At 38.7% G+C, this 1,153,433-nt stretch overlaps 4 protein-coding genes across 4 annotated transcripts; all 4 read right to left on the bottom strand.

Annotated features, from left to right (window-relative positions):
• Positions 1-168,188: 168,188 nt before the first annotated feature.
• Positions 168,189-171,918, bottom strand: LOC145958303 (uncharacterized). The gene has a single exon (XM_083075217.1). The coding sequence runs from the start codon at positions 171,536-171,538 to the stop codon at positions 168,194-168,196; it is 3,345 nt and encodes a 1,114-aa protein (XP_082931343.1). The 5' UTR covers positions 171,539-171,918; the 3' UTR covers positions 168,189-168,193.
• A 356,588-nt stretch (positions 171,919-528,506) lies between these two features.
• On the bottom strand, positions 528,507-532,317 carry LOC145957978 (uncharacterized). The gene is made up of 2 exons (XM_083074422.1): positions 530,209-532,317; positions 528,507-528,682 (listed from the first exon to the last, which is right to left on the bottom strand). The coding sequence occupies exons 1-2, from the start codon at positions 532,315-532,317 to the stop codon at positions 528,650-528,652; spliced, it is 2,142 nt and encodes a 713-aa protein (XP_082930548.1). The 3' UTR covers positions 528,507-528,649.
• A 351,940-nt stretch (positions 532,318-884,257) lies between these two features.
• On the bottom strand, positions 884,258-890,699 carry LOC145957977 (uncharacterized). Its single transcript, XM_083074421.1, has 7 exons — positions 890,594-890,699; positions 887,833-889,292; positions 887,338-887,550; positions 886,352-886,929; positions 885,628-885,739; positions 884,325-884,567; positions 884,258-884,278 (listed from the first exon to the last, which is right to left on the bottom strand). The coding sequence occupies exons 1-7, from the start codon at positions 890,697-890,699 to the stop codon at positions 884,258-884,260; spliced, it is 2,733 nt and encodes a 910-aa protein (XP_082930547.1).
• Positions 890,700-1,099,697: 208,998 nt separating this feature from the next.
• Positions 1,099,698-1,103,838, bottom strand: LOC145957976 (uncharacterized). Its single transcript, XM_083074420.1, has 6 exons — positions 1,102,372-1,103,838; positions 1,101,864-1,102,101; positions 1,101,094-1,101,554; positions 1,100,478-1,100,994; positions 1,100,196-1,100,342; positions 1,099,698-1,099,846 (listed from the first exon to the last, which is right to left on the bottom strand). The coding sequence occupies exons 1-6, from the start codon at positions 1,103,836-1,103,838 to the stop codon at positions 1,099,698-1,099,700; spliced, it is 2,979 nt and encodes a 992-aa protein (XP_082930546.1).
• Between the last annotated feature and the right edge of the window lie 49,595 nt (positions 1,103,839-1,153,433).

Genomic DNA, 1,153,433 nt, shown 5'->3' with positions numbered 1-1,153,433 from the left:
GAACCGATGAACAGTAAACCAATTACATGCTATGTTGTGCATCTGTGTTGGTTATTAAACTCCACAGGTGTAGCAAGTAAGTCAGTTGAAGAATTAGAGAGAATCGATGAACAGTAAACCAATTACATGCTATGTTGTGCATCTGTGTTGGTTATTAGTCTCCCCAGGTGTAGCAAGTAAGTCAGTTGAAGAATTAGAGAGAACCGATGAACAGTAAACCAATTACATGCTATGTTGTGCATCTGTGTTGGTTATTAAACTCCCCAGGGGTAGCAAGTAAGTCAGTTGAAGAATTAGAGAGAACCGATGAACAGTAAACCAATTACATGCTATGTTGTGCATCTGTGTTGGTTATTAAACTCCCCAGGTGTAGCAAGTAAGTCAGTTGAAGAATTTCAGAGAACCGATGAACAGTAAACCAATTACATGCTATGTTGTGCATCTGTGTTGGTTGTTAAACTCCCCAGGTGTAGCAAGTAAGTCAGTTGAAGAATTAGGGAGAACCGATGATCAGTAAACCAATTACATGCTATGTTGTGCATCTGTGTTGGTTATTAAACTCCACAGGTGTAGCAAGTAAGTCAGTTGAAGAATTAGAGAGAATCGATGAACAGTAAACCAATTACATGCTATGTTGTGCATCTATGTTGGTTATTAGTCTCCCCAGGTGTAGCAAGTAAGTCAGTTGAAGAATTAGAGAGAACCGATGAACAGTAAACCAATTACATGCTATGTTGTGCATCTGTGTTGGTTATTAAACTCCCCAGGTGTAGCAAGTAAGTCAGTTGAAGAATTAGAGAGAATCGATGAACAGTAAACCAATTACATGCTATGTTGTGCATCTGTGTTGGTTATTAAACTCCCCAGGTGTAGCAAGTAAGTCAGTTGAAGAATTTGAGAGAACCGATGAACAGTAAACCAATTACATGCTATGTTGTGCATCTGTGTTGGTTGTTAAACTCGCCAGGGGTAGCAAGTAAGTCAGTTGAAGAATTAGAGAGAACCGATGAACAGTAAACCAATTACATGCTATGTTGTGCATCTGTGTTGGTTATTAAACTCCACAGGTGTAGCAAGTAAGTCAGTTGAAGAATTAGAGAGAATCGATGAACAGTAAACCAATTACATGCTATGTTGTGCATCTGTGTTGGTTATTAGTCTCCCCAGGTGTAGCAAGTAAGTCAGTTGAAGAATTAGAGAGAACCGATGAACAGTAAACCAATTACATGCTATGTTGTGCATCTGTGTTGGTTATTAAACTCCCCAGGGGTAGCAAGTAAGTCAGTTGAAGAATTAGAGAGAACCGATGAACAGTAAACCAATTACATGCTATGTTGTGCATCTGTGTTGGTTATTAAACTCGCCAGGTGTAGCAAGTAAGTCAGTTGAAGAATTAGAGAGAACCGCTGAATAGTAAACCAATTACATGTTATGTTGTTAATCTATGTTGGTTATTATTCTCCCCAGGAGTAGCAAGTAAGACAGTTGAAGAATTAGAGAGAACCGATGAACAGTAAACCAATTACATGCTATGTTGTGCATCTGTGTTGGTTATTAGTCTCCCCAGGTGTAGCAAGTAAGTTAGTTGAAGAATTAGAGAGAACCGATGAACAGTAAACCAATTACATGCTATGTTGTGCAGCTGTGTTGGTTATTAGTCTCCCCAGGTGTAGCAAGTAAGTTAGTTGAAGAATTAGAGAGAACCGATGAACAGTAAACCAATTACATGCTTTGTTGTGCGTCTGTGTTGGTTATAAGTCTCCCCAGGTGTAGCAAGTAAGTCAGTTGAAGAATTAGAGAGAACCGATGAACAGTAAACCAGTTACATGCTATGTTGTGCATCTGTGTTGGTTATTAGTCTCCCCAGGTGTAGCAAGTAAGTCAGTTGAAGAATTCGAGAGAACCGATGAACAGTAAACCAATTACATGCTATGTTGTGCATCTGTGTTGGTTATTAAACTCCCCAGGTGTAGCAAGTAAGTCAGTTGAAGAATTAGAGAGAACCGCTGAACAGTAAACTAGTTACATGCTATGTTGTGCATCTGTGTTGGTTATCAAATTCCCCAGGTGTAGCAAGTAAGTCAGTTGAAGAATTAGAGAGAACCGCTGAATAGTAAACCAATTACATGTTATGTTGTGCATCTTTGTTGGTTATTAGTCTCCCCAAGTGTAGCAGGTAAGTCAGTTGAAGAATTAGAGAGAACCGATGAACAGTAAATCAATTACATGCTATGTTGTGCATCTTTGTTGGTTATTAAACCCCCCAGGTGTAGCAAGTAAGTCAGTTGAAGAATTAGAGAGAACCGATGAACAGTAAACCAATTACATGCTATGTTGTTCATCTGTGTTGGTTATTAGTCTCCCCAGGTGTAGCAAGTAAGTCAGTTGAAGAATTAGAGAGAACCGATGAACAGTAAACCAATTACATGCTATGTTGTTCATCTGTGTTGGTTATTAGTCTCCCCAGGTGTAGCAAGTAAGACAGTTGAAGAATTAGAGAGAACCGATGAACAGTAAACCAATTACATGCTATGTTGTGCTTCTGTGTTGGTTATTAGTCTCCCCAGGTGTAGCAAGTAAGTCAATTGAAGAATTAGAGAGAACCGATGAACAGTAAACCAATTACATGCTATGTTGTGCATCTGTGTTGGTTATTAAACTCCACAGGTGTAGCAAGTAAGTCAGTTGAAGAATTAGAGAGAATCGATGAACAGTAAACCAATTACATGCTATGTTGTGCATCTGTGTTGGTTATTAGTCTCCCCAGGTGTAGCAAGTAAGTCAGTTGAAGAATTAGAGAGAACCGATGAACAGTAAACCAATTACATGCTATGTTGTGCGTCTGTGTTGGTTATTAAACTCCCCAGGTGTAGCAAGTAAGTCAGTTGAAGAATTTCAGAGAACCGATGAACAGTAAACCAATTACATGCTATGTTGTGCATCTGTGTTGGTTGTTAAACTCCCCAGGTGTAGCAAGTAAGTCAGTTGAAGAATTAGGGAGAACCGATGAACAGTAAACCAATTACATGCTATGTTGTGCATCTGTGTTGGTTATTAAACTCCACAGGTGTAGCAAGTAAGTCAGTTGAAGAATTAGAGAGAATCGATGAACAGTAAACCAATTACATGCTATGTTGTGCATCTATGTTGGTTATTAGTCTCCCCAGGTGTAGCAAGTAAGTCAGTTGAAGAATTAGAGAGAACCGATGAACAGTAAACCAATTACATGCTATGTTGTGCATCTGTGTTGGTTATTAAACTCCCCAGGTGTAGCAAGTAAGTCAGTTGAAGAATTAGAGAGAATCGATGAACAGTAAACCAATTACATGCTATGTTGTGCATCTGTGTTGGTTATTAAACTCCCCAGGTGTAGCAAGTAAGTCAGTTGAAGAATTTGAGAGAACCGATGAACAGTAAACCAATTACATGCTATGTTGTGCATCTGTGTTGGTTGTTAAACTCGCCAGGGGTAGCAAGTAAGTCAGTTGAAGAATTAGAGAGAACCGATGAACAGTAAACCAATTACATGCTATGTTGTGCATCTGTGTTGGTTATTAAACTCCACAGGTGTAGCAAGTAAGTCAGTTGAAGAATTAGAGAGAATCGATGAACAGTAAACCAATTACATGCTATGTTGTGCATCTGTGTTGGTTATTAGTCTCCCCAGGTGTAGCAAGTAAGTCAGTTGAAGAATTAGAGAGAACCGATGAACAGTAAACCAATTACATGCTATGTTGTGCATCTGTGTTGGTTATTAAACTCCCCAGGGGTAGCAAGTAAGTCAGTTGAAGAATTAGAGAGAACCGATGAACAGTAAACCAATTACATGCTATGTTGTGCATCTGTGTTGGTTATTAAACTCGCCAGGTGTAGCAAGTAAGTCAGTTGAAGAATTAGAGAGAACCGCTGAATAGTAAACCAATTACATGTTATGTTGTTAATCTATGTTGGTTATTATTCTCCCCAGGAGTAGCAAGTAAGACAGTTGAAGAATTAGAGAGAACCGATGAACAGTAAACCAATTACATGCTATGTTGTGCATCTGTGTTGGTTATTAGTCTCCCCAGGTGTAGCAAGTAAGTTAGTTGAAGAATTAGAGAGAACCGATGAACAGTAAACCAATTACATGCTATGTTGTGCATCTGTGTTGGTTATTAAACTCCCCAGGTGTAGCAAGTAAGTCAGTTGAAGAATTAGAGAGAACCGATGAACAGTAAACCAATTACATGCTATGTTGTGCAGCTGTGTTGGTTATTAAACTCCCCAGGTGTAGCAAGTAAGTCAGTTGAAGAATTAGAGAGAACCGATGAACAGTAAACTAATTACATGCTATGTTGTGCATCTTTGTTGGTTATTAGTCTCCCTAGGTGTAGCAAGTAAGTCAGTTGAAGAATTAGAGAGAACCGCTGAATAGTAAACCAATTACATGTTATGTTGTGCATCTTTGTTGGTTATTAGTCTCCCCAGGTGCAGCAGGTAAGTCAGTTGAAGAATTAGAGAGAACCGATGAACAGTAAATCAATTACATGCTATGTTGTGCATCTTTGTTGGTTATTAAACCCCCCAGGTGTAGCAAGTAAGTCAGTTGAAGAATTAGAGAGAACCGATGAACAGTAAACCAATTACATGCTATGTTGTTCATCTGTGTTGGTTATTAGTCTCCCCAGGTGTAGCAAGTAAGTCAGTTGAAGAATTAGAGAGAACCGATGAACAGTAAACCAATTACATGCTTTGTTGTGCGTCTGTGTTGGTTATAAGTCTCCCCAGGTGTAGCAAGTAAGTCAGTTGAAGAATTAGAGAGAACCGATGAACAGTAAACCAGTTACATGCTATGTTGTGCATCTGTGTTGGTTATTAGTCTCCCCAGGTGTAGCAAGTAAGTCAGTTGAAGAATTCGACAGAACCGATGAACAGTAAACCAGTTACATGCTATGTTGGCATTTGTGTTGGTTATTAGTCTCCCTAGGTGTAGCAAGTAAGTCAGTTGAAGAATTAGAGAGAACCGATGAACAGTAAACCAATTACAAGCTATGTTGTGCATCTGTGTTGGTTATTAAACTCCCAAGGTGTAGCAAGTAAGTCAGTTGAAGAATTAGAGAGAACCGATGAACAGTAAACCAATTACATGCTATGTTGTGCATCTGTGTTGGTTATTAAACTCCCCAGGTGTAGCAAGTAAGTCAGTTGAAGAATTAGAGAGAACCGATGAACAGTAAACCAGTTACATGCTATGTTGTGCATCTGTGTTGGTTATTAAACTCCCCAGGTGTAGCAAGTAAGTCAGTTGAAGAATTAGAGAGAACCGATGAACAGTAAACCTATTACATGCTATGTTGTGTATTTGTGTTGGTTATTAAATTCCCCAGGTGTAGCAAGTAAGTCTGTTGAAGAATTAGAGAGAATCGATGAACAGTAAACTAATTACATGCTATGTTGTGCATCTGTGTTGGTTATTAGTCTCCCCAGGTATAGCAAGTAAGTCAGTTGAAGAATTAGAGAGAACCGCTGAATAGTAAACCAATTACATGTTATGTTGTTAATCTGTGTTGGTTATTATTCTCCCCAGGTGTAGCAAGTAAGACAGTTGAAGAATTAGAGAGAACCGATGAACAGTAAACCAATTACATGCTATGTTGTGCATCTGTGTTGGTTATTAGTCTCCCCAGGTGTAGCAAGTAAGTTAGTTGAAGAATTAGAGAGAACCGATGAACAGTAAACCAATTACATGCTATGTTGTGCATCTGTGTTGGTTATTAAACTCCCCAGGTGTAGCAAGTAAGTCAGTTGAAGAATTAGAGAGAACCGATGAACAGTAAACCAATTACATGCAATGTTGTGCAGCTGTGTTGGTTATTAAACTCCCCAGGTGTAGCAAGTAAGTCAGTTGAAGAATTAGAGAGAACCGATGAACAGTAAACTAATTACATGCTATGTTGTGCATCTTTGTTGGTTATTAGTCTCCCCAGGTGTAGCAAGTAAGTCAGTTGAAGAATTAGAGAGAACCGCTGAATTGTAAACCAATTACATGTTATGTTGTGCATCTTTGTTGGTTATTAGTCTCCCCAAGTGTAGCAGGTAAGTCAGTTGAAGAATTAGAGAGAACCGATGAACAGTAAATCAATTACATGCTATGTTGTGCATCTTTGTTGGTTATTAAACCCCCCAGGTGTAGCAAGTAAGTCAGTTGAAGAATTAGAGAGAACCGATGAACAGTAAACCAATTACATGCTATGTTGTTCATCTGTGTTGGTTATTAGTCTCCCCAGGTGTAGCAAGTAAGTCAGTTGAAGAATTAGAGAGAACCGATGAACAGTAAACCAATTACATGCTATGTTGTTCATCTGTGTTGGTTATTAGTCTCCCCAGGTGTAGCAAGTAAGACAGTTGAAGAATTAGAGAGAACCGATGAACAGTAAACCAATTACATGCTATGTTGTGCTTCTGTGTTGGTTATTAGTCTCCCCAGGTGTAGCAAGTAAGTCAATTGAAGAATTAGAGAGAACCGATGAACAGTAAACCAATTACATGCTATGTTGTGCATCTGTGTTGGTTATTAAACTCCACAGGTGTAGCAAGTAAGTCAGTTGAAGAATTAGAGAGAATCGATGAACAGTAAACCAATTACATGCTATGTTGTGCATCTGTGTTGGTTATTAGTCTCCCCAGGTGTAGCAAGTAAGTCAGTTGAAGAATTAGAGAGAACCGATGAACAGTAAACCAATTACATGCTATGTTGTGCGTCTGTGTTGGTTATTAAACTCCCCAGGTGTAGCAAGTAAGTCAGTTGAAGAATTTCAGAGAACCGATGAACAGTAAACCAATTACATGCTATGTTGTGCATCTGTGTTGGTTGTTAAACTCCCCAGGTGTAGCAAGTAAGTCAGTTGAAGAATTAGGGAGAACCGATGAACAGTAAACCAATTACATGCTATGTTGTGCATCTGTGTTGGTTATTAAACTCCACAGGTGTAGCAAGTAAGTCAGTTGAAGAATTAGAGAGAATCGATGAACAGTAAACCAATTACATGCTATGTTGTGCATCTATGTTGGTTATTAGTCTCCCCAGGTGTAGCAAGTAAGTCAGTTGAAGAATTAGAGAGAACCGATGAACAGTAAACCAATTACATGCTATGTTGTGCATCTGTGTTGGTTATTAAACTCCCCAGGTGTAGCAAGTAAGTCAGTTGAAGAATTAGAGAGAATCGATGAACAGTAAACCAATTACATGCTATGTTGTGCATCTGTGTTGGTTATTAAACTCCCCAGGTGTAGCAAGTAAGTCAGTTGAAGAATTTGAGAGAACCGATGAACAGTAAACCAATTACATGCTATGTTGTGCATCTGTGTTGGTTGTTAAACTCGCCAGGGGTAGCAAGTAAGTCAGTTGAAGAATTAGAGAGAACCGATGAACAGTAAACCAATTACATGCTATGTTGTGCATCTGTGTTGGTTATTAAACTCCACAGGTGTAGCAAGTAAGTCAGTTGAAGAATTAGAGAGAATCGATGAACAGTAAACCAATTACATGCTATGTTGTGCATCTGTGTTGGTTATTAGTCTCCCCAGGTGTAGCAAGTAAGTCAGTTGAAGAATTAGAGAGAACCGATGAACAGTAAACCAATTACATGCTATGTTGTGCATCTGTGTTGGTTATTAAACTCCCCAGGGGTAGCAAGCAAGTCAGTTGAAGAATTAGAGAGAACCGATGAACAGTAAACCAATTACATGCTATGTTGTGCATCTGTGTTGGTTATTAAACTCGCCAGGTGTAGCAAGTAAGTCAGTTGAAGAATTAGAGAGAACCGCTGAATAGTAAACCAATTACATGTTATGTTGTTAATCTATGTTGGTTATTATTCTCCCCAGGAGTAGCAAGTAAGACAGTTGAAGAATTAGAGAGAACCGATGAACAGTAAACCAATTACATGCTATGTTGTGCATCTGTGTTGGTTATTAGTCTCCCCAGGTGTAGCAAGTAAGTTAGTTGAAGAATTAGAGAGAACCGATGAACAGTAAACCAATTACATGCTATGTTGTGCATCTGTGTTGGTTATTAAACTCCCCAGGTGTAGCAAGTAAGTCAGTTGAAGAATTAGAGAGAACCGATGAACAGTAAACCAATTACATGCTATGTTGTGCAGCTGTGTTGGTTATTAAACTCCCCAGGTGTAGCAAGTAAGTCAGTTGAAGAATTAGAGAGAACCGATGAACAGTAAACTAATTACATGCTATGTTGTGCATCTTTGTTGGTTATTAGTCTCCCTAGGTGTAGCAAGTAAGTCAGTTGAAGAATTAGAGAGAACCGCTGAATAGTAAACCAATTACATGTTATGTTGTGCATCTTTGTTGGTTATTAGTCTCCCCAGGTGCAGCAGGTAAGTCAGTTGAAGAATTAGAGAGAACCGATGAACAGTAAATCAATTACATGCTATGTTGTGCATCTTTGTTGGTTATTAAACCCCCCAGGTGTAGCAAGTAAGTCAGTTGAAGAATTAGAGAGAACCGATGAACAGTAAACCAATTACATGCTATGTTGTTCATCTGTGTTGGTTATTAGTCTCCCCAGGTGTAGCAAGTAAGTCAGTTGAAGAATTAGAGAGAACCGATGAACAGTAAACCAATTACATGCTTTGTTGTGCGTCTGTGTTGGTTATAAGTCTCCCCAGGTGTAGCAAGTAAGTCAGTTGAAGAATTAGAGAGAACCGATGAACAGTAAACCAGTTACATGCTATGTTGTGCATCTGTGTTGGTTATTAGTCTCCCCAGGTGTAGCAAGTAAGTCAGTTGAAGAATTCGACAGAACCGATGAACAGTAAACCAGTTACATGCTATGTTGTGCATTTGTGTTGGTTATTAGTCTCCCTAGGTGTAGCAAGTAAGTCAGTTGAAGAATTAGAGAGAACCGATGAACAGTAAACCAATTACAAGCTATGTTGTGCATCTGTGTTGGTTATTAAACTCCCAAGGTGTAGCAAGTAAGTCAGTTGAAGAATTAGAGAGAACCGATGAACAGTAAACCAATTACATGCTATGTTGTGCATCTGTGTTGGTTATTAAACTCCCCAGGTGTAGCAAGTAAGTCAGTTGAAGAATTAGAGAGAACCGATGAACAGTAAACCAGTTACATGCTATGTTGTGCATCTGTGTTGGTTATTAAACTCCCCAGGTGTAGCAAGTAAGTCAGTTGAAGAATTAGAGAGAACCGATGAACAGTAAACCTATTACATGCTATGTTGTGTATTTGTGTTGGTTATTAAATTCCCCAGGTGTAGCAAGTAAGTCTGTTGAAGAATTAGAGAGAATCGATGAACAGTAAACTAATTACATGCTATGTTGTGCATCTGTGTTGGTTATTAGTCTCCCCAGGTATAGCAAGTAAGTCAGTTGAAGAATTAGAGAGAACCGCTGAATAGTAAACCAATTACATGTTATGTTGTTAATCTGTGTTGGTTATTATTCTCCCCAGGTGTAGCAAGTAAGACAGTTGAAGAATTAGAGAGAACCGATGAACAGTAAACCAATTACATGCTATGTTGTGCATCTGTGTTGGTTATTAGTCTCCCCAGGTGTAGCAAGTAAGTTAGTTGAAGAATTAGAGAGAACCGATGAACAGTAAACCAATTACATGCTATGTTGTGCATCTGTGTTGGTTATTAAACTCCCCAGGTGTAGCAAGTAAGTCAGTTGAAGAATTAGAGAGAACCGATGAACAGTAAACCAATTACATGCAATGTTGTGCAGCTGTGTTGGTTATTAAACTCCCCAGGTGTAGCAAGTAAGTCAGTTGAAGAATTAGAGAGAACCGATGAACAGTAAACTAATTACATGCTATGTTGTGCATCTTTGTTGGTTATTAGTCTCCCCAGGTGTAGCAAGTAAGTCAGTTGAAGAATTAGAGAGAACCGCTGAATTGTAAACCAATTACATGTTATGTTGTGCATCTTTGTTGGTTATTAGTCTCCCCAAGTGTAGCAGGTAAGTCAGTTGAAGAATTAGAGAGAACCGATGAACAGTAAATCAATTACATGCTATGTTGTGCATCTTTGTTGATTATTAAACCCCCCAGGTGTAGCAAGTAAGTCAGTTGAAGAATTAGAGAGAACCGATGAAGAGTAAACCAATTACATGCTATGTTGTTCATCTGTGTTGGTTATTAGTCTCCCCAGGTGTAGCAAGTAAGTCAGTTGAAGAATTAGAGAGAACCGATGAACAGTAAACCAATTACAAGCTATGTTGTGCATCTGTGTTGGTTATTAAACTCCCCAGGTGTAGCAAGTAAGTCAGTTGAAGAATTAGACAGAACCGATGAACAGTAAACCAATTACATGCTATGTTGTGCATCTGTGTTGGTTATTAAACTCCCCAGGTGTAGCAAGTAAGTCAGTTGAAGAATTAGAGAGAACCGATGAACAGTAAACCAGTTACATGCTATGTTGTGCATTTGTGTTGGTTATTAAACTCCCCAGGTGTAGCAAGTAAGTCAGTTGAAGAATTAGAGAGAACCGATGAACAGTAAACTAATTACATGCTATGTTGTGCATCTGTGTTGGTTATTAGTCTCCCCAGGTGTAGCAAGTAAGTCAGTTGAAGAATTAGAGAGAACCGATGAACAGTAAACCAATTACATGCTATGTTGTGCATCTGTGTTGGTTATTAAACTCCCCAGGTGTAGCAAGTAAGTCAGTTGAAGAATTAGAGAGAACCGATGAACAGTAAACCAATTACATGCTATGTTGTGCATTTGTGTTGGTTATTAAACTCCCCAGGTGTAGCAAGTAAGTCAGTTGAAGAATTAGAGAGAACCGATGAACAGTAAACTAATTACATGCTATGTTGTGCATCTGTGTTGGTTATTAGTCTCCCCAGGTGTAGCAAGTAAGTCAGTTGAAGAATTAGAGAGAACCGATGAACAGTAAACCAATTACATGCTATGTTGTGCATCTGTGTTGGTTATTAAACTCCCCAGGTGTAGCAAGTAAGTCAGTTGAAGAATTAGAGAGAACCGATGAACAGTAAACCAATTACATGCTATGTTGTGCATCTGTGTTGGTTATTAAACTCCCCAGGTGTAGCAAGTAAGTCAGTTGAAGAATTAGAGAGAACCACTGAACAGTAAACCAGTTACATGCTATGTTGTGCATCTGTGTTGGTTATTAAACTCCCCAGGTGTAGCAAGTAAGTCAGTTGAAGAATTAGAGAGAACCACTGAACAGTAAACCAGTTACATGCTATGTTGTGCATCTGTGTTGGTTATCAAATTCCCCAGGTGTAGCAAGTAAGTCTGTTGAAGAATTAGAGAGAATCGATGAACAGTAAACTAATTACATGCTATGTTGTGCATCTGTGTTGGTTATTAGTCTCCCCAGGTATAGCAAGTAAGTCAGTTGAAGAATTAGAGAGAACCGCTGAATAGTAAACCAATTACATGTTATGTTGTTAATCTGTGTTGGTTATTATTCTCCCCAGGTGTAGCAAGTAAGACAGTTGAAGAATTAGAGAGAACCGATGAACAGTAAACCAATTACATGCTATGTTGTGCATCTGTGTTGGTTATTAGTCTCCCCAGGTGTAGCAAGTAAGTTAGTTGAAGAATTAGAGAGAACCGATGAACAGTAAACCAATTACATGCTATGTTGTGCATCTGTGTTGGTTATTAAACTCCCCAGGTGTAGCAAGTAAGTCAGTTGAAGAATTAGAGAGAACCGATGAACAGTAAACCAATTACATGCAATGTTGTGCAGCTGTGTTGGTTATTAAACTCCCCAGGTGTAGCAAGTAAGTCAGTTGAAGAATTAGAGAGAACCGATGAACAGTAAACTAATTACATGCTATGTTGTGCATCTTTGTTGGTTATTAGTCTCCCCAGGTGTAGCAAGTAAGTCAGTTGAAGAATTAGAGAGAACCGCTGAATTGTAAACCAATTACATGTTATGTTGTGCATCTTTGTTGGTTATTAGTCTCCCCAAGTGTAGCAGGTAAGTCAGTTGAAGAATTAGAGAGAACCGATGAACAGTAAATCAATTACATGCTATGTTGTGCATCTTTGTTGATTATTAAACCCCCCAGGTGTAGCAAGTAAGTCAGTTGAAGAATTAGAGAGAACCGATGAAGAGTAAACCAATTACATGCTATGTTGTTCATCTGTGTTGGTTATTAGTCTCCCCAGGCGTAGCAAGTAAGTCAGTTGAAGAATTAGAGAGAACCGATGAACAGTAAACCAATTACCAGCTATGTTGTGCATCTGTGTTGGTTATTAAACTCCCCAGGTGTAGCAAGTAAGTCAGTTGAAGAATTAGACAGAACCGATGAACAGTAAACCAATTACATGCTATGTTGTGCATCTGTGTTGGTTATTAAACTCCCCAGGTGTAGCAAGTAAGTCAGTTGAAGAATTAGAGAGAACCGATGAACAGTAAACCAGTTACATGCTATGTTGTGCATCTGTGTTGGTTATTAAACTCCCCAGGTGTAGCAAGTAAGTCAGTTGAAGAATTAGAGAGAACCGATGAACAGTAAACTAATTACATGCTATGTTGTGCATCTGTGTTGGTTATTAGTCTCCCCAGGTGTAGCAAGTAAGTCAGTTGAAGAATTAGACAGAACCGATGAACAGTAAACCAATTACATGCTATGTTGTGCATCTGTGTTGGTTATTAAACTCCCCAGGTGTAGCAAGTAAGTCAGTTGAAGAATTAGAGAGAACCGATGAACAGTAAACCAGTTACATGCTATGTTGTGCATTTGTGTTGGTTATTAAACTCCCCAGGTGTAGCAAGTAAGTCAGTTGAAGAATTAGAGAGAACCGATGAACAGTAAACTAATTACATGCTATGTTGTGCATCTGTGTTGGTTATTAGTCTCCCCAGGTGTAGCAAGTAAGTCAGTTGAAGAATTAGAGAGAACCGCTGAATAGTAAACCAATTACATGTTATGTTGTTCATCTGTGTTGGTTATTAGTCTCCCCAGGTGTAGCAAGTAAGACAGTTGAAGAATTAGAGAGAACCGATGAACAGTAAACCAATTACATGCTATGTTGTGCATCTGTGTTGGTTATTAGTCTCCCCAGGTGTAGCAAGAAAGTCAGTTGAAGAATTAGAGAGAACCGATGAACAGTAAACCAATTACATGCTATGTTGTGCATCTGTGTTGGTTATTAAATTCCACAGGTGTAGCAAGTAAGTCAGTTGAAGAATTAGAGAGAATCGATGAACAGTAAACCAATTTACATGCTATGTTGTGCATCTGTGTTGGTTATTAGTCTCCCCAGGAGTAGCAAGTAAGTCAGTTGAAGAATTAGAGAGAACCGATGAACAGTAAACCAATTACATTCTATGTTGTGCATCTGTGTTGGTTATTAAACTCCCCAGGAGTAGCAAGTAAGTCAGTTGAAGAATTAGAGAGAACCGATGAACAGTAAACCAATTACATGCTATGTTGTGCATCTGTGTTGGTTGTTAAACTCCCCAGGTGTAGCAAGTAAGTCAGTTGAAGAATTAGAGAGAACCGATGAACAGTAAACTAATTACATGCTATGTTGTGCATCTATGTTGGTTATTAAACTCCCCAGGTGTAGCAAGTAAGTCAGTTGAAGAATTAGAGAGAACCGATGAACAGTAAACCAATTACATGCTATGTTGTGCATCTGTGTTGGTTATTAAACTCCCCAGGTGTAGCAAGTAAGTCAGTTGAAGAATTAGAGAGAACCGCTGAACAGTAAACTAGTTACATGCTATGTTGTGCATCTGTGTTGGTTATCAAATTCCCCAGGTGTAGCAAGTAAGTCAGTTGAAGAATTAGAGAGAACCGCTGAATAGTAAACCAATTACATGTTATGTTGTGCATCTTTGTTGGTTATTAGTCTCCCCAAGTGTAGCAGGTAAGTCAGTTGAAGAATTAGAGAGAACCGATGAACAGTAAATCAATTACATGCTATGTTGTGCATCTTTGTTGGTTATTAAACCCCCCAGGTGTAGCAAGTAAGTCAGTTGAAGAATTAGAGAGAACCGATGAACAGTAAACCAATTACATGCTATGTTGTTCATCTGTGTTGGTTATTAGTCTCCCCAGGTGTAGCAAGTAAGTCAGTTGAAGAATTAGAGAGAACCGATGAACAGTAAACCAATTACAAGCTATGTTGTGCATCTGTGTTGGTTATTAAACTCCCCAGGTGTAGCAAGTAAGTCAGTTGAAGAATTAGAGAGAACCGATGAACAGTAAACCAATTACATGCTATGTTGTGCATCTGTGTTGGTTATTAAACTCCCCAGGTGTAGCAAGTAAGTCAGTTGAAGAATTAGAGAGAACCGATGAACAGTAAACCAGTTACATGCTATGTTGTGCATTTGTGTTGGTTATTAAACTCCCCAGGTGTAGCAAGTAAGTCAGTTGAAGAATTAGAGAGAACCGATGAACAGTAAACTAATTACATGCTATGTTGTGCATCTGTGTTGGTTATTAGTCTCCCCAGGTGTAGCAAGTAAGTCAGTTGAAGAATTAGAGAGAACCGCTGAATAGTAAACCAATTACATGTTATGTTGTTCATCTGTGTTGGTTATTAGTCTCCCCAGGTGTAGCAATTAAGACAGTTGAAGAATTAGATAGAACCGATGAACAGTAAACCAATTACATGCTATGTTGTGCTTCTGTGTTGGTTATTAGTCTCCCCAGGTGTAGCAAGTAAGTCAGTTGAAGAATTAGAGAGAACCGATGAAGAGTAAACCAATTACATGCTATGTTGTGCATCTTTGTTGGTTATTAAACTCCACAGGTGTAGCAAGTAAGTCAGTTGAAGAATTAGAGAGAATCGATGAACAGTAAACCAATTACATGCTATGTTGTGCATCTGTGTTGGTTATTAGTCTCCCCAGGTGTAGCAAGTAAGTTAGTTGAAGAATTAGAGAGAACCGATGAACAGTAAACCAATTACATGCTATGTTGTGCATCTGTGTTGGTTATTAAACTCCCCAGGTGTAGCAAGTAAGTCAGTTGAAGAATTTGAGAGAACCGATGAACAGTAAACCAATTACATGCTATGTTGTGCATCTGTGTTGGTTGTTAAACTCGCCAGGGGTAGCAAGTAAGTCAGTTGAAGAATTAGAGAGAACCGATGAACAGTAAACCAATTACATGCTATGTTGTGCATCTGTGTTGGTTATTAAACTCCACAGGTGTAGCAAGTAAGTCAGTTGAAGAATTAGAGAGAATCGATGAACAGTAAACCAATTACATGCTATGTTGTGCATCTGTGTTGGTTATTAGTCTCCCCAGGTGTAGCAAGTAAGTCAGTTGAAGAATTAGAGAGAACCGATGAACAGTAAACCAATTACATGCTATGTTGTGCATCTGTGTTGGTTATTAAACTCCCCAGGGGTAGCAAGTAAGTCAGTTGAAGAATTAGAGAGAACCGATGAACAGTAAACCAATTACATGCTATGTTGTGCATCTGTGTTGGTTATTAAACTCGCCAGGTGTAGCAAGTAAGTCAGTTGAAGAATTAGAGAGAACCGCTGAATAGTAAACCAATTACATGTTATGTTGTTAATCTGTGTTGGTTATTATTCTCCCCAGGAGTAGCAAGTAAGACAGTTGAAGAATTAGAGAGAACCGATGAACAGTAAACCAATTACATGCTATGTTGTGCATCTGTGTTGGTTATTAGTCTCCCCAGGTGTAGCAAGTAAGTTAGTTGAAGAATTAGAGAGAACCGATGAACAGTAAACCAATTACATGCTATGTTGTGCAGCTGTGTTGGTTATTAGTCTCCCCAGGTGTAGCAAGTAAGTTAGTTGAAGAATTAGAGAGAACCGATGAACAGTAAACCAATTACATGCTATGTTGTGCAGCTGTGTTGGTTATTAAACTCCCCAGGTGTAGCAAGTAAGTCAGTTAAAGAATTAGAGAGAACCGATGAACAGTAAACCAATTACATGCTATGTTGTGCAGCTGTGTTGGTTATTAAACTCCCCAGGTGTAGCAAGTAAGTCAGTTGAAGAATTAGAGAGAACCGATGAACAGTAAACTAATTACATGCTATGTTGTGCATCTTTGTTGGTTATTAGTCTCCCCAGGTGTAGCAAGTAAGTCAGTTGAAGAATTAGAGAGAACCGCTGAATAGTAAACCAATTACATGTTATGTTGTGCATCTTTGTTGGTTATTAGTCTCCCCAGGTGCAGCAGGTAAGTCAGTTGAAGAATTAGAGAGAACCGATGAACAGTAAATCAATTACATGCTATGTTGTGCATCTTTGTTGGTTATTAAACCCCCCAGGTGTAGCAAGTAAGTCAGTTGAAGAATTAGAGAGAACCGATGAACAGTAAACCAATTACATGCTATGTTGTTCATCTGTGTTGGTTATTAGTCTCCCCAGGTGTAGCAAGTAAGTCAGTTGAAGAATTAGAGAGAACCGATGAACAGTAAACCAATTACATGCTTTGTTGTGCGTCTGTGTTGGTTATAAGTCTCCCCAGGTGTAGCAAGTAAGTCAGTTGAAGAATTAGAGAGAACCGATGAACAGTAAACCAGTTACATGCTATGTTGTGCATCTGTGTTGGTTATTAGTCTCCCCAGGTGTAGCAAGTAAGTCAGTTGAAGAATTCGAGAGAACCGATGAACAGTAAACCAGTTACATGCTATGTTGTGCATTTGTGTTGGTTATTAGTCTCCCTGGGTGTAGCAAGTAAGTCAGTTGAAGAATTAGAGAGAACCGATGAACAGTAAACCAATTACAAGCTATGTTGTGCATCTGTGTTGGTTATTAAACTCCCAAGGTGTAGCAAGTAAGTCAGTTGAAGAATTAGAGAGAACCGATGAACAGTAAACCAATTACATGCTATGTTGTGCATCTGTGTTGGTTATTAAACTCCCCAGGTGTAGCAAGTAAGTCAGTTGAAGAATTAGAGAGAACCGATGAACAGTAAACCAGTTACATGCTATGTTGTGCATCTGTGTTGGTTATTAAACTCCCCAGGTGTAGCAAGTAAGTCAGTTGAAGAATTAGAGAGAACCGATGAACAGTAAACTAATTACATGCTATGTTGTGCATCTGTGTTGGTTATTAGTCTCCCCAGGTGTAGCAAGTAAGTCAGTTGAAGAATTAGAGAGAACCGCTGAATAGTAAACCAATTACATGTTATGTTGTTCATCTGTGTTGGTTATTAGTCTCCCCAGGTGTAGCAAGTAAGACAGTTGAAGAATTAGAGAGAACCGATGAACAGTAAACCAATTACATGCTATGTTGTGCTTCTGTGTTGGTTATTAGTCTCCCCAGGTGTAGCAAGTAAGTCAATTGAAGAATTAGAGAGAACCGATGAACAGTAAACCAATTACATGCTATGTTGTGCATCTGTGTTGGTTATTAAACTCCACAGGTGTAGCAAGTAAGTCAGTTGAAGAATTAGAGAGAATCGATGAACAGTAAACCAATTACATGCTATGTTGTGCATCTGTGTTGGTTATTAGTCTCCCCAGGTGTAGCAAGTAAGTCAGTTGAAGAATTAGAGAGAACCGATGAACAGTAAACCAATTACATGCTATGTTGTGCATCTGTGTTGGTTATTAAACTCCCCAGGTGTAGCAAGTAAGTCAGTTGAAGAATTTCAGAGAACCGATGAACAGTAAACCAATTACATGCTATGTTGTGCATCTGTGTTGGTTGTTAAACTCCCCAGGTGTAGCAAGTAAGTCAGTTGAAGAATTAGGGAGAACCGATGATCAGTAAACCAATTACATGCTATGTTGTGCATCTGTGTTGGTTATTAAACTCCACAGGTGTAGCAAGTAAGTCAGTTGAAGAATTAGAGAGAATCGATGAACAGTAAACCAATTACATGCTATGTTGTGCATCTATGTTGGTTATTAGTCTCCCCAGGTGTAGCAAGTAAGTCAGTTGAAGAATTAGAGAGAACCGATGAACAGTAAACCAATTACATGCTATGTTGTGCATCTGTGTTGGTTATTAAACTCCCCAGGTGTAGCAAGTAAGTCAGTTGAAGAATTAGAGAGAATCGATGAACAGTAAACCAATTACATGCTATGTTGTGCATCTGTGTTGGTTATTAAACTCCCCAGGTGTAGCAAGTAAGTCAGTTGAAGAATTTGAGAGAACCGATGAACAGTAAACCAATTACATGCTATGTTGTGCATCTGTGTTGGTTGTTAAACTCGCCAGGGGTAGCAAGTAAGTCAGTTGAAGAATTAGAGAGAACCGATGAACAGTAAACCAATTACATGCTATGTTGTGCATCTGTGTTGGTTATTAAACTCCACAGGTGTAGCAAGTAAGTCAGTTGAAGAATTAGAGAGAATCGATGAACAGTAAACCAATTACATGCTATGTTGTGCATCTGTGTTGGTTATTAGTCTCCCCAGGTGTAGCAAGTAAGTCAGTTGAAGAATTAGAGAGAACCGATGAACAGTAAACCAATTACATGCTATGTTGTGCATCTGTGTTGGTTATTAAACTCCCCAGGGGTAGCAAGTAAGTCAGTTGAAGAATTAGAGAGAACCGATGAACAGTAAACCAATTACATGCTATGTTGTGCATCTGTGTTGGTTATTAAACTCGCCAGGTGTAGCAAGTAAGTCAGTTGAAGAATTAGAGAGAACCGCTGAATAGTAAACCAATTACATGTTATGTTGTTAATCTATGTTGGTTATTATTCTCCCCAGGAGTAGCAAGTAAGACAGTTGAAGAATTAGAGAGAACCGATGAACAGTAAACCAATTACATGCTATGTTGTGCATCTGTGTTGGTTATTAGTCTCCCCAGGTGTAGCAAGTAAGTTAGTTGAAGAATTAGAGAGAACCGATGAACAGTAAACCAATTACATGCTATGTTGTGCATCTGTGTTGGTTATTAAACTCCGCAGGTGTAGCAAGTAAGTCAGTTGAAGAATTAGAGAGAACCGATGAACAGTAAACCAATTACATGCTATGTTGTGCAGCTGTGTTGGTTATTAAACTCCCCAGGTGTAGCAAGTAAGTCAGTTGAAGAATTAGAGAGAACCGATGAACAGTAAACTAATTACATGCTATGTTGTGCATCTTTGTTGGTTATTAGTCTCCCCAGGTGTAGCAAGTAAGTCAGTTGAAGAATTAGAGAGAACCGCTGAATAGTAAACCAATTACATGTTATGTTGTGCATCTTTGTTGGTTATTAGTCTCCCCAGGTGCAGCAGGTAAGTCAGTTGAAGAATTAGAGAGAACCGATGAACAGTAAATCAATTACATGCTATGTTGTGCATCTTTGTTGGTTATTAAACCCCCCAGGTGTAGCAAGTAAGTCAGTTGAAGAATTAGAGAGAACCGATGAACAGTAAACCAATTACATGCTATGTTGTTCATCTGTGTTGGTTATTAGTCTCCCCAGGTGTAGCAAGTAAGTCAGTTGAAGAATTAGAGAGAACCGATGAACAGTAAACCAATTACATGCTTTGTTGTGCGTCTGTGTTGGTTATAAGTCTCCCCAGGTGTAGCAAGTAAGTCAGTTGAAGAATTAGAGAGAACCGATGAACAGTAAACCAGTTACATGCTATGTTGTGCATCTGTGTTGGTTATTAGTCTCCCCAGGTGTAGCAAGTAAGTCAGTTGAAGAATTCGAGAGAACCGATGAACAGTAAACCAGTTACATGCTATGTTGTGCATTTGTGTTGGTTATTAGTCTCCCTAGGTGTAGCAAGTAAGTCAGTTGAAGAATTAGAGAGAACCGATGAACAGTAAACCAATTACAAGCTATGTTGTGCATCTGTGTTGGTTATTAAACTCCCAAGGTGTAGCAAGTAAGTCAGTTGAAGAATTAGAGAGAACCGATGAACAGTAAACCAATTACATGCTATGTTGTGCATCTGTGTTGGTTATTAAACTCCCCAGGTGTAGCAAGTAAGTCAGTTGAAGAATTAGAGAGAACCGATGAACAGTAAACCAGTTACATGCTATGTTGTGCATCTGTGTTGGTTATTAAACTCCCCAGGTGTAGCAAGTAAGTCAGTTGAAGAATTAGAGAGAACCGATGAACAGTAAACTAATTACATGCTATGTTGTGCATCTGTGTTGGTTATTAGTCTCCCCAGGTGTAGCAAGTAAGTCAGTTGAAGAATTAGAGAGAACCGCTGAATAGTAAACCAATTACATGTTATGTTGTTCATCTGTGTTGGTTATTAGTCTCCCCAGGTGTAGCAAGTAAGACAGCTGAAGAATTAGAGAGAACCGATGAACAGTAAACCAATTACATGCTATGTTGTGCATCTGTGTTGGTTATTAGTCTCCCCAGGTGTAGCAAGTAAGTCAGTTGAAGAATTAGAGAGAACCGATGAACAGTAAACCAATTACATGCTATGTTGTGCATCTGTGTTGGTTATTAAACTCCACAGGTGTAGCAAGTAAGTCAGTTGAAGAATTAGAGAGAATCGATGAACAGTAAACCAATTACATGCTATGTTGTGCATCTGTGTTGGTTATTAGTCTCCCCAGGTGTAGCAAGTAAGTCAGTTGAAGAATTTGAGAGAACCGATGAACAGTAAACCAATTACATGCTATGTTGTGCATCTGTGTTGGTTATTAAACTCCCCAGGTGTAGCAAGTAAGTCAGTTGAAGAATTTGAGAGAACCGATGAACAGTAAACCAATTACATGCTATGTTGTGCATCTGTGTTGGTTGTTAAACTCCCCAGGTGTAGCAAGTAAGTCAGTTGAAGAATTAGGGAGAACCGATGAACAGTAAACCAATTACATGCTATGTTGTGCATCTGTGTTGGTTATTAAACTCCACAGGTGTAGCAAGTAAGTCAGTTGAAGAATTAGAGAGAATCGATGAACAGTAAACCAATTACATGCTATGTTGTGCATCTGTGTTGGTTATTAAACTCCCCAGGTGTAGCAAGTAAGTCAGTTGAAGAATTTCAGAGAACCGATGAACAGTAAACCAATTACATGCTATGTTGTGCATCTGTGTTGGTTGTTAAACTCCCCAGGTGTAGCAAGTAAGTCAGTTGAAGAATTAGGGAGAACCGATGAACAGTAAACCAATTACATGCTATGTTGTGCATCTGTGTTGGTTATTAAACTCCACAGGTGTAGCAAGTAAGTCAGTTGAAGAATTAGAGAGAATCGATGAACAGTAAACCAATTACATGCTATGTTGTGCATCTATGTTGGTTATTAGTCTCCCCAGGTGTAGCAAGTAAGTCAGTTGAAGAATTAGAGAGAACCGATGAACAGTAAACCAATTACATGCTATGTTGTGCATCTGTGTTGGTTATTAAACTCCCCAGGTGTAGCAAGTAAGTCAGTTGAAGAATTAGAGAGAATCGATGAACAGTAAACCAATTACATGCTATGTTGTGCATCTGTGTTGGTTATTAAACTCCCCAGGTGTAGCAAGTAAGTCAGTTGAAGAATTAGAGAGAACCGATGAACAGTAAACCAATTACATTCTATGTTGTGCATCTGTGTTGGTTATTAAACTCCCCAGGAGTAGCAAGTAAGTCAGTTGAAGAATTAGAGAGAACCGATGAACAGTAAACCAATTACATGCTATGTTGTGCATCTGTGTTGGTTGTTAAACTCCCCAGGTGTAGCAAGTAAGTCAGTTGAAGAATTAGAGAGAACCGATGAACAGTAAACTAATTACATGCTATGTTGTGCATCTATGTTGGTTATTAAACTCCCCAGGTGTAGCAAGTAAGTCAGTTGAAGAATTAGAGAGAACCGATGAACAGTAAACCAATTACATGCTATGTTGTGCATCTGTGTTGGTTATTAAACTCCCCAGGTGTAGCAAGTAAGTCAGTTGAAGAATTAGAGAGAACCGCTGAACAGTAAACTAGTTACATGCTATGTTGTGCATCTGTGTTGGTTATCAAATTCCCCAGGTGTAGCAAGTAAGTCAGTTGAAGAATTAGAGAGAACCGCTGAATAGTAAACCAATTACATGTTATGTTGTGCATCTTTGTTGGTTATTAGTCTCCCCAAGTGTAGCAGGTAAGTCAGTTGAAGAATTAGAGAGAACCGATGAACAGTAAATCAATTACATGCTATGTTGTGCATCTTTGTTGGTTATTAAACCCCCCAGGTGTAGCAAGTAAGTCAGTTGAAGAATTAGAGAGAACCGATGAACAGTAAACCAATTACATGCTATGTTGTTCATCTGTGTTGGTTATTAGTCTCCCCAGGTGTAGCAAGTAAGTCAGTTGAAGAATTAGAGAGAACCGATGAACAGTAAACCAATTACATGCTATGTTGTTCATCTGTGTTGGTTATTAGTCTCCCCAGGTGTAGCAAGTAAGACAGTTGAAGAATTAGAGAGAACCGATGAACAGTAAACCAATTACATGCTATGTTGTGCTTCTGTGTTGGTTATTAGTCTCCCCAGGTGTAGCAAGTAAGTCAATTGAAGAATTAGAGAGAACCGATGAACAGTAAACCAATTACATGCTATGTTGTGCATCTGTGTTGGTTATTAAACTCCACAGGTGTAGCAAGTAAGTCAGTTGAAGAATTAGAGAGAATCGATGAACAGTAAACCAATTACATGCTATGTTGTGCATCTGTGTTGGTTATTAGTCTCCCCAGGTGTAGCAAGTAAGTCAGTTGAAGAATTAGAGAGAACCGATGAACAGTAAACCAATTACATGCTATGTTGTGCGTCTGTGTTGGTTATTAAACTCCCCAGGTGTAGCAAGTAAGTCAGTTGAAGAATTTCAGAGAACCGATGAACAGTAAACCAATTACATGCTATGTTGTGCATCTGTGTTGGTTGTTAAACTCCCCAGGTGTAGCAAGTAAGTCAGCTGAAGAATTAGGGAGAACCGATGAACAGTAAACCAATTACATGCTATGTTGTGCATCTGTGTTGGTTATTAAACTCCACAGGTGTAGCAAGTAAGTCAGTTGAAGAATTAGAGAGAATCGATGAACAGTAAACCAATTACATGCTATGTTGTGCATCTATGTTGGTTATTAGTCTCCCCAGGTGTAGCAAGTAAGTCAGTTGAAGAATTAGAGAGAACCGATGAACAGTAAACCAATTACATGCTATGTTGTGCATCTGTGTTGGTTATTAAACTCCCCAGGTGTAGCAAGTAAGTCAGTTGAAGAATTAGAGAGAATCGATGAACAGTAAACCAATTACATGCTATGTTGTGCATCTGTGTTGGTTATTAAACTCCCCAGGTGTAGCAAGTAAGTCAGTTGAAGAATTTGAGAGAACCGATGAACAGTAAACCAATTACATGCTATGTTGTGCATCTGTGTTGGTTGTTAAACTCGCCAGGGGTAGCAAGTAAGTCAGTTGAAGAATTAGAGAGAACCGATGAACAGTAAACCAATTACATGCTATGTTGTGCATCTGTGTTGGTTATTAAACTCCACAGGTGTAGCAAGTAAGTCAGTTGAAGAATTAGAGAGAATCGATGAACAGTAAACCAATTACATGCTATGTTGTGCATCTGTGTTGGTTATTAGTCTCCCCAGGTGTAGCAAGTAAGTCAGTTGAAGAATTAGAGAGAACCGATGAACAGTAAACCAATTACATGCTATGTTGTGCATCTGTGTTGGTTATTAAACTCCCCAGGGGTAGCAAGTAAGTCAGTTGAAGAATTAGAGAGAACCGATGAACAGTAAACCAATTACATGCTATGTTGTGCATCTGTGTTGGTTATTAAACTCGCCAGGTGTAGCAAGTAAGTCAGTTGAAGAATTAGAGAGAACCGCTGAATAGTAAACCAATTACATGTTATGTTGTTAATCTATGTTGGTTATTATTCTCCCCAGGAGTAGCAAGTAAGACAGTTGAAGAATTAGAGAGAACCGATGAACAGTAAACCAATTACATGCTATGTTGTGCATCTGTGTTGGTTATTAGTCTCCCCAGGTGTAGCAAGTAAGTTAGTTGAAGAATTAGAGAGAACCGATGAACAGTAAACCAATTACATGCTATGTTGTGCATCTGTGTTGGTTATTAAACTCCCCAGGTGTAGCAAGTAAGTCAGTTGAAGAATTAGAGAGAACCGATGAACAGTAAACCAATTACATGCTATGTTGTGCAGCTGTGTTGGTTATTAAACTCCCCAGGTGTAGCAAGTAAGTCAGTTGAAGAATTAGAGAGAACCGATGAACAGTAAACTAATTACATGCTATGTTGTGCATCTTTGTTGGTTATTAGTCTCCCTAGGTGTAGCAAGTAAGTCAGTTGAAGAATTAGAGAGAACCGCTGAATAGTAAACCAATTACATGTTATGTTGTGCATCTTTGTTGGTTATTAGTCTCCCCAGGTGCAGCAGGTAAGTCAGTTGAAGAATTAGAGAGAACCGATGAACAGTAAATCAATTACATGCTATGTTGTGCATCTTTGTTGGTTATTAAACCCCCCAGGTGTAGCAAGTAAGTCAGTTGAAGAATTAGAGAGAACCGATGAACAGTAAACCAATTACATGCTATGTTGTTCATCTGTGTTGGTTATTAGTCTCCCCAGGTGTAGCAAGTAAGTCAGTTGAAGAATTAGAGAGAACCGATGAACAGTAAACCAATTACATGCTTTGTTGTGCGTCTGTGTTGGTTATAAGTCTCCCCAGGTGTAGCAAGTAAGTCAGTTGAAGAATTAGAGAGAACCGATGAACAGTAAACCAGTTACATGCTATGTTGTGCATCTGTGTTGGTTATTAGTCTCCCCAGGTGTAGCAAGTAAGTCAGTTGAAGAATTCGACAGAACCGATGAACAGTAAACCAGTTACATGCTATGTTGTGCATTTGTGTTGGTTATTAGTCTCCCTAGGTGTAGCAAGTAAGTCAGTTGAAGAATTAGAGAGAACCGATGAACAGTAAACCAATTACAAGCTATGTTGTGCATCTGTGTTGGTTATTAAACTCCCAAGGTGTAGCAAGTAAGTCAGTTGAAGAATTAGAGAGAACTGATGAACAGTAAACCAATTACATGCTATGTTGTGCATCTGTGTTGGTTATTAAACTCCCCAGGTGTAGCAAGTAAGTCAGTTGAAGAATTAGAGAGAACCGATGAACAGTAAACCAGTTACATGCTATGTTGTGCATCTGTGTTGGTTATTAAACTCCCCAGGTGTAGCAAGTAAGTCAGTTGAAGAATTAGAGAGAACCGATGAACAGTAAACTAATTACATGCTATGTTGTGCATCTGTGTTGGTTATTAGTCTCCCCAGGTGTAGCAAGTAAGTCAGTTGAAGAATTAGAGAGAACCGCTGAATAGTAAACCAATTACATGTTATGTTGTTCATCTGTGTTGGTTATTAGTCTCCCCAGGTGTAGCAAGTAAGACAGTTGAAGAATTAGAGAGAACCGATGAACAGTAAACCAATTACATGCTATGTTGTGCTTCTGTGTTGGTTATTAGTCTCCCCAGGTGTAGCAAGTAAGTCAGTTGAAGAATTAGAGAGAACCGATGAACAGTAAACCAATTACATGCTATGTTGTGCATCTGTGTTGGTTATTAAACTCCACAGGTGTAGCAAGTAAGTCAGTTGAAGAATTAGAGAGAATCGATGAACAGTAAACCAATTACATGCTATGTTGTGCATCTGTGTTGGTTATTAGTCTCCCCAGGTGTAGCAAGTAAGTCAGTTGAAGAATTTGAGAGAACCGATGAACAGTAAACCAATTACATGCTATGTTGTGCATCTGTGTTGGTTATTAAACTCCCCAGGTGTAGCAAGTAAGTCAGTTGAAGAATTTGAGAGAACCGATGAACAGTAAACCAATTACATGCTATGTTGTGCATCTGTGTTGGTTGTTAAACTCCCCAGGTGTAGCAAGTAAGTCAGTTGAAGAATTAGGGAGAACCGATGAACAGTAAACCAATTACATGCTATGTTGTGCATCTGTGTTGGTTATTAAACTCCACAGGTGTAGCAAGTAAGTCAGTTGAAGAATTAGAGAGAATCGATGAACAGTAAACCAATTACATGCTATGTTGTGCATCTATGTTGGTTATTAGTCTCCCCAGGTGTAGCAAGTAAGTCAGTTGAAGAATTAGAGAGAACCGATGAACAGTAAACCAATTACATGCTATGTTGTGCATCTGTGTTGGTTATTAAACTCCCCAGGTGTAGCAAGTAAGTCAGTTGAAGAATTAGAGAGAATCGATGAACAGTAAACCAATTACATGCTATGTTGTGCATCTGTGTTGGTTATTAAACTCGCCAGGTGTAGCAAGTAAGTCAGTTGAAGAATTAGAGAGAACCGATGAACAGTAAACCAATTACATGCTATGTTGTGCATCTGTGTTGGTTATTAGCCTCCCTAGGTGTAGCAAGTAACTCAGTTGAAGAATTAGAGAGAACCGCTGAACAGTAAACCAATTACATGCTATGTTGTGCATCTGTGTTGGTTATTAGTCTCCCCAGGTGTCGCAAGTAAGTCAGTTGAAGAATTAGAGAGAACCGATGAACAGTAAACCAATTACATGCTATGTTGTGCATCTGTGTTGGTTATTAAACTCCCCAGGTGTAGCAAGTAAGTCAGTTGAAGAATTAGAGAGAACCGATGAACAGTAAACCAATTACATGCTATGTTGTGCATCTGTGTTGGTTATTAAACTCCCTAGGTGTAGCAAGTAAGTCAGTTGAAGAATTAGAGAGAACCGATGAACAGTAAACCAATTACATGCTATGTTGTGCATCTGTGTTGGTTATTAAACTCCCCAGGTGTAGCAAGTAAGTCAGTTGAAGAATTAGAGAGAACCGATGAACAGTAAACCAGTTACATGCTATGTTGTGCATCTGTGTTGGTTATCAAATTCCCCAGGTGTAGCAAGTAAGTTTGTTGAAGAATTTGAGAGAACCGATGAACAGTAAACCAATTACATGCTATGTTGTGCATCTGTGTTGGTTGTTAAACTCCCCAGGTGTAGCAAGTAAGTCAGTTGAAGAATTAGGGAGAACCGATGAACAGTAAACCAATTACATGCTATGTTGTGCATCTGTGTTGGTTATTAAACTCCACAGGTGTAGCAAGTAAGTCAGTTGAAGAATTAGAGAGAATCGATGAACAGTAAACCAATTACATGCTATGTTGTGCATCTATGTTGGTTATTAGTCTCCCCAGGTGTAGCAAGTAAGTCAGTTGAAGAATTAGAGAGAACCGATGAACAGTAAACCAATTACATGCTATGTTGTGCATCTGTGTTGGTTATTAAACTCCCAGGTGTAGCAAGTAAGTCAGTTGAAGAATTAGAGAGAACCGATGAACAGTAAACCAATTACATGCTATGTTGTGCAGCTGTGTTGGTTATTAAACTCCCCAGGTGTAGCAAGTAAGTCAGTTGAAGAATTAGAGAGAACCGATGAACAGTAAACTAATTACATGCTATGTTGTGCATCTTTGTTGGTTATTAGTCTCCCCAGGTGTAGCAAGTAAGTCAGTTGAAGAATTAGAGAGAACCGCTGAATAGTAAACCAATTACATGTTATGTTGTGCATCTTTGTTGGTTATTAGTCTCCCCAGGTGCAGCAGGTAAGTCAGTTGAAGAATTAGAGAGAACCGATGAACAGTAAATCAATTACATGCTATGTTGTGCATCTTTGTTGGTTATTAAACCCCCCAGGTGTAGCAAGTAAGTCAGTTGAAGAATTAGAGAGAACCGATGAACAGTAAACCAATTACATGCTATGTTGTTCATCTGTGTTGGTTATTAGTCTCCCCAGGTGTAACAAGTAAGTCAGTTGAAGAATTAGAGAGAACCGATGAACAGTAAACCAATTACATGCTTTGTTGTGCGTCTGTGTTGGTTATAAGTCTCCCCAGTTGTAGCAAGTAAGTCAGTTGAAGAATTAGAGAGAACCGATGAACAGTAAACCAGTTACATGCTATGTTGTGCATCTGTGTTGGTTATTAGTCTCCCCAGGTGTAGCAAGTAAGTCAGTTGAAGAATTCGAGAGAACCGATGAACAGTAAACCAGTTACATGCTATGTTGTGCATTTGTGTTGGTTATTAGTCTCCCTAGGTGTAGCAAGTAAGTCAGTTGAAGAATTAGAGAGAACCGATGAACAGTAAACCAATTACAAGCTATGTTGTGCATCTGTGTGGGTTATTAAACTCCCAAGGTGTAGCAAGTAAGTCAGTTGAAGAATTAGAGAGAACCGATGAACAGTAAACCAATTACATGCTATGTTGTGCATCTGTGTTGGTTATTAAACTCCCCAGGTGTAGCAAGTAAGTCAGTTGAAGAATTAGAGAGAACCGATGAACAGTAAACCAGTTACATGCTATGTTGTGCATCTGTGTTGGTTATTAAACTCCCCAGGTGTAGCAAGTAAGTCAGTTGAAGAATTAGAGAGAACCGATGAACAGTAAACTAATTACATGCTATGTTGTGCATCTGTGTTGGTTATTAGTCTCCCCAGGTGTAGCAAGTAAGTCAGTTGAAGAATTAGAGAGAACCGCTGAATAGTAAACCAATTACATGTTATGTTGTTCATCTGTGTTGGTTATTAGTCTCCCCAGGTGTAGCAAGTAAGACAGTTGAAGAATTAGAGAGAACCGATGAACAGTAAACCAATTACATGCTATGTTGTGCTTCTGTGTTGGTTATTAGTCTCCCCAGGTGTAGCAAGTAAGTCAGTTGAAGAATTAGAGAGAACCGATGAACAGTAAACCAATTACATGCTATGTTGTGCATCTGTGTTGGTTATTAAACTCCACAGGTGTAGCAAGTAAGTCAGTTGAAGAATTAGAGAGAATCGATGAACAGTAAACCAATTACATGCTATGTTGTGCATCTGTGTTGGTTATTAGTCTCCCCAGGTGTAGCAAGTAAGTCAGTTGAAGAATTAGAGAGAACCGATGAACAGTAAACCAATTACATGCTATGTTGTGCATCTGTGTTGGTTATTAAACTCCCCAGGTGTAGCAAGTAAGTCAGTTGAAGAATTTGAGAGAACCGATGAACAGTAAACCAATTACATGCTATGTTGTGCATCTGTGTTGGTTGTTAAACTCCCCAGGTGTAGCAAGTAAGTCAGTTGAAGAATTAGGGAGAACCGATGAACAGTAAACCAATTACATGCTATGTTGTGCATCTGTGTTGGTTATTAAACTCCACAGGTGTAGCAAGTAAGTCAGTTGAAGAATTAGAGAGAATCGATGAACAGTAAACCAATTACATGCTATGTTGTGCATCTATGTTGGTTATTAGTCTCCCCAGGTGTAGCAAGTAAGTCAGTTGAAGAATTAGAGAGAACCGATGAACAGTAAACCAATTACATGCTATGTTGTGCATCTGTGTTGGTTATTAAACTCCCCAGGTGTAGCAAGTAAGTCAGTTGAAGAATTAGAGAGAACCGATGAACAGTAAACCAATTACATGCTATGTTGTGCATCTGTGTTGGTTATTAAACTCGCCAGGTGTAGCAAGTAAGTCAGTTGAAGAACTAGAGAGAACCGATGAACAGTAAACCAATTACATGCTATGCTGTGCATCTGTGTTGGTTATTAGCCTCCCTAGGTGTAGCAAGTAACTCAGTTGAAGAATTAGAGAGAACCGCTGAACAGTAAACCAATTACATGCTATGTTGTGCATCTGTGTTGGTTATTAGTCTCCCCAGGTGTCGCAAGTAAGTCAGTTGAAGAATTAGAGAGAACCGATGAACAGTAAACCAATTACATGCTATGTTGTGCATCTGTGTTGGTTATTAAACTCCCCAGGTGTAGCAAGTAAGTCAGTTGAAGAATTAGAGAGAACCGATGAACAGTAAACCAATTACATGCTATGTTGTGCATCTGTGTTGGTTATTAAACTCCCCAGGTGTAGCAAGTAAGTCAGTTGAAGAATTAGAGAGAACCGATGAACAGTAAACCAGTTACATGCTATGTTGTGCATCTGTGTTGGTTATTAAACTCCCCAGGTGTAGCAAGTAAGTCAGTTGAAGAATTAGAGAGAACCGATGAACAGTAAACCAGTTACATGCTATGTTGTGCATCTGTGTTGGTTATCAAATTCCCCAGGTGTAGCAAGTAAGTCTGTTGAAGAATTTGAGAGAACCGATGAACAGTAAACCAATTACATGCTATGTTGTGCATCTGTGTTGGTTGTTAAACTCCCCAGGTGTAGCAAGTAAGTCAGTTGAAGAATTAGGGAGAACCGATGAACAGTAAACCAATTACATGCTATGTTGTGCATCTGTGTTGGTTATTAAACTCCACAGGTGTAGCAAGTAAGTCAGTTGAAGAATTAGAGAGAATCGATGAACAGTAAACCAATTACATGCTATGTTGTGCATCTATGTTGGTTATTAGTCTCCCCAGGTGTAGCAAGTAAGTCAGTTGAAGAATTAGAGAGAACCGATTAACAGTAAACCAATTACATGCTATGTTGTGCATCTGTGATGGTTATTAAACTCCCCAGGTGTAGCAAGTAAGTCAGTTGAAGAATTAGAGAGAACCGATGAACAGTAAACCAATTACATGCTATGTTGTGCAGCTGTGTTGGTTATTAAACTCCCCAGGTGTAGCAAGTAAGTCAGTTGAAGAATTAGAGAGAACCGATGAACAGTAAACTAATTACATGCTATGTTGTGCATCTTTGTTGGTTATTAGTCTCCCCAGGTGTAGCAAGTAAGTCAGTTGAAGAATTAGAGAGAACCGCTGAATAGTAAACCAATTTCATGTTATGTTGTGCATCTTTGTTGGTTATTAGTCTCCCCAGGTGCAGCAGGTAAGTCAGTTGAAGAATTAGAGAGAACCGATGAACAGTAAATCAATTACATGCTATGTTGTGCATCTTTGTTGGTTATTAAACCCCCCAGGTGTAGCAAGTAAGTCAGTTGAAGAATTAGAGAGAACCGATGAACAGTAAACCAATTACATGCTATGTTGTGCATCTGTGTTGGTTATTAAACTCCACAGGTGTAGCAAGTAAGTCAGTTGAAGAATTAGAGAGAATCAATGAACAGTAAACCAATTACATGCTATGTTGTGCATCTGTGTTGGTTATTAAACTCCCCAGATGTAGCAAGTAAGTCAGTTGAAGAATTAGAGAGAACCGATGAATAGTAAACTAGTTACATGCTATGTTGTGCATCTGTGTTGGTTATTAAACTCCCCAGGTGTATCAAGTAAGTCAGTTGAAGAATTAGAGAGAACCGATGAACAGTAAACCAATTACATGCTATGTTGTGCATCTGTGTTGGTTATTAAACTCCCCAGGTGTAGCAAGTAAGTCAGTTGAAGAATTAGAGAGAACCGATGAACAGTAAACCAATTACATGCTATGTTGTGCAGCTGTGTTGGTTATTAAACTCCCCAGGTGTAGCAAGTAAGTCAGTTGAAGAATTAGAGAGAACCGATGAACAGTAAACTAATTACATGCTATGTTGTGCATCTTTGTTGGTTATTAGTCTCCCCAGGTGTAGCAAGTAAGTCAGTTGAAGAATTAGAGAGAACCGCTGAATAGTAAACCAATTACATGTTATGTTGTGCATCTTTGTTGGTTATTAGTCTCCCCAGGTGCAGCAGGTAAGTCAGTTGAAGAATTAGAGAGAACCGATGAACAGTAAATCAATTACATGCTATGTTGTGCATCTTTGTTGGTTATTAAACCCCCCAGGTGTAGCAAGTAAGTCAGTTGAAGAATTAGAGAGAACCGATGAACAGTAAACCAATTACATGCTATGTTGTTCATCTGTGTTGGTTATTAGTCTCCCCAGGTGTAGCAAGTAAGTCAGTTGAAGAATTAGAGAGAACCGATGAATAGTAAACCAATTACATGCTTTGTTGTGCGTCTGTGTTGGTTATAAGTCTCCCCAGGTGTAGCAAGTAAGTCAGTTGAAGAATTAGAGAGAACCGATGAACAGTAAACCAGTTACATGCTATGTTGTGCATCTGTGTTGGTTATTAGTCTCCCCAGGTGTAGCAAGTAAGTCAGTTGAAGAATTCGAGAGAACCGATGAACAGTAAACCAGTTACATGCTATGTTGTGCATTTGTGTTGGTTATTAGTCTCCCTAGGTGTAGCAAGTAAGTCAGTTGAAGAATTAGAGAGAACCGATGAACAGTAAACCAATTACAAGCTATGTTGTGCATCTGTGTTGGTTATTAAACTCCCAAGGTGTAGCAAGTAAGTCAGTTGAAGAATTAGAGAGAACCGATGAACAGTAAACCAATTACATGCTATGTTGTGCATCTGTGTTGGTTATTAAACTCCCCAGGTGTAGCAAGTAAGTCAGTTGAAGAATTAGAGAGAACCGATGAACAGTAAACCAGTTACATGCTATGTTGTGCATCTGTGTTGGTTATTAAACTCCCCAGGTGTAGCAAGTAAGTCAGTTGAAGAATTAGAGAGAACCGATGAACAGTAAACTAATTACATGCTATGTTGTGCATCTGTGTTGGTTATTAGTCTCCCCAGGTGTAGCAAGTAAGTCAGTTGAAGAATTAGAGAGAACCGCTGAATAGTAAACCAATTACATGTTATGTTGTTCATCTGTGTTGGTTATTAGTCTCCCCAGGTGTAGCAAGTAAGACAGTTGAAGAATTAGAGAGAACCGATGAACAGTAAACCAATTACATGCTATGTTGTGCTTCTGTGTTGGTTATTAGTCTCCCCAGGTGTAGCAAGTAAGTCAGTTGAAGAATTAGAGAGAACCGATGAACAGTAAACCAATTACATGCTATGTTGTGCATCTGTGTTGGTTATTAAACTCCACAGGTGTAGCAAGTAAGTCAGTTGAAGAATTAGAGAGAATCGATGAACAGTAAACCAATTACATGCTATGTTGTGCATCTGTGTTGGTTATTAGTCTCCCCAGGTGTAGCAAGTAAGTCAGTTGAAGAATTAGAGAGAACCGAGGAACAGTAAACCAATTACATGCTATGTTGTGCATCTGTGTTGGTTATTAAACTCCCCAGGTGTAGCAAGTAAGTCAGTTGAAGAATTTGAGAGAACCGATGAACAGTAAACCAATTACATGCTATGTTGTGCATCTGTGTTGGTTGTTAAACTCCCCAGGTGTAGCAAGTAAGTCAGTTGAAGAATTAGGGAGAACCGATGAACAGTAAACCAATTACATGCTATGTTGTGCATCTGTGTTGGTTATTAAACTCCACAGGTGTAGCAAGTAAGTCAGTTGAAGAATTAGAGAGAATCGATGAACAGTAAACCAATTACATGCTATGTTGTGCATCTATGTTGGTTATTAGTCTCCCCAGGTGTAGCAAGTAAGTCAGTTGAAGAATTAGAGAGAACCGATGAACAGTAAACCAATTACATGCTATGTTGTGCATCTGTGTTGGTTATTAAACTCCCCAGGTGTAGCAAGTAAGTCAGTTGAAGAATTAGAGAGAACCGATGAACAGTAAACCAGTTACATGCTATGTTGTGCATCTGTGTTGGTTATCAAATTCCCCAGGTGTAGCAAGTAAGTCTGTTGAAGAATTTGAGAGAACCGATGAACAGTAAACCAATTACATGCTATGTTGTGCATCTGTGTTGGTTGTTAAACTCCCCAGGTGTAGCAAGTAAGTCAGTTGAAGAATTAGGGAGAACCGATGAACAGTAAACCAATTACATGCTATGTTGTGCATCTGTGTTGGTTATTAAACTCCACAGGTGTAGCAAGTAAGTCAGTTGAAGAATTAGAGAGAATCGATGAACAGTAAACCAATTACATGCTATGTTGTGCATCTATGTTGGTTATTAGTCTCCCCAGGTGTAGCAAGTAAGTCAGTTGAAGAATTAGAGAGAACCGATGAACAGTAAACCAATTACATGCTATGTTGTGCATCTGTGTTGGTTATTAAACTCCCCAGGTGTAGCAAGTAAGTCAGTTGAAGAATTAGAGAGAACCGATGAACAGTAAACCAATTACATGCTATGTTGTGCAGCTGTGTTGGTTATTAAACTCCCCAGGTGTAGCAAGTAAGTCAGTTGAAGAATTAGAGAGAACCGATGAACAGTAAACTAATTACATGCTATGTTGTGCATCTTTGTTGGTTATTAGTCTCCCCAGGTGTAGCAAGTAAGTCAGTTGAAGAATTAGAGAGAACCGCTGAATAGTAAACCAATTACATGTTATGTTGTGCATCTTTGTTGGTTATTAGTCTCCCCAGGTGCAGCAGGTAAGTCAGTTGAAGAATTAGAGAGAACCGATGAACAGTAAATCAATTACATGCTATGTTGTGCATCTTTGTTGGTTATTAAACCCCCCAGGTGTAGCAAGTAAGTCAGTTGAAGAATTAGAGAGAACCGATGAACAGTAAACCAATTACATGCTATGTTGTTCATCTGTGTTGGTTATTAGTCTCCCCAGGTGTAGCAAGTAAGTCAGTTGAAGAATTAGAGAGAACCGATGAACAGTAAACCAATTACATGCTTTGTTGTGCGTCTGTGTTGGTTATAAGTCTCCCCAGGTGTAGCAAGTAAGTCAGTTGAAGAATTAGAGAGAACCGATGAACAGTAAACCAGTTACATGCTATGTTGTGCATCTGTGTTGGTTATTAGTCTCCCTAGGTGTAGCAAGTAAGTCAGTTGAAGAATTAGAGAGAACCGATGAACAGTAAACCAATTACAAGCTATGTTGTGCATCTGTGTTGGTTATTAAACTCCCAAGGTGTAGCAAGTAAGTCAGTTGAAGAATTAGAGAGAACCGATGAACAGTAAACCAATTACATGCTATGTTGTGCATCTGTGTTGGTTATTAAACTCCCCAGGTGTAGCAAGTAAGTCAGTTGAAGAATTAGAGAGAACCGATGAACAGTAAACCAGTTACATGCTATGTTGTGCATCTGTGTTGGTTATTAAACTCCCCAGGTGTAGCAAGTAAGTCACTTGAAGAATTAGAGAGAACCGATGAACAGTAAACTAATTACATGCTATGTTGTGCATATGTGTTGGTTATTAGTCTCCCCAGGTGTAGCAAGTAAGTCAGTTGAAGAATTAGAGAGAACCGCTGAATAGTAAACCAATTACATGTTATGTTGTTCATCTGTGTTGGTTATTAGTCTCCCAAGGTGTAGCAAGTAAGACAGTTGAAGAATTAGAGAGAACCGATGAACAGTAAACCAATTACATGCTATGTTGTGCTTCTGTGTTGGTTATTAGTCTCCCCAGGTGTAGCAAGTAAGTCAGTTGAAGAATTAGAGAGAACCGATGAACAGTAAACCAATTACATGCTATGTTGTGCATCTGTGTTGGTTATTAAACTCCACAGGTGTAGCAAGTAAGTCAGTTGAAGAATTAGAGAGAATCGATGAACAGTAAACCAATTACATGCTATGTTGTGCATCTGTGTTGGTTATTAGTCTCCCCAGGTGTAGCAAGTAAGTCAGTTGAAGAATTAGAGAGAACCGATGAACAGTAAACCAATTACATGCTATGTCGTGCATCTGTGTTGGTTATTAAACTCCCCAGGTGTAGCAAGTAAGTCAGTTGAAGAATTTGTGAGAACCGATGAACAGTAAACCAATTACATGCTATGTTGTGCATCTGTGTTGGTTGTTAAACTCCCCAGGTGTAGCAAGTAAGTCAGTTGAAGAATTAGGGAGAACCGATGAACAGTAAACCAATTACATGCTATGTTGTGCATCTGTGTTGGTTATTAAACTCCACAGGTGTAGCAAGTAAGTCAGTTGAAGAATTAGAGAGAATCGATGAACAGTAAACCAATTACATGCTATGTTGTGCATCTTTGTTGGTTATTAGTCTCCCCAGGTGTAGCAAGTAAGTCAGTTGAAGAATTAGAGAGAACCGATGAACAGTAAACCAATTACATGCTATGTTGTGCATCTGTGTTGGTTATTAGCCTCCCTAGGTGTGGCAAGTAACTCAGTTGAAGAATTAGAGAGAACCGCTGAACAGTAAACCAATTACATGCTATGTTGTGCATCTGTGTTGGTTATTAGTCTCCCCAGGTGTCGCAAGTAAGTCAGTTGAAGAATTAGAGAGAACCGATGAACAGTAAACCAATTACATGCTATGTTGTGCAGCTGTGTTGGTTATTAAACTCCCCAGGTGTAGCAAGTAAGTCAGTTGAAGAATTAGAGAGAACCGCTGAATAGTAAACTAATTACATGCTATGTTGTGCATCTTTGTTGGTTATTAGTCTCCCCAGGTGTAGCAGGTAAGTCAGTTGAAGAATTAGAGAGAACCGATGAACAGTAAACCAATTACATGCTATGTTGTGCATCTGTGTTGGTTATTAAACTCCACAGGGGTAGCAAGTAAGTCAGTTGAAGAATTAGAGAGAATCGATGAACAGTAAACCAATTACATGCTATGTTGTGCATCTGTGTTGGTTATTAAACTCCCCAGGTGTAGCAAGTAAGTCAGTTGAAGAATTAGAGAGAACCGATGAACAGTAAACCAATTACATGCTATGTTGTGCATCTGTGTTGGTTATTAAACTCGCCAGGTGTAGCAAGTAAGTCAGTTGAAGAATTAGAGAGAACCGATGAACAGTAAACCAATTACATGCTATGTTGTGCATCTGTGTTGGTTATTAGCCTCCCTAGGTGTAGCAAGTAACTCAGTTGAAGAATTAGAGAGAACCGCTGAACAGTAAACCAATTACATGCTATGTTGTGCATCTGTGTTGGTTATTAGTCTCCCCAGGTGTCGCAAGTAAGTCAGTTGAAGAATTAGAGAGAACCGATGAACAGTAAACCAATTACATGCTATGTTGTGCATCTGTGTTGGTTATTAAACTCCCCAGGTGTAGCAAGTAAGTCAGTTGAAGAATTAGAGAGAACCGATGAACAGTAAACCAATTACATGCTATGTTGTGCATCTGTGTTGGTTATTAAACTCCCTAGGTGTAGCAAGTAAGTCAGTTGAAGAATTAGAGAGAACCGATGAACAGTAAACCAATTACATGCTATGTTGTGCATCTGTGTTGGTTATTAAACTCCCCAGGTGTAGCAAGTAAGTCAGTTGAAGAATTAGAGAGAACCGATGAACAGTAAACCAGTTACATGCTATGTTGTGCATCTGTGTTGGTTATCAAATTCCCCAGGTGTAGCAAGTAAGTCTGTTGAAGAATTAGAGAGAACCGATGAACAGTAAACTAATTACATGCTATGTTGTGCATCTGTGTTGGTTATTAGTCTCCCCAGGTATAGCAAGTAAGTCAGTTGAAGAATTAGAGAGAACCGCTGAATAGTAAACCAATTACATGTTATGTTGTTAATCTGTGTTGGTTATTATTCTCCCCAGGTGTAGCAAGTAAGACAGTTGAAGAATTAGAGAGAACCGATGAACAGTAAACCAATTACATGCTATGTTGTGCATCTGTGTTGGTTATTAGTCTCCCCAGGTGTAGCAAGTAAGTTAGTTGAAGAATTAGAGAGAACCGATGAACAGTAAACCAATTACATGCTATGTTGTGCATCTGTGTTGGTTATTAAACTCCCCAGGTGTAGCAAGTAAGTCAGTTGAAGAATTAGAGAGAACCGATGAACAGTAAACCAATTACATGCTATGTTGTGCAGCTGTGTTGGTTATTAAACTCCCCAGGTGTAGCAAGTAAGTCAGTTGAAGAATTAGAGAGAACCGATGAACAGTAAACTAATTACATGCTATGTTGTGCATCTTTGTTGGTTATTAGTCTCCCCAGGTGTAGCAAGTAAGTCAGTTGAAGAATTAGAGAGAACCGCTGAATAGTAAACCAATTACATGTTATGTTGTGCATCTTTGTTGGTTATTAGTCTCCCCAAGTGTAGCAGGTAAGTCAGTTGAAGAATTAGAGAGAACCGATGAACAGTAAATCAATTACATGCTATGTTATGCATCTTTGTTGGTTATTAAACCCCCCAGGTGTAGCAAGTAAGTCAGTTGAAGAATTAGAGAGAACCGATGAACAGTAAACCAATTACATGCTATGTTGTTCATCTGTGTTGGTTATTAGTCTCCCCAGTTGTAGCAAGTAAGTCAGTTGAAGAATTAGAGAGAACCGATGAACAGTAAACCAATTACAAGCTATGTTGTGCATCTGTGTTGGTTATTAAACTCCCCAGGTGTAGCAAGTAAGTCAGTTGAAGAATTAGAGAGAACCGATAAACAGTAAACCAATTACATGCTATGTTGTGCATCTGTGTTGGTTATTAAACTCCCCAGGTGTAGCAAGTAAGTCAGTTGAAGAATTAGAGAGAACCGATGAACAGTAAACCAGTTACATGCTATGTTGTGCATTTGTGTTGGTTATTAAACTCCCCAGGTGTAGCAAGTAAGTCAGTTGAAGAATTAGAGAGAACCGATGAACAGTAAACTAATTACATGCTATGTTGTGCATCTGTGTTGGTTATTAGTCTCCCCAGGTGTAGCAAGTAAGTCAGTTGAAGAATTAGAGAGAACCGCTGAATAGTAAACCAATTACATGTTATGTTGTTCATCTGTGTTGGTTATTAGTCTCCCCAGGTGTAGCAAGTAAGACAGTTGAAGAATTAGAGAGAACCGATGAACAGTAAACCAATTACATGCTATGTTGTGCATCTGTGTTGGTTATTAGTCTCCCCAGGTGTAGCAAGTAAGTCAGTTGAAGAATTAGAGAGAACCGATGAACAGTAAACCAATTACATGCTATGTTGTGCATCTGTGTTGGTTATTAAATTCCACAGGTGTAGCAAGTAAGTCAGTTGAAGAATTAGAGAGAATCGATGAACAGTAAACCAATTTACATGCTATGTTGTGCATCTGTGTTGGTTATTAGTCTCCCCAGGAGTAGCAAGTAAGTCAGTTGAAGAATTAGAGAGAACCGATGAACAGTAAACCAATTACATGCTATGTTGTGCATCTGTGTTGGTTATTAAACTCCCCAGGTGTAGCAAGTAAGTCAGTTGAAGAATTAGAGAGAACCGATGAACAGTAAACCAATTACATGCTATGTTGTGCATCTGTGTTGGTTGTTAAACTCCCCAGGTGTAGCAAGTAAGTCAGTTGAAGAATTAGAGAGAACCGATGAACAGTAAACTAATTACATGCTATGTTGTGCATCTGTGTTGGTTATTAGTCTCCCCAGGTGTCGCAAGTAAGTCAGTTGAAGAATTAGAGAGAACCGATGAACAGTAAACCAATTACATGCTATGTTGTGCATCTTTGTTGGTTATTAGTCTCCCCAGGTGTAGCAAGTAAGTCAGTTGAAGAATTAGAGAGAACCGATGAACAGTAAACCAATTACATGCTATGTTGTGCATCTGTGTTGGTTATTAGCCTCCCTAGGTGTGGCAAGTAACTCAGTTGAAGAATTAGAGAGAACCGCTGAACAGTAAACCAATTACATGCTATGTTGTGCATCTGTGTTGGTTATTAGTCTCCCCAGGTGTCGCAAGTAAGTCAGTTGAAGAATTAGAGAGAACCGATGAACAGTAAACCAATTACATGCTATGTTGTGCAGCTGTGTTGGTTATTAAACTCCCCAGGTGTAGCAAGTAAGTCAGTTGAAGAATTAGAGAGAACCGCTGAATAGTAAACTAATTACATGCTATGTTGTGCATCTTTGTTGGTTATTAGTCTCCCCAGGTGTAGCAGGTAAGTCAGTTGAAGAATTAGAGAGAACCGATGAACAGTAAACCAATTACATGCTATGTTGTGCATCTGTGTTGGTTATTAAACTCCACAGGGGTAGCAAGTAAGTCAGTTGAAGAATTAGAGAGAATCGATGAACAGTAAACCAATTACATGCTATGTTGTGCATCTGTGTTGGTTATTAAACTCCCCAGGTGTAGCAAGTAAGTCAGTTGAAGAATTAGAGAGAACCGCTGAACAGTAAACCAGTTACATGCTATGTTGTGCATCTGTGTTGGTTATCAAATTCCCCAGGTGTAGCAAGTAAGTCAGTTGAAGAATTAGAGAGAATCGATGAACAGTAAACTAATTACATGCTATGTTGTGCATCTGTGTTGGTTATTAGTCTCCCTAGGTATTGCAAGTAAGTCAGTTGAAGAATTAGAGAGAACCGCTGAATAGTAAACCAATTACATGTTATGTTGTTAATCTGTGTTGGTTATTAGTCTCCCCAGGTGTAGCAAGTAAGACAGTTGAAGAATTAGAGAGAACCGATGAACAGTAAACCAATTACATGCTATGTTGTGCATCTGTGTTGGTTATTAGTCTCCCGAGGTGTAGCAAGTAAGACAGTTGAAGAATTAGAGAGAATCGATGAACGGTAAACTAATTACATGCTATGTTGTGCATATGTGTTGGTTATTAGTCTCCCTAGGTGTAGCAAGTAAGTCAGTTGAAGAATTAGAGAGAACCGATGAACAGTAAACCAATTACAAGCTATGTTGTGCATCTGTGTTGGTTATTAAACTCCCCAGGTGTAGCAAGTAAGTCAGTTGAAGAATTAGAGAGAACCGATGAACAGTAAACCAATTACATGCTATGTTGTGCATCTGTGTTGGTTATTAGTCTCCCCAGGTGTAGCAAGTAAGTCAGTTGAAGAATTAGAGAGAACCGATGAACAGTAAACCAATTACATGCTATGTTGTGCATCTGTGTTGGTTATTAAACTCCCCAGGTGTAGCAAGTAAGTCAGTTGAAGAATTAGAGAGAACCGATGAACAGTAAACCAATTACAAGCTATGTTGTGCATCTGTGTTGGTTATTAAACTCCCCAGGTGTAGCAAGTAAGTCAGTTGAAGAATTAGAGAGAACCGATGAACAGTAAACCAATTACATGCTATGTTGTGCATCTGTGTTGGTTATTAAACTCCCCAGGTGTAGCAAGTAAGTCAGTTGAAGAATTAGAGAGAACCGCTGAATAGTAAACTAATTACATGCTATGTTGTGCATCTTTGTTGGTTATTAGTCTCCCCAGGTGTAGCAGGTAAGTCAGTTGAAGAATTAGAGAGAACCGATGAACAGTAAACCAATTACATGCTATGTTGTGCATCTGTGTTGGTTATTAAACTCCACAGGGGTAGCAAGTAAGTCAGTTGAAGAATTAGAGAGAATCGATGAACAGTAAACCAATTACATGCTATGTTGTGCATCTGTGTTGGTTATTAGTCTCCCCAGGTGTAGCAAGTAAGTCAGTTGAAGAATTAGAGAGAACCGATGAACAGTAAACCAATTACATGCTATGTTGTGCATCTGTGTTGGTTATTAAACTCCCCAGGTGTAGCAAGTAAGTCAGTTGAAGAATTAGAGAGAACCGATGAACAGTAAACCAATTACATGCTATGTTGTGCATCTGTGTTGGTTATTAAACTCCCTAGGTGTAGCAAGTAAGTCAGTTGAAGAATTAGAGAGAACCGATGAACAGTAAACTAATTACATGCTATGTTGTGCAGCTGTGTTGGTTATTAGTCTCCCCAGGTGTAGCAAGTAAGTCAGTTGAAGAATTAGAGAGAACCGCTGAATAGTAAACCAATTACATGTTATGTTGTTCATCTGTGTTGGTTATTAGTCTCCCCAGGTGTAGCAAGTAAGACAGTTGAAGAACTAGAGAGAACCGATGAACAGTAAACCAATTACATGCTATGTTGTGCATCTGTGTTGGTTATTAGTCTCTCCAGGTGTAGCAAGTAAGTCAGTTGAAGAATTAGAGAGAACCGATGAACAGTAAACCAGTTTCATGCTATGTTGTGCATCTGTGTTGCTTATTAGTCTCCCTAGGTGTAGCAAGTAAGTCAGTTGAAGAATTAGAGAGAACCGATGAACAGTAAACCAATTACAAGCTATGTTGTGCATCTGTGTTGGTTATTAAACTCCCCAGGTGTAGCAAGTAAGTCAGTTGAAGAATTAGAGAGAACCGATGAACAGTAAACCAATTACATGCTATGTTGTGCATCTGTGTTGGTTATTAAACTCCCCAGGTGTAGCAAGTAAGTCAGTTGAAGAATTACAGAGAACCGATGAACAGTAAACCAATTACATGCTATGTTGTGCATCTGTGTTGGTTATTAGCCTCCCTAGGTGTAGCAAGTAAGTCAGTTGAAGAATTAGAGAGAACCGCTGAACAGTAAACCAATTACATGCTATGTTGTGCATCTGTGTTGGTTATTAGTCTCCCCAGGTGTCGCAAGTAAGTCAGTTGAAGAATTAGAGAGAACCGATGAACAGTAAACCTATTACATGCTATGTTGTGTATTTGTGTTGGTTATTAAACTCTCCAGGTGTAGCAAGTAAGTCAGTTGAAGAATTAGAGAGAACTGATGAACAGTAAACCAATTACATGCTATGTTGTGCATCTGTGTTGGTTATTAAACTCCCTAGGTGTAGCAAGTAAGTCAGTTGAAGAATTAGAGAGAACCGATGAACAGTAAACTAATTACATGCTATGTTGTGCATCTTTGTTGGTTATTAGTCTCCCCAGGTGTAGCAACTAAGTCAGTTGAAGAATTAGAGAGAACCGCTGAATAGTAAACCAATTACATGTTATGTTGTGCATCTTTGTTGGTTATTTGTCTCCCCAGGTGTAGCAGGTAAGTCAGTTGAAGAATTAGAGAGAACCGATGAACAGTAAATCAATTACATGCTATGTTGTGCATCTTTGTTGGTTATTAAACTCTCCAGGTGTAGCAAGTAAGTCAGTTGAAGAATTAGAGAGAACTGATGAACAGTAAACCAATTACATGCTATGTTGTGCATCTGTGTTGGTTATTAAACTCCCCAGGTGTAGCAAGTAAGTCAGTTGAAGAATTAGAGAGAACCGATGAACAGTAAACTAATTACATGCTATGTTGTGCATCTTTGTTGGTTATTAGTCTCCCCAGGTGTAGCAACTAAGTCAGTTGAAGAATTAGAGAGAACCGCTGAATAGTAAACCAATTACATGTTATGTTGTGCATCTTTGTTGGTTATTTGTCTCCCCAGGTGTAGCAGGTAAGTTAGTTGAAGAATTAGAGAGAACCGATGAACAGTAAATCAATTACATGCTATGTTGTGCATCTTTGTTGGTTATTAAACTCCCCAGGTGTAGCAAGTAAGTCAGTTGAAGAATTAGAGAGAACCGATGAACAGTAAACCAATTACATGCTATGTTGTTCATCTGTGTTGGTTATTAGTCTCCCCAGGTGTCGCAAGTAAGTCAGTTGAAGAATTAGAGAGAACCGATGAACAGTAAACCAATTACATGCTATGTTGTGCATCTGTGTTGGTTATTAAACTCCCTAGGTGTAGCAAGTAAGTCAGTTGAAGAATTAGAGAGAACCGATGAACAGTAAACTAATTACATGCTATGTTGTGCATCTGTGTTGGTTATTAGTCTCCCCAGGTGTAGCAAGTAAGTCAGTTGAAGAATTAGAGAGAACCGCTGAATAGTAAACCAATTACATGTTATGTTGTTCATCTGTGTTGGTTATTAGTCTCCCCAGGTGTAGCAAGTAAGACAGTTGAAGAACTAGAGAGAACCGATGAACAGTAAACCAATTACATGCTATGTTGTGCATCTGTGTTGGTTATGAGTCTCTCCAGGTGTAGCAAGTAAGTCAGTTGAAGAATTAGAGAGAACCGATGAACAGTAAACCAGTTTCATGCTATGTTGTGCATCTGTGTTGGTTATTAGTCTCCCTAGGTGTAGCAAGTAAGTCAGTTGAAGAATTAGAGAGAACCGATGAACAGTAAACCAATTACAAGCTATGTTGTGCATCTGTGTTGGTTATTAAACTCCCCAGGTGTAGCAAGTAAGTCAGTTGAAGAATTAGAGAGAACCGATGAACAGTAAACCAATTACATGCTATGTTGTGCATCTGTGTTGGTTATTAGCCTCCCTAGGTGTAGCAAGTAACTCAGTTGAAGAATTAGAGAGAACCGATGAACAGTAAACCAATTACAAGCTATGTTGTGCATCTGTGTTGGTTATTAAACTCCCCAGGTGTAGCAAGTAAGTCAGTTGAAGAATTAGAGAGAACCGATGAACAGTAAACCAATTACATGCTATGTTGTGCATCTGTGTTGGTTATTAGCCTCCCTAGGTGTAGCAAGTAACTCAGTTGAAGAATTAGAGAGAACCGCTGAACAGTAAACCAATTACATGCTATGTTGTGCATCTGTGTTGGTTATTAGTCTCCCCAGGTGTCGCAAGTAAGTCAGTTGAAGAATTAGAGAGAACCGATGAACAGTAAACCAATTACATGCTATGTTGTGCATCTGTGTTGGTTATTAAACTCCCCAGGTGTAGCAAGTAAGTCAGTTGAAGAATTAGAGAGAACCGATGAACAGTAAACCAATTACATGCTATGTTGTGCATCTGTGTTGGTTATTAAACTCCCCAGGTGTAGCAAGTAAGTCAGTTGAAGAATTAGAGAGAACCGATGAACAGTAAACCAGTTACATGCTATGTTGTGCATCTGTGTTGGTTATCAAATTCCCCAGGTGTAGCAAGTAAGTCTGTTGAAGAATTAGAGAGAACCGATGAACAGTAAACTAATTACATGCTATGTTGTGCATCTGTGTTGGTTATTAGTCTCCCCAGGTATAGCAAGTAAGTCAGTTGAAGAATTAGAGAGAACCGCTGAATAGTAAACCAATTACATGTTATGTTGTTAATCTGTGTTGGTTATTATTCTCCCCAGGTGTAGCAAGTAAGACAGTTGAAGAATTAGAGAGAACCGATGAACAGTAAACCAATTACATGCTATGTTGTGCATCTGTGTTGGTTATTAGTCTCCCCAGGTGTAGCAAGTAAGTTAGTTGAAGAATTAGAGAGAACCGATGAACAGTAAACCAATTACATGCTATGTTGTGCATCTGTGTTGGTTATTAAACTCCCCAGGTGTAGCAAGTAAGTCAGTTGAAGAATTAGAGAGAACCGATGAACAGTAAACCAATTACATGCTATGTTGTGCAGCTGTGTTGGTTATTAAACTCCCCAGGTGTAGCAAGTAAGTCAGTTGAAGAATTAGAGAGAACCGATGAACAGTAAACTAATTACATGCTATGTTGTGCATCTTTGTTGGTTATTAGTCTCCCCAGGTGTAGCAAGTAAGTCAGTTGAAGAATTAGAGAGAACCGCTGAATAGTAAACCAATTACATGTTATGTTGTGCATCTTTGTTGGTTATTAGTCTCCCCAAGTGTAGCAGGTAAGTCAGTTGAAGAATTAGAGAGAACCGATGAACAGTAAATCAATTACATGCTATGTTGTGCATCTTTGTTGGTTATTAAACCCCCCAGGTGTAGCAAGTAAGTCAGTTGAAGAATTAGAGAGAACCGATGAACAGTAAACCAATTACATGCTATGTTGTTCATCTGTGTTGGTTATTAGTCTCCCCAGTTGTAGCAAGTAAGTCAGTTGAAGAATTAGAGAGAACCGATGAACAGTAAACCAATTACAAGCTATGTTGTGCATCTGTGTTGGTTATTAAACTCCCCAGGTGTAGCAAGTAAGTCAGTTGAAGAATTAGAGAGAACCGATAAACAGTAAACCAATTACATGCTATGTTGTGCATCTGTGTTGGTTATTAAACTCCCCAGGTGTAGCAAGTAAGTCAGTTGAAGAATTAGAGAGAACCGATGAACAGTAAACCAGTTACATGCTATGTTGTGCATTTGTGTTGGTTATTAAACTCCCCAGGTGTAGCAAGTAAGTCAGTTGAAGAATTAGAGAGAACCGATGAACAGTAAACTAATTACATGCTATGTTGTGCATCTGTGTTGGTTATTAGTCTCCCCAGGTGTAGCAAGTAAGTCAGTTGAAGAATTAGAGAGAACCGCTGAATAGTAAACCAATTACATGTTATGTTGTTCATCTGTGTTGGTTATTAGTCTCCCCAGGTGTAGCAAGTAAGACAGTTGAAGAATTAGAGAGAACCGATGAACAGTAAACCAATTACATGCTATGTTGTGCATCTGTGTTGGTTATTAGTCTCCCCAGGTGTAGCAAGTAAGTCAGTTGAAGAATTAGAGAGAACCGATGAACAGTAAACCAATTACATGCTATGTTGTGCATCTGTGTTGGTTATTAAATTCCACAGGTGTAGCAAGTAAGTCAGTTGAAGAATTAGAGAGAATCGATGAACAGTAAACCAATTTACATGCTATGTTGTGCATCTGTGTTGGTTATTAGTCTCCCCAGGAGTAGCAAGTAAGTCAGTTGAAGAATTAGAGAGAACCGATGAACAGTAAACCAATTACATGCTATGTTGTGCATCTGTGTTGGTTATTAAACTCCCCAGGTGTAGCAAGTAAGTCAGTTGAAGAATTAGAGAGAACCGATGAACAGTAAACCAATTACATGCTATGTTGTGCATCTGTGTTGGTTGTTAAACTCCCCAGGTGTAGCAAGTAAGTCAGTTGAAGAATTAGAGAGAACCGATGAACAGTAAACTAATTACATGCTATGTTGTGCATCTATGTTGGTTATTAAACTCCCCAGGTGTAGCAAGTAAGTCAGTTGAAGAATTAGAGAGAACCGATGAACAGTAAACCAATTACATGCTATGTTGTGCATCTGTGTTGGTTATTAAACTCCCCAGGTGTAGCAAGTAAGTCAGTTGAAGAATTAGAGAGAACCGCTGAACAGTAAACCAGTTACATGCTATGTTGTGCATCTGTGTTGGTTATCAAATTCCCCAGGTGTAGCAAGTAAGTCAGTTGAAGAATTAGAGAGAATCGATGAACAGTAAACTAATTACATGCTATGTTGTGCATCTGTGTTGGTTATTAGTCTCCCTAGGTATTGCAAGTAAGTCAGTTGAAGAATTAGAGAGAACCGCTGAATAGTAAACCAATTACATGTTATGTTGTTAATCTGTGTTGGTTATTAGTCTCCCCAGGTGTAGCAAGTAAGACAGTTGAAGAATTAGAGAGAACCGATGAACAGTAAACCAATTACATGCTATGTTGTGCATCTGTGTTGGTTATTAGTCTCCCGAGGTGTAGCAAGTAAGACAGTTGAAGAATTAGAGAGAATCGATGAACGGTAAACTAATTACATGCTATGTTGTGCATATGTGTTGGTTATTAGTCTCCCTAGGTGTAGCAAGTAAGTCAGTTGAAGAATTAGAGAGAACCGATGAACAGTAAACCAATTACAAGCTATGTTGTGCATCTGTGTTGGTTATTAAACTCCCCAGGTGTAGCAAGTAAGTCAGTTGAAGAATTAGAGAGAACCGATGAACAGTAAACCAATTACAAGCTATGTTGTGCATCTGTGTTGGTTATTAAACTCCCCAGGTGTAGCAAGTAAGTCAGTTGAAGAATTAGAGAGAACCGATGAACAGTAAACCAATTACATGCTATGTTGTGCATCTGTGTTGGTTATTAAACTCCCCAGGTGTAGCAAGTAAGTCAGTTGAAGAATTAGAGAGAACCGCTGAATAGTAAACTAATTACATGCTATGTTGTGCATCTTTGTTGGTTATTAGTCTCCCCAGGTGTAGCAGGTAAGTCAGTTGAAGAATTAGAGAGAACCGATGAACAGTAAACCAATTACATGCTATGTTGTGCATCTGTGTTGGTTATTAAACTCCACAGGGGTAGCAAGTAAGTCAGTTGAAGAATTAGAGAGAATCGATGAACAGTAAACCAATTACATGCTATGTTGTGCATCTGTGTTGGTTATTAGTCTCCCCAGGTGTAGCAAGTAAGTCAGTTGAAGAATTAGAGAGAACCGATGAACAGTAAACTAATTACATGCTATGTTGTGCATCTGTGTTGGTTATTAAACTCCCCAGGTGTAGCAAGTAAGTCAGTTGAAGAATTAGAGAGAACCGATGAACAGTAAACCAATTACATGCTATGTTGTGCATCTGTGTTGGTTATTAAACTCCCTAGGTGTAGCAAGTAAGTCAGTTGAAGAATTAGAGAGAACCGATGAACAGTAAACTAATTACATGCTATGTTGTGCATCTGTGTTGGTTATTAGTCTCCCCAGGTGTAGCAAGTAAGTCAGTTGAAGAATTAGAGAGAACCGCTGAATAGTAAACCAATTACATGTTATGTTGTTCATCTGTGTTGGTTATTAGTCTCCCCAGGTGTAGCAAGTAAGACAGTTGAAGAACTAGAGAGAACCGATGAACAGTAAACCAATTACATGCTATGTTGTGCATCTGTGTTGGTTATTAGTCTCTCCAGGTGTAGCAAGTAAGTCAGTTGAAGAATTAGAGAGAACCGATGAACAGTAAACCAGTTTCATGCTATGTTGTGCATCTGTGTTGCTTATTAGTCTCCCTAGGTGTAGCAAGTAAGTCAGTTGAAGAATTAGAGAGAACCGATGAACAGTAAACCAATTACAAGCTATGTTGTGCATCTGTATTGGTTATTAAACTCCCCAGGTGTAGCAAGTAAGTCAGTTGAAGAATTAGAGAGAACCGATGAACAGTAAACCAATTACATGCTATGTTGTGCATCTGTGTTGGTTATTAAACTCCCCAGGTGTAGCAAGTAAGTCAGTTGAAGAATTACAGAGAACCGATGAACAGTAAACCAATTACATGCTATGTTGTGCATCTGTGTTGGTTATTAGCCTCCCTAGGTGTAGCAAGTAAGTCAGTTGAAGAATTAGAGAGAACCGCTGAACAGTAAACCAATTACATGCTATGTTGTGCATCTGTGTTGGTTATTAGTCTCCCCAGGTGTCGCAAGTAAGTCAGTTGAAGAATTAGAGAGAACCGATGAACAGTAAACCTATTACATGCTATGTTGTGTATTTGTGTTGGTTATTAAACTCTCCAGGTGTAGCAAGTAAGTCAGTTGAAGAATTAGAGAGAACTGATGAACAGTAAACCAATTACATGCTATGTTGTGCATCTGTGTTGGTTATTAAACTCCCCAGGTGTAGCAAGTAAGTCAGTTGAAGAATTAGAGAGAACCGATGAACAGTAAACTAATTACATGCTATGTTGTGCATCTTTGTTGGTTATTAGTCTCCCCAGGTGTAGCAACTAAGTCAGTTGAAGAATTAGAGAGAACCGCTGAATAGTAAACCAATTACATGTTATGTTGTGCATCTTTGTTGGTTATTTGTCTCCCCAGGTGTAGCAGGTAAGTCAGTTGAAGAATTAGAGAGAACCGATGAACAGTAAATCAATTACATGCTATGTTGTGCATCTTTGTTGGTTATTAAACTCTCCGGGTGTAGCAAGTAAGTCAGTTGAAGAATTAGAGAGAACTGATGAACAGTAAACCAATTACATGCTATGTTGTGCATCTGTGTTGGTTATTAAACTCCCCAGGTGTAGCAAGTAAGTCAGTTGAAGAATTAGAGAGAACCGTTGAACAGTAAACTAATTACATGCTATGTTGTGCATCTTTGTTGGTTATTAGTCTCCCCAGGTGTAGCAACTAAGTCAGTTGAAGAATTAGAGAGAACCGCTGAATAGTAAACCAATTACATGTTATGTTGTGCATCTTTGTTGGTTATTTGTCTCCCCAGGTGTAGCAGGTAAGTTAGTTGAAGAATTAGAGAGAACCGATGAACAGTAAATCAATTACATGCTATGTTGTGCATCTTTGTTGGTTATTAAACTCCCCAGGTGTAGCAAGTAAGTCAGTTGAAGAATTAGAGAGAACCGATGAACAGTAAACCAATTACATGCTATGTTGTTCATCTGTGTTGGTTATTAGTCTCCCCAGGTGTCGCAAGTAAGTCAGTTGAAGAATTAGAGAGAACCGATGAACAGTAAACCAATTACATGCTATGTTGTGCATCTGTGTTGGTTATTAAACTCCCTAGGTGTAGCAAGTAAGTCAGTTGAAGAATTAGAGAGAACCGATGAACAGTAAACTAATTACATGCTATGTTGTGCATCTGTGTTGGTTATTAGTCTCCCCAGGTGTAGCAAGTAAGTCAGTTGAAGAATTAGAGAGAACCGCTGAATAGTAAACCAATTACATGTTATGTTGTTCATCTGTGTTGGTTATTAGTCTCCCCAGGTGTAGCAAGTAAGACAGTTGAAGAACTAGAGAGAACCGATGAACAGTAAACCAATTACATGCTATGTTGTGCATCTGTGTTGGTTATTAGTCTCTCCAGGTGTAGCAAGTAAGTCAGTTGAAGAATTAGAGAGAACCGATGAACAGTAAACCAGTTTCATGCTATGTTGTGCATCTGTGTTGCTTATTAGTCTCCCTAGGTGTAGCAAGTAAGTCAGTTGAAGAATTAGAGAGAACCGAGGAACAGTAAACCAATTACATGTTATGTTGTGCATCTGTGTTGGTTATTAAACTCCCCAGGTGTAGCAAGTAAGTCAGTTGAAGAATTAGAGAGAACCGATGAACAGTAAACTAATTACATGCTATGTTGTACATCTTTGTTGGTTATTAGTCTCCCCAGGTGTAGCAACTAAGTCAGTTGAAGAATTATAGAGAACCGATGAACAGTAAACCAATTACATGCTATGTTGTGAATCTGTGTTGGTTATTAAACTCCCCAGGTGTAGCAAGTAAGTCAGTTGAAGAATTAGAGGGAACCGATGAACAGTATACCAATTACATGCTGTGTTGTGCATCTGTGTTGGTTATTAAACTCCCCAGGTGTAGCAAGTAAGTCAGTTGAAGAATTAGAGAGAACCGAGGAACAGTAAACCAGTTACATGCTATGTTGTGCATCTGTGTTGGTTATTAGTCTCCCCAGGTGTAGCAAGTAAGTCAGTTGAAGAATTAGTGAGAACCAATGAACAGTAAACCAATTACATGCTATGTTGTTCATCTGTGTTGGTTATTAGTCTCCCCAGGTGTCGCAAGTAAGTCAGTTGAAGAATTAGAGAGAACCGATGAACAGTAAACCAATTACATGCTATGTTGTGCATCTGTGTTGGTTGTTAAACTCCCTAGGTGTAGCAAGTAAGTCAGTTGAAGAATTAGAGAGAACCGATGAACAGTAAACTAATTACATGCTATGTTGTGCATCTGTGTTAGTTATTAGTCTCCCCAGGTGTAGCAAGTAAGTCAGTTGAAGAATTAGAGAGAACCGCTGAATAGTAAACCAATTACATGTTATGTTGTTCATCTGTGTTGGTTATTAGTCTCCCCAGGTGTAGCAAGTAAGACAGTTGAAGAACTAGAGAGAACCGATGAACAGTAAACCAATTACATGCTATGTTGTGCATCTGTGTTGGTTATTAGTCTCTCCAGGTGTAGCAAGTAAGTCAGTTGAAGAATTAGAGAGAACCGATGAACAGTAAACCAGTTTCATGCTATGTTGTGCATCTGTGTTGGTTATTAGTCTCCCTAGGTGTAGCAAGTAAGTCAGTTGAAGAATTAGAGAGAACCGATGAACAGTAAACCAATTACAAGCTATGTTGTGCATCTGTGTTGGTTATTAAACTCCCCAGGTGTAGCAAGTAAGTCAGTTGAAGAATTAGAGAGAACCGATGAACAGTAAACCAATTACATGCTATGTTGTGCATCTGTGTTGGTTATTAAACTCCCCAGGTGTAGCAAGTAAGTCAGTTGAAGAATTAGAGAGAACCGATGAACAGTAAACCAATTACATGCTATGTTGTGCATCTGTGTTGGTTATTAGCCTCCCTAGGTGTAGCAAGTAAGTCAGTTGAAGAATTAGAGAGAACCGCTGAACAGTAAACCAATTACATGCTATGTTGTGCATCTGTGTTGGTTATTAGTCTCCCCAGGTGTCGCAAGTAAGTCAGTTGAAGAATTAGAGAGAACCGATGAACAGTAAACCAATTACATGCTATGTTGTGCATCTGTGTTGGTTATTAATCTCCCCAGGTGTAGCAAGTAAGTCAGTTGAAGAATTAGAGAGAACCGATGAACAGTAAACTAATTACATGCTATGTTGTGCATCTTTGTTGGTTATTAGTCTCCCCAGGTGTAGCAACTAAGTCAGTTGAAGAATTAGAGAGAACCACTGAATAGTAAACCAATTACATGTTATGTTGTGCATCTTTGTTGGTTATTTGTCTCCCCAGGTGTAGCAGGTAAGTCAGTTGAAGAATTAGAGAGAACCGATGAACAGTAAATCAATTACATGCTATGTTGTGCATCTTTGTTGGTTATTAAACTCCCCAGGTGTAGCAAGTAAGTCAGTTGAAGAATTAGAGAGAACCGATGAACAGTAAACCAATTACATGCTATGTTGTTCATCTGTGTTGGTTATTAGTCTCCCCAGGTGTCGCAAGTAAGTCAGTTGAAGAATTAGAGAGAACCGATGAACAGTAAACCAATTACATGCTTTGTTGTGCATCTGTGTTGGTTATAAGTCTCCCCAGGTGTAGCAAGTAAGTCAGTTGAAGAATTAGAGAGAACCGATGAACAGTAAACCAGTTACATGCTATGTTGTGCATCTGTGTTGGTTATTAGTCTCCCCAGGTGTAGCAAGTAAGTCAGTTGAAGAATTCGAGAGAACCGATGAACAGTAAACCAGTTTCATGCTATGTTGTGCATCTGTGTTGGTTATTAGTCTCCCTAGGTGTAGCAAGTAAGTCAGTTGAAGAATTAGAGAGAACCGATGAACAGTAAATCAATTACAAGCTATGTTGTGCATCTGTGTTGGTTATTAAACTCCCCAGGTGTAGCAAGTAAGTCAGTTGAAGAATTAGAGAGAACCGATGAACAGTAAACCAATTACATGCTATGTTGTACATTTGTGTTGGTTATTAAACTCCCCAGGTGTAGCAAGTAAGTCAGTTGAAGAATTAGAGAGAATCGATGAACAGTAAACCAATTTACATGCTATGTTGTGCATCTGTGTTGGTTATTAGTCTCCCCAGGAGTAGCAAGTAAGTCAGTTGAAGAATTAGAGAGAACCGATGAACAGTAAACCAATTACATGCTATGTTGTGCATCTGTGTTGGTTATTAAACTCCCCAGGTGTAGCAAGTAAGTCAGTTGAAGAATTAGAGAGAACCGATGAATAGTAAACCAATTACATGTTATGTTGTGCATCTTTGTTGGTTATTAGTCTCCCCAAGTGTAGCAGGTAAGTCAGTTGAAGAATTAGAGAGAACCGATGAACAGTAAACCAATTACATGCTATGTTGTGCATCTGTGTTGGTTATTAAACTCCCCAGGTGTAGCAAGTAAGTCAGTTGAAGAATTAGAGAGAACCGATGAACAGTAAACCAGTTACATGGTATGTTGTGCATCTGTGTTGGTTATTAGTCTCCCCAGGTGTAGCAAGTAAGTCAGTTGAAGAATTAGAGAGAACCGATGAACAGTAAACCAATTACATGCTATGTTGTACATTTGTGTTGGTTATTAAACTCCCCAGGTGTAGCAAGTAAGTCAGTTGAAGAATTAGAGAGAACCGATGAACAGTAAACCAATTACATGCTATGTTGTGCATCTGTGTTGGTTATTAGCCTCCCTAGGTGTAGCAAGTAAGTCAGTTGAAGAATTAGAGAGAACCGCTGAACAGTAAACCAATTAGCCTCCCTAGGTGTAGCAAGTAAGTCAGTTGAAGAATTAGAGAGAACCGCTGAACAGTAAACCAATTACATGCTATGTTGTGCATCTGTGTTGGTTATTAAACTCCCCAGGTGTAGCAAGTAAGTCAGTTGAAGAATTAGAGAGAACCGATGAACAGTAAACCAATTACATGCTATGTTGTGCATCTGTGTTGGTTATTAAACTCCCCAGGTGTAGCAAGTAAGTCAGTTGAAGAATTATAGAGAACCGATGAACAGTAAACCAATTACATGCTATGTTGTGAATCTGTGTTGGTTATTAAACTCCCCAGGTGTAGCAAGTAAGTCAGTTGAAGAATTAGAGAGAACCGATGAACAGTAAACCAGTTACATGCTATGTTGTGCATCTGTGTTGGTTATTAAACTCCCCAGGTGTAGCAAGTAAGTCAGTTGAAGAATTAGAGAGAACCGATGAACAGTAAACCAGTTACATGCTATGTTGTGCATCTGTGTTGGTTATTAAACTCCCCAGGTGTAGCAAGTAAGTCAGTTGAAGAATTAGAGAGAACCGATGAACAGTAAACTAATTACATGCTATGTTGTGCATCTGTGTTGGTTATTAGTCTCCCCAGGTGTAGCAAGTAAGTCAGTTGAAGAATTAGAGAAAACCGATGAACAGTAAACGAATTACATGCTATGTTGTGCATCTGTGTTGGTTATTAAACTCCCCAGGTGTAGCAAGTAAGTCAGTTGAAGAATTAGAGAGAACCGATGAACAGTAAACCAATTACATGCTATGTTGTGCATCTGTGTTGGTTATTAAACTCCCCAGGTGTAGCAAGTAAGTCAGTTGAAGAATTAGAGAGAACCGATGAACAGTAAACTAGTTACATGCTATGTTGTGCATCTTTGTTGGTTATTAGTCTCCCCAGGTGTAGCAACTAAGTCAGTTGAAGAATTAGAGAGAACCGCTGAATAGTAAACCAATTACATGTTATGTTGTGCATCTTTGTTGGTTATTAGTCTCCCCAAGTGTAGCAGGTAAGTCAGTTGAAGAATTAGAGAGAACCGATGAACAGTAAATCAATTACATGCTATGTTGTGCATCTTTGTTGGTTATTAAACTCCCCAGGTGTAGCAAGTAAGTCAGTTGAAGAATTAGAGAGAACCGATGAACAGTAAACCAATTAAATGCTATGTTGTTCATCTGTGTTGGTTATTAGTCTCCCCAGGTGTAGCAAGTAAGTCAGTTGAAGAATTAGAGAGAACCGATGAACAGTAAACCAATTACATGCTTTGTTGTGCGTCTGTGATGGTTATAAGTCTCCCCAGGTGTAGCAAGTAAGTCAGTTGAAGAATTAGAGAGAACCGATGAACAGTAAACCAGTTACATGCTATGTTGTGCATCTGTGTTGGTTATTAGTCTCCCTAGGTGTAGCAAGTAAGTCAGTTGAAGAATTAGAGAGAACCGATGAACAGTAAACCAATTACAAGCTATGTTGTGCATCTGTGTTGGTTATTAAACTCCCCAGGTGTAGCAAGTAAGTCAGTTGAAGAATTAGAGAGAACCGATGAACAGTAAACCAATTACATGCTATGTTGTGCATCTGTGTTGGTTATTAAACTCCCCAGGTGTAGCAAGTAAGTCAGTTGAAGAATTAGAGAGAACCGATGAACAGTAAACCAATTACATGCTATGTTGTGCATCTGTGTTGGTTATTAAATTCCCCAGGTGTAGCAAGTAAGTCAGTTGAAGAATTAGAGAGAACCGATGAACAGTAAACTAATAACATGCTATGTTGTGCATCTGTGTTGGTTATTAGTCTCCCTAGGTTTAGCAAGTAAGTCAGTTGAAGAATTAGAGAGAACCGCTGAATAGTAAACCAATTACATGTTATGTTGTTCATCTGTGTTGGTTATTAGTCTCCCCAGGTGTAGCAAGTAAGACAGTTGAAGAATTAGAGAGAACCGATGAACAGTAAACCAATTACATGCTATGTTGTGCATCTGTGTTGGTTATTAGTCTCCCCAGGTGTAGCAAGTAAGTCAGTTGAAGAATTAGAGAGAATCGATGAACAGTAAACCAATTACATGCTATGTTGTGCATCTGTGTTGGTTATTAAACTCCACAGGTGTAGCAAGTAAGTCAGTTGAAGAATTAGAGAGAATCAATGAACAGTAAACCAATTACATGCTATGTTATGCATCTTTGTTGGTTATTATCTCCCCAAGTGTAGCAAGTAAGTCAGTTGAAGAATTAGAGAGAACCGATGAACAGTAAACCTGTTACATGCTATGTTGTGCATCTCTGTTGGTTATTAGTCTCCCCAGGTGTAGCAAATAAGTCAGTTGAAGAATTCGAGAGAACCGATGAACAGTAAACCAGTTACATGCTATGTTGTGCATCTGTGTTGGTTATTAGTCTCCCTAGGTGTAGCAAGTAAGTCAGTTGAAGAATTAGAGAGAATCGATGAACAGTAAACCAATTACATGCTATGTTGTGCATCTGTGTTGGTTATTAGTCTCCCCAGGTGTAGCAAGTATGTTAGTTGAAGAGTTAGAGAGAACCGATGAACAGTAAACCGATTACATGCTATGTTGTGCATCTGTGTTGGTTATTAAACTCCCCAGGTGTAGCAAGTAAGTCAGTTGAAGAATTAGAGAGAACCGATGAACAGTAAACCAGTTACATGCTATGTTGTGCATCTGTGTTGGTTATTAAACTCCCCAGGTGTAGCAAGTAAGTCAGTTGAAGAATTATAGAGAACCGATGAACAGTAAACCAATTACATGCTATGTTGTGAATCTGTGTTGGTTATTAAACTCCCCAGGTGTAGCAAGTAAGTCAGTTGAAGAATTAGTGAGAACCGATGAACAGTAAACGAATTACATGCTATGTTGTGCATCTGTGTTGGTTATTAAACTGCCAGGTGTAGCAAGTAAGTCAGTTTAAGAATTAGATAGAACCGAGGAACAGTAAACCAGTTACATGCTATGTTGTGCATCTGTGTTGGTTATTAGTCTCCCCAGGTGTAGCAAGTAAGTCAGTTGAAGAATTAGAGAGAACCGATGAACAGTAAACGAATTACATGCTATGTTGTGCATCTGTGTTGGTTATTAAACTCCCCAGGTGTAACAAGTAAGTCAGTTGAAGAATTAGAGAGAACCGATGAACAGTAAACGAATTACATGCTATGTTGTGCATCTGTGTTGGTTATTAAATTCCCCAGGTGTAGCAAGTAAGTCAGTTGAAGAATTAGAGAGAACCGATGAACAGTAAACCAATTACATGCTATGTTGTGCATCTGTGTTGGTTATTAAACTCCCCAGGTGTAGCAAGTAAGTCAGTTGAAGAATTAGAGAGAACCGATGAACAGTAAACTAATTACATGCTATGTTGTGCATCTTTGTTGGTTATTAGTCTCCCCAGGTGTAGCAACTAAGTCAGTTGAAGAATTAGAGAGAACCGCTGAATAGTAAACCAATTACATGTTATGTTGTGCATCTTTGTTGGTTATTAGTCTCCCCAAGTGTAGCAGGTAAGTCAGTTGAACAATTAGAGAGAACCGATGAACAGTAAATCAATTACATGCTATGTTGTGCATCTTTGTTGGTTATTAAACTCCCCAGGTGTAGCAAGTAAGTCAGTTGAAGAATTAGAGAGAACCAATGAACAGTAAACCAATTACATGCTATGTTGTTCATCTGTGTTGGTTATTAGTCTCCCCAGGTGTAGCAAGTAAGTCAGTTGAAGAATTAGAGAGAACCGATGAACAGTAAACCAATTACATGCTTTGTTGTGCGTCTGTGTTGGTTATAAGTCTCCCCAGGTGTAGCAAGTAAGTCAGTTGAAGAATTAAAGAGAACCGATGAACAGTAAACCAGTTACATGCTATGTTGTGCATCTGTGTTGGTTATTAGTCTCCCCAGGTGTAGCAAATAAGTCAGTTGAAGAATTCGAGAGAACCGATGAACAGTAAACCAGTTACATGCTATGTTGTGCATCTGTGTTGGTTATTAGTCTCCCTAGGTGTAGCAAGTAAGTCAGTTGAAGAATTAGAGAGAACCGATGAACAGTAAACCAATTACAAGCTATGTTGTGCATCTGTGTTGGTTATTAAACTCCCCAGGTGTAGCAAGTAAGTCAGTTGAAGAATTAGAGAGAACCGATGAACAATAAACCAATTACATGCTATGTTGTGCATCTGTGTTGGTTATTAAACTCCCCAGGTGTAGCAAGTAAGTCAGTTGAAGAATTAGAGAGAACCGATGAACAGTAAACCAGTTACATGCTATGTTGTGCATCTGTGTTGGTTATTAGTCTCCCCAGGTGTAGCAAGTAAGTCAGTTGAAGAATTAGAGAGAACCGATGAACAGTAAACCAATTACATGCTATGTTGTGCGTCTGTGTTGGTTATAAGTCTCCCCAGGTGTAGCAAGTAAGTCAGTTGAAGAATTAGAGAGAACCGATGAACAGTAAACCAGTTACATGCTATGTTGTGCATCTGTGTTGGTTATTAGTCTCCCTAGGTGTAGCAAGTAAGTCAGTTGAAGAATTAGAGAGAACCGATGAACAGTAAACCAATTACAAGCTATGTTGTGCATCTGTGTTGGTTATTAAACTCCCGAGGTGTAGCAAGTAAGTCAGTTGAAGAATTAGAGAGAACCGATGAACAGTAAACCAGTTACATGCTATGTTGTGCATCTGTGTTGGTTATTAAACTCCCCAGGTGTAGCAAGTAAGTCAGTTGAAGAATTAGAGAGAACCGATGAACAGTAAACTAATAACATGCTATGTTGTGCATCTGTGTTGGTTATTAGTCTCCCTTGGTGTAGCAAGTAAGTCAGTTGAAGAATTAGCGAGAACCGCTGAATAGTAAACCAATTACATGTTATGTTGTGCATCTGTGTTGGTTATTAGTCTCCCCAGGTGTAGCAAGTAAGACAGTTGAAGAATTAGAGAGAACCGATGAACAGTAAACCAATTACATGCTATGTTGTGCATCTGTGTTGGTTATTAGTCTCCCCAGGTGTAGCAAGTAAGTCAGTTGAAGAATTAGAGAGAACCGATGAATAGTAAACCAATTACATGCTATGTTGTGCATCTGTGTTGGTTATTAAACTCCACAGGTGTAGCAAGTAAGTCAGTTGAAGAATTAGAGAGAATCGATGAACAGTAAACCAATTACATGCTATGTTGTGCATCTGTGTTGGTTATTAGTCTCCCCAGGTGTAGCAAGTAAGTCAGTTGAAGAATTAGAGAGAACCGATGAACAGTAAACCAATTACATGCTATGTTGTGCATCTGTGTTGGTTATTAAACTCCCCAGGTGTAGCAAGTAAGTCAGTTGAAGAATTAGAGAGAACCGCTGAACAGTAAACCAATTACATGCTATGTTGTGCATCTGTGTTGGTTATTAGTCTCCCCAGGTGTAGCAAGTATGTTAGTTGAAGAGTTAGAGAGAACCGATGAACAGTAAACCGATTACATGCTATGTTGTGCATCTGTGTTGGTTATTAAACTCCCCAGGTGTAGCAAGTAAGTCAGTTGAAGAATTACAGAGAACCGATGAACAGTAAACCAGTTACATGCTATGTTGTGCATCTGTGTTGGTTATTAAACTCCCCAGGTGTAGCAAGTAAGTCAGTTGAAGAATTATAGAGAACCGATGAACAGTAAACCAATTACATGCTATGTTGTGAATCTGTGTTGGTTATTAAACTCCCCAGGTGTAGCAAGTAAGTCAGTTGAAGAATTAGAGAGAACCGATGAACAGTAAACGAATTACATGCTGTGTTGTGCATCTGTGTTGGTTATTAAACTCCCCAGGTGTAGCAAGTAAGTCAGTTGAAGAATTAGAGAGAACCGATGAACAGTAAACCAGTTACATGCTATGTTGTGCATCTGTGTTGGTTATTAAACTCCCCAGGTGTAGCAAGTAAGTCAGTTGAAGAATTAGAGAGAACCGATGAACAGTAAACTAATTACATGCTATGTTGTGCATCTGTGTTGGTTATTAGTCTCCCCAGGTGTAGCAAGTAAGTCAGTTGAAGAATTAGAGAGAACCGATGAACAGTAAACGAATTACATGCTATGTTGTGCATCTGTGTTGGTTATTAAACTCCCCAGGTGTAGCAAGTAAGTCAGTTGAAGAATTAGAGAGAACCGATGAACAGTAAACCAATTACATGCTATGTTGTGCATCTGTGTTGGTTATTAAACTCCCCAGGTGTAGCAAGTAAGTCAGTTGAAGAATTAGAGAGAACCGATGAACAGTAAACCAATTACATGCTATGTTGTGCATCTGTGTTGGTTATTAAACTCCCCAGGTGTAGCAAGTAAGTCAGTTGAAGAATTAGAGAGAACCGATGAACAGTAAACTAATTACATGCTATGTTGTGCATCTTTGTTGGTTATTAGTCTCCCCAGGTGTAGCAACTAAGTCAGTTGAAGAATTAGATAGAACCGCTGAATAGTAAACCAATTACATGTTATGTTGTGCATCTTTGTTGGTTATTAGTCTCCCCAAGTGTAGCAGGTAAGTCAGTTGAAGAATTAGAGAGAACCGATGAACAATAAATCAATTACATGCTATGTTGTGCATCTTTGTTGGTTATTAAACTCCCCAGGTGTAGCAAGTAAGTCAGTTGAAGAATTAGAGAGAACCGATGAACAGTAAACCAATTACATGCTATGTTGTTCATCTGTGTTGGTTATTAGTCTCCCCAGGTGTAGCAAGTAAGTCAGTTGAAGAATTAGAGAGAACCGATGAACAGTAAACCAATTACATGCTTTGTTGTGCGTCTGTGTTGGTTATAAGTCTCCCCAGGTGTAGCAAGTAAGTCAGTTGAAGAATTAGAGAGAACCGATGAACAGTAAACCAGTTACATGCTATGTTGTGCATCTGTGTTGGTTATTAAACTCCCCAGGTGTAGCAAGTAAGTCAGTTGAAGAATTAGAGAGAACCGATGAACAGTAAACCAATTACATGCTATGTTGTGCATCTGTGTTGGTTATTAAACTCCCCAGGTGTAGCAAGTAAGTCAGTTGAAGAATTAGAGAGAACCGATGAACAGTAAACCAATTACATGCTATGTTGTGCATCTGTGTTGGTTATTAAATTCCCCAGGTGTAGCAAGTAAGTCAGTTGAAGAATTAGAGAGAACCGATGAACAGTAAACTAATAACATGCTATGTTGTGCATCTGTGTTGGTTATTAGTCTCCCTAGGTTTAGCAAGTAAGTCAGTTGAAGAATTAGAGAGAACCGCTGAATAGTAAACCAATTACATGTTATGTTGTTCATCTGTGTTGGTTATTAGTCTCCCCAGGTGTAGCAAGTAAGACAGTTGAAGAATTAGAGAGAACCGATGAACAGTAAACCAATTACATGCTATGTTGTGCATCTGTGTTGGTTATTAGTCTCCCCAGGTGTAGCAAGTAAGTCAGTTGAAGAATTAGAGAGAATCGATGAACAGTAAACCAATTACATGCTATGTTGTGCATCTGTGTTGGTTATTAAACTCCACAGGTGTAGCAAGTAAGTCAGTTGAAGAATTAGAGAGAATCAATGAACAGTAAACCAATTACATGCTATGTTATGCATCTTTGTTGGTTATTAGTCTCCCCAAGTGTAGCAAGTAAGTCAGTTGAAGAATTAGAGAGAACCGATGAACAGTAAACCTGTTACATGCTATGTTGTGCATCTCTGTTGGTTATTAGTCTCCCCAGGTGTAGCAAATAAGTCAGTTGAAGAATTCGAGAGAACCGATGAACAGTAAACCAGTTACATGCTATGTTGTGCATCTGTGTTGGTTATTAGTCTCCCTAGGTGTAGCAAGTAAGTCAGTTGAAGAATTAGAGAGAATCGATGAACAGTAAACCAATTACATGCTATGTTGTGCATCTGTGTTGGTTATTAGTCTCCCCAGGTGTAGCAAGTATGTTAGTTGAAGAGTTAGAGAGAACCGATGAACAGTAAACCGATTACATGCTATGTTGTGCATCTGTGTTGGTTATTAAACTCCCCAGGTGTAGCAAGTAAGTCAGTTGAAGAATTAGAGAGAACCGATGAACAGTAAACCAGTTACATGCTATGTTGTGCATCTGTGTTGGTTATTAAACTCCCCAGGTGTAGCAAGTAAGTCAGTTGAAGAATTATAGAGAACCGATGAACAGTAAACCAATTACATGCTATGTTGTGAATCTGTGTTGGTTATTAAACTCCCCAGGTGTAGCAAGTAAGTCAGTTGAAGAATTAGAGAGAACCGATGAACAGTAAACGAATTACATGCTATGTTGTGCATCTGTGTTGGTTATTAAACTGCCAGGTGTAGCAAGTAAGTCAGTTTAAGAATTAGATAGAACCGAGGAACAGTAAACCAGTTACATGCTATGTTGTGCATCTGTGTTGGTTATTAGTCTCCCCAGGTGTAGCAAGTAAGTCAGTTGAAGAATTAGAGAGAACCGATGAACAGTAAACGAATTACATGCTATGTTGTGCATCTGTGTTGGTTATTAAACTCCCCAGGTGTAACAAGTAAGTCAGTTGAAGAATTAGAGAGAACCGATGAACAGTAAACGAATTACATGCTATGTTGTGCATCTGTGTTGGTTATTAAATTCCCCAGGTGTAGCAAGTAAGTCAGTTGAAGAATTAGAGAGAACCGATGAACAGTAAACCAATTACATGCTATGTTGTGCATCTGTGTTGGTTATTAAACTCCCCAGGTGTAGCAAGTAAGTCAGTTGAAGAATTAGAGAGAACCGATGAACAGTAAACTAATTACATGCTATGTTGTGCATCTTTGTTGGTTATTAGTCTCCCCAGGTGTAGCAACTAAGTCAGTTGAAGAATTAGAGAGAACCGCTGAATAGTAAACCAATTACATGTTATGTTGTGCATCTTTGTTGGTTATTAGTCTCCCCAAGTGTAGCAGGTAAGTCAGTTGAACAATTAGAGAGAACCGATGAACAGTAAATCAATTACATGCTATGTTGTGCATCTTTGTTGGTTATTAAACTCCCCAGGTGTAGCAAGTAAGTCAGTTGAAGAATTAGAGAGAACCAATGAACAGTAAACCAATTACATGCTATGTTGTTCATCTGTGTTGGTTATTAGTCTCCCCAGGTGTAGCAAGTAAGTCAGTTGAAGAATTAGAGAGAACCGATGAACAGTAAACCAATTACATGCTTTGTTGTGCGTCTGTGTTGGTTATAAGTCTCCCCAGGTGTAGCAAGTAAGTCAGTTGAAGAATTAAAGAGAACCGATGAACAGTAAACCAGTTACATGCTATGTTGTGCATCTGTGTTGGTTATTAGTCTCCCCAGGTGTAGCAAATAAGTCAGTTGAAGAATTCGAGAGAACCGATGAACAGTAAACCAGTTACATGCTATGTTGTGCATCTGTGTTGGTTATTAGTCTCCCTAGGTGTAGCAAGTAAGTCAGTTGAAGAATTAGAGAGAACCGATGAACAGTAAACCAATTACAAGCTATGTTGTGCATCTGTGTTGGTTATTAAACTCCCCAGGTGTAGCAAGTAAGTCAGTTGAAGAATTAGAGAGAACCGATGAACAATAAACCAATTACATGCTATGTTGTGCATCTGTGTTGGTTATTAAACTCCCCAGGTGTAGCAAGTAAGTCAGTTGAAGAATTAGAGAGAACCGATGAACAGTAAACCAGTTACATGCTATGTTGTGCATCTGTGTTGGTTATTAGTCTCCCCAGGTGTAGCAAGTAAGTCAGTTGAAGAATTAGAGAGAACCGATGAACAGTAAACCAATTACATGCTATGTTGTGCGTCTGTGTTGGTTATAAGTCTCCCCAGGTGTAGCAAGTAAGTCAGTTGAAGAATTAGAGAGAACCGATGAACAGTAAACCAGTTACATGCTATGTTGTGCATCTGTGTTGGTTATTAGTCTCCCTAGGTGTAGCAAGTAAGTCAGTTGAAGAATTAGAGAGAACCGATGAACAGTAAACCAATTACAAGCTATGTTGTGCATCTGTGTTGGTTATTAAACTCCCGAGGTGTAGCAAGTAAGTCAGTTGAAGAATTAGAGAGAACCGATGAACAGTAAACCAGTTACATGCTATGTTGTGCATCTGTGTTGGTTATTAAACTCCCCAGGTGTAGCAAGTAAGTCAGTTGAAGAATTAGAGAGAACCGATGAACAGTAAACTAATAACATGCTATGTTGTGCATCTGTGTTGGTTATTAGTCTCCCTTGGTGTAGCAAGTAAGTCAGTTGAAGAATTAGCGAGAACCGCTGAATAGTAAACCAATTACATGTTATGTTGTTCATCTGTGTTGGTTATTAGTCTCCCCAGGTGTAGCAAGTAAGACAGTTGAAGAATTAGAGAGAACCGATGAACAGTAAACCAATTACATGCTATGTTGTGCATCTGTGTTGGTTATTAGTCTCCCCAGGTGTAGCAAGTAAGTCAGTTGAAGAATTAGAGAGAACCGATGAATAGTAAACCAATTACATGCTATGTTGTGCATCTGTGTTGGTTATTAAACTCCACAGGTGTAGCAAGTAAGTCAGTTGAAGAATTAGAGAGAATCGATGAACAGTAAACCAATTACATGCTATGTTGTGCATCTGTGTTGGTTATTAGTCTCCCCAGGTGTAGCAAGTAAGTCAGTTGAAGAATTAGAGAGAACCGATGAACAGTAAACCAATTACATGCTATGTTGTGCATCTGTGTTGGTTATTAAACTCCCCAGGTGTAGCAAGTAAGTCAGTTGAAGAATTAGAGAGAACCGCTGAACAGTAAACCAATTACATGCTATGTTGTGCATCTGTGTTGGTTATTAGTCTCCCCAGGTGTAGCAAGTATGTTAGTTGAAGAGTTAGAGAGAACCGATGAACAGTAAACCGATTACATGCTATGTTGTGCATCTGTGTTGGTTATTAAACTCCCCAGGTGTAGCAAGTAAGTCAGTTGAAGAATTACAGAGAACCGATGAACAGTAAACCAGTTACATGCTATGTTGTGCATCTGTGTTGGTTATTAAACTCCCCAGGTGTAGCAAGTAAGTCAGTTGAAGAATTATAGAGAACCGATGAACAGTAAACCAATTACATGCTATGTTGTGAATCTGTGTTGGTTATTAAACTCCCCAGGTGTAGCAAGTAAGTCAGTTGAAGAATTAGAGAGAACCGATGAACAGTAAACGAATTACATGCTGTGTTGTGCATCTGTGTTGGTTATTAAACTCCCCAGGTGTAGCAAGTAAGTCAGTTGAAGAATTAGAGAGAACCGATGAACAGTAAACCAGTTACATGCTATGTTGTGCATCTGTGTTGGTTATTAAACTCCCCAGGTGTAGCAAGTAAGTCAGTTGAAGAATTAGAGAGAACCGATGAACAGTAAACTAATTACATGCTATGTTGTGCATCTGTGTTGGTTATTAGTCTCCCCAGGTGTAGCAAGTAAGTCAGTTGAAGAATTAGAGAGAACCGATGAACAGTAAACGAATTACATGCTATGTTGTGCATCTGTGTTGGTTATTAAACTCCCCAGGTGTAGCAAGTAAGTCAGTTGAAGAATTAGAGAGAACCGATGAACAGTAAACCAATTACATGCTATGTTGTGCATCTGTGTTGGTTATTAAACTCCCCAGGTGTAGCAAGTAAGTCAGTTGAAGAATTAGAGAGAACCGATGAACAGTAAACTAATTACATGCTATGTTGTGCATCTTTGTTGGTTATTAGTCTCCCCAGGTGTAGCAACTAAGTCAGTTGAAGAATTAGATAGAACCGCTGAATAGTAAACCAATTACATGTTATGTTGTGCATCTTTGTTGGTTATTAGTCTCCCCAAGTGTAGCAGGTAAGTCAGTTGAAGAATTAGAGAGAACCGATGAACAATAAATCAATTACATGCTATGTTGTGCATCTTTGTTGGTTATTAAACTCCCCAGGTGTAGCAAGTAAGTCAGTTGAAGAATTAGAGAGAACCGATGAACAGTAAACCAATTACATGCTATGTTGTTCATCTGTGTTGGTTATTAGTCTCCCCAGGTGTAGCAAGTAAGTCAGTTGAAGAATTAGAGAGAACCGATGAACAGTAAACCAATTACATGCTTTGTTGTGCGTCTGTGTTGGTTATAAGTCTCCCCAGGTGTAGCAAGTAAGTCAGTTGAAGAATTAGAGAGAACCGATGAACAGTAAACCAGTTACATGCTATGTTGTGCATCTGTGTTGGTTATTAGTCTCCCCAGGTGTAGCAAGTAAGTCAGTTGAAGAATTCGAGAGAACCGATGAACAGTAAACCAGTTACATGCTATGTTGTGCATCTGTGTTGGTTATTAGTCTCCCTCGGTGTAGCAAGTAAGTCAGTTGAAGAATTAGAGAGAACCGATGAACAGTAAACCAATTACAAGCTATGTTGTGCGTCTGTGTTGGTTATTAAACTCCCCAGGTGTAGCAAGTAAGTCAGTTGAAGAATTAGAGAGAACCGATGAACAGTAAACCAATTACATGCTATGTTGTGCATCTGTGTTGGTTATTAAACTCCCCAGGTGTAGCAAGTAAGTCAGTTGAAGAATTAGAGAGAACCGATGAACAGTAAACCAGTTACATGCTATGTTGTGCATCTGTGTTGGTTATTAAACTCCCCAGGTGTAGCAAGTAAGTCAGTTGAAGAATTAGAGAGAACCGATGAACAGTAAACTAATTACATGCTATGTTGTGAATCTTTGTTGGTTATTAGTCTCCCAAGGTGTAGCAACTAAGTCAGTTGAAGAATTAGAGAGAACCGCTGAATAGTAAACCAATTACATGCTATGTTGTGCATCTGTGTTGGTTATTAGTCTCCCTACGTGTAGCAAGTAAGTCAGTTGAAGAATTAGAGAGAACCGCTGAATAGTAAACCAATTACATGTTATGTTGTTCATCTGTGTGGGTTATTAGTCTCCTCAAGTGTAGCAAGTAAGACAGTTGAAGAATTAGAGAGAACCGATGAACAGTAAACCAATTACATGCTATGTTGTGCATCTGTGTTGGTTATTAGTCTCCCCAGGTGTAGCAAGTAAGTCAGTTGAAGAATTAGAGAGAACCGATGAACAGTAAACCAATTACATGCTATGTTGTGCATCTGTGTTGGTTATTAAACTCCACAGGTGTAGCAAGTAAGTCAGTTGAAGAATTAGAGAGAATCGATGAACAGTAAACCAATTACATGCTATGTTGTGCATCTGTGTTGGTTATTAGTCTCCCCAGGTGTAGCAAGTAAGTCAGTTGAAGAATTAGAGAGAACCGATGAACAGTAAACCAATTACATGCTATGTTGTGCATCTGTGTTGGTTATTAAACTCCCCAGGTGTAGCAAGTAAGTCAGTTGAAGAATTAGAGAGAACCGATGAACAGTAAACCAATTACATGCGATGTTGTGCATCTGTGTTGGTTATTAAACTCCCCAGGTGTAGCAAGTAAGTCAGTTGAAGAATTAGAGAGAACCGATGAACAGTAAACTAATTACATGCTATGTTGTGCATCTTTGTTGGTTATTAGTCTCCCCAGGTGTAGCAACTAAGTCAGTTGAAGAATTAGAGAGAACCGCTGAATAGTACACCAATTACATGTTATGTTGTGAATCTTTGTTGGTTATTAGTCTCCCCAGGTGTAGCAAGTAAGTCAGTTGAAGAATTAGAGAGAACCGATGAACAGTAAACCAATTACATGCTATGTTGTGCATCTGTGTTGGTTATTAAACTCCACAGGTGTAGCAAGTAAGTCAGTTGAAGAATTAGAGAGAACCGATGAACAGTAAACCAGTTACATGCTATGTTGTGCATCTGTGTTGGTTATTAAACTCCCCAGGTGTAGCAAGTAAGTCAGTTGAAGAATTAGAGAGAACCGATGAACAGTAAACTAATAACATGCTATGTTGTGCATCTATGGTGGTTATTAGTCTCTCTTGGTGTAGCAAGTAAGTCAGTTGAAGAATTAGCGAGAACCGCTGAATAGTAAACCAATTACATGTTATGTTGTTCATCTGTGTTGGTTATTAGTCTCCCCAGGTGTAGCATGTAAGACAGTTGAAGAATTAGAGAGAACCGATGAACAGTAAACCAGTTACATGGTATGTTGTGCATCTGTGTTGGTTATTAGTCTCCCCAGGTGTAGCAAGTAAGTCAGTTGAAGAATTAGAGAGAATCGATGAACAGTAAACCAATTACATGGTATGTTGTGCATCAGTGTTGGTTATTAGTCTCCCCAGGTGTAGCAAGTAAGTCAGTTGAAGAATTAGAGAGAATCGATGAACAGTAAACCAATTACATGCTATGTTGTGCATCTGTGTTGGTTATTAGTCTCCCCAGGTGTTGCAAGTAAGTCAGTTGAAGAATTAGAGAGAACCGATGAACAGTAAACCAATTACATGCTATGTTGTGCATCTGTGTTGGTTATTAAACTCCCCAGGTGTAGCAAGTAAGTCAGTTGAAGAATTAGAGAGAACCGATGAACAGTAAACCAATTACATGCTATGTTGTGCATCTGTGTTGGTTATTAAACTCCCCAGGTGTAGCAAGTAAGTCAGTTGAAGAATTAGAGAGAACCGCTGAACAGTAAACCAATTACATGCTATGTTGTGCATCTGTGTTGGTTATTAGTCTCCCCAGGTGTAGCAAGTATGTTAGTTGAAGAGTTAGAGAGAACCGATGAACAGTAAACCGATTACATGCTATGTTGTGCATCTGTGTTGGTTATTAAACTCCCCAGGTGTAGCAAGTAAGTCAGTTGAAGAATTACAGAGAACCGATGAACAGTAAACCAGTTACATGCTATGTTGTGCATCTGTGTTGGTTATTAAACTCCCCAGGTGTAGCAAGTAAGTCAGTTGAAGAATTATAGAGAACCGATGAACAGTAAACCAGTTACATGCTATGTTGTGCATCTGTGTTGGTTATTAAACTCCCCAGGTGTAGCAAGTAAGTCAGTTGAAGAATTATAGAGAACCGATGAACAGTAAACCAATTACATGCTATGTTGTGAATCTGTGTTGGTTATTAAACTCCCCAGGTGTAGCAAGTAAGTCAGTTGAAGAATTAGAGAGAACCGATGAACAGTAAACCAATTACATGCTGTGTTGTGCATCTGTGTTGGTTATTAAACTCCCCAGGTGTAGCAAGTAAGTCAGTTGAAGAATTAGAGAGAACCGATGAACAGTAAACCAGTTACATGCTATGTTGTGCATCTGTGTTGGTTATTAAACTCCCCAGGTGTAGCAAGTAAGTCAGTTGAAGAATTAGAGAGAACCGATGAACAGTAAACTAATTACATGCTATGTTGTGCATCTGTGTTGGTTATTAGTCTCCCCAGGTGTAGCAAGTAAGTCAGTTGAAGAATTAGAGAGAACCGATGAACAGTAAACGAATTACATGCTATGTTGTGCATCTGTGTTGGTTATTAAACTCCCCAGGTGTAGCAAGTAAGTCAGTTGAAGAATTACAGAGAACCGATGAACAGTAAACCAGTTACATGCTATGTTGTGCATCTGTGTTGGTTATTAAACTCCCCAGGTGTAGCAAGTAAGTCAGTTGAAGAATTATAGAGAACCGATGAACAGTAAACCAATTACATGCTATGTTGTGAATCTGTGTTGGTTATTAAACTCCCCAGGTGTAGCAAGTTTGTTAGTTGAAGAGTTAGAGAGAACCGATGAACAGTAAACCGATTACATGCTATGTTGTGCATCTGTGTTGGTTATTAAACTCCCCAGGTGTAGCAAGTAAGTCAGTTGAAGAATTACAGAGAACCGATGAACAGTAAACCAGTTACATGCTATGTTGTGCATCTGTGTTGGTTATTAAACTCCCCAGGTGTAGCAAGTAAGTCAGTTGAAGAATTATAGAGAACCGATGAACAGTAAACCAATTACATGCTGTGTTGTGCATCTGTGTTGGTTATTAGTCTCCCCAGGTGTAGCAAGTAAGTCAGTTGAAGAATTATAGAGAACCGATGAACAGTAAACCAATTACATGCTATGTTGTGAATCTGTGTTGGTTATTAAACTCCCCAGGTGTAGCAAGTAAGTCAGTTGAAGAATTAGAGAGAACCGATGAACAGTAAACGAATTACATGCTGTGTTGTGCATCTGTGTTGGTTATTAAACTCCCCAGGTGTAGCAAGTAAGTCAGTTGAAGAATTAGAGAGAACCGATGAACAGTAAACCAGTTACATGCTATGTTGTGCATCTGTGTTGGTTATTAAACTCCCCAGGTGTAGCAAGTAAGTCAGTTGAAGAATTAGAGAGAACCGATGAACAGTAAACTAATTACATGCTATGTTGTGCATCTGTGTTGGTTATTAGTCTCCCCAGGTGTAGCAAGTAAGTCAGTTGAAGAATTAGAGAGAACCGATGAACAGTAAACGAATTACATGCTATGTTGTGCATCTGTGTTGGTTATTAAACTCCCCAGGTGTAGCAAGTAAGTCAGTTGAAGAATTAGAGAGAACCGATGAACAGTAAACCAATTACATGCTATGTTGTGCATCTGTGTTGGTTATTAAACTCCCCAGGTGTAGCAAGTAAGTCAGTTGAAGAATTAGAGAGAACCGATGAACAGTAAACTAATTACATGCTATGTTGTGCATCTTTGTTGGTTATTAGTCTCCCCAGGTGTAGCAACTAAGTCAGTTGAAGAATTAGATAGAACCGCTGAATAGTAAACCAATTACATGTTATGTTGTGCATCTTTGTTGGTTATTAGTCTCCCCAAGTGTAGCAGGTAAGTCAGTTGAAGAATTAGAGAGAACCGATGAACAATAAATCAATTACATGCTATGTTGTGCATCTTTGTTGGTTATTAAACTCCCCAGGTGTAGCAAGTAAGTCAGTTGAAGAATTAGAGAGAACCGATGAACAGTAAACCAATTACATGCTATGTTGTTCATCTGTGTTGGTTATTAGTCTCCCCAGGTGTAGCAAGTAAGTCAGTTGAAGAATTAGAGAGAACCGATGAACAGTAAACCAATTACATGCTTTGTTGTGCGTCTGTGTTGGTTATAAGTCTCCCCAGGTGTAGCAAGTAAGTCAGTTGAAGAATTAGAGAGAACCGATGAACAGTAAACCAGTTACATGCTATGTTGTGCATCTGTGTTGGTTATTAGTCTCCCCAGGTGTAGCAAGTAAGTCAGTTGAAGAATTCGAGAGAACCGATGAACAGTAAACCAGTTACATGCTATGTTGTGCATCTGTGTTGGTTATTAGTCTCCCTCGGTGTAGCAAGTAAGTCAGTTGAAGAATTAGAGAGAACCGATGAACAGTAAACCAATTACAAGCTATGTTGTGCGTCTGTGTTGGTTATTAAACTCCCCAGGTGTAGCAAGTAAGTCAGTTGAAGAATTAGAGAGAACCGATGAACAGTAAACCAATTACATGCTATGTTGTGCATCTGTGTTGGTTATTAAACTCCCCAGGTGTAGCAAGTAAGTCAGTTGAAGAATTAGAGAGAACCGATGAACAGTAAACCAGTTACATGCTATGTTGTGCATCTGTGTTGGTTATTAAACTCCCCAGGTGTAGCAAGTAAGTCAGTTGAAGAATTAGAGAGAACCGATGAACAGTAAACTAATTACATGCTATGTTGTGCATCTTTGTTGGTTATTAGTCTCCCAAGGTGTAGCAACTAAGTCAGTTGAAGAATTAGAGAGAACCGCTGAATAGTAAACCAATTACATGCTATGTTGTGCATCTGTGTTGGTTATTAGTCTCCCTACGTGTAGCAAGTAAGTCAGTTGAAGAATTAGAGAGAACCGCTGAATAGTAAACCAATTACATGTTATGTTGTTCATCTGTGTGGGTTATTAGTCTCCTCAAGTGTAGCAAGTAAGACAGTTGAAGAATTAGAGAGAACCGATGAACAGTAAACCAATTACATGCTATGTTGTGCATCTGTGTTGGTTATTAGTCTCCCCAGGTGTAGCAAGTAAGTCAGTTGAAGAATTAGAGAGAACCGATGAACAGTAAACCAATTACATGCTATGTTGTGCATCTGTGTTGGTTATTAAACTCCACAGGTGTAGCAAGTAAGTCAGTTGAAGAATTAGAGAGAATCGATGAACAGTAAACCAATTACATGCTATGTTGTGCATCTGTGCTGGTTATTAGTCTCCCCAGGTGTAGCAAGTAAGTCAGTTGAAGAATTAGAGAGAACCGATGAACAGTAAACCAATTACATGCTATGTTGTGCATCTGTGTTGGTTATTAAACTCCCCAGGTGTAGCAAGTAAGTCAGTTGAAGAATTAGAGAGAACCGATGAACAGTAAACCAATTACATGCGATGTTGTGCATCTGTGTTGGTTATTAAACTCCCCAGGTGTAGCAAGTAAGTCAGTTGAAGAATTAGAGAGAACCGATGAACAGTAAACTAATTACATGCTATGTTGTGCATCTTTGTTGGTTATTAGTCTCCCCAGGTGTAGCAACTAAGTCAGTTGAAGAATTAGAGAGAACCGCTGAATAGTACACCAATTACATGTTATGTTGTGAATCTTTGTTGGTTATTAGTCTCCCCAGGTGTAGCAAGTAAGTCAGTTGAAGAATTAGAGAGAACCGATGAACAGTAAACCAATTACATGCTATGTTGTGCATCTGTGTTGGTTATTAAACTCCACAGGTGTAGCAAGTAAGTCAGTTGAAGAATTAGAGAGAACCGATGAACAGTAAACCAGTTACATGCTATGTTGTGCATCTGTGTTGGTTATTAAACTCCCCAGGTGTAGCAAGTAAGTCAGTTGAAGAATTAGAGAGAACCGATGAACAGTAAACTAATAACATGCTATGTTGTGCATCTATGGTGGTTATTAGTCTCTCTTGGTGTAGCAAGTAAGTCAGTTGAAGAATTAGCGAGAACCGCTGAATAGTAAACCAATTACATGTTATGTTGTTCATCTGTGTTGGTTATTAGTCTCCCCAGGTGTAGCATGTAAGACAGTTGAAGAATTAGAGAGAACCGATGAACAGTAAACCAGTTACATGGTATGTTGTGCATCTGTGTTGGTTATTAGTCTCCCCAGGTGTAGCAAGTAAGTCAGTTGAAGAATTAGAGAGAATCGATGAACAGTAAACCAATTACATGGTATGTTGTGCATCTGTGTTGGTTATTAGTCTCCCCAGGTGTAGCAAGTAAGTCAGTTGAAGAATTAGAGAGAATCGATGAACAGTAAACCAATTACATGCTATGTTGTGCATCTGTGTTGGTTATTAGTCTCCCCAGGTGTTGCAAGTAAGTCAGTTGAAGAATTAGAGAGAACCGATGAACAGTAAACCAATTACATGCTATGTTGTGCATCTGTGTTGGTTATTAAACTCCCCAGGTGTAGCAAGTAAGTCAGTTGAAGAATTAGAGAGAACCGATGAACAGTAAACCAATTACATGCTATGTTGTGCATCTGTGTTGGTTATTAAACTCCCCAGGTGTAGCAAGTAAGTCAGTTGAAGAATTAGAGAGAACCGCTGAACAGTAAACCAATTACATGCTATGTTGTGCATCTGTGTTGGTTATTAGTCTCCCCAGGTGTAGCAAGTATGTTAGTTGAAGAGTTAGAGAGAACCGATGAACAGTAAACCGATTACATGCTATGTTGTGCATCTGTGTTGGTTATTAAAACTCCCCAGGTGTAGCAAGTAAGTCAGTTGAAGAATTACAGAGAACCGATGAACAGTAAACCAGTTACATGCTAAGTTGTGCATCTGTGTTGGTTATTAAACTCCCCAGGTGTAGCAAGTAAGTCAGTTGAAGAATTATAGAGAACCGATGAACAGTAAACCAGTTACATGCTATGTTGTGCATCTGTGTTGGTTATTAAACTCCCCAGGTGTAGCAAGTAAGTCAGTTGAAGAATTATAGAGAACCGATGAACAGTAAACCAATTACATGCTATGTTGTGAATCTGTGTTGGTTATTAAACTCCCCAGGTGTAGCAAGTAAGTCAGTTGAAGAATTAGAGAGAACCGATGAACAGTAAACCAATTACATGCTGTGTTGTGCATCTGTGTTGGTTATTAAACTCCCCAGGTGTAGCAAGTAAGTCAGTTGAAGAATTAGAGAGAACCGATGAACAGTAAACCAGTTACATGCTATGTTGTGCATCTGTGTTGGTTATTAAACTCCCCAGGTGTAGCAAGTAAGTCAGTTGAAGAATTAGAGAGAACCGATGAACAGTAAACTAATTACATGCTATGTTGTGCATCTGTGTTGGTTATTAGTCTCCCCAGGTGTAGCAAGTAAGTCAGTTGAAGAATTAGAGAGAACCGATGAACAGTAAACGAATTACATGCTATGTTGTGCATCTGTGTTGGTTATTAAACTCCCCAGGTGTAGCAAGTAAGTCAGTTGAAGAATTACAGAGAACCGATGAACAGTAAACCAGTTACATGCTATGTTGTGCATCTGTGTTGGTTATTAAACTCCCCAGGTGTAGCAAGTAAGTCAGTTGAAGAATTATAGAGAACCGATGAACAGTAAACCAATTACATGCTATGTTGTGAATCTGTGTTGGTTATTAAACTCCCCAGGTGTAGCAAGTTTGTTAGTTGAAGAGTTAGAGAGAACCGATGAACAGTAAACCGATTACATGCTATGTTGTGCATCTGTGTTGGTTATTAAACTCCCCAGGTGTAGCAAGTAAGTCAGTTGAAGAATTACAGAGAACCGATGAACAGTAAACCAGTTACATGCTATGTTGTGCATCTGTGTTGGTTATTAAACTCCCCAGGTGTAGCAAGTAAGTCAGTTGAAGAATTATAGAGAACCGATGAACAGTAAACCAATTACATGCTGTGTTGTGCATCTGTGTTGGTTATTAAACTCCCCAGGTGTAGCAAGTAAGTCAGTTGAAGAATTAGAGAGAACCGATGAACAGTAAATGAATTACATGCTATGTTGTGCATCTGTGTTGGTTATTAAACTCCCCAGGTGTAGCAAGTAAGTCAGTTGAAGAATTAGAGAGAACCAATGAACAGTAAACCAATTACATGCTATGTTGTGCATCTGTGTTGGTTATTAAACTCCCCAAGTGTAGCAAGTAAGTCAGTTGAAGAATTAGAGAGAACCGATGAACAGTAAACTAATTACATGCTATGTTGTGCATCTTTGTTGGTTATTAGTCTCCCCAGGTGTAGCAACTAAGTCAGTTGAAGAATTAGAGAGAACCGCTGAATAGTAAACCAATTACATGTTATGTTGTGCATCTTTGTTGGTTATTAGTCTCCCCAAGTGTAGCAGGTAAGTCAGTTGAAGAATTAGAGAGAACCGATGAACAGTAAATCAATTACATGCTATGTTGTGCATCTTTGTTGGTTATTAAACTCCCCAGGTGTAGCAAGTAAGTCAGTTGAAGAATTAGAGAGAACCGATGAACAGTAAACCAATTACATGCTGTGTTGTGCATCTGTGTTGGTTATTAAACTCCCCAGGTGTAGCAAGTAAGTCAGTTGAAGAATTAGAGAGAACCGATGAACAGTAAACCAGTTACATGCTATGTTGTGCATCTGTGTTGGTTATTAAACTCCCCAGGTGTAGCAAGTAAGTCAGTTGAAGAATTAGAGAGAACCGATGAACAGTAAACTAATTACATGCTATGTTGTGCATCTGTGTTGGTTATTAGTCTCCCCAGGTGTAGCAAGTAAGTCAGTTGAAGAATTCGAGAGAACCGATGAACAGTAAACGAATTACATGCTATGTTGTGCATCTGTGTTGGTTATTAAACTCCCCAGGTGTAGCAAGTAAGTCAGTTGAAGAATTAGAGAGAACCGATGAACAGTAAACCAGTTACATGCTATGTTGTGCATCTGTGTTGGTTATTAAACTCCCCAGGTGTAGCAAGTAAGTCAGTTGAAGAATTAGAGAGAACCGATGAACAGTAAACCAATTACATGCTATGTTGTGCATCTGTGTTGGTTATTAAACTCCCCAGGTGTAGCAAGTAAGTCAGTTGAAGAATTAGAGAGAACCGATGAACAGTAAACCAGTTACATGCTATGTTGTGCATCTGTGTTGGTTATTAAACTCCCCAGGTGTAGCAAGTAAGTCAGTTGAAGAATTACAGAGAACCGATGAACAGTAAACTAATTATATGCTATGTTGTGCATATGTGTTGGTTATTAGTCTCCCCAGGTGTAGCAAGTAAGTCAGTTGAAGAATTAGAGAGAACCGATGAACAGTAAACCAATTACATGCTATGTTGTGAATCTGTGTTGGTTATTAAACTCCCCAGGTGTAGCAAGTAAGTCAGTTGAAGAATTAGAGAGAACCGATGAACAGTAAACCAATTACATGCTGTGTTGTGCATCTGTGTTGGTTATTAAACTCCCCAGGTGTAGCAAGTAAGTCAGTTGAAGAATTAGAGAGAACCGATGAACAGTAAACCAATTACATGCTATGTTGTGCATCTGTGTTGGTTATTAAACTCCCCAGGTGTAGCAAGTAAGTCAGTTGAAGAATTAGAGAGAACCGATGAACAGTAAACTAATTACATGCTATGTTGTGCATCTGTGTTGGTTATTAGTCTCCCCAGGTGTAGCAAGTAAGTCAGTTGAAGAATTAGAGAGAACCGATGAACAGTAAACCAGTTACATGGTATGTTGTGCATCTGTGTTGGTTATTAGTCTCCCCAGGTGTAGCAAGTAAGTCAGTTGAAGAATTAGAGAGAATCGATGATCAGTAAACCAATTACATGCTATGTTGTGCATCTGTGTTGGTTATTAGTCTCCCCAGGTGTTGCAAGTAAGTCAGTTGAAGAATTAGAGAGAACCGATGAACAGTAAACCAATTACATGCTATGTTGTGCATCTGTGTTGGTTATTAGTCTCCCCAGGTGTAGCAAGTAAGTCAGTTGAAGAATTAGAGAGAACCGCTGAATAGTAAACCAATTACATGCTATGTTGTGCATCTGTGTTGGTTATTAGTCTCCCCAGGTGTAGCAAGTATGTTAGTTGAAGAGTTAGAGAGAACCGATGAACAGTAAACCGATTACATGCTATGTTGTGCATCTGTGTTGGTTATTAAACTCCCCAGGTGTAGCAAGTAAGTCAGTTGAAGAATTACAGAGAACCGATGAACAGTAAACCAGTTACATGCTATGTTGTGCATCTGTGTTGGTTATTAAACTCCCCAGGTGTAGCAAGTAAGTCAGTTGAAGAATTATAGAGAACCGATGAACAGTAAACCAATTACATGCTGTGTTGTGCATCTGTGTTGGTTATTAAACTCCCCAGGTGTAGCAAGTAAGTCAGTTGAAGAATTAGAGAGAACCGATGAACAGTAAATGAATTACATGCTATGTTGTGCATCTGTGTTGGTTATTAAACTCCCCAGGTGTAGCAAGTAAGTCAGTTGAAGAATTAGAGAGAACCAATGAACAGTAAACCAATTACATGCTATGTTGTGCATCTGTGTTGGTTATTAAACTCCCCAAGTGTAGCAAGTAAGTCAGTTGAAGAATTAGAGAGAACCGATGAACAGTAAACTAATTACATGCTATGTTGTGCATCTTTGTTGGTTATTAGTCTCCCCAGGTGTAGCAACTAAGTCAGTTGAAGAATTAGAGAGAACCGCTGAATAGTAAACCAATTACATGTTATGTTGTGCATCTTTGTTGGTTATTAGTCTCCCCAAGTGTAGCAGGTAAGTCAGTTGAAGAATTAGAGAGAACCGATGAACAGTAAATCAATTACATGCTATGTTGTGCATCTTTGTTGGTTATTAAACTCCCCAGGTGTAGCAAGTAAGTCAGTTGAAGAATTAGAGAGAACCGATGAACAGTAAACCAATTACATGCTGTGTTGTGCATCTGTGTTGGTTATTAAACTCCCCAGGTGTAGCAAGTAAGTCAGTTGAAGAATTAGAGAGAACCGATGAACAGTAAACCAGTTACATGCTATGTTGTGCATCTGTGTTGGTTATTAAACTCCCCAGGTGTAGCAAGTAAGTCAGTTGAAGAATTAGAGAGAACCGATGAACAGTAAACTAATTACATGCTATGTTGTGCATCTGTGTTGGTTATTAGTCTCCCCAGGTGTAGCAAGTAAGTCAGTTGAAGAATTCGAGAGAACCGATGAACAGTAAACGAATTACATGCTATGTTGTGCATCTGTGTTGGTTATTAAACTCCCCAGGTGTAGCAAGTAAGTCAGTTGAAGAATTAGAGAGAACCGATGAACAGTAAACCAGTTACATGCTATGTTGTGCATCTGTGTTGGTTATTAAACTCCCCAGGTGTAGCAAGTAAGTCAGTTGAAGAATTAGAGAGAACCGATGAACAGTAAACCAATTACATGCTATGTTGTGCATCTGTGTTGGTTATTAAACTCCCCAGGTGTAGCAAGTAAGTCAGTTGAAGAATTAGAGAGAACCGATGAACAGTAAACCAGTTACATGCTATGTTGTGCATCTGTGTTGGTTATTAAACTCCCCAGGTGTAGCAAGTAAGTCAGTTGAAGAATTACAGAGAACCGATGAACAGTAAACTAATTATATGCTATGTTGTGCATATGTGTTGGTTATTAGTCTCCCCAGGTGTAGCAAGTAAGTCAGTTGAAGAATTAGAGAGAACCGATGAACAGTAAACCAATTACATGCTATGTTGTGAATCTGTGTTGGTTATTAAACTCCCCAGGTGTAGCAAGTAAGTCAGTTGAAGAATTAGAGAGAACCGATGAACAGTAAACCAATTACATGCTGTGTTGTGCATCTGTGTTGGTTATTAAACTCCCCAGGTGTAGCAAGTAAGTCAGTTGAAGAATTAGAGAGAACCGATGAACAGTAAACCAATTACATGCTATGTTGTGCATCTGTGTTGGTTATTAAACTCCCCAGGTGTAGCAAGTAAGTCAGTTGAAGAATTAGAGAGAACCGATGAACAGTAAACTAATTACATGCTATGTTGTGCATCTGTGTTGGTTATTAGTCTCCCCAGGTGTAGCAAGTAAGTCAGTTGAAGAATTAGAGAGAACCGATGAACAGTAAACCAATTACATGGTATGTTGTGCATCTGTGTTGGTTATTAGTCTCCCCAGGTGTAGCAAGTAAGTCAGTTGAAGAATTAGAGAGAATCGATGATCAGTAAACCAATTACATGCTATGTTGTGCATCTGTGTTGGTTATTAGTCTCCCCAGGTGTTGCAAGTAAGTCAGTTGAAGAATTAGAGAGAACCGATGAACAGTAAACCAATTACATGCTATGTTGTGCATCTGTGTTGGTTATTAGTCTCCCCAGGTGTAGCAAGTAAGTCAGTTGAAGAATTAGAGAGAACCGCTGAATAGTAAACCAATTACATGCTATGTTGTGCATCTGTGTTGGTTATTAGTCTCCCCAGGTGTAGCAAGTATGTTAGTTGAAGAGTTAGAGAGAACCGATGAACAGTAAACCGATTACATGCTATGTTGTGCATCTGTGTTGGTTATTAAACTCCCCAGGTGTAGCAAGTAAGTCAGTTGAAGAATTACAGAGAACCGATGAACAGTAAACCAGTTACATGCTATGTTGTTCATCTGTGTTGGTTATTAAACTCCCCAGGTGTAGCAAGTAAGTCAGTTGAAGAATTAGAGAGAACCGATGAACAGTAAACCAATTACATGCTGTGTTGTGCATCTGTGTTGGTTATTAAACTCCCCAGGTGTAGCAAGTAAGTCAGTTGAAGAATTAGAGAGAACCGATGAACAGTAAACCAATTACATGCTGTGTTATGCATCTGTGTTGGTTATTAAACTCCCCAGGTGTAGCAAGTAAGTCAGTTGAAGAATTAGAGAGAACCGATGAACAGTAAACCAGTTACATGCTATGTTGTTCATCTGTGTTGGTTATTAAACTCCCCAGGTGTAGCAAGTAAGTCAGTTGAAGAATTAGAGAGAACCGATGAACAGTAAACCAATTACATGCTGTGTTGTGCATCTGTGTTGGTTATTAAACTCCCCAGGTGTAGCAAGTAAGTCAGTTGAAGAATTAGAGAGAACCGATGAACAGTAAACCAGTTACATGCTATGTTGTGCATCTGTGTTGGTTATTAAACTCCCCAGGTGTTGCAAGTAAGTCAGTTGAAGAATTAGAGAGAACCGATGAACAGTAAACCAATTACATGCTATGTTGTGCATCTGTGTTGGTTATTAAACTCCCCAGGTGTAGCAAGTAAGTCAGTTGAAGAATTAGAGAGAACCGATGAACAGTAAACCAGTTACATGCTATGTTGTGCATCTGTGTTGGTTATTAAACTCCCCAGGTGTAGCAAGTAAGTCAGTTGAAGAATTAGAGAGAACCGATGAACAGTAAACTAATTACATGCTATGTTGTGCATATGTGTTGGTTATTAGTCTCCCCAGGTGTAGCAAGTAAGTCAGTTGAAGAATTACAGAGAACCGATGAACAGTAAACTAATTACATGCTATGTTGTGCATCTGTGTTGGTTATTAGTCTCCCCAGGTGTAGCAAGTAAGTCAGTTGAAGAATTAGAGAGAATCGATGATCAGTAAACTAATTACATGCTATGTTGTGCATCTGTGTTGGTTATTAGTCTCCCCAGGTGTAGCAAGTAAGTCAGTTGAAGAATTAGAGAGAACCGATGATCAGTAAACCAATTACATGCTATGTTGTGCATCTGTGTTGGTTATTAGTCTCCCCAGGTGTAGCAAGTAAGTCAGTTGAAGAATTAGAGAGAACCGCTGAACAGTAAACCAATTACATGCTATGTTGTGCATCTGTGTTGGTTATAGTCTCCCCAGGTGTAGCAAGTAAGTCAGTTGAAGAATTAGAGAGAACCGCTGAATAGTAAACCAATTACATGCTATGTTGTGCATCTGTGTTGGTTATTAGTCTCCCCAGGTGTAGCAAGTATGTTAGTTGAAGAGTTAGAGAGAACCGATGAACAGTAAACCGATTACATGCTATGTTGTGCATCTGTGTTGGTTATTAAACTCCCCAGGTGTAGCAAGTAAGTCAGTTGAAGAATTACAGAGAACCGATGAACAGTAAACCAGTTACATGCTATGTTGTTCATCTGTGTTGGTTATTAAACTCCCCAGGTGTAGCAAGTAAGTCAGTTGAAGAATTATAGAGAACCGATGAACAGTAAACCAATTACATGCTATGTTGTGAATCTGTGTTGGTTATTAAACTCCCCAGGTGTAGCAAGTAAGTCAGTTGAAGAATTAGAGAGAACCGATGAACAGTAAACTAATTACATGCTATGTTGTGCATATGTGTTGGTTATTAGTCTCCCCAGGTGTAGCAAGTAAGTCAGTTGAAGAATTAGAGAGAACCGATGAACAGTAAACCAATTACATGCTATGTTGTGAATCTGTGTTGGTTATTAAACTCCCCAGGTGTAGCAAGTAAGTCAGTTGAAGAATTAGAGAGAACCGATGAACAGTAAACCAATTACATGCTGTGTTGTGCATCTGTGTTGGTTATTAAACTCCCCAGGTGTAGCAAGTAAGTCAGTTGAAGAATTAGAGAGAACCGATGAACAGTAAACCAATTACATGCTATGTTGTGCATCTGTGTTGGTTATTAAACTCCCCAGGTGTAGCAAGTAAGTCAGTTGAAGAATTAGAGAGAACCGATGAACAGTAAACTAATTACATGCTATGTTGTGCATCTGTGTTGGTTATTAGTCTCCCCAGGTGTAGCAAGTAAGTCAGTTGAAGAATTAGAGAGAACCGATGAACAGTAAACCAATTACATGGTATGTTGTGCATCTGTGTTGGTTATTAGTCTCCCCAGGTGTAGCAAGTAAGTCAGTTGAAGAATTAGAGAGAATCGATGATCAGTAAACCAATTACATGCTATGTTGTGCATCTGTGTTGGTTATTAGTCTCCCCAGGTGTTGCAAGTAAGTCAGTTGAAGAATTAGAGAGAACCGATGAACAGTAAACCAATTACATGCTATGTTGTGCATCTGTGTTGGTTATTAGTCTCCCCAGGTGTAGCAAGTAAGTCAGTTGAAGAATTAGAGAGAACCGCTGAATAGTAAACCAATTACATGCTATGTTGTGCATCTGTGTTGGTTATTAGTCTCCCCAGGTGTAGCAAGTATGTTAGTTGAAGAGTTAGAGAGAACCGATGAACAGTAAACCGATTACATGCTATGTTGTGCATCTGTGTTGGTTATTAAACTCCCCAGGTGTAGCAAGTAAGTCAGTTGAAGAATTACAGAGAACCGATGAACAGTAAACCAGTTACATGCTATGTTGTTCATCTGTGTTGGTTATTAAACTCCCCAGGTGTAGCAAGTAAGTCAGTTGAAGAATTAGAGAGAACCGATGAACAGTAAACCAATTACATGCTGTGTTGTGCATCTGTGTTGGTTATTAAACTCCCCAGGTGTAGCAAGTAAGTCAGTTGAAGAATTAGAGAGAACCGATGAACAGTAAACCAATTACATGCTGTGTTATGCATCTGTGTTGGTTATTAAACTCCCCAGGTGTAGCAAGTAAGTCAGTTGAAGAATTAGAGAGAACCGATGAACAGTAAACCAGTTACATGCTATGTTGTTCATCTGTGTTGGTTATTAAACTCCCCAGGTGTAGCAAGTAAGTCAGTTGAAGAATTAGAGAGAACCGATGAACAGTAAACCAATTACATGCTGTGTTGTGCATCTGTGTTGGTTATTAAACTCCCCAGGTGTAGCAAGTAAGTTAGTTGAAGAATTAGAGAGAACCGATGAACAGTAAACCAGTTACATGCTATGTTGTGCATCTGTGTTGGTTATTAAACTCCCCAGGTGTAGCAAGTAAGTCAGTTGAAGAATTAGAGAGAACCGATGAACAGTAAACTAATTACATGCTGTGTTGTGCATCTGTGTTGGTTATTAAACTCCCCAGGTGTAGCAAGTAAGTCAGTTGAAGAATTAGAGAGAACCGATGAACAGTAAACCAGTTACATGCTATGTTGTGCATCTGTGTTGGTTATTAAACTCCCCAGGTGTAGCAAGTAAGTCAGTTGAAGAATTACAGAGAACCGATGAACAGTAAACTAATTACATGCTATGTTGTGCATATGTGTTGGTTATTAGTCTCCCCAGGTGTAGCAAGTAAGTCAGTTGAAGAATTACAGAGAACCGATGAACAGTAAACTAATTACATGCTATGTTGTGCATCTGTGTTGGTTATTAGTCTCCCCAGGTGTAGCAAGTAAGTCAGTTGAAGAATTAGAGAGAATCGATGATCAGTAAACCAATTACATGCTATGTTGTGCATCTGTGTTGGTTATTAGTCTCCCCAGGTGTTGCAAGTAAGTCAGTTGAAGAATTAGAGAGAACCGATGAACAGTAAACCAATTACATGCTATGTTGTGCATCTGTGTTGGTTATTAGTCTCCCCAGGTGTAGCAAGTAAGTCAGTTGAAGAATTAGAGAGAACCGCTGAATAGTAAACCAATTACATGCTATGTTGTGCATCTGTGTTGGTTATTAGTCTCCCCAGGTGTAGCAAGTATGTTAGTTGAAGAGTTAGAGAGAACCGATGAACAGTAAACCGATTACATGCTATGTTGTGCATCTGTGTTGGTTATTAAACTCCCCAGGTGTAGCAAGTAAGTCAGTTGAAGAATTACAGAGAACCGATGAACAGTAAACCAGTTACATGCTATGTTGTTCATCTGTGTTGGTTATTAAACTCCCCAGGTGTAGCAAGTAAGTCAGTTGAAGAATTATAGAGAACCGATGAACAGTAAACCAATTACATGCTATGTTGTGAATCTGTGTTGGTTATTAAACTCCCCAGGTGTAGCAAGTAAGTCAGTTGAAGAATTAGAGAGAACCGATGAACAGTAAACCAATTACATGCTGTGTTGTGCATCTGTGTTGGTTATTAAACTCCCCAGGTGTAGCAAGTAAGTCAGTTGAAGAATTAGAGAGAACCGATGAACAGTAAACCAATTACATGCTGTGTTGTGCATCTGTGTTGGTTATTAAACTCCCCAGGTGTAGCAAGTAAGTCAGTTGAAGAATTAGAGTGAACCGATGAACAGTAAACCAGTTACATGCTATGTTGTGCATCTGTGTTGGTTATTAAACTCCCCAGGTGTTGCAAGTAAGTCAGTTGAAGAATTAGAGAGAACCGATGAACAGTAAACCAATTACATGCTATGTTGTGCATCTGTGTTGGTTATTAAACTCCCCAGGTGTAGCAAGTAAGTCAGTTGAAGAATTAGAGAGAACCGATGAACAGTAAACCAGTTACATGCTATGTTGTGCATCTGTGTTGGTTATTAAACTCCCCAGGTGTAGCAAGTAAGTCAGTTGAAGAATTACAGAGAACCGATGAACAGTAAACTAATTACATGCTATGTTGTGCATATGTGTTGGTTATTAGTCTCCCCAGGTGTAGCAAGTAAGTCAGTTGAAGAATTAGAGAGAACCGATGAACAGTAAACCAATTACATGCTATGTTGTGAATCTGTGTTGGTTATTAAACTCCCCAGGTGTAGCAAGTAAGTCAGTTGAAGAATTAGAGAGAACCGATGAACAGTAAACCAATTACATGCTGTGTTGTGCATCTGTGTTGGTTATTAAACTCCCCAGGTGTAGCAAGTAAGTCAGTTGAAGAATTAGAGAGAACCGATGAACAGTAAACCAATTACATGCTATGTTGTGCATCTGTGTTGGTTATTAAACTCCCCAGGTGTAGCAAGTAAGTCAGTTGAAGAATTAGAGAGAACCGATGAACAGTAAACTAATTACATGCTATGTTGTGCATCTGTGTTGGTTATTAGTCTCCCCAGGTGTAGCAAGTAAGTCAGTTGAAGAATTAGAGAGAACCGATGAACAGTAAACCAATTACATGGTATGTTGTGCATCTGTGTTGGTTATTAGTCTCCCCAGGTGTAGCAAGTAAGTCAGTTGAAGAATTAGAGAGAATCGATGATCAGTAAACCAATTACATGCTATGTTGTGCATCTGTGTTGGTTATTAGTCTCCCCAGGTGTTGCAAGTAAGTCAGTTGAAGAATTAGAGAGAACCGATGAACAGTAAACCAATTACATGCTATGTTGTGCATCTGTGTTGGTTATTAGTCTCCCCAGGTGTAGCAAGTAAGTCAGTTGAAGAATTAGAGAGAACCGCTGAATAGTAAACCAATTGCATGCTATGTTGTACATCTGTGTTGGTTATTAGTCTCCCCAGGTGTAGCAAGTATGTTAGTTGAAGAGTTAGAGAGAACCGATGAACAGTAAACCGATTACATGCTATGTTGTGCATCTGTGTTGGTTATTAAACTCCCCAGGTGTAGCAAGTAAGTCAGTTGAAGAATTACAGAGAACCGATGAACAGTAAACCAGTTACATGCTATGTTGTTCATCTGTGTTGGTTATTAAACTCCCCAGGTGTAGCAAGTAAGTCAGTTGAAGAATTATAGAGAACCGATGAACAGTAAACCAATTACATGCTATGTTGTGAATCTGTGTTGGTTATTAAACTCCCCAGGTGTAGCAAGTAAGTCAGTTGAAGAATTAGAGAGAACCGATGAACAGTAAACCAATTACATGCTGTGTTGTGCATCTGTGTTGGTTATTAAACTCCCCAGGTGTAGCAAGTAAGTCAGTTGAAGAATTAGAGAGAACCGATGAACAGTAAACTAATTACATGCTATGTTGTGCATCTGTGTTGGTTATTAGTCTCCCTAGGTGTAGCAAGTAAGTCAGTTGAAGAATTAGAGAGAACCGATGAACAATAAACGAATTACATGCTATGTTGTGCATCTGTGTTGGTTATTAAACTCCCCAGGTGTAGCAAGTAAGTCAGTTGAAGAATTACAGAGAACCGATGAACAGTAAACCAGTTACATGCTATGTTGTGCATCTGTGTTGGTTATTAAACTCCCCAGGTGTAGCAAGTAAGTCAGTTGAAGAATTATAGAGAACCGATGAACAGTAAACCAATTACATGCTATGTTGTGAATCTGTGTTGGTTATTAAACTCCCCAGGTGTAGCAAGTTTGTTAGTTGAAGAGTTAGAGAGAACCGATGAACAGTAAACCGATTACATGCTATGTTGTGCATCTGTGTTGGTTATTAAACTCCCCAGGTGTAGCAAGTAAGTCAGTTGAAGAATTACAGAGAACCGATGAACAGTAAACCAGTTACATGCTATGTTGTGCATCTGTGTTGGTTATTAAACTCCCCAGGTGTAGCAAGTAAGTCAGTTGAAGAATTATAGAGAACCGATGAACAGTAAACCAATTACATGCTATGTTGTGAATCTGTGTTGGTTATTAAACTCCCCAGGTGTAGCAAGTAAGTCAGTTGAAGAATTAGAGAGAACCGATGAACAGTAAACCAATTACATGCTGTGTTGTGCATCTGTGTTGGTTATTAAACTCCCCAGGTGTAGCAAGTAAGTCAGTTGAAGAATTAGAGAGGACCGATGAACAGTAAACCAGTTACATGCTATGTTGTGCATCTGTGTTGGTTATTAAACTCCCCAGGTGTAGCAAGTAAGTCAGTTGAAGAATTAGAGAGAACCGATGAACAGTAAACTAATTACATGCTATGTTGTGCATCTGTGTTGGTTATTAGTCTCCCCAGGTGTAGCAAGTAAGTCAGTTGAAGAATTAGAGAGAACCGATTAACAGTAAACGAATTACATGCTATGTTGTGCATCTGTGTTGGTTATTAAACTCCCCAGGTGTAGCAAGTAAGTCAGTTGAAGAATTACAGAGAACCGATGAACAGTAAACCAGTTACATGCTATGTTGTGCATCTGTGTTGGTTATTAGTCTCCCCAGGTGTAGCAAGTAAGTCAGTTGAAGAATTATAGAGAACCGATGAACAGTAAACCAATTACATGCTATGTTGTGCATCTGTGTTGGTTATTAAACTCCCCAGGTGTAGCAAGTTTGTCAGTTGAAGAGTTAGAGAGAACCGATGAACAGTAAACCGATTACATGCTATGTTGTGCATCTGTGTTGGTTATTAAACTCCCCAGGTGTAGCAAGTAAGTCAGTTGAAGAATTACAGAGAACCGATGAACAGTAAACCAGTTACATGCTATGTTGTGCATCTGTGTTGGTTATTAAACTCCCCAGGTGTAGCAAGTTTGTTAGTTGAAGAGTTAGAGAGAACCGATGAACAGTAAACCGATTACATGCTAAGTTGTGCATCTGTGTTGGTTATTAAACTCCCCAGGTGTAGCAAGTAAGTCAGTTGAAGAATTACAGAGAACCGATGAACAGTAAACCAATTACATGCTATGTTGTGAATCTGTGTTGGTTATTAAACTCCCCAGGTGTAGCAAGTTTGTTAGTTGAAGAGTTAGAGAGAACCGATGAACAGTAAACCGATTACATGCTATGTTGTGCATCTGTGTTGGTTATTAAACTCCCCAGGTGTAGCAAGTAAGTCAGTTGAAGAATTACAGAGAACCGATGAACAGTAAACCAGTTACATGCTATGTTGTTCATCTGTGTTGGTTATTAAACTCCCCAGGTGTAGCAAGTAAGTCAGTTGAAGAATTATAGAGAACCGATGAACAGTAAACCAATTACATGCTATGTTGTGAATCTGTGTTGGTTATTAAACTCCCCAGGTGTAGCAAGTAAGTCAGTTGAAGAATTAGAGAGAACCGATGAACAGTAAACTAATTACATGCTGTGTTGTGCATCTGTGTTGGTTATTAAACTCCCCAGGTGTAGCAAGTAAGTCAGTTGAAGAATTAGAGAGAACCGATGAACAGTAAACCAGTTACATGCTATGTTGTGCATCTGTGTTGGTTATTAAACTCCCCAGGTGTAGCAAGTAAGTCAGTTGAAGAATTAGAGAGAACCGATGAACAGTAAACTAATTACATGCTATGTTGTGCATCTGTGTTGGTTATTAGTCTCCCCAGGTGTAGCAAGTAAGTCAGTTGAAGAATTAGAGAGAACCGATGAACAGTAAACGAATTACATGCTATGTTGTGCATCTGTGTTGGTTATTAAACTCCCCAGGTGTAGCAAGTAAGTCAGTTGAAGAATTACAGAGAACCGATGAACAGTAAACCAGTTACATGCTATGTTGTGCATCTGTGTTGGTTATTAAACTCCCCAGGTGTAGCAAGTAAGTCAGTTAAAGAATTATAGAGAACCGATGAACAGTAAACCAATTACATGCTATGTTGTGAATCTGTGTTGGTTATTAAACTCCCCAGGTGTAGCAAGTTTGTTGTTGAAGAGTTAGAGAGAACCGATGAACAGTAAACCGATTACATGCTATGTTGTGCATCTGTGTTGGTTATTAAACTCCCCAGGTGTAGCAAGTAAGTCAGTTGAAGAATTACAGAGAACCGATGAATAGTAAACCAGTTACATGCTATGTTGTGCATCTGTGTTGGTTATTAAACTCCCCAGGTGTAGCAAGTAAGTCAGTTGAAGAATTATAGAGAACCGATGAACAGTAAACCAATTACATGCTATGTTGTGAATCTGTGTTGGTTATTAAACTCCCCAGGTGTAGCAAGTAAGTCAGTTGAAGAATTAGAGAGAACCGATGAACAGTAAACCAGTTACATGCTATGTTGTGCATCTGTGTTGGTTATTAAACTCCCCAGGTGTAGCAAGTAAGTCAGTTGAAGAATTAGAGAGAACCGATGAACAGTAAACTAATTACATGCTATGTTGTGCATCTGTGTTGGTTATTAGTCTCCCCAGGTGTAGCAAGTAAGTCAGTTGAAGAATTAGAGAGAACCGATGAACAGTAAACGAATTACATGCTATGTTGTGCATCTGTGTTGGTTATTAAACTCCCCAGGTGTAGCAAGTAAGTCAGTAGAAGAATTACAGAGAACCGATGAACAGTAAACCAGTTACATGCTATGTTGTGCATCTGTGTTGGTTATTAAACTCCCCAGGTGTAGCAAGTAAGTCAGTTGAAGAATTATAGAGAACCGATGAACAGTAAACCAATTACATGCTATGTTGTGAATCTGTGTTGGTTATTAAACTCCCCAGGTGTAGCAAGTTTGTTAGTTGAAGAGTTAGAGAGAACCGATGAATAGTAAACCGATTACATGCTATGTTCTGCATCTGTGTTGGTTATTAAACTCCCCAGGTGTAGCAAGTAAGTCAGTTGAAGAATTACAGAGAACCGATGAACAGTAAACCAGTTACATGCTATGTTGTGCATCTGTGTTGGTTATTAAACTCCCCAGGTGTAGCAAGTAAGTCAGTTGAAGAATTATAGAGAACCGATGAACAGTAAACCAATTACATGCTATGTTGTGAATCTGTGTTGGTTATTAAACTCCCCAGGTGTAGCAAGTAAGTCAGTTGAAGAATTAGAGAGAACCGATGAACAGTAAACCAATTACATGCTGTGTTGTGCATCTGTGTTGGTTATTAAACTCCCCAGGTGTAGCAAGTAAGTCAGTTGAAGAATTAGAGAGAACCGATGAACAGTAAACCAGTTACATGCTATGTTGTGCATCTGTGTTGGTTATTAAACTCCCCAGGTGTAGCAAGTAAGTCAGTTGAAGAATTAGAGAGAACCGATGAACACTAAACTAATTACATGCTATGTTGTGCATCTGTGTTGGTTATTAGTCTCCCCAGGTGTAGCAAGTAAGTCAGTTGAAGAATTAGAGAGAACCGATGAACAGTAAATGAATTACATGCTATGTTGTGCATCTGTGTTGGTTATTAACCTCCCCAGGTGTAGCAAGTAAGTCAGTTGAAGAATTAGAGAGAACCGATGAACAGTAAACCAGTTACATGCTATGTTGTGCATCTGTGTTGGTTATTAAACTCCCCAGGTGTAGCAAGTAAGTCAGTTGAAGAATTAGAGAGAACCGATGAACACTAAACTAATTACATGCTATGTTGTGCATCTGTGTTGGTTATTAGTCTCCCCAGGTGTAGCAAGTAAGTCAGTTGAAGAATTAGAGAGAACCGATGAACAGTAAATGAATTACATGCTATGTTGTGCATCTGTGTTGGTTATTAAACTCCCCAGGTGTAGCAAGTAAGTCAGTTGAAGAATTAGAGAGAACCAATGAACAGTAAACCAATTACATGCTATGTTGTGCATCTGTGTTGGTTATTAAACTCCCCAGGTGTAGCAAGTAAGTCAGTTGAAGAATTAGAGAGAACCGATGAACAGTAAACTAATTACATGCTATGTTGTGCATCTTTGTTGGTTATTAGTCTCCCCAGGTGTAGCAACTAAGTCAGTTGAAGAATTAGAGAGAACCGCTGAATAGTAAACCAATTACATGGTATGTTGTGCATCTGTGTTGGTTATTAGTCTCCCCAGGTGTAGCAAGTAAGTCAGTTGAAGAATTAGAGAGAATCGATGAACAGTAAACCAATTACATGCTATGTTGTGCATCTGTGTTGGTTATTAGTCTCCCCAGGTGTTGCAAGTAAGTCAGTTGAAGAATTAGAGAGAACCGATGAACAGTAAACCAATTACATGCTATGTTGTGCATCTGTGTTGGTTATTAAACTCCCCAGGTGTAGCAAGTAAGTCAGTTGAAGAATTAGAGAGAACCGCTGAACAGTAAACCAATTACATGCTATGTTGTTCATCTGTGTTGGTTATTAGACTCCCCAGGTGTAGCAAGTAAGTCAGTTGAAGAATTAGAGAGAACCGATGAACAGTAAACCAATTACATGCTTTGTTGTGCGTCTGTGTTGGTTATAAGTCTCCCCAGGTGTAGCAAGTAAGTCAGTTGAAGAATTAGAGAGAACCGATGAACAGTAAACCAGTTACATGCTATGTTGTGCATCTGTGTTGGTTATTAAACTCCCCAGGTGTAGCAAGTAAGTCAGTTGAAGAATTAGAGAGAACCGATGAACAGTAAACTAATTACATGTTATGTTGTGCATCTTTGTTGGTTATTAGTCTCCCCAAGTGTAGCAGGTAAGTCAGTTGAAGAATTAGAGAGAACCGATGAACAGTAAATCAATTACATGCTATGTTGTGCATCTTTGTTGGTTATTAAACTCCCCAGGTGTAGCAAGTAAGTCAGTTGAAGAATTAGAGAGAACCGATGAACAGTAAACCAATTACATGCTATGTTGTTCATCTGTGTTGGTTATTAGACTCCCCAGGTGTAGCAAGTAAGTCAGTTGAAGAATTAGAGAGAACTGATGAACAGTAAACCAATTACATGCTTTGTTGTGCGTCTGTGTTGGTTATAAGTCTCCCCAGGTGTAGCAAGTAAGTCAGTTGAAGAATTAGAGAGAACCGATGAACAGTAAACCAGTTACATGCTATGTTGTGCATCTGTGTTGGTTATTAGTCTCCCCAGGTGTAGCAAGTAAGTCAGTTGAAGAATTCGAGAGAACCGATGAACAGTAAACCAGTTACATGCTATGTTGTGCATCTGTGTTGGTTATTAAACTCCCCAGGTGTAGCAAGTAAGTCAGTTGAAGAATTAGAGAGAACCGATGAACAGTAAACCAATTACATGCTATGTTGTGCATCTGTGTTGGTTATTAAACTCCCCAGGTGTAGCAAGTAAGTCAGTTGAAGAATTAGAGAGAACCGATGAACAGTAAACTAATTACATGCTATGTTGTGCATCTGTGTTGGTTATTAGTCTCCCCAGGTGTAGCAAGTAAGTCAGTTGAAGAATTAGAGAGAACCGATGAACAGTAAATGAATTACATGCTATGTTGTGCATCTGTGTTGGTTATTAAACTCCCCAGGTGTAGCAAGTAAGTCAGTTGAAGAATTAGAGAGAACCAATGAACAGTAAACCAATTACATGCTATGTTGTGCATCTGTGTTGGTTATTAAACTCCCCAGGTGTAGCAAGTAAGTCAGTTGAAGAATTAGAGAGAACCGATGAACAGTAAATTAATTACATGCTATGTTGTGCATCTTTGTTGGTTATTAGTCTCCCCAGGTGTAGCAACTAAGTCAGTTGAAGAATTAGAGAGAACCGCTGAATAGTAAACCAATTACATGTTATGTTGTGCATCTTTGTTGGTTATTAGTCTCCCCAAGTGTAGCAGGTAAGTCAGTTGAAGAATTAGAGAGAACCGATGAACAGTAAATCAATTACATGCTATGTTGTGCATCTTTGTTGGTTATTAAACTCCCCAGGTGTAGCAAGTAAGTCAGTTGAAGAATTAGAGAGAACCGATGAACAGTAAACCAATTACATGCTATGTTGTTCATCTGTGTTGGTTATTAGACTCCCCAGGTGTAGCAAGTAAGTCAGTTGAAGAATTAGAGAGAACTGATGAACAGTAAACCAATTACATGCTTTGTTGTGCGTCTGTGTTGGTTATAAGTCTCCCCAGGTGTAGCAAGTAAGTCAGTTGAAGAATTAGAGAGAACCGATGAACAGTAAACCAGTTACATGCTATGTTGTGCATCTGTGTTGGTTATTAGTCTCCCCAGGTGTAGCAAGTAAGTCAGTTGAAGAATTCGAGAGAACCGATGAACAGTAAACCAGTTACATGCTATGTTGTGCATCTGTGTTGGTTATTAAACTCCCCAGGTGTAGCAAGTAAGTCAGTTGAAGAATTAGAGAGAACCGATGAACAGTAAACCAATTACATGCTATGTTGTGCATCTGTGTTGGTTATTAAACTCCCCAGGTGTAGCAAGTAAGTCAGTTGAAGAATTAGAGAGAACCGATGAACAGTAAACCAGTTACATGCTATGTTGTGCATCTGTGTTGGTTATTAAACTCCCCAGGTGTAGCAAGTAAGTCAGTTGAAGAATTAGAGAGAACCGATGAACAGTAAACTAATTACATGCTATGTTGTGCATCTGTGTTGGTTATTAGTCTCCCTACGTGTAGCAAGTAAGTCAGTTGAAGAATTAGAGAGAACTGCTGAATAGTAAACCAATTACATGTTATGTTGTTCATCTGTGTTGGTTATTAGTCTCCCCAGGTGTAGCAAGTAAGACAGTTGAAGAATTAGAGAGAACCGATGAACAGTAAACCAATTACATGCTATGTTGTGCATCTGTGTTGGTTATTAAACTCCCCAGGTGTAGCAAGTAAGTCAGTTGAAGAATTAGAGAGAACCGATGAACAGTAAACCAATTACATGCTATGTTGTGCATCTGTGTTGGTTATTAAACTCCCCAGGTGTAGCAAGTAAGTCAGTTGAAGAATTAGAGAGAACCGATGAACAGTAAACTAATTACATGCTATGTTGTGCATCTGTGTTGGTTATTAGTCTCCCCAGGTGTAGCAAGTAAGTCAGTTGAAAATTAGAGAGAACCGATGAACAGTAAACCAATTACATGGTATGTTGTGCATCTGTGTTGGTTATTAGTCTCCCCAGGTGTAGCAAGTAAGTCAGTTGAAGAATTAGAGAGAATCGATGAACAGTAAACCAATTACATGCTATGTTGTGCATCTGTGTTGGTTATTAGTCTCCCCAGGTGTTGCAAGTAAGTCAGTTGAAGAATTAGAGAGAACCGATGAACAGTAAACCAATTACATGCTATGTTGTGCATCTGTGTTGGTTATTAAACTCCCCAGGTGTAGCAAGTAAGTCAGTTGAAGAATTAGAGAGAACCGCTGAACAGTAAACCAATTACATGCTATGTTGTGCATCTGTGTTGGTTATTAGTCTCCCCAGGTGTAGCAAGTATGTTAGTTGAAGAGTTAGAGAGAACCGATGAACAGTAAACCGATTACATGCTATGTTGTGCATCTGTGTTGGTTATTAAACTCCCCAGGTGTAGCAAGTAAGTCAGTTGAAGAATTACAGAGAACCGATGAACAGTAAACCAGTTACATGCTATGTTGTGCATCTGTGTTGGTTATTAAACTCCCCAGGTGTAGCAAGTAAGTCAGTTGAAGAATTATAGAGAACCGATGAACAGTAAACCAATTACATGCTATGTTGTGAATCTGTGTTGGTTATTAAACTCCCCAGGTGTAGCAAGTAAGTCAGTTGAAGAATTAGAGAGAACCGATGAACAGTAAACCAATTACATGCTGTGTTGTGCATCTGTGTTGGTTAGTAAACTCCCCAGGTGTAGCAAGTAAGTCAGTTGAAGAATTAGAGAGAACCGATGAACAGTAAACCAGTTACATGCTATGTTGTGCATCTGTGTTGGTTATTAAACTCCCCAGGTGTAGCAAGTAAGTCAGTTGAAGAATTAGAGAGAACCGATGAACAGTAAACTAATTACATGCTATGTTGTGCATCTGTGTTGGTTATTAGTCTCCCCAGGTGTAGCAAGTAAGTCAGTTGAAGAATTAGAGAGAACCGATGAACAGTAAACGAATTACATGCTATGTTGTGCATCTGTGTTGGTTATTAAACTCCCCAGGTGTAGCAAGTAAGTCAGTTGAAGAATTACATAGAACCGATGAACAGTAAACCAGTTACATGCTATGTTGTGCATCTGTGTTGGTTATTAAACTCCCCAGGTGTAGCAAGTAAGTCAGTTGAAGAATTATAGAGAACCGATGAACAGTAAACCAATTACATGCTATGTTGTGAATCTGTGTTGGTTATTAAACTCCCCAGGTGTAGCAAGTTTGTTAGTTGAAGAGTTAGAGAGAACCGATGAACAGTAAACCGATTACATGCTATGTTCTGCATCTGTGTTGGTTATTAAACTCCCCAGGTGTAGCAAGTAAGTCAGTTGAAGAATTACAGAGAACCGATGAACAGTAAACCAGTTACATGCTATGTTGTGCATCTGTGTTGGTTATTAAACTCCCCAGGTGTAGCAAGTAAGTCAGTTGAAGAATTAGAGAGAACCGATGAACAGTAAACTAATTACATGCTGTGTTGTGCATCTGTGTTGGTTATTAAACTCCCCAGGTGTAGCAAGTAAGTCAGTTGAAGAATTAGAGAGAACCGATGAACAGTAAACCAGTTACATGCTATGTTGTGCATCTGTGTTGGTTATTAAACTCCCCAGGTGTAGCAAGTAAGTCAGTTGAAGAATTAGAGAGAACCGATGAACAGTAAACTAATTACATGCTATGTTGTGCATCTGTGTTGGTTATTAGTCTCCCCAGGTGTAGCAAGTAAGTCAGTTGAAGAATTAGAGAGAACCGATGAACAGTAAACGAATTACATGCTATGTTGTGCATCTGTGTTGGTTATTAAACTCCCCAGGTGTAGCAAGTAAGTCGGTTGAAGAATTACAGAGAACCGATGAACAGTAAACCAGTTACATGCTATGTTGTGCATCTGTGTTGGTTATTAAACTCCCCAGGTGTAGCAAGTAAGTCAGTTAAAGAATTATAGAGAACCGATGAACAGTAAACCAATTACATGCTATGTTGTGAATCTGTGTTGGTTATTAAACTCCCCAGGTGTAGCAAGTTTGTTGTTGAAGAGTTAGAGAGAACCGATGAACAGTAAACCGATTACATGCTATGTTGTGCATCTGTGTTGGTTATTAAACTCCCCAGGTGTAGCAAGTAAGTCAGTTGAAGAATTACAGAGAACCGATGAATAGTAAACCAGTTACATGCTATGTTGTGCATCTGTGTTGGTTATTAAACTCCCCAGGTGTAGCAAGTAAGTCAGTTGAAGAATTATAGAGAACCGATGAACAGTAAACCAATTACATGCTATGTTGTGAATCTGTGTTGGTTATTAAACTCCCCAGGTGTAGCAAGTAAGTCAGTTGAAGAATTAGAGAGAACCGATGAACAGTAAACCAGTTACATGCTATGTTGTGCATCTGTGTTGGTTATTAAACTCCCCAGGTGTAGCAAGTAAGTCAGTTGAAGAATTAGAGAGAACCGATGAACAGTAAACTAATTACATGCTATGTTGTGCATCTGTGTTGGTTATTAGTCTCCCCAGGTGTAGCAAGTAAGTCAGTTGAAGAATTAGAGAGAACCGATGAACAGTAAACGAATTACATGCTATGTTGTGCATCTGTGTTGGTTATTAAACTCCCCAGGTGTAGCAAGTAAGTCAGTAGAAGAATTACAGAGAACCGATGAACAGTAAACCAGTTACATGCTATGTTGTGCATCTGTGTTGGTTATTAAACTCCCCAGGTGTAGCAAGTAAGTCAGTTGAAGAATTATAGAGAACCGATGAACAGTAAACCACTTACATGCTATGTTGTGAATCTGTGTTGGTTATTAAACTCCCCAGGTGTAGCAAGTTTGTTAGTTGAAGAGTTAGAGAGAACCGATGAATAGTAAACCGATTACATGCTATGTTCTGCATCTGTGTTGGTTATTAAACTCCCCAGGTGTAGCAAGTAAGTCAGTTGAAGAATTACAGAGAACCGATGAACAGTAAACCAGTTACATGCTATGTTGTGCATCTGTGTTGGTTATTAAACTCCCCAGGTGTAGCAAGTAAGTCAGTTGAAGAATTATAGAGAACCGATGAACAGTAAACCAATTACATGCTATGTTGTGAATCTGTGTTGGTTATTAAACTCCCCAGGTGTAGCAAGTAAGTCAGTTGAAGAATTAGAGAGAACCGATGAACAGTAAACCAATTACATGCTGTGTTGTGCATCTGTGTTGGTTATTAAACTCCCCAGGTGTAGCAAGTAAGTCAGTTGAAGAATTAGAGAGAACCGATGAACAGTAAACCAGTTACATGCTATGTTGTGCATCTGTGTTGGTTATTAAACTCCCCAGGTGTAGCAAGTAAGTCAGTTGAAGAATTAGAGAGAACCGATGAACAGTAAACTAATTACATGCTATGTTGTGCATCTGTGTTGGTTATTAGTCTCCCCAGGTGTAGCAAGTAAGTCAGTTGAAGAATTAGAGAGAACCGATGAACAGTAAATGAATTACATGCTATGTTGTGCATCTGTGTTGGTTATTAAACTCCCCAGGTGTAGCAAGTAAGTCAGTTGAAGAATTAGAGAGAACCAATGAACAGTAAACCAATTACATGCTATGTTGTGCATCTGTGTTGGTTATTAAACTCCCCAGGTGTAGCAAGTAAGTCAGTTGAAGAATTAGAGAGAACCGATGAACAGTAAACTAATTACATGCTATGTTGTGCATCTTTGTTGGTTATTAGTCTCCCCAGGTGTAGCAACTAAGTCAGTTGAAGAATTAGAGAGAACCGCTGAATAGTAAACCAATTACATGGTATGTTGTGCATCTGTGTTGGTTATTAGTCTCCCCAGGTGTAGCAAGTAAGTCAGTTGAAGAATTAGAGAGAATCGATGAACAGTAAACCAATTACATGCTATGTTGTGCATCTGTGTTGGTTATTAGTCTCCCCAGGTGTTGCAAGTAAGTCAGTTGAAGAATTAGAGAGAACCGATGAACAGTAAACCAATTACATGCTATGTTGTGCATCTGTGTTGGTTATTAAACTCCCCAGGTGTAGCAAGTAAGTCAGTTGAAGAATTAGAGAGAACCGCTGAACAGTAAACCAATTACATGCTATGTTGTTCATCTGTGTTGGTTATTAGACTCCCCAGGTGTAGCAAGTAAGTCAGTTGAAGAATTAGAGAGAACCGATGAACAGTAAACCAATTACATGCTTTGTTGTGCGTCTGTGTTGGTTATAAGTCTCCCCAGGTGTAGCAAGTAAGTCAGTTGAAGAATTAGAGAGAACCGATGAACAGTAAACCAGTTACATGCTATGTTGTGCATCTGTGTTGGTTATTAAACTCCCCAGGTGTAGCAAGTAAGTCAGTTGAAGAATTAGAGAGAACCGATGAACAGTAAACTAATTACATGTTATGTTGTGCATCTTTGTTGGTTATTAGTCTCCCCAAGTGTAGCAGGTAAGTCAGTTGAAGAATTAGAGAGAACCGATGAACAGTAAATCAATTACATGCTATGTTGTGCATCTTTGTTGGTTATTAAACTCCCCAGGTGTAGCAAGTAAGTCAGTTGAAGAATTAGAGAGAACCGATGAACAGTAAACCAATTACATGCTATGTTGTTCATCTGTGTTGGTTATTAGACTCCCCAGGTGTAGCAAGTAAGTCAGTTGAAGAATTAGAGAGAACTGATGAACAGTAAACCAATTACATGCTTTGTTGTGCGTCTGTGTTGGTTATAAGTCTCCCCAGGTGTAGCAAGTAAGTCAGTTGAAGAATTAGAGAGAACCGATGAACAGTAAACCAGTTACATGCTATGTTGTGCATCTGTGTTGGTTATTAGTCTCCCCAGGTGTAGCAAGTAAGTCAGTTGAAGAATTCGAGAGAACCGATGAACAGTAAACCAGTTACATGCTATGTTGTGCATCTGTGTTGGTTATTAAACTCCCCAGGTGTAGCAAGTAAGTCAGTTGAAGAATTAGAGAGAACCGATGAACAGTAAACCAATTACATGCTATGTTGTGCATCTGTGTTGGTTATTAAACTCCCCAGGTGTAGCAAGTAAGTCAGTTGAAGAATTAGAGAGAACCGATGAACAGTAAACAAATTACATGCTATGTTGTGCATCTGTGTTGGTTATTAGTCTCCCCAGGTGTAGCAAGTAAGTCAGTTGAAGAATTAGAGAGAACCGATGAACAGTAAATGAATTACATGCTATGTTGTGCATCTGTGTTGGTTATTAAACTCCCCAGGTGTAGCAAGTAAGTCAGTTGAAGAATTAGAGAGAACCAATGAACAGTAAACCAATTACATGCTATGTTGTGCATCTGTGTTGGTTATTAAACTCCCCAGGTGTAGCAAGTAAGTCAGTTGAAGAATTAGAGAGAACCGATGAACAGTAAACTAATTACATGCTATGTTGTGCATCTTTGTTGGTTATTAGTCTCCCCAGGTGTAGCAACTAAGTCAGTTGAAGAATTAGAGAGAACCGCTGAATAGTAAACCAATTACATGTTATGTTGTGCATCTTTGTTGGTTATTAGTCTCCCCAAGTGTAGCAGGTAAGTCAGTTGAAGAATTAGAGAGAACCGATGAACAGTAAATCAATTACATGCTATGTTGTGCATCTTTGTTGGTTATTAAACTCCCCAGGTGTAGCAAGTAAGTCAGTTGAAGAATTAGAGAGAACCGATGAACAGTAAACCAATTACATGCTATGTTGTTCATCTGTGTTGGTTATTAGACTCCCCAGGTGTAGCAAGTAAGTCAGTTGAAGAATTAGAGAGAACTGATGAACAGTAAACCAATTACATGCTTTGTTGTGCGTCTGTGTTGGTTATAAGTCTCCCCAGGTGTAGCAAGTAAGTCAGTTGAAGAATTAGAGAGAACCGATGAACAGTAAACCAGTTACATGCTATGTTGTGCATCTGTGTTGGTTATTAGTCTCCCCAGGTGTAGCAAGTAAGTCAGTTGAAGAATTCGAGAGAACCGATGAACAGTAAACCAGTTACATGCTATGTTGTGCATCTGTGTTGGTTATTAAACTCCCCAGGTGTAGCAAGTAAGTCAGTTGAAGAATTAGAGAGAACCGATGAACAGTAAACCAATTACATGCTATGTTGTGCATCTGTGTTGGTTATTAAACTCCCCAGGTGTAGCAAGTAAGTCAGTTGAAGAATTAGAGAGAACCGATGAACAGTAAACCAGTTACATGCTATGTTGTGCATCTGTGTTGGTTATTAAACTCCCCAGGTGTAGCAAGTAAGTCAGTTGAAGAATTAGAGAGAACCGATGAACAGTAAACTAATTACATGCTATGTTGTGCATCTGTGTTGGTTATTAGTCTCCCTACGTGTAGCAAGTAAGTCAGTTGAAGAATTAGAGAGAACTGCTGAATAGTAAACCAATTACATGTTATGTTGTTCATCTGTGTTGGTTATTAGTCTCCCCAGGTGTAGCAAGTAAGACAGTTGAAGAATTAGAGAGAACCGATGAACAGTAAACCAATTACATGCTATGTTGTGCATCTGTGTTGGTTATTAAACTCCCCAGGTGTAGCAAGTAAGTCAGTTGAAGAATTAGAGAGAACCGATGAACAGTAAACCAATTACATGCTATGTTGTGCATCTGTGTTGGTTATTAAACTCCCCAGGTGTAGCAAGTAAGTCAGTTGAAGAATTAGAGAGAACCGATGAACAGTAAACTAATTACATGCTATGTTGTGCATCTGTGTTGGTTATTAGTCTCCCCAGGTGTAGCAAGTAAGTCAGTTGAAAATTAGAGAGAACCGATGAACAGTAAACCAATTACATGGTATGTTGTGCATCTGTGTTGGTTATTAGTCTCCCCAGGTGTAGCAAGTAAGTCAGTTGAAGAATTAGAGAGAATCGATGAACAGTAAACCAATTACATGCTATGTTGTGCATCTGTGTTGGTTATTAGTCTCCCCAGGTGTTGCAAGTAAGTCAGTTGAAGAATTAGAGAGAACCGATGAACAGTAAACCAATTACATGCTATGTTGTGCATCTGTGTTGGTTATTAAACTCCCCAGGTGTAGCAAGTAAGTCAGTTGAAGAATTAGAGAGAACCGCTGAACAGTAAACCAATTACATGCTATGTTGTGCATCTGTGTTGGTTATTAGTCTCCCCAGGTGTAGCAAGTATGTTAGTTGAAGAGTTAGAGAGAACCGATGAACAGTAAACCGATTACATGCTATGTTGTGCATCTGTGTTGGTTATTAAACTCCCCAGGTGTAGCAAGTAAGTCAGTTGAAGAATTACAGAGAACCGATGAACAGTAAACCAGTTACATGCTATGTTGTGCATCTGTGTTGGTTATTAAACTCCCCAGGTGTAGCAAGTAAGTCAGTTGAAGAATTATAGAGAACCGATGAACAGTAAACCAATTACATGCTATGTTGTGAATCTGTGTTGGTTATTAAACTCCCCAGGTGTAGCAAGTAAGTCAGTTGAAGAATTAGAGAGAACCGATGAACAGTAAACCAATTACATGCTGTGTTGTGCATCTGTGTTGGTTAGTAAACTCCCCAGGTGTAGCAAGTAAGTCAGTTGAAGAATTAGAGAGAACCGATGAACAGTAAACCAGTTACATGCTATGTTGTGCATCTGTGTTGGTTATTAAACTCCCCAGGTGTAGCAAGTAAGTCAGTTGAAGAATTAGAGAGAACCGATGAACAGTAAACTAATTACATGCTATGTTGTGCATCTGTGTTGGTTATTAGTCTCCCCAGGTGTAGCAAGTAAGTCAGTTGAAGAATTAGAGAGAACCGATGAACAGTAAACGAATTACATGCTATGTTGTGCATCTGTGTTGGTTATTAAACTCCCCAGGTGTAGCAAGTAAGTCAGTTGAAGAATTACATAGAACCGATGAACAGTAAACCAGTTACATGCTATGTTGTGCATCTGTGTTGGTTATTAAACTCCCCAGGTGTAGCAAGTAAGTCAGTTGAAGAATTATAGAGAACCGATGAACAGTAAACCAATTACATGCTATGTTGTGAATCTGTGTTGGTTATTAAACTCCCCAGGTGTAGCAAGTTTGTTAGTTGAAGAGTTAGAGAGAACCGATGAACAGTAAACCGATTACATGCTATGTTCTGCATCTGTGTTGGTTATTAAACTCCCCAGGTGTAGCAAGTAAGTCAGTTGAAGAATTACAGAGAACCGATGAACAGTAAACCAGTTACATGCTATGTTGTGCATCTGTGTTGGTTATTAAACTCCCCAGGTGTAGCAAGTAAGTCAGTTGAAGAATTATAGAGAACCGATGAACAGTAAACCAATTACATGCTATGTTGTGAATCTGTGTTGGTTATTAAACTCCCCAGGTGTAGCAAGTAAGTCAGTTGAAGAATTAGAGAGAACCGATGAACAGTAAACCAATTACATGCTGTGTTGTGCATCTGTGTTGGTTATTAAACTCCCCAGGTGTAGCAAGTAAGTCAGTTGAAGAATTAGAGAGAACCGATGAACAGTAAACCAGTTACATGCTATGTTGTGCATCTGTGTTGGTTATTAAACTCCCCAGGTGTTGCAAGTAAGTCAGTTGAAGAATTAGAGAGAACCGATGAACAGTAAACTAATTACATGCTATGTTGTGCATCTGTGTTGGTTATTAGTCTCCCCAGGTGTAGCAAGTAAGTCAGTTGAAGAATTAGAGAGAACCGATGAACAGTAAACGAATTACATGCTATGTTGTGCATCTGTGTTGGTTATTAAACTCCCCAGGTGTAGCAAGTAAGTCAGTTGAAGAATTACATAGAACCGATGAACAGTAAACCAGTTACATGCTATGTTGTGCATCTGTGTTGGTTATTAAACTCCCCAGGTGTAGCAAGTAAGTCAGTTGAAGAATTATAGAGAACCGATGAACAGTAAACCAATTACATGCTATGTTGTGAATCTGTGTTGGTTATTAAACTCCCCAGGTGTAGCAAGTTTGTTAGTTGAAGAGTTAGAGAGAACCGATGAACAGTAAACCGATTACATGCTATGTTCTGCATCTGTGTTGGTTATTAAACTCCCCAGGTGTAGCAAGTAAGTCAGTTGAAGAATTACAGAGAACCGATGAACAGTAAACCAGTTACATGCTATGTTGTGCATCTGTGTTGGTTATTAAACTCCCCAGGTGTAGCAAGTAAGTCAGTTGAAGAATTATAGAGAACCGATGAACAGTAAACCAATTACATGCTATGTTGTGAATCTGTGTTGGTTATTAAACTCCCCAGGTGTAGCAAGTAAGTCAGTTGAAGAATTAGAGAGAACCGATGAACAGTAAACCAATTACATGCTGTGTTGTGCATCTGTGTTGGTTATTAAACTCCCCAGGTGTAGCAAGTAAGTCAGTTGAAGAATTAGAGAGAACCGATGAACAGTAAACCAGTTACATGCTATGTTGTGCATCTGTGTTGGTTATTAAACTCCCCAGGTGTTGCAAGTAAGTCAGTTGAAGAATTAGAGAGAACCGATGAACAGTAAACTAATTACATGCTATGTTGTGCATCTGTGTTGGTTATTAGTCTCCCCAGGTGTAGCAAGTAAGTCAGTTGAAGAATTAGAGAGAACCGATGAACAGTAAACGAATTACATGCTATGTTGTGCATCTGTGTTGGTTATTAAACTCCCCAGGTGTAGCAAGTAAGTCAGTTGAAGAATTAGAGAGAACCGATGAACAGTAAACCAATTACAAGCTATGTTGTGCATCTGTGTTGGTTATTAAACTCCCCAGGTGTAGCAAGTAAGTCAGTTGAAGAATTAGAGAGAACCGATGAACAGTAAACCAATTACATGCTATGTTGTGCATCTGTGTTGGTTATTAAACTCCCCAGGTGTAGCAAGTAAGTCAGTTGAAGAATTAGAGAGAACCGATGAACAGTAAACCAGTTACATGCTATGTTGTGCATCTGTGTTGGTTATTAAACTCCCCAGGTGTAGCAAGTAAGTCAGTTGAAGAATTAGAGAGAACCGATGAACAGTAAACTAATTACATGCTATGTTGTGCATCTGTGTTGGTTATTAGTCTCCCTACGTGTAGCAAGTAAGTCAGTTGAAGAATTAGAGAGAACCGCTGAATAGTAAACCAATTACATGTTATGTTGTTCATCTGTGTTGGTTATTAGTCTCCCCAGGTGTAGCAAGTAAGACAGTTGAAGAATTAGAGAGAACCGATGAACAGTAAACCAATTACATGCTATGTTGTGCATCTGTGTTGGTTATTAAACTCCCTAGGTGTAGCAAGTAAGTCAGTTGAAGAATTAGAGAGAACCGATGAACAGTAAACCAATTACATGCTATGTTGTGCATCTGTGTTGGTTATTAAACTCCCCAGGTGTAGCAAGTAAGTCAGTTGAAGAATTAGAGAGAACCGATGAACAGTAAACTAATTACATGCTATGTTGTGCATCTGTGTTGGTTATTAGTCTCCCCAGGTGTAGCAAGTAAGTCAGTTGAAGAATTCGAGAGAACCGATGAACAGTAAACCAGTTACATGCTATGTTGTGCATCTGTGTTGGTTATTAGTCTCCCTAGGTGTAGCAAGTAAGTCAGTTGAAGAATTAGAGAGAACCGATGAACAGTAAACCAATTACATGCTAAGTTGTTCGTCTGTGTTGGTTATTAGTCTCCCCAGGTGTCGCAAGTAAGTCAGTTGAAGAATTAGAGAGAACCGATGAACAGTAAACCAATTACATGCTTTGTTGTGCATCTGTGTTGGTTATAAGTCTCCCCAGGTGTAGCAAGTAAGTCAGTTGAAGAATTAGAGAGAACCGATGAACAGTAAACCAGTTACATGCTATGTTGTGCATCTGTGTTGGTTATTAGTCTCTCCAGGTGTAGCAAGTAAGTCAGTTGAAGAATTCGAGAGAACCGATGAACAGTAAACCAGTTTCATGCTATGTTGTGCATCTGTGTTGGTTATTAGTCTCCCTAGGTGTAGCAAGTAAGTCAGTTGAAGAATTAGAGAGAACCGATGAACAGTAAACCAATTACAAGCTATGTTGTGCATCTGTGTTGGTTATTAAACTCCCCAGGTGTAGCAAGTAAGTCAGTTGAAGAATTAGAGAGAACCGATGAACAGTAAACCAATTACATGCTATGTTGTGCATCTGTGTTGGTTATTAAACTCCCCAGGTGTAGCAAGTAAGTCAGTTGAAGAATTAGAGAGAACCGATGAACAGTAAACCAATTACATGCTATGTTGTGCATCTGTGTTGGTTATTAGCCTCCCTAGGTGTAGCAAGTAAGTCAGTTGAAGAATTAGAGAGAACCGCTGAACAGTAAACCAATTACATGCTATGTTGTGCATCTGTGTTGGTTATTAGTCTCCCCAGGTGTAGCAAGTATGTTAGTTGAAGAGTTAGAGAGAACCGATGAACAGTAAACCGATTACATGCTATGTTGTGCATCTGTGTTGGTTATTAAACTCCCCAGGTGTAGCAAGTAAGTCAGTTGAAGAATTAGAGAGAACCGATGAACAGTAAAATAATTACATGCTATGTTGTGCATCTGTCTTGGTTATTAAACTCTCCAGGTGTAGCAAGTAAGTCAGTTGAAGAATTAGAGAGAACCGATGAACAGTAAACTAATTACATGCTATGTTGTGCATCTTTGTTGGTTATTAGTCTCCCCAGGTGTAGCAACTAAGTCAGTTGAAGAATTCGAGAGAACCGATGAATAGTAAACCAATTACATGTTATGTTGTGCATCTTTGTTGGTTATTAGTCTCCCCAAGTGTAGCAGGTAAGTCAGTTGAAGAATTAGAGAGAACCGATGAACAGTAAACCAATTACATGCTGTGTTGTGCATCTGTGTTGGTTATTAAACTTCCCAGGTGTAGCAAGTAAGTCAGTTGAAGAATTAAAGAGAACCGATGAACAGTAAACCAGTTACATGCTATGTTGTGCATCTGTGTTGGTTATTAAACTCCCCAGGTGTAGCAAGTAAGTCAGTTGAAGAATTAAAGAGAACCGATGAACAGTAAACCAGTTACATGCTATGTTGTGCATCTGTGTTGGTTATTAAACTCCCCAGGTGTAGCAAGTAAGTCAGTTGAAGAATTAGAGAGATCCGATGAACAGTAAACTAATTACATGCTATGTTGTGCATCTGTGTTGGTTATTAGTCTCCCCAGGTGTAGCAAGTAAGTCAGTTGAAGAATTAGAGAGAACCGATGAACAGTAAACCAATTACATGCTATGTTGTGCATCTGTGTTGGTTATGAAACTCCCCAGGTGTAGCAAGTAAGTCAGTTGAAGAATTAGAGAGAACCGATGAACAGTAAACCAATTACATGCTATGTTGTGCATCTGTGTTGGTTATTAAACTCTCCAGGTGTAGCAAGTAAGTCAGTTGAAGAATTAGAGAGAACCGATGAACAGTAAACTAATTACATGCTATGTTGTGCATCTTTGTTGGTTATTAGTCTCCCCAGGTGTAGCAACTAAGTCAGTTGAAGAATTCGAGAGAACCGATGAATAGTAAACCAATTACATGTTATGTTGTGCATCTTTGTTGGTTATTAGTCTCCCCAAGTGTAGCAGGTAAGTCAGCTGAAGAATTAGAGAGAACCGATGAACAGTAAACCAATTACATGGTATGTTGTGCATCTGTGTTAGTTATTAGTCTCCCTAGGTGTAGCAAGTAAGTCAGTTGAAGAATTAGAGAGAACCGATGAACAGTAAACCAATTACAAGCTATGTTGTGCATCTGTGTTAGTTATTAGTCTCCCTAGGTGTAGCAAGTAAGTCAGTTGAAGAATTAGAGAGAACCGATGAACAGTAAACCACTAACATGCTGTGTTGTGCATCTGTGTTGGTTATTAAACTTCCCAGGTGTAGCAAGTAAGTCAGTTGAAGAATTAAAGAGAACCGATGAACAGTAAACCAGTTACATGCTATGTTGTGCATCTGTGTTGGTTATTAAACTCCCCAGGTGTAGCAAGTAAGTCAGTTGAAGAATTAGAGAGATCCGATGAACAGTAAACTAATTACATGCTATGTTGTGCATCTGTGTTGGTTATTAGTCTCCCCAGGTGTAGCAAGTAAGTCAGTTGAAGAATTAGAGAGAACCGATGAACAGTAAACCAATTACATGCTATGTTGTGCATCTGTGTTTGTTATTAGTCTCCCCAGGTGTAGCAACTAAGTCAGTTGAAGAATTAGAGAGAACCGCTGAATAGTAAACCAATTACATGTTATGTTGTGCATCTTTGTTGGTTATTAGTCTCCCCAGGTGTAGCAGGTAAGTCAGTTGAAGAATTAGAGAGAACCGATGAACAGTAAATCAATTACATGCTATGTTGTGCATCTTTGTTGGTTATTAAACTCCCCAGGTGTAGCAAGTAAGTCAGTTGAAGAATTAGAGAGAACCGATGAACAGTAAACCAATTACATTCTATGTTGTTCATCTGTGTTGGTTATTAGTCTCCCTAGGTGTCGCAAGTAAGTCAGTTGAAGAATTAGAGAGAACCGATGAACAGTAAACCAATTACATGCTTTGTTGTGCATCTGTGTTGGTTATAAGTCTCCCCAGGTGTAGCAAGTAAGTCAGTTGAAGAATTAGAGAGAACCGATGAATAGTAAACTAATTACATGTTATGTTGTGCATCTTTGTTGGTTATTAGTCTCCCCAGGTGTAGCAGGTAAGTCAGTTGAAGAATTAGAGAGAACTGATGAACAGTAAATCAATTACATGCTATGTTGTGCATCTTTGTTGGTTATTAAACTCCCCAGGTGTAGCAAGTAAGTCAGTTGAAGAATTAGAGAGAACCGCTGAATAGTAAACCAATTACATGTTATGTTGTTCATATGTGTTGGTTATTAGTCTCCCCAGGTGTAGCAACTAAGACAGTTGAAGAATTAGAGAGAACCGATGAACAGTAAACCAATTACATGCTATGTTGTGCATCTGTGTTGGTTATTAGTCTCCCCAGGTGTAGCAAGTAAGTCAGTTGAAGAATTAGAGAGAACCGATGAACAGTAAACCAATTACATGCTATGTTGTGCATCTGTGTTGGTTATTAAACTCCACAGGTGTAGCAAGTAAGTCAGTTGAAGAATTAGAGAGAATCAATGAACAGTAAACCAATTACATGTTATGTTGTGCATCTGTGTTGGTTATTAGTCTCCCCAGGTGTAGCAAGTAAGTCAGTTGAAGAATTAGAGAGAACCGATGAACAGTAAACCAATTACATGCTATGTTGTGCATCTGTGTTGGTTATTAAACTCCCCAGGTGTAGCAAGTAAGTCAGTTGAAGAATTAGAGAGAACCGATGAATAGTAAACTAGTTACATGCTATGTTGTGCATCTGTGTTGGTTATTAAACTCCCCAGGTGTAACAAGTAAGTCAGTTGAAGAATTAGAGAGAACCGATGAACAGTAAACCAATTACATGCTATGTTGTGCATCTGTGTTGGTTATTAAACTCCCCAGGTGTAGCAAGTAAGTCAGTTGAAGAATTAGAGAGAACCGATGAACAGTAAACTAGTTACATGCTATGTTGTGCATCTGTGTTGGTTATTAAACTCCCCAGGTGTAGCAAGTAAGTCAGTTGAAGAATTAGAGAGAACCGATGAACAGTAAACCAATTACATGCTATGTTGTGCATCTGTGTTGGTTATTAAACTCCCCAGGTGTAGCAAGTAAGTCAGTTGAAGAATTAGAGAGAACCGATCAACAGTAAACTAATTACATGCTATGTTGTGCATCTTTGTTTGTTATTAGTCTCCCCAGGTGTAGCAACTAAGTCAGTTGAAGAATTAGAGAGAACCGCTGAATAGTAAACCAATTACATGTTATGTTGTGCATCTTTGTTGGTTATTAGTCTCCCCAGGTGTAGCAGGTAAGTCAGTTGAAGAATTAGAGAGAACCGATGAACAGTAAATCAATTACATGCTATGTTGTGCATCTGTGTTGGTTATTAAACTCCCCAGGTGTAGCAAGTAAGTCAGTTGAAGAATTAGAGAGAACCGATGAACAGTAAACCAATTACATGCTATGTTTTGCATCTGTGTTGGTTATTAAACTCCCCAGGTGTAGCAAGTAAGTCAGTTGAAGAATTAGAGAGAACCGATGAACAGTAAACTAGTTACATGCTATGTTGTGCATCTGTGTTGGTTATTAAACTCCCCAGGTGTAGCAACTAAGTCAATTGAAGAATTAGAGAGAACCGATGAACAGTAAACCAATTACATGTTATGTTGTGCATCTGTGTTGGTTATTAAACTCCCCAGGTGTAGCAAGTAAGTCAGTTGAAGAATTAGAGAGAACCGATCAACAGTAAACTAATTACATGCTATGTTGTGCATCTTTGTTTGTTATTAGTCTCCCCAGGTGTAGCAACTAAGTCAGTTGAAGAATTAGAGAGAACCGCTGAATAGTAAACCAATTACATGTTATGTTGTGCATCTTTGTTGGTTATTAGTCTCCCCAGGTGTAGCAGGTAAGTCAGTTGAAGAATTAGAGAGAACCGATGAACAGTAAATCAATTACATGCTATGTTGTGCATCTTTGTTGGTTATTAAACTCCCCAGGTGTAGCAAGTAAGTCAGTTGAAGAATTAGAGAGAACCGATGAACAGTAAACCAATTACATTCTATGTTGTTCATCTGTGTTGGTTATTAGTCTCCCTAGGTGTCGCAAGTAAGTCAGTTGAAGAATTAGAGAGAACCGATGAACAGTAAACCAATTACATGCTTTGTTGTGCATCTGTGTTGGTTATAAGTCTCCCCAGGTGTAGCAAGTAAGTCAGTTGAAGAATTAGAGAGAACCGATGAATAGTAAACTAATTACATGTTATGTTGTGCATCTTTGTTGGTTATTAGTCTCCCCAGGTGTAGCAGGTAAGTCAGTTGAAGAATTAGAGAGAACTGATGAACAGTAAATCAATTACATGCTATGTTGTGCATCTTTGTTGGTTATTAAACTCCCCAGGTGTAGCAAGTAAGTCAGTTGAAGAATTAGAGAGAACCGCTGAATAGTAAACCAATTACATGTTATGTTGTTCATATGTGTTGGTTATTAGTCTCCCCAGGTGTAGCAACTAAGACAGTTGAAGAATTAGAGAGAACCGATGAACAGTAAACCAATTACATGCTATGTTGTGCATCTGTGTTGGTTATTAGTCTCCCCAGGTGTAGCAAGTAAGTCAGTTGAAGAATTAGAGAGAACCGATGAACAGTAAACCAATTACATGCTATGTTGTGCATCTGTGTTGGTTATTAAACTCCACAGGTGTAGCAAGTAAGTCAGTTGAAGAATTAGAGAGAATCGATGAACAGTAAACCAATTACATGCTATGTTGTGCATCTGTGTTGGTTATTAGTCTCCCCAGGTGTAGCAGGTAAGTCAGTTGAAGAATTAGAGAGAACCGATGAATAGTAAATTAATTACATGTTATGTTGTGCATCTTTGTTGGTTATTAGTCTCCCCAGGTGTAGCAGGTAAGTCAGTTGAAGAATTAGAGAGAACCGATGAACAGTAAATCAATTACATGCTATGTTGTGCATCTTTGTTGGTTATTAAACTCCCCAGGTGTAGCAAGTAAGTCAGTTGAAGAATTAGAGAGAACCGCTGAATAGTAAACCAATTACATGTTATGTTGTTCATATGTGTTGGTTATTAGTCTCCCCAGGTGTAGCAACTAAGACAGTTGAAGAATTAGAGAGAACCGATGAACAGTAAACCAATTACATGCTATGTTGTGCATCTGTGTTGGTTATTAGTCTCCCCAGGTGTAGCAAGTAAGTCAGATGAAGAATTAGAGAGAACCGATGAACAGTAAACCAATTACATGCTATGTTGTGCATCTGTGTTGGTTATTAAACTCCACAGGTGTAGCAAGTAAGTCAGTTGAAGAATTAGAGAGAATCGATGAACAGTAAACCAATTACATGCTATGTTGTGCATCTGTGTTGGTTATTAGTCTCCCCTGGTGTAGCAAGTAAGTCAGTTGAAGAATTAGAGAGAACCGATGAACAGTAAACCAATTACATGCTATGTTGTGCATCTGTGTTGGTTATTAAACTCCACAGGTGTAGCAAGTAAGTCAGTTGAAGAATTAGAGAGAATCGATGAACAGTAAACCAATTACATGCTATGTTGTGCATCTGTGTTGGTTATTAGTCTCCCCAGGTGTACCAAGTAAGTCAGTTGAAGAATTAGAGAGAACCGATGAACAGTAAACCAATTACATGCTATGTTGTGCATCTGTGTTGGTTATTAAACTCCCCAGGTGTAGCAAGTAAGTCAGTTGAAGAATTAGAGAGAACCGATGAACTGTAAACTAGTTACATGCTATGTTGTGCATCTGTGTTGGTTATTAAACTCCCCAGGTGTAGCAAGTAAGTCAGTTGAAGAATTAGAGAGAACCGATGAACAGTAAACCAATTACATGCTATGTTTTGCATCTGTGTTGGTTATTGAACTCCCCAGGTGTAGCAAGTAAGTCAGTTGAAGAATTAGAGAGAACCGATGAACAGTAAACTAGTTACATGCTATGTTGTGCATCTGTGTTGGTTATTAGCCTCCCTAGGTGTAGCAAGTAAGTCAGTTGAAGAATTAGAGAGAACCGCTGAACAGTAAACCAATTACATGCTATGTTGTGCATCTGTGTTGGTTATTAAACTCCACAGGTGTAGCAAGTAAGTCAGTTGAAGAATTAGAGAGAATCGATGAACAGTAAACCAATTACATGCTATGTTGTGCATCTGTGTTGGTTATTAGTCTCCCCAGGTGTAGCAAGTAAGTCAGTTGAAGAATTAGAGAGAACCGATGAACAGTAAACCAATTACATGCTATGTTTTGCATCTGTGTTGGTTATTAAACTCCCCAGGTGTAGCAACTAAGACAGTTGAAGAATTAGAGAGAACCGATGAACAGTAAACCAATTACATGCTATGTTGTGCATCTGTGTTGGTTATTAGTCTCCCCAGGTGTAGCAAGTAAGTCAGTTGAAGAATTAGAGAGAACCGATGAACAGTAAACCAATTACATGCTATGTTGTGCATCTGTGTTGGTTATTAAACTCCCCAGGTGTAGCAAGTAAGTCAGTTGAAGAATTAGAGAGAACCGATGAATAGTAAACTAGTTACATGCTATGTTGTGCATCTGTGTTGGTTATTAAACTCCCCAGGTGTAACAAGTAAGTCAGTTGAAGAATTAGAGAGAACCGATGAACAGTAAACCAATTACATGCTATGTTTTGCATCTGTGTTGGTTATTAAACTCCCCATGTGTAGCAAGTAAGTCAGTTGAAGAATTAGAGAGAACCGATGAACAGTAAACTAGTTACATGCTATGTTGTGCATCTGTGTTGGTTATTAAACTCCCCAGGTGTAGCAAGTAAGTCAGTTGAAGAATTAGAGAGAACCGATGAACAGTAAACCAATTACATGCTATGTTGTGCATCTGTGTTGGTTATTAAACTCCCCAGGTGTAGCAAGTAAGTCAGTTGAAGAATTAGAGAGAACCGATGAATAGTAAACTAGTTACATGCTATGTTGTGCATCTGTGTTGGTTATTAAACTCCCCAGGTGTAACAAGTAAGTCAGTTGAAGAATTAGAGAGAACCGAAGAACAGTAAACCAATTACATGCTATGTTTTGCATCTGTGTTGGTTATTAAACTCCCCATGTGTAGCAAGTAAGTCAGTTGAAGAATTAGAGAGAACCGATGAACAGTAAACTAGTTACATGCTATGTTGTGCATCTGTGTTGGTTATTAAACTCCCCAGGTGTAGCAAGTAAGTCAGTTGAAGAATTAGAGAGATCCGATGAACAGTAAACTAATTACATGCTATGTTGTGCATCTGTGTTGGTTATTAGTCTCCCCAGGTGTAGCAAGTAAGTCAGTTGAAGAATTAGAGAGAACCGATGAACAGTAAACCAATTACATGCTATGTTGTGCATCTGTGTTGGTTATGAAACTCCCCAGGTGTAGCAAGTAAGTCAGTTGAAGAATTAGAGAGAACCGATGAACAGTAAACCAATTACATGCTATGTTGTGCATCTGTGTTGGTTATTAAACTCCCCAGGTGTAGCAAGTAAGTCAGTTGAAGAATTAGAGAGAACCGATCAACAGTAAACTAATTACATGCTATGTTGTGCATCTTTGTTTGTTATTAGTCTCCCCAGGTGTAGCAACTAAGTCAGTTGAAGAATTAGAGAGAACCGCTGAATAGTAAACCAATTACATGTTATGTTGTCCATCTTTGTTGGTTATTAGTCTCCCCAGGTGTAGCAGGTAAGTCAGTTGAAGAATTAGAGAGAACCGATGAATAGTAAACTAATTACATGTTATGTTGTGCATCTTTGTTGGTTATTAGTCTCCCCAGGTGTAGCAGGTAAGTCAGTTGAAGAATTAGAGAGAACCGATGAACAGTAAATCAATTACATGCTATGTTGTGCATCTTTGTTGGTTATTAAACTCCCCAGGTGTAGCAAGTAAGTCAGTTGAAGAATTAGAGAGAACCGCTGAATAGTAAACCAATTACATGTTATGTTGTTCATATGTGTTGGTTATTAGTCTCCCCAGGTGTAGCAACTAAGACAGTTGAAGAATTAGAGAGAACCGATGAACAGTAAACCAATTACATGCTATGTTGTGCATCTGTGTTGGTTATTAGTCTCCCCAGGTGTAGCAAGTAAGTCAGATGAAGAATTAGAGAGAACCGATGAACAGTAAACCAATTACATGCTATGTTGTGCATCTGTGTTGGTTATTAAACTCCACAGGTGTAGCAAGTAAGTCAGTTGAAGAATTAGAGAGAATCGATGAACAGTAAACCAATTACATGCTATGTTATGCATCTGTGTTGGTTATTAGTCTCCCCAGGTGTAGCAAGTAAGTCAGTTGAAGAATTAGAGAGAACCGATGAACAGTAAACCAATTACATGCTATGTTGTGCATCTGTGTTGGTTATTAAACTCCACAGGTGTAGCAAGTAAGTCAGTTGAAGAATTAGAGAGAATCGATGAACAGTAAACCAATTACATGCTATGTTGTGCATCTGTGTTGGTTATTAGTCTCCCCAGGTGTACCAAGTAAGTCAGTTGAAGAATTAGAGAGAACCGATGAACAGTAAACCAATTACATGCTATGTTGTGCATCTGTGTTGGTTATTAAACTCCCCAGGTGTAGCAAGTAAGTCAGTTGAAGAATTAGAGAGAACCGATGAACTGTAAACTAGTTACATGCTATGTTGTGCATCTGTGTTGGTTATTAAACTCCCCAGGTGTAGCAAGTAAGTCAGTTGAAGAATTAGAGAGAACCGATGAACAGTAAACCAATTACATGCTATGTTTTGCATCTGTGTTGGTTATTGAACTCCCCAGGTGTAGCAAGTAAGTCAGTTGAAGAATTAGAGAGAACCGATGAACAGTAAACTAGTTACATGCTATGTTGTGCATCTGTGTTGGTTATTAGCCTCCCTAGGTGTAGCAAGTAAGTCAGTTGAAGAATTAGAGAGAACCGCTGAACAGTAAACCAATTACATGCTATGTTGTGCATCTGTGTTGGTTATTAAACTCCACAGGTGTAGCAAGTAAGTCAGTTGAAGAATTAGAGAGAATCGATGAACAGTAAACCAATTACATGCTATGTTGTGCATCTGTGTTGGTTATTAGTCTCCCCAGGTGTAGCAAGTAAGTTAGTTGAAGAATTAGAGAGAACCGATGAACAGTAAACCAATTACATGCTATGTTTTGCATCTGTGTTGGTTATTAAACTCCCCAGGTGTAGCAACTAAGACAGTTGAAGAATTAGAGAGAACCGATGAACAGTAAACCAATTACATGCTATGTTGTGCATCTGTGTTGGTTATTAGTCTCCCCAGGTGTAGCAAGTAAGTCAGTTGAAGAATTAGAGAGAACCGATGAACAGTAAACCAATTACATGCTATGTTGTGCATCTGTGTTGGTTATTAAACTCCACAGGTGTAGCAAGTAAGTCAGTTGAAGAATTAGAGAGAATCGATGAACAGTAAACCAATTACATGCTATGTTGTGCATCTGTGTTGGTTATTAGTCTCCCCAGGTGTAGCAAGTAAGTTAGTTGAAGAATTAGAGAGAACCGATGAACAGTAAACCAATTACATGCTATGTTTTGCATCTGTGTTGGTTATTAAACTCCCCAGGTGTAGCAACTAAGACAGTTGAAGAATTAGAGAGAACCGATGAATAGTAAACTAGTTACATGCTATGTTGTGCATCTGTGTTGGTTATTAAACTCCCCAGGTGTAACAAGTAAGTCAGTTGAAGAATTAGAGAGAACCGATGAACAGTAAACCAATTACATGCTATGTTGTGCATCTGTGTTGGTTATTAAACTTCCCAGGTGTAGCAAGTAAGTCAGTTGAAGAATTAGAGAGAACCGATGAACAGTAAACTAGTTACATGCTATGTTGTGCATCTGTGTTGGTTATTAAACTCCCCAGGTGTAGCAAGTAAGTCAGTTGAAGAATTAGAGAGAACCGATGAACAGTAAACCAATTACATGCTATGTTGTGCATCTGTGTTGGTTATTAAACTCCCCAGGTGTAGCAAGTAAGTCAGTTGAAGAATTAGAGAGAACCGATCAACAGTAAACTAATTACATGCTATGTTGTGCATCTTTGTTTGTTATTAGTCTCCCCAGGTGTAGCAACTAAGTCAGTTGAAGAATTAGAGAGAACCGCTGAATAGTAAACCAATTACATGTTATGTTGTGCATCTTTGTTGGTTATTAGTCTCCCCAGGTGTAGCAGGTAAGTCAGTTGAAGAATTAGAGAGAACCGATGAACAGTAAATCAATTACATGCTATGTTGTGCATCTGTGTTGGTTATTAAACTCCCCAGGTGTAGCAAGTAAGTCAGTTGAAGAATTAGAGAGAACCGATGAACAGTAAACCAATTACATGCTATGTTTTGCATCTGTGTTGGTTATTAAACTCCCCAGGTGTAGCAAGTAAGTCAGTTGAAGAATTAGAGAGATCCGATGAACAGTAAACTAGTTACATGCTATGTTGTGCATCTGTGTTGGTTATTAAACTCCCCAGGTGTAGCAAGTAAGTCAGTTGAAGAATTAGAGAGAACCGATGAACAGTAAACCAATTACATGCTATGTTGTGCATCTGTGTTGGTTATTAAACTCCCCAGGTGTAGCAAGTAAGTCAGTTGAAGAATTAGAGAGAACCGATCAACAGTAAACTAATTACATGCTATGTTGTGCATCTTTGTTTGTTATTAGTCTCCCCAGGTGTAGCAACTAAGTCAGTTGAAGAATTAGAGAGAACCGCTGAATAGTAAACCAATTACATGTTATGTTGTGCATCTTTGTTGGTTATTAGTCTCCCCAGGTGTAGCAGGTAAGTCAGTTGAAGAATTAGAGAGAACCGATGAACAGTAAATCAATTACATGCTATGTTGTGCATCTTTGTTGGTTATTAGACTCCCCAGGTGTAGCAAGTAAGTCAGTTGAAGAATTAGAGAGAACCGATGAACAGTAAACCAATTACATTCTATGTTGTTCATCTGTGTTGGTTATTAGTCTCCCTAGGTGTCGCAAGTAAGTCAGTTGAAGAATTAGAGAGAACCGATGAACAGTAAACCAATTACATGCTTTGTTGTGCATCTGTGTTGGTTATAAGTCTCCCCAGGTGTAGCAAGTAAGTCAGTTGAAGAATTAGAGAGAACCGATGAATAGTAAACTAATTACATGTTATGTTGTGCATCTTTGTTGGTTATTAGTCTCCCCAGGTGTAGCAGGTAAGTCAGTTGAAGAATTAGAGAGAACTGATGAACAGTAAATCAATTACATGCTATGTTGTGCATCTTTGTTGGTTATTAAACTCCCCAGGTGTAGCAAGTAAGTCAGTTGAAGAATTAGAGAGAACCGCTGAATAGTAAACCAATTACATGTTATGTTGTTCATATGTGTTGGTTATTAGTCTCCCCAGGTGTAGCAACTAAGACAGTTGAAGAATTAGAGAGAACCGATGAACAGTAAACCAATTACATGCTATGTTGTGCATCTGTGTTGGTTATTAGTCTCCCCAGGTGTAGCAAGTAAGTCAGTTGAAGAATTAGAGAGAACCGATGAACAGTAAACCAATTACATGCTATGTTGTGCATCTGTGTTGGTTATTAAACTCCACAGGTGTAGCAAGTAAGTCAGTTGAAGAATTAGAGAGAATCAATGAACAGTAAACCAATTACATGCTATGTTGTGCATCTGTGTTGGTTATTAGTCTCCCCAGGTGTAGCAAGTAAGTCAGTTGAAGAATTAGAGAGAACCGATGAACAGTAAACCAATTACATGCTATGTTGTGCATCTGTGTTGGTTATTAAACTCCCCAGGTGTAGCAAGTAAGTCAGTTGAAGAATTAGAGAGAACCGATGAATAGTAAACTAGTTACATGCTATGTTGTGCATCTGTGTTGGTTATTAAACTCCCCAGGTGTAACAAGTAAGTCAGTTGAAGAATTAGAGAGAACCGATGAACAGTAAACCAATTACATGCTATGTTGTGCATCTGTGTTGGTTATTAAACTCCCCAGGTGTAGCAAGTAAGTCAGTTGAAGAATTAGAGAGAACCGATGAACAGTAAACTAGTTACATGCTATGTTGTGCATCTGTGTTGGTTATTAAACTCCCCAGGTGTAGCAAGTAAGTCAGTTGAAGAATTAGAGAGAACCGATGAACAGTAAACCAATTACATGCTATGTTGTGCATCTGTGTTGGTTATTAAACTCCCCAGGTGTAGCAAGTAAGTCAGTTGAAGAATTAGAGAGAACCGATCAACAGTAAACTAATTACATGCTATGTTGTGCATCTTTGTTTGTTATTAGTCTCCCCAGGTGTAGCAACTAAGTCAGTTGAAGAATTAGAGAGAACCGCTGAATAGTAAACCAATTACATGTTATGTTGTGCATCTTTGTTGGTTATTAGTCTCCCCAGGTGTAGCAGGTAAGTCGGTTGAAGAATTAGAGAGAACCGATGAACAGTAAATCAATTACATGCTATGTTGTGCATCTGTGTTGGTTATTAAACTCCCCAGGTGTAGCAAGTAAGTCAGTTGAAGAATTAGAGAGAACCGATGAACAGTAAACCAATTACATGCTATGTTTTGCATCTGTGTTGGTTATTAAACTCCCCAGGTGTAGCAAGTAAGTCAGTTGAAGAATTAGAGAGAACCGATGAACAGTAAACTAGTTACATGCTATGTTGTGCATCTGTGTTGGTTATTAAACTCCCCAGGTGTAGCAAGTAAGTCAATTGAAGAATTAGAGAGAACCGATGAACAGTAAACCAATTACATGCTATGTTGTGCATCTGTGTTGGTTATTAAACTCCCCAGGTGTAGCAAGTAAGTCAGTTGAAGAATTAGAGAGAACCGATCAACAGTAAACTAATTACATGCTATGTTGTGCATCTTTGTTTGTTATTAGTCTCCCCAGGTGTAGCAACTAAGTCAGTTGAAGAATTAGAGAGAACCGCTGAATAGTAAACCAATTACATGTTATGTTGTGCATCTTTGTTGGTTATTAGTCTCCCCAGGTGTAGCAGGTAAGTCAGTTGAAGAATTAGAGAGAACCGATGAACAGTAAATCAATTACATGCTATGTTGTGCATCTTTGTTGGTTATTAAACTCCCCAGGTGTAGCAAGTAAGTCAGTTGAAGAATTAGAGAGAACCGATGAACAGTAAGCCAATTACATTCTATTTTGTTCATCTGTGTTGGTTATTAGTCTCCCTAGGTGTCGCAAGTAAGTCAGTTGAAGAATTAGAGAGAACCGATGAACAGTAAACCAATTACATGCTTTGTTGTGCATCTGTGTTGGTTATAAGTCTCCCCAGGTGTAGCAAGTAAGTCAGTTGAAGAATTAGAGAGAACCGATGAATAGTAAACTAATTACATGTTATGTTGTGCATCTTTGTTGGTTATTAGTCTCCCCAGGTGTAGCAGGTAAGTCAGTTGAAGAATTAGAGAGAACTGATGAACAGTAAATCAATTACATGCTATGTTGTGCATCTTTGTTGGTTATTAAACTCCCCAGGTGTAGCAAGTAAGTCAGTTGAAGAATTAGAGAGAACCGCTGAATAGTAAACCAATTACATGTTATGTTGTTCATATGTGTTGGTTATTAGTCTCCCCAGGTGTAGCAACTAAGACAGTTGAAGAATTAGAGAGAACCGATGAACAGTAAACCAATTACATGCTATGTTGTGCATCTGTGTTGGTTATTAGTCTCCCCAGGTGTAGCAAGTAAGTCAGTTGAAGAATTAGAGAGAACCGATGAACAGTAAACCAATTACATGCTATGTTGTGCATCTGTGTTGGTTATTAAACTCCACAGGTGTAGCAAGTAAGTCAGTTGAAGAATTAGAGAGAATCGATGAACAGTAAACCAATTACATGCTATGTTGTGCATCTGTGTTGGTTATTAGTCTCCCCAGGTGTAGCAGGTAAGTCAGTTGAAGAATTAGAGAGAACCGATGAATAGTAAACTAATTACATGTTATGTTGTGCATCTTTGTTGGTTATTAGTCTCCCCAGGTGTAGCAGGTAAGTCAGTTGAAGAATTAGAGAGAACCGATGAACAGTAAATCAATTACATGCTATGTTGTGCATCTTTGTTGGTTATTAAACTCCCCAGGTGTAGCAAGTAAGTCAGTTGAAGAATTAGAGAGCACCGCTAAATAGTAAACCAATTACATGTTATGTTGTTCATATGTGTTGGTTATTAGTCTCCCCAGGTGTAGCAACTAAGACAGTTGAAGAATTAGAGAGAACCGATGAACAGTAAACCAATTACATGCTATGTTGTGCATCTGTGTTGGTTATTAGTCTCCCCAGGTGTAGCAAGTAAGTCAGATGAAGAATTAGAGAGAACCGATGAACAGTAAACCAATTACATGCTATGTTGTGCATCTGTGTTGGTTATTAAACTCCACAGGTGTAGCAAGTAAGTCAGTTGAAGAATTAGAGAGAATCGATGAACAGTAAACCAATTACATGCTATGTTGTGCATCTGTGTTGGTTATTAGTCTCCCCAGGTGTAGCAAGTAAGTCAGATGAAGAATTAGAGAGAACCGATGAACAGTAAACCAATTACATGCTATGTTGTGCATCTGTGTTGGTTATTAAACTCCACAGGTGTAGCAAGTAAGTCAGTTGAAGAATTAGAGAGAATCGATGAACAGTAAACCAATTACATGCTATGTTATGCATCTGTGTTGGTTATTAGTCTCCCCAGGTGTAGCAAGTAAGTCAGTTGAAGAATTAGAGAGAACCGATGAACAGTAAACCAATTACATGCTATGTTGTGCATCTGTGTTGGTTATTAAACTCCACAGGTGTAGCAAGTAAGTCAGTTGAAGAATTAGAGAGAATCGATGAACAGTAAACCAATTACATGCTATGTTGTGCATCTGTGTTGGTTATTAGTCTCCCCAGGTGTACCAAGTAAGTCAGTTGAAGAATTAGAGAGAACCGATGAACAGTAAACCAATTACATGCTATGTTGTGCATCTGTGTTGGTTATTAAACTCCCCAGGTGTAGCAAGTAAGTCAGTTGAAGAATTAGAGAGAACCGATGAACTGTAAACTAGTTACATGCTATGTTGTGCATCTGTGTTGGTTATTAAACTCCCCAGGTGTAGCAAGTAAGTCAGTTGAAGAATTAGAGAGAACCGATGAACAGTAAACCAATTACATGCTATGTTTTGCATCTGTGTTGGTTATTGAGCTCCCCAGGTGTAGCAAGTAAGTCAGTTGAAGAATTAGAGAGAACCGATGAACAGTAAACTAGTTACATGCTATGTTGTGCATCTGTGTTGGTTATTAGCCTCCCTAGGTGTAGCAAGTAAGTCAGTTGAAGAATTAGAGAGAACCGCTGAACAGTAAACCAATTACATGCTATGTTGTGCATCTGTGTTGGTTATTAAACTCCACAGGTGTAGCAAGTAAGTCAGTTGAAGAATTAGAGAGAATCGATGAACAGTAAACCAATTACATGCTATGTTGTGCATCTGTGTTGGTTATTAGTCTCCCCAGGTGTAGCAAGTAAGTTAGTTGAAGAATTAGAGAGAACCGATGAACAGTAAACCAATTACATGCTATGTTTTGCATCTGTGTTGGTTATTAAACTCCCCAGGTGTAGCAACTAAGACAGTTGAAGAATTAGAGAGAACCGATGAACAGTAAACCAATTACATGCTATGTTGTGCATCTGTGTTGGTTATTAGTCTCCCCAGGTGTAGCAAGTAAGTCAGTTGAAGAATTAGAGAGAACCGATGAACAGTAAACCAATTACATGCTATGTTGTGCATCTGTGTTGGTTATTAAACTCCACAGGTGTAGCAAGTAAGTCAGTTGAAGAATTAGAGAGAATCGATGAACAGTAAACCAATTACATGCTATGTTGTGCATCTGTGTTGGTTATTAGTCTCCCCAGGTGTAGCAAGTAAGTTAGTTGAAGAATTAGAGAGAACCGATGAACAGTAAACCAATTACATGCTATGTTTTGCATCTGTGTTGGTTATTAAACTCCCCAGGTGTAGCAACTAAGACAGTTGAAGAATTAGAGAGAACCGATGAATAGTAAACTAGTTACATGCTATGTTGTGCATCTGTGTTGGTTATTAAACTCCCCAGGTGTAACAAGTAAGTCAGTTGAAGAATTAGAGAGAACCGATGAACAGTAAACCAATTACATGCTATGTTGTGCATCTGTGTTGGTTATTAAACTTCCCAGGTGTAGCAAGTAAGTCAGTTGAAGAATTAGAGAGAACCGATGAACAGTAAACTAGTTACATGCTATGTTGTGCATCTGTGTTGGTTATTAAACTCCCCAGGTGTAGCAAGTAAGTCAGTTGAAGAATTAGAGAGAACCGATGAACAGTAAACCAATTACATGCTATGTTGTGCATCTGTGTTGGTTATTAAACTCCCCAGGTGTAGCAAGTAAGTCAGTTGAAGAATTAGAGAGAACCGATCAACAGTAAACTAATTACATGCTATGTTGTGCATCTTTGTTTGTTATTAGTCTCCCCAGGTGTAGCAACTAAGTCAGTTGAAGAATTAGAGAGAACCGCTGAATAGTAAACCAATTACATGTTATGTTGTGCATCTTTGTTGGTTATTAGTCTCCCCAGGTGTAGCAGGTAAGTCAGTTGAAGAATTAGAGAGAACCGATGAACAGTAAATCAATTACATGCTATGTTGTGCATCTGTGTTGGTTATTAAACTCCCCAGGTGTAGCAAGTAAGTCAGTTGAAGAATTAGAGAGAACCGATGAACAGTAAACCAATTACATGCTATGTTTTGCATCTGTGTTGGTTATTAAACTCCCCAGGTGTAGCAAGTAAGTCAGTTGAAGAATTAGAGAGAACCGATCAACAGTAAACTAATTACATGCTATATTGTGCATCTTTGTTTGTTATTAGTCTCCCCAGGTGTAGCAACTAAGTCAGTTGAAGAATTAGAGAGAACCGCTGAATAGTAAACCAATTACATGTTATGTTGTGCATCTTTGTTGGTTATTAGTCTCCCCAGGTGTAGCAGGTAAGTCAGTTGAAGAATTAGAGAGAACCGATGAACAGTAAATCAATTACATGCTATGTTGTGCATCTTTGTTGGTTATTAAACTCCCCAGGTGTAGCAAGTAAGTCAGTTGAAGAATTAGAGAGAACCGATGAACAGTAAACCAATTACATTCTATGTTGTGCATCTTTGTTGGTTATTAGACTCCCCAGGTGTAGCAAGTAAGTCAGTTGAAGAATTAGAGAGAACCGATGAACAGTAAACCAATTACATGCTATGTTGTGCATCTGTGTTGGTTATTAGTCTCCCCAGGTGTAGCAAGTAAGTCAGTTGAAGAATTAGAGAGAACCGATGAACAGTAAACCAATTACATGCTATGTTGTGCATCTGTGTTGGTTATTAAACTCCCCAGGTGTAGCAAGTAAGTCAGTTGAAGAATTAGAGAGAACCGATCAACAGTAAACTAATTACATGCTATATTGTGCATCTTTGTTTGTTATTAGTCTCCCCAGGTGTAGCAACTAAGTCAGTTGAAGAATTAGAGAGAACCGCTGAATAGTAAACCAATTACATGTTATGTTGTGCATCTTTGTTGGTTATTAGTCTCCCCAGGTGTAGCAGGTAAGTCAGTTGAAGAATTAGAGAGAACCGATGAACAGTAAATCAATTACATGCTATGTTGTGCATCTTTGTTGGTTATTAAACTCCCCAGGTGTAGCAAGTAAGTCAGTTGAAGAATTAGAGAGAACCGATGAACAGTAAACCAATTACATTCTATGTTGTGCATCTTTGTTGGTTATTAGACTCCCCAGGTGTAGCAAGTAAGTCAGTTGAAGAATTAGAGAGAACCGATGAACAGTAAACCAATTACATGCTATGTTGTGCATCTGTGTTGGTTATTAGTCTCCCCAGGTGTAGCAAGTAAGTCAGTTGAAGAATTAGAGAGAACCGATGAACAGTAAACCAATTACATTCTATGTTGTTCATCTGTGTTGGTTATTAGTCTCCCTAGGTGTCGCAAGTAAGTCAGTTGAAGAATTAGAGAGAACCGATGAACAGTAAACCAATTACATGCTTTGTTGTGCATCTGTGTTGGTTATAAGTCTCCCCAGGTGTAGCAAGTAAGTCAGTTGAAGAATTAGAGAGAACCGATGAATAGTAAACTAATTACATGTTATGTTGTGCATCTTTGTTGGTTATTAGTCTCCCCAGGTGTAGCAGGTAAGTCAGTTGAAGAATTAGAGAGAACTGATGAACAGTAAATCAATTACATGCTATGTTGTGCATCTTTGTTGGTTATTAAACTCCCCAGGTGTAGCAAGTAAGTCAGTTGAAGAATTAGAGAGAACCGCTGAATAGTAAACCAATTACATGTTATGTTGTTCATATGTGTTGGTTATTAGTCTCCCCAGGTGTAGCAACTAAGACAGTTGAAGAATTAGAGAGAACCGATGAACAGTAAACCAATTACATGCTATGTTGTGCATCTGTGTTGGTTATTAGTCTCCCCAGGTGTAGCAAGTAAGTCAGTTGAAGAATTAGAGAGAACCGATGAACAGTAAACCAATTACATGCTATGTTGTGCATCTGTGTTGGTTATTAAACTCCACAGGTGTAGCAAGTAAGTCAGTTGAAGAATTAGAGAGAATCGATGAACAGTAAACCAATTACATGCTATGTTGTGCATCTGTGTTGGTTATTAGTCTCCCCAGGTGTAGCAGGTAAGTCAGTTGAAGAATTAGAGAGAACCGATGAATAGTAAACTAATTACATGTTATGTTGTGCATCTTTGTTGGTTATTAGTCTCCCCAGGTGTAGCAGGTAAGTCAGTTGAAGAATTAGAGAGAACCGATGAACAGTAAATCAATTACATGCTATGTTGTGCATCTTTGTTGGTTATTAAACTCCCCAGGTGTAGCAAGTAAGTCAGTTGAAGAATTAGAGAGAACCGCTGAATAGTAAACCAATTACATGTTATGTTGTTCATATGTGTTGGTTATTAGTCTCCCCAGGTGTAGCAACTAAGACAGTTGAAGAATTAGAGAGAACCGATGAACAGTAAACCAATTACATGCTATGTTGTGCATCTGTGTTGGTTATTAGTCTCCCCAGGTGTAGCAAGTAAGTCAGATGAAGAATTAGAGAGAACCGATGAACAGTAAACCAATTACATGCTATGTTGTGCATCTGTGTTGGTTATTAAACTCCACAGGTGTAGCAAGTAAGTCAGTTGAAGAATTAGAGAGAATCGATGAACAGTAAACCAATTACATGCTATGTTGTGCATCTGTGTTGGTTATTAGTCTCCCCAGGTGTAGCAAGTAAGTCAGTTGAAGAATTAGAGAGAACCGATGAACAGTAAACCAATTACATGCTATGTTGTGCATCTGTGTTGGTTATTAAACTCCACAGGTGTAGCAAGTAAGTCAGTTGAAGAATTAGAGAGAATCGATGAACAGTAAACCAATTACATGCTATGTTGTGCATCTGTGTTGGTTATTAGTCTCCCCAGGTGTACCAAGTAAGTCAGTTGAAGAATTAGAGAGAACCGATGAACAGTAAACCAATTACATGCTATGTTGTGCATCTGTGTTGGTTATTAAACTCCCCAGGTGTAGCAAGTAAGTCAGTTGAAGAATTAGAGAGAACCGATGAACTGTAAACTAGTTACATGCTATGTTGTGCATCTGTGTTGGTTATTAAACTCCCCAGGTGTAGCAAGTAAGTCAGTTGAAGAATTAGAGAGAACCGATGAACAGTAAACCAATTACATGCTATGTTTTGCATCTGTGTTGGTTATTGAACTCCCCAGGTGTAGCAAGTAAGTCAGTTGAAGAATTAGAGAGAACCGATGAACAGTAAACTAGTTACATGCTATGTTGTGCATCTGTGTTGGTTATTAGCCTCCCTAGGTGTAGCAAGTAAGTCAGTTGAAGAATTAGAGAGAACCGCTGAACAGTAAACCAATTACATGCTATGTTGTGCATCTGTGTTGGTTATTAAACTCCCCAGGTGTAGCAAGTAAGTCAGTTGAAGAATTAGAGAGAACCGATGAACAGTAAACCAATTACATGCTATGTTTTGCATCTGTGTTGGTTATTAAACTCCCCAGGTGTAGCAAGTAAGTCAGTTGAAGAATTAGAGAGAACCGATGAACAGTAAACTAGTTACATGCTATGTTGTGCATCTGTGTTGGTTATTAAACTCCCCAGGTGTAGCAAGTAAGTCAGTTGAAGAATTAGAGAGAACCGATGAACAGTAAACCAATTACATGCTATGTTGTGCATCTGTGTTGGTTATTAAACTCCCCAGGTGTAGCAAGTAAGTCAGTTGAAGAATTAGAGAGAACCGATCAACAGTAAACTAATTACATGCTATGTTGTGCATCTTTGTTTGTTATTAGTCTCCCCAGGTGTAGCAACTAAGTCAGTTGAAGAATTAGAGAGAACCGCTGAATAGTAAACCAATTACATGTTATGTTGTGCATCTGTGTTGGTTATTAAACTCCCCAGGTGTAGCAAGTAAGTCAGTTGAAGAATTAGAGAGAACCGATGAACAGTAAACCAATTACATGCTATGTTGTGCATCTGTGTTGGTTATTAGTCTCCCCAGGTGTAGCAAGTAAGTCAGTTGAAGAATTAGAGAGAATCGATGAACAGTAAACCAATTACATGCTATGTTGTGCATCTGTGTTGGTTATTAGTCTCCCCAGGTGTAGCAAGTAAGTCAGTTGAAGAATTAGAGAGAACCGATGAACAGTAAACCAATTACATGCTATGTTTTGCATCTGTGTTGGTTATTAAACTCCCCAGGTGTAGCAACTAAGACAGTTGAAGAATTAGAGAGAACCGATGAACAGTAAACCAATTACATGCTATGTTGTGCATCTGTGTTGGTTATTAGTCTCCCCAGGTGTAGCAAGTAAGTCAGTTGAAGAATTAGAGAGAACCGATGAACAGTAAACCAATTACATGCTATGTTGTGCATCTGTGTTGGTTATTAAACTCCACAGGTGTAGCAAGTAAGTCAGTTGAAGAATTAGAGAGAATCAATGAACAGTAAACCAATTACATGCTATGTTGTGCATCTGTGTTGGTTATTAGTCTCCCCAGGTGTAGCAAGTAAGTCAGTTGAAGAATTAGAGAGAACCGATGAACAGTAAACCAATTACATGCTATGTTGTGCATCTGTGTTGGTTATTAAACTCCCCAGGTGTAGCAAGTAAGTCAGTTGAAGAATTAGAGAGAACCGATGAATAGTAAACTAGTTACATGCTATGTTGTGCATCTGTGTTGGTTATTAAACTCCCCAGGTGTAACAAGTAAGTCAGTTGAAGAATTAGAGAGAACCGATGAACAGTAAACCAATTACATGCTATGTTTTGCATCTGTGTTGGTTATTAAACTCCCCATGTGTAGCAAGTAAGTCAGTTGAAGAATTAGAGAGAACCGATGAACAGTAAACCAGTTACATGCTATGTTGTGCATCTGTGTTGGTTATTAAACTCCCCAGGTGTAGCAAGTAAGTCAGTTGAAGAATTAGAGAGAACCGATGAACAGTAAACCAATTACATGCTATGTTGTGCATCTGTGTTGGTTATTAAACTCCCCAGGTGTAGCAAGTAAGTCAGTTGAAGAATTAGAGAGAACCGATCAACAGTAAACTAATTACATGCTATGTTGTGCATCTTTGTTTGTTATTAGTCTCCCCAGGTGTAGCAACTAAGTCAGTTGAAGAATTAGAGAGAACCGCTGAATAGTAAACCAATTACATGTTATGTTGTGCATCTTTGTTGGTTATTAGTCTCCCCAGGTGTAGCAGGTAAGTCAGTTGAAGAATTAGAGAGAACCGATGAATAGTAAACTAATTACATGTTATGTTGTGCATCTTTGTTGGTTATTAGTCTCCCCAGGTGTAGCAGGTAAGTCAGTTGAAGAATTAGAGAGAACCGATGAACAGTAAATCAATTACATGCTATGTTGTGCATCTTTGTTGGTTATTAAACTCCCCAGGTGTAGCAAGTAAGTCAGTTGAAGAATTAGAGAGAACCGCTGAATAGTAAACCAATTACATGTTATGTTGTTCATATGTGTTGGTTATTAGTCTCCCCAGGTGTAGCAACTAAGACAGTTGAAGAATTAGAGAGAACCGATGAACAGTAAACCAATTACATGCTATGTTGTGCATCTGTGTTGGTTATTAGTCTCCCCAGGTGTAGCAAGTAACTCAGATGAAGAATTAGAGAGAACCGATGAACAGTAAACCAATTACATGCTATGTTGTGCATCTGTGTTGGTTATTAAACTCCACAGGTGTAGCAAGTAAGTCAGTTGAAGAATTAGAGAGAATCGATGAACAGTAAACCAATTACATGCTATGTTGTGCATCTGTGTTGGTTATTAGTCTCCCCAGGTGTAGCAAGTAAGTCAGTTGAAGAATTAGAGAGAACCGATGAACAGTAAACCAATTACATGCTATGTTGTGCATCTGTGTTGGTTATTAAACTCCACAGGTGTAGCAAGTAAGTCAGTTGAAGAATTAGAGAGAATCGATGAACAGTAAACCAATTACATGCTATGTTGTGCATCTGTGTTGGTTATTAGTCTCCCCAGGTGTACCAAGTAAGTCAGTTGAAGAATTAGAGAGAACTGATGAACAGTAAACCAATTACATGCTATGTTGTGCATCTGTGTTGGTTATTAAACTCCCCAGGTGTAGCAAGTAAGTCAGTTGAAGAATTAGAGAGAACCGATGAACTGTAAACTAGTTACATGCTATGTTGTGCATCTGTGTTGGTTATTAAACTCCCCAGGTGTAGCAAGTAAGTCAGTTGAAGAATTAGAGAGAACCGATGAACAGTAAACCAATTACATGCTATGTTTTGCATCTGTGTTGGTTATTGAACTCCCCAGGTGTAGCAAGTAAGTCAGTTGAAGAATTAGAGAGAACCGATGAACAGTAAACTAGTTACATGCTATGTTGTGCATCTGTGTTGGTTATTAGCCTCCCTAGGTGTAGCAAGTAAGTCAGTTGAAGAATTAGAGAGAACCGCTGAACAGTAAACCAATTACATGCTATGTTGTGCATCTGTGTTGGTTATTAAACTCCACAGGTGTAGCAAGTAAGTCAGTTGAAGAATTAGAGAGAATCGATGAACAGTAAACCAATTACATGCTATGTTGTGCATCTGTGTTGGTTATTAGTCTCCCCAGGTGTAGCAAGTAAGTTAGTTGAAGAATTAGAGAGAACCGATGAACAGTAAACCAATTACATGCTATGTTTTGCATCTGTGTTGGTTATTAAACTCCCCAGGTGTAGCAACTAAGACAGTTGAAGAATTAGAGAGAACCGATGAACAGTAAACCAATTACATGCTATGTTGTGCATCTGTGTTGGTTATTAGTCTCCCCAGGTGTAGCAAGTAAGTCAGTTGAAGAATTAGAGAGAACCGATGAACAGTAAACCAATTACATGCTATGTTGTGCATCTGTGTTGGTTATTAAACTCCACAGGTGTAGCAAGTAAGTCAGTTGAAGAATTAGAGAGAATCAATGAACAGTAAACCAATTACATGCTATGTTGTGCATCTGTGTTGGTTATTAGTCTCCCCAGGTGTAGGAAGTAAGTCAGTTGAAGAATTAGAGAGAACCGATGAACAGTAAACCAATTACATGCTATGTTGTGCATCTGTGTTGGTTATTAAACTCCCCAGGTGTAGCAAGTAAGTCAGTTGAAGAATTAGAGAGAACCGATGAATAGTAAACTAGTTACATGCTATGTTGTGCATCTGTGTTGGTTATTAAACTCCCCAGGTGTAACAAGTAAGTCAGTTGAAGAATTAGAGAGAACCGATGAACAGTAAACCAATTACATGCTATGTTTTGCATCTGTGTTGGTTATTAAACTCCCCATGTGTAGCAAGTAAGTCAGTTGAAGAATTAGAGAGAACCGATGAACAGTAAACTAGTTACATGCTATGTTGTGCATCTGTGTTGGTTATTAAACTCCCCAGGTGTAGCAAGTAAGTCAGTTGAAGAATTAGAGAGAACCGATGAACAGTAAACCAATTACATGCTATGTTGTGCATCTATGTTGGTTATTAAACTCCCCAGGTGTAGCAAGTAAGTCAGTTGAAGAATTAGAGAGAACCGATCAACAGTAAACTAATTACATGCTATGTTGTGCATCTTTGTTTGTTATTAGTCTCCCCAGGTGTAGCAACTAAGTCAGTTGAAGAATTAGAGAGAACCGCTGAATAGTAAACCAATTACATGTTATGTTGTGCATCTTTGTTGGTTATTAGTCTCCCCAGGTGTAGCAGGTAAGTCAGTTGAAGAATTAGAGAGAACCGATGAACAGTAAATCAATTACATGCTATGTTGTGCATCTGTGTTGGTTATTAAACTCCCCAGGTGTAGCAAGTAAGTCAGTTGAAGAATTAGAGAGAACCGATGAACAGTAAACCAATTACATGCTATGTTTTGCATCTGTGTTGGTTATTAAACTCCCCAGGTGTAGCAAGTAAGTCAGTTGAAGAATTAGAGAGAACCGATGAACAGTAAACTAGTTACATGCTATGTTGTGCATCTGTGTTGGTTATTAAACTCCCCAGGTGTAGCAAGTAAGTCAGTTGAAGAATTAGAGAGAACCGATGAACAGTAAACCAATTACATGCTATGTTGTGCATCTGTGTTGGTTATTAAACTCCCCAGGTGTAGCAAGTAAGTCAGTTGAAGAATTAGAGAGAACCGATCAACAGTAAACTAATTACATGCTATGTTGTGCATCTTTGTTTGTTATTAGTCTCCCCAGGTGTAGCAACTAAGTCAGTTGAAGAATTAGAGAGAACCGCTGAATAGTAAACCAATTACATGTTATGTTGTGCATCTTTGTTGGTTATTAGTCTCCCCAGGTGTAGCAGGTAAGTCAGTTGAAGAATTAGAGAGAACCGATGAACAGTAAATCAATTACATGCTATGTTGTGCATCTTTGTTGGTTATTAAACTCCCCAGGTGTAGCAAGTAAGTCAGTTGAAGAATTAGAGAGAACCGATGAACAGTAAACCAATTACATTCTATGTTGTTCATCTGTGTTGGTTATTAGTCTCCCTAGGTGTCGCAAGTAAGTCAGTTGAAGAATTAGAGAGAACCGATGAACAGTAAACCAATTACATGCTTTGTTGTGCATCTGTGTTGGTTATAAGTCTCCCCAGGTGTAGCAAGTAAGTCAGTTGAAGAATTAGAGAGAACCGATGAATAGTAAACTAATTACATGTTATGTTGTGCATCTTTGTTGGTTAATAGTCTCCCCAGGTGTAGCAGGTAAGTCAGTTGAAGAATTAGAGAGAACTGATGAACAGTAAATCAATTACATGCTATGTTGTGCATCTTTGTTGGTTATTAAACTCCCCAGGTGTAGCAAGTAAGTCAGTTGAAGAATTAGAGAGAACCGCTGAATAGTAAACCAATTACATGTTATGTTGTTCATATGTGTTGGTTATTAGTCTCCCCAGGTGTAGCAACTAAGACAGTTGAAGAATTAGAGAGAACCGATGAACAGTAAACCAATTACATGCTATGTTGTGCATCTGTGTTGGTTATTAGTCTCCCCAGGTGTAGCAAGTAAGTCAGTTGAAGAATTAGAGAGAACCGATGAACAGTAAACCAATTACATGCTATGTTGTGCATCTGTGTTGGTTATTAAACTCCACAGGTGTAGCAAGTAAGTCAGTTGAAGAATTAGAGAGAATCGATGAACAGTAAACCAATTACATGCTATGTTGTGCATCTGTGTTGGTTATTAGTCTCCCCAGGTGTAGCAAGTAAGTCAGTTGAAGAATTAGAGAGAACCGATGAATAGTAAACTAATTACATGTTATGTTGTGCATCTTTGTTGGTTATTAGTCTCCCCAGGTGTAGCAGGTAAGTCAGTTGAAGAATTAGAGAGAACCGATGAACAGTAAATCAATTACATGCTATGTTGTGCATCTTTGTTGGTTATTAAACTCCCCAGGTGTAGCAAGTAAGTCAGTTGAAGAATTAGAGAGAACCGCTGAATAGTAAACCAATTACATGTTATGTTGTTCATATGTGTTGGTTATTAGTCTCCCCAGGTGTAGCAACTAAGACAGTTGAAGAATTAGAGAGAACCGATGAACAGTAAACCAATTACATGCTATGTTGTGCATCTGTGTTGGTTATTAGTCTCCCCAGGTGTAGCAAGTAAGTCAGTTGAAGAATTAGAGAGAACCGATGAACACTAAACCAATTACATGCTATGTTGTGCATCTGTGTTGGTTATTAAACTCCCCAGGTGTAGCAAGTAAGTCAGTTGAAGAATTAGAGAGAACCGATGAATAGTAAACTAGTTACATGCTATGTTGTGCATCTGTGTTGGTTATTAAACTCCCCAGGTGTAACAAGTAAGTCAGTTGAAGAATTAGAGAGAACCGATGAACAGTAAACCAATTACATGCTATGTTTTGCATCTGTGTTGGTTATTAAACTCCCCAGGTGTAGCAAGTAAGTCAGTTGAAGAATTAGAGAGAACCGATGAACAGTAAACTAGTTACATGCTATGTTGTGCATCTGTGTTGGTTATTAAACTCCCCAGGTGTAGCAAGTAAGTCAGTTGAAGAATTAGAGAGAACCGATGAACAGTAAACCAATTACATGCTATGTTGTGCATCTGTGTTGGTTATTAAACTCCCCAGGTGTAGCAAGTAAGTCAGTTGAAGAATTAGAGAGAACCGATCAACAGTAAACTAATTACATGCTATGTTGTGCATCTTTGTTTGTTATTAGTCTCCCCAGGTGTAGCAACTAAGTCAGTTGAAGAATTAGAGAGAACCGCTGAATAGTAAACCAATTACATGTTATGTTGTGCATCTTTGTTGGTTATTAGTCTCCCCAGGTGTAGCAGGTAAGTCAGTTGAAGAATTAGAGAGAACCGATGAACAGTAAATCAATTACATGCTATGTTGTGCATCTTTGTTGGTTATTAAACTCCCCAGGTGTAGCAAGTAAGTCAGTTGAAGAATTAGAGAGAACCGATGAACAGTAAACCAATTACATTCTATGTTGTTCATCTGTGTTGGTTATTAGTCTCCCCAGGTGTCGCAAGTAAGTCAGTTGAAGAATTAGAGAGAACCGATGAACAGTAAACCAATTACATGCTTTGTTGTGCATCTGTGTTGGTTATAAGTCTCCCCAGGTGTAGCAAGTAAGTCAGTTGAAGAATTAGATAGAACCGATGAATAGTAAACTAATTACATGTTATGTTGTGCATCTTTGTTGGTTATTAGTCTCCCCAGGTGTAGCAGGTAAGTCAGTTGAAGAATTAGAGAGAACCGATGAACAGTAAATCAATTACATGCTATGTTGTGCATCTTTGTTGGTTATTAAACTCCCCAGGTGTAGCAAGTAAGTCAGTTGAAGAATTAGAGAGAACCGATGAACAGTAAACCAGTTACATGCTATGTTGTGCATCTGTGTTGGTTATTAGTCTCCCCAGGTGTAGCAAGTAAGTCAGTTGAAGAATTCGAGAGAACCGATGAACAGTAAACCAGTTTCATGCTATGTTGTGCATCTGTGTTGGTTATTAGTCTCCCTAGGTGTAGCAAGTAAGTCAGTTGAAGAATTAGAGAGAACCGATGAACAGTAAACCAATTACAAGCTATGTTGTGCATCTGTGTTGGTTATTAAACTCCCCAGGTGTAGCAAGTAAGTCAGTTGAAGAATTAGAGAGAACCGATGAATAGTAAACCAATTACATGCTATGTTGTGCATCTGTGTTGGTTATTAAACTCCCCAGGTGTAGCAAGTAAGTCAGTTGAAGAATTAGAGAGAACCGATGAACAGTAAACCATTTACATGCTATGTTGTGCATCTGTGTTGGTTATTAAATTCCCCAGGTGTAGCAAGTAAGTCAGTTGAAGAATTAGAGAGAACCGATGAACAGTAAACTAATTACATGCTATGTTGTGCATCTGTGTTGGTTATTAGTCTCCCCAGGTATAGCAAGTAAGTCAGTTGAAGAATTAGAGAGAACCGATGAATAGTAAACCAATTACATGTTATGTTGTTAATCTGTGTTGGTTATTAGTCTCCCCAGGTGTAGCAAGTAAGACAGTTGAAGAATTGGAGAGAACCGATGAACAGTAAACCAATTACATGTTATGTTGTTAATCTGTGTTGGTTATTAGTCTCCCCAGGTGTAGCAAGTAAGACAGTTGAAGAATTAGAGAGAACCGATGAACAGTAAACCAATTACATGCTATGTTGTGCATCTGTGTTGGTTATTAGTCTCCCCAGGTGTAGCAAGTAAGTCAGTTGAAGAATTAGAGAGAACCGATGAACAGTAAACCAATTACATGCTATGTTGTGCATCTGTGTTGGTTATTAGTCTCCCCAGGTATAGCAAGTAAGTCAGTTGAAGAATTAGAGAGAACCGCTGAATAGTAAACCAATTACATGTTATGTTGTTAATCTGTGTTGGTTATTAGTCTCCCCAGGTGTAGCAAGTAAGACAGTTGAAGAATTGGAGAGAACCGATGAACAGTAAACCAATTACATGCTATGTTGTGCATCTGTGTTGGTTATTAGTCTCCCCAGGTGTAGCAAGTAAGTCAGTTGAAGAATTAGAGAGAACCGATGAACAGTAAACCAATTACATGCTATGTTGTGCATCTGTGTTGGTTATAAGTCTCCCCAGGTGTAGCAAGTAAGTCAGTTGAAGAATTAGAGAGAACCGATGAACAGTAAACCAATTACATGCTATGTTGTGCATCTGTGTTGGTTATTAAACTCCCCAGGTGTAGCAAGTAAGTCAGTTGAAGAATTAGAGAGAACCGATGAATAGTAAACTAGTTACATGCTATGTTGTGCATCTGTGTTGGTTATTAAACTCCCCAGGTGTAACAAGTAAGTCAGTTGAAGAATTAGAGAGAACCGATGAACAGTAAACCAATTACATGCTATGTTGTGCATCTGTGTTGGTTATTAAACTCCCCAGGTGTAGCAAGTAAGTCAGTTGAAGAATTAGAGAGAACCGCTGAATAGTAAACCAATTACATGTTATGTTGTGCATCTTTGTTGGTTATTAGTCTCCCCAGGTGTAGCAGGTAAGTCAGTTGAAGAATTAGAGAGAACCGATGAACAGTAAATCAATTACATGCTATGTTGTGCATCTTTGTTGGTTATTAAACTCCCCAAGTGTAGCAAGTAAGTCAGTTGAAGAATTAGAGAGAACCGCTGAATAGTAAACCAATTACATGTTATGTTGTTCATATGTGTTGGTTATTAGTCTCCCCAGGTGTAGCAACTAAGACAGTTGAAGAATTAGAGAGAACCGATGAACAGTAAACCAATTACATGCTATGTTGTGCATCTGTGTTGGTTATTAGTCTCCCCAGGTGTAGCAAGTAAGTCAGTTGAAGAATTAGAGAGAACCGATGAACAGTAAACCAATTACATGCTATGTTGTGCATCTGTGTTGGTTATTAAACTCCACAGGTGTAGCAAGTAAGTCAGTTGAAGAATTAGAGAGAATCGATGAACAGTAAACCAATTACATGCTATGTTGTGCATCTGTGTTGGTTATTAGTCTCCCCAGGTGTAGCAAGTAAGTCAGTTGAAGAATTAGAGAGAACCGATGAACAGTAAACCAATTACATGCTATGTTGTGCATCTGTGTTGGTTATTAAACTCCCCAGGTGTAGCAAGTAAGTCAGTTGAAGAATTAGAGAGAACCGATGAATAGTAAACTAGTTACATGCTATGTTGTGCATCTGTGTTGGTTATTAAACTCCCCAGGTGTAACAAGTAAGTCAGTTGAAGAATTAGAGAGAACCGATGAACAGTAAACCAATTACATGCTATGTTTTGCATCTGTGTTGGTTATTAAACTCCCCAGGTGTAGCAAGTAAGTCAGTTGAAGAATTAGAGAGAACCGATGAACAGTAAACTAGTTACATGCTATGTTGTGCATCTGTGTTGGTTATTAAACTCCCCAGGTGTAGCAAGTAAGTCAGTTGAAGAATTAGAGAGAACCGATGAACAGTAAACCAATTACATGCTATGTTGTGCATCTGTGTTGGTTATTAAACTCCCCAGGTGTAGCAAGTAAGTCAGTTGAAGAATTAGAGAGAACCGATCAACAGTAAACTAATTACATGCTATGTTGTGCATCTTTGTTTGTTATTAGTCTCCCCAGGTGTAGCAACTAAGTCAGTTGAAGAATTAGAGAGAACCGCTGAATAGTAAACCAATTACATGTTATGTTGTGCATCTTTGTTGGTTATTAGTCTCCCCAGGTGTAGCAGGTAAGTCAGTTGAAGAATTAGAGAGAACCGATGAACAGTAAATCAATTACATGCTATGTTGTGCATCTTTGTTGGTTATTAAACTCCCCAGGTGTAGCAAGTAAGTCAGTTGAAGAATTAGAGAGAACCGATGAACAGTAAACCAATTACATTCTATGTTGTTCATCTGTGTTGGTTATTAGTCTCCCCAGGTGTCGCAAGTAAGTCAGTTGAAGAATTAGAGAGAACCGATGAACAGTAAACCAATTACATGCTTTGTTGTGCATCTGTGTTGGTTATAAGTCTCCCCAGGTGTAGCAAGTAAGTCAGTTGAAGAATTAGATAGAACCGATGAATAGTAAACTAATTACATGTTATGTTATGCATCTTTGTTGGTTATTAGTCTCCCCAGGTGTAGCAGGTAAGTCAGTTGAAGAATTAGAGAGAACCGATGAACAGTAAATCAATTACATGCTATGTTGTGCATCTTTGTTGGTTATTAAACTCCCCAGGTGTAGCAAGTAAGTCAGTTGAAGAATTAGAGAGAACCGATGAACAGTAAACCAGTTACATGCTATGTTGTGCATCTGTGTTGGTTATTAGTCTCCCCAGGTGTAGCAAGTAAGTCAGTTGAAGAATTCGAGAGAACCGATGAACAGTAAACCAGTTTCATGCTATGTTGTGCATCTGTGTTGGTTATTAGTCTCCCTAGGTGTAGCAAGTAAGTCAGTTGAAGAATTAGAGAGAACCGATGAACAGTAAACCAATTACAAGCTATGTTGTGCATCTGTGTTGGTTATTAAACTCCCCAGGTGTAGCAAGTAAGTCAGTTGAAGAATTAGAGAGAACCGATGAATAGTAAACCAATTACATGCTATGTTGTGCATCTGTGTTGGTTATTAAACTCCCCAGGTGTAGCAAGTAAGTCAGTTGAAGAATTAGAGAGAACCGATGAACAGTAAACCATTTACATGCTATGTTGTGCATCTGTGTTGGTTATTAAATTCCCCAGGTGTAGCAAGTAAGTCAGTTGAAGAATTAGAGAGAACCGATGAACAGTAAACTAATTACATGCTATGTTGTGCATCTGTGTTGGTTATTAGTCTCCCCAGGTATAGCAAGTAAGTCAGTTGAAGAATTAGAGAGAACCGCTGAATAGTAAACCAATTACATGTTATGATGTTAATCTGTGTTGGATATTAGTCTCCCCAGGTGTAGCAAGTAAGACAGTTGAAGAATTAGAGAGAACCGATGAACAGTAAACCAATTACATGCTATGTTGTGCATCTGTGTTGGTTATTAGTCTCCCCAGGTGTAGCAAGTAAGTCAGTTGAAGAATTAGAGAGAACCGATGAACAGTAAACCAATTACATGCTATGTTGTGCATCTGTGTTGGTTATTAGTCTCCCCAGGTATAGCAAGTAAGTCAGTTGAAGAATTAGAGAGAACCGCTGAATAGTAAACCAATTACATGTTATGTTGTTAATCTGTGTTGGTTATTAGTCTCCCCAGGTGTAGCAAGTAAGACAGTTGAAGAATTGGAGAGAACCGATGAACAGTAAACCAATTACATGCTATGTTGTGCATCTGTGTTGGTTATTAGTCTCCCCAGGTGTAGCAAGTAAGTCAGTTGAAGAATTAGAGAGAACCGATGAACAGTAAACCAATTACATGCTATGTTGTGCATCTGTGTTGGTTATTAAACTCCCCAGGTGTAGCAAGTAAGTCAGTTGAAGAATTAGAGAGAACCGATGAACAGTAAACTAGTTACATGCTATGTTGTGCATCTGTGTTGGTTATTAAACTCCCCAGGTGTAGCAAGTAAGTCAGTTGAAGAATTAGAGAGAACCGATGAACAGTAAATCAATTACATGCTATGTTGTGCATCTTTGTTGGTTATTAAACTCCCCAGGTGTAGCAAGTAAGTCAGTTGAAGAATTAGAGAGAACCGATGAACAGTAAACCAGTTACATGCTATGTTGTGCATCTGTGTTGGTTATTAAACTCCCCAGGTGTAGCAAGTAAGTCAGTTGAAGAATTAGAGAGAACCGCTGAATAGTAAACCAATTACATGTTATGTTGTGCATCTTTGTTGGTTATTAGTCTCCCCAGGTGTAGCAGGTAAGTCAGTTGAAGAATTAGAGAGAACCGATGAACAGTAAATCAATTACATGCTATGTTGTGCATCTTTGTTGGTTATTAAACTCCCCAGGTGTAGCAAGTAAGTCAGTTGAAGAATTAGAGAGAACCGATGAACAGTAAACCAATTACATGCTATGTTGTTCATCTGTGTTGGTTATTAGTCTCCCCAGGTGTCGCAAGTAAGTCAGTTGAAGAATTAGAGAGAACCGATGAACAGTAAACCAATTACATGCTTTGTTGTGCATCTGTGTTGGTTATAAGTCTCCCCAGGTGTAGCAAGTAAGTCAGTTGAAGAATTAGAGAGAACCGCTAAATAGTAAACCAATTACATGTTATGTTGTGCATCTTTGTTGGTTATTAGTCTCCCCAGGTGTAGCAGGTAAGTCAGTTGAAGAATTAGAGAGAACCGATGAACAGTAAATCAATTACATGCTATGTTGTGCATCTTTGTTGGTTATTAAACTCCCCAGGTGTAGCAAGTAAGTCAGTTGAAGAATTAGAGAGAACCGATGAACAGTAAACCAGTTACATGCTATGTTGTGCATCTGTGTTGGTTATTAGTCTCCCCAGGTGTAGCAAGTAAGTCAGTTGAAGAATTCGAGAGAACCGATGAACAGTAAACCAGTTTCATGCTATGTTGTGCATCTGTGTTGGTTATTAGTCTCCCTAGGTGTAGCAAGTAAGTCAGTTGAAGAATTAGAGAGAACCGATGAACAGTAAACCAATTACAAGCTATGTTGTGCATCTGTGTTGGTTATTAAACTCCCCAGGTGTAGCAAGTAAGTCAGTTGAAGAATTAGAGAGAACCGATGAACAGTAAACCAATTACATGCTATGTTGTGCATCTGTGTTGGTTATTAAACTCCCCAGGTGTAGCAAGTAAGTCAGTTGAAGAATTAGAGAGAACCGATGAACAGTAAACCAGTTACATGCTATGTTGTGCATCTGTGTTGGTTATTAAATTCCCCAGGTGTAGCAAGTAAGTCAGTTGAAGAATTAGAGAGAACCGATGAACAGTAAACCAGTTACATGCTATGTTGTGCATCTGTGTTGGTTATTAGTCTCCCCAGGTGTAGCAAGTAAGTCAGTTGAAGAATTAGAGAGAACCGATGAACAGTAAACCAATTACAAGCTATGTTGTGCATCTGTGTTGGTTATTAAACTCCCCAGGTGTAGCAAGTAAGTCAGTTGAAGAATTAGAGAGAACCGATGAACAGTAAACCAATTACATGCTATGTTGTGCATCTGTGTTGGTTATTAAACTCCCCAGGTGTAGCAAGTAAGTCAGTTGAAGAATTAGAGAGAACCGATGAACAGTAAACCAATTACATGCTATGTTGTGCATCTGTGTTGGTTATTAGCCTCCCTAGGTGTAGCAAGCAAGTCAGTTGAAGAATTAGAGAGAACCGCTGAACAGTAAACCAATTACATGCTATGTTGTGCATCTGTGTTGGTTATTAGTCTCCCCAGGTGTAGCAAGTATGTTAGTTGAAGAGTTAGAGAGAACCGATGAACAGTAAACCTATTACATGCTATGTTGTGCATCTGTGTTTGTTATTAAACTCCCCAGGTGTAGCAAGTAAGTCAGTTGAAGAATTAGAGAGAACCGATGAACAGTAAACCAGTTACATGCTATGTTGTGCATCTGTGTTGGTTATTAAACTCCCCAGGTGTAGCAAGTAAGTCAGTTGAAGAATTATAGAGAACCGATGAACAGTAAACCAATTACATGCTATGTTGTGAATCTGTGTTGGTTATTAAACTCCCCAGGTGTAGCAAGTAAGTCAGTTGAAGAATTAGAGAGAACCGATGAACAGTAAACCAATTACATGCTGTGTTGTGCATCTGTGTTGGTTATTAAACTCCCCAGGTGTAGCAAGTAAGTCAGTTGAAGAATTAGAGAGAACCGATGAACAGTAAACCAATTACATGCTATGTTGTGCATCTGTGTTGGTTATTAAACTCCCCAGGTGTAACAAGTAAGTCAGTTGAAGAATTAGAGAGAACCGATGAACAGTAAACCAATTACATGCTATGTTTTGCATCTGTGTTGGTTATTAAACTCCCCAGGTGTAGCAAGTAAGTCAGTTGAAGAATTAGAGAGAACCGATGAACAGTAAACTAGTTACATGCTATGTTGTGCATCTGTGTTGGTTATTAAACTCCCCAGGTGTAGCAAGTAAGTCAGTTGAAGAATTAGAGAGAACCGATGAACAGTAAACCAATTACATGCTATGTTGTGCATCTGTGTTGGTTATTAAACTCCCCAGGTGTAGCAAGTAAGTCAGTTGAAGAATTAGAGAGAACCGATCAACAGTAAACTAATTACATGCTATGTTGTGCATCTTTGTTTGTTATTAGTCTCCCCAGGTGTAGCAACTAAGTCAGTTGAAGAATTAGAGAGAACCGCTGAATAGTAAACCAATTACATGTTATGTTGTGCATCTTTGTTGGTTATTAGTCTCCCCAGGTGTAGCAGGTAAGTCAGTTGAAGAATTAGAGAGAACCGATGAACAGTAAATCAATTACATGCTATGTTGTGCATCTTTGTTGGTTATTAAACTCCCCAGGTGTAGCAAGTAAGTCAGTTGAAGAATTAGAGAGAACCGATGAACAGTAAACCAATTACATTCTATGTTGTTCATCTGTGTTGGTTATTAGTCTCCCCAGGTGTCGCAAGTAAGTCAGTTGAAGAATTAGAGAGAACCGATGAACAGTAAACCAATTACATGCTTTGTTGTGCATCTGTGTTGGTTATAAGTCTCCCCAGGTGTAGCAAGTAAGTCAGTTGAAGAATTAGAGAGAACCGATGAACAGTAAACCAATTACAAGCTATGTTGTGCATCTGTGTTGGTTATTAAACTCCCCAGGTGTAGCAAGTAAGTCAGTTGAAGAATTAGAGAGAACCGATGAATAGTAAACCAATTACATGCTATGTTGTGCATCTGTGTTGGTTATTAAACTCCCCAGGTGTAGCAAGTAAGTCAGTTGAAGAATTAGAGAGAACCGATGAACAGTAAACCATTTACATGCTATGTTGTGCATATGTGTTGGTTATTAAATTCCCCAGGTGTAGCAAGTAAGTCAGTTGAAGAATAAGAGAGAACCGATGAACAGTAAACTAATTACATGCTATGTTGTGCATCTGTGTTGGTTATTAGTCTCCCCAGGTATAGCAAGTAAGTCAGTTGAAGAATTAGAGAGAACCGCTGAATAGTAAACCAATTACATGTTATGTTGTTAATCTGTGTTGGTTATTAGTCTCCCCAGGTGTAGCAAGTAAGGCAGTTGAAGAATTGGAGAGAACCGATGAACAGTAAACCAATTACATGCTATGTTGTGCATCTGTGTTGGTTATTAGTCTCCCCAGGTGTAGCAAGTAAGTCAGTTGAAGATTTAGAGAGAACCGATGAACACTAAACCAATTACATGCTATGTTGTGCATCTGTGTTGGTTATTAAACTCCCCAGGTGTAGCAAGTAAGTCAGTTGAAGAATTAGAGAGAACCGATGAACAGTAAACTAGTTACATGCTATGTTGTGCATCTGTGTTGGTTATTAAACTCCCCAGGTGTAGCAAGTAAGTCAGTTGAAGAATTAGAGAGAACCGATGAACAGTAAATCAATTACATGCTATGTTGTGCATCTTTGTTGGTTATTAAACTCCCCAGGTGTAGCAAGTAAGTCAGTTGAAGAATTAGAGAGAACCGATGAACAGTAAACCAGTTACATGCTATGTTGTGCATCTGTGTTGGTTATTAAACTCCCCAGGTGTAGCAAGTAAGTCAGTTGAAGAATTAGAGAGAACCGCTGAATAGTAAACCAATTACATGTTATGTTGTGCATCTTTGTTGGTTATTAGTCTCCCCAGGTGTAGCAGGTAAGTCAGTTGAAGAATTAGAGAGAACCGATGAACAGTAAATCAATTACATGCTATGTTGTGCATCTTTGTTGGTTATTAAACTCCCCAGGTGTAGCAAGTAAGTCAGTTGAAGAATTAGAGAGAACCGATGAACAGTAAACCAATTACATGCTATGTTGTTCATCTGTGTTGGTTATTAGTCTCCCCAGGTGTCGCAAGTAAGTCAGTTGAAGAATTAGAGAGAACCGATGAACAGTAAACCAATTACATGCTTTGTTGTGCATCTGTGTTGGTTATAAGTCTCCCCAGGTGTAGCAAGTAAGTCAGTTGAAGAATTAGAGAGAACCGCTAAATAGTAAACCAATTACATGTTATGTTGTGCATCTTTGTTGGTTATTAGTCTCCCCAGGTGTAGCAGGTAAGTCAGTTGAAGAATTAGAGAGAACCGATGAACAGTAAATCAATTACATGCTATGTTGTGCATCTTTGTTGGTTATTAAACTCCCCAGGTGTAGCAAGTAAGTCAGTTGAAGAATTAGAGAGAACCGATGAACAGTAAACCAGTTACATGCTATGTTGTGCATCTGTGTTGGTTATTAGTCTCCCCAGGTGTAGCAAGTAAGTCAGTTGAAGAATTCGAGAGAACCGATGAACAGTAAACCAGTTTCATGCTATGTTGTGCATCTGTGTTGGTTATTAGTCTCCCTAGGTGTAGCAAGTAAGTCAGTTGAAGAATTAGAGAGAACCGATGAACAGTAAACCAATTACAAGCTATGTTGTGCATCTGTGTTGGTTATTAAACTCCCCAGGTGTAGCAAGTAAGTCAGTTGAAGAATTAGAGAGAACCGATGAACAGTAAACCAATTACATGCTATGTTGTGCATCTGTGTTGGTTATTAAACTCCCCAGGTGTAGCAAGTAAGTCAGTTGAAGAATTAGAGAGAACCGATGAACAGTAAACCAGTTACATGCTATGTTGTGCATCTGTGTTGGTTATTAAATTCCCCAGGTGTAGCAAGTAAGTCAGTTGAAGAATTAGAGAGAACCGATGAACAGTAAACCAGTTACATGCTATGTTGTGCATCTGTGTTGGTTATTAGTCTCCCCAGGTGTAGCAAGTAAGTCAGTTGAAGAATTAGAGAGAACCGATGAACAGTAAACCAATTACAAGCTATGTTGTGCATCTGTGTTGGTTATTAAACTCCCCAGGTGTAGCAAGTAAGTCAGTTGAAGAATTAGAGAGAACCGATGAACAGTAAACCAATTACATGCTATGTTGTGCATCTGTGTTGGTTATTAAACTCCCCAGGTGTAGCAAGTAAGTCAGTTGAAGAATTAGAGAGAACCGATGAACAGTAAACCAATTACATGCTATGTTGTGCATCTGTGTTGGTTATTAGCCTCCCTAGGTGTAGCAAGCAAGTCAGTTGAAGAATTAGAGAGAACCGCTGAACAGTAAACCAATTACATGCTATGTTGTGCATCTGTGTTGGTTATTAGTCTCCCCAGGTGTAGCAAGTATGTTAGTTGAAGAGTTAGAGAGAACCGATGAACAGTAAACCTATTACATGCTATGTTGTGCATCTGTGTTTGTTATTAAACTCCCCAGGTGTAGCAAGTAAGTCAGTTGAAGAATTAGAGAGAACCGATGAACAGTAAACCAGTTACATGCTATGTTGTGCATCTGTGTTGGTTATTAAACTCCCCAGGTGTAGCAAGTAAGTCAGTTGAAGAATTATAGAGAACCGATGAACAGTAAACCAATTACATGCTATGTTGTGAATCTGTGTTGGTTATTAAACTCCCCAGGTGTAGCAAGTAAGTCAGTTGAAGAATTAGAGAGAACCGATGAACAGTAAACCAATTACATGCTGTGTTGTGCATCTGTGTTGGTTATTAAACTCCCCAGGTGTAGCAAGTAAGTCAGTTGAAGAATTAGAGAGAACCGATGAACAGTAAACCAATTACATGCTATGTTGTGCATCTGTGTTGGTTATTAAACTCCCCAGGTGTAACAAGTAAGTCAGTTGAAGAATTAGAGAGAACCGATGAACAGTAAACCAATTACATGCTATGTTTTGCATCTGTGTTGGTTATTAAACTCCCCAGGTGTAGCAAGTAAGTCAGTTGAAGAATTAGAGAGAACCGATGAACAGTAAACTAGTTACATGCTATGTTGTGCATCTGTGTTGGTTATTAAACTCCCCAGGTGTAGCAAGTAAGTCAGTTGAAGAATTAGAGAGAACCGATGAACAGTAAACCAATTACATGCTATGTTGTGCATCTGTGTTGGTTATTAAACTCCCCAGGTGTAGCAAGTAAGTCAGTTGAAGAATTAGAGAGAACCGATCAACAGTAAACTAATTACATGCTATGTTGTGCATCTTTGTTTGTTATTAGTCTCCCCAGGTGTAGCAACTAAGTCAGTTGAAGAATTAGAGAGAACCGCTGAATAGTAAACCAATTACATGTTATGTTGTGCATCTTTGTTGGTTATTAGTCTCCCCAGGTGTAGCAGGTAAGTCAGTTGAAGAATTAGAGAGAACCGATGAACAGTAAATCAATTACATGCTATGTTGTGCATCTTTGTTGGTTATTAAACTCCCCAGGTGTAGCAAGTAAGTCAGTTGAAGAATTAGAGAGAACCGATGAACAGTAAACCAATTACATTCTATGTTGTTCATCTGTGTTGGTTATTAGTCTCCCCAGGTGTCGCAAGTAAGTCAGTTGAAGAATTAGAGAGAACCGATGAACAGTAAACCAATTACATGCTTTGTTGTGCATCTGTGTTGGTTATAAGTCTCCCCAGGTGTAGCAAGTAAGTCAGTTGAAGAATTAGAGAGAACCGATGAACAGTAAACCAATTACAAGCTATGTTGTGCATCTGTGTTGGTTATTAAACTCCCCAGGTGTAGCAAGTAAGTCAGTTGAAGAATTAGAGAGAACCGATGAATAGTAAACCAATTACATGCTATGTTGTGCATCTGTGTTGGTTATTAAACTCCCCAGGTGTAGCAAGTAAGTCAGTTGAAGAATTAGAGAGAACCGATGAACAGTAAACCATTTACATGCTATGTTGTGCATATGTGTTGGTTATTAAATTCCCCAGGTGTAGCAAGTAAGTCAGTTGAAGAATAAGAGAGAACCGATGAACAGTAAACTAATTACATGCTATGTTGTGCATCTGTGTTGGTTATTAGTCTCCCCAGGTATAGCAAGTAAGTCAGTTGAAGAATTAGAGAGAACCGCTGAATAGTAAACCAATTACATGTTATGTTGTTAATCTGTGTTGGTTATTAGTCTCCCCAGGTGTAGCAAGTAAGGCAGTTGAAGAATTGGAGAGAACCGATGAACAGTAAACCAATTACATGCTATGTTGTGCATCTGTGTTGGTTATTAGTCTCCCCAGGTGTAGCAAGTAAGTCAGTTGAAGATTTAGAGAGAACCGATGAACAGTAAACCAATTACATGCTATGTTGTGCATCTGTGTTGGTTATTAAACTCCCCAGGTGTAGCAAGTAAGTCAGTTGAAGAATTAGAGAGAACCGATGAACAGTAAACTAGTTACATGCTATGTTGTGCATCTGTGTTGGTTATTAAACTCCCCAGGTGTAGCAAGTAAGTCAGTTGAAGAATTAGAGAGAACCGATGAACAGTAAATCAATTACATGCTATGTTGTGCATCTTTGTTGGTTATTAAACTCCCCAGGTGTAGCAAGTAAGTCAGTTGAAGAATTAGAGAGAACCGATGAACAGTAAACCAGTTACATGCTATGTTGTGCATCTGTGTTGGTTATTAAACTCCCCAGGTGTAGCAAGTAAGTCAGTTGAAGAATTAGAGAGAACCGCTGAATAGTAAACCAATTACATGTTATGTTGTGCATCTTTGTTGGTTATTAGTCTCCCCAGGTGTAGCAGGTAAGTCAGTTGAAGAATTAGAGAGAACCGATGAACAGTAAATCAATTACATGCTATGTTGTGCATCTTTGTTGGTTATTAAACTCCCCAGGTGTAGCAAGTAAGTCAGTTGAAGAATTAGAGAGAACCGATGAACAGTAAACCAATTACATGCTATGTTGTTCATCTGTGTTGGTTATTAGTCTCCCCAGGTGTCGCAAGTAAGTCAGTTGAAGAATTAGAGAGAACCGATGAACAGTAAACCAATTACATGCTTTGTTGTGCATCTGTGTTGGTTATAAGTCTCCCCAGGTGTAGCAAGTAAGTCAGTTGAAGAATTAGAGAGAACCGCTAAATAGTAAACCAATTACATGTTATGTTGTGCATCTTTGTTGGTTATTAGTCTCCCCAGGTGTAGCAGGTAAGTCAGTTGAAGAATTAGAGAGAACCGATGAACAGTAAATCAATTACATGCTATGTTGTGCATCTTTGTTGGTTATTAAACTCCCCAGGTGTAGCAAGTAAGTCAGTTGAAGAATTAGAGAGAACCGATGAACAGTAAACCAGTTACATGCTATGTTGTGCATCTGTGTTGGTTATTAGTCTCCCCAGGTGTAGCAAGTAAGTCAGTTGAAGAATTCGAGAGAACCGATGAACAGTAAACCAGTTTCATGCTATGTTGTGCATCTGTGTTGGTTATTAGTCTCCCTAGGTGTAGCAAGTAAGTCAGTTGAAGAATTAGAGAGAACCGATGAACAGTAAACCAATTACAAGCTATGTTGTGCATCTGTGTTGGTTATTAAACTCCCCAGGTGTAGCAAGTAAGTCAGTTGAAGAATTAGAGAGAACCGATGAACAGTAAACCAATTACATGCTATGTTGTGCATCTGTGTTGGTTATTAAACTCCCCAGGTGTAGCAAGTAAGTCAGTTGAAGAATTAGAGAGAACCGATGAACAGTAAACCAGTTACATGCTATGTTGTGCATCTGTGTTGGTTATTAAATTCCCCAGGTGTAGCAAGTAAGTCAGTTGAAGAATTAGAGAGAACCGATGAACAGTAAACCAGTTACATGCTATGTTGTGCATCTGTGTTGGTTATTAGTCTCCCCAGGTGTAGCAAGTAAGTCAGTTGAAGAATTAGAGAGAACCGATGAACAGTAAACCAATTACAAGCTATGTTGTGCATCTGTGTTGGTTATTAAACTCCCCAGGTGTAGCAAGTAAGTCAGTTGAAGAATTAGAGAGAACCGATGAACAGTAAACCAATTACATGCTATGTTGTGCATCTGTGTTGGTTATTAAACTCCCCAGGTGTAGCAAGTAAGTCAGTTGAAGAATTAGAGAGAACCGATGAACAGTAAACCAATTACATGCTATGTTGTGCATCTGTGTTGGTTATTAGCCTCCCTAGGTGTAGCAAGCAAGTCAGTTGAAGAATTAGAGAGAACCGCTGAACAGTAAACCAATTACATGCTATGTTGTGCATCTGTGTTGGTTATTAGTCTCCCCAGGTATAGCAAGTAAGTCAGTTGAAGAATTAGAGAGAACCGCTGAATAGTAAACCAATTACATGTTATGTTGTTAATCTGTGTTGGTTATTAGTCTCCCCAGGTGTAGCAAGTAAGGCAGTTGAAGAATTGGAGAGAACCGATGAACAGTAAACCAATTACATGCTATGTTGTGCATCTGTGTTGGTTATTAGTCTCCCCAGGTGTAGCAAGTAAGTCAGTTGAAGATTTAGAGAGAACCGATGAACAGTAAACCAATTACATGCTATGTTGTGCATCTGTGTTGGTTATTAAACTCCCCAGGTGTAGCAAGTAAGTCAGTTGAAGAATTAGAGAGAACCGATGAACAGTAAACTAGTTACATGCTATGTTGTGCATCTGTGTTGGTTATTAAACTCCCCAGGTGTAGCAAGTAAGTCAGTTGAAGAATTAGAGAGAACCGATGAACAGTAAATCAATTACATGCTATGTTGTGCATCTTTGTTGGTTATTAAACTCCCCAGGTGTAGCAAGTAAGTCAGTTGAAGAATTAGAGAGAACCGATGAACAGTAAACCAGTTACATGCTATGTTGTGCATCTGTGTTGGTTATTAAACTCCCCAGGTGTAGCAAGTAAGTCAGTTGAAGAATTAGAGAGAACCGCTGAATAGTAAACCAATTACATGTTATGTTGTGCATCTTTGTTGGTTATTAGTCTCCCCAGGTGTAGCAGGTAAGTCAGTTGAAGAATTAGAGAGAACCGATGAACAGTAAATCAATTACATGCTATGTTGTGCATCTTTGTTGGTTATTAAACTCCCCAGGTGTAGCAAGTAAGTCAGTTGAAGAATTAGAGAGAACCGATGAACAGTAAACCAATTACATGCTATGTTGTTCATCTGTGTTGGTTATTAGTCTCCCCAGGTGTCGCAAGTAAGTCAGTTGAAGAATTAGAGAGAACCGATGAACAGTAAACCAATTACATGCTTTGTTGTGCATCTGTGTTGGTTATAAGTCTCCCCAGGTGTAGCAAGTAAGTCAGTTGAAGAATTAGAGAGAACCGCTAAATAGTAAACCAATTACATGTTATGTTGTGCATCTTTGTTGGTTATTAGTCTCCCCAGGTGTAGCAGGTAAGTCAGTTGAAGAATTAGAGAGAACCGATGAACAGTAAATCAATTACATGCTATGTTGTGCATCTTTGTTGGTTATTAAACTCCCCAGGTGTAGCAAGTAAGTCAGTTGAAGAATTAGAGAGAACCGATGAACAGTAAACCAGTTACATGCTATGTTGTGCATCTGTGTTGGTTATTAGTCTCCCCAGGTGTAGCAAGTAAGTCAGTTGAAGAATTCGAGAGAACCGATGAACAGTAAACCAGTTTCATGCTATGTTGTGCATCTGTGTTGGTTATTAGTCTCCCTAGGTGTAGCAAGTAAGTCAGTTGAAGAATTAGAGAGAACCGATGAACAGTAAACCAATTACAAGCTATGTTGTGCATCTGTGTTGGTTATTAAACTCCCCAGGTGTAGCAAGTAAGTCAGTTGAAGAATTAGAGAGAACCGATGAACAGTAAACCAATTACATGCTATGTTGTGCATCTGTGTTGGTTATTAAACTCCCCAGGTGTAGCAAGTAAGTCAGTTGAAGAATTAGAGAGAACCGATGAACAGTAAACCAGTTACATGCTATGTTGTGCATCTGTGTTGGTTATTAAATTCCCCAGGTGTAGCAAGTAAGTCAGTTGAAGAATTAGAGAGAACCGATGAACAGTAAACCAGTTACATGCTATGTTGTGCATCTGTGTTGGTTATTAGTCTCCCCAGGTGTAGCAAGTAAGTCAGTTGAAGAATTAGAGAGAACCGATGAACAGTAAACCAATTACAAGCTATGTTGTGCATCTGTGTTGGTTATTAAACTCCCCAGGTGTAGCAAGTAAGTCAGTTGAAGAATTAGAGAGAACCGATGAACAGTAAACCAATTACATGCTATGTTGTGCATCTGTGTTGGTTATTAAACTCCCCAGGTGTAGCAAGTAAGTCAGTTGAAGAATTAGAGAGAACCGATGAACAGTAAACCAATTACATGCTATGTTGTGCATCTGTGTTGGTTATTAGCCTCCCTAGGTGTAGCAAGCAAGTCAGTTGAAGAATTAGAGAGAACCGCTGAACAGTAAACCAATTACATGCTATGTTGTGCATCTGTGTTGGTTATTAGTCTCCCCAGGTGTAGCAAGTATGTTAGTTGAAGAGTTAGAGAGAACCGATGAACAGTAAACCTATTACATGCTATGTTGTGCATCTGTGTTTGTTATTAAACTCCCCAGGTGTAGCAAGTAAGTCAGTTGAAGAATTAGAGAGAACCGATGAACAGTAAACCAGTTACATGCTATGTTGTGCATCTGTGTTGGTTATTAAACTCCCCAGGTGTAGCAAGTAAGTCAGTTGAAGAATTATAGAGAACCGATGAACAGTAAACCAATTACATGCTATGTTGTGAATCTGTGTTGGTTATTAAACTCCCCAGGTGTAGCAAGTAAGTCAGTTGAAGAATTAGAGAGAACCGATGAACAGTAAACCAATTACATGCTGTGTTGTGCATCTGTGTTGGTTATTAAACTCCCCAGGTGTAGCAAGTAAGTCAGTTGAAGAATTAGAGAGAACCGATGAACAGTAAACCAGTTACATGCTATGTTGTGCATCTGTGTTGGTTATTAAACTCCCCAGGTGTAGCAAGTAAGTCAGTTGAAGAATTAGAGAGAACCGATGAACAGTAAACTAATTACATGCTATGTTGTGCATCTGTGTTGGTTATTAGTCTTCCCAGGTGTAGCAAGTAAGTCAGTTGAAGAATTAGAGAGAACCGATGAACAGTAAACCAATTACATGTTATGTTGTGCATCTGTGTTGGTTATTAAACTCCCCAGGTGTAGCAAGTAAGTCAGTTGAAGAATTAGAGAGAACCGATGAACAGTAAACCAATTACATGCTATGTTGTGCATCTGTGTTGGTTATTAAACTCCCCAGGTGTAGCAAGTAAGTCAGTTGAAGAATTAGAGAGAACCGATGAACAGTAAACTAATTACATGCTATGTTGGGCATCTTTGTTGGTTATTAGTCTCCCCAGGTGTAGCAACTAAGTCAGTTGAAGAATTAGAGAGAACCGCTGAATAGTAAACCAACTACATGTTATGTTGTGCATCTTTGTTGGTTATTAGTCTCCCCAAGTGTAGCAGGTAAGTCAGTTGAAGAATTAGAGAGAACCGATGAACAGTAAATCAATTACATGTTATGTTGTGCATCTTTGTTGGTTATTAAACTCCCCAGGTGTAGCAAGTAAGTCAGTTGAAGAATTAGAGAGAACCGATGAATAGTAAACCAATTACATGCTATGTTGTGCATCTGTGTTGGTTATTAAACTCCCCAGGTGTAGCAAGTAAGTCAGTTGAAGAATTAGAGAGAACCGATGAACAGTAAACCATTTACATGCTATGTTGTGCATCTGTGTTGGTTATTAAATTCCCCAGGTGTAGCAAGTAAGTCAGTTGAAGAATTAGAGAGAACCGATGAACAGTAAACTAATTACATGCTATGTTGTGCATCTGTGTTGGTTATTAGTCTCCCCAGGTATAGCAAGTAAGTCAGTTGAAGAATTAGAGAGAACCGCTGAATAGTAAACCAATTACATGTTATGATGTTAATCTGTGTTGGATATTAGTCTCCCCAGGTGTAGCAAGTAAGACAGTTGAAGAATTAGAGAGAACCGATGAACAGTAAACCAATTACATGCTATGTTGTGCATCTGTGTTGGTTATTAGTCTCCCCAGGTGTAGCAAGTAAGTCAGTTGAAGAATTAGAGAGAACCGATGAACAGTAAACCAATTACATGCTATGTTGTGCATCTGTGTTGGTTATTAGTCTCCCCAGGTATAGCAAGTAAGTCAGTTGAAGAATTAGAGAGAACCGCTGCATAGTAAACCAATTACATGTTATGTTGTTAATCTGTGTTGGTTATTAGTCTCCCCAGGTGTAGCAAGTAAGACAGTTGAAGAATTGGAGAGAACCGATGAACAGTAAACCAATTACATGCTATGTTGTGCATCTGTGTGGTTATTAGTCTCCCCAGGTGTAGCAAGTAAGTCAGTTGAAGAATTAGAGAGAACCGATGAACAGTAAACCAATTACATGCTATGTTGTGCATCTGTGTTGGTTATTAAACTCCCCAGGTGTAGCAAGTAAGTCAGTTGAAGAATTAGAGAGAACCGATGTACAGTAAACTAGTTACATGCTATGTTGTGCATCTGTGTTGGTTATTAAACTCCCCAGGTGTAGCAAGTAAGTCAGTTGAAGAATTAGAGAGAACCGATGAACAGTAAATCAATTACATGCTATGTTGTGCATCTTTGTTGGTTATTAAACTCCCCAGGTGTAGCAAGTAAGTCAGTTGAAGAATTAGAGAGAACCGATGAACAGTAAACCAGTTACATGCTATGTTGTGCATCTGTGTTGGTTATTAAACTCCCCAGGTGTAGCAAGTAAGTCAGTTGAAGAATTAGAGAGAACCGCTGAATAGTAAACCAATTACATGTTATGTTGTGCATCTTTGTTGGTTATTAGTCTCCCCAGGTGTAGCAGGTAAGTCAGTTGAAGAATTAGAGAGAACCGACGAACAGTAAATCAATTACATGCTATGTTGTGCATCTTTGTTGGTTATTAAACTCCCCAGGTGTAGCAAGTAAGTCAGTTGAAGAATTAGAGAGAACCGATGAACAGTAAACCAATTACATGCTATGTTGTTCATCTGTGTTGGTTATTAGTCTCCCCAGGTGTCGCAAGTAAGTCAGTTGAAGAATTAGAGAGAACCGATGAACAGTAAACCAATTACATGCTTTGTTGTGCATCTGTGTTGGTTATAAGTCTCCCCAGGTGTAGCAAGTAAGCCAGTTGAAGAATTAGAGAGAACCGCTAAATAGTAAACCAATTACATGTTATGTTGTGCATCTTTGTTGGTTATTAGTCTCCCCAGGTGTAGCAGGTAAGTCAGTTGAAGAATTAGAGAGAACCGATGAACAGTAAATCAATTACATGCTATGTTGTGCATCTTTGTTGGTTATTAAACTCCCCAGGTGTAGCAAGTAAGTCAGTTGAAGAATTAGAGAGAACCGCTGAATAGTAAACCAACTACATGTTATGTTGTGCATCTTTGTTGGTTATTAGTCTCCCCAAGTGTAGCAGGTAAGTCAGTTGAAGAATTAGAGAGAACCGATGAACAGTAAATCAATTACATGTTATGTTGTGCATCTTTGTTGGTTATTAAACTCCCCAGGTGTAGCAAGTAAGTCAGTTGAAGAATTAGAGAGAACCGATGAATAGTAAACCAATTACATGCTATGTTGTGCATCTGTGTTGGTTATTAAACTCCCCAGGTGTAGCAAGTAAGTCAGTTGAAGAATTAGAGAGAACCGATGAACAGTAAACCATTTACATGCTATGTTGTGCATCTGTGTTGGTTATTAAATTCCCCAGGTGTAGCAAGTAAGTCAGTTGAAGAATTAGAGAGAACCGATGAACAGTAAACTAATTACATGCTATGTTGTGCATCTGTGTTGGTTATTAGTCTCCCCAGGTATAGCAAGTAAGTCAGTTGAAGAATTAGAGAGAACCGCTGAATAGTAAACCAGTTACATGTTATGATGTTAATCTGTGTTGGATATTAGTCTCCCCAGGTGTAGCAAGTAAGACAGTTGAAGAATTAGAGAGAACCGATGAACAGTAAACCAATTACATGCTATGTTGTGCATCTGTGTTGGTTATTAGTCTCCCCAGGTGTAGCAAGTAAGTCAGTTGAAGAATTAGAGAGAACCGATGAACAGTAAACCAATTACATGCTATGTTGTGCATCTGTGTTGGTTATTAGTCTCCCCAGGTATAGCAAGTAAGTCAGTTGAAGAATTAGAGAGAACCGATGAACAGTAAACCAATTACATGCTATGTTGTGCATCTGTGTTGGTTATTAGCCTCCCTAGGTGTAGCAAGCAAGTCAGTTGAAGAATTAGAGAGAACCGCTGAACAGTAAACCAATTACATGCTATGTTGTGCATCTGTGTTGGTTATTAGTCTCCCCAGGTGTAGCAAGTATGTTAGTTGAAGAGTTAGAGAGAACCGATGAACAGTAAACCTATTACATGCTATGTTGTGCATCTGTGTTTGTTATTAAACTCCCCAGGTGTAGCAAGTAAGTCAGTTGAAGAATTAGAGAGAACCGATGAACAGTAAACCAGTTACATGCTATGTTGTGCATCTGTGTTGGTTATTAAACTCCCCAGGTGTAGCAAGTAAGTCAGTTGAAGAATTATAGAGAACCGATGAACAGTAAACCAATTACATGCTATGTTGTGAATCTGTGTTGGTTATTAAACTCCCCAGGTGTAGCAAGTAAGTCAGTTGAAGAATTAGAGAGAACCGATGAACAGTAAACCAATTACATGCTGTGTTGTGCATCTGTGTTGGTTATTAAACTCCCCAGGTGTAGCAAGTAAGTCAGTTGAAGAATTAGAGAGAACCGATGAACAGTAAACCAGTTACATGCTATGTTGTGCATCTGTGTTGGTTATTAAACTCCCCAGGTGTAGCAAGTAAGTCAGTTGAAGAATTAGAGAGAACCGATGAACAGTAAACTAATTACATGCTATGTTGTGCATCTGTGTTGGTTATTAGTCTCCCCAGGTGTAGCAAGTAAGTCAGTTGAAGAATTAGAGAGAACCGATGAACAGTAAACCAATTACATGTTATGTTGTGCATCTGTGTTGGTTATTAAACTCCCCAGGTGTAGCAAGTAAGTCAGTTGAAGAATTAGAGAGAACCGATGAACAGTAAACCAATTACATGCTATGTTGTGCATCTGTGTTGGTTATTAAACTCCCCAGGTGTAGCAAGTAAGTCAGTTGAAGAATTAGAGAGAACCGATGAACAGTAAATCAATTACATGCTATGTTGTGCATCTGTGTTGGTTATTAAATTCCCCAGGTGTAGCAAGTAAGTCAGTTGAAGAATTAGAGAGAACCGATGAACAGTAAACTAATTACATGCTATGTTGTGCATCTGTGTTGGTTATTAGTCTCCCCAGGTATAGCAAGTAAGTCAGTTGAAGAATTAGAGAGAACCGCTGAATAGTAAACCAATTACATGTTATGATGTTAATCTGTGTTGGATATTAGTCTCCCCAGGTGTAGCAAGTAAGACAGTTGAAGAATTAGAGAGAACCGATGAACAGTAAACCAATTACATGCTATGTTGTGCATCTGTGTTGGTTATTAGTCTCCCCAGGTGTAGCAAGTAAGTCAGTTGAAGAATTAGAGAGAACCGATGAACAGTAAACCAATTACATGCTATGTTGTGCATCTGTGTTGGTTATTAGTCTCCCCAGGTATAGCAAGTAAGTCAGTTGAAGAATTAGAGAGAACCGCTGCATAGTAAACCAATTACATGTTATGTTGTTAATCTGTGTTGGTTATTAGTCTCCCCAGGTGTAGCAAGTAAGACAGTTGAAGAATTGGAGAGAACCGATGAACAGTAAACCAATTACATGCTATGTTGTGCATCTGTGTGGTTATTAGTCTCCCCAGGTGTAGCAAGTAAGTCAGTTGAAGAATTAGAGAGAACCGATGAACAGTAAACCAATTACATGCTATGTTGTGCATCTTTGTTGGTTATTAGTCTCCCCAAGTGTAGCAGGTAAGTCAGTTGAAGAATTAGAGAGAACCGATGAACAGTAAATCAATTACATGTTATGTTGTGCATCTTTGTTGGTTATTAAACTCCCCAGGTGTAGCAAGTAAGTCAGTTGAAGAATTAGAGAGAACCGATGAATAGTAAACCAATTACATGCTATGTTGTGCATCTGTGTTGGTTATTAAACTCCCCAGGTGTAGCAAGTAAGTCAGTTGAAGAATTAGAGAGAACCGATGAACAGTAAACCATTTACATGCTATGTTGTGCATCTGTGTTGGTTATTAAATTCCCCAGGTGTAGCAAGTAAGTCAGTTGAAGAATTAGAGAGAACCGATGAACAGTAAACTAATTACATGCTATGTTGTGCATCTGTGTTGGTTATTAGTCTCCCCAGGTATAGCAAGTAAGTCAGTTGAAGAATTAGAGAGAACCGCTGAATAGTAAACCAGTTACATGTTATGATGTTAATCTGTGTTGGATATTAGTCTCCCCAGGTGTAGCAAGTAAGACAGTTGAAGAATTAGAGAGAACCGATGAACAGTAAACCAATTACATGCTATGTTGTGCATCTGTGTTGGTTATTAGTCTCCCCAGGTGTAGCAAGTAAGTCAGTTGAAGAATTAGAGAGAACCGATGAACAGTAAACCAATTACATGCTATGTTGTGCATCTGTGTTGGTTATTAGTCTCCCCAGGTATAGCAAGTAAGTCAGTTGAAGAATTAGAGAGAACCGCTGAATAGTAAACCAATTACATTTTATGTTGTTAATCTGTGTTGGTTATTAGTCTCCCCAGGTGTAGCAAGTAAGACAGTTGAAGAATTGGAGAGAACCGATGAACAGTAAACCAATTACATGCTATGTTGTGCATCTGTGTGGTTATTAGTCTCCCCAGGTGTAGCAAGTAAGTCAGTTGAAGAATTAGAGAGAACCGATGAACAGTAAACCAATTACATGCTATGTTGTGCATCTGTGTTGGTTATTAAACTCCCCAGGTGTAGCAAGTAAGTCAGTTGAAGAATTAGAGAGAACCGATGAACAGTAAACTAGTTACATGCTATGTTGTGCATCTGTGTTGGTTATTAAACTCCCCAGGTGTAGCAAGTAAGTCAGTTGAAGAATTAGAGAGAACCGATGAACAGTAAATCAATTACATGCTATGTTGTGCATCTTTGTTGGTTATTAAACTCCCCAGGTGTAGCAAGTAAGTCAGTTGAAGAATTAGAGAGAACCGATGAACAGTAACCAGTTACATGCTATGTTGTGCATCTGTGTTGGTTATTAAACTCCCCAGGTGTAGCAAGTAAGTCAGTTGAAGAATTAGAGAGAACCGCTGAATAGTAAACCAATTACATGTTATGTTGTGCATCTTTGTTGGTTATTAGTCTCCCCAGGTGTAGCAGGTAAGTCAGTTGAAGAATTAGAGAGAACCGACGAACAGTAAATCAATTACATGCTATGTTGTGCATCTTTGTTGGTTATTAAACTCCCCAGGTGTAGCAAGTAAGTCAGTTGAAGAATTAGAGAGAACCGATGAACAGTAAACCAATTACATGCTATGTTGTTCATCTGTGTTGGTTATTAGTCTCCCCAGGTGTCGCAAGTAAGTCAGTTGAAGAATTAGAGAGAACCGATGAACAGTAAACCAATTACATGCTTTGTTGTGCATCTGTGTTGGTTATAAGTCTCCCCAGGTGTAGCAAGTAAGCCAGTTGAAGAATTAGGGAGAACCGCTAAATAGTAAACCAATTACATGTTATGTTGTGCATCTTTGTTGGTTATTAGTCTCCCCAGGTGTAGCAGGTAAGTCAATTGAAGAATTAGAGAGAACCGATGAACAGTAAATCAATTACATGCTATGTTGTGCATCTTTGTTGGTTATTAAACTCCCCAGGTGTAGCAAGTAAGTCAGTTGAAGAATTAGAGAGAACCGATGAACAGTAAACCAGTTACATGCTATGTTGTGCATCTGTGTTGGTTATTAGTCTCCCCAGTTGTAGCAAGTAAGTCAGTTGAAGAATTCGAGAGAACCGATGAACAGTAAACCAGTTTCATGCTATGTTGTGTATCTGTGTTGGTTATTAGTCTCCCTAGGTGTAGCAAGTAAGTCAGTTGAAGAATTAGAGAGAACCGATGAACAGTAAACCAATTACAAGCTATGTTGTGCATCTGTGTTGGTTATTAAACTCCCCAGGTGTAGCAAGTAAGTCAGTTGAAGAATTAGAGAGAACCGATGAACAGTAAACCAATTACATGCTATGTTGTGCATCTGTGTTGGTTATTAAACTCCCCAGGTGTAGCAAGTAAGTCAGTTGAAGAATTAGAGAGAACCGATGAACAGTAAACCAGTTACATGCTATGTTGTGCATCTGTGTTGGTTATTAAATTCCCCAGGTGTAGCAAGTAAGTCAGTTGAAGAATTAGAGAGAACCGATGAACAGTAAACCAGTTACATGCTATGTTGTGCATCTGTGTTGGTTATTAGTCTCCCCAGGTGTAGCAAGTAAGTCAGTTGAAGAATTAGAGAGAACCGATGAACAGTAAACCAATTACAAGCTATGTTGTGCATCTGTGTTGGTTATTAAACTCCCCAGGTGTAGCAAGTAAGTCAGTTGAAGAATTAGAGAGAACCGATGAACAGTAAACCAATTACATGCTATGTTGTGCATCTGTGTTGGTTATTAAACTCCCCAGGTGTAGCAAGTAAGTCAGTTGAAGAATTAGAGAGAACCGATGAACAGTAAACCAATTACATGCTATGTTGTGCATCTGTGTTGGTTATTAGCCTCCCTAGGTGTAGCAAGCAAGTCAGTTGAAGAATTAGAGAGAACCGCTGAACAGTAAACCAATTACATGCTATGTTGTGCATCTGTGTTGGTTATTAGTCTCCCCAGGTGTAGCAAGTATGTTAGTTGAAGAGTTAGAGAGAACCGATGAACAGTAAACCTATTACATGCTATGTTGTGCATCTGTGTTTGTTATTAAACTCCCCAGGTGTAGCAAGTAAGTCAGTTGAAGAATTAGAGAGAACCGATGAACAGTAAACCAGTTACATGCTATGTTGTGCATCTGTGTTGGTTATTAAACTCCCTAGGTGTAGCAAGTAAGTCAGTTGAAGAATTATAGAGAACCGATGAACAGTAAACCAATTACATGCTATGTTGTGAATCTGTGTTGGTTATTAAACTCCCTAGGTGTAGCAAGTAAGTCAGTTGAAGAATTAGAGAGAACCGATGAACAGTAAACCAATTACATGCTGTGTTGTGCATCTGTGTTGGTTATTAAACTCCCCAGGTGTAGCAAGTAAGTCAGTTGAAGAATTAGAGAGAACCGATGAACAGTAAACCAATTACATGCTATGTTGTGCATCTGTGTTGGTTATTAAACTCCCCAGGTGTAGCAAGTAAGTCAGTTGAAGAATTAGAGAGAACCGATGAACAGTAAACCAGTTACATGCTATGTTGTGCATCTGTGTTGGTTATTAAATTCCCCAGGTGTAGCAAGTAAGCCAGTTGAAGAATTAGGGAGAACCGCTAAATAGTAAACCAATTACATGTTATGTTGTGCATCTTTGTTGGTTATTAGTCTCCCCAGGTGTAGCAGGTAAGTCAATTGAAGAATTAGAGAGAACCGATGAACAGTAAATCAATTACATGCTATGTTGTGCATCTTTGTTGGTTATTAAACTCCCCAGGTGTAGCAAGTAAGTCAGTTGAAGAATTAGAGAGAACCGATGAACAGTAAACCAGTTACATGCTATGTTGTGCATCTGTGTTGGTTATTAGTCTCCCCAGTTGTAGCAAGTAAGTCAGTTGAAGAATTCGAGAGAACCGATGAACAGTAAACCAGTTTCATGCTATGTTGTGTATCTGTGTTGGTTATTAGTCTCCCTAGGTGTAGCAAGTAAGTCAGTTGAAGAATTAGAGAGAACCGATGAACAGTAAACCAATTACAAGCTATGTTGTGCATCTGTGTTGGTTATTAAACTCCCCAGGTGTAGCAAGTAAGTCAGTTGAAGAATTAGAGAGAACCGATGAACAGTAAACCAATTACATGCTATGTTGTGCATCTGTGTTGGTTATTAAACTCCCCAGGTGTAGCAAGTAAGTCAGTTGAAGAATTAGAGAGAACCGATGAACAGTAAACCAGTTACATGCTATGTTGTGCATCTGTGTTGGTTATTAAATTCCCCAGGTGTAGCAAGTAAGTCAGTTGAAGAATTAGAGAGAACCGATGAACAGTAAACCAGTTACATGCTATGTTGTGCATCTGTGTTGGTTATTAGTCTCCCCAGGTGTAGCAAGTAAGTCAGTTGAAGAATTAGAGAGAACCGATGAACAGTAAACCAATTACAAGCTATGTTGTGCATCTGTGTTGGTTATTAAACTCCCCAGGTGTAGCAAGTAAGTCAGTTGAAGAATTAGAGAGAACCGATGAACAGTAAACCAATTACATGCTATGTTGTGCATCTGTGTTGGTTATTAAACTCCCCAGGTGTAGCAAGTAAGTCAGTTGAAGAATTAGAGAGAACCGATGAACAGTAAACCAATTACATGCTATGTTGTGCATCTGTGTTGGTTATTAGCCTCCCTAGGTGTAGCAAGCAAGTCAGTTGAAGAATTAGAGAGAACCGCTGAACAGTAAACCAATTACATGCTATGTTGTGCATCTGTGTTGGTTATTAGTCTCCCCAGGTGTAGCAAGTATGTTAGTTGAAGAGTTAGAGAGAACCGATGAACAGTAAACCTATTACATGCTATGTTGTGCATCTGTGTTTGTTATTAAACTCCCCAGGTGTAGCAAGTAAGTCAGTTGAAGAATTAGAGAGAACCGATGAACAGTAAACCAGTTACATGCTATGTTGTGCATCTGTGTTGGTTATTAAACTCCCTAGGTGTAGCAAGTAAGTCAGTTGAAGAATTATAGAGAACCGATGAACAGTAAACCAATTACATGCTATGTTGTGAATCTGTGTTGGTTATTAAACTCCCTAGGTGTAGCAAGTAAGTCAGTTGAAGAATTAGAGAGAACCGATGAACAGTAAACCAATTACATGCTGTGTTGTGCATCTGTGTTGGTTATTAAACTCCCCAGGTGTAGCAAGTAAGTCAGTTGAAGAATTAGAGAGAACCGATGAACAGTAAACTAGTTACATGCTATGTTGTGCATCTGTGTTGGTTATTAAACTCCCCAGGTGTAGCAAGTAAGTCAGTTGAAGAATTAGAGAGAACCGATGAACAGTAAACTAATTACATGCTATGTTGTGCATCTGTGTTGGTTATTAGTCTCCCCAGGTGTAGCAAGTAAGTCAGTTGAAGAATTAGAGAGAACCGATGAACAGTAAACCAATTACATGTTATGTTGTGCATCTGTGTTGGTTATTAAACTCCCCAGGTGTAGCAAGTAAGTCAGTTGAAGAATTAGAGAGAACCGATGAACAGTAAACCATTACATGCTATGTTGTGCATCTGTGTTGGTTATTAAACTCCCCAGGTGTAGCAAGTAAGTCAGTTGAAGAATTAGAGAGAACCGATGAACAGTAAACTAATTACATGCTATGTTGGGCATCTTTGTTGGTTATTAGTCTCCCCAGGTGTAGCAACTAAGTCAGTTGAAGAATTAGAGAGAACCGCTGAATAGTAAACCAATTACATGTTATGTTGTGCATCTTTGTTGGTTATTAGTCTCCCCAAGTGTAGCAGGTAAGTCAGTTGAAGAATTAGAGAGAACCGATGAACAGTAAATCAATTACATGTTATGTTGTGCATCTTTGTTGGTTATTAAACTCCCCAGGTGTAGCAAGTAAGTCAGTTGAAGAATTAGAGAGAACCGATGAACAGTAAACCAATTACATGCTATGTTGTGCATCTGTGTTGGTTATTAAACTCCCCAGGTGTAGCAAGTAAGTCAGTTGAAGAATTAGAGAGAACCGATGAACAGTAAACTAATTACATGCTATGTTGTGCATCTTTGTTGGTTATTAGTCTCCCCAGGTGTAGCAACTAAGTCAGTTGAAGAATTAGAGAGAACCGCTGAATAGTAAACCAATTACATGTTATGTTGTGCATCTTTGTTGGTTATTAGTCTCCCCAGGTGTAGCAGGTAAGTCAGTTGAAGAATTAGAGAGAACCGATGAACAGTAAATCAATTACATGCTATGTTGTGCATCTTTGTTGGTTATTAAACTCCCCAGGTGTAGCAAGTAAGTCAGTTGAAGAATTAGAGAGAACCGATGAACAGTAAACCAGTTACATGCTATGTTGTGCATCTGTGTTGGTTATTAGTCTCCCCAGGTGTAGCAAGTAAGTCAGTTGAAGAATTCGAGAGAACCGATGAACAGTAAACCAGTTTCATGCTATGTTGTGCATCTGTGTTGGTTATTAGTCTCCCTATGATATGATTCCTAATTGCACCAGAGTTGAAAAAGGATCTTTTGAGTTCAAAATCTTAGACTTAATTTCTGGAATGTAGGGAAGGATCTTTTGGGTTAAAATCTTGGACTTAATTTCTGGAATGTGGGTAAGGAAATTAGATGCAAGAAATGGAGGGAAGGAAACGGTAAAGGAATGGAGGAAGAATCACTCTTCCAAGGAAGGCTTCACACAAAGAATTGTGGATGATCCTTTGATATGCCCAAATTCTTGAATCACTCAAGAACAATTGGAGAATCACTCTCAGTTAATAAAACTCAAATTCTGATCTGTGCTTATTCATCCCAATGGGCAGCTTATATAGCTTACAACCAAGACCTTTCACTTACATTAGTGGGCAATTAATGAACTCCATTAGTGGGCAATTAATGAACTCCACTAAGCCTAACAATTATGACCACTAATGCAAAACAAACATATGCTAAATTCGTGCACCCTTTGGTATGCCTCATGGCTGATTCATCCCAAAGGTTTTGGACCTTATTTAACTAAAAACAACTTGCCTAATAACTAGCCCAATAAGTGGTGCAGCCCAAACAAGAGTTGGCAGCCACTTTAACAAGAGTTTTAGGCCTTTATTTACTAATTACAAGTACTAAAAAAAAACACCCACTACGAAAATGGCGTAATTAGGCTTCATAATCCTTGATACAATTCACCATCTTGGCCTTGTCTTCATCATTGGGCATTTCTTCAAGAATAAGGGCCGCAACTTGTTGCAAAGCATCCTTGGCCCTTTTAGTCCTTGCCCTAGTCATTGGTCCTCCAAGTCCTTTGAGTGCTCCTAAATCCTTGCCCACGTCCTCATCATTCCCTCCCTCTTGAGAAGAATTTGTCCTCAAATCAAAGTCTCCATCATCTACATCAAAGAGAGATAAATCAGAAACATTGAAAGTGGAACTAACATTGTACTCACCGGGCAATTCAATCTTGTAAGCATTGTCATTTATTCTTTCTAGTACTTGAAATGGACCATCCCCTCTTGGCAAAAGCTTTGATTTCCTTTGTTCCGGAAATCTTTCCTTCCTCATGTGTACCCAAACCCAATCACCAGGTTGGAACACAACTTTCTTTCGCCCTTTGTTAGCATGTTTCGCGTAGCTCTCATTTTTCTTCTCAATTTGAGCCTTCACACGTTCGTGTAACTTCTTCACATAGTGATGTGGACATAAAAGCCCAAACTCAAGAGGCCCATGACCAGAAGGCCCAAGTCCACGACGAAGAGGACAAAGATCAAGATCCAATTCAAATCTTAAGTGGGCCTATGACTAGAGGGATGCTTAAAAAAAACCCAAGAGGCATTGCAGCACAAAGTGGCCCATTTACTAGAGACCCAACAATCGACTCAACACATGGAGGAGGCTAGACTTATTACATGCATAGCTTGCTTGGGAAGCTAGGAGGCCAACTGGAAGATTTCGTTTTTATTTTATTATTATTATCTTTTTATGTCTTAAGTTTTAAAGTTGTGTTAGTTTTGTTTTGTAAAAGGCAGTATTAAAAATAAAAATAATAAACTACTACATTTCAGGATTTGAACCCAAGACCTTAAGCTTATAATGCCTTCATCAAACCACTTGGGCATATTAGCTTCTGTTGGGATATTAATATTTTAATTTTCTTTATTTACTTCCAAATGAGGCAAACTCAAACAAAAGTTGTATTAAACATTTTGAGAATTGAGAAAAGGACAGATTATTCAGATTACAAATTTTTGTGAGTTTTAGCTCTGCTAGGGTTTTTCCTTGCATCATTTGATCTTATCAAGAATTCTCCAATTCTTGTGGCGATCTTTCTTGGCTTATCAAATAATCATATTTGTGGCGCCTTCCTTATAATCGATTAATTCACATCATTTGGTATTCAGAGCTAGGTTGGGGGTACTGTTCACACAACACCGTCCTGGTACTGTTTATCGGTACTGTTCACACACAGTTCCTGGACTGTTCATCGATACTGTTCACGCGCACTGTTCATCGTCACTGTTCCTGGTACTGTTCATCGATACTATTCACGCGCACTGTTCATCATAACTGTCATGGTACTGTTCATCGATACTATTCACGCGCACTGTTCATCATCACTGTTCACGGTACTGTTCAAATTCCTGTTTTAATTTTTTTTTTTTTCCTTTTTTCATTTCTTCTTGTTATTGTGTATCCACATATTTCTTTAGTGATTCTCTTTCATTTTGGAACATAAATTCTGCCAAAAAAAAAAAAAAAAAAATCTGCAGCAAAAGAAGTTAAAAAATAAAATAAAATATATATATATATATATATATACAAATATATGGCAGTTGTTCTTCCTTAAATTTTGTGCACATTACCTGTTTGATAAAATTCCTAAGTGTCAAGTGTCTTCCTTGTTCGTTGCTACTTGTCCTTTGTGGGTACTACAATTCTATTTTATTCCTTATGATTGCTATCCTTGAAGGTGATTCTTGATTATAGATTATTTGATTCTTGTAAGAACCTTAAGTCAGAGATTGAGTGGAAAAAGGCAAGAGTGAATATTTACACAAAAGCCAAGTTGAGAGTAAACACGAGTGGTACATCTTTGAGTGCAAACACGTGAGAAGAGTGGTAAGGTCCTATTACTTCACATTTTTTTTTTGTTTTCGGTTCTTTTAGTTGAACAATGGCAGGAGCGGGAGGTGGTGGTCCTCATTTAGATGGAGCTCAAAGATTGTTACTTGAAGCTATGACTGCACAAATGCAAAGATTGATGACACAAAATAATCAAGAGCTCTATGAGAGGATTGAAGGAATTGAAAATCAACTAAATCAAGATGATGGAGGTCCTAACCGAAATAGGGGAGGTAGAGGCGGCAATGGAGGTCCTAGACAAAACAGACTTGAAGGAGTGAAGTTGAATGTTCCCCCATTCAAAGGTAGGAGTGATCCAGATGCCTATCTAGAGTGGGAGATGAAGATTGAACATGTGTTTTCATGCAATGACTATACTGAAGCACAAAAGGTCAAGTTGGCTGCAGCTGAATTCTCAGACTATGCCCTCATTTGGTGGAACAAATATCAAAAGGAAATGCAAAGAGATGAGGAACGGGAAATAGATACATGGGCTGAAATGAGGAGAGTCATGAGGAAGAGATACGTGCCAACCAGTTATAGTAGAACTTTGCGTTTAAAACTTCAAAAATTAACTCAAGGTAGCATGACTGTTGAAGAATACTATAAGGAGATGGAGATGGCATTAATGAGAGCCTGCATAGAGGAAGAAAATGAAGCAACAATGGTTCGTTTTCTGAATGGCCTAAACACTGATATTAGGGATGTTGTGGAATTGCAGGAATATGTGGAGATGGAAGATTTGTTGCACAAGGCTGTACAGGTTGAACAACAACTCAAGAGGAAAGGTATAGCAAGGAAGAATTCTTCCAGTTCTTATAATCCAAACTGGAGGGATAGATTTAAGAAGGAAGGAGGAAATTAATCTAGTTCAGCAGTGACTCCTCCACAAGGGAAATCACCAACAAATCCAAATACATCTGTCTTTCCTACTGGAACTAGAAACATCAAATGCTTCAAATGCTTGGGAAGAGGACATATTGCTTCTGAATGCCCAACTAGGAGGATCATGATCATGAAGGAGGATGGGCAAATCACTAGTGAATCTGAACCTGATGAAGAAGAAGTGGAGAAAGAAGAGGAAGCATTGCAGGGTGATATACTAATGGTAAGGAGGTTGTTGGGAAGTCAGATACAACCACTTGAGCAAACCCAAAGAGAAAATATTTTCCACACTAGATGTTCCATCAAAGGTAAATTATGCTCTTTAATAGTTGATGGTGGAAGTTGTACTAATGTGGCTAGTTCCAGATTAGTATCTAAGTTAAATTTGGGAACCAAACCACATCCTAGGCCATACAAACTTCAATGGCTTAGTGAAGATGGAGAGATGAAAGTAACTCAGCAGGTTGAGGTGTGCTTCTCAATTGGAAGGTATAATGATAAGGTGTTGTGTGATGTGGTTCCAATGGAGGCAACTCATCTCCTCCTAGGGAGGCCATGGCAGTATGACACAAAAGCACTACATGATGGATTCACCAACAAAATTTCTTTCATGCACAATGACCAGAAAATTATTCTCAAACCATTATCTCCTAGAGATGTGTGTGAGGATCAAATAAAAATGAGAGAAAAAATAATGCAAAAGAAAAGAGAGAAGAGTGAAACACCTATCAAAAGTAGAAAGAAGAAGAGTGAAACACTTGAGGGAAAGAGTGAAACACTTGAGGGAAAGAGTGAAACACTTGAGAGAAAAATGAGTTGTTTAGCAAAAGAAAGTGAGGTGAAAAAGATGTTTCTTGCTCACAAACCACTTTACTTGATGTACTGCAAAAATAATATTTTTGTTGCTGACAATTCAAATAAAATTGCTATTCCTCCTAGTGTTGAATTTATTTTGCAGGAATATAAAGATGTGTTTCCGAAGGAGTTACCAAAGGGACTACCACCTTTGAGGGGAATTGAACACCATATTGATCTCATTCCAGGAGTGTCATTGCCCAACCGACCAGCATATAGAAGTAATCCCCAAGAGACCAAAGAGATCCAAAGGCAAGTCGAAGAATTGATGAGCAAAGGATGGGTACAAGAAAGCATGAGCCCATGTGCAGTTCCAGTCATTTTAGTCCCTAAGAAGGATGAACATGGAGGATGTGCACTGATTGTAGAGCCATCAACAACATCACAGTTAAGTATAGGCATCCTATTCCTAGGTTAGATGACTTATTGGATGAATTGCATGGTGCCTGTATTTTTTCAAAAATTGACTTGAAAAGTGGGTACCATCAAATTAGGATTAGGGAAGGGGATGAATGGAAAACTGCCTTTAAAACTAAGTATGGTTTGTATGAGTGGCTAGTGATGCCCTTTGGGTTAACTAATGCCCCAAGCACTTTTATGAGATTGATGAACCATGTCTTAAAGGAATTTTTAGGCAAATGTGTTGTGGTATACTTTGATGATATTCTGATATATAGCACTAACTTTGATTTGCATGTTGAACATTTAAGTGCTGTCATGAATGTGCTCAGAAAGGAAAAATTGTTTGCTAATATTGAAAAATGTACCTTTTGCACTGATCATGTTGTGTTTTTGGGATTTGTTGTGAGTTCTAAAGGGGTACAAGTTGATGAGGAAAAGATTAGAGCCATCCAAGAGTGGCCTACCCCTAAGAATGTGAGTGAAGTGAGAAGTTTTCATGGGTTAGCTAGTTTCTATAGGAGGTTTGTTAAGGATTTTAGTACTTTGGCTGCACCTCTTAATGAAATAGTTGAAAAGCATGTTGGGTTAAAATGGGGTGAAAAACAAGAGAAGGCATTTTCTGAACTTAAGCACAAACTAACTAATGCCCCCATTCTTGCATTACCAAATTTTGCAAAATCTTTTGAAATTGAATGTGATGCATCTAATGTGGGTATTGGGGCTGTTTTGATGCAAGAAGGTCATCCAATTGCTTATTTTAGTGAGAAGTTGAATGGGGCTGCCCTAAACTATCTCACTTATGATAAGGAATTGTATGCCTTGGTGAGAGCTTTAAGGACTTGGCAACATTACCTTTTGCCCAAAGAGTTTGTCATCCATAGTGATCATGAGTCCTTAAAGTACTTAAAAGGACAAGGTAAGCTTAATAAGAGGCATGCTAAGTGGGTAGAGTTTCTAGAGCAATTTCCATATGTCATCAAGCATAAAAAGGGAAAAGGGAATGTAGTGGCTGATGCTTTGTCTAGGAGACATAATTTGCTCTCTATGCTTGAAACTAAACTATTTGGTCTTGAATCTTTGAAAGACATGTATATGCATGATGTGGACTTTGCTGAAAATTTTGCTTCATGTGAAAAGTTTTCTGAAAATGGTTACTATAGGCATAATGGGTTCTTGTTTAAAGCAAATAGATTGTGTGTGCCTAAGTGTTCCATTAGAGAGCTACTTGTGAGTGAATCACATGAGGGGGGATTGATGGGTCATTTTGGGGTTCAAAAGACGTTGGAAATTTTGCAAGAACATTTCTATTGGCCCCATATGAAGCATGATGTACATAAATTTTGTGATCATTGTATTGTTTGTAAAAAGGCTAAATCTAAAGTTAAGCCTCATGGATTGTATACCCCTTTGCCTGTTCCTGATTTTCCTTGGATTGATATATCTATGGACTTTGTTTTGGGGTTGCCTAGAACAAAGAATGGAAAAGATTCTATTTTTGTTGTTGTTGACAGGTTTTCAAAAATGGCACATTTTATACCATGTAAAAAGGTTAATGATGCTTGCCATGTAGCTGACTTATTTTTTAGGGAAGTTGTGCGACTCCATGGGCTACCTAGGAGCATTGTAAGTGATAGGGACACCAAGTTCCTAAGTCATTTTTGGAGAACGTTGTGGGGTAAGTTGGGTACTAAATTACTTTTCTCTACTACTTGTCACCCACAAACCGATGGACAAACTGAGGTAGTGAATAGAACTTTAGGCACTTTGCTTAGGACTGTTTTAAAGAAAAATATTAAATTCTTGGAAGAACATTTGCCTCATGTAGAGTTTGCATATAATAGGGCTGTCCATAGCACAACTAAATGTTCACCATTTGAAATTGTGTATGGATTTAATCCTCTAACACCACTTGACTTGTTACCTATGCCTAACATTTCTGAATTTAAGCATAAAGATGCACAGGCTAAGGCTGAATATGTGAAGAAGTTGCATGAGCAAGTGAAAGCTCAAACTGAAAAGAAAATTGAGAGTTATGCCAAACAAGCCAACAAGGGCAGAAAGAAAGTTATTTTTGAACCTGGTGATTGGGTTTGGGTACATATGAGAAAAGAGAGGTTCCCTGAACAAAGGAAGTCCAAACTTCAACCTAGAGGAGATGGGCCTTTCCAAGTCCTAGAAAAGATCAATGATAATGCTTACAAAATTGATCTACCAGGTGAGTATGGTGTAAGTTCTTCTTTTAATGTTGCTGATTTGACTCATTTTGATGCAGGAGATGAATTCATAGCTTTGAGGACAAATGCTGCCCAAGAAGGAGAGAATGATGTGGACATAAAAGCCCAAACTCAAGAGGCCCATGACCAGAAGGCCCAAGTCCACGACGAAGAGGACAAAGATCAAGATCCAATTCAAATCTTAAGTGGGCCTATGACTAGAGGGATGCTTAAAAAAAACCCAAGAGGCATTGCAGCACAAAGTGGCCCATTTACTAGAGACCCAACAATCGACTCAACACATGGAGGAGGCTAGACTTATTACATGCATAGCTTGCTTGGGAAGCTAGGAGGCCAACTGGAAGATTTCGTTTTTATTTTATTATTATTATCTTTTTATGTCTTAAGTTTTAAAGTTGTGTTAGTTTTGTTTTGTAAAAGGCAGTATTAAAAATAAAAATAATAAACTACTACATTTCAGGATTTGAACCCAAGACCTTAAGCTTATAATGCCTTCATCAAACCACTTGGGCATATTAGCTTCTGTTGGGATATTAATATTTTAATTTTCTTTACTTACTTCCAAATGAGGCAAACTCAAACAAAAGTTGTATTAAACATTTTGAGAATTGAGAAAAGGACAGATTATTCAGATTACAAATTTTTGTGAGTTTTAGCTCTGCTAGGGTTTTTCCTTGCATCATTTGATCTTATCAAGAATTCTCCAATTCTTGTGGCGATCTTTCTTGGCTTATCAAATAATCATATTTGTGGCGCCTTCCTTATAATCGATTAATTCACATCACATAGTCCGCTTTGGCCTGCCCTTCTTTATGCTTAAAAACAGAAATGTTAGGCATAGGCAATAAATCAAGAGGAGTCAAAGGGTTAAAACCATACACAACCTCAAAAGGTGAACAATTTGTTGTGCTATGGACAGCCCTATTATATGCAAATTCAACATGAGGCAAACTTGCTTCCCAGGACTTAATATTCTTTTTTAAAACAGTCCTAAGCAAGGTCCCCAAAGTTCTATTGACTACCTCAGTTTGTCCATCGGTTTGTGGGTGACAAGTTGTTGAAAATAATAATTTAGTACCTAACTTGCCCCACAAAGTCCTCCAAAAATGACTAAGGAATTTAGCATCCCTATCACTTACAATACTCCTTGGCACACCATGAAGCCTCACAACTTCTTTGAAAAACAAATCAGCCACATGACACGCATCATCTACCTTTTTGCAAGGTATGAAATGTGCCATTTTTGAAAACCTGTCAACAACCACAAAAATAGAATCTTTGCCATTCTTTGTTCTAGGCAGTCCCAAAACAAAGTCCATAGATATGTCAATCCAAGGATATTCAGGAGTAGGCAAAGGAGTATACAATCCATGTGGCAATGATTTAGATTTAGCCATTTTGCACACAACACAATGTTCACAAAATTTTTGCACATCACGTTTCATATGAGGCCAAAAGAAATGTTCTTATAAAATTTCCAAAGTCTTTTTAATCCCAAAGTGCCCCATCAAACCACCACCATGTGATTCACTAACAAGCAATTCTCTAATGGAACATGTAGGCACACACAATTTGTTTTCTTTAAATAAAAACCCATTGTGCTTAAAATACCCATATTGAGATAGTTTCTCACATGCAGCATATATTTCACCAAAAGTTTCATCAGAAGCATACATTTCTTTCAAAGATTCAAATCCAAGCAATTTAGTTTCAAGAGTGGAAAGCAATATATGTCTCCTTGATAAAGCATCAGCCACAATGTTCCCTTTTCCCCTTTTATGTTTTATGACATAGGGAAATTGTTCCAAAAACTCCACCCACTTGGCATGCCTCTTGTTAAGCTTGCCTTGTCCCTTCAAATACCTTAGGGACTCATGGTCACTATGTATTACAAACTCTTTGGGAAAAAGGTAGTGTTGCCATGTTTTCAAAGCTCTTACCAAGGCATACAATTCCTTATCATAAGTGGAAAAATTAAGGGCAGCTCCACTTAACTTCTCACTAAAATAAGCAATTGGATGGCCTTCTTGTAACAACACAGCCCCAATCCCAACATTGGAAGCATCACATTCAATTTCAAAAGATTTAGCAAAGTTTGGTAAGGCAAGAATGGGAGCATTGGTTAGCCTTTGCTTAAGAGCAACAAAGGCTTCCTCTTGTTTCCCTCCCCACTTAAAAACCACATGTTTCTTTACTACTTCATTAAGAGGTGCTGCCAAGGTGCTAAAGTCCTTAACAAACCTCCTATAAAAACTTGCCAAACCATAGAAACTTCTCACTTCACTCACGGATTTAGGTGTGGGCCATTCTTGGATGGCCTTAACCTTTTCCTCATCTACTTGTACTCCTTTAGAACTTACAACAAAACCAAGGAATACAACATGATCAGTACAAAACACACATTTTTCAAGATTGGCAAACAATTGTTCTTCCTTAAGCACCTTCAAAACAGATTTCAAATGTTCCACATGCAATTCAAGAGAAGTGCTATAGACAAGAATATCATCAAAATATACCACAACAAATTTGCCAATAAATTCCCTCAAAACATGGTTCATCAATCTCATAAAAGTACTTGGTGCATTAGTTAAGCCAAAAGGCATAACCAACCACTCATACAAACCATATTTTGTTTTAAAAGCAGTTTTCCATTCATCACCCTCTCTAATTCTAATTTGATTATATCCACTTTTCAAATCAATTTTAGAGAAAATACTTGCACCATGCAATTCATCAAGCAAATCATCAAGTCTAGGAATTGGGTGCCTATATTTTATGGTGATGTTATTTAGAGCCCTACAATCAGAACACATTCTCCATGTCCCATCTTTTTTAGGGACCAAAATTACCGGAACAGCACAAGGACTCATGCTATCTCTTACCCATCCTTTGGTCATGAGTTCATCCACTTGCTTTTGAATTTCTTGCGTTTCTTGTGGATTGCTCCTATAAGCTGGCCTATTGGGTAAGGAAGCTCCTGGAATGAGATCAATTTGGTGTTCAATTCCCCTCAAAGGTGGTAATCCACTTGGTACACTTGATGGAAAAACGTCATGAAATTCCTGCAAAAGAGATTTAACACTAGAAGGTATTTCCAATTCATCAAAAGTGTTAGTGTTTAAAATCTGATTTTTGCAATACATTAGATAAAGGGGTTGTTTAGCAAGGAACAACCTCTTCACCTCACCCTTTGTTGCCAAAAGACTCTCTTTTCTCTCAAGTGTTTCGCTCCTTTTCTTTCCACTTTTTTTTTTCTCAAGTTTTTGTTCACTCTTTTTCTCAAGATCACTTTCTTTTCTCTCCAAAGAAATCTTTTCTCTCATCCTCATTTGATCCTCACACACCTCTTTAGGACTCAAAGGCTTGAGGACAATCTTTTTATTTTGGTGCACAAAAGAGATCTTATTGGAATAGCCATCATGGACGGCTTTAGTGTCAAATTGCCAAGGCCTTCCCAAAAGTATGTGGCTGGCCTCCATTGGAACTACATCACATAGCACCTTATCTTTGTATTTTCCAATGGAAATATCCACTTCTACTTGCTGCCTCACTTGCACCTCTCCATCCTCACTAAGCCACTGAAGTTTATATGGCCTAGGGTGTGGTTTAGTGTCTAAATTTAGCTTTGACACTAATCTAGCACTAGCCACATTAGCGCAACTCCCTCCATCAATAATCACCATGCAAACCTTTCCATTGATGGAACATCTTGTGTGGAAAATATTCTCCCTTTGGCTTCTTTCTAAAGGACTCATTTGACTACCCATCATTCTCCTAATCATCAATAAATCTCCCTCAAGGGCCTCCTCTTCCTCCTCAATGTCACCTTCTTCTTCCTCACTAACATCAGATTGGCTAGTGTAATCTCCATTCTCCTTGAGAACCATGGTCCTTTTGGTAGGACACTCATAGGCATAATGACCCATGCCTTGACACTTAAAGCATTTTATGTCTTTACTCTTCTTTTGAGGCTGTTCTAAGGACTTAGAGGATGATTTTCCATGAGAAGTAGATGCTAGATTGCTTGGAGTGGCAGCCACCTCCTTCTTATTTTTGTCCTTCCAACTATAGGAATTATAATTAGAAGAACTCTTCTTGGTCACACTTTTTCTTTTGAGTTGTTGTTCCACTTGAATGGATTTGTGCAGCAAGTCTTCTATCTCAACAAATTCCTGCAATTCAACAACATCACGAATATCGTTATTCAAGCCATTAATAAAACGAGCCATGGTTAGTTCTGGATCTTCTTCAATATTGGCTTGCATTATGAGCAAGTCCAATTCCTTGTAATACTCTTCAACTCCTTTGGTGCCTTGTGACAATTTTTGAAGTTTAAATTTCACATCTCTAGCATAGCTAGCCGGCACATAACGTTTCCTCATGAGCCTTTTCATTTCAGCCCATGTTTCCACCAAAGGCTCTTCATTTCTCAACCTTTCTCTTTTCAACTTATTCCACCACACAAGTGCATAGTCCGAGAACTCCGCTGCTGCAAGTTTCACCTTTTGCTCTTCATCATAATTGTTACAAGTGAAAATATGTTCTATTTTGAGTTCCCATTCCACATAGGCTTCCGGATCACTCTTCCCCTTAAATGGAGGAACATTAAGTTTAACACCTTCAATTCTGTTTTGCCTAGGAGCACCACCATTTCTTCCTCTCCTTTCTTCTTCATGATGATCACGATTCTCTAATTGCTCAATTCTTCCATACAACTCTTCATTGTTTTCTCTCAATAATCTTTGCATTTGAGCATTAATAGCGTCGAACAAGAGTCTTTGTGTTCCATCCAAATGATTTCCATCTGCCATACTTCAAAAACAAGAGTAATAACAAACACAAAGAAAATAGGACCTCACCACTCTTCTCACTTGTTTACACTCGTAAAATGAACACTCGTGTATGTCACTCTTAATGGCTTTTTTTTTTTTTATTATTTTTTTTTTTAAAAGCAATTCAAAAAAAGTAGACAACACAAAGAACAAACCACAATTTTTTGTGTTAAAAGCAAGGTTTAGGGTAGGCTTAAAAAGGAATACAAAACAGCCACCAAAAATTCAAAAAAAACAAGGAAATTTAGGAATCAAAAACTGGAATTTAGATAAGTTAGTAACAACCTTCAACCAAACCAAAATATTACCTTAAAGATTGAGTTTCAAGTGTTCTAAACGCATGAACCATTCAGCCACAACTCTTTTTTTTTTTTTTTTTATTATGGACGAATTTTATTTTATTTAATATTTTTTAACACTATTAAGGCCTAATTTTTGCAATGGTTCAGCAAATAAAGAAAGAACACTAAGGTAATATCAATGGTAATGAGAAATAACAAGGAAGGATGTTACCCAAAGAAATTCCAGCAAATGATGTGGATGAACCCAAAAAACCGGAGCTCTTGATACCAAATGATATGATTCCTAATTGCACCAGAGTTGAAAAAGGATCTTTTGAGTTCAAAATCTTAGACTTAATTTCTGGAATGTAGGGAAGGATCTTTTGGGTTAAAATCTTGGACTTAATTTCTGGAATGTTGGTAAGGAAATTAGATGCAAGAAATGGAGGGAAGGAAACGGTAAAGGAATGGAGGAAGAATCACTCTTCCAAGGAAGGCTTCACACAAAGAATTGTGGATGATCCTTTGATATGCCCAAATTCTTGAATCACTCAAGAACAATTGGAGAATCACTCTCAGTTAATAAAACTCAAATTCTGATCTGTGCTTATTCATCCCAATGGGCAGCTTATATAGCTTACAACCAAGACCTTTCACTTACATTAGTGGGCAATTAATGAACTCCATTAGTGGGCAATTAATGAACTCCACTAAGCCTAACAATTATGACCACTAATGCAAAACAAACATATGCTAAATTCGTGCACCCTTTGGTATGCCTCATGGCTGATTCATCCCAAAGGTTTTGGACCTTATTTAACTAAAAACAACTTGCCTAATAACTAGCCCAATAAGTGGTGCAGCCCAAACAAGAGTTGGCAGCCACTTTAACAAGAGTTTTAGGCCTTTATTTACTAATTACAAGTACTAAAAAAAAAACACCCACTACGAAAATGGCGTAATTAGGCTTCATAATCCTTGATACAATTCACCATCTTGGCCTTGTCTTCATCATTGGGCATTTCTTCAAGAATAAGGGCCGCAACTTGTTGCAAAGCATCCTTGGCCCTTTTAGTCCTTGCCCTAGTCATTGGTCCTCCAAGTCCTTTGAGTGCTCCTAAATCCTTGCCCATGTCCTCATCACCCTAGGTGTAGCAAGTAAGTCAGTTGAAGAATTAGAGAGAACCGATGAACAGTAAACCAATTACAAGCTATGTTGTGCATCTGTGTTGGTTATTAAACTCCCCAGGTGTAGCAAGTAAGTCAGTTGAAGAATTAGAGAGAACCGATGAACAGTAAACCAATTACATGCTATGTTGTGCATCTGTGTTGGTTATTAAACTCCCCAGGTGTAGCAAGTAAGTCAGTTGAAGAATTAGAGAGAACCGATGAACAATAAACCAGTTACATGCTATGTTGTGCATCTGTGTTGGTTATTAAATTCCCCAGGTGTAGCAAGTAAGTCAGTTGAAGAATTAGAGAGAACCGATGAACAGTAAACTAATTACATGCTATGTTGTGCATCTGTGTTGGTTATTAGTCTCCCCAGGTATAGCAAGTAAGTCAGTTGAAGAATTAGAGAGAACCGCTGAATAGTAAACCAATTACATGTTATGTTGTTAATCTGTGTTGGTTATTAGTCTCCCCAGGTGTAGCAAGTAAGACAGTTGAAGAATTAGAGAGAACCGATGAACAGTAAACCAATTACATGCTATGTTGTGCATCTGTGTTGGTTATTAGTCTCCCCAGGTGTAGCAAGTAAGTCAGTTGAAGAATTAGAGAGAACCGATGAACAGTAAACCAATTACATGCTATGTTGTGCATCTGTGTTGGTTATTAAACTCCTCAGGTATAGCAAGTAAGTCAGTTGAAGAATTAGAGAGAACCGATGAACAGTAAATCAATTACATGCTATGTTGTGCATCTGTGTTGGTTATTAAACTCTCCAGGTGTAGCAAGTAAGTCAATTGAACAATTAGAGAGAACCGATGAACAGTAAACTAATTACATGCTATGTTGTGCATCTTTGTTGGTTATTAGTCTCCCCAGGTGTAGCAAGTAAGTCAGTTGAAGAATTAGAGAGAACCGCTGAATAGTAAACCAATTACATGTTATGTTGTGCATCTTTGTTGGTTATTAGTCTCCCCAGGTGTAGCAGGTAAGTCAGTTGAAGAATTAGAGAGAATCGATGAACAGTAAATCAATTACATGCTATGTTGTGCATCTTTGTTGGTTATTAAACTCCCGAGGTGTAGCAAGTAAGTCAGTTGAAGAATTAGAGAGAACCGATGAACAGTAAACCAGTTACATGCTATGTTGTGCATCTGTGTTGGTTATTAAACTCCCCAGGTGTAGCAAGTAAGTCAGTTGAAGAATTAGAGAGAACCGATGAACAGTAAACTAATTACATGCTATGTTGTGCATCTTTGTTGGTTATTAGTCTCCCCAGGTGTAGCAACTACGTCAGTTGAAGAATTAGAGAGAACCGCTGAATAGTAAACCAATTACATGTTATGTTGTGCATCTTTGTTGATTATTAGTCTCCCCAAGTGTAGCAGGTAAGTCAGTTGAAGAATTAGAGAGAACCGATGAACAGTAAATCAATTACATGCTATGTTGTGCATCTTTGTTGGTTATTAAACTCCCCAGGTGTAGCAAGTAAGTCAGTTGAAGAATTAGAGAGAACCGATGAACAGTAAACCAATTACATGCTATGTTGTGCATCTGTGTTGGTTATTAAACTCCCCAGGTGTAGCAAGTAAGTCAATTGAAGAATTAGAGGGAACCGATGAACAGTAAACTAATTACATGCTATGTTGTGCATCTTTGTTGGTTATTAGTCTCCCCAGGTGTAGCAACTAAGTCAGTTGAAGAATTAGAGAGAACCGCTGAATAGTAAACCAATTACATGTTATGTTGTGCATCTTTGTTGGTTATTAGTCTCCCCAGGTGTAGCAGGTAAGTCAGTTGAAGAATTAGAGAGAACCGATGAACAGTAAATCAATTACATGCTATGTTGTGCATCTTTGTTGGTTATTAAATTTCCCAGGTGTAGCAAGTAAGTCAGTTGAAGAATTAGAGAGAACTGATGAACAGTAAACTAATTACATGCTATGTTGTGCATCTGTGTTGGTTATTAGTCTCCCCAGGTGTCGCAAGTAAGTCAGTTGAAGAATTAGAGAGAACCGATGAACAGTAAACCAATTACATGCTTTGTTGTGCATCTTTGTTGGTTATTAAACTCCCCAGGTGTAGCAAGTAAGTCAGTTGAAGAATTAGAGAGAACCGATGAACAGTAAACCAATTACATGCTATGTTGTTCATCTGTGTTGGTTATTAGTCTCCCCAGGTGTCGCAAGTAAGTCAGTTGAAGAATTAGAGAGAACCGATGAACAGTAAACCAATTACATGCTTTGTTGTGCATCTGTGTTGGTTATAAGTCTCCCCAGGTGTAGCAAGTAAGTCAGTTGAAGAATTCGAGAGAACCGATGAACAGTAAACCAGTTACATGCTATGTTGTGCATCTGTGTTGGTTATTAGTCTCCCCAGGTGTAGCAAGTAAGTCAGTTGAAGAATTCGAGAGAACCGATGAACAGTAAACCAGTTTCATGCTATGTTGTGCATCTGTGTTGGTTATTAGTCTCCCCAGGTGTAGCAAGTAAGCCAGTTGAAGAATTAGAGAGAACCGATGAACAGTAAACCAATTACATGCTATGTTGTGCATCTGTGTTGGTTATTAAACTCCCCAGGTGTAGCAAGTAAGGCAGTTGAAGAATTAGAGAGAACCGATGAACAGTAAACCAATTACATGCTATGTTGTGCATCTGTGTTGGTTATTAGCCTCCCTAGGTGTAGCAAGTTAGTCAGTTGAAGAATTAGAGAGAACCGCTGAACAGTAAACCAATTACATGCTATGTTGTGCATCTGTGTTGGTTATTAGTCTCCCCAGGTGTAGCAAGTATGTTAGTTGAAGAGTTAGAGAGAACCGATGAACAGTAAACCGATTACATGCTATGTTGTGCATCTGTGTTGGTTATTAAACTCCCCAGGTGTAGCAACTAAGTCAGTTGAAGAATTAGAGAGAACCGATGAACAGTAAACCAGTTACATGCTATGTTGTGCATCTGTGTTGGTTATTAAACTCCCCAGGTGTAGCAAGTAAGTCAGTTGAAGAATTATAGAGAACCGATGAACAGTAAACCAATTACATGCTATGTTGTGAATCTGTGTTGGTTATTAAACTCCTCAGGTGTAGCAAGTAAGTCAGTTGAAGAATTAGAGAGAACCGATGAACAGTAAACCAATTACATGCTGTGTTGTGCATCTGTGTTGGTTATTAAACTCCCCAGGTGTAGCAAGTAAGTCAGTTGAAGAATTAGAGAGAACCGATGAACAGTAAACCAGTTACATGCTATGTTGTGCATCTGTGTTGGTTATTAAACTCCCCAGGTGTAGCAAGTAAGTCAGTTGAAGAATTAGAGAGAACCGATGAACAGTAAACTAATTACATGCTATGTTGTGCATCTGTGTTGGTTATTAGTCTCCCCAGGTGTAGCAAGTAAGTCAGTTGAAGAATTAGAGAGAACCGATGAATAGTAAACCAATTACATGTTATGTTGTGCATCTGTGTTGGTTATTAAACTCCCCAGGTGTAGCAAGTAAGTCAGTTGAAGAATTAGAGAGAACCGATGAACAGTAAACCAATTACATGCTATGTTGTGCATCTGTGTTGGTTATTAAACTCCCCAGGTGTAGCAAGTAAGTCAGTTGAAGAATTAGAGAGAACCGATGAACAGTAAACTAATTACATGCTATGTTGTGCATCTTCGTTGGTTATTAGTCTCCCCAGGTGTAGCAACTAAGTCAGTTGAAGAATTAGAGAGAACCGCTGAATAGTAAACCAATTACATGTTATGTTGTGCATCTTTGTTGGTTATTAGTCTCCCCAAGTGTAGCAGGTAAGTCAGTTGAAGAATTAGAGAGAACCGATGAACAGTAAATCTATTACATGCTATGTTGTGCATCTTCGTTGGTTATTAAACTCCCCAGGTGTAGCAAGTAAGTCAGTTGAAGAATTAGAGAGAACCGATGAACAGTAAACCAATTACATGCTATGGTGTGCATCTGTGTTGGTTATTAAACTCCCCAGGTGTAGCAAGTAAGTCAGTTGAAGAATTAGAGAGAACCGATGAACAGTAAACTAATTACATGCTATGTTGTGCATCTTTGTTGGTTATTAGTCTCCCCAGGTGTAGCAACTAAGTCAGTTGAAGAATTAGAGAGAACCGCTGAATAGTAAACCAATTACATGTTATGTTGTGCATCTTTGTTGGTTATTAGTCTCCCCAGGTGTAGCAGGTAAGTCAGTTGAAGAATTAGAGAGAATCGATGAACAGTAAATCAATTACATGCTATGTTGTGCATCTTTGTTGGTTATTAAACTCCCCAGGTGTAGCAAGTAAGTCAGTTGAAGAATTAGAGAGAACCGATGAACAGTAAACCAGTTACATGCTATGTTGTGCATCTGTGTTGGTTATTAGTCTCCCCAGGTGTAGCAAGTAAGTCAGTTGAAGAATTCGAGAGAACCGATGAACAGTAAACCAGTTTCATGCTATGTTGTGCATCTGTGTTGGTTATTAGTCTCCCTAGATGTAGCAAGTAAGTCAGTTGAAGAATTAGAGAGAACCGATGAACAGTAAACCAATTACAAGCTATGTTGTGCATCTATGTTGGTTATTAAACTCCCCAGGTGTAGCAATTAAGTCAGTTGAAGAATTAGAGAGAACCGATGAACAGTAAACCAATTACATGCTATGTTGTGCATCTGTGTTGGTTATTAAACTCCCCAGGTGTAGCAAGTAAGTCAGTTGAAGAATTAGAGAGAACCGATGAACAGTAAACCAGTTACATGCTATGTTGTGCATCTGTGTTGGTTATTAAATTCCCCAGGTGTAGCAAGTAAGTCAGTTGAAGAATTAGAGAGAACCGATGAACAGTAAACTAATTACATGCTATGTTGTGCATCTGTGTTGGTTATTAGTCTCCCCAGGTATAGCAAGTAAGTCAGTTGAAGAATTAGAGAGAACCGCTGAATAGTAAACCAATTACATGTTATGTTGTTAATCTGTGTTGGTTATTAGTCTCCCCAGGTGTAGCAAGTAAGACAGTTGAAGAATTAGTGAGAACCGATGAACAGTAAACCAATTACATGCTATGTTGTGCATCTGTGTTGGTTATTAGTCTCCCGAGGCTTTAAATGTCTTGGGAGAGGCCATATAGCTTCTCAATGTCCAACTAAAAAGGTCATGTTCTTGATAGGACAAGACATTTATAGTAATATTGATGAATCTAGTTCTACCACTTCAAGTGATAGTGAGAATAGTGAGGAAGATCCTAAAATTGAAAAGTTATATCCTGTTGATGGTGATCTTCTTATGATCAAAAGGCTTCTTGGAAGCCAACCTTATCCCACTTCACTATCTCAAAGAGAGAACATCTTTCATACAAGATGTTTTGTTTTTAAAAGAACTTGTTCTCTCATTGTTGATAGTGGATCATGTTCTAATTGTTGTAGTACAAGGTTGTTTAACAAGTTAGCCCTTACCACCATTCCTCACCCTCACCCTTATAAACTTCATTGGCTCAATGAAGGTGAGGAATTGGAGGTGAATCAACAAGTGAAGGTCAAGTTTTCTATAGGGGATTATAAAGACAAAGTTTTATGTGATGTGATCCCTATGGAAGCTTGTCATATTTTGCTTGGTAGGCCATGGCAATTTGATAAACAAACTATACATGATGGCCTTACTAACAAAATAGCCTTCACTCATAAAAATAAGGAAATTGTTTTTAATCCTTTAACACCACCCCAAGTGTTTGAGGATCAAAAGCAAATGAAAAGAAAAAGAATAAAGAAAGAAAAGAAGGAAAGAGTGTGGAAGAAGGGGATTCCACTAAAACCTTTGTGACCAAGGAGAGTTATTTTATGAATAAACAAGACTTGAAAAGAACTCTCTTTATGAATAAACCTTTGTGACCACTTGATGGATTTCTTCTTCCATGAATGACGTAGGGATTGAAGGGAGAAAGCCTTGGCCCTTGATCTAGGTTCAACAAGGTAGACAAAAGGAAGGTGTATGGTGAAGAAAAGGAAGTTGGTGTGAAAATGATGGTGTTTGGGCGGAAGCACTTAGGGTGGTGGTGTTTGGGTGCTCAAAGTTGGCTCACTCCAAGGTAGGTGGAGGCCACTCTAGGTTTCCTACTCTCCAAGGGTGGAGATAGGAGGGGGATAGCCGAAACTTACCCTAGGGACTAAGGATGAGACGTTGAGGCATAAGAATGCTCACTCAAAATCTATATAATCCAAAATATTTACAAGTGGTGGGGTGTGGGGTATTTATAGGAGGGGAGGCATCTAGGGTTGCATTTGGAGTGTGCATGGCCGAAAATCACAAGGCAAATGCACTCCAAATGAAATGCCAAATGAACCCTAGATGCTACTTGGTGGCCAAGGATGGAATCTAAGGGGTTAGATTGGCTATTTCTAGGTGCATGATAAGTCCATGCAACCTTTGCCCTCCACTTGGACCTAAGCCTTTCTAACACCAAAAATAGGTCCAATGCTCACCAAAAATAGGCGTCACCTCCTAATGTAACACCCTAGCCCAAAATTAAAACCCTACTCATCTAAAGCACCCCATAATACAAGGGTAAAATAGGAAATACAAAGAAAATAAATCCTATGACTAAAACACCCCAAAATACAAGGGTAAAATTGGAATAAAGCAATAAATTCTATACTACTCAAATTGGCCATAGCCATGAACAATGTGATGGGTCTCACATGAAGTGAAGTACCAAGGGTGGTCCTCCATCATATTGATGGATTTCTCCTTCCATGAATGACGTAGGGATTGAAGGGAGAAAGCCTTGGCCCTTGATCTAGGTTCAACAAGGTAGACAAAAGGAAGGTGTATGGTGAAGAAAAGGAAGTTGGCGTGAAAATGACGGTGTTTGGGCGGAAGCACTTAGGGTGGTGGTGTTTGGGTGCTCAAAGTTGGCTCACTCCAAGGTAGGTGGAGGCCACTCTAGGTTTCCTACTCTCCAAGGGTGGAGATAGGAGGGGGATAGCCGAAACTTACCCTAGGGACTAAGGATGAGACGTTGAGGCATAAGAATGCTCACTCAAAATCTATATAATCCAAAGTATTTACAAGTGGTGGGGTGTGGGGTATTTATAGGAGGGGAGGTGATGTGAATCAAGAAGAAGCAATAATGGACTAGGAATTTAAGTAGTTTGGGACTGAATAATTAATAAGTTCATTATCTTATTTTTAATGTAATTTTCGTTTTATTTTATTTTATTAAATAAATATGATAGGTTGCCTTGCCTTTTAGGTTGCTAAGGGGAAATAAATGCTAGTGGGAATTTATTGCTTAGTTAGTGGGCTAGTGAAGAGTCAATATTAAGTGTTAGTGGGAATTTATGTCATCTTGCCCATCTAAGCTTATAAATAGGAACCATTTGTAAAAGTTTGGGGAGAAAATGAATTATTCAGAATTTGGATATTTTTCCAATTGAGAGGATTTTCTCTCTCTAGGTTCTTAGGAACTACTTTTGATTCTTATCCTTGAATTTCCTAATTCAAAGTGGCGAATCTTCCTCAACTTATCAATCTTTAGGGATTGTGGCGTTGTTCTTCCATTTCTTACCTCAATCCATATTTTTTTCTTTTAATTTCTTAATTATGAGCTTTCCAACCTAGATAGATCCGTAAAACGAATCCATCCCTCTGGGTTCATATCATTTGGTATCAGAGCTTCGGCTCTGGGTTTGGAATGGAAATGGAAATTTACTATACAAGATGTTTGGTTGACGACTCTCTATTCTTGGTTGCAGTAGATGAATTTAATTTCAGAAATGTCGTGAGCAGCAGGGCGGTTGAGAAATTATGTCTGCCCACTACAAATGGACAAGCAATGATTAAATTCTCTATTGGAACATATGAAGATGAAGTTCTTTGTGATATTGCCCCCATGGAGACATGCCATATGTTATTAGGGAGGCCATGGTTGTATAATAAAATTATAAATCCTGAACGACCTTCTATTTCTTTTGTGCATGGTGGACGAAGGATTAAGTTGATATGTCTATCATCCGACGATGTACATGAGGATCAACTGAAATTGAAAATAAAGATAGAAAAAGAAAGAGAAGAGAAGAGGAGAGTAGAAGATGAGATACATAGGGAGGAAGATGACAACTCTAACGTTACATTTTCTTCTTTTGATGTGTCAAATTTACAGGAACAAGAGGACAAGTTTTCTTGTTTGAAGAAGCATGTAAACATCATTCCTAATGCACCTTTATACATTCAGTCCACCTTTCAAAATAAAATTCAAGAGACCTTGCACCTGGAAAATGGAGTTGATTTGTTGTTTGAAGTTACTATTTTCCAAAGCTGCCACTTGAATGGGATTCAATTCCTATTCATTGAGTACGTTTGTGGTTATGAGTTTGAAGAGGTTTTATTTGTTTCATTGATGATTAATAACTTACCAACAGGTGAAGCTAGAGATGGATACAAGCGAGATGTCTTCGACCCAGGAGGAAGCATTTACGTTTCGGCAGTAGTTAGTGAATTAAATAAATTAGGAAATAAATAAAGTCTAAAGATTCGGGACGAATCTTCTCAAAGAAGGAGGGTATGATGTGAATCAAGAAGAAGCAATAATGGACTAGGAATTTAAGTAGTTTGGGACTGAATAATTAATAAGTTCATTATCTTATTTTTAATGTAATTTTCGTTTTATTTTATTTTATTAAATAAATATGATAGGTTGCCTTGCCTTTTAGGTTGCTAAGGGGAAATAAATGCTAGTGGGAATTTATTGCTTAGTTAGTGGGCTAGTGAAGAGTCAATATTAAGTGTTAGTGGGAATTTATGTCATCTTGCCCATCTAAGCTTATAAATAGGAACCATTTGTAAAAGTTTGGGGAGAAAATGAATTATTCAGAATTTGGATATTTTTCCAATTGAGAGGATTTTCTCTCTCTAGGTTCTTAGGAACTACTTTTGATTCTTATCCTTGAATTTCCTAATTCAAAGTGGCGAATCTTCCTCAACTTATCAATCTTTAGGGATTGTGGCGTTGTTCTTCCATTTCTTACCTCAATCCATATTTTTTTCTTTTAATTTCTTAATTATGAGCTTTCCAACCTAGATAGATCCGTAAAACGAATCCATCCCTCTGGGTTCATATCAGGAGGCATCTAGGGTTGCATTTGGAGTGTGCATGGCCGAAAATCACAAGGCAAATGCACTCCAAATGAAATGCCAAATGAACCCTAGATGCTACTTGGTGGCCAAGGATGGAATCTAAGGGGTTAGATTGGCTATTTCTAGGTGCATGATAAGTCCATGCAACCTTTGCCCTCCACTTGGGCCTAAGCCTTTCTAACACCAAAAATAGGTCCAATGCTCACCAAAAATAGGCGTCACCTCCTAATGTAACACCCTAGCCCAAAATTAAAACCCTACTCATCTAAAGCACCCCATAATACAAGGGTAAAATAGGAAATACAAAGAAAATAAATCCTATGACTAAAATACCCCAAAATACAAAGGTAAAATTGGAATAAAGCAATAAATTCTATACTACTCAAATTGGCCATAGCCATGAACCATGTGATGGGTCTCACATGAAGTGAAGTACCAAGGGTGGTCCTCCATCATACCCTCCTTCTTGAGAAGGATTTGACCTCAAATCTTTAAGCTCTTCCATTCCATTAATCCTTCAAAAGATGTGAAACCACAATTAGGGAAGTAAAAAAAAATACTAAAACTTTAGCGATGCAATCCTTAAGTACACAATTTGTTGAATGAAAGTGCTAGGGAAAGGAGAGAGCCAAAGAGGCATCACCATTTAAATTATTGGCCCCATGCAATTTCATTCACCAAATCATCTATCTTAGGGATTGGGTGCCTTTTATGCAATGATGGCTTTTAAAAAGGTGCTCATCCTCCATTGCCATCTTTCTTTGGCACCAAAAGAAGGAGGATGGCACAAGGGTTAAGGTTCACTTGAACCTAGCCCTTTTTCTTCAAAGGAAAAATTCTTTTTTTCTTTTCTTTTCTTTTTGTTTTTGTTTTTACTTTTCTCTTCATCATCTTTCTTAGCCTTTAGTTTGAGTTGGTCCTCATTCACTTGAGAGGGTGATAGAGGACACCACACAAACTTCTTACCTAAGTGTTGGAAACTTATTTTATTTGTGAGGCCATCATGGATTATGTGCTTGTCAAATTGCCATGGCCTCCCAAGCAAGACATGACTAACCTCTAATGGCACTATGTCACACAAAACATTTTCTTTATAGTTGCCAATAGAGATTGGTATGCTTGCTTGTTGGTTAACTACAACACCTCTTTCCTCATTGATCCATTGCATTTTGTAAGGTTTAGGATGAGGTTTTGTAGTTAAGGCTAGCTTATCAACCAATCTAATACTACAACAATTAGAAGTAGACCCACTATCGACAATGAGAGAACAAGTACTTTCTAAGACCTTGCATTTTGTTTGAAACAAGTTCTCTCTTTGTGATTGGTCAATTTCACTAGATTGATTGTTAAGGAGCCTTCTAACCAACAATAGGTCTCCTTCACAAGGTAAAATTTCTTCCTCGGAATCTATGGCTTCTTCTTCACTACTAGAGGAAGAAGAAGTAGCTTCATCAAGGCTACTATAGTGGTCTTGGGCTTTTAAAACCATAGTTTTCTTTGTAGGACATTGGGAAGCAATATGTCCTCTTCCAAGACACTTGAAGCACTTGATTTCACTTGACTTAGACTCTTTGGAAGGTGCTTTAAAAGATGATTTTTCTTTTTCTTTTTCTTTTTCTTTTTCTTCTTTGGGATAAGGTAGGGAAGAGTGGCCCTCCTTCTTAAAATTCTTGGAATAAGAGGGAGTGGATTCTTTTCGAAAAGTTTTTCTTGTAAGTTGATGCTCCACTCTTGAACAAAGTTGAACTAGTTCATTTAAATCCCTATAAGGTAAAAGTTCAACTTTGTCTCTTATCTCAAGATTAAGACCACTTTGAAATCTAGAGATTGTGGTCCTCTCTTCCTCCCTAATCCCAGCCCTCATCATGAGCAACTCCATAGATTGCCTATATTCTTCCACACTAGATGACCCTTGTTTCAATCTTTGAAGCTTATCCATAAGCTCTCGGTCATAGTATGGAGGAATATGCCTCCTTCTTAAGGCACTACGGAGCTCATTCCAATATTGAATTGGAGGCTCATGGTTTATTCTCCTTTCTTTTTCTAAGGAGGTCCACCAATACATAGCATGCCCTTGGAAGCTAAGGGTTGCTAAAGAAACCTTCCTATCTTCACTCACTCCATGGCAAGAGAAAAGTTGTTCCACTTTCATTTCCCAATCTAGATAATTTTCAACATTATCTTTGCCATGAAATGGGGGAAGAGTGATGTTAGGTTCCCTATTGGAAGACTCCCTATGTCTATGATGCCTTGGGGGTCTTTGATAGTAATCATCATTGTGATGACTACTATAGAAAGTATCACTTGGAGGTTGGGTATGATGCCCTTCCTCCTCATGAACACTTGAATGCATATGCCCCTTTCCTCTTGAGGGTTGAGGAGAAGTGACTCTTGGTTTTGAACCACTAGCCTCTCCTCCCACAACTAGTCTTTCAAGTAACCTTTTTATTTCTTCATTATTTTTTTCAAACTCTTTTTCTTTTCGCCTTATTTCTTCCTCTCTTTTTATATTGTCCTCTTCTTTTTTTCTTAGGTACTATTTCAATTCCCTAAGTTCATCCCTAACACTAGACCTAGTACTACGAGAATTACGACCATGGACACTAGAATGATCACTCATCTTTGATCAAAAAAAGGTTTTCACAAATTGTTTTCAAAAAGGTTTTGAAAAGGTTTTCACAAAGAGTGAGTGATAAAAGAGTTTTCACAAAAGGTTTTCAAGGTGCAAGATAGGTAGGAAAAAGGCCTAAGTGTACAAAATGAACTTTCAAGGGGAGGTGGACTACAATGAATCACTTAATAACCAAGCCCTATCAAGTAAAAATCACTAAGCCTTTTGCTACTTTTCTCACAAAAACAAGTTGGCACAACAATAAAGTGTGTGTGTGCACGTTACCCCTAATAGGCCAAAAGCAAGCCTTCTAAACGGATTTGGAGACAAAGATAAAAGCCTAAGCAATTATACTACCAAAAACTATAAAACATGCAAAAGGAAAGCACTTAAAACATGTTCTAGTCGAGGTCCTAGGTGAAGGTTTTCAAATCACCTTCAACTACACGAACTAAAACCAAGTTGAAGAGGTTTAGGAATGGCCAAATTACAAACCAAATGAAAGAAACCAAGGCCCAAAACAAAAGAGGCCGAAAGCAAGAAAAATCAAGCAAAAATAAAGAAAAACGAAAATTAGGTCTTCAAACTCCTCCACTTGGGTTCCTTCACAAGAAACAAACGTGTTAGTCCTCTCCAAGTGTTTGATCACTCCTTTTGGTGTGGTGTAAATCCCTCCAAAGGCTAGGCTTGGATTCGGTTCACCCCTCCACTCAAATCCACCAAAGGGTGTGATAGTTGGCTAGAGGAGTTCTTCACCTACAAGTAAAGTGAAACCAACCCAAAGCAAGAGTCCAAAAAGATAAAACTGAAAAGCACAATTAGGAAAGGCTAAAATCAGAGAGAATTTATGGAGACAAAACAAAAGAGGCCAAGAAAGACAAGCAAAAAAAATTAAGACTCAATCAAAGAAAGGAAGCACACAAAGAGTAATCCTAGAAAGGCACTAGAATTAGGTTAGTGTTTAGTCCACTTGATTAAGTCCTTTATATGTTTCGGTCCAGCCAAAATTAAGGTCCCAAAATAAGGTCAAAAAGGTCACAAGTCCAACTCCAAAGCAAAGGTAATGGTCCAAGTCCACAAGTCTAGCAACAAGTCCTTTTTGGTCCAAACTTTTTTTGATACCCTTTTTTTTTTGTTCTATTTTTCACGTCAACTTTTGTTTAATAGTCCTTGGGTCCAATTTTTTTTTTTTTTTTTTCAATGTCTAGTCCAATGTTGCTTAGGTTTTGCACTTGTGGGTGGTAAATTTAGGTCAAATTTTAGAAGAGAAAGAGTAGGACAAGTGGCGTGAATTTAGAGGTCCTTAGGGAATATTTTTGAGTGGAATTGGTTTTGTTCTTTTTAGCACAAGTTGTTATGCACCAAATTTCAGCACACCTCTTAGATTCTTTTAGGGTTTCTTTTGGCATAGAAAGACAACCAAATCAAGTGAGAATGCAAGGGAGAGTGGGCGGTTATGCATGTCAAGGAAATGTTTACACATGGAAATCACAAAATCACTTAGAACATGCTAGGACTAAATAGCATGCATGAATGACTCCTAGATGGTTCATATATGTCACGCCCACTATGTAATGCAAGATGGCATATTTTGTTGATGTGTTTCATGCAAAGTGTTTGGCACATACATGGAATTTATGTGGACAAAATATAGGAAACAAAAGACAAAACTTTAGGTGGATTCAAAAGTAAAAAGTATGTTCATAGCATGTTCATATGAGACTCAAACAAAAAAATTAGAAAAGCAAAGCAATAACCTAATAATGGAAACCTAAAAAAGACAAGGAAGGTTCACAAGGAATGAGAAAATGAACCTAAAACTATTTGGCCACACAAAGAAGAACAAGAAGAAGGAATGACCGAAAGCAAAAAAAAAGACTCAAGGAGACAAGAAAAGACTAGATGTTACCCTTGAAGAACCTTGGCTCTTGATACCACTTGATGGATTTCTCCTTCCATGAATGACGTAGGGATTGAAGGGAGAAAGCCTTGGCCCTTGATCTAGGTTCAACAAGGTAGACAAAAGGAAGGTGTATGGTGAAGAAAAGGAAGTTGGCGTGAAAATGATGGTGTTTGGGCGGAAGCACTTAGGGTGGTGGTGTTTGGGTGCTCAAAGTTGGCTCACTCCAAGGTAGGTGGAGTCCACTCTAGGTTTCCTACTCTCCAAGGGTGGAGATAGGAGGGGGATAGCCGAAACTTACCCTAGGGACTAAGGATGAGACGTTGAGGCATAAGAATGCTCACTCAAAATCTATATAATCCAAAGTATTTACAAGTGGTGGGGTGTGGGGTATTTATAGGAGGGGAGGCATCTAGGGTTGCATTTGGAGTGTGCATGGCCGAAAATCACAAGGCAAATGCACTCCAAATGAAATGCCAAATGAACCCTAGATGCTACTTGGTGGCCAAGGATGGAATCTAAGGGGTTAGATTGGCTATTTCTAGGTGCATGATAAGTCCATGCAACCTTTGCCCTCCACTTGGGCCTAAGCCTTTCTAACACCAAAAATAGGTCCAATGCTCACCAAAAATAGGCGTCACCTCCTAATGTAACACCCTAGCCCAAAATTAAAACCCTACTCATCTAAAGCACCCCATAATACAAGGGTAAAATAGGAAATACAAAGAAAATAAATCCTATGACTAAAATACCCCAAAATACAAGGGTAAAATTGGAATAAAGCAATAAATTCTATACTACTCAAATTGGCCATAGCCATGAACCATGTGATGGGTCTCACATGAAGTGAAGTACCAAGGGTGGTCCTCCATCACTTGAGAGGGTGATAGAGGACACAACACAATCCTTTTACCTAAGTGATGAAAACTTATTTTGTTGGTTAGGCCATCATGAATAGTTTTTTTGTCAAATTGCCAAGGCCTTCCAAGTAAAATATGACTAACATCCAATGGCACTATATCACATAAAACTTCATCTTGGTATTTGCCAATGGAGATAGGTATATTTACTTGTTGATTAACTACAATATCTCCCTCTTCATTGATCCATTGTAATTTGTAAGATTTTGGGTGAGGTATAGTAGTTAAGGCTAGCTTATCCACTAATCTAGTGCTACAACAATTGCAACTAGATCCACTATCCACAATGAGAGAACAAGTGTTTTCTAAAACTTTGCACCTTGTATGAAACAAGTTCTCTCTTTGGGATTGGTCTAGGTTACTAGATTGGTTTCCAAGAAGCCTTCTAACCATTAACAAGTCTCCTTCACAAGGGTAAATTTCTTCCTCGGACTCTAAGTTTTCTTCTTCATCACTTGAAGAAGAAGAAGAAGTTTCATCAAGGCTACTATAGTGGTCTTGGCCCTTTAAAATCATGATTTTCTTTGTTAGGCATTGAGAGGCAATGTGCCCTCGACCAAGGCACTTAAAGCACTTGATGTCACTTGTCTTAGTGTCTTTGGAAGATGTTTTTTGAGAGGTTTCTTTTTCTTTTTCTTTAGGAAAAGGATTGGAAGAGGGGCCCTCCTTCTTAAAACTCTTGGAATAAGATGGAGTGGAGTCTTTTCTAAAAGTTTTTCTTTTAAGTTGGTGCTCCACTCTAGAACAAAGTTGAACAAGCTCATTCAAATCTCTATATGGTAAGAGCTCAACTTTGTCCCTTATTTCAAGGTTAAGACCACTTTGGAATCTTGAGATGGTGGTCCTCTCTTCTTCCCTTATCCCAGCCCTCATCATGAGTAACTCCATAGATTGCCTATATTCTTCCACACTAGATGACCCTTGTTTCAATCTTTGTAGCTTATCCATAAGCTCACGGTCATAGTATGGAGGAATATGCCTCCTTCTCAAGGCACTACGGAGCTCATTCCAATATTGAATTGGAGGCTCATGGTTTATTCTTCTCTCTTTTTCTAAGGAGGTCCACCAATACATGGCATGCCCTTGGAAGCTAAGGGTTGCCAAAGAAACCTTTCTCTCTTCACTCACTCCATGGCAAGAAAATAGTTGTTCTACTTTCATTTCCCAATCCAAATAAGTTTCAACATTGTCTTTGCCATGGAATGGGGGAAGAGGGATGTGGGGTTCCCTATTGGAAGACTCCCTATGTCTATCATGCCTTGGGGGTCTTTGATAGTAACCATCATTGTGATGGCTACTAATGAAGGTATCACTTAGAGGTTGGGTGTGATGCCCTTCCTCCTCATGAACACTTGCATACATATGCCCCTTTCCTCTTGAGGGTTGAGGAGAAGTGACTCTTGGTTTTGAACCACTAGCCTCTCCTACCACAACTAGTCTTTCAAGCAATCTTTTTATTTCTTCATTATTTCTTTCAAACTCTTTTTCTTTTTTTCTTAATTCTTCCTCTCTTTTTATATTTTCCTCTTCTTTTTTTCTTAGGTACTCTTTGAGTTGCCTAAGTTCATCCCTAACACTAGACCTAGTACTACAAGAATTATGACCATGGACACTAGAATGATCACTCATCTTTGATCCAAAAAGGTTTTCACAAAGTTGTTTTCAAAAAGGGTTTGAAATGGTTTTCACAAAGAGTGAGTGATAAAAAGGTTTTCACATAAAGGGTTTTCAAGGTGCAAGATAGGTAGGAAAAGGCCTAAGTGTACAAAGTGAACTTTCAAGGGGAGGTGGACTACAAAGAATCCCTTAATAACCAAGCCCTATCAAGTAAAAATCACTAAGCCTTTTCTACTTTTCTTACAAAACAATTTGGCACAATAATAAAGTGTGTGTGTGCACGTTACCCCTAGTAGGCAAAAGCAAGCCTTCTAAACGGATTTGGAGACAAAGATAAAAGCCTAAGCAATTATACTACCAAAACTATAAAACATGCAAAAGGAAAGCACTTAAAACATATTCTAGTCGAGGTCCTAGGTGAAGGTTTTCAAATCACCTTCAACTACACGAACTAAAACCAAATTGAAGAGGTTTAGGAATGGCCAAATTACAAACCAAAGGAAAGAAACCAAGGCCCAAAAAACACACTAGGCCGAAAGCAAAGAAATCAAGTAAAGCTTACGAAACCTAAAAGTTTAGGTCTTCAAACTCCTCCACTTGGGTTCCTTTACAAAGAACAAACTTGTTAGTCCTCTTGATAGCAAACTTAGGAGAAGTGATGGATGATCTTCTCCACGGATTTGCTTAGGCCGGATCTTCTTCAATGGAGACTTGATTCTTCAACTCAAGAACGCTTGGAAGCTAAGAACTCACGGATGAACTCAACCTAGAACTAGGAGGGAAGCATCCAAGCTCAAGCATCAATGGAGAGCACACTTCAAAGAGGAGGATTCTAAGGTGAAATCCTAAGGTTTTGAAGATGAACTCTAAGGGACTTTTGAGAGAGGAAACTCGGCCAATGGCTCACAAATTTCAATTATGATCAAAAGTGAATACAAAAATGTGAAGGGAGGACTTAAGTATGCACGGAAATGAAGCACATAGGAACCTAAACCAAAGCTACACAAATTGGCGCCTAAAGTTTGAATTCAAATTTGAAATTTGAATTCAAACTTTGGTGCACATGTGTAAGTCCGAAAATTTAGGTACCAAGATGCATTTAGGTGTGATTTGAGAGTCATTTAGGGTTAATTTGAGTGTCACATGTTCAGCCACCAATGGTGCAAAACATGTGACTCAAATGTAACTTAAATGGCTTCCAAATTAAACCTAGTTTAACCTAATTACCATACTTTAGTATTCCTTGTATTTTCCTATTCTAATGACCTAATTACATTGGTCAAACAATTACAATGGAAAGGAAAAATTACAAGAATGAAAATGAGCCCAATATTGGGTACCAAAAGCCCAAAGGCCCATGAAGCCCAAAACTAGGCCTAACAAGCCTAAAACCTAAAATGCTACTCTATGTGGTCCAAAATACAAGACCAAAATATATGATACCTATACTAACATGATGTATACAAAACATATGAAAATAGCTATAACAAAATATGGCCCATAAAAAGTTCAACTTGGGCCTTCCCAGGCCCATCAGGCCCATTGGGCCCTGACTGGCCCAAACCTTCATGTCTAGCCAACTCCTCTTGGCTCCTTCAATATGTCACCTCTTGCCTTCCTAGGCATGATTCCATCATCCCCTCCCTCTTGAAAAAGATTTGTCCTCAAATCACGAGGATGCATGGAATAAGAATCATCACCTACATACACAACAAACCATGTATAAGAGGTGACATGTTTATAATGAGAAAATGGATTATGGATCCTAAGAGGAGTCCTTATATCTAGCCTAAGAAAAAATAAACTATCAAAATTAGACTCCCTAAAAGTAGAAATAGGCTCCTCTCCTAAGCATAACCTAGAAGTAAAACCTAAGAATGTAATAACACTATGACTAAGACAATGAAAAGAATGATTTTTAAACACTACAATATCTTGCCTAAAATACCCTAAATGGTAGCCTAGGCTTTTCCTAAAATATAAAGAAAAGAATACTAGAAAACATCCTAAACAATTTTGAATCATATTGTTTGGTAGATAAAATGTCTTGAAAAATCTTGAAAACTCATATAAACTATTTTTGTCTTGTAGGGAAGGGTGCAAATTAAGTTCAAATAAAGATGAACTTCCCATAAGATCAAAAATAGAATATGAAATATGACAAAATGTATCTATCAAACAATATATTCCAAAATTTGGGTGCTTTATTAGAACAACTATGGTAGAAGGATTCCTAAAGAGAGGAAGGCTATCTTCCTTGGGCACCTCCAAGGAAGTAGCACAAGAAGTGGAACTAAATGTAGTCCACTCCTTCTTCACTACATCTTGAAGTTGAGATTCATTTTTCTTTAGAATGATTTGTTCTTGAATCTCTACTTCATAACTAGTGGTAAGATTAGGGTAAGAGTTAAGGTCTTTATTTATGAAAAGAGTATTTTGTAAATGATTTTTAGTGGTAGAACAACTCTCTTCACTCACAAGTCCTTTAGAGGAGTTATTTTCCTCCTTACTCTTCCCTAAGAGCAATGCCTTTTTTCTTTCTTTTTCTCTTGTTTTTCTCAATTTTTCTTTTGCTAAAAGTTTTTCTCTCTTTTGTTTAATAATGTGAATTTCTTCCTCTAAAATTGCAAGTTGTGCTTTTCTTTCAAGTTTTTCTTTTTCTTTTTTTAAAGCTTCTTGCTTTGTCCAAAGTGTTAGTGATTTAAGCCTTTGAGTAGAATGTGAAAAACCTTTTGGAGAGCTTGAATCACTACCACTTGAGGAATATTTTCTCATGATTAAACAAAATAATTTTTTTTTATATGCTATGCAAAAAGTTATAAAATGTTTTTGGTATTTTCTAGGAATGAAAATAGCACTTCGAAGTCTAAGTGTACAAGTTGCACTATCAAGGGAGGTGAGCTACAAAGAGCCACTTAATAACCAAGCCTTTTCAAGTGGAAATCACTAAACTCCTTTGTGGTACTTCCAATTCCCCAAAACTTTTCACAAAAATTTTGAATGCTTTTTCACAATTTGTTTGTTTTTGAGACTAAACTAAACGTGAGCAAGTAAAACTACACAAGTCTAGTCGTTTTAAGGCAGCAAATAAACCAATTAAAAGACAAAGAACTTAAAGGAAGCAAGATAAGTAACTAGTCGAGTTCCCTAAGTGGAAGCTTGAAACATATGAAATTTCCAAGCCACTTCCACTAGCACTACACGTGAGGATGCTAACAAGGATTTAGATATACCTTACCAGCTTCTTAATACTCCCTCCAAGCTTTACAAATTGATTTTAAAATACAAGAGAGATTGCAAAATTTAAACTAGCCTAGAAAGCAATAAATGGCGGTTTTGGTGACCAATTTAGTGACGGATTGTTGTGCAAATTTTCCAACCCTTAATCAAGTGTTTAATCCGCCACTAATCCTTCAATATGATGCTACTGGACCTGCAAAAGAAACACAACAAAGATGTTAATGGTGGCTGCCTCACAAGGTGAAAGGAATGGTCACTCAAGTGAAGGAAGTTTAGGAGAAGTTTTGGTCACTAAATTAGGTCAAATTTTTAGGTCTTAGTGTCCAAACTTTTCCTACTCTTTGTTGAGCAATGCTTGATCCTTGAGCAAGGATTTGATGCCACTTCCAGCATAGAAAAATTATTGAAAGAAAACTAGACAAGCAATAAAGCACAATTTGGAAAGCTTATACCAAAAGTTAAGAGTAATATGTATATATGACAAGACTCAAAGAGGTTCAACAAGTAAAACTGGAAAATAAGACTCCAAATAAAGCTAGCACTCAGTTAGGAATGTTCCTAGATAGGTACTAGAGTAGATGAACAAAACAACAAAAAAAATTTGAAAGCAATTGGATAAGTATAGCACAAGTAGTAGTCAAAACAATAACAAGGAATCAAGTGATTTTTCACCAATGTACACCTCTCGGCTTTTTCACTTTAAAATGCTTTCTCTAATTTTTTTTTAATTCTTTCTTTTTCTATATTCAAGTTAAGAGTCCAGAGAGTATATTTGCCTTTTGTTTCAAATTTTTCTAAGATTCCAAGCTATAGAAACCGTGACTACAAGTTAGACAAAATTTTTTATAAGATTTTTCAATGGAAATGTGATTTGAAAACTTAAGACACAATGGAAACCTAACTCTAAAGAAACTTACTAGAACTAATAGCAAGTTATGAACACAATAAGGTAAAAGAAAAAGCACATATAGGAGGCAAGAACAATAAGCAAACCGAGAGCAACAAATTGATGAACAAGACACAAAGAAATTTAGGTCAACATGCTATTCAAGGAATTTTAAGACATATAAAGACTACACAAACACACAAGACAAAACATGGATTAAAAACCAAAATCTAAATGCAATGCATGCAGTCCAATCACGGACACATATTAGGAATGGAGAGACTCAAAATTAAAATCAAAAACAAGCACAAGCTAATAGGTCCTAACAAGTTGATTGAAGGAGAAAATCAAAAATCAATCAACCAATGGATCTATGGAACAAAATATGATATAAAGCATATAGATCCGAATAGAAACTCAAAGAAGACAATGAGAACACAATGAACACAAAAACAAACGGACCAAAACTCAAGAACACTTATCTCCTTGAAGACCTTGCTCTTGATACCAAAAATGATAGCAAACTTAGGAGAAGTGATGGATGATCTTCTCCACGGATTTGCTTAGGCCGGATCTTCTTCAATGGAGACTTGATTCTTCAACTCAAGAACGCTTGGAAGCTAAGAACTCACGATGAACTCAACCTAGAACTAGGAGGGAAGCATCCAAGCTCAAGCATCAATGGAGAGCACACTTCAAAGAGGAGGATTCTAAGGTGAAATCCTAAGGTTTTGAAGATGAACTCTAAGGGACTTTTGAGAGAGGAAACTCGGCCAATGGCTCACAAATTTCAATTATGATCAAAAGTGAATACAAAAATGTGAAGGGAGGACTTAAGTATGCACGGAAATGAAGCACATAGGAACCTAAACCAAAGCTACACAAATTGGCGCCTAAAGTTTGAATTCAAATTTGAAATTTGAATTCAAACTTTGGTGCACATGTGTAAGTCCGAAAATTTAGGTACCAAGGTGCATTTAGGTCTGATTTGAGAGTCATTTAGGGTTAATTTGAGTGTCACATGTTCAGCCACCAATGGTGCAAAACATGTGACTCAAATGTAACTTAAATGGCTTCCAAATTAAACCTAGTTTAACCTAATTACCATACTTTAGTATTCCTTGTATTTTCCTATTCTAATGACCTAATTACATTGGTCAAACAATTACAATGGAAAGGAAAAATTACAAGAATGAAAATGAGCCCAATATTGGGTACCAAAAGCCCAAAGGCCCATGAAGCCCAAAACTAGGCCTAACAAGCCTAAAACCTAAAATGCTACTCTATGTGGTCCAAAATACAAGACCAAAATATATGATACCTATACTAACATGATGTATACAAAACATATGAAAATAGCTATAACAAAATATGGCCCATAAAAAGTTCAACTTGGGCCTTCCCAGGCCCATCAGGCCCATTGGGCCCTGACTGGCCCAAACCTTCATGTCTAGCCAACTCCTCTTGGCTCCTTCAATATGTCACCTCTTGCCTTCCTAGGCATGATTCCATCACCTCTCCAAGTGTTTAGACACTGTAGACCCCTAAAATTGTCCGGGTCGGAAATAAAGCTCAAAGACTCTCAAAGACCGAAGGAAAGTCAGCCAGAAGGACTCCTAGAAGACCCTAGGGTGATTCTTTGTAGGTCTAGAGGTCTTAGAGTAGCTTAGAATAAGGGTGTGTGAGGATTGGAGCTCAATACGCCCTCCCAGAGGTTCAGTACGGCCGTATTGAGCTTTTTGAACTACAATACGGCCACACTGAAACCAATACGGCCGTATTAAAGTTTTTGAACTTCAATACGGCCGTATTGAATTCAATACGGCCGTATTGTAGTTCAAAAACTCAATACGGGCCGTATTGACCTCCCAGGCCGTATTGCGCCTCAATCCTATAAATAGGACGTCATTTGCACGTCATTCCACACTTTTTCCACACTTCTGGACCCTCGTGCTGAGTATTCTTGGGTTTTTGAGCTATTCTCTGCCCTAGAAGTCTCTCCGAGAGCCAATCCGACGAAGTTCTTGAGTCATGAGCCATTAGCTTGAGACTCGAACAAGTCGAAGGGAAATCTCTTTGATTTCCATAGTAAAAATTATCTTTAGGGAAAGGAGCGAGCGGACGTGTAGTGGGAAGGAGCGCTAAAAAGCCTCCTAAACTTCGTTTTGAATATATAAAAGCACGCTTCAAAGGTTTATTCCCAAAATCCTTTCTTTTACCGCTTTTTGATTGTTGCATTACACGTTTAAAGCTTTCATCATGTAAATATTTTACTCATAATCGTTTCTAATAAATGGGGGTAATTTAGTAACTTTACGCTATTATTTATGAAATAATCTGTCATAGGGAACCCGAAAGGGGCGTTGTGGGGTGCTAACACCTTCCTCACACGTAACCGACTCCCTTACCCAACTCTGGTTGTAATGGCCGAAGTTGATTTGCGAAAATCAATTGCCTTATATCTTTTTCCAATGTTTTGAGTAAAACATTGGTGGCGACTCCAAGAACCCCTTCTTTTGCGAAAACCACTAATCCATGGAGGGTCCCGCTTGGGATTAACATGGATTGGTGAGAGCCATTTAAACAAAATTGTTAGCTCGATGAGGTCTCAGTTTGAGAATAAGTCGTTCTAACAATCCATCATCTTTCAAAACCTAAAAAGAGTCCAACCATCGTCGCGAATGCCAATGTCCGTTTCGGCGGGTGGCGACAGATGACGACTCCACTGGGGAAGCCTCGAGAGTCAGTCCCATTTAGTGATGGATTATTTCTAAAATGATAGTTCAAAATTACTTCATTACCCCTCGCTTGTATGATAATATATTTTATCTAATTGGCTTTAATAACTGTTGGATGTTTAAATTTCCGCAATCGTTTGAAATATAAACTGCACACGAACCTTTGCACACAACAGTTCCCTCTATACCCGGGGGCATGAGTGGAAAGCCATAGGGAGTGGATGTTAGTACGGCCGGTTGTCGAATGGGTCTATAGGTGCCCGTAGACCGTTGTCTGAAAACATCACTCAAGGTGAAAACCATGAACTCGAGTCCGACAGTGCGTTGGAGCTTTCCATCGACTTACGACGAGAGGAATTGGGTCCCTATAATGGGGGCACCTTGGGGGCCTTGGACCGGTGAGAACGGTTAGAACCTCCTTGAATATGCACTTTTCTGCAGGATACCCCTACCTTGTGATTCGCTCGTGACTGTTCGTGGATGAGTGAATTGTTTGTGTATAGGTCTATGTGATATTGTTTGTGCATTAATAATAAACCTCGTAATAAGGTCTAAGAATAACCCCCATGCATGAAAAATGTCATGACATGAGAGGAAAGACCATGTGTGAAAATATAATAAAAGTGAGGAGCATGTGCATCATTACCAATAAGACATCATGCATCCTCATAACCATTCATTTGAGGCTCACCAATACCCCTTGACATAAGCGAAAGAGACCCATGACTATTGAGATTCTCCGTTGGGGAGAGATCATAAGTCAAGGAGGGTGGTAAACCTCCGTCTTAAAAAGGCAGCGCCTTAAAGATGGAAGGTTATCAAGCTCATGTCAAGAGTGTATTCATTCCATAAATAAACAAATTAGATTAAGCATTCATTTTAGAAAGTGGCTGGTCATCTCTCTGTCCTCACGCGCGCGCAGAAACTCAAGAAAATGGACGCGTTGGAGGAACAAAACAAGAAGCTTACAACCGAGCTCTCACAGCTCAAGGAGCAAATGGCGCAAATGATGGAACTCATGCGTCACCAAAACATACACGGGGCTCAACACAGTGACCATGAGTCCCATCATGAGGAGGAGCATGAGCAAGAACCTCCGCAAGCTGTACTCCCTGGGGCGGGGATTACAATTAGAGAGCCCGAGATTTCAAAGGAACAATTCCACGCTCTCGAGGACCGGTTGAGGGCTATGGAGGGGCATGATTTTGATATCAAAGATGCCTTCGACATGTGCTTAGTGAGGGACATCCAATTCCCTCCCAAATTTAAACTGCCCGATCTCCCAAAGTATGTGGGATCGACTTGCCCCAAAAGTCATCTCACCATGTATTGCCGAAAGATGGCTGCATATGCCACTAATGAAAAGCTCTTAATCCATTGCTTCCAAGAGAGCTTGGCTGACACCGCACTCAACTGGTATATGCAGCTGGATGGGAATCAGGTGCTTACATGGAAGCAGTTGGCCGACGCATTTCTCAAGCGCTACAAGTATAACATCGACCTAACACCCGATAGGTCCGATCTTCAAGCCTTGAGTAAGAAAAGTGATGAATCCTTTAAGGCGTACGCCCAACGATGGAGGGAGTTGGCGGCACAAATAGAGCCCCCGCTGTCGGATAAGGAGACGGTGTCCCTGTTTATAAACTCGTTGACCGGTCCCTATTATGACAAGATGATAGGGAACACGACAACACTCTTCTCGGACATCATCACCATTGGAGAAAGAGTGGAACAAGGGCTGAAAAGTGGGAAGCTAGCTAAGCCTTCCCAATCATTTGAAGCTAAGAAGACCTTTGGGAAGAAGGAGGGAGGAGTCAACGCCATAACTATTTCTTCGTCTTCCTCCGCTTCGAAGTCGGGAAAGTCGCAGTACAACCCTGTGAAGAAGTTTGATAAACTTCCGACCACATATAGCGACCTCCTACTGAAGCTAGTGCAAGCTCATCTTCTAGCTTACATTCCAGCAAGGAAAATTGATCCACCTTACCCCGATTGGTACAATCCGCAAGACAAATGTCTATACCATTCGGGGGCACCGGGGCATTCAACGGAGAATTGTAGAGCTCTCAAATATAAGGTCCAAGACCTTATTGATGCCGGGTGGATCACTTTTGATTCAACAGCGCCCGACGTGAGCAAGAATCCTCTGCCGAAGCAGGAGTAGAGAGAAGAGCAAGCCACAATAGGGCCCCTCCACATTTTTCTTTTTGGGACTCATGATCAGTACCCGAGATCATGAGACCCTTTTCATGTGAATAAGGGTTTTTTGTACAGTTTTTCATACATATCAATAAAGAGGCATTTTTCACACATCATTCTCTCATTTATTCTTTTCTCTCTTTCTCTCATTAACATTAATAATTCTAAACCAAAAACAGAACCAATAAAACAATTATGTCTGTGATTGTTCGCTCCGACCGGGATCCGAAAGTTGAGGATGAATGGGTTGAGTTGGACAGTGATGAGGAGACCATCTCTCCGGATCTGCAAAGACTGCTAGATCAAGAAGCTCGTCTACTCCAACTGTACCAAGAGAAATTGGAGACCGTGAATTTGGGGCAGGGCCAAGAGATAAAAGAGGTCAACATTGGGACCCATATCAGTGATGAAATAAGGGCGCAATTGATCCAATTATTAAGGGAATATAAGGACGTATTTGCATGGTCGTATCATGATATGCCCGGTTTGGACTCTAACATCGTCGAGCACAAGTTACCGTTGAAGGAAGGGTTTCGACCCGTCAAACAAAAGCTCCGACGAATCAAGCCTGAGTGGTCTTTAAAGATCAAGGAGGAGGTAGAAAAGCAATTAGATGCGGGGTTCTTGGTTGTATCTCAGTATCCCGAATGGCTGGCTAACATCGTGCCAGTCATTAAAAAGAATGGAAAGGTTAGAGTTTGTGTTGACTACAGGGATCTGAATCGTGCCAGTCCAAAGGACGATTTTCCCTTACCGCACATCGATACACTAGTGGATCATACAGCCACGAACACACTCTATTCCTTTATGGATGGGTACTCTGGGTACAACCAAATTAAGATGAATGTGGAAGACCGCGAGAAAACTTCCTTCATTACACCCTGGGGTACTTTCTGCTACAGGGTGATGCCTTTTGGACTCAAAAATGCGGGTGCCACCTACCAACGAGCGATGGTGATGTTATTCCACGACATGATCCACAAAGAAATCGAAGTATACGTGGACGACATGATCGCAAAGTCGAAGGACGAAATGGACCATACCCAATATTTGAGAAAATTATTCAGCCGGCTTCGCAAGTATCAGCTTAAGCTAAATCCGGCTAAGTGTACTTTCGGAGTTCGATCGGGTAAGCTTCTCGGGTTCATCGTCAGCAAGAAAGGCATAGAGGTGGACCCCGATAAAGTGAAGGCAATAATGGAAATGCCTCCTCCTAAGACCGAGAAAGAGATAAGAGGATTCCTCGGCAGGGTGAACTATGTCGCAAGGTTCATCGCACAGTTGACTGACACGTGCAAACCAATATTCAGGCTGTTGCGCAAGAATCATTCCGAATTTTGGGATGAGGATTGTCAACAAGCTTTTGATAAGATTAAACAGTGTTTGGCCAATCCACCAGTATTGGTGCCGCCTGTCGAGGGAAGACCATTAATCCTCTACTTAACTGTGCTTGATGAGTCCATGGGAGCTGTGCTAGGACAACAAGATGAAACGGGAAAGAAAGAACGAGCCATCTACTACCTGAGCAAGAAATTTCTCGACTATGAAACCCGCTACACGCCATTAGAAAAGACGTGCTGTGCGTTAGCATGGGCAACACAACGGCTCAGGCAGTATATGATTAGGCATACTACTTGGTTGGTTTCCAAAATGGATCCAATTAAGTACGTGTTCGACAAACCAATAATCACTGGGAAGATTGCCCGATGGCAAGTACAGTTATCAGAATTTGACATCATACATGTCACACAAAAGGCCATCAAGGGTAGTACCCTAGCTGATTACCTAGCACACGGGCCGACCAGCGACTACCAATCCCTTCAGGATAATTTCCCCGATGAGGATATAATGAATCTACAACATGAAGAGCCTAAAGATGATGCGTGGACCATGTATTTTGATGGAGCCTCCAACTTGCTTGGACGAGGGATTGGCACAGTGCTAATCTCTCCACAAGGAAAATACATTCCCATAACGGCAAGACTCAACTTCGATTGTACAAACAACATGGCTGAATACGAGGCTTGTGCGTTGGGAATCCAAGCAGCCATCAACAATGGTATCCTAAAGCTCAAAGTGTTTGGTGAATCGGCCTTAGTCATCCACCAACTACGAGGTGATTGGGAAGTCCGAAATCCTAAACTGATACCATATGTTGAACACATCAAAGATTTGACACATTTCTTCCAAAGTGTCGTCTTTGAATACATTCCAAGGGAGGAGAATCAGTTTGCCGATGCTCTTGCTACGCTCTCGTCGATGTTCGCCTTGGATAGTGAGCATGAAATGCCCATCATCAATATCCGGCGGCACGATAAGCAAGCGTTCTGCCTTCTGATAGATAAAGTTGTCGATGATTGTCCATGGTTCCATGATATCAAGCAATATTTAACAAAAGGGGAATATCCTGATGCGGCCAACGACAATGACAAGAAGCATATCCGAAGAAGGGCCATGGGATTTCTGCTAGTCGGTGAAACCCTCTACAAGAAAAATTATGACTCGGTCTTGTTGAGATGTATAGACCAAGTCGAAGCTCAAAATATGATCAAAGAAGTACATGAGGGGGTTTTCGATACCCATATCCCCGGGCCTGCAATGGCTAAAAAGATCCTCAGGGCGGGATACTATTGGTCGACCATGGAAAAGGATTGTTACCAGTACGTGCGAAAATGCCATAAGTGTCAAGCATACGCCGACAACATTCATGTCCCACCGACTCCACTCAATGTATTGGCTTCACCTTGGCCATTCGCAATGTGGGGCATGGATGTTATTGGACCCATCGAGCCGAAAGCATCCAATGGACATAGATTCATCCTTGTGGCCATTGACTACTTCACCAAATGGGTAGAAGCGGCATCGTATGCTCATGTGACCCGAAAGGTGGTAACATCCTTCATCAAGAAGAACATTATATGCAGATACGGTATTCCCGATAAAATCATCACTGATAATGGATCTAATTTGAATAACAAAATGGTGGAAGAACTGTGCCAAGAATTCAAGATCCAACACCACAATTCTTCCCCATATCGGCCGAAGATGAATGGGGCAGTCGAGGCAGCCAATAAAAACATTAAGAAAATAGTGCAAAAGATGGTTGTCTCATTTAAAGACTGGCATGAGATGTTACCCTTCGCTCTTCATGGTTATAGGACTTCAGTACGCACATCTACAGGAGCTACTCCATTCTCCCTCGTCTATGGGATGGAGGCAGTTCTACCTGTCGAAGTCGAGATACCTTCTCTAAGGGTAATCATGGAAGCAAAACTTTCCGAGGCAGAATGGGTTCAAAGCCGATACGACCAGTTGAATCTTATCGAAGAGAAACGGCTGAACGCCATATGCCATGGTCAAGCCTATCAGAGGAAGATCAAAAAGGCTTTTGACAAGAAAGTCCACCCTCGAGTCTACCATGAGGGAGAGCTGGTAATGAAGAAGTTGCTACCAGCTCAAAAGGACAAAATCGGAAAGTGGGCCCCGAATTACGAAGGACCATACGTGGTGAAGCGAACCTTCTCAGGAGGAGCATTGATCCTCACGGACATGGATGGAGAAGAACTTCGATACCCAGTCAACGCTGACGTGGTAAAGAAGTACTATGCTTGAAGACGTTGCTTGCATAGGCCCGCTAGGATGAAAACCCGAAAAGGGCATCCTAGGCAAAAGTTAGGGCAAAATAAAAAGCCCGTCAGTACAAGGGTACTAGGCAAAACAAAGGCGAATTTATCCCTGCTAGGATACGTCCTAGGCAAAAATTAGGGGCAAAAGAATAAGACACAAAAACAAAGCAAGCAACGATCACTCGAATCGAAAACCGAAAGGCGGTTCAAGTGATTATCTTCTAGAAGCAAGCGTCTTGCAGTATCTACACTCCTGACTCAGGCATCTCACCCGAAGCAATTAGGGGAACGTAAGAGCAACAATTACAGATATAATTGTTAAGCCCAATGTATATAGCCTACCCTGGCCAGCCATTCTTCAGAAATTCCTTTTGTATATCTTCCTGTAAAAAACATTTGTGAATATCAATAAAATATCTATTCATTTCTCTTCTCTTGACCATGTGATTATGCCTCTAAATTGGTGTTTCTTAAAAAATTGTACGAAATTCCTTTAAATAATCGGTCAATAAAGAAAGTTGGAGGGGTTCCTATAAAATCCGTAAATCTCCTACGTAAGAGGCTCACAGAAATCCTCCTTCACATCGATGACAGAAATTCCTCCAAGAAGAGGAGGATAGGGAGAGCCATTCATTTTTCTAAAAACATTAACAAAATAATTAAACTTGCATTTTGTGCATCACACACACATTAGTTGCACATTCAAAGACCTTATCATGAGGCAGTCGCATAAAATAGAAAAAATAGGAAAAATTTCTTGTGTATGACAACAGCCAACAGGAAAAGCCGAAAAATCGACAAAAAAGGCAAAAATTCAGAAAATCCAACAAATCATACAGAATAACTGAGCCTGGAGAGGCTTGCCGAAATAATACTCCCCAGAGACATCTCAGCTTGCACTCTTGGGCCGAATTCCCAGTGAAAGCTATCAGAGCAAGATCAGCAAGATTCCCCAATGGAAGCATGATCATCCAAACAAAGTATCCGAGTCAAAGGACTTAGACTTCCTCAGTGGAAGATGGCTTTCCAACTCAAGCGACGAGTGAAGCTAAGCCTGAAGAGGCTTTCTAAATAATACTCTGGGATACATAAGATCCTCAATCCCCATTCGCCTACTCAGAGGCACTCCTCCAAAAAAGAGAAAATCCAAAAAGATCAATACCCATTCCCTAAGCGGAATTCGGTATTCAACCAAACACCGAACGTCAAGATAATCCGCCTAACAGAAGAGGCTAATCAAGATCATCACAACAAAATCCCCCAGCGGATAACAGCCTACGCAGAGGCAACAAAACCAGAAAATCAAAAGAGTCACCCGAATAAGGATAACCGGGATACTCCACCACCGTCGAAAGGACGTCAGCCAACCATAAGGCACCGCTCACATCAGAAAGAGCATCTTTGTGTCTACATCCCCAAGGAATCAGAATTTCCCCAGTGGGCACCAACTACGCAATGGAAAGTTGGGACACAAGAACCTATGAGTAACTGCACATCCCCTAGACAGATCCCTGCGTTATCCAGCCCTCAGCGGCACCAAAATCAAAAACAACCATCGAAGCAGCATCGTGGACTGTGGAGACAAAATCATCACAAATCCCTGGAGAAGGCAAACTCACGCTACCAAAGTGATCAGAAGCACGGAGGTATGCAACCCTGGGGAGGGCAAACCGCAGACCCTGGAGAGGGCAAACTCAAGCTGCTAAAGTGATCAGAAACACTGAGGTATGCAACGAGCCTGGAGAGGCGACGACTAATACTCAGCTACCCCGTCGTCAGAAACACGGAGGTATGCAGCTGCCGAGGTTGTCAGAAACACCAAGGTATGCACGAGCCTGGAGAGGCGACGACTAATACTCAGCTACCCCGTCGTCAGAAACACGGAGGTATGCAGCTGCCGAGGTTGTCAGAAACACCAAGGTATGCACGAGCCTGGAGAGGCGACGACTAATACTCAGCTACCCCGTCATCAGAAACACAGAGGTATGCAGCTGCCGAGTTGTTAGAAACACCAAGGTATGCACGAGCCTGGAGAGGCGACGACTAATACTCAGCTACCCCGTCGTCAGAAACACGGAGGTATGCAGCTGCCAACATCGTCAGAAACATGGAGGCATGCAGACCCTGGAGAGGGCAAACTCACGCTACCGAGGTTGTCAGAAACATCGAGGTATGCAACGAGCCTGGAGAGGCGACGACTAATACTCAACCTGGAGAGGCTACTCAACAGTTTTCCCACCTGAAGACACTACAAGTCGGAAGGGTGGCCTGTTCCCCGGACAATTGGGTCAACTCCTTTAGTTGTCAACCGGTACACCAAAAAGCCGTTTGACTAAGTAAAGGGAGGGCAGCTGTAGACCCCTAAAATTGTCCGGGTCAGAAATAAAGCTCAAAGACTCTCAAAGACCGAAGGAAAGTCAGCCAGAAGGACTCCTAGAAGACCCTAGGGTGATTCTTTGTAGGTCTAGAGGTCTTAGAGTAGCTTAGAATAAGGGTGTGTGAGGATTGGAGCTCAATACGCCCTCCCAGAGGTTCAGTACGGCCGTATTGAGCTTTTTGAACTACAATACGGCCACACTGAAACCAATACGGCCGTATTGAAGTTTTTGAACTTCAATACAGCCGTATTGAATTCAATACGGCCGTATTGTAGTTCAAAAACTCAATATGGGCCGTATTGACCTCCCAGGCCGTATTGCAAGGTTAAGACCACTTTGGAATCTTGAGATGGTGGTCCTCTCTTCTTCCCTTATCCCAGCCCTCATCATGAGTAACTCCATAGATTGCCTATATTCTTCCACACTAGATGACCCTTGTTTCAATCTTTGTAGCTTATCCATAAGCTCACGGTCATAGTATGGAGGAATATGCCTCCTTCTCAAGGCACTACGGAGCTCATTCCAATATTGAATTGGAGGCTCATGGTTTATTCTTCTCTCTTTTTCTAAGGAGGTCCACCAATACATGGCATGCCCTTGGAAGCTAAGGGTTGCCAAAGAAACCTTTCTCTCTTCACTCACTCCATGGCAAGAAAATAGTTGTTCTACTTTCATTTTCCAATCCAAATAAGTTTCAACATTGTCTTTGCCATGGAATGGGGGAAGAGGGATGTGGGGTTCCCTATTGGAAGACTCCCTATGTCTATGATGCCTTGGGGGTCTTTGATAGTAACCATCATTGTGATGGCTACTAATGAAGGTATCACTTAGAGGTTGGGTGTGATGCCCTTCCTCCTCATGAACACTTGCATACATATGCCCCTTTCCTCTTGAGGGTTGAGGAGAAGTGACTCTTGGTTTTGAACCACTGGCCTCTCCTCCCACAACTAGTCTTTCAAGCAATCTTTTTATTTCTTCATTATTTCTTTCAAACTCTTTTTCTTTTTTTCTTAATTCTTCCTCTCTTTTTATATTTTCCTCTTCTTTTTTTCTTAGGTACTCTTTGAGTTGCCTAAGTTCATCCCTAACACTAGACCTAGTACTACAAGAATTATGACCATGGACACTAGAATGATCACTCATCTTTGATCCAAAAAGGTTTTCACAAAGTTGTTTTCAAAAAGGGTTTGAAATGGTTTTCACAAAGAGTGAGTGATAAAAAGGTTTTCACAAAAAGGGTTTTCAAGGTGCAAGATAGGTAGGAAAAGGCCTAAGTGTACAAAGTGAACTTTCAAGGGGAGGTGGACTACAAAGAATGACTTAATAACCAAGCCCTATCAAGTAAAAATCACTAAGCCTTTTCTACTTTTCTTACAAAACAATTTGGCACAATAATAAAGTGTGTGTGTGCACGTTACCCCTAGTAGGCAAAAGCAAGCCTTCTAAACGGATTTGGAGACAAAGATAAAAGCCTAAGCAATTATACTACCAAAACTATAAAACATGCAAAAGGAAAACACTTAAAACATATTCTAGTCGAGGTCCTAGGTGAAGGTTTTCAAATCACCTTCAACTACACGAACTAAAACCAAATTGAAGAGGTTTAGGAATGGCCAAATTACAAACCAAAGGAAAGAAACCAAGGCCCAAAAAACACACTAGGCCGAAAGCAAAGAAATCAAGTAAAGCTTATGAAACCTAAAAGTTTAGGTCTTCAAACTCCTCCACTTGGGTTCCTTCACAAAGAACAAACTTGTTAGTCCTCTCCAAGTGTTTAGACACTCCTTTTTTTTTGGTGTATCTTCCTCCAAAGGCTAGGTTTGGATTCGATTCACTCCTCCACTCAAATCCACCAAAGGTGTGAAAGTTTGCTAGAGTGGTTCTTCACCTACAAACAAAATGAAACCAACCCAAGAGCAAGAGTCCAAGAAAATAAAACTGAAAAAGCACAATTAGGAAGGCTAAACTCAGAGGGAATTGATGAAGACAAAACAAAAGAGGCCAAAGAAAAGACAAACTAAAATTAAGACTCAATCACAAAAAGGAAGCACACAAAAGAGTAGTCCTAGAAAGGCACTAGAATGGATTAGTGTTTTAGCTCACTTGATTAAGTCTTTTAGAGGATTCGGTCCAGCCAATATTAAGGTCCCAAAATATGGTCAAAATGTCACAAGTCCAACTCCCAAATGCTTAGGTAAAGGGTCCAATTCCACAAGTCTAGCAACAAGTCCTTTTTGGTCCATTTTTTTTTTTATACTTTTTTCTTCTTTTGTTCTATTTTTCACGTCAATTTCTTTTAGGCTCCTTGGGTCCAATTTATTTTCTTTAATGTTCAGCCCATTGTTGCTTAGGTTTTGCACTTGTGGGTGGTGAAAATTAGGTCAAATTTTAGGAGAAGAGATGAAGACAAGTGGCGTGATTTTAGAGGTGTTTAGGGTATCTTTTGAGTGGAAAATGACTTGTACTATCTAGTACAAGTTGTTTGCACAAAATTTTTCAGCACACCTCTTAGATTCTTTTAGGGTTTCTTTAGGCATAGAAAGATGACCAAATCAAGTGAAAATGCAAGGAGAGTGGGCGGTTATGCATGTGCAAGGAAATGTTTACACATGGAAATCAAAAATCACATAGAACATGCTAGGACTAGGTAGCATGCATGAATGACTCCTAAAAAGAAAGCTATATGTCACGCCCACTATGTAATGCAATATGGCATATTTTTTTTTCATGTGTTTCATGCAAAGTGTTTGGCACATACATGGAATTTATGTAGACAAAATATAGGAAACAACAAATGACAAAACTTTAGGTGGATTCAAAAATTAAAAGCATGTTCATAGCATGTTCTTCATGTTCATGTGAGACTCAAGAAAATGAAAAGCATGGCAACACCTAATAATGGAAACCTAAAATGTTCAAGGAAGGTTCACAAGAAGCAAGAATATGAACCCAAACATTCGGTCATACAAAGAAAGCAAAAGAGAGACAAAGACCGAATGGAAAGAAGACAAAGGAGACAAGGAAAAATAACGTTTACCCTTGATGAACCATGGCTCTTGATACCACTTGATGGCTTCCTCCTTCCATGGTTGAAGTAGAGTATGAAAGGGAAGACCTTGCCCTTGATCTAGGCTCACCAAAGGGTAGAGAAAAAGGATGACTTTGATGGGAAAGGAAGATAGGCGTGAGGTATAGATGGTTGGCGGAAGTGTTTAGGGTTAAGGTGTTTGGTGCTCACAAGGTTGGCTCACTCCAAAGGTAAATGGAGGCCACTCTAGGGTTCTCACTCTCCAAGGGTGGAGATAGGAGAAGGTTAGCCAAAGTTAACCTAGTGACTAAGGAGAAGATTTGAGGCACAAAAAGGCTCACTCAAATTCATATATTCCAAAGTATTTACAAGTGGTGGGGTGTTGGGTATTTATAGGAGGGGAGGCATCTAGGGTTGCATTTGGGACATGCATGGCCGAAATTCATAAGGCAAATGCACTCCAAATGACATGCCAAATGAACCCTAGATGCTACTTGGTGACCAAGTTTGGAATCTATGGGTCTAGATTGGCTACATCAAGGTGCATGATATAATCATGCAACCTTTACCCTCCACTTGGGCCTAAGCCTTTCTATCACCAAAAATAGATCCAAAACTCACCAAAAATAGCGTCACCTCCTAATGTGATACCCTAGCCCAAATTAGAAACCTAATCTCCTAAAGCACCCCATAATACAAGGGTAAAATGGGAAATACAAAGAAATAAATCCTATGACTAAAATACCCCAAAATACAAGGCTAAAAATGGAAAATATAATAAATCCTAAATTAATGAGGCTTAGGAGAGCACTAATACTCTATGATCATGAGGAGAGTGTCCCTTGGTGTGTGAACTCCCTCCTCCTCTTCAACTCTCCTAGCCATGGACCTAGTGATGGGGCCCACATGTGTCTTCAAGGATGGTCCTCCATCACTCAGAGTACATATAAAAATCTATATCCTAGAATTCTCTGCCCCGATGTCACAATATCAGAGCATACCCACAATTCAACTGTTGGCATCCTAGATGCCACTCAAAGCCGGATCTTCCTCACCTAAAACATCCACAAATTGTACGGTGAGAAAAGAAAGCATCTATATATATAAAGTACATAAGGAAAACGCAACATATTGTCTCATTATACTTAATAAAATATTCATAAACATTTCAACATGTCATAACTCGATCAATCATACATCATCATGTCATAATTCGCAATCACACCAATCATCAAAAATCTTGCCCTTCACACTATGCCAAGGTCACGTTACCCATTTAACAATCCAAGGTCGTGCTCACCCCTGATATAACACTGTGCCAAGGTCACGTTTCCCCTGTAGCATATCTAGCCCAGGGTCATGCTCACCCCCGATGATGGAGGAAGCCCATGGGCCAAGGGCCCAACTACTAGGGCTATGGCAATGAGGATACATGAGGAGTGGGCCCAAGCCCAAGGAAAGCCCATCTCTTTGTTTAGTTGGGCCTTGACTCAAGCCCAAGTAGATTAGGGTTAGTGTAGGATTGGGCCTTAGTGCCTTGTATTTCTTTTGGGCCTTGTATTCACGGCCATTTAGCTTAGGATTTTCATTTGAAGGTCATTTGAATTTAGGGTTATTTAGGTTGCATGTGTAGTTGCATTAGAATGTAATTAGATTCACATTTGGCATGCATTTCGGCCATGTGTAACACATGCACATGGTGTGATCCGAAATGCAACTCAAATGGAAGTCTAATGACATTGCAAATGCATTGCACATGGGTGATCCAGATTTAGGCTCCAAAATTTGAATTTTGAATTCAAATTTTGGGCGCCTAAGGTTAAGTGAACCCTACCATGGTTTCACTTAACCTTAGGCTAACCCATGGTTACCTTGACCTAGTTTTCCCCTATAAATCCTTATGACCGAGCCTTGTAAGACACTTTGGATTATTGAATGAGTTTTTCTCTCTTAGAATTCTCCTTCTCCGAAGTCACCACTCTCCTAGACTCTACCCTACTTAATAGCTTCTCCTTGTAGAGCTAGGATCTCTTATTCTTCTCTGGACTTGACTATACGCAAGCCTAGGTCACATTGAAGCTTCTTTGGAGTCTTATTCCTTGAAGTTCTTCCAAGGAATCCTAGAAGCTAAGGAAGTGTTCATGAGATTTCCAAGTGGAATCCCATCAAGTGGTATCAAGAGCATTCGGTTCTTCAAGAGATAAGTCATTTTCTTGTCTTTTGAAGTTGTGATCCGTGGTTAATTCTCATCTTGTGTTCATCTTTTTTTTTAGTCTTTGTCACTTAGAGTTTACTATTTCCTAGATCTAATTTTTTGTCTTAAAATTTGATGGATCTAGTATCAATTGCTTGAATGATTCATTTATGCTTTATGACTATATGCTTACATGAATCATGCTCCATTCTCTTTTTCCTATTAGGAAATTTCTGCCTATGATATTTTTGCTTTCTTTGAGTCATAATTGAAATTTTATTCGGTCATTGCATGTTTGAGTCCATTTTTATTTTGAATCTATGTCTAGTAGTCATGTGTAGTTATTTTTGTGTTCATCATTCCTAGCTATGCTTGTTGATCCGTTTTGATTTTCTTTTGAATTGCATCTTAAAAGTATTTTCTGGATTTGGCCGAGATCCATAGCCTTTGGTATATGCTCATAATTTTGTTTTAATTTGAGTTCATAAACTACTACTAGTTCATTAATAGTTTTCTTAGAATTTTAGGTTTCCTATACTTGAAAATGTCTTAAAAAAAACTTTCCCTATCCGTGAGTGTTTGATCTTGTTTGAGTTGTGGTGTGTTGAAATTTATGTTAGAGTCATTTTGAAATTTGAATTTGGAGCCTAAACCGGTGCATGTGCCATTCAAGTTAGCAAGCATCAAAAGCATGTGATATGTTCATTGCATTTTAACCTAATTTGCTTTTCATTTGGCATTTAAAATTTGAATCCGGTTTTGGTGCTTCTCTTAAGTGTGACCGAGACTAGCATGTTACATCTTGTATTGTATCTTGAAAAAGGGAAATCCTAAGATTTTAAAAAAAATATATATATAGAAGAAAGATAAAAAAAAATGCAAGAACAAAGTGATTAAAAAAAAGTGCTAAACCTAATTTTCAAAAAGAAAAAGCCAATTAAGGAGTTTTGGTTACAAGAATTCTTCTCGGATTGATATTGCTTATTTTTACATCATATTTTCAGCTTACGTATCTTGAGTTTTTTAGTTTTGTAAATCAAATTCTAGAACCTTTCTTAGGTCATTTCTTTCTTGTCCTAGCCATCTCTTGTTTTGGTCATCTATATTGTCACTTCTACTCTACTCTTGTCTTCATTACTTCTCAAATTATCTTTGCTGTTCTTTATCCTTGTTTAAACTCAAGTGTGACCTATGTTTGACCTAGCCTATCTCCTAGAAACTAGTTCTACAAGGGTCATCAAAATAAGACTAAGAAAAGGAGGAGGAAAGGACATTGGTGGCTCTCGGATTTGGCTACTCAAAAATATAAACACTAAACACTTGGAGCTGGAAATTTTGGTGGCAACTGGACTTGTCATTCGTGGAGAACCTTGAAGTTTCAAATTGATTTTGTAATTGAATTAAAAAAATAAAAACAGAGTTTAGTGACGGATTTGGAGACCATAATTTTCCTTACTTATTTGAATTTTTTGTTGAAAAAATTTGGTCACTAATCCCTCACTAACTCTTGGTGGCCGTTTTTAATTTCTCTTCAAGCCACTTGTTGTTTTGCTGTTTAACTTTGTAAATACCTTGTAATTGGCCATTTGAAGGAGTGTCTTGGGTGTGTCTTTGGTACACAACCATCTCTCCTTAGGTATTCATTTTCGTTAGTACTTGGTGAGAGTGGTCCTTGATTGATCTTTGGTATCTCTCAAGCTCTCACCCTAGGACACGTTTAGATAGTTTAATTTTTGCTTTAAATACTTGTTTTAATTGCTTTCATTCTTCTAGCCTATCATAGATCACCATTCATCAAAAATAATTTTCATTGAAAAGAATTTGGTAGAGATTAATTACAAAGGGGATTAGTAATTTTTACTTGAAGAGACTTGGTTATTAAGTGGCTCTTAGTAGCTCTCCTCCCTCCAAAGTTCAATTTGTATACTTAGTCCTCTAAGTAATTAGTCTTAACCTTGCATAAAAATTGTTTTTCAAACTTCTTTCATCAAAAGAAACCTTTCTCCTATAATGGAAGAAGTTTCTACTCCTCAAAGTGATAGTAATTCAAGTGATTACAATGACATGTCAAAAGTAACACATGAATTAAGATCACTTAAAATTTGGAAAGAGCAAGAGTCCAAACAAAGACTCAAAGAAAAACTTGAAAGGGAGGCTCAACTTGCTCTTTTAGAGGAGGAGATTCGTTTATTAAAGGAGAAAGAGGAAAAATTACACCACAAGCACCGTAGTAGACATAGCTCCCAAACTCATAGTTCAACCCTAGGAGAGTCAATGCATAATGATAGCCTAGCCTTAGGAGATCATTATCAACAACCTCCTAGAAGAGTTCATAGGACCCCTAAGCCAAGGGAATCTAGGGTAGATCTCCCTTATTTTCATGGCAAAGATGATGTTGAGTGGTACCTTGATTGGAGATGAAGGTTGAACAAATCTTCACTTGCCATGAAGAAAGAAAAGTACCCCTAGCCACTTTGAGCTTCCAAGGTCATGCCATGTATTGGTGGACTTCCCTTGTTAGGGATAGGCGTCTCCATAATGACCCTCCAATTCAATATTGGAATGAGTTAAGGAGTGCCTTGAGGAAGAGGCATATTCCCTCTTATTACACTAGGGAGCTTATCAACAAGCTCCAAAGGCTCCATCAAAAAAACATGACTGTGGAAGAGTATAGACAAACGATGGAGTTATATTTGATGAGGGCTGGTATTAGGGAGAAAGAAAACATTATCATTGCTAGATTTTTGAGTGGTTTAACTTTTGGATAAGAGATAAGGTTGAGCTTCTTCCTTATAGAGATTTAAATGATTTGGTTCAACTTTGTATCAAGGTTGAACAACAAAATTTGAGAAAAGGTTTCAAAACAAGCTCATACTCATATTCTTACTCTAAGGTTGACTACAAGAGGGAGGGCAAGAAAAATGATTTTGAAAAGAAAAATAATTTTCCCTCCAAAAATCTAGACAAGGGTAAAGAAAAAGAAAAAGACAAAAAAAAAACACCTCACACACTAGCACCAAGTCTAGTGATATAAAGTGCTTTATGTGTCTTGGGAGAGGCCACATTGCCTCTCAATGCCCTAACAAGAAGGTGATGATTCTAAGGGGCCAAGACATTTATAGTAGCCAAGATGAAGCTACTACTTCTTCATCTTCAAGTGAGGATGAAGAAGAAGCAAGTGAGGGAGAGTCATGTGAGGTCACTTATCCTTACAATGGGGAACTTCTTATGATGAGAAGGGTCCTCAACAACCAACCTAGTGATACACAATCCCAAAGAGAGAACATCTTTCATACAAGATGTAATATTTCAAACAAGGCCTGTTCTCTCATAGTGGATAATGGATCTTGGTGCAATTGTTGTAGCACTAGGATGGTTGAAAAGTTGGGCTTGACTACCACACCCCATCCCAAACCTTATCAACTTCATTGGCTTAATGATGATGGGGATATGGTGGTCAACCAACAAGTGGAAGTAGAGTTTTCTATTGGGAACTATCAAGATAAAGTTAAATGTGATGTAGTTCCCATGGAAGCTTGTCATATTTTATTGGGTAGGCCATGGAAATTTGACAAACAAACTCATCATGATGGCCTAACCAATAAGATAACTTTCATTCACAAGGGTAAGAAGTTTGTGCTCCATCCTCTATCACCTTCACAAGTGATGGAAGATCAAGTACAAATGAAGACCAAACGTGAGCAAGAGAAAGGAAAACAAAAAAAAATTGAAAAAAAAAACTTCTAAAAATTAGTGAAAAAGAGGATTCTAGAGAGACTAGTGTTCCCTCTCTAGAGATAGTTCAAGAAGAGATTTTTGATTCAAAACCTTTACATAAAACCTCTCTCTTCCTTGAACCATCTTGTCATATCCTCATGTGTAGAGGAACACTCACATGCACTGCCACAAGTTCTTTGGAAACTTCTCTATCTCTTGAGGTGCAAAATATTTTGAAAGAATTTGATGATGTATTCCCTAGTGAAGGCCCAGTGGGACTTCCACCTTTTAGGGGAATAGAGCATCAAATAGATCTTGTGTCTGGGGCTAGTCTTCCAAATAGACCAGCCTATAGGACCAACCCACAAGAGACAAAAGAGATAGAGAAGCAAGTACAAGAGTTGTTGGATAAGGGTTGGATTCAAAAGAGTCTAAGCCCTTGTGTTGTGCCTGTCATGTTGGTGCCAAAAAAAGATGGAAAATGGAGGATGTGTTGTGATTGTAGAGCCATCAACAACATCACCATAAAATATAGGCACCCAATTCCTTGGCTTGATGACATGCTTGATGAATTGCATGGGTCATCCATATTTTCCAAAGTAGATCTTAAGAGTGGATATCACCAAATTAGAATCAAGGAAGGTGATGAGTGGAAAACCGCTTTTAAGACTAAATTTGGACTATATGAATGGTTGGTAATGCCTTTTGGGCTTACTAATGCACTTAGCACATTCATGAGGCTGATGAATCATGCCCTTAGGGATTGCATTGGTAGGTTTCTAGTTGTTTATTTTGATGATATTTTAATATATAGCAAAAGTCTCAGTGATCATGTGGATCACCTAAGACAAGTTTTACTTGTTCTTAGAGACAATCACTTGTTTGCCAATGTAGACAAGTGCACTTTTTGTGTGGATAATGTTATTTTTTAGGGTTTGTGGTAAGTAAAAATGGGGTTCATGTGGACCCCGAGAAAATCAAAGCCATCCAAGAATGGCCTATTCCTACTAATGTTAGTGAAGTTAGGAGCTTCCATGGTTGAGCAAGCTTTTATAGACTTTTTGTTCCTAACTTCTCTACATTACCTTCACCTCTCAATGGGTTGGTGAAGAAGGATGTGGTCTTTGAGTGGCAAGAAAAACATAATTTAGCCTTTCAAGAGCTTAAGCATAAACTCACTCAAGCACCTGTTTTAGCTTTGCCTGATTTTAGCAAAAGTTTTTGAGCTAGAATGTGATGCTTCAGGTCTTGGCATTGGAGCTGTGTTGTTACAAGGTGGCCACCCCATAGCCTATTTCAGTGAAAAACTTCACGGGGCTGCCTTGAACTACCCTACCTATGACAAAGAGTTATATGCTTTAGTTCGTGCCCTTCAAACTTGGGAGCATTATCTTGTGACCAAGGAATTTGTTATCCATAGTGATCATGAATCACTTAAATACTTGAAGGTGTTGAGCTTAGGAGAGCTTGAATCTTAAAGGAGTTTTGATGATCACAACAAGTATACAACAACAACTTGGAGCACAAAAACAAAGTTAAAGAAGAGTCAAGAAAATGCTATGAAATGGAGCTTTGTAATAGAACTTAGGAAATAAATTGTTTTGAATCTGTTTTTATATTTTGTGTGCTTTGTATGCTTTGTGCATAAGAAAATCTATATCTAAACTAAGTAGAGAGTATATGATGATGAATTAAAAAGATTGGAAATTTATTTTGAGGTATAAAATGAAGTTTTAAAAACTAACTCAAAATAATCGATTATCATTAAATATAATCGATTATTCCAGCTAATAGGCTAAGTGGAATGCCTTGCTGTAATAATCGATTATTTGCCAAAATAATCGATTATCCCAGGAACAACTCTCTGGAATAATCGATTATCCAGCTAAATAATCGATTATATTGTTCTTGGTTGATTTCCAGAAAATTTGAAGAACAAAATAATCGATTATTCTTTAAAATAATCGATTATCTGTGTCTGAAACTTTTATAAATAGTTTGAACTTTGAGAAAGTTCAAACAATGAGTTAGAACTGATAATCAATTTGTGAAAAACGTTTTTGTGAGTCTTTGTGACATCTTGGAGAGTTTTCTTTGTGAAATCGAAGAGTGAAAACGTTTGTGAAAAGCTTTGTTAGAAGATCATCATCATCATATTCTTGAAAGGGGAAGATAAAGATTTGTTCAAGAATTCCAGGTGAATTCGTTCCTTTTATTCTTTGTGAATCTTTGTGGAAAATCTTGAGAAGGGTTTCTCAAGTGGTAAGGTTTCTTGTAGTGGGTTCTACAAGGGGTGCTTTCTTGGGGTCAAGAAAGTGGTTATCTTTTAGTATTGAAGTATATGCATGTGTGTGTGCTTGTAAACCTTCTTGCTTAAAGATAGTGAAACAAATCTTAATTAGGTGGTGATTAAGGACTGGATGTAGGTCATAAGTGGAGTGGCTGAACCAGTATAAAAGACTTGTGCAATCTTCTTCTACCTTATCTTTTACTTTGTGTAATTTCTTGGTTAAACTTTAAAGAAAATAAAACTTGATTAACAAGTGTATGTGAATCTTGATGGTTTAAATCTGTAATTGAACATTATTGTTAAACCTCATTATGTTGTAATCAAGTGAGCATATTGCATTCATATTTTCATAACAAGTCTTTAGAAAAGCTTCATTTGGAAATTATGTCATAGAAAAGTTTTAATTGAAATTAAGATCCAAAATACTCTGATAAATTTTAAAGGGTCATTGAATCCAATTCACCCCCCCTCTTGGATTGTGCCATTCTTTTCTAACAATTGGTATCTAGAGCAAGGTTCTTGAGAGTTATTCAAGATTTCAAAAATGGCCAACAACAATTTACCCTATGGTGAGGGTGTGTCTATTGGAAAATTAGGATGAGAATTTTCATTGAAGCTATGGATATTGCTTTATGAGATGCTATAGAAAATGGACCCTATATCCCTATGAAAAAAGATGATGATGGTGAGCTTAAGGAAAAACATTGGAGTGAATGGAGTGATGAGGAAAAGAAAAGAGCCCAACATGATAAGAGAGCCAAAAACATTATAACATCTGCATTGTCTATTGATGAATTTTTTAGAATTTCACAATGCATATCTGCTAAAGAAATGTGGGATACTTTGCAAGTCACTCATGAAGGAACAAGTGATGTAAAAAGATCAAGAAAGCATACTCTCATAAGAGAATATGAGCTGTTTAGAATGCAAAATGGTGAATCTATTTCTGATTTTCAAAAGAGATTTACACACTTGATAAATCACCTTGTTGACCTTGGCAGGAAATTTGAGAAGGAAGAGCTGAATTTAAAAGTGCTGCAATGCTTGGACAGATCATGGCAAGCAAAGGTGACAGCCATTGAAGAATCAAAGGATTTGACCTCCTTGACATTAGCTACTCTCTTTGGGAAGTTGAGGGAGCATGAGCAAAAGCTGCACATATTTGATGAACATGAGCAGCAAGATAAGAAAGGTAAAGGAGTGTCATTGAAAGCTTTGAAATCTGCAAAAGGAAAAGAGGTGAATGAAGAAACAAGCTCCGATGAGTCCGAAACCGAGAACTTCAACTTGCTGGTGAAGAAGTTCAGAAAGTTCATGAGAAGAAAGACAAAACTCCCCCTATAAATTCAATAAAAAGACAAATAAGAAAGAGGAAGCAAGCACATCCTCCTTTAATTGCTTTGAATATGGAAAACCGGGACACATGAAAGCTGAGTGTCCAAATCTCTTGAAGAAGCAACAAGAGGAGAAGAAGTTTAAGAAAAAGGGAAAAGGAAAAAGAGCCTATATTGCTTGGGAAGACAATGACTCAAGCACAACAAGTGAAGAATCTGAAAGTGAGGAGAACAACCTGTGTTTGATGGCTGGAACTGACCATGACACAATTGTAAGTGACTCTGACCTTGAATCCAATCCGGATTATGATCAGCTTCAAGAAGCTTTTATACAAATTCATGAAGAAGCTGTCAAATTAGGTGCCTTAAATTCAAAGTTGAAAAACAAGCTGAAATGGTATGAAAATGCTTTAACTGAAGCTGAACAAGAGCTTGAAGATTTGAAGCATGAGCATGAAAATCTTCAAACTATGTTTAACTTTAGTGAAGCTCACTCCTCAAAAGATGTTTGTGAACATTGCAAAATTTTTGAAAAAGAAAATGCTGATTTAAAATCTACACTTGTAAGGTTCACTAATGGAAATGAAAACTTGAACATTCTTTTGGGAAAACAAAGAAACACTTTTGATAGGAGTGGACTTGGTTTTAACCAAAGTATGAGCATGCCATTTAAGTCAAAGAAAGAAGCTTTTGTGAAAAATCAAAATTTTAGAAAATTCAAAAGTAACTTTTCTAGACAAACAACTTGTTTTTATTACTGTAAAAGAGGCCATACAATTAGGAACTGCTATTCTAGGAAATATGGAGTTCCAAATGGAGAAATGATTTGGGTTGAGAAGAGTCAAAGGCTAAGAACTAACCTACAAGGACCCTCCACATGGGTACCTAAATTTTTCCTCTGAATTTTTGTTGTAGGAATGCTTGAGGGCCAAAAATCTACTTTGGTATCTTGATAGTAGCTGCTCAAGGCATATGACTGGGGATCCTTCAAAATTCACAAATCTGAAATTGAAGAATGAAGGGTATGTTACCTATGGTGACAACAATAAGGGAAAAATTCTTGGCCATGGCAATGTTGGTAATCCCTCCTCTCAAACATTGATTGAAAATGTTTTGCTTGTTGATGGGTTGAAACATAATTTGCTGAGTATTAGTCAATTGAGTGATAAAGGCTTTAAAATTGAATTTGATGATACATGTTGCTTGATATGTGATAAAAAAGAGTAAAGAAATCAGATTCATTGGCAAAAGAATTGACAATATATACATGCTTGACTTAGAACACTCTATAAGAATGTCAAACACTAAGTGTCTAATAACTCAAGAAGAAAACATATGGCTTTGGCATAGGAGAGCTGCACATATTCATATGGACCATTTGAATAAATTGAGTAGGAAAGAATTAGTGGTTGGTCTACCTAAACTCAAGTTTGGAAAGGACAAACTATGTGATGCTTGTCAAAAGGGCAAGCAAGTAAAGGCTAGCTTTAAAAGCAAAAATCAGATTTCCACATCTAGACCTTTGCAATTAATTCACATGGATTTGTTTGGTCCTTCAAGAACCATGAGCTTAGGCGAAAACTACTATGGCTTAGTAATTGTTGATGACTATTCTAGATACACATGGGTTATGTTTCTTGCAAATAAAAATGATGCTTTTAATGCGTTTAGAAAATTTGCCAAACTTGTTCAAAATGAGAAGTGCTCAAACATCACCTCTATAAGAAGTGACCATGGAGGTGAGTTTCAAAACTTGATGTTTCAGAAATTCTGTGAGGAACATGGTATAAACCATAATTTCTCAGCACCTAGGACACCTCAACAAAATGCGGTTGTTGAGAGGAAAAATAGGTCCTTAGAAGAACTTGCTAGAACAATGTTGAATGAAACAAACTTGCCAAAATATTTTTGGGCTGATGCAATTAACACTGCTTGTCATGTGTTAAATAAAGTTCTGATCCGGCCTATATTAAAGAGAACACCCTATGAAATATTTTAGAGTGTTTGGGTGTAAATGCTATGTGCTGAACAATGGGAAAGAGCAACTTGGAAAGTTTGATGCAAAGGCTGATGAAGCAATCTTTCTAGGATACTCTACAAATAGTAAGGCTTATAGAATTTATAATAAGAGAACTCTAGTTGTAGAAGAATCTGTCCATGTGGTATTTGATGAGTCAAATAAGCAACAGTCTAGGCAAACTGAAATTTAAGATTTAAATGAGTTGCTTGATCAATCCCTATTGGAGAATGAACCTAATGAAGTGCCTAAGGAGAGTGAATCACATGAGAAAGCAAAGGAAACATGTGAACAATTGCCTAAGGAATGGAAAACCACTAGAGATTTATCAATAGACAACATAATTGGAAGTATTGGTAAGGGTGTTTCAACTAGAAGTGCTGTTAAAAATATTTGCAACACCATGGCATTTGTGTCACAAGTTGAACCTAAGAACATTGATGAAGCACTTAAAGATGAGCATTGGTTAATGGCCATGCAAGAGGAACTAAATCAGTTTGAAAGAAATGAAATGTGGGGTTGTGGTATCCAAAGGGAGTCTCACTAAGTCTGATAGGCTACTCAGATTCAGACTATGCTGGGTGTAGACTAGATAGGAAGAGCACAAGTGGAACTTGTCACTTGCTAGGTAGTGCACTTGTTTCATGGCATAGCAAAAAGCAAGCTTGTGTTGCTTTAAGTACAGTTGAGGCTGAATATATAGCTGCTGGAAGTTGTTGTGCTCAAATTCTTTGGATGAAACAACAATTAAGAGATTATGGAGTTGAGTTGAACAAAATTCCTTTGAAGTGTGACAATACTAATGCAATAAATTTGACCAAGAATCCAGTGTTGCACTCTAGAACAAAACATATTGAAATAAGACACCACTTTTTGAGAGATCATGTTCAAAGGAATGATTGTGTTGTAGAGTTTGTGGAAATAAGCAAGCAATTAGCTGATATTTTTACAAAACCTCTACCAAGAGAAAGATTCAATCATTTGAGAATTGAATTGGGAATAATCAATGAATCATGTTTGGATTGATTATGCTTTGAGAGTGGAAATTAGAGATGGTTGGAAGAAAGTATCAGTGACAAATAAGACTTGGTAAAATTTGACAAATGTTAAAATTTCTGAGAAGCAAAACTTCTCTGGAATAATCGATTATCTTAAGATATAATCGATTATCTTAAGTAATCCCATGGAAATAATCGATTATCTGGGGTAATAATCGATTATCTGGAACATGAAGAATTCCAAAAGTCTCTGAAATAATCGATTATTTGGGCAATAATTAAGAGTCACTATAATAATCGATTATCTTGGGTAACAATCGATTATCTGGAAGTTGGAATCTGAGAAGTCACTGGAATAATCGATTATTTTGTAAATAATCGATTATCTGGGTTGTGTTAGGAGAAACTACCCTCTGTAATAATCGATTATCCTTAAAATAATCGATTATCCATATCAGATTGCGTTTTTAAGTGTTTTTACTGATGCAAATAATCGATTATTTGCATAAATAATCGATTATCTGGGCGGTGTGTTTAAAATTTCTTGAAACGGTTATCTCCGCACCAACTTTTAAAACCACCCATTACCCTTATACCCAGAATGTATTAGGGCATAAAACACTTCTCTCAACTGATCTTCTCTCATTCTCTCATTTTCTCTCAACCCTCAAAACCCTAACTCTCTCAAATCCTCTCAAATCTCTCAATCTTCTTCATTTTCTTCAAGACCCATCCATGGCATCTTCATCCAAAAGACCAAAGAAGCTTGAAGTGAGGGGGAGCAAGCGTCCTCTTCCCTCTGAGCAGCTGATCACAAAGTGGTTTGCGGATGAGAAAGCTCAAGAATACTATCATTTCTCCAAAGACCCTAAAGCTTGATTGGTTCAAGAACGAAGGTTTTAGTTTTCCAACCCTTCTGGAGTATCAAGGGCGGAAGAAATTCTTGGAGATGGAAGGTCCTTACTATCCTGAGCTGATCAGGCTATTTCTTTGCTTTGCCACGAGCAATGATGGCATCATGCAATCAGTGGTAAAAAGAAAGTTGATTCGGCTGGACGGACCGACATTGGTGGCCGCTGCGGGTCTGAGCGGCACTGGAGCAGAGAAACCCCAACCCTTCAACTTTGGGGATTTTGAAGAGCTGACCACATTCTGGGATTGTCAAAGGAACCCGATGAACACCAATTATGAGAAATTCTTGGCGAGAGGTATGAAAAAGAACTCTCGTTTAATTTCTTTTATTATTGCTTGGATGTTAAAACCCAGGTTACACAATCATGCTCAAATGTCAAGGGATGACATTTTGCTGATGCATGTCATTAAGAAGAAAATTAAGATCGATTGGGTATCAGTTGTGAATGATTGTATATGGAAAGCAAGGAGAAAGGAAGATGGTCTGATTCCATATGCTCTTTTGCTATCTAAAATTTTTGAGAATGTTGGAGTAGATTTGACAGGTGAAAGAAAAATTGTGTTGCATGCTTCGAATAAAATAGAGAAGTCTTCTTTGCATCACATGGGGATGCTCAAGCAAGAAGACAAGTGGCTGTTTAAAGGCGATGTACCCCCTACCCCGGAGCCGGCAACAGATGAAGACGGTGTTCCGTCCCATGATGAGGATCAGCCACCACAGGTGGAAGCTGAGCCTGGAAGGGAGCCTGAACCGGAACTGAAGCTGTTCTCACTGTTTGAGCAAATCATGATCAACAAGATGGATGCAATGATGGAAATGTCAAGAAGACATGAATCCTTGTGTTCTGGTATTCTTGATAGATTTGATGATTTGGATCATGAAGTGAGACTGATCAAGACCCAACTTGGCATTCTGGAGGATGAGGATTGATCCGTGTTCTGTTTCTTTGATTAGTTTTAATTAGGATTTTTAATTCTGTTTTGGAACAATTTAGTTCAATATGGTTATAATAGTATAAGTTTTTGAACAATTTTAATGCTTTGTTGAACAATTTGAATTCTGATGAAGTTTGGATTTTATTTTGCTGATTTGGATGTGATATCATTTTCTGGTTTGCTTGATTGATGCAAAAGTGCTTTGTTTTGTGAGCATGAGTTGCTATTTTGGTTTTGATTGGAATACTTTGTTTTTAATATTGTGAACATGTTTTTCTTGACTTGATTTGGTCTGAAATGTGGCTTAATGGTGCACATATGATTGGTTTGGTTTGCTGAATCAAAGTTTTATTTTGGTTATTGCTGGACATACTCTATACATGGCTTATATTTGAAAAACTTGGCTTACTTTATTTTTGATAATGCCAAAGGGGGAGAAATGGTGTGGTGTGTGTATAGAAATGGTATGGTGTGTGTGTATAGTTGTTGTTTTTGCAGGTATTGCACTTGTGTGTGTGTATTGTGCAGGTTGGAATGAATTGAAGGCACAATAGCATTGGGTTGATACAATATGAATCATGGGTTGTCATCATCAAAAAGGGGGAGATTCTGGAGCTTAGGAGAGCTTGAATCTTAAAGTTGTTTTGATGATCACAACAAGTATACAACAACAACTTGGAGCACAAAAACAAAGTTTAAGAAGAGTCAAGATAATGCTATGAAATGGAGCTATGTAATAGAACTTAGGAAATAAATTGTTTTGAATGTGTTTTTATATTTTGTGTGTTTTGTATGCTTTGTGCATAAGAAAATCTATATCTAAACTAAGTAGAGAGTATATGATGATGAATTAAAAAGATTGGAAACTTATTTTGAGGTATAAAATGAAGTTTTAAAAACTAACTCAAAATAATCGATTATCATTAAATATAATCGATTATTCCAGCTAATAGGCTAAGTGGAATGCCTTGCTGTAATAATGATTATCCCAGGAACAACTCTATGGAATAATCGATTATCCAGCTAAATAATCGATTATATTGTTCTTGATTGATTCCAGAAAATCTGAAGAACAAAATAATCGATTATTCTTTAAAATAATCGATTATCTGTGTCTGAGACTTTTATAAATAGTTTGAACTTTGAGAAACTTCAAACAATGAGTTAGAACTGATAATCAATTTGTGAAAAATGTTTTTGTGAGTCTTTGTGACATCTTGGAGAGTTTTCTTTGTGAAATCGAAGAGTGAAAACGTTTGTGAAAAGCTTTGTTAGAAGATCATCATCATCATATTCTTGAAAGGGGAAGATAAAGATTTGTTCAAGAATTCCAGGTGAATTCGTTCCTTTTATTCTTTGTGAATCTTTGTGGAAAATCTTGAGAAGGGTTTCTCAAGTGGTAAGGTTTCTTGTAGTGGGTTCTACAAGGGGTGCTTTCTTGGGGTCAAGAAAGTGGTTATCTTTTAGTATTGAAGTATATGCATGTGTGTGTGCTTGTAAACCTTCTTGCTTAAAGATAGTGAAACAAATCTTAATCAGGTGGTGATTAAGGACTGGATGTAGGTCACAAATGGAGTGGCTGAACCAGTATAAAAGACTTTTGCAATCTTCTTCTACCTTATCTTTTACATTGTGTAATTTCTTGGTTAAACTTTAAAGAAGATAAAACTTGATTAACAAGTGTATGTGAATCTTGATGGTTTAAATCTGTAATTGAACATTATTGTTGAACCTCATTATGTTGTAATCAAGTGAGCATATTGCATTCATATTTTCATAACATCTTTAGAAGAGCTTCATTTGGAAATTCTGTCATAGAAAAGTTTTAATTGAAATTAAGATCCAAAATTCTCTGATAAATTTTAAAGGGTCATTGAATCCAATTCACCCCCCTCTTGGATTGTGCCATTCTTTTCTAACAGAAGGGTCAACATAAGTTAAATGAGTACCTTGAGCAATTTCCTTATGTCATCAAATACAAAAAGGGCTCTACAAATGTAGTAGCTGATGCTTTGTCAAGAAGACATGTTTTGTTGAACATCCTAGGTTCTCAAATACTAGGGTTTGATGACATCAAGGAATTGTATGAGAAAGACCTAGATTTTGCTAACTTTTATTCTTTATGTATTCAAAAACCTTATCAAGGGTACTATATTTCTGAGGGGTATCTTTTTAAAGAAAATAAACTTTGTGTACCCCAAGGATCTATTAGGAAACTCTTGGTCAAGGAGAGCCATGAGGGTGGGCTCATGGGGCATTTTGGAATTGAGAAAACTCTTTCACTTTTGAGAGAGAAATTCTTTTGGCCTCATATGAAAAGAGATGTCCAAAGGTTTTGTAGTAGTTGCATTGCTTGTTTACAAGCAAAGTCTACCACTAAACCTCATGGATTATACACCCCCTTGCCAATATCCAATTCTCCTTGGGTAGACATTTCCATGGATTTTATCCTTGGTTTGCCTAGAACCCAAAGAGGAAAGGATTCCATCTTTGTGGTTGTGGACCATTTTAGCAAAATGGCACATTTTATTCCATGCCACAAAGTGGATGATGCAAGTAACATTGCTAAATTATTCTTTCAAGAAATTGTGAGACTACATGGGTTACCCAAAACTATAGTCTCCAATAGAGATGTTAAGTTCCTTAGCCATTTTTGGAAAACTCTTTAGGCAAGGCTAGAAACTAAACTTCTATTTTCTACCACATGTCATCCCCAAACTGATGGGCAAACTGAGGTAGTAAATAGGTCTCTAGGGACTATGTTGAGGGCAATCCTCAAAGGCAATAAAAAGTCATGGGATGACTATCTCCCTCATGTGGAGTTTGCCTATAATAGAGTGGTTCACAAAGCCACTAACATGTCTCCTTTTGAGATTGTCTATGGTTTCAATCCTCTTACTCCTTTGGATCTCTTCCCCTTACCAGATGTTGCTTCCTTTATTCATAAAGAAGGCACATCTAGGGCTGAGTTTGTTAAAAAAATTACATGAGAGGGTTAGAGATCATATTCAATCCCAAACTGAAAAATACCAAAAATATAATAATAAAGGTAGAAAGGAAGTTGTCTTCAAGGAATGTGACTGGGTTTGGCTACACCTTAGGAAGGATAGGTTTCCTTCCCAAAGAAAGTCAAAACTTAGTTGATGTGAATCAAGAAGAAGCAATAATGGACTAGGAATTTAAGTAGTTTGGGACTGAATAATTAATAAGTTCATTATCTTATTTTTAATGTAATTTTCGTTTTATTTTATTTTATTAAATAAATATGATAGGTTGCCTTGCCTTTTAGGTTGCTAAGGGGAAATAAATGCTAGTGAGAATTTATTGCTTAGTTAGTGGGCTAGTGAAGAGTCAATATTAAGTGTTAGTGGGAATTTATGTCATCTTGCCCATCTAAGCTTATAAATAGGAACCATTTGTAAAAGTTTGGGGAGAAAATGAATTATTCAGAATTTGGATATTTTTCCAATTGAGAGGATTTTCTCTCTCTAGGTTCTTAGGAACTACTTTTGATTCTTATCCTTGAATTTCCTAATTCAAAGTGGCGAATCTTCCTCAACTTATCAATCTTTAGGGATTGTGGCGTTGTTCTTCCATTTCTTACCTCAATCCATATTTTTTTCTTTTAATTTCTTAATTATGAGCTTTCCAACCTAGATAGATCCGTAAAACGAATCCATCCCTCTGGGTTCATATCATTTGGTATCAGAGCTTCGGCTCTGGGTTTGGAATGGAAATGGAAATTTACTATACAAGATGTTTGGTTGACGACTCTCTATTCTTGGTTGCAGTAGATGAATTTAATTTCAGAAATGTCGTGAGCAGCAGGGCGGTTGAAAAATTATGTCTGCCCACTACAAATGAACAAGCAATGATTAAATTCTCTATTGGAACATATGAAGATGAAGTTCTTTGTGATATTGCCCCCATGGAGACATGCCATATGTTATTAGGGAGGCCATGGTTGTATAATAAAATTATAAATCCTGAACGACCTTCTATTTCTTTTGTGCATGGTGGACGAAGGATTAAGTTGATATGTCTATCATCCGACGATGTACATGAGGATCAACTGAAATTGAAAATAAAGATAGAAAAAGAAAGAGAAGAGAAGAGGAGAGTAGAAGATGAGATACATAGAGAGGAAGATGACAACTCTAACGTTACATTTTCTTCTTTTGATGTGTCAAAATTACAGGAACAAGAGGACAAGTTTTCTTGTTTGAAGAAGCATGTAAACATCATTCCTAATGCACCTTTATACATTCAGTCCACCTTTCAAAATAAAATTCAAGAGACCTTGCACCTGGAAAATGGAGTTGATTTGTTGTTTGAAGTTACTATTTTCCAAAGCTGCCACTTGAATGGGATTCAATTCCTATTCATTGAGTACGTTTGTGGTTATGAGTTTGAAGAGGTTTTATTTGTTTCATTGATGATTAATAACTTACCAACAGGTGAAGCTAGAGATGGATACAAGCGAGATGTCTTCGACCCAGGAGGAAGCATTTACGTTTCGGCAGTAGTTAGTGAATTAAATAAATTAGGAAATAAATAAAGTCTAAAGATTCGGGACGAATCTTCTCAAAGAAGGAGGGTATGATGTGAATCAAGAAGAAGCAATAATGGACTAGGAATTTAAGTAGTTTGGGACTGAATAATTAATAAGTTCATTATCTTATTTTTAATGTAATTTTCGTTTTATTTTATTTTATTAAATAAATATGATAGGTTGCCTTGCCTTTTAGGTTGCTAAGGGGAAATAAATGCTAGTGGGAATTTATTGCTTAGTTAGTGGGCTAGTGAAGAGTCAATATTAAGTGTTAGTGGGAATTTATGTCATCTTGCCCATCTAAGCTTATAAATAGGAACCATTTGTAAAAGTTTGGGGAGAAAATGAATTATTCAGAATTTGGATATTTTTCCAATTGAGAGGATTTTCTCTCTCTAGGTTCTTAGGAACTACTTTTGATTCTTATCCTTGAATTTCCTAATTCAAAGTGGCGAATCTTCCTCAACTTATCAATCTTTAGGGATTGTGGCGTTGTTCTTCCATTTCTTACCTCAATCCATATTTTTTTCTTTTAATTTCTTAATTATGAGCTTTCCAACCTAGATAGATCCGTAAAACGAATCCATCCCTCTGGGTTCATATCATTAGTCCTAGAGGAGACGGACCCTTTCAAATCCTTAGGAAAATAAATAATAATTGTCGCCACCCGCCGAAACGGACATTGGCATTCGCGACGATGGTCGGACTCTTTTTAGTTTTGAAAAATGATGGATTGTTAGAACGACTTATTCTCAAACTGAGACCTCATCGAACTAACAATTTTGTTAAATGATTCTCACCAATCCATGTTAATCCCAAACGGGACACTCCATGGATTAGTGGTTTTCGCAAAAAAAGGGGTTCTTGGAGTCGCCACCAATGTTTTACTCAAAACATTGGAAAAAGACATAAGGCAATTGATTTTCGCAAATCAACTTCGGCCATTACAACCAGAGTTGGGTAAGGGAGTCGATTACGAGTGGGGAAGGTGTTAGCACCCCACAACGCCCCTTTCGGGTTCCCTATGACGGATTATTTTATAAATAATAGCGTAAAATTACTAAACTACCCCTATTTATTGGAACGATTATAAGTAAACTATCTACATGATGAAAGCTTTAAATGTGCAATGCAACAATCAAAAAAAGCGGTAAAAGAAAGGATTTGGAAAGAAACCTTCGAAGCGTGCTTTTATATATTCAAAAAGGAATCTAGGAGGCTTTTTGGTGCTCCTTCCCACTACACGTTCGCTCGCTCCTTTCCCTAAAAATAATGTTTACTATGGAAATCAAAGAGATTTCCCTTCGACTTGTTCGAGTCTCAAGCTAATGGCTCGTGAACTCAAGAACTTAGTCGGATCGGCTCCCGGAGAGATTTCTAGGACAGAGAATAGCTCAAAAACCCAAGAATACTCAGCCAGAGGGTGGAGGAATGCTCCAAAAGTGTGGGGGGACGTGCCAATGACGTCCTATTTATAGGATTGAGGCGCAGTACGGCCTAGGGGGTCAATACGGCCCGTACTGAGTTTTTGAACTACAGTACGGCCGTATTGAATTTGGTACGGCCGTACTGAAGTTCAAAAACTTCAGTACGGCCGTATTGATTTCACTACGGCCGTATTGTAGTTCAAATGGCTCAGTACGGCCGTACTGAACCTCTAGGAGGGTGTATTGAGCTCCAATCCTCGCACACCCTTATTCTAAGCTACTCTAAGACTTCTAGACCTACAAAGAATCATCCTAGGGTCTTCCAGGAGTCCTTCCGGCTGACTTTCCTTCGGTCTTCGAGAGTCTTTGAGTCTTATTTCCGACCCGGACAATTTTAGGGGTCTACAGCTGCCCCCCCTTTACTTAGTCGAACGGCTTTTTTGGTGTACCGGTTGACAAGTAAAGGAGTTGACCCAATTGTCCGGGGAGTAGGCCATCCTTTCGACTTGTAGTGTCTTCAGGTGGGAAAATTGTTGAGTAGCCTCTCCAGGGTGAGTATTAGTCGTCGCCTCTCCAGGCTCGTGCATACCTCGGTGTTTCTGACAACCTCGGTAGCGTGAGTTTGCCCTCTCCAGGGTCTGCATGCCTCCGTGTTTCTGACGACATTGACAGCTGCATACCTCCGTATTTCTGACGACGTCGGTAGCTAAGTATTAGTCGTCGCCTCTCCAGGCTCGTGCATACCTCGGTGTTTCTAATGACCTTGGTAGCCTGAGTTTGCCCTCTCCAGGGTCTGCATGCCTCCGTGTTTCTGACGACGTTGACAGCTGCATACCTCCGTGTTTCTGACGACGTCGGTAGCTGAGTATTAGTCGTCGCCTCTCCAGGCTCGTGCATACCTCGATGTTTCTGACGACCTCGGTAGCGTGAGTTTTCCCTCTCCAGGGTCTGCATGCCTCCGTGTTTCTGACGACGTTGGCAGCGTGAGTTTGCCCTCTCCAGGGATCGTGCATACCTCGGTGTTTCTGACGACCTCGGTAGCGTGAGTTTGCCCTCTCCAGGGTGAGTATTAGTCGTCGCCTCTCCAGGCTCGTGCATACCTCGGTGTTTCTGACGACCTCGGTAGTGTGAGTTTGCCCTCTCCAGGGTCTGCATGCCTCCGTGTTTCTGACGATGTTGGCAGCTGCATACCTCCGTGTTTCTGACGACGTCGGTAGCTGAGTATTAGTCGTCGCCTCTCCAGGCTCGTGCATACCTCGGTGTTTTTGACAACCTCGGTAGCGTGAGTTTGCCCTCTCCAGGGTCTGCATGCCTCCGTGTTTCTGACGACGTTGGCAGCTGCATACCTCCGTGTTTCTGACGACGTCGGTAGCTGAGTATTAGTCGTCGCCTCTCCAGGCTCGTGCATACCTCGGTGTTTCTGACAACCTCGGTAGCGTGAGTTTGCCCTCTCCAGGGTCTGCATGCCTCCGTGTTTCTGACGACGTTGGCAGCTGCATACCTCCGTGTTTCTGACGACGTCGGTAGCTGAGTATTAGTCGTCGCCTCTCCAGGCTCGTGCATACCTCGGTGTTTCTGACGACCTCGGTAGCGTGAGTTTGCCCTCTCCAGGGTCTGCATGCCTCCGTGTTTCTGACGACGTTGGCAGCTGCATACCTCCGTGTTTCTGACGACGTCGGTAGCTGAGTATTAGTCGTCGCCTCTCCAGGCTCGTGCATACCTCGGTGTTTCTGACGACGTTGGCAGCGTGAGTTTGCCCTCTCCAGGGATGCATACCTCCGTGCTTCTAGTCACTTTGGTAGCGTGAGTTTGCCCTCTCCAGGGATTTGTGATGATTTTGTCTCCACAGTCCACGATGCTGCTTCGACGGTTGTTTTTGATTTTGGTGCCGCTGAGAGCTGGATAACGCAGGGATCCGTCTAGGGGATGTGCAGTTACTCATAGGTTCTTGTGTCCCAACTTTCCATTGCGTAGTTGGTGCCCACTGGGGAAATTCTGGTTCCTTGGGGATGCAGACACAAAGATGCTCTTTCTGAGGTGAGCGATGCCTTATGATTGGCTGACGTCCTTTCGACGTTGGTGGAGTATCCCGGTTATCCTTATTCGGGTGACCTTTTTTGATTTTCTGGTTTTGTTGCCTCTGCGTAGGCTGTTATCCGCTGGGGGATTCTGTCGTATTGATCTTGATTGGCCTCTTCTGTTAGGCGGATTATCTTGACGTTCGGTGTTTGGCTGAATACCGAATTCCGCTTGGGGAATGGTTATTGATCTTTTCGGATTTTCTCTTTTTGAAGGAGTGCCTCTGAGTAGGCGAATGGGGATTGAGGATCTTATGTATCCCAGAGTATTATTTAGAAAGCCTCTTCAGGCTTAGCTTCACTCGTCGCTTGAGTTGGAAAGCTATCTTCCACTGAGGAAGTCTAAGTCCTTTGACTTGGATATTTTGTTTGGATGATCATGCTTCCATTGGGGAATCTTACTGATCTTGCTCTGATAGATTTCACTGGGAATTCGGCCCAAGAGTGCAAGCTGAGATGTCTCTGGGGAGTATTATTTCGGCAAGCCTCTACAGGCTCAGTTATTCTGTACGATTGTTGGATTTTCTGAATTTTTGCCTTTTTGTCGATTTTTCGGCTTTTCCTGTTGGCTGCTGTCATACACAAGAAATTTTTCCTATTTTTTCTATTTTATGCGACTGTCTCATGATAAGGTCTTTGAATGTGCAACTAATGTGTGTGTGATGCGCAAAATGCAAGTTTAATCATTTTGTTGATGTTTTTAGAAAAATGAATGGCTCTCCCTATCCTCCTCTTCTTGGAGGAATTTCTGTCGTCGACGTGAGGGGGGATTTCTGTGAGCCTCTTACGCAGGAGATTACGGATTTTATAGGAACCCCTCCAACTTTCTTTATTGACCGATTATTAAAGGAATTTCGTACAATTTTTAAGAAACACCAATTTAGAGGCATAATCACATGGTCAAGAGAAGAGAAATGAATAGATATTTTATTGATATTCACAAATGTTTTTACAGAAAGATATACAAAAGGAATTTCTGAAGAATGGCTGGCCAGGGTAGGCTATATACATTAGGCTTAACAATTATATCTGTAATTGTTGCTCTTACGTTCCCCTAATTGCTTCGGGTGAGATGCCTGAGCCAGGAGTGTAGACACTGCAAGACGCTTGCTTCTAGAAGATGATCACTTGAACTGCCTTTCGGTTTTCGGTTCAAGTGATCGTTGCTTGCTTTGTTTTTGTGTCTTATTCTTTTGCCCCTAATTTTTGCCTAGGACGTATCCTAGCGGGGATAAATTCGCCTTTGTTTTGCCTAGTACCCTTGTACTGGCGGGCTTTTTATTTTGCCCTAACTTTTGCCTAGGACGCCCTTTTCGGGTTTTCATCCTAGCGAGCCTATGCAAGCAACGTCTTCAAGCATAGTACTTCTTTACCACGTCAGCGTTCACTGGGTATCGAAGTTCTTCCCCATCCATGTCCGTGAGGATCAATGCTCCTCCTGAGAAGGCTCGCTTCACCACGTATGGTCCTTCGTAATTCGGGGCCCACTTTCCGATTTTTTCCTTTTGAGCTGGTAGCAACTTCTTCATTACCAGCTCTCCCTCATGGTAGACTCGAGGGTGGACTTTCTTGTCAAAAGCCTTTTTGATCTTCCTCTGATAGGCTTGACCATGGCATATGGCGTTCAGCCGTTTCTCTTCGATAAGATTCAACTGGTCGTATCGGCTTTGAACCCATTCTGCCTCGGAAAGTTTTGCTTCCATGATTACCCTTAGAGAAGGTATCTCGACTTCGACAGGTAGAACTGCCTCCATCCCATAGACGAGGGAGAATGGAGTAGCTCCTGTAGATGTGCGTACTGAAGTCCTATAACCATGAAGAGCGAAGGGTAACATCTCATGCCAGTCTTTAAATGAGACAACCATCTTTTGCACTATTTTCTTAATGTTTTTATTGGCTGCCTCGACTGCCCCATTCATCTTTGGCCGATATGGGGAAGAGTTGTGGTGTTGGATCTTGAATTCTTGGCACAGTTCTTCCACCATTTTGTTATTCAAATTAGATCCATTATCAGTGATGATTTTATCGGGAATACCGTATCTGCATATAATGTTCTTGATGAAGGATGTTACCACCTTTTGGGTCACATGAGCATACGATGCCGCTTCTACCCATTTGGTGAAGTAGTCAATGGCCACAAGGATGAATCTATGTCCATTGGATGCTTTCGGCTCGATGGGTCCAATAACATCCATGCCCCACATTGCGAATGGCCAAGGTGAAGCCAATACATTGAGTGGAGTCGGTGGGACATGAATGTTGTCGGCGTATGCTTGACACTTATGGCATTTTCGCACGTACTGGTAACAATCCCTTTCCATGGTCGACCAATAGTATCCCGCCCTGAGGATCTTTTTAGCCATTGCAGGCCCGGGGATATGGGTACCGAAAACCCCCTCATGTACTTCTTTGATCATATTTTGAGCTTCGACTTGGTCTATACATCTCAACAAGACCGAGTCATAATTTTTCTTGTAGAGGGTTTCACCGACTAGCAGAAATCCCCTGGCCCTTCTTCGGATATGCTTCTTGTCATTATCGTTGGCCGCATCAGGATATTCCTCTTTTGTTAAATATTGCTTGATGTCATGGAACCATGGACGATCATCGACAACTTTATCTATTAGAAGGCAGAACGCTTGCTTATCGTGCCGCCGGATATTGATGATGGGCATTTCATGCTCACTATCCAAGGCGAACATCGACGAGAGCGTAGCAAGAGCATCGGCAAACTGATTCTCCTCCCTTGGAATGTATTCAAAGACGACACTTTGGAAGAAATGTGTCAAATCTTTGATGTGTTCAACATATGGTATCAGTTTAGGATTTCGGACTTCCCAATCACCTCGTAGTTGATAGATGACTAGGGCCGAATCACCAAACACTTTGAGTTTTAGGATACCATGATGGAACTAGATTGAAGATGATTGTTGATCTTCAATAGCTCCATGCTTGGACCGTGATGCTTCTTGAGGTTTACTCCTTAGGAACTCTGAAATCTCCTTTGAAGAAGCTTCAATGGAGTGGAAGACCTTGAAGGAGGTTCGGTTCTCCTTAGCTTGTGGTAGAAGCTTAAGGAACCAAGTTCAAAGTAGAAGAACTTTGAGAGAAAACCTAGAGTGGAAGTTCTCTCGGTTTTGAGACTCTTGAGTGGGAGAGAAAAATCAGAATTCTTATTCTCCAAATGTTCAAAAGTGAGTACAAGTGTAGGAAAATCAAATATATAGGGAATAGTAGCTTGTAGGAGAAGTTATCCCTAACCATGGTTCATTAAGAACCATGGTAGGATTAACTTAAACTCCTACGGTTTAGCTAGCTTCTAGGAGAAGCTAAACCTTGACCATGGTTCTTTTAGGAACCAAGGTAAGGTTAAGCTAACCTTGCTTGAGTTTAGAAGCTTGCAAGACAAGCTTCAAACTCAAGTAAGAATGCTTGAAAAATTCGGCCAAGGAGAAGGAAACAAGCTAGGCGGTCCATGGTTCAAATTGCTCCTTGATTTAATTTGAAATTCTTTGATTTGGTTTAGTTAGGTTCATCATATGATGATGAAACCTAGCTAAATCAAATCTGTGAAAAATTAGGAGCAAAATGAGTCCAATATGTAAAATTTTGCCTAGGCCCAACTCTGGCCCAATTTCTAAGCACACTCCCTAACTTTGCTAAATGTCACCCCCTTTTTCCTACTGAAAAATAAAGAATGAATGTGTCAACTAGGGAGGTTAAATGGAGTTAAACTCTCCAAGTAACCTACCTCAAAATCAATATACAAACACTAGAAAAAGCTAGTAAAGTGCCTCACAAATACAAAGGCAAAAATAACCTATACACAAGACTATGTATAAACTGTACAATATAAACAAGTAGAACTAAGGCCTTCTCTTCATGATAGAGCATTCCAAGTGAAGATTATCTTGGGCCTGACAAGCCCATTAGTCTTCTCTAGATCCAGCTCTTCCTGTATCCTCCTAGCCATAGCTCTGGTCACTGGGCCCTTGGCCCATGGTCTATCATCCCCTCCTTCTTGAGAAGGATTTGTCCTCAAATCTGTAGGTTCATCTTCCTCATCATAGCCTGTAAAGGGAATAAGATCACTCACATTAAAAGTGTTACTCACTCCATAATCACTAGGAAGATCTATCCTATAAGCATTATCATTTATTCTTTGGAGGACTTGGAAGGGACCATCTCCTCTTGGGTTGAGTTTAGACTTTCTTTGAGAAGGAAACCTTTCCTTTCTCAAATGAAGCCAAACCCAATCCCCTTCCTCAAAAATGAGGGTTTTCTTTCCCTTACTTCTATCTAAAGCAGTTCTCTCATTTTGTTGTTGTATTTGAGTTTTAACCTTCTCATGCAATTTCTTAACAAATTCAGCCCTCGATACCCCTTCTTTATGAAAATAATGAGAAGAATCTGGTAGGGGTATTAGGTCTAAAGGAGTAAGAGGGTTAAAACCATATACAACCTCAAAAGGTGAGATTTTGGTAGTCTTATGGACTACCCTGTTATAAGCAAATTCAATGTGGGGCAAGTACTCATCCCAAGACTTATGGTTACCTTTAAGAACTGCCCTTAACATTGTAGATAGGGATCTATTAACTACTTCTGTTTGCCCATCAGTTTGTGGGTGACAAGTAGTAGAGAAAAGTAATTTAGTTCCTAGCCTACTTCAAAGAGTTTTCCAGAAATGGCTAAGGAACTTAGTATCCCTATCTGAAACAATGGTCTTGGGTAGACCATGAAGTCTAACCACTTCCTTGAAGAAGAGTCTTGCTATGTTGCTTGCATCATCTATTTTGTGGCAAGGTATAAAGTGGGCCATTTTACTAAATCTGTCTACTACCACAAAAATAGAATCCATGCCTCTCTGGGTCTTGGGCAAGCCCAAAATAAAATCCATACTGATATCAACCCATGGAGAGTTAGTGATGTGAATTAATCGATTATAAGGAAGGCGCCACAAATATGATTATTTGATAAGCCAAGAAATATCGCCACAAGAATTGGAGAATTCTTGATAAGATCAAATGATGCAAGGAAAAACCCTAGCAGAGCTAAAACTCACAAAAATTTGTAATCTGAATAATCTGTCCTTTTCTCAATTCTCAAAATGTTTAATACAACTTTTGTTTGAGTTTGCCTCATTTGGAAATAAATAAAGAAAATTAAAATATTAATATCCCAACAGAAGCTAATATGCCCAAGTGGTTTGATGAAGGCATTATAAGCTTAAGGTCTTGTGTTCAAATCCTGAAATGTAGTAGTTTATTATTTTTATTTTTAATACTGCCTTTTACAAAACAAAACTAACACAACTTTAAAACTTAAGACATAAAAAGATAATAATAATAAAATAAAAACGAAATCTTCCAGTTGGCCTCCTAGCTTCCCAAGCAAGCTATGCATGTAATAAGTCTAGCCTCCTCCATGTGTTGAGTCGATTGTTGGGTCTCTAGTAAATGGGCCACTTTGTGCTGCAATGCCTCTTGGGTTTTTTTAAGCATCCCTCTAGTCATAGGCCCACTTAAGATTTGAATTGGATCTTGATCTTTGTCCTCTTCGTCGTGGACTTGGGCCTTCTGGTCATGGGCCTCTTGAGTTTGGGCTTTTATGTCCACATCATTCTCTCCTTCTTGGGCAGCATTTGTCCTCAAAGCTATGAATTCATCTCCTGCATCAAAATGAGTCAAATCAGCAACATTAAAAGAAGAACTTACACCATACTCACCTGGTAGATCAATTTTGTAAGCATTATCATTGATCTTTTCTAGGACTTGGAAAGGCCCATCTCCTCTAGGTTGAAGTTTGGACTTCCTTTGTTCAGGGAACCTCTCTTTTCTCATATGTACCCAAACCCAATCACCAGGTTCAAAAATAAATTTCTTTCTGCCCTTGTTGGCTTGTTTGGCATAACTCTCAATTTTCTTTTCAGTTTGAGCTTTCACTTGCTCATGCAACTTCTTCACATATTCAGCCTTAGCCTGTGCATCTTTATGCTTAAATTCAGAAATGTTAGGCATAGGTAACAAGTCAAGTGGTGTTAGAGGATTAAATCCATACACAATTTCAAATGGTGAACATTTAGTTGTGCTATGGACAGCCCTATTATATGCAAACTCTACATGAGGCAAATGTTCTTCCCAAAATTTAATATTTTTCTTTAAAACAGTCCTAAGCAAAGTGCCTAAAGTTCTATTCACTACCTCAGTTTGTCCATCGGTTTGTGGGTGACAAGTAGTAGAGAAAAGTAATTTAGTACCCAACTTACCCCACAACGTTCTCCAAAAATGACTTAGGAACTTGGTGTCCCTATCACTTACAATGCTCCTAGGTAGCCCGTGGAGTCGCACAACTTCCCTAAAAAATAAGTCAGCTACATGGCAAGCATCATTAACCTTTTTACATGGTATAAAATGTGCCATTTTTGAAAACCTGTCAACAACAACAAAAATAGAATCTTTTCCATTCTTTGTTCTAGGCAACCCCAAAACAAAGTCCATAGATATATCAATCCAAGGAAAATCAGGAACAGGCAAAGGGGTATACAATCCATGAGGCTTAACTTTAGATTTAGCCTTTTTACAAACAATACAATGATCACAAAATTTATGTACATCATGCTTCATATGGGGCCAATAGAAATGTTCTTGCAAAATTTTCAACGTCTTTTGAACCCCAAAATGACCCATCAATCCCCCCTCATGTGATTCACTCACAAGTAGCTCTCTAATGGAACACTTAGGCACACACAATCTATTTGCTTTAAACAAGAACCCATTATGCCTATAGTAACCATTTTCAGAAAACTTTTCACATGCAGCAAAATTTTCAGCAAAGTCCACATCATGCATATACATGTCTTTCAAAGATTCAAGACCAAATAGTTTAGTTTCAAGCATAGAGAGCAAATTATGTCTCCTAGACAAAGCATCAGCCACTACATTCCCTTTTCCCTTTTTATGCTTGATGACATATGGAAATTGCTCTAGAAACTCTACCCACTTAGCATGCCTCTTATTAAGCTTACCTTGTCCTTTTAAGTACTTTAAGGACTCATGATCACTATGGATGACAAACTCTTTGGGCAAAAGGTAATGTTGCCAAGTCCTTAAAGCTCTCACCAAGGCATACAATTCCTTATCATAAGTGGGATAGTTTAGGGCAGCCCCATTCAACTTCTCACTAAAATAAGCAATTGGATGACCTTCTTGCATCAAAACAGCCCCAATACCCACATTAGATGCATCACATTCAATTTCAAAAGATTTTGCAAAATTTGGTAATGCAAGAATGGGGGCATTAGTTAGTTTGTGCTTAAGTTCAGAAAATGCCTTCTCTTGTTTTTCACCCCATTTAAACCCAACATGCTTTTTAACTATTTCATTAAGAGGTGCAGCCAAAGTACTAAAATCCTTAACAAACCTCCTATAGAAACTAGCTAACCCATGAAAACTTCTCACTTCACTCACATTCTTAGGGGTAGGCCACTCTTGGATGGCTCTAATCTTTTCCTCATCAACTTGTACCCTTTTAGAACTCACAACAAATCCCAAAAACACAACATGATCAGTGCAAAAGGTACATTTTTCAATATTAGCAAACAATTTTTCCTTTCTGAGCACATTCATGACAGCACTTAAATGTTCAACATGCAAATCAAAGTTAGTGCTATATATCAGAATATCATCAAAGTATACCACAACACATTTGCCTAAAAATTCCTTTAAGACATGGTTCATCAATCTCATAAAAGTGCTTGGGGCATTAGTTAACCCAAAGGGCATCACTAGCCACTCATACAAACCATACTTAGTTTTAAAGGCAGTTTTCCATTCATCCCCTTCCCTAATCCTAATTTGATGGTACCCACTTTTCAAGTCAATTTTTGAAAAAATAAAGGCACCATGCAATTCATCCAATAAGTCATCTAACCTAGGAATAGGATGCCTATACTTAACTGTGATGTTGTTGATGGCTCTACAATCAGTGCACATCCTCCATGTTCCATCCTTCTTAGGGACTAAAATGACTGGAACTGCACATGGGCTCATGCTTTCTTGTACCCATCCTTTGCTCATCAATTCTTCGACTTGCCTTTGGATCTCTTTGGTCTCTTGGGGATTACTTCTATATGCTGGTCGGTTGGGCAATGACACTCCTGGAATGAGATCAATATGGTGTTCAATTCCCCTCAAAGGTGGTAGTCCCTTTGGTAACTCCTTCGGAAACACATCTTTATATTCCTGCAAAATAAATTCAACACTAGGAGGAATAGCAATTTTATTTGAATTGTCAGCAACAAAAATATTATTTTTACAGTACATCAAGTAAAGTGGTTTGTGAGCAAGAAACATCTTTTTCACCTCACTTTCTTTTGCTAAACAACTCATTTTTCTCTCAAGTGTTTCACTCTTTCCCTCAAGTGTTTCACTCTTTCCCTCAAGTGTTTCACTCTTCTTCTTTCTACTTTTGATAGGTGTTTCACTCTTCTTCTTTCTACTTTTGATAGGTGTTTCACTCTTCTCTCTTTTCTCTTGCATTATTTTTTCTCTCATTTTTATTTGATCCTCACACACATCTCTAGGAGATAATGGTTTGAGAATAATTTTCTGGTCATTGTGCATGAAAGAAATTTTGTTGGTGAATCCATCATGTAGTGCTTTTGTGTCATACTGCCATGGCCTCCCTAGGAGGAGATGAGTTGCCTCCATTGGAACCACATCACACAACACCTTATCATTATACCTTCCAATTGAGAAGCACACCTCAACCTGCTGAGTTACTTTCATCTCTCCATCTTCACTAAGCCATTGAAGTTTGTATGGCCTAGGATGTGGTTTGGTTCCCAAATTTAACTTAGATACTAATTTGGTACTAGCCACATTAGTACAACTTCCACCATCAACTATTAAAGAGCATAATTTACCTTTGATGGAACATCTAGTGTGGAAAATATTTTCTCTTTGGGTTTGCTCAAGTGGTTGTATCTGACTTCCCAACAACCTCCTTACCATTAGTATATCACCCTGCAATGCTTCCTCTTCTTTCTCCACTTCTTCTTCATCAGGTTCAGATTCACTAGTGATTTGCCCATCCTCCTTCATGATCATGATCCTCCTAGTTGGGCATTCAGAAGCAATATGTCCTCTTCCCAAGCATTTGAAGCATTTGATGTTTCTAGTTCCAGTAGGAAAGACAGATGTATTTGGATTTGTTGGTGATTTCCCTTGTGGAGGAGTCACTGCTGAACTAGATGAATTTCCTCCTTCCTTCTTAAATCTATCCCTCCAGTTTGGATTATAAGAACTGGAAGAATTCTTCCTTGCTATACCTTTCCTCTTGAGTTGTTGTTCAACCTGTACAGCCTTGTGCAACAAATCTTCCATCTCCACATATTCCTGCAATTCCACAACATCCCTAATATCAGTGTTTAGGCCATTCAGAAAACGAACCATTGTTGCTTCATTTTCTTCCTCTATGCAGGCTCTCATCAATGCCATCTCCATCTCCTTATAGTATTCTTCAACAGTCATGCTACCTTGAGTTAATTTTTGAAGTTTTAAACGCAAAGTTCTACTATAACTGGTTGGCACGTATCTCTTCCTCATGACTCTCCTCATTTCAGCCCATGTATCTATTTCCCGTTCCTCATCTCTTTGCATTTCCTTTTGATATTTGTTCCACCAAATGAGGGCATAGTCTGAGAATTCAGCTGCAGCCAACTTGACCTTTTGTGCTTCAGTATAGTCATTGCATGAAAACACATGTTCAATATTCATCTCCCACTCTAGATAGGCATCTGGATCACTCCTACCTTTGAATGGAGGAACATTCAACTTCACTCCTTCAAGTCTGTTTTGTCTAGGACCTCCATTGCCGCCTCTACCTCCCCTATTTCGGTTAGGACCTCCATCATCTTGATTTAGTTGATTTTCAATTCCTTCAATCCTCTCATAGAGCTCTTGATTATTTTGTGTCATCAATCTTTGCATTTGTGCAGTCATAGCTTCAAGTAACAATCTTTGAGCTCCATCTAAATGAGGACCACCACCTCCCGCTCCTGCCATTGTTCAACTAAAAGAACCGAAAACAAAAAAAAATGTGAAGTAATAGGACCTTACCACTCTTCTCACGTGTTTGCACTCAAAGATGTACCACTCGTGTTTACTCTCAACTTGGCTTTTGTGTAAATATTCACTCTTGCCTTTTTCCACTCAATCTCTAACTTAAGGTTCTTACAAGAATCAAATAATCTATAATCAAGAATCACCTTCAAGGATAGCAATCATAAGGAATAAAATAGAATTGTAGTACCCACAAAGGACAAGTAGCAACGAACAAGGAAGACACTTGACACTTAGGAATTTTATCAAACAGGTAATGTGCACAAAATTTAAGGAAGAACAACTGCCATATATTTGTATATATATATATATATATATATTTTTTTTAACTTCTTTTGCTGCAGATTTTTTTTTTTTTTAAACTTCTTTTGCTGCAGATTTTTTTTTTTTTTTTTTTTTTTTGTTTAGAAAACTTTTTTTTTTTTTGGCAGAATTTATGTTCCAAAATGAAAGAGAATCACTGAAGAAATATGTGGATACACAATAACAAGAAGAAATGAAACAAGGAAAGAAAAAAAATTTAAAACAGGAATTTGAACAGTACCGTGAACAGTGATGATGAACAGTGCATAAAATAAAAACGAAATCTTCCAGTTGGCCTCCTAGCTTCCCAAGCAAGCTATGCATGTAATAAGTCTAGCCTCCTCCATGTGTTGAGTCGATTGTTGGGTCTCTAGTAAATGGGCCACTTTGTGCTGCAATGCCTCTTGGGTTTTTTTAAGCATCCCTCTAGTCATAGGCCCACTTAAGATTTGAATTGGATCTTGATCTTTGTCCTCTTCGTCGTGGACTTGGGCCTTCTGGTCATGGGCCTCTTGAGTTTGGGCTTTTATGTCCACATCAGTTAGCAACAGGTAAGGGTGTATAGATGCCATGAGGCATTACTTTAGACTTTGCTTGTAAACAAGCTATACATCTAGAGCAAAACCTCTCAACATCCCTTCTCATATGGGGCCAAAAGAATTTTTCTTTTAGAAAACTTAGAGTCTTTTCAACTCCAAAGTGCCCCATGAGACCACCCTCATGACTTTCTTGAACAAGGAGTTTTCTTATAGATCCTTGGGGTATACAAATTCTTCCCCTCTTTATATAAGTACCCCTCAGAAATATAGAAACCTCCTTGAGGCTTTGCTAAGCATTGGGTATAATTTTCTTTGAATTCGAGATCATTAGTATACAATTCCTTAATGTGATTAAATCCCAAGATTTGAGATCCAAGGGAGATTAACAAAGTGTGTCTCCTAGAAAGGGCATCAGCCACAACATTATTTTTCCCTTTCTTGTATTTAATCACATATGGAAATTGTTCTAAGAACTCTACTCACTTAGCATGCCTTTTGTTTAGCTTGCCTTGGCCCCTCAAATATTTAAGTGACTCATGGTCACTATGAATGACAAACTCTTTGGGAATAAGGTAATGTTCCCAAGTTTGAAGGGCCCTAACCAAGGCATAGAGCTCTTTGTCATAGGTAGGATAGTTAAGGGAGGCACCTTTGAGTTTTTCACTGAAATATGCAATAGGGTGCCCACCCTGTGACAAAACCGCCCCTATACCAACTCCAGAGGCATCACATTCTAACTCAAAAGTTTTTGAAAAATCAGGTAGAGCTAGAAGTGGTGCATGGGTAAGCTTATGCTTCAAGGTTATGAAGGCATTTTCTTGTTTCTCTCCCCATATAAATTCCACATTCTTCTTGACTAAGTCATTTAATGGGGAGGCTAGTGTGGAGAAATTAGGAACAAACCTCCTATAGAAGCTTGCCAAACCATGGAAGCTCCTAATATCTCCAACACTTTTAGGAGTGGGCCATTCTTGGATGGCCTTGATTTTCTCGGGGTCCACATGAACCCCTTTTTTACTAATTATAAACCCTAGAAAAACTACACTATCTACACAAAAGGTACATTTTTCTAAATTTCCAAAAAGTTGATTTTTCCTAAGAATATCAAAAACTTGCCTTAAGTGTCCTATATGATCACTTAGACTCCTACTGTATATGAGAATATCATCAAAATAAACTACTACAAATCTACCTATACAATCCCTAAGGACATGATTCATGAGACGCATGAATGTACTAGGAGCATTGGTGAGCCCAAAAGGCATCACTAACCACTCATATAATCCAAACTTGGTCTTGAAAGCGGTTTTCCATTCATCTCCTTCTTTGATTCTAATTTGATTGTATCCGCTTTTAAGATCAACTTTAGAAAATATGATGGCTCCATGAAGCTCATCTAACATGTCATCAAGCCTAGGGATGGGGTGTCTATATTTCACAGTGATGTTGTTGATGGCTCTACTATCACAACACATTCTCCACTTGCCATCTTTTTTTGGAACCAACAACACTGGAACAGCACAAGGACTTAAGCTCTTTCGAACCCAGCCCTTCTCCAACAAATCTTGGACCTGAGACTCAATTTCTTTAGTTTCTTGGGGGTTGGTCCTATAGGCAGGCCTATTAGGTAGGCTAGCTCCAGGCACCAAATCAATTTGATGTTCTATTCCTCTAGAAGGAGGAAGGCCCAGTGGACCCTCGGGAGGAAATAAATCATCAAATTCCTTTAAAAGTGTTTTTACCCCCTTAGGTAAAGTCTCATGTCCACTAGATGTGGCAGTGCAAGAAAGAGTTCCTTTACAGAGAAGGAAATAAGAGGGTTGTTGAATCAAGAGGGTTTGTTTGGAAATTTTATTCTCTTGATTAACGACCTCTAGGGAGGGAACTCCTTTCTCCCTAGATTCCTCTTTATCCTTAAGTTTCACAAACTTTTTTTTTTCTCTCTTTTCTTCTTTTTTTTTTAAATCTCTTTTCACTATCTCTTTTGAGTTTCATTTGTGCTTGATCCTCAGCCACCTGTTGAGGAGAAAGAGGATGAAGCACAAACTTTCTTTCCTTATGAGTAAAGGTAATCTCGTTAGTAAGGCCATTGTGCATGGTTTTCTTATCAAATTGCCATGGCCTTCCTAATAAGATGTGACAAGCTTCCATTGGTACTACATCACATAGCACCTCATCTTCATAGTTCCCAATGGAAATTTTGACCTTTACTTGTTGGTCAACTGCTAAATCACCATCCTCATTAATCCAATGGAGTTGATAAGGTTTAGGATGGTAGTAGTTAAACCCAACTTCTCAACCAGCCTAGTGCTACAACAATTGCACCATGAGCCACTATCAACAATGAGAGAACATGCACTGTTTGAAACTTTGCATCTAGTATGAAATATGTTCTCTCTTTGTGATAGAGTATCACTAGGTTGGTTGTTGAGGAGTCTCCTAATCATTAAGAGCTCCCTTTCATAAGGAAAAGTAGACTCTACACCTTTCTCTTGATCACTTGCTTCTTCCTCACTATTACTAGAGGAAGTAGTAACCTCATCTTGGCTACTATAAATGTCATGCCCCCTCATGATCATTACCTTCTTTGTGGGGCATTGGGAGGCAATGTGGCCTCTCCCTAAACATTTAAAGCACTTAATATCACTAGTCCTAGAACTAGTGTGTGTAGTGTCCTTTCCCTTTCCCTTATCTTTTTCTGTGGCTAGATTTTTGGAGGGTTCAAAAGTTTTCTTCTTTTCAAAAGTTTTTCCCTCCTTCTTGGAATCTTTCTTTAGAAATGAAGAGTTGGAGCTATTTTTGTAAGATTTCCTCATTCTTTGTTGTTCTACCCTTACACAAAGTTGGACCAAGTCATTTAGGTCCCTGTAGGGTAGTAGCTCCACTTGGTCTCTTATTTCTAAATTAAGACCACTCAAAAATCTAGCTACAGTAGTAGCTTCCTCTTCCCTAATACAAGCCCTCATCATTAATAGCTCCATTTGTTGCCTGTACTGTTCTACAGACATGTCTCTTTGTTGGAGCCTTTGGAGCTTATTCATAAGCTCCCTCCCATAGTAGGTGGGAATGTGCCTCCTCCTCATTGCACTTTTAAGATCATTCCAATATTGAATTGGAGGATCATTGTGGAGGCGTCTCTCTCTCTCTAGGGTTGTCCACCAATACATGGCATGCCCTTGGAAGCTAAGGGCAGCCAAAGGTACTTTCCTCTCTTCACTTACCCTATGGCAAGCAAAGAGTTGCTCAACCTTCATTTCCCAATCTAAATAAGACTCCACATCATCTTTGCCAAAGAATTGTGGGAGGTCAACCTTGACTTCCCTTGGCCTAGTAGTTCTCCTAGGAGTATGTTGGTAGTGATCCCCTTGATTCATGCTTTCATTAGGGGATGTGTATTGGGAATGTGAGCTCCTACTCTTTTTCTTATGTTTCTTCATATCTTCTTTCAATTTTTCCTCCTCTTGTCTTAAAATTCTCAACTCTTCCTCAAGATAAGCAAGTTGTCCTTCTCTTTCAATTCTTTCCTTCTCTCTTTGAATGGACTCTTGCTTTTTCCATAGTTTAAGTGATTTGAGCTCTTTAGTAATGTAAGAAAGACTTTTTGGAGAGCCATCACTTTCACTATGGGAGGAATCTTGAGACATTTTAATTCAAGAGATATTTTTCACACAAAAATAGTTTTTATGAAAATAAGGTTTTGGAGTGCTTTAGACTTGGCACTTAGAGGTCTAAGAGTACAAATTGAACTTTGGAGGGAGGTGAGCTACTAAAGAGCCACTTAATAACCAAGCCTCTTCAAGTAAAAATCTCTAAACCCCCTTGTACTTTTGTCTTGCACAAAACAATTTTCACAAAGAACTTTTCTAAAGAAAATAACAAGCAAGTGCCTATGTGTACAATTTATAAAATGCTTGAAAACATAAAGAGCATGAAAACATAAATTGCTTGAAAACTTAAATGACTGAAAACATAAATTGCTTAAAACATAAATTGCTTGAAAACTTAAAGACAAGAAAACATAAACTAGACGTTGAAAGCAAGTAAACCTAAGTGAGAGCTTGAAAGGCACCAAAGACCTTCAAGGACCACTCTCACAAGTACTACACGTGGATTACTATAAAAGTTCTTAAGGAGAGATGGAGATACACCAAAGGCACTCCAAGACACTCCTTAATAAAGGCCTTGTACAAAAATTTAGAAAACAAAAATTACAAGGTAAATGAAATTCAAATTTGCTTCAAATGAAATGTAAATTTACACTCCAAATGAAATGTAAATTCACTCTCAAATGAATTTAGTGGCTGCACCTAATTTCAAGGAAAACAAATTAGCCACTAATTTAGAACAAATTTAGAGACGGATTTTGTAATGAAAAACTAGGTTTTAGAAACCAAAATTTCCGTCACTAAATTTAGTTCTAAATTTTCACAAAAATTTTCACAATTGGTTTAGTTTCTTGTTGCTCCAAATCAGCCACCAACTGCAGCCTCACAAGGTGTTTCACTCCTCTCTTTAGAAGCAACTTTGATGTTAGTCACTTCTAGGTGTTTCCAAGAGCCTAGCCACCAAGAGAGAACAAACTCCCTAAGCAACCACCAAAGCCTTCAAGTGGATGTCCTTTGCCTTGGCCTCCTACACCTTTCAAGAAGCACTCAACCACCTTCAAGACTGAATATTAGTGCTAAAACTGAAAATGAACAATTTAGAATGGCTACACCAAGTGGTAGAAGAAAATGAGACAAGACTAGAAAGAGTTCCACAAATTGACAAGCAAAAATTAAGGCAAATTTGGAAGCTAGTACACACAAGAGTAACCTAGGAAAGGCACTAGAATGGATTACAAAATTAAAAGCTAAGATTATGAACAAAAACAAGACACAATATGTGGCTGGACCAACACAAAAATGTCACACAAAATAGATCAAAACCGAGAGCAATATTTTCTCAAATTTTCACTCCTTTGGCTTTTCTTTTGCTATTTTCTTTCTTTTTCTTTTGCAAATTATTTTTCACTTATTTTTTCTTTGTATGTTCAGGAGTTTCAATGCCTTTTAAGCACTTATATGTCTCGGTTTCAATATAGAAAAACTGCAGCAAAATTATGACACAAAACAAGAGGTGTTCACAAGTATGTTTTCACTAGTGCTTCACTATTTTGTAGTATTTTTTTTAGGTCAAATTTTTAAGCACTTTGTTTCTTTGTTTTTCTCAAGCAATTAGGACACTCACACCTCTGTTTTGGTTCTGTTTTAAGGTCCAAAAAATTTCAATAAGTTTCAGCCACAACACAAGATACAAGGAAACCTAATAGGAGAGTGTTTATGAACTTTTCTTGACAAAACTTTTAATATGACATAAAGGAAACCTAACTCTAGGAAATTTGCTAGAACTAATAGCAAATTAGGAACTCAAACATGTAAATCAAAAGCTCATATAGTAAGGTACAGATTTATCAAGAAAATATTCAATAATTTTCGGACACAAAAACACAAAGCAAAAAAATTAGGTCAAACAAGCTAGTCTAGGAATCAATGACATTCAAAGGACTACACATGACTCTAGACAAAACATATGATTCAAAAACAAAATATACACTAAACATTATCAATGTCCAATCACGGACTCATGTTATAGGAATGGAGAAGACTCAAGCAAAAATTAAAAGCACAAGTACATGAACCTAGGCGCACAACACAAATTGATTCAAGAATAAGGAACAAGCAAAACTATGAATCAATTACTTCATATGTGAACTAGGTGAGGAGATTGTTGATGGGCCTCAGAGGTTGCATAGCTTATTCACCTAGATTGGCTATGAGGCAACTTATGAGGACTCAGATTGTTCCTACTAAAGAGGAGCTTGGAGGATTGTGTTTCTCCTTTGATTCCGAGCATCAAAGGGACATGCACGCTGTCGTTAGAGCGTGGGAGAGACCAATCTACGAGGGAGATCGAGAGCTTGGAAAGCCTCGGGTATCCGTCTCCACCGACTACGAGACTTGGAGGAGCGAGAGGGGAGTGCCCCAACCATCCACCTCTTGCGCAACCGCAGTTACGAGGAGGTTGCTGCAAGAACAAGTCGATGCCTTGACCAAGAAGCTGGAAATCATGGGAGCTCAGATGAGAGTTCTTGAGGAGAAAAGCGAAGAATCCAGTTTTGCCATTGACGGTCTACAAAGGCAGTGCAAGAAAAAAGACCATGAGATAGAGCGGCTCAAGGACGAGTGTGCTAACCTTAATGAGAAGGCTATTTGGGCATCCAAAATGCTAAAGGTCGAACCGAGTAGCACAAGTACCTCTGTTCTTTGATGCCACATGAGGCTCGTGTTGAGTTCGAGAAATCATATGGACGAGTCCTCGATTTGATGAAGATATGTGTGGATCCGGCCTTTCTGAGAGCATTGGTTCACTTTTGGAGTCTCGATCTGCATTGCTTCGAGTTCCCCCAGTTTGACTTAGTTCCTACTCTCGAGGAGTACGAGCTCATGCTGCGATGGCCCAAATCAGCAGGAGTCTATGTTTTTCATGGTAATTATGTGGCCGTGGAGAGGGTCGCTACTCAAGTCAAACTACCATCACGATCATCTGCCTTAGTGGGGAACGGCAGTATCAAAGGTTGGAAGCTCGCTATGATTGAGGATCACCTTTCTTCCTTAGCTGGTGAGGGAGATTGGTTAGCTTTCAACAAGACTCTAGCGTTAGCCGTGTTTGGGACAGTCCTATTCCCCTTTCACGCTAACACAGTGGACCATGCCGCTATGGATGCTTTCTTCAGATGGGACGTGCACATGAAGAGTCCCTTGCCTGCCATTCTTGCCGACACCTTGCTTTCTGTCAACATATCTCAGTAGAAGCAAGGGAAGATTATCCGATGCTGCACCTCTTTGTTATATGTGTGGAGCATCACACACTTCTACGCCTCTAGTCACATGGGGACTTTCCCCGATCCGTTGAGGAGCTTTTTGAAGATCCCCGTATGCCGCCGTTATGCTTCCGAATGGAAGGAAGATGATGAGGACATGGGCAAGGATTTAGGAGCACTCAAAGGACTTGGAGGACCAATGACTAGGGCAAGGACTAAAAGGGCCAAGGATGCTTTGCAACAAGTTGCGGCCCTTATTCTTGAAGAAATGCCCAATGATGAAGACAAGGCCAAGATGGTGAATTGTATCAAGGATTATGAAGACTAATTACGCCATTTTCTTAGTGGGTGTTTTTTTTAGTACTTGTAATTAGTAAATAAAGGCCTAAAACTCTTGTTAAAGTGGCTGCCAACTCTTGTTTGGGCTGCACCACTTATTGGGCTAGTTATTAGGCAAGTTGTTTTTAGTTAAATAAGGTCCAAAACCTTTGGGATGAATCAGCCATGAGGCATACCAAAGGGTGCACGAATTTAGCATGTGTTTGTTTTGCATTAGTGGTCATAATTGTTAGGCTTAGTGGAGTTCATTAATTGCCCACTAATGGAGTTCATTAATTGCCCACTAATGTAAGTGAAAGGTCTTGGTTGTAAGCTATATAAGCTGCCCATTGGGATGAATAAGAACAGATCAGAATTTGAGTTTTATTAACTGAGAGTGATTCTCCAATTGTTCTTGAGTGATTCAAGAATTTGGGCATATCAAAGGATCATCCACAATTCTTTGTGTGAAGCCTTCCTTGGAAGAGTGATTCTTCCTCCATTCCTTTACCGTTTCCTTCTCTCCATTTCTTGCATCTAATTTCCTTACCTACATTCCAGAAATTAAGTCCAAGATTTTAACCCAAAAGATCCTTCCCTACATTCCAGAAATTAAGTCTAAGATTTTGAACCCAAAAGATCCTTTTTCAACTCTGGTGCAATTAGGAATCATATCATTTGGTATCAGAGCTCTGGTTTTTTGGGTTCATCCACATCATTTGCTGGAATTTCTTTGGGTAACATCCTTCCTTGTTATTTCTCATTACCATTAATATTACCTTAGTGTTCTTTCTTTATTTGCTGAACCATTGCAAAAATTAGGCCTTAATAGTGTTAAAAAATATTTAAAATAAAATTCGTGCATAATAAAAAAAAAAAAAAAAAAAAAAGAAGAAAGAGTTGTGGCTGAATGGTTCATGCGTTTAGAACACTTGAAACTCAATCTTTAAGGTAATATTTTGGTTTGGTTGAAGGTTGTTACTAACTTATCTAAATTCCAGTTTTTGATTCCTAAATTTCCTTGTTTTTTTTTTGAATTTTTGGTGGCTGTTTTGTATTCCTTTTTAAGCCTACCCTAAACCTTGCTTTTAACACAAAAAAATTGTGGTTTGTTCTTTGTGTTGTCTATTTTTTTTGAATTGCTTTAAAAAAAAATAATAATAAAAAAAAAAAAAGCCATTAAGAGTGACATACACGAGTGTTCATTTTACGAGTGTAAACAAGTGAGAAGAGTGGTGAGGTCCTATTTTCTTTGTGTTTGTTATTACTCTTGTTTTTGAAGTATGGCAGATGGAAATCATTTGGATGGAACACAAAGACTCTTGTTCGACGCTATTAATGCTCAAATGCAAAGATTATTGAGAGAAAACAATGAAGAGTTGTATGGAAGAATGGAGCGATTAGAGAATCGTGATCATCATGAAGAAGAAAGGAGAGGAAGAAATGGTGGTGCTCCTAGGCAAAACAGAATTGAAGGTGTTAAACTTAATGTTCCTCCATTTAAGGGGAAGAGTGATCCGGAAGCCTATGTGGAATGGGAACTCAAAATAGAACATATTTTCACTTGTAACAATTATGATGAAGAACAAAAGGTGAAACTTGCAGCAGCGGAGTTCTCGGACTATGCACTTGTGTGGTGGAATAAGTTGAAAAGAGAAAGGTTGAGAAATGAAGAGCCTTTGGTGGAAACATGGGCTGAAATGAAAAGGCTCATGAGGAAACGTTATGTGCCGGCTAGCTATGCTAGAGATGTGAAATTTAAACTTCAAAAATTGTCACAAGGCACCAAAGGAGTTGAAGAGTATTACAAGGAATTGGACTTGCTCATAATGCAAGCCAATATTGAAGAAGATCCAGAACTAACCATGGCTCGTTTTATTAATGGCTTGAATAACGATATTCGTGATGTTGTTGAATTGCAGGAATTTGTTGAGATAGAAGACTTGCTGCACAAATCCATTCAAGTGGAACAACAACTCAAAAGAAAAAGTGTGACCAAGAAGAGTTCTTCTAATTATAATTCCTATAGTTGGAAGGACAAAAATAAGAAGGAGGTGGCTGCCACTCCAAGCAATCTAGCATCTACTTCTCATGGAAAATCATCCTCTAAGTCCTTAGAACAGCCTCAAAAGAAGAGTAAAGACATAAAATGCTTTAAGTGTCAAGGCATGGGTCATTATGCCTATGAGTGTCCTACCAAAAGGACCATGGTTCTCAAGGAGAATGGAGATTACACTAGCCAATCTGATGTTAGTGAGGAAGAAGAAGGTGACATTGAGGAGGAAGAGGAGGCCCTTGAGGGAGATTTATTGATGATTAGGAGAATGATGGGTAGTCAAATGAGTCCTTTAGAAAGAAGCCAAAGGGAGAATATTTTCCACACAAGATGTTCCATCAATGGAAAGGTTTGCATGGTGATTATTGATGGAGGGAGTTGCGCTAATGTGGCTAGTGCTAGATTAGTGTCAAAGCTAAATTTAGACACTAAACCACATCCTAGGCCATATAAACTTCAGTGGCTTAGTGAGGATGGAGAGGTGCAAGTGAGGCAGCAAGTAGAAGTGGATATTTCCATTGGAAAATACAAAGATAAGGTGCTATGTGATGTAGTTCCAATGGAGGCCAGCCACATACTTTTGGGAAGGCCTTGGCAATTTGACACTAAAGCCGTCCATGATGGCTATTCCAATAAGATCTCTTTTGTGCACCAAAATAAAAAGATTGTCCTCAAGCCTTTGAGTCCTAAAGAGGTGTGTGAGGATCAAATGAGGATGAGAGAAAAGATTTCTTTGGAGAGAAAAGAAAGTGATCTTGAGAAAAAGAGTGAACAAAAACTTGAGAAAAAAAAAAGTGGAAAGAAAAGGAGCGAAACACTTGAGAGAAAAGAGAGTCTTTTGGCAACAAAGGGTGAGGTGAAGAGGTTGTTCCTTGCTAAACAGCCCCTTTATCTAATGTATTGCAAAAATCAGATTTTAAACACTAACACTTTTGATGAATTGGAAATACCTTCTAGTGTTAAATCTCTTTTGCAGGAATTTCATGACGTTTTTCCATCAAGTGTACCAAGTGGATTACCACCTTTGAGGGGAATTGAACACCAAATTGATCTCATTCCAGGAGCTTCCTTACCCAATAGGCCAGCTTATAGGAGCAATCCACAAGAAACGCAAGAAATTCAAAAGCAAGTGGATGAACTCATGACCAAAGGATGGGTAAGAGATAGCATGAGTCCTTGTGCTGTTCCGGTAATTTTGGTCCCTAAAAAAGATGGGACATGGAGAATGTGTTCTGATTGTAGGGCTCTAAATAACATCACCATAAAATATAGGCACCCAATTCCTAGACTTGATGATTTGCTTGATGAATTGCATGGTGCAAGTATTTTCTCTAAAATTGATTTGAAAAGTGGATATAATCAAATTAGAATTAGAGAGGGTGATGAATGGAAAACTGCTTTTAAAACAAAATATGGTTTGTATGAGTGGTTGGTTATGCCTTTTGGCTTAACTAATGCACCAAGTACTTTTATGAGATTGATGAACCGTGTTTTGAGGGAATTTATTGGCAAATTTGTTGTGGTATATTTTGATGATATTCTTGTCTATAGCACTTCTCTTGAATTGCATGTGGAACATTTGAAATCTGTTTTGAAGGTGCTTAAGGAAGAACAATTGTTTGCCAATCTTGAAAAATGTGTGTTTTGTACTGATCATGTTGTATTCCTTGGTTTTGTTGTAAGTTCTAAAGGAGTACAAGTAGATGAGGAAAAGGTTAAGGCCATCCAAGAATGGCCCACACCTAAATCCGTGAGTGAAGTGAGAAGTTTCCATGGTTTGGCAAGTTTTTATAGGAGGTTTGTTAAGGACTTTAGCACCTTGGCAGCACCTCTTAATGAAGTAGTAAAGAAACATGTGGTTTTTAAGTGGGGAGGGAAACAAGAGGAAGCCTTTGTTGCTCTTAAGCAAAGGCTAACCAATGCTCCCATTCTTGCCTTACCAAACTTTGCTAAATCTTTTGAAATTGAATGTGATGCTTCCAATGTTGGGATTGGGGCTGTGTTGTTACAAGAAGGCCATCCAATTGCTTATTTTAGTGAGAAGTTAAGTGGAGCTGCCCTTAATTTTTCCACTTATGATAAGGAATTGTATGCCTTGGTAAGAGCTTTGAAAACATGGCAACACTACCTTTTTCCCAAAGAGTTTGTAATACATAGTGACCATGAGTCCCTAAGGTATTTGAAGGGACAAGGCAAGCTTAACAAGAGGCATGCCAAGTGGGTGGAGTTTTTGGAACAATTTCCCTATGTCATAAAACATAAAAGGGGAAAAGGGAACATTGTGGCTGATGCTTTATCAAGGAGACATATATTGCTTTCCACTCTTGAAACTAAATTGCTTGGATTTGAATCTTTGAAAGAAATGTATGCTTCTGATGAAACTTTTGGTGAAATATATGCTGCATGTGAGAAACTATCTCAATATGGGTATTTTAAGCACAATGGGTTTTTATTTAAAGAAAACAAATTGTGTGTGCCTACATGTTCCATTAGAGAATTGCTTGTTAGTGAATCACATGGTGGTGGTTTGATGGGGCACTTTGGGATTAAAAAGACTTTGGAAATTTTACAAGAACATTTCTTTTGGCCTCATATGAAACGTGATGTGCAAAAATTTTGTGAACATTGTGTTGTGTGCAAAATGGCTAAATCTAAATCATTGCCACATGGATTGTATACTCCTTTGCCTACTCCTGAATATCCTTGGATTGACATATCTATGGACTTTGTTTTGGGACTGCCTAGAACAAAGAATGACAAAGATTCTATTTTTGTGGTTGTTGACAGGTTTTCAAAAATGGCACATTTCATACCTTGCAAAAAGGTAGATGATGCGTGTCATGTGGCTGATTTGTTTTTCAAAGAAGTTGTGAGGCTTCATGGTGTGCCAAGGAGTATTGTAAGTGATAGGGATGCTAAATTCCTTAGTCATTTTTGGAGGACTTTGTGGGGCAAGTTAGGTACTAAATTATTATTTTCAACAACTTGTCACCCACAAACCGATGGACAAACTGAGGTAGTCAATAGAACTTTGGGGACCTTGCTTAGGACTGTTTTAAAAAAGAATATAAGTCCTGGGAAGCAAGTTTGCCTCATGTTGAATTTGCATATAATAGGGCTGTCCATAGCACAACAAATTGTTCACCTTTTGAGGTTGTGTATGGTTTTAACCCTTTGACTCCTCTTGATTTATTGCCTATGCCTAACATTTCTGTTTTTAAGCATAAAGAAGGGCAGGCCAAAGCGGACTATGTGAAGAAGTTACACGAACGTGTGAAGGCTCAAATTGAGAAGAAAAATGAGAGCTACGCGAAACATGCTAACAAAGGGCGAAAGAAAGTTGTGTTCCAACCTGGTGATTGGGTTTGGGTACACATGAGGAAGGAAAGATTTCCGGAACAAAGGAAATCAAAGCTTTTGCCAAGAGGGGATGGTCCATTTCAAGTACTAGAAAGAATAAATGACAATGCTTACAAGATTGAATTGCCCGATGAGTACAATGTTAGTTCCACTTTCAATGTTTCTGATTTATCTCTCTTTGATGTAGATGATGGAGACTTTGATTTGAGGACAAATTCTTCTCAAGAGGGAGGGAATGATGAGGACATGGGCAAGGATTTAGGAGCACTCAAAGGACTTGGAGGACCAATGACTAGGGCAAGGACTAAAAGGGCCAAGGATGCTTTGCAACAAGTTGCAGCCCTTATTCTTGAAGAAATGCCCAATGATGAAGACAAGGCCAAGATGGTGAATTGTATCAAGGATTATGAAGACTAATTACGCCATTTTCTTAGTGGGTGTTTTTTTTAGTACTTGTAATTAGTAAATAAAGGCCTAAAACTCTTGTTAAAGTGGCTGCCAACTCTTGTTTGGGCTGCACCACTTATTGGGCTAGTTATTAGGCAAGTTGTTTTTAGTTAAATAAGGTCCAAAACCTTTGGGATGAATCAGCCATGAGGCATACCAAAGGGTGCACGAATTTAGCATGTGTTTGTTTTGCATTAGTGGTCATAATTGTTAGGCTTAGTGGAGTTCATTAATTGCCCACTAATGGAGTTCATTAATTGCCCACTAATGTAAGTGAAAGGTCTTGGTTGTAAGCTATATAAGCTGCCCATTGGGATGAATAAGAACAGATCAGAATTTGAGTTTTATTAACTGAGAGTGATTCTCCAATTGTTCTTGAGTGATTCAAGAATTTGGGCATATCAAAGGATCATCCACAATTCTTTGTGTGAAGCCTTCCTTGGAAGAGTGATTCTTCCTCCATTCCTTTACCGTTTCCTTCCCTCCATTTCTTGCATCTAATTTCCTTACCTACATTCCAGAAATTAAGTCCAAGATTTTAACCCAAAAGATCCTTCCCTACATTCCAGAAATTAAGTCTAAGATTTTGAACCCAAAAGATCCTTTTTCAACTCTGGTGCAATTAGGAATCATATCAGAAGAGATGGAACAGTGGAGCATCGAGCACTTCACATGGGTTTGTCCTTGGTTCCGTCCGAGCAACGTATTGATGAGATGCGGCAGTTACCCAAGCGTACCTTTGATGGGCCTCAGAGGTTGCATAGCTTATTCACCTAGATTGGCTATGAGACAACTTATGAGGACTCAGATTGTTCCTGCTAAAGAGGAGCTTGGAGGATTGTGTTTCTCCTTTGATTCCGAGCATCAAAGGGACATGCACGCTGTCGTTAGAACATGGGAGAGACCAATCTACGAGGGAGATCGAGAGCTTGGAAAGCCTCGGGTATCCGTCTCCACCGACTACGAGACTTGGAGGAGCGAGAGGGGAGTGCCCCAACCATCCACCACTTGCGCAACCGCAGTCACGAGGAGGTTGCTGCAAGAACAAGTCGATGCCTTGACCAAGAAGCTGGAAATCATGGGAGCTCAGATGAGAGTTCTTGAGGAGAAAAGCGAAGAATCCAGTTTCGCCATTGACGGTCTACAAAGGCAGTGCAAGAAAAAAGACCATGAGATAGAGTGGCTCAAGGACGAATCGAGTAGTCAACTCCGAGATGTCGACGCAAAGATAGCACGCCTTGAAGCCGAGTACGCAAGGCAGGCACAGTTGATCAAGGATATGCAAGATGATCTACTCTTGACTCGATCCGATGCGCAGCAATGGCGGGAAGTTGCTCAACAACAAACCGCAAGCCTTTCCGATTTTCGCAAGAAGGAAAGGGAAGGATTAACACATATGGCTAAGCTCCGAGAGGAGAAGGATCGAGCCGAAGACGAGCTTAATGAGCTGCAAGCCATGATCAACTACCATATTCAAAAGGCGAAGGACGCTCAAAAGATTAGTGATAATATGAGCCAAGCGGTCCATACGCAAGCCGAAGCAATGGCCCGTCATGTAGAGGAAGCCGAAGTTGAATGGAGAAGAAACATGAACCCGCCTGTGGGTTTCTATCGGCTTTTCTCATTTTGTAAAAATTTGCTTCAAAGCATTGTATAATGAGTTGTACACTTTCTTTGATTAATCGAATTTTTGAGATCTATGAAATCTTTCAATTGCCTTTGCATTTCATAGTCATTCATTTGCATACATCTCTCCTAGTAATTCATTAATAACATTAATAAAAAGAAAGGATTAATCGATGCGTATGTTCATAATGGATCGCACGCCGTTTGTTATTAAGTGTAAGCCAACAACCGCGCCAAGCGAACGCACATCAACTCCGTTGTTGGTAATCAAGACGAATAAAGGGGAAGGTCCGACACCGTTGAAGATCACTACTCCAAGACCTTTTCCCTACGAATCGAATAAAGCTGTGCCATGGATATACGACATCCATTCTTTTGCCGACAGCGATATCTCTAACATCGCTGGACTTGGGGGCATGACTAGGAGTGGCAGGATCTACACTCCCGAAGATCTTCATGATAAAGCTCCCAAGAATAAAGGAAAGGAAAAAGAAAAAGAGAAAATCGAGGAAAATAAAGAATCCGAGGAGGAGACTAACGAGCTGTTAAAATATATCCGACAGAGCGAGTACTCCATCGTGGATCAACTTCATAGGACGCCAGCAAAGATTACTCTGTTGTCGTTGATCCTAAGCTCCGAACCGCATCGGCAAGCTCTGTTGAAAGTCTTGAACGAGGCGTACGTGTCGCACACTATCTCCCAAGACAAGTTTGAGGGGATTGTTAGTCACATCACGGCTAATGATCACCTCACTTTCACCGATGAAGAAATCCCCGCTGAGGGACCGAATCACAACAAGCCCTTGCACATCTCTGTAAAGTGCAAGGAATATCACATCGTTAAAGTCTTGGTGGATAATGGATCTTCCTTGAATGTGATGCCAAAAAGAACGTTTGATCAAGTGTGATGTGGACATAAAAGCCCAAACTCAAGAGGCCCATGACCAGAAGGCCCAAGTCCACGACGAAGAGGACAAAGATCAAGATCCAATTCAAATCTTAAGTGGGCATATGACTAGAGGGATGCTTAAAAAACCCAAGAGGCATTGCAGCACAAAGTGGCCCATTTACTAGAGACCCAACAATCGACTCAACACATGGAGGAGGCTAGACTTATTACATGCATAGCTTGCTTGGGAAGCTAGGAGGCCAACTGGAAGATTTCGTTTTTATTTTATTATTATTATCTTTTTATGTCTTAAGTTTTAAAGTTGTGTTAGTTTTGTTTTGTAAAAGGCAGTATTAAAAATAAAAATAATAAACTACTACATTTCAGGATTTGAACCCAAGACCTTAAGCTTATAATGCCTTCATCAAACCACTTGGGCATATTAGCTTCTGTTGGGATATTAATATTTTAATTTTCTTTATTTACTTCCAAATGAGGCAAACTCAAACAAAAGTTGTATTAAACATTTTGAGAATTGAGAAAAGGACAGATTATTCAGATTACAAATTTTTGTGAGTTTTAGCTCTGCTAGGGTTTTTCCTTGCATCATTTGATCTTATCAAGAATTCTCCAATTCTTGTGGCGATCTTTCTTGGCTTATCAAATAATCATATTTGTGGCGCCTTCCTTATAATCGATTAATTCACATCATTTGGTATTCAGAGCTAGGTTGGGGGTACTGTTCACACAACACCGTCCTGGTACTGTTCATCGGTACTGTTCACACACACAGTTCCTGGACTGTTCATCGATACTGTTCACGCGCACTGTTCATCGTCACTGTTCCTGGTACTGTTCATTGATACTATTTCACGCGCACTGTTCATCATCACTGTTCACGGTACTGTTCAAATTCCTGTTTTAAATTTTTTTTTCTTTCCTTGTTTCATTTCTTCTTGTTATTGTGTATCCACATATTTCTTTAGTGATTCTCTTTCATTTTGGAACATAAATTCTGCCAAAAAAAAAAGTTTTCTAAAAAAAAAAAAAAAAAAAAAAAAAAATCTGCAGCAAAAGATGTTTAAAAAAAAAAAAAAATCTGCAGCAAAAGAAGTTAAAATATATATATATATATATATATATACAAATATATGGCAGTTGTTCTTCCTTAAATTTTGTGCACATTACCTGTTTGATAAAATTCCTAAGTGTCAAGTGTCTTCCTTGTTCGTTGCTACTTGTCCTTTGTGGGTACTACAATTCTATTTTATTCCTTATGATTGCTATCCTTGAAGGTGATTCTTGATTATAGATTATTTGATTCTTGTAAGAACCTTAAGTCAGAGATTGAGTGGAAAAAGGCAAGAGTGAATATTTACACAAAAGCCAAGTTGAGAGTAAACACGAGTGGTACATCTTTGAGTGCAAACACGTGAGAAGAGTGAAACACCTATCAAAAGTAGAAAGAAGAAGAGTGAAACACTTGAGGGAAAGAGTGAAACACTTGAGGGAAAGAGTGAAACACTTGAGAGAAAAATGAGTTGTTTAGCAAAAGAAAGTGAGGTGAAAAAGATGTTTCTTGCTCACAAACCACTTTACTTGATGTACTGCAAAAATAATATTTTTGTTGCTGACAATTCAAATAAAATTGCTATTCCTCCTAGTGTTGAATTTATTTTGCAGGAATATAAAGATGTGTTTCCGAAGGAGTTACCAAAGGGACTACCACCTTTGAGGGGAATTGAACACCATATTGATCTCATTCCAGGAGTGTCATTGCCCAACCGACCAACATATAGAAGTAATCCCCAAGAGACCAAAGAGATCCAAAGGCAAGTCGAAGAATTGATGAGCAAAGGATGGGTACAAGAAAGCATGAGCCCATGTGCAGTTCCAGTCATTTTAGTCCGTAAGAAGGATGGAACATGGAGGATGTGCACTGATTGTAGAGCCATCAACAACATCACAGTTAAGTATAGGCATCCTATTCCTAGGTTAGATGACTTATTGGATGAATTGCATGGTGCCTGTATTTTTTCAAAAATTGACTTGAAAAGTGGGTACCATCAAATTAGGATTAGGGAAGGGGATGAATGGAAAACTGCCTTTAAAACTAAGTATGGTTTGTATGAGTGGCTAGTGATGCCCTTTGGGTTAACTAATGCCCCAAGCACTTTTATGAGATTGATGAACCATGTCTTAAAGGAATTTTTAGGCAAATGTGTTGTGGTATACTTTGATGATATTCTGATATATAGCACTAACTTTGATTTGCATGTTGAACATTTAAGTGCTGTCATGAATGTGCTCAGAAAGGAAAAAATTGTTTGCTAATATTGAAAAATGTACCTTTTGCACTGATCATGTTGTGTTTTTGGGATTTGTTGTGAGTTCTAAAGGGGTACAAGTTGATGAGGAAAAGATTAGAGCCATCCAAGAGTGGCCTACCCCTAAGAATGTGAGTGAAGTGAGAAGTTTTCATGGGTTAGCTAGTTTCTATAGGAGGTTTGTTAAGGATTTTAGTACTTTGGCTGCACCTCTTAATGAAATAGTTAAAAAGCATGTTGGGTTTAAATGGGGTGAAAAACAAGAGAAGGCATTTTCTAAACTTAAGCACAAACTAACTAATGCCCCCATTCTTGCATTACCAAATTTTGCAAAATCTTTTGAAATTGAATGTGATGCATCTAATGTGGGTATTGGGGCTGTTTTGATGCAAGAAGGTCATCCAATTGCTTATTTTAGTGAGAAGTTGAATGGGGCTGCCCTAAACTATCCCACTTATGATAAGGAATTGTATGCCTTGGTGAGAGCTTTAAGGACTTGGCAACATTACCTTTTGCCCAAAGAGTTTGTCATCCATAGTGATCATGAGTCCTTAAAGTACTTAAAAGGACAAGGTAAGCTTAATAAGAGACATGCTAAGTGGGTAGAGTTTCTAGAGCAATTTCCATATGTCATCAAGCATAAAAAGGGAAAAGGGAATGTAGTGGCTGATGCTTTGTCTAGGAGACATAATTTGCTCTCTATGCTTGAAACTAAACTATTTGGTCTTGAATCTTTGAAAGACATGTATATGCATGATGTGGACTTTGCTGAAAATTTTGCTGCATGTGAAAAGTTTTCTGAAAATGGTTACTATAGGCATAATGGGTTCTTGTTTAAAGCAAATAGATTGTGTGTGCCTAAGTGTTCCATTAGAGAGCTACTTGTGAGTGAATCACATGAGGGGGGATTGATGGGTCATTTTGGGGTTCAAAAGACGTTGGAAATTTTGCAAGAACATTTCTATTGGCCCCATATGAAGCATGATGTACATAAATTTTGTGATCATTGTATTGTTTGTAAAAAGGCTAAATCTAAAGTTAAGCCTCATGGATTGTATACCCCTTTTCCTGTTCCTGATTTTCCTTGGATTGATATATCTATGGACTTTGTTTTGGGGTTGCCTAGAACAAAGAATGGAAAAGATTCTATTTTTGTTGTTGTTGACAGGTTTTCAAAAATGGCACATTTTATACCATGTAAAAAGGTTAATGATGCTTGCCATGTAGCTGACTTATTTTTTAGGGAAGTTGTGCGACTCCACGGGCTACCTAGGAGCATTGTAAGTGATAGGGACACCAAGTTCCTAAGTCATTTTTGGAGAACGTTGTGGGGTAAGTTGGGTACTAAATTACTTTTCTCTACTACTTGTCACCCACAAACCGATGGACAAACTGAGGTAGTGAATAGAACTTTAGGCACTTTGCTTAGGACTGTTTTAAAGAAAAATATTAAATTTTGGGAAGAACATTTGCCTCATGTAGAGTTTGCATATAATAGGGCTGTCCATAGCACAACTAAATGTTCACCATTTGAAATTGTGTATGGATTTAATCCTCTAACACCACTTGACTTGTTACCTATGCCTAACATTTCTGAATTTAAGCATAAAGATGCACAGGCTAAGGCTGAATATGTGAAGAAGTTGCATGAGCAAGTGAAAGCTCAAACTGAAAAGAAAATTGAGAGTTATGCCAAACAAGCCAACAAGGGCAGAAAGAAAGTTATTTTTGAACCTGGTGATTGGGTTTGGGTACATATGAGAAAAGAGAGGTTCCCTGAACAAAGGAAGTCTAAACTTCAACCTAGAGGAGATGGGCCTTTCCAAGTCCTAGAAAAGATCAATGATAATGCTTACAAAATTGATCTACCAGGTGAGTATGGTGTAAGTTCTTCTTTTAATGTTGCTGATTTGACTCATTTTGATGCAGGAGATGAATTCATAGCTTTGAGGACAAATGCTGCCCAAGAAGGAGAGAATGATGTGGACATAAAAGCCCAAACTCAAGAGGCCCATGACCAGAAGGCCCAAGTCCACGACGAAGAGGACAAAGATCAAGATCCAATTCAAATCTTAAGTGGGCATATGACTAGAGGGATGCTTAAAAAAACCCAAGAGGCATTGCAGCACAAAGTGGCCCATTTACTAGAGACCCAACAATCGACTCAACACATGGAGGAGGCTAGACTTATTACATGCATAGCTTGCTTGGGAAGCTAGGAGGCCAACTGGAAGATTTCGTTTTTATTTTATTATTATTATCTTTTTATGTCTTAAGTTTTAAAGTTGTGTTAGTTTTGTTTTGTAAAAGGCAGTATTAAAAATAAAAATAATAAACTACTACATTTCAGGATTTGAACCCAAGACCTTAAGCTTATAATGCCTTCATCAAACCACTTGGGCATATTAGCTTCTGTTGGGATATTAATATTTTAATTTTCTTTATTTACTTCCAAATGAGGCAAACTCAAACAAAAGTTGTATTAAACATTTTGAGAATTGAGAAAAGGACAGATTATTCAGATTACAAATTTTTGTGAGTTTTAGCTCTGCTAGGGTTTTTCCTTTCATCATTTGATCTTATCAAGAATTCTCCAATTCTTGTGGCGATCTTTCTTGGCTTATCAAATAATCATATTTGTGGCGCCTTCCTTATAATCGATTAATTCACATCAAAGTGGCAATCAAGGGAATCCAAATGCGCCCGAGCAACATGATCGTCCGAGCTTTCGACGGTTCTAAAAGAGAAGTGGTGGGAGAAATCAATCTTCCAATCCAAATTGGACCCACCATCTTTAATGTCGAATTTCAAGTGATGGACATTACTCCCGCGTACAGCTGTCTCCTCGGCCGACCTTGGATTCATGATGCGAAAGCTGTTCCTTCTACGCTCCACCAGAAAGTCAAATTCATAGTGGGTGACAAGCTGGTGACCGTACAAGCCGAAGATGACATACTCATCAGCAAGCCATCTGCCATACCTTACGTGGATGCAACAGAGGAAGCTCTAGAGACCGCCTTCCAAGCATTGGAGATTGCCAATGTCGAAACGTTTCCCCGAGAAATGAAGAAGGTAGCCTACATGCTCACCAAGAACGGATACTTGCCTGGACAAGGACTTGGCAAGGATTCCCAAGGAATTCCCGAGCTACCCATTATTAAGGATAATCCGGGGAAACAAGGGTTAGGATACAACCCTAATAAAGATCAAAGGACGAAGAGGAACCAAGATCCTTCTCGACGTTCTTTAAGCCAGATCTTTAGGAAGGTCGGTTCACAAGCGTCAAGGCCGGTCGTCGTCATCAAGTGCTCTTCTTCTTCCGATAGGGATGTATAGACCTGATGACTGTTAGAGATCACTCCTCGGGGACAGCCCGACCCCCGAGCCTCGATAGGGCACATGTTTCCGCTAGAATTATAATAAAATCGTTCTTTATTAGTTCTTATTGCTTCTTTTCTTGCTTGCAATAAATTTCTAGACCACATTATTTTTAACCCTGTTTGAATAAGCATGAATGAGGTTAAAATCGTCTTAATAACAATAAACCCGCATCATTTTTATGTGGAAGTGTGTGTGACAACTTGGAGCACCTTTCCTTGGCCTCGACAAGTGCCATCATGGATAAAAAAGAAATCCTTTAAGGACAAAATCCTAAAATCAAAAAAAGCTCGGCAGGAAACCCAGAAAGGGGGCTGCGCAAAAATAAGAGCAAAGAACCCGCTAGGAATCCCACGAAAGGGTGACCTAGGCAAAAATTAGGGTTGCAAAAATGAACAAAAACAAAGGTCCGCTGAGACGCCACAAAGGGGTGTTTTAGGCAAAAATAAGGACAATCAAAAAGCAAAAGAAATCCATGATGGTACCATGAGCTGAATTCAAAAAGAAAGGTTCAAGGGAAACTATCTAAGTTGTCGAATCACAACGTCAATAACAAGACTTTCTTAACTTAATAAGTGTTTAATCAAACAAGCCTAAACACATGAGCCTACCTTGGCCAGCCATTCTTACAAAAACCGTTTTCAAAACAATAATAATCCCCTCTAAAACACAAACTTTTAAACAAAAATATCTTTCCTTTCTTTTCTCTTGTCCCAAACGATTTTAGAATAATCTAGTGGAAACATGGAGATATAGTGGTCAATAGGAAGGTTGATACGTCTTCTAAAGGAAGGGAAGGATCACTGGGTTGATGACACCAATCTCGATATAACACGCATCATTCCTCGGTTACAGAAATCGGCAGCGCACAGCCCGTCTAGAGGAATGGCAAAAATCCAAGCAAAGAAACGCATCGGTTAATTCTTTTGAAAAATAAATCAAATAGAATTAGGTGCATCATACCGCATACATGTGCATCATACCGCATACATGCATACAGATGATAGGTGTACTGGAAGATCACTTATTCTCTGTTTATTGAAAAAAAAAAATGAACTTCAGAAAAAAACAATGCGCCCGTACCATGTTCAATACGCCCGTACTAAAATTAGGGTTATGAACAAATTTTCAACTCAATACGGGCGTACTGAAATGAATACGGCCGTATTGGCCATAACGTCCACACCAATACGGGCGTATTGAATTCAATACGGCCCGTATTGGCCCATTCTTTTGTACATCAACAGTAAGATCAGTACGGCCGTACTGAATTCAGTACGGGCCGTACTGACCTAATTTTTTCTATAAATACGTCCCTCCTCCTCTCATTCATCACAACATCTTCATTCCTCTACATACTTTATCTGTTAGTGTGTTTGAGATCCCTCCGATTCCGAAAAAATGGCCGAGTCTTCAAGGAAGAGGTAGAGGGTCCCTGCGCAACTTGAAATGACCGCGCGACACCAAGAGAGGTTGGATTTCCTCGAGTCATTTGTCTTCCAGCCGTCGAGGGTGCTCGACTTCAGCATCCTTCGGGCAATGGAATGGGAAGATGAGGTCAGAGGCTACATCGATGCCATAGGATGGGGGTTCCTCCTTGATCCCCACCCTAAGATCTATCCGACCGCGACAAAGGAATTTCTGGCTACCGTCGGTGTCATAGAGTCGACGAACAGCTACGGCGCAACGGTCTTCTCTGTAGACTTCTGGATGAAGGGAGGATACCGCTCCCTGACACTGGATGAATTCAACGTCCAGGCTGGTTTCTTTCGGCGAGCCGATCAGTTGGAATATCGGGACGCCGTCTGTGAGTGCCCTGATAATCTGACCCCGACCGAGATGTGGAGAGAGGTCACGGGTCAGATGGATTATCACGCTGGAGTAAAGGGTACACGGCTCCCGACTGCGCTCCGGATTTGCCACAAGCTGATCACCGGCTCCATCCACGCCAGACTGAAGAGTCCAGAGTCAGTAACGCGGCAGGATCTGCTAGCTCTTTACTGCATGGCCACCGGGCAGAAGGCCAACCCCAGATTCTTTTTTCTCGAACATATAAAGAATCTGGGGGCAAGAGAGGGCAGCGACGCTCGGTGAGGATACATTTTGGTCTCTACGCTCCTTTCACGACTCGCCGAGACTTGGGGGTGCCCTGATGGCGTAGATGCGGGGGAGTTGGCGCCCAAGCCTATCAATGCTGCCACCCTGCTCAATATGAAGATCATTGCTAAGGCAGGGAGGCAATATGTACGTGCGACCACCCGCGACACCTTCAGTGAGCTTTTCGAGAACATCGAGCTCCCGGGTGAAGGGGACCCGCAGACAGAGGCCGACACCTCGCAGCAAGACAGGGCCTACTTTGATGCTCGTTTCGACGCGTTGCAGCAGAGCATCGACGCCCGATTCGACACTGCGCAGCACAGCATTGACGCCCTGAGACAGGATTTTGACAACCTGTCAGTCTGGCTGCATCGTCGCTTCCCAGACCCTCCATAGGATCCGCCGGTAGAGGAATGAAGACCGGCCATTTGCTGTGTTTTCCTGCTTTTTGTTTATTTTGATTGATCGGGCTGTGCCCCACTCTTTTTATCATCATTGTACAAATTTCATTCCGTTTGATTAATGAAATTTTCCACTTTCGAGTTCAAAGTTCTTTAGCACTTTAATTTCTATACAGAAAAAGCCGAAAAAAGCCGAAATCGACAAAAAAGGCAAAAATTCAGAAAATCCAACAATCGTACAGAATAACTGAGCCTGGAGAGGCTTGCCGAAATAATACTCCCCAGAGACATCTCAGCTTGCACTCTTGGGCCGAATTCCCAGTGAAAGCTATCAGAGCAAGATCAGCAAGATTCCCCAATGGAAGCATGATCATCCAAACAAAATATCCGAGTCAAAGGACTTAGACTTCCTCAGTGGAAGATAGCTTTCCAACTCGAGCTACGAGTGAAGCTAAGCCTGAAGAGGCTTTCTAAATAATACTCTGGGATACATAAGATCCTCAATCCCCATTCGCCTACTCAGAGGCACTCCTTCAAAAAGAGAAAATCCGAAAAGATCAATAACCATTCCCCAAGCGGAATTCGGTATTCAACCAAACACCGAACGTCAAGATAATCCGCCTAAACAGAAGAGGCCAATCAAGATCAATACGACAGAATCCCCCAGCGGATAACAGCCTACGCAGAGGCAACAAAACCAGAAAATCAAAAAAGTCACCCGAATAAGGATAACCGGGATACTCCACCAACGTCGAAATGACGTCAGCCAATCATAAGGCATCGCTCACCTCAGAAAGAGCATCTTTGTGTCTGCATCCCCAAGGAATCAGAATTTCCCCAGTGGGCACCAACTACGCAATGGAAAGTTGGGACACAAGAACCTATGAGTAACTACACATCCCCTAGACGGATCCCTGCGTTATCCAGCCCTCAGCGGCACCAAAATCAACAACAACCGTCGAAGCAGCATCATGGACTGTGGAGACAAAATCATCACAAATCCCTGGAGAGGACAAACTCACGCTACCAAAGTGACCAGAAGCACGGAGGTATGCAACCCTGGGGAGGGCAAACCGCAGACCCTGGAGAGGGCAAACTCAAGCTGCCAAGGTGATCAGAAACACCGAGGTATGCACGAGCCTGGAGAGGCGACGACTAATACTCAGCTACCGACGTCATCAGAAACACGGAGGTATGCAGCTGCCAACTTCGTCAGAAACACGGAGGCATGCAGACCCTGGAGAGGGCAAACTCACGCTACCGAGGTCGTCAGAAACACCGAGGTATGCACGAGCCTGGAGAGGCGACGACTAATACTCAGCTACCGACGTCGTCAGAAACACGGAGGTATGCAGCTGCCAACGTCGTCAGAAACACGAGGGCATGCAGACCCTGGAGAGGGCAAACTCACGCTACCGAGGTCGTCAGAAACACCGAGGTATGCACGAGCCTGGAGAGGCGACGACTAATACTCAGCTACCGACGTCGTCAGAAACACGGAGGTATGCAGCTGCCAACGTCGTCAGAAACACGGAGGCATGCAGACCCTGGAGAGGGCAAACTCACGCTACCGAGGTCGTCAGAAACACCGAGGTATGCACGAGCCTGGAGAGGCGACGACTAATACTCACCCTGGAGAGGGCAAACTCAACCTGGAGAGGCTACTCAACAATTTTCCCACCTGAAGACACTACAAGTCGGAAGGATGGCTTAGTCCCCGGACAATTGGGTCAACTCCTTTACTTGTCAACCGGTACACCAAAAAAGTCGTTCGACTAAGTAAAGGGGGGGCAGCTGTAGACCCCTAAAATTGTCCGGGTCGGAAATAAGACTCAAAGACTCTCGAAGACCGAAGGAAAGTCAGCCGGAAGGACTCCTGGAAGACCCTAGGATGATTCTTTGTAGGTCTAGAAGTCTTAGAGTAGCTTAGAATAAGGGTGTGTGAGGATTGGAGTTCAATACGCCCTCCTAGAGGTTCAGTACGGCCGTACTGAGCCATTTGAACTACAATACGGCCATAATGAAATCAATACGGTCGTACTGAAGTTTTTGAACTTCCGTACGGCCGTACTGTAGTTCAAAAACTCAGTATGGGCCGTATTGACTCCTTAGGCCGTACTGCGCCTCAATCCTATAAATAGGACGTCATTGGCTCGTCCTTCCACACATTTGTAGCATTTCTCCACCCTCTAGCTGAGTATTCTTGGGTTTTTGAGCTATTCTCTGCCCTAGAAATCTCTCCGAGAGCTGATCCGACTAAGTTCTTGAGTTCACGAGCCTTTAGCTTGAGACTCGAACAAGTCGAAGGGAAATCTCTTTGATTTCCATAGTTAATATTTATTTTTAGGAAAAGGAGCGAGCGAACGTGTAGTGGGAAGGAGCGCCAAAAAGCCTCCTAACTCCTTTTTGAATATATAAAAGCCCGCTTCGAAGGTTTCTTTCCAAATCCTTTCTTTTACCGCTTTCATTTATCGCTTTTGATTGTTGCATTGCACGTTTAAAGCTTTCATCATGTAGATAGTTTACTTATAATTGTTCTAATAAATAGGGGTAGTTTAGTAATTTTACGCTATTATTTATGAAATAATCCGTCATAGGGAACCCGAAAGGGGCGTTGTGGGGTGCTAACACCTTCCCCACACGTAATCGACTCCCTTACCCAACTCTGGTTGTAATGGCCAAAGTTGATTTGCGAAAATCAATTGCCTTATGTCTTTTTCCAATGTTTTGAGTAAAACATTGGTGGCGACTCAAGAACCCCTTTTTGCGAAAACCACTAATCCATGGAGGGTCCCGTTTGGGATTAACACGGATTGGTGAGAATCATTTAACAAAATTGTTAGTTCGATGAGGTCTCAGTTTGAGAATAAGTCGTTCTAACAATCCATCATTTTTCAAAACTAAAAAAGAGTCCGACCATCGTCGCGAATGCCAATGTCCGTTTCGGCGGGTGGCGACAAGGATGATGAAGAAGATGAAGTGCTTTCCTCACTTAGGATCTCATTGCCCCTAATGATCATGGTCTTTTTTGTGGGGCATTGGGAAGCTATGTGTCCCCTCCCTAAGCACTTAAAGCACTTAATAGAACTAGTTCTAGGCTCATCGGAAGGTTTTTCTTTTTGTTTTTCTTTTAGTGGCCTTGCTTTTGAATAGGAGGGTTGACCCTCCTTCTTGAAGTCCTTTATAGGGTATGAGGTAGATTCCTTCCTAAGGGTAGGCTTTCTCCTAATTTGTTGTTCTACTCTCACACAAAGTTGAACTAGCTCATTTAGATCTCTATAGGGTAATAGTTCAACTTTATCCCTAATCTCTAGGTTTAGGCCACTTTGAAACCTAGCTATGGTAGTTCTCTCCTCTTCCCTAATTCCAGCCCTTAGCATAAGCAACTCCATTTGTTGCCTATATTCCTCCACACTAAGGTTCCTTTGTTGGAGTCTTTGGAGCTTGTCCATTAACTCCCTCTCAAAATAAGGAGGAATGTGCCTTCTCCTTAAGGCACTCCTAAGTTCATTCCAATATTTTATGGAGGGCTCTCTCATAATTTGTTTTTCTCTCATTAGGGAAGTCCACCAATGCATGGCACTCCCTTGAAAACTAAGGGTGGCCATAGGAACTCTTTTCTCTTCACTCACATTGTGGCAAGTGAAGAGTTGTTCAACCTTCATCTCCCAATCTAAGTAATCATCAACATTGTCTTTTCCATGGAAGGGAGGAAGGTCAAACCTAGGTTTTCTAAGAGTAGTTGTTTCATGCCTAGGCCTATGTTGCCTAGGGGGTCTTTGATAGTAGCCATCATCATGGTGACTACTATAAAACCCTTCACTTGAGGATAAGTGAGTGTGTGAATGGTGACTATTGGACCTAGATGGTTCTTCTTCATGTTTATGTCTATGGGACCTAGAAGGCCCTTCACCATCATGTCTCTTGGGCCTAGAAGGCCCATGACCCTCATTGGCATGGGGTTTGTTAGAATCACCCCCACCACAAGCTTACTCAACAACTCTCTTATTGTCTCATTATTTTTTTCATTTTCTATCTCTTTTTTCCTAATATAATTCCTAAGTTCTCTAAGTTCATCTTTAGTGCTTTTACGACTCCTAGGAGAATGATGACCATGCACACTACTCTCATGAGAATGATCACTCATTTTGCAAGAGAAAGGTTTTCAAAAAATCTTAAGAATTTTGCAAAGTGAGTGATAAAGATTTTCACAAAAGAGTTTCTCTTTTTGGTGTAATACTAAGTACTTGGAGGTCTAAGTATACAAGTTGCACTATCAAGGGAGGTGAGCTACAAAGAGCCACTTAATAACCAAGCCTTTTCAAGTGGAAATTACTAAACCCCCTTATACCTTTCTTACAAAACAAATTTTCACACAAGCAAGCAAAGTAGTTGTGTGTGTGTGCACGAAACCCCTATTAGACAAAGGAAGCCTTCTAAACGAACTTAGAAATTAAAACAAGTAAAAGGAAAGCAAGTAAAGCATATACTAGTCGTAGGGTCCTAATGTGGAATTCCAAGTGGCACTTGAAGCTTTTTGGGACACTTCCACAAGTCTAAACGAAGTATGAAAGCAATAAAGCTAGGCGTGTCCTAATGGAAGCCCAAATGGCACTTAAAGCCTTTGGGGACCCTTCCACATGCACTAACCGAATCTAATAGTCTTTATTTAGAACTATTTAGGAAGTGGTGGAACTTAGACAATGTGATAGGATTCCTAATTTGCACAAGGAATGAAGAAGGATCTTTTGGGTTCAAAAATCTGGAACTTAATTTTCTGGAATGTAGGGAAGGATCTTTTGGGTTAAAAATCTGGAACTTAATTTTCTGGAATGAAAGTAAGAAAATTAGAATGCTAGAAATGAAGGTAAAAGGATACAGTAAAAAAATGAATGAAGGAAGAATCACTCTTCCAAGGAAAAGGCTTCACACAAAGAATTGTGGTTTATCCTTTGATATGCCCAAACTCTTGAATCACTCAAGAACAATTAGAGAATTACTCTCAGTAATTAAAACTCAAATTCTGATCTGATTTTGTTCATCCCCATGGGCAGCTTATATAGCTTACAATCAACAACCTTCACTTACATTAGTGGACAAATAATGGACTCCACTAAGCCTGAATTATGACCACTAATGACAAAATATTATAAAAAAACACTTTAGTGGGCAATTATTGAACTTCCACTAAGCCTAACAATTATGACCACTAAAACATTAAATAAAACACATGCTAAATTCGTGCACCCCTCTGGTATGCCTCATGGCTGACTCATCCCAAAGGTTTTGGGCCTTATTTGATAAAAATAACTTGCTTAAAAAACTAGCCCAATAAGTGGTGCAGCCCAAAAAGAGTTGGCAGCCACTTTAACAAGAGTTTTAGGCCTTTATTTACTAATTACAATTACTAAGAACACCATAGAGTAATTAGGCTTCATAATCCTTGATACAATTCACCATCTTGGCCTTGTTTTCATCTTTAGGCATTTCTTCAAGAATGAGGGCCGTAACTTGTTGCAAAGCATCTTTGGCCTTTTTAGTCCTCGCCCTAGTCATTGGTCCTCCAAGTCCTTTGAGTGCTCCTAAATCCTTGCCCATGTCCTCATCACAATGTCCCAAACAACCACTCCTAAATGTAGGTTTGTATACACAAGTAATTTTAAGCAAAACTAACCCAAAAAGGGTTTAAGAGTTACAAGACAAGGAAACTAAACAAGTCAAATTCTTCTTGAAGAATTTTCCACCAAAGGTAGTGAGGATAGGTCCGGAACAGCCTTGAAGTCAAGATGAATTGCTCTAAGTTGGTCTCCACCAAGTATTCACCAAGTTTTCCAAATCCGTCACTAATGGCTTCAAATCCGTCACTAGTTTGTTTCCAAATCCGTCTCCAATTTGTAACCTAAAAATCAAACAATTCTTGGCTGCAAAAATAACAAACAAATTAGCCTATCCAAAGGTGTTTCACTCAGGTTGGGTGTACCTCAATCTCCTTCAAGTATAGACTCCTTTGAGATTAGCCAATATGTCTCAATTATTCCTTCCTTCCAAGTGTGATGGCTTGAAAAAGGATTATGTCTCACCAAGGCTTAACAACCATACAAGAAAGAGTAGAGGCCAAGGAATGAAAACTGAAAAGCACAATTTAGAAAGGCTACACTCTAATAGGAATTTGATATGACAAAACAAAAGAGAGCCAAGAAGACACAAAGCAAAAATTAAGGCAAATTTTAAAAAGCTAGCACACAAAAGATTATACCTAGGAATGGTACTAGAATGGATTACAAAAACCAAAATAAAATTTGTGCTAATGTTTTGAAGGTTTTGAAGTCTTTTTCCAACCACTGGACAGCAAGCAAACCTCACACAAATTCACACAAAAATTCAAGGCCAAGTGCTACAAAATTTGTTTTGTTTTCACTTTGATTTTTCTAGGTTTTCTCTTTTGTTTTGTTTTCTTTTTCTTTTCTTTTTGTCTCTTTTCTTTATTTCTTTTCTTTCAATACAGAGTGTAAGCACTTCAAACAGAGGCCAAACAATTAATAAAGAGGTTTTCCAAGTGGTGGAGAAAAGAAGAACAAGAAGAGTAGAAGTGTAAGTGTACTAGTAAAAAATTTCAACACAAATTGTTACTAGTTTTAGTACTAGTTTGTTCACTTCTTTTGTACACTTTAATTTTCGTTTTCAATACACTTCTACCTCTGTTTTCTTTTGTCAAAACAAGCACAAGACACACAAGGAATTGCTGGTCACAAATTGCTAAGAAACTATTAGCAAAAGAAGTTCACAAAAATTGACTCTAGAACATGTTAGGTCTAATAACATGCATTGGAATCTTTATGAGCACACTAAGATTTATTTAATGTTCAACCAGCAATTACACAATATAGGAACAGAGATTAACACATTAAGATTCAAAAAGAAAAAGGCACAACAAGGATTTAATGACAAGAAAAACAACTACACATGACTCTAAGACAAAACTAGTGGATTAAGAAATGTAAAAAGCTTGTATTCTTGTTTCTTTTTTAGGAGTTTCTTTTGACCGAATTATTTAGGAGTCCAAAGGAAGATAAAAGCAGTCCTAAAACAATTAAAAAGACATACAAAGAATACCTAAGGCACACACAAGGATTGGTTCACAAGAATTTAGAAGAAGAACCAAAAAAACAAGCAAGACAAAGTGAGTGTGTTCTATAGATTTATGGTTGTGACACAAGAACCACTCAAGGCACACAAACTTAAGACTCAAAAAGGAAATACATGTGAGAACAGATTAGACACAATACAAGATTGATATGAACTGAACAAACAAGACAAAGAAGCATAGGAACGAATTTACCAAGGAGACCTAGCTCTTGATACCAAATGATGGAAAACTTGTTGGAGACCCGGATTGATGTTGAGTTTCCTTCAAGCTCCTCCCTAGATCTTGAACTCCTTGATTCTTCCTATGCTTGGTTAAGGTCTCCTATGGAGGAGGAGGCCTTAAGACCACCACGGTTGGTGGAGAAACACTCCCAAGAGGCGCCACTCCTTGAAGAAGAGATAAGCCCCTTCAATTCTCACCACACTCTTCTATGAAAGGGATAAGAGAATTGGATGCACTCAAAGAGGTTTAGGGACTTTTGGAAGAGAGAAATCTGAACTCTATTCAGAATATACAATCTCAATTACATCAAAAGTGTTTTACAAAGAGGGAAAAACGAAAATATAGGAGTAGGAAGCTTGGAGAGTAAGCTAGTCTTAACCATGGTTCACTAGGAACCATGGTAAGGTCTAGCTAACCACCCATGGTCTAGAGGCTTGGAGTGCAAGCTACTCACTTAGCTTGCTTGGTAAGCAAGCTAAGGAGAAGCTTGTGCTTCAAGCTTCCAAGCTTGAGAAGAACCAAGCAATTTGGCCAAGTGTGAACACAAGTGTGAACACATCTAGGTGGGCGGCCTTTTGGACTTATTTTACTCCAATCACGTTTGAAAATGGTTAATTTGGTTTAGTTAGGTTCATTCAATGTGAATGGAACCTAGCTAAATCAAATCTATGAAAAATTAGGAGTAAAATGAGTCCAATATGTAAATTTTAGCCTAGGACCACCTTTGGCTAAATTGCTAGGAGCACTCTCTAGCTTACTAAGGACACTCTCTATTTTGCTATTGCCACTCCTACTAGAAAACTAAAAAGGAATGTATTTCTAGGTTAGGTTAAATGGAGTCAAAGTGTCCAAGTAACCTACCCTAGAATTCATGTACAAAAGCTACTAGAAAAGAAAACAAAGTGCCTTACAAATACAAAGGCAAAAATGCACCTATACAAGTATCTACTATATACAATGTACAAGAAATCAAACTATACAATGTATTTACAATAGAGACTATGAGACTAACAAGAGGAATCATACTCAATACTCATATTGAGCATAGGTCTAAGAAGCACCTCCTCTCTAGAAGCCTCCTCTAGCCTCCTAACCATGGACCTAGTTAAAGGCCCAATGGTCTTCAAGTGTGAGCATCCTTGGATCACCCTTCACCCTTCTTGGTCTTACCTCTTCCAAAGGGATCCTTGGGGATTAGATTTCCATCAAACATCAAAAACAATTTTCATTGAAAAAGAATTTGGTAGAGATTAACTACAAAGGGGATTAGTAATTTTTACTTGAAGAGGCTTGGTTTTTAAGTGGCTCCTAGTAGCTCACCTCCCTCCAAGGTTCAATTTGTATACATAATCCTCTAAGTACTTAGTCTTAACCTTGCACAAAAACAATTGCTTTTCAAAGTTCATTCATAAAAAATAATCTTTCACCTATAATGGAAGAATTTTCTACTCCTCATAGTGATACTAATTCAAGTGACAACAAAAGTTTTACTAAATTGTCACATGAATTAAGATCACTAAAGATATGGAAAGAGCAAGAATTACAACAAAAACTTGAAAAAGAAGCTCAATTTGCTCTAATGGAGGAGGAAATTCGTTTATTAAAGGAGAAAGATAAAAGGAAACATCATCATGGTCAACATAGTTCCTACGTTCATAGTTCCACACTAGGAGAATCAATGCATGATAGCCTAGCTTTAGGAGATCATTATCAACCACCTCCTAGGAGAATCCATAGGACCTCCAAAACAAGGGAATCTAGGGTAGATCTCCCTTATTTTCATGGAAAAGATGATGTGGAGGGTTACCTAGACTGGGAAATGAAAGTAGAACAAATTTTCACTTGCCACCAAGTGAGTGAAGAAAGAAAAGTTTCTCTGCCACTTTGAGTTTCCAAGGTCATGCCATGTATTGGTGGACCTCTCTTGTGAGAGATAGGCGTCTCCATAATGAACCTCCAATTCAATATTGGAATGAATTAAGGAGTGCCTTGAGGAGGAGACATATAACCTCTTACTACACTAGGGAGCTTATCAACAAGCTCCAAAGACTCCATCAAAAAAATATGACTGTGGAGGAATATAGACAAATGATGGAGTTGTATATCATGAGGGCTGGCATTAGAGAAGAGGAAAATAGTACCATTGCTAGGTTTTTGAGGGGATTATCCTATGAAATAAGAGATAAGGTTGAGCTTCTCCCTTATAGGGATTTGGATGATTTGGTTCAACTTTGCATAAAGGTTGAACAACAAAATTTACGCAAAGGTTTTCAAACAAGCTCATACTCATCTTCTTTTTCTAAGGATAACTACAAGAGGGAGGGTAAGAAAAATAATTTTGAAAAAAAGGCTACTTTTACCTCCAAAAATCTAGACAAAGGTAAAGAAAAAGATAAAAAAATAAACACTTCACACACTAGCACAAAGTCTAGTGACATAAAATGCTTTAAGTGTCTTGGGAGAGGCCACATTGCTTCTCAATGCCCTAACAAAAAAGTGATGATTTTAAGGGGCCAAGACATTTATAGTAGCCATGATGAAGCTACTACTTCTTCATCTTCAAGTGAGGATGAAGAAGAAGCAAGTGAAGAAGAGTCATGTGAGGTTACTTATCCTTATAATGGGGAACTTCTTATGATGAGAAGGGTCCTCAATAACCAACCTAGTGATACACAATCCCAAAGAGAGAACATCTTTCATACAAGATGTAACATTTCAAACAAGGCTTGTTCTCTCATAGTGGATAGTGGATCTTGGTGCAATTGTTGTAGCACTAGGATGGTTGAGAAGTTGGGATTGACTACCACACCCCTCCCAAAACCTTATCAACTTCATTGGCTTAATGATGATGGGGATATGGTGGTCAACCAACAAGTGGAAGTAGAGTTTTCTATAGGGAACTATCAAGATAAAGTTAAATGTGATGTAGTTCCTATGGAGGCTGGTCATATTTTATTGGGTAGGCCATGGCAATTTGATAAACAAACTCATCATGATGGCCTAACTAATAAAATAACTTTCACACATAAGGGTAAAAAGTTTGTGCTTCATCCTTTATCACCTTCACAAGTGATACAAGATCAAGTACAAATGAAGGCCAAACGTGAGCAAGAAAAAGGAAAACAAAAAAAAGTTGAAAAAAAAAACTTCTAAAAATTGATGAAAAAGAGGATTCTAGAGAGATTAATGTTCCCTCTCTAGAGATAGTTCAAGAAGAGAGTTTTCAATCAAAACCTTTACACAAAACTTCTCTCTTTATTGAACCATCTTCTCATATCCTCATGTGTAAAGGAACATTAACTTGCACTGCCACATCTCCTTTGGAAACTTCTCTACCTTTTGAGGTAAAAACTCTTAGAAGAATTTGATGAAATATTCCCTAAGGAAGGCCCAATTGGACTTCCTCCTTTTAGGGGAATAGAGCATCAAATAGATCTTGTGCCTGGGGCTAGTCTTCCAAATAGACCAGCCTATAGGACTAATCCACAAGAAACCAAAGAGATAGAGAAGCAAGTACAAGAGTTGTTGGAGAAGGGTTGGATTCAAAAGAGTCTAAGCCCTTGTGCTGTACCAGTCATCTTGGTGCCAAAAAAAGATGGAAAATGGAGGATGTGTTGTGACTGTAGAGCCATCAACAACATCACCATAAAATATAGGCACCCAATTCCTAGGCTCGATGACATGCTTGATGAATTGCATGGGTCAACCATATTTTCCAAGGTAGATCTTAAGAGTGGATATCACCAAATTAGAATCAAGGAAGGTGATGAATGGAAAACCGCTTCTAAGACTAAGTTTGGACTATATGAATGGTTAGTAATGCCTTTTGGACTTACTAATGCACCTAGCACATTCATGAGGTTAATGAATCATGCCCTTAGGGATTGCATTGGTAGATTTGTAGTAGTCTATTTTGATGATATTTTAATCTATAGCAAAAGTCTAAGTGATCATGTGGATCACCTAAGGCAAGTCTTTCTTGTCCTTAGAGACAATCACTTGTTTGCCAATGTAGACAAGTGCACTTTTTGTGTGGATAATGTCATTTTCTTAGGATTTGTGGTCAGCAAAAATGGGGTTCATGTGGACCCCGAGAAAATCAAAGCCATCCAAGAATGGCCTATTCCTACTAATGTTAGTGAAGTTAGGAGCTTCCATGGTTTGGCAAGCTTTTATAGACATTTTGTTCCTAACTTCTCTACATTAGCTTCACCTCTCAACGAGTTGGTGAAGAAGGATGTGGCTTTTGAATGGAAGGAAAAACATAACTTAGCTTTCCAAGAACTTAAGCTTAAACTTACTCAAGCACCTATTCTAGCTTTACCTGATTTTTCAAAAACTTTTGAGCTAGAATGTGATGCTTCAGGTCTTGGCATAGGGGCTGTATTGTTACAAGGTGGTCACCCCATAGCTTATTTTAGTGAAAAACTTCATGGGGCTGCCTTAAACTACCCCACCTATGACAAGGAGTTATATGCTTTAGTTCGTGCCCTTCAAACTTGGGAATATTATCTTGTAACCAAGGAATTTGTCATACATAGTGATCATGAATCACTTAAATATTTGAAGGGTCAACATAAATTAAATAAGAGGCATGCAAAATGGGTTGAGTATTTAGAACAATTTCCTTATGTCATCAAATATAAAAAAGGCTCTACAAATGTAGTAGCTGATGCTTTGTCTAGAAGACATGTTTTATTGAACACCCTAGGTTCTCAAATACTAGGGTTTGATGACATCAAGGAGTTGTATGAGAAAGACCTTGATTTTGCTAACTTTTATTCTTTATGTATTCAAAAACCTTACCAAGGTTACTATATTTCTGAGGGGTTCCTTTTTAAAGAAAACAAACTTTGTATACCCCAAGGATCTATTAGAAAACTTTTGGTTAGGGAGAGCCATGAGGGTGGGCTCATGGGGCATTTTGGAATTGAGAAGACTCTTTCACTTTTGAGAGAGAAATTCTTTTGGCCTCATATGAAGAGAGATGTCCAACGGTTTTGTAGTAGTTGCATTGCTTGTTTACAAGCAAAGTCTACCACTAAACCTCATGGGCTGTATACCCCCTTGCCTATATCCTCTTCTCCTTGGGTAGATATTTCCATGGATTTTATCCTTGGATTGCCTCGAACCCAAAGAGGAAAGGATTCCATATTTGTGGTAGTGGACCGTTTTAGCAAAATGGCACACTTTATTCCATGCCACAAAGTGGATGATGCAAGTCACATTGCTAAATTATTCTTTCAAGAAATTGTGAGACTACATGGGTTACCTAAGACTATAGTCTCAGATAGAGATGTTAAGTTCCTAAGCCACTTTTGGAATTGGGCAAGGTTAGGAACTAAACTTTTATTTTCTACCACATGTCATCCCCAAACTGATGGGCAAACTGAGGTAGTAAATAGGTCTCTAGGGACTATGTTGAGGGCAATCCTCAAGGGCAATAAAAAGTCATGGGATGACTACCTCCCTCATGTGGAGTTTGCCTATAATAGAGTGGTTCACAAGACCACTAACATGTCTCCTTTTGAGATTGTTTATGGCTTTAATCCTCTTACTCCCTTAGATTTATTACCCCTACCCGATGTTGCTTCCTTTATTCATAAAGAAGGGACATCTAGGGCTGAGTTTGTCAAGAAATTGCATGAGAGGGTTAGAGATCATATTCAATCCCAAACAGAAAAATACCAAAAATACAATAATAAGGGTAGGAAGGAAGATATCTTCAAGGAAGGTGACTGGGTTTGGCTACATCTTCGGAAGGATAGGTTTCCTTCCAAAAGAAAGTCAAAGCTTAATCCTAGAGGAGATGGACCCTTCCAAATCCTTCAGAAAATAAATAACAATGCCTATGTCCTAGATCTCCCTTCTGAGTATGGTGTTAGTTCTAGTTTCAATGTGTCTGATCTCTCTTTGTTTACAGGACTAGCTACCCATGAGGAGGATGCATTGGATTTGAGGACAAATCCTCTTCAAGAGGGAGGGGATGATGGAGGAAGCCCATGGGCTAAGGGCCCAACTACTAGGGCTATGGCAAGGAGGATGCATGAAGAGTGGGCCCAAGCCCATGGAAAGCCCACCACTTTGTTTTGTTGGGCTTTGACTCAAGCCCAAGTAGATTAAGGTTAGTATAGGGTTGGGCCTTGGTGCCTTGTATTTCTTTTGGGCCTTGTATTTTCGGCCATATAGCATAGGAATTTCATTTCATGGTTATTAAGATTTAGGGTTAATTTAGGTCACATGTTCACTTCATTTGAATGTCATTAGTATGACATTTGAGGGTGCATTTCGGCCATGTGCACACATGCACATGGTGTGACCGAAATGCAACTCAAATAGATACTAAATCACATCCAAATGAGTGCACATGGAGGGGGTGGCCGGTTGGCACCAAAATTTGAATTTTAGAATTCAAATTTTGGCTAAAATTCAAATTTTGGCGCCTAGAGTTAAGTTAACCATACCATGGTTTTACTTAACTCTAGGTGAACCCAACTTAAACCCTTAACCTAATTTCTCCTATAAATCTTCCCATGGCCGGATATTGTAGGACTTTGGATCATATATTGATGAGATATTCTTCTTTGAATTTCATCACTTCCGAAGTCACTTTGCATCCTACTCTACCCTCCTTGAGTGCTTCTCCTTGTAGAGTTAGGATCTTGTTCTTCTTTGGAACTTGGCTACACGCTAGCTTAGGTCACCTTGGGCCTTGTGGAGACTCCATTCCTTGAAGCATCTTCCAAGGAACTCCGTGAAGGCTTGAAAAGTTCATGTGCTTCCAAGAGGAATCACATCAAAATGAGCTAGCACATGGGTGATCCGGGTTTTGGCACCAAAATTTGAATTTTGAATTCAAATTTTGGGCGCCTAAGGTTAAGTGAACCTTACCTTGGTTCCACTTAACCTTAGACTAACCCAAGGTCACCTTAACCTAATTTTATCCTATAAATCACTATGGCCGAGACTAATAACCAACAAAAATGCACAACATAACATGTAATTGGTTTACTGTTCATTGGTTCTCTCTAATTCTTCAACTGTCTTACTTGCTACACCTGGGGAGACTAATAACCAACAAAAATGCACAACATAACATGTAATTGGTTTGCTGTTCATTGGTTCTCTCCAATTCTTCAACTGACTTCCTTGCTACACCTGGGGAGACTAATAACCAACACAAATGCACAACATAACATGTAATTGGTTTACTGTTCATTAGTTCTCTCTAATTCTTCAACAGACTTACTTGCTACACCTGGGGAGACTAATAACCAACACAAATGCACAACATAACATGTAATTTGTTTACCGTTCATTGGTTCTCTCTAATTTTTCAACTGACTTACTTGCTACACCTGGGGAGACTAATAACCAACACAAATGCACAACATAACATGTAATTGGTTTACTGTTCATTGGTTCTCCCTAATTCTTCAATTGACTTACTTGCTACACTTGGGGAGACTAATAACCAACACAAATGCACAAAATAACATGTAATTGGATTACTGTTCATTGGTTCTCCCTAATTCTTTAACTGACTTACTTGCTACACCTGGGGAGACTAATAACCAACACAAATGCACAACATAACATGTAATTGGTTTACTCTTCATTGGTTCTCTCTAATTCATCAACTGACTTACTTGCTACACCTGGGTAATCTAATAACCAACACAAATGCACAACATAACATTGGTTCTATCTAATTCTTCAACTGACTTACTTGCTACACCTGGGGAGACTAATAACCAAAACAAATGCTCAACATAACATGTAATTGGTTTACTGTTCATTGGTTCTCTCTATTTCTTCAACTGACTTACTTACTACACCTGGGGAGACGATTAACCAACACAAATGCACAACATAACATGTAATTGGTTTACTGTTCGTTGGTTCTCTCTAATTCTTCAACTGACTTACTTGCTATACCTGGGGAGACTAATAACCAACACAAATGCACAACGTAACATGTAATTGGTTTATTGTTTATTGGCCCTCTCTAATTCTTCAACTGACTTACTTGCTACACCTGGGGAGACTAATAACCAACACAAATGCACAACATAACATGTAATTGGTTTGCTGTTCATTGGTTCTCTCTAATTCTTCAACTGACTTACTTGCTACACACCTGGGTAGACTAATAACCAACACAAATGTGCAACATAACATGTAATTGGTTTTCTGTTCATTGGTTCTCTCTAATTCTTCAACTGACTTACTTGCTACACCTAGGGAGACTAATAACCAACACAAATGCACAAAATAACATGTAATTGGATTACTGTTCATTGGTTCTCGCTAATTCTTTAACTGACTTACTTGCTACACCTGGGGAGACTAATAACCAACACAAATGCACAACATAACATGTAATTGGTTTACTGTTCATTGGTTCTATCTAATTCTTCAACTGACTTACTTGCTACACCTAGGGAGACTAATAACCAACACAAATGCACAACATAACATGTAATTGGTTTGCTGTTCATTGGTTCTCTCCAATTCTTCAACTGACTTCCTTGCTACACCTGGGGAGACTAATAACCAACACAAATGCACAACATAACATGTAATTGGTTTACTGTTCATTGGTTCTCTCTAATTCTTCTACAGACTTACTTGCTACACCTGGGGAGACTAATAACCAACACAAATGCACAACATAACATGTAATTGGTTTACTGTTCATTGGTTCTCTCCAATTTTTCAACTGACTTGCTTGGTACACCTGGGGAGACTAATAACCAACACAAATGCACAACATAACATGTAATTGGTTGACTGTTCATTAGTTCTCTCTAATTCTTCAACTGATTTACTTGCTACACTTGGGGAGACTAATAACCAACACAAATGCACAAAATAACATGTAATTGGGTTACTGTTCATTGGTTCTCCCTAATTCTTTAACTAACTTACTTGCTACACCTGGGGAGACTAATAACCAACACAATTGCACAACATAACATGTAGTTGGCTTACTGTTCATTGGTTCTATCTAATTCTTCAACTGACTTACTTGCAACACCTGCGGAAACTAATAACCAACACAAATGTACAACATAACATGTAATTGGTTTACTGTTCATTGGTTCTCTCTAATTCTTCAACTGACTTACTTGGTACACCTCGGGAGACTAATAACCAACAAAAATGCACAACATAACATGTAATTGGCTTACTGTTCATTGGTTCTCTCTAATTCTTCAACTGACTTACTTGCTACACCTGGGGAGACTAATAACCAACACAAAAGCAAAACATAACATGTAATTGGTTTACTGTTCATTGGTTCTCTCTAATTCTTCAACTTACTTACTTGCTACACCTGGGGAGACTAATAACCAACACAAATGCACAACATAACATGTAATTAGTTTACTGTTCATTGGTTCTCTCTAATTCTTCAACTAACTTACTTGCTACACCTGGCGAGACTAATAACCAACACAAATGCACAACATAACATGTAATTGGTTTACTGTTTATTGGTTCTCTCTAATTCTTCAACTGACTTACTTGCTACACCTGGGGAAACTAAGAACCAACACAAATGCACAGCATAACATTGGTTCTATCTAATTCTTCAACTGACTTACTCGCTACACCTGGACAGACTAATAACCAACACAAATGCACAACATAACATGTAATTTGTTTACCGTTCATTGGTTCTCTCTAATTTTTCAACTGACTAACTTGCTACACCTGGGGAGACTAATAACCAACACAAATGCACAACAAAACATGTAATTGGTTTACTGTTCATTGGTTCTCCCTAATTCTTCAACTGACTTACTTGCTACACTTGGGGAGACTAATAACCAAGACAAATATACAACATAACATGTAATTGGTTTACTGTTCATTGGTTCTCTCTAATTCTTCAACTGACTTACTTGCTACACCTGGGAAAACTAATAACGAACACAAATGCACAACATAACATTGGTTCTATCTAATTCTTCAACTGACTTACTTGCTACACCTGGGGAGACTAATAACCAAAACAAATGCTCAACATAACATGTAATTGGTTTACTGTTCATTGGTACTCTCTAATTCTTCAATTGACTTACTTGCTACACCTGGGGAGACTAATAATGAACACAAATGCACAACATAACATGTAATTTGTTTACCGTTCATTGGTTCTCACTAATTTTTCAACTAACGTACTTGCTACACCTGGGGAGACTAATAACCAACACAAATGCATAACATAACATGTAATTGGTTTACTGTTCATTGGTTCTCTCTAATTCTTCAACTGACTTAATCGCTACACCTTGGAAGACAAAAATCCAACACAAATGCACAACATAACATGTAATTGGTTTACTGTTCATTGGTTCTCTCTAATTCTTCAACTGACTTACTTGCTACACCTGGGGAGACTAATAACCAACAAAAATGCACAACATAACATGTAATTGGTTTACTGTTCATTGGTTCTCTCTAATTCTTCAACTGACTTACTTGATACACCTGGGGAGACTAATAATAGCCAACACAAATGCACAACAGAACATGTACTTGGTTTACTGTTCATTGGTTGTCTCTAATTCTTTAACTGACTTACTTGCAACACCTGGGGAGACTAATAACCAACACAAATGCACAACATAACATGCAATTGGTTTACTGTTCATTCGTTCTCTCTAATTCTTCAACTGATTTACTTGCTACACCTGGGGAGACTAATAACCAACACAAATGCACAACATAACATTGGTTCTATCTAATTCTTCAACTGACTTACTTGCTACACCTGGGGAGACTAATAACCAAAACAAATGCACAACATCACATGTAATTGATTTACCGTTCATTGGTTCTCTCTAATTCTTCAACTGACTTACTTGTTAGACCTGGGGAGACTAATAACCAAAACAAATGCACAACATAACATGCAATTGGTTTACTGTTCATCGGTTCTCTGTAATTCTTCAACTGACTTACTTGCTACACCTGGGGAGACTAATAACCAACACAAATGCACAACATAACATGTAATTGGTTTACTGTTCATAGGTTCTCTCTAATTCTTCAACTGACTTACTTGCTACACCTGGGGAGACTAATAACAAACAAAAATGCACAACATAACATGTAATTGGTTTACTGTTCATTGGTTCTCTCTAATTCTTCAACTGACTTACTTGCTTCACCTAGGGAGACTAATAACCAACAAAAATGCACAACATAACATGTAATTGGTTTACTGTTCATTGGTTCTCTATAATTCTTCAACTAACTTCCTTGCTACACCTGGGGACACTAATAACCAACACAAATGAACAACATAACATGTAATTGGTTTACTGTTCATTGGATCTCTCTAATTCTTCAGCTGACTTACTTGCTACACCTGGGGAGACTAATAACCAACAAAAATGCACAACATAACATGTAATTGGTTTGCTGTTCATTGGTTCTCTCCAATTCTTCAACTGACTTCCTTGCTACACCTGGGGAGACTAATAACCAACACAAATGCACAACATAACATGTAATTGGTTTACTGTTCATTAGTTCTCTCTAATTCTTCAACAGACTTACTTGCTACACCTGGGGAGACTAATAACCAACACAAATGCACAACATAACATGTAATTGGTTTACTGTTCATTGGTTCTCTCTAATTTTTCAACTGACTTACTTGCTACACTTGGGGAGACTAATAACCAACACAAATGCACAACATAACATGTAATTGGTTTACTGTTCATTGGTTCTCCCTAATTCTTCAATTGACTTACTTGCTACACTTGGGGAGACTAATAACCAACACAAATGCACAAAATAACATGTAATTGGATTACTGTTCATTGGTTCTCCCTAATTCTTTAACTGACTTACTTGCTACACCTGGGGAGACTAATAACCAACACAAATGCACAACATAACATGTAATTGGTTTACTCTTCATTGGTTCTCTCTAATTCATCAACTGACATACTTGCTACACCTGGGTAATCTAATAACCAACACAAATGCACAACATAACATTGGTTCTATCTAATTCTTCAACTGACTTACTTGCTACACCTGGGGAGACTAATAACCAAAACAAATGCTCAACATAACATGTAATTGGTTTACTGTTCATTGGTTCTCTCTATTTCTTCAACTGACTTACTTACTACACCTGGGGAGACGATTAACCAACACAAATGCACAACATAACATGTAATTGGTTTACTGTTCGTTGGTTCTCTCTAATTCTTCAACTGACTTACTTGCTATACCTGGGGAGACTAATAACCAACACAAATGCACAACGTAACATGTAATTGGTTTATTGTTTATTGGCCCTCTCTAATTCTTCAACTGACTTACTTGCTACACCTGGGGAGACTAATAACCAACACAAATGCACAACATAACATGTAATTGGTTTGCTGTTCATTGGTTCTCTCTAATTCTTCAACTGACTTACTTGCTACACACCTGGGTAGACTAATAACCAACACAAATGTGCAACATAACATGTAATTGGTTTTCTGTTCATTGGTTCTCTCTAATTCTTCAACTGACTTACTTGCTACACCTAGGGAGACTAATAACCAACACAAATGCACAAAATAACATGTAATTGGATTACTGTTCATTGGTTCTCGCTAATTCTTTAACTGACTTACTTGCTACACCTGGGGAGACTAATAACCAACACAAATGCACAACATAACATGTAATTGGTTTACTGTTCATTGGTTCTATCTAATTCTTCAACTGACTTACTTGCTACACCTAGGGAGACTAATAACCAACACAAATGCACAACATAACATGTAATTGGTTTGCTGTTCATTGGTTCTCTCCAATTCTTCAACTGACTTCCTTGCTACACCTGGGGAGACTAATAACCAACACAAATGCACAACATAACATGTAATTGGTTTACTGTTCATTGGTTCTCTCTAATTCTTCTACAGACTTACTTGCTACACCTGGGGAGACTAATAACCAACACAAATGCACAACATAACATGTAATTGGTTTACTGTTCATTGGTTCTCTCCAATTTTTCAACTGACTTGCTTGGTACACCTGGGGAGACTAATAACCAACACAAATGCACAACATAACATGTAATTGGTTGACTGTTCATTAGTTCTCTCTAATTCTTCAACTGATTTACTTGCTACACTTGGGGAGACTAATAACCAACACAAATGCACAAAATAACATGTAATTGGGTTACTGTTCATTGGTTCTCCCTAATTCTTTAACTAACTTACTTGCTACACCTGGGGAGACTAATAACCAACACAATTGCACAACATAACATGTAGTTGGCTTACTGTTCATTGGTTCTATCTAATTCTTCAACTGACTTACTTGCAACACCTGCGGAAACTAATAACCAACACAAATGTACAACATAACATGTAATTGGTTTACTGTTCATTGGTTCTCTCTAATTCTTCAACTGACTTACTTGGTACACCTCGGGTGACTAATAACCAACAAAAATGCACAACATAACATGTAATTGGCTTACTGTTCATTGGTTCTCTCTAATTCTTCAACTGACTTACTTGCTACACCTGGGGAGACTAATAACCAACACAAAAGCAAAACATAACATGTAATTGGTTTACTGTTCATTGGTTCTCTCTAATTCTTCAACTTACTTACTTGCTACACCTGGGGAGACTAATAACCAACACAAATGCACAACATAACATGTAATTAGTTTATTGTTCATTGGTTCTCTCTAATTCTTCAACTAACTTACTTGCTACACCTGGCGAGACTAATAACCAACACAAATGCACAACATAACATGTAATTGGTTTACTGTTTATTGGTTCTCTCTAATTCTTCAACTGACTTACTTGCTACACCTGGGGAAACTAAGAACCAACACAAATGCACAGCATAACATTGGTTCTATCTAATTCTTCAACTGACTTACTCGCTACACCTGGACAGACTAATAACCAACACAAATGCACAACATAACATGTAATTTGTTTACCGTTCATTGGTTCTCTCTAATTTTTCAACTGACTAACTTGCTACACCTGGGGAGACTAATAACCAACACAAATGCACAACAAAACATGTAATTGGTTTACTGTTCATTGGTTCTCCCTAATTCTTCAACTGACTTACTTGCTACACTTGGGGAGACTAATAACCAAGACAAATATACAACATAACATGTAATTGGTTTACTGTTCATTGGTTCTCTCTAATTCTTCAACTGACTTACTTGCTACACCTGGGAAAACTAATAACCAACACAAATGCACAACATAACATTGGTTCTATCTAATTCTTCAACTGACTTACTTGCTACACCTGGGGAGACTAATAACCAAAACAAATGCTCAACATAACATGTAATTGGTTTACTGTTCATTGGTACTCTCTAATTCTTCAATTGACTTACTTGCTACACCTGGGGAGACTAATAATGAACACAAATGCACAACATAACATGTAATTTGTTTACCGTTCATTGGTTCTCACTAATTTTTCAACTAACGTACTTGCTACACCTGGGGAGACTAATAACCAACACAAATGCATAACATAACATGTAATTGGTTTACTGTTCATTGGTTCTCTCTAATTCTTCAACTGACTTAATCGCTACACCTTGGAAGACAAAAATCCAACACAAATGCACAACATAACATGTAATTGGTTTACTGTTCATTGGTTCTCTCTAATTCTTCAACTGACTTACTTGCTACACCTGGGGAGACTAATAACCAAGAAAAATGCACAACATAACATGTAATTGGTTTACTGTTCATTGGTTCTCTCTAATTCTTCAACTGACTTACTTGATACACCTGGGGAGACTAATAATAGCCAACACAAATGCACAACAGAACATGTACTTGGTTTACTGTTCATTGGTTGTCTCTAATTCTTTAACTGACTTACTTGCAACACCTGGGGAGACTAATAACCAACACAAATGCACAACATAACATGCAATTGGTTTACTGTTCATTCGTTCTCTCTAATTCTTCAACTGATTTACTTGCTACACCTGGGGAGACTAATAACCAACACAAATGCACAACATAACATTGGTTCTATCTAATTCTTCAACTGACTTACTTGCTACACCTGGGGAGACTAATAACCAAAACAAATGCACAACATCACATGTAATTGATTTACCGTTCATTGGTTCTCTCTAATTCTTCAACTGACTTACTTGTTAGACCTGGGGAGACTAATAACCAAAACAAATGCACAACATAACATGCAATTGGTTTACTGTTCATCGGTTCTCTGTAATTCTTCAACTGACTTACTTGCTACACCTGGGGAGACTAATAACCAACACAAATGCACAACATAACATGTAATTGGTTTACTGTTCATAGGTTCTCTCTAATTCTTCAACTGACTTACTTGCTACACCTGGGGAGACTAATAACAAACAAAAATGCACAACATAACATGTAATTGGTTTACTGTTCATTGGTTCTCTCTAATTCTTCAACTGACTTACTTGCTTCACCTAGGGAGACTAATAACCAACAAAAATGCACAACATAACATGTAATTGGTTTACTGTTCATTGGTTCTCTATAATTCTTCAACTAACTTCCTTGCTACACCTGGGAACACTAATAACCAACACAAATGCACAACATAACATGTAATTGGTTTACTGTTCATTGGATCTCTCTAATTCTTCAGCTGACTTACTTGCTACACCTGGGGAGATTAAAAACCAACAAAAACGCACAACATAACATGTAATTGGTTTACTGTTCATTGGTTCTCTCTAATTCTTCAACTGACTTACTTGCTACACCTGGGGAGACTAATAATCAACACAAATGCACAACATAACATGTAATTTGTTTACTGTTCATTGGTTGTCTCTAATTCTTCAACTGACTTACTTGCTACGCCTGGGGAGACTAATGACCAACACAAATGCACAACAAAACATGTAATTTGTTTACTGTTCATTGGTTCTCCATAACTCTTCAACTGACTTACTTGCTACTTTGGGGAGACTAATAACTAACACAAATGAAAAAAGTAACATGTAATTGGTTTACTGTTCATTGGTTCTCCCAAATTCTTTAACTGACTTACTTGCTACACCTGGGGAGACTAATAACCAACACAAATGCACAACATAACATGTAATTGGTTTACTGTTCATTGGTTCTCTCTAATTCTTCAACTGACTTACTTGCTACACCTGGGGAGACTAATAACCAACACAAATGCACAACATAACATGTAATTGGTTTACTGTTCAATGGTTCTCTCTAATTCTTCAATTGACTTACTTGCAACATCTGGGGAGACTAATAATAAGCAACACAAATGCACAACATAACATGTACTTGGTTTACTGTTCATTGGTTGTCTCTAATTCTTTAACTGACTTACTTGCTACACCTGGGGAAACTAATAACCAACACAAATGCACAACATAACATTGGTTCTATCTAATTCTTCAACTGACTTACTTGCTACACATGGGGAGACTAATAACCAAAACAAATGCTCAACATAACATGTAATTGGTTTACTGTTCATTGGTTCTCCCTAATTCTTCAACTGACTTACTTGCTACACCTGGGGAGACTAATAACCAAGACAAATGCACAACATAACATGTAATTGGTTTACTATTCATTGGTTCTCTCTAATTCTTCAACTGACTTACTTGCTACACCCCTGGGTAGACTAATAACAAACACAAATGTGCAACATAACATGTACTTGGTTTACTGTTCATTGGTTGTCTCTAATGCTTTAACTGACTTACTTGCTACACATGGGGAAACTAATAACCAACACAAATGCACAACATAACAATGGTTCTATCTAATTCTTCAACTGACTTACTTGCTACACCTGGGGAGACTAATAACCAAAACAAATGCTCAACATAACATGTAATTGGTTTACTATTCATTGGTTCTCTCTAATTCTTCAATTGACTTACTTGCTACACCTGGGGAGACTACTAACCAACACAAATGCACAACATAACATGTAATTGGTTTACTGTTCATTGGTTCTCCCTAATTCTTCAACTGACTGACTTGCTACACTTGGGGAGACTAATAACGAACACAAATGCACAAAATAACATGTAATTGGTTTACTGTTCATTGGTTCTCCCTAATTCTTCAACTGACTTACTTGCTACACCTGGGGAGACTAATAACCAATACAAATGCACAACATAACATGTAATTGGTTTACTGTTCATTGATTCTCTCTAATTCTTCAACTTGCTTACTTGCTACACCTTGGAAGACAAAAATCCAACACAAATACACAACATAACATGTAATTGGTTTACTGTTCATTGGTTCTCTCTAATTTTTCAACTGACTTACATGCTACACCTGGGGAGACTAATAACCAACACAAATGCACAACATAACATGTAAATGATTTACTGTTCATTAGTTCTCTCTAATTCTTCAACTGACTTACTTGCTACACCTAGGGAGACTAATAACCAACACAAATGCACAACATAACATGTAATTTGTTTACTGTTCATTGGTTCTCTCTAATTCTTCAACTGACTTCCTTGCTACACCTGGGGAGACTAATAACCAACACAAATGCCCAACATAACATGTAATTTGTTTACTGTTCATTGGTTCTCTCTAATTCTTCAACTGACTTCCTTGCTACACCTGGGGAGACTAATAACCAACACAAATGCACAACATAACATGTAATTGGTTTACTGTTCATTGGTTCTCTCTAATTCTTCAACTGACTTACTTGCTACACCTGGGGAGACTAAAATCCAACACAAATGCACAACATAACATGTAATTGGTTTACTGTTCATTGGTTCTCTCTAATTCTTCAACTGACTTACTTGCTACACCTGGGTAGACTAATAACCAACACAAATTCACAACATAACATGTAATTTGTTTACTGTTCATTGGGTCTCTCTAATTCTTCAACTGACTTACTTGCTACACCTGGGGAGACTAATAACCAACAGAAATGCACAACATAACATGTAATTAGTTTACTGTTCATTGGTTCTCTCAAATTCTTCAACTGACTTACTTGCTACACCTGGGGAGACTAATAACCAACACAAATGCACAACATAACATGTAATTTGTTTACTGTTCATTAGTTCTCTCTAATTCTTCAACTGACTTCCTTGCTACACCTGGGGAGACTAATAACCAACACAAATGCACAACATAACATGTAATTGGTTTACTGTTCATTGGTTCTCTCTAATTCTTCAACTGACTTACTTGCTACACCTGGGGAGACTAAAATCCAACACAAATGCACAACATAACATGTAATTGGTTTACTGTTCATTGATTCTCTCTAATTCTTCAACTGACTTACTTGCTACACCTGGGTAGACTAATAACCAACACAAATGCACAACATAACATGTAATTTGTTTACAGTTCATTGGTTCTCTCTAATTCTTCAACTGACTTACTTGCTACACCTGGGGAGACTAATAACCAACACAAATGCACAACATAACATGTAATTGGTTTACTGTTCATTGGTTCTATCTAATTCTTCAACTAACTTACTTGCTACACCTGGGGAGACTAATAACCAAAACAAATGCTCAACATAACATGTAATTGGATTACTGTTCATTGGTTCTCTCTAATTCTTCAATTGACTTACTTGCTACACCTGGGGAGACTAATAACCAACACAAATGAACAACATAACATTTAATTGCTTTACTGTTCATTGGTTTTCTCTAATTCTTCAACTGATTTACTTGCGACACCTGGGGAGACTAATAACCAACACAAATGCACAACATAACATGTAAATGGTTTACTGTTCATTGGTTCTCTCTAATTCTTCAATTGACTTACTTGCTACACCTGGGGAGACTAATAACCAACACAAATGAACAACATAACATTTAATTGCTTTACTGTTCATTGGTTTTCTCTAATTCTTCAACTGATTTACTTGCGACACCTGGGGAGACTAATAACCAACACAAATGCACAACATAACATGTAATTGGTTTACTGTTCATTGGTTCTCTCTAATTCTTCAACTGACTTACTTGCTACACCTGGGGAGACTAATAACCAACACAAATGTACAACATAACATGTAATTGGTTTACTGTTCGTTGGTTCTCTCTAATTCCTCAACTGACTTACTTGCTACACCTGGGGAGACTAATAACCAACACAAATGCACAACATAACATATAGTTGGTTTACTGTTCATTGGTTCTATCTAAATCTTCAAGTAACTTACTTGCTACACCTGGGGAGACTAATAACCAAAACATATGCTCAACATAACATGTAATTGGTTTACTGTTCATTGGTTCTCTCTAATTCTTCAATTGACTTATTTGCTACACCTGGGATGACAAATAACCAACTCAAATGAACAACATAACATTTAATTGCTTTACTGTTCATTGGTTTTCTCTAATTCTTCAACTGATTTACTTGCGACACCTGGGGAGACTAATAACCAACACAAATGCACAACATAACATGTAATTGGTTTACTGTTCATTGGTTCTATCTAATTCTTCAACTAACTTACTTGCTACACCTTGGAAGACAAAAATCCAACACAAATGCACAACATAACATGTAATTGGTTTACTGTTCATTGGTTCTCTCTAATTCTTCAACTGACTTACTTGCTACACCTGGGGAGACTAATAACAAACACAAATGCACAACATAACATGTAATTTGTTTACTGTTCATTGGTTCTCTCTATTTCTTCAACTGACTTCCTTGCTACACCTGGGGAGACTAATAACCAACACAAATGCACAACATAACATGTAATTGGTTTACTGTTCATTGGTTCTCTCTAATTCTTCAGCTGACTTCCTTGCTACACCTGGGGAGACCAAAATCCAACACAAATGCACAACATAACCTGTAATTGGTTTACTGTTCATTGGTTCTCTCTAATTCTTCAACTGACTTACTTGCTACACCTGGGTAGACTAATAACCAACACAAATGCACAACATAACATGTAATTGGTTTACTGTTCATTGGTTCTCTCTAATTCTTCAACTGACTTACTTGCTACACCTGGGGAGACTAATAACCAACACAAATGCACAACATAACATGTAGTTGGTTTACTGTTCATTGGTTCTATCTAATTCTTCAACTAACTTACTTGCTACACCTGGGGAGACTAATAACCAAAACAAATGCTCAACATAACATGTAATTGGTTTACTGTTCATTGGTTCTCTCTAATTCTTCAATTGACTTATTTGCTACACCTGGGATGACAAATAACCAACACAAATGAACAACATAACATTTAATTGCTTTACTGTTCATTGGTTTTCTCTAATTCTTCAACTGATTTACTTGCGACACCTGGGGAGACTAATAACCAACACAAATGCACAACATAACATGTAATTGGTTTACTGTTCATTGGTTCTCTCTAATTCTTCAACTGACTTACTTGGTACACCTGCGGAGACTAATAACCAACACAAATGCACAACATAACATGTAATTGGTTTACTGTTCGTTGGTTCTCTCTAATTCCTCAACTGACTTACTTGCTACACCTGGGGAGACTAATAACCAACACAAATGCACAACAGAACATGTAATTGGTTTACTGTTCATTGGTTCTCTCTAATTCTTCAACTGACTTACTTGCTACACCTGGGGATACTAATAACCAACACAAATGCACAACATACCATGTAATTGGTTTGCTGTTCGTTGGTTCTCTCTAATTCTTCAACTGACTTACTTGCTACACCCCTGGGTAGACTAATAACCAACACAAATGCACAACATAACATGTAATTGGTTTACTGTTCATTGGTTCTCTCTAATTCTTCTACTGACTTACTTGCTACACCTGGGGAGACTAATAACCAACACAAATGCACAACATAACATGTAATTGGCTTACTGTTCATTGGTTCTCTCTAATTCCTCAACTGACTTACTTGCTACACCTGGGGAGACTAATAACCAACACAAATGCACAACATAACATGTAATTGGTTTACTGTTCATTGGTTCTCTCTAATTTTTCAACTGACTTACTTGCTACACTTGGGGAGACTAATAACCAACACAAATGCACAACATAACATGTAATTGGTTTACTGTTCATTGGTTCTCCCTAATTCTTCAATTGACTTACTTGCTACACTTGGGGAGACTAATAACCAACACAAATGCACAAAATAACATGTAATTGGATTACTGTTCATTGGTTCTCCCTAATTCTTTAACTGACTTACTTGCTACACCTGGGGAGACTAATAACCAACACAAATGCACAACATAACATGTAATTGGTTTACTCTTCATTGGTTCTCTCTAATTCATCAACTGACATACTTGCTACACCTGGGTAATCTAATAACCAACACAAATGCACAACATAACATTGGTTCTATCTAATTCTTCAACTGACTTACTTGCTACACCTGGGGAGACTAATAACCAAAACAAATGCTCAACATAACATGTAATTGGTTTACTGTTCATTGGTTCTCTCTATTTCTTCAACTGACTTACTTACTACACCTGGGGAGACGATTAACCAACACAAATGCACAACATAACATGTAATTGGTTTACTGTTCGTTGGTTCTCTCTAATTCTTCAACTGACTTACTTGCTATACCTGGGGAGACTAATAACCAACACAAATGCACAACGTAACATGTAATTGGTTTATTGTTTATTGGCCCTCTCTAATTCTTCAACTGACTTACTTGCTACACCTGGGGAGACTAATAACCAACACAAATGCACAACATAACATGTAATTGGTTTGCTGTTCATTGGTTCTCTCTAATTCTTCAACTGACTTACTTGCTACACACCTGGGTAGACTAATAACCAACACAAATGTGCAACATAACATGTAATTGGTTTTCTGTTCATTGGTTCTCTCTAATTCTTCAACTGACTTACTTGCTACACCTAGGGAGACTAATAACCAACACAAATGCACAAAATAACATGTAATTGGATTACTGTTCATTGGTTCTCGCTAATTCTTTAACTGACTTACTTCCTACACCTGGGGAGACTAATAACCAACACAAATGCACAACATAACATGTAATTGGTTTACTGTTCATTGGTTCTATCTAATTCTTCAACTGACTTACTTGCTACACCTAGGGAGACTAATAACCAACACAAATGCACAACATAACATGTAATTGGTTTGCTGTTCATTGGTTCTCTCCAATTCTTCAACTGACTTCCTTGCTACACCTGGGGAGACTAATAACCAACACAAATGCACAACATAACATGTAATTGGTTTACTGTTCATTGGTTCTCTCTAATTCTTCTACAGACTTACTTGCTACACCTGGGGAGACTAATAACCAACACAAATGCACAACATAACATGTAATTGGTTTACTGTTCATTGGTTCTCTCCAATTTTTCAACTGACTTGCTTGGTACACCTGGGGAGACTAATAACCAACACAAATGCACAACATAACATGTAATTGGTTGACTGTTCATTAGTTCTCTCTAATTCTTCAACTGATTTACTTGCTACACTTGGGGAGACTAATAACCAACACAAATGCACAAAATAACATGTAATTGGGTTACTGTTCATTGGTTCTCCCTAATTCTTTAACTAACTTACTTGCTACACCTGGGGAGACTAATAACCAACACAATTGCACAACATAACATGTAGTTGGCTTACTGTTCATTGGTTCTATCTAATTCTTCAACTGACTTACTTGCAACACCTGCGGAAACTAATAACCAACACAAATGTACAACATAACATGTAATTGGTTTACTGTTCATTGGTTCTCTCTAATTCTTCAACTGACTTACTTGGTACACCTCGGGTGACTAATAACCAACAAAAATGCACAACATAACATGTAATTGGCTTACTGTTCATTGGTTCTCTCTAATTCTTCAACTGACTTACTTGCTACACCTGGGGAGACTAATAACCAACACAAAAGCAAAACATAACATGTAATTGGTTTACTGTTCATTGGTTCTCTCTAATTCTTCAACTTACTTACTTGCTACACCTGGGGAGACTAATAACCAACACAAATGCACAACATAACATGTAATTAGTTTACTGTTCATTGGTTCTCTCTAATTCTTCAACTAACTTACTTGCTACACCTGGCGAGACTAATAACCAACACAAATGCACAACATAACATGTAATTGGTTTACTGTTTATTGGTTCTCTCTAATTCTTCAACTGACTTACTTGCTACACCTGGGGAAACTAAGAACCAACACAAATGCACAGCATAACATTGGTTCTATCTAATACTTCAACTGACTTACTCGCTACACCTGGACAGACTAATAACCAACACAAATGCACAACATAACATGTAATTTGTTTACCGTTCATTGGTTCTCTCTAATTTTTCAACTGACTAACTTGCTACACCTGGGGAGACTAATAACCAACACAAATGCACAACAAAACATGTAATTGGTTTACTGTTCATTGGTTCTCCCTAATTCTTCAACTGACTTACTTGCTACACTTGGGGAGACTAATAACCAAGACAAATATACAACATAACATGTAATTGGTTTACTGTTCATTGGTTCTCTCTAATTCTTCAACTGACTTACTTGCTACACCTGGGAAAACTAATAACCAACACAAATGCACAACATAACATTGGTTCTATCTAATTCTTCAACTGACTTACTTGCTACACCTGGGGAGACTAATAACCAAAACAAATGCTCAACATAACATGTAATTGGTTTACTGTTCATTGGTACTCTCTAATTCTTCAATTGACTTACTTGCTACACCTGGGGAGACTAATAATGAACACAAATGCACAACATAACATGTAATTTGTTTACCGTTCATTGGTTCTCACTAATTTTTCAACTAACGTACTTGCTACACCTGGGGAGACTAATAACCAACACAAATGCATAACATAACATGTAATTGGTTTATTGTTCATTGGTTCTCTCTAATTCTTCAACTGACTTAATCGCTACACCTTGGAAGACAAAAATTCAACACAAATGCACAACATAACATGTAATTGGTTTACTGTTCATTGGTTCTCTCTAATTCTTCAACTGACTTACTTGCTACACCTGGGGAGACTAATAACCAAGAAAAATGCACAACATAACATGTAATTGGTTTACTGTTCATTGGTTCTCTCTAATTCTTCAACTGACTTACTTGATACACCTGGGGAGACTAATAATAGCCAACACAAATGCACAACAGAACATGTACTTGGTTTACTGTTCATTGGTTGTCTCTAATTCTTTAACTGACTTACTTGCAACACCTGGGGAGACTAATAACCAACACAAATGCACAACATAACATGCAATTGGTTTACTGTTCATTCGTTCTCTCTAATTCTTCAACTGATTTACTTGCTACACCTGGGGAGACTAATAACCAACACAAATGCACAACATAACATTGGTTCTATCTAATTCTTCAACTGACTTACTTGCTACACCTGGGGAGACTAATAACCAAAACAAATGCACAACATCACATGTAATTGATTTACCGTTCATTGGTTCTCTCTAATTCTTCAACTGACTTACTTGTTAGACCTGGGGAGACTAATAACCAAAACAAATGCACAACATAACATGCAATTGGTTTACTGTTCATCGGTTCTCTGTAATTCTTCAACTGACTTACTTGCTACACCTGGGGAGACTAATAACCAACACAAATGCACAACATAACATGTAATTGGTTTACTGTTCATAGGTTCTCTCTAATTCTTCAACTGACTTACTTGCTACACCTGGGGAGACTAATAACAAACAAAAATGCACAACATAACATGTAATTGGTTTACTGTTCATTGGTTCTCTCTAATTCTTCAACTGACTTACTTGCTTCACCTAGGGAGACTAATAACCAACAAAAATGCACAACATAACATGTAATTGGTTTACTGTTCATTGGTTCTCTATAATTCTTCAACTAACTTCCTTGCTACACCTGGGAACACTAATAACCAACACAAATGCACAACATAACATGTAATTGGTTTACTGTTCATTGGATCTCTCTAATTCTTCAGCTGACTTACTTGCTACACCTGGGGAGATTAAAAACCAACAAAAACGCACAACATAACATGTAATTGGTTTACTGTTCATTGGTTCTCTCTAATTCTTCAACTGACTTACTTGCTACACCTGGGGAGACTAATAATCAACACAAATGCACAACATAACATGTAATTTGTTTACTGTTCATTGGTTGTCTCTAATTCTTCAACTGACTTACTTGCTACGCCTGGGGAGACTAATGACCAACACAAATGCACAACAAAACATGTAATTTGTTTACTGTTCATTGGTTCTCCATAACTCTTCAACTGACTTACTTGCTACTTTGGGGAGACTAATAACTAACACAAATGAAAAAAGTAACATGTAATTGGTTTACTGTTCATTGGTTCTCCCAAATTCTTTAACTGACTTACTTGCTACACCTGGGGAGACTAATAACCAACACAAATGCACAACATAACATGTAATTGGTTTACTGTTCATTGGTTCTCTCTAATTCTTCAACTGACTTACTTGCTACACCTGGGGAGACTAATAACCAACACAAATGCACAACATAACATGTAATTGGTTTACTGTTCAATGGTTCTCTCTAATTCTTCAATTGACTTACTTGCAACATCTGGGGAGACTAATAATAAGCAACACAAATGCACAACATAACATGTACTTGGTTTACTGTTCATTGGTTGTCTCTAATTCTTTAACTGACTTACTTGCTACACCTGGGGAAACTAATAACCAACACAAATGCACAACATAACATTGGTTCTATCTAATTCTTCAACTGACTTACTTGCTACACATGGGGAGACTAATAACCAAAACAAATGCTCAACATAACATGTAATTGGTTTACTGTTCATTGGTTCTCCCTAATTCTTCAACTGACTTACTTGCTACACCTGGGGAGACTAATAACCAAGACAAATGCACAACATAACATGTAATTGGTTTACTATTCATTGGTTCTCTCTAATTCTTCAACTGACTTACTTGCTACACCCCTGGGTAGACTAATAACAAACACAAATGTGCAACATAACATGTACTTGGTTTACTGTTCATTGGTTGTCTCTAATGCTTTAACTGACTTACTTGCTACACATGGGGAAACTAATAACCAACACAAATGCACAACATAACAATGGTTCTATCTAATTCTTCAACTGACTTACTTGCTACACCTGGGGAGACTAATAACCAAAACAAATGCTCAACATAACATGTAATTGGTTTACTATTCATTGGTTCTCTCTAATTCTTCAATTGACTTACTTGCTACACCTGGGGAGACTACTAACCAACACAAATGCACAACATAACATGTAATTGGTTTACTGTTCATTGGTTCTCCCTAATTCTTCAACTGACTGACTTGCTACACTTGGGGAGACTAATAACGAACACAAATGCACAAAATAACATGTAATTGGTTTACTGTTCATTGGTTCTCCCTAATTCTTCAACTGACTTACTTGCTACACCTGGGGAGACTAATAACCAATACAAATGCACAACATAACATGTAATTGGTTTACTGTTCATTGATTCTCTCTAATTCTTCAACTTGCTTACTTGCTACACCTTGGAAGACAAAAATCCAACACAAATACACAACATAACATGTAATTGGTTTACTGTTCATTGGTTCTCTCTAATTTTTCAACTGACTTACATGCTACACCTGGGGAGACTAATAACCAACACAAATGCACAACATAACATGTAAATGATTTACTGTTCATTAGTTCTCTCTAATTCTTCAACTGACTTACTTGCTACACCTAGGGAGACTAATAACCAACACAAATGCACAACATAACATGTAATTTGTTTACTGTTCATTGGTTCTCTCTAATTCTTCAACTGACTTCCTTGCTACACCTGGGGAGACTAATAACCAACACAAATGCCCAACATAACATGTAATTTGTTTACTGTTCATTGGTTCTCTCTAATTCTTCAACTGACTTCCTTGCTACACCTGGGGAGACTAATAACCAACACAAATGCACAACATAACATGTAATTGGTTTACTGTTCATTGGTTCTCTCTAATTCTTCAACTGACTTACTTGCTACACCTGGGGAGACTAAAATCCAACACAAATGCACAACATAACATGTAATTGGTTTACTGTTCATTGGTTCTCTCTAATTCTTCAACTGACTTACTTGCTACACCTGGGTAGACTAATAACCAACACAAATTCACAACATAACATGTAATTTGTTTACTGTTCATTGGGTCTCTCTAATTCTTCAACTGACTTACTTGCTACACCTGGGGAGACTAATAACCAACACAAATGCACAACATAACATGTAATTAGTTTACTGTTCATTGGTTCTCTCAAATTCTTCAACTGACTTACTTGCTACACCTGGGGAGACTAATAACCAACACAAATGCACAACATAACATGTAATTTGTTTACTGTTCATTGGTTCTCTCTAATTCTTCAACTGACTTCCTTGCTACACCTGGGGAGACTAATAACCAACACAAATGCACAACATAACATGTAATTGGTTTACTGTTCATTGGTTCTCTCTAATTCTTCAACTGACTTACTTGCTACACCTGGGGAGACTAAAATCCAACACAAATGCACAACATAACATGTAATTGGTTTACTGTTCATTGATTCTCTCTAATTCTTCAACTGACTTACTTGCTACACCTGGGTAGACTAATAACCAACACAAATGCACAACATAACATGTAATTTGTTTACAGTTCATTGGTTCTCTCTAATTCTTCAACTGACTTACTTGCTACACCTGGGGAGACTAATAACCAACACAAATGCACAACATAACATGTAATTGGTTTACTGTTCATTGGTTCTATCTAATTCTTCAACTAACTTACTTGCTACACCTGGGGAGACTAATAACCAAAACAAATGCTCAACATAACATGTAATTGGATTACTGTTCATTGGTTCTCTCTAATTCTTCAATTGACTTACTTGCTACACCTGGGGAGACTAATAACCAACACAAATGAACAACATAACATTTAATTGCTTTACTGTTCATTGGTTTTCTCTAATTCTTCAACTGATTTACTTGCGACACCTGGGGAGACTAATAACCAACACAAATGCACAACATAACATGTAAATGGTTTACTGTTCATTGGTTCTCTCTAATTCTTCAACTGACTTACTTGCTACACCTAGGGAGACTAATAACCAACACAAATGCACAACATAACATGTAATTGGTTTACTGTTCATTGGTTCTCTCTAATTCTTCTACTGACTTACTTGCTACACCTGGGGAGACTAACAACCAACACAAATGCACAACATAACATGTAATTGGTTGACTGTTCATTGGTTCTCTCTAATTCTTCAACTGACTTACTTGCTACACCTTGGAAGACAAAAATCCAACACAAATGCACAACATAACATGTAATTGGTTTACTGTTCATTGGTTCTCTCTAATTCTTCAACTGACTTACTTGCTACACCTGGAGAGACTAATAACCAACACAAATGCACAACATAACATGTAATTTGTTTACTGTTCATTGGTTCTCTCTAATTCTTCAACTGACTTCCTTGCTACACCTGGGGAGACTAATAACCAACACAAATGCACAACATAACATGTAATTGGTTTACTGTTCATTGGTTCTCTCTAATTCTTCAACTGACTTACTTGCTACACCTGGGGAGACTAAAATCCAACACAAATGCACAACATAACATGTAATTGGTTTACTGTTCATTGGTTCTCTCTAATTCTTCAACTGACTTACTTGCTACACCTGGTGATGGAGGACCATCTTTGGTACTTCACTTCATGTGAGACCCATCACATGGTTAATGGCTATGGCCAATTTGATTAGTATAGGATTATTTTATTTTCCAATTTTACCCTTGTATTTTGGGGTATTTTAGTCATAGGATTTATTTTCTTTGTATTTCCCATTTTACCCTTGTATTATGGGGTGCTTTAGATGATTAGGGTTTTAATTTTGGGCTAGGGTGTTTTAGTGAGGAGGTGACGCATTTTTGGTGAGTCTTGGACATATTTTTGGTGTTAGAAAGGCTTAGGCCCAAGTGGAGGGCAAAGGTTGCATGGACTTATCATGCACCTAGTTGTAGCCAATCTAACCCCTTAGATTCCATCCTTGGACACCAAGTAGCATCTAGGGTTCATTTGGCATTGCATTTGGAGTGCATTTGCCTTGTGAATTTCGGCCATGCATTGCTCCAAATGCAACCCTAGATGCCTCCCCTCCTATAAATACCCAACACCCCACCACTTGTAAATACTTTGGATTATATAGAATTTGAGTGACCTTTTATGCCTCAATTCCTTATCCTTAGTCCCTAGGGTTACTTCGGCTAGCCTTCCTTCATTCTCCACCCTTGGAGAGTGAAACCTAGAGTGGCCTCCAACTACTTTGGAGTGAGCCAACTTTGAGCTACACCTGGGGAGACTGATAACCAACACAAATGCACAACATAACATGTAGTTGGTTTACTGTTCATTGGTTCTATCTAATTCTTCAACTAACTTACTTGCTACACCTGGGGAGACTAATAACCAAAACAAATGCTCAACATAACATGTAATTGGTTTACTGTTCATTGGTTCTCTCTAATTCTTCAATTGACTTATTTGCTACACCTGGGATGACAAATAACCAACACAAATGAACAACATAACATTTAATTGCTTTACTGTTCATTGGTTCTCTCTAATTCTTCAACTGATTTACTTGCGACACCTGGGGAGACTAATAACCAACACAAATGCACAACATAACATGTAATTGGTTTACTGTTCATTGGTTCTCTCTAATTCTTCAACTAACTTACTTGCTACACCTGGGGAGACTAATAACCAACACAAATGCACAACATAACATGTAATTGGTTTACTGTTCGTTGGTTCTCTCTAATTCCTCAACTGACTTACTTGCTACACCTGGGGAGACTAATAACCAACACAAATGCACAACAGAACATGTAATTGGTTTACTGTTCATTGGTTCTCTCTAATTCTTCAACTGACTTACTTGCTACACCTGGGGATACTAATAACCAACACAAATGCACAACATACCATGTAATTGGTTTGCTGTTCGTTGGTTCTCTCTAATTCTTCAACTGACTTACTTGCTACACCCCTGGGTAGACTAATAACCAACACAAATGCACAACATAACATGTAATTGGTTTACTGTTCATTGGTTCTCTCTAATTCTTCTACTGACTTACTTGCTACACCTGGGGAGACTAATAACCAACACAAATGCACAACATAACATGTAATTGGTTTACTGTTCATTGGTTCTATCTAATTCTTCAACTAACTTACTTGCTACACCTTGGAAGACAAAAATCCAACACAAATGCACAACATAACATGTAATTGGTTTACTGTTCATTGGTTCTCTCTAATTCTTCAACTGACTTACTTGCTACACCTGGGGAGACTAATAACAAACACAAATGCACAACATAACATGTAATTTGTTTACTGTTCATTGGTTCTCTCTATTTCTTCAACTGACTTCCTTGCTACACCTGGGGAGACTAATAACCAACACAAATGCACAACATAACATGTAATTGGTTTACTGTTCATTGGTTCTCTCTAATTCTTCAGCTGACTTCCTTGCTACACCTGGGGAGACTAAAATCCAACACAAATGCACAACATAACATGTAATTGGTTTACTGTTCATTGGTTCTCTCTAATTCTTCAACTGACTTACTTGCTACACCTGGGTAGACTAATAACCAACACAAATGCACAACATAACATGTAATTGGTTTACTGTTCATTGGTTCTCTCTAATTCTTCAACTGACTTACTTGCTACACCTGGGGAGACTAATAACCAACACAAATGCACAACATAACATGTAGTTGGTTTACTGTTCATTGGTTCTATCTAATTCTTCAACTAACTTACTTGCTACACCTGGGGAGACTAATAACCAAAACAAATGCTCAACATAACATGTAATTTGTTTACTGTTCATTGGTTCTCTCTAATTCTTCAATTGACTTATTTGCTACACCTGGGATGACAAATAACCAACACAAATGAACAACATAACATTTAATTGCTTTACTGTTCATTGGTTTTCTCTAATTCTTCAACTGATTTACTTGCGACACCTGGGGAGACTAATAACCAACACAAATGCACAACATAACATGTAATTGGTTTACTGTTCATTGGTTCTCTCTAATTCTTCAACTGACTTACTTGGTACACCTGGGGAGACTAATAACCAACACAAATGCACAACATAACATGTAATTGGTTTACTGTTCGTTGGTTCTCTCTAATTCCTCAACTGACTTACTTGCTACACCTGGGGAGACTAATAACCAACACAAATGCACAACAGAACATGTAATTGGTTTACTGTTCATTGGTTCTCTCTAATTCTTCAACTGACTTACTTGCTACACCTGGGGATACTAATAACCAACACAAATGCACAACATACCATGTAATTGGTTTGCTGTTCGTTGGTTCTCTCTAATTCTTCAACTGACTTACTTGCTACACCCCTGGGTAGACTAATAACCAACACAAATGCACAACATAACATGTAATTGGTTTACTGTTCATTGGTTCTCTCTAATTCTTCTACTGACTTACTTGCTACACCTGGGGAGACTAATAACCAACACAAATGCACAACATAACATGTAATTGGCTTACTGTTCATTGGTTCTCTCTAATTCCTCAACTGACTTACTTGCTACACCTGGGGAGACTAATAACCAACACAAATGCACAACATAACATGTAATTGGTTTACTGTTCATTGGTTCTCACTAATTCTTCAACTGATTTACCTGCTACACCTAGGGAGACTAATAACCAACAAAAATGCACAACATAACATGTAATTGGTTTACTGTTCATTGGTTCTCTCTAATTCTTCTACTGACTTACTTGCTACACCTGGGGAGACTAATAACCAACACAAATGCACAACATATCATGTAATTGGTTTGCTATTCAGCGGTTCTCTCTAATTCTTCAACTAACTTACTTGCTACACCTGGGGAGACTAATAGCCAACACAGATGCACAACATAGCATGTAATTAATTTACTGTTCATCGATTCTCTCTAATTCTTCAACAGACTTACTTGCTACACCTGGGGAGTTTAATAACCAAAACAGATGCACAACATAGCATGTAACTGGTTTACTGTTCATCGGTTCTCTCTAATTCTTCAACTGACTTACTTGCTACACCTGGGGAGACTAATAACCAACACAGATGCACAACATAACATGTAATTGGTTTACTGTTCATTGGTTCTCTCTAATTCTTCAACTGACTTACTTGCTACACCTGGGATGACAAATAACCAACACAAATGAACAACATAACATTTAATTGCTTTACTGTTCATTGGTTTTCTCTAATTCTTCAACTGATTTACTTGCGACACCTGGGGAGACTAATAACCAACACAAATGCACAACATAACATGTAATTGGTTTACTGTTCATTGGTTCTCTCTAATTCTTCAACTGACTTACTTGCTACACCTGGGTAGACTAATAACCAACACAAATGCACAACATAACATGTAATTGGTTTACTGTTCATTGGTTCTCTCTAATTCTTCAACTGACTTACTTGCTACACCTGGGATGACAAATAACCAACACAAATGAACAACATAACATTTAATTGCTTTACTGTTCATTGGTTTTCTCTAATTCTTCAACTGATTTACTTGCGACACCTGGGGAGACTAATAACCAACACAAATGCACAACATAACATGTAATTGGTTTACTGTTCATTGGTTCTCTCTAATTCTTCAACTGACTTACTTGCTACACCTGGGGAGACTAATAACCAACACAGATGCACAACATAGCATGTAATTGGTTTACTGTTCATCGGTTCTCTCTAATTCTTCAACTGTCTTACTTGCTACAGCTGGGGAGACTAATAACCAACACAGATGAACAACATAACATGTAATCGGTTTACTATTCAGCGGTTCTCTCTAATTCTTCAACTGACTTACTTGCTACACCTGGGGAGACTAATAACCAACACAGATGCACAACATAGCATGTAATTAGTTTACTGTTCATCGGTTCTCTCTAGTTCTTCAACTGACTTACTTGCTACACCTGGGGAGTTTAATAACCAACACAGATGCACAACATAGCATGTAACTGGTTTACTGTTCATCGGTTCTCGGTAATTCTTCAACTGACTTACTTGCTACACCTGGGGAGTTTAATAACCAACACAGATGCACAACATAGCATGTAATTGGTTTACTGTTCATTGGTTCTCTCTAATTCTTCAACTGACTTACTTGCTACACCTGGGGAGACTAATAACCAACAGAAATGCACAACATAACATGTAATTGGTTTACTATTCATTGGTTCTCTCTAATTCTTCAACTGACTTACTTGCTACATCTGGGGAGACTAATAACCAACACAAATGCACAACATAACATGTAATTGGTTTACTGTTCATTGGTTCTCTCTAATTCTTCAACTGACTTACTTGCTACACCTGGGGAGACTAATAACCAACACAAATGCACAACATAACATGTAATTGGTTTACTGTTCGTTGGTTCTCTCTAATTCCTCAACTGACTTACTTGCTACACCTGGGGAGACTAATAACCAACACAAATGCACAACAGAACATGTAATTGGTTTACTGTTCATTGGTTCTCTCTAATTCTTCAACTGACTTACTTGCTACACCTGGGGATACTAATAACCAACACAAATGCACAACATACCATGTAATTGGTTTGCTGTTCGTTGGTTCTCTCTAATTCTTCAACTGACTTACTTGCTACACCCCTGGGTAGACTAATAACCAACACAAATGCACAACATAACATGTAATTGGTTTACTGTTCATTGGTTCTCTCTAATTCTTCTACTGACTTACTTGCTACACCTGGGGAGACTAATAACCAACACAAATGCACAACATAACATGTAATTGGCTTACTGTTCATTGGTTCTCTCTAATTCCTCAACTGACTTACTTGCTACACCTGGGGAGACTAATAACCAACACAAATGCACAACATAACATGTAATTGGTTTACTGTTCATTGGTTCTCACTAATTCTTCAACTGACTTACCTGCTACACCTAGGGAGACTAATAACCAACAAAAATACACAACATAACATGTAATTGGTTTACTGTTCATTGGTTCTCTCTAATTCTTCAACTGACTTACTTGCTACACCTGGGGAGACTAATAACCAACACAAATGTACAACATAACATGTAATTGGTTTACTGTTCGTTGGTTCTCTCTAATTCCTCAACTGTCTTACTTGCTACACCTGGGGAGACTAATAACCAACACAAATGCACAACATAACATGTAGTTGGTTTACTGTTCATTGGTTCTATCTAAATCTTCAAGTAACTTACTTGCTACACCTGGGGAGACTAATAACCAAAACATATGCTCAACATAACATGTAATTGGTTTACTGTTCATTGGTTCTCTCTAATTCTTCAATTGACTTATTTGCTACACCTGGGATGACAAATAACCAACACAAATGAACAACATAACATTTAATTGCTTTACTGTTCATTGGTTTTCTCTAATTCTTCAACTGATTTACTTGCGACACCTGGGGAGACTAATAACCAACACAAATGCACAACATAACATGTAATTGGTTTACTGTTCATTGGTTCTATCTAATTCTTCAACTAACTTACTTGCTACACCTTGGAAGACAAAAATCCAACACAAATGCACAACATAACATGTAATTGGTTTACTGTTCATTGGTTCTCTCTAATTCTTCAACTGACTTACTTGCTACACCTGGGGAGACTAATAACAAACACAAATGCACAACATAACATGTAATTTGTTTACTGTTCATTGGTTCTCTCTATTTCTTCAACTGACTTCCTTGCTACACCTGGGGAGACTAATAACCAACACAAATGCACAACATAACATGTAATTGGTTTACTGTTCATTGGTTCTCTCTAATTCTTCAGCTGACTTCCTTGCTACACCTGGGGAGACCAAAATCCAACACAAATGCACAACATAACCTGTAATTGGTTTACTGTTCATTGGTTCTCTCTAATTCTTCAACTGACTTACTTGCTACACCTGGGTAGACTAATAACCAACACAAATGCACAACATAACATGTAATTGGTTTACTGTTCATTGGTTCTCTCTAATTCTTCAACTGACTTACTTGCTACACCTGGGGAGACTAATAACCAACACAAATGCACAACATAACATGTAGTTGGTTTACTGTTCATTGGTTCTATCTAATTCTTCAACTAACTTACTTGCTACACCTGGGGAGACTAATAACCAAAACAAATGCTCAACATAACATGTAATTGGTTTACTGTTCATTGGTTCTCTCTAATTCTTCAATTGACTTATTTGCTACACCTGGGATGACAAATAACCAACACAAATGAACAACATAACATTTAATTGCTTTACTGTTCATTGGTTTTCTCTAATTCTTCAACTGATTTACTTGCGACACCTGGGGAGACTAATAACCAACACAAATGCACAACATAACATGTAATTGGTTTACTGTTCATTGGTTCTCTCTAATTCTTCAACTGACTTACTTGGTACACCTGGGGAGACTAATAACCAACACAAATGCACAACATAACATGTAATTGGTTTACTGTTCGTTGGTTCTCTCTAATTCCTCAACTGACTTACTTGCTACACCTGGGGAGACTAATAACCAACACAAATGCACAACAGAACATGTAATTGGTTTACTGTTCATTGGTTCTCTCTAATTCTTCAACTGACTTACTTGCTACACCTGGGGATACTAATAACCAACACAAATGCACAACATACCATGTAATTGGTTTGCTGTTCGTTGGTTCTCTCTAATTCTTCAACTGACTTACTTGCTACACCCCTGGGTAGACTAATAACCAACACAAATGCACAACATAACATGTAATTGGTTTACTGTTCATTGGTTCTCTCTAATTCTTCTACTGACTTACTTGCTACACCTGGGGAGACTAATAACCAACACAAATGCACAACATAACATGTAATTGGCTTACTGTTCATTGGTTCTCTCTAATTCCTCAACTGACTTACTTGCTACACCTGGGGAGACTAATAACCAACACAAATGCACAACATAACATGTAATTGGTTTACTGTTCATTGGTTCTCACTAATTCTTCAACTGACTTACCTGCTACACGTAGGGAGACTAATAACCAACACAAATGCACAACATAACATGTAATTGGTTTACTGTTCATTGGTTCTCTCTAATTCTTCTACTGACTTACTTGCTACACCTGGGGAGACTAATAACCAACACAAATGCACAACATATCATGTAATTGGTTTGCTATTCAGCGGTTCTCCCTAATTCTTCAACTAACTTACTTGCTACACCTGGGGAGACTAATAGCCAACACAGATGCACAACATAGCATGTAATTAGTTTACTGTTCATCGGTTCTCTCTAATTCTTCAACAGACTTACTTGCTACACCTGGGGAGTTTAATAACCAACACAGATGCACAACATAGCATGTAACTGGTTTACTGTTCATCGGTTCTCTCTAATTCTTCAACTGACTTACTTGCTACACCTGGGGAGACTAATAACCAACACAGATGCACAACATAACATGTAATTGGTTTACTGTTCATTGGTTCTCTCTAATTCTTCAGCTGACTTCCTTGCTACACCTGGGGAGACTAAAATCCAACACAAATGCACAACATAACATGTAATTGGTTTACTGTTCATTGGTTCTCTCTAATTCTTCAACTGACTTACTTGCTACACCTGGGTAGACTAATAACCAACACAAATGCACAACATAACATGTAATTGGTTTACTGTTCATTGGTTCTCTCTAATTCTTCAACTGACTTACTTGCTACACCTGGGATGACAAATAACCAACACAAATGAACAACATAACATTTAATTGCTTTACTGTTCATTGGTTTTCTCTAATTCTTCAACTGATTTACTTGCGACACCTGGGGAGACTAATAACCAACACAAATGCACAACATAAAATGTAATTGGTTTACTGTTCATTGGTTCTCTCTAATTCTTCAACTGACTTACTTGCTACACCTGGGATGACAAATAACCAACACAAATGAACAACATAACATGTAATTGGTTTACTGTTCATCGGTTCTCTCTAATTCTTCAACTGACTTACTTGCTACACCTGGGGAGTTTAATAACCAACACAGATGCACAACATAGCATGTAATTGGTTTACTTTTCATCGGTTCTCTCTAATTCTTCAACTGACTTACTTGCTACACCTGGGGAGTTTAATAACCAACACAGATGCACAACATAGCATGTAATTGGTTTACTGTTCATTGGTTCTCTCTAATTCTTCAACTGACTTACTTGCTACACCTGGGGAGACTAATAACCAACACAAATGCACAACATAACATGTAATTGGTTTACTGTTCATCGGTTCTCTCTAATTCTTCAACTGACTTACTTGCTACACCTGGGGAGTTTAATAACCAACACAGATGCACAACATAGCATGTAATTGGTTTACTTTTCATCGGTTCTCTCTAATTCTTCAACTGACTTACTTGCTACACCTGGGGAGACTAATAACCAACACAGATGCACAACATAGCATGTAATTGGTTTACTGTTCATCGATTCTCTCTAATTCTTCAACAGACTTACTTGCTACACCTGTGGAGTTTAATAACCAACACAGATGCACAACATAGCATGTAATTGGTTTACTGTTCATTGGTTCTCTCTAATTCTTCAACTGACTTACTTGCTACACCTGGGGAGACTAATAACCAACACAGATGCACAACATAGCATGTAATTGGTTTACTGTTCATCGGTTCTCTCTAATTCTTCAACTGTCTTACTTGCTACACCTGGGGAGACTAATAACCAACACAGATGAACAACATAACATGTAATCGGTTTACTATTCAGCGGTTCTCTCTAATTCTTCAACTGACTTACTTGCTACACCTGGGGAGACTAATAACCAACACAGATGCACAACATAGCATGTAATTAGTTTACTGTTCATCGGTTCTCTCTAATTCTTCAACTGACTTACTTGCTACACCTGGGGAGTTTAATAACCAACACAGATGCACAACATAGCATGTAACTGGTTTACTGTTCATCGGTTCTCGGTAATTCTTCAACTGACTTACTTGCTACACCTGGGGAGTTTAATAACCAACACAGATGCACAACATAGCATGTAATTTGTTTACTGTTCATTGGTTCTCTCTAATTCTTCAACTGACTTACTTGCTACACCTGGGGAGACTAATAACCAACACAAATGCACAACATAACATGTAGTTGGTTTACTGTTCATTGGTTCTATCTAATTCTTCAACTAACTTACTTGCTACACCTGGGGAGACTAATAACCAAAACAAATGCTCAACATAACATGTAATTGGTTTACTGTTCATTGGTTTTCTCTAATTCTTCAATTGACTTATTTGCTACACCTGGGATGACAAATAACCAACACAAATGAACAACATAACATTTAATTGCTTTACTGTTCATTGGTTTTCTCTAATTCTTCAACTGATTTACTTGCGACACCTGGGGAGACTAATAACCAACACAAATGCACAACATAACATGTAATTGGTTTACTGTTCATTGGTTCTCTCTAATTCTTCAACTGACTTACTTGCTACACCTGGGGAGACTAATAACCAACACAAATGCACAACGCAACATGTAATTGGTTTACTGTTCGTTGGTTCTCTCTAATTCCTCAACTGACTTACTTGCTACACCTGGGGAGACTAATAACCAACACAAATGCACAACAGAACATGTAATTGGTTTACTGTTCATTGGTTCTCTCTAATTCTTCAACTGACTTACTTGCTACACCTGTGGATACTAATAACCAACACAAATGCACAACATACCATGTAATTGGTTTGCTGTTCGTTGGTTCTCTCTAATTCTTCAACTGACTTACTTGCTACACCCCTGGGTAGACTAATAACCAACACAAATGCACAACATAACATGTAATTGGTTTACTGTTCATTGGTTCTCTCTAATTCTTCTACTGACTTACTTGCTACACTTGGGGAGACTAATAACCAACACAAATGCACAACATAACATGTAATTGGCTTACTGTTCGTTGGTTCTCTTTAATTCTTCAACTGACTTACTTGCTACACCTGGGGAGTTTAATAACCAACACAGATGCACAACATAGCTTGTAATTGGTTTACTGTTCATCGGTTCTCTCTAATTCTTCAACTGACTTACTTGCTACACCTAGGGAGACTTATAACCAACATAGATGCACAACATAGCATGAAACTGGTTTACTGTTCATCGATTCTCTCTAATTCTTCAACAGACTTACTTGCTACACCTGTGGAGTTTAATAACCAACACAGATGCACAACATAGCATGTAATTGGTTTACTGTTCATCGGTTCTCTCTAATTCTTCAACTGACTTACTTGCTACACCTGGGGAGACTAATAACCAACACAGATGCACAACATAGCATGTAATTGGTTTACTGTTCATCGGTTCTCTCTAATTCTTCAACTGTCTTACTTGCTACACCTGGGGAGACTAATAACCAACACAGATGAACAACATAACATGTAATCGGTTTACTATTCAGCGGTTCTCTCTAATTCTTCAACTGACTTACTTGCTACACCTGGGGAGACTAATAACCAACACAGATGCACAACATAGCATGTAATTAGTTTACTGTTCATCGGTTCTCTCTAATTCTTCAACTGACTTACTTGCTACACCTGGGGAGTTTAATAACCAACACAGATGCACAACATAGCATGTAACTGGTTTACTGTTCATCGGTTCTCGGTAATTCTTCAACTGACTTACTTGCTACACCTGGGGAGTTTAATAACCAACACAGATGCACAACATAGCATGTAATTTGTTTACTGTTCATTGGTTCTCTCTAATTCTTCAACTGACTTACTTGCTACACCTGGGGAGACTAATAACCAACACAAATGCGCAACATAACATGTAGTTGGTTTACTGTTCATTGGTTCTATCTAATTCTTCAACTAACTTACTTGCTACACCTGGGGAGACTAATAACCAAAACAAATGCTCAACATAACATGTAATTGGTTTACTGTTCATTGGTTCTCTCTAATTCTTCAATTGACTTATTTGCTACACCTGGGATGACAAATAACCAACACAAATGAACAACATAACATTTAATTGCTTTACTGTTCATTGGTTTTCTCTAATTCTTCAACTGATTTACTTGCGACACCTGGGGAGACTAATAACCAACACAAATGCACAACATAACATGTAATTGGTTTACTGTTCATTGGTTCTCTCTAATTCTTCAACTGACTTACTTGCTACACCTGGGGAGACTAATAACCAACACAAATGCACAACGCAACATGTAATTGGTTTACTGTTCGTTGGTTCTCTCTAATTCCTCAACTGACTTACTTGCTACACCTGGGGAGACTAATAACCAACACAAATGCACAACAGAACATGTAATTGGTTTACTGTTCATTGGTTCTCTCTAATTCTTCAACTGACTTACTTGCTACACCTGTGGATACTAATAACCAACACAAATGCACAACATACCATGTAATTGGTTTGCTGTTCGTTGGTTCTCTCTAATTCTTCAACTGACTTACTTGCTACACCCCTGGGTAGACTAATAACCAACACAAATGCACAACATAACATGTAATTGGTTTACTGTTCATTGGTTCTCTCTAATTCTTCTACTGACTTACTTGCTACACCTGGGGAGACTAATAACCAACACAAATGCACAACATAACATGTAATTGGCTTACTGTTCGTTGGTTCTCTTTAATTCTTCAACTGACTTACTTGCTACACCTGGGGAGTTTAATAACCAACACAGATGCACAACATAGCTTGTAATTGGTTTACTGTTCATCGGTTCTCTCTAATTCTTCAACTGACTTACTTGCTACACCTAGGGAGACTTATAACCAACACAGATGCACAACATAGCATGAAACTGGTTTACTGTTCATCGGTTCTCTCGAATTCTTCAACTGACTTACTTGCTACACTTGGGGAGACTAATAACCAACACAGATGCACAACATAGCATGTAACTGGTTTACTGTTCATCGGTTCTCTCTAATTCTTCAACTGACTTACTTGCTACACCTGGGGAGACTTATAACCAACACAGATGCACACCAAAGCATGTAATTGGTTTACTGTTCATCGGTTCTCTCTAATTCTTCAACTGACTTACTTGCGACACCTGGGGAGATTAATAACCAACACAGATGAACAACATAGCATGTAATTGGTTTACTGTTCATCGGTTCTCTCTAATTCTTCAACTGACTTACTTGCTACACCTGGGGAGTTTAATAACCAACAAAGATGCACAACATAGCATGTAATTGATTTACTGTTCATCGGTTCTCTCTAATTCTTCAACTGACTTACCTGCTACACCTGGGGAGACTAATAACCAACAAAGATGCACAACATAACATGTAATTGGTTTACTATTCAGCGGTTCTCTCTAATTCTTCAACTGACTTAGTTGCTACACCTGGGGTGGGGAGACTAATAACCAACAAAGATGCACAACATAGCATGTAATTAGTTTACTGTTCATCGGTTCTCTCTAATTCTTCAACTGACTTACTTGCTACACCTGGGGAGTTTAATAACCAACACATATGCACAACATAGCATGTAATTGGTTTACTGTTCATCGGTTCTCTCTAATTCTTCAACTGACTTACTTGCTACACCTGGGGAGTTTAATAACCAACACAGATGCACAACATAGCATTTAATTGGTTTGCTTTTCATCGGTTCTCTCTAATTCTTCAACTGACTTACTTGCTACACCTGGGGAGACTAATAACCAACACAGATGCACAACATAGCATGTAATTGGTTTACTGTTCATCGATTCTCTCTAATTCTTCAACAGACTTACTTGCTACACCTGTGGAGTTTAATAACCAACACAGATGCACAACATAGCATGTAATTGGTTTACTGTTCATCGGTTCTCTCTAATTCTTCAACTGACTTACTTGCTACACCTGGGGAGACTAATAACCAACACAGATGCACAACATAACATGTCATTGGTTTACTGTTCATCGGTTCTCTCTAATTCTTCAACTGTCTTACTTGCTACACCTGGGGAGACTAATAACCAACACAGATGAACAACATAACATGTAATCGGTTTACTATTCAGCGGTTCTCTCTAATTCTTCAACTGACTTACTTGCTACACCTGGGGAGACTAATAACCAACACAGATGCACAACATAGCATGTAACTGGTTTACTGTTCATCGGTTCTCGGTAATTCTTCAACTGACTTACTTGTTACACCTGGGGAGTTTAATAACCAACACAGATGCACAACATAGCATGTAATTGGTTTACTGTTCATCGGTTCTCTCTAATTCTTCAACTGACTTACTTGCTACACCTGGGGAGACTAATAACCAACACAAATGCACAACGCAACATGTAATTGGTTTACTGTTCGTTGGTTCTCTCTAATTCCTCAACTGACTTACTTGCTACACCTGGGGAGACTAATAACCAACACAAATGCACAACAGAACATGTAATTGGTTTACTGTTCATTGGTTCTCTCTAATTCTTCAACTGACTTACTTGCTACACCTGTGGATACTAATAACCAACACAAATGCACAACATACCATGTAATTGGTTTGCTGTTCGTTGGTTCTCTCTAATTCTTCAACTGACTTACTTGCTACACCCCTGGGTAGACTAATAACCAACACAAATGCACAACATAACATGTAATTGGTTTACTGTTCATTGGTTCTCTCTAATTCTTCTACTGACTTACTTGCTACACCTGGGGAGACTAATAACCAACACAAATGCACAACATAACATGTAATTGGCTTACTGTTCGTTGGTTCTCTTTAATTCTTCAACTGACTTACTTGCTACACCTGGGGAGTTTAATAACCAACACAGATGCACAACATAGCTTGTAATTGGTTTACTGTTCATCGGTTCTCTCTAATTCTTCAACTGACTTACTTGCTACACCTAGGGAGACTTATAACCAACACAGATGCACAACATAGCATGAAACTGGTTTACTGTTCATCGGTTCTCTCGAATTCTTCAACTGACTTACTTGCTACACTTGGGGAGACTAATAACCAACACAGATGCACAACATAGCATGTAACTGGTTTACTGTTCATCGGTTCTCTCTAATTCTTCAACTGACTTACTTGCTACACCTGGGGAGACTTATAACCAACACAGATGCACACCAAAGCATGTAATTGGTTTACTGTTCATCGGTTCTCTCTAATTCTTCAACTGACTTACTTGCGACACCTGGGGAGATTAATAACCAACACAGATGAACAACATAGCATGTAATTGGTTTACTGTTCATCGGTTCTCTCTAATTCTTCAACTGACTTACTTGCTACACCTGGGGAGTTTAATAACCAACAAAGATGCACAACATAGCATGTAATTGATTTACTGTTCATCGGTTCTCTCTAATTCTTCAACTGACTTACCTGCTACACCTGGGGAGACTAATAACCAACAAAGATGCACAACATAACATGTAATTGGTTTACTATTCAGCGGTTCTCTCTAATTCTTCAACTGACTTAGTTGCTACACCTGGGGAGACTAATAACCAACAAAGATGCACAACATAGCATGTAATTAGTTTACTGTTCATCGGTTCTCTCTAATTCTTCAACTGACTTACTTGCTACACCTGGGGAGTTTAATAACCAACACATATGCACAACATAGCATGTAATTGGTTTACTGTTCATCGGTTCTCTCTAATTCTTCAACTGACTTACTTGCTACACCTGGGGAGTTTAATAACCAACACAGATGCACAACATAGCATGTAATTGGTTTGCTTTTCATCGGTTCTCTCTAATTCTTCAACTGACTTACTTGCTACACCTGGGGAGACTAATAACCAACACAGATGCACAACATAGCATGTAATTGGTTTACTGTTCATCGATTCTCTCTAATTCTTCAACAGACTTACTTGCTACACCTGTGGAGTTTAATAACCAACACAGATGCACAACATAGCATGTAATTGGTTTACTGTTCATCGGTTCTCTCTAATTCTTCAACTGACTTACTTGCTACACCTGGGGAGACTAATAACCAACACAGATGCACAACATAACATGTCATTGGTTTACTGTTCATCGGTTCTCTCTAATTCTTCAACTGTCTTACTTGCTACACCTGGGGAGACTAATAACCAACACAGATGAACAACATAACATGTAATCGGTTTACTATTCAGCGGTTCTCTCTAATTCTTCAACTGACTTACTTGCTACACCTGGGGAGACTAATAACCAACACAGATGCACAACATAGCATGTAACTGGTTTACTGTTCATCGGTTCTCGGTAATTCTTCAACTGACTTACTTGTTACACCTGGGGAGTTTAATAACCAACACAGATGCACAACATAGCATGTAATTGGTTTACTGTTCATTGGTTCTCTCTAATTCTTCAACTGACTTACTTGCTACACCTGGGGAGACTAATAACCAACACAAATGCACAACATAACATGTAGTTGGTTTACTGTTCATTGGTTCTCTCTAATTCCTCAATTGACTTATTTGCTACACCTGGGATGACAAATAACCAACACAAATGAACAACATAACATTTAATTGCTTTACTGTTCATTGGTTTTCTCTAATTCTTCAACTGATTTACTTGCGACACCTGGGGAGACTAATAACCAACACAAATGCACAACATAACATGTAATTGGTTTACTGTTCATTGGTTCTCTCTAATTCTTCAACTGACTTACTTGCTACACCTGGGGAGACTAATAACCAACACAAATGCACAACATAACATGTAATTGGTTTACTGTTCGTTGGTTCTCTCTAATTCCTCAACTGACTTACTTGCTACACCTGGGGAGACTAATAACCAACACAAATGCACAACAGAACATGTAATTGGTTTACTGTTCATTGGTTCTCTCTAATTCTTCAACTGACTTACTTGCTACACCTGGGGATACTAATAACCAACACAAATGCACAACATACCATGTAATTGGTTTGCTGTTTGTTGGTTCTCTCTAATTCTTCAACTGACTTACTTGCTACACCCCTGGGTAGACTAATAACCAACACAAATGCACAACATAACATGTAATTGGTTTACTGTTCATTGGTTCTCTCTAATTCTTCTACTGACTTACTTGCTACACCTGGGGAGACTAATAACCAACACAAATGCACAACATAACATGTAATTGGCTTATTGTTCATTGGTTCTCTCTAATTCCTCAACTGACTTACTTGCTACACCTGGGGAGACTAATAACCAACACAAATGCACAACATAACATGTAATTGGTTTACTGTTCATTGGTTCTCTCTAATTCTTCTACTGACTTACTTGCTACACCTGGGGAGACTAATAACCAACACAAATGCACAACATATCATGTAATTAGTTTGCTATTCAGCGGTTCTCTCTAATTCTTCAACTGACTTACTTGCTACACCTGGGGAGACTAATAGCCAACACAGATGCACAACATAACATGTAATTGGTTTGCTGTTCGTTGGTTCTCTCTAATTCTTCAACTGACTTACTTGCTACACCCCTGGGTAGACTAATAACCAACACAAATGCACAACATAACATGTAATTGGTTTACTGTTCATTGGTTCTCTCAAATTCTTCTACTGACTTACTTGCTACACCTGGGGAGACTAATAACCAACACAAATGCACAACATAACATGTAATTGGCTTATTGTTCATTGGTTCTCTCTAATTCCTCAACTGACTTACTTGCTACACCTGGGGAGACTAATAACCAACACAAATGCACAACATAACATGTAATTGGTTTACTGTTCATTGGTTCTCACTAATTCTTCAACTGACTTACCTGCTACACCTAGGGAGACTAATAACCAACACAAATGCACAACATAACATGTAATTGGTTTACTGTTCATTGGTTCTCTCTAATTCTTCTACTGACTTACTTGCTACACCTGGGGAGACTAATAACCAACACAAATGCACAACATATCATGTAATTGGTTTGCTATTCAGCGGTTCTCTCTAATTCTTCAACTGACTTACTTGCTACACCTGGGGAGACTAATAGCCAACACAGATGCACAACATAACATGTAATTGGTTTACTGTTCATTGGTTCTCTCTAATTCTTCAGCTGACTTCCTTGCTACACCTGGGGAGACTAAAATCCAACACAAATGCACAACATAACATGTAATTGGTTTACTGTTCATTGGTTCTCTCTAATTCTTCAACTGACTTACTTGCTACACCTGGGTAGACTAATAACCAACACAAATGCACAACATAACATGTAATTGGTTTAGTGTTCATTGGTTCTCTCTAATTCTTCAACTGACTTACTTGCTACACCTGGGGAGACTAATAACCAACACAAATGCACAACATAACATGTAGTTGGTTTACTGTTCATTGGTTCTATCTAATTCTTCAACTAACTTACTTGCTACACCTGGGGAGACTAATAACCAAAACAAATGCTCAACATAACATGTAATTGGTTTACTGTTCATTGGTTCTCTCTAATTCTTCAACTGACTTACTTGCTACACCTGGGGAGACTAATAACCAACACAAATGCACAACATAACATGTAGTTGGTTTACTGTTCATTGGTTCTATCTAATTCTTCAACTAACTTACTTGCTACACCTGGGGAGACTAATAACCAAAACAAATGCTCAACATAACATGTAATTGGTTTACTGTTCATTGGTTCTCTCTAATTCTTCAATTGACTTATTTGCTACACCTGGGATGACAAATAACCAACACAAATGAACAACATAACATTTAATTGCTTTACTGTTCATTGGTTTTCTCTAATTCTTCAACTGATTTACTTGCGACACCTGGGGAGACTAATAACCAACACAAATGCACAACATAACATGTAATTGGTTTACTGTTCATTGGTTCTCTCTAATTCTTCAACTGACTTACTTGCTACACCTGGGGAGACTAATAACCAACACAAATGCACAACATAACATGTAATTGGTTTACTGTTCGTTGGTTCTCTCTAATTCCTCAACTGACTTACTTGCTACACCTGGGGAGACTAATAACCAACACAAATGCACAACAGAACATGTAATTGGTTTACTGTTCATTGGTTCTCTCTAATTCTTCAACTGACTTACTTGCTACACCTGGGGATACTAATAACCAACACAAATGCACAACATACCATGTAATTGGTTTGCTGTTCGTTGGTTCTCTCTAATTCTTCAACTGACTTACTTGCTACACCCCTGGGTAGACTAATAACCAACACAAATGCACAACATAACATGTAATTGGTTTACTGTTCATTGGTTCTCTCTAATTCTTCTACTGACTTACTTGCTACACCTGGGGAGACTAATAACCAACACAAATGCACAACATAACATGTAATTGGCTTACTGTTCGTTGGTTCTCTCTAATTCCTCAACTGACTTACTTGCTACACCTGGGGAGACTAATAACCAACACAAATGCACAACATAACATGTAATTGGTTTACTGTTCATCGGTTCTCTCTAATTCTTCAACTGACTTACTTGCTACACTTGGGGATACTAATAACCAACACAAATGCACAACATACCATGTAATTGGTTTGCTGTTCGTTGGTTCTCTCTAATTCTTCAACTGACTTACTTGCTACACCCCTGGGTAGACTAATAACCAACACAAATGCACAACATAACATGTAATTGGTTTACTGTTCATTAGTTCTCTCTAATTCTTCTACTGACTTACTTGCTACACCTGGGGAGACTAATAACCAACACAAATGCACAACATAACATGTAATTGGCTTACTGTTCGTTGGTTCTCTCTAATTCCTCAACTGACTTACTTGCTACACCTGGGGAGACTAATAACCAACACAAATGCACAACATAACATGTAATTGGTTTACTGTTCATTGGTTCTCACTAATTCTTCAACTGACTTACCTGCTACACCTTGGGAGACTAATAACCAACACAAATGCACAACATAACATCTAATTGGTTTACTGTTCATGGGTTCTCTCTAATTCTTCTACTGACTTACTTGCTACACCTGGGGAGACTAATAACCAACACAAATGCACAACATATCATGTAATTGGTTTGCTGTTCGTTGGTTGTTATGTTGTGCATCTGTGTTGGTTATTAGTCTCCCCAGGTCTAGCAAGTAAGTAAGTTGAAGAATTAGAGAGAACCGATGAACAGTAAACCAATTACATGTTCTGTTGTGCATTTGGGTTGGTTATTAGTCTCCCCAGGTGTAGCAAGTAAGTCAGTTGAGGAATTAGAGAGAACCAACGAACAGTAAACCAATTACATGTTATGTTGTGCATTTGTGTTGGTTATTAGTCTCCCCAGGTGTAGCAAGTAAGTCAGTTGAAGAATTAGAGAGAACCAATGAACAGTAAACCAATTACATGTTATGTTGTGCATTTGTGTTGGTTATTAGTCTCCCCAGGTGTAGCAAGTAAGTCAGTTGAAGAATTCGAGAGAACCGATGAACAGTAAACCAGTTTCATGCTATGTTGTGCAGCTGTGTTGGTTATTAGTCTCCCCAGGTGTCGCAAGTAAATCAGTTGAAGAATTAGAGAAAACCAATGAACAGTAAAGCAATTAAATGTTATGTTGTTCATCTGTGTTGGTTATTAAACTCCCCAGGTGTAGCAAGTAAGTCAGTTGAAGAATTAGAGAGAACCGATGAACAGTAAACCAATTACATGTTATGTTGAGCATTTGTTTTGGTTATTAGTCTCCCCAGGTGTAGCAAGTAAGTTAGTTGAAGAATTAGATAGAACCAATGAACAGTAAACCAACTACATGTTATGTTGTGCATTTGTGTTGGTTATTAGTCTCCCCAGGTGTAGCAAGTAAGTCAGTTGAAGAATTAGAGAGAACCAATGAACAGTAAACCAATTACATGTTATGTTGTGCATTTGTGTTGGTTATTAGTCTACCCAGGTGTAGCAAGTAAGTCAATTGAAGAATTAGAGAGAACCAATGAACAGTAAACCAATTACATGTTATGTTGTGCATTTGTGTTGGATTTTAGTCTCCCCAGGTGTAGCAAGGAAGTCAGCTGAAGAATTAGAGAGAACCAATGAACAGTAAACCAATTACATGCTATGTTGTTCATCTGTGTTGGTTATTAGTCTCCCCAGGTGTAGCAAGGAAGTCAGTTGAAGAATTAGAGAGAACCGCTGAATAGCAAACCAATTACATGATATGTTGTGCATTTGTGTTGGTTATTAGTCTCCCCAGGTGTAGCAAGTAAGTCAGTTGAATAATTAGAGAGAACCGATGAACAGTAAACCAGTTACATGCTATGTTGTGCATTTGTGTTGGTTATTAGTCTCCCCAGGTGTAGCAAGTAAGTCAGTTGAAGAATTAGAGAGAACCGATGAACAGTAAACCAATTACATGCTATGTTGTGCATCTGTGTTGGTTATTATACTCCTCAGGTGTAGCAAGTAAGTCAGTTGAAGAATTAGAGAGAACCGATGAACAGTAAACCAATTAAATGCTATGTTGTGCATCTGTGTTGGTTATTAGTCTCCCCAGGTGTAGCAAGTAAGCCAGTTGAGGAATTAAAGAGAACCGCTGAATAGTAAACCAATTACATGCTATGTTGTGCATCTGTGTTGGTTATTAGTCTCCGCAGGTGTAGCAAGTAAGTCAGTTGAAGAATTAGAGAGAACCGATGAACAGTAAACCAATTACATGCTATGTTGTGCATTTGTGTTGGTTATTAGTCTCCCCAGGTGTAGCAAGTAAGTCAGTTGAAGAATTAGAGAGAACCGATGAACAGTAAACCAATTACATGCTATGTTGTGCATCTGTGTTGGTTATTAAACTCCACAGGTGTAGCAAGTAAGTCAGTTGAAGAATTAGAGAGAATCGATGAACAGTAAACCAATTACATGCTATGTTGTGCATCTGTGTTGGTTATTAGTCTCCCCAGGTGTAGCAAGTAAGTCAGTTGAAGAATTAGAGAGAACCGATGAACAGTAAACCAGTTACATGCTATGTTGTGCATCTGTGTTGGTTATTAAACTCCCCAGGTGTAGCAAGTAAGTCTGTTGAACAATTAGAGAGAACCGATGAACAGTAAACTAATTACATGCTATGTTGTGCATCTGTGTTGGCTATTAGTCTCCCCAGGTGTAGCAAGTAAGTCAGTTGAAGAATTAGAGAGAACCGCTGAATAGTAAACCAATTACATGTTATGTTGTGCATCTTTGTTGGTTATTAGTCTCCCCAGGTGTAGCAGGTAAGTCAGTTGAAGAATTAGAGAGAACCGATGAACAGTAAATCAATTACATGCTATGTTGTGCATCTTTGTTGGTTATTAAACTCCCCAGGTGTAGCAAGTAAGTCAGATGAAGAATTAGAGAGAACCGATGAACAGTAAACCAATTACATGCTATGTTGTGCATTTGTGTTGGTTATTAGTCTCCCCAGGTGTAGCAAGTAAGTCAGTTGAAGAATTAGAGAGAACCGATGAACAGTAAACCAATTACATGCTATGTTGTGCATCTGTGTTGGTTATTAAACTCCTCAGGTGTAGCAAGTAAGTAAGTTGAAGAATTAAGTAAGTTGAAGAATTAGAGAGAACCGATGAACAGTAAACCAATTACATACTATGTTGTGCATTTGTGTTGGTTATTAGTCTCCCCAGGTGTAGCAAGTAAATCAGTTGAAGAATTAGAGAGAACCGATGAACAGTAAACCAACTACATGCTATGTTGTGCATCTGTGTTGGTTATTAATCTCCCCAGGTGTAGCAAGTAAATCAGTTGAAGAATTAGAGAGAACCGCTGAACAGTAAACCAATTACATGCTATGTTGTGCATATGTGTTGGTGATTAGTCTCCCTAGGTGTAGCAAGTAAGTCAGTTGAAGAATTAGAGAGAACCGATGAACAGTAAACCAATTACATGCTATGTTGTGCATTTGTGTTGGTTATTAGTCTCCCCAGGTGTAGCAAGTAAGTCAGTTGAAGAATTAGAGAGAACCGATGAACAGTAAACCAATTACATGCTATGTTATGCATCTGTGTTGGTTACTAAACTCCCCAGGTGTAGCAAGTAAGTCAGTTGAAGAATTAGAGAGAACCGATGAACAGTAAACTAGTTACATGCTATGTTGTGCATCTGTGTTGGTTATTAAACTTCCCAGGTGTAGTGATGAGGACATGGGCAAGGATTTAGGAGCACTCAAAGGACTTGGAGGACCAATGACTAGGTCAAGGACTAAAAGGGCCAAGGATGCTTTGCAACAAGTTGCGGCCCTTATTCTTGAAGAAATGCCCAATGATGAAGACAAGGCCAAGATGGTGAATTGTATCAAGGATTATGAAGCCTAATTACGCCATTTTCGTAGTGGGTGTTTTTTTAGTACTTGTAATTAGTAAATAAAGGCCTAAAACTCTTGTTAAAGTGGCTGCCAACTCTTGTTTGGGCTGCACCACTTATTGGGCTAGTTATTAGGCAAGTTGTTTTTAGTTAAATAAGGTCCAAAACCTTTGGGATGAATCAGCCATGAGGCATACCAAAGGGTGCACGAATTTAGCATGTGTTTGTTTTGCATTAGTGGTCATAATTGTTAGGCTTAGTGGAGTTCATTAATTGCCCACTAATGGAGTTCATTAATTGCCCACTAATGTAAGTGAAAGGTCTTGGTTGTAAGCTATATAAGCTGCCCATTGGGATGAATAAGCACAGATCAGAATTTGAGTTTTATTAACTGAGAGTGATTCTCCAATTGTTCTTGAGTGATTCAAGAATTTGGGCATATCAAAGGATCATCCACAATTCTTTGTGTGAAGCCTTCCTTGGAAGAGTGATTCTTCCTCCATTCCTTTACCGTTTCCTTCCCTCCATTTCTTGCATCTAATTTCCTTACCCACATTCCAGAAATTAAGTCCAAGATTTTAACCCAAAAGATCCTTCCCTACATTCCAGAAATTAAGTCTAAGATTTTGAACCCAAAAGATCCTTTTTTCAACTCTGGTGCAATTAGGAATCATATCATGTAGCAAGTATGTCAGTTGAAGAATTAGAGAGAACCGATGAATAGTAAACCAGTTACATGCTATGTTGTGCATCTGTGTTGGTTATTAGTCTCCCCAGGTGTAGCAAGTAAGTCAGTTGAAGAATTAGAGAGAACCGATGAACAGTAAACCAATTACATGCTATGTTGTGCATCTGTGTTGGTTATTAAACTCCCCTGGTGTAGCAAGTAAGTAAGTTGAGGAATTAAAGAGAACCGCTGAACAGTAAACCAATTACATGCTATGTTGTGCATCTGTGTTGGTTATTAGTCTCCCCAGGTGTAGCAAGTAAGTCAATTGAAGAATTAGAGAGAACCGATGAACAGTAAACCAATTACATGCTATATTGTGCATCTGTGTTGGTTATTAAACTCCACAGGTGTAGCAAGTAAGTCAGTTGAAGAATTAGAGAGAATCGATGAACAGTAAACCAATTACATGCTATGTTGTTCATCTGTGTTGGTTATTAGTCTCCCCAGGTGTCGCAAGTAAGTCAGTTGAAGAATTAGAGAGAACCGATGAACAGTAAACCAATTACATGCTTTGTTGTGCATCTGTGTTGGTTATAAGTCTCCCCAGGTGTAGCAAGTAAGTCAGTTGAAGAATTACAGAGAACCGATGAACAGTAAACCAGTTACATGCTATGTTGTGCATCTGTGTTGGTTATTAGTCTCCCCAGGTGTAGCAAGTAACTCAGTTGAAGAATTCGAGAGAACCGATGAATAGTAAACCAGTTTCATGCTATGTTGTGCATCTGTGTTGGTTATTAGTCTCCCTAGGTGTAGCAAGTAAGTCAGTTGAAGAATTAGAGAGAACCGATGAACAGTAAACCAATTACAAGCTATGTTGTGCATCTGTGTTGGTTATTAAACTCCCCAGGTGTAGCAAGTAAGTCAGTTGAAGAATTAGAGAGAACCGATGAACAGTAAACCAATTACATGCTATGTTGTGCATCTGTGTTGGTTATTAAACTCCCCAGGTGTAGCAAGTAAGTCAGTTGAAGAATTACAGAGAACCGATGAACAGTAAACCAGTTACATGCTATGTTGTGCATCTGTGTTGGTTATTAAACTCCCCAGGTGTAGCAAGTAAGTCAGTTGAAGAACTAGAGAGAACCGATGAACAGTAAACTAATTACATGCTATGTTGTGCATCTGTGTTGGTTATTAGTCTCCCCAGGTGTAGCAAGTAAGTCAGTTGAAGAATTAGAGAGAACCGCTGAATAGTAAACCGATTACATGTTATGTTGTTCATCTGTGTTGGTTATTAGTCTCCCCAGGTGTAGCAAGTAAGACAGTTGAAGAATTAGAGAGAACCGATGAACAGTAAACCAATTACATGCTATGTTGTGCATCTGTGTTGGTTATTAGTCTCCCCAGGTGTAGCAAGTAAGTCAGTTGAAGAATTAGAGAGAACCGATGAACAGTAAACCAATTACATGCTATGTTGTGCATCTGTGTTGGTTATTAAACTCCACAGGTGTAGCAAGTAAGTCTGTTGAAGAATTAGAGAGAATCGATGAACAGTAAACCAATTACATGCTATGTTGTGCATCTGTGTTGGTTATTAGTCTCCCCAGGTGTAGCAAGTAAGTCAGTTGAAGAATTAGAGAGAACCGATGAAAAGTAAACCAATTACATGCTATGTTGTGCATCTGTGTTGGTTATTAAACTCCCCAGGTGTAGCAAGTAAGTCAGTTGAAGAATTAGAGAGAACCCATGAACAGTAAACCAATTAGATGTTATGTTGTGCATTTGTGTTGGTTATTAGTCTCCCTAGGTGTAGCAGGTAAGTCAGTTGAAGAATTAGTGAGAACCGATGAACAGTAAACCAATTACATGTTATGTTGTGCATTTGTGTTGGTTATTAGTCTCCCCAGGTGTAGCAAGTAAGTCAGTTGAGGAATTAGAGAGAACCAACGAACAGTAAGCCAATTACATGTTATGTTGTGCATTTGTGTTGGTTATTAGTCTCCCCAGGTGTAGCAAGTAAGTCAGTAGAAGAATTAGAGAGAACCGATGAACAGTAAATCAATTACATGTTATGTTGTGCATTTGTGTTGGTTATTAGTCTACCCAGGGGTGTAGCAAGTAAGTCAGTTGAAGAATTAGAGAGAACCAACGAACAGCAAACCAATTACATGGTATGTTGTGCATTTGTGTTGGTTATTAGTATCCCCAGGTGTAGCAAGTAAGTCAGTTGAAGAATTAGAGAGAACCAATGAACAGTAAACCAATTACATGCTTTGTTGTGCATCTGTGTTGGTTATAAGTCTCCCCAGGTGTAGCAAGTAAGTGAGTTGAAGAATTAGAGAGAACCGATGAACAGTAAACTAGTTACATGCTATGTTGTGCATTTGTGTTGGTTATTAGTCTCCCCAGGTGTAGCAAGTAAGTCAGTTGAAGAATTCGAGAGAACCGATGAACAGTAAACCAGTTTCATGCTATGTTGTGCAGCTGTGTTGGTTATTAGTCTCCCCAGGTGTCGCAAGTAAATCAGTTGAAGAATTAGAGAAAACCAATGAACAGTAAAGCAATTAAATGTTATGTTGTTCATCTGTGTTGGTTATTAAACTCCCCAGGTGTAGCAAGTAAGTCAGTTGAAGAATTAGAGAGAACCGATGAACAGTAAACCAATTACATGTTATGTTGAGCATTTGTTTTGGTTATTAGTCTCCCCAGGTGTAGCAAGTAAGTTAGTTGAAGAATTAGATAGAACCAATGAACAGTAAACCAACTACATGTTATGTTGTGCATTTGTGTTGGTTATTAGTCTCCCCAGGTGTAGCAAGTAAGTCAGTTGAAGAATTAGAGAGAACCAATGAACAGTAAACCAATTACATGTTATGTTGTGCATTTGTGTTGGTTATTAGTCTACCCAGGTGTAGCAAGTAAGTCAATTGAAGAATTAGAGAGAACCAATGAACAGTAAACCAATTACATGTTATGTTGTGCATTTGTGTTGGATTTTAGTCTCCCCAGGTGTAGCAAGGAAGTCAGCTGAAGAATTAGAGAGAACCAATGAACAGTAAACCAATTACATGCTATGTTGTTCATCTGTGTTGGTTATTAGTCTCCCCAGGTGTAGCAAGGAAGTCAGTTGAAGAATTAGAGAGAACCGATGAACAGTAAACCTGTTACATGCTATGTTGTGCATCTGTGTTGGTTATTAAACTCCACAGGTGTAGCAAGTAAGTCTGTTGAAGAATTAGAGAGAATCGATGAACAGTAAACCAATTACATGCTATGTTGTGCATCTGTGTTGGTTATTAGTCTCCCCAGGTGTAGCAAGTAAGTCAGTTGAAGAATTAGAGAGAACCGATGAACAGTAAACCAATTACATGCTATGTTGTGCATCTGTGTTGGTTATTAAACTCCCCTGGTGTAGCAAGTAAGTAAGTTGAGGAATTAAAGAGAACCGCTGAACAGTAAACCAATTACATGCTATGTTGTGCATCTGTGTTGGTTATTAGTCTCCCCAGGTGTAGCAAGTAAGTCAATTGAAGAATTAGAGAGAACCGATGAACAGTAAACCAATTACATGCTATATTGTGCATCTGTGTTGGTTATTAAACTCCACAGGTGTAGCAAGTAAGTCAGTTGAAGAATTAGAGAGAATCGATGAACAGTAAACCAATTACATGCTATGTTGTTCATCTGTGTTGGTTATTAGTCTCCCCAGGTGTCGCAAGTAAGTCAGTTGAAGAATTAGAGAGAACCGATGAACAGTAAATCAATTACATGCTTTGTTGTGCATCTGTGTTGGTTATAAGTCTCCCCAGGTGTAGCAAGTAAGTCAGTTGAAGAATTACAGAGAACCGATGAACAGTAAACCAGTTACATGCTATGTTGTGCATCTGTGTTGGTTATTAGTCTCCCCAGGTGTAGCAAGTAACTCAGTTGAAGAATTCGAGAGAACCGATGAATAGTAAACCAGTTTCATGCTATGTTGTGCATCTGTGTTGGTTATTAGTCTCCCTAGGTGTAGCAAGTAAGTCAGTTGAAGAATTAGAGAGAACCGATGAACAGTAAACCAATTACAAGCTATGTTGTGCATCTGTGTTGGTTATTAAACTCCCCAGGTGTAGCAAGTAAGTCAGTTGAAGAATTAGAGAGAACCGATGAACAGTAAACCAATTACATGCTATGTTGTGCATCTGTGTTGGTTATTAAACTCCCCAGGTGTAGCAAGTAAGTCAGTTGAAGAATTACAGAGAACCGATGAACAGTAAACCAGTTACATGCTATGTTGTGCATCTGTGTTGGTTATTAAACTCCCCAGGTGTAGCAAGTAAGTCAGTTGAAGAACTAGAGAGAACCGATGAACAGTAAACTAATTACATGCTATGTTGTACATCTGTGTTGGTTATTAGTCTCCCCAGGTGTAGCAAGTAAGTCAGTTGAAGAATTAGAGAGAACCGCTGAATAGTAAACCGATTACATGTTATGTTGTTCATCTGTGTTGGTTATTAGTCTCCCCAGGTGTAGCAAGTAAGACAGTTGAAGAATTAGAGAGAACCGATGAACAGTAAACCAATTACATGCTATGTTGTGCATCTGTGTTGGTTATTAGTCTCCCCAGGTGTAGCAAGTAAGTCAGTTGAAGAATTAGAGAGAACCGATGAACAGTAAACCAATTACATGCTATGTTGTGCATCTGTGTTGGTTATTAAACTCCACAGGTGTAGCAAGTAAGTCTGTTGAAGAATTAGAGAGAATCGATGAACAGTAAACCAATTACATGCTATGTTGTGCATCTGTGTTGGTTATTAGTCTCCCCAGGTGTAGCAAGTAAGTCAGTTGAAGAATTAGAGAGAACCGATGAAAAGTAAACCAATTACATGCTATGTTGTGCATCTGTGTTGGTTATTAAACTCCCCAGGTGTAGCAAGTAAGTCAGTTGAAGAATTAGAGAGAACCCATGAACAGTAAACCAATTAGATGTTATGTTGTGCATTTGTGTTGGTTATTAGTCTCCCTAGGTGTAGCAGGTAAGTCAGTTGAAGAATTAGTGAGAACCGATGAACAGTAAACCAATTACATGTTATGTTGTGCATTTGTGTTGGTTATTAGTCTCCCCAGGTGTAGCAAGTAAGTCAGTTGAGGAATTAGAGAGAACCAACGAACAGTAAGCCAATTACATGTTATGTTGTGCATTTGTGTTGGTTATTAGTCTCCCCAGGTGTAGCAAGTAAGTCAGTAGAAGAATTAGAGAGAACCGATGAACAGTAAATCCATTACATGTTATGTTGTGCATTTGTGTTGGTTATTAGTCTACCCAGGGGTGTAGCAAGTAAGTCAGTTGAAGAATTAGAGAGAACCAACGAACAGCAAACCAATTACATGGTATGTTGTGCATTTGTGTTGGTTATTAGTATCCCCAGGTGTAGCAAGTAAGTCAGTTGAAGAATTAGAGAGAACCAATGAACAGTAAACCAATTACATGCTTTGTTGTGCATCTGTGTTGGTTATAAGTCTCCCCAGGTGTAGCAAGTAAGTGAGTTGAAGAATTAGAGAGAACCGATGAACAGTAAACTAGTTACATGCTATGTTGTGCATTTGTGTTGGTTATTAGTCTCCCCAGGTGTAGCAAGTAAGTCAGTTGAAGAATTCGAGAGAACCGATGAACAGTAAACCAGTTTCATGCTATGTTGTGCAGCTGTGTTGGTTATTAGTCTCCCCAGGTGTCGCAAGTAAATCAGTTGAAGAATTAGAGAAAACCAATGAACAGTAAAGCAATTAAATGTTATGTTGTTCATCTTTGTTGGTTATTAAACTCCCCAGGTGTAGCAAGTAAGTCAGTTGAAGAATTAGAGAGAACCGATGAACAGTAAACCAATTACATGTTATGTTGAGCATTTGTTTTGGTTATTAGTCTCCCCAGGTGTAGCAAGTAAGTTAGTTGAAGAATTAGATAGAACCAATGAACAGTAAACCAACTACATGTTATGTTGTGCATTTGTGTTGGTTATTAGTCTCCCCAGGTGTAGCAAGTAAGTCAGTTGAAGAATTAGAGAGAACCAATGAACAGTAAACCAATTACATGTTATGTTGTGCATTTGTGTTGGTTATTAGTCTACCCAGGTGTAGCAAGTAAGTCAGTTGAAGAATTAGAGAGAACCAATGAACAGTAAACCAATTACATGTTATGTTGTGCATTTGTGTTGGATTTTAGTCTCCCCAGGTGTAGCAAGGAAGTCAGCTGAAGAATTAGAGAGAACCAATGAACAGTAAACCAATTACATGCTATGTTGTTCATCTGTGTTGGTTATTAGTCTCCCCAGGTGTAGCAAGGAAGTCAGTTGAAGAATTAGAGAGAACCGATGAACAGTAAACCAGTTACATGCTATGTTGTGCATCTGTGTTGGTTATTAAACTCCCCAGGTGTAGCAAGTAAGTCAGTTGAAGAACTAGAGAGAACCGATGAACAGTAAACTAATTACATGCTATGTTGTGCATCTGTGTTGGTTATTAGTCTCCCCAGGTGTAGCAAGTAAGTCAGTTGAAGAATTAGAGAGAACCGCTGAATAGTAAACCGATTACATGTTATGTTGTTCATCTGTGTTGGTTATTAGTCTCCCCAGGTGTAGCAAGTAAGACAGTTGAAGAATTAGAGAGAACCGATGAACAGTAAACCAATTACATGCTATGTTGTGCATCTGTGTTGGTTATTAGTCTCCCCAGGAGTAGCAAGTAAGTCAGTTGAAGAATTAGAGAGAACCGATGAACAGTAAACCAATTACATGCTATGTTGTGCATCTGTGTTGGTTATTAAACTCCACAGGTGTAGCAAGTAAGTCTGTTGAAGAATTAGAGAGAATCGATGAACAGTAAACCAATTACATGCTATGTTGTGCATCTGTGTTGGTTATTAGTCTCCCCAGGTGTAGCAAGTAAGTCAGTTGAAGAATTAGAGAGAACCGATGAAAAGTAAACCAATTACATGCTATGTTGTGCATCTGTGTTGGTTATTAAACTCCCCAGGTGTAGCAAGTAAGTCAGTTGAAGAATTAGAGAGAACCGATGAACAGTAAACCAATTACATGCTATGTTGTGCATCTGTGTTGGTTATTAAACTCCCCAGGTGTAGCAAGTAAGTCAGTTGAAGAATTAGAGAGAACCGATGAACAGTAAACTAATTACATGCTATGTTGTGCATCTTTGTTGGTTATTAGTCTCCCCAGGTGTAGCAACTAAGTCAGTTGAAGAATTAGAGAGAACCGCTGAATAGTAAACCAATTACATGTTATGTTGTGCATCTTTGTTGGTTATTAGTCTCCCCAGGTGTAGCAGGTAAGTCAGTTGAAGAATTAGAGAGAACCGATGAACAGTAAATCAATTACATGCTATGTTGTGCATCTTTGTTGGTTATTAAACTCCCCAGGTGTAGCAAGTAAGTCAGTTGAAGAATTAGAGAGAACCGATGAACAGTAAACCAATTACATGCTATGTTGTTCATCTGTGTTGGTTATTAGTCTCCCTAGGTGTCGCAAGTAAGTCAGTTGAAGAATTAGAGAGAACCGATGAACAGTAAACCAATTACATGCTTTGTTGTGCATCTGTGTTGGTTATAAGTCTCCCCAGGTGTAGCAAGTAAGTCAGTTGAAGAATTAGAGAGAACCGATGAACAGTAAACCAGTTACATGCTATGTTGTGCATCTGTGTTGGTTATTAGTCTCCCCAGGTGTAGCAAGTAAGTCAGTTGAAGAATTCGAGAGAACCGATAAACAGTAAACCAGTTTCATGTTATGTTGTGCATCTGTGTTGGTTATTGGTCTCCCTAGGTGTAGCAAGTAAGTCAGTTGAATAATTTGAGAGAACCGATGAACAGTAAACCAATTACAAGCTATGTTGTGCATCTGTGTTGGTTATTAAACTCCCTAGGTGTAGCAAGTAAGTCAGTTGAAGAATTAGAGAGAACCGATGAACAGTAAACCAATTACATGCTATGTTGTGCATCTGTGTTGGTTATTAAACTCCCCAGGTGTAGCAAGTAAGTCAGTTGAAGAATTAGAGAGAACCGATGAACAGTAAACCAGTTACATGCTATGTTGTGCATCTGTGTTGGTTATTAAATTCCCCAGGTGTAGCAAGTAAGTCAGTTGAAGAATTAGAGAGAACCGATGAACAGTAAACTAATTACATGCTATGTTGTGCATCTGTGTTGGTTATTAGTCTCCCCAGGTATAGCAAGTAAGTCAGTTGAAGAATTAGAGAGAACCGCTGAATAGTAAACCAATTACATGTTATGTTGTTAATCTGTGTTGGTTATTAGTCTCCCCGGGTGTAGCAAGTAAGACAATTGAAGAATTAGAGAGAACCGATGAACAGTAAACCAATTACATGGTATGTTGTGCATCTGTGTTGGTTATTAGTCTCCCCAGGTGTAGCAAGTAAGTCAGTTGAAGAATTAGAGAGAACCGATGAACAGTAAACCAATTACATGTTTTGTTGTGCATCTGTGTTGGTTATAAGTCTCCCCAGGTGTAGCAAGTAAGTCAGTTGAAGAATTAGAGAGAACCGATGAACAGTAAACCAGTTACATGCTATGTTGTGCATCTTTGTTGGTTATTAAACTCCCCAGGTGTAGCAAGTAAGTCAGTTGAAGAATTAGAGAGAACCGATGAACAGTAAACCAATTACATGCTATGTTGTGCATATGTGTTGGTGATTAGTCTCCCTAGGTGTAGCAAGTAAGTCAGTTGAAGAATTAGAGAGAACCGATGAACAGTAAACCAATTACATGCTATGTTGTGCATTTGTGTTGGTTATTAGTCTCCCCAGGTGTAGCAAGTAAGTCAGTTGAAGAATTAGAGAGAACCGATGAACAGTAAACCAATTACATGCTATGTTATGCATCTGTGTTGGTTACTAAACTCCCCAGGTGTAGCAAGTAAGTCAGTTGAAGAATTAGAGAGAACCGATGAACAGTAAACTAGTTACATGCTATGTTGTGCATCTGTGTTGGTTATTAAACTTCCCAGGTGTAGTGATGAGGACATGGGCAAGGATTTAGGAGCACTCAAAGGACTTGGAGGACCAATGACTAGGTCAAGGACTAAAAGGGCCAAGGATGCTTTGCAACAAGTTGCGGCCCTTATTCTTGAAGAAATGCCCAATGATGAAGACAAGGCCAAGATGGTGAATTGTATCAAGGATTATGAAGCCTAATTACGCCATTTTCGTAGTGGGTGTTTTTTTAGTACTTGTAATTAGTAAATAAAGGCCTAAAACTCTTGTTAAAGTGGCTGCCAACTCTTGTTTGGGCTGCACCACTTATTGGGCTAGTTATTAGGCAAGTTGTTTTTAGTTAAATAAGGTCCAAAACCTTTGGGATGAATTAGCCATGAGGCATACCAAAGGGTGCACGAATTTAGCATGTGTTTGTTTTGCATTAGTGGTCATAATTGTTAGGCTTAGTGGAGTTCATTAATTGCCCACTAATGGAGTTCATTAATTGCCCACTAATGTAAGTGAAAGGTCTTGGTTGTAAGCTATATAAGCTGCCCATTGGGATGAATAAGCACAGATCAGAATTTGAGTTTTATTAACTGAGAGTGATTCTCCAATTGTTCTTGAGTGATTCAAGAATTTGGGCATATCAAAGGATCATCCACAATTCTTTGTGTGAAGCCTTCCTTGGAAGAGTGATTCTTCCTCCATTCCTTTACCGTTTCCTTCCCTCCATTTCTTGCATCTAATTTCCTTACCCACATTCCAGAAATTAAGTCCAAGATTTTAACCCAAAAGATCCTTCCCTACATTCCAGAAATTAAGTCTAAGATTTTGAACCCAAAAGATCCTTTTTTCAACTCTGGTGCAATTAGGAATCATATCATGTAGCAAGTATGTCAGTTGAAGAATTAGAGAGAACCGATGAATAGTAAACCAGTTACATGCTATGTTGTGCATCTGTGTTGGTTATTAGTCTCCCCAGGTGTAGCAAGTAAGTCAGTTGAAGAATTAGAGAGAACCGATGAACAGTAAACCAATTACATGCTATGTTGTGCATCTGTGTTGGTTATTAAACTCCCCTGGTGTAGCAAGTAAGTAAGTTGAGGAATTAAAGAGAACCGCTGAACAGTAAACCAATTACATGCTATGTTGTGCATCTGTGTTGGTTATTAGTCTCCCCAGGTGTAGCAAGTAAGTCAATTGAAGAATTAGAGAGAACCGATGAACAGTAAACCAATTACATGCTATATTGTGCATCTGTGTTGGTTATTAAACTCCACAGGTGTAGCAAGTAAGTCAGTTGAAGAATTAGAGAGAATCGATGAACAGTAAACCAATTACATGCTATGTTGTTCATCTGTGTTGGTTATTAGTCTCCCCAGGTGTCGCAAGTAAGTCAGTTGAAGAATTAGAGAGAACCGATGAACAGTAAACCAATTACATGCTTTGTTGTGCATCTGTGTTGGTTATAAGTCTCCCCAGGTGTAGCAAGTAAGTCAGTTGAAGAATTAGAGAGAACCGATGAACAGTAAACCAGTTACATGCTATGTTGTGCATCTCTGTTGGTTATTAGTCTCCCCAGGTGTAGCAAGTAACTCAGTTGAAGAATTCGAGAGAACCGATGAATAGTAAACCAGTTTCATGCTATGTTGTGCATCTGTGTTGGTTATTAGTCTCCCTAGGTGTAGCAAGTAAGTCAGTTGAAGAATTAGAGAGAACCGATGAACAGTAAACCAATTACAAGCTATGTTGTGCATCTGTGTTGGTTATTAAACTCCCCGGGTGTAGCAAGTAAGTCAGTTGAAGAATTAGAGAGAACCGATGAACAGTAAACCAATTACATGCTATGTTGTGCATCTGTGTTGGTTATTAAACTCCCCAGGTGTAGCAAGTAAGTCAGTTGAAGAATTACAGAGAACCGATGAACAGTAAACCAGTTACATGCTATGTTGTGCATCTGTGTTGGTTATTAAACTCCCCAGGTGTAGCAAGTAAGTCAGTTGAAGAACTAGAGAGAACCGATGAACAGTAAACTAATTACATGCTATGTTGTGCATCTGTGTTGGTTATTAGTCTCCCCAGGTGTAGCAAGTAAGTCAGTTGAAGAATTAGAGAGAACCGCTGAATAGTAAACCGATTACATGTTATGTTGTTCATCTGTGTTGGTTATTAGTCTCCCCAGGTGTAGCAAGTAAGATAGTTGAAGAATTAGAGAGAACCGATGAACAGTAAACCAATTACATGCTATGTTGTGCATCTGTGTTGGTTATTAGTCTCCCCAGGTGTAGCAAGTAAGTCAGTTGAAGAATTAGAGAGAACCGATGAACAGTAAACCAATTACATGCTATGTTGTGCATCTGTGTTGGTTATTAAACTCCACAGGTGTAGCAAGTAAGTCTGTTGAAGAATTAGAGAGAATCGATGAACAGTAAACCAATTACATGCTATGTTGTGCATCTGTGTTGGTTATTAGTCTCCCCAGGTGTAGCAAGTAAGTCAGTTGAAGAATTAGAGAGAACCGATGAAAAGTAAACCAATTACATGCTATGTTGTGCATCTGTGTTGGTTATTAAACTCCCCAGGTGTAGCAAGTAAGTCAGTTGAAGAATTAGAGAGAACCCATGAACAGTAAACCAATTAGATGTTATGTTGTGCATTTGTGTTGGTTATTAGTCTCCCTAGGTGTAGCAGGTAAGTCAGTTGAAGAATTAGTGAGAACCGATGAACAGTAAACCAATTACATGTTATGTTGTGCATTTGTGTTGGTTATTAGTCTCCCCAGGTGTAGCAAGTAAGTCAGTTGAGGAATTAGAGAGAACCAACGAACAGTAAGCCAATTACATGTTATGTTGTGCATTTGTGTTGGTTATTAGTCTCCCCAGGTGTAGCAAGTAAGTCAGTAGAAGAATTAGAGAGAACCGATGAACAGTAAATTAATTACATGTTATGTTGTGCATTTGTGTTGGTTATTAGTCTACCCAGGGGTGTAGCAAGTAAGTCAGTTGAAGAATTAGAGAGAACCAACGAACAGCAAACCAATTACATGGTATGTTGTGCATTTGTGTTGGTTATTAGTATCCCCAGGTGTAGCAAGTAAGTCAGTTGAAGAATTAGAGAGAACCAATGAACAGTAAACCAATTACATGCTTTGTTGTGCATCTGTGTTGGTTATAAGTCTCCCCAGGTGTAGCAAGTAAGTGAGTTGAAGAATTAGAGAGAACCGATGAACAGTAAACTAGTTACATGCTATGTTGTGCATTTGTGTTGGTTATTAGTCTCCCCAGGTGTAGCAAGTAAGTCAGTTGAAGAATTCGAGAGAATCGATGAACAGTAAACCAGTTTCATGCTATGTTGTGCAGCTGTGTTGGTTATTAGTCTCCCCAGGTGTCGCAAGTAAATCAGTTGAAGAATTAGAGAAAACCAATGAACAGTAAAGCAATTAAATGTTATGTTGTTCATCTGTGTTGGTTATTAAACTCCCCAGGTGTAGCAAGTAAGTCAGTTGAAGAATTAGAGAGAACCGATGAACAGTAAACCAATTACATGTTATGTTGAGCATTTGTTTTGGTTATTAGTCTCCCCAGGTGTAGCAAGTAAGTTAGTTGAAGAATTAGATAGAACCAATGAACAGTAAACCAACTACATGTTATGTTGTGCATTTGTGTTGGTTATTAGTCTCCCCAGGTGTATACATGTTATGTTGTGCATTTGTGTTGGTTATTAGTCTACCCAGGTGTAGGAAGTAAGTCAGTTGAAGAATTAGAGAGAACCAATGAACAGTAAACCAATTACATGTTATGTTGTGCATTTGTGTTGGATTTTAGTCTCCCCAGGTGTAGCAAGGAAGTCAGCTGAATAATTAGAGAGAACCAATGAACAGTAAACCAATTACATGCTATGTTGTTCATCTGTGTTGGTTATTAGTCTCCCCAGGTGTAGCAAGGAAGTCAGTTGAAGAATTAGAGAGAACCGATGAACAGTAAACCAGTTACATGCTATGTTGTGCATCTGTGTTGGTTATTAAACTCCCCAGGTGTAGCAAGTAAGTCAGTTGAAGAACTAGAGAGAACCGATGAACAGTAAACTAATTACATGCTATGTTGTGCATCTGTGTTGGTTATTAGTCTCCCCAGGTGTAGCAAGTAAGTCAGTTGAAGAATTAGAGAGAACCGCTGAATAGTAAACCGATTACATGTTATGTTGTTCATCTGTGTTGGTTATTAGTCTCCCCAGGTGTAGCAAGTAAGACAGTTGAAGAATTAGAGAGAACCGATGAACAGTAAACCAATTACATGCTATGTTGTGCATCTGTGTTGGTTATTAGTCTCCCCAGGTGTAGCAAGTAAGTCAGTTGAAGAATTAGAGAGAACCGATGAACAGTAAACTAATTACATGTTATGTTGAGCATTTGTTTTGGTTATTAGTCTCCCCAGGTGTAGCAAGTAAGTCAGTTGAAGAATTAGAGAGAACCGATGAACAGTAAACCAATTACATGCTTTGTTGTGCATCTGTGTTGGTTATAAGTCTCCCCAGGTGTAGCAAGTAAGTCAGTTGAAGAATTAGAGAGAACCGATGAACAGTAAACCAGTTACATGCTATGTTGTGCATCTGTGTTGGTTATTAGTCTCCCCAGGTGTAGCAGGTAAGTCAGTTGAAGAATTCGAGAGAACCGATGAACAGTAAACCAGTTTCATGCTATGTTGTGCATCTGTGTTGGTTATTAGTCTCCCTAGGTGTAGCAAGTAAGTCAGTTGAAGAATTAGAGAGAACCGATGAACAGTAAACCAATTACAAGCTATGTTGTGCATCTGTGTTGGTTATTAAACTCCCCAGGTGTAGCAAGTAAGTCAGTTGAAGAATTAGAGAGAACCGATGAACAGTAAACCAATTACATGCTATGTTGTGCATCTGTGTTGGTTATTAGACTCCCCAGGTGTAGCAAGTAAGTCAGTTGAAGAGTTAGAGAGAACCGATGAACAGTAAACCAGTTACATGCTATGTTGTGCATCTGTGTTGGTTATTAAACTCCCCAGGTGTAGCAAGTAAGTCAGTTGAAGAATTAGAGAGAACCGATGAACAGTAAACTAATTACATGCTATGTTGTGCATCTGTGTTGGTTATTAGTCTCCCTAGGTGTAGCAAGTAAGTCAGTTGAAGAATTAGAGAGAACCGCTGAATAGTAAACCAATTACATGTTATGTTGTTCATCTGTGTTGGTTATTAGTCTCCCCAGGTGTAGCAAGTAAGACAGTTGAAGAATTAGAGAGAACCGATGAACAGTAAACCAATTACATGCTATGTTATGCATCTGTGTTGGTTATTAGTCTCCCCATGTGTAGCAAGTAAGTCAGTTGAAGAATTAGAGAGAACCGATGAACAGTAAACCAATTACATGCTATGTTGTGCATCTGTGTTGGTTATTAAACTCCACAGGTGTAGCAAGTAAGTCAGTTGAAGAATTAGAGAGAATTGATGAACAGTAAACCAATTACATTCTATGTTGTGCATCTGTGTTGGTTATTAGTCTCCCCAGGTGTAGCAAGTAAGTCAGTTGAAGAATTAGAGAGAACCGATGAACAGTAAACCAATTACAAGCTATGTTGTGCATCTGTGTTGGTTATTAAACTCCCCAGGTGTAGCAAGTAAGTCAGTTGAACAATTAGAGAGAACCGATGAACAGTAAACCAATTACATGCTATGTTGTGCATCTGTGTTGGTTATTAAACTCCCCAGGTGTAGCAAGTAAGTCAATTGAAGAATTAGAGAGAACCGATGAACAGTAAACTAATTACATGTTATGTTGAGCATTTGTTTTGGTTATTAGTCTCCCCAGGTGTAGCAAGTAAGTTAGTTGAAGAATTAGATAGAACCAATGAACAGTAAACCAACTACATGTTATGTTGTGCATTTGTGTTGATTATTAGTCTCTCCAGGTGTAGCAAGTAAGTCAGTTGAAGAATTAGAGAGAACCAATGAACAGTAAACCAATTACATGTTATGTTGTGCATTTGTGTTGATTATTAGTCTACCCAGATGTAGCAAGTAAGTCAGTTGAAGAATTAGAGAGAACCAATGAACAGTAAACCAATTACATGTTATGTTGTGCATTTGTGTTGGATTTTAGTCTCCCCAGGTGTAGCAAGGAAGTCAGCTGAAGAATTAGAGAGAACCAATGAACAGTAAACCAATTACATGTTATGTTGTGCATTTGTGTTGGTTATTAGTCTCCCCAGGTGTAGCAAGGAAGTCAGTTGAAGAATTAGAGAGAACCGATGAACAGTAAACCAGTTACATGCTATGTTGTGCATCTGTGTTGGTTATTAAACTCCCCAGGTGTAGCAAGTAAGTCAGTTGAAGAACTAGAGAGAACCGATGAACAGTAAACTAATTACATGCTATGTTGTGCATCTGTGTTGGTTATTAGTCTCCCCAGGTGTAGCAAGTAAGTCAGTTGAAGAATTAGAGAGAACCGCTGAATAGTAAATCGATTACATGTTATGTTGTTCATCTATGTTGGTTATTAGTCTCCCCATGTGTAGCAAGTAAGACAGTTGAAGAATTAGAGAGAACCGATGAACAGTAAACCAATTACATGCTATGTTGTGCATCTGTGTTGGTTATTAGTCTCCCCAGGTGTAGCAAGTAAGTCAGTTGAAGAATTAGAGAGAACCGATGAACAGTAAACCAATTACATGCTATGTTGTGCATCTGTGTTGGTTATTAAACTCCACAGGTGTAGCAAGTAAGTCTGTTGAAGAATTAGAGAGAATCGATGAACAGTAAACCAATTACATGCTATGTTGTGCATCTGTGTTGGTTATTAGTCTCCCCAGGTGTAGCAAGTAAGTCAGTTGAAGAATTAGAGAGAACCGATGAAAAGTAAACCAATTACATGCTATGTTGTGCATCTGTGTTGGTTATTAAACTCCCCAGGTGTAGCAAGTAAGTCAGTTGAAGAATTAGAGAGAACCGATGAACAGTAAACCAATTACATGCTATGTTGTGCATCTGTGTTGGTTATTAAACTCCCCAGGTGTAGCAAGTAAGTCAGTTGAAGAATTAGAGAGAACCGATGAACAGTAAACTAATTACATGCTATGTTGTGCATCTTTGTTGGTTATTAGTCTCCCCAGGTGTAGCAACTAAGTCAGTTGAAGAATTAGAGAGAACCGCTGAATAGTAAACCAATTACATGTTATGTTGTGCATCTTTGTTGGTTATTAGTCTCCCCAGGTGTAGCAGGTAAGTCAGTTGAAGAATTAGAGAGAACCGATGAACAGTAAATCAATTACATGCTATGTTGTGCATCTTTGTTGGTTATTAAACTCCCCAGGTGTAGCAAGTAAGTCAGTTGAAGAATTAAAGAGAACCGATGAACAGTAAACCAATTACATGCTATGTTGTTCATCTGTGTTGGTTATTAGTCTCCCCAGGTGTCGCAAGTAAGTCAGTTGAAGAATTAGAGAGAACCGATGAACAGTAAACCAATTACATGCTTTGTTGTGCATCTGTGTTGGTTATAAGTCTCCCCAGGTGTAGCAAGTAAATCAGTTGAAGAATTAGAGAGAATCGATGAACAGTAAACCAGTTACATGCTATGTTGTGCATCTGTGTTGGTTATTAGTCTCCTCAGGTGTAGCAACACAGTCAGTTGAAGAATTCGAGAGAACCGATGAACAGTAAACCAGTTTCATGCTATGTTGTGCATCTGTGTTGGTTATTAGTCTCCCTAGGTGTAGCAAGTAAGTCAGTTGAAGAATTAGAGAGAACCGATGAACAGTAAACCAATTACAAGCTATGTTGTGCATCTGTGTTGGTTATTAAACTCCCTAGGTGTAGCAAGTAAGTCAGTTGAAGAATTAGAGAGAACCGATGAACAGTAAACCAATTACATGCTATGTTGTGCATCTGTGTTGGTTATTAAACTCCCCAGGTGTAGCAAGTAAGTCAGTTGAAGAATTAGAGAGAACCGATGAACAGTAAACCAGTTACATGCTATGTTGTGCATCTGTGTTGGTTATTAAATTCCCCAGGTGTAGCAAGTAAGTCAGTTGAAGAATTAGAGAGAATCGATGAACAGTAAACTAATTACATGCTATGTTGTGCATCTGTGTTGGTTATTAGTCTCCCCAGGTATAGCAAGTAAGTCAGTTGAAGAATTAGAGAGAACCGCTAAATAGTAAACCAATTACATGTTATGTTATTAATCTGTGTTGGTTATTAGTCTCCCCGGGTGTCGCAAGTAAGACAATTGAAGAATTAGAGAGAACCGATGAACAGTAAACCAATTACATGGTATGTTGTGCATCTGTGTTGGTTATTAGTCTCCCCAGGTGTAGCAAGTAAGTCAGTTGAAGAATTAGAGAGAACCGATGAACAGTAAACCAATTACATGCTTTGTTGTGCATCTGTGTTGGTTATTAGTCTCCTCAGGTGTAGCAAGTAAGTCAGTTGAAGAATTAGAGAGAACCGATGAACAGTAAACCAGTTACATGCTATGTTGTGCATCTGTGTTGGTTATTAGTCTCCCCAGGTGTAGCAAGTAAGTCAGTTGAAGAATTAGAGAGAACCGATGAACAGTAAACCAATTACAAGCTATGTTGTGCATCTGTGTTGGTTATTAAACTCCCTAGGAGTAGCAAGTAAGTCAGTTGAAGAATTAGAGAGAACCGATGAACAGTAAACCAATTACATGCTATGTTGTGCATCTGTGTTGGTTATTAAACTCCCCAGGTGTAGCAAGTAAGTCAGTTGAAGAATTAGAGAGAACCGATGAACAGTAAACCAGTTACATGCTATGTTGTGCATCTGTGTTGGTTATTAAATTCCCCAGGTGTAGCAAGTAAGTCAGTTGAAGAATTAGAGAGAACCGATGAACAGTAAACTAATTACATGCTATGTTGTGCATCTGTGTTGGTTATTAGTCTCCCCAGGTATAGCAAGTAAGTCAGTTGAAGAACTTTGAGAGAACCGCTAAATAGTAAACCAATTACATGTTATGTTATTAATCTGTGTTGGTTATTAGTCTCCCCGGGTGTAGCAAGTAAGACAATTGAAGAATTAGAGAGAACCGATGAACAGTAAACCAATTACATGGTATGTTGTGCATCTGTGTTGGTTATTAGTCTCCCCAGGTGTAGCAAGTAAGTCAGTTGAAGAATTAGAGAGAACCGATGAACAGTAAACCAATTACATGCTTTGTTGTGCATCTGTGTTGGTTATAAGTCTCCCCAGGTGTAGCAAGTAAGTCAGTTGAAGAATTAGAGAGAACCGATGAACAGTAAACCAGTTACATGCTATGTTGTGCATCTTTGTTGGTTATTAAACTCCCCAGGTGTAGCAAGTAAGTCAGTTGAAGAATTAGAGAGAACCGATGAACAGTAAACCAATTACATGCTATGTTGTTCATCTGTGTTGGTTATTAGTCTCCCCAGGTGTCGCAAGTAAGTCAGTTGAAGAATTAGAGAGAACCGATGAACAGTAAACCAATTACATGCTTTGTTGTGCATCTGTGTTGGTTATAAGTCTCCCCAGGTGTAGCAAGTAAGTCAGTTGAAGAATTAGAGAGAACCGATGAACAGTAAACCAGTGACATGCTATGTTGTGCATCTGTGTTGGTTATTAGTCTCCCCAGGTGTAGCAAGTAAGTCAGTTGAAGAATTCGAGAGAACCGATGAACAGTAAACCAGTTTCATGCTATGTTGTGCATCTGTGTTGGTTATTAGTCTCCCTAGGTGTAGCAAGTAAGTCAGTTGAAGAATTAGAGAGAACCGATGAACAGTAAACCAATTACTAGCTATGTTGTGCATCTGTGTTGGTTATTAAACTCCCCAGGTGTAGCAAGTAAGTCAGTTGAAGAATTAGAGAGAACCGATGAACAGTAAACCAATTACATGCTATGTTGTGCATCTGTGTTGGTTATTAAACTCCCCAGGTGTAGCAAGTAAGTCAGTTGAAGAGTTACAGAGAACCGATGAACAGTAAACCAGTTACATGCTATGTTGTGCATCTGTGTTGGTTATTAAACTCCCCAGGTGTAGCAGGTAAGTCAGTTGAAGAATTAGAGAGAACCGATGAACAGTAAACTAATTACATGCTATGTTGTGCATCTGTGTTGGTTATTAGTCTCCCTAGGTGTAGCAAGTAAGTCAGTTGAAGAATTAGAGAGAACCGCTGAATAGTAAACCAATTACATGTTATGTTGTTCATCTGTGTTGGTTATTAGTCTCCCCAGGTGTAGCAAGTAAGACAGTTGAAGAATTAGAGAGAACCGATGAACAGTAAACCAATTACATGCTATGTTGTGCATCTGTGTTGGTTATTAGTCTCCCCAGGTGTAGCAAGTAAGTCAGTTGAAGAATTAGAGAGAACCGATGAACAGTAAACCAATTACATGCTATGTTGTGCATCTGTGTTGGTTATTAAACTCCACAGGTGTAGCAAGTAAGTCAGTTGAAGAATTAGAGAGAATCGATGAACTGTAAACCAATTACATGCTATGTTGTGCATCTGTGTTGGTTATTAGTCTCCCCAGGTGTAGCAAGTAAGTCAGTTGAAGAATTAGAGAGAACCGATGAACAGTAAACCAATTACAAGCTATGTTGTGCATCTGTGTTGGTTATTAAACTCCCCAGGTGTAGCAAGTAAGTCAGTTGAAGAATTAGAGAGAACCGATGAACAGTAAACCAATTACATGCTATGTTGTGCATCTGTGTTGGTTATTAAACTCCACAGGTGTAGCAAGTAAGTCAATTGAAGAATTAGAGAGAACCGATGAACAGTAAACTAATTACATGCTATGTTGTGCATCTTTGTTGGTTATTAGTCTCCCCAGGTGTAGCAACTAAGTCAGTTGAAGAATTAGAGAGAACCGCTGAATAGTAAACCAATTACATGTTATGTTGTGCATCTTTGTTGGTTATTAGTCTCCCCATGTGTAGCAAGTAAGACAGTTGAAGAATTAGAGAGAACCGATGAACAGTAAACCAATTACATGCTATGTTGTGCATCTGTGTTGGTTATTAGTCTCCCTAGGTGTAGCAAGTAAGTCAGTTGAAGAATTAGAGAGAACCGATGAACAGTAAACCAATTACATGCTATGTTGTGCATCTGTGTTGGTTATTAAACTCCACAGGTGTAGCAAGTAAGTCTGTTGAAGAATTAGAGAGAACCGATGAACAGTAAACTAATAACATGCTATGTTGTGCATCTGTGTTGGTTATTAGTCTCCCTTGGTGTAGCAAGTAAGTCAGTTGAAGAATTAGCGAGAACCGCTGAATAGTAAACCAATTACATGTTATGTTGTTCATCTGTGTTGGTTATTAGTCTCCCCAGGTGTAGCAAGTAAGACAGTTGAAGAATTAGAGAGAACCGATGAACAGTAAACCAATTACATGCTATGTTGTGCATCTGTGTTGGTTATTAGTCTCCCCAGGTGTAGCAAGTAAGTCAGTTGAAGAATTAGAGAGAACCGATGAATAGTAAACCAATTACATGCTATGTTGTGCATCTGTGTTGGTTATTAAACTCCACAGGTGTAGCAAGTAAGTCAGTTGAAGAATTAGAGAGAATCGATGAACAGTAAACCAATTACATGCTATGTTGTGCATCTGTGTTGGTTATTAGTCTCCCCAGGTGTAGCAAGTAAGTCAGTTGAAGAATTCGAGAGAACCGATGAACAGTAAACCAGTTTCATGCTATGTTGTGCATCTGTGTTGGTTATTAGTCTCCCTAGGTGTAGCAAGTAAGTCAGTTGAAGAATTAGAGAGAACCGATGAACAGTAAACCAATTACTAGCTATGTTGTGCATCTGTGTTGGTTATTAAACTCCCCAGGTGTAGCAAGTAAGTCAGTTGAAGAATTAGAGAGAACCGATGAACAGTAAACCAATTACATGCTATGTTGTGCATCTGTGTTGGTTATTAGTCTCCCCAGGTGTAGCAAGTAAGTCAGTTGAAGAATTAGAGAGAACCGATGAACAGTAAACTAATTACATGCTATGTTGTGCATCTGTGTTGGTTATTAGTCTCCCCAGGTATAGCAAGTAAGTCAGTTGAAGAACTTTGAGAGAACCGCTAAATAGTAAACCAATTACATGTTATGTTATTAATCTGTGTTGGTTATTAGTCTCCCCGGGTGTAGCAAGTAAGACAATTGAAGAATTAGAGAGAACCGATGAACAGTAAACCAATTACATGGTATGTTGTGCATCTGTGTTGGTTATTAGTCTCCCCAGGTGTAGCAAGTAAGTCAGTTGAAGAATTAGAGAGAACCGATGAACAGTAAACCAATTACATGCTTTGTTGTGCATCTGTGTTGGTTATAAGTCTCCCCAGGTGTAGCAAGTAAGTCAGTTGAAGAATTAGAGAGAACCGATGAACAGTAAACCAGTTACATGCTATGTTGTGCATCTTTGTTGGTTATTAAACTCCCCAGGTGTAGCAAGTAAGTCAGTTGAAGAATTAGAGAGAACCGATGAACAGTAAACCAATTACATGCTATGTTGTTCATCTGTGTTGGTTATTAGTCTCCCCAGGTGTCGCAAGTAAGTCAGTTGAAGAATTAGAGAGAACCGATGAACAGTAAACCAATTACATGCTTTGTTGTGCATCTGTGTTGGTTATAAGTCTCCCCAGGTGTAGCAAGTAAGTCAGTTGAAGAATTAGAGAGAACCGATGAACAGTAAACCAGTTACATGCTATGTTGTGCATCTGTGTTGGTTATTAGTCTCCCCAGGTGTAGCAAGTAAGTCAGTTGAAGAATTCGAGAGAACCGATGAACAGTAAACCAGTTTCATGCTATGTTGTGCATCTGTGTTGGTTATTAGTCTCCCTAGGTGTAGCAAGTAAGTCAGTTGAAGAATTAGAGAGAACCGATGAACAGTAAACCAATTACTAGCTATGTTGTGCATCTGTGTTGGTTATTAAACTCCCCAGGTGTAGCAAGTAAGTCAGTTGAAGAATTAGAGAGAACCGATGAACAGTAAACCAATTACATGCTATGTTGTGCATCTGTGTTGGTTATTAAACTCCCCAGGTGTAGCAAGTAAGTCAGTTGAAGAGTTAGAGAGAACCGATGAACAGTAAACCAGTTACATGCTATGTTGTGCATCTGTGTTGGTTATTAAACTCCCCAGGTGTAGCAGGTAAGTCAGTTGAAGAATTAGAGAGAACCGATGAACAGTAAACTAATTACATGCTATGTTGTGCATCTGTGTTGGTTATTAGTCTCCCTAGGTGTAGCAAGTAAGTCAGTTGAAGAATTAGAGAGAACCGCTGAATAGTAAACCAATTACATGTTATGTTGTTCATCTGTGTTGGTTATTAGTCTCCCCAGGTGTAGCAAGTAAGACAGTTGAAGAATTAGAGAGAACCGATGAACAGTAAACCAATTACATGCTATGTTGTGCATCTGTGTTGGTTATTAGTCTCCCCAGGTGTAGCAAGTAAGTCAGTTGAAGAATTAGAGAGAACCGATGAACAGTAAACCAATTACATGCTATGTTGTGCATCTGTGTTGGTTATTAAACTCCACAGGTGTAGCAAGTAAGTCAGTTGAAGAATTAGAGAGAATCGATGAACTGTAAACCAATTACATGCTATGTTGTGCATCTGTGTTGGTTATTAGTCTCCCCAGGTGTAGCAAGTAAGTCAGTTGAAGAATTAGAGAGAACCGATGAACAGTAAACCAATTACAAGCTATGTTGTGCATCTGTGTTGGTTATTAAACTCCCCAGGTGTAGCAAGTAAGTCAGTTGAAGAATTAGAGAGAACCGATGAACAGTAAACCAATTACATGCTATGTTGTGCATCTGTGTTGGTTATTAAACTCCACAGGTGTAGCAAGTAAGTCAATTGAAGAATTAGAGAGAACCGATGAACAGTAAACTAATTACATGCTATGTTGTGCATCTTTGTTGGTTATTAGTCTCCCCAGGTGTAGCAACTAAGTCAGTTGAAGAATTAGAGAGAACCGCTGAATAGTAAACCAATTACATGTTATGTTGTGCATCTTTGTTGGTTATTAGTCTCCCCATGTGTAGCAAGTAAGACAGTTGAAGAATTAGAGAGAACCGATGAACAGTAAACCAATTACATGCTATGTTGTGCATCTGTGTTGGTTATTAGTCTCCCCAGGTGTAGCAAGTAAGTCAGTTGAAGAATTAGAGAGAACCGATGAACAGTAAACCAATTACATGCTATGTTGTGCATCTGTGTTGGTTATTAAACTCCACAGGTGTAGCAAGTAAGTCTGTTGAAGAATTAGAGAGAACCGATGAACAGTAAACTAATAACATGCTATGTTGTGCATCTGTGTTGGTTATTAGTCTCCCTTGGTGTAGCAAGTAAGTCAGTTGAAGAATTAGCGAGAACCGCTGAATAGTAAACCAATTACATGTTATGTTGTTCATCTGTGTTGGTTATTAGTCTCCCCAGGTGTAGCAAGTAAGACAGTTGAAGAATTAGAGAGAACCGATGAACAGTAAACCAATTACATGCTATGTTGTGCATCTGTGTTGGTTATTAGTCTCCCCAGGTGTAGCAAGTAAGTCAGTTGAAGAATTAGAGAGAACCGATGAATAGTAAACCAATTACATGCTATGTTGTGCATCTGTGTTGGTTATTAAACTCCACAGGTGTAGCAAGTAAGTCAGTTGAAGAATTAGAGAGAATCGATGAACAGTAAACCAATTACATGCTATGTTGTGCATCTGTGTTGGTTATTAGTCTCCCCAGGTGTAGCAAGTAAGTCAGTTGAAGAATTCGAGAGAACCGATGAACAGTAAACCAGTTTCATGCTATGTTGTGCATCTGTGTTGGTTATTAGTCTCCCTAGGTGTAGCAAGTAAGTCAGTTGAAGAATTAGAGAGAACCGATGAACAGTAAACCAATTACTAGCTATGTTGTGCATCTGTGTTGGTTATTAAACTCCCCAGGTGTAGCAAGTAAGTCAGTTGAAGAATTAGAGAGAACCGATGAACAGTAAACCAATTACATGCTATGTTGTGCATCTGTGTTGGTTATTAAACTCCCCAGGTGTAGCAAGTAAGTCAGTTGAAGAGTTAGAGAGAACCGATGAACAGTAAACCAGTTACATGCTATGTTGTGCATCTGTGTTGGTTATTAAACTCCCCAGGTGTAGCAGGTAAGTCAGTTGAAGAATTAGAGAGAACCGATGAACAGTAAACTAATTACATGCTATGTTGTGCATCTGTGTTGGTTATTAGTCTCCCTAGGTGTAGCAAGTAAGTCAGTTGAAGAATTAGAGAGAACCGCTGAATAGTAAACCAATTACATGTTATGTTGTTCATCTGTGTTGGTTATTAGTCTCCCCAGGTGTAGCAAGTAAGACAGTTGAAGAATTAGAGAGAACCGATGAACAGTAAACCAATTACATGCTATGTTGTGCATCTGTGTTGGTTATTAGTCTCCCCAGGTGTAGCAAGTAAGTCAGTTGAAGAATTAGAGAGAACCGATGAACAGTAAACCAATTACATGCTATGTTGTGCATCTGTGTTGGTTATTAAACTCCACAGGTGTAGCAAGTAAGTCAGTTGAAGAATTAGAGAGAATCGATGAACTGTAAACCAATTACATGCTATGTTGTGCATCTGTGTTGGTTATTAGTCTCCCCTGGTGTAGCAAGTAAGTCAGTTGAAGAATTAGAGAGAACCGATGAACAGTAAACCAATTACAAGCTATGTTGTGCATCTGTGTTGGTTATTAAACTCCCCAGGTGTAGCAAGTAAGTCAGTTGAAGAATTAGAGAGAACCGATGAACAGTAAACCAATTACATGCTATGTTGTGCATCTGTGTTGGTTATTAAACTCCACAGGTGTAGCAAGTAAGTCAATTGAAGAATTAGAGAGAACCGATGAACAGTAAACTAATTACATGCTATGTTGTGCATCTTTGTTGGTTATTAGTCTCCCCAGGTGTAGCAACTAAGTCAGTTGAAGAATTAGAGAGAACCGCTGAATAGTAAACCAATTACATGTTATGTTGTGCATCTTTGTTGGTTATTAGTCTCCCCATGTGTAGCAAGTAAGACAGTTGAAGAATTAGAGAGAACCGATGAACAGTAAACCAATTACATGCTATGTTGTGCATCTGTGTTGGTTATTAGTCTCCCCAGGTGTAGCAAGTAAGTCAGTTGAAGAATTAGAGAGAACCGATGAACAGTAAACCAATTACATGCTATGTTGTGCATCTGTGTTGGTTATTAAACTCCACAGGTGTAGCAAGTAAGTCTGTTGAAGAATTAGAGAGAACCGATGAACAGTAAACTAATAACATGCTATGTTGTGCATCTGTGTTGGTTATTAGTCTCCCTTGGTGTAGCAAGTAAGTCAGTTGAAGAATTAGCGAGAACCGCTGAATAGTAAACCAATTACATGTTATGTTGTTCATCTGTGTTGGTTATTAGTCTCCCCAGGTGTAGCAAGTAAGACAGTTGAAGAATTAGAGAGAACCGATGAACAGTAAACCAATTACATGCTATGTTGTGCATCTGTGTTGGTTATTAGTCTCCCCAGGTGTAGCAAGTAAGTCAGTTGAAGAATTAGAGAGAACCGATGAATAGTAAACCAATTACATGCTATGTTGTGCATCTGTGTTGGTTATTAAACTCCACAGGTGTAGCAAGTAAGTCAGTTGAAGAATTAGAGAGAATCGATGAACAGTAAACCAATTACATGCTATGTTGTGCATCTGTGTTGGTTATTAGTCTCCCCAGGTGTAGCAAGTAAGTCAGTTGAAGAATTCGAGAGAACCGATGAACAGTAAACCAGTTACATGCTATGTTGTGCATCTGTGTTGGTTATTAGTCTCCCCAGGTGTAGCAAGTAAGTCAGTTGAAGAATTAGAGAGAACCGATGAACAGTAAACCAATTACATGCTATGTTGTGCATCTGTGTTGGTTATTAAACTCCCCAGGTGTAGCAAGTAAGTCAGTTGAAGAATTAGAGAGAACCGATGAACAGTAAATCAATTACATGCTATGTTGTGCATCTTTGTTGGTTATTAAACTCCCCAGGTGTCGCCACCGGCCCGAAACGGGCTTTCGGCATTCGCGAAGGATGGTTGGACTCTTTTATTGTTTTGAAAAGTATGGATTGCTAGAATGACTTATTCTCAAACTGAGACCTCGTCAAACGAGCAATTTTATTAAAAGGCTCACCAATCCAAGTTAATCCCAAGCGGGACCCTCCATGGATTAGCGGTTTTCATAAAAAGGAAGGGTTCGTGGAGTCGTCACCAATGTTTTACTCAAAACATTGGAAAAAGGGATAAGGCAATTGATTTTATAAATCAACTTCGGCCATTACAACCAGAGTTGGGTAAGAGAGTCGGTTACGCGTGGGGAAGGTGTTAGCACCCCACAGCGCCCCTTTCGGGTTCCCTATGACAGATTATTTCTAAAAATAACAGTGCAAAATTACTAAATTACCCCTATTTATTCTAAGCAATTATAAATTAACTATCTACATGATGACAGTTTAATATGCACACAGAAAGCAGTAAAAGAAGGGATTTTTAGAAAAGAAACCTCTTGAAGCGTGCTTTTTATATATCAAGTAAAACTGGGAAGCTTTTTGGCGTTCCCTCGCTCTACAAGCCCGCTCACTCCTTCCTAAAAATAATTTTTGACTATGGAAATCCGGAGGATTTCCCTTCGACTAAGTTCGAATCTCCAAGCTAAATGCTCGGAATTCCAGAACTTCGTCGGATCGACTCCCAGAGAGATTTCTAGGGCAGAACACTGCTCAAAAACCCCAGAATACTCAAGGAGGGAGTCAAAACTCAGTGGAAAAGTGTCAAATGACGTCAAATTGACGTCATATTTATAGGAATGAGGCGCAGTACGGCCCCTGGGGTCAATACGGGCGTATTGAAGTTTTTGAACTTCAATACGGCCGTATTGAATTCAGTACGGCCGTATTGAAGTTCAAAGACTTCAATACGGGCGTACTGAGTTCGCCGCGGCCGTATTGCAGTTCAAAATACTCAATACGGCCGTAGTGAACCTCTGGGAGGCCGTATTGAGCTTCATTCCTCCCACTTTTCTTATTTTTGCTATCCTAAGACCTCTAGACCTACAGAGAACCCTCCTAGGGCCTTCCAGGAGTCCTTCTGGCTGATCTTCCTTCAGTCTTTGAGAGCCTTCTAGCTTTATTTCCGACCCGGACAATTTTAGGGGTCTACAGCTGCCCCCCCTTTACTTAGTCGGACGACCTTTTGGTGTACCGGCTGACAAGTAAAGGAGTTGACCCAATTGTCCGGGTGATGTGCCGACCTTCTGACTTGTAATGTCTTCCGGTGGAAAATTGTTGAGTAGCCTCTCTAGGTGAGTGCATACCTCGGCGCTTCTGACATCCTCGGTAGCTGAGTTTACCCTCTCCAGGGTCAACTTCACTCGACGCCCGAGCCGGAAGTTGAACACCGACGTGCCTCTGGCGACGCTGGTGATTGAGTACCGTCTCTCCAGACCTAGCCTCACTCGACGCCCGAGCCGGAAGCTAGACACCAATGTGTTAACATCACACTGATGATTAAGTATTGCCTCTCCAGGCCCAACCTCACTCGCCGCCCGAGCCGGAAGTTGGACACCAACGTACCTCTGATGACGCTGATGGTTGAGTACCGTCTCTCCAGACCTAGCCTCACTCGACGCCCGAGCCGGAAGCTAGACACCAGTGTGTTAACATCACCCTGATGATTGAGTACCGCCTCTCCAGGCTCTGCCGCTTAACATTTGGCAGCTGAGTTTGCCCTCTCCAGGGTCTGCGTCTTAACATCGGCAGGTGAGTTTACCCTCTCCAGGGACTGCGTCTTAACATCGGCAGCTGAGTTTGCCCTCTCCAGGGACTGCGTTCGTGTCTTCTGATCACTTCGGCAATGCGAGTTTACCCTCTCCAGGGATTGCGTCCGTGTCTTCTGATCACTTCGGCAATGCGAGTTTACCCTCTCCAGGGATTTGAGATGATTTTTGTCTCCAGAGTCCACTATGTTGCTTCGACAGTTTTTTCTGATTTTGTGCCGCTGAGGGCTGGATAACGCAGGGATCCGTCTAGGGGATGTGCAGTCATTCATAGGTTCCTGTGCCCCAACTTGCATTGCATTGTTGGTACCCATGGGGAATTTCTGAATCCTTGGGGTGTGGACACAGATGCTCTCTCTTTGAGTTGAGCGATGCCTTATGTTTGGCTGACGTCCTTTGACGTTGGTGGAGTATCCCGGTTGTCCTTATTCGGGTGACTCTTTTCAATTTTCTGATTTTGTAGCCTCTGTGTAGGCTGTTATCCACTAGGGAATTCTGTCATTCATTTCTTGACTGGCCTCTTCTGTTAGGCAGATAATCTTGATGTTCGGTGCTTGGCTGGATGCCGCATTCCGCTTGGGGAATATTTATTGAGATTTTTTATTTTTTCTCCTTTTGTAGGGATGCCTCTTGAGTAGGCGATTGGGGATTTGGGGACCTTGTGTATCCCAGAGTATTATTTAGGAAGCCTCTGCAGGCTTAGTCTCACTCAACGCTTGAGTCGGAGAGTTATCTTCCACTGAAGAAGTTTTAAAGTCCTTTGACTTGAATATACTGCTTGGATGATCATACTTCCATTGGAGATTTTGACGATCTTGCTTGATAGCTCTTGCTGGGGATTTTGAATCCAAGAGCATGAGTTGAGGTTCCCTCTGGGGAGTATTATTTCTGCGAGCCTCTCCAGGCTCAATTATTCTTTTTACTGAGGAGTATTGTTTCGGCAAGCCTCTCCAGGCTCAGTTATTCTGTACAAACTGATGAGTATTGTTTCGGCAAGCCTCTCCAGGCTCGGTTATTCTGCGGGAGTATTATTTCGGCAAGCCTCTCCAGGCTCAGTTATTCTGTGCAATCTTTTTGTTGGATTTTCTATATCCTTGCCTTTTTTCATTTTCGGCTTTTTCTGTATTTTGCCTTTTCTTCTGATTTGGCTTTTTCTGTACAGAATTTAAATTGCTAGAGAATTTAAAATCAAACAGTGGAAATTTTCATTAAATAGAAAATAAGTTTGTACGAGAGAAATCAAAAGAAATCAAAAGATGGGACACAGCCCAAACAAACTAAATACATAAAAATTAAAGGAAGCAATCCGGTCTTCACTCATCGGCCGGCGGATCCTGAGGAGGAGTGGGGTAGTGGCTATGGAGCCAGACTGAGAGGTTGTCGAACCCCTGCACCAAGCTGTCTAGTCGAGTATCGGTACTCTGCTGCCATGTACCGACACTATGCTGAAAAGCATCGAATCGCGTGTCGATGCTCTGCTGAAAAGCATCGAATCGCGTGTCAATGCTTTGCTGCAGTGTGTCGAAGCGGGCGTCAAAGTATCCCCTGTCCGACCGTGATGTGCTAGCCTTTGGCTGCGGGGCGTCGCCTCCCTCAAAGTCGAGGTTGTTGAGGAGGTCGTCGAAGGTCTCGAGGCCATCTACTCGCACAAACCCCCCTCCTGGCGATCTAGCAATGATCTTCATGTTAATCAGGGTGGAGGCACCAATCAGCTTCGGCGCCAATGCCCCTGGCTCTGCACCATCGGGACATCCCCATGTCTCCGCCAGCTGTGAGAGGAGTGGGGCAACCAAGATGTACCCCTGTCTGGACTCTCCTCCCTCTCGTACCCCAAGCTTCTTCACGTGCTCGAGGAAGAAATATCCAGGATTGGCCTTCCGGCCGGTGGCCATGCAATATAAGGCCAGCAGATCCGGCCGTGTAATCGACTCCGGACTCTTGGACCTGCCATGAATAGTACTGGTGAGGATCTTGTGACAGATCCTAAGAGCAGTCGGGAGCCGGGAGCCCTTCACCCCTGAATGATAATCCCGTCGGCCAGTGAGCAAACTCCACATCTCAACCGGAGTCCACTGATCAGGCCACTCGCATATGGCATCTCGGAATGCCAGCTGATCAGTGCGGCTGAAAAACCTTGCCTGGACGTTGAACTCGTCCAACGTCAGCGAGCGGTATCCTTCATTCATCCAGAAATCCACCGCGCAAACATCCTCCCCATAGCTGTTAGTCGACTCCGTGACGCCGACTGTAGCCAAGAACTCTTTCGTGGCCGTTAAATATAGCTGGGATGGTGGATTAAGGAGAAATCCCCATCCTATGGCGTCGAAGTAGCTCCTGACATCATTCTCCAAGCCCACTGCTCGGAGAAGCTCAAAGTCGAGCACCCTTGACGGCTCGATGGTGAACGTCGCTATAAGCTGTAGCCGGTCCCGGTGTCGATCTGTCATTACACGTCTGGCCGGGGCTCTCTGCCTTTTGCGAGAAGATTCTGCCATTTCTGATAATCTTTGTAGGAATGCACTCACAAGCAAGGAATGTGGAGAATGAAGAAAGGTATGCAAAATGAGGGAGGGGAGGTCTTATTTATAGGCAAAATTCCGCCAATACGGCCGTATTGGCCTTTCCATTGATGTACAAAGTTTACAATCAATATGGACCGTATTGGATTCAATACGACCGTATTGGGGTTCAGTACGGGCGTACTGGATTTTAATACGCCCGTATTGGAGTTGAAACGTTGTGCTTAACGTTAACTCCAATACGACCGTATTAATACCAATACGGGCGTATTGGATTTTTCTGATTTTTGATTTTTGATTTTTGATTTTTTTTTTTTTTTTTTTTTTTTTTAAATATAAACAGAGAATAAGTGATCTTCTAGTACACCTATCATCTGTATGCATGTATGCAAATGAGATGCACCTAATTCTATTTGATTCAGTTTTTCAAAAGAATTAATCAATGCGTTCTTTGTTTGGATCTTGCCATTCCTCCAGACAGACTGTGCTTTGCCGATTTCTGTAACCGAGGAATGATGCGTATTTGATTTTTGGTGTCATCAACCAAATGATTCTCCCTTCCTTTAGAAGATGTGTCAACCCTCCTATTGACCACTATATCTCCATGTTTCCACTTAGATTTTTCAAAAATCTTTGGGACAAGGGAGAAGAGAAGGAAAGGATATATGTTTTCAAAAGTTTGTGTTTTAGAGGGGATTATTTTATTTTCGAAAAATGGATTTTGAAAGAATGGCTGGCCCATGGTAGGCTCAAGTGTTTAGGTTAGTTTGATTAAACACTTATGAAGTTAAGCACATCTTTGTTATTAATGATTGTGCTTTGACAACTTGGATAGCTTTTCTTGAGCCCCCCTTGTTGAATTCGATTAATGGTACCATCATGGATTTATTATTATTCTTTTTCTTTTTGATGGCCCTTACTTTTGCCTAAAACACCCATTTGTGGTGTCTTAGCGGGCTTTTTCTTTTTGTTTATTATTTTGTAACCCTAATTTTTGCCTAGGTCACCCTTTTGTGGGATTCCTAGCGGGTCTTTTGCTCTTATTTTGCGCAGCCCCCTTTTTGGGTTTCCTGCCGAGTTTTTTTTTATATTTTTTTAGGATTTCTTTTTATCCATGATGACACTTAATGAAGCCAAGAAAAGGTGCTCCAAGTTGTCGTGCACACTTCCACGCAAAATGATGTGGGTTTATTTTTTTAAGACGATTTTAACCTCATTCATGTTTATTCAAACAGGGTTAAATAACGCGGTCTAGAATTTTATTGCAAGCGAGAAAAGAAGCAATAAGAAATAATAATGAATGATTTTATTATAATCATAGTGGAAACATGTGCCCTATCGAGGCTCGGGGGTCGGGCTGTCCCCGAGGAGTGATCTCTAATAGTCATCAGGTTTACACATCCCTATTAGAAAGAAAAGAACACTTGATGACGACAGCTGGCCTTGACGTTTGTGAACCAGCCTTCTTAAAGATCTGGCTTAAAGAACGTCGAGAAGGATCTTGATTCCTCTTCGTCCTTTGATCTTTGCTAGGGTTGTATCCTAACCCTTGTTTCCCCGGATTTTCCTTGATAATAGGTAGCTCCGGGATCCCTTGGGAGTCCTTGCCTAATCCTTGTCCTGGCAAGTATCCGTTCTTTGTGAGCATATGAGCTACCTTCTTCATTTCTCGGGGAAATATCTCAACATTGGCGATTTCCAATGCTTGGAAGGCGGTTTCCAAAGCTTCCTCTGCTGCATCCACATAAGGTATGTTGGATGGCTTACTGATGAGTATGTTATCTTCAGCTTGCACGGTCACCAGTTTGTCACCCACGATGAACTTGACTTTCTGGTGGAGCGTAGAGGGTACAGCTTTCGCATCATGAATCCAAGGTCGGCCGAGGAGACAGCTGTATGCAGGAGTAATGTCCATTATTTGAAATTCGACGTTAAAGATAGTGGGTCCGATTTGGATTGGAAGACTGACTTCTCCCACCACTTCTCTTTTAGAGCCGTCGAAAGCTCGAACGATCATGTTGCTTGGGCGCATTTGGACTCCCTTGATTGCCATCTGATCGAACGTTCTTTTTGGCATCACGTTCAAGGAAGATCCATTATCCACCAAGACCTTCGCGATGTGATACTCCTTGCACTTTACAGAGATGTGCAAGGGCTTGTTATGGTGCGGTCCCTCGGTGGGGATCTCTTCATCTGTGAAGGTGAGGTGATCATTAGCCGTGATGTGACTAACAATCCCCTCAAATTTGTCTTGGGATATGGTGTGTGATACATACGCCCCGTTCAAGACTTTCAACAGAGCTTGCCGATGCGGTTCGGAGCTTAGGATCAACGACAACAAAGTGATCTTCGCTGGTGTCTTGTGAAGTTGATCCACAATGGAGTACTCGCTCTGTCTGATGAATTTTAACAGCTCATCAGTCTCCTCCTCGGATTCTTTTTCCTCGATTTTATCTTTTCCTTTTTCTTTATTCTTGGGAGCTTTATCATGAAGATCTTCGGGAGTGTAGATCCTGCCACTCCTAGTCATGCCCCCAAGTCCAACGATGTTGGAGATATCGCTGTCGGCAGAAGAGTGGATGTCGTATATCCACGGCACAGCCTTATTTGATTCGTAGGGGAAAGGTCTTGGAGCAGTGATCCTTAATGGTGTCGGACCTTCCCCTTTATTCGTCTTGATTACCAACAACGGAGTTGATGTGCGCTCGCTTGGCGCGGTTGTTGGCTTACACTTAATAACAAATGGCGTGCGATCCATCTTGAACATACGCATCGATTAAATCCTTTCTTTTTATTTATGTTTATTAATGAATTACTAGGAGGGATGTATGAAATGCATGACTCCTAGATCCCTCCATGATCTATATGCATGATATGAGATGATGATGTTGAATATGCATGCATTGTGTTTATTGAACTAAGCATTATCATGTTTTCGGGATGTCCCTAAGATGATGCATGATATTGCTTGGTTTTGGGTAAATATCATTTTTCTTTTTTTGGGTATTTTGTTTTTTGTATTTTTTTGGGTGAAAAGGGAAACTACCTATATGAATGCAATGGAGGCAGATGTTAACACCATGTACTAGAAAATCTTTATTTCTATTTATTCTTATTTTTTATTGTAAACAAGAATGTTGTATGTTTAAAAGGTGCAAATATATGCTCATACAATGTCACATAAAAAATGCACACACAATTCACTCATCCACGAACAGTCACGAGCGAATCACGAGGTAGGGGTATCCTGCAGAAATGGTGCATATTCAAGGTGGTTCTAACTGTTCTCACCAGTCCAAGGCCCCCAAGGTGCCCCCATTATAGGGACCCAATTCCTCTCATCGTAGGTCGATGGAAAGCTCCAACGCACCGTCGGACTCAAGTTCATGGTTATCACCTTGAGTGATGTTTTCCGACAACGGTCTACGGGCACCTATAGACCCATTCGACAACCGGCCGTACTAACATCCACTCCCTATGGTTAATCACTCATGCCCCCGGGTATAGAGGGAACTGTTGTGTGCAAAGGTTTGTGTGCAGTTTGTATTTCAAACAATTGCGGAATTTAAACATACAACAATTATTTAAAGCCATATAATAAATCATGTTATCATACAAGCAAGGGGTAACGAAGTAATTTTTAACTATTATTTGTTAAAAACAATCTGTCACTAAATGGGACTGACTCTCGAAGCTTCCCCAGTGGAGTCGCCATCTGTCGCCACCGGCCCGAAACGGGCTTTCGGCATTCGCGAAGGATGGTTGGACTCTTTTATTGTTTTGAAAAGTATGGATTGCTAGAATGACTTATTCTCAAACTGAGACCTCGTCAAACGAGCAATTTTATTAAAAGGCTCACCAATCCATGTTAATCCCAAGCGGGACCCTCCATGGATTAGCGATTTTCATAAAAAGGAAGGGTTCGTGGAGTCGCCACCAATGTTTTACTCAAAACATTGGAAAAAGGGATAAGGCAATTGATTTTATAAATCAACTTCGGCCATTACAACCAGAGTTGGGTAAGGGAGTCGGTTACGCGTGGGGAAGGTGTTAGCACCCCACAGCGCCCCTTTCGGGTTCCCTATGACAGATTATTTCTAAAAATAATAGTGCAAAATTACTAAATTACCCCTATTTATTCTAAGCAATTATAAATTAACTATCTACATGATGACAGTTTAATATGCACACAGAAAGCAGTAAAAGAAGGGATTTTTAGAAAAGAAACCTCTTGAAGCGTGCTTTTTATATATCAAGTAAAACTGGGAAGCTTTTTGGCGTTCCCTCGCTCTACAAGCCCGCTCACTCCTTCCTAAAAATAATTTTTAACTATGGAAATCCGGAGGATTTCCCTTCGACTAAGTTCGAATCTCCAAGCTAAATGCTCGGAATTCCAGAACTTCGTCGGATCGACTCCCAAAGAGATTTCTAGGGCAGAACACTGCTCAAAAACCCCAGAATACTCAAGGAGGGAGTCAAAACTCAGTGGAAAAGTGTCAAATGACGTCAAATTGACGTCATATTTATAGGAATGAGGCGCAGTACGGCCCCTGGGGTCAATACGGGCGTATTGAAGTTTTTGAACTTCAATACGGCCGTATTGAAGTTCAAAGACTTCAATACGGGCGTACTGAGTTCGCCGCGGCCGTATTGCAGTTCAAAATACTCAATACGGCCGTAGTGAACCTCTGGGAGGCCGTATTGAGCTTCATTCCTCCCACTTTTCTTATTTTTGCTATCCTAAGACCTCTAGACCTACAGAGAACCCTCCTAGGGCCTTCCAGGAGTCCTTCTGGCTGATCTTCCTTCAGTCTTTGAGAGCCTTCTAGCTTTATTTCCGACCCGGACAATTTTAGGGGTCTACACCAGGTGTAGCAAGTAAGTCAGTTGAAGAATTAGAGAGAACCGATGAACAGTAAACCAATTACATGCTATGTTGTGCATCTGTGTTGGTTATCAAACTCCCCAGGTGTAGCAAGTAAGTCAGTTGAAGAATTAGAGAGAACCGATGAACAGTCAACTAATTACATGCTATATTGTGCATCTTTGTTGGTTATTAGTCTCCCCAGGTGTAGCAACTAAGTCAGTTGAAGAATTAGAGAGAACCGCTGAATAGTAAACCAATTACATGTTATGTTGTGCATCTTTGTTGGTTATTAGTCTCCCCAGGTGTAGCAGGTAAGTCAGTTGAAGAATTAGAGAGAATCGATGAACAGTAAATCAATTACATGCTATGTTGTGCATCTTTGTTGGTTATTAAACTCCCCAGGTGTAGCAAGTAAGTCAGTTGAAGAATTAGAGAGAACCGATGAACAGTAAACCAGTTACATGCTATGTTGTGCATCTGTGTTGGTTATTAGTCTCCCCAGGTGTAGCAAGTAAGTCAATTGAAGAATTCGAGAGAACCGATGAACAGTAAACCAGTTTCATGCTATGTTGTGCATCTGTGTTGGTTATTAGTCTCCCTAGGTGTAGCAAGTAAGTCAGTTGAAGAATTAGAGAGAACTGATGAACAGTAAACCAATTACAAGCTATGTTGTGCATCTGTGTTGGTTATTAAACTGCCCAGGTGTAGCAAGTAAGTCAGTTGAAGAATTAGAGAGAACCGATGAACAGTAAACCAATTAAATGCTATGTTGTGCATCTGTGTTGGTTATTAAACTCCCCAGGTGTAGCAAGTAAGTCAGTTGAAGAATTAGAGAGAACCGATGAACAGTAAACCAGTTACATGCTATGTTGTGCATCTGTGTTGGTTATCAAATTCCCCAGGTGTAGCAAGTAAGTCAGTTGAAGAATTAGAGAGAACCGATGAACAGTAAATCAATTACATGCTATGTTGTGCATCTTTGTTGGTTATTAAACTCCCCTGGTGTAGCAAGTAAGTCAGTTGAAGAATTAGAGAGAACCGATGAACAGTAAACCAATTACATGCTATGTTGTGCATCTGTGTTGGTTATTAAACTCCCCAGGTGTAGCAAGTAAATCAGTTGAAGAATTAGAGAGAACCGATGAACAGTAAACTAATTACATGCTATGTTGTGCATCTTTGTTGGTTATTAGTCTCCCCAGGTGTAGCAACTAAGTCAGTTGAAGAATTAGAGAGAACCGCTGAATTGTAAACCAATTACATGTTATGTTGTGCATCTTTGTTGGTTATTAGTCTCCCCAGGTGTAGCAGGTAAGTCAGTTGAAGAATTAGAGAGAACCGATGAACAGTAAATCAATTACATGCTATGTTGTGCATCTTTGTTGGTTATTAAACTCCCCAGGTGTAGCAAGTAAGTCAGTTGAAGAATTAGAGAGAACCGATGAACAGTAAACCAGTTACATGCTATGTTGTGCATCTGTGTTGGTTATTAGTCTCCCCAGGTGTAGCAAGTAAGTCAGTTGAAGAATTCGAGAGAACCGATGAACAGTAAACCAGTTTCATGCTATGTTGTGCATCTGTGTTTGTTATTAGTCTCCCTAGGTGTAGCAAGTAAGTCAGTTGAAGAATTAGAGAGAACCGATGAACAGTAAACCAATTACAGGCTATGTTGTGCATCTGTGTTGGTTATTAAACTCCCCAGGTGTAGCAAGTAAGTCAGTTGAAGAATTAGAGAGAACCGATGAACAGTAAACCAATTACATGCTATGTTGTGCATCTGTGTTGGTTATTAAACTCCCCAGGTGTAGCAAGTAAGTCCGTTGAAGAATTAGAGAGAATCGATGAACAGTAAACCAGTTACATGCTATGTTGTGCATCTGTGTTGGTTATCAAATTCCCCAGGTGTAGCAAGTAAGTCAGTTGAAGAATTAGAGAGAACCGATGAACAGTAAACTAATTACATCCTATGTTGTGCATCTATGTTGGTTATTAGTCTCCCTAGGTGTAGCAAGTAAGTCAGTTGAAGAATTAGAGAGAACCGCTGAATAGTAAACCAATTACATGCTATGTTGTGCATCTGTGTTGGTTATCAAACTCCCCAGGTGTAGCAAGTAAGTCAGTTGAAGAATTAGAGAGAACCGATGAACAGTAAACTAATTACATGCTATGTTGTGCATCTTTGTTGGTTATTAGTCTCCCCAGGTGTAGCAACTAAGTCAGTTGAAGAATTAGAGAGAACCGCTGAATAGTAAACCAATTACATGTTATGTTGTGCATCTTTGTTGGTTATTAGTCTCCCCAGGTGTAGCAAGTAAGTCAGTTGAAGAATTAGAGAGAACCGATGAACAGTAAACCAATTAAATGCTATGTTGTGCATCTGTGTTGGTTATTAAACTCCCCAGGTGTAGCAAGTAAGTCAGTTGAAGAATTAGAGAGAACCGATGAACAGTAAACCAATTACATGCTATGTTGTGCATCTGTGTTGGTTATTAAACTCCCCAGGTGTAGCAAGTAAGTCCGTTGAAGAATTAGAGAGAATCGATGAACAGTAAACCAGTTACATGCTATGTTGTGCATCTGTGTTGGTTATCAAATTCCCCAGGTGTAGCAAGTAAGTCAGTTGAAGAATTAGAGAGAACCGATGAACAGTAAACTAATTACATCCTATGTTGTGCATCTATGTTGGTTATTAGTCTCCCTAGGTGTAGCAAGTAAGTCAGTTGAAGAATTAGAGAGAACCGCTGAATAGTAAACCAATTACATGCTATGTTGTGCATCTGTGTTGGTTATCAAACTCCCCAGGTGTAGCAAGTAAGTCAGTTGAAGAATTAGAGAGAACCGATGAACAGTAAACTAATTACATGCTATGTTGTGCATCTTTGTTGGTTATTAGTCTCCCCAGGTGTAGCAACTAAGTCAGTTGAAGAATTAGAGAGAACCGCTGAATAGTAAACCAATTACATGTTATGTTGTGCATCTTTGTTGGTTATTAGTCTCCCCAGGTGTAGCAAGTAAGTCAGTTGAAGAATTAGAGAGAACCGATGAACAGTAAACCAATTAAATGCTATGTTGTGCATCTGTGTTGGTTATTAAACTCCCCAGGTGTAGCAGGTAAGTCAGTTGAAGAATTAGAGAGAACCGATGAACAGTAAATCAATTACATGCTATGTTGTGCATCTTTGTTGGTTATTAAACTCCCCAGGTGTAGCAAGTAAGTCAGTTGAAGAATTAGAGAGAACCGATGAACAGTAAACCAGTTACATGCTATGTTGTGCATCTATGTTGGTTATTAGTCTCCCCAGGTGTAGCAAGTAAGTCAGTTGAAGAATTCGAGAGAACCGATGAACAGTAAACCAGTTTCATGCTATGTTGTGCATCTGTGTTTGTTATTAGTCTCCCTAGGTGTAGCAAGTAAGTCAGTTGAAGAATTAGAGAGAACCGATGAACAGTAAACCAATTACAGGCTATGTTGTGCATCTGTGTTGGTTATTAAACTCCCCAGGTGTAGCAAGTAAGTCAGTTGAAGAATTAGAGAGAACCGATGAACAGTAAACCAATTACATGCTATGTTGTGCATCTGTGTTGGTTATTAAACTCCCCAGGTGTAGCAAGTAAGTCCGTTGAAGAATTAGAGAGAATCGATGAACAGTAAACCAGTTACATGCTATGTTGTGCATCTGTGTTGGTTATCAAATTCCCCAGGTGTAGCAACTAAGTCAGTTGAAGAATTAGAGAGAACCGATGAACAGTAAACTAATTACATCCTATGTTGTGCATCTATGTTGGTTATTAGTCTCCCTAGGTGTAGCAAGTAAGTCAGTTGAAGAATTAGAGAGAACCGCTGAATAGTAAACCAATTACATGCTATGTTGTGCATCTGTGTTGGTTATCAAACTCCCCAGGTGTAGCAAGTAAGTCAGTTGAAGAATTAGAGAGAACCGATGAACAGTAAACTAATTACATGCTATGTTGTGCATCTTTGTTGGTTATTAGTCTCCCCAGGTGTAGCAACTAAGTCAGTTGAAGAATTAGAGAGAACCGCTGAATAGTAAACCAATTACATGTTATGTTGTGCATCTTTGTTGGTTATTAGTCTCCCCAGGTGTAGCAAGTAAGTCAGTTGAAGAATTAGAGAGAACCGATGAACAGTAAACCAATTAAATGCTATGTTGTGCATCTGTGTTGGTTATTAAACTCCCCAGGTGTAGCAAGTAAGTCAGTTGAAGAATTAGAGAGAACCGATGAACAGTAAACCAGTTACATGCTATGTTGTGCATCTGTGTTGGTTATCAAATTCCCCAGGTGTAGCAAGTAAGTCAGTTGAAGAATTAGAGAGAACCGATGAACAGTAAATCAATTACATGCTATGTTGTGCATCTTTGTTGGTTATTAAACTCCCCTGGTGTAGCAAGTAAGTCAGTTGAAGAATTAGAGAGAACCGATGAACAGTAAACCAATTACATGCTATGTTGTGCATCTGTGTTGGTTATTAAACTCCCCAGGTGTAGCAAGTAAATCAGTTGAAGAATTAGAGAGAACCGATGAACAGTAAACTAATTACATGCTATGTTGTGCATCTTTGTTGGTTATTAGTCTCCCCAGGTGTAGCAACTAAGTCAGTTGAAGAATTAGAGAGAACCGCTGAATTGTAAACCAATTACATGTTATGTTGTGCATCTTTGTTGGTTATTAGTCTCCCCAGGTGTAGCAGGTAAGTCAGTTGAAGAATTAGAGAGAACCGATGAACAGTAAATCAATTACATGCTATGTTGTGCATCTTTGTTGGTTATTAAACTCCCCAGGTGTAGCAAGTAAGTCAGTTGAAGAATTAGAGAGAACCGATGAACAGTAAACCAGTTACATGCTATGTTGTGCATCTGTGTTGGTTATTAGTCTCCCCAGGTGTAGCAAGTAAGTCAGTTGAAGAATTCGAGAGAACCGATGAACAGTAAACCAGTTTCATGCTATGTTGTGCATCTGTGTTTGTTATTAGTCTCCCTAGGTGTAGCAAGTAAGTCAGTTGAAGAATTAGAGAGAACCGATGAACAGTAAACCAATTACAGGCTATGTTGTGCATCTGTGTTGGTTATTAAACTCCCCAGGTGTAGCAAGTAAGTCAGTTGAAGAATTAGAGAGAACCGATGAACAGTAAATCAATTACATGCTATGTTGTGCATCTGTGTTGGTTATTAAACTCCCCAGGTGTAGCAAGTAAGTCCGTTGAAGAATTAGAGAGAATCGATGAACAGTAAACCAGTTACATGCTATGTTGTGCATCTGTGTTGGTTATCAAATTCCCCAGGTGTAGCAAGTAAGTCAGTTGAAGAATTAGAGAGAACCGATGAACAGTAAACTAATTACATGCTATGTTGTTCATCTGTGTTGGTTATTAGTCTCCCCAGGTATAGCAAGTAAGTCAGTTGAAGAATTAGAGAGAACCGCTGAATAGTAAACCAATTACATGTTATGTTGTTAATCTGTGTTGGTTATTAGTCTCCCCAGGTGTAGCAAGTAAGATAGTTGAAGAATTAGAGAGAACCGATGAACAGTAAACCAATTACATGCTATGTTGTGCATCTGTGTTGGTGATTAGTCTCCCCAGGTGTAGCAAGTAAGTCAGTTGAAGAATTAGAGAGAACCGATGAACAGTAAACCAATTACATGCTATGTTGTGCATCTGTGTTGGTTATTAAACTCCCCAGGTGTAGCAAGTAAGTCAGTTGAAGAATTAGAGAGAACCGATGAACAGTAAACCAATTACATGCTATGTTGTGCATCTGTGTTGGTTATTAAACTCCCCAGGTGTAGCAAGTAAGTCAGTTGAAGAATTAGACAGAACCGATGAACAGTAAACTAATTACATGCTATGTTGTGCATCTTTGTTGGTTATTAGTCTCCCCAGGTATAGCAAGTAAGTCAGTTGAAGAATTAGAGAGAACCGCTGAATAGTAAACCAATTACATGTTATGTTGTGCATCTTTGTTGGTTATTAGTCTCCCCAGGTGTAGCAGGTAAGTCAGTTGAAGAATTAGAGAGAACCGATGAACAGTAAATCAATTACATGCTATGTTGTGCATCTTTGTTGGTTATTAAACTCCCCAGGTGTAGCAAGTAAGTCAGTTGAAGAATTAGAGAGAACCGATGAACAGTAAACCAATTACATGCTATGTTGTTCATCTGTGTTGGTTATTAGTCTCCCCAGGTGTAGCAAGTAAGTCAGTTGACGAATTAGAGAGAACCGATGAACAGTAAACCAATTACATGCTTTGTTGTGCGTCTGTGTTGGTTATAAGTCTCCCCAGGTGTAGCAAGTAAGTCAGTTGAAGAATTAGAGAGAACCGATGAACAGTAAACCAGTTACATGCTATGTTGTGCATCTGTGTTGGTTATTAGTCTCCCCAGGTGTAGCAAGTAAGTCAGTTGAAGAATTCGAGAGAACCGATGAACAGTAAACCAGTTACATGCTATGTTGTGCATCTGTGTTGGTTATTAAACTCCCCAGGTTTAGCAAGTAAGTCAGTTGAAGAATTAGAGAGAACCGATGAACAGTAAACCAGTTACATGCTATGTTGTGCATCTGTGTTGGTTATTAAACTCCCCAGGTGTAGCAAGTAAGTCAGCTGAAGAATTAGAGAGAACCGATGAACAGTAAACTAATTACATGCTATGTTGTGCATCTGTGTTGGTTATTAGTCTCCCTAGGTGTAGCAAGTAAGTCAGTTGAAGAATTACAGAGAACCGCTGAATAGTAAACCAATTACATGTTATGTTGTTCATCTGTGTTGGTTATTAGTCTCCCCAGGTGTAGCAAGTAAGACAGTTGAAGAATTAGAGAGAACCGATGAACAGTAAACCAATTACATGCTATATTGTGCATCTGTGTTGGTTATTAGTCTCCCCACGTGTAGCCAGTATGTCAGTTGAAGAATTAGAGAGAACCGACGAACAGTAAACCAATTACATGCTATGTTGTGCATCTGTGTTGGTTATTAAACTCCACAGGTGTAGCAAGTAAGTCAGTTGAAGAATTAGAGAGAATCGATGAATAGTAAACCAATTACATGCTATGTTGTGCATCTGTGTTAGTTATTAGTCTCCCCAGGTGTAGCAAGTAAGTCAGTTGAAGAATTAGAGAGAACCGATGAACAGTAAACCAATTACATGCTATGTTGTGCATCTGTGTTGGTTATTAAATTCCTCAGGTGTAGCAAGTAAGTCAGTTGAAGAATTAGAGAGAACCGATGAACAGTAAACCAATTACATGCTATGTTGTGCATCTGTGTTGGTTATTAAACTCCCCAGGTGTAGCAAGTAAGTCAGTTGAAGAATTAGAGAGAACCGATGAACAGTAAACTAATTACATGCTATGTTGTGCATCATTGTTGGTTATTAGTCTCCCCAGGTGTAGCAACTAAGTCAGTTGAAGAATTAGAGAGAACCGCTGAATAGTAAACCAATTACATGTTATGTTGTGCATCTTTGTTGGTTATTAGTCTCCCCAGGTGTAGCAGGTAAGTCAGTTGAAGAATTAGAGAGAACCGATGAACAGTAAATCAATTACATGCTATGTTGTGCATCTTTGTTGGTTATTAAACTCCCCAGGTGTAGCAAGTAAGTCAGTTGAAGAATTAGAGAGAACCGATGAACAGTAAACCAATTACATGCTATGTTGTGCATCTGTGTGGGTTATTAAACTCCCCAGGTGTAGCAAGTAAGTCAGTTGAAGAATTAGAGAGAACCGATGAACAGTAAACTAATTACATCCTATGTTGTGCATCTATGTTGGTTATTAGTCTCCCTAGGTGTAGCAAGTAAGTCAGTTGAAGAATTAGAGAGAACCGCTGAATAGTAAACCAATTACATGCTATGTTGTGCATCTGTGTTGGTTATCAAACTCCCCAGGTGTAGCAAGTAAGTCAGTTGAAGAATTAGAGAGAACCGATGAACAGTAAACTATTTACATGCTATGTTGTGCATCTTTGTTGGTTATTAGTCTCCCCAGGTGTAGCAACTAAGTCAGTTGAAGAATTAGAGAGAACCGCTGAATAGTAAACCAATTACATGTTATGTTGTGCATCTTTGTTGGTTATTAGTCTCCCCAGGTGTAGCAGGTAAGTTAGTTGAAGAATTAGAGAGAACCGATGAACAGTAAATCAATTACATGCTATGTTGTGCATCATTGTTGGTTATTAAACTCCCCAGGTGTAGCAAGTAAGTCAGTTGAAGAATTAGAGAGAACCGATGAACAGTAAACCAGTTACATGCTATGTTGTGCATCTGTGTTGGTTATTAGTCTCCCCAGGTGTAGCAAGTAAGTCAATTGAAGAATTCGAGAGAACCGATGAACAGTAAACCAGTTTCATGCTATGTTGTGCATCTGTGTTGGTTATTAGTCTCCCTAGGTGTAGCAAGTAAGTCAGTTGAAGAATTAGAGAGAACCGATGAACAGTAAACCAATTACAAGCTATGTTGTGCATCTGTGTTGGTTATTAAACTGCCCAGGTGTAGCAAGTAAGTAAGTTGAAGAATTAGAGAGAACCGATGAACAGTAAACCAATTACATGCTATGTTGTGCATCTGTGTTGGTTATTAAACTCCCCAGGTGTAGCAAGTAAGTCAGTTGAAGAATTAGAGAGAACCGATGAACAGTAAACCAGTTACATGCTATGTTGTGCATCTGTGTTGGTTATCAAATTCCCCAGGTGTAGCAAGTAAGTCAGTTGAAGAATTAGAGAGAACCGATGAACAGTAAATCAATTACATGCTATGTTGTGCATCTTTGTTGGTTATTAAACTCCCCTGGTGTAGCAAGTAAGTCAGTTGAAGAATTAGAGAGAACCGATGAACAGTAAACCAATTACATGCTATGTTGTGCATCTGTGTTGGTTATTAAACTCCCCAGGTGTAGCAAGTAAATCAATTGAAGAATTAGAGAGAACCGATGAACAGTAAACTAATTACATGCTATGTTGTGCATCTTTGTTGGTTATTAGTCTCCCCAGGTGTAGCAACTAAGTCAGTTGAAGAATTAGAGAGAACCGCTGAATTGTAAACCAATTACATGTTATGTTGTGCATCTTTGTTTGTTATTAGTCTCCCCAGGTGTAGCAGGTAAGTCAGTTGAAGAATTAGAGAGAACCGATGAACAGTAAACCAATTACATGCTATGTTGTGCATCTGTGTTGGTTATTAAACTCCCCAGGTGTAGCAAGTAAGTCAGTTGAAGAATTAGAGAGAACCGATGAACAGTAAACTAATTACATGCTATGTTGTGCATCTTTGTTGGTTATTAGTCTCCCCAGGTGTAGCAACTAAGTCAGTTGAAGAATTAGAGAGAACCGCTGAATAGTAAACCAATTACATGTTATGTTGTGCATCTTTGTTGGTTATTAGTCTCCCCAGGTGTAGCAGGTAAGTCAGTTGAAGAATTAGAGAGAACCGATGAACAGTAAATCAATTACATGCTATGTTGTGCATCTTTGTTGGTTATTAAACTCCCCAGGTGTAGCAAGTAAGTCAGTTGAAGAATTAGAGAGAACCGATGAACAGTAAACCAATTACATGCTATGTTGTGCATCTGTGTTGGTTATTAAACTCCCCAAGTGTAGCAAGTAAGTCAGTTGAAGAATTAGAGAGAACCGATGAACAGTAAACTAATTACATGCTATGTTGTGCATCATTGTTGGTTATTAGTCTCCCCAGGTGTAGCAACTAAGTCAGTTGAAGAATTAGAGAGAACCGCTGAATAGTAAACCAATTACATGTTATGTTGTGCATCTTTGTTGGTTATTAGTCTCCCCAGGTGTAGCAGGTAAGTCAGTTGAAGAATTAGAGAGAACCGATGAACAGTAAATCAATTACATGCTATGTTGTGCATCTTTGTTGGTTATTAAACTCCCCAGGTGTAGCAAGTAAGTCAGTTGAAGAATTAGAGAGAACCGATGAACAGTAAACCAATTACATGCTATGTTGTGCATCTGTGTTGGTTATTAAACTCCCCAGGTGTAGCAAGTAAGTCAGTTGAAGAATTAGAGAGAACCGATGAACAGTAAACTAATTACATCCTATGTTGTGCATCTATGTTGGTTATTAGTCTCCCTAGGTGTAGCAAGTAAGTCAATTGAAGAATTAGAGAGAACCGCTGAATAGTAAACCAATTACATGCTATGTTGTGCATCTGTGTTGGTTATTAAACTCCCTAGGTGTAGCAAGTAAGTCAGTTGAAGAATTAGAGAGAACCGATGAACAGTAAACTAATTACATGCTATGTTGTGCATCATTGTTGGTTATTAGTCTCCCCAGGTGTAGCAACTAAGTCAGTTGAAGAATTAGAGAGAACCGCTGAATAGTAAACCAATTACATGTTATGTTGTGCATCTTTGTTGGTTATTAGTCTCCCCAGGTGTAGCAGGTAAGTCAGTTGAAGAATTAGAGAGAACCGATGAACAGTAAATCAATTACATGCTATGTTGTGCATCTTTGTTGGTTATTAAACTCCCCAGGTGTAGCAAGTAAGTCAGTTGAAGAATTAGAGAGAACCGATGAACAGTAAACCAATTACATGCTATGTTGTGCATCTGTGTTGGTTATTAAACTCCCCAGGTGTAGCAAGTAAGTCAGTTGAAGAATTAGAGAGAACCGATGAACAGTAAACCAATTACATGCTATGTTGTGCATCTGTGTTGGTTATTAAACTCCCTAGGTGTAGCAAGTAAGTCATGTTGAAGAATTAGAGAGAACCGATGAACAGTAAACCAATTACATGCTATGTTGTGCATCTGTGTTGGTTATTAAATTCCCCAGGTGTAGCAAGTAAGTCAGTTGAAGAATTAGAGAGAACCGATGAACAGTAAACCAATTACATGCTATGTTGTGCATCTGTGTTGGTTATTAAATTCCCCAGGTGTAGCAAGTAAGTCAGTTGAAGAATTAGAGAGAACCGATGAACAGTAAACCAATTACATGCTATGTTGTGCATCTGTGTTGGTTATTAAACTCCCCAGGTGTAGCAAGTAAGTCAGTTGAAGAATTAGAGAGAACCGATGAACAGTAAACTAATTACATGCTATGTTGTGCATCATTGTTGGTTATTAGTCTCCCCAGGTGTAGCAACTAAGTCAGCTGAAGAATTAGAGAGAACCGCTGAATAGTAAACCAATTACATGTTATGTTGTGCATCTTTGTTGGTTATTAGTCTCCCCAGGTGTAGCAGGTAAGTCAGTTGAAGAATTAGAGAGAACCGATGAACAGTAAATCAATTACATGCTATGTTGTGCATCTTTATTGGTTATTAAACTCCCCAGGTGTAGCAAGTAAGTCAGTTGAAGAATTAGAGAGAACCGATGAACAGTAAACCAATTACATGCTATGTTGTGCATCTGTGTTGGTTATTAAACTCCCCAGGTGTAGCAAGTAAGTCAGTTGAAGAATTAGAGAGAACCGATGAACAGTAAACTAATTACATCCTATGTTGTGCATCTATGTTGGTTATTAGTCTCCCTAGGTGTAGCAAGTAAGTCAGTTGAAGAATTAGAGAGAACCGCTGAATAGTAAACCAATTACATGCTATGTTGTGCATCTGTGTTGGTTATCAAACTCCCCAGGTGTAGCAAGTAAGTCAGTTGAAGAATTAGAGAGAACCGATGAACAGTAAACTAATTACATGCTATGTTGTGCATCTTTGTTGGTTATTAGTCTCCCCAGGTGTAACAACTAAGTCAGTTGAAGAATTAGAGAGAACCGCTGAATAGTAAACCAATTACATGTTATGTTGTGCATCTTTGTTGGTTATTAGTCTCCCCAGGTGTAGCAGGTAAGTCAGTTGAAGAATTAGAGAGAATCGATGAACAGTAAATCAATTACATGCTATGTTGTGCATCTGTGTTGGTTATTAAACTCCCCAGGTGTAGCAAGTAAGTCAGTTGAAGAATTAGAGAGAACCGATGAACAGTAAACCAATTACATGCTATGTTGTGCATCTGTGTTGGTTATTAAATTCCCCAGGTGTAGCAAGTAAGTCAGTTGAAGAATTAGAGAGAACCGATGAACAGTAAACCAATTACATGCTATGTTGTGCATCTGTGTTGGTTATTAAACTCCCCAGGTGTAGCAAGTAAGTCAGTTGAAGAATTAGAGAGAACCGATGAACAGTAAACTAATTACATGCTATGTTGTGCATCATTGTTGGTTATTAGTCTCCCCAGGTGTAGCAACTAAGTCAGTTGAAGAATTAGAGAGAACCGCTGAATAGTAAACCAATTACATGTTATGTTGTGCATCTTTGTTGGTTATTAGTCTCCCCAGGTGTAGCAGGTAAGTCAGTTCAAGAATTAGAGAGAACCGATGAACAGTAAATCAATTACAAGCTATGTTGTGCATCTTTGTTGGTTATTAAACTCCCCAGGTGTAGCAAGTAAGTCAGTTGAAGAATTAGAGAGAACCGATGAATAGTAAACCAATTACATGCTATGTTGTGCATCTGTGTTGGTTATTAAACTCCCCAGGTGTAGCAAGTAAGTCAGTTGAAGAATTAGAGAGAACCGATGAATAGTAAACTAATTACATCCTATGTTGTGCATCTATGTTGGTTATTAGTCTCCCTAGGTGTAGCAAGTAAGTCAGTTGAAGAATTAGAGAGAACCGCTGAATAGTAAACCAATTACATGCTATGTTGTGCATCTGTGTTGGTTATCAAACTCCACAGGTGTAGCAACTAAGTCAGTTGAAGAATTCGAGAGAACCGCTGAATAGTAAACCAATTACATGTTATGTTGTGCATCTTTGTTGGTTATTAGTCTCCCCAGGTGTAGCAGGTAAGTCAGTTGAAGAATTAGAGAGAACCGATGAACAGTAAATCAATTACATGCTATGTTGTGCATCTTTGTTGGTTATTAAACTCCCCAGGTGTAGCAAGTAAGTCAGTTGAAGAATTAGAGAGAACCGATGAACAGTAAACCAGTTACATGCTATGTTGTGCATCTGTGTTGATTATTAGTCTCCCTAGGTGTAGCAAGTAAGTCAATTGAAGAATTCGAGAGAACCGATGAACAGTAAACCAGTTTCATGCTATGTTGTGCATCTGTGTTGGTTATTAGTCTCCCTAGGTGTAGCAAGTAAGTCAGTTGAAGAATTAGAGAGAACCGATGAACAGTAAACCAATTACAAGCTATGTTGTGCATCTGTGTTGGTTATTAAACTGCCCAGGTGTAGCAAGTAAGTAAGTTGAAGAATTAGAGAGAACCGATGAACAGTAAACCAATTACATGCTATGTTGTGCATCTGTGTTGGTTATTAAACTCCCCAGGTGTAGCAAGTAAGTCAGTTGAAGAATTAGAGAGAACCGATGAACAGTAAACCAGTTACATGCTATGTTGTGCATCTGTGTTGGTTATCAAATTCCCCAGGTGTAGCAAGTAAGTCAGTTGAAGAATTAGAGAGAACCGATGAACAGTAAATCAATTACATGCTATGTTGTGCATCTTTGTTGGTTATTAAACTCCCCTGGTGTAGCAAGTAAGTCAGTTGAAGAATTAGAGAGAACCGATGAACAGTAAACCAATTACATGCTATGTTGTGCATCTGTGTTGGTTATTAAACTCCCCAGGTGTAGCAAGTAAATCAATTGAAGAATTAGAGAGAACCGATGAACAGTAAACTAATTACATGCTATGTTGTGCATCTTTGTTGGTTATTAGTCTCCCCAGGTGTAGCAACTAAGTCAGTTGAAGAATTAGAGAGAACCGCTGAATTGTAAACCAATTACATGTTATGTTGTGCATCTTTGTTGGTTATTAGTCTCCCCAGGTGTAGCAGGTAAGTCAGTTGAAGAATTAGAGAGAACCGATGAACAGTAAACTAATTACATGCTATGTTGTGCATCTATGTTGGTTATTAGTCTCCCTAGGTGTAGCAAGTAAGTCAGTTGAAGAATTAGAGAGAACCGCTGAATAGTAAACCAATTACATGCTATGTTGTGCATCTGTGTTGGTTATTAAACTCCCCAGGTGTAGCAAGTAAGTCAGTTGAAGAATTAGAGAGAACCGATGAACAGTAAACTAATTACATGCTATGTTGTGCATAATTGTTGGTTATTAGTCTCCCCAGGTGTAGCAACTAAGTCAGTTGAAGAATTAGAGAGAACCGCTGAATAGTAAACCAATTACATGTTATGTTGTGCATCTTTGTTTGTTTTTAGTCTCCCCAGGTGTAGCAGGTAAGTCAGTTGAAGAATTAGAGAGAACCGATGAACAGTAAATCTATTACATGCTATGTTGTGCATCTTTGTTGGTTATTAAACTCCCCAGGTGTAGCAAGTAAGTCAGTTGAAGAATTAGAGAGAACCGATGAACAGTAAACCAATTACATGCTATGTTGTGCATCTGTGTTGGTTATTAAACTCCCCAGGTGTAGCAAGTAAGTCAGTTGAAGAATTAGAGAGAACCGATGAACAGTAAACTAATTACATGCTATGTTGTGCATCTATGTTGGTTATTAGTCTCCCTAGGTGTAGCAAGTAAGTCAGTTGAAGAATTAGAGAGAACCGCTGAATAGTAAACCAATTACATGCTATGTTGTGCATCTGTGTTGGTTATCAAACTCCCCAGGTGTAGCAAGTAAGTCAGTTGAAGAATTAGAGAGAACCGATGAACAGTAAACTAATTACATGCTATGTTGTGCATCTTTGTTGGTTATTAGTCTCCCCAGGTGTAGCAACTAAGTCAGTTGAAGAATTAGAGAGACCCGCTGAATAGTAAACCAATTACATGTTATGTTGTGCATCTTTGTTGGTTATTAGTCTCCCCAGGTGTAGCAGGTAAGTCAGTTGAAGAATTAGAGAGAACCGATGAACAGTAAATCAATTACATGCTATGTTGTGCATCTTTGTTGGTTATTAAACTCCCCAGGTGTAGCAAGTAAGTCAGTTGAAGAATTAGAGAGAACCGATGAACAGTAAACCAGTTACATGCTATGTTGTGCATCTGTGTTGGTTATTAGTCTCGCCAGGTGTAGCAAGTAAGTCAATTGAAGAATTCAAGAGAACCGATGAACAGTAAACCAGTTTCATGCTATGTTGTGGTTCTGTGTTGGTTATTAGTCTCCCTAGGTGTAGCAAGTAAGTCAGTTGAAGAATTAGAGAGAACCGATGAACAGTAAACCTATTACAAGCTATGTTGTGCATCTGTGTTGGTTATTAAACTGCCCAGGTGTAGCAAGTAAGTCAGTTGAAGAATTAGAGAGAACCGATGAACAGTAAACCAATTACATGCTATGTTGTGCATCTGTGTTGGTTATTAAACTCCCCAGGTGTAGCAAGTAAGTCAGTTGAAGAATTAGAGAGAAACGATGAACAGTAAACCAGTTACATGCTATGTTGTGCATCTGTGTTGGTTATCAAATTCCCCAGGTGTAGCAAGTAAGTCAGTTGAAGAATTAGAGAGAACCGATGAACAGTAAATCAATTACATGCTATGTTGTGCATCTTTGTTGGTTATTAAACTCCCCTGGTGTAGCAAGTAAGTCAGTTGAAGAATTAGAGAGAACCGATGAACAGTAAACCAATTACATGCTATGTTGTGCATCTGTGTTGGTTATTAAACTCCACAGGTGTAGCAAGTAAATCAGTTGAAAAATTAGAGAGAACCGATGAACAGTAAACTAATTACATGCTATGTTGTGCATCTTTGTTGGTTATTAGTCTCCCCAGGTGTAGCAACTAAGTCAGTTGAAGAATTAGAGAGAACCGCTGAATTGTAAACCAATTACATGTTATGTTGTGCATCTTTGTTGGTTATTAGTCTCCCCAGGTGTAGCAGGTAAGTCAGTTGAAGAATTAGAGAGAACCGATGAACAGTAAATCAATTACATGCTATGTTGTGCATCTTTGTTGGTTATTAAACTCCCCAGGTGTAGCAAGTAAGTCAGTTGAAGAATTAGAGAGAACCGATGAACAGTAAACCAGTTACATGCTATGTTGTGCATCTGTGTTGGTTATTAGTCTCCCCAGGTGTAGCAAGTAAGTCAGTTGAAGAATTCGAGAGAACCGATGAACAGTAAACCAGTTTCATGCTATGTTGTGCATCTGTGTTGGTTATTAGTCTCCCTAGGTGTAGCAAGTAAGTCAGTTGAAGAATTAGAGAGAACTGATGAACAGTAAACCAATTACAAGCTATGTTGTGCATCTGTGTTGGTTATTAAACTGCCCAGGTTTAGCAAGTAAGTCAGTTGAAGAATTAGAGAGAACCGATGAACAGTAAACCAATTACAGGCTATGTTGTGCATCTGTGTTGGTTATTAAACTCCCCAGGTGTAGCAAGTAAGTCAGTTGAAGAATTAGAGAGAACCGATGAACAGTAAACCAATTACATGCTATGTTGTGCATCTGTGTTGGTTATTAAACTCGCCAGGTGTAGCAAGTAAGTCAGTTGAAGAATTAGAGAGAATCGATGAACAGTAAACCAGTTACATGCTATGTTGTGCATCTGTGTTGGTTATCAAATTCCCCAGGTGTAGCAAGTAAGTCAGTTGAAGAATTAGAGAGAACCGATGAACAGTAAACTAATTACATGCTATGTTGTGCATCATTGTTGGTTATTAGTCTCCCCAGGTGTAGCAACTAAGTCAGTTGAAGAATTAGAGAGAACCGCTGAATAGTAAACCAATTACATGTTATGTTGTGCATCTTTGTTGGTTATTAGTCTCCCCAGGTGTAGCAGGTAAGTCAGTTGAAGAATTAGAGAGAACCGATGAACAGTAAATCAATTACATGCTATGTTGTGCATCTGTGTTGGTTATTAAACTGCCCAGGTGTAGCAAGTAAGTAAGTTGAAGAATTAGAGAGAACCGATGAACAGTAAACCAATTACATGCTATGTTGTGCATCTGTGTTGGTTATTAAACTCCCCAGGTGTAGCAAGTAAGTCAGTTGAAGAATTAGAGAGAACCGATGAACAGTAAACCAGTTACATGCTATGTTGTGCATCTGTGTTGATTATTAGTCTCCCTAGGTGTAGCAAGTAAGTCAATTGAAGAATTCGAGAGAACCGATGAACAGTAAACCAGTTTCATGCTATGTTGTGCATCTGTGTTGGTTATTAGTCTCCCTAGGTGTAGCAAGTAAGTCAGTTGAAGAATTAGAGAGAACCGATGAACAGTAAACCAATTACAAGCTATGTTGTGCATCTGTGTTGGTTATTAAACTGCCCAGGTGTAGCAAGTAAGTAAGTTGAAGAATTAGAGAGAACCGATGAACAGTAAACCAATTACATGCTATGTTGTGCATCTGTGTTGGTTATTAAACTCCCCAGGTGTAGCAAGTAAGTCAGTTGAAGAATTAGAGAGAACCGATGAACAGTAAACCAGTTACATGCTATGTTGTGCATCTGTGTTGGTTATCAAATTCCCCAGGTGTAGCAAGTAAGTCAGTTGAAGAATTAGAGAGAACCGATGAACAGTAAATCAATTACATGCTATGTTGTGCATCTTTGTTGGTTATTAAACTCCCCTGGTGTAGCAAGTAAGTCAGTTGAAGAATTAGAGAGAACCGATGAACAGTAAACCAATTACATGCTATGTTGTGCATCTGTGTTGGTTATTAAACTCCCCAGGTGTAGCAAGTAAATCAATTGAAGAATTAGAGAGAACCGATGAACAGTAAACTAATTACATGCTATGTTGTGCATCTTTGTTGGTTATTAGTCTCCCCAGGTGTAGCAACTAAGTCAGTTGAAGAATTAGAGAGAACCGCTAAATTGTAAACCAATTACATGTTATGTTGTGCATCTTTGTTGGTTATTAGTCTCCCCAGGTGTAGCAGGTAAGTCAGTTGAAGAATTAGAGAGAACCGATGAACAGTAAACTAATTACATGCTATGTTGTGCATCTATGTTGGTTATTAGTCTCCCTAGGTGTAGCAAGTAAGTCAGTTGAAGAATTAGAGAGAACCGCTGAATAGTAAACCAATTACATGCTATGTTGTGCATCTGTGTTGGTTATTAAACTCCCCAGGTGTAGCAAGTAAGTCAGTTGAAGAATTAGAGAGAACCGATGAACAGTAAACTAATTACATGCTATGTTGTGCATCATTGTTGGTTATTAGTCTCCCCAGGTGTAGCAACTAAGTCAGTTGAAGAATTAGAGAGAACCGCTGAATAGTAAACCAATTACATGTTATGTTGTGCATCTTTGTTTGTTTTTAGTCTCCCCAGGTGTAGCAGGTAAGTCAGTTGAAGAATTAGAGAGAACCGATGAACAGTAAATCTATTACATGCTATGTTGTGCATCTTTGTTGGTTATTAAACTCCCCAGGTGTAGCAAGTAAGTCAGTTGAAGAATTAGAGAGAACCGATGAACAGTAAACCAATTACATGCTATGTTGTGCATCTGTGTTGGTTATTAAACTCCCCAGGTGTAGCAAGTAAGTCAGTTGAAGAATTAGAGAGAACCGATGAACAGTAAACTAATTACATGCTATGTTGTGCATCTATGTTGGTTATTAGTCTCCCTAGGTGTAGCAAGTAAGTCAGTTGAAGAATTAGAGAGAACCGCTGAATAGTAAACCAATTACATGCTATGTTGTGCATCTGTGTTGGTTATCAAACTCCCCAGGTGTAGCAAGTAAGTCAGTTGAAGAATTAGAGAGAACCGATGAACAGTAAACTAATTACATGCTATGTTGTGCATCTTTGTTGGTTATTAGTCTCCCCAGGTGTAGCAACTAAGTCAGTTGAAGAATTAGAGAGACCCGCTGAATAGTAAACCAATTACATGTTATGTTGTGCATCTTTGTTGGTTATTAGTCTCCCCAGGTGTAGCAGGTAAGTCAGTTGAAGAATTAGAGAGAACCGATGAACAGTAAATCAATTACATGCTATGTTGTGCATCTTTGTTGGTTATTAAACTCCCCAGGTGTAGCAAGTAAGTCAGTTGAAGAATTAGAGAGAACCGATGAACAGTAAACCAGTTACATGCTATGTTGTGCATCTGTGTTGGTTATTAGTCTCGCCAGGTGTAGCAAGTAAGTCAATTGAAGAATTCAAGAGAACCGATGAACAGTAAACCAGTTTCATGCTATGTTGTGGTTCTGTGTTGGTTATTAGTCTCCCTAGGTGTAGCAAGTAAGTCAGTTGAAGAATTAGAGAGAACCGATGAACAGTAAACCTATTACAAGCTATGTTGTGCATCTGTGTTGGTTATTAAACTGCCCAGGTGTAGCAAGTAAGTCAGTTGAAGAATTAGAGAGAACCGATGAACAGTAAACCAATTACATGCTATGTTGTGCATCTGTGTTGGTTATTAAACTCCCCAGGTGTAGCAAGTAAGTCAGTTGAAGAATTAGAGAGAAACGATGAACAGTAAACCAGTTACATGCTATGTTGTGCATCTGTGTTGGTTATCAAATTCCCCAGGTGTAGCAAGTAAGTCAGTTGAAGAATTAGAGAGAACCGATGAACAGTAAATCAATTACATGCTATGTTGTGCATCTTTGTTGGTTATTAAACTCCCCTGGTGTAGCAAGTAAGTCAGTTGAAGAATTAGAGAGAACCGATGAACTGTAAACCAATTACATGCTATGTTGTGCATCTGTGTTGGTTATTAAACTCCACAGGTGTAGCAAGTAAATCAGTTGAAAAATTAGAGAGAACCGATGAACAGTAAACTAATTACATGCTATGTTGTGCATCTTTGTTGGTTATTAGTCTCCCCAGGTGTAGCAACTAAGTCAGTTGAAGAATTAGAGAGAACCGCTGAATTGTAAACCAATTACATGTTATGTTGTGCATCTTTGTTGGTTATTAGTCTCCCCAGGTGTAGCAGGTAAGTCAGTTGAAGAATTAGAGAGAACCGATGAACAGTAAATCAATTACATGCTATGTTGTGCATCTTTGTTGGTTATTAAACTCCCCAGGTGTAGCAAGTAAGTCAGTTGAAGAATTAGAGAGAACCGATGAACAGTAAACCAGTTACATGCTATGTTGTGCATCTGTGTTGGTTATTAGTCTCCCCAGGTGTAGCAAGTAAGTCAGTTGAAGAATTCGAGAGAACCGATGAACAGTAAACCAGTTTCATGCTATGTTGTGCATCTGTGTTGGTTATTAGTCTCCCTAGGTGTAGCAAGTAAGTCAGTTGAAGAATTAGAGAGAACCGATGAACAGTAAACCAATTACAAGCTATGTTGTGCATCTGTGTCGGTTATTAAACTGCCCAGGTTTAGCAAGTAAGTCAGTTGAAGAATTAGAGAGAACCGATGAACAGTAAACCAATTACAGGCTATGTTGTGCATCTGTGTTGGTTATTAAACTCCCCAGGTGTAGCAAGTAAGTCAGTTGAAAAATTAGAGAGAACCGATGAACAGTAAACCAATTACATGCTATGTTGTGCATCTGTGTTGGTTATTAAACTCGCCAGGTGTAGCAAGTAAGTCAGTTGAAGAATTAGAGAGAATCGATGAACAGTAAACCAGTTACCTGCTATGTTGTGCATCTGTGTTGGTTATCAAATTCCCCAGGTGTAGCAAGTAAGTCAGTTGAAGAATTAGAGAGAACCGATGAACAGTAAACTAATTACATGCTATGTTGTGCATCATTGTTGGTTATTAGTCTCCCCAGGTGTAGCAACTAAGTCAGTTGAAGAATTAGAGAGAACCGCTGAATAGTAAACCAATTACATGTTATGTTGTGCATCTTTGTTGGTTATTAGTCTCCCCAGGTGTAGCAGGTAAGTCAGTTGAAGAATTAGAGAGAACCGATGAACAGTAAATCAATTACATGCTATGTTGTGCATCTTTGTTGGTTATTAAACTCCCCAGGTGTAGCAAGTAAGTCAGTTGAAGAATTAGAGAGAACCGATGAACAGTAAACCAATTACATGCTATGTTGTTCATCTGTGTTGGTTATTAGTCTCCCCAGGTGTAGCAAGTAAGTCAGTTGAAGAATTAGAGAGAACCGATGAACAGTAAACCAATTACATGCTTTGTTGTGCGTCTGTGTTGGTTATTAAACTCCCCAGGTGTAGCAAGTAAGTCAGTTGAAGAATTAGAGAGAACCGATGAACAGTAAACTAATTACATGCTATGTTGTGCATCTGTGTTGGTTATTAGTCTCCCCAGGTGTAGCAAGTAAGTCAGTTGAAGAATTAGAGAGAACCGATGAACAGTAAACCAATTACATGCTATGTTGTGCATCTGTGTTGGTTATTAAACTCCCCAGGTGTAGCAAGTAAGTCAGTTGAAGAATTAGAGAGAACCGATGAACAGTAAACCAATTACATGCTATGTTGTGCATCTGTGTTGGTTATTAAACTCCCCAGGTGTAGCAAGTAAGTCAGTTGAAGAATTAGACAGAACCGATGAACAGTAAACTAATTACATGCTATGTTGTGCATCTTTGTTGGTTATTAGTCTCCCCAGGTGTAGCAAGTAAGTCAGTTGAAGAATTAGAGAGAACCGCTGAATAGTAAACCAATTACATGTTATGTTGTGCATCTTTGTTGGTTATTAGTCTCCCCAGGTGTAGCAGGTAAGTCAGTTGAAGAATTAGAGAGAACCGATGAACAGTAAATCAATTACATGCTATGTTGTGCATCTTTGTTGGTTATTAAACTCCCCAGGTGTAGCAAGTAAGTCAGTTGAAGAATTAGAGAGAACCGATGAACAGTAAACCAATTACATGCTATGTTGTTCATCTGTGTTGGTTATTAGTCTCCCCAGGTGTAGCAAGTAAGTCAGTTGAAGAATTAGAGAGAACCGATGAACAGTAAACCAATTACATGCTTTGTTGTGCGTCTGTGTTGGTTATAAGTCTCCCCAGGTGTAGGAAGTAAGTCAGTTGAAGAATTAGAGAGAACCGATGAACAGTAAACCAGTTACATGCTATGTTGTGCATCTGTGTTGGTTATTAGTCTCCCCAGGTGTAGCAAGTAAGTCAGTTGAAGAATGCGAGAGATCCGATGAACAGTAAACCAGTTACATGCTATGTTGTGCATCTGTGTTGGTTATTAGTCTCCCTAGGTGTAGCAAGTAAGTCAGTTGAAGAATTAGAGAGAACCGCTGAATAGTAAACCAATTACATGCTATGTTGTGCATCTGTGTTGGTTATTAAACTCCCCAGGTGTAGCAAGTAAGTCAGTTGAAGAATTAGAGAGAACCGATGAACAGTAAACTAATTACATGCTATGTTGTGCATCTTTGTTGGTTATTAGTCTCCCCAGGTGTAGCAACTAAGTCAGTTGAAGAATTAGAGAGACCCGCTGAATAGTAAACCAATTACATGTTATGTTGTGCATCTTTGTTGGTTATTAGTCTCCCCAGGTGTAGCAGGTAAGTCAGTTGAAGAATTAGAGAGAACCGATGAACAGTAAATCAATTACATGCTATGTTGTGCATCTTTGTTGGTTATTAAACTCCCCAGGTGTAGCAAGTAAGTCAGTTGAAGAATTAGAGAGAACCGATGAACAGTAAACCAGTTACATGCTATGTTGTGCATCTGTGTTGGTTATTAGTCTCGCCAGGTGTAGCAAGTAAGTCAATTGAAGAATTCAAGAGAACCGATGAACAGTAAACCAGTTTCATGCTATGTTGTGGTTCTGTGTTGGTTATTAGTCTCCCTAGGTGTAGCAAGTAAGTCAGTTGAAGAATTAGAGAGAACCGATGAACAGTAAACCTATTACAAGCTATGTTGTGCATCTGTGTTGGTTATTAAACTGCCCAGGTGTAGCAAGTAAGTCAGTTGAAGAATTAGAGAGAACCGATGAACAGTAAACCAATTACATGCTATGTTGTGCATCTGTGTTGGTTATTAAACTCCCCAGGTGTAGCAAGTAAGTCAGTTGAAGAATTAGAGAGAAACGATGAACAGTAAACCAGTTACATGCTATGTTGTGCATCTGTGTTGGTTATTAAACTTCCCAGGTGTAGCAAGTAAGTCAGTTGAAGAATTAGAGAGAATCGATGAACAGTAAACCAGTTACATGCTATGTTGTGCATCTGTGTTGGTTATCAAATTCCCCAGGTGTAGCAAGTAAGTCAGTTGAAGAATTAGAGAGAAACGATGAACAGTAAACCAGTTACATGCTATGTTGTGCATCTGTGTTGGTTATCAAATTCCCCAGGTGTAGCAAGTAAGTCAGTTGAAGAATTAGAGAGAACCGATGAACAGTAAATCAATTACATGCTATGTTGTGCATCTTTGTTGGTTATTAAACTCCCCTGGTGTAGCAAGTAAGTCAGTTGAAGAATTAGAGAGAACCGATGAACAGTAAACCAATTACATGCTATGTTGTGCATCTGTGTTGGTTATTAAACTCCACAGGTGTAGCAAGTAAATCAGTTGAAAAATTAGAGAGAACCGATGAACAGTAAACTAATTACATGCTATGTTGTGCATCTTTGTTGGTTATTAGTCTCCCCAGGTGTAGCAACTAAGTCAGTTGAAGAATTAGAGAGAACCGCTGAATTGTAAACCAATTACATGTTATGTTGTGCATCTTTGTTGGTTATTAGTCTCCCCAGGTGTAGCAGGTAAGTCAGTTGAAGAATTAGAGAGAACCGATGAACAGTAAATCAATTACATGCTATGTTGTGCATCTTTGTTGGTTATTAAACTCCCCAGGTGTAGCAAGTAAGTCAGTTGAAGAATTAGAGAGAACCGATGAACAGTAAACCAGTTACATGCTATGTTGTGCATCTGTGTTGGTTATTAGTCTCCCCAGGTGTAGCAAGTAAGTCAGTTGAAGAATTCGAGAGAACCGATGAACAGTAAACCAGTTTCATGCTATGTTGTGCATCTGTGTTGGTTATTAGTCTCCCTAGGTGTAGCAAGTAAGTCAGTTGAAGAATTAGAGAGAACCGATGAACAGTAAACCAATTACAAGCTATGTTGTGCATCTGTGTCGGTTATTAAACTGCCCAGGTTTAGCAAGTAAGTCAGTTGAAGAATTAGAGAGAACCGATGAACAGTAAACCAATTACAGGCTATGTTGTGCATCTGTGTTGGTTATTAAACTCCCCAGGTGTAGCAAGTAAGTCAGTTGAAAAATTAGAGAGAACCGATGAACAATAAACCAATTACATGCTATGTTGTGCATCTGTGTTGGTTATTAAACTCGCCAGGTGTAGCAAGTAAGTCAGTTGAAGAATTAGAGAGAATCGATGAACAGTAAACCAGTTACATGCTATGTTGTGCATCTGTGTTGGTTATCAAATTCCCCAGGTGTAGCAAGTAAGTCAGTTGAAGAATTAGAGAGAACCGATGAACAGTAAACTAATTACATGCTATGTTGTGCATCATTGTTGGTTATTAGTCTCCCCAGGTGTAGCAACTAAGTCAGTTGAAGAATTAGAGAGAACCGCTGAATAGTAAACCAATTACATGTTATGTTGTGCATCTTTGTTGGTTATTAGTCTCCCCAGGTGTAGCAGGTAAGTCAGTTGAAGAATTAGAGAGAACCGATGAACAGTAAATCAATTACATGCTATGTTGTGCATCTTTGTTGGTTATTAAACTCCCCAGGTGTAGCAAGTAAGTCAGTTGAAGAATTAGAGAGAACCGATGAACAGTAAACCAATTACATGCTATGTTGTTCATCTGTGTTGGTTATTAGTCTCCCCAGGTGTAGCAAGTAAGTCAGTTGAAGAATTAGAGAGAACCGATGAACAGTAAACCAATTACATGCTTTGTTGTGCGTCTGTGTTGGTTATTAAACTCCCCAGGTGTAGCAAGTAAGTCAGTTGAAGAATTAGAGAGAACCGATGAACAGTAAACTAATTACATGCTATGTTGTGCATCTGTGTTGGTTATTAGTCTCCCCAGGTGTAGCAAGTAAGTCAGTTGAAGAATTAGAGAGAACCGATGAACAGTAAACCAATTACATGCTATGTTGTGCATCTGTGTTGGTTATTAAACTCCCCAGGTGTAGCAAGTAAGTCAGTTGAAGAATTAGAGAGAACCGATGAACAGTAAACCAATTACATGCTATGTTGTGCATCTGTGTTGGTTATTAAACTCCCCAGGTGTAGCAAGTAAGTCAGTTGAAGAATTAGACAGAACCGATGAACAGTAAACTAATTACATGCTATGTTGTGCATCTTTGTTGGTTATTAGTCTCCCCAGGTGTAGCAAGTAAGTCAGTTGAAGAATTAGAGAGAACCGCTGAATAGTAAACCAATTACATGTTATGTTGTGCATCTTTGTTGGTTATTAGTCTCCCCAGGTGTAGCAGGTAAGTCAGTTGAAGAATTAGAGAGAACCGATGAACAGTAAATCAATTACATGCTATGTTGTGCATCTTTGTTGGTTATTAAACTCCCCAGGTGTAGCAAGTAAGTCAGTTGAAGAATTAGAGAGAACCGATGAACAGTAAACCAATTACATGCTATGTTGTTCATCTGTGTTGGTTATTAGTCTCCCCAGGTGTAGCAAGTAAGTCAGTTGAAGAATTAGAGAGAACCGATGAACAGTAAACCAATTACATGCTTTGTTGTGCGTCTGTGTTGGTTATAAGTCTCCCCAGGTGTAGGAAGTAAGTCAGTTGAAGAATTAGAGAGAACCGATGAACAGTAAACCAGTTACATGCTATGTTGTGCATCTGTGTTGGTTATTAGTCTCCCCAGGTGTAGCAAGTAAGTCAGTTGAAGAATGCGAGAGATCCGATGAACAGTAAACCAATTACATGCTATGTTGTGCATCTGTGTTGGTTATTAGTCTCCCTAGGTGTAGCAAGTAAGTCAGTTGAAGAATTAGGAGAACCGATGAACAGTAAACCAATTACAAGCTATGTTGTGCATCTGTGTTGGTTATTAAACTCCCCAGGTGTAGCAAGTAAGTCAGTTGAAGAATTAGAGAGAACCGATGAACAGTAAACCAATTACATGCTATGTTGTGCATCTGTGTTGGTTATTAAACTCCCCAGGTGTAGCAAGTAAGTCAGTTGAAGAATTAGAGAGAACCGATGAACAGTAAACTAATTACATGCTATGTTGTGCATCTGTGTTGGTTATTAGTCTCCCTAGGTGTAGCAAGTAAGTCAGTTGAAGAATTAGCGAGAACCGCTGAATAGTAAACCAATTACATGTTATGTTGTTCATCTGTGTTGGTAATTAGTCTCCCCAGGTGTAGCAAGTAAGACAGTTGAAGAATTGGAGAGAACCGATGAACAGTAAACCAATTACATGCTATGTTGTGCATCTGTGTTGGTTATTAGTCTCCCCAGGTGTAGCCAGTAAGTCAGTTGAAGAATTAGAGAGAACCGATGAACAGTAAACCAATTACATGCTATGTTGTGCATCTGTGTTGGTTATTAAACTCCCCAGGTGTAGCAAGTAAGTCAGTTGAAGAATTAGAGAGAACCGATGAACAGTAAACCAATTACATGCTATGTTGTGCATCTGTGTTGGTTATCAAATTCCCCAGGTGTAGCAAGTAAGTCAGTTGAAGAATTAGAGAGAACCGATGAACAGTAAATCAATTACATGCTATGTTGTGCATCTTTGTTGGTTAATAAACTCCCCTGGTGTAGCAAGTAAGTCAGTTGAAGAATTAGAGAGAACCGATGAACAGTAAACCAATTACATGCTATGTTGTGCATCTGTGTTGGTTATTAAACTCCCCAGGTGTAGCAAGTAAATCAATTGAAGAATTAGAGAGAACCGATGAACAGTAAACTAATTACATGCTATGTTGTGCATCTTTGTTGGTTATTAGTCTCCCTAGGTGTAGCAACTAAGTCAGTTGAAGAATTAGAGAGAACCGCTGAATTGTAAACCAATTACATGTTATGTTGTGCATCTTTGTTGGTTATTAGTCTCCCCAGGTGTAGCAGGTAAGTCAGTTGAAGAATTAGAGAGAACCGATGAACAGTAAATCAATTACATGCTATGTTGTGCATCTTTGTTGGTTATTAAACTCCCCAGGTGTAGCAAGTAAGTCAGTTGAAGAATTAGAGAGAACCGATGAACAGTAAACCAATTACATGCTATGTTGTGCATCTGTGTTGGTTATTAAACTCCCCAGGTGTAGCAAGTAAGTCAGTTGAAGAATTAGAGAGAACCGATGAACAGTAAACCTGTTACATGCTATGTTGAGCATCTGTGTTGGTTATTAGTCTCCCTAGGTGTAGCAAGTAAGTCAGTTGAAGAATTAGAGAGAACCGCTGAATAGTAAACCAATTACATGCTATGTTGTGCATCTGTGTTGGTTATTAAACTCCCCAGGTGTAGCAAGTAAGTCAGTTGAAGAATTAGAGAGAACCGATGAACAGTAAACTAATTACATGCTATGTTGTGCATCTTTGTTGGTTATTAGTCTCCCCAGGTGTAGCAACTAAGTCAGTTGAAGAATTAGAGAGACCCGCTGAATAGTAAACCAATTACATGTTATGTTGTGCATCTTTGTTGGTTATTAGTCTCCCCAGGTGTAGCAGGTAAGTCAGTTGAAGAATTAGAGAGAACCGATGAACAGTAAATCAATTACATGCTATGTTGTGCATCTTTGTTGGTTATTAAACTCCCCAGGTGTAGCAAGTAAGTCAGTTGAAGAATTAGAGAGAACCGATGAACAGTAAACCAGTTACATGCTATGTTGTGCATCTGTGTTGGTTATTAGTCTCGCCAGGTGTAGCAAGTAAGTCAATTGAAGAATTCAAGAGAACCGATGAACAGTAAACCTGTTTCATGCTATGTTGTGGTTCTGTGTTGGTTATTAGTCTCCCTAGGTGTAGCAAGTAAGTCAGTTGAAGAATTAGAGAGAACCGATGAACAGTAAACCTATTACAAGCTATGTTGTGCATCTGTGTTGGTTATTAAACTGCCCAGGTGTAGCAAGTAAGTCAGTTGAAGAATTAGAGAGAACCGATGAACAGTAAACCAATTACATGCTATGTTGTGCATCTGTGTTGGTTATTAAACTCCCCAGGTGTAGCAAGTAAGTCAGTTGAAGAATTAGAGAGAAACGATGAACAGTAAACCAGTTACATGCTATGTTGTGCATCTGTGTTGGTTATTAAACTTCCCAGGTGTAGCAAGTAAGTCAGTTGAAGAATTAGAGAGAATCGATGAACAGTAAACCAGTTACATGCTATGTTGTGCATCTGTGTTGGTTATCAAATTCCCCAGGTGTAGCAAGTAAGTCAGTTGAAGAATTAGAGAGAAACGATGAACAGTAAACCAGTTACATGCTATGTTGTGCATCTGTGTTGGTTATCAAATTCCCCAGGTGTAGCAAGTAAGTCAGTTGAAGAATTAGAGAGAACCGATGAACAGTAAATCAATTACATGCTATGTTGTGCATCTTTGTTGGTTATTAAACTCCCCTGGTGTAGCAAGTAAGTCAGTTGAAGAATTAGAGAGAACCGATGAACAGTAAACCAATTACATGCTATGTTGTGCATCTGTGTTGGTTATTAAACTCCACAGGTGTAGCAAGTAAATCAGTTGAAAAATTAGAGAGAACCGATGAACAGTAAACTAATTACATGCTATGTTGTGCATCTGTGTTGGTTATTAGTCTCCCCAGGTGTAGCAAGTAAGTCAGTTGAAGAATTCGAGAGAACCGATGAACAGTAAACCAGTTTCATGCTATGTTGTGCATCTGTGTTGGTTATTAGTCTCCCTAGGTGTAGCAAGTAAGTCAGTTGAAGAATTAGAGAGAACCGATGAACAGTAAACCAATTACAAGCTATGTTGTGCATCTGTGTCGGTTATTAAACTGCCCAGGTTTAGCAAGTAAGTCAGTTGAAGAATTAGAGAGAACCGATGAACAGTAAACCAATTACAGGCTATGTTGTGCATCTGTGTTGGTTATTAAACTCCCCAGGTGTAGCAAGTAAGTCAGTTGAAAAATTAGAGAGAACCGATGAACAATAAACCAATTACATGCTATGTTGTGCATCTGTGTTGGTTATTAAACTCGCCAGGTGTAGCAAGTAAGTCAGTTGAAGAATTAGAGAGAATCGATGAACAGTAAACCAGTTACATGCTATGTTGTGCATCTGTGTTGGTTATCAAATTCCCCAGGTGTAGCAAGTAAGTCAGTTGAAGAATTAGAGAGAACCGATGAACAGTAAACTAATTACATGCTATGTTGTGCATCATTGTTGGTTATTAGTCTCCCCAGGTGTAGCAACTAAGTCAGTTGAAGAATTAGAGAGAACCGCTGAATAGTAAACCAATTACATGTTATGTTGTGCATCTTTGTTGGTTATTAGTCTCCCCAGGTGTAGCAGGTAAGTCAGTTGAAGAATTAGAGAGAACCGATGAACAGTAAATCAATTACATGCTATGTTGTGCATCTTTGTTGGTTATTAAACTCCCCAGGTGTAGCAAGTAAGTCAGTTGAAGAATTAGAGAGAACCGATGAACAGTAAACCAATTACATGCTATGTTGTTCATCTGTGTTGGTTATTAGTCTCCCCAGGTGTAGCAAGTAAGTCAGTTGAAGAATTAGAGAGAACCGATGAACAGTAAACCAATTACATGCTTTGTTGTGCGTCTGTGTTGGTTATTAAACTCCCCAGGTGTAGCAAGTAAGTCAGTTGAAGAATTAGAGAGAACCGATGAACAGTAAACTAATTACATGCTATGTTGTGCATCTGTGTTGGTTATTAGTCTCCCCAGGTGTAGCAAGTAAGTCAGTTGAAGAATTAGAGAGAACCGATGAACAGTAAACCAATTACATGCTATGTTGTGCATCTGTGTTGGTTATTAAACTCCCCAGGTGTAGCAAGTAAGTCAGTTGAAGAATTAGAGAGAACCGATGAACAGTAAACCAATTACATGCTATGTTGTGCATCTGTGTTGGTTATTAAACTCCCCAGGTGTAGCAAGTAAGTCAGTTGAAGAATTAGACAGAACCGATGAACAGTAAACTAATTACATGCTATGTTGTGCATCTTTGTTGGTTATTAGTCTCCCCAGGTGTAGCAAGTAAGTCAGTTGAAGAATTAGAGAGAACCGCTGAATAGTAAACCAATTACATGTTATGTTGTGCATCTTTGTTGGTTATTAGTCTCCCCAGGTGTAGCAGGTAAGTCAGTTGAAGAATTAGAGAGAACCGATGAACAGTAAATCAATTACATGCTATGTTGTGCATCTTTGTTGGTTATTAAACTCCCCAGGTGTAGCAAGTAAGTCAGTTGAAGAATTAGAGAGAACCGATGAACAGTAAACCAATTACATGCTATGTTGTTCATCTGTGTTGGTTATTAGTCTCCCCAGGTGTAGCAAGTAAGTCAGTTGAAGAATTAGAGAGAACCGATGAACAGTAAACCAATTACATGCTTTGTTGTGCGTCTGTGTTGGTTATAAGTCTCCCCAGGTGTAGGAAGTAAGTCAGTTGAAGAATTAGAGAGAACCGATGAACAGTAAACCAGTTACATGCTATGTTGTGCATCTGTGTTGGTTATTAGTCTCCCCAGGTGTAGCAAGTAAGTCAGTTGAAGAATGCGAGAGATCCGATGAACAGTAAACCAATTACATGCTATGTTGTGCATCTGTGTTGGTTATTAGTCTCCCTAGGTGTAGCAAGTAAGTCAGTTGAAGAATTAGGAGAACCGATGAACAGTAAACCAATTACAAGCTATGTTGTGCATCTGTGTTGGTTATTAAACTCCCCAGGTGTAGCAAGTAAGTCAGTTGAAGAATTAGAGAGAACCGATGAACAGTAAACCAATTACATGCTATGTTGTGCATCTGTGTTGGTTATTAAACTCCCCAGGTGTAGCAAGTAAGTCAGTTGAAGAATTAGAGAGAACCGATGAACAGTAAACTAATTACATGCTATGTTGTGCATCTGTGTTGGTTATTAGTCTCCCTAGGTGTAGCAAGTAAGTCAGTTGAAGAATTAGCGAGAACCGCTGAATAGTAAACCAATTACATGTTATGTTGTTCATCTGTGTTGGTAATTAGTCTCCCCAGGTGTAGCAAGTAAGACAGTTGAAGAATTGGAGAGAACCGATGAACAGTAAACCAATTACATGCTATGTTGTGCATCTGTGTTGGTTATTAGTCTCCCCAGGTGTAGCCAGTAAGTCAGTTGAAGAATTAGAGAGAACCGATGAACAGTAAACCAATTACATGCTATGTTGTGCATCTGTGTTGGTTATTAAACTCCCCAGGTGTAGCAAGTAAGTCAGTTGAAGAATTAGAGAGAACCGATGAACAGTAAACCAATTACATGCTATGTTGTGCATCTGTGTTGGTTATCAAATTCCCCAGGTGTAGCAAGTAAGTCAGTTGAAGAATTAGAGAGAACCGATGAACAGTAAATCAATTACATGCTATGTTGTGCATCTTTGTTGGTTAATAAACTCCCCTGGTGTAGCAAGTAAGTCAGTTGAAGAATTAGAGAGAACCGATGAACAGTAAACCAATTACATGCTATGTTGTGCATCTGTGTTGGTTATTAAACTCCCCAGGTGTAGCAAGTAAATCAATTGAAGAATTAGAGAGAACCGATGAACAGTAAACTAATTACATGCTATGTTGTGCATCTTTGTTGGTTATTAGTCTCCCTAGGTGTAGCAACTAAGTCAGTTGAAGAATTAGAGAGAACCGCTGAATTGTAAACCAATTACATGTTATGTTGTGCATCTTTGTTGGTTATTAGTCTCCCCAGGTGTAGCAGGTAAGTCAGTTGAAGAATTAGAGAGAACCGATGAACAGTAAATCAATTACATGCTATGTTGTGCATCTTTGTTGGTTATTAAACTCCCCAGGTGTAGCAAGTAAGTCAGTTGAAGAATTAGAGAGAACCGATGAACAGTAAACCAATTACATGCTATGTTGTGCATCTGTGTTGGTTATTAAACTCCCCAGGTGTAGCAAGTAAGTCAGTTGAAGAATTAGAGAGAACCGATGAACAGTAAACCTGTTACATGCTATGTTGAGCATCTGTGTTGGTTATTAGTCTCCCTAGGTGTAGCAAGTAAGTCAGTTGAAGAATTAGAGAGAACCGCTGAATAGTAAACCAATTACATGCTATGTTGTGCATCTGTGTTGGTTATTAAACTCCCCAGGTGTAGCAAGTAAGTCAGTTGAAGAATTAGAGAGAACCGATGAACAGTAAACTAATTACATGCTATGTTGTGCATCTTTGTTGGTTATTAGTCTCCCCAGGTGTAGCAACTAAGTCAGTTGAAGAATTAGAGAGACCCGCTGAATAGTAAACCAATTACATGTTATGTTGTGCATCTTTGTTGGTTATTAGTCTCCCCAGGTGTAGCAGGTAAGTCAGTTGAAGAATTAGAGAGAACCGATGAACAGTAAATCAATTACATGCTATGTTGTGCATCTTTGTTGGTTATTAAACTCCCCAGGTGTAGCAAGTAAGTCAGTTGAAGAATTAGAGAGAACCGATGAACAGTAAACCAGTTACATGCTATGTTGTGCATCTGTGTTGGTTATTAGTCTCGCCAGGTGTAGCAAGTAAGTCAATTGAAGAATTCAAGAGAACCGATGAACAGTAAACCTGTTTCATGCTATGTTGTGGTTCTGTGTTGGTTATTAGTCTCCCTAGGTGTAGCAAGTAAGTCAGTTGAAGAATTAGAGAGAACCGATGAACAGTAAACCTATTACAAGCTATGTTGTGCATCTGTGTTGGTTATTAAACTGCCCAGGTGTAGCAAGTAAGTCAGTTGAAGAATTAGAGAGAACCGATGAACAGTAAACCAATTACATGCTATGTTGTGCATCTGTGTTGGTTATTAAACTCCCCAGGTGTAGCAAGTAAGTCAGTTGAAGAATTAGAGAGAAACGATGAACAGTAAACCAGTTACATGCTATGTTGTGCATCTGTGTTGGTTATTAAACTTCCCAGGTGTAGCAAGTAAGTCAGTTGAAGAATTAGAGAGAATCGATGAACAGTAAACCAGTTACATGCTATGTTGTGCATCTGTGTTGGTTATCAAATTCCCCAGGTGTAGCAAGTAAGTCAGTTGAAGAATTAGAGAGAAACGATGAACAGTAAACCAGTTACATGCTATGTTGTGCATCTGTGTTGGTTATCAAATTCCCCAGGTGTAGCAAGTAAGTCAGTTGAAGAATTAGAGAGAACCGATGAACAGTAAATCAATTACATGCTATGTTGTGCATCTTTGTTGGTTATTAAACTCCCCTGGTGTAGCAAGTAAGTCAGTTGAAGAATTAGAGAGAACCGATGAACAGTAAACCAATTACATGCTATGTTGTGCATCTGTGTTGGTTATTAAACTCCACAGGTGTAGCAAGTAAATCAGTTGAAAAATTAGAGAGAACCGATGAACAGTAAACTAATTACATGCTATGTTGTGCATCTTTGTTGGTTATTAGTCTCCCCAGGTGTAGCAACTAAGTCAGTTGAAGAATTAGAGAGAACCGCTGAATTGTAAACCAATTACATGTTATGTTGTGCATCTTTGTTGGTTATTAGTCTCCCCAGGTGTAGCAGGTAAGTCAGTTGAAGAATTAGAGAGAACCGATGAACAGTAAATCAATTACATGCTATGTTGTGCATCTTTGTTGGTTATTAAACTCCCCAGGTGTAGCAAGTAAGTCAGTTGAAGAATTAGAGAGAACCGATGAACAGTAAACCAGTTACATGCTATGTTGTGCATCTGTGTTGGTTATTAGTCTCCCCAGGTGTAGCAAGTAAGTCAGTTGAAGAATTCGAGAGAACCGATGAACAGTAAACCAGTTTCATGCTATGTTGTGCATCTGTGTTGGTTATTAGTCTCCCTAGGTGTAGCAAGTAAGTCAGTTGAAGAATTAGAGAGAACCGATGAACAGTAAACCAATTACAAGCTATGTTGTGCATCTGTGTCGGTTATTAAACTGCCCAGGTTTAGCAAGTAAGTCAGTTGAAGAATTAGAGAGAACCGATGAACAGTAAACCAATTACAGGCTATGTTGTGCATCTGTGTTGGTTATTAAACTCCCCAGGTGTAGCAAGTAAGTCAGTTGAAAAATTAGAGAGAACCGATGAACAATAAACCAATTACATGCTATGTTGTGCATCTGTGTTGGTTATTAAACTCGCCAGGTGTAGCAAGTAAGTCAGTTGAAGAATTAGAGAGAATCGATGAACAGTAAACCAGTTACATGCTATGTTGTGCATCTGTGTTGGTTATCAAATTCCCCAGGTGTAGCAAGTAAGTCAGTTGAAGAATTAGAGAGAACCGATGAACAGTAAACTAATTACATGCTATGTTGTGCATCATTGTTGGTTATTAGTCTCCCCAGGTGTAGCAACTAAGTCAGTTGAAGAATTAGAGAGAACCGCTGAATAGTAAACCAATTACATGTTATGTTGTGCATCTTTGTTGGTTATTAGTCTCCCCAGGTGTAGCAGGTAAGTCAGTTGAAGAATTAGAGAGAACCGATGAACAGTAAATCAATTACATGCTATGTTGTGCATCTTTGTTGGTTATTAAACTCCCCAGGTGTAGCAAGTAAGTCAGTTGAAGAATTAGAGAGAACCGATGAACAGTAAACCAATTACATGCTATGTTGTTCATCTGTGTTGGTTATTAGTCTCCCCAGGTGTAGCAAGTAAGTCAGTTGAAGAATTAGAGAGAACCGATGAACAGTAAACCAATTACATGCTTTGTTGTGCGTCTGTGTTGGTTATTAAACTCCCCAGGTGTAGCAAGTAAGTCAGTTGAAGAATTAGAGAGAACCGATGAACAGTAAACTAATTACATGCTATGTTGTGCATCTGTGTTGGTTATTAGTCTCCCCAGGTGTAGCAAGTAAGTCAGTTGAAGAATTAGAGAGAACCGATGAACAGTAAACCAATTACATGCTATGTTGTGCATCTGTGTTGGTTATTAAACTCCCCAGGTGTAGCAAGTAAGTCAGTTGAAGAATTAGAGAGAACCGATGAACAGTAAACCAATTACATGCTATGTTGTGCATCTGTGTTGGTTATTAAACTCCCCAGGTGTAGCAAGTAAGTCAGTTGAAGAATTAGACAGAACCGATGAACAGTAAACTAATTACATGCTATGTTGTGCATCTTTGTTGGTTATTAGTCTCCCCAGGTGTAGCAAGTAAGTCAGTTGAAGAATTAGAGAGAACCGCTGAATAGTAAACCAATTACATGTTATGTTGTGCATCTTTGTTGGTTATTAGTCTCCCCAGGTGTAGCAGGTAAGTCAGTTGAAGAATTAGAGAGAACCGATGAACAGTAAATCAATTACATGCTATGTTGTGCATCTTTGTTGGTTATTAAACTCCCCAGGTGTAGCAAGTAAGTCAGTTGAAGAATTAGAGAGAACCGATGAACAGTAAACCAATTACATGCTATGTTGTTCATCTGTGTTGGTTATTAGTCTCCCCAGGTGTAGCAAGTAAGTCAGTTGAAGAATTAGAGAGAACCGATGAACAGTAAACCAATTACATGCTTTGTTGTGCGTCTGTGTTGGTTATAAGTCTCCCCAGGTGTAGGAAGTAAGTCAGTTGAAGAATTAGAGAGAACCGATGAACAGTAAACCAGTTACATGCTATGTTGTGCATCTGTGTTGGTTATTAGTCTCCCCAGGTGTAGCAAGTAAGTCAGTTGAAGAATGCGAGAGATCCGATGAACAGTAAACCAATTACATGCTATGTTGTGCATCTGTGTTGGTTATTAGTCTCCCTAGGTGTAGCAAGTAAGTCAGTTGAAGAATTAGGAGAACCGATGAACAGTAAACCAATTACAAGCTATGTTGTGCATCTGTGTTGGTTATTAAACTCCCCAGGTGTAGCAAGTAAGTCAGTTGAAGAATTAGAGAGAACCGATGAACAGTAAACCAATTACATGCTATGTTGTGCATCTGTGTTGGTTATTAAACTCCCCAGGTGTAGCAAGTAAGTCAGTTGAAGAATTAGAGAGAACCGATGAACAGTAAACTAATTACATGCTATGTTGTGCATCTGTGTTGGTTATTAGTCTCCCTAGGTGTAGCAAGTAAGTCAGTTGAAGAATTAGCGAGAACCGCTGAATAGTAAACCAATTACATGTTATGTTGTTCATCTGTGTTGGTAATTAGTCTCCCCAGGTGTAGCAAGTAAGACAGTTGAAGAATTGGAGAGAACCGATGAACAGTAAACCAATTACATGCTATGTTGTGCATCTGTGTTGGTTATTAGTCTCCCCAGGTGTAGCCAGTAAGTCAGTTGAAGAATTAGAGAGAACCGATGAACAGTAAACCAATTACATGCTATGTTGTGCATCTGTGTTGGTTATTAAACTCCCCAGGTGTAGCAAGTAAGTCAGTTGAAGAATTAGAGAGAACCGATGAACAGTAAACCAGTTACATGCTATGTTGTGCATCTGTGTTGGTTATCAAATTCCCCAGGTGTAGCAAGTAAGTCAGTTGAAGAATTAGAGAGAACCGATGAACAGTAAATCAATTACATGCTATGTTGTGCATCTTTGTTGGTTAATAAACTCCCCTGGTGTAGCAAGTAAGTCAGTTGAAGAATTAGAGAGAACCGATGAACAGTAAACCAATTACATGCTATGTTGTGCATCTGTGTTGGTTATTAAACTCCCCAGGTGTAGCAAGTAAATCAATTGAAGAATTAGAGAGAACCGATGAACAGTAAACTAATTACATGCTATGTTGTGCATCTTTGTTGGTTATTAGTCTCCCTAGGTGTAGCAACTAAGTCAGTTGAAGAATTAGAGAGAACCGCTGAATTGTAAACCAATTACATGTTATGTTGTGCATCTTTGTTGGTTATTAGTCTCCCCAGGTGTAGCAGGTAAGTCAGTTGAAGAATTAGAGAGAACCGATGAACAGTAAATCAATTACATGCTATGTTGTGCATCTTTGTTGGTTATTAAACTCCCCAGGTGTAGCAAGTAAGTCAGTTGAAGAATTAGAGAGAACCGATGAACAGTAAACCAATTACATGCTATGTTGTGCATCTGTGTTGGTTATTAAACTCCCCAGGTGTAGCAAGTAAGTCAGTTGAAGAATTAGAGAGAACCGATGAACAGTAAACCTGTTACATGCTATGTTGAGCATCTGTGTTGGTTATTAGTCTCCCTAGGTGTAGCAAGTAAGTCAGTTGAAGAATTAGAGAGAACCGCTGAATAGTAAACCAATTACATGCTATGTTGTGCATCTGTGTTGGTTATTAAACTCCCCAGGTGTAGCAAGTAAGTCAGTTGAAGAATTAGAGAGAACCGATGAACAGTAAACCAATTACAAGCTATGTTGTGCATCTGTGTTGGTTATTAAACTCCCCAGGTGTAGCAAGTAAGTCAGTTGAAGAATTAGAGAGAACCGATGAACAGTAAACCAATTACATGCTATGTTGTGCATCTGTGTTGGTTATTAAACTCCCCAGGTGTAGCAAGTAAGTCAGTTGAAGAATTAGAGAGAACCGATGAACAGTAAACTAATTACATGCTATGTTGTGCATCTGTGTTGGTTATTAGTCTCCCTAGGTGTAGCAAGTAAGTCAGTTGAAGAATTAGAGAGAACCGCTGAATAGTAAACCAATTACATGTTATGTTGTTCATCTGTGTTGGTTATTAGTCTCCCCAGGTGTAGCAAGTAAGACAGTTGAAGAATTAGAGAGAACCGATGAACAGTAAACCAATTACATGCTATGTTGTGCATCTGTGTTGGTTATTAGTCTCCCCAGGTGTAGCCAGTAAGTCAGTTGAAGAATTAGAGAGAACCGATGAACAGTAAACCAATTACATGCTATGTTGTGCATCTGTGTTGGTTATTAAACTCCCCAGGTGTAGCAAGTAAGTCAGTTGAAGAATTAGAGAGAACCGATGAACAGTAAACCAGTTACATGCTATGTTGTGCATCTGTGTTGGTTATCAAATTCCCCAGGTGTAGCAAGTAAGTCAGTTGAAGAATTAGAGAGAACCGATGAACAGTAAATCAATTACATGCTATGTTGTGCATCTTTGTTGGTTATTAAACTCCCCTGGTGTAGCAAGTAAGTCAGTTGAAGAATTAGAGAGAACCGATGAACAGTAAACCAATTACATGCTATGTTGTGCATCTGTGTTGGTTATTAAACTCCCCAGGTGTAGCAAGTAAATCAATTGAAGAATTAGAGAGAACCGATGAACAGTAAACTAATTACATGCTATGTTGTGCATCTTTGTTGGTTATTAGTCTCCCTAGGTGTAGCAACTAAGTCAGTTGAAGAATTAGAGAGAACCGCTGAATTGTAAACCAATTACATGTTATGTTGTGCATCTTTGTTGGTTATTAGTCTCCCCAGGTGTAGCAGGTAAGTCAGTTGAAGAATTAGAGAGAACCGATGAACAGTAAATCAATTACATGCTATGTTGTGCATCTTTGTTGGTTATTAAACTCCCCAGGTGTAGCAAGTAAGTCAGTTGAAGAATTAGAGAGAACCGATGAACAGTAAACCAATTACATGCTATGTTGTGCATCTGTGTTGGTTATTAAACTCCCCAGGTGTAGCAAGTAAGTCAGTTGAAGAATTAGAGAGAACCGATGAACAGTAAACCAGTTACATGCTATGTTGTGCATCTGTGTTGGTTATCAAATTCCCCAGGTGTAGCAAGTAAGTCAGTTGAAGAATTAGAGAGAACCGATGAACAGTAAATCAATTACATGCTATGTTGTGCATCTTTGTTGGTTATTAAACTCCCCTGGTGTAGCAAGTAAGTCAGTTGAAGAATTAGAGAGAACCGATGAACAGTAAACCAATTACATGCTATGTTGTTCATCTGTGTTGGTTATTAGTCTCCCCAGGTGTAGCAAGTAAGTCAGTTGAAGAATTAGAGAGAACCGATGAACAGTAAACCAATTACATGCTATGTTGTGCATCTGTGTTGGTTATTAAACTCCCCAGGTGTAGCAAGTAAGTCAGTTGAAGAATTAGACAGAACCGATGAACAGTAAACTAATTACATGCTATGTTGTGCATCTTTGTTGGTTATTAGTCTCCCCAGGTGTAGCAAGTAAGTCAGTTGAAGAATTAGAGAGAACCGCTGAATAGTAAACCAATTACATGTTATGTTGTGCATCTTTGTTGGTTATTAGTCTCCCCAGGTGTAGCAGGTAAGTCAGTTGAAGAATTAGAGAGAACCGATGAACAGTAAATCAATTACATGCTATGTTGTGCATCTTTGTTGGTTATTAAACTCCCCAGGTGTAGCAAGTAAGTCAGTTGAAGAATTAGAGAGAACCGATGAACAGTAAACCAATTACATGCTATGTTGTTCATCTGTGTTGGTTATTAGTCTCCCCAGGTGTAGCAAGTAAGTCAGTTGAAGAATTAGGGAGAACCGATGAACAGTAAACTAATTACATGCTATGTTGTGCATCTGTGTTGGTTATTAGTCTCCCTAGGTGTAGCAAGTAAGTCAGTTGAAGAATTAGCGAGAACCGCTGAACAGTAAACCAGTTACATGCTATGTTGTGCATCTGTGTTGGTTATTAGTCTCCCCAGGTGTAGCAAGTAAGTCAGTTGAAGAATGCGAGAGATCCGATGAACAGTAAACCAGTTACATGCTATGTTGTGCATCTGTGTTGGTTATTAGTCTCCCTAGGTGTAGCAAGTAAGTCAGTTGAAGAATTAGGAGAACCGATGAACAGTAAACCAATTACAAGCTATGTTGTGCATCTGTGTTGGTTATTAAACTCCCCAGGTGTAGCAAGTAAGTCAGTTGAAGAATTAGAGAGAACCGATGAACAGTAAACCAATTACATGCTATGTTGTGCATCTGTGTTGGTTATTAAACTCCCCAGGTGTAGCAAGTAAGTCAGTTGAAGAATTAGAGAGAACCGATGAACAGTAAACTAATTACATGCTATGTTGTGCATCTGTGTTGGTTATTAGTCTCCCTAGGTGTAGCAAGTAAGTCAGTTGAAGAATTAGCGAGAACCGCTGAATAGTAAACCAATTACATGTTATGTTGTTCATCTGTGTTGGTAATTAGTCTCCCCAGGTGTAGCAAGTAAGACAGTTGAAGAATTGGAGAGAACCGATGAACAGTAAACCAATTACATGCTATGTTGTGCATCTGTGTTGGTTATTAGTCTCCCCAGGTGTAGCCAGTAAGTCAGTTGAAGAATTAGAGAGAACCGATGAACAGTAAACCAATTACATGCTATGTTGTGCATCTGTGTTGGTTATTAAACTCCCCAGGTGTAGCAAGTAAGTCAGTTGAAGAATTAGAGAGAACCGATGAACAGTAAACCAGTTACATGCTATGTTGTGCATCTGTGTTGGTTATCAAATTCCCCAGGTGTAGCAAGTAAGTCAGTTGAAGAATTAGAGAGAACCGATGAACAGTAAATCAATTACATGCTATGTTGTGCATCTTTGTTGGTTAATAAACTCCCCTGGTGTAGCAAGTAAGTCAGTTGAAGAATTAGAGAGAACCGATGAACAGTAAACCAATTACATGCTATGTTGTGCATCTGTGTTGGTTATTAAACTCCCCAGGTGTAGCAAGTAAATCAATTGAAGAATTAGAGAGAACCGATGAACAGTAAACTAATTACATGCTATGTTGTGCATCTTTGTTGGTTATTAGTCTCCCTAGGTGTAGCAACTAAGTCAGTTGAAGAATTAGAGAGAACCGCTGAATTGTAAACCAATTACATGTTATGTTGTGCATCTTTGTTGGTTATTAGTCTCCCCAGGTGTAGCAGGTAAGTCAGTTGAAGAATTAGAGAGAACCGATGAACAGTAAATCAATTACATGCTATGTTGTGCATCTTTGTTGGTTATTAAACTCCCCAGGTGTAGCAAGTAAGTCAGTTGAAGAATTAGAGAGAACCGATGAACAGTAAACCAATTACATGCTATGTTGTGCATCTGTGTTGGTTATTAAACTCCCCAGGTGTAGCAAGTAAGTCAGTTGAAGAATTAGAGAGAACCGATGAACAGTAAACCTGTTACATGCTATGTTGAGCATCTGTGTTGGTTATTAGTCTCCCTAGGTGTAGCAAGTAAGTCAGTTGAAGAATTAGAGAGAACCGCTGAATAGTAAACCAATTACATGCTATGTTGTGCATCTGTGTTGGTTATTAAACTCCCCAGGTGTAGCAAGTAAGTCAGTTGAAGAATTAGAGAGAACCGATGAACAGTAAACCAATTACAAGCTATGTTGTGCATCTGTGTTGGTTATTAAACTCCCCAGGTGTAGCAAGTAAGTCAGTTGAAGAATTAGAGAGAACCGATGAACAGTAAACCAATTACATGCTATGTTGTGCATCTGTGTTGGTTATTAAACTCCCCAGGTGTAGCAAGTAAGTCAGTTGAAGAATTAGAGAGAACCGATGAACAGTAAACTAATTACATGCTATGTTGTGCATCTGTGTTGGTTATTAGTCTCCCTAGGTGTAGCAAGTAAGTCAGTTGAAGAATTAGAGAGAACCGCTGAATAGTAAACCAATTACATGTTATGTTGTTCATCTGTGTTGGTTATTAGTCTCCCCAGGTGTAGCAAGTAAGACAATTGAAGAATTAGAGAGAACCGATGAACAGTAAACCAATTACATGCTATGTTGTGCATCTGTGTTGGTTATTAGTCTCCCCAGGTGTAGCCAGTAAGTCAGTTGAAGAATTAGAGAGAACCGATGAACAGTAAACCAATTACATGCTATGTTGTGCATCTGTGTTGGTTATTAAACTCCCCAGGTGTAGCAACTAAGTCAGTTGAAGAATTAGAGAGAACCGCTGAATTGTAAACCAATTACATGTTATGTTGTGCATCTTTGTTGGTTATTAGTCTCCCCAGGTGTAGCAGGTAAGTCAGTTGAAGAATTAGAGAGAACCGATGAACAGTAAATCAATTACATGCTATGTTGTGCATCTTTGTTGGTTATTAAACTCCCCAGGTGTAGCAAGTAAGTCAGTTGAAGAATTAGAGAGAACCGATGAACAGTAAACCAATTACATGCTATGTTGTGCATCTGTGTTGGTTATTAAACTCCCCAGGTGTAGCAAGTAAGTCAGTTGAAGAATTAGAGAGAACCGATGAACAGTAAACCAGTTACATGCTATGTTGTGCATCTGTGTTGGTTATCAAATTCCCCAGGTGTAGCAAGTAAGTCAGTTGAAGAATTAGAGAGAACCGATGAACAGTAAATCAATTACATGCTATGTTGTGCATCTTTGTTGGTTATTAAACTCCCCTGGTGTAGCAAGTAAGTCAGTTGAAGAATTAGAGAGAACCGATGAACAGTAAACCAATTACATGCTATGTTGTGCATCTGTGTTGGTTATTAAACTCCCCAGGTGTAGCAAGTAAATCAATTGAAGAATTAGAGAGAACCGATGAACAGTAAACTAATTACATGCTATGTTGTGCATCTTTGTTGGTTATTAGTCTCCCCAGGTGTAGCAACTAAGTCAGTTGAAGAATTAGAGAGAACCGCTGAATTGTAAACCAATTACATGTTATGTTGTGCATCTTTGTTGGTTATTAGTCTCCCCAGGTGTAGCAGGTAAGTCAGTTGAAGAATTAGAGAGAACCGATGAACAGTAAATCAATTACATGCTATGTTGTGCATCTTTGTTGGTTATTAAACTCCCCAGGTGTAGCAAGTAAGTCAGTTGAAGAATTAGAGAGAACCGATGAACAGTAAACCAATTACATGCTATGTTGTGCATCTGTGTTGGTTATTAAACTCCCCAGGTGTAGCAAGTAAGTCAGTTGAAGAATTAGAGAGAACCGATGAACAGTAAACCAATTACATGCTATGTTGTGCATCTGTGTTGGTTATTAAATTCCCCAGGTGTAGCAAGTAAGTCAGTTGAAGAATTAGAGAGAACCGATGAACAGTAAACCAATTACATGCTATGTTGTGCATCTTTGTTGGTTATTAAACTCCCCTGGTGTAGCAAGTAAGTCAGTTGAAGAATTAGAGAGAACCGATGAACAGTAAACCAATTACATGCTATGTTGTGCATCTGTGTTGGTTATTAAACTCCCCAGGTGTAGCAAGTAAATCAATTGAAGAATTAGAGAGAACCGATGAACAGTAAACTAATTACATGCTATGTTGTGCATCTTTGTTGGTTATTAGTCTCCCCAGGTGTAGCAACTAAGTCAGTTGAATAATTAGAGAGAACCGCTGAATTGTAAACCAATTACATGTTATGTTGTGCATCTTTGTTGGTTATTAGTCTCCCCAGGTGTAGCAGGTAAGTCAGTTGAAGAATTAGAGAGAACCGATGAACAGTAAATCAATTACATGCTATGTTGTGCATCTTTGTTGGTTATTAAACTCCCCAGGTGTAGCAAGTAAGTCAGTTGAAGAATTAGAGAGAACCGATGAACAGTAAACCAATTACATGCTATGTTGTGCATCTGTGTTGGTTATTAAACTCCCCAGGTGTAGCAACTAAGTCAGTTGAAGAATTAGAGAGAACCGATGAACAGTAAACCAATTACATGCTATGTTGTGCATCTGTGTTGGTTATTAAATTCCCCAGGTGTAGCAAGTAAGTCAGTTGAAGAATTAGAGAGAACCGATGAACAGTAAACCAATTACATGCTATGTTGTGCATCTGTGTTGGTTATTAAACTCCCCAGGTGTAGCAAGTAAGTCAGTTGAAGAATTAGAGAGAACCGATGAACAGTAAACTAATTACATGCTATGTTGTGCATCATTGTTGGTTATTAGTCTCCCCAGGTGTAGCAACTAAGTCAGTTGAAGAATTAGAGAGAACCGCTGAATAGTAAACCAATTACATGTTATGTTGTGCATCTTTGTTGGTTATTAGTCTCCCCAGGTGTAGCAGGTAAGTCAGTTGAAGAATTAGAGAGAACCGATGAACAGTAAATCAATTACATGCTATGTTGTGCATCTTTGTTGGTTATTAAACTCCCCAGGTGTAGCAAGTAAGTCAGTTGAAGAATTAGAGAGAACCGATGAACAGTAAACCAATTACATGCTATGTTGTGCATCTGTGTTGGTTATTAAACTCCCCAGGTGTAGCAAGTAAGTCAGTTGAAGAATTAGAGAGAACCGATGAATAGTAAACTAATTACATCCTATGTTGTGCATCTATGTTGGTTATTAGTCTCCCTAGGTGTAGCAAGTAAGTCAGTTGAAGAATTAGAGAGAACCGCTGAATAGTAAACCAATTACATGCTATGTTGTGCATCTGTGTTGGTTATCAAACTCCACAGGTGTAGCAACTAAGTCAGTTGAAGAATTAGAGAGAACCGCTGAATAGTAAACCAATTACATGTTATGTTGTGCATCTTTGTTGGTTATTAGTCTCCCCAGGTGTAGCAGGTAAGTCAGTTGAAGAATTAGAGAGAACCGATGAACAGTAAATCAATTACATGCTATGCTGTGCATCTTTGTTGGTTATTAAACTCCCCAGGTGTAGCAAGTAAGTCAGTTGAAGAATTAGAGAGAACCGATGAACAGTAAACCAGTTACATGCTATGTTGTGCATCTGTGTTGATTATTAGTCTCCCCAGGTGTAGCAAGTAAGTCAATTGAAGAATTCGAGAGAACCGATGAACAGTAAACCAGTTTCATGCTATGTTGTGCATCTGTGTTGGTTATTAGTCTCCCTAGGTGTAGCAAGTAAGTCAGTTGAAGAATTAGAGAGAACCGATGAACAGTAAACCAATTAGAAGCTATGTTGTGCATCTGTGTTGGTTATTAAACTGCCCAGGTGTAGCAAGTAAGTAAGTTGAAGAATTAGAGAGAACCGATGAACAGTAAACCAATTACATGCTATGTTGTGCATCTGTGTTGGTTATTAAACTCCCCAGGTGTAGCAAGTAAGTCAGTTGAAGAATTAGAGAGAACCGATGAACAGTAAACCAGTTACATGCTATGTTGTGCATCTGTGTTGGTTATCAAATTCCCCAGGTGTAGCAAGTAAGTCAGTTGAAGAATTAGAGAGAACCGATGAACAGTAAATCAATTACATGCTATGTTGTGCATCTTTGTTGGTTATTAAACTCCCCTGGTGTAGCAAGTAAGTCAGTTGAAGAATTAGAGAGAACCGATGAACAGTAAACCAATTACATGCTATGTTGTGCATCTGTGTTGGTTATTAAACTCCCCAGGTGTAGCAAGTAAATCAATTGAAGAATTAGAGAGAACCGATGAACAGTAAACTAATTACATGCTATGTTGTGCATCTTTGTTGGTTATTAGTCTCCCCAGGTGTAGCAACTAAGTCAGTTGAAGAATTAGAGAGAACCGCTGAATTGTAAACCAATTACATGTTATGTTGTGCATCTTTGTTGGTTATTAGTCTCCCCAGGTGTAGCAGGTAAGTCAGTTGAAGAATTAGAGAGAACCGATGAACAGTAAACCAATTACATGCTATGTTGTGCATCTGTGTTGGTTATTAAACTCCCCAGGTGTAGCAAGTAAGTCAGTTGAAGAATTAGAGAGAACCGATGAACAGTAAACTAATTACATGCTATGTTGTGCATCTTTGTGGTTATTAGTCTCCCCAGGTGTAGCAACTAAGTCAGTTGAAGAATTAGAGAGAACCGCTGAAGAGTAAATCAATTACATGCTATGTTGTGCATCTTTGTTGGTTATTAGTCTCCCCAGGTGTAGCAGGTAAGTCAGTTGAAGAATTAGAGAGAACCGATGAACAGTAAACCAATTACATGCTATGTTGTGCATCTGTGTTGGTTATTAAACTCCCCAGGTGTAGCAAGTAAGTCAGTTGAAGAATTAGAGAGAACCGATGAACAGTAAACTAATTACATGCTATGTTGTGCATCATTGTTGGTTATTAGTCTCCCCAGGTGTAGCAACTAAGTCAGTTGAAGAATTAGAGAGAACCGCTGAATAGTAAACCAATTACATGTTATGTTGTGCATCTTTGTTGGTTTTTAGTCTCCCCAGGTGTAGCAGGTAAGTCAGTTGAAGAATTAGAGAGAACCGATGAACAGTAAATCTATTACATGCTATGTTGTGCATCTTTGTTGGTTATTAAACTCCCCAGGTGTAGCAAGTAAGTCAGTTGAAGAATTAGAGAGAACCGATGAACAGTAAACCAATTACATGCTATGTTGTGCATCTGTGTTGGTTATTAAACTCCCCAGGTGTAGCAAGTAAGTCAGTTGAAGAATTAGAGAGAACCGATGAACAGTAAACTAATTACATGCTATGTTGTGCATCTATGTTGGTTATTAGTCTCCCTAGGTGTAGCAAGTAAGTCAGTTGAAGAATTAGAGAGAACCGCTGAATAGTAAACCAATTACATGCTATGTTGTGCATCTGTGTTGGTTATCAAACTCCCCAGGTGTAGCAAGTAAGTCAGTTGAAGAATTAGAGAGAACCGATGAACAGTAAACTAATTACATGCTATGTTGTGCATCTTTGTTGGTTATTAGTCTCCCCAGGTGTAGCAACTAAGTCAGTTGAAGAATTAGAGAGACCCGCTGAATAGTAAACCAATTACATGTTATGTTGTGCATCTTTGTTGGTTATTAGTCTCCCCAGGAGTAGCAGGTAAGTCAGTTGAAGAATTAGAGAGAACCGATGAACAGTAAATCAATTACATGCTATGTTGTGCATCTTTGTTGGTTATTAAACTCCCCAGGTGTAGCAAGTAAGTCAGTTGAAGAATTAGAGAGAACCGATGAACAGTAAACCAGTTACATGCTATGTTGTGCATCTGTGTTGGTTATTAGTCTCGCCAGGTGTAGCAAGTAAGTCAATTGAAGAATTCAAGAGAACCGATGAACAGTAAACCAGTTTCATGCTATGTTGTGCTTCTGTGTTGGTTATTAGTCTCCCTAGGTGTAGCAAGTAAGTCAGTTGAAGAATTAGAGATAACCGATGAACAGTAAACCTATTACAAGCTATGTTGTGCATCTGTGTTTATTATTAAACTGCCCAGGTGTAGCAAGTAAGTCAGTTGAAGAATTAGAGAGAACCGATGAACAGTAAACCAATTACATGCTATGTTGTGCATCTGTGTTAGTTATTAAACTCCCCAGGTGTAGCAAGTAAGTCAGTTGAAGAATTAGAGAGAAACGATGAACAGTAAACCAGTTACATGCTATGTTGTGCATCTGTGTTGGTTATCAAATTCCCCAGGTGTAGCAAGTAAGTCAGTTGAAGAATTAGAGAGAACCGATGAACAGTAAATCAATTACATGCTATGTTGTGCATCTTTGTTGGTTATTAAACTCCCCTGGTGTAGCAAGTAAGTCAGTTGAAGAATTAGAGAGAACCGATGAACAGTAAACCAATTACATGCTATGTTGTGCATCTGTGTTGGTTATTAAACTCCCCAGGTGTAGCAAGTAAATCAGTTGAAAAATTAGAGAGAACCGATGAACAGTAAACTAATTACATGCTATGTTGTGCATCTTTGTTGGTTATTAGTCTCCCCAGGTGTTGCAACTAAGTCAGTTGAAGAATTAGAGAGAACCGCTGAATTGTAAACCAATTACATGTTATGTTGTGCATCTTTGTTGGTTATTAGTCTCCCCAGGTGTAGCAGGTAAGTCAGTTGAAGAATTAGAGAGAACCGATGAACAGTAAATCAATTACATGCTATGTTGTGCATCTATGTTGGTTATTAGTCTCCCTAGGTGTAGCAAGTAAGTCAGTTGAAGAATTAGAGAGAACCGCTGAATAGTAAACCAATTACATGCTATGTTGTGCATCTGTGTTGGTTATCAAACTCCCCAGGTGTAGCAAGTAAGTCAGTTGAAGAATTAGAGAGAACCGATGAACAGTAAACTAATTACATGCTATGTTGTGCATCTTTGTTGGTTATTAGTCTCCCCAGGTGTAGCAACTAAGTCAGTTGAAGAATTAGAGAGACCCGCTGAATAGTAAACCAATTACATGTTATGTTGTGCATCTTTGTTGGTTATTAGTCTCCCCAGGTGTAGCAGGTAAGTCAGTTGAAGAATTAGAGAGAACCGATGAACAGTAAATCAATTACATGCTATGTTGTGCATCTTTGTTGGTTATTAAACTCCCCAGGTGTAGCAAGTAAGTCAGTTGAAGAATTAGAGAGAACCGATGAACAGTAAACCAGTTACATGCTATGTTGTGCATCTGTGTTGGTTATTAGTCTCGCCAGGTGTAGCAAGTAAGTCAATTGAAGAATTCAAGAGAACCGATGAACAGTAAACCAGTTTCATGCTATGTTGTGGTTCTGTGTTGGTTATTAGTCTCCCTAGGTGTAGCAAGTAAGTCAGTTGAAGAATTAGAGAGAACCGATGAACAGTAAACCTATTACAAGCTATGTTGTGCATCTGTGTTGGTTATTAAACTGCCCAGGTGTAGCAAGTAAGTCAGTTGAAGAATTAGAGAGAACCGATGAACAGTAAACCAATTACATGCTATGTTGTGCATCTGTGTTGGTTATTAAACTCCCCAGGTGTAGCAAGTAAGTCAGTTGAAGAATTAGAGAGAAACGATGAACAGTAAACCAGTTACATGCTATGTTGTGCATCTGTGTTGGTTATCAAATTCCCCAGGTGTAGCAAGTAAGTCAGTTGAAGAATTAGAGAGAACCGATGAACAGTAAATCAATTACATGCTATGTTGTGCATCTTTGTTGGTTATTAAACTCCCCTGGTGTAGCAAGTAAGTCAGTTGAAGAATTAGAGAGAACCGATGAACAGTAAACCAATTACATGCTATGTTGTGCATCTGTGTTGGTTATTAAACTCCACAGGTGTAGCAAGTAAATCAGTTGAAAAATTAGAGAGAACCGATGAACAGTAAACTAATTACATGCTATGTTGTGCATCTTTGTTGGTTATTAGTCTCCCCAGGTGTAGCAACTAAGTCAGTTGAAGAATTAGAGAGAACCGCTGAATTGTAAACCAATTACATGTTATGTTGTGCATCTTTGTTGGTTATAGTCTCCCCAGGTGTAGCAGGTAAGTCAGTTGAAGAATTAGAGAGAACCGATGAACAGTAAATCAATTACATGCTATGTTGTGCATCTTTGTTGGTTATTAAACTCCCCAGGTGTAGCAAGTAAGTCAGTTGAAGAATTAGAGAGAACCGATGAACAGTAAACCAGTTACATGCTATGTTGTGCATCTGTGTTGGTTATTAGTCTCCCCAGGTGTAGCAAGTAAGTCAGTTGAAGAATTCGAGAGAACCGATGAACAGTAAACCAGTTTCATGCTATGTTGTGCATCTGTGTTGGTTATTAGTCTCCCTAGGTGTAGCAAGTAAGTCAGTTGAAGAATTAGAGAGAACGGATGAACAGTAAACCAATTACAAGCTATGTTGTGCATCTGTGTCGGTTATTAAACTGCCCAGGTTTAGCAAGTAAGTCAGTTGAAGAATTACAGAGAACCGATGAACAGTAAACCAATTACAGGCTATGTTGTGCATCTGTGTTGGTTATTAAACTCCCCAGGTGTAGCAAGTAAGTCAGTTGAAGAATTAGAGAGAACCGATGAACAGTAAACCAATTACATGCTATGTTGTGCATCTGTGTTGGTTATTAAACTCGCCAGGTGTAGCAAGTAAGTCAGTTGAAGAATTAGAGAGAATCGATGAACAGTAAACCAGTTACATGCTATGTTGTGCATCTGTGTTGGTTATCAAATTCCCCAGGTGTAGCAAGTAAGTCAGTTGAAGAATTAGAGAGAACCGATGAACAGTAAACTAATTACATGCTATGTTGTGCATCATTGTTGGTTATTAGTCTCCCCAGGTGTAGCAACTAAGTCAGTTGAAGAATTAGAGAGAACCGCTGAATAGTAAACCAATTACATGTTATGTTGTGCATCTTTGTTGGTTATTAGTCTCCCCAGGTGTAGCAGGTAAGTCAGTTGAAGAATTAGAGAGAACCGATGAACAGTAAATCAATTACATGCTATGTTGTGCATCTGTGTTGGTTATTAAACTCCCCAGGTGTAGCAAGTAAGTCAGTTGAAGAATTAGACAGAACCGATGAACAGTAAACTAATTACATGCTATGTTGTGCATCTTTGATGGTTATTAGTCTCCCCAGGTGTAGCAAGTAAGTCAGTTGAAGAATTAGAGAGAACCGCTGAATAGTAAACCAATTACATGTTATGTTGTGCATCTTTGTTGGTTATTAGTCTCCCCAGGTGTAGCAGGTAAGTCAGTTGAAGAATTAGAGAGAACCGATGAACAGTAAATCAATTACATGCTATGTTGTGCATCTTTGTTGGTTATTAAACTCCCCAGGTGTAGCAAGTAAGTCAGTTGAAGAATTAGAGAGAACCGATGAACAGTAAACCAATTACATGCTATGTTGTTCATCTGTGTTGGTTATTAGTCTCCCCAGGTGTAGCAAGTAAGTCAGTTGAAGAATTAGAGAGAACCGATGAACAGTAAACCAATTACATGCTTTGTTGTGCGTCTGTGTTGGTTATTAAACTCCCCAGGTGTAGCAAGTAAGTCAGTTGAAGAATTAGAGAGAACCGATGAACAGTAAACTAATTACATGCTATGTTGTGCATCTGTGTTGGTTATTAGTCTCCCCAGGTGTAGCAAGTAAGTCAGTTAAAGAATTAGAGAGAACCGATGAACAGTAAACCAATTACATGCTATGTTGTGCATCTGTGTTGGTTATTAAACTCCCCAGGTGTAGCAAGTAAGTCAGTTGAAGAATTAGAGAGAACCGATGAACAGTAAACCAATTACATGCTATGTTGTGCATCTGTGTTGGTTATTAAACTCCCCAGGTGTAGCAAGTAAGTCAGTTGAAGAATTAGACAGAACCGATGAACAGTAAACTAATTACATGCTATGTTGTGCATCTTTGTTGGTTATTAGTCTCCCCAGGTGTAGCAAGTAAGTCAGTTGAAGAATTAGAGAGAACCGCTGAATAGTAAACCAATTACATGTTATGTTGTGCATCTTTGTTGGTTATTAGTCTCCCCAGGTGTAGCAGGTAAGTCAGTTGAAGAATTAGAGAGAACCGATGAACAGTAAATCAATTACATGCTATGTTGTGCATCTTTGTTGGTTATTAAATTCCCCAGGTGTAGCAAGTAAGTCAGTTGAAGAATTAGAGAGAACCGATGAACAGTAAACCAGTTACATGCTATGTTGTGCATCTGTGTTGGTTATTAGTCTCCCCAGGTGTAGCAAGTAAGTCAGTTGAAGAATTCGAGAGAACCGATAAACAGTAAACCAGTTTCATGCTATGTTGTGCATCTGTGTTGGTTATTAGTCTCCCTAGGTGTAGCAAGTAAGTCAGTTGAAGAATTAGAGAGAACCGATGAACAGTAAACCAATTACAAGCTATGTTGTGCATCTGTGTCGGTTATTAAACTGCCCAGGTTTAGCAAGTAAGTCAGTTGAAGAATTAGAGAGAACCGATGAACAGTAAACCAATTACAGGCTATGTTGTGCATCTGTGTTGGTTATTAAACTCCCCAGGTGTAGCAAGTAAGTCAGTTGAAGAATTAGAGAGAACCGATGAACAGTAAACCAATTACATGCTATGTTGTGCATCTGTGTTGGTTATTAAACTCGCCAGGTGTAGCAAGTAAGTCAGTTGAAGAATTAGAGAGAATCGATGAACAGTAAACCAGTTACATGCTATGTTGTGCATCTGTGTTGGTTATCAAATTCCCCAGGTGTAGCAAGTAAGTCAGTTGAAGAATTAGAGAGAACCGATGAACAGTAAACTAATTACATGCTATGTTGTGCATCATTGTTGGTTATTAGTCTCCCCAGGTGTAGCAACTAAGTCAGTTGAAGAATTAGAGAGAACCGCTGAATAGTAAACCAATTACATGTTATGTTGTGCATCTTTGTTGGTTATTAGTCTCCCCAGGTGTAGCAGGTAAGTCAGTTGAAGAATTAGAGAGAACCGATGAACAGTAAATCAATTACATGCTATGTTGTGCATCTGTGTTGGTTATTAAACTCCCCAGGTGTAGCAAGTAAGTCAGTTGAAGAATTAGACAGAACCGATGAACAGTAAACTAATTACATGCTATGTTGTGCATCTTTGATGGTTATTAGTCTCCCCAGGTGTAGCAAGTAAGTCAGTTGAAGAATTAGAGAGAACCGCTGAATAGTAAACCAATTACATGTTATGTTGTGCATCTTTGTTGGTTATTAGTCTCCCCAGGTGTAGCAGGTAAGTCAGTTGAAGAATTAGAGAGAACCGATGAACAGTAAATCAATTACATGCTATGTTGTGCATCTTTGTTGGTTATTAAACTCCCCAGGTGTAGCAAGTAAGTCAGTTGAAGAATTAGAGAGAACCGATGAACAGTAAACCAATTACATGCTATGTTGTTCATCTGTGTTGGTTATTAGTCTCCCCAGGTGTAGCAAGTAAGTCAGTTGAAGAATTAGAGAGAACCGATGAACAGTAAACCAATTACATGCTTTGTTGTGCGTCTGTGTTGGTTATTAAACTCCCCAGGTGTAGCAAGTAAGTCAGTTGAAGAATTAGAGAGAACCGATGAACAGTAAACTAATTACATGCTATGTTGTGCATCTGTGTTGGTTATTAGTCTCCCCAGGTGTAGCAAGTAAGTCAGTTGAAGAATTAGAGAGAACCGATGAACAGTAAACCAATTACATGCTATGTTGTGCATCTGTGTTGGTTATTAAACTCCCCAGGTGTAGCAAGTAAGTCAGTTGAAGAATTAGAGAGAACCGATGAACAGTAAACCAATTACATGCTATGTTGTGCATCTGTGTTGGTTATTAAACTCCCCAGGTATAGCAAGTAAGTCAGTTGAAGAATTAGACAGAACCGATGAACAGTAAACTAATTACATGCTATGTTGTGCATCTTTGTTGGTTATTAGTCTCCCCAGGTGTAGCAAGTAAGTCAGTTGAAGAATTAGAGAGAACCGCTGAATAGTAAACCAATTACATGTTATGTTGTGCATCTTTGTTGGTTATTAGTCTCCCCAGGTGTAGCAGGTAAGTCAGTTGAAGAATTAGAGAGAACCGATGAACAGTAAATCAATTACATGCTATGTTGTGCATCTTTGTTGGTTATTAAACTCCCCAGGTGTAGCAAGTAAGTCAGTTGAAGAATTAGAGAGAACCGATGAACAGTAAACCAATTACATGCTATGTTGTTCATCTGTGTTGGTTATTAGTCTCCCCAGGTGTAGCAAGTAAGTCAGTTGAAGAATTAGAGAGAACCGATGAACAGTAAACCAATTACATGCTTTGTTGTGCGTCTGTGTTGGTTATTAAACTCCCCAGGTGTAGCAAGTAAGTCAGTTGAAGAATTAGAGAGAACCGATGAACAGTAAACTAATTACATGCTATGTTGTGCATCTGTGTTGGTTATTAGTCTCCCCAGGTGTAGCAAGTAAGTCAGTTGAAGAATTAGAGAGAACCGATGAACAGTAAACCAATTACATGCTATGTTGTGCATCTGTGTTGGTTATTAAACTCCCCAGGTGTAGCAAGTAAGTCAGTTGAAGAATTAGAGAGAACCGATGAACAGTAAACCAATTACATGCTATGTTGTGCATCTGTGTTGGTTATTAAACTCCCCAGGTGTAGCAAGTAAGTCAGTTGAAGAATTAGACAGAACCGATGAACAGTAAACTAATTACATGCTATGTTGTGCATCTTTGTTGGTTATTAGTCTCCCCAGGTGTAGCAAGTAAGTCAGTTGAAGAATTAGAGAGAACCGCTGAATAGTAAACCAATTACATGTTATGTTGTGCATCTTTGTTGGTTATTAGTCTCCCCAGGTGTAGCAGGTAAGTCAGTTGAAGAATTAGAGAGAACCGATGAACAGTAAATCAATTACATGCTATGTTGTGCATCTTTGTTGGTTATTAAACTCCCCAGGTGTAGCAAGTAAGTCAGTTGAAGAATTAGAGAGAACCGATGAACAGTAAACCAATTACATGCTATGTTGTTCATCTGTGTTGGTTATTAGTCTCCCCAGGTGTAGCAAGTAAGTCAGTTGAAGAATTAGAGAGAACCGATGAACAGTAAACCAATTACATGCTTTGTTGTGCGTCTGTGTTGGTTATAAGTCTCCCCAGGTGTAGGAAGTAAGTCAGTTGAAGAATTAGAGAGAACCGATGAACAGTAAACCAGTTACATGCTATGTTGTGCATCTGTGTTGGTTATTAGTCTCCCCAGGTGTAGCAAGTAAGTCAGTTGAAGAATGCGAGAGATCCGATGAACAGTAAACCAATTACATGCTATGTTGTGCATCTGTGTTGGTTATTAGTCTCCCTAGGTGTAGCAAGTAAGTCAGTTGAAGAATTAGGAGAACCGATGAACAGTAAACCAATTACAAGCTATGTTGTGCATCTGTGTTGGTTATTAAACTCCCCAGGTGTAGCAAGTAAGTCAGTTGAAGAATTAGAGAGAACCGATGAACAGTAAACCAATTACATGCTATGTTTTGCATCTGTGTTGGTTATTAAACTCCCCAGGTGTAGCAAGTAAGTCAGTTGAAGAATTAGAGAGATCCGATGAACAGTAAACTAGTTACATGCTATGTTGTGCATCTGTGTTGGTTATTAAACTCCCCAGGTGTAGCAAGTAAGTCAGTTGAAGAATTAGAGAGAACCGATGAACAGTAAACCAATTACATGCTATGTTGTGCATCTGTGTTGGTTATTAAACTCCCCAGGTGTAGCAAGTAAGTCAGTTGAAGAATTAGAGAGAACCGATCAACAGTAAACTAATTACATGCTATATTGTGCATCTTTGTTTGTTATTAGTCTCCCCAGGTGTAGCAACTAAGTCAGTTGAAGAATTAGAGAGAACCGCTGAATAGTAAACCAATTACATGTTATGTTGTGCATCTTTGTTGGTTATTAGTCTCCCCAGGTGTAGCAGGTAAGTCAGTTGAAGAATTAGAGAGAACCGATGAACAGTAAATCAATTACATGCTATGTTGTGCATCTTTGTTGGTTATTAAACTCCCCAGGTGTAGCAAGTAAGTCAGTTGAAGAATTAGAGAGAACCGATGAACAGTAAACCAATTACATTCTATGTTGTTCATCTGTGTTGGTTATTAGTCTCCCTAGGTGTCGCAAGTAAGTCAGTTGAAGAATTAGAGAGAACCGATGAACAGTAAACCAATTACATGCTTTGTTGTGCATCTGTGTTGGTTATAAGTCTCCCCAGGTGTAGCAAGTAAGTCAGTTGAAGAATTAGAGAGAACCGATGAATAGTAAACTAATTACATGTTATGTTGTGCATCTTTGTTGGTTATTAGTCTCCCCAGGTGTAGCAGGTAAGTCAGTTGAAGAATTAGAGAGAACTGATGAACAGTAAATCAATTACATGCTATGTTGTGCATCTTTGTTGGTTATTAAACTCCCCAGGTGTAGCAAGTAAGTCAGTTGAAGAATTAGAGAGAACCGCTGAATAGTAAACCAATTACATGTTATGTTGTTCATATGTGTTGGTTATTAGTCTCCCCAGGTGTAGCAACTAAGACAGTTGAAGAATTAGAGAGAACCGATGAACAGTAAACCAATTACATGCTATGTTGTGCATCTGTGTTGGTTATTAGTCTCCCCAGGTGTAGCAAGTAAGTCAGTTGAAGAATTAGAGAGAACCGATGAACAGTAAACCAATTACATGCTATGTTGTGCATCTGTGTTGGTTATTAAACTCCACAGGTGTAGCAAGTAAGTCAGTTGAAGAATTAGAGAGAATCAATGAACAGTAAACCAATTACATGCTATGTTGTGCATCTGTGTTGGTTATTAGTCTCCCCAGGTGTAGCAAGTAAGTCAGTTGAAGAATTAGAGAGAACCGATGAACAGTAAACCAATTACATGCTATGTTGTGCATCTGTGTTGGTTATTAAACTCCCCAGGTGTAGCAAGTAAGTCAGTTGAAGAATTAGAGAGAACCGATGAATAGTAAACTAGTTACATGCTATGTTGTGCATCTGTGTTGGTTATTAAACTCCCCAGGTGTAACAAGTAAGTCAGTTGAAGAATTAGAGAGAACCGATGAACAGTAAACCAATTACATGCTATGTTGTGCATCTGTGTTGGTTATTAAACTCCCCAGGTGTAGCAAGTAAGTCAGTTGAAGAATTAGAGAGAACCGATGAACAGTAAACTAGTTACATGCTATGTTGTGCATCTGTGTTGGTTATTAAACTCCCCAGGTGTAGCAAGTAAGTCAGTTGAAGAATTAGAGAGAACCGATGAACAGTAAACCAATTACATGCTATGTTGTGCATCTGTGTTGGTTATTAAACTCCCCAGGTGTAGCAAGTAAGTCAGTTGAAGAATTAGAGAGAACCGATCAACAGTAAACTAATTACATGCTATGTTGTGCATCTTTGTTTGTTATTAGTCTCCCCAGGTGTAGCAACTAAGTCAGTTGAAGAATTAGAGAGAACCGCTGAATAGTAAACCAATTACATGTTATGTTGTGCATCTTTGTTGGTTATTAGTCTCCCCAGGTGTAGCAGGTAAGTCAGTTGAAGAATTAGAGAGAACCGATGAACAGTAAATCAATTACATGCTATGTTGTGCATCTGTGTTGGTTATTAAACTCCCCAGGTGTAGCAAGTAAGTCAGTTGAAGAATTAGAGAGAACCGATGAACAGTAAACCAATTACATGCTATGTTTTGCATCTGTGTTGGTTATTAAACTCCCCAGGTGTAGCAAGTAAGTCAGTTGAAGAATTAGAGAGAACCGATGAACAGTAAACTAGTTACATGCTATGTTGTGCATCTGTGTTGGTTATTAAACTCCCCAGGTGTAGCAAGTAAGTCAATTGAAGAATTAGAGAGAACCGATGAACAGTAAACCAATTACATGCTATGTTGTGCATCTGTGTTGGTTATTAAACTCCCCAGGTGTAGCAAGTAAGTCAGTTGAAGAATTAGAGAGAACCGATCAACAGTAAACTAATTACATGCTATGTTGTGCATCTTTGTTTGTTATTAGTCTCCCCAGGTGTAGCAACTAAGTCAGTTGAAGAATTAGAGAGAACCGCTGAATAGTAAACCAATTACATGTTATGTTGTGCATCTTTGTTGGTTATTAGTCTCCCCAGGTGTAGCAGGTAAGTCAGTTGAAGAATTAGAGAGAACCGATGAACAGTAAATCAATTACATGCTATGTTGTGCATCTTTGTTGGTTATTAAACTCCCCAGGTGTAGCAAGTAAGTCAGTTGAAGAATTAGAGAGAACCGATGAACAGTAAACCAATTACATTCTATGTTGTTCATCTGTGTTGGTTATTAGTCTCCCTAGGTGTCGCAAGTAAGTCAGTTGAAGAATTAGAGAGAACCGATGAACAGTAAACCAATTACATGCTTTGTTGTGCATCTGTGTTGGTTATAAGTCTCCCCAGGTGTAGCAAGTAAGTCAGTTGAAGAATTAGAGAGAACCGATGAATAGTAAACTAATTACATGTTATGTTGTGCATCTTTGTTGGTTATTAGTCTCCCCAGGTGTAGCAGGTAAGTCAGTTGAAGAATTAGAGAGAACTGATGAACAGTAAATCAATTACATGCTATGTTGTGCATCTTTGTTGGTTATTAAACTCCCCAGGTGTAGCAAGTAAGTCAGTTGAAGAATTAGAGAGAACCGCTGAATAGTAAACCAATTACATGTTATGTTGTTCATATGTGTTGGTTATTAGTCTCCCCAGGTGTAGCAACTAAGACAGTTGAAGAATTAGAGAGAACCGATGAACAGTAAACCAATTACATGCTATGTTGTGCATCTGTGTTGGTTATTAGTCTCCCCAGGTGTAGCAAGTAAGTCAGTTGAAGAATTAGAGAGAACCGATGAACAGTAAACCAATTACATGCTATGTTGTGCATCTGTGTTGGTTATTAAACTCCACAGGTGTAGCAAGTAAGTCAGTTGAAGAATTAGAGAGAATCGATGAACAGTAAACCAATTACATGCTATGTTGTGCATCTGTGTTGGTTATTAGTCTCCCCAGGTGTAGCAGGTAAGTCAGTTGAAGAATTAGAGAGAACCGATGAATAGTAAACTAATTACATGTTATGTTGTGCATCTTTGTTGGTTATTAGTCTCCCCAGGTGTAGCAGGTAAGTCAGTTGAAGAATTAGAGAGAACCGATGAACAGTAAATCAATTACATGCTATGTTGTGCATCTTTGTTGGTTATTAAACTCCCCAGGTGTAGCAAGTAAGTCAGTTGAAGAATTAAAGAGAACCGCTGAATAGTAAACCAATTACATGTTATGTTGTTCATATGTGTTGGTTATTAGTCTCCCCAGGTGTAGCAACTAAGACAGTTGAAGAATTAGAGAGAACCGATGAACAGTAAACCAATTACATGCTATGTTGTGCATCTGTGTTGGTTATTAGTCTCCCCAGGTGTAGCAAGTAAGTCAGATGAAGAATTAGAGAGAACCGATGAACAGTAAACCAATTACATGCTATGTTGTGCATCTGTGTTGGTTATTAAACTCCACAGGTGTAGCAAGTAAGTCAGTTGAAGAATTAGAGAGAACCGCTGAATAGTAAACCAATTACATGTTATGTTGTGCATCTTTGTTGGTTATTAGTCTCCCCAGGTGTAGCAGGTAAGTCAGTTGAAGAATTAGAGAGAACCGATGAACAGTAAATCAATTACATGCTATGTTGTGCATCTTTGTTGGTTATTAAACTCCCCAGGTGTAGCAAGTAAGTCAGTTGAAGAATTAGAGAGAACCGATGAACAGTAAACCAATTACATTCTATGTTGTTCATCTGTGTTGGTTATTAGTCTCCCTAGGTGTCGCAAGTAAGTCAGTTGAAGAATTAGAGAGAACCGATGAACAGTAAACCAATTACATGCTTTGTTGTGCATCTGTGTTGGTTATAAGTCTCCCCAGGTGTAGCAAGTAAGTCAGTTGAAGAATTAGAGAGAACCGATGAATAGTAAACTAATTACATGTTATGTTGTGCATCTTTGTTGGTTATTAGTCTCCCCAGGTGTAGCAGGTAAGTCAGTTGAAGAATTAGAGAGAACTGATGAACAGTAAATCAATTACATGCTATGTTGTGCATCTTTGTTGGTTATTAAACTCCCCAGGTGTAGCAAGTAAGTCAGTTGAAGAATTAGAGAGAACCGCTGAATAGTAAACCAATTACATGTTATGTTGTTCATATGTGTTGGTTATTAGTCTCCCCAGGTGTAGCAACTAAGACAGTTGAAGAATTAGAGAGAACCGATGAACAGTAAACCAATTACATGCTATGTTGTGCATCTGTGTTGGTTATTAGTCTCCCCAGGTGTAGCAAGTAAGTCAGTTGAAGAATTAGAGAGAACCGATGAACAGTAAACCAATTACATGCTATGTTGTGCATCTGTGTTGGTTATTAAACTCCACAGGTGTAGCAAGTAAGTCAGTTGAAGAATTAGAGAGAATCAATGAACAGTAAACCAATTACATGCTATGTTGTGCATCTGTGTTGGTTATTAGTCTCCCCAGGTGTAGCAAGTAAGTCAGTTGAAGAATTAGAGAGAACCGATGAACAGTAAACCAATTACATGCTATGTTGTGCATCTGTGTTGGTTATTAAACTCCCCAGGTGTAGCAAGTAAGTCAGTTGAAGAATTAGAGAGAACCGATGAATAGTAAACTAGTTACATGCTATGTTGTGCATCTGTGTTGGTTATTAAACTCCCCAGGTGTAACAAGTAAGTCAGTTGAAGAATTAGAGAGAACCGATGAACAGTAAACCAATTACATGCTATGTTGTGCATCTGTGTTGGTTATTAAACTCCCCAGGTGTAGCAAGTAAGTCAGTTGAAGAATTAGAGAGAACCGATGAACAGTAAACTAGTTACATGCTATGTTGTGCATCTGTGTTGGTTATTAAACTCCCCAGGTGTAGCAAGTAAGTCAGTTGAAGAATTAGAGAGAACCGATGAACAGTAAACCAATTACATGCTATGTTGTGCATCTGTGTTGGTTATTAAACTCCCCAGGTGTAGCAAGTAAGTCAGTTGAAGAATTAGAGAGAACCGATCAACAGTAAACTAATTACATGCTATGTTGTGCATCTTTGTTTGTTATTAGTCTCCCCAGGTGTAGCAACTAAGTCAGTTGAAGAATTAGAGAGAACCGCTGAATAGTAAACCAATTACATGTTATGTTGTGCATCTTTGTTGGTTATTAGTCTCCCCAGGTGTAGCAGGTAAGTCAGTTGAAGAATTAGAGAGAACCGATGAACAGTAAATCAATTACATGCTATGTTGTGCATCTGTGTTGGTTATTAAACTCCCCAGGTGTAGCAAGTAAGTCAGTTGAAGAATTAGAGAGAACCGATGAACAGTAAACCAATTACATGCTATGTTTTGCATCTGTGTTGGTTATTAAACTCCCCAGGTGTAGCAAGTAAGTCAGTTGAAGAATTAGAGAGAACCGATGAACAGTAAACTAGTTACATGCTATGTTGTGCATCTGTGTTGGTTATTAAACTCCCCAGGTGTAGCAAGTAAGTCAATTGAAGAATTAGAGAGAACCGATGAACAGTAAACCAATTACATGCTATGTTGTGCAACTGTGTTGGTTATTAAACTCCCCAGGTGTAGCAAGTAAGTCAGTTGAAGAATTAGAGAGAACCGATCAACAGTAAACTAATTACATGCTATGTTGTGCATCTTTGTTTGTTATTAGTCTCCCCAGGTGTAGCAACTAAGTCAGTTGAAGAATTAGAGAGAACCGCTGAATAGTAAACCAATTACATGTTATGTTGTGCATCTTTGTTGGTTATTAGTCTCCCCAGGTGTAGCAGGTAAGTCAGTTGAAGAATTAGAGAGAACTGATGAACAGTAAATCAATTACATGCTATGTTGTGCATCTTTGTTGGTTATTAAACTCCCCAGGTGTAGCAAGTAAGTCAGTTGAAGAATTAGAGAGAACCGCTGAATAGTAAACCAATTACATGTTATGTTGTTCATATGTGTTGGTTATTAGTCTCCCCAGGTGTAGCAACTAAGACAGTTGAAGAATTAGAGAGAACCGATGAACAGTAAACCAATTACATGCTATGTTGTGCATCTGTGTTGGTTATTAGTCTCCCCAGGTGTAGCAAGTAAGTCAGTTGAAGAATTAGAGAGAACCGATGAACAGTAAACCAATTACATGCTATGTTGTGCATCTGTGTTGGTTATTAAACTCCACAGGTGTAGCAAGTAAGTCAGTTGAAGAATTAGAGAGAATCGATGAACAGTAAACCAATTACATGCTATGTTGTGCATCTGTGTTGGTTATTAGTCTCCCCAGGTGTAGCAGGTAAGTCAGTTGAAGAATTAGAGAGAACCGATGAATAGTAAACTAATTACATGTTATGTTGTGCATCTTTGTTGGTTATTAGTCTCCCCAGGTGTAGCAGGTAAGTCAGTTGAAGAATTAGAGAGAACCGATGAACAGTAAATCAATTACATGCTATGTTGTGCATCTTTGTTGGTTATTAAACTCCCCAGGTGTAGCAAGTAAGTCAGTTGAAGAATTAGAGAGAACCGCTGAATAGTAAACCAATTACATGTTATGTTGTTCATATGTGTTGGTTATTAGTCTCCCCAGGTGTAGCAACTAAGACAGTTGAAGAATTAGAGAGAACCGATGAACAGTAAACCAATTACATGCTATGTTGTGCATCTGTGTTGGTTATTAGTCTCCCCAGGTGTAGCAAGTAAGTCAGATGAAGAATTAGAGAGAACCGATGAACAGTAAACCAATTACATGCTATGTTGTGCATCTGTGTTGGTTATTAAACTCCACAGGTGTAGCAAGTAAGTCAGTTGAAGAATTAGAGAGAATCGATGAACAGTAAACCAATTACATGCTATGTTGTGCATCTGTGTTGGTTATTAGTCTCCCCAGGTGTAGCAAGTAAGTCAGTTGAAGAATTAGAGAGAACCGATGAACAGTAAACCAATTACATGCTATGTTGTGCATCTGTGTTGGTTATTAAACTCCACAGGTGTAGCAAGTAAGTCAGTTGAAGAATTAGAGAGAATCGATGAACAGTAAACCAATTACATGCTATGTTGTGCATCTGTGTTGGTTATTAGTCTCCCCAGGTGTACCAAGTAAGTCAGTTGAAGAATTAGAGAGAACCGATGAACAGTAAACCAATTACATGCTATGTTGTGCATCTGTGTTGGTTATTAAACTCCCCAGGTGTAGCAAGTAAGTCAGTTGAAGAATTAGAGAGAACCGATGAACTGTAAACTAGTTACATGCTATGTTGTGCATCTGTGTTGGTTATTAAACTCCCCAGGTGTAGCAAGTAAGTCAGTTGAAGAATTAGAGAGAACCGATGAACAGTAAACCAATTACATGCTATGTTTTGCATCTGTGTTGGTTATTGAACTCCCCAGGTGTAGCAAGTAAGTCAGTTGAAGAATTAGAGAGAACCGATGAACAGTAAACTAGTTACATGCTATGTTGTGCATCTGTGTTGGTTATTAGCCTCCCTAGGTGTAGCAAGTAAGTCAGTTGAAGAATTAGAGAGAACCGCTGAACAGTAAACCAATTACATGCTATGTTGTGCATCTGTGTTGGTTATTAAACTCCACAGGTGTAGCAAGTAAGTCAGTTGAAGAATTAGAGAGAATCGATGAACAGTAAACCAATTACATGCTATGTTGTGCATCTGTGTTGGTTATTAGTCTCCCCAGGTGTAGCAAGTAAGTCAGTTGAAGAATTAGAGAGAACCGATGAACAGTAAACCAATTACATGCTATGTTTTGCATCTGTGTTGGTTATTAAACTCCCCAGGTGTAGCAACTAACACAGTTGAAGAATTAGAGAGAACCGATGAACAGTAAACCAATTACATGCTATGTTGTGCATCTGTGTTGGTTATTAGTCTCCCCAGGTGTAGCAAGTAAGTCAGTTGAAGAATTAGAGAGAACCGATGAACAGTAAACCAATTACATGCTATGTTGTGCATCTGTGTTGGTTATTAAACTCCACAGGTGTAGCAAGTAAGTCAGTTGAAGAATTAGAGAGAATCAATGAACAGTAAACCAATTACATGCTATGTTGTGCATCTGTGTTGGTTATTAGTCTCCCCAGGTGTAGCAAGTAAGTCAGTTGAAGAATTAGAGAGAACCGATGAACAGTAAACCAATTACATGCTATGTTGTGCATCTGTGTTGGTTATTAAACTCCCCAGGTGTAGCAAGTAAGTCAGTTGAAGAATTAGAGAGAACCGATGAATAGTAAACTAGTTACATGCTATGTTGTGCATCTGTGTTGGTTATTAAACTCCCCAGGTGTAACAAGTAAGTCAGTTGAAGAATTAGAGAGAACCGATGAACAGTAAACCAATTACATGCTATGTTTTGCATCTGTGTTGGTTATTAAACTCCCCATGTGTAGCAAGTAAGTCAGTTGAAGAATTAGAGAGAACCGATGAACAGTAAACCAGTTACATGCTATGTTGTGCATCTGTGTTGGTTATTAAACTCCCCAGGTGTAGCAAGTAAGTCAGTTGAAGAATTAGAGAGAACCGATGAACAGTAAACCAATTACATGCTATGTTGTGCATCTGTGTTGGTTATTAAACTCCCCAGGTGTAGCAAGTAAGTCAGTTGAAGAATTAGAGAGAACCGATCAACAGTAAACTAATTACATGCTATGTTGTGCATCTTTGTTTGTTATTAGTCTCCCCAGGTGTAGCAACTAAGTCAGTTGAAGAATTAGAGAGAACCGCTGAATAGTAAACCAATTACATGTTATGTTGTGCATCTTTGTTGGTTATTAGTCTCCCCAGGTGTAGCAGGTAAGTCAGTTGAAGAATTAGAGAGAACCGATGAATAGTAAACTAATTACATGTTATGTTGTGCATCTTTGTTGGTTATTAGTCTCCCCAGGTGTAGCAGGTAAGTCAGTTGAAGAATTAGAGAGAACCGATGAACAGTAAATCAATTACATGCTATGTTGTGCATCTTTGTTGGTTATTAAACTCCCCAGGTGTAGCAAGTAAGTCAGTTGAAGAATTAGAGAGAACCGCTGAATAGTAAACCAATTACATGTTATGTTGTTCATATGTGTTGGTTATTAGTCTCCCCAGGTGTAGCAACTAAGACAGTTGAAGAATTAGAGAGAACCGATGAACAGTAAACCAATTACATGCTATGTTGTGCATCTGTGTTGGTTATTAGTCTCCCCAGGTGTAGCAAGTAAGTCAGATGAAGAATTAGAGAGAACCGATGAACAGTAAACCAATTACATGCTATGTTGTGCATCTGTGTTGGTTATTAAACTCCACAGGTGTAGCAAGTAAGTCAGTTGAAGAATTAGAGAGAATCGATGAACAGTAAACCAATTACATGCTATGTTGTGCATCTGTGTTGGTTATTAGTCTCCCCAGGTGTAGCAAGTAAGTCAGTTGAAGAATTAGAGAGAACCGATGAACAGTAAACCAATTACATGCTATGTTGTGCATCTGTGTTGGTTATTAAACTCCACAGGTGTAGCAAGTAAGTCAGTTGAAGAATTAGAGAGAATCGATGAACAGTAAACCAATTACATGCTATGTTGTGCATCTGTGTTGGTTATTAGTCTCCCCAGGTGTACCAAGTAAGTCAGTTGAAGAATTAGAGAGAACCGATGAACAGTAAACCAATTACATGCTATGTTGTGCATCTGTGTTGGTTATTAAACTCCCCAGGTGTAGCAAGTAAGTCAGTTGAAGAATTAGAGAGAACCGATGAACTGTAAACTAGTTACATGCTATGTTGTGCATCTGTGTTGGTTATTAAACTCCCCAGGTGTAGCAAGTAAGTCAGTTGAAGAATTAGAGAGAACCGATGAACAGTAAACCAATTACATGCTATGTTTTGCATCTGTGTTGGTTATTGAACTCCCCAGGTGTAGCAAGTAAGTCAGTTGAAGAATTAGAGAGAACCGATGAACAGTAAACTAGTTACATGCTATGTTGTGCATCTGTGTTGGTTATTAGCCTCCCTAGGTGTAGCAAGTAAGTCAGTTGAAGAATTAGAGAGAACCGCTGAACAGTAAACCAATTACATGCTATGTTGTGCATCTGTGTTGGTTATTAAACTCCACAGGTGTAGCAAGTAAGTCAGTTGAAGAATTAGAGAGAATCGATGAACAGTAAACCAATTACATGCTATGTTGTGCATCTGTGTTGGTTATTAGTCTCCCCAGGTGTAGCAAGTAAGTTAGTTGAAGAATTAGAGAGAACCGATGAACAGTAAACCAATTACATGCTATGTTTTGCATCTGTGTTGGTTATTAAACTCCCCAGGTGTAGCAACTAAGACAGTTGAAGAATTAGAGAGAACCGATGAACAGTAAACCAATTACATGCTATGTTGTGCATCTGTGTTGGTTATTAGTCTCCCCAGGTGTAGCAAGTAAGTCAGTTGAAGAATTAGAGAGAACCGATGAACAGTAAACCAATTACATGCTATGTTGTGCATCTGTGTTGGTTATTAAACTCCACAGGTGTAGCAAGTAAGTCAGTTGAAGAATTAGAGAGAATCAATGAACAGTAAACCAATTACATGCTATGTTGTGCATCTGTGTTGGTTATTAGTCTCCCCAGGTGTAGGAAGTAAGTCAGTTGAAGAATTAGAGAGAACCGATGAACAGTAAACCAATTACATGCTATGTTGTGCATCTGTGTTGGTTATTAAACTCCCCAGGTGTAGCAAGTAAGTCAGTTGAAGAATTAGAGAGAACCGATGAATAGTAAACTAGTTACATGCTATGTTGTGCATCTGTGTTGGTTATTAAACTCCCCAGGTGTAACAAGTAAGTCAGTTGAAGAATTAGAGAGAACCGATGAACAGTAAACCAATTACATGCTATGTTTTGCATCTGTGTTGGTTATTAAACTCCCCATGTGTAGCAAGTAAGTCAGTTGAAGAATTAGAGAGAACCGATGAACAGTAAACTAGTTACATGCTATGTTGTGCATCTGTGTTGGTTATTAAACTCCCCAGGTGTAGCAAGTAAGTCAGTTGAAGAATTAGAGAGAACCGATGAACAGTAAACCAATTACATGCTATGTTGTGCATCTATGTTGGTTATTAAACTCCCCAGGTGTAGCAAGTAAGTCAGTTGAAGAATTAGAGAGAACCGATCAACAGTAAACTAATTACATGCTATGTTGTGCATCTTTGTTTGTTATTAGTCTCCCCAGGTGTAGCAACTAAGTCAGTTGAAGAATTAGAGAGAACCGCTGAATAGTAAACCAATTACATGTTATGTTGTGCATCTTTGTTGGTTATTAGTCTCCCCAGGTGTAGCAGGTAAGTCAGTTGAAGAATTAGAGAGAACCGATGAACAGTAAATCAATTACATGCTATGTTGTGCATCTGTGTTGGTTATTAAACTCCCCAGGTGTAGCAAGTAAGTCAGTTGAAGAATTAGAGAGAACCGATGAACAGTAAACCAATTACATGCTATGTTTTGCATCTGTGTTGGTTATTAAACTCCCCAGGTGTAGCAAGTAAGTCAGTTGAAGAATTAGAGAGAACCGATGAACAGTAAACTAGTTACATGCTATGTTGTGCATCTGTGTTGGTTATTAAACTCCCCAGGTGTAGCAAGTAAGTCAGTTGAAGAATTAGAGAGAACCGATGAACAGTAAACCAATTACATGCTATGTTGTGCATCTGTGTTGGTTATTAAACTCCCCAGGTGTAGCAAGTAAGTCAGTTGAAGAATTAGAGAGAACCGATCAACAGTAAACTAATTACATGCTATGTTGTGCATCTTTGTTTGTTATTAGTCTCCCCAGGTGTAGCAACTAAGTCAGTTGAAGAATTAGAGAGAACCGCTGAATAGTAAACCAATTACATGTTATGTTGTGCATCTTTGTTGGTTATTAGTCTCCCCAGGTGTAGCAGGTAAGTCAGTTGAAGAATTAGAGAGAACCGATGAACAGTAAATCAATTACATGCTATGTTGTGCATCTTTGTTGGTTATTAAACTCCCCAGGTGTAGCAAGTAAGTCAGTTGAAGAATTAGAGAGAACCGATGAACAGTAAACCAATTACATTCTATGTTGTTCATCTGTGTTGGTTATTAGTCTCCCTAGGTGTCGCAAGTAAGTCAGTTGAAGAATTAGAGAGAACCGATGAACAGTAAACCAATTACATGCTTTGTTGTGCATCTGTGTTGGTTATAAGTCTCCCCAGGTGTAGCAAGTAAGTCAGTTGAAGAATTAGAGAGAACCGATGAATAGTAAACTAATTACATGTTATGTTGTGCATCTTTGTTGGTTAATAGTCTCCCCAGGTGTAGCAGGTAAGTCAGTTGAAGAATTAGAGAGAACTGATGAACAGTAAATCAATTACATGCTATGTTGTGCATCTTTGTTGGTTATTAAACTCCCCAGGTGTAGCAAGTAAGTCAGTTGAAGAATTAGAGAGAACCGCTGAATAGTAAACCAATTACATGTTATGTTGTTCATATGTGTTGGTTATTAGTCTCCCCAGGTGTAGCAACTAAGACAGTTGAAGAATTAGAGAGAACCGATGAACAGTAAACCAATTACATGCTATGTTGTGCATCTGTGTTGGTTATTAGTCTCCCCAGGTGTAGCAAGTAAGTCAGTTGAAGAATTAGAGAGAACCGATGAACAGTAAACCAATTACATGCTATGTTGTGCATCTGTGTTGGTTATTAAACTCCACAGGTGTAGCAAGTAAGTCAGTTGAAGAATTAGAGAGAATCGATGAACAGTAAACCAATTACATGCTATGTTGTGCATCTGTGTTGGTTATTAGTCTCCCCAGGTGTAGCAAGTAAGTCAGTTGAAGAATTAGAGAGAACCGATGAATAGTAAACTAATTACATGTTATGTTGTGCATCTTTGTTGGTTATTAGTCTCCCCAGGTGTAGCAGGTAAGTCAGTTGAAGAATTAGAGAGAACCGATGAACAGTAAATCAATTACATGCTATGTTGTGCATCTTTGTTGGTTATTAAACTCCCCAGGTGTAGCAAGTAAGTCAGTTGAAGAATTAGAGAGAACCGCTGAATAGTAAACCAATTACATGTTATGTTGTTCATATGTGTTGGTTATTAGTCTCCCCAGGTGTAGCAACTAAGACAGTTGAAGAATTAGAGAGAACCGATGAACAGTAAACCAATTACATGCTATGTTGTGCATCTGTGTTGGTTATTAGTCTCCCCAGGTGTAGCAAGTAAGTCAGTTGAAGAATTAGAGAGAACCGATGAACACTAAACCAATTACATGCTATGTTGTGCATCTGTGTTGGTTATTAAACTCCACAGATGTAGCAAGTAAGTCAGTTGAAGAATTAGAGAGAATCGATGAACAGTAAACCAATTACATGCTATGTTGTGCATCTGTGTTGGTTATTAGTCTCCCCAGGTGTAGCAAGTAAGTCAGTTGAAGAATTAGAGAGAACCGATGAACAGTAAACCAATTACATGCTATGTTGTGCATCTGTGTTGGTTATTAAACTCCCCAGGTGTAGCAAGTAAGTCAGTTGAAGAATTAGAGAGAACCGATGAATAGTAAACTAGTTACATGCTATGTTGTGCATCTGTGTTGGTTATTAAACTCCCCAGGTGTAACAAGTAAGTCAGTTGAAGAATTAGAGAGAAGCGATGAACAGTAAACCAATTACATGCTATGTTTTGCATCTGTGTTGGTTATTAAACTCCCCAGGTGTAGCAAGTAAGTCAGTTGAAGAATTAGAGAGAACCGATGAACAGTAAACTAGTTACATGCTATGTTGTGCATCTGTGTTGGTTATTAAACTCCCCAGGTGTAGCAAGTAAGTCAGTTGAAGAATTAGAGAGAACCGATGAACAGTAAACCAATTACATGCTATGTTGTGCATCTGTGTTGGTTATTAAACTCCCCAGGTGTAGCAAGTAAGTCAGTTGAAGAATTAGAGAGAACCGATCAACAGTAAACTAATTACATGCTATGTTGTGCATCTTTGTTTGTTATTAGTCTCCCCAGGTGTAGCAACTAAGTCAGTTGAAGAATTAGAGAGAACCGCTGAATAGTAAACCAATTACATGTTATGTTGTGCATCTTTGTTGGTTATTAGTCTCCCCAGGTGTAGCAGGTAAGTCAGTTGAAGAATTAGAGAGAACCGATGAACAGTAAATCAATTACATGCTATGTTGTGCATCTTTGTTGGTTATTAAACTCCCCAGGTGTAGCAAGTAAGTCAGTTGAAGAATTAGAGAGAACCGATGAACAGTAAACCAATTACATTCTATGTTGTTCATCTGTGTTGGTTATTAGTCTCCCCAGGTGTCGCAAGTAAGTCAGTTGAAGAATTAGAGAGAACCGATGAACAGTAAACCAATTACATGCTTTGTTGTGCATCTGTGTTGGTTATAAGTCTCCCCAGGTGTAGCAAGTAAGTCAGTTGAAGAATTAGATAGAACCGATGAATAGTAAACTAATTACATGTTATGTTGTGCATCTTTGTTGGTTATTAGTCTCCCCAGGTGTAGCAAGTAAGTCAGTTGAAGAATTAGAGAGAACCGATGAACAGTAAATCAATTACATGCTATGTTGTGCATCTTTGTTGGTTATTAAACTCCCCAGGTGTAGCAAGTAAGTCAGTTGAAGAATTAGAGAGAACCGATGAACAGTAAACCAGTTACATGCTATGTTGTGCATCTGTGTTGGTTATTAGTCTCCCCAGGTGTAGCAAGTAAGTCAGTTGAAGAATTCGAGAGAACCGATGAACAGTAAACCAGTTTCATGCTATGTTGTGCATCTGTGTTGGTTATTAGTCTCCCTAGGTGTAGCAAGTAAGTCAGTTGAAGAATTAGAGAGAACCGATGAACAGTAAACCAATTACAAGCTATGTTGTGCATCTGTGTTGGTTATTAAACTCCCCAGGTGTAGCAAGTAAGTCAGTTGAAGAATTAGAGAGAACCGATGAATAGTAAACCAATTACATGCTATGTTGTGCATCTGTGTTGGTTATTAAACTCCCCAGATGTAGCAAGTAAGTCAGTTGAAGAATTAGAGAGAACCGATGAACAGTAAACCATTTACATGCTATGTTGTGCATCTGTGTTGGTTATTAAATTCCCCAGGTGTAGCAAGTAAGTCAGTTGAAGAATTAGAGAGAACCGATGAACAGTAAACTAATTACATGCTATGTTGTGCATCTGTGTTGGTTATTAGTCTCCCCAGGTATAGCAAGTAAGTCAGTTGAAGAATTAGAGAGAACCGATGAATAGTAAACCAATTACATGTTATGTTGTTAATCTGTGTTGGTTATTAGTCTCCCCAGGTGTAGCAAGTAAGACAGTTGAAGAATTGGAGAGAACCGATGAACAGTAAACCAATTACATGTTATGTTGTTAATCTGTGTTGGTTATTAGTCTCCCCAGGTGTAGCAAGTAAGACAGTTGAAGAATTAGAGAGAACCGATGAACAGTAAACCAATTACATGCTATGTTGTGCATCTGTGTTGGTTATTAGTCTCCCCAGGTGTAGCAAGTAAGTCAGTTGAAGAATTAGAGAGAACCGATGAACAGTAAACCAATTACATGCTATGTTGTGCATCTGTGTTGGTTATTAGTCTCCCCAGGTATAGCAAGTAAGTCAGTTGAAGAATTAGAGAGAACCGCTGAATAGTAAACCAATTACATGTTATGTTGTTAATCTGTGTTGGTTATTAGTCTCCCCAGGTGTAGCAAGTAAGACAGTTGAAGAATTGGAGAGAACCGATGAACAGTAAACCAATTACATGCTATGTTGTGCATCTGTGTTGGTTATTAGTCTCCCCAGGTGTAGCAAGTAAGTCAGTTGAAGAATTAGAGAGAACCGATGAACAGTAAACCAATTACATGCTATGTTGTGCATCTGTGTTGGTTATAAGTCTCCCCAGGTGTAGCAAGTAAGTCAGTTGAAGAATTAGAGAGAACCGATGAACAGTAAACCAATTACATGCTATGTTGTGCATCTGTGTTGGTTATTAAACTCCCCAGGTGTAGCAAGTAAGTCAGTTGAAGAATTAGAGAGAACCGATGAATAGTAAACTAGTTACATGCTATGTTGTGCATCTGTGTTGGTTATTAAACTCCCCAGGTGTAACAAGTAAGTCAGTTGAAGAATTAGAGAGAACCGATGAACAGTAAACCAATTACATGCTATGTTGTGCATCTGTGTTGGTTATTAAACTCCCCAGGTGTAGCAAGTAAGTCAGTTGAAGAATTAGAGAGAACCGCTGAATAGTAAACCAATTACATGTTATGTTGTGCATCTTTGTTGGTTATTAGTCTCCCCAGGTGTAGCAGGTAAGTCAGTTGAAGAATTAGAGAGAACCGATGAACAGTAAATCAATTACATGCTATGTTGTGCATCTTTGTTGGTTATTAAACTCCCCAGGTGTAGCAAGTAAGTCAGTTGAAGAATTAGAGAGAACCGCTGAATAGTAAACCAATTACATGTTATGTTGTTCATATGTGTTGGTTATTAGTCTCCCCAGGTGTAGCAACTAAGACAGTTGAAGAATTAGAGAGAACCGATGAACAGTAAACCAATTACATGCTATGTTGTGCATCTGTGTTGGTTATTAGTCTCCCCAGGTGTAGCAAGTAAGTCAGTTGAAGAATTAGAGAGAACCGATGAACAGTAAACCAATTACATGCTATGTTGTGCATCTGTGTTGGTTATTAAACTCCACAGGTGTAGCAAGTAAGTCAGTTGAAGAATTAGAGAGAATCGATGAACAGTAAACCAAATACATGCTATGTTGTGCATCTGTGTTGGTTATTAGTCTCCCCAGGTGTAGCAAGTAAGTCAGTTGAAGAATTAGAGAGAACCGATGAACAGTAAACCAATTACATGCTATGTTGTGCATCTGTGTTGGTTATTAAACTCCCCAGGTGTAGCAAGTAAGTCAGTTGAAGAATTAGAGAGAACCGATGAATAGTAAACTAGTTACATGCTATGTTGTGCATCTGTGTTGGTTATTAAACTCCCCAGGTGTAACAAGTAAGTCAGTTGAAGAATTAGAGAGAACCGATGAACAGTAAACCAATTACATGCTATGTTTTGCATCTGTGTTGGTTATTAAACTCCCCAGGTGTAGCAAGTAAGTCAGTTGAAGAATTAGAGAGAACCGATGAACAGTAAACTAGTTACATGCTATGTTGTGCATCTGTGTTGGTTATTAAACTCCCCAGGTGTAGCAAGTAAGTCAGTTGAAGAATTAGAGAGAACCGATGAACAGTAAACCAATTACATGCTATGTTGTGCATCTGTGTTGGTTATTAAACTCCCCAGGTGTAGCAAGTAAGTCAGTTGAAGAATTAGAGAGAACCGATCAACAGTAAACTAATTACATGCTATGTTGTGCATCTTTGTTTGTTATTAGTCTCCCCAGGTGTAGCAACTAAGTCAGTTGAAGAATTAGAGAGAACCGCTGAATAGTAAACCAATTACATGTTATGTTGTGCATCTTTGTTGGTTATTAGTCTCCCCAGGTGTAGCAGGTAAGTCAGTTGAAGAATTAGAGAGAACCGATGAACAGTAAATCAATTACATGCTATGTTGTGCATCTTTGTTGGTTATTAAACTCCCCAGGTGTAGCAAGTAAGTCAGTTGAAGAATTAGAGAGAACCGATGAACAGTAAACCAATTACATTCTATGTTGTTCATCTGTGTTGGTTATTAGTCTCCCCAGGTGTCGCAAGTAAGTCAGTTGAAGAATTAGAGAGAACCGATGAACAGTAAACCAATTACATGCTTTGTTGTGCATCTGTGTTGGTTATAAGTCTCCCCAGGTGTAGCAAGTAAGTCAGTTGAAGAATTAGATAGAACCGATGAATAGTAAACTAATTACATGTTATGTTATGCATCTTTGTTGGTTATTAGTCTCCCCAGGTGTAGCAGGTAAGTCAGTTGAAGAATTAGAGAGAACCGATGAACAGTAAATCAATTACATGCTATGTTGTGCATCTTTGTTGGTTATTAAACTCCCCAGGTGTAGCAAGTAAGTCAGTTGAAGAATTAGAGAGAACCGATGAACAGTAAACCAGTTACATGCTATGTTGTGCATCTGTGTTGGTTATTAGTCTCCCCAGGTGTAGCAAGTAAGTCAGTTGAAGAATTCGAGAGAACCGATGAACAGTAAACCAGTTTCATGCTATGTTGTGCATCTGTGTTGGTTATTAGTCTCCCTAGGTGTAGCAAGTAAGTCAGTTGAAGAATTAGAGAGAACCGATGAACAGTAAACCAATTACAAGCTATGTTGTGCATCTGTGTTGGTTATTAAACTCCCCAGGTGTAGCAAGTAAGTCAGTTGAAGAATTAGAGAGAACCGATGAATAGTAAACCAATTACATGCTATGTTGTGCATCTGTGTTGGTTATTAAACTCCCCAGGTGTAGCAAGTAAGTCAGTTGAAGAATTAGAGAGAACCGATGAACAGTAAACCATTTACATGCTATGTTGTGCATCTGTGTTGGTTATTAAATTCCCCAGGTGTAGCAAGTAAGTCAGTTGAAGAATTAGAGAGAACCGATGAACAGTAAACTAATTACATGCTATGTTGTGCATCTGTGTTGGTTATTAGTCTCCCCAGGTATAGCAAGTAAGTCAGTTGAAGAATTAGAGAGAACCGCTGAATAGTAAACCAATTACATGTTATGATGTTAATCTGTGTTGGATATTAGTCTCCCCAGGTGTAGCAAGTAAGACAGTTGAAGAATTAGAGAGAACCGATGAACAGTAAACCAATTACATGCTATGTTGTGCATCTGTGTTGGTTATTAGTCTCCCCAGGTGTAGCAAGTAAGTCAGTTGAAGAATTAGAGAGAACCGATGAACAGTAAACCAATTACATGCTATGTTGTGCATCTGTGTTGGTTATTAGTCTCCCCAGGTATAGCAAGTAAGTCAGTTGAAGAATTAGAGAGAACCGCTGAATAGTAAACCAATTACATGTTATGTTGTTAATCTGTGTTGGTTATTAGTCTCCCCAGGTGTAGCAAGTAAGACAGTTGAAGAATTGGAGAGAACCGATGAACAGTAAACCAATTACATGCTATGTTGTGCATCTGTGTTGGTTATTAGTCTCCCTAGGTGTAGCAAGTAAGTCAGTTGAAGAATTAGAGAGAACCGATGAACAGTAAACCAATTACATGCTATGTTGTGCATCTGTGTTGGTTATTAAACTCCCCAGGTGTAGCAAGTAAGTCAGTTGAAGAATTAGAGAGAACCGATGAACAGTAAACTAGTTACATGCTATGTTGTGCATCTGTGTTGGTTATTAAACTCCCCAGGTGTAGCAAGTAAGTCAGTTGAAGAATTAGAGAGAACCGATGAACAGTAAATCAATTACATGCTATGTTGTGCATCTTTGTTGGTTATTAAACTCCCCAGGTGTAGCAAGTAAGTCAGTTGAAGAATTAGAGAGAACCGATGAACAGTAAACCAGTTACATGCTATGTTGTGCATCTGTGTTGGTTATTAAACTCCCCAGGTGTAGCAAGTAAGTCAGTTGAAGAATTAGAGAGAACCGCTGAATAGTAAACCAATTACATGTTATGTTGTGCATCTTTGTTGGTTATTAGTCTCCCCAGGTGTAGCAGGTAAGTCAGTTGAAGAATTAGAGAGAACCGATGAACAGTAAATCAATTACATGCTATGTTGTGCATCTTTGTTGGTTATTAAACTCCCCAGGTGTAGCAAGTAAGTCAGTTGAAGAATTAGAGAGAACCGATGAACAGTAAACCAATTACATGCTATGTTGTTCATCTGTGTTGGTTATTAGTCTCCCCAGGTGTCGCAAGTAAGTCAGTTGAAGAATTAGAGAGAACCGATGAACAGTAAACCAATTACATGCTTTGTTGTGCATCTGTGTTGGTTATAAGTCTCCCCAGGTGTAGCAAGTAAGTCAGTTGAAGAATTAGAGAGAACCGCTAAATAGTAAACCAATTACATGTTATGTTGTGCATCTTTGTTGGTTATTAGTCTCCCCAGGTGTAGCAGGTAAGTCAGTTGAAGAATTAGAGAGAACCGATGAACAGTAAATCAATTACATGCTATGTTGTGCATCTTTGTTGGTTATTAAACTCCCCAGGTGTAGCAAGTAAGTCAGTTGAAGAATTAGAGAGAACCGATGAACAGTAAACCAGTTACATGCTATGTTGTGCATCTGTGTTGGTTATTAGTCTCCCCAGGTGTAGCAAGTAAGTCAGTTGAAGAATTCGAGAGAACCGATGAACAGTAAACCAGTTTCATGCTATGTTGTGCATCTGTGTTGGTTATTAGTCTCCCTAGGTGTAGCAAGTAAGTCAGTTGAAGAATTAGAGAGAACCGATGAACAGTAAACCAATTACAAGCTATGTTGTGCATCTGTGTTGGTTATTAAACTCCCCAGGTGTAGCAAGTAAGTCAGTTGAAGAATTAGAGAGAACCGATGAACAGTAAACCAATTACATGCTATGTTGTGCATCTGTGTTGGTTATTAAACTCCCCAGGTGTAGCAAGTAAGTCAGTTGAAGAATTAGAGAGAACCGATGAACAGTAAACCAGTTACATGCTATGTTGTGCATCTGTGTTGGTTATTAAATTCCCCAGGTGTAGCAAGTAAGTCAGTTGAAGAATTAGAGAGAACCGATGAACAGTAAACCAGTTACATGCTATGTTGTGCATCTGTGTTGGTTATTAGTCTCCCCAGGTGTAGCAAGTAAGTCAGTTGAAGAATTAGAGAGAACCGATGAACAGTAAACCAATTACAAGCTATGTTGTGCATCTGTGTTGGTTATTAAACTCCCCAGGTGTAGCAAGTAAGTCAGTTGAAGAATTAGAGAGAACCGATGAACAGTAAACCAATTACATGCTATGTTGTGCATCTGTGTTGGTTATTAAACTCCCCAGGTGTAGCAAGTAAGTCAGTTGAAGAATTAGAGAGAACCGATGAACAGTAAACCAATTACATGCTATGTTGTGCATCTGTGTTGGTTATTAGCCTCCCTAGGTGTAGCAAGCAAGTCAGTTGAAGAATTAGAGAGAACCGCTGAACAGTAAACCAATTACATGCTATGTTGTGCATCTGTGTTGGTTATTAGTCTCCCCAGGTGTAGCAAGTATGTTAGTTGAAGAGTTAGAGAGAACCGATGAACAGTAAACCTATTACATGCTATGTTGTGAATCTGTGTTGGTTATTAAACTCCCCAGGTGTAGCAAGTAAGTCAGTTGAAGAATTAGAGAGAACCGATGAACAGTAAACCAATTACATGCTGTGTTGTGCATCTGTGTTGGTTATTAAACTCCCCAGGTGTAGCAAGTAAGTCAGTTGAAGAATTAGAGAGAACCGATGAACAGTAAACCAATTACATGCTATGTTGTGCATCTGTGTTGGTTATTAAACTCCCCAGGTGTAACAAGTAAGTCAGTTGAAGAATTAGAGAGAACCGATGAACAGTAAACCAATTACATGCTATGTTTTGCATCTGTGTTGGTTATTAAACTCCCCAGGTGTAGCAAGTAAGTCAGTTGAAGAATTAGAGAGAACCGATGAACAGTAAACTAGTTACATGCTATGTTGTGCATCTGTGTTGGTTATTAAACTCCCCAGGTGTAGCAAGTAAGTCAGTTGAAGAATTAGAGAGAACCGATGAACAGTAAACCAATTACATGCTATGTTGTGCATCTGTGTTGGTTATTAAACTCCCCAGGTGTAGCAAGTAAGTCAGTTGAAGAATTAGAGAGAACCGATCAACAGTAAACTAATTACATGCTATGTTGTGCATCTTTGTTTGTTATTAGTCTCCCCAGGTGTAGCAACTAAGTCAGTTGAAGAATTAGAGAGAACCGCTGAATAGTAAACCAATTACATGTTATGTTGTGCATCTTTGTTGGTTATTAGTCTCCCCAGGTGTAGCAGGTAAGTCAGTTGAAGAATTAGAGAGAACCGATGAACAGTAAATCAATTACATGCTATGTTGTGCATCTTTGTTGGTTATTAAACTCCCCAGGTGTAGCAAGTAAGTCAGTTGAAGAATTAGAGAGAACCGATGAACAGTAAACCAATTACATTCTATGTTGTTCATCTGTGTTGGTTATTAGTCTCCCCAGGTGTCGCAAGTAAGTCAGTTGAAGAATTAGAGAGAACCGATGAACAGTAAACCAATTACATGCTTTGTTGTGCATCTGTGTTGGTTATAAGTCTCCCCAGGTGTAGCAAGTAAGTCAGTTGAAGAATTAGAGAGAACCGATGAACAGTAAACCAATTACAAGCTATGTTGTGCATCTGTGTTGGTTATTAAACTCCCCAGGTGTAGCAAGTAAGTCAGTTGAAGAATTAGAGAGAACCGATGAATAGTAAACCAATTACATGCTATGTTGTGCATCTGTGTTGGTTATTAAACTCCCCAGGTGTAGCAAGTAAGTCAGTTGAAGAATTAGAGAGAACCGATGAACAGTAAACCATTTACATGCTATGTTGTGCATCTGTGTTGGTTATTAAATTCCCCAGGTGTAGCAAGTAAGTCAGTTGAAGAATAAGAGAGAACCGATGAACAGTAAACTAATTACATGCTATGTTGTGCATCTGTGTTGGTTATTAGTCTCCCCAGGTATAGCAAGTAAGTCAGTTGAAGAATTAGAGAGAACCGCTGAATAGTAAACCAATTACATGTTATGTTGTTAATCTGTGTTGGTTATTAGTCTCCCCAGGTGTAGCAAGTAAGGCAGTTGAAGAATTGGAGAGAACCGATGAACAGTAAACCAATTACATGCTATGTTGTGCATCTGTGTTGGTTATTAGTCTCCCCAGGTGTAGCAAGTAAGTCAGTTGAAGATTTAGAGAGAACCGATGAACAGTAAACCAATTACATGCTATGTTGTGCATCTGTGTTGGTTATTAAACTCCCCAGGTGTAGCAAGTAAGTCAGTTGAAGAATTAGAGAGAACCGATGAACAGTAAACTAGTTACATGCTATGTTGTGCATCTGTGTTGGTTATTAAACTCCCCAGGTGTAGCAAGTAAGTCAGTTGAAGAATTAGAGAGAACCGATGAACAGTAAATCAATTACATGCTATGTTGTGCATCTTTGTTGGTTATTAAACTCCCCAGGTGTAGCAAGTAAGTCAGTTGAAGAATTAGAGAGAACCGATGAACAGTAAACCAGTTACATGCTATGTTGTGCATCTGTGTTGGTTATTAAACTCCCCAGGTGTAGCAAGTAAGTCAGTTGAAGAATTAGAGAGAACCGCTGAATAGTAAACCAATTACATGTTATGTTGTGCATCTTTGTTGGTTATTAGTCTCCCCAGGTGTAGCAGGTAAGTCAGTTGAAGAATTAGAGAGAACCGATGAACAGTAAATCAATTACATGCTATGTTGTGCATCTTTGTTGGTTATTAAACTCCCCAGGTGTAGCAAGTAAGTCAGTTGAAGAATTAGAGAGAACCGATGAACAGTAAACCAATTACATGCTATGTTGTTCATCTGTGTTGGTTATTAGTCTCCCCAGGTGTCGCAAGTAAGTCAGTTGAAGAATTAGAGAGAACCGATGAACAGTAAACCAATTACATGCTTTGTTGTGCATCTGTGTTGGTTATAAGTCTCCCCAGGTGTAGCAAGTAAGTCAGTTGAAGAATTAGAGAGAACCGCTAAATAGTAAACCAATTACATGTTATGTTGTGCATCTTTGTTGGTTATTAGTCTCCCCAGGTGTAGCAGGTAAGTCAGTTGAAGAATTAGAGAGAACCGATGAACAGTAAATCAATTACATGCTATGTTGTGCATCTTTGTTGGTTATTAAACTCCCCAGGTGTAGCAAGTAAGTCAGTTGAAGAATTAGAGAGAACCGATGAACAGTAAACCAGTTACATGCTATGTTGTGCATCTGTGTTGGTTATTAGTCTCCCCAGGTGTAGCAAGTAAGTCAGTTGAAGAATTCGAGAGAACCGATGAACAGTAAACCAGTTTCATGCTATGTTGTGCATCTGTGTTGGTTATTAGTCTCCCTAGGTGTAGCAAGTAAGTCAGTTGAAGAATTAGAGAGAACCGATGAACAGTAAACCAATTACAAGCTATGTTGTGCATCTGTGTTGGTTATTAAACTCCCCAGGTGTAGCAAGTAAGTCAGTTGAAGAATTAGAGAGAACCGATGAACAGTAAACCAATTACATGCTATGTTGTGCATCTGTGTTGGTTATTAAACTCCCTAGGTGTAGCAAGTAAGTCAGTTGAAGAATTAGAGAGAACCGATGAACAGTAAACCAGTTACATGCTATGTTGTGCATCTGTGTTGGTTATTAAATTCCCCAGGTGTAGCAAGTAAGTCAGTTGAAGAATTAGAGAGAACCGATGAACAGTAAACCAGTTACATGCTATGTTGTGCATCTGTGTTGGTTATTAGTCTCCCCAGGTGTAGCAAGTAAGTCAGTTGAAGAATTAGAGAGAACCGATGAACAGTAAACCAATTACAAGCTATGTTGTGCATCTGTGTTGGTTATTAAACTCCCCAGGTGTAGCAAGTAAGTCAGTTGAAGAATTAGAGAGAACCGATGAACTGTAAACCAATTACATGCTATGTTGTGCATCTGTGTTGGTTATTAAACTCCCCAGGTGTAGCAAGTAAGTCAGTTGAAGAATTAGAGAGAACCGATGAACAGTAAACCAATTACATGCTATGTTGTGCATCTGTGTTGGTTATTAGCCTCCCTAGGTGTAGCAAGCAAGTCAGTTGAAGAATTAGAGACAACCGCTGAACAGTAAACCAATTACATGCTATGTTGTGCATCTGTGTTGGTTATTAGTCTCCCCAGGTGTAGCAAGTATGTTAGTTGAAGAGTTAGAGAGAACCGATGAACAGTAAACCTATTACATGCTATGTTGTGCATCTGTGTTTGTTATTAAACTCCCCAGGTGTAGCAAGTAAGTCAGTTGAAGAATTAGAGAGAACCGATGAACAGTAAACCAGTTACATGCTATGTTGTGCATCTGTGTTGGTTATTAAACTCCCCAGGTGTAGCAAGTAAGTCAGTTGAAGAATTATAGAGAACCGATGAACAGTAAACCAATTACATGCTATGTTGTGAATCTGTGTTGGTTATTAAACTCCCCAGGTGTAGCAAGTAAGTCAGTTGAAGAATTAGAGAGAACCGATGAACAGTAAACCAATTACATGCTGTGTTGTGCATCTGTGTTGGTTATTAAACTCCCCAGGTGTAGCAAGTAAGTCAGTTGAAGAATTAGAGAGAACCGATGAACAGTAAACCAGTTACATGCTATGTTGTGCATCTGTGTTGGTTATTAAACTCCCCAGGTGTAGCAAGTAAGTCAGTTGAAGAATTAGAGAGAACCGATGAACAGTAAACTAATTACATGCTATGTTGTGCATCTGTGTTGGTTATTAGTCTTCCCAGGTGTAGCAAGTAAGTCAGTTGAAGAATTAGAGAGAACCGATGAACAGTAAACCAATTACATGTTATGTTGTGCATCTGTGTTGGTTATTAAACTCCCCAGGTGTAGCAAGTAAGTCAGTTGAAGAATTAGAGAGAACCGATGAACAGTAAACCAATTACATGCTATGTTGTGCATCTGTGTTGGTTATTAAACTCCCCAGGTGTAGCAAGTAAGTCAGTTGAAGAATTAGAGAGAACCGATGAACAGTAAACTAATTACATGCTATGTTGGGCATCTTTGTTGGTTATTAGTCTCCCCAGGTGTAGCAACTAAGTCAGTTGAAGAATTAGAGAGAACCGATGAACAGTAAACCAATTACATGCTATGTTGTGAATCTGTGTTGGTTATTAAACTCCCTAGGTGTAGCAAGTAAGTCAGTTGAAGAATTAGAGAGAACCGATGAACAGTAAACCAATTACATGCTGTGTTGTGCATCTGTGTTGGTTATTAAACTCCCCAGGTGTAGCAAGTAAGTCAGTTGAAGAATTAGAGAGAACCGATGAACAGTAAACCAATTACATGCTATGTTGTGCATCTGTGTTGGTTATTAAACTCCCCAGGTGTAGCAAGTAAGTCAGTTGAAGAATTAGAGAGAACCGATGAACAGTAAACCATTTACATGCTATGTTGTGCATCTGTGTTGGTTATTAAATTCCCCAGGTGTAGCAAGTAAGTCAGTTGAAGAATTAGAGAGAACCGATGAACAGTAAACCAATTACATGCTGTGTTGTGCATCTGTGTTGGTTATTAAACTCCCCAGGTGTAGCAAGTAAGTCAGTTGAAGAATTAGAGAGAACCGATGAACAGTAAACCAGTTACATGCTATGTTGTGCATCTGTGTTGGTTATTAAACTCCCCAGGTGTAGCAAGTAAGTCAGTTGAAGAATTAGAGAGAACCGATGAACTGTAAACCAATTACATGCTATGTTGTGCATCTGTGTTGGTTATTAAACTCCCCAGGTGTAGCAAGTAAGTCAGTTGAAGAATTAGAGAGAACCGATGAACAGTAAACCAATTACATGCTATGTTGTGCATCTGTGTTGGTTATTAGCCTCCCTAGGTGTAGCAAGCAAGTCAGTTGAAGAATTAGAGAGAACCGCTGAACAGTAAACCAATTACATGCTATGTTGTGCATCTGTGTTGGTTATTAGTCTCCCCAGGTGTAGCAAGTATGTTAGTTGAAGAGTTAGAGAGAACCGATGAACAGTAAACCTATTACATGCTATGTTGTGCATCTGTGTTTGTTATTAAACTCCCCAGGTGTAGCAAGTAAGTCAGTTGAAGAATTAGAGAGAACCGATGAACAGTAAACCAGTTACATGCTATGTTGTGCATCTGTGTTGGTTATTAAACTCCCCAGGTGTAGCAAGTAAGTCAGTTGAAGAATTATAGAGAACCGATGAACAGTAAACCAATTACATGCTATGTTGTGAATCTGTGTTGGTTATTAAACTCCCCAGGTGTAGCAAGTAAGTCAGTTGAAGAATTAGAGAGAACCGATGAACAGTAAACCAATTACATGCTGTGTTGTGCATCTGTGTTGGTTATTAAACTCCCCAGGTGTAGCAAGTAAGTCAGTTGAAGAATTAGAGAGAACCGATGAACAGTAAACCAGTTACATGCTATGTTGTGCATCTGTGTTGGTTATTAAACTCCCCAGGTGTAGCAAGTAAGTCAGTTGAAGAATTAGAGAGAACCGATGAACAGTAAACTAATTACATGCTATGTTGTGCATCTGTGTTGGTTATTAGTCTTCCCAGGTGTAGCAAGTAAGTCAGTTGAAGAATTAGAGAGAACCGATGAACAGTAAACCAATTACATGTTATGTTGTGCATCTGTGTTGGTTATTAAACTCCCCAGGTGTAGCAAGTAAGTCAGTTGAAGAATTAGAGAGAACCGATGAACAGTAAACCAATTACATGCTATGTTGTGCATCTGTGTTGGTTATTAAACTCCCCAGGTGTAGCAAGTAAGTCAGTTGAAGAATTAGAGAGAACCGATGAACAGTAAACTAATTACATGCTATGTTGGGCATCTTTGTTGGTTATTAGTCTCCCCAGGTGTAGCAACTAAGTCAGTTGAAGAATTAGAGAGAACCGCTGAATAGTAAACCAACTACATGTTATGTTGTGCATCTTTGTTGGTTATTAGTCTCCCCAAGTGTAGCAGGTAAGTCAGTTGAAGAATTAGAGAGAACCGATGAACAGTAAATCAATTACATGTTATGTTGTGCATCTTTGTTGGTTATTAAACTCCCCAGGTGTAGCAAGTAAGTCAGTTGAAGAATTAGAGAGAACCGATGAATAGTAAACCAATTACATGCTATGTTGTGCATCTGTGTTGGTTATTAAACTCCCCAGGTGTAGCAAGTAAGTCAGTTGAAGAATTAGAGAGAACCGATGAACAGTAAACCATTTACATGCTATGTTGTGCATCTGTGTTGGTTATTAAATTCCCCAGGTGTAGCAAGTAAGTCAGTTGAAGAATTAGAGAGAACCGATGAACAGTAAACTAATTACATGCTATGTTGTGCATCTGTGTTGGTTATTAGTCTCCCCAGGTATAGCAAGTAAGTCAGTTGAAGAATTAGAGAGAACCGCTGAATAGTAAACCAATTACATGTTATGATGTTAATCTGTGTTGGATATTAGTCTCCCCAGGTGTAGCAAGTAAGACAGTTGAAGAATTAGAGAGAACCGATGAACAGTAAACCAATTACATGCTATGTTGTGCATCTGTGTTGGTTATTAGTCTCCCCAGGTGTAGCAAGTAAGTCAGTTGAAGAATTAGAGAGAACCGATGAACAGTAAACCAATTACATGCTATGTTGTGCATCTGTGTTGGTTATTAGTCTCCCCAGGTATAGCAAGTAAGTCAGTTGAAGAATTAGAGAGAACCGCTGCATAGTAAACCAATTACATGTTATGTTGTTAATCTGTGTTGGTTATTAGTCTCCCCAGGTGTAGCAAGTAAGACAGTTGAAGAATTGGAGAGAACCGATGAACAGTAAACCAATTACATGCTATGTTGTGCATCTGTGTGGTTATTAGTCTCCCCAGGTGTAGCAAGTAAGTCAGTTGAAGAATTAGAGAGAACCGATGAACAGTAAACCAATTACATGCTATGTTGTGCATCTGTGTTGGTTATTAAACTCCCCAGGTGTAGCAAGTAAGTCAGTTGAAGAATTAGAGAGAACCGATGTACAGTAAACTAGTTACATGCTATGTTGTGCATCTGTGTTGGTTATTAAACTCCCCAGGTGTAGCAAGTAAGTCAGTTGAAGAATTAGAGAGAACCGATGAACAGTAAATCAATTACATGCTATGTTGTGCATCTTTGTTGGTTATTAAACTCCCCAGGTGTAGCAAGTAAGTCAGTTGAAGAATTAGAGAGAACCGATGAACAGTAAACCAGTTACATGCTATGTTGTGCATCTGTGTTGGTTATTAAACTCCCCAGGTGTAGCAAGTAAGTCAGTTGAAGAATTAGAGAGAACCGCTGAATAGTAAACCAATTACATGTTATGTTGTGCATCTTTGTTGGTTATTAGTCTCCCCAGGTGTAGCAGGTAAGTCAGTTGAAGAATTAGAGAGAACCGACGAACAGTAAATCAATTACATGCTATGTTGTGCATCTTTGTTGGTTATTAAACTCCCCAGGTGTAGCAAGTAAGTCAGTTGAAGAATTAGAGAGAACCGATGAACAGTAAACCAATTACATGCTATGTTGTTCATCTGTGTTGGTTATTAGTCTCCCCAGGTGTCGCAAGTAAGTCAGTTGAAGAATTAGAGAGAACCGATGAACAGTAAACCAATTACATGCTTTGTTGTGCATCTGTGTTGGTTATAAGTCTCCCCAGGTGTAGCAAGTAAGCCAGTTGAAGAATTAGAGAGAACCGCTAAATAGTAAACCAATTACATGTTATGTTGTGCATCTTTGTTGGTTATTAGTCTCCCCAGGTGTAGCAGGTAAGTCAGTTGAAGAATTAGAGAGAACCGATGAACAGTAAATCAATTACATGCTATGTTGTGCATCTTTGTTGGTTATTAAACTCCCCAGGTGTAGCAAGTAAGTCAGTTGAAGAATTAGAGAGAACCGCTGAATAGTAAACCAACTACATGTTATGTTGTGCATCTTTGTTGGTTATTAGTCTCCCCAAGTGTAGCAGGTAAGTCAGTTGAAGAATTAGAGAGAACCGATGAACAGTAAATCAATTACATGTTATGTTGTGCATCTTTGTTGGTTATTAAACTCCCCAGGTGTAGCAAGTAAGTCAGTTGAAGAATTAGAGAGAACCGATGAATAGTAAACCAATTACATGCTATGTTGTGCATCTGTGTTGGTTATTAAACTCCCCAGGTGTAGCAAGTAAGTCAGTTGAAGAATTAGAGAGAACCGATGAACAGTAAACCATTTACATGCTATGTTGTGCATCTGTGTTGGTTATTAAATTCCCCAGGTGTAGCAAGTAAGTCAGTTGAAGAATTAGAGAGAACCGATGAACAGTAAACTAATTACATGCTATGTTGTGCATCTGTGTTGGTTATTAGTCTCCCCAGGTATAGCAAGTAAGTCAGTTGAAGAATTAGAGAGAACCGCTGAATAGTAAACCAGTTACATGTTATGATGTTAATCTGTGTTGGATATTAGTCTCCCCAGGTGTAGCAAGTAAGACAGTTGAAGAATTAGAGAGAACCGATGAACAGTAAACCAATTACATGCTATGTTGTGCATCTGTGTTGGTTATTAGTCTCCCCAGGTGTAGCAAGTAAGTCAGTTGAAGAATTAGAGAGAACCGATGAACAGTAAACCAATTACATGCTATGTTGTGCATCTGTGTTGGTTATTAGTCTCCCCAGGTATAGCAAGTAAGTCAGTTGAAGAATTAGAGAGAACCGCTGAATAGTAAACCAATTACATGTTATGTTGTTAATCTGTGTTGGTTATTAGTCTCCCCAGGTGTAGCAAGTAAGACAGTTGAAGAATTGGAGAGAACCGATGAACAGTAAACCAATTACATGCTATGTTGTGCATCTGTGTGGTTATTAGTCTCCCCAGGTGTAGCAAGTAAGTCAGTTGAAGAATTAGAGAGAACCGATGAACAGTAAACCAATTACATGCTATGTTGTGCATCTGTGTTGGTTATTAAACTCCCCAGGTGTAGCAAGTAAGTCAGTTGAAGAATTAGAGAGAACCGATGAACAGTAAACCATTTACATGCTATGTTGTGCATCTGTGTTGGTTATTAAATTCCCCAGGTGTAGCAAGTAAGTCAGTTGAAGAATTAGAGAGAACCGATGAACAGTAAACTAATTACATGCTATGTTGTGCATCTGTGTTGGTTATTAAACTCCCCAGGTGTAGCAAGTAAGTCAGTTGAAGAATTAGAGAGAACCGATGAACAGTAAACTAGTTACATGCTATGTTGTGCATCTGTGTTGGTTATTAAACTCCCCAGGTGTAGCAAGTAAGTCAGTTGAAGAATTAGAGAGAACCGATGAACAGTAAATCAATTACATGCTATGTTGTGCATCTTTATTGGTTATTAAACTCCCCAGGTGTAGCAAGTAAGTCAGTTGAAGAATTAGAGAGAACCGATGAACAGTAACCAGTTACATGCTATGTTGTGCATCTGTGTTGGTTATTAAACTCCCCAGGTGTAGCAAGTAAGTCAGTTGAAGAATTAGAGAGAACCGCTGAATAGTAAACCAATTACATGTTATGTTGTGCATCTTTGTTGGTTATTAGTCTCCCCAGGTGTAGCAGGTAAGTCAGTTGAAGAATTAGAGAGAACCGACGAACAGTAAATCAATTACATGCTATGTTGTGCATCTTTGTTGGTTATTAAACTCCCCAGGTGTAGCAAGTAAGTCAGTTGAAGAATTAGAGAGAACCGATGAACAGTAAACCAATTACATGCTATGTTGTTCATCTGTGTTGGTTATTAGTCTCCCCAGGTGTCGCAAGTAAGTCAGTTGAAGAATTAGAGAGAACCGATGAACAGTAAACCAATTACATGCTTTGTTGTGCATCTGTGTTGGTTATAAGTCTCCCCAGGTGTAGCAAGTAAGTCAGTTGAAGAATTAGAGAGAACCGCTAAATAGTAAACCAATTACATGTTATGTTGTGCATCTTTGTTGGTTATTAGTCTCCCCAGGTGTAGCAGGTAAGTCAGTTGAAGAATTAGAGAGAACCGATGAACAGTAAATCAATTACATGCTATGTTGTGCATCTTTGTTGGTTATTAAACTCCCCAGGTGTAGCAAGTAAGTCAGTTGAAGAATTAGAGAGAACCGATGAACAGTAAACCAGTTACATGCTATGTTGTGCATCTGTGTTGGTTATTAGTCTCCCCAGGTGTAGCAAGTAAGTCAGTTGAAGAATTCGAGAGAACCGATGAACAGTAAACCAGTTTCATGCTATGTTGTGCATCTGTGTTGGTTATTAGTCTCCCTAGGTGTAGCAAGTAAGTCAGTTGAAGAATTAGAGAGAACCGATGAACAGTAAACCAATTACAAGCTATGTTGTGCATCTGTGTTGGTTATTAAACTCCCCAGGTGTAGCAAGTAAGTCAGTTGAAGAATTAGAGAGAACCGATGAACAGTAAACCAATTACATGCTATGTTGTGCATCTGTGTTGGTTATTAAACTCCCCAGGTGTAGCAAGTAAGTCAGTTGAAGAATTAGAGAGAACCGATGAACAGTAAACCAGTTACATGCTATGTTGTGCATCTGTGTTGGTTATTAAATTCCCCAGGTGTAGCAAGTAAGTCAGTTGAAGAATTAGAGAGAACCGATGAACAGTAAACCAGTTACATGCTATGTTGTGCATCTGTGTTGGTTATTAGTCTCCCCAGGTGTAGCAAGTAAGTCAGTTGAAGAATTAGAGAGAACCGATGAACAGTAAACCAATTACAAGCTATGTTGTGCATCTGTGTTGGTTATTAAACTCCCCAGGTGTAGCAAGTAAGTCAGTTGAAGAATTAGAGAGAACCGATGAACAGTAAACCAATTACATGCTATGTTGTGCATCTGTGTTGGTTATTAAACTCCCCAGGTGTAGCAAGTAAGTCAGTTGAAGAATTAGAGAGAACCGATGAACAGTAAACCAATTACATGCTATGTTGTGCATCTGTGTTGGTTATTAGCCTCCCTAGGTGTAGCAAGCAAGTCAGTTGAAGAATTAGAGAGAACCGCTGAACAGTAAACCAATTACATGCTATGTTGTGCATCTGTGTTGGTTATTAGTCTCCCCAGGTGTAGCAAGTATGTTAGTTGAAGAGTTAGAGAGAACCGATGAACAGTAAACCTATTACATGCTATGTTGTGCATCTGTGTTTGTTATTAAACTCCCCAGGTGTAGCAAGTAAGTCAGTTGAAGAATTAGAGAGAACCGATGAACAGTAAACCAGTTACATGCTATGTTGTGCATCTGTGTTGGTTATTAAACTCCCCAGGTGTAGCAAGTAAGTCAGTTGAAGAATTATAGAGAACCGATGAACAGTAAACCAATTACATGCTATGTTGTGAATCTGTGTTGGTTATTAAACTCCCCAGGTGTAGCAAGTAAGTCAGTTGAAGAATTAGAGAGAACCGATGAACAGTAAACCAATTACATGCTGTGTTGTGCATCTGTGTTGGTTATTAAACTCCCCAGGTGTAGCAAGTAAGTCAGTTGAAGAATTAGAGAGAACCGATGAACAGTAAACCAGTTACATGCTATGTTGTGCATCTGTGTTGGTTATTAAACTCCCCAGGTGTAGCAAGTAAGTCAGTTGAAGAATTAGAGAGAACCGATGAACAGTAAACTAATTACATGCTATGTTGTGCATCTGTGTTGGTTATTAGTCTCCCCAGGTGTAGCAAGTAAGTCAGTTGAAGAATTAGAGAGAACCGATGAACAGTAAACCAATTACATGTTATGTTGTGCATCTGTGTTGGTTATTAAACTCCCCAGGTGTAGCAAGTAAGTCAGTTGAAGAATTAGAGAGAACCGATGAACAGTAAACCAATTACATGCTATGTTGTGCATCTGTGTTGGTTATTAAACTCCCCAGGTGTAGCAAGTAAGTCAGTTGAAGAATTAGAGAGAACCGATGAACAGTAAACTAATTACATGCTATGTTGGGCATCTTTGTTGGTTATTAGTCTCCCCAGGTGTAGCAACTAAGTCAGTTGAAGAATTAGAGAGAACCGCTGAATAGTAAACCAACTACATGTTATGTTGTGCATCTTTGTTGGTTATTAGTCTCCCCAAGTGTAGCAGGTAAGTCAGTTGAAGAATTAGAGAGAACCGATGAACAGTAAATCAATTACATGTTATGTTGTGCATCTTTGTTGGTTATTAAACTCCCCAGGTGTAGCAAGTAAGTCAGTTGAAGAATTAGAGAGAACCGATGAATAGTAAACCAATTACATGCTATGTTGTGCATCTGTGTTGGTTATTAAACTCCCCAGGTGTAGCAAGTAAGTCAGTTGAAGAATTAGAGAGAACCGATGAACAGTAAACCATTTACATGCTATGTTGTGCATCTGTGTTGGTTATTAAATTCCCCAGGTGTAGCAAGTAAGTCAGTTGAAGAATTAGAGAGAACCGATGAACAGTAAACTAATTACATGCTATGTTGTGCATCTGTGTTGGTTATTAGTCTCCCCAGGTATAGCAAGTAAGTCAGTTGAAGAATTAGAGAGAACCGCTGAATAGTAAACCAATTACATGTTATGATGTTAATCTGTGTTGGATATTAGTCTCCCCAGGTGTAGCAAGTAAGACAGTTGAAGAATTAGAGAGAACCGATGAACAGTAAACCAATTACATGCTATGTTGTGCATCTGTGTTGGTTATTAGTCTCCCCAGGTGTAGCAAGTAAGTCAGTTGAAGAATTAGAGAGAACCGATGAACAGTAAACCAATTACATGCTATGTTGTGCATCTGTGTTGGTTATTAGTCTCCCCAGGTATAGCAAGTAAGTCAGTTGAAGAATTAGAGAGAACCGCTGCATAGTAAACCAATTACATGTTATGTTGTTAATCTGTGTTGGTTATTAGTCTCCCCAGGTGTAGCAAGTAAGACAGTTGAAGAATTGGAGAGAACCGATGAACAGTAAACCAATTACATGCTATGTTGTGCATCTGTGTGGTTATTAGTCTCCCCAGGTGTAGCAAGTAAGTCAGTTGAAGAATTAGAGAGAACCGATGAACAGTAAACCAATTACATGCTATGTTGTGCATCTGTGTTGGTTATTAAACTCCCCAGGTGTAGCAAGTAAGTCAGTTGAAGAATTAGAGAGAACCGATGTACAGTAAACTAGTTACATGCTATGTTGTGCATCTGTGTTGGTTATTAAACTCCCCAGGTGTAGCAAGTAAGTCAGTTGAAGAATTAGAGAGAACCGATGAACAGTAAATCAATTACATGCTATGTTGTGCATCTTTGTTGGTTATTAAACTCCCCAGGTGTAGCAAGTAAGTCAGTTGAAGAATTAGAGAGAACCGATGAACAGTAAACCAGTTACATGCTATGTTGTGCATCTGTGTTGGTTATTAAACTCCCCAGGTGTAGCAAGTAAGTCAGTTGAAGAATTAGAGAGAACCGCTGAATAGTAAACCAATTACATGTTATGTTGTGCATCTTTGTTGGTTATTAGTCTCCCCAGGTGTAGCAGGTAGGTCAGTTGAAGAATTAGAGAGAACCGACGAACAGTAAATCAATTACATGCTATGTTATGCATCTTTGTTGGTTATTAAACTCCCCAGGTGTAGCAAGTAAGTCAGTTGAAGAATTAGAGAGAACCGATGAACAGTAAACCAATTACATGCTATGTTGTTCATCTGTGTTGGTTATTAGTCTCCCCAGGTGTCGCAAGTAAGTCAGTTGAAGAATTAGAGAGAACCGATGAACAGTAAACCAATTACATGCTTTGTTGTGCATCTGTGTTGGTTATAAGTCTCCCCAGGTGTAGCAAGTAAGCCAGTTGAAGAATTAGAGAGAACCGCTAAATAGTAAACCAATTACATGTTATGTTGTGCATCTTTGTTGGTTATTAGTCTCCCCAGGTGTAGCAGGTAAGTCAGTTGAAGAATTAGAGAGAACCGATGAACAGTAAATCAATTACATGCTATGTTGTGCATCTTTGTTGGTTATTAAACTCCCCAGGTGTAGCAAGTAAGTCAGTTGAAGAATTAGAGAGAACCGCTGAATAGTAAACCAACTACATGTTATGTTGTGCATCTTTGTTGGTTATTAGTCTCCCCAAGTGTAGCAGGTAAGTCAGTTGAAGAATTAGAGAGAACCGATGAACAGTAAATCAATTACATGTTATGTTGTGCATCTTTGTTGGTTATTAAACTCCCCAGGTGTAGCAAGTAAGTCAGTTGAAGAATTAGAGAGAACCGATGAATAGTAAACCAATTACATGCTATGTTGTGCATCTGTGTTGGTTATTAAACTCCCCAGGTGTAGCAAGTAAGTCAGTTGAAGAATTAGAGAGAACCGATGAACAGTAAACCATTTACATGCTATGTTGTGCATCTGTGTTGGTTATTAAATTCCCCAGGTGTAGCAAGTAAGTCAGTTGAAGAATTAGAGAGAACCGATGAACAGTAAACTAATTACATGCTATGTTGTGCATCTGTGTTGGTTATTAGTCTCCCCAGGTATAGCAAGTAAGTCAGTTGAAGAATTAGAGAGAACCGCTGAATAGTAAACCAGTTACATGTTATGATGTTAATCTGTGTTGGATATTAGTCTCCCCAGGTGTAGCAAGTAAGACAGTTGAAGAATTAGAGAGAACCGATGAACAGTAAACCAATTACATGCTATGTTGTGCATCTGTGTTGGTTATTAGTCTCCCCAGGTGTAGCAAGTAAGTCAGTTGAAGAATTAGAGAGAACCGATGAACAGTAAACCAATTACATGCTATGTTGTGCATCTGTGTTGGTTATTAGTCTCCCCAGGTATAGCAAGTAAGTCAGTTGAAGAATTAGAGAGAACCGCTGAATAGTAAACCAATTACATGTTATGTTGTTAATCTGTGTTGGTTATTAGTCTCCCCAGGTGTAGCAAGTAAGACAGTTGAAGAATTGGAGAGAACCGATGAACAGTAAACCAATTACATGCTATGTTGTGCATCTGTGTGGTTATTAGTCTCCCCAGGTGTAGCAAGTAAGTCAGTTGAAGAATTAGAGAGAACCGATGAACAGTAAACCAATTACATGCTATGTTGTGCATCTGTGTTGGTTATTAAACTCCCCAGGTGTAGCAAGTAAGTCAGTTGAAGAATTAGAGAGAACCGATGAACAGTAAACTAGTTACATGCTATGTTGTGCATCTGTGTTGGTTATTAAACTCCCCAGGTGTAGCAAGTAAGTCAGTTGAAGAATTAGAGAGAACCGATGAACAGTAAATCAATTACATGCTATGTTGTGCATCTTTGTTGGTTATTAAACTCCCCAGGTGTAGCAAGTAAGTCAGTTGAAGAATTAGAGAGAACCGATGAACAGTAACCAGTTACATGCTATGTTGTGCATCTGTGTTGGTTATTAAACTCCCCAGGTGTAGCAAGTAAGTCAGTTGAAGAATTAGAGAGAACCGCTGAATAGTAAACCAATTACATGTTATGTTGTGCATCTTTGTTGGTTATTAGTCTCCCCAGGTGTAGCAGGTAAGTCAGTTGAAGAATTAGAGAGAACCGACGAACAGTAAATCAATTACATGCTATGTTGTGCATCTTTGTTGGTTATTAAACTCCCCAGGTGTAGCAAGTAAGTCAGTTGAAGAATTAGAGAGAACCGATGAACAGTAAACCAATTACATGCTATGTTGTTCATCTGTGTTGGTTATTAGTCTCCCCAGGTGTCGCAAGTAAGTCAGTTGAAGAATTAGAGAGAACCGATGAACAGTAAACCAATTACATGCTTTGTTGTGCATCTGTGTTGGTTATAAGTCTCCCCAGGTGTAGCAAGTAAGCCAGTTGAAGAATTAGGGAGAACCGCTAAATAGTAAACCAATTACATGTTATGTTGTGCATCTTTGTTGGTTATTAGTCTCCCCAGGTGTAGCAGGTAAGTCAATTGAAGAATTAGAGAGAACCGATGAACAGTAAATCAATTACATGCTATGTTGTGCATCTTTGTTGGTTATTAAACTCCCCAGGTGTAGCAAGTAAGTCAGTTGAAGAATTAGAGAGAACCGATGAACAGTAAACCAGTTACATGCTATGTTGTGCATCTGTGTTGGTTATTAGTCTCCCCAGTTGTAGCAAGTAAGTCAGTTGAAGAATTCGAGAGAACCGATGAACAGTAAACCAGTTTCATGCTATGTTGTGTATCTGTGTTGGTTATTAGTCTCCCTAGGTGTAGCAAGTAAGTCAGTTGAAGAATTAGAGAGAACCGATGAACAGTAAACCAATTACAAGCTATGTTGTGCATCTGTGTTGGTTATTAAACTCCCCAGGTGTAGCAAGTAAGTCAGTTGAAGAATTAGAGAGAACCGATGAACAGTAAACCAATTACATGCTATGTTGTGCATCTGTGTTGGTTATTAAACTCCCCAGGTGTAGCAAGTAAGTCAGTTGAAGAATTAGAGAGAACCGATGAACAGTAAACCAGTTACATGCTATGTTGTGCATCTGTGTTGGTTATTAAATTCCCCAGGTGTAGCAAGTAAGTCAGTTGAAGAATTAGAGAGAACCGATGAACAGTAAACCAGTTACATGCTATGTTGTGCATCTGTGTTGGTTATTAGTCTCCCCAGGTGTAGCAAGTAAGTCAGTTGAAGAATTAGAGAGAACCGATGAACAGTAAACCAATTACAAGCTATGTTGTGCATCTGTGTTGGTTATTAAACTCCCCAGGTGTAGCAAGTAAGTCAGTTGAAGAATTAGAGAGAACCGATGAACAGTAAACCAATTACATGCTATGTTGTGCATCTGTGTTGGTTATTAAACTCCCCAGGTGTAGCAAGTAAGTCAGTTGAAGAATTAGAGAGAACCGATGAACAGTAAACCAATTACATGCTATGTTGTGCATCTGTGTTGGTTATTAGCCTCCCTAGGTGTAGCAAGCAAGTCAGTTGAAGAATTAGAGAGAACCGCTGAACAGTAAACCAATTACATGCTATGTTGTGCATCTGTGTTGGTTATTAGTCTCCCCAGGTGTAGCAAGTATGTTAGTTGAAGAGTTAGAGAGAACCGATGAACAGTAAACCTATTACATGCTATGTTGTGCATCTGTGTTTGTTATTAAACTCCCCAGGTGTAGCAAGTAAGTCAGTTGAAGAATTAGAGAGAACCGATGAACAGTAAACCAGTTACATGCTATGTTGTGCATCTGTGTTGGTTATTAAACTCCCTAGGTGTAGCAAGTAAGTCAGTTGAAGAATTATAGAGAACCGATGAACAGTAAACCAATTACATGCTATGTTGTGAATCTGTGTTGGTTATTAAACTCCCTAGGTGTAGCAAGTAAGTCAGTTGAAGAATTAGAGAGAACCGATGAACAGTAAACCAATTACATGCTGTGTTGTGCATCTGTGTTGGTTATTAAACTCCCCAGGTGTAGCAAGTAAGTCAGTTGAAGAATTAGAGAGAACCGATGAACAGTAAACTAGTTACATGCTATGTTGTGCATCTGTGTTGGTTATTAAACTCCCCAGGTGTAGCAAGTAAGTCAGTTGAAGAATTAGAGAGAACCGATGAACAGTAAACTAATTACATGCTATGTTGTGCATCTTTGTTGGTTATTAGTCTCCCCAGGTGTAGCAACTAAGTCAGTTGAAGAATTAGAGAGAACCGCTGAATAGTAAACCAATTACATGTTATGTTGTGCATCTTTGTTGGTTATTAGTCTCCCCAGGTGTAGCAGGTAAGTCAGTTGAAGAATTAGAGAGAACCGATGAACAGTAAATCAATTACATGCTATGTTGTGCATCTTTGTTGGTTATTAAACTCCCCAGGTGTAGCAAGTAAGTCAGTTGAAGAATTAGAGAGAACCGATGAACAGTAAACCAGTTACATGCTATGTTGTGCATCTGTGTTGGTTATTAGTCTCCCCAGGTGTAGCAAGTAAGTCAGTTGAAGAATTCGAGAGAACCGATGAACAGTAAACCAGTTTCATGCTATGTTGTGCATCTGTGTTGGTTATTAGTCTCCCTATGATATGATTCCTAATTGCACCAGAGTTGAAAAAGGATCTTTTGAGTTCAAAATCTTAGACTTAATTTCTGGAATGTAGGGAAGGATCTTTTGGGTTAAAATCTTGGACTTAATTTCTGGAATGTGGGTAAGGAAATTAGATGCAAGAAATGGAGGGAAGGAAACGGTAAAGGAATGGAGGAAGAATCACTCTTCCAAGGAAGGCTTCACACAAAGAATTGTGGATGATCCTTTGATATGCCCAAATTCTTGAATCACTCAAGAACAATTGGAGAATCACTCTCAGTTAATAAAACTCAAATTCTGATCTGTGCTTATTCATCCCAATGGGCAGCTTATATAGCTTACAACCAAGACCTTTCACTTACATTAGTGGGCAATTAATGAACTCCATTAGTGGGCAATTAATGAACTCCACTAAGCCTAACAATTATGACCACTAATGCAAAACAAACATATGCTAAATTCGTGCACCCTTTGGTATGCCTCATGGCTGATTCATCCCAAAGGTTTTGGACCTTATTTAACTAAAAACAACTTGCCTAATAACTAGCCCAATAAGTGGTGCAGCCCAAACAAGAGTTGGCAGCCACTTTAACAAGAGTTTTAGGCCTTTATTTACTAATTACAAGTACTAAAAAAAAACACCCACTACGAAAATGGCGTAATTAGGCTTCATAATCCTTGATACAATTCACCATCTTGGCCTTGTCTTCATCATTGGGCATTTCTTCAAGAATAAGGGCCGCAACTTGTTGCAAAGCATCCTTGGCCCTTTTAGTCCTTGCCCTAGTCATTGGTCCTCCAAGTCCTTTGAGTGCTCCTAAATCCTTGCCCACGTCCTCATCATTCCCTCCCTCTTGAGAAGAATTTGTCCTCAAATCAAAGTCTCCATCATCTACATCAAAGAGAGATAAATCAGAAACATTGAAAGTGGAACTAACATTGTACTCACCGGGCAATTCAATCTTGTAAGCATTGTCATTTATTCTTTCTAGTACTTGAAATGGACCATCCCCTCTTGGCAAAAGCTTTGATTTCCTTTGTTCCGGAAATCTTTCCTTCCTCATGTGTACCCAAACCCAATCACCAGGTTGGAACACAACTTTCTTTCGCCCTTTGTTAGCATGTTTCGCGTAGCTCTCATTTTTCTTCTCAATTTGAGCCTTCACACGTTCGTGTAACTTCTTCACATAGTGATGTGGACATAAAAGCCCAAACTCAAGAGGCCCATGACCAGAAGGCCCAAGTCCACGACGAAGAGGACAAAGATCAAGATCCAATTCAAATCTTAAGTGGGCCTATGACTAGAGGGATGCTTAAAAAAAACCCAAGAGGCATTGCAGCACAAAGTGGCCCATTTACTAGAGACCCAACAATCGACTCAACACATGGAGGAAGCTAGACTTATTACATGCATAGCTTGCTTGGGAAGCTAGGAGGCCAACTGGAAGATTTCGTTTTTATTTTATTATTATTATCTTTTTATGTCTTAAGTTTTAAAGTTGTGTTAGTTTTGTTTTGTAAAAGGCAGTATTAAAAATAAAAATAATAAACTACTACATTTCAGGATTTGAACCCAAGACCTTAAGCTTATAATGCCTTCATCAAACCACTTGGGCATATTAGCTTCTGTTGGGATATTAATATTTTAATTTTCTTTATTTACTTCCAAATGAGGCAAACTCAAACAAAAGTTGTATTAAACATTTTGAGAATTGAGAAAAGGACAGATTATTCAGATTACAAATTTTTGTGAGTTTTAGCTCTGCTAGGGTTTTTCCTTGCATCATTTGATCTTATCAAGAATTCTCCAATTCTTGTGGCGATCTTTCTTGGCTTATCAAATAATCATATTTGTGGCGCCTTCCTTATAATCGATTAATTCACATCATTTGGTATTCAGAGCTAGGTTGGGGGTACTGTTCACACAACACCGTCCTGGTACTGTTTATCGGTACTGTTCACACACAGTTCCTGGACTGTTCATCGATACTGTTCACGCGCACTGTTCATCGTCACTGTTCCTGGTACTGTTCATCGATACTATTCACGCGCACTGTTCATCATAACTGTCATGGTACTGTTCATCGATACTATTCACGCGCACTGTTCATCATCACTGTTCACGGTACTGTTCAAATTCCTGTTTTAATTTTTTTTTTTTTCCTTTTTTCATTTCTTCTTGTTATTGTGTATCCACATATTTCTTTAGTGATTCTCTTTCATTTTGGAACATAAATTCTGCCAAAAAAAAAAAAAAAAAATCTGCAGCAAAAGAAGTTAAAAAATAAAATAAAATATATATATATATATATATATATACAAATATATGGCAGTTGTTCTTCCTTAAATTTTGTGCACATTACCTGTTTGATAAAATTCCTAAGTGTCAAGTGTCTTCCTTGTTCGTTGCTACTTGTCCTTTGTGGGTACTACAATTCTATTTTATTCCTTATGATTGCTATCCTTGAAGGTGATTCTTGATTATAGATTATTTGATTCTTGTAAGAACCTTAAGTCAGAGATTGAGTGGAAAAAGGCAAGAGTGAATATTTACACAAAAGCCAAGTTGAGAGTAAACACGAGTGGTACATCTTTGAGTGCAAACACGTGAGAAGAGTGGTAAGGTCCTATTACTTCACATTTTTTTTTTGTTTTCGGTTCTTTTAGTTGAACAATGGCAGGAGCGGGAGGTGGTGGTCCTCATTTAGATGGAGCTCAAAGATTGTTACTTGAAGCTATGACTGCACAAATGCAAAGATTGATGACACAAAATAATCAAGAGCTCTATGAGAGGATTGAAGGAATTGAAAATCAACTAAATCAAGATGATGGAGGTCCTAACCGAAATAGGGGAGGTAGAGGCGGCAATGGAGGTCCTAGACAAAACAGACTTGAAGGAGTGAAGTTGAATGTTCCCCCATTCAAAGGTAGGAGTGATCCAGATGCCTATCTAGAGTGGGAGATGAAGATTGAACATGTGTTTTCATGCAATGACTATACTGAAGCACAAAAGGTCAAGTTGGCTGCAGCTGAATTCTCAGACTATGCCCTCATTTGGTGGAACAAATATCAAAAGGAAATGCAAAGAGATGAGGAACGGGAAATAGATACATGGGCTGAAATGAGGAGAGTCATGAGGAAGAGATACGTGCCAACCAGTTATAGTAGAACTTTGCGTTTAAAACTTCAAAAATTAACTCAAGGTAGCATGACTGTTGAAGAATACTATAAGGAGATGGAGATGGCATTGATGAGAGCCTGCATAGAGGAAGAAAATGAAGCAACAATGGTTCGTTTTCTGAATGGCCTAAACACTGATATTAGGGATGTTGTGGAATTGCAGGAATATGTGGAGATGGAAGATTTGTTGCACAAGGCTGTACAGGTTGAACAACAACTCAAGAGGAAAGGTATAGCAAGGAAGAATTCTTCCAGTTCTTATAATCCAAACTGGAGGGATAGATTTAAGAAGGAAGGAGGAAATTAATCTAGTTCAGCAGTGACTCCTCCACAAGGGAAATCACCAACAAATCCAAATACATCTGTCTTTCCTACTGGAACTAGAAACATCAAATGCTTCAAATGCTTGGGAAGAGGACATATTGCTTCTGAATGCCCAACTAGGAGGATCATGATCATGAAGGAGGATGGGCAAATCACTAGTGAATCTGAACCTGATGAAGAAGAAGTGGAGAAAGAAGAGGAAGCATTGCAGGGTGATATACTAATGGTAAGGAGGTTGTTGGGAAGTCAGATACAACCACTTGAGCAAACCCAAAGAGAAAATATTTTCCACACTAGATGTTCCATCAAAGGTAAATTATGCTCTTTAATAGTTGATGGTGGAAGTTGTACTAATGTGGCTAGTTCCAGATTAGTATCTAAGTTAAATTTGGGAACCAAACCACATCCTAGGCCATACAAACTTCAATGGCTTAGTGAAGATGGAGAGATGAAAGTAACTCAGCAGGTTGAGGTGTGCTTCTCAATTGGAAGGTATAATGATAAGGTGTTGTGTGATGTGGTTCCAATGGAGGCAACTCATCTCCTCCTAGGGAGGCCATGGCAGTATGACACAAAAGCACTACATGATGGATTCACCAACAAAATTTCTTTCATGCACAATGACCAGAAAATTATTCTCAAACCATTATCTCCTAGAGATGTGTGTGAGGATCAAATAAAAATGAGAGAAAAAATAATGCAAAAGAAAAGAGAGAAGAGTGAAACACCTATCAAAAGTAGAAAGAAGAAGAGTGAAACACTTGAGGGAAAGAGTGAAACACTTGAGGGAAAGAGTGAAACACTTGAGAGAAAAATGAGTTGTTTAGCAAAAGAAAGTGAGGTGAAAAAGATGTTTCTTGCTCACAAACCACTTTACTTGATGTACTGCAAAAATAATATTTTTGTTGCTGACAATTCAAATAAAATTGCTATTCCTCCTAGTGTTGAATTTATTTTGCAGGAATATAAAGATGTGTTTCCGAAGGAGTTACCAAAGGGACTACCACCTTTGAGGGGAATTGAACACCATATTGATCTCATTCCAGGAGTGTCATTGCCCAACCGACCAGCATATAGAAGTAATCCCCAAGAGACCAAAGAGATCCAAAGGCAAGTCGAAGAATTGATGAGCAAAGGATGGGTACAAGAAAGCATGAGCCCATGTGCAGTTCCAGTCATTTTAGTCCCTAAGAAGGATGAACATGGAGGATGTGCACTGATTGTAGAGCCATCAACAACATCACAGTTAAGTATAGGCATCCTATTCCTAGGTTAGATGACTTATTGGATGAATTGCATGGTGCCTGTATTTTTTCAAAAATTGACTTGAAAAGTGGGTACCATCAAATTAGGATTAGGGAAGGGGATGAATGGAAAACTGCCTTTAAAACTAAGTATGGTTTGTATGAGTGGCTAGTGATGCCCTTTGGGTTAACTAATGCCCCAAGCACTTTTATGAGATTGATGAACCATGTCTTAAAGGAATTTTTAGGCAAATGTGTTGTGGTATACTTTGATGATATTCTGATATATAGCACTAACTTTGATTTGCATGTTGAACATTTAAGTGCTGTCATGAATGTGCTCAGAAAGGAAAAATTGTTTGCTAATATTGAAAAATGTACCTTTTGCACTGATCATGTTGTGTTTTTGGGATTTGTTGTGAGTTCTAAAGGGGTACAAGTTGATGAGGAAAAGATTAGAGCCATCCAAGAGTGGCCTACCCCTAAGAATGTGAGTGAAGTGAGAAGTTTTCATGGGTTAGCTAGTTTCTATAGGAGGTTTGTTAAGGATTTTAGTACTTTGGCTGCACCTCTTAATGAAATAGTTGAAAAGCATGTTGGGTTAAAATGGGGTGAAAAACAAGAGAAGGCATTTTCTGAACTTAAGCACAAACTAACTAATGCCCCCATTCTTGCATTACCAAATTTTGCAAAATCTTTTGAAATTGAATGTGATGCATCTAATGTGGGTATTGGGGCTGTTTTGATGCAAGAAGGTCATCCAATTGCTTATTTTAGTGAGAAGTTGAATGGGGCTGCCCTAAACTATCTCACTTATGATAAGGAATTGTATGCCTTGGTGAGAGCTTTAAGGACTTGGCAACATTACCTTTTGCCCAAAGAGTTTGTCATCCATAGTGATCATGAGTCCTTAAAGTACTTAAAAGGACAAGGTAAGCTTAATAAGAGGCATGCTAAGTGGGTAGAGTTTCTAGAGCAATTTCCATATGTCATCAAGCATAAAAAGGGAAAAGGGAATGTAGTGGCTGATGCTTTGTCTAGGAGACATAATTTGCTCTCTATGCTTGAAACTAAACTATTTGGTCTTGAATCTTTGAAAGACATGTATATGCATGATGTGGACTTTGCTGAAAATTTTGCTTCATGTGAAAAGTTTTCTGAAAATGGTTACTATAGGCATAATGGGTTCTTATTTAAAGCAAATAGATTGTGTGTGCCTAAGTGTTCCATTAGAGAGCTACTTGTGAGTGAATCACATGAGGGGGGATTGATGGGTCATTTTGGGGTTCAAAAGACGTTGGAAATTTTGCAAGAACATTTCTATTGGCCCCATATGAAGCATGATGTACATAAATTTTGTGATCATTGTATTGTTTGTAAAAAGGCTAAATCTAAAGTTAAGCCTCATGGATTGTATACCCCTTTGCCTGTTCCTGATTTTCCTTGGATTGATATATCTATGGACTTTGTTTTGGGGTTGCCTAGAACAAAGAATGGAAAAGATTCTATTTTTGTTGTTGTTGACAGGTTTTCAAAAATGGCACATTTTATACCATGTAAAAAGGTTAATGATGCTTGCCATGTAGCTGACTTATTTTTTAGGGAAGTTGTGCGACTCCATGGGCTACCTAGGAGCATTGTAAGTGATAGGGACACCAAGTTCCTAAGTCATTTTTGGAGAACGTTGTGGGGTAAGTTGGGTACTAAATTACTTTTCTCTACTACTTGTCACCCACAAACCGATGGACAAACTGAGGTAGTGAATAGAACTTTAGGCACTTTGCTTAGGACTGTTTTAAAGAAAAATATTAAATTCTTGGAAGAACATTTGCCTCATGTAGAGTTTGCATATAATAGGGCTGTCCATAGCACAACTAAATGTTCACCATTTGAAATTGTGTATGGATTTAATCCTCTAACACCACTTGACTTGTTACCTATGCCTAACATTTCTGAATTTAAGCATAAAGATGCACAGGCTAAGGCTGAATATGTGAAGAAGTTGCATGAGCAAGTGAAAGCTCAAACTGAAAAGAAAATTGAGAGTTATGCCAAACAAGCCAACAAGGGCAGAAAGAAAGTTATTTTTGAACCTGGTGATTGGGTTTGGGTACATATGAGAAAAGAGAGGTTCCCTGAACAAAGGAAGTCCAAACTTCAACCTAGAGGAGATGGGCCTTTCCAAGTCCTAGAAAAGATCAATGATAATGCTTACAAAATTGATCTACCAGGTGAGTATGGTGTAAGTTCTTCTTTTAATGTTGCTGATTTGACTCATTTTGATGCAGGAGATGAATTCATAGCTTTGAGGACAAATGCTGCCCAAGAAGGAGAGAATGATGTGGACATAAAAGCCCAAACTCAAGAGGCCCATGACCAGAAGGCCCAAGTCCACGACGAAGAGGACAAAGATCAAGATCCAATTCAAATCTTAAGTGGGCCTATGACTAGAGGGATGCTTAAAAAAAACCCAAGAGGCATTGCAGCACAAAGTGGCCCATTTACTAGAGACCCAACAATCGACTCAACACATGGAGGAGGCTAGACTTATTACATGCATAGCTTGCTTGGGAAGCTAGGAGGCCAACTGGAAGATTTCGTTTTTATTTTATTATTATTATCTTTTTATGTCTTAAGTTTTAAAGTTGTGTTAGTTTTGTTTTGTAAAAGGCAGTATTAAAAATAAAAATAATAAACTACTACATTTCAGGATTTGAACCCAAGACCTTAAGCTTATAATGCCTTCATCAAACCACTTGGGCATATTAGCTTCTGTTGGGATATTAATATTTTAATTTTCTTTACTTACTTCCAAATGAGGCAAACTCAAACAAAAGTTGTATTAAACATTTTGAGAATTGAGAAAAGGACAGATTATTCAGATTACAAATTTTTGTGAGTTTTAGCTCTGCTAGGGTTTTTCCTTGCATCATTTGATCTTATCAAGAATTCTCCAATTCTTGTGGCGATCTTTCTTGGCTTATCAAATAATCATATTTGTGGCGCCTTCCTTATAATCGATTAATTCACATCACATAGTCCGCTTTGGCCTGCCCTTCTTTATGCTTAAAAACAGAAATGTTAGGCATAGGCAATAAATCAAGAGGAGTCAAAGGGTTAAAACCATACACAACCTCAAAAGGTGAACAATTTGTTGTGCTATGGACAGCCCTATTATATGCAAATTCAACATGAGGCAAACTTGCTTCCCAGGACTTAATATTCTTTTTTAAAACAGTCCTAAGCAAGGTCCCCAAAGTTCTATTGACTACCTCAGTTTGTCCATCGGTTTGTGGGTGACAAGTTGTTGAAAATAATAATTTAGTACCTAACTTGCCCCACAAAGTCCTCCAAAAATGACTAAGGAATTTAGCATCCCTATCACTTACAATACTCCTTGGCACACCATGAAGCCTCACAACTTCTTTGAAAAACAAATCAGCCACATGACACGCATCATCTACCTTTTTGCAAGGTATGAAATGTGCCATTTTTGAAAACCTGTCAACAACCACAAAAATAGAATCTTTGCCATTCTTTGTTCTAGGCAGTCCCAAAACAAAGTCCATAGATATGTCAATCCAAGGATATTCAGGAGTAGGCAAAGGAGTATACAATCCATGTGGCAATGATTTAGATTTAGCCATTTTGCACACAACACAATGTTCACAAAATTTTTGCACATCACGTTTCATATGAGGCCAAAAGAAATGTTCTTATAAAATTTCCAAAGTCTTTTTAATCCCAAAGTGCCCCATCAAACCACCACCATGTGATTCACTAACAAGCAATTCTCTAATGGAACATGTAGGCACACACAATTTGTTTTCTTTAAATAAAAACCCATTGTGCTTAAAATACCCATATTGAGATAGTTTCTCACATGCAGCATATATTTCACCAAAAGTTTCATCAGAAGCATACATTTCTTTCAAAGATTCAAATCCAAGCAATTTAGTTTCAAGAGTGGAAAGCAATATATGTCTCCTTGATAAAGCATCAGCCACAATGTTCCCTTTTCCCCTTTTATGTTTTATGACATAGGGAAATTGTTCCAAAAACTCCACCCACTTGGCATGCCTCTTGTTAAGCTTGCCTTGTCCCTTCAAATACCTTAGGGACTCATGGTCACTATGTATTACAAACTCTTTGGGAAAAAGGTAGTGTTGCCATGTTTTCAAAGCTCTTACCAAGGCATACAATTCCTTATCATAAGTGGAAAAATTAAGGGCAGCTCCACTTAACTTCTCACTAAAATAAGCAATTGGATGGCCTTCTTGTAACAACACAGCCCCAATCCCAACATTGGAAGCATCACATTCAATTTCAAAAGATTTAGCAAAGTTTGGTAAGGCAAGAATGGGAGCATTGGTTAGCCTTTGCTTAAGAGCAACAAAGGCTTCCTCTTGTTTCCCTCCCCACTTAAAAACCACATGTTTCTTTACTACTTCATTAAGAGGTGCTGCCAAGGTGCTAAAGTCCTTAACAAACCTCCTATAAAAACTTGCCAAACCATAGAAACTTCTCACTTCACTCACGGATTTAGGTGTGGGCCATTCTTGGATGGCCTTAACCTTTTCCTCATCTACTTGTACTCCTTTAGAACTTACAACAAAACCAAGGAATACAACATGATCAGTACAAAACACACATTTTTCAAGATTGGCAAACAATTGTTCTTCCTTAAGCACCTTCAAAACAGATTTCAAATGTTCCACATGCAATTCAAGAGAAGTGCTATAGACAAGAATATCATCAAAATATACCACAACAAATTTGCCAATAAATTCCCTCAAAACATGGTTCATCAATCTCATAAAAGTACTTGGTGCATTAGTTAAGCCAAAAGGCATAACCAACCACTCATACAAACCATATTTTGTTTTAAAAGCAGTTTTCCATTCATCACCCTCTCTAATTCTAATTTGATTATATCCACTTTTCAAATCAATTTTAGAGAAAATACTTGCACCATGCAATTCATCAAGCAAATCATCAAGTCTAGGAATTGAGTGCCTATATTTTATGGTGATGTTATTTAGAGCCCTACAATCAGAACACATTCTCCATGTCCCATCTTTTTTAGGGACCAAAATTACCGGAACAGCACAAGGACTCATGCTATCTCTTACCCATCCTTTGGTCATGAGTTCATCCACTTGCTTTTGAATTTCTTGCGTTTCTTGTGGATTGCTCCTATAAGCTGGCCTATTGGGTAAGGAAGCTCCTGGAATGAGATCAATTTGGTGTTCAATTCCCCTCAAAGGTGGTAATCCACTTGGTACACTTGATGGAAAAACGTCATGAAATTCCTGCAAAAGAGATTTAACACTAGAAGGTATTTCCAATTCATCAAAAGTGTTAGTGTTTAAAATCTGATTTTTGCAATACATTAGATAAAGGGGTTGTTTAGCAAGGAACAACCTCTTCACCTCACCCTTTGTTGCCAAAAGACTCTCTTTTCTCTCAAGTGTTTCGCTCCTTTTCTTTCCACTTTTTTTTTTCTCAAGTTTTTGTTCACTCTTTTTCTCAAGATCACTTTCTTTTCTCTCCAAAGAAATCTTTTCTCTCATCCTCATTTGATCCTCACACACCTCTTTAGGACTCAAAGGCTTGAGGACAATCTTTTTATTTTGGTGCACAAAAGAGATCTTATTGGAATAGCCATCATGGACGGCTTTAGTGTCAAATTGCCAAGGCCTTCCCAAAAGTATGTGGCTGGCCTCCATTGGAACTACATCACATAGCACCTTATCTTTGTATTTTCCAATGGAAATATCCACTTCTACTTGCTGCCTCACTTGCACCTCTCCATCCTCACTAAGCCACTGAAGTTTATATGGCCTAGGGTGTGGTTTAGTGTCTAAATTTAGCTTTGACACTAATCTAGCACTAGCCACATTAGCGCAACTCCCTCCATCAATAATCACCATGCAAACCTTTCCATTGATGGAACATCTTGTGTGGAAAATATTCTCCCTTTGGCTTCTTTCTAAAGGACTCATTTGACTACCCATCATTCTCCTAATCATCAATAAATCTCCCTCAAGGGCCTCCTCTTCCTCCTCAATGTCACCTTCTTCTTCCTCACTAACATCAGATTGGCTAGTGTAATCTCCATTCTCCTTGAGAACCATGGTCCTTTTGGTAGGACACTCATAGGCATAATGACCCATGCCTTGACACTTAAAGCATTTTATGTCTTTACTCTTCTTTTGAGGCTGTTCTAAGGACTTAGAGGATGATTTTCCATGAGAAGTAGATGCTAGATTGCTTGGAGTGGCAGCCACCTCCTTCTTATTTTTGTCCTTCCAACTATAGGAATTATAATTAGAAGAACTCTTCTTGGTCACACTTTTTCTTTTGAGTTGTTGTTCCACTTGAATGGATTTGTGCAGCAAGTCTTCTATCTCAACAAATTCCTGCAATTCAACAACATCACGAATATCGTTATTCAAGCCATTAATAAAACGAGCCATGGTTAGTTCTGGATCTTCTTCAATATTGGCTTGCATTATGAGCAAGTCCAATTCCTTGTAATACTCTTCAACTCCTTTGGTGCCTTGTGACAATTTTTGAAGTTTAAATTTCACATCTCTAGCATAGCTAGCCGGCACATAACGTTTCCTCATGAGCCTTTTCATTTCAGCCCATGTTTCCACCAAAGGCTCTTCATTTCTCAACCTTTCTCTTTTCAACTTATTCCACCACACAAGTGCATAGTCCGAGAACTCCGCTGCTGCAAGTTTCACCTTTTGCTCTTCATCATAATTGTTACAAGTGAAAATATGTTCTATTTTGAGTTCCCATTCCACATAGGCTTCCGGATCACTCTTCCCCTTAAATGGAGGAACATTAAGTTTAACACCTTCAATTCTGTTTTGCCTAGGAGCACCACCATTTCTTCCTCTCCTTTCTTCTTCATGATGATCACGATTCTCTAATTGCTCAATTCTTCCATACAACTCTTCATTGTTTTCTCTCAATAATCTTTGCATTTGAGCATTAATAGCGTCGAACAAGAGTCTTTGTGTTCCATCCAAATGATTTCCATCTGCCATACTTCAAAAACAAGAGTAATAACAAACACAAAGAAAATAGGACCTCACCACTCTTCTCACTTGTTTACACTCGTAAAATGAACACTCGTGTATGTCACTCTTAATGGCTTTTTTTTTTTTTATTATTTTTTTTTTAAAAGCAATTCAAAAAAAGTAGACAACACAAAGAACAAACCACAATTTTTTGTGTTAAAAGCAAGGTTTAGGGTAGGCTTAAAAAGGAATACAAAACAGCCACCAAAAATTCAAAAAAAACAAGGAAATTTAGGAATCAAAAACTGGAATTTAGATAAGTTAGTAACAACCTTCAACCAAACCAAAATATTACCTTAAAGATTGAGTTTCAAGTGTTCTAAACGCATGAACCATTCAGCCACAACTCTTTTTTTTTTTTTTTTTTTATTATGGACGAATTTTATTTTATTTAATATTTTTTAACACTATTAAGGCCTAATTTTTGCAATGGTTCAGCAAATAAAGAAAGAACACTAAGGTAATATCAATGGTAATGAGAAATAACAAGGAAGGATGTTACCCAAAGAAATTCCAGCAAATGATGTGGATGAACCCAAAAAACCGGAGCTCTTGATACCAAATGATATGATTCCTAATTGCACCAGAGTTGAAAAAGGATCTTTTGAGTTCAAAATCTTAGACTTAATTTCTGGAATGTAGGGAAGGATCTTTTGGGTTAAAATCTTGGACTTAATTTCTGGAATGTTGGTAAGGAAATTAGATGCAAGAAATGGAGGGAAGGAAACGGTAAAGGAATGGAGGAAGAATCACTCTTCCAAGGAAGGCTTCACACAAAGAATTGTGGATGATCCTTTGATATGCCCAAATTCTTGAATCACTCAAGAACAATTGGAGAATCACTCTCAGTTAATAAAACTCAAATTCTGATCTGTGCTTATTCATCCCAATGGGCAGCTTATATAGCTTACAACCAAGACCTTTCACTTACATTAGTGGGCAATTAATGAACTCCATTAGTGGGCAATTAATGAACTCCACTAAGCCTAACAATTATGACCACTAATGCAAAACAAACATATGCTAAATTCGTGCACCCTTTGGTATGCCTCATGGCTGATTCATCCCAAAGGTTTTGGACCTTATTTAACTAAAAACAACTTGCCTAATAACTAGCCCAATAAGTGGTGCAGCCCAAACAAGAGTTGGCAGCCACTTTAACAAGAGTTTTAGGCCTTTATTTACTAATTACAAGTACTAAAAAAAAAACACCCACTACGAAAATGGCGTAATTAGGCTTCATAATCCTTGATACAATTCACCATCTTGGCCTTGTCTTCATCATTGGGCATTTCTTCAAGAATAAGGGCCGCAACTTGTTGCAAAGCATCCTTGGCCCTTTTAGTCCTTGCCCTAGTCATTGGTCCTCCAAGTCCTTTGAGTGCTCCTAAATCCTTGCCCATGTCCTCATCACCCTAGGTGTAGCAAGTAAGTCAGTTGAAGAATTAGAGAGAACCGATGAACAGTAAACCAATTACAAGCTATGTTGTGCATCTGTGTTGGTTATTAAACTCCCCAGGTGTAGCAAGTAAGTCAGTTGAAGAATTAGAGAGAACCGATGAACAGTAAACCAATTACATGCTATGTTGTGCATCTGTGTTGGTTATTAAACTCCCCAGGTGTAGCAAGTAAGTCAGTTGAAGAATTAGAGAGAACCGATGAACAATAAACCAGTTACATGCTATGTTGTGCATCTGTGTTGGTTATTAAATTCCCCAGGTGTAGCAAGTAAGTCAGTTGAAGAATTAGAGAGAACCGATGAACAGTAAACTAATTACATGCTATGTTGTGCATCTGTGTTGGTTATTAGTCTCCCCAGGTATAGCAAGTAAGTCAGTTGAAGAATTAGAGAGAACCGCTGAATAGTAAACCAATTACATGTTATGTTGTTAATCTGTGTTGGTTATTAGTCTCCCCAGGTGTAGCAAGGAAGACAGTTGAAGAATTAGAGAGAACCGATGAACAGTAAACCAATTACATGCTATGTTGTGCATCTGTGTTGGTTATTAGTCTCCCCAGGTGTAGCAAGTAAGTCAGTTGAAGAATTAGAGAGAACCGATGAACAGTAAACCAATTACATGCTATGTTGTGCATCTGTGTTGGTTATTAAACTCCTCAGGTATAGCAAGTAAGTCAGTTGAAGAATTAGAGAGAACCGATGAACAGTAAATCAATTACATGCTATGTTGTGCATCTGTGTTGGTTATTAAACTCTCCAGGTGTAGCAAGTAAGTCAATTGAACAATTAGAGAGAACCGATGAACAGTAAACTAATTACATGCTATGTTGTGCATCTTTGTTGGTTATTAGTCTCCCCAGGTGTAGCAAGTAAGTCAGTTGAAGAATTAGAGAGAACCGCTGAATAGTAAACCAATTACATGTTATGTTGTGCATCTTTGTTGGTTATTAGTCTCCCCAGGTGTAGCAGGTAAGTCAGTTGAAGAATTAGAGAGAATCGATGAACAGTAAATCAATTACATGCTATGTTGTGCATCTTTGTTGGTTATTAAACTCCCGAGGTGTAGCAAGTAAGTCAGTTGAAGAATTAGAGAGAACCGATGAACAGTAAACCAGTTACATGCTATGTTGTGCATCTGTGTTGGTTATTAAACTCCCCAGGTGTAGCAAGTAAGTCAGTTGAAGAATTAGAGAGAACCGATGAACAGTAAACTAATTACATGCTATGTTGTGCATCTTTGTTGGTTATTAGTCTCCCCAGGTGTAGCAACTACGTCAGTTGAAGAATTAGAGAGAACCGCTGAATAGTAAACCAATTACATGTTATGTTGTGCATCTTTGTTGATTATTAGTCTCCCCAAGTGTAGCAGGTAAGTCAGTTGAAGAATTAGAGAGAACCGATGAACAGTAAATCAATTACATGCTATGTTGTGCATCTTTGTTGGTTATTAAACTCCCCAGGTGTAGCAAGTAAGTCAGTTGAAGAATTAGAGAGAACCGATGAACAGTAAACCAATTACATGCTATGTTGTGCATCTGTGTTGGTTATTAAACTCCCCAGGTGTAGCAAGTAAGTCAATTGAAGAATTAGAGGGAACCGATGAACAGTAAACTAATTACATGCTATGTTGTGCATCTTTGTTGGTTATTAGTCTCCCCAGGTGTAGCAACTAAGTCAGTTGAAGAATTAGAGAGAACCGCTGAATAGTAAACCAATTACATGTTATGTTGTGCATCTTTGTTGGTTATTAGTCTCCCCAGGTGTAGCAGGTAAGTCAGTTGAAGAATTAGAGAGAACCGATGAACAGTAAATCAATTACATGCTATGTTGTGCATCTTTGTTGGTTATTAAATTTCCCAGGTGTAGCAAGTAAGTCAGTTGAAGAATTAGAGAGAACTGATGAACAGTAAACTAATTACATGCTATGTTGTGCATCTGTGTTGGTTATTAGTCTCCCCAGGTGTCGCAAGTAAGTCAGTTGAAGAATTAGAGAGAACCGATGAACAGTAAACCAATTACATGCTTTGTTGTGCATCTTTGTTGGTTATTAAACTCCCCAGGTGTAGCAAGTAAGTCAGTTGAAGAATTAGAGAGAACCGATGAACAGTAAACCAATTACATGCTATGTTGTTCATCTGTGTTGGTTATTAGTCTCCCCAGGTGTCGCAAGTAAGTCAGTTGAAGAATTAGAGAGAACCGATGAACAGTAAACCAATTACATGCTTTGTTGTGCATCTGTGTTGGTTATAAGTCTCCCCAGGTGTAGCAAGTAAGTCAGTTGAAGAATTCGAGAGAACCGATGAACAGTAAACCAGTTACATGCTATGTTGTGCATCTGTGTTGGTTATTAGTCTCCCCAGGTGTAGCAAGTAAGTCAGTTGAAGAATTCGAGAGAACCGATGAACAGTAAACCAGTTTCATGCTATGTTGTGCATCTGTGTTGGTTATTAGTCTCCCCAGGTGTAGCAAGTAAGCCAGTTGAAGAATTAGAGAGAACCGATGAACAGTAAACCAATTACATGCTATGTTGTGCATCTGTGTTGGTTATTAAACTCCCCAGGTGTAGCAAGTAAGGCAGTTGAAGAATTAGAGAGAACCGATGAACAGTAAACCAATTACATGCTATGTTGTGCATCTGTGTTGGTTATTAGCCTCCCTAGGTGTAGCAAGTTAGTCAGTTGAAGAATTAGAGAGAACCGCTGAACAGTAAACCAATTACATGCTATGTTGTGCATCTGTGTTGGTTATTAGTCTCCCCAGGTGTAGCAAGTATGTTAGTTGAAGAGTTAGAGAGAACCGATGAACAGTAAACCGATTACATGCTATGTTGTGCATCTGTGTTGGTTATTAAACTCCCCAGGTGTAGCAACTAAGTCAGTTGAAGAATTAGAGAGAACCGATGAACAGTAAACCAGTTACATGCTATGTTGTGCATCTGTGTTGGTTATTAAACTCCCCAGGTGTAGCAAGTAAGTCAGTTGAAGAATTATAGAGAACCGATGAACAGTAAACCAATTACATGCTATGTTGTGAATCTGTGTTGGTTATTAAACTCCTCAGGTGTAGCAAGTAAGTCAGTTGAAGAATTAGAGAGAACCGATGAACAGTAAACCAATTACATGCTGTGTTGTGCATCTGTGTTGGTTATTAAACTCCCCAGGTGTAGCAAGTAAGTCAGTTGAAGAATTAGAGAGAACCGATGAACAGTAAACCAGTTACATGCTATGTTGTGCATCTGTGTTGGTTATTAAACTCCCCAGGTGTAGCAAGTAAGTCAGTTGAAGAATTAGAGAGAACCGATGAACAGTAAACTAATTACATGCTATGTTGTGCATCTGTGTTGGTTATTAGTCTCCCCAGGTGTAGCAAGTAAGTCAGTTGAAGAATTAGAGAGAACCGATGAATAGTAAACCAATTACATGTTATGTTGTGCATCTGTGTTGGTTATTAAACTCCCCAGGTGTAGCAAGTAAGTCAGTTGAAGAATTAGAGAGAACCGATGAACAGTAAACCAATTACATGCTATGTTGTGCATCTGTGTTGGTTATTAAACTCCCCAGGTGTAGCAAGTAAGTCAGTTGAAGAATTAGAGAGAACCGATGAACAGTAAACTAATTACATGCTATGTTGTGCATCTTCGTTGGTTATTAGTCTCCCCAGGTGTAGCAACTAAGTCAGTTGAAGAATTAGAGAGAACCGCTGAATAGTAAACCAATTACATGTTATGTTGTGCATCTTTGTTGGTTATTAGTCTCCCCAAGTGTAGCAGGTAAGTCAGTTGAAGAATTAGAGAGAACCGATGAACAGTAAATCTATTACATGCTATGTTGTGCATCTTCGTTGGTTATTAAACTCCCCAGGTGTAGCAAGTAAGTCAGTTGAAGAATTAGAGAGAACCGATGAACAGTAAACCAATTACATGCTATGGTGTGCATCTGTGTTGGTTATTAAACTCCCCAGGTGTAGCAAGTAAGTCAGTTGAAGAATTAGAGAGAACCGATGAACAGTAAACTAATTACATGCTATGTTGTGCATCTTTGTTGGTTATTAGTCTCCCCAGGTGTAGCAACTAAGTCAGTTGAAGAATTAGAGAGAACCGCTGAATAGTAAACCAATTACATGTTATGTTGTGCATCTTTGTTGGTTATTAGTCTCCCCAGGTGTAGCAGGTAAGTCAGTTGAAGAATTAGAGAGAATCGATGAACAGTAAATCAATTACATGCTATGTTGTGCATCTTTGTTGGTTATTAAACTCCCCAGGTGTAGCAAGTAAGTCAGTTGAAGAATTAGAGAGAACCGATGAACAGTAAACCAGTTACATGCTATGTTGTGCATCTGTGTTGGTTATTAGTCTCCCCAGGTGTAGCAAGTAAGTCAGTTGAAGAATTCGAGAGAACCGATGAACAGTAAACCAGTTTCATGCTATGTTGTGCATCTGTGTTGGTTATTAGTCTCCCTAGATGTAGCAAGTAAGTCAGTTGAAGAATTAGAGAGAACCGATGAACAGTAAACCAATTACAAGCTATGTTGTGCATCTATGTTGGTTATTAAACTCCCCAGGTGTAGCAATTAAGTCAGTTGAAGAATTAGAGAGAACCGATGAACAGTAAACCAATTACATGCTATGTTGTGCATCTGTGTTGGTTATTAAACTCCCCAGGTGTAGCAAGTAAGTCAGTTGAAGAATTAGAGAGAACCGATGAACAGTAAACCAGTTACATGCTATGTTGTGCATCTGTGTTGGTTATTAAATTCCCCAGGTGTAGCAAGTAAGTCAGTTGAAGAATTAGAGAGAACCGATGAACAGTAAACTAATTACATGCTATGTTGTGCATCTGTGTTGGTTATTAGTCTCCCCAGGTATAGCAAGTAAGTCAGTTGAAGAATTAGAGAGAACCGCTGAATAGTAAACCAATTACATGTTATGTTGTTAATCTGTGTTGGTTATTAGTCTCCCCAGGTGTAGCAAGTAAGACAGTTGAAGAATTAGTGAGAACCGATGAACAGTAAACCAATTACATGCTATGTTGTGCATCTGTGTTGGTTATTAGTCTCCCGAGGCTTTAAATGTCTTGGGAGAGGCCATATAGCTTCTCAATGTCCAACTAAAAAGGTCATGTTCTTGATAGGACAAGACATTTATAGTAATATTGATGAATCTAGTTCTACCACTTCAAGTGATAGTGAGAATAGTGAGGAAGATCCTAAAATTGAAAAGTTATATCCTGTTGATGGTGATCTTCTTATGATCAAAAGGCTTCTTGGAAGCCAACCTTATCCCACTTCACTATCTCAAAGAGAGAACATCTTTCATACAAGATGTTTTGTTTTTAAAAGAACTTGTTCTCTCATTGTTGATAGTGGATCATGTTCTAATTGTTGTAGTACAAGGTTGTTTAACAAGTTAGCCCTTACCACCATTCCTCACCCTCACCCTTATAAACTTCATTGGCTCAATGAAGGTGAGGAATTGGAGGTGAATCAACAAGTGAAGGTCAAGTTTTCTATAGGGGATTATAAAGACAAAGTTTTATGTGATGTGATCCCTATGGAAGCTTGTCATATTTTGCTTGGTAGGCCATGGCAATTTGATAAACAAACTATACATGATGGCCTTACTAACAAAATAGCCTTCACTCATAAAAATAAGGAAATTGTTTTTAATCCTTTAACACCACCCCAAGTGTTTGAGGATCAAAAGCAAATGAAAAGAAAAAGAATAAAGAAAGAAAAGAAGGAAAGAGTGTGGAAGAAGGGGATTCCACTAAAACCTTTGTGACCAAGGAGAGTTATTTTATGAATAAACAAGACTTGAAAAGAACTCTCTTTATGAATAAACCTTTGTGACCACTTGATGGATTTCTTCTTCCATGAATGACGTAGGGATTGAAGGGAGAAAGCCTTGGCCCTTGATCTAGGTTCAACAAGGTAGACAAAAGGAAGGTGTATGGTGAAGAAAAGGAAGTTGGTGTGAAAATGATGGTGTTTGGGCGGAAGCACTTAGGGTGGTGGTGTTTGGGTGCTCAAAGTTGGCTCACTCCAAGGTAGGTGGAGGCCACTCTAGGTTTCCTACTCTCCAAGGGTGGAGATAGGAGGGGGATAGCCGAAACTTACCCTAGGGACTAAGGATGAGACGTTGAGGCATAAGAATGCTCACTCAAAATCTATATAATCCAAAATATTTACAAGTGGTGGGGTGTGGGGTATTTATAGGAGGGGAGGCATCTAGGGTTGCATTTGGAGTGTGCATGGCCGAAAATCACAAGGCAAATGCACTCCAAATGAAATGCCAAATGAACCCTAGATGCTACTTGGTGGCCAAGGATGGAATCTAAGGGGTTAGATTGGCTATTTCTAGGTGCATGATAAGTCCATGCAACCTTTGCCCTCCACTTGGACCTAAGCCTTTCTAACACCAAAAATAGGTCCAATGCTCACCAAAAATAGGCGTCACCTCCTAATGTAACACCCTAGCCCAAAATTAAAACCCTACTCATCTAAAGCACCCCATAATACAAGGGTAAAATAGGAAATACAAAGAAAATAAATCCTATGACTAAAACACCCCAAAATACAAGGGTAAAATTGGAATAAAGCAATAAATTCTATACTACTCAAATTGGCCATAGCCATGAACAATGTGATGGGTCTCACATGAAGTGAAGTACCAAGGGTGGTCCTCCATCATATTGATGGATTTCTCCTTCCATGAATGACGTAGGGATTGAAGGGAGAAAGCCTTGGCCCTTGATCTAGGTTCAACAAGGTAGACAAAAGGAAGGTGTATGGTGAAGAAAAGGAAGTTGGCATGAAAATGACGGTGTTTGGGCGGAAGCACTTAGGGTGGTGGTGTTTGGGTGCTCAAAGTTGGCTCACTCCAAGGTAGGTGGAGGCCACTCTAGGTTTCCTACTCTCCAAGGGTGGAGATAGGAGGGGGATAGCCGAAACTTACCCTAGGGACTAAGGATGAGACGTTGAGGCATAAGAATGCTCACTCAAAATCTATATAATCCAAAGTATTTACAAGTGGTGGGGTGTGGGGTATTTATAGGAGGGGAGGTGATGTGAATCAAGAAGAAGCAATAATGGACTAGGAATTTAAGTAGTTTGGGACTGAATAATTAATAAGTTCATTATCTTATTTTTAATGTAATTTTCGTTTTATTTTATTTTATTAAATAAATATGATAGGTTGCCTTGCCTTTTAGGTTGCTAAGGGGAAATAAATGCTAGTGGGAATTTATTGCTTAGTTAGTGGGCTAGTGAAGAGTCAATATTAAGTGTTAGTGGGAATTTATGTCATCTTGCCCATCTAAGCTTATAAATAGGAACCATTTGTAAAAGTTTGGGGAGAAAATGAATTATTCAGAATTTGGATATTTTTCCAATTGAGAGGATTTTCTCTCTCTAGGTTCTTAGGAACTACTTTTGATTCTTATCCTTGAATTTCCTAATTCAAAGTGGCGAATCTTCCTCAACTTATCAATCTTTAGGGATTGTGGCGTTGTTCTTCCATTTCTTACCTCAATCCATATTTTTTTCTTTTAATTTCTTAATTATGAGCTTTCCAACCTAGATAGATCCGTAAAACGAATCCATCCCTCTGGGTTCATATCATTTGGTATCAGAGCTTCGGCTCTGGGTTTGGAATGGAAATGGAAATTTACTATACAAGATGTTTGGTTGACGACTCTCTATTCTTGGTTGCAGTAGATGAATTTAATTTCAGAAATGTCGTGAGCAGCAGGGCGGTTGAGAAATTATGTCTGCCCACTACAAATGGACAAGCAATGATTAAATTCTCTATTGGAACATATGAAGATGAAGTTCTTTGTGATATTGCCCCCATGGAGACATGCCATATGTTATTAGGGAGGCCATGGTTGTATAATAAAATTATAAATCCTGAACGACCTTCTATTTCTTTTGTGCATGGTGGACGAAGGATTAAGTTGATATGTCTATCATCCGACGATGTACATGAGGATCAACTGAAATTGAAAATAAAGATAGAAAAAGAAAGAGAAGAGAAGAGGAGAGTAGAAGATGAGATACATAGAGAGGAAGATGACAACTCTAACGTTACATTTTCTTCTTTTGATGTGTCAAATTTACAGGAACAAGAGGACAAGTTTTCTTGTTTGAAGAAGCATGTAAACATCATTCCTAATGCACCTTTATACATTCAGTCCACCTTTCAAAATAAAATTCAAGAGACCTTGCACCTGGAAAATGGAGTTGATTTGTTGTTTGAAGTTACTATTTTCCAAAGCTGCCACTTGAATGGGATTCAATTCCTATTCATTGAGTACGTTTGTGGTTATGAGTTTGAAGAGGTTTTATTTGTTTCATTGATGATTAATAACTTACCAACAGGTGAAGCTAGAGATGGATACAAGCGAGATGTCTTCGACCCAGGAGGAAGCATTTACGTTTCGGCAGTAGTTAGTGAATTAAATAAATTAGGAAATAAATAAAGTCTAAAGATTCGGGACGAATCTTCTCAAAGAAGGAGGGTATGATGTGAATCAAGAAGAAGCAATAATGGACTAGGAATTTAAGTAGTTTGGGACTGAATAATTAATAAGTTCATTATCTTATTTTTAATGTAATTTTCGTTTTATTTTATTTTATTAAATAAATATGATAGGTTGCCTTGCCTTTTAGGTTGCTAAGGGGAAATAAATGCTAGTGGGAATTTATTGCTTAGTTAGTGGGCTAGTGAAGAGTCAATATTAAGTGTTAGTGGGAATTTATGTCATCTTGCCCATCTAAGCTTATAAATAGGAACCATTTGTAAAAGTTTGGGGAGAAAATGAATTATTCAGAATTTGGATATTTTTCCAATTGAGAGGATTTTCTCTCTCTAGGTTCTTAGGAACTACTTTTGATTCTTATCCTTGAATTTCCTAATTCAAAGTGGCGAATCTTCCTCAACTTATCAATCTTTAGGGATTGTGGCGTTGTTCTTCCATTTCTTACCTCAATCCATATTTTTTTCTTTTAATTTCTTAATTATGAGCTTTCCAACCTAGATAGATCCGTAAAACGAATCCATCCCTCTGGGTTCATATCAGGAGGCATCTAGGGTTGCATTTGGAGTGTGCATGGCCGAAAATCACAAGGCAAATGCACTCCAAATGAAATGCCAAATGAACCCTAGATGCTACTTGGTGGCCAAGGATGGAATCTAAGGGGTTAGATTGGCTATTTCTAGGTGCATGATAAGTCCATGCAACCTTTGCCCTCCACTTGGGCCTAAGCCTTTCTAACACCAAAAATAGGTCCAATGCTCACCAAAAATAGGCGTCACCTCCTAATGTAACACCCTAGCCCAAAATTAAAACCCTACTCATCTAAAGCACCCCATAATACAAGGGTAAAATAGGAAATACAAAGAAAATAAATCCTATGACTAAAATACCCCAAAATACAAAGGTAAAATTGGAATAAAGCAATAAATTCTATACTACTCAAATTGGCCATAGCCATGAACCATGTGATGGGTCTCACATGAAGTGAAGTACCAAGGGTGGTCCTCCATCATACCCTCCTTCTTGAGAAGGATTTGACCTCAAATCTTTAAGCTCTTCCATTCCATTAATCCTTCAAAAGATGTGAAACCACAATTAGGGAAGTAAAAAAAAATACTAAAACTTTAGCGATGCAATCCTTAAGTACACAATTTGTTGAATGAAAGTGCTAGGGAAAGGAGAGAGCCAAAGAGGCATCACCATTTAAATTATTGGCCCCATGCAATTTCATTCACCAAATCATCTATCTTAGGGATTGGGTGCCTTTTATGCAATGATGGCTTTTAAAAAGGTGCTCATCCTCCATTGCCATCTTTCTTTGGCACCAAAAGAAGGAGGATGGCACAAGGGTTAAGGTTCACTTGAACCTAGCCCTTTTTCTTCAAAGGAAAAATTCTTTTTTTCTTTTCTTTTCTTTTTGTTTTTGTTTTTACTTTTCTCTTCATCATCTTTCTTAGCCTTTAGTTTGAGTTGGTCCTCATTCACTTGAGAGGGTGATAGAGGACACCACACAAACTTCTTACCTAAGTGTTGGAAACTTATTTTATTTGTGAGGCCATCATGGATTATGTGCTTGTCAAATTGCCATGGCCTCCCAAGCAAGACATGACTAACCTCTAATGGCACTATGTCACACAAAACATTTTCTTTATAGTTGCCAATAGAGATTGGTATGCTTGCTTGTTGGTTAACTACAACACCTCTTTCCTCATTGATCCATTGCATTTTGTAAGGTTTAGGATGAGGTTTTGTAGTTAAGGCTAGCTTATCAACCAATCTAATACTACAACAATTAGAAGTAGACCCACTATCGACAATGAGAGAACAAGTACTTTCTAAGACCTTGCATTTTGTTTGAAACAAGTTCTCTCTTTGTGATTGGTCAATTTCACTAGATTGATTGTTAAGGAGCCTTCTAACCAACAATAGGTCTCCTTCACAAGGTAAAATTTCTTCCTCGGAATCTATGGCTTCTTCTTCACTACTAGAGGAAGAAGAAGTAGCTTCATCAAGGCTACTATAGTGGTCTTGGGCTTTTAAAACCATAGTTTTCTTTGTAGGACATTGGGAAGCAATATGTCCTCTTCCAAGACACTTGAAGCACTTGATTTCACTTGACTTAGACTCTTTGGAAGGTGCTTTAAAAGATGATTTTTCTTTTTCTTTTTCTTTTTCTTTTTCTTCTTTGGGATAAGGTAGGGAAGAGTGGCCCTCCTTCTTAAAATTCTTGGAATAAGAGGGAGTGGATTCTTTTCGAAAAGTTTTTCTTGTAAGTTGATGCTCCACTCTTGAACAAAGTTGAACTAGTTCATTTAAATCCCTATAAGGTAAAAGTTCAACTTTGTCTCTTATCTCAAGATTAAGACCACTTTGAAATCTAGAGATTGTGGTCCTCTCTTCCTCCCTAATCCCAGCCCTCATCATGAGCAACTCCATAGATTGCCTATATTCTTCCACACTAGATGACCCTTGTTTCAATCTTTGAAGCTTATCCATAAGCTCTCGGTCATAGTATGGAGGAATATGCCTCCTTCTTAAGGCACTACGGAGCTCATTCCAATATTGAATTGGAGGCTCATGGTTTATTCTCCTTTCTTTTTCTAAGGAGGTCCACCAATACATAGCATGCCCTTGGAAGCTAAGGGTTGCTAAAGAAACCTTCCTATCTTCACTCACTCCATGGCAAGAGAAAAGTTGTTCCACTTTCATTTCCCAATCTAGATAATTTTCAACATTATCTTTGCCATGAAATGGGGGAAGAGTGATGTTAGGTTCCCTATTGGAAGACTCCCTATGTCTATGATGCCTTGGGGGTCTTTGATAGTAATCATCATTGTGATGACTACTATAGAAAGTATCACTTGGAGGTTGGGTATGATGCCCTTCCTCCTCATGAACACTTGAATGCATATGCCCCTTTCCTCTTGAGGGTTGAGGAGAAGTGACTCTTGGTTTTGAACCACTAGCCTCTCCTCCCACAACTAGTCTTTCAAGTAACCTTTTTATTTCTTCATTATTTTTTTCAAACTCTTTTTCTTTTCGCCTTATTTCTTCCTCTCTTTTTATATTGTCCTCTTCTTTTTTTCTTAGGTACTATTTCAATTCCCTAAGTTCATCCCTAACACTAGACCTAGTACTACGAGAATTACGACCATGGACACTAGAATGATCACTCATCTTTGATCAAAAAAAGGTTTTCACAAATTGTTTTCAAAAAGGTTTTGAAAAGGTTTTCACAAAGAGTGAGTGATAAAAGAGTTTTCACAAAAGGTTTTCAAGGTGCAAGATAGGTAGGAAAAAGGCCTAAGTGTACAAAATGAGCTTTCAAGGGGAGGTGGACTACAATGAATCACTTAATAACCAAGCCCTATCAAGTAAAAATCACTAAGCCTTTTGCTACTTTTCTCACAAAAACAAGTTGGCACAACAATAAAGTGTGTGTGTGCACGTTACCCCTAATAGGCCAAAAGCAAGCCTTCTAAACGGATTTGGAGACAAAGATAAAAGCCTAAGCAATTATACTACCAAAAACTATAAAACATGCAAAAGGAAAGCACTTAAAACATGTTCTAGTCGAGGTCCTAGGTGAAGGTTTTCAAATCACCTTCAACTACACGAACTAAAACCAAGTTGAAGAGGTTTAGGAATGGCCAAATTACAAACCAAATGAAAGAAACCAAGGCCCAAAACAAAAGAGGCCGAAAGCAAGAAAAATCAAGCAAAAATAAAGAAAAACGAAAATTAGGTCTTCAAACTCCTCCACTTGGGTTCCTTCACAAGAAACAAACGTGTTAGTCCTCTCCAAGTGTTTGATCACTCCTTTTGGTGTGGTGTAAATCCCTCCAAAGGCTAGGCTTGGATTCGGTTCACCCCTCCACTCAAATCCACCAAAGGGTGTGATAGTTGGCTAGAGGAGTTCTTCACCTACAAGTAAAGTGAAACCAACCCAAAGCAAGAGTCCAAAAAGATAAAACTGAAAAGCACAATTAGGAAAGGCTAAAATCAGAGAGAATTTATGGAGACAAAACAAAAGAGGCCAAGAAAGACAAGCAAAAAAAATTAAGACTCAATCAAAGAAAGGAAGCACACAAAGAGTAATCCTAGAAAGGCACTAGAATTAGGTTAGTGTTTAGTCCACTTGATTAAGTCCTTTATATGTTTCGGTCCAGCCAAAATTAAGGTCCCAAAATAAGGTCAAAAAGGTCACAAGTCCAACTCCAAAGCAAAGGTAATGGTCCAAGTCCACAAGTCTAGCAACAAGTCCTTTTTGGTCCAAACTTTTTTTGATACCCTTTTTTTTTTGTTCTATTTTTCACGTCAACTTTTGTTTAATAGTCCTTGGGTCCAATTTTTTTTTTTTTTTTTTTCAATGTCTAGTCCAATGTTGCTTAGGTTTTGCACTTGTGGGTGGTAAATTTAGGTCAAATTTTAGAAGAGAAAGAGTAGGACAAGTGGCGTGAATTTAGAGGTCCTTAGGGAATATTTTTGAGTGGAATTGGTTTTGTTCTTTTTAGCACAAGTTGTTATGCACCAAATTTCAGCACACCTCTTAGATTCTTTTAGGGTTTCTTTTGGCATAGAAAGACAACCAAATCAAGTGAGAATGCAAGGGAGAGTGGGCGGTTATGCATGTCAAGGAAATGTTTACACATGGAAATCACAAAATCACTTAGAACATGCTAGGACTAAATAGCATGCATGAATGACTCCTAGATGGTTCATATATGTCACGCCCACTATGTAATGCAAGATGGCATATTTTGTTGATGTGTTTCATGCAAAGTGTTTGGCACATACATGGAATTTATGTGGACAAAATATAGGAAACAAAAGACAAAACTTTAGGTGGATTCAAAAGTAAAAAGTATGTTCATAGCATGTTCATATGAGACTCAAACAAAAAAATTAGAAAAGCAAAGCAATAACCTAATAATGGAAACCTAAAAAAGACAAGGAAGGTTCACAAGGAATGAGAAAATGAACCTAAAACTATTTGGCCACACAAAGAAGAACAAGAAGAAGGAATGACCGAAAGCAAAAAAAAAGACTCAAGGAGACAAGAAAAGACTAGATGTTACCCTTGAAGAACCTTGGCTCTTGATACCACTTGATGGATTTCTCCTTCCATGAATGACGTAGGGATTGAAGGGAGAAAGCCTTGGCCCTTGATCTAGGTTCAACAAGGTAGACAAAAGGAAGGTGTATGGTGAAGAAAAGGAAGTTGGCGTGAAAATGATGGTGTTTGGGCGGAAGCACTTAGGGTGGTGGTGTTTGGGTGCTCAAAGTTGGCTCACTCCAAGGTAGGTGGAGTCCACTCTAGGTTTCCTACTCTCCAAGGGTGGAGATAGGAGGGGGATAGCCGAAACTTACCCTAGGGACTAAGGATGAGACGTTGAGGCATAAGAATGCTCACTCAAAATCTATATAATCCAAAGTATTTACAAGTGGTGGGGTGTGGGGTATTTATAGGAGGGGAGGCATCTAGGGTTGCATTTGGAGTGTGCATGGCCGAAAATCACAAGGCAAATGCACTCCAAATGAAATGCCAAATGAACCCTAGATGCTACTTGGTGGCCAAGGATGGAATCTAAGGGGTTAGATTGGCTATTTCTAGGTGCATGATAAGTCCATGCAACCTTTGCCCTCCACTTGGGCCTAAGCCTTTCTAACACCAAAAATAGGTCCAATGCTCACCAAAAATAGGCGTCACCTCCTAATGTAACACCCTAGCCCAAAATTAAAACCCTACTCATCTAAAGCACCCCATAATACAAGGGTAAAATAGGAAATACAAAGAAAATAAATCCTATGACTAAAATACCCCAAAATACAAGGGTAAAATTGGAATAAAGCAATAAATTCTATACTACTCAAATTGGCCATAGCCATGAACCATGTGATGGGTCTCACATGAAGTGAAGTACCAAGGGTGGTCCTCCATCACTTGAGAGGGTGATAGAGGACACAACACAATCCTTTTACCTAAGTGATGAAAACTTATTTTGTTGGTTAGGCCATCATGAATAGTTTTTTTGTCAAATTGCCAAGGCCTTCCAAGTAAAATATGACTAACATCCAATGGCACTATATCACATAAAACTTCATCTTGGTATTTGCCAATGGAGATAGGTATATTTACTTGTTGATTAACTACAATATCTCCCTCTTCATTGATCCATTGTAATTTGTAAGATTTTGGGTGAGGTATAGTAGTTAAGGCTAGCTTATCCACTAATCTAGTGCTACAACAATTGCAACTAGATCCACTATCCACAATGAGAGAACAAGTGTTTTCTAAAACTTTGCACCTTGTATGAAACAAGTTCTCTCTTTGGGATTGGTCTAGGTTACTAGATTGGTTTCCAAGAAGCCTTCTAACCATTAACAAGTCTCCTTCACAAGGGTAAATTTCTTCCTCGGACTCTAAGTTTTCTTCTTCATCACTTGAAGAAGAAGAAGAAGTTTCATCAAGGCTACTATAGTGGTCTTGGCCCTTTAAAATCATGATTTTCTTTGTTGGGCATTGAGAGGCAATGTGCCCTCGACCAAGGCACTTAAAGCACTTGATGTCACTTGTCTTAGTGTCTTTGGAAGATGTTTTTTGAGAGGTTTCTTTTTCTTTTTCTTTAGGAAAAGGATTGGAAGAGGGGCCCTCCTTCTTAAAACTCTTGGAATAAGATGGAGTGGAGTCTTTTCTAAAAGTTTTTCTTTTAAGTTGGTGCTCCACTCTAGAACAAAGTTGAACAAGCTCATTCAAATCTCTATATGGTAAGAGCTCAACTTTGTCCCTTATTTCAAGGTTAAGACCACTTTGGAATCTTGAGATGGTGGTCCTCTCTTCTTCCCTTATCCCAGCCCTCATCATGAGTAACTCCATAGATTGCCTATATTCTTCCACACTAGATGACCCTTGTTTCAATCTTTGTAGCTTATCCATAAGCTCACGGTCATAGTATGGAGGAATATGCCTCCTTCTCAAGGCACTACGGAGCTCATTCCAATATTGAATTGGAGGCTCATGGTTTATTCTTCTCTCTTTTTCTAAGGAGGTCCACCAATACATGGCATGCCCTTGGAAGCTAAGGGTTGCCAAAGAAACCTTTCTCTCTTCACTCACTCCATGGCAAGAAAATAGTTGTTCTACTTTCATTTCCCAATCCAAATAAGTTTCAACATTGTCTTTGCCATGGAATGGGGGAAGAGGGATGTGGGGTTCCCTATTGGAAGACTCCCTATGTCTATCATGCCTTGGGGGTCTTTGATAGTAACCATCATTGTGATGGCTACTAATGAAGGTATCACTTAGAGGTTGGGTGTGATGCCCTTCCTCCTCATGAACACTTGCATACATATGCCCCTTTCCTCTTGAGGGTTGAGGAGAAGTGACTCTTGGTTTTGAACCACTAGCCTCTCCTACCACAACTAGTCTTTCAAGCAATCTTTTTATTTCTTCATTATTTCTTTCAAACTCTTTTTCTTTTTTTCTTAATTCTTCCTCTCTTTTTATATTTTCCTCTTCTTTTTTTCTTAGGTACTCTTTGAGTTGCCTAAGTTCATCCCTAACACTAGACCTAGTACTACAAGAATTATGACCATGGACACTAGAATGATCACTCATCTTTGATCCAAAAAGGTTTTCACAAAGTTGTTTTCAAAAAGGGTTTGAAATGGTTTTCACAAAGAGTGAGTGATAAAAAGGTTTTCACATAAAGGGTTTTCAAGGTGCAAGATAGGTAGGAAAAGGCCTAAGTGTACAAAGTGAACTTTCAAGGGGAGGTGGACTACAAAGAATCCCTTAATAACCAAGCCCTATCAAGTAAAAATCACTAAGCCTTTTCTACTTTTCTTACAAAACAATTTGGCACAATAATAAAGTGTGTGTGTGCACGTTACCCCTAGTAGGCAAAAGCAAGCCTTCTAAACGGATTTGGAGACAAAGATAAAAGCCTAAGCAATTATACTACCAAAACTATAAAACATGCAAAAGGAAAGCACTTAAAACATATTCTAGTCGAGGTCCTAGGTGAAGGTTTTCAAATCACCTTCAACTACACGAACTAAAACCAAATTGAAGAGGTTTAGGAATGGCCAAATTACAAACCAAAGGAAAGAAACCAAGGCCCAAAAAACACACTAGGCCGAAAGCAAAGAAATCAAGTAAAGCTTATGAAACCTAAAAGTTTAGGTCTTCAAACTCCTCCACTTGGGTTCCTTTACAAAGAACAAACTTGTTAGTCCTCTTGATAGCAAACTTAGGAGAAGTGATGGATGATCTTCTCCACGGATTTGCTTAGGCCGGATCTTCTTCAATGGAGACTTGATTCTTCAACTCAAGAACGCTTGGAAGCTAAGAACTCACGGATGAACTCAACCTAGAACTAGGAGGGAAGCATCCAAGCTCAAGCATCAATGGAGAGCACACTTCAAAGAGGAGGATTCTAAGGTGAAATCCTAAGGTTTTGAAGATGAACTCTAAGGGACTTTTGAGAGAGGAAACTCGGCCAATGGCTCACAAATTTCAATTATGATCAAAAGTGAATACAAAAATGTGAAGGGAGGACTTAAGTATGCACGGAAATGAAGCACATAGGAACCTAAACCAAAGCTACACAATTGGCGCCTAAAGTTTGAATTCAAATTTGAAATTTGAATTCAAACTTTGGTGCACATGTGTAAGTCCGAAAATTTAGGTACCAAGATGCATTTAGGTGTGATTTGAGAGTCATTTAGGGTTAATTTGAGTGTCACATGTTCAGCCACCAATGGTGCAAAACATGTGACTCAAATGTAACTTAAATGGCTTCCAAATTAAACCTAGTTTAACCTAATTACCATACTTTAGTATTCCTTGTATTTTCCTATTCTAATGACCTAATTACATTGGTCAAACAATTACAATGGAAAGGAAAAATTACAAGAATGAAAATGAGCCCAATATTGGGTACCAAAAGCCCAAAGGCCCATGAAGCCCAAAACTAGGCCTAACAAGCCTAAAACCTAAAATGCTACTCTATGTGGTCCAAAATACAAGACCAAAATATATGATACCTATACTAACATGATGTATACAAAACATATGAAAATAGCTATAACAAAATATGGCCCATAAAAAGTTCAACTTGGGCCTTCCCAGGCCCATCAGGCCCATTGGGCCCTGACTGGCCCAAACCTTCATGTCTAGCCAACTCCTCTTGGCTCCTTCAATATGTCACCTCTTGCCTTCCTAGGCATGATTCCATCATCCCCTCCCTCTTGAAAAAGATTTGTCCTCAAATCACGAGGATGCATGGAATAAGAATCATCACCTACATACACAACAAACCATGTATAAGAGGTGACATGTTTATAATGAGAAAATGGATTATGGATCCTAAGAGGAGTCCTTATATCTAGCCTAAGAAAAAATAAACTATCAAAATTAGACTCCCTAAAAGTAGAAATAGGCTCCTCTCCTAAGCATAACCTAGAAGTAAAACCTAAGAATGTAATAACACTATGACTAAGACAATGAAAAGAATGATTTTTAAACACTACAATATCTTGCCTAAAATACCCTAAATGGTAGCCTAGGCTTTTCCTAAAATATAAAGAAAAGAATACTAGAAAACGTCCTAAACAATTTTGAATCATATTGTTTGGTAGATAAAATGTCTTGAAAAATCTTGAAAACTCATATAAACTATTTTTGTCTTGTAGGGAAGGGTGCAAATTAAGTTCAAATAAAGATGAACTTCCCATAAGATCAAAAATAGAATATGAAATATGACAAAATGTATCTATCAAACAATATATTCCAAAATTTGGGTGCTTTATTAGAACAACTATGGTAGAAGGATTCCTAAAGAGAGGAAGGCTATCTTCCTTGGGCACCTCCAAGGAAGTAGCACAAGAAGTGGAACTAAATGTAGTCCACTCCTTCTTCACTACATCTTGAAGTTGAGATTCATTTTTCTTTAGAATGATTTGTTCTTGAATCTCTACTTCATAACTAGTGGTAAGATTAGGGTAAGAGTTAAGGTCTTTATTTATGAAAAGAGTATTTTGTAAATGATTTTTAGTGGTAGAACAACTCTCTTCACTCACAAGTCCTTTAGAGGAGTTATTTTCCTCCTTACTCTTCCCTAAGAGCAATGCCTTTTTTCTTTCTTTTTCTCTTGTTTTTCTCAATTTTTCTTTTGCTAAAAGTTTTTCTCTCTTTTGTTTAATAATGTGAATTTCTTCCTCTAAAATTGCAAGTTGTGCTTTTCTTTCAAGTTTTTCTTTTTCTTTTTTTAAAGCTTCTTGCTTTGTCCAAAGTGTTAGTGATTTAAGCCTTTGAGTAGAATGTGAAAAACCTTTTGGAGAGCTTGAATCACTACCACTTGAGGAATATTTTCTCATGATTAAACAAAATAATTTTTTTTATATGCTATGCAAAAAGTTATAAAATGTTTTTGGTATTTTCTAGGAATGAAAATAGCACTTCGAAGTCTAAGTGTACAAGTTGCACTATCAAGGGAGGTGAGCTACAAAGAGCCACTTAATAACCAAGCCTTTTCAAGTGGAAATCACTAAACTCCTTTGTGGTACTTCCAATTCCCCAAAACTTTTCACAAAAATTTTGAATGCTTTTTCACAATTTGTTTGTTTTTGAGACTAAACTAAACGTGAGCAAGTAAAACTACACAAGTCTAGTCGTTTTAAGGCAGCAAATAAACCAATTAAAAGACAAAGAACTTAAAGGAAGCAAGATAAGTAACTAGTCGAGTTCCCTAAGTGGAAGCTTGAAACATATGAAATTTCCAAGCCACTTCCACTAGCACTACACGTGAGGATGCTAACAAGGATTTAGATATACCTTACCAGCTTCTTAATACTCCCTCCAAGCTTTACAAATTGATTTTAAAATACAAGAGAGATTGCAAAATTTAAACTAGCCTAGAAAGCAATAAATGGCGGTTTTGGTGACCAATTTAGTGACGGATTGTTGTGCAAATTTTCCAACCCTTAATCAAGTGTTTAATCCGCCACTAATCCTTCAATATGATGCTACTGGACCTGCAAAAGAAACACAACAAAGATGTTAATGGTGGCTGCCTCACAAGGTGAAAGGAATGGTCACTCAAGTGAAGGAAGTTTAGGAGAAGTTTTGGTCACTAAATTAGGTCAAATTTTTAGGTCTTAGTGTCCAAACTTTTCCTACTCTTTGTTGAGCAATGCTTGATCCTTGAGCAAGGATTTGATGCCACTTCCAGCATAGAAAAATTATTGAAAGAAAACTAGACAAGCAATAAAGCACAATTTGGAAAGCTTATACCAAAAGTTAAGAGTAATATGTATATATGACAAGACTCAAAGAGGTTCAACAAGTAAAACTGGAAAATAAGACTCCAAATAAAGCTAGCACTCAGTTAGGAATGTTCCTAGATAGGTACTAGAGTAGATGAACAAAACAACAAAAAAAATTTGAAAGCAATTGGATAAGTATAGCACAAGTAGTAGTCAAAACAATAACAAGGAATCAAGTGATTTTTCACCAATGTACACCTCTCGGCTTTTTCACTTTAAAATGCTTTCTCTAATTTTTTTTTAATTCTTTCTTTTTCTATATTCAAGTTAAGAGTCCAGAGAGTATATTTGCCTTTTGTTTCAAATTTTTCTAAGATTCCAAGCTATAGAAACCGTGACTACAAGTTAGACAAAATTTTTTATAAGATTTTTCAATGGAAATGTGATTTGAAAACTTAAGACACAATGGAAACCTAACTCTAAAGAAACTTACTAGAACTAATAGCAAGTTATGAACACAATAAGGTAAAAGAAAAAGCACATATAGGAGGCAAGAACAATAAGCAAACCGAGAGCAACAAATTGATGAACAAGACACAAAGAAATTTAGGTCAACATGCTATTCAAGGAATTTTAAGACATATAAAGACTACACAAACACACAAGACAAAACATGGATTAAAAACCAAAATCTAAATGCAATGCATGCAGTCCAATCACGGACACATATTAGGAATGGAGAGACTCAAAATTAAAATCAAAAACAAGCACAAGCTAATAGGTCCTAACAAGTTGATTGAAGGAGAAAATCAAAAATCAATCAACCAATGGATCTATGGAACAAAATATGATATAAAGCATATAGATCCGAATAGAAACTCAAAGAAGACAATGAGAACACAATGAACACAAAAACAAACGGACCAAAACTCAAGAACACTTATCTCCTTGAAGACCTTGCTCTTGATACCAAAAATGATAGCAAACTTAGGAGAAGTGATGGATGATCTTCTCCACGGATTTGCTTAGGCCGGATCTTCTTCAATGGAGACTTGATTCTTCAACTCAAGAACGCTTGGAAGCTAAGAACTCACGGATGAACTCAACCTAGAACTAGGAGGGAAGCATCCAAGCTCAAGCATCAATGGAGAGCACACTTCAAAGAGGAGGATTCTAAGGTGAAATCCTAAGGTTTTGAAGATGAACTCTAAGGGACTTTTGAGAGAGGAAACTCGGCCAATGGCTCACAAATTTCAATTATGATCAAAAGTGAATACAAAAATGTGAAGGGAGGACTTAAGTATGCACGGAAATGAAGCACATAGGAACCTAAACCAAAGCTACACAAATTGGCGCCTAAAGTTTGAATTCAAATTTGAAATTTGAATTCAAACTTTGGTGCACATGTGTAAGTCCGAAAATTTAGGTACCAAGGTGCATTTAGGTCTGATTTGAGAGTCATTTAGGGTTAATTTGAGTGTCACATGTTCAGCCACCAATGGTGCAAAACATGTGACTCAAATGTAACTTAAATGGCTTCCAAATTAAACCTAGTTTAACCTAATTACCATACTTTAGTATTCCTTGTATTTTCCTATTCTAATGACCTAATTACATTGGTCAAACAATTACAATGGAAAGGAAAAATTACAAGAATGAAAATGAGCCCAATATTGGGTACCAAAAGCCCAAAGGCCCATGAAGCCCAAAACTAGGCCTAACAAGCCTAAAACCTAAAATGCTACTCTATGTGGTCCAAAATACAAGACCAAAATATATGATACCTATACTAACATGATGTATACAAAACATATGAAAATAGCTATAACAAAATATGGCCCATAAAAAGTTCAACTTGGGCCTTCCCAGGCCCATCAGGCCCATTGGGCCCTGACTGGCCCAAACCTTCATGTCTAGCCAACTCCTCTTGGCTCCTTCAATATGTCACCTCTTGCCTTCCTAGGCATGATTCCATCACCTCTCCAAGTGTTTAGACACTGTAGACCCCTAAAATTGTCCGGGTCGGAAATAAAGCTCAAAGACTCTCAAAGACCGAAGGAAAGTCAGCCAGAAGGACTCCTAGAAGACCCTAGGGTGATTCTTTGTAGGTCTAGAGGTCTTAGAGTAGCTTAGAATAAGGGTGTGTGAGGATTGGAGCTCAATACGCCCTCCCAGAGGTTCAGTACGGCCGTATTGAGCTTTTTGAACTACAATACGGCCACACTGAAACCAATACGGCCGTATTAAAGTTTTTGAACTTCAATACGGCCGTATTGAATTCAATACGGCCGTATTGTAGTTCAAAAACTCAATACGGGCCGTATTGACCTCCCAGGCCGTATTGCGCCTCAATCCTATAAATAGGACGTCATTTGCACGTCATTCCACACTTTTTCCACACTTCTGGACCCTCGTGCTGAGTATTCTTGGGTTTTTGAGCTATTCTCTGCCCTAGAAGTCTCTCCGAGAGCCAATCCGACGAAGTTCTTGAGTCATGAGCCATTAGCTTGAGACTCGAACAAGTCGAAGGGAAATCTCTTTGATTTCCATAGTAAAAATTATCTTTAGGGAAAGGAGCGAGCGGACGTGTAGTGGGAAGGAGCGCTAAAAAGCCTCCTAAACTTCGTTTTGAATATATAAAAGCACGCTTCAAAGGTTTATTCCCAAAATCCTTTCTTTTACCGCTTTTTGATTGTTGCATTACACGTTTAAAGCTTTCATCATGTAAATATTTTACTCATAATCGTTTCTAATAAATGGGGGTAATTTAGTAACTTTACGCTATTATTTATGAAATAATCTGTCATAGGGAACCCGAAAGGGGCGTTGTGGGGTGCTAACACCTTCCTCACACGTAACCGACTCCCTTACCCAACTCTGGTTGTAATGGCCGAAGTTGATTTGCGAAAATCAATTGCCTTATATCTTTTTCCAATGTTTTGAGTAAAACATTGGTGGCGACTCCAAGAACCCCTTCTTTTGCGAAAACCACTAATCCATGGAGGGTCCCGCTTGGGATTAACATGGATTGGTGAGAGCCATTTAAACAAAATTGTTAGCTCGATGAGGTCTCAGTTTGAGAATAAGTCGTTCTAACAATCCATCATCTTTCAAAACCTAAAAAGAGTCCAACCATCGTCGCGAATGCCAATGTCCGTTTCGGCGGGTGGCGACAGATGACGACTCCACTGGGGAAGCCTCGAGAGTCAGTCCCATTTAGTGATGGATTATTTCTAAAATGATAGTTCAAAATTACTTCATTACCCCTCGCTTGTATGATAATATATTTTATCTAATTGGCTTTAATAACTGTTGGATGTTTAAATTTCCGCAATCGTTTGAAATATAAACTGCACACGAACCTTTGCACACAACAGTTCCCTCTATACCCGGGGGCATGAGTGGAAAGCCATAGGGAGTGGATGTTAGTACGGCCGGTTGTCGAATGGGTCTATAGGTGCCCGTAGACCGTTGTCTGAAAACATCACTCAAGGTGAAAACCATGAACTCGAGTCCGACAGTGCGTTGGAGCTTTCCATCGACTTACGACGAGAGGAATTGGGTCCCTATAATGGGGGCACCTTGGGGGCCTTGGACCGGTGAGAACGGTTAGAACCTCCTTGAATATGCACTTTTCTGCAGGATACCCCTACCTTGTGATTCGCTCGTGACTGTTCGTGGATGAGTGAATTGTTTGTGTATAGGTCTATGTGATATTGTTTGTGCATTAATAATAAACCTCGTAATAAGGTCTAAGAATAACCCCCATGCATGAAAAATGTCATGACATGAGAGGAAAGACCATGTGTGAAAATATAATAAAAGTGAGGAGCATGTGCATCATTACCAATAAGACATCATGCATCCTCATAACCATTCATTTGAGGCTCACCAATACCCCTTGACATAAGCGAAAGAGACCCATGACTATTGAGATTCTCCGTTGGGGAGAGATCATAAGTCAAGGAGGGTGGTAAACCTCCGTCTTAAAAAGGCAGCGCCTTAAAGATGGAAGGTTATCAAGCTCATGTCAAGAGTGTATTCATTCCATAAATAAACAAATTAGATTAAGCATTCATTTTAGAAAGTGGCTGGTCATCTCTCTGTCCTCACGCGCGCGCAGAAACTCAAGAAAATGGACGCGTTGGAGGAACAAAACAAGAAGCTTACAACCGAGCTCTCACAGCTCAAGGAGCAAATGGCGCAAATGATGGAACTCATGCGTCACCAAAACATACACGGGGCTCAACACAGTGACCATGAGTCCCATCATGAGGAGGAGCATGAGCAAGAACCTCCGCAAGCTGTACTCCCTGGGGCGGGGATTACAATTAGAGAGCCCGAGATTTCAAAGGAACAATTCCACGCTCTCGAGGACCGGTTGAGGGCTATGGAGGGGCATGATTTTGATATCAAAGATGCCTTCGACATGTGCTTAGTGAGGGACATCCAATTCCCTCCCAAATTTAAACTGCCCGATCTCCCAAAGTATGTGGGATCGACTTGCCCCAAAAGTCATCTCACCATGTATTGCCGAAAGATGGCTGCATATGCCACTAATGAAAAGCTCTTAATCCATTGCTTCCAAGAGAGCTTGGCTGACACCGCACTCAACTGGTATATGCAGCTGGATGGGAATCAGGTGCTTACATGGAAGCAGTTGGCCGACGCATTTCTCAAGCGCTACAAGTATAACATCGACCTAACACCCGATAGGTCCGATCTTCAAGCCTTGAGTAAGAAAAGTGATGAATCCTTTAAGGCGTACGCCCAACGATGGAGGGAGTTGGCGGCACAAATAGAGCCCCCGCTGTCGGATAAGGAGACGGTGTCCCTGTTTATAAACTCGTTGACCGGTCCCTATTATGACAAGATGATAGGGAACACGACAACACTCTTCTCGGACATCATCACCATTGGAGAAAGAGTGGAACAAGGGCTGAAAAGTGGGAAGCTAGCTAAGCCTTCCCAATCATTTGAAGCTAAGAAGACCTTTGGGAAGAAGGAGGGAGGAGTCAACGCCATAACTATTTCTTCGTCTTCCTCCGCTTCGAAGTCGGGAAAGTCGCAGTACAACCCTGTGAAGAAGTTTGATAAACTTCCGACCACATATAGCGACCTCCTACTGAAGCTAGTGCAAGCTCATCTTCTAGCTTACATTCCAGCAAGGAAAATTGATCCACCTTACCCCGATTGGTACAATCCGCAAGACAAATGTCTATACCATTCGGGGGCACCGGGGCATTCAACGGAGAATTGTAGAGCTCTCAAATATAAGGTCCAAGACCTTATTGATGCCGGGTGGATCACTTTTGATTCAACAGCGCCCGACGTGAGCAAGAATCCTCTGCCAAAGCAGGAGTAGAGAGAAGAGCAAGCCACAATAGGGCCCCTCCACATTTTTCTTTTTGGGACTCATGATCAGTACCCGAGATCATGAGACCCTTTTCATGTGAATAAGGGTTTTTTGTACAGTTTTTCATACATATCAATAAAGAGGCATTTTTCACACATCATTCTCTCATTTATTCTTTTCTCTCTTTCTCTCATTAACATTAATAATTCTAAACCAAAAACAGAACCAATAAAACAATTATGTCTGTGATTGTTCGCTCCGACCGGGATCCGAAAGTTGAGGATGAATGGGTTGAGTTGGACAGTGATGAGGAGACCATCTCTCCGGATCTGCAAAGACTGCTAGATCAAGAAGCTCGTCTACTCCAACTGTACCAAGAGAAATTGGAGACCGTGAATTTGGGGCAGGGCCAAGAGATAAAAGAGGTCAACATTGGGACCCATATCAGTGATGAAATAAGGGCGCAATTGATCCAATTATTAAGGGAATATAAGGACGTATTTGCATGGTCGTATCATGATATGCCCGGTTTGGACTCTAACATCGTCGAGCACAAGTTACCGTTGAAGGAAGGGTTTCGACCCGTCAAACAAAAGCTCCGACGAATCAAGCCTGAGTGGTCTTTAAAGATCAAGGAGGAGGTAGAAAAGCAATTAGATGCGGGGTTCTTGGTTGTATCTCAGTATCCCGAATGGCTGGCTAACATCGTGCCAGTCATTAAAAAGAATGGAAAGGTTAGAGTTTGTGTTGACTACAGGGATCTGAATCGTGCCAGTCCAAAGGACGATTTTCCCTTACCGCACATCGATACACTAGTGGATCATACAGCCACGAACACACTCTATTCCTTTATGGATGGGTACTCTGGGTACAACCAAATTAAGATGAATGTGGAAGACCGCGAGAAAACTTCCTTCATTACACCCTGGGGTACTTTCTGCTACAGGGTGATGCCTTTTGGACTCAAAAATGCGGGTGCCACCTACCAACGAGCGATGGTGATGTTATTCCACGACATGATCCACAAAGAAATCGAAGTATACGTGGACGACATGATCGCAAAGTCGAAGGACGAAATGGACCATACCCAATATTTGAGAAAATTATTCAGCCGGCTTCGCAAGTATCAGCTTAAGCTAAATCCGGCTAAGTGTACTTTCGGAGTTCGATCGGGTAAGCTTCTCGGGTTCATCGTCAGCAAGAAAGGCATAGAGGTGGACCCCGATAAAGTGAAGGCAATAATGGAAATGCCTCCTCCTAAGACCGAGAAAGAGATAAGAGGATTCCTCGGCAGGGTGAACTATGTCGCAAGGTTCATCGCACAGTTGACTGACACGTGCAAACCAATATTCAGGCTGTTGCGCAAGAATCATTCCGAATTTTGGGATGAGGATTGTCAACAAGCTTTTGATAAGATTAAACAGTGTTTGGCCAATCCACCAGTATTGGTGCCGCCTGTCGAGGGAAGACCATTAATCCTCTACTTAACTGTGCTTGATGAGTCCATGGGAGCTGTGCTAGGACAACAAGATGAAACGGGAAAGAAAGAACGAGCCATCTACTACCTGAGCAAGAAATTTCTCGACTATGAAACCCGCTACACGCCATTAGAAAAGACGTGCTGTGCGTTAGCATGGGCAACACAACGGCTCAGGCAGTATATGATTAGGCATACTACTTGGTTGGTTTCCAAAATGGATCCAATTAAGTACGTGTTCGACAAACCAATAATCACTGGGAAGATTGCCCGATGGCAAGTACAGTTATCAGAATTTGACATCATACATGTCACACAAAAGGCCATCAAGGGTAGTACCCTAGCTGATTACCTAGCACACGGGCCGACCAGCGACTACCAATCCCTTCAGGATAATTTCCCCGATGAGGATATAATGAATCTACAACATGAAGAGCCTAAAGATGATGCGTGGACCATGTATTTTGATGGAGCCTCCAACTTGCTTGGACGAGGGATTGGCACAGTGCTAATCTCTCCACAAGGAAAATACATTCCCATAACGGCAAGACTCAACTTCGATTGTACAAACAACATGGCTGAATACGAGGCTTGTGCGTTGGGAATCCAAGCAGCCATCAACAATGGTATCCTAAAGCTCAAAGTGTTTGGTGAATCGGCCTTAGTCATCCACCAACTACGAGGTGATTGGGAAGTCCGAAATCCTAAACTGATACCATATGTTGAACACATCAAAGATTTGACACATTTCTTCCAAAGTGTCGTCTTTGAATACATTCCAAGGGAGGAGAATCAGTTTGCCGATGCTCTTGCTACGCTCTCGTCGATGTTCGCCTTGGATAGTGAGCATGAAATGCCCATCATCAATATCCGGCGGCACGATAAGCAAGCGTTCTGCCTTCTGATAGATAAAGTTGTCGATGATTGTCCATGGTTCCATGATATCAAGCAATATTTAACAAAAGGGGAATATCCTGATGCGGCCAACGACAATGACAAGAAGCATATCCGAAGAAGGGCCATGGGATTTCTGCTAGTCGGTGAAACCCTCTACAAGAAAAATTATGACTCGGTCTTGTTGAGATGTATAGACCAAGTCGAAGCTCAAAATATGATCAAAGAAGTACATGAGGGGGTTTTCGATACCCATATCCCCGGGCCTGCAATGGCTAAAAAGATCCTCAGGGCGGGATACTATTGGTCGACCATGGAAAAGGATTGTTACCAGTACGTGCGAAAATGCCATAAGTGTCAAGCATACGCCGACAACATTCATGTCCCACCGACTCCACTCAATGTATTGGCTTCACCTTGGCCATTCGCAATGTGGGGCATGGATGTTATTGGACCCATCGAGCCGAAAGCATCCAATGGACATAGATTCATCCTTGTGGCCATTGACTACTTCACCAAATGGGTAGAAGCGGCATCGTATGCTCATGTGACCCGAAAGGTGGTAACATCCTTCATCAAGAAGAACATTATATGCAGATACGGTATTCCCGATAAAATCATCACTGATAATGGATCTAATTTGAATAACAAAATGGTGGAAGAACTGTGCCAAGAATTCAAGATCCAACACCACAATTCTTCCCCATATCGGCCGAAGATGAATGGGGCAGTCGAGGCAGCCAATAAAAACATTAAGAAAATAGTGCAAAAGATGGTTGTCTCATTTAAAGACTGGCATGAGATGTTACCCTTCGCTCTTCATGGTTATAGGACTTCAGTACGCACATCTACAGGAGCTACTCCATTCTCCCTCGTCTATGGGATGGAGGCAGTTCTACCTGTCGAAGTCGAGATACCTTCTCTAAGGGTAATCATGGAAGCAAAACTTTCCGAGGCAGAATGGGTTCAAAGCCGATACGACCAGTTGAATCTTATCGAAGAGAAACGGCTGAACGCCATATGCCATGGTCAAGCCTATCAGAGGAAGATCAAAAAGGCTTTTGACAAGAAAGTCCACCCTCGAGTCTACCATGAGGGAGAGCTGGTAATGAAGAAGTTGCTACCAGCTCAAAAGGACAAAATCGGAAAGTGGGCCCCGAATTACGAAGGACCATACGTGGTGAAGCGAGCCTTCTCAGGAGGAGCATTGATCCTCACGGACATGGATGGAGAAGAACTTCGATACCCAGTCAACGCTGACGTGGTAAAGAAGTACTATGCTTGAAGACGTTGCTTGCATAGGCCCGCTAGGATGAAAACCCGAAAAGGGCATCCTAGGCAAAAGTTAGGGCAAAATAAAAAGCCCGTCAGTACAAGGGTACTAGGCAAAACAAAGGCGAATTTATCCCTGCTAGGATACGTCCTAGGCAAAAATTAGGGGCAAAAGAATAAGACACAAAAACAAAGCAAGCAACGATCACTCGAATCGAAAACCGAAAGGCGGTTCAAGTGATTATCTTCTAGAAGCAAGCGTCTTGCAGTATCTACACTCCTGACTCAGGCATCTCACCCGAAGCAATTAGGGGAACGTAAGAGCAACAATTACAGATATAATTGTTAAGCCCAATGTATATAGCCTACCCTGGCCAGCCATTCTTCAGAAATTCCTTTTGTATATCTTCCTGTAAAAAACATTTGTGAATATCAATAAAATATCTATTCATTTCTCTTCTCTTGACCATGTGATTATGCCTCTAAATTGGTGTTTCTTAAAAAATTGTACGAAATTCCTTTAAATAATCGGTCAATAAAGAAAGTTGGAGGGGTTCCTATAAAATCCGTAAATCTCCTACGTAAGAGGCTCACAGAAATCCTCCTTCACATCGATGACAGAAATTCCTCCAAGAAGAGGAGGATAGGGAGAGCCATTCATTTTTCTAAAAACATTAACAAAATAATTAAACTTGCATTTTGTGCATCACACACACATTAGTTGCACATTCAAAGACCTTATCATGAGGCAGTCGCATAAAATAGAAAAAATAGGAAAAATTTCTTGTGTATGACAACAGCCAACAGGAAAAGCCGAAAAATCGACAAAAAAGGCAAAAATTCAGAAAATCCAACAAATCATACAGAATAACTGAGCCTGGAGAGGCTTGCCGAAATAATACTCCCCAGAGACATCTCAGCTTGCACTCTTGGGCCGAATTCCCAGTGAAAGCTATCAGAGCAAGATCAGCAAGATTCCCCAATGGAAGCATGATCATCCAAACAAAGTATCCGAGTCAAAGGACTTAGACTTCCTCAGTGGAAGATGGCTTTCCAACTCAAGCGACGAGTGAAGCTAAGCCTGAAGAGGCTTTCTAAATAATACTCTGGGATACATAAGATCCTCAATCCCCATTCGCCTACTCAGAGGCACTCCTCCAAAAAAGAGAAAATCCAAAAAGATCAATACCCATTCCCTAAGCGGAATTCGGTATTCAACCAAACACCGAACGTCAAGATAATCCGCCTAACAGAAGAGGCTAATCAAGATCATCACAACAAAATCCCCCAGCGGATAACAGCCTACGCAGAGGCAACAAAACCAGAAAATCAAAAGAGTCACCCGAATAAGGATAACCGGGATACTCCACCACCGTCGAAAGGACGTCAGCCAACCATAAGGCACCGCTCACATCAGAAAGAGCATCTTTGTGTCTACATCCCCAAGGAATCAGAATTTCCCCAGTGGGCACCAACTACGCAATGGAAAGTTGGGACACAAGAACCTATGAGTAACTGCACATCCCCTAGACAGATCCCTGCGTTATCCAGCCCTCAGCGGCACCAAAATCAAAAACAACCATCGAAGCAGCATCGTGGACTGTGGAGACAAAATCATCACAAATCCCTGGAGAAGGCAAACTCACGCTACCAAAGTGATCAGAAGCACGGAGGTATGCAACCCTGGGGAGGGCAAACCGCAGACCCTGGAGAGGGCAAACTCAAGCTGCTAAAGTGATCAGAAACACTGAGGTATGCAACGAGCCTGGAGAGGCGACGACTAATACTCAGCTACCCCGTCGTCAGAAACACGGAGGTATGCAGCTGCCGAGGTTGTCAGAAACACCAAGGTATGCACGAGCCTGGAGAGGCGACGACTAATACTCAGCTACCCCGTCGTCAGAAACACGGAGGTATGCAGCTGCCGAGGTTGTCAGAAACACCAAGGTATGCACGAGCCTGGAGAGGCGACGACTAATACTCAGCTACCCCGTCATCAGAAACACAGAGGTATGCAGCTGCCGAGTTGTTAGAAACACCAAGGTATGCACGAGCCTGGAGAGGCGACGACTAATACTCAGCTACCCCGTCGTCAGAAACACGGAGGTATGCAGCTGCCAACATCGTCAGAAACATGGAGGCATGCAGACCCTGGAGAGGGCAAACTCACGCTACCGAGGTTGTCAGAAACATCGAGGTATGCAACGAGCCTGGAGAGGCGACGACTAATACTCAACCTGGAGAGGCTACTCAACAGTTTTCCCACCTGAAGACACTACAAGTCGGAAGGGTGGCCTGTTCCCCGGACAATTGGGTCAACTCCTTTAGTTGTCAACCGGTACACCAAAAAGCCGTTTGACTAAGTAAAGGGAGGGCAGCTGTAGACCCCTAAAATTGTCCGGGTCAGAAATAAAGCTCAAAGACTCTCAAAGACCGAAGGAAAGTCAGCCAGAAGGACTCCTAGAAGACCCTAGGGTGATTCTTTGTAGGTCTAGAGGTCTTAGAGTAGCTTAGAATAAGGGTGTGTGAGGATTGGAGCTCAATACGCCCTCCCAGAGGTTCAGTACGGCCGTATTGAGCTTTTTGAACTACAATACGGCCACACTGAAACCAATACGGCCGTATTGAAGTTTTTGAACTTCAATACAGCCGTATTGAATTCAATACGGCCGTATTGTAGTTCAAAAACTCAATATGGGCCGTATTGACCTCCCAGGCCGTATTGCAAGGTTAAGACCACTTTGGAATCTTGAGATGGTGGTCCTCTCTTCTTCCCTTATCCCAGCCCTCATCATGAGTAACTCCATAGATTGCCTATATTCTTCCACACTAGATGACCCTTGTTTCAATCTTTGTAGCTTATCCATAAGCTCACGGTCATAGTATGGAGGAATATGCCTCCTTCTCAAGGCACTACGGAGCTCATTCCAATATTGAATTGGAGGCTCATGGTTTATTCTTCTCTCTTTTTCTAAGGAGGTCCACCAATACATGGCATGCCCTTGGAAGCTAAGGGTTGCCAAAGAAACCTTTCTCTCTTCACTCACTCCATGGCAAGAAAATAGTTGTTCTACTTTCATTTTCCAATCCAAATAAGTTTCAACATTGTCTTTGCCATGGAATGGGGGAAGAGGGATGTGGGGTTCCCTATTGGAAGACTCCCTATGTCTATGATGCCTTGGGGGTCTTTGATAGTAACCATCATTGTGATGGCTACTAATGAAGGTATCACTTAGAGGTTGGGTGTGATGCCCTTCCTCCTCATGAACACTTGCATACATATGCCCCTTTCCTCTTGAGGGTTGAGGAGAAGTGACTCTTGGTTTTGAACCACTGGCCTCTCCTCCCACAACTAGTCTTTCAAGCAATCTTTTTATTTCTTCATTATTTCTTTCAAACTCTTTTTCTTTTTTTCTTAATTCTTCCTCTCTTTTTATATTTTCCTCTTCTTTTTTTCTTAGGTACTCTTTGAGTTGCCTAAGTTCATCCCTAACACTAGACCTAGTACTACAAGAATTATGACCATGGACACTAGAATGATCACTCATCTTTGATCCAAAAAGGTTTTCACAAAGTTGTTTTCAAAAAGGGTTTGAAATGGTTTTCACAAAGAGTGAGTGATAAAAAGGTTTTCACAAAAAGGGTTTTCAAGGTGCAAGATAGGTAGGAAAAGGCCTAAGTGTACAAAGTGAACTTTCAAGGGGAGGTGGACTACAAAGAATGACTTAATAACCAAGCCCTATCAAGTAAAAATCACTAAGCCTTTTCTACTTTTCTTACAAAACAATTTGGCACAATAATAAAGTGTGTGTGTGCACGTTACCCCTAGTAGGCAAAAGCAAGCCTTCTAAACGGATTTGGAGACAAAGATAAAAGCCTAAGCAATTATACTACCAAAACTATAAAACATGCAAAAGGAAAACACTTAAAACATATTCTAGTCGAGGTCCTAGGTGAAGGTTTTCAAATCACCTTCAACTACACGAACTAAAACCAAATTGAAGAGGTTTAGGAATGGCCAAATTACAAACCAAAGGAAAGAAACCAAGGCCCAAAAAACACACTAGGCCGAAAGCAAAGAAATCAAGTAAAGCTTATGAAACCTAAAAGTTTAGGTCTTCAAACTCCTCCACTTGGGTTCCTTCACAAAGAACAAACTTGTTAGTCCTCTCCAAGTGTTTAGACACTCCTTTTTTTTTGGTGTATCTTCCTCCAAAGGCTAGGTTTGGATTCGATTCACTCCTCCACTCAAATCCACCAAAGGTGTGAAAGTTTGCTAGAGTGGTTCTTCACCTACAAACAAAATGAAACCAACCCAAGAGCAAGAGTCCAAGAAAATAAAACTGAAAAAGCACAATTAGGAAGGCTAAACTCAGAGGGAATTGATGAAGACAAAACAAAAGAGGCCAAAGAAAAGACAAACTAAAATTAAGACTCAATCACAAAAAGGAAGCACACAAAAGAGTAGTCCTAGAAAGGCACTAGAATGGATTAGTGTTTTAGCTCACTTGATTAAGTCTTTTAGAGGATTCGGTCCAGCCAATATTAAGGTCCCAAAATATGGTCAAAATGTCACAAGTCCAACTCCCAAATGCTTAGGTAAAGGGTCCAATTCCACAAGTCTAGCAACAAGTCCTTTTTGGTCCATTTTTTTTTTTATACTTTTTTCTTCTTTTGTTCTATTTTTCACGTCAATTTCTTTTAGGCTCCTTGGGTCCAATTTATTTTCTTTAATGTTCAGCCCATTGTTGCTTAGGTTTTGCACTTGTGGGTGGTGAAAATTAGGTCAAATTTTAGGAGAAGAGATGAAGACAAGTGGCGTGATTTTAGAGGTGTTTAGGGTATCTTTTGAGTGGAAAATGACTTGTACTATCTAGTACAAGTTGTTTGCACAAAATTTTTCAGCACACCTCTTAGATTCTTTTAGGGTTTCTTTAGGCATAGAAAGATGACCAAATCAAGTGAAAATGCAAGGAGAGTGGGCGGTTATGCATGTGCAAGGAAATGTTTACACATGGAAATCAAAAATCACATAGAACATGCTAGGACTAGGTAGCATGCATGAATGACTCCTAAAAAGAAAGCTATATGTCACGCCCACTATGTAATGCAATATGGCATATTTTTTTTTCATGTGTTTCATGCAAAGTGTTTGGCACATACATGGAATTTATGTAGACAAAATATAGGAAACAACAAATGACAAAACTTTAGGTGGATTCAAAAATTAAAAGCATGTTCATAGCATGTTCTTCATGTTCATGTGAGACTCAAGAAAATGAAAAGCATGGCAACACCTAATAATGGAAACCTAAAATGTTCAAGGAAGGTTCACAAGAAGCAAGAATATGAACCCAAACATTCGGTCATACAAAGAAAGCAAAAGAGAGACAAAGACCGAATGGAAAGAAGACAAAGGAGACAAGGAAAAATAACGTTTACCCTTGATGAACCATGGCTCTTGATACCACTTGATGGCTTCCTCCTTCCATGGTTGAAGTAGAGTATGAAAGGGAAGACCTTGCCCTTGATCTAGGCTCACCAAAGGGTAGAGAAAAAGGATGACTTTGATGGGAAAGGAAGATAGGCGTGAGGTATAGATGGTTGGCGGAAGTGTTTAGGGTTAAGGTGTTTGGTGCTCACAAGGTTGGCTCACTCCAAAGGTAAATGGAGGCCACTCTAGGGTTCTCACTCTCCAAGGGTGGAGATAGGAGAAGGTTAGCCAAAGTTAACCTAGTGACTAAGGAGAAGATTTGAGGCACAAAAAGGCTCACTCAAATTCATATATTCCAAAGTATTTACAAGTGGTGGGGTGTTGGGTATTTATAGGAGGGGAGGCATCTAGGGTTGCATTTGGGACATGCATGGCCGAAATTCATAAGGCAAATGCACTCCAAATGACATGCCAAATGAACCCTAGATGCTACTTGGTGACCAAGTTTGGAATCTATGGGTCTAGATTGGCTACATCAAGGTGCATGATATAATCATGCAACCTTTACCCTCCACTTGGGCCTAAGCCTTTCTATCACCAAAAATAGATCCAAAACTCACCAAAAATAGCGTCACCTCCTAATGTGATACCCTAGCCCAAATTAGAAACCTAATCTCCTAAAGCACCCCATAATACAAGGGTAAAATGGGAAATACAAAGAAATAAATCCTATGACTAAAATACCCCAAAATACAAGGGTAAAAATGGAAAATATAATAAATCCTAAATTAATGAGGCTTAGGAGAGCACTAATACTCTATGATCATGAGGAGAGTGTCCCTTGGTGTGTGAACTCCCTCCTCCTCTTCAACTCTCCTAGCCATGGACCTAGTGATGGGGCCCACATGTGTCTTCAAGGATGGTCCTCCATCACTCAGAGTACATATAAAAATCTATATCCTAGAATTCTCTGCCCCGATGTCACAATATCAGAGCATACCCACAATTCAACTGTTGGCATCCTAGATGCCACTCAAAGCCGGATCTTCCTCACCTAAAACATCCACAAATTGTACGGTGAGAAAAGAAAGCATCTATATATATAAAGTACATAAGGAAAACGCAACATATTGTCTCATTATACTTAATAAAATATTCATAAACATTTCAACATGTCATAACTCGATCAATCATACATCATCATGTCATAATTCGCAATCACACCAATCATCAAAAATCTTGCCCTTCACACTATGCCAAGGTCACGTTACCCATTTAACAATCCAAGGTCGTGCTCACCCCTGATATAACACTGTGCCAAGGTCACGTTTCCCCTGTAGCATATCTAGCCCAGGGTCATGCTCACCCCCGATGATGGAGGAAGCCCATGGGCCAAGGGCCCAACTACTAGGGCTATGGCAATGAGGATACATGAGGAGTGGGCCCAAGCCCAAGGAAAGCCCATCTCTTTGTTTAGTTGGGCCTTGACTCAAGCCCAAGTAGATTAGGGTTAGTGTAGGATTGGGCCTTAGTGCCTTGTATTTCTTTTGGGCCTTGTATTCACGGCCATTTAGCTTAGGATTTTCATTTGAAGGTCATTTGAATTTAGGGTTATTTAGGTTGCATGTGTAGTTGCATTAGAATGTAATTAGATTCACATTTGGCATGCATTTCGGCCATGTGTAACACATGCACATGGTGTGATCCGAAATGCAACTCAAATGGAAGTCTAATGACATTGCAAATGCATTGCACATGGGTGATCCAGATTTAGGCTCCAAAATTTGAATTTTGAATTCAAATTTTGGGCGCCTAAGGTTAAGTGAACCCTACCATGGTTTCACTTAACCTTAGGCTAACCCATGGTTACCTTGACCTAGTTTTCCCCTATAAATCCTTATGACCGAGCCTTGTAAGACACTTTGGATTATTGAATGAGTTTTTCTCTCTTAGAATTCTCCTTCTCCGAAGTCACCACTCTCCTAGACTCTACCCTACTTAATAGCTTCTCCTTGTAGAGCTAGGATCTCTTATTCTTCTCTGGACTTGACTATACGCAAGCCTAGGTCACATTGAAGCTTCTTTGGAGTCTTATTCCTTGAAGTTCTTCCAAGGAATCCTAGAAGCTAAGGAAGTGTTCATGAGATTTCCAAGTGGAATCCCATCAAGTGGTATCAAGAGCATTCGGTTCTTCAAGAGATAAGTCATTTTCTTGTCTTTTGAAGTTGTGATCCGTGGTTAATTCTCATCTTGTGTTCATCTTTTTTTTGAGTCTTTGTCACTTAGAGTTTACTATTTCCTAGATCTAATTTTTTGTCTTAAAATTTGATGGATCTAGTATCAATTGCTTGAATGATTCATTTATGCTTTATGACTATATGCTTACATGAATCATGCTCCATTCTCTTTTTCCTATTAGGAAATTTCTGCCTATGATATTTTTGCTTTCTTTGAGTCATAATTGAAATTTTATTCGGTCATTGCATGTTTGAGTCCATTTTTATTTTGAATCTATGTCTAGTAGTCATGTGTAGTTATTTTTGTGTTCATCATTCCTAGCTATGCTTGTTGATCCGTTTTGATTTTCTTTTGAATTGCATCTTAAAAGTATTTTCTGGATTTGGCCGAGATCCATAGCCTTTGGTATATGCTCATAATTTTGTTTTAATTTGAGTTCATAAACTACTACTAGTTCATTAATAGTTTTCTTAGAATTTTAGGTTTCCTATACTTGAAAATGTCTTAAAAAAAACTTTCCCTATCCGTGAGTGTTTGATCTTGTTTGAGTTGTGGTGTGTTGAAATTTATGTTAGAGTCATTTTGAAATTTGAATTTGGAGCCTAAACCAGTGCATGTGCCATTCAAGTTAGCAAGCATCAAAAGCATGTGATATGTTCATTGCATTTTAACCTAATTTGCTTTTCATTTGGCATTTAAAATTTGAATCCGGTTTTGGTGCTTCTCTTAAGTGTGACCGAGACTAGCATGTTACATCTTGTATTGTATCTTGAAAAAGGGAAATCCTAAGATTTTAAAAAAAATATATATATAGAAGAAAGATAAAAAAAAATGCAAGAACAAAGTGATTAAAAAAAAGTGCTAAACCTAATTTTCAAAAAGAAAAAGCCAATTAAGGAGTTTTGGTTACAAGAATTCTTCTCGGATTGATATTGCTTATTTTTACATCATATTTTCAGCTTACGTATCTTGAGTTTTTTAGTTTTGTAAATCAAATTCTAGAACCTTTCTTAGGTCATTTCTTTCTTGTCCTAGCCATCTCTTGTTTTGGTCATCTATATTGTCACTTCTACTCTACTCTTGTCTTCATTACTTCTCAAATTATCTTTGCTGTTCTTTATCCTTGTTTAAACTCAAGTGTGACCTATGTTTGACCTAGCCTATCTCCTAGAAACTAGTTCTACAAGGGTCATCAAAATAAGACTAAGAAAAGGAGGAGGAAAGGACATTGGTGGCTCTCGGATTTGGCTACTCAAAAATATAAACACTAAACACTTGGAGCTGGAAATTTTGGTGGCAACTGGACTTGTCATTCGTGGAGAACCTTGAAGTTTCAAATTGATTTTGTAATTGAATTAAAAAAATAAAAACAGAGTTTAGTGACGGATTTGGAGACCATAATTTTCCTTACTTATTTGAATTTTTTGTTGAAAAAATTTGGTCACTAATCCCTCACTAACTCTTGGTGGCCGTTTTTAATTTCTCTTCAAGCCACTTGTTGTTTTGCTGTTTAACTTTGTAAATACCTTGTAATTGGCCATTTGAAGGAGTGTCTTGGGTGTGTCTTTGGTACACAACCATCTCTCCTTAGGTATTCATTTTCGTTAGTACTTGGTGAGAGTGGTCCTTGATTGATCTTTGGTATCTCTCAAGCTCTCACCCTAGGACACGTTTAGATAGTTTAATTTTTTCTTTAAATACTTGTTTTAATTGCTTTCATTCTTCTAGCCTATCATAGATCACCATTCATCAAAAATAATTTTCATTGAAAAGAATTTGGTAGAGATTAATTACAAAGGGGATTAGTAATTTTTACTTGAAGAGACTTGGTTATTAAGTGGCTCTTAGTAGCTCTCCTCCCTCCAAAGTTCAATTTGTATACTTAGTCCTCTAAGTAATTAGTCTTAACCTTGCATAAAAATTGTTTTTCAAACTTCTTTCATCAAAAGAAACCTTTCTCCTATAATGGAAGAAGTTTCTACTCCTCAAAGTGATAGTAATTCAAGTGATTACAATGACATGTCAAAAGTAACACATGAATTAAGATCACTTAAAATTTGGAAAGAGCAAGAGTCCAAACAAAGACTCAAAGAAAAACTTGAAAGGGAGGCTCAACTTGCTCTTTTAGAGGAGGAGATTCGTTTATTAAAGGAGAAAGAGGAAAAATTACACCACAAGCACCGTAGTAGACATAGCTCCCAAACTCATAGTTCAACCCTAGGAGAGTCAATGCATAATGATAGCCTAGCCTTAGGAGATCATTATCAACAACCTCCTAGAAGAGTTCATAGGACCCCTAAGCCAAGGGAATCTAGGGTAGATCTCCCTTATTTTCATGGCAAAGATGATGTTGAGTGGTACCTTGATTGGAGATGAAGGTTGAACAAATCTTCACTTGCCATGAAGAAAGAAAAGTACCCCTAGCCACTTTGAGCTTCCAAGGTCATGCCATGTATTGGTGGACTTCCCTTGTTAGGGATAGGCGTCTCCATAATGACCCTCCAATTCAATATTGGAATGAGTTAAGGAGTGCCTTGAGGAAGAGGCATATTCCCTCTTATTACACTAGGGAGCTTATCAACAAGCTCCAAAGGCTCCATCAAAAAAACATGACTGTGGAAGAGTATAGACAAACGATGGAGTTATATTTGATGAGGGCTGGTATTAGGGAGAAAGAAAACATTATCATTGCTAGATTTTTGAGTGGTTTAACTTTTGAGATAAGAGATAAGGTTGAGCTTCTTCCTTATAGAGATTTAAATGATTTGGTTCAACTTTGTATCAAGGTTGAACAACAAAATTTGAGAAAAGGTTTCAAAACAAGCTCATACTCATATTCTTACTCTAAGGTTGACTACAAGAGGGAGGGCAAGAAAAATGATTTTGAAAAGAAAAATAATTTTCCCTCCAAAAATCTAGACAAGGGTAAAGAAAAAGAAAAAGACAAAAAAAAAACACCTCACACACTAGCACCAAGTCTAGTGATATAAAGTGCTTTATGTGTCTTGGGAGAGGCCACATTGCCTCTCAATGCCCTAACAAGAAGGTGATGATTCTAAGGGGCCAAGACATTTATAGTAGCCAAGATGAAGCTACTACTTCTTCATCTTCAAGTGAGGATGAAGAAGAAGCAAGTGAGGGAGAGTCATGTGAGGTCACTTATCCTTACAATGGGGAACTTCTTATGATGAGAAGGGTCCTCAACAACCAACCTAGTGATACACAATCCCAAAGAGAGAACATCTTTCATACAAGATGTAATATTTCAAACAAGGCCTGTTCTCTCATAGTGGATAATGGATCTTGGTGCAATTGTTGTAGCACTAGGATGGTTGAAAAGTTGGGCTTGACTACCACACCCCATCCCAAACCTTATCAACTTCATTGGCTTAATGATGATGGGGATATGGTGGTCAACCAACAAGTGGAAGTAGAGTTTTCTATTGGGAACTATCAAGATAAAGTTAAATGTGATGTAGTTCCCATGGAAGCTTGTCATATTTTATTGGGTAGGCCATGGAAATTTGACAAACAAACTCATCATGATGGCCTAACCAATAAGATAACTTTCATTCACAAGGGTAAGAAGTTTGTGCTCCATCCTCTATCACCTTCACAAGTGATGGAAGATCAAGTACAAATGAAGACCAAACGTGAGCAAGAGAAAGGAAAACAAAAAAAAATTGAAAAAAAAAACTTCTAAAAATTAGTGAAAAAGAGGATTCTAGAGAGACTAGTGTTCCCTCTCTAGAGATAGTTCAAGAAGAGATTTTTGATTCAAAACCTTTACATAAAACCTCTCTCTTCCTTGAACCATCTTGTCATATCCTCATGTGTAGAGGAACACTCACATGCACTGCCACAAGTTCTTTGGAAACTTCTCTATCTCTTGAGGTGCAAAATATTTTGAAAGAATTTGATGATGTATTCCCTAGTGAAGGCCCAGTGGGACTTCCACCTTTTAGGGGAATAGAGCATCAAATAGATCTTGTGTCTGGGGCTAGTCTTCCAAATAGACCAGCCTATAGGACCAACCCACAAGAGACAAAAGAGATAGAGAAGCAAGTACAAGAGTTGTTGGATAAGGGTTGGATTCAAAAGAGTCTAAGCCCTTGTGTTGTGCCTGTCATGTTGGTGCCAAAAAAAGATGGAAAATGGAGGATGTGTTGTGATTGTAGAGCCATCAACAACATCACCATAAAATATAGGCACCCAATTCCTTGGCTTGATGACATGCTTGATGAATTGCATGGGTCATCCATATTTTCCAAAGTAGATCTTAAGAGTGGATATCACCAAATTAGAATCAAGGAAGGTGATGAGTGGAAAACCGCTTTTAAGACTAAATTTGGACTATATGAATGGTTGGTAATGCCTTTTGGGCTTACTAATGCACTTAGCACATTCATGAGGCTGATGAATCATGCCCTTAGGGATTGCATTGGTAGGTTTCTAGTTGTTTATTTTGATGATATTTTAATATATAGCAAAAGTCTCAGTGATCATGTGGATCACCTAAGACAAGTTTTACTTGTTCTTAGAGACAATCACTTGTTTGCCAATGTAGACAAGTGCACTTTTTGTGTGGATAATGTTATTTTTTAGGGTTTGTGGTAAGTAAAAATGGGGTTCATGTGGATCCCGAGAAAATCAAAGCCATCCAAGAATGGCCTATTCCTACTAATGTTAGTGAAGTTAGGAGCTTCCATGGTTGAGCAAGCTTTTATAGACTTTTTGTTCCTAACTTCTCTACATTACCTTCACCTCTCAATGGGTTGGTGAAGAAGGATGTGGTCTTTGAGTGGCAAGAAAAACATAATTTAGCCTTTCAAGAGCTTAAGCATAAACTCACTCAAGCACCTGTTTTAGCTTTGCCTGATTTTAGCAAAAGTTTTTGAGCTAGAATGTGATGCTTCAGGTCTTGGCATTGGAGCTGTGTTGTTACAAGGTGGCCACCCCATAGCCTATTTCAGTGAAAAACTTCACGGGGCTGCCTTGAACTACCCTACCTATGACAAAGAGTTATATGCTTTAGTTCGTGCCCTTCAAACTTGGGAGCATTATCTTGTGACCAAGGAATTTGTTATCCATAGTGATCATGAATCACTTAAATACTTGAAGGTGTTGAGCTTAGGAGAGCTTGAATCTTAAAGGAGTTTTGATGATCACAACAAGTATACAACAACAACTTGGAGCACAAAAACAAAGTTAAAGAAGAGTCAAGAAAATGCTATGAAATGGAGCTTTGTAATAGAACTTAGGAAATAAATTGTTTTGAATCTGTTTTTATATTTTGTGTGCTTTGTATGCTTTGTGCATAAGAAAATCTATATCTAAACTAAGTAGAGAGTATATGATGATGAATTAAAAAGATTGGAAATTTATTTTGAGGTATAAAATGAAGTTTTAAAAACTAACTCAAAATAATCGATTATCATTAAATATAATCGATTATTCCAGCTAATAGGCTAAGTGGAATGCCTTGCTGTAATAATCGATTATTTGCCAAAATAATCGATTATCCCAGGAACAACTCTCTGGAATAATCGATTATCCAGCTAAATAATCGATTATATTGTTCTTGGTTGATTTCCAGAAAATTTGAAGAACAAAATAATCGATTATTCTTTAAAATAATCGATTATCTGTGTCTGAAACTTTTATAAATAGTTTGAACTTTGAGAAAGTTCAAACAATGAGTTAGAACTGATAATCAATTTGTGAAAAACGTTTTTGTGAGTCTTTGTGACATCTTGGAGAGTTTTCTTTGTGAAATCGAAGAGTGAAAACGTTTGTGAAAAGCTTTGTTAGAAGATCATCATCATCATATTCTTGAAAGGGGAAGATAAAGATTTGTTCAAGAATTCCAGGTGAATTCGTTCCTTTTATTCTTTGTGAATCTTTGTGGAAAATCTTGAGAAGGGTTTCTCAAGTGGTAAGGTTTCTTGTAGTGGGTTCTACAAGGGGTGCTTTCTTGGGGTCAAGAAAGTGGTTATCTTTTAGTATTGAAGTATATGCATGTGTGTGTGCTTGTAAACCTTCTTGCTTAAAGATAGTGAAACAAATCTTAATTAGGTGGTGATTAAGGACTGGATGTAGGTCATAAGTGGAGTGGCTGAACCAGTATAAAAGACTTGTGCAATCTTCTTCTACCTTATCTTTTACTTTGTGTAATTTCTTGGTTAAACTTTAAAGAAAATAAAACTTGATTAACAAGTGTATGTGAATCTTGATGGTTTAAATCTGTAATTGAACATTATTGTTAAACCTCATTATGTTGTAATCAAGTGAGCATATTGCATTCATATTTTCATAACAAGTCTTTAGAAAAGCTTCATTTGGAAATTATGTCATAGAAAAGTTTTAATTGAAATTAAGATCCAAAATACTCTGATAAATTTTAAAGGGTCATTGAATCCAATTCACCCCCCCTCTTGGATTGTGCCATTCTTTTCTAACAATTGGTATCTAGAGCAAGGTTCTTGAGAGTTATTCAAGATTTCAAAAATGGCCAACAACAATTTACCCTATGGTGAGGGTGTGTCTATTGGAAAATTAGGATGAGAATTTTCATTGAAGCTATGGATATTGCTTTATGAGATGCTATAGAAAATGGACCCTATATCCCTATGAAAAAAGATGATGATGGTGAGCTTAAGGAAAAACATTAGAGTGAATGGAGTGATGAGGAAAAGAAAAGAGCCCAACATGATAAGAGAGCCAAAAACATTATAACATCTGCATTGTCTATTGATGAATTTTTTAGAATTTCACAATGCATATCTGCTAAAGAAATGTGGGATACTTTGCAAGTCACTCATGAAGGAACAAGTGATGTAAAAAGATCAAGAAAGCATACTCTCATAAGAGAATATGAGCTGTTTAGAATGCAAAATGGTGAATCTATTTCTGATTTTCAAAAGAGATTTACACACTTGATAAATCACCTTGTTGACCTTGGCAGGAAATTTGAGAAGGAAGAGCTGAATTTAAAAGTGCTGCAATGCTTGGACAGATCATGGCAAGCAAAGGTGACAGCCATTGAAGAATCAAAGGATTTGACCTCCTTGACATTAGCTACTCTCTTTGGGAAGTTGAGGGAGCATGAGCAAAAGCTGCACATATTTGATGAACATGAGCAGCAAGATAAGAAAGGTAAAGGAGTGTCATTGAAAGCTTTGAAATCTGCAAAAGGAAAAGAGGTGAATGAAGAAACAAGCTCCGATGAGTCCGAAACCGAGAACTTCAACTTGCTGGTGAAGAAGTTCAGAAAGTTCATGAGAAGAAAGACAAAACTCCCCCTATAAATTCAATAAAAAGACAAATAAGAAAGAGGAAGCAAGCACATCCTCCTTTAATTGCTTTGAATATGGAAAACCGGGACACATGAAAGCTGAGTGTCCAAATCTCTTGAAGAAGCAACAAGAGGAGAAGAAGTTTAAGAAAAAGGGAAAAGGAAAAAGAGCCTATATTGCTTGGGAAGACAATGACTCAAGCACAACAAGTGAAGAATCTGAAAGTGAGGAGAACAACCTGTGTTTGATGGCTGGAACTGACCATGACACAATTGTAAGTGACTCTGACCTTGAATCCAATCCGGATTATGATCAGCTTCAAGAAGCTTTTATACAAATTCATGAAGAAGCTGTCAAATTAGGTGCCTTAAATTCAAAGTTGAAAAACAAGCTGAAATGGTATGAAAATGCTTTAACTGAAGCTGAACAAGAGCTTGAAGATTTGAAGCATGAGCATGAAAATCTTCAAACTATGTTTAACTTTAGTGAAGCTCACTCCTCAAAAGATGTTTGTGAACATTGCAAAATTTTTGAAAAAGAAAATGCTGATTTAAAATCTACACTTGTAAGGTTCACTAATGGAAATGAAAACTTGAACATTCTTTTGGGAAAACAAAGAAACACTTTTGATAGGAGTGGACTTGGTTTTAACCAAAGTATGAGCATGCCATTTAAGTCAAAGAAAGAAGCTTTTGTGAAAAATCAAAATTTTAGAAAATTCAAAAGTAACTTTTCTAGACAAACAACTTGTTTTTATTACTGTAAAAGAGGCCATACAATTAGGAACTGCTATTCTAGGAAATATGGAGTTCCAAATGGAGAAATGATTTGGGTTGAGAAGAGTCAAAGGCTAAGAACTAACCTACAAGGACCCTCCACATGGGTACCTAAATTTTTCCTCTGAATTTTTGTTGTAGGAATGCTTGAGGGCCAAAAATCTACTTTGGTATCTTGATAGTAGCTGCTCAAGGCATATGACTGGGGATCCTTCAAAATTCACAAATCTGAAATTGAAGAATGAAGGGTATGTTACCTATGGTGACAACAATAAGGGAAAAATTCTTGGCCATGGCAATGTTGGTAATCCCTCCTCTCAAACATTGATTGAAAATGTTTTGCTTGTTGATGGGTTGAAACATAATTTGCTGAGTATTAGTCAATTGAGTGATAAAGGCTTTAAAATTGAATTTGATGATACATGTTGCTTGATATGTGATAAAAAAGAGTAAAGAAATCAGATTCATTGGCAAAAGAATTGACAATATATACATGCTTGACTTAGAACACTCTATAAGAATGTCAAACACTAAGTGTCTAATAACTCAAGAAGAAAACATATGGCTTTGGCATAGGAGAGCTGCACATATTCATATGGACCATTTGAATAAATTGAGTAGGAAAGAATTAGTGGTTGGTCTACCTAAACTCAAGTTTGGAAAGGACAAACTATGTGATGCTTGTCAAAAGGGCAAGCAAGTAAAGGCTAGCTTTAAAAGCAAAAATCAGATTTCCACATCTAGACCTTTGCAATTAATTCACATGGATTTGTTTGGTCCTTCAAGAACCATGAGCTTAGGCGAAAACTACTATGGCTTAGTAATTGTTGATGACTATTCTAGATACACATGGGTTATGTTTCTTGCAAATAAAAATGATGCTTTTAATGCGTTTAGAAAATTTGCCAAACTTGTTCAAAATGAGAAGTGCTCAAACATCACCTCTATAAGAAGTGACCATGGAGGTGAGTTTCAAAACTTGATGTTTCAGAAATTCTGTGAGGAACATGGTATAAACCATAATTTCTCAGCACCTAGGACACCTCAACAAAATGCGGTTGTTGAGAGGAAAAATAGGTCCTTAGAAGAACTTGCTAGAACAATGTTGAATGAAACAAACTTGCCAAAATATTTTTGGGCTGATGCAATTAACACTGCTTGTCATGTGTTAAATAAAGTTCTGATCCGGCCTATATTAAAGAGAACACCCTATGAAATATTTTAGAGTGTTTGGGTGTAAATGCTATGTGCTGAACAATGGGAAAGAGCAACTTGGAAAGTTTGATGCAAAGGCTGATGAAGCAATCTTTCTAGGATACTCTACAAATAGTAAGGCTTATAGAATTTATAATAAGAGAACTCTAGTTGTAGAAGAATCTGTCCATGTGGTATTTGATGAGTCAAATAAGCAACAGTCTAGGCAAACTGAAATTGAAGATTTAAATGAGTTGCTTGATCAATCCCTATTGGAGAATGAACCTAATGAAGTGCCTAAGGAGAGTGAATCACATGAGAAAGCAAAGGAAACATGTGAACAATTGCCTAAGGAATGGAAAACCACTAGAGATTTATCAATAGACAACATAATTGGAAGTATTGGTAAGGGTGTTTCAACTAGAAGTGCTGTTAAAAATATTTGCAACACCATGGCATTTGTGTCACAAGTTGAACCTAAGAACATTGATGAAGCACTTAAAGATGAGCATTGGTTAATGGCCATGCAAGAGGAACTAAATCAGTTTGAAAGAAATGAAATGTGGGGTTGTGGTATCCAAAGGGAGTCTCACTAAGTCTGATAGGCTACTCAGATTCAGACTATGCTGGGTGTAGACTAGATAGGAAGAGCACAAGTGGAACTTGTCACTTGCTAGGTAGTGCACTTGTTTCATGGCATAGCAAAAAGCAAGCTTGTGTTGCTTTAAGTACAGTTGAGGCTGAATATATAGCTGCTGGAAGTTGTTGTGCTCAAATTCTTTGGATGAAACAACAATTAAGAGATTATGGAGTTGAGTTGAACAAAATTCCTTTGAAGTGTGACAATACTAATGCAATAAATTTGACCAAGAATCCAGTGTTGCACTCTAGAACAAAACATATTGAAATAAGACACCACTTTTTGAGAGATCATGTTCAAAGGAATGATTGTGTTGTAGAGTTTGTGGAAATAAGCAAGCAATTAGCTGATATTTTTACAAAACCTCTACCAAGAGAAAGATTCAATCATTTGAGAATTGAATTGGGAATAATCAATGAATCATGTTTGGATTGATTATGCTTTGAGAGTGGAAATTAGAGATGGTTGGAAGAAAGTATCAGTGACAAATAAGACTTGGTAAAATTTGACAAATGTTAAAATTTCTGAGAAGCAAAACTTCTCTGGAATAATCGATTATCTTAAGATATAATCGATTATCTTAAGTAATCCCATGGAAATAATCGATTATCTGGGGTAATAATCGATTATCTGGAACATGAAGAATTCCAAAAGTCTCTGAAATAATCGATTATTTGGGCAATAATTAAGAGTCACTATAATAATCGATTATCTTGGGTAACAATCGATTATCTGGAAGTTGGAATCTGAGAAGTCACTGGAATAATCGATTATTTTGTAAATAATCGATTATCTGGGTTGTGTTAGGAGAAACTACCCTCTGTAATAATCGATTATCCTTAAAATAATCGATTATCCATATCAGATTGCGTTTTTAAGTGTTTTTACTGATGCAAATAATCGATTATTTGCATAAATAATCGATTATCTGGGCGGTGTGTTTAAAATTTCTTGAAACGGTTATCTCCGCACCAACTTTTAAAACCACCCATTACCCTTATACCCAGAATGTATTAGGGCATAAAACACTTCTCTCAACTGATCTTCTCTCATTCTCTCATTTTCTCTCAACCCTCAAAACCCTAACTCTCTCAAATCCTCTCAAATCTCTCAATCTTCTTCATTTTCTTCAAGACCCATCCATGGCATCTTCATCCAAAAGACCAAAGAAGCTTGAAGTGAGGGGGAGCAAGCGTCCTCTTCCCTCTGAGCAGCTGATCACAAAGTGGTTTGCGGATGAGAAAGCTCAAGAATACTATCATTTCTCCAAAGACCCTAAAGCTTGATTGGTTCAAGAACGAAGGTTTTAGTTTTCCAACCCTTCTGGAGTATCAAGGGCGGAAGAAATTCTTGGAGATGGAAGGTCCTTACTATCCTGAGCTGATCAGGCTATTTCTTTGCTTTGCCACGAGCAATGATGGCATCATGCAATCAGTGGTAAAAAGAAAGTTGATTCGGCTGGACGGACCGACATTGGTGGCCGCTGCGGGTCTGAGCGGCACTGGAGCAGAGAAACCCCAACCCTTCAACTTTGGGGATTTTGAAGAGCTGACCACATTCTGGGATTGTCAAAGGAACCCGATGAACACCAATTATGAGAAATTCTTGGCGAGAGGTATGAAAAAGAACTCTCGTTTAATTTCTTTTATTATTGCTTGGATGTTAAAACCCAGGTTACACAATCATGCTCAAATGTCAAGGGATGACATTTTGCTGATGCATGTCATTAAGAAGAAAATTAAGATCGATTGGGTATCAGTTGTGAATGATTGTATATGGAAAGCAAGGAGAAAGGAAGATGGTCTGATTCCATATGCTCTTTTGCTATCTAAAATTTTTGAGAATGTTGGAGTAGATTTGACAGGTGAAAGAAAAATTGTGTTGCATGCTTCGAATAAAATAGAGAAGTCTTCTTTGCATCACATGGGGATGCTCAAGCAAGAAGACAAGTGGCTGTTTAAAGGCGATGTACCCCCTACCCCGGAGCCGGCAACAGATGAAGACGGTGTTCCGTCCCATGATGAGGATCAGCCACCACAGGTGGAAGCTGAGCCTGGAAGGGAGCCTGAACCGGAACTGAAGCTGTTCTCACTGTTTGAGCAAATCATGATCAACAAGATGGATGCAATGATGGAAATGTCAAGAAGACATGAATCCTTGTGTTCTGGTATTCTTGATAGATTTGATGATTTGGATCATGAAGTGAGACTGATCAAGACCCAACTTGGCATTCTGGAGGATGAGGATTGATCCGTGTTCTGTTTCTTTGATTAGTTTTAATTAGGATTTTTAATTCTGTTTTGGAACAATTTAGTTCAATATGGTTATAATAGTATAAGTTTTTGAACAATTTTAATGCTTTGTTGAACAATTTGAATTCTGATGAAGTTTGGATTTTATTTTGCTGATTTGGATGTGATATCATTTTCTGGTTTGCTTGATTGATGCAAAAGTGCTTTGTTTTGTGAGCATGAGTTGCTATTTTGGTTTTGATTGGAATACTTTGTTTTTAATATTGTGAACATGTTTTTCTTGACTTGATTTGGTCTGAAATGTGGCTTAATGGTGCACATATGATTGGTTTGGTTTGCTGAATCAAAGTTTTATTTTGGTTATTGCTGGACATACTCTATACATGGCTTATATTTGAAAAACTTGGCTTACTTTATTTTTGATAATGCCAAAGGGGGAGAAATGGTGTGGTGTGTGTATAGAAATGGTATGGTGTGTGTGTATAGTTGTTGTTTTTGCAGGTATTGCACTTGTGTGTGTGTATTGTGCAGGTTGGAATGAATTGAAGGCACAATAGCATTGGGTTGATACAATATGAATCATGGGTTGTCATCATCAAAAAGGGGGAGATTCTGGAGCTTAGGAGAGCTTGAATCTTAAAGTTGTTTTGATGATCACAACAAGTATACAACAACAACTTGGAGCACAAAAACAAAGTTTAAGAAGAGTCAAGATAATGCTATGAAATGGAGCTATGTAATAGAACTTAGGAAATAAATTGTTTTGAATGTGTTTTTATATTTTGTGTGTTTTGTATGCTTTGTGCATAAGAAAATCTATATCTAAACTAAGTAGAGAGTATATGATGATGAATTAAAAAGATTGGAAACTTATTTTGAGGTATAAAATGAAGTTTTAAAAACTAACTCAAAATAATCGATTATCATTAAATATAATCGATTATTCCAGCTAATAGGCTAAGTGGAATGCCTTGCTGTAATAATGATTATCCCAGGAACAACTCTATGGAATAATCGATTATCCAGCTAAATAATCGATTATATTGTTCTTGATTGATTCCAGAAAATCTGAAGAACAAAATAATCGATTATTCTTTAAAATAATCGATTATCTGTGTCTGAAACTTTTATAAATAGTTTGAACTTTGAGAAACTTCAAACAATGAGTTAGAACTGATAATCAATTTGTGAAAAATGTTTTTGTGAGTCTTTGTGACATCTTGGAGAGTTTTCTTTGTGAAATCGAAGAGTGAAAACGTTTGTGAAAAGCTTTGTTAGAAGATCATCATCATCATATTCTTGAAAGGGGAAGATAAAGATTTGTTCAAGAATTCCAGGTGAATTCGTTCCTTTTATTCTTTGTGAATCTTTGTGGAAAATCTTGAGAAGGGTTTCTCAAGTGGTAAGGTTTCTTGTAGTGGGTTCTACAAGGGGTGCTTTCTTGGGGTCAAGAAAGTGGTTATCTTTTAGTATTGAAGTATATGCATGTGTGTGTGCTTGTAAACCTTCTTGCTTAAAGATAGTGAAACAAATCTTAATCAGGTGGTGATTAAGGACTGGATGTAGGTCACAAATGGAGTGGCTGAACCAGTATAAAAGACTTTTGCAATCTTCTTCTACCTTATCTTTTACATTGTGTAATTTCTTGGTTAAACTTTAAAGAAGATAAAACTTGATTAACAAGTGTATGTGAATCTTGATGGTTTAAATCTGTAATTGAACATTATTGTTGAACCTCATTATGTTGTAATCAAGTGAGCATATTGCATTCATATTTTCATAACATCTTTAGAAGAGCTTCATTTGGAAATTCTGTCATAGAAAAGTTTTAATTGAAATTAAGATCCAAAATTCTCTGATAAATTTTAAAGGGTCATTGAATCCAATTCACCCCCCTCTTGGATTGTGCCATTCTTTTCTAACAGAAGGGTCAACATAAGTTAAATGAGTACCTTGAGCAATTTCCTTATGTCATCAAATACAAAAAGGGCTCTACAAATGTAGTAGCTGATGCTTTGTCAAGAAGACATGTTTTGTTGAACATCCTAGGTTCTCAAATACTAGGGTTTGATGACATCAAGGAATTGTATGAGAAAGACCTAGATTTTGCTAACTTTTATTCTTTATGTATTCAAAAACCTTATCAAGGGTACTATATTTCTGAGGGGTATCTTTTTAAAGAAAATAAACTTTGTGTACCCCAAGGATCTATTAGGAAACTCTTGGTCAAGGAGAGCCATGAGGGTGGGCTCATGGGGCATTTTGGAATTGAGAAAACTCTTTCACTTTTGAGAGAGAAATTCTTTTGGCCTCATATGAAAAGAGATGTCCAAAGGTTTTGTAGTAGTTGCATTGCTTGTTTACAAGCAAAGTCTACCACTAAACCTCATGGATTATACACCCCCTTGCCAATATCCAATTCTCCTTGGGTAGACATTTCCATGGATTTTATCCTTGGTTTGCCTAGAACCCAAAGAGGAAAGGATTCCATCTTTGTGGTTGTGGACCATTTTAGCAAAATGGCACATTTTATTCCATGCCACAAAGTGGATGATGCAAGTAACATTGCTAAATTATTCTTTCAAGAAATTGTGAGACTACATGGGTTACCCAAAACTATAGTCTCCAATAGAGATGTTAAGTTCCTTAGCCATTTTTGGAAAACTCTTTAGGCAAGGCTAGAAACTAAACTTCTATTTTCTACCACATGTCATCCCCAAACTGATGGGCAAACTGAGGTAGTAAATAGGTCTCTAGGGACTATGTTGAGGGCAATCCTCAAAGGCAATAAAAAGTCATGGGATGACTATCTCCCTCATGTGGAGTTTGCCTATAATAGAGTGGTTCACAAAGCCACTAACATGTCTCCTTTTGAGATTGTCTATGGTTTCAATCCTCTTACTCCTTTGGATCTCTTCCCCTTACCAGATGTTGCTTCCTTTATTCATAAAGAAGGCACATCTAGGGCTGAGTTTGTTAAAAAAATTACATGAGAGGGTTAGAGATCATATTCAATCCCAAACTGAAAAATACCAAAAATATAATAATAAAGGTAGAAAGGAAGTTGTCTTCAAGGAATGTGACTGGGTTTGGCTACACCTTAGGAAGGATAGGTTTCCTTCCCAAAGAAAGTCAAAACTTAGTTGATGTGAATCAAGAAGAAGCAATAATGGACTAGGAATTTAAGTAGTTTGGGACTGAATAATTAATAAGTTCATTATCTTATTTTTAATGTAATTTTCGTTTTATTTTATTTTATTAAATAAATATGATAGGTTGCCTTGCCTTTTAGGTTGCTAAGGGGAAATAAATGCTAGTGAGAATTTATTGCTTAGTTAGTGGGCTAGTGAAGAGTCAATATTAAGTGTTAGTGGGAATTTATGTCATCTTGCCCATCTAAGCTTATAAATAGGAACCATTTGTAAAAGTTTGGGGAGAAAATGAATTATTCAGAATTTGGATATTTTTCCAATTGAGAGGATTTTCTCTCTCTAGGTTCTTAGGAACTACTTTTGATTCTTATCCTTGAATTTCCTAATTCAAAGTGGCGAATCTTCCTCAACTTATCAATCTTTAGGGATTGTGGCGTTGTTCTTCCATTTCTTACCTCAATCCATATTTTTTTCTTTTAATTTCTTAATTATGAGCTTTCCAACCTAGATAGATCCGTAAAACGAATCCATCCCTCTGGGTTCATATCATTAGTCCTAGAGGAGACGGACCCTTTCAAATCCTTAGGAAAATAAATAATAATTGTCGCCACCCGCCGAAACGGACATTGGCATTCGCGACGATGGTCGGACTCTTTTTAGTTTTGAAAAATGATGGATTGTTAGAACGACTTATTCTCAAACTGAGACCTCATCGAACTAACAATTTTGTTAAATGATTCTCACCAATCCATGTTAATCCCAAACGGGACACTCCATGGATTAGTGGTTTTCGCAAAAAAAGGGGTTCTTGGAGTCGCCACCAATGTTTTACTCAAAACATTGGAAAAAGACATAAGGCAATTGATTTTCGCAAATCAACTTCGGCCATTACAACCAGAGTTGGGTAAGGGAGTCGATTACGAGTGGGGAAGGTGTTAGCACCCCACAACGCCCCTTTCGGGTTCCCTATGACGGATTATTTTATAAATAATAGCGTAAAATTACTAAACTACCCCTATTTATTGGAACGATTATAAGTAAACTATCTACATGATGAAAGCTTTAAATGTGCAATGCAACAATCAAAAAAAGCGGTAAAAGAAAGGATTTGGAAAGAAACCTTCGAAGCGTGCTTTTATATATTCAAAAAGGAATCTAGGAGGCTTTTTGGTGCTCCTTCCCACTACACGTTCGCTCGCTCCTTTCCCTAAAAATAATGTTTACTATGGAAATCAAAGAGATTTCCCTTCGACTTGTTCGAGTCTCAAGCTAATGGCTCGTGAACTCAAGAACTTAGTCGGATCGGCTCCCGGAGAGATTTCTAGGACAGAGAATAGCTCAAAAACCCAAGAATACTCAGCCAGAGGGTGGAGGAATGCTCCAAAAGTGTGGGGGGACGTGCCAATGACGTCCTATTTATAGGATTGAGGCGCAGTACGGCCTAGGGGGTCAATACGGCCCGTACTGAGTTTTTGAACTACAGTACGGCCGTATTGAATTTGGTACGGCCGTACTGAAGTTCAAAAACTTCAGTACGGCCGTATTGATTTCACTACGGCCGTATTGTAGTTCAAATGGCTCAGTACGGCCGTACTGAACCTCTAGGAGGGTGTATTGAGCTCCAATCCTCGCACACCCTTATTCTAAGCTACTCTAAGACTTCTAGACCTACAAAGAATCATCCTAGGGTCTTCCAGGAGTCCTTCCGGCTGACTTTCCTTCGGTCTTCGAGAGTCTTTGAGTCTTATTTCCGACCCGGACAATTTTAGGGGTCTACAGCTGCCCCCCCTTTACTTAGTCGAACGGCTTTTTTGGTGTACCGGTTGACAAGTAAAGGAGTTGACCCAATTGTCCGGGGAGTAGGCCATCCTTTCGACTTGTAGTGTCTTCAGGTGGGAAAATTGTTGAGTAGCCTCTCCAGGGTGAGTATTAGTCGTCGCCTCTCCAGGCTCGTGCATACCTCGGTGTTTCTGACAACCTCGGTAGCGTGAGTTTGCCCTCTCCAGGGTCTGCATGCCTCCGTGTTTCTGACGACATTGACAGCTGCATACCTCCGTATTTCTGACGACGTCGGTAGCTAAGTATTAGTCGTCGCCTCTCCAGGCTCGTGCATACCTCGGTGTTTCTAATGACCTTGGTAGCCTGAGTTTGCCCTCTCCAGGGTCTGCATGCCTCCGTGTTTCTGACGACGTTGACAGCTGCATACCTCCGTGTTTCTGACGACGTCGGTAGCTGAGTATTAGTCGTCGCCTCTCCAGGCTCGTGCATACCTCGATGTTTCTGACGACCTCGGTAGCGTGAGTTTTCCCTCTCCAGGGTCTGCATGCCTCCGTGTTTCTGACGACGTTGGCAGCGTGAGTTTGCCCTCTCCAGGGATCGTGCATACCTCGGTGTTTCTGACGACCTCGGTAGCGTGAGTTTGCCCTCTCCAGGGTGAGTATTAGTCGTCGCCTCTCCAGGCTCGTGCATACCTCGGTGTTTCTGACGACCTCGGTAGTGTGAGTTTGCCCTCTCCAGGGTCTGCATGCCTCCGTGTTTCTGACGATGTTGGCAGCTGCATACCTCCGTGTTTCTGACGACGTCGGTAGCTGAGTATTAGTCGTCGCCTCTCCAGGCTCGTGCATACCTCGGTGTTTTTGACAACCTCGGTAGCGTGAGTTTGCCCTCTCCAGGGTCTGCATGCCTCCGTGTTTCTGACGACGTTGGCAGCTGCATACCTCCGTGTTTCTGACGACGTCGGTAGCTGAGTATTAGTCGTCGCCTCTCCAGGCTCGTGCATACCTCGGTGTTTCTGACAACCTCGGTAGCGTGAGTTTGCCCTCTCCAGGGTCTGCATGCCTCCGTGTTTCTGACGACGTTGGCAGCTGCATACCTCCGTGTTTCTGACGACGTCGGTAGCTGAGTATTAGTCGTCGCCTCTCCAGGCTCGTGCATACCTCGGTGTTTCTGACGACCTCGGTAGCGTGAGTTTGCCTTCTCCAGGGTCTGCATGCCTCCGTGTTTCTGACGACGTTGGCAGCTGCATACCTCCGTGTTTCTGACGACGTCGGTAGCTGAGTATTAGTCGTCGCCTCTCCAGGCTCGTGCATACCTCGGTGTTTCTGACGACGTTGGCAGCGTGAGTTTGCCCTCTCCAGGGATGCATACCTCCGTGCTTCTAGTCACTTTGGTAGCGTGAGTTTGCCCTCTCCAGGGATTTGTGATGATTTTGTCTCCACAGTCCACGATGCTGCTTCGACGGTTGTTTTTGATTTTGGTGCCGCTGAGAGCTGGATAACGCAGGGATCCGTCTAGGGGATGTGCAGTTACTCATAGGTTCTTGTGTCCCAACTTTCCATTGCGTAGTTGGTGCCCACTGGGGAAATTCTGGTTCCTTGGGGATGCAGACACAAAGATGCTCTTTCTGAGGTGAGCGATGCCTTATGATTGGCTGACGTCCTTTCGACGTTGGTGGAGTATCCCGGTTATCCTTATTCGGGTGACCTTTTTTGATTTTCTGGTTTTGTTGCCTCTGCGTAGGCTGTTATCCGCTGGGGGATTCTGTCGTATTGATCTTGATTGGCCTCTTCTGTTAGGCGGATTATCTTGACGTTCGGTGTTTGGCTGAATACCGAATTCCGCTTGGGGAATGGTTATTGATCTTTTCGGATTTTCTCTTTTTGAAGGAGTGCCTCTGAGTAGGCGAATGGGGATTGAGGATCTTATGTATCCCAGAGTATTATTTAGAAAGCCTCTTCAGGCTTAGCTTCACTCGTCGCTTGAGTTGGAAAGCCATCTTCCACTGAGGAAGTCTAAGTCCTTTGACTCGGATACTTTGTTTGGATGATCATGCTTCCATTGGGGAATCTTGCTGATCTTGCTCTGATAGCTTTCACTGGGAATTCGGCCCAAGAGTGCAAGCTGAGATGTCTCTGGGGAGTATTATTTCGGCAAGCCTCTACAGGCTCAGTTATTCTGTACGATTGTTGGATTTTCTGAATTTTTGCCTTTTTGTCGATTTTTCGGCTTTTCCTGTTGGCTGCTGTCATACACAAGAAATTTTTCCTATTTTTTCTATTTTATGCGACTGTCTCATGATAAGGTCTTTGAATGTGCAACTAATGTGTGTGTGATGCGCAAAATGCAAGTTTAATCATTTTGTTGATGTTTTTAGAAAAATGAATGGCTCTCCCTATCCTCCTCTTCTTGGAGGAATTTCTGTCGTCGACGTGAGGGGGGATTTCTGTGAGCCTCTTACGCAGGAGATTACGGATTTTATAGGAACCCCTCCAACTTTCTTTATTGACCGATTATTAAAGGAATTTCGTACAATTTTTAAGAAACACCAATTTAGAGGCATAATCACATGGTCAAGAGAAGAGAAATGAATAGATATTTTATTGATATTCACAAATGTTTTTACAGAAAGATATACAAAAGGAATTTCTGAAGAATGGCTGGCCAGGGTAGGCTATATACATTAGGCTTAACAATTATATCTGTAATTGTTGCTCTTACGTTCCCCTAATTGCTTCGGGTGAGATGCCTGAGCCAGGAGTGTAGACACTGCAAGACGCTTGCTTCTAGAAGATGATCACTTGAACTGCCTTTCGGTTTTCGGTTCAAGTGATCGTTGCTTGCTTTGTTTTTGTGTCTTATTCTTTTGCCCCTAATTTTTGCCTAGGACGTATCCTAGCGGGGATAAATTCGCCTTTGTTTTGCCTAGTACCCTTGTACTGGCGGGCTTTTTATTTTGCCCTAACTTTTGCCTAGGACGCCCTTTTCGGGTTTTCATCCTAGCGAGCCTATGCAAGCAACGTCTTCAAGCATAGTACTTCTTTACCACGTCAGCGTTCACTGGGTATCGAAGTTCTTCCCCATCCATGTCCGTGAGGATCAATGCTCCTCCTGAGAAGGCTCGCTTCACCACGTATGGTCCTTCGTAATTCGGGGCCCACTTTCCGATTTTTTCCTTTTGAGCTGGTAGCAACTTCTTCATTACCAGCTCTCCCTCATGGTAGACTCGAGGGTGGACTTTCTTGTCAAAAGCCTTTTTGATCTTCCTCTGATAGGCTTGACCATGGCATATGGCGTTCAGCCGTTTCTCTTCGATAAGATTCAACTGGTCGTATCGGCTTTGAACCCATTCTGCCTCGGAAAGTTTTGCTTCCATGATTACCCTTAGAGAAGGTATCTCGACTTCGACAGGTAGAACTGCCTCCATCCCATAGACGAGGGAGAATGGAGTAGCTCCTGTAGATGTGCGTACTGAAGTCCTATAACCATGAAGAGCGAAGGGTAACATCTCATGCCAGTCTTTAAATGAGACAACCATCTTTTGCACTATTTTCTTAATGTTTTTATTGGCTGCCTCGACTGCCCCATTCATCTTTGGCCGATATGGGGAAGAGTTGTGGTGTTGGATCTTGAATTCTTGGCACAGTTCTTCCACCATTTTGTTATTCAAATTAGATCCATTATCAGTGATGATTTTATCGGGAATACCGTATCTGCATATAATGTTCTTGATGAAGGATGTTACCACCTTTTGGGTCACATGAGCATACGATGCCGCTTCTACCCATTTGGTGAAGTAGTCAATGGCCACAAGGATGAATCTATGTCCATTGGATGCTTTCGGCTCGATGGGTCCAATAACATCCATGCCCCACATTGCGAATGGCCAAGGTGAAGCCAATACATTGAGTGGAGTCGGTGGGACATGAATGTTGTCGGCGTATGCTTGACACTTATGGCATTTTCGCACGTACTGGTAACAATCCCTTTCCATGGTCGACCAATAGTATCCCGCCCTGAGGATCTTTTTAGCCATTGCAGGCCCGGGGATATGGGTACCGAAAACCCCCTCATGTACTTCTTTGATCATATTTTGAGCTTCGACTTGGTCTATACATCTCAACAAGACCGAGTCATAATTTTTCTTGTAGAGGGTTTCACCGACTAGCAGAAATCCCCTGGCCCTTCTTCGGATATGCTTCTTGTCATTATCGTTGGCCGCATCAGGATATTCCTCTTTTGTTAAATATTGCTTGATGTCATGGAACCATGGACGATCATCGACAACTTTATCTATTAGAAGGCAGAACGCTTGCTTATCGTGCCGCCGGATATTGATGATGGGCATTTCATGCTCACTATCCAAGGCGAACATCGACGAGAGCGTAGCAAGAGCATCGGCAAACTGATTCTCCTCCCTTGGAATGTATTCAAAGACGACACTTTGGAAGAAATGTGTCAAATCTTTGATGTGTTCAACATATGGTATCAGTTTAGGATTTCGGACTTCCCAATCACCTCGTAGTTGATAGATGACTAGGGCCGAATCACCAAACACTTTGAGTTTTAGGATACCATGATGGAACTAGATTGAAGATGATTGTTGATCTTCAATAGCTCCATGCTTGGACCGTGATGCTTCTTGAGGTTTACTCCTTAGGAACTCTGAAATCTCCTTTGAAGAAGCTTCAATGGAGTGGAAGACCTTGAAGGAGGTTCGGTTCTCCTTAGCTTGTGGTAGAAGCTTAAGGAACCAAGTTCAAAGTAGAAGAACTTTGAGAGAAAACCTAGAGTGGAAGTTCTCTCGGTTTTGAGACTCTTGAGTGGGAGAGAAAAATCAGAATTCTTATTCTCCAAATGTTCAAAAGTGAGTACAAGTGTAGGAAAATCAAATATATAGGGAATAGTAGCTTGTAGGAGAAGTTATCCCTAACCATGGTTCATTAAGAACCATGGTAGGATTAACTTAAACTCCTACGGTTTAGCTAGCTTCTAGGAGAAGCTAAACCTTGACCATGGTTCTTTTAGGAACCAAGGTAAGGTTAAGCTAACCTTGCTTGAGTTTAGAAGCTTGCAAGACAAGCTTCAAACTCAAGTAAGAATGCTTGAAAAATTCGGCCAAGGAGAAGGAAACAAGCTAGGCGGTCCATGGTTCAAATTGCTCCTTGATTTAATTTGAAATTCTTTGATTTGGTTTAGTTAGGTTCATCATATGATGATGAAACCTAGCTAAATCAAATCTGTGAAAAATTAGGAGCAAAATGAGTCCAATATGTAAAATTTTGCCTAGGCCCAACTCTGGCCCAATTTCTAAGCACACTCCCTAACTTTGCTAAATGTCACCCCCTTTTTCCTACTGAAAAATAAAGAATGAATGTGTCAACTAGGGAGGTTAAATGGAGTTAAACTCTCCAAGTAACCTACCTCAAAATCAATATACAAACACTAGAAAAAGCTAGTAAAGTGCCTCACAAATACAAAGGCAAAAATAACCTATACACAAGACTATGTATAAACTGTACAATATAAACAAGTAGAACTAAGGCCTTCTCTTCATGATAGAGCATTCCAAGTGAAGATTATCTTGGGCCTGACAAGCCCATTAGTCTTCTCTAGATCCAGCTCTTCCTGTATCCTCCTAGCCATAGCTCTGGTCACTGGGCCCTTGGCCCATGGTCTATCATCCCCTCCTTCTTGAGAAGGATTTGTCCTCAAATCTGTAGGTTCATCTTCCTCATCATAGCCTGTAAAGGGAATAAGATCACTCACATTAAAAGTGTTACTCACTCCATAATCACTAGGAAGATCTATCCTATAAGCATTATCATTTATTCTTTGGAGGACTTGGAAGGGACCATCTCCTCTTGGGTTGAGTTTAGACTTTCTTTGAGAAGGAAACCTTTCCTTTCTCAAATGAAGCCAAACCCAATCCCCTTCCTCAAAAATGAGGGTTTTCTTTCCCTTACTTCTATCTAAAGCAGTTCTCTCATTTTGTTGTTGTATTTGAGTTTTAACCTTCTCATGCAATTTCTTAACAAATTCAGCCCTCGATACCCCTTCTTTATGAAAATAATGAGAAGAATCTGGTAGGGGTATTAGGTCTAAAGGAGTAAGAGGGTTAAAACCATATACAACCTCAAAAGGTGAGATTTTGGTAGTCTTATGGACTACCCTGTTATAAGCAAATTCAATGTGGGGCAAGTACTCATCCCAAGACTTATGGTTACCTTTAAGAACTGCCCTTAACATTGTAGATAGGGATCTATTAACTACTTCTGTTTGCCCATCAGTTTGTGGGTGACAAGTAGTAGAGAAAAGTAATTTAGTTCCTAGCCTACTTCAAAGAGTTTTCCAGAAATGGCTAAGGAACTTAGTATCCCTATCTGAAACAATGGTCTTGGGTAGACCATGAAGTCTAACCACTTCCTTGAAGAAGAGTCTTGCTATGTTGCTTGCATCATCTATTTTGTGGCAAGGTATAAAGTGGGCCATTTTACTAAATCTGTCTACTACCACAAAAATAGAATCCATGCCTCTCTGGGTCTTGGGCAAGCCCAAAATAAAATCCATACTGATATCAACCCATGGAGAGTTAGTGATGTGAATTAATCGATTATAAGGAAGGCGCCACAAATATGATTATTTGATAAGCCAAGAAATATCGCCACAAGAATTGGAGAATTCTTGATAAGATCAAATGATGCAAGGAAAAACCCTAGCAGAGCTAAAACTCACAAAAATTTGTAATCTGAATAATCTGTCCTTTTCTCAATTCTCAAAATGTTTAATACAACTTTTGTTTGAGTTTGCCTCATTTGGAAATAAATAAAGAAAATTAAAATATTAATATCCCAACAGAAGCTAATATGCCCAAGTGGTTTGATGAAGGCATTATAAGCTTAAGGTCTTGTGTTCAAATCCTGAAATGTAGTAGTTTATTATTTTTATTTTTAATACTGCCTTTTACAAAACAAAACTAACACAACTTTAAAACTTAAGACATAAAAAGATAATAATAATAAAATAAAAACGAAATCTTCCAGTTGGCCTCCTAGCTTCCCAAGCAAGCTATGCATGTAATAAGTCTAGCCTCCTCCATGTGTTGAGTCGATTGTTGGGTCTCTAGTAAATGGGCCACTTTGTGCTGCAATGCCTCTTGGGTTTTTTTAAGCATCCCTCTAGTCATAGGCCCACTTAAGATTTGAATTGGATCTTGATCTTTGTCCTCTTCGTCGTGGACTTGGGCCTTCTGGTCATGGGCCTCTTGAGTTTGGGCTTTTATGTCCACATCATTCTCTCCTTCTTGGGCAGCATTTGTCCTCAAAACTATGAATTCATCTCCTGCATCAAAATGAGTCAAATCAGCAACATTAAAAGAAGAACTTACACCATACTCACCTGGTAGATCAATTTTGTAAGCATTATCATTGATCTTTTCTAGGACTTGGAAAGGCCCATCTCCTCTAGGTTGAAGTTTGGACTTCCTTTGTTCAGGGAACCTCTCTTTTCTCATATGTACCCAAACCCAATCACCAGGTTCAAAAATAAATTTCTTTCTGCCCTTGTTGGCTTGTTTGGCATAACTCTCAATTTTCTTTTCAGTTTGAGCTTTCACTTGCTCATGCAACTTCTTCACATATTCAGCCTTAGCCTGTGCATCTTTATGCTTAAATTCAGAAATGTTAGGCATAGGTAACAAGTCAAGTGGTGTTAGAGGATTAAATCCATACACAATTTCAAATGGTGAACATTTAGTTGTGCTATGGACAGCCCTATTATATGCAAACTCTACATGAGGCAAATGTTCTTCCCAAAATTTAATATTTTTCTTTAAAACAGTCCTAAGCAAAGTGCCTAAAGTTCTATTCACTACCTCAGTTTGTCCATCGGTTTGTGGGTGACAAGTAGTAGAGAAAAGTAATTTAGTACCCAACTTACCCCACAACGTTCTCCAAAAATGACTTAGGAACTTGGTGTCCCTATCACTTACAATGCTCCTAGGTAGCCCGTGGAGTCGCACAACTTCCCTAAAAAATAAGTCAGCTACATGGCAAGCATCATTAACCTTTTTACATGGTATAAAATGTGCCATTTTTGAAAACCTGTCAACAACAACAAAAATAGAATCTTTTCCATTCTTTGTTCTAGGCAACCCCAAAACAAAGTCCATAGATATATCAATCCAAGGAAAATCAGGAACAGGCAAAGGGGTATACAATCCATGAGGCTTAACTTTAGATTTAGCCTTTTTACAAACAATACAATGATCACAAAATTTATGTACATCATGCTTCATATGGGGCCAATAGAAATGTTCTTGCAAAATTTTCAACGTCTTTTGAACCCCAAAATGACCCATCAATCCCCCCTCATGTGATTCACTCACAAGTAGCTCTCTAATGGAACACTTAGGCACACACAATCTATTTGCTTTAAACAAGAACCCATTATGCCTATAGTAACCATTTTCAGAAAACTTTTCACATGCAGCAAAATTTTCAGCAAAGTCCACATCATGCATATACATGTCTTTCAAAGATTCAAGACCAAATAGTTTAGTTTCAAGCATAGAGAGCAAATTATGTCTCCTAGACAAAGCATCAGCCACTACATTCCCTTTTCCCTTTTTATGCTTGATGACATATGGAAATTGCTCTAGAAACTCTACCCACTTAGCATGCCTCTTATTAAGCTTACCTTGTCCTTTTAAGTACTTTAAGGACTCATGATCACTATGGATGACAAACTCTTTGGGCAAAAGGTAATGTTGCCAAGTCCTTAAAGCTCTCACCAAGGCATACAATTCCTTATCATAAGTGGGATAGTTTAGGGCAGCCCCATTCAACTTCTCACTAAAATAAGCAATTGGATGACCTTCTTGCATCAAAACAGCCCCAATACCCACATTAGATGCATCACATTCAATTTCAAAAGATTTTGCAAAATTTGGTAATGCAAGAATGGGGGCATTAGTTAGTTTGTGCTTAAGTTCAGAAAATGCCTTCTCTTGTTTTTCACCCCATTTAAACCCAACATGCTTTTTAACTATTTCATTAAGAGGTGCAGCCAAAGTACTAAAATCCTTAACAAACCTCCTATAGAAACTAGCTAACCCATGAAAACTTCTCACTTCACTCACATTCTTAGGGGTAGGCCACTCTTGGATGGCTCTAATCTTTTCCTCATCAACTTGTACCCCTTTAGAACTCACAACAAATCCCAAAAACACAACATGATCAGTGCAAAAGGTACATTTTTCAATATTAGCAAACAATTTTTCCTTTCTGAGCACATTCATGACAGCACTTAAATGTTCAACATGCAAATCAAAGTTAGTGCTATATATCAGAATATCATCAAAGTATACCACAACACATTTGCCTAAAAATTCCTTTAAGACATGGTTCATCAATCTCATAAAAGTGCTTGGGGCATTAGTTAACCCAAAGGGCATCACTAGCCACTCATACAAACCATACTTAGTTTTAAAGGCAGTTTTCCATTCATCCCCTTCCCTAATCCTAATTTGATGGTACCCACTTTTCAAGTCAATTTTTGAAAAAATAAAGGCACCATGCAATTCATCCAATAAGTCATCTAACCTAGGAATAGGATGCCTATACTTAACTGTGATGTTGTTGATGGCTCTACAATCAGTGCACATCCTCCATGTTCCATCCTTCTTAGGGACTAAAATGACTGGAACTGCACATGGGCTCATGCTTTCTTGTACCCATCCTTTGCTCATCAATTCTTCGACTTGCCTTTGGATCTCTTTGGTCTCTTGGGGATTACTTCTATATGCTGGTCGGTTGGGCAATGACACTCCTGGAATGAGATCAATATGGTGTTCAATTCCCCTCAAAGGTGGTAGTCCCTTTGGTAACTCCTTCGGAAACACATCTTTATATTCCTGCAAAATAAATTCAACACTAGGAGGAATAGCAATTTTATTTGAATTGTCAGCAACAAAAATATTATTTTTGCAGTACATCAAGTAAAGTGGTTTGTGAGCAAGAAACATCTTTTTCACCTCACTTTCTTTTGCTAAACAACTCATTTTTCTCTCAAGTGTTTCACTCTTTCCCTCAAGTGTTTCACTCTTTCCCTCAAGTGTTTCACTCTTCTTCTTTCTACTTTTGATAGGTGTTTCACTCTTCTTCTTTCTACTTTTGATAGGTGTTTCACTCTTCTCTCTTTTCTCTTGCATTATTTTTTCTCTCATTTTTATTTGATCCTCACACACATCTCTAGGAGATAATGGTTTGAGAATAATTTTCTGGTCATTGTGCATGAAAGAAATTTTGTTGGTGAATCCATCATGTAGTGCTTTTGTGTCATACTGCCATGGCCTCCCTAGGAGGAGATGAGTTGCCTCCATTGGAACCACATCACACAACACCTTATCATTATACCTTCCAATTGAGAAGCACACCTCAACCTGCTGAGTTACTTTCATCTCTCCATCTTCACTAAGCCATTGAAGTTTGTATGGCCTAGGATGTGGTTTGGTTCCCAAATTTAACTTAGATACTAATTTGGTACTAGCCACATTAGTACAACTTCCACCATCAACTATTAAAGAGCATAATTTACCTTTGATGGAACATCTAGTGTGGAAAATATTTTCTCTTTGGGTTTGCTCAAGTGGTTGTATCTGACTTCCCAACAACCTCCTTACCATTAGTATATCACCCTGCAATGCTTCCTCTTCTTTCTCCACTTCTTCTTCATCAGGTTCAGATTCACTAGTGATTTGCCCATCCTCCTTCATGATCATGATCCTCCTAGTTGGGCATTCAGAAGCAATATGTCCTCTTCCCAAGCATTTGAAGCATTTGATGTTTCTAGTTCCAGTAGGAAAGACAGATGTATTTGGATTTGTTGGTGATTTCCCTTGTGGAGGAGTCACTGCTGAACTAGATGAATTTCCTCCTTCCTTCTTAAATCTATCCCTCCAGTTTGGATTATAAGAACTGGAAGAATTCTTCCTTGCTATACCTTTCCTCTTGAGTTGTTGTTCAACCTGTACAGCCTTGTGCAACAAATCTTCCATCTCCACATATTCCTGCAATTCCACAACATCCCTAATATCAGTGTTTAGGCCATTCAGAAAACGAACCATTGTTGCTTCATTTTCTTCCTCTATGCAGGCTCTCATCAATGCCATCTCCATCTCCTTATAGTATTCTTCAACAGTCATGCTACCTTGAGTTAATTTTTGAAGTTTTAAACGCAAAGTTCTACTATAACTGGTTGGCACGTATCTCTTCCTCATGACTCTCCTCATTTCAGCCCATGTATCTATTTCCCGTTCCTCATCTCTTTGCATTTCCTTTTGATATTTGTTCCACCAAATGAGGGCATAGTCTGAGAATTCAGCTGCAGCCAACTTGACCTTTTGTGCTTCAGTATAGTCATTGCATGAAAACACATGTTCAATATTCATCTCCCACTCTAGATAGGCATCTGGATCACTCCTACCTTTGAATGGAGGAACATTCAACTTCACTCCTTCAAGTCTGTTTTGTCTAGGACCTCCATTGCCGCCTCTACCTCCCCTATTTCGGTTAGGACCTCCATCATCTTGATTTAGTTGATTTTCAATTCCTTCAATCCTCTCATAGAGCTCTTGATTATTTTGTGTCATCAATCTTTGCATTTGTGCAGTCATAGCTTCAAGTAACAATCTTTGAGCTCCATCTAAATGAGGACCACCACCTCCCGCTCCTGCCATTGTTCAACTAAAAGAACCGAAAACAAAAAAAAATGTGAAGTAATAGGACCTTACCACTCTTCTCACGTGTTTGCACTCAAAGATGTACCACTCGTGTTTACTCTCAACTTGGCTTTTGTGTAAATATTCACTCTTGCCTTTTTCCACTCAATCTCTAACTTAAGGTTCTTACAAGAATCAAATAATCTATAATCAAGAATCACCTTCAAGGATAGCAATCATAAGGAATAAAATAGAATTGTAGTACCCACAAAGGACAAGTAGCAACGAACAAGGAAGACACTTGACACTTAGGAATTTTATCAAACAGGTAATGTGCACAAAATTTAAGGAAGAACAACTGCCATATATTTGTATATATATATATATATATTTTTTTTAACTTCTTTTGCTGCAGATTTTTTTTTTTTTAAACTTCTTTTGCTGCAGATTTTTTTTTTTTTTTTTTTTTTTTGTTTAGAAAACTTTTTTTTTTTTTGGCAGAATTTATGTTCCAAAATGAAAGAGAATCACTGAAGAAATATGTGGATACACAATAACAAGAAGAAATGAAACAAGGAAAGAAAAAAAATTTAAAACAGGAATTTGAACAGTACCGTGAACAGTGATGATGAACAGTGCATAAAATAAAAACGAAATCTTCCAGTTGGCCTCCTAGCTTCCCAAGCAAGCTATGCATGTAATAAGTCTAGCCTCCTCCATGTGTTGAGTCGATTGTTGGGTCTCTAGTAAATGGGCCACTTTGTGCTGCAATGCCTCTTGGGTTTTTTTAAGCATCCCTCTAGTCATAGGCCCACTTAAGATTTGAATTGGATCTTGATCTTTGTCCTCTTCGTCGTGGACTTGGGCCTTCTGGTCATGGGCCTCTTGAGTTTGGGCTTTTATGTCCACATCAGTTAGCAACAGGTAAGGGTGTATAGATGCCATGAGGCATTACTTTAGACTTTGCTTGTAAACAAGCTATACATCTAGAGCAAAACCTCTCAACATCCCTTCTCATATGGGGCCAAAAGAATTTTTCTTTTAGAAAACTTAGAGTCTTTTCAACTCCAAAGTGCCCCATGAGACCACCCTCATGACTTTCTTGAACAAGGAGTTTTCTTATAGATCCTTGGGGTATACAAATTCTTCCCCTCTTTATATAAGTACCCCTCAGAAATATAGAAACCTCCTTGAGGCTTTGCTAAGCATTGGGTATAATTTTCTTTGAATTCGAGATCATTAGTATACAATTCCTTAATGTGATTAAATCCCAAGATTTGAGATCCAAGGGAGATTAACAAAGTGTGTCTCCTAGAAAGGGCATCAGCCACAACATTATTTTTCCCTTTCTTGTATTTAATCACATATGGAAATTGTTCTAAGAACTCTACTCACTTAGCATGCCTTTTGTTTAGCTTGCCTTGGCCCCTCAAATATTTAAGTGACTCATGGTCACTATGAATGACAAACTCTTTGGGAATAAGGTAATGTTCCCAAGTTTGAAGGGCCCTAACCAAGGCATAGAGCTCTTTGTCATAGGTAGGATAGTTAAGGGAGGCACCTTTGAGTTTTTCACTGAAATATGCAATAGGGTGCCCACCCTGTAACAAAACCGCCCCTATACCAACTCCAGAGGCATCACATTCTAACTCAAAAGTTTTTGAAAAATCAGGTAGAGCTAGAAGTGGTGCATGGGTAAGCTTATGCTTCAAGGTTATGAAGGCATTTTCTTGTTTCTCTCCCCATATAAATTCCACATTCTTCTTGACTAAGTCATTTAATGGGGAGGCTAGTGTGGAGAAATTAGGAACAAACCTCCTATAGAAGCTTGCCAAACCATGGAAGCTCCTAATATCTCCAACACTTTTAGGAGTGGGCCATTCTTGGATGGCCTTGATTTTCTCGGGGTCCACATGAACCCCTTTTTTACTAATTATAAACCCTAGAAAAACTACACTATCTACACAAAAGGTACATTTTTCTAAATTTCCAAAAAGTTGATTTTTCCTAAGAATATCAAAAACTTGCCTTAAGTGTCCTATATGATCACTTAGACTCCTACTGTATATGAGAATATCATCAAAATAAACTACTACAAATCTACCTATACAATCCCTAAGGACATGATTCATGAGACGCATGAATGTACTAGGAGCATTGGTGAGCCCAAAAGGCATCACTAACCACTCATATAATCCAAACTTGGTCTTGAAAGCGGTTTTCCATTCATCTCCTTCTTTGATTCTAATTTGATTGTATCCGCTTTTAAGATCAACTTTAGAAAATATGATGGCTCCATGAAGCTCATCTAACATGTCATCAAGCCTAGGGATGGGGTGTCTATATTTCACAGTGATGTTGTTGATGGCTCTACTATCACAACACATTCTCCACTTGCCATCTTTTTTTGGAACCAACAACACTGGAACAGCACAAGGACTTAAGCTCTTTCGAACCCAGCCCTTCTCCAACAAATCTTGGACCTGAGACTCAATTTCTTTAGTTTCTTGGGGGTTGGTCCTATAGGCAGGCCTATTAGGTAGGCTAGCTCCAGGCACCAAATCAATTTGATGTTCTATTCCTCTAGAAGGAGGAAGGCCCAGTGGACCCTCGGGAGGAAATAAATCATCAAATTCCTTTAAAAGTGTTTTTACCCCCTTAGGTAAAGTCTCATGTCCACTAGATGTGGCAGTGCAAGAAAGAGTTCCTTTACAGAGAAGGAAATAAGAGGGTTGTTGAATCAAGAGGGTTTGTTTGGAAATTTTATTCTCTTGATTAACGACCTCTAGGGAGGGAACTCCTTTCTCCCTAGATTCCTCTTTATCCTTAAGTTTCACAAACTTTTTTTTTTCTCTCTTTTCTTCTTTTTTTTTTAAATCTCTTTTCACTATCTCTTTTGAGTTTCATTTGTGCTTGATCCTCAGCCACCTGTTGAGGAGAAAGAGGATGAAGCACAAACTTTCTTTCCTTATGAGTAAAGGTAATCTCGTTAGTAAGGCCATTGTGCATGGTTTTCTTATCAAATTGCCATGGCCTTCCTAATAAGATGTGACAAGCTTCCATTGGTACTACATCACATAGCACCTCATCTTCATAGTTCCCAATGGAAATTTTGACCTTTACTTGTTGGTCAACTGCTAAATCACCATCCTCATTAATCCAATGGAGTTGATAAGGTTTAGGATGGTAGTAGTTAAACCCAACTTCTCAACCAGCCTAGTGCTACAACAATTGCACCATGAGCCACTATCAACAATGAGAGAACATGCACTGTTTGAAACTTTGCATCTAGTATGAAATATGTTCTCTCTTTGTGATAGAGTATCACTAGGTTGGTTGTTGAGGAGTCTCCTAATCATTAAGAGCTCCCCTTCATAAGGAAAAGTAGACTCTACACCTTTCTCTTGATCACTTGCTTCTTCCTCACTATTACTAGAGGAAGTAGTAACCTCATCTTGGCTACTATAAATGTCATGCCCCCTCATGATCATTACCTTCTTTGTGGGGCATTGGGAGGCAATGTGGCCTCTCCCTAAACATTTAAAGCACTTAATATCACTAGTCCTAGAACTAGTGTGTGTAGTGTCCTTTCCCTTTCCCTTATCTTTTTCTGTGGCTAGATTTTTGGAGGGTTCAAAAGTTTTCTTCTTTTCAAAAGTTTTTCCCTCCTTCTTGGAATCTTTCTTTAGAAATGAAGAGTTGGAGCTATTTTTGTAAGATTTCCTCATTCTTTGTTGTTCTACCCTTACACAAAGTTGGACCAAGTCATTTAGGTCCCTGTAGGGTAGTAGCTCCACTTGGTCTCTTATTTCTAAATTAAGACCACTCAAAAATCTAGCTACAGTAGTAGCTTCCTCTTCCCTAATACAAGCCCTCATCATTAATAGCTCCATTTGTTGCCTGTACTGTTCTACAGACATGTCTCTTTGTTGGAGCCTTTGGAGCTTATTCATAAGCTCCCTCCCATAGTAGGTGGGAATGTGCCTCCTCCTCATTGCACTTTTAAGATCATTCCAATATTGAATTGGAGGATCATTGTGGAGGCGTCTCTCTCTCTCTAGGGTTGTCCACCAATACATGGCATGCCCTTGGAAGCTAAGGGCAGCCAAAGGTACTTTCCTCTCTTCACTTACCCTATGGCAAGCAAAGAGTTGCTCAACCTTCATTTCCCAATCTAAATAAGACTCCACATCATCTTTGCCAAAGAATTGTGGGAGGTCAACCTTGACTTCCCTTGGCCTAGTAGTTCTCCTAGGAGTATGTTGGTAGTGATCCCCTTGATTCATGCTTTCATTAGGGGATGTGTATTGGGAATGTGAGCTCCTACTCTTTTTCTTATGTTTCTTCATATCTTCTTTCAATTTTTCCTCCTCTTGTCTTAAAATTCTCAACTCTTCCTCAAGATAAGCAAGTTGTCCTTCTCTTTCAATTCTTTCCTTCTCTCTTTGAATGGACTCTTGCTTTTTCCATAGTTTAAGTGATTTGAGCTCTTTAGTAATGTAAGAAAGACTTTTTGGAGAGCCATCACTTTCACTATGGGAGGAATCTTGAGACATTTTAATTCAAGAGATATTTTTCACACAAAAATAGTTTTTATGAAAATAAGGTTTTGGAGTGCTTTAGACTTGGCACTTAGAGGTCTAAGAGTACAAATTGAACTTTGGAGGGAGGTGAGCTACTAAAGAGCCACTTAATAACCAAGCCTCTTCAAGTAAAAATCTCTAAACCCCCTTGTACTTTTGTCTTGCACAAAGCAATTTTCACAAAGAACTTTTCTAAAGAAAATAACAAGCAAGTGCCTATGTGTACAATTTATAAAATGCTTGAAAACATAAAGAGCATGAAAACATAAATTGCTTGAAAACTTAAATGACTGAAAACATAAATTGCTTAAAACATAAATTGCTTGAAAACTTAAAGACAAGAAAACATAAACTAGACGTTGAAAGCAAGTAAACCTAAGTGAGAGCTTGAAAGGCACCAAAGACCTTCAAGGACCACTCTCACAAGTACTACACGTGGATTACTATAAAAGTTCTTAAGGAGAGATGGAGATACACCAAAGGCACTCCAAGACACTCCTTAATAAAGGCCTTGTACAAAAATTTAGAAAACAAAAATTACAAGGTAAATGAAATTCAAATTTGCTTCAAATGAAATGTAAATTTACACTCCAAATGAAATGTAAATTCACTCTCAAATGAATTTAGTGGCTGCACCTAATTTCAAGGAAAACAAATTAGCCACTAATTTAGAACAAATTTAGAGACGGATTTTGTAATGAAAAACTAGGTTTTAGAAACCAAAATTTCCGTCACTAAATTTAGTTCTAAATTTTCACAAAAATTTTCACAATTGGTTTAGTTTCTTGTTGCTCCAAATCAGCCACCAACTGCAGCCTCACAAGGTGTTTCACTCCTCTCTTTAGAAGCAACTTTGATGTTAGTCACTTCTAGGTGTTTCCAAGAGCCTAGCCACCAAGAGAGAACAAACTCCCTAAGCAACCACCAAAGCCTTCAAGTGGATGTCCTTTGCCTTGGCCTCCTACACCTTTCAAGAAGCACTCAACCACCTTCAAGACTGAATATTAGTGCTAAAACTGAAAATGAACAATTTAGAATGGCTACACCAAGTGGTAGAAGAAAATGAGACAAGACTAGAAAGAGTTCCACAAATTGACAAGCAAAAATTAAGGCAAATTTGGAAGCTAGTACACACAAGAGTAACCTAGGAAAGGCACTAGAATGGATTACAAAATTAAAAGCTAAGATTATGAACAAAAACAAGACACAATATGTGGCTGGACCAACACAAAAATGTCACACAAAATAGATCAAAACCGAGAGCAATATTTTCTCAAATTTTCACTCCTTTGGCTTTTCTTTTGCTATTTTCTTTCTTTTTCTTTTGCAAATTATTTTTCACTTATTTTTTCTTTGTATGTTCAGGAGTTTCAATGCCTTTTAAGCACTTATATGTCTCGGTTTCAATATAGAAAAACTGCAGCAAAATTATGACACAAAACAAGAGGTGTTCACAAGTATGTTTTCACTAGTGCTTCACTATTTTGTAGTATTTTTTTTAGGTCAAATTTTTAAGCACTTTGTTTCTTTGTTTTTCTCAAGCAATTAGGACACTCACACCTCTGTTTTGGTTCTGTTTTAAGGTCCAAAAAATTTCAATAAGTTTCAGCCACAACACAAGATACAAGGAAACCTAATAGGAGAGTGTTTATGAACTTTTCTTGACAAAACTTTTAATATGACATAAAGGAAACCTAACTCTAGGAAATTTGCTAGAACTAATAGCAAATTAGGAACTCAAACATGTAAATCAAAAGCTCATATAGTAAGGTACAGATTTATCAAGAAAATATTCAATAATTTTCGGACACAAAAACACAAAGCAAAAAAATTAGGTCAAACAAGCTAGTCTAGGAATCAATGACATTCAAAGGACTACACATGACTCTAGACAAAACATATGATTCAAAAACAAAATATACACTAAACATTATCAATGTCCAATCACGGACTCATGTTATAGGAATGGAGAAGACTCAAGCAAAAATTAAAAGCACAAGTACATGAACCTAGGCGCACAACACAAATTGATTCAAGAATAAGGAACAAGCAAAACTATGAATCAATTACTTCATATGTGAACTAGGTGAGGAGATTGTTGATGGGCCTCAGAGGTTGCATAGCTTATTCACCTAGATTGGCTATGAGGCAACTTATGAGGACTCAGATTGTTCCTACTAAAGAGGAGCTTGGAGGATTGTGTTTCTCCTTTGATTCCGAGCATCAAAGGGACATGCACGCTGTCGTTAGAGCGTGGGAGAGACCAATCTACGAGGGAGATCGAGAGCTTGGAAAGCCTCGGGTATCCGTCTCCACCGACTACGAGACTTGGAGGAGCGAGAGGGGAGTGCCCCAACCATCCACCTCTTGCGCAACTGCAGTTACGAGGAGGTTGCTGCAAGAACAAGTCGATGCCTTGACCAAGAAGCTGGAAATCATGGGAGCTCAGATGAGAGTTCTTGAGGAGAAAAGCGAAGAATCCAGTTTTGCCATTGACGGTCTACAAAGGCAGTGCAAGAAAAAAGACCATGAGATAGAGCGGCTCAAGGACGAGTGTGCTAACCTTAATGAGAAGGCTATTTGGGCATCCAAAATGCTAAAGGTCGAACCGAGTAGCACAAGTACCTCTGTTCTTTGATGCCACATGAGGCTCGTGTTGAGTTCGAGAAATCATATGGACGAGTCCTCGATTTGATGAAGATATGTGTGGATCCGGCCTTTCTGAGAGCATTGGTTCACTTTTGGAGTCTCGATCTGCATTGCTTCGAGTTCCCCCAGTTTGACTTAGTTCCTACTCTCGAGGAGTACGAGCTCATGCTGCGATGGCCCAAATCAGCAGGAGTCTATGTTTTTCATGGTAATTATGTGGCCGTGGAGAGGGTCGCTACTCAAGTCAAACTACCATCACGATCATCTGCCTTAGTGGGGAACGGCAGTATCAAAGGTTGGAAGCTCGCTATGATTGAGGATCACCTTTCTTCCTTAGCTGGTGAGGGAGATTGGTTAGCTTTCAACAAGACTCTAGCGTTAGCCGTGTTTGGGACAGTCCTATTCCCCTTTCACGCTAACACAGTGGACCATGCCGCTATGGATGCTTTCTTCAGATGGGACGTGCACATGAAGAGTCCCTTGCCTGCCATTCTTGCCGACACCTTGCTTTCTGTCAACATATCTCAGTAGAAGCAAGGGAAGATTATCCGATGCTGCACCTCTTTGTTATATGTGTGGAGCATCACACACTTCTACGCCTCTAGTCACATGGGGACTTTCCCCGATCCGTTGAGGAGCTTTTTGAAGATCCCCGTATGCCGCCGTTATGCTTCCGAATGGAAGGAAGATGATGAGGACATGGGCAAGGATTTAGGAGCACTCAAAGGACTTGGAGGACCAATGACTAGGGCAAGGACTAAAAGGGCCAAGGATGCTTTGCAACAAGTTGCGGCCCTTATTCTTGAAGAAATGCCCAATGATGAAGACAAGGCCAAGATGGTGAATTGTATCAAGGATTATGAAGACTAATTACGCCATTTTCTTAGTGGGTGTTTTTTTTAGTACTTGTAATTAGTAAATAAAGGCCTAAAACTCTTGTTAAAGTGGCTGCCAACTCTTGTTTGGGCTGCACCACTTATTGGGCTAGTTATTAGGCAAGTTGTTTTTAGTTAAATAAGGTCCAAAACCTTTGGGATGAATCAGCCATGAGGCATACCAAAGGGTGCACGAATTTAGCATGTGTTTGTTTTGCATTAGTGGTCATAATTGTTAGGCTTAGTGGAGTTCATTAATTGCCCACTAATGGAGTTCATTAATTGCCCACTAATGTAAGTGAAAGGTCTTGGTTGTAAGCTATATAAGCTGCCCATTGGGATGAATAAGAACAGATCAGAATTTGAGTTTTATTAACTGAGAGTGATTCTCCAATTGTTCTTGAGTGATTCAAGAATTTGGGCATATCAAAGGATCATCCACAATTCTTTGTGTGAAGCCTTCGTTGGAAGAGTGATTCTTCCTCCATTCCTTTACCGTTTCCTTCTCTCCATTTCTTGCATCTAATTTCCTTACCTACATTCCAGAAATTAAGTCCAAGATTTTAACCCAAAAGATCCTTCCCTACATTCCAGAAATTAAGTCTAAGATTTTGAACCCAAAAGATCCTTTTTCAACTCTGGTGCAATTAGGAATCATATCATTTGGTATCAGAGCTCTGGTTTTTTGGGTTCATCCACATCATTTGCTGGAATTTCTTTGGGTAACATCCTTCCTTGTTATTTCTCATTACCATTAATATTACCTTAGTGTTCTTTCTTTATTTGCTGAACCATTGCAAAAATTAGGCCTTAATAGTGTTAAAAAATATTTAAAATAAAATTCGTGCATAATAAAAAAAAAAAAAAAAAAAAAAAGAAGAAAGAGTTGTGGCTGAATGGTTCATGCGTTTAGAACACTTGAAACTCAATCTTTAAGGTAATATTTTGGTTTGGTTGAAGGTTGTTACTAACTTATCTAAATTCCAGTTTTTGATTCCTAAATTTCCTTGTTTTTTTTTTGAATTTTTGGTGGCTGTTTTGTATTCCTTTTTAAGCCTACCCTAAACCTTGCTTTTAACACAAAAAAATTGTGGTTTGTTCTTTGTGTTGTCTATTTTTTTTGAATTGCTTTAAAAAAAAATAATAATAAAAAAAAAAAAAGCCATTAAGAGTGACATACACGAGTGTTCATTTTACGAGTGTAAACAAGTGAGAAGAGTGGTGAGGTCCTATTTTCTTTGTGTTTGTTATTACTCTTGTTTTTGAAGTATGGCAGATGGAAATCATTTGGATGGAACACAAAGACTCTTGTTCGACGCTATTAATGCTCAAATGCAAAGATTATTGAGAGAAAACAATGAAGAGTTGTATGGAAGAATGGAGCGATTAGAGAATCGTGATCATCATGAAGAAGAAAGGAGAGGAAGAAATGGTGGTGCTCCTAGGCAAAACAGAATTGAAGGTGTTAAACTTAATGTTCCTCCATTTAAGGGGAAGAGTGATCCGGAAGCCTATGTGGAATGGGAACTCAAAATAGAACATATTTTCACTTGTAACAATTATGATGAAGAACAAAAGGTGAAACTTGCAGCAGCGGAGTTCTCGGACTATGCACTTGTGTGGTGGAATAAGTTGAAAAGAGAAAGGTTGAGAAATGAAGAGCCTTTGGTGGAAACATGGGCTGAAATGAAAAGGCTCATGAGGAAACGTTATGTGCCGGCTAGCTATGCTAGAGATGTGAAATTTAAACTTCAAAAATTGTCACAAGGCACCAAAGGAGTTGAAGAGTATTACAAGGAATTGGACTTGCTCATAATGCAAGCCAATATTGAAGAAGATCCAGAACTAACCATGGCTCGTTTTATTAATGGCTTGAATAACGATATTCGTGATGTTGTTGAATTGCAGGAATTTGTTGAGATAGAAGACTTGCTGCACAAATCCATTCAAGTGGAACAACAACTCAAAAGAAAAAGTGTGACCAAGAAGAGTTCTTCTAATTATAATTCCTATAGTTGGAAGGACAAAAATAAGAAGGAGGTGGCTGCCACTCCAAGCAATCTAGCATCTACTTCTCATGGAAAATCATCCTCTAAGTCCTTAGAACAGCCTCAAAAGAAGAGTAAAGACATAAAATGCTTTAAGTGTCAAGGCATGGGTCATTATGCCTATGAGTGTCCTACCAAAAGGACCATGGTTCTCAAGGAGAATGGAGATTACACTAGCCAATCTGATGTTAGTGAGGAAGAAGAAGGTGACATTGAGGAGGAAGAGGAGGCCCTTGAGGGAGATTTATTGATGATTAGGAGAATGATGGGTAGTCAAATGAGTCCTTTAGAAAGAAGCCAAAGGGAGAATATTTTCCACACAAGATGTTCCATCAATGGAAAGGTTTGCATGGTGATTATTGATGGAGGGAGTTGCGCTAATGTGGCTAGTGCTAGATTAGTGTCAAAGCTAAATTTAGACACTAAACCACATCCTAGGCCATATAAACTTCAGTGGCTTAGTGAGGATGGAGAGGTGCAAGTGAGGCAGCAAGTAGAAGTGGATATTTCCATTGGAAAATACAAAGATAAGGTGCTATGTGATGTAGTTCCAATGGAGGCCAGCCACATACTTTTGGGAAGGCCTTGGCAATTTGACACTAAAGCCGTCCATGATGGCTATTCCAATAAGATCTCTTTTGTGCACCAAAATAAAAAGATTGTCCTCAAGCCTTTGAGTCCTAAAGAGGTGTGTGAGGATCAAATGAGGATGAGAGAAAAGATTTCTTTGGAGAGAAAAGAAAGTGATCTTGAGAAAAAGAGTGAACAAAAACTTGAGAAAAAAAAAAGTGGAAAGAAAAGGAGCGAAACACTTGAGAGAAAAGAGAGTCTTTTGGCAACAAAGGGTGAGGTGAAGAGGTTGTTCCTTGCTAAACAGCCCCTTTATCTAATGTATTGCAAAAATCAGATTTTAAACACTAACACTTTTGATGAATTGGAAATACCTTCTAGTGTTAAATCTCTTTTGCAGGAATTTCATGACGTTTTTCCATCAAGTGTACCAAGTGGATTACCACCTTTGAGGGGAATTGAACACCAAATTGATCTCATTCCAGGAGCTTCCTTACCCAATAGGCCAGCTTATAGGAGCAATCCACAAGAAACGCAAGAAATTCAAAAGCAAGTGGATGAACTCATGACCAAAGGATGGGTAAGAGATAGCATGAGTCCTTGTGCTGTTCCGGTAATTTTGGTCCCTAAAAAAGATGGGACATGGAGAATGTGTTCTGATTGTAGGGCTCTAAATAACATCACCATAAAATATAGGCACCCAATTCCTAGACTTGATGATTTGCTTGATGAATTGCATGGTGCAAGTATTTTCTCTAAAATTGATTTGAAAAGTGGATATAATCAAATTAGAATTAGAGAGGGTGATGAATGGAAAACTGCTTTTAAAACAAAATATGGTTTGTATGAGTGGTTGGTTATGCCTTTTGGCTTAACTAATGCACCAAGTACTTTTATGAGATTGATGAACCGTGTTTTGAGGGAATTTATTGGCAAATTTGTTGTGGTATATTTTGATGATATTCTTGTCTATAGCACTTCTCTTGAATTGCATGTGGAACATTTGAAATCTGTTTTGAAGGTGCTTAAGGAAGAACAATTGTTTGCCAATCTTGAAAAATGTGTGTTTTGTACTGATCATGTTGTATTCCTTGGTTTTGTTGTAAGTTCTAAAGGAGTACAAGTAGATGAGGAAAAGGTTAAGGCCATCCAAGAATGGCCCACACCTAAATCCGTGAGTGAAGTGAGAAGTTTCCATGGTTTGGCAAGTTTTTATAGGAGGTTTGTTAAGGACTTTAGCACCTTGGCAGCACCTCTTAATGAAGTAGTAAAGAAACATGTGGTTTTTAAGTGGGGAGGGAAACAAGAGGAAGCCTTTGTTGCTCTTAAGCAAAGGCTAACCAATGCTCCCATTCTTGCCTTACCAAACTTTGCTAAATCTTTTGAAATTGAATGTGATGCTTCCAATGTTGGGATTGGGGCTGTGTTGTTACAAGAAGGCCATCCAATTGCTTATTTTAGTGAGAAGTTAAGTGGAGCTGCCCTTAATTTTTCCACTTATGATAAGGAATTGTATGCCTTGGTAAGAGCTTTGAAAACATGGCAACACTACCTTTTTCCCAAAGAGTTTGTAATACATAGTGACCATGAGTCCCTAAGGTATTTGAAGGGACAAGGCAAGCTTAACAAGAGGCATGCCAAGTGGGTGGAGTTTTTGGAACAATTTCCCTATGTCATAAAACATAAAAGGGGAAAAGGGAACATTGTGGCTGATGCTTTATCAAGGAGACATATATTGCTTTCCACTCTTGAAACTAAATTGCTTGGATTTGAATCTTTGAAAGAAATGTATGCTTCTGATGAAACTTTTGGTGAAATATATGCTGCATGTGAGAAACTATCTCAATATGGGTATTTTAAGCACAATGGGTTTTTATTTAAAGAAAACAAATTGTGTGTGCCTACATGTTCCATTAGAGAATTGCTTGTTAGTGAATCACATGGTGGTGGTTTGATGGGGCACTTTGGGATTAAAAAGACTTTGGAAATTTTACAAGAACATTTCTTTTGGCCTCATATGAAACGTGATGTGCAAAAATTTTGTGAACATTGTGTTGTGTGCAAAATGGCTAAATCTAAATCATTGCCACATGGATTGTATACTCCTTTGCCTACTCCTGAATATCCTTGGATTGACATATCTATGGACTTTGTTTTGGGACTGCCTAGAACAAAGAATGACAAAGATTCTATTTTTGTGGTTGTTGACAGGTTTTCAAAAATGGCACATTTCATACCTTGCAAAAAGGTAGATGATGCGTGTCATGTGGCTGATTTGTTTTTCAAAGAAGTTGTGAGGCTTCATGGTGTGCCAAGGAGTATTGTAAGTGATAGGGATGCTAAATTCCTTAGTCATTTTTGGAGGACTTTGTGGGGCAAGTTAGGTACTAAATTATTATTTTCAACAACTTGTCACCCACAAACCGATGGACAAACTGAGGTAGTCAATAGAACTTTGGGGACCTTGCTTAGGACTGTTTTAAAAAAGAATATAAGTCCTGGGAAGCAAGTTTGCCTCATGTTGAATTTGCATATAATAGGGCTGTCCATAGCACAACAAATTGTTCACCTTTTGAGGTTGTGTATGGTTTTAACCCTTTGACTCCTCTTGATTTATTGCCTATGCCTAACATTTCTGTTTTTAAGCATAAAGAAGGGCAGGCCAAAGCGGACTATGTGAAGAAGTTACACGAACGTGTGAAGGCTCAAATTGAGAAGAAAAATGAGAGCTACGCGAAACATGCTAACAAAGGGCGAAAGAAAGTTGTGTTCCAACCTGGTGATTGGGTTTGGGTACACATGAGGAAGGAAAGATTTCCGGAACAAAGGAAATCAAAGCTTTTGCCAAGAGGGGATGGTCCATTTCAAGTACTAGAAAGAATAAATGACAATGCTTACAAGATTGAATTGCCCGATGAGTACAATGTTAGTTCCACTTTCAATGTTTCTGATTTATCTCTCTTTGATGTAGATGATGGAGACTTTGATTTGAGGACAAATTCTTCTCAAGAGGGAGGGAATGATGAGGACATGGGCAAGGATTTAGGAGCACTCAAAGGACTTGGAGGACCAATGACTAGGGCAAGGACTAAAAGGGCCAAGGATGCTTTGCAACAAGTTGCAGCCCTTATTCTTGAAGAAATGCCCAATGATGAAGACAAGGCCAAGATGGTGAATTGTATCAAGGATTATGAAGACTAATTACGCCATTTTCTTAGTGGGTGTTTTTTTTAGTACTTGTAATTAGTAAATAAAGGCCTAAAACTCTTGTTAAAGTGGCTGCCAACTCTTGTTTGGGCTGCACCACTTATTGGGCTAGTTATTAGGCAAGTTGTTTTTAGTTAAATAAGGTCCAAAACCTTTGGGATGAATCAGCCATGAGGCATACCAAAGGGTGCACGAATTTAGCATGTGTTTGTTTTGCATTAGTGGTCATAATTGTTAGGCTTAGTGGAGTTCATTAATTGCCCACTAATGGAGTTCATTAATTGCCCACTAATGTAAGTGAAAGGTCTTGGTTGTAAGCTATATAAGCTGCCCATTGGGATGAATAAGAACAGATCAGAATTTGAGTTTTATTAACTGAGAGTGATTCTCCAATTGTTCTTGAGTGATTCAAGAATTTGGGCATATCAAAGGATCATCCACAATTCTTTGTGTGAAGCCTTCCTTGGAAGAGTGATTCTTCCTCCATTCCTTTACCGTTTCCTTCCCTCCATTTCTTGCATCTAATTTCCTTACCTACATTCCAGAAATTAAGTCCAAGATTTTAACCCAAAAGATCCTTCCCTACATTCCAGAAATTAAGTCTAAGATTTTGAACCCAAAAGATCCTTTTTCAACTCTGGTGCAATTAGGAATCATATCAGAAGAGATGGAACAGTGGAGCATCGAGCACTTCACATGGGTTTGTCCTTGGTTCCGTCCGAGCAACGTATTGATGAGATGCGGCAGTTACCCAAGCGTACCTTTGATGGGCCTCAGAGGTTGCATAGCTTATTCACCTAGATTGGCTATGAGACAACTTATGAGGACTCAGATTGTTCCTGCTAAAGAGGAGCTTGGAGGATTGTGTTTCTCCTTTGATTCCGAGCATCAAAGGGACATGCACGCTGTCGTTAGAACATGGGAGAGACCAATCTACGAGGGAGATCGAGAGCTTGGAAAGCCTCGGGTATCCGTCTCCACCGACTACGAGACTTGGAGGAGCGAGAGGGGAGTGCCCCAACCATCCACCACTTGCGCAACCGCAGTCACGAGGAGGTTGCTGCAAGAACAAGTCGATGCCTTGACCAAGAAGCTGGAAATCATGGGAGCTCAGATGAGAGTTCTTGAGGAGAAAAGCGAAGAATCCAGTTTCGCCATTGACGGTCTACAAAGGCAGTGCAAGAAAAAAGACCATGAGATAGAGTGGCTCAAGGACGAATCGAGTAGTCAACTCCGAGATGTCGACGCAAAGATAGCACGCCTTGAAGCCGAGTACGCAAGGCAGGCACAGTTGATCAAGGATATGCAAGATGATCTACTCTTGACTCGATCCGATGCGCAGCAATGGCGGGAAGTTGCTCAACAACAAACCGCAAGCCTTTCCGATTTTCGCAAGAAGGAAAGGGAAGGATTAACACATATGGCTAAGCTCCGAGAGGAGAAGGATCGAGCCGAAGACGAGCTTAATGAGCTGCAAGCCATGATCAACTACCATATTCAAAAGGCGAAGGACGCTCAAAAGATTAGTGATAATATGAGCCAAGCGGTCCATACGCAAGCCGAAGCAATGGCCCGTCATGTAGAGGAAGCCGAAGTTGAATGGAGAAGAAACATGAACCCGCCTGTGGGTTTCTATCGGCTTTTCTCATTTTGTAAAAATTTGCTTCAAAGCATTGTATAATGAGTTGTACACTTTCTTTGATTAATCGAATTTTTGAGATCTATGAAATCTTTCAATTGCCTTTGCATTTCATAGTCATTCATTTGCATACATCTCTCCTAGTAATTCATTAATAACATTAATAAAAAGAAAGGATTAATCGATGCGTATGTTCATAATGGATCGCACGCCGTTTGTTATTAAGTGTAAGCCAACAACCGCGCCAAGCGAACGCACATCAACTCCGTTGTTGGTAATCAAGACGAATAAAGGGGAAGGTCCGACACCGTTGAAGATCACTACTCCAAGACCTTTTCCCTACGAATCGAATAAAGCTGTGCCATGGATATACGACATCCATTCTTTTGCCGACAGCGATATCTCTAACATCGCTGGACTTGGGGGCATGACTAGGAGTGGCAGGATCTACACTCCCGAAGATCTTCATGATAAAGCTCCCAAGAATAAAGGAAAGGAAAAAGAAAAAGAGAAAATCGAGGAAAATAAAGAATCCGAGGAGGAGACTAACGAGCTGTTAAAATATATCCGACAGAGCGAGTACTCCATCGTGGATCAACTTCATAGGACGCCAGCAAAGATTACTCTGTTGTCGTTGATCCTAAGCTCCGAACCGCATCGGCAAGCTCTGTTGAAAGTCTTGAACGAGGCGTACGTGTCGCACACTATCTCCCAAGACAAGTTTGAGGGGATTGTTAGTCACATCACGGCTAATGATCACCTCACTTTCACCGATGAAGAAATCCCCGCTGAGGGACCGAATCACAACAAGCCCTTGCACATCTCTGTAAAGTGCAAGGAATATCACATCGTTAAAGTCTTGGTGGATAATGGATCTTCCTTGAATGTGATGCCAAAAAGAACGTTTGATCAAGTGTGATGTGGACATAAAAGCCCAAACTCAAGAGGCCCATGACCAGAAGGCCCAAGTCCACGACGAAGAGGACAAAGATCAAGATCCAATTCAAATCTTAAGTGGGCATATGACTAGAGGGATGCTTAAAAAACCCAAGAGGCATTGCAGCACAAAGTGGCCCATTTACTAGAGACCCAACAATCGACTCAACACATGGAGGAGGCTAGACTTATTACATGCATAGCTTGCTTGGGAAGCTAGGAGGCCAACTGGAAGATTTCGTTTTTATTTTATTATTATTATCTTTTTATGTCTTAAGTTTTAAAGTTGTGTTAGTTTTGTTTTGTAAAAGGCAGTATTAAAAATAAAAATAATAAACTACTACATTTCAGGATTTGAACCCAAGACCTTAAGCTTATAATGCCTTCATCAAACCACTTGGGCATATTAGCTTCTGTTGGGATATTAATATTTTAATTTTCTTTATTTACTTCCAAATGAGGCAAACTCAAACAAAAGTTGTATTAAACATTTTGAGAATTGAGAAAAGGACAGATTATTCAGATTACAAATTTTTGTGAGTTTTAGCTCTGCTAGGGTTTTTCCTTGCATCATTTGATCTTATCAAGAATTCTCCAATTCTTGTGGCGATCTTTCTTGGCTTATCAAATAATCATATTTGTGGCGCCTTCCTTATAATCGATTAATTCACATCATTTGGTATTCAGAGCTAGGTTGGGGGTACTGTTCACACAACACCGTCCTGGTACTGTTCATCGGTACTGTTCACACACACAGTTCCTGGACTGTTCATCGATACTGTTCACGCGCACTGTTCATCGTCACTGTTCCTGGTACTGTTCATTGATACTATTTCACGCGCACTGTTCATCATCACTGTTCACGGTACTGTTCAAATTCCTGTTTTAAATTTTTTTTTCTTTCCTTGTTTCATTTCTTCTTGTTATTGTGTATCCACATATTTCTTTAGTGATTCTCTTTCATTTTGGAACATAAATTCTGCCAAAAAAAAAAGTTTTCTAAAAAAAAAAAAAAAAAAAAAAAAAATCTGCAGCAAAAGATGTTTAAAAAAAAAAAAAAATCTGCAGCAAAAGAAGTTAAAATATATATATATATATATATATACAAATATATGGCAGTTGTTCTTCCTTAAATTTTGTGCACATTACCTGTTTGATAAAATTCCTAAGTGTCAAGTGTCTTCCTTGTTCGTTGCTACTTGTCCTTTGTGGGTACTACAATTCTATTTTATTCCTTATGATTGCTATCCTTGAAGGTGATTCTTGATTATAGATTATTTGATTCTTGTAAGAACCTTAAGTCAGAGATTGAGTGGAAAAAGGCAAGAGTGAATATTTACACAAAAGCCAAGTTGAGAGTAAACACGAGTGGTACATCTTTGAGTGCAAACACGTGAGAAGAGTGAAACACCTATCAAAAGTAGAAAGAAGAAGAGTGAAACACTTGAGGGAAAGAGTGAAACACTTGAGGGAAAGAGTGAAACACTTGAGAGAAAAATGAGTTGTTTAGCAAAAGAAAGTGAGGTGAAAAAGATGTTTCTTGCTCACAAACCACTTTACTTGATGTACTGCAAAAATAATATTTTTGTTGCTGACAATTCAAATAAAATTGCTATTCCTCCTAGTGTTGAATTTATTTTGCAGGAATATAAAGATGTGTTTCCGAAGGAGTTACCAAAGGGACTACCACCTTTGAGGGGAATTGAACACCATATTGATCTCATTCCAGGAGTGTCATTGCCCAACCGACCAACATATAGAAGTAATCCCCAAGAGACCAAAGAGATCCAAAGGCAAGTCGAAGAATTGATGAGCAAAGGATGGGTACAAGAAAGCATGAGCCCATGTGCAGTTCCAGTCATTTTAGTCCGTAAGAAGGATGGAACATGGAGGATGTGCACTGATTGTAGAGCCATCAACAACATCACAGTTAAGTATAGGCATCCTATTCCTAGGTTAGATGACTTATTGGATGAATTGCATGGTGCCTGTATTTTTTCAAAAATTGACTTGAAAAGTGGGTACCATCAAATTAGGATTAGGGAAGGGGATGAATGGAAAACTGCCTTTAAAACTAAGTATGGTTTGTATGAGTGGCTAGTGATGCCCTTTGGGTTAACTAATGCCCCAAGCACTTTTATGAGATTGATGAACCATGTCTTAAAGGAATTTTTAGGCAAATGTGTTGTGGTATACTTTGATGATATTCTGATATATAGCACTAACTTTGATTTGCATGTTGAACATTTAAGTGCTGTCATGAATGTGCTCAGAAAGGAAAAAATTGTTTGCTAATATTGAAAAATGTACCTTTTGCACTGATCATGTTGTGTTTTTGGGATTTGTTGTGAGTTCTAAAGGGGTACAAGTTGATGAGGAAAAGATTAGAGCCATCCAAGAGTGGCCTACCCCTAAGAATGTGAGTGAAGTGAGAAGTTTTCATGGGTTAGCTAGTTTCTATAGGAGGTTTGTTAAGGATTTTAGTACTTTGGCTGCACCTCTTAATGAAATAGTTAAAAAGCATGTTGGGTTTAAATGGGGTGAAAAACAAGAGAAGGCATTTTCTAAACTTAAGCACAAACTAACTAATGCCCCCATTCTTGCATTACCAAATTTTGCAAAATCTTTTGAAATTGAATGTGATGCATCTAATGTGGGTATTGGGGCTGTTTTGATGCAAGAAGGTCATCCAATTGCTTATTTTAGTGAGAAGTTGAATGGGGCTGCCCTAAACTATCCCACTTATGATAAGGAATTGTATGCCTTGGTGAGAGCTTTAAGGACTTGGCAACATTACCTTTTGCCCAAAGAGTTTGTCATCCATAGTGATCATGAGTCCTTAAAGTACTTAAAAGGACAAGGTAAGCTTAATAAGAGACATGCTAAGTGGGTAGAGTTTCTAGAGCAATTTCCATATGTCATCAAGCATAAAAAGGGAAAAGGGAATGTAGTGGCTGATGCTTTGTCTAGGAGACATAATTTGCTCTCTATGCTTGAAACTAAACTATTTGGTCTTGAATCTTTGAAAGACATGTATATGCATGATGTGGACTTTGCTGAAAATTTTGCTGCATGTGAAAAGTTTTCTGAAAATGGTTACTATAGGCATAATGGGTTCTTGTTTAAAGCAAATAGATTGTGTGTGCCTAAGTGTTCCATTAGAGAGCTACTTGTGAGTGAATCACATGAGGGGGGATTGATGGGTCATTTTGGGGTTCAAAAGACGTTGGAAATTTTGCAAGAACATTTCTATTGGCCCCATATGAAGCATGATGTACATAAATTTTGTGATCATTGTATTGTTTGTAAAAAGGCTAAATCTAAAGTTAAGCCTCATGGATTGTATACCCCTTTTCCTGTTCCTGATTTTCCTTGGATTGATATATCTATGGACTTTGTTTTGGGGTTGCCTAGAACAAAGAATGGAAAAGATTCTATTTTTGTTGTTGTTGACAGGTTTTCAAAAATGGCACATTTTATACCATGTAAAAAGGTTAATGATGCTTGCCATGTAGCTGACTTATTTTTTAGGGAAGTTGTGCGACTCCACGGGCTACCTAGGAGCATTGTAAGTGATAGGGACACCAAGTTCCTAAGTCATTTTTGGAGAACGTTGTGGGGTAAGTTGGGTACTAAATTACTTTTCTCTACTACTTGTCACCCACAAACCGATGGACAAACTGAGGTAGTGAATAGAACTTTAGGCACTTTGCTTAGGACTGTTTTAAAGAAAAATATTAAATTTTGGGAAGAACATTTGCCTCATGTAGAGTTTGCATATAATAGGGCTGTCCATAGCACAACTAAATGTTCACCATTTGAAATTGTGTATGGATTTAATCCTCTAACACCACTTGACTTGTTACCTATGCCTAACATTTCTGAATTTAAGCATAAAGATGCACAGGCTAAGGCTGAATATGTGAAGAAGTTGCATGAGCAAGTGAAAGCTCAAACTGAAAAGAAAATTGAGAGTTATGCCAAACAAGCCAACAAGGGCAGAAAGAAAGTTATTTTTGAACCTGGTGATTGGGTTTGGGTACATATGAGAAAAGAGAGGTTCCCTGAACAAAGGAAGTCTAAACTTCAACCTAGAGGAGATGGGCCTTTCCAAGTCCTAGAAAAGATCAATGATAATGCTTACAAAATTGATCTACCAGGTGAGTATGGTGTAAGTTCTTCTTTTAATGTTGCTGATTTGACTCATTTTGATGCAGGAGATGAATTCATAGCTTTGAGGACAAATGCTGCCCAAGAAGGAGAGAATGATGTGGACATAAAAGCCCAAACTCAAGAGGCCCATGACCAGAAGGCCCAAGTCCACGACGAAGAGGACAAAGATCAAGATCCAATTCAAATCTTAAGTGGGCATATGACTAGAGGGATGCTTAAAAAAACCCAAGAGGCATTGCAGCACAAAGTGGCCCATTTACTAGAGACCCAACAATCGACTCAACACATGGAGGAGGCTAGACTTATTACATGCATAGCTTGCTTGGGAAGCTAGGAGGCCAACTGGAAGATTTCGTTTTTATTTTATTATTATTATCTTTTTATGTCTTAAGTTTTAAAGTTGTGTTAGTTTTGTTTTGTAAAAGGCAGTATTAAAAATAAAAATAATAAACTACTACATTTCAGGATTTGAACCCAAGACCTTAAGCTTATAATGCCTTCATCAAACCACTTGGGCATATTAGCTTCTGTTGGGATATTAATATTTTAATTTTCTTTATTTACTTCCAAATGAGGCAAACTCAAACAAAAGTTGTATTAAACATTTTGAGAATTGAGAAAAGGACAGATTATTCAGATTACAAATTTTTGTGAGTTTTAGCTCTGCTAGGGTTTTTCCTTTCATCATTTGATCTTATCAAGAATTCTCCAATTCTTGTGGCGATCTTTCTTGGCTTATCAAATAATCATATTTGTGGCGCCTTCCTTATAATCGATTAATTCACATCAAAGTGGCAATCAAGGGAATCCAAATGCGCCCGAGCAACATGATCGTCCGAGCTTTCGACGGTTCTAAAAGAGAAGTGGTGGGAGAAATCAATCTTCCAATCCAAATTGGACCCACCATCTTTAATGTCGAATTTCAAGTGATGGACATTACTCCCGCGTACAGCTGTCTCCTCGGCCGACCTTGGATTCATGATGCGAAAGCTGTTCCTTCTACGCTCCACCAGAAAGTCAAATTCATAGTGGGTGACAAGCTGGTGACCGTACAAGCCGAAGATGACATACTCATCAGCAAGCCATCTGCCATACCTTACGTGGATGCAACAGAGGAAGCTCTAGAGACCGCCTTCCAAGCATTGGAGATTGCCAATGTCGAAACGTTTCCCCGAGAAATGAAGAAGGTAGCTTACATGCTCACCAAGAACGGATACTTGCCTGGACAAGGACTTGGCAAGGATTCCCAAGGAATTCCCGAGCTACCCATTATTAAGGATAATCCGGGGAAACAAGGGTTAGGATACAACCCTAATAAAGATCAAAGGACGAAGAGGAACCAAGATCCTTCTCGACGTTCTTTAAGCCAGATCTTTAGGAAGGTCGGTTCACAAGCGTCAAGGCCGGTCGTCGTCATCAAGTGCTCTTCTTCTTCCGATAGGGATGTATAGACCTGATGACTGTTAGAGATCACTCCTCGGGGACAGCCCGACCCCCGAGCCTCGATAGGGCACATGTTTCCGCTAGAATTATAATAAAATCGTTCTTTATTAGTTCTTATTGCTTCTTTTCTTGCTTGCAATAAATTTCTAGACCACATTATTTTTAACCCTGTTTGAATAAGCATGAATGAGGTTAAAATCGTCTTAATAACAATAAACCCGCATCATTTTTATGTGGAAGTGTGTGTGACAACTTGGAGCACCTTTCCTTGGCCTCGACAAGTGCCATCATGGATAAAAAAGAAATCCTTTAAGGACAAAATCCTAAAATCAAAAAAAGCTCGGCAGGAAACCCAGAAAGGGGGCTGCGCAAAAATAAGAGCAAAGAACCCGCTAGGAATCCCACGAAAGGGTGACCTAGGCAAAAATTAGGGTTGCAAAAATGAACAAAAACAAAGGTCCGCTGAGACGCCACAAAGGGGTGTTTTAGGCAAAAATAAGGACAATCAAAAAGCAAAAGAAATCCATGATGGTACCATGAGCTGAATTCAAAAAGAAAGGTTCAAGGGAAACTATCTAAGTTGTCGAATCACAACGTCAATAACAAGACTTTCTTAACTTAATAAGTGTTTAATCAAACAAGCCTAAACACATGAGCCTACCTTGGCCAGCCATTCTTACAAAAACCGTTTTCAAAACAATAATAATCCCCTCTAAAACACAAACTTTTAAACAAAAATATCTTTCCTTTCTTTTCTCTTGTCCCAAACGATTTTAGAATAATCTAGTGGAAACATGGAGATATAGTGGTCAATAGGAAGGTTGATACGTCTTCTAAAGGAAGGGAAGGATCACTGGGTTGATGACACCAATCTCGATATAACACGCATCATTCCTCGGTTACAGAAATCGGCAGCGCACAGCCCGTCTAGAGGAATGGCAAAAATCCAAGCAAAGAAACGCATCGGTTAATTCTTTTGAAAAATAAATCAAATAGAATTAGGTGCATCATACCGCATACATGTGCATCATACCGCATACATGCATACAGATGATAGGTGTACTGGAAGATCACTTATTCTCTGTTTATTGAAAAAAAAAAATGAACTTCAGAAAAAAACAATGCGCCCGTACCATGTTCAATACGCCCGTACTAAAATTAGGGTTATGAACAAATTTTCAACTCAATACGGGCGTACTGAAATGAATACGGCCGTATTGGCCATAACGTCCACACCAATACGGGCGTATTGAATTCAATACGGCCCGTATTGGCCCATTCTTTTGTACATCAACAGTAAGATCAGTACGGCCGTACTGAATTCAGTACGGGCCGTACTGACCTAATTTTTTCTATAAATACGTCCCTCCTCCTCTCATTCATCACAACATCTTCATTCCTCTACATACTTTATCTGTTAGTGTGTTTGAGATCCCTCCGATTCCGAAAAAATGGCCGAGTCTTCAAGGAAGAGGTAGAGGGTCCCTGCGCAACTTGAAATGACCGCGCGACACCAAGAGAGGTTGGATTTCCTCGAGTCATTTGTCTTCCAGCCGTCGAGGGTGCTCGACTTCAGCATCCTTCGGGCAATGGAATGGGAAGATGAGGTCAGAGGCTACATCGATGCCATAGGATGGGGGTTCCTCCTTGATCCCCACCCTAAGATCTATCCGACCGCGACAAAGGAATTTCTGGCTACCGTCGGTGTCATAGAGTCGACGAACAGCTACGGCGCAACGGTCTTCTCTGTAGACTTCTGGATGAAGGGAGGATACCGCTCCCTGACACTGGATGAATTCAACGTCCAGGCTGGTTTCTTTCGGCGAGCCGATCAGTTGGAATATCGGGACGCCGTCTGTGAGTGCCCTGATAATCTGACCCCGACCGAGATGTGGAGAGAGGTCACGGGTCAGATGGATTATCACGCTGGAGTAAAGGGTACACGGCTCCCGACTGCGCTCCGGATTTGCCACAAGCTGATCACCGGCTCCATCCACGCCAGACTGAAGAGTCCAGAGTCAGTAACGCGGCAGGATCTGCTAGCTCTTTACTGCATGGCCACCGGGCAGAAGGCCAACCCCAGATTCTTTTTTCTCGAACATATAAAGAATCTGGGGGCAAGAGAGGGCAGCGACGCTCGGTGAGGATACATTTTGGTCTCTACGCTCCTTTCACGACTCGCCGAGACTTGGGGGTGCCCTGATGGCGTAGATGCGGGGGAGTTGGCGCCCAAGCCTATCAATGCTGCCACCCTGCTCAATATGAAGATCATTGCTAAGGCAGGGAGGCAATATGTACGTGCGACCACCCGCGACACCTTCAGTGAGCTTTTCGAGAACATCGAGCTCCCGGGTGAAGGGGACCCGCAGACAGAGGCCGACACCTCGCAGCAAGACAGGGCCTACTTTGATGCTCGTTTCGACGCGTTGCAGCAGAGCATCGACGCCCGATTCGACACTGCGCAGCACAGCATTGACGCCCTGAGACAGGATTTTGACAACCTGTCAGTCTGGCTGCATCGTCGCTTCCCAGACCCTCCATAGGATCCGCCGGTAGAGGAATGAAGACCGGCCATTTGCTGTGTTTTCCTGCTTTTTGTTTATTTTGATTGATCGGGCTGTGCCCCACTCTTTTTATCATCATTGTACAAATTTCATTCCGTTTGATTAATGAAATTTTCCACTTTCGAGTTCAAAGTTCTTTAGCACTTTAATTTCTATACAGAAAAAGCCGAAAAAAGCCGAAATCGACAAAAAAGGCAAAAATTCAGAAAATCCAACAATCGTACAGAATAACTGAGCCTGGAGAGGCTTGCCGAAATAATACTCCCCAGAGACATCTCAGCTTGCACTCTTGGGCCGAATTCCCAGTGAAAGCTATCAGAGCAAGATCAGCAAGATTCCCCAATGGAAGCATGATCATCCAAACAAAATATCCGAGTCAAAGGACTTAGACTTCCTCAGTGGAAGATAGCTTTCCAACTCGAGCTACGAGTGAAGCTAAGCCTGAAGAGGCTTTCTAAATAATACTCTGGGATACATAAGATCCTCAATCCCCATTCGCCTACTCAGAGGCACTCCTTCAAAAAGAGAAAATCCGAAAAGATCAATAACCATTCCCCAAGCGGAATTCGGTATTCAACCAAACACCGAACGTCAAGATAATCCGCCTAAACAGAAGAGGCCAATCAAGATCAATACGACAGAATCCCCCAGCGGATAACAGCCTACGCAGAGGCAACAAAACCAGAAAATCAAAAAAGTCACCCGAATAAGGATAACCGGGATACTCCACCAACGTCGAAATGACGTCAGCCAATCATAAGGCATCGCTCACCTCAGAAAGAGCATCTTTGTGTCTGCATCCCCAAGGAATCAGAATTTCCCCAGTGGGCACCAACTACGCAATGGAAAGTTGGGACACAAGAACCTATGAGTAACTGCACATCCCCTAGACGGATCCCTGCGTTATCCAGCCCTCAGCGGCACCAAAATCAACAACAACCGTCGAAGCAGCATCATGGACTGTGGAGACAAAATCATCACAAATCCCTGGAGAGGACAAACTCACGCTACCAAAGTGACCAGAAGCACGGAGGTATGCAACCCTGGGGAGGGCAAACCGCAGACCCTGGAGAGGGCAAACTCAAGCTGCCAAGGTGATCAGAAACACCGAGGTATGCACGAGCCTGGAGAGGCGACGACTAATACTCAGCTACCGACGTCATCAGAAACACGGAGGTATGCAGCTGCCAACTTCGTCAGAAACACGGAGGCATGCAGACCCTGGAGAGGGCAAACTCACGCTACCGAGGTCGTCAGAAACACCGAGGTATGCACGAGCCTGGAGAGGCGACGACTAATACTCAGCTACCGACGTCGTCAGAAACACGGAGGTATGCAGTTGCCAACGTCGTCAGAAACACGAGGGCATGCAGACCCTGGAGAGGGCAAACTCACGCTACCGAGGTCGTCAGAAACACCGAGGTATGCACGAGCCTGGAGAGGCGACGACTAATACTCAGCTACCGACGTCGTCAGAAACACGGAGGTATGCAGCTGCCAACGTCGTCAGAAACACGGAGGCATGCAGACCCTGGAGAGGGCAAACTCACGCTACCGAGGTCGTCAGAAACACCGAGGTATGCACGAGCCTGGAGAGGCGACGACTAATACTCACCCTGGAGAGGGCAAACTCAACCTGGAGAGGCTACTCAACAATTTTCCCACCTGAAGACACTACAAGTCGGAAGGATGGCTTAGTCCCCGGACAATTGGGTCAACTCCTTTACTTGTCAACCGGTACACCAAAAAAGTCGTTCGACTAAGTAAAGGGGGGGCAGCTGTAGACCCCTAAAATTGTCCGGGTCGGAAATAAGACTCAAAGACTCTCGAAGACCGAAGGAAAGTCAGCCGGAAGGACTCCTGGAAGACCCTAGGATGATTCTTTGTAGGTCTAGAAGTCTTAGAGTAGCTTAGAATAAGGGTGTGTGAGGATTGGAGTTCAATACGCCCTCCTAGAGGTTCAGTACGGCCGTACTGAGCCATTTGAACTACAATACGGCCATAATGAAATCAATACGGTCGTACTGAAGTTTTTGAACTTCCGTACGGCCGTACTGTAGTTCAAAAACTCAGTATGGGCCGTATTGACTCCTTAGGCCGTACTGCGCCTCAATCCTATAAATAGGACGTCATTGGCTCGTCCTTCCACACATTTGTAGCATTTCTCCACCCTCTAGCTGAGTATTCTTGGGTTTTTGAGCTATTCTCTGCCCTAGAAATCTCTCCGAGAGCTGATCCGACTAAGTTCTTGAGTTCACGAGCCTTTAGCTTGAGACTCGAACAAGTCGAAGGGAAATCTCTTTGATTTCCATAGTTAATATTTATTTTTAGGAAAAGGAGCGAGCGAACGTGTAGTGGGAAGGAGCGCCAAAAAGCCTCCTAACTCCTTTTTGAATATATAAAAGCCCGCTTCGAAGGTTTCTTTCCAAATCCTTTCTTTTACCGCTTTCATTTATCGCTTTTGATTGTTGCATTGCACGTTTAAAGCTTTCATCATGTAGATAGTTTACTTATAATTGTTCTAATAAATAGGGGTAGTTTAGTAATTTTACGCTATTATTTATGAAATAATCCGTCATAGGGAACCCGAAAGGGGCGTTGTGGGGTGCTAACACCTTCCCCACACGTAATCGACTCCCTTACCCAACTCTGGTTGTAATGGCCAAAGTTGATTTGCGAAAATCAATTGCCTTATGTCTTTTTCCAATGTTTTGAGTAAAACATTGGTGGCGACTCAAGAACCCCTTTTTGCGAAAACCACTAATCCATGGAGGGTCCCGTTTGGGATTAACACGGATTGGTGAGAATCATTTAACAAAATTGTTAGTTCGATGAGGTCTCAGTTTGAGAATAAGTCGTTCTAACAATCCATCATTTTTCAAAACTAAAAAAGAGTCCGACCATCGTCGCGAATGCCAATGTCCGTTTCGGCGGGTGGCGACAAGGATGATGAAGAAGATGAAGTGCTTTCCTCACTTAGGATCTCATTGCCCCTAATGATCATGGTCTTTTTTGTGGGGCATTGGGAAGCTATGTGTCCCCTCCCTAAGCACTTAAAGCACTTAATAGAACTAGTTCTAGGCTCATCGGAAGGTTTTTCTTTTTGTTTTTCTTTTAGTGGCCTTGCTTTTGAATAGGAGGGTTGACCCTCCTTCTTGAAGTCCTTTATAGGGTATGAGGTAGATTCCTTCCTAAGGGTAGGCTTTCTCCTAATTTGTTGTTCTACTCTCACACAAAGTTGAACTAGCTCATTTAGATCTCTATAGGGTAATAGTTCAACTTTATCCCTAATCTCTAGGTTTAGGCCACTTTGAAACCTAGCTATGGTAGTTCTCTCCTCTTCCCTAATTCCAGCCCTTAGCATAAGCAACTCCATTTGTTGCCTATATTCCTCCACACTAAGGTTCCTTTGTTGGAGTCTTTGGAGCTTGTCCATTAACTCCCTCTCAAAATAAGGAGGAATGTGCCTTCTCCTTAAGGCACTCCTAAGTTCATTCCAATATTTTATGGAGGGCTCTCTCATAATTTGTTTTTCTCTCATTAGGGAAGTCCACCAATGCATGGCACTCCCTTGAAAACTAAGGGTGGCCATAGGAACTCTTTTCTCTTCACTCACATTGTGGCAAGTGAAGAGTTGTTCAACCTTCATCTCCCAATCTAAGTAATCATCAACATTGTCTTTTCCATGGAAGGGAGGAAGGTCAAACCTAGGTTTTCTAAGAGTAGTTGTTTCATGCCTAGGCCTATGTTGCCTAGGGGGTCTTTGATAGTAGCCATCATCATGGTGACTACTATAAAACCCTTCACTTGAGGATAAGTGAGTGTGTGAATGGTGACTATTGGACCTAGATGGTTCTTCTTCATGTTTATGTCTATGGGACCTAGAAGGCCCTTCACCATCATGTCTCTTGGGCCTAGAAGGCCCATGACCCTCATTGGCATGGGGTTTGTTAGAATCACCCCCACCACAAGCTTACTCAACAACTCTCTTATTGTCTCATTATTTTTTTCATTTTCTATCTCTTTTTTCCTAATATAATTCCTAAGTTCTCTAAGTTCATCTTTAGTGCTTTTACGACTCCTAGGAGAATGATGACCATGCACACTACTCTCATGAGAATGATCACTCATTTTGCAAGAGAAAGGTTTTCAAAAAATCTTAAGAATTTTGCAAAGTGAGTGATAAAGATTTTCACAAAAGAGTTTCTCTTTTTGGTGTAATACTAAGTACTTGGAGGTCTAAGTATACAAGTTGCACTATCAAGGGAGGTGAGCTACAAAGAGCCACTTAATAACCAAGCCTTTTCAAGTGGAAATTACTAAACCCCCTTATACCTTTCTTACAAAACAAATTTTCACACAAGCAAGCAAAGTAGTTGTGTGTGTGTGCACGAAACCCCTATTAGACAAAGGAAGCCTTCTAAACGAACTTAGAAATTAAAACAAGTAAAAGGAAAGCAAGTAAAGCATATACTAGTCGTAGGGTCCTAATGTGGAATTCCAAGTGGCACTTGAAGCTTTTTGGGACACTTCCACAAGTCTAAACGAAGTATGAAAGCAATAAAGCTAGGCGTGTCCTAATGGAAGCCCAAATGGCACTTAAAGCCTTTGGGGACCCTTCCACATGCACTAACCGAATCTAATAGTCTTTATTTAGAACTATTTAGGAAGTGGTGGAACTTAGACAATGTGATAGGATTCCTAATTTGCACAAGGAATGAAGAAGGATCTTTTGGGTTCAAAAATCTGGAACTTAATTTTCTGGAATGTAGGGAAGGATCTTTTGGGTTAAAAATCTGGAACTTAATTTTCTGGAATGAAAGTAAGAAAATTAGAATGCTAGAAATGAAGGTAAAAGGATACAGTAAAAAAATGAATGAAGGAAGAATCACTCTTCCAAGGAAAAGGCTTCACACAAAGAATTGTGGTTTATCCTTTGATATGCCCAAACTCTTGAATCACTCAAGAACAATTAGAGAATTACTCTCAGTAATTAAAACTCAAATTCTGATCTGATTTTGTTCATCCCCATGGGCAGCTTATATAGCTTACAATCAACAACCTTCACTTACATTAGTGGACAAATAATGGACTCCACTAAGCCTGAATTATGACCACTAATGACAAAATATTATAAAAAAACACTTTAGTGGGCAATTATTGAACTTCCACTAAGCCTAACAATTATGACCACTAAAACATTAAATAAAACACATGCTAAATTCGTGCACCCCTCTGGTATGCCTCATGGCTGACTCATCCCAAAGGTTTTGGGCCTTATTTGATAAAAATAACTTGCTTAAAAAACTAGCCCAATAAGTGGTGCAGCCCAAAAAGAGTTGGCAGCCACTTTAACAAGAGTTTTAGGCCTTTATTTACTAATTACAATTACTAAGAACACCATAGAGTAATTAGGCTTCATAATCCTTGATACAATTCACCATCTTGGCCTTGTTTTCATCTTTAGGCATTTCTTCAAGAATGAGGGCCGTAACTTGTTGCAAAGCATCTTTGGCCTTTTTAGTCCTCGCCCTAGTCATTGGTCCTCCAAGTCCTTTGAGTGCTCCTAAATCCTTGCCCATGTCCTCATCACAATGTCCCAAACAACCACTCCTAAATGTAGGTTTGTATACACAAGTAATTTTAAGCAAAACTAACCCAAAAAGGGTTTAAGAGTTACAAGACAAGGAAACTAAACAAGTCAAATTCTTCTTGAAGAATTTTCCACCAAAGGTAGTGAGGATAGGTCCGGAACAGCCTTGAAGTCAAGATGAATTGCTCTAAGTTGGTCTCCACCAAGTATTCACCAAGTTTTCCAAATCCGTCACTAATGGCTTCAAATCCGTCACTAGTTTGTTTCCAAATCCGTCTCCAATTTGTAACCTAAAAATCAAACAATTCTTGGCTGCAAAAATAACAAACAAATTAGCCTATCCAAAGGTGTTTCACTCAGGTTGGGTGTACCTCAATCTCCTTCAAGTATAGACTCCTTTGAGATTAGCCAATATGTCTCAATTATTCCTTCCTTCCAAGTGTGATGGCTTGAAAAAGGATTATGTCTCACCAAGGCTTAACAACCATACAAGAAAGAGTAGAGGCCAAGGAATGAAAACTGAAAAGCACAATTTAGAAAGGCTACACTCTAATAGGAATTTGATATGACAAAACAAAAGAGAGCCAAGAAGACACAAAGCAAAAATTAAGGCAAATTTTAAAAAGCTAGCACACAAAAGATTATACCTAGGAATGGTACTAGAATGGATTACAAAAACCAAAATAAAATTTGTGCTAATGTTTTGAAGGTTTTGAAGTCTTTTTCCAACCACTGGACAGCAAGCAAACCTCACACAAATTCACACAAAAATTCAAGGCCAAGTGCTACAAAATTTGTTTTGTTTTCACTTTGATTTTTCTAGGTTTTCTCTTTTGTTTTGTTTTCTTTTTCTTTTCTTTTTGTCTCTTTTCTTTATTTCTTTTCTTTCAATACAGAGTGTAAGCACTTCAAACAGAGGCCAAACAATTAATAAAGAGGTTTTCCAAGTGGTGGAGAAAAGAAGAACAAGAAGAGTAGAAGTGTAAGTGTACTAGTAAAAAATTTCAACACAAATTGTTACTAGTTTTAGTACTAGTTTGTTCACTTCTTTTGTACACTTTAATTTTCGTTTTCAATACACTTCTACCTCTGTTTTCTTTTGTCAAAACAAGCACAAGACACACAAGGAATTGCTGGTCACAAATTGCTAAGAAACTATTAGCAAAAGAAGTTCACAAAAATTGACTCTAGAACATGTTAGGTCTAATAACATGCATTGGAATCTTTATGAGCACACTAAGATTTATTTAATGTTCAACCAGCAATTACACAATATAGGAACAGAGATTAACACATTAAGATTCAAAAAGAAAAAGGCACAACAAGGATTTAATGACAAGAAAAACAACTACACATGACTCTAAGACAAAACTAGTGGATTAAGAAATGTAAAAAGCTTGTATTCTTGTTTCTTTTTTAGGAGTTTCTTTTGACCGAATTATTTAGGAGTCCAAAGGAAGATAAAAGCAGTCCTAAAACAATTAAAAAGACATACAAAGAATACCTAAGGCACACACAAGGATTGGTTCACAAGAATTTAGAAGAAGAACCAAAAAAACAAGCAAGACAAAGTGAGTGTGTTCTATAGATTTATGGTTGTGACACAAGAACCACTCAAGGCACACAAACTTAAGACTCAAAAAGGAAATACATGTGAGAACAGATTAGACACAATACAAGATTGATATGAACTGAACAAACAAGACAAAGAAGCATAGGAACGAATTTACCAAGGAGACCTAGCTCTTGATACCAAATGATGGAAAACTTGTTGGAGACCCGGATTGATGTTGAGTTTCCTTCAAGCTCCTCCCTAGATCTTGAACTCCTTGATTCTTCCTATGCTTGGTTAAGGTCTCCTATGGAGGAGGAGGCCTTAAGACCACCACGGTTGGTGGAGAAACACTCCCAAGAGGCGCCACTCCTTGAAGAAGAGATAAGCCCCTTCAATTCTCACCACACTCTTCTATGAAAGGGATAAGAGAATTGGATGCACTCAAAGAGGTTTAGGGACTTTTGGAAGAGAGAAATCTGAACTCTATTCAGAATATACAATCTCAATTACATCAAAAGTGTTTTACAAAGAGGGAAAAACGAAAATATAGGAGTAGGAAGCTTGGAGAGTAAGCTAGTCTTAACCATGGTTCACTAGGAACCATGGTAAGGTCTAGCTAACCACCCATGGTCTAGAGGCTTGGAGTGCAAGCTACTCACTTAGCTTGCTTGGTAAGCAAGCTAAGGAGAAGCTTGTGCTTCAAGCTTCCAAGCTTGAGAAGAACCAAGCAATTTGGCCAAGTGTGAACACAAGTGTGAACACATCTAGGTGGGCGGCCTTTTGGACTTATTTTACTCCAATCACGTTTGAAAATGGTTAATTTGGTTTAGTTAGGTTCATTCAATGTGAATGGAACCTAGCTAAATCAAATCTATGAAAAATTAGGAGTAAAATGAGTCCAATATGTAAATTTTAGCCTAGGACCACCTTTGGCTAAATTGCTAGGAGCACTCTCTAGCTTACTAAGGACACTCTCTATTTTGCTATTGCCACTCCTACTAGAAAACTAAAAAGGAATGTATTTCTAGGTTAGGTTAAATGGAGTCAAAGTGTCCAAGTAACCTACCCTAGAATTCATGTACAAAAGCTACTAGAAAAGAAAACAAAGTGCCTTACAAATACAAAGGCAAAAATGCACCTATACAAGTATCTACTATATACAATGTACAAGAAATCAAACTATACAATGTATTTACAATAGAGACTATGAGACTAACAAGAGGAATCATACTCAATACTCATATTGAGCATAGGTCTAAGAAGCACCTCCTCTCTAGAAGCCTCCTCTAGCCTCCTAACCATGGACCTAGTTAAAGGCCCAATGGTCTTCAAGTGTGAGCATCCTTGGATCACCCTTCACCCTTCTTGGTCTTACCTCTTCCAAAGGGATCCTTGGGGATTAGATTTCCATCAAACATCAAAAACAATTTTCATTGAAAAAGAATTTGGTAGAGATTAACTACAAAGGGGATTAGTAATTTTTACTTGAAGAGGCTTGGTTTTTAAGTGGCTCCTAGTAGCTCACCTCCCTCCAAGGTTCAATTTGTATACATAATCCTCTAAGTACTTAGTCTTAACCTTGCACAAAAACAATTGCTTTTCAAAGTTCATTCATAAAAAATAATCTTTCACCTATAATGGAAGAATTTTCTACTCCTCATAGTGATACTAATTCAAGTGACAACAAAAGTTTTACTAAATTGTCACATGAATTAAGATCACTAAAGATATGGAAAGAGCAAGAATTACAACAAAAACTTGAAAAAGAAGCTCAATTTGCTCTAATGGAGGAGGAAATTCGTTTATTAAAGGAGAAAGATAAAAGGAAACATCATCATGGTCAACATAGTTCCTACGTTCATAGTTCCACACTAGGAGAATCAATGCATGATAGCCTAGCTTTAGGAGATCATTATCAACCACCTCCTAGGAGAATCCATAGGACCTCCAAAACAAGGGAATCTAGGGTAGATCTCCCTTATTTTCATGGAAAAGATGATGTGGAGGGTTACCTAGACTGGGAAATGAAAGTAGAACAAATTTTCACTTGCCACCAAGTGAGTGAAGAAAGAAAAGTTTCTCTGCCACTTTGAGTTTCCAAGGTCATGCCATGTATTGGTGGACCTCTCTTGTGAGAGATAGGCGTCTCCATAATGAACCTCCAATTCAATATTGGAATGAATTAAGGAGTGCCTTGAGGAGGAGACATATAACCTCTTACTACACTAGGGAGCTTATCAACAAGCTCCAAAGACTCCATCAAAAAAATATGACTGTGGAGGAATATAGACAAATGATGGAGTTGTATATCATGAGGGCTGGCATTAGAGAAGAGGAAAATAGTACCATTGCTAGGTTTTTGAGGGGATTATCCTATGAAATAAGAGATAAGGTTGAGCTTCTCCCTTATAGGGATTTGGATGATTTGGTTCAACTTTGCATAAAGGTTGAACAACAAAATTTACGCAAAGGTTTTCAAACAAGCTCATACTCATCTTCTTTTTCTAAGGATAACTACAAGAGGGAGGGTAAGAAAAATAATTTTGAAAAAAAGGCTACTTTTACCTCCAAAAATCTAGACAAAGGTAAAGAAAAAGATAAAAAAATAAACACTTCACACACTAGCACAAAGTCTAGTGACATAAAATGCTTTAAGTGTCTTGGGAGAGGCCACATTGCTTCTCAATGCCCTAACAAAAAAGTGATGATTTTAAGGGGCCAAGACATTTATAGTAGCCATGATGAAGCTACTACTTCTTCATCTTCAAGTGAGGATGAAGAAGAAGCAAGTGAAGAAGAGTCATGTGAGGTTACTTATCCTTATAATGGGGAACTTCTTATGATGAGAAGGGTCCTCAATAACCAACCTAGTGATACACAATCCCAAAGAGAGAACATCTTTCATACAAGATGTAACATTTCAAACAAGGCTTGTTCTCTCATAGTGGATAGTGGATCTTGGTGCAATTGTTGTAGCACTAGGATGGTTGAGAAGTTGGGATTGACTACCACACCCCTCCCAAAACCTTATCAACTTCATTGGCTTAATGATGATGGGGATATGGTGGTCAACCAACAAGTGGAAGTAGAGTTTTCTATAGGGAACTATCAAGATAAAGTTAAATGTGATGTAGTTCCTATGGAGGCTGGTCATATTTTATTGGGTAGGCCATGGCAATTTGATAAACAAACTCATCATGATGGCCTAACTAATAAAATAACTTTCACACATAAGGGTAAAAAGTTTGTGCTTCATCCTTTATCACCTTCACAAGTGATACAAGATCAAGTACAAATGAAGGCCAAACGTGAGCAAGAAAAAGGAAAACAAAAAAAAGTTGAAAAAAAAAACTTCTAAAAATTGATGAAAAAGAGGATTCTAGAGAGATTAATGTTCCCTCTCTAGAGATAGTTCAAGAAGAGAGTTTTCAATCAAAACCTTTACACAAAACTTCTCTCTTTATTGAACCATCTTCTCATATCCTCATGTGTAAAGGAACATTAACTTGCACTGCCACATCTCCTTTGGAAACTTCTCTACCTTTTGAGGTAAAAACTCTTAGAAGAATTTGATGAAATATTCCCTAAGGAAGGCCCAATTGGACTTCCTCCTTTTAGGGGAATAGAGCATCAAATAGATCTTGTGCCTGGGGCTAGTCTTCCAAATAGACCAGCCTATAGGACTAATCCACAAGAAACCAAAGAGATAGAGAAGCAAGTACAAGAGTTGTTGGAGAAGGGTTGGATTCAAAAGAGTCTAAGCCCTTGTGCTGTACCAGTCATCTTGGTGCCAAAAAAAGTGGAAAATGGAGGATGTGTTGTGACTGTAGAGCCATCAACAACATCACCATAAAATATAGGCACCCAATTCCTAGGCTCGATGACATGCTTGATGAATTGCATGGGTCAACCATATTTTCCAAGGTAGATCTTAAGAGTGGATATCACCAAATTAGAATCAAGGAAGGTGATGAATGGAAAACCGCTTCTAAGACTAAGTTTGGACTATATGAATGGTTAGTAATGCCTTTTGGACTTACTAATGCACCTAGCACATTCATGAGGTTAATGAATCATGCCCTTAGGGATTGCATTGGTAGATTTGTAGTAGTCTATTTTGATGATATTTTAATCTATAGCAAAAGTCTAAGTGATCATGTGGATCACCTAAGGCAAGTCTTTCTTGTCCTTAGAGACAATCACTTGTTTGCCAATGTAGACAAGTGCACTTTTTGTGTGGATAATGTCATTTTCTTAGGATTTGTGGTCAGCAAAAATGGGGTTCATGTGGACCCCGAGAAAATCAAAGCCATCCAAGAATGGCCTATTCCTACTAATGTTAGTGAAGTTAGGAGCTTCCATGGTTTGGCAAGCTTTTATAGACATTTTGTTCCTAACTTCTCTACATTAGCTTCACCTCTCAACGAGTTGGTGAAGAAGGATGTGGCTTTTGAATGGAAGGAAAAACATAACTTAGCTTTCCAAGAACTTAAGCTTAAACTTACTCAAGCACCTATTCTAGCTTTACCTGATTTTTCAAAAACTTTTGAGCTAGAATGTGATGCTTCAGGTCTTGGCATAGGGGCTGTATTGTTACAAGGTGGTCACCCCATAGCTTATTTTAGTGAAAAACTTCATGGGGCTGCCTTAAACTACCCCACCTATGACAAGGAGTTATATGCTTTAGTTCGTGCCCTTCAAACTTGGGAATATTATCTTGTAACCAAGGAATTTGTCATACATAGTGATCATGAATCACTTAAATATTTGAAGGGTCAACATAAATTAAATAAGAGGCATGCAAAATGGGTTGAGTATTTAGAACAATTTCCTTATGTCATCAAATATAAAAAAGGCTCTACAAATGTAGTAGCTGATGCTTTGTCTAGAAGACATGTTTTATTGAACACCCTAGGTTCTCAAATACTAGGGTTTGATGACATCAAGGAGTTGTATGAGAAAGACCTTGATTTTGCTAACTTTTATTCTTTATGTATTCAAAAACCTTACCAAGGTTACTATATTTCTGAGGGGTTCCTTTTTAAAGAAAACAAACTTTGTATACCCCAAGGATCTATTAGAAAACTTTTGGTTAGGGAGAGCCATGAGGGTGGGCTCATGGGGCATTTTGGAATTGAGAAGACTCTTTCACTTTTGAGAGAGAAATTCTTTTGGCCTCATATGAAGAGAGATGTCCAACGGTTTTGTAGTAGTTGCATTGCTTGTTTACAAGCAAAGTCTACCACTAAACCTCATGGGCTGTATACCCCCTTGCCTATATCCTCTTCTCCTTGGGTAGATATTTCCATGGATTTTATCCTTGGATTGCCTCGAACCCAAAGAGGAAAGGATTCCATATTTGTGGTAGTGGACCGTTTTAGCAAAATGGCACACTTTATTCCATGCCACAAAGTGGATGATGCAAGTCACATTGCTAAATTATTCTTTCAAGAAATTGTGAGACTACATGGGTTACCTAAGACTATAGTCTCAGATAGAGATGTTAAGTTCCTAAGCCACTTTTGGAATTGGGCAAGGTTAGGAACTAAACTTTTATTTTCTACCACATGTCATCCCCAAACTGATGGGCAAACTGAGGTAGTAAATAGGTCTCTAGGGACTATGTTGAGGGCAATCCTCAAGGGCAATAAAAAGTCATGGGATGACTACCTCCCTCATGTGGAGTTTGCCTATAATAGAGTGGTTCACAAGACCACTAACATGTCTCCTTTTGAGATTGTTTATGGCTTTAATCCTCTTACTCCCTTAGATTTATTACCCCTACCCGATGTTGCTTCCTTTATTCATAAAGAAGGGACATCTAGGGCTGAGTTTGTCAAGAAATTGCATGAGAGGGTTAGAGATCATATTCAATCCCAAACAGAAAAATACCAAAAATACAATAATAAGGGTAGGAAGGAAGATATCTTCAAGGAAGGTGACTGGGTTTGGCTACATCTTCGGAAGGATAGGTTTCCTTCCAAAAGAAAGTCAAAGCTTAATCCTAGAGGAGATGGACCCTTCCAAATCCTTCAGAAAATAAATAACAATGCCTATGTCCTAGATCTCCCTTCTGAGTATGGTGTTAGTTCTAGTTTCAATGTGTCTGATCTCTCTTTGTTTACAGGACTAGCTACCCATGAGGAGGATGCATTGGATTTGAGGACAAATCCTCTTCAAGAGGGAGGGGATGATGGAGGAAGCCCATGGGCTAAGGGCCCAACTACTAGGGCTATGGCAAGGAGGATGCATGAAGAGTGGGCCCAAGCCCATGGAAAGCCCACCACTTTGTTTTGTTGGGCTTTGACTCAAGCCCAAGTAGATTAAGGTTAGTATAGGGTTGGGCCTTGGTGCCTTGTATTTCTTTTGGGCCTTGTATTTTCGGCCATATAGCATAGGAATTTCATTTCATGGTTATTAAGATTTAGGGTTAATTTAGGTCACATGTTCACTTCATTTGAATGTCATTAGTATGACATTTGAGGGTGCATTTCGGCCATGTGCACACATGCACATGGTGTGACCGAAATGCAACTCAAATAGATACTAAATCACATCCAAATGAGTGCACATGGAGGGGGTGGCCGGTTGGCACCAAAATTTGAATTTTAGAATTCAAATTTTGGCTAAAATTCAAATTTTGGCGCCTAGAGTTAAGTTAACCATACCATGGTTTTACTTAACTCTAGGTGAACCCAACTTAAACCCTTAACCTAATTTCTCCTATAAATCTTCCCATGGCCGGATATTGTAGGACTTTGGATCATATATTGATGAGATATTCTTCTTTGAATTTCATCACTTTCGAAGTCACTTTGCATCCTACTCTACCCTCCTTGAGTGCTTCTCCTTGTAGAGTTAGGATCTTGTTCTTCTTTGGAACTTGGCTACACGCTAGCTTAGGTCACCTTGGGCCTTGTGGAGACTCCATTCCTTGAAGCATCTTCCAAGGAACTCCGTGAAGGCTTGAAAAGTTCATGTGCTTCCAAGAGGAATCACATCAAAATGAGCTAGCACATGGGTGATCCGGGTTTTGGCACCAAAATTTGAATTTTGAATTCAAATTTTGGGCGCCTAAGGTTAAGTGAACCTTACCTTGGTTCCACTTAACCTTAGACTAACCCAAGGTCACCTTAACCTAATTTTATCCTATAAATCACTATGGCCGAGACTAATAACCAACAAAAATGCACAACATAACATGTAATTGGTTTACTGTTCATTGGTTCTCTCTAATTCTTCAACTGTCTTACTTGCTACACCTGGGGAGACTAATAACCAACAAAAATGCACAACATAACATGTAATTGGTTTGCTGTTCATTGGTTCTCTCCAATTCTTCAACTGACTTCCTTGCTACACCTGGGGAGACTAATAACCAACACAAATGCACAACATAACATGTAATTGGTTTACTGTTCATTAGTTCTCTCTAATTCTTCAACAGACTTACTTGCTACACCTGGGGAGACTAATAACCAACACAAATGCACAACATAACATGTAATTTGTTTACCGTTCATTGGTTCTCTCTAATTTTTCAACTGACTTACTTGCTACACCTGGGGAGACTAATAACCAACACAAATGCACAACATAACATGTAATTGGTTTACTGTTCATTGGTTCTCCCTAATTCTTCAATTGACTTACTTGCTACACTTGGGGAGACTAATAACCAACACAAATGCACAAAATAACATGTAATTGGATTACTGTTCATTGGTTCTCCCTAATTCTTTAACTGACTTACTTGCTACACCTGGGGAGACTAATAACCAACACAAATGCACAACATAACATGTAATTGGTTTACTCTTCATTGGTTCTCTCTAATTCATCAACTGACTTACTTGCTACACCTGGGTAATCTAATAACCAACACAAATGCACAACATAACATTGGTTCTATCTAATTCTTCAACTGACTTACTTGCTACACCTGGGGAGACTAATAACCAAAACAAATGCTCAACATAACATGTAATTGGTTTACTGTTCATTGGTTCTCTCTATTTCTTCAACTGACTTACTTACTACACCTGGGGAGACGATTAACCAACACAAATGCACAACATAACATGTAATTGGTTTACTGTTCGTTGGTTCTCTCTAATTCTTCAACTGACTTACTTGCTATACCTGGGGAGACTAATAACCAACACAAATGCACAACGTAACATGTAATTGGTTTATTGTTTATTGGCCCTCTCTAATTCTTCAACTGACTTACTTGCTACACCTGGGGAGACTAATAACCAACACAAATGCACAACATAACATGTAATTGGTTTGCTGTTCATTGGTTCTCTCTAATTCTTCAACTGACTTACTTGCTACACACCTGGGTAGACTAATAACCAACACAAATGTGCAACATAACATGTAATTGGTTTTCTGTTCATTGGTTCTCTCTAATTCTTCAACTGACTTACTTGCTACACCTAGGGAGACTAATAACCAACACAAATGCACAAAATAACATGTAATTGGATTACTGTTCATTGGTTCTCGCTAATTCTTTAACTGACTTACTTGCTACACCTGGGGAGACTAATAACCAACACAAATGCACAACATAACATGTAATTGGTTTACTGTTCATTGGTTCTATCTAATTCTTCAACTGACTTACTTGCTACACCTAGGGAGACTAATAACCAACACAAATGCACAACATAACATGTAATTGGTTTGCTGTTCATTGGTTCTCTCCAATTCTTCAACTGACTTCCTTGCTACACCTGGGGAGACTAATAACCAACACAAATGCACAACATAACATGTAATTGGTTTACTGTTCATTGGTTCTCTCTAATTCTTCTACAGACTTACTTGCTACACCTGGGGAGACTAATAACCAACACAAATGCACAACATAACATGTAATTGGTTTACTGTTCATTGGTTCTCTCCAATTTTTCAACTGACTTGCTTGGTACACCTGGGGAGACTAATAACCAACACAAATGCACAACATAACATGTAATTGGTTGACTGTTCATTAGTTCTCTCTAATTCTTCAACTGATTTACTTGCTACACTTGGGGAGACTAATAACCAACACAAATGCACAAAATAACATGTAATTGGGTTACTGTTCATTGGTTCTCCCTAATTCTTTAACTAACTTACTTGCTACACCTGGGGAGACTAATAACCAACACAATTGCACAACATAACATGTAGTTGGCTTACTGTTCATTGGTTCTATCTAATTCTTCAACTGACTTACTTGCAACACCTGCGGAAACTAATAACCAACACAAATGTACAACATAACATGTAATTGGTTTACTGTTCATTGGTTCTCTCTAATTCTTCAACTGACTTACTTGGTACACCTCGGGAGACTAATAACCAACAAAAATGCACAACATAACATGTAATTGGCTTACTGTTCATTGGTTCTCTCTAATTCTTCAACTGACTTACTTGCTACACCTGGGGAGACTAATAACCAACACAAAAGCAAAACATAACATGTAATTGGTTTACTGTTCATTGGTTCTCTCTAATTCTTCAACTTACTTACTTGCTACACCTGGGGAGACTAATAACCAACACAAATGCACAACATAACATGTAATTAGTTTACTGTTCATTGGTTCTCTCTAATTCTTCAACTAACTTACTTGCTACACCTGGCGAGACTAATAACCAACACAAATGCACAACATAACATGTAATTGGTTTACTGTTTATTGGTTCTCTCTAATTCTTCAACTGACTTACTTGCTACACCTGGGGAAACTAAGAACCAACACAAATGCACAGCATAACATTGGTTCTATCTAATTCTTCAACTGACTTACTCGCTACACCTGGACAGACTAATAACCAACACAAATGCACAACATAACATGTAATTTGTTTACCGTTCATTGGTTCTCTCTAATTTTTCAACTGACTAACTTGCTACACCTGGGGAGACTAATAACCAACACAAATGCACAACAAAACATGTAATTGGTTTACTGTTCATTGGTTCTCCCTAATTCTTCAACTGACTTACTTGCTACACTTGGGGAGACTAATAACCAAGACAAATATACAACATAACATGTAATTGGTTTACTGTTCATTGGTTCTCTCTAATTCTTCAACTGACTTACTTGCTACACCTGGGAAAACTAATAACGAACACAAATGCACAACATAACATTGGTTCTATCTAATTCTTCAACTGACTTACTTGCTACACCTGGGGAGACTAATAACCAAAACAAATGCTCAACATAACATGTAATTGGTTTACTGTTCATTGGTACTCTCTAATTCTTCAATTGACTTGCTTGCTACACCTGGGGAGACTAATAATGAACACAAATGCACAACATAACATGTAATTTGTTTACCGTTCATTGGTTCTCACTAATTTTTCAACTAACGTACTTGCTACACCTGGGGAGACTAATAACCAACACAAATGCATAACATAACATGTAATTGGTTTACTGTTCATTGGTTCTCTCTAATTCTTCAACTGACTTAATCGCTACACCTTGGAAGACAAAAATCCAACACAAATGCACAACATAACATGTAATTGGTTTACTGTTCATTGGTTCTCTCTAATTCTTCAACTGACTTACTTGCTACACCTGGGGAGACTAATAACCAACAAAAATGCACAACATAACATGTAATTGGTTTACTGTTCATTGGTTCTCTCTAATTCTTCAACTGACTTACTTGATACACCTGGGGAGACTAATAATAGCCAACACAAATGCACAACAGAACATGTACTTGGTTTACTGTTCATTGGTTGTCTCTAATTCTTTAACTGACTTACTTGCAACACCTGGGGAGACTAATAACCAACACAAATGCACAACATAACATGCAATTGGTTTACTGTTCATTCGTTCTCTCTAATTCTTCAACTGATTTACTTGCTACACCTGGGGAGACTAATAACCAACACAAATGCACAACATAACATTGGTTCTATCTAATTCTTCAACTGACTTACTTGCTACACCTGGGGAGACTAATAACCAAAACAAATGCACAACATCACATGTAATTGATTTACCGTTCATTGGTTCTCTCTAATTCTTCAACTGACTTACTTGTTAGACCTGGGGAGACTAATAACCAAAACAAATGCACAACATAACATGCAATTGGTTTACTGTTCATCGGTTCTCTGTAATTCTTCAACTGACTTACTTGCTACACCTGGGGAGACTAATAACCAACACAAATGCACAACATAACATGTAATTGGTTTACTGTTCATAGGTTCTCTCTAATTCTTCAACTGACTTACTTGCTACACCTGGGGAGACTAATAACAAACAAAAATGCACAACATAACATGTAATTGGTTTACTGTTCATTGGTTCTCTCTAATTCTTCAACTGACTTACTTGCTTCACCTAGGGAGACTAATAACCAACAAAAATGCACAACATAACATGTAATTGGTTTACTGTTCATTGGTTCTCTATAATTCTTCAACTAACTTCCTTGCTACACCTGGGGACACTAATAACCAACACAAATGAACAACATAACATGTAATTGGTTTACTGTTCATTGGATCTCTCTAATTCTTCAGCTGACTTACTTGCTACACCTGGGGAGACTAATAACCAACAAAAATGCACAACATAACATGTAATTGGTTTGCTGTTCATTGGTTCTCTCCAATTCTTCAACTGACTTCCTTGCTACACCTGGGGAGACTAATAACCAACACAAATGCACAACATAACATGTAATTGGTTTACTGTTCATTAGTTCTCTCTAATTCTTCAACAGACTTACTTGCTACACCTGGGGAGACTAATAACCAACACAAATGCACAACATAACATGTAATTGGTTTACTGTTCATTGGTTCTCTCTAATTTTTCAACTGACTTACTTGCTACACTTGGGGAGACTAATAACCAACACAAATGCACAACATAACATGTAATTGGTTTACTGTTCATTGGTTCTCCCTAATTCTTCAATTGACTTACTTGCTACACTTGGGGAGACTAATAACCAACACAAATGCACAAAATAACATGTAATTGGATTACTGTTCATTGGTTCTCCCTAATTCTTTAACTGACTTACTTGCTACACCTGGGGAGACTAATAACCAACACAAATGCACAACATAACATGTAATTGGTTTACTCTTCATTGGTTCTCTCTAATTCATCAACTGACATACTTGCTACACCTGGGTAATCTAATAACCAACACAAATGCACAACATAACATTGGTTCTATCTAATTCTTCAACTGACTTACTTGCTACACCTGGGGAGACTAATAACCAAAACAAATGCTCAACATAACATGTAATTGGTTTACTGTTCATTGGTTCTCTCTATTTCTTCAACTGACTTACTTACTACACCTGGGGAGACGATTAACCAACACAAATGCACAACATAACATGTAATTGGTTTACTGTTCGTTGGTTCTCTCTAATTCTTCAACTGACTTACTTGCTATACCTGGGGAGACTAATAACCAACACAAATGCACAACGTAACATGTAATTGGTTTATTGTTTATTGGCCCTCTCTAATTCTTCAACTGACTTACTTGCTACACCTGGGGAGACTAATAACCAACACAAATGCACAACATAACATGTAATTGGTTTGCTGTTCATTGGTTCTCTCTAATTCTTCAACTGACTTACTTGCTACACACCTGGGTAGACTAATAACCAACACAAATGTGCAACATAACATGTAATTGGTTTTCTGTTCATTGGTTCTCTCTAATTCTTCAACTGACTTACTTGCTACAACTAGGGAGACTAATAACCAACACAAATGCACAAAATAACATGTAATTGGATTACTGTTCATTGGTTCTCGCTAATTCTTTAACTGACTTACTTGCTACACCTGGGGAGACTAATAACCAACACAAATGCACAACATAACATGTAATTGGTTTACTGTTCATTGGTTCTATCTAATTCTTCAACTGACTTACTTGCTACACCTAGGGAGACTAATAACCAACACAAATGCACAACATAACATGTAATTGGTTTGCTGTTCATTGGTTCTCTCCAATTCTTCAACTGACTTCCTTGCTACACCTGGGGAGACTAATAACCAACACAAATGCACAACATAACATGTAATTGGTTTACTGTTCATTGGTTCTCTCTAATTCTTCTACAGACTTACTTGCTACACCTGGGGAGACTAATAACCAACACAAATGCACAACATAACATGTAATTGGTTTACTGTTCATTGGTTCTCTCCAATTTTTCAACTGACTTGCTTGGTACACCTGGGGAGACTAATAACCAACACAAATGCACAACATAACATGTAATTGGTTGACTGTTCATTAGTTCTCTCTAATTCTTCAACTGATTTACTTGCTACACTTGGGGAGACTAATAACCAACACAAATGCACAAAATAACATGTAATTGGGTTACTGTTCATTGGTTCTCCCTAATTCTTTAACTAACTTACTTGCTACACCTGGGGAGACTAATAACCAACACAATTGCACAACATAACATGTAGTTGGCTTACTGTTCATTGGTTCTATCTAATTCTTCAACTGACTTACTTGCAACACCTGCGGAAACTAATAACCAACACAAATGTACAACATAACATGTAATTGGTTTACTGTTCATTGGTTCTCTCTAATTCTTCAACTGACTTACTTGGTACACCTCGGGAGACTAATAACCAACAAAAATGCACAACATAACATGTAATTGGCTTACTGTTCATTGGTTCTCTCTAATTCTTCAACTGACTTACTTGCTACACCTGGGGAGACTAATAACCAACACAAAAGCAAAACATAACATGTAATTGGTTTACTGTTCATTGGTTCTCTCTAATTCTTCAACTTACTTACTTGCTACACCTGGGGAGACTAATAACCAACACAAATGCACAACATAACATGTAATTAGTTTACTGTTCATTGGTTCTCTCTAATTCTTCAACTAACTTACTTGCTACACCTGGCGAGACTAATAACCAACACAAATGCACAACATAACATGTAATTGGTTTACTGTTTATTGGTTCTCTCTAATTCTTCAACTGACTTACTTGCTACACCTGGGGAAACTAAGAACCAACACAAATGCACAGCATAACATTGGTTCTATCTAATTCTTCAACTGACTTACTCGCTACACCTGGACAGACTAATAACCAACACAAATGCACAACATAACATGTAATTTGTTTACCGTTCATTGGTTCTCTCTAATTTTTCAACTGACTAACTTGCTACACCTGGGGAGACTAATAACCAACACAAATGCACAACAAAACATGTAATTGGTTTACTGTTCATTGGTTCTCCCTAATTCTTCAACTGACTTACTTGCTACACTTGGGGAGACTAATAACCAAGACAAATATACAACATAACATGTAATTGGTTTACTGTTCATTGGTTCTCTCTAATTCTTCAACTGACTTACTTGCTACACCTGGGAAAACTAATAACGAACACAAATGCACAACATAACATTGGTTCTATCTAATTCTTCAACTGACTTACTTGCTACACCTGGGGAGACTAATAACCAAAACAAATGCTCAACATAACATGTAATTGGTTTACTGTTCATTGGTACTCTCTAATTCTTCAATTGACTTACTTGCTACACCTGGGGAGACTAATAATGAACACAAATGCACAACATAACATGTAATTTGTTTACCGTTCATTGGTTCTCACTAATTTTTCAACTAACGTACTTGCTACACCTGGGGAGACTAATAACCAACACAAATGCATAACATAACATGTAATTGGTTTACTGTTCATTGGTTCTCTCTAATTCTTCAACTGACTTAATCGCTACACCTTGGAAGACAAAAATCCAACACAAATGCACAACATAACATGTAATTGGTTTACTGTTCATTGGTTCTCTCTAATTCTTCAACTGACTTACTTGCTACACCTGGGGAGACTAATAACCAACAAAAATGCACAACATAACATGTAATTGGTTTACTGTTCATTGGTTCTCTCTAATTCTTCAACTGACTTACTTGATACACCTGGGGAGACTAATAATAGCCAACACAAATGCACAACAGAACATGTACTTGGTTTACTGTTCATTGGTTGTCTCTAATTCTTTAACTGACTTACTTGCAACACCTGGGGAGACTAATAACCAACACAAATGCACAACATAACATGCAATTGGTTTACTGTTCATTCGTTCTCTCTAATTCTTCAACTGATTTACTTGCTACACCTGGGGAGACTAATAACCAACACAAATGCACAACATAACATTGGTTCTATCTAATTCTTCAACTGACTTACTTGCTACACCTGGGGAGACTAATAACCAAAACAAATGCACAACATCACATGTAATTGATTTACCGTTCATTGGTTCTCTCTAATTCTTCAACTGACTTACTTGTTAGACCTGGGGAGACTAATAACCAAAACAAATGCACAACATAACATGCAATTGGTTTACTGTTCATCGGTTCTCTGTAATTCTTCAACTGACTTACTTGCTACACCTGGGGAGACTAATAACCAACACAAATGCACAACATAACATGTAATTGGTTTACTGTTCATAGGTTCTCTCTAATTCTTCAACTGACTTACTTGCTACACCTGGGGAGACTAATAACAAACAAAAATGCACAACATAACATGTAATTGGTTTACTGTTCATTGGTTCTCTCTAATTCTTCAACTGACTTACTTGCTTCACCTAGGGAGACTAATAACCAACAAAAATGCACAACATAACATGTAATTGGTTTACTGTTCATTGGTTCTCTATAATTCTTCAACTAACTTCCTTGCTACACCTGGGGACACTAATAACCAACACAAATGAACAACATAACATGTAATTGGTTTACTGTTCATTGGATCTCTCTAATTCTTCAGCTGACTTACTTGCTACACCTGGGGAGACTAATAACCAACAAAAATGCACAACATAACATGTAATTGGTTTGCTGTTCATTGGTTCTCTCCAATTCTTCAACTGACTTCCTTGCTACACCTGGGGAGACTAATAACCAACACAAATGCACAACATAACATGTAATTGGTTTACTGTTCATTAGTTCTCTCTAATTCTTCAACAGACTTACTTGCTACACCTGGGGAGACTAATAACCAACACAAATGCACAACATAACATGTAATTGGTTTACTGTTCATTGGTTCTCTCTAATTTTTCAACTGACTTACTTGCTACACTTGGGGAGACTAATAACCAACACAAATGCACAACATAACATGTAATTGGTTTACTGTTCATTGGTTCTCCCTAATTCTTCAATTGACTTACTTGCTACACTTGGGGAGACTAATAACCAACACAAATGCACAAAATAACATGTAATTGGATTACTGTTCATTGGTTCTCCCTAATTCTTTAACTGACTTACTTGCTACACCTGGGGAGACTAATAACCAACACAAATGCACAACATAACATGTAATTGGTTTACTCTTCATTGGTTCTCTCTAATTCATCAACTGACATACTTGCTACACCTGGGTAATCTAATAACCAACACAAATGCACAACATAACATTGGTTCTATCTAATTCTTCAACTGACTTACTTGCTACACCTGGGGAGACTAATAACCAAAACAAATGCTCAACATAACATGTAATTGGTTTACTGTTCATTGGTTCTCTCTATTTCTTCAACTGACTTACTTACTACACCTGGGGAGACGATTAACCAACACAAATGCACAACATAACATGTAATTGGTTTACTGTTCGTTGGTTCTCTCTAATTCTTCAACTGACTTACTTGCTATACCTGGGGAGACTAATAACCAACACAAATGCACAACGTAACATGTAATTGGTTTATTGTTTATTGGCCCTCTCTAATTCTTCAACTGACTTACTTGCTACACCTGGGGAGACTAATAACCAACACAAATGCACAACATAACATGTAATTGGTTTGCTGTTCATTGGTTCTCTCTAATTCTTCAACTGACTTACTTGCTACACACCTGGGTAGACTAATAACCAACACAAATGTGCAACATAACATGTAATTGGTTTTCTGTTCATTGGTTCTCTCTAATTCTTCAACTGACTTACTTGCTACACCTAGGGAGACTAATAACTAACACAAATGCACAAAATAACATGTAATTGGATTACTGTTCATTGGTTCTCGCTAATTCTTTAACTGACTTACTTGCTACACCTGGGGAGACTAATAACCAACACAAATGCACAACATAACATGTAATTGGTTTACTGTTCATTGGTTCTATCTAATTCTTCAACTGACTTACTTGCTACACCTAGGGAGACTAATAACCAACACAAATGCACAACATAACATGTAATTGGTTTGCTGTTCATTAGTTCTCTCCAATTCTTCAACTGACTTCCTTGCTACACCTGGGGAGACTAATAACCAACACAAATGCACAACATAACATGTAATTGGTTTACTGTTCATTGGTTCTCTCTAATTCTTCTACAGACTTACTTGCTACACCTGGGGAGACTAATAACCAACACAAATGCACAACATAACATGTAATTGGTTTACTGTTCATTGGTTCTCTCCAATTTTTCAACTGACTTGCTTGGTACACCTGGGGAGACTAATAACCAACACAAATGCACAACATAACATGTAATTGGTTGACTGTTCATTAGTTCTCTCTAATTCTTCAACTGATTTACTTGCTACACTTGGGGAGACTAATAACCAACACAAATGCACAAAATAACATGTAATTGGGTTACTGTTCATTGGTTCTCCCTAATTCTTTAACTAACTTACTTGCTACACCTGGGGAGACTAATAACCAACACAATTGCACAACATAACATGTAGTTGGCTTACTGTTCATTGGTTCTATCTAATTCTTCAACTGACTTACTTGCAACACCTGCGGAAACTAATAACCAACACAAATGTACAACATAACATGTAATTGGTTTACTGTTCATTGGTTCTCTCTAATTCTTCAACTGACTTACTTGGTACACCTCGGGTGACTAATAACCAACAAAAATGCACAACATAACATGTAATTGGCTTACTGTTCATTGGTTCTCTCTAATTCTTCAACTGACTTACTTGCTACACCTGGGGAGACTAATAACCAACACAAAAGCAAAACATAACATGTAATTGGTTTACTGTTCATTGGTTCTCTCTAATTCTTCAACTTACTTACTTGCTACACCTGGGGAGACTAATAACCAACACAAATGCCCAACATAACATGTAATTAGTTTACTGTTCATTGGTTCTCTCTAATTCTTCAACTAACTTACTTGCTACACCTGCCGAGACTAATAACCAACACAAATGCACAACATAACATGTAATTGGTTTACTGTTTATTGGTTCTCTCTAATTCTTCAACTGACTTACTTGCTACACCTGGGGAAACTAAGAACCAACACAAATGCACAGCATAACATTGGTTCTATCTAATTCTTCAACTGACTTACTCGCTACACCTGGACAGACTAATAACCAACACAAATGCACAACATAACATGTAATTTGTTTACCGTTCATTGGTTCTCTCTAATTTTTCAACTGACTAACTTGCTACACCTGGGGAGACTAATAACCAACACAAATGCACAACAAAACATGTAATTGGTTTACTGTTCATTGGTTCTCCCTAATTCTTCAACTGACTTACTTGCTACACTTGGGGAGACTAATAACCAAGACAAATATACAACATAACATGTAATTGGTTTACTGTTCATTGGTTCTCTCTAATTCTTCAACTGACTTACTTGCTACACCTGGGAAAACTAATAACCAACACAAATGCACAACATAACATTGGTTCTATCTAATTCTTCAACTGACTTACTTGCTACACCTGGGGAGACTAATAACCAAAACAAATGCTCAACATAACATGTAATTGGTTTACTGTTCATTGGTACTCTCTAATTCTTCAATTGACTTACTTGCTACACCTGGGGAGACTAATAATGAACACAAATGCACAACATAACATGTAATTTGTTTACCGTTCATTGGTTCTCACTAATTTTTCAACTAACGTACTTGCTACACCTGGGGAGACTAATAACCAACACAAATGCATAACATAACATGTAATTGGTTTACTGTTCATTGGTTCTCTCTAATTCTTCAACTGACTTAATCGCTACACCTTGGAAGACAAAAATCCAACACAAATGCACAACATAACATGTAATTGGTTTACTGTTCATTGGTTCTCTCTAATTCTTCAACTGACTTACTTGCTACACCTGGGGAGACTAATAACCAAGAAAAATGCACAACATAACATGTAATTGGTTTACTGTTCATTGGTTCTCTCTAATTCTTCAACTGACTTACTTGATACACCTGGGGAGACTAATAATAGCCAACACAAATGCACAACAGAACATGTACTTGGTTTACTGTTCATTGGTTGTCTCTAATTCTTTAACTGACTTACTTGCAACACCTGGGGAGACTAATAACCAACACAAATGCACAACATAACATGCAATTGGTTTACTGTTCATTCGTTCTCTCTAATTCTTCAACTGATTTACTTGCTACACCTGGGGAGACTAATAACCAACACAAATGCACAACATAACATTGGTTCTATCTAATTCTTCAACTGACTTACTTGCTACACCTGGGGAGACTAATAACCAAAACAAATGCACAACATCACATGTAATTGATTTACCGTTCATTGGTTCTCTCTAATTCTTCAACTGACTTACTTGTTAGACCTGGGGAGACTAATAACCAAAACAAATGCACAACATAACATGCAATTGGTTTACTGTTCATCGGTTCTCTGTAATTCTTCAACTGACTTACTTGCTACACCTGGGGAGACTAATAACCAACACAAATGCACAACATAACATGTAATTGGTTTACTGTTCATAGGTTCTCTCTAATTCTTCAACTGACTTACTTGCTACACCTGGGGAGACTAATAACAAACAAAAATGCACAACATAACATGTAATTGGTTTACTGTTCATTGGTTCTCTCTAATTCTTCAACTGACTTACTTGCTTCACCTAGGGAGACTAATAACCAACAAAAATGCACAACATAACATGTAATTGGTTTACTGTTCATTGGTTCTCTATAATTCTTCAACTAACTTCCTTGCTACACCTGGGAACACTAATAACCAACACAAATGCACAACATAACATGTAATTGGTTTACTGTTCATTGGATCTCTCTAATTCTTCAGCTGACTTACTTGCTACACCTGGGGAGATTAAAAACCAACAAAAACGCACAACATAACATGTAATTGGTTTACTGTTCATTGGTTCTCTCTAATTCTTCAACTGACTTACTTGCTACACCTGGGGAGACTAATAATCAACACAAATGCACAACATAACATGTAATTTGTTTACTGTTCATTGGTTGTCTCTAATTCTTCAACTGACTTACTTGCTACGCCTGGGGAGACTAATGACCAACACAAATGCACAACAAAACATGTAATTTGTTTACTGTTCATTGGTTCTCCATAACTCTTCAACTGACTTACTTGCTACTTTGGGGAGACTAATAACTAACACAAATGAAAAAAGTAACATGTAATTGGTTTACTGTTCATTGGTTCTCCCAAATTCTTTAACTGACTTACTTGCTACACCTGGGGAGACTAATAACCAACACAAATGCACAACATAACATGTAATTGGTTTACTGTTCATTGGTTCTCTCTAATTCTTCAACTGACTTACTTGCTACACCTGGGGAGACTAATAACCAACACAAATGCACAACATAACATGTAATTGGTTTACTGTTCAATGGTTCTCTCTAATTCTTCAATTGACTTACTTGCAACATCTGGGGAGACTAATAATAAGCAACACAAATGCACAACATAACATGTACTTGGTTTACTGTTCATTGGTTGTCTCTAATTCTTTAACTGACTTACTTGCTACACCTGGGGAAACTAATAACCAACACAAATGCACAACATAACATTGGTTCTATCTAATTCTTCAACTGACTTACTTGCTACACATGGGGAGACTAATAACCAAAACAAATGCTCAACATAACATGTAATTGGTTTACTGTTCATTGGTTCTCCCTAATTCTTCAACTGACTTACTTGCTACACCTGGGGAGACTAATAACCAAGACAAATGCACAACATAACATGTAATTGGTTTACTATTCATTGGTTCTCTCTAATTCTTCAACTGACTTACTTGCTACACCCCTGGGTAGACTAATAACAAACACAAATGTGCAACATAACATGTACTTGGTTTACTGTTCATTGGTTGTCTCTAATGCTTTAACTGACTTACTTGCTACACATGGGGAAACTAATAACCAACACAAATGCACAACATAACAATGGTTCTATCTAATTCTTCAACTGACTTACTTGCTACACCTGGGGAGACTAATAACCAAAACAAATGCTCAACATAACATGTAATTGGTTTACTATTCATTGGTTCTCTCTAATTCTTCAATTGACTTACTTGCTACACCTGGGGAGACTACTAACCAACACAAATGCACAACATAACATGTAATTGGTTTACTGTTCATTGGTTCTCCCTAATTCTTCAACTGACTGACTTGCTACACTTGGGGAGACTAATAACGAACACAAATGCACAAAATAACATGTAATTGGTTTACTGTTCATTGGTTCTCCCTAATTCTTCAACTGACTTACTTGCTACACCTGGGGAGACTAATAACCAATACAAATGCACAACATAACATGTAATTGGTTTACTGTTCATTGATTCTCTCTAATTCTTCAACTTGCTTACTTGCTACACCTTGGAAGACAAAAATCCAACACAAATACACAACATAACATGTAATTGGTTTACTGTTCATTGGTTCTCTCTAATTTTTCAACTGACTTACATGCTACACCTGGGGAGACTAATAACCAACACAAATGCACAACATAACATGTAAATGATTTACTGTTCATTAGTTCTCTCTAATTCTTCAACTGACTTACTTGCTACACCTAGGGAGACTAATAACCAACACAAATGCACAACATAACATGTAATTTGTTTACTGTTCATTGGTTCTCTCTAATTCTTCAACTGACTTCCTTGCTACACCTGGGGAGACTAATAACCAACACAAATGCCCAACATAACATGTAATTTGTTTACTGTTCATTGGTTCTCTCTAATTCTTCAACTGACTTCCTTGCTACACCTGGGGAGACTAATAACCAACACAAATGCACAACATAACATGTAATTGGTTTACTGTTCATTGGTTCTCTCTAATTCTTCAACTGACTTACTTGCTACACCTGGGGAGACTAAAATCCAACACAAATGCACAACATAACATGTAATTGGTTTACTGTTCATTGGTTCTCTCTAATTCTTCAACTGACTTACTTGCTACACCTGGGTAGACTAATAACCAACACAAATTCACAACATAACATGTAATTTGTTTACTGTTCATTGGGTCTCTCTAATTCTTCAACTGACTTACTTGCTACACCTGGGGAGACTAATAACCAACACAAATGCACAACATAACATGTAATTAGTTTACTGTTCATTGGTTCTCTCAAATTCTTCAACTGACTTACTTGCTACACCTGGGGAGACTAATAACCAACACAAATGCACAACATAACATGTAATTTGTTTACTGTTCATTGGTTCTCTCTAATTCTTCAACTGACTTCCTTGCTACACCTGGGGAGACTAATAACCAACACAAATGCCCAACATAACATGTAATTTGTTTACTGTTCATTGGTTCTCTCTAATTCTTCAACTGACTTCCTTGCTACACCTGGGGAGACTAATAACCAACACAAATGCACAACAGAACATGTAATTGGTTTACTGTTCATTGGTTCTCTCTAATTCTTCAACTGACTTACTTGCTACACCTGGGGAGACTAAAATCCAACACAAATGCACAACATAACATGTAATTGGTTTACTGTTCATTGATTCTCTCTAATTCTTCAACTGACTTACTTGCTACACCTGGGTAGACTAATAACCAACACAAATGCACAACATAACATGTAATTTGTTTACAGTTCATTGGTTCTCTCTAATTCTTCAACTGACTTACTTGCTACACCTGGGGAGACTAATAACCAACACAAATGCACAACATAACATGTAATTGGTTTACTGTTCATTGGTTCTATCTAATTCTTCAACTAACTTACTTGCTACACCTGGGGAGACTAATAACCAAAACAAATGCTCAACATAACATGTAATTGGATTACTGTTCATTGGTTCTCTCTAATTCTTCAATTGACTTACTTGCTACACCTGGGGAGACTAATAACCAACACAAATGAACAACATAACATTTAATTGCTTTACTGTTCATTGGTTTTCTCTAATTCTTCAACTGATTTACTTGCGACACCTGGGGAGACTAATAACCAACACAAATGCACAACATAACATGTAAATGGTTTACTGTTCATTGGTTCTCTCTAATTCTTCAATTGACTTACTTGCTACACCTGGGGAGACTAATAACCAACACAAATGAACAACATAACATTTAATTGCTTTACTGTTCATTGGTTTTCTCTAATTCTTCAACTGATTTACTTGCGACACCTGGGGAGACTAATAACCAACACAAATGCACAACATAACATGTAATTGGTTTACTGTTCATTGGTTCTCTCTAATTCTTCAACTGACTTACTTGCTACACCTGGGGAGACTAATAACCAACACAAATGTACAACATAACATGTAATTGGTTTACTGTTCGTTGGTTCTCTCTAATTCCTCAACTGACTTACTTGCTACACCTGGGGAGACTAATAACCAACACAAATGCACAACATAACATGTAGTTGGTTTACTGTTCATTGGTTCTATCTAAATCTTCAAGTAACTTACTTGCTACACCTGGGGAGACTAATAACCAAAACATATGCTCAACATAACATGTAATTGGTTTACTGTTCATTGGTTCTCTCTAATTCTTCAATTGACTTATTTGCTACACCTGGGATGACAAATAACCAACACAAATGAACAACATAACATTTAATTGCTTTACTGTTCATTGGTTTTCTCTAATTCTTCAACTGATTTACTTGCGACACCTGGGGAGACTAATAACCAACACAAATGCACAACATAACATGTAATTGGTTTACTGTTCATTGGTTCTATCTAATTCTTCAACTAACTTACTTGCTACACCTTGGAAGACAAAAATCCAACACAAATGCACAACATAACATGTAATTGGTTTACTGTTCATTGGTTCTCTCTAATTCTTCAACTGACTTACTTGCTACACCTGGGGAGACTAATAACAAACACAAATGCACAACATAACATGTAATTTGTTTACTGTTCATTGGTTCTCTCTATTTCTTCAACTGACTTCCTTGCTACACCTGGGGAGACTAATAACCAACACAAATGCACAACATAACATGTAATTGGTTTACTGTTCATTGGTTCTCTCTAATTCTTCAGCTGACTTCCTTGCTACACCTGGGGAGACCAAAATCCAACACAAATGCACAACATAACCTGTAATTGGTTTACTGTTCATTGGTTCTCTCTAATTCTTCAACTGACTTACTTGCTACACCTGGGTAGACTAATAACCAACACAAATGCACAACATAACATGTAATTGGTTTACTGTTCATTGGTTCTCTCTAATTCTTCAACTGACTTACTTGCTACACCTGGGGAGACTAATAACCAACACAAATGCACAACATAACATGTAGTTGGTTTACTGTTCATTGGTTCTATCTAATTCTTCAACTAACTTACTTGCTACACCTGGGGAGACTAATAACCAAAACAAATGCTCAACATAACATGTAATTGGTTTACTGTTCATTGGTTCTCTCTAATTCTTCAATTGACTTATTTGCTACACCTGGGATGACAAATAACCAACACAAATGAACAACATAACATTTAATTGCTTTACTGTTCATTGGTTTTCTCTAATTCTTCAACTGATTTACTTGCGACACCTGGGGAGACTAATAACCAACACAAATGCACAACATAACATGTAATTGGTTTACTGTTCATTGGTTCTCTCTAATTCTTCAACTGACTTACTTGGTACACCTGGGGAGACTAATAACCAACACAAATGCACAACATAACATGTAATTGGTTTACTGTTCGTTGGTTCTCTCTAATTCCTCAACTGACTTACTTGCTACACCTGGGGAGACTAATAACCAACACAAATGCACAACAGAACATGTAATTGGTTTACTGTTCATTGGTTCTCTCTAATTCTTCAACTGACTTACTTGCTACACCTGGGGATACTAATAACCAACACAAATGCACAACATACCATGTAATTGGTTTGCTGTTCGTTGGTTCTCTCTAATTCTTCAACTGACTTACTTGCTACACCCCTGGGTAGACTAATAACCAACACAAATGCACAACATAACATGTAATTGGTTTACTGTTCATTGGTTCTCTCTAATTCTTCTACTGACTTACTTGCTACACCTGGGGAGACTAATAACCAACACAAATGCACAACATAACATGTAATTGGCTTACTGTTCATTGGTTCTCTCTAATTCCTCAACTGACTTACTTGCTACACCTGGGGAGACTAATAACCAACACAAATGCACAACATAACATGTAATTGGTTTACTGTTCATTGGTTCTCTCTAATTTTTCAACTGACTTACTTGCTACACTTGGGGAGACTAATAACCAACACAAATGCACAACATAACATGTAATTGGTTTACTGTTCATTGGTTCTCTATAATTTTTCAACTGACTTACTTGCTACACTTGGGGAGACTAATAACCAACACAAATGCACAACATAACATGTAATTGGTTTACTCTTCATTGGTTCTCTCTAATTCATCAACTGACATACTTGCTACACCTGGGTAATCTAATAACCAACACAAATGCACAACATAACATTGGTTCTATCTAATTCTTCAACTGACTTACTTGCTACACCTGGGGAGACTAATAACCAAAACAAATGCTCAACATAACATGTAATTGGTTTACTGTTCATTGGTTCTCTCTATTTCTTCAACTGACTTACTTACTACACCTGGGGAGACGATTAACCAACACAAATGCACAACATAACATGTAATTGGTTTACTGTTCGTTGGTTCTCTCTAATTCTTCAACTGACTTACTTGCTATACCTGGGGAGACTAATAACCAACACAAATGCACAACGTAACATGTAATTGGTTTATTGTTTATTGGCCCTCTCTAATTCTTCAACTGACTTACTTGCTACACCTGGGGAGACTAATAACCAACACAAATGCACAACATAACATGTAATTGGTTTGCTGTTCATTGGTTCTCTCTAATTCTTCAACTGACTTACTTGCTACACACCTGGGTAGACTAATAACCAACACAAATGTGCAACATAACATGTAATTGGTTTTCTGTTCATTGGTTCTCTCTAATTCTTCAACTGACTTACTTGCTACACCTAGGGAGACTAATAACCAACACAAATGCACAAAATAACATGTAATTGGATTACTGTTCATTGGTTCTCGCTAATTCTTTAACTGACTTACTTGCTACACCTGGGGAGACTAATAACCAACACAAATGCACAACATAACATGTAATTGGTTTACTGTTCATTGGTTCTATCTAATTCTTCAACTGACTTACTTGCTACACCTAGGGAGACTAATAACCAACACAAATGCACAACATAACATGTAATTGGTTTGCTGTTCATTGGTTCTCTCCAATTCTTCAACTGACTTCCTTGCTACACCTGGGGAGACTAATAACCAACACAAATGCACAACATAACATGTAATTGGTTTACTGTTCATTGGTTCTCTCTAATTCTTCTACAGACTTACTTGCTACACCTGGGGAGACTAATAACCAACACAAATGCACAACATAACATGTAATTGGTTTACTGTTCATTGGTTCTCTCCAATTTTTCAACTGACTTGCTTGGTACACCTGGGGAGACTAATAACCAACACAAATGCACAACATAACATGTAATTGGTTGACTGTTCATTAGTTCTCTCTAATTCTTCAACTGATTTACTTGCTACACTTGGGGAGACTAATAACCAACACAAATGCACAAAATAACATGTAATTGGGTTACTGTTCATTGGTTCTCCCTAATTCTTTAACTAACTTACTTGCTACACCTGGGGAGACTAATAACCAACACAATTGCACAACATAACATGTAGTTGGCTTACTGTTCATTGGTTCTATCTAATTCTTCAACTGACTTACTTGCAACACCTGCGGAAACTAATAACCAACACAAATGTACAACATAACATGTAATTGGTTTACTGTTCATTGGTTCTCTCTAATTCTTCAACTGACTTACTTGGTACACCTCGGGTGACTAATAACCAACAAAAATGCACAACATAACATGTAATTGGCTTACTGTTCATTGGTTCTCTCTAATTCTTCAACTGACTTACTTGCTACACCTGGGGAGACTAATAACCAACACAAAAGCAAAACATAACATGTAATTGGTTTACTGTTCATTGGTTCTCTCTAATTCTTCAACTTACTTACTTGCTACACCTGGGGAGACTAATAACCAACACAAATGCACAACATAACATGTAATTAGTTTACTGTTCATTGGTTCTCTCTAATTCTTCAACTAACTTACTTGCTACACCTGCCGAGACTAATAACCAACACAAATGCACAACATAACATGTAATTGGTTTACTGTTTATTGGTTCTCTCTAATTCTTCAACTGACTTACTTGCTACACCTGGGGAAACTAAGAACCAACACAAATGCACAGCATAACATTGGTTCTATCTAATTCTTCAACTGACTTACTCGCTACACCTGGACAGACTAATAACCAACACAAATGCACAACATAACATGTAATTTGTTTACCGTTCATTGGTTCTCTCTAATTTTTCAACTGACTAACTTGCTACACCTGGGGAGACTAATAACCAACACAAATGCACAACAAAACATGTAATTGGTTTACTGTTCATTGGTTCTCCCTAATTCTTCAACTGACTTACTTGCTACACTTGGGGAGACTAATAACCAAGACAAATATACAACATAACATGTAATTGGTTTACTGTTCATTGGTTCTCTCTAATTCTTCAACTGACTTACTTGCTACACCTGGGAAAACTAATAACCAACACAAATGCACAACATAACATTGGTTCTATCTAATTCTTCAACTGACTTACTTGCTACACCTGGGGAGACTAATAACCAAAACAAATGCTCAACATAACATGTAATTGGTTTACTGTTCATTGGTACTCTCTAATTCTTCAATTGACTTACTTGCTACACCTGGGGAGACTAATAATGAACACAAATGCACAACATAACATGTAATTTGTTTACCGTTCATTGGTTCTCACTAATTTTTCAACTAACGTACTTGCTACACCTGGGGAGACTAATAACCAACACAAATGCATAACATAACATGTAATTGGTTTACTGTTCATTGGTTCTCTCTAATTCTTCAACTGACTTAATCGCTACACCTTGGAAGACAAAAATCCAACACAAATGCACAACATAACATGTAATTGGTTTACTGTTCATTGGTTCTCTCTAATTCTTCAACTGACTTACTTGCTACACCTGGGGAGACTAATAACCAAGAAAAATGCACAACATAACATGTAATTGGTTTACTGTTCATTGGTTCTCTCTAATTCTTCAACTGACTTACTTGATACACCTGGGGAGACTAATAATAGCCAACACAAATGCACAACAGAACATGTACTTGGTTTACTGTTCATTGGTTGTCTCTAATTCTTTAACTGACTTACTTGCAACACCTGGGGAGACTAATAACCAACACAAATGCACAACATAACATGCAATTGGTTTACTGTTCATTCGTTCTCTCTAATTCTTCAACTGATTTACTTGCTACACCTGGGGAGACTAATAACCAACACAAATGCACAACATAACATTGGTTCTATCTAATTCTTCAACTGACTTACTTGCTACACCTGGGGAGACTAATAACCAAAACAAATGCACAACATCACATGTAATTGATTTACCGTTCATTGGTTCTCTCTAATTCTTCAACTGACTTACTTGTTAGACCTGGGGAGACTAATAACCAAAACAAATGCACAACATAACATGCAATTGGTTTACTGTTCATCGGTTCTCTGTAATTCTTCAACTGACTTACTTGCTACACCTGGGGAGACTAATAACCAACACAAATGCACAACATAACATGTAATTGGTTTACTGTTCATAGGTTCTCTCTAATTCTTCAACTGACTTACTTGCTACACCTGGGGAGACTAATAACAAACAAAAATGCACAACATAACATGTAATTGGTTTACTGTTCATTGGTTCTCTCTAATTCTTCAACTGACTTACTTGCTTCACCTAGGGAGACTAATAACCAACAAAAATGCACAACATAACATGTAATTGGTTTACTGTTCATTGGTTCTCTATAATTCTTCAACTAACTTCCTTGCTACACCTGGGAACACTAATAACCAACACAAATGCACAACATAACATGTAATTGGTTTACTGTTCATTGGATCTCTCTAATTCTTCAGCTGACTTACTTGCTACACCTGGGGAGATTAAAAACCAACAAAAACGCACAACATAACATGTAATTGGTTTACTGTTCATTGGTTCTCTCTAATTCTTCAACTGACTTACTTGCTACACCTGGGGAGACTAATAATCAACACAAATGCACAACATAACATGTAATTTGTTTACTGTTCATTGGTTGTCTCTAATTCTTCAACTGACTTACTTGCTACGCCTGGGGAGACTAATGACCAACACAAATGCACAACAAAACATGTAATTTGTTTACTGTTCATTGGTTCTCCATAACTCTTCAACTGACTTACTTGCTACTTTGGGGAGACTAATAACTAACACAAATGAAAAAAGTAACATGTAATTGGTTTACTGTTCATTGGTTCTCCCAAATTCTTTAACTGACTTACTTGCTACACCTGGGGAGACTAATAACCAACACAAATGCACAACATAACATGTAATTGGTTTACTGTTCATTGGTTCTCTCTAATTCTTCAACTGACTTACTTGCTACACCTGGGGAGACTAATAACCAACACAAATGCACAACATAACATGTAATTGGTTTACTGTTCAATGGTTCTCTCTAATTCTTCAATTGACTTACTTGCAACATCTGGGGAGACTAATAATAAGCAACACAAATGCACAACATAACATGTACTTGGTTTACTGTCCATTGGTTGTCTCTAATTCTTTAACTGACTTACTTGCTACACCTGGGGAAACTAATAACCAACACAAATGCACAACATAACATTGGTTCTATCTAATTCTTCAACTGACTTACTTGCTACACATGGGGAGACTAATAACCAAAACAAATGCTCAACATAACATGTAATTGGTTTACTGTTCATTGGTTCTCCCTAATTCTTCAACTGACTTACTTGCTACACCTGGGGAGACTAATAACCAAGACAAATGCACAACATAACATGTAATTGGTTTACTATTCATTGGTTCTCTCTAATTCTTCAACTGACTTACTTGCTACACCCCTGGGTAGACTAATAACAAACACAAATGTGCAACATAACATGTACTTGGTTTACTGTTCATTGGTTGTCTCTAATGCTTTAACTGACTTACTTGCTACACATGGGGAAACTAATAACCAACACAAATGCACAACATAACAATGGTTCTATCTAATTCTTCAACTGACTTACTTGCTACACCTGGGGAGACTAATAACCAAAACAAATGCTCAACATAACATGTAATTGGTTTACTATTCATTGGTTCTCTCTAATTCTTCAATTGACTTACTTGCTACACCTGGGGAGACTACTAACCAACACAAATGCACAACATAACATGTAATTGGTTTACTGTTCATTGGTTCTCCCTAATTCTTCAACTGACTGACTTGCTACACTTGGGGAGACTAATAACGAACACAAATGCACAAAATAACATGTAATTGGTTTACTGTTCATTGGTTCTCCCTAATTCTTCAACTGACTTACTTGCTACACCTGGGGAGACTAATAACCAATACAAATGCACAACATAACATGTAATTGGTTTACTGTTCATTGATTCTCTCTAATTCTTCAACTTGCTTACTTGCTACACCTTGGAAGACAAAAATCCAACACAAATACACAACATAACATGTAATTGGTTTACTGTTCATTGGTTCTCTCTAATTTTTCAACTGACTTACATGCTACACCTGGGGAGACTAATAACCAACACAAATGCACAACATAACATGTAAATGATTTACTGTTCATTAGTTCTCTCTAATTCTTCAACTGACTTACTTGCTACACCTAGGGAGACTAATAACCAACACAAATGCACAACATAACATGTAATTTGTTTACTGTTCATTGGTTCTCTCTAATTCTTCAACTGACTTCCTTGCTACACCTGGGGAGACTAATAACCAACACAAATGCCCAACATAACATGTAATTTGTTTACTGTTCATTGGTTCTCTCTAATTCTTCAACTGACTTCCTTGCTACACCTGGGGAGACTAATAACCAACACAAATGCACAACATAACATGTAATTGGTTTACTGTTCATTGGTTCTCTCTAATTCTTCAACTGACTTACTTGCTACACCTGGGGAGACTAAAATCCAACACAAATGCACAACATAACATGTAATTGGTTTACTGTTCATTGGTTCTCTCTAATTCTTCAACTGACTTACTTGCTACACCTGGGTAGACTAATAACCAACACAAATTCACAACATAACATGTAATTTGTTTACTGTTCATTGGGTCTCTCTAATTCTTCAACTGACTTACTTGCTACACCTGGGGAGACTAATAACCAACACAAATGCACAACATAACATGTAATTAGTTTACTGTTCATTGGTTCTCTCAAATTCTTCAACTGACTTACTTGCTACACCTGGGGAGACTAATAACCAACACAAATGCACAACATAACATGTAATTTGTTTACTGTTCATTGGTTCTCTCTAATTCTTCAACTGACTTCCTTGCTACACCTGGGGAGACTAATAACCAACACAAATGCACAACATAACATGTAATTGGTTTACTGTTCATTGGTTCTCTCTAATTCTTCAACTGACTTACTTGCTACACCTGGGGAGACTAAAATCCAACACAAATGCACAACATAACATGTAATTGGTTTACTGTTCATTGATTCTCTCTAATTCTTCAACTGACTTACTTGCTACACCTGGGTAGACTAATAACCAACACAAATGCACAACATAACATGTAATTTGTTTACAGTTCATTGGTTCTCTCTAATTCTTCAACTGACTTACTTGCTACACCTGGGGAGACTAATAACCAACACAAATGCACAACATAACATGTAATTGGTTTACTGTTCATTGGTTCTATCTAATTCTTCAACTAACTTACTTGCTACACCTGGGGAGACTAATAACCAAAACAAATGCTCAACATAACATGTAATTGGATTACTGTTCATTGGTTCTCTCTAATTCTTCAATTGACTTACTTGCTACACCTGGGGAGACTAATAACCAACACAAATGAACAACATAACATTTAATTGCTTTACTGTTCATTGGTTTTCTCTAATTCTTCAACTGATTTACTTGCGACACCTGGGGAGACTAATAACCAACACAAATGCACAACATAACATGTAAATGGTTTACTGTTCATTGGTTCTCTCTAATTCTTCAACTGACTTACTTGCTACACCTAGGGAGACTAATAACCAACACAAATGCACAACATAACATGTAATTGGTTTACTGTTCATTGGTTCTCTCTAATTCTTCTACTGACTTACTTGCTACACCTGGGGAGACTAACAACCAACACAAATGCACAACATAACATGTAATTGGTTGACTGTTCATTGGTTCTCTCTAATTCTTCAACTGACTTACTTGCTACACCTTGGAAGACAAAAATCCAACACAAATGCACAACATAACATGTAATTGGTTTACTGTTCATTGGTTCTCTCTAATTCTTCAACTGACTTACTTGCTACACCTGGAGAGACTAATAACCAACACAAATGCACAACATAACATGTAATTTGTTTACTGTTCATTGGTTCTCTCTAATTCTTCAACTGACTTCCTTGCTACACCTGGGGAGACTAATAACCAACACAAATGCACAACATAACATGTAATTGGTTTACTGTTCATTGGTTCTCTCTAATTCTTCAACTGACTTACTTGCTACACCTGGGGAGACTAAAATCCAACACAAATGCACAACATAACATGTAATTGGTTTACTGTTCATTGGTTCTCTCTAATTCTTCAACTGACTTACTTGCTACACCTGGTGATGGAGGACCATCTTTGGTACTTCACTTCATGTGAGACCCATCACATGGTTAATGGCTATGGCCAATTTGATTAGTATAGGATTATTTTATTTTCCAATTTTACCCTTGTATTTTGGGGTATTTTAGTCATAGGATTTATTTTCTTTGTATTTCCCATTTTACCCTTGTATTATGGGGTGCTTTAGATGATTAGGGTTTTAATTTTGGGCTAGGGTGTTTTAGTGAGGAGGTGACGCATTTTTGGTGAGTCTTGGACATATTTTTGGTGTTAGAAAGGCTTAGGCCCAAGTGGAGGGCAAAGGTTGCATGGACTTATCATGCACCTAGTTGTAGCCAATCTAACCCCTTAGATTCCATCCTTGGACACCAAGTAGCATCTAGGGTTCATTTGGCATTGCATTTGGAGTGCATTTGCCTTGTGAATTTCGGCCATGCATTGCTCCAAATGCAACCCTAGATGCCTCCCCTCCTATAAATACCCAACACCCCACCACTTGTAAATACTTTGGATTATATAGAATTTGAGTGACCTTTTATGCCTCAATTCCTTATCCTTAGTCCCTAGGGTTACTTCGGCTAGCCTTCCTTCATTCTCCACCCTTGGAGAGTGAAACCTAGAGTGGCCTCCAACTACTTTGGAGTGAGCCAACTTTGAGCTACACCTGGGGAGACTGATAACCAACACAAATGCACAACATAACATGTAGTTGGTTTACTGTTCATTGGTTCTATCTAATTCTTCAACTAACTTACTTGCTACACCTGGGGAGACTAATAACCAAAACAAATGCTCAACATAACATGTAATTGGTTTACTGTTCATTGGTTCTCTCTAATTCTTCAATTGACTTATTTGCTACACCTGGGATGACAAATAACCAACACAAATGAACAACATAACATTTAATTGCTTTACTGTTCATTGGTTTTCTCTAATTCTTCAACTGATTTACTTGCGACACCTGGGGAGACTAATAACCAACACAAATGCACAACATAACATGTAATTGGTTTACTGTTCATTGGTTCTCTCTAATTCTTCAACTAACTTACTTGCTACACCTGGGGAGACTAATAACCAACACAAATGCACAACATAACATGTAATTGGTTTACTGTTCGTTGGTTCTCTCTAATTCCTCAACTGACTTACTTGCTACACCTGGGGAGACTAATAACCAACACAAATGCACAACAGAACATGTAATTGGTTTACTGTTCATTGGTTCTCTCTAATTCTTCAACTGACTTACTTGCTACACCTGGGGATACTAATAACCAACACAAATGCACAACATACCATGTAATTGGTTTGCTGTTCGTTGGTTCTCTCTAATTCTTCAACTGACTTACTTGCTACACCCCTGGGTAGACTAATAACCAACACAAATGCACAACATAACATGTAATTGGTTTACTGTTCATTGGTTCTCTCTAATTCTTCTACTGACTTACTTGCTACACCTGGGGAGACTAATAACCAACACAAATGCACAACATAACATGTAATTGGTTTACTGTTCATTGGTTCTATCTAATTCTTCAACTAACTTACTTGCTACACCTTGGAAGACAAAAATCCAACACAAATGCACAACATAACATGTAATTGGTTTACTGTTCATTGGTTCTCTCTAATTCTTCAACTGACTTACTTGCTACACCTGGGGAGACTAATAACAAACACAAATGCACAACATAACATGTAATTTGTTTACTGTTCATTGGTTCTCTCTATTTCTTCAACTGACTTCCTTGCTACACCTGGGGAGACTAATAACCAACACAAATGCACAACATAACATGTAATTGGTTTACTGTTCATTGGTTCTCTCTAATTCTTCAGCTGACTTCCTTGCTACACCTGGGGAGACTAAAATCCAACACAAATGCACAACATAACATGTAATTGGTTTACTGTTCATTGGTTCTCTCTAATTCTTCAACTGACTTACTTGCTACACCTGGGTAGACTAATAACCAACACAAATGCACAACATAACATGTAATTGGTTTACTGTTCATTGGTTCTCTCTAATTCTTCAACTGACTTACTTGCTACACCTGGGGAGACTAATAACCAACACAAATGCACAACATAACATGTAGTTGGTTTACTGTTCATTGGTTCTATCTAATTCTTCAACTAACTTACTTGCTACACCTGGGGAGACTAATAACCAAAACAAATGCTCAACATAACATGTAATTTGTTTACTGTTCATTGGTTCTCTCTAATTCTTCAATTGACTTATTTGCTACACCTGGGATGACAAATAACCAACACAAATGAACAACATAACATTTAATTGCTTTACTGTTCATTGGTTTTCTCTAATTCTTCAACTGATTTACTTGCGACACCTGGGGAGACTAATAACCAACACAAATGCACAACATAACATGTAATTGGTTTACTGTTCATTGGTTCTCTCTAATTCTTCAACTGACTTACTTGGTACACCTGGGGAGACTAATAACCAACACAAATGCACAACATAACATGTAATTGGTTTACTGTTCGTTGGTTCTCTCTAATTCCTCAACTGACTTACTTGCTACACCTGGGGAGACTAATAACCAACACAAATGCACAACAGAACATGTAATTGGTTTACTGTTCATTGGTTCTCTCTAATTCTTCAACTGACTTACTTGCTACACCTGGGGATACTAATAACCAACACAAATGCACAACATACCATGTAATTGGTTTGCTGTTCGTTGGTTCTCTCTAATTCTTCAACTGACTTACTTGCTACACCCCTGGGTAGACTAATAACCAACACAAATGCACAACATAACATGTAATTGGTTTACTGTTCATTGGTTCTCTCTAATTCTTCTACTGACTTACTTGCTACACCTGGGGAGACTAATAACCAACACAAATGCACAACATAACATGTAATTGGCTTACTGTTCATTGGTTCTCTCTAATTCCTCAACTGACTTACTTGCTACACCTGGGGAGACTAATAACCAACACAAATGCACAACATAACATGTAATTGGTTTACTGTTCATTGGTTCTCACTAATTCTTCAACTGACTTACCTGCTACACCTAGGGAGACTAATAACCAACAAAAATGCACAACATAACATGTAATTGGTTTACTGTTCATTGGTTCTCTCTAATTCTTCTACTGACTTACTTGCTACACCTGGGGAGACTAATAACCAACACAAATGCACAACATATCATGTAATTGGTTTGCTATTCAGCGGTTCTCTCTAATTCTTCAACTAACTTACTTGCTACACCTGGGGAGACTAATAGCCAACACAGATGCACAACATAGCATGTAATTAATTTACTGTTCATCGATTCTCTCTAATTCTTCAACAGACTTACTTGCTACACCTGGGGAGTTTAATAACCAAAACAGATGCACAACATAGCATGTAACTGGTTTACTGTTCATCGGTTCTCTCTAATTCTTCAACTGACTTACTTGCTACACCTGGGGAGACTAATAACCAACACAGATGCACAACATAACATGTAATTGGTTTACTGTTCATTGGTTCTCTCTAATTCTTCAACTGACTTACTTGCTACACCTGGGATGACAATAACCAACACAAATGAACAACATAACATTTAATTGCTTTACTGTTCATTGGTTTTCTCTAATTCTTCAACTGATTTACTTGCGACACCTGGGGAGACTAATAACCAACACAAATGCACAACATAACATGTAATTGGTTTACTGTTCATTGGTTCTCTCTAATTCTTCAACTGACTTACTTGCTACACCTGGGTAGACTAATAACCAACACAAATGCACAACATAACATGTAATTGGTTTACTGTTCATTGGTTCTCTCTAATTCTTCAACTGACTTACTTGCTACACCTGGGATGACAAATAACCAACACAAATGAACAACATAACATTTAATTGCTTTACTGTTCATTGGTTTTCTCTAATTCTTCAACTGATTTACTTGCGACACCTGGGGAGACTAATAACCAACACAAATGCACAACATAACATGTAATTGGTTTACTGTTCATTGGTTCTCTCTAATTCTTCAACTGACTTACTTGCTACACCTGGGGAGACTAATAACCAACACAGATGCACAACATAGCATGTAATTGGTTTACTGTTCATCGGTTCTCTCTAATTCTTCAACTGTCTTACTTGCTACAGCTGGGGAGACTAATAACCAACACAGATGAACAACATAACATGTAATCGGTTTACTATTCAGCGGTTCTCTCTAATTCTTCAACTGACTTACTTGCTACACCTGGGGAGACTAATAACCAACACAGATGCACAACATAGCATGTAATTAGTTTACTGTTCATCGGTTCTCTCTAGTTCTTCAACTGACTTACTTGCTACACCTGGGGAGTTTAATAACCAACACAGATGCACAACATAGCATGTAACTGGTTTACTGTTCATCGGTTCTCGGTAATTCTTCAACTGACTTACTTGCTACACCTGGGGAGTTTAATAACCAACACAGATGCACAACATAGCATGTAATTGGTTTACTGTTCATTGGTTCTCTCTAATTCTTCAACTGACTTACTTGCTACACCTGGGGAGACTAATAACCAACACAAATGCACAACATAACATGTAGTTGGTTTACTGTTCATTGGTTCTATCTAATTCTTCAATTAACTTACTTGCTACACCTGGGGAGACTAATAACCAAAACAAATGCTCAACATAACATGTAATTGGTTTACTGTTCATTGGTTCTCTCTAATTCTTCAATTGACTTATTTGCTACACCTGGGATGACAAATAACCAACACAAATGAACAACATAACATTTAATTGCTTTACTGTTCATTGGTTTTCTCTAATTCTTCAACTGATTTACTTGCGACACCTGGGGAGACTAATAACCAACACAAATGCACAACATAACATGTAATTGGTTTACTGTTCATTGGTTCTCTCTAATTCTTCAACTGACTTACTTGCTACACCTGGGGAGACTAATAACCAACACAAATGTACAACATAACATGTAATTGGTTTACTGTTCGTTGGTTCTCTCTAATTCCTCAACTGTCTTACTTGCTACACCTGGGGAGACTAATAACCAACACAAATGCACAACATAACATGTAGTTGGTTTACTGTTCATTGGTTCTATCTAAATCTTCAAGTAACTTACTTGCTACACCTGGGGAGACTAATAACCAAAACATATGCTCAACATAACATGTAATTGGTTTACTGTTCATTGGTTCTCTCTAATTCTTCAATTGACTTATTTGCTACACCTGGGATGACAAATAACCAACACAAATGAACAACATAACATTTAATTGCTTTACTGTTCATTGGTTTTCTCTAATTCTTCAACTGATTTACTTGCGACACCTGGGGAGACTAATAACCAACACAAATGCACAACATAACATGTAATTGGTTTACTGTTCATTGGTTCTATCTAATTCTTCAACTAACTTACTTGCTACACCTTGGAAGACAAAAATCCAACACAAATGCACAACATAACATGTAATTGGTTTACTGTTCATTGGTTCTCTCTAATTCTTCAACTGACTTACTTGCTACACCTGGGGAGACTAATAACAAACACAAATGCACAACATAACATGTAATTTGTTTACTGTTCATTGGTTCTCTCTATTTCTTCAACTGACTTCCTTGCTACACCTGGGGAGACTAATAACCAACACAAATGCACAACGTAACATGTAATTGGTTTACTGTTCATTGGTTCTCTCTAATTCTTCAGCTGACTTCCTTGCTACACCTGGGGAGACCAAAATCCAACACAAATGCACAACATAACCTGTAATTGGTTTACTGTTCATTGGTTCTCTCTAATTCTTCAACTGACTTACTTGCTACACCTGGGTAGACTAATAACCAACACAAATGCACAACATAACATGTAATTGGTTTACTGTTCATTGGTTCTCTCTAATTCTTCAACTGACTTACTTGCTACACCTGGGGAGACTAATAACCAACACAAATGCACAACATAACATGTAGTTGGTTTACTGTTCATTGGTTCTATCTAATTCTTCAACTAACTTACTTGCTACACCTGGGGAGACTAATAACCAAAACAAATGCTCAACATAACATGTAATTGGTTTACTGTTCATTGGTTCTCTCTAATTCTTCAATTGACTTATTTGCTACACCTGGGATGACAAATAACCAACACAAATGAACAACATAACATTTAATTGCTTTACTGTTCATTGGTTTTCTCTAATTCTTCAACTGATTTACTTGCGACACCTGGGGAGACTAATAACCAACACAAATGCACAACATAACATGTAATTGGTTTACTGTTCATTGGTTCTCTCTAATTCTTCAACTGACTTACTTGGTACACCTGGGGAGACTAATAACCAACACAAATGCACAACATAACATGTAATTGGTTTACTGTTCGTTGGTTCTCTCTAATTCCTCAACTGACTTACTTGCTACACCTGGGGAGACTAATAACCAACACAAATGCACAACAGAACATGTAATTGGTTTACTGTTCATTGGTTCTCTCTAATTCTTCAACTGACTTACTTGCTACACCTGGGGATACTAATAACCAACACAAATGCACAACATACCATGTAATTGGTTTGCTGTTCGTTGGTTCTCTCTAATTCTTCAACTGACTTACTTGCTACACCCCTGGGTAGACTAATAACCAACACAAATGCACAACATAACATGTAATTGGTTTACTGTTCATTGGTTCTCTCTAATTCTTCTACTGACTTACTTGCTACACCTGGGGAGACTAATAACCAACACAAATGCACAACATAACATGTAATTGGCTTACTGTTCATTGGTTCTCTCTAATTCCTCAACTGACTTACTTGCTACACCTGGGGAGACTAATAACCAACACAAATGCACAACATAACATGTAATTGGTTTACTGTTCATTGGTTCTCACTAATTCTTCAACTGACTTACCTGCTACACGTAGGGAGACTAATAACCAACACAAATGCACAACATAACATGTAATTGGTTTACTGTTCATTGGTTCTCTCTAATTCTTCTACTGACTTACTTGCTACACCTGGGGAGACTAATAACCAACACAAATGCACAACATATCATGTAATTGGTTTGCTATTCAGCGGTTCTCCCTAATTCTTCAACTAACTTACTTGCTACACCTGGGGAGACTAATAGCCAACACAGATGCACAACATAGCATGTAATTAGTTTACTGTTCATCGGTTCTCTCTAATTCTTCAACAGACTTACTTGCTACACCTGGGGAGTTTAATAACCAACACAGATGCACAACATAGCATGTAACTGGTTTACTGTTCATCGGTTCTCTCTAATTCTTCAACTGACTTACTTGCTACACCTGGGGAGACTAATAACCAACACAGATGCACAACATAACATGTAATTGGTTTACTGTTCATTGGTTCTCTCTAATTCTTCAGCTGACTTCCTTGCTACACCTGGGGAGACTAAAATCCAACACAAATGCACAACATAACATGTAATTGGTTTACTGTTCATTGGTTCTCTCTAATTCTTCAACTGACTTACTTGCTACACCTGGGTAGACTAATAACCAACACAAATGCACAACATAACATGTAATTGGTTTACTGTTCATTGGTTCTCTCTAATTCTTCAACTGACTTACTTGCTACACCTGGGATGACAAATAACCAACACAAATGAACAACATAACATTTAATTGCTTTACTGTTCATTGGTTTTCTCTAATTCTTCAACTGATTTACTTGCGACACCTGGGGAGACTAATAACCAACACAAATGCACAACATAAAATGTAATTGGTTTACTGTTCATTGGTTCTCTCTAATTCTTCAACTGACTTACTTGCTACACCTGGGATGACAAATAACCAACACAAATGAACAACATAACATTTAATTGCTTTACTGTTCATTGGTTTTCTCTAATTCTTCAACTGATTTACTTGCGACACCTGGGGAGACTAATAACCCACACAGATGCACAACATAGCATGTAATTGGTTTACTGTTCATCGGTTCTCTCTAATTCTTCAACTGACTTACTTGCTACACCTGGGGAGACTAATAACCAACACAGATGCACAACATAGCATGTAATTAGTTTACTGTTCATCGGTTCTCTCTAGTTCTTCAACTGACTTACTTGCTACACCTGGGGAGTTTAATAACCAACACAGATGCACAACATAGCATGTAACTGGTTTACTGTTCATCGGTTCTCGGTAATTCTTCAACTGACTTACTTGCTACACCTGGGGAGTTTAATAACCAACACAGATGCACAACATAGCATGTAATTGGTTTACTGTTCATTGGTTCTCTCTAATTCTTCAACTGACTTACTTGCTACACCTGGGGAGACTAATAACCAACACAAATGCACAACATAACATGTAGTTGGTTTACTGTTCATTGGTTCTATCTAATTCTTCAACTAACTTACTTGCTACACCTGGGGAGACTAATAACCAAAACAAATGCTCAACATAACATGTAATTGGTTTACTGTTCATTGGTTCTCTCTAATTCTTCAATTGACTTATTTGCTACACCTGGGATGACAAATAACCAACACAAATGAACAACATAACATTTAATTGCTTTACTGTTCATTGGTTTTCTCTAATTCTTCAACTGATTTACTTGCGACACCTGGGGAGACTAATAACCAACACAAATGCACAACATAACATGTAATTGGTTTACTGTTCATTGGTTCTCTCTAATTCTTCAACTGACTTACTTGCTACACCTGGGGAGACTAATAACCAACACAAATGCACAACATAACATGTAATTGGTTTACTGTTCATCGGTTCTCTCTAATTCTTCAACTGACTTACTTGCTACACCTGGGGAGTTTAATAACCAACACAGATGCACAACATAGCATGTAATTGGTTTACTTTTCATCGGTTCTCTCTAATTCTTCAACTGACTTACTTGCTACACCTGGGGAGACTAATAACCAACACAGATGCACAACATAGCATGTAATTGGTTTACTGTTCATCGATTCTCTCTAATTCTTCAACAGACTTACTTGCTACACCTGTGGAGTTTAATAACCAACACAGATGCACAACATAGCATGTAATTGGTTTACTGTTCATCGGTTCTCTCTAATTCTTCAACTGACTTACTTGCTACACCTGGGGAGACTAATAACCAACACAGATGCACAACATAGCATGTAATTGGTTTACTGTTCATCGGTTCTCTCTAATTCTTCAACTGACTTACTTGCTACACCTGGGGAGTTTAATAACCAACACAGATGCACAACATAGCATGTAATTGGTTTACTTTTCATCGGTTCTCTCTAATTCTTCAACTGACTTACTTGCTACACCTAGGGAGACTTATAACCAACATAGATGCACAACATAGCATGAAACTGGTTTACTGTTCATCGATTCTCTCTAATTCTTCAACAGACTTACTTGCTACACCTGTGGAGTTTAATAACCAACACAGATGCACAACATAGCATGTAATTGGTTTACTGTTCATCGGTTCTCTCTAATTCTTCAACTGACTTACTTGCTACACCTGGGGAGACTAATAACCAACACAGATGCACAACATAGCATGTAATTGGTTTACTGTTCATCGGTTCTCTCTAATTCTTCAACTGTCTTACTTGCTACACCTGGGGAGACTAATAACCAACACAGATGAACAACATAACATGTAATCGGTTTACTATTCAGCGGTTCTCTCTAATTCTTCAACTGACTTACTTGCTACACCTGGGGAGACTAATAACCAACACAGATGCACAACATAGCATGTAATTAGTTTACTGTTCATCGGTTCTCTCTAATTCTTCAACTGACTTACTTGCTACACCTGGGGAGTTTAATAACCAACACAGATGCACAACATAGCATGTAACTGGTTTACTGTTCATCGGTTCTCGGTAATTCTTCAACTGACTTACTTGCTACACCTGGGGAGTTTAATAACCAACACAGATGCACAACATAGCATGTAATTTGTTTACTGTTCATTGGTTCTCTCTAATTCTTCAACTGACTTACTTGCTACACCTGGGGAGACTAATAACCAACACAAATGCACAACATAACATGTAGTTGGTTTACTGTTCATTGGTTCTCTCTAATTCCTCAATTGACTTATTTGCTACACCTGGGATGACAAATAACCAACACAAATGAACAACATAACATTTAATTGCTTTACTGTTCATTGGTTTTCTCTAATTCTTCAACTGATTTACTTGCGACACCTGGGGAGACTAATAACCAACACAAATGCACAACATAACATGTAATTGGTTTACTGTTCATTGGTTCTCTCTAATTCTTCAACTGACTTACTTGCTACACCTGGGGAGACTAATAACCAACACAAATGCACAACATAACATGTAATTGGTTTACTGTTCGTTGGTTCTCTCTAATTCCTCAACTGACTTACTTGCTACACCTGGGGAGACTAATAACCAACACAAATGCACAACAGAACATGTAATTGGTTTACTGTTCATTGGTTCTCTCTAATTCTTCAACTGACTTACTTGCTACACCTGGGGATACTAATAACCAACACAAATGCACAACATACCATGTAATTGGTTTGCTGTTTGTTGGTTCTCTCTAATTCTTCAACTGACTTACTTGCTACACCCCTGGGTAGACTAATAACCAACACAAATGCACAACATAACATGTAATTGGTTTACTGTTCATTGGTTCTCTCTAATTCTTCTACTGACTTACTTGCTACACCTGGGGAGACTAATAACCAACACAAATGCACAACATAACATGTAATTGGCTTATTGTTCATTGGTTCTCTCTAATTCCTCAACTGACTTACTTGCTACACCTGGGGAGACTAATAACCAACACAAATGCACAACATAACATGTAATTGGTTTACTGTTCATTGGTTCTCTCTAATTCTTCTACTGACTTACTTGCTACACCTGGGGAGACTAATAACCAACACAAATGCACAACATATCATGTAATTGGTTTGCTATTCAGCGGTTCTCTCTAATTCTTCAACTGACTTACTTGCTACACCTGGGGAGACTAATAGCCAACACAGATGCACAACATAACATGTAATTGGTTTGCTGTTCGTTGGTTCTCTCTAATTCTTCAACTGACTTACTTGCTACACCCCTGGGTAGACTAATAACCAACACAAATGCACAACATAACATGTAATTGGTTTACTGTTCATCGGTTCTCTCTAATTCTTCAACTGACTTACTTGCTACACCTGGGGAGACTTATAACCAACACAGATGCACACCAAAGCATGTAATTGGTTTACTGTTCATCGGTTCTCTCTAATTCTTCAACTGACTTACTTGCGACACCTGGGGAGATTAATAACCAACACAGATGAACAACATAGCATGTAATTGGTTTACTGTTCATCGGTTCTCTCTAATTCTTCAACTGACTTACTTGCTACACCTGGGGAGTTTAATAACCAACAAAGATGCACAACATAGCATGTAATTGATTTACTGTTCATCGGTTCTCTCTAATTCTTCAACTGACTTACTTGCTACACCTGGGGAGACTTATAACCAACACAGATGCACACCAAAGCATGTAATTGGTTTACTGTTCATCGGTTCTCTCTAATTCTTCAACTGACTTACTTGCGACACCTGGGGAGACTAATAACCAACACAAATGCACAACATAACATGTAATTGGTTTACTGTTCATTGGTTCTCTCTAATTCTTCAACTGACTTACTTGCTACACCTGGGGAGACTAATAACCAACACAAATGCACAACATAACATGTAATTGGTTTACTGTTCGTTGGTTCTCTCTAATTCCTCAACTGACTTACTTGCTACACCTGGGGAGACTAATAACCAACACAAATGCACAACAGAACATGTAATTGGTTTACTGTTCATTGGTTCTCTCTAATTCTTCAACTGACTTACTTGCTACACCTGGGGATACTAATAACCAACACAAATGCACAACATACCATGTAATTGGTTTGCTGTTTGTTGGTTCTCTCTAATTCTTCAACTGACTTACTTGCTACACCCCTGGGTAGACTAATAACCAACACAAATGCACAACATAACATGTAATTGGTTTACTGTTCATTGGTTCTCTCTAATTCTTCTACTGACTTACTTGCTACACCTGGGGAGACTAATAACCAACACAAATGCACAACATAACATGTAATTGGCTTATTGTTCATTGGTTCTCTCTAATTCCTCAACTGACTTACTTGCTACACCTGGGGAGACTAATAACCAACACAAATGCACAACATAACATGTAATTGGTTTACTGTTCATTGGTTCTCTCTAATTCTTCTACTGACTTACTTGCTACACCTGGGGAGACTAATAACCAACACAAATGCACAACATATCATGTAATTGGTTTGCTATTCAGCGGTTCTCTCTAATTCTTCAACTGACTTACTTGCTACACCTGGGGAGACTAATAGCCAACACAGATGCACAACATAACATGTAATTGGTTTGCTGTTCGTTGGTTCTCTCTAATTCTTCAACTGACTTACTTGCTACACCCCTGGGTAGACTAATAACCAACACAAATGCACAACATAACATGTAATTGGTTTACTGTTCATTGGTTCTCTCTAATTCTTCTACTGACTTACTTGCTACACCTGGGGAGACTAATAACCAACACAAATGCACAACATAACATGTAATTGGCTTACTGTTCGTTGGTTCTCTTTAATTCTTCAACTGACTTACTTGCTACACCTGGGGAGTTTAATAACCAACACAGATGCACAACATAGCTTGTAATTGGTTTACTGTTCATCGGTTCTCTCTAATTCTTCAACTGACTTACTTGCTACACTTGGGGAGACTAATAACCAACACAGATGCACAACATAGCATGTAACTGGTTTACTGTTCATCGGTTCTCTCTAATTCTTCAACTGACTTACTTGCTACACCTGGGGAGACTTATAACCAACACAGATGCACACCAAAGCATGTAATTGGTTTACTGTTCATCGGTTCTCTCTAATTCTTCAACTGACTTACTTGCGACACCTGGGGAGATTAATAACCAACACAGATGAACAACATAGCATGTAATTGGTTTACTGTTCATCGGTTCTCTCTAATTCTTCAACTGACTTACTTGCTACACCTGGGGAGTTTAATAACCAACAAAGATGCACAACATAGCATGTAATTGATTTACTGTTCATCGGTTCTCTCTAATTCTTCAACTGACTTACCTGCTACACCTGGGGAGACTAATAACCAACAAAGATGCACAACATAACATGTAATTGGTTTACTATTCAGCGGTTCTCTCTAATTCTTCAACTGACTTAGTTGCTACACCTGGGGAGACTAATAACCAACAAAGATGCACAACATAGCATGTAATTAGTTTACTGTTCATCGGTTCTCTCTAATTCTTCAACTGACTTACTTGCTACACCTGGGGAGTTTAATAACCAACACATATGCACAACATAGCATGTAATTGGTTTACTGTTCATCGGTTCTCTCTAATTCTTCAACTGACTTACTTGCTACACCTGGGGAGTTTAATAACCAACACAGATGCACAACATAGCATGTAATTGGTTTGCTTTTCATCGGTTCTCTCTAATTCTTCAACTGACTTACTTGCTACACCTGGGGAGACTAATAACCAACACAGATGCACAACATAGCATGTAATTGGTTTACTGTTCATCGATTCTCTCTAATTCTTCAACAGACTTACTTGCTACACCTGTGGAGTTTAATAACCAACACAGATGCACAACATAGCATGTAATTGGTTTACTGTTCATCGGTTCTCTCTAATTCTTCAACTGACTTACTTGCTACACCTGGGGAGACTAATAACCAACACAGATGCACAACATAACATGTCATTGGTTTACTGTTCATCGGTTCTCTCTAATTCTTCAACTGTCTTACTTGCTACACCTGGGGAGACTAATAACCAACACAGATGAACAACATAACATGTAATCGGTTTACTATTCAGCGGTTCTCTCTAATTCTTCAACTGACTTACTTGCTACACCTGGGGAGACTAATAACCAACACAGATGCACAACATAGCATGTAACTGGTTTACTGTTCATCGGTTCTCGGTAATTCTTCAACTGACTTACTTGTTACACCTGGGGAGTTTAATAACCAACACAGATGCACAACATAACATGTAATTGGTTTACTGTTCATTGGTTCTCTCTAATTCTTCAACTGACTTACTTGCTACACCTGGGGAGACTAATAACCAACACAAATGCACAACATAACATGTAGTTGGTTTACTGTTCATTGGTTCTCTCTAATTCCTCAATTGACTTATTTGCTACACCTGGGATGACAAATAACCAACACAAATGAACAACATAACATTTAATTGCTTTACTGTTCATTGGTTTTCTCTAATTCTTCAACTGATTTACTTGCGACACCTGGGGAGACTAATAACCAACACAAATGCACAACATAACATGTAATTGGTTTACTGTTCATTGGTTCTCTCTAATTCTTCAACTGACTTACTTGCTACACCTGGGGAGACTAATAACCAACACAAATGCACAACATAACATGTAATTGGTTTACTGTTCGTTGGTTCTCTCTAATTCCTCAACTGACTTACTTGCTACACCTGGGGAGACTAATAACCAACACAAATGCACAACAGAACATGTAATTGGTTTACTGTTCATTGGTTCTCTCTAATTCTTCAACTGACTTACTTGCTACACCTGGGGATACTAATAACCAACACAAATGCACAACATACCATGTAATTGGTTTGCTGTTTGTTGGTTCTCTCTAATTCTTCAACTGACTTACTTGCTACACCCCTGGGTAGACTAATAACCAACACAAATGCACAACATAACATGTAATTGGTTTACTGTTCATTGGTTCTCTCTAATTCTTCTACTGACTTACTTGCTACACCTGGGGAGACTAATAACCAACACAAATGCACAACATAACATGTAATTGGCTTATTGTTCATTGGTTCTCTCTAATTCCTCAACTGACTTACTTGCTACACCTGGGGAGACTAATAACCAACACAAATGCACAACATAACATGTAATTGGTTTACTGTTCATTGGTTCTCTCTAATTCTTCTACTGACTTACTTGCTACACCTGGGGAGACTAATAACCAACACAAATGCACAACATATCATGTAATTGGTTTGCTATTCAGCGGTTCTCTCTAATTCTTCAACTGACTTACTTGCTACACCTGGGGAGACTAATAGCCAACACAGATGCACAACATAACATGTAATTGGTTTGCTGTTCGTTGGTTCTCTCTAATTCTTCAACTGACTTACTTGCTACACCCCTGGGTAGACTAATAACCAACACAAATGCACAACATAACATGTAATTGGTTTACTGTTCATCGGTTCTCTCTAATTCTTCAACTGACTTACTTGCTACACCTGGGGAGACTTATAACCAACACAGATGCACACCAAAGCATGTAATTGGTTTACTGTTCATCGGTTCTCTCTAATTCTTCAACTGACTTACTTGCGACACCTGGGGAGATTAATAACCAACACAGATGAACAACATAGCATGTAATTGGTTTACTGTTCATCGGTTCTCTCTAATTCTTCAACTGACTTACTTGCTACACCTGGGGAGTTTAATAACCAACAAAGATGCACAACATAGCATGTAATTGATTTACTGTTCATTGGTTCTCTCTAATTCTTCTACTGACTTACTTGCTACACCTGGGGAGACTAATAACCAACACAAATGCACAACATATCATGTAATTGGTTTGCTATTCAGCGGTTCTCTCTAATTCTTCAACTGACTTACTTGCTACACCTGGGGAGACTAATAGCCAACACAGATGCACAACATAACATGTAATTGGTTTGCTGTTCGTTGGTTCTCTCTAATTCTTCAACTGACTTACTTGCTACACCCCTGGGTAGACTAATAACCAACACAAATGCACAACATAACATGTAATTGGTTTACTGTTCATCGGTTCTCTCTAATTCTTCAACTGACTTACTTGCTACACCTGGGGAGACTTATAACCAACACAGATGCACACCAAAGCATGTAATTGGTTTACTGTTCATCGGTTCTCTCTAATTCTTCAACTGACTTACTTGCGACACCTGGGGAGATTAATAACCAACACAGATGAACAACATAGCATGTAATTGGTTTACTGTTCATCGGTTCTCTCTAATTCTTCAACTGACTTACTTGCTACACCTGGGGAGTTTAATAACCAACAAAGATGCACAACATAGCATGTAATTGATTTACTGTTCATCGGTTCTCTCTAATTCTTCAACTGACTTACCTGCTACACCTGGGGAGACTAATAACCAACAAAGATGCACAACATAACATGTAATTGGTTTACTATTCAGCGGTTCTCTCTAATTCTTCAACTGACTTAGTTGCTACACCTGGGGAGACTAATAACCAACAAAGATGCACAACATAGCATGTAATTAGTTTACTGTTCATCGGTTCTCTCTAATTCTTCAACTGACTTACTTGCTACACCTGGGGAGTTTAATAACCAACACATATGCACAACATAGCATGTAATTGGTTTACTGTTCATCGGTTCTCTCTAATTCTTCAACTGACTTACTTGCTACACCTGGGGAGTTTAATAACCAACACAGATGCACAACATAGCATGTAATTGGTTTGCTTTTCATCGGTTCTCTCTAATTCTTCAACTGACTTACTTGCTACACCTGGGGAGACTAATAACCAACACAGATGCACAACATAGCATGTAATTGGTTTACTGTTCATCGATTCTCTCTAATTCTTCAACAGACTTACTTGCTACACCTGTGGAGTTTAATAACCAACACAGATGCACAACATAGCATGTAATTGGTTTACTGTTCATCGGTTCTCTCTAATTCTTCAACTGACTTACTTGCTACACCTGGGGAGACTAATAACCAACACAGATGCACAACATAACATGTCATTGGTTTACTGTTCATCGGTTCTCTCTAATTCTTCAACTGTCTTACTTGCTACACCTGGGGAGACTAATAACCAACACAGATGAACAACATAACATGTAATCGGTTTACTATTCAGCGGTTCTCTCTAATTCTTCAACTGACTTACTTGCTACACCTGGGGAGACTAATAACCAACACAGATGCACAACATAGCATGTAACTGGTTTACTGTTCATCGGTTCTCGGTAATTCTTCAACTGACTTACTTGTTACACCTGGGGAGTTTAATAACCAACACAGATGCACAACATAGCATGTAATTGGTTTACTGTTCATTGGTTCTCTCTAATTCTTCAACTGACTTACTTGCTACACCTGGGGAGACTAATAACCAACACAAATGCACAACATAACATGTAGTTGGTTTACTGTTCATTGGTTCTCTCTAATTCCTCAATTGACTTATTTGCTACACCTGGGATGACAAATAACCAACACAAATGAACAACATAACATTTAATTGCTTTACTGTTCATTGGTTTTCTCTAATTCTTCAACTGATTTACTTGCGACACCTGGGGAGACTAATAACCAACACAAATGCACAACATAACATGTAATTGGTTTACTGTTCATTGGTTCTCTCTAATTCTTCAACTGACTTACTTGCTACACCTGGGGAGACTAATAACCAACACAAATGCACAACATAACATGTAATTGGTTTACTGTTCGTTGGTTCTCTCTAATTCCTCAACTGACTTACTTGCTACACCTGGGGAGACTAATAACCAACACAAATGCACAACAGAACATGTAATTGGTTTACTGTTCATTGGTTCTCTCTAATTCTTCAACTGACTTACTTGCTACACCTGGGGATACTAATAACCAACACAAATGCACAACATACCATGTAATTGGTTTGCTGTTTGTTGGTTCTCTCTAATTCTTCAACTGACTTACTTGCTACACCCCTGGGTAGACTAATAACCAACACAAATGCACAACATAACATGTAATTGGTTTACTGTTCATTGGTTCTCTCTAATTCTTCTACTGACTTACTTGCTACACCTGGGGAGACTAATAACCAACACAAATGCACAACATAACATGTAATTGGCTTATTGTTCATTGGTTCTCTCTAATTCCTCAACTGACTTACTTGCTACACCTGGGGAGACTAATAACCAACACAAATGCACAACATAACATGTAATTGGTTTACTGTTCATTGGTTCTCTCTAATTCTTCTACTGACTTACTTGCTACACCTGGGGAGACTAATAACCAACACAAATGCACAACATATCATGTAATTGGTTTGCTATTCAGCGGTTCTCTCTAATTCTTCAACTGACTTACTTGCTACACCTGGGGAGACTAATAGCCAACACAGATGCACAACATAACATGTAATTGGTTTGCTGTTCGTTGGTTCTCTCTAATTCTTCAACTGACTTACTTGCTACACCCCTGGGTAGACTAATAACCAACACAAATGCACAACATAACATGTAATTGGTTTACTGTTCATTGGTTCTCTCTAATTCTTCTACTGACTTACTTGCTACACCTGGGGAGACTAATAACCAACACAAATGCACAACATAACATGTAATTGGCTTACTGTTCGTTGGTTCTCTTTAATTCTTCAACTGACTTACTTGCTACACCTGGGGAGTTTAATAACCAACACAGATGCACAACATAGCTTGTAATTGGTTTACTGTTCATCGGTTCTCTCTAATTCTTCAACTGACTTACTTGCTACACTTGGGGAGACTAATAACCAACACAGATGCACAACATAGCATGTAACTGGTTTACTGTTCATCGGTTCTCTCTAATTCTTCAACTGACTTACTTGCTACACCTGGGGAGACTTATAACCAACACAGATGCACACCAAAGCATGTAATTGGTTTACTGTTCATCGGTTCTCTCTAATTCTTCAACTGACTTACTTGCGACACCTGGGGAGATTAATAACCAACACAGATGAACAACATAGCATGTAATTGGTTTACTGTTCATCGGTTCTCTCTAATTCTTCAACTGACTTACTTGCTACACCTGGGGAGTTTAATAACCAACAAAGATGCACAACATAGCATGTAATTGATTTACTGTTCATCGGTTCTCTCTAATTCTTCAACTGACTTACCTGCTACACCTGGGGAGACTAATAACCAACAAAGATGCACAACATAACATGTAATTGGTTTACTATTCAGCGGTTCTCTCTAATTCTTCAACTGACTTAGTTGCTACACCTGGGGAGACTAATAACCAACAAAGATGCACAACATAGCATGTAATTAGTTTACTGTTCATCGGTTCTCTCTAATTCTTCAACTGACTTACTTGCTACACCTGGGGAGTTTAATAACCAACACATATGCACAACATAGCATGTAATTGGTTTACTGTTCATCGGTTCTCTCTAATTCTTCAACTGACTTACTTGCTACACCTGGGGAGTTTAATAACCAACACAGATGCACAACATAGCATGTAATTGGTTTGCTTTTCATCGGTTCTCTCTAATTCTTCAACTGACTTACTTGCTACACCTGGGGAGACTAATAACCAACACAGATGCACAACATAGCATGTAATTGGTTTACTGTTCATCGATTCTCTCTAATTCTTCAACAGACTTACTTGCTACACCTGTGGAGTTTAATAACCAACACAGATGCACAACATAGCATGTAATTGGTTTACTGTTCATCGGTTCTCTCTAATTCTTCAACTGACTTACTTGCTACACCTGGGGAGACTAATAACCAACACAGATGCACAACATAACATGTCATTGGTTTACTGTTCATCGGTTCTCTCTAATTCTTCAACTGTCTTACTTGCTACACCTGGGGAGACTAATAACCAACACAGATGAACAACATAACATGTAATCGGTTTACTATTCAGCGGTTCTCTCTAATTCTTCAACTGACTTACTTGCTACACCTGGGGAGACTAATAACCAACACAGATGCACAACATAGCATGTAACTGGTTTACTGTTCATCGGTTCTCGGTAATTCTTCAACTGACTTACTTGTTACACCTGGGGAGTTTAATAACCAACACAGATGCACAACATAACATGTAATTGGTTTACTGTTCATTGGTTCTCTCTAATTCTTCAACTGACTTACTTGCTACACCTGGGGAGACTAATAACCAACACAAATGCACAACATAACATGTAGTTGGTTTACTGTTCATTGGTTCTCTCTAATTCCTCAATTGACTTATTTGCTACACCTGGGATGACAAATAACCAACACAAATGAACAACATAACATTTAATTGCTTTACTGTTCATTGGTTTTCTCTAATTCTTCAACTGATTTACTTGCGACACCTGGGGAGACTAATAACCAACACAAATGCACAACATAACATGTAATTGGTTTACTGTTCATTGGTTCTCTCTAATTCTTCAACTGACTTACTTGCTACACCTGGGGAGACTAATAACCAACACAAATGCACAACATAACATGTAATTGGTTTACTGTTCGTTGGTTCTCTCTAATTCCTCAACTGACTTACTTGCTACACCTGGGGAGACTAATAACCAACACAAATGCACAACAGAACATGTAATTGGTTTACTGTTCATTGGTTCTCTCTAATTCTTCAACTGACTTACTTGCTACACCTGGGGATACTAATAACCAACACAAATGCACAACATACCATGTAATTGGTTTGCTGTTTGTTGGTTCTCTCTAATTCTTCAACTGACTTACTTGCTACACCCCTGGGTAGACTAATAACCAACACAAATGCACAACATAACATGTAATTGGTTTACTGTTCATTGGTTCTCTCTAATTCTTCTACTGACTTACTTGCTACACCTGGGGAGACTAATAACCAACACAAATGCACAACATAACATGTAATTGGCTTATTGTTCATTGGTTCTCTCTAATTCCTCAACTGACTTACTTGCTACACCTGGGGAGACTAATAACCAACACAAATGCACAACATAACATGTAATTGGTTTACTGTTCATTGGTTCTCTCTAATTCTTCTACTGACTTACTTGCTACACCTGGGGAGACTAATAACCAACACAAATGCACAACATATCATGTAATTGGTTTGCTATTCAGCGGTTCTCTCTAATTCTTCAACTGACTTACTTGCTACACCTGGGGAGACTAATAGCCAACACAGATGCACAACATAACATGTAATTGGTTTGCTGTTCGTTGGTTCTCTCTAATTCTTCAACTGACTTACTTGCTACACCCCTGGGTAGACTAATAACCAACACAAATGCACAACATAACATGTAATTGGTTTACTGTTCATTGGTTCTCTCTAATTCTTCTACTGACTTACTTGCTACACCTGGGGAGACTAATAACCAACACAAATGCACAACATAACATGTAATTGGCTTACTGTTCGTTGGTTCTCTTTAATTCTTCAACTGACTTACTTGCTACACCTGGGGAGTTTAATAACCAACACAGATGCACAACATAGCTTGTAATTGGTTTACTGTTCATCGGTTCTCTCTAATTCTTCAACTGACTTACTTGCTACACCTAGGGAGACTTATAACCAACACAGATGCACAACATAGCATGAAACTGGTTTACTGTTCATCGGTTCTCTCGAATTCTTCAACTGACTTACTTGCTACACTTGGGGAGACTAATAACCAACACAGATGCACAACATAGCATGTAACTGGTTTACTGTTCATCGGTTCTCTCTAATTCTTCAACTGACTTACTTGCTACACCTGGGGAGACTTATAACCAACACAGATGCACACCAAAGCATGTAATTGGTTTACTGTTCATCGGTTCTCTCTAATTCTTCAACTGACTTACTTGCGACACCTGGGGAGATTAATAACCAACACAGATGAACAACATAGCATGTAATTGGTTTACTGTTCATCGGTTCTCTCTAATTCTTCAACTGACTTACTTGCTACACCTGGGGAGTTTAATAACCAACAAAGATGCACAACATAGCATGTAATTGATTTACTGTTCATCGGTTCTCTCTAATTCTTCAACTGACTTACCTGCTACACCTGGGGAGACTAATAACCAACAAAGATGCACAACATAACATGTAATTGGTTTACTATTCAGCGGTTCTCTCTAATTCTTCAACTGACTTAGTTGCTACACCTGGGGAGACTAATAACCAACAAAGATGCACAACATAGCATGTAATTAGTTTACTGTTCATCGGTTCTCTCTAATTCTTCAACTGACTTACTTGCTACACCTGGGGAGTTTAATAACCAACACATATGCACAACATAGCATGTAATTGGTTTACTGTTCATCGGTTCTCTCTAATTCTTCAACTGACTTACTTGCTACACCTGGGGAGTTTAATAACCAACACAGATGCACAACATAGCATGTAATTGGTTTGCTTTTCATCGGTTCTCTCTAATTCTTCAACTGACTTACTTGCTACACCTGGGGAGACTAATAACCAACACAGATGCACAACATAGCATGTAATTGGTTTACTGTTCATCGATTCTCTCTAATTCTTCAACAGACTTACTTGCTACACCTGTGGAGTTTAATAACCAACACAGATGCACAACATAGCATGTAATTGGTTTACTGTTCATCGGTTCTCTCTAATTCTTCAACTGACTTACTTGCTACACCTGGGGAGACTAATAACCAACACAGATGCACAACATAACATGTCATTGGTTTACTGTTCATCGGTTCTCTCTAATTCTTCAACTGTCTTACTTGCTACACCTGGGGAGACTAATAACCAACACAGATGAACAACATAACATGTAATCGGTTTACTATTCAGCGGTTCTCTCTAATTCTTCAACTGACTTACTTGCTACACCTGGGGAGACTAATAACCAACACAGATGCACAACATAGCATGTAACTGGTTTACTGTTCATCGGTTCTCGGTAATTCTTCAACTGACTTACTTGTTACACCTGGGGAGTTTAATAACCAACACAGATGCACAACATAGCATGTAATTGGTTTACTGTTCATTGGTTCTCTCTAATTCTTCAACTGACTTACTTGCTACACCTGGGGAGACTAATAACCAACACAAATGCACAACATAACATGTAGTTGGTTTACTGTTCATTGGTTCTCTCTAATTCCTCAATTGACTTATTTGCTACACCTGGGATGACAAATAACCAACACAAATGAACAACATAACATTTAATTGCTTTACTGTTCATTGGTTTTCTCTAATTTTTCAACTGATTTACTTGCGACACCTGGGGAGACTAATAACCAACACAAATGCACAACATAACATGTAATTGGTTTACTGTTCATTGGTTCTCTCTAATTCTTCAACTGACTTACTTGCTACACCTGGGGAGACTAACAACCAACACAAATGCACAACATAACATGTAATTGGTTTACTGTTCGTTGGTTCTCTCTAATTCCTCAACTGACTTACTTGCTACACCTGGGGAGACTAATAACCAACACAAATGCACAACAGAACATGTAATTGGTTTACTGTTCATTGGTTCTCTCTAATTCTTCAACTGACTTACTTGCTACACCTGGGGATACTAATAACCAACACAAATGCACAACATACCATGTAATTGGTTTGCTGTTTGTTGGTTCTCTCTAATTCTTCAACTGACTTACTTGCTACACCCCTGGGTAGACTAATAACCAACACAAATGCACAACATAACATGTAATTGGTTTACTGTTCATTGGTTCTCTCTAATTCTTCTACTGACTTACTTGCTACACCTGGGGAGACTAATAACCAACACAAATGCACAACATAACATGTAATTGGCTTATTGTTCATTGGTTCTCTCTAATTCCTCAACTGACTTACTTGCTACACCTGGGGAGACTAATAACCAACACAAATGCACAACATAACATGTAATTGGTTTACTGTTCATTGGTTCTCACTAATTCTTCAACTGACTTACCTGCTACACCTAGGGAGACTAATAACCAACACAAATGCACAACATAACATGTAATTGGTTTACTGTTCATTGGTTCTCTCTAATTCTTCTACTGACTTACTTGCTACACCTGGGGAGACTAATAACCAACACAAATGCACAACATATCATGTAATTGGTTTGCTATTCAGCGGTTCTCTCTAATTCTTCAACTGACTTACTTGCTACACCTGGGGAGACTAATAGCCAACACAGATGCACAACATAACATGTAATTGGTTTACTGTTCATTGGTTCTCTCTAATTCTTCAGCTGACTTCCTTGCTACACCTGGGGAGACTAAAATCCAACACAAATGCACAACATAACATGTAATTGGTTTACTGTTCATTGGTTCTCTCTAATTCTTCAACTGACTTACTTGCTACACCTGGGTAGACTAATAACCAACACAAATGCACAACATAACATGTAATTGGTTTACTGTTCATTGGTTCTCTCTAATTCTTCAACTGACTTACTTGCTACACCTGGGGAGACTAATAACCAACACAAATGCACAATATAACATGTAGTTGGTTTACTGTTCATTGGTTCTATCTAATTCTTCAACTAACTTACTTGCTACACCTGGGGAGACTAATAACCAAAACAAATGCTCAACATAACATGTAATTGGTTTACTGTTCATTGGTTCTCTCTAATTCTTCAACTGACTTACTTGCTACACCTGGGGAGACTAATAACCAACACAAATGCACAACATAACATGTAGTTGGTTTACTGTTCATTGGTTCTATCTAATTCTTCAACTAACTTACTTGCTACACCTGGGGAGACTAATAACCAAAACAAATGCTCAACATAACATGTAATTGGTTTACTGTTCATTGGTTCTCTCTAATTCTTCAATTGACTTATTTGCTACACCTGGGATGACAAATAACCAACACAAATGAACAACATAACATTTAATTGCTTTACTGTTCATTGGTTTTCTCTAATTCTTCAACTGATTTACTTGCGACACCTGGGGAGACTAATAACCAACACAAATGCACAACATAACATGTAATTGGTTTACTGTTCATTGGTTCTCTCTAATTCTTCAACTGACTTACTTGCTACACCTGGGGAGACTAATAACCAACACAAATGCACAACATAACATGTAATTGGTTTACTGTTCGTTGGTTCTCTCTAATTCCTCAACTGACTTACTTGCTACACCTGGGGAGACTAATAACCAACACAAATGCACAACAGAACATGTAATTGGTTTACTGTTCATTGGTTCTCTCTAATTCTTCAACTGACTTACTTGCTACACCTGGGGATACTAATAACCAACACAAATGCACAACATACCATGTAATTGGTTTGCTGTTCGTTGGTTCTCTCTAATTCTTCAACTGACTTACTTGCTACACCCCTGGGTAGACTAATAACCAACACAAATGCACAACATAACATGTAATTGGTTTACTGTTCATTGGTTCTCTCTAATTCTTCTACTGACTTACTTGCTACACCTGGGGAGACTAATAACCAACACAAATGCACAACATAACATGTAATTGGCTTACTGTTCGTTGGTTCTCTCTAATTCCTCAACTGACTTACTTGCTACACCTGGGGAGACTAATAACCAACACAAATGCACAACATAACATGTAATTGGTTTACTGTTCATCGGTTCTCTCTAATTCTTCAACTGACTTACTTGCTACACTTGGGGATACTAATAACCAACACAAATGCACAACATACCATGTAATTGGTTTGCTGTTCGTTGGTTCTCTCTAATTCTTCAACTGACTTACTTGCTACACCCCTGGGTAGACTAATAACCAACACAAATGCACAACATAACATGTAATTGGTTTACTGTTCATTAGTTCTCTCTAATTCTTCTACTGACTTACTTGCTACACCTGGGGAGACTAATAACCAACACAAATGCACAACATAACATGTAATTGGCTTACTGTTCGTTGGTTCTCTCTAATTCCTCAACTGACTTACTTGCTACACCTGGGGAGACTAATAACCAACACAAATGCACAACATAACATGTAATTGGTTTACTGTTCATTGGTTCTCACTAATTCTTCAACTGACTTACCTGCTACACCTTGGGAGACTAATAACCAACACAAATGCACAACATAACATCTAATTGGTTTACTGTTCATGGGTTCTCTCTAATTCTTCTACTGACTTACTTGCTACACCTGGGGAGACTAATAACCAACACAAATGCACAACATATCATGTAATTGGTTTGCTGTTCGTTGGTTGTTATGTTGTGCATCTGTGTTGGTTATTAGTCTCCCCAGGTCTAGCAAGTAAGTAAGTTGAAGAATTAGAGAGAACCGATGAACAGTAAACCAATTACATGTTCTGTTGTGCATTTGGGTTGGTTATTAGTCTCCCCAGGTGTAGCAAGTAAGTCAGTTGAGGAATTAGAGAGAACCAACGAACAGTAAACCAATTACATGTTATGTTGTGCATTTGTGTTGGTTATTAGTCTCCCCAGGTGTAGCAAGTAAGTCAGTTGAAGAATTAGAGAGAACCAATGAACAGTAAACCAATTACATGTTATGTTGTGCATTTGTGTTGGTTATTAGTCTCCCCAGGTGTAGCAAGTAAGTCAGTTGAAGAATTCGAGAGAACCGATGAACAGTAAACCAGTTTCATGCTATGTTGTGCAGCTGTGTTGGTTATTAGTCTCCCCAGGTGTCGCAAGTAAATCAGTTGAAGAATTAGAGAAAACCAATGAACAGTAAAGCAATTAAATGTTATGTTGTTCATCTGTGTTGGTTATTAAACTCCCCAGGTGTAGCAAGTAAGTCAGTTGAAGAATTAGAGAGAACCGATGAACAGTAAACCAATTACATGTTATGTTGAGCATTTGTTTTGGTTATTAGTCTCCCCAGGTGTAGCAAGTAAGTTAGTTGAAGAATTAGATAGAACCAATGAACAGTAAACCATCTACATGTTATGTTGTGCATTTGTGTTGGTTATTAGTCTCCCCAGGTGTAGCAAGTAAGTCAGTTGAAGAATTAGAGAGAACCAATGAACAGTAAACCAATTACATGTTATGTTGTGCATTTGTGTTGGTTATTAGTCTACCCAGGTGTAGCAAGTAAGTCAATTGAAGAATTAGAGAGAACCAATGAACAGTAAACCAATTACATGTTATGTTGTGCATTTGTGTTGGATTTTAGTCTCCCCAGGTGTAGCAAGGAAGTCAGCTGAAGAATTAGAGAGAACCAATGAACAGTAAACCAATTACATGCTATGTTGTGCATTTGTGTTGGTTATTTGTCTCCCCAGTTGTAGCAAGTAAGTCAGTTGAATTAGTGAGAACCAATGAACAGTAAACCAATTACATGTTATGTTGTGCATTTGTGTTGGTTATTAGTCTCCCCAGGTGTAGCAAGTAAGTCAGTTGAAGAATTCGAGAGAACCGATGAACAGTAAACCAGTTTCATGCTATGTTGTGCAGCTGTGTTGGTTATTAGTCTCCCCAGGTGTCGCAAGTAAATCAGTTGAAGAATTAGAGAAAACCAATGAACAGTAAAGCAATTAAATGTTATGTTGTTCATCTGTGTTGGTTATTAAACTCCCCAGGTGTAGCAAGTAAGTCAGTTGAAGAATTAGAGAGAACCGATGAACAGTAAACCAATTACATGTTATGTTGAGCATTTGTTTTGGTTATTAGTCTCCCCAGGTGTAGCAAGTAAGTTAGTTGAAGAATTAGATAGAACCAATGAACAGTAAACCAACTACATGTTATGTTGTGCATTTGTGTTGGTTATTAGTCTCCCCAGGTGTAGCAAGTAAGTCAGTTGAAGAATTAGAGAGAACCAATGAACAGTAAACCAATTACATGTTATGTTGTGCATTTGTGTTGGTTATTAGTCTACCCAGGTGTAGCAAGTAAGTCAATTGAAGAATTAGAGAGAACCAATGAACAGTAAACCAATTACATGTTATGTTGTGCATTTGTGTTGGATTTTAGTCTCCCCAGGTGTAGCAAGGAAGTCAGCTGAAGAATTAGAGAGAACCAATGAACAGTAAACCAATTACATGCTATGTTGTTCATCTGTGTTGGTTATTAGTCTCCCCAGGTGTAGCAAGGAAGTCAGTTGAAGAATTAGAGAGAACCGATGAACAGTAAACCTGTTACATGCTATGTTGTGCATCTGTGTTGGTTATTAAACTCCACAGGTGTAGCAAGTAAGTCTGTTGAAGAATTAGAGAGAATCGATGAACAGTAAACCAATTACATGCTATGTTGTGCATCTGTGTTGGTTATTAGTCTCCCCAGGTGTAGCAAGTAAGTCAGTTGAAGAATTAGAGAGAACCGATGAACAGTAAACCAATTACATGCTATGTTGTGCATCTGTGTTGGTTATTAAACTCCCCTGGTGTAGCAAGTAAGTAAGTTGAGGAATTAAAGAGAACCGCTGAACAGTAAACCAATTACATGCTATGTTGTGCATCTGTGTTGGTTATTAGTCTCCCCAGGTGTAGCAAGTAAGTCAATTGAAGAATTAGAGAGAACCGATGAACAGTAAACCAATTACATGCTATATTGTGCATCTGTGTTGGTTATTAAACTCCACAGGTGTAGCAAGTAAGTCAGTTGAAGAATTAGAGAGAATCGATGAACAGTAAACCAATTACATGCTATGTTGTTCATCTGTTTTGGTTATTAGTCTCCCCAGGTGTCGCAAGTAAGTCAGTTGAAGAATTAGAGAGAACCGATGAACAGTAAATCAATTACATGCTTTGTTGTGCATCTGTGTTGGTTATAAGTCTCCCCAGGTGTAGCAAGTAAGTCAGTTGAAGAATTACAGAGAACCGATGAACAGTAAACCAGTTACATGCTATGTTGTGCATCTGTGTTGGTTATTAGTCTCCCCAGGTGTAGCAAGTAACTCAGTTGAAGAATTCGAGAGAACCGATGAATAGTAAACCAGTTTCATGCTATGTTGTGCATCTGTGTTGGTTATTAGTCTCCCTAGGTGTAGCAAGTAAGTCAGTTGAAGAATTAGAGAGAACCGATGAACAGTAAACCAATTACAAGCTATGTTGTGCATCTGTGTTGGTTATTAAACTCCCCAGGTGTAGCAAGTAAGTCAGTTGAAGAATTAGAGAGAACCGATGAACAGTAAACCAATTACATGCTATGTTGTGCATCTGTGTTGGTTATTAAACTCCCCAGGTGTAGCAAGTAAGTCAGTTGAAGAATTACAGAGAACCGATGAACAGTAAACCAGTTACATGCTATGTTGTGCATCTGTGTTGGTTATTAAACTCCCCAGGTGTAGCAAGTAAGTCAGTTGAAGAACTAGAGAGAACCGATGAACAGTAAACTAATTACATGCTATGTTGTACATCTGTGTTGGTTATTAGTCTCCCCAGGTGTAGCGAGTAAGTCAGTTGAAGAATTAGAGAGAACCGCTGAATAGTAAACCGATTACATGTTATGTTGTTCATCTGTGTTGGTTATTAGTCTCCCCAGGTGTAGCAAGTAAGACAGTTGAAGAATTAGAGAGAACCGATGAACAGTAAACCAATTACATGCTATGTTGTGCATCTGTGTTGGTTATTAGTCTCCCCAGGTGTAGCAAGTAAGTCAGTTGAAGAATTAGAGAGAACCGATGAACAGTAAACCAATTACATGCTATGTTGTGCATCTGTGTTGGTTATTAAACTCCACAGGTGTAGCAAGTAAGTCTGTTGAAGAATTAGAGAGAATCGATGAACAGTAAACCAATTACATGCTATGTTGTGCATCTGTGTTGGTTATTAGTCTCCCCAGGTGTAGCAAGTAAGTCAGTTGAAGAATTAGAGAGAACCGATGAAAAGTAAACCAATTACATGCTATGTTGTGCATCTGTGTTGGTTATTAAACTCCCCAGGTGTAGCAAGTAAGTCAGTTGAAGAATTAGAGAGAACCCATGAACAGTAAACCAATTAGATGTTATGTTGTGCATTTGTGTTGGTTATTAGTCTCCCTAGGTGTAGCAGGTAAGTCAGTTGAAGAATTAGTGAGAACCGATGAACAGTAAACCAATTACATGTTATGTTGTGCATTTGTGTTGGTTATTAGTCTCCCCAGGTGTAGCAAGTAAGTCAGTTGAGGAATTAGAGAGAACCAACGAACAGTAAGCCAATTACATGTTATGTTGTGCATTTGTGTTGGTTATTAGTCTCCCCAGGTGTAGCAAGTAAGTCAGTAGAAGAATTAGAGAGAACCGATGAACAGTAAATCAATTACATGTTATGTTGTGCATTTGTGTTGGTTATTAGTCTACCCAGGGGTGTAGCAAGTAAGTCAGTTGAAGAATTAGAGAGAACCAACGAACAGCAAACCAATTACATGGTATGTTGTGCATTTGTGTTGGTTATTAGTATCCCCAGGTGTAGCAAGTAAGTCAGTTGAAGAATTAGAGAGAACCAATGAACAGTAAACCAATTACATGCTTTGTTGTGCATCTGTGTTGGTTATAAGTCTCCCCAGGTGTAGCAAGTAAGTGAGTTGAAGAATTAGAGAGAACCGATGAACAGTAAACTAGTTACATGCTATGTTGTGCATTTGTGTTGGTTATTAGTCTCCCCAGGTGTAGCAAGTAAGTCAGTTGAAGAATTCGAGAGAACCGATGAACAGTAAACCAGTTTCATGCTATGTTGTGCAGCTGTGTTGGTTATTAGTCTCCCCAGGTGTCGCAAGTAAATCAGTTGAAGAATTAGAGAAAACCAATGAACAGTAAAGCAATTAAATGTTATGTTGTTCATCTTTGTTGGTTATTAAACTCCCCAGGTGTAGCAAGTAAGTCAGTTGAAGAATTAGAGAGAACCGATGAACAGTAAACCAATTACATGTTATGTTGAGCATTTGTTTTGGTTATTAGTCTCCCCAGGTGTAGCAAGTAAGTTAGTTGAAGAATTAGATAGAACCAATGAACAGTAAACCAACTACATGTTATGTTGTGCATTTGTGTTGGTTATTAGTCTCCCCAGGTGTAGCAAGTAAGTCAGTTGAAGAATTAGAGAGAACCAATGAACAGTAAACCAATTACATGTTATGTTGTGCATTTGTGTTGGTTATTAGTCTACCCAGGTGTAGCAAGTAAGTCAGTTGAAGAATTAGAGAGAACCAATGAACAGTAAACCAATTACATGTTATGTTGTGCATTTGTGTTGGATTTTAGTCTCCCCAGGTGTAGCAAGGAAGTCAGCTAAAGAATTAGAGAGAACCAATGAACAGTAAACCAATTACATGCTATGTTGTTCATCTGTGTTGGTTATTAGTCTCCCCAGGTGTAGCAAGGAAGTCAGTTGAAGAATTAGAGAGAACCGATGAACAGTAAACCAGTTACATGCTATGTTGTGCATCTGTGTTGGTTATTAAACTCCCCAGGTGTAGCAAGTAAGTCAGTTGAAGAACTAGAGAGAACCGATGAACAGTAAACTAATTACATGCTATGTTGTGCATCTGTGTTGGTTATTAGTCTCCCCAGGTGTAGCAAGTAAGTTAGTTGAAGAATTAGAGAGAACCGCTGACTAGTAAACCGATTACATGTTATGTTGTTCATCTGTGTTGGTTATTAGTCTCCCCAGGTGTAGCAAGTAAGACAGTTGAAGAATTAGAGAGAACCGATGAACAGTAAACCAATTACATGCTATGTTGTGCATCTGTGTTGGTTATTAGTCTCCCCAGGAGTAGCAAGTAAGTCAGTTGAAGAATTAGAGAGAACCGATGAACAGTAAACCAATTACATGCTATGTTGTGCATCTGTGTTGGTTATTAAACTCCACAGGTGTAGCAAGTAAGTCTGTTGAAGAATTAGAGAGAATCGATGAACAGTAAACCAATTACATGCTATGTTGTGCATCTGTGTTGGTTATTAGTCTCCCCAGGTGTAGCAAGTAAGTCAGTTGAAGAATTAGAGAGAACCGATGAAAAGTAAATCAATTACATGCTATGTTGTGCATCTGTGTTGGTTATTAAACTCCCCAGGTGTAGCAAGTAAGTCAGTTGAAGAATTAGAGAGAACCGATGAACAGTAAACCAATTACATGCTATGTTGTGCATCTGTGTTGGTTATTAAACTCCCCAGGTGTAGCAAGTAAGTCAGTTGAAGAATTAGAGAGAACCGATGAACAGTAAACTAATTACATGCTATGTTGTGCATCTTTGTTGGTTATTAGTCTCCCCAGGTGTAGCAACTAAGTCAGTTGAAGAATTAGAGAGAACCGCTGAATAGTAAACCAATTACATGTTATGTTGTGCATCTTTGTTGGTTATTAGTCTCCCCAGGTGTAGCAGGTAAGTCAGTTGAAGAATTAGAGAGAACCGATGAACAGTAAATCAATTACATGCTATGTTGTGCATCTTTGTTGGTTATTAAACTCCCCAGGTGTAGCAAGTAAGTCAGTTGAAGAATTAGAGAGAACCGATGAACAGTAAACCAATTACATGCTATGTTGTTCATCTGTGTTGGTTATTAGTCTCCCCAGGTGTCGCAAGTAAGTCAGTTGAAGAATTAGAGAGAACCGATGAACAGTAAACCAATTACATGCTTTGTTGTGCATCTGTGTTGGTTATAAGTCTCCCCAGGTGTAGCAAGTAAGTCAGTTGAAGAATTAGAGAGAACCGATGAACAGTAAACCAGTTACATGCTATGTTGTGCATCTGTGTTGGTTATTAGTCTCCCCAGGTGTAGCAAGTAAGTCAGTTGAAGAATTCGAGAGAACCGATAAACAGTAAACCAGTTTCATGTTATGTTGTGCATCTGTGTTGGTTATTGGTCTCCCTAGGTGTAGCAAGTAAGTCAGTTGAATAATTTGAGAGAACCGATGAACAGTAAACCAATTACAAGCTATGTTGTGCATCTGTGTTGGTTATTAAACTCCCTAGGTGTAGCAAGTAAGTCAGTTGAAGAATTAGAGAGAACCGATGAACAGTAAACCAATTACATGCTATGTTGTGCATCTGTGTTGGTTATTAAACTCCCCAGGTGTAGCAAGTAAGTCAGTTGAAGAATTAGAGAGAACCGATGAACAGTAAACCAGTTACATGCTATGTTGTGCATCTGTGTTGGTTATTAAATTCCCCAGGTGTAGCAAGTAAGTCAGTTGAAGAATTAGAGAGAACCGATGAACAGTAAACTAATTACATGCTATGTTGTGCATCTGTGTTGGTTATTAGTCTCCCCAGGTATAGCAAGTAAGTCAGTTGAAGAATTAGAGAGAACCGCTGAATAGTAAACCAATTACATGTTATGTTGTTAATCTGTGTTGGTTATTAGTCTCCCCGGGTGTAGCAAGTAAGACAATTGAAGAATTAGAGAGAACCGATGAACAGTAAACCAATTACATGGTATGTTGTGCATCTGTGTTGGTTATTAGTCTCCCCAGGTGTAGCAAGTAAGTCAGTTGAAGAATTAGAGAGAACCGATGAACAGTAAACCAATTACATGTTTTGTTGTGCATCTGTGTTGGTTATAAGTCTCCCCAGGTGTAGCAAGTAAGTCAGTTGAAGAATTAGAGAGAACCGATGAACAGTAAACCAGTTACATGCTATGTTGTGCATCTTTGTTGGTTATTAAACTCCCCAGGTGTAGCAAGTAAGTCAGTTGAAGAATTAGAGAGAACCGATGAACAGTAAACCAATTACATGCTATGTTGTGCATATGTGTTGGTGATTAGTCTCCCTAGGTGTAGCAAGTAAGTCAGTTGAAGAATTAGAGAGAACCGATGAACAGTAAACCAATTACATGCTATGTTGTGCATTTGTGTTGGTTATTAGTCTCCCCAGGTGTAGCAAGTAAGTCAGTTGAAGAATTAGAGAGAACCGATGAACAGTAAACCAATTACATGCTATGTTATGCATCTGTGTTGGTTACTAAACTCCCCAGGTGTAGCAAGTAAGTCAGTTGAAGAATTAGAGAGAACCGATGAACAGTAAACTAGTTACATGCTATGTTGTGCATCTGTGTTGGTTATTAAACTTCCCAGGTGTAGTGATGAGGACATGGGCAAGGATTTAGGAGCACTCAAAGGACTTGGAGGACCAATGACTAGGTCAAGGACTAAAAGGGCCAAGGATGCTTTGCAACAAGTTGCGGCCCTTATTCTTGAAGAAATGCCCAATGATGAAGACAAGGCCAAGATGGTGAATTGTATCAAGGATTATGAAGCCTAATTACGCCATTTTCGTAGTGGGTGTTTTTTTAGTACTTGTAATTAGTAAATAAAGGCCTAAAACTCTTGTTAAAGTGGCTGCCAACTCTTGTTTGGGCTGCACCACTTATTGGGCTAGTTATTAGGCAAGTTGTTTTTAGTTAAATAAGGTCCAAAACCTTTGGGATGAATTAGCCATGAGGCATACCAAAGGGTGCACGAATTTAGCATGTGTTTGTTTTGCATTAGTGGTCATAATTGTTAGGCTTAGTGGAGTTCATTAATTGCCCACTAATGGAGTTCATTAATTGCCCACTAATGTAAGTGAAAGGTCTTGGTTGTAAGCTATATAAGCTGCCCATTGGGATGAATAAGCACAGATCAGAATTTGAGTTTTATTAACTGAGAGTGATTCTCCAATTGTTCTTGAGTGATTCAAGAATTTGGGCATATCAAAGGATCATCCACAATTCTTTGTGTGAAGCCTTCCTTGGAAGAGTGATTCTTCCTCCATTCCTTTACCGTTTCCTTCCCTCCATTTCTTGCATCTAATTTCCTTACCCACATTCCAGAAATTAAGTCCAAGATTTTAACCCAAAAGATCCTTCCCTACATTCCAGAAATTAAGTCTAAGATTTTGAACCCAAAAGATCCTTTTTTCAACTCTGGTGCAATTAGGAATCATATCATGTAGCAAGTATGTCAGTTGAAGAATTAGAGAGAACCGATGAATAGTAAACCAGTTACATGCTATGTTGTGCATCTGTGTTGGTTATTAGTCTCCCCAGGTGTAGCAAGTAAGTCAGTTGAAGAATTAGAGAGAACCGATGAACAGTAAACCAATTACATGCTATGTTGTGCATCTGTGTTGGTTATTAAACTCCCCTGGTGTAGCAAGTAAGTAAGTTGAGGAATTAAAGAGAACCGCTGAACAGTAAACCAATTACATGCTATGTTGTGCATCTGTGTTGGTTATTAGTCTCCCCAGGTGTAGCAAGTAAGTCAATTGAAGAATTAGAGAGAACCGATGAACAGTAAACCAATTACATGCTATATTGTGCATCTGTGTTGGTTATTAAACTCCACAGGTGTAGCAAGTAAGTCAGTTGAAGAATTAGAGAGAATCGATGAACAGTAAACCAATTACATGCTATGTTGTTCATCTGTGTTGGTTATTAGTCTCCCCAGGTGTCGCAAGTAAGTCAGTTGAAGAATTAGAGAGAACCGATGAACAGTAAACCAATTACATGCTTTGTTGTGCATCTGTGTTGGTTATAAGTCTCCCCAGGTGTAGCAAGTAAGTCAGTTGAAGAATTAGAGAGAACCGATGAACAGTAAACCAGTTACATGCTATGTTGTGCATCTCTGTTGGTTATTAGTCTCCCCAGGTGTAGCAAGTAACTCAGTTGAAGAATTCGAGAGAACCGATGAATAGTAAACCAGTTTCATGCTATGTTGTGCATCTGTGTTGGTTATTAGTCTCCCTAGGTGTAGCAAGTAAGTCAGTTGAAGAATTAGAGAGAACCGATGAACAGTAAACCAATTACAAGCTATGTTGTGCATCTGTGTTGGTTATTAAACTCCCCGGGTGTAGCAAGTAAGTCAGTTGAAGAATTAGAGAGAACCGATGAACAGTAAACCAATTACATGCTATGTTGTGCATCTGTGTTGGTTATTAAACTCCCCAGGTGTAGCAAGTAAGTCAGTTGAAGAATTACAGAGAACCGATGAACAGTAAACCAGTTACATGCTATGTTGTGCATCTGTGTTGGTTATTAAACTCCCCAGGTGTAGCAAGTAAGTCAGTTGAAGAACTAGAGAGAACCGATGAACAGTAAACTAATTACATGCTATGTTGTGCATCTGTGTTGGTTATTAGTCTCCCCAGGTGTAGCAAGTAAGTCAGTTGAAGAATTAGAGAGAACCGCTGAATAGTAAACCGATTACATGTTATGTTGTTCATCTGTGTTGGTTATTAGTCTCCCCAGGTGTAGCAAGTAAGATAGTTGAAGAATTAGAGAGAACCGATGAACAGTAAACCAATTACATGCTATGTTGTGCATCTGTGTTGGTTATTAGTCTCCCCAGGTGTAGCAAGTAAGTCAGTTGAAGAATTAGAGAGAACCGATGAACAGTAAACCAATTACATGCTATGTTGTGCATCTGTGTTGGTTATTAAACTCCACAGGTGTAGCAAGTAAGTCTGTTGAAGAATTAGAGAGAATCGATGAACAGTAAACCAATTACATGCTATGTTGTGCATCTGTGTTGGTTATTAGTCTCCCCAGGTGTAGCAAGTAAGTCAGTTGAAGAATTAGAGAGAACCGATGAAAAGTAAACCAATTACATGCTATGTTGTGCATCTGTGTTGGTTATTAAACTCCCCAGGTGTAGCAAGTAAGTCAGTTGAAGAATTAGAGAGAACCCATGAACAGTAAACCAATTAGATGTTATGTTGTGCATTTGTGTTGGTTATTAGTCTCCCTAGGTGTAGCAGGTAAGTCAGTTGAAGAATTAGTGAGAACCGATGAACAGTAAACCAATTACATGTTATGTTGTGCATTTGTGTTGGTTATTAGTCTCCCCAGGTGTAGCAAGTAAGTCAGTTGAGGAATTAGAGAGAACCAACGAACAGTAAGCCAATTACATGTTATGTTGTGCATTTGTGTTGGTTATTAGTCTCCCCAGGTGTAGCAAGTAAGTCAGTAGAAGAATTAGAGAGAACCGATGAACAGTAAATTAATTACATGTTATGTTGTGCATTTGTGTTGGTTATTAGTCTACCCAGGGGTGTAGCAAGTAAGTCAGTTGAAGAATTAGAGAGAACCAACGAACAGCAAACCAATTACATGGTATGTTGTGCATTTGTGTTGGTTATTAGTATCCCCAGGTGTAGCAAGTAAGTCAGTTGAAGAATTAGAGAGAACCAATGAACAGTAAACCAATTACATGCTTTGTTGTGCATCTGTGTTGGTTATAAGTCTCCCCAGGTGTAGCAAGTAAGTGAGTTGAAGAATTAGAGAGAACCGATGAACAGTAAACTAGTTACATGCTATGTTGTGCATTTGTGTTGGTTATTAGTCTCCCCAGGTGTAGCAAGTAAGTCAGTTGAAGAATTCGAGAGAATCGATGAACAGTAAACCAGTTTCATGCTATGTTGTGCAGCTGTGTTGGTTATTAGTCTCCCCAGGTGTCGCAAGTAAATCAGTTGAAGAATTAGAGAAAACCAATGAACAGTAAAGCAATTAAATGTTATGTTGTTCATCTGTGTTGGTTATTAAACTCCCCAGGTGTAGCAAGTAAGTCAGTTGAAGAATTAGAGAGAACCGATGAACAGTAAACCAATTACATGTTATGTTGAGCATTTGTTTTGGTTATTAGTCTCCCCAGGTGTAGCAAGTAAGTTAGTTGAAGAATTAGATAGAACCAATGAACAGTAAACCAACTACATGTTATGTTGTGCATTTGTGTTGGTTATTAGTCTCCCCAGGTGTATACATGTTATGTTGTGCATTTGTGTTGGTTATTAGTCTACCCAGGTGTAGCAAGTAAGTCAGTTGAAGAATTAGAGAGAACCAATGAACAGTAAACCAATTACATGTTATGTTGTGCATTTGTGTTGGATTTTAGTCTCCCCAGGTGTAGCAAGGAAGTCAGCTGAAGAATTAGAGAGAACCAATGAACAGTAAACCAATTACATGCTATGTTGTTCATCTGTGTTGGTTATTAGTCTCCCCAGGTGTAGCAAGGAAGTCAGTTGAAGAATTAGAGAGAACCGATGAACAGTAAACCAGTTACATGCTATGTTGTGCATCTGTGTTGGTTATTAAACTCCCCAGGTGTAGCAAGTAAGTCAGTTGAAGAACTAGAGAGAACCGATGAACAGTAAACTAATTACATGCTATGTTGTGCATCTGTGTTGGTTATTAGTCTCCCCAGGTGTAGCAAGTAAGTCAGTTGAAGAATTAGAGAGAACCGCTGAATAGTAAACCGATTACATGTTATGTTGTTCATCTGTGTTGGTTATTAGTCTCCCCAGGTGTAGCAAGTAAGACAGTTGAAGAATTAGAGAGAACCGATGAACAGTAAACCAATTACATGCTATGTTGTGCATCTGTGTTGGTTATTAGTCTCCCCAGGTGTAGCAAGTAAGTCAGTTGAAGAATTAGAGAGAACCGATGAACAGTAAACTAATTACATGTTATGTTGAGCATTTGTTTTGGTTATTAGTCTCCCCAGGTGTAGCAAGTAAGTCAGTTGAAGAATTAGAGAGAACCGATGAACAGTAAACCAATTACATGCTTTGTTGTGCATCTGTGTTGGTTATAAGTCTCCCCAGGTGTAGCAAGTAAGTCAGTTGAAGAATTAGAGAGAACCGATGAACAGTAAACCAGTTACATGCTATGTTGTGCATCTGTGTTGGTTATTAGTCTCCCCAGGTGTAGCAGGTAAGTCAGTTGAAGAATTCGAGAGAACCGATGAACAGTAAACCAGTTTCATGCTATGTTGTGCATCTGTGTTGGTTATTAGTCTCCCTAGGTGTAGCAAGTAAGTCAGTTGAAGAATTAGAGAGAACCGATGAACAGTAAACCAATTACAAGCTATGTTGTGCATCTGTGTTGGTTATTAAACTCCCCAGGTGTAGCAAGTAAGTCAGTTGAAGAATTAGAGAGAACCGATGAACAGTAAACCAATTACATGCTATGTTGTGCATCTGTGTTGGTTATTAGACTCCCCAGGTGTAGCAAGTAAGTCAGTTGAAGAGTTAGAGAGAACCGATGAACAGTAAACCAGTTACATGCTATGTTGTGCATCTGTGTTGGTTATTAAACTCCCCAGGTGTAGCAAGTAAGTCAGTTGAAGAATTAGAGAGAACCGATGAACAGTAAACTAATTACATGCTATGTTGTGCATCTGTGTTGGTTATTAGTCTCCCTAGGTGTAGCAAGTAAGTCAGTTGAAGAATTAGAGAGAACCGCTGAATAGTAAACCAATTACATGTTATGTTGTTCATCTGTGTTGGTTATTAGTCTCCCCAGGTGTAGCAAGTAAGACAGTTGAAGAATTAGAGAGAACCGATGAACAGTAAACCAATTACATGCTATGTTATGCATCTGTGTGGGTTATTAGTCTCCCCATGTGTAGCAAGTAAGTCAGTTGAAGAATTAGAGAGAACCGATGAACAGTAAACCAATTACATGCTATGTTGTGCATCTGTGTTGGTTATTAAACTCCACAGGTGTAGCAAGTAAGTCAGTTGAAGAATTAGAGAGAATTGATGAACAGTAAACCAATTACATTCTATGTTGTGCATCTGTGTTGGTTATTAGTCTCCCCAGGTGTAGCAAGTAAGTCAGTTGAAGAATTAGAGAGAACCGATGAACAGTAAACCAATTACAAGCTATGTTGTGCATCTGTGTTGGTTATTAAACTCCCCAGGTGTAGCAAGTAAGTCCGTTGAACAATTAGAGAGAACCGATGAACAGTAAACCAATTACATGCTATGTTGTGCATCTGTGTTGGTTATTAAACTCCCCAGGTGTAGCAAGTAAGTCAATTGAAGAATTAGAGAGAACCGATGAACAGTAAACTAATTACATGTTATGTTGAGCATTTGTTTTGGTTATTAGTCTCCCCAGGTGTAGCAAGTAAGTTAGTTGAAGAATTAGATAGAACCAATGAACAGTAAACCAACTACATGTTATGTTGTGCATTTGTGTTGATTATTAGTCTCTCCAGGTGTAGCAAGTAAGTCAGTTGAAGAATTAGAGAGAACCAATGAACAGTAAACCAATTACATGTTATGTTGTGCATTTGTGTTGATTATTAGTCTACCCAGATGTAGCAAGTAAGTCAGTTGAAGAATTAGAGAGAACCAATGAACAGTAAACCAATTACATGTTATGTTGTGCATTTGTGTTGGATTTTAGTCTCCCCAGGTGTAGCAAGGAAGTCAGCTGAAGAATTAGAGAGAACCAATGAACAGTAAACCAATTACATGTTATGTTGTGCATTTGTGTTGGTTATTAGTCTCCCCAGGTGTAGCAAGGAAGTCAGTTGAAGAATTAGAGAGAACCGATGAACAGTAAACCAGTTACATGCTATGTTGTGCATCTGTGTTGGTTATTAAACTCCCCAGGTGTAGCAAGTAAGTCAGTTGAAGAACTAGAGAGAACCGATGAACAGTAAACTAATTACATGCTATGTTGTGCATCTGTGTTGGTTATTAGTCTCCCCAGGTGTAGCAAGTAAGTCAGTTGAAGAATTAGAGAGAACCGCTGAATAGTAAACCGATTACATGTTATGTTGTTCATCTGTGTTGGTTATTAGTCTCCCCATGTGTAGCAAGTAAGACAGTTGAAGAATTAGAGAGAACCGATGAACAGTAAACCAATTACATGCTATGTTGTGCATCTGTGTTGGTTATTAGTCTCCCCAGGTGTAGCAAGTAAGTCAGTTGAAGAATTAGAGAGAACCGATGAACAGTAAACCAATTACATGCTATGTTGTGCATCTGTGTTGGTTATTAAACTCCACAGGTGTAGCAAGTAAGTCTGTTGAAGAATTAGAGAGAATCGATGAACAGTAAACCAATTACATGCTATGTTGTGCATCTGTGTTGGTTATTAGTCTCCCCAGGTGTAGCAAGTAAGTCAGTTGAAGAATTAGAGAGAACCGATGAAAAGTAAACCAATTACATGCTATGTTGTGCATCTGTGTTGGTTATTAAACTCCCCAGGTGTAGCAAGTAAGTCAGTTGAAGAATTAGAGAGAACCGATGAACAGTAAACCAATTACATGCTATGTTGTGCATCTGTGTTGGTTATTAAACTCCCCAGGTGTAGCAAGTAAGTCAGTTGAAGAATTAGAGAGAACCGATGAACAGTAAACTAATTACATGCTATGTTGTGCATCTTTGTTGGTTATTAGTCTCCCCAGGTGTAGCAACTAAGTCAGTTGAAGAATTAGAGAGAACCGCTGAATAGTAAACCAATTACATGTTATGTTGTGCATCTTTGTTGGTTATTAGTCTCCCCAGGTGTAGCAGGTAAGTCAGTTGAAGAATTAGAGAGAACCGATGAACAGTAAATCAATTACATGCTATGTTGTGCATCTTTGTTGGTTATTAAACTCCCCAGGTGTAGCAAGTAAGTCAGTTGAAGAATTAGAGAGAACCGATGAACAGTAAACCAATTACATGCTATGTTGTTCATCTGTGTTGGTTATTAGTCTCCCCAGGTGTCGCAAGTAAGTCAGTTGAAGAATTAGAGAGAACCGATGAACAGTAAACCAATTACATGCTTTGTTGTGCATCTGTGTTGGTTATAAGTCTCCCCAGGTGTAGCAAGTAAATCAGTTGAAGAATTAGAGAGAATCGATGAACAGTAAACCAGTTACATGCTATGTTGTGCATCTGTGTTGGTTATTAGTCTCCTCAGGTGTAGCAACACAGTCAGTTGAAGAATTCGAGAGAACCGATGAACAGTAAACCAGTTTCATGCTATGTTGTGCATCTGTGTTGGTTATTAGTCTCCCTAGGTGTAGCAAGTAAGTCAGTTGAAGAATTAGAGAGAACCGATGAACAGTAAACCAATTACAAGCTATGTTGTGCATCTGTGTTGGTTATTAAACTCCCTAGGTGTAGCAAGTAAGTCAGTTGAAGAATTAGAGAGAACCGATGAACAGTAAACCAATTACATGCTATGTTGTGCATCTGTGTTGGTTATTAAACTCCCCAGGTGTAGCAAGTAAGTCAGTTGAAGAATTAGAGAGAACCGATGAACAGTAAACCAGTTACATGCTATGTTGTGCATCTGTGTTGGTTATTAAATTCCCCAGGTGTAGCAAGTAAGTCAGTTGAAGAATTAGAGAGAATCGATGAACAGTAAACTAATTACATGCTATGTTGTGCATCTGTGTTGGTTATTAGTCTCCCCAGGTATAGCAAGTAAGTCAGTTGAAGAATTAGAGAGAACCGCTAAATAGTAAACCAATTACATGTTATGTTATTAATCTGTGTTGGTTATTAGTCTCCCCGGGTGTCGCAAGTAAGACAATTGAAGAATTAGAGAGAACCGATGAACAGTAAACCAATTACATGGTATGTTGTGCATCTGTGTTGGTTATTAGTCTCCCCAGGTGTAGCAAGTAAGTTAGTTGAAGAATTAGAGAGAACCGATGAACAGTAAACCAATTACATGCTTTGTTGTGCATCTGTGTTGGTTATTAGTCTCCTCAGGTGTAGCAAGTAAGTCAGTTGAAGAATTAGAGAGAACCGATGAACAGTAAACCAGTTACATGCTATGTTGTGCATCTGTGTTGGTTATTAGTCTCCCCAGGTGTAGCAAGTAAGTCAGTTGAAGAATTAGAGAGAACCGATGAACAGTAAACCAATTACAAGCTATGTTGTGCATCTGTGTTGGTTATTAAACTCCCTAGGAGTAGCAAGTAAGTCAGTTGAAGAATTAGAGAGAACCGATGAACAGTAAACCAATTACATGCTATGTTGTGCATCTGTGTTGGTTATTAAACTCCCCAGGTGTAGCAAGTAAGTCAGTTGAAGAATTAGAGAGAACCGATGAACAGTAAACCAGTTACATGCTATGTTGTGCATCTGTGTTGGTTATTAAATTCCCCAGGTGTAGCAAGTAAGTCAGTTGAAGAATTAGAGAGAACCGATGAACAGTAAACTAATTACATGCTATGTTGTGCATCTGTGTTGGTTATTAGTCTCCCCAGGTATAGCAAGTAAGTCAGTTGAAGAACTTTGAGAGAACCGCTAAATAGTAAACCAATTACATGTTATGTTATTAATCTGTGTTGGTTATTAGTCTCCCCGGGTGTAGCAAGTAAGACAATTGAAGAATTAGAGAGAACCGATGAACAGTAAACCAATTACATGGTATGTTGTGCATCTGTGTTGGTTATTAGTCTCCCCAGGTGTAGCAAGTAAGTCAGTTGAAGAATTAGAGAGAACCGATGAACAGTAAACCAATTACATGCTTTGTTGTGCATCTGTGTTGGTTATAAGTCTCCCCAGGTGTAGCAAGTAAGTCAGTTGAAGAATTAGAGAGAACCGATGAACAGTAAATCAGTTACATGCTATGTTGTGCATCTTTGTTGGTTATTAAACTCCCCAGGTGTAGCAAGTAAGTCAGTTGAAGAATTAGAGAGAACCGATGAACAGTAAACCAATTACATGCTATGTTGTTCATCTGTGTTGGTTATTAGTCTCCCCAGGTGTCGCAAGTAAGTCAGTTGAAGAATTAGAGAGAACCGATGAACAGTAAACCAATTACATGCTTTGTTGTGCATCTGTGTTGGTTATAAGTCTCCCCAGGTGTAGCAAGTAAGTCAGTTGAAGAATTAGAGAGAACCGATGAACAGTAAACCAGTGACATGCTATGTTGTGCATCTGTGTTGGTTATTAGTCTCCCCAGGTGTAGCAAGTAAGTCAGTTGAAGAATTCGAGAGAACCGATGAACAGTAAACCAGTTTCATGCTATGTTGTGCATCTGTGTTGGTTATTAGTCTCCCTAGGTGTAGCAAGTAAGTCAGTTGAAGAATTAGAGAGAACCGATGAACAGTAAACCAATTACTAGCTATGTTGTGCATCTGTGTTGGTTATTAAACTCCCCAGGTGTAGCAAGTAAGTCAGTTGAAGAATTAGAGAGAACCGATGAACAGTAAACCAATTACATGCTATGTTGTGCATCTGTGTTGGTTATTAAACTCCCCAGGTGTAGCAAGTAAGTCAGTTGAAGAGTTAGAGAGAACCGATGAACAGTAAACCAGTTACATGCTATGTTGTGCATCTGTGTTGGTTATTAAACTCCCCAGGTGTAGCAGGTAAGTCAGTTGAAGAATTAGAGAGAACCGATGAACAGTAAACTAATTACATGCTATGTTGTGCATCTGTGTTGGTTATTAGTCTCCCTAGGTGTAGCAAGTAAGTCAGTTGAAGAATTAGAGAGAACCGCTGAATAGTAAACCAATTACATGTTATGTTGTTCATCTGTGTTGGTTATTAGTCTCCCCAGGTGTAGCAAGTAAGACAGTTGAAGAATTAGAGAGAACCGATGAACAGTAAACCAATTACATGCTATGTTGTGCATCTGTGTTGGTTATTAGTCTCCCCAGGTGTAGCAAGTAAGTCAGTTGAAGAATTAGAGAGAACCGATGAACAGTAAACCAATTACATGCTATGTTGTGCATCTGTGTTGGTTATTAAACTCCACAGGTGTAGCAAGTAAGTCAGTTGAAGAATTAGAGAGAATCGATGAACTGTAAACCAATTACATGCTATGTTGTGCATCTGTGTTGGTTATTAGTCTCCCCAGGTGTAGCAAGTAAGTCAGTTGAAGAATTAGAGAGAACCGATGAACAGTAAACCAATTACAAGCTATGTTGTGCATCTGTGTTGGTTATTAAACTCCCCAGGTGTAGCAAGTAAGTCAGTTGAAGAATTAGAGAGAACCGATGAACAGTAAACCAATTACATGCTATGTTGTGCATCTGTGTTGGTTATTAAACTCCACAGGTGTAGCAAGTAAGTCAATTGAAGAATTAGAGAGAACCGATGAACAGTAAACTAATTACATGCTATGTTGTGCATCTTTGTTGGTTATTAGTCTCCCCAGGTGTAGCAACTAAGTCAGTTGAAGAATTAGAGAGAACCGCTGAATAGTAAACCAATTACATGTTATGTTGTGCATCTTTGTTGGTTATTAGTCTCCCCATGTGTAGCAAGTAAGACAGTTGAAGAATTAGAGAGAACCGATGAACAGTAAACCAATTACATGCTATGTTGTGCATCTGTGTTGGTTATTAGTCTCCCTAGGTGTAGCAAGTAAGTCAGTTGAAGAATTAGAGAGAACCGATGAACAGTAAACCAATTACATGCTATGTTGTGCATCTGTGTTGGTTATTAAACTCCACAGGTGTAGCAAGTAAGTCTGTTGAAGAATTAGAGAGAACCGATGAACAGTAAACTAATAACATGCTATGTTGTGCATCTGTGTTGGTTATTAGTCTCCCTTGGTGTAGCAAGTAAGTCAGTTGAAGAATTAGCGAGAACCGCTGAATAGTAAACCAATTACATGTTATGTTGTTCATCTGTGTTGGTTATTAGTCTCCCCAGGTGTAGCAAGTAAGACAGTTGAAGAATTAGAGAGAACCGATGAACAGTAAACCAATTACATGCTATGTTGTGCATCTGTGTTGGTTATTAGTCTCCCCAGGTGTAGCAAGTAAGTCAGTTGAAGAATTAGAGAGAACCGATGAATAGTAAACCAATTACATGCTATGTTGTGCATCTGTGTTGGTTATTAAACTCCACAGGTGTAGCAAGTAAGTCAGTTGAAGAATTAGAGAGAATCGATGAACAGTAAACCAATTACATGCTATGTTGTGCATCTGTGTTGGTTATTAGTCTCCCCAGGTGTAGCAAGTAAGTCAGTTGAAGAATTCGAGAGAACCGATGAACAGTAAACCAGTTTCATGCTATGTTGTGCATCTGTGTTGGTTATTAGTCTCCCTAGGTGTAGCAAGTAAGTCAGTTGAAGAATTAGAGAGAACCGATGAACAGTAAACCAATTACTAGCTATGTTGTGCATCTGTGTTGGTTATTAAACTCCCCAGGTGTAGCAAGTAAGTCAGTTGAAGAATTAGAGAGAACCGATGAACAGTAAACCAATTACATGCTATGTTGTGCATCTGTGTTGGTTATTAGTCTCCCCAGGTGTAGCAAGTAAGTCAGTTGAAGAATTAGAGAGAACCGATGAACAGTAAACTAATTACATGCTATGTTGTGCATCTGTGTTGGTTATTAGTCTCCCCAGGTATAGCAAGTAAGTCAGTTGAAGAACTTTGAGAGAACCGCTAAATAGTAAACCAATTACATGTTATGTTATTAATCTGTGTTGGTTATTAGTCTCCCCGGGTGTAGCAAGTAAGACAATTGAAGAATTAGAGAGAACCGATGAACAGTAAACCAATTACATGGTATGTTGTGCATCTGTGTTGGTTATTAGTCTCCCCAGGTGTAGCAAGTAAGTCAGTTGAAGAATTAGAGAGAACCGATGAACAGTAAACCAATTACATGCTTTGTTGTGCATCTGTGTTGGTTATAAGTCTCCCCAGGTGTAGCAAGTAAGTCAGTTGAAGAATTAGAGAGAACCGATGAACAGTAAACCAGTTACATGCTATGTTGTGCATCTTTGTTGGTTATTAAACTCCCCAGGTGTAGCAAGTAAGTCAGTTGAAGAATTAGAGAGAACCGATGAACAGTAAACCAATTACATGCTATGTTGTTCATCTGTGTTGGTTATTAGTCTCCCCAGGTGTCGCAAGTAAGTCAGTTGAAGAATTAGAGAGAACCGATGAACAGTAAACCAATTACATGCTTTGTTGTGCATCTGTGTTGGTTATAAGTCTCCCCAGGTGTAGCAAGTAAGTCAGTTGAAGAATTAGAGAGAACCGATGAACAGTAAACCAGTTACATGCTATGTTGTGCATCTGTGTTGGTTATTAGTCTCCCCAGGTGTAGCAAGTAAGTCAGTTGAAGAATTCGAGAGAACCGATGAACAGTAAACCAGTTTCATGCTATGTTGTGCATCTGTGTTGGTTATTAGTCTCCCTAGGTGTAGCAAGTAAGTCAGTTGAAGAATTAGAGAGAACCGATGAACAGTAAACCAATTACTAGCTATGTTGTGCATCTGTGTTGGTTATTAAACTCCCCAGGTGTAGCAAGTAAGTCAGTTGAAGAATTAGAGAGAACCGATGAACAGTAAACCAATTACATGCTATGTTGTGCATCTGTGTTGGTTATTAAACTCCCCAGGTGTAGCAAGTAAGTCAGTTGAAGAGTTAGAGAGAACCGATGAACAGTAAACCAGTTACATGCTATGTTGTGCATCTGTGTTGGTTATTAAACTCCCCAGGTGTAGCAGGTAAGTCAGTTGAAGAATTAGAGAGAACCGATGAACAGTAAACTAATTACATGCTATGTTGTGCATCTGTGTTGGTTATTAGTCTCCCTAGGTGTAGCAAGTAAGTCAGTTGAAGAATTAGAGAGAACCGCTGAATAGTAAACCAATTACATGTTATGTTGTTCATCTGTGTTGGTTATTAGTCTCCCCAGGTGTAGCAAGTAAGACAGTTGAAGAATTAGAGAGAACCGATGAACAGTAAACCAATTACATGCTATGTTGTGCATCTGTGTTGGTTATTAGTCTCCCCAGGTGTAGCAAGTAAGTCAGTTGAAGAATTAGAGAGAACCGATGAACAGTAAACCAATTACATGCTATGTTGTGCATCTGTGTTGGTTATTAAACTCCACAGGTGTAGCAAGTAAGTCAGTTGAAGAATTAGAGAGAATCGATGAACTGTAAACCAATTACATGCTATGTTGTGCATCTGTGTTGGTTATTAGTCTCCCCAGGTGTAGCAAGTAAGTCAGTTGAAGAATTAGAGAGAACCGATGAACAGTAAACCAATTACAAGCTATGTTGTGCATCTGTGTTGGTTATTAAACTCCCCAGGTGTAGCAAGTAAGTCAGTTGAAGAATTAGAGAGAACCGATGAACAGTAAACCAATTACATGCTATGTTGTGCATCTGTGTTGGTTATTAAACTCCACAGGTGTAGCAAGTAAGTCAATTGAAGAATTAGAGAGAACCGATGAACAGTAAACTAATTACATGCTATGTTGTGCATCTTTGTTGGTTATTAGTCTCCCCAGGTGTAGCAACTAAGTCAGTTGAAGAATTAGAGAGAACCGCTGAATAGTAAACCAATTACATGTTATGTTGTGCATCTTTGTTGGTTATTAGTCTCCCCATGTGTAGCAAGTAAGACAGTTGAAGAATTAGAGAGAACCGATGAACAGTAAACCAATTACATGCTATGTTGTGCATCTGTGTTGGTTATTAGTCTCCCCAGGTGTAGCAAGTAAGTCAGTTGAAGAATTAGAGAGAACCGATGAACAGTAAACCAATTACATGCTATGTTGTGCATCTGTGTTGGTTATTAAACTCCACAGGTGTAGCAAGTAAGTCTGTTGAAGAATTAGAGAGAACCGATGAACAGTAAACTAATAACATGCTATGTTGTGCATCTGTGTTGGTTATTAGTCTCCCTTGGTGTAGCAAGTAAGTCAGTTGAAGAATTAGCGAGAACCGCTGAATAGTAAACCAATTACATGTTATGTTGTTCATCTGTGTTGGTTATTAGTCTCCCCAGGTGTAGCAAGTAAGACAGTTGAAGAATTAGAGAGAACCGATGAACAGTAAACCAATTACATGCTATGTTGTGCATCTGTGTTGGTTATTAGTCTCCCCAGGTGTAGCAAGTAAGTCAGTTGAAGAATTAGAGAGAACCGATGAATAGTAAACCAATTACATGCTATGTTGTGCATCTGTGTTGGTTATTAAACTCCACAGGTGTAGCAAGTAAGTCAGTTGAAGAATTAGAGAGAATCGATGAACAGTAAACCAATTACATGCTATGTTGTGCATCTGTGTTGGTTATTAGTCTCCCCAGGTGTAGCAAGTAAGTCAGTTGAAGAATTCGAGAGAACCGATGAACAGTAAACCAGTTTCATGCTATGTTGTGCATCTGTGTTGGTTATTAGTCTCCCTAGGTGTAGCAAGTAAGTCAGTTGAAGAATTAGAGAGAACCGATGAACAGTAAACCAATTACTAGCTATGTTGTGCATCTGTGTTGGTTATTAAACTCCCCAGGTGTAGCAAGTAAGTCAGTTGAAGAATTAGAGAGAACCGATGAACAGTAAACCAATTACATGCTATGTTGTGCATCTGTGTTGGTTATTAAACTCCCCAGGTGTAGCAAGTAAGTCAGTTGAAGAGTTAGAGAGAACCGATGAACAGTAAACCAGTTACATGCTATGTTGTGCATCTGTGTTGGTTATTAAACTCCCCAGGTGTAGCAGGTAAGTCAGTTGAAGAATTAGAGAGAACCGATGAACAGTAAACTAATTACATGCTATGTTGTGCATCTGTGTTGGTTATTAGTCTCCCTAGGTGTAGCAAGTAAGTCAGTTGAAGAATTAGAGAGAACCGCTGAATAGTAAACCAATTACATGTTATGTTGTTCATCTGTGTTGGTTATTAGTCTCCCCAGGTGTAGCAAGTAAGACAGTTGAAGAATTAGAGAGAACCGATGAACAGTAAACCAATTACATGCTATGTTGTGCATCTGTGTTGGTTATTAGTCTCCCCAGGTGTAGCAAGTAAGTCAGTTGAAGAATTAGAGAGAACCGATGAACAGTAAACCAATTACATGCTATGTTGTGCATCTGTGTTGGTTATTAAACTCCACAGGTGTAGCAAGTAAGTCAGTTGAAGAATTAGAGAGAATCGATGAACTGTAAACCAATTACATGCTATGTTGTGCATCTGTGTTGGTTATTAGTCTCCCCTGGTGTAGCAAGTAAGTCAGTTGAAGAATTAGAGAGAACCGATGAACAGTAAACCAATTACAAGCTATGTTGTGCATCTGTGTTGGTTATTAAACTCCCCAGGTGTAGCAAGTAAGTCAGTTGAAGAATTAGAGAGAACCGATGAACAGTAAACCAATTACATGCTATGTTGTGCATCTGTGTTGGTTATTAAACTCCACAGGTGTAGCAAGTAAGTCAATTGAAGAATTAGAGAGAACCGATGAACAGTAAACTAATTACATGCTATGTTGTGCATCTTTGTTGGTTATTAGTCTCCCCAGGTGTAGCAACTAAGTCAGTTGAAGAATTAGAGAGAACCGCTGAATAGTAAACCAATTACATGTTATGTTGTGCATCTTTGTTGGTTATTAGTCTCCCCATGTGTAGCAAGTAAGACAGTTGAAGAATTAGAGAGAACCGATGAACAGTAAACCAATTACATGCTATGTTGTGCATCTGTGTTGGTTATTAGTCTCCCCAGGTGTAGCAAGTAAGTCAGTTGAAGAATTAGAGAGAACCGATGAACAGTAAACCAATTACATGCTATGTTGTGCATCTGTGTTGGTTATTAAACTCCACAGGTGTAGCAAGTAAGTCTGTTGAAGAATTAGAGAGAACCGATGAACAGTAAACTAATAACATGCTATGTTGTGCATCTGTGTTGGTTATTAGTCTCCCTTGGTGTAGCAAGTAAGTCAGTTGAAGAATTAGCGAGAACCGCTGAATAGTAAACCAATTACATGTTATGTTGTTCATCTGTGTTGGTTATTAGTCTCCCCAGGTGTAGCAAGTAAGACAGTTGAAGAATTAGAGAGAACCGATGAACAGTAAACCAATTACATGCTATGTTGTGCATCTGTGTTGGTTATTAGTCTCCCCAGGTGTAGCAAGTAAGTCAGTTGAAGAATTAGAGAGAACCGATGAATAGTAAACCAATTACATGCTATGTTGTGCATCTGTGTTGGTTATTAAACTCCACAGGTGTAGCAAGTAAGTCAGTTGAAGAATTAGAGAGAATCGATGAACAGTAAACCAATTACATGCTATGTTGTGCATCTGTGTTGGTTATTAGTCTCCCCAGGTGTAGCAAGTAAGTCAGTTGAAGAATTCGAGAGAACCGATGAACAGTAAACCAGTTACATGCTATGTTGTGCATCTGTGTTGGTTATTAGTCTCCCCAGGTGTAGCAAGTAAGTCAGTTGAAGAATTAGAGAGAACCGATGAACAGTAAACCAATTACATGCTATGTTGTGCATCTGTGTTGGTTATTAAACTCCCCAGGTGTAGCAAGTAAGTCAGTTGAAGAATTAGAGAGAACCGATGAACAGTAAATCAATTACATGCTATGTTGTGCATCTTTGTTGGTTATTAAACTCCCCAGGTGTCGCCACCGGCCCGAAACGGGCTTTCGGCATTCGCGAAGGATGGTTGGACTCTTTTATTGTTTTGAAAAGTATGGATTGCTAGAATGACTTATTCTCAAACTGAGACCTCGTCAAACGAGCAATTTTATTAAAAGGCTCACCAATCCAAGTTAATCCCAAGCGGGACCCTCCATGGATTAGCGGTTTTCATAAAAAGGAAGGGTTCGTGGAGTCGTCACCAATGTTTTACTCAAAACATTGGAAAAAGGGATAAGGCAATTGATTTTATAAATCAACTTCGGCCATTACAACCAGAGTTGGGTAAGAGAGTCGGTTACGCGTGGGGAAGGTGTTAGCACCCCACAGCGCCCCTTTCGGGTTCCCTATGACAGATTATTTCTAAAAATAACAGTGCAAAATTACTAAATTACCCCTATTTATTCTAAGCAATTATAAATTAACTATCTACATGATGACAGTTTAATATGCACACAGAAAGCAGTAAAAGAAGGGATTTTTAGAAAAGAAACCTCTTGAAGCGTGCTTTTTATATATCAAGTAAAACTGGGAAGCTTTTTGGCGTTCCCTCGCTCTACAAGCCCGCTCACTCCTTCCTAAAAATAATTTTTGACTATGGAAATCCGGAGGATTTCCCTTCGACTAAGTTCGAATCTCCAAGCTAAATGCTCGGAATTCCAGAACTTCGTCGGATCGACTCCCAGAGAGATTTCTAGGGCAGAACACTGCTCAAAAACCCCAGAATACTCAAGGAGGGAGTCAAAACTCAGTGGAAAAGTGTCAAATGACGTCAAATTGACGTCATATTTATAGGAATGAGGCGCAGTACGGCCCCTGGGGTCAATACGGGCGTATTGAAGTTTTTGAACTTCAATACGGCCGTATTGAATTCAGTACGGCCGTATTGAAGTTCAAAGACTTCAATACGGGCGTACTGAGTTCGCCGCGGCCGTATTGCAGTTCAAAATACTCAATACGGCCGTAGTGAACCTCTGGGAGGCCGTATTGAGCTTCATTCCTCCCACTTTTCTTATTTTTGCTATCCTAAGACCTCTAGACCTACAGAGAACCCTCCTAGGGCCTTCCAGGAGTCCTTCTGGCTGATCTTCCTTCAGTCTTTGAGAGCCTTCTAGCTTTATTTCCGACCCGGACAATTTTAGGGGTCTACAGCTGCCCCCCCTTTACTTAGTCGGACGACCTTTTGGTGTACCGGCTGACAAGTAAAGGAGTTGACCCAATTGTCCGGGTGATGTGCCGACCTTCTGACTTGTAATGTCTTCCGGTGGAAAATTGTTGAGTAGCCTCTCTAGGTGAGTGCATACCTCGGCGCTTCTGACATCCTCGGTAGCTGAGTTTACCCTCTCCAGGGTCAACTTCACTCGACGCCCGAGCCGGAAGTTGAACACCGACGTGCCTCTGGCGACGCTGGTGATTGAGTACCGTCTCTCCAGACCTAGCCTCACTCGACGCCCGAGCCGGAAGCTAGACACCAATGTGTTAACATCACACTGATGATTAAGTATTGCCTCTCCAGGCCCAACCTCACTCGCCGCCCGAGTCGGAAGTTGGACACCAACGTACCTCTGATGACGCTGATGGTTGAGTACCGTCTCTCCAGACCTAGCCTCACTCGACGCCCGAGCCGGAAGCTAGACACCAGTGTGTTAACATCACCCTGATGATTGAGTACCGCCTCTCCAGGCTCTGCCGCTTAACATTTGGCAGCTGAGTTTGCCCTCTCCAGGGTCTGCGTCTTAACATCGGCAGGTGAGTTTACCCTCTCCAGGGACTGCGTCTTAACATCGGCAGCTGAGTTTGCCCTCTCCAGGGACTGCGTCCGTGTCTTCTGATCACTTCGGCAATGCGAGTTTACCCTCTCCAGGGATTGCGTCCGTGTCTTCTGATCACTTCGGCAATGCGAGTTTACCCTCTCCAGGGATTTGAGATGATTTTTGTCTCCAGAGTCCACTATGCTGCTTCGACAGTTTTTTCTGATTTTGTGCCGCTGAGGGCTGGATAACGCAGGGATCCGTCTAGGGGATGTGCAGTCATTCATAGGTTCCTGTGCCCCAACTTGCATTGCATTGTTGGTACCCATGGGGAATTTCTGAATCCTTGGGGTGTGGACACAGATGCTCTCTCTTTGAGTTGAGCGATGCCTTATGTTTGGCTGACGTCCTTTGACGTTGGTGGAGTATCCCGGTTGTCCTTATTCGGGTGACTCTTTTCAATTTTCTGATTTTGTAGCCTCTGTGTAGGCTGTTATCCACTAGGGAATTCTGTCATTCATTTCTTGACTGGCCTCTTCTGTTAGGCAGATAATCTTGATGTTCGGTGCTTGGCTGGATGCCGCATTCCGCTTGGGGAATATTTATTGAGATTTTTTATTTTTTCTCCTTTTGTAGGGATGCCTCTTGAGTAGGCGATTGGGGATTTGGGGACCTTGTGTATCCCAGAGTATTATTTAGGAAGCCTCTGCAGGCTTAGTCTCACTCAACGCTTGAGTCGGAGAGTTATCTTCCACTGAAGAAGTTTTAAAGTCCTTTGACTTGAATATACTGCTTGGATGATCATACTTCCATTGGAGATTTTGACGATCTTGCTTGATAGCTCTTGCTGGGGATTTTGAATCCAAGAGCATGAGTTGAGGTTCCCTCTGGGGAGTATTATTTCTGCGAGCCTCTCCAGGCTCAATTATTCTTTTTACTGAGGAGTATTGTTTCGGCAAGCCTCTCCAGGCTCAATTATTCTGTACAAACTGATGAGTATTGTTTCGGCAAGCCTCTCCAGGCTCGGTTATTCTGCGGGAGTATTATTTCGGCAAGCCTCTCCAGGCTCAGTTATTCTGTGCAATCTTTTTGTTGGATTTTCTATATCCTTGCCTTTTTTCATTTTCGGCTTTTTCTGTATTTTGCCTTTTCTTCTGATTTGGCTTTTTCTGTACAGAATTTAAATTGCTAGAGAATTTAAAATCAAACAGTGGAAATTTTCATTAAATAGAAAATAAGTTTGTACGAGAGAAATCAAAAGAAATCAAAAGATGGGACACAGCCCAAACAAACTAAATACATAAAAATTAAAGGAAGCAATCCGGTCTTCACTCATCGGCCGGCGGATCCTGAGGAGGAGTGGGGTAGTGGCTATGGAGCCAGACTGAGAGGTTGTCGAACCCCTGCACCAAGCTGTCTAGTCGAGTATCGGTACTCTGCTGCCATGTACCGACACTATGCTGAAAAGCATCGAATCGCGTGTCGATGCTCTGCTGAAAAGCATCGAATCGCGTGTCAATGCTTTGCTGCAGTGTGTCGAAGCGGGCGTCAAAGTATCCCCTGTCCGACCGTGATGTGCTAGCCTTTGGCTGCGGGGCGTCGCCTCCCTCAAAGTCGAGGTTGTTGAGGAGGTCGTCGAAGGTCTCGAGGCCATCTACTCGCACAAACCCCCCTCCTGGCGATCTAGCAATGATCTTCATGTTAATCAGGGTGGAGGCACCAATCAGCTTCGGCGCCAATGCCCCTGGCTCTGCACCATCGGGACATCCCCATGTCTCCGCCAGCTGTGAGAGGAGTGGGGCAACCAAGATGTACCCCTGTCTGGACTCTCCTCCCTCTCGTACCCCAAGCTTCTTCACGTGCTCGAGGAAGAAATATCCAGGATTGGCCTTCCGGCCGGTGGCCATGCAATATAAGGCCAGCAGATCCGGCCGTGTAATCGACTCCGGACTCTTGGACCTGCCATGAATAGTACTGGTGAGGATCTTGTGACAGATCCTAAGAGCAGTCGGGAGCCGGGAGCCCTTCACCCCTGAATGATAATCCCGTCGGCCAGTGAGCAAACTCCACATCTCAACCGGAGTCCACTGATCAGGCCACTCGCATATGGCATCTCGGAATGCCAGCTGATCAGTGCGGCTGAAAAACCTTGCCTGGACGTTGAACTCGTCCAACGTCAGCGAGCGGTATCCTTCATTCATCCAGAAATCCACCGCGCAAACATCCTCCCCATAGCTGTTAGTCGACTCCGTGACGCCGACTGTAGCCAAGAACTCTTTCGTGGCCGTTAAATATAGCTGGGATGGTGGATTAAGGAGAAATCCCCATCCTATGGCGTCGAAGTAGCTCCTGACATCATTCTCCAAGCCCACTGCTCGGAGAAGCTCAAAGTCGAGCACCCTTGACGGCTCGATGGTGAACGTCGCTATAAGCTGTAGCCGGTCCCGGTGTCGATCTGTCATTACACGTCTGGCCGGGGCTCTCTGCCTTTTGCGAGAAGATTCTGCCATTTCTGATAATCTTTGTAGGAATGCACTCACAAGCAAGGAATGTGGAGAATGAAGAAAGGTATGCAAAATGAGGGAGGGGAGGTCTTATTTATAGGCAAAATTCCGCCAATACGGCCGTATTGGCCTTTCCATTGATGTACAAAGTTTACAATCAATATGGACCGTATTGGATTCAATACGACCGTATTGGGGTTCAGTACGGGCGTACTGGATTTTAATACGCCCGTATTGGAGTTGAAACGTTGTGCTTAACGTTAACTCCAATACGACCGTATTAATACCAATACGGGCGTATTGGATTTTTCTGATTTTTGATTTTTGATTTTTGATTTTTTTTTTTTTTTTTTTTTTTTTAAATATAAACAGAGAATAAGTGATCTTCTAGTACACCTATCATCTGTATGCATGTATGCAAATGAGATGCACCTAATTCTATTTGATTCAGTTTTTCAAAAGAATTAATCAATGCGTTCTTTGTTTGGATCTTGCCATTCCTCCAGACAGACTGTGCTTTGCCGATTTCTGTAACCGAGGAATGATGCGTATTTGATTTTTGGTGTCATCAACCAAATGATTCTCCCTTCCTTTAGAAGATGTGTCAACCCTCCTATTGACCACTATATCTCCATGTTTCCACTTAGATTTTTCAAAAATCTTTGGGACAAGGGAGAAGAGAAGGAAAGGATATATGTTTTCAAAAGTTTGTGTTTTAGAGGGGATTATTTTATTTTCGAAAAATGGATTTTGAAAGAATGGCTGGCCCATGGTAGGCTCAAGTGTTTAGGTTAGTTTGATTAAACACTTATGAAGTTAAGCACATCTTTGTTATTAATGATTGTGCTTTGACAACTTGGATAGCTTTTCTTGAGCCCCCCTTGTTGAATTCGATTAATGGTACCATCATGGATTTATTATTATTCTTTTTCTTTTTGATGGCCCTTACTTTTGCCTAAAACACCCATTTGTGGTGTCTTAGCGGGCTTTTTCTTTTTGTTTATTATTTTGTAACCCTAATTTTTGCCTAGGTCACCCTTTTGTGGGATTCCTAGCGGGTCTTTTGCTCTTATTTTGCGCAGCCCCCTTTTTGGGTTTCCTGCCGAGTTTTTTTTTATATTTTTTTAGGATTTCTTTTTATCCATGATGACACTTAATGAAGCCAAGAAAAGGTGCTCCAAGTTGTCGTGCACACTTCCACGCAAAATGATGTGGGTTTATTTTTTTAAGACGATTTTAACCTCATTCATGTTTATTCAAACAGGGTTAAATAACGCGGTCTAGAATTTTATTGCAAGCGAGAAAAGAAGCAATAAGAAATAATAATGAATGATTTTATTATAATCATAGTGGAAACATGTGCCCTATCGAGGCTCGGGGGTCGGGCTGTCCCCGAGGAGTGATCTCTAATAGTCATCAGGTTTACACATCCCTATTAGAAAGAAAAGAACACTTGATGACGACAGCTGGCCTTGACGTTTGTGAACCAGCCTTCTTAAAGATCTGGCTTAAAGAACGTCGAGAAGGATCTTGATTCCTCTTCGTCCTTTGATCTTTGCTAGGGTTGTATCCTAACCCTTGTTTCCCCGGATTTTCCTTGATAATAGGTAGCTCCGGGATCCCTTGGGAGTCCTTGCCTAATCCTTGTCCTGGCAAGTATCCGTTCTTTGTGAGCATATGAGCTACCTTCTTCATTTCTCGGGGAAATATCTCAACATTGGCGATTTCCAATGCTTGGAAGGCGGTTTCCAAAGCTTCCTCTGCTGCATCCACATAAGGTATGTTGGATGGCTTACTGATGAGTATGTCATCTTCAGCTTGCACGGTCACCAGTTTGTCACCCACGATGAACTTGACTTTCTGGTGGAGCGTAGAGGGTACAGCTTTCGCATCATGAATCCAAGGTCGGCCGAGGAGACAGCTGTATGCAGGAGTAATGTCCATTATTTGAAATTCGACGTTAAAGATAGTGGGTCCGATTTGGATTGGAAGACTGACTTCTCCCACCACTTCTCTTTTAGAGCCGTCGAAAGCTCGAACGATCATGTTGCTTGGGCGCATTTGGACTCCCTTGATTGCCATCTGATCGAACGTTCTTTTTGGCATCACGTTCAAGGAAGATCCATTATCCACCAAGACCTTCGCGATGTGATACTCCTTGCACTTTACAGAGATGTGCAAGGGCTTGTTATGGTGCGGTCCCTCGGTGGGGATCTCTTCATCTGTGAAGGTGAGGTGATCATTAGCCGTGATGTGACTAACAATCCCCTCAAATTTGTCTTGGGATATGGTGTGTGATACATACGCCCCGTTCAAGACTTTCAACAGAGCTTGCCGATGCGGTTCGGAGCTTAGGATCAACGACAACAAAGTGATCTTCGCTGGTGTCTTGTGAAGTTGATCCACAATGGAGTACTCGCTCTGTCTGATGAATTTTAACAGCTCATCAGTCTCCTCCTCGGATTCTTTTTCCTCGATTTTATCTTTTCCTTTTTCTTTATTCTTGGGAGCTTTATCATGAAGATCTTCGGGAGTGTAGATCCTGCCACTCCTAGTCATGCCCCCAAGTCCAACGATGTTGGAGATATCGCTGTCGGCAGAAGAGTGGATGTCGTATATCCACGGCACAGCCTTATTTGATTCGTAGGGGAAAGGTCTTGGAGCAGTGATCCTTAATGGTGTCGGACCTTCCCCTTTATTCGTCTTGATTACCAACAACGGAGTTGATGTGCGCTCGCTGGGCGCGGTTGTTGGCTTACACTTAATAACAAATGGCGTGCGATCCATCTTGAACATACGCATCGATTAAATCCTTTCTTTTTATTTATGTTTATTAATGAATTACTAGGAGGGATGTATGAAATGCATGACTCCTAGATCCCTCCATGATCTATATGCATGATATGAGATGATGATGTTGAATATGCATGCATTGTGTTTATTGAACTAAGCATTATCATGTTTTCGGGATGTCCCTAAGATGATGCATGATATTGCTTGGTTTTGGGTAAATATCATTTTTCTTTTTTTGGGTATTTTGTTTTTTGTATTTTTTTGGGTGAAAAGGGAAACTACCTATATGAATGCAATGGAGGCAGATGTTAACACCATGTACTAGAAAATCTTTATTTCTATTTATTCTTATTTTTTATTGTAAACAAGAATGTTGTATGTTTAAAAGGTGCAAATATATGCTCATACAATGTCACATAAAAAATGCACACACAATTCACTCATCCACGAACAGTCACGAGCGAATCACGAGGTAGGGGTATCCTGCAGAAATGGTGCATATTCAAGGTGGTTCTAACTGTTCTCACCAGTCCAAGGCCCCCAAGGTGCCCCCATTATAGGGACCCAATTCCTCTCATCGTAGGTCGATGGAAAGCTCCAACGCACCGTCGGACTCAAGTTCATGGTTATCACCTTGAGTGATGTTTTCCGACAACGGTCTACGGGCACCTATAGACCCATTCGACAACCGGCCGTACTAACATCCACTCCCTATGGTTAATCACTCATGCCCCCGGGTATAGAGGGAACTGTTGTGTGCAAAGGTTTGTGTGCAGTTTGTATTTCAAACAATTGCGGAATTTAAACATACAACAATTATTTAAAGCCATATAATAAATCATGTTATCATACAAGCAAGGGGTAACGAAGTAATTTTTAACTATTATTTGTTAAAAACAATCTGTCACTAAATGGGACTGACTCTCGAAGCTTCCCCAGTGGAGTCGCCATCTGTCGCCACCGGCCCGAAACGGGCTTTCGGCATTCGCGAAGGATGGTTGGACTCTTTTATTGTTTTGAAAAGTATGGATTGCTAGAATGACTTATTCTCAAACTGAGACCTCGTCAAACGAGCAATTTTATTAAAAGGCTCACCAATCCATGTTAATCCCAAGCGGGACCCTCCATGGATTAGCGATTTTCATAAAAAGGAAGGGTTCGTGGAGTCGCCACCAATGTTTTACTCAAAACATTGGAAAAAGGGATAAGGCAATTGATTTTATAAATCAACTTCGGCCATTACAACCAGAGTTGGGTAAGGGAGTCGGTTACGCGTGGGGAAGGTGTTAGCACCCCACAGCGCCCCTTTCGGGTTCCCTATGACAGATTATTTCTAAAAATAATAGTGCAAAATTACTAAATTACCCCTATTTATTCTAAGCAATTATAAATTAACTATCTACATGATGACAGTTTAATATGCACACAGAAAGCAGTAAAAGAAGGGATTTTTAGAAAAGAAACCTCTTGAAGCGTGCTTTTTATATATCAAGTAAAACTGGGAAGCTTTTTGGCGTTCCCTCGCTCTACAAGCCCGCTCACTCCTTCCTAAAAATAATTTTTAACTATGGAAATCCGGAGGATTTCCCTTCGACTAAGTTCGAATCTCCAAGCTAAATGCTCGGAATTCCAGAACTTCGTCGGATCGACTCCCAAAGAGATTTCTAGGGCAGAACACTGCTCAAAAACCCCAGAATACTCAAGGAGGGAGTCAAAACTCAGTGGAAAAGTGTCAAATGACGTCAAATTGACGTCATATTTATAGGAATGAGGCGCAGTACGGCCTCTGGGGTCAATACGGGCGTATTGAAGTTTTTGAACTTCAATACGGCCGTATTGAAGTTCAAAGACTTCAATACGGGCGTACTGAGTTCGCCGCGGCCGTATTGCAGTTCAAAATACTCAATACGGCCGTAGTGAACCTCTGGGAGGCCGTATTGAGCTTCATTCCTCCCACTTTTCTTATTTTTGCTATCCTAAGACCTCTAGACCTACAGAGAACCCTCCTAGGGCCTTCCAGGAGTCCTTCTGGCTGATCTTCCTTCAGTCTTTGAGAGCCTTCTAGCTTTATTTCCGACCCGGACAATTTTAGGGGTCTACACCAGGTGTAGCAAGTAAGTCAGTTGAAGAATTAGAGAGAACCGATGAACAGTAAACCAATTACATGCTATGTTGTGCATCTGTGTTGGTTATCAAACTCCCCAGGTGTAGCAAGTAAGTCAGTTGAAGAATTAGAGAGAACCGATGAACAGTCAACTAATTACATGCTATATTGTGCATCTTTGTTGGTTATTAGTCTCCCCAGGTGTAGCAACTAAGTCAGTTGAAGAATTAGAGAGAACCGCTGAATAGTAAACCAATTACATGTTATGTTGTGCATCTTTGTTGGTTATTAGTCTCCCCAGGTGTAGCAGGTAAGTCAGTTGAAGAATTAGAGAGAATCGATGAACAGTAAATCAATTACATGCTATGTTGTGCATCTTTGTTGGTTATTAAACTCCCCAGGTGTAGCAAGTAAGTCAGTTGAAGAATTAGAGAGAACCGATGAACAGTAAACCAGTTACATGCTATGTTGTGCATCTGTGTTGGTTATTAGTCTCCCCAGGTGTAGCAAGTAAGTCAATTGAAGAATTCGAGAGAACCGATGAACAGTAAACCAGTTTCATGCTATGTTGTGCATCTGTGTTGGTTATTAGTCTCCCTAGGTGTAGCAAGTAAGTCAGTTGAAGAATTAGAGAGAACTGATGAACAGTAAACCAATTACAAGCTATGTTGTGCATCTGTGTTGGTTATTAAACTGCCCAGGTGTAGCAAGTAAGTCAGTTGAAGAATTAGAGAGAACCGATGAACAGTAAACCAATTAAATGCTATGTTGTGCATCTGTGTTGGTTATTAAACTCCCCAGGTGTAGCAAGTAAGTCAGTTGAAGAATTAGAGAGAACCGATGAACAGTAAACCAGTTACATGCTATGTTGTGCATATGTGTTGGTTATCAAATTCCCCAGGTGTAGCAAGTAAGTCAGTTGAAGAATTAGAGAGAACCGATGAACAGTAAATCAATTACATGCTATGTTGTGCATCTTTGTTGGTTATTAAACTCCCCTGGTGTAGCAAGTAAGTCAGTTGAAGAATTAGAGAGAACCGATGAACAGTAAACCAATTACATGCTATGTTGTGCATCTGTGTTGGTTATTAAACTCCCCAGGTGTAGCAAGTAAATCAGTTGAAGAATTAGAGAGAACCGATGAACAGTAAACTAATTACATGCTATGTTGTGCATCTTTGTTGGTTATTAGTCTCCCCAGGTGTAGCAACTAAGTCAGTTGAAGAATTAGAGAGAACCGCTGAATTGTAAACCAATTACATGTTATGTTGTGCATCTTTGTTGGTTATTAGTCTCCCCAGGTGTAGCAGGTAAGTCAGTTGAAGAATTAGAGAGAACCGATGAACAGTAAATCAATTACATGCTATGTTGTGCATCTTTGTTGGTTATTAAACTCCCCAGGTGTAGCAAGTAAGTCAGTTGAAGAATTAGAGAGAACCGATGAACAGTAAACCAGTTACATGCTATGTTGTGCATCTGTGTTGGTTATTAGTCTCCCCAGGTGTAGCAAGTAAGTCAGTTGAAGAATTCGAGAGAACCGATGAACAGTAAACCAGTTTCATGCTATGTTGTGCATCTGTGTTTGTTATTAGTCTCCCTAGGTGTAGCAAGTAAGTCAGTTGAAGAATTAGAGAGAACCGATGAACAGTAAACCAATTACAGGCTATGTTGTGCATCTGTGTTGGTTATTAAACTCCCCAGGTGTAGCAAGTAAGTCAGTTGAAGAATTAGAGAGAACCGATGAACAGTAAACCAATTACATGCTATGTTGTGCATCTGTGTTGGTTATTAAACTCCCCAGGTGTAGCAAGTAAGTCCGTTGAAGAATTAGAGAGAATCGATGAACAGTAAACCAGTTACATGCTATGTTGTGCATCTGTGTTGGTTATCAAATTCCCCAGGTGTAGCAAGTAAGTCAGTTGAAGAATTAGAGAGAACCGATGAACAGTAAACTAATTACATCCTATGTTGTGCATCTATGTTGGTTATTAGTCTCCCTAGGTGTAGCAAGTAAGTCAGTTGAAGAATTAGAGAGAACCGCTGAATAGTAAACCAATTACATGCTATGTTGTGCATCTGTGTTGGTTATCAAACTCCCCAGGTGTAGCAAGTAAGTCAGTTGAAGAATTAGAGAGAACCGATGAACAGTAAACTAATTACATGCTATGTTGTGCATCTTTGTTGGTTATTAGTCTCCCCAGGTGTAGCAACTAAGTCAGTTGAAGAATTAGAGAGAACCGCTGAATAGTAAACCAATTACATGTTATGTTGTGCATCTTTGTTGGTTATTAGTCTCCCCAGGTGTAGCAAGTAAGTCAGTTGAAGAATTAGAGAGAACCGATGAACAGTAAACCAATTAAATGCTATGTTGTGCATCTGTGTTGGTTATTAAACTCCCCAGGTGTAGCAAGTAAGTCAGTTGAAGAATTAGAGAGAACCGATGAACAGTAAACCAATTACATGCTATGTTGTGCATCTGTGTTGGTTATTAAACTCCCCAGGTGTAGCAAGTAAGTCCGTTGAAGAATTAGAGAGAATCGATGAACAGTAAACCAGTTACATGCTATGTTGTGCATCTGTGTTGGTTATCAAATTCCCCAGGTGTAGCAAGTAAGTCAGTTGAAGAATTAGAGAGAACCGATGAACAGTAAACTAATTACATCCTATGTTGTGCATCTATGTTGGTTATTAGTCTCCCTAGGTGTAGCAAGTAAGTCAGTTGAAGAATTAGAGAGAACCGCTGAATAGTAAACCAATTACATGCTATGTTGTGCATCTGTGTTGGTTATCAAACTCCCCAGGTGTAGCAAGTAAGTCAGTTGAAGAATTAGAGAGAACCGATGAACAGTAAACTAATTACATGCTATGTTGTGCATCTTTGTTGGTTATTAGTCTCCCCAGGTGTAGCAACTAAGTCAGTTGAAGAATTAGAGAGAACCGCTGAATAGTAAACCAATTACATGTTATGTTGTGCATCTTTGTTGGTTATTAGTCTCCCCAGGTGTAGCAAGTAAGTCAGTTGAAGAATTAGAGAGAACCGATGAACAGTAAACCAATTAAATGCTATGTTGTGCATCTGTGTTGGTTATTAAACTCCCCAGGTGTAGCAGGTAAGTCAGTTGAAGAATTAGAGAGAACCGATGAACAGTAAATCAATTACATGCTATGTTGTGCATCTTTGTTGGTTATTAAACTCCCCAGGTGTAGCAAGTAAGTCAGTTGAAGAATTAGAGAGAACCGATGAACAGTAAACCAGTTACATGCTATGTTGTGCATCTGTGTTGGTTATTAGTCTCCCCAGGTGTAGCAAGTAAGTCAGTTGAAGAATTCGAGAGAACCGATGAACAGTAAACCAGTTTCATGCTATGTTGTGCATCTGTGTTTGTTATTAGTCTCCCTAGGTGTAGCAAGTAAGTCAGTTGAAGAATTAGAGAGAACCGATGAACAGTAAACCAATTACAGGCTATGTTGTGCATCTGTGTTGGTTATTAAACTCCCCAGGTGTAGCAAGTAAGTCAGTTGAAGAATTAGAGAGAACCGATGAACAGTAAACCAATTACATGCTATGTTGTGCATCTGTGTTGGTTATTAAACTCCCCAGGTGTAGCAAGTAAGTCCGTTGAAGAATTAGAGAGAATCGATGAACAGTAAACCAGTTACATGCTATGTTGTGCATCTGTGTTGGTTATCAAATTCCCCAGGTGTAGCAACTAAGTCAGTTGAAGAATTAGAGAGAACCGATGAACAGTAAACTAATTACATCCTATGTTGTGCATCTATGTTGGTTATTAGTCTCCCTAGGTGTAGCAAGTAAGTCAGTTGAAGAATTAGAGAGAACCGCTGAATAGTAAACCAATTACATGCTATGTTGTGCATCTGTGTTGGTTATCAAACTCCCCAGGTGTAGCAAGTAAGTCAGTTGAAGAATTAGAGAGAACCGATGAACAGTAAACTAATTACATGCTATGTTGTGCATCTTTGTTGGTTATTAGTCTCCCCAGGTGTAGCAACTAAGTCAGTTGAAGAATTAGAGAGAACCGCTGAATAGTAAACCAATTACATGTTATGTTGTGCATCTTTGTTGGTTATTAGTCTCCCCAGGTGTAGCAAGTAAGTCAGTTGAAGAATTAGAGAGAGCCGATGAACAGTAAACCAATTAAATGCTATGTTGTGCATCTGTGTTGGTTATTAAACTCCCCAGGTGTAGCAAGTAAGTCAGTTGAAGAATTAGAGAGAACCGATGAACAGTAAACCAGTTACATGCTATGTTGTGCATCTGTGTTGGTTATCAAATTCCCCAGGTGTAGCAAGTAAGTCAGTTGAAGAATTAGAGAGAACCGATGAACAGTAAATCAATTACATGCTATGTTGTGCATCTTTGTTGGTTATTAAACTCCCCTGGTGTAGCAAGTAAGTCAGTTGAAGAATTAGAGAGAACCGATGAACAGTAAACCAATTACATGCTATGTTGTGCATCTGTGTTGGTTATTAAACTCCCCAGGTGTAGCAAGTAAATCAGTTGAAGAATTAGAGAGAACCGATGAACAGTAAACTAATTACATGCTATGTTGTGCATCTTTGTTGGTTATTAGTCTCCCCAGGTGTAGCAACTAAGTCAGTTGAAGAATTAGAGAGAACCGCTGAATTGTAAACCAATTACATGTTATGTTGTGCATCTTTGTTGGTTATTAGTCTCCCCAGGTGTAGCAGGTAAGTCAGTTGAAGAATTAGAGAGAACCGATGAACAGTAAATCAATTACATGCTATGTTGTGCATCTTTGTTGGTTATTAAACTCCCCAGGTGTAGCAAGTAAGTCAGTTGAAGAATTAGAGAGAACCGATGAACAGTAAACCAGTTACATGCTATGTTGTGCATCTGTGTTGGTTATTAGTCTCCCCAGGTGTAGCAAGTAAGTCAGTTGAAGAATTCGAGAGAACCGATGAACAGTAAACCAGTTTCATGCTATGTTGTGCATCTGTGTTTGTTATTAGTCTCCCTAGGTGTAGCAAGTAAGTCAGTTGAAGAATTAGAGAGAACCGATGAACAGTAAACCAATTACAGGCTATGTTGTGCATCTGTGTTGGTTATTAAACTCCCCAGGTGTAGCAAGTAAGTCAGTTGAAGAATTAGAGAGAACCGATGAACAGTAAACCAATTACATGCTATGTTGTGCATCTGTGTTGGTTATTAAACTCCCCAGGTGTAGCAAGTAAGTCCGTTGAAGAATTAGAGAGAATCGATGAACAGTAAACCAGTTACATGCTATGTTGTGCATCTGTGTTGGTTATCAAATTCCCCAGGTGTAGCAAGTAAGTCAGTTGAAGAATTAGAGAGAACCGATGAACAGTAAACTAATTACATGCTATGTTGTTCATCTGTGTTGGTTATTAGTCTCCCCAGGTATAGCAAGTAAGTCAGTTGAAGAATTAGAGAGAACCGCTGAATAGTAAACCAATTACATGTTATGTTGTTAATCTGTGTTGGTTATTAGTCTCCCCAGGTGTAGCAAGTAAGATAGTTGAAGAATTAGAGAGAACCGATGAACAGTAAACCAATTACATGCTATGTTGTGCATCTGTGTTGGTGATTAGTCTCCCCAGGTGTAGCAAGTAAGTCAGTTGAAGAATTAGAGAGAACCGATGAACAGTAAACCAATTACATGCTATGTTGTGCATCTGTGTTGGTTATTAAACTCCCCAGGTGTAGCAAGTAAGTCAGTTGAAGAATTAGAGAGAACCGATGAACAGTAAACCAATTACATGCTATGTTGTGCATCTGTGTTGGTTATTAAACTCCCCAGGTGTAGCAAGTAAGTCAGTTGAAGAATTAGACAGAACCGATGAACAGTAAACTAATTACATGCTATGTTGTGCATCTTTGTTGGTTATTAGTCTCCCCAGGTATAGCAAGTAAGTCAGTTGAAGAATTAGAGAGAACCGCTGAATAGTAAACCAATTACATGTTATGTTGTGCATCTTTGTTGGTTATTAGTCTCCCCAGGTGTAGCAGGTAAGTCAGTTGAAGAATTAGAGAGAACCGATGAACAGTAAATCAATTACATGCTATGTTGTGCATCTTTGTTGGTTATTAAACTCCCCAGGTGTAGCAAGTAAGTCAGTTGAAGAATTAGAGAGAACCGATGAACAGTAAACCAATTACATGCTATGTTGTTCATCTGTGTTGGTTATTAGTCTCCCCAGGTGTAGCAAGTAAGTCAGTTGACGAATTAGAGAGAACCGATGAACAGTAAACCAATTACATGCTTTGTTGTGCGTCTGTGTTGGTTATAAGTCTCCCCAGGTGTAGCAAGTAAGTCAGTTGAAGAATTAGAGAGAACCGATGAACAGTAAACCAGTTACATGCTATGTTGTGCATCTGTGTTGGTTATTAGTCTCCCCAGGTGTAGCAAGTAAGTCAGTTGAAGAATTCGAGAGAACCGATGAACAGTAAACCAGTTACATGCTATGTTGTGCATCTGTGTTGGTTATTAAACTCCCCAGGTTTAGCAAGTAAGTCAGTTGAAGAATAGAGAGAACCGATGAACAGTAAACCAGTTACATGCTATGTTGTGCATCTGTGTTGGTTATTAAACTCCCCAGGTGTAGCAAGTAAGTCAGCTGAAGAATTAGAGAGAACCGATGAACAGTAAACTAATTACATGCTATGTTGTGCATCTGTGTTGGTTATTAGTCTCCCTAGGTGTAGCAAGTAAGTCAGTTGAAGAATTACAGAGAACCGCTGAATAGTAAACCAATTACATGTTATGTTGTTCATCTGTGTTGGTTATTAGTCTCCCCAGGTGTAGCAAGTAAGACAGTTGAAGAATTAGAGAGAACCGATGAACAGTAAACCAATTACATGCTATATTGTGCATCTGTGTTGGTTATTAGTCTCCCCACGTGTAGCCAGTAAGTCAGTTGAAGAATTAGAGAGAACCGACGAACAGTAAACCAATTACATGCTATGTTGTGCATCTGTGTTGGTTATTAAACTCCACAGGTGTAGCAAGTAAGTCAGTTGAAGAATTAGAGAGAATCGATGAATAGTAAACCAATTACATGCTATGTTGTGCATCTGTGTTAGTTATTAGTCTCCCCAGGTGTAGCAAGTAAGTCAGTTGAAGAATTAGAGAGAACCGATGAACAGTAAACCAATTACATGCTATGTTGTGCATCTGTGTTGGTTATTAAATTCCTCAGGTGTAGCAAGTAAGTCAGTTGAAGAATTAGAGAGAACCGATGAACAGTAAACCAATTACATGCTATGTTGTGCATCTGTGTTGGTTATTAAACTCCCCAGGTGTAGCAAGTAAGTCAGTTGAAGAATTAGAGAGAACCGATGAACAGTAAACTAATTACATGCTATGTTGTGCATCATTGTTGGTTATTAGTCTCCCCAGGTGTAGCAACTAAGTCAGTTGAAGAATTAGAGAGAACCGCTGAATAGTAAACCAATTACATGTTATGTTGTGCATCTTTGTTGGTTATTAGTCTCCCCAGGTGTAGCAGGTAAGTCAGTTGAAGAATTAGAGAGAACCGATGAACAGTAAATCAATTACATGCTATGTTGTGCATCTTTGTTGGTTATTAAACTCCCCAGGTGTAGCAAGTAAGTCAGTTGAAGAATTAGAGAGAACCGATGAACAGTAAACCAATTACATGCTATGTTGTGCATCTGTGTGGGTTATTAAACTCCCCAGGTGTAGCAAGTAAGTCAGTTGAAGAATTAGAGAGAACCGATGAACAGTAAACTAATTACATCCTATGTTGTGCATCTATGTTGGTTATTAGTCTCCCTAGGTGTAGCAAGTAAGTCAGTTGAAGAATTAGAGAGAACCGCTGAATAGTAAACCAATTACATGCTATGTTGTGCATCTGTGTTGGTTATCAAACTCCCCAGGTGTAGCAAGTAAGTCAGTTGAAGAATTAGAGAGAACCGATGAACAGTAAACTAATTACATGCTATGTTGTGCATCTTTGTTGGTTATTAGTCTCCCCAGGTGTAGCAACTAAGTCAGTTGAAGAATTAGAGAGAACCGCTGAATAGTAAACCAATTACATGTTATGTTGTGCATCTTTGTTGGTTATTAGTCTCCCCAGGTGTAGCAGGTAAGTCAGTTGAAGAATTAGAGAGAACCGATGAACAGTAAATCAATTACATGCTATGTTGTGCATCTTTGTTGGTTATTAAACTCCCCAGGTGTAGCAAGTAAGTCAGTTGAAGAATTAGAGAGAACCGATGAACAGTAAACCAATTACATGCTATGTTGTTCATCTGTGTTGGTTATTAGTCTCCCCAGGTGTAGCAAGTAAGTCAGTTGACGAATTAGAGAGAACCGATGAACAGTAAACCAATTACATGCTTTGTTGTGCGTCTGTGTTGGTTATAAGTCTCCCCAGGTGTAGCAAGTAAGTCAGTTGAAGAATTAGAGAGAACCGATGAACAGTAAACCAGTTACATGCTATGTTGTGCATCTGTGTTGGTTATTAGTCTCCCCAGGTGTAGCAAGTAAGTCAGTTGAAGAATTCGAGAGAACCGATGAACAGTAAACCAGTTACATGCTATGTTGTGCATCTGTGTTGGTTATTAAACTCCCCAGGTTTAGCAAGTAAGTCAGTTGAAGAATAGAGAGAACCGATGAACAGTAAACCAGTTACATGCTATGTTGTGCATCTGTGTTGGTTATTAAACTCCCCAGGTGTAGCAAGTAAGTCAGCTGAAGAATTAGAGAGAACCGATGAACAGTAAACTAATTACATGCTATGTTGTGCATCTGTGTTGGTTATTAGTCTCCCTAGGTGTAGCAAGTAAGTCAGTTGAAGAATTACAGAGAACCGCTGAATAGTAAACCAATTACATGTTATGTTGTTCATCTGTGTTGGTTATTAGTCTCCCCAGGTGTAGCAAGTAAGACAGTTGAAGAATTAGAGAGAACCGATGAACAGTAAACCAATTACATGCTATATTGTGCATCTGTGTTGGTTATTAGTCTCCCCACGTGTAGCCAGTAAGTCAGTTGAAGAATTAGAGAGAACCGACGAACAGTAAACCAATTACATGCTATGTTGTGCATCTGTGTTGGTTATTAAACTCCACAGGTGTAGCAAGTAAGTCAGTTGAAGAATTAGAGAGAATCGATGAATAGTAAACCAATTACATGCTATGTTGTGCATCTGTGTTAGTTATTAGTCTCCCCAGGTGTAGCAAGTAAGTCAGTTGAAGAATTAGAGAGAACCGATGAACAGTAAACCAATTACATGCTATGTTGTGCATCTGTGTTGGTTATTAAATTCCTCAGGTGTAGCAAGTAAGTCAGTTGAAGAATTAGAGAGAACCGATGAACAGTAAACCAATTACATGCTATGTTGTGCATCTGTGTTGGTTATTAAACTCCCCAGGTGTAGCAAGTAAGTCAGTTGAAGAATTAGAGAGAACCGATGAACAGTAAACTAATTACATGCTATGTTGTGCATCATTGTTGGTTATTAGTCTCCCCAGGTGTAGCAACTAAGTCAGTTGAAGAATTAGAGAGAACCGCTGAATAGTAAACCAATTACATGTTATGTTGTGCATCTTTGTTGGTTATTAGTCTCCCCAGGTGTAGCAGGTAAGTCAGTTGAAGAATTAGAGAGAACCGATGAACAGTAAATCAATTACATGCTATGTTGTGCATCTTTGTTGGTTATTAAACTCCCCAGGTGTAGCAAGTAAGTCAGTTGAAGAATTAGAGAGAACCGATGAACAGTAAACCAATTACATGCTATGTTGTGCATCTGTGTGGGTTATTAAACTCCCCAGGTGTAGCAAGTAAGTCAGTTGAAGAATTAGAGAGAACCGATGAACAGTAAACTAATTACATCCTATGTTGTGCATCTATGTTGGTTATTAGTCTCCCTAGGTGTAGCAAGTAAGTCAGTTGAAGAATTAGAGAGAACCGCTGAATAGTAAACCAATTACATGCTATGTTGTGCATCTGTGTTGGTTATCAAACTCCCCAGGTGTAGCAAGTAAGTCAGTTGAAGAATTAGAGAGAACCGATGAACAGTAAACTAATTACATGCTATGTTGTGCATCTTTGTTGGTTATTAGTCTCCCCAGGTGTAGCAACTAAGTCAGTTGAAGAATTAGAGAGAACCGCTGAATAGTAAACCAATTACATGTTATGTTGTGCATCTTTGTTGGTTATTAGTCTCCCCAGGTGTAGCAGGTAAGTCAGTTGAAGAATTAGAGAGAACCGATGAACAGTAAATCAATTACATGCTATGTTGTGCATCATTGTTGGTTATTAAACTCCCCAGGTGTAGCAAGTAAGTCAGTTGAAGAATTAGAGAGAACCGATGAACAGTAAACCAGTTACATGCTATGTTGTGTATCTGTGTTGGTTATTAGTCTCCCCAGGTGTAGCAAGTAAGTCAATTGAAGAATTCGAGAGAACCGATGAACAGTAAACCAGTTTCATGCTATGTTGTGCATCTGTGTTGGTTATTAGTCTCCCTAGGTGTAGCAAGTAAGTCAGTTGAAGAATTAGAGAGAACCGATGAACAGTAAACCAATTACAAGCTATGTTGTGCATCTGTGTTGGTTATTAAACTGCCCAGGTGTAGCAAGTAAGTAAGTTGAAGAATTAGAGAGAACCGATGAACAGTAAACCAATTACATGCTATGTTGTGCATCTGTGTTGGTTATTAAACTCCCCAGGTGTAGCAAGTAAGTCAGTTGAAGAATTAGAGAGAACCGATGAACAGTAAACCAGTTACATGCTATGTTGTGCATCTGTGTTGGTTATCAAATTCCCCAGGTGTAGCAAGTAAGTCAGTTGAAGAATTAGAGAGAACCGATGAACAGTAAATCAATTACATGCTATGTTGTGCATCTTTGTTGGTTATTAAACTCCCCTGGTGTAGCAAGTAAGTCAGTTGAAGAATTAGAGAGAACCGATGAACAGTAAACCAATTATATGCTATGTTGTGCATCTGTGTTGGTTATTAAACTCCCCAGGTGTAGCAAGTAAATCAATTGAAGAATTAGAGAGAACCGATGAACAGTAAACTAATTACATGCTATGTTGTGCATCTTTGTTGGTTATTAGTCTCCCCAGGTGTAGCAACTAAGTCAGTTGAAGAATTAGAGAGAACCGCTGAATTGTAAACCAATTACATGTTATGTTGTGCATCTTTGTTTGTTATTAGTCTCCCCAGGTGTAGCAGGTAAGTCAGTTGAAGAATTAGAGAGAACCGATGAACAGTAAACCAATTACATGCTATGTTGTGCATCTGTGTTGGTTATTAAACTCCCCAGGTGTAGCAAGTAAGTCAGTTGAAGAATTAGAGAGAACCGATGAACAGTAAACTAATTACATGCTATGTTGTGCATCTTTGTTGGTTATTAGTCTCCCCAGGTGTAGCAACTAAGTCAGTTGAAGAATTAGAGAGAACCGCTGAATAGTAAACCAATTACATGTTATGTTGTGCATCTTTGTTGGTTATTAGTCTCCCCAGGTGTAGCAGGTAAGTCAGTTGAAGAATTAGAGAGAACCGATGAACAGTAAATCAATTACATGCTATGTTGTGCATCTTTGTTGGTTATTAAACTCCCCAGGTGTAGCAAGTAAGTCAGTTGAAGAATTAGAGAGAACCGATGAACAGTAAACCAATTACATGCTATGTTGTGCATCTGTGTTGGTTATTAAACTCCCCAAGTGTAGCAAGTAAGTCAGTTGAAGAATTAGAGAGAACCGATGAACAGTAAACTAATTACATGCTATGTTGTGCATCATTGTTGGTTATTAGTCTCCCCAGGTGTAGCAACTAAGTCAGTTGAAGAATTAGAGAGAACCGCTGAATAGTAAACCAATTACATGTTATGTTGTGCATCTTTGTTGGTTATTAGTCTCCCCAGGTGTAGCAGGTAAGTCAGTTGAAGAATTAGAGAGAACCGATGAACAGTAAATCAATTACATGCTATGTTGTGCATCTTTGTTGGTTATTAAACTCCCCAGGTGTAGCAAGTAAGTCAGTTGAAGAATTAGAGAGAACCGATGAACAGTAAACCAATTACATGCTATGTTGTGCATCTGTGTTGGTTATTAAACTCCCCAGGTGTAGCAAGTAAGTCAGTTGAAGAATTAGAGAGAACCGATGAACAGTAAACTAATTACATCCTATGTTGTGCATCTATGTTGGTTATTAGTCTCCCTAGGTGTAGCAAGTAAGTCAATTGAAGAATTAGAGAGAACCGCTGAATAGTAAACCAATTACATGCTATGTTGTGCATCTGTGTTGGTTATTAAACTCCCTAGGTGTAGCAAGTAAGTCAGTTGAAGAATTAGAGAGAACCGATGAACAGTAAACTAATTACATGCTATGTTGTGCATCATTGTTGGTTATTAGTCTCCCCAGGTGTAGCAACTAAGTCAGTTGAAGAATTAGAGAGAACCGCTGAATAGTAAACCAATTACATGTTATGTTGTGCATCTTTGTTGGTTATTAGTCTCCCCAGGTGTAGCAGGTAAGTCAGTTGAAGAATTAGAGAGAACCGATGAACAGTAAATCAATTACATGCTATGTTGTGCATCTTTGTTGGTTATTAAACTCCCCAGGTGTAGCAAGTAAGTCAGTTGAAGAATTAGAGAGAACCGATGAACAGTAAACCAATTACATGCTATGTTGTGCATCTGTGTTGGTTATTAAACTCCCCAGGTGTAGCAAGTAAGTCAGTTGAAGAATTAGAGAGAACCGATGAACAGTAAACCAATTACATGCTATGTTGTGCATCTGTGTTGGTTATTAAACTCCCTAGGTGTAGCAAGTAAGTCATGTTGAAGAATTAGAGAGAACCGATGAACAGTAAACCAATTACATGCTATGTTGTGCATCTGTGTTGGTTATTAAATTCCCCAGGTGTAGCAAGTAAGTCAGTTGAAGAATTAGAGAGAACCGATGAACAGTAAACCAATTACATGCTATGTTGTGCATCTGTGTTGGTTATTAAATTCCCCAGGTGTAGCAAGTAAGTCAGTTGAAGAATTAGAGAGAACCGATGAACAGTAAACCAATTACATGCTATGTTGTGCATCTGTGTTGGTTATTAAACTCCCCAGGTGTAGCAAGTAAGTCAGTTGAAGAATTAGAGAGAACCGATGAACAGTAAACTAATTACATGCTATGTTGTGCATCATTGTTGGTTATTAGTCTCCCCAGGTGTAGCAACTAAGTCAGCTGAAGAATTAGAGAGAACCGCTGAATAGTAAACCAATTACATGTTATGTTGTGCATCTTTGTTGGTTATTAGTCTCCCCAGGTGTAGCAGGTAAGTCAGTTGAAGAATTAGAGAGAACCGATGAACAGTAAATCAATTACATGCTATGTTGTGCATCTTTATTGGTTATTAAACTCCCCAGGTGTAGCAAGTAAGTCAGTTGAAGAATTAGAGAGAACCGATGAACAGTAAACCAATTACATGCTATGTTGTGCATCTGTGTTGGTTATTAAACTCCCCAGGTGTAGCAAGTAAGTCAGTTGAAGAATTAGAGAGAACCGATGAACAGTAAACTAATTACATCCTATGTTGTGCATCTATGTTGGTTATTAGTCTCCCTAGGTGTAGCAAGTAAGTCAGTTGAAGAATTAGAGAGAACCGCTGAATAGTAAACCAATTACATGCTATGTTGTGCATCTGTGTTGGTTATCAAACTCCCCAGGTGTAGCAAGTAAGTCAGTTGAAGAATTAGAGAGAACCGATGAACAGTAAACTAATTACATGCTATGTTGTGCATCTTTGTTGGTTATTAGTCTCCCCAGGTGTAACAACTAAGTCAGTTGAAGAATTAGAGAGAACCGCTGAATAGTAAACCAATTACATGTTATGTTGTGCATCTTTGTTGGTTATTAGTCTCCCCAGGTGTAGCAGGTAAGTCAGTTGAAGAATTAGAGAGAATCGATGAACAGTAAATCAATTACATGCTATGTTGTGCATCTGTGTTGGTTATTAAACTCCCCAGGTGTAGCAAGTAAGTCAGTTGAAGAATTAGAGAGAACCGATGAACAGTAAACCAATTACATGCTATGTTGTGCATCTGTGTTGGTTATTAAATTCCCCAGGTGTAGCAAGTAAGTCAGTTGAAGAATTAGAGAGAACCGATGAACAGTAAACCAATTACATGCTATGTTGTGCATCTGTGTTGGTTATTAAACTCCCCAGGTGTAGCAAGTAAGTCAGTTGAAGAATTAGAGAGAACCGATGAACAGTAAACTAATTACATGCTATGTTGTGCATCATTGTTGGTTATTAGTCTCCCCAGGTGTAGCAACTAAGTCAGTTGAAGAATTAGAGAGAACCGCTGAATAGTAAACCAATTACATGTTATGTTGTGCATCTTTGTTGGTTATTAGTCTCCCCAGGTGTAGCAGGTAAGTCAGTTCAAGAATTAGAGAGAACCGATGAACAGTAAATCAATTACATGCTATGTTGTGCATCTTTGTTGGTTATTAAACTCCCCAGGTGTAGCAAGTAAGTCAGTTGAAGAATTAGAGAGAACCGATGAATAGTAAACCAATTACATGCTATGTTGTGCATCTGTGTTGGTTATTAAACTCCCCAGGTGTAGCAAGTAAGTCAGTTGAAGAATTAGAGAGAACCGATGAATAGTAAACTAATTACATCCTATGTTGTGCATCTATGTTGGTTATTAGTCTCCCTAGGTGTAGCAAGTAAGTCAGTTGAAGAATTAGAGAGAACCGCTGAATAGTAAACCAATTACATGCTATGTTGTGCATCTGTGTTGGTTATCAAACTCCACAGGTGTAGCAACTAAGTCAGTTGAAGAATTCGAGAGAACCGCTGAATAGTAAACCAATTACATGTTATGTTGTGCATCTTTGTTGGTTATTAGTCTCCCCAGGTGTAGCAGGTAAGTCAGTTGAAGAATTAGAGAGAACCGATGAACAGTAAATCAATTACATGCTATGTTGTGCATCTTTGTTGGTTATTAAACTCCCCAGGTGTAGCAAGTAAGTCAGTTGAAGAATTAGAGAGAACCGATGAACAGTAAACCAGTTACATGCTATGTTGTGCATCTGTGTTGATTATTAGTCTCCCTAGGTGTAGCAAGTAAGTCAATTGAAGAATTCGAGAGAACCGATGAACAGTAAACCAGTTTCATGCTATGTTGTGCATCTGTGTTGGTTATTAGTCTCCCTAGGTGTAGCAAGTAAGTCAGTTGAAGAATTAGAGAGAACCGATGAACAGTAAACCAATTACAAGCTATGTTGTGCATCTGTGTTGGTTATTAAACTGCCCAGGTGTAGCAAGTAAGTAAGTTGAAGAATTAGAGAGAACCGATGAACAGTAAACCAATTACATGCTATGTTGTGCATCTGTGTTGGTTATTAAACTCCCCAGGTGTAGCAAGTAAGTCAGTTGAAGAATTAGAGAGAACCGATGAACAGTAAACCAGTTACATGCTATGTTGTGCATCTGTGTTGGTTATCAAATTCCCCAGGTGTAGCAAGTAAGTCAGTTGAAGAATTAGAGAGAACCGATGAACAGTAAATCAATTACATGCTATGTTGTGCATCTTTGTTGGTTATTAAACTCCCCTGGTGTAGCAAGTAAGTCAGTTGAAGAATTAGAGAGAACCGATGAACAGTAAACCAATTACATGCTATGTTGTGCATCTGTGTTGGTTATTAAACTCCCCAGGTGTAGCAAGTAAATCAATTGAAGAATTAGAGAGAACCGATGAACAGTAAACTAATTACATGCTATGTTGTGCATCTTTGTTGGTTATTAGTCTCCCCAGGTGTAGCAACTAAGTCAGTTGAAGAATTAGAGAGAACCGCTGAATTGTAAACCAATTACATGTTATGTTGTGCATCTTTGTTGGTTATTAGTCTCCCCAGGTGTAGCAGGTAAGTCAGTTGAAGAATTAGAGAGAACCGATGAACAGTAAACTAATTACATGCTATGTTGTGCATCTATGTTGGTTATTAGTCTCCCTAGGTGTAGCAAGTAAGTCAGTTGAAGAATTAGAGAGAACCGCTGAATAGTAAACCAATTACATGCTATGTTGTGCAACTGTGTTGGTTATTAAACTCCCCAGGTGTAGCAAGTAAGTCAGTTGAAGAATTAGAGAGAACCGATGAACAGTAAACTAATTACATGCTATGTTGTGCATCATTGTTGGTTATTAGTCTCCCCAGGTGTAGCAACTAAGTCAGTTGAAGAATTAGAGAGAACCGCTGAATAGTAAACCAATTACATGTTATGTTGTGCATCTTTGTTTGTTTTTAGTCTCCCCAGGTGTAGCAGGTAAGTCAGTTGAAGAATTAGAGAGAACCGATGAACAGTAAATCTATTACATGCTATGTTGTGCATCTTTGTTGGTTATTAAACTCCCCAGGTGTAGCAAGTAAGTCAGTTGAAGAATTAGAGAGAACCGATGAACAGTAAACCAATTACATGCTATGTTGTGCATCTGTGTTGGTTATTAAACTCCCCAGGTGTAGCAAGTAAGTCAGTTGAAGAATTAGAGAGAACCGATGAACAGTAAACTAATTACATGCTATGTTGTGCATCTATGTTGGTTATTAGTCTCCCTAGGTGTAGCAAGTAAGTCAGTTGAAGAATTAGAGAGAACCGCTGAATAGTAAACCAATTACATGCTATGTTGTGCATCTGTGTTGGTTATCAAACTCCCCAGGTGTAGCAAGTAAGTCAGTTGAAGAATTAGAGAGAACCGATGAACAGTAAACTAATTACATGCTATGTTGTGCATCTTTGTTGGTTATTAGTCTCCCCAGGTGTAGCAACTAAGTCAGTTGAAGAATTAGAGAGACCCGCTGAATAGTAAACCAATTACATGTTATGTTGTGCATCTTTGTTGGTTATTAGTCTCCCCAGGTGTAGCAGGTAAGTCAGTTGAAGAATTAGAGAGAACCGATGAACAGTAAATCAATTACATGCTATGTTGTGCATCTTTGTTGGTTATTAAACTCCCCAGGTGTAGCAAGTAAGTCAGTTGAAGAATTAGAGAGAACCGATGAACAGTAAACCAGTTACATGCTATGTTGTGCATCTGTGTTGGTTATTAGTCTCGCCAGGTGTAGCAAGTAAGTCAATTGAAGAATTCAAGAGAACCGATGAACAGTAAACCAGTTTCATGCTATGTTGTGGTTCTGTGTTGGTTATTAGTCTCCCTAGGTGTAGCAAGTAAGTCAGTTGAAGAATTAGAGAGAACCGATGAACAGTAAACCTATTACAAGCTATGTTGTGCATCTGTGTTGGTTATTAAACTGCCCAGGTGTAGCAAGTAAGTCAGTTGAAGAATTAGAGAGAACCGATGAACAGTAAACCAATTACATGCTATGTTGTGCATCTGTGTTGGTTATTAAACTCCCCAGGTGTAGCAAGTAAGTCAGTTGAAGAATTAGAGAGAAACGATGAACAGTAAACCAGTTACATGCTATGTTGTGCATCTGTGTTGGTTATCAAATTCCCCAGGTGTAGCAAGTAAGTCAGTTGAAGAATTAGAGAGAACCGATGAACAGTAAATCAATTACATGCTATGTTGTGCATCTTTGTTGGTTATTAAACTCCCCTGGTGTAGCAAGTAAGTCAGTTGAAGAATTAGAGAGAACCGATGAACAGTAAACCAATTACATGCTATGTTGTGCATCTGTGTTGGTTATTAAACTCCACAGGTGTAGCAAGTAAATCAGTTGAAAAATTAGAGAGAACCGATGAACAGTAAACTAATTACATGCTATGTTGTGCATCTTTGTTGGTTATTAGTCTCCCCAGGTGTAGCAACTAAGTCAGTTGAAGAATTAGAGAGAACCGCTGAATTGTAAACCAATTACATGTTATGTTGTGCATCTTTGTTGGTTATTAGTCTCCCCAGGTGTAGCAGGTAAGTCAGTTGAAGAATTAGAGAGAACCGATGAACAGTAAATCAATTACATGCTATGTTGTGCATCTTTGTTGGTTATTAAACTCCCCAGGTGTAGCAAGTAAGTCAGTTGAAGAATTAGAGAGAACCGATGAACAGTAAACCAGTTACATGCTATGTTGTGCATCTGTGTTGGTTATTAGTCTCCCCAGGTGTAGCAAGTAAGTCAGTTGAAGAATTCGAGAGAACCGATGAACAGTAAACCAGTTTCATGCTATGTTGTGCATCTGTGTTGGTTATTAGTCTCCCTAGGTGTAGCAAGTAAGTCAGTTGAAGAATTAGAGAGAACTGATGAACAGTAAACCAATTACAAGCTATGTTGTGCATCTGTGTTGGTTATTAAACTGCCCAGGTTTAGCAAGTAAGTCAGTTGAAGAATTAGAGAGAACCGATGAACAGTAAACCAATTACAGGCTATGTTGTGCATCTGTGTTGGTTATTAAACTCCCCAGGTGTAGCAAGTAAGTCAGTTGAAGAATTAGAGAGAACCGATGAACAGTAAACCAATTACATGCTATGTTGTGCATCTGTGTTGGTTATTAAACTCGCCAGGTGTAGCAAGTAAGTCAGTTGAAGAATTAGAGAGAATCGATGAACAGTAAACCAGTTACATGCTATGTTGTGCATCTGTGTTGGTTATCAAATTCCCCAGGTGTAGCAAGTAAGTCAGTTGAAGAATTAGAGAGAACCGATGAACAGTAAACTAATTACATGCTATGTTGTGCATCATTGTTGGTTATTAGTCTCCCCAGGTGTAGCAACTAAGTCAGTTGAAGAATTAGAGAGAACCGCTGAATAGTAAACCAATTACATGTTATGTTGTGCATCTTTGTTGGTTATTAGTCTCCCCAGGTGTAGCAGGTAAGTCAGTTGAAGAATTAGAGAGAACCGATGAACAGTAAATCAATTACATGCTATGTTGTGCATCTGTGTTGGTTATTAAACTGCCCAGGTGTAGCAAGTAAGTAAGTTGAAGAATTAGAGAGAACCGATGAACAGTAAACCAATTACATGCTATGTTGTGCATCTGTGTTGGTTATTAAACTCCCCAGGTGTAGCAAGTAAGTCAGTTGAAGAATTAGAGAGAACCGATGAACAGTAAACCAGTTACATGCTATGTTGTGCATCTGTGTTGATTATTAGTCTCCCTAGGTGTAGCAAGTAAGTCAATTGAAGAATTCGAGAGAACCGATGAACAGTAAACCAGTTTCATGCTATGTTGTGCATCTGTGTTGGTTATTAGTCTCCCTAGGTGTAGCAAGTAAGTCAGTTGAAGAATTAGAGAGAACCGATGAACAGTAAACCAATTACAAGCTATGTTGTGCATCTGTGTTGGTTATTAAACTGCCCAGGTGTAGCAAGTAAGTAAGTTGAAGAATTAGAGAGAACCGATGAACAGTAAACCAATTACATGCTATGTTGTGCATCTGTGTTGGTTATTAAACTCCCCAGGTGTAGCAAGTAAGTCAGTTGAAGAATTAGAGAGAACCGATGAACAGTAAACCAGTTACATGCTATGTTGTGCATCTGTGTTGGTTATCAAATTCCCCAGGTGTAGCAAGTAAGTCAGTTGAAGAATTAGAGAGAACCGATGAACAGTAAATCAATTACATGCTATGTTGTGCATCTTTGTTGGTTATTAAACTCCCCTGGTGTAGCAAGTAAGTCAGTTGAAGAATTAGAGAGAACCGATGAACAGTAAACCAATTACATGCTATGTTGTGCATCTGTGTTGGTTATTAAACTCCCCAGGTGTAGCAAGTAAATCAATTGAAGAATTAGAGAGAACCGATGAACAGTAAACTAATTACATGCTATGTTGTGCATCTTTGTTGGTTATTAGTCTCCCCAGGTGTAGCAACTAAGTCAGTTGAAGAATTAGAGAGAACCGCTGAATTGTAAACCAATTACATGTTATGTTGTGCATCTTTGTTGGTTATTAGTCTCCCCAGGTGTAGCAGGTAAGTCAGTTGAAGAATTAGAGAGAACCGATGAACAGTAAACTAATTACATGCTATGTTGTGCATCTATGTTGGTTATTAGTCTCCCTAGGTGTAGCAAGTAAGTCAGTTGAAGAATTAGAGAGAACCGCTGAATAGTAAACCAATTACATGCTATGTTGTGCATCTGTGTTGGTTATTAAACTCCCCAGGTGTAGCAAGTAAGTCAGTTGAAGAATTAGAGAGAACCGATGAACAGTAAACTAATTACATGCTATGTTGTGCATCATTGTTGGTTATTAGTCTCCCCAGGTGTAGCAACTAAGTCAGTTGAAGAATTAGAGAGAACCGCTGAATAGTAAACCAATTACATGTTATGTTGTGCATCTTTGTTTGTTTTTAGTCTCCCCAGGTGTAGCAGGTAAGTCAGTTGAAGAATTAGAGAGAACCGATGAACAGTAAATCTATTACATGCTATGTTGTGCATCTTTGTTGGTTATTAAACTCCCCAGGTGTAGCAAGTAAGTCAGTTGAAGAATTAGAGAGAACCGATGAACAGTAAACCAATTACATGCTATGTTGTGCATCTGTGTTGGTTATTAAACTCCCCAGGTGTAGCAAGTAAGTCAGTTGAAGAATTAGAGAGAACCGATGAACAGTAAACTAATTACATGCTATGTTGTGCATCTATGTTGGTTATTAGTCTCCCTAGGTGTAGCAAGTAAGTCAGTTGAAGAATTAGAGAGAACCGCTGAATAGTAAACCAATTACATGCTATGTTGTGCATCTGTGTTGGTTATCAAACTCCCCAGGTGTAGCAAGTAAGTCAGTTGAAGAATTAGAGAGAACCGATGAACAGTAAACTAATTACATGCTATGTTGTGCATCTTTGTTGGTTATTAGTCTCCCCAGGTGTAGCAACTAAGTCAGTTGAAGAATTAGAGAGACCCGCTGAATAGTAAACCAATTACATGTTATGTTGTGCATCTTTGTTGGTTATTAGTCTCCCCAGGTGTAGCAGGTAAGTCAGTTGAAGAATTAGAGAGAACCGATGAACAGTAAATCAATTACATGCTATGTTGTGCATCTTTGTTGGTTATTAAACTCCCCAGGTGTAGCAAGTAAGTCAGTTGAAGAATTAGAGAGAACTGATGAACAGTAAACCAGTTACATGCTATGTTGTGCATCTGTGTTGGTTATTAGTCTCGCCAGGTGTAGCAAGTAAGTCAATTGAAGAATTCAAGAGAACCGATGAACAGTAAACCAGTTTCATGCTATGTTGTGGTTCTGTGTTGGTTATTAGTCTCCCTAGGTGTAGCAAGTAAGTCAGTTGAAGAATTAGAGAGAACCGATGAACAGTAAACCTATTACAAGCTATGTTGTGCATCTGTGTTGGTTATTAAACTGCCCAGGTGTAGCAAGTAAGTCAGTTGAAGAATTAGAGAGAACCGATGAACAGTAAACCAATTACATGCTATGTTGTGCATCTGTGTTGGTTATTAAACTCCCCAGGTGTAGCAAGTAAGTCAGTTGAAGAATTAGAGAGAAACGATGAACAGTAAACCAGTTACATGCTATGTTGTGCATCTGTGTTGGTTATCAAATTCCCCAGGTGTAGCAAGTAAGTCAGTTGAAGAATTAGAGAGAACCGATGAACAGTAAATCAATTACATGCTATGTTGTGCATCTTTGTTGGTTATTAAACTCCCCTGGTGTAGCAAGTAAGTCAGTTGAAGAATTAGAGAGAACCGATGAACAGTAAACCAATTACATGCTATGTTGTGCATCTGTGTTGGTTATTAAACTCCACAGGTGTAGCAAGTAAATCAGTTGAAAAATTAGAGAGAACCGATGAACAGTAAACTAATTACATGCTATGTTGTGCATCTTTGTTGGTTATTAGTCTCCCCAGGTGTAGCAACTAAGTCAGTTGAAGAATTAGAGAGAACCGCTGAATTGTAAACCAATTACATGTTATGTTGTGCATCTTTGTTGGTTATTAGTCTCCCCAGGTGTAGCAGGTAAGTCAGTTGAAGAATTAGAGAGAACCGATGAACAGTAAATCAATTACATGCTATGTTGTGCATCTTTGTTGGTTATTAAACTCCCCAGGTGTAGCAAGTAAGTCAGTTGAAGAATTAGAGAGAACCGATGAACAGTAAACCAGTTACATGCTATGTTGTGCATCTGTGTTGGTTATTAGTCTCCCCAGGTGTAGCAAGTAAGTCAGTTGAAGAATTCGAGAGAACCGATGAACAGTAAACCAGTTTCATGCTATGTTGTGCATCTGTGTTGGTTATTAGTCTCCCTAGGTGTAGCAAGTAAGTCAGTTGAAGAATTAGAGAGAACCGATGAACAGTAAACCAATTACAAGCTATGTTGTGCATCTGTGTCGGTTATTAAACTGCCCAGGTTTAGCAAGTAAGTCAGTTGAAGAATTAGAGAGAACCGATGAACAGTAAACCAATTACAGGCTATGTTGTGCATCTGTGTTGGTTATTAAACTCCCCAGGTGTAGCAAGTAAGTCAGTTGAAAAATTAGAGAGAACCGATGAACAGTAAACCAATTACATGCTATGTTGTGCATCTGTGTTGGTTATTAAACTCGCCAGGTGTAGCAAGTAAGTCAGTTGAAGAATTAGAGAGAATCGATGAACAGTAAACCAGTTACATGCTATGTTGTGCATCTGTGTTGGTTATCAAATTCCCCAGGTGTAGCAAGTAAGTCAGTTGAAGAATTAGAGAGAACCGATGAACAGTAAACTAATTACATGCTATGTTGTGCATCATTGTTGGTTATTAGTCTCCCCAGGTGTAGCAACTAAGTCAGTTGAAGAATTAGAGAGAACCGCTGAATAGTAAACCAATTACATGTTATGTTGTGCATCTTTGTTGGTTATTAGTCTCCCCAGGTGTAGCAGGTAAGTCAGTTGAAGAATTAGAGAGAACCGATGAACAGTAAATCAATTACATGCTATGTTGTGCATCTTTGTTGGTTATTAAACTCCCCAGGTGTAGCAAGTAAGTCAGTTGAAGAATTAGAGAGAACCGATGAACAGTAAACCAATTACATGCTATGTTGTTCATCTGTGTTGGTTATTAGTCTCCCCAGGTGTAGCAAGTAAGTCAGTTGAAGAATTAGAGAGAACCGATGAACAGTAAACCAATTACATGCTTTGTTGTGCGTCTGTGTTGGTTATTAAACTCCCCAGGTGTAGCAAGTAAGTCAGTTGAAGAATTAGAGAGAACCGATGAACAGTAAACTAATTACATGCTATGTTGTGCATCTGTGTTGGTTATTAGTCTCCCCAGGTGTAGCAAGTAAGTCAGTTGAAGAATTAGAGAGAACCGATGAACAGTAAACCAATTACATGCTATGTTGTGCATCTGTGTTGGTTATTAAACTCCCCAGGTGTAGCAAGTAAGTCAGTTGAAGAATTAGAGAGAACCGATGAACAGTAAACCAATTACATGCTATGTTGTGCATCTGTGTTGGTTATTAAACTCCCCAGGTGTAGCAAGTAAGTCAGTTGAAGAATTAGACAGAACCGATGAACAGTAAACTAATTACATGCTATGTTGTGCATCTTTGTTGGTTATTAGTCTCCCCAGGTGTAGCAAGTAAGTCAGTTGAAGAATTAGAGAGAACCGCTGAATAGTAAACCAATTACATGTTATGTTGTGCATCTTTGTTGGTTATTAGTCTCCCCAGGTGTAGCAGGTAAGTCAGTTGAAGAATTAGAGAGAACCGATGAACAGTAAACCAGTTTCATGCTATGTTGTGCATCTGTGTTGGTTATTAGTCTCCCTAGGTGTAGCAAGTAAGTCAGTTGAAGAATTAGAGAGAACCGATGAACAGTAAACCAATTACAAGCTATGTTGTGCATCTGTGTTGGTTATTAAACTGCCCAGGTGTAGCAAGTAAGTAAGTTGAAGAATTAGAGAGAACCGATGAACAGTAAACCAATTACATGCTATGTTGTGCATCTGTGTTGGTTATTAAACTCCCCAGGTGTAGCAAGTAAGTCAGTTGAAGAATTAGAGAGAACCGATGAACAGTAAACCAGTTACATGCTATGTTGTGCATCTGTGTTGGTTATCAAATTCCCCAGGTGTAGCAAGTAAGTCAGTTGAAGAATTAGAGAGAACCGATGAACAGTAAATCAATTACATGCTATGTTGTGCATCTTTGTTGGTTATTAAACTCCCCTGGTGTAGCAAGTAAGTCAGTTGAAGAATTAGAGAGAACCGATGAACAGTAAACCAATTACATGCTATGTTGTGCATCTGTGTTGGTTATTAAACTCCCCAGGTGTAGCAAGTAAATCAATTGAAGAATTAGAGAGAACCGATGAACAGTAAACTAATTACATGCTATGTTGTGCATCTTTGTTGGTTATTAGTCTCCCCAGGTGTAGCAACTAAGTCAGTTGAAGAATTAGAGAGAACCGCTGAATTGTAAACCAATTACATGTTATGTTGTGCATCTTTGTTGGTTATTAGTCTCCCCAGGTGTAGCAGGTAAGTCAGTTGAAGAATTAGAGAGAACCGATGAACAGTAAACTAATTACATGCTATGTTGTGCATCTATGTTGGTTATTAGTCTCCCTAGGTGTAGCAAGTAAGTCAGTTGAAGAATTAGAGAGAACCGCTGAATAGTAAACCAATTACATGCTATGTTGTGCATCTGTGTTGGTTATTAAACTCCCCAGGTGTAGCAAGTAAGTCAGTTGAAGAATTAGAGAGAACCGATGAACAGTAAACTAATTACATGCTATGTTGTGCATCATTGTTGGTTATTAGTCTCCCCAGGTGTAGCAACTAAGTCAGTTGAAGAATTAGAGAGAACCGCTGAATAGTAAACCAATTACATGTTATGTTGTGCATCTTTGTTTGTTTTTAGTCTCCCCAGGTGTAGCAGGTAAGTCAGTTGAAGAATTAGAGAGAACCGATGAACAGTAAATCTATTACATGCTATGTTGTGCATCTTTGTTGGTTATTAAACTCCCCAGGTGTAGCAAGTAAGTCAGTTGAAGAATTAGAGAGAACCGATGAACAGTAAACCAATTACATGCTATGTTGTGCATCTGTGTTGGTTATTAAACTCCCCAGGTGTAGCAAGTAAGTCAGTTGAAGAATTAGAGAGAACCGATGAACAGTAAACTAATTACATGCTATGTTGTGCATCTATGTTGGTTATTAGTCTCCCTAGGTGTAGCAAGTAAGTCAGTTGAAGAATTAGAGAGAACCGCTGAATAGTAAACCAATTACATGCTATGTTGTGCATCTGTGTTGGTTATCAAACTCCCCAGGTGTAGCAAGTAAGTCAGTTGAAGAATTAGAGAGAACCGATGAACAGTAAACTAATTACATGCTATGTTGTGCATCTTTGTTGGTTATTAGTCTCCCCAGGTGTAGCAACTAAGTCAGTTGAAGAATTAGAGAGACCCGCTGAATAGTAAACCAATTACATGTTATGTTGTGCATCTTTGTTGGTTATTAGTCTCCCCAGGTGTAGCAGGTAAGTCAGTTGAAGAATTAGAGAGAACCGATGAACAGTAAATCAATTACATGCTATGTTGTGCATCTTTGTTGGTTATTAAACTCCCCAGGTGTAGCAAGTAAGTCAGTTGAAGAATTAGAGAGAACTGATGAACAGTAAACCAGTTACATGCTATGTTGTGCATCTGTGTTGGTTATTAGTCTCGCCAGGTGTAGCAAGTAAGTCAATTGAAGAATTCAAGAGAACCGATGAACAGTAAACCAGTTTCATGCTATGTTGTGGTTCTGTGTTGGTTATTAGTCTCCCTAGGTGTAGCAAGTAAGTCAGTTGAAGAATTAGAGAGAACCGATGAACAGTAAACCTATTACAAGCTATGTTGTGCATCTGTGTTGGTTATTAAACTGCCCAGGTGTAGCAAGTAAGTCAGTTGAAGAATTAGAGAGAACCGATGAACAGTAAACCAATTACATGCTATGTTGTGCATCTGTGTTGGTTATTAAACTCCCCAGGTGTAGCAAGTAAGTCAGTTGAAGAATTAGAGAGAAACGATGAACAGTAAACCAGTTACATGCTATGTTGTGCATCTGTGTTGGTTATCAAATTCCCCAGGTGTAGCAAGTAAGTCAGTTGAAGAATTAGAGAGAACCGATGAACAGTAAATCAATTACATGCTATGTTGTGCATCTTTGTTGGTTATTAAACTCCCCTGGTGTAGCAAGTAAGTCAGTTGAAGAATTAGAGAGAACCGATGAACAGTAAACCAATTACATGCTATGTTGTGCATCTGTGTTGGTTATTAAACTCCACAGGTGTAGCAAGTAAATCAGTTGAAAAATTAGAGAGAACCGATGAACAGTAAACTAATTACATGCTATGTTGTGCATCTTTGTTGGTTATTAGTCTCCCCAGGTGTAGCAACTAAGTCAGTTGAAGAATTAGAGAGAACCGCTGAATTGTAAACCAATTACATGTTATGTTGTGCATCTTTGTTGGTTATTAGTCTCCCCAGGTGTAGCAGGTAAGTCAGTTGAAGAATTAGAGAGAACCGATGAACAGTAAATCAATTACATGCTATGTTGTGCATCTTTGTTGGTTATTAAACTCCCCAGGTGTAGCAAGTAAGTCAGTTGAAGAATTAGAGAGAACCGATGAACAGTAAACCAGTTACATGCTATGTTGTGCATCTGTGTTGGTTATTAGTCTCCCCAGGTGTAGCAAGTAAGTCAGTTGAAGAATTCGAGAGAACCGATGAACAGTAAACCAGTTTCATGCTATGTTGTGCATCTGTGTTGGTTATTAGTCTCCCTAGGTGTAGCAAGTAAGTCAGTTGAAGAATTAGAGAGAACCGATGAACAGTAAACCAATTACAAGCTATGTTGTGCATCTGTGTCGGTTATTAAACTGCCCAGGTTTAGCAAGTAAGTCAGTTGAAGAATTAGAGAGAACCGATGAACAGTAAACCAATTACAGGCTATGTTGTGCATCTGTGTTGGTTATTAAACTCCCCAGGTGTAGCAAGTAAGTCAGTTGAAAAATTAGAGAGAACCGATGAACAGTAAACCAATTACATGCTATGTTGTGCATCTGTGTTGGTTATTAAACTCGCCAGGTGTAGCAAGTAAGTCAGTTGAAGAATTAGAGAGAATCGATGAACAGTAAACCAGTTACATGCTATGTTGTGCATCTGTGTTGGTTATCAAATTCCCCAGGTGTAGCAAGTAAGTCAGTTGAAGAATTAGAGAGAACCGATGAACAGTAAACTAATTACATGCTATGTTGTGCATCATTGTTGGTTATTAGTCTCCCCAGGTGTAGCAACTAAGTCAGTTGAAGAATTAGAGAGAACCGCTGAATAGTAAACCAATTACATGTTATGTTGTGCATCTTTGTTGGTTATTAGTCTCCCCAGGTGTAGCAGGTAAGTCAGTTGAAGAATTAGAGAGAACCGATGAACAGTAAATCAATTACATGCTATGTTGTGCATCTTTGTTGGTTATTAAACTCCCCAGGTGTAGCAAGTAAGTCAGTTGAAGAATTAGAGAGAACCGATGAACAGTAAACCAATTACATGCTATGTTGTTCATCTGTGTTGGTTATTAGTCTCCCCAGGTGTAGCAAGTAAGTCAGTTGAAGAATTAGAGAGAACCGATGAACAGTAAACCAATTACATGCTTTGTTGTGCGTCTGTGTTGGTTATTAAACTCCCCAGGTGTAGCAAGTAAGTCAGTTGAAGAATTAGAGAGAACCGATGAACAGTAAACTAATTACATGCTATGTTGTGCATCTGTGTTGGTTATTAGTCTCCCCAGGTGTAGCAAGTAAGTCAGTTGAAGAATTAGAGAGAACCGATGAACAGTAAACCAATTACATGCTATGTTGTGCATCTGTGTTGGTTATTAAACTCCCCAGGTGTAGCAAGTAAGTCAGTTGAAGAATTAGAGAGAACCGATGAACAGTAAACCAATTACATGCTATGTTGTGCATCTGTGTTGGTTATTAAACTCCCCAGGTGTAGCAAGTAAGTCAGTTGAAGAATTAGACAGAACCGATGAACAGTAAACTAATTACATGCTATGTTGTGCATCTTTGTTGGTTATTAGTCTCCCCAGGTGTAGCAAGTAAGTCAGTTGAAGAATTAGAGAGAACCGCTGAATAGTAAACCAATTACATGTTATGTTGTGCATCTTTGTTGGTTATTAGTCTCCCCAGGTGTAGCAGGTAAGTCAGTTGAAGAATTAGAGAGAACCGATGAACAGTAAATCAATTACATGCTATGTTGTGCATCTTTGTTGGTTATTAAACTCCCCAGGTGTAGCAAGTAAGTCAGTTGAAGAATTAGAGAGAACCGATGAACAGTAAACCAATTACATGCTATGTTGTTCATCTGTGTTGGTTATTAGTCTCCCCAGGTGTAGCAAGTAAGTCAGTTGAAGAATTAGAGAGAACCGATGAACAGTAAACCAATTACATGCTTTGTTGTGCGTCTGTGTTGGTTATAAGTCTCCCCAGGTGTAGGAAGTAAGTCAGTTGAAGAATTAGAGAGAACCGATGAACAGTAAACCAGTTACATGCTATGTTGTGCATCTGTGTTGGTTATTAGTCTCCCCAGGTGTAGCAAGTAAGTCAGTTGAAGAATGCGAGAGATCCGATGAACAGTAAACCAGTTACATGCTATGTTGTGCATCTGTGTTGGTTATTAGTCTCCCTAGGTGTAGCAAGTAAGTCAGTTGAAGAATTAGGAGAACCGATGAACAGTAAACCAATTACAAGCTATGTTGTGCATCTGTGTTGGTTATTAAACTCCCCAGGTGTAGCAAGTAAGTCAGTTGAAGAATTAGAGAGAACCGATGAACAGTAAACCAATTACATGCTATGTTGTGCATCTGTGTTGGTTATTAAACTCCCCAGGTGTAGCAAGTAAGTCAGTTGAAGAAATAGAGAGAACCGATGAACAGTAAACTAATTACATGCTATGTTGTGCATCTGTGTTGGTTATTAGTCTCCCTAGGTGTAGCAAGTAAGTCAGTTGAAGAATTAGCGAGAACCGCTGAATAGTAAACCAATTACATGTTATGTTGTTCATCTGTGTTGGTAATTAGTCTCCCCAGGTGTAGCAAGTAAGACAGTTGAAGAATTGGAGAGAACCGATGAACAGTAAACCAATTACATGCTATGTTGTGCATCTGTGTTGGTTATTAGTCTCCCCAGGTGTAGCCAGTAAGTCAGTTGAAGAATTAGAGAGAACCGATGAACAGTAAACCAATTACATGCTATGTTGTGCATCTGTGTTGGTTATTAAACTCCCCAGGTGTAGCAAGTAAGTCAGTTGAAGAATTAGAGAGAACCGATGAACAGTAAACCAGTTACATGCTATGTTGTGCATCTGTGTTGGTTATCAAATTCCCCAGGTGTAGCAAGTAAGTCAGTTGAAGAATTAGAGAGAACCGATGAACAGTAAATCAATTACATGCTATGTTGTGCATCTTTGTTGGTTAATAAACTCCCCTGGTGTAGCAAGTAAGTCAGTTGAAGAATTAGAGAGAACCGATGAACAGTAAACCAATTACATGCTATGTTGTGCATCTGTGTTGGTTATTAAACTCCCCAGGTGTAGCAAGTAAATCAATTGAAGAATTAGAGAGAACCGATGAACAGTAAACTAATTACATGCTATGTTGTGCATCTTTGTTGGTTATTAGTCTCCCTAGGTGTAGCAACTAAGTCAGTTGAAGAATTAGAGAGAACCGCTGAATTGTAAACCAATTACATGTTATGTTGTGCATCTTTGTTGGTTATTAGTCTCCCCAGGTGTAGCAGGTAAGTCAGTTGAAGAATTAGAGAGAACCGATGAACAGTAAATCAATTACATGCTATGTTGTGCATCTTTGTTGGTTATTAAACTCCCCAGGTGTAGCAAGTAAGTCAGTTGAAGAATTAGAGAGAACCGATGAACAGTAAACCAATTACATGCTATGTTGTGCATCTGTGTTGGTTATTAAACTCCCCAGGTGTAGCAAGTAAGTCAGTTGAAGAATTAGAGAGAACCGATGAACAGTAAACCTGTTACATGCTATGTTGAGCATCTGTGTTGGTTATTAGTCTCCCTAGGTGTAGCAAGTAAGTCAGTTGAAGAATTAGAGAGAACCGCTGAATAGTAAACCAATTACATGCTATGTTGTGCATCTGTGTTGGTTATTAAACTCCCCAGGTGTAGCAAGTAAGTCAGTTGAAGAATTAGAGAGAACCGATGAACAGTAAACTAATTACATGCTATGTTGTGCATCTTTGTTGGTTATTAGTCTCCCCAGGTGTAGCAACTAAGTCAGTTGAAGAATTAGAGAGACCCGCTGAATAGTAAACCAATTACATGTTATGTTGTGCATCTTTGTTGGTTATTAGTCTCCCCAGGTGTAGCAGGTAAGTCAGTTGAAGAATTAGAGAGAACCGATGAACAGTAAATCAATTACATGCTATGTTGTGCATCTTTGTTGGTTATTAAACTCCCCAGGTGTAGCAAGTAAGTCAGTTGAAGAATTAGAGAGAACCGATGAACAGTAAACCAGTTACATGCTATGTTGTGCATCTGTGTTGGTTATTAGTCTCGCCAGGTGTAGCAAGTAAGTCAATTGAAGAATTCAAGAGAACCGATGAACAGTAAACCAGTTTCATGCTATGTTGTGGTTCTGTGTTGGTTATTAGTCTCCCTAGGTGTAGCAAGTAAGTCAGTTGAAGAATTAGAGAGAACCGATGAACAGTAAACCTATTACAAGCTATGTTGTGCATCTGTGTTGGTTATTAAACTGCCCAGGTGTAGCAAGTAAGTCAGTTGAAGAATTAGAGAGAACCGATGAACAGTAAACCAATTACATGCTATGTTGTGCATCTGTGTTGGTTATTAAACTCCCAGGTGTAGCAAGTAAGTCAGTTGAAGAATTAGAGAGAAACGATGAACAGTAAACCAGTTACATGCTATGTTGTGCATCTGTGTTGGTTATCAAATTCCCCAGGTGTAGCAAGTAAGTCAGTTGAAGAATTAGAGAGAACCGATGAACAGTAAATCAATTACATGCTATGTTGTGCATCTTTGTTGGTTATTAAACTCCCCTGGTGTAGCAAGTAAGTCAGTTGAAGAATTAGAGAGAACCGATGAACAGTAAACCAATTACATGCTATGTTGTGCATCTGTGTTGGTTATTAAACTCCACAGGTGTAGCAAGTAAATCAGTTGAAAAATTAGAGAGAACCGATGAACAGTAAACTAATTACATGCTATGTTGTGCATCTTTGTTGGTTATTAGTCTCCCCAGGTGTAGCAACTAAGTCAGTTGAAGAATTAGAGAGAACCGTTGAATTGTAAACCAATTACATGTTATGTTGTGCATCTTTGTTGGTTATTAGTCTCCCCAGGTGTAGCAGGTAAGTCAGTTGAAGAATTAGAGAGAACCGATGAACAGTAAATCAATTACATGCTATGTTGTGCATCTTTGTTGGTTATTAAACTCCCCAGGTGTAGCAAGTAAGTCAGTTGAAGAATTAGAGAGAACCGATGAACAGTAAACCAGTTACATGCTATGTTGTGCATCTGTGTTGGTTATTAGTCTCCCCAGGTGTAGCAAGTAAGTCAGTTGAAGAATTCGAGAGAACCGATGAACAGTAAACCAGTTTCATGCTATGTTGTGCATCTGTGTTGGTTATTAGTCTCCCTAGGTGTAGCAAGTAAGTCAGTTGAAGAATTAGAGAGAACCGATGAACAGTAAACCAATTACAAGCTATGTTGTGCATCTGTGTCGGTTATTAAACTGCCCAGGTTTAGCAAGTAAGTCAGTTGAAGAATTAGAGAGAACCGATGAACAGTAAACCAATTACAGGCTATGTTGTGCATCTGTGTTGGTTATTAAACTCCCCAGGTGTAGCAAGTAAGTCAGTTGAAAAATTAGAGAGAACCGATGAACAGTAAACCAATTACATGCTATGTTGTGCATCTGTGTTGGTTATTAAACTCGCCAGGTGTAGCAAGTAAGTCAGTTGAAGAATTAGAGAGAATCGATGAACAGTAAACCAGTTACATGCTATGTTGTGCATCTGTGTTGGTTATCAAATTCCCCAGGTGTAGCAAGTAAGTCAGTTGAAGAATTAGAGAGAACCGATGAACAGTAAACTAATTACATGCTATGTTGTGCATCATTGTTGGTTATTAGTCTCCCCAGGTGTAGCAACTAAGTCAGTTGAAGAATTAGAGAGAACCGCTGAATAGTAAACCAATTACATGTTATGTTGTGCATCTTTGTTGGTTATTAGTCTCCCCAGGTGTAGCAGGTAAGTCAGTTGAAGAATTAGAGAGAACCGATGAACAGTAAATCAATTACATGCTATGTTGTGCATCTTTGTTGGTTATTAAACTCCCCAGGTGTAGCAAGTAAGTCAGTTGAAGAATTAGAGAGAACCGATGAACAGTAAACCAATTACATGCTATGTTGTTCATCTGTGTTGGTTATTAGTCTCCCCAGGTGTAGCAAGTAAGTCAGTTGAAGAATTAGAGAGAACCGATGAACAGTAAACCAATTACATGCTTTGTTGTGCGTCTGTGTTGGTTATTAAACTCCCCAGGTGTAGCAAGTAAGTCAGTTGAAGAATTAGAGAGAACCGATGAACAGTAAACTAATTACATGCTATGTTGTGCATCTGTGTTGGTTATTAGTCTCCCCAGGTGTAGCAAGTAAGTCAGTTGAAGAATTAGAGAGAACCGATGAACAGTAAACCAATTACATGCTATGTTGTGCATCTGTGTTGGTTATTAAACTCCCCAGGTGTAGCAAGTAAGTCAGTTGAAGAATTAGAGAGAACCGATGAACAGTAAACCAATTACATGCTATGTTGTGCATCTGTGTTGGTTATTAAACTCCCCAGGTGTAGCAAGTAAGTCAGTTGAAGAATTAGACAGAACCGATGAACAGTAAACTAATTACATGCTATGTTGTGCATCTTTGTTGGTTATTAGTCTCCCCAGGTGTAGCAAGTAAGTCAGTTGAAGAATTAGAGAGAACCGCTGAATAGTAAACCAATTACATGTTATGTTGTGCATCTTTGTTGGTTATTAGTCTCCCCAGGTGTAGCAGGTAAGTCAGTTGAAGAATTAGAGAGAACCGATGAACAGTAAATCAATTACATGCTATGTTGTGCATCTTTGTTGGTTATTAAACTCCCCAGGTGTAGCAAGTAAGTCAGTTGAAGAATTAGAGAGAACCGATGAACAGTAAACCAATTACATGCTATGTTGTTCATCTGTGTTGGTTATTAGTCTCCCCAGGTGTAGCAAGTAAGTCAGTTGAAGAATTAGAGAGAACCGATGAACAGTAAACCAATTACATGCTTTGTTGTGCGTCTGTGTTGGTTATAAGTCTCCCCAGGTGTAGGAAGTAAGTCAGTTGAAGAATTAGAGAGAACCGATGAACAGTAAACCAGTTACATGCTATGTTGTGCATCTGTGTTGGTTATTAGTCTCCCCAGGTGTAGCAAGTAAGTCAGTTGAAGAATGCGAGAGATCCGATGAACAGTAAACCAATTACATGCTATGTTGTGCATCTGTGTTGGTTATTAGTCTCCCTAGGTGTAGCAAGTAAGTCAGTTGAAGAATTAGGAGAACCGATGAACAGTAAACCAATTACAAGCTATGTTGTGCATCTGTGTTGGTTATTAAACTCCCCAGGTGTAGCAAGTAAGTCAGTTGAAGAATTAGAGAGAACCGATGAACAGTAAACCAATTACATGCTATGTTGTGCATCTGTGTTGGTTATTAAACTCCCCAGGTGTAGCAAGTAAGTCAGTTGAAGAATTAGAGAGAACCGATGAACAGTAAACTAATTACATGCTATGTTGTGCATCTGTGTTGGTTATTAGTCTCCCTAGGTGTAGCAAGTAAGTCAGTTGAAGAATTAGCGAGAACCGCTGAATAGTAAACCAATTACATGTTATGTTGTTCATCTGTGTTGGTAATTAGTCTCCCCAGGTGTAGCAAGTAAGACAGTTGAAGAATTGGAGAGAACCGATGAACAGTAAACCAATTACATGCTATGTTGTGCATCTGTGTTGGTTATTAGTCTCCCCAGGTGTAGCCAGTAAGTCAGTTGAAGAATTAGAGAGAACCGATGAACAGTAAACCAATTACATGCTATGTTGTGCATCTGTGTTGGTTATTAAACTCCCCAGGTGTAGCAAGTAAGTCAGTTGAAGAATTAGAGAGAACCGATGAACAGTAAACCAGTTACATGCTATGTTGTGCATCTGTGTTGGTTATCAAATTCCCCAGGTGTAGCAAGTAAGTCAGTTGAAGAATTAGAGAGAACCGATGAACAGTAAATCAATTACATGCTATGTTGTGCATCTTTGTTGGTTAATAAACTCCCCTGGTGTAGCAAGTAAGTCAGTTGAAGAATTAGAGAGAACCGATGAACAGTAAACCAATTACATGCTATGTTGTGCATCTGTGTTGGTTATTAAACTCCCCAGGTGTAGCAAGTAAATCAATTGAAGAATTAGAGAGAACCGATGAACAGTAAACTAATTACATGCTATGTTGTGCATCTTTGTTGGTTATTAGTCTCCCTAGGTGTAGCAACTAAGTCAGTTGAAGAATTAGAGAGAACCGCTGAATTGTAAACCAATTACATGTTATGTTGTGCATCTTTGTTGGTTATTAGTCTCCCCAAGTGTAGCAGGTAAGTCAGTTGAAGAATTAGAGAGAACCGATGAACAGTAAATCAATTACATGCTATGTTGTGCATCTTTGTTGGTTATTAAACTCCCCAGGTGTAGCAAGTAAGTCAGTTGAAGAATTAGAGAGAACCGATGAACAGTAAACCAATTACATGCTATGTTGTGCATCTGTGTTGGTTATTAAACTCCCCAGGTGTAGCAAGTAAGTCAGTTGAAGAATTAGAGAGAACCGATGAACAGTAAACCTGTTACATGCTATGTTGAGCATCTGTGTTGGTTATTAGTCTCCCTAGGTGTAGCAAGTAAGTCAGTTGAAGAATTAGAGAGAACCGCTGAATAGTAAACCAATTACATGCTATGTTGTGCATCTGTGTTGGTTATTAAACTCCCCTGGTGTAGCAAGTAAGTCAGTTGAAGAATTAGAGAGAACCGATGAACAGTAAACCAATTACAAGCTATGTTGTGCATCTGTGTTGGTTATTAAACTCCCCAGGTGTAGCAAGTAAGTCAGTTGAAGAATTAGAGAGAACCGATGAACAGTAAACCAATTACATGCTATGTTGTGCATCTGTGTTGGTTATTAAACTCCCCAGGTGTAGCAAGTAAGTCAGTTGAAGAATTAGAGAGAACCGATGAACAGTAAACTAATTACATGCTATGTTGTGCATCTGTGTTGGTTATTAGTCTCCCTAGGTGTAGCAAGTAAGTCAGTTGAAGAATTAGAGAGAACCGCTGAATAGTAAACCAATTACATGTTATGTTGTTCATCTGTGTTGGTTATTAGTCTCCCCAGGTGTAGCAAGTAAGACAGTTGAAGAATTAGAGAGAACCGATGAACAGTAAACCAATTACATGCTATGTTGTGCATCTGTGTTGGTTATTAGTCTCCCCAGGTGTAGCCAGTAAGTCAGTTGAAGAATTAGAGAGAACCGATGAACAGTAAACCAATTACATGCTATGTTGTGCATCTGTGTTGGTTATTAAACTCCCCAGGTGTAGCAAGTAAGTCAGTTGAAGAATTAGAGAGAACCGATGAACAGTAAACCAGTTACATGCTATGTTGTGCATCTGTGTTGGTTATCAAATTCCCCAGGTGTAGCAAGTAAGTCAGTTGAAGAATTAGAGAGAACCGATGAACAGTAAATCAATTACATGCTATGTTGTGCATCTTTGTTGGTTATTAAACTCCCCTGGTGTAGCAAGTAAGTCAGTTGAAGAATTAGAGAGAACCGATGAACAGTAAACCAATTACATGCTATGTTGTGCATCTGTGTTGGTTATTAAACTCCCCAGGTGTAGCAAGTAAATCAATTGAAGAATTAGAGAGAACCGATGAACAGTAAACTAATTACATGCTATGTTGTGCATCTTTGTTGGTTATTAGTCTCCCTAGGTGTAGCAACTAAGTCAGTTGAAGAATTAGAGAGAACCGCTGAATTGTAAACCAATTACATGTTATGTTGTGCATCTTTGTTGGTTATTAGTCTCCCCAGGTGTAGCAGGTAAGTCAGTTGAAGAATTAGAGAGAACCGATGAACAGTAAATCAATTACATGCTATGTTGTGCATCTTTGTTGGTTATTAAACTCCCCAGGTGTAGCAAGTAAGTCAGTTGAAGAATTAGAGAGAACCGATGAACAGTAAACCAATTACATGCTATGTTGTGCATCTGTGTTGGTTATTAAACTCCCCAGGTGTAGCAAGTAAGTCAGTTGAAGAATTAGAGAGAACCGATGAACAGTAAACCAGTTACATGCTATGTTGTGCATCTGTGTTGGTTATCAAATTCCCCAGGTGTAGCAAGTAAGTCAGTTGAAGAATTAGAGAGAACCGATGAACAGTAAATCAATTACATGCTATGTTGTGCATCTTTGTTGGTTATTAAACTCCCCTGGTGTAGCAAGTAAGTCAGTTGAAGAATTAGAGAGAACCGATGAACAGTAAACCAATTACATGCTATGTTGTTCATCTGTGTTGGTTATTAGTCTCCCCAGGTGTAGCAAGTAAGTCAGTTGAAGAATTAGAGAGAACCGATGAACAGTAAACCAATTACATGCTATGTTGTGCATCTGTGTTGGTTATTAAACTCCCCAGGTGTAGCAAGTAAGTCAGTTGAAGAATTAGACAGAACCGATGAACAGTAAACTAATTACATGCTATGTTGTGCATCTTTGTTGGTTATTAGTCTCCCCAGGTGTAGCAAGTAAGTCAGTTGAAGAATTAGAGAGAACCGCTGAATAGTAAACCAATTACATGTTATGTTGTGCATCTTTGTTGGTTATTAGTCTCCCCAGGTGTAGCAGGTAAGTCAGTTGAAGAATTAGAGAGAACCGATGAACAGTAAATCAATTACATGCTATGTTGTGCATCTTTGTTGGTTATTAAACTCCCCAGGTGTAGCAAGTAAGTCAGTTGAAGAATTAGAGAGAACCGATGAACAGTAAACCAATTACAAGCTATGTTGTGCATCTGTGTTGGTTATTAAACTCCCCAGGTGTAGCAAGTAAGTCAGTTGAAGAATTAGAGAGAACCGATGAACAGTAAACCAATTACATGCTATGTTGTGCATCTGTGTTGGTTATTAAACTCCCCAGGTGTAGCAAGTAAGTCAGTTGAAGAATTAGAGAGAACCGATGAACAGTAAACTAATTACATGCTATGTTGTGCATCTGTGTTGGTTATTAGTCTCCCTAGGTGTAGCAAGTAAGTCAGTTGAAGAATTAGCGAGAACCGCTGAATAGTAAACCAATTACATGTTATGTTGTTCATCTGTGTTGGTAATTAGTCTCCCCAGGTGTAGCAAGTAAGACAGTTGAAGAATTGGAGAGAACCGATGAACAGTAAACCAATTACATGCTATGTTGTGCATCTGTGTTGGTTATTAGTCTCCCCAGGTGTAGCCAGTAAGTCAGTTGAAGAATTAGAGAGAACCGATGAACAGTAAACCAATTACATGCTATGTTGTGCATCTGTGTTGGTTATTAAACTCCCCAGGTGTAGCAAGTAAGTCAGTTGAAGAATTAGAGAGAACCGATGAACAGTAAACCAGTTACATGCTATGTTGTGCATCTGTGTTGGTTATCAAATTCCCCAGGTGTAGCAAGTAAGTCAGTTGAAGAATTAGAGAGAACCGATGAACAGTAAATCAATTACATGCTATGTTGTGCATCTTTGTTGGTTAATAAACTCCCCTGGTGTAGCAAGTAAGTCAGTTGAAGAATTAGAGAGAACCGATGAACAGTAAACCAATTACATGCTATGTTGTGCATCTGTGTTGGTTATTAAACTCCCCAGGTGTAGCAAGTAAATCAATTGAAGAATTAGAGAGAACCGATGAACAGTAAACTAATTACATGCTATGTTGTGCATCTTTGTTGGTTATTAGTCTCCCTAGGTGTAGCAACTAAGTCAGTTGAAGAATTAGAGAGAACCGCTGAATTGTAAACCAATTACATGTTATGTTGTGCATCTTTGTTGGTTATTAGTCTCCCCAAGTGTAGCAGGTAAGTCAGTTGAAGAATTAGAGAGAACCGATGAACAGTAAATCAATTACATGCTATGTTGTGCATCTTTGTTGGTTATTAAACTCCCCAGGTGTAGCAAGTAAGTCAGTTGAAGAATTAGAGAGAACCGATGAACAGTAAACCAATTACATGCTATGTTGTGCATCTGTGTTGGTTATTAAACTCCCCAGGTGTAGCAAGTAAGTCAGTTGAAGAATTAGAGAGAACCGATGAACAGTAAACCTGTTACATGCTATGTTGAGCATCTGTGTTGGTTATTAGTCTCCCTAGGTGTAGCAAGTAAGTCAGTTGAAGAATTAGAGAGAACCGCTGAATAGTAAACCAATTACATGCTATGTTGTGCATCTGTGTTGGTTATTAAACTCCCCTGGTGTAGCAAGTAAGTCAGTTGAAGAATTAGAGAGAACCGATGAACAGTAAACCAATTACAAGCTATGTTGTGCATCTGTGTTGGTTATTAAACTCCCCAGGTGTAGCAAGTAAGTCAGTTGAAGAATTAGAGAGAACCGATGAACAGTAAACCAATTACATGCTATGTTGTGCATCTGTGTTGGTTATTAAACTCCCCAGGTGTAGCAAGTAAGTCAGTTGAAGAATTAGAGAGAACCGATGAACAGTAAACTAATTACATGCTATGTTGTGCATCTGTGTTGGTTATTAGTCTCCCTAGGTGTAGCAAGTAAGTCAGTTGAAGAATTAGAGAGAACCGCTGAATAGTAAACCAATTACATGTTATGTTGTTCATCTGTGTTGGTTATTAGTCTCCCCAGGTGTAGCAAGTAAGACAGTTGAAGAATTAGAGAGAACCGATGAACAGTAAACCAATTACATGCTATGTTGTGCATCTGTGTTGGTTATTAGTCTCCCCAGGTGTAGCCAGTAAGTCAGTTGAAGAATTAGAGAGAACCGATGAACAGTAAACCAATTACATGCTATGTTGTGCATCTGTGTTGGTTATTAAACTCCCCAGGTGTAGCAAGTAAGTCAGTTGAAGAATTAGAGAGAACCGATGAACAGTAAACCAGTTACATGCTATGTTGTGCATCTGTGTTGGTTATCAAATTCCCCAGGTGTAGCAAGTAAGTCAGTTGAAGAATTAGAGAGAACCGATGAACAGTAAATCAATTACATGCTATGTTGTGCATCTTTGTTGGTTATTAAACTCCCCTGGTGTAGCAAGTAAGTCAGTTGAAGAATTAGAGAGAACCGATGAACAGTAAACCAATTACATGCTATGTTGTGCATCTGTGTTGGTTATTAAACTCCCCAGGTGTAGCAAGTAAATCAATTGAAGAATTAGAGAGAACCGATGAACAGTAAACTAATTACATGCTATGTTGTGCATCTTTGTTGGTTATTAGTCTCCCTAGGTGTAGCAACTAAGTCAGTTGAAGAATTAGAGAGAACCGCTGAATTGTAAACCAATTACATGTTATGTTGTGCATCTTTGTTGGTTATTAGTCTCCCCAGGTGTAGCAGGTAAGTCAGTTGAAGAATTAGAGAGAACCGATGAACAGTAAATCAATTACATGCTATGTTGTGCATCTTTGTTGGTTATTAAACTCCCCAGGTGTAGCAAGTAAGTCAGTTGAAGAATTAGAGAGAACCGATGAACAGTAAACCAATTACATGCTATGTTGTGCATCTGTGTTGGTTATTAAACTCCCCAGGTGTAGCAAGTAAGTCAGTTGAAGAATTAGAGAGAACCGATGAACAGTAAACCAGTTACATGCTATGTTGTGCATCTGTGTTGGTTATCAAATTCCCCAGGTGTAGCAAGTAAGTCAGTTGAAGAATTAGAGAGAACCGATGAACAGTAAATCAATTACATGCTATGTTGTGCATCTTTGTTGGTTATTAAACTCCCCTGGTGTAGCAAGTAAGTCAGTTGAAGAATTAGAGAGAACCGATGAACAGTAAACCAATTACATGCTATGTTGTTCATCTGTGTTGGTTATTAGTCTCCCCAGGTGTAGCAAGTAAGTCAGTTGAAGAATTAGAGAGAACCGATGAACAGTAAACCAATTACATGCTATGTTGTGCATCTGTGTTGGTTATTAAACTCCCCAGGTGTAGCAAGTAAGTCAGTTGAAGAATTAGACAGAACCGATGAACAGTAAACTAATTACATGCTATGTTGTGCATCTTTGTTGGTTATTAGTCTCCCCAGGTGTAGCAAGTAAGTCAGTTGAAGAATTAGAGAGAACCGCTGAATAGTAAACCAATTACATGTTATGTTGTGCATCTTTGTTGGTTATTAGTCTCCCCAGGTGTAGCAGGTAAGTCAGTTGAAGAATTAGAGAGAACCGATGAACAGTAAATCAATTACATGCTATGTTGTGCATCTTTGTTGGTTATTAAACTCCCCAGGTGTAGCAAGTAAGTCAGTTGAAGAATTAGAGAGAACCGATGAACAGTAAACCAATTACATGCTATGTTGTTCATCTGTGTTGGTTATTAGTCTCCCCAGGTGTAGCAAGTAAGTCAGTTGAAGAATTAGAGAGAACCGATGAACAGTAAACTAATTACATGCTATGTTGTGCATCTGTGTTGGTTATTAGTCTCCCTAGGTGTAGCAAGTAAGTCAGTTGAAGAATTAGCGAGAACCGCTGAACAGTAAACCAGTTACATGCTATGTTGTGCATCTGTGTTGGTTATTAGTCTCCCCAGGTGTAGCAAGTAAGTCAGTTGAAGAATGCGAGAGATCCGATGAACAGTAAACCAGTTACATGCTATGTTGTGCATCTGTGTTGGTTATTAGTCTCCCTAGGTGTAGCAAGTAAGTCAGTTGAAGAATTAGGAGAACCGATGAACAGTAAACCAATTACAAGCTATGTTGTGCATCTGTGTTGGTTATTAAACTCCCCAGGTGTAGCAAGTAAGTCAGTTGAAGAATTAGAGAGAACCGATGAACAGTAAACTAATTACATGCTATGTTGTGCATCTGTGTTGGTTATTAGTCTCCCTAGGTGTAGCAAGTAAGTCAGTTGAAGAATTAGCGAGAACCGCTGAATAGTAAACCAATTACATGTTATGTTGTTCATCTGTGTTGGTAATTAGTCTCCCCAGGTGTAGCAAGTAAGACAGTTGAAGAATTGGAGAGAACCGATGAACAGTAAACCAATTACATGCTATGTTGTGCATCTGTGTTGGTTATTAGTCTCCCCAGGTGTAGCCAGTAAGTCAGTTGAAGAATTAGAGAGAACCGATGAACAGTAAACCAATTACATGCTATGTTGTGCATCTGTGTTGGTTATTAAACTCCCCAGGTGTAGCAAGTAAGTCAGTTGAAGAATTAGAGAGAACCGATGAACAGTAAACCAGTTACATGCTATGTTGTGCATCTGTGTTGGTTATCAAATTCCCCAGGTGTAGCAAGTAAGTCAGTTGAAGAATTAGAGAGAACCGATGAACAGTAAATCAATTACATGCTATGTTGTGCATCTTTGTTGGTTAATAAACTCCCCTGGTGTAGCAAGTAAGTCAGTTGAAGAATTAGAGAGAACCGATGAACAGTAAACCAATTACATGCTATGTTGTGCATCTGTGTTGGTTATTAAACTCCCCAGGTGTAGCAAGTAAATCAATTGAAGAATTAGAGAGAACCGATGAACAGTAAACTAATTACATGCTATGTTGTGCATCTTTGTTGGTTATTAGTCTCCCTAGGTGTAGCAACTAAGTCAGTTGAAGAATTAGAGAGAACCGCTGAATTGTAAACCAATTACATGTTATGTTGTGCATCTTTGTTGGTTATTAGTCTCCCCAGGTGTAGCAGGTAAGTCAGTTGAAGAATTAGAGAGAACCGATGAACAGTAAATCAATTACATGCTATGTTGTGCATCTTTGTTGGTTATTAAACTCCCCAGGTGTAGCAAGTAAGTCAGTTGAAGAATTAGAGAGAACCGATGAACAGTAAACCAATTACATGCTATGTTGTGCATCTGTGTTGGTTATTAAACTCCCCAGGTGTAGCAAGTAAGTCAGTTGAAGAATTAGAGAGAACCGATGAACAGTAAACCTGTTACATGCTATGTTGAGCATCTGTGTTGGTTATTAGTCTCCCTAGGTGTAGCAAGTAAGTCAGTTGAAGAATTAGAGAGAACCGCTGAATAGTAAACCAATTACATGCTATGTTGTGCATCTGTGTTGGTTATTAAACTCCCCAGGTGTAGCAAGTAAGTCAGTTGAAGAATTAGAGAGAACCGATGAACAGTAAACCAATTACAAGCTATGTTGTGCATCTGTGTTGGTTATTAAACTCCCCAGGTGTAGCAAGTAAGTCAGTTGAAGAATTAGAGAGAATCGATGAACAGTAAACCAATTACATGCTATGTTGTGCATCTGTGTTGGTTATTAAACTCCCCAGGTGTAGCAAGTAAGTCAGTTGAAGAATTAGAGAGAACCGATGAACAGTAAACTAATTACATGCTATGTTGTGCATCTGTGTTGGTTATTAGTCTCCCTAGGTGTAGCAAGTAAGTCAGTTGAAGAATTAGAGAGAACCGCTGAATAGTAAACCAATTACATGTTATGTTGTTCATCTGTGTTGGTTATTAGTCTCCCCAGGTGTAGCAAGTAAGACAGTTGAAGAATTAGAGAGAACCGATGAACAGTAAACCAATTACATGCTATGTTGTGCATCTGTGTTGGTTATTAGTCTCCCCAGGTGTAGCCAGTAAGTCAGTTGAAGAATTAGAGAGAACCGATGAACAGTAAACCAATTACATGCTATGTTGTGCATCTGTGTTGGTTATTAAACTCCCCAGGTGTAGCAACTAAGTCAGTTGAAGAATTAGAGAGAACCGCTGAATTGTAAACCAATTACATGTTATGTTGTGCATCTTTGTTGGTTATTAGTCTCCCCAGGTGTAGCAGGTAAGTCAGTTGAAGAATTAGAGAGAACCGATGAACAGTAAATCAATTACATGCTATGTTGTGCATCTTTGTTGGTTATTAAACTCCCCAGGTGTAGCAAGTAAGTCAGTTGAAGAATTAGAGAGAACCGATGAACAGTAAACCAATTACATGCTATGTTGTGCATCTGTGTTGGTTATTAAACTCCCCAGGTGTAGCAAGTAAGTCAGTTGAAGAATTAGAGAGAACCGATGAACAGTAAACCAGTTACATGCTATGTTGTGCATCTGTGTTGGTTATCAAATTCCCCAGGTGTAGCAAGTAAGTCAGTTGAAGAATTAGAGAGAACCGATGAACAGTAAATCAATTACATGCTATGTTGTGCATCTTTGTTGGTTATTAAACTCCCCTGGTGTAGCAAGTAAGTCAGTTGAAGAATTAGAGAGAACCGATGAACAGTAAACCAATTACATGCTATGTTGTGCATCTGTGTTGGTTATTAAACTCCCCAGGTGTAGCAAGTAAATCAATTGAAGAATTAGAGAGAACCGATGAACAGTAAACTAATTACATGCTATGTTGTGCATCTTTGTTGGTTATTAGTCTCCCCAGGTGTAGCAACTAAGTCAGTTGAAGAATTAGAGAGAACCGCTGAATTGTAAACCAATTACATGTTATGTTGTGCATCTTTGTTGGTTATTAGTCTCCCCAGGTGTAGCAGGTAAGTCAGTTGAAGAATTAGAGAGAACCGATGAACAGTAAATCAATTACATGCTATGTTGTGCATCTTTGTTGGTTATTAAACTCCCCAGGTGTAGCAAGTAAGTCAGTTGAAGAATTAGAGAGAACCGATGAACAGTAAACCAATTACATGCTATGTTGTGCATCTGTGTTGGTTATTAAACTCCCCAGGTGTAGCAAGTAAGTCAGTTGAAGAATTAGAGAGAACCGATGAACAGTAAACCAATTACATGCTATGTTGTGCATCTGTGTTGGTTATTAAATTCCCCAGGTGTAGCAAGTAAGTCAGTTGAAGAATTAGAGAGAACCGATGAACAGTAAACCAATTACATGCTATGTTGTGCATCTTTGTTGGTTATTAAACTCCCCTGGTGTAGCAAGTAAGTCAGTTGAAGAATTAGAGAGAACCGATGAACAGTAAACCAATTACATGCTATGTTGTGCATCTGTGTTGGTTATTAAACTCCCCAGGTGTAGCAAGTAAATCAATTGAAGAATTAGAGAGAACCGATGAACAGTAAACTAATTACATGCTATGTTGTGCATCTTTGTTGGTTATTAGTCTCCCCAGGTGTAGCAACTAAGTCAGTTGAATAATTAGAGAGAACCGCTGAATTGTAAACCAATTACATGTTATGTTGTGCATCTTTGTTGGTTATTAGTCTCCCCAGGTGTAGCAGGTAAGTCAGTTGAAGAATTAGAGAGAACCGATGAACAGTAAATCAATTACATGCTATGTTGTGCATCTTTGTTGGTTATTAAACTCCCCAGGTGTAGCAAGTAAGTCAGTTGAAGAATTAGAGAGAACCGATGAACAGTAAACCAATTACATGCTATGTTGTGCATCTGTGTTGGTTATTAAACTCCCCAGGTGTAGCAACTAAGTCAGTTGAAGAATTAGAGAGAACCGATGAACAGTAAACCAATTACATGCTATGTTGTGCATCTGTGTTGGTTATTAAATTCCCCAGGTGTAGCAAGTAAGTCAGTTGAAGAATTAGAGAGAACCGATGAACAGTAAACCAATTACATGCTATGTTGTGCATCTGTGTTGGTTATTAAACTCCCCAGGTGTAGCAAGTAAGTCAGTTGAAGAATTAGAGAGAACCGATGAACAGTAAACTAATTACATGCTATGTTGTGCATCATTGTTGGTTATTAGTCTCCCCAGGTGTAGCAACTAAGTCAGTTGAAGAATTAGAGAGAACCGCTGAATAGTAAACCAATTACATGTTATGTTGTGCATCTTTGTTGGTTATTAGTCTCCCCAGGTGTAGCAGGTAAGTCAGTTGAAGAATTAGAGAGAACCGATGAACAGTAAATCAATTACATGCTATGTTGTGCATCTTTGTTGGTTATTAAACTCCCCAGGTGTAGCAAGTAAGTCAGTTGAAGAATTAGAGAGAACCGATGAACAGTAAACCAATTACATGCTATGTTGTGCATCTGTGTTGGTTATTAAACTCCCCAGGTGTAGCAAGTAAGTCAGTTGAAGAATTAGAGAGAACCGATGAATAGTAAACTAATTACATCCTATGTTGTGCATCTATGTTGGTTATTAGTCTCCCTAGGTGTAGCAAGTAAGTCAGTTGAAGAATTAGAGAGAACCGCTGAATAGTAAACCAATTACATGCTATGTTGTGCATCTGTGTTGGTTATCAAACTCCACAGGTGTAGCAACTAAGTCAGTTGAAGAATTAGAGAGAACCGCTGAATAGTAAACCAATTACATGTTATGTTGTGCATCTTTGTTGGTTATTAGTCTCCCCAGGTGTAGCAGGTAAGTCAGTTGAAGAATTAGAGAGAACCGATGAACAGTAAATCAATTACATGCTATGCTGTGCATCTTTGTTGGTTATTAAACTCCCCAGGTGTAGCAAGTAAGTCAGTTGAAGAATTAGAGAGAACCGATGAACAGTAAACCAGTTACATGCTATGTTGTGCATCTGTGTTGATTATTAGTCTCCCCAGGTGTAGCAAGTAAGTCAATTGAAGAATTCGAGAGAACCGATGAACAGTAAACCAGTTTCATGCTATGTTGTGCATCTGTGTTGGTTATTAGTCTCCCTAGGTGTAGCAAGTAAGTCAGTTGAAGAATTAGAGAGAACCGATGAACAGTAAACCAATTAGAAGCTATGTTGTGCATCTGTGTTGGTTATTAAACTGCCCAGGTGTAGCAAGTAAGTAAGTTGAAGAATTAGAGAGAACCGATGAACAGTAAACCAATTACATGCTATGTTGTGCATCTGTGTTGGTTATTAAACTCCCCAGGTGTAGCAAGTAAGTCAGTTGAAGAATTAGAGAGAACCGATGAACAGTAAACCAGTTACATGCTATGTTGTGCATCTGTGTTGGTTATCAAATTCCCCAGGTGTAGCAAGTAAGTCAGTTGAAGAATTAGAGAGAACCGATGAACAGTAAATCAATTACATGCTATGTTGTGCATCTTTGTTGGTTATTAAACTCCCCTGGTGTAGCAAGTAAGTCAGTTGAAGAATTAGAGAGAACCGATGAACAGTAAACCAATTACATGCTATGTTGTGCATCTGTGTTGGTTATTAAACTCCCCAGGTGTAGCAAGTAAATCAATTGAAGAATTAGAGAGAACCGATGAACAGTAAACTAATTACATGCTATGTTGTGCATCTTTGTTGGTTATTAGTCTCCCCAGGTGTAGCAACTAAGTCAGTTGAAGAATTAGAGAGAACCGCTGAATTGTAAACCAATTACATGTTATGTTGTGCATCTTTGTTGGTTATTAGTCTCCCCAGGTGTAGCAGGTAAGTCAGTTGAAGAATTAGAGAGAACCGATGAACAGTAAACCAATTACATGCTATGTTGTGCATCTGTGTTGGTTATTAAACTCCCCAGGTGTAGCAAGTAAGTCAGTTGAAGAATTAGAGAGAACCGATGAACAGTAAACTAATTACATGCTATGTTGTGCATCTTTGTGGTTATTAGTCTCCCCAGGTGTAGCAACTAAGTCAGTTGAAGAATTAGAGAGAACCGCTGAAGAGTAAACCAATTACATGTTATGTTGTGCATCTTTGTTGGTTTTTAGTCTCCCCAGGTGTAGCAGGTAAGTCAGTTGAAGAATTAGAGAGAACCGATGAACAGTAAATCTATTACATGCTATGTTGTGCATCTTTGTTGGTTATTAAACTCCCCAGGTGTAGCAAGTAAGTCAGTTGAAGAATTAGAGAGAACCGATGAACAGTAAACCAATTACATGCTATGTTGTGCATCTGTGTTGGTTATTAAACTCCCCAGGTGTAGCAAGTAAGTCAGTTGAAGAATTAGAGAGAACCGATGAACAGTAAACTAATTACATGCTATGTTGTGCATCTATGTTGGTTATTAGTCTCCCTAGGTGTAGCAAGTAAGTCAGTTGAAGAATTAGAGAGAACCGCTGAATAGTAAACCAATTACATGCTATGTTGTGCATCTGTGTTGGTTATCAAACTCCCCAGGTGTAGCAAGTAAGTCAGTTGAAGAATTAGAGAGAACCGATGAACAGTAAACTAATTACATGCTATGTTGTGCATCTTTGTTGGTTATTAGTCTCCCCAGGTGTAGCAACTAAGTCAGTTGAAGAATTAGAGAGACCCGCTGAATAGTAAACCAATTACATGTTATGTTGTGCATCTTTGTTGGTTATTAGTCTCCCCAGGAGTAGCAGGTAAGTCAGTTGAAGAATTAGAGAGAACCGATGAACAGTAAATCAATTACATGCTATGTTGTGCATCTTTGTTGGTTATTAAACTCCCCAGGTGTAGCAAGTAAGTCAGTTGAAGAATTAGAGAGAACCGATGAACAGTAAACCAGTTACATGCTATGTTGTGCATCTGTGTTGGTTATTAGTCTCGCCAGGTGTAGCAAGTAAGTCAATTGAAGAATTCAAGAGAACCGATGAACAGTAAACCAGTTTCATGCTATGTTGTGCTTCTGTGTTGGTTATTAGTCTCCCTAGGTGTAGCAAGTAAGTCAGTTGAAGAATTAGAGATAACCGATGAACAGTAAACCTATTACAAGCTATGTTGTGCATCTGTGTTTATTATTAAACTGCCCAGGTGTAGCAAGTAAGTCAGTTGAAGAATTAGAGAGAACCGATGAACAGTAAACCAATTACATGCTATGTTGTGCATCTGTGTTAGTTATTAAACTCCCCAGGTGTAGCAAGTAAGTCAGTTGAAGAATTAGAGAGAAACGATGAACAGTAAACCAGTTACATGCTATGTTGTGCATCTGTGTTGGTTATCAAATTCCCCAGGTGTAGCAAGTAAGTCAGTTGAAGAATTAGAGAGAACCGATGAACAGTAAATCAATTACATGCTATGTTGTGCATCTTTGTTGGTTATTAAACTCCCCTGGTGTAGCAAGTAAGTCAGTTGAAGAATTAGAGAGAACCGATGAACAGTAAACCAATTACATGCTATGTTGTGCATCTGTGTTGGTTATTAAACTCCCCAGGTGTAGCAAGTAAATCAGTTGAAAAATTAGAGAGAACCGATGAACAGTAAACTAATTACATGCTATGTTGTGCATCTTTGTTGGTTATTAGTCTCCCCAGGTGTAGCAACTAAGTCAGTTGAAGAATTAGAGAGAACCGCTGAATTGTAAACCAATTACATGTTATGTTGTGCATCTTTGTTGATTATTAGTCTCCCCAGGTGTAGCAGGTAAGTCAGTTGAAGAATTAGAGAGAACCGATGAACAGTAAATCAATTACATGCTATGTTGTGCATCTATGTTGGTTATTAGTCTCCCTAGGTGTAGCAAGTAAGTCAGTTGAAGAATTAGAGAGAACCGCTGAATAGTAAACCAATTACATGCTATGTTGTGCATCTGTGTTGGTTATCAAACTCCCCAGGTGTAGCAAGTAAGTCAGTTGAAGAATTAGAGAGAACCGATGAACAGTAAACTAATTACATGCTATGTTGTGCATCTTTGTTGGTTATTAGTCTCCCCAGGTGTAGCAACTAAGTCAGTTGAAGAATTAGAGAGACCCGCTGAATAGTAAACCAATTACATGTTATGTTGTGCATCTTTGTTGGTTATTAGTCTCCCCAGGTGTAGCAGGTAAGTCAGTTGAAGAATTAGAGAGAACCGATGAACAGTAAATCAATTACATGCTATGTTGTGCATCTTTGTTGGTTATTAAACTCCCCAGGTGTAGCAAGTAAGTCAGTTGAAGAATTAGAGAGAACCGATGAACAGTAAACCAGTTACATGCTATGTTGTGCATCTGTGTTGGTTATTAGTCTCGCCAGGTGTAGCAAGTAAGTCAATTGAAGAATTCAAGAGAACCGATGAACAGTAAACCAGTTTCATGCTATGTTGTGGTTCTGTGTTGGTTATTAGTCTCCCTAGGTGTAGCAAGTAAGTCAGTTGAAGAATTAGAGAGAACCGATGAACAGTAAACCTATTACAAGCTATGTTGTGCATCTGTGTTGGTTATTAAACTGCCCAGGTGTAGCAAGTAAGTCAGTTGAAGAATTAGAGAGAACCGATGAACAGTAAACCAATTACATGCTATGTTGTGCATCTGTGTTGGTTATTAAACTCCCCAGGTGTAGCAAGTAAGTCAGTTGAAGAATTAGAGAGAAACGATGAACAGTAAACCAGTTACATGCTATGTTGTGCATCTGTGTTGGTTATCAAATTCCCCAGGTGTAGCAAGTAAGTCAGTTGAAGAATTAGAGAGAACCGATGAACAGTAAATCAATTACATGCTATGTTGTGCATCTTTGTTGGTTATTAAACTCCCCTGGTGTAGCAAGTAAGTCAGTTGAAGAATTAGAGAGAACCGATGAACAGTAAACCAATTACATGCTATGTTGTGCATCTGTGTTGGTTATTAAACTCCACAGGTGTAGCAAGTAAATCAGTTGAAAAATTAGAGAGAACCGATGAACAGTAAACTAATTACATGCTATGTTGTGCATCTTTGTTGGTTATTAGTCTCCCCAGGTGTAGCAACTAAGTCAGTTGAAGAATTAGAGAGAACCGCTGAATTGTAAACCAATTACATGTTATGTTGTGCATCTTTGTTGGTTATAGTCTCCCCAGGTGTAGCAGGTAAGTCAGTTGAAGAATTAGAGAGAACCGATGAACAGTAAATCAATTACATGCTATGTTGTGCATCTTTGTTGGTTATTAAACTCCCCAGGTGTAGCAAGTAAGTCAGTTGAAGAATTAGAGAGAACCGATGAACAGTAAACCAGTTACATGCTATGTTGTGCATCTGTGTTGGTTATTAGTCTCCCCAGGTGTAGCAAGTAAGTCAGTTGAAGAATTCGAGAGAACCGATGAACAGTAAACCAGTTTCATGCTATGTTGTGCATCTGTGTTGGTTATTAGTCTCCCTAGGTGTAGCAAGTAAGTCAGTTGAAGAATTAGAGAGAACGGATGAACAGTAAACCAATTACAAGCTATGTTGTGCATCTGTGTCGGTTATTAAACTGCCCAGGTTTAGCAAGTAAGTCAGTTGAAGAATTACAGAGAACCGATGAACAGTAAACCAATTACAGGCTATGTTGTGCATCTGTGTTGGTTATTAAACTCCCCAGGTGTAGCAAGTAAGTCAGTTGAAGAATTAGAGAGAACCGATGAACAGTAAACCAATTACATGCTATGTTGTGCATCTGTGTTGGTTATTAAACTCGCCAGGTGTAGCAAGTAAGTCAGTTGAAGAATTAGAGAGAATCGATGAACAGTAAACCAGTTACATGCTATGTTGTGCATCTGTGTTGGTTATCAAATTCCCCAGGTGTAGCAAGTAAGTCAGTTGAAGAATTAGAGAGAACCGATGAACAGTAAACTAATTACATGCTATGTTGTGCATCATTGTTGGTTATTAGTCTCCCCAGGTGTAGCAACTAAGTCAGTTGAAGAATTAGAGAGAACCGCTGAATAGTAAACCAATTACATGTTATGTTGTGCATCTTTGTTGGTTATTAGTCTCCCCAGGTATAGCAGGTAAGTCAGTTGAAGAATTAGAGAGAACCGATGAACAGTAAATCAATTACATGCTATGTTGTGCATCTGTGTTGGTTATTAAACTCCCCAGGTGTAGCAAGTAAGTCAGTTGAAGAATTAGACAGAACCGATGAACAGTAAACTAATTACATGCTATGTTGTGCATCTTTGATGGTTATTAGTCTCCCCAGGTGTAGCAAGTAAGTCAGTTGAAGAATTAGAGAGAACCGCTGAATAGTAAACCAATTACATGTTATGTTGTGCATCTTTGTTGGTTATTAGTCTCCCCAGGTGTAGCAGGTAAGTCAGTTGAAGAATTAGAGAGAACCGATGAACAGTAAATCAATTACATGCTATGTTGTGCATCTTTGTTGGTTATTAAACTCCCCAGGTGTAGCAAGTAAGTCAGTTGAAGAATTAGAGAGAACCGATGAACAGTAAACCAATTACATGCTATGTTGTTCATCTGTGTTGGTTATTAGTCTCCCCAGGTGTAGCAAGTAAGTCAGTTGAAGAATTAGAGAGAACCGATGAACAGTAAACCAATTACATGCTTTGTTGTGCGTCTGTGTTGGTTATTAAACTCCCCAGGTGTAGCAAGTAAGTCAGTTGAAGAATTAGAGAGAACCGATGAACAGTAAACTAATTACATGCTATGTTGTGCATCTGTGTTGGTTATTAGTCTCCCCAGGTGTAGCAAGTAAGTCAGTTGAAGAATTAGAGAGAACCGATGAACAGTAAACCAATTACATGCTATGTTGTGCATCTGTGTTGGTTATTAAACTCCCCAGGTGTAGCAAGTAAGTCAGTTGAAGAATTAGAGAGAACCGATGAACAGTAAACCAATTACATGCTATGTTGTGCATCTGTGTTGGTTATTAAACTCCCCAGGTGTAGCAAGTAAGTCAGTTGAAGAATTAGACAGAACCGATGAACAGTAAACTAATTACATGCTATGTTGTGCATCTTTGTTGGTTATTAGTCTCCCCAGGTGTAGCAAGTAAGTCAGTTGAAGAATTAGAGAGAACCGCTGAATAGTAAACCAATTACATGTTATGTTGTGCATCTTTGTTGGTTATTAGTCTCCCCAGGTGTAGCAGGTAAGTCAGTTGAAGGATTAGAGAGAACCGATGAACAGTAAATCAATTACATGCTATGTTGTGCATCTTTGTTGGTTATTAAACTCCCCAGGTGTAGCAAGTAAGTCAGTTGAAGAATTAGAGAGAACCGATGAACAGTAAACCAGTTACATGCTATGTTGTGCATCTGTGTTGGTTATTAGTCTCCCCAGGTGTAGCAAGTAAGTCAGTTGAAGAATTCGAGAGAACCGATAAACAGTAAACCAGTTTCATGCTATGTTGTGCATCTGTGTTGGTTATTAGTCTCCCTAGGTGTAGCAAGTAAGTCAGTTGAAGAATTAGAGAGAACGGATGAACAGTAAACCAATTACAAGCTATGTTGTGCATCTGTGTCGGTTATTAAACTGCCCAGGTTTAGCAAGTAAGTCAGTTGAAGAATTAGAGAGAACCGATGAACAGTAAACCAATTACAGGCTATGTTGTGCATCTGTGTTGGTTATTAAACTCCCCAGGTGTAGCAAGTAAGTCAGTTGAAGAATTAGAGAGAACCGATGAACAGTAAACCAATTACATGCTATGTTGTGCATCTGTGTTGGTTATTAAACTCGCCAGGTGTAGCAAGTAAGTCAGTTGAAGAATTAGAGAGAATCGATGAACAGTAAACCAGTTACATGCTATGTTGTGCATCTGTGTTGGTTATCAAATTCCCCAGGTGTAGCAAGTAAGTCAGTTGAAGAATTAGAGAGAACCGATGAACAGTAAACTAATTACATGCTATGTTGTGCATCATTGTTGGTTATTAGTCTCCCCAGGTGTAGCAACTAAGTCAGTTGAAGAATTAGAGAGAACCGCTGAATAGTAAACCAATTACATGTTATGTTGTGCATCTTTGTTGGTTATTAGTCTCCCCAGGTGTAGCAGGTAAGTCAGTTGAAGAATTAGAGAGAACCGATGAACAGTAAATCAATTACATGCTATGTTGTGCATCTGTGTTGGTTATTAAACTCCCCAGGTGTAGCAAGTAAGTCAGTTGAAGAATTAGACAGAACCGATGAACAGTAAACTAATTACATGCTATGTTGTGCATCTTTGATGGTTATTAGTCTCCCCAGGTGTAGCAAGTAAGTCAGTTGAAGAATTAGAGAGAACCGCTGAATAGTAAACCAATTACATGTTATGTTGTGCATCTTTGTTGGTTATTAGTCTCCCCAGGTGTAGCAGGTAAGTCAGTTGAAGAATTAGAGAGAACCGATGAACAGTAAATCAATTACATGCTATGTTGTGCATCTTTGTTGGTTATTAAACTCCCCAGGTGTAGCAAGTAAGTCAGTTGAAGAATTAGAGAGAACCGATGAACAGTAAACCAATTACATGCTATGTTGTTCATCTGTGTTGGTTATTAGTCTCCCCAGGTGTAGCAAGTAAGTCAGTTGAAGAATTAGAGAGAACCGATGAACAGTAAACCAATTACATGCTTTGTTGTGCGTCTGTGTTGGTTATTAAACTCCCCAGGTGTAGCAAGTAAGTCAGTTGAAGAATTAGAGAGAACCGATGAACAGTAAACTAATTACATGCTATGTTGTGCATCTGTGTTGGTTATTAGTCTCCCCAGGTGTAGCAAGTAAGTCAGTTGAAGAATTAGAGAGAACCGATGAACAGTAAACCAATTACATGCTATGTTGTGCATCTGTGTTGGTTATTAAACTCCCCAGGTGTAGCAAGTAAGTCAGTTGAAGAATTAGAGAGAACCGATGAACAGTAAACCAATTACATGCTATGTTGTGCATCTGTGTTGGTTATTAAACTCCCCAGGTGTAGCAAGTAAGTCAGTTGAAGAATTAGACAGAACCGATGAACAGTAAACTAATTACATGCTATGTTGTGCATCTTTGTTGGTTATTAGTCTCCCCAGGTGTAGCAAGTAAGTCAGTTGAAGAATTAGAGAGAACCGCTGAATAGTAAACCAATTACATGTTATGTTGTGCATCTTTGTTGGTTATTAGTCTCCCCAGGTGTAGCAGGTAAGTCAGTTGAAGAATTAGAGAGAACCGATGAACAGTAAATCAATTACATGCTATGTTGTGCATCTTTGTTGGTTATTAAACTCCCCAGGTGTAGCAAGTAAGTCAGTTGAAGAATTAGAGAGAACCGATGAACAGTAAACCAATTACATGCTATGTTGTTCATCTGTGTTGGTTATTAGTCTCCCCAGGTGTAGCAAGTAAGTCAGTTGAAGAATTAGAGAGAACCGATGAACAGTAAACCAATTACATGCTTTGTGGTGCGTCTGTGTTGGTTATAAGTCTCCCCAGGTGTAGGAAGTAAGTCAGTTGAAGAATTAGAGAGAACCGATGAACAGTAAACCAGTTACATGCTATGTTGTGCATCTGTGTTGGTTATTAGTCTCCCCAGGTGTAGCAAGTAAGTCAGTTGAAGAATGCGAGAGATCCGATGAACAGTAAACCAGTTACATGCTATGTTGTGCATCTGTGTTGGTTATTAGTCTCCCTAGGTGTAGCAAGTAAGTCAGTTGAAGAATTAGGAGAACCGATGAACAGTAAACCAATTACAAGCTATGTTGTGCATCTGTGTTGGTTATTAAACTCCCCAGGTGTAGCAAGTAAGTCAGTTGAAGAATTAGAGAGAACCGATGAACAGTAAACCAATTACATGCTATGTTGTGCATCTGTGTTGGTTATTAAACTCCCCAGGTGTAGCAAGTAAGTCAGTTGAAGAATTAGAGAGAACCGATGAACAGTAAACTAATTACATGCTATGTTGTGCATCTGTGTTGGTTATTAGTCTCCCTAGGTGTAGCAAGTAAGTCAGTTGAAGAATTAGCGAGAACCGCTGAATAGTAAACCAATTACATGTTATGTTGTTCATCTGTGTTGGTTATTAGTCTCCCCAGGTGTAGCAAGTAAGACAGTTGAAGAATTAGAGAGAACCGATGAACAGTAAACCAATTACATGCTATGTTGTGCATCTGTGTTGGTTATTAGTCTCCCCAGGTGTAGCCAGTAAGTCAGTTGAAGAATTAGAGAGAACCGATGAACAGTAAACCAATTACATGCTATGTTGTGCATCTGTGTTGGTTATTAAACTCCCCAGGTGTAGCAAGTAAGTCAGTTGAAGAATTAGAGAGAACCGATGAACAGTAAACCAGTTACATGCTATGTTGTGCATCTGTGTTGGTTATCAAATTCCCCAGGTGTAGCAAGTAAGTCAGTTGAAGAATTAGAGAGAACCGATGAACAGTAAATCAATTACATGCTATGTTGTGCATCTTTGTTGGTTAATAAACTCCCCTGGTGTAGCAAGTAAGTCAGTTGAAGAATTAGAGAGAACCGATGAACAGTAAACCAATTACATGCTATGTTGTGCATCTGTGTTGGTTATTAAACTCCCCAGGTGTAGCAAGTAAATCAATTGAAGAATTAGAGAGAACCGATGAACAGTAAACTAATTACATGCTATGTTGTGCATCTTTGTTGGTTATTAGTCTCCCTAGGTGTAGCAACTAAGTCAGTTGAAGAATTAGAGAGAACCGCTGAATTGTAAACCAATTACATGTTATGTTGTGCATCTTTGTTGGTTATTAGTCTCCCCAGGTGTAGCAGGTAAGTCAGTTGAAGAATTAGAGAGAACCGATGAACAGTAAATCAATTACATGCTATGTTGTGCATCTTTGTTGGTTATTAAACTCCCCAGGTGTAGCAAGTAAGTCAGTTGAAGAATTAGAGAGAACCGATGAACAGTAAACCAATTACATGCTATGTTGTGCATCTGTGTTGGTTATTAAACTCCCCAGGTGTAGCAAGTAAGTCAGTTGAAGAATTAGAGAGAACCGATGAACAGTAAACCTGTTACATGCTATGTTGTGCATCTGTGTTGGTTATTAGTCTCCCTAGGTGTAGCAAGTAAGTCAGTTGAAGAATTAGAGAGAACCGCTGAATAGTAAACCAATTACATGCTATGTTGTGCATCTGTGTTGGTTATTAAACTCCCCAGGTGTAGCAAGTAAGTCAGTTGAAGAATTAGAGAGAACCGATGAACAGTAAACCAATTACAAGCTATGTTGTGCATCTGTGTTGGTTATTAAACTCCCCAGGTGTAGCAAGTAAGTCAGTTGAAGAATTAGAGAGAACCGATGAACAGTAAACCAATTACATGCTATGTTGTGCATCTGTGTTGGTTATTAAACTCCCCAGGTGTAGCAAGTAAGTCAGTTGAAGAATTAGAGAGACCGATGAACAGTAAACTAATTACATGCTATGTTGTGCATCTGTGTTGGTTATTAGTCTCCCTAGGTGTAGCAAGTAAGTCAGTTGAAGAATTAGAGAGAACCGCTGAATAGTAAACCAATTACATGTTATGTTGTTCATCTGTGTTGGTTATTAGTCTCCCCAGGTGTAGCAAGTAAGACAGTTGAAGAATTAGAGAGAACCGATGAACAGTAAACCAATTACATGCTATGTTGTGCATCTGTGTTGGTTATTAGTCTCCCCAGGTGTAGCCAGTAAGTCAGTTGAAGAATTAGAGAGAACCGATGAACAGTAAACCAATTACATGCTATGTTGTGCATCTGTGTTGGTTATTAAACTCCCCAGGTGTAGCAAGTAAGTTAGTTGAAGAATTAGAGAGAACCGATGAACAGTAAACCAGTTACATGCTATGTTGTGCATCTGTGTTGGTTATCAAATTCCCCAGGTGTAGCAAGTAAGTCAGTTGAAGAATTAGAGAGAACCGATGAACAGTAAATCAATTACATGCTATGTTGTGCATCTTTGTTGGTTATTAAACTCCCCTGGTGTAGCAAGTAAGTCAGTTGAAGAATTAGAGAGAACCGATGAACAGTAAACCAATTACATGCTATGTTGTGCATCTGTGTTGGTTATTAAACTCCCCAGGTGTAGCAAGTAAATCAATTGAAGAATTAGAGAGAACCGATGAACAGTAAACTAATTACATGCTATGTTGTGCATCTTTGTTGGTTATTAGTCTCCCTAGGTGTAGCAACTAAGTCAGTTGAAGAATTAGAGAGAACCGCTGAATTGTAAACCAATTACATGTTATGTTGTGCATCTTTGTTGGTTATTAGTCTCCCCAGGTGTAGCAGGTAAGTCAGTTGAAGAATTAGAGAGAACCGATGAACAGTAAATCAATTACATGCTATGTTGTGCATCTTTGTTGGTTATTAAACTCCCCAGGTGTAGCAAGTAAGTCAGTTGAAGAATTAGAGAGAACCGATGAACAGTAAACCAATTACATGCTATGTTGTGCATCTGTGTTGGTTATTAAACTCCCCAGGTGTAGCAAGTAAGTCAGTTGAAGAATTAGAGAGAACCGATGAACAGTAAACGAGTTACATGCTATGTTGTGCATCTGTGTTGGTTATCAAATTCCCCAGGTGTAGCAAGTAAGTCAGTTGAAGAATTAGAGAGAACCGATGAACAGTAAATCAATTACATGCTATGTTGTGCATCTTTGTTGGTTATTAAACTCCCCTGGTGTAGCAAGTAAGTCAGTTGAAGAATTAGAGAGAACCGATGAACAGTAAACCAATTACATGCTATGTTGTGCATCTGTGTTGGTTATTAAACTCCCCAGGTGTAGCAAGTAAATCAATTGAAGAATTAGAGAGAACCGATGAACAGTAAACTAATTACATGCTATGTTGTGCATCTTTGTTGGTTATTAGTCTCCCCAGGTGTAGCAACTAAGTCAGTTGAAGAATTAGAGAGAACCGCTGAATTGTAAACCAATTACATGTTATGTTGTGCATCTTTGTTGGTTATTAGTCTCCCCAGGTGTAGCAGGTAAGTCAGTTGAAGAATTAGAGAGAACCGATGAACAGTAAATCAATTACATGCTATGTTGTGCATCTTTGTTGGTTATTAAACTCCCCAGGTGTAGCAAGTAAGTCAGTTGAAGAATTAGAGAGAACCGATGAACAGTAAACCAATTACATGCTATGTTGTGCATCTGTGTTGGTTATTAAACTCCCCAGGTGTAGCAAGTAAGTCAGTTGAAGAATTAGAGAGAACCGATGAACAGTAAACCAATTACATGCTATGTTGTGCATCTGTGTTGGTTATTAAACTCCCCAGGTGTAGCAAGTAAGTCAGTTGAAGAATTAGACAGAACCGATGAACAGTAAACTAATTACATGCTATGTTGTGCATCTTTGTTGGTTATTAGTCTCCCCAGGTGTAGCAAGTAAGTCAGTTGAAGAATTAGAGAGAACCGCTGAATAGTAAACCAATTACATGTTATGTTGTGCATCTTTGTTGGTTATTAGTCTCCCCAGGTGTAGCAGGTAAGTCAGTTGAAGAATTAGAGAGAACCGATGAACAGTAAATCAATTACATGCTATGTTGTGCATCTTTGTTGGTTATTAAACTCCCCAGGTGTAGCAAGTAAGTCAGTTGAAGAATTAGACAGAACCGATGAACAGTAAACTAATTACATGCTATGTTGTGCATCTTTGTTGGTTATTAGTCTCCCCAGGTGTAGCAAGTAAGTCAGTTGAAGAATTAGAGAGAACCGCTGAATAGTAAACCAATTACATGTTATGTTGTGCATCTTTGTTGGTTATTAGTCTCCCCAGGTGTAGCAGGTAAGTCAGTTGAAGAATTAGAGAGAACCGATGAACAGTAAATCAATTACATGCTATGTTGTGCATCTTTGTTGGTTATTAAACTCCCCTGGTGTAGCAAGTAAGTCAGTTGAAGAATTAGAGAGAACCGATGAACAGTAAACCAATTACATGCTATGTTGTGCATCTGTGTTGGTTATTAAACTCCCCAGGTGTAGCAAGTAAATCAATTGAAGAATTAGAGAGAACCGATGAACAGTAAACTAATTACATGCTATGTTGTGCATCTTTGTTGGTTATTAGTCTCCCTAGGTGTAGCAACTAAGTCAGTTGAAGAATTAGAGAGAACCGCTGAATTGTAAACCAATTACATGTTATGTTGTGCATCTTTGTTGGTTATTAGTCTCCCCAGGTGTAGCAGGTAAGTCAGTTGAAGAATTAGAGAGAACCGATGAACAGTAAATCAATTACATGCTATGTTGTGCATCTTTGTTGGTTATTAAACTCCCCAGGTGTAGCAAGTAAGTCAGTTGAAGAATTAGAGAGAACCGATGAACAGTAAACCAATTACATGCTATGTTGTGCATCTGTGTTGGTTATTAAACTCCCCAGGTGTAGCAAGTAAGTCAGTTGAAGAATTAGAGAGAACCGATGAACAGTAAACGAGTTACATGCTATGTTGTGCATCTGTGTTGGTTATTAAACTCCCCAGGTGTAGCAAGTAAGTCAGTTGAAGAATTAGAGAGAACCGATGAACAGTAAACCTGTTACATGCTATGTTGTGCATCTGTGTTGGTTATTAGTCTCCCTAGGTGTAGCAAGTAAGTCAGTTGAAGAATTAGAGAGAACCGCTGAATAGTAAACCAATTACATGCTATGTTGTGCATCTGTGTTGGTTATTAAACTCCCCAGGTGTAGCAAGTAAGTCAGTTGAAGAATTAGAGAGAACCGATGAACAGTAAACCAATTACAAGCTATGTTGTGCATCTGTGTTGGTTATTAAACTCCCCAGGTGTAGCAAGTAAGTCAGTTGAAGAATTAGAGAGAACCGATGAACAGTAAACCAATTACATGCTATGTTGTGCATCTGTGTTGGTTATTAAACTCCCCAGGTGTAGCAAGTAAGTCAGTTGAAGAATTAGAGAGAACCGATGAACAGTAAACTAATTACATGCTATGTTGTGCATCTGTGTTGGTTATTAGTCTCCCTAGGTGTAGCAAGTAAGTCAGTTGAAGAATTAGAGAGAACCGCTGAATAGTAAACCAATTACATGTTATGTTGTTCATCTGTGTTGGTTATTAGTCTCCCCAGGTGTAGCAAGTAAGACAGTTGAAGAATTAGAGAGAACCGATGAACAGTAAACCAATTACATGCTATGTTGTGCATCTGTGTTGGTTATTAGTCTCCCCAGGTGTAGCCAGTAAGTCAGTTGAAGAATTAGAGAGAACCGATGAACAGTAAACCAATTACATGCTATGTTGTGCATCTGTGTTGGTTATTAAACTCCCCAGGTGTAGCAAGTAAGTTAGTTGAAGAATTAGAGAGAACCGATGAACAGTAAACCAGTTACATGCTATGTTGTGCATCTGTGTTGGTTATCAAATTCCCCAGGTGTAGCAAGTAAGTCAGTTGAAGAATTAGAGAGAACCGATGAACAGTAAATCAATTACATGCTATGTTGTGCATCTTTGTTGGTTATTAAACTCCCCTGGTGTAGCAAGTAAGTCAGTTGAAGAATTAGAGAGAACCGATGAACAGTAAACCAATTACATGCTATGTTGTGCATCTGTGTTGGTTATTAAACTCCCCAGGTGTAGCAAGTAAATCAATTGAAGAATTAGAGAGAACCGATGAACAGTAAACTAATTACATGCTATGTTGTGCATCTTTGTTGGTTATTAGTCTCCCTAGGTGTAGCAACTAAGTCAGTTGAAGAATTAGAGAGAACCGCTGAATTGTAAACCAATTACATGTTATGTTGTGCATCTTTGTTGGTTATTAGTCTCCCCAGGTGTAGCAGGTAAGTCAGTTGAAGAATTAGAGAGAACCGATGAACAGTAAATCAATTACATGCTATGTTGTGCATCTTTGTTGGTTATTAAACTCCCCAGGTGTAGCAAGTAAGTCAGTTGAAGAATTAGAGAGAACCGATGAACAGTAAACCAATTACATGCTATGTTGTGCATCTGTGTTGGTTATTAAACTCCCCAGGTGTAGCAAGTAAGTCAGTTGAAGAATTAGAGAGAACCGATGAACAGTAAACGAGTTACATGCTATGTTGTGCATCTGTGTTGGTTATCAAATTCCCCAGGTGTAGCAAGTAAGTCAGTTGAAGAATTAGAGAGAACCGATGAACAGTAAATCAATTACATGCTATGTTGTGCATCTTTGTTGGTTATTAAACTCCCCTGGTGTAGCAAGTAAGTCAGTTGAAGAATTAGAGAGAACCGATGAACAGTAAACCAATTACATGCTATGTTGTGCATCTGTGTTGGTTATTAAACTCCCCAGGTGTAGCAAGTAAATCAATTGAAGAATTAGAGAGAACCGATGAACAGTAAACTAATTACATGCTATGTTGTGCATCTTTGTTGGTTATTAGTCTCCCCAGGTGTAGCAACTAAGTCAGTTGAAGAATTAGAGAGAACCGCTGAATTGTAAACCAATTACATGTTATGTTGTGCATCTTTGTTGGTTATTAGTCTCCCCAGGTGTAGCAGGTAAGTCAGTTGAAGAATTAGAGAGAACCGATGAACAGTAAATCAATTACATGCTATGTTGTGCATCTTTGTTGGTTATTAAACTCCCCAGGTGTAGCAAGTAAGTCAGTTGAAGAATTAGAGAGAACCGATGAACAGTAAACCAATTACATGCTATGTTGTGCATCTGTGTTGGTTATTAAACTCCCCAGGTGTAGCAAGTAAGTCAGTTGAAGAATTAGAGAGAACCGATGAACAGTAAACCAATTACATGCTATGTTGTGCATCTGTGTTGGTTATTAAACTCCCCAGGTGTAGCAAGTAAGTCAGTTGAAGAATTAGACAGAACCGATGAACAGTAAACTAATTACATGCTATGTTGTGCATCTTTGTTGGTTATTAGTCTCCCCAGGTGTAGCAAGTAAGTCAGTTGAAGAATTAGAGAGAACCGCTGAATAGTAAACCAATTACATGTTATGTTGTGCATCTTTGTTGGTTATTAGTCTCCCCAGGTGTAGCAGGTAAGTCAGTTGAAGAATTAGAGAGAACCGATGAACAGTAAATCAATTACATGCTATGTTGTGCATCTTTGTTGGTTATTAAACTCCCCTGGTGTAGCAAGTAAGTCAGTTGAAGAATTAGAGAGAACCGATGAACAGTAAACCAATTACATGCTATGTTGTGCATCTGTGTTGGTTATTAAACTCCCCAGGTGTAGCAAGTAAATCAATTGAAGAATTAGAGAGAACCGATGAACAGTAAACTAATTACATGCTATGTTGTGCATCTTTGTTGGTTATTAGTCTCCCCAGGTGTAGCAACTAAGTCAGTTGAAGAATTAGAGAGAACCGCTGAATTGTAAACCAATTACATGTTATGTTGTGCATCTTTGTTGGTTATTAGTCTCCCCAGGTGTAGCAGGTAAGTCAGTTGAAGAATTAGAGAGAACCGATGAACAGTAAATCAATTACATGCTATGTTGTGCATCTTTGTTGGTTATTAAACTCCCCAGGTGTAGCAAGTAAGTCAGTTGAAGAATTAGAGAGAACCGATGAACAGTAAACCAATTACATGCTATGTTGTGCATCTGTGTTGGTTATTAAACTCCCCAGGTGTAGCAAGTAAGTCAGTTGAAGAATTAGAGAGAACCGATGAACAGTAAACCAATTACATGCTATGTTGTGCATCTGTGTTGGTTATTAAACTCCCCAGGTGTAGCAAGTAAGTCAGTTGAAGAATTAGACAGAACCGATGAACAGTAAACTAATTACATGCTATGTTGTGCATCTTTGTTGGTTATTAGTCTCCCCAGGTGTAGCAAGTAAGTCAGTTGAAGAATTAGAGAGAACCGCTGAATAGTAAACCAATTACATGTTATGTTGTGCATCTTTGTTGGTTATTAGTCTCCCCAGGTGTAGCAGGTAAGTCAGTTGAAGAATTAGAGAGAACCGATGAACAGTAAATCAATTACATGCTATGTTGTGCATCTTTGTTGGTTATTAAACTCCCCAGGTGTAGCAAGTAAGTCAGTTGAAGAATTAGACAGAACCGATGAACAGTAAACTAATTACATGCTATGTTGTGCATCTTTGTTGGTTATTAGTCTCCCCAGGTGTAGCAAGTAAGTCAGTTGAAGAATTAGAGAGAACCGCTGAATAGTAAACCAATTACATGTTATGTTGTGCATCTTTGTTGGTTATTAGTCTCCCCAGGTGTAGCAGGTAAGTCAGTTGAAGAATTAGAGAGAACCGATGAACAGTAAATCAATTACATGCTATGTTGTGCATCTTTGTTGGTTATTAAACTCCCCAGGTGTAGCAAGTAAGTCAGTTGAAGAATTAGAGAGAACCGATGAACAGTAAACCAATTACATGCTATGTTGTGCATCTGTGTTGGTTATTAAACTCCCCAGGTGTAGCAAGTAAGTCAGTTGAAGAATTAGACAGAACCGATGAACAGTAAACTAATTACATGCTATGTTGTGCATCTTTGTTGGTTATTAGTCTCCCCAGGTGTAGCAAGTAAGTCAGTTGAAGAATTAGAGAGAACCGCTGAATAGTAAACCAATTACATGTTATGTTGTGCATCTTTGTTGGTTATTAGTCTCCCCAGGTGTAGCAGGTAAGTCAGTTGAAGAATTAGAGAGAACCGATGAACAGTAAATCAATTACATGCTATGTTGTGCATCTTTGTTGGTTATTAAACTCCCCAGGTGTAGCAAGTAAGTCAGTTGAAGAATTAGACAGAACCGATGAACAGTAAACTAATTACATGCTATGTTGTGCATCTTTGTTGGTTATTAGTCTCCCCAGGTGTAGCAAGTAAGTCAGTTGAAGAATTAGAGAGAACCGCTGAATAGTAAACCAATTACATGTTATGTTGTGCATCTTTGTTGGTTATTAGTCTCCCCAGGTGTAGCAGGTAAGTCAGTTGAAGAATTAGAGAGAACCGATGAACAGTAAATCAATTACATGCTATGTTGTGCATCTTTGTTGGTTATTAAACTCCCCTGGTGTAGCAAGTAAGTCAGTTGAAGAATTAGAGAGAACCGATGAACAGTAAACCAATTACATGCTATGTTGTGCATCTGTGTTGGTTATTAAACTCCCCAGGTGTAGCAAGTAAATCAATTGAAGAATTAGAGAGAACCGATGAACAGTAAACTAATTACATGCTATGTTGTGCATCTTTGTTGGTTATTAGTCTCCCTAGGTGTAGCAACTAAGTCAGTTGAAGAATTAGAGAGAACCGCTGAATTGTAAACCAATTACATGTTATGTTGTGCATCTTTGTTGGTTATTAGTCTCCCCAGGTGTAGCAGGTAAGTCAGTTGAAGAATTAGAGAGAACCGATGAACAGTAAATCAATTACATGCTATGTTGTGCATCTTTGTTGGTTATTAAACTCCCCAGGTGTAGCAAGTAAGTCAGTTGAAGAATTAGAGAGAACCGATGAACAGTAAACCAATTACATGCTATGTTGTGCATCTGTGTTGGTTATTAAACTCCCCAGGTGTAGCAAGTAAGTCAGTTGAAGAATTAGAGAGAACCGATGAACAGTAAACGAGTTACATGCTATGTTGTGCATCTGTGTTGGTTATCAAATTCCCCAGGTGTAGCAAGTAAGTCAGTTGAAGAATTAGAGAGAACCGATGAACAGTAAATCAATTACATGCTATGTTGTGCATCTTTGTTGGTTATTAAACTCCCCTGGTGTAGCAAGTAAGTCAGTTGAAGAATTAGAGAGAACCGATGAACAGTAAACCAATTACATGCTATGTTGTGCATCTGTGTTGGTTATTAAACTCCCCAGGTGTAGCAAGTAAATCAATTGAAGAATTAGAGAGAACCGATGAACAGTAAACTAATTACATGCTATGTTGTGCATCTTTGTTGGTTATTAGTCTCCCCAGGTGTAGCAACTAAGTCAGTTGAAGAATTAGAGAGAACCGCTGAATTGTAAACCAATTACATGTTATGTTGTGCATCTTTGTTGGTTATTAGTCTCCCCAGGTGTAGCAGGTAAGTCAGTTGAAGAATTAGAGAGAACCGATGAACAGTAAATCAATTACATGCTATGTTGTGCATCTTTGTTGGTTATTAAACTCCCCAGGTGTAGCAAGTAAGTCAGTTGAAGAATTAGAGAGAACCGATGAACAGTAAACCAATTACATGCTATGTTGTGCATCTGTGTTGGTTATTAAACTCCCCAGGTGTAGCAAGTAAGTCAGTTGAAGAATTAGAGAGAACCGATGAACAGTAAACCAATTACATGCTATGTTGTGCATCTGTGTTGGTTATTAAACTCCCCAGGTGTAGCAAGTAAGTCAGTTGAAGAATTAGACAGAACCGATGAACAGTAAACTAATTACATGCTATGTTGTGCATCTTTGTTGGTTATTAGTCTCCCCAGGTGTAGCAAGTAAGTCAGTTGAAGAATTAGAGAGAACCGCTGAATAGTAAACCAATTACATGTTATGTTGTGCATCTTTGTTGGTTATTAGTCTCCCCAGGTGTAGCAGGTAAGTCAGTTGAAGAATTAGAGAGAACCGATGAACAGTAAATCAATTACATGCTATGTTGTGCATCTTTGTTGGTTATTAAACTCCCCAGGTGTAGCAAGTAAGTCAGTTGAAGAATTAGACAGAACCGATGAACAGTAAACTAATTACATGCTATGTTGTGCATCTTTGTTGGTTATTAGTCTCCCCAGGTGTAGCAAGTAAGTCAGTTGAAGAATTAGAGAGAACCGCTGAATAGTAAACCAATTACATGTTATGTTGTGCATCTTTGTTGGTTATTAGTCTCCCCAGGTGTAGCAGGTAAGTCAGTTGAAGAATTAGAGAGAACCGATGAACAGTAAATCAATTACATGCTATGTTGTGCATCTTTGTTGGTTATTAAACTCCCCAGGTGTAGCAAGTAAGTCAGTTGAAGAATTAGAGAGAACCGATGAACAGTAAACCAATTACATGCTATGTTGTTCATCTGTGTTGGTTATTAGTCTCCCCAGGTGTAGCAAGTAAGTCAGTTGAAGAATTAGAGAGAACCGATGAACAGTAAACCAATTACATGCTTTGTTGTGCGTCTGTGTTGGTTATAAGTCTCCCCAGGTGTAGGAAGTAAGTCAGTTGAAGAATTAGAGAGAACCGATGAACAGTAAACCAGTTACATGCTATGTTGTGCATCTGTGTTGGTTATTAGTCTCCCCAGGTGTAGCAAGTAAGTCAGTTGAAGAATGCGAGAGATCCGATGAACAGTAAACCAGTTACATGCTATGTTGTGCATCTGTGTTGGTTATTAGTCTCCCTAGGTGTAGCAAGTAAGTCAGTTGAAGAATTAGGAGAACCGATGAACAGTAAACCAATTACAAGCTATGTTGTGCATCTGTGTTGGTTATTAAACTCCCCAGGTGTAGCAAGTAAGTCAGTTGAAGAATTAGAGAGAACCGATGAACAGTAAACCAATTACATGCTATGTTGTGCATCTGTGTTGGTTATTAAACTCCCCAGGTGTAGCAAGTAAATCAATTGAAGAATTAGAGAGAACCGATGAACAGTAAACTAATTACATGCTATGTTGTGCATCTTTGTTGGTTATTAGTCTCCCCAGGTGTAGCAACTAAGTCAGTTGAAGAATTAGAGAGAACCGCTGAATTGTAAACCAATTACATGTTATGTTGTGCATCTTTGTTGGTTATTAGTCTCCCCAGGTGTAGCAGGTAAGTCAGTTGAAGAATTAGAGAGAACCGATGAACAGTAAATCAATTACATGCTATGTTGTGCATCTTTGTTGGTTATTAAACTCCCCAGGTGTAGCAAGTAAGTCAGTTGAAGAATTAGAGAGAACCGATGAACAGTAAACCAATTACATGCTATGTTGTGCATCTGTGTTGGTTATTAAACTCCCCAGGTGTAGCAAGTAAGTCAGTTGAAGAATTAGAGAGAACCGATGAACAGTAAACCAATTACATGCTATGTTGTGCATCTGTGTTGGTTATTAAACTCCCCAGGTGTAGCAAGTAAGTCAGTTGAAGAATTAGACAGAACCGATGAACAGTAAACTAATTACATGCTATGTTGTGCATCTTTGTTGGTTATTAGTCTCCCCAGGTGTAGCAAGTAAGTCAGTTGAAGAATTAGAGAGAACCGCTGAATAGTAAACCAATTACATGTTATGTTGTGCATCTTTGTTGGTTATTAGTCTCCCCAGGTGTAGCAGGTAAGTCAGTTGAAGAATTAGAGAGAACCGATGAACAGTAAATCAATTACATGCTATGTTGTGCATCTTTGTTGGTTATTAAACTCCCCAGGTGTAGCAAGTAAGTCAGTTGAAGAATTAGACAGAACCGATGAACAGTAAACTAATTACATGCTATGTTGTGCATCTTTGTTGGTTATTAGTCTCCCCAGGTGTAGCAAGTAAGTCAGTTGAAGAATTAGAGAACCGATGAACAGTAAATCAATTACATGCTATGTTGTGCATCTTTGTTGGTTATTAAACTCCCCAGGTGTAGCAAGTAAGTCAGTTGAAGAATTAGAGAGAACCGATGAACAGTAAACCAATTACATGCTATGTTGTGCATCTGTGTTGGTTATTAAACTCCCCAGGTGTAGCAAGTAAGTCAGTTGAAGAATTAGAGAGAACCGATGAACAGTAAACCAATTACATGCTATGTTGTGCATCTGTGTTGGTTATTAAACTCCCCAGGTGTAGCAAGTAAGTCAGTTGAAGAATTAGACAGAACCGATGAACAGTAAACTAATTACATGCTATGTTGTGCATCTTTGTTGGTTATTAGTCTCCCCAGGTGTAGCAAGTAAGTCAGTTGAAGAATTAGAGAGAACCGCTGAATAGTAAACCAATTACATGTTATGTTGTGCATCTTTGTTGGTTATTAGTCTCCCCAGGTGTAGCAGGTAAGTCAGTTGAAGAATTAGAGAGAACCGATGAACAGTAAATCAATTACATGCTATGTTGTGCATCTTTGTTGGTTATTAAACTCCCCAGGTGTAGCAAGTAAGTCAGTTGAAGAATTAGAGAGAACCGATGAACAGTAAACCAATTACATGCTATGTTGTTCATCTGTGTTGGTTATTAGTCTCCCCAGGTGTAGCAAGTAAGTCAGTTGAAGAATTAGAGAGAACCGATGAACAGTAAACCAATTACATGCTTTGTTGTGCGTCTGTGTTGGTTATAAGTCTCCCCAGGTGTAGGAAGTAAGTCAGTTGAAGAATTAGAGAGAACCGATGAACAGTAAACCAGTTACATGCTATGTTGTGCATCTGTGTTGGTTATTAGTCTCCCTAGGTGTAGCAAGTAAGTCAGTTGAAGAATGCGAGAGATCCGATGAACAGTAAACCAGTTACATGCTATGTTGTGCATCTGTGTTGGTTATTAGTCTCCCTAGGTGTAGCAAGTAAGTCAGTTGAAGAATTAGGAGAACCGATGAACAGTAAACCAATTACAAGCTATGTTGTGCATCTGTGTTGGTTATTAAACTCCCCAGGTGTAGCAAGTAAGTCAGTTGAAGAATTAGAGAGAACCGATGAACAGTAAACCAATTACATGCTATGTTGTGCATCTGTGTTGGTTATTAAACTCCCCAGGTGTAGCAAGTAAGTCAGTTGAAGAATTAGAGAGAACCGATGAACAGTAAACTAATTACATGCTATGTTGTGCATCTGTGTTGGTTATTAGTCTCCCTAGGTGTAGCAAGTAAGTCAGTTGAAGAATTAGCGAGAACCGCTGAATAGTAAACCAATTACATGTTATGTTGTTCATCTGTGTTGGTTATTAGTCTCCCCAGGTGTAGCAAGTAAGACAGTTGAAGAATTAGAGAGAACCGATGAACAGTAAACCAATTACATGCTATGTTGTGCATCTGTGTTGGTTATTAGTCTCCCCAGGTGTAGCCAGTAAGTCAGTTGAAGAATTAGAGAGAACCGATGAACAGTAAACCAATTACATGCTATGTTGTGCATCTGTGTTGGTTATTAAACTCCCCAGGTGTAGCAAGTAAGTCAGTTGAAGAATTAGAGAGAACCGATGAACAGTAAACCAGTTACATGCTATGTTGTGCATCTGTGTTGGTTATCAAATTCCCCAGGTGTAGCAAGTAAGTCAGTTGAAGAATTAGAGAGAACCGATGAACAGTAAATCAATTACATGCTATGTTGTGCATCTTTGTTGGTTAATAAACTCCCCTGGTGTAGCAAGTAAGTCAGTTGAAGAATTAGAGAGAACCGATGAACAGTAAACCAATTACATGCTATGTTGTGCATCTGTGTTGGTTATTAAACTCCCCAGGTGTAGCAAGTAAATCAATTGAAGAATTAGAGAGAACCGATGAACAGTAAACTAATTACATGCTATGTTGTGCATCTTTGTTGGTTATTAGTCTCCCTAGGTGTAGCAACTAAGTCAGTTGAAGAATTAGAGAGAACCGCTGAATTGTAAACCAATTACATGTTATGTTGTGCATCTTTGTTGGTTATTAGTCTCCCCAGGTGTAGCAGGTAAGTCAGTTGAAGAATTAGAGAGAACCGATGAACAGTAAATCAATTACATGCTATGTTGTGCATCTTTGTTGGTTATTAAACTCCCCAGGTGTAGCAAGTAAGTCAGTTGAAGAATTAGAGAGAACCGATGAACAGTAAACCAATTACATGCTATGTTGTGCATCTGTGTTGGTTATTAAACTCCCCAGGTGTAGCAAGTAAGTCAGTTGAAGAATTAGAGAGAACCGATGAACAGTAAACCTGTTACATGCTATGTTGTGCATCTGTGTTGGTTATTAGTCTCCCTAGGTGTAGCAAGTAAGTCAGTTGAAGAATTAGAGAGAACCGCTGAATAGTAAACCAATTACATGCTATGTTGTGCATCTGTGTTGGTTATTAAACTCCCCAGGTGTAGCAAGTAAGTCAGTTGAAGAATTAGAGAGAACCGATGAACAGTAAACCAATTACAAGCTATGTTGTGCATCTGTGTTGGTTATTAAACTCCCCAGGTGTAGCAAGTAAGTCAGTTGAAGAATTAGAGAGAACCGATGAACAGTAAACCAATTACATGCTATGTTGTGCATCTGTGTTGGTTATTAAACTCCCCAGGTGTAGCAAGTAAGTCAGTTGAAGAATTAGAGAGAACCGATGAACAGTAAACTAATTACATGCTATGTTGTGCATCTGTGTTGGTTATTAGTCTCCCTAGGTGTAGCAAGTAAGTCAGTTGAAGAATTAGAGAGAACCGCTGAATAGTAAACCAATTACATGTTATGTTGTTCATCTGTGTTGGTTATTAGTCTCCCCAGGTGTAGCAAGTAAGACAGTTGAAGAATTAGAGAGAACCGATGAACAGTAAACCAATTACATGCTATGTTGTGCATCTGTGTTGGTTATTAGTCTCCCCAGGTGTAGCCAGTAAGTCAGTTGAAGAATTAGAGAGAACCGATGAACAGTAAACCAATTACATGCTATGTTGTGCATCTGTGTTGGTTATTAAACTCCCCAGGTGTAGCAAGTAAGTTAGTTGAAGAATTAGAGAGAACCGATGAACAGTAAACCAGTTACATGCTATGTTGTGCATCTGTGTTGGTTATCAAATTCCCCAGGTGTAGCAAGTAAGTCAGTTGAAGAATTAGAGAGAACCGATGAACAGTAAATCAATTACATGCTATGTTGTGCATCTTTGTTGGTTATTAAACTCCCCTGGTGTAGCAAGTAAGTCAGTTGAAGAATTAGAGAGAACCGATGAACAGTAAACCAATTACATGCTATGTTGTGCATCTGTGTTGGTTATTAAACTCCCCAGGTGTAGCAAGTAAATCAATTGAAGAATTAGAGAGAACCGATGAACAGTAAACTAATTACATGCTATGTTGTGCATCTTTGTTGGTTATTAGTCTCCCTAGGTGTAGCAACTAAGTCAGTTGAAGAATTAGAGAGAACCGCTGAATTGTAAACCAATTACATGTTATGTTGTGCATCTTTGTTGGTTATTAGTCTCCCCAGGTGTAGCAGGTAAGTCAGTTGAAGAATTAGAGAGAGCCGATGAACAGTAAATCAATTACATGCTATGTTGTGCATCTTTGTTGGTTATTAAACTCCCCAGGTGTAGCAAGTAAGTCAGTTGAAGAATTAGAGAGAACCGATGAACAGTAAACCAATTACATGCTATGTTGTGCATCTGTGTTGGTTATTAAACTCCCCAGGTGTAGCAAGTAAGTCAGTTGAAGAATTAGAGAGAACCGATGAACAGTAAACGAGTTACATGCTATGTTGTGCATCTGTGTTGGTTATCAAATTCCCCAGGTGTAGCAAGTAAGTCAGTTGAAGAATTAGAGAGAACCGATGAACAGTAAATCAATTACATGCTATGTTGTGCATCTTTGTTGGTTATTAAACTCCACTGGTGTAGCAAGTAAGTCAGTTGAAGAATTAGAGAGAACCGATGAACAGTAAACCAATTACATGCTATGTTGTGCATCTGTGTTGGTTATTAAACTCCCCAGGTGTAGCAAGTAAATCAATTGAAGAATTAGAGAGAACCGATGAACAGTAAACTAATTACATGCTATGTTGTGCATCTTTGTTGGTTATTAGTCTCCCCAGGTGTAGCAACTAAGTCAGTTGAAGAATTAGAGAGAACCGCTGAATTATAAACCAATTACATGTTATGTTGTGCATCTTTGTTGGTTATTAGTCTCCCCAGGTGTAGCAGGTAAGTCAGTTGAAGAATTAGAGAGAACCGATGAACAGTAAATCAATTACATGCTATGTTGTGCATCTTTGTTGGTTATTAAACTCCCTAGGTGTAGCAAGTAAGTCAGTTGAAGAATTAGAGAGAACCGATGAACAGTAAACCAATTACATGCTATGTTGTGCATCTGTGTTGGTTATTAAACTCCCCAGGTGTAGCAAGTAAGTCAGTTGAAGAATTAGAGAGAACCGATGAACAGTAAACCTGTTACATGCTATGTTGTGCATCTGTGTTGGTTATTAGTCTCCCTAGGTGTAGCAAGTAAGTCAGTTGAAGAATTAGAGAGAACCGCTGAATAGTAAACCAATTACATGCTATGTTGTGCATCTGTGTTGGTTATTAAACTCCCCAGGTGTAGCAAGTAAGTCAGTTGAAGAATTAGAGAGAACCGATGAACAGTAAACCAATTACAAGCTATGTTGTGCATCTGTGTTGGTTATTAAACTCCCCAGGTGTAGCAAGTAAGTCAGTTGAAGAATTAGAGAGAACCGATGAACAGTAAACCAATTACATGCTATGTTGTGCATCTGTGTTGGTTATTAAACTCCCCAGGTGTAGCAAGTAAGTCAGTTGAAGAATTAGAGAGAACCGATGAACAGTAAACTAATTACATGCTATGTTGTGCATCTGTGTTGGTTATTAGTCTCCCTAGGTGTAGCAAGTAAGTCAGTTGAAGAATTAGAGAGAACCGCTGAATAGTAAACCAATTACATGTTATGTTGTTCATCTGTGTTGGTTATTAGTCTCCCCAGGTGTAGCAAGTAAGACAGTTGAAGAATTAGAGAGAACCGATGAACAGTAAACCAATTACATGCTATGTTGTGCATCTGTGTTGGTTATTAGTCTCCCCAGGTGTAGCCAGTAAGTCAGTTGAAGAATTAGAGAGAACCGATGAACAGTAAACCAATTACATGCTATGTTGTGCATCTGTGTTGGTTATTAAACTCCCCAGGTGTAGCAAGTAAGTTAGTTGAAGAATTAGAGAGAACCGATGAACAGTAAACCAGTTACATGCTATGTTGTGCATCTGTGTTGGTTATCAAATTCCCCAGGTGTAGCAAGTAAGTCAGTTGAAGAATTAGAGAGAACCGATGAACAGTAAATCAATTACATGCTATGTTGTGCATCTTTGTTGGTTATTAAACTCCCCTGGTGTAGCAAGTAAGTCAGTTGAAGAATTAGAGAGAACCGATGAACAGTAAACCAATTACATGCTATGTTGTGCATCTGTGTTGGTTATTAAACTCCCCAGGTGTAGCAAGTAAATCAATTGAAGAATTAGAGAGAACCGATGAACAGTAAACTAATTACATGCTATGTTGTGCATCTTTGTTGGTTATTAGTCTCCCTAGGTGTAGCAACTAAGTCAGTTGAAGAATTAGAGAGAACCGCTGAATTGTAAACCAATTACATGTTATGTTGTGCATCTTTGTTGGTTATTAGTCTCCCCAGGTGTAGCAGGTAAGTCAGTTGAAGAATTAGAGAGAACCGATGAACAGTAAATCAATTACATGCTATGTTGTGCATCTTTGTTGGTTATTAAACTCCCCAGGTGTAGCAAGTAAGTCAGTTGAAGAATTAGAGAGAACCGATGAACAGTAAACCAATTACATGCTATGTTGTGCATCTGTGTTGGTTATTAAACTCCCCAGGTGTAGCAAGTAAGTCAGTTGAAGAATTAGAGAGAACCGATGAACAGTAAACGAGTTACATGCTATGTTGTGCATCTGTGTTGGTTATCAAATTCCCCAGGTGTAGCAAGTAAGTCAGTTGAAGAATTAGAGAGAACCGATGAACAGTAAATCAATTACATGCTATGTTGTGCATCTTTGTTGGTTATTAAACTCCCCTGGTGTAGCAAGTAAGTCAGTTGAAGAATTAGAGAGAACCGATGAACAGTAAACCAATTACATGCTATGTTGTGCATCTGTGTTGGTTATTAAACTCCCCAGGTGTAGCAAGTAAATCAATTGAAGAATTAGAGAGAACCGATGAACAGTAAACTAATTACATGCTATGTTGTGCATCTTTGTTGGTTATTAGTCTCCCCAGGTGTAGCAACTAAGTCAGTTGAAGAATTAGAGAGAACCGCTGAATTGTAAACCAATTACATGTTATGTTGTGCATCTTTGTTGGTTATTAGTCTCCCCAGGTGTAGCAGGTAAGTCAGTTGAAGAATTAGAGAGAACCGATGAACAGTAAATCAATTACATGCTATGTTGTGCATCTTTGTTGGTTATTAAACTCCCCAGGTGTAGCAAGTAAGTCAGTTGAAGAATTAGAGAGAACCGATGAACAGTAAACCAATTACATGCTATGTTGTGCATCTGTGTTGGTTATTAAACTCCCCAGGTGTAGCAAGTAAGTCAGTTGAAGAATTAGAGAGAACCGATGAACAGTAAACCAATTACATGCTATGTTGTGCATCTGTGTTGGTTATTAAATTCCCCAGGTGTAGCAAGTAAGTCAGTTGAAGAATTAGAGAGAACCGATGAACAGTAAACCAATTACATGCTATGTTGTGCATCTTTGTTGGTTATTAAACTCCCCTGGTGTAGCAAGTAAGTCAGTTGAAGAATTAGAGAGAACCGATGAACAGTAAACCAATTACATGCTATGTTGTGCATCTGTGTTGGTTATTAAACTCCCCAGGTGTAGCAAGTAAATCAATTGAAGAATTAGAGAGAACCGATGAACAGTAAACTAATTACATGCTATGTTGTGCATCTTTGTTGGTTATTAGTCTCCCCAGGTGTAGCAACTAAGTCAGTTGAATAATTAGAGAGAACCGCTGAATTGTAAACCAATTACATGTTATGTTGTGCATCTTTGTTGGTTATTAGTCTCCCCAGGTGTAGCAGGTAAGTCAGTTGAAGAATTAGAGAGAACCGATGAACAGTAAATCAATTACATGCTATGTTGTGCATCTTTGTTGGTTATTAAACTCCCCAGGTGTAGCAAGTAAGTCAGTTGAAGAATTAGAGAGAACCGATGAACAGTAAACCAATTACATGCTATGTTGTGCATCTGTGTTGGTTATTAAACTCCCCAGGTGTAGCAACTAAGTCAGTTGAAGAATTAGAGAGAACCGATGAACAGTAAACCAATTACATGCTATGTTGTGCATCTGTGTTGGTTATTAAATTCCCCAGGTGTAGCAAGTAAGTCAGTTGAAGAATTAGAGAGAACCGATGAACAGTAAACCAATTACATGCTATGTTGTGCATCTGTGTTGGTTATTAAACTCCCCAGGTGTAGCAAGTAAGTCAGTTGAAAAATTAGAGAGAACCGATGAACAGTAAACTAATTACATGCTATGTTGTGCATCATTGTTGGTTATTAGTCTCCCCAGGTGTAGCAACTAAGTCAGTTGAAGAATTAGAGAGAACCGCTGAATAGTAAACCAATTACATGTTATGTTGTGCATCTTTGTTGGTTATTAGTCTCCCCAGGTGTAGCAGGTAAGTCAGTTGAAGAATTAGAGAGAACCGATGAACAGTAAATCAATTACATGCTATGTTGTGCATCTTTGTTGGTTATTAAACTCCCCAGGTGTAGCAAGTAAGTCAGTTGAAGAATTAGAGAGAACCGATGAACAGTAAACCAATTACATGCTATGTTGTGCATCTGTGTTGGTTATTAAACTCCCCAGGTGTAGCAAGTAAGTCAGTTGAAGAATTAGAGAGAACCGATGAATAGTAAACTAATTACATCCTATGTTGTGCATCTATGTTGGTTATTAGTCTCCCTAGGTGTAGCAAGTAAGTCAGTTGAAGAATTAGAGAGAACCGCTGAATAGTAAACCAATTACATGCTATGTTGTGCATCTGTGTTGGTTATCAAACTCCACAGGTGTAGCAACTAAGTCAGTTGAAGAATTAGAGAGAACCGCTGAATAGTAAACCAATTACATGTTATGTTGTGCATCTTTGTTGGTTATTAGTCTCCCCAGGTGTAGCAGGTAAGTCAGTTGAAGAATTAGAGAGAACCGATGAACAGTAAATCAATTACATGCTATGCTGTGCATCTTTGTTGGTTATTAAACTCCCCAGGTGTAGCAAGTAAGTCAGTTGAAGAATTAGAGAGAACCGATGAACAGTAAACCAGTTACATGCTATGTTGTGCATCTGTGTTGATTATTAGTCTCCCCAGGTGTAGCAAGTAAGTCAATTGAAGAATTCGAGAGAACCGATGAACAGTAAACCAGTTTCATGCTATGTTGTGCATCTGTGTTGGTTATTAGTCTCCCTAGGTGTAGCAAGTAAGTCAGTTGAAGAATTAGAGAGAACCGATGAACAGTAAACCAATTAGAAGCTATGTTGTGCATCTGTGTTGGTTATTAAACTGCCCAGGTGTAGCAAGTAAGTAAGTTGAAGAATTAGAGAGAACCGATGAACAGTAAACCAATTACATGCTATGTTGTGCATCTGTGTTGGTTATTAAACTCCCCAGGTGTAGCAAGTAAGTCAGTTGAAGAATTAGAGAGAACCGATGAACAGTAAACCAGTTACATGCTATGTTGTGCATCTGTGTTGGTTATCAAATTCCCCAGGTGTAGCAAGTAAGTCAGTTGAAGAATTAGAGAGAACCGATGAACAGTAAATCAATTACATGCTATGTTGTGCATCTTTGTTGGTTATTAAACTCCCCTGGTGTAGCAAGTAAGTCAGTTGAAGAATTAGAGAGAACCGATGAACAGTAAACCAATTACATGCTATGTTGTGCATCTGTGTTGGTTATTAAACTCCCCAGGTGTAGCAAGTAAATCAATTGAAGAATTAGAGAGAACCGATGAACAGTAAACTAATTACATGCTATGTTGTGCATCTTTGTTGGTTATTAGTCTCCCCAGGTGTAGCAACTAAGTCAGTTGAAGAATTAGAGAGAACCGCTGAATTGTAAACCAATTACATGTTATGTTGTGCATCTTTGTTGGTTATTAGTCTCCCCAGGTGTAGCAGGTAAGTCAGTTGAAGAATTAGAGAGAACCGATGAACAGTAAACCAATTACATGCTATGTTGTGCATCTGTGTTGGTTATTAAACTCCCCAGGTGTAGCAAGTAAGTCAGTTGAAGAATTAGAGAGAACCGATGAACAGTAAACTAATTACATGCTATGTTGTGCATCTTTGTGGTTATTAGTCTCCCCAGGTGTAGCAACTAAGTCAGTTGAAGAATTAGAGAGAACCGCTGAAGAGTAAATCAATTACATGCTATGTTGTGCATCTTTGTTGGTTATTAGTCTCCCCAGGTGTAGCAGGTAAGTCAGTTGAAGAATTAGAGAGAACCGATGAACAGTAAACTAATTACATGCTATGTTGTGCATCTTTGTTGGTTATTAGTCTCCCCAGGTGTAGCAACTAAGTCAGTTGAAGAATTAGAGAGAACCGCTGAATTGTAAACCAATTACATGTTATGTTGTGCATCTTTGTTGGTTATTAGTCTCCCCAGGTGTAGCAGGTAAGTCAGTTGAAGAATTAGAGAGAACCGATGAACAGTAAATCAATTACATGCTATGTTGTGCATCTTTGTTGGTTATTAAACTCCCCAGGTGTAGCAAGTAAGTCAGTTGAAGAATTAGAGAGAACCGATGAACAGTAAACCAATTACATGCTATGTTGTGCATCTGTGTTGGTTATTAAACTCCCCAGGTGTAGCAAGTAAGTCAGTTGAAGAATTAGAGAGAACCGATGAACAGTAAACCAATTACATGCTATGTTGTGCATCTGTGTTGGTTATTAAATTCCCCAGGTGTAGCAAGTAAGTCAGTTGAAGAATTAGAGAGAACCGATGAACAGTAAACCAATTACATGCTATGTTGTGCATCTTTGTTGGTTATTAAACTCCCCTGGTGTAGCAAGTAAGTCAGTTGAAGAATTAGAGAGAACCGATGAACAGTAAACCAATTACATGCTATGTTGTGCATCTGTGTTGGTTATTAAACTCCCCAGGTGTAGCAAGTAAATCAATTGAAGAATTAGAGAGAACCGATGAACAGTAAACTAATTACATGCTATGTTGTGCATCTTTGTTGGTTATTAGTCTCCCCAGGTGTAGCAACTAAGTCAGTTGAATAATTAGAGAGAACCGCTGAATTGTAAACCAATTACATGTTATGTTGTGCATCTTTGTTGGTTATTAGTCTCCCCAGGTGTAGCAGGTAAGTCAGTTGAAGAATTAGAGAGAACCGATGAACAGTAAATCAATTACATGCTATGTTGTGCATCTTTGTTGGTTATTAAACTCCCCAGGTGTAGCAAGTAAGTCAGTTGAAGAATTAGAGAGAACCGATGAACAGTAAACCAATTACATGCTATGTTGTGCATCTGTGTTGGTTATTAAACTCCCCAGGTGTAGCAACTAAGTCAGTTGAAGAATTAGAGAGAACCGATGAACAGTAAACCAATTACATGCTATGTTGTGCATCTGTGTTGGTTATTAAATTCCCCAGGTGTAGCAAGTAAGTCAGTTGAAGAATTAGAGAGAACCGATGAACAGTAAACCAATTACATGCTATGTTGTGCATCTGTGTTGGTTATTAAACTCCCCAGGTGTAGCAAGTAAGTCAGTTGAAAAATTAGAGAGAACCGATGAACAGTAAACTAATTACATGCTATGTTGTGCATCATTGTTGGTTATTAGTCTCCCCAGGTGTAGCAACTAAGTCAGTTGAAGAATTAGAGAGAACCGCTGAATAGTAAACCAATTACATGTTATGTTGTGCATCTTTGTTGGTTATTAGTCTCCCCAGGTGTAGCAGGTAAGTCAGTTGAAGAATTAGAGAGAACCGATGAACAGTAAATCAATTACATGCTATGTTGTGCATCTTTGTTGGTTATTAAACTCCCCAGGTGTAGCAAGTAAGTCAGTTGAAGAATTAGAGAGAACCGATGAACAGTAAACCAATTACATGCTATGTTGTGCATCTGTGTTGGTTATTAAACTCCCCAGGTGTAGCAAGTAAGTCAGTTGAAGAATTAGAGAGAACCGATGAATAGTAAACTAATTACATCCTATGTTGTGCATCTATGTTGGTTATTAGTCTCCCTAGGTGTAGCAAGTAAGTCAGTTGAAGAATTAGAGAGAACCGCTGAATAGTAAACCAATTACATGCTATGTTGTGCATCTGTGTTGGTTATCAAACTCCACAGGTGTAGCAACTAAGTCAGTTGAAGAATTAGAGAGAACCGCTGAATAGTAAACCAATTACATGTTATGTTGTGCATCTTTGTTGGTTATTAGTCTCCCCAGGTGTAGCAGGTAAGTCAGTTGAAGAATTAGAGAGAACCGATGAACAGTAAATCAATTACATGCTATGCTGTGCATCTTTGTTGGTTATTAAACTCCCCAGGTGTAGCAAGTAAGTCAGTTGAAGAATTAGAGAGAACCGATGAACAGTAAACCAGTTACATGCTATGTTGTGCATCTGTGTTGATTATTAGTCTCCCCAGGTGTAGCAAGTAAGTCAATTGAAGAATTCGAGAGAACCGATGAACAGTAAACCAGTTTCATGCTATGTTGTGCATCTGTGTTGGTTATTAGTCTCCCTAGGTGTAGCAAGTAAGTCAGTTGAAGAATTAGAGAGAACCGATGAACAGTAAACCAATTAGAAGCTATGTTGTGCATCTGTGTTGGTTATTAAACTGCCCAGGTGTAGCAAGTAAGTAAGTTGAAGAATTAGAGAGAACCGATGAACAGTAAACCAATTACATGCTATGTTGTGCATCTGTGTTGGTTATTAAACTCCCCAGGTGTAGCAAGTAAGTCAGTTGAAGAATTAGAGAGAACCGATGAACAGTAAACCAGTTACATGCTATGTTGTGCATCTGTGTTGGTTATCAAATTCCCCAGGTGTAGCAAGTAAGTCAGTTGAAGAATTAGAGAGAACCGATGAACAGTAAATCAATTACATGCTATGTTGTGCATCTTTGTTGGTTATTAAACTCCCCTGGTGTAGCAAGTAAGTCAGTTGAAGAATTAGAGAGAACCGATGAACAGTAAACCAATTACATGCTATGTTGTGCATCTGTGTTGGTTATTAAACTCCCCAGGTGTAGCAAGTAAATCAATTGAAGAATTAGAGAGAACCGATGAACAGTAAACTAATTACATGCTATGTTGTGCATCTTTGTTGGTTATTAGTCTCCCCAGGTGTAGCAACTAAGTCAGTTGAAGAATTAGAGAGAACCGCTGAATTGTAAACCAATTACATGTTATGTTGTGCATCTTTGTTGGTTATTAGTCTCCCCAGGTGTAGCAGGTAAGTCAGTTGAAGAATTAGAGAGAACCGATGAACAGTAAACCAATTACATGCTATGTTGTGCATCTGTGTTGGTTATTAAACTCCCCAGGTGTAGCAAGTAAGTCAGTTGAAGAATTAGAGAGAACCGATGAACAGTAAACTAATTACATGCTATGTTGTGCATCTTTGTGGTTATTAGTCTCCCCAGGTGTAGCAACTAAGTCAGTTGAAGAATTAGAGAGAACCGCTGAAGAGTAAATCAATTACATGCTATGTTGTGCATCTTTGTTGGTTATTAGTCTCCCCAGGTGTAGCAGGTAAGTCAGTTGAAGAATTAGAGAGAACCGATGAACAGTAAACCAATTACATGCTATGTTGTGCATCTGTGTTGGTTATTAAACTCCCCAGTTGTAGCAAGTAAGTCAGTTGAAGAATTAGAGAGAACCGATGAACAGTAAACTAATTACATGCTATGTTGTGCATCATTGTTGGTTATTAGTCTCCCCAGGTGTAGCAACTAAGTCAGTTGAAGAATTAGAGAGAACCGCTGAATAGTAAACCAATTACATGTTATGTTGTGCATCTTTGTTGGTTTTTAGTCTCCCCAGGTGTAGCAGGTAAGTCAGTTGAAGAATTAGAGAGAACCGATGAACAGTAAATCTATTACATGCTATGTTGTGCATCTTTGTTGGTTATTAAACTCCCCAGGTGTAGCAAGTAAGTCAGTTGAAGAATTAGAGAGAACCGATGAACAGTAAACCAATTACATGCTATGTTGTGCATCTGTGTTGGTTATTAAACTCCCCAGGTGTAGCAAGTAAGTCAGTTGAAGAATTAGAGAGAACCGATGAACAGTAAACTAATTACATGCTATGTTGTGCATCTATGTTGGTTATTAGTCTCCCTAGGTGTAGCAAGTAAGTCAGTTGAAGAATTAGAGAGAACCGCTGAATAGTAAACCAATTACATGCTATGTTGTGCATCTGTGTTGGTTATCAAACTCCCCAGGTGTAGCAAGTAAGTCAGTTGAAGAATTAGAGAGAACCGATGAACAGTAAACTAATTACATGCTATGTTGTGCATCTTTGTTGGTTATTAGTCTCCCCAGGTGTAGCAACTAAGTCAATTGAAGAATTAGAGAGACCCGCTGAATAGTAAACCAATTACATGTTATGTTGTGCATCTTTGTTGGTTATTAGTCTCCCCAGGTGTAGCAGGTAAGTCAGTTGAAGAATTAGAGAGAACCGATGAACAGTAAATCAATTACATGCTATGTTGTGCATCTTTGTTGGTTATTAAACTCCCCAGGTGTAGCAAGTAAGTCAGTTGAAGAATTAGAGAGAACCGATGAACAGTAAACCAGTTACATGCTATGTTGTGCATCTGTGTTGGTTATTAGTCTCGCCAGGTGTAGCAAGTAAGTCAATTGAAGAATTCAAGAGAACCGATGAACAGTAAACCAGTTTCATGCTATGTTGTGCTTCTGTGTTGGTTATTAGTCTCCCTAGGTGTAGCAAGTAAGTCAGTTGAAGAATTAGAGATAACCGATGAACAGTAAACCTATTACAAGCTATGTTGTGCATCTGTGTTGGTTATTAAACTGCCCAGGTATAGCAAGTAAGTCAGTTGAAGAATTAGAGAGAACCGATGAACAGTAAACCAATTACATGCTATGTTGTGCATCTGTGTTGGTTATTAAACTCCCCAGGTGTAGCAAGTAAGTCAGTTGAAGAATTAGAGAGAAACGATGAACAGTAAACCAGTTACATGCTATGTTGTGCATCTGTGTTGGTTATCAAATTCCCCAGGTGTAGCAAGTAAGTCAGTTGAAGAATTAGAGAGAACCGATGAACAGTAAATCAATTACATGCTATGTTGTGCATCTTTGTTGGTTATTAAACTCCCCTGGTGTAGCAAGTAAGTCAGTTGAAGAATTAGAGAGAACCGATGAACAGTAAACCAATTACATGCTATGTTGTGCATCTGTGTTGGTTATTAAACTCCCCAGGTGTAGCAAGTAAATCAGTTGAAAAATTAGAGAGAACCGATGAACAGTAAACTAATTACATGCTATGTTGTGCATCTTTGTTGGTTATTAGTCTCCCCAGGTGTAGCAACTAAGTCAGTTGAAGAATTAGAGAGAACCGCTGAATTGTAAACCAATTACATGTTATGTTGTGCATCTTTGTTGGTTATTAGTCTCCCCAGGTGTAGCAGGTAAGTCAGTTGAAGAATTAGAGAGAACCGATGAACAGTAAATCAATTACATGCTATGTTGTGCATCTATGTTGGTTATTAGTCTCCCTAGGTGTAGCAAGTAAGTCAGTTGAAGAATTAGAGAGAACCGCTGAATAGTAAACCAATTACATGCTATGTTGTGCATCTGTGTTGGTTATCAAACTCCCCAGGTGTAGCAAGTAAGTCAGTTGAAGAATTAGAGAGAACCGATGAACAGTAAACTAATTACATGCTATGTTGTGCATCTTTGTTGGTTATTAGTCTCCCCAGGTGTAGCAACTAAGTCAGTTGAAGAATTAGAGAGACCCGCTGAATAGTAAACCAATTACATGTTATGTTGTGCATCTTTGTTGGTTATTAGTCTCCCCAGGTGTAGCAGGTAAGTCAGTTGAAGAATTAGAGAGAACCGATGAACAGTAAATCAATTACATGCTATGTTGTGCATCTTTGTTGGTTATTAAACTCCCCAGGTGTAGCAAGTAAGTCAGTTGAAGAATTAGAGAGAACCGATGAACAGTAAACCAGTTACATGCTATGTTGTGCATCTGTGTTGGTTATTAGTCTCGCCAGGTGTAGCAAGTAAGTCAATTGAAGAATTCAAGAGAACCGATGAACAGTAAACCAGTTTCATGCTATGTTGTGCTTCTGTGTTGGTTATTAGTCTCCCTAGGTGTAGCAAGTAAGTCAGTTGAAGAATTAGAGAGAACCGATGAACAGTAAACCTATTACAAGTTATGTTGTGCATCTGTGTTGGTTATTAAACTGCCCAGGTGTAGCAAGTAAGTCAGTTGAAGAATTAGAGAGAACCGATGAACAGTAAACCAATTACATGCTATGTTGTGCATCTGTGTTGGTTATTAAACTCCCCAGGTGTAGCAAGTAAGTCAGTTGAAGAATTAGAGAGAAACGATGAACAGTAAACCAGTTACATGCTATGTTGTGCATCTGTGTTGGTTATCAAATTCCCCAGGTGTAGCAAGTAAGTCAGTTGAAGAATTAGAGAGAACCGATGAACAGTAAATCAATTACATGCTATGTTGTGCATCTTTGTTGGTTATTAAACTCCCCTGGTGTAGCAAGTAAGTCAGTTGAAGAATTAGAGAGAACCGATGAACAGTAAACCAATTACATGCTATGTTGTGCATCTGTGTTGGTTATTAAACTCCCCAGGTGTAGCAAGTAAATCAGTTGAAAAATTAGAGAGAACCGATGAACAGTAAACTAATTACATGCTATGTTGTGCATCTTTGTTGGTTATTAGTCTCCCCAGGTGTAGCAACTAAGTCAGTTGAAGAATTAGAGAGAACCGCTGAATTGTAAACCAATTACATGTTATGTTGTGCATCTTTGTTGGTTATTAGTCTCCCCAGGTGTAGCAGGTAAGTCAGTTGAAGAATTAGAGAGAACCGATGAACAGTAAATCAATTACATGCTATGTTGTGCATCTTTGTTGGTTATTAAACTCCCCAGGTGTAGCAAGTAAGTCAGTTGAAGAATTAGAGAGAACCGATGAACAGTAAACCAGTTACATGCTATGTTGTGCATCTGTGTTGGTTATTAGTCTCCCCAGGGGTAGCAAGTAAGTCAGTTGAAGAATTCGAGAGAACCGATGAACAGTAAACCAGTTTCATGCTATGTTGTGCATCTGTGTTGGTTATTAGTCTCCCTAGGTGTAGCAAGTAAGTCAGTTGAAGAATTAGAGAGAACCGATGAACAGTAAACCAATTACAAGCTATGTTGTGCATCTGTGTTGGTTATTAAACTGCCCAGGTTTAGCAAGTAAGTCAGTTGAAGAATTAGAGAGAACCGATGAACAGTAAACCAATTACAGGCTATGTTGTGCATCTGTGTTGGTTATTAAACTCCCCAGGTGTAGCAAGTAAGTCAGTTGAAGAATTAGAGAGAACCGATGAACAGTAAACCAATTACATGCAATGTTATGCATCTGTGTTGGTTATTAAACTCCCCAGGTGTAGCAAGTAAGTCAGTTGAAGAATTAGAGAGAATCGATGAACAGTAAACCAGTTACATGCTATGTTGTGCATCTGTGTTGGTTATCAAATTCCCCAGGTGTAGCAAGTAAGTCAGTTGAAGAATTAGAGAGAACCGATGAACAGTAAACTAATTACATGCTATGTTGTGCATCTGTGTTGGTTATTAGTCTCCCCAGGTATAGCAAGTAAGTCAGTTGAAGAATTAGAGAGAACCGCTGAATAGTAAACCAATTACATGTTATGTTGTTAATCTGTGTTGGTTATTAGTCTCCCCAGGTGTAGCAAGTAAGATAGTTGAAGAATTAGAGAGAACCGATGAACAGTAAACCAATTACATGCTATGTTGTGCATCTGTGTTGGTTATTAGTCTCCCCAGGTGTAGCAAGTAAGTCAGTTGAAGAATTAGAGAGAACCGATGAACAGTAAACCAATTACATGCTATGTTGTGCATCTGTGTTGGTTATTAAACTCCCCAGGTGTAGCAAGTAAGTCAGTTGAAGAATTAGAGAGAACCGATGAACAGTAAACCAATTACATGCAATTTTGTGCATCTGTGTTGGTTATTAAACTCCCCAGGTGTAGCAAGTAAGTCAGTTGAAGAATTAGACAGAACCGATGAACAGTAAACTAATTACATGCTATGTTGTGCATCTTTGTTGGTTATTAGTCTCCCCAGGTGTAGCAAGTAAGTCAGTTGAAGAATTAGAGAGAACCGCTGAATAGTAAACCAATTACATGTTATGTTGTGCATCTTTGTTGGTTATTAGTCTCCCCAGGTGTAGCAGGTAAGTCAGTTGAAGAATTAGAGAGAACCGATGAACAGTAAATCAATTACATGCTATGTTGTGCATCTTTGTTGGTTATTAAACTCCCCAGGTGTAGCAAGTAAGTCAGTTGAAGAATTAGAGAGAACCGATGAACAATAAACCAATTACATGCTATGTTGTTCATCTGTGTTGGTTATTAGTCTCCCCAGGTGTAGCAAGTAAGTCAGTTGAAGAATTAGAGAGAACCGATGAACAGTAAACCAATTACATGCTTTGTTGTGCGTCTGTGTTGGTTATAAGTCTCCCCAGGTGTAGGAAGTAAGTCAGTTGAAGAATTAGAGAGAACTGATGAACAGTAAACCAGTTACATGCTATGTTGTGCATCTGTGTTGGTTATTAGTCTCCCCAGGTGTAGCAAGTAAGTCAGTTGAAGAATGCGAGAGATCCGATGAACAGTAAACCAGTTACATGCTATGTTGTGCATCTGTGTTGGTTATTAGTCTCCCTAGGTGTAGCAAGTAAGTCAGTTGAAGAATTAGAGAGAACCGATGAACAGTAAACCAATTACAAGCTATGTTGTGCATCTGTGTTGGTTATTAAACTCCCCAGGTGTAGCAAGTAAGTCAGTTGAAGAATTAGAGAGAACCGATGAACAGTAAACCAATTACATGCTATGTTGTGCATCTGTGTTGGTTATTAAACTCCCCAGGTGTAGCAAGTAAGTCAGTTGAAGAATTAGAGAGAACCGATGAACAGTAAACTAATTACATGCTATGTTGTGCATCTGTGTTGGTTATTAGTCTCCCTAGGTGTAGCAAGTAAGTCAGTTGAAGAATTAGAGAGAACCGCTGAATAGTAAACCAATTACATGTTATGTTGTTCATCTGTGTTGGTTATTATTCTCCCCAGGTGTAGCAAGTAAGACAGTTGAAGAATTAGAGAGAACCGATGAACAGTAAACCAATTACATGCTATGTTGTGCATCTGTGTTGGTTATTAGTCTCCCCAGGTGTAGCCAGTAAGTCAGTTGAAGAATTAGAGAGAACCGACGAACAGTAAACCAATTACATGCTATGTTGTGCATCTGTGTTGGTTATTAAACTCCACAGGTGTAGCAAGTAAGTCAGTTGAAGAATTAGAGAGAATCGATGAACAGTAAACCAATTACATGCTATGTTGTGCATCTGTGTTGGTTATTAGTCTCCCCAGGTGTAGCAAGTAAGTCAGTTGAAGAATTAGAGAGAACCGATGAACAGTAAACCAATTACATGCTATGTTGTGCATCTGTGTTGGTTATTAAATTCCCCAGGTGTAGCAAGTAAGTCAGTTGAAGAATTAGAGAGAACCGATGAACAGTAAACCAATTACATGCTATGTTGTGCATCTGTGTTGGTTATTAAACTCCCCAGGTGTAGCAAGTAAGTCAGTTGAAGAATTAGAGAGAACCGATGAACTGTAAACTAATTACATGCTATGTTGTGCATCATTGTTGGTTATTAGTCTCCCCAGGTGTAGCAACTAAGTCAGTTGAAGAATTAGAGAGAACCGCTGAATAGTAAACCAATTACATGTTATGTTGTGCATCTTTGTTGGTTATTAGTCTCCCCAGGTGTAGCAGGTAAGTCAGTTGAAGAATTAGAGAGAACCGATGAACAGTAAATCAATTACATGCTATGTTGTGCATCTTTGTTGGTTATTAAACTCCCCAGGTGTAGCAAGTAAGTCAGTTGAAGAATTAGAGAGAACCGATGAACAGTAAACCAATTACATGCTATGTTGTGCATCTGTGTTGGTTATTAAACTCCCCAGGTGTAGCAAGTAAGTCAGTTGAAGAATTAGAGAGAACCGATGAACAGTAAACTAATTACATGCTATGTTGTGCATCTATGTTGGTTATTAGTCTCCCTAGGTGTAGCAAGTAAGTCAGTTGAAGAATTAGACAGAACCGCTGAATAGTAAACCAATTACATATTATGTTGTGCATCTTTGTTGGTTATTAGTCTCCCCAGGTGTAGCAGGTAAGTCAGTTGAAGAATTAGAGAGAACCGATGAACAGTAAATCAATTACATGCTATGTTGTGCATCTGTGTTGGTTATTAAACTCCCCAGGTGTAGCAAGTAAATCAGTTGAAAAATTAGAGAGAACCGATGAACAGTAAACTAATTACATGCTATGTTGTGCATCTTTGTTGGTTATTAGTCTCCCCAGGTGTAGCAACTAAGTCAGTTGAAGAATTAGAGAGAACCGCTGAATTGTAAACCAATTACATGTTATGTTGTGCATCTTTGTTGGTTATTAGTCTCCCCAGGTGTAGCAGGTAAGTCAGTTGAAGAATTAGAGAGAACCGATGAACAGTAAATCAATTACATGCTATGTTGTGCATCTTTGTTGGTTATTAAACTCCCCAGGTGTAGCAAGTAAGTCAGTTGAAGAATTAGAGAGAACCGATGAACAGTAAACCAGTTACATGCTATGTTGTGCATCTGTGTTGGTTATTAGTCTCCCCAGGTGTAGCAAGTAAGTCAGTTGAAGAATTCGAGAGAACCGATGAACAGTAAACCAGTTTCATGCTATGTTGTGCATCTGTGTTGGTTATTAGTCTCCCTAGGTGTAGCAAGTAAGTCAGTTGAAGAATTAGAGAGAACCGATGAACAGTAAACCAATTACAAGCTATGTTGTGCATCTGTGTTGGTTATTAAACTGCCCAGGTTTAGCAAGTAAGTCAGTTGAAGAATTAGAGAGAACCGATGAACAGTAAACCAATTACAGGCTATGTTGTGCATCTGTGTTGGTTATTAAACTCCCCAGGTGTAGCAAGTAAGTCAGTTGAAGAATTAGAGAGAACCGATGAACAGTAAACCAATTACATGCTATGTTGTGCATCTGTGTTGGTTATTAAACTCCCCAGGTGTAGCAAGTAAGTCAGTTGAAGAATTAGAGAGAATCGATGAACAGTAAACCAGTTACATGCTATGTTGTGCCTCTGTGTTAGTTATCAAATTCCCCAGGTGTAGCAAGTAAGTCAGTTGAAGAATTAGAGAGAACCGATGAACAGTAAACTAATTACATGCTATGTTGTGCATCTGTGTTGGTTATTAGTCTCCCCAGGTATAGCAAGTAAGTCAGTTGAAGAATTAGAGAGAACCGCTGAATAGTAAACCAATTACATGTTATGTTGTTAATCTGTGTTGGTTATTAGTCTCCCCAGGTGTAGCAAGGAAGATAGTTGAAGAATTAGAGAGAACCGATGAACAGTAAACCAATTACATGCTATGTTGTGCATCTGTGTTGGTTATTAGTCTCCCCAGGTGTAGCAAGTAAGTCAGTTGAAGAATTAGAGAGAACCGATGAACAGTAAACCAATTACATGCTATGTTGTGCATTTGTGTTGGTTATTAAACTCCCCAGGTGTAGCAAGTAAGTCAGTTGAAGAATTAGAGAGAACCGATGAACAGTAAACCAATTACATGCTATGTTGTGCATCTGTGTTGGTTATTAAACTCCCCAGGTGTAGCAAGTAAGTCAGTTGAAGAATTAGACAGAACCGATGAACAATAAACTAATTACATGCTATGTTGTGCATCTTTGTTGGTTATTAGTCTCCCCAGGTGTAGCAAGTAAGTCAGTTGAAGAATTAGAGAGAACCGCTGAATAGTAAACCAATTACATGTTATGTTGTGCATCTTTGTTGGTTATTAGTCTCCCCAGGTGTAGCAGGTAAGTCAGTTGAAGAATTAGAGAGAACCGATGAACAGTAAATCAATTACATGCTATGTTGTGCATCTTTGTTGGTTATTAAACTCCCCAGGTGTAGCAAGTAAGTCAGTTGAAGAATTAGAGAGAACCGATGAACAGTAAACCAATTACATGCTATGTTGTTCATCTGTGTTGGTTATTAGTCTCCCCAGGTGTAGCAAGTAAGTCAGTTGAAGAATTAGAGAGAACCGATGAACAATAAACCAATTACATGCTTTGTTGTGCGTCTGTGTTGGCTATAAGTCTCCCCAGGTGTAGCAAGTAAGTCAGTTGAAGAATTAGAGGGAACCGATGAACAGTAAACCAGTTACATGCTATGTTGTGCATCTGTGTTGGTTATTAGTCTCCCCAGGTGTAGCAAGTAAGTCAGTTGAAGAATGCGAGAGAACCGATGAACAGTAAACCAGTTACATGCTATGTTGTGCATCTGTGTTGGTTATTAGTCTCCCTAGGTGTAGCAAGTAAGTCAGTTGAAGAATTAGAGAGAACCGATGAACAGTAAACCAATTACAAGCTATGTTGTGCATCTGTGTTGGTTATTAAACTCCCCAGGTGTAGCAAGTAAGTCAGTTGAAGAATTAGAGAGAACCGATGAACAGTAAACCAATTACATGCTATGTTGTGCATCTGTGTTGGTTATTAAACTCCCCAGGTGTAGCAAGTAAGTCAGTTGAAGAATTAGAGAGAACCGATGAACAGTAAACTAATTACATGCTATGTTGTGCATCTGTGTTGGTTATTAGTCTCCCTAGGTGTAGCAAGTAAGTCAGTTGAAGAATTAGAGAGAACCGCTGAATAGTAAACCAATTACATGTTATGTTGTTCATCTGTGTTGGTTATTAGTCTCCCCAGGTGTAGCAAGTAAGACAGTTGAAGAATTAGAGAGAACCGATGAACAGTAAACCAATTACATGCTATGTTGTGCATCTGTGTTGGTTATTAGTCTCCCCAGGTGTAGCCAGTAAGTCAGTTGAAGAATTAGAGAGAACCGACGAACAGTAAACCAATTACATGCTATGTTGTGCATCTGTGTTGGTTATTAAACTCCACAGGTGTAGCAAGTAAGTCAGTTGAAGAATTAGAGAGAATCGATGAACAGTAAACCAATTACATGCTATGTTGTGCATCTGTGTTGGTTATTAGTCTCCCCAGGTGTAGCAAGTAAGTCAGTTGAAGAATTAGAGAGAACCGATGAACAGTAAACCAATTACATGCTATGTTGTGCATCTGTGTTGGTTATTAAATTCCCCAGGTGTAGCAAGTAAGTCAGTTGAAGAATTAGAGAGAACCGATGAACAGTAAACCAATTACATGCTATGTTGTGCATCTGTGTTGGTTATTAAACTCCCCAGGTGTAGCAAGTAAGTCAGTTGAAGAATTAGAGAGAACCGATGAACAGTAATCTAATTACATGCTATGTTGTGCATCATTGTTGGTTATTAGTCTCCCCAGGTGTAGCAACTAAGTCAGTTGAAGAATTAGAGAGAACCGCTGAATAGTAAACCAATTACATGTTATGTTGTGCATCTTTGTTGGTTATTAGTCTCCCCAGGTGTAGCAGGTAAGTCAGTTGAAGAATTAGAGAGAACCGATGAACAGTAAATCAATTACATGCTATGTTGTGCATCTTTGTTGGTTATTAAACTCCCCAGGTGTAGCAAGTAAGTCAGTTGAAGAATTAGAGAGAACCGATGAACAGTAAACCAATTACATGCTATGTTGTGCATCTGTGTTGGTTATTAAACTCCCCAGGTGTAGCAAGTAAGTCAGTTGAAGAATTAGAGAGAACCGATGAACAGTAAACTAATTACATGCTATGTTGTGCATCTATGTTGGTTATTAGTCTCCCTAGGTGTAGCAAGTAAGTCAGTTGAAGAATTAGACAGAACCGCTGAATAGTAAACCAATTACATATTATGTTGTGCATCTTTGTTGGTTATTAGTCTCCCCAGGTGTAGCAGGTAAGTCAGTTGAAGAATTAGAGAGAACCGATGAACAGTAAATCAATTACATGCTATGTTGTGCATCTTTGTTGGTTATTAAACTCCCCAGGTGTAGCAAGTAAGTCAGTTGAAGAATTAGAGAGAACCGATGAACAGTAAACCAGTTACATGCTATGTTGTGCATCTGTGTTGGTTATTAGTCTCCCCAGGTGTAGCAAGTAAGTCAGTTGAAGAATTCGAGAGAACCGATGAACAGTAAACCAGTTTCATGCTATGTTGTGCATCTGTGTTGGTTATTAGTCTCCCTAGGTGTAGCAAGTAAGTCAGTTGAAGAATTAGAGAGAACCGATGAACAGTAAACCAATTACAAGCTATGTTGTGCATCTGTGTTGGTTATTAAACTCCCCAGGTGTAGCAAGTAAGTCAGTTGAAGAATTAGAGAGAACCGATGAACAGTAAACTAATTACATGCTATGTTGTGCATCATTGTTGGTTATTAGTCTCCCCAGGTGTAGCAACTAAGTCAGTTGAAGAATTAGAGAGAACCGATGAACAGTAAACCAATTACATGTTATGTTGTGCATCTTTGTTGGTTATTAGTCTCCCCAGGTGTAGCAGGTAAGTCAGTTGAAGAATTAGAGAGAACCGATGAACAGTAAATCAATTACATGCTATGTTGTGCATCTTTGTTGGTTATTAAACTCCCCAGGTGTAGCAAGTAAGTCAGTTGAAGAATTAGAGAGAACCGATGAACAGTAAACCAATTACATGCTATGTTGTGCATCTGTGTTGGTTATTAAACTCCCCAGGTGTAGCAAGTAAGTCAGTTGAAGAATTAGAGAGAACCGATGAACAGTAAACTAATTACATGCTATGTTGTGCATCTATGTTGGTTATTAGTCTCCCTAGGTGTAGCAAGTAAGTCAGTTGAAGAATTAGAGAGAACCGCTGAATAGTAAACCAATTACATGTTATGTTGTGCATCTTTGTTGGTTATTAGTCTCCCCAGGTGTAGCAGGTAAGTCAGTTGAAGAATTAGAGAGAACCGATGAACAGTAAGTCAATTACATGCTATGTTGTGCATCTTTGTTGGTTATTAAACTCCCCAGGTGTAGCAAGTAAGTCAGTTGAAGAATTAGAGAGAACCGATGAACGGTAAACCAGTTACATGCTATGTTGTGCATCTGTGTTGGTTATTAGTCTCCCCAGGTGTAGCAAGTAAGTCAGTTGAAGAATTCAAGAGAACCGATGAACAGTAAACCAGTTTCATGCTATGTTGTGCATCTGTGTTGGTCATTAGTCTCCCTAGGTGTAGCAAGTAAGTCAGTTGAAGAATTAGAGAGAACCGATGAACAGTAAACCAATTACAAGCTATGTTGTGCATCTGTGTTGGTTATTAAACTCCCCAGGTGTAGCAAGTAAGTCAGTTGAAGAATTAGAGAGAACCGATGAACAGTAAACCAATTACATGCTATGTTGTGCATCTGTGTTGGTTATTAAACTCCCCAGGTGTAACAAGTAAGTCAGTTGAAGAATTAGAGAGAACCGATGAACAGTAAACCAGTTACATGCTATGTTGTGCATCTGTGTTGGTTATCAAATTCCCCAGGTGTAGCAAGTAAGTCAGTTGAAGAATTAGAGAGAACCGATGAACAGCAAACTAATTACATGCTATGTTGTGCATCTGTGTTGGTTATTAGTCTCCCCAGGTGTAGCAAGTAAGTCAGTTGAAGAATTAGAGAGAACCGCTGAATAGTAAACCAATTACATGTTATGTTGTTCATCTGTGTTGGTTATTAGTCTCCCCAGGTGTAGCAGGTAAGTCAGTTGAAGAATTAGAGAGAACCGATGAACAGTAAATCAATTACATGCTATGTTGTGCATCTTTGTTGGTTATTAAACTCCCCAGGTGTAGCAAGTAAGTCAGTTGAAGAATTAGAGAGAACCGATGAACAGTAAACCAATTACATGCTATGTTGTTCATCTGTGTTGGTTATTAGTCTCCCCAGGTGTAGCAAGTAAGTCAGTTGAAGAATTAGAGAGAACCGATGAACAATAAACCAATTACATGCTTTGTTGTGCGTCTGTGTTGGCTATAAGTCTCCCCAGGTGTAGCAAGTAAGTCAGTTGAAGAATTAGAGAGAACCGATGAACAGTAAACCAGTTACATGCTATGTTGTGCATCTGTGTTGGTTATTAGTCTCCCCAGGTGTAGCAAGTAAGTCAGTTGAAGAATGCGAGAGAACCGATGAACAGTAAACCAGTTACATGCTATGTTGTGCATCTGTGTTGGTTATTAGTCTCCCTAGGTGTAGCAAGTAAGTCAGTTGAAGAATTAGAGAGAACCGATGAACAGTAAACCAATTACAAGCTATGTTGTGCATCTGTGTTGGTTATTAAACTCCCCAGGTGTAGCAAGTAAGTCAGTTGAAGAATTAGAGAGAACCGATGAACAGTAAACCAATTACATGCTATGTTGTGCATCTGTGTTGGTTATTAAACTCCCCAGGTGTAGCAAGTAAGTCAGTTGAAGAATTAGAGAGAACCGATGAACAGTAAACTAATTACATGCTATGTTGTGCATCTGTGTTGGTTATTAGTCTCCCTAGGTGTAGCAAGTAAGTCAGTTGAAGAATTAGAGAGAACCGCTGAATAGTAAACCAATTACATGTTATGTTGTTCATCTGTGTTGGTTATTAGTCTCCCCAGGTGTAGCAAGTAAGACAGTTGAAGAATTAGAGAGAACCGATGAACAGTAAACCAATTACATGCTATGTTGTGCATCTGTGTTGGTTATTAGTCTCCCCAGGTGTAGCCAGTAAGTCAGTTGAAGAATTAGAGAGAACCGACGAACAGTAAACCAATTACATGCTATGTTGTGCATCTGTGTTGGTTATTAAACTCCACAGGTGTAGCAAGTAAGTCAGTTGAAGAATTAGAGAGAGTCGATGAACAGTAAACGAATTACATGCTATGTTGTGCATCTGTGTTGGTTATTAGTCTCCCCAGGTGTAGCAAGTAAGTCAGTTGAAGAATTAGAGAGAACCGATGAACAGTAAACCAATTACATGCTATGTTGTGCATCTGTGTTGGTTATTAAATTCCCCAGGTGTAGCAAGTAAGTCAGTTGAAGAATTAGAGAGAACCGATGAACAGTAAACCAATTACATGCTATGTTGTGCATCTGTGTTGGTTATTAAACTCCCCAGGTGTAGCAAGTAAGTCAGTTGAAGAATTAGAGAGAACCGATGAACAGTAAACTAATTACATGCTATGTTGTGCATCATTGTTGGTTATTAGTCTCCCCAGGTGTAGCAACTAAGTCAGTTGAAGAATTAGAGAGAACCGCTGAATAGTAAACCAATTACATGTTATGTTGTGCATCTTTGTTGGTTATTAGTCTCCCCAGGTGTAGCAGGTAAGTCAGTTGAAGAATTAGAGAGAACCGATGAACAGTAAATCAATTACATGCTATGTTGTGCATCTTTGTTGGTTATTAAACTCCCCAGGTGTAGCAAGTAAGTCAGTTGAAGAATTAGAGAGAACCGATGAACAGTAAACCAATTACATGCTATGTTGTGCATCTGTGTTGGTTATTAAACTCCCCAGGTGTAGCAAGTAAGTCAGTTGAAGAATTAGAGAGAACCGATGAACAGTAAACTAATTACATGCTATGTTGTGCATCTATGTTGGTTATTAGTCTCCCTAGGTGTAGCAAGTAAGTCAGTTGAAGAATTAGACAGAACCGCTGAATAGTAAACCAATTACATATTATGTTGTGCATCTTTGTTGGTTATTAGTCTCCCCAGGTGTAGCAGGTAAGTCAGTTGAAGAATTAGAGAGAACCGATGAACAGTAAATCAATTACATGCTATGTTGTGCATCTTTGTTGGTTATTAAACTCCCCAGGTGTAGCAAGTAAGTCAGTTGAAGAATTAGAGAGAACCGATGAACAGTAAACCAGTTACATGCTATGTTGTGCATCTGTGTTGGTTATTAGTCTCCCCAGGTGTAGCAAGTAAGTCAGTTGAAGAATTCGAGAGAACCGATGAACAGTAAACCAGTTTCATGCTATGTTGTGCATCTGTGTTGGTTATTAGTCTCCCTAGGTGTAGCAAGTAAGTCAGTTGAAGAATTAGAGAGAACCGATGAACAGTAAACCAATTACAAGCTATGTTGTGCATCTGTGTTGGTTATTAAACTCCCCAGGTGTAGCAAGTAAGTCAGTTGAAGAATTAGAGAGAACCGATGAACAGTAAACTAATTACATGCTATGTTGTGCATCATTGTTGGTTATTAGTCTCCCCAGGTGTAGCAACTAAGTCAGTTGAAGAATTAGAGAGAACCGATGAACAGTAAACCAATTACATGTTATGTTGTGCATCTTTGTTGGTTATTAGTCTCCCCAGGTGTAGCAGGTAAGTCAGTTGAAGAATTAGAGAGAACCGATGAACAGTAAATCAATTACATGCTATGTTGTGCATCTTTGTTGGTTATTAAACTCCCCAGGTGTAGCAAGTAAGTCAGTTGAAGAATTAGAGAGAACCGATGAACAGTAAACCAATTACATGCTATGTTGTGCATCTGTGTTGGTTATTAAACTCCCCAGGTGTAGCAAGTAAGTCAGTTGAAGAATTAGAGAGAACCGATGAACAGTAAACTAATTACATGCTATGTTGTGCATCTATGTTGGTTATTAGTCTCCCTAGGTGTAGCAAGTAAGTCAGTTGAAGAATTAGAGAGAACCGCTGAATAGTAAACCAATTACATGTTATGTTGTGCATCTTTGTTGGTTATTAGTCTCCCCAGGTGTAGCAGGTAAGTCAGTTGAAGAATTAGAGAGAACCGATGAACAGTAAGTCAATTACATGCTATGTTGTGCATCTTTGTTGGTTATTAAACTCCCCAGGTGTAGCAAGTAAGTCAGTTGAAGAATTAGAGAGAACCGATGAACAGTAAACCAGTTACATGCTATGTTGTGCATCTGTGTTGGTTATTAGTCTCCCCAGGTGTAGCAAGCAAGTCAGTTGAAGAATTCGAGAGAACCGATGAACAGTAAACCAGTTTCATGCTATGTTGTGCATCTGTGTTGGTCATTAGTCTCCCTAGGTGTAGCAAGTAAGTCAGTTGAAGAATTAGAGAGAACCGATGAACAGTAAACCAATTACAAGCTATGTTGTGCATCTGTGTTGGTTATTAAACTCCCCAGGTGTAGCAAGTAAGTCAGTTGAAGAATTAGAGAGAACCGATGAACAGTAAACCAATTACATGCTATGTTGTGCATCTGTGTTGGTTATTAAACTTCCCAGGTGTAACAAGTAAGTCAGTTGAAGAATTAGAGAGAACCGATGAACAGTAAACCAGTTACATGCTATGTTGTGCATCTGTGTTGGTTATCAAATTCCCCAGGTGTAGCAAGTAAGTCAGTTGAAGAATTAGAGAGAACCGATGAACAGCAAACTAATTACATGCTATGTTGTGCATCTGTGTTGGTTATTAGTCTCCCCAGGTGTAGCAAGTAAGTCAGTTGAAGAATTAGAGAGAACCGCTGAATAGTAAACCAATTACATGTTATGTTGTTCATCTGTGTTGGTTATTAGTCTCCCCAGGTGTAGCAAGTAAGACAGTTGAAGAATTAGAGAGAACCGATGAACAGTAAACTAATTACATGCTATGTTGTGCATCTGTGTTGGTTATTAGTCTCCCCGGGTGTAGCAAGTAAGTCAGTTGAAGAATTACAGAGAACCGATGAACAGTAAACCAATTACATGCTATGTTGTGCATCTGTGTTGGTTATTAAACTCCACAGGTGTAGCAAGTAAGTCAGTTGAAGAATTAGAGAGAATCGATGAACATTAAACCAATTACATGCTATGTTGTGCATCTGTGTTGGTTATTAGTCTCCCCAGGTGTAGCAAGTAAGTCAGTTGAAGAATTAGAGAGAACCGATGAACAGTAAATCAATTACATGCTATGTTGTGCATCTTTGTTGGTTATTAGTCTCCCCAGGTGTAGCAGGTAAGTCAGTTGAAGAATTAGAGAGAACCGATGAACAGTAAATCAATTACATGCTATGTTGTGCATCTTTGTTGGTTATTAAACTCCCCAGGTGTAGCAAGTAAGTCAGTTGAAGAATTAGAGAGAACCGATGAACAGTAAACCAATTACATGCTATGTTGTGCATCTGTGTTGGTTATTAAACTCCCCAGGTGTAGCAAGTAAGTTAGTTGAAGAATTAGAGAGAACCGATGAACAGTAAACTAATTACATGCTATGTTGTGCATCATTGTTGGTTATTAGTCTCCCCAGGTGCAGCAAGTAAGTCAGTTGAAGAATTAGAAAGAACCACTGAATAGTAAACCAATTACATGTTATGTTGTGCATCTTTGTTGGTTATTAGTCTCCCCAGGTGTAGCAAGTAAGTCAGTTGAAGAATTCGAGAGAACCGATGAACAGTAAACCAGTTTCATGCTATGTTGTGTATCTGTGTTGGTTATTAGTCTCCCTAGGTGTAGCAAGTAAGTCAGTTGAAGAATTAGAGAGAACCGATGAACAGTAAACCAATTACAAGCTATGTTGTGCATCTGTGTTGGTTATTAGTCTCCCCAGGTGTAGCAAATAAGTCAGTTGAAGAATTAGAGAGAACCGATGAACAGTAAACTAATTACATGCTATGTTGTGCATCTGTGTTGGTTATTAGTCTCCCTAGGTGTAGCAAGTAAGTCAGTTGAAGAATTAGAGAGAACCGCTGAATAGTAAACCAATTACATGTTATGTTGTTCATCTGTGTTGGTTATTAGTCTCCCCAGGTGTAGCAAGTAAGTCAGTTGAAGAATTAGAGAGAACCGATGAACAGTAAACTAATTACATGCTATGTTGTGCATCTTTGTTGGTTTTTAGTCTCCCCAGGTGTAGCAACTAAGTCAGTTGAAGAATTAGAGAGAACCGCTGAATAGTAAACCAATTACATGTTATGTTGTGCATCTTTGTTGGTTATTAGTCTCCCCAAGTGTAGCAGGTAAGTCAGTTGAAGAATTAGAGAGAACCGATGAACAGTAAATCAATTACATGCTATGTTGTGCATCTTTGTTGGTTATTAAACTCCCCAGGTGTAGCAAGTAAGTCAGTTGAAGAATTAGAGAGAACCGATGAACAGTAAACCAATTACATGCTATGTTGTTCATCTGTGTTGGTTATTAGTCTCCCCAGGTGTAGCAAGTAAGTCAGTTGAAGAATTAGAGAGAACCGATGAACAGTAAACCAATTACATGCTTTGTTGTGCGTCTGTGTTGGTTATAAGTCTCGCCAGGTGTAGCAAGTAAGTCAGTTGAAGAATTAGAGAGAACCGATGAACAGTAAACCAGTTACATGCTATGTTGTGCATCTGTGTTGGTTATTAGTCTCCCCAGGTGTAGCAAGTAAGTCAGTTGAAGAATTCGAGAGAACCGATGAACAGTAAACCAGTTACATGCTATGTTGTGCATCTGTGTTGGTTATTAGTCTCCCCAGGTGTAGCAAGTAAGTCAGTTGAAGAATTCGAGAGAACCGATGAACAGTAAACCAGTTACATGCTATGTTGTGCATCTGTGTTGGTTATTAGTCTCCCTAGGTGTAGCAAGTAAGTCAGTTGAAGAATTAGAGAGAACCGATGAACAGTAAACCAATTACAAGCTATGTTGTGCATCTGTGTTGGTTATTAAACTCCCCAGGTGTAGCAAGTAAGTCAGTTGAAGAATTAGAGAGAACCGATGAACAGTAAACCAATTACATGCTATGTTGTGCATCTGTGTTGGTTATTAAACTCCCCAGGTGTAGCAAGTAAGTCAGTTGAAGAATTAGAGAGAACCGATGAACAGTAAACCAGTTACATGCTATGTTGTGCATCTGTGTTGGTTATTAAACTCCCCAGGTGTAGCAAGTAAGTCAGTTGAAGAATTAGAGAGAACCGATGAACAGTAAACCAGTTACATGCTATGTTGTGCATCTGTGTTGGTTATTAGTGTCCCCAGGTGTAGCAAATAAGTCAGTTGAAGAATTCGAGAGAACCGATGAACAGTAAACCAGTTACATGCTATGTTGTGCATCTGTGTTGGTTATTAGTCTCCCTAAGTGTAGCAAGTAAGTCAGTTGAAGAATTAGAGAGAACCGATGAACAGTAAACCAATTACAAGCTATGTTGTGCATCTGTGTTGGTTATTAAACTCCCCAGGTGTAGCAAGTATGTCAGTTGAAGAATTAGAGAGAACCGATGAACAATAAACCAATTACATGCTATGTTGTGCATCTGTGTTGGTTATTAAACTCCCCAGGTGTAGCGAGTAAGTCAGTTGAAGAATTAGAGAGAACCGATGAACAGTAAACCAGTTACATGCTATGTTGTGCATCTGTGTTGGTTATTAAACTCCCCAGGTGTAGCAAGTAAGTCAGTTGAAGAATTAGAGAGAACCGATGAACAGTAAACCAATTACATGCTATGTTGTGCATCTGTGTTGGTTATTAAACTCCCCAGGTGTAGCAAGTAAGTCAGTTGAAGAATTAGAGAGAACCGATGAACAGTAAACTAATTACATGCTATGTTGTGCATCATTGTTGGTTATTAGTCTCCCCAGGTGTAGCAAGTAAGTCAGTTGAAGAATTAGAAAGAACCGCTGAATAGTAAACCAATTACATGTTATGTTGTGCATCTTTGTTGGTTATTAGTCTCCCCAGGTGTAGCAAGTAAGTCAGTTGAAGAATTCGAGAGAACCGATGAACAGTAAACCAGTTTCATGCTATGTTGTGTATCTGTGTTGGTTATTAGTCTCCCTAGGTGTAGCAAGTAAGTCAGTTGAAGAATTAGAGAGAACCGATGAACAGTAAACCAATTACAAGCTATGTTGTGCATCTTTGTTGGTTATTAAACTCCCCAGGTGTAGCAAGTAAGTCAGTTGAAGAATTAGAGAGAACCGATGAACAGTAAACCAGTTACATGCTATGTTGTGCATCTGTGTTGGTTATTAGTCTCCCCAGGTGTAGCAAGTAAGTCAGTTGAAGAATTAGAGAGAACCGATGAACAGTAAACCAATTACATGTTATGTTGTGCATCTGTGTTGGTTATAAGTCTCCCCAGGTGTAGCAAGTAAGTCAGTTGAAGAATTAGAGAGAACCGATGAACAGTAAACCAGTTACATGCTATGTTGTGCATCTGTGTTGGTTATTAGTCTCCCCAGGTGTAGCAAGTAAGTCAGTTGAAGAATTAGAGAGAACCGATGAACAGTAAACCAATTACATGCTATGTTGTGCATCTGTGTTGGTTATAAGTCTCCCCAGGTGTAGCAAGTAAGTCAGTTGAAGAATTAGAGAGAACCGATGAACAGTAAACCAGTTACATGCTATGTTGTGCATCTGTGTTCGTTATTAGTCTCCCCAGGTGTAGCAAGTAAGTCAGTTGAAGAATTCGAGAGAACCGATGAACAGTAAACCAGTTACATGCTATGTTGTGCATCTGTGTTGGTTATTAGTCTCCCTAGGTGTAGCAAGTAAGTCAGTTGAAGAATTAGAGAGAACCGATGAACAGTAAACCAATTACAAGCTATGTTGTGCATCTGTGTTGGTTATTAAACTCCCCAGGTGTAGCGAGTAAGTCAGTTGAAGAATTAGAGAGAACCGATGAACAGTAAACCAGTTACATGCTATGTTGTGCATCTGTGTTGGTTATTAAACTCCCCAGGTGTAGCAAGTAAGTCAGTTGAAGAATTAGAGAGAACCGATGAACAGTAAACTAATAACATGCTATGTTGTGCATCTGTGTTGGTTATTAGTCTCCCTTGGTGTAGCAAGTAAGTCAGTTGAAGAATTAGCGAGAACCGCTGAATAGTAAACCAATTACATGTTATGTTGTTCATCTGTGTTGGTTATTAGTCTCCCCAGGTGTAGCAAGTAAGACAGTTGAAGAATTAGAGAGAACCGATGAACAGTAAACCAATTACATGCTATGTTGTGCATCTGTGTTGGTTATTAGTCTCCCCAGGTGTAGCAAGTAAGTCAGTTGAAGAATTAGAGAGAACCGATGAATAGTAAACCAATTACATGCTATGTTGTGCATCTGTGTTGGTTATTAAACTCCACAGGTGTAGCAAGTAAGTCAGTTGAAGAATTAGAGAGAATCGATGAACAGTAAACCAATTACATGCTATGTTGTGCATCTGTGTTGGTTATTAGTCTCCCCAGGTGTAGCAAGTAAGTCAGTTGAAGAATTAGAGAGAACCGATGAACAGTAAACCAATTACATGCTATGTTGTGCATCTGTGTTGGTTATTAAACTCCCCAGGTGTAGCAAGTAAGTCAATTGAAGAATTAGAGAGAACCGCTGAACAGTAAACCAATTACATGCTATGTTGTGCATCTGTGTTGGTTATTAGTCTCCCCAGGTGTAGCAAGTATGTTAGTTGAAGAGTTAGAGAGAACCGATGAACAGTAAACTGATTACATGCTATGTTGTGCATCTGTGTTGGTTATTAAACTCCCCAGGTGTAGCAGGTAAGTCAGTTGAAGAATTACAGAGAACCGATGAACAGTAAACCAGTTACATGCTATGTTGTGCATCTGTGTTGGTTATTAAACTCCCCAGGTGTAGCAAGTAAGTCAGTTGAAGAATTATAGAGAACCGATGAACAGTAAACCAATTACATGCTATGTTGTGAATCTGTGTTGGTTATTAAACTCCCCAGGTGTAGCAAGTAAGTCAGTTGAAGAATTAGAGAGAACCGTTGAACAGTAAACCAATTACATGCTGTGTTGTGCATCTGTGTTGGTTATTAAACTCCCCAGGTGTAGCAAGTAAGTCAGTTGAAGAATTAGAGAGAACCGATGAACAGTAAACCAGTTACATGCTATGTTGTGCATCTGTGTTGGTTATTAAACTCCCCAGGTGTAGCAAGTAAGTCAGTTGAAGAATTAGAGAGAACCGATGAACAGTAAACTAATTACATGCTATGTTGTGCATCTGTGTTGGTTATTAGTCTCCCCAGGTGTAGCAAGTAAGTCAGTTGAAGAATTAGAGAGAACCGATGAACAGTAAACGAATTACATGCTATGTTGTGCATCTGTGTTGGTTATTAAACTCCCCAGGTGTAGCAAGTAAGTCAGTTGAAGAATTAGAGAGAACCGATGAACAGTAAACCAATTACATGCTATGTTGTGCATCTGTGTTGGTTATTAAACTCCCCAGGTGTAGCAAGTAAGTCAGTTGAAGAATTAGAGAGAACCGATGAACAGTAAACTAATTACATGCTATGTTGTGCATCTTTGTTGGTTATTAGTCTCCCCAGGTGTAGCAACTAAGTCAGTTGAAGAATTAGAGAGAACCGCTGAATAGTAAACCAATTACAGGTTATGTTGTGCATCTTTGTTGGTTATTAGTCTCCCCAAGTGTAGCAGGTAAGTCAGTTGAAGAATTAGAGAGAACCGATGAACAGTAAATCAATTACATGCTATGTTGTGCATCTTTGTTGGTTATTAAACTCCCCAGGTGTAGCAAGTAAGTCAGTTGAAGAATTAGAGAGAACCGATGAACAGTAAACCAATTACATGCTATGTTGTTCATCTGTGTTGGTTATTAGTCTCCCCAGGTGTAGCATGTAAGTCAGTTGAAGAATTAGAGAGAACCGATGAACAGTAAACCAATTACATGCTTTGTTGTGCGTCTGTGTTGGTTATAAGTCTCCCCAGGTGTAGCAAGTAAGTCAGTTGAAGAATTAGAGAGAACCGATGAATAGTAAACTAGTTACATGCTGTGTTGTGCATCTGTGTTGGTTATTAGTCTCCCCAGGTGTAGCAAGTAAGTCAGTTGAAGAATTCGAGAGAACCGATGAACAGTAAACCAGTTACATGCTATGTTGTGCATCTGTGTTGGTTATTAGTCTCCCTAGGTGTAGCAAGTAAGTCAGTTGAAGAATTAGAGAGAACCGATGAACAGTAAACCAATTACAAGCTATGTTGTGCATCTGTGTTGGTTATTAAACTCCCCAGGTGTAGCAAGTAAGTCAGTTGAAGAATTAGAGAGAACCGATGAACAGTAAACCAATTACATGCTATGTTGTGCATCTGTGTTGGTTATTAAACTCCCCAGGTGTAGCAAGTAAGTCAGTTGAAGAATTAGAGAGAACCGATGAACAGTAAACCAGTTACATGCTATGTTGTGCATCTGTGTTGGTTATTAAACTCCCCAGGTGTAGCAAGTAAGTCAGTTGAAGAATTATAGAGAACCGATGAACAGTAAACCAATTACATGCTATGTTGTGAATCTGTGTTGGTTATTAAACTCCCCAGGTGTAGCAAGTAAGTCAGTTGAAGAATTAGAGAGAACCGATGAACAGTAAACCAATTACATGCTGTGTTGTGCATCTGTGTTGGTTATTAAACTGCCCAGGTGTAGCAAGTAAGTCAGTTGAAGAATTAGAGAGAACCGAGGAATAGTAAACCAGTTACATGCTATGTTGTGCATCTGTGTTGCTTATTAAACTCCCCAGGTGTAGCAAGTAAGTCAGTTGAAGAATTAGAGAGAACCGATGAACAGTAAACTAATTACATGCTATGTTGTGAATCTGTGTTGGTTATTAGTCTCCCCAGGTGTAGCAAGTAAGTCAGTTGAAGAATTAGAGAGAACCGATGAACAGTAAACGAATTACATGCTATGTTGTGCATCTGTGTTGGTTATTAGTCTCCCCAGGTGTAGCAAGTAAGTCAGTTGAAGAATTAGAGAGAACCGATGAACAGTAAACGAATTACATGCTATGTTGTGCATCTGTGTTGGTTATTAAACTCCCCAGGTGTAGCAAGTAAGTCAGTTGAAGAATTAGAGAGAACCGATGAACAGTAAACCAATTACATGCTATGTTGTGCATCTGTGTTGGTTATTAAACTCCCCAGGTGTAGCAAGTAAGTCAGTTGAAGAATTAGAGAGAACCGATGAACAGTAAACTAATTACATGCTATGTTGTGCATCTTTGTTGGTTATTAGTCTCCCCAGGTGTAGCAACTAAGTCAGTTGAAGAATTAGAGAGAACCGCTGAATAGTAAACCAATTACAGGTTATGTTGTGCATCTTTGTTGGTTATTAGTCTCCCCAAGTGTAGCAGGTAAGTCAGTTGAAGAATTAGAGAGAACCGATGAACAGTAAATCAATTACATGCTATGTTGTGCATCTTTGTTGGTTATTAAACTCCCCAGGTGTAGCAAGTAAGTCAGTTGAAGAATTAGAGAGAACCGATGAACAGTAAACCAATTACATGCTATGTTGTTCATCTGTGTTGGTTATTAGTCTCCCCAGGTGTAGCATGTAAGTCAGTTGAAGAATTAGAGAGAACCGATGAACAGTAAACCAATTACATGCTTTGTTGTGCGTCTGTGTTGGTTATAAGTCTCCCCAGGTGTAGCAAGTAAGTCAGTTGAAGAATTAGAGAGAACCGATGAAAAGTAAACTAGTTACATGCTATGTTGTGCATCTGTGTTGGTTATTAGTCTCCCCAGGTGTAGCAAGTAAGTCAGTTGAAGAATTCGAGAGAACCGATGAACAGTAAACCAGTTACATGCTATGTTGTGCATCTGTGTTGGTTATTAAACTCCCCAGGTGTAGCAAGTAAGTCAGTTGAAGAATTAGAGAGAACCGATGAACAGTAAACCAATTACATGCTATGTTGTGCATCTGTGTTGGTTATTAAACTCCCCAGGTGTAGCAAGTAAGTCAGTTGAAGAATTAGAGAGAACCGATGAACAGTAAACCAGTTACATGCTATGTTGTGCATCTGTGTTGGTTATTAAACTCCCCAGGTGTAGCAAGTAAGTCAGTTGAAGAATTATAGAGAACCGATGAACAGTAAACCAATTACATGCTATCTTGTGAATCTGTGTTGGTTATTAAACTCCCCAGGTGTAGCAAGTAAGTCAGTTGAAGAATTAGAGAGAACCGATGAACAGTAAACCAATTACATGCTGTGTTGTGCATCTGTGTTGGTTATTAAACTGCCCAGGTGTAGCAAGTAAGTCAGTTGAAGAATTAGAGAGAACCGAGGAATAGTAAACCAGTTACATGCTATGTTGTGCATCTGTGTTGCTTATTAAACTCCCCAGGTGTAGCAAGTAAGTCAGTTGAAGAATTAGAGAGAACCGATGAACAGTAAACTAATTACATGCTATGTTGTGAATCTGTGTTGGTTATTAGTCTCCCCAGGTGTAGCAAGTAAGTCAGATGAAGAATTAGAGAGAACCGATGAACAGTAAACGAATTACATGCTATGTTGTGCATCTGTGTTGGTTATTAAACTCCCCAGGTGTAGCAAGTAAGTCAGTTGAAGAATTAGAGAGAACCGATGAACAGTAAACCTATTACATGCTATGTTGTGCATCTGTGTTGGTTATTAAACTCCCCAGGTGTAGCAAGTAAGTCAGTTGAAGAATTAGAGAGAACCGATGAACAGTAAACTAATTACATGCTATGTTGTGCATCTTTGTTGGTTATTAAACTCCCCAGGTGTAGCAAGTAAGTCAGTTGAAGAATTAGAGAGAACCGCTGAATAGTAAACCAATTACATGTTATGTTGTGCATCTTTGTTGGTTATTAGTCTCCCCAAGTGTAGCAGGTAAGTCAGTTGAAGAATTAGAGAGAACCGATGAACAGTAAATCAATTACATGCTATGTTGTGCATCTTTGTTGGTTATTAAACTCCCCAGGTGTAGCAAGTAAGTCAGTTGAAGAATTAGAGAGAACCGATGAACAGTAAACCAATTACATGCTATGTTGTTCATCTGTGTTGGTTATTAGTCTCCCCAGGTGTAGCAAGTAAGTCAGTTGAAGAATTAGAGAGAACCGATGAACAGTAAACCAATTACATGCTTTGTTGTGCGTCTGTGTTGTTTATAAGTCTCCCCAGGTGTAGCAAGTAAGTCAGTTGAAGAATTAGAGAGAACCGATGAACAGTAAACCAGTTACATGCTATGTTGTGCATCTGTGTTGGTTATTAGTCTCCCCAGGTGTAGCAAATAAGTCAGTTGAAGAATTCGAGAGAACCGATGAACAGTAAACCAGTTACATGCTATGTTGTGCATCTGTGTTGGTTATTAGTCTCCCTAGGTGTAGCAAGTAAGTCAGTTGAAGAATTAGAGAGAACCGATGAACAGTAAACCAATTACAAGCTATGTTGTGCATCTGTGTTGGTTATTAAACTCCCCAGGTGTAGCAAGTAAGTCAGTTGAAGAATTGGAGAGAACCGATGAACAATAAACCAATTACATGCTATGTTGTGCATCTGTGTTGGTTATTAAACTCCCCAGGTGTAGCAAGTAAGTCAGTTGAAGAATTAGAGAGAACCGATGAACAGTAAACCAGTTACATGCTATGTTGTGCATCTGTGTTGGTTATTAGTCTCCCCAGGTGTAGCAAGTAAGTCAGTTGAAGAATTAGAGAGAACCGATGAACAGTAAACCAATTACATGCTATGTTGTGCGTCTGTGTTGGTTATAAGTCTCCCCAGGTGTAGCAAGTAAGTCAGTTGAAGAATTAGAGAGAACCGATGAACAGTAAACCAGTTACATGCTATGTTGTGCATCTGTGTTCGTTATTAGTCTCCCCAGGTGTAGCAAGTAAGTCAGTTGAAGAATTCGAGAGAACCGATGAACAGTAAACCAGTTACATGCTATGTTGTGCATCTGTGTTGGTTATTAGTCTCCCTAGGTGTAGCAAGTAAGTCAGTTGAAGAATTAGAGAGAACCGATGAACATTAAACCAATTACAAGCTATGTTGTGCATCTGTGTTGGTTATTAAACTCCCCAGGTGTAGCAAGTAAGTCAGTTGAAGAATTAGAGAGAACCGATGAACAGTAAACCAGTTACATGCTATGTTGTGCATCTGTGTTGGTTATTAAACTCCCCAGGTGTAGCAAGTAAGTCAGTTGAAGAATTAGAGAGAACCGATGAACAATAAACTAATAACATGCTATGTTGTGCATCTGTGTTGGTTATTAGTCTCCCTTGGTGTAGCAAGTAAGTCAGTTGAAGAATTAGCGAGAACCGCTGAATAGTAAACCAATTACATGTTATGTTGTTCATCTGTGTTGGTTATTAGTCTCCCCAGGTGTAGCAAGTAAGACAGTTGAAGAATTAGAGAGAACCGTTGAACAGTAAACCAATTACATGCTATGTTGTGCATCTGTGTTGGTTATTAGTCTCCCCAGGTGTAGCAAGTAAGTCAGTTGAAGAATTAGAGAGAACCGATGAATAGTAAACCAATTACATGCTATGTTGTGCATCTGTGTTGGTTATAAAACTCCACAGGTGTAGCAAGTAAGTCAGTTGAAGAATTAGAGAGAATCGATGAACAGTAAACCAATTACATGCTATGTTGTGCATCTGTGTTGGTTATTAGTCTCCCCAGGTGTAGCAAGTAAGTCAGTTGAAGAATTAGAGAGAACCGATGAACAGTAAACCAATTACATGCTATGTTGTGCATCTGTGTTGGTTATTAAACTCCCCAGGTGTAGCAAGTAAGTCAGTTGAAGAATTAGAGAGAACCGCTGAACAGTAAACCAATTACATGTTATGTTGTGCATCTGTGTTGGTTATTAGTCTCCCCAGGTGTAGCAAGTATGTTAGTTGAAGAGTTAGAGAGAACCGATGAACAGTAAACCGATTACATGCTATGTTGTGCATCTGTGTTGGTTATTAAACTCCCCAGGTGTAGCAAGTAAGTCAGTTGAAGAATTACAGAGAACCGATGAACAGTAAACCAGTTACATGCTATGTTGTGCATCTGTGTTGGTTATTAAACTCCCCAGGTGTAGCAAGTAAGTCAGTTGAAGAATTATAGAGAACCGATGAACAGTAAACCAATTACATGCTATGTTGTGAATCTGTGATGGTTATTAAACTCCCCAAGTGTAGCAAGTAAGTCAGTTGAAAAATTAGAGAGAACCGATGAACAGTAAACCAATTACATGCTGTGTTGTGCATCTGTGTTGGTTATTAAACTCCCCAGGTGTAGCATGTAAGTCAGTTGAAGAATTAGAGAGAACCGATGAACAGTAAACCAGTTACATGCTATGTTGTGCATCTGTGTTGGTTATTAAACTCCCCAGGTGTAGCAAGTAAGTCAGTTGAAGAATTAGAGAGAACCGATGAACAGTAAACTAATTACATGCTATGTTGTGCATCTGTGTTGGTTATTAGTCTCCCCAGGTGTAGCAAGTAAGTCAGTTGAAGAATTAGAGAGAACCGATGAACAGTAAACGAATTACATGCTATGTTGTGCATCTGTGTTGGTTATTAAACTCCCCAGGTGTAGCAAGTAAGTCAGTTGAAGATTTAGAGAGAACCGATGAACAGTAAACCAATTACATGGTATGTTGTGCATCTGTGTTGGTTATTAAACTCCCCAGGTGTAGCAAGTAAGTCAGTTGAAGAATTAGAGAGAACCGATGAACAGTAAACTAATTACATGCTATGTTGTGCATCTTTGTTGGTTATTAGTCTCCCCAGGTGTAGCAACTAAGTCAGTTGAAGAATTAGAGAGAACCGCTGAATAGTAAACCAATTACATGTTATGTTGTGCATCTTTGTTGGTTATTAGTCTCCCCAAGTGTAGCAGGTAAGTCAATTGAAGAATTAGAGAGAACCGATGAACAGTAAATCAATTACATGCTATGTTGTGCATCTTTGTTGGTTATTAAACTCCCCAGGTGTAGCAAGTAAGTCAGTTGAAGAATTAGAGAGAACCGATGAACAGTAAACCAATTACATGCTATGTTGTTCATCTGTGTTGGTTATTAGTCTCCCCAGGTGTAGCAAGTAAGTCAGTTGAAGAATTAGAGAGAACCGATGAACAGTAAACCAATTACATGCTATGTTGTTCATCTGTGTTGGTTATTAAACTCCCCAGGTGTAGCAAGTAAGTCAGTTGAAGATTTAGAGAGAACCGATGAACAGTAAACCAATTACATGCTATGTTGTGCATCTGTGTTGGTTATTAAACTCCCCAGGTGTAGCAAGTAAGTCAGTTGAAGAATTAGAGAGAACCGATGAACAGTAAACTAATTAGATGCTATGTTGTGCATCTTTGTTGGTTATTAGTCTCCCCAGGTGTAGCAACTAAGTCAGTTGAAGAATTAGAGAGAACCGCTGAATAGTAAACCAATTACATGTTATGTTGTGCATCTTTGTTGGTTATTAGTCTCCCCAAGTGTAGCAGGTAAGTCAGTTGAAGAATTAGAGAGAATCGATGAACAGTAAATCAATTACATACTATGTTGTGCATCTTTGTTGGTTATTAAACTCCCCAGGTGTAGCAAGTAAGTCAGTTGAAGAATTAGAGAGAACCGATGAACAGTAAACCAATTACATGCTATGTTGTTCATCTGTGTTGGTTATTAGTCTCCCCAGGTGTAGCAAGTAAGTCAGTTGAAGAATTAGAGAGAACCGATGAACAGTAAACCAATTACATGCTTTGTTGTGCGTCTGTGTTGTTTATAAGTCTCCCCAGGTGTAGCAACTAAGTCAGTTGAAGAATTAGAGAGAACCGATGAACAGTAAACCAGTTACATGCTATGTTGTGCATCTGTGTTGGTTATTAGTCTCCCCAGGTGTAGCAAATAAGTCAGTTGAAGAATTCGAGAGAACCGATGAACAGTAAACCAGTTACATGCTATGTTGTGCATCTGTGTTGGTTATTAGTCTCCCTAGGTGTAGCAAGAAAGTCAGTTGAAGAATTAGAGAGAACCGATGAACAGTAAACCAATTACAAGCTATGTTGTGCATCTGTGTTGGTTATTAAACTCCCCAGGTGTAGCAAGTAAGTCAGTTGAAGAATTGGAGAGAACCGATGAACAATAAACCAATTACATGCTATGTTGTGCATCTGTGTTGGTTATTAAACTCCCCAGGTGTAGCAAGTAAGTCAGTTGAAGAATTAGAGAGAACCGATGAACAGTAAACCAGTTACATGCTATGTTGTGCATCTGTGTTGGTTATTAGTCTCCCCAGGTGTAGCAAGTAAGTCAGTTGAAGAATTCGAGAGAACCGATGAACAGTAAACCAGTTACATGCTATGTTGTGCATCTGTGTTGGTTATTAAACTCCCCAGGTGTAGCAAGTAAGTCAGTTGAAGAATTAGAGAGAACCGCTGAACAGTAAACCAATTACATGCTATGTTGTGCATCTGTGTTGGTTATTAGTCTCCCCAGGTGTAGCAAGTATGTTAGTTGAAGAGTTAGAGAGAACCGATGAACAGTAAACCGATTACATGCTATGTTGTGCATCTGTGTTGGTTATTAAACTCCCCAGGTGTAGCAAGTAAGTCAGTTGAAGAATTAGAGAGAACCGATGAACAGTAAACCAGTTACATGCTATGTTGTGCATCTGTGTTGGTTATTAAACTCCCCAGGTGTAGCAAGTAAGTCAGTTGAAGAATTATAGAGAACCGATGAACAGTAAACCAATTACATGCTATGTTGTGAATCTGTGTTGGTTATTAAACTCCCCAGGTGTAGCAAGTAAGTCAGTTGAAGAATTAGAGAGAACCGATGAACAGTAAACCAATTACATGCTGTGTTGTGCATCTGTGTTGGTTATTAAACTGCCCAGGTGTAGCAAGTAAGTCAGTTGAAGAATTAGAGAGAACCGAGGAACAGTAAACCAGTTACATGCTATGTTGTGCATCTGTGTTGCTTATTAAACTCCCCAGGTGTAGCAAGTAAGTCAGTTGAAGAATTAGAGAGAACCGATGAACAGTAAACTAATTACATGCTATGTTCTGAATCTGTGTTGGGTATTAGTCTCCCCAGGTGTAGCAAGTAAGTCAGTTGAAGAATTAGAGAGAACCGATGAACAGTAAACGAATTACATGCTATGTTGTGCATCTGTGTTGGTTATTAAACTCCCCAGGTGTAGCAAGTAAGTCAGTTGAAGAATTAGAGAGAACCGATGAACAGTAAACTAATTACATGCTATGTTGTGCATCTGTGTTGGTTATTAGTCTCCCTAGGTGTAGCAAGTAAGTCAGTTGAAGAATTAGAGAGAACCGATGAACAGTAAACCAGTTACATGCTATGTTGTGCATCTGTGTTGGTTATTAAACTCCCCAGGTGTAGCAAGTAAGTCAGTTGAAGAATTAGAGAGAACCGATGAACAGTAAACTAATTACATGCTATGTTGTGCATCTGTGTTGGTTATTAGTCTCCCTAGGTGTAGCAAGTAAGTCAGTTGAAGAATTAGAGAGAACCGCTGAATAGTAAACCAATTACATGTTATGTTGTTCATCTGTGTTGGTTATTAGTCTCCCCAGGTGTAGCAAGTAAGACAGTTGAAGAATTAGAGAGAACCGATGAACAGTAAACCAATTACATGCTATGTTGTGCATCTGTGTTGGTTATTAGTCTCCCCAGGTGTAGCAAGTAAGTCAGTTGAAGAATTAGAGAGAACCGATGAATACTAAACCAATTACATGCTATGTTGTGCATCTGTGTTGGTTATAAAACTCCACAGGTGTAGCAAGTAAGTCAGTTGAAGAATTAGAGAGAATCGATGAACAGTAAACCAATTACATGCTATGTTGTGCATCTGTGTTGGTTATTAGTCTCCCCAGGTGTAGCAAGTAAGTCAGTTGAAGAATTAGAGAGAACCGATGAACAGTAAACCAATTACATGCTATGTTGTGCATCTGTGTTGGTTATTAAACTCCCCAGGTGTAGCAAGTAAGTCAGTTGAAGAATTAGAGAGAACCGCTGAACAGTAAACCAATTACATGTTATGTTGTGCATCTGTGTTGGTTATTAGTCTCCCCAGGTGTAGCAAGTATGTTAGTTGAAGAGTTAGAGAGAACCGATGAACAGTAAACCGATTACATGCTATGTTGTGCATCTGTGTTGGTTATTAAACTCCCCAGGTGTAGCAAGTAAGTCAGTTGAAGAATTACAGAGAACCGATGAACAGTAAACCAGTTACATGCTATGTTGTGCATCTGTGTTGGTTATTAAACTCCCCAGGTGTAGCAAGTAAGTCAGTTGAAGAATTATAGAGAACCGATGAACAGTAAACCAATTACATGCTATGTTGTGAATCTGTGATGGTTATTAAACTCCCCAAGTGTAGCAAGTAAGTCAGTTGAAAAATTAGAGAGAACCGATGAACAGTAAACCAATTACATGCTGTGTTGTGCATCTGTGTTGGTTATTAAACTCCCCAGGTGTAGCATGTAAGTCAGTTGAAGAATTAGAGAGAACCGATGAACAGTAAACCAGTTACATGCTATGTTGTGCATCTGTGTTGGTTATTAAACTCCCCAGGTGTAGCAAGTAAGTCAGTTGAAGAATTAGAGAGAACCGATGAACAGTAAATTAATTACATGCTATGTTGTGCATCTGTGTTGGTTATTAGTCTCCCCAGGTGTAGCAAGTAAGTCAGTTGAAGAATTAGAGAGAACCGATGAACAGTAAACGAATTACATGCTATGTTGTGCATCTGTGTTGGTTATTAAACTCCCCAGGTGTAGCAAGTAAGTCAGTTGAAGATTTAGAGAGAACCGATGAACAGTAAACCAATTACATGCTATGTTGTGCATCTGTGTTGGTTATTAAACTCCCCAGGTGTAGCAAGTAAGTCAGTTGAAGAATTAGAGAGAACCGATGAACAGTAAACTAATTACATGCTATGTTGTGCATCTTTGTTGGTTATTAGTCTCCCCAGGTGTAGCAACTAAGTCAGTTGAAGAATTAGAGAGAACCGCTGAATAGTAAACCAATTACATGTTATGTTGTGCATCTTTGTTGGTTATTAGTCTCCCCAAGTGTAGCAGGTAAGTCAATTGAAGAATTAGAGAGAACCGATGAACAGTAAATCAATTACATGCTATGTTGTGCATCTTTGTTGGTTATTAAACTCCCCAGGTGTAGCAAGTAAGTCAGTTGAAGAATTAGAGAGAACCGATGAACAGTAAACCAATTACATGCTATGTTGTTCATCTGTGTTGGTTATTAGTCTCCCCAGGTGTAGCAAGTAAGTCAGTTGAAGAATTAGAGAGAACCGATGAACAGTAAACCAATTACATGCTATGTTGTTCATCTGTGTTGGTTATTAAACTCCCCAGGTGTAGCAAGTAAGTCAGTTGAAGATTTAGAGAGAACCGATGAACAGTAAACCAATTACATGCTATGTTGTGCATCTGTGTTGGTTATTAAACTCCCCAGGTGTAGCAAGTAAGTCAGTTGAAGAATTAGAGAGAACCGATGAACAGTAAACTAATTAGATGCTATGTTGTGCATCTTTGTTGGTTATTAGTCTCCCCAGGTGTAGCAACTAAGTCAGTTGAAGAATTAGAGAGAACCGCTGAATAGTAAACCAATTACATGTTATGTTGTGCATCTTTGTTGGTTATTAGTCTCCCCAAGTGTAGCAGGTAAGTCAGTTGAAGAATTAGAGAGAACCGATGAACAGTAAATCAATTACATACTATGTTGTGCATCTTTGTTGGTTATTAAACTCCCCAGGTGTAGCAAGTAAGTCAGTTGAAGAATTAGAGAGAACCGATGAACAGTAAACCAATTACATGCTATGTTGTTCATCTGTGTTGGTTATTAGTCTCCCCAGGTGTAGCAAGTAAGTCAGTTGAAGAATTAGAGAGAACCGATGAACAGTAAACCAATTACATGCTTTGTTGTGCGTCTGTGTTGTTTATAAGTCTCCCCAGGTGTAGCAACTAAGTCAGTTGAAGAATTAGAGAGAACCGATGAACAGTAAACCAGTTACATGCTATGTTGTGCATCTGTGTTGGTTATTAGTCTCCCCAGGTGTAGCAAATAAGTCAGTTGAAGAATTCGAGAGAACCGATGAACAGTAAACCAGTTACATGCTATGTTGTGCATCTGTGTTGGTTATTAGTCTCCCTAGGTGTAGCAAGAAAGTCAGTTGAAGAATTAGAGAGAACCGATGAACAGTAAACCAATTACAAGCTATGTTGTGCATCTGTGTTGGTTATTAAACTCCCCAGGTGTAGCAAGTAAGTCAGTTGAAGAATTGGAGAGAACCGATGAACAATAAACCAATTACATGCTATGTTGTGCATCTGTGTTGGTTATTAAACTCCCCAGGTGTAGCAAGTAAGTCAGTTGAAGAATTAGAGAGAACCGATGAACAGTAAACCAATTACATGCTATGTTGTGCATCTGTGTTGGTTATTAGTCTCCCCAGGTGTAGCAAGTAAGTCAGTTGAAGAATTCGAGAGAACCGATGAACAGTAAACCAGTTACATGCTATGTTGTGCATCTGTGTTGGTTATTAAACTCCCCAGGTGTAGCAAGTAAGTCAGTTGAAGAATTAGAGAGAACCGCTGAACAGTAAACCAATTACATGCTATGTTGTGCATCTGTGTTGGTTATTAGTCTCCCCAGGTGTAGCAAGTATGTTAGTTGAAGAGTTAGAGAGAACCGATGAACAGTAAACCGATTACATGCTATGTTGTGCATCTGTGTTGGTTATTAAACTCCCCAGGTGTAGCAAGTAAGTCAGTTGAAGAATTAGAGAGAACCGATGAACAGTAAACCAGTTACATGCTATGTTGTGCATCTGTGTTGGTTATTAAACTCCCCAGGTGTAGCAAGTAAGTCAGTTGAAGAATTATAGAGAACCGATGAACAGTAAACCAATTACATGCTATGTTGTGAATCTGTGTTGGTTATTAAACTCCCCAGGTGTAGCAAGTAAGTCAGTTGAAGAATTAGAGAGAACCGATGAACAGTAAACCAATTACATGCTGTGTTGTGCATCTGTGTTGGTTATTAAACTGCCCAGGTGTAGCAAGTAAGTCAGTTGAAGAATTAGAGAGAACCGAGGAACAGTAAACCAATTACATGCTATGTTGTGCATCTGTGTTGGTTATTAAACTCCCCAGGTGTAGCAAGTAAGTCAGTTGAAGAATTAGAGAGAACCGATGAACAGTAAACTAATTACATGCTATGTTGTGCATCTGTGTTGGTTATTAGTCTCCCTAGGTGTAGCAAGTAAGTCAGTTGAAGAATTAGAGAGAACCGATGAACAGTAAACCAGTTACATGCTATGTTGTGCATCTGTGTTGGTTATTAAACTCCCCAGGTGTAGCAAGTAAGTCAGTTGAAGAATTAGAGAGAACCGATGAACAGTAAACTAATTACATGCTATGTTGTGCATCTGTGTTGGTTATTAGTCTCCCTAGGTGTAGCAAGTAAGTCAGTTGAAGAATTAGAGAGAACCGCTGAATAGTAAACCAATTACATGTTATGTTGTTCATCTGTGTTGGTTATTAGTCTCCCCAGGTGTAGCAAGTAAGACAGTTGAAGAATTAGAGAGAACCGATGAACAGTAAACCAATTACATGCTATGTTGTGCATCTGTGTTGGTTATTAGTCTCCCCAGGTGTAGCAATTAAGTCAGTTGAAGAATTAGAGAGAACCGATGAACAGTAAACCAATTACATGCTATGTTGTGCATCTGTGTTGGTTATTAAACTCCACAGGTGTAGCAAGTAAGTCAGTTGAAGAATTAGAGAGAACCGATGAACAGTAAACCAATTACATGCGATGTTGTGCATCTGTGTTGGTTATTAAACTCCCCAGGTGTAGCAAGTAAGTCAGTTGAAGAATTAGAGAGAACCGATGAACAGTAAACCAATTACATGCGATGTTGTGCATCTGTGTTGGTTATTAAACTCCCTAGGTGTAGCAAGTAAGTCAGTTGAAGAATTAGAGAGAACCGATGAACAGTAAACTAATTACATGCTATGTTGTGCATCTTTGTTGGTTATTAGTCTCCCCAGGTGTAGCAACTAAGTCAGTTGAAGAATTAGAGAGAACCGCTGAATAGTAAACCAATTACATGTTATGTTGTGAATTTTTGTTGGTTATTAGTCTCCCCAGGTGTAGCAGGTAAGTCAGTTGAAGAATTAGAGAGAACCGATGAACAGTAAATCAATTACATGCTTTGTTGTGCATCTTTGTTAGTTATTAAACTCCCCAGGTGTAGCAAGTAGGTCAGTTGAAGAATTAGAGAGAACCGATGAACAGTAAACCAATTACATGCTATGTTGTGCATCTGTGTTGGTTATTAAACTCCTCAGGTGTAGCAAGTAAGTCAGTTGAAGAATTAGAGAGAACCGATGAACAGTAAACTAATTACATGCTATGTTGTGCATCTGTGTTGGTTATTAGTCTCCCTAGGTGTAGCAAGTAAGTCAGTTGAAGAATTAGAGAGAACCGCCGAATAGTAAACCAATTACATGTTATGTTGTGCATCTTTGTTGGTTATTAGTCTCCCCAGGTGTAGCAGGTAAGTCAGTTGAAGAATTAGAGAGAACCGATGAACAGTAAATCAATTACATGCTTTGTTGTGCATCTTTGTTGGTTATTAAACTCCCCAGGTGTAGCAAGTAAGTCAGTTGAAGAATTAGAGAGAACCGATGAACAGTAAACCAATTACATGCTATGTTGTGCATCTGTGTTGGTTATTAAACTCCCCAGGTGTAGCAAGTAAGTCAGTTGAAGAATTAGAGAGAACCGATGAACAGTAAACTAATTACATGCTATTTTGTGCATCTGTGTTGGTTATTAGTCTCCCTAGGTGTAGCAAGTAAGTCAGTTGAAGAATTAGAGAGAACCGCCGAATAGTAAACCAATTACATGTTATGTTGTGCATCTTTGTTGGTTATTAGTCTCCCCAGGTGTAGCAGGTAAGTCAGTTGAAGAATTAGAGAGAACCGATGAACAGTAAATCAATTACATGCTATGTTGTGCATCTTTGTTGGTTATTAAACTCCCCAGGTGTAGCAAGTAAGTCAGTTGAAGAATTAGAGAGAACCGATGAACAGTAAACTAATTACATGCTATGTTGTGCATCTGTGTTGGTTATTAGTCTCCCCAGGTGTAGCAAGTAAGTCAGTTGAAGAATTAGAGAAAACCGATGAACAGTAAACGAATTACATGCTATGTTGTGCATCTGTGTTGGTTATTAAACTCCCCAGGTGTAGCAAGTAAGTCAGTTGAAGAATTAGAGAGAACCGATTAACAGTAAACCAATTACATGCTATGTTGTGCATCTGTGTTGGTTATTAAACTCCCCAGGTGTAGCAAGTAAGTCAGTTGAAGAATTAGAGAGAACCGATGAACAGTAAACTAGTTACATGCTATGTTGTGCATCTTTGTTGGTTATTAGTCTCCCCAGGTGTAGCAACTAAGTCAGTTGAAGAATTAGAGAGAACCGCTGAATAGTAAACCAATTACATGTTATGTTGTGCATCTTTGTTGGTTATTAGTCTCCCCAAGTGTAGCAGGTAAGTCAGTTGAAGAATTAGAGAGAACCGATGAACAGTAAATCAATTACATGCTATGTTGTGCATCTTTGTTGGTTATTAAACTCCCCAGGTGAAGCAAGTAAGTCAGTTGAAGAATTAGAGAGAACCGATGAACAGTAAACCAATTAAATGTTATGTTGTTCATCTGTGTTGGTTAATAGTCTCCCCAGGTGTAGCAAGTAAGTCAGTTGAAGAATTAGAGAGAACCGATGAACAGTAAACCAGTTACATGCTATGTTGTGCATCTGTGTTGCTTATTAAACTCCCCAGGTGTAGCAAGTAAGTCAGTTGAAGAATTAGAGAGAACCGATGAACAGTAAACTAATTACATGCTATGTTGTGAATCTGTGTTGGTTATTAGTCTCCCCAGGTGTAGCAAGTAAGTCAGTTGAAGAATTAGAGAGAACCGATGAACAGTAAACCAATTACAAGCTATGTTGTGCATCTGTGTTGGTTATTAAACTCCCCAGGTGTAGCAAGTAAGTCAGTTGAAGAATTAGAGAGAACGGATGAACAGTAAACCAATTACATGCTATGTTGTGCATCTGTGTTGGTTATTAAACTCCCCAGGTGTAGCAAGTAAGTCAGTTGAAGAATTAGAGAGAACCGATGAACAGTAAACCAGTTACATGCTATGTTGTGCATCTGTGTTGGTTATTAGTCTCCCCAGGTGTAGCAAGTAAGTCAGTTGAAGAATTAGAGAGAACCGATGAACAGTAAACCAATTACATGCTATGTTGTGCGTCTGTGTTGGTTATAAGTCTCCCCAGGTGTAGCAAGTAAGTCAGTTGAAGAATTAGAGAGAACCGATGAACAGTAAACCAGTTACATGCTATGTTGTGCATCTGTGTTCGTTATTAGTCTCCCCAGGTGTAGCAAGTAAGTCAGTTGAAGAATTAGAGAGAATCGATGAACAGTAAACCAATTACATGCTATGTTATGCATCTGTGTTGGTTATTAGTCTCCCCAGGTGTAGCAAGTAAGTCAGTTGAAGAATTAGAGAGAACCGATGAACAGTAAACCAATTACATGCTATGTTGTGCATCTGTGTTGGTTATTAAACTCCACAGGTGTAGCAATTAAGTCAGTTGAAGAATTAGAGAGAATCGATGAACAGTAAACCAATTACATGCTATGTTATGCATCTGTGTTGGTTATTAGTCTCCCCAGGTGTAGCAAGTAAGTCAGTTGAAGAATTAGAGAGAACCGATGAACAGTAAACCAATTACATGCTATGTTGTGCATCTGTGTTGGTTATTAAACTCCCCAGGTGTAGCAAGTAAGTCAGTTGAAGAATTAGAGAGAACCGCTGAACAGTAAACCAATTACATGCTATGTTGTGCATCTGTGTTGGTTATTAGTCTCCCCAGGTGTAGCAAGTATGTTAGTTGAAGAGTTAGAGAGAACCGATGAACAGTAAACCGATTACATGCTATGTTGTGCATCTGTGTTGGTTATTAAACTCCCCAGGTGTAGCAAGTAAGTCAGTTGAAGAATTAGAGAGAACCGATGAACAGTAAACCAGTTACATGCTATGTTGTGCATCTGTGTTGGTTATTAAACTCCCCAGGTGTAGCATGTAAGTCAGTTGAAGAATTATAGAGAACCGATGAACAGTAAACCAATTACATGCTATGTTGTGAATCTGTGTTGGTTATTAAACTCCCCAGGTGTAGCAAGTAAGTCAGTTGAAGAATTAGAGAGAACCGATGAACAGTAAACCAATTACATGCTGTGTTGTGCATCTGTGTTGGTTATTAAACTGCCCAGGTGTAGCAAGTAAGTCAGTTGAAGAATTAGAGAGAACCGAGGAACAGTAAACCAGTTACATGCTATGTTGTGCATCTGTGTTGCTTATTAAACTCCCCAGGTGTAGCAAGTAAGTCAGTTGAAGAATTAGAGAGAACCGATGAACAGTAAACTAATTACATGCTATGTTGTGAATCTGTGTTGGTTATTAGTCTCCCCAGGTGTAGCAAGTAAGTCAGTTGAAGAATTAGAGAGAACCGATGAACAGTAAACCAATTACATGCTATGTTGTGCATCTGTGTTGGTTATTAAACTCCCCAAGTGTAGCAAGTAAGTCAGTTGAAGAATTAGAGAGAACCGATGAACAGTAAACTAATTACATGCTATGTTGTGCATCTTTGTTGGTTATTAGTCTCCCCAGGTGTAGCAACTAAGTCAGTAGAAGAATTAGAGAGAACCGCTGAATAGTAAACCAATTACATGTTATGTTGTGCATCTTTGTTGGTTATTAGTCTCCCCAAGTGTAGCAGGTAAGTCAGTTGAAGAATTAGAGAGAACTGATGAACAGTAAATCAATTACATGCTATGTTGTGCATCTTTGTTGGTTATTAAACTCCCCAGGTGTAGCAAGTAAGTCAGTTGAAGAATTAGAGAGAACCGATGAACAGTAAACCAATTACATGCTATGTTGTTCATCTGTGTTGGTTATTAGTCTCCCCAGGTGTAGCAAGTAAGTCAATTGAAGAATTAGAGAGAACCGATGAACAGTAAACCAATTACATGCTTTGTTGTGCGTCTGTGTTGGTTATAAGTCTCCCCAGGTGTAGCAAGTAAGTCAGTTGAAGAATTAGAGAGAACCGATGAACAGTAAACCAGTTACATGCTATGTTGTGCATCTGTGTTGGTTATTAGTCTCCCCAGGTGTAGCAAATAAGTCAGTTGAAGAATTCGAGAGAACCGAAGAACAGTAAACCAGTTACATGCTATGTTGTGCATCTGTGTTGGTTATTAGTCTCCCTAGGTGTAGCAAGTAAGTCAGTTGAAGAATTAGAGAGAACCGATGAACAGTAAACCAATTACAAGCTATGTTGTGCATCTGTGTTGGTTATTAAACTCCCCAGGTGTAGCAAGTAAGTCAGTTGAAGAATTGGAGAGAACCGATGAACAATAAACCAATTACATGCTATGTTGTGCATCTGTGTTGGTTATTAAACTCCCCATGTGTAGCAAGTAAGTCAGTTGAAGAATTAGAGAGAACCGATGAACAGTAAACCAGTTACATGCTATGTTGTGCATCTGTGTTGGTTATTAGTCTCCCCAGGTGTAGCAAGTAAGTCAGTTGAAGAATTAGAGAGAACCGATGAACAGTAAACCAATTACATGCTATGTTGTGCGTCTGTGTTGGTTATAAGTCTCCCCAGGTGTAGCAAGTAAGTCAGTTGAAGAATTAGAGAGAACCGATGAACAGTAAACCAGTTACATGCTATGTTGTGCATCTGTGTTCGTTATTAGTCTCCCCAGGTGTAGCAAGTAAGTCAGTTGAAGAATTCGAGAGAACCGATGAACAGTAAACCAGTTACATGCTATGTTGTGCATCTGTGTTGGTTATTAGTTTCCCTAGGTGTAGCAAGTAAGTCAGTTGAAGAATTAGAGAGAACCGATGAACAGTAAACCAATTACAAGCTATGTTGTGCATCTGTGTTGGTTATTAAACTCCCCAGGTGTAGCAAGTAAGTCAGTTGAAGAATTAGAGAGAACCGATGAACAGTAAACCAGTTACATGCTATGTTGTGCATCTGTGTTGGTTATTAAACTCCCCAGGTGTAGCAAGTAAGTCAGTTGAAGAATTAGAGAGAACCGATGAACAGTAAACTAATAACATGCTATGTTGTGCATCTGTGTTGGTTATTAGTCTCCCTTGGTGTAGCAAGTAAGTCAGTTGAAGAATTAGCGAGAACCGCTGAATAGTAAACCAATTACATGTTATGTTGTTCATCTGTGTTGGTTATTAGTCTCCCCAGGTGTAGCAAGTAAGACAGTTGAAGAATTAGAGAGAACTGATGAACAGTAAACCAATTACATGCTATGTTGTGCATCTGTGTTGGTTATTAGTCTCCCCAGGTGTAGCAAGTAAGTCAGTTGAAGAATTAGAGAGAACCGATGAATAGTAAACCAATTACATGCTATGTTGTGCATCTGTGTTGGTTATTAAACTCCACAGGTGTAGCAAGTAAGTCAGTTGAAGAATTAGAGAGAATCGATGAACAGTAAACCAATTACATGCTATGTTGTGCATCTGTGTTGGTTATTAGTCTCCCCAGGTGTAGCAAGTAAGTCAGTTGAAGAATTAGAGAGAACCGATGAACAGTAAACCAATTACATGCTATGTTGTGCATTTGTGTTGGTTATTAAACTCCCCAGGTGTAGCAAGTAAGTCAGTTGAAGAATTAGAGAGAACCGCTGAACAGTAAACCAATTACATGCTATGTTGTGCATCTGTGTTGGTTATTAGTCTCCCCAGGTGTAGCAAGTATGTTAGTTGAAGAGTTAGAGAGAACCGATGAACAGTAAACCGATTAAATGCTATGTTGTGCATCTGTGTTGGTTATTAAACTCCCCAGGTGTAGCAAGTAAGTCAGTTGAAGAATTAGAGAGAACCGATGAACAGTAAACCAATTACATGTTGTGTTGTGCATCTGTGTTGGTTATTAAACTCCCCAGGTGTAGCAAGTAAGTCAGTTGAAGAATTAGAGAGAACCGATGAACAGTAAACCAATTACATGCTGTGTTGTGCATCTGTGTTGGTTATTAAACTGCCCAGGTGTAGCAAGTAAGTCAGTTGAAGAATTAGAGAGAACCGAGGAACAGTAAACCAGTTACATGCTATGTTGTGCATCTGTGTTGCTTATTAAACTCCCCAGGTGTAGCAAGTAAGTCAGTTGAAGAATTAGAGAGAACCGATGAACAGTAAACTAATTACATGCTATGTTGTGAATCTGTGTTGGTTATTAGTCTCCCCAGGTGTAGCAAGTAAGTCAGTTGAAGAATTAGAGAGAACCGATGAACAGTAAACCAATTACAAGCTATGTTGTGCATCTGTGTTGGTTATTAAACTCCCCAGGTGTAGCAAGTAAGTCAGTTGAAGAATTAGAGAGAACGGATGAACAGTAAACCAATTACATGCTATGTTGTGCATCTGTGTTGGTTATTAAACTCCCCAGGTGTAGCAAGTAAGTCAGTTGAAGAATTAGAGAGAACCGATGAACAGTAAACCAGTTACATGCTATGTTGTGCATCTGTGTTGGTTATTAGTCTCCCCAGGTGTAGCAAGTAAGTCAGTTGAAGAATTAGAGAGAACCGATGAACAGTAAACCAATTACATGCTATGTTGTGCGTCTGTGTTGGTTATAAGTCTCCCCAGGTGTAGCAAGTAAGTCAGTTGAAGAATTAGAGAGAACCGATGAACAGTAAACCAGTTACATGCTATGTTGTGCATCTGTGTTCGTTATTAGTCTCCCCAGGTGTAGCAAGTAAGTCAGTTGAAGAATTAGAGAGAATCGATGAACAGTAAACCAATTACATGCTATGTTATGCATCTGTGTTGGTTATTAGTCTCCCCAGGTGTAGCAAGTAAGTCAGTTGAAGAATTAGAGAGAACCGATGAACAGTAAACCAATTACATGCTATGTTGTGCATCTGTGTTGGTTATTAAACTCCACAGGTGTAGCAATTAAGTCAGTTGAAGAATTAGAGAGAATCGATGAACAGTAAACCAATTACATGCTATGTTATGCATCTGTGTTGGTTATTAGTCTCCCCAGGTGTAGCAAGTAAGTCAGTTGAAGAATTAGAGAGAACCGATGAACAGTAAACCAATTACATGCTATGTTGTGCATCTGTGTTGGTTATTAAACTCCCCAGGTGTAGCAAGTAAGTCAGTTGAAGAATTAGAGAGAACCGCTGAACAGTAAACCAATTACATGCTATGTTGTGCATCTGTGTTGGTTATTAGTCTCCCCAGGTGTAGCAAGTATGTTAGTTGAAGAGTTAGAGAGAACCGATGAACAGTAAACCGATTACATGCTATGTTGTGCATCTGTGTTGGTTATTAAACTCCCCAGGTGTAGCAAGTAAGTCAGTTGAAGAATTAGAGAGAACCGATGAACAGTAAACCAGTTACATGCTATGTTGTGCATCTGTGTTGGTTATTAAACTCCCCAGGTGTAGCATGTAAGTCAGTTGAAGAATTATAGAGAACCGATGAACAGTAAACCAATTACATGCTATGTTGTGAATCTGTGTTGGTTATTAAACTCCCCAGGTGTAGCAAGTAAGTCAGTTGAAGAATTAGAGAGAACCGATGAACAGTAAACCAATTACATGCTGTGTTGTGCATCTGTGTTGGTTATTAAACTGCCCAGGTGTAGCAAGTAAGTCAGTTGAAGAATTAGAGAGAACCGAGGAACAGTAAACCAGTTACATGCTATGTTGTGCATCTGTGTTGCTTATTAAACTCCCCAGGTGTAGCAAGTAAGTCAGTTGAAGAATTAGAGAGAACCGATGAACAGTAAACTAATTACATGCTATGTTGTGAATCTGTGTTGGTTATTAGTCTCCCCAGGTGTAGCAAGTAAGTCAGTTGAAGAATTAGAGAGAACCGATGAACAGTAAACCAATTACAAGCTATGTTGTGCATCTGTGTTGGTTATTAAACTCCCCAGGTGTAGCAAGTAAGTCAGTTGAAGAATTAGAGAGAACGGATGAACAGTAAACCAATTACATGCTATGTTGTGCATCTGTGTTGGTTATTAAACTCCCCAGGTGTAGCAAGTAAGTCAGTTGAAGAATTAGAGAGAACCGATGAACAGTAAACCAGTTACATGCTATGTTGTGCATCTGTGTTGGTTATTAGTCTCCCCAGGTGTAGCAAGTAAGTCAGTTGAAGAATTAGAGAGAACCGATGAACAGTAAACCAATTACATGCTATGTTGTGCGTCTGTGTTGGTTATAAGTCTCCCCAGGTGTAGCAAGTAAGTCAGTTGAAGAATTAGAGAGAACCGATGAACAGTAAACCAGTTACATGCTATGTTGTGCATCTGTGTTCGTTATTAGTCTCCCCAGGTGTAGCAAGTAAGTCAGTTGAAGAATTAGAGAGAATCGATGAACAGTAAACCAATTACATGCTATGTTATGCATCTGTGTTGGTTATTAGTCTCCCCAGGTGTAGCAAGTAAGTCAGTTGAAGAATTAGAGAGAACCGATGAACAGTAAACCAATTACATGCTATGTTGTGCATCTGTGTTGGTTATTAAACTCCACAGGTGTAGCAATTAAGTCAGTTGAAGAATTAGAGAGAATCGATGAACAGTAAACCAATTACATGCTATGTTATGCATCTGTGTTGGTTATTAGTCTCCCCAGGTGTAGCAAGTAAGTCAGTTGAAGAATTAGAGAGAACCGATGAACAGTAAACCAATTACATGCTATGTTGTGCATCTGTGTTGGTTATTAAACTCCCCAGGTGTAGCAAGTAAGTCAGTTGAAGAATTAGAGAGAACCGATGAACAGTAAATCAATTACATGCTATGTTGTGCATCTTTGTTGGTTATTAAACTCCCCAGGTGTAGCAAGTAAGTCAGTTGAAGAATTAGAGAGAACCGATGAACAGTAAACCAATTAAATGTTATGTTGTTCATCTGTGTTGGTTAATAGTCTCCCCAGGTGTAGCAAGTAAGTCAGTTGAAGAATTAGAGAGAACCGATGAACAGTAAACCAATTACATGCTTTGTTGTGCGTCTGTGTTGGTTATAAGTCTCCCCAGGTGTAGCAAGTAAGTCAGTTGAAGAATTAGAGAGAACCGATGAACAGTAAACCAGTTACATGCTATGTTGTGCATCTGTGTTGGTTATTAGTCTCCCTAGGTGTAGCAAGTAAGTCAGTTGAAGAATTAGAGAGAACCGATGAACAGTAAACCAATTACAAGCTATGTTGTGCATCTGTGTTGGTTATTAAACTCCCCAGGTGTAGCAAGTAATTCAGTTGAAGAATTAGAGAGAACCGATGAACAGTAAACCAATTACATGCTATGTTGTGCATCTGTGTTGGTTATTAAACTCCCCAGGTGTAGCAAGTAAGTCAGTTGAAGAATTAGAGAGAACCGATGAACAGTAAACCAATTACATGCTATGTTGTGCATCTGTGTTGGTTATTAAACCCCCCAGGTGTAGCAAGTAAGTCAGTTGAAGAATTAGAGATAACCGATGAACAGTAAACTAATAACATGCTATGTTGTGCATCTGTGTTGGTTATTAGTCTCCCTAGGTTTAGCAAGTAAGTCAGTTGAAGAATTAGAGAGAACCGCTGAATAGTAAACCAATTACATGTTATGTTGTTCATCTGTGTTGGTTATTAGTCTCCCCAGGTGTAGTAAGTAAGACAGTTGAAGAATTAGAGAGAACCGATGAACAGTAAACCAATTACATGCTATGTTGTGCATCTGTGTTGGTTATTAGTCTCCCCAGGTGTAGCAAGTAAGTCAGTTGAAGAATTAGAGAGAACCGATGAACAGTAAACCAATTACATGCTATGTTGTGCATCTGTGTTGGTTATTAAACTCCACAGGTGTAGCAATTAAGTCAGTTGAAGAATTAGAGAGAATCGATGAACAGTAAACCAATTACATGCTATGTTATGCATCTGTGTTGGTTATTAGTCTCCCCAGGTGTAGCAAGTAAGTTAGTTGAAGAATTAGAGAGAACCGATGAACAGTAAACCAATTACATGCTATGTTGTGCATCTGTGTTGGTTATTAAACTCCCCAGGTGTAGCAAGTAAGTCAGTTGAAGAATTAGAGAGAACCGCTGAACAGTAAACCAATTACATGCTATGTTGTGCATCTGTGTTGGTTATTAGTCTCCCCAGGTGTAGCAAGTATGTTAGTTGAAGAGTTAGAGAGAACCGATGAACAGTAAACCGATTACATGCTATGTTGTGCATCTGTGTTGGTTATTAAACTCCCCAGGTGTAGCAAGTAAGTCAGTTGAAGAATTAGAGAGAACCGATGAACAGTAAACCAGTTACATGCTATGTTGTGCATCTGTGTTGGTTATTAAACTCCCCAGGTGTAGCATGTAAGTCAGTTGAAGAATTATAGAGAACCGATGAACAGTAAACCAATTACATGCTATGTTGTGAATCTGTGTTGGTTATTAAACTCCCCAGGTGTAGCAAGTAAGTCAGTTGAAGAATTAGAGAGAACCGATGAACAGTAAACCAATTACATGCTGTGTTGTGCATCTGTGTTGGTTATTAAACTGCCCAGGTGTAGCAAGTAAGTCAGTTGAAGAATTAGAGAGAACCGAGGAACAGTAAACCAGTTACATGCTATGTTGTGCATCTGTGTTGCTTATTAAACTCCCCAGGTGTAGCAAGTAAGTCAGTTGAAGAATTAGAGAGAACCGATGAACAGTAAACTAATTACATGCTATGTTGTGAATCTGTGTTGGTTATTAGTCTCCCCAGGTGTAGCAAGTAAGTCAGTTGAAGAATTAGAGAGAACCGATGAACAGTAAACCAATTACATGCTATGTTGTGCATCTGTGTTGGTTATTAAACTCCCCAAGTGTAGCAAGTAAGTCAGTTGAAGAATTAGAGAGAACCGATGAACAGTAAACTAATTACATGCTATGTTGTGCATCTTTGTTGGTTATTAGTCTCCCCAGGTGTAGCAACTAAGTCAGTAGAAGAATTAGAGAGAACCGCTGAATAGTAAACCAATTACATGTTATGTTGTGCATCTTTGTTGGTTATTAGTCTCCCCAAGTGTAGCAGGTAAGTCAGTTGAAGAATTAGAGAGAACTGATGAACAGTAAATCAATTACATGCTATGTTGTGCATCTTTGTTGGTTATTAAACTCCCCAGGTGTAGCAAGTAAGTCAGTTGAAGAATTAGAGAGAACCGATGAACAGTAAACCAATTACATGCTATGTTGTTCATCTGTGTTGGTTATTAGTCTCCCCAGGTGTAGCAAGTAAGTCAGTTGAAGAATTAGAGAGAACCGATGAACAGTAAACCAATTACATGCTTTGTTGTGCGTCTGTGTTGGTTATAAGTCTCCCCAGGTGTAGCAAGTAAGTCAGTTGAAGAATTAGAGAGAACCGATGAACAGTAAACCAGTTACATGCTATGTTGTGCATCTGTGTTGGTTATTAGTCTCCCCAGGTGTAGCAAATAAGTCAGTTGAAGAATTCGAGAGAACCGAAGAACAGTAAACCAGTTACATGCTATGTTGTGCATCTGTGTTGGTTATTAGTCTCCCTAGGTGTAGCAAGTAAGTCAGTTGAAGAATTAGAGAGAACCGATGAACAGTAAACCAATTACAAGCTATGTTGTGCATCTGTGTTGGTTATTAAACTCCCCAGGTGTAGCAAGTAAGTCAGTTGAAGAATTGGAGAGAACCGATGAACAATAAACCAATTACATGCTATGTTGTGCATCTGTGTTGGTTATTAAACTCCCCATGTGTAGCAAGTAAGTCAGTTGAAGAATTAGAGAGAACCGATGAACAGTAAACCAGTTACATGCTATGTTGTGCATCTGTGTTGGTTATTAGTCTCCCCAGGTGTAGCAAGTAAGTCAGTTGAAGAATTAGAGAGAACCGATGAACAGTAAACCAATTACATGCTATGTTGTGCGTCTGTGTTGGTTATAAGTCTCCCCAGGTGTAGCAAGTAAGTCAGTTGAAGAATTAGAGAGAACCGATGAACAGTAAACCAGTTACATGCTATGTTGTGCATCTGTGTTCGTTATTAGTCTCCCCAGGTGTAGCAAGTAAGTCAGTTGAAGAATTCGAGAGAACCGATGAACAGTAAACCAGTTACATGCTATGTTGTGCATCTGTGTTGGTTATTAGTTTCCCTAGGTGTAGCAAGTAAGTCAGTTGAAGAATTAGAGAGAACCGATGAACAGTAAACCAATTACAAGCTATGTTGTGCATCTGTGTTGGTTATTAAACTCCCCAGGTGTAGCAAGTAAGTCAGTTGAAGAATTAGAGAGAACCGATGAACAGTAAACCAGTTACATGCTATGTTGTGCATCTGTGTTGGTTATTAAACTCCCCAGGTGTAGCAAGTAAGTCAGTTGAAGAATTAGAGAGAACCGATGAACAGTAAACTAATAACATGCTATGTTGTGCATCTGTGTTGGTTATTAGTCTCCCTTGGTGTAGCAAGTAAGTCAGTTGAAGAATTAGCGAGAACCGCTGAATAGTAAACCAATTACATGTTATGTTGTTCATCTGTGTTGGTTATTAGTCTCCCCAGGTGTAGCAAGTAAGACAGTTGAAGAATTAGAGAGAACCGATGAACAGTAAACCAATTACATGCTATGTTGTGCATCTGTGTTGGTTATTAGTCTCCCCAGGTGTAGCAAGTAAGTCAGTTGAAGAATTAGAGAGAACCGATGAATAGTAAACCAATTACATGCTATGTTGTGCATCTGTGTTGGTTATTAAACTCCACAGGTGTAGCAAGTAAGTCAGTTGAAGAATTAGAGAGAATCGATGAACAGTAAACCAATTACATGCTATGTTGTGCATCTGTGTTGGTTATTAGTCTCCCCAGGTGTAGCAAGTAAGTCAGTTGAAGAATTAGAGAGAACCGATGAACAGTAAACCAATTACATGCTATGTTGTGCATCTGTGTTGGTTATTAAACTCCCCAGGTGTAGCAAGTAAGTCAGTTGAAGAATTAGAGAGAACCGCTGAACAGTAAACCAGTTACATGCTATGTTGTGCATCTGTGTTGGTTATTAGTCTCCCCAGGTGTAGCAAGTATGTTAGTTGAAGAGTTAGAGAGAACCGATGAACAGTAAACCGATTAAATGCTATGTTGTGCATCTGTGTTGGTTATTAAACTCCCCAGGTGTAGCAAGTAAGTCAGTTGAAGAATTAGAGAGAACCGATGAACAGTAAACCAATTACATGTTGTGTTGTGCATCTGTGTTGGTTATTAAACTCCCCAGGTGTAGCAAGTAAGTCAGTTGAAGAATTAGAGAGAACCGATGAACAGTAAACCAATTACATGCTGTGTTGTGCATCTGTGTTGGTTATTAAACTGCCCAGGTGTAGCAAGTAAGTCAGTTGAAGAATTAGAGAGAACCGAGGAACAGTAAACCAGTTACATGCTATGTTGTGCATCTGTGTTGCTTATTAAACTCCCCAGGTGTAGCAAGTAAGTCAGTTGAAGAATTAGAGAGAACCGATGAACAGTAAACTAATTACATGCTATGTTGTGAATCTGTGTTGGTTATTAGTCTCCCCAGGTGTAGCAAGTAAGTCAGTTGAAGAATTAGAGAGAACCGATGAACAGTAAACCAATTACAAGCTATGTTGTGCATCTGTGTTGGTTATTAAACTCCCTAGGTGTAGCAAGTAAGTCAGTTGAAGAATTAGAGAGAACGGATGAACAGTAAACCAATTACATGCTATGTTGTGCATCTGTGTTGGTTATTAAACTCCCCAGGTGTAGCAAGTAAGTCAGTTGAAGAATTAGAGAGAACCGATGAACAGTAAACCAGTTACATGCTATGTTGTGCATCTGTGTTGGTTATTAGTCTCCCCAGGTGTAGCAAGTAAGTCAGTTGAAGAATTAGAGAGAACCGATGAACAGTAAACCAATTACATGCTATGTTGTGCGTCTGTGTTGGTTATAAGTCTCCCCAGGTGTAGCAAGTAAGTCAGTTGAAGAATTAGAGAGAACCGATGAACAGTAAACCAGTTACATGCTATGTTGTGCATCTGTGTTCGTTATTAGTCTCCCCAGGTGTAGCAAGTAAGTCAGTTGAAGAATTCGAGAGAACTGATGAACAGTAAACCAGTTACATGCTATGTTGTGCATCTGTGTTGGTTATTAGTCTCCCTAGGTGTAGCAAGTAAGTCAGTTGAAGAATTAGAGAGAACCGATGAACAGTAAACCAATTACAAGCTATGTTGTGCATCTGTGTTGGTTATTAAACTCCCCAGGTGTAGCAAGTAAGTCAGTTGAAGAATTTGAGAGAACCGATGAACAGTAAACCAGTTACATGCTATGTTGTGCATCTGTGTTGGTTATTAAACTCCCCAGGTGTAGCAAGTAAGTCAGTTGAAGAATTAGAGAGAACCGATGAACAGTAAACTAATAACATGCTATGTTGTGCATCTGTGTTGGTTATTAGTCTCCCTTGGTGTAGCAAGTAAGTCAGTTGAAGAATTAGCGAGAACCGCTGAATAGTAAACCAATTACATGTTATGTTGTTCATCTATGTTGGTTATTAGTCTCCCCAAGTGTAGCAAGTAAGACAGTTGAAGAATTAGAGAGAACCGATGAACAGTAAACCAATTACATGCTATGTTGTGCATCTGTGTTGGTTATTAGTCTCCCCAGGAGTAGCAAGTAAGTCAGTTGAAGAATTAGAGAGAACCGATGAATAGTAAACCTATTACATGCTATGTTGTGCATCTGTGTTGGTTATTAAACTCCACAGGCGTAGCAAGTAAGTCAGTTGAAGAATTAGAGAGAATCGATGAACAGTAAACTAATTACATGCTATGTTGTGAATCTGTGTTGGTTATTAGTCTCCCCAGGTGTAGCAAGTAAGTCAGTTGAAGAATTAGAGAGAACCGATGAACAGTAAACCAATTACATGCTATGTTGTGCATCTGTGTTGGTTATTAAACTCCCCAAGTGTAGCAAGTAAGTCAGTTGAAGAATGAGAGAGAACCGATGAACAGTAAACTAATTACATGCTATGTTGTGCATCTTTGTTGGTTATTAGTCTCCCCAGGTGTAGCAACTAAGTCAGTAGAAGAATTAGAGAGAACCGCTGAATAGTAAACCAATTACATGTTATGTTGTGCATCTTTGTTCGTTATTAGTCTCCCCAAGTGTAGCAGGTAAGTCAGTTGAAGAATTAGAGAGAACCGATGAACAGTAAATCAATTACATGCTATGTTGTGCATCTTTGTTGGTTATTAAACTCCCCAGGTGTAGCAAGTAAGTCAGTTGAAGAATTAGAGAGAACCGATGAACAGTAAACCAATTACATGCTATGTTGTTCATCTGTGTTGGTTATTAGTCTCCCCAGGTGTAGCAAGTAAGTCAGTTGAAGAATTAGAGAGAACCGATGAACAGTAAACCAATTAAATGCTTTGTTGTGCGTCTGTGTTGGTTATAAGTCTCCCCAGGTGTAGCAAGTAAGTCAGTTGAAGAATTAGAGAGAACCGATGAACAGTAAACCAGTTACATGCTATGTTGTGCATCTGTGTTGGTTATTAGTCTCCCCAGGTGTAGCAAATAAGTCAGTTGAAGAATTCGAGAGAACCGATGAACAGTAAACCAGTTACATGCTATGTTGTGCATCTATGTTGGTTATTAGTCTCTCTAGGTGTAGCAAGTAAGTCAGTTGAAGAATTAGAGAGAACCGATGAACAGTAAACCAATTACAAGCTATGTTGTGCATCTGTGTTGGTTATTAAACTCCCCAGGTGTAGCAAGTAAGTCAGTTGAAGAATTGGAGAGAACCGATGAACAATAAACCAATTTCATGCTATGTTGTGCATCTGTGTTGGTTATTAAACTCCCCAGGTGTAGCAAGTAAGTCAGTTGAAGAATTAGAGAGAACCGATGAACAGTAAACCAATTACATGCTATGTTGTGCGTCTGTGTTGGTTATAAGTCTCCCCAGGTGTAGCAAGTAAGTCAGTTGAAGAATTAGAGAGAACCGATGAACAGTAAACCAGTTACATGCTATGTTGTGCATCTGTGTTCGTTATTAGTCTCCCCAGGTGTAGCAAGTAAGTCAGTTGAAGAATTCGAGAGAACCGATGAACAGTAAACCAGTTACATGCTATGTTGTGCATCTGTGTTGGTTATTAGTCTCCCTAGGTGTAGCAAGTAAGTCAGTTGAAGAATTAGAGAGAACCGATGAACAGTAAACCAATTACAAGCTATGTTGTGCATCTGTGTTGGTTATTAAACTCTCCAGGTGTAGCAAGTAAGTCAGTTGAAGAATTAGAGAGAACCGATGAACAGTAAACCAGTTACATGCTATGTTGTGCATCTGTGTTGGTTATTAAACTCCCCAGGTGTAGCAAGTAAGTCAGTTGAAGAATTAGAGAGAACCGATGAACAGTAAACTAGTTACATGCTATGTTGTGCATCTGTGTTGGTTATTAAACTCCCCAGGTGTAGCAAGTAAGTCAGTTGAAGAATTATAGAGAACCGATGAACAGTAAACCAATTACATGCTATGTTGTGAATCTGTGTTGGTTATTAAACTCCCCAGGTGTAGCAAGTAAGTCAGTTGAAGAATTAGAGAGAACCGATGAACAGTAAACCAATTACATGCTGTGTTGTGCATCTGTGTTGGTTATTAAACTGCCCAGGTGTAGCAAGTAAGTCAGTTGAAGAATTAGAGAGAACCGAGGAACAGTAAACCAGTTACATGCTATGTTGTGCATCTGTGTTGCTTATTAAACTCCCCAGGTGTAGCAAGTAAGTCAGTTGAAGAATTAGAGAGAACCGATGAACAGTAAACTAATTACATGCTATGTTGTGAATCTGTGTTGGTTATTAGTCTCCCCAGGTGTAGCAAGTAAGTCAGTTGAAGAATTAGAGAGAACCGATGAACAGTAAACCAATTACAAGCTATGTTGTGCATCTGTGTTGGTTATTAAACTCCCCAGGTGTAGCAAGTAAGTCAGTTGAAGAATTAGAGAGAACGGATGAACAGTAAACCAATTACATGCTATGTTGTGCATCTGTGTTGGTTATTAAACTCCCCAGGTGTAGCAAGTAAGTCAGTTGAAGAATTAGAGAGAACCGATGAACAGTAAACCAGTTACATGCTATGTTGTGCATCTGTGTTGGTTATTAGTCTCCCCAGGTGTAGCAAGTAAGTCAGTTGAAGAATTAGAGAGAACCGATGAACAGTAAACCAATTACATGCTATGTTGTGCGTCTGTGTTGGTTATAAGTCTCCCCAGGTGTAGCAAGTAAGTCAGTTGAAGAATTAGAGAGAACCGATGAACAGTAAACCAGTTACATGCTATGTTGTGCATCTGTGTTCGTTATTAGTCTCCCCAGGTGTAGCAAGTAAGTCAGTTGAAGAATTCGAGAGAACCGATGAACAGTAAAGCAGTTACATGCTATGTTGTGCATCTGTGTTGGTTATTAGTCTCCCTAGGTGTAGCAAGTAAGTCAGTTGAAGAATTAGAGAGAACCGATGAACAGTAAACTAATAACATGCTATGTTGTGCATCTGTGTTGGTTATTAGTCTCCCTAGGTGTAGCAAGTAAGTCAGTTGAAGAATTAGAGAGAACCGATGAACAGTAAACCAATTACAAGCTATGTTGTGCATCTGTGTTGGTTATTAAACTCCCCAGGTGTAGCAAGTAAGTCAGTTGAAGAATTGGAGAGAACCGATGAACAATAAACCAATTACATGCTATATTGTGCATCTGTGTTGGTTATTAAACTCCCCAGGTGTAGCAAGTAAGTCAGTTGAAGAATTAGAGAGAACCGATGAACAGTAAACCAGTTACATGCTATGTTGTGCATCTGTGTTGGTTATTAGTCTCCCCAGGTGTAGCAAGTAAGTCAGTTGAAGAATTCGAGAGAACCGATGAACAGTAAACCAGTTACATGCTATGTTGAGCATCTGTGTTGGTTATTAAACTCCCCAGGTGTAGCAAGTAAGTCAGTTGAAGAATTAGAGAGAACCGATGAACAGTAAACTAATAACATGCTATGTTGTGCATCTGTGTTGGTTATTAGTCTCCCTTGGTGTAGCAAGTAAGTCAGTTGAAGAATTAGCGAGAACCGCTGAATAGTAAACCAATTACATATTATGTTGTTCATCTGTGTTGGTTATTAGTCTCCCCAGGTGTAGCATGTAAGACAGTTGAAGAATTAGAGAGAACCGATGAACAGTAAACCAATTACATGCTATGTTGTGCATCTGTGTTGGTTATTAGTCTCCCCAGGTGTAGCAAGTAAGTCAGTTGAAGAATTAGAGAGAACCGATGAACAGTAAACCAATTACATGCTATGTTGTGAATCTGTGTTGGTTATTAAACTCCCCAGGTGTAGCAAGTAAGTCAGTTGAAGAATTAGAGAGAACCGCTGAACAGTAAACCAATTACATGCTATGTTGTGCATCTGTGTTGGTTATTAGTCTCCCCAGGTGTAGCAAGTATGTTAGTTGAAGAGTTAGAGAGAACCGATGAACAGTAAACCGATTACATGCTATGTTGTGCATCTGTGTTGGTTATTAAACTCCCCAGGTGTAGCAAGTAAGTCAGTTGAAGAATTAGAGAGAACCGATGAACAGTAAACCAGTTACATGCTATGTTGTGCATCTGTGTTGGTTATTAAACTCCCCAGGTGTAGCAAGTAAATCAGTTGAAGAATTATAGAGAACCGATGAACAGTAAACCAATTACATGCTATGTTGTGAATCTGTGTTGGTTATTAAACTCCCCAGGTGTAGCAAGTAAGTCAGTTGAAGAATTAGAGAGAACCGATGAACAGTAAACCAATTACAAGCTATGTTGTGCATCTGTGTTGGTTATTAAACTCCCCAGGTGTAGCAAGTAAGTCAGTTGAAGAATTAGAGAGAACCGATGAACAGTAAACCAGTTACATGCTATGTTGTGCATCTGTGTTGGTTATTAGTCTCCCCAGGTGTAGCAAATAAGTCAGTTGAAGAATTCGAGAGAACCGATGAACAGTAAACCAGTTACATGCTATGTTGTGCATCTATGTTGGTTATTAGTCTCTCTAGGTGTAGCAAGTAAGTCAGTTGAAGAATTAGAGAGAACCGATGAACAGTAAACCAATTACAAGCTATGTTGTGCATCTGTGTTGGTTATTAAACTCCCCAGGTGTAGCAAGTAAGTCAGTTGAAGAATTGGAGAGAACCGATGAACAATAAACCAATTACATGCTATGTTGTGCATCTGTGTTGGTTATTAAACTCCCCAGGTGTAGCAAGTAAGTCAGTTGAAGAATTAGAGAGAACCAATGAACAGTAAACCAATTACATGCTATGTTGTGCGTCTGTGTTGGTTATAAGTCTCCCCAGGTGTAGCAAGTAAGTCAGTTGAAGAATTAGAGAGAACCGATGAACAGTAAACCAGTTACATGCTATGTTGTGCATCTGTGTTCGTTATTAGTCTCCCCAGGTGTAGCAAGTAAGTCAGTTGAAGAATTCGAGAGAACCGATGAACAGTAAACCAGTTACATGCTATGTTGTGCATCTGTGTTGGTTATTAGTCTCCCTAGGTGTAGCAAGTAAGTCAGTTGAAGAATTAGAGAGAACCGATGAACAGTAAACCAATTACAAGCTATGTTGTGCATCTGTGTTGGTTATTAAACTCTCCAGGTGTAGCAAGTAAGTCAGTTGAAGAATTAGAGAGAACCGATGAACAGTAAACCAGTTACATGCTATGTTGTGCATCTGTGTTGGTTATTAAACTCCCCAGGTGTAGCAAGTAAGTCAGTTGAAGAATTAGAGAGAACCGATGAACAGTAAACTAGTTACATGCTATGTTGTGCATCTGTGTTGGTTATTAAACTCCCCAGGTGTAGCAAGTAAGTCAGTTGAAGAATTATAGAGAACCGATGAACAGTAAACCAATTACATGCTATGTTGTGAATCTGTGTTGGTTATTAAACTCCCCAGGTGTAGCAAGTAAGTCAGTTGAAGAATTAGAGAGAACCGATGAACAGTAAACCAATTACATGCTGTGTTGTGCATCTGTGTTGGTTATTAAACTGCCCAGGTGTAGCAAGTAAGTCAGTTGAAGAATTAGAGAGAACCGAGGAACAGTAAACCAGTTACATGCTATGTTGTGCATCTGTGTTGCTTATTAAACTCCCCAGGTGTAGCAAGTAAGTCAGTTGAAGAATTAGAGAGAACCGATGAACAGTAAACTAATAACATGCTATGTTGTGCATCTGTGTTGGTTATTAGTCTCCCTTGGTGTAGCAAGTAAGTCAGTTGAAGAATTAGCGAGAACCGCTGAATAGTAAACCAATTACATGTTATGTTGTTCATCTGTGTTGGTTATTAGTCTCCCCAGGTGTAGCAAGTAAGACAGTTGAAGAATTAGAGAGAACCGATGAACAGTAAACCAATTACATGCTATGTTGTGCATCTGTGTTGGTTATTAGTCTCCCCAGGTGTAGCAAGTAAGTCAGTTGAAGAATTAGAGAGAACCGATGAATAGTAAACCAATTACATGCTATGTTGTGCATCTGTGTTGGTTATTAAACTCCACAGGTGTAGCAAGTAAGTCAGTTGAAGAATTAGAGAGAATCGATGAACAGTAAACCAATTACATGCTATGTTGTGCATCTGTGTTGGTTATTAGTCTCCCCAGGTGTAGCAAGTAAGTCAGTTGAAGAATTAGAGAGAACCGATGAACAGTAAACCAATTACATGCTATGTTGTGCATCTGTGTTGGTTATTAAACTCCCCAGGTGTAGCAAGTAAGTCAGTTGAAGAATTAGAGAGAACCGCTGAACAGTAAACCAATTACATGCTATGTTGTGCATCTGTGTTGGTTATTAGTCTCCCCAGGTGTAGCAAGTATGTTAGTTGAAGAGTTAGAGAGAACCGATGAACAGTAAACCGATTAAATGCTATGTTGTGCATCTGTGTTGGTTATTAAACTCCCCAGGTGTAGCAAGTAAGTCAGTTGAAGAATTAGAGAGAACCGATGAACAGTAAACTAGTTACATGCTATGTTGTGCATCTGTGTTGGTTATTAAACTCCCCAGGTGTAGCAAGTAAGTCAGTTGAAGAATTATAGAGAACCGATGAACAGTAAACCAATTACATGCTATGTTGTGAATCTGTGTTGGTTATTAAACTCCCCAGGTGTAGCAAGTAAGTCAGTTGAAGAATTAGAGAGAACCGATGAACAGTAAACCAATTACATGCTGTGTTGTGCATCTGTGTTGGTTATTAAACTGCCCAGGTGTAGCAAGTAAGTCAGTTGAAGAATTAGAGAGAACCGAGGAACAGTAAACCAGTTACATGCTATGTTGTGCATCTGTGTTGCTTATTAAACTCCCCAGGTGTAGCAAGTAAGTCAGTTGAAGAATTAGAGAGAACCGATGAACAGTAAACTAATTACATGCTATGTTGTGAATCTGTGTTGGTTATTAGTCTCCCCAGGTGTAGCAAGTAAGTCAGTTGAAGAATTAGAGAGAACCGATGAACAGTAAACCAATTACAAGCTATGTTGTGCATCTGTGTTGGTTATTAAACTCCCCAGGTGTAGCAAGTAAGTCAGTTGAAGAATTAGAGAGAACGGATGAACAGTAAACCAATTACATGCTATGTTGTGCATCTGTGTTGGTTATTAAACTCCCCAGGTGTAGCAAGTAAGTCAGTTGAAGAATTACAGAGAACCGATGAACAGTAAACCAGTTACATGCTATGTTGTGCATCTGTGTTGGTTATTAGTCTCCCCAGGTGTAGCAAGTAAGTCAGTTGAAGAATTAGAGAGAACCGATGAACAGTAAACCAATTACATGCTATGTTGTGCGTCTGTGTTGGTTATAAGTCTCCCCAGGTGTAGCAAGTAAGTCAGTTGAAGAATTAGAGAGAACCGATGAACAGTAAACCAGTTACATGCTATGTTGTGCATCTGTGTTCGTTATTAGTCTCCCCAGGTGTAGCAAGTAAGTCAGTTGAAGAATTCGAGAGAACCGATGAACAGTAAAGCAGTTACATGCTATGTTGTGCATCTGTGTTGGTTATTAGTCTCCCTAGGTGTAGCAAGTAAGTCAGTTGAAGAATTAGAGAGAACCGATGAACAGTAAACTAATAACATGCTATGTTGTGCATCTGTGTTGGTTATTAGTCTCCCTAGGTGTAGCAAGTAAGTCAGTTGAAGAATTAGAGAGAACCGATGAACAGTAAACCAATTACAAGCTATGTTGTGCATCTGTGTTGGTTATTAAACTCCCCAGGTGTAGCAAGTAAGTCAGTTGAAGAATTGGAGAGAACCGATGAACAATAAACCAATTACATGCTATATTGTGCATCTGTGTTGGTTATTAAACTCCCCAGGTGTAGCAAGTAAGTCAGTTGAAGAATTAGAGAGAACCGATGAACAGTAAACCAGTTACATGCTATGTTGTGCATCTGTGTTGGTTATTAAACTCCCCAGGTGTAGCAAGTAAGTCAGTTGAAGAATTATAGAGAACCGATGAACAGTAAACCAATTACATGCTATGTTGTGAATCTGTGTTGGTTATTAAACTCCCCAGGTGTAGCAAGTAAGTCAGTTGAAGAATTAGAGAGAACCGATGAACAGTAAACCAATTACATGCTGTGTTGTGCATCTGTGTTGGTTATTAGTCTCCCCAGGTGTAGCAAGTAAGTCAGTTGAAGAATTAGAGAGAACCGATGAACAGTAAACCAATTACATGCTATGTTGTGAATCTGTGTTGGTTATTAAACTCCCCAGGTGTAGCAAGTAAGTCAGTTGAAGAATTAGAGAGAACCGCTGAACAGTAAACCAATTACATGCTATGTTGTGCATCTGTGTTGGTTATTAGTCTCCCCAGGTGTAGCAAGTATGTTAGTTGAAGAGTTAGAGAGAACCGATGAACAGTAAACCGATTACATGCTATGTTGTGCATCTGTGTTGGTTATTAAACTCCCCAGGTGTAGCAAGTAAGTCAGTTGAAGAATTAGAGAGAACCGATGAACAGTAAACCAGTTACATGCTATGTTGTGCATCTGTGTTGGTTATTAAACTCCCCAGGTGTAGCAAGTAAATCAGTTGAAGAATTATAGAGAACCGATGAACAGTAAACCAATTACATGCTATGTTGTGAATCTGTGTTGGTTATTAAACTCCCCAGGTGTAGCAAGTAAGTCAGTTGAAGAATTAGAGAGAACCGATGAACAGTAAACCAATTACATGCTGTGTTGTGCATCTGTGTTGGTTATTAAACTGCCCAGGTGTAGCAAGTAAGTCAGTTGAAGAATTAGAGAGAATCGAGGAACAGTAAACCAGTTACATGCTATGTTGTGCATCTGTGTTGCTTATTAAACTCCCCAAGTGTAGCAAGTAAGTCAGTTGAAGAATTAGAGAGAACCGATGAACAGTAAACTAATTACATGCTATGTTGTGAATCTGTGTTGGTTATTAGTCTCCCCAGGTGTAGCAAGTAAGTCAGTTGAAGAATTAGAGAGAACCGATGAACAGTAAACGAATTACATGCTATGTTGTGCATCTGTGTTGGTTATTAGTCTCCCTTGGTGTAGCAAGTAAGTCAGTTGAAGAATTAGCGAGAACCGCTGAATAGTAAACCAATTACATGTTATGTTGTTCATCTGTGTTGGTTATTAGTCTCCCCAGGTGTAGCAAGTAAGTCAGTTGAAGAATTAGAGAGAACCGATGAACAGTAAACCAATTACATGCTATGTTGTGCATCTGTGTTGGTTATTAAACTCCCCAGGTGTAGCAAGTAAGTCAGTTGAAGAATTAGAGAGAACCGATGAACAGTAAACTAATTACATGCTATGTTGTGCATCTTTGTTGGTTATTAGTCTCCCCAGGTGTAGCAACTAAGTCAGTTGAAGAATTAGAGAGAACCGCTGAATAGTAAACCAATTACATGTTATGTTGTGCATCTTTGTTGGTTATTAGTCTCCCCAAGTGTAGCAGGTAAGTCAGTTGAAGAATTAGAGAGAACCGATGAACAGTAAATCAATTACATGCTATGTTGTGCATCTTTGTTGGTTATTAAACTCCCCAGGTGTAGCAAGTAAGTCAGTTGAAGAATTAGAGAGAACCGATGAACAGTAAACCAATTACATGCTATGTTGTTCATCTGTGTTGGTTATTAGTCTCCCCAGGTGTAGCAAGTAAGTCAGTTGAAGAATTAGAGAGAACCGATGAACAGTAAACCAATTACATGCTTTGTTGTGCGTCTGTGTTGGTTATAAGTCTCCCCAGGTGTAGCAAGTAAGTCAGTTGAAGAATTAGAGAGAACCGATGAACAGTAAACCAGTTACATGCTATGTTGTGCATCTGTGTTGGTTATTAGTCTCCCCAGGTGTAGCAAATAAGTCAGTTGAAGAATTCGAGAGAACCGATGAACAGTAAACCAGTTACATGCTATGTTGTGCATCTGTGTTGGTTATTAGTCTCCCTAGGTGTAGCAAGTAAGTCAGTTGAAGAATTAGAGAGAACCGATGAACAGTAAACCAATTACAAGCTATGTTGTGCATCTGTGTTGGTTATTAAACTCCCCAGGTGTAGCAAGTAAGTCAGTTGAAGAATTGGAGAGAACCGATGAACAATAAACCAATTACATGCTATGTTGTGCATCTGTGTTGGTTATTAAACTCCCCAGGTGTAGCAAGTAAGTCAGTTGAAGAATTAGAGAGAACCGATGAACAGTAAACCAGTTACATGCTATGTTGTGCATCTGTGTTGGTTATTAGTCTCCCCAGGTGTAGCAAGTAAGTCAGTTGAAGAATTAGAGAGAACCGATGAACAGTAAACCAATTACATGCTATGTTGTGCGTCTGTGTTGGTTATAAGTCTCCCCAGGTGTAGCAAGTAAGTCAGTTGAAGAATTAGAGAGAACCGATGAACAGTAAACCAGTTACATGCTATGTTGTGCATCTGTGTTCGTTATTAGTCTCCCCAGGTGTAGCAAGTAAGTCAGTTGAAGAATTCGAGAGAACCGATGAACAGTAAACCTGTTACATGCTATGTTGTGCATCTGTGTTGGTTATTAGTCTCCCTAGGTGTAGCAAGTAAGTCAGTTGAAGAATTAGAGAGAACCGATGAACAGTAAACCAATTACAAGCTATGTTGTGCATCTGTGTTGGTTATTAAACTCCCCAGGTGTAGCAAGTAAGTCAGTTGAAGAATTAGAGAGAACCGATGAACAGTAAACCAGTTACATGCTATGTTGTGCATCTGTGTTGGTTATTAAACTCCCCAGGTGTAGCAAGTAAGTCAGTTGAAGAATTAGAGAGAACCGATGAACAGTAAACTAATAACATGCTATGTTGTGCATCTGTGTTGGTTATTAGTCTCCCTTGGTGTAGCAAGTAAGTCAGTTGAAGAATTAGCGAGAACCGCTGAATAGTAAACCAATTACATGTTATGTTGTTCATCTGTGTTGGTTATTAGTCTCCCCAGGTGTAGCAAGTAAGACAGTTGAAGAATTAGAGAGAACCGATGAACAGTAAACCAATTACATGCTATGTTGTGCATCTGTGTTGGTTATTAGTCTCCCCAGGTGTAGCAAGTAAGTCAGTTGAAGAATTAGAGAGAACCGATGAATAGTAAACCAATTACATGCTATGTTGTGCATCTGTGTTGGTTATTAAACTCCACAGGTGTAGCAAGTAAGTCAGTTGAAGAATTAGAGAGAATCGATGAACAGTAAACCAATTACATGTTGTGCATCTGTGTTGGTTATTAGTCTCCCCAGGTGTAGCAAGTAAGTCAGATGAAGAATTAGAGAGAACCGATGAACAGTAAACGAATTACATGCTATGTTGTGCATCTGTGTTGGTTATTAAACTCCCCAGGTGTAGCAAGTAAGTCAGTTGAAGAATTAGAGAGAACCGCTGAACAGTAAACCAATTACATGCTATGTTGTGCATCTGTGTTGGTTATTAGTCTCCCCAGGTGTAGCAAGTATGTTAGTTGAAGAGTTAGAGAGAACCGATGAACAGTAAACCGATTACATGCTATGTTGTGCATCTGTGTTGGTTATTAAACTCCCCAGGTGTAGCAAGTAAGTCAGTTGAAGAATTACAGAGAACCGATGAACAGTAAACCAGTTACATGCTATGTTGTGCATCTGTGTTGGTTATTAAACTCCCCAGGTGTAGCAAGTAAGTCAGTTGAAGAATTATAGAGAACCGATGAACAGTAAACCAATTACATGCTATGTTGTGAATCTGTGTTGGTTATTAAACTCCCCAGGTGTAGCAAGTAAGTCAGTTGAAGAATTAGAGAGAACCGATGAACAGTAAACCAATTACATGCTGTGTTGTGCATCTGTGTTGGTTATTAAACTCCCCAAGTGTAGCAAGTAAGTCAGTTGAAGAATTAGAGAGAACCGATGAACAGTAAACCAGTTACATGCTATGTTGTGCATCTGTGTTGGTTATTAGTCTCCCCAGGTGTAGCAAGTAAGTCAATTGAACAATTAGAGAGAACCGATGAACAGTAAACGAATTACATGCTATGTTGTGCATCTGTGTTGGTTATTAAACTCCCCAGGTGTAGCAAGTAAGTCAGTTGAAGAATTAGAGAGAACCGATGAACAGTAAACCAATTACATGCTATGTTGTGCATCTGTGTTGGTTATTAAACTCCCCAGGTGTAGCAAGTAAGTCAGTTGAAGAATTAGAGAGAACCGATGAACAGTAAACTAATTACATGCTATGTTGTGCATCTTTGTTGGTTATTAGTCTCCCCAGGTGTAGCAACTAAGTCAGTTGAAGAATTAGAGAGAACCGCTGAATAGTAAACCAATTACATGTTATGTTGTGCATCTTTGTTGGTTATTAGTCTCCCCAAGTGTAGCAGGTAAGTGAGTTGAAGAATTAGAGAGAACCGATGAACAGTAAATCAATTACATGCTATGTTGTGCATCTTTGTTGGTTATTAAACTCCCCAGGTGTAGCAAGTAAGTCAGTTGAAGAATTAGAGAGAACCGATGAACAGTAAACCAATTACATGCTATGTTGTTCATCTGTGTTGGTTATTAGTCTCCCCAGGTGTAGCAAGTAAGTCAGTTGAAGAATTAGAGAGAACCGATGAACAGTAAACCAATTACATGCTTTGTTGTGCGTCTGTGTTGGTTATTAAACTCCCCAGGTGTAGCAAGTAAGTCAGTTGAAGAATTAGAGAGAACCGATGAACAGTAAACCAGTTACATGCTATGTTGTGCATCTGTGTTGGTTATTAAACTCCCCAGGTGTAGCAAGTAAGTCAGTTGAAGAATTAGAGAGAATCGATGAACAGTAAACTAATAACATGCTATGTTGTGCATCTGTGTTGGTTATTAGTCTCCCTTGGTGTAGCAAGTAAGTCAGTTGAAGAATTAGCGAGAACCGCTGAATAGTAAACCAATTACATGTTATGTTGTTCATCTGTGTTGGTTATTAGTCTCCCCAGGTGTAGCAAGTAAGACAGTTGAAGAATTAGAGAGAACCGATGAACAGTAAACCAATTACATGCTATGTTGTGCATCTGTGTTGGTTATTAGTCTCCCCAGGTGTAGCAAGTAAGTCAGTTGAAGAATTAGAGAGAACCGATGAATAGTAAACCAATTACATGCTATGTTGTGCATCTGTGTTGGTTATTAAACTCCACAGGTGTAGCAAGTAAGTCAGTTGAAGAATTAGAGAGAATCGATGAACAGTAAACCAATTACATGTTGTGCATCTGTGTTGGTTATTAGTCTCCCCAGGTGTAGCAAGTAAGTCAGATGAAGAATTAGAGAGAACCGATGAACAGTAAACGAATTACATGCTATGTTGTGCATCTGTGTTGGTTATTAAACTCCCCAGGTGTAGCAAGTAAGTCAGTTGAAGAATTAGAGAGAACCGCTGAACAGTAAACCAATTACATGCTATGTTGTGCATCTGTGTTGGTTATTAGTCTCCCCAGGTGTAGCAAGTATGTTAGTTGAAGAGTTAGAGAGAACCGATGAACAGTAAACCGATTACATGCTATGTTGTGCATCTGTGTTGGTTATTAAACTCCCCAGGTGTAGCAAGTAAGTCAGTTGAAGAATTACAGAGAACCGATGAACAGTAAACCAGTTACATGCTATGTTGTGCATCTGTGTTGGTTATTAAACTCCCCAGGTGTAGCAAGTAAGTCAGTTGAAGAATTATAGAGAACCGATGAACAGTAAACCAATTACATGCTATGTTGTGAATCTGTGTTGGTTATTAAACTCCCCAGGTGTAGCAAGTAAGTCAGTTGAAGAATTAGAGAGAACCGATGAACAGTAAACCAATTACATGCTGTGTTGTGCATCTGTGTTGGTTATTAAACTCCCCAGGTGTAGCAAGTAAGTCAGTTGAAGAATTAGAGAGAACCGATGAACAGTAAACCAGTTACATGCTATGTTGTGCATCTGTGTTGGTTATTAGTCTCCCCAGGTGTAGCAAGTAAGTCAATTGAACAATTAGAGAGAACCGATGAACAGTAAACGAATTACATGCTATGTTGTGCATCTGTGTTGGTTATTAAACTCCCCAGGTGTAGCAAGTAAGTCAGTTGAAGAATTAGAGAGAACCGATGAACAGTAAACCAATTACATGCTATGTTGTGCATCTGTGTTGGTTATTAAACTCCCCAGGTGTAGCAAGTAAGTCAGTTGAAGAATTAGAGAGAACCGATGAACAGTAAACTAATTACATGCTATGTTGTGCATCTTTGTTGGTTATTAGTCTCCCCAGGTGTAGCAACTAAGTCAGTTGAAGAATTAGAGAGAACCGCTGAATAGTAAACCAATTACATGTTATGTTGTGCATCTTTGTTGGTTATTAGTCTCCCCAAGTGTAGCAGGTAAGTGAGTTGAAGAATTAGAGAGAACCGATGAACAGTAAATCAATTACATGCTATGTTGTGCATCTTTGTTGGTTATTAAACTCCCCAGGTGTAGCAAGTAAGTCAGTTGAAGAATTAGAGAGAACCGATGAACAGTAAACCAATTACATGCTATGTTGTTCATCTGTGTTGGTTATTAGTCTCCCCAGGTGTAGCAAGTAAGTCAGTTGAAGAATTAGAGAGAACCGATGAACAGTAAACCAATTACATGCTTTGTTGTGCGTCTGTGTTGGTTATAAGTCTCCCCAGGTGTAGCAAGTAAGTCAGTTGAAGAATTAGAGAGAACCGATGAACAGTAAACCAGTTACATGCTATGTTGTGCATCTGTGTTGGTTATTAGTCTCCCCAGGTGTAGCAAGTAAGTCAATTGAAGAATTCGAGAGAACCGATGAACAGTAAACCAGTTACATGCTATGTTGTGCATCTGTGTTGGTTATTAGTCTCCCTTGGTGTAGCAAGTAAGTCAGTTGAAGAATTAGAGAGAACCGATGAACAGTAAACCAATTACAAGCTATGTTGTGCATCTGTGTTGGTTATTAAACTCCCCAGGTGTAGCAAGTAAGTCAGTTGAAGAATTAGAGAGAACCGATGAACAGTAAACCAATTACATGCTATGTTGTGCATCTGTGTTGGTTATTAAACTCCCCAGGTGTAGCAAGTAAGTCAGTTGAAGAATTAGAGAGAACCGATGAACAGTAAACCAATTACATGCTATGTTGTGCATCTGTGTTGGTTATTAAACTCCCCAGGTGTAGCAAGTAAGTCAGTTGAAGAATTAGAGAGAACCGATGAACAGTAAACCAATTACAAGCTATGTTGTGCATCTGTGTTGGTTATTAAACTCCCCAGGTGTAGCAAGTAAGTCAGTTGAAGAATTGGAGAGAACCGATGAACAATAAACCAATTACATGCTATGTTGTGCATCTGTGTTGGTTATTAAACTCCCCAGGTGTAGCAAGTAAGTCAGTTGAAGAATTAGAGAGAACCGATGAACAGTAAACCAGTTACATGCTATGTTGTGCATCTGTGTTGGTTATTAGTCTCCCCAGGTGTAGCAAGTAAGTCAGTTGAAGAATTAGAGAGAACCGATGAATAGTAAACCAATTACATGCTATGTTGTGCATCTGTGTTGGTTCTTAAACTGCCCAGGTGTAGCAAGTAAGTCAGTTGAAGAATTAGAGAGAACCGAGGAATAGTAAACCAGTTACATGCTATGTTGTGCATCTGTGTTGCTTATTAAACTCCCCAGGTGTAGCAAGTAAGTCAGTTGAAGAATTAGAGAGAACCGATGAACAGTAAACTAATTACATGCTATGTTGTGAATCTGTGTTGGTTATTAGTCTCCCCAGGTGTAGCAAGTAAGTCAGTTGAAGAATTAGAGAGAACCGATGAACAGTAAACGAATTACATGCTATGTTGTGCATCTGTGTTGGTTATTAAACTCCCCAGGTGTAGCAAGTAAGTCAGTTGAAGAATTAGAGAGAAACGATGAACAGTAAACCAATTACATGCTATGTTGTGCATCTGTGTTGGTTATTAAACTCCCCAGGTGTAGCAAGTAAGTCAGTTGAAGAATTAGAGAGAACCGCTGAACAGTAAACCAATTACATGCTATGTTGTGCATCTGTGTTGGTTATTAGTCTCCCTAGGTGTAGCAAGTATGTTAGTTGAAGAGTTAGAGAGAACCGATGAACAGTAAACCGATTACATGCTATGTTGTGCATCTGTGTTGGTTATTAAACTCCCCAGGTGTAGCAAGTAAGTCAGTTGAAGAATTAGAGAGAACCGATGAACAGTAAACCAGTTACATGCTATGTGTTGCATCTGTGTTGGTTATTAGTCTCCCCAGGTGTAGCAAATAAGTCAGTTGAAGAATTCGAGAGAACCGATGAACAGTAAACCAGTTACATGCTATGTTGTGCATCTGTGTTGGTTATTAGTCTCCCTAGGTGTAGCAAGTAAGTCAGTTGAAGAATTAGAGAGAACCGATGAACAGTAAACCAATTACAAGCTATGTTGTGCATCTGTGTTGGTTATTAAACTCCCCAGGTGTAGCAAGTAAGTCAGTTGAAGAATTGGAGAGAACCGTTGAACAATAAACCAATTACATGCTATGTTGTGCATCTGTGTTGGTTATTAAACTCCCCAGGTGTAGCAAGTAAGTCAGTTGAAGAATTAGAGAGAACCGATGAACAGTAAACCAGTTACATGCTATGTTGTGCATCTGTGTTGGTTATTAGTCTCCCCAGGTGTAGCAAGTAAGTCAGTTGAAGAATTAGAGAGAACCGATGAACAGTAAACCAATTACATGCTATGTTGTGCGTCTGTGTTGGTTATAAGTCTCCCCAGGTGTAGCAAGTAAGTCAGTTGAAGAATTAGAGAGAACCGATGAATAGTAAACCAGTTACATGCTATGTTGTGCATCTGTGTTCGTTATTAGTCTCCCCAGGTGTAGCAAGTAAGTCAGTTGAAGAATTCGAGAGAACCGATGAACAGTAAACCAGTTACATGCTATGTTGTGCATCTGTGTTGGTTATTAGTCTCCCTAGGTGTAGCAAGTAAGTCAGTTGAAGAATTAGAGAGAACCGATGAACAGTAAACCAATTACAAGCTATGTTGTGCATCTGTGTTGGTTACTAAACTCCCCAGGTGTAGCAAGTAAGTCAGTTGAAGAATTAGAGAGAACCGATGAACAGTAAACCAGTTACATGCTATGTTGTGCATCTGTGTTGGTTATTAAACTCCCCAAGTGTAGCAAGTAAGTCAGTTGAAGAATTAGAGAGAACCGATGAACAGTAAACTAATAACATGCTATGTTGTGCATCTGTGTTGGTTATTAGTCTCCCTTGGTGTAGCAAGTAAGTCAGTTGAAGAATTAGAGAGAACCGATGAACAGTAAACCAATTACAAGCTATGTTGTGCATCTGTGTTGGTTATTAAACTCCCCAGGTGTAGCAAGTAAGTCAGTTGAAGAATTAGAGAGAACCGATGAACAGTAAACCAATTACATGCTATGTTGTGCATCTGTGTTGGTTATTAAACTCCCCAGGTGTAGCAAGTCAGTCAGTTGAAGAATTAGAGAGAACCGATGAACAGTAAACTAATTACATGCTATGTTGTGCATCTTTGTTGGTTATTAGTCTCCCCAGGTGTAGCAACTAAGTCAGTTGAAGAATTAGAGAGAACCGCTGAATAGTAAACCAGTTACATGCTATGTTGTGCATCTGTGTTCGTTATTAGTCTCCCCAGGTGTAGCAAGTAAGTCAGTTGAAGAATTAGAGAGAACCGATGAACAGTAAACTAATTACATGCTATGTTGTGCATCTGTGTTGGTTATTAGTCTCCCCAGGTGTAGCAAGTAAGTCAGTTGAAGAATTAGAGAGAACCGATGAACAGTAAACGAATTACATGCTATGTTGTGCATCTGTGTTGGTTATTAAACTCCCCAGGTGTAGCAAGTAAGTCAGTTGAAGAATTAGAGAGAACCGATGAACAGTAAACCAATTACATGCTATGTTGTGCATCTGTGTTGGTTATTAAACTCCCCAGGTGTAGCAAGTCAGTCAGTTGAAGAATTAGAGAGAACCGATGAACAGTAAACTAATTACATGCTATGTTGTGCATCTTTGTTGGTTATTAGTCTCCCCAGGTGTAGCAACTAAGTCAGTTGAAGAATTAGAGAGAACCGCTGAATAGTAAACCAATTACATGTTATGTTGTGCATCTTTGTTGGTTATTAGTCTCCCCAAGTGTAGCAGGTAAGTCAGTTGAAGAATTAGAGAGAACCGATGAACAGTAAATCAATTACATGCTATGTTGTGCATCTTTGTTGGTTATTAAACTCCCCAGGTGTAGCAAGTAAGTCAGTTGAAGAATTAGAGAGAACCGATGAACAGTAAACCAATTACATGCTATGTTGTTCATCTGTGTTGGTTATTAGTCTCCCCAGGTGTAGCAAGTAAGTCAGTTGAAGAATTAGAGAGAACCGATGAACAGTAAACCAATTACATGCTTTGTTGTGCGTCTGTGTTGGTTATAAGTCTCCCCAGGTGTAGCAAGTAAGTCAGTTGAAGAATTAGAGAGAACCGATGAACTGTAAACCAGTTACATGCTATGTTGTGCATCTGTGTTGGTTATTAGTCTCCCCAGGTGTAGCAAGTAAGTCAGTTGAAGAATTCGAGAGAACCGATGAACAGTAAACCAGTTACATGCTATGTTGTGCATCTGTGTTGGTTATTAGTCTCCCTAGGTGTAGCAAGTAAGTCAGTTGAAGAATTAGAGAGAACCGATGAACAGTAAACCAATTACAAGCTATGTTGTGCATCTGTGTTGGTTATTAAACTCCCCAGGTGTAGCAAGTAAGTCAGTTGAAGAATTAGAGAGAACCGATGAACAGTAAACCAATTACATGCTATGTTGTGCATCTGTGTTGGTTATTAAACTCCCCAGGTGTAGCAAGTATGTCAGTTGAAGAATTAGAGAGAACCGATGAACAGTAAACCAGTTACATGCTATGTTGTGCATCTGTGTTGGTTATTAAACTCCCCAGGTGTAGCAAGTAAGTCAGTTGAAGAATTAGAAAGAACCGATGAACAGTAAACTAATTACATGCTATGTTGTGCATCTGTGTTGGTTATTAGTCTCCCTAGGTGTAGCAAGTAAGTCAGTTGAAGAATTAGAGAGAACCGATGAATAGTAAACCAATTACATGCTATGTTGTGCATCTGTGTTGGTTATTAAACTCCACAGGTGTAGCAAGTAAGTCAGTTGAAGAATTAGAGAGAATCGATGAACAGTAAACCAATTACATGCTATGTTGTGCATCTGTGTTGGTTATTAGTCTCCCCAGGTGTAGCAAGTAAGTCTGTTGAAGAATTAGAGAGAACCGATGAACAGTAAACCAATTACATGCTATGTTGTGCATCTGTGTTGGTTATTAAACTCCCCAGGTGTAGCAAGTAAGTCAGTTGAAGAATTAGAGAGAACCGCTGAACAGTAAACCAATTACATGCTATGTTGTGCATCTGTGTTGGTTATTAGTCTCCCCAGGTGTAGCAAGTATGTTAGTTGAAGAGTTAGAGAGAACCGATGAACAGTAAACCGATTACATGCTATGTTGTGCATCTGTGTTGGTTATTAAACTCCCCAGGTGTAGCAAGTAAGTCAGTTGAAGAATTACAGAGAACCGATGAACAGTAAACCAGTTACATGCTATGTTGTGCATCTGTGTTGGTTATTAAACTCCCCAGGTGTAGCAAGTAAGTCAGTTGAAGAATTATAGAGAACCGATGAACAGTAAACCAATTACATGCTATGTTGTGAATCTGTGTTGGTTATTAAACTCCCCAGGTGTAGCAAGTAAGTCAGTTGAAGAATTAGAGAGAACCGATGAACAGTAAACCAATTACATGCTGTGTTGTGCATCTGTGTTGGTTATTAAACTCCCCAGGTGTAGCAAGTAAGTCAGTTGAAGAATTAGGGATAACCGATGAACAGTAAACCAGTTACATGCTATGTTGTGCATCTGTGTTGGTTATTAAACTCCCCAGGTGTAGCAAGTAAGTCAGTTGAAGAATTAGAGAGAACCGATGAACAGTAAACTAATTACATGCTATGTTGTGCATCTGTGTTGGTTATTAGTCTCCCCAGGTGTAGCAAGTAAGTCAGTTGAAGAATTAGAGAGAACCGATGAACAGTAAACGAATTACATGCTATGTTGTGCATCTGTGTTGGTTATTAAACTCCCCAGGTGTAGCAAGTAAGTCAGTTGAAGAATTAGAGAGAACCGATGAACAGTAAACCAATTACATGCTATGTTGTGCATCTGTGTTGGTTATTAAACTCCCCAGGTGTAGCAAGTCAGTCAGTTGAAGAATTAGAGAGAACCGATGAACAGTAAACTAATTACATGCTATGTTGTGCATCTTTGTTGGTTATTAGTCTCCCCAGGTGTAGCAACTAAGTCAGTTGAAGAATTAGAGAGAACCGCTGAATAGTAAACCAATTACATGTTATGTTGTGCATCTTTGTTGGTTATTAGTCTCCCCAAGTGTAGCAGGTAAGTCAGTTGAAGAATTAGAGAGAACCGATGAACAGTAAATCAATTACATGCTATGTTGTGCATCTTTGTTGGTTATTAAACTCCCCAGGTGTAGCAAGTAAGTCAGTTGAAGAATTAGAGAGAACCGATGAACAGTAAACCAATTACATGCTATGTTGTTCATCTGTGTTGGTTATTAGTCTCCCCAGGTGTAGCAAGTAAGTCAGTTGAAGAATTAGAGAGAACCGATGAACAGTAAACCAATTACATGCTTTGTTGTGCGTCTGTGTTGGTTATAAGTCTCCCCAGGTGTAGCAAGTAAGTCAGTTGAAGAATTAGAGAGAACCGATGAACAGTAAACCAGTTACATGCTATGTTGTGCATCTGTGTTGGTTATTAGTCTCCCCAGGTGTAGCAAGTAAGTCAGTTGAAGAATTCGAGAGAACCGATGAACAGTAAACCAGTTACATGCTATGTTGTGCATCTGGGTTGGTTATTAGACTCCCTAGGTGTAGCAAGTAACTCAGTTGAAGAATTAGAGAGAACCGATGAACAGTAAACCAATTACAAGCTATGTTGTGCATCTGTGTTGGTTATTAAACTCCCCAGGTGTAGCAAGTAAGTCAGTTGAAGAATTAGAGAGAACCGATGAACAGTAAACCAATTACATGCTATGTTGTGCATCTGTGTTGGTTATTAAACTCCCCAGGTGTAGCAAGTAAGTCAGTTGAAGAATTAGAGAGAACCGATGAACAGTAAACCAGTTACATGCTATGTTGTGCATCTGTGTTGGTTATTAAACTCCCCAGGTGTAGCAAGTAAGTCAGTTGAAGAATTAGAGAGAACCGATGAACAGTAAACTAATTACATGCTATGTTGTGCATCTGTGTTGGTTATTAGTCTCCCTAGGTGTAGCAAGTAAGTCAGTTGAATAATTAGAGAGAACCGCTGAATAGTAAACCAATTACATGTTATGTTGTTCATCTGTGTTGGTTATTAGTCTCCCCAGGTGTAGCAAGTAAGACAGTTGAAGAATTATTGAGAACCGATGAACAGTAAACCAATTACATGCTATGTTGTGCATCTGTGTTGGTTATTAGTCTCCCCAGGTGTAGCAAGTAAGTCAGTTGAAGAATTAGAGAGAACCGATGAACAGTAAACCAATTACATGCTATGTTGTGCATCTGTGTTGGTTATTAAACTCCACAGGTGTAGCAAATAAAGTCAGTTGAAGAATTAGAGAGAATCGATGAACAGTAAACCAATTACATGCTATGTTGTGCATCTGTGTTGGTTATTAGTCTCCCCAGGTGTAGCAAGTAAGTCAGTTGAAGAATTAGAGAGAACCGATGAACAGTAAACCAATTACATGCTATGTTGTGCATCTGTGTTGGTTATTAAACTCCCCAGGTGTAGCAAGTAAGTCAGTTGAAGAATTAGAGAGAATCGATGAACAGTGAACCAATTACATGCGATGTTGTGCATCTGTGTTGGTTATTAAACTCCCCAGGTGTAGCAAGTAAGTCAGTTGAAGAATTAGAGAGAACCGATGAACAGTAAACCAGTTACATGCTATGTTGTGCATCTGTGTTGGTTATTAGTCTCCCCAGGTGTAGCAAGTAAGTCAGTTGAAGAATTCGAGAGAACCGATGAACAGTAAACCAGTTACATGCTATGTTGTGCATCTGGGTTGGTTATTAGACTCCCTAGGTGTAGCAAGTAAGTCAGTTGAAGAATTAGAGAGAACCGATGAACAGTAAACCAATTACAAGCTATGTTGTGCATCTGTGTTGGTTATTAAACTCCCCAGGTGTAGCAAGTAAGTCAGTTGAAGAATTAGAGAGAACCGATGAACAGTAAACCAATTACATGCTATGTTGTGCATCTGTGTTGGTTATTAAACTCCCCAGGTGTAGCAAGTAAGTCAGTTGAAGAATTAGAGAGAACCGATGAACAGTAAACCAGTTACATGCTATGTTGTGCATCTGTGTTGGTTATTAAACTCCCCAGGTGTAGCAAGTAAGTCAGTTGAAGAATTAGAGAGAACCGATGAACAGTAAACTAATTACATGCTATGTTGTGCATCTGTGTTGGTTATTAGTCTCCCTAGGTGTAGCAAGTAAGTCAGTTGAAGAATTAGAGAGAACCGCTGAATAGTAAACCAATTACATGTTATGTTGTTCATCTGTGTTGGTTATTAGTCTCCCCAGGTGTAGCAAGTAAGACAGTTGAAGAATTAGAGAGAACCGATGAACAGTAAACCAATTACATGCTATGTTGTGCATCTGTGTTGGTTATTAGTCTCCCCAGGTGTAGCAAGTAAGTCAGTTGAAGAATTAGAGAGAACCGATGAACAGTAAACCAATTACATGCTATGTTGTGCATCTGTGTTGGTTATTAAACTCCACAGGTGTAGCAAGTAAGTCAGTTGAAGAATTAGAGAGAATCGATGAACAGTAAACCAATTACATGCTATGTTGTGCATCTGTGTTGGTTATTAGTCTCCCCAGGTGTAGCAAGTAAGTCAGTTGAAGAATTAGAGAGAACCGATGAACAGTAAACCAATTACATGCTATGTTGTGCATCTGTGTTGGTTATTAAACTCCCCAGGTGTAGCAAGTAAGTCAGTTGAAGAATTAGAGAGAATCGATGAACAGTGAACCAATTACATGCGATGTTGTGCATCTGTGTTGGTTATTAAACTCCCCAGGTTTAGCAAGTAAGTCAGTTGAAGAATTAGAGAGAACCGATGAACAGTAAACTAATTACATGCTATGTTGTGCATCTGTGTTGGTTATTAGTCTCCCCAGGTGTAGCAGGTAAGTCAGTTGAAGAATTAGAGAGAACCGATGAACAGTAAATCAATTACATGCTTTGTTGTGCATCTTTGTTGGTTATTAGACTCCCCAGGTGTAGCAAGTAAGTCAGTTGAAGAATTAGAGAGAACCGATGAACAGTAAACCAATTACATGCTATGTTGTGCATCTATGTTGGTTATTAAACTCCCCAGGTGTAGCAAGTAAGTCAGTTGAAGAATTAGAGAGAACCGATGAACAGTAAACTAATTACATGCTATGTTGTGCATCTGTGTTGGTTATTAGTCTCCCTAGGTGTAGCAAGTAAGTCAGTTGAAGAATTAGAGAGAACCGCCGAATAGTAAACCAATTACATGTTATGTTGTGCATCTTTGTTGGTTATTAGTCTCCCCAGGTGTAGCAGGTAAGTCAGTTGAAGAATTAGAGAGAACAAATGAACAGTAAATCAATTACATGCTATGTTGTGCATCTTTGTTGGTTATTTAACTCCCCAGGTGTAGCAAGTAAGTCAGTTGAAGAATTAGAGAGAACCGATGAACAGTAAACCAATTACATGCTATGTTGTGCATCTGTGTTGGTTATTAAACTCCACAGGTGTAGCAAGTAAGTCAGTTGAAGAATTAGAGAGAACCGATGAACAGTAAACCAATTACATGCTATGTTGTGCATCTGTGTTGGTTATTAAACTCCACAGGTGTAGCAAGTAAGTCAGTTGAAGAATTAGAGAGAACCGATGAACAGTAAACCAATTACATGCTATGTTGTGCATCTGTGTTGGTTATTAAACTCCCCAGGTGTAGCAAGTAAGTCAGTTGAAGAATTAGAGAAAACCGATGAACAGTAAACCAGTTACATGCTATGTTGTGCATCTGTGTTGGTTATCAAATTCCCCAGGTGTAGCAAGTAAGTCAGTTGAAGAATTAGAGAGAACAGATGAACAGTAAACCAGTTACATGCTATGTTGTGCATCTGTGTTGGTTATTAGTCTCCCCAGGTGTAGCAACTAAGTCAGTTGAAGAATTCGAGAGAACCGATGAACAGTAAACCAGTTTCATGCTATGTTGTGCATCTTTGTTGGTTATTAGTCTCCCCAGGTGTAGCAACTAAGTCAGTTGAAGAATTAGAGAGAACCGCTGAATAGTAAACCAATTACATGTTATGTTGTGCATCTTTGTTGGTTATTAGTCTCCCCAGGTGTAGCAGGTAAGTCAGTTGAAGAATTAGAGAGAACCGATGAACTGTAAATCAATTACATGCTATGTTGTGCATCTTTGTTGGTTATTAAACTCCCCAGGTGTAGCAAGTAAGTCAGTTGAGGAATTAGAGAGAACAGATGAACAGTAAACCAGTTACATGCTATGTTGTGCATCTGTGTTGGTTATTAGTCTCCCCAGGTGTAGCAAGTAACTCAGTTGAAGAATTAGAGAGAACCGATGAACAGTAAACCTGTTTCATGCTATGTTGTGCATCTGTGTTGGTTATTAGTCTCCCTAGGTGTAGCAAGTAAGTCAGTTGAAGAATTAGAGAGAACCGATGAACAGTAAACCAGTTACAAGCTATGTTGTGCATCTCTGTTGGTTATTAAACTCCCCAGGTGTAGCAAGTAAGTCAGTTGAAGAATTAGAGAGAACCGATGAACAGTAAACCAATTACATGCTATGTTGTGCATCTGTGTTGGTTATTAAACTCCCCAGGTGTAGCAAGTAAGTCAGTTGAAGAATTAGAGAGAACCGCTGAACAGTAAACCAATTACATGCTATGTTGTGCATCTGTGTTGGTTATTAGTCTCCCCAAGTGTAGCAAGTATGTTAGTTGAAGAGTTAGAGAGAACCGATGAACAGTAAACCGATTACATGCTATGTTGTGCATCTGTGTTGGTTATTAGTCTCCCCAGGTGTAGCAGGTAAGTCAGTTGAAGAATTAGAGAGAACCGATGAACAGTAAACCAGTTACATGCTATGTTGTGCATCTGTGTTGGTTATTAGTCTCCCCAGGTGTAGCAAATAAGTCAGTTGAAGAATTCGAGAGAACCGATGAACAGTAAACCAGTTACATGCTATGTTGTGCATCTGTGTTGGTTATTAGTCTCCCTAGGTGTAGCAAGTAAGTCAGTTGAAGAATTAGAGAGAACCGATGAACAGTAAACCAATTACAAGCTATGTTGTGCATCTGTGTTGGTTATTAAACTCCCCAGGTGTAGCAAGTAAGTCAGTTGAAGAATTGGAGAGAACCGATGAACAATAAACCAATTACATGCTATGTTGTGCATCTGTGTTGGTTATTAAACTCCCCAGGTGTAGCAAGTAAGTCAGTTGAAGAATTAGAGAGAACCGATGAACAGTAAACCAGTTACATGCTATGTTGTGCATCTGTGTTGGTTATTAGTCTCCCCAGGTGTAGCAAGTAAGTCAGTTGAAGAATTAGAGAGAACCGATGAACAGTAAACCAATTACATGCTATGTTGTGCGTCTGTGTTGGTTATAAGTCTCCCCAGGTGTAGCAAGTAAGTCAGTTGAAGAATTAGAGAGAACCGATGAACAGTAAACCAGTTACATGCTATGTTGTGCATCTGTGTTCGTTATTAGTCTCCCCAGGTGTAGCAAGTAAGTCAGTTGAAGAATTCGAGAGAACCGATGAACAGTAAACCAGTTACATGCTATGTTGTGCATCTGTGTTGGTTATTAGTCTCCCTAGGTGTAGCAAGTAAGTCAGTTGAAGAATTAGAGAGAACCGATGAACAGTAAACCAATTACAAGCTATGTTGTGCATCTGTGTTGGTTATTAAACTCGCCAGGTGTAGCAAGTAAGTCAGTTGAAGAATTAGAGAGAACCGATGAAAAGTAAACCAGTTACATGCTATGTTGTGCATCTGTGTTGGTTATTAAACTCCCCAGGTGTAGCAAGTAAGTCAGTTGAAGAATTAGAGAAAACCGATGAACAGTAAACCAGTTACATGCTATGTTGTGCATCTGTGTTGGTTATCAAATTCCCCAGGTGTAGCAAGTAAGTCAGTTGAAGAATTAGAGAGAACAGATGAACAGTAAACCAGTTACATGCTATGTTGTGCATCTGTGTTGGTTATTAGTGTCCCCAGGTGTAGCAACTAAGTCAGTTGAAGAATTCCAGAGAACCGATGAACAGTAAACCAGTTTCATGCTATGTTGTGCATCTTTGTTGGTTATTAGTCTCCCCAGGTGTAGCAACTAAGTCAGTTGAAGAATTAGAGAGAACCGCTGAATAGTAAACCAATTACATGTTATGTTGTGCATCTTTGTTGGTTATTAGTCTCCCCAGGTGTAGCAGGTAAGTCAGTTGAAGAATTAGAGAGAACCGATGAACTGTAAATCAATTACATGCTATGTTGTGCATCTTTGTTGGTTATTAAACTCCCCAGGTGTAGCAAGTAAGTCAGTTGAGGAATTAGAGAGAACAGATGAACAGTAAACCAGTTACATGCTATGTTGTGCATCTGTGTTGGTTATTAGTCTCCCCAGGTGTAGCAAGTAAGTCAGTTGAAGAATTAGAGAGAACCGATGAACAGTAAACCTGTTTCATGCTATGTTGTGCATCTGTGTTGGTTATTAGTCTCCCTAGGTGTAGCAAGTAAGTCAGTTGAAGAATTAGAGAGAACCGATGAACAGTAAACCAGTTACAAGCTATGTTGTGCATCTCTGTTGGTTATTAAACTCCCCAGGTGTAGCAAGTAAGTCAGTTGAAGAATTAGAGAGAACCGATGAACAGTAAACCAATTACATGCTATGTTGTGCATCTGTGTTGGTTATTAAACTCCCCAGGTGTAGCAAGTAAGTCAGTTGAAGAATTAGAGAGAACCGCTGAACAGTAAACCAATTACATGCTATGTTGTGCATCTGTGTTGGTTATTAGTCTCCCCAAGTGTAGCAAGTATGTTAGTTGAAGAGTTAGAGAGAACCGATGAACAGTAAACCGATTACATGCTATGTTGTGCATCTGTGTTGGTTATTAAACTCCCCAGGTGTAGCAAGTAAGTCAGTTGAAGAATTAGAGAGAACCGATGAACAGTAAACCAGTTACATGCTATGTTGTGCATCTGTGTTGGTTATTAGTCTCCCCAGGTGTAGCAAATAAGTCAGTTGAAGAATTCGAGAGAACCTATGAACAGTAAACCAATTACATGCTATGTTGTGCATCTGTGTTGGTTATTAGTCTCCCTAGGTGTAGCAAGTAAGTCAGTTGAAGAATTAGAGAGAACCGATGAACAGTAAACCAATTACAAGCTATGTTGTGCATCTGTGTTGGTTATTAAACTCCCCAGGTGTAGCAAGTAAGTCAGTTGAAGAATTGGAGAGAACCGATGAACAATAAACCAATTACATGCTATGTTGTGCATCTGTGTTGGTTATTAAACTCCCCAGGTGTAGCAAGTAAGTCAGTTGAAGAATTAGAGAGAACCGATGAACAGTAAACCAGTTACATGCTATGTTGTGCATCTGTGTTGGTTATTAGTCTCCCCAGGTGTAGCAAGTAAGTCAGTTGAAGAATTAGAGAGAACCGATGAACAGTAAACCAATTACATGCTATGTTGTGCGTCTGTGTTGGTTATAAGTCTCCCCAGGTGTAGCAAGTAAGTCAGTTGAAGAATTAGAGAGAACCGATGAACAGTAAACCAGTTACATGCTATGTTGTGCATCTTTGTTCGTTATTAGTCTCCCCAGGTGTAGCAAGTAAGTCAGTTGAAGAATTCGAGAGAACCGATGAACAGTAAACCAGTTACATGCTATGTTGTGCATCTGTGTTGGTTATTAGTCTCCCTAGGTGTAGCAAGTATGTCAGTTGAAGAATTAGAGAGAACCGATGAACAGTAAACCAGTTACATGCTATGTTGTGCATCTGTGTTGGTTATTAAACTCCCCAGGTGTAGCAAGTAAGTCAGTTGAAGAATTAGAGAAAACCGATGAACAGTAAACCAGTTACATGCTATGTTGTGCATCTGTGTTGGTTATCAAATTCCCCAGGTGTAGCAAGTAAGTCAGTTGAAGAATTAGAGAGAACAGATGAACAGTAAACCAGTTACATGCTATGTTGTGCATCTGTGTTGGTTATTAGTCTCCCCAGGTGTAGCAACTAAGTCAGTTGAAGAATTCGAGAGAACCGATGAACAGTAAACCAGTTTCATGCTATGTTGTGCATCTTTGTTGGTTATTAGTCTCCCCAGGTGTAGCAAGTAAGACAGTTGAAGAATTAGAGAGAACCGATGAACAGTAAACCAGTTACATGCTATGTTGTGCATCTGTGTTGGTTATTAGTCTCCCCAGGTGTAGCAAGTAAGTCAGTTGAAGAATTAGAGAGAACCGATGAATAGTAAACCAATTACATGCTATGTTGTGCATCTGTGTTGGTTATTAAACTCCACAGGTGTAGCAAGTAAGTCAGTTGAAGAATTAGAGAGAACCGATGAACAGTAAACGAATTACATGCTATGTTGTGCATCTGTGTTGGTTATTAAACTCCCCAGGTGTAGCAAGTAAGTCAGTTGAAGAATTAGAGAGAACCGATGAACAGTAAACCAATTACATGCTATGTTGTGCATCTGTGTTGGTTATTAAACTCCCCAGGTGTAGCAAGTAAGTCAGTTGAAGAATTAGAGAGAACCGATGAACAGTAAACTAATTACATGCTATGTTGTGCATCTTTGTTGGTTATTAGTCTCCCCAGGTGTAGCAACTAAGTCAGTTGAAGAATTAGAGAGAACCGCTGAATAGTAAACCAATTACATGTTATGTTGTGCATCTGTGTTGGTTATTAGTCTCCCCAAGTGTAGCAAGTAAGTCAGTTGAAGAATTAGAGAGAACCGATGAACAGTAAACCAATTACAAGCTATGTTGTGCATCTTTGTTGGTTATTAAACTCCCCAGGTGTAGCAAGTAAGTCAGTTGAAGAATTAGAGAGAACCGATGAATAGTAAACCAATTACATGCTATGTTGTGCATCTGTGTTGGTTATTAAACTCCCCAGGTGTAGCAAGTAAGTCAGTTGAAGAATTAGAGAGAACCGATGAACAGTAAACCAATTACATGCTATGTTGTGCATCTGTGTGGGTTATTAGTCTCCCCAGGTGTAGCAGGTAAGTCAGTTGAAGAATTAGAGAGAACCGATGAACAGTAAATCAATTACATGCTTTGTTGTGCATCTTTGTTGGATATTAAACTCCCCAGGTGTAGCAAGTAAGTCAGTTGAAGAATTAGAGAGAACCGATGAACAGTAAACCAGTTACATGCTATGTTGTGCATCTGTGTTGGTTATTAGTCTCCCCAGGTGTAGCAAGTATGTTAGTTGAAGAGTTAGAGAGAACCGATGAACAGTAAACCGATTACATGCTATGTTGTGCATCTGTGTTGGTTATTAAACTCTCCAGGTGTAGCAAGTAAGTCAGTTGAAGAATTACAGAGAACCGATGAACAGTAAACCAGTTACATGCTATGTTGTGCATCTGTGTTGGTTATTAAACTCCCCAGGTGTAGCAAGTAAGTCAGTTGAAGAATTATAGAGAACCGATGAACAGTAAACCAATTACATGCTATGTTGTGAATCTGTGTTGGTTATTAAACTCCCCAGGTGTAGCAAGTAAGTCAGTTGAAGAATTAGAGAGAACCGATGAACAGTAAACCAATTACATGCTGTGTTGTGCATCTGTGTTGGTTATTAAACTCCCCAGGTGTAGCAAGTAAGTCAGTTGAAGAATTAGGGAGAACCGATGAACAGTAAACCAGTTACATGCTATGTTGTGCATCTGTGTTGGTTATTAAACTCCCCAGGTGTAGCAAGTAAGTCAGTTGAAGAATTAGAGAGAACCGATGAACAGTAAACTAATTACATGCTATGTTGTGCATCTGTGTTGGTTATTAGTCTCCCCAGGTGTAGCAAGTAAGTCAGTTGAAGAATTAGAGAGAACCGATGAACAGTAAACGAATTACATGCTATGTTGTGCATCTGTGTTGGTTATTAAACTCCCCAGGTGTAGCAAGTAAGTCAGTTGAAGAATTAGAGAGAACCGATGAACAGTAAACCAATTACATGCTATGTTGTGCATCTGTGTTGGTTATTAAACTCCCCAGGTGTAGCAAGTAAGTCAGTTGAAGAATTAGAGAGAACCGATGAACAGTAAACTAATTACATGCTATGTTGTGCATCTTTGTTGGTTATTAGTCTCCCCAGGTGTAGCAACTAAGTCAGTTGAAGAATTAGAGAGAACCGCTGAATAGTAAACCAATTACATGTTATGTTGTGCATCTTTGTTGGTTATTAGTCTCCCCAAGTGTAGCAGGTAAGTCAGTTGAAGAATTAGAGAGAACCGATGAACAGTAAATCAATTACATGCTATGTTGTGCATCTTTGTTGGTTATTAAACTCCCCAGGTGTAGCAAGTAAGTCAGTTGAAGAATTAGAGAGAACCGATGAATAGTAAACCAATTACATGCTATGTTGTTCATCTGTGTTGGTTATTAGTCTCCCCAGGTGTAGCAAGTAAGTCAGTTGAAGAATTAGAGAGAACCGATGAACAGTAAACCAATTACATGCTTTGTTGTGCGTCTGTGTTGGTTATAAGTCTCCCCAGGTGTAGCAAGTAAGTCAGTTGAAGAATTAGAGAGAACCGATGAACAGTAAACCAGTTACATGCTATGTTGTGCATCTGTGTTGGTTATTAGTCTCCCCAGGAGTAGCAAGTAAGTCAGTTGAAGAATTCGAGAGAACCGATGAACAGTAAACCAGTTACATGCTGTGTTGTGCATCTGTGTTGGTTATTAGTCTCCCTAGGTGTAGCAAGTAAGTCAGTTGAAGAATTAGAGAGAACCGATGAACAGTAAACCAATTACAAGCTATGTTGTGCATCTGAGTTGGTTATTAACATCCCCAGGTGTAGCAAGTAAGTCAGTTGAAGAATTAGAGAGAACCGATGAACAGTAAACCAATTACATGCTATGTTGTGCATCTGTGTTGGTTATTAAACTCCCCAGGTGTAGCAAGTAAGTCAGTTGAAGAATTAGAGAGAACCGATGAACAGTAAACCAGTTACATGCTATGTTGTGCATCTGTGTTGGTTATTAAACTCCCCAGGTGTAGCAAGTAAGTCAGTTGAAGAATTAGAGAGAACCGATGAACAGTAAACTAATTACATGCTATGTTGTGCATCTTTGTTGGTTATTAGTCTCCCCAGGTGTAGCAACTAAGTCAGTTGAAGAATTAGAGAGAACCGCTGAATAGTAAACCAATTACATGTTATGTTGTGAATCTTTGTTGGTTATTAGTCTCCCTTGGTGTAGCAAGTAAGTCAGTTGAAGAATTAGCGAGAACCGCTGAATAGTAAACCAATTACATGTTATGTTGTTCATCTGTGTTGGTTATTAGTCTCCCCAGGTGTAGCAAGTAAGACAGTTGAAGAATTAGAGAGAACCGATGAAGAGTAAACCAATTACATGCTATGTTGTGCATCTGTGTTGGTTATTAGTCTCCCCAGGTGTAGCAAGTAAGTCAGTTGAAGAATTAGAGAGAACCGATGAACAGTAAACCAATTACATGCTATGTTGTGCATCTGTGTTGGTTATTAAACTCCACAGGTGTAGCAAGTAAGTCAGTTGAAGAATTAGAGAGAATCGATGAACAGTAAACCAATTACATGCTATGTTGTGCATCTGTGTTGGTTATTAGTCTCCCCAGGTGTAGCAAGTAAGTCAGTTGAAGAATTAGAGAGAACCGATGAACAGTAAACCAATTACATGCTATGTTGTGCATCTGTGTTGGTTATTAAACTCCCCAGGTGTAGCAAGTAAGTCAGTTGAAGAATTAGAGAGAACCGATGAACAGTAAACCAATTACATGCGATGTTGTGCATCTGTGTTGGTTATTAAACTCCCCAGGTGTAGCAAGTAAGTCAGTTGAAGAATTAGTGAGAACCGATGAACAGTAAACTAATTACATGCTATGTTGTGCATCTTTGTTGGTTATTAGTCTCCCCAGGTGTAGCAACTAAGTCAGTTGAAGAATTAGAGAGAACCGCTGAATAGTAAACCAATTACATGTTATGTTGTGAATCTTTGTTGGTTATTAGTCTCCCCAGGTGTAGCAGGTAAGTCAGTTGAAGAATTAGAGAGAACCGATGAACAGTAAATCAATTACATGCTTTGTTGTGCATCTTTGTTGGATATTAAACTCCCCAGGTGTAGCAAGTAAGTCAGTTGAAGAATTAGAGAGAACCGATGAACAGTAAACCAATTACATGCTATGTTGTGCATCTGTGTTGGTTATTAAACTCCCCAGGTGTAGCAAGTAAGTCAGTTGAAGAATTAGAGAGAACCGATGAATAGTAAACTAATTACATGCTATGTTGTGCATCTGTGTTGGTTATTAGTCTCCCTAGGTGTAGCAAGTAAGTCAGTTGAAGAATTAGAGAGAACCGCCGAATAGTAAACCAATTACATGTTATGTTGTGCATCTTTGTTGGTTATTAGTCTCCCCAGGTGTAGCAGGTAAGTCAGTTGAAGAATTAGAGAGAACCGATGAACAGTAAATCAATTACATGCTATGTTGTGCATCTTTGTTGGTTATTTAACTCCCCAGGTGTAGCAAGTAAGTCAGTTGAAGAATTAGAGAGAACCGATGAACAGTAAACCAATTACATGCTATGTTGTGCATCTGTGTTGGTTATTAAACTCCCCAGGTGTAGCAAGTAAGTCAGTTGAAGAATTAGAGAGAACCGATGAACAGTAAACCAATTACATGCTATGTTGTGCATCTGTGTTGGTTATTAAACTCCACAGGTGTAGCAAGTAAGTCAGTTGAAGAATTAGAGAGAACCGATGAACAGTAAACTAATTACATGCTATGTTGTGCATCTTTGTTGGTTATTAGTCTCCCCAGGTGTAGCAACTAAGTCAGTTGAAGAATTAGAGAGAACCGCTGAATAGTAAACCAATTACATGTTATGTTGTGCATCTTTGTTGGTTATTAGTCTCCCCAAGTGTAGCAGGTAAGTCAGTTGAAGAATTAGAGAGAACCGATGAACAGTAAATCAATTACATGCTATGTTGTGCATCTTTGTTGGTTATTAAACTCCCCAGGTGTAGCAAGTAAGTCAGTTGAAGAATTAGAGAGAACCGATGAACAGTAAACCAATTACATGCTATGTTGTTCATCTGTGTTGGTTATTAGTCTCCCCAGGTGTAGCAAGTAAGTCAGTTGAAGAATTAGAGAGAACCGATGAACAGTAAACCAATTACATGCTTTGTTGTGCGTCTGTGTTGGTTATAAGTCTCCCCAGGTGTAGCAAGTAAGTCAGTTGAAGAATTAGAGAGAACCGATGAACAGTAAACCAGTTACATGCTATGTTGTGCATCTGTGTTGGTTATTAGTCTCCCCAGGTGTAGCAAGTAAGTCAGTTGAAGAATTCGAGAGAACCGATGAACAGTAAACCAGTTACATGCTATGTTGTGCATCTGTGTTGGTTATTAGTCTCCCCAGGTGTAGCAGGTAAGTCAGTTGAAGAATTAGAGAGAACCGATGAACAGTAAATCAATTACATGCTATGTTGTGCATCTTTGTTGGTTATTTAACTCCCCAGGTGTAGCAAGTAAGTCAGTTGAAGAATTAGAGAGAACCGATGAACAGTAAACCAGTTACATGCTATGTTGTGCATCTGTGTTGGTTATTAAACTCCCCAGGTGTAGCAAGTAAGTCAGTTGAAGAATTAGAGAGAACCGATGAACAGTAAACCAATTACATGTTATGTTGTGAATCTTTGTTGGTTATTAGTCTCCCCAGGTGTAGCAGGTAAGTCAGTTGAAGAATTAGAGAGAACCGATGAACAGTAAATCAATTACATGCTTTGTTGTGCATCTTTGTTGGATATTAAACTCCCCAGGTGTAGCAAGTAAGTCAGTTGAAGAATTAGAGAGAACCGATGAACAGTAAACCAATTACATGCTATGTTGTGCATCTGTGTTGGTTATTAAACTCCCCAGGTGTAGCAAGTAAGTCAGTTGAAGAATTAGAGAGAACCGATGAACAGTAAATCAATTACATGCTATGTTGTGCATCTTTGTTGGTTATTAAACTCCCCAGGTGTAGCAAGTAAGTCAGTTGAAGAATTAGAGAGAACCGATGAACAGTAAACCAATTACATGCTATGTTGTTCATCTGTGTTGGTTATTAGTCTCCCCAGGTGTAGCAAGTAAGTCAGTTGAAGAATTAGAGAGAACCGATGAACAGTAAACCAATTACATGCTTTGTTGTGCGTCTGTGTTGGTTATAAGTCTCCCCAGGTGTAGCAAGTAAGTCAGTTGAAGAATTAGAGAGAACCGATGAACAGTAAACCAGTTACATGCTATGTTGTGCATCTGTGTTGGTTATTAGTCTCCCTAGGAGTAGCAAGTAAGTCAGTTGAAGAATTCGAGAGAACCGATGAACAGTAAACCAGTTACATGCTGTGTTGTGCATCTGTGTTGGTTATTAGTCTCCCTAGGTGTAGCAAGTAAGTCAGTTGAAGAATTAGAGAGAACCGATGAACAGTAAACCAATTACAAGCTATGTTGTGCATCTGAGTTGGTTATTAAACTCCCCAGGTGTAGCAAGTAAGTCAGTTGAAGAATTAGAGAGAACCGATGAACAGTAAACCAATTACATGCTATGTTGTGCATCTGTGTTGGTTATTAAACTCCCCAGGTGTAGCAAGTAAGTCAGTTGAAGAATTAGAGAGAACCGATGAACAGTAAACCAGTTACATGCTATGTTGTGCATCTGTGTTGGTTATTAAACTCCCCAGGTGTAGCAAGTAAGTCAGTTGAAGAATTAGAGAGAACCGATGAACAGTAAACTAATTACATGCTATGTTGTGCATCTTTTGTTGGTTATTAGTCTCCCCAGGTGTAGCAACTAAGTCAGTTGAAGAATTAGAGAGAACCGCTGAATAGTAAACCAATTACATGTTATGTTGTGAATCTTTGTTGGTTATTAGTCTCCCTTGGTGTAGCAAGTAAGTCAGTTGAAGAATTAGCGAGAACCGCTGAATAGTAAACCAATTACATGTTATGTTGTTCATCTGTGTTGGTTATTAGTCTCCCCAGGTGTAGCAAGTAAGACAGTTGAAGAATTAGAGAGAACCGATGAAGAGTAAACCAATTACATGCTATGTTGTGCATCTGTGTTGGTTATTAGTCTCCCCAGGTGTAGCAAGTAAGTCAGTTGAAGAATTAGAGAGAACCGATGAACAGTAAACCAATTACATGCTATGTTGTGCATCTGTGTTGGTTATTAAACTCCACAGGTGTAGCAAGTAAGTCAGTTGAAGAATTAGAGAGAATCGATGAACAGTAAACCAATTACATGCTATGTTGTGCATCTGTGTTGGTTATTAGTCTCCCCAGGTGTAGCAAGTAAGTCAGTTGAAGAATTAGAGAGAACCGATGAACAGTAAACCAATTACATGCTATGTTGTGCATCTGTGTTGGTTATTAAACTCCCCAGGTGTAGCAAGTAAGTCAGTTGAAGAATTAGAGAGAACCGATGAACAGTAAACCAATTACATGCGATGTTGTGCATCTGTGTTGGTTATTAAACTCCCCAGGTGTAGCAAGTAAGTCAGTTGAAGAATTAGTGAGAACCGATGAACAGTAAACTAATTACATGCTATGTTGTGCATCTTTGTTGGTTATTAGTCTCCCCAGGTGTAGCAACTAAGTCAGTTGAAGAATTAGAGAGAACCGCTGAATAGTAAACCAATTACATGTTATGTTGTGAATCTTTGTTGGTTATTAGTCTCCCCAGGTGTAGCAGGTAAGTCAGTTGAAGAATTAGAGAGAACCGATGAACAGTAAATCAATTACATGCTTTGTTGTGCATCTTTGTTGGATATTAAACTCCCCAGGTGTAGCAAGTAAGTCAGTTGAAGAATTAGAGAGAACCGATGAACAGTAAACCAATTACATGCTATGTTGTGCATCTGTGTTGGTTATTAAACTCCCCAGGTGTAGCAAGTAAGTCAGTTGAAGAATTAGAGAGAACCGATGAATAGTAAACTAATTACATGCTATGTTGTGCATCTGTGTTGGTTATTAGTCTCCCTAGGTGTAGCAAGTAAGTCAGTTGAAGAATTAGAGAGAACCGCCGAATAGTAAACCAATTACATGTTATGTTGTGCATCTTTGTTGGTTATTAGTCTCCCCAGGTGTAGCAAGTAAGTCAGTTGAAGAATTAGAGAGAACCGATGAACAGTAAACCAATTACATGCTTTGTTGTGCGTCTGTGTTGGTTATAAGTCTCCCCAGGTGTAGCAAGTAAGTCAGTTGAAGAATTCGAGAGAACCGATGAACAGTAAACCAGTTACATGCTATGTTGTGCATCTGTGTTGGTTATTAGTCTCCCTAGGTGTAGCAAGTAAGTCAGTTGAAGAATTAGAGAGAACCGATGAACAGTAAACCAATTACAAGCTATGTTGTGCATCTGTGTTGGTTATTAAACTCCCCAGGTGTAGCAAGTAAGTCAGTTGAAGAATTAGAGAGAACCGATGAACAGTAAACCAATTACATGCTATGTTGTGCATCTGTGTTGGTTATTAAACTCCCCAGGTGTAGCAAGTAAGTCAGTTGAAGAATTAGAGAGAACCGATGAACAGTAAACCAGTTACATGCTATGTTGTGCATCTGTGTTGGTTATTAAACTCCCCAGGTGTAGCAAGTAAGTCAGTTGAAGAATTAGAGAGAACCGATGAACAGTAAACGAATTACATGCTATGTTGTGCATCTGTGTTGGTTATTAGTCTCCCTAGGTGTAGCAAGTAAGTCAGTTGAAGAATTAGAGAGAACCGCTGAATAGTAAACCAATTACATGTTATGTTGTTCATCTGTGTTGGTTATTAGTCTCCCCAGGTGTAGCAAGTAAGACAGTTGAAGAATTAGAGAGAACCGATGAACAGTAAACCAATTACATGCTATGTTGTGCATCTGTGTTGGTTATTAGTCTCCCCAGGTGTAGCAAGTAAGTCAGTTGAAGAATTAGAGAGAACCGATGAACAGTAAACCAATTACATGCTATGTTGTGCATCTGTGTTGGTTATTAAACTCCACAGGTGTAGCAAGTAAGTCAGTTGAAGAATTAGAGAGAATCGATGAACAGTAAACCAATTACATGCTATGTTGTGCATCTGTGTTGGTTATTAGTCTCCCCAGGTGTAGCAAGTAAGTCAGTTGAAGAATTAGAGAGAACCGATGAACAGTAAACCAATTACATGCTATGTTGTGCATCTGTGTTGGTTATTAAACTCCCCAGGTGTAGCAAGTAAGTCAGTTGAAGAATTAGAGAGAACCGATGAACAGTGAACCAATTACATGCGATGTTGTGCATCTGTGTTGGTTATTAAACTCCCCAGGTTTAGCAAGTAAGTCAGTTGAAGAATTAGAGAGAACCGATGAACAGTAAACTAATTACATGCTATGTTGTGCATCTTTGTTGGTTATTAGTCTCCCCAGGTGTAGCAACTAAGTCAGTTGAAGAATTAGAGAGAACCGCTGAATAGTAAACCAATTACATGTTATGTTGTGAATCTTTGTTGGTTATTAGTCTCCCCAGGTGTAGCAGGTAAGAAAGTTGAAGAATTAGAGAGAACCGATGAACAGTAAATCAATTACATGCTTTGTTGTGCATCTTTGTTGGTTATTAAACTCCCCAGGTGTAGCAAGTAAGTCAGTTGAAGAATTAGAGAGAACCGATGAACAGTAAACCAATTACATGCTATGTTGTGCATCTGTGTTGGTTATTACACTCCCCAGGTGTAGCAAGTAAGTCAGTTGAAGAATTAGAGAGAACCGATGAACAGTAAACTAATTACATGCTATGTTGTGCATCTGTGTTGGTTATTAGTCTCCCTAGGTGTAGCAAGTAAGTCAGTTGAAGAATTAGAGAGAACCGCCGAATAGTAAACCAATTACATGTTATTAGTCTCCCCAGGTGTAGCAGGTAAGTCAGTTGAAGAATTAGAGAGAACCGATGAACTGTAAATCAATTACATGCTATGTTGTGCATCTTTGTTGGTTATTTAACTCCCCAGGTGTAGCAAGTAAGTCAGTTGAAGAATTAGAGAGAACCGATGAACAGTAAACCAATTACATGCTACGTTGTGCATCAGTGTTGGTTATTAAACTCCCCAGGTGTAGCAAGTAAGTCAGTTGAAGAATTAGAGAGAACCGATGAACAGTAAACCAATTACATGCTATGTTGTGCATCTGTGTTGGTTATTAAACTCCACAGGTGTAGCAAGTAAGTCAGTTGAAGAATTAGAGAGAACCGATGAACAGTAAACCAATTACATGCTATGTTGTGCATCTGTGTTGGTTATTAAACTCCCCAGGTGTAGCAAGTAAGTCAGTTGAAGAATTAGAGAAAACCGATGAACAGTAAACCAGTTACATGCTATGTTGTGCATCTGTGTTGGTTATCAAATTCCCCAGGTGTAGCAAGTAAGTCAGTTGAAGAATTAGAGAGAACAGATGAACAGTAAACCAGTTACATGCTATGTTGTGCATCTGTGTTGGTTATTAGTCTCCCCAGGTGTAGCAACTAAGTCAGTTGAATTATTCGAGAGAACCGATGAACAGTAAACCAGTTTCATGCTATGTTGTGCATCTTTGTTGGTTATTAGTCTCCCCAGGTGTAGCAACTAAGTCAGTTGAAGAATTAGAGAGAACCGCTGAATAGTAAACCAATTACATGTTATGTTGTGCATCTTTGTTGGTTATTAGTCTCCCCAGGTGTAGCAGGTAAGTCAGTTGAAGAATTAGAGAGAACCGATGAACTGTAAATCAATTACATGCTATGTTGTGCATCTTTGTTGGTTATTAAACTCCCCAGGTGTAGCAAGTAAGTCAGTTGAAGAATTAGAGAGAACAGATGAACAGTAAACCAGTTACATGCTATGTTGTGCATCTGTGTTGGTTATTAGTCTCCCCAGGTGTAGCAAGTAAGTCAGTTGAAGAATTCGAGAGAACCGATGAACAGTAAACCAGTTACATGCTATGTTGTGCATCTGTGTTGGTTATTAGTCTCCCTAGGTGTAGCAAGTAAGTCAGTTGAAGAATTAGAGAGAACCGATGAACAGTAAACCAATTACAAGCTATGTTGTGCATCTGTGTTGGTTATTAAACTCCCCAGGTGTAGCAAGTAAGTCAGTTGAAGAATTAGAGAGAACCGATGAACAGTAAACCAATTACATGCTATGTTGTGCATCTGTGTTGGTTATTAAACTCCCCAGGTGTAGCAAGTAAGTCAGTTGAAGAATTAGAGAGAACCGATGAACAGTAAACCAGTTACATGCTATGTTGTGCATCTGTGTTGGTTATTAAACTCCCCAGGTGTAGCAAGTAAGTCAGTTGAAGAATTAGAGAGAACCGATGAACAGTAAACGAATTACATGCTATGTTGTGCATCTGTGTTGGTTATTAGTCTCCCTAGGTGTAGCAAGTAAATCAGTTGAAGAATTAGAGAGAACCGCTGAATAGTAAACCAATTACATGTTATGTTGTTCATCTGTGTTGGTTATTAGTCTCCCCAGGTGTAGCAAGTAAGACAGTTGAAGAATTAGAGAGAACCGATGAACAGTAAACCAATTACATGCTATGTTGTGCATCTGTGTTGGTTATTAGTCTCCCCAGGTGTAGCAAGTAAGTCAGTTGAAGAATTAGAGAGAACCGATGAACAGTAAACCAATTACATGCGTTGTTGTGCATCTGTGTTGGTTATTAAACTCCCCAGGTGTAGCAAGTAAGTCAGTTGAAGAATTAGTGAGAACCGATGAACAGTAAACTAATTACATGCTATGTTGTGCATCTTTGTTGGTTATTAGTCTCCCCAGGTGTAGCAACTAAGTCAGTTGAAGAATTAGAGAGAACCGCTGAATAGTAAACCAATTACATGTTATGTTGTGAATCTTTGTTGGTTATTAGTCTCCCCAGGTGTAGCAGGTAAGTCAGTTGAAGAATTAGAGAGAACCGATGAACAGTAAATCAATTACATGCTTTGTTGTGCATCTTTGTTGGATATTAAACTCCCCAGGTGTAGCAAGTAAGTCAGTTGAAGAATTAGAGAGAACCGATGAACAGTAAACCAATTACATGCTATGTTGTGCATCTGTGTTGGTTATTAAACTCCCCAGGTGTAGCAAGTAAGTCAGTTGAAGAATTAGAGAGAACCGATGAATAGTAAACTAATTACATGCTATGTTGTGCATCTGTGTTGGTTATTAGTCTCCCTAGGTGTAGCAAGTAAGTCAGTTGAAGAATTAGAGAGAACCGCCGAATAGTAAACCAATTACATGTTATGTTGTGCATCTTTGTTGGTTATTAGTCTCCCCAGGTGTAGCAGGTAAGTCAGTTGAAGAATTAGAGAGAACCGATGAACAGTAAATCAATTACATGCTATGTTGTGCATCTTTGTTGGTTATTTAACTCCCCAGGTGTAGCAAGTAAGTCAGTTGAAGAATTAGAGAGAACCGATGAACAGTAAACCAATTACATGCTATGTTGTGCATCTGTGTTGGTTATTAAACTCCCCAGGTGTAGCAAGTAAGTCAGTTGAAGAATTAGAGAGAACCGATGAACAGTAAACCAATTACATGCTATGTTGTGCATCTGTGTTGGTTATTAAACTCCACAGGTGTAGCAAGTAAGTCAGTTGAAGAATTAGAGAGAACCGATGAACAGTAAACTAATTACATGCTATGTTGTGCATCTTTGTTGGTTATTAGTCTCCCCAGGTGTAGCAACTAAGTCAGTTGAAGAATTAGAGAGAACCGCTGAATAGTAAACCAATTACATGTTATGTTGTGCATCTTTGTTGGTTATTAGTCTCCCCAAGTGTAGCAGGTAAGTCAGTTGAAGAATTAGAGAGAACCGATGAACAGTAAATCAATTACATGCTATGTTGTGCATCTTTGTTGGTTATTAAACTCCCCAGGTGTAGCAAGTAAGTCAGTTGAAGAATTAGAGAGAACCGATGAACAGTAAACCAATTACATGCTATGTTGTTCATCTGTGTTGGTTATTAGTCTCCCCAGGTGTAGCAAGTAAGTCAGTTGAAGAATTAGAGAGAACCGATGAACAGTAAACCAATTACATGCTTTGTTGTGCGTCTGTGTTGGTTATAAGTCTCCCCAGGTGTAGCAAGTAAGTCAGTTGAAGAATTAGAGAGAACCGATGAACAGTAAACCAGTTACATGCTATGTTGTGCATCTGTGTTGGTTATTAGTCTCCCCAGGTGTAGCAAGTAAGTCAGTTGAAGAATTCGAGAGAACCGATGAACAGTAAACCAGTTACATGCTATGTTGTGCATCTGTGTTGGTTATTAGTCTCCCCAGGTGTAGCAGGTAAGTCAGTTGAAGAATTAGAGAGAACCGATGAACAGTAAATCAATTACATGCTATGTTGTGCATCTTTGTTGGTTATTTAACTCCCCAGGTGTAGCAAGTAAGTCAGTTGAAGAATTAGAGAGAACCGATGAACAGTAAACCAGTTACATGCTATGTTGTGCATCTGTGTTGGTTATTAAACTCCCCAGGTGTAGCAAGTAAGTCAGTTGAAGAATTAGAGAGAACCGATGAACAGTAAACCAATTACATGTTATGTTGTGAATCTTTGTTGGTTATTAGTCTCCCCAGGTGTAGCAGGTAAGTCAGTTGAAGAATTAGAGAGAACCGATGAACAGTAAATCAATTACATGCTTTGTTGTGCATCTTTGTTGGATATTAAACTCCCCAGGTGTAGCAAGTAAGTCAGTTGAAGAATTAGAGAGAACCGATGAACAGTAAACCAATTACATGCTATGTTGTGCATCTGTGTTGGTTATTAAACTCCCCAGGTGTAGCAAGTAAGTCAGTTGAAGAATTAGAGAGAACCGATGAACAGTAAATCAATTACATGCTATGTTGTGCATCTTTGTTGGTTATTAAACTCCCCAGGTGTAGCAAGTAAGTCAGTTGAAGAATTAGAGAGAACCGATGAACAGTAAACCAATTACATGCTATGTTGTTCATCTGTGTTGGTTATTAGTCTCCCCAGGTGTAGCAAGTAAGTCAGTTGAAGAATTAGAGAGAACCGATGAACAGTAAACCAATTACATGCTTTGTTGTGCGTCTGTGTTGGTTATAAGTCTCCCCAGGTGTAGCAAGTAAGTCAGTTGAAGAATTAGAGAGAACCGATGAACAGTAAACCAGTTACATGCTATGTTGTGCATCTGTGTTGGTTATTAGTCTCCCTAGGAGTAGCAAGTAAGTCAGTTGAAGAATTCGAGAGAACCGATGAACAGTAAACCAGTTACATGCTGTGTTGTGCATCTGTGTTGGTTATTAGTCTCCCTAGGTGTAGCAAGTAAGTCAGTTGAAGAATTAGAGAGAACCGATGAACAGTAAACCAATTACAAGCTATGTTGTGCATCTGAGTTGGTTATTAAACTCCCCAGGTGTAGCAAGTAAGTCAGTTGAAGAATTAGAGAGAACCGATGAACAGTAAACCAATTACATGCTATGTTGTGCATCTGTGTTGGTTATTAAACTCCCCAGGTGTAGCAAGTAAGTCAGTTGAAGAATTAGAGAGAACCGATGAACAGTAAACCAGTTACATGCTATGTTGTGCATCTGTGTTGGTTATTAAACTCCCCAGGTGTAGCAAGTAAGTCAGTTGAAGAATTAGAGAGAACCGATGAACAGTAAACTAATTACATGCTATGTTGTGCATCTTTGTTGGTTATTAGTCTCCCCAGGTGTAGCAACTAAGTCAGTTGAAGAATTAGAGAGAACCGCTGAATAGTAAACCAATTACATGTTATGTTGTGAATCTTTGTTGGTTATTAGTCTCCCTTGGTGTAGCAAGTAAGTCAGTTGAAGAATTAGCGAGAACCGCTGAATAGTAAACCAATTACATGTTATGTTGTTCATCTGTGTTGGTTATTAGTCTCCCCAGGTGTAGCAAGTAAGACAGTTGAAGAATTAGAGAGAACCGATGAAGAGTAAACCAATTACATGCTATGTTGTGCATCTGTGTTGGTTATTAGTCTCCCCAGGTGTAGCAAGTAAGTCAGTTGAAGAATTAGAGAGAACCGATGAACAGTAAACCAATTACATGCTATGTTGTGCATCTGTGTTGGTTATTAAACTCCACAGGTGTAGCAAGTAAGTCAGTTGAAGAATTAGAGAGAATCGATGAACAGTAAACCAATTACATGCTATGTTGTGCATCTGTGTTGGTTATTAGTCTCCCCAGGTGTAGCAAGTAAGTCAGTTGAAGAATTAGAGAGAACCGATGAACAGTAAACCAATTACATGCTATGTTGTGCATCTGTGTTGGTTATTAAACTCCCCAGGTGTAGCAAGTAAGTTAGTTGAAGAATTAGAGAGAACCGATGAACAGTAAACCAATTACATGCGATGTTGTGCATCTGTGTTGGTTATTAAACTCCCCAGGTGTAGCAAGTAAGTCAGTTGAAGAATTAGTGAGAACCGATGAACAGTAAACTAATTACATGCTATGTTGTGCATCTTTGTTGGTTATTAGTCTCCCCAGGTGTAGCAACTAAGTCAGTTGAAGAATTAGAGAGAACCGCTGAATAGTAAACCAATTACATGTTATGTTGTGAATCTTTGTTGGTTATTAGTCTCCCCAGGTGTAGCAGGTAAGTCAGTTGAAGAATTAGAGAGAACCGATGAACAGTAAATCAATTACATGCTTTGTTGTGCATCTTTGTTGGATATTAAACTCCCCAGGTGTAGCAAGTAAGTCAGTTGAAGAATTAGAGAGAACCGATGAACAGTAAACCAATTACATGCTATGTTGTGCATCTGTGTTGGTTATTAAACTCCCCAGGTGTAGCAAGTAAGTCAGTTGAAGAATTAGAGAGAACCGATGAATAGTAAACTAATTACATGCTATGTTGTGCATCTGTGTTGGTTATTAGTCTCCCTAGGTGTAGCAAGTAAGTCAGTTGAAGAATTAGAGAGAACCGCCGAATAGTAAACCAATTACATGTTATGTTGTGCATCTTTGTTGGTTATTAGTCTCCCCAGGTGTAGCAAGTAAGTCAGTTGAAGAATTAGAGAGAACCGATGAACAGTAAACCAATTACATGCTTTGTTGTGCGTCTGTGTTGGTTATAAGTCTCCCCAGGTGTAGCAAGTAAGTCAGTTGAAGAATTCGAGAGAACCGATGAACAGTAAACCAGTTACATGCTATGTTGTGCATCTGTGTTGGTTATTAGTCTCCCTAGGTGTAGCAAGTAAGTCAGTTGAAGAATTAGAGAGAACCGATGAACAGTAAACCAATTACAAGCTATGTTGTGCATCTGTGTTGGTTATTAAACTCCCCAGGTGTAGCAAGTAAGTCAGTTGAAGAATTAGAGAGAACCGATGAACAGTAAACCAATTACATGCTATGTTGTGCATCTGTGTTGGTTATTAAACTCCCCAGGTGTAGCAAGTAAGTCAGTTGAAGAATTAGAGAGAACCGATGAACAGTAAACCAGTTACATGCTATGTTGTGCATCTGTGTTGGTTATTAAACTCCCCAGGTGTAGCAAGTAAGTCAGTTGAAGAATTAGAGAGAACCGATGAACAGTAAACGAATTACATGCTATGTTGTGCATCTGTGTTGGTTATTAGTCTCCCTAGGTGTAGCAAGTAAGTCAGTTGAAGAATTAGAGAGAACCGCTGAATAGTAAACCAATTACATGTTATGTTGTTCATCTGTGTTGGTTATTAGTCTCCCCAGGTGTAGCAAGTAAGACAGTTGAAGAATTAGAGAGAACCGATGAACAGTAAACCAATTACATGCTATGTTGTGCATCTGTGTTGGTTATTAGTCTCCCCAGGTGTAGCAAGTAAGTCAGTTGAAGAATTAGAGAGAACCGATGAACAGTAAACCAATTACATGCTATGTTGTGCATCTGTGTTGGTTATTAAACTCCACAGGTGTAGCAAGTAAGTCAGTTGAAGAATTAGAGAGAATCGATGAACAGTAAACCAATTACATGCTATGTTGTGCATCTGTGTTGGTTATTAGTCTCCCCAGGTGTAGCAAGTAAATCAGTTGAAGAATTAGAGAGAACCGATGAACAGTAAACCAATTACATGCTATGTTGTGCATCTGTGTTGGTTATTAAACTCCCCAGGTGTAGCAAGTAAGTCAGTTGAAGAATTAGAGAGAACCGATGAACAGTGAACCAATTACATGCGATGTTGTGCATCTGTGTTGGTTATTAAACTCCCCAGGTTTAGCAAGTAAGTCAGTTGAAGAATTAGAGAGAACCGATGAACAGTAAACTAATTACATGCTATGTTGTGCATCTTTGTTGGTTATTAGTCTCCCCAGGTGTAGCAACTAAGTCAGTTGAAGAATTAGAGAGAACCGCTGAATAGTAAACCAATTACATGTTATGTTGTGAATCTTTGTTGGTTATTAGTCTCCCCAGGTGTAGCAGGTAAGAAAGTTGAAGAATTAGAGAGAACCGATGAACAGTAAATCAATTACATGCTTTGTTGTGCATCTTTGTTGGTTATTAAACTCCCCAGGTGTAGCAAGTAAGTCAGTTGAAGAATTAGAGAGAACCGATGAACAGTAAACCAATTACATGCTATGTTGTGCATCTGTGTTGGTTATTAAACTCCCCAGGTGTAGCAAGTAAGTCAGTTGAAGAATTAGAGAGAACCGATGAACAGTAAACTAATTACATGCTATGTTGTGCATCTGTGTTGGTTATTAGTCTCCCTAGGTGTAGCAAGTAAGTCAGTTGAAGAATTAGAGAGAACCGCCGAATAGTAAACCAATTACATGTTATTAGTCTCCCCAGGTGTAGCAGGTAAGTCAGTTGAAGAATTAGAGAGAACCGATGAACTGTAAATCAATTACATGCTATGTTGTGCATCTTTGTTGGTTATTTAACTCCCCAGGTGTAGCAAGTAAGTCAGTTGAAGAATTAGAGAGAACCGATGAACAGTAAACCAATTACATGCTACGTTGTGCATCAGTGTTGGTTATTAAACTCCCCAGGTGTAGCAAGTAAGTCAGTTGAAGAATTAGAGAGAACCGATGAACAGTAAACCAATTACATGCTATGTTGTGCATCTGTGTTGGTTATTAAACTCCACAGGTGTAGCAAGTAAGTCAGTTGAAGAATTAGAGAGAACCGATGAACAGTAAACCAATTACATGCTATGTTGTGCATCTGTGTTGGTTATTAAACTCCCCAGGTGTAGCAAGTAAGTCAGTTGAAGAATTAGAGAAAACCGATGAACAGTAAACCAGTTACATGCTATGTTGTGCATCTGTGTTGGTTATCAAATTCCCCAGGTGTAGCAAGTAAGTCAGTTGAAGAATTAGAGAGAACAGATGAACAGTAAACCAGTTACATGCTATGTTGTGCATCTGTGTTGGTTATTAGTCTCCCCAGGTGTAGCAACTAAGTCAGTTGAATTATTCGAGAGAACCGATGAACAGTAAACCAGTTTCATGCTATGTTGTGCATCTTTGTTGGTTATTAGTCTCCCCAGGTGTAGCAACTAAGTCAGTTGAAGAATTAGAGAGAACCGCTGAATAGTAAACCAATTACATGTTATGTTGTGCATCTTTGTTGGTTATTAGTCTCCCCAGGTGTAGCAGGTAAGTCAGTTGAAGAATTAGAGAGAACCGATGAACTGTAAATCAATTACATGCTATGTTGTGCATCTTTGTTGGTTATTAAACTCCCCAGGTGTAGCAAGTAAGTCAGTTGAAGAATTAGAGAGAACAGATGAACAGTAAACCAGTTACATGCTATGTTGTGCATCTGTGTTGGTTATTAGTCTCCCCAGGTGTAGCAAGTAAGTCAGTTGAAGAATTCGAGAGAACCGATGAACAGTAAACCAGTTACATGCTATGTTGTGCATCTGTGTTGGTTATTAGTCTCCCTAGGTGTAGCAAGTAAGTCAGTTGAAGAATTAGAGAGAACCGATGAACAGTAAACCAATTACAAGCTATGTTGTGCATCTGTGTTGGTTATTAAACTCCCCAGGTGTAGCAAGTAAGTCAGTTGAAGAATTAGAGAGAACCGATGAACAGTAAACCAATTACATGCTATGTTGTGCATCTGTGTTGGTTATTAAACTCCCCAGGTGTAGCAAGTAAGTCAGTTGAAGAATTAGAGAGAACCGATGAACAGTAAACCAGTTACATGCTATGTTGTGCATCTGTGTTGGTTATTAAACTCCCCAGGTGTAGCAAGTAAGTCAGTTGAAGAATTAGAGAGAACCGATGAACAGTAAACGAATTACATGCTATGTTGTGCATCTGTGTTGGTTATTAGTCTCCCTAGGTGTAGCAAGTAAGTCAGTTGAAGAATTAGAGAGAACCGCTGAATAGTAAACCAATTACATGTTATGTTGTTCATCTGTGTTGGTTATTAGTCTCCCCAGGTGTAGCAAGTAAGACAGTTGAAGAATTAGAGAGAACCGATGAACAGTAAACCAATTACATGCTATGTTGTGCATCTGTGTTGGTTATTAGTCTCCCCAGGTGTAGCAAGTAAGTCAGTTGAAGAATTAGAGAGAACCGATGAACAGTAAACCAATTACATGCTATGTTGTGCATCTGTGTTGGTTATTAAACTCCACAGGTGTAGCAAGTAAGTCAGTTGAAGAATTAGAGAGAATCGATGAACAGTAAACCAATTACATGCTATGTTGTGCATCTGTGTTGGTTATTAGTCTCCCCAGGTGTAGCAAGTAAGTCAGTTGAAGAATTAGAGAGAACCGATGAACAGTAAACCAATTACATGCTATGTTGTGCATCTGTGTTGGTTATTAAACTCCCCAGGTGTAGCAAGTAAGTCAGTTGAAGAATTAGAGAGAACCGATGAACAGTGAACCAATTACATGCGATGTTGTGCATCTGTGTTGGTTATTAAACTCCCCAGGTTTAGCAAGTAAGTCAGTTGAAGAATTAGAGAGAACCGATGAACAGTAAACTAATTACATGCTATGTTGTGCATCTTTGTTGGTTATTAGTCTCCCCAGGTGTAGCAACTAAGTCAGTTGAAGAATTAGAGAGAACCGCTGAATAGTAAACCAATTACATGTTATGTTGTGAATCTTTGTTGGTTATTAGTCTCCCCAGGTGTAGCAGGTAAGAAAGTTGAAGAATTAGAGAGAACCGATGAACAGTAAATCAATTACATGCTTTGTTGTGCATCTTTGTTGGTTATTAAACTCCCCAGGTGTAGCAAGTAAGTCAGTTGAAGAATTAGAGAGAACCGATGAACAGTAAACCAATTACATGCTATGTTGTGCATCTGTGTTGGTTATTAAACTCCCCAGGTGTAGCAAGTAAGTCAGTTGAAGAATTAGAGAGAACCGATGAACAGTAAACTAATTACATGCTATGTTGTGCATCTGTGTTGGTTATTAGTCTCCCTAGGTGTAGCAAGTAAGTCAGTTGAAGAATTAGAGAGAACCGCCGAATAGTAAACCAATTACATGTTATTAGTCTCCCCAGGTGTAGCAGGTAAGTCAGTTGAAGAATTAGAGAGAACCGATGAACTGTAAATCAATTACATGCTATGTTGTGCATCTTTGTTGGTTATTTAACTCCCCAGGTGTAGCAAGTAAGTCAGTTGAAGAATTAGAGAGAACCGATGAACAGTAAACCAATTACATGCTATGTTGTGCATCAGTGTTGGTTATTAAACTCCCCAGGTGTAGCAAGTAAGTCAGTTGAAGAATTAGAGAGAACCGATGAACAGTAAACCAATTACATGCTATGTTGTGCATCTGTGTTGGTTATTAAACTCCACAGGTGTAGCAAGTAAGTCAGTTGAAGAATTAGAGAGAACCGATGAACAGTAAACCAATTACATGCTATGTTGTGCATCTGTGTTGGTTATTAAACTCCCCAGGTGTAGCAAGTAAGTCAGTTGAAGAATTAGAGAAAACCGATGAACAGTAAACCAGTTACATGCTATGTTGTGCATCTGTGTTGGTTATCAAATTCCCCAGGTGTAGCAAGTAAGTCAGTTGAAGAATTAGAGAGAACAGATGAACAGTAAACCAGTTACATGCTATGTTGTGCATCTGTGTTGGTTATTAGTCTCCCCAGGTGTAGCAACTAAGTCAGTTGAAGTATTCGAGAGAACCGATGAACAGTAAACCAGTTTCATGCTATGTTGTGCATCTTTGTTGGTTATTAGTCTCCCCAGGTGTAGCAACTAAGTCAGTTGAAGAATTAGAGAGAACCGCTGAATAGTAAACCAATTACATGTTATGTTGTGCATCTTTGTTGGTTATTAGTCTCCCCAGGTGTAGCAGGTAAGTCAGTTGAAGAATTAGAGAGAACCGATGAACTGTAAATCAATTACATGCTATGTTGTGCATCTTTGTTGGTTATTAAACTCCCCAGGTGTAGCAAGTAAGTCAGTTGAAGAATTAGAGAGAACAGATGAACAGTAAACCAGTTACATGCTATGTTGTGCATCTGTGTTGGTTATTAGTCTCCCCAGGTGTAGCAAGTAAGTCAGTTGAAGAATTAGAGAGAACCGATGAACAGTAAACCAGTTTCATGCTATGTTGTGCATCTGTGTTGGTTATTAGTCTCCCTAGGTGTAGCAAGTAAGTCAGTTGAAGAATTAGAGAGAACCGATGAACAGTAAACCAGTTACAAGCTATGTTGTGCATCTGTGTTGGTTATTAAACTCCCCAGGTGTAGCAAGTAAGTCAGTTGAAGAATTAGAGAGAACCGATGAACAGTAAACCAATTACATGCTATGTTGTGCATCTGTGTTGGTTATTAGTCTCCCCAGGTGTAGCAAATAAGTCAGTTGAAGAATTCGAGAGAACCGATGAACAGTAAACCAGTTACATGCTATGTTGTGCATCTGTGTTGGTTATTAGTCTCCCTAGGTGTAGCAAGTAACTCAGTTGAAGAATTAGAGAGAACCGATGAACAGTAAACCAATTACAAGCTATGTTGTGCATCTGTGTTGGTTATTAAACTCCCCAGGTGTAGCAAGTAAGTCAGTTGAAGAATTGGAGAGAACCGATGAACAATAAACCAATTACATGCTATGTTGTGCATCTGTGTTGGTTATTAAATTCCCCAGGTGTAGCAAGTAAGTCAGTTGAAGAATTAGAGAGAACCGATGAACAGTAAACCAGTTACATGCTATGTTGTGCATCTGTGTTGGTTATTAGTCTCCCCAGGTGTAGCAAGTAAGTCAGTTGAAGAATTAGAGAGAACCGATGAACAGTAAACCAATTACATGCTATGTTGTGCGTCTGTGTTGGTTATAAGTCTCCCCAGGTGTGGCAAGTAAGTCAGTTGAAGAATTAGAGAGAACCGATGAACAGTAAACCAGTTACATGCTATGTTGTGCATCTGTGTTCGTTATTAGTCTCCCCAGGTGTAGCAAGTAAGTCAGTTGAAGAATTCGAGAGAACCGATGAACAGTAAACCAGTTACATGCTATGTTGTGCATCTGTGTTGGTTATTAGTCTCCTTAGGTGTAGCAAGTAAGTCAGTTGAAGAATTAGAGAGAACCGATGAACAGTAAACCAATTACAAGCTATGTTGTGCATCTGTGTTGGTTATTAAACTCCCCAGGTGTAGCAAGTAAGTCAGTTGAAGAATTAGAGAGAACCGATGAACAGTAAACCAGTTACATGCTATGTTGTGCATCTGTGTTGGTTATTAAACTCCCCAGGTGTAGCAAGTAAGTCAGTTGAAGAATTAGAGAGAACCGATGAACAGTAAACTAATAACATGCTATGTTGTGCATCTGTGTTGGTTATTAGTCTCCCTTGGTGTAGCAAGTAAGTCAGTTGAAGAATTAGCGAGAACCGCTGAATAGTAAACCAATTACATGTTATGTTGTTCATCTGTGTTGGTTATTAGTCTCCCCAGGTGTAGCAAGTAAGACAGTTGAAGAATTAGAGAGAACCGATGAACAGTAAACCAATTACATGCTATGTTGTGCATCTGTGTTGGTTATTAGTCTCCCCAGGTGTAGCAAGTAAGTCAGTTGAAGAATTAGAGAGAACCGATGAATAGTAAACCAATTACATGCTATGTTGTGCATCTGTGTTGGTTATTAAACTCCACAGGTGTAGCAAGTAAGTCAGTTGAAGAATTAGAGAGAATCGATGAACAGTAAACCAATTACATGCTATGTTGTGCATCTGTGTTGGTTATTAGTCTCCCCAGGTGTAGCAAGTAAGTCAGTTGAAGAATTAGAGAGAACCGACGAACAGTAAACCAATTACATGCTATGTTGTGCATCTGTGTTGGTTATTAAACTCCCCAGGTGTAGCAAGTAAGTCAGTTGAAGAATTAGAGAGAACCGCTGAACAGTAAACCAATTACATGCTATGTTGTGCATCTGTGTTGGTTATTAGTCTCCCCAGGTGTAGCAAGTATGTTAGTTGAAGAGTTAGAGAGAACCGATGAACAGTAAACCGATTACATGCTATGTTGTGCATCTGTGTTGGTTATTAAACTCCCCAGGTGTAGCAAGTAAGTCAGTTGAAGAATTACAGAGAACCGATGAACAGTAAACCAGTTACATGCTATGTTGTGCATCTGTGTTGGTTATTAAACTCCCCAGGTGTAGCAAGTAAGTCAGTTGAAGAATTATAGAGAACCGATGAACAATAAACCAATTACATGCTATGTTGTGATTCTGTGTTGGTTATTAAACTCCCCAGGTGTAGCAACTAAGTCAGTTGAAGAATTAGAGAGAACCGATGAACAGTAAACCAATTACATGCTGTGTTGTGCATCTGTGTTGGTTATTAAACTCCCCAGGTGTAGCAAGTAAGTCAGTTGAAGAATTAGGGAGAACCGATGAACAGTAAACCAGTTACATGCTATGTTGTGCATCTGTGTTGGTTATTAAACTCCCCAGGTGTAGCAAGTAAGTCAGTTGAAGAATTAGAGAGAACCGATGAACAGTAAACTAAGTACATGCTATGTTGTGCATCTGTGTTGGTTATTAGTCTCCCCAGGTGTAGCAAGTAAGTCAGTTGAAGAATTAGAGAGAACCGATGAACAGTAAACGAATTACATGCTATGTTGTGCATCTGTGTTGGTTATTAAACTCCCCAGGTGTAGCAAGTAAGTCAGTTGAAGAATTAGAGAGAACCGATGAACAGTAAACCAATTACATGCTATGTTGTGCATCTGTGTTGGTTATTAAACTCCCCAGGTGTAGCAAGTAAGTCAGTTGAAGAATTAGAGAGAACCGATGAACAGTAAACTAATTACATGCTATGTTGTGCATCTTTGTTGGTTATTAGTCTCCCCAGGTGTAGCAACTAAGTCAGTTGAAGAATTAGAGAGAACCGCTGAATAGTAAACCAATTACATGTTAAGTTGTGCATCTTTGTTGGCTATTAGTCTCCCCAAGTGTAGCAGGTAAGTCAGTTGAAGAATTAGAGAGAACCGATGAACAGTAAATCAATTACATGCTATGTTGTGCATCTTTGTTGGTTATTAAACTCCCCAGGTGTAGCAAGTAAGTCAGTTGAAGAATTAGAGAGAACCGATGAACAGTAAACCAATTACATGCTATGTTGTTCATCTGTGTTGGTTATTAGTCTCCCCAGGTGTAGCAAGTAAGTCAGTTGAAGAATTAGAGAGAACCGATGAACAGTAAACTAATTACATGCTATGTTGTGCATCTGTGTTGGTTATTAGTCTCCCCAGGTGTAGCAAGTAAGTCAGTTGAAGAATTAGAGAGAACCGATGAACAGTAAACCAATTACATGCTATGTTGTGCATCTGTGTTGGTTATTAAACTCCCCAGGTGTAGCAAGTAAGTCAGTTGAAGAATTAGAGAGAACCGATGAACAGTAAACCAATTACATGCTATGTTGTGCATCTGTGTTGGTTATTAAACTCTCCAGGTGTAGCAAGTAAGTCAGTTGAAGAATTAGAGAGAACCGATGAACAGTAAACTAATTACATGCTATGTTGTGCATCTTTGTTGGTTATTAGTCTCCCCAGGTGTAGCAACTAAGTCAGTTGAAGAATTCGAGAGAACCGATGAATAGTAAACTAATTACATGTTATGTTGTGCATCTTTGTTGGTTATTAGTCTCCCCAAGTGTAGCAGGTAAGTCAGTTGAAGAATTAGAGAGAACCGATGAACAGTAAACCAATTACATGGTATGTTGTGCATCTGTGTTGGTTATTAGTCTCCCTAGGTGTAGCAAGTAAGTCAGTTGAAGAATTAGAGAGAACCGATGAACAGTAAACCAATTACAAGCTATGTTGTGCATCTGTGTTGGTTATTAAACTCCCCAGGTGTAGCAAGTAAGTCAGTTGAAGAATTAGAGAGAACCGATGAACAGTAAACCAATTACATGCTATGTTGTGCATCTGTGTTGGTTATTAAACTCCACAGGTGTAGCAAGTAAGTCAGTTGAAGAATTAGAGAGAACCGATGAACAGTAAACCAATTACATGCTATGTTGTGCATCTGTGTTGGTTATTAAACTCCCCAGGTGTAGCAAGTAAGTCAGTTGAAGAATTAGAGAAAACCGATGAACAGTAAACCAGTTACATGCTATGTTGTGCATCTGTGTTGGTTATCAAATTCCCCAGGTGTAGCAAGTAAGTCAGTTGAAGAATTAGAGAGAACAGATGAACAGTAAACCAGTTACATGCTATGTTGTGCATCTGTGTTGGTTATTAGTCTCCCCAGGTGTAGCAACTAAGTCAGTTGAAGTATTCGAGAGAACCGATGAACAGTAAACCAGTTTCATGCTATGTTGTGCATCTTTGTTGGTTATTAGTCTCCCCAGGTGTAGCAACTAAGTCAGTTGAAGAATTAGAGAGAACCGCTGAATAGTAAACCAATTACATGTTATGTTGTGCATCTTTGTTGGTTATTAGTCTCCCCAGGTGTAGCAGGTAAGTCAGTTGAAGAATTAGAGAGAACCGATGAACTGTAAATCAATTACATGCTATGTTGTGCATCTTTGTTGGTTATTAAACTCCCCAGGTGTAGCAAGTAAGTCAGTTGAAGAATTAGAGAGAACAGATGAACAGTAAATCAGTTACATGCTATGTTGTGCATCTGTGTTGGTTATTAGTCTCCCCAGGTGTAGCAAGTAAGTCAGTTGAAGAATTAGAGAGAACCGATGAACAGTAAACCAGTTTCATGCTATGTTGTGCATCTGTGTTGGTTATTAGTCTCCCTAGGTGTAGCAAGTAAGTCAGTTGAAGAATTAGAGAGAACCGATGAACAGTAAACCAGTTACAAGCTATGTTGTGCATCTGTGTTGGTTATTAAACTCCCCAGGTGTAGCAAGTAAGTCAGTTGAAGAATTAGAGAGAACCGATGAACAGTAAACCAATTACATGCTATGTTGTGCATCTGTGTTGGTTATTAAACTCCCCAGGTGTAGCAAGTAAGTCAGTTGAAGAATTAGAGAGAACCGCTGAACAGTAAACCAATTACATGCTATGTTGTGCATCTGTGTTGGTTATTAGTCTCCCCAGGTGTAGCAAGTATGTTAGTTGAAGAGTTAGAGAGAACCGATGAACAGTAAACCGATTACATGCTATGTTGTGCATCTGTGTTGGTTATTAAACTCCCCAGGTGTAGCAAGTAAGTCAGTTGAAGAATTAGAGAGAACCGATGAACAGTAAACCAGTTACATGCTATGTTGTGCATCTGTGTTGGTTATTAGTCTCCCCAGGTGTAGCAAATAAGTCAGTTGAAGAATTCGAGAGAACCGATGAACAGTAAACCAGTTACATGCTATGTTGTGCATCTGTGTTGGTTATTAGTCTCCCTAGGTGTAGCAAGTAACTCAGTTGAAGAATTAGAGAGAACCGATGAACAGTAAACCAATTACAAGCTATGTTGTGCATCTGTGTTGGTTATTAAACTCCCCAGGTGTAGCAAGTAAGTCAGTTGAAGAATTGGAGAGAACCGATGAACAATAAACCAATTACATGCTATGTTGTGCATCTGTGTTGGTTATTAAATTCCCCAGGTGTAGCAAGTAAGTCAGTTGAAGAATTAGAGAGAACCGATGAACAGTAAACCAGTTACATGCTATGTTGTGCATCTGTGTTGGTTATTAGTCTCCCCAGGTGTAGCAAGTAAGTCAGTTGAAGAATTAGAGAGAACCGATGAACAGTAAACCAATTACATGCTATGTTGTGCGTCTGTGTTGGTTATAAGTCTCCCCAGGTGTGGCAAGTAAGTCAGTTGAAGAATTAGAGAGAACCGATGAACAGTAAACCAGTTACATGCTATGTTGTGCATCTGTGTTCGTTATTAGTCTCCCCAGGTGTAGCAAGTAAGTCAGTTGAAGAATTCGAGAGAACCGATGAACAGTAAACCAGTTACATGCTATGTTGTGCATCTGTGTTGGTTATTAGTCTCCCTAGGTGTAGCAAGTAAGTCAGTTGAAGAATTAGAGAGAACCGATGAACAGTAAACCAATTACAAGCTATGTTGTGCATCTGTGTTGGTTATTAAACTCCCCAGGTGTAGCAAGTAAGTCAGTTGAAGAATTAGAGAGAACCGATGAACAGTAAACCAGTTACATGCTATGTTGTGCATCTGTGTTGGTTATTAAACTCCCCAGGTGTAGCAAGTAAGTCAGTTGAAGAATTAGAGAGAACCGATGAACAGTAAACTAATAACATGCTATGTTGTGCATCTGTGTTGGTTATTAGTCTCCCTTGGTGTAGCAAGTAAGTCAGTTGAAGAATTAGAGAGAACCGATGAATAGTAAACCAATTACATGTTATGTTGTTCATCTGTGTTGGTTATTAGTCTCCCCAGGTGTAGCAAGTAAGACAGTTGAAGAATTAGAGAGAACCGATGAACAGTAAACCAATTACATGCTATGTTGTGCATCTGTGTTGGTTATTAGTCTCCCCAGGTGTAGCAAGTAAGTCAGTTGAAGAATTAGAGAGAACCGATGAATAGTAAACCAATTACATGCTATGTTGTGCATCTGTGTTGGTTATTAAACTCCACAGGTGTAGCAAGTAAGTCAGTTGAAGAATTAGAGAGAATCGATGAACAGTAAACCAATTACATGCTATGTTGTGCATCTGTGTTGGTTATTAGTCTCCCCAGGTGTAGCAAGTAAGTCAGTTGAAGAATTAGAGAGAACCGATGAACAGTAAACCAATTACATGCTATGTTGTGCATCTGTGTTGGTTATTAAACTCCCCAGGTGTAGCAAGTAAGTCAGTTGAAGAATTAGAGAGAACCGCTGAATAGTAAACCAATTACATGTTATGTTGTTCATCTGTGTTGGTTATTAGTCTCCCCAGGTGTAGCAAGTAAGACAGTTGAAGAATTAGAGAGAACCGATGAACAGTAAACCAATTACATGCTATGTTGTGCATCTGTGTTGGTTATTAGTCTCCCCAGGTGTAGCAAGTAAGTCAGTTGAAGAATTAGAGAGAACCGATGAATAGTAAACCAATTACATGCTATGTTGTGCATCTGTGTTGGTTATTAAACTCCACAGGTGTAGCAAGTAAGTCAGTTGAAGAATTAGAGAGAATCGATGAACAGTAAACCAATTACATGCTATGTTGTGCATCTGTGTTGGTTATTAGTCTCCCCAGGTGTAGCAAGTAAGTCAGTTGAAGAATTAGAGAGAACCGATGAACAGTAAACCAATTACATGCTATGTTGTGCATCTGTGTTGGTTATTAAACTCCCCAGGTGTAGCAAGTAAGTCAGTTGAAGAATTAGAGAGAACCGCTGAACAGTAAACCAATTACATGCTATGTTGTGCATCTGTGTTGGTTATTAGTCTCCCCAGGTGTAGCAAGTATGTTAGTTGAAGAGTTAGAGAGAACCGATGAACAGTAAACCGATTACATGCTATGTTGTGCATCTGTGTTGGTTATTAAACTCCCCAGGTGTAGCAAGTAAGTCAGTTGAAGAATTACAGAGAACCGATGAACAGTAAACCAGTTACATGCTATGTTGTGCATCTGTGTTGGTTATTAAACTCCCCAGGTGTAGCAAGTAAGTCAGTTGAAGAATTATAGAGAACCGATGAACAATAAACCAATTACATGCTATGTTGTGAATCTGTGTTGGTTATTAAACTCCCCAGGTGTAGCAACTAAGTCAGTTGAAGAATTAGAGAGAACCGATGAACAGTAAACCAATTACATGCTGTGTTGTGCATCTGTGTTGGTTATTAAACACCCCAGGTGTAGCAAGTAAGTCAGTTGAAGAATTAGGGAGAACCGATGAACAGTAAACCAGTTACATGCTATGTTGTGCATCTGTGTTGGTTATTAAACTCCCCAGGTGTAGCAAGTAAGTCAGTTGAAGAATTAGAGAGAACCGATGAACAGTAAACTAAGTACATGCTATGTTGTGCATCTGTGTTGGTTATTAGTCTCCCCAGGTGTAGCAAGTAAGTCAGTTGAAGAATTAGAGAGAACCGATGAACAGTAAACGAATTACATGCTATGTTGTGCATCTGTGTTGGTTATTAAACTCCCCAGGTGTAGCAAGTAAGTCAGTTGAAGAATTAGAGAGAACCGATGAACAGTAAACCAATTACATGCTATGTTGTGCATCTGTGTTGGTTATTAAACTCCCCAGGTGTAGCAAGTAAGTCAGTTGAAGAATTAGAGAGAACCGATGAACAGTAAACTAATTACATGCTATGTTGTGCATCTTTGTTGGTTATTAGTCTCCCCAGGTGTAGCAACTAAGTCAGTTGAAGAATTAGAGAGAACCGCTGAATAGTAAACCAATTACATGTTAAGTTGTGCATCTTTGTTGGCTATTAGTCTCCCCAAGTGTAGCAGGTAAGTCAGTTGAAGAATTAGAGAGAACCGATGAACAGTAAATCAATTACATGCTATGTTGTGCATCTTTGTTGGTTATTAAACTCCCCAGGTGTAGCAAGTAAGTCAGTTGAAGAATTAGAGAGAACCGATGAACAGTAAACCAATTACATGCTATGTTGTTCATCTGTGTTGGTTATTAGTCTCCCCAGGTGTAGCAAGTAAGTCAGTTGAAGAATTAGAGAGAACCGATGAACAGTAAACTAATTACATGCTATGTTGTGCATCTGTGTTGGTTATTAGTCTCCCCAGGTGTAGCAAGTAAGTCAGTTGAAGAATTAGAGAGAACCGATGAACAGTAAACCAATTACATGCTATGTTGTGCATCTGTGTTGGTTATTAAACTCCCCAGGTGTAGCAAGTAAGTCAGTTGAAGAATTAGAGAGAACCGATGAACAGTAAACCAATTACATGCTATGTTGTGCATCTGTGTTGGTTATTAAACTCTCCAGGTGTAGCAAGTAAGTCAGTTGAAGAATTAGAGAGAACCGATGAACAGTAAACTAATTACATGCTATGTTGTGCATCTTTGTTGGTTATTAGTCTCCCCAGGTGTAGCAACTAAGTCAGTTGAAGAATTCGAGAGAACCGATGAATAGTAAACCAATTACATGTTATGTTGTGCATCTTTGTTGGTTATTAGTCTCCCCAAGTGTATCAGGTAAGTCAGTTGAAGAATTAGAGAGAACCGATGAACAGTAAACCAATTACATGGTATGTTGTGCATCTGTGTTGGTTATTAGTCTCCCTAGGTGTAGCAAGTAAGTCAGTTGAAGAATTAGAGAGAACCGATGAACAGTAAACCAATTACAAGCTATGTTGTGCATCTGTGTTGGTTATTAAACTCCCCAGGTGTAGCAAGTAAGTCAGTTGAAGAATTAGAGAGAACCGATGAACAGTAAACCAATTACATGCTATGTTGTGCATCTGTGTTGGTTATTAAACTCCCTAGGTGTAGCAAGTAAGTCAGTTGAAGAGTTAGAGAGAACCGATGAACAGTAAACCAGTTACATGCTATGTTGTGCATCTGTGTTGGTTATTAAACTCCCCAGGTGTAGCAAGTAAGTCAGTTGAAGAATTAGAGAGAACCGATGAACAGTAAACTAATTACATGCTATGTTGTGCATCTGCGTTGGTTATTAGTCTCCCCAGGTGTAGCAAGTAAGTCAGATGAAGAATTAGAAAGAACCGCTGAATAGTAAACCAATTACATGTTATGTTGTTCATATGTGTTGGTTATTAGTCTCCCCAGGTGTAGCAACTAAGACAGTTGAAGAATTAGAGAGAACCGATGAACAGTAAACCAATTACATGCTATGTTGTGCATCTGTGTTGGTTATTAGTCTCCCCAGGTGTAGCAAGTAAGTCAGTTGAAGAATTAGAGAGAACCGATGAACAGTAAACCAATTACATGCTATGTTGTGCATCTGTGTTGGTTATTAAACTCCACAGGTGTAGCAAGTAAGTCAGTTGAAGAATTAGAGAGAATCGATGAACAGTAAACCAATTACATGCTATGTTGTGCATCTGTGTTGGTTATTAGTCTCCCCAGGTGTAGCAAGTAAGTCAGTTGAAGAATTAGAGAGAACCGATGAACAGTAAACCAATTACATGCTATGTTGTTCATCTGTGTTGGTTATTAGTCTCCCCAGGTGTAGCAAGTAAGTCAGTTGAAGAATTAGAGAGAACCGATGAACAGTAAACCAATTACATGCTTTGTTGTGCGTCTGTGTTGGTTATAAGTCTCCCCAGGTGTAGCAAGTAACTCAATTGAAGAATTAGAGAGAACCGATGAACAGTAAACCAGTTACATGCTATGTTGTGCATCTGTGTTGGATATTAGTCTCCCCAGGTGTAGCAAGTAAGTCAGTTGAAGAATTCGAGAGAACCGATGAACAGTAAACCAGTTACATGCTATGTTGTGCATCTGTGTTGGTTATTAGTCTCCCTAGGTGTAGCAAGTAAGTCAGTTGAAGAATTAGAGAGAACCGATGAACAGTAAACCAATTACATGCTAAGTTGTTCATCTGTGTTGGTTATTAGTCTCCCCAGGTGTGGCAAGTAAGTCAGTTGAAGAATTAGAGAGAACCGATGAACAGTAAACCAATTACATGCTTTGTTGTGCATCTGTGTTGGTTATAAGTCTCCCCAGGTGTAGCAAGTAAGTCAGTTGAAGAATTAGAGAGAACCGATGAACAGTAAACCAATTACATTCTATGTTGTTCATCTGTGTTGGTTATTAGTCTCCCCAGGTGTCGCAAGTAAGTCAGTTGAAGAATTAGAGAGAACCGATGAACAGTAAACCAATTACATGCTTTGTTGTGCATCTGTGTTGGTTATAAGTCTCCCCAGGTGTAGCAAGTAAGTCAGTTGAAGAATTAGAGAGAACCGATGAACAGTAAACCAGTTACATGCTATGTTGTGCATCTGTGTTGGTTATTAGTCTCCCCAGGTGTAGCAAGTAAGTCAGTTGAAGAATTAGAGAGAACCGATGAACAGTAAACCAATTACATGCTATGTTGTGCGTCTGTGTTGGTTATAAGTCTCCCCAGGTGTGGCAAGTAAGTCAGTTGAAGAATTAGAGAGAACCGATGAACAGTAAACCAGTTACATGCTATGTTGTGCATCTGTGTTCGTTATTAGTCTCCCCAGGTGTAGCAAGTAAGTCAGTTGAAGAATTCGAGAGAACCGATGAACAGTAAACCAGTTACATGCTAGTTGTGCATCTGTGTTGGTTATTAGTCTCCCTAGGTGTAGCAAGTAAGTCAGTTGAAGAATTAGAGAGAACCGATGAACAGTAAACCAATTACAAGCTATGTTGTGCATCTGTGTTGGTTATTAAACTCCCCAGGTGTAGCAAGTAAGTCAGTTGAAGAATTAGAGAGAACCGATGAACAGTAAACCAGTTACATGCTATGTTGTGCATCTGTGTTGGTTATTAAACTCCCCAGGTGTAGCAAGTAAGTCAGTTGAAGAATTAGAGAGAACCGATGAACAGTAAACTAATAACATGCTATGTTGTGCATCTGTGTTGGTTATTAGTCTCCCTTGGTGTAGCAAGTAAGTCAGTTGAAGAATTAGCGAGAACCGCTGAATAGTAAACCAATTACATGTTATGTTGTTCATCTGTGTTGGTTATTAGTCTCCCCAGGTGTAGCAAGTAAGACAGTTGAAGAATTAGAGAGAACCGATGAACAGTAAACCAATTACATGCTATGTTGTGCATCTGTGTTGGTTATTAGTCTCCCCAGGTGTAGCAAGTAAGTCAGTTGAAGAATTAGAGAGAACCGATGAATAGTAAACCAATTACATGCTATGTTGTGCATCTGTGTTGGTTATTAAACTCCACAGGTGTAGCAAGTAAGTCAGTTGAAGAATTAGAGAGAATCGATGAACAGTAAACCAATTACATGCTATGTTGTGCATCTGTGTTGGTTATTAGTCTCCCCAGGTGTAGCAAGTAAGTCAGTTGAAGAATTAGAGAGAACCGATGAACAGTAAACCAATTACATGCTATGTTGTGCATCTGTGTTGGTTATTAAACTCCCCAGGTGTAGCAAGTAAGTCAGTTGAAGAATTAGAGAGAACCGCTGAACAGTAAACCAATTACATGCTATGTTGTGCATCTGTGTTGGTTATTAGTCTCCCCAGGTGTAGCAAGTATGTTAGTTGAAGAGTTAGAGAGAACCGATGAACAGTAAACCGATTACATGCTATGTTGTGCATCTGTGTTGGTTATTAAACTCCCCAGGTGTAGCAAGTAAGTCAGTTGAAGAATTACAGAGAACCGATGAACAGTAAACCAGTTACATGCTATGTTGTGCATCTGTGTTGGTTATTAAACTCCCCAGGTGTAGCAAGTAAGTCAGTTGAAGAATTATAGAGAACCGATGAACAGTAAACCAATTACATGCTATGTTGTGAATCTGTGTTGGTTATTAAACTCCCCAGGTGTAGCAACTAAGTCAGTTGAAGAATTAGAGAGAACCGATGAACAGTAAACCAATTACATGCTGTGTTGTGCATCTGTGTTGGTTATTAAACTCCCCAGGTGTAGCAAGTAAGTCAGTTGAAGAATTAGGGAGAACCGATGAACAGTAAACCAGTTACATGCTATGTTGTGCATCTGTGTTGGTTATTAAACTCCCCAGGTGTAGCAAGTAAGTCAGTTGAAGAATTAGAGAGAACCGATGAACAGTAAACTAATTACATGCTATGTTGTGCATCTGTGTTGGTTATTAGTCTCCCCAGGTGTAGCAAGTAAGTCAGTTGAAGAATTAGAGAGAACCGATGAACAGTAAACGAATTACATGCTATGTTGTGCATCTGTGTTGGTTATTAAACTCCCCAGGTGTAGCAAGTAAGTCAGTTGAAGAATTAGAGAGAACCGATGAACAGTAAACCAATTACATGCTATGTTGTGCATCTGTGTTGGTTATTAAACTCCCCAGGTGTAGCAAGTAAGTCAGTTGAAGAATTAGAGAGAACCGATGAACAGTAAACTAATTACATGCTATGTTGTGCATCTTTGTTGGTTATTAGTCTCCCCAGGTGTAGCAACTAAGTCAGTTGAAGAATTAGAGAGAACCGCTGAATAGTAAACCAATTACATGTTATGTTGTGCATCTTTGTTGGCTATTAGTCTCCCCAAGTGTAGCAGGTAAGTCAGTTGAAGAATTAGAGAGAACCGATGAACAGTAAATCAATTACATGCTATGTTGTGCATCTTTGTTGGTTATTAAACTCCCCAGGTGTAGCAAGTAAGTCAGTTGAAGAATTAGAGAGAACCGATGAACAGTAAACCAATTACATGCTATGTTGTTCATCTGTGTTGGTTATTAGTCTCCCCAGGTGTAGCAAGTAAGTCAGTTGAAGAATTAGAGAGAACCGATGAACAGTAAACTAATTACATGCTATGTTGTGCATCTGTGTTGGTTATTAGTCTCCCCAGGTGTAGCAAGTAAGTCAGTTGAAGAATTAGAGAGAACCGATGAACAGTAAACCAATTACATGCTATGTTGTGCATCTGTGTTGGTTATTAAACTCCCCAGGTGTAGCAAGTAAGTCAGTTGAAGAATTAGAGAGAACCGATGAACAGTAAACCAATTACATGCTATGTTGTGCATCTGTGTTGGTTATTAAACTCTCCAGGTGTAGCAAGTAAGTCAGTTGAAGAATTAGGGAGAACCGATGAATAGTAAACTAATTACATGCTATGTTGTGCATCTTTGTTGGTTATTAGTCTCCCCAGGTGTAGCAACTAAGTCAGTTGAAGAATTCGAGAGAACCGATGAATAGTAAACCAATTACATGTTATGTTGTGCATCTTTGTTGGTTATTAGTCTCCCCAAGTGTAGCAGGTAAGTCAGTTGAAGAATTAGAGAGAACCGATGAACAGTAAACCAATTACATGGTATGTTGTGCATCTGTGTTGGTTATTAGTCTCCCTAGGTGTAGCAAGTAAGTCAGTTGAAGAATTAGAGAGAACCGATGAACAGTAAACCAATTACAAGCTATGTTGTGCATCTGTGTTGGTTATTAAACTCCCCAGGTGTAGCAAGTAAGTCAGTTGAAGAATTAGAGAGAACCGATGAACAGTAAACCAATTACATGCTATGTTGTGCATCTGTGTTGGTTATTAAACTCCCTAGGTGTAGCAAGTAAGTCAGTTGAAGAGTTAGAGAGAACCGATGAACAGTAAACCAGTTACATGCTATGTTGTGCATCTGTGTTGGTTATTAAACTCCCCAGGTGTAGCAAGTAAGTCAGTTGAAGAATTAGAGAGAACCGATGAACAGTAAACTAATTACATGCTATGTTGTGCATCTGCGTTGGTTATTAGTCTCCCCAGGTGTAGCAAGTAAGTCAGATGAAGAATTAGAAAGAACCGCTGAATAGTAAACCAATTACATGTTATGTTGTTCATATGTGTTGGTTATTAGTCTCCCCAGGTGTAGCAACTAAGACAGTTGAAGAATTAGAGAGAACCGATGAACAGTAAACCAATTACATGCTATGTTGTGCATCTGTGTTGGTTATTAGTCTCCCCAGGTGTAGCAAGTAAGTCAGTTGAAGAATTAGAGAGAACCGATGAACAGTAAACCAATTACATGCTATGTTGTGCATCTGTGTTGGTTATTAAACTCCACAGGTGTAGCAAGTAAGTCAGTTGAAGAATTAGAGAGAATCGATGAACAGTAAACCAATTACATGCTATGTTGTGCATCTGTGTTGGTTATTAGTCTCCCCAGGTGTAGCAAGTAAGTCAGTTGAAGAATTAGAGAGAACCGATGAACAGTAAACCAATTACATGCTATGTTGTTCATCTGTGTTGGTTATTAGTCTCCCCAGGTGTAGCAAGTAAGTCAGTTGAAGAATTAGAGAGAACCGATGAACAGTAAACCAATTACATGCTTTGTTGTGCGTCTGTGTTGGTTATAAGTCTCCCCAGGTGTAGCAAGTAACTCAATTGAAGAATTAGAGAGAACCGATGAACAGTAAACCAGTTACATGCTATGTTGTGCATCTGTGTTGGATATTAGTCTCCCCAGGTGTAGCAAGTAAGTCAGTTGAAGAATTCGAGAGAACCGATGAACAGTAAACCAGTTACATGCTATGTTGTGCATCTGTGTTGGTTATTAGTCTCCCTAGGTGTAGCAAGTAAGTCAGTTGAAGAATTAGAGAGAACCGATGAACAGTAAACCAATTACATGCTAAGTTGTTCATCTGTGTTGGTTATTAGTCCCCCCAGGTGTGGCAAGTAAGTCAGTTGAAGAATTAGAGAGAACCGATGAATAGTAAACCAATTACATGCTTTGTTGTGCATCTGTGTTGGTTATAAGTCTCCCCAGGTGTAGCAAGTAAGTCAGTTGAAGAATTAGAGAGAACCGATGAACAGTAAACCAATTACATTCTATGTTGTTCATCTGTGTTGGTTATTAGTCTCCCCAGGTGTCGCAAGTAAGTCAGTTGAAGAATTAGAGAGAACCGATGAACAGTAAACCAATTACATGCTTTGTTGTGCATCTGTGTTGGTTATAAGTCTCCCCAGGTGTAGCAAGTAAGTCAGTTGAAGAATTAGAGAGAACCGATGAATAGTAAACTAATTACATGTTATGTTGTGCATCTTTGTTGGTTATTAGTCTCCCCAGGTGTAGCAGGTAAGTCAGTTGAAGAATTAGAGAGAACCGATGAACAGTAAACCAGTTTCATGCTATGTTGTGCATCTGTGTTGGTTATTAGTCTCCCTAGGTGTAGCAAGTAAGTCAGTTGAAGAATTAGAGAGAACCGATGAACAGTAAACCAATTACAAGCTATGTTGTGCATCTGTGTTGGTTATTAAACTCCCCAGGTGTAGCAAGTAAGTCAGTTGAAGAATTAGAGAGAACCGATGAACAGTAAACCAATTACATGCTATGTTGTGCATCTGTGTTGGTTATTAGCCTCCCTAGGTGTAGCAAGTAAGTCAGTTGAAGAATTAGAGAGAACCGCTGAACAGTAAACCAATTACATGCTATGTTGTGCATCTGTGTTGGTTATTAGTCTCCCCAGGTGTAGCAAGTATGTTAGTTGAAGAGTTAGACAGAACCGATGAACAGTAAACCGATTACATGCTATGTTGTGCATCTGTGTTGGTTATTAAACTCCCCAGGTGTAGCAAGTAAGTCAGTTGAAGAATTAGAGAGAACCGATGAACAGTAAACCAGTTACATGCTATGTTGTGCATCTGTGTTGGTTATTAAACTCCCCAGGTGTAGCAAGTAAGTCAGTTGAAGAATTCGAGAGAACCGATGAACAGTAAACCAGTTACATGCTATGTTGTGCATCTGTGTTGGTTATTAGTCTCCCTAGGTGTAGCAAGTAAGTCAGTTGAAGAATTAGAGAGAACCGATGAACAGTAAACCAATTACATGCTAAGTTGTTCATCTGTGTTGGTTATTAGTCCCCCCAGGTGTGGCAAGTAAGTCAGTTGAAGAATTAGAGAGAACCGATGAACAGTAAACCAATTACATGCTTTGTTGTGCATCTGTGTTGGTTATAAGTCTCCCCAGGTGTAGCAAGTAAGTCAGTTGAAGAATTAGAGAGAACCGATGAACAGTAAACCAATTACATTCTATGTTGTTCATCTGTGTTGGTTATTAGTCTCCCCAGGTGTCGCAAGTAAGTCAGTTGAAGAATTAGAGAGAACCGATGAACAGTAAACCAATTACATGCTTTGTTGTGCATCTGTGTTGGTTATAAGTCTCCCCAGGTGTAGCAAGTAAGTCAGTTGAAGAATTAGAGAGAACCGATGAATAGTAAACTAATTACATGTTATGTTGTGCATCTTTGTTGGTTATTAGTCTCCCCAGGTGTAGCAGGTAAGTCAGTTGAAGAATTAGAGAGAACCGATGAACAGTAAACCAGTTTCATGCTATGTTGTGCATCTGTGTTGGTTATTAGTCTCCCTAGGTGTAGCAAGTAAGTCAGTTGAAGAATTAGAGAGAACCGATGAACAGTAAACCAATTACAAGCTATGTTGTGCATCTGTGTTGGTTATTAAACTCCCCAGGTGTAGCAAGTAAGTCAGTTGAAGAATTAGAGAGAACCGATGAACAGTAAACCAATTACATGCTATGTTGTGCATCTGTGTTGGTTATTAGTCTCCCCAAGTGTAGCAAGTAAGTCAGTTGAAGAATTAGAGAGAACCGATGAACAGTAAACCAATTACATGCTATGTTGTGCATCTGTGTTGGTTATTAAACTCCACAGGTGTAGCAAGTAAGTCAGTTGAAGAATTAGAGAGAATCGATGAACAGTAAACCAATTACATGCTATGTTGTGCATCTGTGTTGGTTATTAGTCTCCCCAGGTGTAGCAAGTAAGTCAGTTGAAGAATTAGAGAGAACCGATGAATAGTAAACCAATTACATGCTATGTTGTGCATCTGTGTTGGTTATTAAACTCCACAGGTGTAGCAAGTAAGTCAGTTGAAGAATTAGAGAGAATCGATGAACAGTAAACCAATTACATGCTATGTTGTGCATCTGTGTTGGTTATTAGTCTCCCCAGGTGTAGCAAGTAAGTCAGTTGAAGAATTAGAGAGAACCGATGAACAGTAAACCAATTACATGCTATGTTGTGCATCTGTGTTGGTTATTAAACTCCCCAGGTGTAGCAAGTAAGTCAGTTGAAGAATTAGAGAGAACCGCTGAACAGTAAACCAATTACATGCTATGTTGTGCATCTGTGTTGGTTATTAGTCTCCCCAGGTGTAGCAAGTATGTTAGTTGAAGAGTTAGAGAGAACCGATGAACAGTAAACCGATTACATGCTATGTTGTGCATCTGTGTTGGTTATTAAACTCCCCAGGTGTAGCAAGTAAGTCAGTTGAAGAATTACAGAGAACCGATGAACAGTAAACCAGTTACATGCTATGTTGTGCATCTGTGTTGGTTATTAAACTCCCCAGGTGTAGCAAGTAAGTCAGTTGAAGAATTATAGAGAACCGATGAACAGTAAACCAATTACATGCTATGTTGTGAATCTGTGTTGGTTATTAAACTCCCCAGGTGTAGCAACTAAGTCAGTTGAAGAATTAGAGAGAACCGATGAACAGTAAACCAATTACATGCTGTGTTGTGCATCTGTGTTGGTTATTAAACTCCCCAGGTGTAGCAAGTAAGTCAGTTGAAGAATTAGGGAGAACCGATGAACAGTAAACCAGTTACATGCTATGTTGTGCATCTGTGTTGGTTATTAAACTCCCCAGGTGTAGCAAGTAAGTCAGTTGAAGAATTAGAGAGAACCGATGAACAGTAAACTAATTACATGCTATGTTGTGCATCTGTGTTGGTTATTAGTCTCCCCAGGTGTAGCAAGTAAGTCAGTTGAAGAATTAGAGAGAACCGATGAACAGTAAACGAATTACATGCTATGTTGTGCATCTGTGTTGGTTATTAAACTCCCCAGGTGTAGCAAGTAAGTCAGTTGAAGAATTAGAGAGAACCGATGAACAGTAAACCAATTACATGCTATGTTGTGCATCTGTGTTGGTTATTAAACTCCCCAGGTGTAGCAAGTAAGTCAGTTGAAGAATTAGAGAGAACCGATGAACAGTAAACTAATTACATGCTATGTTGTGCATCTTTGTTGGTTATTAGTCTCCCCAGGTGTAGCAACTAAGTCAGTTGAAGAATTAGAGAGAACCGCTGAATAGTAAACCAATTACATGTTATGTTGTGCATCTTTGTTGGCTATTAGTCTCCCCAAGTGTAGCAGGTAAGTCAGTTGAAGAATTAGAGAGAACCGATGAACAGTAAATCAATTACATGCTATGTTGTGCATCTTTGTTGGTTATTAAACTCCCCAGGTGTAGCAAGTAAGTCAGTTGAAGAATTAGAGAGAACCGATGAACAGTAAACCAATTACATGCTATGTTGTTCATCTGTGTTGGTTATTAGTCTCCCCAGGTGTAGCAAGTAAGTCAGTTGAAGAATTAGAGAGAACCGATGAACAGTAAACTAATTACATGCTATGTTGTGCATCTGTGTTGGTTATTAGTCTCCCCAGGTGTAGCAAGTAAGTCAGTTGAAGAATTAGAGAGAACCGATGAACAGTAAACCAATTACATGCTATGTTGTGCATCTGTGTTGGTTATTAAACTCCCCAGGTGTAGCAAGTAAGTCAGTTGAAGAATTAGAGAGAACCGATGAACAGTAAACCAATTACATGCTATGTTGTGCATCTGTGTTGGTTATTAAACTCTCCAGGTGTAGCAAGTAAGTCAGTTGAAGAATTAGGGAGAACCGATGAATAGTAAACTAATTACATGCTATGTTGTGCATCTTTGTTGGTTATTAGTCTCCCCAGGTGTAGCAACTAAGTCAGTTGAAGAATTCGAGAGAACCGATGAATAGTAAACCAATTACATGTTATGTTGTGCATCTTTGTTGGTTATTAGTCTCCCCAAGTGTAGCAGGTAAGTCAGTTGAAGAATTAGAGAGAACCGATGAACAGTAAACCAATTACATGGTATGTTGTGCATCTGTGTTGGTTATTAGTCTCCCTAGGTGTAGCAAGTAAGTCAGTTGAAGAATTAGAGAGAACCGATGAACAGTAAACCAATTACAAGCTATGTTGTGCATCTGTGTTGGTTATTAAACTCCCCAGGTGTAGCAAGTAAGTCAGTTGAAGAATTAGAGAGAACCGATGAACAGTAAACCAATTACATGCTATGTTGTGCATCTGTGTTGGTTATTAAACTCCCTAGGTGTAGCAAGTAAGTCAGTTGAAGAGTTAGAGAGAACCGATGAACAGTAAACCAGTTACATGCTATGTTGTGCATCTGTGTTGGTTATTAAACTCCCCAGGTGTAGCAAGTAAGTCAGTTGAAGAATTAGAGAGAACCGATGAACAGTAAACTAATTACATGCTATGTTGTGCATCTGCGTTGGTTATTAGTCTCCCCAGGTGTAGCAAGTAAGTCAGATGAAGAATTAGAAAGAACCGCTGAATAGTAAACCAATTACATGTTATGTTGTTCATATGTGTTGGTTATTAGTCTCCCCAGGTGTAGCAACTAAGACAGTTGAAGAATTAGAGAGAACCGATGAACAGTAAACCAATTACATGCTATGTTGTGCATCTGTGTTGGTTATTAGTCTCCCCAGGTGTAGCAAGTAAGTCAGTTGAAGAATTAGAGAGAACCGATGAATAGTAAACCAATTACATGCTATGTTGTGCATCTGTGTTGGTTATTAAACTCCACAGGTGTAGCAAGTAAGTCAGTTGAAGAATTAGAGAGAACCGATGAACAGTAAACCAATTACATGCTATGTTGTGCATCTGTGTTGGTTATTAAACTCTCCAGGTGTAGCAAGTAAGTCAGTTGAAGAATTAGGGAGAACCGATGAATAGTAAACTAATTACATGCTATGTTGTGCATCTTTGTTGGTTATTAGTCTCCCCAGGTGTAGCAACTAAGTCAGTTGAAGAATTCGAGAGAACCGATGAATAGTAAACCAATTACATGTTATGTTGTGCATCTTTGTTGGTTATTAGTCTCCCCAAGTGTAGCAGGTAAGTCAGTTGAAGAATTAGAGAGAACCGATGAACAGTAAACCAATTACATGGTATGTTGTGCATCTGTGTTGGTTATTAGTCTCCCTAGGTGTAGCAAGTAAGTCAGTTGAAGAATTAGAGAGAACCGATGAACAGTAAACCAATTACAAGCTATGTTGTGCATCTGTGTTGGTTATTAAACTCCCCAGGTGTAGCAAGTAAGTCAGTTGAAGAATTAGAGAGAACCGATGAACAGTAAACCAATTACATGCTATGTTGTGCATCTGTGTTGGTTATTAAACTCCCTAGGTGTAGCAAGTAAGTCAGTTGAAGAGTTAGAGAGAACCGATGAACAGTAAACCAGTTACATGCTATGTTGTGCATCTGTGTTGGTTATTAAACTCCCCAGGTGTAGCAAGTAAGTCAGTTGAAGAATTAGAGAGAACCGATGAACAGTAAACTAATTACATGCTATGTTGTGCATCTGCGTTGGTTATTAGTCTCCCCAGGTGTAGCAAGTAAGTCAGATGAAGAATTAGAAAGAACCGCTGAATAGTAAACCAATTACATGTTATGTTGTTCATATGTGTTGGTTATTAGTCTCCCCAGGTGTAGCAACTAAGACAGTTGAAGAATTAGAGAGAACCGATGAACAGTAAACCAATTACATGCTATGTTGTGCATCTGTGTTGGTTATTAGTCTCCCCAGGTGTAGCAAGTAAGTCAGTTGAAGAATTAGAGAGAACCGATGAACAGTAAACCAATTACATGCTATGTTGTGCATCTGTGTTGGTTATTAAACTCCACAGGTGTAGCAAGTAAGTCAGTTGAAGAATTAGAGAGAATCGATGAACAGTAAACCAATTACATGCTATGTTGTGCATCTGTGTTGGTTATTAGTCTCCCCAGGTGTAGCAAGTAAGTCAGTTGAAGAATTAGAGAGAACCGATGAACAGTAAACCAATTACATGCTATGTTGTTCATCTGTGTTGGTTATTAGTCTCCCCAGGTGTAGCAAGTAAGTCAGTTGAAGAATTAGAGAGAACCGATGAACAGTAAACCAATTACATGCTTTGTTGTGCGTCTGTGTTGGTTATAAGTCTCCCCAGGTGTAGCAAGTAACTCAATTGAAGAATTAGAGAGAACCGATGAACAGTAAACCAGTTACATGCTATGTTGTGCATCTGTGTTGGATATTAGTCTCCCCAGGTGTAGCAAGTAAGTCAGTTGAAGAATTCGAGAGAACCGATGAACAGTAAACCAGTTACATGCTATGTTGTGCATCTGTGTTGGTTATTAGTCTCCCTAGGTGTAGCAAGTAAGTCAGTTGAAGAATTAGAGAGAACCGATGAACAGTAAACCAATTACATGCTAAGTTGTTCATCTGTGTTGGTTATTAGTCCCCCCAGGTGTGGCAAGTAAGTCAGTTGAAGAATTAGAGAGAACCGATGAACAGTAAACCAATTACATGCTTTGTTGTGCATCTGTGTTGGTTATAAGTCTCCCCAGGTGTAGCAAGTAAGTCAGTTGAAGAATTAGAGAGAACCGATGAACAGTAAACCAATTACATTCTATGTTGTTCATCTGTGTTGGTTATTAGTCTCCCCAGGTGTCGCAAGTAAGTCAGTTGAAGAATTAGAGAGAACCGATGAACAGTAAACCAATTACATGCTTTGTTGTGCATCTGTGTTGGTTATAAGTCTCCCCAGGTGTAGCAAGTAAGTCAGTTGAAGAATTAGAGAGAACCGATGAATAGTAAACTAATTACATGTTATGTTGTGCATCTTTGTTGGTTATTAGTCTCCCCAGGTGTAGCAGGTAAGTCAGTTGAAGAATTAGAGAGAACCGATGAACAGTAAACCAGTTTCATGCTATGTTGTGCATCTGTGTTGGTTATTAGTCTCCCTAGGTGTAGCAAGTAAGTCAGTTGAAGAATTAGAGAGAACCGATGAACAGTAAACCAATTACAAGCTATGTTGTGCATCTGTGTTGGTTATTAAACTCCCCAGGTGTAGCAAGTAAGTCAGTTGAAGAATTAGAGAGAACCGATGAACAGTAAACCAATTACATGCTATGTTGTGCATCTGTGTTGGTTATTAGCCTCCCTAGGTGTAGCAAGTAAGTCAGTTGAAGAATTAGAGAGAACCGCTGAACAGTAAACCAATTACATGCTATGTTGTGCATCTGTGTTGGTTATTAGTCTCCCCAGGTGTAGCAAGTATGTTAGTTGAAGAGTTAGACAGAACCGATGAACAGTAAACCGATTACATGCTATGTTGTGCATCTGTGTTGGTTATTAAACTCCCCAGGTGTAGCAAGTAAGTCAGTTGAAGAATTAGAGAGAACCGATGAACAGTAAACCAGTTACATGCTATGTTGTGCATCTGTGTTGGTTATTAAACTCCCCAGGTGTAGCAAGTAAGTCAGTTGAAGAATTATAGAGAACCGATGAACAATAAACCAATTACATGCTATGTTGTGAATCTGTGTTGGTTATTAAACTCCCCAGGTGTAGCAAGTAAGTCAGTTGAAGAATTAGAGAGAACCGATGAACAGTAAGCCAATTACATGCTGTGTTGTGCATCTGTATTGGTTATTAAACTCCCCAGGTGTAGCAAGTAAGTCAGTTGAAGAATTAAAGAGAACCGATGAACAGTAAACCAGTTACATGCTATGTTGTGCATCTGTGTTGGTTATTAAACTCCCCAGGTGTAGCAAGTAAGTCAGTTGAAGAATTAGAGAGATCCGATGAACAGTAAACTAATTACATGCTATGTTGTGCATCTGTGTTGGTTATTAGTCTCCCCAGGTGTAGCAAGTAAGTCAGTTGAAGAATTGGAGAGAACCGATGAACAGTAAACCAATTACATGCTATGTTGTGCATCTATGTTGGTTATTAAACTCCCCAGGTGTAGCAAGTAAGTCAGTTGAAGAATTAGAGAGAACCGATGAACAGTAAACCAATTACATGCTATGTTGTGCATCTGTGTTGGTTATTAAACTCTCCAGGTGTAGCAAGTAAGTCAGTTGAAGAATTAGAGAGAACCGATGAACAGTAAACTAATTACATGCTATGTTGTGCATCTTTGTTGGTTATTAGTCTCCCCAGGTGTAGCAACTAAGTCAGTTGAAGAATTCGAGAGAACCGATGAATAGTAAACCAATTACATGTTATGTTGTGCATCTTTGTTGGTTATTAGTCGCCCCAAGTGTAGCAGGTAAGTCAGTTGAAGAATTAGAGAGAACCGATGAACAGTAAACCAATTACATGGTATGTTGTGCATCTTTGTTGGTTATTAGTCTCCCTAGGTGTAGCAAGTAAGTCAGTTGAAGAATTAGAGAGAACCGATGAACAGTAAACCAATTACAAGCTATGTTGTGCATCTGTGTTGGTTATTAAACTCCCCAGGTGTAGCAAGTAAGTCAGTTGAAGAATTAGAGAGAACCGATGAACAGTAAACCAATTACATGCTATGTTGTGCATCTGTGTTGGTTATTAAACTCCCCAGGTGTAGCAAGTAAGTCAGTTGAAGAATTAGAGAGAACCGATGAACAGTAAACCAGTTACATGCTATGTTGTGCATCTGTGTTGGTTATTAAACTCCCCAGGTGTAGCAAGTAAGTCAGTTGAAGAATTAGAGAGAACCGATGAACAGTAAACTAATTACATGCTATGTTGTGCATCTGCGTTGGTTATTAGTCTCCCCAGGTGTAGCAAGTAAGTCAGATGAAGAATTAGAGAGAACCGCTGAATAGTAAACCAATTACATGTTATGTTGTTCATATGTGTTGGTTATTAGTCTCCCCAGGTGTAGCAACTAAGACAGTTGAAGAATTAGAGAGAACCGATGAACAGTAAACCAATTACATGCTATGTTGTGCATCTGTGTTGGTTATTAGTCTCCCCAGGTGTAGCAAGTAAGTCAGTTGAAGAATTAGAGAGAACCGATGAACAGTAAACCAATTACATGCTATGTTGTGCATCTGTGTTGGTTATTAAACTCCACAGGTGTAGCAAGTAAGTCAGTTGAAGAATTAGAGAGAATCGATGAACAGTAAACCAATTACATGCTATGTTGTGCATCTGTGTTGGTTATTAGTCTCCCCAGGTGTAGCAAGTAAGTCAGTTGAAGAATTAGAGAGAACCGATGAACAGTAAACCAATTACATGCTATGTTGTGCATCTGTGTTGGTTATTAAACTCCCCAGGTGTAGCAAGTATGTCAGTTGAAGAATTAGAGAGAACCGATGAACAGTAAACCAATTACATGCTATGTTTTGCATCTGTGTTGGTTATTAAACTCCCCAGGTGTAGCAAGTAAGTCAGTTGAAGAATTAGAGAGAACCGATGAACAGTAAACTAGTTACATGCTATGTTGTGCATCTGTGTTGGTTATTAAACTCCCCAGGTGTAGCAAGTAAGTCAGTTGAAGAATTAGAGAGAACCGATGAACAGTAAACCAATTACATGCTATGTTGTGCATCTGTGTTGGTTATTAAACTCCCCAGGTGTAGCAAGTAAGTCAGTTGAAGAATTAGAGAGAACCGATCAACAGTAAACTAATTACATGCTATGTTGTGCATCTTTGTTTGTTATTAGTCTCCCCAGGTGTAGCAACTAAGTCAGTTGAAGAATTAGAGAGAACCGCTGAATAGTAAACCAATTACATGTTATGTTGTGCATCTTTGTTGGTTATTAGTCTCCCCAGGTGTAGCAGGTAAGTCAGTTGAAGAATTAGAGAGAACCGATGAACAGTAAATCAATTACATGCTATGTTGTGCATCTTTGTTGGTTATTAAACTCCCCAGGTGTAGCAAGTAAGTCAGTTGAAGAATTAGAGAGAACCGATGAACAGTAAACCAATTACATTCTATGTTGTTCATCTGTGTTGGTTATTAGTCTCCCCAGGTGTCGCAAGTAAGTCAGTTGAAGAATTAGAGAGAACCGATGAACAGTAAACCAATTACATGCTTTGTTGTGCATCTGTGTTGGTTATAAGTCTCCCCAGGTGTAGCAAGTAAGTCAGTTGAAGAATTAGAGAGAACCGATGAATAGTAAACTAATTACATGTTATGTTGTGCATCTTTGTTGGTTATTAGTCTCCCCAGGTGTAGCAGGTAAGTCAGTTGAAGAATTAGAGAGAACCGATGAACAGTAAATCTATTACATGCTAAGTTGTGCATCTTTGTTGGTTATTAAACTCCCCAGGTGTAGCAAGTAAGTCAGTTGAAGAATTAGAGAGAACCGATGAACAGTAAACCAGTTACATGCTATGTTGTGCATCTGTGTTGGTTATTAGTCTCCCCAGGTGTAGCAAGTAAGTCAGTTGAAGAATTCGAGAGAACTGATGAACAGTAAACCAGTTTCATGCTATGTTGTGCATCTGTGCTGGTTATTAGTCTCCCTAGGTGTAGCAAGTAAGTCAGTTGAAGAATTAGAGAGAACCGATGAACAGTAAACCAATTACAAGCTATGTTGTGCATCTGTGTTGGTTATTAAACTCCCCAGGTGTAGCAAGTAAGTCAGTTGAAGAATTAGAGAGAACCGATGAATAGTAAACCAATTACATGCTATGTTGTGCATCTGTGTTGGTTATTAAACTCCCCAGGTGTAGCAAGTAAGTCAGTTGAAGAATTAGAGAGAACCGATGAACAGTAAACCAGTTACATGCTATGTTGTGCATCTGTGTTGGTTATTAAATTCCCCAGGTGTAGCAAGTAAGTCAGTTGAAGAATTAGAGAGAACCGATGAACAGTAAACTAATTACATGCTATGTTGTGCATCTGTGTTGGTTATTAGTCTCCCCAGGTATAGCAAGTAAGTCAGTTGAAGAATTAGAGAGAACCGCTGAATAGTAAACCAATTACATGTTATGTTGTTAATCTGTGTTGGTTATTAGTCTCCCCAGGTGTAGCAACTAAGACAGTTGAAGAATTAGAGAGAACCGATGAACAGTAAACCAATTACATGCTATGTTGTGCATCTGTGTTGGTTATTAGTCTCCCCAGGTGTAGCAAGTAAGTCAGTTGAAGAATTAGAGAGAACCGATGAACAGTAAACCAATTACATGCTATGTTGTGCATCTGTGTTGGTTATTAGTCTCCCCAGGTATAGCAAGTAAGTCAGTTGAAGAATTAGAGAGAACCGCTGAATAGTAAACCAATTACATGTTATGTTGTTAATCTGTGTTGGTTATTAGTCTCCCCAGGTGTAGCAAGTAAGACAGTTGAAGAATTGGAGAGAACCGATGAACAGTAAACCAATTACATGCTATGTTGTGCATCTGTGTTGGTTATTAGTCTCCCCAGGTGTAGCAAGTAAGTCAGTTGAAGAATTAGAGAGAACCGATGAACAGTAAACCAATTACATGCTATGTTGTGCATCTGTGTTGGTTATTAAACTCCCCAGGTGTAGCAAGTAAGTCAGTTGAAGAATTAGAGAGAACCGATGAACAGTAAACTAGTTACATGCTATGTTGTGCATCTGTGTTGGTTATTAAACTCCCCAGGTGTAGCAAGTAAGTCAGTTGAAGAATTAGAGAGAACCGATGAACAGTAAATCAATTACTTGCTATGTTGTGCATCTTTGTTGGTTATTAAACTCCCCAGGTGTAGCAAGTAAGTCAGTTGAAGAATTAGAGAGAACCGATGAACAGTAAACCAGTTACATGCTATGTTGTGCATCTGTGTTAGTTATTAAACTCCCCAGGTGTAGCAAGTAAGTCAGTTGAAGAATTAGAGAGAACCGCTGAATAGTAAACCAATTACATGTTATGTTGTGCATCTTTGTTGGTTATTAGTCTCCCCAGGTGTAGCAGGTAAGTCAGTTGAAGAATTAGAGAGAACCGATGAACAGTAAATCAATTACATGCTATGTTGTGCATCTTTGTTGGTTATTAAACTCCCCAGGTGTAGCAAGTAAGTCAGTTGAAGATTTTGAGAGAACCGATGAACAGTAAACCAATTACATGCTATGTTGTTCATCTGTGTTGGTTATTAGTCTCCCCAGGTGTCGCAAGTAAGTCAGTTGAAGAATTAGAGAGAACCGATGAACAGTAAACCAATTACATGCTTTGTTGTGCATCTGTGTTGGTTATAAGTCTCCCCAGGTGTAGCAAGTAAGTCAGTTGAAGAATTAGAGAGAACCGCTAAATAGTAAACCAATTACATGTTATGTTGTGCATCTTTGTTGGTTATTAGTCTCCCCAGGTGTAGCAGGTAAGTCAGTTGAAGAATTAGAGAGAACCGATGAACAGTAAATCAATTACATGCTATGTTGTGCATCTTTGTTGGTTATTAAACTCCCCAGGTGTAGCAAGTAAGTCAGTTGAAGAATTAGAGAGAACCGATGAACAGTAAACCAGTTACAAGCTATGTTGTGCATCTGTGTTGGTTATTAGTCTCCCCAGGTGTAGCAAGTAAGTCAGTTGAAGAATTCGAGAGAACCGATGAACAGTAAACCAGTTTCATGCTATGTTGTGCATCTGTGTTGGTTATTAGTCTCCCTAGGTGTAGCAAGTAAGTCAGTTGAAGAATTAGAGAGAACCGATGAACAGTAAACCAATTACAAGCTATGTTGTGCATCTGTGTTGGTTATTAAACTCCCCAGGTGTAGCAAGTAAGTCAGTTGAAGAATTAGAGAGAACCGATGAACAGTAAACCAGTTACATGCTATGTTGTGCATCTGTGTTGGTTATTAAATTCCCCAGGTGTAGCAAGTAAGTCAATTGAAGAATTAGAGAGAACCGATGAACAGTAAACCAGTTACATGCTATGTTGTGCATCTGTGTTGGTTATTAGTCTCCCCAGGTGCAGAAAGTAAGTCAGTTGAAGAATTAGAGAGAACCCATGAACAGTAAACCAATTACAAGCTATGTTGTGCATCTGTGTTGGTTATTAAACTCCCCAGGTGTAGCAAGTAAGTCAGTTGTAGAATTAGAGAGAACCGATGAACAGTAAACTAATTACATGCTATGTTGTGCATCTGTGTTGGTTATTAAACTCCCCAGGTGTAGCAAGTAAGTCAGTTGAAGAATTAGAGAGAACCGATGAACAGTAAACCAATTACATGCTATGTTGTGCATCTGTGTTGGTTATTAGCCTCCCTAGGTGTAGCAAGCAAGTCAGTTGAAGAATTAGAGAGAACCGCTGAACAGTAAACCAATTACATGCTATGTTGTGCATCTGTGTTGGTTATTAGTCTCCCCAGGTGTAGCAAGTATGTTAGTTGAAGAGTTAGAGAGAACCGATGAACAGTAAACCTATTACATGCTATGTTGTGCATCTGTGTTTGTTATTAAACTCCCCAGGTGTAGCAAGTAAGTCAGTTGAAGAATTAGAGAGAACCGATGAACAGTAAACCAGTTACATGCTATGTTGTGCATCTGTGTTGGTTATTAAACTCCCCAGGTGTAGCAAGTAAGTCAGTTGAAGAATTATAGAGAACCGATGAACAGTAAACCAATTACATGCTATGTTGTGCATCTGTGTTGGTTATTAGTCTCCCCAGGTGTAGCAAGTAAGTCAGTTGAAGAATTAGAGAGAACCGATGAACAGTAAACCAATTACATGCTATGTTGTTCATCTGTGTTGGTTATTAGTCTCCCCAGGTGTAGCAAGTAAGTCAGTTGAAGAATTAGAGAGAACCGATGAACAGTAAACCAATTACATGCTATGTTGTTCATCTGTGTTGGTTATTAGTCTCCCCAGGTGTAGCAAGTAAGTCAGTTGAAGAATTAGAGAGAACCGATGAACAGTAAACCAATTACATGCTTTGTTGTGCGTCTGTGTTGGTTATAAGTCTCCCCAGGTGTAGCAAGTAACTCAATTGAAGAATTAGAGAGAACCGATGAACAGTAAACCAGTTACATGCTATGTTGTGCATCTGTGTTGGATATTAGTCTCCCCAGGTGTAGCAAGTAAGTCAGTTGAAGAATTCGAGAGAACCGATGAACAGTAAACCAGTTACATGCTATGTTGTGCATCTGTGTTGGTTATTAGTCTCCCTAGGTGTAGCAAGTAAGTCAGTTGAAGAATTAGAGAGAACCGATGAACAGTAAACCAATTACATGCTAAGTTGTTCATCTGTGTTGGTTATTAGTCTCCCCAGGTGTGGCAAGTAAGTCAGTTGAAGAATTAGAGAGAACCGATGAACAGTAAACCAATTACATGCTTTGTTGTGCATCTGTGTTGGTTATAAGTCTCCCCAGGTGTAGCAAGTAAGTCAGTTGAAGAATTAGAGAGAACCGATGAACAGTAAACCAATTACATTCTATGTTGTTCATCTGTGTTGGTTATTAGTCTCCCCAGGTGTCGCAAGTAAGTCAGTTGAAGAATTAGAGAGAACCGATGAACAGTAAACCAATTACATGCTTTGTTGTGCATCTGTGTTGGTTATAAGTCTCCCCAGGTGTAGCAAGTAAGTCAGTTGAAGAATTAGAGAGAACCGATGAATAGTAAACTAATTACATGTTATGTTGTGCATCTTTGTTGGTTATTAGTCTCCCCAGGTGTAGCAGGTAAGTCAGTTGAAGAATTAGAGAGAACCGATGAACAGTAAACCAGTTTCATGCTATGTTGTGCATCTGTGTTGGTTATTAGCCTCCCTAGGTGTAGCAAGTAAGTCAGTTGAAGAATTAGAGAGAACCGATGAACAGTAAACCAATTACAAGCTATGTTGTGCATCTGTGTTGGTTATTAAACTCCCCAGGTGTAGCAAGTAAGTCAGTTGAAGAATTAGAGAGAACCGATGAACAGTAAACCAATTACATGCTATGTTGTGCATCTGTGTTGGTTATTAAACTCCCCAGGTGTAGCAAGTAAGTCAGTTGAAGAATTAGAGAGAACCGATGAACAGTAAACCAATTACATGCTATGTTGTGCATCTGTGTTGGTTATTAGCCTCCCTAGGTGTAGCAAGTAAGTCAGTTGAAGAATTAGAGAGAACCGCTGAACAGTAAACCAATTACATGCTATGTTGTGCATCTGTGTTGGTTATTAGTCTCCCCAGGTGTAGCAAGTATGTTAGTTGAAGAGTTAGACAGAACCGATGAACAGTAAACCGATTACATGCTATGTTGTGCATCTGTGTTGGTTATTAAACTCCCCAGGTGTAGCAAGTAAGTCAGTTGAAGAATTAGAGAGAACCGATGAACAGTAAACCAATTACATGCTATGTTGTGCATCTGTGTTGGTTATTAGTCTCCCCAGGTGTAGCAAGTATGTTAGTTGAAGAGTTAGACAGAACCGATGAACAGTAAACCGATTACATGCTATGTTGTGCATCTGTGTTGGTTATTAAACTCCCCAGGTGTAGCAAGTAAGTCAGTTGAAGAATTAGAGAGAACCGATGAACAGTAAACCAATTACAAGCTATGTTGTGCATCTGTGTTGGTTATTAAACTCCCCAGGTGTAGCAAGTAAGTCAGTTGAAGAATTAGAGAGAACCGATGAACAGTAAACCAATTACATGCTATGTTGTGCATCTGTGTTGGTTATTAAACTCCCCAGGTGTAGCAAGTAAGTCAGTTGAAGAATTAGAGAGAACCGATGAACAGTAAACCAATTACATGCTATGTTGTGCATCTGTGTTGGTTCTTAGCCTCCCTAGGTGTAGCAAGTAAGTCAGTTGAAGAATTAGAGAGAACCGCTGAACAGTAAACCAATTACATGCTATGTTGTGCATCTGTGTTGGTTATTAGTCTCCCCAGGTGTAGCAAGTATGTTAGTTGAAGAGTTAGACAGAACCGATGAACAATAAACCAATTACATGCTATGTTGTGAATCTGTGTTGGTTATTAAACTCCCCAGGTGTAGCAAGTAAGTCAGTTGAAGAATTAGAGAGAACCGATGAACAGTAAGCCAATTACATGCTGTGTTGTGCATCTGTGTTGGTTATTAAACTCCCCAGGTGTAGCAAGTTAGTCAGTTGAAGAATTAAAGAGAACCGATGAACAGTAAACCAGTTACATGCTATGTTGTGCATCTGTGTTGGTTATTAAACTCCCCAGGTGTAGCAAGTAAGTCAGTTGAAGAATTAGAGAGATCCGATGAACAGTAAACTAATTACATGCTATGTTGTGCATCTGTGTTGGTTATTAGTCTCTCCAGGTGTAGCAAGTAAGTCAGTTGAAGAATTGGAGAGAACCGATGAACAGTAAACCAATTACATGCTATGTTGTGCATCTATGTTGGTTATTAAACTCCCCAGGTGTAGCAAGTAAGTCAGTTGAAGAATTAGAGAGAACCGATGAACAGTAAACCAATTACATGCTATGTTGTGCATCTGTGTTGGTTATTAAACTCTCCAGGTGTAGCAAGTAAGTCAGTTGAAGAATTAGAGAGAACCGATGAACAGTAAACTAATTACATGCTATGTTGTGCATCTTTGTTGGTTATTAGTCTCCCCAGGTGTAGCAACTAAGTCAGTTGAAGAATTCGAGAGAACCGATGAATAGTAAACCAATTACATGTTATGTTGTGCATCTTTGTTGGTTATTAGTCGCCCCAAGTGTAGCAGGTAAGTCAGTTGAAGAATTAGAGAGAACCGATGAACAGTAAACCAATTACATGGTATGTTGTGCATCTTTGTTGGTTATTAGTCTCCCTAGGTGTAGCAAGTAAGTCAGTTGAAGAATTAGAGAGAACCGATGAACAGTAAACCAATTACAAGCTATGTTGTGCATCTGTGTTGGTTATTAAACTCCCCAGGTGTAGCAAGTAAGTCAGTTGAAGAATTAGAGAGAACCGATGAACAGTAAACCAATTACATGCTATGTTGTGCATCTGTGTTGGTTATTAAACTCCCCAGGTGTAGCAAGTAAGTCAGTTGAAGAATTAGAGAGAACCGATGAACAGTAAACCAGTTACATGCTATGTTGTGCATCTGTGTTGGTTATTAAACTCCCCAGGTGTAGCAAGTAAGTCAGTTGAAGAATTAGAGAGAACCGATGAACAGTAAACTAATTACATGCTATGTTGTGCATCTGCGTTGGTTATTAGTCTCCCCAGGTGTAGCAAGTAAGTCAGATGAAGAATTAGAGAGAACCGCTGAATAGTAAACCAATTACATGTTATGTTGTTCATATGTGTTGGTTATTAGTCTCCCCAGGTGTAGCAACTAAGACAGTTGAAGAATTAGAGAGACCGATGAACAGTAAACCAATTACATGCTATGTTGTGCATCTGTGTTGGTTATTAGTCTCCCCAGGTGTAGCAAGTAAGTCAGTTGAAGAATTAGAGAGAACCGATGAACAGTAAACCAATTACATGCTATGTTGTGCATCTGTGTTGGTTATTAAACTCCACAGGTGTAGCAAGTAAGTCAGTTGAAGAATTAGAGAGAATCGATGAACAGTAAACCAATTACATGCTATGTTGTGCATCTGTGTTGGTTATTAGTCTCCCCAGGTGTAGCAAGTAAGTCAGTTGATGAATTAGAGAGAACCGATGAACAGTAAACCAATTACATGCTATGTTGTGCATCTGTGTTGGTTATTAAACTCCCCAGGTGTAGCAAGTAAGTCAGTTGAAGAATTAGAGAGAACCGATGAACAGTAAACCAATTACATGCTATGTTTTGCATCTGTGTTGGTTATTAAACTCCCCAGGTGTAGCAAGTAAGTCAGTTGAAGAATTAGAGAGAACCGATGAACAGTAAACTAGTTACATGCTATGTTGTGCATCTGTGTTGGTTATTAAACTCCCCAGGTGTAGCAAGTAAGTTAGTTGAAGAATTAGAGAGAACCGATGAACAGTAAACCAATTACATGCTATGTTGTGCATCTGTGTTGGTTATTAAACTCCCCAGGTGTAGCAAGTAAGTCAGTTGAAGAATTAGAGAGAACCGATCAACAGTAAACTAATTACATGCTATGTTGTGCATCTTTGTTTGTTATTAGTCTCCCCAGGTGTAGCAACTAAGTCAGTTGAAGAATTAGAGAGAACCGCTGAATAGTAAACCAATTACATGTTATGTTGTGCATCTTTGTTGGTTATTAGTCTCCCCAGGTGTAGCAGGTAAGTCAGTTGAAGAATTAGAGAGAACCGATGAACAGTAAATCAATTACATGCTATGTTGTGCATCTTTGTTGGTTATTAAACTCCCCAGGTGTAGCAAGTAAGTCAGTTGAAGAATTAGAGAGAACCGATGAACAGTAAACCAATTACATTCTATGTTGTTCATCTGTGTTGGTTATTAGTCTCCCCAGGTGTCGCAAGTAAGTCAGTTGAAGAATTAGAGAGAACCGATGAACAGTAAACCAATTACATGCTTTGTTGTGCATCTGTGTTGGTTATTAGTCTCCCCAGGTGTCGCAAGTAAGTCAGTTGAAGAATTAGAGAGAACCGATGAACAGTAAACCAATTACATGCTTTGTTGTGCATCTGTGTTGGTTATAAGTCTCCCCAGGTGTAGCAAGTAAGTCAGTTGAAGAATTAGAGAGAACCGATGAATAGTAAACTAATTACATGTTATGTTGTGCATCTTTGTTGGTTATTAGTCTCCCCAGGTGTAGCAGGTAAGTCAGTTGAAGAATTAGAGAGAACCGATGAACAGTAAATCAATTACATGCTAAGTTGTGCATCTTTGTTGGTTATTAAACTCCCCAGGTGTAGCAAGTAAGTCAGTTGAAGAATTAGAGAGAACCGATGAACAGTAAACCAGTTACATGCTATGTTGTGCATCTGTGTTGGTTATTAGTCTCCCCAGGTGTAGCAAGTAAGTCAGTTGAAGAATTCGAGAGAACTGATGAACAGTAAACCAGTTTCATGCTATGTTGTGCATCTGTGTTGGTTATTAGTCTCCCTAGGTGTAGCAAGTAAGTCAGTTGAAGAATTAGAGAGAACCGATGAACAGTAAACCAATTACAAGCTATGTTGTGCATCTGTGTTGGTTATTAAACTCCCCAGGTGTAGCAAGTAAGTCAGTTGAAGAATTAGAGAGAACCGATGAACAGTAAGCCAATTACATGCTGTGTTGTGCATCTGTGTTGGTTATTAAACTCCCCAGGTGTAGCAAGTAAGTCAGTTGAAGAATTAAAGAGAACCGATGAACAGTAAACCAGTTACATGCTATGTTGTGCATCTGTGTTGGTTATTAAACTCCCCAGGTGTAGCAAGTAAGTCAGTTGAAGAATTAGAGAGATCCGATGAACAGTAAACTAATTACATTTTATGTTGTGCATCTGTGTTGGTTATTAGTCTCCCCAGGTGTAGCAAGTAAGTCAGTTGAAGAATTGGAGAGAACCGATGAACAGTAAACCAATTACATGCTATGTTGTGCATCTATGTTGGTTATTAAACTCCCCAGGTGTAGCAAGTAAGTCAGTTGAAGAATTAGAGAGAACCGATGAACAGTAAACCAATTACATGCTATGTTGTGCATCTGTGTTGGTTATTAAACTCTCCAGGTGTAGCAAGTAAGTCAGTTGAAGAATTAGAGAGAACCGATGAACAGTAAACTAATTACATGCTATGTTGTGCATCTTTGTTGGTTATTAGTCTCCCCAGGTGTAGCAACTAAGTCAGTTGAAGAATTCGAGAGAACCGATGAATAGTAAACCAATTACATGTTATGTTGTGCATCTTTGTTGGTTATTAGTCGCCCCAAGTGTAGCAGGTAAGTCAGTTGAAGAATTAGAGAGAACCGATGAACAGTAAACCAATTACATGGTATGTTGTGCATCTTTGTTGGTTATTAGTCTCCCTAGGTGTAGCAAGTAAGTCAGTTGAAGAATTAGAGAGAACCGATGAACAGTAAACCAATTACAAGCTATGTTGTGCATCTGTGTTGGTTATTAAACTCCCCAGGTGTAGCAAGTAAGTCAGTTGAAGAATTAGAGAGAACCGATGAACAGTAAACCAATTACATGCTATGTTGTGCATCTGTGTTGGTTATTAAACTCCCCAGGTGTAGCAAGTAAGTCAGTTGAAGAATTAGAGAGAACCGATGAACAGTAAACCAGTTACATGCTATGTTGTGCATCTGTGTTGGTTATTAAACTCCCCAGGTGTAGCAAGTAAGTCAGTTGAAGAATTAGAGAGAACCGATGAACAGTAAACTAATTACATGCTATGTTGTGCATCTGCGTTGGTTATTAGTCTCCCCAGGTGTAGCAAGTAAGTCAGATGAAGAATTAGAGAGAACCGCTGAATAGTAAACCAATTACATGTTATGTTGTTCATATGTGTTGGTTATTAGTCTCCCCAGGTGTAGCAACTAAGACAGTTGAAGAATTAGAGAGAACCGATGAACAGTAAACCAATTACATGCTATGTTGTGCATCTGTGTTGGTTATTAGTCTCCCCAGGTGTAGCAAGTAAGTCAGTTGAAGAATTAGAGAGAACCGATGAACAGTAAACCAATTACATGCTATGTTGTGCATCTGTGTTGGTTATTAAACTCCACAGGTGTAGCAAGTAAGTCAGTTGAAGAATTAGAGAGAATCGATGAACAGTAAACCAATTACATGCTATGTTGTGCATCTGTGTTGGTTATTAGTCTCCCCAGGTGTAGCAAGTAAGTCAGTTGAAGAATTAGAGAGAACCGATGAACAGTAAACCAATTACATGCTATGTTGTGCATCTGTGTTGGTTATTAAACTCCCCAGGTGTAGCAAGTATGTCAGTTGAAGAATTAGAGAGAACCGATGAACAGTAAACCAATTACATGCTATGTTTTGCATCTGTGTTGGTTATTAAACTCCCCAGGTGTAGCAAGTAAGTCAGTTGAAGAATTAGAGAGAACCGATGAACAGTAAACTAGTTACATGCTATGTTGTGCATCTGTGTTGGTTATTAAACTCCCCAGGTGTAGCAAGTAAGTCAGTTGAAGAATTAGAGAGAACCGATGAACAGTAAACCAATTACATGCTATGTTGTGCATCTGTGTTGGTTATTAAACTCCCCAGGTGTAGCAAGTAAGTCAGTTGAAGAATTAGAGAGAACCGATCAACAGTAAACTAATTACATGCTATGTTGTGCATCTTTGTTTGTTATTAGTCTCCCCAGGTGTAGCAACTAAGTCAGTTGAAGAATTAGAGAGAACCGCTGAATAGTAAACCAATTACATGTTATGTTGTGCATCTTTGTTGGTTATTAGTCTCACCAGGTGTAGCAGGTAAGTCAGTTGAAGAATTAGAGAGAACCGATGAACAGTAAATCAATTACATGCTATGTTGTGCATCTTTGTTGGTTATTAAACTCCCCAGGTGTAGCAAGTAAGTCAGTTGAAGAATTAGAGAGAACCGATGAACAGTAAACCAATTACATTCTATGTTGTTCATCTGTGTTGGTTATTAGTCTCCCCAGGTGTCGCAAGTAAGTCAGTTGAAGAATTAGAGAGAACCGATGAACAGTAAACCAATTACATGCTTTGTTGTGCATCTGTGTTGGTTATAAGTCTCCCCAGGTGTAGCAAGTAAGTCAGTTGAAGAATTAGAGAGAACCGATGAATAGTAAACTAATTACATGTTATGTTGTGCATCTTTGTTGGTTATTAGTCTCCCCAGGTGTAGCAGGTAAGTCAGTTGAAGAATTAGAGAGAACCGATGAACAGTAAATCTATTACATGCTAAGTTGTGCATCTTTGTTGGTTATTAAACTCCCCAGGTGTAGCAAGTAAGTCAGTTGAAGAATTAGAGAGAACCGATGAACAGTAAACCAGTTACATGCTATGTTGTGCATCTGTGTTGGTTATTAGTCTCCCCAGGTGTAGCAAGTAAGTCAGTTGAAGAATTCGAGAGAACTGATGAACAGTAAACCAGTTTCATGCTATGTTGTGCATCTGTGCTGGTTATTAGTCTCCCTAGGTGTAGCAAGTAAGTCAGTTGAAGAATTAGAGAGAACCGATGAACAGTAAACCAATTACAAGCTATGTTGTGCATCTGTGTTGGTTATTAAACTCCCCAGGTGTAGCAAGTAAGTCAGTTGAAGAATTAGAGAGAACCGATGAATAGTAAACCAATTACATGCTATGTTGTGCATCTGTGTTGGTTATTAAACTCCCCAGGTGTAGCAAGTAAGTCAGTTGAAGAATTAGAGAGAACCGATGAACAGTAAACCAGTTACATGCTATGTTGTGCATCTGTGTTGGTTATTAAATTCCCCAGGTGTAGCAAGTAAGTCAGTTGAAGAATTAGAGAGAACCGATGAACAGTAAACTAATTACATGCTATGTTGTGCATCTGTGTTGGTTATTAGTCTCCCCAGGTATAGCAAGTAAGTCAGTTGAAGAATTAGAGAGAACCGCTGAATAGTAAACCAATTACATGTTATGTTGTTAATCTGTGTTGGTTATTAGTCTCCCCAGGTGTAGCAACTAAGACAGTTGAAGAATTAGAGAGAACCGATGAACAGTAAACCAATTACATGCTATGTTGTGCATCTGTGTTGGTTATTAGTCTCCCCAGGTGTAGCAAGTAAGTCAGTTGAAGAATTAGAGAGAACCGATGAACAGTAAACCAATTACATGCTATGTTGTGCATCTGTGTTGGTTATTAGTCTCCCCAGGTATAGCAAGTAAGTCAGTTGAAGAATTAGAGAGAACCGCTGAATAGTAAACCAATTACATGTTATGTTGTTAATCTGTGTTGGTTATTAGTCTCCCCAGGTGTAGCAAGTAAGACAGTTGAAGAATTGGAGAGAACCGATGAACAGTAAACCAATTACATGCTATGTTGTGCATCTGTGTTGGTTATTAGTCTCCCCAGGTGTAGCAAGTAAGTCAGTTGAAGAATTAGAGAGAACCGATGAACAGTAAACCAATTACATGCTATGTTGTGCATCTGTGTTGGTTATTAAACTCCCCAGGTGTAGCAAGTAAGTCAGTTGAAGAATTAGAGAGAACCGATGAACAGTAAACTAGTTACATGCTATGTTGTGCATCTGTGTTGGTTATTAAACTCCCCAGGTGTAGCAAGTAAGTCAGTTGAAGAATTAGAGAGAACCGATGAACAGTAAATCAATTACTTGCTATGTTGTGCATCTTTGTTGGTTATTAAACTCCCCAGGTGTAGCAAGTAAGTCAGTTGAAGAATTAGAGAGAACCGATGAACAGTAAACCAGTTACATGCTATGTTGTGCATCTGTGTTAGTTATTAAACTCCCCAGGTGTAGCAAGTAAGTCAGTTGAAGAATTAGAGAGAACCGCTGAATAGTAAACCAATTACATGTTATGTTGTGCATCTTTGTTGGTTATTAGTCTCCCCAGGTGTAGCAGGTAAGTCAGTTGAAGAATTAGAGAGAACCGATGAACAGTAAATCAATTACATGCTATGTTGTGCATCTTTGTTGGTTATTAAACTCCCCAGGTGTAGCAAGTAAGTCAGTTGAAGAATTTGAGAGAACCGATGAACAGTAAACCAATTACATGCTATGTTGTTCATCTGTGTTGGTTATTAGTCTCCCCAGGTGTCGCAAGTAAGTCAGTTGAAGAATTAGAGAGAACCGATGAACAGTAAACCAATTACATGCTTTGTTGTGCATCTGTGTTGGTTATAAGTCTCCCCAGGTGTAGCAAGTAAGTCAGTTGAAGAATTAGAGAGAACCGCTAAATAGTAAACCAATTACATGTTATGTTGTGCATCTTTGTTGGTTATTAGTCTCCCCAGGTGTAGCAGGTAAGTCAGTTGAAGAATTAGAGAGAACCGATGAACAGTAAATCAATTACATGCTATGTTGTGCATCTTTGTTGGTTATTAAACTCCCCAGGTGTAGCAAGTAAGTCAGTTGAAGAATTAGAGAGAACCGATGAACAGTAAACCAGTTACATGCTATGTTGTGCATCTGTGTTGGTTATTAAATTCCCCAGGTGTAGCAAGTAAGTCAATTGAAGAATTAGAGAGAACCGATGAACAGTAAACCAGTTACATGCTATGTTGTGCATCTGTGTTGGTTATTAGTCTCCCCAGGTGCAGAAAGTAAGTCAGTTGAAGAATTAGAGAGAACCCATGAACAGTAAACCAATTACAAGCTATGTTGTGCATCTGTGTTGGTTATTAAACTCCCCAGGTGTAGCAAGTAAGTCAGTTGTAGAATTAGAGAGAACCGATGAACAGTAAACTAATTACATGCTATGTTGTGCATCTGTGTTGGTTATTAAACTCCCCAGGTGTAGCAAGTAAGTCAGTTGAAGAATTAGAGAGAACCGATGAACAGTAAACCAATTACATGCTATGTTGTGCATCTGTGTTGGTTATTAGCCTCCCTAGGTGTAGCAAGCAAGTCAGTTGAAGAATTAGAGAGAACCGCTGAACAGTAAACCAATTACATGCTATGTTGTGCATCTGTGTTGGTTATTAGTCTCCCCAGGTGTAGCAAGTATGTTAGTTGAAGAGTTAGAGAGAACCGATGAACAGTAAACCTATTACATGCTATGTTGTGCATCTGTGTTTGTTATTAAACTCCCCAGGTGTAGCAAGTAAGTCAGTTGAAGAATTAGAGAGAACCGATGAACAGTAAACCAGTTACATGCTATGTTGTGCATCTGTGTTGGTTATTAAACTCCCCAGGTGTAGCAAGTAAGTCAGTTGAAGAATTATAGAGAACCGATGAACAGTAAACCAATTACATGCTATGTTGTGCATCTGTGTTGGTTATTAGTCTCCCCAGGTGTAGCAAGTAAGTCAGTTGAAGAATTAGAGAGAACCGATGAACAGTAAACCAATTACATGCTATGTTGTTCATCTGTGTTGGTTATTAGTCTCCCCAGGTGTAGCAAGTAAGTCAGTTGAAGAATTAGAGAGAACCGATGAACAGTAAACCAATTACATGCTATGTTGTTCATCTGTGTTGGTTATTAGTCTCCCCAGGTGTAGCAAGTAAGTCAGTTGAAGAATTAGAGAGAACCGATGAACAGTAAACCAATTACAAGCTTTGTTGTGCGTCTGTGTTGGTTATAAGTCTCCCCAGGTGTAGCAAGTAACTCAATTGAAGAATTAGAGAGAACCGATGAACAGTAAACCAGTTACATGCTATGTTGTGCATCTGTGTTGGATATTAGTCTCCCCAGGTGTAGCAAGTAAGTCAGTTGAAGAATTCGAGAGAACCGATGAACAGTAAACCAGTTACATGCTATGTTGTGCATCTGTGTTGGTTATTAGTCTCCCTAGGTGTAGCAAGTAAGTCAGTTGAAGAATTAGAGAGAACCGATGAACAGTAAACCAATTACATGCTAAGTTGTTCATCTGTGTTGGTTATTAGTCTCCCCAGGTGTGGCAAGTAAGTCAGTTGAAGAATTAGAGAGAACCGATGAACAGTAAACCAATTACATGCTTTGTTGTGCATCTGTGTTGGTTATAAGTCTCCCCAGGTGTAGCAAGTAAGTCAGTTGAAGAATTAGAGAGAACCGATGAACAGTAAACCAATTACATTCTATGTTGTTCATCTGTGTTGGTTATTAGTCTCCCCAGGTGTCGCAAGTAAGTCAGTTGAAGAATTAGAGAGAACCGATGAACAGTAAACCAATTACATGCTTTGTTGTGCATCTGTGTTGGTTATAAGTCTCCCCAGGTGTAGCAAGTAAGTCAGTTGAAGAATTAGAGAGAACCGATGAATAGTAAACTAATTACATGTTATGTTGTGCATCTTTGTTGGTTATTAGTCTCCCCAGGTGTAGCAGGTAAGTCAGTTGAAGAATTAGAGAGAACCGATGAACAGTAAACCAGTTTCATGCTATGTTGTGCATCTGTGTTGGTTATTAGTCTCCCTAGGTGTAGCAAGTAAGTCAGTTGAAGAATTAGAGAGAACCGATGAACAGTAAACCAATTACAAGCTATGTTGTGCATCTGTGTTGGTTATTAAACTCCCCAGGTGTAGCAAGTAAGTCAGTTGAAGAATTAGAGAGAACCGATGAACAGTAAGCCAATTACATGCTGTGTTGTGCATCTGTGTTGGTTATTAAACTCCCCAGGTGTAGCAAGTAAGTCAGTTGAAGAATTAAAGAGAACCGATGAACAGTAAACCAGTTACATGCTATGTTGTGCATCTGTGTTGGTTATTAAACTCCCCAGGTGTAGCAAGTAAGTCAGTTGAAGAATTAGAGAGATCCGATGAACAGTAAACTAATTACATGCTATGTTGTGCATCTGTGTTGGTTATTAGTCTCCCCAGGTGTAGCAAGTAAGTCAGTTGAAGAATTGGAGAGAACCGATGAACAGTAAACCAATTACATGCTATGTTGTGCATCTATGTTGGTTATTAAACTCCCCAGGTGTAGCAAGTAAGTCAGTTGAAGAATTAGAGAGAACCGATGAACAGTAAACCAATTACATGCTATGTTGTGCATCTGTGTTGGTTATTAAACTCTCCAGGTGTAGCAAGTAAGTCAGTTGAAGAATTAGAGAGAACCGATGAACAGTAAACTAATTACATGCTATGTTGTGCATCTTTGTTGGTTATTAGTCTCCCCAGGTGTAGCAAGTAAGTCAGTTGAAGAATTCGAGAGAACCGATGAATAGTAAACCAATTACATGTTATGTTGTGCATCTTTGTTGGTTATTAGTCGCCCCAAGTGTAGCAGGTAAGTCAGTTGAAGAATTAGAGAGAACCGATGAACAGTAAACCAATTACATGGTATGTTGTGCATCTTTGTTGGTTATTAGTCTCCCCAGGTGTAGCAAGTAAGTCAGTTGAAGAATTAGAGAGAACCGATGAACAGTAAACCAATTACATGCTATGTTGTGCATCTGTGTTGGTTATTAAACTCCCCAGGTGTAGCAAGTAAGTCAGTTGAAGAATTAGAGAGAACCGATGAACAGTAAACTAGTTACATGCTATGTTGTGCATCTGTGTTGGTTATTAAACTCCCCAGGTGTAGCAAGTAAGTCAGTTGAAGAATTAGAGAGAACCGATGAACAGTAAATCAATTACTTGCTATGTTGTGCATCTTTGTTGGTTATTAAACTCCCCAGGTGTTGCAAGTAAGTCAGTTGAAGAATTAGAGAGAACCGATGAACAGTAAACCAGTTACATGCTATGTTGTGCATCTGTGTTAGTTATTAAACTCCCCAGGTGTAGCAAGTAAGTCAGTTGAAGAATTAGAGAGAACCGCTGAATAGTAAACCAATTACATGTTATGTTGTGCATCTTTGTTGGTTATTAGTCTCCCCAGGTGTAGCAGGTAAGTCAGTTGAAGAATTAGAGAGAACCGATGAACAGTAAATCAATTACATGCTATGTTGTGCATCTTTGTTGGTTATTAAACTCCCCAGGTGTAGCAAGTAAGTCAGTTGAAGAATTTGAGAGAACCGATGAACAGTAAACCAATTACATGCTATGTTGTTCATCTGTGTTGGTTATTAGTCTCCCCAGGTGTCGCAAGTAAGTCAGTTGAAGAATTAGAGAGAACCGATGAACAGTAAACCAATTACATGCTTTGTTGTGCATCTGTGTTGGTTATAAGTCTCCCCAGGTGTAGCAAGTAAGTCAGTTGAAGAATTAGAGAGAACCGCTAAATAGTAAACCAATTACATGTTATGTTGTGCATCTTTGTTGGTTATTAGTCTCCCCAGGTGTAGCAGGTAAGTCAGTTGAAGAATTAGAGAGAACCGATGAACAGTAAATCAATTACATGCTATGTTGTGCATCTTTGTTGGTTATTAAACTCCCCAGGTGTAGCAAGTAAGTCAGTTGAAGAATTAGAGAGAACCGATGAACAGTAAACCAGTTACAAGCTATGTTGTGCATCTGTGTTGGTTATTAGTCTCCCCAGGTGTAGCAAGTAAGTCAGTTGAAGAATTCGAGAGAACCGATGAACAGTAAACCAGTTTCATGCTATGTTGTGCATCTGTGTTGGTTATTAGTCTCCCTAGGTGTAGCAAGTAAGTCAGTTGAAGAATTAGAGAGAACCGATGAACAGTAAACCAATTACAAGCTATGTTGTGCATCTGTGTTGGTTATTAAACTCCCCAGGTGTAGCAAGTAAGTCAGTTGAAGAATTAGAGAGAACCGATGAACAGTAAACCAATTACATGCTATGTTGTGCATCTGTGTTGGTTATTAAACTCCCCAGGTGTAGCAAGTAAGTCAGTTGAAGAATTAGAGAGAACCGATGAACAGTAAACCAGTTACATGCTATGTTGTGCATCTGTGTTGGTTATTAAATTCCCCAGGTGTAGCAAGTAAGTCAGTTGAAGAATTAGAGAGAACCGATGAACAGTAAACCAGTTACATGCTATGTTGTGCATCTGTGTTGGTTATTAGTCTCCCCAGGTGTAGAAAGTAAGTCAGTTGAAGAATTAGAGAGAACCCATGAACAGTAAACCAATTACAAGCTATGTTGTGCATCTGTGTTGGTTATTAAACTCCCCAGGTGTAGCAAGTAAGTCAGTTGTAGAATTAGAGAGAACCGATGAACAGTAAACTAATTACATGCTATGTTGTGCATCTGTGTTGGTTATTAAACTCCCCAGGTGTAGCAAGTAAGTCAGTTGAAGAATTAGAGAGAACCGATGAACAGTAAACCAATTACATGCTATGTTGTGCATCTGTGTTGGTTATTAGCCTCCCTAGGTGTAGCAAGCAAGTCAGTTGAAGAATTAGAGAGAACCGCTGAACAGTAAACCAATTACATGCTATGTTGTGCATCTGTGTTGGTTATTAGTCTCCCCAGGTGTAGCAAGTATGTTAGTTGAAGAGTTAGAGAGAACCGATGAACAGTAAACCTATTACATGCTATGTTGTGCATCTGTGTTTGTTATTAAACTCCCCAGGTGTAGCAAGTAAGTCAGTTGAAGAATTAGAGAGAACCGATGAACAGTAAACCAGTTACATGCTATGTTGTGCATCTGTGTTGGTTATTAAACTCCCCAGGTGTAGCAAGTAAGTCAGTTGAAGAATTATAGAGAATCGATGAACAGTAAACCAATTACATGCTATGTTGTGAATCTGTGTTTGTTATTAAACTCCCCAGGTGTAGCAAGTAAGTCAGTTGAAGAATTAGAGAGAACCGATGAACAGTAAACCAATTACATGCTGTGTTGTGCATCTGTGTTGGTTATTAAACTCCCCAGGTGTAGCAAGTAAGTCAGTTGAAGAATTAGAGAGAACCGATGAACAGTAAACCAGTTACATGCTATGTTGTGCATCTGTGTTGGTTATTAAACTCCCCAGGTGTAGCAAGTAAGTCAGTTGAAGAATTAGAGAGAACCGATGAACAGTAAACTAATTACATGCTATGTTGTGCATCTGTGTTGGTTATTAGTCTCCCCAGGTGTAGCAAGTAAGTCAGTTGAAGAATTAGAGAGAACCGATGAACAGTAAACCAATTACATGTTATGTTGTGCATCTGTGTTGGTTATTAAACTCCCCAGGTGTAGCAAGTAAGTCAGTTGAAGAATTAGAGAGAACCGATGAACAGTAAACCAATTACATGCTATGTTGTGCATCTGTGTTGGTTATTAAACTCCCCAGGTGTAGCAAGTAAGTCAGTTGAAGAATTAGAGAGAACCGATGAACAGTAAACTAATTACATGCTATGTTGTGCATCTTTGTTGGTTATTAGTCTCCCCAGGTGTAGCAACTAAGTCAGTTGAAGAATTAGAGAGAACCGCTGAATAGTAAACCAATTACATGTTATGTTGTGCATCTTTGTTGGTTATTAGTCTCCCCAAGTGTAGCAGGTAAGTCAGTTGAAGAATTAGAGAGAACCGATGAACAGTAAATCAATTACATGTTATGTTGTGCATCTTTGTTGGTTATTAAACTCCCCAGGTGTAGCAAGTAAGTCAGTTGAAGAATTAGTGATGTGAATCAAGAAGAAGCAATAATGGACTAGGAATTTAAGTAGTTTGGGACTGAATAATTAATAAGTTCATTATCTTATTTTTAATGTAATTTTCGTTTTATTTTATTTTATTAAATAAATATGATAGGTTGCCTTGCCTTTTAGGTTGCTAAGGGGAAATAAATGCTAGTGGGAATTTATTGCTTAGTTAGTGGGCTAGTGAAGAGTCAATATTAAGTGTTAGTGGGAATTTATTACATCTTGCCCATCTAAGCTTATAAATAGGAACCATTTGTAAAAGTTTGGGGAGAAAATGAATTATTCAGAATTTGGATATTTTTCCAATTGAGAGGATTTTCTCTCTCTAGGTTCTTAGGAACTACTTTTGATTCTTATCCTTGAATTTCCTAATTCAAAGTGGCGAATCTTCCTCAACTTATCAATCTTTAGGGATTGTGGCGTTGTTCTTCCATTTCTTACCTCAATCCATATTTTTTTCTTTTAATTTCTTAATTATGAGCTTTCCAACCTAGATAGATCCGTAAAACGAATCCATCCCTCTAGGTTCATATCAATTAGAGAGAACCGATGAACAGTAAACCAATTACATGCTATGTTGTGCATCTGTGTTGGTTATTAAACTCCCCAGGTGTAGCAAGTAAGTCAGTTGAAGAATTAGAGAGAACCGATGAACAGTAAACTAATTACATGCTATGTTGTGCATCTTTGTTGGTTATTAGTCTCCCCAGGTGTAGCAACTAAGTCAGTTGAAGAATTAGAGAGAACCGCTGAATAGTAAACCAATTACATGTTATGTTGTGCATCTTTGTTGGTTATTAGTCTCCCTAGGTGTAGCAGGTAAGTCAGTTGAAGAATTAGAGAGAACCGATGAACAGTAAATCAATTACATGCTATGTTGTGCATCTTTGTTGGTTATTAAACTCCCCAGGTGTAGCAAGTAAGTCAGTTGAAGAATTAGAGAGAACCGATGAACAGTAAACCAGTTACATGCTATGTTGTGCATCTGTGTTGGTTATTAGTCTCCCCAGGTGTAGCAAGTAAGTCAGTTGAAGAATTCGAGAGAACCGATGAACAGTAAACCAGTTTCATGCTATGTTGTGCATCTGTGTTGGTTATTAGTCTCCCTATGATATGATTCCTAATTGCACCAGAGTTGAAAAAGGATCTTTTGAGTTCAAAATCTTAGACTTAATTTCTGGAATGTAGGGAAGGATCTTTTGGGTTAAAATCTTGGACTTAATTTCTGGAATGTGGGTAAGGAAATTAGATGCAAGAAATGGAGGGAAGGAAACGGTAAAGGAATGGAGGAAGAATCACTCTTCCAAGGAAGGCTTCACACAAAGGATTGTGGATGATCCTTTGATATGCCCAAATTCTTGAATCACTCAAGAACAATTGGAGAATCACTCTCAGTTAATAAAACTCAAATTCTGATCTGTGCTTAATCATCCCAATGGGCAGCTTATATAGCTTACAACCAAGACCTTTCACTTACATTAGTGGGCAATTAATGAACTCCATTAGTGGGCAATTAATGAACTCCACTAAGCCTAACAATTATGACCACTAATGCAAAACAAACATATGCTAAATTCGTGCACCCTTTGGTATGCCTCATGGCTGATTCATCCCAAAGGTTTTGGACCTTATTTAACTAAAAACAACTTGCCTAATAACTAGCCCAATAAGTGGTGCAGCCCAAACAAGAGTTGGCAGCCACTTTAACAAGAGTTTTAGGCCTTTATTTACTAATTACAAGTACTAAAAAAAAACACCCACTACGAAAATGGCGTAATTAGGCTTCATAATCCTTGATACAATTCACCATCTTGGCCTTGTCTTCATCATTGGGCATTTCTTCAAGAATAAGGGCCGCAACTTGTTGCAAAGCATCCTTGGCCCTTTTAGTCCTTGCCCTAGTCATTGGTCCTCCAAGTCCTTTGAGTGCTCCTAAATCCTTGCCCATGTCCTCATCATTCCCTCCCTCTTGAGAAGAATTTGTCCTCAAATCAAAGTCTCCATCATCTACATCAAAGAGAGATAAATCAGAAACATTGAAAGTGGAACTAACATTGTACTCACCGGGCAATTCAATCTTGTAAGCATTGTCATTTATTCTTTCTAGTACTTGAAATGGACCATCCCCTCTTGGCAAAAGCTTTGATTTCCTTTGTTCCGGAAATCTTTCCTTCCTCATGTGTACCCAAACCCAATCACCAGGTTGGAACACAACTTTCTTTCGCCCTTTGTTAGCATGTTTCGCGTAGCTCTCATTTTTCTTCTCAATTTGAGCCTTCACACGTTCGTGTAACTTCTTCACATAGTGATGTGGACATAAAAGCCCAAACTCAAGAGGCCCATGACCAGAAGGCCCAAGTCCACGACGAAGAGGACAAAGATCAAGATCCAATTCAAATCTTAAGTGGGCCTATGACTAGAGGGATGCTTAAAAAAAACCCAAGAGGCATTGCAGCACAAAGTGGCCCATTTACTAGAGACCCAACAATCGACTCAACACATGGAGGAGGCTAGACTTATTACATGCATAGCTTGCTTGGGAAGCTAGGAGGCCAACTGGAAGATTTCGTTTTTATTTTATTATTATTATCTTTTTATGTCTTAAGTTTTAAAGTTGTTAGTTTTGTTTTGTAAAAGGCAGTATTAAAAATAAAAATAATAAACTACTACATTTCAGGATTTGAACCCAAGACCTTAAGCTTATAATACCTTCATCAAACCACTTGGGCATATTAGCTTCTGTTGGGATATTAATATTTTAATTTTCTTTATTTACTTCCAAATGAGGCAAACTCAAACAAAAGTTGTATTAAACATTTTGAGAATTGAGAAAAGGACAGATTATTCAGATTACAAATTTTTGTGAGTTTTAGCTCTGCTAGGGTTTTTCCTTGCATCATTTGATCTTATCAAGAATTCTCCAATTCTTGTGGCGATCTTTCTTGGCTTATCAAATAATCATATTTGTGGCGCCTTCCTTATAATCGATTAATTCACATCACATAGTCCGCTTTGGCCTGCCCTTCTTTATGCTTAAAAACAGAAATGTTAGGCATAGGCAATAAATCAAGAGGAGTCAAAGGGTTAAAACCATACACAACCTCAAAAGGTGAACAATTTGTTGTGCTATGGACAGCCCTATTATATGCAAATTCAACATGAGGCAAACTTGCTTCCCAGGACTTAATATTCTTTTTTAAAACAGTCCTAAGCAAGGTCCCCAAAGTTCTATTGACTACCTCAGTTTGTCCATCGGTTTGTGGGTGACAAGTTGTTGAAAATAATAATTTAGTACCTAACTTGCCCCACAAAGTCCTCCAAAAATGACTAAGGAATTTAGCATCCCTATCACTTACAATACTCCTTGGCACACCATGAAGCCTCACAACTTCTTTGAAAAACAAATCAGCCACATGACACGCATCATCTACCTTTTTGCAAGGTATGAAATGTGCCATTTTTGAAAACCTGTCAACAACCACAAAAATAGAATCTTTGCCATTCTTTGTTCTAGGCAGTCCCAAAACAAAGTCCATAGATATGTCAATCCAAGGATATTCAGGAGTAGGCAAAGGAGTATACAATCCATGTGGCAATGATTTAGATTTAGCCATTTTGCACACAACACAATGTTCACAAAATTTTTGCACATCACGTTTCATATGAGGCCAAAAGAAATGTTCTTGTAAAATTTCCAAAGTCTTTTTAATCCCAAAGTGCCCCATCAAACCACCACCATGTGATTCACTAACAAGCAATTCTCTAATGGAACATGTAGGCACACACAATTTGTTTTCTTTAAATAAAAACCCATTGTGCTTAAAATACCCATATTGAGATAGTTTCTCACATGCAGCATATATTTCACCAAAAGTTTCATCAGAAGCATACATTTCTTTCAAAGATTCAAATCCAAGCAATTTAGTTTCAAGAGTGGAAAGCAATATATGTCTCCTTGATAAAGCATCAGCCACAATGTTCCCTTTTCCCCTTTTATGTTTTATGACATAGGGAAATTGTTCCAAAAACTCCACCCACTTGGCATGCCTCTTGTTAAGCTTGCCTTGTCCCTTCAAATACCTTAGGGACTCATGGTCACTATGTATTACAAACTCTTTGGGAAAAAGGTAGTGTTGCCATGTTTTCAAAGCTCTTACCAAGGCATACAATTCCTTATCATAAGTGGAAAAATTAAGGGCAGCTCCACTTAACTTCTCACTAAAATAAGCAATTGGATGGCCTTCTTGTAACAACACAGCCCCAATCCCAACATTGGAAGCATCACATTCAATTTCAAAAGATTTAGCAAAGTTTGGTAAGGCAAGAATGGGAGCATTGGTTAGCCTTTGCTTAAGAGCAACAAAGGCTTCCTCTTGTTTCCCTCCCCACTTAAAAACCACATGTTTCTTTACTACTTCATTAAGAGGTGCTGCCAAGGTGCTAAAGTCCTTAACAAACCTCCTATAAAAACTTGCCAAACCATGGAAACTTCTCACTTCACTCACGGATTTAGGTGTGGGCCATTCTTGGATGGCCTTAACCTTTTCCTCATCTACTTGTACTCCTTTAGAACTTACAACAAAACCAAGGAATACAACATGATCAGTACAAAACACACATTTTTCAAGATTGGCAAACAATTGTTCTTCCTTAAGCACCTTCAAAACAGATTTCAAATGTTCCACATGCAATTCAAGAGAAGTGCTATAGACAAGAATATCATCAAAATATACCACAACAAATTTGCCAATAAATTCCCTCAAAACATGGTTCATCAATCTCATAAAAGTACTTGGTGCATTAGTTAAGCCAAAAGGCATAACCAACCACTCATACAAACCATATTTTGTTTTAAAAGTAGTTTTCCATTCATCACCCTCTCTAATTCTAATTTGATTATATCCACTTTTCAAATCAATTTTAGAGAAAATACTTGCACCATGCAATTCATCAAGCAAATCATCAAGTCTAGGAATTGGGTGCCTATATTTTATGGTGATGTTATTTAGAGCCCTACAATCAGAACACATTCTCCATGTCCCATCTTTTTTAGGGACCAAAATTACCGGAACAGCACAAGGACTCATGCTATCTCTTACCCATCCTTTGGTCATGAGTTCATCCACTTGCTTTTGAATTTCTTGCGTTTCTTGTGGATTGCTCCTATAAGCTGGCCTATTGGGTAAGGAAGCTCCTGGAATGAGATCAATTTGGTGTTCAATTCCCCTCAAAGGTGGTAATCCACTTGGTACACTTGATGGAAAAACGTCATGAAATTCCTGCAAAAGAGATTTAACACTAGAAGGTATTTCCAATTCATCAAAAGTGTTAGTGTTTAAAATCTGATTTTTGCAATACATTAGATAAAGGGGTTGTTTAGCAAGGAACAACCTCTTCACCTCACCCTTTGTTGCCAAAAGACTCTCTTTTCTCTCAAGTGTTTCGCTCCTTTTCTTTCCACTTTTTTTTTTCTCAAGTTTTTGTTCACTCTTTTTCTCAAGATCACTTTCTTTTCTCTCCAAAGAAATCTTTTCTCTCATCCTCATTTGATCCTCACACACCTCTTTAGGACTCAAAGGCTTGAGGACAATCTTTTTATTTTGGTGCACAAAAGAGATCTTATTGGAATAGCCATCATGGACGGCTTTAGTGTCAAATTGCCAAGGCCTTCCCAAAAGTATGTGGCTGGCCTCCATTGGAACTACATCACATAGCACCTTATCTTTGTATTTTCCAATGGAAATATCCACTTCTACTTGCTGCCTCACTTGCACCTCTCCATCCTCACTAAGCCACTGAAGTTTATATGGCCTAGGGTGTGGTTTAGTGTCTAAATTTAGCTTTGACACTAATCTAGCACTAGCCACATTAGCGCAACTCCCTCCATCAATAATCACCATGCAAACCTTTCCATTGATGGAACATCTTGTGTGGAAAATATTCTCCCTTTGGCTTCTTTCTAAAGGACTCATTTGACTACCCATCATTCTCCTAATCATCAATAAATCTCCCTCAAGGGCCTCCTCTTCCTCCTCAATGTCACCTTCTTCTTCCTCACTAACATCAGATTGGCTAGTGTAATCTCCATTCTCCTTGAGAACCATGGTCCTTTTGGTAGGACACTCATAGGCATAATGACCCATGCCTTGACACTTAAAGCATTTTATGTCTTTACTCTTCTTTTGAGGCTGTTCTAAGGACTTAGAGGATGATTTTCCATGAGAAGTAGATGCTAGATTGCTTGGAGTGGCAGCCACCTCCTTCTTATTTTTGTCCTTCCAACTATAGGAATTATAATTAGAAGAACTCTTCTTGGTCACACTTTTTCTTTTGAGTTGTTGTTCCACTTGAATGGATTTGTGCAACAAGTCTTCTATCTCAACAAATTCCTGCAATTCAACAACATCACGAATATCGTTATTCAAGCCATTAATAAAACGAGCCATGGTTAGTTCTGGATCTTCTTCAATATTGGCTTGCATTATGAGCAAGTCCAATTCCTTGTAATACTCTTCAACTCCTTTGGTGCCTTGTGACAATTTTTGAAGTTTAAATTTCACATCTCTAGCATAGCTAGCCGGCACATAACGTTTCCTCATGAGCCTTTTCATTTCAGCCCATGTTTCCACCAAAGGCTCTTCATTTCTCAACCTTTCTCTTTTCAACTTATTCCACCACACAAGTGCATAGTCCGAGAACTCCGCTGCTGCAAGTTTCACCTTTTGCTCTTCATCATAATTGTTACAAGTGAAAATATGTTCTATTTTGAGTTCCCATTCCACATAGGCTTCCGGATCACTCTTCCCCTTAAATGGAGGAACATTAAGTTTAACACCTTCAATTCTGTTTTGCCTAGGAGCACCACCATTTCTTCCTCTCCTTTCTTCTTCATGATGATCACGATTCTCTAATTGCTCAATTCTTCCATACAACTCTTCATTGTTTTCTCTCAATAATCTTTGCATTTGAGCATTAATAGCGTCGAACAAGAGTCTTTGTGTTCCATCCAAATGATTTCCATCTGCCATACTTCAAAAACAAGAGTAATAACAAACACAAAGAAAATAGGACCTCACCACTCTTCTCACTTGTTTACACTCGTAAAATGAACACTCGTGTATGTCACTCTTAATGGCTTTTTTTTTTTTTATTATTTTTTTTTTAAAAGCAATTCAAAAAAAGTAGACAACACAAAGAACAAACCACAATTTTTTGTGTTAAAAGCAAGGTTTAGGGTAGGCTTAAAAAGGAATACAAAACAGCCACCAAAAATTCAAAAAAAACAAGGAAATTTAGGAATCAAAAACTGGAATTTAGATAAGTTAGTAACAACCTTCAACCAAACCAAAATATTACCTTAAAGATTGAGTTTCAAGTGTTCTAAACTCATGAACCATTCAGCCACAACTCTTTCTTTTTTTTATTTCTTTTTTTTATTATGGACGAATTTTATTTTATTTAATATTTTTTAACACTATTAAGGCCTAATTTTTGCAATGGTTCAGCAAATAAAGAAAGAACACTAAGGTAATATCAATGGTAATGAGAAATAACAAGGAAGGATGTTACCCAAAGAAATTCCAGCAAATGATGTGGATGAACCCAAAAAACCGGAGCTCTTGATACCAAATGATATGATTCCTAATTGCACCAGAGTTGAAAAAGGATCTTTTGAGTTCAAAATCTTAGACTTAATTTCTGGAATGTAGGGAAGGATCTTTTGGGTTAAAATCTTGGACTTAATTTCTGGAATGTTGGTAAGGAAATTAGATGCAAGAAATGGAGGGAAGGAAACGGTAAAGGAATGGAGGAAGAATCACTCTTCCAAGGAAGGCTTCACACAAAGAATTGTGGATGATCCTTTGATATGCCCAAATTCTTGAATCACTCAAGAACAATTGGAGAATCACTCTCAGTTAATAAAACTCAAATTCTGATCTGTGCATATTCATCCCAATGGGCAGCTTATATAGCTTACAACCAAGACCTTTCACTTACATTAGTGGGCAATTATTGAACTCCATTAGTGGGCAATTAATGAACTCCACTAAGCCTAACATTTATGACCACTAATGCAAAACAAACATATGCTAAATTCGTGCACCCTTTGGTATGCCTCATGGCTGATTCATCCCAAAGGTTTTGGACCTTATTTAACTAAAAACAACTTGCCTAATAACTAGCCCAATAAGTGGTGCAGCCCAAACAAGAGTTGGCAGCCACTTTAACAAGAGTTTTAGGCCTTTATTTACTAATTACAAGTACTAAAAAAAAAACACCCACTACGAAAATGGCGTAATTAGGCTTCATAATCCTTGATACAATTCACCATCTTGGCCTTGTCTTCATCATTGGGCATTTCTTCAAGAATAAGGGCCGCAACTTGTTGCAAAGCATCCTTGGCCCTTTTAGTCCTTGCCCTAGTCATTGGTCCTCCAAGTCCTTTGAGTGCTCCTAAATCCTTGCCCATGTCCTCATCACCCTAGGTGTAGCATGTAAGTCAGTTGAAGAATTAGAGAGAACCGATGAACAGTAAACCAATTACAAGCTATGTTGTGCATCTGTGTTGGTTATTAAACTCCCCAGGTGTAGCAAGTAAGTCAGTTGAAGAATTAGAGAGAACCGATGAACAGTAAACCAATTACATGCTATGTTGTGCATCTGTGTTGGTTATTAAACTCCCCAGGTGTAGCAAGTAAGTCAGTTGAAGAATTAGAGAGAACCGATGAACAGTAAACCAGTTACATGCTATGTTGTGCATCTGTGTTGGTTATTAAATTCCCCAGGTGTAGCAAGTAAGTCAGTTGAAGAATTAGAGAGAACCGATGAACAGTAAACTAATTACATGCTATGTTGTGCATCTGTGTTGGTTATTAGTCTCCCCAGGTATAGCAAGTAAGTCAGTTGAAGAATTAGAGAGAACCGCTGAATAGTAAACCAATTACATGTTATGTTGTTAATCTGTGTTGGTTATTAGTCTCCCCAGGTGTAGCAAGTAAGACAGTTGAAGAATTAGAGAGAACCGATGAACAGTAAACCAATTACATGCTATGTTGTGCATCTGTGTTGGTTATTAGTCTCCCCAGGTGTAGCAAGTAAGTCAGTTGAAGAATTAGAGAGAACCGATGAACAGTAAACCAATTACATGCTATGTTGTGCATCTGTGTTGGTTATTAAACTCCTCAGGTATAGCAAGTAAGTCAGTTGAAGAATTAGAGAGAACCGATGAACAGTAAATCAATTACATGCTATGTTGTGCATCTGTGTTGGTTATTAAACTCTCCAGGTGTAGCAAGTAAGTCAATTGAACAATTAGAGAGAACCGATGAACAGTAAACTAATTACATGCTATGTTGTGCATCTTTGTTGGTTATTAGTCTCCCCAGGTGTAGCAAGTAAGTCAGTTGAAGAATTAGAGAGAACCGCTGAATAGTAAACCAATTACATGTTATGTTGTGCATCTTTGTTGGTTATTAGTCTCCCCAGGTGTAGCAGGTAAGTCAGTTGAAGAATTAGAGAGAATCGATCAACAGTAAATCAATTACATGCTATGTTGTGCATCTTTGTTGGTTATTAAACTCCCGAGGTGTAGCAAGTAAGTCAGTTGAAGAATTAGAGAGAACCGATGAACAGCAAAACCAGTTACATGCTATGTTGTGCATCTGTGTTGGTTACTAAACTCCCCAGGTGTAGCAAGTAAGTCAGTTGAAGAATTAGAGAGAACCGATGAACAGTAAACTAATTACATGCTATGTTGTGCATCTTTGTTGGTTATTAGTCTCCCCAGGTGTAGCAACTAAGTCAGTTGAAGAATTAGAGAGAACCGCTGAATAGTAAACCAATTACATGTTATGTTGTGCATCTTTGTTGGTTATTAGTCTCCCCAAGTGTTGCAGGTAAGTCAGTTGAAGAATTAGAGAGAACCGATGAACAGTAAATCAATTACATGCTATGTTGTGCTTCTTTGTTGGTTATTAAACTCCCCAGGTATAGCAAGTAAGTCAGTTGAAGAATTAGAGAGAACCGATGAACAGTAAACCAATTACATGCTATGTTGTGCATCTGTGTTGGTTATTAAACTCCCCAGGTGTAGCAAGTAAGTCAATTGAAGAATTAGAGGGAACCGATGAACAGTAAACTAATTACATGCTATGTTGTGCATCTTTGTTGGTTATTAGTCTCCCCAGGTGTAGCAACTAAGTCAGTTGAAGAATTAGAGAGAACCGCTGAATAGTAAACCAATTACATGTTATGTTGTGCATCTTTGTTGGTTATTAGTCTCCCCAGGTGTAGCAAGTAAGTCAGTTGAAGAATTAGAGAGAACCGATGAACAGTAAATCAATTACATGCTATGTTGTGCATCTTTGTTGGTTATTAAATTCCCCAGGTGTAGCAAGTAAGTCAGTTGAAGAATTAGAGAGAACCGATGAACAGTAAACTAATTACATGCTATGTTGTGCATCTGTGTTGGTTATTAGTCTCCCCAGGTGTCGCAAGTAAGTCAGTTGAAGAATTAGAGAGAACCGATGAACAGTAAACCAATTACATGCTTTGTTGTGCATCTTTGTTGGTTATTAAACTCCCCAGGTGTAGCAAGTAAGTCAGTTGAAGAATTAGAGAGAACCGATGAACAGTAAATCAATTACATGCTATGTTGTTCATCTGTGTTGGTTATTAGTCTCCCCAGGTGTCGCAAGTAAGTCAGTTGAAGAATTAGAGAGAACCGATGAACAGTAAACCAATTACATGCTTTGTTGGGCATCTGTGTTGGTTATAAGTCTCCCCAGGTGTAGCAAGTAAGTCAGTTGAAGAATTATAGAGAACCGATGAACAGTAAACCAGTTACATGCTATGTTGTGCATCTGTGTTGGTTTTTAGTCTCCCCAGGTGTAGCAAGTAAGTCAGTTGAAGAATTAGAGAGAACCGATGAACAGTAAACCAATTACATGCTATGTTGTGCATCTGTGTTGGTTATTAAACTCCTCAGGTATAGCAAGTAAGTCAGTTGAAGAATTAGAGAGAACCGATGAACAGTAAATCAATTACATGCTATGTTGTGCATCTGTGTTGGTTATTAAACTCTCCAGGTGTAGCAAGTAAGTCAATTGAACAATTAGAGAGAACCGATGAACAGTAAACTAATTACATGCTATGTTGTGCATCTTTGTTGGTTATTAGTCTCCCCAGGTGTAGCAAGTAAGTCAGTTGAAGAATTAGAGAGAACCGCTGAATAGTAAACCAATTACATGTTATGTTGTGCATCTTTGTTGGTTATTAGTCTCCCCAGGTGTAGCAGGTAAGTCAGTTGAAGAATTAGAGAGAATCGATCAACAGTAAATCAATTACATGCTATGTTGTGCATCTTTGTTGGTTATTAAACTCCCGAGGTGTAGCAAGTAAGTCAGTTGAAGAATTAGAGAGAACCGATGAACAGCAAAACCAGTTACATGCTATGTTGTGCATCTGTGTTGGTTACTAAACTCCCCAGGTGTAGCAAGTAAGTCAGTTGAAGAATTAGAGAGAACCGATGAACAGTAAACTAATTACATGCTATGTTGTGCATCTTTGTTGGTTATTAGTCTCCCCAGGTGTAGCAACTAAGTCAGTTGAAGAATTAGAGAGAACCGCTGAATAGTAAACCAATTACATGTTATGTTGTGCATCTTTGTTGGTTATTAGTCTCCCCAGGTGTAGCAAGTAAGTCAGTTGAAGAATTAGAGAGAACCGATGAACAGTAAATCAATTACATGCTATGTTGTGCATCTTTGTTGGTTATTAAATTCCCCAGGTGTAGCAAGTAAGTCAGTTGAAGAATTAGAGAGAACCGATGAACAGTAAACTAATTACATGCTATGTTGTGCATCTGTGTTGGTTATTAGTCTCCCCAGGTGTCGCAAGTAAGTCAGTTGAAGAATTAGAGAGAACCGATGAACAGTAAACCAATTACATGCTTTGTTGTGCATCTTTGTTGGTTATTAAACTCCCCAGGTGTAGCAAGTAAGTCAGTTGAAGAATTAGAGAGAACCGATGAACAGTAAATCAATTACATGCTATGTTGTTCATCTGTGTTGGTTATTAGTCTCCCCAGGTGTCGCAAGTAAGTCAGTTGAAGAATTAGAGAGAACCGATGAACAGTAAACCAATTACATGCTTTGTTGGGCATCTGTGTTGGTTATAAGTCTCCCCAGGTGTAGCAAGTAAGTCAGTTGAAGAATTATAGAGAACCGATGAACAGTAAACCAGTTACATGCTATGTTGTGCATCTGTGTTGGTTTTTAGTCTCCCCAGGTGTAGCAAGTAAGTCAGTTGAAGAATTAGAGAGAACCGATGAACAGTAAACCAATTACATGCTATGTTGTGCATCTGTGTTGGTTATTAAACTCCTCAGGTATAGCAAGTAAGTCAGTTGAAGAATTAGAGAGAACCGATGAACAGTAAATCAATTACATGCTATGTTGTGCATCTGTGTTGGTTATTAAACTCTCCAGGTGTAGCAAGTAAGTCAATTGAACAATTAGAGAGAACCGATGAACAGTAAACTAATTACATGCTATGTTGTGCATCTTTGTTGGTTATTAGTCTCCCCAGGTGTAGCAAGTAAGTCAGTTGAAGAATTAGAGAGAACCGCTGAATAGTAAACCAATTACATGTTATGTTGTGCATCTTTGTTGGTTTTTAGTCTCCCCAGGTGTAGCAGGTAAGTCAGTTGAAGAATTAGAGAGAATCGATGAACAGTAAATCAATTACATGCTATGTTGTGCATCTTTGTTGGTTATTAAACTCCCGAGGTGTAGCAAGTAAGTCAGTTGAAGAATTAGAGAGAACCGATGAACAGTAAACCAGTTACATGCTATGTTGTGCATCTGTGTTGGTTACTAAACTCCCCAGGTGTAGCAAGTAAGTCAGTTGAAGAATTAGAGAGAACCGATGAACAGTAAACTAATTACATGCTATGTTGTGCATCTTTGTTGGTTATTAGTCTCCCCAGGTGTAGCAACTAAGTCAGTTGAAGAATTAGAGAGAACCGCTGAATAGTAAACCAATTACATGTTATGTTGTGCATCTTTGTTGGTTATTAGTCTCCCCAAGTGTAGCAGGTAAGTCAGTTGAAGAATTAGAGAGAACCGATGAACAGTAAATCAATTACATGCTATGTTGTGCATCTTTGTTGGTTATTAAATTCCCCAGGTGTAGCAAGTAAGTCAGTTGAAGAATTAGAGAGAACCGATGAACAGTAAACCAATTACATGCTATGTTGTGCATCTGTGTTGGTTATTAAACTCCCCAGGTGTAGCAAGCAAGTCAATTGAAGAATTAGAGGGAACCGATGAACAGTAAACTAATTACATGCTATGTTGTGCATCTTTGTTGGTTATTAGTCTCCCCAGGTGTAGCAACTAAGTCAGTTGAAGAATTAGAGAGAACCGCTGAATAGTAAACCAATTACATGTTATGTTGTGCATCTTTGTTGGTTATTAGTCTTCCCAGGTGTAGCAGGTAAGTCAGTTGAAGAATTAGAGAGAACCGATGAACAGTAAATCAATTACATGCTATGTTGTGCATCTTTGTTGGTTATTAAATTCCCCAGGTGTACCAAGTAAGTCAGTTGAAGAATTAGAGAGAACCGATGAACAGTAAACTAATTACATGCTATGTTGTGCATCTGTGTTGGTTATTAGTCTCCCCAGGTGTCGCAAGTAAGTCAGTTGAAGAATTAGAGAGAACCGATGAACAGTAAACCAATTTCATGCTTTGTTGTGCATCTTTGTTGGTTATTAAACTCCCCAGGTGTAGCAAGTAAGTCAGTTGAAGAATTAGAGAGAACCGATGAACAGTAAACCAATTACATGCTATGTTGTTCATCTGTGTTGGTTATTAGTCTCCCCAGGTGTCGCAAGTAAGTCAGTTGAAGAATTAGAGAGAACCGATGAACAGTAAACCAATTACATGCTTTGTTGTGCATCTGTGTTGGTTATAAGTCTCCCCAGGTGTAGCAAGTAAGTCAGTTGAAGAATTAGAGAGAACCGATGAACAGTAAACCAGTTACATGCTATGTTGTGCATCTGTGTTGGTTATTAGTCTCCCCAGGTGTAGCAAGTAAGTCAGTTGAAGAATTCGAGAGAACCGATGAACAGTAAACCAGTTTCATGCTATGTTGTGCATCTGTGTTGGTTATTAGTCTCCCTAGGTGTAGCAAGTAAGTCAGTTGAAGAATTAGAGAGAACCGATGAACAGTAAACCAATTACAAGCTATGTTGTGCATCTGTGTTGGTTATTAAACTCCCCAGGTGTAGCAAGTAAGTCAGTTGAAGAATTAGAGAGAACCGATGAACAGTAAACCAATTACATGCTATGTTGTGCATCTGTGTTGGTTATTAAACTCCCCAGGTGTAGCAACTAAGTCAGTTGAAGAATTAGAGAGAACCGATGAACAGTAAACCAGTTACATGCTATGTTGTGCATCTGTGTTGGTTATTAAACTCCCCAGGTGTAGCAAGTAAGTCAGTTGAAGAATTATAGAGAACCGATGAACAGTAAACCAGTTACATGCTATGTTGTGCATCTGTGTTGGTTATTAAATTCCCCAGGTGTAGCAAGTAAGTCAGTTGAAGAATTAGAGAGAACCGATGAACAGTAAACTAATTACATGCTATGTTGTGCATCTGTGTTGGTTATTAGTCTCCCCAGGTATAGCAAGTAAGTCAGTTGAAGAATTAGAGAGAACCGCTGAATAGTAAACCAATTACATGTTATGTTGTTAATCTGTGTTGGTTATTAGTCTCCCCAGGTGTAGCAAGTAAGACAGTTGAAGAATTAGAGAGAACCGATGAACAGTAAACCAATTACATGCTATGTTGTGCATCTGTGTTGGTTATTAGTCTCCCGAGGTGTAGCAAGTAAGTCAGTTGAAGAATTAGAGAGAACCGATGAACAGTACACCAATTACATGCTATGTGGTGCATCTGTGTTGGTTATTAAACTCCCCAGGTATAGCAAGTAAGTCAGTTGAAGAATTAGAGAGAACCGATGAACAGCAAACCAATTACATGCTATGTTGTGCATCTGTGTTGGTTATTAAACTCCCCAGGTGTAGCAAGTAAGTCAATTGAACAATTAGAGAGAACCGATGAACAGTAAACTAATTACATTCTATGTTGTGCATCTTTGTTGGTTATTAGTCTCCCCAGGTGTAGCAGGTAAGTCAGTTGAAGAATTAGAGAGAACCGCTGAATAGTAAACCAATTACATGTTATGTTGTGCATCTTTGTTGGTTATTAGTCTCCCCAGGTGCAGCAGGTAAGTCAGTTGAAGAATTAGAGAGAACCGATGAACAGTAAATCAATTACATGCTATGTTGTGCATCTTTGTTGGTTATTAAACTCCCCAGGTGTAGCAAGTAAGTCAGTTGAAGAATTAGAGAGAACCGATGAACAGTAAACCAATTACATGTTATGTTGTGCATCTGTGTTGGTTATTAAACTCCCCAGGTGTAGCAAGTAAGTCAGTTGAAGAATTAGAGAGAACCGATGAACAGTAAACCAATTACATGCTATGTTGTGCATCTGTGTTGGTTATTAAACTCCCCAGGTGTAGCAAGTAAGTCAGTTGAAGAATTAGAGAGAACCGATGAACAGTAAACTAATTACATGCTATGTTGTGCATCTTTGTTGGTTATTAGTCTCCCCAGGTGTAGCAACTAAGTCAGTTGAAGAATTAGAGAGAACCGCTGAATAGTAAACCAATTACATGTTATGTTGTGCATCTTTGTTGGTTATTAGTCTCCCCAAGTGTAGCAGGTAAGTCAGTTGAAGAATTAGAGAGAACCGATGAACAGTAAATCAATTACATGCTATGTTGTGCATCTTTGTTGGTTATTAAATTCCCCAGGTGTAGCAAGTAAGTCAGTTGAAGAATTAGAGAGAACCGATGAACAGTAAACCAATTACATGCTATGTTGTGCATCTGTGTTGGTTATTAAACTCCCCAGGTGTAGCAAGCAAGTCAATTGAAGAATTAGAGGGAACCGATGAACAGTAAACTAATTACATGCTATGTTGTGCATCTTTGTTGGTTATTAGTCTCCCCAGGTGTAGCAACTAAGTCAGTTGAAGAATTAGAGAGAACCGCTGAATAGTAAACCAATTACATGTTATGTTGTGCATCTTTGTTGGTTATTAGTCTTCCCAGGTGTAGCAGGTAAGTCAGTTGAAGAATTAGAGAGAACCGATGAACAGTAAATCAATTACATGCTATGTTGTGCATCTTTGTTGGTTATTAAATTCCCCAGGTGTAGCAAGTAAGTCAGTTGAAGAATTAGAGAGAACCGATGAACAGTAAACTAATTACATGCTATGTTGTGCATCTGTGTTGGTTATTAGTCTCCCCAGGTGTCGCAAGTAAGTCAGTTGAAGAATTAGAGAGAACCGATGAACAGTAAACCAATTTCATGCTTTGTTGTGCATCTTTGTTGGTTATTAAACTCCCCAGGTGTAGCAAGTAAGTCAGTTGAAGAATTAGAGAGAACCGATGAACAGTAAACCAATTACATGCTATGTTGTTCATCTGTGTTGGTTATTAGTCTCCCCAGGTGTCGCAAGTAAGTCAGTTGAAGAATTAGAGAGAACCGATGAACAGTAAACCAATTACATGCTTTGTTGTGCATCTGTGTTGGTTATAAGTCTCCCCAGGTGTAGCAAGTAAGTCAGTTGAAGAATTAGAGAGAACCGATGAACAGTAAACCAGTTACATGCTATGTTGTGCATCTGTGTTGGTTATTAGTCTCCCCAGGTGTAGCAAGTAAGTCAGTTGAAGAATTAGAGAGAACCGATGAACAGTAAACCAGTTACATGCTATGTTGTGCATCTGTGTTGGTTACTAAACTCCCCAGGTGTAGCAAGTAAGTCAGTTGAAGAATTAGAGAGAACCGATGAACAGTAAACTAATTACATGCTATGTTGTGCATCTTTGTTGGTTATTAGTCTCCCCAGGTGTAGCAACTAAGTCAGTTGAAGAATTAGAGAGAACCGCTGAATAGTAAACCAATTACATGTTATGTTGTGCATCTTTGTTGGTTATTAGTCTCCCCAAGTGTAGCAGGTAAGTCAGTTGAAGAATTAGAGAGAACCGATGAACAGTAAATCAATTACATGCTATGTTGTGCATCTTTGTTGGTTATTAAATTCCCCAGGTGTAGCAAGTAAGTCAGTTGAAGAATTAGAGAGAACCGATGAACAGTAAACCAATTACATGCTATGTTGTGCATCTGTGTTGGTTATTAAACTCCCCAGGTGTAGCAAGCAAGTCAATTGAAGAATTAGAGGGAACCGATGAACAGTAAACTAATTACATGCTATGTTGTGCATCTTTGTTGGTTATTAGTCTCCCCAGGTGTAGCAACTAAGTCAGTTGAAGAATTAGAGAGAACCGCTGAATAGTAAACCAATTACATGTTATGTTGTGCATCTTTGTTGGTTATTAGTCTTCCCAGGTGTAGCAGGTAAGTCAGTTGAAGAATTAGAGAGAACCGATGAACAGTAAATCAATTACATGCTATGTTGTGCATCTTTGTTGGTTATTAAATTCCCCAGGTGTAGCAAGTAAGTCAGTTGAAGAATTAGAGAGAACCGATGAACAGTAAACTAATTACATGCTATGTTGTGCATCTGTGTTGGTTATTAGTCTCCCCAGGTGTCGCAAGTAAGTCAGTTGAAGAATTAGAGAGAACCGATGAACAGTAAACCAATTTCATGCTTTGTTGTGCATCTTTGTTGGTTATTAAACTCCCCAGGTGTAGCAAGTAAGTCAGTTGAAGAATTAGAGAGAACCGATGAACAGTAAACCAATTACATGCTATGTTGTTCATCTGTGTTGGTTATTAGTCTCCCCAGGTGTCGCAAGTAAGTCAGTTGAAGAATTAGAGAGAACCGATGAACAGTAAACCAATTACATGCTTTGTTGTGCATCTGTGTTGGTTATAAGTCTCCCCAGGTGTAGCAAGTAAGTCAGTTGAAGAATTAGAGAGAACCGATGAACAGTAAACCAGTTACATGCTATGTTGTGCATCTGTGTTGGTTATTAGTCTCCCCAGGTGTAGCAAGTAAGTCAGTTGAAAAATTCGAGAGAACCGATGAACAGTAAACCAGTTTCATGCTATGTTGTGCATCTGTGTTGGTTATTAGTCTCCCTAGGTGTAGCAAGTAAGTCAGTTGAAGAATTAGAGAGAACCGATGAACAGTAAACCAATTACAAGCTATGTTGTGCATCTGTGTTGGTTATTAAACTCCCCAGGTGTAGCAAGTAAGTCAGTTGAAGAATTAGAGAGAACCGATGAACAGTAAACCAATTACATGCTATGTTGTGCATCTGTGTTGGTTATTAAACTCCCCAGGTGTAGCAACTAAGTCAGTTGAAGAATTAGAGAGAACCGATGAACAGTAAACCAGTTACATGCTATGTTGTGCATCTGTGTTGGTTATTAAACTCCCCAGGTGTAGCAAGTAAGTCAGTTGAAGAATTATAGAGAACCGATGAACAGTAAACCAGTTACATGCTATGTTGTGCATCTGTGTTGGTTATTAAATTCCCCAGGTGTAGCAAGTAAGTCAGTTGAAGAATTAGAGAGAACCGATGAACAGTAAACTAATTACATGCTATGTTGTGCATCTGTGTTGGTTATTAGTCTCCCCAGGTATAGCAAGTAAGTCAGTTGAAGAATTAGAGAGAACCGCTGAATAGTAAACCAATTACATGTTATGTTGTTAATCTGTGTTGGTTATTAGTCTCCCCAGGTGTAGCAAGTAAGACAGTTGAAGAATTAGAGAGAACCGATGAACAGTAAACCAATTACATGCTATGTTGTGCATCTGTGTTGGTTATTAGTCTCCCGAGGTGTAGCAAGTAAGTCAGTCGAAGAATTAGAGAGAACCGATGAACAGTACACCAATTACATGCTATGTGGTGCATCTGTGTTGGTTATTAAACTCCCCAGGTATAGCAAGTAAGTCAGTTGAAGAATTAGAGAGAACCGATGAACAGCAAACCAATTACATGCTATGTTGTGCATCTGTGTTGGTTATTAAACTCCCCAGGTGTAGCAAGTAAGTCAATTGAACAATTAGAGAGAACCGATGAACAGTAAACTAATTACATTCTATGTTGTGCATCTTTGTTGGTTATTAGTCTCCCCAGGTGTAGCAGGTAAGTCAGTTGAAGAATTAGAGAGAACCGCTGAATAGTAAACCAATTACATGTTATGTTGTGCATCTTTGTTGGTTATTAGTCTCCCCAGGTGCAGCAGGTAAGTCAGTTGAAGAATTAGAGAGAACCGATGAACAGTAAACCAATTACAAGCTATGTTGTGCATCTGTGTTGGTTATTAAACTCCCCAGGTGTAGCAAGTAAGTCAGTTGAAGAATTAGAGAGAACCGATGAACAGTAAACCAATTACATGCTATGTTGTGCATCTGTGTTGGTTATTAAACTCCCCAGGTGTAGCAACTAAGTCAGTTGAAGAATTAGAGAGAACCGATGAACAGTAAACCAGTTACATGCTATGTTGTGCATCTGTGTTGGTTATTAAACTCCCCAGGTGTAGCAAGTAAGTCAGTTGAAGAATTATAGAGAACCGATGAACAGTAAACCAGTTACATGCTATGTTGTGCATCTGTGTTGGTTATTAAATTCCCCAGGTGTAGCAAGTAAGTCAGTTGAAGAATTAGAGAGAACCGATGAACAGTAAACTAATTACATGCTATGTTGTGCATCTGTGTTGGTTATTAGTCTCCCCAGGTATAGCAAGTAAGTCAGTTGAAGAATTAGAGAGAACCGCTGAATAGTAAACCAATTACATGTTATGTTGTTAATCTGTGTTGGTTATTAGTCTCCCCAGGTGTAGCAAGTAAGACAGTTGAAGAATTAGAGAGAACCGATGAACAGTAAACCAATTACATGCTATGTTGTGCATCTGTGTTGGTTATTAGTCTCCCGAGGTGTAGCAAGTAAGTCAGTTGAAGAATTAGAGAGAACCGATGAACAGTACACCAATTACATGCTATGTGGTGCATCTGTGTTGGTTATTAAACTCCCCAGGTATAGCAAGTAAGTCAGTTGAAGAATTAGAGAGAACCGATGAACAGCAAACCAATTACATGCTATGTTGTGCATCTGTGTTGGTTATTAAACTCCCCAGGTGTAGCAAGTAAGTCAATTGAACAATTAGAGAGAACCGATGAACAGTAAACTAATTACATGCTATGTTGTGCATCTTTGTTGGTTATTAGTCTCCCCAGGTGTAGCAGGTAAGTCAGTTGAAGAATTAGAGAGAACCGCTGAATAGTAAACCAATTACATGTTATGTTGTGCATCTTTGTTGGTTATTAGTCTCCCCAGGTGCAGCAGGTAAGTCAGTTGAAGAATTAGAGAGAACCGATGAACAGTAAATCAATTACATGCTATGTTGTGCATCTTTGTTGGTTATTAAACTCCCCAGGTGTAGCAAGTAAGTCAGTTGAAGAATTAGAGAGAACCGATGAACAGTAAACCAGTTACATGCTATGTTGTGCATCTGTGTTGGTTATTAAACTCCCCAGGTGTAGCAAGTAAGTCAGTTGAAGAATTAGAGAGAACCGATGAACAGTAAACTAATTACATGCTTTGTTGTGCATCTGTGTTGGTTATTAGTCTCCCCAGGTGTAGCAAGTAAGTCAGTTGAAGAATTAGAGAGAACCGATGAACAGTAAACCAATTACATGTTATGTTGTGCATCTGTGTTGGTTATTAAACTCCCCAGGTGTAGCAAGTAAGTCAGTTGAAGAATTAGAGAGAACCGATGAACAGTAAACTAATTACATGCTATGTTGTGCATCTTTGTTGGTTATTAGTCTCCCCAGGTGTAGCAACTAAGTCAGTTGAAGAATTAGAGAGAACCGCTGAATAGTAAACCAATTACATGTTATGTTGTGCATCTTTGTTGGTTATTAGTCTCCCCAAGTGTAGCAGGTAAGTCAGTTGAAGAATTAGAGAGAACCGATGAACAGTAAATCAATTACATGCTATGTTGTGCATCTTTGTTGGTTATTAAATTCCCCAGGTGTAGCAAGTAAGTCAGTTGAAGAATTAGAGAGAACCGATGAACAGTAAACCAATTACATGCTATGTTGTGCATCTGTGTTGGTTATTAAACTCCCCAGGTGTAGCAAGCAAGTCAATTGAAGAATTAGAGGGAACCGATGAACAGTAAACTAATTACATGCTATGTTGTGCATCTTTGTTGGTTATTAGTCTCCCCAGGTGTAGCAACTAAGTCAGTTGAAGAATTAGAGAGAACCGCTGAATAGTAAACCAATTACATGTTATGTTGTGCATCTTTGTTGGTTATTAGTCTTCCCAGGTGTAGCAGGTAAGTCAGTTGAAGAATTAGAGAGAACCGATGAACAGTAAATCAATTACATGCTATGTTGTGCATCTTTGTTGGTTATTAAATTCCCCAGGTGTAGCAAGTAAGTCAGTTGAAGAATTAGAGAGAACCGATGAACAGTAAACTAATTACATGCTATGTTGTGCATCTGTGTTGGTTATTAGTCTCCCCAGGTGTCGCAAGTAAGTCAGTTGAAGAATTAGAGAGAACCGATGAACAGTAAACCAATTTCATGCTTTGTTGTGCATCTTTGTTGGTTATTAAACTCCCCAGGTGTAGCAAGTAAGTCAGTTGAAGAATTAGAGAGAACCGATGAACAGTAAACCAATTACATGCTATGTTGTTCATCTGTGTTGGTTATTAGTCTCCCCAGGTGTCGCAAGTAAGTCAGTTGAAGAATTAGAGAGAACCGATGAACAGTAAACCAATTACATGCTTTGTTGTGCATCTGTGTTGGTTATAAGTCTCCCCAGGTGTAGCAAGTAAGTCAGTTGAAGAATTAGAGAGAACCGATGAACAGTAAACCAGTTACATGCTATGTTGTGCATCTGTGTTGGTTATTAGTCTCCCCAGGTGTAGCAAGTAAGTCAGTTGAAGAATTAGAGAGAACCGATGAACAGTAAACCAGTTACATGCTATGTTGTGCATCTGTGTTGGTTACTAAACTCCCCAGGTGTAGCAAGTAAGTCAGTTGAAGAATTAGAGAGAACCGATGAACAGTAAACTAATTACATGCTATGTTGTGCATCTTTGTTGGTTATTAGTCTCCCCAGGTGTAGCAACTAAGTCAGTTGAAGAATTAGAGAGAACCGCTGAATAGTAAACCAATTACATGTTATGTTGTGCATCTTTGTTGGTTATTAGTCTCCCCAAGTGTAGCAGGTAAGTCAGTTGAAGAATTAGAGAGAACCGATGAACAGTAAATCAATTACATGCTATGTTGTGCATCTTTGTTGGTTATTAAATTCCCCAGGTGTAGCAAGTAAGTCAGTTGAAGAATTAGAGAGAACCGATGAACAGTAAACCAATTACATGCTATGTTGTGCATCTGTGTTGGTTATTAAACTCCCCAGGTGTAGCAAGCAAGTCAATTGAAGAATTAGAGGGAACCGATGAACAGTAAACTAATTACATGCTATGTTGTGCATCTTTGTTGGTTATTAGTCTCCCCAGGTGTAGCAACTAAGTCAGTTGAAGAATTAGAGAGAACCGCTGAATAGTAAACCAATTACATGTTATGTTGTGCATCTTTGTTGGTTATTAGTCTTCCCAGGTGTAGCAGGTAAGTCAGTTGAAGAATTAGAGAGAACCGATGAACAGTAAATCAATTACATGCTATGTTGTGCATCTTTGTTGGTTATTAAATTCCCCAGGTGTAGCAAGTAAGTCAGTTGAAGAATTAGAGAGAACCGATGAACAGTAAACTAATTACATGCTATGTTGTGCATCTGTGTTGGTTATTAGTCTCCCCAGGTGTCGCAAGTAAGTCAGTTGAAGAATTAGAGAGAACCGATGAACAGTAAACCAATTTCATGCTTTGTTGTGCATCTTTGTTGGTTATTAAACTCCCCAGGTGTAGCAAGTAAGTCAGTTGAAGAATTAGAGAGAACCGATGAACAGTAAACCAATTACATGCTATGTTGTTCATCTGTGTTGGTTATTAGTCTCCCCAGGTGTCGCAAGTAAGTCAGTTGAAGAATTAGAGAGAACCGATGAACAGTAAACCAATTACATGCTTTGTTGTGCATCTGTGTTGGTTATAAGTCTCCCCAGGTGTAGCAAGTAAGTCAGTTGAAGAATTAGAGAGAACCGATGAACAGTAAACCAGTTACATGCTATGTTGTGCATCTGTGTTGGTTATTAGTCTCCCCAGGTGTAGCAAGTAAGTCAGTTGAAGAATTCGAGAGAACCGATGAACAGTAAACCAGTTTCATGCTATGTTGTGCATCTGTGTTGGTTATTAGTCTCCCTAGGTGTAGCAAGTAAGTCAGTTGAAGAATTAGAGAGAACCGATGAACAGTAAACCAATTACAAGCTATGTTGTGCATCTGTGTTGGTTATTAAACTCCCCAGGTGTAGCAAGTAAGTCAGTTGAAGAATTAGAGAGAACCGATGAACAGTAAACCAATTACATGCTATGTTGTGCATCTGTGTTGGTTATTAAACTCCCCAGGTGTAGCAACTAAGTCAGTTGAAGAATTAGAGAGAACCGATGAACAGTAAACCAGTTACATGCTATGTTGTGCATCTGTGTTGGTTATTAAACTCCCCAGGTGTAGCAAGTAAGTCAGTTGAAGAATTATAGAGAACCGATGAACAGTAAACCAGTTACATGCTATGTTGTGCATCTGTGTTGGTTATTAAATTCCCCAGGTGTAGCAAGTAAGTCAGTTGAAGAATTAGAGAGAACCGATGAACAGTAAACTAATTACATGCTATGTTGTGCATCTGTGTTGGTTATTAGTCTCCCCAGGTATAGCAAGTAAGTCAGTTGAAGAATTAGAGAGAACCGCTGAATAGTAAACCAATTACATGTTATGTTGTTAATCTGTGTTGGTTATTAGTCTCCCCAGGTGTAGCAAGTAAGACAGTTGAAGAATTAGAGAGAACCGATGAACAGTAAACCAATTACATGCTATGTTGTGCATCTGTGTTGGTTATTAGTCTCCCGAGGTGTAGCAAGTAAGTCAGTTGAAGAATTAGAGAGAACCGATGAACAGTACACCAATTACATGCTATGTGGTGCATCTGTGTTGGTTATTAAACTCCCCAGGTATAGCAAGTAAGTCAGTTGAAGAATTAGAGAGAACCGATGAACAGCAAACCAATTACATGCTATGTTGTGCATCTGTGTTGGTTATTAAACTCCCCAGGTGTAGCAAGTAAGTCAATTGAACAATTAGAGAGAACCGATGAACAGTAAACTAATTACATGCTATGTTGTGCATCTTTGTTGGTTATTAGTCTCCCCAGGTGTAGCAGGTAAGTCAGTTGAAGAATTAGAGAGAACCGCTGAATAGTAAACCAATTACATGTTATGTTGTGCATCTTTGTTGGTTATTAGTCTCCCCAGGTGCAGCAGGTAAGTCAGTTGAAGAATTAGAGAGAACCGATGAACAGTAAATCAATTACATGCTATGTTGTGCATCTTTGTTGGTTATTAAACTCCCCAGGTGTAGCAAGTAAGTCAGTTGAAGAATTAGAGAGAACCGATGAACAGTAAACCAGTTACATGCTATGTTGTGCATCTGTGTTGGTTATTAAACTCCCCAGGTGTAGCAAGTAAGTCAGTTGAAGAATTAGAGAGAACCGATGAACAGTAAACTAATTACATGCTTTGTTGTGCATCTGTGTTGGTTATTAGTCTCCCCAGGTGTAGCAAGTAAGTCAGTTGAAGAATTAGAGAGAACCGATGAACAGTAAACCAATTACATGTTATGTTGTGCATCTGTGTTGGTTATTAAACTCCCCAGGTGTAGCAAGTAAGTCAGTTGAAGAATTAGAGAGAACCGATGAACAGTAAACCAATTACATGCTATGTTGTGCATCTGTGTTGGTTATTAAACTCCCCAGGTGTAGCAAGTAAGTCAGTTGAAGAATTAGAGAGAACCGATGAACAGTAAACTAATTACATGCTATGTTGTGCATCTTTGTTGGTTATTAGTCTCCCCAGGTGTAGCAACTAAGTCAGTTGAAGAATTAGAGAGAACCGCTGAATAGTAAACCAATTACATGTTATGTTGTGCATCTTTGTTGGTTATTAGTCTCCCCAAGTGTAGCCGGTAAGTCAGTTGAAGAATTAGAGAGAACCGATGAACAGTAAATCAATTACATGCTATGTTGTGCATCTTTGTTGGTTATTAAATTCCCCAAGTGTAGCAAGTAAGTCAGTTGAAGAATTAGAGAGAACCGATGAACAGTAAACCAATTACATGCTATGTTGTGCATCTGTGTTGGTTATTAAACTCCCCAGGTGTAGCAAGCAAGTCAATTGAAGAATTAGAGGGAACCGATGAACAGTAAACTAATTACATGCTATGTTGTGCATCTTTGTTGGTTATTAGTCTCCCCAGGTGTAGCAACTAAGTCAGTTGAAGAATTAGAGAGAACCGCTGAATAGTAAACCAATTACATGTTATGTTGTGCATCTTTGTTGGTTATTAGTCTTCCCAGGTGTAGCAGGTAAGTCAGTTGAAGAATTAGAGAGAACCGATGAACAGTAAATCAATTACATGCTATGTTGTGCATCTTTGTTGGTTATTAAATTCCCCAGGTGTAGCAAGTAAGTCAGTTGAAGAATTAGAGAGAACCGATGAACAGTAAACTAATTACATGCTATGTTGTGCATCTGTGTTGGTTATTAGTCTCCCCAGGTGTCGCAAGTAAGTCAGTTGAAGAATTAGAGAGAACCGATGAACAGTAAACCAATTTCATGCTTTGTTGTGCATCTTTGTTGGTTATTAAACTCCCCAGGTGTAGCAAGTAAGTCAGTTGAAGAATTAGAGAGAACCGATGAACAGTAAACCAATTACATGCTATGTTGTTCATCTGTGTTGGTTATTAGTCTCCCCAGGTGTCGCAAGTAAGTCAGTTGAAGAATTAGAGAGAACCGATGAACAGTAAACCAATTACATGCTTTGTTGTGCATCTGTGTTGGTTATAAGTCTCCCCAGGTGTAGCAAGTAAGTCAGTTGAAGAATTAGAGAGAACCGATGAACAGTAAACCAGTTACATGCTATGTTGTGCATCTGTGTTGGTTATTAGTCTCCCCAGGTGTAGCAAGTAAGTCAGTTGAAGAATTCGAGAGAACCGATGAACAGTAAACCAGTTTCATGCTATGTTGTGCATCTGTGTTGGTTATTAGTCTCCCTAGGTGTAGCAAGTAAGTCAGTTGAAGAATTAGAGAGAACCGATGAACAGTAAACCAATTAAAGCTATGTTGTGCATCTGTGTTGGTTATTAAACTCCCCAGGTGTAGCAAGTAAGTCAGTTGAAGAATTAGAGAGAACCGATGAACAGTAAACCAATTACATGCTATGTTGTGCATCTGTGTTGGTTATTAAACTCCCCAGGTGTAGCAACTAAGTCAGTTGAAGAATTAGAGAGAACCGATGAACAGTAAACCAGTTACATGCTATGTTGTGCATCTGTGTTGGTTATTAAACTCCCCAGGTGTAGCAAGTAAGTCAGTTGAAGAATTATAGAGAACCGATGAACAGTAAACCAGTTACATGCTATGTTGTGCATCTGTGTTGGTTATTAAATTCCCCAGGTGTAGCAAGTAAGTCAGTTGAAGAATTAGAGAGAACCGATGAACAGTAAACTAATTACATGCTATGTTGTGCATCTGTGTTGGTTATTAGTCTCCCCAGGTATAGCAAGTAAGTCAGTTGAAGAATTAGAGAGAACCGCTGAATAGTAAACCAATTACATGTTATGTTGTTAATCTGTGTTGGTTATTAGTCTCCCCAGGTGTAGCAAGTAAGACAGTTGAAGAATTAGAGAGAACCGATGAACAGTAAACCAATTACATGCTATGTTGTGCATCTGTGTTGGTTATTAGTCTCCCGAGGTGTAGCAAGTAAGTTAGTTGAAGAATTAGAGAGAACCGATGAACAGTACACCAATTACATGCTATGTGGTGCATCTGTGTTGGTTATTAAACTCCCCAGGTATAGCAAGTAAGTCAGTTGAAGAATTAGAGAGAACCGATGAACAGCAAACCAATTACATGCTATGTTGTGCATCTGTGTTGGTTATTAAACTCCCCAGGTGTAGCAAGTAAGTCAATTGAACAATTAGAGAGAACCGATGAACAGTAAACTAATTACATGCTATGTTGTGCATCTTTGTTGGTTATTAGTCTCCCCAGGTGTAGCAGGTAAGTCAGTTGAAGAATTAGAGAGAACCGCTGAATAGTAAACCAATTACATGTTATGTTGTGCATCTTTGTTGGTTATTAGTCTCTCCAGGTGCAGCAGGTAAGTCAGTTGAAGAATTAGAGAGAACCGATGAACAGTAAATCAATTACATGCTATGTTGTGCATCTTTGTTGGTTATTAAACTCCCCAGGTGTAGCAAGTAAGTCAGTTGAAGAATTAGAGAGAACCGATGAACAGTAAACCAGTTACATGCTATGTTGTGCATCTGTGTTGGTTATTAAACTCCCCAGGTGTAGCAAGTAAGTCAGTTGAAGAATTAGAGAGAACCGATGAACAGTAAACTAATTACATGCTTTGTTGTGCATCTGTGTTGGTTATTAGTCTCCCCAGGTGTAGCAAGTAAGTCAGTTGAAGAATTAGAGAGAACCGATGAACAGTAAACCAATTACATGTTATGTTGTGCATCTGTGTTGGTTCAGAACTCCCCAGGTGTAGCAAGTAAGTCAGTTGAGGAATTAGAGAGAACCGATGAACAGTAAACCAATTACATGCTATGTTGTGCATCTGTGTTGGTTATTAAACTCCCCAGGTGTAGCAAGTAAGTCAGTTGAAGAATTAGAGAGAACCGATGAACAGTAAACTAATTACATGCTATGTTGTGCATCTTTGTTGGTTATTAGTCTCCCCAGGTGTAGCAACTAAGTCAGTTGAAGAATTAGAGAGAACCGCTGAATAGTAAACCAATTACATGTTATGTTGTGCATCTTTGTTGGTTATTAGTCTCCCCAAGTGTAGCCGGTAAGTCAGTTGAAGAATTAGAGAGAACCGATGAACAGTAAATCAATTACATGCTATGTTGTGCATCTTTGTTGGTTATTAAATTCCCCAAGTGTAGCAAGTAAGTCAGTTGAAGAATTAGAGAGAACCGATGAACAGTAAACCAATTACATGCTATGTTGTGCATCTGTGTTGGTTATTAAACTCCCCAGGTGTAGCAAGCAAGTCAATTGAAGAATTAGAGGGAACCGATGAACAGTAAACTAATTACATGCTATGTTGTGCATCTTTGTTGGTTATTAGTCTCCCCAGGTGTAGCAACTAAGTCAGTTGAAGAATTAGAGAGAACCGCTGAATAGTAAACCAATTACATGTTATGTTGTGCATCTTTGTTGGTTATTAGTCTTCCCAGGTGTAGCAGGTAAGTCAGTTGAAGAATTAGAGAGAACCGATGAACAGTAAATCAATTACATGCTATGTTGTGCATCTTTGTTGGTTATTAAATTCCCCAGGTGTAGCAAGTAAGTCAGTTGAAGAATTAGAGAGAACCGATGAACAGTAAACTAATTACATGCTATGTTGTGCATCTGTGTTGGTTATTAGTCTCCCCAGGTGTCGCAAGTAAGTCAGTTGAAGAATTAGAGAGAACCGATGAACAGTAAACCAATTTCATGCTTTGTTGTGCATCTTTGTTGGTTATTAAACTCCCCAGGTGTAGCAAGTAAGTCAGTTGAAGAATTAGAGAGAACCGATGAACAGTAAACCAATTACATGCTATGTTGTTCATCTGTGTTGGTTATTAGTCTCCCCAGGTGTCGCAAGTAAGTCAGTTGAAGAATTAGAGAGAACCGATGAACAGTAAACCAATTACATGCTTTGTTGTGCATCTGTGTTGGTTATAAGTCTCCCCAGGTGTAGCAAGTAAGTCAGTTGAAGAATTAGAGAGAACCGATGAACAGTAAACCAGTTACATGCTATGTTGTGCATCTGTGTTGGTTATTAGTCTCCCCAGGTGTAGCAAGTAAGTCAGTTGAAGAATTCGAGAGAACCGATGAACAGTAAACCAGTTTCATGCTATGTTGTGCATCTGTGTTGGTTATTAGTCTCCCTAGGTGTAGCAAGTAAGTCAGTTGAAGAATTAGAGAGAACCGATGAACAGTAAACCAATTAAAGCTATGTTGTGCATCTGTGTTGGTTATTAAACTCCCCAGGTGTAGCAAGTAAGTCAGTTGAAGAATTAGAGAGAACCGATGAACAGTAAACCAATTACATGCTATGTTGTGCATCTGTGTTGGTTATTAAACTCCCCAGGTGTAGCAACTAAGTCAGTTGAAGAATTAGAGAGAACCGATGAACAGTAAACCAGTTACATGCTATGTTGTGCATCTGTGTTGGTTATTAAACTCCCCAGGTGTAGCAAGTAAGTCAGTTGAAGAATTATAGAGAACCGATGAACAGTAAACCAGTTACATGCTATGTTGTGCATCTGTGTTGGTTATTAAATTCCCCAGGTGTAGCAAGTAAGTCAGTTGAAGAATTAGAGAGAACCGATGAACAGTAAACTAATTACATGCTATGTTGTGCATCTGTGTTGGTTATTAGTCTCCCCAGGTATAGCAAGTAAGTCAGTTGAAGAATTAGAGAGAACCGCTGAATAGTAAACCAATTACATGTTATGTTGTTAATCTGTGTTGGTTATTAGTCTCCCCAGGTGTAGCAAGTAAGACAGTTGAAGAATTAGAGAGAACCGATGAACAGTAAACCAATTACATGCTATGTTGTGCATCTGTGTTGGTTATTAGTCTCCCGAGGTGTAGCAAGTAAGTTAGTTGAAGAATTAGAGAGAACCGATGAACAGTACACCAATTACATGCTATGTGGTGCATCTGTGTTGGTTATTAAACTCCCCAGGTATAGCAAGTAAGTCAGTTGAAGAATTAGAGAGAACCGATGAACAGCAAACCAATTACATGCTATGTTGTGCATCTGTGTTGGTTATTAAACTCCCCAGGTGTAGCAAGTAAGTCAATTGAACAATTAGAGAGAACCGATGAACAGTAAACTAATTACATGCTATGTTGTGCATCTTTGTTGGTTATTAGTCTCCCCAGGTGTAGCAGGTAAGTCAGTTGAAGAATTAGAGAGAACCGCTGAATAGTAAACCAATTACATGTTATGTTGTGCATCTTTGTTGGTTATTAGTCTCCCCAGGTGCAGCAGGTAAGTCAGTTGAAGAATTAGAGAGAACCGATGAACAGTAAATCAATTACATGCTATGTTGTGCATCTTTGTTGGTTATTAAACTCCCCAGGTGTAGCAAGTAAGTCAGTTGAAGAATTAGAGAGAACCGATGAACAGTAAACCAGTTACATGCTATGTTGTGCATCTGTGTTGGTTATTAAACTCCCCAGGTGTAGCAAGTAAGTCAGTTGAAGAATTAGAGAGAACCGATGAACAGTAAACTAATTACATGCTTTGTTGTGCATCTGTGTTGGTTATTAGTCTCCCCAGGTGTAGCAAGTAAGTCAGTTGAAGAATTAGAGAGAACCGATGAACAGTAAACCAATTACATGTTATGTTGTGCATCTGTGTTGGTTCAGAACTCCCCAGGTGTAGCAAGTAAGTCAGTTGAAGAATTAGAGAGAACCGATGAACAGTAAACCAATTACATGCTATGTTGTGCATCTGTGTTGGTTATTAAACTCCCCAGGTGTAGCAAGTAAGTCAGTTGAAGAATTAGAGAGAACCGATGAACAGTAAACTAATTACATGCTATGTTGTGCATCTTTGTTGGTTATTAGTCTCCCCAGGTGTAGCAACTAAGTCAGTTGAAGAATTAGAGAGAACCGCTGAATAGTAAACCAATTACATGTTATGTTGTGCATCTTTGTTGGTTATTAGTCTCCCCAAGTGTAGCAGGTAAGTCAGTTGAAGAATTAGAGAGAACCGATGAACAGTAAATCAATTACATGCTATGTTGTGCATCTTTGTTGGTTATTAAATTCCCCAGGTGTAGCAAGTAAGTCAGTTGAAGTATTAGAGAGAACCGATGAACAGTAAACCAATTACATGCTATGTTGTGCATCTGTGTTGGTTATTAAACTCCCCAGGTGTAGCAAGCAAGTCAATTGAAGAATTAGAGGGAACCGATGAACAGTAAACTAATTACATGCTATGTTGTGCATCTTTGTTGGTTATTAGTCTCCCCAGGTGTAGCAACTAAGTCAGTTGAAGAATTAGAGAGAACCGCTGAATAGTAAACCAATTACATGTTATGTTGTGCATCTTTGTTGGTTATTAGTCTTCCCAGGTGTAGCAGGTAAGTCAGTTGAAGAATTAGAGAGAACCGATGAACAGTAAATCAATTACATGCTATGTTGTGCATCTTTGTTGGTTATTAAATTCCCCAGGTGTAGCAAGTAAGTCAGTTGAAGAATTAGAGAGAACCGATGAACAGTAAACTAATTACATGCTATGTTGTGCATCTGTGTTGGTTATTAGTCTCCCCAGGTGTCGCAAGTAAGTCAGTTGAAGAATTAGAGAGAACCGATGAACAGTAAACCAATTTCATGCTTTGTTGTGCATCTTTGTTGGTTATTAAACTCCCCAGGTGTAGCAAGTAAGTCAGTTGAAGAATTAGAGAGAACCGATGAACAGTAAACCAATTACATGCTATGTTGTTCATCTGTGTTGGTTATTAGTCTCCCCAGGTGTCGCAAGTAAGTCAGTTGAAGAATTAGAGAGAACCGATGAACAGTAAACCAATTACATGCTTTGTTGTGCATCTGTGTTGGTTATAAGTCTCCCCAGGTGTAGCAAGTAAGTCAGTTGAAGAATTAGAGAGAACCGATGAACAGTAAACCAGTTACATGCTATGTTGTGCATCTGTGTTGGTTATTAGTCTCCCCAGGTGTAGCAAGTAAGTCAGTTGAAGAATTCGAGAGAACCGATGAACAGTAAACCAGTTTCATGCTATGTTGTGCATCTGTGTTGGTTATTAGTCTCCCTAGGTGTAGCAAGTAAGTCAGTTGAAGAATTAGAGAGAACCGATGAACAGTAAACCAATTACAAGCTATGTTGTGCATCTGTGTTGGTTATTAAACTCCCCAGGTGTAGCAAGTAAGTCAGTTGAAGAATTAGAGAGAACCGATGAACAGTAAACCAATTACATGCTATGTTGTGCATCTGTGTTGGTTATTAAACTCCCCAGGTGTAGCAACTAAGTCAGTTGAAGAATTAGAGAGAACCGATGAACAGTAAACCAGTTACATGCTATGTTGTGCATCTGTGTTGGTTATTAAACTCCCCAGGTGTAGCAAGTAAGTCAGTTGAAGAATTATAGAGAACCGATGAACAGTAAACCAGTTACATGCTATGTTGTGCATCTGTGTTGGTTATTAAATTCCCCAGGTGTAGCAAGTAAGTCAGTTGAAGAATTAGAGAGAACCGATGAACAGTAAACTAATTACATGCTATGTTGTGCATCTGTGTTGGTTATTAGTCTCCCCAGGTATAGCAAGTAAGTCAGTTGAAGAATTAGAGAGAACCGCTGAATAGTAAACCAATTACATGTTATGTTGTTAATCTGTGTTGGTTATTAGTCTCCCCAGGTGTAGCAAGTAAGACAGTTGAAGAATTAGAGAGAACCGATGAACAGTAAACCAATTACATGCTATGTTGTGCATCTGTGTTAGTTATTAGTCTCCCGAGGTGTAGCAAGTAAGTCAGTTGAAGAATTAGAGAGAACCGATGAACAGTACACCAATTACATGCTATGTGGTGCATCTGTGTTGGTTATTAAACTCCCCAGGTATAGCAAGTAAGTCAGTTGAAGAATTAGAGAGAACCGATGAACAGCAAACCAATTACATGCTATGTTGTGCATCTGTGTTGGTTATTAAACTCCCCAGGTGTAGCAAGTAAGTCAATTGAACAATTAGAGAGAACCGATGAACAGTAAACTAATTACATGCTATGTTGTGCATCTTTGTTGGTTATTAGTCTCCCCAGGTGTAGCAGGTAAGTCAGTTGAAGAATTAGAGAGAACCGCTGAATAGTAAACCAATTACATGTTATGTTGTGCATCTTTGTTGGTTATTAGTCTCCCCAGGTGCAGCAGGTAAGTCAGTTGAAGAATTAGAGAGAACCGATGAACAGTAAATCAATTACATGCTATGTTGTGCATCTTTGTTGGTTATTAAACTCCCCAGGTGTAGCAAGTAAGTCAGTTGAAGAATTAGAGAGAACCGATGAACAGTAAACCAGTTACATGCTATGTTGTGCATCTGTGTTGGTTATTAAACTCCCCAGGTGTAGCAAGTAAGTCAGTTGAAGAATTAGAGAGAACCGATGAACAGTAAACTAATTACATGCTTTGTTGTGCATCTGTGTTGGTTATTAGTCTCCCCAGGTGTAGCAAGTAAGTCAGTTGAAGAATTAGAGAGAACCGATGAACAGTAAACCAATTACATGTTATGTTGTGCATCTGTGTTGGTTATTAAACTCCCCAGGTGTAGCAAGTAAGTCAGTTGAAGAATTAGAGAGAACCGATGAACAGTAAACCAATTACATGCTATGTTGTGCATCTGTGTTGGTTATTAAACTCCCCAGGTGTAGCAAGTAAGTCAGTTGAAGAATTAGAGAGAACCGATGAACAGTAAACTAATTACATGCTATGTTGTGCATCTTTGTTGGTTATTAGTCTCCCCAGGTGTAGCAACTAAGTCAGTTGAAGAATTAGAGAGAACCGCTGAATAGTAAACCAATTACATGTTATGTTGTGCATCTTTGTTGGTTATTAGTCTCCCCAAGTGTAGCAGGTAAGTCAGTTGAAGAATTAGAGAGAACCGATGAACAATAAACCAATTACATGCTATGTTGTGCATCTGTGTTGGTTATTAAATTCCCCAGGTGTAGCAAGTAAGTTACTTGAAGAATTAGAGACAACCGATGAACAGTAAACTAATTACATGCTATGTTGTGCATCTGTGTTGGTTATTAGTCTCCCCAGGTGTAGCAACTAAGTCAGTTGAAGAATTAGAGAGAACCGCTGAATAGTAAACCAATTACATGTTATGTTGTGCATCTTTGTTGGTTATTAGTCTCCCCAAGTGTAGCAGGTAAGTCAGTTGAAGAATTAGAGAGAACCGATGAACAGTAAATCAATTACATGCTATGTTGTGCATCTGTGTTGGTTATTAAACTCCCCAGGTGTAGCAAGTAAGTCAGTTGAAGAATTAGAGAGAACTGATGAACAGTAAACCAGTTACATGCTATGTTGTGCATCTGTGTTGGTTATTAAATTCCCCAGGTGTAGCAAGTAAGTTACTTGAAGAATTAGAGAGAACCGATGAACAGTAAACTAATTACATGCTATGTTGTGCATCTGTGTTGGTTATTAAACTCCCCAGGTGTAGCAAGTAAGTCAGTTGAAGAATTATAGAGAACCGATGAACAGTAAACCAGTTACATGCTATGTTGTGCATCTGTGTTGGTTATTAGTCTCCCCAGGTGTAGCAAGTAAGTCAGTTGAAGAATTCGAGAGAACCGCTGAATAGTAAACCAATTACATGTTATGTTGTTAATCTGTGTTGGTTATTAGTCTCCCCAGGTGTAGCAAGTAAGACAGTTGAAGAATTAGAGAGAACCGATGAACAGTAAACCAATTACATGCTATGTTGTGCATCTGTGTTGGTTATTAGTCTCCCCAGGTGTAGCAAGTAAGTCAGTTGAAGAATTAGAGAGAACCGATGAACAGTAAACCAATTAAAGCTATGTTGTGCATCTGTTTTGGTTATTAAACTCCCCAGGTGTAGCAAGTAAGTCAGTTGAAGAATTAGAGAGAACCGATGAACAGCAAACCAATTACATGCTATGTTGTGCATCTGTGTTGGTTATTAAACTCCCCAGGTGTAGCAAGCAAGTCAATTGAAGAATTAGAGGGAACCGATGAACAGTAAACTAATTACATGCTATGTTGTGCATCTTTGTTGGTTATTAGTCTCCCCAGGTGTAGCAACTAAGTCAGTTGAAGAATTAGAGAGAACCGCTGAATAGTAAACCAATTACATGTTATGTTGTGCATCTTTGTTGGTTATTAGTCTTCCCAGGTGTAGCAGGTAAGTCAGTTGAAGAATTAGAGAGAACCGATGAACAGTAAATCAATTACATGCTATGTTGTGCATCTTTGTTGGTTATTAAATTCCCCAGGTGTAGCAAGTAAGTCAGTTGAAGAATTAGAGAGAACCGATGAACAGTAAACTAATTACATGCTATGTTGTGCATCTGTGTTGGTTATTAGTCTCCCCAGGTGTCGCAAGTAAGTCAGTTGAAGAATTAGAGAGAACCGATGAACAGTAAACCAATTTCATGCTTTGTTGTGCATCTTTGTTGGTTATTAAACTCCCCAGGTGTAGCAAGTAAGTCAGTTGAAGAATTAGAGAGAACCGATGAACAGTAAACCAATTACATGCTATGTTGTTCATCTGTGTTGGTTATTAGTCTCCCCAGGTGTCGCAAGTAAGTCAGTTGAAGAATTAGAGAGAACCGATGAACAGTAAACCAATTACATGCTTTGTTGTGCATCTGTGTTGGTTATAAGTCTCCCCAGGTGTAGCAAGTAAGTCAGTTGAAGAATTAGAGAGAACCGATGAACAGTAAACCAGTTACATGCTATGTTGTGCATCTGTGTTGGTTATTAGTCTCCCCAGGTGTAGCAAGTAAGTCAGTTGAAGAATTCGAGAGAACCGATGAACAGTAAACCAGTTTCATGCTATGTTGTGCATCTGTGTTGGTTATTAGTCTCCCTAGGTGTAGCAAGTAAGTCAGTTGAAGAATTAGAGAGAACCGATGAACAGTAAACCAATTACAAGCTATGTTGTGCATCTGTGTTGGTTATTAAACTCCCCAGGTGTAGCAAGTAAGTCAGTTGAAGAATTAGAGAGAACCGATGAACAGTAAATACATGCTATGTTGTGCATCTGTGTTGGTTATTAAACTCCCCAGGTGTAGCAACTAAGTCAGTTGAAGAATTAGAGAGAACCGATGAACAGTAAACCAGTTACATGCTATGTTGTGCATCTGTGTTGGTTATTAAACTCCCCAGGTGTAGCAAGTAAGTCAGTTGAAGAATTATAGAGAACCGATGAACAGTAAACCAGTTACATGCTATGTTGTGCATCTGTGTTGGTTATTAAATTCCCCAGGTGTAGCAAGTAAGTCAGTTGAAGAATTAGAGAGAACCGATGAACAGTAAACTAATTACATGCTATGTTGTGCATCTGTGTTGGTTATTAGTCTCCCCAGGTATAGCAAGTAAGTCAGTTGAAGAATTAGAGAGAACCGCTGAATAGTAAACCAATTACATGTTATGTTGTTAATCTGTGTTGGTTATTAGTCTCCCCAGGTGTAGCAAGTAAGACAGTTGAAGAATTAGAGAGAACCGATGAACAGTAAACCAATTACATGCTATGTTGTGCATCTGTGTTGGTTATTAGTCTCCCGAGGTGTAGCAAGTAAGTCAGTTGAAGAATTAGAGAGAACCGATGAACAGTACACCAATTACATGCTATGTGGTGCATCTGTGTTGGTTATTAAACTCCCCAGGTATAGCAAGTAAGTCAGTTGAAGAATTAGAGAGAACCGATGAACAGCAAACCAATTACATGCTATGTTGTGCATCTGTGTTGGTTATTAAACTCCCCAGGTGTAGCAAGTAAGTCAATTGAACAATTAGAGAGAACCGATGAACAGTAAACTAATTACATGCTATGTTGTGCATCTTTGTTTTATTAGTCTCCCCAGGTGTAGCAGGTAAGTCAGTTGAAGAATTAGAGAGAACCGCTGAATAGTAAACCAATTACATGTTATGTTGTGCATCTTTGTTGGTTATTAGTCTCCCCAGGTGCAGCAGGTAAGTCAGTTGAAGAATTAGAGAGAACCGATGAACAGTAAATCAATTACATGCTATGTTGTGCATCTTTGTTGGTTATTAAACTCCCCAGGTGTAGCAAGTAAGTCAGTTGAAGAATTAGAGAGAACCGATGAACAGTAAACCAGTTACATGCTATGTTGTGCATCTGTGTTGGTTATTAAACTCCCCAGGTGTAGCAAGTAAGTCAGTTGAAGAATTAGAGAGAACCGATGAACAGTAAACTAATTACATGCTTTGTTGTGCATCTGTGTTGGTTATTAGTCTCCCCAGGTGTAGCAAGTATGTCAGTTGAAGAATTAGAGAGAACCGATGAACAGTAAACCAATTACATGTTATGTTGTGCATCTGTGTTGGTTATTAAACTCCCCAGGTGTAGCAAGTAAGTCAGTTGAAGAATTAGAGAGAACCGATGAACAGTAAACCAATTACATGCTATGTTGTGCATCTGTGTTGGTTATTAAACTCCCCAGGTGTAGCAAGTAAGTCAGTTGAAGAATTAGAGAGAACCGATGAACAGTAAACTAATTACATGCTATGTTGTGCATCTTTGTTGGTTATTAGTCTCCCCAGGTGTAGCAACTAAGTCAGTTGAAGAATTAGAGAGAACCGCTGAATAGTAAACCAATTACATGTTATGTTGTGCATCTTTGTTGGTTATTAGTCTCCCCAAGTGTAGCAGGTAAGTCAGTTGAAGAATTAGAGAGAACCGATGAACAATAAACCAATTACATGCTATGTTGTGCATCTGTGTTGGTTATTAAATTCCCCAGGTGTAGCAAGTAAGTTACTTGAAGAATTAGAGACAACCGATGAACAGTAAACTAATTACATGCTATGTTGTGCATCTGTGTTGGTTATTAGTCTCCCCAGGTGTAGCAACTAAGTCAGTTGAAGAATTAGAGAGAACCGCTGAATAGTAAACCAATTACATGTTATGTTGTGCATCTTTGTTGGTTATTAGTCTCCCCAAGTGTAGCAGGTAAGTCAGTTGAAGAATTAGAGAGAACCGATGAACAGTAAATCAATTACATGCTATGTTGTGCATCTGTGTTGGTTATTAAACTCCCCAGGTGTAGCAAGTAAGTCAGTTGAAGAATTAGAGAGAACTGATGAACAGTAAACCAGTTACATGCTATGTTGTGCATCTGTGTTGGTTATTAAATTCCCCAGGTGTAGCAAGTAAGTTACTTGAAGAATTAGAGAGAACCGATGAACAGTAAACTAATTACATGCTATGTTGTGCATCTGTGTTGGTTATTAAACTCCCCAGGTGTAGCAAGTAAGTCAGTTGAAGAATTATAGAGAACCGATGAACAGTAAACCAGTTACATGCTATGTTGTGCATCTGTGTTGGTTATTAGTCTCCCCAGGTGTAGCAAGTAAGTCAGTTGAAGAATTCGAGAGAACCGCTGAATAGTAAACCAATTACATGTTATGTTGTTAATCTGTGTTGGTTATTAGTCTCCCCAGGTGTAGCAAGTAAGACAGTTGAAGAATTAGAGAGAACCGATGAACAGTAAACCAATTACATGCTATGTTGTGCATCTGTGTTGGTTATTAGTCTCCCCAGGTGTAGCAAGTAAGTCAGTTGAAGAATTAGAGAGAACCGATGTACAGTAAACCAATTACATGCTATGTTGTGCATCTGTGTTGGTTATTAAACTCCCCAGGTATAGCAAGTAAGTCAGTTGAAGAATTAGAGAGAACCGATGAACAGTAAACCAATTACATGCTATGTTGTGCATCTGTGTTGGTTATTAAACTCCCCAGGTGTAGCAAGTAAGTCAATTGAACAATTAGAGAGAACCGATGAACAGTAAACTAATTACATGCTATGTTGTGCATCTTTGTTGGTTATTAGTCTCCCCAGGTGTACCAAGTAAGTCAGTTGAAGATTTAGAGAGAACCGCTGAATGGTAAACCAATTACATGTTATGTTGTGCATCTTTGTTGGTTATTAGTCTCCCCAGGTGTAGCAGGTAAGTCAGTTGAAGAATTAGAGAGAACCGATGTACAGTAAATCAATTACATGCTATGTTGTGCATCTTTGTTGGTTATTAAACTCCCCAGGTGTAGCAAGTAAGTCAGTTGAAGAATTAGAGAGAACCGATGAACAGTAAACCAATTACATGCTATGTTGTTCATCTGTGTTGGTTATTAGTCTCCCCAGGTGTAGCAAGTAAGTCAGTTGAAGAATTAGAGAGAACCGATGAACAGTAAACCAATTACATGCTTTGTTGTGCATCTGTGTTGGTTATAAGTCTCCCCAGGTGTAGCAAGTAAGTTAGTTGAAGAATTAGAGAGAACCGATGAACAGTAAACCAGTTACATGCTATATTGTGCATCTGTGTTGGTTATTAGTCTCCCCAGGTGTAGCAAGTAAGTCAGTTGAAGAATTAGAGAGAACCGATGAACAGTAAACCAGTTACATGCTATGTTGTGCATCTGTGTTGGTTATTAGTCTCCCCAGGTGTAGCAAGTAAGTCAATTGAAGAATTAGAGGGAACCGATGAACAGTAAACTAATTACATGCTATGTTGTGCATCTTTGTTGGTTATTAGTCTCCCCAGGTGTAGCAACTAAGTCAGTTGAAGAATTAGAGAGAACCGCTGAATAGTAAACCAATTACATGTTATGTTGTGCATCTTTGCTGGTTATTAGTCTCCCCAGGTGTAGCAGGTAAGTCAGTTGAAGAATTAGAGAGAACCGATGAACAGTAAATCAATTACATGCTATGTTGTGCATCTTTGTTGGTTATTAAATTCCCCAGGTGTAGCAAGTAAGTCAGTTGAAGAATTAGAGAGAACCGATGAACAGTAAACTAATTACATGCTATGTTGTGCATCTGTGTTGGTTATTAGTCTCCCCAGGTGTCGCAAGTAAGTCAGTTGAAGAATTAGAGAGAACCGATGAACAGTAAACCAATTTCATGCTTTGTTGTGCATCTTTGTTGGTTATTAAACTCCCCAGGTGTAGCAAGTAAGTCAGTTGAAGAATTAGAGAGAACCGATGAACAGTAAACCAATTACATGCTATGTTGTTCATCTGTGTTGGTTATTAGTCTCCCCAGGTGTCGCAAGTAAGTCAGTTGAAGAATTAGAGAGAACCGATGAACAGTAAACCAATTACATGCTTTGTTGTGCATCTGTGTTGGTTATAAGTCTCCCCAGGTGTAGCAAGTAAGTCAGTTGAAGAATTAGAGAGAACCGATGAACAGTAAACCAGTTACATGCTATGTTGTGCATCTGTGTTGGTTATTAGTCTCCCCAGGTGTAGCAAGTAAGTCAGTTGAAGAATTCGAGAGAACCGATGAACAGTAAACCAGTTTCATGCTATGTTGTGCATCTGTGTTGGTTATTAGTCTCCCTAGGTGTAGCAAGTAAGTCAGTTGAAGAATTAGAGAGAACCGATGTACAGTAAACCAATTACATGCTATGTTGTGCATCTGTGTTGGTTATTAAACTCCCCAGGTATAGCAAGTAAGTCAGTTGAAGAATTAGAGAGAACCGATGAACAGTAAACCAATTACATGCTATGTTGTGCATCTGTGTTGGTTATTAAACTCCCCAGGTGTAGCAAGTAAGTCAATTGAACAATTAGAGAGAACCGATGAACAGTAAACTAATTACATGCTATGTTGTGCATCTTTGTTGGTTATTAGTCTCCCCAGGTGTACCAAGTAAGTCAGTTGAAGATTTAGAGAGAACCGCTGAATGGTAAACCAATTACATGTTATGTTGTGCATCTTTGTTGGTTATTAGTTTCCCCAGGTGTAGCAGGTAAGTCAGTTGAAGAATTAGAGAGAACCGATGAACAGTAAATCAATTACATGCTATGTTGTGCATCTTTGTTGGTTATTAAACTCCCCAGGTGTAGCAAGTAAGTCAGTTGAAGAATTAGAGAGAACCGATGAACAGTAAACCAATTACATGCTATGTTGTTCATCTGTGTTGGTTATTAGTCTCCCCAGGTGTAGCAAGTAAGTCAGTTGAAGAATTAGAGAGAACCGATGAACAGTAAACCAATTACATGCTTTGTTGTGCATCTGTGTTGGTTATAAGTCTCCCCAGGTGTAGCAAGTAAGTTAGTTGAAGAATTAGAGAGAACCGATGAACAGTAAACCAGTTACATGCTATGTTGTGCATCTGTGTTGGTTATTAGTCTCCCCAGGTGTAGCAAGTAAGTCAGTTGAAGAATTCGAGAGAACCGATGAACAGTAAACCAGTTACATGCTATGTTGTGCATCTGTGTTGGTTATTAGTCTCCCTAGGTGTAGCAAGTAAGTCAGTTGAAGAATTAGAGAGAACCGATGAACAGTAAACCAATTACAAGCTATGTTGTGCATCTGTGTTGGTTATTAAACTCCCCAGGTGTAGCAAGTAAGTCAGTTGAAGAATTAGAGAGAACCGATGAACAGTAAACCAATTACATGCTATGTTGTGCATCTGTGTTGGTTATTAAACTCCACAGGTGTAGCAAGTAAGTCAGTTGAAGAATTAGAGAGAATCGATGAACAGTAAACCAATTACATGCTATGTTGTGCATCTGTGTTGGTTATTAAACTCCCCAGGTGTAGCAAGTAAGTCAATTGAAGAATTAGAGGGAACCGATGAACAGTAAACTAATTACATGCTATGTTGTGCATCTTTGTTGGTTATTAGTCTCCCCAGGTGTAGCAACTAAGTCAGTTGAAGAATTAGAGAGAACCGTTGAATAGTAAACCAATTACATGTTATGTTGTGCATCTTTGCTGGTTATTAGTCTCCCCAGGTGTAGCAGGTAAGTCAGTTGAAGAATTAGAGAGAACCGATGAACAGTAAATCAATTACATGCTATGTTGTGCATCTTTGTTGGTTATTAAATTCCCCAGGTGTAGCAAGTAAGTCAGTTGAAGAATTAGAGAGAACCGATGAACAGTAAACTAATTACATGCTATGTTGTGCATCTGTGTTGGTTATTAGTCTCCCCAGGTGTCGCAAGTAAGTCAGTTGAAGAATTAGAGAGAACCGATGAACAGTAAACCAATTTCGTGCTTTGTTGTGCATCATTGTTGGTTATTAAACTCCCCAGGTGTAGCAAGTAAGTCAGTTGAAGAATTAGAGAGAACCGATGAACAGTAAACCAATTACATGCTATGTTGTTCATCTGTGTTGGTTATTAGTCTCCCCAGGTGTCGCAAGTAAGTCAGTTGAAGAATTAGAGAGAACCGATGAACAGTAAACCAATTACATGCTTTGTTGTGCATCTGTGTTGGTTATAAGTCTCCCCAGGTGTAGCAAGTAAGTCAGTTGAAGAATTAGAGAGAACCGATGAACAGTAAACCAGTTACATGCTATGTTGTGCATCTGTGTTGGTTATTAGTCTCCCCAGGTGTAGCAAGTAAGTCAGTTGAAGAATTCGAGAGAACCGATGAACAGTAAACCAGTTTCATGCTATGTTGTGCATCTGTGTTGGTTATTAGTCTCCCTAGGTGTAGCAAGTAAGTCAGTTGAAGAATTAGAGAGAACCGATGAACAGTAAACCAATTACAAGCTATGTTGTGCATCTGTGTTGGTTATTAAACTCCCCAGGTGTAGCAAGTAAGTCAGTTGAAGAATTAGAGAGAACCGATGAACAGTAAACCAATTACATGCTATGTTGTGCATCTGTGTTGGTTATTAAACTCCCCAGGTGTAGCAAGTAAGTCAGTTGAAGAATTAGAGAGAACCGATGAACAGTAAACCAATTACATGCTTTGTTGTGCATCTGTGTTGGTTATTAGCCTCCCTAGGTGTAGCAAGTAAGTCAGTTGAAGAATTAGAGAGAACCGCTGAACAGTAAACCAATTACATGCTATGTTGTGCATCTGTGTTGGTTATTAGTCTCCCCAGGTGTAGCAAGTATGTTAGTTGAAGAGTTAGAGAGAACCGATGAACAGTAAACCGATTACATGCTATGTTGTGCATCTGTGTTGGTTATTAAACTCCCCAGGTGTAGCAACTAAGTCAGTTGAAGAATTAGAGAGAACCGATGAACAGTAAACCAGTTACATGCTATGTTGTGCATCTGTGTTGGTTATTAAACTCCCCAGGTGTAGCAAGTAAGTCAGTTGAAGAATTATAGAGAACCGATGAACAGTAAACCAATTACATGCTATGTTGTGAATCTGTGTTGGTTATTAAACTCCCCAGGTGTAGCAAGTAAGTCAGTTGAAGAATTAGAGAGAACCGATGAACAGTAAACCAATTACATGCTGTGTTGTGCATCTGTGTTGGTTATTAAACTCCCCAGGTGTAGCAAGTAAGTCAGTTGAAGAATTAGAGAGAACCGATGAACAGTAAACCAGTTACATGCTATGTTGTGCATCTGTGTTGGTTATTAAACTCCCCAGGTGTAGCAAGTAAGTCAGTTGAAGAATTAGAGAGAACCGATGAACAGTAAACTAATTACATGCTATGTTGTGCATCTATGTTGGTTATTAGTCTCCCCAGGTGTAGCGAGTAAGTCAGTTGAAGAATTAGAGAGAACCGATGAATAGTAAACCAATTACATGTTATATTGTGCATCTGTGTTGGTTATTAAACTCCCCAGGTGTAGCAAGTAAGTCAGTTGAAGAATTAGAGAGAACCGATGAACAGTAAACCAATTACATGCTATGTTGTGCATCTGTGTTGGTTATTAAACTCCCCAGGTGTAGCAAGTAAGTCAGTTGAAGAATTAGAGAGAACCGATGAACAGTAAACCAATTACATGCGATGTTGTGCATCTGTGTTGGTTATTAAACTCCCCAGGTGTAGCAAGTAAGTCAGTTGAAGAATTAGAGAGAACCGATGAACAGTAAACTAATTACATGCTATGTTGTGCATCTGTGTTGGTTATTAGTCTCCCCAGGTGTAGCAAGTAAGTCAGTTGAAGAATTAGAGAGAACCGATGAATAGTAAACCAATTACATGTTATATTGTGCATCTGTGTTGGTTATTAAACTCCCCAGGTGTAGCAAGTAAGTCAGTTGAAGAATTAGAGAGAACCGATGAACAGTAAACCAATTACATGCTATGTTGTGCATCTGTGTTGGTTATTAAACTCCCCAGGTGTAGCAAGTAAGTCAGTTGAAGAATTAGAGAGAACCGATGAACAGTAAACTAATTACATGCTATGTTGTACATCTTTGTTGGTTATTAGTCTCCCCAGGTGTAGCAACTAAGTCAGTTGAAGAATTAGAGAGAACCGCTGAATAGTAAACCAATTACATGTTATGTTGTGCATCTTTGTTGGTTATTAGTCTCCCCAAGTGTAGCAGGTAAGTCAGTTGAAGAATTAGAGAGAACCGATGAACAGTAAATCAATTACATGCTATGTTGTGCATCTTTGTTGGTTATTAAACTCCCCAGGTGTAGCAAGTAAGTCAGTTGAAGAATTAGAGAGAACCGATGAACAGTAAACTGATTACATGCTATGTTGTGCATCTTTGTTGGTTATTAGTCTCCCCAGGTGTAGCAACTATGTCAGTTGAAGAATTAGAGAGAACCGATGAATAGTAAACCAATTACATGCTGTGTTGTGCATCTGTGTTGGTTATTAAACTCCCCAGGTGTAGCAAGTAAGTCAGTTGAAGAATTAGAGAGAACCGATGAACAGTAAACCAGTTACATGCTATGTTGTGCATCTGTGTTGGTTATTAGTCTCCCCAGGTGTAGCAAGTAAGTCAGTTGAAGAATTAGAGAGAACCGATGAACAGTAAACTAATTACATGCTATGTTGTGCATCTGTGTTGGTTATTAGTCTCCCCAGGTGTAGCAAGTAAGTCAGTTGAAGAATTAGAGAGAACCGATGAATAGTAAACCAATTACATGTTATATTGTGCATCTGTGTTGGTTATTAAACTCCCCAGGTGTAGCAAGTAAGTCAGTTGAAGAATTAGAGAGAACCGATGAACAGTAAACCAATTACATGCTATGTTGTGCATCTGTGTTGGTTATTAAACTCCCCAGGTGTAGCAAGTAAGTCAGTTGAAGAATTAGAGAGAACCGATGAACAGTAAACTAATTACATGCTATGTTGTACATCTTTGTTGGTTATTAGTCTCCCCAGGTGTAGCAACTAAGTCAGTTGAAGAATTAGAGAGAACCGCTGAATAGTAAACCAATTACATGCTATGTTGTGCATCTGTGTTGGTTATTAGTCTCCCCAGGTGTAGCAAGTAAGTCAGTTGAAGAATTAGAGAGAACCGATGAATAGTAAACCAATTACATGTTATATTGTGCATCTGTGTTGGTTATTAAACTCCCCAGGTGTAGCAAGTAAGTCAGTTGAAGAATTAGAGAGAACCGATGAACAGTAAACCAATTACATGCTATGTTGTGCATCTGTGTTGGTTATTAAACTCCCCAGGTGTAGCAAGTAAGTCAGTTGAAGAATTAGAGAGAACCGATGAACAGTAAACTAATTACATGCTATGTTGTGCATCTGTGTTGGTTATTAGTCTCCCCAGGTGTAGCAAGTAAGTCAGTTGAAGAATTAGAGAGAACCGATGAATAGTAAACCAATTACATGTTATATTGTGCATCTGTGTTGGTTATTAAACTCCCCAGGTGTAGCAAGTAAGTCAGTTGAAGAATTAGAGAGAACCGATGAACAGTAAACCAATTACATGCTATGTTGTGCATCTGTGTTGGTTATTAAACTCCCCAGGTGTAGCAAGTAAGTCAGTTGAAGAATTAGAGAGAACCGATGAACAGTAAACTAATTACATGCTATGTTGTACATCTTTGTTGGTTATTAGTCTCCCCAGGTGTAGCAACTAAGTCAGTTGAAGAATTAGAGAGAACCGCTGAATAGTAAACCAATTACATGCTATGTTGTGCATCTGTGTTGGTTATTAGTCTCCCCAGGTGTAGCAAGTAAGTCAGTTGAAGAATTAGAGAGAACCGATGAATAGTAAACCAATTACATGTTATATTGTGCATCTGTGTTGGTTATTAAACTCCCCAGGTGTAGCAAGTAAGTCAGTTGAAGAATTAGAGAGAACCGATGAACAGTAAACCAGTTACATGCTATGTTGTGCATCTGTGTTGGTTATTAGTCTCCCCAGGTGTAGCAAGTAAGTCAGTTGAAGAATTAGAGAGAACCGATGAACAGTAAACCAATTACAAGCTATGTTGTGCATCTGTGTTGGTTATTAAACTCCCCAGGTGTAGCAAGTAAGTCAGTTGAAGAATTAGAGAGAACCGATGAACAGTAAACCAATTACATGCTATGTTGTGCATCTGTGTTGGTTATTAAACTCCCCAGGTGTAGCAAGTAAGTCAGTTGAAGAATTAGAGAGAACCGATGAACAGTAAACCAATTACATGCTATGTTGTGCATCTGTGTTGGTTATTAGCCTCCCTAGGTGTAGCAAGTAAGTCAGTTGAAGAATTAGAGAGAACCGCTGAACAGTAAACCAATTACATGCTATGTTGTGCATCTGTGTTGGTTATTAGTCTCCCCAGGTGTAGCAAGTAAGTCAGTTGAAGAATTAGAGAGAACCGATGAACAGTAAACCAATTACATGCTATGTTGTGCATCTGTGTTGGTTATTAAACTCCCCAGGTGTAGCAAGTAAGTCAGTTGAAGAATTAGAGAGAACCGATGAACAGTAAACCAATTACATGCGATGTTGTGCATCTGTGTTGGTTATTAAACTCCCCAGGTGTAGCAAGTAAGTCAGTTGAAGAATTAGAGAGAACCGATGAACAGTAAACTAATTACATGCTATGTTGTACATCTTTGTTGGTTATTAGTCTCCCCAGGTGTAGCAAGTAAGTCAGTTGAAGAATTAGAGAGAACCGATGAACAGTAAACCAATTACATGCGATGTTGTGCATCTGTGTTGGTTATTAAACTCCCCAGGTGTAGCAAGTAAGTCAGTTGAAGAATTAGAGAGAACCGATGAACAGTAAACTAATTACATGCTATGTTGTGCATCTGTGTTGGTTATTAGTCTCCCCAGGTGTAGCAAGTAAGTCAGTTGAAGAATTAGAGAGAACCGATGAATAGTAAACCAATTACATGTTATATTGTGCATCTGTGTTGGTTATTAAACTCCCCAGGTGTAGCAAGTAAGTCAGTTGAAGAATTAGAGAGAACCGATGAACAGTAAACCAATTACATGCTATGTTGTGCATCTGTGTTGGTTATTAAACTCCCCAGGTGTAGCAAGTAAGTCAGTTGAAGAATTAGAGAGAATCGATGAACAGTAAACCAATTACAAGCTATGTTGTGCATCTGTGTTGGTTATTAAACTCCCCAGGTGTAGCAAGTAAGTCAGTTGAAGAATTAGAGAGAACCGATGAACAGTAAACCAATTACATGCTATGTTGTGCATCTGTGTTGGTTATTAAACTCCCCAGGTGTAGCAAGTAAGTCAGTTGAAGAATTAGAGAGAACCGATGAACAGTAAACCAATTACATGCGATGTTGTGCATCTGTGTTGGTTATTAAACTCCCCAGGTGTAGCAAGTAAGTCAGTTGAAGAATTAGAGAGAACCGATGAACAGTAAACTAATTACATGCTATGTTGTGCATCTGTGTTGGTTATTAGTCTCCCCAGGTGTAGCAAGTAAGTCAGTTGAAGAATTAGAGAGAACCGATGAATAGTAAACCAATTACATGTTATATTGTGCATCTGTGTTGGTTATTAAACTCCCCAGGTGTAGCAAGTAAGTCAGTTGAAGAATTAGAGAGAACCGATGAACAGTAAACCAATTACATGCTATGTTGTGCATCTGTGTTGGTTATTAAACTCCCCAGGTGTAGCAAGTAAGTCAGTTGAAGAATTAGAGAGAACCGATGAACAGTAAACTAATTACATGCTATGTTGTACATCTTTGTTGGTTATTAGTCTCCCCAGGTGTAGCAACTAAGTCAGTTGAAGAATTAGAGAGAACCGCTGAATAGTAAACCAATTACATGCTATGTTGTGCATCTGTGTTGGTTATTAGTCTCCCCAGGTGTAGCAAGTAAGTCAGTTGAAGAATTAGAGAGAACCGATGAATAGTAAACCAATTACATGTTATATTGTTCATCTGTGTTGGTTATTAAACTCCCCAGGTGTAGCAAGTAAGTCAGTTGAAGAATTAGAGAGAACCGATGAACAGTAAACCAGTTACATGCTATGTTGTGCATCTGTGTTGGTTATTAGTCTCCCCAGGTGTAGCAAGTAAGTCAGTTGAAGAATTAGAGAGAACCGATGAACAGTAAACCAATTACAAGCTATGTTGTGCATCTGTGTTGGTTATTAAACTCCCCAGGTGTAGCAAGTAAGTCAGTTGAAGAATTAGAGAGAACCGATGAACAGTAAACCAATTACATGCTATGTTGTGCATCTGTGTTGGTTATTAAACTCCCCAGGTGTAGCAAGTAAGTCAGTTGAAGAATTAGAGAGAACCGATGAACAGTAAACCAATTACATGCTATGTTGTGCATCTGTGTTGGTTATTAGCCTCCCTAGGTGTAGCAAGTAAGTCAGTTGAAGAATTAGAGAGAACCGCTGAACAGTAAACCAATTACATGCTATGTTGTGCATCTGTGTTGGTTATTAGTCTCCCCAGGTGTAGCAAGTATGTTAGTTGAAGAGTTAGAGAGAACCGATGAACAGTAAACCGATTACATGCTATGTTGTGCTTCTGTGTTGGTTATTAAACTCCCCAGGTGTAGCAACTAAGTCAGTTGGAGAATTAGAGAGAACCGATGAACAGTAAACCAGTTACATGCTATGTTGTGCATCTGTGTTGGTTATTAAACTCCCCAGGTGTAGCAAGTAAGTCAGTTGAAGAATTATAGAGAACCGATGAACAGTAAACCAATTACATGCTATGTTGTGAATCTGTGTTGGTTATTAAACTCCCCAGGTGTAGCAAGTAAGTCAGTTGAAGAATTAGAGGGAACCGATGAACAGTATACCAATTACATGCTGTGTTGTGCATCTGTGTTGGTTATTAAACTCCCCAGGTGTAGCAAGTAAGTCAGTTGAAGAATTAGAGAGAACCGATGAACAGTAAACCAGTTACATGCTATGTTGTGCATCTGTGTTGGTTATTAAACTCCCCAGGTGTAGCAAGTAAGTCAGTTGAAGAATTAGAGAGAACCGATGAACAGTAAACTAATTACATGCTATATTGTGCATCTGTGTTGGTTATTAGTCTCCCCAGGTGTAGCAAGTAAGTCAGTTGAAGAATTAGAGAGAACCGATGAATAGTAAACCAATTACATGTTATATTGTGCATCTGTGTTGGTTATTAAACTCCCCAGGTGTAGCAAGTAAGTCAGTTGAAGAATTATAGAGAACCGATGAACAGTAAACCAATTACATGCTATCTTGTGCATCTGTGTTGGTTATTAAACTCCCCAGGTGTAGAAAGTAAGTCAGTTGAAGAATTAGAGAGAACCGATGAACAGTAAACCAGTTACATGCTATGTTGTGCATCTGTGTTGGTTATTAAACTCCCCAGGTGTAGCAAGTAAGTCAGTTGAAGAATTATAGAGAACCGATGAACAGTAAACCAATTACATGCTATGTTGTGAATCTGTGTTGGTTATTAAACTCCCCAGGTGTAGCAAGTAAGTCAGTTGAAGAATTAGAGAGAACCGATGAACAGTAAACCAATTACATGCTGTGTTGTGCATCTGTGTTGGTTATTAAACTCCCCAGGTGTAGCAAGTAAGTCAGTTGAAGAATTAGAGAGAACCGATGAACAGTAAACCAATTACAAGCTATGTTGTGCATCTGTGTTGGTTATTAAACTCCCCAGGTGTAGCAAGTAAGTCAGTTGAAGAATTAGAGAGAACCGATGAACAGTAAACCAATTACATGCTATGTTGTGCATCTGTGTTGGTTATTAAACTCCACAGGTGTAGCAAGTAAGTCAGTTGAAGAATTAGAGAGAATCGATGAACAGTAAACCAATTACATGCTATGTTGTGCATCTGTGTTGGTTATTAAACTCCCCAGGTGTAGCAAGTAAGTCAATTGAAGAATTAGAGGGAACCGATGAACAGTAAACTAATTACATGCTATGTTGTGCATCTTTGTTGGTTATTAGTCTCCCCAGGTGTAGCAACTAAGTCAGTTGAAGAATTAGAGAGAACCGTTGAATAGTAAACCAATTACATGTTATGTTGTGCATCTTTGCTGGTTATTAGTCTCCCCAGGTGTAGCAGGTAAGTCAGTTGAAGAATTAGAGAGAACCGATGAACAGTAAATCAATTACATGCTATGTTGTGCATCTTTGTTGGTTATTAAATTCCCCAGGTGTAGCAAGTAAGTCAGTTGAAGAATTAGAGAGAACCGATGAACAGTAAACTAATTACATGCTATGTTGTGCATCTGTGTTGGTTATTAGTCTCCCCAGGTGTCGCAAGTAAGTCAGTTGAAGAATTAGAGAGAACCGATGAACAGTAAACCAATTTCATGCTTTGTTGTGCATCATTGTTGGTTATTAAACTCCCCAGGTGTAGCAAGTAAGTCAGTTGAAGAATTAGAGAGAACCGATGAACAGTAAACCAATTACATGCTATGTTGTTCATCTGTGTTGGTTATTAGTCTCCCCAGGTGTCGCAAGTAAGTCAGTTGAAGAATTAGAGAGAACCGATGAACAGTAAACCAATTACATGCTTTGTTGTGCATCTGTGTTGGTTATAAGTCTCCCCAGGTGTAGCAAGTAAGTCAGTTGAAGAATTAGAGAGAACCGATGAACAGTAAACCAGTTACATGCTATGTTGTGCATCTGTGTTGGTTATTAGTCTCCCCAGGTGTAGCAAGTAAGTCAGTTGAAGAATTCGAGAGAACCGATGAACAGTAAACCAGTTTCATGCTATGTTGTGCATCTGTGTTGGTTATTAGTCTCCCTAGGTGTAGCAAGTAAGTCAGTTGAAGAATTAGAGAGAACCGATGAACAGTAAACCAATTACAAGCTATGTTGTGCATCTGTGTTGGTTATTAAACTCCCCAGGTGTAGCAAGTAAGTCAGTTGAAGAATTAGAGAGAACCGATGAACAGTAAACCAATTACATGCTATGTTGTGCATCTGTGTTGGTTATTAAACTCCCCAGGTGTAGCAAGTAAGTCAGTTGAAGAATTAGAGAGAACCGATGAACAGTAAACCAATTACATGCTATGTTGTGCATCTGTGTTGGTTATTAGCCTCCCTAGGTGTAGCAAGTAAGTCAGTTGAAGAATTAGAGAGAACCGCTGAACAGTAAACCAATTACATGCTATGTTGTGCATCTGTGTTGGTTATTAGTCTCCCCAGGTGTAGCAAGTATGTTAGTTGAAGAGTTAGAGAGAACCGATGAACAGTAAACCGATTACATGCTATGTTGTGCATCTGTGTTGGTTATTAAACTCCCCAGGTGTAGCAACTAAGTCAGTTGAAGAATTAGAGAGAACCGATGAACAGTAAACCAGTTACATGCTATGTTGTGCATCTGTGTTGGTTATTAAACTCCCCAGGTGTAGCAAGTAAGTCAGTTGAAGAATTATAGAGAACCGATGAACAGTAAACCAATTACATGCTATGTTGTGAATCTGTGTTGGTTATTAAACTCCCCAGGTGTAGCAAGTAAGTCAGTTGAAGAATTAGAGAGAACCGATGAACAGTAAACCAATTACATGCTGTGTTGTGCATCTGTGTTGGTTATTAAACTCCCCAGGTGTAGCAAGTAAGTCAGTTGAAGAATTAGAGAGAACCGATGAACAGTAAACCAGTTACATGCTATGTTGTGCATCTGTGTTGGTTATTAAACTCCCCAGGTGTAGCAAGTAAGTCAGTTGAAGAATTAGAGAGAGCCGATGAACAGTAAACTAATTACATGCTATGTTGTGCATCTATGTTGGTTATTAGTCTCCCCAGGTGTAGCGAGTAAGTCAGTTGAAGAATTAGAGAGAACCGATGAATAGTAAACCAATTACATGTTATATTGTGCATCTGTGTTGGTTATTAAACTCCCCAGGTGTAGCAAGTAAGTCAGTTGAAGAATTAGAGAGAACCGATGAACAGTAAACCAATTACATGCTATGTTGTGCATCTGTGTTGGTTATTAAACTCCCCAGGTGTAGCAAGTAAGTCAGTTGAAGAATTAGAGAGAACCGATGAACAGTAAACCAATTACATGCGATGTTGTGCATCTGTGTTGGTTATTAAACTCCCCAGGTGTAGCAAGTAAGTCAGTTGAAGAATTAGAGAGAACCGATGAACAGTAAACTAATTACATGCTATGTTGTGCATCTGTGTTGGTTATTAGTCTCCCCAGGTGTAGCAAGTAAGTCAGTTGAAGAATTAGAGAGAACCGATGAATAGTAAACCAATTACATGTTATATTGTGCATCTGTGTTGGTTATTAAACTCCCCAGGTGTAGCAAGTAAGTCAGTTGAAGAATTAGAGAGAACCGATGAACAGTAAACCAATTACATGCTATGTTGTGCATCTGTGTTGGTTATTAAACTCCCCAGGTGTAGCAAGTAAGTCAGTTGAAGAATTAGAGAGAACCGATGAACAGTAAACTAATTACATGCTATGTTGTACATCTTTGTTGGTTATTAGTCTCCCCAGGTGTAGCAACTAAGTCAGTTGAAGAATTAGAGAGAACCGCTGAATAGTAAACCAATTACATGTTATGTTGTGCATCTTTGTTGGTTATTAGTCTCCCCAAGTGTAGCAGGTAAGTCAGTTGAAGAATTAGAGAGAACCGATGAACAGTAAATCAATTACATGCTATGTTGTGCATCTTTGTTGGTTATTAAACTCCCCAGGTGTAGCAAGTAAGTCAGTTGAAGAATTAGAGAGAACCGATGAACAGTAAACTGATTACATGCTATGTTGTGCATCTTTGTTGGTTATTAGTCTCCCCAGGTGTAGCAACTATGTCAGTTGAAGAATTAGAGAGAACCGATGAATAGTAAACCAATTACATGCTGTGTTGTGCATCTGTGTTGGTTATTAAACTCCCCAGGTGTAGCAAGTAAGTCAGTTGAAGAATTAGAGAGAACCGATGAACAGTAAACCAGTTACATGCTACGTTGTGCATCTGTGTTGGTTATTAGTCTCCCCAGGTGTAGCAAGTAAGTCAGTTGAAGAATTAGAGAGAACCGATGAACAGTAAACTAATTACATGCTATGTTGTGCATCTGTGTTGGTTATTAGTCTCCCCAGGTGTAGCAAGTAAGTCAGTTGAAGAATTAGAGAGAACCGATGAATAGTAAACCAATTACATGTTATATTGTGCATCTGTGTTGGTTATTAAACTCCCCAGGTGTAGCAAGTAAGTCAGTTGAAGAATTAGAGAGAACCGATGAACAGTAAACCAATTACATGCTATGTTGTGCATCTGTGTTGGTTATTAAACTCCCCAGGTGTAGCAAGTAAGTCAGTTGAAGAATTAGAGAGAACCGATGAACAGTAAACTAATTACATGCTATGTTGTACATCTTTGTTGGTTATTAGTCTCCCCAGGTGTAGCAACTAAGTCAGTTGAAGAATTAGAGAGAACCGCTGAATAGTAAACCAATTACATGCTATGTTGTGCATCTGTGTTGGTTATTAGTCTCCCCAGGTGTAGCAAGTAAGTCAGTTGAAGAATTAGAGAGAACCGATGAATAGTAAACCAATTACATGTTATATTGTGCATCTGTGTTGGTTATTAAACTCCCCAGGTGTAGCAAGTAAGTCAGTTGAAGAATTAGAGAGAACCGATGAACAGTAAACCAATTACATGCTATGTTGTGCATCTGTGTTGGTTATTAAACTCCCCAGGTGTAGCAAGTAAGTCAGTTGAAGAATTAGAGAGAACCGATGAACAGTAAACTAATTACATGCTATGTTGTGCATCTGTGTTGGTTATTAGTCTCCCCAGGTGTAGCAAGTAAGTCAGTTGAAGAATTAGAGAGAACCGATGAATAGTAAAACCAATTACATGTTATATTGTGCATCTGTGTTGGTTATTAAACTCCCCAGGTGTAGCAAGTAAGTCAGTTGAAGAATTAGAGAGAACCGATGAACAGTAAACCAATTACATGCTATGTTGTGCATCTGTGTTGGTTATTAAACTCCCCAGGTGTAGCAAGTAAGTCAGTTGAAGAATTAGAGAGAACCGATGAACAGTAAACTAATTACATGCTATGTTGTACATCTTTGTTGGTTATTAGTCTCCCCAGGTGTAGCAACTAAGTCAGTTGAAGAATTAGAGAGAACCGCTGAATAGTAAACCAATTACATGCTATGTTGTGCATCTGTGTTGGTTATTAGTCTCCCCAGGTGTAGCAAGTTAGTCAGTTGAAGAATTAGAGAGAACCGATGAATAGTAAACCAATTACATGTTATATTGTGCATCTGTGTTGGTTATTAAACTCCCCAGGTGTAGCAAGTAAGTCAGTTGAAGAATTAGAGAGAACCGATGAACAGTAAACCAGTTACATGCTATGTTGTGCATCTGTGTTGGTTATTAGTCTCCCCAGGTGTAGCAAGTAAGTCAGTTGAAGAATTAGAGAGAACCGATGAACAGTAAACCAATTACAAGCTATGTTGTGCATCTGTGTTGGTTATTAAACTCCCCAGGTGTAGCAAGTAAGTCAGTTGAAGAATTAGAGAGAACCGATGAACAGTAAACTAATTACATGCTATGTTGTGCATCTGTGTTGGTTATTAGTCTCCCCAGGTGTAGCAAGTAAGTCAGTTGAAGAATTAGAGAGAACCGCTGAATAGTAAACCAATTACATGTTATGTTGTGCATCTTTGTTGGTTATTAGTCTCCCCAAGTGTAGCAGGTAAGTCAGTTGAAGAATTAGAGAGAACCGATGAACAGTAAATCAATTACATGCTATGTTGTGCATCTTTGTTGGTTATTAAACTCCCCAGGTGTAGCAAGTAAGTCAGTTGAAGAATTAGAGAGAACCGATGAACAGTAAACTGATTACATGCTATGTTGTGCATCTTTGTTGGTTATTAGTCTCCCCAGGTGTAGCAACTATGTCAGTTGAAGAATTAGAGAGAACCGATGAATAGTAAACCAATTACATGCTGTGTTGTGCATCTGTGTTGGTTATTAAACTCCCCAGGTGTAGCAAGTAAGTCAGTTGAAGAATTAGAGAGAACCGATGAACAGTAAACCAGTTACATGCTACGTTGTGCATCTGTGTTGGTTATTAGTCTCCCCAGGTGTAGCAAGTAAGTCAGTTGAAGAATTAGAGAGAACCGATGAACAGTAAACTAATTACATGCTATGTTGTGCATCTGTGTTGGTTATTAGTCTCCCCAGGTGTAGCAAGTAAGTCAGTTGAAGAATTAGAGAGAACCGATGAATAGTAAACCAATTACATGTTATATTGTGCATCTGTGTTGGTTATTAAACTCCCCAGGTGTAGCAAGTAAGTCAGTTGAAGAATTAGAGAGAACCGATGAACAGTAAACCAATTACATGCTATGTTGTGCATCTGTGTTGGTTATTAAACTCCCCAGGTGTAGCAAGTAAGTCAGTTGAAGAATTAGAGAGAACCGATGAACAGTAAACTAATTACATGCTATGTTGTACATCTTTGTTGGTTATTAGTCTCCCCAGGTGTAGCAACTAAGTCAGTTGAAGAATTAGAGAGAACCGCTGAATAGTAAACCAATTACATGCTATGTTGTGCATCTGTGTTGGTTATTAGTCTCCCCAGGTGTAGCAAGTAAGTCAGTTGAAGAATTAGAGAGAACCGATGAATAGTAAACCAATTACATGTTATATTGTGCATCTGTGTTGGTTATTAAACTCCCCAGGTGTAGCAAGTAAGTCAGTTGAAGAATTAGAGAGAACCGATGAACAGTAAACCAATTACATGCTATGTTGTGCATCTGTGTTGGTTATTAAACTCCCCAGGTGTAGCAAGTAAGTCAGTTGAAGAATTAGAGAGAACCGATGAACAGTAAACTAATTACATGCTATGTTGTGCATCTGTGTTGGTTATTAGTCTCCCCAGGTGTAGCAAGTAAGTCAGTTGAAGAATTAGAGAGAACCGATGAATAGTAAAACCAATTACATGTTATATTGTGCATCTGTGTTGGTTATTAAACTCCCCAGGTGTAGCAAGTAAGTCAGTTGAAGAATTAGAGAGAACCGATGAACAGTAAACCAATTACATGCTATGTTGTGCATCTGTGTTGGTTATTAAACTCCCCAGGTGTAGCAAGTAAGTCAGTTGAAGAATTAGAGAGAACCGATGAACAGTAAACTAATTACATGCTATGTTGTACATCTTTGTTGGTTATTAGTCTCCCCAGGTGTAGCAACTAAGTCAGTTGAAGAATTAGAGAGAACCGCTGAATAGTAAACCAATTACATGCTATGTTGTGCATCTGTGTTGGTTATTAGTCTCCCCAGGTGTAGCAAGTTAGTCAGTTGAAGAATTAGAGAGAACCGATGAATAGTAAACCAATTACATGTTATATTGTGCATCTGTGTTGGTTATTAAACTCCCCAGGTGTAGCAAGTAAGTCAGTTGAAGAATTAGAGAGAACCGATGAACAGTAAACCAGTTACATGCTATGTTGTGCATCTGTGTTGGTTATTAGTCTCCCCAGGTGTAGCAAGTAAGTCAGTTGAAGAATTAGAGAGAACCGATGAACAGTAAACCAATTACAAGCTATGTTGTGCATCTGTGTTGGTTATTAAACTCCCCAGGTGTAGCAAGTAAGTCAGTTGAAGAATTAGAGAGAACCGATGAACAGTAAACCAATTACATGCTATGTTGTGCATCTGTGTTGGTTATTAAACTCCCCAGGTGTAGCAAGTAAGTCAGTTGAAGAATTAGAGAGAACCGATGAACAGTAAACCAATTACATGCTATGTTGTGCATCTGTGTTGGTTATTAGCCTCCCTAGGTGTAGCAAGTAAGTCAGTTGAAGAATTAGAGAGAACCGCTGAACAGTAAACCAATTACATGCTATGTTGTGCATCTGTGTTGGTTATTAGTCTCCCCAGGTGTAGCAAGTAAGTCAGTTGAAGAATTAGAGAGAACCGATGAACAGTAAACCAATTACATGCTATGTTGTGCATCTGTGTTGGTTATTAAACTCCCCAGGTGTAGCAAGTAAGTCAGTTGAAGAATTAGAGAGAACCGATGAACAGTAAACCAATTACATGCGATGTTGTGCATCTGTGTTGGTTATTAAACTCCCCAGGTGTAGCAAGTAAGTCAGTTGAAGAATTAGAGAGAACCGATGAACAGTAAACTAATTACATGCTATGTTGTACATCTTTGTTGGTTATTAGTCTCCCCAGGTGTAGCAAGTAAGTCAGTTGAAGAATTAGAGAGAACCGATGAACAGTAAACCAATTACATGCGATGTTGTGCATCTGTGTTGGTTATTAAACTCCCCAGGTGTAGCAAGTAAGTCAGTTGAAGAATTAGAGAGAACCGATGAACAGTAAACTAATTACATGCTATGTTGTGCATCTGTGTTGGTTATTAGTCTCCCCAGGTGTAGCAAGTAAGTCAGTTGAAGAATTAGAGAGAACCGATGAATAGTAAACCAATTACATGTTATATTGTGCATCTGTGTTGGTTATTAAACTCCCCAGGTGTAGCAAGTAAGTCAGTTGAAGAATTAGAGAGAACCGATGAACAGTAAACCAATTACATGCTATGTTGTGCATCTGTGTTGGTTATTAAACTCCCCAGGTGTAGCAAGTAAGTCAGTTGAAGAATTAGAGAGAATCGATGAACAGTAAACCAATTACAAGCTATGTTGTGCATCTGTGTTGGTTATTAAACTCCCCAGGTGTAGCAAGTAAGTCAGTTGAAGAATTAGAGAGAACCGATGAACAGTAAACCAATTACATGCTATGTTGTGCATCTGTGTTGGTTATTAAACTCCCCAGGTGTAGCAAGTAAGTCAGTTGAAGAATTAGAGAGAACCGATGAACAGTAAACCAATTACATGCGATGTTGTGCATCTGTGTTGGTTATTAAACTCCCCAGGTGTAGCAAGTAAGTCAGTTGAAGAATTAGAGAGAACCGATGAACAGTAAACTAATTACATGCTATGTTGTGCATCTGTGTTGGTTATTAGTCTCCCCAGGTGTAGCAAGTAAGTCAGTTGAAGAATTAGAGAGAACCGATGAATAGTAAACCAATTACATGTTATATTGTGCATCTGTGTTGGTTATTAAACTCCCCAGGTGTAGCAAGTAAGTCAGTTGAAGAATTAGAGAGAACCGATGAACAGTAAACCAATTACATGCTATGTTGTGCATCTGTGTTGGTTATTAAACTCCCCAGGTGTAGCAAGTAAGTCAGTTGAAGAATTAGAGAGAACCGATGAACAGTAAACTAATTACATGCTATGTTGTACATCTTTGTTGGTTATTAGTCTCCCCAGGTGTAGCAACTAAGTCAGTTGAAGAATTAGAGAGAACCGCTGAATAGTAAACCAATTACATGCTATGTTGTGCATCTGTGTTGGTTATTAGTCTCCCCAGGTGTAGCAAGTAAGTCAGTTGAAGAATTAGAGAGAACCGATGAATAGTAAACCAATTACATGTTATATTGTTCATCTGTGTTGGTTATTAAACTCCCCAGGTGTAGCAAGTAAGTCAGTTGAAGAATTAGAGAGAACCGATGAACAGTAAACCAGTTACATGCTATGTTGTGCATCTGTGTTGGTTATTAGTCTCCCCAGGTGTAGCAAGTAAGTCAGTTGAAGAATTAGAGAGAACCGATGAACAGTAAACCAATTACAAGCTATGTTGTGCATCTGTGTTGGTTATTAAACTCCCCAGGTGTAGCAAGTAAGTCAGTTGAAGAATTAGAGAGAACCGATGAACAGTAAACCAATTACATGCTATGTTGTGCATCTGTGTTGGTTATTAAACTCCCCAGGTGTAGCAAGTAAGTCAGTTGAAGAATTAGAGAGAACCGATGAACAGTAAACCAATTACATGCTATGTTGTGCATCTGTGTTGGTTATTAGCCTCCCTAGGTGTAGCAAGTAAGTCAGTTGAAGAATTAGAGAGAACCGCTGAACAGTAAACCAATTACATGCTATGTTGTGCATCTGTGTTGGTTATTAGTCTCCCCAGGTGTAGCAAGTATGTTAGTTGAAGAGTTAGAGAGAACCGATGAACAGTAAACCGATTACATGCTATGTTGTGCTTCTGTGTTGGTTATTAAACTCCCCAGGTGTAGCAACTAAGTCAGTTGGAGAATTAGAGAGAACCGATGAACAGTAAACCAGTTACATGCTATGTTGTGCATCTGTGTTGGTTATTAAACTCCCCAGGTGTAGCAAGTAAGTCAGTTGAAGAATTATAGAGAACCGATGAACAGTAAACCAATTACATGCTATGTTGTGAATCTGTGTTGGTTATTAAACTCCCCAGGTGTAGCAAGTAAGTCAGTTGAAGAATTAGAGGGAACCGATGAACAGTATACCAATTACATGCTGTGTTGTGCATCTGTGTTGGTTATTAAACTCCCCAGGTGTAGCAAGTAAGTCAGTTGAAGAATTAGAGAGAACCGATGAACAGTAAACCAGTTACATGCTATGTTGTGCATCTGTGTTGGTTATTAAACTCCCCAGGTGTAGCAAGTAAGTCAGTTGAAGAATTAGAGAGAACCGATGAACAGTAAACTAATTACATGCTATATTGTGCATCTGTGTTGGTTATTAGTCTCCCCAGGTGTAGCAAGTAAGTCAGTTGAAGAATTAGAGAGAACCGATGAATAGTAAACCAATTACATGTTATATTGTGCATCTGTGTTGGTTATTAAACTCCCCAGGTGTAGCAAGTAAGTCAGTTGAAGAATTATAGAGAACCGATGAACAGTAAACCAATTACATGCTATCTTGTGCATCTGTGTTGGTTATTAAACTCCCCAGGTGTAGAAAGTAAGTCAGTTGAAGAATTAGAGAGAACCGATGAACAGTAAACCAGTTACATGCTATGTTGTGCATCTGTGTTGGTTATTAAACTCCCCAGGTGTAGCAAGTAAGTCAGTTGAAGAATTATAGAGAACCGATGAACAGTAAACCAATTACATGCTATGTTGTGAATCTGTGTTGGTTATTAAACTCCCCAGGTGTAGCAAGTAAGTCAGTTGAAGAATTAGAGAGAACCGATGAACAGTAAACCAATTACATGCTGTGTTGTGCATCTGTGTTGGTTATTAAACTCCCCAGGTGTAGCAAGTAAGTCAGTTGAAGAATTAGAGAGAACCGATGAACAGTAAACCAGTTACATGCTATGTTGTGCATCTGTGTTGGTTATTAAACTCCCCAGGTGTAGCAAGTAAGTCAGTTGAAGAATTAGAGAGAATCGATGAACAGTAAACCAATTACAAGCTATGTTGTGCATCTGTGTTGGTTATTAAACTCCCCAGGTGTAGCAAGTAAGTCAGTTGAAGAATTAGAGAGAACCGATGAACAGTAAACCAATTACATGCTATGTTGTGCATCTGTGTTGGTTATTAAACTCCCCAGGTGTAGCAAGTAAGTCAGTTGAAGAATTAGAGAGAACCGATGAACAGTAAACCAATTACATGCGATGTTGTGCATCTGTGTTGGTTATTAAACTCCCCAGGTGTAGCAAGTAAGTCAGTTGAAGAATTAGAGAGAACCGATGAACAGTAAACTAATTACATGCTATGTTGTGCATCTGTGTTGGTTATTAGTCTCCCCAGGTGTAGCAAGTAAGTCAGTTGAAGAATTAGAGAGAACCGATGAATAGTAAACCAATTACATGTTATATTGTGCATCTGTGTTGGTTATTAAACTCCCCAGGTGTAGCAAGTAAGTCAGTTGAAGAATTAGAGAGAACCGATGAACAGTAAACCAATTACATGCTATGTTGTGCATCTGTGTTGGTTATTAAACTCCCCAGGTGTAGCAAGTAAGTCAGTTGAAGAATTAGAGAGAACCGATGAACAGTAAACTAATTACATGCTATGTTGTACATCTTTGTTGGTTATTAGTCTCCCCAGGTGTAGCAACTAAGTCAGTTGAAGAATTAGAGAGAACCGCTGAATAGTAAACCAATTACATGCTATGTTGTGCATCTGTGTTGGTTATCAGTCTCCCCAGGTGTAGCAAGTAAGTCAGTTGAAGAATTAGAGAGAACCGATGAACAGTAAACCAATTACATGCTATGTTGTGCATCTGTGTTGGTTATTAAACTCCCCAGGTGTAGCAAGTAAGTCAGTTGAAGAATTAGAGAGAACCGATGAACAGTAAACCAATTACATGCTATGTTGTGCATCTGTGTTGGTTATTAGCCTCCCTAGGTGTAGCAAGTAAGTCAGTTGAAGAATTAGAGAGAACCGCTGAACAGTAAACCAATTACATGCTATGTTGTGCATCTGTGTTGGTTATTAGTCTCCCCAGGTGTAGCAAGTATGTTAGTTGAAGAGTTAGAGAGAACCGATGAACAGTAAACCGATTACATGCTATGTTGTGCATCTGTGTTGGTTATTAAACTCCCCAGGTGTAGCAACTAAGTCAGTTGGAGAATTAGAGAGAACCGATGAACAGTAAACCAGTTACATGCTATGTTGTGCATCTGTGTTGGTTATTAAACTCCCCAGGTGTAGCAAGTAAGTCAGTTGAAGAATTATAGAGAACCGATGAACAGTAAACCAATTACATGCTATGTTGTGAATCTGTGTTGGTTATTAAACTCCCCAGGTGTAGCAAGTAAGTCAGTTGAAGAATTAGAGGGAACCGATGAACAGTATACCAATTACATGCTGTGTTGTGCATCTGTGTTGGTTATTAAACTCCCCAGGTGTAGCAAGTAAGTCAGTTGAAGAATTAGAGAGAACCGATGAACAGTAAACCAGTTACATGCTATGTTGTGCATCTGTGTTGGTTATTAAACTCCCCAGGTGTAGCAAGTAAGTCAGTTGAAGAATTAGAGAGAACCGATGAACAGTAAACTAATTACATGCTATATTGTGCATCTGTGTTGGTTATTAGTCTCCCCAGGTGTAGCAAGTAAGTCAGTTGAAGAATTAGAGAGAACCGATGAATAGTAAACCAATTACATGTTATATTGTGCATCTGTGTTGGTTATTAAACTCCCCAGGTGTAGCAAGTAAGTCAGTTGAAGAATTATAGAGAACCGATGAACAGTAAACCAATTACATGCTATCTTGTGCATCTGTGTTGGTTATTAAACTCCCCAGGTGTAGCAAGTAAGTCAGTTGAAGAATTAGAGAGAACCGATGAACAGTAAACCAGTTACATGCTATGTTGTGCATCTGTGTTGGTTATTAAACTCCCCAGGTGTAGCAAGTAAGTCAGTTGAAGAATTATAGAGAACCGATGAACAGTAAACCAATTACATGCTATGTTGTGAATCTGTGTTGGTTATTAAACTCCCCAGGTGTAGCAAGTAAGTCAGTTGAAGAATTAGAGAGAACCGATGAACAGTAAACCAATTACATGCTGTGTTGTGCATCTGTGTTGGTTATTAAACTCCCCAGGTGTAGCAAGTAAGTCAGTTGAAGAATTAGAGAGAACCGATGAACAGTAAACCAGTTACATGCTATGTTGTGCATCTGTGTTGGTTATTAAACTCCCCAGGTGTAGCAAGTAAGTCAGTTGAAGAATTAGAGAGAATCGATGAACAGTAAACCAATTACAAGCTATGTTGTGCATCTGTGTTGGTTATTAAACTCCCCAGGTGTAGCAAGTAAGTCAGTTGAAGAATTAGAGAGAACCGATGAACAGTAAACCAATTACATGCTATGTTGTGCATCTGTGTTGGTTATTAAACTCCCCAGGTGTAGCAAGTAAGTCAGTTGAAGAATTAGAGAGAACCGATGAACAGTAAACCAATTACATGCGATGTTGTGCATCTGTGTTGGTTATTAAACTCCCCAGGTGTAGCAAGTAAGTCAGTTGAAGAATTAGAGAGAACCGATGAACAGTAAACTAATTACATGCTATGTTGTGCATCTGTGTTGGTTATTAGTCTCCCCAGGTGTAGCAAGTAAGTCAGTTGAAGAATTAGAGAGAACCGATGAATAGTAAACCAATTACATGTTATATTGTGCATCTGTGTTGGTTATTAAACTCCCCAGGTGTAGCAAGTAAGTCAGTTGAAGAATTAGAGAGAACCGATGAACAGTAAACCAATTACATGCTATGTTGTGCATCTGTGTTGGTTATTAAACTCCCCAGGTGTAGCAAGTAAGTCAGTTGAAGAATTAGAGAGAACCGATGAACAGTAAACTAATTACATGCTATGTTGTACATCTTTGTTGGTTATTAGTCTCCCCAGGTGTAGCAACTAAGTCAGTTGAAGAATTAGAGAGAACCGCTGAATAGTAAACCAATTACATGCTATGTTGTGCATCTGTGTTGGTTATCAGTCTCCCCAGGTGTAGCAAGTAAGTCAGTTGAAGAATTAGAGAGAACCGATGAACAGTAAACCAATTACATGCTATGTTGTGCATCTGTGTTGGTTATTAAACTCCCCAGGTGTAGCAAGTAAGTCAGTTGAAGAATTAGAGAGAACCGATGAACAGTAAACCAGTTACATGCTATGTTGTGCATCTGTGTTGGTTATTAGTCTCCCCAGGTGTAGCAAGTAAGTCAGTTGAAGAATTAGAGAGAACCGATGAACAGTAAACCAATTACAAGCTATGTTGTGCATCTGTGTTGGTTATTAAACTCCCCAGGTGTAGCAAGTAAGTCAGTTGAAGAATTAGAGAGAACCGATGAACAGTAAACCAATTACATGCTATGGTGTGCATCTGTGTTGGTTATTAAACTCCCCAGGTGTAGCAAGTAAGTCAGTTGAAGAATTAGAGAGAACCGATGAACAGTAAACCAATTACATGCTATGTTGTGCATCTGTGTTGGTTATTAGCCTCCCTAGGTGTAGCAAGTAAGTCAGTTGAAGAATTAGAGAGAACCGCTGAACAGTAAACCAATTACATGCTATGTTGTGCATCTGTGTTGGTTATTAGTCTCCCCAGGTGTAGCAAGTATGTTAGTTGAAGAGTTAGAGAGAACCGATGAACAGTAAACTGATTACATGCTATGTTGTGCATCTGTGTTGGTTATTAAACTCCCCAGGTGTAGCAACTAAGTCAGTTGAAGAATTAGAGAGAACCAATGAACAGTAAACCAGTTACATGCTATGTTGTGCATCTGTGTTGGTTATTAAACTCCCCAGGTGTAGCAAGTAAGTCAGTTGAAGAATTATAGAGAACCGATGAACAGTAAACCAATTACATGCTATGTTGTGAATCTGTGTTGGTTATTAAACTCCCCAGGTGTAGCAAGTAAGTCAGTTGAAGAATTAGAGAGAACCGATGAACAGTAAACCAATTACATGCTGTGTTGTGCATCTGTGTTGGTTATTAAACTCCCCAGGTGTAGCAAGTAAGTCAGTTGAAGAATTAGAGAGAACCGATGAACAGTAAACCAGTTACATGCTATGTTGTGCATCTGTGTTGGTTATTAAACTCCCCAGGTGTAGCAAGTAAGTCAGTTGAAGAATTAGAGAGAACCGATGAACAGTAAACTAATTACATGCTATATTGTGCATCTGTGTTGGTTATTAGTCTCCCCAGGTGTAGCAAGTAAGTCAGTTGAAGAATTAGAGAGAACCGATGAATAGTAAACCAATTACATGTTATATTGTGCATCTGTGTTGGTTATTAAACTCCCCAGGTGTAGCAAGTAAGTCAGTTGAAGAATTAGAGAGAACCGATGAACAGTAAACCAATTACATGCTATGTTGTGCATCTGTGTTGGTTATTAAACTCCCCAGGTGTAGCAAGTAAGTCAGTTGAAGAATTAGAGAGAACCGATGAACAGTAAACCAATTACATGCGATGTTGTGCATCTGTGTTGGTTATTAAACTCCCCAGGTGTAGCAAGTAAGTCAGTTGAAGAATTAGAGAGAACCGATGAACAGTAAACTAATTACATGCTATGTTGTGCATCTGTGTTGGTTATTAGTCTCCCCAGGTGTAGCAAGTAAGTCAGTTGAAGAATTAGAGAGAACCAATGAATAGTAAACCAATTACATGTTATATTGTGCATCTGTGTTGGTTATTAAACTCCCCAGGTGTAGCAAGTAAGTCAGTTGAAGAATTAGAGAGAACCGAGGAACAGTAAACCAATTACATGTTATGTTGTGCATCTGTGTTGGTTATTAAACTCCCCAGGTGTAGCAAGTAAGTCAGTTGAAGAATTAGAGAGAACCGATGAACAGTAAACTAATTACATGCTATGTTGTATATCTTTGTTGGTTATTAGTCTCCCCAGGTGTAGCAACTAAGTCAGTTGAAGAATTATAGAGAACCGATGAACAGTAAACCAATTACATGCTATGTTGTGAATCTGTGTTGGTTATTAAACTCCCCAGGTGTAGCAAGTAAGTCAGTTGAAGAATTAGAGGGAACCGATGAACAGTATACCAATTACATGCTGTGTTGTGCATCTGTGTTGGTTATTAAACTCCCCAGGTGTAGCAAGTAAGTCAGTTGAAGAATTAGAGAGAACCGATGAACAGTAAACCAGTTACATGCTATGTTGTGCATCTGTGTTGGTTATTAAACTCCCCAGGTGTAGCAAGTAAGTCAGTTGAAGAATTAGAGAGAACCGATGAACAGTAAACTAATTACATGCTATATTGTGCATCTGTGTTGGTTATTAGTCTCCCCAGGTGTAGCAAGTAAGTCAGTTGAAGAATTAGAGAGAACCGATGAATAGTAAACCAATTACATGTTATATTGTGCATCTGTGTTGGTTATTAAACTCCCCAGGTGTAGCAAGTAAGTCAGTTGAAGAATTATAGAGAACCGATGAACAGTAAACCAATTACATGCTATCTTGTGCATCTGTGTTGGTTATTAAACTCCCCAGGTGTAGCAACTAAGTCAGTTGAAGAATTAGAGAGAACCGATGAACAGTAAACCAGTTACATGCTATGTTGTGCATCTGTGTTGGTTATTAAACTCCCCAGGTGTAGCAAGTAAGTCAGTTGAAGAATTATAGAGAACCGATGAACAGTAAACCAATTACATGCTATGTTGTGAATCTGTGTTGGTTATTAAACTCCCCAGGTGTAGCAAGTAAGTCAGTTGAAGAATTAGAGAGAACCGATGAACAGTAAACCAATTACATGCTGTGTTGTGCATCTGTGTTGGTTATTAAACTCCCCAGGTGTAGCAAGTAAGTCAGTTGAAGAATTAGAGAGAACCGATGAACAGTAAACCAGTTACATGCTATGTTGTGCATCTGTGTTGGTTATTAAACTCCCCAGGTGTAGCAAGTAAGTCAGTTGAAGAATTAGAGAGAATCGATGAACAGTAAACCAATTACAAGCTATGTTGTGCATCTGTGTTGGTTATTAAACTCCCTAGGTGTAGCAAGTAAGTCAGTTGAAGAATTAGAGAGAACCGATGAACAGTAAACCAATTACATGCTATGTTGTGCATCTGTGTTGGTTATTAAACTCCCCAGGTGTAGCAAGTAAGTCAGTTGAAGAATTAGAGAGAACCGATGAACAGTAAACCAATTACATGCGATGTTGTGCATCTGTGTTGGTTATTAAACTCCCCAGGTGTAGCAAGTAAGTCAGTTGAAGAATTAGAGAGAACCGATGAACAGTAAACTAATTACATGCTATGTTGTGCATCTGTGTTGGTTATTAGTCTCCCCAGGTGTAGCAAGTAAGTCAGTTGAAGAATTAGAGAGAACCGATGAATAGTAAACCAATTACATGTTATATTGTGCATCTGTGTTGGTTATTAAACTCCCCAGGTGTAGCAAGTAAGTCAGTTGAAGAATTAGAGAGAACCGATGAACAGTAAACCAATTACATGCTATGTTGTGCATCTGTGTTGGTTATTAAACTCCCCAGGTGTAGCAAGTAAGTCAGTTGAAGAATTAGAGAGAACCGATGAACAGTAAACTAATTACATGCTATGTTGTACATCTTTGTTGGTTATTAGTCTCCCCAGGTGTAGCAACTAAGTCAGTTGAAGAATTAGAGAGAACCGATGAACAGTAAACCAATTACATGCTATGTTGTGCATCTGTGTTGGTTATCAGTCTCCCCAGGTGTAGCAAGTAAGTCAGTTGAAGAATTAGAGAGAACCGATGAACAGTAAACCAATTACATGCTATGTTGTGCATCTGTGTTGGTTATTAAACTCCCCAGGTGTAGCAAGTAAGTCAGTTGAAGAATTAGAGAGAACCGATGAACAGTAAACCAGTTACATGCTATGTTGTGCATCTGTGTTGGTTATTAGTCTCCCCAGGTGTAGCAAGTAAGTCAGTTGAAGAATTAGAGAGAACCGATGAACAGTAAACCAATTACAAGCTATGTTGTGCATCTGTGTTGGTTATTAAACTCCCCAGGTGTAGCAAGTAAGTCAGTTGAAGAATTAGAGAGAACCGATGAACAGTAAACCAATTACATGCTATGTTGTGCATCTGTGTTGGTTATTAAACTCCCCAGGTGTAGCAAGTAAGTCAGTTGAAGAATTAGAGAGAACCGATGAACAGTAAACCTATTACATGCTATGTTGTGCATCTGTGTTGGTTATTAGCCTCCCTAGGTGTAGCAAGTAAGTCAGTTGAAGAATTAGAGAGAACCGCTGAACAGTAAACCAATTACATGCTATGTTGTGCATCTGTGTTGGTTATTAGTCTCCCCAGGTGTAGCAAGTATGTTAGTTGAAGAGTTAGAGAGAACCGATGAACAGTAAACTGATTACATGCTATGTTGTGCATCTGTGTTGGTTATTAAACTCCCCAGGTGTAGCAACTAAGTCAGTTGAAGAATTAGAGAGAACCGATGAACAGTAAACCAATTACATGCTATGTTGTGAATCTGTGTTGGTTATTAAACTCCCCAGGTGTAGCAAGTAAGACAGTTGAAGAATTATAGAGAACCGATGAACAGTAAACCAATTACATGCTATGTTGTGAATCTGTGTTGGTTATTAAACTCCCCAGGTGTAGCAAGTAAGTCAGTTGAAGAATTAGAGAGAACCGATGAACAGTAAACCAATTACATGCTGTGTTGTGCATCTGTGTTGGTTATTAAACTCCCCAGGTGTAGCAAGTAAGTCAGTTGAAGAATTAGAGAGAACCGATGAACAGTAAACCAGTTACATGCTATGTTGTGCATCTGTGTTGGTTATTAAACTCCCCAGGTGTAGCAAGTAAGTCAGTTGAAGAATTAGAGAGAATCGATGAACAGTAAACCAATTACATGTTATATTGTGCATCTGTGTTGGTTATTAAACTCCCCAGGTGTAGCAAGTAAGTCAGTTGAAGAATTAGAGAGAACCGATGAACAGTAAACCAATTACATGCTATGTTGTGCATCTGTGTTGGTTATTAAACTCCCCAGGTGTAGCAAGTAAGTCAGTTGAAGAATTAGAGAGAACCGATGAACAGTAAACCAATTACATGCGATGTTGTGCATCTGTGTTGGTTATTAAACTCCCCAGGTGTAGCAAGTAAGTCAGTTGAAGAATTAGAGAGAACCGATGAACAGTAAACTAATTACATGCTATGTTGTACATCTTTGTTGGTTATTAGTCTCCCCAGGTGTAGCAAGTAAGTCAGTTGAAGAATTAGAGAGAACCGATGAACAGTAAACCAATTACATGCGATGTTGTGCATCTGTGTTGGTTATTAAACTCCCCAGGTGTAGCAAGTAAGTCAGTTGAAGAATTAGAGAGAACCGATGAACAGTAAACTAATTACATGCTATGTTGTGCATCTGTGTTGGTTATTAGTCTCCCCAGGTGTAGCAAGTAAGTCAGTTGAAGAATTAGAGAGAACCGATGAATAGTAAACCAATTACATGTTATATTGTGCATCTGTGTTGGTTATTAAACTCCCCAGGTGTAGCAAGTAAGTCAGTTGAAGAATTAGAGAGAACCGATGAACAGTAAACCAATTACATGCTATGTTGTGCATCTGTGTTGGTTATTAAACTCCCCAGGTGTAGCAAGTAAGTCAGTTGAAGAATTAGAGAGAATCGATGAACAGTAAACCAATTACAAGCTATGTTGTGCATCTGTGTTGGTTATTAAACTCCCCAGGTGTAGCAAGTAAGTCAGTTGAAGAATGAGAGAGAACCGATGAACAGTAAACCAATTACATGCTATGTTGTGCATCTGTGTTGGTTATTAAACTCCCCAGGTGTAGCAAGTAAGTCAGTTGAAGAATTAGAGAGAACCGATGAACAGTAAACCAATTACATGCGATGTTGTGCATCTGTGTTGGTTATTAAACTCCCCAGGTGTAGCAAGTAAGTCAGTTGAAGAATTAGAGAGAACCGATGAACAGTAAACTAATTACATGCTATGTTGTGCATCTGTGTTGGTTATTAGTCTCCCCAGGTGTAGCAAGTAAGTCAGTTGAAGAATTAGAGAGAACCGATGAATAGTAAACCAATTACATGTTATATTGTGCATCTGTGTTGGTTATTAAACTCCCCAGGTGTAGCAAGTAAGTCAGTTGAAGAATTAGAGAGAACCGATGAACAGTAAACCAATTACATGCTATGTTGTGCATCTGTGTTGGTTATTAAACTCCCCAGGTGTAGCAAGTAAGTCAGTTGAAGAATTAGAGAGAACCGATGAACAGTAAACTAATTACATGCTATGTTGTACATCTTTGTTGGTTATTAGTCTCCCCAGGTGTAGCAACTAAGTCAGTTGAAGAATTAGAGAGAACCGCTGAATAGTAAACCAATTACATGCTATGTTGTGCATCTGTGTTGGTTATTAGTCTCCCCAGGTGTAGCAAGTAAGTCAGTTGAAGAATTAGAGAGAACCGATGAATAGTAAACCAATTACATGTTATATTGTTCATCTGTGTTGGTTATTAAACTCCCCAGGTGTAGCAAGTAAGTCAGTTGAAGAATTAGAGAGAACCGATGAACAGTAAACCAGTTACATGCTATGTTGTGCATCTGTGTTGGTTATTAGTCTCCCCAGGTGTAGCAAGTAAGTCAGTTGAAGAATTAGAGAGAACCGATGAACAGTAAACCAATTACAAGCTATGTTGTGCATCTGTGTTGGTTATTAAACTCCCCAGGTGTAGCAAGTAAGTCAGTTGAAGAATTAGAGAGAACCGATGAACAGTAAACCAATTACATGCTATGTTGTGCATCTGTGTTGGTTATTAAACTCCCCAGGTGTAGCAAGTAAGTCAGTTGAAGAATTAGAGAGAACCGATGAACAGTAAACCAATTACATGCTATGTTGTGCATCTGTGTTGGTTATTAGCCTCCCTAGGTGTAGCAAGTAAGTCAGTTGAAGAATTAGAGAGAACCGCTGAACAGTAAACCAATTACATGCTATGTTGTGCATCTGTGTTGGTTATTAGTCTCCCCAGGTGTAGCAAGTATGTTAGTTGAAGAGTTAGAGAGAACCGATGAACAGTAAACCGATTACATGCTATGTTGTGCATCTGTGTTGGTTATTAAACTCCCCAGGTGTAGCAACTAAGTCAGTTGGAGAATTAGAGAGAACCGATGAACAGTAAACCAGTTACATGCTATGTTGTGCATCTGTGTTGGTTATTAAACTCCCCAGGTGTAGCAAGTAAGTCAGTTGAAGAATTATAGAGAACCGATGAACAGTAAACCAATTACATGCTATGTTGTGAATCTGTGTTGGTTATTAAACTCCCCAGGTGTAGCAAGTAAGTCAGTTGAAGAATTAGAGGGAACCGATGAACAGTATACCAATTACATGCTGTGTTGTGCATCTGTGTTGGTTATTAAACTCCCCAGGTGTAGCAAGTAAGTCAGTTGAAGAATTAGAGAGAACCGATGAACAGTAAACCAGTTACATGCTATGTTGTGCATCTGTGTTGGTTATTAAACTCCCCAGGTGTAGCAAGTAAGTCAGTTGAAGAATTAGAGAGAACCGATGAACAGTAAACTAATTACATGCTATATTGTGCATCTGTGTTGTTTATTAGTCTCCCCAGGTGTAGCAAGTAAGTCAGTTGAAGAATTAGAGAGAACCGATGAATAGTAAACCAATTACATGTTATATTGTGCATCTGTGTTGGTTATTAAACTCCCCAGGTGTAGCAAGTAAGTCAGTTGAAGAATTATAGAGAACCGATGAACAGTAAACCAATTACATGCTATCTTGTGCATCTGTGTTGGTTATTAAACTCCCCAGGTGTAGCAACTAAGTCAGTTGAAGAATTAGAGAGAACCGATGAACAGTAAACCAGTTACATGCTATGTTGTGCATCTGTGTTGGTTATTAAACTCCCCAGGTGTAGCAAGTAAGTCAGTTGAAGAATTATAGAGAACCGATGAACAGTAAACCAATTACATGCTATGTTGTGAATCTGTGTTGGTTATTAAACTCCCCAGGTGTAGCAAGTAAGTCAGTTGAAGAATTAGAGAGAACCGATGAACAGTAAACCAATTACATGCTGTGTTGTGCATCTGTGTTGGTTATTAAACTCCCCAGGTGTAGCAAGTAAGTCAGTTGAAGAATTAGAGAGAACCGATGAACAGTAAACCAGTTACATGCTATGTTGTGCATCTGTGTTGGTTATTAAACTCCCCAGGTGTAGCAAGTAAGTCAGTTGAAGAATTAGAGAGAATCGATGAACAGTAAACCAATTACAAGCTATGTTGTGCATCTGTGTTGGTTATTAAACTCCCCAGGTGTAGCAAGTAAGTCAGTTGAAGAATTAGAGAGAACCGATGAACAGTAAACCAATTACATGCTATGTTGTGCATCTGTGTTGGTTATTAAACTCCCCAGGTGTAGCAAGTAAGTCAGTTGAAGAATTAGAGAGAACCGATGAACAGTAAACCAATTACATGCGATGTTGTGCATCTGTGTTGGTTATTAAACTCCCCAGGTGTAGCAAGTAAGTCAGTTGAAGAATTAGAGAGAACCGATGAACAGTAAACTAATTACATGCTATGTTGTGCATCTGTGTTGGTTATTAGTCTCCCCAGGTGTAGCAAGTAAGTCAGTTGAAGAATTAGAGAGAACCGATGAATAGTAAACCAATTACATGTTATATTGTGCATCTGTGTTGGTTATTAAACTCCCCAGGTGTAGCAAGTAAGTCAGTTGAAGAATTAGAGAGAACCGATGAACAGTAAACCAATTACATGCTATGTTGTGCATCTGTGTTGGTTATTAAACTCCCCAGGTGTAGCAAGTAAGTCAGTTGAAGAATTAGAGAGAACCGATGAACAGTAAACTAATTACATGCTATGTTGTACATCTTTGTTGGTTATTAGTCTCCCCAGGTGTAGCAACTAAGTCAGTTGAAGAATTAGAGAGAACCGCTGAATAGTAAACCAATTACATGCTATGTTGTGCATCTGTGTTGGTTATCAGTCTCCCCAGGTGTAGCAAGTAAGTCAGTTGAAGAATTAGAGAGAACCGATGAACAGTAAACCAATTACATGCTATGTTGTGCATCTGTGTTGGTTATTAAACTCCCCAGGTGTAGCAAGTAAGTCAGTTGAAGAATTAGAGAGAACCGATGAACAGTAAACCAGTTACATGCTATGTTGTGCATCTGTGTTGGTTATTAGTCTCCCCAGGTGTAGCAAGTAAGTCAGTTGAAGAATTAGAGAGAACCGATGAACAGTAAACCAATTACAAGCTATGTTGTGCATCTGTGTTGGTTATTAAACTCCCCAGGTGTAGCAAGTAAGTCAGTTGAAGAATTAGAGAGAACCGATGAACAGTAAACCAATTACATGCTATGTTGTGCATCTGTGTTGGTTATTAAACTCCCCAGGTGTAGCAAGTAAGTCAGTTGAAGAATTAGAGAGAACCGATGAACAGTAAACCAATTACATGCTATGTTGTGCATCTGTGTTGGTTATTAGCCTCCCTAGGTGTAGCAAGTAAGTCAGTTGAAGAATTAGAGAGAACCGCTGAACAGTAAACCAATTACATGCTATGTTGTGCATCTGTGTTGGTTATTAGTCTCCCCAGGTGTAGCAAGTATGTTAGTTGAAGAGTTAGAGAGAACCGATGAACAGTAAACTGATTACATGCTATGTTGTGCATCTGTGTTGGTTATTAAACTCCCCAGGTGTAGCAACTAAGTCAGTTGAAGAATTAGAGAGAACCAATGAACAGTAAACCAGTTACATGCTATGTTGTGCATCTGTGTTGGTTATTAAACTCCCCAGGTGTAGCAAGTAAGTGAGTTGAAGAATTATAGAGAACCGATGAACAGTAAACCAATTACATGCTATGTTGTGAATCTGTGTTGGTTATTAAACTCCCCAGGTGTAGCAAGTAAGTCAGTTGAAGAATTAGAGAGAACCGATGAACAGTAAACCAATTACATGCTGTGTTGTGCATCTGTGTTGGTTATTAAACTCCCCAGGTGTAGCAAGTAAGTCAGTTGAAGAATTAGAGAGAACCGATGAACAGTAAACCAGTTACATGCTATGTTGTGCATCTGTGTTGGTTAATAAACTCCCCAGGTGTAGCAAGTAAGTCAGTTGAAGAATTAGAGAGAACCGATGAACAGTAAACTAATTACATGCTATATTGTGCATCTGTGTTGGTTATTAGTCTCCCCAGGTGTAGCAAGTAAGTCAGTTGAAGAATTAGAGAGAACCGATGAATAGTAAACCAATTACATGTTATATTGTGCATCTGTGTTGGTTATTAAACTCCCCAGGTGTAGCAAGTAAGTCAGTTGAAGAATTAGAGAGAACCGATGAACAGTAAACCAATTACATGCTATGTTGTGCATCTGTGTTGGTTATTAAACTCCCCAGGTGTAGCAAGTAAGTCAGTTGAAGAATTAGAGAGAACCGATGAACAGTAAACCAATTACATGCGATGTTGTGCATCTGTGTTGGTTATTAAACTCCCCAGGTGTAGCAAGTAAGTCAGTTGAAGAATTAGAGAGAACCGATGAACAGTAAACTAATTACATGCTATGTTGTGCATCTGTGTTGGTTATTAGTCTCCCCAGGTGTAGCAAGTAAGTCAGTTGAAGAATTAGAGAGAACCAATGAATAGTAAACCAATTACATGTTATATTGTGCATCTGTGTTGGTTATTAAACTCCCCAGGTGTAGCAAGTAAGTCAGTTGAAGAATTAGAGAGAACCGAGGAACAGTAAACCAATTACATGTTATGTTGTGCATCTGTGTTGGTTATTAAACTCCCCAGGTGTAGCAAGTAAGTCAGTTGAAGAATTAGAGAGAACCGATGAACAGTAAACTAATTACATGCTATGTTGTACATCTTTGTTGGTTATTAGTCTCCCCAGGTGTAGCAACTAAGTCAGTTGAAGAATTATAGAGAACCGATGAACAGTAAACCAATTACATGCTATGTTGTGAATCTGTGTTGGTTATTAAACTCCCCAGGTGTAGCAAGTAAGTCAGTTGAAGAATTAGAGGGAACCGATGAACAGTATACCAATTACATGCTGTGTTGTGCATCTGTGTTGGTTATTAAACTCCCCAGGTGTAGCAAGTAAGTCAGTTGAAGAATTAGAGAGAACCGATGAACAGTAAACCAGTTACATGCTATGTTGTGCATCTGTGTTGGTTATTAAACTCCCCAGGTGTAGCAAGTAAGTCAGTTGAAGAATTAGAGAGAACCGATGAACAGTAAACTAATTACATGCTATATTGTGCATCTGTGTTGGTTATTAGTCTCCCCAGGTGTAGCAAGTAAGTCAGTTGAAGAATTAGAGAGAACCGATGAATAGTAAACCAATTACATGTTATATTGTGCATCTGTGTTGGTTATTAAACTCCCCAGGTGTAGCAAGTAAGTCAGTTGAAGAATTATAGAGAACCGATGAACAGTAAACCAATTACATGCTATCTTGTGCATCTGTGTTGGTTATTAAACTCCCCAGGTGTAGCAACTAAGTCAGTTGAAGAATTAGAGAGAACCGATGAACAGTAAACCAGTTACATGCTATGTTGTGCATCTGTGTTGGTTATTAAACTCCCCAGGTGTAGCAAGTAAGTCAGTTGAAGAATTATAGAGAACCGATGAACAGTAAACCAATTACATGCTATGTTGTGAATCTGTGTTGGTTATTAAACTCCCCAGGTGTAGCAAGTAAGTCAGTTGAAGAATTAGAGAGAACCGATGAACAGTAAACCAATTACATGCTGTGTTGTGCATCTGTGTTGGTTATTAAACTCCCCAGGTGTAGCAAGTAAGTCAGTTGAAGAATTAGAGAGAACCGATGAACAGTAAACCAGTTACATGCTATGTTGTGCATCTGTGTTGGTTATTAAACTCCCCAGGTGTAGCAAGTAAGTCAGTTGAAGAATTAGAGAGAATCGATGAACAGTAAACCAATTACAAGCTATGTTGTGCATCTGTGTTGGTTATTAAACTCCCCAGGTGTAGCAAGTAAGTCAGTTGAAGAATTAGAGAGAACCGATGAACAGTAAACCAATTACATGCTATGTTGTGCATCTGTGTTGGTTATTAAACTCCCCAGGTGTAGCAAGTAAGTCAGTTGAAGAATTAGAGAGAACCGATGAACAGTAAACCAATTACATGCGATGTTGTGCATCTGTGTTGGTTATTAAACTCCCCAGGTGTAGCAAGTAAGTCAGTTGAAGAATTAGAGAGAACCGATGAACAGTAAACTAATTACATGCTATGTTGTGCATCTGTGTTGGTTATTAGTCTCCCCAGGTGTAGCAAGTAATTCAGTTGAAGAATTAGAGAGAACCGATGAATAGTAAACCAATTACATGTTATATTGTGCATCTGTGTTGGTTATTAAACTCCCCAGGTGTAGCAAGTAAGTCAGTTGAAGAATTAGAGAGAACCGATGAACAGTAAACCAATTACATGCTATGTTGTGCATCTGTGTTGGTTATTAAACTCCCCAGGTGTAGCAAGTAAGTCAGTTGAAGAATTAGAGAGAACCGATGAACAGTAAACTAATTACATGCTATGTTGTACATCTTTGTTGGTTATTAGTCTCCCCAGGTGTAGCAACTAAGTCAGTTGAAGAATTAGAGAGAACCGATGAACAGTAAACCAATTACATGCTATGTTGTGCATCTGTGTTGGTTATCAGTCTCCCCAGGTGTAGCAAGTAAGTCAGTTGAAGAATTAGAGAGAACCGATGAACAGTAAACCAATTACATGCTATGTTGTGCATCTGTGTTGGTTATTAAACTCCCCAGGTGTAGCAAGTAAGTCAGTTGAAGAATTAGAGAGAACCGATGAACAGTAAACCAGTTACATGCTATGTTGTGCATCTGTGTTGGTTATTAGTCTCCCCAGGTGTAGCAAGTAAGTCAGTTGAAGAATTAGAGAGAACCGATGAACAGTAAACCAATTACAAGCTATGTTGTGCATCTGTGTTGGTTATTAAACTCCCCAGGTGTAGCAAGTAAGTCAGTTGAAGAATTAGAGAGAACCGATGAACAGTAAACCAATTACATGCTATGTTGTGCATCTGTGTTGGTTATTAAACTCCCCAGGTGTAGCAAGTAAGTCAGTTGAAGAATTAGAGAGAACCGATGAACAGTAAACCTATTACATGCTATGTTGTGCATCTGTGTTGGTTATTAGCCTCCCTAGGTGTAGCAAGTAAGTCAGTTGAAGAATTAGAGAGAACCGCTGAACAGTAAACCAATTACATGCTATGTTGTGCATCTGTGTTGGTTATTAGTCTCCCCAGGTGTAGCAAGTATGTTAGTTGAAGAGTTAGAGAGAACCGATGAACAGTAAACTGATTACATGCTATGTTGTGCATCTGTGTTGGTTATTAAACTCCCCAGGTGTAGCAACTAAGTCAGTTGAAGAATTAGAGAGAACCGATGAACAGTAAACCAGTTACATGCTATGTTGTGCATCTGTGTTGGTTATTAAACTCCCCAGGTGTAGCAAGTAAGTCAGTTGAAGAATTATAGAGAACCGATGAACAGTAAACCAATTACATGCTATGTTGTGAATCTGTGTTGGTTATTAAACTCCCCAGGTGTAGCAAGTAAGTCAGTTGAAGAATTAGAGAGAACCGATGAACAGTAAACCAATTACATGCTGTGTTGTGCATCTGTGTTGGTTATTAAACTCCCCAGGTGTAGCAAGTAAGTCAGTTGAAGAATTAGAGAGAACCGATGAACAGTAAACCAGTTACATGCTATGTTGTGCATCTGTGTTGGTTATTAAACTCCCCAGGTGTAGCAAGTAAGTCAGTTGAAGAATTAGAGAGAACCGATGAACAGTAAACTAATTACATGCTATATTGTGCATCTGTGTTGGTTATTAGTCTCCCCAGGTGTAGCAAGTAAGTCAGTTGAAGAATTAGAGAGAACCGATGAATAGTAAACCAATTACATGTTATATTGTGCATCTGTGTTGGTTATTAAACTCCCCAGGTGTAGCAAGTAAGTCAGTTGAAGAATTAGAGAGAACCGATGAACAGTAAACCAATTACATGCTATGTTGTGCATCTGTGTTGGTTATTAAACTCCCCAGGTGTAGCAAGTAAGTCAGTTGAAGAATTAGAGAGAACCGATGAACAGTAAACTAATTACATGCTATGTTGTGCATCTGTGTTGGTTATTAGTCTCCCCAGGTGTAGCAAGTAAGTCAGTTGAAGAATTAGAGAGAACCAATGAATAGTAAACCAATTACATGTTATATTGTGCATCTGTGTTGGTTATTAAACTCCCCAGGTGTAGCAAGTAAGTCAGTTGAAGAATTAGAGAGAACCGAGGAACAGTAAACCAATTACATGTTATGTTGTGCATCTGTGTTGGTTATTAAACTCCCCAGGTGTAGCAAGTAAGTCAGTTGAAGAATTAGAGAGAACCGATGAACAGTAAACTAATTACATGCTATGTTGTACATCTTTGTTGGTTATTAGTCTCCCCAGGTGTAGCAACTAAGTCAGTTGAAGAATTATAGAGAACCGATGAACAGTAAACCAATTACATGCTATGTTGTGAATCTGTGTTGGTTATTAAACTCCCCAGGTGTAGCAAGTAAGTCAGTTGAAGAATTAGAGGGAACCGATGAACAGTATACCAATTACATGCTGTGTTGTGCATCTGTGTTGGTTATTAAACTCCCCAGGTGTAGCAAGTAAGTCAGTTGAAGAATTAGAGAGAACCGATGAACAGTAAACCAGTTACATGCTATGTTGTGCATCTGTGTTGGTTATTAAACTCCCCAGGTGTAGCAAGTAAGTCAGTTGAAGAATTAGAGAGAACCGATGAACAGTAAACTAATTACATGCTATATTGTGCATCTGTGTTGGTTATTAGTCTCCCCAGGTGTAGCAAGTAAGTCAGTTGAAGAATTAGAGAGAACCGATGAATAGTAAACCAATTACATGTTATATTGTGCATCTGTGTTGGTTATTAAACTCCCCAGGTGTAGCAAGTAAGTCAGTTGAAGAATTATAGAGAACCGATGAACAGTAAACCAATTACATGCTATCTTGTGCATCTGTGTTGGTTATTAAACTCCCCAGGTGTAGCAACTAAGTCAGTTGAAGAATTAGAGAGAACCGATGAACAGTAAACCAGTTACATGCTATGTTGTGCATCTGTGTTGGTTATTAAACTCCCCAGGTGTAGCAAGTAAGTCAGTTGAAGAATTATAGAGAACCGATGAACAGTAAACCAATTACATGCTATGTTGTGAATCTGTGTTGGTTATTAAACTCCCCAGGTGTAGCAAGTAAGTCAGTTGAAGAATTAGAGAGAACCGATGAACAGTAAACCAATTACATGCTGTGTTGTGCATCTGTGTTGGTTATTAAACTCCCCAGGTGTAGCAAGTAAGTCAGTTGAAGAATTAGAGAGAACCGATGAACAGTAAACCAGTTACATGCTATGTTGTGCATCTGTGTTGGTTATTAAACTCCCCAGGTGTAGCAAGTAAGTCAGTTGAAGAATTAGAGAGAATCGATGAACAGTAAACCAATTACAAGCTATGTTGTGCATCTGTGTTGGTTATTAAACTCCCCAGGTGTAGCAAGTAAGTCAGTTGAAGAATTAGAGAGAACCGATGAACAGTAAACCAATTACATGCTATGTTGTGCATCTGTGTTGGTTATTAAACTCCCCAGGTGTAGCAAGTAAGTCAGTTGAAGAATTAGAGAGAACCGATGAACAGTAAACCAATTACATGCGATGTTGTGCATCTGTGTTGGTTATTAAACTCCCCAGGTGTAGCAAGTAAGTCAGTTGAAGAATTAGAGAGAACCGATGAACAGTAAACTAATTACATGCTATGTTGTGCATCTGTGTTGGTTATTAGTCTCCCCAGGTGTAGCAAGTAATTCAGTTGAAGAGTTAGAGAGAACCGATGAATAGTAAACCAATTACATGTTATATTGTGCATCTGTGTTGGTTATTAAACTCCCCAGGTGTAGCAAGTAAGTCAGTTGAAGAATTAGAGAGAACCGATGAACAGTAAACCAATTACATGCTATGTTGTGCATCTGTGTTGGTTATTAAACTCCCCAGGTGTAGCAAGTAAGTCAGTTGAAGAATTAGAGAGAACCGATGAACAGTAAACTAATTACATGCTATGTTGTACATCTTTGTTGGTTATTAGTCTCCCCAGGTGTAGCAACTAAGTCAGTTGAAGAATTAGAGAGAACCGATGAACAGTAAACCAATTACATGCTATGTTGTGCATCTGTGTTGGTTATCAGTCTCCCCAGGTGTAGCAAGTAAGTCAGTTGAAGAATTAGAGAGAACCGATGAACAGTAAACCAATTACATGCTATGTTGTGCATCTGTGTTGGTTATTAAACTCCCCAGGTGTAGCAAGTAAGTCAGTTGAAGAATTAGAGAGAACCGATGAACAGTAAACCAGTTACATGCTATGTTGTGCATCTGTGTTGGTTATTAGTCTCCCCAGGTGTAGCAAGTAAGTCAGTTGAAGAATTAGAGAGAACCGATGAACAGTAAACCAATTACAAGCTATGTTGTGCATCTGTGTTGGTTATTAAACTCCCCAGGTGTAGCAAGTAAGTCAGTTGAAGAATTAGAGAGAACCGATGAACAGTAAACCAATTACATGCTATGTTGTGCATCTGTGTTGGTTATTAAACTCCCCAGGTGTAGCAAGTAAGTCAGTTGAAGAATTAGAGAGAACCGATGAACAGTAAACCTATTACATGCTATGTTGTGCATCTGTGTTGGTTATTAGCCTCCCTAGGTGTAGCAAGTAAGTCAGTTGAAGAATTAGAGAGAACCGCTGAACAGTAAACCAATTACATGCTATGTTGTGCATCTGTGTTGGTTATTAGTCTCCCCAGGTGTAGCAAGTATGTTAGTTGAAGAGTTAGAGAGAACCGATGAACAGTAAACTGATTACATGCTATGTTGTGCATCTGTGTTGGTTATTAAACTCCCCAGGTGTAGCAACTAAGTCAGTTGAAGAATTAGAGAGAACCGATGAACAGTAAACCAGTTACATGCTATGTTGTGCATCTGTGTTGGTTATTAAACTCCCCAGGTGTAGCAAGTAAGTCAGTTGAAGAATTATAGAGAACCGATGAACAGTAAACCAATTACATGCTATGTTGTGAATCTGTGTTGGTTATTAAACTCCCCAGGTGTAGCAAGTAAGTCAGTTGAAGAATTAGAGAGAACCGATGAACAGTAAACCAATTACATGCTGTGTTGTGCATCTGTGTTGGTTATTAAACTCCCCAGGTGTAGCAAGTAAGTCAGTTGAAGAATTAGAGAGAACCGATGAACAGTAAACCAGTTACATGCTATGTTGTGCATCTGTGTTGGTTATTAAACTCCCCAGGTGTAGCAAGTAAGTCAGTTGAAGAATTAGAGAGAACCGATGAACAGTAAACTAATTACATGCTATATTGTGCATCTGTGTTGGTTATTAGTCTCCCCAGGTGTAGCAAGTAAGTCAGTTGAAGAATTAGAGAGAACCGATGAATAGTAAACCAATTACATGTTATATTGTGCATCTGTGTTGGTTATTAAACTCCCCAGGTGTAGCAAGTAAGTCAGTTGAAGAATTAGAGAGAACCGATGAACAGTAAACCAATTACATGCTATGTTGTGCATCTGTGTTGGTTATTAAACTCCCCAGGTGTAGCAAGTAAGTCAGTTGAAGAATTAGAGAGAACCGATGAACAGTAAACTAATTACATGCTATGTTGTGCATCTGTGTTGGTTATTAGTCTCCCCAGGTGTAGCAAGTAAGTCAGTTGAAGAATTAGAGAGAACCAATGAATAGTAAACCAATTACATGTTATATTGTGCATCTGTGTTGGTTATTAAACTCCCCAGGTGTAGCAAGTAAGTCAGTTGAAGAATTAGAGAGAACCGAGGAACAGTAAACCAATTACATGTTATGTTGTGCATCTGTGTTGGTTATTAAACTCCCCAGGTGTAGCAAGTAAGTCAGTTGAAGAATTAGAGAGAACCGATGAACAGTAAACTAATTACATGCTATGTTGTACATCTTTGTTGGTTATTAGTCTCCCCAGGTGTAGCAACTAAGTCAGTTGAAGAATTATAGAGAACCGATGAACAGTAAACCAATTACATGCTATGTTGTGAATCTGTGTTGGTTATTAAACTCCCCAGGTGTAGCAAGTAAGTCAGTTGAAGAATTAGAGGGAACCGATGAACAGTATACCAATTACATGCTGTGTTGTGCATCTGTGTTGGTTATTAAACTCCCCAGGTGTAGCAAGTAAGTCAGTTGAAGAATTAGAGAGAACCGATGAACAGTAAACCAGTTACATGCTATGTTGTGCATCTGTGTTGGTTATTAAACTCCCCAGGTGTAGCAAGTAAGTCAGTTGAAGAATTAGAGAGAACCGATGAACAGTAAACTAATTACATGCTATATTGTGCATCTGTGTTGGTTATTAGTCTCCCCAGGTGTAGCAAGTAAGTCAGTTGAAGAATTAGAGAGAACCGATGAATAGTAAACCAATTACATGTTATATTGTGCATCTGTGTTGGTTATTAAACTCCCCAGGTGTAGCAAGTAAGTCAGTTGAAGAATTATAGAGAACCGATGAACAGTAAACCAATTACATGCTATCTTGTGCATCTGTGTTGGTTATTAAACTCCCCAGGTGTAGCAACTAAGTCAGTTGAAGAATTAGAGAGAACCGATGAACAGTAAACCAGTTACATGCTATGTTGTGCATCTGTGTTGGTTATTAAACTCCCCAGGTGTAGCAAGTAAGTCAGTTGAAGAATTATAGAGAACCGATGAACAGTAAACCAATTACATGCTATGTTGTGAATCTGTGTTGGTTATTAAACTCCCCAGGTGTAGCAAGTAAGTCAGTTGAAGAATTAGAGAGAACCGATGAACAGTAAACCAATTACATGCTGTGTTGTGCATCTGTGTTGGTTATTAAACTCCCCAGGTGTAGCAAGTAAGTCAGTTGAAGAATTAGAGAGAACCGATGAACAGTAAACCAGTTACATGCTATGTTGTGCATCTGTGTTGGTTATTAAACTCCCCAGGTGTAGCAAGTAAGTCAGTTGAAGAATTAGAGAGAATCGATGAACAGTAAACCAATTACAAGCTATGTTGTGCATCTGTGTTGGTTATTAAACTCCCCAGGTGTAGCAAGTAAGTCAGTTGAAGAATTAGAGAGAACCGATGAACAGTAAACCAATTACATGCTATGTTGTGCATCTGTGTTGGTTATTAAACTCCCCAGGTGTAGCAAGTAAGTCAGTTGAAGAATTAGAGAGAACCGATGAACAGTAAACCAATTACATGCGATGTTGTGCATCTGTGTTGGTTATTAAACTCCCCAGGTGTAGCAAGTAAGTCAGTTGAAGAATTAGAGAGAACCGATGAACAGTAAACTAATTACATGCTATGTTGTGCATCTGTGTTGGTTATTAGTCTCCCCAGGTGTAGCAAGTAAGTTAGTTGAAGAATTAGAGAGAACCGATGAACAGTAAACTAATTACATGCTATGTTGTGCATCTGTGTTGGTTATTAGTCTCCCCAGGTATAGCAAGTAAGTCAGTTGAAGAATTAGAGAGAACCGCTGAATAGTAAACCAATTACATGTTATGTTGTTAATCTGTGTTGGTTATTAGTCTCCCCAGGTGTAGCAAGTAAGTCAGTTGAAGAATTAGAGAGAACCGATGAATAGTAAACCAATTACATGTTATATTGTGCATCTGTGTTGGTTATTAAACTCCCCAGGTGTAGCAAGTAAGTCAGTTGAAGAATTAGAGAGAACCGATGAACAGTAAACCAATTACATGCTATGTTGTGCATCTGTGTTGGTTATTAAACTCCCCAGGTGTAGCAAGTAAGTCAGTTGAAGAATTAGAGAGAACCGATGAACAGTAAACTAATTACATGCTATGTTGTGCATCTGTGTTGGTTATTAGTCTCCCCAGGTGTAGCAAGTAAGTCAGTTGAAGAATTAGAGAGAACCAATGAATAGTAAACCAATTACATGTTATATTGTGCATCTGTGTTGGTTATTAAACTCCCCAGGTGTAGCAAGTAAGTCAGTTGAAGAATTAGAGAGAACCGAGGAACAGTAAACCAATTACATGTTATGTTGTGCATCTGTGTTGGTTATTAAACTCCCCAGGTGTAGCAAGTAAGTCAGTTGAAGAATTAGAGAGAACCGATGAACAGTAAACTAATTACATGCTATGTTGTACATCTTTGTTGGTTATTAGTCTCCCCAGGTGTAGCAACTAAGTCAGTTGAAGAATTATAGAGAACCGATGAACAGTAAACCAATTACATGCTATGTTGTGAATCTGTGTTGGTTATTAAACTCCCCAGGTGTAGCAAGTAAGTCAGTTGAAGAATTAGAGGGAACCGATGAACAGTATACCAATTACATGCTGTGTTGTGCATCTGTGTTGGTTATTAAACTCCCCAGGTGTAGCAAGTAAGTCAGTTGAAGAATTAGAGAGAACCGATGAACAGTAAACCAGTTACATGCTATGTTGTGCATCTGTGTTGGTTATTAAACTCCCCAGGTGTAGCAAGTAAGTCAGTTGAAGAATTAGAGAGAACCGATGAACAGTAAACTAATTACATGCTATATTGTGCATCTGTGTTGGTTATTAGTCTCCCCAGGTGTAGCAAGTAAGTCAGTTGAAGAATTAGAGAGAACCGATGAATAGTAAACCAATTACATGTTATATTGTGCATCTGTGTTGGTTATTAAACTCCCCAGGTGTAGCAAGTAAGTCAGTTGAAGAATTATAGAGAACCGATGAACAGTAAACCAATTACATGCTATCTTGTGCATCTGTGTTGGTTATTAAACTCCCCAGGTGTAGCAACTAAGTCAGTTGAAGAATTAGAGAGAACCGATGAACAGTAAACCAGTTACATGCTATGTTGTGCATCTGTGTTGGTTATTAAACTCCCCAGGTGTAGCAAGTAAGTCAGTTGAAGAATTATAGAGAACCGATGAACAGTAAACCAATTACATGCTATGTTGTGAATCTGTGTTGGTTATTAAACTCCCCAGGTGTAGCAAGTAAGTCAGTTGAAGAATTAGAGAGAACCGATGAACAGTAAACCAATTACATGCTGTGTTGTGCATCTGTGTTGGTTATTAAACTCCCCAGGTGTAGCAAGTAAGTCAGTTGAAGAATTAGAGAGAACCGATGAACAGTAAACCAGTTACATGCTATGTTGTGCATCTGTGTTGGTTATTAAACTCCCCAGGTGTAGCAAGTAAGTCAGTTGAAGAATTAGAGAGAATCGATGAACAGTAAACCAATTACAAGCTATGTTGTGCATCTGTGTTGGTTATTAAACTCCCCAGGTGTAGCAAGTAAGTCAGTTGAAGAATTAGAGAGAACCGATGAACAGTAAACCAATTACATGCTATGTTGTGCATCTGTGTTGGTTATTAAACTCCCCAGGTGTAGCAAGTAAGTCAGTTGAAGAATTAGAGAGAACCGATGAACAGTAAACCAATTACATGCGATGTTGTGCATCTGTGTTGGTTATTAAACTCCCCAGGTGTAGCAAGTAAGTCAGTTGAAGAATTAGAGAGAACCGATGAACAGTAAACTAATTACATGCTATGTTGTGCATCTGTGTTGGTTATTAGTCTCCCCAGGTGTAGCAAGTAAGTCAGTTGAAGAATTAGAGAGAACCGATGAATAGTAAACCAATTACATGTTATATTGTGCATCTGTGTTGGTTATTAAACTCCCCAGGTGTAGCAAGTAAGTCAGTTGAAGAATTAGAGAGAACCGATGAACAGTAAACCAATTACATGCTATGTTGTGCATCTGTGTTGGTTATTAAACTCCCCAGGTGTAGCAAGTAAGTCAGTTGAAGAATTAGAGAGAACCGATGAACAGTAAACTAATTACATGCTATGTTGTACATCTTTGTTGGTTATTAGTCTCCCCAGGTGTAGCAACTAAGTCAGTTGAAGAATTAGAGAGAACCGATGAACAGTAAACCAATTACATGCTATGTTGTGCATCTGTGTTGGTTATCAGTCTCCCCAGGTGTAGCAAGTAAGTCAGTTGAAGAATTAGAGAGAACCGATGAACAGTAAACCAATTACATGCTATGTTGTGCATCTGTGTTGGTTATTAAACTCCCCAGGTGTAGCAAGTAAGTCAGTTGAAGAATTAGAGAGAACCGATGAACAGTAAACCAGTTACATGCTATGTTGTGCATCTGTGTTGGTTATTAGTCTCCCCAGGTGTAGCAAGTAAGTCAGTTGAAGAATTAGAGAGAACCGATGAACAGTAAACCAATTACATGCTATGTTGTGCATCTGTGTTGGTTATTAGTCTCCCCAGGTGTAGCAAGTAAGTCAGTTGAAGAATTAGAGAGAACCGATGAACAGTAAACCAATTACATGCTATGTTGTGCATCTGTGTTGGTTATTAAACTCCCCAGGTGTAGCAAGTAAGTCAGTTGAAGAATTAGAGAGAACCGATGAACAGTAAACCAGTTACATGCTATGTTGTGCATCTGTGTTGGTTATTAAACTCCCCAGGTGTAGCAAGTAAGTCAGTTGAAGAATTAGAGAGAATCGATGAACAGTAAACCAATTACAAGCTATGTTGTGCATCTGTGTTGGTTATTAAACTCCCCAGGTGTAGCAAGTAAGTCAGTTGAAGAATTAGAGAGAACCGATGAACAGTAAACCAATTACATGCTGTGTTGTGCATCTGTGTTGGTTATTAAACTCCCCAGGTGTAGCAAGTAAGTCAGTTGAAGAATTAGAGAGAACCGATGAACAGTAAACCAGTTACATGCTATGTTGTGCATCTGTGTTGGTTATTAAACTCCCCAGGTGTAGCAAGTAAGTCAGTTGAAGAATTAGAGAGAATCGATGAACAGTAAACCAATTACAAGCTATGTTGTGCATCTGTGTTGGTTATTAAACTCCCCAGGTGTAGCAAGTAAGTCAGTTGAAGAATTAGAGAGAACCGATGAACAGTAAACCAATTACATGCTATGTTGTGCATCTGTGTTGGTTATTAAACTCCCCAGGTGTAGCAAGTAAGTCAGTTGAAGAATTAGAGAGAACCGATGAACAGTAAACCAATTACATGCGATGTTGTGCATCTGTGTTGGTTATTAAACTCCCCAGGTGTAGCAAGTAAGTCAGTTGAAGAATTAGAGAGAACCGATGAACAGTAAACTAATTACATGCTATGTTGTGCATCTGTGTTGGTTATTAGTCTCCCCAGGTGTAGCAAGTAATTCAGTTGAAGAATTAGAGAGAACCGATGAATAGTAAACCAATTACATGTTATATTGTGCATCTGTGTTGGTTATTAAACTCCCCAGGTGTAGCAAGTAAGTCAGTTGAAGAATTAGAGAGAACCGATGAACAGTAAACCAATTACATGCTATGTTGTGCATCTGTGTTGGTTATTAAACTCCCCAGGTGTAGCAAGTAAGTCAGTTGAAGAATTAGAGAGAACCGATGAACAGTAAACTAATTACATGCTATGTTGTACATCTTTGTTGGTTATTAGTCTCCCCAGGTGTAGCAACTAAGTCAGTTGAAGAATTAGAGAGAACCGATGAACAGTAAACCAATTACATGCTATGTTGTGCATCTGTGTTGGTTATCAGTCTCCCCAGGTGTAGCAAGTAAGTCAGTTGAAGAATTAGAGAGAACCGATGAACAGTAAACCAATTACATGCTATGTTGTGCATCTGTGTTGGTTATTAAACTCCCCAGGTGTAGCAAGTAAGTCAGTTGAAGAATTAGAGAGAACCGATGAACAGTAAACCAGTTACATGCTATGTTGTGCATCTGTGTTGGTTATTAGTCTCCCCAGGTGTAGCAAGTAAGTCAGTTGAAGAATTAGAGAGAACCGATGAACAGTAAACCAATTACAAGCTATGTTGTGCATCTGTGTTGGTTATTAAACTCCCCAGGTGTAGCAAGTAAGTCAGTTGAAGAATTAGAGAGAACCGATGAACAGTAAACCAATTACATGCTATGTTGTGCATCTGTGTTGGTTATTAAACTCCCCAGGTGTAGCAAGTAAGTCAGTTGAAGAATTAGAGAGAACCGATGAACAGTAAACCTATTACATGCTATGTTGTGCATCTGTGTTGGTTATTAGCCTCCCTAGGTGTAGCAAGTAAGTCAGTTGAAGAATTAGAGAGAACCGCTGAACAGTAAACCAATTACATGCTATGTTGTGCATCTGTGTTGGTTATTAGTCTCCCCAGGTGTAGCAAGTATGTTAGTTGAAGAGTTAGAGAGAACCGATGAACAGTAAACTGATTACATGCTATGTTGTGCATCTGTGTTGGTTATTAAACTCCCCAGGTGTAGCAGCTAAGTCAGTTGAAGAATTAGAGAGAACCGATGAACAGTAAACCAGTTACATGCTATGTTGTGCATCTGTGTTGGTTATTAAACTCCCCAGGTGTAGCAAGTAAGTCAGTTGAAGAATTATAGAGAACCGATGAACAGTAAACCAATTACATGCTATGTTGTGAATCTGTGTTGGTTATTAAACTCCCCAGGTGTAGCAAGTAAGTCAGTTGAAGAATTAGAGAGAACCGATGAACAGTAAACCAATTACATGCTGTGTTGTGCATCTGTGTTGGTTATTAAACTCCCCAGGTGTAGCAAGTAAGTCAGTTGAAGAATTAGAGAGAACCGATGAACAGTAAACCAGTTACATGCTATGTTGTGCATCTGTGTTGGTTATTAAACTCCCCAGGTGTAGCAAGTAAGTCAGTTGAAGAATTAGAGAGAACCGATGAACAGTAAACTAATTACATGCTATATTGTGCATCTGTGTTGGTTATTAGTCTCCCCAGGTGTAGCAAGTAAGTCAGTTGAAGAATTAGAGAGAACCGATGAATAGTAAACCAATTACATGTTATATTGTGCATCTGTGTTGGTTATTAAACTCCCCAGGTGTAGCAAGTAAGTCAGTTGAAGAATTAGAGAGAACCGATGAACAGTAAACCAATTACATGCTATGTTGTGCATCTGTGTTGGTTATTAAACTCCCCAGGTGTAGCAAGTAAGTCAGTTGAAGAATTAGAGAGAACCGATGAACAGTAAACTAATTACATGCTATGTTGTGCATCTGTGTTGGTTATTAGTCTCCCCAGGTGTAGCAAGTAAGTCAGTTGAAGAATTAGAGAGAACCAATGAATAGTAAACCAATTACATGTTATATTGTGCATCTGTGTTGGTTATTAAACTCCCCAGGTGTAGCAAGTAAGTCAGTTGAAGAATTAGAGAGAACCGAGGAACAGTAAACCAATTACATGTTATGTTGTGCATCTGTGTTGGTTATTAAACTCCCCAGGTGTAGCAAGTAAGTCAGTTGAAGAATTAGAGAGAACCGATGAACAGTAAACTAATTACATGCTATGTTGTACATCTTTGTTGGTTATTAGTCTCCCCAGGTGTAGCAACTAAGTCAGTTGAAGAATTATAGAGAACCGATGAACAGTAAACCAATTACATGCTATGTTGTGAATCTGTGTTGGTTATTAAACTCCCCAGGTGTAGCAAGTAAGTCAGTTGAAGAATTAGAGGGAACCGATGAACAGTATACCAATTACATGCTGTGTTGTGCATCTGTGTTGGTTATTAAACTCCCCAGGTGTAGCAAGTAAGTCAGTTGAAGAATTAGAGAGAACCGATGAACAGTAAACCAGTTACATGCTATGTTGTGCATCTGTGTTGGTTATTAAACTCCCCAGGTGTAGCAAGTAAGTCAGTTGAAGAATTAGAGAGAACCGATGAACAGTAAACTAATTACATGCTATATTGTGCATCTGTGTTGGTTATTAGTCTCCCCAGGTGTAGCAAGTAAGTCAGTTGAAGAATTAGAGAGAACCGATGAATAGTAAACCAATTACATGTTATATTGTGCATCTGTGTTGGTTATTAAACTCCCCAGGTGTAGCAAGTAAGTCAGTTGAAGAATTATAGAGAACCGATGAACAGTAAACCAATTACATGCTATCTTGTGCATCTGTGTTGGTTATTAAACTCCCCAGGTGTAGCAACTAAGTCAGTTGAAGAATTAGAGAGAACCGATGAACAGTAAACCAGTTACATGCTATGTTGTGCATCTGTGTTGGTTATTAAACTCCCCAGGTGTAGCAAGTAAGTCAGTTGAAGAATTATAGAGAACCGATGAACAGTAAACCAATTACATGCTATGTTGTGAATCTGTGTTGGTTATTAAACTCCCCAGGTGTAGCAAGTAAGTCAGTTGAAGAATTAGAGAGAACCGATGAACAGTAAACCAATTACATGCTGTGTTGTGCATCTGTGTTGGTTATTAAACTCCCCAGGTGTAGCAAGTAAGTCAGTTGAAGAATTAGAGAGAACCGATGAACAGTAAACCAGTTACATGCTATGTTGTGCATCTGTGTTGGTTATTAAACTCCCCAGGTGTAGCAAGTAAGTCAGTTGAAGAATTAGAGAGAATCGATGAACAGTAAACCAATTACAAGCTATGTTGTGCATCTGTGTTGGTTATTAAACTCCCCAGGTGTAGCAAGTAAGTCAGTTGAAGAATTAGAGAGAACCGATGAACAGTAAACCAATTACATGCTATGTTGTGCATCTGTGTTGGTTATTAAACTCCCCAGGTGTAGCAAGTAAGTCAGTTGAAGAATTAGAGAGAACCGATGAACAGTAAACCAATTACATGCGATGTTGTGCATCTGTGTTGGTTATTAAACTCCCCAGGTGTAGCAAGTAAGTCAGTTGAAGAATTAGAGAGAACCGATGAACAGTAAACTAATTACATGCTATGTTGTGCATCTGTGTTGGTTATTAGTCTCCCCAGGTGTAGCAAGTAAGTTAGTTGAAGAATTAGAGAGAACCGATGAACAGTAAACTAATTACATGCTATGTTGTGCATCTGTGTTGGTTATTAGTCTCCCCAGGTATAGCAAGTAAGTCAGTTGAAGAATTAGAGAGAACCGCTGAATAGTAAACCAATTACATGTTATGTTGTTAATCTGTGTTGGTTATTAGTCTCCCCAGGTGTAGCAAGTAAGTCAGTTGAAGAATTAGAGAGAACCGATGAATAGTAAACCAATTACATGTTATATTGTGCATCTGTGTTGGTTATTAAACTCCCCAGGTGTAGCAAGTAAGTCAGTTGAAGAATTAGAGAGAACCGATGAACAGTAAACCAATTACATGCTATGTTGTGCATCTGTGTTGGTTATTAAACTCCCCAGGTGTAGCAAGTAAGTCAGTTGAAGAATTAGAGAGAACCGATGAACAGTAAACTAATTACATGCTATGTTGTGCATCTGTGTTGGTTATTAGTCTCCCCAGGTGTAGCAAGTAAGTCAGTTGAAGAATTAGAGAGAACCAATGAATAGTAAACCAATTACATGTTATATTGTGCATCTGTGTTGGTTATTAAACTCCCCAGGTGTAGCAAGTAAGTCAGTTGAAGAATTAGAGAGAACCGAGGAACAGTAAACCAATTACATGTTATGTTGTGCATCTGTGTTGGTTATTAAACTCCCCAGGTGTAGCAAGTAAGTCAGTTGAAGAATTAGAGAGAACCGATGAACAGTAAACTAATTACATGCTATGTTGTACATCTTTGTTGGTTATTAGTCTCCCCAGGTGTAGCAAGTAAGTCAGTTGAAGAATTAGAGAGAACCGATGAATAGTAAACCAATTACATGTTATATTGTGCATCTGTGTTGGTTATTAAACTCCCCAGGTGTAGCAAGTAAGTCAGTTGAAGAATTATAGAGAACCGATGAACAGTAAACCAATTACATGCTATCTTGTGCATCTGTGTTGGTTATTAAACTCCCCAGGTGTAGCAACTAAGTCAGTTGAAGAATTAGAGAGAACCGATGAACAGTAAACCAGTTACATGCTATGTTGTGCATCTGTGTTGGTTATTAAACTCCCCAGGTGTAGCAAGTAAGTCAGTTGAAGAATTATAGAGAACCGATGAACAGTAAACCAATTACATGCTATGTTGTGAATCTGTGTTGGTTATTAAACTCCCCAGGTGTAGCAAGTAAGTCAGTTGAAGAATTAGAGAGAACCGATGAACAGTAAACCAATTACATGCTGTGTTGTGCATCTGTGTTGGTTATTAAACTCCCCAGGTGTAGCAAGTAAGTCAGTTGAAGAATTAGAGAGAACCGATGAACAGTAAACCAGTTACATGCTATGTTGTGCATCTGTGTTGGTTATAAAACTCCCCAGGTGTAGCAAGTAAGTCAGTTGAAGAATTAGAGAGAATCGATGAACAGTAAACCAATTACAAGCTATGTTGTGCATCTGTGTTGGTTATTAAACTCCCCAGGTGTAGCAAGTAAGTCAGTTGAAGAATTAGAGAGAACCGATGAACAGTAAACCAATTACATGCTATGTTGTGCATCTGTGTTGGTTATTAAACTCCCCAGGTGTAGCAAGTAAGTCAGTTGAAGAATTAGAGAGAACCGATGAACAGTAAACCAATTACATGCGATGTTGTGCATCTGTGTTGGTTATTAAACTCCCCAGGTGTAGCAAGTAAGTCAGTTGAAGAATTAGAGAGAACCGATGAACAGTAAACTAATTACATGCTATGTTGTGCATCTGTGTTGGTTATTAGTCTCGCCAGGTGTAGCAAGTAAGTCAGTTGAAGAATTAGAGAGAACCGATGAATAGTAAACCAATTACATGTTATATTGTGCATCTGTGTTGGTTATTAAACTCCCCAGGTGTAGCAAGTAAGTCAGTTGAAGAATTAGAGAGAACCGATGAACAGTAAACCAATTACATGCTATGTTGTGCATCTGTGTTGGTTATTAAACTCCCCAGGTGTAGCAAGTAAGTCAGTTGAAGAATTAGAGAGAACCGATGAACAGTAAACTAATTACATGCTATGTTGTACATCTTTGTTGGTTATTAGTCTCCCCAGGTGTAGCAACTAAGTCAGTTGAAGAATTAGAGAGAACCGATGAACAGTAAACTGATTACATGCTATGTTGTGCATCTGTGTTGGTTATTAAACTCCCCAGGTGTAGCAACTAAGTCAGTTGAAGAATTAGAGAGAACCGATGAATAGTAAACCAATTACATGTTATATTGTGCATCTGTGTTGGTTATTAAACTCCCCAGGTGTAGCAAGTAAGTCAGTTGAAGAATTAGAGAGAACCGATGAACAGTAAACCAATTACATGCTATGTTGTGCATCTGTGTTGGTTATTAAACTCCCCAGGTGTAGCAAGTAAGTCAGCTGAAGAATTAGAGAGAACCGATGAACAGTAAACCAATTACATGCGATGTTGTGCATCTGTGTTGGTTATTAAACTCCCCAGGTGTAGCAAGTAAGTCAGTTGAAGAATTAGAGAGAACCGATGAACAGTAAACTAATTACATGCTATGTTGTGCATCTGTGTTGGTTATTAGTCTCCCCAGGTGTAGCAAGTAAGTCAGTTGAAGAATTAGAGAGAACCAATGAATAGTAAACCAATTACATGTTATATTGTGCATCTGTGTTGGTTATTAAACTCCCCAGGTGTAGCAAGTAAGTCAGTTGAAGAATTAGAGAGAACCGAGGAACAGTAAACCAATTACATGTTATGTTGTGCATCTGTGTTGGTTATTAAACTCCCCAGGTGTAGCAAGTAAGTCAGTTGAAGAATTAGAGAGAACCGATGAACAGTAAACTAATTACATGCTATGTTGTACATCTTTGTTGGTTATTAGTCTCCCCAGGTGTAGCAACTAAGTCAGTTGAAGAATTATAGAGAACCGATGAACAGTAAACCAATTACATGCTATGTTGTGAATCTGTGTTGGTTATTAAACTCCCCAGGTGTAGCAAGTAAGTCAGTTGAAGAATTAGAGGGAACCGATGAACAGTATACCAATTACATGCTGTGTTGTGCATCTGTGTTGGTTATTAAACTCCCCAGGTGTAGCAAGTAAGTCAGTTGAAGAATTAGAGAGAACCGATGAACAGTAAACAGTTACATGCTATGTTGTGCATCTGTGTTGGTTATTAAACTCCCCAGGTGTAGCAAGTAAGTCAGTTGAAGAATTAGAGAGAACCGATGAACAGTAAACTAATTACATGCTATATTGTGCATCTGTGTTGGTTATTAGTCTCCCCAGGTGTAGCAAGTAAGTCAGTTGAAGAATTAGAGAGAACCGATGAATAGTAAACCAATTACATGTTATATTGTGCATCTGTGTTGGTTATTAAACTCCCCAGGTGTAGCAAGTAAGTCAGTTGAAGAATTATAGAGAACCGATGAACAGTAAACCAATTACATGCTATCTTGTGCATCTGTGTTGGTTATTAAACTCCCCAGGTGTAGCAACTAAGTCAGTTGAAGAATTAGAGAGAACCGATGAACAGTAAACCAGTTACATGCTATGTTGTGCATCTGTGTTGGTTATTAAACTCCCCAGGTGTAGCAAGTAAGTCAGTTGAAGAATTATAGAGAACCGATGAACAGTAAACCAATTACATGCTATGTTGTGAATCTGTGTTGGTTATTAAACTCCCCAGGTGTAGCAAGTAAGTCAGTTGAAGAATTAGAGAGAACCGATGAACAGTAAACCAATTACATGCTGTGTTGTGCATCTGTGTTGGTTATTAAACTCCCCAGGTGTAGCAAGTAAGTCAGTTGAAGAATTAGAGAGAACCGATGAACAGTAAACCAGTTACATGCTATGTTGTGCATCTGTGTTGGTTATTAAACTCCCCAGGTGTAGCAAGTAAGTCAGTTGAAGAATTAGAGAGAATCGATGAACAGTAAACCAATTACAAGCTATGTTGTGCATCTGTGTTGGTTATTAAACTCCCCAGGTGTAGCAAGTAAGTCAGTTGAAGAATTAGAGAGAACCGATGAACAGTAAACCAATTACATGCTATGTTGTGCATCTGTGTTGGTTATTAAACTCCCCAGGTGTAGCAAGTAAGTCAGTTGAAGAATTAGAGAGAACCGATGAACAGTAAACCAATTACATGCGATGTTGTGCATCTGTGTTGGTTATTAAACTCCCCAGGTGTAGCAAGTAAGTCAGTTGAAGAATTAGAGAGAACCGATGAACAGTAAACTAATTACATGCTATGTTGTGCATCTGTGTTGGTTATTAGTCTCCCCAGGTGTAGCAAGTAAGTCAGTTGAAGAATTAGAGAGAACCGATGAATAGTAAACCAATTACATGTTATATTGTGCATCTGTGTTGGTTATTAAACTCCCCAGGTGTAGCAAGTAAGTCAGTTGAAGAATTAGAGAGAACCGATGAACAGTAAACCAATTACATGCTATGTTGTGCATCTGTGTTGGTTATTAAACTCCCCAGGTGTAGCAAGTAAGTCAGTTGAAGAATTAGAGAGAACCGATGAACAGTAAACTAATTACATGCTATGTTGTACATCTTTGTTGGTTATTAGTCTCCCCAGGTGTAGCAACTAAGTCAGTTGAAGAATTAGAGAGAACCGATGAACAGTAAACCAATTACATGCTATGTTGTGCATCTGTGTTGGTTATCAGTCTCCCCAGGTGTAGCAAGTAAGTCAGTTGAAGAATTAGAGAGAACCGATGAACAGTAAACCAATTACATGCTATGTTGTGCATCTGTGTTGGTTATTAAACTCCCCAGGTGTAGCAAGTAAGTCAGTTGAAGAATTAGAGAGAACCGATGAACAGTAAACCAGTTACATGCTATGTTGTGCATCTGTGTTGGTTATTAGTCTCCCCAGGTGTAGCAAGTAAGTCAGTTGAAGAATTAGAGAGAACCGATGAACAGTAAACCAATTACAAGCTATGTTGTGCATCTGTGTTGGTTATTAAACTCCCCAGGTGTAGCAAGTAAGTCAGTTGAAGAATTAGAGAGAACCGATGAACAGTAAACCAATTACATGCTATGTTGTGCATCTGTGTTGGTTATTAAACTCCCCAGGTGTAGCAAGTAAGTCAGTTGAAGAATTAGAGAGAACCGATGAACAGTAAACCAATTACATGCTATGTTGTGCATCTGTGTTGGTTATTAAACTCCCCAGGTGTAGCAAGTAAGTCAGTTGAAGAATTAGAGAGAACCGATGAACAGTAAACCAATTACATGCTATGTTGTGCATCTGTGTTGGTTATTAGCCTCCCTAGGTGTAGCAAGTAAGTCAGTTGAAGAATTAGAGAGAACCGCTGAACAGTAAACCAATTACATGCTATGTTGTGCATCTGTGTTGGTTATTAGTCTCCCCAGGTGTAGCAAGTATGTTAGTTGAAGAGTTAGAGAGAACCGATGAACAGTAAACTGATTACATGCTATGTTGTGCATCTGTGTTGGTTATTAAACTCCCCAGGTGTAGCAACTAAGTCAGTTGAAGAATTAGAGAGAACCGATGAACAGTAAACCAGTTACATGCTATGTTGTGCATCTGTGTTGGTTATTAAACTCCCCAGGTGTAGCAAGTAAGTCAGTTGAAGAATTATAGAGAACCGATGAACAGTAAACCAATTACATGCTATGTTGTGAATCTGTGTTGGTTATTAAACTCCCCAGGTGTAGCAAGTAAGTCAGTTGAAGAATTAGAGAGAACCGATGAACAGTAAACCAATTACATGCTGTGTTGTGCATCTGTGTTGGTTATTAAACTCCCCAGGTGTAGCAAGTAAGTCAGTTGAAGAATTAGAGAGAACCGATGAACAGTAAACCAGTTACATGCTATGTTGTGCATCTGTGTTGGTTATTAAACTCCCCAGGTGTAGGAAGTAAGTCAGTTGAAGAATTAGAGAGAACCGATGAACAGTAAACTAATTACATGCTATATTGTGTATCTGTGTTGGTTATTAGTCTCCCCAGGTGTAGCAAGTAAGTCAGTTGAAGAATTAGAGAGAACCGATGAATAGTAAACCAATTACATGTTATATTGTGCATCTGTGTTGGTTATTAAACTCCCCAGGTGTAGCAAGTAAGTCAGTTGAAGAATTAGAGAGAACCGATGAACAGTAAACCAATTACATGCTATGTTGTGCATCTGTGTTGGTTATTAAACTCCCCAGGTGTAGCAAGTAAGTCAGTTGAAGAATTAGAGAGAACCGATGAACAGTAAACCAATTACATGCGATGTTGTGCATCTGTGTTGGTTATTAAACTCCCCAGGTGTAGCAAGTAAGTCAGTTGAAGAATTAGAGAGAACCGATGAACAGTAAACTAATTACATGCTATGTTGTGCATCTGTGTTGGTTATTAGTCTCCCCAGGTGTAGCAAGTAAGTCAGTTGAAGAATTAGAGAGAACCAATGAATAGTAAACCAATTACATGTTATATTGTGCATCTGTGTTGGTTATTAAACTCCCCAGGTGTAGCAAGTAAGTCAGTTGAAGAATTAGAGAGAACCGATGAACAGTAAACCAATTACATGTTATGTTGTGCATCTGTGTTGGTTATTAAACTCCCCAGGTGTAGCAAGTAAGTCAGTTGAAGAATTAGAGAGAACCGATGAACAGTAAACTAATTACATGCTATGTTGTACATCTTTGTTGGTTATTAGTCTCCCCAGGTGTAGCAACTAAGTCAGTTGAAGAATTAGAGAGAACCGCTGAATAGTAAACTAATTACATGTTATGTTGTGCATCTTTGTTGGTTATTAGTCTCCCCAAGTGTAGCAGGTAAGTCAGTTGAAGAATTAGAGAGAACCGATGAACAGTAAATCAATTACATGCTATGTTGTGCATCTTTGTTGGTTATTAAACTCCCCAAGTGTAGCAAGTAAGTCAGTTGAAGAATTAGAGAGAACCGATGAACAGTAAACCAATTACATGCTATGTTGTGCATCTGTGTTGGTTATTAAACTCCCCAGGTGTAGCAAGTAAGTCAGTTGAAGAATTAGAGAGAACCGATGAACAGTAAACTAATTACATGCTATGTTGTGCATCTTTGTTGGTTATTAGTCTCCCCAGGTGTAGCAACTAAGTCAGTTGAATAATTAGAGAGAACCGCTGAATAGTAAACCAATTACATGTTATGTTGTGCATCTTTGTTGGTTATTAGTCTCCCCAGGTGTAGCAGGTAAGTCAGTTGAAGAATTAGAGAGAATCGATGAACAGTAAATCAATTACATGCTATGTTGTGCATCTTTGTTGGTTATTAAACTCCCCAGGTGTAGCAAGTAAGTCAGTTGAAGAATTAGAGAGAACCGATGAACAGTAAACCAGTTACATGCTATGTTGTGCATCTGTGTTGGTTATTAGTCTCCCCAGGTGTAGCAAGTAAGTCAGCTGAAGAATTCGAGAGAACCGATGAACAGTAAACCAGTTTCATGCTATGTTGTGCATCTGTGTTGGTTATTAGTCTCCCTAGGTGTAGCAAGTAAGTCAGTTGAAGAATTAGAGAGAACCGATGAACAGTAAACCAATTACAAGCTATGTTGTGCATCTGTGTTGGTTATTAAACTCCCCAGGTGTAGCAAGTAAGTCAGTTGAAGAATTAGAGAGAACCGATGAACAGTAAACCAATTACATGCTATGTTGTGCATCTGTGTTGGTTATTAAACTCCCCAGGTGTAGCAAGTAAGTCAGTTGAAGAATTAGAGAGAACCGATGAACAGTAAACCAATTACATGCTATGTTGTGCATCTGTGTTGGTTATTAGCCTCCCTAGGTGTAGCAAGTAAGTCAGTTGAAGAATTAGAGAGAACCGCTGAACAGTAAACCAATTACATGCTATGTTGTGCATCTGTGTTGGTTATTAGTCTCCCCAGGTGTAGCAAGTATGTTAGTTGAAGAGTTAGAGAGAACCGATGAACAGTAAACTGATTACATGCTATGTTGTGCATCTGTGTTGGTTATTAAACTCCCCAGGTGTAGCAACTAAGTCAGTTGAAGAATTAGAGAGAACCGATGAACAGTAAACCAGTTACATGCTATGTTGTGCATCTGTGTTGGTTATTAAACTCCCCAGGTGTAGCAAGTAAGTCAGTTGAAGAATTATAGAGAACCGATGAACAGTAAACCAATTACATGCTATGTTGTGAATCTGTGTTGGTTATTAAACTCCCCAGGTGTAGCAAGTAAGTCAGTTGAAGAATTAGAGAGAACCGATGAACAGTAAACCAATTACATGCTGTGTTGTGCATCTGTGTTGGTTATTAAACTCCCCAGGTGTAGCAAGTAAGTCAGTTGAAGAATTAGAGAGAACCGATGAACAGTAAACCAGTTACATGCTATGTTGTGCATCTGTGTTGGTTATTAAACTCCCCAGGTGTAGCAAGTAAGTCAGTTGAAGAATTAGAGAGAACCGATGAACAGTAAACTAATTACATGCTATATTGTGCATCTGTGTTGGTTATTAGTCTCCCCAGGTGTAGCAAGTAAGTCAGTTGAAGAATTAGAGAGAACCGATGAATAGTAAACTAATTACATGTTATATTGTGCATCTGTGTTGGTTATTAAACTCCCCAGGTGTAGCAAGTAAGTCAGTTGAAGAATTAGAGAGAACCGATGAACAGTAAACCAATTACATGCTATGTTGTGCATCTGTGTTGGTTATTAAACTCCCCAGGTGTAGCAAGTAAGTCAGTTGAAGAATTAGAGAGAACCGATGAACAGTAAACCAATTACATGCGATGTTGTGCATCTGTGTTGGTTATTAAACTGCCCAGGTGTAGCAAGTAAGTCAGTTGAAGAATTAGAGAGAACCGATGAACAGTAAACTAATTACATGCTATGTTGTGCATCTGTGTTGGTTATTAGTCTCCCCAGGTGTAGCAAGTAAGTCAGTTGAAGAATTAGAGAGAACCGATGAACAGTAAACCAATTACATGCTTTGTTGTGCATCTGTGTTGGTTATAAGTCTCCCCAGGTGTAGCAAGTAACTTAGTTGAAGAATTAGAGAGAACCGATGAACAGTAAACCAGTTACATGCTATGTTGTGCATCTGTGTTGGTTATTAGTCTCCCCAGGTGTAGCAAGTAAGTCAGTTGAAGAATTAGAGAGAACCGATGAACAGTAAACCAATTACATGCTTTGTTGTGCATCTGTGTTGGTTATTAGTCTCCCTAGGTGTAGCAAGTATGTTAGTTGAAGAGTTAGAGAGAACCGATGAACAGTAAACCAATTACATGCTATGTTGTGCATCTGTGTTGGTTATTAGTCTCCCTAGGTGTAGCAAGTATGTTAGTTGAAGAATTAGAGAGAACCGATGAACAGTAAACCACCTACATGCTATGTTGTGCATCTGTGTTGGTTATTAAACTCCCCAGGTGTAGCAAGTAAGTCAGTTGAAGAATTACAGAGAACCGATGAACAGTAAACCAATTACATGCTATGTTGTGCATCTGTGTTGGTTATTAGTCTCCCTAGGTGTAGCAAGTAAGTCAGTTGAAGAATTAGAGAGAACCGATGAACAGTAAACCAATTACAAGCTATGTTGTGCATCTGTGTTGGTTATTAAACTCCCCAGGTGTAGCAAGTAAGTCAGTTGAAGAATTAGAGAGAACCGATGAACAGTAAACCAATTACATGCTATGTTGTGAATCTGTGTTGGTTATTAGTCTCCCCAGGTGTAGCAAGTAAGTCAGTTGAAGAATTAGAGAGAACCGATGAACAGTAAACCAATTACAAGCTATGTTGTGCATCTGTGTTGGTTATAAGTCTCCCCAGGTGTAGCAAGTAACTTAGTTGAAGAATTAGAGAGAACCGATGAACAGTAAACCAGTTACATGCTATGTTGTGCATCTGTGTTGGTTATTAGTCTCCCCAGGTGTAGCAAGTAAGTCAGTTGAAGAATTAGAGAGAACCGATGAACAGTAAACCAATTACATGCTTTGTTGTGCATCTGTGTTGGTTATAAGTCTCCCCAGGTGTAGCAAGTAACTTAGTTGAAGAATTAGAGAGAACCGATGAACAGTAAACCAGTTACATGCTATGTTGTGCATCTGTGTTGGTTATTAGTCTCCCCAGGTATAGCAAGTAAGTCAGTTGAAGAATTCGAGAGAACCGATGAACAGCAAACCAGTTACATGCTATGTTGTGCATCTGTGTTGGTTATTAGTCTCCCTAGGTGTAGCAAGTAAGTCAGTTGAAGAATTAGAGAGAACCGATGAACAGTAAACCAATTACAAGCTATGTTGTGCATCTGTGTTGGTTATTAAACTCCCCAGGTGTAGCAAGTAAGTCAGTTGAAGAATTAGAGAGAACCGATGAACAGTAAACCAATTACATGCTATGTTGTGCATCTGTGTTGGTTATTAAACTCCACAGGTGTAGCAAGTAAGTCAGTTGAAGAATTAGAGAGAATCGATGAACAGTAAACCAATTACATGCTATGTTGTGCATCTGTGTTGGTTATTAGTCTCCCCAGGTGTAGCAAGTAAGTCAGTTGAAGAATTAGAGAGAACCGATGAACAGTAAACCAATTACATGCTATGTTGTGCATCTGTGTTGGTTATTAAACTCCCCAGGTGTAGCAAGTAAGTCAGTTGAAGAATTAGAGAGAACCGATGAACAGTAAACCAGTTACATGCTATGTTGTTCATCTGTGTTGGTTATTAAACTCCCCAGGTGTAGCAAGTAAGTCAGTTGAAGAATTAGAGAGAACCGATGAACAGTAAACTAATTACATGCTATGTTGTGCATCTTTGTTTGTTATTAGTCTCCCCAGGTGTAGCAACTAAGTCAGTTGAAGAATTAGAGAGAACCGCTGAATAGTAAACCAATTACATGTTATGTTGTGCATCTTTCTTGGTTATTAGTCTCCCCAGGTGTAGCAGGTAAGTCAGTTGAAGAATTAGAGAGAACCGATGAACAGTAAATCAATTACATGCTATGTTGTGCATCTTTGTTGGTTATTAAACTCCCCAGGTGTAGCAAGTAAGTCAGTTGAAGAATTAGAGAGAACCGATGAACAGTAAACCAATTAGATGCTATGTTGTTCATCTGTGTTGGTTATTAGTCTCCCCAGGTGTCGCAAGTAAGTCAGTTGAAGAATTAGAGAGAACCGATGAACAGTAAACCAATTACATGCTTTGTTGTGCATCTGTGTTGGTTATAAGTCTCCCCAGGTGTAGCAAGTAAGTCAGTTGAAGAATTAGAGAGAACCGATGAACAGTAAACCACCTACATGCTATGTTGTGCATCTGTGTTGGTTATTAGTCTCCCCAGGTGTAGCAAGTAAGTCAGTTGAAGAATTCGAGAGAACCGATGAACAGTAAACCAGTTTCATGCTATGTTGTGCATCTGTGTTGGTTATTAGTCTCCCTAGGTGTAGCAAGTAAGTCAGTTGAAGAATTAGAGAGAACCGCTGAACAGTAAACCAATTACATGCTATGTTGTGCATCTGTGTTGGTTATTAGTCTCCCTAGGTGTAGCAAGTATGTTAGTTGAAGAGTTAGAGAGAACCGATGAACAGTAAACCAATTACATGCTATGTTGTGCATCTGTGTTGGTTATTAGTCTCCCTAGGTGTAGCAAGTATGTTAGTTGAAGAATTAGAGAGAACCGATGAACAGTAAACCACCTACATGCTATGTTGTGCATCTGTGTTGGTTATTAAACTCCCCAGGTGTAGCAAGTAAGTCAGTTGAAGAATTACAGAGAACCGATGAACAGTAAACCAATTACATGCTATGTTGTGCATCTGTGTTGGTTATTAAACTCCCCAGGTGTAGCAAGTAAGTAAGTTGAAGAATTAGAGAGAACCGCTGAACAGTAAACCAATTACATGCTATGTTGTGCATCTGTGTTGGTTATTAGTCTCCCTAGGTGTAGCAAGTATGTTAGTTGAAGAGTTAGAGAGAACCGATGAACAGTAAACCAATTACATGCTATGTTGTGCATCTGTGTTGGTTAGTAAACTCCCCAGGTGTAGCAAGTAAGTCAGTTGAAAAATTAGAGAGAACCGATGAACAGTAAACCAGTTACATGCTATGTTGTGCATCTGTGTTGGTTATTAAACTCCCCAGGTGTAGCAAGTAAGTCAGTGGAAGAATTAGAGAGAACCGATGAACAGTAAACTAATTACATGATATGTTGGGCATCTGTGTTGGTTATTAAACTCCCCAGGTGTAGCAAGTAAGTCAGTTGAAGAATTAGAGAGAACCGATGAACAGTAAACTAATTACATGCTATGTTGTGCATCTTTGTTGGTTATTAGTCTCCCCAGGTGTAGCAAGTAAGTCAGTTGAAGAATTAGAGAGAACCGCCGAATAGTAAACCAATTACATGTTATGTTGTGCATCTTTGTTGATTATTAGTCTCCCCAGGTGTAGCAGGTAAGTCAGTTGAAGAATTAGAGAGAACCGATGAACAGTAAACCAATTACATGCTATGTTGTTCATCTGTGTTGGTTATTAAACTCCCCAGGTGTAGCAAGTAAGTCAGTTGAAGAATTAGAGAGAACTGATGAACAGTAAACCAATTACATGCTTTGTTGTGCATCTGTATTGGTTATAAGTCTCCCCAGGTGTAGCAAGTAAGTCAGTTGAAGAATTAGAGAGAACCGATGAACAGTAAACCAGTTACATGCTATGTTGTGCATCTGTGTTGGTTATTAGTCTCCCCAGGTGTAGCAAGTAAGTCAGTTGAAGAATTCGAGAGAACCGATGAACAGTAAACCAGTTACATGCTATGTTGTGCATCTGTGTTGGTTATTAGTCTCCCTAGGTGTAGCAAGTAAGTCAGTTGAAGAATTAGAGAGAACCGATGAACAGTAAACCAGTTACATGCTACGTTGTGTATCTGTGCTGGTTATTAGTCTCCCCAGGTGTAGCAACTGAGTAAGTTGAAGAATTAGAGAGAACCGATGAACAGTAAACCATTTACATGCTATGTTGTGCATCTGTGTTGGTTATTAAACTCCCCAGGTGTAGCAAGTAAGTAAGTTGAAGAATTAGAGAGAACCGCTGAAGAGTAAACCAATTACATGCTATGTTGTGCATCTGTGTTGGTTATTAGTCTCCCCAGGTGTAGCAAGTATGTTAGTTGAAGAGTTAGAGAGAATCGATGAACAGTAAACCAATTACATGCTATGTTGTGCATCTGTATTGGTTATTAAACTCCCCAGTTGTAGCAAGTAAGTCAGTTGAAGAATTAGAGAGAACCGATGAACAGTAAACTAATTACATGCTATGTTGTGCATCTTTGTTTGTTATTAGTCTCCCCAGGTGTAGCAACTAAGTCAGTTGAAGAATTAGAGAGAACCGCTGAATAGTAAACCAATTACATGTTATGTTGTTCATCATTGTTGGTTATTAGTCTCCCCAGGTGTAGCAGGTAAGTCAGTTGAAGAATTAGAGAGAACCGATGAACAGTAAATCAATTACATGCTATGTTGTGCATCTTTGTTGGTTATTAAACTCCCCAGGTGTAGCAAGTAAGTCAGTTAAAGAATTAGAGATAACCGATGAACAGTAAACCAATTACATGCTATGTTGTTCATCTGTGTTGGATATTAGTCTCCCCAGGTGTCGCAAGTAAGTCAGTTGAAGAATTAGAGAGAACCGATGAACAGTAAACCAGTTACATGCTATGTTGTGCATCTGTGTTGGTTATTAAACTCCCCAGGTGTAGCAAGTAAGTCAGTTGAAGAATTAGAGATAACCGATGAACAGTAAACCAATTACCTGCTTTGTTGTGCATCTGTGTTGGTTATAAGTCTCCCCAGGTGTAGCAAGTAAGTCAGTTGAAGAATTAGAGAGAACCGATGAACAGTAAACCAATTACATGCTATCTTGTGCATCTGTGTTGGTTATTAGTCTCCCCAGGTGTAGCAAGTAAGTCAGTTGAAGAATTCGAGAGAACCGATGAACAGTAAACCAGTTTCATGCTATGTTGTGCATCTGTGTTGGTTATTAGTCTCCCTAGGTGTAGCAAGTAAGTCAGTTGAAGAATTAGAGAGAACCGATGAACAGTAAACCAATTACATGCTATGTTGTGCATCTGTGTTGGTTATTAAACTCCCCAGGTGTAGCAAGTAAGTAAGTTGAAGAATTAGAGAGAACCGCTGAATAGTAAACCAATTACATGCTATGTTGTGCATCTGTGTTGGTTATTAGTCTCCCTAGGTGTAGCAAGTATGTTAGTTGAAGAGTTAGGGAGAACCGATGAACAGTAAACCAATTACAAGCTATGTTGTGCATATGTGTTGGTTATTAAACTCCCCAGGTGTAGCAAGTAAGTCAGTTGAAGAATTAGAGAGAACCGATGAACAGTAAACCAATTACATGCTATGTTGTGCATCTGTGTTGGTTATTAAACTCCCCAGGTGTAGCAAGTAAGTCAGTTGAAGAATTAGAGAGAACTGATGAACAGTAAACCAATTACATGCTATGTTGTGCATCTGTGTTGGTTATAGTCTCCCTAGGTGTAGCAAGTAAGTCAGTTGAAGAATTAGAGAGAACCGCTGAACAGTAAACCAATTACATGCTATGTTGTGCATCTGTGTTGGTTATTAGTCTCCCCAGGTGTAGCAAATATGTTAGTTGAAGAGTTAGAGAGAACCGATGAACAATAAACCGATTACATGCTATGTTGTGCATCTGTGTTGGTTATTAAACTCCCCAGGTGTAGCAAGTAAGTCAGTTGAAGAATTAGAGAGAACCGATGAACAGTAAACCAGTTACATGCTATGTTGTGCATCTGTGTTGGTTATTAAACTCCCTAGGTGTAGCAAGTAAGTCAGTTGAAGAATTATAGAGAACCGATGAACAGTAAACCAATTACATGCTATGTTCTGAATCTGTGTTGGTTATTAAACTCCCCAGGTGTAGCAAGTAAGTCAGTTGAAGAATTAGAGAGAACCGATGAACAGTAAACCAATTACATGCTATGTTGTGCATCATTGTTGGTTATTAGTCTCCCCAGGTGTAGCAGGTAAGTCAGTTGAAGAATTAGAGAGAACCGATGAACAGTAAACCAATTACATGCTATGTTGTGCATCTGTGTTGGTTATTAGTCTCCCCAGGTGTAGCAAGTATGTTAGTTGAAGAGTTAGAGAGAACCGATGAACAGTAAACTGATTACATGCTATGTTGTGCATCTGTGTTGGTTATTAAACTCCCCAGGTGTAGCAACTAAGTCAGTTGAAGAATTAGAGAGAACCGATGAACAGTAAACCAGTTACATGCTATGTTGTGCATCTGTGTTGGTTATTAAACTCCCCAGGTGTAGCAAGTAAGTCAGTTGAAGAATTATAGAGAACCGATGAACAGTAAACCAATTACATGCTATGTTGTGAATCTGTGTTGGTTATTAAACTCCCCAGGTGTAGCAAGTAAGTCAGTTGAAGAATTAGAGAGAACCGATGAACAGTAAACCAATTACATGCTGTGTTGTGCATCTGTGTTGGTTATTAAACTCCCCAGGTGTAGCAAGTAAGTCAGTTGAAGAATTAGAGAGAACCGATGAACAGTAAACCAGTTACATGCTATGTTGTGCATCTGTGTTGGTTATTAAACTCCCCAGGTGTAGCAAGTAAGTCAGTTGAAGAATTAGAGAGAACCGATGAACAGTAAACTAATTACATGCTATATTGTGCATCTGTGTTGGTTATTAGTCTCCCCAGGTGTAGCAAGTAAGTCAGTTGAAGAATTAGAGAGAACCGATGATTAGTAAACTAATTACATGTTATATTGTGCATCTGTGTTGGTTATTAAACTCCCCAGGTGTAGCAAGTAAGTCAGTTGAAGAATTAGAGAGAACCGATGAACAGTAAACCAATTACATGCTATGTTGTGCATCTGTGTTGGTTATTAAACTCCCCAGGTGTAGCAAGTAAGTCAGTTGAAGAATTAGAGAGAACCGATGAACAGTAAACCAATTACATGCGATGTTGTGCATCTGTGTTGGTTATTAAACTGCCCAGGTGTAGCAAGTAAGTCAGTTGAAGAATTAGAGAGAACCGATGAACAGTAAACTAATTACATGCTATGTTGTGCATCTGTGTTGGTTATTAGTCTCCCCAGGTGTAGCAAGTAAGTCAGTTGAAGAATTAGAGAGAACCGATGAACAGTAAACCAATTACATGCTTTGTTGTGCATCTGTGTTGGTTATAAGTCTCCCCAGGTGTAGCAAGTAACTTAGTTGAAGAATTAGAGAGAACCGATGAACAGTAAACCAGTTACATGCTATGTTGTGCATCTGTGTTGGTTATTAGTCTCCCCAGGTGTAGCAAGTAAGTCAGTTGAAGAATTAGAGAGAACCGATGAACAGTAAACCAATTACATGCTTTGTTGTGCATCTGTGTTGGTTATAAGTCTCCCCAGGTGTAGCAAGTAACTTAGTTGAAGAATTAGAGAGAACCGATGAACAGTAAACCAGTTACATGCTATGTTGTGCATCTGTGTTGGTTATTAGTCTCCCCAGGTATAGCAAGTAAGTCAGTTGAAGAATTCGAGAGAACCGATGAACAGCAAACCAGTTACATGCTATGTTGTGCATCTGTGTTGGTTATTAGTCTCCCTAGGTGTAGCAAGTAAGTCAGTTGAAGAATTAGAGAGAACCGATGAACAGTAAACCAATTACAAGCTATGTTGTGCATCTGTGTTGGTTATTAAACTCCCCAGGTGTAGCAAGTAAGTCAGTTGAAGAATTAGAGAGAACCGATGAACAGTAAACCAATTACATGCTATGTTGTGAATCTGTGTTGGTTATTAGTCTCCCCAGGTGTAGCAAGTAAGTCAGTTGAAGAATTAGAGAGAACCGATGAACAGTAAACCAATTACAAGCTATGTTGTGCATCTGTGTTGGTTATAAGTCTCCCCAGGTGTAGCAAGTAACTTAGTTGAAGAATTAGAGAGAACCGATGAACAGTAAACCAGTTACATGCTATGTTGTGCATCTGTGTTGGTTATTAGTCTCCCCAGGTGTAGCAAGTAAGTCAGTTGAAGAATTAGAGAGAACCGATGAACAGTAAACCAATTACATGCTTTGTTGTGCATCTGTGTTGGTTATAAGTCTCCCCAGGTGTAGCAAGTAACTTAGTTGAAGAATTAGAGAGAACCGATGAACAGTAAACCAGTTACATGCTATGTTGTGCATCTGTGTTGGTTATTAGTCTCCCCAGGTATAGCAAGTAAGTCAGTTGAAGAATTCGAGAGAACCGATGAACAGCAAACCAGTTACATGCTATGTTGTGCATCTGTGTTGGTTATTAGTCTCCCTAGGTGTAGCAAGTAAGTCAGTTGAAGAATTAGAGAGAACCGATGAACAGTAAACCAATTACAAGCTATGTTGTGCATCTGTGTTGGTTATTAAACTCCCCAGGTGTAGCAAGTAAGTCAGTTGAAGAATTAGAGAGAACCGATGAACAGTAAACCAATTACATGCTATGTTGTGCATCTGTGTTGGTTATTAAACTCCACAGGTGTAGCAAGTAAGTCAGTTGAAGAATTAGAGAGAATCGATGAACAGTAAACCAATTACATGCTATGTTGTGCATCTGTGTTGGTTATTAGTCTCCCCAGGTGTAGCAAGTAAGTCAGTTGAAGAATTAGAGAGAACCGATGAACAGTAAACCAATTACATGCTATGTTGTGCATCTGTGTTGGTTATTAAACTCCCCAGGTGTAGCAAGTAAGTCAGTTGAAGAATTAGAGAGAACCGATGAACAGTAAACCAGTTACATGCTATGTTGTTCATCTGTGTTGGTTATTAAACTCCCCAGGTGTAGCAAGTAAGTCAGTTGAAGAATTAGAGAGAACCGATGAACAGTAAACTAATTACATGCTATGTTGTGCATCTTTGTTTGTTATTAGTCTCCCCAGGTGTAGCAACTAAGTCAGTTGAAGAATTAGAGAGAACCGCTGAATAGTAAACCAATTACATGTTATGTTGTGCATCTTTCTTGGTTATTAGTCTCCCCAGGTGTAGCAGGTAAGTCAGTTGAAGAATTAGAGAGAACCGATGAACAGTAAATCAATTACATGCTATGTTGTGCATCTTTGTTGGTTATTAAACTCCCCAGGTGTAGCAAGTAAGTCAGTTGAAGAATTAGAGAGAACCGATGAACAGTAAACCAATTAGATGCTATGTTGTTCATCTGTGTTGGTTATTAGTCTCCCCAGGTGTCGCAAGTAAGTCAGTTGAAGAATTAGAGAGAACCGATGAACAGTAAACCAATTACATGCTATGTTGTGCATCTGTGTTGGTTATTAAACTCCACAGGTGTAGCAAGTAAGTCAGTTGAAGAATTAGAGAGAATCGATGAACAGTAAACCAATTACATGCTATGTTGTGCATCTGTGTTGGTTATTAGTCTCCCCAGGTGTAGCAAGTAAGTCAGTTGAAGAATTAGAGAGAACCGATGAACAGTAAACCAATTACATGCTATGTTGTGCATCTGTGTTGGTTATTAAACTCCCCAGGTGTAGCAAGTAAGTCAGTTGAAGAATTAGAGAGAACCGATGAACAGTAAACCAGTTACATGCTATGTTGTTCATCTGTGTTGGTTATTAAACTCCCCAGGTGTAGCAAGTAAGTCAGTTGAAGAATTAGAGAGAACCGATGAACAGTAAACTAATTACATGCTATGTTGTGCATCTTTGTTTGTTATTAGTCTCCCCAGGTGTAGCAACTAAGTCAGTTGAAGAATTAGAGAGAACCGCTGAATAGTAAACCAATTACATGTTATGTTGTGCATCTTTCTTGGTTATTAGTCTCCCCAGGTGTAGCAGGTAAGTCAGTTGAAGAATTAGAGAGAACCGATGAACAGTAAATCAATTACATGCTATGTTGTGCATCTTTGTTGGTTATTAAACTCCCCAGGTGTAGCAAGTAAGTCAGTTGAAGAATTAGAGAGAACCGATGAACAGTAAACCAATTAGATGCTATGTTGTTCATCTGTGTTGGTTATTAGTCTCCCCAGGTGTCGCAAGTAAGTCAGTTGAAGAATTAGAGAGAACCGATGAACAGTAAACCAATTACATGCTTTGTTGTGCATCTGTGTTGGTTATAAGTCTCCCCAGGTGTAGCAAGTAAGTCAGTTGAAGAATTAGAGAGAACCGATGAACAGTAAACCACCTACATGCTATGTTGTGCATCTGTGTTTGTTATTAGTCTCCCCAGGTGTAGCAAGTAAGTCAGTTGAAGAATTCGAGAGAACCGATGAACAGTAAACCAGTTTCATGCTATGTTGTGCATCTGTGTTGGTTATTAGTCTCCCTAGGTGTAGCAAGTAAGTCAGTTGAAGAATTAGAGAGAACCGCTGAACAGTAAACCAATTACATGCTATGTTGTGCATCTGTGTTGGTTATTAGTCTCCCTAGGTGTAGCAAGTATGTTAGTTGAAGAGTTAGAGAGAACCGATGAACAGTAAACCAATTACATGCTATGTTGTGCATCTGTGTTGGTTATTAGTCTCCCTAGGTGTAGCAAGTATGTTAGTTGAAGAATTAGAGAGAACCGATGAACAGTAAACCACCTACATGCTATGTTGTGCATCTGTGTTGGTTATTAAACTCCCCAGGTGTAGCAAGTAAGTCAGTTGAAGAATTACAGAGAACCGATGAACAGTAAACCAATTACATGCTATGTTGTGCATCTGTGTTGGTTATTAAACTCCCCAGGTGTAGCAAGTAAGTAAGTTGAAGAATTAGAGAGAACCGCTGAACAGTAAACCAATTACATGCTATGTTGTGCATCTGTGTTGGTTATTAGTCTCCCTAGGTGTAGCAAGTATGTTAGTTGAAGAGTTAGAGAGAACCGATGAACAGTAAACCAATTACATGCTATGTTGTGCATCTGTGTTGGTTAGTAAACTCCCCAGGTGTAGCAAGTAAGTCAGTTGAAAAATTAGAGAGAACCGATGAACAGTAAACCAGTTACATGCTATGTTGTGCATCTGTGTTGGTTATTAAACTCCCCAGGTGTAGCAAGTAAGTCAGTGGAAGAATTAGAGAGAACCGATGAACAGTAAACTAATTACATGATATGTTGGGCATCTGTGTTGGTTATTAAACTCCCCAGGTGTAGCAAGTAAGTCAGTTGAAGAATTAGAGAGAACCGATGAACAGTAAACTAATTACATGCTATGTTGTGCATCTTTGTTGGTTATTAGTCTCCCCAGGTGTAGCAAGTAAGTCAGTTGAAGAATTAGAGAGAACCGCCGAATAGTAAACCAATTACATGTTATGTTGTGCATCTTTGTTGATTATTAGTCTCCCCAGGTGTAGCAGGTAAGTCAGTTGAAGAATTAGAGAGAACCGATGAACAGTAAACCAATTACATGCTATGTTGTTCATCTGTGTTGGTTATTAAACTCCCCAGGTGTAGCAAGTAAGTCAGTTGAAGAATTAGAGAGAACTGATGAACAGTAAACCAATTACATGCTTTGTTGTGCATCTGTATTGGTTATAAGTCTCCCCAGGTGTAGCAAGTAAGTCAGTTGAAGAATTAGAGAGAACCGATGAACAGTAAACCAGTTACATGCTATGTTGTGCATCTGTGTTGGTTATTAGTCTCCCCAGGTGTAGCAAGTAAGTCAGTTGAAGAATTCGAGAGAACCGATGAACAGTAAACCAGTTACATGCTATGTTGTGCATCTGTGTTGGTTATTAGTCTCCCTAGGTGTAGCAAGTAAGTCAGTTGAAGAATTAGAGAGAACCGATGAACAGTAAACCAGTTACATGCTACGTTGTGTATCTGTGCTGGTTATTAGTCTCCCCAGGTGTAGCAACTGAGTAAGTTGAAGAATTAGAGAGAACCGATGAACAGTAAACCATTTACATGCTATGTTGTGCATCTGTGTTGGTTATTAAACTCCCCAGGTGTAGCAAGTAAGTAAGTTGAAGAATTAGAGAGAACCGCTGAAGAGTAAACCAATTACATGCTATGTTGTGCATCTGTGTTGGTTATTAGTCTCCCCAGGTGTAGCAAGTATGTTAGTTGAAGAGTTAGAGAGAATCGATGAACAGTAAACCAATTACATGCTATGTTGTGCATCTGTATTGGTTATTAAACTCCCCAGTTGTAGCAAGTAAGTCAGTTGAAGAATTAGAGAGAACCGATGAACAGTAAACTAATTACATGCTATGTTGTGCATCTTTGTTTGTTATTAGTCTCCCCAGGTGTAGCAACTAAGTCAGTTGAAGAATTAGAGAGAACCGCTGAATAGTAAACCAATTACATGTTATGTTGTTCATCATTGTTGGTTATTAGTCTCCCCAGGTGTAGCAGGTAAGTCAGTTGAAGAATTAGAGAGAACCGATGAACAGTAAATCAATTACATGCTATGTTGTGCATCTTTGTTGGTTATTAAACTCCCCAGGTGTAGCAAGTAAGTCAGTTAAAGAATTAGAGATAACCGATGAACAGTAAACCAATTACATGCTATGTTGTTCATCTGTGTTGGATATTAGTCTCCCCAGGTGTCGCAAGTAAGTCAGTTGAAGAATTAGAGAGAACCGATGAACAGTAAACCAGTTACATGCTATGTTGTGCATCTGTGTTGGTTATTAAACTCCCCAGGTGTAGCAAGTAAGTCAGTTGAAGAATTAGAGATAACCGATGAACAGTAAACCAATTACCTGCTTTGTTGTGCATCTGTGTTGGTTATAAGTCTCCCCAGGTGTAGCAAGTAAGTCAGTTGAAGAATTAGAGAGAACCGATGAACAGTAAACCAATTACATGCTATCTTGTGCATCTGTGTTGGTTATTAGTCTCCCCAGGTGTAGCAAGTAAGTCAGTTGAAGAATTCGAGAGAACCGATGAACAGTAAACCAGTTTCATGCTATGTTGTGCATCTGTGTTGGTTATTAGTCTCCCTAGGTGTAGCAAGTAAGTCAGTTGAAGAATTAGAGAGAACCGATGAACAGTAAACCAATTACATGCTATGTTGTGCATCTGTGTTGGTTATTAAACTCCCCAGGTGTAGCAAGTAAGTAAGTTGAAGAATTAGAGAGAACCGCTGAATAGTAAACCAATTACATGCTATGTTGTGCATCTGTGTTGGTTATTAGTCTCCCTAGGTGTAGCAAGTATGTTAGTTGAAGAGTTAGGGAGAACCGATGAACAGTAAACCAATTACAAGCTATGTTGTGCATATGTGTTGGTTATTAAACTCCCCAGGTGTAGCAAGTAAGTCAGTTGAAGAATTAGAGAGAACCGATGAACAGTAAACCAATTACATGCTATGTTGTGCATCTGTGTTGGTTATTAAACTCCCCAGGTGTAGCAAGTAAGTCAGTTGAAGAATTAGAGAGAACTGATGAACAGTAAACCAATTACATGCTATGTTGTGCATCTGTGTTGGTTATTAGTCTCCCTAGGTGTAGCAAGTAAGTCAGTTGAAGAATTAGAGAGAACCGCTGAACAGTAAACCAATTACATGCTATGTTGTGCATCTGTGTTGGTTATTAGTCTCCCCAGGTGTAGCAAATATGTTAGTTGAAGAGTTAGAGAGAACCGATGAACAATAAACCGATTACATGCTATGTTGTGCATCTGTGTTGGTTATTAAACTCCCCAGGTGTAGCAAGTAAGTCAGTTGAAGAATTAGAGAGAACCGATGAACAGTAAACCAGTTACATGCTATGTTGTGCATCTGTGTTGGTTATTAAACTCCCTAGGTGTAGCAAGTAAGTCAGTTGAAGAATTATAGAGAACCGATGAACAGTAAACCAATTACATGCTATGTTCTGAATCTGTGTTGGTTATTAAACTCCCCAGGTGTAGCAAGTAAGTCAGTTGAAGAATTAGAGAGAACCGATGAACAGTAAACCAATTACATGCTATGTTGTGCATCATTGTTGGTTATTAGTCTCCCCAGGTGTAGCAGGTAAGTCAGTTGAAGAATTAGAGAGAACCGATGAACAGTAAACCAATTACATGCTATGTTGTGCATCTGTGTTGGTTATTAGTCTCTCTAGGTGTAGCAAGTAAGTCAGTTGAACAATTAGAGAGAACCGATGAACAGTAAACCAATTACATGCTATGTTGTTCATCTGTGTTGGTTATTAGTCTCCCTAGGTGTAGCAAGTAAGTCAGTTGAAGAATTAGAGAGAACCGATGAACTGTAAACCAATTACATGCTATGTTGTGCATCTGTGTTGGTTACTAAACTCCCCAGGTGTAGCAAGTAAGTCAGTTGAAGAATTAGAGAGAACCGATGAACAGTAAACTAGTTACATGCTATGTTGTGCATCTGTGTTGGTTATTAAACTCCCCAGGTGTAGCAAGTAAGTCAGTTGAAGAATTAGAGAGAACCGATGAACAGTAAACCAGTTACATGCTATGTTATGCATCTGTGTTGGTTATTAAAGTCCCCAGGTGTAGCAAGTAAGTCAGTTGAAGAATTATAGAGAACCGATGAACAGTAAACCAATTACGTGCTATGTTGTGAATCTGTGTTGGTTATTAAACTCCCCAGGTGTAGCAAGTAAGTCAGTTGAAGAATTAGAGAGAACCGATGAACAGTAAACCAATTACATGCTGTGTTGTGCATCTGTGTTGGTTATTAAACTCCCCAGGTGTAGCAAGTAAGTCAGCTGAAGAATTAGAGAGAACCGATGAACAGTAAACCAGTTACATGCTATGTTGTGCATCTGTGTTGGTTATTAAACTCCCCAGGTGTAGCAAGTAAGTTAGTTGAAGAATTAGAGAGAACCGATGAACAGTAAACTAATTACATGCTATGTTGTGCATCTGTGTTGGTTATTAGTCTCCCCAGGTGTAGCAAATATGTTAGTTGAAGAGTTAGAGAGAACCGATGAACAGTAAACCGATTACATGCTATGTTGTGCATCTGTGTTGGTTATTAGTCTCCCCAGGTGTAGCAAGTAAGTCAGTTGAAGAATTAGAGAGAACCAATGAACAGTAAACCAATTACATGCTATGTTGTGCATCTGTGTTGGTTATTAAACTCCCCAGGTGTAGCAAGTAAGTCAGTTGAAGAATTAGAGAGAACCGATGAACAGTAAACCAATTACATGCTATGTTGTGCATCTGTGTTGGTTATTAAACTCCACAGGTGTAGCAAGTAAGTCAGTTGAAGAATTAGAGAGAATCGATGAACAGTAAACCAATTACATGCTATGTTGTGCATCTGTGTTGGTTATTAGTCTCCCCAGGTGTAGCAAGTAAGTCAGTTGAAGAATTAGAGAGAACCGATGAACAGTAAACCAATTACATGCTATGTTGTGCATCTGTGTTGGTTATTAGTCTCCCCAGGTGTAGCAAGTAAGTCAGTTGAAGAATTAGAGAGAACCGATGAACAGTAAACCAATTACATGCTATGTTGTGCATCTGTGTTGGTTATTAAACTCCCCAGGTGTAGCAAGTAAGTCAGTTGAAGAATTAGAGAGAACCGATGAACAGTAAACCAGTTACATGCTATGTTGTTCATCTGTGTTGGTTATTAAACTCCCCAGGTGTAGCAAGTAAGTCAGTAGAAGAATTAGAGAGAACCGATGAACAGTAAACTAATTACATGCTATGTTGTGCATCTTTGACTGTTATTAGTCTCCCCAGGTGTAGCAACTAAGTCAGTTGAAGAATTAGAGAGAACCGCTGAATAGTAAACCAATTACATGTTATGTTGTGCATCTTTGTTGGTTATTAGTCTCCCCAGGTGTAGCAGGTAAGTCAGTTGAAGAATTAGAGAGAACCGATGAACAGTAAATCAATTACATGCTATGTTGTGCATCTTTGTTGGTTATTAAACTCCCCAGGTGTAGCAAGTAAGTCAGTTGAAGAATTAGAGAGAACCGATGAACAGTAAACCAATTAGATGCTATGTTGTTCATCTGTGTTGGTTATTAGTCTCCCCAGGTGTCGCAAGTAAGTCAGTTGAAGAATTAGAGAGAACCGATGAACAGTAAACCAATTACATGCTTTGTTGTGCATCTGTGTTGGTTATAAGTCTCCGCAGGTGTAGCAAGTAAGTCAATTGAAGAATTAGAGAGAACCGATGAACAGTAAACCAGTTACATGCTATGTTGTGCATCTGTGTTGGTTATTAGTCTCCCCAGGTGTAGTAAGTAAGTCAGTTGAAGAATTCGAGAGAACCGATGAACAGTAAACCAGTTTCATGCTATGTTGTGCATCTGTGTTTGTTATTAGTCTCCCTAGGTGTAGCAAGTAAGTCAGTTGAAGAATTAAAGAGAACCGATGAACAGTAAACCAATTACAAGCTATGTTGTGCATCTGTGTTGGTTATTAAACTCCCCAGGTGTAGCAAGTAAGTCAGTTGAAGAATTAGAGAGAACCGATGAACAGTAAACCAATTACATGCTATGTTGTGGATCTGTGTTGGTTATTAAACTCCCCAGGTGTAGCAAGTAAGTAAGTTGAAGAATTAGAGAGAACCGCTGAATAGTAAACCAATTACATGCTATGTTGTGCATCTGTGTTGGTTAGTAGTCTCCCTAGGTGTAGCAAGTATGTTAGTTGAAGAGTTAGAGAGAACCGATGAACAGTAAACCAATTACATGCTATGTTGTGCATCTGTGTTGGTTATTAAACTCCCCAGGTGTAGCAAGTAAGTCAGTTGAAAAATTAGAGAGAACCGATGAACAGTAAACCAGTTACATGCTATGTTGTGCATTTGTGTTGGTTATCAAACTCCCCAGGTGTAGCAAGTAAGTCAGTGGAAGAATTAGAGAGAACCGATGAACAGTAAACTAATTACATGATATGTTGTGCATCTGTGTTGGTTATTAAACTCCCCAGGTGTAGCAAGTAAGTCAGTTGAAGAATTAGAGAGAACCGATGAACAGTAAACTAATTACATGCTATGTTGTGCATCTTTGTTGGTTATTAGTCTCCCCAGGTGTAGCAAGTAAGTCAGTTGAAGAATTAGAGAGAACCGCCGAATAGTAAACCAATTACATGTTATGTTGTGCATCTTTGTTGATTATTAGTCTCCCCAGGTGTAGCAGGTAAGTCAGTTGAAGAATTAGAGAAAACCGATGAACAGTAAACCAATTACATGCTATGTTGTTCATCTGTGTTGGTTATTAAACTTCCCAGGTGTAGCAAGTAAGTCAGTTGAAGAATTAGAGAGAACTGATGAACAGTAAACCAATTACATGCTTTGTTGTGCATCTGTATTGGTTATAAGTCTCCCCAGGTGTAGCAAGTAAGTCAGTTGAAGAATTAGAGAGAACCGATGAACAGTAAACCAGTTACATGCTATGTTGTGCATCTGTGTTGGTTATTAGTCTCCCCAGGTGTAGCAAGTAAGTCAGTTGAAGAATTCGAGAGAACCGATGAACAGTAAACCAGTTACATGCTATGTTGTGCATCTGTGTTGGTTATTAGTCTCCCTAGTTGTAGCATGTAAGTCAGTTGAAGAATTAGAGAGAACCGATGAACAGTAAACCAGTTACATGCTGTGTTGTGCATCTGTGCTGGTTATTAGTCTCCCCAGGTGTAGCAACTGAGTAAGTTGAAGAATTAGAGAGAACCGATGAACAGTAAACCATTTACATGCTATGTTGTGCATCTGTGTTGGTTATTAAACTCCCCAGGTGTAGCAAGTAAGTAAGTTGAAGAATTAGAGAGAACCGCTGAACAGTAAACCAATTACATGCTATGTTGTGCATCTGTGTTGGTTATTAGTCTCCCCAGGTGTAGCAAGTATGTTAGTTGAAGAGTTAGAGAGAACCGATGAACAGTAAACCAATTACATGCTATGTTGTGCATCTGTGTTGGTTATTAAACTCCCCAGTTGTAGCAAGTAAGTCAGTTGAAGAATTAGAGAGAACCGATGAACAGTAAACTAATTACATGCTATGTTGTGCATCTTTGTTTGTTATTAGTCTCCCCAGGTGTAGCAACTAAGTCAGTTGAAGAATTAGAGAGAACCGCTGAATAGTAAACCAATTACATGTTATGTTGTGCATCATTGTTGGTTATTAGTCTCCCAAGGTGTAGCAGGTAAGTCAGTTGAAGAATTAGAGAGAACCGATGAACAGTAAATCAATTACATGCTATGTTGTGCATCTGTGTTGGTTATTAAACTCCCCAGGTGTAGCAAGTAAGTCAGTTGAAGAATTAGAGAGAACCGATGAACAGTAAACCAGTTACATGCTATGTTGTGCATCTGTGTTGGTTATTAAAGTCCCCAGGTGTAGCAAGTAAGTCAGTTGAAGAATTATAGAGAACCGATGAACAGTAAACCAATTACATGCTATGTTGTGAATCTGTGTTGGTTATTAAACTCCCCAGGTGTAGCAAGTAAGTCAGTTGAAGAATTAGAGAGAACCGATGAACAGTAAACCAATTACATGCTGTGTTGTGCATCTGTGTTGGTTATTAAACTCCCCAGGTGTAGCAAGTAAGTCAGCTGAAGAATTAGAGAGAACCGATGAACAGTAAACCAGTTACATGCTATGTTGTGCATCTGTGTTGGTTATTAAACTCCCCAGGTGTAGCAAGTAAGTTAGTTGAAGAATTAGAGAGAACCGATGAACAGTAAACTAATTACATGCTATGTTGTGCATCTGTGTTGGTTATTAGTCTCCCCAGGTATAGCAAGTAAGTCAGTTGAAGAATTAGAGAGAACCGCTGAATAGTAAACCAATTACATGTTATGTTGTTAATCTGTGTTGGTTATTAGTCTCCCCAGGTGTAGCAAGTAAGACAGTTGAAGAATTAGAGAGAACCGATGAACAGTAAACCAATTACATGCTATGTTGTGCATCTGTGTTGGTTATTAGTCTCCCCAGGTGTAGCAAGTAAGTCAGTTGAAGAATTAGAGAGAACCGATGTACAGTAAACCAATTACATGCTATGTTGTGCATCTGTGTTGGTTATTAAACTCCCCAGGTATAGCAAGTAAGTCAGTTGAAGAATTAGAGAGAACCGATGAACAGTAAACCAATTACATGCTATGTTGTGCATCTGTGTTGGTTATTAAACTCCCCAGGTGTAGCAAGTAAGTCAATTGAACAATTAGAGAGAACCGATGAACAGTAAACTAATTACATGCTATGTTGTGCATCTTTGTTGGTTATTAGTCTCCCCAGGTGTAGTAAGTAAGTCAGTTGAAGATTTAGAGAGAACCGCTGAATAGTAAACCAATTACATGTTATGTTGTGCATCTTTGTTGGTTATTAGTCTCCCCAGGTGTAGCAGGTAAGTCAGTTGAAGAATTAGAGAGAACCGATGAACAGTAAATCAATTACATGCTATGTTGTGCATCTTTGTTGGTTATTAAACTCCCCAGGTGTAGCAAGTAAGTCAGTTGAAGAATTAGAGAGAACCGATGAACAGTAAACCAATTACATGCTATGTTGTTCATCTGTGTTGGTTATTAGTCTCCCCAGGTGTAGCAAGTAAGTCAGTTGAAGAATTAGAGAGAACCGATGAACAGTAAACCAATTACATGCTTTGTTGTGCATCTGTGTTGGTTATAAGTCTCCCCAGGTGTAGCAAGTAAGTTAGTTGAAGAATTAGAGAGAACCGATGAACAGTAAACCAGTTACATGCTATGTTGTGCATCTGTGTTGGTTATTAGTCTCCCCAGGTGTAGCAAGTAAGTCAGTTGAAGAATTCGAGAGAACCGATGAACAGTAAACCAGTTACATGCTATGTTGTGCATCTGTGTTGGTTATTAGTCTCCCTAGGTGTAGCAAGTAAGTCAGTTGAAGAATTAGAGAGAACCGATGAATAGTAAACCAATTACAAGCTATGTTGTGCATCTGTGTTGGTTATTAAACTCCCCAGGTGTAGCAAGTAAGTCAGTTGAAGAATTAGAGAGAACCGATGAACAGTAAACCAATTACATGCTATGTTGTGCATCTGTGTTGGTTATTAAACTCCACAGGTGTAGCAAGTAAGTCAGTTGAAGAATTAGAGAGAATCGATGAACAGTAAACCAATTACATGCTATGTTGTGCATCTGTGTTGGTTATTAGTCTGCCCAGGTGTAGCAAGTAAGTCAGTTGAAAAATTAGAGAGAACCGATGAACAGTAAACCAATTACATGCTATGTTGTGCATCTGTGTTGGTTATTAAACTCCCCAGGTGTAGCAAGTAAGTCAGTTGAAGAATTAGAGAGAACCGATGAACAGTAAACCAGTTACATGCTATGTTGTTCATCTGTGTTGGTTATTAAACTCCCCAGGTGTAGCAAGTAAGTCAGTTGAAGAATTAGAGAGAACCGATGAACAGTAAACTAATTACATGCTATGTTGTGCATCTTTGTTTGTTATTAGTCTCCCCAGGTGTAGCAACTAAGTCAGTTGAAGAATTAGAGAGAACCGCTGAATAGTAAACCAATTACATGTTATGTTGTGCATCTTTGTTGGTTATTAGTCTCCCCAGGTGTAGCAGGTAAGTCAGTTGAAGAATTAGAGAGAACCGATGAACAGTAAATCAATTACATGCTATGTTGTGCATCTTTGTTGGTTATTAAACTCCCCAGGTGTAGCAAGTAAGTCAGTTGAAGAATTAGAGAGAACCGATGAACAGTAAACCAATTAGATGCTATGTTGTTCATCTGTGTTGGTTATTAGTCTCCCCAGGTGTCGCAAGTAAGTCAGTTGAAGAATTAGAGAGAACCGATGAACAGTAAACCAATTACATGCTTTGTTGTGCATCTGTGTTGGTTATAAGTCTCCCCAGGTGTAGCAAGTAAGTCAGTTGAAGAATTAGAGAGAACCGATGAACAGTAAACCAGTTACATGCTATGTTGTGCATCTGTGTTGGTTATTAGTCTCCCCAGGTGAAGCAAGTAAGTCAGTTGAAGAATTCGAGAGAACCGATGAACAGTAAACCAGTTTCATGCTATGTTGTGCATCTGTGTTGGTTATTAGTCTCCCTAGGTGTAGCAAGTAAGTCAGTTGAAGAATTAGAGAGAATCGATGAACAGTAAACCAATTACAAGCTATGTTGTGCATCTGTGTTGGTTATTAAACTCCCCAGGTGTAGCAAGTAAGTCAGTTGAAGAATTACAGAGAACCGATGAACAGTAAACCAATTACATGCTATGTTGTGCATCTGTGTTGGTTATTAAACTCTCCAGTTGTAGCAAGTAAGTCAGTTGAAGAATTAGAGAGAACCGATGAACAGTAAACTAATTACATGCTATGTTGTGCATCTTTGTTTGTTATTAGTCTCCCCAGGTGTAGCAAGTAAGTCAGTTGAAGAATTCGAGAGAACCGATGAACAGTAAACCAGTTTCATGCTATGTTGTGCATCTGTGTTTGTTATTAGTCTCCCTAGGTGTAGCAAGTAAGTCAGTTGAAGAATTAAAGAGAACCGATGAACAGTAAACCAATTACAAGCTATGTTGTGCATCTGTGTTGGTTATTAAACTCCCCAGGTGTAGCAAGTAAGTCAGTTGAAGAATTAGAGAGAACCGATGAACAATAAACCAATTACATGCTATGTTGTGCATCTGTGTTGGTTATTAAACTCCCCAGGTGTAGCAAGTAAGTAAGTTGAAGAATTAGAGAGAACCGCTGAACAGTAAACCAATTACATGCTATGTTGTGCATCTGTGTTGGTTATTAGTCTCCCTAAGTGTAGCAAGTATGTTAGTTGAAGAGTTAGAGAGAACCGATGAACAGTAAACCAATTACATGCTATGTTGTGCATCTGTGTTGGTTATTAAACTCCCCAGGTTTAGCAAGTAAGTCAGTTGAAAAATTAGAGAGAACCGATGAACAGTAAACCAGTTACATGCTATGTTGTGCATCTGTGTTGGTTATTAAACTCCCAAGGTGTAGCAAGTAAGTCAGTGGAAGAATTAGAGAGAACCGATGAACAGTAAACTAATTACATGATATGTTGTGCATCTGTGTTGGTTATTAAACTCCCCAGGTGTAGCAAGTAAGTCAGTTGAAGAATTAGAGAGAACCGATGAACAGTAAACTAATTACATGCTATGTTGTGCATCTTTGTTGGTTATTAGTCTCCCCAGGTGTAGCAAGTAAGTCAGTTGAAGAATTAGAGAGAACCGCCGAATAGTAAACCAATTACATGTTATGTTGTGCATCTTTGTTGATTATTAGTCTCCCCAGGTGTAGCAGGTAAGTCAGTTGAAGAATTAGAGAAAACCGATGAACAGTAAACCAATTACATGCTATGTTGTTCATCTGTGTTGGTTATTAAACTTCCCAGGTGTAGCAAGTAAGTCAGTTGAAGAATTAGAGAGAACTGATGAACAGTAAACCAATTACATGCTTTGTTGTGCATCTGTGTTGGTTATAAGTCTCCCCAGGTGTAGCAAGTAAGTCAGTTGAAGAATTAGAGAGAACCGATGAACAGTAAACCAGTTACATGCTATGTTGTGCATCTGTGTTGGTTATTAGTCTCCCCAGGTGTAGCAAGTAAGTCAGTTGAAGAATTCGAGAGAACCGATGAACAGTAAACCAGTTACATGCTATGTTGTGCATCTGTGTTGGTTATTAGTCTCCCTAGTTGTAGCATGTAAGTCAGTTGAAGAATTAGAGAGAACCGATGAACAGTAAACCAGTTACATGCTGTGTTGTGCATCTGTGCTGGTTATTAGTCTCCCCAGGTGTAGCAACTGAGTAAGTTGAAGAATTAGAGAGAACCGATGAACAGTAAACCATTTACATGCTATGTTGTGCATCTGTGTTGGTTATTAAACTCCCCAGGTGTAGCAAGTAAGTAAGTTGAAGAATTAGAGAGAACCGCTGAACAGTAAACCAATTACATGCTATGTTGTGCATCTGTGTTGGTTATTAGTCTCCCCAGGTGTAGCAAGTATGTTAGTTGAAGAGTTAGAGAGAACCGATGAACAGTAAACCAATTACATGCTATGTTGTGCATCTGTGTTGGTTATTAAACTCCCCAGTTGTAGCAAGTAAGTCAGTTGAAGAATTAGAGAGAACCGATGAACAGTAAACTAATTACATGCTATGTTGTGCATCTTTGTTTGTTATTAGTCTCCCCAGGTGTAGCAACTAAGTCAGTTGAAGAATTAGAGAGAACCGCTGAATAGTAAACCAATTACATGTTATGTTGTGCATCATTGTTGGTTATTAGTCTCCCAAGGTGTAGCAGGTAAGTCAGTTGAAGAATTAGAGAGAACCGATGAACAGTAAATCAATTACATGCTATGTTGTGCATCTGTGTTGGTTATTAAACTCCCCAGGTGTAGCAAGTAAGTCAGTTGAAGAATTAGAGAGAACCGATGAACAGTAAACCAGTTACATGCTATGTTGTGCATCTGTGTTGGTTATTAAAGTCCCCAGGTGTAGCAAGTAAGTCAGTTGAAGAATTATAGAGAACCGATGAACAGTAAACCAATTACATGCTATGTTGTGAATCTGTGTTGGTTATTAAACTCCCCAGGTGTAGCAAGTAAGTCAGTTGAAGAATTAGAGAGAACCGATGAACAGTAAACCAATTACATGCTGTGTTGTGCATCTGTGTTGGTTATTAAACTCCCCAGGTGTAGCAAGTAAGTCAGCTGAAGAATTAGAGAGAACCGATGAACAGTAAACCAGTTACATGCTATGTTGTGCATCTGTGTTGGTTATTAAACTCCCCAGGTGTAGCAAGTAAGTTAGTTGAAGAATTAGAGAGAACCGATGAACAGTAAACTAATTACATGCTATGTTGTGCATCTGTGTTGGTTATTAGTCTCCCCAGGTATAGCAAGTAAGTCAGTTGAAGAATTAGAGAGAACCGCTGAATAGTAAACCAATTACATGTTATGTTGTTAATCTGTGTTGGTTATTAGTCTCCCCAGGTGTAGCAAGTAAGACAGTTGAAGAATTAGAGAGAACCGATGAACAGTAAACCAATTACATGCTATGTTGTGCATCTGTGTTGGTTATTAGTCTCCCCAGGTGTAGCAAGTAAGTCAGTTGAAGAATTAGAGAGAACCGATGTACAGTAAACCAATTACATGCTATGTTGTGCATCTGTGTTGGTTATTAAACTCCCCAGGTATAGCAAGTAAGTCAGTTGAAGAATTAGAGAGAACCGATGAACAGTAAACCAATTACATGCTATGTTGTACATCTGTGTTGGTTATTAAACTCCCCAGGTGTAGCAAGTAAGTCAATTGAACAATTAGAGAGAACCGATGAACAGTAAACTAATTACATGCTATGTTGTGCATCTTTGTTGGTTATTAGTCTCCCCAGGTGTAGTAAGTAAGTCAGTTGAAGATTTAGAGAGAACCGCTGAATAGTAAACCAATTACATGTTATGTTGTGCATCTTTGTTGGTTATTAGTCTCCCCAGGTGTAGCAGGTAAGTCAGTTGAAGAATTAGAGAGAACCGATGAACAGTAAATCAATTACATGCTATGTTGTGCATCTTTGTTGGTTATTAAACTCCCCAGGTGTAGCAAGTAAGTCAGTTGAAGAATTAGAGAGAACCGATGAACAGTAAACCAATTACATGCTATGTTGTTCATCTGTGTTGGTTATTAGTCTCCCCAGGTGTAGCAAGTAAGTCAGTTGAAGAATTAGAGAGAACCGATGAACAGTAAACCAATTACATGCTTTGTTGTGCATCTGTGTTGGTTATAAGTCTCCCCAGGTGTAGCAAGTAAGTTAGTTGAAGAATTAGAGAGAACCGATGAATAGTAAACCAGTTACATGCTATGTTGTGCATCTGTGTTGGTTATTAGTCTCCCCAGGTGTAGCAAGTAAGTCAGTTGAAGAATTAGAGAGAACCGATGAACAGTAAACCAATTACATGCTTTGTTGTGCATCTGTGTTGGTTATAAGTCTCCCCAGGTGTAGCAAGTAAGTTAGTTGAAGAATTAGAGAGAACCGATGAACAGTAAACCAGTTACATGCTATGTTGTGCATCTGTGTTGGTTATTAGTCTCCCCAGGTGTAGCAAGTAAGTCAGTTGAAGAATTCGAGAGAACCGATGAACAGTAAACCAGTTACATGCTATGTTGTGCATCTGTGTTGGTTATTAGTCTCCCTAGGTGTAGCAAGTAAGTCAGTTGAAGAATTAGAGAGAACCGATGAACAGTAAACCAGTTACATGCTATGTTGTGCATCTGTGTTGGTTATTAGTCTCCCTAGGTGTAGCAAGTAAGTCAGTTGAAGAATTAGAGAGAACCGATGAACAGTAAACCAGTTACATGCTATGTTGTGCATCTTTGTTTGTTATTAGTCTCCCCAGGTGTAGCAACTAAGTCAGTTGAAGAATTAGAGAGAACCGCTGAATAGTAAACCAATTACATGTTATGTTGTGCATCTTTGTTGGTTATTAGTCTCCCCAGGTGTAGCAGGTAAGTCAGTTGAAGAATTAGAGAGAACCGATGAACAGTAAATCAATTACATGCTATGTTGTGCATCTTTGTTGGTTATTAAACTCCCCAGGTGTAGCAAGTAAGTCAGTTGAAGAATTAGAGAGAACCGATGAACAGTAAATCAATTAGATGCTATGTTGTTCATCTGTGTTGGTTATTAGTCTCCCCAGGTGTCGCAAGTAAGTCAGTTGAAGAATTAGAGAGAACCGATGAACAGTAAACCAGTTACATGCTTTGTTGTGCATCTGTGTTGGTTATAAGTCTCCCCAGGTGTAGCAAGTAAGTCAGTTGAAGAATTAGAGAGAACCGATGAACAGTAAACCAGTTTCATGCTATGTTGTGCATCTGTGTTGGTTATTAGTCTCCCCAGGTGAAGCAAGTAAGTCAGTTGAAGAATTCGAGAGAACCGATGAACAGTAAACCAGTTTCATGCTATGTTGTGCATCTGTGTTGGTTATTAGTCTCCCTAGGTGTAGCAAGTAAGTCAGTTGAAGAATTAGAGAGAATCGATGAACAGTAAACCAATTACAAGCTATGTTGTGCATCTGTGTTGGTTATTAAACTCCCCAGGTGTAGCAAGTAAGTCAGTTGAAGAATTACAGAGAACCGATGAACAGTAAACCAATTACATGCTATGTTGTGCATCTGTGTTGGTTATTAAACTCCCCAGGTGTAGCAAGTAAGTAAGTTGAAGAATTAGAGAGAACCGCTGAACAGTAAACCAATTACATGCTATGTTGTGCATCTGTGTTGGTTATTAGTCTCCCTAGGTGTAGCAAGTATGTTAGTTGAAGAGTTAGAGAGAACCGATGAACAGTAAACCAATTACATGCTATGTTGTGCATCTGTGTTGGTTAGTAAACTCCCCAGGTGTAGCAAGTAAGTCAGTTGAAGAATTACAGAGAACCGATGAACAGTAAACCAATTACATGCTATGTTGTGCATCTGTGTTGGTTATTAAACTCCCCAGGTGTAGCAAGTAAGTAAGTTGAAGAATTAGAGAGAACCGCTGAACAGTAAACCAATTACAAGCTATGTTGTGCATCTGTGTTGGTTATTAAACTCCCCAGGTGTAGCAAGTAAGTCAGTTGAAGAATTACAGAGAACCGATGAACAGTAAACCAATTACATGTTATGTTGTGCATCTGTGTTGGTTATTAAACTCCCTAGGTGTAGCAAGTAAGTAAGTTGAAGAATTAGAGAGAACCGCTGAACAGTAAACCAATTACATGCTATGTTGTGCATCTGTGTTGGTTATTAGTCTCCCTAGGTGTAGCAAGTATGTTAGTTGAAGAGTTAGAGAGAACCGCTGAACAGTAAACCAATTACATGCTATGTTGTGCATCTGTGTTGGTTATTAGTCTCCCTAGGTGTAGCAAGTATGTTAGTTGAAGAGTTAGAGAGAACCGATGAACAGTAAACCAATTACATGCTATGTTGTGCATCTGTGTTGGTTAGTAAACTCCCCAGGTGTAGCAAGTAAGTCAGTTGAAGAATTACAGAGAACCGATGAACAGTAAACCAATTACATGCTATGTTGTGCATCTGTGTTGGTTATTAAACTCCCCAGGTGTAGCAAGTAAGTAAGTTGAAGAATTAGAGAGAACCGCTGAACAGTAAACCAATTACAAGCTATGTTGTGCATCTGTGTTGGTTATTAAACTCCCCAGGTGTAGCAAGTAAGTCAGTTGAAGAATTATAGAGAACCGATGAACAGTAAACCAATTACATGCTATGTTGTGCATCTGTGTTGGTTATTAAACTCCCCAGGTGTAGCAAGTAAGTAAGTTGAAGAATTAGAGAGAACCGCTGAACAGTAAACCAATTACAAGCTATGTTGTGCATCTGTGTTGGTTATTAGTCTCCCTAGTTGTAGCAAGTAAGTCAGTTGAAGAATTAGAGAGAACCGATGAACAGTAAACCAATTACATGCTTTGTTGTGCATCTGTGTTGGTTATAAGTCTCCCCAGGTGTAGCAAGTAAATCAATTGAAGAATTAGAGAGAACCGATGAACAGTAAACCAGTTACATGCTATGTTGTGCATCTGTGTTGGTTATTAGTCTCCCCAGGTGTAGTAAGTAAGTCAGTTGAAGAATTCGAGAGAACCGATGAACAGTAAACCAGTTTCATGCTATGTTGTGCATCTGTGTTTGTTATTAGTCTCCCTAGGTGTAGCAAGTAAGTCAGTTGAAGAATTAAAGAGAACCGATGAACAGTAAACCAATTACAAGCTATGTTGTGCATCTGTGTTGGTTATTAAACTCCCCAGGTGTAGCAAGTAAGTCAGTTGAAGAATTAGAGAGAACCGATGAACAGTAAACCAATTACATGCTATGTTGTGCATCTGTGTTGGTTATTAAACTCCCCAGGTGTAGCAAGTAAGTAAGTTGAAGAATTAGAGAGAACCGCTGAATAGTAAACCAATTACATGCTATGTTGTGCATCTGTGTTGGTTATTAGTCTCCCTAGGTGTAGCAAGTATGTTAGTTGAAGAGTTAGAGAGAACCGATGAACAGTAAACCAATTACATGCTATGTTGTGCATCTGTGTTGGTTGTTAAACTCCCCAGGTGTAGCAAGTAAGTCAGTTGAAAAATTAGAGAGAACTGATGAACAGTAAACCAGTTACATGCTATGTTGTGCATCTGTGTTGGTTATTAAACTCCCCAGGTGTAGCAAGTAAGTCAGTGGAAGAATTAGAGAGAACCGATGAACAGTAAACCAATTACAAGCTATGTTGTGCATCTGTGTTGGTTATTAAACTCCCCAGGTGTAGCAAGTAAGTCAGTTGAAGAATTAGAGAGAACCGATGAACAGTAAACCAATTACATGCTATGTTGTGCATCTGTGTTGGTTATTAAACTCCCCAGGTGTAGCAAGTAAGTAAGTTGAAGAATTAGAGAGAACCGCTGAATAGTAAACCAATTACATGCTATGTTGTGCATCTGTGTTGGTTATTAGTCTCCCTAGGTGTAGCAAGTATGTTAGTTGAAGAGTTAGAGAGAACCGATGAACAGTAAACCAATTACATGCTATGTTGTGCATCTGTGTTGGTTATTAAACTCCCCAGGTGTAGCAAGTAAGTCAGTTGAAAAATTAGAGAGAACCGATGAACAGTAAACCAGTTACATGCTATGTTGTGCATCTGTGTTGGTTATTAAACTCCCCAGGTGTAGCAAGTAAGTCAGTGGAAGAATTAGAGAGAACCGATGAACAGTAAACTAATTACATGATATGTTGTGCATCTGTGTTGGTTATTAAACTCCCCAGGTGTAGCAAGTAAGTCAGTTGAAGAATTAGAGAGAACCGATGAACAGTAAACTAATTACATGCTATGTTGTGCATCTTTGTTGGTTATTAGTCTCCCCAGGTGTAGCAAGTAAGTCAGTTGAAGAATTAGAGAGAACCGCCGAATAGTAAACCAATTACATGTTATGTTGTGCATCTTTGTTGATTATTAGTCTCCCCAGGTGTAGCAGGTAAGTCAGTTGAAAAATTAGAGAAAACCGATGAACAGTAAACCAATTACATGCTATGTTGTTCATCTGTGTTGGTTATTAAACTCCCCAGGTGTAGCAAGTAAGTCAGTTGAAGAATTAGAGAGAACTGATGAACAGTAAACCAATTACATGCTTTGTTGTGCATCTGTATTGGTTATAAGTCTCCCCAGGTGTAGCAAGTAAGTCAGTTGAAGAATTAGAGAGAACCGATGAACAGTAAACCAGTTACATGCTATGTTGTGCATCTGTGTTGGTTATTAGTCTCCCCAGGTGTAGCAAGTAAGTCAGTTGAAGAATTCGAGAGAACCGATGAACAGTAAACCAATTACATGCTATGTTGCGCATCTGTGTTGGTTATTAGTCTCCCTAGTTGTAGCATGTAAGTCAGTTGAAGAATTAGAGAGAACCGCTGAACAGTAAACCAATTACATGCTATGTTGTGCATCTGTGTTGGTTATTAGTCTCCCCAGGTGTAGCAAGTATGTTAGTTGAAGAGTTAGAGAGAACCGATGAACAGTAAACCAATTACATGCTATGTTGTGCATCTGTGTTGGTTATTAAACTCCCCAGTTGTAGCAAGTAAGTCAGTTGAAGAATTAGAGAGAACCGATGAACAGTAAACTAATTACATGCTATGTTGTGCATCTTTGTTTGTTATTAGTCTCCCCAGGTGTAGCAAGTAAGTCAGTTGAAGAATTCGAGAGAACCGATGAACAGTAAACCAGTTTCATGCTATGTTGTGCATCTGTGTTTGTTATTAGTCTCCCTAGGTGTAGCAAGTAAGTCAGTTGAAGAATTAAAGAGAACCGATGAACAGTAAACCAATTACAAGCTATGTTGTGCATCTGTGTTGGTTATTAAACTCCCCAGGTGTAGCAAGTAAGTCAGTTGAAGAATTAGAGAGAACCGATGAACAATAAACCAATTACATGCTATGTTGTGCATCTGTGTTGGTTATTAAACTCCCCAGGTGTAGCAAGTAAGTAAGTTGAAGAATTAGAGAGAACCGCTGAACAGTAAACCAATTACATGCTATGTTGTGCATCTGTGTTGGTTATTAGTCTCCCTAAGTGTAGCAAGTATGTTAGTTGAAGAGTTAGAGAGAACCGATGAACAGTAAACCAATTACATGCTATGTTGTGCATCTGTGTTGGTTATTAAACTCCCCAGGTGTAGCAAGTAAGTCAGTTGAAAAATTAGAGAGAACCGATGAACAGTAAACCAGTTACATGCTATGTTGTGCATCTGTGTTGGTTATTAAACTCCCCAGGTGTAGCAAGTAAGTCAGTGGAAGAATTAGAGAGAACCGATGAACAGTAAACTAATTACATGATATGTTGTGCATCTGTGTTGGTTATTAAACTCCCCAGGTGTAGCAAGTAAGTCAGTTGAAGAATTAGAGAGAACCGATGAACAGTAAACTAATTACATGCTATGTTGTGCATCTTTGTTGGTTATTAGTCTCCCCAGGTGTAGCAAGTAAGTCAGTTGAAGAATTAGAGAGAACCGCCGAATAGTAAACCAATTACATGTTATGTTGTGCATCTTTGTTGATTATTAGTCTCCCCAGGTGTAGCAGGTAAGTCAGTTGAAGAATTAGAGAAAACCGATGAACAGTAAACCAATTACATGCTATGTTGTTCATCTGTGTTGGTTATTAAACTTCCCAGGTGTAGCAAGTAAGTCAGTTGAAGAAGTAGAGAGAACTGATGAACAGTAAACCAATTACATGCTTTGTTGTGCATCTGTATTGGTTATAAGTCTCCCCAGGTGTAGCAAGTAAGTCAGTTGAAGAATTAGAGAGAACCGATGAACTGTAAACCAGTTACATGCTATGTTGTGCATCTGTGTTGGTTATTAGTCTCCCCAGGTGTAGCAAGTAAGTCAGTTGAAGAATTCGAGAGAACCGATGAACAGTAAACCAGTTACATGCTATGTTGTGCATCTGTGTTGGTTATTAGTCTCCCTAGTTGTAGCATGTAAGTCAGTTGAAGAATTAGAGAGAACCGATGAACAGTAAACCAGTTACATGCTGTGTTGTGCATCTGTGCTGGTTATTAGTCTCCCCAGGTGTAGCAACTGAGTAAGTTGAAGAATTAGAGAGAACCGATGAACAGTAAACCATTTACATGCTATGTTGTGCATCTGTGTTGGTTATTAAACTCCCCAGGTGTAGCAAGTAAGTAAGTTGAAGAATTAGAGAGAACCGATGAACAGTAAACCAATTACATGCTATGTTGTGCATCTGTGTTGGTTATTAGTCTCCCCAGGTGTAGCAAGTAAGTCAGTTGAAGAATTAGAGAGAACCGATGAACAGTAAACCAATTACATGCTTTGTTGTGCATCTGTGTTGGTTATAAGTCTCCCCAGGTGTAGCAAGTAAGTTAGTTGAAGAATTAGAGAGAACCGATGAACAGTAAACCAGTTACATGCTATGTTGTGCATCTGTGTTGGTTATTAGTCTCCCCAGGTGTAGCAAGTAAGTCAATTGAAGAATTCGAGAGAACCGATGAACAGTAAACCAGTTACATGCTATGTTGTGCATCTGTGTTGGTTATTAGTCTCCCTAGGTGTAGCAAGTAAGTCAGTTGAAGAATTAGAGAGAACCGATGAACAGTAAACCAATTACAAGCTATGTTGTGCATCTGTGTTGGTTATTAAACTCCCCAGGTGTAGCAAGTAAGTTAGTTGAAGAATTAGAGAGAACCGATGAACAGTAAACCAATTACATGCTATGTTGTGCATCTGTGTTGGTTATTAAACTCCACAGGTGTAGCAAGTAAGTCAGTTGAAGAATTAGAGAGAATCGATGAACAGTAAACCAATTACATGCTATGTTGTGCATCTGTGTTGGTTATTAGTCTCCCCAGGTGTAGCAAGTAAGTCAGTTGAAAAATTAGAGAGAACCGATGAACAGTAAACCAATTACATGCTATGTTGTGCATCTGTGTTGGTTATTAAACTCCCCAGGTGTAGCAAGTAAGTCAGTTGAAGAATTAGAGAGAACCGATGAACAGTAAACCAGTTACATGCTATGTTGTTCATCTGTGTTGGTTATTAAACTCCCCAGGTGTAGCAAGTAAGTCAGTTGAAGAATTAGAGAGAACCGATGAACAGTAAATCAATTACATGCTATGTTGTGCATCTTTGTTGGTTATTAAACTCCCCAGGTGTAGCAAGTAAGTCAGTTGAAGAATTAGAGAGAACCGATGAACAGTAAATCAATTAGATGCTATGTTGTTCATCTGTGTTGGTTATTAGTCTCCCCAGGTGTCGCAAGTAAGTCAGTTGAAGAATTAGAGAGAACCGATGAACAGTAAACCAGTTACATGCTTTGTTGTGCATCTGTGTTGGTTATAAGTCTCCCCAGGTGTAGCAAGTAAGTCAGTTGAAGAATTAGAGAGAACCGATGAACAGTAAACCAGTTTCATGCTATGTTGTGCATCTGTGTTGGTTATTAGTCTCCCCAGGTGAAGCAAGTAAGTCAGTTGAAGAATTCGAGAGAACCGATGAACAGTAAACCAGTTTCATGCTATGTTGTGCATCTGTGTTGGTTATTAGTCTCCCTAGGTGTAGCAAGTAAGTCAGTTGAAGAATTAGAGAGAATCGATGAACAGTAAACCAATTACAAGCTATGTTGTGCATCTGTGTTGGTTATTAAACTCCCCAGGTGTAGCAAGTAAGTCAGTTGAAGAATTACAGAGAACCGATGAACAGTAAACCAATTACATGCTATGTTGTGCATCTGTGTTGGTTATTAAACTCCCCAGGTGTAGCAAGTAAGTAAGTTGAAGAATTAGAGAGAACCGCTGAACAGTAAACCAATTACATGCTATGTTGTGCATCTGTGTTGGTTATTAGTCTCCCTAGGTGTAGCAAGTATGTTAGTTGAAGAGTTAGAGAGAACCGATGAACAGTAAACCAATTACATGCTATGTTGTGCATCTGTGTTGGTTAGTAAACTCCCCAGGTGTAGCAAGTAAGTCAGTTGAAGAATTACAGAGAACCGATGAACAGTAAACCAATTACATGCTATGTTGTGCATCTGTGTTGGTTATTAAACTCCCCAGGTGTAGCAAGTAAGTAAGTTGAAGAATTAGAGAGAACCGCTGAACAGTAAACCAATTACAAGCTATGTTGTGCATCTGTGTTGGTTATTAAACTCCCCAGGTGTAGCAAGTAAGTCAGTTGAAGAATTACAGAGAACCGATGAACAGTAAACCAATTACATGCTATGTTGTGCATCTGTGTTGGTTATTAAACTCCCTAGGTGTAGCAAGTAAGTAAGTTGAAGAATTAGAGAGAACCGCTGAACAGTAAACCAATTACATGCTATGTTGTGCATCTGTGTTGGTTATTAGTCTCCCTAGGTGTAGCAAGTATGTTAGTTGAAGAGTTAGAGAGAACCGCTGAACAGTAAACCAATTACATGCTATGTTGTGCATCTGTGTTGGTTATTAGTCTCCCTAGGTGTAGCAAGTATGTTAGTTGAAGAGTTAGAGAGAACCGATGAACAGTAAACCAATTACATGCTATGTTGTGCATCTGTGTTGGTTAGTAAACTCCCCAGGTGTAGCAAGTAAGTCAGTTGAAGAATTACAGAGAACCGATGAACAGTAAACCAATTACATGCTATGTTGTGCATCTGTGTTGGTTATTAAACTCCCCAGGTGTAGCAAGTAAGTAAGTTGAAGAATTAGAGAGAACCGCTGAACAGTAAACCAATTACAAGCTATGTTGTGCATCTGTGTTGGTTATTAAACTCCCCAGGTGTAGCAAGTAAGTCAGTTGAAGAATTACAGAGAACCGATGAACAGTAAACCAATTACATGCTATGTTGTGCATCTGTGTTGGTTATTAAACTCCCCAGGTGTAGCAAGTAAGTAAGTTGAAGAATTAGAGAGAACCGCTGAACAGTAAACCAATTACAAGCTATGTTGTGCATCTGTGTTGGTTATTAGTCTCCCTAGTTGTAGCAAGTAAGTCAGTTGAAGAATTAGAGAGAACCGATGAACAGTAAACCAATTACATGCTTTGTTGTGCATCTGTGTTGGTTATAAGTCTCCCCAGGTGTAGCAAGTAAGTCAATTGAAGAATTAGAGAGAACCGATGAACAGTAAACCAGTTACATGCTATGTTGTGCATCTGTGTTGGTTATTAGTCTCCCCAGGTGTAGTAAGTAAGTCAGTTGAAGAATTCGAGAGAACCGATGAACAGTAAACCAGTTTCATACTATGTTGTGCATCTGTGTTTGTTATTAGTCTCCCTAGGTGTAGCAAGTAAGTCAGTTGAAGAATTAAAGAGAACCGATGAACAGTAAACCAATTACAAGCTATGTTGTGCATCTGTGTTGGTTATTAAACTCCCCAGGTGTAGCAAGTAAGTCAGTTGAAGAATTAGAGAGAACCGATGAACAGTAAACCAATTACATGCTATGTTGTGCATCTGTGTTGGTTATTAAACTCCCCAGGTGTAGCAAGTAAGTAAGTTGAAGAATTAGAGAGAACCGCTGAATAGTAAACCAATTACATGCTATGTTGTGCATCTGTGTTGGTTATTAGTCTCCCTAGGTGTAGCAAGTATGTTAGTTGAAGAGTTAGAGAGAACCGATGAACAGTAAACCAATTACATGCTATGTTGTGCATCTGTGTTGGTTATTAAACTCCCCAGGTGTAGCAAGTAAGTCAGTTGAAAAATTAGAGAGAACCGATGAACAGTAAACCAGTTACATGCTATGTTGTGCATCTGTGTTGGTTATTAAACTCCCCAGGTGTAGCAAGTAAGTCAGTGGAAGAATTAGAGAGAACCGATGAACAGTAAACCAATTACAAGCTATGTTGTGCATCTGTGTTGGTTATTAAACTCCCCAGGTGTAGCAAGTAAGTCAGTTGAAGAATTAGAGAGAACCGATGAACAGTAAACCAATTACATGCTATGTTGTGCATCTGTGTTGGTTATTAAACTCCCCAGGTGTAGCAAGTAAGTAAGTTGAAGAATTAGAGAGAACCGCTGAATAGTAAACCAATTACATGCTATGTTGTGCATCTGTGTTGGTTATTAGTCTCCCTAGGTGTAGCAAGTATGTTAGTTGAAGAGTTAGAGAGAACCGATGAACAGTAAACCAATTACATGCTATGTTGTGCATCTGTGTTGGTTATTAAACTCCCCAGGTGTAGCAAGTAAGTCAGTTGAAAAATTAGAGAGAACCGATGAACAGTAAACCAGTTACATGCTATGTTGTGCATCTGTGTTGGTTATTAAACTCCCCAGGTGTAGCAAGTAAGTCAGTGGAAGAATTAGAGAGAACCGATGAACAGTAAACTAATTACATGATATGTTGTGCATCTGTGTTGGTTATTAAACTCCCCAGGTGTAGCAAGTAAGTCAGTTGAAGAATTAGAGAGAACCGATGAACAGTAAACTAATTACATGCTATGTTGTGCATCTTTGTTGGTTATTAGTCTCCCCAGGTGTAGCAAGTAAGTCAGTTGAAGAATTAGAGAGAACCGCCGAATAGTAAACCAATTACATGTTATGTTGTGCATCTTTGTTGATTATTAGTCTCCCCAGGTGTAGCAGGTAAGTCAGTTGAAAAATTAGAGAAAACCGATGAACAGTAAACCAATTACATGCTATGTTGTTCATCTGTGTTGGTTATTAAACTCCCCAGGTGTAGCAAGTAAGTCAGTTGAAGAATGAGAGAGAACTGATGAACAGTAAACCAATTACATGCTTTGTTGTGCATCTGTATTGGTTATAAGTCTCCCCAGGTGTAGCAAGTAAGTCAGTTGAAGAATTAGAGAGAACCGCCGAATAGTAAACCAATTACATGTTATGTTGTGCATCTTTGTTGATTATTAGTCTCCCCAGGTGTAGCAGGTAAGTCAGTTGAAAAATTAGAGAAAACCGATGAACAGTAAACCAATTACATGCTATGTTGTTCATCTGTGTTGGTTATTAAACTCCCCAGGTGTAGCAAGTAAGTCAGTTGAAGAATGAGAGAGAACTGATGAACAGTAAACCAATTACATGCTTTGTTGTGCATCTGTGTTGGTTATTAGTCTCCCCAGGTGTAGCAAGTATGTTAGTTGAAGAGTTAGAGAGAACCGATGAACAGTAAACCAATTACATGCTATGTTGTGCATCTGTGTTGGTTATTAAACTCCCCAGTTGTAGCAAGTAAGTCAGTTGAAGAATTAGAGAGAACCGATGAACAGTAAACTAATTACATGCTATGTTGTGCATCTGTGTTGGTTATTAAACTCCCCAGGTGTAGCAAGTAAGTAAGTTGAAGAATTAGAGAGAACCGCTGAACAGTAAACCAATTACATGCTATGTTGTGCATCTGTGTTGGTTATTAGTCTCCCTAAGTGTAGCAAGTATGTTAGTTGAAGAGTTAGAGAGAACCGATGAACAGTAAACCAGTTTCATGCTATGTTGTGCATCTGTGTTTGTTATTAGTCTCCCCAGGTGTAGCAAGTAAGTCAGTTGAAGAATTCGAGAGAACCGATGAACAGTAAACCAGTTTCATGCTATGTTGTGCATCTGTGTTTGTTATTAGTCTCCCTAGGTGTAGCAAGTAAGTCAGTTGAAGAATTAAAGAGAACCGATGAACAGTAAACCAATTACAAGCTATGTTGTGCATCTGTGTTGGTTATTAAACTCCCCAGGTGTAGCAAGTAAGTCAGTTGAAGAATTAGAGAGAACCGATGAACAATAAACCAATTACATGCTATGTTGTGCATCTGTGTTGGTTATTAAACTCCCCAGGTGTAGCAAGTAAGTAAGTTGAAGAATTAGAGAGAACCGCTGAACAGTAAACCAATTACATGCTATGTTGTGCATCTGTGTTGGTTATTAGTCTCCCCAGGTGTAGCAAGTAAGTCAGTTGAAGAATTAGAGAGAACCGATGAACAATAAACCAATTACAAGCTATGTTGTGCATCTGTGTTGGTTATTAAACTCCCCAGGTGTAGCAAGTAAGTAAGTTGAAGAATTAGAGAGAACCGCTGAACAGTAAACCAATTACATGCTATGTTGTGCATCTGTGTTGGTTATTAGTCTCCCTAAGTGTAGCAAGTATGTTAGTTGAAGAGTTAGAGAGAACCGATGAACAGTAAACCAATTACATGCTATGTTGTGCATCTGTGTTGGTTATTAAACTCCCCAGGTGTAGCAAGTAAGTCAGTTGAAAAATTAGAGAGAACCGATGAACAGTAAACCAGTTACATGCTATGTTGTGCATCTGTGTTGGTTATTAAACTCCCCAGGTGTAGCAAGTAAGTCAGTGGAAGAATTAGAGAGAACCGATGAACAGTAAACTAATTACATGATATGTTGTGCATCTGTGTTGGTTATTAAACTCCCCAGGTGTAGCAAGTAAGTCAGTTGAAGAATTAGAGAGAACCGATGAACAGTAAACTAATTACATGCTATGTTGTGCATCTTTGTTGGTTATTAGTCTCCCCAGGTGTAGCAAGTAAGTCAGTTGAAGAATTAGAGAGAACCGCCGAATAGTAAACCAATTACATGTTATGTTGTGCATCTTTGTTGATTATTAGTCTCCCCAGGTGTAGCAGGTAAGTCAGTTGAAGAATTAGAGAAAACCGATGAACAGTAAACCAATTACATGCTATGTTGTTCATCTGTGTTGGTTATTAAACTTCCCAGGTGTAGCAAGTAAGTCAGTTGAAGAAGTAGAGAGAACTGATGAACAGTAAACCAATTACATGCTTTGTTGTGCATCTGTATTGGTTATAAGTCTCCCCAGGTGTAGCAAGTAAGTCAGTTGAAGAATTAGAGAGAACCGATGAACTGTAAACCAGTTACATGCTATGTTGTGCATCTGTGTTGGTTATTAGTCTCCCCAGGTGTAGCAAGTAAGTCAGTTGAAGAATTCGAGAGAACCGATGAACAGTAAACCAGTTACATGCTATGTTGTGCATCTGTGTTGGTTATTAGTCTCCCTAGTTGTAGCATGTAAGTCAGTTGAAGAATTAGAGAGAACCGATGAACAGTAAACCAGTTACATGCTGTGTTGTGCATCTGTGCTGGTTATTAGTCTCCCCAGGTGTAGCAACTGAGTAAGTTGAAGAATTAGAGAGAACCGATGAACAGTAAACCATTTACATGCTATGTTGTGCATCTGTGTTGGTTATTAAACTCCCCAGGTGTAGCAAGTAAGTAAGTTGAAGAATTAGAGAGAACCGATGAACAGTAAACCAATTACATGCTATGTTGTGCATCTGTGTTAGTTATTAGTCTCCCCAAGTGTAGCAAGTATGTTAGTTGAAGAGTTAGAGAGAACCGATGAACAGTAAACCAATTACATGCTATGTTGTGCATCTGTGTTGGTTATTAAACTCCCCAGTTGTAGCAAGTAAGTCAGTTGAAGAATTAGAGAGAACCGATGAACAGTAAACTAATTACATGCTATGTTGTGCATCTTTGTTTGTTATTAGTCTCCCCAGGTGTAGCAAGTAAGTCAGTTGAAGAATTCGAGAGAACCGATGAACAGTAAACCAGTTTCATGCTATGTTGTGCATCTGTGTTTGTTATTAGTCTCCCTAGGTGTAGCAAGTAAGTCAGTTGAAGAATTAAAGAGAACCGATGAACAGTAAACCAATTACAAGCTATGTTGTGCATCTGTGTTGGTTATTAAACTCCCCAGGTGTAGCAAGTAAGTCAGTTGAAGAATTAGAGAGAACCGATGAACAATAAACCAATTACATGCTATGTTGTGCATCTGTGTTGGTTATTAAACTCCCCAGGTGTAGCAAGTAAGTAAGTTGAAGAATTAGAGAGAACCGCTGAACAGTAAACCAATTACATGCTATGTTGTGCATCTGTGTTGGTTATTAGTCTCCCTAAGTGTAGCAAGTATGTTAGTTGAAGAGTTAGAGAGAACCGATGAACAGTAAACCAATTACATGCTATGTTGTGCATCTGTGTTGGTTATTAAACTCCCCAGGTGTAGCAAGTAAGTCAGTTGAAAAATTAGAGAGAACCGATGAACAGTAAACCAGTTACATGCTATGTTGTGCATCTGTGTTGGTTATTAAACTCCCCAGGTGTAGCAAGTAAGTCAGTGGAAGAATTAGAGAGAACCGATGAACAGTAAACTAATTACATGATATGTTGTGCATCTGTGTTGGTTATTAAACTCCCCAGGTGTAGCAAGTAAGTCAGTTGAAGAATTAGAGAGAACCGATGAACAGTAAACTAATTACATGCTATGTTGTGCATCTTTGTTGGTTATTAGTCTCCCCAGGTGTAGCAAGTAAGTCAGTTGAAGAATTAGAGAGAACCGCCGAATAGTAAACCAATTACATGTTATGTTGTGCATCTTTGTTGATTATTAGTCTCCCCAGGTGTAGCAGGTAAGTCAGTTGAAGAATTAGAGAAAACCGATGAACAGTAAACCAATTACATGCTATGTTGTTCATCTGTGTTGGTTATTAAACTTCCCAGGTGTAGCAAGTAAGTCAGTTGAAGAAGTAGAGAGAACTGATGAACAGTAAACCAATTACATGCTTTGTTGTGCATCTGTATTGGTTATAAGTCTCCCCAGGTGTAGCAAGTAAGTCAGTTGAAGAATTAGAGAGAACCGATGAACTGTAAACCAGTTACATGCTATGTTGTGCATCTGTGTTGGTTATTAGTCTCCCCAGGTGTAGCAAGTAAGTCAGTTGAAGAATTCGAGAGAACCGATGAACAGTAAACCAGTTACATGCTATGTTGTGCATCTGTGTTGGTTATTAGTCTCCCTAGTTGTAGCATGTAAGTCAGTTGAAGAATTAGAGAGAACCGATGAACAGTAAACCAGTTACATGCTGTGTTGTGCATCTGTGCTGGTTATTAGTCTCCCCAGGTGTAGCAACTGAGTAAGTTGAAGAATTAGAGAGAACCGATGAACAGTAAACCATTTACATGCTATGTTGTGCATCTGTGTTGGTTATTAAACTCCCCAGGTGTAGCAAGTAAGTAAGTTGAAGAATTAGAGAGAACCGATGAACAGTAAACCAATTACATGCTATGTTGTGCATCTGTGTTAGTTATTAGTCTCCCCAAGTGTAGCAAGTATGTTAGTTGAAGAGTTAGAGAGAACCGATGAACAGTAAACCAATTACATGCTATGTTGTGCATCTGTGTTGGTTATTAAACTCCCCAGTTGTAGCAAGTAAGTCAGTTGAAGAATTAGAGAGAACCGATGAACAGTAAACTAATTACATGCTATGTTGTGCATCTTTGTTTGTTATTAGTCTCCCCAGGTGTAGCAACTAAGTCAGTTGAAGAATTAGAGAGAACCGCTGAATAGTAAACCAATTACATGTTATGTTGTGCATCATTGTTGGTTATTAGTCTCCCAAGGTGTAGCAGGTAAGTCAGTTGAAGAATTAGAGAGAACCGATGAACAGTAAATCAATTACATGCTATGTTGTGCATCTGTGTTGGTTATTAAACTCCCCAGGTGTAGCAAGTAAGTCAGTTGAAGAATTAGAGAGAACCGATGAACAGTAAACCAGTTACATGCTATGTTGTGCATCTGTGTTGGTTATTAAAGTCCCCAGGTGTAGCAAGTAAGTCAGTTGAAGAATTATAGAGAACCGATGAACAGTAAACCAATTACATGCTATGTTGTGAATCTGTGTTGGTTATTAAACTCCCCAGGTGTAGCAAGTAAGTCAGTTGAAGAATTAGAGAGAACCGATGAACAGTAAACCAATTACATGCTGTGTTGTGCATCTGTGTTGGTTATTAAACTCCCCAGGTGTAGCAAGTAAGTCAGCTGAAGAATTAGAGAGAACCGATGAACAGTAAACCAGTTACATGCTATGTTGTGCATCTGTGTTGGTTATTAAACTGCCCAGGTGTAGCAAGTAAGTTAGTTGAAGAATTAGAGAGAACCGATGAACAGTAAACTAATTACATGCTATGTTGTGCATCTGTGTTGGTTATTAGTCTCCCCAGGTATAGCAAGTAAGTCAGTTGAAGAATTAGAGAGAACCGCTGAATAGTAAACCAATTACATGTTATGTTGTTAATCTGTGTTGGTTATTAGTCTCCCCAGGTGTAGCAAGTAAGACAGTTGAAGAATTAGAGAGAACCGATGAACAGTAAACCAATTACATGCTATGTTGTGCATCTGTGTTGTTTATTAGTCTCCCCAGGTGTAGCAAGTAAGTCAGTTGAAGAATTAGAGAGAACCGATGTACAGTAAACCAATTACATGCTATGTTGTGCATCTGTGTTGGTTATTAAACTCCCCAGGTATAGCAAGTAAGTCAGTTGAAGAATTAGAGAGAACCGATGAACAGTAAACCAATTACATGCTATGTTGTGCATCTGTGTTGGTTATTAAACTCCCCAGGTGTAGCAAGTAAGTCAATTGAACAATTAGAGAGAACCGATGAACAGTAAACTAATTACATGCTATGTTGTGCATCTTTGTTGGTTATTAGTCTCCCCAGGTGTAGTAAGTAACTCAGTTGAAGATTTAGAGAGAACCGCTGAATAGTAAACCAATTACATGTTATGTTGTGCATCTTTGTTGGTTATTAGTCTCCCCAGGTGTAGCAGGTAAGTCAGTTGAAGAATTAGAGAGAACCGATGAACAGTAAATCAATTACATGCTATGTTGTGCATCTTTGTTGGTTATTAAACTCCCCAGGTGTAGCAAGTAAGTCAGTTGAAGAATTAGAGAGAACCGATGAACAGTAAACCAATTACATGCTATGTTGTTCATCTGTGTTGGTTATTAGTCTCCCCAGGTGTAGCAAGTAAGTCAGTTGAAGAATTAGAGAGAACCGATGAACAGTAAACCAATTACATGCTTTGTTGTGCATCTGTGTTGGTTATAAGTCTCCCCAGGTGTAGCAAGTAAGTTAGTTGAAGAATTAGAGAGAACCGATGAACAGTAAACCAGTTACATGCTATGTTGTGCATCTGTGTTGGTTATTAGTCTCCCCAGGTGTAGCATGTAAGTCAGTTGAAGAATTCGAGAGAACCGATGAACAGTAAACCAGTTACATGCTATGTTGTGCATCTGTGTTGGTTATTAGTCTCCCTAGGTGTAGCAAGTAAGTCAGTTGAAGAATTAGAGAGAACCGATGAACAGTAAACCAATTACAAGCTATGTTGTGCATCTGTGTTGGTTATTAAACTCCCAAGGTGTAGCAAGTAAGTCAGTTGAAGAATTAGAGAGAACCGATGAACAGTAAACCAATTACATGCTATGTTGTGCATCTGTGTTGGTTATTAAACTCCACAGGTGTAGCAAGTAAGTCAGTTGAAGAATTAGAGAGAATCGATGAACAGTAAACCAATTACATGCTATGTTGTGCATCTGTGTTGGTTATTAGTCTCCCCAGGTGTAGCAAGTAAGTCAGTTGAAAAATTAGAGAGAACCGATGAACAGTAAACCAATTACATGCTATGTTGTGCATCTGTGTTGGTTATTAAACTCCCCAGGTGTAGCAAGTAAGTCAGTTGAAGAATTAGAGAGAACCGATGAACAGTAAACCAGTTACATGCTATGTTGTTCATCTGTGTTGGTTATTAAACTCCCCAGGTGTAGCAAGTAAGTCAGTTGAAGAATTAGAGAGAACCGATGAACAGTAAACTAATTACATGCTATGTTGTGCATCTTTGTTTGTTATTAGTCTCCCCAGGTGTAGCAACTAAGTCAGTTGAAGAATTAGAGAGAACCGCTGAATAGTAAACCAATTACATGTTATGTTGTGCATCTTTGTTGGTTATTAGTCTCCCCAGGTGTAGCAGGTAAGTCAGTTGAAGAATTAGAGAGAACCGATGAACAGTAAATCAATTACATGCTATGTTGTGCATCTTTGTTGGTTATTAAACTCCCCAGGTGTAGCAAGTAAGTCAGTTGAAGAATTAGAGAGAACCGATGAACAGTAAACCAATTACATGCTATGTTGTTCATCTGTGTTGGTTATTAAACTCCCCAGGTGTAGCAAGTAAGTCAGTTGAAGAATTAGAGAGAACTGATGAACAGTAAACCAATTACATGCTTTGTTGTGCATCTGTATTGGTTATAAGTCTCCCCAGGTGTAGCAAGTAAGTCAGTTGAAGAATTAGAGAGAACCGATGAACAGTAAACCAGTTACATGCTATGTTGTGCATCTGTGTTGGTTATTAGTCTCCCCAGGTGTAGCAAGTAAGTCAGTTGAAGAATTCGAGAGAACCGATGAACAGTAAACCAATTACATGCTATGTTGTGCATCTGTGTTGGTTATTAGTCTCCCTAGTTGTAGCATGTAAGTCAGTTGAAGAATTAGAGAGAACCGCTGAACAGTAAACCAATTACATGCTATGTTGTGCATCTGTGTTGGTTATTAGTCTCCCCAGGTGTAGCAAGTATGTTAGTTGAAGAGTTAGAGGGAACCGATGAACAGTAAACCAATTACATGCTATGTTGTGCATCTGTGTTGGTTATTAAACTCCCCAGTTGTAGCAAGTAAGTCAGTTGAAGAATTAGAGAGAACCGATGAACAGTAAACTAATTACATGCTATGTTGTGCATCTTTGTTTGTTATTAGTCTCCCCAGGTGTAGCAAGTAAGTCAGTTGAAGAATTCGAGAGAACCGATGAACAGTAAACCAGTTTCATGCTATGTTGTGCATCTGTGTTTGTTATTAGTCTCCCTAGGTGTAGCAAGTAAGTCAGTTGAAGAATTAAAGAGAACCGATGAACAGTAAACCAATTACAAGCTATGTTGTGCATCTGTGTTGGTTATTAAACTCCCCAGGTGTAGCAAGTAAGTCAGTTGAAGAATTAGAGAGAACCGATGAACAATAAACCAATTACATGCTATGTTGTGCATCTGTGTTGGTTATTAAACTCCCCAGGTGTAGCAAGTAAGTAAGTTGAAGAATTAGAGAGAACCGCTGAACAGTAAACCAATTACATGCTATGTTGTGCATCTGTGTTGGTTATTAGTCTCCCTAAGTGTAGCAAGTATGTTAGTTGAAGAGTTAGAGAGAACCGATGAACAGTAAACCAATTACATGCTATGTTGTGCATCTGTGTTGGTTATTAAACTCCCCAGGTGTAGCAAGTAAGTCAGTTGAAAAATTAGAGAGAACCGATGAACAGTAAACCAGTTACATGCTATGTTGTGCATCTGTGTTGGTTATTAAACTCCCCAGGTGTAGCAAGTAAGTCAGTGGAAGAATTAGAGAGAACCGATGAACAGTAAACTAATTACATGATATGTTGTGCATCTGTGTTGGTTATTAAACTCCCCAGGTGTAGCAAGTAAGTCAGTTGAAGAATTAGAGAGAACCGATGAACAGTAAACTAATTACATGCTATGTTGTGCATCTTTGTTGGTTATTAGTCTCCCCAGGTGTAGCAAGTAAGTCAGTTGAAGAATTAGAGAGAACCGCCGAATAGTAAACCAATTACATGTTATGTTGTGCATCTTTGTTGATTATTAGTCTCCCCAGGTGTAGCAGGTAAGTCAGTTGAAGAATTAGAGAAAACCGATGAACAGTAAACCAATTACATGCTATGTTGTTCATCTGTGTTGGTTATTAAACTTCCCAGGTGTAGCAAGTAAGTCAGTTGAAGAATTAGAGAGAACTGATGAACAGTAAACCAATTACATGCTTTGTTGTGCATCTGTATTGGTTATAAGTCTCCCCAGGTGTAGCAAGTAAGTCAGTTGAAGAATTAGAGAGAACCGATGAACAGTAAACCAGTTACATGCTATGTTGTGCATCTGTGTTGGTTATTAGTCTCCCCAGGTGTAGCAAGTAAGTCAGTTGAAGAATTCGAGAGAACCGATGAACAGTAAACCAGTTACATGCTATGTTGTGCATCTGTGTTGGTTATTAGTCTCCCTAGTTGTAGCATGTAAGTCAGTTGAAGAATTAGAGAGAACCGATGAACAGTAAACCAGTTACATGCTGTGTTGTGCATCTGTGCTGGTTATTAGTCTCCCCAGGTGTAGCAACTGAGTAAGTTGAAGAATTAGAGAGAACCGATGAACAGTAAACCATTTACATGCTATGTTGTGCATCTGTGTTGGTTATTAAACTCCCCAGGTGTAGCAAGTAAGTAAGTTGAAGAATTAGAGAGAACCGCTGAACAGTAAACCAATTACATGCTATGTTGTGCATCTGTGTTGGTTATTAGTCTCCCCAGGTGTAGCAAGTATGTTAGTTGAAGAGTTAGAGAGAACCGATGAACAGTAAACCAATTACATGCTATGTTGTGCATCTGTGTTGGTTATTAAACTCCCCAGTTGTAGCAAGTAAGTCAGTTGAAGAATTAGAGAGAACCGATGAACAGTAAACTAATTACATGCTATGTTGTGCATCTTTGTTTGTTATTAGTCTCCCCAGGTGTAGCAACTAAGTCAGTTGAAGAATTAGAGAGAACCGCTGAATAGTAAACCAATTACATGTTATGTTGTGCATCATTGTTGGTTATTAGTCTCCCAAGGTGTAGCAGGTAAGTCAGTTGAAGAATTAGAGAGAACCGATGAACAGTAAATCAATTACATGCTATGTTGTGCATCTGTGTTGGTTATTAAACTCCCCAGGTGTAGCAAGTAAGTCAGTTGAAGAATTAGAGAGAACCGATGAAGAGTAAACCAGTTACATGCTATGTTGTGCATCTGTGTTGGTTATTAAAGTCCCCAGGTGTAGCAAGTAAGTCAGTTGAAGAATTATAGAGAACCAATGAACAGTAAACCAATTACATGCTATGTTGTGAATCTGTGTTGGTTATTAAACTCCCCAGGTGTAGCAAGTAAGTCAGTTGAAGAATTAGAGAGAACCGATGAACAGTAAACCAATTACATGCTGTGTTGTGCATCTGTGTTGGTTATTAAACTCCCCAGGTGTAGCAAGTAAGTCAGCTGAAGAATTAGAGAGAACCGATGAACAGTAAACCAGTTACATGCTATGTTGTGCATCTGTGTTGGTTATTAAACTCCCCAGGTGTAGCAAGTAAGTTAGTTGAAGAATTAGAGAGAACCGATGAACAGTAAACTAATTACATGCTATGTTGTGCATCTGTGTTGGTTATTAGTCTCCCCAGGTATAACAAGTAAGTCAGTTGAAGAATTAGAGAGAACCGCTGAATAGTAAACCAATTACATGTTATGTTGTTAATCTGTGTTGGTTATTAGTCTCCCCAGGTGTAGCAAGTAAGACAGTTGAAGAATTAGAGAGAACCGATGAACAGTAAACCAATTACATGCTATGTTGTGCATCTGTGTTGGTTATTAGTCTCCCCAGGTGTAGCAAGTAAGTCAGTTGAAGAATTAGAGAGAACCGATGTACAGTAAACCAATTACATGCTATGTTGTGCATCTGTGTTGGTTATTAAACTCCCCAGGTATAGCAAGTAAGTCAGTTGAAGAATTAGAGAGAACCGATGAACAGTAAACCAATTACATGCTATGTTGTGCATCTGTGTTGGTTATTAAACTCCCCAGGTGTAGCAAGTAAGTCAATTGAACAATTAGAGAGAACCGATGAACAGTAAACTAATTACATGCTATGTTGTGCATCTTTGTTGGTTATTAGTCTCCCCAGGTGTGGTAAGTAAGTCAGTTGAAGATTTAGAGAGAACCGCTGAATAGTAAACCAATTACATGCTATGTTGTGCATCTGTGTTGGTTATTAAACTCCCCAGGTATAGCAAGTAAGTCAGTTGAAGAATTAGAGAGAACCGATGAACAGTAAACCAATTACATGCTATGTTGTGCATCTGTGTTGGTTATTAAACTCCCTAGGTGTAGCAAGTAAGTCAGTTGAAGAATTAGAGAGAACCGATGAACAGTAAACCAATTACAAGCTATGTTGTGCATCTGTGTTGGTTATTAAACTCCCCAGGTGTAGCAAGTAAGTCAGTTGAAGAATTAGAGAGAACCGATGAACAGTAAACCAATTACATGCTATGTTGTGCATCTGTGTTGGTTATTAAACTCCACAGGTGTAGCAAGTAAGTCAGTTGAAGAATTAGAGAGAATCGATGAACAGTAAACCAATTACATGCTATGTTGTGCATCTGTGTTGGTTATTAGTCTCCCCAGGTGTAGCAAGTAAGTCAGTTGAAAAATTAGAGAGAACCGATGAACAGTAAACCAATTACATGCTATGTTGTGCATCTGTGTTGGTTATTAAACTCCCCAGGTGTAGCAAGTAAGTCAGTTGAAGAATTAGAGAGAACCGATGAACAGTAAACCAGTTACATGCTATGTTGTTCATCTGTGTTGGTTATTAAACTCCCCAGGTGTAGCAAGTAAGTCAGTTGAAGAATTAGAGAGAACCGATGAACAGTAAACTAATTACATGCTATGTTGTGCATCTTTGTTTGTTATTAGTCTCCCCAGGTGTAGCAACTAAGTCAGTTGAAGAATTAGAGAGAACCGCTGAATAGTAAACCAATTACATGTTATGTTGTGCATCTTTGTTGGTTATTAGTCTCCCCAGGTGTAGCAGGTAAGTCAGTTGAAGAATTAGAGAGAACCGATGAACAGTAAATCAATTACATGCTATGTTGTGCATCTTTGTTGGTTATTAAACTCCCCAGGTGTAGCAAGTAAGTCAGTTGAAGAATTAGAGAGAACCGATGAACAGTAAACCAATTACATGCTATGTTGTTCATCTGTGTTGGTTATTAAACTCCCCAGGTGTAGCAAGTAAGTCAGTTGAAGAATTAGAGAGAACTGATGAACAGTAAACCAATTACATGCTTTGTTGTGCATCTGTATTGGTTATAAGTCTCCCCAGGTGTAGCAAGTAAGTCAGTTGAAGAATTAGAGAGAACCGATGAACAGTAAACCAGTTACATGCTATGTTGTGCATCTGTGTTGGTTATTAGTCTCCCCAGGTGTAGCAAGTATGTCAGTTGAAGAATTCGAGAGAACCGATGAACAGTAAACCAATTACATGCTATGTTGTGCATCTGTGTTGGTTATTAGTCTCCCTAGTTGTAGCATGTAAGTCAGTTGAAGAATTAGAGAGAACCGCTGAACAGTAAACCAATTACATGCTATGTTGTGCATCTGTGTTGGTTATTAGTCTCCCCAGGTGTAGCAAGTATGTTAGTTGAAGAGTTAGAGAGAACCGATGAACAGTAAACCAATTACATGCTATGTTGTGCATCTGTGTTGGTTATTAAACTCCCCAGGTGTAGCAAGTAAGTCAGTTGAAGAATTAGAGAGAACCGATGAACAGTAAACCAGTTACATGCTATGTTGTGCATCTGTGTTGGTTATTAAAGTCCCCAGGTGTAGCAAGTAAGTCAGTTGAAGAATTATAGAGAACCGATGAACAGTAAACCAATTACATGCTATGTTGTGAATCTGTGTTGGTTATTAAACTCCCCAGGTGTAGCAAGTAAGTCAGTTGAAGAATTAGAGAGAACCGATGAACAGTAAACCAATTACATGCTGTGTTGTGCATCTGTGTTGGTTATTAAACTCCCCAGGTGTAGCAAGTAAGTCAGCTGAAGAATTAGAGAGAACCGATGAACAGTAAACCAGTTACATGCTATGTTGTGCATCTGTGTTGGTTATTAAACTGCCCAGGTGTAGCAAGTAAGTTAGTTGAAGAATTAGAGAGAACCGATGAACAGTAAACTAATTACATGCTATGTTGTGCATCTGTGTTGGTTATTAGTCTCCCCAGGTATGGCAAGTAAGTCAGTTGAAGAATTAGAGAGAACCGCTGAATAGTAAACCAATTACATGTTATGTTGTTGATCTGTGTTGGTTATTAGTCTCCCCAGGTGTAGCAAGTAAGACAGTTGAAGAATTAGAGAGAACCGATGAACAGTAAACCAATTACATGCTATGTTGTGCATCTGTGTTGGTTATTAGTCTCCCCAGGTGTAGCAAGTAAGTTAGTTGAAGAATTAGAGAGAACCGATGTACAGTAAACCAATTACATGCTATGTTGTGCATCTGTGTTGGTTATTAAACTCCCCAGGTATAGCAAGTAAGTCAGTTGAAGAATTAGAGAGAACCGATGAACAGTAAACCAATTACATGCTATGTTGTGCATCTGTGTTGGTTATTAAACTCCCCAGGTGTAGCAAGTAAGTCAATTGAACAATTAGAGAGAACCGATGAACAGTAAACTAATTACATGCTATGTTGTGCATCTTTGTTGGTTATTAGTCTCTCCAGGTGTAGTAAGTAAGTCAGTTGAAGATTTAGAGAGAACCGCTGAATAGTAAACCAATTACATGTTATGTTGTGCATCTTTGTTGGTTATTAGTCTCCCCAGGTGTAGCAGGTAAGTCAGTTGAAGAATTAGAGAGAACCGATGAACAGTAAATCAATTACATGCTATGTTGTGCATCTTTGTTGGTTATTAAACTCCCCAGGTGTAGCAAGTAAGTCAGTTGAAGAATTAGATAGAACCGATGAACAGTAAACCAATTAGATGCTATGTTGTTCATCTGTGTTGGTTATTAGTCTCCCCAGGTGTCGCAAGTAAGTCAGTTGAAGAATTAGAGAGAACCGATGAACAGTAAACCTATTACATGCTTTGTTGTGCATCTGTGTTGGTTATAAGTCTCCCCAGGTGTAGCAAGTAAGTCAGTTGAAGAATTAGAGAGAACCGATGAACAGTAAACCAGTTACATGCTATGTTGTGCATCTGTGTTGGTTATTAGTCTCCCCAGGTGAAGCAAGTAAGTCAGTTGAAGAATTCGAGAGAACCGATGAACAGTAAACCAGTTTCATGCTATGTTGTGCATCTGTGTTGGTTATTAGTCTCCCTAGGTGTAGCAAGTAAGTCAGTTGAAGAATTAGAGAGAATCGATGAACAGTAAACCAATTACAAGCTATGTTGTGCATCTGTGTTGGTTATTAAACTCCCCAGGTGTAGCAAGTAAGTCAGTTGAAGAATTACAGAGAACCGATGAACAGTAAATCAATTACATGCTATGTTGTGCATCTGTGTTGGTTATTAAACTCCCCAGGTGTAGCAAGTAAGTAAGTTGAAGAATTAGAGAGAACCGCTGAACAGTAAACCAATTACATGCTATGTTGTGCATCTGTGTTGGTTATTAGTCTCCCTAGGTGTAGCAAGTATGTTAGTTGAAGAGTTAGAGAGAACCGATGAACAGTAAACCAATTACATGCTATGTTGTGCATCTGTGTTGGTTAGTAAACTCCCCAGGTGTAGCAAGAAAGTCAGTTGAAGAATTACAGAGAACCGATGAACAGTAAACCAATTACATGCTATGTTGTGCATCTGTGTTGGTTATTAAACTCCCCAGGTGTAGCAAGTAAGTAAGTTGAAGAATTAGAGAGAACCGCTGAACAGTAAACCAATTACAAGCTATGTTGTGCATCTGTGTTGGTTATTAAACTCCCCAGGTGTAGCAAGTAAGTCAGTTGAAGAATTACAGAGAACCGATGAACAGTAAACCAATTACATGCTATGTTGTGCATCTGTGTTGGTTATTAAACTCCCCAGGTGTAGCAAGTAATTAAGTTGAAGAATTAGAGAGAACCGCTGAACAGTAAACCAATTACATGCTATGTTGTGCATCTGTGTTGGTTATTAGTCTCCCTAGGTGTAGCAAGTATGTTAGTTGAAGAGTTAGAGAGAACCGATGAACAGTAAACCAATTACATGCTATGTTGTGCATCTGTGTTGGTTAGTAAACTCCCCAGGTGTAGCAAGAAAGTCAGTTGAAGAATTACAGAGAACCGATGAACAGTAAACCAATTACATGCTATGTTGTGCATCTGTGTTGGTTATTAAACTCCCCAGGTGTAGCAAGTAAGTAAGTTGAAGAATTAGAGAGAACCGCTGAACAGTAAACCACTTACAAGCTATGTTGTGCATCTGTGTTGGTTATTAAACTCCCCAGGTGTAGCAAGTAAGTCAGTTGAAGAATTACAGAGAACCGATGAACAGTAAACCAATTACATGCTATGTTGTGCATCTGTGTTGGTTATTAAACTCCCCAGGTGTAGCAAGTAAGTAAGTTGAAGAATTAGAGAGAACCGCTGAACAGTAAACCAATTACATGCTATGTTGTGCATCTGTGTTGGTTATTAGTCTCCCTAGGTGTAGCAAGTATGTTAGTTGAAGAGTTAGAGAGAACCGCTGAACAGTAAACCAATTACATGCTATGTTGTGCATCTGTGTTGGTTATTAGTCTCCCTAGGTGTAGCAAGTATGTTAGTTGAAGAGTTAGAGAGAACCGATGAACAGTAAACCAATTACATGCTATGTTGTGCATCTGTGTTGGTTATTAAACTCCCCAGGTGTAGCAAGTAAGTCAGTTGAAAAATTAGAGAGAACCGATGAACAGTAAACCAGTTACATGCTATGTTGTGCATCTGTGTTGGTTATTAAACTCCTCAGGTGTAGCAAGTAAGTCAGTGGAAGAATTAGAGAGAACCGATGAACAGTAAACTAATTACATGATATGTTGGGCATCTGTGTTGGTTATTAAACTCCCCAGGTGTAGCAAGTAAGTCAGTTGAAGAATTAGAGAGAACCGATGAACAGTAAACTAATTACATGCTATGTTGTGCATCTTTGTTGGTTATTAGTCTCCCCAGGTGTAGCAAGTAAGTCAGTTGAAGAATTAGAGAGATCCGCCGAATAGTAAACCAATTACATGTTATGTTGTGCATCTTTGTTGATTATTAGTCTCCCCAGGTGTAGCAGGTAAGTCAGTTGAAGAATTAGAGAGAACCGATGAACAGTAAACCAATTACATGCTATGTTGTTCATCTGTGTTGGTTATTAAACTCCCCAGGTGTAGCAAGTAAGTCAGTTGAAGAATTAGAGAGAACTGATGAACAGTAAACCAATTACATGCTTTGTTGTGCATCTGTATTGGTTATAAGTCTCCCCAGGTGTAGCAAGTAAGTCAGTTGAAGAATTAGAGAGAACCGATGAACAGTAAACCAGTTACATGCTATGTTGTGCATCTGTGTTGGTTATTAGTCTCCCCAGGTGTAGCAAGTATGTCAGTTGAAGAATTCGAGAGAACCGATGAACAGTAAACCAATTACATGCTATGTTGTGCATCTGTGTTGGTTATTAGTCTCCCTAGTTGTAGCATGTAAGTCAGTTGAAGAATTAGAGAGAACCGCTGAACAGTAAACCAATTACATGCTATGTTGTGCATCTGTGTTGGTTATTAGTCTCCCCAGGTGTAGCAAGTATGTTAGTTGAAGAGTTAGAGAGAACCGATGAACAGTAAACCAATTACATGCTATGTTGTGCATCTATGTTGGTTATTAAACTCCCCAGGTGTAGCAGGTAAGTCAGTTGAAGAATTAGAGAGAACCGATGAACAGTAAACCAGTTACATGCTATGTTGTGCATCTGTGTTGGTTATTAAAGTCCCCAGGTGTAGCAAGTAAGTCAGTTGAAGAATTATAGAGAACCGATGAACAGTAAACCAATTACATGCTATGTTGTGAATCTGTGTTGGTTATTAAACTCCCCAGGTGTAGCAAGTAAGTCAGTTGAAGAATTAGAGAGAACCGATGAACAGTAAACCAATTACATGCTGTGTTGTGCATCTGTGTTGGTTATTAAACTCCCCAGGTGTAGCAAGTAAGTCAGCTGAAGAATTAGAGAGAACCGATGAACAGTAAACCAGTTACATGCTATGTTGTGCATCTGTGTTGGTTATTAAACTCCCCAGGTGTAGCAAGTAAGTTAGTTGAAGAATTAGAGAGAACCGATGAACAGTAAACTAATTACATGCTATGTTGTGCATCTGTGTTGGTTATTAGTCTCCCCAGGTATAGCAAGTAAGTCAGTTGAAGAATTAGAGAGAACCGCTGAATAGTAAACCAATTACATGTTATGTTGTTGATCTGTGTTGGTTATTAGTCTCCCCAGGTGTAGCAAGTAAGACAGTTGAAGAATTAGAGAGAACCGATGAACAGTAAACCAATTACATGCTATGTTGTGCATCTGTGTTGGTTATTAGTCTCCCCAGGTGTAGCAAGTAAGTCAGTTGAAGAATTAGAGAGAACCGATGTACAGTAAACCAATTACATGCTATGTTGTGCATCTGTGTTGGTTATTAAACTCCCCAGGTATAGCAAGTAAGTCAGTTGAAGAATTAGAGAGAACCGATGAACAGTAAACCAATTACATGCTATGTTGTGCATCTGTGTTGGTTATTAAACTCCCCAGGTGTAGCAAGTAAGTCAATTGAACAATTAGAGAGAACCGATGAACAGTAAACTAATTACATGCTATGTTGTGCATCTTTGTTGGTTATTAGTCTCTCCAGGTGTAGTAAGTAAGTCAGTTGAAGATTTAGAGAGAACCGCTGAATAGTAAACCAATTACATGTTATGTTGTGCATCTTTGTTGGTTATTAGTCTCCCCAGGTGTAGCAGGTAAGTCAGTTGAAGAATTAGAGAGAACCGATGAACAGTAAATCAATTACATGCTATGTTGTGCATCTTTGTTGGTTATTAAACTCCCCAGGTGTAGTAAGTAAGTCAGTTGAAGATTTAGAGAGAACCGCTGAATAGTAAACCAATTACATGTTATGTTGTGCATCTTTCTTGGTTATTAGTCTCCCCAGGTGTAGCAGGTAAGTCAGTTGAAGAATTAGATAGAACCGATGAACAGTAAACCAATTAGATGCTATGTTGTTCATCTGTGTTGGTTATTAGTCTCCCCAGGTGTCGCAAGTAAGTCAGTTGAAGAATTAGAGAGAACCGATGAACAGTAAACCAATTACATGCTTTGTTGTGCATCTGTGTTGGTTATAAGTCTCCCCAGGTGTAGCAAGTAAGTCAGTTGAAGAATTAGAGAGAACCGATGAACAGTAAACCAGTTACATGCTATGTTGTGCATCTGTGTTGGTTATTAGTCTCCCCAGGTGAAGCAAGTAAGTCAGTTGAAGAATTCGAGATAACCGATGAACAGTAAACCAGTTTCATGCTATGTTGTGCATCTGTGTTGGTTATTAGTCTCCCTAGGTGTAGCAAGTAAGTCAGTTGAAGAATTAGAGAGAATCGATGAACAGTAAACCAATTACAAGCTATGTTGTGCATCTGTGTTGGTTATTAAACTCCCCAGGTGTAGCAAGTAAGTCAGTTGAAGAATTACAGAGAACCGATGAACAGTAAACCAATTACATGCTATGTTGTGCATCTGTGTTGGTTATTAAACTCCCCAGGTGTAGCAAGTAAGTAAGTTGAAGAATTAGAGAGAACCGCTGAACAGTAAACCAATTACATGCTATGTTGTGCATCTGTGTTGGTTATTAGTCTCCCTAGGTGTAGCAAGTATGTTAGTTGAAGAGTTAGAGAGAACCGATGAACAGTAAACCAATTACATGCTATGTTGTGCATCTGTGTTGGTTAGTAAACTCCCCAGGTGTAGCAAGAAAGTCAGTTGAAGAATTACAGAGAACCGATGAACAGTAAACCAATTACATGCTATGTTGTGCATCTGTGTTGGTTATTAAACTCCCCAGGTGTAGCAAGTAAGTAAGTTGAAGAATTAGAGAGAACCGCTGAACAGTAAACCAATTACAAGCTATGTTGTGCATCTGTGTTGGTTATTAAACTCCCCAGGTGTAGCAAGTAAGTCAGTTGAAGAATTACAGAGAACCGATGAACAGTAAACCAATTACATGCTATGTTGTGCATCTGTGTTGGTTATTAAACTCCCCAGGTGTAGCAAGTAAGTAAGTTGAAGAATTAGAGAGAACCGATGAACAGTAAACCAGTTACATGCTATGTTGTGCATCTGTGTTGGTTATTAGTCTCCCCAGGTGAAGCAAGTAAGTCAGTTGAAGAATTCGAGAGAACCGATGAACAGTAAACCAGTTTCATGCTATGTTGTGCATCTGTGTTGGTTATTAGTCTCCCTAGGTGTAGCAAGTAAGTCAGTTGAAGAATTAGAGAGAATCGATGAACAGTAAACCAATTACAAGCTATGTTGTGCATCTGTGTTGGTTATTAAACTCCCCAGGTGTAGCAAGTAAGTCAGTTGAAGAATTACAGAGAACCGATGAACAGTAAACCAATTACATGCTATGTTGTGCATCTGTGTTGGTTATTAAACTCCCCAGGTGTAGCAAGTAAGTAAGTTGAAGAATTAGAGAGAACCGCTGAACAGTAAACCAATTACATGCTATGTTGTGCATCTGTGTTGGTTATTAGTCTCCCTAGGTGTAGCAAGTATGTTAGTTGAAGAGTTAGAGAGAACCGATGAACAGTAAACCAATTACATGCTATGTTGTGCATCTGTGTTGGTTAGTAAACTCCCCAGGTGTAGCAAGAAAGTCAGTTGAAGAATTACAGAGAACCGATGAACAGTAAACCAATTACATGCTATGTTGTGCATCTGTGTTGGTTATTAAACTCCCCAGGTGTAGCAAGTAAGTAAGTTGAAGAATTAGAGAGAACCGCTGAACAATAAACCAATTACAAGCTATGTTGTGCATCTGTGTTGGTTATTAAACTCCCCAGGTGTAGCAAGTAAGTCAGTTGAAGAATTACAGAGAACCGATGAACAGTAAACCAATTACATGCTATGTTGTGCATCTGTGTTGGTTATTAAACTCCCCAGGTGTAGCAAGTGAGTAAGTTGAAGAATTAGAGAGAACCGCTGAACAGTAAACCAATTACATGCTATGTTGTGCATCTGTGTTGGTTATTAGTCTCCCTAGGTGTAGCAAGTATGTTAGTTGAAGAGTTAGAGAGAACCGCTGAACAGTAAACCAATTACATGCTATGTTGTGCATCTGTGTTGGTTATTAGTCTCCCTAGGTGTAGCAAGTATGTTAGTTGAAGAGTTAGAGAGAACCGATGAACAGTAAACCAATTACATGCTATGTTGTGCATCTTTGTTGGTTATTAAACTCCCCAGGTGTAGTAAGTAAGTCAGTTGAAGATTTAGAGAGAACCGCTGAACAGTAAACCAATTACATGCTATGTTGTGCATCTGTGTTGGTTATTAGTCTCCCTAGGTGTAGCAAGTATGTTAGTTGAAGAGTTAGAGAGAACCGATGAACAGTAAACCAATTACATGCTATGTTGTGCATCTGTGTTGGTTAGTAAACTCCCCAGGTGTAGCAAGAAAGTCAGTTGAAGAATTACAGAGAACCGATGAACAGTAAACCAATTACATGCTATGTTGTGCATCTGTGTTGGTTATTAAACTCCCCAGGTGTAGCAAGTAAGTAAGTTGAAGAATTAGAGAGAACCGCTGAACAGTAAACCAATTACAAGCTATGTTGTGCATCTGTGTTGGTTATTAAACTCCCCAGGTGTAGCAAGTAAGTCAGTTGAAGAATTACAGAGAACCGATGAACAGTAAACCAATTACATGCTATGTTGTGCATCTGTGTTGGTTATTAAACTCCCCAGGTGTAGCAAGTGAGTAAGTTGAAGAATTAGAGAGAACCGCTGAACAGTAAACCAATTACATGCTATGTTGTGCATCTGTGTTGGTTATTAGTCTCCCTAGGTGTAGCAAGTATGTTAGTTGAAGAGTTAGAGAGAACCGATGAACAGTAAACCAATTACATGCTATGTTGTGCATCTGTGTTGGTTATTAAACTCCCCAGTTGTAGCAAGTAAGTCAGTTGAAGAATTAGAGAGAACCGATGAACAGTAAACTAATTACATGCTATGTTGTGCATCTTTGTTTGTTATTAGTCTCCCCAGGTGTAGCAACTAAGTCAGTTGAAGAATTAGAGAGAACTGCTGAATAGTAAACCAATTACATGTTATATTGTTCATCATTGTTGGTTATTAGTCTCCCCAGGTGTAGCAGGTAAGTCAGTTGAAGAAATAGAGAGAACCGATGAACAGTAAATCAATTACATGCTATGTTGTGCATCTTTGTTGGTTATTAAACTCCCCAGGTGTAGCAAGTAAGTCAGTTGAAGAATTAGAGAGAACCGATGAACAGTAAACCAATTACATGCTATGTTGTTCATCTGTGTTGGATATTAGTCTCCCCAGGTGTCGCAAGTAAGTCAGTTGAAGAATTAGAGAGAACTGATGAACAGTAAACCAATTACCTGCTTTGTTGTGCATCTGTGTTGGTTATAAGTCTCCCCAGGTGTAGCAAGTAAGTCAGTTGAAGAATTAGAGAGAACCGATGAACAGTAAACCAGTTACATGCTATGTTGTGCATCTGTGTTGGTTATTAGTCTCCCCAGGTGTAGCAAGTAAGTCAGTTGAAGAATTCGAGAGAACCGATGAACAGTAAACCAGTTTCATGCTATGTTGTGCATCTGTGTTGGTTATTAGTCTCCCTAGGTGTAGCAAGTAAGTCAGTTGAAGAATTAGAGAGAACCGATGAACAGTAAACCAATTACAAGCTATGTTGTGCATATGTGTTGGTTATTAAACTCCCCAGGTGTAGCAAGTAAGTCAGTTGAAGAATTAGAGAGAACCGATGAACAGTAAACCAATTACATGCTATGTTGTGCATCTGTGTTGGTTATTAAACTCCCCAGGTGTAGCAAGTAAGTCAGTTGAAGAATTAGAGAGAACCGCTGAACAGTAAACCAATTACATGCTATGTTGTGCATCTGTGTTGGATATTAGTCTCCCTAGGTGTAGCAAGTAAGTCAGTTGAAGAATTAGAGAGAACCGCTGAACAGTAAACCAATTACATGCTATGTTGTGCATCTGTGTTGGTTATTAGTCTCCCCAGGTGTAGCAAATATGTTAGTTGAAGAGTTAGAGAGAACCGATGAACAATAAACCGATTACATGCTATGTTGTGCATCTGTGTTGGTTATTAAACTCCCCAGGTGTAGCAAGTAAGTCAATTGAAGAATTAGAGAGAACCGATGAACAGTAAACCAGTTACATGCTATGTTGTGCATCTGTGTTGGTTATTAAACTCCCCAGGTGTAGCAAGTAAGTCAGTTGAAGAATTATAGAGAACCGATGAATAGTAAACCAATTACATGCTATGTTCTGAATCTGTGTTGGTTATTAAACTCCCCAGGTGTAGCAAGTAAGTCAGTTGAAGAATTAGAGAGAACCGATGAACAGTAAACCAATTACATGCTATGTTGTGCATCATTGTTGGTTATTAGTCTCCCCAGGTGTAGCAGGTAAGTCAGTTGAAGAATTAGAGAGAACCGATGAACAGTAAACCAATTACATGCTATGTTGTTCATCTGTGTTGGTTATTAAACTCCCCAGGTGTAGCAAGTAAGTAAGTTGAAGAATTAGAGAGAACCGCCGAATAGTAAACCAATTACATGTTATGTTGTGCATCTTTGTTGATTATTAGTCTCCCCAGGTGTAGCAGGTAAGTCAGTTGAAGAATTAGAGAGAACCGATGAACAGTAAACCAATTACATGCTATGTTGTTCATCTGTGTTGGTTATTAAACTCCCCAGGTGTAGCAAGTAAGTCAGTTGAAGAATTAGAGAGAACTGATGAACAGTAAACCAATTACATGCTTTGTTGTGCATCTGTATTGGTTATAAGTCTCCCCAGGTGTAGCAAGTAAGTCAGTTGAAGAATTAGAGAGAACCGATGAACAGTAAACCAGTTACATGCTATGTTGTGCATCTGTGTTGGTTATTAGTCTCCCCAGGTGTAGCAAGTATGTCAGTTGAAGAATTCGAGAGAACCGATGAACAGTAAACCAATTACATGCTATGTTGTGCATCTGTGTTGGTTATTAGTCTCCCTAGTTGTAGCATGTAAGTCAGTTGAAGAATTAGAGAGAACCGCTGAACAGTAAACCAATTACATGCTATGTTGTGCATCTGTGTTGGTTATTAGTCTCCCCAGGTGTAGCAAGTATGTTAGTTGAAGAGTTAGAGAGAACCGATGAACAGTAAACCAATTACATGCTATGTTGTGCATCTATGTTGGTTATTAAACTCCCCAGGTGTAGCAGGTAAGTCAGTTGAAGAATTAGAGAGAACCGATGAACAGTAAACCAGTTACATGCTATGTTGTGCATCTGTGTTGGTTATTAAAGTCCCCAGGTGTAGCAAGTAAGTCAGTTGAAGAATTATAGAGAACCGATGAACAGTAAACCAATTACATGCTATGTTGTGAATCTGTGTTGGTTATTAAACTCCCCAGGTGTAGCAAGTAAGTCAGTTGAAGAATTAGAGAGAACCGATGAACAGTAAACCAATTACATGCTGTGTTGTGCATCTGTGTTGGTTATTAAACTCCCCAGGTGTAGCAAGTAAGTCAGCTGAAGAATTAGAGAGAACCGATGAACAGTAAACCAGTTACATGCTATGTTGTGCATCTGTGTTGGTTATTAAACTCCCCAGGTGTAGCAAGTAAGTTAGTTGAAGAATTAGAGAGAACCGATGAACAGTAAACTAATTACATGCTATGTTGTGCATCTGTGTTGGTTATTAGTCTCCCCAGGTATAGCAAGTAAGTCAGTTGAAGAATTAGAGAGAACCGCTGAATAGTAAACCAATTACATGTTATGTTGTTGATCTGTGTTGGTTATTAGTCTCCCCAGGTGTAGCAAGTAAGACAGTTGAAGAATTAGAGAGAACCGATGAACAGTAAACCAATTACATGCTATGTTGTGCATCTGTGTTGGTTATTAGTCTCCCCAGGTGTAGCAAGTAAGTCAGTTGAAGAATTAGAGAGAACCGATGTACAGTAAACCAATTACATGCTATGTTGTGCATCTGTGTTGGTTATTAAACTCCCCAGGTATAGCAAGTAAGTTAGTTGAAGAATTAGAGAGAACCGATGAACAGTAAACCAATTACATGCTATGTTGTGCATCTGTGTTGGTTATTAAACTCCCCAGGTGTAGCAAGTAAGTCAATTGAACAATTAGAGAGAACCGATGAACAGTAAACTAATTACATGCTATGTTGTGCATCTTTGTTGGTTATTAGTCTCTCCAGGTGTAGTAAGTAAGTCAGTTGAAGATTTAGAGAGAACCGCTGAATAGTAAACCAATTACATGTTATGTTGTGCATCTTTGTTGGTTATTAGTCTCCCCAGGTGTAGCAGGTAAGTCAGTTGAAGAATTAGAGAGAACCGATGAACAGTAAATCAATTACATGCTATGTTGTGCATCTTTGTTGGTTATTAAACTCCCCAGGTGTAGTAAGTAAGTCAGTTGAAGATTTAGAGAGAACCGCTGAATAGTAAACCAATTACATGTTATGTTGTGCATCTTTCTTGGTTATTAGTCTCCCCAGGTGTAGCAGGTAAGTCAGTTGAAGAATTAGATAGAACCGATGAACAGTAAACCAATTAGATGCTATGTTGTTCATCTGTGTTGGTTATTAGTCTCCCCAGGTGTCGCAAGTAAGTCAGTTGAAGAATTAGAGAGAACCGATGAACAGTAAACCAATTACATGCTTTGTTGTGCATCTGTGTTGGTTATAAGTCTCCCCAGGTGTAGCAAGTAAGTCAGTTGAAGAATTAGAGAGAACCGATGAACAGTAAACCAGTTACATGCTATGTTGTGCATCTGTGTTGGTTATTAGTCTCCCCAGGTGAAGCAAGTAAGTCAGTTGAAGAATTCGAGAGAACCGATGAACAGTAAACCAGTTTCATGCTATGTTGTGCATCTGTGTTGGTTATTAGTCTCCCTAGGTGTAGCAAGTAAGTCAGTTGAAGAATTAGAGAGAATCGATGAACAGTAAACCAATTACAAGCTATGTTGTGCATCTGTGTTGGTTATTAAACTCCCCAGGTGTAGCAAGTAAGTCAGTTGAAGAATTACAGAGAACCGATGAACAGTAAACCAATTACATGCTATGTTGTGCATCTGTGTTGGTTATTAAACTCCCCAGGTGTAGCAAGTAAGTAAGTTGAAGAATTAGAGAGAACCGCTGAACAGTAAACCAATTACATGCTATGTTGTGCATCTGTGTTGGTTATTAGTCTCCCTAGGTGTAGCAAGTATGTTAGTTGAAGAGTTAGAGAGAACCGATGAACAGTAAACCAATTACATGCTATGTTGTGCATCTGTGTTGGTTAGTAAACTCCCCAGGTGTAGCAAGAAAGTCAGTTGAAGAATTACAGAGAACCGATGAACAGTAAACCAATTACATGCTATGTTGTGCATCTGTGTTGGTTATTAAACTCCCCAGGTGTAGCAAGTAAGTAAGTTGAAGAATTAGAGAGAACCGCTGAACAGTAAACCAATTACAAGCTATGTTGTGCATCTGTGTTGGTTATTAAACTCCCCAGGTGTAGCAAGTAAGTCAGTTGAAGAATTACAGAGAACCGATGAACAGTAAACCAATTACATGCTATGTTGTGCATCTGTGTTGGTTATTAAACTCCCCAGGTGTAGCAAGTAAGTAAGTTGAAGAATTAGAGAGAACCGATGAACAGTAAACCAGTTACATGCTATGTTGTGCATCTGTGTTGGTTATTAGTCTCCCCAGGTGAAGCAAGTAAGTCAGTTGAAGAATTCGAGAGAACCGATGAACAGTAAACCAGTTTCATGCTATGTTGTGCATCTGTGTTGGTTATTAGTCTCCCTAGGTGTAGCAAGTAAGTCAGTTGAAGAATTAGAGAGAATCGATGAACAGTAAACCAATTACAAGCTATGTTGTGCATCTGTGTTGGTTATTAAACTCCCCAGGTGTAGCAAGTAAGTCAGTTGAAGAATTACAGAGAACCGATGAACAGTAAACCAATTACATGCTATGTTGTGCATCTGTGTTGGTTATTAAACTCCCCAGGTGTAGCAAGTAAGTAAGTTGAAGAATTAGAGAGAACCGCTGAACAGTAAACCAATTACATGCTATGTTGTGCATCTGTGTTGGTTATTAGTCTCCCTAGGTGTAGCAAGTATGTTAGTTGAAGAGTTAGAGAGAACCGATGAACAGTAAACCAATTACATGCTATGTTGTGCATCTGTGTTGGTTAGTAAACTCCCCAGGTGTAGCAAGAAAGTCAGTTGAAGAATTACAGAGAACCGATGAACAGTAAACCAATTACATGCTATGTTGTGCATCTGTGTTGGTTATTAAACTCCCCAGGTGTAGCAAGTAAGTAAGTTGAAGAATTAGAGAGAACCGCTGAACAGTAAACCAATTACAAGCTATGTTGTGCATCTGTGTTGGTTATTAAACTCCCCAGGTGTAGCAAGTAAGTCAGTTGAAGAATTACAGAGAACCGATGAACAGTAAACCAATTACATGCTATGTTGTGCATCTGTGTTGGTTATTAAACTCCCCAGGTGTAGCAAGTGAGTAAGTTGAAGAATTAGAGAGAACCGCTGAACAGTAAACCAATTACATGCTATGTTGTGCATCTGTGTTGGTTATTAGTCTCCCTAGGTGTAGCAAGTATGTTAGTTGAAGAGTTAGAGAGAACCGCTGAACAGTAAACCAATTACATGCTATGTTGTGCATCTGTGTTGGTTATTAGTCTCCCTAGGTGTAGCAAGTATGTTAGTTGAAGAGTTAGAGAGAACCGATGAACAGTAAACCAATTACATGCTATGTTGTGCATCTGTGTTGGTTATTAAACTCCCCAGGTGTAGCAAGTAAGTCAGTTGAAAAATTAGAGAGAACCGATGAACAGTAAACCAGTTACATGCTATGTTGTGCATCTGTGTTGGTTATTAAACTCCCCAGGTGTAGCAAGTAAGTCAGTGGAAGAATTAGAGAGAACCGATGAACAGTAAACTAATTACATGATATGTTGGGCATCTGTGTTGGTTATTAAACTCCCCAGGTGTAGCAAGTAAGTCAGTTGAAGAATTAGAGAGAACCGATGAACAGTAAACTAATTACATGCTATGTTGTGCATCTTTGTTGGTTATTAGTCTCCCCAGGTGTAGCAAGTAAGTCAGTTGAAGAATTAGAGAGAACCGCCGAATAGTAAACCAATTACATGTTATGTTGTGCATCTTTGTTGATTATTAGTCTCCCCAGGTGTAGCAGGTAAGTCAGTTGAAGAATTAGAGAGAACCGATGAACAGTAAACCAATTACATGCTATGTTGTTCATCTGTGTTGGTTATTAAACTCCCCAGGTGTAGCAAGTAAGTCAGTTGAAGAATTAGAGAGAACTGATGAACAGTAAACCAATTACATGCTTTGTTGTGCATCTGAATTGGTTATAAGTCTCCCCATGTGTAGCAAGTAAGTTAGTTGAAGAATTAGAGAGAACCGATGAACAGTAAACCAGTTACATGCTATGTTGTGCATCTGTGTTGGTTATTAGTCTCCCCAGGTGTAGCAAGTAAGTCAGTTGAAGAATTCGAGAGAACTGATGAACAGTAAACCAGTTACATGCTATGTTGTGCATCTGTGTTGGTTATTAGTCTCCCTAGGTGTAGCAAGTAAGTCAGTTGAAGAATTAGAGAGAACCGATGAACAGTAAACTAGTTACATGCTACGTTGTGCATCTGTGCTGGTTATTAGTCTCCCCAGGTGTAGCAACTGAGTAAGTTGAAGAATTAGAGAGAACCGATGAACAGTAAACCATTTACATGCTATGTTGTGCATCTGTGTTGGTTATTAAACTCCCCAGGTGTAGCAAGTAAGTAAGTTGAAGAATTAGAGAGAACCGCTGAAGAGTAAACCAATTACATGCTATGTTGTGCATCTGTGTTGGTTATTAGTCTCCCCAGGTGTAGCAAGTATGTTAGTTGAAGAGTTAGAGAGAACCGATGAACAGTAAACCAATTACATGCTATGTTGTGCATCTGTGTTGGTTATTAAACTCCCCAGTTGTAGCAAGTAAGTCAGTTGAAGAATTAGAGAGAACCGATGAACAGTAAACTAATTACATGCTATGTTGTGCATCTTTGTTTGTTATTAGTCTCCCCAGGTGTAGCAACTAAGTCAGTTGAAGAATTAGAGAGAACCGCTGAATAGTAAACCAATTACATGTTATATTGTTCATCATTGTTGGTTATTAGTCTCCCCAGGTGTAGCAGGTAAGTCAGTTGAAGAATTAGAGAGAACCGATGAACAGTAAACTAATTACATGCTATGTTGTGCATCTTTGTTGGTTATTAGTCTCCCCAGGTGTAGCAAGTAAGTCAGTTGAAGAATTAGAGAGAACCGCCGAATAGTAAACCAATTACATGTTATGTTGTGCATCTTTGTTGATTATTAGTCTCCCCAGGTGTAGCAGGTAAGTCAGTTGAAGAATTAGAGAGAACCGATGAACAGTAAACCAATTACATGCTATGTTGTTCATCTGTGTTGGTTATTAAACTCCCCAGGTGTAGCAAGTAAGTCAGTTGAAGAATTAGAGAGAACTGATGAACAGTAAACCAATTACATGCTTTGTTGTGCATCTGAATTGGTTATAAGTCTCCCCATGTGTAGCAAGTAAGTCAGTTGAAGAATTAGAGAGAACCGATGAACAGTAAACCAGTTACATGCTATGTTGTGCATCTGTGTTGGTTATTAGTCTCCCCAGGTGTAGCAAGTAAGTCAGTTGAAGAATTCGAGAGAACCGATGAACAGTAAACCAGTTACATGCTATGTTGTGCATCTGTGTTGGTTATTAGTCTCCCTAGGTGTAGCAAGTAAGTCAGTTGAAGAATTAGAGAGAACCGATGAACAGTAAACCAGTTACATGCTACGTTGTGCATCTGTGCTGGTTATTAGTCTCCCCAGGTGTAGCAACTGAGTAAGTTGAAGAATTAGAGAGAACCGATGAACAGTAAACCATTTACATGCTATGTTGTGCATCTGTGTTGGTTATTAAACTCCCCAGGTGTAGCAAGTAAGTAAGTTGAAGAATTAGAGAGAACCGCTGAAGAGTAAACCAATTACATGCTATGTTGTGCATCTGTGTTGGTTATTAGTCTCCCCAGGTGTAGCAAGTATGTTAGTTGAAGAGTTAGAGAGAACCGATGAACAGTAAACCAATTACATGCTATGTTGTGCATCTGTGTTGGTTATTAAACTCCCCAGTTGTAGCAAGTAAGTCAGTTGAAGAATTAGAGAGAACCGATGAACAGTAAACTAATTACATGCTATGTTGTGCATCTTTGTTTGTTATTAGTCTCCCCAGGTGTAGCAACTAAGTCAGTTGAAGAATTAGAGAGAACTGCTGAATAGTAAACCAATTACATGTTATATTGTTCATCATTGTTGGTTATTAGTCTCCCCAGGTGTAGCAGGTAAGTCAGTTGAAGAAATAGAGAGAACCGATGAACAGTAAATCAATTACATGCTATGTTGTGCATCTTTGTTGGTTATTAAACTCCCCAGGTGTAGCAAGTAAGTCAGTTGAAGAATTAGAGAGAACCGATGAACAGTAAACCAATTACATGCTATGTTGTTCATCTGTGTTGGATATTAGTCTCCCCAGGTGTCGCAAGTAAGTCAGTTGAAGAATTAGAGAGAACTGATGAACAGTAAACCAATTACCTGCTTTGTTGTGCATCTGTGTTGGTTATAAGTCTCCCCAGGTGTAGCAAGTAAGTCAGTTGAAGAATTAGAGAGAACCGATGAACAGTAAACCAGTTACATGCTATGTTGTGCATCTGTGTTGGTTATTAGTCTCCCCAGGTGTAGCAAGTAAGTCAGTTGAAGAATTCGAGAGAACCGATGAACAGTAAACCAGTTTCATGCTATGTTGTGCATCTGTGTTGGTTATTAGTCTCCCTAGGTGTAGCAAGTAAGTCAGTTGAAGAATTAGAGAGAACCGATGAACAGTAAACCAATTACAAGCTATGTTGTGCATATGTGTTGGTTATTAAACTCCCCAGGTGTAGCAAGTAAGTCAGTTGAAGAATTAGAGAGAACCGATGAACAGTAAACCAATTACATGCTATGTTGTGCATCTGTGTTGGTTATTAAACTCCCCAGGTGTAGCAAGTAAGTCAGTTGAAGAATTAGAGAGAACCGCTGAACAGTAAACCAATTACATGCTATGTTGTGCATCTGTGTTGGATATTAGTCTCCCTAGGTGTAGCAAGTAAGTCAGTTGAAGAATTAGAGAGAACCGCTGAACAGTAAACCAATTACATGCTATGTTGTGCATCTGTGTTGGTTATTAGTCTCCCCAGGTGTAGCAAATATGTTAGTTGAAGAGTTAGAGAGAACCGATGAACAATAAACCGATTACATGCTATGTTGTGCATCTGTGTTGGTTATTAAACTCCCCAGGTGTAGCAAGTAAGTCAATTGAAGAATTAGAGAGAACCGATGAACAGTAAACCAGTTACATGCTATGTTGTGCATCTGTGTTGGTTATTAAACTCCCCAGGTGTAGCAAGTAAGTCAGTTGAAGAATTATAGAGAACCGATGAATAGTAAACCAATTACATGCTATGTTCTGAATCTGTGTTGGTTATTAAACTCCCCAGGTGTAGCAAGTAAGTCAGTTGAAGAATTAGAGAGAACCGATGAACAGTAAACCAATTACATGCTATGTTGTGCATCATTGTTGGTTATTAGTCTCCCCAGGTGTAGCAGGTAAGTCAGTTGAAGAATTAGAGAGAACCGATGAACAGTAAACCAATTACATGCTATGTTGTTCATCTGTGTTGGTTATTAAACTCCCCAGGTGTAGCAAGTAAGTAAGTTGAAGAATTAGAGAGAACCGCCGAATAGTAAACCAATTACATGTTATGTTGTGCATCTTTGTTGATTATTAGTCTCCCCAGGTGTAGCAGGTAAGTCAGTTGAAGAATTAGAGAGAACCGATGAACAGTAAACCAATTACATGCTATGTTGTTCATCTGTGTTGGTTATTAAACTCCCCAGGTGTAGCAAGTAAGTCAGTTGAAGAATTAGAGAGAACTGATGAACAGTAAACCAATTACATGCTTTGTTGTGCATCTGTATTGGTTATAAGTCTCCCCAGGTGTAGCAAGTAAGTCAGTTGAAGAATTAGAGAGAACCGATGAACAGTAAACCAGTTACATGCTATGTTGTGCATCTGTGTTGGTTATTAGTCTCCCCAGGTGTAGCAAGTATGTCAGTTGAAGAATTCGAGAGAACCGATGAACAGTAAACCAATTACATGCTATGTTGTGCATCTGTGTTGGTTATTAGTCTCCCTAGTTGTAGCATGTAAGTCAGTTGAAGAATTAGAGAGAACCGCTGAACAGTAAACCAATTACATGCTATGTTGTGCATCTGTGTTGGTTATTAGTCTCCCCAGGTGTAGCAAGTATGTTAGTTGAAGAGTTAGAGAGAACCGATGAACAGTAAACCAATTACATGCTATGTTGTGCATCTATGTTGGTTATTAAACTCCCCAGGTGTAGCAGGTAAGTCAGTTGAAGAATTAGAGAGAACCGATGAACAGTAAACCAGTTACATGCTATGTTGTGCATCTGTGTTGGTTATTAAAGTCCCCAGGTGTAGCAAGTAAGTCAGTTGAAGAATTATAGAGAACCGATGAACAGTAAACCAATTACATGCTATGTTGTGAATCTGTGTTGGTTATTAAACTCCCCAGGTGTAGCAAGTAAGTCAGTTGAAGAATTAGAGAGAACCGATGAACAGTAAACCAATTACATGCTGTGTTGTGCATCTGTGTTGGTTATTAAACTCCCCAGGTGTAGCAAGTAAGTCAGCTGAAGAATTAGAGAGAACCGATGAACAGTAAACCAGTTACATGCTATGTTGTGCATCTGTGTTGGTTATTAAACTCCCCAGGTGTAGCAAGTAAGTTAGTTGAAGAATTAGAGAGAACCGATGAACAGTAAACTAATTACATGCTATGTTGTGCATCTGTGTTGGTTATTAGTCTCCCCAGGTATAGCAAGTAAGTCAGTTGAAGAATTAGAGAGAACCGCTGAATAGTAAACCAATTACATGTTATGTTGTTGATCTGTGTTGGTTATTAGTCTCCCCAGGTGTAGCAAGTAAGACAGTTGAAGAATTAGAGAGAACCGATGAACAGTAAACCAATTACATGCTATGTTGTGCATCTGTGTTGGTTATTAGTCTCCCCAGGTGTAGCAAGTAAGTCAGTTGAAGAATTAGAGAGAACCGATGTACAGTAAACCAATTACATGCTATGTTGTGCATCTGTGTTGGTTATTAAACTCCCCAGGTATAGCAAGTAAGTCAGTTGAAGAATTAGAGAGAACCGATGAACAGTAAACCAATTACATGCTATGTTGTGCATCTGTGTTGGTTATTAAACTCCCCAGGTGTAGCAAGTAAGTCAATTGAACAATTAGAGAGAACCGATGAACAGTAAACTAATTACATGCTATGTTGTGCATCTTTGTTGGTTATTAGTCTCTCCAGGTGTAGTAAGTAAGTCAGTTGAAGATTTAGAGAGAACCGCTGAATAGTAAACCAATTACATGTTATGTTGTGCATCTTTGTTGGTTATTAGTCTCCCCAGGTGTAGCAGGTAAGTCAGTTGAAGAATTAGAGAGAACCGATGAACAGTAAATCAATTACATGCTATGTTGTGCATCTTTGTTGGTTATTAAACTCCCCAGGTGTAGTAAGTAAGTCAGTTGAAGATTTAGAGAGAACCGCTGAATAGTAAACCAATTACATGTTATGTTGTGCATCTTTCTTGGTTATTAGTCTCCCCAGGTGTAGCAGGTAAGTCAGTTGAAGAATTAGATAGAACCGATGAACAGTAAACCAATTAGATGCTATGTTGTTCATCTGTGTTGGTTATTAGTCTCCCCAGGTGTCGCAAGTAAGTCAGTTGAAGAATTAGAGAGAACCGATGAACAGTAAACCAATTACATGCTTTGTTGTGCATCTGTGTTGGTTATAAGTCTCCCCAGGTGTAGCAAGTAAGTCAGTTGAAGAATTAGAGAGAACCGATGAACAGTAAACCAGTTACATGCTATGTTGTGCATCTGTGTTGGTTATTAGTCTCCCCAGGTGAAGCAAGTAAGTCAGTTGAAGAATTCGAGAGAACCGATGAACAGTAAACCAGTTTCATGCTATGTTGTGCATCTGTGTTGGTTATTAGTCTCCCTAGGTGTAGCAAGTAAGTCAGTTGAAGAATTAGAGAGAATCGATGAACAGTAAACCAATTACAAGCTATGTTGTGCATCTGTGTTGGTTATTAAACTCCCCAGGTGTAGCAAGTAAGTCAGTTGAAGAATTACAGAGAACCGATGAACAGTAAACCAATTACATGCTATGTTGTGCATCTGTGTTGGTTATTAAACTCCCCAGGTGTAGCAAGTAAGTAAGTTGAAGAATTAGAGAGAACCGCTGAACAGTAAACCAATTACATGCTATGTTGTGCATCTGTGTTGGTTATTAGTCTCCCTAGGTGTAGCAAGTATGTTAGTTGAAGAGTTAGAGAGAACCGATGAACAGTAAACCAATTACATGCTATGTTGTGCATCTGTGTTGGTTAGTAAACTCCCCAGGTGTAGCAAGAAAGTCAGTTGAAGAATTACAGAGAACCGATGAACAGTAAACCAATTACATGCTATGTTGTGCATCTGTGTTGGTTATTAAACTCCCCAGGTGTAGCAAGTAAGTAAGTTGAAGAATTAGAGAGAACCGCTGAACAGTAAACCAATTACAAGCTATGTTGTGCATCTGTGTTGGTTATTAAACTCCCCAGGTGTAGCAAGTAAGTCAGTTGAAGAATTACAGAGAACCGATGAACAGTAAACCAATTACATGCTATGTTGTGCATCTGTGTTGGTTATTAAACTCCCCAGGTGTAGCAAGTAAGTAAGTTGAAGAATTAGAGAGAACCGATGAACAGTAAACCAGTTACATGCTATGTTGTGCATCTGTGTTGGTTATTAGTCTCCCCAGGTGAAGCAAGTAAGTCAGTTGAAGAATTCGAGAGAACCGATGAACAGTAAACCAGTTTCATGCTATGTTGTGCATCTGTGTTGGTTATTAGTCTCCCTAGGTGTAGCAAGTAAGTCAGTTGAAGAATTAGAGAGAATCGATGAACAGTAAACCAATTACAAGCTATGTTGTGCATCTGTGTTGGTTATTAAACTCCCCAGGTGTAGCAAGTAAGTCAGTTGAAGAATTACAGAGAACCGATGAACAGTAAACCAATTACATGCTATGTTGTGCATCTGTGTTGGTTATTAAACTCCCCAGGTGTAGCAAGTAAGTAAGTTGAAGAATTAGAGAGAACCGCTGAACAGTAAACCAATTACATGCTATGTTGTGCATCTGTGTTGGTTATTAGTCTCCCTAGGTGTAGCAAGTATGTTAGTTGAAGAGTTAGAGAGAACCGATGAACAGTAAACCAATTACATGCTATGTTGTGCATCTGTGTTGGTTAGTAAACTCCCCAGGTGTAGCAAGAAAGTCAGTTGAAGAATTACAGAGAACCGATGAACAGTAAACCAATTACATGCTATGTTGTGCATCTGTGTTGGTTATTAAACTCCCCAGGTGTAGCAAGTAAGTAAGTTGAAGAATTAGAGAGAACCGCTGAACAGTAAACCAATTACAAGCTATGTTGTGCATCTGTGTTGGTTATTAAACTCCCCAGGTGTAGCAAGTAAGTCAGTTGAAGAATTACAGAGAACCGATGAACAGTAAACCAATTACATGCTATGTTGTGCATCTGTGTTGGTTATTAAACTCCCCAGGTGTAGCAAGTGAGTAAGTTGAAGAATTAGAGAGAACCGCTGAACAGTAAACCAATTACATGCTATGTTGTGCATCTGTGTTGGTTATTAGTCTCCCCAGGTGTAGCAAGTAAGTCAGTTGAAGAATTAGAGAGAACCGATGAACAGTAAACCAATTACATGCTGTGTTGTGCATCTGTGTTGGTTATTAAACTCCCCAGGTGTAGCAAGTAAGTCAGCTGAAGAATTAGAGAGAACCGATGAACAGTAAACCAATTACATGCTATGTTGTGCATCTGTGTTGGTTATTAAACTCCCCAGGTGTAGCAAGTAAGTCAGTTGAAGAATTAGAGAGAACCGATGAACAGTAAACCAGTTACATGCTATGTTGTGCATCTGTGTTGGTTATTAAACTCCCCAGGTGTAGCAAGTAAGTCAGTGGAAGAATTAGAGAGAACCGATGAACAGTAAACTAATTACATGATATGTTGGGCATCTGTGTTGGTTATTAAACTCCCCAGGTGTAGCAAGTAAGTCAGTTGAAGAATTAGAGAGAACCGATGAACAGTAAACTAATTACATGCTATGTTGTGCATCTTTGTTGGTTATTAGTCTCCCCAGGTGTAGCAAGTAAGTCAGTTGAAGAATTAGAGAGAACCGCCGAATAGTAAACCAATTACATGTTATGTTGTGCATCTTTGTTGATTATTAGTCTCCCCAGGTGTAGCAGGTAAGTCAGTTGAAGAATTAGAGAGAACCGATGAACAGTAAACCATTTACATGCTATGTTGTTCATCTGTGTTGGTTATTAAACTCCCCAGGTGTAGCAAGTAAGTCAGTTGAAGAATTAGAGAGAACTGATGAACAGTAAACCAATTACATGCTTTGTTGTGCATCTGAATTGGTTATAAGTCTCCCCATGTGTAGCAAGTAAGTTAGTTGAAGAATTAGAGAGAACCGATGAACAGTAAACCAGTTACATGCTATGTTGTGCATCTGTGTTGGTTATTAGTCTCCCCAGGTGTAGCAAGTAAGTCAGTTGAAGAATTCGAGAGAACTGATGAACAGTAAACCAGTTACATGCTATGTTGTGCATCTGTGTTGGTTATTAGTCTCCCTAGGTGTAGCAAGTAAGTCAGTTGAAGAATTAGAGAGAACCGATGAACAGTAAACTAGTTACATGCTACGTTGTGCATCTGTGCTGGTTATTAGTCTCCCCAGGTGTAGCAACTGAGTAAGTTGAAGAATTAGAGAGAACCGATGAACAGTAAACCATTTACATGCTATGTTGTGCATCTGTGTTGGTTATTAAACTCCCCAGGTGTAGCAAGTAAGTAAGTTGAAGAATTAGAGAGAACCGCTGAAGAGTAAACCAATTACATGCTATGTTGTGCATCTGTGTTGGTTATTAGTCTCCCCAGGTGTAGCAAGTATGTTAGTTGAAGAGTTAGAGAGAACCGATGAACAGTAAACCAATTACATGCTATGTTGTGCATCTGTGTTGGTTATTAAACTCCCCAGTTGTAGCAAGTAAGTCAGTTGAAGAATTAGAGAGAACCGATGAACAGTAAACTAATTACATGCTATGTTGTGCATCTTTGTTTGTTATTAGTCTCCCCAGGTGTAGCAACTAAGTCAGTTGAAGAATTAGAGAGAACCGCTGAATAGTAAACCAATTACATGTTATATTGTTCATCATTGTTGGTTATTAGTCTCCCCAGGTGTAGCAGGTAAGTCAGTTGAAGAATTAGAGAGAACCGATGAACAGTAAACTAATTACATGCTATGTTGTGCATCTTTGTTGGTTATTAGTCTCCCCAGGTGTAGCAAGTAAGTCAGTTGAAGAATTAGAGAGAACCGCCGAATAGTAAACCAATTACATGTTATGTTGTGCATCTTTGTTGATTATTAGTCTCCCCAGGTGTAGCAGGTAAGTCAGTTGAAGAATTAGAGAGAACCGATGAACAGTAAACCAATTACATGCTATGTTGTTCATCTGTGTTGGTTATTAAACTCCCCAGGTGTAGCAAGTAAGTCAGTTGAAGAATTAGAGAGAACTGATGAACAGTAAACCAATTACATGCTTTGTTGTGCATCTGAATTGGTTATAAGTCTCCCCATGTGTAGCAAGTAAGTCAGTTGAAGAATTAGAGAGAACCGATGAACAGTAAACCAGTTACATGCTATGTTGTGCATCTGTGTTGGTTATTAGTCTCCCCAGGTGTAGCAAGTAAGTCAGTTGAAGAATTCGAGAGAACCGATGAACAGTAAACCAGTTACATGCTATGTTGTGCATCTGTGTTGGTTATTAGTCTCCCTAGGTGTAGCAAGTAAGTCAGTTGAAGAATTAGAGAGAACCGATGAACAGTAAACCAGTTACATGCTACGTTGTGCATCTGTGCTGGTTATTAGTCTCCCCAGGTGTAGCAACTGAGTAAGTTGAAGAATTAGAGAGAACCGATGAACAGTAAACCATTTACATGCTATGTTGTGCATCTGTGTTGGTTATTAAACTCCCCAGGTGTAGCAAGTAAGTAAGTTGAAGAATTAGAGAGAACCGCTGAAGAGTAAACCAATTACATGCTATGTTGTGCATCTGTGTTGGTTATTAGTCTCCCCAGGTGTAGCAAGTATGTTAGTTGAAGAGTTAGAGAGAACCGATGAACAGTAAACCAATTACATGCTATGTTGTGCATCTGTGTTGGTTATTAAACTCCCCAGTTGTAGCAAGTAAGTCAGTTGAAGAATTAGAGAGAACCGATGAACAGTAAACTAATTACATGCTATGTTGTGCATCTTTGTTTGTTATTAGTCTCCCCAGGTGTAGCAACTAAGTCAGTTGAAGAATTAGAGAGAACCGCTGAATAGTAAACCAATTACATGTTATATTGTTCATCATTGTTGGTTATTAGTCTCCCCAGGTGTAGCAGGTAAGTCAGTTGAAGAATTAGAGAGAACCGATGAACAGTAAATCAATTACATGCTATGTTGTGCATCTTTGTTGGTTATTAAACTCCCCAGGTGTAGCAAGTAAGTCAGTTGAAGAATTAGAGAGAACCGATGAACAGTAAACCAATTACATGCTATGTTGTTCATCTGTGTTGGATATTAGTCTCCCCAGGTGTCGCAAGTAAGTCAGTTGAAGAATTAGAGAGAACTGATGAACAGTAAACCAATTACCTGCTTTGTTGTGCATCTGTGTTGGTTATAAGTCTCCCCAGGTGTAGCAAGTAAGTCAGTTGAAGAATTAGAGAGAACCGATGAACAGTAAACCAGTTACATGCTATGTTGTGCATCTGTGTTGGTTATTAGTCTCCCCAGGTGTAGCAAGTAAGTCAGTTGAAGAATTCGAGAGAACCGATGAACAGTAAACCAGTTTCATGCTATGTTGTGCATCTGTGTTGGTTATTAGTCTCCCTAGGTGTAGCAAGTAAGTCAGTTGAAGAATTAGAGAGAACCGATGAACAGTAAACCAATTACAAGCTATGTTGTGCATATGTGTTGGTTATTAAACTCCCCAGGTGTAGCAAGTAAGTCAGTTGAAGAATTAGAGAGAACCGATGAACAGTAAACCAATTACATGCTATGTTGTGCATCTGTGTTGGTTATTAAACTCCCCAGGTGTAGCAAGTAAGTCAGTTGAAGAATTAGAGAGAACCGCTGAACAGTAAACCAATTACATGCTATGTTGTGCATCTGTGTTGGATATTAGTCTCCCTAGGTGTAGCAAGTAAGTCAGTTGAAGAATTAGAGAGAACCGCTGAACAGTAAACCAATTACATGCTATGTTGTGCATCTGTGTTGGTTATTAGTCTCCCCAGGTGTAGCAAATATGTTAGTTGAAGAGTTAGAGAGAACCGATGAACAATAAACCGATTACATGCTATGTTGTGCATCTGTGTTGGTTATTAAACTCCCCAGGTGTAGCAAGTAAGTCAATTGAAGAATTAGAGAGAACCGATGAACAGTAAACCAGTTACATGCTATGTTGTGCATCTGTGTTGGTTATTAAACTCCCCAGGTGTAGCAAGTAAGTCAGTTGAAGAATTATAGAGAACCGATGAATAGTAAACCAATTACATGCTATGTTCTGAATCTGTGTTGGTTATTAAACTCCCCAGGTGTAGCAAGTAAGTCAGTTGAAGAATTAGAGAGAACCGATGAACAGTAAACCAATTACATGCTATGTTGTGCATCATTGTTGGTTATTAGTCTCCCCAGGTGTAGCAGGTAAGTCAGTTGAAGAATTAGAGAGAACCGATGAACAGTAAACCAATTACATGCTATGTTGTGCATCTGTGTTGGTTATTAGTCTCTCTAGGTGTAGCAAGTAAGTCAGTTGAACAATTAGAGAGAACCGATGAACAGTAAACCAATTACATGCTATGTTGTTCATCTGTGTTGGTTATTAGTCTCCCTAGGTGTAGCAAGTAAGTCAGTTGAAGAATTAGAGAGAACCGATGAACTGTAAACCAATTACATGCTATGTTGTGCATCTGTGTTGGTTACTAAACTCCCCAGGTGTAGCAAGTAAGTCAGTTGAAGAATTAGAGAGAACCGATGAACAGTAAACTAGTTACATGCTATGTTGTGCATCTGTGTTGGTTATTAAACTCCCCAGGTGTAGCAAGTAAGTCAGTTGAAGAATTAGAGAGAACCGATGAACAGTAAACCAGTTACATGCTATGTTGTGCATCTGTGTTGGTTATTAAAGTCCCCAGGTGTAGCAAGTAAGTCAGTTGAAGAATTATAGAGAACCGATGAACAGTAAACCAATTACATGCTATGTTGTGAATCTGTGTTGGTTATTAAACTCCCCAGGTGTAGCAAGTAAGTCAGTTGAAGAATTAGAGAGAACCGATGAACAGTAAACCAATTACATGCTGTGTTGTGCATCTGTGTTGGTTATTAAACTCCCCAGGTGTAGCAAGTAAGTCAGCTGAAGAATTAGAGAGAACCGATGAACAGTAAACCAATTACATGCTATGTTGTGCATCTGTGTTGGTTATTAGTCTCCCCAGGTGTAGCAAGTAAGTCAGTTGAAGAATTAGAGAGAACCGATGAACAGTAAACCAGTTACATGCTATGTTGTGCATCTGTGTTGGTTATTAAACTCCCCAGGTGTAGCAAGTAAGTCAGTGGAAGAATTAGAGAGAACCGATGAACAGTAAACTAATTACATGATATGTTGGGCATCTGTGTTGGTTATTAAACTCCCCAGGTGTAGCAAGTAAGTCAGTTGAAGAATTAGAGAGAACCGATGAACAGTAAACTAATTACATGCTATGTTGTGCATCTTTGTTGGTTATTAGTCTCCCCAGGTGTAGCAAGTAAGTCAGTTGAAGAATTAGAGAGAACCGCCGAATAGTAAACCAATTACATGTTATGTTGTGCATCTTTGTTGATTATTAGTCTCCCCAGGTGTAGCAGGTAAGTCAGTTGAAGAATTAGAGAGAACCGATGAACAGTAAACCATTTACATGCTATGTTGTTCATCTGTGTTGGTTATTAAACTCCCCAGGTGTAGCAAGTAAGTCAGTTGAAGAATTAGAGAGAACTGATGAACAGTAAACCAATTACATGCTTTGTTGTGCATCTGAATTGGTTATAAGTCTCCCCATGTGTAGCAAGTAAGTTAGTTGAAGAATTAGAGAGAACCGATGAACAGTAAACCAGTTACATGCTATGTTGTGCATCTGTGTTGGTTATTAGTCTCCCCAGGTGTAGCAAGTAAGTCAGTTGAAGAATTCGAGAGAACTGATGAACAGTAAACCAGTTACATGCTATGTTGTGCATCTGTGTTGGTTATTAGTCTCCCTAGGTGTAGCAAGTAAGTCAGTTGAAGAATTAGAGAGAACCGATGAACAGTAAACTAGTTACATGCTACGTTGTGCATCTGTGCTGGTTATTAGTCTCCCCAGGTGTAGCAACTGAGTAAGTTGAAGAATTAGAGAGAACCGATGAACAGTAAACCATTTACATGCTATGTTGTGCATCTGTGTTGGTTATTAAACTCCCCAGGTGTAGCAAGTAAGTAAGTTGAAGAATTAGAGAGAACCGCTGAAGAGTAAACCAATTACATGCTATGTTGTGCATCTGTGTTGGTTATTAGTCTCCCCAGGTGTAGCAAGTATGTTAGTTGAAGAGTTAGAGAGAACCGATGAACAGTAAACCAATTACATGCTATGTTGTGCATCTGTGTTGGTTATTAAACTCCCCAGTTGTAGCAAGTAAGTCAGTTGAAGAATTAGAGAGAACCGATGAACAGTAAACTAATTACATGCTATGTTGTGCATCTTTGTTTGTTATTAGTCTCCCCAGGTGTAGCAACTAAGTCAGTTGAAGAATTAGAGAGAACCGCTGAATAGTAAACCAATTACATGTTATATTGTTCATCATTGTTGGTTATTAGTCTCCCCAGGTGTAGCAGGTAAGTCAGTTGAAGAATTAGAGAGAACCGATGAACAGTAAACTAATTACATGCTATGTTGTGCATCTTTGTTGGTTATTAGTCTCCCCAGGTGTAGCAAGTAAGTCAGTTGAAGAATTAGAGAGAACCGCCGAATAGTAAACCAATTACATGTTATGTTGTGCATCTTTGTTGATTATTAGTCTCCCCAGGTGTAGCAGGTAAGTCAGTTGAAGAATTAGAGAGAACCGATGAACAGTAAACCAATTACATGCTATGTTGTTCATCTGTGTTGGTTATTAAACTCCCCAGGTGTAGCAAGTAAGTCAGTTGAAGAATTAGAGAGAACTGATGAACAGTAAACCAATTACATGCTTTGTTGTGCATCTGAATTGGTTATAAGTCTCCCCATGTGTAGCAAGTAAGTCAGTTGAAGAATTAGAGAGAACCGATGAACAGTAAACCAGTTACATGCTATGTTGTGCATCTGTGTTGGTTATTAGTCTCCCCAGGTGTAGCAAGTAAGTCAGTTGAAGAATTCGAGAGAACCGATGAACAGTAAACCAGTTACATGCTATGTTGTGCATCTGTGTTGGTTATTAGTCTCCCTAGGTGTAGCAAGTAAGTCAGTTGAAGAATTAGAGAGAACCGATGAACAGTAAACCAGTTACATGCTACGTTGTGCATCTGTGCTGGTTATTAGTCTCCCCAGGTGTAGCAACTGAGTAAGTTGAAGAATTAGAGAGAACCGATGAACAGTAAACCATTTACATGCTATGTTGTGCATCTGTGTTGGTTATTAAACTCCCCAGGTGTAGCAAGTAAGTAAGTTGAAGAATTAGAGAGAACCGCTGAAGAGTAAACCAATTACATGCTATGTTGTGCATCTGTGTTGGTTATTAGTCTCCCCAGGTGTAGCAAGTATGTTAGTTGAAGAGTTAGAGAGAACCGATGAACAGTAAACCAATTACATGCTATGTTGTGCATCTGTGTTGGTTATTAAACTCCCCAGTTGTAGCAAGTAAGTCAGTTGAAGAATTAGAGAGAACCGATGAACAGTAAACTAATTACATGCTATGTTGTGCATCTTTGTTTGTTATTAGTCTCCCCAGGTGTAGCAACTAAGTCAGTTGAAGAATTAGAGAGAACCGCTGAATAGTAAACCAATTACATGTTATATTGTTCATCATTGTTGGTTATTAGTCTCCCCAGGTGTAGCAGGTAAGTCAGTTGAAGAATTAGAGAGAACCGATGAACAGTAAATCAATTACATGCTATGTTGTGCATCTTTGTTGGTTATTAAACTCCCCAGGTGTAGCAAGTAAGTCAGTTGAAGAATTAGAGAGAACCGATGAACAGTAAACCAATTACATGCTATGTTGTTCATCTGTGTTGGATATTAGTCTCCCCAGGTGTCGCAAGTAAGTCAGTTGAAGAATTAGAGAGAACTGATGAACAGTAAACCAATTACCTGCTTTGTTGTGCATCTGTGTTGGTTATAAGTCTCCCCAGGTGTAGCAAGTAAGTCAGTTGAAGAATTAGAGAGAACCGATGAACAGTAAACCAGTTACATGCTATGTTGTGCATCTGTGTTGGTTATTAGTCTCCCCAGGTGTAGCAAGTAAGTCAGTTGAAGAATTCGAGAGAACCGATGAACAGTAAACCAGTTTCATGCTATGTTGTGCATCTGTGTTGGTTATTAGTCTCCCTAGGTGTAGCAAGTAAGTCAGTTGAAGAATTAGAGAGAACCGATGAACAGTAAACCAATTACAAGCTATGTTGTGCATATGTGTTGGTTATTAAACTCCCCAGGTGTAGCAAGTAAGTCAGTTGAAGAATTAGAGAGAACCGATGAACAGTAAACCAATTACATGCTATGTTGTGCATCTGTGTTGGTTATTAAACTCCCCAGGTGTAGCAAGTAAGTCAGTTGAAGAATTAGAGAGAACCGCTGAACAGTAAACCAATTACATGCTATGTTGTGCATCTGTGTTGGATATTAGTCTCCCTAGGTGTAGCAAGTAAGTCAGTTGAAGAATTAGAGAGAACCGCTGAACAGTAAACCAATTACATGCTATGTTGTGCATCTGTGTTGGTTATTAGTCTCCCCAGGTGTAGCAAATATGTTAGTTGAAGAGTTAGAGAGAACCGATGAACAATAAACCGATTACATGCTATGTTGTGCATCTGTGTTGGTTATTAAACTCCCCAGGTGTAGCAAGTAAGTCAATTGAAGAATTAGAGAGAACCGATGAACAGTAAACCAGTTACATGCTATGTTGTGCATCTGTGTTGGTTATTAAACTCCCCAGGTGTAGCAAGTAAGTCAGTTGAAGAATTATAGAGAACCGATGAATAGTAAACCAATTACATGCTATGTTCTGAATCTGTGTTGGTTATTAAACTCCCCAGGTGTAGCAAGTAAGTCAGTTGAAGAATTAGAGAGAACCGATGAACAGTAAACCAATTACATGCTATGTTGTGCATCATTGTTGGTTATTAGTCTCCCCAGGTGTAGCAGGTAAGTCAGTTGAAGAATTAGAGAGAACCGATGAACAGTAAACCAATTACATGCTATGTTGTGCATCTGTGTTGGTTATTAGTCTCTCTAGGTGTAGCAAGTAAGTCAGTTGAACAATTAGAGAGAACCGATGAACAGTAAACCAATTACATGCTATGTTGTTCATCTGTGTTGGTTATTAGTCTCCCTAGGTGTAGCAAGTAAGTCAGTTGAAGAATTAGAGAGAACCGATGAACTGTAAACCAATTACATGCTATGTTGTGCATCTGTGTTGGTTACTAAACTCCCCAGGTGTAGCAAGTAAGTCAGTTGAAGAATTAGAGAGAACCGATGAACAGTAAACTAGTTACATGCTATGTTGTGCATCTGTGTTGGTTATTAAACTCCCCAGGTGTAGCAAGTAAGTCAGTTGAAGAATTAGAGAGAACCGATGAACAGTAAACCAGTTACATGCTATGTTGTGCATCTGTGTTGGTTATTAAAGTCCCCAGGTGTAGCAAGTAAGTCAGTTGAAGAATTATAGAGAACCGATGAACAGTAAACCAATTACATGCTATGTTGTGAATCTGTGTTGGTTATTAAACTCCCCAGGTGTAGCAAGTAAGTCAGTTGAAGAATTAGAGAGAACCGATGAACAGTAAACCAATTACATGCTGTGTTGTGCATCTGTGTTGGTTATTAAACTCCCCAGGTGTAGCAAGTAAGTCAGCTGAAGAATTAGAGAGAACCGATGAACAGTAAACCAATTACATGCTATGTTGTGCATCTGTGTTGGTTATTAGTCTCCCCAGGTGTAGCAAGTAAGTCAGTTGAAGAATTAGAGAGAACCGATGAACAGTAAACCAGTTACATGCTATGTTGTGCATCTGTGTTGGTTATTAAACTCCCCAGGTGTAGCAAGTAAGTCAGTGGAAGAATTAGAGAGAACCGATGAACAGTAAACTAATTACATGATATGTTGGGCATCTGTGTTGGTTATTAAACTCCCCAGGTGTAGCAAGTAAGTCAGTTGAAGAATTAGAGAGAACCGATGAACAGTAAACTAATTACATGCTATGTTGTGCATCTTTGTTGGTTATTAGTCTCCCCAGGTGTAGCAAGTAAGTCAGTTGAAGAATTAGAGAGAACCGCCGAATAGTAAACCAATTACATGTTATGTTGTGCATCTTTGTTGATTATTAGTCTCCCCAGGTGTAGCAGGTAAGTCAGTTGAAGAATTAGAGAGAACCGATGAACAGTAAACCAGTTACATGCTATGTTGTGCATCTGTGTTGGTTATTAGTCTCCCCAGGTGTAGCAAGTAAGTCAGTTGAAGAATTCGAGAGAACCGATGAACAGTAAACCAGTTTCATGCTATGTTGTGCATCTGTGTTGGTTATTAGTCTCCCTAGGTGTAGCAAGTAAGTCAGTTGAAGAATTAGAGAGAACCGATGAACAGTAAACCAATTACAAGCTATGTTGTGCATATGTGTTGGTTATTAAACTCCCCAGGTGTAGCAAGTAAGTCAGTTGAAGAATTAGAGAGAACCGATGAACAGTAAACCAATTACATGCTATGTTGTGCATCTGTGTTGGTTATTAAACTCCCCAGGTGTAGCAAGTAAGTCAGTTGAAGAATTAGAGAGAACCGCTGAACAGTAAACCAATTACATGCTATGTTGTGCATCTGTGTTGGATATTAGTCTCCCTAGGTGTAGCAAGTAAGTCAGTTGAAGAATTAGAGAGAACCGCTGAACAGTAAACCAATTACATGCTATGTTGTGCATCTATGTTGGTTATTAGTCTCCCCAGGTGTAGCAAATATGTTAGTTGAAGAGTTAGAGAGAACCGATGAACAATAAACCGATTACATGCTATGTTGTGCATCTGTGTTGGTTATTAAACTCCCCAGGTGTAGCAAGTAAGTCAATTGAAGAATTAGAGAGAACCGATGAACAGTAAACCAGTTACATGCTATGTTGTGCATCTGTGTTGGTTATTAAACTCCCCAGGTGTAGCAAGTAAGTCAGTTGAAGAATTATAGAGAACCGATGAATAGTAAACCAATTACATGCTATGTTCTGAATCTGTGTTGGTTATTAAACTCCCCAGGTGTAGCAAGTAAGTCAGTTGAAGAATTAGAGAGAACCGATGAACAGTAAACCAATTACATGCTATGTTGTGCATCATTGTTGGTTATTAGTCTCCCCAGGTGTAGCAGGTAAGTCAGTTGAAGAATTAGAGAGAACCGATGAACAGTAAACCAATTACATGCTATGTTGTGCATCTGTGTTGGTTATTAGTCTCTCTAGGTGTAGCAAGTAAGTCAGTTGAACAATTAGAGAGAACCGATGAACAGTAAACCAATTACATGCTATGTTGTTCATCTGTGTTGGTTATTAGTCTCCCTAGGTGTAGCAAGTAAGTCAGTTGAAGAATTAGAGAGAACCGATGAACTATAAACCAATTACATGCTATGTTGTGCATCTGTGTTGGTTACTAAACTCCCCAGGTGTAGCAAGTAAGTCAGTTGAAGAATTAGAGAGAACCGATGAACAGTAAACTAGTTACATGCTATGTTGTGCATCTGTGTTGGTTATTAAACTCCCCAGGTGTAGCAAGTAAGTCAGTTGAAGAATTAGAGAGAACCGATGAACAGTAAACCAGTTACATGCTATGTTGTGCATCTGTGTTGGTTATTAAAGTCCCCAGGTGTAGCAAGTAAGTCAGTTGAAGAATTATAGAGAACCGATGAACAGTAAACCAATTACATGCTATGTTGTGAATCTGTGTTGGTTATTAAACTCCCCAGGTGTAGCAAGTAAGTCAGTTGAAGAATTAGAGAGAACCGATGAACAGTAAACCAATTACATGCTGTGTTGTGCATCTGTGTTGGTTATTAAACTCCCCAGGTGTAGCAAGTAAGTCAGCTGAAGAATTAGAGAGAACCGATGAACAGTAAACCAGTTACATGCTATGTTGTGCATCTGTGTTGGTTATTAAACTCCCCAGGTGTAGCAAGTAAGTTAGTTGAAGAATTAGAGAGAACCGATGAACAGTAAACTAATTACATGCTATGTTGTGCATCTGTGTTGGTTATTAAACTCCCTAGGTGTAGCAAGTAAGTCAGTTGAAGAATTAGAGAGAACCGATGAACAGTAAACCAATTACATGCTATGTTGTGCATCTGTGTTGGTTATTAAACTCCCCAGGTGTAGCAAGTAAGTCAGTTGAAGAATTAGAGAGAACCGATGAACAGTAAACCAATTACATGCTATGTTGTGCATCTGTGTTGGTTATTAAACTCGACAGGTGTAGCAAGTAAGTCAGTTGAAGAATTAGAGAGAATCGATGAACAGTAAACCAATTACATGCTATGTTGTGCATCTCTGTTGGTTATTAGTCTCCCCAGGTGTAGCAAATATGTTAGTTGAAGAGTTAGAGAGAACCGATGAACAGTAAACCGATTACATGCTATGTTGTGCATCTGTGTTGGTTATTAGTCTCCCCAGGTGTAGCAAGTAAGTCAGTTGAAGAATTAGAGAGAACCAATGAACAGTAAACCAATTACATGCTATGTTGTGCATCTGTGTTGGTTATTAAACTCCCCAGGTGTAGCAAGTAAGTCAGTTGAAGAATTAGAGAGAACCGATGAACAGTAAACCAATTACATGCTATGTTGTGCATCTGTGTTGGTTATTAAACTCCACAGGTGTAGCAAGTAAGTCAGTTGAAGAATTAGAGAGAACCGATGAACAGTAAACCAATTACATGCTGTGTTGTGCATCTGTGTTGGTTATTAAACTCCCCAGGTGTAGCAAGTAAGTCAGCTGAAGAATTAGAGAGAACCGATGAACAGTAAACCAGTTACATGCTATGTTGTGCATCTGTGTTGGTTATTAAACTCCCCAGGTGTAGCAAGTAAGTTAGTTGAAGAATTAGAGAGAACCGATGAACAGTAAACTAATTACATGCTATGTTGTGCATCTGTGTTGGTTATTAAACTCCCCAGGTGTAGCAAGTAAGTCAGTTGAAGAATTAGAGAGAACCGATGAACAGTAAACCAATTACATGCTATGTTGTGCATCTGTGTTGGTTATTAAACTCCCCAGGTGTAGCAAGTAAGTCAGTTGAAGAATTAGAGAGAACCGATGAACAGTAAACCAATTACATGCTATGTTGTGCATCTGTGTTGGTTATTAAACTCCACAGGTGTAGCAAGTAAGTCAGTTGAAGAATTAGAGAGAATCGATGAACAGTAAACCAATTACATGCTATGTTGTGCATCTCTGTTGGTTATTAGCCTCCCCAGGTGTAGCAAATATGTTAGTTGAAGAGTTAGAGAGAACCGATGAACAGTAAACCGATTACATGCTATGTTGTGCATCTGTGTTGGTTATTAGTCTCCCCAGGTGTAGCAAGTAAGTCAGTTGAAGAATTAGAGAGAACCAATGAACAGTAAACCAATTACATGCTATGTTGTGCATCTGTGTTGGTTATTAAACTCCCCAGGTGTAGCAAGTAAGTCAGTTGAAGAATTAGAGAGAACCGATGAACAGTAAACCAATTACATGCTATGTTGTGCATCTGTGTTGGTTATTAAACTCCACAGGTGTAGCAAGTAAGTCAGTTGAAGAATTAGAGAGAATCGATGAACAGTAAACCAATTACATGCTATGTTGTGCATCTGTGTTGGTTATTAGTCTCCCCAGGTGTAGCAAGTAAGTCAGTTGAAGAATTAGAGAGAACCGATGAACAGTAAACCAGTTACATGCTATGTTGTGCATCTGTGTTGGTTATTAAACTCCCCAGGTGTAGCAAGTAAGTCAGTTGAAGAATTAGAGAGAACCGATGAACAGTAAACCAGTTACATGCTATGTTGTTTATCTGTGTTGGTTATTAAACTCCCCAGGTGTAGCAAGTAAGTCAGTTGAAGAATTAGAGAGAACCGATGAACAGTAAACTAATTACATGCTATGTTGTGCATCTGTGTTGGTTATTAAACTCCCCAGGTGTAGCAAGTAAGTCAGTTGAAGAATTAGAGAGAACCGCTGAATAGTAAACCAATTACATGCTATGTTGTGCATCTTTGTTGGTTATTAGTCTCCCCAGGTGTAGCAAGTAAGTAAGTTGAAGAATTAGAGAGAACCGCTGAACAGCAAACCAATTACATGCTATGTTGTGCATCTGTGTTGGTTATTAGTCTCCCTAGGTGTAGCAAGTAAGTCAGTTGAAGAATTAGAGAGAACCGATGAACAGTAAACCAATTACATGCTATGTTGTGCATCTGTGTTGGTTATTAAACTCCCCAGGTGTAGCAAGTAAGTCAGTTGAAAAATTAGAGAGAACCGATGAACAGTAAACCAGTTACATGCTATGTTGTGCATCTGTGTTGGTTATTAAACTCCCCAGGTGTAGCAAGTAAGTCAGTGGAAGAATTAGAGAGAACCGATGAACAGTAAACTAATTAAATGATATGTTGTGCATCTGTGTTGGTTATTAAACTCCCCAGGTGTAGCAAGTAAGTCAGTTGAAGAATTAGAGAGAACCGATGAACAGTAAACTAATTACATGCTATGTTGTGCATCTTTGTTGGTTATTAGTCTCCCCAGGTGTAGCAAGTAAGTCAGTTGAAGAATTAGAGAGAACCGCCGAATAGTAAACCAATTACATGTTATGTTGTGCATCTTTGTTGATTATTAGTCTCCCCAGGTGTAGCATGTAAGTCAGTTGAAGAATTAGAGAGAACCGATGAACAGTAAACCAATTACATGCTATGTTGTTCATCTGTGTTGGTTATTAAACTCCCCAGGTGTAGCAAGTAAGTCAGTTGAAGAATTAGAGAGAACTGATGAACAGTAAACCAATTACATGCTTTGTTGTGCATCTGTATTGGTTATAAGTCTCCCCAGGTGTAGCAAGTAAGTCAGTTGAAGAATTAGAGAGAACCGATGAACAGTAAACCAGTTACATGCTATGTTGTGCATCTGTGTTGGTTATTAGTCTCCCCAGGTGTAGCAAGTAAGTCAGTTGAAGAATTCGAGAGAACCGATGAACAGTAAACCAGTTACATGCTATGTTGTGCATCTGTGTTGGTTATTAGTCTCCCTAGTTGTAGCAAGTAAGTCAGTTGAAGAATTAGAGAGAACCGATGAACAGTAAACCAGTTACATGCTACGTTGTGCATCTGTGCTGGTTATTAGTCTCCCCAGGTGTAGCAACTGAGTAAGTTGAAGAATTAGAGAGAACCGATGAACAGTAAACCATTTACATGCTATGTTGTGCATCTGTGTTGGTTATTAAACTCCCCAGGTGTAGCAAGTAAGTAAGTTGAAGAATTAGAGAGAACCGCTGAAGAGTAAACCAATTACATGCTATGTTGTGCATCTGTGTTGGTTATTAGTCTCCCCAGGTGTAGCAAGTATGTTAGTTGAAGAGTTAGAGAGAACCGATGAACAGTAAACCAATTACATGCTATGTTGTGCATCTGTGTTGGTTATTAAACTCCCCAGTTGTAGCAAGTAAGTCAGTTGAAGAATTAGAGAGAACCGATGAACAGTAAACTAATTACATGCTATGTTGTGCATCTTTGTTTGTTATTAGTCTCCCCAGGTGTAGCAACTAAGTCAGTTGAAGAATTAGAGAGAACCGATGAACAGTAAACCAGTTACATGCTATGTTGTGCATCTGTGTTGGTTATTAGTCTCCCCAGGTGTAGCAAGTAAGTCAGTTAAAGAATTCGAGAGAACCGATGAACAGTAAACCAGTTACATGCTATGTTGTGCATCTGTGTTGGTTATTAGTCTCCCTAGTTGTAGCAAGTAAGTCAGTTGAAGAATTAGAGAGAACCGATGAACAGTAAACCAGTTACATGCTGTGTTGTGCATCTGTGCTGGTTATTAGTCTCCCAAGGTGTAGCAACTGAGTAAGTTGAAGAATTAGAGAGAACCGATGAACAGTAAACCATGTACATGCTATGTTGTGCATCTGTGTTTGTTATTAAACTCCCCAGGTGTAGCAAGTATGTAAGTTGAAGAATTAGAGAGAACCGATGAACAGTAAACCAATTACATGCTGTGTTGTGCATCTGTGTTGGTTATTAAACTCCCCAGGTGTAGCAAGTAAGTCAGCTGAAGAATTAGAGAGAACCGATGAACAGTAAACCAGTTACATGCTATGTTGTGCATCTGTGTTGGTTATTAAACTCCCCAGGTGTAGCAAGTAAGTTAGTTGAAGAATTAGAGAGAACCGATGAACAGTAAACTAATTACATGCTATGTTGAGCATCTGTGTTGGTTATTAGTCTCCCCAGGTGTAGCAAATATGTTAGTTGAAGAGTTAGAGAGAACCGATGAACAGTAAACCGATTACATGCTATGTTGTGCATCTGTGTTGGTTATTAGTCTCCCCAGGTGTAGCAAGTAAGTCAGTTGAAGAATTAGAGAGAACCGATGAACAATAAACCAATTACATGCTATGTTGTGCATCTGTGTTGGTTATTAAACTCCCCAGGTGTAGCAAGTAAGTCAGTTGAAGAATTAGAGAGAACCGATGAACAGTAAACCAATTACATGCTATGTTGTGCATCTGTGTTGGTTATTAAAATCCACAGGTGTAGCAAGTAAGTCAGTTGAAGAATTAGAGAGAATCGATGAACAGTAAACCAATTACATGCTATGTTGTGCATCTGCGTTGGTTATTAGTCTCCCCAGGTGTAGCAAGTAAGTCAGTTGAAGAATTAGAGAGAACCGATGAACAGTAAACCAATTACATGCTATGTTGTGCATCTGTGTTGGTTATTAAACTCCCCAGGTGTAGCAAGTAAGTCAGTTGAAGAATTAGAGAGAACCGATGAACAGTAAACCAGTTACATGCTATGTTGTTCATCTGTGTTGGTTATTAAACTCCCCAGGTGTAGCAAGTAAGTCAGTTGAAGAATTAGAGAGAACCGATGAACAGTAAACTAATTACATGCTATGTTGTGCATCTTTGTTTGTTATTAGTCTCCCCAGGTGTAGCAACTAAGTCAGTTGAAGAATTAGAGAGAACCGCTGAATAGTAAACCAATTACATGTTATGTTGTGCATCTTTGTTGGTTATTAGTCTCCCCAGGTGTAGCAGGTAAGTCAGTTGAAGAATTAGAGAGAACCGATGAACAGTAAATCAATTACATGCTATGTTGTGCATCTTTGTTGGTTATTAAACTCCCCAGGTGTAGCAAGTAAGTCAGTTGAAGAATTAGAGAGAACCGATGAATAGTAAACCAATTAGATGCTATGTTGTTCATCTGTGTTGGTTATTAGTCTCCCCAGGTGTCGCAAGTAAGTCAGTTGAAGAATTAGAGAGAACCGATGAACAGTAAACCAATTACATGCTTTGTTGTGCATCTGTGTTGGTTATAAGTCTCCCCAGGTGTAGCAAGTAAGTCAGTTGAAGAATTAGAGAGAACCGATGAACAGTAAACCAGTTACATGCTATGTTGTGCATCTGTGTTGGTTATTAGTCTCCCCAGGTGTAGCAAGTAAGTCAGTTGAAGAATTCGAGAGAACCGATGAACAGTAAACCAGTTTCATGCTATGTTGTGCATCTGTGTTGGTTATTAGTCTCCCTAGGTGTAGCAAGTAATTCAGTTGAAGAATTAAAGAGAACCGATGAACAGTAAACCAATTACAAGCTATGTTGTGCATCTGTGTTGGTTATTAAACTCCCCAGGTGTAGCAAGTAAGTCAGTTGAAGAATTAGAGAGAACCGATGAACAGTAAACCAATTACATGCTATGTTGTGCATCTGTGTTGGTTATTAAACTCCCCAGGTGTAGCAAGTAAGTAAGTTGAAGAATTAGAGAGAACCGCTGAACAGTAAACCAATTACATGCTATGTTGTGCATCTATGTTGGTTATTAGTCTCCCTAGGTGTAGCAAGTATGTTAGTTGAGGAGTTAGAGAGAACCGATGAACAGTAAACCAATTACATGCTATGTTGTGCATCTGTGTTGGTTATTAAACTCCCCAGGTGTAGCAAGTAAGTCAGTTGAAAAATTAGAGAGAACCGATGAACAGTAAACCAGTTACATGCTATGTTGTGCATCTGTGTTGGTTATTAAACTCCCCAGGTGTAGCAAGTAAGTCAGTGGAAGAATTAGAGAGAACCGATGAACAGTAAACTAATTACATGATATGTTGTGCATCTGTGTTGGTTATTAAACTCCCTAGGTGTAGCAAGTAAGTCAGTTGAAGAATTAGAGAGAACCGATGAACAGTAAACTAATTACATGCTATGTTGTGCATCTATGTTGGTTATTAGTCTCCCTAGGTGTAGCAAGTATGTTAGTTGAGGAGTTAGAGAGAACCGATGAATAGTAAACCAATTACATGCTATGTTGTGCATCTGTGTTGGTTATTAAACTCCCCAGGTGTAGCAAGTAAGTCAGTTGAAAAATTAGAGAGAACCGATGAACAGTAAACCAGTTACATGCTATGTTGTGCATCTGTGTTGGTTATTAAACTCCCCAGGTGTAGCAAGTAAGTCAGTTGAAGAATTAGGGAGAACCGCCGAATAGTAAACCAATTACATGTTATGTTGTGCATCTTTGTTGATTATTAGTCTCCCCAGGTGTAGCATGTAAGTCAGTTGAAGAATTAGAGAGAACCGATGAACAATAAACCAATTACATGCTATGTTGTTCATCTGTGTTGGTTATTAAACTCCCCAGGTGTAGCAAGTAAGTCAGTTGAAGAATTAGAGAGAACTGATGAACAGTAAACCAATTACATGCTTTGTTGTGCATCTGTATTGGTTATAAGTCTCCCCAGGTGTAGCAAGTAAGTCAGTTGAAGAATTAGAGAGAACCGATGAACAGTAAACCAGTTACATGCTATGTTGTGCATCTGTGTTGGTTATTAGTCTCCCCAGGTGTAGCAAGTAAGTCAGTTGAAGAATTCGAGAGAACCGATGAACAGTAAACCAGTTACATGCTATGTTGTGCATCTGTGTTGGTTATTAGTCTCCCTAGTTGTAGCAAGTAAGTCAGTTGAAGAATTAGAGAGAACCGATGAACAGTAAACCAGTTACATGCTGTGTTGTGCATCTGTGCTGGTTATTAGTCTCCCCAGGTGTAGCAACTGAGTAAGTTGAAGAATTAGAGAGAACCGATGAACAGTAAACCATTTACATGCTATGTTGTGCATCTGTGTTGGTTATTAAACTCCCCAGCTGTAGCAAGTAAGTAAGTTGAAGAATTAGAGAGAACCGCTGAACAGTAAACCAATTACATGCTATGTTGTGCATCTGTGTTGGTTATTAGTCTCCCCAGGTGTAGCAAGTATGTTAGTTGAAGAGTTAGAGAGAACCGATGAACAGTAAACCAATTACATGCTATGTTGTGCATCTGTGTTGGTTATTAAACTCCCCAGTTGTAGCAAGTAAGTCAGTTGAAGAATTAGAGAGAACCGATGAACAGTAAACTAATTACATGCTATGTTGTGCATCTTTGTTTGTTATTAGTCTCCCCAGGTGTAGCAACTAAGTCAGTTGAAGAATTAGAGAGAACCGATGAACAGTAAACCAGTTACATGCTATGTTGTGCATCTGTGTTGGTTATTAGTCTCCCCAGGTGTAGCAAGTAAGTCAGTTAAAGAATTCGAGAGAACCGATGAACAGTAAACCAGTTACATGCTATGTTGTGCATCTGTGTTGGTTATTAGTCTCCCTAGTTGTAGCAAGTAAGTCAGTTGAAGAATTAGAGAGAACCGATGAACAGTAAACCAGTTACATGCTGTGTTGTGCATCTGTGCTGGTTATTAGTCTCCCAAGGTGTAGCAACTGAGTAAGTTGAAGAATTCGAGAGAACCGATGAACAGTAAACCATTTACATGCTATGTTGTGCATCTGTGTTTGTTATTAAACTCCCCAGGTGTAGCAAGTATGTAAGTTGAAGAATTAGAGAGAACCGATGAACAGTAAACCAATTACATGCTGTGTTGTGCATCTGTGTTGGTTATTAAACTCCCCAGGTGTAGCAAGTAAGTCAGCTGAAGAATTAGAGAGAACCGATGAACAGTAAACCAGTTACATGCTATGTTGTGCATCTGTGTTGGTTATTAAACTCCCCAGGTGTAGCAAGTAAGTTAGTTGAAGAATTAGAGAGAACCGATGAACAGTAAACTAATTAAATGCTATGTTGTGCATCTGTGTTGGTTATTAGTCTCCCCAGGTGTAGCAAATATGTTAGTTGAAGAGTTAGAGAGAACCGATGAACAGTAAACCGATTACATGCTATGTTGTGCATCTGTGTTGGTTATTAGTCTCCCCAGGTGTAGCAAGTAAGTCAGTTGAAGAATTAGAGAGAACCGATGAACAATAAACCAATTACATGCTATGTTGTGCATCTGTGTTGGTTATTAAACTCCCCAGGTGTAGCAAGTAAGTCAGTTGAAGAATTAGAGAGAACCGATGAACAGTAAACCAATTACATGCTATGTTGTGCATCTGTGTTGGTTATTAAACTCCACAGGTGTAGCAAGTAAGTCAGTTGAAGAATTAGAGAGAATCGATGAACAGTAAACCAATTACATGCTATGTTGTGCATCTGCGTTGGTTATTAGTCTCCCCAGGTGTAGCAAGTAAGTCAGTTGAAGAATTAGAGAGAACCGATGAACAGTAAACCAATTACATGCTATGTTGTGCATCTGTGTTGGTTATTAAACTCCCCAGGTTTAGCAAGTAAGTCAGTTGAAGAATTAGAGAGAACCGATGAACAGTAAACCAGTTACATGCTATGTTGTTCATCTGTGTTGGTTATTAAACTCCCCAGGTGTAGCAAGTAAGTCAGTTGAAGAATTAGAGAGAACCGATGAACAGTAAACTAATTACATGCTATGTTGTGCATCTTTGTTTGTTATTAGTCTCCCCAGGTGTAGCAACTAAGTCAGTTGAAGAATTAGAGAGAACCGCTGAATAGTAAACCAATTACATGTTATGTTGTGCATCTTTGTTGGTTATTAGTCTCCCCAGGTGTAGCAGGTAAGTCAGTTGAAGAATTAGAGAGAACCGATGAACAGTAAATCAATTACATGCTATGTTGTGCATCTTTGTTGGTTATTAAACTCCCCAGGTGTAGCAAGTAAGTCAGTTGAACAATTAGAGAGAACCGATGAACAGTAAACTAATTACATGCTATGTTGTGCATCTGTGTTGGTTATTAGTCTCCCCAGGTGTAGCAAGTAAGTCAGTTGAAGAATTAGAGAGAACCGATGAACAGTAAACTAATTACATGCTATGTTGTGCATCTGTGTTGGTTATTAGTCTCCCCAGGTGTAGCAAGTAAGTCAGTTGAAGAATTCGAGAGAACCGATGAACAGTAAACCAATTACATGCTATGTTGTGCATCTGTGTTGGTTATTAAACTCCCCAGTTGTAGCAAGTAAGTCAGTTGAAGAATTAGAGAGAACCGATGAACAGTAAACTAATTACATGCTATGTTGTGCATCTTTGTAGGTTATTAGTCTCCCCAGGTGTAGCAAGTAAGTCAGTTGAAGAATTAGAGAGAACCGATGAACTGTAAACCAATTACATGCTGTGTTGTGCATCTGTGTTGGTTATTAAACTCCCCAGGTGTAGCAAGTAAGTCAGCTGAAGAATTAGAGAGAACCGATGAACAGTAAACCAGTTACATGCTATGTTGTGCATCTGTGTTGGTTATTAAACTCCCCAGGTGTAGCAAGTAAGTCAGTTGAAGAATTAGAGAGAACCGATGAACAGTAAACTAATTACATGCTATGTTGTGCATCTGTGTTGGTTATTAGTCTCCCCAGGTGTAGCAAATATGTTAGTTGAAGAGTTAGAGAGAACCGATGAACAGTAAACCGATTACATGCTATGTTGTGCATCTGTGTTGGTTATTAAACTCCCCAGGTGTAGCAAGTAAGTCAGTTGAAGAATTAGAGAGAACCGATGAACAGTAAACCAATTACATGCTATGTTGTGCATCTGTGTTGGTTATTAAACTCCCCAGGTGTAGCAAGTAAGTAAGTTGAAGAATTAGAGAGAACCGCTGAACAGTAAACCAATTACATGCTATGTTGTGCATCTGTGTTGGTTATTAGTCTCCCCAGGTGTAGCAAGAATGTTAGTTGAAGAGTTAGAGAGAACCGATGAACAGTAAACCAATTACATGCTATGTTGTGCATCTGTGTTGGTTATTAAACTCCCCAGTTGTAGCAAGTAAGTCAGTTGAAGAATTAGAGAGAACCGATGAACAGTAAACTAATTACATGCTATGTTGTGCATCTTTGTTTGTTATTAGTCTCCCCAGGTGTAGCAACTAAGTCAGTTGAAGAATTAGAGAGAACCGCTGAATAGTAAACCAATTACATGTTATGTTGTGCATCATTGTTGGTTATTAGTCTCCCCAGGTGTAGCAGGTAAGTCAGTTGAAGAATTAGAGAGAACCGATGAACAGTAAATCAATTACATGCTATGTTGTGCATCTTTGTTGGTTATTAAACTCCCCAGGTGTAGCAAGTAAGTCAGTTGAAGAATTAGAGAGAACCGATGAACAGTAAACCAATTACATGCTATGTTGTTCATCTGTGTTGGATATTAGTCTCCCCAGGTGTAGCAAGTAAGTCAGTTGAAGAATTAGAGAGAACCGATGAACAGTAAACTAATTACATGCTATGTTGTGCATCATTGTTAGTTATTAGTCTCCCCAGGTGTAGCAGGTAAGTCAGTTGAAGAATTAGAGAGAACCGATGAACAGTAAACCAATTACATGCTATGTTGTGCATCTGTGTTGGTTATTAGTCTCTCTAGGTGTAGCAAGTAAGTCAGTTGAACAATTAGAGAGAACCGATGAACAGTAAACCAATTACATGCTATGTTGTTCATCTGTGTTGGTTATTAGTCTCCCTAGGTGTAGCAAGTAAGTCAGTTGAAGAATTAGAGAGAACCGATGAACTGTAAACCAACTACATGCTATGTTGTGCATTTGTGTTGGTTACTAAACTCCCCAGGTGTAGCAAGTAAGTCAGTTGAAGAATTAGAGAGAACCGATGAACAGTAAACTAGTTACATGCTATGTTGTGCATCTGTGTTGGTTATTAAACTCCCCAGGTGTAGCAAGTAAGTCAGTTGAAGAATTAGAGAGAACCGATGAACAGTAAACCAGTTACATGCTATGTTGTGCATCTGTGTTGGTTAATAAAGTCCCCAGGTGTAGCAAGTAAGTCAGTTGAAGAATTATAGAGAACCGATGAACAGTAAACCAATTACATGCTATGTTGTGAATCTGTGTTGGTTATTAACCTCCCCAGGTGTAGCAAGTAAGTCAGTTGAAGAATTAGAGAGAACCGATGAACAGTAAACCAATTACATGCTGTGTTGTGCATCTGTGTTGGTTATTAAACTCCCCAGGTGTAGCAAGTAAGTCAGCTGAAGAATTAGAGAGAACCGATGAACAGTAAACCAGTTACATGCTATGTTGTGCATCTGTGTTGGTTATTAAACTCCCCAGGTGTAGCAAGGAAGTCAGTTGAAGAATTAGAGAGAACCGATGAACAGTAAACTAATTACATGCTATGTTGTGCATCTGTGTTGGTTATTAGTCTCCCCAGGTGTAGCAAATATGTTAGTTGAAGAGTTAGAGAGAACCGATGAACAGTAAACCGATTACATGCTATGTTGTGCATCTGTGTTGGTTATTAAACTCCCCAGGTGTAGCAAGTAAGTCAGTTGAAGAATTAGAGAGAACCGATGAACAGTAAACCAATTACATGCTATGTTGTGCATCTGTGTTGGTTATTAAACTCCCCAGGTGTAGCAAGTAAGTAAGTTGAAGAATTAGAGAGAACCGTTGAACAGTAAACCAATTACATGCTATGTTGTGCATCTGTGTTGGTTATTAGTCTCCCCAGGTGTAGCAAGAATGTTAGTTGAAGAGTTAGAGAGAACCGATGAACAGTAAACCAATTACATGCTATGTTGTGCATCTGTGTTGGTTATTAAACTCCCCAGTTGTAGCAAGTAAGTCAGTTGAAGAATTAGAGAGAACCGATGAACAGTAAACTAATTACATGCTATGTTGTGCATCTTTGTTTGTTATTAGTCTCCCTAGGTGTAGCAACTAAGTCAGTTGAAGAATTAGAGAGAAGCGCTGAATAGTAAACCAATTACATGTTATGTTGTGCATCATTGTTGGTTATTAGTCTCCCCAGGTGTAGCAGGTAAGTCAGTTGAAGAATTAGAGAGAACCGATGAACAGTAAATCAATTACATGCTATGTTGTGCATCTTTGTTGGTTATTAAACTCCCCAGGTGTAGCAAGTAAGTCAGTTGAAGAATTAGAGAGAACCGATGAACAGTAAACCAATTACATGCTATGTTGTTCATCTGTGTTGGATATTAGTCTCCCCAGGTGTCGCAAGTAAGTCAGTTGAAGAATTAGAGAGACCGATGAACAGTAAACCAATTACCTGCTTTGTTGTGCATCTGTGTTGGTTATAAGTCTCCCCAGGTGTAGCAAGTAAGTCAGTTGAAGAATTAGAGAGAACCGATGAACAGTAAACCAGTTACATGCTATGTTGTGCATCTGTGTTGGTTATTAAAGTCCCCAGGTGTAGCAAGTAAGTCAGTTGAAGAATTATAGAGAACCGATGAACAGTAAACCAATTACATGCTATGTTGTGAATCTGTGTTGGTTATTAAACTCCCCAGGTGTAGCAAGTAAGTCAGTTGAAGAATTAGAGAGAACCGATGAACAGTAAACCAATTACATGCTGTGTTGTGCATCTGTGTTGGTTATTAAACTCCCCAGGTGTAGCAAGTAAGTCAGCTGAAGAATTAGAGAGAACCGATGAACAGTAAACCAGTTACATGCTATGTTGTGCATCTGTGTTGGTTATTAAACTCCCCAGGTGTAGCAAGTAAGTCAGTTGAAGAATTAGAGAGAACCGATGAACAGTAAACCAGTTACATGCTATGTTGTGCATCTGTGTTGGTTATTAAAGTCCCCAGGTGTAGCAAGTAAGTCAGTTGAAGAATTATAGAGAACCGATGAACAGTAAACCAATTACATGCAATGTTGTGAATCTGTGTTGGTTATTAAACTCCCCAGGTGTAGCAAGTAAGTCAGTTGAAGAGTTAGAGAGAACCGATGAACAGTAAACCAATTACATGCTATGTTGTGCATCTGTGTTGGTTATTAAACTCCCCAGGTGTAGCAAGTAAGTCAGTTGAAGAATTATAGAGAACCGATGAACAGTAAACCAATTACATGCAATGTTGTGAATCTGTGTTGGTTATTAAACTCCCCAGGTGTAGCAAGTAAGTCAGTTGAAGAATTAGAGAGAACCGATGAACAGTAAACCAATTACATGCTGTGTTGTGCATCTGTGTTGGTTATTAAACTCCCCAGGTGTAGCAAGTAAGTCAGCTGAAGAATTAGAGAGAACCGATGAACAGTAAACCAGTTACATGCTATGTTGTGCATCTGTGTTGGTTATTAAACTCCCCAGGTGTAGCAAGTAAGTCAGTTGAAGAATTAGAGAGAACCGATGAACAGTAAACCAGTTACATGCTATGTTGTGCATCTGTGTTGGTTATTAAAGTCCCCAGGTGTAGCAAGTAAGTCAGTTGAAGAATTATAGAGAACCGATGAACAGTAAACCAATTACATGCAATGTTGTGAATCTGTGTTGGTTATTAAACTCCCCAGGTGTAGCAAGTAAGTCAGTTGAAGAGTTAGAGAGAACCGATGAACAGTAAACCAATTACATGCTATGTTGTGCATCTGTGTTGGTTATTAAACTCCCCAGGTGTAGCAAGTAAGTCTGTTGAAGAATTATAGAGAACCGATGAACAGTAAACCAATTACATGCAATGTTGTGAATCTGTGTTGGTTATTAGCTCCCCAGGTGTAGCAAGTAAGTCAGTTGAAGAATTAGAGAGAACCGATGAACAGTAAACCAATTACATGCTATGTTGTGCATCTGTGTTGGTTATTAAACTCCCCAGGTGTAGCAAGTAAGTCAGTTGAAGAATTATAGAGAACCGATGAACAGTAAACCAATTACATGCAATGTTGTGAATCTGTGTTGGTTATTAAACTCCCCAGGTGTAGCAAGTAAGTCAGTTGAAGAATTAGAGAGAACCGATGAACAGTAAACCAATTACATGCTGTGTTGTGCATCTGTGTTGGTTATTAAACTCCCCAGGTGTAGCAAGTAAGTCAGCTGAAGAATTAGAGAGAACCGATGAACAGTAAACCAGTTACATGCTATGTTGTGCATCTGTGTTGGTTATTAAACTCCCCAGGTGTAGCAAGTAAGTCAGTTGAAGAATTAGAGAGAACCGATGAACAGTAAACCAGTTACATGCTATGTTGTGCATCTGTGTTGGTTATTAAAGTCCCCAGGTGTAGCAAGTAAGTCAGTTGAAGAATTATAGAGAACCGATGAACAGTAAACCAATTACATGCAATGTTGTGAATCTGTGTTGGTTATTAAACTCCCCAGGTGTAGCAAGTAAGTCAGTTGAAGAGTTAGAGAGAACCGATGAACAGTAAACCAATTACATGCTATGTTGTGCATCTGTGTTGGTTATTAAACTCCCCAGGTGTAGCAAGTAAGTCAGTTGAAGAATTAGAGAGAACCGATGAACAGTAAACCAATTACATGCTATGTTGTGCATCTGTGTTGGTTATTATACTCCTCAGGTGTAGCAAGTAAGTCAGTTGAAAAATTAGAGAGAATCGATGAACAGTAAACCAATTACATGCTATGTTGTGCATCTGTGTTGGTTATTAGTCTCCCTAGGTGTAGCAAGTAAGTCAGTTGAACAATTAGAGAGAACCGATGAACAGTAAACCAATTACATGCTATGTTGTGCATCTGTGTTGGTTATTAGTCTCCCTAGGTGTAGCAAGTAAGTCAGTTGAAGAATTAGAGAGAACCGATGAACTGTAAACCAATTACATGCTATGTTGTGCATCTGTGTTGGTTACTAAACTCCCCAGGTGTAGCAAGTAAGTCAGTTGAAGAATTAGAGAGAACCGATGAACAGTAAACCAATTACATGCTATGTTGTGCATCTGTGTTGGTTATTAGTCTCCCCAGGTGTAGCAAGTAAGTCAGTTGAAGAATTAGAGAGAACCGATGAACAGTAAACCAATTACATGCTGTGTTGTGCATCTGTGTTGGTTATTAAACTCCCCAGGTGTAGCAAGTAAGTCAGCTGAAGAATTAGAGAGAACCGATGAACAGTAAACCAGTTACATGCTATGTTGTGCATCTGTGTTGGTTATTAAACTCCCCAGGTGTAGCAAGTAAGTCAGCTGAAGAATTAGAGAGAACCGATGAACAGTAAACCAGTTACATGCTATGTTGTGCATCTGTGTTGGTTATTAAACTCCCCAGGTGTAGGAAGTAAGTCAGTTGAACAATTAGAGAGAACCGATGAACAGTAAACTAATTACATGCTATGTTGTGCATCTGTGTTGGTTATTAGTCTCCCCAGGTGTAGCAAGTAAGTCAGTTGAAGAATTAGAGAGAACCGATGAACAGTAAACCAATTACATGCTGTGTTGTGCATCTGTGTTGGTTATTAAACTCCCCAGGTGTAGCAAGTAAGTCAGCTGAAGAATTAGAGAGAACCGATGAACAGTAAACCAGTTACATGCTATGTTGTGCATCTGTGTTGGTTATTAGTCTCCCCAGGTGTAGCAAGTAAGTCAGTTGAAGAATTAGAGAGAACCGATGAACAGTAAACTAATTACATGCTATGTTGTCCATCTGTGTTGGTTATTAGTCTCCCCAGGTGTAGCAAGTAAGTCAGTTGAAGAATTAGAGAGAACCGATGAACAGTAAACCAATTACATGCTGTGTTGTGCATCTGTGTTGGTTATTAAACTCCCCAGGTGTAGCAAGTAAGTCAGTTGAAGAATTAGAGAGAACCGATGAACAGTAAACCAATTACATGCTGTGTTGTGCATCTGTGTTGGTTATTAAACTCCCCAGGTGTAGCAAGTAAGTCAGCTGAAGAATTAGAGAGAACCGATGAACAGTAAACCAGTTACATGCTATGTTGTGCATCTGTGTTGGTTATTAAACTCCCCAGGTGTTGCAAGTAAGTCAGTTGAAGAATTAGAGAGAACCGATGAACAGTAAACTAATTACATGCTATGTTGTGCATCTGTGTTGGTTATTAGTCTCCCCAGGTGTAGCAAGTAAGTCAGTTGAAGAATTAGAGAGAACCGATGAACAGTAAACTAATTACATGCTATGTTGTGCATCTGTGTTGGTTATTAGTCTCCCCAGGTGTAGCAAGTAAGTCAGTTGAAGAATTAGAGAGAACCGATGAACAGTAAACCAATTACATGCTATGTTGTGCATCTGTGTTGGTTATTAAACTCCCCAGGTGTAGCAAGTAAGTCAGTTGAAGAATTATAGAGAACCGATGAACAGTAAACCAATTACATGCTATGTTGTGCATCTGTGTTGGTTATTAAACTCCCCAGGTGTAGCAAGTAAGTAAGTTGAAGAATTAGAGAGAACCGCTGAACAGTAAACCAATTACATGCTATGTTGTGCATCTGTGTTGGTTATTAGTCTCCCCAGGTGTAGCAAGTATGTTAGTTGAAGAGTTAGAGAGAACCGAAGAACAGTAAACCAATTACATGCTATGTTGTGCATCTGTGTTGGTTATTAAACTCCCCAGGTTTAGCAAGTAAGTCAGTTGAAGAATTAGAGAGAACCGATGAACAGTAAACTAATTACATGCTATGTTGTGCATCTTTGTAGGTTATTAGTCTCCCCAGGTGTAGCAAGTAAGTCAGTTGAAGAATTAGAGAGAACCGATGAACTGTAAACCAATTACATGCTGTGTTGTGCATCTGTGTTGGTTATTAAACTCCCCAGGTGTAGCAAGTAAGTCAGCTGAAGAATTAGAGAGAACCGATGAACAGTAAACCAGTTACATGCTATGTTGTGCATCTGTGTTGGTTATTAGTCTCCCTAGGTGTAGCAAGTAAGTCAGTTGAAGAATTAGAGAGAACCGATGAACAGTAAACTAATTACATGCTATGTTGTCCATCTGTGTTGGTTATTAGTCTCCCCAGGTGTAGCAAGTAAGTCAGTTGAAGAATTAGAGAGAACCGATGAACAGTAAACCAATTACATGCTGTGTTGTGCATCTGTGTTGGTTATTAAACTCCCCAGGTGTAGCAAGTAAGTCAGTTGAAGAATTAGAGAGAACCGATGAACAGTAAACCAATTACATGCAATGTTGTGCATCTGTGTTGGTTATTAAACTCCCCAGGTGTAGCAAGTAAGTCAGCTGAAGAATTAGAGAGAACCGATGAACAGTAAACCAGTTACATGCTATGTTGTGCATCTGTGTTGGTTATTAAACTCCCCAGGTGTAGCAAGTAAGTCAGTTGAAGAATTAGAGAGAACCGATGAACAGTAAACTAATTACATGCTATGTTGTGCATCTGTGTTGGTTATTAGTCTCCCCAAGTGTAGCAAGTAAGTCAGTTGAAGAATTAGAGAGAACCGATGAACAGTAAACTAATTACATGCTATGTTGTGCATCTGTGTTGGTTATTAGTCTCCCCAGGTGTAGCAAGTAAGTCAGTTGAAGAATTAGAGAGAACCGATGAACAGTAAACCAATTACATGCTATGTTGTGCATCTGTGTTGGTTATTAAACTCCCCAGGTGTAGCAAGTAAGTCAATTGAAGAATTAGAGAGAACCGATGAACAGTAAACCAATTACATGCTATGTTGTGCATCTGTGTTGGTTATTAAACTCCCCAGGTGTAGCAAGTAAGTAAGTTGAAGAATTAGAGAGAACCGCTGAACAGTAAACCAATTACATGCTATGTTGTGCATCTGTGTTGGTTATTAGTCTCCCCAGGTGTAGCAAGTATGTTAGTTGAAGAGTTAGAGAGAACCGATGAACAGTAAACCAATTACATGCTATGTTGTGCATCTGTGTTGGTTATTAAACTCCCCAGGTTTAGCAAGTAAGTCAGTTGAAGAATTAGAGAGAACCGATGAACAGTAAACTAATTACATGCTATGTTGTGCATCTTTGTAGGTTATTAGTCTCCCCAGGTGTAGCAAGTAAGTCAGTTGAAGAATTAGAGAGAACCGCTGAATAGTAAACCAATTACATGCTATGTTGTTCATCTGTGTTGGTTATTAAACTCCCCAGGTGTAGCAAATATGTTAGTTGAAGAGTTAGAGAGAACCGATGAACAGTAAACCGATTACATGCTATGTTGTGCATCTGTGTTGGTTATTAAACTCCCCAGGTGTAGCAAGTAAGTCAGTTGAAGAATTATAGAGAACCGATGAACAGTAAACCAATTACATGCTATGTTGTGCATCTGTATTGGTTATTAAACTCCCCAGGTGTAGCAAGTAAGTCAGTTGAAGAATTAGAGAGAACCGATGAACAGCAAACCAATTACATGCTATGTTGTGCATCTGTGTTGGTTATTAAACTCCCCAGGTGTAGCAAGTAAGTCAGTTGAAGAATTAGAGAGAACCGATGAACAGTAAACCAGTTACATGCTATGTTGTGCATCTGTGTTGGTTATTAGTCTCCCCAGGTGTAGCAAGTAAGTCAGCTGAAGAATTAGAGAGAACCGATGAACAGTAAACCAGTTACATGCTATGTTGTGCATCTGTGTTGGTTATTAGTCTCCCTAGTTGTAGCAAGTAAGTCAGTTGAAGAATTAGAGAGAACCGATGAACAGTAAACCAGTTACATGCTGTGTTGTGCATCTGTGCTGGTTATTAGTCTCCCCAGGTGTAGCAACTGAGTAAGTTGAAGAATTAGAGAGAACCGATGAACAGTAAACCAATTACATGCTATGTTGTGCATCTGTGTTGGTTATTAGTCTCCCCAGGTGTAGCAAGTAAGTCAGTTGAAGAATTAGAGAGAACCGATGAACAGTAAACCAATTACATGCTGTGTTGTGCATCTGTGTTGGTTATTAAACTCCCCAGGTGTAGCAAGTAAGTCAGCTGAAGAATTAGAGAGAACCGATGAACAGTAAACCAGTTACATGCTATGTTGTGCATCTGTGTTGGTTATTAAACTCCCCAGGTGTAGCAAGTAAGTCAGTTGAACAATTAGAGAGAACCGATGAACAGTAAACTAATTACATGCTATGTTGTGCATCTGTGTTGGTTATTAGTCTCCCCAGGTGTAGCAAGTAAGTCAGTTGAAGAATTAGAGAGAACCGATGAACAGTAAACTAATTACATGCTATGTTGTGCATCTGTGTTGGTTATTAGTCTCCCCAGGTGTAGCAAGTAAGTCAGTTGAAGAATTAGAGAGAACCGATGAACAGTAAACCAATTACATGCTGTGTTGTGCATCTGTGTTGGTTATTAAACTCCCCAGGTGTAGCAAGTAAGTCAGTTGAAGAATTAGAGAGAACCGATGAACAGTAAACCAATTACATGCTATGTTGTGCATCTGTGTTGGTTATTAAACTCCCCAGGTGTAGCAAGTAAGTCAGTTGAAGAATTAGAGAGAACCGATGAATAGTAAACCAATTACATGCTATGTTGTTCATCTGTGTTGGTTATTAAACTCCCCAGGTGTAGCAAGTAAGTCAGTTGAAGAATTAGAGAGAACCGATGAACAGTAAACCAATTACATGCTATGTTGTGCATCTGTGTTGGTTATTAAACTCCCCAGGTGTAGCAAGTAAGTCAGTTGAAGAATTAAAGAGAACCGCTGAACAGTAAACCAATTACATGCTATGTTGTGCATCTGTGTTGGTTATTAGTCTCCCCAGGTGTAGCAAGTAAGTCAGTTGAAGAATTAGAGAGAACCGATGAACAGTAAACCAATTACATGCTATGTTGTGCATGTGTGTTGGTTATTAGTCTCCCCAGGTGTAGCAAGTAAGTAAGTTGAAGAATTAGAAAGAACCGATGAACAGTAAACCAATTACATGCTATGTTGTGCATCTGTGTTGGTTATTAAACTCCCCAGGTGTAGCAAGTAAGTAAGTTGAAGAATTAGAGAGAACCGCTGAACAGTAAACCAATTACATGCTATGTTGTGCATCTGTGTTGGTTATTAGTCTCCCCAGGTGTAGCAAGTATGTTAGTTGAATAGTTAGAGAGAACCGATGAACAGTAAACCAATTACATGCTATGTTGTGCATCTGTGTTGGTTATTATACTCCCCAGGTGTAGCAAGTAAGTCAGTTGAAGAATTAGAGAGAACCGATGAACAGTAAACTAATTACATGCTATGTTGTGCATCTTTGTTGGTTATTAGTCTCCCCAGGTGTAGCAAGTAAGTCAGTTGAAGAATTAGAGAGAACCGCTGAATAGTAAACCAATTACATGCTATGTTGTTCATCTGTGTTGGTTATTAAACTCCCCAGGTGTAGCAAGTAAGTCAGTTGAAGAATTAGAGAGAACTGATGAACAGTAAACCAATTACATGCTTTGTTGTGCATCTGTGTTGGTTATAAGTCTCCCCAGGTGTAGCAAGTAAGTCAGTTGAAGAATTATAGAGAACCGATGAACAGTAAACCAGTTACATGCTATGTTGTGCATCTGTGTTGGTTATTAGTCTCCCCAGGTGTAGCAAGTAAGTCAGTTGAAGAATTCGAGAGAACCGATGAACAGTAAACCAGTTACATGCTATGTTGTGCATCTGTGTTGGTTATTAGTGTCCCTAGGTGTAGCAAGTAAGTCAGTTGAAGAATTAGAGAGAACCGATGAACAGTAAACCAGTTACATGCTATGTTGTGCATCTGTGCTGGTTATTAGTCTCCCCAGGTGTAGCAACTAAGTAAGTTGAAGAATTAGAGAGAACCGATGAACAGTAAACCATTTACATGCTATGTTGTGCATCTGTGTTGGTTATTAAACTCCCCAGGTGTAGCAAGTAAGTAAGTTGAAGAATTAGAGAGAACCGCTGAACAGTAAACCAATTACATGCTATGTTGTGCGTCTGTGTTGGTTATTAGTCTCCCCAGGTGTAGCAAGTATGTTAGTTGAAGAGTTAGAGAGAACTGATGAACAGTAAACCAATTACATGCTATGTTGTGCATCTGTGTTGGTTATTAAACTCCCCAGGTGTAGCAAGTAAGTCAGTTGAAGAATTATAGAGAACCGATGAACAGTAAACCAATTAAATGCTATGTTGTGCATCTGTGTTGGTTATTAAACTCCCCAGGTGTAGCAAGTAAGTCAGTTGAAGAATTCGAGAGAACCGATGAACAGTAAACCAGTTACATGCTATGTTGTGCATCTGTGTTGGTTATTAGTGTCCCTAGGTGTAGCAAGTAAGTCAGTTGAAGAATTAGAGAGAACCGATGAACAGTAAACCAGTTACATGCTATGTTGTGCATCTGTGCTGGTTATTAGTCTCCCCAGGTGTAGCAACTAAGTAAGTTGAAGAATTAGAGAGAACCGATGAACAGTAAACCATTTACATGCTATGTTGTGCATCTGTGTTGGTTATTAAACTCCCCAGGTGTAGCAAGTAAGTAAGTTGAAGAATTAGAGAGAACCGCTGAACAGTAAACCAATTACATGCTATGTTGTGCGTCTGTGTTGGTTATTAAACTCCGCAGGTGTAGCAACTAAGTAAGTTGAAGAATTAGAGAGAACCGCTGAATAGTAAACCAATTACATGCTATGTTGTTCATCTGTGTTGGTTATTAAACTCCCCAGGTGTAGCAAGTAAGTCAGTTGAAGAATTAGAGAGAACTGATGAACAGTAAACCAATTACATGCTTTGTTGTGCATCTGTGTTGGTTATAAGTCTCCCCAGGTGTAGCAAGTAAGTCAGTTGAAGAATTATAGAGAACCGATGAACAGTAAACCAGTTACATGCTATGTTGTGCATCTGTGCTGGTTATTAGTCTCCCCAGGTGTAGCAACTAAGTAAGTTGAAGAATTAGAGAGAACCGATGAACAGTAAACCATTTACATGCTATGTTGTGCATCTGTGTTGGTTATTAAACTCCCCAGGTGTAGCAAGTAAGTAAGTTGAAGAATTAGAGAGAACCGCTGAACAGTAAACCAATTACATGCTATGTTGTGCGTCTGTGTTGGTTATTAGTCTCCCCAGGTGTAGCAAGTATGTTAGTTGAAGAGTTAGAGAGAACTGATGAACAGTAAACCAATTACATGCTATGTTGTGCATCTGTATTGGTTATTAAACTCCCCAGGTGTAGCAAGTAAGTCAGTTGAAGAATTAGAGAGAACCGATGAACAGCAAACCAATTACATGCTATGTTGTGCATCTGTGTTGGTTATTAAACTCCCCAGGTGTAGCAAGTAAGTCAGTTGAAGAATTAGAGAGAACCGATGAACAGTAAACCAATTACATGCTATGTTGTGCATCTGTGTTGGTTATTATACTCCTCAGGTGTAGCAAGTAAGTCAGTTGAAGAATTAGAGAGAACCGATGAACAGTAAACCAATTACATGCTATGTTGTGCATCTGTGTTGGTTATTAAACTCCCCAGGTGTAGCAAGTAAGTCAGTTAAAGAATTAGAGAGAACCGATGAACAGTAAACTAATTACATGCTATGTTGTGCATCTTTGTTGGTTATTAGTCTCCCCAGGTGTAGCAAGTAAGTCAGTTGAAGAATTAGAGAGAACCGCTGAATAGTAAACCAATTACATGTTATGTTGTACATCTTTGTTGATTATTAGTCTCCCCAGGTGTAGCAGGTAAGTCAGTTGAAGAATTAGAGAGAACCGATGAACAGTAAACCAATTACATGCTATGTTGTTCATCTGTGTTGGTTATTAAACTCCCCAGGTGTAGCAAGTAAGTCAGTTGAAGAATTAGAGAGAACTGATGAACAGTAAACCAATTACATGCTTTGTTGTGCATCTGTGTTGGTTATAAGTCTCCCCAGGTGTAGCAAGTATGTCAGTTGAAGAATTAGAGAGAACCGATGAACAGTAAACCAGTTACATGCTATGTTGTGCATCTGTGTTGGTTATTAGTCTCCCCAGGTGTAGCAAGTAAGTCAGTTGAAAAATTCGAGAGAACCGATGAACAGTAAACCAGTTACATGCTATGTTGTGCATCCGTGTTGGTTATTAGTCTCCCTAGGTGTAGCAAGTAAGTCAATTGAAGAATTAGAGAGAACCGATGAACAGTAAACCAGTTACATGCTATGTTGTGCATCTGTGCTGGTTATTAGTCTCCCCAGATGTAGCAACTAAGTAAGTTGAAGAATTAGAGAGAACCGATGATCAGTAAACCATTTACATGCTATGTTGTGCATCTGTGTTGGTTAATAAACTCCCCAGGTGTAGCAAGTAAGTAAGTTGAAGAATTAGAGAGAACCGCTGAACAGTAAACCAATTACATGCTATGTTGTGCATCTGTGTTGGTTATTAGTCTCCCCAGGTGTAGCAAGTATGTTAGTTGAAGAGTTAGAGAGAACCGATGAACAGTAAACCAATTACATGCTATGTTGTGCATCTGTGTTGGTTATTAAACTCCCCAGGTGTAGCAAGTAAGTCAGTTGAAGAATTATAGAGAACCGATGAACAGTAAACCAATTAAATGCTATGTTGTCCATCTGTGTTGGTTATTAAACTCCCCAGGTGTAGCAAGTAAGTCAGTTGAAGAATTATAGAGAACCGATGAACAGTAAACCAATTACATGCTATGTTGTGCATCTGTGTTGGTTATTAAACTCCCCAGGTGTAGCAAGTAAGTCAGTTGAAGAATTAGAGAGAACCGATGAACAGTAAACCAATTACATGCTATGTTGTGCATCTGTGTTGGTTATTAAACTCCCCAGGTGTAGCAAGTAAGTCAGTTGAAGAATTAGAGAGAACCGATGAATAGTAAACCAATTACATGCTATGTTGTGCATCTGTGTTGGTTATTAGTCTCCCTAGGTGTAACAAGTAAGTCAGTTGAAGAATTAGAGAGAACCGATGAACAGTAAACCAATTACATGCTATGTTGTGCATCTGTGTTGGTTATTAAACTCCCCAGGTGTAGCAAGTAAGTCCGTTGAAGAATTAGAGAGAACCGATGAACAGTAAATCAATTACATGCTATGTTGTGCATCTTGGTTGGTTATTAGTCTCCCCAGGTGTAGCAAGTAAGTCAGTTGAAGAATTAGAGAGAACCGATGAACAGTAAACCAGTTACATGCTATGTTGTGCATCTGTGTTGGTTATTAGTCTCCCCAGGTGTAGCAAGTAAGTCAGTTGAAGAATTAGAGAGAACCGATGAACAGTAAACCAGTTACATGCTATGTTGTGCATCTGTGTTGGTTATTAATCTCCCCAGGTGTAGCAAGTAAGTCAGTTGAAGAATTAGAGAGAACCGATGAACAGTAAACTAATTACATGCTATGTTGTGCATCTTTGTAGGTTATTAGTCTCCCCAGGTGTAGCAAGTAAGTCAGTTGAAGAATTAGAGAGAACCGCTGAATAGTAAACCAATTACATGCTATGTTGTTCATCTGTGTTGGTTATTAAACTCCCCAGGTGTAGCAAATATGTTAGTTGAAGAGTTAGAGAGAACCGATGAACAGTAAACCGATTACATGCTATGTTGTGCATCTGTGTTGGTTATTAAACTCCCCAGGTGTAGCAAGTAAGTCAGTTGAAGAATTATAGAGAACCGATGAACAGTAAACCAATTACATGCTATGTTGTGCATCTGTATTGGTTATTAAACTCCCCAGGTGTAGCAAGTAAGTCAGTTGAAGAATTAGAGAGAACCGATGAACAGCAAACCAATTACATGCTATGTTGTGCATCTGTGTTGGTTATTAAACTCCCCAGGTGTAGCAAGTAAGTCAGTTGAAGAATTAGAGAGAACCGATGAACAGTAAACCAGTTACATGCTATGTTGTGAATCTGTGTTGGTTATTAGTCTCCCCAGGTGTAGCAAGTAAGTCAGCTGAAGAATTAGAGAGAACCGATGAACAGTAAACCAGTTACATGCTATGTTGTGCATCTGTGTTGGTTATTAGTCTCCCTAGTTGTAGCAAGTAAGTCAGTTGAAGAATTAGAGAGAACCGATGAACAGTAAACCAGTTACATGCTGTGTTGTGCATCTGTGCTGGTTATTAGTCTCCCCAGGTGTAGCAACTGAGTAAGTTGAAGAATTAGAGAGAACCGATGAACAGTAAACCAATTACATGCTATGTTGTGCATCTGTGTTGGTTATTAGTCTCCCCAGGTGTAGCAAGTAAGTCAGTTGAAGAATTAGAGAGAACCGATGAACAGTAAACCAATTACATGCTGTGTTGTGCATCTGTGTTGGTTATTAAACTCCCCAGGTGTAGCAAGTAAGTCAGCTGAAGAATTAGAGAGAACCGATGAACAGTAAACCAGTTACATGCTATGTTGTGCATCTGTGTTGGTTATTAAACTCCCCAGGTGTAGCAAGTAAGTCAGTTGAACAATTAGAGAGAACCGATGAACAGTAAACTAATTACATGCTATGTTGTGCATCTGTGTTGGTTATTAGTCTCCCCAGGTGTAGCAAGTAAGTCAGTTGAAGAATTAGAGAGAACCGATGAACAGTAAACTAATTACATGCTATGTTGTGCATCTGTGTTGGTTATTAGTCTCCCCAGGTGTAGCAAGTAAGTCAGTTGAAGAATTAGAGAGAACCGATGAACTGTAAACCAATTACATGCTGTGTTGTGCATCTGTGTTGGTTATTAAACTCCCCAGGTGTAGCAAGTAAGTCAGTTGAAGAATTAGAGAGAACCGATGAACAGTAAACCAATTACATGCTATGTTGTGCATCTGTGTTGGTTATTAAACTCCCCAGGTGTAGCAAGTAAGTCAGTTGAAGAATTAGAGAGAACCGATGAATAGTAAACCAATTACATGCTATGTTGTGCATCTGTGTTGGTTATTAAACTCCCCAGGTGTAGCAAGTAAGTCAGTTGAAGAATTAAAGAGAACCGCTGAACAGTAAACCAATTACATGCTATGTTGTGCATCTGTGTTGGTTATTAGTCTCCCCAGGTGTAGCAAGTAAGTCAGTTGAAGAATTAGAGAGAACCGATGAACAGTAAACCAATTACATGCTATGTTGTGCATGTGTGTTGGTTATTAGTCTCCCCAGGTGTAGCAAGTAAGTAAGTTGAAGAATTAGAAAGAACCGATGAACAGTAAACCAATTACATGCTATGTTGTGCATCTGTGTTGGTTATTAAACTCCCCAGGTGTAGCAAGTAAGTAAGTTGAAGAATTAGAGAGAACCGCTGAACAGTAAACCAATTACATGCTATGTTGTGCATCTGTGTTGGTTATTAGTCTCCCCAGGTGTAGCAAGTATGTTAGTTGAATAGTTAGAGAGAACCGATGAACAGTAAACCAATTACATGCTATGTTGTGCATCTGTGTTGGTTATTATACTCCCCAGGTGTAGCAAGTAAGTCAGTTGAAGAATTAGAGAGAACCGATGAACAGTAAACTAATTACATGCTATGTTGTGCATCTTTGTTGGTTATTAGTCTCCCCAGGTGTAGCAAGTAAGTCAGTTGAAGAATTAGAGAGAACCGCTGAATAGTAAACCAATTACATGCTATGTTGTTCATCTGTGTTGGTTATTAAACTCCCCAGGTGTAGCAAGTAAGTCAGTTGAAGAATTAGAGAGAACTGATGAACAGTAAACCAATTACATGCTTTGTTGTGCATCTGTGTTGGTTATTAGTCTCCCCAGGTGTAGCAAGTAAGTCAGTTGAAGAATTCGAGAGAACCGATGAACAGTAAACCAGTTACATGCTATGTTGTGCATCTGTGTTGGTTATTAGTCTCCCCAGGTGTAGCAAGTAAGTCAGTTGAAAAATTCGAGAGAACCGATGAACAGTAAACCAGTTACATGCTATGTTGTGCATCTGTGTTGGTTATTAAACTCCCCAGGTGTAGCAAGTAAGTAAGTTGAAGAATTAGAGAGAACCGCTGAACAGTAAACCAATTACATGCTATGTTGTGCGTCTGTGTTGGTTATTAGTCTCCCCAGGTGTAGCAAGTATGTTAGTTGAAGAGTTAGAGAGAACTGATGAACAGTAAACCAATTACATGCTATGTTGTGCGTCTGTGTTGGTTATTAGTCTCCCCAGGTGTAGCAAGTATGTTAGTTGAAGAGTTAGAGAGAACTCATGAACAGTAAACCAATTACATGCTATGTTGTGCATCTGTGTTGGTTATTAAACTCCCCAGGTGTAGCAAGTAAGTCAGTTGAAGAATTATAGAGAACCGATGAACAGTAAACCAATTAAATGCTATGTTGTGCATCTGTGTTGGTTATTAAACTCCCCAGGTGTAGCAAGTAAGTCAGTTGAAGAATTATAGAGAACCGATGAACAGGAAACCAATTACATGCTATGTTGTGCATCTGTATTGGTTATTAAACTCCCCAGGTGTAGCAAGTAAGTCAGTTGAAGAATTAGAGAGAACCGATGAACAGCAAACCAATTACATGCTATGTTGTGCATCTGTGTTGGTTATTAAACTCCCCAGGTGTAGCAAGTAAGTCAGTTGAAGAATTAGAGAGAACCGATGAACAGTAAACCAATTACATGCTATGTTGTGCATCTGTGTTGGTTATTATACTCCCCAGGTGTAGCAAGTAAGTCAGTTAAAGAATTAGAGAGAACCGATGAACAGTAAACTAATTACATGCTATGTTGTGCATCTTTGTTGGTTATTAGTCTCCCCAGGTGTAGCAAGTAAGTCAGTTGAAGAATTAGAGAGAACCGCTGAATAGTAAACCAATTACATGCTATGTTGTGCATCTGTGTTGGTTATTAAACTCCCCAGGTGTAGCAAGTAAGTCAGTTAAAGAATTAGAGAGAACCGATGAACAGTAAACTAATTACATGCTATGTTGTGCATCTTTGTTGGTTATTAGTCTCCCCAGGTGTAGCAAGTAAGTCAGTTGAAGAATTAGAGAGAACCGCTGAATAGTAAACCAATTACATGTTATGTTGTGCATCTTTGTTGATTATTAGTCTCCCCAGGTGTAGCAGGTAAGTCAGTTGAAGAATTAGAGAGAACCGATGAACAGTAAACCAATTACATGCTATGTTGTTCATCTGTGTTGGTTATTAAACTCCCCAGGTGTAGCAAGTAAGTCAGTTGAAGAATTAGAGAGAACTGATGAACAGTAAACCAATTACATGCTTTGTTGTGCATCTGTGTTGGTTATAAGTCTCCCCAGGTGTAGCAAGTATGTCAGTTGAAGAATTAGAGAAAACCGATGAACAGTAAACCAGTTACATGCTATGTTGTGCATCTGTGTTGGTTATTAGTCTCCCCAGGTGTAGCAAGTAAGTCAGTTGAAAAATTCGAGAGAACCGATGAACAGTAAACCAGTTACATGCTATGTTGTGCATCCGTGTTGGTTATTAGTCTCCCTAGGTGTAGCAAGTAAGTCAATTGAAGAATTAGAGAGAACCGATGAACAGTAAACCAGTTACATGCTATGTTGTGCATCTGTGCTGGTTATTAGTCTCCCCAGATGTAGCAACTAAGTAAGTTGAAGAATTAGAGAGAACCGATGAACAGTAAACCATTTACATGCTATGTTGTGCATCTGTGTTGGTTATTAAACTCCCCAGGTGTAGCAAGTAAGTAAGTTGAAGAATTAGAGAGAACCGCTGAACAGTAAACCAATTACATGCTATGTTGTGCATCTGTGTTGGTTATTAGTCTCCCCAGGTGTAGCAAGTATGTTAGTTGAAGAGTTAGAGAGAACCGATGAACAGTAAACCAATTACATGCTATGTTGTGCATCTGTGTTGGTTATTAAACTCCCCAGGTGTAGCAAGTAAGTCAGTTGAAGAATTATAGAGAACCGATGAACAGTAAACCAATTAAATGCTATGTTGTCCATCTGTGTTGGTTATTAAACTCCCCAGGTGTAGCAAGTAAGTCAGTTGAAGAATTATAGAGAACCGATGAACAGTAAACCAATTACATGCTATGTTGTGCATCTGTGTTGGTTATTAAACTCCCCAGGTGTAGCAAGTAAGTCAGTTGAAGAATTAGAGAGAACCGATGAACAGTAAACCAATTACATGCTATGTTGTGCATCTGTGTTGGTTATTAAACTCCCCAGGTGTAGCAAGTAAGTCAGTTGAAGAATTAGAGAGAACCGATGAATAGTAAACCAATTACATGCTATGTTGTGCATCTGTGTTGGTTATTAGTCTCCCTAGGTGTAACAAGTAAGTCAGTTGAAGAATTAGAGAGAACCGATGAACAGTAAACCAATTACATGCTATGTTGTGCATCTGTGTTGGTTATTAAACTCCCCAGGTGTAGCAAGTAAGTCCGTTGAAGAATTAGAGAGAACCGATGAACAGTAAATCAATTACATGCTATGTTGTGCATCTTGGTTGGTTATTAGTCTCCCCAGGTGTAGCAAGTAAGTCAGTTGAAGAATTAGAGAGAACCGATGAACAGTAAACCAGTTACATGCTATGTTGTGCATCTGTGTTGGTTATTAGTCTCCCCAGGTGTAGCAAGTAAGTCAGTTGAAGAATTAGAGAGAACCGATGAACAGTAAACCAGTTACATGCTATGTTGTGCATCTGTGTTGGTTATTAATCTCCCCAGGTGTAGCAAGTAAGTCAGTTGAAGAATTAGAGAGAACCGATAAACAGTAAACCAATTACATGCTATGTTGTTCATCTGTGTTGGTTATTAGTCTCCCCAGGTGTAGCAAGTAAGTCAGTTGAAGAATTAGAGAGAACCGATGGACAGTAAACCAATTACATGTTATGTTGTGCATTTGTGTTGCTTATTAGTCTCCCCAGGTGTAGCAAGTAAGTTAGTTGAAGAATTAGAGAGAACTAATGAACAGTAAACCAATTACATGTTATGTTGTGAATTTGTGTTGGTCATTAGTCTCCCCAGGTGTAGCTAGTTAGTCAGTTGAAGAATTAGTGAGAACCAATGAACAGTAAACCAATTACATGTCATGTTGTGCATTTGTGTTGGTTATTAGTCTCCCCAGGTGTACCAAGTAAGTCAGTTGAAGAATTAGAGAGAACCAATGAATAGTAAACCAATTACATGTTATATTGTGCATTTGTGTTGGTTATTAGTCTCCCCAAGTGTAGCAAGTAAGTCAGTTGAAGAATTAGAGAGAACCAATGAACAGTAAACCAATTACATGTTATGTTGTGAATTTGTGTTGGTTATTAGTCTCCCCAGGTGTAGCTAGTAAGTCATTTGAAGAATTGCTGAGAACCAATGAACAGTAAACCAATTACATGTTATGTTGTGCATTTGTGTTGGTTATTAGTCTCCCCCGGTGTAGCAAGTAAGTCAGTTGAAGAATTAGGGAGAACCAATGAACAGTAAACCAATCACATGTTATGTTGTGCATTTGTGTTGGTTATTAGTCTCCCCAGGTGTAGCAAGTAAGTCAATTGAAGAATTAGAGAGAACCAATGAACAGTAAACCAATTACATGTTCTGTTGTGCATTTGGGCTGGTTATTAGTCTCCCCAGGTTTAGCAAGTAAGTCAGTTGAAGAATTAGAGACAACCAGTGAGCAGTAAACCAATTACATGTTATGTTGTGCATTTGTGTTGGTTATTAGTCTCCCCAGATGTAGCAAGTAAGTTAGTTAAATAATTAGAGAGAACCAATGAACAGTAAACCAATTACATGTTATGTTGTGCATTTGTGGTGGTTATTAGTCTCCCCAGGTGTAACAAGTAAGTCAGTTGAAGAATTGGAGGGAACCAATGAACAGTAAACCAATTACATGTTATGTTGTGCATTTGTGTTGGTTATTAGTCTCCCCAGGTGTAGCAAGTAAGTCAGTTGAAGAATTAGATAGAACCAATGAACAGTAAACTAATTACATGTTATGTTGTGCATTTGTGTTGCTTATTAGTCTCCCTAGGTGTGCAAGAAAGTCAGTTGAAGAATTAGAGAGAACCAATGAACAGTAAACCAATTACATGTTATGTTGTGAATTTGTGTTGGTCATTAGTCTCCCCAGGTGTAGCTAGTAAGTCAGTTGAAGAATTAGTGAGAACCAATGAACAGTAAACCAATTACATGTTATGTTGTGCGTTTGTGTTGGTTATTAGTCTCCCCAGGAGTAGCAAGTAAGTCAGTCGAAGAATTAGAGAGAACCAATGAACAGTAAACCAATTACATGTTATGTTGTGCATTTGTGTTGGTTATTAGTCTCCCCAGGTGTAGCAAGTAATGCAGTTGAAGAACTAGAGAGAACCAATGAACAGTAAACCAATTACATGTTCTGTTCTGCATTTGGGTTGGTTATTAGTCTCCCTAGGTTTAGCAAGTAAGTCAGTTGAAGAATTAGTGAGAACCAATGAATAGTAAACCAATTACGTTATGTTGTGCATTTGTGTTAGTTATTAGTCTCCCCAGGTGTAGCAAGTAAGTCAGTCGAAGAATTAGAGAGAACCAATGAACAGTAAACCAATTACATGTTATGTTGTGCGTTTGTGTTGGTTATTAGTCTCCCCCGGTGTAGCAAGTAAGTCAGTTGAAGAATTAGGGAGAACCAATGAACAGTAAACCAATCACATGTTATGTTGTGCATTTGTGTTGGTTATTAGTCTCCCCAGGTGTAGCAAGTAAGTCAATTGAAGAATTAGAGAGAACCAATGAACAGTAAACCAATTACATGTTCTGTTGTGCATTTGGGCTGGTTATTAGTCTCCCCAGGTTTAGCAAGTAAGTCAGTTGAAGAATTAGAGACAACCAGTGAGCAGTAAACCAATTACATGTTATGTTGTGCATTTGTGTTGGTTATTAGTCTCCCCAGATGTAGCAAGTAAGTTAGTTAAATAATTAGAGAGAACCAATGAACAGTAAACCAATTACATGTTATGTTGTGCATTTGTGGTGGTTATTAGTCTCCCCAGGTGTAACAAGTAAGTCAGTTGAAGAATTGGAGGGAACCAATGAACAGTAAACCAATTACATGTTATGTTGTGCATTTGTGTTGGTTATTAATCTCCCCAGGTGTTGCAAGTAAGTCAGTTGAAGAATTAGAATGAACCAACGAATAGTAAACCAATTACATGTTATGTTGTGCATTTGTGTTGGTTATTAGTCTCCCCAGGTGTAGCAAGTAAGTCAGTGGAAGAATTAGAGAGAACCAATGAACAGTAAACCAATTACATGTTATGTCGTGCAATTGTGTTGGTTATTAGTCTCCCCAGGTGTAGCAAGTAAGTCAGTCGAAGAATTAGAGAGAACCAATGAACAGTAAACCAATTACATGTTATGTTGTGCAATTGTGTTGGTTATTAGTCTCCCCAGGTGTAGCAAGAAAGTCAGTCGAAGAATTAGAGAGAACCAATGAACAGGAAACCAATTACATGTTATGTTGTGCATTTGTGTTGGTTATTAGTCTCCCCAGGTGTAGAAAGTAAGTCAGTTGAAGAATTAGAGAGAGCCAATGAACAGTAAACCAATTACATGTTATGTTGTGCATTTGTGTTGCTTAGCAAGTAAGTCAGTTGAAGAATTAGAGAGAACCAATGAACAGTAAACCAATTACATGTTATGTTGTGAATTTGTGTTGGTCATTAGTCTCCCCAAGTGTAGCTAGTTAGTCAGTTGAAGAATTAGTGAGAACCAATGAACAGTAAACCAATTACATGTTATGTTGTGCATTTGTGTTGGTTATTAGTCTCCCCAGGTGTAGCAAGTAAGTCAGTTGAAGAATTAGAGAGAACCAATGAAAAGTAAACCAATTACATGTTATGTTGTGCATTTGTGTTGGTTATTAGTCTCCCCAGGTGTAGCAAGTAAGTCAGTTGAAGAATTAGAGAGAACCAATGAACAGTAAACCAATTACATGTTATGTTGTGCATTTGTGTTGGTTATTAGTCTCCCCAGGTGTAGCAAGTAAGTCAGTTGAAGAATTAGATAGAACCAATGAACAGTAAACTAATTACATGTTATGTTGTGCATTTGTGTTGCTTATTAGTCTCCCTAGGTGTGCAAGAAAGTCAGTTGAAGAATTAGAGAGAACCAATGAACAGTAAACCAATTACATGTTATGTTGTGAATTTGTGTTGGTCATTAGTCTCCCCAGGTGTAGCTAGTAAGTCAGTTGAAGAATTAGTGAGAACCAATGAACAGTAAACCAATTACATGTTATGTTGTGCGTTTGTGTTGGTTATTAGTCTCCCCAGGAGTAGCAAGTAAGTCAGTCGAAGAATTAGAGAGAACCAATGAACAGTAAACCAATTACATGTTATGTTGTGCATTTGTGTTGGTTATTAGTCTCCCCAGGTGTAGCAAGTAATGCAGTTGAAGAACTAGAGAGAACCAATGAACAGTAAACCAATTACATGTTCTGTTCTGCATTTGGGTTGGTTATTAGTCTCCCTAGGTTTAGCAAGTAAGTCAGTTGAAGAATTAGTGAGAACCAATGAATAGTAAACCAATTACGTTATGTTGTGCATTTGTGTTAGTTATTAGTCTCCCCAGGTGTAGCAAGTAAGTCAGTCGAAGAATTAGAGAGAACCAATGAACAGTAAACCAATTACATGTTATGTTGTGCGTTTGTGTTGGTTATTAGTCTCCCCAGGAGTAGCAAGTAAGTCAGTCGAAGAATTAGAGAGAACCAATGAACAGTAAACCAATTACATGTTATGTTGTGCATTTGTGTTGCTTATTAGTCTCCCCAGGTGTAGCAAGTAAGTCAGTTGAAGAATTAGAGCGAACCAATGAATAGTAAACCAATTACATGTTATGTTGTGCATTTGTGTTGGTTATTAGTCTCCCCAGGTGTAGCAAGTAAGTCAGTGGAAGAATTAGAGAAAACCAATGAACAGTAAACCAATTACATGTTATGTTGTGCAATTGTGTTGGTTATTAGTCTCCCCAGGTGTAGCAAGTAAGTCAGTCGAAGAATTAGAGAGAACCAATGAAAAGTAAACCAATTACATGTTATGTTGTGCATTTGTGTTGGTTATTAGTCTCCCCAGGTGTAGCAAGTAAGTCAGTTGAAGAATTAGAGAGAACCAATGAACAGTAAACCAATTACATGTTATGTTGTGCATTTGTGTTGGTTATTAGTCTCCCCAGGTGTAATAAGTAAGTCAGTTGAAGAATTAGATAGAACCAATGAACAGTAAACTAATTACATGTTATGTTGTGCATTTGTGTTGCTTATTAGTCTCCCTAGGTGTGCAAGAAAGTCAGTTGAAGAATTAGAGAGAACCAATGAACAGTAAACCAATTACATGTTATGTTGTGAATTTGTGTTGGTCATTAGTCTCCCCAGGTGTAGCTAGTAAGTCAGTTGAAGAATTAGTGAGAACCAATGAACAGTAAACCAATTACATGTTATGTTGTGCTTTTGTGTTGGTTATTAGTCTCCCCAGGAGTAGCAAGTAAGTCAGTCGAAGAATTAGAGAGAACCAATGAACAGTAAACCAATTACATGTTATGTTGTGCATTTGTGTTGGTTATTAGTCTCCCCAGGTGTAGCAAGTAATTCAGTTGAAGAACTAGAGAGAACCAATGAACAGTAAACCAATTACATGTTCTGTTCTGCATTTGGGTTGGTTATTAGTCTCCCTAGGTTTAGCAAGTAAGTCAGTTGAAGAATTAGTGAGAACCAATGAATAGTAAACCAATTACGTTATGTTGTGCATTTGTGTTAGTTATTAGTCTCCCCAGGTGTAGCAAGTAAGTCAGTCGAAGAACTAGAGAGAACCAATGAACAGTAAACCAATTACATGTTATGTTGTGCGTTTGTGTTGGTTATTAGTCTCCCCAGGAGTAGCAAGTAAGTCAGTCGAAGAATTAGAGAGAACCAATGAACAGTAAACCAATTACATGTTATGTTGTGCATTTGTGTTGGTTATTAGTCTCCCCAGGTGTACCAAGTAAGTCAGTCGAATGATAGGATTCCTAATTTGCACAAGGAATGAAGAAGGATCTTTTGGGTTCAAAAATCTGGAACTTAATTTTCTGGAATTAGAATGCTAGAAAAGAAGGTAAAAGGATACAGTAAAAAAAATGAATGAAGGAAGAATCACTCTTCCAAGGAAAAGGCTTCACACAAAGAATTGTGGTTTATCCTTTGATATGCCCAAACTCTTGAATCACTCAAGAACAATTAGAGAATTACTCTCAGTAATTAAAACTCAAATTCTGATATGATTTTGTTCATCCCCATGGGCAGCTTATATAGCTTACAATCAACAACCTTCACTTACATTAGTGGACAAATAATGGACTCCACTAAGCCTGAATTATGACCACTAATGACAAAATATTATAAAAAAACACTTTAGTGGGCAATTATTGAACTTCCACTAAGCCTAACAATTATGACCACTAAAACATTAAATAAAACACATGCTAAATTCGTGCACCCCTCTGGTATGCCTCATGGCTGACTCATCCCAAAGGTTTTGGGCCTTATTTGATAAAAATAACTTGCTTAAAAAACTAGCCCAATAAGTGGTGCAGCCCAAAAAGAGTTGGCAGCCACTTTAACAAGAGTTTTAGGCCTTTATTTACTAATTACAATTACTAAGAACACCATAGAGTAATTAGGCTTCATAATCCTTGATACAATTCACCATCTTGGCCTTGTTTTCATCTTTAGGCATTTCTTCAAGAATGAGGGCCGTAACTTGTTGCAAAGCATCTTTGGCCTTTTTAGTCCTCGCCCTAGTCATTGGTCCTCCAAGTCCTTTGAGTGCTCCTAAATCCTTGCCCATGTCCTCATCATTCCCTCCCTCTTGAGAAGAATTTGTCCTCAAATCAAAGTCTCCATCTTCTACATCAAAGAGAGATAAATCAGAAACATTAAAAGTGGAACTAACATTGTACTCACCGGGCAATTCAATCTTGTAAGCATTGTCATTTATTCTTTCAAGTACTTGAAATGGACCATCCCCTCTTGGCAAAAGCTTTGATTTCCTTTGTTCCGGAAATCTTTCCTTTCTCATGTGTACCCAAACCCAATCACCAGGTTGAAACACAACTTTCTTTCGCCCTTTGTTAGCATGTTTTGCGTAGCTCTCATTTTCTTCTCAATTTGAGCCTTCACACGTTCGTGTAACTTCTTCACATAGTCTACTTTGGCCTGCCCTTCTTTATGTTTAAAAACAGAAATGTTAGGCATAGGCAATAAATCAAGAGGAGTCAATGGGTTAAAACCATACACAACCTCAAAAGGTGAACAATTTGTGGTGCTATGGACAGCCCTATTATATGCAAATTCAACATGAGGCAAACTTGCTTCCCAATACTTAATATTTTTTTTTTAAAACAGTCCTAAGCAAGGTTCCCAAAGTTCTATTGACTACCTCAGTTTGTCCATCAGTTTGTGGGTGACAAGTTGTTGAAAATAATAATTTAGTACCTATCTTTCCCCACAAAGTCCTCCAAAAATGACTAAGGAATTTAGCATCCCTATCACTTACAATACTCCTTGGCACACCATGAAGTCTCACAACTTCTTTGAAAAACAAATCAGCCACATGACACGCATCATCTACCTTTTTGCAAGGTATGAAATGTGCCATTTTTGAGAACCTGTCAACAACCACAAAAATAGAATCTTTGCCATTCTTTGTTCTAGGCAGTCCTAACACAAAGTCCATAGATATGTCAATCCAAGGATATTCAGGAGTTGGCAAAGGAGTATACAATCCTTGCGGTAATGATTTAGATTTAGCCATTTTGCACACAACACAATGTTCACAAAATTTTTGCACATCACGTTTCATATGAGGCCAAAAGAAATGTTCTTGTAAAATTTCCAAAGTCTTTTTAATCCCAAAGTGCCCCATCAAACCACCACCATGTGATTCACTAACAAGCAATTCTCTAATGGAACATGCAGGCACACACAATTTGTTTTCTTTAAATAAAAACCCATTGTGCTTAAAATACCCATTTTGAGATAATTTCTCACATGCAGCATATATTTCACCAAAAGTTTCATCAGAAGCATACATTTCTTTCAAAGATTCAAATCCAAGCAATTTAGTTTCAAGAGTGGAAAGTAATGTATGTCTCCTTGATAAAGCATCAGCCACAATGTTCCCTTTGCCCCTTTTATGTTTTATGACATAGGGAAATTGTTCCAAAAACTCCACCCACTTGGCATGCCTCTTGTTAAGCTTGCCTTGTCCCTTCAAATACCTTAGGGACTCATGATCACTATGTATTACAAATTCTTTGGGAAAAAGATAGTGTTGCCATGTTTTCAAAGCTCTTACCAAGGCATACAATTCCTTATCATAAGTGGAAAAGTTAAGGGCAGCCCCACGTAATTTTTCACTAAAATAAGCAATTGGATGGCCTTCTTGTAACAACACAGCCCCAATACCAACATTGGAAGCATCACATTCAATTTCAAAAGATTTAGCAAAGTTTGGTAAAGCAAGAATAGGAGCATTGGTTAACCTTTGCTTAAGAGCAACAAAGGCTTCCTCTTGTTTCTCTCCCCACTTAAAACCCACATGTTTCTTTACTACTTCATTAAGAGGTGCTGCCAAGGTGCTAAAGTCCTTAACAAACCTCCTATAAAAACTTGCCAAACCATGGAAACTTCTCACTTCACTCACGGATTTAGGTGTGGGCCATTCTTGGATGGCCTTAACCTTTTCCTCATCTACTTGTACTCCTTTAGAACTTACAACAAAACCAAGGAATACAACATGATCAGTACAAAACACACATTTTTCAAGATTGGCAAACAAATGTTCTTCCTTAAGCACATTCAAAACAGATTTCAAATGTTCCACATGCAATTCAAGAGAAGTGCTATAGACAAGAATATCATCAAAATATACTACAACAAATTTGCCAATAAATTCCCTCAAAACATGGTTCATCAATCTCATGAAAGTACTGGGTGCATTAGTTAAGCCAAAAGGCATAACCAACCACTCATACAAACCATATTTTGTTTTAAAAGCAGTTTTCCATTCATCACCCTCTCTAATTCTAATTTGATTATACCCACTTTTCAAATCAATTTTAGAGAAAAAACTTGCACCATGCAATTCATCAAGCAAATCATCAAGTCTAGGAATTGGGTGCCTATATTTTATGGTGATGTTATTTAGAGCCCTACAATCAGAACACATTCTCCATGTACCATTTTTTTTAGGGACCAAAATTACTGGAACAGCACAATGACTCATGCTATTTCTTACCCATCCTTTGGCCATGAGTTCATCCACTTGCTTTTGTATTTCTTGCGTTTCTTGTGGATTGCTTCTATAAGCTGGCTTATTGGGTAAAGAAGCTCCTGGAATGAGATCAATTTGGTGTTCAATTCCCCTCAAAGGTGGTAGTCCACTTGGTATGCTTGATGGAAAAACATCACAAAATTCCTGCAAAAGAGATTTAACACTAGAAGGTATTTCCAATTCATCAAAAGTGTTAGTGTTTAAAATCTGATTTTTGCAATACATTAGATAAAGGGGCTGTTTAGCAAGGAACAACCTCTTCACCTCACTCTTTGTTGCCAAAAGACTCTCTCTTCTCTCAAGTGTTTCACTCCTTTTCTTTTTTTTAAATTTTTGTTCACTCTTTTTCTCAAGATCACTTTCTTTTCTCTCCAAAGAAATCTTTTCTCTCATCCTCAATTGATCCTCACACACCTCTTTAGGACTCAAAGGCTTGAGGACAATCTTTTTATTTTGGTGCACAAAAGAAATCTTATTGGAATAGCCATCATGGACGGCTTTAGTGTCAAATTGCCAAGGCCTTCCTAAAAGTATGTGGCTGGCCTCCATTGGAACTACATCACACAACACCTTATCTTTGTATTTTCCAATGGAAATCTCCACTTCTACTTGCTGCCTCACTTGCACCTCTCCATCCTCACTAAGCCACTGAAGTTTATATGGTCTAGGATGTGGTTTAGTGTCTAAATTTAGCTTTGACACTAATCTAGCACTAGCCACATTAGCGCAACTCCCTCCATCAATAATCACCATGCAAACCTTTCCATTGATGGAACACCTTGTGTGGAAAATATTCTCCCTTTGGCTTATTTCTAAAGGACTCATTTGACTACCCATCATTCTCCTTATCATCAATAAATCTCCCTCAAGGGCCTCCTCCTCCTCCTCAATGTCACCTTCATCTTCTTCACTAACATCAGATTGGCTAGTGTAATCCCCATTCTCCTTGAGAACCATGGTCCTTTTGGTAGGACACTCATAGGCATAATGACCCATGCCTTGACACTTAAAGCATTTTATGTCTTTACTCTTCTTTTGAGGCTGTTCTAAGGTCTTAGAGGATGATTTTACATGAGAAGTAGATGCTGGATTGCTTGAAGTGGCAGTCACCTCCTTCTTATTTTTGTCCTTCCAACTAAAGGAATTATAATTAGAAGAACTCTTCTTGGTCACACTTTTTCTTTTGAGTTGTTGTTCCACTTGAATGGATTTGTGCAGCAAATCTTCTATATCAACAAATTCCTGCAATTCAACAACATCACGAATATCATTATTCAAACCATTAATAAAACGAGCCATGGTTAGTTCCGGATCTTCTTCAACATTGGCTTGCATCATGAGCAAGTCCAATTCTTTGTAATACTCTTCAACTCCCTTGGTGCCTTGTGACAATTTTTGAAGTTTAAATTTCACATCTCTAGCATAGCTAGCTGGCACATAACGTTTCCTCATGAGCTTTTTCATTTCAGCCCAAGTCTCCACCAAAGGCTCTTCATTTCTCAACCTTTCTCTTTTCAACTTATTCCACCACACAAGTGCATAGTCTGAGAACTCAGCTGCTGCAAGTTTCACCTTTTGCTCTTCATCATAATTGTTACAAGTGAAAATATGTTCTATTTTGAGTTCCCATTCCACATAGGCTTCCGGATCACTCTTCCCCTTAAATGGAGGAACATTAAGTTTAATACCTTCAATTCTGTTTTGCCTAGGAGCACCACCAATTCTTCCTCTCCTTTCTTCTTCATGATGTTCATAATTCTCTAATCGTTCAATTCTTCCATACAACTCCTCATTGTTTTCTCTCAATAATCTTTGCATTTGAGCATTAATAGCGTCGAACAAGAGTCTTTGTGTTCCATCCAAATGATCTCCATCTGCCATCTTCAAAAAAAAACAAGAGTACTAACAAACACAAAGAAAATAGGACCTCACCACTCTTCTCACGTGTTTACACTCGTAAAAAGATCACTATCTTTTTTTTTTTTTTTTTTTAAAGCAATTCAAAAATAGACAACACAAAGAACAAACCACAAATTTGATATTTTGTGTTAAAAGCAAGGTTCAGGGTAGGCTTAAAAAAAAAGAAAGGAATGCAAAACAGTCACCTAAAATTCAAAAAGAAAACAAGGAAACTTAGGAATCAAAAACTGGAATTTTAGATAAGTTAGTAACACCCTTCAACCCAACCGAAATATTACCTTAAATTTTGAGTCTTAAGTGTTCTAAACGCATGAACCATTCAGCCACAACTTTTTTTTTTTTTTATATATATTCACGAATTTTTTTTTTTTAATACTATTCAGGCCTAATTTTTGCAATGGTTCAGAAATAAAGAAAGAACACTAATATCAATGGTAATGAGAAATAATAAGGAAAGATGTTACCCAAAGAAATTCCAGCAAATGATGTGGATGACCCAAAAAAACCGGAGCTCTTGATACCAAATGATAGGATTCCTAATTTGCACAAGGAATGAAGAAGGATCTTTTGGGTTCAAAAATCTGGAACTTAATTTTCTGGAATTAGAATGCTAGAAATGAAGGTAAAAGGATACAGTAAAAAAAATGAATGAAGGAAGAATCACTCTTCCAAGGAAAAGGCTTCACACAAAGAATTGTGGTTTATCCTTTGATATGCCCAAACTCTTGAATCACTCAAGAACAATTAGAGAATTACTCTCAGTAATTAAAACTCAAATTCTGATCTGATTTTGTTCATCCCCATGGGCAGCTTATATAGCTTACAATCAACAATCTTCACTTACATTAGTGGACAAATAATGGACTCCACTAAGCCTGAATTATGACCACTAATGACAAAATATTATAAAAAAACACTTTAGTGGGCAATTATTGAACTTCCACTAAGCCTAACAATTATGACCACTAAAACATTAAATAAAACACATGCTAAATTCGTGCACCCCTCTGGTATGCCTCATGGCTGACTCATCCCAAAGGTTTTGGGCCTTATTTGATAAAAATAACTTGCTTAAAAAACTAGCCCAATAAGTGGTGTAGCCCAAAAAGAGTTGGCAGCCACTTTAACAAGAGTTTTAGGCCTTTATTTACTAATTACAATTACTAAGAACACCATAGAGTAATTAGGCTTCATAATCCTTGATACAATTCACCATCTTGGCCTTGTTTTCATCTTTAGGCATTTCTTCAAGAATGAGGGCCGTAACTTGTTGCAAAGCATCTTTGGCCTTTTTAGTCCTCGCCCTAGTCATTGGTCCTCCAAGTCCTTTGAGTGCTCCTAAATCCTTGCCCATGTCCTCATCACATAACATGTAATTGGTTTACTGTTCATTGGTTCTCTCTAGTTCTTCAACTGAATTACTTGCTATACCTAGGGAGACTAATAACCAACACAAATGCACAACATAACATGTAATTGGTTTACTGTTCATTGGTTCTCTCTAATTCTTCAACTGACTTACTTGCTACACCTGGGGAGACTAATAACCAACATAAATGCACAACATAACATGTAATTGGTTTACTGTTCATTGGTTCTCTCTAATTCTTCAACTGACTTACTTGCTACACCTGGGGAGACTAATAACCCACACAAATGCACAACATAACATGTAATTGGTTTACTATTCATTGGTTCTCTCTAATTCTTCAACTGACTTACTTGCTACACCAGGGGAGACTAATAACCAACACAAATGCACAACATAACATGTAATTGGTTTACTGTTCATTGGTTCTCACTAATTCTTCAACTGACTTACTAGCTACACCTGGGGAGACTAATGACCAACACAAATTCCCAACATAACATGTAATTGGTTTACTGTTCATTGGTTCTCTCTAATTCTTCAACTAACTTACTTGCTACACCTGGGGAGACTAATAACCAACACAAATGCACAACATAACATGTAATTGGTTTACTATTCATTGGTTCTCTCTAATTCTTCAACTGACATACTTGCTACACTTGGGGAGACTAATAACCAACACAAATGCACAACATAACATGCATTTCTCTAATTTTTCAACTGACTTACTTGCTACACCTGGGGAGACTAATAAGCAACACAAATGCACATCATAACATGTAATTTGTTTACTGTTCATTGGTTCTCTCTAATTCTTCAACTGACTTACTTGCTACACCTGGGGAGACTAATAACCAACACAAATGCAAAACATAACATGTAATTGGTTTACTGTTCATTGGTTCTTACTAATTCTTCAACTGACTTACTTGCTACACCTGGGGAGACTAATAAGCAACACAAATGCACATCATAACATGTAATTGGTTTACTGTTCATTGGTTCTCTCTAATTCTTCAACTGACTTACTTGCTACACCTGGGGAGACTAATAACCAACACAAATGCACAACATAACATGTAATTGGTTTACTATTCATTGGTTCTCTCTAATTCTTCAACTGACTTACTTGCTACACCTGGGGAGACTAATAACCAACACAAATGCACAACATAACATGTAATTGGTTTACTGTTCATTGGTTCTCACTAATTCTTCAACTGACTTACTAGCTACACCTGGGGAGACTAATGACGAACACAAATTCACAACATAACATGTAATTGGTTTACTGTTCATTGGTTCTCCCTAATTCTTCAACTGACTTACTTGCTACACCTGGGGAGACTAATAAGCAACACAAATGCACAACATAACATGTAATTGGTTTACTGTTCATTGGTTCTCACTAATTCTTCAACTGACTTACTAGCTACACCTGGGGAGACTAATGACCAACACAAATTCACAACATAACATGTAATTGGTTTACTGTTCATTGGTTCTCACTAATTCTTCAACTGACTTACTTGCTACACCTGGGGAGGCTAATAACAAACACAATTGCACAACATAACATGTAATTGGTTTACTGTTCATTGGTTCTCACTAATTCTTCAACTGACTTACTAGCTACACCTGGGGAGACTAATGACCAACATAAATTCACAACATAACATGTAATTGGTTTACTGTTCATTGGTTCTCTCTAATTCTTCAACTGACTTACTTGCTACACCTGGGAAGACTAATAAGCAACACAAATGCACATCATAACATGTAATTGGTTTACTGTTCATTGGTTCTCTCTAATTCTTCAACTGACTTACTTGCTACACCTGGGCAGACTAATAACCAACACAAATGCACAACATAACATGTAATTGGTTTACTGTTCATTGGTTCTCTCTAATTCTTCAACTGACTTACTTGCTACACCTAGGGAGACTAATAACCAACACATATCCACAACATAACATGTAATTGGTTTACTGTTCATTGGTTCTCTCTAATTCTTCAACTGACTTACTTGCTACACCTGGAGAGACTAATAAGCAACACAAATGCACATCATAACATGTAATTGGTTTACTGTTCATTGGTTGTCTCTAATTCTTGGACTGACTTACTTGCTACACCTGGGGAGACTAATAACCAACATAAATGCACAACATAACATGTAATCGGTTTACTGTTCATTGGTTCTCTTTAATTCTTCAACTAACAAACTTGCTACACTTGGGGAGACTAATAACCAACACAAATGCACAACATAACATGTAATTGGTTTACTATTCATTGGTTCCCTCTAATTCTTCAACTGACTTACTTGCTACACCTGGGGAGACTAATAACCAACACAAATGCACAACATAACATGTAATTGGTTTACTGTTCATTGGTTCTCACTAATTCTTCAACTGACTTACTTGCTACACCTGGGGAGACTAATAAGCAACACAAATGCACATCATAACATGTAATTGGTTTACTGTTCATTGGTTCTCTCTAATTCTTCAACTGACTTACTTGCTACACCTGGGGAGACTATTAACCAACACAAATGCACAACATAACATGTAATTGGTTTACTGTTCATTGGTTCTCACTAATTCTTCAACTGACTTACTAGCTACACCTGGGGAGACTAATAACCAACACAAATTCACAACATAACATGTAATTGGTTTACTGTTCATTTGTTCTCTCTAATTCTTCAACTGACTTACTTGCTACACCTGGGGAGACCAATAACCCACACAAATGCACAACATAACATGTAATTGGTTTACTATTCATTGGTTCTCTCTAATTCTTCAACTGACTTACTTGCTACACCTGGGGAGACTAATAACCAACACAAATGCACAACATAACATGTAATTGGTTTACTGTTCATTGGTTCTCACTAATTCTTCAACTGACTTACTTGCTACACCTGGGGAGACTAATAACCAACACAAATGCACAACACAACATGTAATTGGTTTACTGTTCATTGGTTGTCTCTAATTCTTCGACTGACTTACTTGCTACACCTGGGGAGACTAATAACCAACATAAATGCACAACATAACATGTAATCAGTTTACTGTTCATTGGTTCTCTTTATTTCTTCAACTGACTTACTTGCTACACTTGGGGAGACTAATAACCAACACAAATGCACAACATAACATGTAATTGGTTTACTATTCATTGGTTCTCTCTAATTCTTCAACTGACTTACTTGCTACACCTAGGGAGACTAATAACCAACACAAATGCACAACATAACATGTAATTGGTTTACTGTTCATTGGTTCTCACTAATTCTTGAACTGACTTACTTGCTACACCTGGGGAGACTAATAAGCAACACAAATGCACATCATAACATGTAATTGGTTTACTGTTCATTGGTTCTCTCTAATTCTTCAACTGACTTACTTGCTACACCTGGGGAGACTAATAACCAACACAAATGCACAACATAACATGTAATTGGTTTATTGTTCATTGGTTCTCACTAATTCTTCAACTGACTTACTTGTTACACCTGGGGAGACTAATAACCAACACAAATGCACAACATAACCTGTAATTGGTTTACTGTTCATTGGTTGTCTCTAATTCTTCAACTGACTTACTTGCTACACCTGGGGAGACTAATAAGCCACACAAATGCACAACATAACATGTAATTGGTTTACTATTCATTGGTTCTCTCTAATTCTTCAACTGACTTACTTGCTACACCTGGGGAGACTAATAATCAACACAAATGCACAACATAACATGTAATTGGTTTACTGTTCATTGGTTGTCACTAATTCTTCAACTGACTTACTAGCTACACCTGGGGAGACTAATGACCAACATAAATTCACAACATAACATGTAATTGGTTTACTGTTCATTGGTTCTCTCTAATTCTTCAACTAACTTACTTGCTACACCTGGGGAGACTAATAACCAACACAAATGCACAACATAACATGTAATTGGTTTACTATTCATTGGTTCTCTCTAATTCTTCAACTGACATACTTGCTACACTTGGGGAGACTAATAACCAACACAAATGCACAACATAACATGCATTTCTCTAATTCTTCAACTGACTTACTTGCTACACCTGGGGAGACTAATAAGCAACACAAATGCACAACATAATTAATAAATTAAAATAAAAAAATATGGATTGAAATTAGATGCTAGAAATGGAGGGAAGGAAACGGTAAAGGAATGGAGGAAGAATCACTCTTCCAAGGAAGGCTTCACACAAAGAATTGTGGATGATCCTTTGATATGCCCAAATTTTTGAATCACTCAAGAACAATTGGAGAATCACTCTCAGTTAATAAAACTCAAATTCTGATCTATTTTTTATTCATCCCAATGGGCAGCTTATATAGCTTACAACCAACACCTTTCACTTACATTAGTGGGCAATTAATGGACTCCACTAAGCCTATCAATTATGACCACTAATGACAAAATATTAAAAAAAATCACTTTAGTGGGCAATTGTTGAACTCCACTAAGCCTAACAATTATGACCACTAATGACAAAACATTAAAAACACATGCTGAATTCGTGCACCCTTTGGTATGCCTCATGGCTGATTCATCCCAAAGGTTTTGGACCTTATTTAACTAAAAACAACTTGCCTAATAACTAGCCCAATAAGTGGTGCAGCCCAAACAAGAGTTGGCAGCCACTTTAACAAGAGTTTTAGGCCTTTATTTACTAATTACAAGTACTAAAAACACCCACTAAGAAAACCCTAGTCATTGGTCCTCCAAGTCCTTTGAGTGCTCCCATCAGATTCACATCAGAGACTAATAACCAACACAAATGCACAGCATAACATGTAATTGGTTTACTGTTCATTGGTTCTCTCTAATTCTTCAACTGACTTACTTGCTACACCTAGGGAGACTAATAACCAACACAAATGCACAACATAACATGTAATTGGTTTACTGTTCATTGGTTCTCTCTAATTCTTCAACTGACTTACTTGCTACACCTGGGGAGACTAATAAGCAACACAAATGCACATCATAACATGTAATTGGTTTACTGTTCATTGGTTGTCTCTAATTCTTCGACTGACTTACTTGCTACACCTGGGGAGACTAATAACCAACATAAATGCACAACATAACATGTAATCGGTTTACTGTTCATTGGTTCTCTTTAATTCTTCAACTGACTTACTTGCTACACTTGGGGAGACTAATAACCAACACAAATGCACAACATAACATGTAATTAGTTTACTATTCATTGGTTCTCTCTAATTCTTCAACTGACTTACTTGCTACACCTGGGGAGACTAATAACCAACACAAATGCACAACATAACATGTAATTGGTTTACTGTTCATTGGTTCTCACTAATTCTTCAACTGACTTACTTGCTACACCTGGGGAGACTAATAACCAACACAAATTCACAACATAACATGTAATTGGTTTACTCTTCATTGGTTCTCTCTAATTCTTCAACTGACTTACTTGCTACACCTGGGGAGACTAATAACCCACACAAATGCACAACATAACATGTAATTGGTTTACTATTCATTGGTTCTCTCTAATTCTTCAACTGACTTACTTGCCATACCTGGGGAGACTAATAACCAACACAAATGCACAACATAACATGTAATTGGTTTACTGTTCATTGGTTCTCACTAATTCTTCAACTGACTTACTTGCTACACCTGGGGAGACTAATAAGCAACACAAATGCACATCATAACATGTAATTAGTTTACTGTTCATTGGTTCTCTCTAATTCTTCAACTGACTTACTTGCTACACCTGGGGAGACTAATAACTCACACAAATGCACAACATAACATGTAATTGGTTTACTATTCATTGGTTCTCTCTAATTCTTCAACTGACTTACTTGCTACACCTGGGGAGACTAATAACCAACACAAATGCACAACATAACATGTAATTGGTTTACTGTTCATTGGTTCTCTCTAATTCTTCAACTGACTTACTTGCTACCCCTGGGGAGACTAATAACCAACACAAATTCACAACATAACATGTAATTGGTTTACTCTTCATTGGTTCTCTCTAATTCTTCAACTGACTTACTTGCTACACCTGGGGAGACTAATAACCCACACAAATGCACAACATAACATGTAATTGGTTTACTATTCATTGGTTCTCTCTAATTCTTCAACTGACTTACTTGCCATACCTGGGGAGACTAATAACCCACACAAATGCACAACATAACATGTAATTGGTTTACTATTCATTGGTTCTCTCTAATTCTTCAACTGACTTACTTGCTACACCTGGGGAGACTAATAACCAACACAAATGCACAACATAACATGTAATTGGTTTACTGTTCATTGGTTCTCTCTAATTCTTCAACTGACTTACTTGCTACACCTGGGGAGACTAATAACCAACACAAATTCACAACATAACATGTAATTGGTTTACTCTTCATTGGTTCTCTCTAATTCTTCAACTGACTTACTTGCTACACCTGGGGAGACTAATAACCCACACAAATGCACAACATAACATGTAATTGGTTTACTATTCATTGGTTCTCTCTAATTCTTCAACTGACTTACTTGCCATACCTGGGGAGACTAATAACCAACACAAATGCACAACATAACATGTAATTGGTTTACTGTTCATTGGTTCTCACTAATTCTTCAACTGACTTACTTGCTACACCTGGGGAGACTAATAAGCAACACAAATGCACATCATAACATGTAATTGGTTTACTGTTCATTGGTTCTCTCTAATTCTTCAACTGACTTACTTGCTACACCTGGGGAGACTAATAACCAACACAAATTCACAACATAACATGTAATTGGTTTACTGTTCATTGGTTCTCTCTAATTCTTCAACTGACTTACTTGCTACACCTGGGGAGACTAATAACCCACACAAATGCACAACATAACATGTAATTGGTTTACTATTCATTGGTTCTCTCTAATTCTTCAACTGACTTACTTGCTACACCTGGGGAGACTAATAACCAACACAAATGCACAACATAACATGTAATTGGTTTACTATTCATTGGTTCTCTCTAATTCTTCAACTGACTTACTTGCTACACCTGGGGAGACTAATAACCAACACAAATGCACAACATAACATGTAATTGGTTTACTGTTCATTGGTTCTCACTAATTCTTCAACTGACTTACTAGCTACACCTGGGGAGACTAATGACCAACACAAATTCACAATATAACATGTAATTGGTTTACTGTTCATTGGTTCTCCCTAATTCGTCAACTGACTTACTTGCTACACCTGGGGAGACTAATAAGCAACACAAATGCACAAGATAACATGTAATTGGTTTACTGTTCATTGGTTCTCACTAATTCTTCAACTGACTTACTAGCTACACCTGGGGAGACTAATGACCAACACAAATTCACAACATAACATGTAATTGGTTTACTGGTTCTCACTAATTCTTCAACTGACTTACTTGCTACACCTGGGGAGACTAATAACCAACACAAATGCATAACATAACATGTAATTGGTTTACTGTTCATTGGTTCTCACTAATTCTTCAACTGACTTACTAGCTACACCTGGGGAGACTAATGACCAACATAAATTCACAACATAACATGTAATTAGTTTACTATTCATTGGTTCTCTCTAATTCTTCAACTGACTTACTTGCTACACCTGGGGAGACTAATAACCAACACAAATGCACAACATAACATGTAATTGGTTTACTGTTCATTGGTTCTCACTAATTCTTCAACTGACTTACTTGCTACACCTGGGGAGACTAATGACCAACACAAATTCACAACATAACATGTAATTGGTTTACTATTCATTGGTTCTCTCTAATTCTTCAACTGACTTACTTGCTACACCTGGGGAGACTAATAACCCACACAAGTGCACAACATAACATGTAATTGGTTTACTATTCATTGGTTCTCTCTAATTCTTCAACTGACTTACTTGCTACACCTGGGGAGACTAATAACCAACACAAATGCACAACATAACATGTAATTGGTTTACTGTTCATTGGTTCTCTCTAATTCTTCAACTGACTTACTTGCTACACCTGGGGAGACTAATAACCAACACAAATTCACAACATAACATGTAATTGGTTTACTCTTCATTGGTTCTCTCTAATTCTTCAACTGACTTACTTGCTACACCTGGGGAGACTAATAACCCACACAAATGCACAACATAACATGTAATTGGTTTACTATTCATTGGTTCTCTCTAATTCTTCAACTGACTTACTTGCCATACCTGGGGAGACTAATAACCAACACAAATGCACAACATAACATGTAATTGGTTTACTGTTCATTGGTTCTCTCTAATTCTTCAACTGACTTACTTGCTACACCTGGGGAGACTAATAAGCAACACAAATGCACATCATAACATGTAATTGGTTTACTGTTCATTGGTTGTCTCTAATTCTTCGACTGACTTACTTGCTACACCTGGGGAGACTAATAACCAAAATAAATGCACAACATAACATGTAATCGGTTTACTGTTCATTGGTTCTCTTTAATTCTTCAACTGACTTACTTGCTACACCTGGGGAGACTAATAAGCAACACAAATGCACATCATAACATGTAATTGGTTTACTGTTCATTGGTTGTCTCTAATTCTTCGACTGACTTACTTGCTACACCTGGGGAGACTAATAACCAACATAAATGCACAACATAACATGTAATCGGTTTACTGTTCATTGGTTCTCTTTAATTCTTCAACTGACTTACTTGCTACACTTGGGGAGACTAATAACCAACACAAATGCACAACATAACATGTAATTAGTTTACTATTCATTGGTTCTCTCTAATTCTTCAACTGACTTACTTGCTACACCTGGGGAGACTAATAACCAACACAAATGCACAACATAACATGTAATTGGTTTACTGTTCATTGGTTCTCACTAATTCTTCAACTGACTTACTTGCTACACCTGGGGAGACTAATAAGCAACACAAATGCACATCATAACATGTAATTGTTTACTGTTCATTGGTTCTCTCTAATTCTTCAACTGACTTACTTGCTACACCTGGGGAGACTAATAACCAACACAAATTCACAACATAACATGTAATTGGTTTACTGTTCATTGGTTCTCTCTAATTCTTCAACTGACTTACTTGCTACACCTGGGGAGACTAATAACCCACACAAATGCACAACATAACATGTAATTGGTTTACTATTCATTGGTTCTCTCTAATTCTTCAACTGACTTACTTGCTACACCTGGGGAGACTAATAACCAACACAAATGCACAACATAACATGTAATTGGTTTACTATTCATTGGTTCTCTCTAATTCTTCAACTGACTTACTTGCTACACCTGGGGAGACTAATAACCAACACAAATGCACAACATAACATGTAATTGGTTTACTGTTCATTGGTTCTCACTAATTCTTCAACTGACTTACTAGCTACACCTGGGGAGACTAATGACCAACACAAATTCACAATATAACATGTAATTGGTTTACTGTTAATTGGTTCTCCCTAATTCGTCAACTGACTTACTTGCTACACCTGGGGAGACTAATAAGCAACACAAATGCACAACATAACATGTAATTGGTTTACTGTTCATTGGTTCTCACTAATTCTTCAACTGACTTACTAGCTACACCTGGGGAGACTAATGACCAACACAAATTCACAACATAACATGTAATTGGTTTACTGGTTCTCACTAATTCTTCAACTGACTTACTTGCTACACCTGGGGAGACTAATAACCAACACAAATGCATAACATAACATGTAATTGGTTTACTGTTCATTGGTTCTCACTAATTCTTCAACTGACTTACTAGCTACACCTGGGGAGACTAATGACCAACATAAATTCACAACATAACATGTAATTGGTTTACTGTTCATTGGTTCTCTCTAATTCTTCAACTAACTTACTTGCTACACCTGGGGAGACTAATAACCAACACAAATGCACAACATAACATGTAATTGGTTTACTGTTCATTGGGTCTCTCTAATTCTTCAACTGACTTACTTGCTACACCTGGGGAGACTAATAACCAACACAAATGCACAACATAACATGTAATTGGTTTACTATTCATTGGTTCTCACTAATTCTTCAACTGACTTACTTGCTACACCTGGGGAGACTAATAAGCAACACAAATGCACATCATAACATGTAATAGGTTTACTGTTCATTGGTTCTCTCTAATTCTTCAACTGACTTACTTGCTACACCTGGGGAGACTAATAACCAACACAAATGCACAACATAACATGTAATTGGTTTACTATTCATTGGTTCTCTCTAATTCTTCAACTGACTTACTTGCTACACCTGGTGAGACTAATAACCAACACAAATGCACCACATAACATGTAATTGGTTTACTGTTCATTGGTTCTCACTAATTCTTCAACTGACTTACTAGCTACACCTGGGGAGACTAATGACCAACACAAATTCACAACATAACATGTAATTGGTTTACTGTTCATTGGTTCTCTCTAATTCTTCAACTGACTTACTTGCTACACCTGGGGAGACTAATAAGCAACACAAATGCACATCATAACATGTAATTGGTTTACTGTTCATTGGTTCTCTCTAATTCTTCAACTGACTTACTTGCTACACCTGGGGAGACTAATAACCAACACAAATGCACAACATAACATGTAATTGGTTTACTATTCATTGGTTCTCTCTAATTCTTCAACTGACTTACTTGCTACACCTGGCGAGACTAATAACCAACACAAATGCACCACATAACATGTAATTGGTTTACTGTTCATTGGTTCTCACTAATTCTTCAACTGACTTACTAGCTACACCTGGGGAGACTAATGACCAACACAAATTCACAACATAACATGTAATTGGTTTACTGGTTCTCACTAATTCTTCAACTGACTTACTTGCTACACCTGGGGAGACTAATAACCAACACAAATGCACAACATAACATGTAATTGGTTTACTGTTCATTGGTTCTCACTAATTCTTCAACTGACTTACTAGCTACACCTGGGGAGACTAATGACCAACATAAATTCACAACATAACATGTAATTGGTTTACTGTTCATTGGTTCTCTCTAATTCTTCAACTAACTTACTTGCTACACCTGGGGAGACTAATAACCAACACAAATGCACAACATAACATGTAATTGGTTTACTGTTCATTGGTTCTCTCTAATTCTTCAACTGACTTACTTGCTACACCTGGGGAGACTAATAACCAACACAAATGCACAACATAACATGTAATTGGTTTACTATTCATTGGTTCTCTCTAATTCTTCAACTGACTTACTTGCTACACCTGGCGAGACTAATAACCAACACAAATTCACCACATAACATGTAATTGGTTTACTGTTCATTGGTTCTCACTAATTCTTCAACTGACTTACTAGCTACACCTGGGGAGACTAATGACCAACACAAATTCACAACATAACATGTAATTGGTTTACATTTCATTGGTTCTCCCTAATTCTTCAACTGACTTACTTGCTACACCTGGGGAGACTAATAAGCAACACAAATGCACAACATAACATGTAATTGGTTTACTGTTCATTGGTTCTCTCTAATTCTTCAACTGACTTACTTGCTACACCTGGGGAGACTAATAAGCAACACAAATGCACAACATAACATGTAATTGGTTTACTGTTCATTGGTTCTCACTAATTCTTCAACTGACTTACTAGCTACACCTGGGGAGACTAATGACCAACATAAATTCACAACATAACATGTAATTGGTTTACTGTTCATTGGTTCTCTCTAATTCTTCAACTAACTTACTTGCTACACCTGGGGAGACTAATAACCAACACAAATGCACAACATAACATGTAATTGGTTTACTGTTCATTGGTTCTCACTAATTCTTCAACTGACTTACTAGCTACACCTGGGGAGACTAATGACCAACACAAATTCACAACACAACATGTAATTGGTTTGCAGGTTCTCACTAATTCTTCAACTGACTTACTTGCTACACCTGGGGAGACTAATAACCAACACAAATGCACAACATAACATGTAATTGGTTTACTATTCATTGGATCTCTCTAATTCTTCAACTGACTTACTTGCTACACCTGGGGAGACTAATAAGCAACACAAATGCACAACATAACATGTAATTGGTTTACTGTTCATTGGTTCTCTCTAATTCTTCAACTGACTTACTTACTACACCTGGGGAGACTAATAACCAACACAAATGCACATCATAACATGTAATTGGTTTACTGTTCATTGGTTGTCTCTAATTCTTCGACTGACTTACTTGCTACACCTGGGGAGACTAATAACCAACATAAATGCACAACATAACATGTAATCGGTTTACTGTTCATTGGTTCTCTTTAATTCTTCAACTGACTTACTTGCTACACTTGGGGAGACTAATAACCAACACAAATGCACAACATAACATGTAATTAGTTTACTATTCATTGGTTCTCTCTAATTCTTCAACTGACTTACTTGCTACACCTGGGGAGACTAATAACCAACACAAATGCACAACATAACATGTAATTGGTTTACTGTTCATTGGTTCTCACTAACTCTTCAACTGACTTACTTGCTACACCTGGGGAGACTAATAAGCAACACAAATGCACATCATAACATGTAATTGGTTTACTGTTCATTGGTTCTCTCTAATTCTTCAACTGACTTACTTGCTACACCTGGGGAGACTAATAACCAACACAAATTCACAACATAACATGTAATTGGTTTACTGTTCATTGGTTCTCTCTAATTCTTCAACTGACTTACTTGCTACACCTGGGGAGACTAATAACCCACACAAATGCACAACATAACATGTAATTGGTTTACTATTCATTGGTTCTCTCTAATTCTTCAACTGACTTACTTGCTACACCTGGGGAGACTAATAACCAACACAAATGCACAACATAACATGTAATTGGTTTACTGTTCATTGGTTCTCACTAATTCTTCAACTGACTTACTAGCTACACCTGGGGAGACTAATGACCAACACAAATTCACAACATAACATGTAATTGGTTTACTGTTCATTGGTTCTCCCTAATTCTTCAACTGACTTACTTGCTACACCTGGGGAGACTGATAACCAACACAAATGCACAACATAACATGTAATTGGTTTACTGTTCATTGGTTCTCACTAATTCTTCAACTGCCTTACTTGCTACACCTGGGGAGACTAATAAGCAACACAAATGCACATCATAACATGCATTTCTCTAATTCTTCAACTGACTTACTTGCTACACCTGGGGAGACTAATAAGCAACACAAATTCACATCATAACATGTAATTGGTTTACTGTTCATTGGTTCTCACTAATTCTTCAACTGACTTACTTGCTACACCTGGGGAGACTAATAACCAACACAAATGCACAACATAACATGTAATTGGTTTACTGTTCATTGGTTCTCTCTAATTCTTCAACTGACTTACTTGCTACACCTGGGGAGACTAATAACCAACACAAATGCACAACATAACATGTAATTGGTTTACTATTCATTGGTTCTCTCTAATTCTTCAACTGACTTACTTGCTACACCTGGCGAGACTAATAACCAACACAAATTCACCACATAACATGTAATTGGTTTACTGTTCATTGGTTCTCACTAATTCTTCAACTGACTTACTAGCTACACCTGGGGAGACTAATGACCAACACAAATTCACAACATAACATGTAATTGGTTTACATTTCATTGGTTCTCCCTAATTCTTCAACTGACTTACTTGCTACACCTGGGGAGACTAATAAGCAACACAAATGCACAACATAACATGTAATTGGTTTACTGTTCATTGGTTCTCTCTAATTCTTCAACTGACTTACTTGCTACACCTGGGGAGACTAATAAGCAACACAAATGCACAACATAACATGTAATTGGTTTACTGTTCATTGGTTCTCACTAATTCTTCAACTGACTTACTAGCTACACCTGGGGAGACTAATGACCAACATAAATTCACAACATAACATGTAATTGGTTTACTGTTCATTGGTTCTCTCTAATTCTTCAACTAACTTACTTGCTACACCTGGGGAGACTAATAACCAACACAAATGCACAACATAACATGTAATTGGTTTACTGTTCATTGGTTCTCACTAATTCTTCAACTGACTTACTAGCTACACCTGGGGAGACTAATGACCAACACAAATTCACAACACAACATGTAATTGGTTTGCAGGTTCTCACTAATTCTTCAACTGACTTACTTGCTACACCTGGGGAGACTAATAACCAACACAAATGCACAACATAACATGTAATTGGTTTACTATTCATTGGATCTCTCTAATTCTTCAACTGACTTACTTGCTACACCTGGGGAGACTAATAAGCAACACAAATGCACAACATAACATGTAATTGGTTTACTGTTCATTGGTTCTCTCTAATTCTTCAACTGACTTACTTACTACACCTGGGGAGACTAATAACCAACACAAATGCACATCATAACATGTAATTGGTTTACTGTTCATTGGTTGTCTCTAATTCTTCGACTGACTTACTTGCTACACCTGGGGAGACTAATAACCAACATAAATGCACAAAATAACATGTAATCGGTTTACTGTTCATTGGTTCTCTTTAATTCTTCAACTGACTTACTTGCTACACTTGGGGAGACTAATAACCAACACAAATGCACAACATAACATGTAATTAGTTTACTATTCATTGGTTCTCTCTAATTCTTCAACTGACTTACTTGCTACACCTGGGGAGACTAATAACCAACACAAATGCACAACATAACATGTAATTGGTTTACTGTTCATTGGTTCTCACTAACTCTTCAACTGACTTACTTGCTACACCTGGGGAGACTAATAAGCAACACAAATGCACATCATAACATGTAATTGGTTTACTGTTCATTGGTTCTCTCTAATTCTTCAACTGACTTACTTGCTACACCTGGGGAGACTAATAACCAACACAAATTCACAACATAACATGTAATTGGTTTACTGTTCATTGGTTCTCTCTAATTCTTCAACTGACTTACTTGCTACACCTGGGGAGACTAATAACCCACACAAATGCACAACATAACATGTAATTGGTTTACTATTCATTGGTTCTCTCTAATTCTTCAACTGACTTACTTGCTACACCTGGGGAGACTAATAACCAACACAAATGCACAACATAACATGTAATTGGTTTACTGTTCATTGGTTCTCACTAATTCTTCAACTGACTTACTAGCTACACCTGGGGAGACTAATGACCAACACAAATTCACAACATAACATGTAATTGGTTTACTGTTCATTGGTTCTCCCTAATTCTTCAACTGACTTACTTGCTACACCTGGGGAGACTGATAACCAACACAAATGCACAACATAACATGTAATTGGTTTACTGTTCATTGGTTCTCACTAATTCTTCAACTGCCTTACTTGCTACACCTGGGGAGACTAATAAGCAACACAAATGCACATCATAACATGCATTTCTCTAATTCTTCAACTGACTTACTTGCTACACCTGGGGAGACTAATAAGCAACACAAATTCACATCATAACATGTAATTGGTTTACTGTTCATTGGTTCTCTCTAATTCTTCAACTGACTTACTTGCTACACCTGGGGAGACTAATAACCAACATAAATGCACAACATAACATGTAATCGGTTTACTGTTCATTGGTTCTCTTTAATTCATCAACTGACTTACTTGCTACACTTGGGGAGACTAATAACCAACACAAATGCACAACATAACATGTAATTAGTTTACTATTCATTGGTTCTCTCTAATTCTTCAACTGACTTACTTGCTACACCTGGGGAGACTAATAACCAACACAAATGCACAACATAACATGTAATTGGTTTACTGTTCATTGGTTCTCACTAATTCTTCAACTGACTTACTTGGTACACCTGGGGAGACTAATAAGCAACACAAATGCACATCATAACATGTAATTGGTTTACTGTTCATTGGTTCTCTCTAATTCTTCAACTGACTTACTTGCTACACCTGGGGAGACTAATAACCAACACAAATTCACAACATAACATGTAATTGGTTTACTGTTCATTGGTTCTCTCTAATTCTTCAACTGACTTACTTGCTACACCTGGGGAGACTAATAACCCACACAAATGCACAACATAACATGTAATTGGTTTACTATTCATTGGTTCTCTCTAATTCTTCAACTGACTTACTTGCTACACCTGGGGAGATTAATAACCAACACAAATGCACAACATAACATGTAATTGGTTTACTGTTCATTGGTTCTCACTAATTCTTCAACTGACTTACTAGCTACACCTGGGGAGACTAATGACCAACACAAATTCACAACATAACATGTAATTGGTTTACTGTTCATTGGTTCTCCCTAATTCTTCAACTGACTTACTTGCTACACCTGGGGAGACTGATAACCAACACAAATGCACAACATAACATGTAATTGGTTCTCACTAATTCTTCAACTGCCTTACTTGCTACACCTGGGGAGACTAATAAGCAACACAAATGCACATCATAACATGCATTTCTCTAATTCTTCAACTGACTTACTTGCTACACCTGGGGAGACTAATAAGCAACACAAATTCACATCATAACATGTAATTGGTTTACTGTTCATTGGTTCTCTCTAATTCTTCAACTGACTTACTTGCTACACCTGGGGAGACTAATAACCAACATAAATGCACAACATAACATGTAATCGGTTTACTGTTCATTGGTTCTCTTTAATTCATCAACTGACTTACTTGCTACACTTGGGGAGACTAATAACCAACACAAATGCACAACATAACATGTAATTAGTTTACTATTCATTGGTTCTCTCTAATTCTTCAACTGACTTACTTGCTACACCTGGGGAGACTAATAACCAACACAAATGCACAACATAACATGTAATTGGTTTACTGTTCATTGGTTCTCACTAATTCTTCAACTGACTTACTTGGTACACCTGGGGAGACTAATAAGCAACACAAATGCACATCATAACATGTAATTGGTTTACTGTTCATTGGTTCTCTCTAATTCTTCAACTGACTTACTTGCTACACCTGGGGAGACTAATAACCAACACAAATTCACAACATAACATGTAATTGGTTTACTGTTCATTGGTTCTCTCTAATTCTTCAACTGACTTACTTGCTACACCTGGGGAGACTAATAACCCACACAAATGCACAACATAACATGTAATTGGTTTACTATTCATTGGTTCTCTCTAATTCTTCAACTGACTTACTTGCTACACCTGGGGAGATTAATAACCAACACAAATGCACAACATAACATGTAATTGGTTTACTGTTCATTGGTTCTCACTAATTCTTCAACTGACTTACTAGCTACACCTGGGGAGACTAATGACCAACACAAATTCACAACATAACATGTAATTGGTTTACTGTTCATTGGTTCTCCCTAATTCTTCAACTGACTTACTTGCTACACCTGGGGAGACTGATAACCAACACAAATGCACAACATAACATGTAATTGGTTCTCACTAATTCTTCAACTGCCTTACTTGCTACACCTGGGGAGACTAATAAGCAACACAAATGCACATCATAACATGCATTTCTCTAATTCTTCAACTGACTTACTTGCTACACCTGGGGAGACTAATAAGCAACACAAATTCACATCATAACATGTAATTGGTTTACTGTTCATTGGTTCTCTCTAATTCTTCAACTGACTTACTTGCTACACCTGGGGAGACTAATAACCAACATAAATGCACAACATAACATGTAATCGGTTTACTGTTCATTGGTTCTCTTTAATTCATCAACTGACTTACTTGCTACACTTGGGGAGACTAATAACCAACACAAATGCACAACATAACATGTAATTAGTTTACTATTCATTGGTTCTCTCTAATTCTTCAACTGACTTACTTGCTACACCTGGGGAGACTAATAACCAACACAAATGCACAACATAACATGTAATTGGTTTACTGTTCATTGGTTCTCACTAATTCTTCAACTGACTTACTTGGTACACCTGGGGAGACTAATAAGCAACACAAATGCACATCATAACATGTAATTGGTTTACTGTTCATTGGTTCTCTCTAATTCTTCAACTGACTTACTTGCTACACCTGGGGAGACTAATAACCAACACAAATTCACAACATAACATGTAATTGGTTTACTGTTCATTGGTTCTCTCTAATTCTTCAACTGACTTACTTGCTACACCTGGGGAGACTAATAACCCACACAAATGCACAACATAACATGTAATCTGTTTACTGTTCATTGGTTCTCTCTAATTCTTCAACTAACTTACTTGCTACGCCTGGGGAGACTAATAACCAACACAAATGCACAACATAACATGTAATTGGTTTACTGTTCATTGGTTCTCACTAATTCTTCAACTGACTTACTAGCTACACCTGGGGAGACTAATGACCAACACAAATTCACAACATAACATGTAATTGGTTTGCTGGTTCTCACTAATTCTTCAACTGACTTACTTGCTACACCTGGGGAGACTAATAACCAACACAAATGCACAACATAACATGTAATTGGTTTACTATTCATTGGATCTCTCTAATTCTTCAACTGACTTACTTGCTACACCTGGGGAGACTAATAAGCAACACAAATGCACAACATAACATGTAATTGGTTTACTGTTCATTGGTTCTCTCTAATTCTTCAACTGACTTACTTACTACACCTGGGGAGACTAATAACCCACACAAATGCACATCATAACATGTAATTGGTTTACTGTTCATTGGTTGTCTCTAATTCTTCGACTGACTTACTTGCTACACCTGGAGAGACTAATAACCAACATAAATGCACAACATAACATGTAATCGGTTTACTGTTCATTGGTTCTCTTTAATTCTTCAACTGACTTACTTGCTACACTTGGGGAGACTAATAACCAACACAAATGCACAACATAACATGTAATTAGTTTACTATTCATTGGTTCTCTCTAATTCTTCAACTGACTTACTTGCTACACCTGGGGAGACTAATAACCAACACAAATGCACAACATAACATGTAATTGGTTTACTGTTCATTGGTTCTCACTAATTCTTCAACTGACTTACTTGCTACACCTGGGGAGACTAATAAGCAACACAAATGCACATCATAACATGTAATTGGTTTACTGTTCATTGGTTCTCTCTAATTCTTCAACTGACTTACTTGCTACACCTGGGGAGACTAATAACCAACACAAATTCACAACATAACATGTAATTGGTTTACTGTTCATTGGTTCTCTCTAATTCTTCAACTGACTTACTTGCTACACCTGGGGAGACTAATAACCCACACAAATGCACAACATAACATGTAATTGGTTTACTATTCATTGGTTCTCTCTAATTCTTCAACTGACTTACTTGCTACACCTGGGGAGACTAATAACCAACACAAATGCACAACATAACATGTAATTGGTTTACTGTTCATTGGTTCTCACTAATTCTTCAACTGACTTACTAGCTACACCTGGGGAGACTAATGACTAACACAAATTCACAACATAACATGTAATTGGTTTACTGTTTATTGGTTCTCACTAATTCTTCAACTGACTTACTAGCTACACCTGGGGAGACTAATGACCAACACAAATTCACAACATAACATGTAATTGGTTTGCTGGTTCTCACTAATTCTTCAACTGACTTACTTGCTACACCTGGGGAGACTAATAACCAACACAAATGCACAACATAACATGTAATTGGTTTACTATTCATTGGATCTCTCTAATTCTTCAACTGACTTACTTGCTACACCTGGGGAGACTAATAAGCAACACAAATGCACAACATAACATGTAATTGGTTTACTGTTCATTGGTTCTCTCTAATTCTTCAACTGACTTACTTACTACACCTGGGGAGACTAATAACCCACACAAATGCACATCATAACATGTAATTGGTTTACTGTTCATTGGTTGTCTCTAATTCTTCGACTGACTTACTTGCTACACCTGGAGAGACTAATAACCAACATAAATGCACAACATAACATGTAATCGGTTTACTGTTCATTGGTTCTCTTTAATTCTTCAACTGACTTACTTGCTACACTTGGGGAGACTAATAACCAACACAAATGCACAACATAACATGTAATTAGTTTACTATTCATTGGTTCTCTCTAATTCTTCAACTGACTTACTTGCTACACCTGGGGAGACTAATAACCAACACAAATGCACAACATAACATGTAATTGGTTTACTGTTCATTGGTTCTCACTAATTCTTCAACTGACTTACTTGCTACACCTGGGGAGACTAATAAGCAACACAAATGCACATCATAACATGTAATTGGTTTACTGTTCATTGGTTCTCTCTAATTCTTCAACTGACTTACTTGCTACACCTGGGGAGACTAATAACCAACACAAATTCACAACATAACATGTAATTGGTTTACTGTTCATTGGTTCTCTCTAATTCTTCAACTGACTTACTTGCTACACCTGGGGAGACTAATAACCCACACAAATGCACAACATAACATGTAATTGGTTTACTATTCATTGGTTCTCTCTAATTCTTCAACTGACTTACTTGCTACACCTGGGGAGACTAATAACCAACACAAATGCACAACATAACATGTAATTGGTTTACTGTTCATTGGTTCTCACTAATTGTTCAACTGACTTACTAGCTACACCTGGGGAGACTAATGACTAACACAAATTCACAACATAACATGTAATTGATTTACTGTTCATTGGTTCTCCCTAATTCTTCAACTGACTTACTTGCTACACCTGGGGAGACTAAAAATCAACACAAACGCACAACATAACATGTAATTTGTTTACTGTTCATTGGTTCTCTCTAATTCTTCAACTAACTTTCTTGCTACACCTGGGGAGACTAATAACCAACACAAATGCACAACATAACATGTAATTGGTTTACTGTTCATTGGTTCTCACTAATTCTTCAACTGACTTACTAGCTACACCTGGCGAGACTAATGACCAACACAAATTCACAACACAACATGTAATTGGTTTGCAGGTTCTCACTAATTCTTCAACTGACTTACTTGCTACACCTGGGGAGACTAATAACCAACACAAATGCACAACATAACATGTAATTGGTTTACTATTCATTGGATCTCTCTAATTCTTCAACTGACTTACTTGCTACACCTGGGGAGACTAATAAGCAACACAAATGCACAACATAACATGTAATTGGTTTACTGTTCATTGGTTCTCTCTAATTCTTCAACTGACTTACTTACTACACCTGGGGAGACTAATAACCAACACAAATGCACATCATAACATGTAATTGGTTTACTGTTCACTGGTTGTCTCTAATTCTTCGACTGACTTACTTGCTACACCTGGGGAGACTAATAACCAACATAAATGCACAACATAACATGTAATCGGTTTACTGTTCATTGGTTCTCTTTAATTCTTCAACTGACTTACTTGCTACACTTGGGGAGACTAATAACCAACACAAATGCACAACATAACATGTAATTAGTTTACTATTCATTGGTTCTCTCTAATTCTTCAACTGACTTACTTGCTACACCTGGGGAGACTAATAACCAACACAAATGCACAACATAACATGTAATTGGTTTACTGTTCATTGGTTCTCACTAACTCTTCAACTGACTTACTTGCTACACCTGGGGAGACTAATAAGCAACACAAATGCACATCATAACATGTAATTGGTTTACTGTTCATTGGTTCTCTCTAATTCTTCAACTGACTTACTTGCTACACCTGGGGAGACTAATAACCCACACAAATGCACAACATAACATGTAATTGGTTACTGTTCATTGGTTCTCTCTAATTCTTCAACTGACTTACTTGCTACACCTGGGGAGACTAATAACCAACACAAATGCACAACATAACATGTAATTGGTTTACTGTTCATTGGTTCTCACTAACTCTTCAACTGACTTACTTGCTACACCTGGGGAGACTAATAACCAACATAAATGCACAACATAACATGTAATCGGTTTACTGTTCATTGGTTCTCTTTAATTCTTCAACTGACTTACTTGCTACACTTGGGGAGACTAATAACCAACACAAATGCACAACATAACATGTAATTAGTTTACTATTCATTGGTTCTCTCTAATTCTTCAACTGACTTACTTGCTACACCTGGGGAGACTAATAACCAACACAAATGCACAACATAACATGTAATTGGTTTACTGTTCATTGGTTCTCACTAACTCTTCAACTGACTTACTTGCTACACCTGGGGAGACTAATAAGCAACACAAATGCACATCATAACATGTAATTGGTTTACTGTTCATTGGTTCTCTCTAATTCTTCAACTGACTTACTTGCTACACCTGGGGAGACTAATAACCAACACAAATTCACAACATAACATGTAATTGGTTTACTGTTCATTGGTTCTCTCTAATTCTTCAACTGACTTACTTGCTACACCTGGGGAGACTAATAACCCACACAAATGCACAACATAACATGTAATTGGTTTACTATTCATTGGTTCTCTCTAATTCTTCAACTGACTTACTTGCTACACCTGGGGAGACTAATAACCAACACAAATGCACAACATAACATGTAATTGGTTTACTGTTCATTGGTTCTCACTAATTCTTCAACTGACTTACTAGCTACACCTGGGGAGACTAATGACCAACACAAATTCACAACATAACATGTAATTGGTTTACTGTTCATTGGTTCTCCCTAATTCTTCAACTGACTTACTTGCTACACCTGGGGAGACTGATAACCAACACAAATGCACAACATAACATGTAATTGGTTTACTGTTCATTGGTTCTCACTAATTCTTCAACTGCCTTACTTGCTACACCTGGGGAGACTAATAAGCAACACAAATGCACATCATAACATGCATTTCTCTAATTCTTCAACTGACTTACTTGCTACACCTGGGGAGACTAATAAGCAACACAAATTCACATCATAACATGTAATTGGTTTACTGTTCATTGGTTCTCACTAATTCTTCAACTGACTTACTTGCTACACCTGGGGAGACTAATAACCAACACAAATGCACAACATAACATGTAATTGGTTTACTGTTCATTGGTTCTCTCTAATTCTTCAACTGACTTACTTGCTACACCTGGGGAGACTAATAACCAACACAAATGCACAACATAACATGTAATTGGTTTACTATTCATTGGTTCTCTCTAATTCTTCAACTGACTTACTTGCTACACCTGGCGAGACTAATAACCAACACAAATTCACCACATAACATGTAATTGGTTTACTGTTCATTGGTTCTCACTAATTCTTCAACTGACTTACTAGCTACACCTGGGGAGACTAATGACCAACACAAATTCACAACATAACATGTAATTGGTTTACATTTCATTGGTTCTCCCTAATTCTTCAACTGACTTACTTGCTACACCTGGGGAGACTAATAAGCAACACAAATGCACAACATAACATGTAATTGGTTTACTGTTCATTGGTTCTCTCTAATTCTTCAACTGACTTACTTGCTACACCTGGGGAGACTAATAAGCAACACAAATGCACAACATAACATGTAATTGGTTTACTGTTCATTGGTTCTCACTAATTCTTCAACTGACTTACTAGCTACACCTGGGGAGACTAATGACCAACATAAATTCACAACATAACATGTAATTGGTTTACTGTTCATTGGTTCTCTCTAATTCTTCAACTAACTTACTTGCTACACCTGGGGAGACTAATAACCAACACAAATGCACAACATAACATGTAATTGGTTTACTGTTCATTGGTTCTCACTAATTCTTCAACTGACTTACTAGCTACACCTGGGGAGACTAATGACCAACACAAATTCACAACACAACATGTAATTGGTTTGCAGGTTCTCACTAATTCTTCAACTGACTTACTTGCTACACCTGGGGAGACTAATAACCAACACAAATGCACAACATAACATGTAATTGGTTTACTATTCATTGGATCTCTCTAATTCTTCAACTGACTTACTTGCTACACCTGGGGAGACTAATAAGCAACACAAATGCACAACATAACATGTAATTGGTTTACTGTTCATTGGTTCTCTCTAATTCTTCAACTGACTTACTTACTACACCTGGGGAGACTAATAACCAACACAAATGCACATCATAACATGTAATTGGTTTACTGTTCATTGGTTGTCTCTAATTCTTCGACTGACTTACTTGCTACACCTGGGGAGACTAATAACCAACATAAATGCACAAAATAACATGTAATCGGTTTACTGTTCATTGGTTCTCTTTAATTCTTCAACTGACTTACTTGCTACACTTGGGGAGACTAATAACCAACACAAATGCACAACATAACATGTAATTAGTTTACTATTCATTGGTTCTCTCTAATTCTTCAACTGACTTACTTGCTACACCTGGGGAGACTAATAACCAACACAAATGCACAACATAACATGTAATTGGTTTACTGTTCATTGGTTCTCACTAACTCTTCAACTGACTTACTTGCTACACCTGGGGAGACTAATAAGCAACACAAATGCACATCATAACATGTAATTGGTTTACTGTTCATTGGTTCTCTCTAATTCTTCAACTGACTTACTTGCTACACCTGGGGAGACTAATAACCAACACAAATTCACAACATAACATGTAATTGGTTTACTGTTCATTGGTTCTCTCTAATTCTTCAACTGACTTACTTGCTACACCTGGGGAGACTAATAACCCACACAAATGCACAACATAACATGTAATTGGTTTACTATTCATTGGTTCTCTCTAATTCTTCAACTGACTTACTTGCTACACCTGGGGAGACTAATAACCAACACAAATGCACAACATAACATGTAATTGGTTTACTGTTCATTGGTTCTCACTAATTCTTCAACTGACTTACTAGCTACACCTGGGGAGACTAATGACCAACACAAATTCACAAAATAACATGTAATTGGTTTACTGTTCATTGGTTCTCCCTAATTCTTCAACTGACTTACTTGCTACACCTGGGGAGACTGATAACCAACACAAATGCACAACATAACATGTAATTGGTTTACTGTTCATTGGTTCTCACTAATTCTTCAACTGCCTTACTTGCTACACCTGGGGAGACTAATAAGCAACACAAATGCACATCATAACATGCATTTCTCTAATTCTTCAACTGACTTACTTGCTACACCTGGGGAGACTAATAAGCAACACAAATTCACATCATAACATGTAATTGGTTTACTGTTCATTGGTTCTCTCTAATTCTTCAACTGACTTACTTGCTACACCTGGGGAGACTAATAACCAACATAAATGCACAACATAACATGTAATCGGTTTACTGTTCATTGGTTCTCTTTAATTCATCAACTGACTTACTTGCTACACTTGGGGAGACTAATAACCAACACAAATGCACAACATAACATGTAATTAGTTTACTATTCATTGGTTCTCTCTAATTCTTCAACTGACTTACTTGCTACACCTGGGGAGACTAATAACCAACACAAATGCACAACATAACATGTAATTGGTTTACTGTTCATTGGTTCTCACTAATTCTTCAACTGACTTACTTGGTACACCTGGGGAGACTAATAAGCAACACAAATGCACATCATAACATGTAATTGGTTTACTGTTCATTGGTTCTCTCTAATTCTTCAACTGACTTACTTGCTACACCTGGGGAGACTAATAACCAACACAAATTCACAACATAACATGTAATTGGTTTACTGTTCATTGGTTCTCTCTAATTCTTCAACTGACTTACTTGCTACACCTGGGGAGACTAATAACCCACACAAATGCACAACATAACATGTAATTGGTTTACTATTCATTGGTTCTCTCTAATTCTTCAACTGACTTACTTGCTACACCTGGGGAGATTAATAACCAACACAAATGCACAACATAACATGTAATTGGTTTACTGTTCATTGGTTCTCACTAATTCTTCAACTGACTTACTAGCTACACCTGGGGAGACTAATGACCAACACAAATTCACAACATAACATGTAATTGGTTTACTGTTCATTGGTTCTCCCTAATTCTTCAACTGACTTACTTGCTACACCTGGGGAGACTGATAACCAACACAAATGCACAACATAACATGTAATTGGTTTACTGTTCATTGGTTCTCACTAATTCTTCAACTGCCTTACTTGCTACACCTGGGGAGACTAATAAGCAACACAAATGCACATCATAACATGCATTTCTCTAATTCTTCAACTGACTTACTTGCTACACCTGGGGAGACTAATAAGCAACACAAATTCACATCATAAAATGTAATTGGTTTACTGTTCATTGGTTCTCTCTAATTCTTCAACTGACTTACTTGCTACACCTGGGGAGACTAATAACCAACATAAATGCACAACATAACATGTAATCGGTTTACTGTTCATTGGTTCTCTTTAATTCATCAACTGACTTACTTGCTACACTTGGGGAGACTAATAACCAACACAAATGCACAACATAACATGTAATTAGTTTACTATTCATTGGTTCTCTCTAATTCTTCAACTGACTTACTTGCTACACCTGGGGAGACTAATAACCAACACAAATGCACAACATAACATGTAATTGGTTTACTGTTCATTGGTTCTCACTAATTCTTCAACTGACTTACTTGGTACACCTGGGGAGACTAATAAGCAACACAAATGCACATCATAACATGTAATTGGTTTACTGTTCATTGGTTCTCTCTAATTCTTCAACTGACTTACTTGCTACACCTGGGGAGACTAATAACCAACACAAATTCACAACATAACATGTAATTGGTTTACTGTTCATTGGTTCTCTCTAATTCTTCAACTGACTTACTTGCTACACCTGGGGAGACTAATAACCCACACAAATGCACAACATAACATGTAATTTGTTTACTGTTCATTGGTTCTCTCTAATTCTTCAACTAACTTACTTGCTACACCTGGGGAGACTAATAACCAACACAAATGCACAACATAACATGTAATTGGTTTACTGTTCATTGGTTCTCACTAATTCTTCAACTGACTTACTAGCTACACCTGGGGAGACTAATGACCAACACAAATTCACAACATAACATGTAATTGGTTTGCTGGTTCTCACTAATTCTTCAACTGACTTACTTGCTACACCTGGGGAGACTAATAACCAACACAAATGCACAACATAACATGTAATTGGTTTACTATTCATTGGATCTCTCTAATTCTTCAACTGACTTACTTGCTACACCTGGGGAGACTAATAAGCAACACAAATGCACAACATAACATGTAATTGGTTTACTGTTCATTGGTTCTCTCTAATTCTTCAACTGACTTACTTACTACACCTGGGGAGACTAATAACCCACACAAATGCACATCATAACATGTAATTGGTTTACTGTTCATTGGTTGTCTCTAATTCTTCGACTGACTTACTTGCTACACCTGGAGAGACTAATAACCAACATAAATGCACAACATAACATGTAATCGGTTTACTGTTCATTGGTTCTCTTTAATTCTTCAACTGACTTACTTGCTACACTTGGGGAGACTAATAACCAACACAAATGCACAACATAACATGTAATTAGTTTACTATTCATTGGTTCTCTCTAATTCTTCAACTGACTTACTTGCTACACCTGGGGAGACTAATAACCAACACAAATGCACAACATAACATGTAATTGGTTTACTGTTCATTGGTTCTCACTAATTCTTCAACTGACTTACTTGCTACACCTGGGGAGACTAATAAGCAACACAAATGCACATCATAACATGTAATTGGTTTACTGTTCATTGGTTCTCTCTAATTCTTCAACTGACTTACTTGCTACACCTGGGGAGACTAATAACCAACACAAATTCACAACATAACATGTAATTGGTTTACTGTTCATTGGTTCTCTCTAATTCTTCAACTGACTTACTTGCTACACCTGGGGAGACTAATAACCCACACAAATGCACAACATAACATGTAATTGGTTTACTATTCATTGGTTCTCTCTAATTCTTCAACTGACTTACTTGCTACACCTGGGGAGACTAATAACCAACACAAATGCACAACATAACATGTAATTGGTTTACTGTTCATTGGTTCTCACTAATTCTTCAACTGACTTACTAGCTACACCTGGGGAGACTAATGACTAACACAAATTCACAACATAACATGTAATTGGTTTACTGTTTATTGGTTCTCACTAATTCTTCAACTGACTTACTAGCTACACCTGGGGAGACTAATGACCAACACAAATTCACAACATAACATGTAATTGGTTTGCTGGTTCTCACTAATTCTTCAACTGACTTACTTGCTACACCTGGGGAGACTAATAACCAACACAAATGCACAACATAACATGTAATTGGTTTACTATTCATTGGATCTCTCTAATTCTTCAACTGACTTACTTGCTACACCTGGGGAGACTAATAAGCAACACAAATGCACAACATAACATGTAATTGGTTTACTGTTCATTGGTTCTCTCTAATTCTTCAACTGACTTACTTACTACACCTGGGGAGACTAATAACCCACACAAATGCACATCATAACATGTAATTGGTTTACTGTTCATTGGTTGTCTCTAATTCTTCGACTGACTTACTTGCTACACCTGGAGAGACTAATAACCAACATAAATGCACAACATAACATGTAATCGGTTTACTGTTCATTGGTTCTCTTTAATTCTTCAACTGACTTACTTGCTACACTTGGGGAGACTAATAACCAACACAAATGCACAACATAACATGTAATTAGTTTACTATTCATTGGTTCTCTCTAATTCTTCAACTGACTTACTTGCTACACCTGGGGAGACTAATAACCAACACAAATGCACAACATAACATGTAATTGGTTTACTGTTCATTGGTTCTCACTAATTCTTCAACTGACTTACTTGCTACACCTGGGGAGACTAATAAGCAACACAAATGCACATCATAACATGTAATTGGTTTACTGTTCATTGGTTCTCTCTAATTCTTCAACTGACTTACTTGCTACACCTGGGGAGACTAATAACCAACACAAATTCACAACATAACATGTAATTGGTTTACTGTTCATTGGTTCTCTCTAATTCTTCAACTGACTTACTTGCTACACCTGGGGAGACTAATAACCCACACAAATGCACAACATAACATGTAATTGGTTTACTATTCATTGGTTCTCTCTAATTCTTCAACTGACTTACTTGCTACACCTGGGGAGACTAATAACCAACACAAATGCACAACATAACATGTAATTGGTTTACTGTTCATTGGTTCTCACTAATTGTTCAACTGACTTACTAGCTACACCTGGGGAGACTAATGACTAACACAAATTCACAACATAACATGTAATTGATTTACTGTTCATTGGTTCTCCCTAATTCTTCAACTGACTTACTTGCTACACCTGGGGAGACTAAAAATCAACACAAACGCACAACATAACATGTAATTTGTTTACTGTTCATTGGTTCTCTCTAATTCTTCAACTAACTTTCTTGCTACACCTGGGGAGACTAATAACCAACACAAATGCACAACATAACATGTAATTGGTTTACTGTTCATTGGTTCTCACTAATTCTTCAACTGACTTACTAGCTACACCTGGCGAGACTAATGACCAACACAAATTCACAACACAACATGTAATTGGTTTGCAGGTTCTCACTAATTCTTCAACTGACTTACTTGCTACACCTGGGGAGACTAATAACCAACACAAATGCACAACATAACATGTAATTGGTTTACTATTCATTGGATCTCTCTAATTCTTCAACTGACTTACTTGCTACACCTGGGGAGACTAATAAGCAACACAAATGCACAACATAACATGTAATTGGTTTACTGTTCATTGGTTCTCTCTAATTCTTCAACTGACTTACTTACTACACCTGGGGAGACTAATAACCAACACAAATGCACATCATAACATGTAATTGGTTTACTGTTCACTGGTTGTCTCTAATTCTTCGACTGACTTACTTGCTACACCTGGGGAGACTAATAACCAACATAAATGCACAACATAACATGTAATCGGTTTACTGTTCATTGGTTCTCTTTAATTCTTCAACTGACTTACTTGCTACACTTGGGGAGACTAATAACCAACACAAATGCACAACATAACATGTAATTAGTTTACTATTCATTGGTTCTCTCTAATTCTTCAACTGACTTACTTGCTACACCTGGGGAGACTAATAACCAACACAAATGCACAACATAACATGTAATTGGTTTACTGTTCATTGGTTCTCACTAACTCTTCAACTGACTTACTTGCTACACCTGGGGAGACTAATAAGCAACACAAATGCACATCATAACATGTAATTGGTTTACTGTTCATTGGTTCTCTCTAATTCTTCAACTGACTTACTTGCTACACCTGGGGAGACTAATAACCAACACAAATTCACAACATAACATGTAATTGGTTTACTGTTCATTGGTTCTCTCTAATTCTTCAACTGACTTACTTGCTACACCTGGGGAGACTAATAACCCACACAAATGCACAACATAACATGTAATTGGTTTACTATTCATTGGTTCTCTCTAATTCTTCAACTGACTTACTTGCTACACCTGGGGAGACTAATAACCAACACAAATGCACAACATAACATGTAATTGGTTTACTGTTCATTGGTTCTCACTAATTCTTCAACTGACTTACTAGCTACACCTGGGGAGACTAATGACCAACACAAATTCACAACATAACATGTAATTGGTTTACTGTTCATTGGTTCTCCCTAATTCTTCAACTGACTTACTTGCTACACCTGGGGAGACTGATAACCAACACAAATGCACAACATAACATGTAATTGGTTTACTGTTCATTGGTTCTCACTAATTCTTCAACTGCCTTACTTGCTACACCTGGGGAGACTAATAGGCAACACAAATGCACATCATAACATGCATTTCTCTAATTCTTCAACTGACTTACTTGCTACACCTGGGGAGACTAATAAGCAACACAAATGCACATCATAACATGTAATTGGTTTACTGTTCATTGGTTCTCTCTAATTCTTCAACTGACTTACTTGCTACACCTGGGGAGACTAATAACCAACATAAATGCACAACATAACATGTAATCGGTTTACTGTTCATTGGTTCTCTTTAATTCTTCAACTGACTTACTTGCTACACTTGGGGAGACTAATAACCAACACAAATGCACAACATAACATGTAATTAGTTTACTATTCATTGGTTCTCTCTAATTCTTCAACTGACTTACTTGCTACACCTGGGGAGACTAATAACCAACACAAATGCACAACATAACATGTAATTGGTTTACTGTTCATTGGTTCTCACTAATTCTTCAACTGACTTACTTGGTACACCTGGGGAGACTAATAAGCAACACAAATGCACATCATAACATGTAATTGGTTTACTGTTCATTGGTTCTCTCTAATTCTTCAACTGACTTACTTGCTACACCTGGGGAGACTAATAACCAACACAAATTCACAACATAACATGTAATTGGTTTACTGTTCATTGGTTCTCTCTAATTCTTCAACTGACTTACTTGCTACACCTGGGGAGACTAATAACCCACACAAATGCACAACATAACATGTAATTGGTTTACTGTTCATTGGTTCTCTCTAATTCTTCAACTAACTTACTTGCTACACCTGGGGAGACTAATAACCAACACAAATGCACAACATAACATGTAATTGGTTTACTGTTCATTGGTTCTCACTAATTCTTCAACTGACTTACTAGCTACACCTGGGGAGACTAATGACCAACACAAATTCACAACATAACATGTAATTGGTTTGCTGGTTCTCACTAATTCTTCAACTGACTTACTTGCTACACCTGGGGAGACTAATAACCAACACAAATGCACAACATAACATGTAATTGGTTTACTATTCATTGGATCTCTCTAATTCTTCAACTGACTTACTTGCTACACCTGGGGAGACTAATAAGCAACACAAATGCACAACATAACATGTAATTGGTTTACTGTTCATTGGTTCTCTCTAATTCTTCAACTGACTTACTTACTACACCTGGGGAGACTAATAACCCACACAAATGCACATCATAACATGTAATTGGTTTACTGTTCATTGGTTGTCTCTAATTCTTCGACTGACTTACTTGCTACACCTGGAGAGACTAATAACCAACATAAATGCACAACATAACATGTAATCGGTTTACTGTTCATTGGTTCTCTTTAATTCTTCAACTGACTTACTTGCTACACTTGGGGAGACTAATAACCAACACAAATGCACAACATAACATGTAATTAGTTTACTATTCATTGGTTCTCTCTAATTCTTCAACTGACTTACTTGCTACACCTGGGGAGACTAATAACCAACACAAATGCACAACATAACATGTAATTGGTTTACTGTTCATTGGTTCTCACTAATTCTTCAACTGACTTACTTGCTACACCTGGGGAGACTAATAAGCAACACAAATGCACATCATAACATGTAATTGGTTTACTGTTCATTGGTTCTCTCTAATTCTTCAACTGACTTACTTGCTACACCTGGGGAGACTAATAACCAACACAAATTCACAACATAACATGTAATTGGTTTACTGTTCATTGGTTCTCTCTAATTCTTCAACTGACTTACTTGCTACACCTGGGGAGACTAATAACCCACACAAATGCACAACATAACATGTAATTGGTTTACTATTCATTGGTTCTCTCTAATTCTTCAACTGACTTACTTGCTACACCTGGGGAGACTAATAACCAACACAAATGCACAACATAACATGTAATTGGTTTACTGTTCATTGGTTCTCACTAATTCTTCAACTGACTTACTAGCTACACCTGGGGAGACTAATGACTAACACAAATTCACAACATAACATGTAATTGGTTTACTGTTCATTGGTTCTCCCTAATTCTTCAACTGACTTACTTGCTACACCTGGGGAGACTAATAACCAACACAAATGCACAACATAACATGTAATTGGTTTACTGTTCATTGGTTCTCACTAATTCTTCAACTGCCTTACTTGCTACACCTGGGGAGACTAATAAGCAACACAAATGCACATCATAACATGCATTTCTCTAATTCTTCAACTGACTTACTTGCTACAACTGGGGAGACTAATAAGCAACACAAATGCACATCATAACATGTAATTGGTTTACTGTTCATTGGTTCTCTCTAATTCTTCAACTGACTTACTTGCTACACCTGGGGAGACTAATAACCAACATAAATGCACAACATAACATGTAATCGGTTTACTGTTCATTGGTTCTCTTTAATTCTTCAACTGACTTACTTGCTACACTTGGGGAGACTAATAACCAACACAAATGCACAACATAACATGTAATTAGTTTACTATTCATTGGTTCTCTCTAATTCTTCAACTGACTTACTTGCTACACCTGGGGAGACTAATAACCAACACAAATGCACAACATAACATGTAATTGGTTTACTGTTCATTGGTTCTCACTAATTCTTCAACTGACTTACTTGCTACACCTGGGGAGACTAATAAGCAACACAAATGCACATCATAACATGTAATAGGTTTACTGTTCATTAGTTCTCTCTAATTCTTGAACTGACTTACTTGCTACACCTGGGGAGACTAATAACCAACACAAATTCACAACATAACATGTAATTGGTTTACTGTTCATTGGTTGTCTCTAATTCTTCAACTGACTTACTTGCTACACCTGGGGAGACTAATAACCAACACAAATGCACAACATAACATGTAATTGGTTTACTGTTCATTTGTTCTCACTAATTCTTCAACTGACTTACTTGCTACACCTGGGGAGACTAATAAGCAACACAAATGCACATCATAACATGTAATTGGTTTACTGTTCATTGGTTCTCTCTAATTCTTCAACTGACTTACTTGCTACACCTGGGGAGACTAATAAGCAACACAAATGCACAACATAACATGTAATTGGTTTACTGTTCATTGGTTCTCACTAATTCTTCAACTGACTTACTAGCTACACCTGGGGAGACTAATGACCAACATAAATGCACAACATAACATGTAATTGGTTTACTATTCATTGGTTCTCTCTAATTCTTCAACTGACTTACTTGCTACACTTGGGGAGACTAATAAGCAACACAAATGCACATCACAGCATGTAATTGGTTTACTGTTCATTGGTTCTCTCTAATTCTTCAACTGACTTACTTGCTACACCTGGGGAGACTAATAACCAACATAAATGCACAACATAACATGTAATTGGTTTACTGTTCATTAGTTCTCACTAATTCTTGAACTGACTTACATGCTACACCTGGGGAGACTAATAACCAACACAAATGCACAACATAACATGTAATTGGTTTACTATTCATTGGTTCTTTCTAATTCTTCAACTGACTTACTTGCTACACCTGGGGAGACTAATAACCAACACAAATGCACAACATAACATGTAATTGGTTTACTATTCATTAGTTCTCTCTAATTCTTCAACTGACTTACTTGCTACACCTGGGGAGACTAATAACCAACACAAATGCACAACATAACATGCATTTCTCTAATTCTTCAACTAACTTACTTGCTACACCTGGGGAGACTAATAACCAACACAAATGCACAACATAACATGTAATTGGTTTACTGTTCATTAGTTCTCACTAATTCTTGAACTGACTTACATGCTACACCTGGGAAGACTAATAACCAACACAAATGCACAACATAACATGTAATTGGTTTACTGTTCATTGGTTCTCACTAATTCTTGAACTGACTTACATGCTACACCTGGGGAGACTAATAACCAACACAAATGCACAACATAACATGTAATTGGTTTACTGTTCATTGGTTCTCTCTAATTCTTCAACTGACCTACTTGCTACACCTGGGGAGACTAATAACCCACACAAATGCACAACATAACATGTAATTGGTTTACTATTCATTGGTTCTCTCTAATTCTTCAACTGACTTACTTGCTACACCTGGGGAGACTAATAACCAACACAAATGCACAACATAACATGTAATTGGTTTACTATTCATTAGTTCTCTCTAATTCTTCAACTGACTTACTGGCTACACCTGGGGAGACTAATAACCAACACAAATGCACAACATAACATGCATTTCTCTAATTCTTCAACTAACTTACTTGCTACACCTGGGGAGACTAATAACCAACACAAATGCACAACATAACATGTAATTGGTTTACTGTTCATTAGTTCTCACTAATTCTTGAACTGACTTACATGCTACACCTGGGGAGACTAATAACCAACACAAATGCACAACATAACATGTAATTGGTTTACTGTTCATTGGTTCTAACTAATTCTTCAACTGACTTACTAGCTACACCTGGGGAGACGAATGACCAACACAAATTCACAACATAACATGTAATTGGTTTACTGTTCATTGGTTCTCCCTAATTCTTGAACTGACTTACTTGCTACACCTGGGGAGACTAATAACCAACACAAATGCACAACATAACATGTAATTGGTTTACTGTTCATTGGTTCTCACTAATTCTTCAACTGCCTTACTTGCTACACCTGGGGAGACTAATAAGCAACACAAATGCACAACATAACATGTAATTGGTTTACTGTTCATTGGTTCTCACTAATTCTTCAACTGACTTACTAGCTACACCTGGGGAGACTAATGACCAACATAAATGCACAACATAACATGTAATTGGTTTACTATTCATTGGTTCTCTCTAATTCTTCAACTGACTTACTTGCTACACTTGGGGAGACTAATAAGCAACACAAATGCACATCATAGCATGTAATTGGTTTACTGTTCATTGGTTCTCTCTAATTCTTCAACTGACTTACTTGCTACACCTGGGGAGACTAATAACCAACACAAATTCACAACATAACATGTAATTGGTTTACTCTTCATTGGTTCTCTCTAATTCTTCAACTGACCTACTTGCTACACCTGGGGAGACTAATAACCCACACAAATGCACAACATAACATGTAATTGGTTTACTATTCATTGGTTCTCTCTAATTCTTCAACTGACTTACTTGCTACACCTGGGGAGACTAATAACCAACACAAATGCACAACATAACATGTAATTGGTTTACTATTCATTAGTTCTCTCTCATTCTTCAACTGACTTACTTGCTACACCTGGGGAGACTAATAACCAACACAAATGCACAACATAACATGCATTTCTCTAATTCTTCAACTAACTTACTTGCTACACCTGGGGAGATTAATAAGCAACACAAATGCACATCATAACATGTAATTGGTTTACTGTTCATTGGTTCTCTCTAATTCTTCAACTGACTTACTTGCTACACCTGGGGAGACTAATAACCAACACAAATTCACAACATAACATGTAATTGGTTTACTGTTCATTGGTTCTCTCTAATTCTTCAACTGACTTACTTGCTACACCTAGGGAGACTAATAACCCATACAAATGCACAACATAACATGTAATTGGTTTACTATTCATTGGTTCTCTCTAATTCTTCAACTGAGTTAGTTGCTACACCTGGGGAGACTAATAACCAACACAAATGCACAACATAACATGTAATTGGGGTTTACTGTTCATTGGTTCTCACTAATTCTTCAACTGACTTACTTGCTACACCTGGGGAGACTAATAACCAACACAAATGCACAACATAACATGTAATTGGTTTACTGTTCATTGGTTGTCTCTAATTCTTCGACTGACTTACTTGCTACACCTGGGGAGACTAATAACCAACATAAATGCACAACATAACATGTAATCGGTTTACTGTTCATTGGTTCTCTCTAATTCTTCAACTGAGTTAGTTGCTACACCTAGGGAGACTAATAACCAACACAAATGCACAACATAACATGTAATTGGGGTTTACTGTTCATTGGTTCTCACTAATTCTTCAACTGACTTACTTGCTACACCTGGGGAGACTAATAACCAACACAAATGCACAACATAACATGTAATTGGTTTACTGTTCATTGGTTCTCACTAATTCTTGAACTGACTTACATGCTACACCTGGGGAGACTAATAACCAACACAAATGCACAACATAACATGTAATTGGTTTACTGTTCATTGGTTCTAACTAATTCTTCAACTGACTTACTAGCTACACCTGGGGAGACTAATGACCAACACAAATTCACAACATAACATGTAATTGGTTTACTGTTCATTGGTTCTCCCTAATTCTTCAACTGACTTACTTGCTACACCTGGGGAGACTAATAACCAACACAAATGCACAACATAACATGTAATTGGTTTACTGTTCATTGGTTCTCACTAATTCTTCAACTGCCTTACTTGCTACACCTGGGGAGACTAATAAGCAACACAAATGCACAACATAACATGTAATTGGTTTACTGCTCATTGGTTCTCACTAATTCTTCAACTGACTTACTAGCTACACCTGGGGAGACTAATGACCAACATAAATGCACAACATAACATGTAATTGGTTTACTATTCATTGGTTCTCTCTAATTCTTCAACTGACTTACTTGCTACACCTGGGGAGACTAATAACCAACACAAATGCACAACATAACATGTAATTGGTTTACTGTTCATTAGTTCTCACTAATTCTTGAACTGACTTACATGCTACACCTGGGGAGACTAATAACCAACACAAATTCACAACATAACATGTAATTGGTTTACTCTTCATTGGTTCTCTCTAATTCTTCAACTGACCTACTTGCTACACCTGGGGAGACTAATAACCCACACAAATGCACAACATAACATGTAATTGGTTTACTATTCATTGGTTCTCTCTAATTCTTCAACTGACTTACTTGCTACACCTGGGGAGACTAATAACCAACACAAATGCACAACATAACATGTAATTGGTTTACTATTCATTAGTTCTCTCTAATTCTTCAACTGACTTACTTGCTACACCTGGGGAGACTAATAACCAACACAAATGCACAACATAACATGCATTTCTCTAATTCTTCAACTAACTTACTTGCTACACCTGGGGAGATTAATAAGCAACACAAATGCACATCATAACATGTAATTGGTTTACTGTTCAATGGTTCTCTCTAATTCTTCAACTGACTTACTTGCTACACCTGGGGAGACTAATAACCAACACAAATTCACAACATAACATGTAATTGGTTTACTGTTCATTGGTTCTCTCTAATTCTTCAACTGACTTACTTGCTACACCTAGGGAGACTAATAACCCATACAAATGCACAACATAACATGTAATTGGTTTACTATTCATTGGTTCTCTCTAATTCTTCAACTGAGTTAGTTGCTACACCTGGGGAGACTAATAACCAACACAAATGCACAACATAACATGTAATTGGGGTTTACTGTTCATTGGTTCTCACTAATTCTTCAACTGACTTACTTGCTACACCTGGGGAGACTAATAACCAACACAAATGCACAACATAACATGTAATTGGTTTACTGTTCATTGGTTGTCTCTAATTCTTCGACTGACTTACTTGCTACACCTGGGGAGACTAATAACCAACATAAATGCACAACATAACATGTAATCGGTTTACTGTTCATTGGTTCTCTCTAATTCTTCAACTGAGTTAGTTGCTACACCTGGGGAGACTAATAACCAACACAAATGCACAACATAACATGTAATTGGGGTTTACTGTTCATTGGTTCTCACTAATTCTTCAACTGACTTACTTGCTACACCTGGGGAGACTAATAACCAACACAAATGCACAACATAACATGTAATTGGTTTACTGTTCATTGGTTGTCTCTAATTCTTCGACTGACTTACTTGCTACACCTGGGGAGACTAATAACCAACATAAATGCACATCATAACATGTAATTGGTTTACTATTCATTGGTTCTCTCTAATTCTTCAACTGACTTACTTGCTACACCTGGGGAGACTAATAACCAACACAAATTCACAACATAACATGTAATTGGTTTACTGTTCATTGGTTCTCTCTAATTCTTCAACTGACTTACTTGCTACACCTGGGGAGACTAATAACCCACACAAATGCACAACATAACATGTAATTGGTTTACTATTCATTGGTTCTCTCTAATTCTTCAACTGACTTACTTGCTACACCTGGGGAGACTAATAACCAACACAAATGCACAACATAACATGTAATTGGTTTACTGTTCATTGGTTCTCACTAATTCTTCAACTGACTTACTAGCTACACCTGGGGAGACTAATGACTAACACAAATTCACAACATAACATGTAATTGGTTTACTGTTCATTGGTTCTCCCTAATTCTTCAACTGACTTACTTGCTACACCTGGGGAGACTAATAACCAACACAAATGCACAACATAACATGTAATTGGTTTACTGTTCATTGGGTCTCACTAATTCTTCAACTGCCTTACTTGCTACACCTGGGGAGACTAATAAGCAACACAAATGCACATCATAACATGCATTTCTCTAATTCTTCAACTGACTTACTTGCTACACCTGGGGAGACTAATAAGCAACACAAATGCACATCATAACATGTAATTGGTTTACTGTTCATTGGTTCTCTCTAATTCTTCAACTGACTTACTTGCTACACCTGGGGAGACTAATAACCAACACAAATTCACAACATAACATGTAATTGGTTTACTGTTCATTGGTTCTCTCTAATTCTTCAACTGACTTACTTGCTACACCTGGGGAGACTAATAACCCATACAAATGCACAACATAACATGTAATTGGTTTACTATTCATTGGTTCTCTCTAATTCTTCAACTGAGTTAGTTGCTACACCTGGGGAGACTAATAACCAACACAAATGCACAACATAACATGTAATTGGTTTACTGTTCATTGGTTCTCACTAATTCTTCAACTGACTTACTTGCTACACCTGGGGAGACTAATAACCAACACAAATGCACAACATAACATGTAATTGGTTTACTGTTCATTGGTTGTCTCTAATTCTTCGACTGACTTACTTGCTACACCTGGGGAGACTAATAACCAACATAAATGCACAACATAACATGTAATCGGTTTACTGTTCATTGGTTCTCTTTAATTCTTCAACTGACTTACTTGCTACACCTGGGGAGACTAATAACCAACACAAATGCACAACATAACATGTAATTGGTTTACTGTTCATTGGTTCTCACTAATTCTTCAACTGACTTACTTGCTACACCTGGGGAGACTAATAAGCAACACAAATGCACATCATAACATGTAATTGGTTTACTGTTCATTGGTTCTCTCTAATTCTTCAACTGACTTACTTGCTACACCTGGGGAGACTAATAACCAACACAAATGCACAACATAACATGTAATTGGTTTACTATTCATTAGTTCTCTCTAATTCTTCAACTGACTTACTTGCTACACCTGGGGAGACTAATAACCAACACAAATGCACAACATAACATGCATTTCTCTAATTCTTCAACTGACTTACTTGCTACACCTGGGGAGACTAATAAGCAACACAAATGCACATCATAACATGTAATTGGTTTACTGTTCATTGGTTCTCTCTAATTCTTCAACTGACTTACTTGCTACACCTGGGGAGACTAATAACCAACACAAATTCACAACATAACATGTAATTGGTTTACTGTTCATTGGTTCTCTCTAATTCTTCAACTGACTTACTTGCTACACCTGGGGAGACTAATAACCCACACAAATGCACAACATAACATGTAATTGGTTTACTATTCATTGGTTCTCTCTAATTCTTCAACTGACTTACTTGCTACACCTGGGGAGACTAATAACCAACACAAATGCACAACATAACATGTAATTGGTTTACAGTTCATTGGTTCTCACTAATTCTTCAACTGACTTACTTGCTACACCTGGGGAGACTAATAACCAACACAAATGCACAACATAACATGTAATTGGTTTACTGTTCATTGGTTGTCTCTAATTCTTCGACTGACTTACTTGCTACACCTGGGGAGACTAATAACCAACATAAATGCACAACATAACATGTAATCGGTTTACTGTTCATTGGTTCTCTTTAATTCTTCAACTGACTTACTTGCTACACTTGGGGAGACTAATAACCAACACAAATGCACAACATAACATGTAATTGGTTTACTATTCATTGGTTCTCTCTAATTCTTCAACTGACTTACTTGCTACACCTGGGGAGACTAATAACCAACACAAATGCACAACATAACATGTAATTGGTTTACTGTTCATTGGTTCTCACTAATTCTTCAACTGACTTACTTGCTACACCTGGGGAGACTAATAAGCAACACAAATGCACATCATAACATGTAATTGGTTTACTGTTCATTGGTTCTCTCTAATTCTTCAACTGACTTACTTGCTACACCTGGGAAGACTAATAACCAACACAAATGCACAACATAACATGTAATTGGTTTACTATTCATTATTTCTCTCTAATTCTTCAACTGACTTACTTGCTACACCTGGGGAGACTAATAACCAACACAAATGCACAACATAACATGTAATTGGTTTACTGTTCATTGGTTCTCTCTAATTCTTCAACTGACTTACTTACTACACCTGGGGAGACTAATAACCAACACAAATTCACATCATAACATGTAATTGGTTTACTGTTCATTGGTTGTCTCTAATTCTTCGACTGACTTACTTGCTACACCTGGGGAGACTAATAACCAACATAAATGCACAACATAACATGTAATCGGTTTACTGTTCATTGGTTCTCTTTAATTCTTCAACTGACTTACTTGCTACACTTGGGGAGACTAATAACCAACACAAATGCACAACATAAGATGTAATTAGTTTACTATTCATTGGTTCTCTCTAATTCTTCAACTGACTTACTTGCTACACCTGGGGAGACTAATAACCAACACAAATGCACAACATAACATGTAATTGGTTTACTGTTCATTGGTTCTCACTAATTCTTCAACTAACTTACTTGCTACACCTGGGGAGACTAATAAGCAACACAAATGCACATCATAACATGTAATTGGTTTACTGTTCATTGGTTCTCTCTAATTCTTCAACTGACTTACTTGCTACACCTGGGGAGACTAATAACCAACACAAATTCACAACATAACATGTAATTGGTTTACTGTTCATTGGTTCTCTCTAATTCTTCAACTGACTTACTTGCTACACCTGGGGAGACTAATAACCCACACAAATGCACAACATAACATGTAATTGGTTTACTATTCATTGGTTCTCTCTAATTCTTCAACTGACTTACTTGCTACACCTGGGGAGACTAATAACCAACACAAATGCACAACATAACATGTAATTGGTTTACTGTTCATTGGTTCTCACTAATTCTTCAACTGACTTACTTGCTACACCTGGGGAGACTAATAACCAACACAAATGCACAACATAACATGTAATTGGGGTTTACTGTTCATTGGTTCTCACTAATTCTTCAACTGACTTACTTGCTACACCTGGGGAGACTAATAACCAACACAAATGCACAACATAACATGTAATTGGTTTACTGTTCATTGGTTGTCTCTAATTCTTCGACTGACTTACTTGCTACACCTGGGGAGACTAATAACCAACATAAATGCACAACATAACATGTAATCGGTTTACTGTTCATTGGTTCTCTCTAATTCTTCAACTGAGTTAGTTGCTACACCTAGGGAGACTAATAACCAACACAAATGCACAACATAACATGTAATTGGGGTTTACTGTTCATTGGTTCTCACTAATTCTTCAACTGACTTACTTGCTACACCTGGGGAGACTAATAACCAACACAAATGCACAACATAACATGTAATTGGTTTACTGTTCATTGGTTCTCACTAATTCTTGAACTGACTTACATGCTACACCTGGGGAGACTAATAACCAACACAAATGCACAACATAACATGTAATTGGTTTACTGTTCATTGGTTCTAACTAATTCTTCAACTGACTTACTAGCTACACCTGGGGAGACTAATGACCAACACAAATTCACAACATAACATGTAATTGGTTTACTGTTCATTGGTTCTCCCTAATTCTTCAACTGACTTACTTGCTACACCTGGGGAGACTAATAACCAACACAAATGCACAACATAACATGTAATTGGTTTACTGTTCATTGGTTCTCACTAATTCTTCAACTGCCTTACTTGCTACACCTGGGGAGACTAATAAGCAACACAAATGCACAACATAACATGTAATTGGTTTACTGTTCATTGGTTCTCACTAATTCTTCAACTGACTTACTAGCTACACCTGGGGAGACTAATGACCAACATAAATGCACAACATAACATGTAATTGGTTTACTATTCATTGGTTCTCTCTAATTCTTCAACTGACTTACTTGCTACACCTGGGGAGACTAATAACCAACACAAATGCACAACATAACATGTAATTGGTTTACTGTTCATTAGTTCTCACTAATTCTTGAACTGACTTACATGCTACACCTGGGGAGACTAATAACCAACACAAATTCACAACATAACATGTAATTGGTTTACTCTTCATTGGTTCTCTCTAATTCTTCAACTGACCTACTTGCTACACCTGGGGAGACTAATAACCCACACAAATGCACAACATAACATGTAATTGGTTTACTATTCATTGGTTCTCTCTAATTCTTCAACTGACTTACTTGCTACACCTGGGGAGACTAATAACCAACACAAATGCACAACATAACATGTAATTGGTTTACTATTCATTAGTTCTCTCTAATTCTTCAACTGACTTACTTGCTACACCTGGGGAGACTAATAACCAACACAAATGCACAACATAACATGCATTTCTCTAATTCTTCAACTAACTTACTTGCTACACCTGGGGAGATTAATAAGCAACACAAATGCACATCATAACATGTAATTGGTTTACTGTTCATTGGTTCTCTCTAATTCTTCAACTGACTTACTTGCTACACCTGGGGAGACTAATAACCAACACAAATTCACAACATAACATGTAATTGGTTTACTGTTCATTGGTTCTCTCTAATTCTTCAACTGACTTACTTGCTACACCTAGGGAGACTAATAACCCATACAAATGCACAACATAACATGTAATTGGTTTACTATTCATTGGTTCTCTCTAATTCTTCAACTGAGTTAGTTGCTACACCTGGGGAGACTAATAACCAACACAAATGCACAACATAACATGTAATTGGGGTTTACTGTTCATTGGTTCTCACTAATTCTTCAACTGACTTACTTGCTACACCTGGGGAGACTAATAACCAACACAAATGCACAACATAACATGTAATTGGTTTACTGTTCATTGGTTGTCTCTAATTCTTCGACTGACTTACTTGCTACACCTGGGGAGACTAATAACCAACATAAATGCACAACATAACATGTAATCGGTTTACTGTTCATTGGTTCTCTCTAATTCTTCAACTGAGTTAGTTGCTACACCTGGGGAGACTAATAACCAACACAAATGCACAACATAACATGTAATTGGGGTTTACTGTTCATTGGTTCTCACTAATTCTTCAACTGACTTACTTGCTACACCTGGGGAGACTAATAACCAACACAAATGCACAACATAACATGTAATTGGTTTACTGTTCATTGGTTGTCTCTAATTCTTCGACTGACTTACTTGCTACACCTGGGGAGACTAATAACCAACATAAATGCACATCATAACATGTAATTGGTTTACTATTCATTGGTTCTCTCTAATTCTTCAACTGACTTACTTGCTACACCTGGGGAGACTAATAACCAACACAAACTCACAACATAACATGTAATTGGTTTACTGGTTCTCACTAATTCTTCAACTGACTTACTTGCTACACCTGGGGAGACTAATAACCAACACAAATGCACAACATAACATGTAATTGGTTTACTGTTCATTGGGTCTCACTAATTCTTCAACTGCTTTACTTGCTACACCTGGGGAGACTAATAAGCAACACAAATGCACATCATAACATGCATTTCTCTAATTCTTCAGCTGACTTACTTGCTACACCTGGGGAGACTAATAAGCAACACAAATGCACATCATAACATGTAATTGGTTTACTGTTCATTGGTTCTCTCTAATTCTTCAACTGACTTACTTGCTACACCTGGGGAGACTAATAACCAACACAAATTCACAACATAACATGTAATTGGTTTACTGTTCATTGGTTCTCTCTAATTCTTCAACTGACTTACTTGCTACACCTGGGGAGACTAATAACCCATACAAATGCACAACATAACATGTAATTGGTTTACTATTCATTGGTTCTCTCTAATTCTTCAACTGAGTTAGTTGCTACACCTGGGGAGACTAATAACCAACACAAATGCACAACATAACATGTAATTGGTTTACTGTTCATTGGTTCTCACTAATTCTTCAACTGACTTACTTGCTACACCTGGGGAGACTAATAACCAACACAAATGCACAACATAACATGTAATTGGTTTACTGTTCATTGGTTGTCTCTAATTCTTCGACTGACTTACTTGCTACACCTGGGGAGACTAATAACCAACATAAATGCACAACATAACATGTAATCGGTTTACTGTTCATTGGTTCTCTTTAATTCTTCAACTGACTTACTTGCTACACCTGGGGAGACTAATAACCAACACAAATGCACAACATAACATGTAATTGGTTTACTGTTCATTGGTTCTCACTAATTCTTCAACTGACTTAGTCGCTACACCTGGGGAGACTAATAAGCAACACAAATGCACATCATAACATGTAATTGGTTTACTGTTCATTGGTTCTCTCTAATTCTTCAACTGACTTACTTGCTACACCTGGGGAGACTAATAACCAACACAAATGCACAACATAACATGTAATTGGTTTACTATTCATTAGTTCTCTCTAATTCTTCAACTGACTTACTTGCTACACCTGGGGAGACTAATAACCAACACAAATGCACAACATAACATGCATTTCTCTAATTCTTCAACTGACTTACTTGCTACACCTGGGGAGACTAATAAGCAACACAAATGCACATCATAACATGTAATTGGTTTACTGTTCATTGGTTCTCTCTAATTCTTCAACTGACTTACTTGCTACACCTGGGGAGACTAATAACCAACACAAATTCACAACATAACATGTAATTGGTTTACTGTTCATTGGTTCTCTCTAATTCTTCAACTGACTTACTTGCTACACCTGGGGAGACTAATAACCCACACAAATGCACAACATAACATGTAATTGGTTTACTATTCATTGGTTCTCTCTAATTCTTCAACTGACTTACTTGCTACACCTGGGGAGACTAATAACCAACACAAATGCACAACATAACATGTAATTGGTTTACTGTTCATTGGTTCTCACTAATTCTTCAACTGACTTACTTGCTACACCTGGGGAGACTAATAACCAACACAAATGCACAACATAACATGTAATTGGGGTTTACTGTTCATTGGTTCTCACTAATTCTTCAACTGACTTACTTGCTACACCTGGGGAGACTAATAACCAACACAAATGCACAACATAACATGTAATTGGTTTACTGTTCATTGGTTGTCTCTAATTCTTCGACTGACTTACTTGCTACACCTGGGGAGACTAATAACCAACATAAATGCACAACATAACATGTAATCGGTTTACTGTTCATTGGTTCTCTCTAATTCTTCAACTGAGTTAGTTGCTACACCTAGGGAGACTAATAACCAACACAAATGCACAACATAACATGTAATTGGGGTTTACTGTTCATTGGTTCTCACTAATTCTTCAACTGACTTACTTGCTACACCTGGGGAGACTAATAACCAACACAAATGCACAACATAACATGTAATTGGTTTACTGTTCATTGGTTCTCACTAATTCTTGAACTGACTTACATGCTACACCTGGGGAGACTAATAACCAACACAAATGCACAACATAACATGTAATTGGTTTACTGTTCATTGGTTCTAACTAATTCTTCAACTGACTTACTAGCTACACCTGGGGAGACTAATGACCAACACAAATTCACAACATAACATGTAATTGGTTTACTGTTCATTGGTTCTCCCTAATTCTTCAACTGACTTACTTGCTACACCTGGGGAGACTAATAACCAACACAAATGCACAACATAACATGTAATTGGTTTACTGTTCATTGGTTCTCACTAATTCTTCAACTGCCTTACTTGCTACACCTGGGGAGACTAATAAGCAACACAAATGCACAACATAACATGTAATTGGTTTACTGTTCATTGGTTCTCACTAATTCTTCAACTAACTTACTAGCTACACCTGGGGAGACTAATGACCAACATAAATGCACAACATAACATGTAATTGGTTTACTATTCATTGGTTCTCTCTAATTCTTCAACTGACTTACTTGCTACACCTGGGGAGACTAATAACCAACACAAATGCACAACATAACATGTAATTGGTTTACTGTTCATTGGTTGTCTCTAATTCTTCGACTGACTTACTTGCTACACCTGGGGAGACTAATAACCAACATAAATGCACATCATAACATGTAATTGGTTTACTATTCATTGGTTCTCTCTAATTCTTCAACTGACTTACTTGCTACACCTGGGGAGACTAATAACCAACACAAACTCACAACATAACATGTAATTGGTTTACTGGTTCTCACTAATTCTTCAACTGACTTACTTGCTACACCTGGGGAGACTAATAACCAACACAAATGCACAACATAACATGTAATTGGTTTACTGTTCATTGGGTCTCACTAATTCTTCAACTGCTTTACTTGCTACACCTGGGGAGACTAATAAGCAACACAAATGCACATCATAACATGCATTTCTCTAATTCTTCAGCTG

Source organism: Cajanus cajan, chromosome 5 (genome assembly GCF_000230855.2).
Source record: "Cajanus cajan strain Asha chromosome 5, NIPB_CcT2T_4, whole genome shotgun sequence".
NCBI classification, from domain to species: Eukaryota; Viridiplantae; Streptophyta; class Magnoliopsida; order Fabales; family Fabaceae; genus Cajanus; species Cajanus cajan.
This window is presented reverse-complemented; position numbering and strand designations above follow the sequence as displayed.

Bases quoted from the DNA above. Each gene is read 5' to 3' on its own strand.
- LOC145958303 (XM_083075217.1), bottom strand. From the start codon at position 171,538: ATGGCAGATGGAAATCATTTGGATGGAACACAAAGACTCTTGTTCGAC.
- LOC145957978 (XM_083074422.1), bottom strand. From the start codon at position 532,317: ATGGCAGGAGCGGGAGGTGGTGGTCCTCATTTAGATGGAGCTCAAAGA. The intron at 528,683-530,208 runs GTTAAGTATAGG...TGTTGTTGACAG, and splicing joins GAGCCATCAACAACATCACA to GTTTTCAAAAATGGCACATT.
- LOC145957977 (XM_083074421.1), bottom strand. From the start codon at position 890,699: ATGACTAGGGCAAGGACTAAAAGGGCCAAGGATGCTTTGCAACAAGTT. The intron at 887,551-887,832 runs GTGTGTGAGGAT...TCTCTTTTGCAG, and splicing joins AGCCTTTGAGTCCTAAAGAG to GAATTTCATGACGTTTTTCC. The intron at 884,279-884,324 runs GTTAGTTCCACT...TCTTTGATGTAG, and splicing joins AATTGCCCGGTGAGTACAAT to ATGATGGAGACTTTGATTTG.
- LOC145957976 (XM_083074420.1), bottom strand. From the start codon at position 1,103,838: ATGGCAGATGGAGATCATTTGGATGGAACACAAAGACTCTTGTTCGAC. The intron at 1,102,102-1,102,371 runs GTGTGTGAGGAT...TCTCTTTTGCAG, and splicing joins AGCCTTTGAGTCCTAAAGAG to GAATTTTGTGATGTTTTTCC. The intron at 1,100,343-1,100,477 runs GTGATGTGCAAA...ACTTTGTGTTAG, and splicing joins CTTTTGGCCTCATATGAAAC to GACTGCCTAGAACAAAGAAT.